Source organism: Saccharomycopsis crataegensis (genome assembly GCF_037102585.1).
Source record: "Saccharomycopsis crataegensis DNA, jcf7180000000084, whole genome shotgun sequence".
NCBI classification, from domain to species: domain Eukaryota; kingdom Fungi; phylum Ascomycota; class Saccharomycetes; order Ascoideales; family Saccharomycopsidaceae; genus Saccharomycopsis; species Saccharomycopsis crataegensis.
The window spans coordinates 1-834183 of record NW_027043829.1 but is presented as its reverse complement, the minus strand read 5'-3'; the positions used below and the strand labels follow the sequence as shown (position 1 = coordinate 834183).

Sequence of the window (834183 nt, the reverse complement as noted above, 5' to 3'; positions counted from 1 at the left end):
GACACACCAGCCTATTCAGGAATAGTTCACCATATTTCAGGGGTCCTGCCAGCCATGATGCTGTCACTCAATTCTATCAGAAAATTTTAGGGCGGCTCGTATCACTCAATGTTAACTGGGGGCCCATTAATATCCGGAGCTAGGAATATATGTATACAGAGTCGGGAATATTATTAGTGGTAAAGTAACCCTTGACTTGCCATGAAACACAGTAAGCATTAATTACGACATTTTTACCTTAAAAAAAATGAATTTACTGTCAGTTACTTATTCATTTCAGCAGAGTATCTGTGATAGTAGTGAGGTTATTTGAAACTTCCAACAGAAAGGGGGAAAAGCATCACCAAATTTGGGGATAACTAAGCCTTACAAAACAAAACAAAAAAAAAAAAGTGTGTGTACTCCGAAAATATTGAGTTCAGGTTAAATGACTGGCCTTGGTAACAGGCACATGCTCTCTTTGATTGACGCAATTTTCTCTTTGAGACAACTTTATTGTGGTTCGTTCTTCCCTAAAGATTTTGTGCCTAGTTGGTTCAAGATGTCAATTTTTTTGGCGGTTAATTATTATCAGTACTATGATTATTATTATTTTTTTTTGTGTAATGAAAGACTATTATTTATTCAAAATAAGCGATGAACATCTACACCTTTGCCGTGTGTAAATAAGCTGGGGACTAATCAATACGCGAAGAACCCCGATAGAAAATCAAAGTTTGAAGACACGGAAATCCACAAATTCATAAACTGAAGCAACAAAGAAAAAAAAATGGTCCCACAATTATCCAATGATAAAATTTACTGTGCTGGTCTACGTCCTTCTCTTCCGGGCTGGATGGTAATTTTTGAAACATGATGCCGCATGATTGTGATGACCAATTAAAAAAAAAAGAAATTACGAGCCAGGGAAAAGGAGAAGGAATTATATTGTTTCTCAGGAACTCCCCTATTCTTTCTTTGGTGATTTTATGGAAAAATACAACTCTGTAAACCCAAAGTAGTCGAAAGTTAGAGTTTACGGGTTGTCTGGAAAATTTGTTGAATTTGTTTGTGTGTGGTAACGTTTTGTTTTTTTTTTATATTTTATTATCGTTAGTTTATAACTCATTATTTCTAGAAACTGACGTACAAATACGTCAATATAGTTGTCTATCTTAATCTTTTATCGCCGCACTTATCCCTTAGTGGATTCTTGGTTCTTGTGTACATATCGAGAGTATAGGGTGCGCCAAATAGGTGGGTATACCGATACGTATGGGACATCTCCCCCCAACTGTGACGGATATATTCTCTTCTCACAAATCTTATTTAAAATTTATTTATTAACTCACCAGACCAGATGTTAATACGATTTGAGATTCCAATAAGATCCGATCTACAGTAATGTGCACGTATTGTAAGAAATGTAAGAAAGAAAAGACTGTTATAATTGAATATGTGTAATATTGGATATTCATCTTCCGGTAGGTACTGCTAAAGAATCTACACTACTCTTTTTTTTTTTGTTGCTGCGGCTAATAAAATTGATAATACTCATGATATTGATAATATTGAAAAAAGAAACCCCCTGTATAATAAGAAAAAGATTAAAAGAAAGAAAAATATAATACAGCTAATAGAAACTAAACAAGAAACAAACAAACAAGCAAGCAAATCAATTCATCAAGATCATTAATAATTGTAAAAAAGCTTTTTGGGAAAAAAAAATCACTAAGAAATAAAATACACATGAATCGTTAATGGAAGATGAGATGGAATTAGCTACTTTTTTCTTGGATTGTCGAATGATGGTCCTGAAAATCTCTTTGTTCGATCATTGGGATTGGTTCCGCCATTATGATTATTATATTTATTTGCATGAAAATCATTGAGTACATCTGGATCTTCAAATATTTGTTTTATTGATGGCAAAGTAATTGGCTCTTCTGAAAATCCAGTGCTGACACTGCCTCTTCTGGAGCTTGACGATGGAGATCTAAAGTTCGATCCATCGTAACTGGCACCGATATTCGATGTTGAGGCATTAGCATTGGGCATTATTAATTTCAGACTTTCCAATTGACCTTGGCTTTGATTTCCTGAAGGAAATGAGTACCTACTGTATAATTGATGCGGATATATCTCCGACGAAGATGATATTGATGATATCGATGCTGTTGAAGTAGAAGCTTGACGAGGAGGTAAAGAAAAAGAATGGCTTCTTGATGGTGGAAATTGTGACTGTGGTGCGTAGTTAATTGGCTGGTTTGGGTAAGGATATGTCTGAGAAGGTTGATATGGAAGAAATGGTGATTTGAACGAAGGATACAAAGGATCATCTTGGTTCATTGAGCTTATAGAACTTCTGCCAGTTTCGGGTCTAGTGGAGCTGAATGAAGATGATGTCGGAGGTCTAAAACTTGAAGAACTTTTTCTCCGCGACTGGTTCATGGAGTAATATGTTTCTGGGCCCATGGAGCTAACAGGAGGCTGATTTGGCGATTGACAAGGTGAAGGTGAACAATAGGCCCTTTTAGATGCCACTGGCACTGGTAGTTCTTTAACTGGGTTGTCGGGTCCATATATTGGCTCGAAAGATTCTTGATCATCACTGATAAACACAAGATCTTGAGTAAACTTGGTTCTGTTATCCTTGTATAGCGAGCTTGGAACAGTGGCAGCATTTGTGAATATTATGTTTTTTCTTTTCTTTCCTGGACTGGATACCGATGAATTTCTTGAACTCGATGCTGATTTTTTGGAACTTGAACTTGGTCTTTTGGTTGGCGCTGTGGTACTGGGCAATGATGATGAGGAGCCTCTTTTTGTCAATGACTCTGTAAAATTATTTGCGAGACTTCTAAATACCCTGTCTTTGACTTCTTCCGCTGATTCTAGCTGATGGTCAGTGTACTGTTGCAAATGTAAGGCACACGATCGCTCATTGGTGAATTTGATGTTGCAAGTTTTGCATTTGCGTTCCCAAGTTGAAGGCTTTTCTGAATGCATCTTGTGTAGTGCTATACACGATGCTAGGGTGGATTTGTGGTTCTATTTAAGTTTTTGTCCGGTATATAGCTCTTACAAAAACTCAAAATTATCCGATTGTGTGGGTGGGAGGAGGAACACTGAGCGATTTTTATGAAAGACGCCCATCCAATACTATAGCACTACTTCCTCCTGAATTAACATAAAGAGAAACGCCGAAGAATGTGAAAGATTTCTATAGAAGGTGGCTTATTGGACTCTTTAGCCTGCTCCCTGCCTCACGATCGCTCGGATATGTGTCTATATTTATACATATCTCATATCTTTTTTTTTGTGTGTGAGTTTTTTCCCACTCGCAGTGCATGTCAGTAAATCCTGCAGCTGCATCTCAACTGCAGGCAGCATCAGCAGCAAAGTTTATTTTCGGGAAGCCAACAACACCGGCACCCTTCACATCACATACCACTACCCCCTATCACTAACTATATGCAGCAACATAACAGCTGTAATTGGCACTGCACCATAGGTTTTTAGCTCATTTCTGTTTGATTTATCTTACTCTTATTATGATTATGATTATTTATTATTTTCTTCATTATTATAATTACTCTAGTTTGAGCTTCAGGGGGGGCGTGAAATGAGCAATTTATGACACGACTATATTGGATCAAAAAACTGGCCGTTTTTAGATTGGTGTATGTGAGATAATTGGCTATAGCAAAAAAAAAAAAAAAAGTATTGGCCCTGACAGATTTGGATCACTTCCTCATCATATCAACAACATTATATTGTTTCAACTATTGTTGAAAATTTGCTAAAAGAAAAAGAAAGAAAAAGAAAAAAAGTTATGCTTGAAAACTCGTAAACTGCATAGGCCACCTATTCAATTACGGTTTCACCTGGTGGTCAGAGCGATCCATACATAATTCATTTATGTAAATAATAGGCATGCAACTAACATAAATTGAAACCTTCTAGCAAGTATCAGATAATTGCTTTACTTATTTATTTTTGCTTGTTTTTCATCTTCTGATTTATGGAAAATTGACTTAATTGGTAGAAAGAGAAAAAAAAAGAAATTAAGTTTTTGTGGAAATCTCACAAAAACTATAACTCCTTTTATGATCAGGCGATGTATCTTTAACCCAAACTGCACTAAATAAATATATCCCAAGTCAAGTATTGGCAATATGGAATGGTAAATACTTGACTGGCATCTTCGACAGTCAATAACGAGGGAAACGTGAGTATTTCCATTCCTACCCTCATGCAATGCATTTCTTGGGTAGTTCTCCTATAGGAGGGGGTAGATGCTAGTCATTTCTGCAACAGTACATAGAAACCTGGTTAATTAATATGGCTTGTTGTTTCAAAAAAAAAAGTTTAGACTAAAATTGTTAATTATGTATGCACCACTAAATTAGAACTCATTAGACTAAATTCTAAAGTTATTCCCATCTTGAGCGGATACTTTTGTATATCTACATATGCCACTTTAAAGTGTGATGACATAGTAAATTTACTCTTGTCCGTGTCATATACTTCTTTATGTTGTCTTCAACCTCCCCCGCCCCCCAACTGACTTATTGGCATGTTTTGATTTACCAATCACTGCGTAGTTGGGCGCAAAAAAAAAAAAGTCTAATCCTAAGTCACTAAAAACGGACGTTCTTTTTTTTTCTTTTACTATAATTACATCTTGAGACGTATCTTCAAAAGTGTAGAAAGTGATTTAATTTGTCATCATCCGTCTTTCAAATCGCATTGCCACTTGCTTTTGTCAAACAATGTCCCATCAATCAATATTGACGCACGTTCTCTGGTATCATCATTAGGTTTGCCAATCGCTTTTGTACGATGATGCTCCGTCAGAAAATGCGCCACACGAACTTGTGTAGGACGAAGGCTCTGACTCTGATAGACAATAGCACACTATATTGGTGATTATAGTGGCTATTGTGTTCTAGGGCTCTTGTTGCTCTAGATTGTGTCATTACCTCTTGCAATGTGCTTTTGTTTAGATATATTCCACAATCGCATTCTTAGGTGCTTCTTCCATTTTACTATTTTCTAAACGTGATAAATGCGACGCATTTTTTTTTTTGTTGAGCATTTAAGGGGGTGACGCATTCTCATCGACGTACTTTTTTTTTGCTGTTTAATTTATTCATTTTTATTTATTTTTTTTTGTAGATATTTTCCTGGCGTATTCATTGACCAAGGTATATATATGAGTGTATATTTTTCCGAGAATAGAAAATAGAAAGACTTGCAACCTATGTACACTTCTATGACCTCAACTTAATTTTTCGGCGGAGCTGAGAGTGTGGCCAATGTATTCATCGAATGTACAATAATAAGTCGGGATAATTAAGAGGAAAAAGAACAAGCCTAGTTTCCCATCGCCTAAGACAAATTGCTATAGTGATTTCTGTTATGTTATTCAATTAATTCCATTGAAACTGGAACTAAAAGAAATAGTAGTATTAGAATGAGAGGAGGAGTGGAGTGCGATGGCATTTCTGGATCTCAGCGGTCCAAATGCTGTCTGCACAAGTTAACATTGAGAGTTACTTTAAAGCAGCAAGTCACGCCAGTATGTTGTATATTATATATACAAAGCATTGATAATTCTATTGCTTCCAATCAAACCATAATTAATTATCATGAGTTGGTAATTGAATGAAAAAGAACCGAGCTCAATGACCAAAATGAACAATGTTGATTTTTACCGTTTCGTCTATTTTTTTTTTTGTGCCATCGGCTCTCCGCAACTAAATTCACTGAGCGTGAAAAATTTGTTGCCTTTAATTACTTTGCCATCAATTTTCTGAAACTCTCCAAAAAACAATAATGACTCCAACATTTCCTACCTTGAGAGATAAAATACTTTGCTACCCATTTATCTTGTTTGTTCTCAAATCTGGTATAAATATCTTACTGTTGATGATTGAGCATTCAAAGTTTTACTGACAATCTTCGGATTTAAGGCTGAAAGTATTTTTGTTGCCGCAGTCTCATTTTTTCTTTGTTTTCAAACCTAAATCAATTGATTTTTTTTTTGTTTCAGAACGTCCCTACTATTTTTTACAAATATCTTTTCCATGATTTTTGAAATTTGCATTTGGATTAGTTTGCTCCTCATAAGATTTGAATAACTACCTAAACCACTGGTAAAATGTGTTATGATTTGTTGCATCTTTTTCAAATCAAAGCCTATAACGTCATACAAAGCCTTCGTAAAGTGTTACATAATACCACTTCTTTTCGTATCTTCAAATAAAAGTCTAGAGGAAAAAGACATGAATTATATTACATTAGATGAAAATTAATATTGAAAAACATTTATTAATTTATAACTTGTCAGACTGCCACTCACGCCCACCCTAGTAGAACTCCTCCAGAGAAGTATGTTCAGTAGGGTCGAAATCATCGCTCCTTTCTAAAGTCCATATAATGAACCGTTGAACAAAAGAATAGTAAGAAATGTAGATGACTGGATCAACTAGGATCACAGAGCAAGCTATTTTCAAACCTCATTCTAGAGCATGAGGGTTTTTGTCTCATCAACCAAGTTGGATTCAGTGGCTCTTTTGAAGAGTCAAAGAGAGACGTGACCTATAGAAATGATCCTACTTTTGAAGGTGTTAGTTTCCTGAATCCAAGGATAATAGCAACATTTTAAAAATGGTAATACTATTGTGATAGCAAACCATATGGGGGGCTACTTACTGAAGTACGTCGACAAAGAAAGGAAAATATCTATAAAGGAAGTAATAAACAGAGGGAAAGAGGGTCTTATATAGTGAAAAAGTGGCTGTTTCTGTTACCCGCACAATATATCGTCGGTGTTTGGGTGTTGGTAGTTGGTAGTTGGTAGTTGGGTACTACGTTACCTATGGGGATATCGCAGTTAGAGAGCCCAAAATTCAAAATATAAAATCAGTCTATAAATAGACAAACATCGGTGGAGTGAAACGTTTTAGTATTGCAGTATGAGCTTGTTTCGTGGTATATTTTGCTTTGATTTCTGTTAAGATATTACCACATCCACACCTCCACTCCCACCGGACAGACTCTCGGGGTTATCCCAATATCCTATGTAAATCATGTGACTAATCTAATATCCGGTGAGCTTATTTTACCTTCGAAGGTAGGGATCCCTCCTACCTTTATATTTCTCCTTCATTATCTCTTTTATATCATCATTCGAACAGTACAATGTTAATTTGCCTATGATATTTTAACTGTATGTGCTTATAAGTGTAAGTATTCTGAGGATTTACATTGAGCATGTCAACAAATGTATAGAACCTACTCTACTTTCCTATATACACCACCAACAGGATCCATGAAGAAACTTTCTGAGTTAGCAGTAGAAATGTGAATTTTCATAGTAAATTATACAATAGTTTTTTTTTATACTGCAGTAGGTCAATCCATTATCTATGTTGTTCAATATTTTTATAATTTTGGAGGAACCTTGCAGACTCACAAGCCACCCAATATTCTATGCCTTTTCGATGTAAAAGTCGACAGATTGATACTCAGGTGTGAAGTCATATTCAAAAGTTTCGATATACATCATATAGATTAAATCCGAAGCTCTTAAAGAAACAAACAAAAGGCGTTGCTTAGGGCAGCAGAAGAGGGTGTACTTTACACTCACCTCAATCACGCCTAACATTCAATCAACGATCAAAAAAAAAAAAAGTTAGCCATTGTGAGTTCAATAATAATCATCATCATTTGACTCATAGAAAAACGTTCCAAATATTATTATTGTTAAATAAACAATCACGCCGCCACACATGCTCATTATGGCAGCCTGTAATGTAATCAAATGAGTATGGTAAAATACTATTGGCAAGGCAAGACCACTGACCACAAAATAACTTGTCAAAAAATTTCCAAAGTCTTTTCCTGAAGGACTATAATAAAATGACTGTTAGAAAGAAGTCCAAATGCATGATACCATATTGATACCATATTGATACCATATTGATACCATATCAATACCTGAGTTGTGAAACGAACAAAAAAAAAAAAAGAAACTGAACATAAATCATAAATACTCACTTTGAAGAATCATTCATGAAATCATAACTGTCCCCATAATTACTAAATATGAAATTGGGGAGCGGTGCCACCATGAATATTCCAACTGTACATATAATATGCATTGTTAGTATGAGAAGAATGTGGATATGAATTAATAAGTACGGGCAAAATAGGGACATAGTAAAAAACAAGAAGAAAAACATGGAACTTACCGACTATTAATGGAAGCCAATTGCCATAAAGTGCGCAACTCAAAATTATCAACAAAAATCCAGTGGCTAGGAATGTTGATAAGAAGATGATCTTTGTTAATGGATTTCCCAGCATTTTCTCTTTATGAACAATGTGTTTTTAAAAGTTGAGATATCTGATATATGTTTCGTTTCTCCTCCTCGAGAGTACACTATTTTTTTTTTGTAATTATATTCTTGTTTTTGTCAATGATAACATTGTTTAGTTTATGGGTTTATGAAACTCAATTTGTTATTTTGGTAGTGTTTTTCTGTTTTCGTAAGAGATGCGATCATGTGCTGTAGTAATTTTTTTTTTTTTTTTTTTTTTGTTGCAGATGATCGATTCCCCCAAAGCAAAGAAGTTCTTGAATTCCTACCCTCTATTATCGCTATTGGCACGAAATATAGAATCTTAGAGCTCCATAGTTATTTGATCCACAGAGTTTTGTAACACCGTTGTAGTATGTATTTCCCATGTTGGCACAATCATGATATCAATGAGATTTTGCGTGCTTTCTGTGCGACTTGTCATTAGAGTTCCATACAAAAATGTAATTAATTCTAAAATAGTCATTTGCTTGAATGAATAAGTAGCATCTGTTGGACTATTTCAAGTGGAAGAATAATGTAGTTTTGCGACTAGGCATTGTTCAAAAGTTCTAAAGGGATTTCACATAGTCTTATACTACATTTGAAGAAATAAGGAAAAAGAAACCGAAATCCGGCCTCTGCATATTAATTCTTTATATCTTATCATTTTATTTGTTATTAAGACATCATTCTAAATAGTATTACTTTGATTCAGTCGCCAATATCATAAGATAAATTCCGAAATCACTCAACTCATTTCTAATTCTTAAGAACTACTCAAGTTATGACCCACCGTTACCTAGGCTACCTGTGTCGTGTTTAGATGCAGTAATAGGCAATAATTAATAAAGACAAAATAGTGCAAAAACCAATAGCATATAGTTAAATTTAAAATAAATATTAAAGCTTTATAAATAATAGCTTCGCTACAAAAAAGGTTGTGAGAAACACTTATATGTTGAAGTGAATGAATGAATGAATTGTACATTAATGTGTCACAGAGGTCCTAAATAACATGCAAATCAGGGATTTTATGCCGGCCTTTCTAATAGGTAAGTAAAATACTATGAGTTTCTCACAACATCACACTCCTTGCTTTAAGGATTAATCACTTCACCGGTAAAAAACTGAACAATCAAGATTATTATTTTGGAGTATACCAACGCGAATGAATGACCTCATTTGATTTCAATATTGGAAACACCACCACTACGTTAGAAAAGCTTGTCATGTTGGGGAAAAGTATGTATGGTTTAAGCGTGTCAAGGTATCTTTTGGATCATAAAGCCAACCTGAGAATCCCGGGGACAAGAAGATATACCAACTCGACGGTAACAACAATATTAAATGTCAGTGTATTCGTTTTGCCCCCACACGAACATCACGAGCGTGGATGGTTTAGTGGTAAAATTCAACTTTGCCATAGTTGAGCCCCGGGTTCGATTCCCGGTCTACGCATCTTTTGGTTTAACGAACCTGTTATTATTACAACTTCTAATTTTTTTATAATCTGTAACTCCAGCATTATCATACTTTTAATATGTCAAATAATTCAAGGCCGATATAACATACAGATTTCTGAAATTCGGAATCATGTTGATGAGAAGTTACATAGTTTGTATTAAATTTCCTTTTTTTTTCTATCACTAGTTATTGCCTGTTATAATAATGTGTGTGGTTAAGACAAAGTATTATTTTAGTTTGGTATAAGATGCCTGAAAATACTATAGTATTGATAGCTATCAATGTAAAATTTAGTATAATATAATATTCTCAATCCTAATCTTCAATAAATACAGTGTGAAAATAAACAAAACCGATGGGTAACTTTCACTTCCTCAAAATATACTATAATGCCTAAAGAAATGAGTGAATGTTTGATAGATTTTTAAAGATTAGCATATATAAGATTAATTAGAATAGCAAACAAGTTACAGTTGTAAAATATAAATGAGAAAAAAAAATTCAGTGAAAAAAACAAACAAACCACAAATGCCACTGAAAAAGCAGGAAAATCAAACACACGAGATTAGAACAAAACAAGCACTTTTACGGTTCCACCTCTTCCATTACATATTTGTATCTATAGGTATAAAATGCAGGATGAGAAAAACCAAAACCTTGAGCCATTACTGAGCTTACCAGCATTGATAACCACCATCAACCATAATGTTTTCACCAGTAGTGTAACTTGAGGCTTCGCTATTAGCCAAGTACAAAATGGTACCGACGAATTCTTTTGGGTCAGCCATTCTGTGCATTGGAACCTTAGATTCCCATGTTTGCTTAAGTTCATCATTACCAGACAAGACCTGCTTAGTCAATGGTGTAGCGATATAACCTGGAGATAAAGCATTGACTCTGATACCATGCTTAGCCCACTCACAAGCTAAGGATTTGACCAAGTGGATGACACCAGCTTTGGACATATTGTAAGCAACCTGAGGTTGTGGATCATTAACAATAACACCAGACATGGATCCAATAAGAATCAAAGAACCTGGCTTGTTAACAGCAACCAAGTTTCTGGCAATGGCTTGAGAACAGTACAATGAGCCCATCAAGTTGACATTCACCAAATTTTGGGCGTTCTTAGCAGGATAATCCAAAGCGTCAATGTTTTGACAGAAACCGGCGGTATGGATCAACAAATCGGCAACCGCTTCATGCTTGACATTGACTTCATTGAAGACCTTGGTAACTTCAGCATCATCAGCAACATTACATTGCCAACTAGAGATTTTGTTGACACCTTCAGGGGTGGTCAATGGGATCTTGTTAAAGCTACCCCACTCGGCCAACTCTTCAGCAGAAACATCAACACGTTCTTGAATCATATCAACGAGAGCAACTGAGGCACCTTGGGCCAACAAAGCTTTAGAAATAACGGTGGCCAAACCACCAGAACCACCAGTGACAATGGCTAATCTGTTGTCCAATCTAAAAGAAGGAACGATATCGGTAATTTTTGGGAATAAACTTTGGGTCATGTTTGGGGTTTATGATGATATAGTATAATGTGATATAATATAATAATACAATACAGTGTATGTGAGCGATAGTAAATGATAAGACACAGCGCTGTATAGCAAATTTATTTGTGAAGGCGAACAGCGTAACAGAAAAAAAAAACAAGAATAAGGAAAAAGGAAATCAAAAGAGATTCCGAATTGCGGAGAGGTGTAGATGCGTTATTTATAGCCCCAGCATGATCCCCCCTTTGCTTTTTTTTTTCTTTCTGTTTCTTTTTCCACTGTTTCTTTTTTTTTTTTTTTTTTTTTTTTTTCCAATTTTCTTTGTTTTGATTTGGGAATTTCTTTTATTGTACCATTGAATTATTACGGGTGTGGGGTCTTTGCAATGGGTCCTGGTGGTCTGATGTGCCAGAGCAAGGCTGTCACAAGAATATCGCTGTAGCTATGACGTTATCACTGATCAGGCCCTTATTGGAGAAAAAACGCCACTTCAACCCTGCTCTGTTGACATGACCAGTTTCCACCAATCAGAGACAAGGATGGCTCATTAATCACAGAAGCAGTGCTACGCATTGTTTAGTAAATAAAAAATAAAAAAATAAATAAAAAAGCAACGATTGGAAGAGCGGAATAATTGTTGTTATAATGTACGTACCTGTGAACCACTTGCATCGCCGGTATACGACACCGTTATTATTATGGCTGCTACACCGCCGAGAAATCATCGGTATCATCCAAAGACCTTTCTTTTATTCTGCTTCATCCCTACTTATTATTCTTTATAACTCGCCGGAAATACCACCACGGTTGCAAGTATTGTATTGCCAAATACTAACCGCGCAGCGTACTTACAATTAGTGCCTTATCGTGTCCTTAACCGATATAGATCGTACAGTTAGACCAAAATATAACGGACAGCACCACCAGGGAGCTTGTTGTACGAAAAGTCTACCGCTTAAGGATCCTGTGGCTCCGTAATTTACACAGAAATAGAAAGACACAACACTAGAGAAGACATCTAATATGCCAACCCAAAACACCTAGCCAACCTGTAACGAACACCTGAGCTAATCCTCCTAATGAAGCATCTAATGATACCCATCAGTTTTGGCCGCCCTAGTGCTTACTACCTACACACAGTGATAATGATAAGCAAACAGTAAGACTGTACGTACTATACAGTTATTGCACAGAAGCACGGGGGGCAAAACTTCGTGGTGCGCGAGGAAAATTTTTTTTTTTTTTGTCTTTTTTATTCAATTGAATGAGAAAAGTAAAAGGGTGTGTAGATGTGCTCACGATAGGTCTTTTCGCTCGAAAATATTATTGATTAATTTAATTGGATTTCCCAACCCAATCAATTCTTCCTTGTCTTATCACATAATAAACAAATAATGTCATTCTTAGGTCTCGGAGGCGGTGCCCCAAAATTGTCATCTGAACAAAAAGTCCAAGCTGCTGAAGCTGAATTGGATATGGTTACCGACATGTTCAACAGATTAGTTGACACTTGTTACACCAAATGTATTGAAAAATCCAAGGGTTACAGTGAAGGTGACGTTAACAAGAACGAAGGGTTGTGTATTGACAGATGTGTTGCTAAATATTTCGATACCAATGTCAAGGTTGGTGAACACATGCAAAAGATTGGCAGCTCCCAATTCCCAGGTAGACGTTAAATTAATGACGGAAGAATTATGAATTTGAATTAATAAACGTTGTTATGAGAAATGAAGAAGTTGTATTTTTTTATTCCCCCACCCCACCGCCTCAATATTATCCCTTTCTATATCAAAGCGGCTTTCTATTCAATGAAAATTCATGTACCAGTGGGCAAAACCCAAGTTGATTTTTGTTGATATTGATAAAGTCATGATATTTACTTATTCATCTGATGATACATACATGTATATATACTTTCCAAACATTGAAAATCAAATAGAATTGAAGATTGTCGCATCTTTGGATCTATAATATAGGATTTATAATTATTATGTTCCACCTGTAACTATGTGTACAAAAGAGTCTAGAAAATATATCTATTTGTTCTCCAGTTTTTCTATATTTTTTTATTTTATCATTTTTAAAATGGGATCTATTAATATTATCCTATATACAAAACAGTAAGTTAAACAATGATTCTCAAGAGTTTAACTACATTAAAAACAACGATAGATATAAACAAATAACAAATATGACACCATACAATACAAAGGTCCAAGTTTAAAGTCCCAAGGCTTTAGAAATTCTTAGCCTCCAACCTTCAAAGCTATTCAACTTTGGTCTGACATCTAAAAAGAAAGCTGGGGACTTTGAATTTGGATCCTGTTTTCCAGAGTAGAAATCAATCACATATTCAACATCTTTACCACATCTATTGACGATCCAATCGTGTCTATCGAATGGTCGTTCATAGCCCCAAAGTAGTCTCCATCTAGCTCTTGGAGTCAATTTTTTAGATTTACCTTTGAAGCTCGTCAATTGAATTCCCCCACACTGATCTCCTCCTTGACCATTTTCCCACATCTGAATAAGTCTCCAAACCCTTTCATTGACAACATTATGAATAGGAACAACGGTCTTCATGTCCGAAGCTTCGGGGTTCCAATTTTTACGTTGCATGGCCTCAAAAAATTGCTTCTGAGATGGATATACCCAATTACTGTCTTCTCCAGTACGCGGTATTGAGGAGACCTCACGAGCAATTGGCAAATCCACTTGGGTTTTATATGTTGGTTCATCAGGTAACTCGTTGGACGAGCATGACTTTCCATCGGTTGCATTATTGTTATTGTTCTTTGGTTCTTCAATATCGTAACTCATGGTAGGATGATTACTTGGCATACCAGATCCTCCCTGCTGCTTCATATTTTTAAGCCATTCATCTCTTGTACTTGGATCAACAGGACACTTCTCAGCGCCATCATCTTTGGAAGTATCGCCGCTTCCTGGAATATGCACCGGACAAGCTGAAACGTCTTGGGTACCCAAGCTTTCTGGAGAAGCCCAGAACAATGAGGAGAGATTTGGCATCCATGAAGATTTCTTATTATTATTGTCATTCATATTGTCCCGCGACTGGAATTTCGTATGGTCAACTGGACAGCTTGATGGAGCTGATTTGCTATTTTGATTAAGCTCTTGGTCTGACATGCTTCTGAATTGGATTTTGTGTTTCTTTATCTATCCCACCACTTTATTTTATAGCTATTTTATATTTGTATTGTTATTTTCAATGCTTTTGACCCACCCTGTTATTGCTTCTTATATCACACTAAAATCAAATAATAGAAGGCGTCCTCTTATTACAAATCGTAATGTTCTGATTGAAGCGTTTTTGATTCAAAAGATTTTATATTCTTCGCATAGTACCCGGCCGTTTTTTTTTTTTTTTCTTTTTTTTTTTCTGCAAAACCGTCTTCAACATGAGTGGATAAGATTGTGGGAATTCATAGAATAAAAATACCACTAAAATAAAGGATATGACCAAAAATTAAAATAAAAATATATGTTCTTATTATTCTATAGAAAAACCTAAATAAAAACTGAAGACACCAATAATTGTAATTGTAATAAGGTTCTGCTCAAATTAAAGATTCCTCTGGAGCAGAATTAAGCTTAGGCAATTGATCTTTAATCAATGCTGCCCACAAGTATATTGTTGCAAATCCCCTAGGACTAGATCTTAACCCTCTTCTAGCCACAATACCATCATGTGCATTGAAAGCATCAACGTAAGAAGCAATCTTGAACCACTGTAAAGAATTTAAATTTCTGTTAATTTTTGCCCGTTCTTCATCGAACGGTAAGGATTTTAGATTGCTTCTGTTGAAAAGTGGATATTCAAGCTCATTGTTTTTACCACTATCAATATATGATAAGAGCTTACCGGCAGCTTCGGCATGCTTTGGAATATCAATAAACACCTCGTTATTAATTCCCCCAGCAACGAAATTGTACTCAGACTCCACTGAGATGGTATCATTATCATATGATTTCGAAACAGTTTCAAGATCTTCATTCATTTGCGGTGCCTCTAACATATTTTCGATTGCACCTTCTGTAAAACCAGCTAATTCTTTGGAGATGATGCTATCATTCGTTTTCGCCGAGTGTAAACTTAATGGGGCATCAACAGTGCCTTCATCAATTGCACCATGTTCTGATGTAGGCTTGATTTCCTGCTTCTGATTTTCACCAAATAAATATATTTTCAAGTTTAGCCACTCTTTAGCACTATCAAACTCCAACGGCCTGAACGTGAGCCTGAAATATGAAAGAGTGGTTCCAATACAGTTAGCCGTAAAAACAACCGGAAACCAAATCGGAAGAATGAAACTAATCAATATCAATATCCCAATATAGCGTAATCTACTAAGAAGTGTTGGTGGTGGTAAAGGCATGTTAGTTGGCCGGATCTTTGAATTTTTCAAGTCAATAATTCTTGGTTTAACAATTTTATCACCTACTTTAATTTCCGGTATACCATTTAAATATTGCAATTTGACCTTACTCCAATCCTCAAATGGAGATACATCACTGATGAATGAAGTATAAAATGCAACTGTTCTATCGTGTCTAATATTTGATAATAAATATCTCTGTTTAAAGGCTCTCAATGCTTTGAAGTATGGGCCCTCCTTATCTCCCAATTCTACCAAAATCTTATTTCTAATAAATAAGTCTCTACCACTAGTACCTATAAAGTTTGAACCTAAGAAATTCAAAATAGGACCCAGATAACTGCCAAAAAATTTGACGCCTAAATGGGGAGTGGCGAATGTAGTGAAAAAGTACGGTTCGATGTTTTCAAAAAATCCTGCTTCATAGAGCTTCCCAATCATATATCTAGAGACCAAACCACCTAAAGAATATCCAACTATAGATATCTTTGTAATCAAAATACCTCTATCTTTCTTTAAATTCAAAATTTCCTCATATAATTCCTTCAAAAATCTATCTCCCATGACTCGGACGCCATCATAAGTCTTGAAGTACGTTGAAGTCCTTGGCTGAAATATACAAATCTCGGAGTCAGCGGTATCACCTAATACGTGTTTAATAGACGCCGCTATACTGTTAACATGCTTATAAGTGCCCCAAAGACTGTCAAAAAACAATCGAATGTCAGTTTCATGCCATGATCCCGAATATGATCCGCTCACAAAAAGAGAAGAAAAAGAAGGTACGACCCAATAGTAATACATACCCATGAACAAGAACAAAGATATGTCCTGACTTAGTAGAAATATCATCAGAACTATCATTTATAGAGACCGCCATTATTAATGTGAATAATATTCTATATCTATTTGTGTCTATGCTTGACGATAAGTCCGATGGAGACAAAAAGAGGAGTCAGTCTGAAAAAGGGTGTTTCCGATCAGCGAATGTCAAAACCAGAACCTCAATGATAGCGCCACCCGCAATAATATGGTATTCTGATGTATTGCCCAAGTTTTGTATATCAAGCAATCGTTTGCCTTTTGTGGCTTCAGATATCCAACAAAAATATTTGAGTGCGATTAGAGCAACGTGCTTTGCACAAAAAGGGGATATCATTCATTTGACATAACGATGCTAGAATGAGATTACAGGAGTTCTTGCTCATTCACCAGCGTAAATCATCATATACTGCAATAATTTCGATTACATAGCTTAGTTGGCGTCATAGTAGAAAGTTCACGTCACCACAAGGAAAGGTGAAATAGTAATATCAAGATTAAAAAGGAAAGCTAGAAGTAATTTCTTTTCAAAATAGAATAAAGCAAAAACCCTAAAAAAAGTCAAAGAAGCAAATTGAAAAAATAACATTAAAAAGAAAACAAAGCTATAGAAAAAAACAAAAACAAAACAGTAAAGCTATAATATAATAAAATGGACAAAAAAAAAATTAAGAGAAAAATGCTATTCAGGACCTCTGTTAACGGATATTATACTTTCAGCATCAGAAGCAATATCATATTTTGAGGAAACAAATTTTGACAAAACCAGTTCTAATTTTGCTGGCGTTGCAGGTTTTTCAATCACATCATCAAATATCTTTAAAGCAACTGCTTCCTTGTAATAGGAAGTTAATGCTACTATTGGCGTATTGGAATTGATGGTATTAGTAAATCTGATCAATCTGATAATATCATTCAAACTGAGTTTTTCACCTTTGATAGTGGTCAAAATAATATCAAATTTAACTTGGCCAGAAATTCTTCTAACGATTTCATCACCACTACCAACAGCAACCACATTGCAACCAAGCTTTGCCAAAATCTTTCTTGCAGAGTATCTGAAAATAGGAATTGGCTCACATAGTAGAACATCAACCGATTTAAATTTCAAATCCTCGCCGGTACTGGAAATTGAGTGCTTATGAGCTAAAGATGTAGTAGCCATCTTACTAATATTGACACTGTTGTTAGAATTCTGCGAGCCAACCCGTCTAGATCTCCTTCTCTTAATTCGCAAGATGGCAGAGTTTCTAGAATCCTCATTATCTGAACTCGAAGGTGAGACATCAGCAAAGGCTTTCCCATATATAGCAGCTCTATTGATAGGCTTTAATGTTGGGCTACCACTAGGTTGCTGTCCAAAAATTGCAGGAGAGAGCTTGGCCATATTCTTTGGATATACCATAGGTACCGCGAATTCGGTATTCTCACAAGAGATATTTTCTTTGGTATCAGAGCTAGCGCTTCCATGCTTAGAGTTTTGTAACGTACTTATTGGACTGGCTCTACCAGAAGATTCAGTACTTAAAAGAGCCTCATCCTGAATACTAAGTGAATGTGCGCTATTGGTTTTATCAAGCTTCAAAATCGGAGAGCCTGCATTATGATTCAGAGGAAATGAATTAGAGTGACCAACAAAACCTGGAAAACTGGATTTTGCAGGTGATGCAATGTTCGCTCCCGCGGATATCGGAGGTTTAACAGAATGAGGAGAGTTTGTCAAACTGGAACTGAAAGAAAATCCTCTTGTTTTCGTATTGACTGAGTCTGATGAAGAGTTAGAAATATTATTCTTGTGATCCAAATGTTCTGATTTTAATCTGTTGATAATATCTTTATTAGCCTTTTCCAATGCAGTAAGATTCCTATACTGAAAAGATCCAAATTCGCCAGAAGAATCATTGAGCCTGGCGCTTTTCCGTCTTTCGCGCTTAACTAATGATGGTGATCCCAAATTTTGGCTATTACTGCTATTACCATTATAACCACTCTCCAAAATTTCACAACCAGCAGGGTTATCAATATTGGCATCATCTTCATTGTCATTGAGCCAATTTTCTACCCCAGCTGGTGTTGTGCCATAGTTTTCATTATTGGGCTTAAATAACTCCAGTAATTGCTTGTCATTTTCCATTGCCAACGCATCATCATCCTTGTCATATATATCCGCATTCATTGTAGCCCCCCTAGAATCGAAATAATCTGTATTCTCAACATTATCAACAGCAGGGATGAAAGAGGCCTCTTCATCCCATAGACGTTCCCAATCAATTTCCTTGAAAAAGATATGTTGCTTAATTTCCATGGCACCATTATTACCCAATCTTTGCCTTGGGTCAACATTCAATAATCTCACAATCAAATCTCTAGCCTCAGGTGAGCAAATTTCCTGGATTTCTTCTTCTGTTAAATCACTCCACTCAATTTTACCACTCAAAATATTTTCGAAAACTTGATTAATATTATTGGCATGGAATGGTGGATATCCAAATAAGAACTCAAACAAAATGCATCCCAAAGACCACCAATCACTGGCCTCATTTTGACCCAAGCCCTCAATAGTTTCTGGCGCCAAGTAATCCGGAGTACCAACAAACCTCCTTGTTTCTGCTGAAGACAGTGGATTAAATAATGCGAAATTTTTTGGAGTTTGATTATTCAAGGAAATATCATCATCAAGCAATGCAAATGAGGTTTGGGAATTAGAACGATGCAAAGGTTTGAGAACCGGAGATCCACCCACGTCATTGGAGAGTAAATTGTTATTAAGGGCAGCTAAACTATTACTTCTCGGAGACCCTGTTAATCCGGAATTTGATTTTTCCTGTTTCATTAAATTCTCAAACCAAGCTGTGGTTGGGCTATTATGGTTAATTGAATTACTCTTTGCATCACTGTTATGGCTGTTGTTAAACAAAAAGTTTGAACCACTATTGTTATTACCACTATCACTACTACTAATACTCGAAGCATAAGAAATTGATCTTTTATGTTCACTAAGCAAAGGAACAATAGGAGTACTCTTTTTAGAGTTGGCAGGATTCGATAATGGTAAATTCCCCTCAGAATCAAAGCTGATTCCAGCCAGGCCATTAATGTTGCCATTACCAGCATTCTGATGTCTATATTGTCTTCCAACTAAACCCATTCTTGATAATCCAAAATCAGTTAGCTTCAAATGACCATTTGAATCAATCAAGAAATTATCTGGTTTCAAATCTCTATGAACAATCCCCTTTTTGTGCAAGTCATCAACACTAACCACGATTTCTGCGACATATCTTTTAGCCCACTCTTCAGGAAGGGTTCCTAACACTTTTAACAATGATGCACAATCACCACCACTCAAATATTCCATGACCAAAAATAAATAGTTTCTTGTCTGGAAAGTGGAAAACAATTTTGCCACGAATGGACTGTTCGATTGAGACATCATTATCGCCCTTTCAGCTTTGACATTTGTGACCTGGTTTTTCGCCACCATATCTGATTTCTTTAAAACCTTAATTGCAAAGTATTCTCCGTTGACCTTCTTCCTTGCCAAATAAACACTACCAAATGCACCCTTACTGATCGGTTTGAGAATCTCATAATCCTTGATACTTGGGCCAGCGGGTTTTGAACCAGAAAATGTAGATATTAATAATGGTGACAATGGAGGTTTATTATTAGCATTTTGCTGTGCCAAGAGTGAATTTGTAGGAGTTGCGCTGTAATGACTCCCATCTTCCGAGTCTTTTCTTGGATAATCAAGAAAAACATTATTTACATTGTTGCCATCACCGCCAAGCAATAGAGGCAGTGAGTTTGCAGTGTTTGGTTTGGGAAAAACTGAAGAGTCATTGCTATTAAGAAACAAATTATTTTGACTCTTGTTGTTTCTCTGGATTGATGTTAATGGCGAGCTCACAATTGGGCCGGGGGAATAAGGCCTTCTAGGAGATCCTTGTGCTGGTAAGATTGGGACTGGGGTTGGTTGATTAATAATGTCTTTTGGCTTTTTGAAAGATCCAGTACTACCATTTTTGTTTGAATCTAGCAATGATATATCTTTGAACGACTCTGCTAATTGATCAGTTTCCATGTTGTAAAAACTCTTCCGGTCACTTAATATTGAAGATGAGCTTGGCTGTCTTTGCATAGAGCAGCCTGAATTATTTCTTAGTGGCGAAGGTACCGATGGGGCTCTGCTATTAATATTACTATTGAAAGCTTCAAAAGTTGCCCTTGAGCTAACTGTAGGAGTAACCTCTTTATCCATGTAGTTGTAAATTAAGTCAGGAGAGCTCGTGTTTGCAGCAGCTATGATAGGTGATGAATATGTATCATTTGCCAGATTGACATTGACTCCCTGCAAGTGTTCATTGATTTTTGCCACAGTATCATGAACCGCTCTAATAACTAACCCATCAACCTCATTTTTCAATTGTTCATGGTAACTTTGGGTATTTAGAACTCTTAGCATGGCCTCCGCTTTGGTTTTGCAGATATATTCTGTATCTTCAATAAGAGTGTTGATGGCCTTATCATTTGATTTTGGAATATGCCATTCAAAGATATCGTTGAACTCCTTTTCTATCTTGCTGGTATCTTTTGAAGGTTTTTCATCATCAGATTCAAAATCGGCAGGATCAATATTGATTGCTTCGTCACATAATTCAGTTAGAGAATGTAGTGTTCTAAAAGGAAATCGCAAAGTGGTAGATAGATTTCTGCTGGTGATTAAGTTTGGTGTGGTGATATCGCTAGCAATAGGAATCCGCAACCCTTTATAATCGTTAACTTTCAGAGTGGCAATTGAATTTATTAAATTGCGATGGTCCATGACATTGTCATGAGCTATCTGCAAATCACTCTCAGCTTTTGATTCAGCATAGCAGATTTCCGAATGACGTTCTAGCCACCAACATGGCACTTGTCGCTCACATATATTACAAAATAACTGGCCAGGTACAGGGGCCGAAATTTCATCAGTGATTCCAGAATCGGTTATGTACTTTAAGTAAGCAGCAAATAAATCAGCGCCGAAACCTAGAATTTCTGCTAGACCTTTAGGAAGCTCGATCAGAAAATTATGCTCAATGTAAGGTCTCAAAAGCCACATTGAATGTGTTGGCTCTTTAGTAGTAATATCATGAATCAAAATACCCTGACCCTCTAGTTCTATAAATTCATCATTTGTAGAAAGGTCTGAACCTGAACTGGTTCTGGAAGTTTCAGACGAGGGCGATAGCTGTAAATGACTTTCACCCAAAGTGAGATCGGCCTCAATTTCTTGTGATGTAGAGCTTCCAGTTTTATTGCTTTCCAAATCATCGTAGTCCGTAATGTGATTTTTTGCCACAATGAAGCGAACCCTATAACTTGCATCGTCTTGGTTCATGATCTCAATAGCTCGTTTAAATACATCCTTGTCATCATCATCCCCCATAATGATCTTTGAGATGGGCTTATTAACAATTTTTCTAACGCTAGTACCAACAAATGTTTCCCAAGATTTACTTAGATATTTCACATTACAATCCAAATCTAATTCCAAAGTCGCAGTGGGGTTTTTGCTGCTAGCGCGGATCAAATCTTCTTGTTCATTTCTACCAAAATCTGCATCAAAAGTCTCCGGGGTATCAATAAGCGGACTCAGTAAGCCTTTGAGTGCATCATTCACATCAGCATTTCTTGCCTCTCTCATAGATACCAGCTGACGTGGAGAAACCGAAGTTTGCCTAAGCCTGTCTAGATCGACATTCTGCTTGAAATCTAACTGCCTGTACGAGACTTGAACTGGATCCCCATGCTCAATATAATCTCCATTATCGCCATAATTGTCATCCAGATCATCAACATTGAATCCTTCTGATTCAGAATCTTTATCGCTATCGTAACCTATTTCGACATTCAATGATCTGGTCTCAAAATTTTGATTGTCATCAACACTTGAGTCTGCAAAACTGACCGGAATTCCTGACACAGCTCTAACTTTTTGTTTTGCCTTGTGCTTATTTCTCTTTTTAAGGGCCTTCTTTGTTGAAGAAGAGAAGAAAAATGAGTTTCTTTTTCTCATTGAGAGATATTATTAACCGTTTGATGCTTTAGTAGACTAAGGTCTGGTTCTTAATGGGTTAAATTTTGCAACATGGAAAAAACGTGCCAAAAGATATGGGGAAATATAAACTCTGTTTGAAATGAGAAAGTCAGATTCACAAACAATCCACAGGACAGTTTGGAAGAATGGTGGTATATTGACGGAGAGGAAAAAGCAAACAAAAAGAGTAAAAGGAAAAGTTGATATCCTCAGATTGTTGAGATTGTTTAGTATTGGCTTGTACTTATCTGTATGATGCTTCCCTTGTGCGAAAACACAATTCTTTTCTACAAAATCATTTACAGGCTGGGGCTGCAAACCTTTTTTTTTAAAAAAAAGGCGGAAGGTGCCATATAACGACAAGATATGTATGGCACGGATATATATCCGAAACTTAAATGAACCGCAGAAACGAAATAAGCATTTGAAAACAGAAAAGAAATTGGTGTAGCGACGGCTTATTGAATAATATCAAGTGTTTATGTGTGTTGCAGAACCATTTTCATTGATTATGGGGCATATCACGTGATTATGGGATTTGGAAGTTGTAAATTCCTATTTGGCAAACACCATTGAGTATATTAACAGCTATTTTCAAGGCTTTCAGTCGGAACCTAGAGATTCATCCCTAGAGGTTCTGAATTTCCCCTTAGACTAATGTCGAGTCTCCTGTCCTTGTACAAACCGCGCGCGTCAAAATTTCCTGTTCCGGTTAGTTGCGTTGGCTAGAGGACGGGAAATTGAAAATTCGAACTTTGTCCAAAATACCAACAAAAACCGATCAGTGTATGTATGCTCTATCTGCATTGAACAACCTTCTCTTATTATCATTTGAAAGATGTCCACGTTGTCCAATGCTGAGAAGCAGAAATTATTGAGAGAGAGAAGACAGGCCAAAATGAAGGCCAATGGAGGGGATCGTTTGAACAAGATCACTAGTTCCAACTCTTCTTTTGCGTCCACCTCAACACCACTCCAGAAGTCTGAAACCACCACCAACAGTAACACTGAAAATGTCATCCCTGAGAAAGTTGCGAAAACTGCATCTACTGGAAATACCAGAAGTAACAGAATATCATCCATTCTTGATAATCCACCTCCATCGTTGCTAAACCTCAAGGATGAATTTGACTCCAAATCACTGGCAATCCAAGAAGAAGATCCAGACGTGGCTGACATTGACGAAATAGACATAATAAGGAATAAAGCATTCAATGCATTGAGTGGGGCAGATAAAAAAGGGACGAGTAGTAACTCAGCTGGCTCATTTCCTCTACAAGGAGATGATATTTTCAGCCAAAATGATTTCATGAAGAGTTTCCTCGGAGGCTCCAATCTTGGAGGGTCTCCAGGTGATTCGACTCAGGACTTATTTGGCAAATTAATGTCAAACCCAGATATGGCTAACATGTTTGGCGGGGACGGCAGTATTCCATCAGGCGGACAATCTACAGCTCCATCGACTATTGCTTATGATAGTTACAGATCAAGTCAATTTAAGGCATGGTACCTTGTTTTTAGAATGTTATCGCTCATGGCCATATCAATATATTCTTTCTTCACCTTGCAAATTCGGTTTTATTTCGTTGAATCCTCTACCAATGATCGTTATTTCCTTGATGATACCAATACCTTCAAGAAGCTTTTCATTGCAATGGAAACGGTCTCTCTTTGCTACTTCATCCAATATTTGAATAGTATTGACTATCAGTTTCAATATGATTCGATCATTCCACAATTTGTGATTTCAACTGGCCAAATGTTCCTACCTCTGAAACTTATTAGTACTGCAAATGCTGCCAACAAGTACTATCAGGTTTTTAAATTTTTCAGTACCGATGTTGCTATTGTTGTACTCGCATTGACTTTGCTTTCTCTTATTTTCTAATTCTTATTGGCGTTCATGTTTTTCTTTCTTTCTCTCTCCTTCTTTCCTTGAAATCTTAATACAAATTAATTAATACACCTTTAATTAACACGCCAAATTGAATCTAGTAACATTCACCTGCCTCATTGGGTAGACGGTCCCGGGTAACGCGCGTATTTTGTGCTCTTTTTTTTTTTTTCTATTTTTTCTTTTTCTTTCACGGGACGGTGTAAGGAAAAAAAAAACAATAGTAGATTCAGAAAGGCCACAAAAAACAATATAAATCATCATATCAATTTTGAAGGGGCTTCGACTAAAAATACTTGGGAAATAACATACAATAAAAAAGAACAAGGAGGAGAAGAAGAAGAAGAAGAAGAAAAGGAAGAAGAGATACAGAATAAAATATCTAATATCATAAAAAAGAGCTTTGCAATAGACTTTTGTCCAGCAACACTATTAGCAGTTTTTGTTTCATATTGTATCTGAAAGAGAGAAAATAAATTCTTTTCATATCAAACGCTTGAGAAAGATCTCGACCATCGGAGCATTAATTTTCATTCGCTTTAAACAAATATACCCAAAATATAAATCATTTTCTAGTTTAATGCTCTGGTGAACATGTCAATAATTGAACATTCGTTGCATCACATTTCCCCGAAGCCAATGCAATATGTGCCAAAGTCCAGCAAGAAGAATAAAACAGGAAATGGTCGTTCGTTGTCGAAATCCAAATCATTAGGTTCCCTCAATAGCCAATTTCCCGAGCCAACAGAACCTCAGCTGGAGTCAGAGATTATTTCCTCTCCTCGAACAGACACCAAAAAAAATAGCGATTATGCCAAGTACGAGAAAATTTTGAGTGCTGTACAGGATGATGACTTCCAAGATGTCGATCTTTTGAGCTTCCGAAAGTTAGGCTTATCAAATGATGATAATAGCAATAATGATTATGGGATCAAAGATTTCAAGAAGTTTCACGATAGTTTGCAGAATCAGAACCGTACATTAGGCCACAAGGGCTCGGCGAGCAACCTTCGCATATCTCTCAACAATACGGGCAGCACATCATCTCTCGGTAGCCCATCTTTGAATATGCCCAAGAAATTCCACCACAATGGAAGCGTACCGGACCTGCCATCGTCATCCGTCCATAACCTTGGTGGATTAGTTTCAGGAAATTCATCAGTCCACTCACTTAAAAACAATGCTCTGTTTGTCAGAGGGTTGGGAATCAACAAATCGCAAGTCAGACGTCCAAGTGACAACTTACTGAGCTTGAAGCACAGTAATACATCCCAATCATTTGATTCTAAATCGGATTCTATTTCTAGTGGTTTGGCAAGTGTCAGTGAGGATTACGATTCAACAATAACGCATCCACATAAACAAAGGATAGAAGAACAAATCACCATTCCTAATGCCTTATCCAAGCCTTATAATTCTCAGATATTTACAAAAACTTGCAAGAATGGAGGTAAAGAAAAAGTTAACGAGAGACCATTTTCTGATGACTCGATGTTGAGTTCAACTTCATCTAACTTTGAATTTGAAAACGAATTTGATTCAAGAATCTCTCTGTTGACTTCGATGGAAAATGTTAGTCAGATTTTATCTTCTCCCGAGAATGATGATACTTTCCACGAAAAAACTCCTAAGATGACAGAAACTCCACAATTTATGAACTTAAGTACATCTGAGGATTATGAATTTGACAATAACAATGATGCTAGCCATAAAAGAACACCGTCTGATTTCACTGACAATACAATTAATCTTGGGAATGCTAGCCAAGAAGGCATTGAAAATTCAACGATCAGCTTAAACACAATCAATTCAAATAATACGGTTTTAGAATTGAGTTACTCTAATCCTGACGCAACTTCCACAAATACCCCAAGTTCTCCAAGACTTGAATCTAACTTTGATGACACAACAAAACAAAATACTCTTTACAATGCTAGTTCTTCTACCATTCACGTTCCTAAGAGACGGAGTGACGGAATGATGAGAAGGAAATCGTTGAATAGGGTCGCTTCAATGCCAGCTTTGAATAATGACCGTCGTTCGCATCCGCTTTCTCCATCCTTAGGAAGTTCAAAACAAAATGCCATTGGGTTGGGATTGTCCACAGTATATAATGGTTCCTCTTTGACACTTGATAGTGTTGTCTCAGCTCATGGTAGTCCTTTGATATCTTCTGATGGTACTACAATCGTTAGCCCAAGCCAAAAATTTAAATTAAGAAGACAATTATCTAAAAAGAATTTGTCGGCATTTAGAGAAGAATTATCTAATATCAACACTGAGGATGAAGTCATTGATTTGGAAGATAGCGCTTCTAGCTCAATCTTTTTCAATATTCCTTATGCTTCGGGATCTACTGCTACATTATTTTCAACAAATCCTAACTCGAAGCAATCCAGACAAAAAATCATTAATGCCTCACAAACCTCAATTCCAATTTCTCCTCTTGTGAACAATGTTCATAACAACACAATGAACGACCAAACGTTTGCTAATGATTTGTCAAGGTTTTATACCGATGTTTCTGATAACTATATTGCTAGTGAGTTGGCCAAAAGAGAAGAAAATCATACAAAATTGCCGTCATATATCATGTCTCAGATCGAAAGTCAATCATCGATCCATTCATTATCTCCAAGATCTTCAGTATCACTTGATTCCAGTCAGAATAGCTCGCAATCACACGCAGACGTTGCTTCTTCAGCATCTCAAGCTCCAGCTTTAAGTCATACTATTGATGAATTAAGACTAATGTCGCCTGAAAAAATTGATATTTTATCATCTACTAGACCAATGTGGTTGCCACCAAAATCTGCTCACGAAGATTCAAAACATCAGCAACAAATTTCAGAAGCGTTCGAATCTTACAGTAAGAAGGAGATAGATAAAAAGGAGCGAAACTTTCAGAGGCTCAAAAATTCATTGATTAATAACCAAAAATGGTTTGAACTAACGGTAAAGCATAAAGAGATTCATAAACCGGTGATTTATTCGATGAGGCATTTATGCTGGAAAACTAATATCCCGAATGATTTGAGGTACAAGGTTTGGAACGATGTTTTGAGCTACTATGACAGCAAGCATAATGATACCAACGATAATACCGATGATGGTGGCGATGGGTCATTGGTGACAACAGAGACGTACGACGATTTGTCAGAAAAATTGTCCACAATCAATACCGACTACTTAGAGCCAGAAATCGATTTAATAATTGAATCACTTTTCCCTAGACTAGAACTATTTCAGACCGGTCAAAAGTTGAACAGTATATTGAAGAAAATGTTGCTTATTCAAAAAATTTCCAAGAATGGGTTGAATTACGGGGATGAGGTTTTGATAGCCTTATTCTTGTTATACTTTACACCTGCTGAGGTATTCAGGATCTTGTCATTGGTTAATGTCAATGTGATGAATGATGTTTTCAAAACGAAATTCAATTCGAATCTTGAATCTAATTATACCATGAAGAAATATTTGGGTAAGCATTTCAAGGATGAGATGCCATTAATTAACACCAGGAACTTGTATAAGATTTTCATGAAGATTGATCCGGAGTTAATGATTAATGTGTTTGATTTCTTGGTGTTGAATAATAGTTACAAAGTATGTTATTGTTTTATGTTGTTGGTACTTAAGTTTTATCATTTTGGATTTGCGGATTTACGAGCCTTGACTGTGGGTGATAGTATGTTTATCGAGGTGGATGATGCTGATGAATTTTTGGCAAGGTTCCAACATTATTATAACAAGTTCTAATGACAGCAATGAATGGAGACAATAAAATAATTATATATCCCGCTTGACAATAAATCCCAAGAAGTCATTTCCTTGTCGGTTATTGATTAATATTCGTTTTTTTCCCTCTCCGTTTCCAATTTCATTTCCTTTCTACATGTTTTTTTTTTCTTTTTTTTTCTTTTTCATTTTCACTTTTCACTTTTCACTTTTCACTTTTCTCTTGTCGCTTTAACTTTTTTTTCGTATCGCTCATTACATTTCAAGTTTCATTTTTTTTTTCATTGTTTTTTTGTGGGTTGTCAGCCCATATGAATTATACATTACACCTTCTTTTTTTTTTTTTTTTTTTTGTTTTTTTTTTATTATATCAAAGTTTTATTCGACCCTTCTCGATGTTACCCAATAAGCCAATTTATTGCATGCTGATGAGTGGATTACTCCTTTGAATTGGCTTACTGAAATTATACTTTTTTTGTTGACTGGATAGCAGTGGAGGAGGACATCAATTTCACTCTATATTTTTTTCCCTTGGCTAGGATGCTTTTTTTTGTGTTGTTAATAACCTGAGTTTTTTTTTTTATTCATGTTTTCTTCGATATATGTATATTTGTATTTTAGAATATTCAAGTGCTGCATTGCAAGGTGGGGACACCTTTCAAATCATCAATGACTGTACCTTATGATTGTGCTTCCATAGAGATTTAACAGTAGAATTTTGCAGGAGGAAAAGCAAGGTACAGAAAGGATAAAGGATGGATAAGGATGTTTGAAAGAATGCAGATAATACTAGGATTTTTTTTTTTTTTTTTAATAGTGCTGGACATGAATGCGTGGCACAATGTGTGTATATATAAGAATCCCATCGAAGTATCATGTCACTTTAATGTATTATCCCATCGCACGTAATTTCTTATTTTAATGCGCTATAATTATTTTTGTCTTTGAAGATTCAGTTACTTGGGTCAAAGGGGCCAATATGGGTGAAATGAATTCTACAAGGACAAACACTGTAACTAGACATGGATGGTGACTGGGCTGCTACAGCCTTAACCAGGGTTTGGATCGATCGAGTACAGCAACAATCACAACAAAAACCACAACAATAGTCACAAAGGCAAACCTGGATCTGGCAGATGGAAAAATTATAGGTGGTTTCAGGCACAAACAGGGATTGCGGAAACATATATAATATGTTATATATAAAGCAATATATTAGTTACATATATATGAGTTTTTATTAAAACGGCCATGTAAAGGCTTTTTTTTTTTTGCTTCGGGTGACGGGTGGCCTTTAATAATATACAGATATGCTATATGCTATCTATATATGGATGAAAAGGCAGGACGTAAGCCAATAAACTATTATATATACATAACTAGCATATATATTGAAATATATGGACAGTTGGTAAAAATTCTGCGACAATTTTCTTTCTTTTTTTAGTTTGAGCTGGGTTGTTTATTTATTCTTTTTTTTTTCCATCCACTTAATGCGTCATCTATATGTACTTCGGGCGCTATAGGGCTTTTGCTTGCTCAAACTTTATATTTTTGATTTCGAACTTTGTGTATTTCTGAGAGGTCCCTTATGTGACAAGGAATAAACTGTACCTGTGATCAGCGATGCGGTACCGCTAGAAGACCTTATAAAAGCATAGGATTATTATAACAAAGATTTGCTTGGTGTTGCTGCCAATCACTAAATGTCCATAAAAATGGAAATTTTTATTGTTAATTTGTTTTCATTTCTTCTCTCATTTATCTGTTTATTTATTTTTATTAATAAATTATCTCATCGGCTATAACAAATAATTGTCCTATTCATCGTTTTGAGACCAGCATTAATTAGTCCAACAATTGGAGGCTATTAGAAAAAGACCTAATAATAAGAAGAAAAAATAATAAAACGAAAAAAAAAATTTATTATTAGTAGCATAAAGCGAAAAACTAGAGAGAGAAAAAAAAACAACAATTGTTGTTTTTTTGGCAGTGAGCATCGTGTACACATATTTATGAGGATATTTTTGAATATTCAAGATTCATGTCACCCGAGGCGGATGATCACCTCCCATAAAACATAAAGCAAAAAACAAAAAAAGACACAAATGAAATGCTAGCCCAACATAACATATTTTGGAAACAGGGGGACAGGAAAAACTATAGCATTGTCAAAACAAATGTCCCGCAGCAATTATAAAGCAATTATCCTACATCAACAACAAACCATCCATGTAATTGAAGATCGACAACGCAATGCAGTTCAGATTGAATTGATGAAATTACTGATGCACCTTTTCATAATTTTTTTTTCTCTCAATAAAAGAAAACTTACGCTATCAATTCAGAGCTAGAAGCACATTTTCTTTTATTCTTCCACTTACTGTTCTTATTTTAAAATCACTCTTTGGTTTGAGGAAAATGTATTTTCACTGTGATACACATATCTCTCTTTATCAGGGATCTGTATCTATATATCTACACACACACCTTTGTTCATTTATATATATATATATATATAGACACAGGTATGTCAACCAATCCTAGTATCCTATTTTAACTGTAATAAACAAATTACACTACCCAAACTAGGACGCAAAACTCCAAATTTCTGTCAGAACATGTCATCATGGTATTTGCCTTGTACACAGTGATTAACCTGCATGTCGCACCTTACTTAGCCTTACTTCCAAAAATTCATCAAGTACTCCTACACTATTTGTAACTTTTGAGATTTGAACTACTTATTTGAACTTCATTGATTTTGAGAGAACAACACGCTAATGGAATATATTTTTGGGACTCAAATATGTCACAGATGCTGTAAAGCACTGTAGGGAAACTTTGACTTTCGCAGAAATGTAAAGTGTTCATCTGCATCTTGACGTAACCTGCCGCGATGGTTGAGAAAATCTTGCAGCAGAAACAACAAATCGTTTGTAAGTTTAGACTTTGACGCAAGTGATGACAACATTAAGTTGTACTTTAATTTCATTTCATCTTTTTCTGGTGCTGTTGCTAATTACTTATTTCGGGCCAACATAAGAGAAAGCTGGGGGATGATATGGTTAACTACCTTGCCTGGGCTCAACAATAAACATTGTGAGCAATAGTGAATATACACAAAGATCAGAATCACCAGGAGAAAAGCACCCGAAAAAAATAGTTCTGGTTTAAAAGTCTCTCCCAACGGCGCTGGTATCCACACTCCTAACTCCATACTCCCGTATCACTAAATATATTTCTAGAATCACCAATAGGAGACGCACCACTTGCTATCTTGTCACATTGTACCCAGGATCTATGCGGTGACCCAAAATCTACGCGTGGTGCTGCAACCCGAACAACCATCGATCAATCTCGCTTATTTCTGCGATGCTGGCCAACCAAAAAAAAAAAAAAGAAAAAAATTAACCCCAATTTCAAAACCAATCTAATTAAAAACATTTTTCTATACCTAATTTTTTTTTTTTTTATTTTTTTTTTTTTTCCCTGTAAACAATATCGGTTTCTCTGGTCGTAAGCAATTTCTATTATAAAAAGGATTTATTATCCGGCCATTCTCCGCTTGAAATTTTTTTCTTGCAATACCTTTCAATTATATTATTGTCAACGTCCATCAATTGATACTACTAAACATATTCAATTAACATTCTCAATAGAATTGATTGTTCTCCAAGTATAATAGATTATTCCATTTAATATCAGGCAGTTAAATAACAATGTCCATCAAACTACCCCCAATTTCCAGTCTAACTGATTCTATCGATTTCCACAATAGAAACTATAGTCATAATGATTACAGCAACAGAAATCCTAAGCTGTTACCACCAATCTCATCCTTGCTCAAAGAATCAAATAATAACTACCAGCGTGGGTGTCCACGCCCCCAGATACCTATCTTGAACTCATCGTTTCCATGCGATCTTTCTCCTTCAGTATCGATATCTTCGCCCTCTTCCTCGTCCTCCTCGTCTTGCTCTTCTTCTCCATCATCGTTGTTAAACTCTAGTACCAATAATATCTCTTACTCGCCTATTGTTGTGGCGCTTCCAGCATCTTCGAACAGCTCTCAAAGCGTTCTCAAGAAAAAGCTACAATGTGAATGTTGCCAGTGTGATTCGACTCCCGAATGGCGTCGAGGGCCAAATGGGGCCAGAACATTATGTAATGCTTGTGGTCTTTATTTCGCCAAAATTGTGAAACGCAAAGGTCTTACAGTTGCTATGAAAGAAATGGAAAGGAAGAAAACGATGAAATCAAAGATTAGACCCCAAAATCAAGTCCCATCGAACTCTCCTTCCTATCCAGCAATTGATCCTAACTGCTACAACAACCAATACCCACAACACTCTCAGATGCCAATGCACCAACAAGCAATGTATTACCCACCTCAGCATCAACATGTTGGTAGTATGGGCGCCGGTCATCCTTATTATCAATCTCACAATCCTCCCCCATCTTCATACCAAACCTTCAGTTCATCTAATTACGGTAACCAAGGAACTCATTTCAGGTAATATTGTTTAGTGAATAAGTTCCATTCTTTACTCATGGAAAAAAAATAGCCACTTAGGCGAAACACTGGTTCATAATACTCTGATTTCGCTGTTATAACTAGATCGCAATATAACCAAGTTACACCAAAACTGGGAGCCTTATGTCGATATTTTGGTGAAGTTTGTCCTGAGAAAACGGCATTTCCAAATGCTGATACCAGCTCCCTTAGGTGCGGATGACAGTTATCCAGAAGTATTGCATATATAATATATATACTATAGTATGATAATCAAAAGAAATAACATCAAATAGAAATAAATAAATTGTAGCCTAAAATCTAGTTTTCTCATCCTATACTAAAAATTATAATAATAGTGAACTTGTTGAGATTCTGGATTTGTTCTGGCCCTAGTAATAACTCAATAACAAAAGATATCAAAGTCGGATGCGCTGCTTTAAAAACTCGGTAAATGCATGGGAGAAACAAGTAATTAGCAGAATGTGCTAATTCTTTAATATTAAAAACATTAAGGATTTTATAAACTGAATGGAAAGCTAAGTCAAACTACACCCAAAGTTCAAAATAAGCTTAGCACTATCTAGGTCACAAAGTGCAATACTCAGACTTGAGGAATGTTGGCTTCCAGCAATAGACAATGGGCGAGGCAGAAACATACAGGAAAGTAAAAGAGAACGAAAATGATGATGATTCTCACTACATCAAGTGACAGAGAAAATTTTACTGAGATGCCTTCCTGCTCCACTGTTTTTGGGCTGTTGCTTTTGATCTGGCAGTACAATTAGCGAGAATATATGCATTAAAAAAAAAAAACTAACAGCCCGACAACTAGCAGATGAGAAGATTATCTGTGACTGCCATGTTCATGAATTTCTAGAAGAAAAAACAGGAGGAAAACAGCAAAACAAAAATCGTATATGTAGAAAAGCTGGTAAACTAAAAAAACTTTAGCAGCTTTTTTTTTTTTTGTTTTTTTTTTAATTTTCTTCAATACGGGGCATTTTTCAGATTTCAGTGTCGCAATGCATACATACATGGACATCAACTTGTTGATTCTGGCTCTTTGTGTTTCTGCATGTAAAGCAAAACAAAGCATCGCATCTGTAGAATGATCCAAAACGTTCTGCACAGTAGTCACGATATGTATTAACAGGCTGCGTTTATTGTTGGCGTATTTCTTTCCAAGACACTAAATTTTCATCGGGATGATTGTTACCGCAATATTGAAAATAAAAAAAAAAAAAAAATAATTGTTATTATTGTTGTTCTTGAGAAGCAAATGTATCCTATTCCGCAAAAATAAATGTATTGAAGGTGTTTAACCTGAATAGAGGCATCCAGGATGAAGATAAGATAACTGAGACCATAGATATGGAAAATTTCAAAACCCCTATAGCAATAGGGTAATGGAATATCTATGTTATATTGTATTGAAACATAAACGTTGTAGAAACCCAGATGCTCTGGTGCATCCTTGCGTAATACATTGTTGTTTCAATGCCGATACCCAAAAATGTATGTAAAAGAGTTGAATAAGGACACGTTAACGCCCCTCCTCCTTAAGTGAAGATTTTGGATACTTGAATAGGGTTTGTTTCCTATCGAAACAAAAGCGCTCGCAAAAATTAACTGATACTCACTTTAAATTGAATTAAGTTCCAGATATGCCAGGGGCTTTTGTGGGGAAAGAGAAACACATTGTACGTTTTCTATTCTGGATTTCCTAGATGATACTGGATACTTATTCCCTAGGCTTTAATTCCTGGAGGTTGTTCTCATTTTAGTGTTTGACATCTAGTTTTCCACCTCGCTTAAATAAGGGCTGATCCAGTTGCACGGTTATTTCTATGGAGAACAGTTCCGCGTGCGCAAAGCATTTTGCGAACCTTGCTTCCTCACAAATAGAGTTTACAGTTTGTTGTTCTTAACCGGTCAAGCAACTTAGAAGAAGAAGAAGAAGAAGAAGAAGAAGATCAAAAATATAGAAGTTGTGTCACAAGGAAATTAAATAACAGAATGACATGAAACAACCATATCAACTGGATTGAAAGAAAAATATCATAATTAGCGAAATAGATGAAAGGCATGTTGGCTCTCATCACCTGGTAAGGAATAAGGATGAGTTGATTTTGTACTACATTTATTGTTCCCTAATATTTGAATATAATAAAGTTTTTTTTTGTCAAACCCTGATGCTAGTTTTTGTGTCAGTTCACAAAAATCCTTTATTTTCAATCACCAAAGAACAACAGCTTTCTTTATCCTTGTCGCCAGGTTTGATAATTTTAGTGATAGTGGAAGAGGCCCTCCAATCAGCTATCTATGAAACATATTCAGCGAATTACCTCATATTTCAATCAAGCGAAATGCGCGACTCCAGGAAATTGATTTGTATTTTTTTTTTTTTTTTTTGAAATAGTTGGTTGCTTTGATCTACATACATGTGATGTGATGTTCACATGGAAAATAAATCCAAATGACGAGAAATATGAGACACTGCTGCCTCTACAGATAATCTTCGACACTTGATCATAGTTATGGAGAAAAATTGAATAAAAAAGACTGAAGAAAGCTTCTATTCTTTCAAAGCAGCTTTTTTTAGGGAGTTGAGGTTTTCGAGACAGGCGTATTGTATTATTGAGTAAAATGGGATCCTTTCTTCGTTTTTGGAATGTTATAGCTGGTTCTATGAAACCCAAACCCCTTACAGATTCCTGCTATTATTAACAAATTGGGGATATGAATGGGGACAAGCTACCTTAAAAAATGCGAATATTGATATTAATGTGTCAGCATCAGCATCTGAGTCTAAAGAAATGAACAAGAAAGATTTGGTCTCGGAACCAAATGAGTTTTATTTTTTGATACAAGAAGTTAATGATAAAGATTAATCGAAGCAAATATGCAAGATTGAAATATAGTTAGAAACCTGAATAGCCCAAACTAGTGCTTTAATTGGCGTCTTCTACAGAGATCTAGTATTAGACTTCTTCTGGCCGCTATGGAGATAAAGTTTTACCTTACAGTTATTATATGTTTCTTGTTGGATGTAACGGCATTATTATCAAACTAATGAAATTTAATAAACAACGAATTTTGCTTTTATAATTGATGAGAGCTCCTTCAATATATCCCAAGATTAGTTAGTTTTGTGGCAGATAACCACCCTTGGCTTTCTTATTACCAATAAAGATTGATAACTGTCATATCGGGTATACGATAAGGACAAAAAAAAATCAATAGCCTTTTTTGATCAATCATAGTTGACTTACATGGGAGAAAACAAAATCACAATACCAGTACTCTTAAGAATACATAGATTGATTTCACCGAATAAAATACTGTTCTCTTTTCCGAATTAATTATTATACTATAATATGAATTAATGGACCAAGAAAAAAATAATAATGCAAAATTTAAAGAAGGAGATGAAGGTAATTGATTGACAGGTGTAGGATTATACAACATTGTCAAAAATTTGAGGTTAAAAAATGTTTTGAAAAAAAAAAAATAAAAAAGAAAACACTGAACACCTTGCCTTATAATAGATGGACATATACTTTCTGCAGATAATTACACAAATGCAACAACACATGAATAGGTTCTCACAATCATTCATTCATTAGGGGTCTTTAAAATCAAAGTTAACTTTTTGATTATAGTGCTATAAGTTTGAGCTTCCTTCTTTTCTCTTCACCAATGAGTCGCTATTGATCAATATTGTTTTTCAAATGATTTAATCGCTCTTTTGTTCTTGTTTAAGTTTTTCTTTCAATTCTTCCAATTCCTTGACTCTTCTCTTGAAGTCCAAATATTGGCATTCTTCATAAGCATGACGTTCGTTCACACAATTCCATGGCATATACCAACCTTCTTTACGACATTTATTGAGTGGAACCAATAACCCAGCACATCTATCACGGTAGGCCAATGGGATTTTATTCTTTTTCATCTCTTCATTAGAGACTTTATGTTTTTTGTTAGTCGAAATGTTAGGTCCCTAAATTATGAGGCAGGTCCACTCGCCACCACCACCACCACCACAAATACTATACTCCTTCTTATCATTCATTATTATTGTAATAATTACTATTGCTATTATTATCATGATTATAGATCTTTTGAAATACCCAATCGTAATATTTAATGATTTTTCAATCTGCATTATCATGGCACAAAGAACAGTAACGTAAAAAAAACGGATACGAAAAAAAGAAACATACGCAAAGGTGGGAATTCTGTAACTGACATCTTTCTGAAGAAATGGCTATTTTCACTGTTTATCTTTCTATTGATCTCCAAACCTATAGGTATACTCCACTCCATCTTGTTAATTTTGGTATTTTTTTCTCACTTACAAAAGAACACAAAATAATTGGCCCATGGGAGCCGGGTAGTGCAGTGATTTTTTTTTTTACACATTCGTATACCAATATGATGGATAAGATAAGCATAAGAGAGAAAGAATACTACACCAAAAACTGAAAAATATATAATATATTGTTCATAGATTTATTCCAAGAAAACAAAGCTAAGTACCGTTGTAGAAAAGAAATGAGAATAAAAAACAAAGAAATATATATAGCTAAAATGCAAATGTTACCCTATCAAGATTTGGAACCACTAATATAGTTTGAGAGCTGTTTTTGTAATCGACTTCCATTGAGAAATCATCATTTAAGTGATTGTTGATTGATTTGATTTCAATTTTAGGTAAAACCAATTTACCAATCTTCAAAGGAATCAAAAACAATTCAATATCATTTTGACACATTTTGCTATTACCGTTTTCACCTTGCTTATTGACTGAAAACTGGAATTTCTTCTTACCACTAATGAGCCAATTCTCTTGAGGACCAACAAAATCAAGTTGGAAGTGCTCAGTCATAGAATCCTTATTTGGATCTTCAAAAGCCACTCTCTTCTTCTTTTGACCTTTTTCGGAAGAGCTAACGGAGTCATTGGCATCCTTATCACCGCGCCAATTAACTAGTGATTGGATTTTGAAAGTACTAGTAATCGGTTCCCCGACAACATATTGACTTTTGTTATCAAATTCAAGATGAATGTTATGAACAACTTGAACTAAAGGAATCGCAACACTAATGAACAATTCCCTGTTGATACCTTTGAAGAAGTCGTTGATCTCGGTTTCCTTATTGTGAATCTCTTCATTGCCATGTCTCTCTATAGAATTGATATACTTGAAATCTTCAATAGGCAAATCCAATTTTGATTGTTTCAAAGAGTCAATGAATTTCTTGAAGATTTCAAGATACTTTGACCTATCTTCCGGGAAGAAATGAGCAAAAAGCTCAGCAAATTCAAGAATGTCGAAATGTTTGATCTTGATATTATTGAATAATGCGTATTCATTTAAATCAAATCTTAATAATTTGAATAAGTAATCTTTTAACAACAAAATATACTTGGAAATATGATTCTTTTGAGTTTCATTGGATCTGTTTAGCAAGTACGTTTCTTTGAAATATTTCCAAACACCTTCAAAAATCTCTTCACTTAGGTTTCTATAATTCACTATTAATTTCAAGGAATCCTTTTCTTTCGTAATATAATCTTTTTCAACAGGTTCGATTTTAAAGAAATAAGACACTGGTTGCTCACCAAATGCAACCAAAGGACCTGTCTTCATGGAAGTTGAAGTATTATACTTTTCATTTGATAACAAATCGGTAGATAAAATTCTGATTGGTGCTCGTAGATCGGCAGTTCCTACCGAAAATTTGGAAAACAATCTGTCAGATTTGAAAGTATCTTGTACCGACACCGCAATGGTCAAGGTGGTATTTAAATCTTGATAAGAAGTCAAAGAATGTTCCTTGTTATCCGAGGTATATGTCATTTTAGTTTTCAAATTGATGAGGTTCTTAATGGCTGATGATCCACCTGCTGAAGTCTTAGACTCTTTAATGGCATAAGGAATTGTAATTTCCACAATAGAATTGGCAGTAACTTTACCAATTTTATAAATGATCTGGTCATTTTCATTATTGTTGATTGCCGAAATTTCAATTGGGTCAATAGAGTTACTATCAAATAAGCTATCATCATCATAATCAAATTCCTGAGAGTCAAGATACTTCGGGACCCTTTTTTTCAGAACTGCTTGCAAGTCGTTGCCAATCAATTGGAAACCGTCGGACTCAGTACTGAATTCTAAAGTTCCTTGTTCAATTTCAAAATCACCGACGTTGATCTTGAGCAAAAATTGCTTATAGTTCAAATTTAGCTTCAATGGATTTTTCAATTCAAAATGGACATTGCTGATGTACGGATGAATAAGAATGATAGTCTTGAAGTCATAAATTAATTCATCCTCCAGATCGTCAAATTTTTTTTCGTCAATACTGCCTTGGACAGAGTTATCTTTAACTGAACCATCGGTTTCTGTTTGACCAAATAACATACTTCTAGTGGAAATATGATTCTTAACGAGGGTAATACCGCCAATAGCAATCTTAAGCTCCTTAATACCAAATCTGCCAACAATTATATCTCTGGATTCTAGGGCAAACTTATTTTTTCCCTTCTTGAAATAGAATTTGTCCTTAATCACTTGTTCATCATTATAATCTGCTTTGTCCAAACTGAATTTCACTACCTCATCTCTATCAACAATATTTTGAAGAACCAATTCAATTTTGTCAAAGTCAAGTATTCGCTCATCTTCGTTTTCACCAACTTCAGTTAGGAACATAGCAAAATTATCAACCTCAATTTCAACATTATAAGAGTTCTTTTCTTGACTGTTCACAAAAGGGTCTATCTTATATTTGAATATCTTACTAACATCATATTCAAGACTAATTTCGTTCTTCAAACTCAATAATTTTTTAATCACACGATCGATTTCAGAAGGATTGGTTAAATATTTGTTTATATTTTCCAAATTATTATTGACAAAATTGGAGTTTGAGCAAATACTTTCTGATGACAAAGAAATTTCTGTCATTTTACCGGCTGCAGGATTTGATGAGTCAATTAGGGTGGAGATGAGATCCAAATACGATTTGCAAAGCAACACTTTGTTATATGAAACGGTCTCTGCTAATTTCTCAAGCTCATCTTTATCATCAGAAGTTAGATTTTGCAAGTCAGTATCATTCTTTTGCATGACTTTTTCCAAACAATTGATGAACACTTGCAATAGATAAAATCCAATATACTCCCAACCTTGTTCGTTATAGAAATTTGGACAATTAAGTAAAACATTTAAGCTATCAGTATAATTACCAATTTGATAATTGAGAAGTGCAATATCAATTGATAAAATATCAACGGTTCGTGGTTTGTCAGATACGTTAAAATTCCCAATTGCAGATTCCGTTAAATATTTGAAATATTTCCCGTAGTTCTCGAATGATTTGAAAACCCTGGTCAACAATGGATGGTCAAATTGAAATGCTTCAGTGGAATACTCTGCCTGAGAAATACATTGTGAAAGCTTGTAATCCACCGATTTATCAATAAAAATATTATCAAGCTTGTACTCGTAAAATTTGCCGAGCATGACCAAAAAGAATCTTTGAATTAATCTCAACTCTCCGATGGTATCATTAATATCCTTATTCTGGGAATATACAGAGTGTGCTTTATTTCCAAGAGGAGGCAAGTTAGGGTATTGATTGTTACTTGCCTTTTGTGGTGGTTTAAAAAAGTATTCATTGATAAATAACAAGTAATTATCAACCATAGTGAAGCAATATTCTATCAATTTGAAAGTATCAAAGCTGCTAGCCTCTTTTGATTTAAAATTCAAAATTCCAAAAAGGGTGTCAACAACAAAAGTTTTCAATCTTTTCAACAAATCGTGAATGTAAACGGAATTTACCGATGGAGTTGACGATAATTGGGAAAAGCTATTGAAAAGAATAGAGTTAATTAAAGTGATTTCCTTCAAAAAGAAATAGTTTTTCAAATCAAAATATGATACTGCATTATTTAAAATTCTTTTTCTCAATTGATCAAATATGGAATTATTGAAATTAGTTAATGATTCGAAAACCATCGGAGCAATTTGTTCGTAAGTGCTGTTACTGAGTTCATGAACTTTTTCTTCACCTTCATTAAACGAGCTTTCTTTGATAGACTTGAAGATATTGAAATAAAATGGATTTTGTTCAAAATTGCTTTCAAACCCCACTTCATTGAGAAATTTGACAGGAAGATTGCTGTCTCCATGCCTTTGCAAATAGAATTGAAAGATTTTCTGCAAGTTGTCGTACTGGGTTAATGAGTCCTCATACAAGCTCAAATCATGATATAATATACCCAAATTTTCATTCATCAAAAAATATAGCCCAATGTTCATTTCGCTGGCAAAATTAGGCCCGTTATCAATTTTGCTGATTCTCTTACTTTTCACATCATCGACAGGAGGGGCACAAGAATTTAAGAATTTATCAATCTTGTACTCAAAGAAATTAATTCTCTCCGTGAAAGTGTTTAAGACACCAGTCTTGATACTAGAAAATAATGCATTCCAACCTTGATTATACTCCGTAGTATTGGCATAATCGTGCTTAATTTTCAAGATCTTTAGGGCATTTGTACTATTTACCCCGCTATTACTTGAGGATGGGGCATGATCATCTAAAAAGGATCCATTTTTATAATTATTGAAATCAAGTTTTATTTTATCCAAAAGACCATATTTGAATGCAGTGGTATAATCATCTTTTCCTCCTTGAGAAAGATAGAAAACAAGCAACCAGTCAGTTGGCAACTTGGAGCTGTCGATCGATTGCTTGAACCATTCTTTGATAAAGGGTCTCACATTCAGCTTGTACTGATCTATGTTCTGCGCTTCAAAAAACATGATCTTTAAGTAGCTGTCATTAATGGATTTAGTTAAATCAGTGAGAGCAGACTCATTGGTAGAATCTTCCACTTTTTGAATTGGTTCTGTCACTAGATCAAAGCCACTGCCTTCAATACTACTGTCATTTCCAGTTTTCATGATTGTCGATGCTCTTTTTAGTAACGACACTGGGTCTCTAGTTATTTTCTTTTGCATTTGATCATCGATGGTTTTGACTAATGGTGTAGATTTGATAGACTTCGGAATTTCTTCCACAAGCTCCACATCTAAACACGGAATAGATCTCAAAGGTGACTTTTCAGAGGCTTTCCAATGCAAGTTGGTTAATGGAAGCTTCGAATCAAGATCCTTTTGGATTTTAGGGTAAACGCTGAAAGGATCATAGTAAGATATTTTCACTTTCTTGATATTCGCCATCCCCGATGGTTCATTATTAATGATTGTGCTCATTGTTGACACACGGTTTTGCTGATAACCTTCCAACTTTAGGCTAAATCACTGAGTTGGTTCTAAAATCAATTGATGAAACGTTTACAGAAATCATTTTTCATCCGTCTACATGGTACCTCTGTCTATAATCATTTACCCGGGGGTTCTTAATATTTCATTAGCCGGGTGACAAGATTTTGAAGGTGCAATAAATATTTATTTGATTTAATTGCTTACTTACTACTGAGGTCTTTTCCAACAACAGTATTGAAACAATAATAACTTTATTGTTATTGTTAATAGTGCAGCAACTTCCCAAAAAGTGAGTGAAAGCTCAAACCTCATCAGAAAAGGAAACCATAAACAGCGAATCCCGCAGATGAACAAATACTGGTGATTGTTAATCGTTATTATCTCATTTCACAACACCAATACAATACACTAAGAAAATGCCCGGAGGAAATAAGGTCAATTCGGAAAACAGTGAATGCAAAGATGATGCTCTCCTTGATTGGATGGTTTCGTTGAAACTCAGGGCCAAAAATATTCTACAGGAACAGAAAGATTTGGAAAACAATTTTGAATGCGAATTGGATGAAGAGAAGCGAATGATTGAATTGAAACAAAAATCTGATGAGGAATTGTTGAGATTCAGAAATTTTAAAAAATTGGGAACTTTTTTCAATGAATTGAGCTCTCTGAATGAGGAAAATTTGTTAACTGTGCAGAAGTTTTCAGATGCCCAAAATAGTGAGTCTGTAAGTGAAACCCCATCAGAGGAAGAGCAGTCGATAGAAAACCACGAAGTAGAATCAGCAAATGATGAGCAAGACTCAGAAGAAAAGTCTGCCGAGGAGGATGCAGTCGATGATATCGAGGAACAATACCAAAGCTCGAAGAGTGATAATCATTCGATAGAGAATGAAAATGAAGCTTACTTGGACCAAAGCGTGGATGCTGAAGATCAAGAAAACAATGGTGAGGCACCTCTAAACTGGGGTATGAATGTTGTTGAAAGTGAAGATGATAATTCTGAACACGATGAAGAAAATGCCGAAATAGAAAATGAATATGATGATGAACCAGAGTTGGATGAAAATAGTATCGAAGAGGAACAAGACGTTGTTATTATTTCATTGTCCGATGATGACGAGCAAAATAATAGTCTGAACCAACCTTTGAGGCTAAGAGATCGCTCTTTGAACCCGTATGAATCGGTAAGGAATCCATTAAGTCAGCAAGACGAGGAAGAAGAAGAAGAAAATGATGACGATGAATACTATCAAGAGTATGATACTGGATATGATCAACCAGACGAAGATGAAGAAGAGTACGAAGGTCAAAATCCAGAACAAGAGCAACAGAACGAGCTTGGCAGTCAATCGTACAATACAACATACGGAACCTCGTATCAGGACCAATTCTATACCGCCCAGGATTTCTCAACATATGATGACAACTCAGGGAACACTCGGATACTCCAAGATGTTATAAATATTGATGAACTGGATAGAGAGGAAAACATGCCTACTGAGAAATATAGCGAAAAATCGGATGAAGACAGAAGAGGAGAAGATGAATATCCAGAAGAACAGGATATTAAAGAAAGTGACATGAGACAAGAAGAGTATTCAGATTACAATGATTATGATGATAATCAAATATTAGCCCAAGCAATATTAGCGAGTCGCTCAAAAGATATCAAGAGCCCTTCAGATGATTCTCAGGGCCAATGGATGAATTCTACAGAGGTTATACTGGACGAAGCTGACCCAAATTATCAAAATGATAATCCATTGCTCGAAGATTTTTATCAAGAAGATCAAGAAATGGTAATCAACAGTGAGAAAGAACAGGAAGAGGCAGAATGTCATACATACGATAGATCGATTGATTCACAACCTGTCAATGTAATAAATCAAGACCAAAACAAAGATACAGAAGCCCTTCAAGGCACTGAAATTCTCAATGATTCCGATATCCAATATTCTGATTCCGAAGCCGAAAATGAAGAAGGGAATCAAGGATTGCTGTCAACTCCACCGCCTAGCGCATTTGGTAGAATTGATCCCTTTTCTTTCAGTACAGAAGTACTCGCTGGCGCCTCACAAAACCTTGAAGTAAAAATTGATAATAAACATGAACAAGAAATTTTTCTCATTGGTATAAATGATAATACTGATTCTTTGATGTCAGAAAAGGAAACAACCGATGGCATTGAGTCACTTGGACAAGAATCTCCTAAAGAGAATGACGATGAGAGTGAAGTTATTGAACAAAATATAGAAGATGACCTGAATTCACCTGAGCATTCAGATGATAATAGTATTACGTTTGCTCAAAGTAATGAGATCGACAATAATCCAGATAAAGGTGCTGAAAGTGAAGAAATGGATAACTATTCTGAGATACAACAAATGGAAAACATGGATAATGCAGAGGCTACCGGAACAACAAAAAGCATCAATGAAGAACAAGAACGAGAAGAAGAAGAAGAAGAAGAAGAAGAAGAAGAAGAAGAAGAAGAAGAAGAAGAAGAAGAAGAAGAAGAAGAAGAAGAAGAAGAAGAAGAAGAAGAAGAAGAAGAAGAAGAAGAAGAAGAAGAAGAACAAAAGGAGCAAGAATCAGTTCTGGAGAATATTGGATTCACGTTAATGGAGGAACCCGAGGAGCCCCAACCTGAGATCGAGGAGCCTCAATCACCATACACTCAGCCAATAGAAAACACTTCTGGAATTACTTTTGTCGAGGAAGATTTTGAAATACAAGAGCCAATCATTGAGGAGGAAATTGTAGCTGAATCTGTGACAATAATAATGAGTGCAAACATGGAAGCAGTTGAAGTGTCTTCAAGTGAAGATGAATTATCTGAGCCAATAGATGTCGAGCCATTGATCGAAGAGCAAACTTCTCCAGTCCTTGAGCCGGTGATTTTGACCGAGTTCAATGAGAATATAATTGAAGAAATGGCAACCCCAATTATTGAGGAAAGAGAGCTTGAACCATTGCCAATACTTCAGAATTTGACATCGACCATTCAAGTTGAAGATGTATCAGATTTACTAACAACTGAAATGGACACTGCCACTGTAAAAGCCACAGAGCCTGTGTTAGAATGGAACTCCGCAATTTCTAATGATGGAGACCTCAAAATTTTTGAAAAGAGAGTTGAAATTCTGGTTTCGTATCCGCAATCTGACTCTGAAATGATTTCGCAAGAATTGCTGGACGAGATGGAACAGATCGACAAGGAAATAGAGGACTCATTCAAAGAACTCAACGGTGAAGAGAAAAATACTCCAACAAGTATAACGCATGAAATTTATCAAGATGATCAAGGAGAAGATGTGGCCATAAGTGAGAATACTGCAACTCAAACCAGTGAAAAGGAATCAATTGAGAAGCAGGATATTGTTACTGACCATGATAATGAAATGGATGCCTCGGTTGTACAATATATTTCTGATCCAGAAATCGTGCCAGTTCAGGTCTCTGAAAATGAGAACATTTTAACAGATCACGTGGACATTGATGAAGATGAAAATGATGCCAATAATATAAATGGGGACATGGACAATGATTCCAATGGTGATAATAGTAGCGGCACAGATAAAACAATTGAAATTATTAGTGGTGAAGGTAGCAGTAGCTTGGAACTGAATGAAAATAAGCAAGAAAGAATATTACAGAAAGAGCCTAGAGATTTAGAGGAACAGACCAATGTTGAAGATGAGGTACAGGAAATTCCTGAGAAAGATAACCAGGAAATTCAAGATAAGGTTATCGAAATTCCCGTTGATGGTGATTCTACTCAGCTTAGTGAGCTTGTTGATGTTAATGTTGATACTGAGGAAGCGGATAATATCAAAGTTGAGCACATCAATGAACTTAATGATACCCTTGAGGGTGATACAGTTGAAAGCGATGTTAATTCTGGCCGTAAACGTAAACTTGAAGAAGCTGAGCTTCCAGAAGATGAGCCAAAAACATCTTACAAGAGGTTCAAATCTTTTTTACAAAGTTTCAATTTCTGGGGATCTAATAATGAAGATCAAGCTTCACCTAATGATAATACAAAAAGTGAAGAGAACATTGAACCAAAAATTCAAGGAACGGAGGTTCCTTCCAACGAACTGACTGAAGATACTGATGGGGATAGTGAGATTGAAGAACTTTCCCCAATTGCGGTTTTAACGAGCAATGCAGAAGCTCAAGAAGATGAAGAGCAAAAGACCCTTCAAGAAGTTGAGCAGCTCTCAAAACCAGCAAAAAATGAATCAAAAGAGGATGTTGGTGAATCAAGTTCAATCGTGGAAAATACTGTTGAAGAAGGACATATTCATGAAGATAACGCTGCCGAATCAGATGTTAATGTAGAAACTTTCCTGGAAGATAAAGGCGCTTTAAAAAATGAAGAGGAAGATTCGACATCCAAAATTGATGCTCCTGATAGCCCTTCAAAAACTACCGAAGATACAAGTGAAGCTGATTCTCTGGTTGTTAAGCACGAGAGCATTGAAAATCAAGATGAAAAGGATCTCTCTTTACTTAAAAATGAAATTTCTGAAAGTAATGATGAAGTTGAAGCAGCTCATGATAATCTAAGCATCAGCTATGCGAATGAAGAAAATCAACAAGAAATGTTCCTGAAGTTAACTAGAGCAAAAGGCGCAATCAGAAAAGCATTGAAATCGTTTGTATTTTCTTCGAGTCTCGACTCAGTCGAAAGTATTAATGAAATATTTGAGAATGAACCAGAAAAAGCAGCCGAAGATATTGAGGAAGGAGACCAGCAAAATCATGCCGAAATTGCCGAAAATAAATTTTCTGAAGAAACTAAGACATCAAAGGATGAATCTGATGATGAGGATGTTGAAATGACAGAAAGTACAAATGATGAAGGATCACGCAGTGATTCTGGAGACATCATTGAAGTTGAAGAACCGATCCCTGCAGTAGACAATGGTGCAAAAGAAAATGAAACCGTGCAAGATAATTCATCGCGGGAGGAACTTGTTTCAAACGAAAAGCTCCCTGTTGAAAAACAATCTGAAAACGAACTAGAAGTATCTAATGAGGTTCCAGGCTTGGGTGCTAGTGATGTTAAAAGCTTTGGAGAGACCGTGAATGATAAGCAAGATGAATTGAAATTAAGCATTGATAACCTGAATGATGTGGATAACAACACAACTGGGCCAGCCAGACCATTGAGTTTTATATTTAAGTGGCTCCCAAGAAGAACCATTGAGTCTAATATTGAGAGCTTTAATTCTCTTATGGAAGATGTCCCAAACCCAATTTTACAACCTGGTGCAAATGCTTCGACTGCTCAGCGCAATAATAACTTGGATGGTGTGAGGGCTCAAGAGAGTGAGTATTCAAATACTTCTTTTGAAAAGAAGCAGGATAATTCAACAAATATAGCAATTGCTGATCTGGCTGAAAAGTCAACTATTAATAACAATGAGGAATCTGTTGGGGCTTCTAGTGATGAGGTGAATGAAGCAATTGAATACGAATCCCGAGAGATTTTCCAAAAGCCTTTAGAGGAGTCGCCACAAGTCGGAATTGAGATTGAGAAAGAACAGCAAACAAATAATGGGAGTGTCGAATTTGCTACTGAGTCTGTTCCTATTGCATCGGAGAACGGCTTGTTAGAAAACAGTAAAGAAACCGAAAAGGAAGAATTCATCAATCAGTCTGAGGATGCAGGAAACCTAAAAGATGAAGAAAACTTGAGCAACCACAAAATTGAAGATGCTGCTATGTATGATATTAATGATGATAAGAATTTAACTGATGTTGAGATTGAAGAACCCCAGGATCTTAAACTTGAAGAGACTGATGAGCAGATGGTTGCTGAGGAAATCTTACCGGCCAGTGAAATGTTAGCTGATAATATTGGAGAGGAACCCCAACAAGTCGAAGAGGAAATCCAAGAAGAAATCCAAGAGGGAATCCAAGAGGGAATCCAAGAAGAAATCCAGGAGGGAATTCAAGAAGAAATCCAGGAGGGAATTCAAGAAGAAATTCCAAAGGAGGTTGAACAGGGGGTTGAACAAAAAGTTGAACATGAGGATAAACAGGAAATGTCACAACAAATGCAACAGGAAGTACAACAGGAAGTACAAATAGAACAGGAAGTGGAACAAGAAGCACAAGAAGAAGTTGAACAAGAAGCACAAGAAGAAGTTGAACAAGAAGCACAAGAAGAGGTGGAAGAAGAAGTAGAACAGGAATCTCTAGAAGAAGCTGTACCGGAGTCACCAAAGGGTGAAACTTCACCGTCAAAAACAGTTAGTCCTGGTACTCCCCCAACATTGAGACGTTCTAGTAGATTGCAACAAGAAAGTTCTCCAAAGAAGTCAATGGTTCCTGATACTCCAACATTGAGACGTTCTAGTAGATTGCAACAAGAAAACTCTCCATCAAAACCATTCATTCCCGATACATCAACTTTAAGACGCTCAGGAAGGTTGAGCGTCCGGAGCAACGACCCAAATGAAACTTTGCAACCTATTGCTGAGACGTCCCCCAAAAAAAGGGGCGGCCTTAGCAAATCACCGGCAAAAATCAGTAGAAGCAAATCACCAAGCAAAAGAGTCTCAAAACCGAAAAGTACTCAACGCTCTCCATCTAAAATTGAAAAACCAGATGTGATCCATATGAGAATGAGGGATGGGAAAATCCTTGGTGAGTCAAAACTCGAGGCCTATATGGAAGATAAGATTGAGCATCAATTGATGGATGATATTGTTAGTGGGAAAGTTGAGGCTCCTACTTCTGTCAGAGGTCTTCTTGCTGATTTCCAGAAGATCGAAAATGAAGGCAAAAAACGCGATCAACGAAGACGAACGAAAGAAAAGGAACTGGAAACTGATGAACAAGCTGAATTATTCTCACAGGGTAAGAATGATCTCCTAAAAGAAGAGAGAGAGGAAACCATTGGAAAAATGGAAGATCAAGGAAAAGATGATGATAGAAAAACAGTTGAAGTGGATGAAAAAATGGTCAAAGACGAAGCAGAAGTAAAAGCAGAAGAGGAAACAGAAGTAAAAGAGGAAGAGGAAACAGAAGTAAAAGAGGGGAAAAATGAAGACGAAATGGAGCAAGATAAGCCGGAAGAAGAAGAAAAGAGTAGAGGTGGAAGTAAAAAGATGTTTAAGGAACAAGCGCAGAAGAAGGCAAAAACAATGGAGAGACCAAAAAAGATTCACGGAAAAAAGAAAACAAAGAAACCAAAACAAGAGCCTGAATCTGCAGATGGTACCACCACCAAGAGGCAAAATAAGAAAAAGAAGGTTGCCAGAAATGAATCGAAAAAAATCAAGAAGAGAAGAAATTTGGTTCTGAAACGAGATACACCAAAAGCTTCAAAGCAAGATCCTACTCCTTTAAGAAGATCTACCAGGTTTAAAAAAGCTTAAACTGTTATTTTTATCGTTTATTTTTATGGGCAATAAAAAAAAAGAGTGTTTTTCCTTTGATATCCAATTTAATAATTTTTTATGTTTCAATTTATAGTTTATTTATTAATAAAGGTTACAAGTTTTCTGAATTAAATACAAATACAAACACTGTATCTAGCTTTCCATACAATAAAATGACACGATAATGTCCAGAGTTGTTTATTTAGGTTCTATCTTATTTAGGAGTCTTTTTTTGTTTCAACTTAATATAAGATTCTAGACTAATCCCAAAGAATACTAAGAAAATCCCCAAGACTTTGGTACCATTCAAAGGATGGTTAAAAATGATTAAACTTAGAATCATAGAGAACATTTTTCTGGTGACGTTGATGGTGATAAGGATCATTGAATCGAAACTTTCCAATGTCAAAAAGATGAAAATCTGGCCAATGGAGCCACAGATGGCGTACCATAAAATATTGTTATAAAACACATCAGGGTATTGAGAAATGAATTCAATGGAGCGACTTAGTTGGTCGGTAATAACGATGGAATAAAATAAGACAAGGAATAAAGAAATGAAGTTTAGACTAACCATCAAATGAATACCAGTCATTTTGGTGAATTTTCTAAACATTTGATCTTGGGTGGAATTGGTCAACCCATCTAATATCAATGACAAGAAAAGATAGCCCATGCCTAGAAGAGAATTGCCTTCGGTTGCGATAGCCACTGCGCTGGGTTTCTTATAAGAGAAAAGAAATACCCCGAATGTTATGATCACCGCTATCAAGTATTTGTAAAGTGGGAACTTTCTTTTATAAAGACAAGTATGGATGATCAAAACCGGTATTAATTTGCAAGATTTCCCTAATAAATACGTGACAAAATCAATATGGTTTAAAGAAGAGTTGCCTACTGGGGTGGAGATCGATTGAGTAATTGATACCATTAGCAAAGTGTTGATCAAGTCTTTGTCACGATAAAATTCCAAAAGATATGAGCTAAAACTCTGGACAGATTTGTCATTCTCTTTGATAATCTTTTCTTTCTTAGAAAATTTGTAGTTCAAGTATATTAATCCAATGATAAAGGCAAAAAAATTCTGAACCAATTGGATAAATAGTGGTGCCTGAAACTTTTCACCATTATATTTTGTCAGAGATACTCTTTCGTGGAAATAAGACCATGAAAGAAATGATGAATATATTCCAATGACACACCATACTAATGTGAAAATATTGTTGCTGCTTTTGTGGTTCTCGTCGACCTTATCACAAGACTCCACTTCTTTGGCGGTTTTCTCTTCGGCCATTCACGCAGGTTTTGGACTTTATTTTCTTTTCTTTTCTTTTTTTTGGCCTTTTACACCACAATCAAAATAAACAAGAATAGTTTCAATCTTATAGCAACAACTTGATAGCAACTATATTCACAAATATTGTGGGTATTGTAAAGTGAAATATATGTTGTCAAAAAAAAAAAAACGTTTCAAGTTTTGATTCCATACTTTATATGAATTATGAGCCCCGTGAGGCTATGATTTATTACCATGCCATCATACAATCAATCTATTAGAAGTTCAAAATCTGAAGAGTCGTTATTATTCTTAATATTTAATGGTATAGTACAAAATGAAAAACCATCTCAATCACATTACTTTCCTATGTTAAATGGAACGAAACCAAGACTGAAGGTTCTAGGAGAAAATATATATATATACATGTTGAAATAAAACAATACAAACTGTTGTTTTAGCAGTTGGTAATCCACATTATCAGTAATTTTGCAAGACTTAAGTGATTAAGATGAAGCGTAGCAATTATATCTTGAAACCATAGCCTGCCATACACTTCTTGTAGGATGTGATCATGCCATCACATTTACCGGATTCTTCGCCATTTTTCAATAAACATTCATCTCTGGTGGCTTTTTCCACTTTGCAAACACAACATGGCTTTGGTTTAGAAGTAGGGGTAGTAGTAGCAACTGGTTGTGACATCTTTAACTTTCTTTTCTTTATTTATATGGTTATTGTAGGCCGTTTGTTTTATGGAATGTATTAAAGACCTCGTAGGGAAAATTTTGAGAACGCAGTTAGCTTTATTATTACTAATTATGTCAAAAACACCCGATCATCAGCATGCTGACATCCTTACATCGCGAGCCGCTAAAATCTATCAGTATGACAAAAGAAATATATTTAAAGAGGAAATATAGTACAGTATTAGGTTATATCAAGTATATAGCTATATCAATCCTGGCTCGACGAAGCCAAAGATGTGGTGAAGGAAACCACATTGTAAGCTGTGCCGGCCGCGCCAGCCGCATCCTTTAGACTTTGAAATGCCAGCTTGCTCTTAGAAATTTCACTTTGCCCCAACTTCAAGTATGTGGATTTCTGCTCGGTACTCAACAGAGTATAAAACTTTTGTGCCGGGAGCAAAGCTTTGGCGGCTTTGGCTTTTTCCAAGATTGGTAATGCTTTCTTTAGAGCTTTTGTGGTTGCTGACTCCCCAATATGAAATAACGATTTGAAAAATTTCCCAATGACGCTGAAAAACCCTTTATTTTGAATGCCATCTGAGCCATCAGTGGTACCATTGGTGTAGTTAGATGTATATGGTACGCTTGTGAATGTATTAGTGGCTAAAAGTGTGGGATTTATAGAAGTTGTTGCTACTGAAATTGTGACCTGCCCTGACGTTACCGGGGCATAGTAATTGTTTTCTTGTTGTCCTCTTTCTAATAATGAAAGACCAATAGGGTAGCATTGGCCTATTTGTAGTAGGTTGATGAATATTAGTGATGATATTATTAGAAAGCTATCAAGACTTTTCATATTGTTCCAAGGCTGCGATGAAGGAAAAAAAAATGAACCCTGAAAAATCCACACTTTGTCTTTCCAGATAGCATATATAGTCATAGATATATTTATATATATTGCATAATATAAACCATTCCATGGCTATTCAAACTTAGAAACCGATATGCATGCTCTGCGCCATAAATTTCCTTTTTGGTTGCCTTTCTACCAAGAGTACTTTTTGGTGGGTATGTGGACCACATTCCCTTTCTGCATGTCGAAAAAATATAGCCGATTGATGCCAGACAGCAATGCTTCAAGTATAATATTATATGAAATTCATTAAATTATACCTACTATCTTCTTGCTTATTCGATTTTGACAGATACTTTCCTTTCTATTTCTGGGGTTAATAATAATATTAGAAAAAAAAAAAAAATGCAGTTCAACATAGCACTCCTAGTACTAGGGCAATTTATTTATCTCAATTCAGTATTTGCAGTTACAAATAAATATCTTAATAGTTCTGAAAATATTTTTGGGAATGAATTCTATGAAGAAATTAATAACGCAATTTCTGCCAGCAACCAACAACTGGCGGGGTACAATATTTCTAGTGATGCTGTGGTATCTTCAAACATGGTCGATACTAATGCGACTACCAACAACAGCTCAAACATATCTTCGATTACTAATTTGTCAGCAACAGGTATTCAGGAGAAATCAGCATTATCAGTGGTTTATGATATTGGAAGTTTCATCTGTGGCTTCTTCATTGTTTGTGATGTGGTAAATACTGCTGTGGGATTTGCTGTTGAGCTTGGCGAAGCTTTGACCTCGAAGAATAAAGAGCTTGAGCAAGCAATTGAAGCTTCAACCAAATATGTTTCCATAAGAAGTGAATTATAATCTGGCGCCATTATATACGGATAAAATGTTTATCGTTTTTGTAATATAACTTTTGTAATATATTTTGTGTTTTATACTAAAGAAAAAAAAATTTAGAAGCGTCTTTTAATTCTATTCTTATGTACAGATCGTATGAAATTTTAATCAATGTAAGTTAGCGTTCAAAGTTAACCCAATCAGTAGTACTCATTTGAGTTAGTCTAGATAATGCTCTGACAAAGGCGAATTTTTCTTCGTCTAGTGAAAACATTTCATTAGATTTATCGAGTATCTTTTTGTCAATGTCTGAGTTGTCTAATTCTTCAGTTGATTTCTTGTTAAGAGATGAATTATTAATGGCACTTCCTCCCTTGATTTTGTTATAATCTTGGATTTGTGATTGAGCATTATCAACCAAATTGAAATGATTATTAACATTGATCAATTTCTGATCAACAAATAATCCATTGAATGAATTTGCCGCAGTGGTTGCCAATCGACAATGATTATCGTAGGCAGCATCCAAAAAGGTAATAAATCTCCGAACTTTATCACGAACGTTGGTTGATAAGTATGGGATATCGGTGACAATAAATGCTGGGTAGTGGGTAGCTAACGCCAAATAATCACCAGCAGCCAAAGGCCGGCCACAAAGTTCTTCAAAGGTGAACATGGCGATTTTCCCGGGAATTGATTTTGGAATAACCAAATATCTACCCCAAACTTTGATTTTATCGTTGGTCACAACGTCATCTGAGGCAGTACCATCGGCAGTATTGTGGATTTGTTGCGAAAAATATTTAAACCATTCATGGATATGAAACGCTTTTTCTCGTTCAATTTCTGGGGAAAAATAATCCTTATTGAACGGATTATTTTGCTGAGGACAATAGTAAACTGACGAAATAGGTTTTGGGATTCTTCTATAGTCTATTGGAGAATTCAAGTATATCACATTAGTTCTTTTCTCTAGCAATCTGATTGCCGGAATAAATGATTCTCGTTGGATTCCATTGATGTATAAATCATTGGGTTCTCTGTTGGAGGTTGCAAATAAGATTAAACCATGGGAAGGAGCAAGCACTGCCATCAATAATCGGCGCAATAACATGGCATCGGCGACATCGGTGACTTGAAACTCGTCAAAACACAATACTGTAGCCGATTGCGCAATTTCTGCAGCAAGGATTGGAATTGGGTCGATGTCTTGCTTTCCATGTTGCAAAATGATTTGGTGGGATCTTTTGTGCAAGTTCTGCATGAATTGATGGAAATGGATTCTTTTCCTTGTTAAATGAGGAGGAATGGTTGAATAAAACAAATCCATCAACATCGTTTTCCCACATCCAACATCACCCCAAAGGTACAATCCTTGTGGAATTTTTTGAAAATCTTCTTCTGTGCAGTCTATTGCTTCTTTTGATTTTCTTTTTTTTCCGAAGCTGAACATCTTGGAGAAATTGAATGAGGAGGCATTATTGGTGATTATTGGAGGCATATCAACATTTGGAGGGGTATAACTTTGCAAATGCTCGTGAAGATGGGATAAACTTTTGAGGATGGTCTTTTGATTCTCATCGTTTCTAAGTGTTCCTATTCGTACCAATCTCTCATATTCTAGAATTGGAGTAGCAGCTACTTTCGAATCATCTGTGATGGGATGCACTGATTGATAGGCTCTATGATAGCTAGTAAATGATCTGACTAGTTTAAGAGAAGGTTGCCGGAAATACTGGCAAGGTAGTATTAGCATCGTCTCTCTTTTTCCTTTTTTTTTTTTGTATTTTTTATTTTTTATTTTTTATTTTTCCTTATTTTCACAATCAGTAGGTTATTTTCATGCTGTGTCAATAGTTGGAAGGTTCAATGCCAAAAGCAATTGGTAATAGTAACTTTCCGGGACGTACACGAATGATTCCAGTATATGTTGGCGGATTTTTTTTTTTTTTATTTTTTTTTTGACATGATTTTTTTTTTCTCCTCGTAATTTTTTTCAATAGGCAGGAAAAACCTCGGCTAGAGTAGCATGTGTCAAGCAGCAGTGCTATGATAGCAATAGCTAGAGGGTTTAATAGAGCATTGGTCGTAAAAGACAAATGAATGAATTAATAAATAGCTGTAATACTAGTAATAATAATAATATCTCACACTCCTGCCGGCCAGAAATTGCCAAACGGCAGCACAACAATAGTGGCCCTACGTTGCTTTTTAGGGAGGGTAACTCCGTGTATTCATCAATAAAAAGGGTGCTGTGAAGTGATGGATGATATCAGAGGTGTTGGTGACACAGTAGTGGTGGTAGGCTAACAGAGGACCATCGGCTATAAGGAAACGCCAGTATTAATTTACTAAAGGATGATAGCGCTAATTTGTAAATGCAGACCGTGTCCATGGACACACAGGCCAGACATGTACCAAAAAGTTTTTGTAACGGAATATCTGCAAAAGGCGTTGGTCCTGCCACAAGGTGCCCCATCCATCTGTGATTCTCATGGGCGTCGTTTTTAGTATACTACACAACAGTGATGACAATCGGAGAGCATCACTGGTAATAATCGTAAAAAAAACATATCATCGATAATAACAACCATAACCATGCAAACTCCGTGGGATATCACAACCATCCGTCGCTATCGCCCATGACGTAATCGGAGTCGGAGAAAAAAAAAAAAGAAAAGGCCAAAAAGAAACAAGAGACAGCGCTTACTCCAATTTTTTCTTTTTAAAACCACCAGTTGATCCTTCTTTCTTTCTCTTTCTCTCTTTCTCTCTCTCTCTTTTCTATTTTCTACTTTTTCATCTATCTATTCATATATCGACGTCATTGCAAAACATTACATACATACTCACTCACACTATCACAATGCAATCGCTACCTAACGAGGTCATCCTCAAAATCTTTAGCCACCTCCCAATCACAGAACTTGGCGCGTTATATCAGGTATCATCATCCATCAACAAACTCACCATGTTAAACATCTTAAACTCAATGCTCTTTGAAAACGTCGTCCTCATCAACTCTTTCGAGAAAGATTGTGACCCCCAAGATGACCTAAATGCCGTTGTCGAATCCAATGACAACTCCATCGACTTGATCGATATCCAAGGATTCCAATTCACCAAGAATCAAACATCGAACGTCATCACTTGTTACTGCTACTTGGACTCCCTACCAAACATCATTCAGTATAAACTGCTAATAAAAAGCGTGTCTATAACCTGCCAACATCTCAATAATCACCAATCTTCTACATCTCTCTCGCATATCGATTGCAAAAATACCCCATTGAATAAGGACTTGGATTCATTGATAATCAACGACTTGGACCACCATCAAGCTTTGAAATCTTTCCAAATATTGTGTCCTTATTTGCAGATATCTCAACCATTGGATTTAAATATCGCTGACTTATCAGTGGTTACAGAAGATAAACAATCACTTCGAGTTATGAATGAACAAAGGTTAACCAGTTTGTCCATCAAACTACACGAAAAGAAGAACCATTTCATAGACTTTGGGCATTATAACTTTCATTGCCTTTCTTCATTAACCGTCGATTATGAAATGAAATACTTTGATGCTAGTCACTTCAACATCCCTTCCCTCAGATATTTGAATCTTCAAAACAATTCAATCCAACAATTTCTCAATCTTACACATAAATTCTTACCAAATTTACAAACTTTGGATTTATCCAAAAATTCAATTTATAGAATTCATGAGCTAATAGATTTACCCCAACTCAAAAAATTGGATTTGAGCTACAATAAGTTGACAAGGCTTACAAATATTCACAAATTGAAAAGCTTAGAAGAACTTGTGTTAGTGGAAAACCAAATTGGAAAAATTGAGAATCTTGACAATTTGAAAAACTTGAAAGTGCTTCAACTTTTTTTCAACCTGATTAAAACTATTGAAAACTTGAGTCACCTTCAGAATTTAAATCAATTAAATCTTGGATGCAATAAGATCAAAGACATTGGGAATGACATTTCCAAATTAAGAAACTTAAGAGAGCTTTATCTTAATGACAATAAAATCTCGTTTATCGAGAACTTGGATAAATGTTGGAATTTGCAAACCTTGGATTTATCCAATAATGACATTATGAGATTGCAAAACTTGAATAATTTGATTCTGTTGAAAACCTTCAAAATTGCAGCCAATAAAATCGTTAAACTTGAGAACTTGCACTATTTAAAGGATCTTGTGGAATTACAATTGACCGATAACGTTTTGGCAAAGATTGAGAACCTTGAAAATGAAAAACTTGCAAAATTATCACTTTCGGAGAACTTGATTTCTGATTTAACTGGATTTCCAAATTTACCAATGTTGCAAGAATTAAACTTGGGTAGAAATAGTGTTGCTGATATTTCTAATTTGGGTCATTTACGGAATTTAATCAAATTAAATGTTTCCCACAATAAGATTACAAAGATTGCCAGAGAAATTGAGAATTGCAAAGAATTGGAAGTTTTAGATTGCAGTCACAACAAAGTACTAAATATTGAAAATTTGCAACTACCAAAATTAACAGATTTATATTTGAATAATAATGTTATTCTGCATGCCAGTTTACAGTTGCCTTTATTATCTACTTTGAACCTCTGTTACAACCACATTGAGGATCTTTCAACTCTTGGCAATGTGCAATCCCTCAAAATTTTGGCATTGGCGCATAACTCCATAGAGGAAATCCCTGAGTCATTCAATGATTTAACCACCCTTAATCACATCAACTTATCTCATAATCAAATATCCAAAATTGCCAATATGTTCAATTTACACTCTTTGAAAACTTTATCAATCCATCATAATCACATCTTTAAGATTGAAAACTTGTCGAAGTTGACCAATTTGGAAAACTTATATTTGAATAGCAATAATATTCAAAAGATTGAAAATTTGGAAAATCTAACGAAATTGAAAAACTTGTACCTCAGCGAAAACTCGATTGAAAAACTAGAAAACCTAGAAACCTTAACTTCTTTGACGGCAGTTTTCTTGAATAATAATTATATTGATAAGATTGAAAACTTGGAAAATTTACTCAGTCTCAAAGTTTTAAATTTGAATTACAATAAAATCACCCATTGTGAAAGCTTGGGAGACTTGACAGATTTACAACATTTGCATGTCAACGGGAATAATAATATTGACTTGAAGTATTTGAGCTCACTCAATCAAGAGAAAATCAACGTTTATAGAGCCACTGGGTTTTCATCTTCTTCCTTTTGTTACAACTGCAGATAAACAATAGACAGTTTTATTATTTATTTATTTTTTCTCCTTTTCATTTGCATTTCTTTCAACTGATAGTTGGAAGAGTTTAATAGACAATAGACATTTTAGTCTCAAGTGTACATTAATTAATCCATATTCCATTTTACATCATCACTATTATCTTACAAATCGTAAATCTGATTATTCAAAACACCTAATCATCTATCCAAAAACCGAAAGCAATATACCAAAACAAAATAATAAGTAAATAAACGCAAAATGTAAGTGTAACTACTGAATCTCCCTGAAAATCTTGTGTAAGATAACAAACAGCAGAAATAAGACAAAAAAAAAGAAAAAAGGGGGAGGAACAAAACAGAAAATATTCAAGCATAGAGCCAAAATCTTTTGAATCACAAAGATGAAATAATATTATAAAATTCACAATACTTGTTTATTGTCGGTTGAATTTTGTTGACCAGCGGCTTGTGAATAAGGTGGTGGAGGACCATCGGTGGCAATTTGTCCACCATTAGAATTTGTCAAGCGGGCAGAAGTGCCAACCCCATCATCAACAGAATGATAGTTTCCTCTTTGGTTAGAAATCAAAGGAGTGGTGGTATTCGAAGTTCCCTCAGGATGATGTTTCTTTTTCCCCTTGGAATTGTTGTTGGTTGGTCTCGGCTGGACCACGGGGACGTAATAAATTGCGGCTTCAGCATCCCAAAGTCTAGTGCCAGGATAATTAGCAATGATGTACCACGAATGGATCAATCCAGGCAAGAACCCAAGACAGCAGAGCGCAATGTTTATGAAGAAATCGGCCGAGCAGATGCCTCTTCTAATCAATACTGGCACCGGTGGCAAGAAAAGTGAGATGATCACAAGAATTATATCTGAACAGCAACTCATGACGATGATTTAAGTTATCTTATTGTAAATAGATGAAGGAAGCACAGGAAACTATTATCAAATGTACTAGTTGCCTTCTTCTTTGTTTTTTGTTTTTATCACTATTAGATATGAAATCAATGGTGTTTTGTGGGTCTGATCGATGTTTTATATATTAGTAATTTTTTTTTTTTCTCTGTCAAAATCCCACCGTTTGACCGGTTGCAGACAGAAGCCTTTTAAGGTCCGGTGCCACGGACTGGGGACTGATTATTGGAATTTTTTTTTTCAGATGTAACTGAGGCCTAGAACAAACATTACATTATATTATTATACTTAGTATTATTAGAGTGATACGACACTACTTCTATTCGTAATTTCCATTATCCTTCCAAGACTTTGTTGAGGAACGCCTGCTGCCGGACCGGTTTTGTGTAAAACGATAGAGAGGAAAAAAAATTATATGAGGAGAGATGAAAACATTACGACTCTTCACATCGCTCAGTATCTTGGAAGAAAATTATGTCAGATGAAAAAGAAAAGTTATCAGACGCTTTTCTAGAAGCGGTTTCCTTGGAAAGAGAATCGGATGTAGAATTAGTCAATGATTTGTTGGCGAAATTATCAACCAAGAAACTATCGCAACAAGGCCTTGCGATCCTCAACTTGAATATTTCCAATATCAGGACTGGTCTTGGAGGAAGAACTGTGGTTGAATTGGCCAATGATAATGCTGTGAACTCGACCGAGGACATCGATAGTGGAGAGATTAGAGTGGGGGATATCATTAAGGTGGAAAAAATCCCGTCATCAACGGCGTCTAAGAAGAAACTATCTGCCAATAATAAGAAATCTACAAAAGGATCGAAATCCGAGGTAAAACTACTGGAAAAAAACAAAAACCAGGTAGACTTATGCACCATCGAAGGGGTTATCACTAAAGTATCAACGAAAACCATTCAATTGGCGATAGATGAGAAGTTCGAAGACAATTTATTGAAACTTGAGAACGAGAGGGTATGGTTAGTGAAGATTTCCAATTCGATAACTTACAAGCGGATGGAATCCACAATGAGGAAACTCAAGGAGTTAGACTCGGGAAATATTTCTCCATTGATTCAATTGCTATTAGGACAATCCAAATTCATTAGCCCGTCTCCCGCGACCTTAGAAGAATCTTTTCTGAAGTTGCAATTCCATAATCCACAATTGAATGGATCACAACAACGTGCCATCAATTTTGCCCTCAATTCTTCATTGTCAATCATACACGGACCACCGGGTACTGGTAAGACCTACACTATTATTGAGTTGGTCCAGCAATTGCTCGAAAGCGGAAAATGTGATAGAATTCTTGTTTGTGGACCGTCCAATGTGTCAGTGGATACGATTATTGAACGACTAGATAAGGTGGTACCTTATACCAAACTTTTAAGAATAGGTCATCCCGCGAGATTGTTGCCAACGGTACAAAAACATTCCCTAGATTATATTTCCAAATCTGGAGACAATGCCGAGGTCACCAACGATATCAAGCAGGAGATTTCTGATAACTTGAAAACATTAAAGAAAACTAAAAGCTACCGACAACGTAAAGAGATTTGGAATGATATCAAATTTTTGAAGAAAGATTTGAGAGTACGCGAGAAAAAAGTGGTGGAGGAATTGATTTTGGGAGCCCAAGTGGTGGTGTCCACATTACACGGTGCTAGTAGCAGAGATCTCACTTCAATGACGCAGACTGGGAAGCCATTATTTGATGTATTGATCATTGATGAAGTTTCTCAATCTTTAGAACCTCAGTGTTGGATACCGATAATATCGCACCCAGGTATCAAGAAATTAGTATTGGCGGGCGATAATAAACAACTTCCGCCAACGGTAAAGTTAGATGGCCATAATATTTTGTCGGCTGACCAAAAGAATCCCAAGAATCTAAAAATCCAAGTATCAAAGAAGAAATTGGAAACTACATTATTTGATCGATTAATTAAACTACACCCAGACGACCAATTGAAACAGTTGTTGAATATTCAATATCGGATGAATGAAACCATCATGGAGTTCAGTTCTCGTCAATTATACCAAGGGAAATTAGTCGCTGATGCTTCGGTGAAGGATAGGTTGTTGCAGGATATGCCAGCGGTCGACGACACTGACGATACATGTGTCCCGGTAATTTGGTACGACACCCAAGGAGGAGACTTTCCAGAGCTTGAGGACTCTTCTGGAGATAATAGCGCATTATCGACTTCGTCAAAATACAATGAGAACGAGGCGCTTGTGGTTTTAAAGCACGTTGAGGATTTGGTAAATGCAGAGGTAGCTCAAGAGTCAATCGGGGTGATTTCCCCTTATAGCTCGCAAGTTTCATTGTTGAAACAAAAAATTCATAAGAAATATCCAAAGATTGAAATTTCCACCGTCGATGGATTCCAAGGCCGCGAAAAGGAAGTGATTTTATTATCGTTGGTCCGGAGCAACTTTGATAAGAAAATCGGGTTTCTTAAAGATGAGCGAAGATTAAACGTTGCAATCACCAGACCCAAAAGACAGCTTTGTGTGGTTGGTGATATGGAAACTATTGGCGAAAACAGAAACCAGTTCTTGTCGAAATGGGTCAAATGGGCCGAAGAGCATGCCGAGATTAGGTACATTGATCTTGCTGAGTTGGCTCATCTAGAGTAAGTATTATTTCGCTATAATAAGACGAATTATGGATGCTGCACTATTGGTAAGACGATTATCGAAGTATGTAGTTGCATTATTCCGGCATCCCCCGAAGTTAGTGATGATTTATCCGAGTCATGATTGCACGTGACATTTCGATTTTTTTCTTTTTTTGGCTGATTGGGGTTCCGTAGATTAGGATGGCAATCCCTATCTTCCTCCTTGATTCTGGTAAACACACCCTAAGGAAATTACAACTCCGCCTCTAACTCTTATAGACAACAACAACAATGGTTGAAGCTAAATATTTGAAGGTTGCAAAGGATCTTTTGGCCAAGCATCCATACTTTCTCTTGGCCAAATCATGGTGCCCGGATGTCAAGTACGCCATTAACACCTTGAAGGAACACAAGAAGTACGATGGGTACTTCTATGCCTACGAACTCGATAAGTTGCCAGACCAAGCCGAAGCTTACAGAATCGAACAGGCTTTTACCGAATTAGCCGGTAGAAAATGGGTGCCATCTATCTTTGTCAATGGTCAATACTGGGGTACTGAACAAGACTTGAAGGTGTTGAGATCTCAAGACAAATTGAAAGAGACTTTGGACAAGCTTATTGTTTGAGCTTTGTCTTGTTTCAGGAAAGTTGTGGGCTTTTCTTTTCTTTTTTTTTTTTTTTTTCTTAATCTATTTATTTTTAATTTATTAGTTACTTTCTCGGCTGTTTTAGTCAGTGTAACGGGGACTCTCTGATACGCACTTACTAAATGGCTGAAACAAATTTTGATTCGAAGCGACATATACGACAACTCAATGCTTTATTTATAGACTTTCGCGTTACAAATGGTGTAGTAAGTAAGTGCTGAAGAAACGACAGTTGTTCGATGTGGATGTGCTGTGTTACACGGCATATACATTGTATACAACCAATAACCCTTTGCACCATTAAATGCTCGTCAAATTCACTTTACATTATGCAAGAATGGTGTTTGATAAAAATAGAGGAAGAAAAAGGCATTAAAGTGCGACATTTTCCTCGCACTGCATTTGATGGCATTCCCGCGGCCCCCACTAGTTAGACTGTGCATTTCTTCTCAATTTATGGAATTAACCTATATTCTGGTAATTATGAAATATGAGCAAGGCTTTTCATTCGAGGAAAGAGGCTGGTGTAACATATGGAACATGCTATGCGTATTGTATCCGACATATAAATAGCCTGTCAAGTCCTCTGTGGTACCTTTCCTTCCTCATTCTTTAAAAACATTGTCCATCAGTTGCTTTCAACACAAATATATATAAATATATATATTAATCAGCAAGCCACATTAGAATCGTCTCTCGTTTTACTTATAATTCATTATTTTTTTATCTATTAATACCGACAATATCACATAATGATTTGGAACACCGTCATTCTTCTTGCCTCTATAATGGGGAGCGTCACCAGAGCTTCGTTCAATTATGAATCAAGAGAAAACGTCGCAGTTTACTGGGGACAAAACACCATTTCGACTGTCTCCAATGGCCAGGCTTCGGAAAAAAACTTGACAGAATATTGTTTGCAAGATACTGTTGATATTGTGTTGTTGTCATTCTTGAGTGTTTTCCCAGGTACCAGTGGCATTCCAACCTTAGTGTTGGATGAGTATGAATATAGTGAGCAATATCAAGATCAACTCACCGTTATTGCTTCCCAAATCCAAACTTGTCAAGATAATGGTAAGATCATCATGTTATCCCTCGGTGGTGAAGGTTCCTCTTATGGTTTTGACAATGACACTCAAGCAGAAGATTTTGCAGAAACCTTGTGGCAAATGTTTGGCGATGCCAACTCCACCGAACAAGTTCGTCCATTTGGGGAAGTCAAGGTCGATGGTTTTGATTTAGATATCGAAACCAATTCCAGTGTTGGGTTCCAAGCGCTCGGGGATAGCTTGAGAAGCAAATTCAATGACGCCAGTAAGACCTATTACTTGTCTGCCGCCCCACAATGCCCATACCCTGAAGCTGCTTTGGGTGCCACCCTCAATAACACTTTTATCGACTTTGCTTTTATTCAATTCTACAACAATCCATTGAATTGTGATGCCAACACTGACTACTTCAACTGGAACACCTGGGCCCAATACGCACAAGACGTCTCTCAAAATAAGGACATCAAATTATACATGGGGATTCCAGGGTCTTCTGCCTCTGCCAACTCTGGTTACTTTAGCGATACCCTGTTGTTGAAAGAAAAGGTCGAATTGGCTTCCACCAATGCCACTTTCGGTGGGATCATGATTTGGGACGCCTCCACCGCTGAAAACAACACCGCCATTGATGGTAAAAGTTATATTACTGCTGTCAAGAATATTTTGAAGAAAGACTTGAATAAACACTATTATGCTAATGGTACCTATGAAAAGGCTTCAAGTTTCGGTACCAGTTTAAAGGTTGATTACTTCTCGGTATTGTTTGGTGCTTTCTTGGTTGCCATTACTTCCTCTTTGCTTTGAAGATTATCATTTAAAAAAAAAAAAATACATCTATAAAAAAATGCTAAAGTCACATCAAACCAGTCATGGTAATTTATTGAGTTGATACCACTTGCTTTACCTTTTTTATCTGCTCTTTTTTGTTTTTTGTTTTTGATTTTTTGTTTTCTTCTTTTTGATATATACACATTTTCCCACTTTGGCTTTTTTTTTTTTTTCTCATCTCTATTAGTTCTTTATTATGTATATTATTTGTATTATATGCTCTAATCTATTATTATTATTCTAAACAATTTATTTGTAGAATGTGAGCTTCAATCTCAATGTGTTGCTATTAAACCAAGCCTTCTAGTAGAAAGTGACTATTATATAATATGGAACATCCTGAACATGAAGTAAGCTTACAGAAGAACTTAAATTCACGTAAATCAGCAAGAATTAAATGGAAAACTGGCGGAAAAGGGTTAGTGGAGGAATTAGCAGACATTACGTTAAGATAGCTGTTATTTGGGTTGAAAGTTATTTTGTATTGTTCTCTTCTACATTCTAACTATATGCATCTAAGATAACTATATTCTTAAACAGATCGGCTTTCTCATAGCCCAGAAAGCAAAAAGAGTACCTGCGTTTACAGATGTCAAAATTATCTACGTAAGCTTGGCCTGGCAGATTTATGGACACTAGCATGAATTATTTATTACATAATGAATACTGGCAGCTTTGAAAGGCATCACTTGGTGAAAGAATTATTAGTCCGAATAATCATGTGTGATGGATGATCGATCAGTAATGGTGTTTTCGTAACCTAAGCCACAAAATAACAGTTTTTGTATTCGAGTTTACATAACTGCATGTACACAAACTCAAAATTAACACAAAGAACGCTCAAAATTTCAACAACAACCAACCTCTAAAATTAGTGTTTTTCATTAACTGAATATTTTTTATTTATTTACAAGAGCAAAAATTCAGGGGAAAAAAAAAACACAACTCTTTATGAAAAAAAAAGAAATAATTACTAGTAAAATGCTATATGATATGATCTATGATATAATAGTAAAGTAAGCAGTAAAAAGAATAAAGCAGGTAACAGAAGCTAGGAATTAAAAAGATATATCAACAAACAACGAAAATGTGATAATGATAATTATAGTATGCGAGGGGGTGATCTCAAACAACATGCAACTTAGCCAAGAAACAAAAAGGCTGAATATAATAAAAGAGTGATCGGAATTGACAGACATCGTTTCACAAATCTGGATCATTTAAAGCACTAACCTCTTTATCAATATTGTCACCACCACCAGTGGTCTTATGGGCACTGTTACTGCGGCTCATCATTGATGGATCAGGCATCATTTCACCGCCACCACTAATAGATCTCCTGGTATTATGACGATCAGCACGGTCTGCCTCGGTCATCCATCTGAAAAAACCACCGGCAGGACGACGAGGACCACCCACATTACGATTGTTTGGTTTACCATGACCCTCATCTTCGTCAAAAGTTCCGTAGAGTGGATCATGGGCCTTCATACCACGTTGACCTCCAGCTCCATCTGCTGCACCAAAACGAAGGAATCCACCTTTACGAGAGTGCATCAGAGCATCATCAGGTAACATGAAACTAATTTGCTTATGTTGCTGCTGTTGTTTTTTTGGTTGAGGGAACTCCACGGATACTGAAAGGCCTGGTTCAACCGATTTTTCCCAGTGAGATGGAAGAATCTTGACATTGGAAGTCTTATTATAAAGACGAAGGTTAGAATTAGCAATTTGTATACGATATTGAGGAAAAGCTTCTTTAAGAGCATCAAGAAACGAGGCCCAAGTTTGCAGAGTTTCGAATGGGAAAACAAATGGAATTGATGAAGTATCAGCATAGTCGTACACTTTGACTGGGTCTTTAGTCTTTGGCTTCTCTTCTTTTTTCTCCGCTGCTGGGGCAATAGATTTTGGTTTTGGAGCTTCCTTCTTAGCATCGTCCTTTTTAGGCTCTTGGTTTTTAAAATATGGCCAACCCCAATAGTTATTACCATAACGTTGTAATCTCTCCTCTTCTGCTTGTTTTCGCAAATCAGACAAAAGTTTCAATTCTTTTTCAAATTTGTTTTGGAGACGTTGTTGAACTTTGGCGGTGACAAGAGCAGCCATTACTGCTTTTTCTTTCTCATCAAATTCACGCTGACGAGCTTGTTCTTGCTCATGTAATTGTGTTTGAAGTTGGGCGGCATATTGGGCTTGAGCCATTTGAGCATAAGCGATGAAATTTTGATACCATATTTGCTGTTGCTGAGGAGAAAACCCAGCTGGAGGAGGAGGAAACATCCCTCCCTGGAAAGCACCGGAAGCGAAGTTTGGGTTTGGGGTTCCAGGGACTGTGGAAGGAGCGCTTCCGGTGGCAGCGGCGGCTGCCGCCGCGGCAGCAGCAGCAGCAGCGTATTGTGGGTTGAAGGCATCGTTTAATGGGAACTGTGGAGTAAAATTAAACCCTTGGGAATTCATTGAAGCTGATGATTTGGTACGATGGTGTTTTCGGGATGAATGATTTTGTGGAGATGAATAATAACCAGGTATAAAGTTGGAGTGTTTTGATTCGGTATCGGAAAGCTCATCTGGGGGAGGAATAAGGTTGTTATCACGCAAATGCTTGAATGAATTGTTACGGTCGCCGCTGGTTTTGCGGATGTCATCAATGATATCTTCTATAGATTTCCCTTTGTCTGATAATTCGCTGATGATACTTTTGACTTCGTCCTCGACATTTTGCTTTTGAAGGCGGTTGAGCTTGTCAGAGAATTTCTTATTGAGAAATTCTTTTCTTTTTTCGTCGGACAGATCTTTAAGAAACTTTTCTCTGGCCACTTGTTTTTGGTGTTTTTTAGCAGCATGATCTGGTGATTTTTCTTTATAGACGAAAAGGGGTTTCCCTGTAAGAGGGTCCGACTCGACGGCTCTGTAAGATCTGATGGACCTAAGGTCTTCAGTAGGGGTGTAAGATTTGATGGATTTGACGTCGGCTCTGGCATTGGCCTTGAGAATATCGTCATTGATATCGTTGTAGTACGCATCGTCCTTATCGTTTTCAATGGTCAACGCAGGAGAGCGGGGTCTAGATACATTTGATTTGACAGATAGATTTTTTTTCACTTGGGGACTGGCGGTATAGTTACTTGGTGATGAGCCATTTAGTCTGAATGCTCCATCGGCGGTTTTTGTGGTGATCTGGCGTTTTATGGTCGAAGCTCTTGACTTTGAAGGGGCGAGATGAAGAACGTTTGAATGTATCGACGCTGAGTCGGGGATGACCCTAGGTTTAGACTTTGACGCAAATGCCTTGTTGTTCTGGTGGGAGAACACGGAGGCATTCTCATGAGAGACCTCAGAGATGGTGTTCATTAGATGATGGGTAACAGTTGATCTGGTAAGGGTTGGTGGTAGCAGAACTAACAATAAAGAAGTGGCGATCGTGACAATAATATATTCCCGCTGACTCCCGTGTAAGTAAACACCGTCAGTGGGAAAAAAAAAAAAAAAAACGATCTGAGACACCCCGGCCAGCCAGCCACACAACAAGAATTCCCTTCTGTGTCTGTGCGCAGGTGCCTGTGCCATCCACGAGGGTTTTTTTTATTGGGGGGGACTGCATTACCCGGTGTCGGGGGCTTCAAAAACACGGTGAGTACGCGTTGTTTACAGTTTACCTAGACGGGATATATCACCACGTGATAATTGATCAAGGGAAAACACCACCCAAAACGGCTTTTTCAGGCTGTGGATGAGATCTCCATCTAGCCTTATGCCAATATCTTCCCAGATACTGTGCAATTAATCATGGCCAACCCTGACTACAGACCTCCCAAGGAGCCCTCGCAACTCGAGCACCTTGCCACACTGTACCCTTACGATGACAGGATCCCTTATACTGCATGGCTAAAGATGGCCCACAATACCTACAAAAAAGTATGTATCATTAGCTATTGACACATATTGTACATGAACATTAATATCTAACTCACCTTAACCTTAATAGGCCCGAGCGGAGGAAGAAGCTAATCATAACTACCCTGAGGCGTATCTCTTTTACCACCGTTTTCTTGACATGATATTGGTGAAGATCCCGTCGCACCCTGAGTTCGTTGATCGTTCCTCTTATCAAATTTTGCGTGACAAGTACACCAAAGTCCACCAACGTTGCCAAGCCCTCAAACCTCTAATAGAATCGGAAATAGAAGAATTCAATTTGGCTCGCAAATTGCGCAAGAAGAAGATCCTTGAGCAACGACAATTGGCAAAACAACGGAGTCAATTGCACAGCAGCGTCCAAGAGGAAGGGGAGGAAGAGGAGGAGGAGGAAGAGCGCCCCCAACAAAATTTTCAAGAAGAAGGAAATTCAAAGGAGACTTATGACGAAGAGGAGGAATTTGATGCCAGTCAATTCGGCCAAGAGAGTTTCCAGCTAAGACGAAATTTCTCCGATCTTACAACGACCACCAGCGATCAGCGGTCACAACCAATCGTCAGATACCCATCGCTTAATTTTGATCAGCCTCCCCCACAGTTTGCATTTGCAAAAACTCCTGTTGATACCACTCCTCAAATCAAAGAAATAAAAGAAGGCAGCATTGTCAATGATGATGTTCAGAATAACCAACTCGCGCATCAACACCAAGTGCAACAGTCCTATTCACAGGAAAATGTATCGAACGGTTCAACGATCGAGCGTGCTACAAACGCCGTCAATAATCTTGATGAAGATTTTGAGTTTGATAACGGTGATGAAGATCATGACGTCGATGAAGAAAGTATCTTGGTACCGGATTATCCTACCATCGCCAACGAACCGTCGCTCATCAAAATGTACAAACCTTTCCAACAGTCGCCGGAAGAACAATCTACCCCACACCCTCTACCAGATGGAGAGGATGCCATAAACTTCACCAACTCACCAATAACTATATCTTCGCCGCAGCGTCCTCCAAAAGTCAAATCTGCAGAAGAAATCAAATCTGCCAACAACTCGAAGATAAGTATTAACGATCAGGAATCTGCTAATGATGTTGATGTTGTAGATCATCAAGTCGAGGCATTTACTGAGGGTGGTATTCCTTTAAAAACCGTATTCATTCCCGTGGAAATCCAATCGAAGTTCACTGCGATTTCAGCAGCACAAACTGCCAAAGATATAGAAACTTGCGGTATCCTTTGTGGAAAACTTGTTCATAATGCATTTTACGTCACTGATCTTGTCATCCCTGATCAAAATGGTACCAGCAACACATGTTCCACCAGCAATGAAGAGCAGCTTCTTAGCTACGTTGATGCCAATGATTTATTCATTTTGGGCTGGATTCATACTCACCCAACCCAAGCATGTTTCTTGAGTTCCGTTGATCTTCATACTCAAAATGGGTACCAACTCATGTTACCAGAATCCATTGCTATCGTAGTGGCTCCAAATTCCAACCCTAACTTTGGCATATTCAGGCTTAGTGACCCATTCGGGGTGAATTTGATCACTAACTGTGCTAAGAGAGGATTCCATCCCCATACCGAAGAGGGTCTTTACGATATGTGCAGCAAAAATAATGGCGGTCATGTTTCGGTCAAGCGTAATCTACCTTTGAAAGTTACAGATATCAGGACCACTTAAAAGCTTTCAGTTCCCAAATATTCTTTTGGTGCATTTTAGTTGTAAAATTTTCTTTTTGCTTCACAGAGGACTTTATTTATAGTATTCCTATATAAATTTTTGCCTGAGAGCAATGATTTGAAGTCTTGATATGGCTTTCTTTTGTTTCAATTCTTGTTTATGTTTGTCTATTAGAGTTATCTTAATAGAATGATTGCTGTTTTTCCCTTTCAACCAAATTTCAAATGTTGTCTAGCCTCGATTGTATTCTTATCGCATGTATCGTTTTTTTTTTTATGTAGATATCAGCTCATTTTTTTTGTGAGAGTCTTTTAACATCAATGTTGATTCCATATTCCTACAGGACAATAAAGATATACCAGCGAAAAAAAAATTCAATATCACTATTAAATGAAACTTCTCCCCTCTAAAAATACATAATAACAATCCATTTCTTTCATTTTCTATTTACATAAAGCAAATTGTTCCCAATACCTTCTGAAGAACTACCATCATGTCACCTTACCAACCGCCCTTCAACCGGTCTCTCTTTCTTTGCTCTAGCCACTCTTTTTTACAATCTCTATAAGCCTGGAAGTACTCATTGCAGATAGCTTTATTTTCTCTCCCGTTCACCTCCAAACACCTGATACTCATCTTCGAGCTCTCGGCACACGGATCATAAAACTTCGATGCCTGCTTCAGATCGAATCGAACCTTATTGAGCACAGAGTTGGGAGAGTCAGGATAGTACTTGAATTCTGCCGGTGAGCTTGCATTGTCGGTAAAGTTGACGGTATCTTTGTTGTATTGTACAGAAGGCTCGGAATCCTGAAACCTCTCCTTTCCAGAATTAGAATTTGATCCAGATGACATTATATGGGTATAAATAAAATTGGGTCCAGATGGGAAATATTAGTATGACTTAAATATCCAGTGATGGGTATACATAGATGGGCCAAAAGTTTGAAGGTGAAAAAAATCATTCTCCGCTACCTGGGCGGTGCGCGTAACCAGCATAGCACTCAATTACTATCAACAAGTGGGGTTTTGCAACATGATCTTGGAGGGAGGGGATTCTGAAAGATAAGAAAATGTAGGTGCTTGATTTTCTTGATCATTTGTTCTCTCTTAGTATATGTAAGGTGGCATGTAGCGATCAGTATCAGTTGTGAAACACGTCCAAAAAGCTCGCGTACGAGCAATACCAACGTCAAGATCAAAATGTAAATCCTCAACTAGAGGAATTCCTTATTCACTTAACCGAAAAAGATTGCCTCGAGATTATCAATTTGAAAATGGAAAACAAAGCTGAAGAATAAATATTCAATATATATTTGTATTTTTTGGACAAATTCGCAACAATCGATGGTTCTATATAATGGCTGAAAACCTATCTACTATTTATCACTTGATAATTAAAAAACAGGAAAAATAGAAACATTACAAAAAATAAATTACAAGCTGGTCAGTAGAACTCTTAATGCAGCCTCAATCATACCGGGTCATCATCAGCGAATTTCAATTTCGTGATCCTGGACAAGGGGGTTCTGATTTCTATGTTGCCATCGTCAACCAAAGTCTCGTACACCGAATACTTTGCCTCAAACAAATTGTTTCGATGACCACTTGGGTTTAAAGCACCATCTTTAATGCCCAATGCCTTGAAAATCCTTTCCTTTGTATAATTGCTTTGATCCAAAAATGAGAAAAAACACACAATATCCTTACCCACAATTAATGGTTGAATAACCTGTGGAGTAATATAGTGCTTTTGGATCTCCCCGTCGCGAGTTTTGAACACCAACCCAAAACAGAAAGCCATTCCTCCACCACCAGTAGATTGTGGACAGGAACACGCGGTGATCATTCCTATGTTTGGGAAAGAAATGCCTCTTCCCTCATTATCAACGAACTCTTCCAACTCCTGTTTAGCCTTACTGAGTTCCAAAGGATCTACTACTTCAGTCATATTTAAACTTTCCCCTGATACATTTGCCATTGTAGTAGTTTCTGTTTTCATTTTATGGTACTTGTTGCAAAGAGTGGTGATATGATCATTGTGCTTATTCAACAATGGCAAAACAGCTTTGGTAGCTACACACCCACAGTTTAAACAGCCTGGAGCAAGCGCCAATTCTGCTGCCTCATGGATACTGCCTATGAATGAGGAACTTCGTAAGGGATACTGTTCAATTGGCAAATCAGAAAGCTCCATAGCTTCAGTATTGTTTTAATGAAGAAAAAAAAAACAAAAAAAAATTACCGTCAGTAATTCTTCTTATTTTTTGTGTTAATCGGGTACCAAATAATATATGTGAAAGGTTAAAGCAGAAAACAATACAGAAAAAATAAAAATAAAAACAAGCCACAATCAAGATAAAACTGAGATTTTGACCAACCACTATTGACGTCTGTTGGAGTCAAGATGATCATGCATGCTGAAAAGTTACAAGTGACACAAAAGCGTACAGCTCAAGCACCTAAGGGATCTTTTAAAGATAAAGAAAAAAAAAACATCTAATAACTATATCGAAACCCAATACTTAGGAAAGTAACAATAAACAGTAGAAAAACAAGAAAACTCTAATGAGAAAAATGAAATGAAATGAAGAATATGAAAAAGAAAAACTCAAAAAAAAAAATAAAAAAATACCAACAACCAATACCGATCAATCCTCACTGAAAAAATCAGCAATGGCACAATTTGGATGGAGAATGTAAACTGCTCTGCTAGCATCAGAAGCTACAGTTGAATCATTTTCAGCCAGGAATCCGTCAGAACTGGTATTTCTGACTTCCATAAGAATTCTATCCTTAACCAACCGCTTCAAAACCTTCTTGCATAATTTTTCTTCAAGCAAGTATTGTTTTTCACTTTCAAGGTCATCTTCAATTTCACTTAAATACCATTCAATGATTTGATTGGCTGTAAGACCACCAGTGCCTATAGATGGCGTTGATTCCTCGGAAGTTGATGAAACAACAGATTTTTCCGAATCATTAACCTTCTTTACAATCATATTCATCATCTTCACATATTTATCATAAGAAATAGATTGCTTGTGTTCAGGAACTTCAGGTTGTTGAGTTGGTTGGTTGTTGGAGGTCATTTCTTGATCTTGGTCTTCTGATTCAGGCACTTGGTTTATTGGTTCATCTCCACCATTTTCATAATCTTCTTCAATTTCCACATCGTCTTTATCAACCTTAATGATGGAATCTTTCAACAATTCATAAGCTTCGGTAACCACAGCCTCATCAATAACGTTGGATGTGTTAGCCTTAGCAATGGCTTCGGACAAACGAATCATTGATTCCAATTGACGAACCGTGATCCGATAACTTGATCTTCCAAACCCTTGGGCATCGCCAGCTCTTAAATCTTTGTAATAATTCACCAAACAGTGTCTAGCCTTCTTGGTCATCTTAGGCTTGAAGGTTTTAGCATATTTGATATAACGGGCCACTTGAGTCGCGGAGTAAGGTGAGTCAATGAAAGAGTCACCACCTTTATGTAAGTCAATAATGAAGCTTGATAGCTGAGTGTCAATTTTTTCATTACAATCGTCCAAAACCACAAAGAATAAATCGAATCTTGACATGATTGGCGCTGACAAACTCAAATTGGCACGAAGAGACTGTTTACGGTTATATCTACCGCCAATTGGATTAGCAGCAGCTAAAATCGAAGTTCTGGCATTAAGAGTGGCTTGGATACCCGCTTTTGCAATGGAAATGGTTTGTTGTTCCATTGCTTCGTGAATTGCAACTTGATCACCAACATCCATCTTATCAAATTCATCGATACAACAAATACCGTTATCCGCCAACATCAATGCACCAGCTTCAATGGAAAATTCCCCAGTTTCTTCATCCTTAATAACTGCAGCAGTTAAACCTGCTGCGGAAGATGCCTTCCCCGAAGTGTAAATGGCTCTTGGAGCAAACGATGAAACATATTTTAAAAACTGAGACTTAGATGTAGATGGATCACCAACAACACAAACATTGATATCCCCTCTCAAATTGATACCTTCGACAGTAGTTTTATGCACACCACCAAGCAATTGTAAGAGCACCCCTTTTTTAACGGTTTCGTGACCGTAGACTGCTGGGGCAATCGATTTGACCAAATTATCATAAATATGATCATCACGGACCATGATTTGAAGTTCCCTAAGTTCATCTTGAGTCAAACTGTTCAAGTAATCTTCTTGTTCTTGTTTTTCATTGTCAATCTTAGATCCATTTGCATGTGAATTCATTTCGTTATTCTCATCGTCATTAACTTTACTCAGAGATAAAGAGGTAACATGGCTACCCAAAAATGCAATTTTGTAAGTCAAGTCTCTAGCACCTAAAGTTTTTAAACCAGTGACACTAGAATTCAACGCATCGTTTCCCAGACCCGATTCTCTTTTAGACATCGGCTTGATACCTGGCAAACCCAACTGACTCACATCTGGAACAACAATAGTCATACCAGTTAACTTGACCTTGTCACCTGGTTTAGCTCTTTCAACCATTTCACTTCTTAAGATAACGTCCAAAGTTCTTGGCATGGAACCAGTAGGGATTTCATTTGGATTTTCTTGAATTTTGATTTTTTGCCAATCAACAAAGTGTGATTTTTGAACGTTTAACGACCAGTATGACTGGTTTTCACAATTTGGGTTGGTACACGCACTTGGCTCAGTGTACTTGAAAATTTGTTCAACGTTTTCGACAACTGCTCGACACAAATCACAAGTGAAACAGGCTTTGAACAATTCGGGACGAACTTCCGATGATCTGGTAACCGTACCAGAAATTGAGATCAACGAACCAATTTTATCTGACTTAATATCTCTAATTCTGTAAACCGTTGGTAGATTAAAGATACTGATTTGGAAAATTCTTTCATTACTTTCCAAAGCACTCGAAGTGGAGGTTGCACCGCTAGATGATGCTTGGGTATCAGCTTGAGTATTAGAATTAGGGTTGTTAATTGCCCCACTTTTTAATAAATCTGGAACATACTTTTTGATGACTCGTTTCAAACCGCTTTGCAAAAATGGTAAGAATCTATAATATTGCTCAGTGATTGCCGAAGCCAAAACCCCATTTTCTCTGGTTAGTAGGTGCTTATAGTTGATATAGATTGTGTTTAGTTCATATATTCTCATGGCTTCCAATTGGGCTAGATATGGTCTGCCTTCGAAGAGTTGTTGTTGTTGATCCTGGGCTGGGTGGCTACTTAATTCTTCAGTGAATTCTTGGAGAAAATGCTCAAAGGCTTCCCGTACTTTGTCACCAGTGACATCAAGAACTCTTTCAATTATTTCGTTGTTTCTTCTTCTAAGCGATTCTACTGGTCTGGAATCATCATCTTGTGCATTTGTGGTTTGACTGGGATCTAAAGGGCCTCTACCAGCATCACTGGAGGGGATATTGTTACTTTGGAATCTCAGGGATGATGGAGGATTACTCGATATGAATCTATCAGAAGGAACATCAGGCTGTGAGCTGAAAGTCGACATGATAGGCTGTAATTACTAGGTATGTTATTTGATAGGATATCTAAAAGTTGTTGTTGAAGATGATGGAACTCAACGAAAATTGAAAAAAATTGACGCGACGAAAAAAAACGGAAAATTTCAGGGAGGAAAAACCCAAAACGGCAATTTGTTTGTTTTATATAATTACGCGTGTTACGCGTTAGTGTCATGTGAGGGATGCCATAAGTTACATATATCCACACACTTATATTATATTATATTGTAGGTGATCTCATTTTGATAATATGTAGTGGCTATTACCTCCGATGGTCTGTGTGAGTATGTGAGTGAGTATGTGACGAAAGTCCCCGTTTTTGTGGTCAAATGCATGTTGACAAATACTAGCTACAACATTTGAAGATTTTTGCCCTCCCATCTATATTATACCGAAAAAAAAAAACTGCCACTGGCAACAAAAATAATAATAAAAAAAGTAACAGGCAATTCATTTTGAAGCTGATCCAGGAAGTGTGTGCTGAAAATGATTTTCTTGATAGCTGTCATATTGATAGTGGCTCTTCTAATTACCATTTACGAATTTTGAAGGTCAATCATTAATCAGTGAATTAAACAAAGAAAAGATTGAAAAATACCTTAAGACAACGAAAATAAAACAAACATAAGAAAACACGTCAATGCGATACAATATCAAGAAGGGATTCCCGTCGACTTTCACTGAATTTTCATTCCATATGCCCTTATGCCTCGTTTTTAACTCACATCTTCATAACTTTCATCATCATCATCATCGTCGTTGGACAAATCAAAAGATATCCAACCTGGCCAGGCCAATTCGTCCCTCAATATGCTTCGGAATTTTTCCACCAAGAACTTTTCCACTTTACCAACATTCATCAACACCGATCCATTAGACTGGTTACCAAGGGTTCCTCCTCCTATTTCAGAATCAATCTTCAAATCTTTTATAATATCGATCCTATCTTTGTTTGTATATCTTGAAGGATTAACATTTGAAGAAAAGGATGGTTGTCCAGCGTTGCTATTGTGCCGGCCATTATTTGAAAAACCAGGTGATATCGGGGTATTAGGCGCAGTGGCATTAGTGTTATTATATGTATTTGCAGAGCTTGATCCTTTTTGGTTCACAAAGCTATCTAAGTTGTCATCAGTGATATCACATAGAAACGAGAAATTCACCAAATTTTTTGCATAACTGAGGATCACCAATGAATGAATAACAAGGTCAGAGATTTTCAACTTTATAGGTAACTCAATAAAACTTTCTGAAGGATAGTTCAAAAGCAAATTCGTACTGATTTCCACGTATAAATCACCTCGATAATCGATTTCGGCAATCATTTGTAAATCCTTAGAATCAGATCTCTCACTGTTTCCTTTCAGCGATATTGAAGGAGTTTGTTGCTCTTTGGAGTCCCCCGAAATATTTTGATCTTCCTCATCACTATCTTCATAAAATTCATCAAAAGGATCACCTATGTGCCTTAGTGTCACTTGTGGAGGGATCTTTCCAATGTTGAACTCCGTGACACTAACATCTTTAAGGAACTCTGGTAATTCTATCTTTTGCAATTGTTGATCTAGAAAGTTCCTGAGTTCATCTTTCAAATTATCGTCTGAAGATAGCAAGTTCCAATTGATTTCCAAGGACATTTTTCCTATTCTTGGTGCGTCTCTCCGTGATTTATTATTGCTATGGTGCCTCACTTTAATCGTTATTTTTCTTGATTTTTTTTTTTTTTTTTTTTTGTTTGAGAAAAAATTTGGAAGATGAGAAAGAAGTTGGAGAAGTTTCACTGAAGAAATATCAAAATCACAGTTATCAAATATTCGCGAAAATGATATTGCTTCGACAATTGAGATCATCATCTCTTCTACCCAAAAGAATCATCAGTTTAAACCAACTGAGATCATTTTTTGGAGGACTGCAACCGCAGGAATACACCATCAGGAAAAAGATCAAGTAAGCAAAGTTTTTAATTGATGAGATAATATACAATACCCTTCTATATAATCTGAATTAAAACTAACCGAATTGAAACAAAATAGTCAGCCTTCTGATATTTTTTTTAAAGTAGTATCAGGGGTGGATCAGTATCACAAGTTTGTTCCCTATTGCACAGAATCATTCGTTACTCGTTATGACCAATCTGATCTCCCGGCCGAAGGAGGTTTAAAAGTTGGGTTCAAGGAGTTTAATGAAAAATTTGTATGTCGAATTAAATGCGAAAATAACCAAGATGAACCTAAATTGGTAGAGGCGGAATCATTGTCAGATAACTTGTTCGATCACCTAAAAATGAAGTGGTATATAGAGGAGGATCCGAAGAGGCCAAGTGCCACAAAGATGATTCTACATTTGAATTATAAGTTCTCAAACCCATTGTACAACACTGTGAGTGCCTTATTTGCAGAAAATATAACCAAGATCATGATCAAAGCATTTACCAAAAGAGCTATTGAAATCAAAACGGAGCAACAAAAACAAAAACAATAATCATTATTACAAATTCTAGAGTAAGAGACAAAAGTAGTAATACAATGCTAATAATTATTATGATACATTTCCATAAATACTCAATACACAAAAATTTGAAACGCAAAAATCCATAATCTTATACATGTCGACGAGAGCTTCTTCGTGAACTAGTAGACAATCTTGTTGTGGCAGCAGGACCTTTTTTCTTTGCACCCCTTTTTGGGACTTCATGGGACTCCAAGTCAGCCGCTGTGCCACTCGACCTGGTTCTTCGTGTGGTCACTTTGGTGGTCCCGGCGGTCTTTTGGGCCTTCCTTCCTCTGGTTGGTACTATAGTCGACTTTCTTCTACCTCTTTTTCTAGGCTTTGGTTCCTCCTCTTCTTCCTCTTCCTCTTCCTCTTCCTCCTCTTCCTTTCCCTTGCCCTCGTCTTCGCCTTCTGCTTCTGGTGTCCCATCTTCTGCTTCCAGTTGTTGTGTCTTACCCTCACTCTCTTCCTCTGATTGGCCTGCAATCTCATCCAAATCATCAATATCTGACATTTTTGAAGGACTAGAGCAATTAGAATCAATTGCATTGTTGATAATAACCTTCTGGTATTCTTGAATAGGTCGTAGTTCAAACTCTTGATAAGTTTCTCCGTCCTGTTCTATAATTGGGGTGTTCTTAGCATACAACACCAGATTGACACGTTCTTTCTCCTCGTCACTCTCCTCCGAGGCATCGCTGATATTTTCTAGTTCATCTAGTTTTTCTAAATCATAATACTTTGCGAGCTTCTCTCGTACATCACTGGCAGTGATTTGTGGAGATGACTTGCCGTCATGTAATGTGTTTTCCAAAGCATTAAGAATCGAGATCATATGGAAATATTTATTCTTGCCACACGGCTTGAAGTGGCATATCGCCCGAAACAACGCGACTTCTTCCTCTATGGACCATTCCCTCATTATTATTGACTTTGAACGATGGAAGAACGCATAATAAACATTCAATAAACAAAATAAATAAATAACTTCCAAATATCAGATCCTCCTCACGGAGCTGCGTAACCTTTTTTTTGCATTTCAAAAGAATTTTTCTCCCAACATTGTTTAATCAGTTTGCAAGTTTTATAGAATAAATGTTGTGAATAAGGGAGATGGCAAAGAAGAAGGATAAGAAAGATAAAGATGCTCGTAAAGCCCGTATGGCGGCTAAGAATGAAAAGGCCAAGGTGAAGTCCGAAGGAAAGAACAAAAAAATGGCCAAGAAGCAAGGTTTGGAAGAAGATGATCAAGACATTGACGAAATTTTGAAGAATTTCCAATTAGAACAGGAACAATTTGAGGAGGTTTCTATTGAAAAATGTGAAAAGCCAACCAGAAGAAACATTCCTGCCATGGTGGCTAACCCTATTCATGGCAAACGAGAATTATTCTTATTTGGAGGTGAATCGGTCAACGATAACGGATTAACGGTATTTTTCAATGACTTGTATACCTACAGTGTGGACTCTGATATCTGGAGAAGAATTGTTTCCAAGAACTCTCCATTACCACGGTCCTCTCATGCTATGTGTGCCCATCCAAGTGGGATCGTTGTCCTCTTTGGTGGGGAATTCTCGTCCCCTAAACAGAATACTTTCTACCATTATGGTGATACTTGGATTTTAGATCCGGAAGAAAAAAAATGGGCAAAAGTAGAATCAAAAAAAGGTCCTTCTGCTCGTTCTGGTTGTCGTATGTGTGTTTGGAAAGGCTCTATCCTCTTATTTGGCGGGTTCCGTGATCTTGGTACTTCGACAACTTATCTTAATGACTTGTGGGTGTTTGATGTTTCAAGTTACAAATGGCAACAGGTGGAATTTCCTCCTCATCATCCTATTCCTGACTCAAGATCAGGTCATTCTTTTGTTTCTTATGCATCTGGTACTGATAGTGGTGCGGTTGTTTGGGGTGGTTACACTAAGGTTAAGGCTGGTAAGGGCTTACAGAAGGGTAAACATTTGACAGATTCATGGGTATTGAAAATGAAGACCGACTTAAAACAGGTCAGGTGGGAAAGACGTAAGAAGCAGGGGTTTGCACCTTCTCCAAGAGCCGGTTGTAGTTTGACGCAGCACGGCTCGAAATTTAGATACATTTTGTTTGGTGGGGTTCATGATACAGAAGAAACAGAAGAGAGTCTTAGTTCAGTTTTCTATAATAATCTTTTTGTTTATCAAGGTGAGAACAATAAGTGGTTTAACTTGAGCATTAGACCACAGAAAAAGAAGAAGGAGAAGCTCAAGACCAACACAAGAGACAATAGAGAACAAGAATTGGAAGAATTCTTGAACTCTATTTTGAAAAAGAACCAGTTGAACGATGATGAAAATGATGAAGAGAATGAGGAAGTTAGAAAACACTTGGAACAGCTCAAGTTGGAAGAAGAAAAAGAAGAAGAGGAGTTGGCCGCTAAGGAATATCCAGTCAGTTACCAGTTACCGCATCCAAGATTTAATGCTACCACATGTGTCATTGATGATACATATTTCATTTATGGTGGTATGTGGGAATATGGTGAAAAGGATATCAATATTGATAGTATGTATAGTATTGATTTGGCTAAATTGGACGGGGTTAAAATATACTGGGAAGATTTAAGTGAAGTTGAAAAGGCCCAACAAGAAGATGAAGATGAAGATGAAGATGACGACGATTTCGAAGATGATGAAGATGATGACGATGATGAAATTAAGGATAGGGTTTTGGTTGCTGAAGAAGAAGAAGAAGAAGAAGAAGAAGTGGAGGAGGAGAATGAGATGGAGGTGCCTGATGAGAGACCTTGGTTACCACATCCAAAACCATTTGAAACTTTAAGAAACTTTTACTTGAGAACGGGTGCGCAATTCCTTGAATGGTCTATTTCTAGTAATAGAGACGCTAGAGGAAAGTATTTGAAAAAAGCTGCATTCGATTTATGTGAAGATAGATGGTGGGAACGTAGAGAACAAGTAAGAATATCTGAAGAGCGTATGGAAGAAATGGGTAATGTTGGTGAAGTTATTGAAAAGGATGCTACACAAAAAACCAAGAGACGTTGAGCATAATGATTACATTCTTAATTTATAGAAAATCGAAAAGTTTACTGATGTTAAATCTTATTAAAGAAAAAAAAATGTAGCGAAATTAAGCAAATTAATCAAGAGAAAAATATAAACCTTCCTGGTGGAACCCAAACAACAACTTCAAAAACTCTAATTGATCACACTTACTAGATCTTTGTTCTGCCAATCCAGTTTCTTGTAGTACTTTAGTGATCTTTTCCTTTACGATGGTCTTGTAGTCTTGATCCATTTCGACATCCCCGCCCTTTGAACTAACGTAAGCTTTATAATTCTTTTCTAATAATTCCAATACTGTAGAGGTCTTGAAGCCCGCTGCTATGGTCTTGTTTTTTCTTAAAAAGCAAACTCTCAACAATCCGTCCCATTCAGCAAATTTGATATTTGGTCTTGGAGTCTTGACTTCGATTCTAACCACCGAACTTTCAACTTTTGGAGGAGGTCTGAAGTTATTTTTACCCACCTTCATAATATGTGTAACATTAGCCCACATTTGAACATTTGCACTCAATCTACAGTATAATGAATCGCCCGGTCTGGCCACCAATCTCAAGGCGAATTCTCTTTGAAACATAAGAATCGAAACTCTTGGAGGGTTTGGTTGATTCAACAATTTGAAAACCAATGGGGAAGAAATTTGATAAGGAGTATTACTTATGCAAACATCACAATATGGCAAATCTGTCTTGATACAATCCCCCAACAAAATTTCCAATTTCTTTTCTTCGGCGGTCCCACGAACTCTTTTTGTCAATTCCGCCGCCATTCTTGGATCCATTTCCACTGCTATGACTTTACGTGCCTGTGGCAATATTCTCACAGTCAAGTTACCGGTACCTGGACCAACTTCCAATATTGTGTCTGATGGTCTAATTTCGGCCTTATCAACAATCCCTTGGGCAATCATTGGATTCTTCAAAATATGCTGCCCAAGATTGGTATTGAACTTGAAAACCGTATTCATTTTTTGAGCAGAGGTCTGTTCACCAGCAGACGCTTGTGCAGAGTATTTTTGTTTGTAAGTAGCAGCAGCTTTGCCCATTTTATATTGAAATTTGTTAAATAGTAGGCCTGACAAGATCAACTACCTACTCTGATCTAAAATTTTTACTTAGAAAACACAGAATTTTTTTTTTTTTTTTTTTGCAGCTCATCGGATGATCACGTGCCTTAGATGAAAGGTTTTTGTTAACCGGCGAGGCATTTGACGGAGGTTTTAGTGTCTAACATGAATAGCCAGACAATAATAACAATAATAATTTATATAACACCATAATACATAAGGGACATCATGGCTAAGAAAGGGCCTTACATTCCTCCTGCTCCAAAGGAAATACAAAAGAGGTACTGGGCGTATGTTGTAGTATATCGTTTTCATTCTCTACGGTTGCGTTCTTCGACTGTAACTGTTACTAACAAGATGCCTTACAGGTTCTTTGCGTTATTTGGTGGATTGTACACGACAATTGTTATGTCTGTTCCATTTTACAGAAAGTGTATGTTTGATTCTTGATCTGGTGTATACTTGTGGGGGTAATAATAACCATTATCTTGATCTCTGCTTACTAACAAATGATATCTAGATGTCTTAGGAGAAGATGAATATGGTATACGAAGAGGGGAGATTTTGCCTAATGGTCAGATAAGGATCTTTTCTGAATATGAGATCCAAGAAAGAGAGAGAGAAAGAAAACAAAAAAGCTGGCTCTACCAGCTTTTTGGAAATAACGATAAATGAAGAGGTTATCCGCGGTTGGTTGTGGGGGAAGCTTCACGAGGCTCCATGCTTGTAATATATCGATGATAGTTCTCATATAGTAATAGTAATAATAATAGTAATGATAATGACGATAACAATAAATGTAGAGAGTATTTGTTGGGGCTTGATGACTTCAAAAGATGGATAGTCCGGGTGATGCCATTCATTCTTCGAAGCAAAAAAAAAAAATCAACCCAACTGATGACAACATTCGTCTCAACGTTTTTGATAAAAGATCAAATGAGATTTACTCAAGCAACAAGACTCTCTGCAACTACTATTAGAAAAATGGCTGACCAATTGAAAATCGAAAGAATCACTCCAGGTAGGTATTACATTAATAAAGCTTTCTGCGATGGACAAGTAATTCAGTTTTAGCTACTTCCCCGGAATTTATCGAGTAGCCACCCTTGTGTATATTCAATTGCGATTATTATTGCCATCTTTGATTATCACAGCATTGAGAGTATCGGCAACAAAACTGGCTATTATTTGCTAACAGACCATCTGCTTTTTTATTGTTTGTTAATTTATTTCTGATAATTATACTAACTTGTTTAGGTGATGGTAAAACTTTCCCAGTTAGAGGTGACCAATGTGCCATCCACTACACCGGTACTTTGACCTCCGGTAAGGTCTTTGACAGCTCCAGAACTCGTATGTATCCTCTGCTCTTTCATTAACAATACTGGAAGATTTTTGGTTCCCAAATTGTTCTTTTACTAACGTGCTTATTTCTAGGTGGTTCTCCTTTTGTCTTCACTGTTGGTGTTGGTCAAGTAAGTTTATTTTTAATTGGTTTTAGCTACGAGCTATTTTTTGAATACAACTAACATTATATTTCTAGGTTATCCAAGGTTGGGATCAAGGTGTTCCTCAATTGTCTCTTGGTGAAAGAGCTAAGTTCACCATCCCAGGTAACTTGGCTTACGGTCCAAGAGGTTTCCCAGGTTTGATTCCACCAAACGCCACTTTGGTTTTCGATGTTGAATTGTTGCGTATCAACTAAGTCTAATTATTGGATTGGCTCCGATATCAAATCAGGCTCTAATTTTTTTTTTTTTTTTTTTTTTTAGCTGGTTACTCGTTTATCTACACTGCACTGAATTTTTGTAACTACTGATTGTTGAAACTACTGATTGTTGAAACTTGTTGTTCGATATCGATATTGTAAAAAAAAAAAAAAAAAAACATCTTAATATTGGATAGGATCAAATGGTCGTACCTGTAGATATGGTGATCATGTCACTATCTTTATTTCCCAATTCGCCCGGGGTCACTGTAGGACTGATAGATTTTCCATACTATAACTACTTTGCGATTTATTACTTCCTTGTATGAAACAATATCAAATTGAAGTATTGATTAAAGTGCTGAATACCGTAATATTCAGTTGCTATCCTTGCCCTTTACTTCTCAAAGTGTATTATTGGCATAAAATCCTATATTCATCTATAGCATGCCAAAGTTCAATCAATAATATCAAATGCCTATAGATAATTAATATTTTCATTTATTATTATTTTAACAAAAACAAAATTATGACAAGATTGTAATAGAATCAACAAGAAATAAAAGATAATTTTTGAAAAAAAAATAAAAAGAATCCAAGTGAAACGATGTAGTACAGTACAAAGAGAGAGAAAAAAAGAAAAAGAAAAAAAAACTAAACCAATGCAGAAAAATATAACTTATATAAAAACACAAAAACAGTTTTTGCCTTCGAGGGGACTAAATCATCTAAAGTCAGTCTTACCAATACCTCTCTTACCAGAAACCAAATGTTTGGACAAAGAGACAGGTTGGTGACGATCACCTTCACCCTTTCTAGCTTCTCTGTTACGATCACGACGTTGGATCTTGGCCAATTTCTCGGCCTTTGCTCTAGCAACTTCGTCAGTGATACCGGCATTACGTTTGTCACCTTGTTTGAGTGGAGTTTTACGCTTCTTGGAAGGTCCAGATTCATCCATGACAACATCAGCACCTCTTTCATCGTAACCAGAACCACGCAATGATCTTTTACGGTTAGCCAAAGCAGTAGTATCGTGACCCAATGAAGCCAAATGTTTTTCCATATCACCGTAGTTCTTGACTTGCTTACTACGTGGCATGATAGCACGGTTCTTGATGGATTTTCTAGTTCTAGCATCGTGGATCATCTTCTTTTGTTTGTCACGGATCCAAGTAGCTTTTTCTCTAATTTCTTCAGCTTCTTCATCTTCAATTTCTGAGTCAGAATCGTAGAAACCTTCTTTTTCTAATCTTTCTTCTTCTTCTTCCAATGCCTTCAATTTCTCTATTATATCAGCATCCAAGAAATCGTAGACATTACGACCGTTAAGGATTTCTGGCATAACATCATTCTTCCAGTCATCATCGTCCAAAAGATAGTTGTCCTTCAAGTTGATGTTGTAGACACCAGCACCACCGTTTTCAGCTTCAACATCTCTGGCCAATCTTCTTCTTTCTGGATCATCGAGATCGAATTTTTTCAAGTATTGCACAGCTTCTGGAATATATGGTTTACGTTCGACATCATCACGAGCTTGAGGAGTAGAAACATGAATCTTGTTAAGAACGTTGTTGGACTTACCAACACCCTTCAATTTTTGTTCTATTCTAGCACTCAACAATTTTTCACAAGCCTTATTACGGGTAGCCATAACATTTTCAGTATCTTGACAAGAGATTTCGGCAACATCAACCCCGGTTTGGCTGGTGATGGATTTGATCAATTCTTGACGTTCTGGGCTCAAGTCTTCGATCTTAATAATATCACTTTTGTTGAAAACAATCATCACAGACTTGTTGGCGAATAATGGCTTAATAGAGTTGAACAACTTGACTTGAGCTTCAACAGAGAAGCCACACTGTTCGGAAATATCCATAAAGTACATGACGGTCGATCTCAAATGGGCAATTGCATAAATGGATTGCATTTCAATATTATTCATATCTTCGACAGGTCTATCCAATATACCTGGGGTATCAATAGCTTGAAATCTGAGGTACTTGTAGTCAAAATGACCAACGTACAAAGATTTAGTGGTGAAAGCATATGGTTGGACTTCAACATCGGCTTTGGTGACGGATCTCAAGAAAGAGGATTTACCGACGTTTGGATAACCACAGATGACAATGGTTCTGGTGTTTGGATCAATAGAAGGCAAACGACCCAAATGTTGTCTAACTTGTTCCAAATAAGTTAAAGGATCCTTCAACTTTTTGGCAATGGTAGCCATTCTACCCAAAGCAGCTCTTTTCAATTGTTTACATTGGAATAAAGATTGACCGAACTTCAACAATCTGACATAATCTCTGGAAACTTGTTCAATCAAAGACTTGGCTCTGGAGACGGCAGCCAAAGAAACTTTATAATGATTCTTTTCATATAAGGTATCCATCAAATCACGATGGAAAGGATGGAGTTCATCAACCTTTGGGAATCCAGACAAAATATCATCGAGCTTTTCATTAAAACCTTCGGCTGTGAACTTGACCTTTCTCATATAAAAGGATCTGATACGAGTGATTTTGTAACCAGGTCTGATCACAGTTGGGGTTTTACGTTGGGTTCTGTTAAGAACAATATCCAACAAATCATTGGCATTTGGCACGGTAGAGATATCCTTCCAACTGAGCTGCATTTTGTTAATCCTGAATTAGCTACAATGCTTTGGTTTGGTATTGGTTGTGTAACCTAAGTGGGTTAAAAATTATTTTCACATAAAAAGTAAAAAAAAAAAAAAAAAAAAATTTTCAAGCTCATCTCCATCCGCATGATTCTAACATAAAAATGCATGAAATGTTTCATGCACCTTCATTAACATCATCAACTATCATCAACTTTCAAGCCCTTACAATAGCAACGTTGATATATCGATCTGTATTCAATAGCGGAACTCCATTCACTTAATATGCTGATTCATTTCAAAGGCACGTACCAGCAGTGATGTTTCTAGGATTGTTTGAGTGAAAACTTGCTGATTAAAAGGGGTCAAAGGCAGGCATTTCTTCTACATAGAACATACATTTTAAAGCAAATTGTTTAAGGGTAAATCCTTTTTGATTTTAGGATCTTACGCCACTTACTACGAATTAGTACTACTGAAATGAAGAAAAGACACAAGACGGGAAAGAATTGGGGAAATTCTCGCTAGTTTTAAAAGTACAGTGAATCGAGAACATGACCAAGTATGTTTGGCTGGTGACTATCCGGTGAAAAGTCACATACTATTTGATACAGTAGAATCCAATAGATCGCATAGAATAGATAGGTTCTCGAATAGCAAAGTAGATATGGTGTCATTTCATTAAGTTTATGAATTAACCATTTTAACAGTGTAATATTAAACCTGATTAATCTTTTTTGTGTTTAGCCAGTATATTATTGGAACTCTCAAGCAGTTGGGTGTGTGTAACCAGAGTATGAATATTGAATGTCACACTTGAAACTCTTTTTCAGGTTGCTATTGTCCACCCAGTAAATACTTTTTTCTTTTTTTTCGAAGACTTATAAATTCACTTATCATACCAAGATAGAAATGGTGATATCAGATGTTAGGGATTAGTGATTTTTCACATTCTTGATTTTTTCAATTTCGAAACTAGGTTCTGATGGAGCCACCTAGAGGAAGGCTGGTTTCTTATTAAACATAAGCTGGTCTCATGCAGCCACATATTTCATATATTTCTTTCTAGGGCTACCTTATTACAGTGTATCACGTGCATAGATAGGGCACATATGTGACTTATACAAATCTTTGCACGTGATAGAGTAATGAAGCCCTGCTGTGAGAATTTGGTTGAATCTCCAGTTCATTTCAATTTTAAAAAATTTACCTGCCCTCGTTCTAGTTGGTGAAAAGGATCAAGGAAACAACGACATAATATACCAAGTAAGTAGAGAATAAGATGGTTATAATGGGATATCAACTGCCTGAAAAGAGATTTCAACAAAAATCATATTTATAAAATTCAATACTATTGTTAAAGCTGTGGCATTATATGATATTCAGACACTTGGAAAATATGATTTGAAAAATTTAATACGACTGCGCAAAAGGTTTGTGTGATGATGATATGAAAGGTAAAAATCGTGGTTATCAAAATTTATTCGCCATTAATAATGAAAAGAAGACATCAAACCATTAATTCACAAAAGGAGGGTTTCAATATTTGCAGTCAAAAACTTTATTGGAATTAGAAGCGAACCATTGGGATTGTCTTGAGATATTCAAGTGAAGAGCTTTATGGATAATGTGAAATATATGAACCCATATGAAGAGAAGTGGTTGAATTAGCGTTAGTTGAAGTCTCTTTATATCCGCAATCGAAATCATAAACAACCTTCAGAGTAGTTGATGTGAATACTAACAAGTTATCAGTATGCCACCAAAGATTCAATTGTCTAAAGCCGCTAAGGCTGCTGCCGCTATGGCCGGTGGTAAGAAATCCAAGAAGAAGTGGTCCAAGAAGTCTGTCAAGGACAGAGCTAAGCACTTGGTTGTCTTGGATCAAGAAAAATACGACCGTATTTTGAAGGAAGTCCCAACCTACAGATACGTTTCTGTTTCCGTTTTGGTTGACCGTCTTAAGATTGGTGGTTCTATGGCCAGAGTTGCTATTGCTCAATTGGAAAGAGATGGTTTGATCAAGAAGGTTTCCAAGCACTCCACTCAATTGATTTACACCAGAGCTACCGCTGAGTAAATTTATTAATAACTCTTCATATAAATGTTTTCAGTTGTTTCTTTGTGTAATGAATATTTTACTTAACTTTTCATGATTTTCCTCTATCTTGTAAATCTAAGAAGACGTGCGTATGCTACTTGAAAATATCCAATATCTCTAATCATAATAAGCCATTACTTTGCTGGTTCTGGGTTTTCAACTTCAATCGCAGAGCCTGTGTTTCAAACATAGTATTTTTCGCTAAGCAAAAATGCCTTCTGCATGAACTCCTATCAGCACATTTTTCAACATGCAGAAACGGGCCCGTCTATGAACCGACCAGCCCCATAAATTTCGCTCCATATAAGTACCCCATGTTCCATTTGTTTTCTTTTTTTTCGCGAATAATAATATTAGTTTACACGGGATAATTTCTCAATACTAGCATACAAAAAAATAAAAAATAAAAAGATGAGTGTGGTTCACCTAATACTTGCATATTTGATGTTGATTGTTCAATTGGCTGTTGCTGATTCACAGGTCTTCAACTTAATAGCAGTTACGACATATGATATCAACTCTGCAATTCAACTTTTTCCTCTCGCAGCAGTAAACGGTTCGTTGGTTTTGTCTAGAGAAGGAGGTCGTTTGAGTTTTGAAATAGGTGATGATGGTATAGCCTCAATTCAAGGTACAAACGAGGAATTAATCGTCTCCGACAATGACTTGTTGACTGCTGGCGAAAACGGTACATCGATTTTCTATATTATTGGGGAACATCTTCACTATAATGAAGATTTTGTGTTTGTTGCTTGTCCAAAGGATACTAATAATGATACTTTTGAGGTCTATGCTACCACAAACACTGGTATCTGCAGTGGGGCCTTAGATTTCACTTTGAGACCAGTCACCAATACCTCCCAAATTATCAGTTCATACATGCCTGAAGTATTGGGAGGCACTGCAACAAAAATTTCCTTGAGAACCACTAGCATTCAGGCTTCAAGTGGTGCGACAGGCTCATTAACCACCACAACTGCTTCGTCAATGATGCTTGGAAGCACAGTGACCGCAACTTCTCACAGTGAAACTGAAGATACTGATAATGATGTTGTTACCGAAACTATTTATGAATCTACTGTGGAGAGCACCGATTCTTCCAATAATGTGGTTACTGAAACAATTATCGTTGAAAATGAACAAACCTTGAACTCTGTGAAGACTACAACCGCTGCAGGAACTACCGATCAGGATGATAATGTCATTACTATCACTACCGAGGTTAGTGGACTGACCCTGTCTGATGATGATGATAACACTATTATTTACGTTACTGAAAGCACCTCTTCCAGCTCATTATCTATTGCAACTGAGACTATCGTCACTGAAGTTTTGACTACCTCTGTTTGTGCTGATTCAGATTGCAACACTATTTATGTTTCATTATTAACCACCACTGAGCAAACCACAGAGGAACTTGAAACCTCTCAAACCACCTCTGAAGGTCTCTCTACTTCCAATACTTTTACCACCTATACAACAGGAAACAGCTCATACTCTGGTAACAGAACTACTACGTCTCTTAATTTGGCCTCAAATTTTGATTTCTTCAGTCCTTTTACTTTGATTCTTTTATTGATATCCACACTCCTAGTTTAGATAATTGCTTTAGCTTTGTTTAGTTTTCTTAGTTTATTATTTCGTTTACATATTGCATCGTTTATATTGTTCCTTTTTTTCATTCTGTTTTTGACCCCAGGAGATTCCTCCATGCATAATATATCCTTGGCTTTCCTTTTCAATATAACGGTAGAAAGTAACATTATTTCTGTAATAGCTTGTTTTTCTTTTGACAAGTGCTTGTTACACATTCTGAGTATTTGATCATTGCACAGCAAAGACAAGATTAATGCCATTTGATAATATTGTAAAATTCCGGAACCCAAATATAAAAAAATAATCAGCGTGAAATCTAAAAGAAATATATATATATATATATATATATATATATAGGGAGAGAGAGAAAGAGAGAAAGAAAGGGGGAGGAGGGAGCGCAGCTGCAAAGTATTTTAAAGCTTGAAGCCCAGACAACAACCCTCCCTAACCAATGATCCATTTGTCTCCATTATCTCCATCTCCATCACTTTTGTATTCGCCATCAACTTTGTCATCGTCTAAGTCATAACCACCCGTAAATACACCATCAGAAAACCCGTCGTTGTGATTAACGATGTGATTTCCATGGTCTTCAAATGATATTAGTCCAGGGCTTCTATAGAAACTTGGGGTATCGGCTGGTAAATTGATCAAGAAAATAAAGGTTGCCAATAGGACTACCGGAACAATTATTTTGAAAATGAAATTCTTGACATTAAAAAAGGCTTTGGAGATGTAATTGATTTCATCCTCGGTATCCAAGGACTTTGATTCTGATCTATCTTGAATCAGTGAGCCAGTGAAATTTCCAAGCGTTACGCTTTCAGTATCATTTATATTCTTCAGGGTCTTCGGAGCCCTCAAATACTTGTGGATATCGGATGTCCAAAACATTATTCAAATTGTTGTGTCAATATATTGATTAAATTATGCTTCCTGTTTAGTGTGTATGTAATATATTTCCTATCTCTGGGTCTCTTGCCTCCTGAAAAAGAGGTCACTATGAATAAATATGATTTGTGGAAAGAGTATAGTGAACGATATGATGAGGGCACACATACAGGCCGTTTTTTTTTTTTTGTTTTTTTTTTTGATGATGATTGACACATGACTTGCCATTGAATATTTTTACAATCGTTCACTCTCGCTTAACACTTGAATATGAGTAGTTATATAATATTTTTGAAAAGTATCTAACGTCGATTATGAAATAATAGGTATTTTTGTATATTTCTTATCATTTCTTTCAGCAATATCATTTGTAGCAAGTGTCATTATAACTGATATTTCTGAAGCAGAAACCCTTTCTATTGATAATCATACAATGATTCCGGAGAATTTTAATGACAATCTTAACGCAGCTAATATTCTAATAAAATAGAAGTGGAAAAAAGAGAAAAAAGAATGTAAGCAATAATAATGTTCATTTACATACCTCGCGTAGACGCATTATTACTTTATTCTCACTAATTTCCTTTCTGCGTATTACTTGAAGTTGGAGATTGGATATTTACTTTGAAGCCAAGAATGTAAATTTTCAGCTATTTTTATCTTATTTCTCATTTAAATCCTTGCTTGTTATTCTTGCTTGTAACTTTGGAGTTGTATAAAACCTCTAAAGGCTCAAGACCCTCATTGTTTCGCTAAAGAATAAAATTGAATCTCGATGATGAAGCATTATCTTATAAAGTCACTATAAGAGGGCTGTATCTTAAAACGTTTGAAAAAATCAAAACAAGCTACTGTGAGTCATATTTAAGATTTAGCCGCTTTGATTCTCATTAACTTGCTCTTCTCTCTTTTTTTTTTTTTTCCTTTCTGAAATAATGTTGCTAGTTCTCCTTGTGCACTTTAGATTTTACAAAGATTTTAATAACTGATTTGCTTTCATTTTTCTTCCCTTCCTCCCTCTCTATCATCCGAAATTTGCTATTAGACTATATGATTAATGGCATAATGCGTTTCAGAAAAATATCAAATATCAGTCTCTATTAAAAATCTATCACCGCTTAATTATTAAAGCGCATGTCAATAATAATACAAGTTATTGCAAAAGACTGAAAGCTGCAACGCTTAGATTACTGTGATTATGTTGTCTTTGAGCCAGAATATTCTTATAAACATATACTTACGTTTATATCAATGTACGGACAATCCTCCACCCATTAGTGAATAATGGATAATGGAGAACGACCCACAACACAGTACTGTGGACCTTGAATTTAAAAATAGAATAATTCAAAAACCACACAAGCAACTGCGAATTGCGAATGACAATATTACAAATGTTTGAGTCAGAAGAGACGGCTTGAATCAATAAAGAGGCAATGATATCAAGGTTGACAAGTATATGCCTTGCGGTGTTTGCACAGAAGTGACCGTCATGTTGGGCAAGTCGCAGTCACGGGGGACGTGAGAGTACACAAAAAATAATAATCACAAGACTCAACATGGCTGACCAAGCACCCCACCGCATTAACCACCAACAGTTTGGCAATCTCCTCTAGAATGAGTATAACGCCAATGCAACATGGACACATAAAAAAGCCCTGTTGTTACTGGTTTGAGTAATAAACGGGGGGACGCAGATTTCTCTTAGCGTGCTAGCGCCTTCTCTCCTAAACTTTGGAAATCTTGACAAGCGGAATTTTGTGTCGAGAATCTTAACAATGTGCCAAACTTTAATGAAATTTGCACCTCTATTGCAGACTCTAAATTACATAGCGCCCTAAAAGCCTTAGAAGCCGAATAGAAACTATGGGTTCATATATATTCTAAAATTTGTCCTACGTTCACTGGATTTTGAGATTTTTTTTTTCTTTTTTTATGATTGATTTGTCACTGCCAAAAAGTTACAATTAATAAAGGGATATACTGACCTTAGATCTCTTTATCATTAATTGGATAGTGTTGCTACTCACTAATAAGAGTAAATTATTCGCCATATTTAACCTACTGTGTTCACTACAATCAAAATGGTCAAATGGAATTGGGGCCGAAAGAAGACTGATAATTCTAAGAAAGGGAAGCAGAAGCAAGGAGCGACAATAGAAGATACCCTTGAGAATAATACTTCGTTAATAGATTTATTGAATGATTGGAGAAATGAAACATCGTCGCCTTACAACACCACCAATATTCTCAATAATAACGGTCAAAATGATCTTTATAAGGAAAAGGAGCTTTTATTCCAAAGAAACAAAAATGCCGGCGCCGACCTCTATAGTTGCGACGATGACCTTAATGGAATTACCAATACTTTTCAACACTCCTCACAAAATGATGAAGGTTCAGCATCAGGAATCATTCAAGAAGATTTAGACACAGTAATAGATACAAACACTCATCTTGATACAGCACAAACTATTATAGCTAGACCGCTTAGCGAAATGCCCTCGGCATCAAATCTCAAGGTCTCTCAAAAACCACCACATATACTCACCACAAAAGAAACAAGTGTTTACAGTGAAAATACAAAAAAGTATCATCAGATCATTGATTGCTTGGATGAGTATGAAGATCAACTCAATGTCATGATGCAAGAATTTCAAAACAGACCTAATATAAAAGATAGCAACAATTACAATTCGAATAACAACAGCGATGGTGAAAGTATAATATCATCGTCTACTACAGATGATAATTCATTATTTACCACTCCAAGAAGAAATAATATCGCAACCCCTACTAGTGATGTTTACGATATGACAGAGTCCTCCTATTCTGCAGTGTCTTTGAATGAAAACAATTGTAAAAAACAAGGCGAATTTCAATATAAGTTGCCTAATACTATTGAACCTTCCAAAATACATCCACAGCAATCAAAGCAGATAAAACAACTGAATAGAATGTTATTGCCTTTGCTCAATGATGAACCGGAAAATTCCAAAGCCGTGTTGATAAAGGAGTTAGCTATCCCAAGAACTGAACGGGGCTCTCTTTTAGATGACTCGGAGCTCGAGTTGAATGAGCACAATGACTATAATTCTCTAATTGCGAAACAATATTTCTCAACAAGAAAACAATTAATTGCAATAGGAAACTCATCAAAAAAAGGCACAAAACATATAACTTTTAAAAAACCAATTGAAATGGTACCACAATCTTCAAATATCTTTTCGCCCACCAAAAATTTATTTCCTAGAGATAAATCAGAACTCATTGAATATCCTAGAAAAGCCGATGAAAATCAGTCTAAAAAAATTAAGGAGATTGGAAAAAATTCTTCTTTGAACCAAGATTTTGGCGGGGATAGAATCAAGAAGCAAAGTTACTTCAAAAGTGAATTTGACAAACCAAAAACAACTGCAAATCCATTTTACAAAAGATCAAACGAAAGTTTACTTAGGAGCAATAACCCAGCCAATTCATTCAAGAAAATATCCTCGCCTGATTTTGGCGACCATGCTTCTGTTGCATATTCTACCTCTTCTGATCGCTCCTCAATTAAATCCAATATATCGTCTTTTGATAGCCCTGATTTTAAGATCAGCAAGCAGCAACATGAAAAGCAAGACCTTCCAGCTTATATTTTCAATCATAACCCAAAGGCTTCCAAGAATGCTGGTGGAAAAGAGCGCATGAAATTGAACAGGGCCTCTTCGGTGTACATGAACGAACCCGTTGCTGATTTTAAAAACATTGATTTATCGGATAACCCATTACCCCAAATTGGTAACTTGTTGAGTGGAAATCTAAGTGTAGATTTTAATATCTCATCGAATCCGTACGATGATTCTTCCTTTCTGAATCCTTATAGATCCTTCACTTCAAACACTTCAAACCCGTACCTAAAAAATTCTTCCAATGCATACAGCTCATCAAATTCCAATCCATATCTTTAAATTCTTTCCTATTCTTCTATGAAATAATCTATTTTTTTCTTCATACATTCATTTCTTGGTATATTTCACCAACGTGATTGTTTTTAATATCTTCATTCTCTTCTTTTTTCCAAGCTCATCATCTCAATTGATTGTGGTGATTTTGCTAAATTTTGCATCTCTCTAACTTCATTACACCATTATATTATAACTCTATATAAAACCTTGCATTTACAATAAAAAAAACTTCATGAATTATGAATGTCATCCTAATTATGTTGGTCACAAGATGATTTTTGTAAAATAGTTGAATTAATAATACCTAGGGAATATTTATGAGGAAAGAAGCGAAAGAAAAAGAAGCGAGGCCGAATAATAATTCGCCTCAATAAGAAGTAAAGAAAAAAAAAAGGTCGTAATAAGATCAAGAATATATTATAATACCGTCACTCTCTTTATAGAGATGACTCAAGGTTCAAGTTTTTTCAATGGTTCATTTCATAGCGATAATATCAGATTTAACTCTTTTTACCCAATCATCATATTTCATCGTGTGATATTTGCTCAAATAGTCCTTCCCAGAGTTGATCATTCCACCACAAGTGTACAAAAATCTGATGTTGTCATTAATTTTGCTATCATCTAGCGAGTCATCCTCATAATCACTTTCATTGACAGCACAATCTCTGTAATTGTAGGTGATTTCAATTTGGTGAATCCAGTCTTCTGTGTCAAGAAGCATGGATTCACTTAATTTAGTCCAGCGGCTCAAATCACTAAAAGTCATCCCACCCCTTTGCCATTTCAACAATCTTTCGTGGAATTTTCCCTTCAAGTCAATTCTTTTTCTTATTTGTTGATTGAAAACTCTTGTATAGACAATCACAAGCAAACCACATACAAAGCCCCATTTGTCTTTTATTTTTGGAGAAAAGAACTTGAAGCACGTTAGTATTTGATAAGCAATCGTCGAAGGAAACTTGAAAATGTTGCAAATTTCAATGATATCATTTGTGGCCACTTCGTCACTGTTAACATTGGATTTAGGCAAAGGGTCTTGTGTGTCAAGTTGAGATTTTAAAGGTGATGATTTTCTTGGAGAATGTCTATGCTTAGCCCTTTTGTTTACAAAAGAATCTGGCTGGGGACGTGGAGTCAAAAGGGAGAACGATTCCTTGCTTCCAAGTTTCGTGGTATTTTTCAATTTTCTCTGTGGTCTTATTGGTGTTGATTGGAATGATGGGATATCCTCACTGGTTTCAGCAATAGGAGACGATTGAGTATTCGAAAGCTGATCTTTGAAGATGTCTTGAGAGTCGGTGAGAATCAGTGTACTAGTTGACAACCGTCTTCTTTTACTAGGGGTGCTAGATGTTTCTTCTGTACTTTGCTCCATTGAAAGGAAGCTTTTTGTCAAGTTAATTCCGCCCCTCTTCTCACTGGAGTTTATTGATGAATGATGTTCCTTCATACCAGCGAGATCACCATACCCAATCTCGCCATCGTCGAAAGCACGCTTGGACTTGTTTGGAGTGAATACATTTGGAGTTGAGACCTTAGGTGTTGTTTTTTTAATAGGTTTGATTTTAGATGGTGGGGTTTTGTTAGCATAGGAGTTTTCCTTGTTTTCATTCATCATGGATGGGGTGTTTATGACCGTTGGTACATTTTTCTTGTTTGTGGAAGTTGGGGAATCATTGAATACCAACTTCAATTTAGGAATCTTCATAGGGGAGCTAGGTCTTGACTGTTTTCCCGTCTTATGTCTTGATTTAGGAGGAGAAAGTGCCCTCACAGAATTTTCAATTTGAATCTTTAGCCTTTTTAAACTTTTTGGTTCCAAAGCAATGTTTTTGTCAGTTGGCATAGCCAATGATAATTTTATCCTTAGCTTTTGGGCCACAAGCAATGCACAGATATGAAGTCTTTGGGTTTCCTCAGCCTGTGGTAAAGTTAATTGTCTTTTACTCTTTTGATACAAGATCTCGGTCTGGGTAATCAAGTCGTCATGTATCTGTTTGATGCCAGGTAATACAAGCTTGATGGAGGTTTGAACAACTATTTTGCTGGACATATTTTGTGGTATCTTAATTATATTCCTTGAGTGTGTTGTAACACTACACTAAATGAAAGATAATTAAAAAGGCGATGCACCACCACTTTAATAATCATAACGCCAAAGAAATCGCCATGCGCACTGAAAAAAAAAATTACGCGTCACTTTCCCAAAACAGGTTTTCAACAACACGCGTCGCTCACATGAACCATGCAAGTAGCCATCTCAACCGCATATTAATGCGCTACTTTGCGTTCAGCAATACCAAAGAGCTTTTTTGTTTTTGTGTTAAGACATCCATACATGTGCTTGTTAATCATTACTATTATTACTATTATACATAAATAATATAAAACAAATCATTTACCAAGGAATTTAATCAGTTAAGGAAACCTTTACAACCTGGCGCGCCACATAAGCATGCAATACGTTCATCATCGTTAGTTTCTCGTTCAAACTTATAATCATAAGTCAATTCTTCATTGGCCTGAATATCCTTGAGAGCATATATCACAATTCTCTTCTTACCATCAACTTTGATAATCTTGGCCGTACAACTTGGAGTACAGCAGTGATTAATGAATCTGGCAATGCCACCCTTCTTTGTGGCATCAATAACAGTTTGATCATCAATTCTAAACAAATAACTCGACCCGATACCGGATTTAAGATATTGCTTTTCTCTGAGTTCGGCAATCTGCTGTCTAAGACTATCACCAACATACTCGATGATCATTTCGTTGGCAGCAATCGGTTCCAAGGCATATAGACCCCAATTATGAATAGCTGATCTAGCAAAATTGACAGGTTTCTTTCGCTTATTCAAGGAATTCAATTTCAAAATATCAGTCTCAGAACCCAATATCTGCTTTGTATCTGCAACCAATCTTCTGCTTTTAGCTCTATTAACTCTTGAACTTTTAACTGTGTTATTCTTAGAGTTATTGTTTTCTGTAAACTCATTGTTTTTAAGGGTATTCAAAGGTTCATTTCTATGCACCTTACGACGATGAGGCAAGTACTCAGCTTTAAGAGAGTCCAGAATTTTCCGGTAACCTTCGCTTCTGAAAGAGCCAGTTTTATTTTCCAATTCTTTTTCAACATCCTCATCAATTTCCACTCTATCTTTGAGTCTTTGTTCATCAATTTTTTTATTTCTCCAACACCAATATTCGATGTTCTGAATACTCTCAGAAGGCTTCACATCCTTAAATACCTCCTTCATTAATTCAAGATCTTCCTCATCCCGAACCAAGGATTTAAATCCCTCTAAGTCAACGCTTTTATGAATCAGGAGTGCTGGATATACAGTTCTACCAAGCTCCGTTGAAGGCCCATAAACTGCATCATATTCACTAACATCACCAACATCACCGACATCATCTAGTTCTTTTTTAGGCTTTTCAGTGACATCTATCTCAGTGACCTCCTTCTCAATATCTATTTTAACATCCAGCTCGTTTTCAGGAGTTAGCATAGCTGGCGAGGTCATTTCCTTTACATGGGCTTTCACGGCCTTATTATGAGACAATTCCCCCTTTTGATCTTCGTCCTCCTCGTCCTCACTGGAAGAATAAAATGCCAAATTCTTTTGACGGTTGACCTTAAACTTTTTCACAGATTTCTTTGGGGACTTATTCTTGACTTCCGTAGCTTTTTCTTCAAGTTTGTCGTCATAATCATCCCCATTATCTTCGCTAGCATCATCACTATTAATATTACCATCTTCGTCATTATCTTCATTATCATTATCATCTTCATCTTCGTCTTCTTCGTCATCTTCATCATCATTATCAACATCCATCATCCTATTAAGTGGGATGAACCTGTTTGATCTCTTATACAATTTCTTCATAGAGCTGTCTTTTGACTTTAAGCCAGGCTTAGCGCCATCTTTCTTTCGGAAACTGGGCAACTTAAGCTGCGGTAATGCGCTATTTCCAATTCCAAAAATGTCATTACTTTTAGAGGAGACGTAATTTTCCGAAGTTGGTGCTGCGGCAGTGTGTTTTGCTTCCTCCTTTACCTTAATTTCTTGAAACTGCTCAGAGTTCAAATATTGCATGACTGAAGGACCAACTGTCCGCTCTTTGATATCTTTTCTAAGCATATTTTCCAAATCTTTCATTATTTGATATGCGGCTTCCTCTACCGGATCATCATTAACAGCGTGCTTGATTTCATAAGAAGAACTATCTAGGCATAAATGAAAAACAGCTCTTATCTTGTGGAATACTCTATTATTCTGCTCATTGTAACACTTTATAGCCGAATTCTTATTACTGAAGACAACGAAAAACCCAACCTTAGGTGCCAGTAAAATCTTTGTCCATTCATATCTTGATAATTTTGATTTCAAATCTCTGGTCTGGTAGAATCTTGTTGGATAAAAAACATCACTCAAAAACAAAAAGGGTCTAGAGTTAATTTGTCCTTGAAGTTCTTCTGGCATTATTACTTTTTTATTATTGATTTCACTGTCCACGTTGGACTTCAGAATATTTGATCCACTAGATCCTAAAAACGACAGTGACTTTGAAGTTGCATCTTTGTATGTAGCCATCTGTTTTGCCTTCAATTTCATATCATGTCTTCTCTTCTCTTCTTCTTCTTTCGCACGTTGGGCTCTTTTTCTTTCCTCTAGAATTTTCTGCTTTTCTAACTGTCTCTTCTTTTCATGTTCGTGCTTTTGTTGCTGAAGCTTTTTGCGTTCTTGGAAATGTCTAATGGCGTTATTTTGTTTTTCCTTAAGAAGTCCATTTTTCTTGGTTTGTAATCCTACCTTGACTCTACTATTATCAATAATCAATTTATTACCGGCTTCATTGACCGCAAGAATAGCACTCTTATGCGCCTCAGCCAATGATTTCCCATCATTGTCATTGAATTTAATGAGACAGACACCCAATGGAATTGCAGATATTGGATCACAGATCATTTCAATATTGAGAATTGGGCCGAACTTAGAAAAGTTTGACTTGATAATACCTGGACCAATTTTTGATGAAAAGTTCCAAACAACGATTTCACATGAAGGAGGATCTCCAACAGAATTCTTATCATATTGGAATACTGGGACGATTAATGCTTTATACTGTGGGTGTTTTGATTTTTTGGCGACACAATATTTGGCGTAGCTGTTTTTGATCTTCAATCTTGGATCGTCCAAGGGTTCTAGCATCCCTTCTCCTTTGAATCGGTAGAGCAAGTGGTTGCCCTTTGCAGGATTTTTACCGAGTTCAGGATCATACGTTACCTTGTAGTTCGCCTTTTTTGTAGATAGCTCAAAGGAATCGGATTTTATAGGCTTGAGAGTGAATGGGTCAATTACATGAGATTGATCGTCGCCGGCCGGATCAATATGATCTTTAGTGTTTTTCAAGTATTCTTTTTTGAAAAGCTCCCAGTTATCTTTAAAATCCAAAGCCTTGCCATTTATTGAGTTTCTTTGATTATTAGGGGAATTGTTGATATTATTAGATGTCGTGTTCCAATGCTCCTTTAATGAGGGAGTGCCTGATCCTTCGTAATGATCTGTATCTTTCATGCCTTCATCATTGCGTGAAGACGAGGATGACAGTGAAACATGAACTTTCCTTTCTCCACTTCCCCGCATACTTGAAGGAACATAAGTATCAGCCCGGCCTCTCTGGTTATATTTATAACGGTCGCGGCCATTTACATCTCCTTTGTAAGTATCACCTCTATTGTGGTCATCTTCGCGAGGGTGATGATATGAAGGACGATATCGATTTGAAGATGAGGCAGAATAATTCCTCAGATACCCTGGCGGCCGTGAGGGCATTTTTTTTTTATCAAATTACCAAGTTGAGAATCTTCGCTTTAAGTAAAGGATACCCAAAGGAGGAAACAACTTGCAATGAGCTCGAAGGGAATAATTATGCGGTTTGTTGTTACTGATGTAGTTGCAGCCTTGTATGTCCCGCAGTTGTTTGTGGTTAAAAAATCCTTGAAAGATTGTTAAAAAATTACCCTTCCGGGAGTGCGATTTTCATTACATTAGTTGAGATACTTCAGTTTACGACACACATGTAATTCGTAAAGAGATATATTCTTTATAAAGATATCATAAATATAATAATATAATTAAGCTAAAGCAAAATAAGAAAAAATGGAATCTAATAAAGGATGCCGCAAAGTAACGAAATCACTTCAAACAATTGATTATAATTTAAGCAATCTCAATTTAAATGTAGCTTGTTGGATTTCTTGCTCTTCATCAATAATAACCTTATCTTCAGGAGCATCCTTGAAGGTACTGATAGGACCTCTGCAAGTCTTTTCCAACATTTCAGAGTACTGGGAAATGACCTTGTCCAAACCAAGAGTATCCTTGATCATTTCAAATTCAATGGTAACATCATCAGTAGCTTGCAAACCAGCCTTTTTACGCAATCTTTGGATACGGTTGATGACTTCTCTGGCCAAACCTTCGGCCTTCAAATCATCGTAAAGGTTAACGTCCAAAATAATAAGAACATCGTTATCGGTCTTAGCTTCATAACCAGTGTTATCTTCGGTTTCTGGCAAGCCTCTAATGACATTCAAGTCACCTTCAACAAGCTTGATACCTTCAAGAACAATTTCACCAGTTTCCAAGTAGGCTTGAACTTCAGCACTAGTTAATTTAGGCAAAGCATTCTTGACGATCTTAGCATCTTTCTTCAACTTCTTACCCAAAACTGGCCAGTCAGCAACTGCAGTGTATACAACACCGTATTTCTTTTCATCGGAAGTAATAACCAATTCTCTCACGTTCAATTCTTCAAGGATGTATGATTCCAAGGACTTGATGTCTTCCAAGTATTCTGGGTCAGAGTGTAAAATGACCAAAGTCTTCAATGGGTTCTTCAAAGAGATAGCCTTCTTGTCACGGATAACTCTACCCAATTCAATGACCTTTTGCATTCTAGAGACAGCTTGTTCAATCTTTGCATCAAACTTGGATCTGTCAACAACTGGGTAACTCAAGAAATGAACAGATCTCGTGTCCTCAGATAAATTACTCAAATAGGCAGCTGGGAAGAATGGCTTCAATTGAAGATAAATATTGTCAGCTAAGAATGGAGCAAATGGAGCCATAGCTCTACACAAAGTCAACAAAGTGAGAGCCAAAGTGTTCATAGCCTTCAACCCATCGTCAACACCATTTTCACACTTCAATCTCTTTCTGTTGAATCTAATGTACCAGTTAGTCAAGTTATCAATCAAATGCAACAATTTTGGAATAACAGTGTATAATCTATATTCTTCCATTTCTTCATGGATGAATTCAATCAAAGATTGTAAGGAGGCCAAGATCCATCTATCCATAACATTTTCAGATTTCAATTCAGTATCGTACAAGAACTTAACACCGTGCTCTTTTTGCAACAAGCTAACTTGACCTTCCAAGAATTTGAAAGCATTTAACCATGGCAAAGAAACCTTAGAGATAACCTCCTTAACACCATCTTCACTGAATCTCAAAGATTCACCCTTAAGAACAGGAGAGGTGATCAAGTACAATCTCAAGGCATCGGCACCATACTTGTCCAAGATAAGACCTGGATCTGGATAATTCTTCAATCTCTTGGACATCTTTTTACCATCACTGGCTAAAACGATACCATTAACAATAACATTCTTGAATGGACAACTCTTGAAGAGAAGGGTACCAATGACGGTCAAAGTGTAGAACCAACCCCTAGTTTGATCCAAACCTTCGGCAATAAAGTCGGCTGGGAAACCATTTTGGAACAATTCCTTGTTTTCAAATGGATAATGTTTGGAACCATAAGGCATGGAACCAGATTCGAACCAACAATCAAACACTTCTTCAATTCTGTGCAAGGTACCTTTACCCTTTTGAGATGGAATAGTGATACCATCGATACTATCTCTGTGCAAGTCAGTGATGTCATCTCTACCTGACAACTTCTTCAATTTCTCGACAGAATCAATACAGATGACTTCTTCGTAGTCATCACTTACCCACAAAGGAATTGGGGTACCCCAGTATCTACTTCTGGAAAAGTTCCAGTCTCTAGCATTGTTAATCCAACTCAAGAATCTGTTCTTAACGGTCAAAGGAACCCATCTAGTCTTTTCAACATTATCCAACATTTCTGGAACATGGTCTTTGACTTTAATAAACCAAGCTGGGATAGTCTTTTGAAGCAAAGGAGTGTCAGATCTCCAACAGAATGGGTAACTATGTCTAAGTTGGGCATTCACCAAAAGATTACCCTTGGCAGTCAAATCCTTGATAATCTTCTTATCAGCATCCTTGACGTAGAGACCTTCAAAGTCTTTAACTTCACTGGTGAAGTTACCAGCATCATCGATTGGACATGGTCCTGGTCTTGACTCAGAGACAACACCATGTTTAGTACAAGCAATGTTATCGTCTTCACCATGAGCTGGTGCTTGATGGACAATACCAGTACCACTTTCAGCACTAACATAATCAGCAGAGATGACTTTGAAAGCATAATCCTTGAACTCTTCATAGAAGTAGTCATACAAAGGTTTGTATTTCATGCCAACCAAATCTTTACCCATAAACCTTTCAACAACCTTATACTTTTCATTCTTTGGCTTCTTGTACAAGGTAGTAATTAATGGTTCCATCAAGATGAAGAACTTGTCCTTATTTTCATCGTAGATCTTGACATATTCAAGGTTTTCATTGACACAAAGAGCCAAGTTACTTGGAAGGGTCCATGGGGTGGTAGTCCAGGCAACAAAGAAGGTCTTAGGGTCATCCAACAATTGGAAACCAACGGTTACGGCAGGGTCCAAGACATCCTTATAATTTTGTTGGGCTTCAAAAGAGGACAATGGAGTGGTCAAACCAGTTGAATATGGCATGACTTTGTAACCTCTGTAAACAAGACCTTTTTCGAACAATTGAGCAAAAACCCACCAAACGGATTCCATAAAGGTTGGATACAAGGTTTTGTAATCGTTGTCAAAATCAATCCATCTACCTAATCTACCGATGGTACTTCTCCATTCATTAGCATATCTCATGACAATAGCTCTACACTCTTTGTTGTAATTTTCAATACCCATTTCCATGACATCAGCTTTACCTTTGATGTTGAATTTCTTGTCAATTTCGTGTTCGACCGGAACACCATGAGTATCCCAACCAAATCTTCTTTCAACGTAGTTACCTTTCATGGAGTGGAATCTTGGAACGACATCCTTAATGGTGGAAGCCAAGATATGACCATAATGAGGAGTACCAGTTGCAAATGGAGGACCATCGTAGAAAGCCCATTCTGGGTTACCTTCATTCAACTTGATGGAGGTATGGAAAGCATCAATGTCTTCCCAGAACTGTCCAATCTTTTCTTCTTCCTTAGGGAAAGAGAATCCCCTCTGAGGTGGTTCGTCGGACATCTTTTTTCTTTGGAGTTACTGTTTTCCAGCTGGACAATAGGAAACGGAAATTTTGAAATTTCTTTGACTTTTTTTTTTGCCTCTTCTGACTTGGAAATCTAAGTATGTCACCCGGATATGAGTCAGAAACACCCGTGGTTTCGGTATATAGTATGCCCTTAATTGCTAACAAATATGAGGATTAGATAACAATGATTTGAAATATATGAGGATGTGTGGTTATCTTTCGACATCAAGGGGAGTGGTCGCTATCATCTTTCTTTTTGTCACCTTCATTCTTGAGTTGACAACTAATTCATAAGAAAGAAAAATTCCATCCGCATCAAGAATATTGACAGAGATTTGGCCTTTGTTTTTTATTTTTTCATTGAAATAGAAATTAAGGGCTACAAATGAGACATATTTTAATATAATCAATCATTTTCAAGTTGGAGTATTTGGTTGGAGTATTTTGAGGAATGATTGTTGGTTTTCTCAAGCTTTTATGATCTGTACACTGTTGGTGTGTGTCTCTTTCGAACGCGAAAAAAAAACAACCATCCACATTCTTCAAGCCATATATATAAGAGTAAAACAGTAATGTCCCAACTATTATTCATCAACAATAATAATATCCTCTTCCAACTGATAATTATTATTATCTTATTAAGGCATTTCAATTCCACAACGCGCGCCTGACCAATTTTTTTTATGCCAGGGTAACCATACAGTTGATGATTTCGTAAACAAACTCACCACCAAAACAAAACATTTAGAAATTTGCAATTGATTGGATCCCTAGCGCTACGGCAATCAAATCAACTTTCGAGCTTTATCTTTGGTGAATAGACTCCTCTAATATTTCTCACTTAGGTACCTATGCAAATGAGCATAAAGGATCTTTAGTGTCTTTCAAATATCTGAACGTCATATAATTTAACGCGTCACAATGAGCAAAGGAATATACGATTCCGATGAGGAACTGTTCTTTGAGCCTCCCAAACTATCATCTTATAGCATGGCGATCCTTAACGAAAATAAGGAAAATATTTTGGCAGACCTTGATAATCAGGTAATACCCGGGATGGAAGATCAGCACCAACCAGAGGATATTCTTGATAAGGATTCGGATCTGAGAATGATGGACCCAAATGAAGATAACGATTTGGTTCTAGCGGATATTGAAACATCATCACCAGCTCTCTTGAAAAAGGAGAACCAGCAACATTATATTCAGCAACAACAACAACAACAACAGCAGCATCATAAAAGACTGTCACTTCCCAGAAAACGCTCAACTATTGGTATACCCAGTAGGGTGCACAATCCTTTAGGACATCCGAGAAGAGTTTCAAGCAGAAAGAGCAGCGGTGATAAAATGAGTTATAAAGATAGCAATACAAATATTGATAATGAAAATATTCAAAAAGATTCACAGAAGGATAATAATGAAGCAGAAACAGCTAGAAGTCTTAGCTCACATTCACAGGCAAGTCATGAGATTCAAAATAATCATAATACTAGCACCAATGAAACCAGCGTTTATGGAGATAACATTGATTTTAAGAATAATATAGGAAACCCAAATTTTATTTTTTCGCATGAAACTTTGGTGGAAAATGGGTATGAAAAAAATATCGATCCTCAGAATGCACTCAAATCAAAAACCCGCAATACTAATGATTATGAAGAACAGTATCGTAATAATCATGCTTTTGAAAACGAACAAGAACTTTACGAACAGCTACGAAAAGATAGACTATTGCAAGAAGAATTAGAGAAGAAAAAGATGGAAGAGTTGGAAAGATCCAAAAAGGAGGAACATCTTGAACAAATGAGACTACAACGGGAACTCCAAGTACAAAAACAAATTGAAGAAGAGAGAATTGAAAGAGATAAAATGCTCTCGAAACAAAATGAACAACAAAATCAGCGGCAGCAGCGACAACAGCGACAACAGCCAATTGAACAACAACAAATTGAACAGCGGAACAGTGAGCAGCGGCATCTTCAAAACGATAGAAATGATATAGAATATGCAAACGATAATAAGGAAAACATGCCAGCTCAAAAGGTATCTTTTGCTCAAAAACAGCGAGAGGCATATAATGTGGTCACAGAAACTATTCCTTTGAAACCGGAATATAACGAGATCCAGCAGCATAATATGATAATGGTGAACAAGGTAAGCTTTGAGATACTTGAACTAATCGGTAAAGGTGGATCCTCAAAAGTTTATAAAGTGAAAAATAAATCAAATAATAAGTTATATGCTCTCAAGAAGGTTCTATTTGATGAATTTGATGAATCAAGTGCTGAAGGATTCAAAGGGGAAATTGATCTATTGGTCAAATTGAGAGAAAAAAAGAGGGTTGTTCGACTAGTTGATTATTCGTTGACTAGTGGATGCTTATATTTGGTAATGGAATGTGGGGATGTTGATTTTGCCCGCGTATTAGGCAGTAGGTTGAAACTATCACTAGACTTTGACGCTGTCAGATTCTATGCAAAAGAATTATTAAGATGTGTTCAAGAAGTCCATGATGCAGATATCGTGCATTCGGATTTGAAACCTGCTAATTTTTTATTTGTGAAAGGAACTCTTAAACTCATAGACTTTGGGATATCTAATGTTGTGCCTGATCATACCGTTAATATTTATCGTGACTCACAAATTGGGACACCTAACTATATGGCTCCAGAGGCTTTAGTAGCAGCCAGCAATAACAATAATGAGGGTACATGGAAGGTTGGCAAACCTTCAGATGTTTGGTCATGTGGATGCATTATTTACCAAATGATTTACGGTAGGCCACCATATGGCCAATATAATGGTCACCAAAGAATTCTTGCAATCATGAATCCCGAAGTTGACATCAATTACCCCGATAAGGGATTAGGGGATGTCAAAGTACCAAAATCGCTAATGCAATTAATAAAATCGTGTTTAACTAGAGATCCAAAGAAAAGACTGACGATCCATGAATTGTTGGATGGTCCATTTCTAAATCCAAGAATCGTCACACACCAATTCTTGCAAGACTTGATAGGCTCAGCCATAGGATACGGAAAAACACATGAAGAACCAAGTAAAGAAGAGCTTAATGAAATTGCATTGGATGTATGGAATAGAATTGTGGGATTGAATTACTAATATAGATAATATTTCGACTACTGTATAATTATAATTTTTGATAATGTGTTAATGGCTTACGACTTTTTTTTTTTTTTATTATACAAGAATATAAGTTGCCGAGACATATTGGTTATTTATTTAAATATATTTTTCAAAGTCTTCGTAAATTAATGACCAATATAAATACGGGGAAAAGAAACACAAAAGACACCAAATAGAAGGAGAGAAACAATAAATGAAGAAATAAGAGTGGCATATCAATGGCCAGGCTTATCTTTTACCAAACTTAGATTCCAATATTCTTGAACCGTGCTCTTCCCATTCTTGTTTTGTCAACCACATGTGTTCCTTATCAGCCATAATATTTGCTAAAATAGAGCCACCATTAAACACCAAATTCTTTCTTCTTGGAGGGTCTTCAATTCTAACCTTGAAGTTCAGTAATCTAGCTGGGTCATTGTTCAAAACTCTAGTGAACCACAATTGTTTCAATTCCTTCTCCAATCTAGATGGCAAACCAGGGTACATTGATGAACCACCTGATAATACAATAGATTTGAATAACGTGGATCTGATATCGACATCACAGGATTGAATTGTGCTGAACAAAGCTTCACCCATACCCTGCTGTTCAACATCGATTAATTCAGGTTGGAAAAGACATTCTGGAGCCTCGAATCTTTCAGAGCCAATTTTGATGACACGACCATCAGGAAGTTCATATTGTTTAACTAAAACCGTAGTGTCTTGGGCCAATTTTGTGTCAAAGTCCAAATCATACGAAACGTAACAGAATTTTTCTTTGATCTGTCTAACGGTTTCGAAATCGGCAGTTCTATTGAAGGCGTAACCTCTTCTTAAGAGTAGATTGATCAAGTTCTTGGTGACATCACGACCAGCAATATCGATTCTTTTAGTCTGATGGTTTAATACTACAGAATCGTATACTGGAACAATGTGGGTGACACCATCACCGGAATCCACCACCACACCCGAGGACAAACCTTGACCGTAAAGTGCCAAGACCGCCTGGATAGCAACGTAAACACCTCCGAATTGATAACGCTCAAACATGATCTCGCACATTGTTTCCCTGTTTTTCAAAGGGTTCATTGGTGGTTCAGTAAGAAGCACCTTACGTCCTTGGGTGTTAACTTTCAATCTGTCATAAAAGGAATAGTCCCACAAATACTGCATGTCGACCCAATCCTTGATGATACCATTTTCCATAGGGTATGAAATCTGTAATTGTGATCTGACATCGCTGGCCTCGCTACCGCACATTATGTCCTTCAATTCAATATCCGAGTTAACTCTTTCTTCAGCTCTAAGGATTGGCCGACCAACAATAGATGGGTATGTGTGTTCCGGGAAGTTACTCCCACCGTAACCAATTTTTACAAAACCGGTACCTTGATCAAGAACAATTGGGGTGTCGTCAGACATTTTCCTTTTTCTTTTTGATATTTATATATTGTTCTAGTAGTTTTGTTTAACAGAATGCAACAAATAGCAGTGTTCGTTCCCCTTTAAAATCAAAATTCGATTTTCACACATCGTCTGTGCTGGCAGCTGCCCGGGGCTCCTAACAACAGACCGCACGGTGCAACTCTGTATCGATAATATGATAATGCCCTTTACGTAGAAATATCATCAAAAAAATCACTGTAAGCTAGTCTTTTATTGTGGATATAATATACATTAATACAAATCAGCTTTCGAGAAGTCGCTTGTGAAACCTTGCTGGAGGTAGGTCTTGGTATGCTCGCGGCCCTTCTTTATTTTCTCTTCGTTTTTCTTATTCAATTTGGCATTTGCTTCTTTGTAGTCAATCTTCGTAAATTCTTTCAAATGATCATCTTCAGCATCCAAATCAAGTTCTCCAAACATCACTACATTTTCCCCTCTGATCAAAAAGTTGTCCTGGAAGATTTCCCCATATTGTTTCTCTTCTAAAAGATACACCCGTTCAGTAGTATCCTGTATAACAAGGTTCGCATATTGGTCAAATGTTCTTAATATACCAAATAAGTTTCTTCCGTCTCTGAGGAGCACAAATACGCTTTCTATGGAGAAAAAAAAATCATAGTGTTAATAACTTTTGCACAACCCAGAATAAACAAAAATTAAAGACTTACTATTAAGAGAACCAACAATAGCTGCCGAAGTGGTGAAGGCATATTGTTCAAGGTACAAACTGTCAACTTCCGACGTAAGCTCATTAACAGCAGCATTGGATGCGGCGATACTTGAAAAGTTTCCCGACATGGTTTTCAATATTAAGGATGTAATGGTAGATTGTAATAGTATAGAGCGATATTCCTCGATAGCTTCCATTCATCTTTTGGAGGGAGACCGTCAATTTTGTCAAAGTTGATGGATAGACTATTACCCGGGGAACGTTAAATGTTGCTACGCGCAGACTCGTCTGAAGTAATTTCCCTTAACTATTATTCCTTCTTTACAACATTATTATTGCCTTGGAATAGCAATACTACCAATATATACTTAAAGGGTAATGATCAGATATACCGGGTTATTAGCTTCTCTTAGGGGGTCTTTCTCGCTGTGCAGGCCGTTGGCAGGACTTTCACTCCGATCAGTAGCACGCCCGTTGCTGATAAAACCAACATCAATCCTTCTCAATAGACCCTTCAGTCAGCTGGGGTACAATCAAAGTGTTTCAATTAGTTGCAAATGTCAAATTCGTAATCTCTCCTTCAATTCTTCTGTCAGATCAAAGATTCCGAAGTTGAATAATCGAAATAAACCGTTGGTCAGAATTGCTCGGAATTTCAGTACAAATAATGGCGTCAACAACTTCATTATTAATTTCCTTGTAAAATCCTACTTGATCTCGCGCACTATATGGTCGCTAGTTCCGGATTTTTTGAAGTTGATTGTTGGGTTCATTATTGCTTCATATTTTTTGGTATTTGTGGCATTACCGATACTTTTTGTGGGGCTTCCTATTCTTTTACTCGGGATCTTCTTATATTCAAAGGCCAAGGCTGTGGCCGGTGCTAGGGTCTCCAAATTGTATGTTGATTATCTAAAGACTTCCAGCTTGAAACTTGGTGGCCATGAAGTTTTGAGCTTCAGCAACTACAACAACCCTGTGAAAATTCATAAATTGCACTCCATCATCAGCAGAAGAGTGGCACTTGCATTCGAGTATAACGAAAATAATATCGAGAAAAATTTCAAGGTGTCTCAAGGAAATGGGAAATTTATTGATAATAGACCGTTTGAATCGAAAGTCAGACTTTCTAACGTATTTACTATTAAGTTGGAATCATTGAATCTGGGGTCGATAAGCGCCGATACAGCAGTTAATAATGAAATCCCTTATGATTCCTTAATGATCTACGAATTTTTCCTTCTCGAAAGTGATTACAGTAGTCCAAATGACTTCAGAAAGAAGACTGCCCAAGTTAATGTGATTATTGGTAATCCAAAGAGCTCAATTAGTGACCAACTTGATGATAGAGTTTTCGAAGAACTTTTCCAGACAAGGTTTGATAATAATGATGAAAAAATTTCTCAGCCATTCATTATTGAGCTTGTTCCAACAGGTTTAAATTTTAACCGGTTTATTATCAGCAGTCCAAGTGATTTCGATACTGGTTCCAGTGACACAATTATAACAATAAACAAGCACAAAACCAAGACTTATGATTAATAATTTTCGCCTTTTTCACTCTCCTTACAAATTATGGGCAAAAAAAAAAAAAAAATTATCACAACAAAAACTAAAACTAAACAATTTTTCTATTGTCTTTATAATATACATGTGTAAATAATATACTACTCATTCTTCCATTCTTCAAAATTCCGGCAACTTAAAGGCAAATGTAAGGAACGATGTATGCGACTTGATTTCTGATTCGTCTTTTGAAACATTTTTCCATTCAAAGTTTGGATCACCTTGTTTTATTCTTAGACCTTTACCGAATGGATTGAAACTTTGGGACTTTTCAACATTAACATCTTTCTTGTAATTATTTTGTGTTTTCACTTTCTTTTCACCATCATCATTTTCCATTTCCTCTTCGGCTGGTCTCTTGTTAAGTCTTTCATCTCTAGCCTTCCTCAATTTCTCCACACCTTCTCTTTTTCTTTGTTGAATATCCTTAAGTCTGGCGATTACATCATCAAGTTTTCTAACCATATTCTTATGACTTTCCCACTTTCTGTGATTGATTTCCACCGTTTCAATCGACGTCCAGTTTTGTTTGTGTAATTCATGGATAGTTTTTTCAACTTGCTCAATACATGGACTAAAACAGCAAATGGTAGTTTTCATGCCTTTGTTGATTACTTTATCCAAATTTGGGATCGCTGACCACGGAGCTGGCAAATCCAAGAAAATGGCATTAGCATTTATTACCTCACCTTCGATTTCAAATCCATTTTTACAGACGTCTCTATGGGTCAATTGTAAATTCTTCAATCCATGATCTTGAAACTCTTCTAGAGCTTTCTGGTACCGAACTTCATGGAATTCATAAGTGAAAAGCTTCCCAGTATCACTAATAGTACGTGATAAAGAATGGGTAAAAGAACCAGAACCAGTTCCCGCCTCTATTACCCTTGAACCGGGCAAGATATTGAGTTTTTGTGTGATGTACGAACTATCAGGGCTGTAAACGATTTGGGTTCTATGAGGCAAAGATACAGTCCATAATTCAGGAGTAGGATGCAAAAGATAGATGAAACCGTATCCGGTTTTACTGGCTATTTGACTACCATACCTCTGGCCCACCATTGACGAGTGATTGAATGTACCGTATCGTGTGTTAAGACACTGAGTTGAATCAACGTGGATAGGTTTGATCATTCCTCTGCTGATCCATGCAAAGACAAGATCCCCTTCCTCAATAAAATCCTTATAGTTCTTAAACGACATATTTGTTTTATTAAGATAAATTAAATAGGATATTCCTCTCCTGTCTTGGTCAATTGTCAGATTACTGATTTGAAAAAATTTCAAAAAGGGACATACTTTTTTTTTTTTTCCTAATCATCGCACCAGTGCCCTCGTAACCTTAGGAGCCAATACTGCGGGACCTTCGCAACCAGTTCCAAACTTTACTTCTCCACGTCAAAATTATTGTTTTATGAAGCGAGGCTCTAATGACTTCATTTTTTGGTATATAAAAGACCTTTTTCTCAATAGGTTACAATTTAATTTAGTAGTACTCCATACTTCTGGATTCGCTGTTCACTTAGATTTCATAACACAAAATCAATCATGTCCATTGACCAAACCTTCCAAGAACTAGGAATTCCAATCATCTTAAAGGATAGTATCAGTCCAAGAGGCCTTGAAACTTTGAAAAAAGTTAAGCAATTTGTGGAAACGGAATGTCTACCTCGTGATGAGCTCTATATCAAAGAAGTCGAAGCCAGGGTTCCTGCCAAAAGGTGGGACAAGATCCCCGAGGTTATCGAGCCTCTTAAGGCCAAAGCCAAAGTATTAGGGTTATGGAATTTATTTTTGTGTAAAAATATCAATAATAACCAACTTTATAATACATTGAGTCTAGGATTCACCAATGTGGAATATGGTTTAATGGCGAAATATATTGGTAAAAGTCATATTGCTCCCGAGGTCACTAACTGCGGGGCACCTGATACCGGTAATATGGAATTGTTGATTCATTTTGGAAATGAGAATCAAAACAAAAAATATTTGGCTGATTTACTTGATGGTAAAATTAGATCAGCATTTGCAATGACCGATAAGAAAGTTGCTTCTTCCAATGCCTTAAATATCTATTGTCGTGCCGATCAGATCGACGGGGACTTTGTGATCAATGGTACTAAATGGTTTATTTCAGGTGCTGGGGACCCTCGTTGTGCCGTGTGGTTCCTATTGGTAAAGACAGGTTATAATGAAAAAAGCCCATATACTAATCATTCTATTTTAATGGTTGACGTTAAGAAAGCCCTTAAGGAACAGCCTAATAATGTTAGGGTTGTGAGACATATGCCATTGTTTGGTATCGATGATGCTCCTCATGGTCATATGGAAATTAATTTTGAGAATTTCAAAATTCCTATTGAGAGAGATAATATTTTAGGGAATATTGGTGAAGGGTTTAAAATGATTCAGGCGAGATTGGGTCCTGGCAGAATCCATCACTGTATGAGATTGCTCGGAGTTGCTGAAGAAGCTTTGAATTTATCCATCAACAGAGCCAACAACCGAATGGTGAGCAATGGGACCAGATTGTCAGATATTGAATCATTTAGATCAGCGTTGGTTAATAATCAGATAGATCTTGAAAATATGAAGCTCTTGGTATTGAGTGCTGCATTCGCTATTGATTGCAAAGGGTCTAAAAAGGCAAAAAAAGAAATTGCGTACGCTAAAATAAGGGTTCCAAAAAAAGTTTGTGATATTATTGACTGGGCTTTACAAATGTTTGGGGCCGCAGGTATGAGCGATGACTTCCCTATTGCTAGGTACTATATTAACTCAAGAACTTTGAGATTTGCCGATGGCCCAGATGAGGTTCATTTGAAACAGTTGATGAAACATGAAGCCAAGAGATTCCATGAAATTGATGATTATTTTGCCAACATTGACAAGTTCAAAGAAGAAATTGGCAACCCTTACAAAAGTTCGACAGTTTTGCCATCTAAGTTGTGAATATTTGCTGATGTATATTTTTTAGAAAAATTTTTCTCAGATGTAGTTTTTTTTTTTTCTTTTTCCTTTCTCTTATTTCATAGTTATAGGCATTATTTTCAGGGTCTATTTGAATGTCGTCCATGTTGGGGTAGTGCGTATACATAAATTCGGAGCCCTGCAACGCATCGCTTTCTAAAATTTTTTTTTTGGAAAATTTTTGATTAGAATCTCTAAGCAGATCCTCTTGAAATCCAGCAATAAAATTTAAATTCATTGCTTCATTTAAATAAATCTATCAATATGCCTTCCAAGAACGGATTCAATAAGCCAACTACTGGGATCACCCGTGCCCGTAAAGCTGCTGCCGCTGCTAAAAAAGCCCAAAACAAGCTCCATACTTACCAACCAAAACCAACTTCTGCCGATCTTTTCAAGGCCTCAAAGATTGAAAAACGTCCAACCATTACCAACAAGAGATTCAACTTAACTACAGAAACTCTTTCTAATAAGAAACTCAAAAAGATTGAAAGAAACTTGAAGCATTTGAAGAACAATGGGATTGAAAGTAAAATCATGCTTCAACTTGAGGCCAAGAAAGAAAGTGAAATGGATATCGAAGAAGAACCAGAAAAAGTTAAGACTTTGAAAGATCAGACGACCTTTGTTAGAGAAGCCTTGTGGGCTGTTGCCGAAGATCAAAGTACTTCTGGTTTTGCCATTGATCAAAGCGGTGAGGGGACCACATTGGGTTATGCTGGTTTCTATTAAGCATTGTCAAGTTAAGATTGATTTGACAATAATATATCTATATATATTTATGTTTAAAAACTTGCATTTGAATGTTTGACGTTCAGTTGGATATTTTTATTCTTTTTGTCTTTATATTTATGTTTTAATTGGGCATTTTTTCTTGGATATCTTTAATCTTTTTTCTTCATTTCAATAAACTGTTTCACGTACGATTTTTGCTTCCTATATCCGTTCTTTAGAGAGATGAACTTTCATGAATATTCAGTTCACTATTTTTCTTTCTACAGTCAACCATTGCATTAGAATTAGATTATTGGTCTCATGAAATCATTTAGCTATACTGTATGTGTATCCAAACTTTAGAATAGTGATTAGTTCTCAGTGTAGCAGCCCTTGGCTTTCAAATTTTTATTGACTTCATCTTTGAAATACTGAATCAACTCGGTTGGATTGCTGGCAGTGAAACAGGAGGTACCAGCAACAATAACGTTGGCACCGGCGGTGGCAGCATGACCAATGGTACCTTTACCCAAACCACCATCGACTTGAATATTCAATTGTGGGAATTTCTCTCTCAATTTTTCAACTTTTGGCATCATGTTAGCCATAAACGATTGCCCACCAAACCCTGGCTCAACAGTCATCACCAATGCCATGTCTAACTTATCACCCAAATCAAACAAGACATCGACATCAGTACCTGGCTTGATGGCACAAGCAGCCTTTAACCCATGGCTCTTGATAAGTTCGATCAATTTGACTGGATCTTTAGTAGACTCATAGTGGAAAGTATATTGATCACCACCAGCTTTGGCAATTTCAGCAACCCATTTTTCTGGCTCGCTGACCATCATATGACAATCAAAGAATTTGATGTTTTCGTTTTTTTCATTGTATTCCTTTGGGATGGCTTTACGTAACGAGGAAATGATTGGCATACCAAGAGAGATGTTTGGAACAAAATGGCCGTCCATTACATCGACATGAAGCCAATCAGCGTTATTTGCGTACATCTTTTTACATTGGCATCCTAAGTCAGCGAAATCACTGGCAAGAATAGATGGGGCAACAATTGCTTTGACCATGTTTTCAGGTTATTAGACGCGATTTAAAGATTGATTCAAGGAATGGAAAACCAACAAGAAGTAGCGAGAGGTATAATAGAAGAGTTTAAGTAATGGATGGTTCCCAAATCAAGTCTCTATTTTGATCTGTTTGAAATGAAGAAAAAAAAAATATAAGAAAAAAAAAAATGTTGGGAGCTGTTGCGGGGGGCGCCTGATAAAGAAGGGAGCGTTATATTCGGTGTGGTTCCCATATCAGTGCCGGGCTCCGCACCGTGCAGTCAGGAGAGATTGAGCATGGAATAGTCTTCAGTTTGTCTGTCAAGCTTCACTTGCAAAGATAAGTCAGTCAGACATGAATGGTATTTTCTTTTAAAAGAGTGTATTCACTAGGCGGCGCACCTTTTTCCTTTGCCTCAGAAGTGTTTTTCTGAAATTTGATCTCATGCTTTGAAGTATCATAATGTAGTAGATGTAATAAAGATGGCTTCCAGAGAACAATATAAGAAGTACTCAAACACTACAAGTAGTACGGCATTTATCAAAAGCATATATTGTTAGTATCCAACTTACTAGTGACTATTTGAACTGGATGATAATATATACTAATAGTAATTTTCTTTAACATTGAGTCTTCTTATCCTATTTAGCGCATCTTTGTCTTGGCTTGATTGATATGAAAACATACTGCCGGTTTAAAAGACCAGGAACCCATCCATGGTCATCATCATCAGCAATAATAACTCCTCTGTTTCATCTATTATGACAAAATTTACCAGAGAGAGAGAGAGAGAGAGGGATTTTTGAAAAAAAAAAAAAGAACTTCAAATCTCAAGGTAAACTTATGGTTTTGGATATTGTTTTCTAATAAGTTGAAACTTCTAAAATGTATTACCCTTTGTGGTAGTTTTAGGTTTACTCAAGCAGTCAGGATACCATCAAAGACATATTCCTTTAACTGTTCACAGAAAAAGAAAACTACAAGAATAATGCTGATATCAACGAAATATAAACTTTAAAAAAATGACCATAAAAAAAAAAAAAAAAATTTATCGTATAACGATAAATCAAACTATTTGATAATTGTTACTAGTGAAACTATTTTTGTTATTTTCAATTTTGCTTGTAAGAGTTCATTTCGTGTTCCTCGAATTGTGGTAGGTTATTGTAACCCTTCTTTGATTTTGACTTCTTGAAAAGCTTCTTTGGTTTCCCCAAGACTTTATGGAACCTGCTCTTGTAGTATTTTCTTCTAATACTAGCGACGTCTCTATCACCAGAGCATAACTGGGTTAAGAAGTACATGATACAGCATGCAACAACAACCACAGTAGGCATGGTCATGAGTACAATATACTTGTTTTCGTCATCACCAATTCCATCGTCTTCAAGAGCCAATTGTTCTTTTGATTTCTTGGCCACCACCGCGCCCTTTCTAAGATTAACAACCACTCCGTTAGATAGTAAATCAAAGTCCTCATCATCGATGTAATCTGGTTGGATGGTGATAATGGCATTTTTGCTATATTGACCTTTCAAAAATTTCTCATCAACCGTCAATGGGAAGTACCCATCTCTATTGATCATCCAATCACTACTGAAGAAAGCCAATTTTGTGCCAGAAGCAAGCATTGAGTCCTTCTTGACAATTTCGTACATGTCATGGAGATCTTGGCCCATTGAATCTCTCTTACTCATACCTTTAGATTTGGCCTTCTCCTTGACATAAGCAAGATGAATTCTGACCTTCTTAGCTTCTTCAAAATATCTAGTATACCAAGTGATAAAGTAGGTCTTGTCCATGTCGAGGTTGGAGTTTTCTGCTGGGGTACAGAATGGCTCGCTGGTAACGTCCTTGGCGAGACCTTTATTGAAATAACGATCTGGAGTACAACGGACAAGTGGATTCAAGGAAACATAAGAGTCATCTTCGTCTATCCACTTGATCTCCGTAAAAGTATCGTCTTCGTCCAAATTGTGGGCTTTCAAGTTCTTATTATCGTGGATGATCGTGGTTGCGGTTTGGAAATACGTCTTGTAATCTGGAATGTCGTCTTTGGTGACTCCGCCCTTGACCTTAGGCATAATTGTCTTTGGGACCCCTTGCTTATTAAGTGAAATCCATGGAGTTAGGCCATTATATGTAGTTGGTTTGGCACTGAATGTGACACCGGCAATGACCGTTGGATGGACCACCTCAACAATCGTGGAAGAGATAGTTCGTATCCAAGATTCTGGAGGAGCATCAGTTGATGACGATTTTGAAGTTGGAACCACGACATTTCTGTAACGTTTTTCAAGAGTAGTAGCGGATGATTGTTGGATATCAATAACTTGTTGATCTTGTTGAATTGTTGACGAAGCGATAATTGTGTGTGAAGGGAGTTGTTCAGACAAGATTTGCGTGGAAGGCAACACGGTTACCGCGTGAATAGTAGCCGATAACAGCAATAATACGTTAAATATGAAAACCATCGTCATATTACAATGGAATTGTGTTAACCTCTTCTAATCCAACGCTATTTGCTAGATAACTGAGTGGAAGATTAGCGTGTTATGATTTTGCAAGCATTGATAATGCTGGAGAAATCAAGAAAAATTCGAAAAAAAAAGGGTCAAAAAAATCCGGGCAATCAGCTGCCGCGCCGGCCGAAGGAGTAGCGTTTCGAACATTCTACAAGAATCCGGCATAAACTGACATTGTGAAATGAAAAGGATATATTAATACGATAAAGAAAAATAAGAAGGAATAAACTTAAAAGAAACTAACTAGTGATTATGGTGGAGGCTTTATGAGGAATATTGTTCGACGCGATTTTAACGCTGCGGCAAGGAGAAATTCGTCAATAGGATTAGTTGACTTTGACCTTTCTTTCGGTCTTGTTCTTCATTCTCTTTTCTCTAGCAGCTTTGGCAACTGGGCCGGATTCAGTGTCCATGACATAATCCCACCATCTGAAAGAAGAGGCGTAATTACCAATGAAATAATGGTGATGCAAGTCATGGTGTTCTGCGCCAGCCCAGAATGGCAAAAACTTGTTCAAAGACCATGGGAAATCGTAGCCTGAATGGGAATCGACAGCTTGGAACAATCTGGTAACGACCCAGCAACACACGGTGAATAAATGCAAACCGTTAAAGATGTACGCGTAAATTATTGGAAAACCGACGGTACCAAACCCAAGAGCCATAACTTCAATAGGATGGGCATATTCGGCAGCCAACCCAAACGGAGCAGCGTACTTGTGGTGTTGCTTGTGGATATATTTGTAGAAAATGCTGTAATGGAATAATCTGTGGAAGACATAATGCCATAAATCCTCAAGGAAAAGGAAGATTGCAATTTGTTTCAACATGGTAGTGTAGTCTGGGAAAGGAACCGTTACGGAAATTCCAAGTTTCATGCACATAGGGTGGAAAGTCCAGATTGGCAAGGCTTCAACAATGAAATGAGATTTCAAGACAGATTTGAGACATTCCCATTGCTCTTTGTCGGTTGGGATGACCGTTGGTTGAATCTTGTATTTTCTAAACAATCCAAATTTGTCAATGATGTACCAAGGCAAGCAACGACCAAAGTACATTATCTCATGGAGTAAGAAGAACATCAAACCGGTGGCCAAAACATCATTTTTCATGTAGACATACCATGAAGCCCAAAGACGTTCGAGGAAATGTAGTTGAGTTTGTGAGGAAGAAATTTCCTGATAAATCGAAGTGAAGGTGGTACCAGTGATAGCCGCCGCAGTTTGATTGTCCTCAAACACTTGGGATACAAACCCAATCTTGGAGATGAGTGAGGCTGTTGAATTACTCATTATGTGTTGAAAATTGCTTGAAGTTGGGGATACTTAATGTGGACAAGATCGGGATCTCGTTGGAATAACGTATCTATATATATATATATATCTGCTTTGGATATAAAGAGATAACTTTATGCTTGAAGGTCAGATCATAAACCGAATAAACCACGCCAGTTTTTTTTAATTAAGACTGAATGTGATAGAATTAGGATTTCTGTATAACTCGTCAGGGCTATATATATATATATATATATGTATATATTGAGCCATATCGTGGTTTGATAGTACCAGTTTTCTGTGTGGGCTCAGTTTATGGTGTGATATTTTTGGCTGCTTGTTAGGGTGGAACGAGCAAAGCGATGAAATGACACTATTAAACGAGCGACACACTCGAGGCTAAACGACAACCCACGAACTGGATACGAGTGCAAATAACCGAATAATCAGGAATTGCAGCAATACTTTTTTGTTTCTTCTCACCCAACATCGTTTTCAACATTACCGCAGGCCATTTAGTTGGATCGTTATATGAATATTTCCCAAACCGGAAATCGCTATATGCACTGTGACGCAGAATTTCACGTGGTTATTGATTCAAAGTTGAAGGAATATTATTATTTTCACTACTCACCGGGTGTTTAGCACAGACTACTTAGAAGACCCATTAATTTCGTCCAGGTTTCATGATATTGCCACAATTATGAGGTTTTGCAAAGCTTCGTACAAACACTTACAAGCAACAAAAGACCAAACACATAAAGACTAAATGTCTAATAATAATTATAAAAAACCAACAGATAACGTTAAAAAATGAAAGGTAACAAAAGATAGAATTTGGAATTAGTGAATTAAAAGGTGAGCAAAAATAATTGAACAATTATTAATGTCATAGAAGAAACAATTAAAAAAAAAAAAAAAAAAGCATGGAATCATTAGGTGAAATTGAATTATTTGGCTTCAACGTTTACGTTTTGGACCTGCTTGAGTTCAGCTGATTTTTCTTCAACTTCCTTTTCTTGGGATTCTTCCTCGACAATCAATTCCCCATTCTCGTTATATTTGACTTTATGAACCTTTTCGACTAAAGCTTCAGCTTCGGCTTCGCTCAAATCAGAGACAACACCAAACTTCTTCTTAAGTTGGAACATTGGGTTCAAATCTCTCAAGTGGGTATCCTTAGTCCCTGGCAAGTGTCCGAAACGTTCTTCATACCACATCAAGCCAAGGACAACAATCATGACAAGCCAGTAAATGTTGTAACAAATGACAGAACTGTAGTAACCGGTGTTTTGCCATCCGAGAATAGCGTTGAAAATATCCCAACCGTTATCAATTTCAGGGTTACAGCAATTGACATGGTAGACGGCCTTGGTGACATCATAAGAGCCAGGACCAGAACCAGATTCGGAGGCATCACCACCAGTGGCTTTGTTAAATTGGTAGTTGGTGAAGTACCAAGCAGCACGAGAGAAAAGAGATGCGGAAATGAGGTAAAGCACTGCGGTGGAGAAGACAAGGAAAACTTGCATAGAAGCAGATTTACCAAAGTAGAACATAGCATAACCAACAGCAATACCACAAATCAAACCACAGACAACAGGAAGTGGGAAACCAGTGGCTCTATTGGAACCAGTCAGAGTAAGACCGACACCACCAACGAAAACAACGGCTTCCAAACCTTCACGAAGACAAGTGATGAATGGCAACACAAACATCACGTATCTCTTGGTGTAGTAGCCAATCTTAATGAAACGTTTCCAGCCCTTTTCTTTGTGAGGGTCTTCGAGCAAAGACTTAGCCAACTTGACTCTCCATTTGTCTTGCATCTTTTGGATTCTAAGCATTGGAATACCCATGAATGAGATAACAATAGTAGCAATAAGACAGAAAATACCTTCCCAAAGATCTTCAGATTTGGACCAGATATCTGAACCAATAGTGTAGAAAACCCCAATGAAAGCCCCACCAAGAATAAAACAAACAAGGATCCCTGCAGCCATCCCTAGCCACACTTGTTTTCTAAGGCTCTTATAAACTCTTGCATCGGTATTGGATGAAAAAGATCTTTGAAGGAAAGCAAGAAGCACCGAACAAACGATAATAGCTTCTAAAGCTTCACGAAACACAATGAAGAACACTTCGACGTTGAAAATGTCTTTGCCAGCCATCTTGAAGTATATGTAATTGGCTTTATCTAGGTAAGATGAGTCAAGAAGTGGTTTTGATTTTTTCAAATTTCTTTATTAGGGGTTACCAAATTGATTAGCGAGGAGAGTGTACAACATTTATATTTGTTTTTTCTTTTGTCCGTTTCTCGAATTATTTTTTTTTTTTTTTGCTTGGGGTCCAATAAACAATTTTGCGGGATGCTTCATGCATGGGACAGTAAGGGTCTGTATAAAATTTTAAAAAGTGGTGCCGTCCCAAAGTCAAATTAACAGACTAATCCAACAAACTGGGAAATCCTCGATAGTTATTGGGTACTGCTGTGTGGCAAGAATTAACAGGGGGAAACAACAGTAATGGGCTAATGTTGTATTGCTTAGTTTTATGCCACTATGGGATGACGAATTCGAGAAAGGAAATGGGAAAAAACCACAACAAAAACAAAAAAAAAAAATGCCTGGCCGACGACATTTTTAGCTTCTGGAGGAAACTGGCAAATCAAAGATCGAAAAGATAAAATGGCCAAAAAGCAAAAAGTTTAACTGTCAAAAGAAAAAAATTGAAATAAAAAAAACGTGTGCTGATTGATCTCTCTCAACCAAAGTGAAGACCCATGAATTGATCTCTGTGTATCTCCATACTTACAATACACATTTATTTTAATCCTGATCAATAATTTCTCATCCCTATCCATGATTAATGGATATTGTAGAGGTCCACACCATCAGTGATTATCTAGATATGCGGCACACCCCTATGAAAAAAAAAATGTCTCAGAAAGAGGGGTTGCATTTAACTTAGTATTTTTTAGTCCGGGTGCGATTTATAGAAGGTGCAATGTACCGAGGTTTATTATCAGAAAGATCTGACTACATTAGATTATCTAGTGTTTAATTCTTTCTCTTTTTATCCCCTCCCTTTGACCTCCATGTTTTTCGCAGCTTCTTTTTAATCACTTTTGCAACGTAGTAAAGGTCTATTGATTCCTAACCCATGTTTATGAAAACAAAACAAAACAAAAGTTCTAATTTTTATCCATCTAATGCACAAATTGAACAAGTGCTGTCAATCTGTTCCAGTCGGTTGTGGGACACATTCTTCTTTTTTTCTTTCCTGTTCCATCAATTGATTGGCCAACCTTGCTGCCGTGGGACACCGGTCGCAATTTTATTTTTAATTTTATTTGCACTGCTGTGATGTTTTCAGAATGATGAAACACACAATAAACCAAAAATCATGAGACCCAAACACCCATGACAAAGATATGACGACCCATTCTTTAAAATTAGATTCATCCACCCATTTATATTATGTGTGGTCCCGCCCTTTCCTTCGCTTTGGCAAATGCTTCTAACTTCTCTGATTGTTCAAAGCCATTTTTTTTCACTGCAGGTTAATTAAAAAAAAATTCTTCAATCATGAGTCAATGAGAAAAAAAAAAAAAAAAGAAAAAAAAAGAAAAAAAAAAATTATTCAAAAGCATAACAAAGCCAAGCGTAATGCCAATAACCATCTAGTTCACCCAAACCGAATACCAAGAAAACAGAGAATAATTAAAAAAAACGAAAACAAAAGCAAAATACAGCACATTCAATGTTATACTGGAACACCATCATCAGCTTCACCCTCCAAATCAATATCTCCAAAACATGATTTATGAAATTCGGCACTATCCCAGAGTGTAGCCATATATTCGAGGAAGCTTGATAATTCACACCACCCATCGCTTCTAGCCTCGCAATATTTCGGAACATTCTCATGCAAATCAAGGGTATGATCATTCAAAATCACATGGATGTATTTCGTACTTCCTGAACCTTCAACTTGTTCGCTTGATCGATCATTTGGTACAGCGTCGTCGCAGGTAATAATCTCAAAATATGATTGCGAAGCAAATGGAACCACTTTACTCAAATCAAACGGTTGATTAGTTCTAGAATCACTAAAGTTACTCTTGAATTGTTCAAATCCCAATGCAGAGTAAATATTGGTGATGGTCGAATCATGAGTGAAATCCATATAAAGCTTTTGATCCAAGGGGAAAAATATCGGGTCTTTATTGAGGGTACTATTCTGTAATGCTTGCTTTGAAGCATCGTAGGTGGTATTGGTTATTCTATTATAAAATTCCTCAACCCAGCTAATACCAAGAGCTCTTGAAGTCTGGGCCCCATAAAAGTTAGCATTGTACCAAACCCAACTGTTGTAATATTCGTAATCCTCCCATTCTTCTTGGGTAAATAATTTGCAAAATTGAGAATACCCCAAAGTAACCGCTTCAAATGTGCACAATTCCTGCATATAATAAACATCCTCAGGCTCCAATGACAAACCTTCGAGTTGCAGATTAAATCTATCGGTGGCATTACCAAGGAATTTTTTCAAGAAACCAGAAGCTTTTTTCTTGCTCAATCCCAATTCATAGATCTTATTGTTGTTTGGACACGCTTCATACGTTGCCAAAGAGTTGTTGAAACCTTCCTCTTCAATAATCAATTCCAAATTAACATATTTTTGCCAGTTGGTGCCAAAAAACCCAATGAGAAAATATTCTGCTGACATGGTCATTCGTTCTTGGGTAGTTGATCTAACAACCATTTTGGAATCCATGTTGTTCCAATCGTACATTCTACCATACCTGAAAAAAGTTCTGGCTCCTTTGTCAAACAACTGCTGGTTTCCAAGAGTGGTCAAGATATTCACTCCTTGGTCATATTCCCATTGATTCAAAAACTCCAAGTCTCCCGTGGCATTGAACTGTTTGGCGTTCCCAATTACGCTGGCAAATGGCGAGTCTCGGGTATTGTATCTCGTGCCATGTCTGCTCAAAACATGGACTTGATCAATTTTGCATTGACCTGGCATGGCATAATCATAAACCCCCCATCCATCGCTGACATAATATGGGGAGATCGTGCCGAACAATTCAAAGATATTCCGATCTTCAGGCAGATGATCAGAGCTTTGTACCGACGTTTCAATTGGTTGAGGAAGGATATAGTCCTTCGAGGTTGGGGTACCGGTTTTCGCGGCAGCAGCGTTGGTTTGTGCCAAAAACGGGGCTCCAGCGGTTCTTGTAGGACCCAAATATCCAATATTTGTAGGAAACAAGTCTTGGGAAGAATCAGAATTGCCATCATGGTCGCCCACAACGATGGGCAATGCAGTGACCGAGGATATTCTTATGGCCAAGTAATAAAGAGAAATAGCAGCAATAAACATCGAGCTGTTGATGAAAAGCAAGGAGTAAAGTATGGTTCGACTCAAAGGTTTCCTACCTCCAAACGATGGAGTGACCAAGGAAGAGGACATGCCTGGTGAAGAAAAAAAAAAAAAAAAAGATCAATGAATATTATCAATAAAAGGAAGGAATATTATTAAATATATATATAATATATTTTTTCTTCCTATTTTTTTGGTTTCGGTGTTATTTTAAGATTTCCTCATGCAGAATATGCCTGTTGTTCCTATACCAAGAAAGCTCTTTGGGGTAAAATGTTCTCTCGATGAGTCTTTTTTTTTTCCTTTTTTTTTTTCGTGACTTTTTCCCTTCTGAGAGCTCTAGCGTGTAGGTATCAATTTGATGAGCTCCCTGCTATGATATTACTGTGAATAGTTCAACTCGAGTGTATCTTTGACAGCCTGTTGTTGTTTATATATTATAAACAAAGGAAAAGTGTCAGAATAATTCAAAACACCGCACGTGTGCCCCCCTGCTACCCCCCGGAGGCGGGTAAATCTGAAGGGGAATCTTTCAAGGACTACCAATAAACGACACCCTCTTCCCCGGTAAATCTAATATGATTTCTAGGAATATTTGCTCTCAAGAAATATTTGCGCTCGAGAAGATAATCAAGATACAATATGAACAATAATTATTAAATTTAATACAATGCAAGTCGTAGGATTTTTTTTTTTAATTTTTCTGTCGCCTACAAGCAGGTGGCCGCTTTATGCGAAGCAGTGATCTCCAGTAATGATGACTGAACGAATGAACGTAATGGAAGTGCACCCGCACTGAATAGTGAAAAGTTCGGAGGTGCTGAACATTTTACTAACTACTTTAGTTTCACTAAAAAGTATTGTTAATATCTAACATGTACGTGTAATTATTCGGTACCAGAGATTCTGTTGTATAATCAATCTTAAGATCCTCCAAGTGGAATCTGTATATTGCCCCCCATACAATGCCAGTGGGTCGCAATCACTAATCAATCCAATGTATATGGATATTAATATGTTTAGATTCGATATAAAAAGGCTTTCATTTGTCATGAAAGGAAGAATAACTCGATCTTATCCGAAAAAACTATCTACTAGAAGTAGAATAGCAAATAAACAAACCAATTTTGTAATGAATACTTCATCTAATCCTTCCGCTTCAGCATCTAATGATGTTCAACAACAGGATAGTTCTGGTACAGCCAGTACATCCCGACATGGTGCGCAGATGCCGCAAGTGAAAGTAGGAGTGGTCATAGAGATAAGATTCTCCAAGACAAGTATTTAGAGAGAATGCCTACACTTGTTACGTCAAGGAATATTCTCTGTTTCGAATTTTAAATTTATTATAACTTGATTAAGTTCTTGAAAAACAAATAATTGTATTACTTGGTTGAATCACACAATCCCATTATCAAAAAGCAACAAGATGAAGAGATGTTTAGGTTTCCTGAGGAGAAACTTCTGAAGGCAAAAACGATCAATGAATTGATAGAATTTGGTCATAAATGGGAAGATTAACACCCTGGTGAGGAACTTCCGTATGCTCCAGAACAAATAATTAACAATGTGACCACCGAGGACGATAATGATGAACAATACAAGCATAAAACCAATAACAACAAAAGGTGGAAGAACAACAAGGGATTTAGGAACAACAAATCGTCATGTAGGAAAATGTATTGTACACATTGTAACAAAAGAAATCATTCTAATGAGAAATGTTTTACATTAAAAAAAAAGATTACTCAAAAAAGAATGTGAAGAAAAAGCAGTCGATTTTACTCTACGATTTTACTCGTAGCTTGAAACACAAAATCTGCTAATATTTATTCATCCCTTCGATTTGAAAGAGACTTTAACAAGCTTTGATATATGCTAATCACTGTATTTCTAAAATAATTGGAATGTTTTGGCAGTTTCAGATGTTCCTTCAAATTTTTATACAAGGGAAGGAAAATTATTGAATTGAGACCCAAGCTTTTCAGATGTGTTAACATGCATAGACTCCATGTAATATTTATATAAGTGAGTTCTCATATTAATCAAAGGATTGTAGAGAGACTTATATTATAGTTAGAACTACTGACTGTTTTATTGTGGTTAGTAAAAAAAAATACTGTATAAAGTATAAAGTATGAAGTTCTGAAAATAACATAGTTCCGGACGCCTTGGGCGTTGTTGTTATGACTTATTTGCTTTATGTACATATATAAATATATTTGGCACGCATTTCATCCCCGCCGAGCATGCATATATATAATCTTTACCGAAAAAAGTGGCACAATAATAACATTCCCAATATTGTTTTTAACAGCTCCATTGATTGTCGTGCTATAAGAAATATGTGGAATATAGTAATATTATATCATCTTTACAAGGAAAACATAAAAAAATCAGTTAATGGACTACCTTCTAAGATTCTCTATTGCAAGACTAATTCTAAAAACTAAAAAATGAAAAAAAAAAAAAAATGTTATGAGAATGCGCACTGTACAAATGGCTTGGCTTGACAGTATTCAAAACAGACAGTTTATGGCTGGTTAAAAAACAAAAACAAAAAAAAGAAAATATTTAAAAGTCAGTGGTTTGGCTATAGTAGTTTCAAGAACCTTTTCATCATGAATATATATAGCCCACCGCCTTATTTATTTATTTGTGAGCTAGTTTCATAATTATGCTACAAAAAATGCTGATATTGAATCTTTTCTCATTCATCGGCTTATTCTACACTATTGTTAGTGCCGAGAATAATATATACTTACAAAATGGTGTGAATGGTGTTGATGAATTGGATTTCAAATTCACCACTGGCCAAGTTCCTGATGTTATGGATTTCTGGAATGATTATTTCGGTGCGCCATTACCTACGTTGACAAACGACGGTGCAGATTTTGTATTTGATCAAGACGAAAATGCTCAAAGATACCTTAATAGTTCCTTCCCAGTTTTACATGGAACGACCATATTCGATTTCGAATACTTTAATAATTATGCGCAATTGATGGTTCGTATGGAATGTCCAGATTTCGATCAACAGCACATTTGGAATTTTGTTGTGGTGCCTCAGTTTACGGTGGTTAAAGGTGGTGTCACTTTCTCTGGCGCAATAGCAGATCCAGAAACTGGATTTCTCACTGCCCTTGACATTCCTTCGACGGCAATGCTGCTTCCTTATGGCTTTAGTGCGCTACAAGTACAAACTATTCAAACCAGTAATCTGCTTGAGTTTGTGGTAAATGGACAATCCATTTACAAAAATACCGCAAATTTCTATGAATGTTCTTCTGGAGATCCTCACCTAACATTAATTGCGGGTCTTCCAAATTTTTGGAGCTATAACTGTACTGAAGTCGACCCCGATAATAAAATTTGTGTGAATGGACAACTTCCAAATAATTCAGCTCCAGTTATCCTTAAACGTATTAGAGTTAAAGACAGCATCATTCCGTTTTGCTATATGGGTGACAGTGAGGACTCTATGAAATTTTACCATGGGGAAGCTACCTCATCATGTACTTTACCTACCACTACCAGTTCTTCAACTTCCACCATCACCACAGTTACTCCAACTAGCTCATCCAAAAACACCTCCACTACTAGTACAGCTATACAAACTTCTTCATCCAGCTCAACTTCGTCATCTACAACAATTATTCCGACGCCTTCATCCAATTCATCGACAACCTTTAGTACTATTACACCAACACTGTCTTTCAACTCAACCTCGTCATCAATATCGATTTCCCCCACTCCTCTATCTAATTCTACGTCGCTTTCTACGACAATTTGGCCTTCCACTGTACCTTTTTCCACAGATACAACTACTTGGCCAACAATCAGACCTTCTACGGAACCATTAACTGAGTCAACTAGTGGACCTTTCATGAAACCATCAACTTTGTCGACAGCTGGTATTTCTACAGAATCGAAAACTTCGCCAAAAGCCGAGCCATCAAATGGGCGTTCTGTCAGATGCTCCATTGGATGTTCTACCGAAACATCAAGCTTTACAACAAATGGACCATCAAGCTTTACAACAAATGGACCATCAAGTTCTCCGAAAATTGAGCCAAATACCGATCCTTCAACTGAGTCAATTACTTGGCCAACTACTGGGCCAACAAGTGAGCCTTCTGCTAAACCATCTACAGAACCTCCTACTGGACCATCAAGCTCTCCAACAACTGTACCAACTACCGAACCAACTGACTCAACAATAACAATAAAACCTACCGCCACATCTACTTCAACCGTTCCAACAATTGATAGTTTTGGCGTAGGTACCTCCATGATTGCTGATACTGCTTCATTGGGTCTTGGGTTGTTGGCTGCTTGGATCCTTGCATTGGTATAAGTGATAGAAGGTAATCGATATCGAAAAACTTTTTACAAATTTCACTATTTTTTTTTTTTTTTCTCATTTTTATTTTACTGAACTAGTTTTTCTTCTTGGTATATTTTCTGAGATTATTCTGTAGTAATTTTTCTCTTTGGTATATTTTCTGAGATTTCTTTTCATAGTTATCATCATATTTTAATAAGAAAGACAGTTTTTCTTTTAAAAAAATTTTCTTTTTTTTTCTTGTAATTGATGTTCTTCTTCTTCTTCTTCTTCTTCTTCTTCTATTATTGGTGGGTTGTAATTTCTGATGCCATTGATTAACTATTGAATCGGTGGATTTTGAAATAATAACCAAAATGATTTAGAGTTAAGGATGATTATTTAACCAGTTCCCGAGATGCAGTAAGAAAAGTGGCGTAAACTAGTGGATCAATCAATGTCTTACGAAAGGAATTGAAACAAGTGAAACAGAATTGGGGAGTGTTTCTGATGGATGATTAGTGAGAAATGCTAATCTAGATGGCACAAAGAGCTATCTGGGCCGGATTAATTTCAGTACCGACCACATTTCTTTTTTTTTTTTTTGCTCGTATTGTTCCAGAAAGCGGAAATCTTCCTCGCTGCCGATGAAAATTAAGCAGGCTTTTTTTTTTTGTAAGTATTTTTTTATTTTTAATCCGCTAAAATTTAAGGATAGGAAATGGGATGAGTTCCGAACAAGTCTTCGAAAAAATGTCTATACAAATGGGAGGGAGGGAGGACTGGGATGGGACGGATAGCGAAATTTTGTACAATCGCTAGTCACGATAATCCGAAGCTACTTGAAAAGAAACAAACTACTGAGGAACATGAAATTCTTTATTTCCACATGCGATATGGCTTATTTTTTTTTTTTCTTTTACATCGTTTGGCCAACCGTTACTGGTATTAACAAAGGCACACATACCACTAGATCCATTACGCATTAGATTGGCGCTGTGATGAGTTTCAGAAGGTTCTAGTGGTGGTGGAACCGGTAGTCTCTCTGTATCTATCCATCTATCTATCTATCTATTTATCTATCTATCTATCTATCAACTGTAGCAACACATCCAATGATATTTATATATAGGTATACATACACACAACTGTAAAGGAAGAATCCTGGGAGACAAATTTTGTCTCCGCATTGACCGGGGAGGACGGGACGGGGCGGGATGGGAGAATGGGATGGATTCCGTTTGCAGTAATTTTATTTCCAAGAACTTTTTCTGGCGGCGGTCAAACAATCGCTAGGGCGCTAACAGACTTTATTATGATTATTATTATTAGTACTACTACTACTACCACCACTACGCCAATTATTAGAATGCGAGAAGTTCGAGCAACACGCGACACGCGAATTTCATGTCTGTCTTGTCTCCTCCCCTAAAGAGAAATATTCCCACAGTAATATATTAATAAATAGATCGGCTAATCCGTGTTCGTAAAAAAAAAAAAAAAAAAAGGCCGGCATTCTTCCTATTCTAATAGTCTGCAGCAGATACCTCCTGCTGGGCATTTATTAATAATAATAATTATAATTCCATAACGGCATGATGTACGATCGATGAATTAATAAATGAATAATAGGCCACACACTCACTCGATATCATCATGTTTCGCCAGTGCCTGAGGCCTATTGCGCATATATTTTTATTGCCACAGGGCCGAGCTGCTCCAACAGGGAAGGAACGGCCCCACCCACATTATTAGTACGACAAAAAATGTTTATTACTTTGTGACAACCAGTCTGCGAGGATGGTCCTAACTAAGCCCAAACCTACCATACCACCCAGTGTCGCAACATATTTATTCTGATTTGCAAGCAACGCGACATGCGGCTTATTGGGAGAATAAATAAATAGCAACTCACAATAACCCCAATAACAACATTGATAATAGACACTAAAACACTCTATCGTATCATAACAAGTCACGAATATCTCAGCGCCTGTTGCAGTACGATGGAATTCGCGGGGAAGATTACTACGAATCCTTGGACACACACAAACATCCCAAAACAGAAGCAGAAATTACACACACTAACTACATTGGATCAAGTAGACTTCCAACAAAACTTTAACCTGCAATTAGAGAAAATTACATATGCAAAAACCAAATAAGCCAAATAAACCAAATGATAAAATGGGAAGAACTATGCCGATAAAAAGAAATAATAATAATAATAATAATAATAATAATAATAATAATAAGATACAAAACATGGGTGAATAAATGATAACAATGTAAGAGAGATATAATATATATACATATATATATATATCAGAAGTTGGATGTAATGTGTATAATGTGTATAATGAAGAGGTACCACCAAAGCTAAGCAAAAAAACAAAATGAAAAAAAGAACAAAAACAAAAAGCGAGAAAAAGTCATCAAAGATTTTTAGGTCATTAAAAGTGTAGCAGAATAAGAGAGAGATGGAAATGCGAGTTGAAAAGACAGTAAAACAGCTTTCACCAAAGATTAATAAGGCACTCTATTTCTAACCATCAGTGGATTGTTGAATTGATTAGAAAATTGTTGCTGTTGGAACTGTAGTTGAGGATATGGTTTTTGTGCAACCGTAGGATAATACACCGTTTCATAACTTGGGTTGACTTGAGGAAGTAAAGTTACCGAAGGATTAGCAGCCGGACAATATTGTTGCAATGAGAATTGTGGGGTTGGGTATGATGAGATATCAATCTCATCATTTCTAATGTCAAAACTCTGTGGATTGATGTTGGATGGCGGTTGTTGATTCATCAATTGTTTCGCATAATACAAATCGTTGGAGTTTGTCATTGGAGGGGTGTAGATATTCAAGTTTGGCAATAAAATTGAATTCCCAGACGACTTGTAAAATGAAGGAGAAGTAAAAACCGAAGAATGGGCTTGTTGTTGTTGTTGCTGTTGTTGTGGTTGAACAGTCATTGAATAATCAACAACTTGAGGTAATGATTGGTTGAATTGCTTTGGGGGACATGAATTAACTTGTTGTTGTTGTTGTTGTTGTTGCTGCTGCTGCTGATAAGGTGGTTTATGATAAGCAATTCTTTCAGGAGTAATTGAAGGAGTAAGAATGTTGTTGTAGGTACGGCCGTGTTGATTGTTAATAATGGCTGGAAGGCATGCTCTCTTTGAATTGAATCTTCCTGAACTTCTTCTCATCACTTGAATTGGTTTGACACTTGGGGTGGTGTTCATCAAAGGATTGACGTTATGGGAAGCCATTTCAAGCAATGCTTCAAGGCTCGGGATCTGGTCGACACACCATTTCATCCATGGGTAGAAATCATCGACATGGAATTCAAACACTTTGAACTTTAATAGCGACAAAGTCTCCAGTTCCAAATGGTTCAACTTCTTTAATGGGAACTTCGCTACTGAGGCCCACGTTTTGTTAACAAATGATGAGTCGTCATAAGTTTTGTTGGATACCATTAAACAGGCAATGAAGAGTATGAGAACGTTGTCTTGATGGTTCTTATAGTATATCGTTAGCGATGAATGCTGGGTTGGTGATTTGATGATTTGGTCAAAATATTTGAGGGCATTAACAATCACTAAGTTGGAAAGATTGGTTTGGTACAAGATATTGTTGATTCTTGATGATAGTTTCTTGATTACTTTAATGTCATACTTGATATTTGTCCTTGAGTCTCTGGCCAATGTGAGGGAACGTTTGGCGGCCAATTTTTCACTGTTAGATAGTAAGAATAATGATAGGTAGTAGCCTTTTACCTGGTTCCGTAAAGGGTACTTGGCGAGTAGATATTGGAGGTCCATTTTGATATTGTGTTTGTATTTGTGTGGGCGTGAAGATGACTGTCTATTGGATGTGTGGGAGATTATATGTGTGGGAGATTATATGTGTGGGAGATTATATGTGTGGGAGATTATATGTGTGAGGCAGGTTTTAATATAGAAATAAGATATGGGAGGATGAACAAATAAATAATTATTTGGGAAGGATAAAATAACACCAGGGGATGGACAGATGACTATATACATATATATATATTTATTTATATGTGTAAGTAAATATTATATAAGGTATCCCATCTTATTTATTATATATGTGTGTATTAAGCGGGCGGTATGGGTCTAGTGGGCAAAACAAGCTTCATAATAAGGTAGCAAAAATTACATGCCTGTCTGCTTATGTGGTATATTAAAAAAATCGGAGCTTAATTTTTTTTTTTTTTGTCTCGCTATTTGGACCTAATTTGTTTTGTGTAATGTATGTGCTTTTGCGATTGTCGCTACAATAATAACGCTCCACGGTGGTACATGTGCTATATTTTAATTTTTATTTCTATTATAACCTCTGAAATAACACACAACATATTATCCAACAGATAGGACACTACTACAGCATTCATTATTGCTGGATATAATATAATGTAACACTCTCTAATTATAGCATCACATGGACTAAATGTGGGCTGGGCTGGGTTGGGTTGGGAACTAATTACATACATAAAGAACGGTGCATATTAAACTTTGTCTCCATCATAATAACAATAATAAGAAAAGAAAAAAAAAAAAAAAAATCTTTTGTTGCCCCCAATTACGTACCATACACACAATGTTACCCATCTCCACCGGCTACACAAAAACTCCCCTCGGGGTCACCCCCGGTTTCCGACCGCGACACACAAAGTAGTCTTCGCGTGATTCTGAGCGCAGCGCCGGGGGCTTGAACCTTGTCACTGAATCAAACAGTTTACGAAGCCGGTGCTCAAGCACCACATCTTCCCCTCCGCTGTAAAACTTACAGACATACGCTCCCCCATCTTTTAATAGCTCTAGACACAATATCAACCCAGCTTCGCACAAGTCCATGCTTGCCCCATGGTCCTTTGCCTTCAACCCCGAAGTGTTGGCCATCCTGTAATACGCGGTGTTAGTGGTGTTATTCCAAAATCCAGTAACTTGGGGTAAAGGGTCATACATATCACTAATAACAAGGTCAACAACCTGCCGGGAATCTTTCTTGTCGATGATGGTCTTGGTCGGCAAATCTTCGCCTAAAGAGACCAATTTATCTGTTACCGCATCGGTACTTTCTTGGTCATTTGTCGCATGGCGCTTCTTCAAATTCATCATCACTTTATCGTTGTTCACAAAATACTCATAAATTGTTTGATGGGTTCTTTTTGATAAAATATTGGCTTGGATAGACGATACTCCTTTTGGTGGCTTACACGGCAAGATATCCACCCCCAATATCTTGGAATTGGTGTGGGACAAGCTGGCAGCCACTTGACTCCATGCGCCAGGAGCAAATCCCAAATCAACAATGTTCTGAACTTTGGACTTGTTGAAGAGGTGGAATTTCGAGTTTATTTCTTGTAGTTTGAACCCCGCTCTTGATCTCATGTTCATTTCTTTGGCCTTTCTGGTGTAAAAGTCATTACGAGAACGCGCTAACCATCTTGATTGTGATGATGATTTTTTAGATGATGATGATGATGATGATGATGATGATTGATAACGACAACTGATGTTGTGATATTTGATGGTCAATGATTTTAGATGAGTCGAAGGTATCACACCTCCCAACCTTGCGGGTATTAGTGTAATCATTGCCTTACTACCTATGTATTATAATTATTATATAAAAGCTGCTTTACGGACGTTCAACCAAACAAACAATAGTGAAAGAACGAAGCAAAAAAAAAAAAAAAAAAATTTGAAAAATTCCATGCACGTGCTAGCGATGATTTCCGAGGGCAGTCGCGGTGGGTGTGCGAGCAAAAAAAAAAGAAAAAAGCAGAGTATGGTGAAAGGGGGGTATATGCTGTCTTTTCTTTTTCCTAAACAAGGCGGATTTTGTGCTGAAAGCAAGAAAATGGTGTTGTAGCGGCACACACCCACGGAAATCAGGTAGCCCAGAGTCCCCATATGCCGTTGATGATTCTCGTCCAATCAGAAAACTGCTGCCAACAAAATGTTAATACGAAATGCGCACACTCTCTGCTGCCCAACTCAAAAACAAAAAGTGAATATACTTATTTCATCTGTAAAATGATCGCATACCTATTGTCTCAAGATCCTGTGGGTAGCCTTTCTTTTGCTACCTTTTTTTTTGTGTGTGTGTGATTTAAGTAGTTTGCCATGTGTAATAATTATAATTTCCTTGAAGGCCACCCAAAACTACCGGTCGGCACTGGATTGAAACACAAATTGGTATTAGTACAGAGTGTAACATGTTCTAAACATACATTTGTGATTGGTAATTTAACATCCCTTTTAGCTTGGAATCACTAATCATCGGCGTACTCTTATCCCGTCCACTTGTTTGTATCCCCATTGGTAATAATAGCATGCTTGGCCTCTTCTTCTCCTCACACCAGTTAGCTTACGTAGTGTATTGTTTTCTCAAACTGGTTTTGGTTTTGGGATTTACAACAAGTTTCTAGATTAGCAACAATTAGTATCCCCTCCCCCCTACCAATTCCCTCTCACTTCACAAAATAAAAATTAGAGACAATAGTAATCACAACAAATAAAAAAAAAAGAAAAGAAAGTTAAACTGCCGTAATCACACAATCCTTTTTTTTAACTCACTCAACCCAACTCTACTGCGTTTTCTCTGTGTTTCAAACATTTGATAGCAAATTACAAATTGCACTAATATTTTTGCGCACCATTTTTCTTTTCTTTTTATGGTAGTGATAAACGTGGTTTACACCATTACCAGGAAGAAGATTGTATTGGAAATACCGTATGATAAATCCACGGGAAAACCTATTGATTGTATTCTGGAAATAAATTCATTGAACTATTGATTACCACCATTTTATGAAATAATCTTCGATCCGATCTGAACTTTGCCCTCCGAAGTCCTTAACTTGTTGGTTCAAACATTCACTCTTCCCAATATTAAAAACGTCGATTTTCTTCAATTATTACTCTACAACCTATTATTTGTACCAACACAAGTGGCATGTCCTTTTGTTGTATGAAATCCCTGTCAAATAACTATCACCGGTTTGCCTGTGTCAGCTAGGTCCTTTCTTATGTAACAACATATATCAATGTGCGTCTAGTAATAACATCCAACCACAGGGTAATCCTCATCGCCATTCTCAATTTTTTTTTTTTTTTCCTCACTAATCAGTCTGAAAAATTTTTAGAGACAGATGAGCTATTGTATTGAATTCCATTTCTACTCGCATTAATACCAATAATAATAATAATAAACCATGAGACAATTGACAGAGGAAGAAACCAAAGTGGTGTTTGAAAAACTTGCCAATTATATCGGCCGTAACATTGTTTACCTTATCGACAATAAAGAAAACCCTCATGTGTTTAGACTTCAAAAAGATCGTGTTTATTATGTTTCTGAAAAAATAGCCAACTTGGCCATTTCTGTCCAAAGATCTAACCTCATGTCCTTGGGAACTTGTTTTGGGAAATTCACCAAGCTGGGAAAATTCAGACTTCACATCACCGCATTGGATCATCTTGCACAACATGCACGTTACAAAATTTGGATTAAACCTAACGGTGAAATGCCTTTCTTATACGGTAACCATGTCTTGAAAGCCCACGTCGGGAAAATGAGTGACGATATTCCTGAACATGCCGGGTGCGTGGTTTATTCTATGAATGATAATCCTTTGGGATTTGGTATCAGCTCCAAAAGTACAGTAGAAACCAAGAATTTGGATCCAACAGGAATAGTAGCGTTCAGACAGGCCGATATTGGTGAATATTTGCGTGATGAAGATACTCTTTTCACCTAAGGATGAGGAAAAAAAAAAAAAAAAAGAAAGAGAGAAAGATAGATATGTTGTGTATTTTGACGATTTTCAGAAGAGTCCCGGTCCTCGGAAGCACCAAGTTTATGTCACTTGGTTTTTTTTTATCGATTTAATCATTTGAGTGATTTACCAAGATGTTATAAATGTGATTGTATTTGTGTCGAGATTTATTCTCTAAGAAAGAGGGGTAGGGGTATTTTATTGGACTTGAAGTGACTAGTAGCAATGATTTTTTTTTTGTTCTACTCTTTTATTTTCATTTTGTATATTATAGATTTTCTTAGCATGGCTAAATAAACATATATGTGCTTGGCATTTTTTTTTTTTTTATTATCAAAAATGAATTTTAATGATAATTTGATATCTTTAGAATAAAATGAGAGTTTTTGTTTTGTGCTTGAACAGAAAAAATTAAAGATCTTACTGAACGCTAAATTTCTTCCAAGAAATGAAATAATGATTATTGAGAATTTTATATATATATATACATGGTTGAGAAAGAATCTATAAGACACCATAATGAGCAAAAAATTAATAGTATAATAAGTTACAAGACTTGATAAATTCCCTTGGGTTCCCATTACTACTCAAGAAGTACTTTTCATTGACCAATTTTTGGACATCGACTTCCCCATCTTCTGACATGGAGATATCTTGGGAAATGATCAAACCATTGTTCAATTGCCATTGGGTCAATTCGCCAATTTCTTCACGGGACAACTTTTCTAATTTCACAACCTCAACATCCTTCAAATATGAGACAAGAGATTTATCCAATGTTTCATCGAAAGGATTCAATGGTTCCATACCAACGGCAAATTTAAAAGTAGAAGATTCTTGATAGTTGCTGCTGTTGGCCAATACCACCCCACCACGAGGGAAAGCAATGGCACCCTTGATCCAATCAAGAGCAAATTTCACCATCGATAACTTATCAATACCAATGACATTGTAGTCAATATCACGGTAAGCAGAGCCTGAGTGTTCCACAAGACTGTTGAACTCATCAATGGTAAGGTAAACACTGTATTTATCTTGTTTCTGTAATTCCTTGACAACATCATTGAACACAGAAGAATACAAATTCTTGGGCACTTTAGCAGGTAACATAACCAAATCATGCAAAGAATGATTTTCTGGGGAGAAACGGGCGGTACCGTAAGTATAGTTGTCAGAGAGCTTGATACTCGACAATAATTCTTTGTTTGACTTGGAAAGTTTGATAAAAACCTTTTTGATTAATCCTGGTTGATCATAGAGGTTTGTGCTGGAGTTCAAATTGAATTCATAAGTACCATCAACTATTGTTTTAACATTTGGTAAATGGAAAATAATAGAGTCCTTAGACATAAGGTAACTTTGGACTTGGGCCAAAGCCGTAGATTTACCAATACCGGATTCCCCAGTGATGACAATCTTTGGGGATTTTGAAGCGCTTTCGGTCAATTTATTGCAAATTTTCAATGTTTCTTGACGTAATAATGACACTTTTTCACGGAACAATTCGTGGTATTGAGCCTTTTGAAAAGCACCAATGTGATGGAGACGTTTCAATGAATCGTCGCTGTATTTGGTCAATTGAGGAAGGGTATCCTTATTCTCTAGCTTGTTATCGGCAGTCAATCTAGCTTGCACAATTTCTTCAATGTTTTCCAAATCACTGGCCAAGCTTGGGGCTTTTAAAGAAATCGATTTATCACGCACATATTCCATGAATGAATCGTTGTTACCTGGAGTACCTTTAGAAACCTTTGATTTCTTTTGACCCTTTTGACCTTTAGGGGTTTTACGTCTGGCAAGACCAAACTTTGGCATTGGGGCCGAATAGGTGGCCGAGGAGGTATGGAAAAGAGAAGCCCCAGATACAACAGGGGCCTGGAGTCTGGCAACACCCTGGCTGCTTCTGAGAAGGGCGTGTCTCAACATTTCTATCGGGGATATGTATAAAATAGGTATATTTACTGTCCCTCCTTCATTGGCATTTTTTTGATTCAACAAAGCGTTGAAAATTTTGAAGATTTCCAAAAAATCTCGATTGTCACGTGGATTCTTTTTTTCTGCTCTATGATACGTGCATAATAATGCAGGAAGGACGCGTGCCGCAAGACGAAGAGAGACAAAAAGTCAGACGGGTCGTCCAATTGACTGAGTGGAGTTTCTTTTCCCCTTGCTTAATGGTGGTTACAGAATTGACCAACTGACCATCTATTGTATTTTTTTGTCTTTACCCTGTTTGTTTTTTTTTCTTTTTCTCTATCTCTTTCTAAACTCGCTCACTGAAAATATCATGCATGTATTTGTAGACGAAAGAATTCTCCACTTTAAATACAGTTCTTTCGACACGAATATAATGATTATTAAGGATATAAATTCCAATTAGTAACAGCTGTTTTGGAACTGGAACAGGATAAGTAAAAGCAACAACAACAACAACAAAAAAAAAAAAAGGAGCCCAATTTTATCGTGGGTGGACGCTCAGAGCCAATAGTGTAGCGATGCACGAAGCAGCTCACTGATGCATATCGCTCAGACCCGTCTAAGTTCAACATGTCTGATAATTATAAAGGCTGGCACAAATCCTCATCTAAATACTGTTTCTACAACCAATACTTTGTTTTTGTGCTCTCTTTTCAGGTGTCTTAAACTGGGATAAAAATCTACTTGGTATCATATTCTGTTTAGAGTATCCAAATAATAAAATTCCAAGCAAAAAAACAAACAAACAAAAAACCATAAGATAGTGCCATCATGAATGAGAATATCTTTTCCCTATTGAACTCCCCATCTGGGTCTCCTAAGAAAAGAGCCAGTCATTCCCATGACCCAATTCCCATCAATAATAACTTTGCAAACTCAAGTTCTGCTCCATACTCTACTTTGCCTCCGCCAACGATTGGGGTTAACAGCTATAGCACCGCCATTGATAACATCAACGATGCTTCCCAGCTTGCAACCCAACATATCAATAAAGCAGCATATAGTAGTCCGGTACAAAACACTGCGAAAACCCCAACCCCAAAACCTGTGGACCCGTATAATGTATATCCCTCCGAGGCTACAATTCCCCAAGCTCAAATGATGTCGCCAACCCACCAACAAATAAACAGTAGCTATCATCATCACCCCCAGCTTCTACCATCCAATGATATCATGAGATCCAACACTGTTAGATCCAGGATCGCCACTGCTAAATTGAATTATGAAGATCCTCAAAATATGAACATCAGAGAAGATGTCCGCAGTACCAATTCTCGTCGTTATTTTGAAGAACAGTTGTATTCTCAAGTGTTGACTCGTCCACTTTTTATCACCCCAGTGCCGATCCAAGAAATCTTTGGTATTGGTCCAACGGCATTTTCTGTCAATACTCTCATGCATTTGTTCGAAATTGTGTTTGCGGTAGCCACCATTGTGCTTTGTAGCAATTCCATTAATAACGATACCTCCAGTGTCAAAAGCAGCGTTTGGGGGTTCTTGATCGCGTCTTCTGGGATCTTGCTCGGGATTTCCGTGTTGTTCTTATTCAGAATCATGAATTTCGAGCATAATAACGGGATCTTTTATTGTTTGACCGGTCTGGGACTTAGTTTATCCGCCATGGGGGTGGCGATTGGGGTGTTATTGCCAACTCCTTGTGAGGAAGGTGAAGGTGAACAGTGCAAGCTCAGACGCGCCGAAACCGCGTTGATTTGTGTCGGGGCGATTTTGTGGCTCATCAACTTGATCCAATTTATCACCGTTTATTACATTTCCAGACTTGAATTGGCCCGTACTTTGCCAGCCCCAGCCCCAGAAGAAGAACAAGACCTGGGAAACCCTTACTACCCATCTCACCAATCAATGGTTCCTGATGCCGGCTTCACGACAGAAAAAAACCCTGGTTTCTATGCCAAAAGGCATTCGGATCCTGCCACCCTAATTCCAACTTCAACTACATCTAAAATAGAAAACCAGCAATTGCCGCCACCAATCGACGAGCCAGTGCATCATAGAAATAACTCTCTCAAATATTCTTTGGGAGATGATGGTTTACATATCTTGACCGAAGATCAGGCTAGACAACTTCAAAGAGTCGCCTTATATTCAGGAAACGGTTTCATGTCCCACGCCCAAAGTAATGTTTGAGGCAGGCCATCGAAATTTGGTATGATAAAATCTCTTTTTATGACATGGCTTTATGTATTTCAAACTTTTTTTTTTTGTCTTGCTGACCATCTTGCTTTATTTTCCTTTTTTCCCTCCCACACTAGCATTCCTGTATTTCATTCCTGTCATTTGCCTAACGTTTTTGGTTCCATTTTTGCTTTGCATGTTTTTTTCATCCAATATTGGATACAGTGTTATATACCTTATTTTGATTTATTTAGTAATTATTTGCAGTTTTTGTTCAATCTTAATTATACTCGTCAATGATCCAACGGAAACTTTCCAAAAATTCAACTCAACTGTAATAATGATCTACTCAGCTTACATTTATGTATTCCTTTTGAAACACTCTAGCAAATAAGTAAAAAAATTGCAAATAAAATGAAAAGTCTAGATGAATGAAAATGAGCGAAAAAAAATAGCGAAAAAAAAAAAAAGAAGTACTGCATAGCAATAAGGTATAATAAACAAGTCCAGATAATAAGCAGAAAAAATAATAATAGCAATTTCAATACTATAATGTGTGGATACACATGTCCCTAGCTACCGCTCAGTATCACTAGCATCAGGAGTTAGTGGTCTTGCTTTGCCATCATTAGTATCACTATTGTATTGATGGACCTGGGTTCGTAAATTTGAGAGACTCTTGGATTCACCCGTCTGTGATATCTGGTGGTTTTCATTATTGCCGGAGTAGTTGACAGAGTCCATCAACCCACTGAGAATACTGCTACTGCTAGAGGTTTTCCGGTGACCGTATCCGTCATCAAGCAAAATTGTCGAAGAGGCAGACGTTCCTAACTTATTAGTGATTTTCAACTTCAAACGACGCTTGAACAGGGGACTGTGAGTTGGCGTTGAAGTAACTGGTGAGTATTCATCATTGCTTTTCACTTTCCGCATCGTCGGAAGGGTTTGTGTCGATACAAAGCTAGTGAATTGTGGACTACTCAAAAATATCGGCGAATCATTGACATTTGGCAGGCCAGGATTGGCACCATCATTCTTCATTAACGAACTATCGTCATTGATACTAATAGCGCTGTCATCATTATTCAAGTATCTGTACCTAGCGACCTCCTTGTCTAAGACTTCGTCAAGATACTCACCTTCAATAAAAGTGTCACGGGTTAAGATGATATAAATTAACAAACAAACAACGATAACGAATAATAAAATAACAATCCTTTTTTGGAATTGGAGCTCATTGCTCATGATGCTGAAATTTCTGTCAATTTTCTGATATGTCATTTGGTTAGTTGCTTCTTGCTCCGATAGTAGCAGGGTTGATTCTTTTTTGAATATCTGGAAAGTGGTTTTAAAATCATTCATTTGACTTTGGAACGTCTCATTAATGGCGTACACCAACATATTAAATCTTGAAGATTGTTTCTTTTCAAGTTTTGAAAATGCTTCACCTAGCAACTTGCTTTGTTCTTCAATATACAACAACGACAAACTGGCGTTAGATTCAAGTAACGAAAGACGATTCATGATGTTTTTGTAGATGGATTCTTGGGACAGCGGTTCTGATCTCTTGACACTGGTGGATGGTCTAAAAGTGCCGCTATTACTACTGTTAGCTAGTTTAAGTGCCATCACTGCCGCTTTATTTGCTGCGGTTGAACTTTCTAATAAGTCTGCTGGTTCACAAGATTCATTACGTTTCAATTCTGCCAAAAATTTCTCAAACCCATTGTACATTTTATTTTCAGTACATTGAGTTGAGTTATCATCTTTAGGGATATTTGTGGAGAAGGCCGAGGTATCTTTCTTTCTTATCGTTTCGCCAGCGTCTCGATATTGTTGACCAGAGCCAGACTGTAAATCATCAAGTTTGTCATTCGCTGCCAGGTCCATGCGTTGTTGAATGTTGTTATTATCCACTCCCATAGACTCTGATCCTTCGTTGTCTTTATTTAATATTTGTTTTTTGGCCTCATTTTTTTCCCCCGATTCTTTCAACTTATATTCTTCCATCATGGTTCTCCCATGGACTCTCACGATGGAAACCGGACAATAAAATTCATTACCATAATGCGATTTGATTTCGATCTTGAGATATCTAGCCCAAATCAACGGGTTTTCAATGGAAAAAGATTGGATGTCTCTAATGTTTTTGGCGTCAAAACGTCCCAACAGCTTCCATTCCGATAGAGATACCGGATATCTATCTGACACATAAAACTCCAAAGTCTTGAAAATGGAACTGAAAAACTCATAGTTACCCATGGTAATTGTATCAATTAAAATGTCCTCACATAGTTCAATAATTATGAAATTTTCATTGACGTTGCATTGGTTCAATAAGTAAGATTCTTTGTTCTCCATCAATATAGAAGAGGCTCCCCGGGCTCCCTGGTTGGTTTTAACAATAGTCGCCGCACAATCCAATGATGCAAAGTTGAAACGGTTTTTGTAATTTTCCTTTGATAGGTCCGCAAGCTGTTTAGGGGTAAATAAATCAAAATCGATTTCATTTTCTTCTCCAATGGAGTACTCCAGTTCACGATCACCAGCCGCGGTGCGGTGGGAATTACCAAGAGTTTTGATACTTGGGTTACTCATCCGTTTCTCTTGCCCGCCATTAGCTTTCTTTTGGACCCATTCTTCAAATGATAAAAAGTTCGAACTGAGATCCGTTTCTTCCCCTTTTTCATCTTTAATATCTTGATCAAGAATCATCGACGCATTTCGAGACAAGTTGACTACTAAACTATTAGATGGATCCGTGAGATTCAACTCCCCAATATCGGCATGATTTTTTATAGAAGAAGCATTATTCGAAATATCAGTATCTAATGTTACTTCTCCTTCCAGGCGATTTTGCAAATATGAATCATTCATCTCCATTGCTTCATCAAACTCCTCGGGTAGCTCCACCACAGACGTGGTGGTAGACGCTACTAAACTTTCCAATTCTGAAAGAGTCTGATCAACGGAGAAATTGATATGGCTAATATGTTGTGTTGGTATTCCTGTTGATCGTTGATTTTGTTCAGGGGTTTTCTGAACTTCTGTCAATGATGTTAATTCAGTCGCATCATCGGCAACGAAGAGTCCTTCAGCTATTGCCGCTAGGAAATAAAGAAATGATACAAAGACCCTCTGTATCATTGAACAATGAACACTCTCTCGAGGATATATTGTATATCTTATTTATTCAGTCCAGTTGCTGTGGTTGCTGTTGTTGATGTTTTTTTGCCAAAATTTCTGTGGTTGTTGCAAATGACAAAACGGAATGATAGGCCTATTCACACGCACACACACGCAAATTTCAAGTGATAAAAAATCAGATCTCTGTGCTTGAGCCCTGTGCCTACCGGTGCATATCAACACCCAACTTTAAAAATACAACGTAAAATGCTATTAAATCAACATCGATTTTTGAAAAGAAATAGATAAAAAATAGATAGAACTTTTATTGGTACAATTATATTATATAAGATTACAATGTTGGCTTGAGTTTGAGTTTGAGCTTTGACTTCTTTGGGGGATCACCAACGTTAGCTTCTCGGGCGGAAATCGATCCATTCTTCTTTTTGTGCTCGACATCATGAGATGAGCCACTGGTATTATGTGGTTTAGGTTGGCGTGAGATTGGATGGTGTGTATCAGATTGGTGTGATTTGGAATACCGGCTCGGCATCAGCTGGTGACGTTTCAAATCGGTAAACGGATCAGGCTTGACAAAAATCTTGCGTTTTTTGAAGTCGATTTTCACATATCTGGATTTACCTTCTCCGACACTCGCAGAAAATGCTGATTTATGTAGTGAGGATTTGTGTTTCTTTAGGTGAGCAATGAATTTTTGATCCTTAGTTTTGGTATCTTTGAACAGGGTCAATTTATTAACAAGCAGCGGGGAAGTCTTAATCTTGACCACGTGTGAAAGCCTTCCTTGGCGTTCACTATGACCTAAATTGATAGCATAAGATTTATACGACTCCTTTTTTGGTCTGCTTTTACTCTTCAAGGATTCTTTCTTAACTGGCTCCATCTTGGCTGGTCTGACGGGAATTGGGGTCTTTTTGGCAGATTTTATCACCACAACAGTATTTTTACCACTTAATTCGCTCTTATGGACAACTCCACTGTATTTCTTGACTTTGGTTTTTGGTAATACCGGTGGTTCCATTTTCGTAATCTTTTCAACTTTAGGCACAGGAGCAGCAGATTCTTTCTCAGCTAATTGTGGTGGCGGCAACTTCGGTGGTGGTAACTTCTTAGGTGGTGATTTCAGCGGTGGTAACTTCGGTGGTGGTAACTTTGATGGCGGCAACTTTGGTGGCGGTAATGCTTTTTTAGTCTCCGGAAGAATTGGGGTTTTCAAAACTAAGGTGGTACCATTACCGGCACTTACCTCTTTGAGAACCTTAGTATCAAGAGTCAATCTTGCTGGGGTTTTTGGAGTGGTCTTTGAACTTGGAGATTTAATAGCGGATCTTTGACCAGGTTCACTGTTCTTGATTTCCGTCAATATTTTGAGGGCAAGCTTCTTCTTGAATTGAATTTTGAATTTGCTTTGACGAGCAATAACCAATTTACCGTCCCCATTGTATTTTGCAGTGATTCTTTTGTCTCTAGGCGTTTGCAATGTCAAAAGAACCGATCCTACTGGCTCAAACAATATGGCACTAAGTTGAAACAATAATTTTTTGATTCGAATACCCAACACCGGAGAACAGATAGCTTCCCAGAATTTAAGGCGAATACCTTTGCCCTTTCCGTAACCATGGCGTAGCAAATCAATTATCCCAGCAACAGTGGTACGGCTGATGGCTTCCCTTCTTTCTTGAATTCCTTGGGAGACACCTTCTTCTTCAATAAAAATCATTCCCGCATCAGAAGTTGGATTATCACCAGAGTCTTCACCTTTCTGCTTTAGTCTGACGGTACTGAGCACTGATTCATCATAATCTTCCACATCCTCGGGTTCAAATTCCTCATCATCCAATAAAGACAACGTACCCTTAATTCCCGCTGATGCGACACCCCGAACAAGCACTTCGGCGATCTGATTCTTCACATACGTAGAGCCCTCAAATTCAAGCATTTTGAACAAATAATGCAAGAAGTGGCTGTTCTTTAAACCACCGAGTTGAATAATTCCTTCAAGTGCGACAAGCCGAATATCATCATAGCAGCCTGGCCTGGTGTATGGCAACAAATCTTCATATGAAAAATCGATTAATCCATGAATCGCAAGTCTAATTTTTTGTTTAAGAATCACGACAGATACTAAATGATGATACAGGGGAATCCATTCATCCATACGCATCAATCTATCGAGTTCAAGTAGCACCTTATCCAGAAACTCTTTGTTTTTTGCCACATGGTCTGCTTCTGTATTATCATGAACACTCAGAGTTTCTCCCTCGACTATAGTAGTAATTAGAGATTCGATAAGTTCTGCAACATAGAAACAATCCATGAAATCGTTTTGACCATTTTCGTTATAACGCAACAAATCAAGCAAGAAGGTTTTCACTACTGGTGGACAAGCCCCGTGTTCATCTTTAATAGTTGATAAAATCAGTGGGAAAGATTTCTGAAGGAAATACGATGCAAAATCTGAAAAATCATTGGGGAGAGGAATATTTGAGTGTACGTCAAAACAAAACAATGTTTGGAATGCTTTAATAAGCAATTTCATCCCAGTAAAACTAAGTTCTTTCTTTGCATACAATGCTAACGCTTTGGCAGATTCCACACGAATCCCATAATAATAACGCGAATCCATAAGGGTACGAAGCAATATGGTAGAATAAACTGGTGTGGGATTTGGGCTTTCTGCAAAGTATCTTACTGATTCTAATTGAGCTTCCACATCACGATCCTGCTGAAGTTGGGAAAGGAACATATAACCTGGTTGATTGATGTAGATACGACAAATCCATTCAAAATCCGCATCCACACGGATCCATTCAAATGCCTCATTTCCCTTCTTTTCTTCTTCATCTTTACTCCACTCACTCAACCCCCATTTTTTAATTTCATCTTCACTTTGAAGAACATCACCAAGGCAATGTTTCAACACATCATTATTATTGTTATTTTGATCATCGTTCATTCCATTATCATCCATTTCATTCTTTTCCCCATCCAATTTGTCATCATTGCCAACGGCATCTTCACCATCCTTTTCTTCACCTTCTAATTTAGTCTGACGACGTTTCAACCTTTTATACTTTGTATTGTATTGAATATCCAATTTCGTAAAATTATCCTTCAAGTTCACAATATGTTCGTATGGCGTACCATCAGCCTCATGGATTCTAATGGTCATTGGCCCCGTGAAGGTAGTCTGTAGGGTCGGGGACTTGTAACCAGAGAAAAAATTCTGGGTATCATCCATAAAAGAGTCCACTGTCGGAGCTCTTGGATTAAGTTCATCTTGTTGCACTTGTCGAATGCCCATTTCAATAAACAACCGCTTCTTATTAAATCTTTGAGTGATACGAAAGATTGGTGTACCCGCACCAAACACCCACTGACGGAAGAACGATTCGAGTTTATTATGATTTACCTTCTCAGTAACGTGCTGAAAATGAGCTGTATCTATACCACCATGAGGTAAATCTCCCGACATGGCTTCAAGGAAAATCTTTGGAATAACTCTGGAAAGCCCAAATGATTTGTCGGTCTTGGTCATACGACGATTAAGAATGAATAACACAATCGGGGCTTTAAGTTTTATGAATTCAAGGTCACGGCACTCGTTTACTGGGAAGCTCAAAGCTGGTTCAGCAATCGGTCTTCGACCCACATCTTGTTCACAAATCATTTCTGCCCGTTTCTTGATTCTGAATTTGAACTCGTTATGACCCATGAGTTTCTTAGTAAATTGGTTCGCCATGTAATGTGAAATCCCAATAGTGATCCAAAAATCATCGTATGTACTAGGGAGAACATTAATACCTGCCCATTGTTTGGCAAGAAAATATGTAATAATCTCAGTGCAATCAAAAAGTGGGTCAATAGCGTCTGGCCCATAAAGAAGTTTATTACTGTGAATTGATAGACCAGCATAACCATATGACGTATCTGGGGCGTCTGATACAAATACCACCGAGTAACTGGAGAAAGGAAAGGAACCAAATTCTCGGGAGTAAAATTCAATTGCTTTTGAAAGTATAATACAGGAATTGATTGCTTTCGTACGATCTTCTGGAAAACAATATATAATCCCCTTCACTGCCGACGTATCTGCTGCATCATCTTCATTTTCATCGTCACTTTTATTTTCTTCCAAGGCTTCAAGAGTTATTTTTTCAAATGGTCCCAAAGCCCACCCAACATGGTGTGGTGACACTGGATTTATCAAAGTAAAAGAGGTAGTTTTTTTCGTTACGTCATAGGTATGTGCTTCTTCTTTCACATTAAACAAATCACTAACACAAACCACGATCTCCTGGTCTAAATCAACATCTCCTTTGGCATTGTCATCTCCGTCATCCCCGTCTTCATTGAAACCAATTCCCCTTTTTGGCAATAAATCCCCTACACTTCGTGCAACGCTAATATCCAATCTCCAGGTATACCTTTCCCAGAAGTTATCAACACAGGGGACCCAAGAAGAAGTTGAGATACCTATTAAAGAGTTTGAAGTGTATGCATGCCATTTATTCTGTGGTATCCCACTTCCCAACCCTCCAATAAAGCAAACACCATCCAATGGATTCTTGCAGGAATATTCTATTCGTACGTTCACTGGGGTATAAATCATTTCAGAGTTGTTTGGAGTCTTATAGGAGCCAGGAGAATCACGAACCACTGGCGTTAGTGCAGCAGCAAGTGCACTACTAGCATCATGTAATGTAATCTTCATTTTATCGGGTAAGAAAATTGCTAGTTCTTTAGAATCAGTTCCACTATAAATCAGCTTAAACCGTTCCTTGTAAATTTGACTTTGGCTCACTGTGTAATTTTTTCCGACAATATCTTCCTCTTCGGGGCTGAGATTCAAGATATTGAGTCGCCTCAGGGACTCAAGTTGAATGATATCATTGTATAAGAAGTTCACGCGTCGTTCATTAACATATACTGCCCTTATGTCCATATAACGGGCATCCAACTTTATGACACGATTAACGGGGTCAGTAGGAACAACTGTAAGCTCGGTAAAACCTTCAATTGTACGTCGAGCCAAATCAATATTCACAGAAACCACTTGGTGAGCCACCGAAAAAGGTTGGTGATGATGATATTGCGACAGCTGACGAACCTTTGATTTCTTATTGAAAACAAGAGATGGTGTCAGAGTAGCACTCTCTGGACGAAACCCTGGCAGAGTAAGGTCGTGGAGGGGCATTTGTAAGATGGATTTGAAGTGTATTGAGAGAGTTATTCAAACTTTGCACCTTCAATTCATGGTTTTATTATGGTGATGATTTATTTTGTAATTTTCTTTGAGGCAATAATTACCCGGTGGTGATATGCAATAATACCGCGAAACCTCATGTTGCGTTTTGTTGTTCTTCATTTTTATAAGTAGCTGATTCAATATATACATTTCATATATCACTCTATTAACCGACCTATTTTCCTATTTACACCTGATTCTTGCATCCATAGACTCTCAGAATCCATTTATGCGTGGGTGCAGATCTCCAAAATCTCTTTGTAGCACCTTGTTTTGTTTTTTTCGCTCAACATAAAACACATATATTGTACTCTCGCAAGCAGTGATACCTAACAATTACCAAGATACTCATTAAACTAACTACTCATTATCCCCTATATAGCAAAAAAAAAGATTAACGAAAAACCAAACCCTCATATTGAAAACAAAAAAAAAAAATAAAGAAACAAAGAAACAAAGAATTGGGAATTCCTAGCTAATCATAATTTTTGGGCGTTGATGCTTCTTGTAGCAGTCTGTTTGGTGATTTCTTCATACAAAGGCAAAGTTATAAAGTCGCTGTACTTCTCGTCCGTAATTTCAGGCTTATAAAACTTTGTAGCTTCCTTGTATTTATGGCCTCTTGGAGCATTTGAAATCAATTTTTCAACTTCTTCATCCAATAAACGGCTAACATATCTTTTGTCAATAAGCACGCCTTCATCAGTATAAACGCCATGCTTAACCCATTGATTTAATTGGGAACGAGAAACCTCCGCGGTAGCAGCGTCTTCCATAAGGAAGTTGATAGCTACGCAACCAGTACCACGCAACCAAGCCTCAATGTAGCCCAACCCAATGGAGATGTTTGCACGGACACCTTTTTCAGTGACTTTCCCTCCAGATACAAATGGTGACAATAGACTGTTATTAGAGACAGCAAGGGCTGCAGTTTCATTGCGAGTAATATTTATTTGGTTTGGGCCAGGCATGTACTTGTTAAAGACATCCAAAGCAATATCGGCAATAGCAGGATGAGCTATCCAAGTTCCATCATGACCAGCAAGTACTTCACGAAGTTTGTCCTTATAGACGCTTTCCATTGCCTTCTTGTTAGCAATTGGATCATTCTTTATTGGGATCAAAGCAGCCATTCCGCCCATCGCGTGGACTTGACGCTTGTGACAAGTATAAATGAGGCGCTTGACATAACTGTCCATAAATCCAACACTCATATTGACTTGAGCACGGTCTGGAAGAATAAAAGATGGGTGATTGCGAAGGGACTTTATGTAAGAGAAAATATAGTCCCATCTACCACAATTAAGGCCAGACGAATGATTACGCAATTGGAAAATGATTTCATCGAGCTGGAAAACCGCAGGTAAAGTCTCGATCAATACGGTGGCACGAATAGTTCCCCTGGAGATTCTAATATAGTCTTCACTGAAGTTGAAGACGTCATTCCACAATTTTGCTTCTAGGTGATGTTCCATCTTTGGAAGATAGAAGTAAGGACCAACCCCACGAGCAATAGATTCTTTGGCATTATTAAAGAAATATAGCCCAAAATCAAAAAGACTTCCAGAGATTGGTTCTCCATCAATCCATAAATGGTACTCATTAAGGTGCCATCCTCTTGGGCGCACAATCAAGGTTGGCAACTTCCGATCGTTTGACAAATCAAGTTGATAAGTTTTCTTTGGAGACTTTAACTCGATGGTTTGGCGGATTGCATCATACAAGTTCACTTGGCCATCAGTAGCATTGAACCAAGTTGGGGTGGAAGAATCCTCAAAGTCGGCCATATAAGTCGCAACCTTGGAATTCAAAGCATTAATCACCATTTTACGGTCAGTAGGTCCTGTTATTTCAACACGACGGTCTTCGAGGCCAGGCGACAACGGTGGACCCACCCAAGTTTGGTCTTCTCTGATATGCTTTGTTTCTGGAAGAAAATCCGGCAACTTACCAGCATCACGTTCTTTTTGAGCCAATTTACGGTTTTGAAGTAGCTGAAGTCTGGTACCATTGAAAGAACGGTGTAATGTGGCTAAAAAGGCAATTGCTTCGGCAGATAAGATATGGGCAGCGTTATCAGCAATAGGAGCTTTGAACTCCACCCCCTGAAGGATATCGTTTGTTTTTGGATATGGAGAGGGCATTATTGTTATTAACAAAGATGCAAGAAAAGGAAATTATGAAGATACGAAAGAATAATGAAACAAAAATGTGATAACATGGGCACCGCAAGCTTATATATACTACAATTCTGGGGCATCCCAGCCGGACGATGGTTGCAGGGCTACGGGCCTGGGGAAGTGTCAAAAAAACCACACCCATTTGCCGTTTATGTGGGGTATCAAAAGTGCTTTTCACGTGTGACTGCACGTGCCGAGATAATCCGGGTTTTCGATTAACGTGGTTCATCGCCGTCTACGGGCGTCCCCTATGGCCATCTATCATCAGAAATACCAACTATTATTATACTTTGATACAGTTATTGCCAAAGGTGATATCAGAAAAAATAAAACAAAAAAAAAAAAATACCCCAGCCATGGCACCAAGTCTTTCTCCTCTGGTAAGTATCTTGAAGTATACACCCATTTCATTCCCAAAAAAAGCGATGATTCGATGACCGAACAGATACATGAAGAACGACAGAAGACTAACAGGGTTACCCATTGAGACTCGTCTTAAAGTTGCTCTTAAAATGAGTATCTCCAAGCTTCGTTTTGTTCAAGATAAGAAAACCGCCCTTGCCAAACAGCAACGCCGTCTGCTTGCGGATTTGCTTTCCCAAGGCAAGGAACAAAGTGCAAGAATTAGGGTTGAGAATGTCATTAGGGAAGATATACACGTTGAGCTTTGTGAAATGCTCGAGCTCTATTGCGAGTTGTTGCTTGCAAGAATATCTCTTCTTGACTCCTCCAAAGAATGCGACCCAGGCCTCGAAGAGGCGGTGAAAACAATCATTTACGCTGCGCCCCATTCTGAAATAAAGGAGCTCATGAATGTTAAAGATATCCTAGGACATCGTTTTGGTCCTGAATTCTATCAAGCCGGTATAAATAATACGGATGACATTGTTCCTAAGAAAGTTGTCGATCGTGTTATTGTTAAGGCGCCTTCTTCAGAACTTGTTAGTTTGTATCTTAAAGAGATTGCCCAAGTCTACGAAGTGCCATTTTCTGAGCTTACGGATGACGAAGACGACCTTGATAGGTTAGTTGAAGAGGCTGCCGCACTTTCCAGTGGTGATGATGAGGGAGGTGATGGTCTTAGGGACAAAACCCCGCCGATACAGGTGCTTGAGGAGGTAGCAGAGGCCCCTAAAGACAAGCTTCCAAATATCATCAACAGTGTAAATGCCCCGATCAAGGTTTCTCTGCCAGCAAAGACCAGTGAAAACCGTTCTCCTTCCGTAAAGGTGCCTCACAGTATGGACAAAATTGTTCTGCACAACAGCAGTCGCCGCAAGCTGTCAGGCAGCACCCCCACTGCCCCAAATACCGATATTGAGTCGTTGCGACAACGATTTGCAGCACTCAAGCGTGGGCTATGAGGGTAGATATGATATGATATGATATAATATAATATAATATAAGATAATATAATATAAGATGAGATAATAAGACAATGTGATATACCTTGTATTGTTTGCGTCGTATATATCTATTTATGAAGACTAAACGGTTTTCGTTGGGGCACTGGTTCTTGGTATGATTACCCGCCGATGGCTTATGCTATTTTTATTTGTTTTTTTTTTGTCGCGAGCGAACGGAAGTTTGGGGATAATAATAGAAGGAGTGGCAGATAGGCAGTTAATTAGTTTTTTTTTTTTCTTTCTTTTTTTTTTTCCTCAATCAACAGTATCATTCAGTGACTCGGGCAATCTCTTTCAATATCGTTTCCTATCATATTTTAGAGAATTTCTTAAATCATTTCGACTGTCACTACCAATAATATTATTAACAGATCAGCATTCAGCGAACAATAGTAAACTAAAATCTGGAGTTGCGATGCCCTTGTCCACCCACAAAAAGCAGGCGTCGGCCTCATCTCTCGCCAATTCCGCAACATCCCCAAGCGTTGATCTTAGTCCTGAACTTGTACCAGTTGTCACGCTTTTGCTGGCCCAGAGTCATCGTCGATACATTGAGTCAAACTTTATGCTACTTCGTGATTTAAACAATGAGGGCCAGCCGTCAGATCGCAGCTGGTATGAAGTTTATGGGGTTTTATCAGGTTTCCAATTAGCAATGTGGGATGCTGATCTGTTATCTAATTCTCGCGGAAAGAAAGAGAATTTCACTAAAGCTACCAAGAAACTCGAGTATCTTAATCTTGCCGATGCCACTTTCAAGCCCTTACTTAGTATGCCATCGTCAGGAAAGCCTTTGAACAATGTTATTTTGGTATCGACAACCATGAAAAATCGATTCATTCTTCAATTCAAAACCAAGGAGTTGCTCTTCAAATGGCATGCGGCATTCAGACTTGCTTCCTTTGAATATGTACTGCTTCAAGAGGCATATACCGGAGCCCTTCTTTCTGCCAAAGGTTCCCGGTTGTCAGATATTAAAGTGATATTGGCAGAATCAAAATACAATTATGAACATTGGGCCCTCATTCGTTTTGGAGCTGGTGGGTCGTATAGAAAATATTATGTAGTGGTGGAAACTCACCCAAAGAAAAAGAAAATGCCTAATGGTCGTATTTTGGTTTATGAACACGACAAAATCAAAAGGGCACCTCTCGTTGCGGAAATTGTATCCAGTTCGGCTGTTTATGCAGTATATCCAAATGCCCCTCAAATGGTGGATACCACCACTTTAATAAAGGTTGATGGGAAAGTGGTTTTCAACAAGAAAGAAGGCGCAATTGAGAGTAGTGTATTCTTCATGCCAGAAACCCATTCATCGGTTCCAGGTTATGACACATTAATTCGTTTTTTGATACCTGCACTTGATGCATTTAAATTATATGGTCGTCCTAAAAAGCTCAATGCTGACAAAAAAGATCCAGACTCGTTGTTATTCGGGTTGCCTGTCTTACCTCATGTTCACTACCTTCAACTTGAAGAGGCTCAAAATATTGCTGATCCATTGTCGGCAATGATGTGGCCTGTGTCTGAATGGACTTCTCACTTAAAGGACTTACTTAAGCAAAAGATGATGGAGGGCTATTCTGGTTGTGGCTCAACTCATGGAATTGACGGTGCGTTGAACTCCCCTGCCCTTGGAAGTCCAGCTATGCGAACTGATTCCCCAACTCATCCAAATTTTGTTCCAACACCCAAAAAGAAGAGGTTCAGTGGTCTTAATGATAGTAAGGAGTCTACTGTTCTTGCCGACAATAAGTCCATAAATATGAATCATTCAAATATTTCGTTAGATTCCAAACCCCTTCAAGCATATAACTCTTATGAAGCACCAAATCCCTATGGTCAGTCTTCACTCGATAATTCACCTTATAACAACGGTAAGCCTTCTGCACCTGGAAATCAATTGCCTTTACCATCTGATCGCAGCAACAATAATTTAGATTCATCATCTGATTCTAACTTTTACAATACAGCCGTGATTGGAAATAACTCTGGAGCCCCATTATCCTTAGGTAAGGGATTGCCATTACCTTTGGATAATATGGGTCAATTGCCGCTACCCTCTGATATGAAGAATATGAATGGATTGAGCAACAATAATATCAGTATTAACAATCCATATGACCCATATCAAACAAATCAATACGAACTGCAACAAGGCAAACCATCCTCGAAAAATATGCTCCAACATTTACAAATACCATCGGATAAAGCTAATTTAGCGATTGATCAAGATCCGCCAAATAAAAGAATGTCTGAAATCACTCAAATTTATAGTGATTATGCCAAATTACCTTCTCCAGGGGATAGTAATTTGACCTTTGCGTTGAATAAGTTAAGTGTTAATATGGAAGTTGACGATGATGATTTTGATCTTGATCATATCCTATCACAAACGAAAGTTCAGGAAAAACGTAACAGTAAACTTGCCATTGATATCTTCAATCCAGATTACTCTGAAGCTCTCCTATCACCTTCATTAGATAGTACAAATCCATTCAGTTCAAGTGTGAGAAACAGCAGAAGCAGCGCCAACATACCTGCTCCTATTATGAATTCACTAGCAGCTTCAACCTATGGTAAAAGCCATGAAAGTATTAATTCAAGCAATAGTAATCCAACCCCTTATGGCAATCCAAATAACACAGGAATAGCTAACAATGGTGGTGGTTATTTTAAATCCTCAGTGCAAGGTAAGAGAGTTTCTCAAAATGCTCAACCTACTTTACCGCAAATCAACATTGATGATGATGATGATGAATTTGGAGGGGCAGGTGTTCCTCTCTCCAGTCGTGGACCTAATGGTCCTCGCGCATTACCTAATAATGTTTCACAAAATGGTATGGGATCTCCATATGGTAATTATGGTGGATACCACTAACCTCTGACAATTATATTTCATATTAGCTGTCTGAGCAAGCCAAAAGGGTGCTGGTGAGGAAATTTTATGAAAAAAAAAAAAGGAAATTGGGTAATATTGTTCATTTCTTCATTACATTTTTATGTGTATCATATCTGCGTGTATCATATTTGCATATGTTTATTTATTTAGTCTTCGTTATGTACATTGGATCATATACATTTTTCTTTTTCTTCTGTGTGCTTTTTTTTTTATTTTGTTTTCTCATCCTGCAAATATTCTTTCACGTTTTATTTATTTTTCCCTCTCGAGTTCTTTTATTTCTTTCTTTTGTCTTATATATCTAACTTTTAGCCATGACCGATCTATGATATGTTTTGTTCTTTTCCTTTTCTTGCTGTGTATTGTCCCTTAAAATATATATTATAGTTTTCCTCTACGTGCCATAAAATTATAAATATGCTTGATGTGTTTTAAAAAAAAGAACCTACCGTTATTTTCCAGTCGGAGCAGAAATAGCAAAATAGAAAGTAGTAACAGAAAACAAGACACGGAACGGAATACAATAAAGAATATAAGAAGAATTTAAAAGTTTCAAGTTGTAGTAGATGCGGTGGTTTGCAAAGATAAGTTCTGGAACAATACATGCCAATCTCTTGGCATATTTTATTTGTTATTATAGGGCAAATATCTCAGATAACATATCATATACGCCTGCCAATCACGCTCAAAAATCCCATTGATGAGTTGTGGTTTTTCCTGGTTGTATTTTGCCTTGTTGCTTCCCTTGTAACCCTAATATTCAGGCCATGGAGTTATGTGGATCCTCTCTTTGAAAAGCTTGTTTCGATTTTTATCATAATCAAACAATGTCTATCTCTGCTTAGGAACATATTGATTGACGTATTTTTTGAACATTTTTTTCTAAATAGAAAATTTTTATTAGGGCTATGGATTCAATGCCACTATAGTAACTCAAAAAAAAAAGTAATTGATGAATTCTATTTCTCAGGAAAACTTGAATCTCACTTTTTCACCACAATAGAAATGAGCATGGAATGAAACAAAAAGTTTTATCTGTTCTATTCTGTCATTTCATTCAATTATTATAACTCCATATAGTACGGCAGCACAATGGGTCGCCCTATTATAATTATAATACGATACTAACACTCAATAGAATATTGATCACCAGACTATGCAAAGCCCTTTTTTCCTTGTTTTCTAAGGTTCTTCAAATGTGACATCAGTAATCCTTTGATAATCATCTCATCCGCCACTTCGCCATCTAATTTTTTCAATTCATTTTTGGGGATAATCAATGGCCATACCCACTTGGCGCAAATCGCAAAAAACATCAATACTCCAGGAAACCCAATGGCTCCATCGGTTAGAGTGATACCAAATTCACAGCCCGCTGCGATTAATTGTAACAAAAGATAAAGATAGAACCATTTCTTGTTAGGTAAATCTTGCAACTCTTTAAAAATTGCCGGACAGTTAACATCTTGTTCAATATATTCGGCGTCCAAGAATAGGTACCTGATTTTATTAGTTATTGGATTGCCGTTAAGACCAGATATTCCCATGATGAAAAATAGTCCCGAAAGTACTGCTTGAGGAATCAATCCAAGAACTATTAAAAATGGCTTCGTCATCATCACTAGCGTCATCAAACCTTGTAGGGTATTTGTTAATCTTTGTTCAACCACGGAGACAGCATTTCCTTGCTTTGAGTTGATGACAAGTGAAGTGGTATGTAATGGTGCTTGGGGAATCAAACCATTAGGAGCTGGAAGTCCCAATATTCCTGCCAAACCGGTAGTTATCCCCAAGAGGGCAAAATCCCAGTGGAAAGATGGAGGTTTCTTCAACGGGAACTCTTTCAGTTGACACATAAGCGACGAAACATTATGGTCAAAGTAAAACAAGAAAGTTAACAACACTGCGAAGGGAATTGCTAGAAACACATGTTTAACCTCAATGTTTTCAGACGGCCAAAAATGGATGAACCAGCCATGTTCTCTACCTGCACCACTGTAGGTGGGGGCAAAAGATTCAGTAGTTGGTAACTTTGCAAACTCGACATCATCTAAGTGACCGCCAAAATGAACGAACCCAGTGAAAAACACCACCGACAAAGGGGTTCCGTAATCCACAAACAATTTCCTTATCCAGAATTTAAAGTAATGGAGATTACTTCCAAAAAGGTTACTCCCCACTCCACAAATTATCATTAACATTGAAATCAAGACTGAAGCAAATCCACTGGCCACGCTGATATCTCGGAATTGATGGTCCAAAATGACAATTCCTTTCTGAATATAGACAATGCAAATGAAGAACCCAAACACTTCACACGAAAACAGACTAATAATTTTTAACCACGACACGAGGTTTGCAAAAGCAATAACAAAGTGCATTACCATTGACCATAGGTAGATCCAACACATGAATGGAAAATAGGGGACATTCAACGGCTCGATTAGTTTGTACACGGTATAGCTGAAGATACTGATTGGACCGGTGACACCAACGATACACAAAGGTTGGCCTGATAACAAACCAAACACCACTCCTGCCAAAGCTGAGCTGAAAAGAACCTCATTCACCCCATACAGATTATTCGTGTTATCAAACATATCTTGAGCAAATGCGATTGCCGGTAAAATATTGGTGAAAAAGATATACACCACCGATGGTATCACTCGATAATTCCAAGCATCTTGAAAATCTGACCAGTAGTATGGCAATCTTCCCTTGACGTCAGCATATACACCATACCCGCAATACCTCAAACTGTTGAAAAACCGAACCATCAGATGAGTTAATATTTGATACCCAGATAATAGTTGATGCTGAGGAAAGGCTGTAACCAAACTAAAAAACGTTATCCCTCGATGAGATTGTGGGGTTTCGGACCCTGTCAAATTACACAAATTTTATCTTTAATATCTTCAGGCTAAGGGAGTGCAATACAATATGGCTAACAATTTATAAAAAAAAAAAAGACAGACAAAATTCTTTGAAAAGGAACGAAATTAGAGAAAAAGTCATTATTATCATAATACAATTAATAAGTATAAATAAGCGTACATACCAGTAAAAAAAAAATCTGAAATCAGATATCCTCATCCACTTTTGTTAAGAACCCAGAAACTCTTCCGATATCTACTTCATCAGGATCACTTTCCACTGCTTGCACCAAACCTTCTAGCAAATCATCCACTTTACTCTCCTCCACGCCTGTACAAAGAGAAACAACATGCCTAAATTTATTCTCAAGAACCATGGATTTCTCATTTAAACCGCTTGCAAGACTTGATAAATACTTTTCGTTTTCGACATATGCTTTTATCCTCGCCTTCAAGACATACATAGGTGGGACATTTTCAAGATTTATCGCTTCCGAAGAAATATTCACTGTCGCAGATGGGCCATCTCTTTCTAATTTTGATTTTACGATTTCGTAAACCTCAGGGAATTTAAACGGTTGATCTGGATCGTATGTAGCGTCAGGGGCAGCAGATGTAGCTTCCGGGTATTGTTCTTCAAAATTCACTTGCTCTTCTTTCATGGACTTCTCTATATTTGATGTCTTTTGTTTCAATTCATTCAATTTACTTTCAGAGTTTTTTAACATCTCCAATTGACCTCTTGACTGTGACAATTTAATTGTTGATTGTTTTAATTCCTTGTACAATTGATTGATCTCCGTTTGTTTAGCCTTGAGTTCAGTTTCAAAAAAGTTATCCAATTGACCCATCATATCCTGCATGGAGGTAAGGATCTTCTTACTTTCTTGAGAAATTTTCTTGTTAGTTTCAATATTTGCAGTCCCATTTTCTTCATTTACCAAGGACCCTACAGCTGACGGTCCATTCCTATGCAAGAATGAGCCTAGTTGATCTGAATGCTTCCCGCTTGCCTTTGCTACCAATCCTGTGGTTTTCGCCAAAGAACTATTGGACATGTTCAAGCCCGTCAATCTGAAGTCAGCAGGGGTCAAACCAGCCTTATTTGGTATCTTTGGATCGGCACCAACATCCAATAACTGCTGTGCAATAGCCTTGTTTCCGATTCTGGCAACAATATTCAATGCAGTATCACCGTTAGAGTCCTTCAAGTTAACGATTTCATTCATGAATGACGACAAAGTTATGGCATCTTTTCTATTTGGACTGTTCTTAATTATCCACTCAACAAGACATTGCAAGTAGTACTTAGAAGCGTCGCTTCTTCCGTCTGACCCAGCAAGCAAAACAATATGATGAAGTAAAGTACGGTTTTTTTTATCAAGCACAGTAATTGAGGGATACAATATATCGAGCAATTTGCCAAACATCAAATTATCAAAAAAATTAACATGGCTAACAGCTTTCATTAATGCAGTTTCCCCATCATTATTTCCTCTCTTCAGATTAGAACCTAATTCTACTAGCTGGAAAATTAAGCCAACATTAGCTAATGATGTGGCCCAGTGTAAAACTGTGTTATTATGAACATCGATAGGTAAATCAATTTGGTGTGAAGATGCAAGCTGATTGCAGGCCTCGGTCACTGCCTCCCCTTCCGAAAGAAATACTTGAGACATCAATTTTTTTGCTTGCTCATAATCTGCAATATTTGAAATATCTATTGGCGGTTCAGCCAGCTCAGTAATAGGTTTTTTTTGAGATTTATCACTGTCACCAGTTTTCAATTTTTTACTTGGAGATCCAGTAGATTCTTTTGAAGTTTCTTTAGCTAACTCTTTTTCATTGTCCATGTCTGTCATTGTAGAATAAGATCTTGTGAGACTCGGCTTTTGTATAACATCATCATGTTCTTTGATTAAGCTCTGCAAGGGTTCTTCGACGCCAAATTTCTTTGACAATGCCACAGCATTCCCTGTCTTGATCCATATACCCTTATATTTCCCATCATCAATTTCTGTTCTCTCATTTGTTATTTCTTCATCAGTGCCTAAAAGCTTTTCTGTTTCCTCTTCACTCAACCCTGCTAGAGTCAATATTTGAGAAATATTAATCAAATCATCATCCTTGTTTTTTGCAATTAAAATTCCATTGATCACTACTTCTATGATGTTCTTGTTTTCATGCTTGGTGAAATTCAATTTCCCAACCTCGAACAGCTGAGGATGTTGCTTGTTGACATTTTCTTTGGCACTATCTTCAGTTGACATCTTTACTATTTTTCTCGATAAGAACGGTCTATTGGTGTAGAATGACCAGTCGAGTTTCAAAAACTTTTGAGGCTGAATAACAAATAATAAGTCTGTTGAATATTTCTTATTATTACAACTAAATAGATTACCGGTTTGACACTCCTGTTTTTTTCGAGCCAATTGTAGCGTGTTAGATTATTTTTTTCGCGACTTTTTTTTTTTGATGATTAAAAAATGACGCGTCTTATGTAAGCCTGACTCAACATGAGTTTTTTGGCATGTTACACAGAACCATTGGATACAAGTAGGAGAGAGAAAACGAGAGCAACCCAAGGCTTACATAAATTAATGGGCCGTGTTTGTGGCACCTTTTTATTTTTTTGGGAGATGATATTTAAGGGAAAATCTCAATTGGAAAAACATATGCCGTATTGTTCAGATTAGTTGATTTCAGTAACCCCATTGATTATTCAAATAAAACAGTTCTTTCAAGGATGTTTCTTAGAAAGTTTTTGGTTTGTGGCTCCTTGATTGCCGCGATACAAGCATTTACTTACATTATTCAGACTTCTTCTACCAGGGATATTGACTATTATATGAATCAATATGATGCTCAATTCAATGCTTTTCGTGCTTCAAAGAAGGCAAACACTTTTAGGTCTTTTAATGTTGGTAACATTACAGGATTTATGGGAGATTTTGATGATGAGTTACTTGGTCTATTATACAATGACTCTTCGATTTTGGAGATATCAGCTGAGAAGTACTTGAAGCTTGACGCTGTCCAGACTCAAGAATTTTCGTCTAGGCATTTATTAAGATTAACTCACAAGAATCTTATTTATGATAGTATGGAAAGAACTTTCTTCAAACTTCTGGCCAGCTTTACTAACACGCACACACAATAGACCAACCTGAATTGTTATATGATGCTTCTGCAGGTATTGGTGTTGATGTTGCGATAATTGATAGTGGTGTGAATGGAAAACACTGTGAATTTACAGGCAGAGTGAAAAGAATTTTTGACTTCGTTAACGAAGCTGGAATTGATGATCCTATTGGTCATGGTATGGAACATCTTCTCTTTTTTTTTTTTTTTTTCGTAGGTTTAATATTCTAACTATTCCATTATAGGAACCGCCCTCGCTGGAGTTGTTGGATCAGAAACCTATGGAGTGGCAAAAAAATGTAATATTGTTGATATTAAAGTCGCCTCGAGAGACAGGGTCGCAAAGTTGAGTGATGTCATTTCAGCGTTGAACTTAGTAGTAAGCCAATCGAAAGAAACAAAAAGACCAACGGTAATTTTATTAGCTATGAGCATATCAAGGAGCAAATTGCTTGACTCAATAGTTCAAAAGATTGTTGACCAAGGGATACCGGTGATCACATCTGCTGGTAACGATGGTAGATTGGCATGTAGTAATTCTCCTTCTTCAGCTTCAGGATCTTTGAGTGTTGGTTCAATCGATGATGCTACTAATAAGATTGCCGGATTCTCTAACTGGGGGGCCTGTATAGATATATTTTCCAGTGGCGTTGATGTCACCACAACAGGTAACACTGGAAACACCGCAACTAAAGCTTCCGGAACTTCTGTTTCTGCTGGTATTGTAGCTGGGTTGACAGCTTACTACATGGGAACAGGGAAAAGTGGATTTGAAGCTGTTCAAATGGTAAGTTTAATATTTTGCAAAAAAGAATTTATTAGCTCCCTACTAACGAAAAAATATAGATCAAACAAGTATCTACTGATGGGATAATTGAAGGCCTTTTGTTAAAGCCATATACTCAAAATAAGATTGCGCACTTGGATAGTTCAGGAAGTTCTCTTTAGGAATTGTTTATGACAGGAAGTTTTCTCCTTAGAAACGAAATCTGTATTTATCATAATTTAAATAAAGCGATTTATCTATCCCACATCCAACTTGTATTGTGTAAATCTAAAAGTTCAGTGAAAAATAAGATTTTTTTTTTTTATTTTTAATAGATCCCAGGATCAGATGTTTCCATTATTAGTCTATTAAGTTATATATAAGCGTTTCAGTGATAAGTTTTCGTTAAAGTAAGTCGTATTTTATAGGTTAAATGAGTTAAGGATCAATCTCTTTACAATACTATGTTGAGATTTCAAGAGAGAAAAAAGATGTAAGAAAAACACTGTGAAACCCTCTAAACAATTTTAGAAACTTTCTCAGGCATAAATCAATGAATGGGAAAAAAGAAATTGTGAAATAATGAAAATTTTAGAAAGAAGGGTTATTAAGAAGAATATATAATGAATAAAAGGCTCCTCATTTGGAGATAGGAAATTCTGACTAGAAATAATAGGATATAACCTAAATCAATCTTTTCCGTCTCCAGAAAAGGAAAGTTTAGAGAGCAACTAAAAGGGATACTGACCTCAAAAAGTGTTTATTCGCACAATATCAAAGACTCACAGAGCTAAGCAGAGACCTATCATAATCAGGATTGGACGACACTTTTATAATACCCCTTCTGTTAGGATCCTTTTCATGTGGCTTTAGAGGCGAGTCGTGTCTGATCTTGTACAGCACCAGTTCATCTTTTTCTTCAATATGGAAACTGGGCATGGGGGTCTTGTACATGATTGGCTCTTCTGGTTCAAAAGGATAATTAGGGATGGTAATATTATACTCGGTTGAGGCAAGCAAATTACCAGAATATGTATCAGTTTCTTCATCAGCATTGGCGACTAATAGTTTCTTGTCAGTAACTGGAGATTCAGGCTCTAACATTAAATTGCCTTTTTTTTCATCATAGCACTTGGCTCTATGTTTCCGGTGGAACCATATAAAGATTAAAAAAAGTGTGAACAAAACTCCAAGAGGCACACCTATTCCCAAACCAAGAGCAAGACGGTTGTTGCTTGACAGAGAAGAGAGCAAAATAGCCAGTGATGACGGTTCTACTGAGGGGATAGAAGAGCTAAAAGTGGTGGAATATTTGTGATTTTCCATGATCTCGTCGTTAAAGATACTAGCGCTAGAGATTGTAATGTTTCAGTAGCGTAGTAAATGGTATATTTGGGTAATAAAGTGTTTGAAAAAGGTAAAGTAATGAAGAGATGAAAACAAAAAACAGAATTAAAAAAAAGTCAATGAATATATAAACATTAAACATTTGTTTAGATATATATATATTATTTGTTGTAGCTTCCATTGAGTGTTAATATTGAGACTCAGGCTTCCGAAAATATGGAGAAACAAAAGTTGATATCATCAAAGTTACATGTCATTTTATAGTTGCTTCCCAAGCTCAAGGAAACGCAAGGATATTAAACCCGATGCTGTCTAAGATCTACCAGATATGATACATGAGTTGACAGGTTTCCAGAAGAAATAAGCAACCAAAGTTTATGAGAAACGAGTATATTTTTTTGTGATTGATCATTTCTCAGTTGGTAAAACTCATGCATGTTAGGGAGAAAAAAGCAAAGTGGGAAGGCCGTACAAGATACACCCCACCACTAGCTATAGATTCATATATACATATACTATAGTAGAAATGGATTACTTGATTGGGAGAGTTATCAATGATTTGGAGCAAGATGAATTAAAAGAAAAAATAGCAAGTCCAGAATTTATGTAGAAACAAAATATATGCATAAAAATAATAGTTACATATCGGGAAAACCTAGAGTTCAAGTTTTCTCATTGCATCATAGATTTTTCTAAATCCTTGAATTGATCAAAAATATCAATTGAGAGTCCCTATTAGTTAGTCTATATTATGTACAAGGTGTGAGTGCTAATGTCAATGTGATCATCTTATATATCTGAAGAGCACAGAATAATCATCAACTGAATGCTTCTAACTGGAGAGCTTATTCATAGTGTAAGAAGTTTTCTTATTGCATCATAGATTTTTCTAAATCCTTAAATTGATCAGCGAGTTTCTTGTTATATTGCTTATTCAAGTCTTCAACATTTTTCATAATTTTTTTGACTTCATCACCACCTTTCAATTTCTTCAATTCCTTCAAGGCATCGGATCTGATGGAAGTGAAAGCGAATTTACTTGAGGAGCTTTTGAAAGTTTCAAACACAGATTTTAAATTCTTAACAGCTTCAATTTTGACTTCAGCAGTAGGGGCAGGTAGTGGAACTTTCAACAATTGTGGATTTTTTTGGTCAACCTGAGGGTTCAAGTTTAATCCAGCACCAAGAACCGCAGAGACAACATGCTTAGAGTCATTTGGATCAAAAAGAGTGATGAGCAAGTTTCTTCCTTTGAGAGTGGTTTGGGCAACATCAGTGAATTTCGCAGATTGATTATGAGCCAAAGGAATACTCAAGTTATCGAAGATCTTGGTGTTGGTTTTTCCCAGCTTGCTTTCACTGGACTTCTTTTTGTAAACTTCTATAGAATCTTTATACTTCTTTTCCACATCACGCAAAAATCCCACTGAGTCAAATTCTTCTTCTTCAGCTTCAGGTTCAACATTATTCTTTGCCTTGCCCTTTGCTTTACCTCCTTTTTTATAAGCAATGGTTGATGTCGAGAAAGATCTATTGGTAGTATAGAATGAGGTGATGCCAGTCTGACGTTGTGATATAGCACTGCTGAGAGTCACAGCATTTTTAGAAAAAAAACGAGACTGCAATCTCTTTTTCGAAATTTGGCAAAGAATAGAAAATGTTGCTGGGTTCATCGCTAAGAATAACTGATCAGTATACTACTGTCTATATCAAAAAGTAACTAACTTAAAGCTCGCAAAATTTCAAAAAATTTAATTTCTAGGATTCTCGAAAAACGTGATGATATCCCAAAAGGTATAAAATCTCTCATTATAACGTACGCTCTTCAATTTCTTCAGCATATAACATCCCCTATAGCAGAAAGCCTCTCATTATGATAAATATCCTTCAAGGTCTTTGGAATATAACATCCCAAAAAGTGCAAAATCCCCCGTTATAACACGCGTCCTTTAGTCTTAATCTATATGTTAATTTAAAAAACGTCAAAATAATTATAATATTTTTAATAAAAGATTTGAAATCTTACAGACGACATCTTTAGATGTCTATTAAATTTATTTGTGAGAAAACATGACATTAATTTATGTAGGGGACAAGGTGGTTAAAAAGTTATTGCGAATTTCAAAACACTTAGTTTCTCTTGGCATATCTTCTAGCACCTCTTTGAGCAGAAACAGAGACAACAGAGATTGGCAATTTCAAACCCAAAGACTTAACCAAGTCAGCGGTGTCAGCATCGACATCCAATTGGTCGTTAGTTCTAGACAAGTCCAAAGCGGAAACTTCTGGAACGTATTGATCTTTTCTTTCTCTTTCTTCTTCTTGCAACTTGAAGGAGATACCTCTAACTGGACCCTTTTGAATTCTCTTCATCAAGTGGGTGGTGTAACCAGCGATCTTGTTTCTCAAACGCTTGGATGGGATGGTGGCAACTTCAGCAGCCAAACGCTTGTTGGTTTGGAAATCCAAAGTCAACTTTGGGTAATATTTTTCAATCAAAACTTTAGAAGCTCTCTTGACGGTCTTAGTTCTAACTCTACCCTGTATAACTAGTTAGTATATGCTTTAGCTAGTCTAAGAGAATCAAGCCAATTAGTATTAGTGAACAATAATGAAAAGAAAAGCCAACAACCCCAAAAAGATTTAAAAAGCGATTCGTTTAACTTATTATTGCTTAGGCATAATCATCACTTCTATTCTATTCAATGAAAACAAGCTCAATTTGATTTGATATTCTGGTTATTGTTTGTTATGGTTTTCACATTGATATTAACGTTATTTGATTCATAATGCTTCATCTTTCAATTGATTTGTTTCAGAGATTCACATCCATATCAATAAAGGCATTGTGTTTTGACTTCCAAAAATTCTCAATAAATATTCTTCACAATTTTTCACAATTTGGATGCAGACATTTTTAAACATTTACTGACTAGTTTCATTCAACATATCATAGTATCTCTTTCTTTGTTGGTTTTCATTCATTATTGCTCCTTATATCAAATCATCTTCTCGTTCCAAACGTACCATTTTCGATAAATTTTGTTATTACTGATATGCCTCTTTGAAATGGTATTGTCAATATCAAGAAACTTTTCTCTAATTTTTTTTCACTCACCACACTGCTACCGAAACTGAGAATCAACATGACGGGGCTGCAAACTTTGGTCAATATGTTTGCACGTGATGTCGGTGACGCGTAATATTAGCCCTAGATGAGATCCCATGACTTATGGTCACTCAGATCAATATAGGGCGGTGAAGTAGAAAAAAAATTGTCTCTGGCTGGTTGCATAACACCATGGATCTGGTGTATGAAAACTGTATACTCTCCTATTTAAGAACAACCAGACTGGTTACCTACTGATATGTACATAAATATCAATATAGTAAACATTGATTTTCCACTGCTTGGAATTTACTATTCCTATAATTGCAATGGGCTTAGTATACTGATAAGATCGTAGTATTTGGCTGGTGACCCATGCCTCAAAGATGTTCTTTTTCGGTGATAAGTGTAAACGAGTTTCAAACGGAAAGAAAAGTATTCCAGAACATCACCAATATGGCGATCCTGCCAATGATAGACGCTTCAATTCATATCCGCTGGCTTTAACTGACTTGATAAGCAGAGAACGGGAGAATTCGGGGGCTGCTTCATTTCCCGTATGCCCCAATATCGGAAATATCATGAGATATGCAATTATTTAGCGCCAGAAAAATAACATGATTTTTTTATGCTATTCACATACACTCCCCAAGTCATGCTACCTCGGTACCACCCAATAAAATTATGGTGGCCTGAAACTTTTGAAGTTTCAAAAATATAGTAGTATATAAGCATAAGCACCTCTCCTCTTCAAACGTATAAACTACTATCTTTTCTTTTTTTTTTCTGTATCACTATCATCATTCTGATCTCTCTCAATTATCTCTAATACTACACAACACCAATACTAAAAATGATTGCCTCCCCAATCCTCAGAACCGCTGCCGAAAAGAACTTCATCAGAGTCGGTGCTAATCCAATTACTCGTTGTATCCCTCATATCGGTGCCTGGGCTGGTGTTCTTACTGTCTGTTTGTTCTGGCCTGCTGTTCCAGCCGTCTACTCCCAAATCAAGTATGGCGCTAACAAATACTAAGCAAAAGTTTGCTGAAAATATCCTTTTTGGTTGCTTCATATAAAACAAAATTCTCATGCCAAAGACTTATGAATTCCTTTTTACTTTTCAATCTTGTTCAATATTTTTATTTCGGTTCCTTTTTTCATATTCTAGTCCTAGCTAACGATTCTTAATGCCTATTAATATTACTCATTTTTTCGAATAATGTAACAAAACCCTCTTTGAAAATTTTATAATATAAAGCAATACTTATTATAGTTTTCCTTTGTTTTATCCAGACCACTATTGATACTGATCTAATTTGAAGCAAGTTAAGATATTCGAAGCTCCTATTGTTAATCCAATAATTATTGAGCGAATTACAAATATTTCTGGTTTTCATACTTACAAATAAATTCAAAACGTATTATCATTACTGATTATGGAAAGCCAACTTAATATATATTCTGAGAAAAACAAAAATAAAGCACTAGGATTTAAGTACGAGTAATCAATAAAAAAAAGTATGAAATAAATCTAGATTACAAATAGAAAAAAAATAAATAATCTAGTGGCTATCTTCAGAAGCAGCACGATCAATATGCTTACCAATAGCCTTTTCATCCAATTCATGGGGAGCAGCAATGTGTGTAGCATGTAATGGTGGCAACTTTGGCAATTTACGTCTCAAGACATGAATCTCGAATCTTCTCCAGTAGCTGCGGACCTCATGGCTTGTAAATTCGTGCATAGGAACATCAAACACATAATCCAATTCTTCCAAAGTATACCCTTTAGTTTCACGCATGAAAAAGAGAACCAAGAAAAACCCAATAAAGTTCCATGCAGCATACCAACCAAAGGCTCCCTGAGGCTTGAAGGCTTTCAATAACGATGGCCAGGTGATCGCAAGAACAAAGTTAAAGAACCAAGTAGTTGCTACCCCAAGACTCATACCTTCAGAACGATACTTCAACTCGTGAACTTCAGCACCATACGTGAAAGGAACCGGGCCTTCACCAATCGAGTAGATTGCTGAATATATGTAGATCCCAAAGGCAATGACCCCAACATGAGCGTGCTTATTCGACTCGGGAATCCAGAAAGCAAAACCGGTAAGGAGGAGAAATATACTCATCAACGGGAAAGTCAACATCAATAAAGTTTTCCGGCCAAATGTATCAATTGTGAACACCGCAGGAAGTGCAAAAACAGTATTGACCATACCAAAACCCCAAGAGGCAATCAAAGAGTTAATTGTGGAGAATCCAGACTCTGAAAAAATACTTGATGAGTAGTAGGCAATGACTAAAGATGTTAGTATCAAAATAGGATAATAAGAAAAGTAATTTTAACCAAGAACTTACCATTGATACCACAAAATTGTTGCATGAAGAAACAAATGCAAGAAGCAACTACTGCATTAAGATTACGACGAATTGTAAAGAGCTCTCTCATTCTTTGAGGATAAGAGACTTTTTCGGTGATGGAAGTTTCTTCAATAAAGAGAACGTATTGATAAAATGTGTCACGAGCAGCAAGGATAGGATGAATTCTAAGGGTTTCATAAGCTTCATAAGCTTCCTTATGTCTGTTCTGACCCATTAGCCATCTAGGAGATTCAGGGCACCAGAGCACTTGGAAGCAAACATAAATAGCTGGAAGCATGGCTGAACCCAACATGAGACGCCAGTTGAGCCCTTTAGAAACGATGTGATCACTCCGCTCAGCAAATTCTGCATGAGAAAGACCTGCAGAATTATCAACATAAAAAAACGCCAAACTAAAGACAGTACCAAGCTTGAAACAATGTTAGTATGTTGATGTGAAATGAGACGGATAAGATAATAATAAAAAAATAATAATCAAAATAATAGAGAATTACTCACCATAATACCAAAAGCGGTCCACATTTGCCACATCATAACAAGCGCTCCTCTAATATTTGCTGGCGTGGTTTCAGCCGCATAGATTGGAACTGTTGCTGACTAAATTGTTTTAGTTAGATTATGTCATAAAATTAAATAAGCAAAAAAAAAACAAACTCTGATATTCCCCAAATTCCAAACAAAAACATTTTGGGATCTTTTAAGAGAAAGAACAATACTCACCTTTGGACCAATACCAAAACCCATAAAAAATCTCGCAACAAATAAGTGATACCACGAGTCCACAAAGCCCTGCCAAAAACAGGTCCACCAAGAAATGAAACAAGTGATAAATATAGTACCTTTACGGCCAAACTTTTCATTCAAAGGGCCAGTTAACCAACAACTGACCATGGAACAACAAAGATATGGAGCACTATTACACAAACCAAGTAACCAAGTATTACGAGAAGTATCTGCCCCGATCCCCAAAGCATAAGGCCAAAAGAGGTTGGCACCATTTGTGACCGACTCATCCATTCCTTGGACTGCAGCGGCAACAGAACACATAATGATGACAGAGTACAAACTCTTTGGAACGGCACGCCATTTGTGGGTACTCTCGAATTCAAGAGCCTCCAATTCATCATCCTTCAATATATGCAGCATTTTCTGAAACTCCTTAGGACTACGAGCTACAAGAGCCCCTCTGGCAAAAAGTTCAGGGTCCATGCCATAAGATAAAGCGTAAGCTCGTCCTTTAGCCATCACTTCATCCGGTGTAAAATCTTTTAGAATGTTATCGATATGAAGCTCATTGCCAGCATCATGGCTTAAAGAAGCAGATTCATTAGCTGATACTTTTTCAATCTGCTCGATATGGTGATTTTCATTGGAGACAATATCATCAAATGAGGATGCTGCCTTAGCTGGCTGAACTGAAGTGTCAGGAGGGGAAGGACTCGACATTTTGTGTGGGGAGGAAAAAAAAAAAAAGAGAATAATATGAAAAAACTGAAGAAAAGATTTATTTTGTTGTAGCTAATCTAAAATCAGGGTTTTCTGGCGAATATATAGTGTTTTGGAAACATCGACAAGCACGGGAGTTTATAAATTGCGGGAAAAATGGAAAAATGCGGAGTACAGTTTTAGGTGTGGTACGCGCTTTCTGGGGTGCATAATATTGCAACAAGATACATTTGACAGCCACGCCGCTTACATCATAGGATAGCAATACGGGGTCCAACCCTGAGGGTCTGGCAACTTTCGGGTGTATGACATTGGCGCCCATAATTTATGAGCAGGAGCTTCAAGGGTGCTAATATTATATATATCAGGTGTTTGGATTGATCCATATTATTGTCAACTATTGTTATGATGAAGCATATATCGTTCGAGTATATAGATTGGGGTATGAGTTGTGCACAATAGCAATGCAAAATTGGGGTGTAAAGAATAGTACACATAAGTTGCTACCGACACTGTTCAAGCTTGCGTTAAATGAATTTTCCTTGAGTGTCACTTGATAATTTAATTACATTTAAGTTACGATGCCTATATGTATTATGATGACATAGACAACCAACAATTTCTTTAAAATAGGTCAAAGTTGCAATCCAGCAACTTGAGTACAGTACCTGATTGCATTTTAAAAGAAGAATACTCTAATCGATGTTGATATATATGTACCCTTGGACACTCACAAAAAAGATCCACCAAAAAAAAAAAAATTAGACAAACTTTTAAGGATTTTTCCCTCGGACCTCCGGACTAAATAAACTTTTCTCTCCCCTTTGAATAATAGTTTGAAATGATATAATTTATAAGGCGCTACCATCAATATAACCAATTAATTATTATAATAAAATATATTACATTAGCAAACAACTAACCCTTGTAGTATAGTATCTTATAGCTACTTGCAACATACACTATGGTTGGTTGCATACGACAATTGCTACCAACTCACAATTTTTACAAGAATTGATTCAGGTAATCGGATGATCTTCTACTTCACATGAACCAGACAGAGTGTGGTGGTCACATATCTTCTCCCTCAGTAAATTAAAAAGGATGCGCACAGAAAAGTCATCTCAAAATTCAAAATGATCAACTTTTTGTCCTTTTACCCGAAACCACTAAATCTACAGCTCGTTGTGACTTAGTAACAAAAATAATAACTAAGCCATCGTGGAATTGATAGTCTATACAACACATACCACACTCAAAGATAGTATGGCATGGCGGTGAATACCATCACTATCAATTGTTAGGATAAATTAAAATCTTTTGTGCTCCTCTCTTGTTGTGATTCATCAGAAGCACAAACAGGAACAGAGCATTCATTATGGGGTGCGGGCTCATTGGAAGATGTGATATTCTTCAGCTTACTAGTTTTTTTTTTTTTTTTTTTGAGAGCTTTAGATTGAAGGATCCCAAGATCCTTAAATACATTATTCTGACTGCTATGACATATGAATCCCTTATTGTTTCTATGTACATTGCTCAATAATAAAGCACTATTGGTACTAATCAATGTGTGCTTACACTGAGTTCTCAGACACATTCCTTGATGAGCGTTGCGTGCTGTAGTTACTTTTTAGTTGTTATATCTTTCATTCCCAATCATTCGACTATTATCTACTGCTGCATGTAATTCCAACAGAGTCAATTTTCCAACACCCGGAGATCTGGCATTTTACCATTTTCACGGATAAAATATTCTTTAGCATTTTCCCTTTAGTATATATAACCAACAAATAATCTAGACCTTCAGTTGGATTTTAATAGATTGAAGATGTGCTTACTCGGGGCTTTTCTCGCTCCTGGTCACTTCATTATAAATTAAAGTGTCACAGAGGCCCCACTAACATGCAAACCCGACACTCAGACTGGTCGTTGGATATTCTCAATTACACCGATACAAAAAGAATTAAGGGCAGACATCTCATGTTCAAGCCCTGCTCTCTAGACCCCATGATAAATTTCATAAACCTTAGTAAAAGTTGTCCCTTTATGAATCCTAAAAACTTTGCAAAATGAAACAAAAAAAAGGCTCAACATAGTACAGTGCTTTGTCAAATTTCTGGAAGTTTTTCATAGGTACTACTTTCTGTCCTTAGTGGACAAATATATTAAAACTAAGAAATAGTGGGAGAAGCTTGAATAATGTCTGAATATCCAGATGAGAGTGCTAGTCGATGATTACAAATTTTAATACTTAATTAAAAGGTGTTTTCCATTTTCTCGGTTACTCATTATTTTACCATTTATTGGTGATACTTCAATAGACTTATTTGCCTTGGTCGATCATCATGGCACGTCGTGCGTATAGCATGTAATTCGTGTCCGGGTAATATAGTGTAAACATTGAATGAAGAAAAAAAAATGTCTAATAGCATCGGTTTAAAAACATTACCCAAAAATCTTAAATATATCATCTAATTAAGTGAGAGAAAAATGGTGGAAATAAGTGAAGTGAAGGATAAATCAGGTAGAGAGCACAGAACTGCCACACATACACATATTAAAGGTCTCGGGCTCGATGAATATGGCGCAGCCAAACAGATTGATGGCGGGTTCATTGGTCAAACTGAAGCTCGTGAAGCTTGTGGTGTTATTGTTGATTTAATCAAAGCTAAAAAGATGAGCGGGAAAGCTATTTTACTTGCAGGAGGCCCAGGTACTGGTAAAACTGCATTGGCTTTGGCTGTTTCCCAAGAATTGGGTCCAAAAGTTCCATTTTGCCCAATTGTAGGAAGTGAAATTTTTAGTACTGAAGTTAAGAAAACCGAGGCTCTAATGGAAAACTTCAGAAGGGCTATTGGTCTTAGAATCAAAGAAACAAAAGAAGTCTACGAGGGTGAGGTGACAGATTTGACTCCAGAAGAAAGTGAAAATCCACTAGGCGGCTATGGGAAAACAATCAGTCATGTTGTTGTGGGCTTGAAAAGTGCCAAAGGTACCAAGACCCTCAGACTTGACCCATCTATCTACGAAACAATCCAGAAAGAAAAAGTCTCAATTGGTGATGTGATATATATCGAAGCAAACACTGGTGCAGTGAAACGTGTTGGTCGTTCTGATGCGTACGCTACCGAATTTGATTTGGAAGCAGAGGAATACGTACCGTTACCAAAAGGTGATGTTCATAAAAAGAAAGAAATTATCCAAGATGTGACTTTGCATGATCTTGATGTCGCCAACGCTAGACCTCAGGGAGGTCAAGATGTGCTATCTGTTATGGGTCAATTACTCAAGCCTAAAAAAACCGAAATCACTGAAAAATTAAGACAAGAAGTTAACAAAGTTGTACAAAAATATATTGATCAAGGGGTTGCCGAACTTGTCCCTGGTGTCTTGTTCATTGATGAAGTTAATATGTTGGATATCGAATGTTTTACTTATTTGAATCGTGCATTAGAATCACAAATTGCGCCAATCGTCATTTTGGCCTCTAACCGTGGTATGACAACTGTCAGAGGTACTGACGATATTGTTGCCCCACATGGTATTCCTACTGATTTGGTTGATCGTTTATTGATTGTGCGTACTTTACCATACAGCTTTGAGGAAATTTCTAAGATTATTGGCACAAGAGCCACTATTGAAGGGTTGCCATTAAATGGTGACGCCCTTAATAAGCTCACAACCCATGGTACAAATGTCTCATTGAGATATTCTTTACAACTATTAGCACCTGCCGGAATTTTGTCAAAAGCCAATGGTCATTCAGAAATTACCGGTGGTGATATTGAAGAAGTGGAAACTTTGTTTATAGATGCCAAGAGAAGCACCAAGATTTTGGAAAGCGGGAAGGGTTTTTTATAAAATAAAAGAGTTGGCTTTCATTTTATTTTTCATTTTTTTTTTTTCGTTTTTATTTTTCTAGTCTGGGAAATTGATATATAATGTGTTAATTATTAATGTCTCGATCGAGCCTGTTGTATTATTACGCTAATTACGAGGATTATTTGTAAGTATATGTAATGAAGATTTTTTTTTTTTTTCTTTGCAATGAAGAATAGGTGGCAATGAGTTAAAGTTCTAGCAGCAAGAGGGCAATATTTTTTTTGTGGCAGTGCTATCGATGGGATACATTCATAATAGACCATAACTGTAGGGGGCCATATAGAATAGGAGGACGCACGCTTGATAATAGCCAGTAAGACAATAACTTACATTGTTCAAAATCGCCAGGAACATTTGCTAATTTGGCGATTTCTGAGTTTCCATCAGTATCTTTTTTCCAATGTTTTGTTTCCAAGACCAAGGTGGCACTCTCAAACTTCGATACTCATGACCAAAATTACTGGCATCACTCCAAGCCGTAGAGATAGTAGTATGTTTTCACAGGTCTGTTTGAAGTTCATGTTGGAAAACGGTCGCGTCAAAAAAATTTACCCTCCCAGATGCCTCTTGCTTTTGACGGGGTCTAGACCCCAGGAGACCCCTACTGTTGTCTAGATCTGCGCAATTTTTATTTTTAGTGCCATGGGTAGATTGCAAAGTCTAATATTTTGCCCTATTTTAGCTGATGTTTATTGGCAAAAAAAAAACAAATGTTGTCAGGAGTTGTTAGCTGAACTTTTTCTCTTCACTCATAAGAATATCACCATCATCAATTGGATCTCTCACCGTTCTTTGTATCCACTCTTTACACCGTTCCTTGCGCAAATAACTGCTAAACTCCCTCACCCCGTACATTGTGTTTCCACTGTACACAGAGCTGTCTTTTTCCCTCCCGGTAGGCTATTTATTGGCTGATTTATCTTCTTCTTCACGAGCAACAAAATATACACACATTAATATACTTGTATATCAATAGGTCGACCCATCCCATAGACTCCAATTTCATTTCTGTCGTTATTAATTCTTGACATACATCGCTTATCGAACTGACAAGCCTCACCCCAAGCCCTCGAAACAATCAGTTGGAAATTTGCCCGCCCCCGTTTACGGAAATCCAATAGATCAACAAGATGAGCATTCCTAATAGAAAAAACTTTTTAAATGTTCTTATAGCCTCGCTATTCTTGGTAGCTATCACTGGTAAGTATTTGAATATTCCTAGTCCATTTTCCATTTTGTGTTGACAAACATGGTCCATCTATCATTATCACCCTTCACTTTGACATTTTTTACTAACAACCCAATTTACAGAAGCTGCCCCAGTTGACACCACTACTGCTACAACTGTTGCTGCTGTTGCTGCCGCTGCCGCTGCGACTACTACCACTACTACTCCAGTCGCTGCCGCTGCCGCCACCACTAGTACTACCACTCCAGTCGCTGCCGCTGCCGCCACCACTAGTACTACCACTCCGGCTGCTGCTGTGGTTGCCACCACTTCTTCTACCACTGTTGCTGCCGCTGCCGCCGCTACTGCCACTACCGGTACTGCTGCCACTACTGGTACTACAAATACCGCTACTACAGTCGCTGCTGCTGCTGCTACAAATACCGCTACGACCGGAACGACCTCCACAACTCTTGCCGCTGCTGCCGCCGCCACTGCTACTGGCACTGGCACCACAACTACGACTCCTACTACTGCTACTACTGCCACCACTCCAGCTACCACCGCCGCAACAACAACAACTACACAAAAGGGCGCATTGGCTCAGGGAGGCGGAATTGCGGTTGATACTACTACTGGTACAGGCTCTTCATCTTCGGTGTCCCCAACTTTGATTTGGGTGACGCTTCAAGATGCAACCGTTCAGACGCCCTTCACCCAGGCATTTGCCCTGACGTATACCACCACTGCTGAATCTGTCCCTTCAGGATCAGTAGGGTTGGGGACCATTTCAGGAACTGTGGGGATTATTCATTCGGAAAGAATAGTAACCGAGTCCTCTAATGCAGGAAATTTTGTCAAAGGTTCAATTGGGATTGGATTCATGGGAATAATCGGCGCTTTTATATTATAAATCGGCTTACCTTTTGATCTTTTATCGTCCGTTTTTATTTTTTCCATTCAAAATACTTGGTTCATGTTATGTATCATCATCATCTTTGCTCTTTTTGTTTAATTCCGTCATTTATGCCTTTCCACGGCTGTGAATTAAGGATTGCCTTACATTCCTTCCTGTATATTTAATTGGGGTTTAACTGATTCACATTTATGTTTACTTTTACATTTTTGTTCTATTTCTACTTACATTTGAGTTCCGTTTATAATTCTTCTGCCATGTTTTAACCCAGATCACAATTTTTTCCTTATCTTTACTATATATATTTGAAGCACATTTACTTTAGTTTTATATCATCCTTGAAAGGCGATTCAGTTTTACGTTTTTTTAGTTCTTGCAAAATTGTTCTTTTGTTGTTATTTTTTATATTATTCTATTTTGGTCTCCACATTTTCCCAGCCTTATCAACCGTTCCTAGTTGAATGAATTTTCTATAATGTATCGTTTAGTCTAATTATTTGTTGTATTCATTTTTATTAGGTTCCAGAGAGAACTTATTCCCCAAGCTCGTTAGAAAGCGCCTCGCTAAGAAATTGGAAAATCTCCTGACGCATTCAGTAGTTATATTTCTTTGAATTTGTTTCACAAAATTTTAAGCCCATTAATTTAAAATATACTCGGTAAATTGCAATTTTAAACTTCAAAATGTCAACAGAAAAAAGTGGAATATTAATTGGACTTAAATACTTTTGCAGTGTGAGAATTATGTACTTTTACAGCAACCACATGAAATCTTGCTCCGATAATTTGATCCATTCGAAATATTTACATACTTCTAAAGTCTATCCGAGAGGTATGTAGTAAGCACCCAATGTGATGTGTGTCACTATCTTACTGTTTGTTTACATTAATAGCAAATTCTTAGATCTGATCAATTTCAAATTTCAAATTTCAAAAAAAAAAAATAAAAAAATTGGAAAATTTATCAGCAATTTCAATGTCTGGGGAGGGAAGGGGCAAAAAAAAAAATTCATTACGGTATTGGATACTGAAAATGAACTGACTCACAAATTACATAGAAATTCCTTAGAACAATCCCTTGAAAATAGCTATTATTCAGGGGTTTATGGGAGCAATGTCCAGGCGCGATGGTAGCTTTTTACCGCTAATACAAACCTTAAAGGAATCCTGAATAAATTAATAAGCATTTCCTTCTATTTTCTTCGCTATTCAAAAATGTGTCCCGTATAGATACAGGGACTGGGACAGATAAATTTGTAAAAGTCAGATCTCTCCTCTGGTAAAATTGAAAAAAAAAAAAAAGGTCCCCCCTGTGGTGATGTGAATTAATAGAACTGAGTCTGCATAGTATTACATTCTCTGGCTAGGAAATCATTATTGATGGTCTGTATAACCAATAATATCGTAATTTCATTATCTATCATCTTTATACTTTGTTAGTGCGTGCAAGTTAACTTAACACAAGATATTTGAGCGGAACTGCAAAAAAAAAAAGGTATAATAAACAATCTTCATCATCGTAAGCGATCCAGTAAGTAGATATCGATCTTAGCCAACTGGAGTCACGCAACCTATGCTAGCTTGTAAAAAATTAGAAAAAAAAAATAATAAATAAAAATAATAAGAAAACCCAAAGAATAGTCTCGCAACATGGACAAGTTTTACATACTTTCAAGAGAGAGATAACAATCATGTATGTCAAAAATATTTTGGTTATGAGGCGATGGGGGGAGGGGGTGAGCTCATAGGCAGGCAGAAATATAATAATATCACCATCCACCAACGTTGATCTCTAATTACAACTCTCTCAGCTTTGTAAATATTAGAAATAAGACTTTCTCAAAGATATATAGTTACATAGCAGGATATTTGAATCGGATTTAACCATTCCATCTCAGGAATTTTGACCACGAAACAAAAAAAAAAAAAACAAGAAATAGCAAACCGATCCAATTCTTTACACAACGCCGATAACATAAATGAGCAACTGTATTTATTTAAACAAATTACTAGAAATTACAAGTGCTGAAAAAAAAAATTGAGTTCATGCCAAAAAAAACACACCATAAAAAATATAACAACTCCCTAACTAGCTTCCAAATATATCAAATTTAGACAATAAAAGTGTCCTTTGAACCACCTGGAGCTCTAACATCACCGCTGTCATGAGGACTGAATTCCAACTTGTCACCATCAGTCAACTTCAATACCTTCTTGAATTGTCTACCAATAGGTTCCAACTTTTCTCTTTCGCAAGACTTGGTCCACAAACCAACTCTGTAGAAAACTCTTCTGACATTCAAGACAATCCCGTTCAATTCATTTTCTTCTTCTTCAAGGGTTTCACCAATGGCGGAAAGCAAAGCACGCAACCACAATTCGTTGATATCAATCTTCTTCTTTTCCTTGAATTGGTATGACCATTTACCACCCTTAGAGTTTTGGACATCTTCCCATTCTGGTTTGATTCCTTCTCTGAACAAGTGGTAGTCCGACTTCAATGGCAAATCACTGGCGTTTGGAATAGCATTGTAAATACCCCAGAATTCTTCAACAGTGGAGAAAGTCACCACGGATTTCAATAAATCAGCCCATGATTCACTCTTGTCAACAGATGGCTTCGTGTACCACAAGGTCCACTTACCATTCAATGGATGATAGTGAGTCAATTCTTTGGTTAAGATGACTGGGGCAGAGGTGGCTTCGGCAGCCTCGCTGACTTCTGGCTTTCCATCGATGGTGAGTTCCTCAACCTTCTTTGTAACTTCCACAGACATTTTAACGTTTTGAAGACTTTATGACTTTGTATGGTTTTCGATATGTCCATGCACACAAATTTTCTTTGATTCTTTTCGTTTTTGTGAATTTTTTTTTGTGATCGAATGGGGTCACCCGGTCGACAACGCGATGAAGGGTAAGCCTAAATAGTTATACTATCAGACGACCCAGTGTCGCGGCGGAGGAGATCAAAATATATAATAAATTAGGGAATATTTAATAGAATGGTTTCCAATTACAATGAGGGGAAAAAATCAATTTTTTTTTTCTCTAATGTTGTGTTAAAACCAGTTTTCGTGTGCGCAAGATTATTCTCGTATAAAGTTTGTACAGAAGGTGTGGCATAAAGAAAATAAAAAAATGTTATTTGCCACGATATCACAAACACTGGAAGATTAGAGGCATAAGAAGATTGGAAGAGATTGCAGGAGATTGGATGCTTATCATATATTGTGTTAGATTCTTGAAAGTGATTATAAAGTTACCAATTGTACTTAAATCTTATTTTTACCCATTACAGACAGCAGCAAACCATGAGGGTTGCGAAGCATTTGCGTGATGAACGGTTAATCTTCTAAATTATCAGCTCAACAATACAACAATAAATGAGAAAAGATCCAAGTGAGCGAAACTAACGATAATTTGTATTGAACTTTTTTTTGTTCCTTCTTTTGATTGTTCTGCTGCAAGGAGGTTCTACTGTGATTTTCATTGTGATGACATTAGAAATATTATTACTGGAATGAATGGTAAACTAAAAAATATATGACGATAAAATAAAATATGCAATGAAGAACTAAGCTAAATGAAATGACTAGGAACAATATGGCCCTCCAAATACCTGACTTGGAGTGTCGTAAAAGAATTGAATTTAGAAAGATATGACAATTACTGAAGGATAAATTATGAGGAGTGGGTTGCGGCAGCAACGATGGTAGAAACAGTGGTTGTCATGCCAGCAGCGTAAGCACTGGTAGCAGAGCTGACAGCAGAGGAAATAGCCAAAGATTGGGAGGCTTGAGCTTCTTTTTCATGGTGCTTACCGGCTTCGTAAACAATGTCACCAACACCAAGGATACCAGCACCAATGAGACCGGCTTTACCGACCTTCTTACCGTTTTCTTTAGCGAAATTACCAACGGCCTTAGCACCAGTACCGATGTATTTGCCGGTGGAGGCAAAAGCACCCTTGACGGCTTCCATGTTCATGGCGGCATCAGCGTCAGCAGCTGGAATAGCGGCTGGGGCAGCAAGGACGTGTTGAGAGAGAACAGAAAGAGCAACTATGGCGATAGTAGAGAATTGCATTTTTGAATGAGTTTTTTTTAAAGTATTAAAAGTGTTTAGTTGAGTGAGAGTGTGATTATCTTTGTAAGCAGATGAGCTGATGATGATGATGATGATAAGATAAACAGAATAATAAAAAAATATAATTTAAATTGGCACTTTACCCCAACTTATATACATTTTGAGACAGCAAAATTTCAAATACCAAGAATCAAGATCTGACAATAATATCCTTATGGATAATAGTCGGCATTCTTTCACGGCGACCATTCCTCATGCTGTGTGCACGTTTGTTTTTTACAGTCATGTGCGCTTTTAGGGCAGCATTTTTTGGGGGAATGTTGAAGTTGATGTGGAATGTACAAAAAAAAAAGACAGGAGCGAACCCAAACAACGTGGGACTCAAATCTATAAATATATATTTGTGGCCAATACCTAAAAATATATTCTAGATTATGCACTGCTTGCAAATCCATATGCTTTTAACGTTTTTTTTTTTTTTTTAATTAGTCTTATGAAAGATGACACTTTCTTGGGGAAATATGTCACTCAGAACAATAGATTTGACAGAACCGAAAAATATAAACTCTTTATAATAGAGGTTTATATGTAGAAATAGGTAATAAAAAAGAAATATAGCGATCTTTTTTTTTTTTTTTTTTGACAGAAATGAAATATAGGATCTCTAATCACTTATATATATATATAAGTTAAAAGTAAGCAATAACAGCTCTTCTCATAGCAAGTCGATCTGTGGTATTATATATATGTACACCTACATTAGAATGGTCAACCAAATAAGAGAAAATCTTAGCTGAATTTAAAAGAAGAGCAAGAAGAAAAAATTATAAATCTATAACAATAAAGAATATCTAAACAAAAAAAGTCCTCATAAGCCATAAGAAAAACTTTGATCCAAGAATTTCAAATCACGCACCAATCGGTTCCCCTGGATTGTAATAGCCCTCTCCAAACACTCCAAATATTTTGATTCATCTTGAATATGATAATAAACTTGGTGCAAACAGTCCCAGACCTTCTCATTATCATGGTAATAATAATTATCCACCAAATTGTTTTCAATCAACAATTTCACCCGCATAATCGCTAATTGACGATCATGTTCATTGATAAACATCAGAGATTTCGCAATACTGCCACTGAATTTCCCATCTTCAGAATCTAATGATAGATTATCAGTTTTCAAAGTCATGGTGCCAAAATCATCGTACGCCGATTTCATTGAGTCGTTAAAAGATGTCGCATCTTCGTTATCATCATCATTGTCATCATCTTCTGTCATATCATCGATATATTCCAAATCATTCACAAACAGGCCCTGAGTAGATGGTCCAGTAACATCTATGTCATCCTCATATCCACACTCCTTCATTATCAACTGTGCTAAACCTGTGATGGCTCGCCAGTTTTCTGAAAGAACATAACTTGAAGTTGAAGATTCAGCCTCCCAAATATCGATTGATCTGCCAAACTCATTGAAAGCCGACAACTTTTTCGTAGAAGTGACGTTATTAGTACCACTCAAAAGCTTGGCGAATGCATAGGTGGTGTATTCATTAACCCCACCAACATTTTCTGCTTCAACAATGGCAGATTCAGAATCTTTGAAAAGTCCAGCTTTCAAGTACACATCAGCGGCAAAAAGCCAAACTTTTTGTAAGCACTTGTTGGCAAATACTTTAGTTGACGAGAAATTATTAGTAGCCAATTTTGAACTTTTCTTGCTTGGTTGAGGAATCGTGGAAACAGTTGGCTTGGCCATTGTTTTGTGTCTGCGGAAAGTCTTGAACCGTGGAATCTTCAATCCCGATTGCTTGGTTGAGGCGGCTACACTGTCTCTAATGGTGCTTGTGTCAACCAGAGGTCCTGCACGAGGTGCCGCCGGCTTTGTAGCAGTCTGACGCTCGTCGTCTTCAGCATAATCTTTGAATAATAAGTGGAACAATTCAAAAAGTTCTGACAATTTAGATAAAGCAGATTCAGTACCGGATTTCTTGTCGGTAATTTTCAATATGGTGAGCTCCAACTCTAACAAATCATTCTTCAATTCGTTAAGAATATTGAAATTTTTCAATTGCTCTCTATTGTTCAATAATTCAGAAGTTTCAAGAAAATTGGTCATCAATAATTCTACGGTATACACCAAATTCAAACCAAAATCATTGGTAGGCTTCTTGATAAAATCAAATGACATCTCACTTAAGAGACCATAATTACTATTAGCCAATATCAATAATAAGTTCCAGCATTTCCAGTAGTTCAAGTTCAAGCCTAATAACGATTTCAATACCGACACGATCTCATTATTGTATTTTTCGATTGATAAAAATCTCATTATAAACACCACCAACTCGAGATAGTAACTCAAATCGCTAAAGTTATTTAACAAGAGACATTTTTTGAAAGCATCAAGTACCGCAAGCTTAGAGTCTTCGTTTCTTTTAAACGCTTTGAATTGATGGGTGTCAATTTTCAACAAAAAGAGTTTTTCACTGATCAACGCATGATACGCCCGAGATATGATAATGTTCAAAGATTTGGTAGAAGACAAGTGATTTTTCAAAAAGTTTTGACCGTTTAATCCGGAATTGTCATTGAGGTCCAAATTAGTCAAATTTTCAACGGTGCTGATAGCCTCGTGCAACGAAGTTTTGATTTCGGAAATAAATGCCAAGTTATTGGCATTCAATAAGCCGTTGAATTTTTGTAAACTTTTAAATTTTGATGGATCGATACGCATAGATTGTTTGTCTAATACTGAAGCATTAACGTTGCCGTATTGATAAACATTAAGGTTATTGACCATGAATTCAAGGAAGGCCGTGTAAGTTTGTAACACAAGAAGATGATCTTCGTCGATCAATGTGTGGCTAATATTTTTTTTTTGGATCTTTAAGATGGACTGATCGTAGAAACTCTTGAAGTTCTTGGTGATGGCAATAATTTCCATTAGAGAATTGTAGTTCTTTGATAGATCAACGGTGAGTAGATTTTCACGCTTGAATTGAAGTATCTTGACAATTATTAAACTGCGGAAGATCTTGATAGATTGATAAGTTTTTCCAACAGAAAATTCCACCAAGTCCACAAAAAAGTCCAAATCAATCAAAGAGTCCCATTCTTTAGTAACTTTAGCAATATCGTCGTAATAGGAATATTGGGAAATGCCTTGTTTGAAAGATTCAGAAATAGTGTAAATCATTGTTTCGAGAGTATAATTGGTCTGATGACTAGAAGGAAAATGCAAGTTTGTGTTTTTGTAGATATTTACATCCACAAACTTCTTGAAAAACTGGGTGAATTCCGCCTTGAAATCATCGGACAAATGCTGTGAGAAATTGTCATAAAAATATACACATGTCAAAATCAATAATAAGTCATTACTTTTGATGCTATGATGGACTGTGGTAAAATTAACTTTCGAGTCCTTGGAATGTGATAGTTTAAAATAACTGTTGAATAAGACATTTAACCAGTACCACCCCTGAATGTTGGACACAGCAGGGACATTTAATAGTTTTTCATTAATGAACTTTTCAATCGCATTTAGGTCCTTGGAGATCAATGCTTGGAGAACATTTTTCTTGATCAGGCAATATTGATTGAAATTCCTTGCCACTTGAGTGTCTTGGGCCATTTCACCAGTTTCCAAATTGGTCAACTTTGCCAAATCAATATTCACCTTATCTAGCCATTTACAAGCCTTAATTGGTTCGCTTTTTAGATAATAGATGTGCCCCAATAATAAATTACCCATGATTGATTCGGGATCGGTAAGTTTTGCATTACTAGCACATATTTTCTGGACATTGTCACCAAGATTTCCTATTGTATAAGACTCAGGAGCGCTTGTTGGTAGAGGAGTGACCACATTACCATTGACTTCCCGTGATAGCTGTGATTCTATCACCAGAAGTTTGTAAATCACCGAGTCTTTATCAAGTTTATCTAGGAGATAATAATTTGTCAGATACTCAGAGAATGCCCCGCCATAATACAGCATAAGCAATAAATGCAAATCACTGGTACCTTTCTTATCCGACATGGTTTGAACACATATATATGTATGTAACCTTGCAATTGACCACTCCTTTGATGAGTACCGTAATTTTCCTTTAGTCAACTGACTCTAAGAGGTTCCGCGATTCAATTTTGGTGATGACAGCAACGACGTGGAAAAAAAAGACAGTAGCAAAAAATGCTAAACGCGCAACATGGAGAAAACCCTATGCATTTTTTTTCTTCTCATACGGCGCATTCAACATGACCAGCAGAATTCCATAATAATGGATGATGGATATTTCTAATGGACAGCGGAGGGCATTAGGGTGACATCGAACATCTTTAGAGCCTTGCCATAAACTGGAATCTATTTAAATTATTGAGCATCCTCTAGAGCAACCGCATTTTGCTTCAACTTTTGATTCATTTTTTTTTTTTCAGTTTTGAATTTGATGGATACTAAAAACGGTATCACATCACAAACTAAAACGATAAAAGACCATTCTTATAATATTATTGATCTATGCTTGTGTTTTTGAGTCTCTGAAACTTTAAAAATACGGTAAACTGTTTGCAAAAATAGCAATAGCAAATCGAAAGTATCAAAGCTGATCATCGAATACACATATCCAATATGAGAAAAATCACTTCATTATACATCCTCTGGGTATTGCTAATAAAACTATCTGATGGAGCAGCAATAGCACCTACTGTTGCGACCTCGGCCAACACAGGAGAAAGCTCAACATTTTTCTGGAAAGCAATTAATGGGCTAGGATCATCAGTCATATTGTATTCATCTTATCTCATTGGGAAAAATAAATACGAAGAAGAGAAGAAAGATAGTGTGGTCTATACCTCATCAACAACGACGATGACAATTAAGCCTACAGCTACCCGTGTATACGAGGCGATACATACTTTTCAGGGCGGATATTTAGCAGGAGGTGTACCAGTCAGGATTAATGGAGCACCAATAGAACCACAACCCATTCCAGCCGGTCAAGTCTTCACTACAACCCTTTTCCCTGCACAACAGGAACAGAGTCAGGAAGCATCTCTTCTGGAAAGTTATGTTCCATTGACTATCCAACTTCCGAAGCAGGTAAGTGCAGATCAAAATTCTTATAATTTACCCCTGAATATCACGATTGATATTGCCTGTCCATTGGTGAGACATACCGGGTCAATCCATCCAATATGCAATGGATCGCCTTTAGAATCAGCTAGCGAGTTCTTTCCTCTTCAGACTTATGCTCCAGTGTATCGCTCGATGGATATGATCAGCTCTGATACCTCGCCTTCAGTTAATTCATCCAAGCCAGCCATGGATGCTGTAATCAACGATAACGCCGGCTATTATAATAATACTTTGGGTATTCAGAATGCACAAGTAATAGTGGAAACGGTTGTGGTTCCTGAGACTCCCACCACCATAGAGCGAGCAGCAGCAGCAGAAGCCCCAGTGGTGGTTACCATTGACGCTATGGGGAATCAAATCTATGCTGCAACACCTCAACCAGTGATAGTTACTCAACCTGCAGTGGCTACTCAGCCTGTGATAATTTCTTACGTTACTGCAGCTGCTCCAGAACCAATCCAACAACAACAAGTTCCTGTTGCTCAAGTTCAAGCTGGCAGTCAGACACAAGGTCAAGTGATTATTGTTGAAACGGTTGCTGCTCCAGCGGCGGTCCAGCAATATACTTATGTTCAACAGGCTAATAGTCCTGCCGCTCCAGAAACTCATATGGCCACTCCAATGGTAGTTACAGTATCCCAGCAAGCACAACCACCAGCCCAGGCTGAAGGACAATCACTGGAGCCTCAATACCAAGTGGTAGTGACTTCTTCGTATCCTGTCGCTCCTGCGACCCAACCAATATACACCCAACCCGAAGTGATCCAAGTTGCTGGAACGAGTTTAGAGGCAGGATATCCCTCTGCTGCTGCTCCTGCAGTATCGTCACCACATGTAGTGGCGGTGCCGAAAGTTGTGGCATCTTCACCTATATCATATACGCCGGGGACTTCCCAAGTGGTGTACCAATCACAACCTTTGCAAAATCAATACCAAGTATCTGGGTCTCTGCCAGGAGCAGGAGCCTCAGGGTCAGTACAATACGTTTCTCCAAATTCAGTTCCTCAAGTAGCTACTTCAGTTACTTATTAAAACATCTCTTTGTTTACTTTTTTTCCCTTCTTTTCTAGTTGTATACAATATTGCCTTTTATTATTTCTCAAGATTTTCTTATTTAAAATATTGCTACGTTCTTGCTATAATAATATATGCATGAGAAGATTTTATCATTCACTTCTTATTCACATATAATAATTTACAGGATTATTTAATGCAAGAGCAGATTCTTGGGGGTGGGGAAAGCAACATCAAGTAATCCTGTAACTGAGTTTTGCGACTGTTTATTTCTTGGTTGGGTTACATTGTAATTATTTTTCTTCAACTCAAATCATTTTAAAGAAAACAACAAAATATCATTTATAGGATCCAGACCACTTTTTTTTTATCTTCTTTTAAAAAAAAAAAATGCACACTACTTTGGCTAGAACAGAGATAGATCAGTTCTCAGTTAGCTACAAATGACATGTTAAATTTTCCGATTCTTGCTTGGCTGTCTATTATTTATCATGATAAAACAATTGCCACCCCCAAATTGCTCAGTCCCAAATTTTTTGAACTTTGATCTCTCATCTGGCAGTCCAGGTCTTTTTTTTTCCTTTTTTTTTTTTTTTTCCTTCTGCCATGCATCAGAAACTTTACGAGTCAAAAAAAAAAAAAAAAAGGAAAAAAAAAGGAGAGAAAGAGAGAGGAAATGGAATAGTAAATAATAAGAATTTGGACAGAATAGAAAGATCTTCTCCATCTTGTGCGCATAGTATGAGCTTTGTAATTATTACTATTACAATTTTTTTTTTCCTTTTTCTACAAATACTAGGCCTTGACGGAAGAGCAATTAACAACATTGAAGGATTACAAATTATCCACGGTCTTTCGGATAATGATAGCATTTCTTTTTCGGAAAAACCAAGGCACCTCCAATTAAGTTGTAACGATTATCCTTTGGCCAATGCTTTGCCCCTCTTCCTGTTCGATCATTCATGTTGGAGCAGGCAGGCGATGATGCTGCTGCCTTTTTTTGCTGAGGAAAATTTTTCTTTTCTTTTTTTTTCTTTTTTCGATGCCCCACCAGCCTGCAAAACCTCGGAACAACTGGTGTTTGACAAGTGGTGGGTGGATTAATACTGCCCTGGGGAGGTTGTCTGTACATCTTTGAAGCAAACGATGGTGTAAATATGCTGCACTTTGTAATACTGTTTGGTAGATAAACTGAGGCTGTCGTAAACTCTCGTCCCCGTGACTATTTTTGTTTTTTCTCTCTCCGTTTTCGGGATTTACGTTGTGACCGTATGTAAATCACCACAGTTGTTGAACTGCTAGATCACACTGGTGACTACAAGTCATGAGGACAGAAATAGCTCAAGATGATTAATCATATACTGCATTGATGTAGAATAGATATCAAAAAAAAAAGTTCAGATCCCGTAGGAGAATAACCAGGAAATAAGCCAAGAACCATATAAAAATAAGCGATGAAAAGAGAAAAAAAAATGATAATAAATGAAGAATAGGAAAAGTAATTGTCGACAAAGCAGGGTGAAAGCAAAAGGGTAACAAGCAGAAGGAATAAACAGTCAGAGCAAGAAACCATTAGTAAAAATACATCATCAGACAAGGGAATTGGATAAATAAGAGAATCTTCTACTGTCTGTATGAAGATCCACAAAGCATTTTTGGTAAGTAAAATAAAAGATCATAAATTCATTAAAATTTTGGTATAGTTTTTTTTTTTTTGTTGTTGTTGTTGGTTGTTGTTTTTTGAAAAAAAATATAGAAGGTCTTTTTGTTAATTCATTATTTTTATAGCAACTATTGATAATAACACTAGACGTTAGCGAATTCATATAATACAAAGGAATAGGAAAATAGTGCAAATAAAATAACGTAAGCAGAGTAACAATAACTCAGAGATACCATTCATCTTGGCGATTAACTCTCGATTCATCAAACACATACTGGCCTCTCAAACGGTTTGGACTGTTGCCGGCACCATCAACACTGATAGGGGTGGATTCCACCACCTTATCCAAAATTCCAAGGGCCATTTCATCACAAAATGCATCTTCCAATTCGTCAGGCTCATTCAAGAGAAAATCACTGGTGACGATATCTCTGTTATGATAAAGCAAATTGCAAAGGATCGGATCATTGAGAAAGGAAGTGTTGGCAGAGATGGAGCCGCTGCCGCTCTGTTGTTTCTGATGTTGATCATTGTTGGATGGTTGTGTCGATGGATTGATGGCGACGGAGCCTTGCAAGGCATTGAATTGTTGATTGGTACTATCAAAATAAATATATTGGGATTTTTGGCAATTGTAGTTATTATTGGTAGTGTGAGAGCTAAAAGAAGTAGCAGAAGAGTTTTGTCTTGATCTAGTGCCCATAATGGCGTGCGGGCTCATTATGTTGCCACGAGTGAAATCCATATCATCAGAATCAGTTTGACGATGCGATGGAGTTTGAGAAATTGTGGTGCCAGCATTAGGAGGGAAAAATGGCACCGACTCCATGATTGGGGTAGTGAGACGAGATGGTAAATTTGGTGCTAATTGGTCCGAGGAAACTGGTCCTTTGAGGGAGTTTGGAGGTAAAAGATCCAATTTCAATGGTGATTTAGCCCCAGAAGAATTGACATTATTGGCATTAGTCGACGATGGGTCGATAATGTCATCACTGGTGTTCAAAGTGAGGGCTTTGGCGAGCTCTTGATGAAGATTTTGTAAAGTTGAAGGTAGCTGAGGGATGGAATCATTTCTACTTATGCTAGATTGACTTTGACGTTTTGAGACTGTAGAACTATTGGCGTTGTTAACGGTCGGAGAAGATCCATAAGCTGGAGGAGCAATTGGTGTTTTGTCATTTCCAGAAAGATATGACTTGCTTCTCTTGAGCAACGCAGGCAAACTGGTGGTCGAAGTTCTGCTACGTGATGGTCTATTGTTGGAGATGCTGACTGAAGATTGCAAAGGGGTGGACATGCCAGTTGTTGTTGTTGTTGTGGCATTAGTAGTAGTAGTAGTTGTTGTTGTTGTGCTGACGGTACTCAATGGTTGGTCTAATGAATTTAGAGGGTCCAACTCATCGTATCTGAGAGTGTGAATAACTTCATCATCCCGAGATTTGGACTGGGTCAAGTCATCCGAAAAGTCGGGGTTTGTTGTAGAATTGTTCTCTGAGGTTGACGTTGATCTTTTAGAGAGAGATAATGACGAGAATACTCTCTTAGAAAGGGATCTTTTGAGTTCTACCATGGCAATTGCTATAACACGCCTTTATATGGATATATCTATGTTTTTTCTGTGTAGTGTGTGGAGAAAAAAATAATCCGGGATGAGGTGAAAAGATAACGGTGATAGGAATGATAGTTTGATGGGTGACACAATTTGTTTATGAACTGTTCATAACTGGGAGAGAACAAGTGAGTAGTGATGATAACTGTATAGATTGGGGAAGAGGAAACATGGAAAGAGGATCGGGATCCCTACGAGCAGGAAATCTCTGCATTTTTAAACTTCCAGCTTCTTTGGCCTTCCCAAGAAGTGCATAACGGCAAGTCACCTCCATCTTGCAACTCCTCGGTGAAAATTTTCCCCCCATCAAAGATCTGGATCTTTTCTTTTTAGCAATACGTCGGGCCCCCCAACCAGGGCACATAATATGATTACTTTTTTCCGTTATTATTCTGCAAGCACATGCATTTGCCCATTGCTAACGGTGCAGACACCCGCTGTCACCGACATTGGAGTACATCGGTGGCGATTTGGGTGACTAAGACAAAAAAAAAAAAACAGACCCCCACTATACCCCCCGCCCTCCACTGGTGATCGCTGTCCAAGGGCTGGGTAACCATCGCACGCTGCGCGTGCGCGCGCGCGCTACAAGTTACCCGCACCACATATAGCGACTGCACCGCCTCCGTACCACAGAGACAGCGATAGCCTAAAGTATCTTACCTCCAGTGGCAACACACCGAATGTTGTCTGACTCGGAGACCCATTAACAAAAATCGTTCTGAAAATGGTAATGTGGTATTCCTTCCCATTTGTGATGCGTGATGTTTCATGATAGAAGCGTGTAGAATTTCCGCCGCCAATGATTGATAGATCATCGTAGGGAAATCAAAGTACACATACATACGAATCCAAGCAACTGTTGAAAGCACCTTCCCAAGTCTTTTAAAGAATAATCAGGAAATCTCATCTTTAGAGGTATTGATTGGCATAGATGGTTTGTGCACAGTTTAGCGTCACAGTCCGATTGTGTCTTAGTACCATTCCCCAATGAATGTGAATGATATACTGCTTAACTTTTTCGCACTTATTATATCATACCAAGGTATCTGTTCATACCCTTGAAAGTATAAAGATACTATTACAATAATAAAGTGTGTTAAATAGCATTGATAAACAGTTAGTTCTCCCACAATTAGCATCCGGGAAAATACGCATGCATGCAGTAAGAATTATAAATGCCTATAAGCGACCACGTGAATCTCGCTCCAAACTATAACTGATAGCTATCTGTTAGTAATCGGTGATATGTTTTCAAATTATCTTATACATTGGCTGTTTGTGTTGAATATTCCATTCATTTAAAGGTATCTCTCGATATAAATGAGGTGAATGTAACAAAAATTATGCCGTGGCAAAAGCCAACATGTTGAAAGCGCCGCTGGATAGATACACCTGGACAACTAACTTTGGTTGAGATTATCTACATCAATAGAAAATAGCGCAATTGGGAGTTTATTGTTACCAGAAGACAATTAAAGTATTTGTCAGTCATATCTTATATTATAGAACAGAGCCGCAAGGCTGTGGTGTACTTGACTTTTGAACTTATCGAAGCGCTCTGCTCCGTAAAGAGTACAATGCTTCTTCACAGAAGAATGTGAAAGAAAAGGGGCCAGATTGATGTATTTGGGATGTGGTTAATAATATAGATTAGGTTAGCAGCTTTCATTAATTAAGGATGGCAGGGTATATGGTTTTGTGTCACGTACCTTCCAACTTGGAATTGTTTCATGTTAGATTCACATTCTTTTCTGATTGAGCTTCGATCACTTCTCGCCTTCTGGGACATTTTATTGTTGATGTTTCTCTGTTTTTTTTTTTTTACCACTATTATAAACTGTCTCCTGTTAGAATGTTATTTTACTCAAGAACCGTTGCATGATATGTTGACAATAATGAATCTTTTTGTTTTGTAGTGTTTATGTTACAGCCTAAGACCATACTATAATCTCAATATTCCGATCAATTTTGCCCTTGTTCTATTTAATCAAGACAAGTTCTAAGAAAACCAAATTTTCAGATTACCATTTTTAACACTCCAAAATATATGCTAATTATGAGTGACCGCTTATTTTGTTCATTAACATCCAATATAAGTATTGACTTGAGAGAAAATGTGATCACATTTTTCCTACACATTGAGAAAATTTATAAACCTTCTATTTTGAGGAATGAAAGATAATAATAAAAATAATAATAAAGAAAAAACCAATTTTTATAAGTGATTAAGTAAATGCGAATGTGCTCGGTATTTCCTGAGGATTGATTCGGCAATTTATGGAAGGCAAGCATCAAGTAAGGTCTCTCGAAGAAGCAGGACCATTTTGACAACAATAATTCATCCTTTGTTGGATGCTGTCAATGGACTCGCTTAATTTTCCAATTGTGTCATTCATTTCTTGAATACGTCTAGCATGGCCAATCAATAGAGGCGATCTCAGCAAACGAAACTCAAATATAAGCTCATCTCTAAAGGATTTGATTTTTTGGTGTTGATTTTCAAAATCGACTCCCTGGGTACTAGAATCATGTCTGAGAGGGTAAATTGCTCGCTCAAAGTCAACTGCCTTTTCGAAATCTACTAAGTATTTATCCACTGAAATAAGATGCTCTAGCTCAACACAGTGAGGTATATCTGGGGGAGTGACTCCCAATGTGTTACCTGGAACAGTAAAACTCATGGATCTAGTTTGATAAATTATATATATATGTATATATATATAAGTAATTGGAAAATGACATAGTGAATCTCTTTGTTGTTTTTTAAAGATTTCCGTGGGGAAAAACTTCGGCTTTGTGTCAACCAAATGTTGGGATTCATGCAGGTTTTACAGAGGGTTTGCTGCGAACAGTTGTTCCTCCAGAATTAGGCTTGGAAATGAAGTTACTTATCAGTATTATAGTATTAATATCATAAACAGGTGCCAACGAGAATTTGCTTTGATCTTACATCTGGCTCTGTTGAATCATAGCGGGGCGCCACAATTTAATGTCTCGCAGCTATCGGAACCATTGAACAAATTCGCGATGATGTTACAAGAATCTACAAATATTTCGTAAAGATAAATATGTCCAAGAAGTTCAAAAGGTCATGTCAATTATCATCTCTGACTTCTAGGTGAATGCAATGGCTCATTACGGATGAAGGTTTTAAAGCTGGCATTTTGGGAACTAGACGTCTCCCAGAATCAGATTTGATTTGTGCCATGCTAGGAGAATTATTTCTACAAAGAAGTGAGTCCCACTTCACTTACCTGACTGAAGAGGATTTTTATGCTTGCTTTTTCTTAAGCTAGGCCACTGATAGATAGATGAACGTATGGTCAAGCATTTAAACTGGGAATGTACTATAGGTATGTCTAGAAAAATATCCAACAAAGTTCTGATAATGAAAGCTACTGATCGTTAGAATGTTCGAAAAAGCAATAAAGACTGGAAGTTGATTAATGTTTTCTTGTTTTTCTCTATCAATAGGTAATTAGCTGACGTTGCATAGAGCAGCGGCTCTCATGCAAAGATGTTGACACTGCTTATCAAATATCTTAAAACGTTTTGTACTTCGATGTGTGAACTACAAAAATGGAAACCATACAAAAGTAAAAAGCAAAAAGAAAGCGAAACCAGTAAACTTTTGAATTGAGCAAGGAAAAAAACAAACAAAGTGCAAACAAACTATAAAACATGATTTCATCATTGATCTGCCATCTTTTTCGCCATTTTATAAGTGAAGAATCTGATGGTTAATGGGAAAATTAAGTTATTTACCACTACCCAGGCAACAAGAACCAAAATGTTTCGATGGAGCTCGCCATTCCAAGACTCTAAGAGAATAACTTTGAGGCACTCTAAGTAATTATATATTGGCAAAGCGTAACCGTACCTGTAAAAAACCGGCAAAGTTTCAATCAAGTTGAAGCTCGGAGAAATGTTCAAGATCACCCAAAACAACAACCAAAATCCAACCAAGGGTGGATAAGTAACAAACAAGACCAATGCCATATTTTCATTCACGCCACCAACCCCAGCAATGGTCAAATATGTCGCTAGCCAAAAAATCAAAAAGAATCTTTTCTCCTTGCTGAATATATAAAACAAGAGAGTGAACCCCAACGCCAAAAACAAGTAAGATATTTGCGAGGAAATCATTCTGTAGTAAATGTAGTGCTTTGATCGGATTTTGTTAGAAACAAGACTATGTATCGGCATAAAGAAATGGAATTGGAAAAATGAAACAATGATCATCATCATCAAGCCAACGGACATTGGTCCCAATAATACCGGGTCAGGGAAAGGTCTGAGATCACTATAATTGAACTTGATATTTTGGAATAAAATCGACTTATAGTTATTGACAAGGTTTTGTTGCTCGGAGGCGTCTAACCATTTGGCGAGGAAAGGGGCCATGACCGCGGTTTGGAATGATTCTTGATACAAATGTTCAATGCTGTTTAATGTTGGCTTGATGAGCATATTAATGATTTTTGGGTCTCTGATGGATGAATAATACATGTACATGATCTTGGAACTGTCAAATTCTGGGCTGGATGAAGGATTTTTCAAGGATCGGTAAAGATTATATGATGAGTTTGCGTTCATGTAAACGTACGCCCATGATTTTTTCTCCACGACTCGTTGTTCTAAAATATCAAAAATAGTAGAATTCTCATTTTTTTCAAACTCATCGGAAAAGTCATTGGATGTCAAATACTGGAACTTGACTTTTGAGTTGAGCATTTTGTCATTCTTGGCTACAAATTCCAAATTAGATCCGATAAGCGGCTTGATCTCATTGACTTGTTGATCATCATTCACAATGTTAATGGTAATATTATCATGAAGGTACTGTCCGCGATTGTATAAGGTGCCATAATAAATCGAGCCAATTCCAATAACAAGAAATAACATCAAAGAATAGATTTGTACAAAAGATTTCAACACCTGCCTTAAGTCTTTTCTGACTTTTGTGCTGAAAAATGAGACTTTCACATTGCCAAATTTCAACAGATCTTCATTATCAGCATTTTCCCGGTGACCTTCTGACAACATTGGCGAGCGACTCAGATTATAATCATTCACTCCTCTACCATCGAAAATCGCTGTGGTACTGGTATTATTCAAATAACCAGATCTGGGGTTATTATCAATACTTTGATCTTCAAAAGAATCAACATCAGTAGCAAACGGATTTTCAAATACCGTTCCATCATCGATATCATTTCTGCTTTTTTTGGAGTCGATACTTTTCTTACTATCAATACTTTTCTTGGTTTCACTTTTTCTCTTTGCCATGCCACTTGCTTCATCGTGAGCAGCAGCATCATCATCATCATCATCATCATCATCACCGTGATCACCGATACTAAACATTTCCATGTCTTCAAGATCATCGCCATCATAGTTCTGCCGATCCGGTTTCTTCAAAGTCATCGACGGTGTCAACGGAGAGTTTACCCCGATGATTTCCTCATTAAATAGCTGTTCATATCTGTAAACATCTTCACCTTCCCGATCGTCCATTAATGTCTTCAAATTTCGTTTTAATTTATCCATGTTCCGAGGGGGTAATTAATTAATATCTCCTGTAGTAATAAGGATTCCTACCACTTATGTAACTATCAGCACATAAAACCACAACCAAAGAAAATAACGAAAGGAAAAGAAAACAAAAAAAAAAGTAGTGATTGGGAATTACTTCAATGCAATGGGGGGTTCACACTAACCGCATCAAGAATTATTTGCTCTCGTTTTTTAGAACAGCTAAGGAAAAAAGCGAAACACCCGTGGGAATGGCACCTTCATTGATGAAGATGAAAAAAAAAATTATTTTTGTGAGATGGGAAAATTTTTTTAGAATTGGAATACATATTAGACAATCTACTCGTTTTGGCGGTTATTTTTAACATATCTGGATAAGAAAGATGTCATTGTTTCAAGTTAAAGGATGGGATGTCAAGGGGGATGTAATTGCTGATAAGGGGAAGTCGAAAAAGAACCAAAAGAAACCAAAGAAAGCCACCAATAGCAACAACAATAAAGGTGAAGCATCTAAAGAAAAACCAAAGGACAATAAAAAGAATAATAATAAGAAGCGTAATCATAAAAAAATGACTGAAGAGAAGGAAGAGAGTGAAGGAAGTGACAATGAAGAAAATAGTGATTTATCTGAAGGAGAAGAAGAAAAAGAAGAACAACCACAACTACAAGCAAAGTCAAAACCAAGCAAATCTAATCCATCAGAACCAGCCCCAAAACCAGCTTCGACAAAATTGACTCCATTACAACAGAAAATGATGATGAAGTTATCCGGTTCCAGATTCAGATGGATCAATGAACAACTTTATACTACCAGATCCGAAGAAGCTCTACAATTAATCAAAGACCAACCAGAATTGTTCGATGCCTATCACCAAGGTTTCAGATCCCAAGTTCAAGGCTGGCCAGAAAACCCAGTAGACGTTTTTGTTCAAGAATTCAAATTCAGATCCAAAAAGCCAGTTAATGCCCCAGGGGGGTTACCAGGTATTGTCAATGAAGATACTAATGAGAAAACCGTTGTGATTGCCGATATGGGATGTGGGGAAGCCCAATTATCGAAAGATATTGGAGAGTTTGTCAAACAGTTCAATGGCGGGAAGAACAAGAAGTTCAAGAAGAATGATAGAACATCGAGATTTAATAAACTTAAGAAATTGAATGTCGAAGTTCATAGTTTTGATTTGAAAAAGGCTAATGATCGCATCACGGTGGCAGATATCAAGAATGTTCCATTACCTGATGGATCATGTTCTGTGGTGATTTTCTGTTTAGCATTAATGGGGACAAACTTTTTGGATTTTGTCAATGAAGCGTATAGACTTCTAGCTCCAAGAGGGGAATTGTGGATTGCAGAAATTAAATCAAGATTCAATGATGTTAAAGATGGCAAACCCCAGCAAGGTCAAGGTGAAGAGTTTGTCAATGCTTTGAAATTATTGGGATTTTTTCATAAGAGAACCGATACAGAAAATAAAATGTTTGTTAGATTCGAGTTTTTCAAACCTCCACCAGATATTCTTGAAGAAAGAAAACAGAAATTGGAAAGACAGAAGAAATTCATTGAGGTTGAAACCGAAAAGGAGCAGTTGATTGAAAAAAGAGAGAAGAATGCTGAAGGTAATTGGTTATTGAAACCTTGTATTTATAAGAGAAGATAAAGGGTTTTTTTTTTTGGATAGTATTTAATGTGATAGTTACAATTGGTTCAACTGATTTTCAAGTCTTATAATTATTGTAGCAGCATCATAAATCATTCAATTAGTCAAAGCTCAGCAAAAAAAAATATACGTAAAAAAAAAAAAAATACTGAGCAAAACATAGCGCTTTATAGTACACATTAAACTGAAGTCTTTTTTTTTGTCATCTATTGTAACCAACAACTTCTATAATACACATCAAAGCAAACCTTGTTTCTTCAAATCCTGATAAACCTTCTCGGACATAACATTTCCATCTTCATCTTCGACTTCCACAATATTTTCAGTATCAAACGTTGATTCCTTTTTTCTGATTTCTTTTTTCATCTTATTCCACAACGCAGTAACTTCGTCTATTTTGGTGATCCCTTTAAAACTTAATAAAACTTCAGTATCATTACTAGATGAACTGTTATGAAAATCGTTCTTCTTCTCATAACTGGCGTTACCACCGCTAATGTTGACTCCCAAGCACTTCAACCCATGAATATGACGAGACTCCATGAAATGTTTCTCATAATTCTTTCTCCCGTGGAATTTCAAATTTCCACAAACCTCACACTGATATTGGTGATCTAACCCTTGAAGTTTATAAAGCCAGTAGGGAATCGGACTGCCATCCACATCTAACGGTAAGTTTAACGGGTTGGATTCTTTAACGGATTCATCATCATCATTGTCACTGTCTGCACCACCATTTTTATTATTGTCAGCATCATTGCCATCAGCCAAATCGACTGGGAAATCATCATTGTCAACTTTGGCAAGGAGAAATCTTGTTTCTTCGAGTCTTTCCTTGTTTGTCAAAGCCTGTTTTCTTTCCACATTCATCCTGGTGTTCTTGATCTCTTTTTCAAGAAAATCCGCTAAAGATCTTATCATAAACTCATTGAAACATAATTCTTTTTCTCGCACTAAATCTATGCCGTTTGAGGTGCCATTGTTATTTTCTCCAGTTTGCTGCAATTTTTTCTCGTTCTTAATATGTTTCTTCCCAGTCAAATGTGCGTTGAAAACAGTTTCTTTGGCAAATGATTTGTTACAAGCTTTGCAAAACAATCCATCATCACTTTTGGTAGCTTGTTTGTTGATATATTTGTCGATGAGTGATTCCCATTCACTAGTGAAATCAATATTCTTAATCTTGTTGATTATTCTCTCTGGACCCTGTAAAACCTGAATCTTTTTGACAAAAGTGATCAAATACTCTGCGAGCAGTTTGCAGTAATCAAAATATTGCTGGGTGGTTCTATCTATGGTATTATTTGGATTCATTTCATCTTGCTTATACTTCAAACCAAGTCGGCTAAAGATACTCAAATATTCCAAGTACGTCAATCGATTTGATTCTAGCAACCCTGGAAGATTGAGCCATATTTCATGGAAATGTATGAGATCTAGAAATTTACCATACTGTTCTTCCAAACTGAAAATTTTATCAACTTTGATATCGGCCCCAAACTTACTGAGAATTGATTTCTTAACGTACACTTCATCGTCTTTGGCCCTTGGAATTTCTGGCAACGACGCAACTTCAGAGTCTTGGACAGTATTTTCAACGACGGTGGCACCTCCCATACTATATAAATCACTAAGAGTAGTAGTTGCATTATTCTGCGATTCTTTTATATTATTGTATTGCTTATCAAACATCTGGAAATTGAACTTAGGATCCCTCCATTGATCAATCTCTTGTTTGAATGCCAGGCTTTTGACATCGTTTAGCAGCTGTAATTCGGATCCCAAACTCTTGAATCTTTTGATGAATAAATCTATTTCATTTTTTTGAATCAATACCTCTTTAATTGGTCGTTTCTTGTTGGCGTTCAAAATCCCATGATCGATTGCCGATGTAGAACCAACAAACAACCCGGGGTTTCTTTGCAATCTTTCAGAAATCGCGTTTTCGATGACTTCGAGTTCCTCAAGTTTACTTCTTTTAAGTTCCAATATCGACATTCTATCGAGGGTCCTATTAGTTTATTGCTTGATAGTTAATATAAAGTGAGAAATTACGGGGATTTTTTTTTGTTATATTTTATTTTCTGTGCGCTTTTTTTTTTTTTTCTCTTGTTCTTTATACCAACGACATGGGAACATCATCTTGTTGGTCCCTCAGACTGTATTCTCTGTAACGTAATTAATGAAAATAATCAAGTTGACAAAACTTACACACGTTTCCTCTTTTTTCCCATTCATAATTCATTAAATTTTATATTACAAAATAACACACAAAACATACAATCTCATTTTGCCTGCTTCCTAAGTTCCTCCTCATCTATAATTTTTCCTGTTTCTTTATCTCTAATCAATACGGGACTATATTTCATCTCACTCTTCCGTTTACCATTTTTGGCTTCTGCTGAAGGCCCTGGGATGGGTTTGGCACCGATTCCTAAAAATTCTTGCCTCTGAACTGCTTTCGTAATCTTCTCAGTTACATTCTCCCGTTTATTTGTCACTTCTCCTTTCCAACCTAGACCTCTTAAGAATGCTGCTCCAAATTCCTCAACTGGCACTTTCTTATAACTCTCTGCTGTTGGATTATCTCCTACGGTTATCGATACGGGTTTGGAACTCTCTTTATTCTCATGGGTTATTTTAGTCCCCTGTGATCTTGGTGTTGGCTCGGTTTTAGTTGGCCCATTAGAAACCGTATTCAAGCCATAGCTGATTGCCTCGTTATTTTCACTATCATCATCCTGTGCCACTTTTTTCGCCTCTTGAATCTTTTGGAATACCGAAGTTGGGGGTTTGATCACCAACACTTTCCCTTGTTCTTCGAGCGCTTTTTCCCGTTTTAATGCCTCTTCATCATAACTATCTATCGACGACACTTTGGGTTTATTTTCCTCATCATCTTGGTTTCTTTTCCCGCCATTGAAAACATTGGTGGTGGTGGAGATCTTGCTTACCTTGGATGACGACCCAAACTTGCTTCCCGGTTTGTTTTTGTTCATTGACAATGAAAACTTCCCAGGTTTCAGGACTTTTGAAGAGCCATCGTTTTGATTTGACTTCAATGATATTTTCATCTTTGGTCTCCTTGTTTCCAGTACTGTTCTTTTCCAATAAATATAGAAAATAAGCCATTTTTCTAAGTCTTTTTTTTTTTTTCTTGTTTTGTTTTATAAATGTACCACCACCAGGGGTCCAACCACAAGTCCCACAATATATCATATTATCTATCAGGAATTACATAGATATACTGCTTACTGTCAATTGAAAACTGATATTAATCATGGAACCAATATATATACTTCATATTCTTACATTGCAAGCCATCGGAGAAATAAATGTAGATATAAAATTACAAAGCTCAGCACATGAACAATTACCATATATATATATATATATAAAGGTGAATATAAGTTTACTGCTCAGCAGGGGTTTCGTCTTCCTTCTTGTCCTAAGTCTTCATCACTTCATCATTATCATCTTCATCATCATCATCGGCGGCCGCACTGTCATCGGAAATCAACTTTTGTATCTTTGCGGCAATCTCCTTATCTTTAGCACTCAATTCACTAGGATCGTCCTCATTATCATTCTTATCTTGCATCCAATAGAAAGATTTGGCACCACTAGTGAAATTCAAGCAAAACACTCGGCCAGTGGTGCACGATTTGACATGTTTCCAAGTAACGTCTCCGGGTATAATCAACAATTCGTCCTCATCTGGATTATGAGCCACACCAGCAGCAGTCTTTTCACGGGACTCCCAGGAGAAATCGTAGAATGATTCATCGTCTTCGACCTTCTTGATCGTCACCTCACCTTTAAGTGGTTTTGGGGTGCACTTGTGGGTCTCTTCGTTATAATCCACCTTTCCGGCCTTGAATTTCAATATGACGGACATTGTGATATAGTATTATGGAGCTGAGGAGAACAAAAAAAAATAATAATAGTAATAGAAAATCCGCTACCAAGGATAATAATATAACAAAACACACTGATAACTCTGTCTCTATTATCAATCGAGAGATTCGTGTGTGCGTTGCCACTTTATTTGATTTTTCTCTCAGCGATGCAAGCGCATCACCCGGCAAATAAATAAATAAATTGATAAATAATAAAACATCCTCCCCCTAACTAAATACATTTATATATATATATATATATATTGATTTCGAGTCAATTGATCATTATCAATTGTTTAGGGAATCTTTTCATAGATCGATCTTCGTGACTGATATTTACAAAGATTTCTAATTATAAGAAAGATTTCATAGATCCCCCCCATCATCGCTACTCAATAAGCTTTTTGTATATAACAATGCCATTCGTCACCACAGAAGTCCAGCCAATCGTTGAGGAAATCGCCACGATCCTTAAATCAAGAAACCAAACCATTGCGGTTTCTGAAGCCGCCTGTGGTGGGATCCTTTCCGCCTATTTGGTCGCAGTGGCCGGGGCATCGAAATTCTTCCAAGGAGGAACATTGGTTTATAGCTTGAAATCAAAATTGAAACTATCGGGTTGGTCGGAAAGTGAAATTTTGAGTTATACTGGACCATCGAAAAAAAGTGTTCTCAAACAAGCAAGAAATTTGCGAATGGAATTGGGGTCAACTTATGTGTTGTGTGAATCAGGTTTTGCAGGTCCTAGCGTAGATGTCGAAGGAGTAACGAGTTCTCCTAATGCTAAGAAACAAAAGATTGAAAACAAAGATAATACCAACGGAGAAGAAGAGACATTGCTTGACGATTCAAGGAAAGTCGGTACAGTTTATTTTGCAATTAGTGGTCCAAATGGCGAAGAAACTACAGTTGAAAATACCGGATTGAGTGATAGAGTGGAAAATATGGAAGAGTTTGCTAAATTAGGGTTGGAGTTCTTCTTGCAAGTGCTAAAAAATGCCGATAAATAATCACCCATCGAAATATGGGAAATTCACTTCTTACAATTGTATTATTATTTATATATTATTAGTGTGTCAGCCAATATAAGAAAACGAGAAAAAAAAAAAAATTCAATACAATAATGGTATCATAAGAATTCCTCAAGCAAAATACAAAATTCCTGGAATGGAATGGTTCTGGGCTCAATGTTGTCAAATTAAGAACCCCACCAACGATGCAAACCCACCAGCAAGAATGTTTTTGCTCAAACTAGCAGCATTGTTGCTGGCGCTTTTCCAAGTATCTTCATGATCTTCATGGTCTTCATGATCTTCGTGATCATCACCATTGAGCGGCTCCTCTGGAAAAACAGTTTCATAACCTTCTTGATTAGCATCGGTATCAGTACTGTTGGTAGAAAAAGAAGAAGAAGAAGAAGCAATAATGGATCCCTCTTGAACATTTTGCGGCTCTTTGTTTTGAGCAATAGAGACTTCAAAAGCAGCAGACGCTTCAAGGTCTTTTTGCTCAAGATAATCAACATCATCCACATCTTCATCACCCCCTTCAACTTCTTCTTCAAAATACTCATTGAGCTCAGAGAAATCTTGGTCATCATCATCAACATTATCATCAGCGTCACCATTCTCATTGATTCTGCCTCCAGCTTGTTGGTTATATTTCAACCATTCTTGATGAGCCTCTTCAATCATTTGGGATTCTTCTGCATCTTGTGGCTCCCAACCAGGGATTTTTGCTTCAACCAAATCCTTATTGTGCTTGACATTTCTTTTAGATTCCCTATCGGCATGTTCTGGGGTTTCAGAAGATAACACAATATTGGCACAGGCCATTCTTTTTCTTCTTCTTTTGATTCTGGAATCAGAATAATGAACAACAATAGATTTCCCGATGATACTATTTGGATCACCTTGCTTCAATGAAAGATATGGGTCGTAAAAAGATGTTTCAAAGCAGGTAGTAGCAATCCAGCCATGCTTACCACTCAAATCCCCTACTTGACAAAGACTATCATGCTCATTAGGTGTGCATTTTTCAAACCCTTGATTAGGATTGAATCTTTTACCAGCAGAAGAGCATTTACCTTTGAAATTGAGTGAGTTTTCGTGGATGTGGTAATGTAACGGGTGTCTTCTTTTTGGCAAATTGGTGACGTCCCAATGAACTTTGACGGTGCCATTAGTCGCGAAGAACTTCATGGTTCCAAGGATACCCTTCCCACCATGAGGGAACTCTGCAACGGCAACGACATCTGATGGGTTATCATGGATTTCTTCAGCTTGGTAAGCATTAACTTTCAATGCCAATGTGCACAATAAAGATAAAAAGACCTGTTGATACAACATTGTGTGTGTATTTTTGGAGGTTAGTGTTTCACTGAAAAAGCAAACTTGGGTGTAGAGAGACGGATATTCTAAAAGGAAAGAAAATTTTTAGGAGTGCCAACTTCCATTGGCCTAATATAGTCTTTGTGAAGATAATAAACGGTGTGTTTGTGTAACTGAATCTGCATGCTGTAGGTAGCTGGCCGGGAGTGCGGACAGCAAGGAGTTTTTTAGTAGGGGCGAGGATGATGTGCAGGTGTGCTCGAAGGTGCGGGTGTTTTTGAATAAGTTTTTCATTACGACCAATGAAAACCAATCGAAATAATCGGTGCTTTTTCACATATATCATATTATTATTATTGTAGACATAGATTGACATACTTGAACCAGTGTCTCTACCAGTGTCCTGTCGACATACCTATAATACACTCACACCCACACACACACATATATACATACTAAACGACACGATGCTTCGTTCAGTTTTCAACACTTCCAAGATCAACGGAGTGAAAACTTCTGGTCGTTTCTTCCATACCACCATCAAACCACAAACTTTCAACTTGCAATTGGAAACCGAAATTCGTGATACCATTGCCGCCCTTCCACCAGTGTCTAAGCTTTACAAGAATGCTGACGGGACTTCTCGTGATCCAAGCGACTCTGAATTGAAACTTCTTAGTAAATTGACCACTTTGACTACTGGCAGAAAGATCTCTTTGTTCGAAGGGCTTACTCTCAAGAAAGAATACGGGGATTTGTACATTGAAAACCAAGAGAATTTGGAATCTTTAGTTCCATCATACGAAAATGGTGCCTCAGGCAAGATTGTAGACAAAATACCTTACGAAGACCCATCCACTGGCGAAGTTAAATGGCAAGTGGTTCGTGAAGATGCCAAAGAAGGTTGGGAAAAGATTATGTACTTTGGATTTGTTCCATCCATGTTTTTGATGTTGGGGATCATTTTGTTCAAGCCAGAAGGTGGTATTAGAGAATGGGCCGACAAAGAATTGCAATTGAGAGCTCAAGAAGAACACTTCAAGGGTGACACACAAAAGGCCTGGGATAGCTTGAGTGATTCAGGTTTGAGTGCTGCCGAAAAGAAGAAGAGAGATGAAGTTGTTGTGGAAAGAATCTTGAGTGGTGAATACGACAGATTAGCTGGTTTGAAGATAAATGCCCAAAAGTTGCCAATAGAAGAAGCTAAGCAATAAATCTTTCTACTATCAACAAAAAACAAATAAACAATAACAAAAATAAAATCAAAAAAAAACAAATAAAAAGATTATTATAATAATGAAATCCCATACGTTGACTTTCAAAAATATTATTGAAAGAAGTCTGAGAAACCCTTCATCTACTATATTCTAATAACGGATCATGTCGAACCATGCATTCACTTATTTCCTCATATTCACTTGTCATATCTAGTTTTATCTTTTGTATGTAAAATTGGTATCATAATATAATTTTTTCATCGAGCTTATAAAATTATCTAAAAATGCTAATCAAATGTTTGTATTTAACAACAAAACAAAAAGGAATTATTTATAAACGATGGTAAAAAACAAACAATACAAAAAATAAAAAAACAAAAAAAAAATAACAACAAACAACCTAATTTTTTTTAGAAAAAATTCCTCATAGTGTCTTGTTGACATTGTGGTCAAACAAAACATCCTTGGTAGCCCCATTTAATTGATAGCTGAACTTAACTCTCAATTTCAACTTAGAGCCAACTTTACCATTAATCTTCAATTCTTGTTTGTAGAAGTTGGTTTTATTGACCTCGGTAACCATTTCACTAGGAACAATCACCAATTTTTGTGATTTAGCAACAGCGATAAGCAAATTGAAGTTGGTAAGCGGGGCATCAACCGCCGATGAATTGAGAATGTAAATTTCCAACACCGCAGATCCTGTAGCCAAACTCTTCAAGTACAATTTAATACTAACATCTTCATTATTGAAAATCTGTTCATATTTTGCGTCGCCTAAGAATTGGTTGTTGACTGATGAGGTATTCCCAAATAAATTCAATACATTTTGAGACGGGCCCTCAGAAGCCGGAGCAGCAGTAGCAGCAGCACCAACCATCAGTGCAGCTTGTCCCACAGGTTGTGATTGTGATGACGATGAAGAATCAAACAATCCTAAAATATCGGCAGATGCAGGCTTAGTAGGAGCGACAGATGGGGCGCTACTACCAAAGATATCCGACAATAAATCGGCATTATTTTGAGCTGGGGCAGGGGCTGATGGTTTTTCACTGGCGTCAGTATCATCCATCAAATCTAACAAGAAATTATCGGTAGAAGTAACCGCGTTGGTAGATGATGCAGATAATGAAGCCGATGGATTATCCAAACTATTTGAAAGACTAACTTTACCAATTTCTTTGATCATTGGTGGTGGGATTCTTTCTAACAAACCGTTCTTAATATTGACGTCTTTAATGCTCATGATTTCCAAGTATTCAATCGCTTTCATTTGTAAATTGATATTGATTGAATCAGTGAAACTTCTAATCAACATTTCAATCTTTGCCACCGTTTGAAGATCATTATGCAAGACTTTAGAAAGTTTCAATAATGTGGTCAACACGTACGAGTTTATCAACTGACTGGTGGTAGATTTTGTCAACCTACTGAGATAATCGATAATCACATCACCGGTAATCACCGAGTTCGAATGCTCGAATTTTCCATTTAGTATCAAATCACCGTATTCACCCAAACACCATACATTGATCAAATTCAACCCATTGTTGGATAAATTATTATAACTTAAGTTAAAAATCTGGTTTAGACTGTCCTTAATCAAAAGTTGGTTATCATTGGCGTTGCTACCGCTGGCCGCACCGACACTCACCGGTTTGTTATTGGCAATATTAGAAATGATGGCCAAAATAAACAGAATGATATCATTGGTCAAATAGTTCCCATTCAAATTCAACAAGATTATCAAATATTTGAAAAAAAATTTCAAATTAGGAGAGTAGTTCTTCAATAAGATCGATAATTTAGTGGTGATGAAAAACTTCAAATCAAGGTTGTTCAACGAATAACTGAAAGAGTTATCCAAGGTTCCTGGTGCCGATCCACTATTGGTTTTCGAAGACGCTCCAGAATTCAATGAGAAGTCATTTAAATCTTTAGATAAGTTGTAACTGAAAGTATTAAATTCGTTGAACCCATTATTGTTACCGTTAACGCTATTATCCGCAGCAGAGTTTTCCAAGAATTTCACCAACTCTTTAATCAAAACACGAATGTTGTTCTCGTTCAAGATTTCGAAGATCAATTCTAAAGCTCTTCTCTTGATACTGATATCGTTATCAAATAAGCAGTTGATAATAATCGATTGATGTCTTTGAACAGTCTTTGGTTCAAATTTCACCACGGTTAAAAGAGTATTCAACGAGATATATTTGATATTGTTATCTTTTAAAGTCAAGAATTTACCCAATAAGTTGATCCCCAAAACTTTGAGGGCACTATTAGAATTCTTCAACTGGAAAATGGATCTGACCACTTCATACAAGATCAAGTTACCAGAGTTTTTACCAAATTCAACATTGGAAGAGATTTGGGTCAATAAATCATTGTATTGGTCGTTCAATCTGCCGTATAGCTTTGGAACATTGTACTTGTTTGGATTGACAAATTGTTGATTGTTTGTTTCTTCTCCCTCAATGACAACTTTAGATAAAGTGATGATTAATGTGATGGTTTGTAATAAAGAGACATGTAAGAATGGATCGGATATACCCATGATATCGTACTCAGGGTTATAACTAGTAGACGACAAGTTTTTCAAGATGACCAATAATTTTGGCAAGGCGTTGATGAAAAGCGCGGTTCTGATAGAATTGTCCCCATATATGAAGAAACTCTTCAACATTTGGCAAATCGCCAACAAAACAGAGTGATCTCTTTCATTGACGTTTAGCAAGTTGAATTTATTGAAATTCTCAAAGAATATTTCGATCAAATCACCGTTTTTCTCGATAATTCTTGCGGAAACCAAGATGGCTTTTTTCTTCAAGTAAGGATTGTTACCATTATGGGTTAAAATCCTCAACACATCGTTATAAGTATCGTTGGACAAATCGTAGGATAATACCGTGGCCAAAGTAGAAAGCGATAACGCAACAAAGAACTGGTTAGGATGGTTGAGGTCCTGTACTAACGAATTGGTCAACAATGTCAAGATTTCTTGATTTTCGTCCAACAACAAACTAGCGGCCAAGTAACCCAATCGTTTATCGATGAAGTTCGAGCTCGCCAATAATTTGATACATTCGATCTGCCCAAAATGGGTTTTTTCTCCCAATATATAAAGGTACAACAATTTCTGGATGTTGACCCTTCTCTTGTTGTTGGACAAGTTGACATCTTTGAATGCGGTTCTGATTGCGGCGGACTCTTTACGGATCACCGATCTTTCATCGGCAATTGTCTTGGAGTATCTGACGGCCTTGATGAAGGATTTAAGAGAGCCCATCTTTTTTATTCAATGATTTATTTTGTCTAATAAAGAAGGTATCTATCACCTCTATCTGGGAAAAGCTCCAATACTCAGGAATTTTTTTGATTTTGAATTTCACCACATTTTACACGTGGTGCGAACAAGAAAAATAAAGTCCTCATGAAAACCGTCAAGTACAGTCAGTCATCATCATCATCATCATCATCATCATCATCATTATAATATATTTATTACATCTTTTTCAGATATTAATCAAATATGGAGGAGCTCAAATCGCTAGTTACTCAGAATAACTTGGTGATCACCGTGTTTTTGGCGTTGTTGATCTCCAGTATTTTTTTAATTGTCAGTCGCTCCAGAAGTGGATTGAGCAAATCATCAATTGTCACCGAAGACAATTTGAACACCAAAAACAACTTGCCAACGTTCATAATTATCGGGGCTGCCGACAGTGGCAAAACCAGTTTCTTTCAATACCTTTCGTACCTTAGCACTGCGAAAACTGAAGACCCCGATGCTCCATTGATGAAACTCCAAGATTTGGACATCGCCACCACCAAATCGTTCAAATTGAACTTCGATAAGATTAAATTACCATTCCAATCGAGTTATAAAACCCAATTTTTATTGATTGATATCCCAGGAGAAGAAAAAGTGTTCAATGCGAAGATCAAGGAAATCGTCAATAATTTCACCAACATTAAAGGTGCGATCTTCATGATCGATGCCTCGGTGAACAACAACAAGATCAATTCGATAGGGAAACAAATCTTCAGATTCTTGATGTTGAGTGAAACCAGACCAAACGGGATTGACACCTTGTTGGCAATTAACAAAACTGACCAATTTGGTGCCAGGCCAGTGAGCAAATTCGGAGAGCTTTTGGAACAAGAAATTAATGATATCAAGAACTTGAATTTACAAAACTTGAAATCGGTGAAACAGTCTGCGGACAATGATGATCAGGATGAGCAAGATGAAATTCTTGAAGAGTTTGGGAATACCAATGTTAAATTCCGGTTCCAAAACTTGGAAGGGAACTTTGACGTTTACGGAGGTAGTTTACTTAAAGGTTCTGTTGATACTTGGATCAACTGGATCGATGAACGGGCCTCTAATTAATTAGCCATGCTCATTCAGCAATATTTTATTGTTCATTCTTTTTTTTTTTATTTTTTTTCTTTTAGCTATTGTATCATATTTATTTATGTATTTATTTCCTGTTAACTTAATGAATCAATCACCTTTATTTATGAGAGACTTTGTGTAAAGATAATGAACCTTCATCACTTTAAATACTTTTTTTTCTTGAAAATTACACCAAGAAAAAAAAAAAAAAAAAAAACCACACCATTTGACACCATTCATCAACTACCTCCAATAACATTAACAATCAACAACCATATCAATATGATTAGAAGAATCCCAGTATCTAAAACCATCGCCACCGGTCAGCGTCGTTTATACTCCAGTGTGAAACCCCTGGACAAAGGAACCGTGCAAACCGTTGATTACCAATCGAACATGGACATCCCCCCTAATTCCACAATGTTCTCATTAATCCAACCAACCAACCGGTTTCATATAGGCAATTACTTGGGGACCATCAAGATCTGGAGAGATTTGGCTAACAATCCTAACGTCCCAGCCTCGGGATCTAAGCTTATCTTTGGATTAGCCGACCTCCATGCCCTTACCTCTCCTAAAGATCCAAAACAGTTTAAAAACGCCAGATTGGAAGCCGTGGCCAGTATCATTGCTTCGGGAATCGATCCTAAACAGGCCATCTTGTTTTCTCAATCAGCAATCCCTGAACATTGTGAATTGTATTGGTTGTTATGCTGTCTTACCGGAATGGGTCAATTGAACAGAATGACCCAATGGAAGGCCAAGAGTCAAGTCTCAGGCAGCACAGAAACCTCGGTTTTCGAGCCAGAAGTATTAAAGAAGGCCTATGCTGGGGTTTTCATGTATCCGGTGCTACAGGCCGCTGATATCTTGTTATATAGATCGACCCATGTGCCCGTTGGCGATGATCAAACACAACATTTAGAATTGACGCGTACCATTTGCGAATCGTTCAACAAGACTTATAAAAATTACAACTTCCCACAACCAAAGACGATTTTGGCCCCAACGAAGAAAGTGTTGTCATTGAGAGATCCAACTAAAAAAATGTCGAAGTCCGATCCCGACCAAAACTCGTGTATTTACATTACTGAGGACGCCAAGACGATTCAGAAAAAAATCAGAAAAGCGGTGACGGATTCAATTGATGGGGGTTACTATTTCGATCCCGTCAATAGACCAGGGGTTTCCAACCTACTCAACGTGGTCAGTGGGTTGCAGAATTGTCATGTCGATGAAATTGTCAAGGATATTAACGATGTGAAAAAGCTTCAAAATCACAAAGAATTGAAAGACTATGTCAGCGAAGCGATAATAGAAGGATTGAAGAGTTGTAAGACCACTTTTGCACAATTGATGGAGGATAAAAGCTACTTGGAAGCGGTGATAAAAGAAGGTAATGATCAAGCGAGGGAAATTGCTCTGAAGAACATGAAGCAAATAAAGACCGCAGTGGGTCTCAATTAGAAAGCTGGTTCTTTTATCAGTTGGTGGATGGGAACAATATAATATAGCACAGTATATATAGAACCATGTAATTAGACAAAACATATTATTAATAAATAGAGAATTATCCATAAATGGTTTCCCCATAAATGGTTTCCCCGGGTGCAGCACCCTTTAAATTGAAGACCAGAAAAAAAAAAAAAAAAAAAAGTTTCTGATAAACATATAGAACCCTCCAATTCAACAACCAATCAATATAATTTTACAAGAAAAGTTGAGGATAATAAAGATGAATAATAATCAGCAGGTAATAAGAGCATTAAAAAACGAAGAGTACGCTCAACACGAGCGAAATTTCTTCCAAGTTTCCTCAAAGAACAAAAAACTCTTGGATCTCAGCCTACCGACCCAACGAGAGATCGACGAATGTTATCAACGAACCAAAGCCGCGCTTCAACAGATTGTCGATGGGAAGATGATCGATAAGAGCAATACTGGGCAGATTTCCAATAGCAAAGGTGATAAAGATCTCTTTGTGAAGTATACCCCCACCAGTATGAATGGCAGCAAGCAATCACGAATGATCAAGATTGTCGAACAACAAGTGGATCCGATGCTACCGCCAAAATTCAAGAATAATCAGAAGACCCCCAGTTTACCAGATACGTTGTTATCGAACACTGCGGTGTTGAAGGATACGTCAGTTAAGCCGGGAGTGACTGCCGAGGAACAGAAATCATGGTACATTCCTCCGGCAATTTCCAATTGGAAGAATCCCAAAGGGTTTACCATTGCCATTGATAAACGATTGGCAGCATTCGATAATAAACTGAAACGCGACGGGGCAGCGATTGGCGATAACTTTGTCAAATTGGCAACGTCGCTTCGAAAAGCCGATGAGAATGCTCGAGAGGAAATCAAGGCGCGTAATAAGTTGAGGTTAAAAGTGGCGGAACAAAAGAAATTAGAAAACGAAGAAAAGTTACGGAATTTAGCATTAAAGGCTCGACAAAACCGATACAACAACAATAACAATAGTGGCAGTAATGATGGGAATCATTCGCAGGCTGATGATAATCGTCGTAGACGAGAGCTCGATCGTAAAGAACGGTTGATGAAATATGAACGACAATTGAAACAATCGAAGAACAATAATGGACTCATCAGTGCTCCAGTGGCTAGCGATACTTTTTCCTCTGCTCCGGGCCTCAATGACAATAATAGCAATGTTGACACGTTAATTGATGCTCGATTATTCACCGCCACTAACCGATTCACCAATTCTTCAGAAAATCAGGTTTACGATACCCCATTGTTCAGTCGTCACGAGGCGATCCAGAACATCTATACCGTCAACAATAGCAAGCTTGATAAACTGATTGATGGGACTGAGGAAGTAGAAAATATTGGGAAAACCAATCGTTTCAAAGTGTTGAGTGGTGGGGTGGATAAGAGTCAAATACAGGATCGTGAAGGGGCAGTCAGATTTACAAAGGCCGCTTCAAGTGCTAAAGATGATAAAGCCACAGGAAAATTTGGGTTAGATCATGGTAATGATGGTATAGATGAAGGTCCAGCGCGGAAGAAATCAAGATGGGAAGAAGAAGATGACGAAGACGAAGATTGAATGGGGGGAGGGGTGTTCAAGTTTGGAATTATTTATAGTAGCTAACTTATAATGATGAAGTGATGAACTAATTAGTCTTTGACAATGATTGTATGAATGTTGGTCTTGCTTGTTTTATAATTAAGTTTGCCCCGATCAATGATTTTCCATTACTTATAAATCATATATGAGAAAGAAAAGATTCTTACAAAGTGTTTTTTTTTTCTTATAAATCCATTCAATTCAAATGAAATCATTTATTTTTGACAATTGGTGATTATAAAAAAATAATCGGAATGTGCTCTTCTTTTAAGCAGAGGAAACCGTTGTATTGCGGAATTATTAACTTTTGACCAATCAACTAAATCTTTTATAATTTCTGTTCCATTGGTAATATCATCGTTATAAAATTCTGAATCATCGTCATCATCATCATCAACATCATCAACATCATCAACATCATCAACATCATCATTAACATCATGATCCTCATCACTCCATTCATCATCATCATCATCATCATCATCATCATCATCATCATCATCATCATCATATAAAGTAAAATTTCTTTCTATAATCTTCACATCTTCAAGAGCTTGAGGTAAAGTTTTTTTCATGATACACAATTCCACCCCGGTATGTCGATAAAAGATTTTATCGGGTGGTAATTTAGGCACCACATCTCCAAGATGCCTGATTCTTAGAAACGCTCCATTTTGCCGTTTGAACGTTTCATATTTTTCGTTGTCTCCTGATAACACTGTATTATACAACCGTTGAGAATTAAACAAATTATCAATGAATAACGACATGTGGTAATTGCCAACTTTGGGACTTCCTGCAGTAAGCACCACGGGATTTAATCCCAACAATTTATACTCGATTCCTGCAAAAATCGCCATGGCCCCTCCTAAAGAATGGCCACAAATCCACAATTCATAATCTGGATATTGGTGGGATAATCCCAATATTGTTTGATAATGGCTGGGAAACAACGACCCCATGGCACGTTGGAAACCTTTATGGACTTGGCACTTTACTGCGTTGTCACCTTCAGCTTCAGCTTTACCGCCACCGCCACCACAAAACCGACGGTACCGTTGATCAAAAGTCACTAATGATTCTAAATTAGGACGATACTCCACGAGGAAAAAACTCAAATCCACTAGCCAATCAATCCAGGTCTTGGATCCTTTAAACACCAATACAATTCTTTTAGAAATATCGTCGATGGCAATATACCCCGAGTTGGTGAACCGGGTATCGGCATGGCTTAGGATCTTTATATACCTCAACCCATCACAATATGAATAATAATCATCATCATCATCATCATCATCATCATCATCATTATCATCAGCGGTCTCCAAACATCGTTCTCTGATGGTCTCTGGTTCTAACTGATAATTGTTATTGTTGTGGTAGAGCCTGCTATATTTGATGCAAGTGCTGATTTTCTCGTATTTCACGGAGTCTAAAAGATCAAGGTACAAAGCATTGGCGATGGTCGGTGATTCAGGACGATTAATTGCAAAAATCGGAAGAAAATAATAGAGAAGAAGAAGGAGGAGGAGGAGGAGTGTTGATATAAATTGCATGATTTTAATTATGGCTAGAGTTTTTTCCTGATATTATTAATAAATATCTCTGCAATCTGTATATATTGTAAAATTTTTTTTTTTTTTTTTCATGTTGAAAATGGGTTACACAAAACCTACAGTAATTAATTAATGCATACTGGGTGGTTTCATCTACAATAGTTATTTCCCAAAATGATCATTGGTTTTAATAGATGTTTGAAATTATTATGAAATAATAAATAGTCAACAAAAATATAATGAGGAAAACACAACAGAAGGAAATAAGAAAGCGTGTAATTTTTTGTTAGGCAAATGATATAGTAGTAGTAGTAGTAGTAGTAGTAGTAGTAGTAGTAGTAGTGGTAGCAAAGAAACATGAAAATAATAATAAAAAAAAAAAAAAATGAATAAAAGAGCAAAAAAATAATAACACAATAACAATCATAAAGATTCAAAAAGAGAAAGGGAAAAAAAAAATGCCATCATTAAAGTGAAACACAAAAGAAATTAACAATCAATGTCTTATGATAGATGGAGGGGGGCGATGAAGCTTTCTGGCAATTGTAAAAACTCTTTTAAAGAATGTTTTTTTTTTCTCTTTCTCTTTCTCTTTCTCTTTCTTTTTCTCTTTTTTTAACAAATTTTTGGAAGGAATCAAAAAATTAATTGATAGTGATGATCCCACTATCTTTCAAACTATTCTGTAAAATTGTTTCTTCAACCGCAGCAAACACAACCTTAATATTTTTGGTATCGGTTGCCTGGGTAATATGAGGGAACATATTGAGTTTGGATCGGTTAACTTGCTTGAATCTCCACAAAACGTACTTTGCTGCCTTGGTGATATCGTTACCACCAGTGTAGTCAGGGAAATATTTCTCCAAAGGAGAATGTTGTAATTTTTCGGCAAACACATCGATTTTATTCAAGAACAACACAATCGAGGTTCTGCTGAACCATCTGGAATTTACCACCGAGTCAAACAATACAAGGGATTCTTCCAAACGGTTCTGGGATTTTTCTTCTAGCAAGGTTTGATCGTATTCTGATAATGAGACACAAAAGATAATGATCGTGACGTTATCAAAGCAATGGATCCATTTTTTACGTTCGGATCTTTGGCCACCAACGTCGACCATATGAATTTTAGAAGAACCCATATTGAATCGAGTTTCAAAGATACCGGAGGTCTTCTTTCTGGTCCGGAGAACATCGGTGACATCGGGCATGTAATTTTTCAGGGATATTCTCTTTAAATTCTGGAAAAAATATTTGGCAGAGTCCATCAAATAAAAGTCATCCTTGTGAACAATGAGTAAGTTTTTGGTGGAGTTAGCTTTCCATAAGGACGCGATAGAGGCACATAATTTTTCATCGAACAGTTGGTTTGGATCACTGGATACTGTTGCGTCAAGAATATATTGAATAGCTTCGGAAGTTAATGGATGCACTGTGTCGTCAAAATCGTCGTCATTATCAGAGTTATCGGCGTCATTGGGTAAGGCAACCCCATTTTTCACCACGGTTCCCACAGTTTGGTGAACCAATGCGACGTCCATGGAGATGGGATAATTATAATCCTGATAGCATTTGGCAATGGCTTTGGCGCAATCTAAAACATTACGAAACACAAATGGTTTATAGTCAAGTAATTCTTCCTTGGTGTAGCCGTTTTGGTGCAAGATTTTCATTTGTTTGAGGATTGTCGATTTACCACTTTCTCCGGACCCTAATAACAAGATCTTGAATTCCTTGTCAGAGGGGTTTTTATCTATTATACCACCAGCGTCGCTGGAAACTAATGTTGAAGAAGTGTTATTGTCGGTTGTTGATGTTGCAGGATTGGCTGATGATGGGTGTGGTTGGCCAGATTTTTGGTGGAGCTCATTGGCAAGCTTTTTATTTTCATTGTTGTTGTTGTTGTTGTTGTTGTTGTTGTTGTTGGTGGTGGTGGTGGTGTTGGTTATAGCACTGGTATTCAAATTTTGTGAGGCACTATTGCCACGATTGGTGGTGGTGATGGCGTGGGTGTTTTGATTATCCTTGCTACGACCAGTGGTGGTATTGGACGCGGTTGCTGGCGGATGGTGCTTTTCTGGGGTATCCGACGTAGATAAACACGAGCCCATTATATATATATATATATATATATATATATATATTTATGGATCTAGTATAAAATTGCAATTGGCAGAGAGTGTGAAAATGAAACGAGAAAGAATGTCAAGCAATGAGGATGGGTAAGATATATATGATGGATATCTGCAGCAGATGACAGGTAATTTTTTTTTGAAGGTAGGAATCAAGATTGTTGTCTATATCTAATGGTGTGTGTTTGTGTCTGTGTGTGAGAGAGAGTTCGAGAGATATATGATATATGTATAAATAGCAATAAGGAAGTTGGCACGAATTGAATTGAGAGTCAATGGGTTGGAGATGACCTGTAATGACACATTGGGGAGATTCAGCCAGTTGGTTGGGCTGTTTTTGTCTGTTTTTTATTTTTTGTCTGTTTTTTCTTCTTCTTTCTGCGCATCAGAAAAAAAAACCGCCGCGGCAGCAAGAAAGAAAGATTCAACCCTGGAATGGTTTGAACCCCGGCAAATTGAGGGAGGGAGAGAGAGAGGAAGGAATTATAGCACTGGGGGAGCTGACTGTTTAGTAGGCTGCTCCTTCGATCAATAATGATAATAGCGAAAACGATATTGGTGGTTGGCGGCTCTCGTCCCAGGATTTACCCGGCCTGGCTGATGACTGCTTGTGGTGTGTGATCATTGCAGCAGTATGCATTATCCCGCGTGAAACCCCCACCACCGTTCATCCTGTGTATATATTATATATATTATATTTATATTTATATTTATATTATCTATGAGGTATATATGGCACCGATTGATTGATGATGAGGGAAGCCTCTGTGTGCGTGTGCGTGTGTGTCAGTTATTGCCTGTTGTCCAACTTGCCGCTTCACTTGCCAACCTCCCTCGGATAAGACGGATGGATAGGAATAACGAAAGAAAGAAAGAAAGAAAGAAAGAAAGAAAGAATTAATTAATTAAAGGACAGTGAATACGCTCTCAAAAAATTTTTCCCTCAAGCGTATTCCAAAAGAAATACAATATAATGATTATATAAGAAGAATATGCATATGTACAAGCATCAAATTTCACTGGTGACGGAAATGTAATGGCAATTAGGGTTGTGGTGATGATGATGCCCTTCAATTGTTGTTGCTGTTGCTGTTCGGCAACCACAAAGTTTCCTTCGATACAGGGTGATAATGCCAACCTAAAGTCTAACAAAACAAATCAAAACAAAACAAAACAGCTGTTGGCAACTTAATAATCACCATCTGTTGTGACATTAAGTTTCGGCCGCCAAAACAATTAACAGAAACCGGGTCTCCGCATCATCCATATGTCTCTCTACAACACTGCTTGCTTGATTCGTTCGTTGGTTCGTCCGTCCCAGTTTCTACCTCTATTATTACAACACAATACAATATTTTTTAATAATAACAACAACAACAATAATAATAATAATGATAATGATAATCATCATTCATCCCCACCCCCCATCAAAGCCGTTGGAAAATTAAAATTATAACCTGATTTTACACTGTTTGTTGTCTTATCCACTGCAGATTAATGTACTGACAATCGCACTATAATAACATAAACACCCATTAGAGGATTGAGGTGGACTGTCTTTTGTTTCAAAAGAAAAAAAAGAAAAAGAGAAATAGCCCGTTTCTGTTTTAGCAGTACCCTGGTATCAAGCATTTCTGCCAAGGTGGTAGGTGTGGTGTGTGGGGTGTGTGTGTAACTTAGTCAAGCTGTAGCCCCCCCAAAGTTTGATGTTTTCAATATGCACAGGCGTCTCTCGCCTAATTTGTCGCATTAATTTCTATTCTTCTGTTGATAATTACAACGTTTTTTAAGTTGGCTTCTATATTTAAGGGAATGGAAAAAAAAAAAAAAAAAAGAAAAAGAAAGAATGGAAAGTGGGATAGGGGGGGGGGGACACTTCTTTACAAATGTTGATTAAAGTGATAGATAATTTGGTTGGTTAATTTAATTTGATGATTCTGAAAAAGACAACTTCTGCCACTACTAATAGCTACAGTAAGTAGTAGCCTTTAGCTGCGATGTGTGTGTGTCACCTTGCCAATACCGTTGGATTCCATCCGCGTGCCTCTGGCTTCTACCATACATGGCTGCTGGAGTTGGCTACTAGCTAAACTAGTGAAATAAGGGTCAGTGAAAAATATCGCTGAAAAATAAGGCAAAAAAAACTTTGGGGAAAAGGTTCTTGAGGGGAAAAAAAAAAGAGTTTGAAAAAAAAAACACGTTGTAACCCAAACCTGGTGAATATCTGTATTGTTGTTGGCTTGGTTACCTTTGGCGCCAATATATATATATATATATATATATATGGTTGAATGTTGATCGACGCGAATAAAGCTTGTATCAAATTCTTACTGTGCAAATATACTCAATAGCATTGCCAACTCGATTTGGGTTAGTGGTGGATCTTCCATACAGCACTAAAATAAAAGATTTTCGTTATCACTGAACAAGAAGTCCGAGAATAGAATTTGGTGCATTTGGTGGAGCCGTGTTTGAGGGGGGCATCACAAGAGATTTGTCAAGAATAATAGCCTGTTGTGTTGTATCGGTACCGATAATCATCCCTTTTGTATAGAACTATATATAGCCAAAGACGGTTCGTAAATGTTGTTGTTGGTGTCAATGTACACATTACTGAACATAATAAGTGTCTTCTAGAACACGCCCCAATGCGTGATAAGAGCAATTTTTTAATGGGACTGCATTTAGCCAAATGCTGTTGTGTTTAGTATCCCAACCCTGATAACATACATACAGACATATCAACTATTCATTCATGTCTTGGATGTTCTCGGTATTGTGGCTTATACCAAAGTATGTTTGTTTTCTATTCTATGCACTAACATAAATTGAAATAGGCCCAGATTATTCCAAACAGATAGAAATCAAGACAATAGATCGAGAATAAGCTTTCTGTTTTTCTTGTTGTTTTTGTATATTTTTTTTTTTTTTTTTTCCTTTTTTTTTGTCTTTCTTTTTTCTTTTTGCCCTTTTGGGAATAAACCACACAGATCGCAAAACTCGCCAATTTGTTTGGCCAACAATACGGTTGGTTGGAACAGCGTGGGATAGTATATCTCTCAGTCTATGTTTGTTAGGAGAGACTGGGTGAGTATTATATATAATATATAATATAATATATATATATATAGCTGGCAGCAGTAATGTCGTAATAGAACACCCACCGCTGCTCATCGGCGATCAATCAATCAAGCAAAGATCTTCCTTTCTTCCAACTGGCGTAACTTCCTTCCTTCGTCCTTCCACCCCCTCCGTTTAACCTTTGACGGCGCCGCCGCCTGCCGCATTCGCCCAAACTCAATTTTCTTTTGGTTTTTTCCTCCTTCCAAAAAAATAAAAACCAGTTGTTTTCCCCGTATATAACTTATCGATTATTATCTCCATTATCATTTCGTTTTATTTCATTTCATTTCATTTCTTTTCATTCCATTCCACCTCCCACTCACCAATGATAATGACCTCCTCAGACCCGCCTTTCAAAGACTCCTCCAGTATCAACCACTACCTAAAAGAAATCCGCTCCAGCAATGGCTCCCACAAACTATCCCTGAATATGGCGCTCTCGTTCCTCGATCTTTTACATAGAAACATCATCGCCTTTCCCTCCCACGACAAAGAAAAGGCTAACTCCATCGCCACTCTCTCCAACCTCACCCATTTCTTGCCTGAAAACTCCACCGGCTTGTCAAAATATTTATGCGATTACAACTTTGTCGCCGCCATCGTCAATAACGCCATCTTGAACCCCTTCGATGACGCCCCGTACTCGATCATCAACTCCCTCCTTAAAACTGACTTGGTTTCATTCGAAAACCTAGAGGTCAATGCTGCCGCCCCCGGCGACATCTACAAGACATTCATGTCGGTTCTTATCAAACACCCCCAAATCGTCGAGAATATCCCCAAAAGACTCCAGTCCACCAGCAGAAATTTGGCCCCGTCATCGATCGAATTCGTGATGTTGATCACCATGATCTGCGCCCCAATAGAACGTACCAATTATGCTCTTAAGATATTCATGATCTTTTGTCAAGAAAACATCTTTGAGCTCATCAACGACATTTTTGAAAAATCCCAGTTCAACGCTAACCATACCGGGGTCGTGGCATTCCCCGTCAGCACTAAGTTATACAGTATCTTTAACACCTGTTACATCAAAGCGTTTGCAATGATTCTCGACAATTTAGCCTCCACTACCGTGGACATTCACAACAATCAGCTTCATCAAACCATATTGAACACCCTCGTTCAATCGATTAAAAACTTCAACCATTTGAACGTCGGTAATTCTTTGGGGAAATACAAGGATACTTCCGTGCTTTTCCACAAATTGGGGTTCTCTAAAAACCCTAGCGCTTATATCGTCTCCCACTTCTCATTCCCGGTAATTTTCACCGTGATCACTTTCCTCATCAAACCCTCGGTCAACCGCTTCAAATTGAAATGTAAACAACAATATTTACTCGTGTCGTCCGAAGCAAAAAGATTCCCAATGAACAAGATGTTGTTCGAAATCTCCCAATTGCTTCATTCGCACAACGCCATCAATAATACCAAAAACACCGAAATTTACCACAAATACATTCTCTATTTCGATCAAATCTTCGCGTTATTGGCCAGCAAGGCGTTGGTGTATTGGGAAGAATCCCACGCCGACAGTACCGGTGCCAATGATATCACAGCAATGTTGGAATTGCTCAAGTTGGATATGAAGTTCATCAACTCGTTACTACTCCATGCTAAAAGTTTTGCCCCGGTGCAAAAAAAATCGTTGGCGTTGTCTTATGGAGATATTCGAAACATCGAATCAGGGTTCCTTAGAGATAATCAATACATGAACGTCATGAGCTCGAAAGACTTGAATGGTTTCGACGAGCTTCTTATTGAAAATCTCAAGTTTTTCATTATCAATGAACGTTTCAACGAATTGTCGGTGGGGTGCTTGTGTTACGACGATGATCCTGATTTCAGCACTGCCAGCAGCAACTTCAGCATGAATTCTACTAATAAACTGAAATTAAAGAAAAGAATTTACATGGCGTTATCGACCAACAAGACTTCCATCCTTTATAGAAAAATTTCGGAAAATCAAGCGTTCCATAATGGTAATCACATGGATTTGGATACTGACAACAGTCATCAAATTCCTATCCGATCGATCAAGAGAATTGTCATCAATGATGATAAGTCGGTGTCTAGTGGTGCGGTGTCTATTAGTAGCTCGTCGGTAATGGAAGGTTACTCCAAACAAAGACAGAACCTTGGTTCGGTTTATCAAAGATTCATCCGGATGGGCTCAGGTAACAGAACTACGAAAATTTCTCTTATCAATCATGAAAACGACGCGTTTTTCACTTTCTACATTGACAACAAGCACAGTTCGATGCTTTGGATCGATTCTTTGATGTTGTTAATTAACAAATTCAATTTCGCCAACGTCACCACGGAAACCAAATCACACATGGAGAAATTGTTCGATATCAAGCGGGGGATGCAGTTTTCTCTGTTGAAGGATATTTATGCCATTGAGAGTATGAACTTACCTAACACCATTTTCAACTTCAACATCAACGACGTCACCATCGATAACCATAAAGTGGACGATAAAACCATGCATGAATTCTTGATCCAACAACTTGACGACATCAAATTCGACAATTTTGACAAGCTCATCAAGCGTGATTTCCAAAACATTTTGAGCAACGAATACTCTTTGGATTCGAAGAATTCTAATGGTGGTGATTCATTCAATAATATTTTGAAGAAGAGTTATCGAAATGAATTGAAGAGGAATAAAATAAAGAGCCCAGAAACTTTCGAAGACTCCAGTACGCTTTCTCTGGCTATTGAAGAGGACGAGTTTGATTACAGTTATGATGAATTAGCGGCGATTGGTAGCAATTTCTACTATACCTGATATATGTAACTTTATCTTTTTTTTTTTTTTTTTTTCTCTCTCTTCTTCTCTTTTCTTTTTTTTTTTTTTTTTTTTATTTCCCCCCGGTTCTTCCTTTTGTTCTTGGTTGTTTAATTTGCTGAAAAATTTGGTAATATTTTTTTTTTTTTTGCTATTTATACTATATACATATATTTATTTATTTTTCCCCCTTCTTTTGTTTCAATCATAGTTGTGTTAATTGTTAATTATATTATACCATTCTTATATATCTACAGAAGTCGTAGAAAATGCCCACTGTGTAGTAATAATAATACACTTGTGGTGGAGTCGCTGCTTGGAAGTTTCGGATATTTTTTTTTTTTTTTTTTTTTTTTTTTTTTTTTTGTAGTTTTTTTTCTTGGTGGACATGTTAAATAAATCGATGTTTATACAAATAATTACATTCATTACACCATTGAAGATCAATGAACAACAACTGTGCTCAATGATATAATCAACAAGAAAAACAAAAAAAACAGAAAAAAACAATGCTGTTCCCATCGCAATACATATTTGTCCAGTTGGTACTACCACTACCCAGCATCATGGGATTGGCGATCGCCAACGACAAATCACCATCATCACCTTCATTGTCATCATCGTCAGAAATCTCCAACCTCACGTACGGTTTCGCGGTAATCTTCTTGATATGGTACTTTGTGGTATTATCCTTGGCCTATCTAGGGGTGGTGGAAATCTTCAGGAAGTTTAACCATTCCATTACTGATATTGCCACGCCGCCATCATCATCATCATCGTCAGACCTAGGGTCCGTCGAAGGGGTGACGATAATCCGTCCGCTAAAAGGTATTGATGCCCAAGTGGAATCATGTCTTGAAAGTTCATTTGTTCAATACTACCCAACTTCCAAGCTCGAAGTGTTGTTTTGTGTCGAAGACCCCAAAGATCCGGTGATCCCTATTGTCGAAACCTTGATCGACAAGTATCCTAACATCGATGCCCGGCTCATGATTGGCGATCCCAATAATCCTGACCATTACGGTCCCAACCCGAAAATCAATAATCTTGCCAAAGGGTTTGTTGCCGCGAAACACGATATCATCTGGGTGATGGATTCGAACGTATGGGCTTCGAATGGGACATTATTAAGATCGGTGCACGCATTGCACCATTCGTTAGATAATGGTCGACAAACTTATGATCGTCGTACTGGTCAGGGGAAACCGGTGAAAGTGGTGCATCATTTACCGTTGGCGGTATCGTTGAAATCGTCACAGTTACTAATGGGACCATCGTGGTGGTCGAACATTGGGTCGAAATTGGACGAAGTATTTCTTAAGACTTCACACGCGAAATTTTACGTGGGGTTCGATAGATGGGCCGTTGCCCCTTGCGTCAATGGGAAATCCAATCTTTATCGACGTTCGGATATCGATATGGCAGTGCAGCACATTGGCCGAGGACAAATGCCCAGCGTTGATGGGGAAAGTGGTGATTTGCTGAAGGACGCCGCTTATTATGGTTCCACCAAAGGGTATGGGATCCGGTATTTCTCGAAATTCATTGGTGAGGATAATATGATCGCCATTGCGTTGTGGGATATCGGTGGCCGTACAGGGTTGACGGGGGATTGTGTGATTCAACCATTGGGGAATAGAAACAGTAGTATAAAAGATTATATCTTGCGAAGATCTAGATGGCTAAGAGTGAGAAAATACATGGTATTAGCGGCAACGATACTTGAACCTACCACCGAATCTATCGTCGCAGGGATTTATGGGACGTTTGCGGTGTCGGTGTTATTCTTCCAGCAGAAATTCTCGATATCGTGGTTATTTTTCCATTTTATAGTCTGGTATCTCACCGATTACTTGCAATTTGCGTTATTATTGAAATATTCGGCGGCGGAAGATTCACGGATCATGAACTCCAGTAACTATATCCGGCCATTTTTCACTGAGCCTGATTATAATCGGTTTTTCGATCTAGAATTGTTGCTTCACTCGCCAAGATGGTCGAGGTTTAATAAGTCGGGTTTCACCCGCCAGTGTTTCAGAGTGCTAGTATGGAGTTTCTATTGGTTTATGAGAGAAATCTTGGCATTTCCGATCTGGGTGTACGCGATGGTGGGTACCACGATTGATTGGAGAGGCCGGCCATTTATTATCAAATCTGATTTGACCGCTGAAGAGATGTAGAGAGGAGGGGGGCTGACTTTTTTATTTTGTGATTATTATTTGTCATTTAGAGATTATTATCTTCTGAATTATCTTTGTCATTAAGGATTACTTTGCTCATTGATTCTGATAATTTGGGAATACCAAATGAGAAAAAAAACTGGTTGTGTTTGTGGATTAATGTTGCAAATTATCATTATTATTATTATTATTATGTTATGTATATATATATTATTATTATTATTATTATTATTAATTTTTTTTTTTTTTCTATTTTTTTTTTTAGGTATTTCTTGTTATAGAAGCTTCTTCATCAGATTATCATTCTAGAAGGTTTATTATGTGAATATTGTTATTGTACTATAAATATAAACAGACAGCTTTTAATTGTAAAATGTTTTGATTGTCAATGGATAAGTAAACTCCACGATTGAATTTTGTTATTGTTCGTGTAGCATAAGTCATGCCCAAGGTATCATAATACTATTGTCAACGTACTTCTAGGATGCATTAGTTCACTAATAATTCTTCGTGGAGCATCGTAGTATTTTGAAGAATTTCCTAATAAGGTTTCTTGGACATGCCAGGACAATTATTCTATTGCTTTATATAACTTTATACTATCTTCTATTATCTTCTATTATCTTCTAGAACAATATAATAGTTCTAAGAGAAGATCAAACTACTTAAATAGAACGATCTTTCTCGTTTTTCCAATTTTATTATTCTTATTTTAAAAGGACACGCTTAAACCTTTTTACAGTATTTATACTTACTTTAGCAATTCATTTTATTTTATTCGTTACAATCATTAGTAGATCGAATTTTAATATAAGGCTCTCAATCCGTCGATTAACATGAGACCAAGTTTATATTACAGTTCGTTAGAATTCCGAATAAAATTTCAATACAATTTCTAAGATTGAAAAGTACCAATGTCAACAGAATCGAAAACTTTCCACTTTCTATAAATGACATATATATATATATAAATGTAAAGATCTAAATAATCACAATGTGTCAAAGTGAGGACGTATCCTGTCATGTTGAACACCTGGCATCTCCGGGCAATCAATGCCTACAAAAAATCACAGTGAAAAAAAAAAAAAAAAGCCTGGCAGACTGCGCCAACGACGGTGTCAACTCAAGTTAACACTGTTAGTTTCACCCATCAATTGCTGGAATTCTTTTTAGCCTGGGAGGAGAGATAGCTCTTGTTATTATTATTCCTGATTTCTATCTCAATTATCAATATTTGTTGGACTTTATCTTTGATTTCCCAAAGATGCCAACGATAGACCCTTGGAAACCTTCGAGCAAACCAGGATTGCCAACACATTACCGGGAAAAGCCAAAACTCAACGAATATGGCTCATTGGGATCGTCCAGAAACCAGAAGTGGTGGCTCTTCCCAAAGAAAAAATTGGGCAAACTCCTTTCATTACTAGTGATCTTGTACCTTGGTTACTCGTGGTTTACGAAATCTCCATCGTCTGCTTCCTCTTCCTCTTCGTTCATCAACACACCTCAAGCCAATGTGGCGCGTCAAAACAAAGTCAAACAAGTGTTTGTTGAGTCGTTCGATGATTATGCCGACCACGCGTGGGGCACCGACGTTTACAAAACCATTAGCAAAACTGGGAAGAATATGGGTCCCAAACCGCTTGGGTGGATGATCGTTGATTCTTTGGATACTTTGTACTTGATGGGATTGAAGCCGCAGATCAAGAAATCCCGGAAATGGGTCGACGAGGTATTGGACTACGACATGGACTACGAAGTCAACACGTTTGAAACCACCATTAGAATGTTGGGGGGATTGTTATCGGCGTACCATTTGTCGAATAACGATAAATTGTACTTGGACAAAGCGATTGATTTGGCCGATCGGTTATTGGGAGCGTTTGATTCTGCCACGGGGCTTCCTTACTCCAGTGTCAATTTACATACCGGACAAGGTATCCCATCGATGATCGATGCAGGGGCGTCGTCGACCGCCGAAGTGGCGACTTTACAATTGGAATTCAAGTATTTGGCGCAATTGACCGGTAATCCGGTGTACTGGGAAAAAGTCGAGAAAGTGATCGAAGTGTTATACAACGTGAACCAACCGACCGATGGATTGGTGCCGATATTCATCCAGCCTGATACCGGGAAGTTCAGGGGAAATTTGCTCAGGTTAGGCTCACGAGGCGACTCTTATTACGAGTACTTGTTGAAACAACATTTGCAAACCGGGGAAAGAATTTATGCCCAATTGTATCGGGAATCGGTCAACGGGGTTAAAAAGCATATGGTACGGAAATCGGGACCTAGTGGACTATCTTACATTGGGGAACTTGAACATGGAATAAACGGGCAATTCTCATCGAAGATGGATCATTTGGTATGTTTTTACGGAGGGTTGTTGGCGTTGGGGGCCACCGATGGGGAAACCGTCGAAGATTACCGACGCCATCATCTTTGGACCAGTACCAGGAACGATGATTTGCAACTTGGTAAAGAAATCACCAAAGCGTGTTATATGATGTACCACCAGACGGAAACTGGGCTAGCTCCAGAAATCGTGGTGTTCAACGATGATCCTGCTGCCAATGGGGATTTCTATATCAAGAGAAATGATCGACACAATTTGCAGCGTCCAGAAACCGTGGAGAGTTTGTTCATCTTGTATCGTATCACCAAGGACCCGATTTACCGTCAATGGGGGTGGGAAATCTTTGAGAATTTCGTCAAGTACACTAAAGTGCCGATTGGCGGCAAAGGGTACGATTCCATTAATGATGTCACCAACCCAGACAATGTGGGATTCAGAAATAACATGGAATCTTTCTGGTTGGCCGAGACATTGAAGTATTTGTATTTGTTATTTGAGGAGGATTTCAACGTTACTCCGTTGAATAAAGTGGTGTTTAATACCGAGGCGCATCCTTTACCAATGTTCAGTCCGAAGTTTGCCACTGGTTGGAAGTTGGAAAAGAACTTGGGCAATGATTTTGGGGTTGAGCAAACGGTTAATTTTGCCGGAAGAAACCGGGGTAATGATAGAGATTCTCAAGGGAGATTGAAAGAAGAAGATGATGGTATGTAGATATGATTTTATATGTTGGCATTTTCGTTATTTTTAGTTGATATTTTTTGTAAAGAGGTTTACTTGGATAACATATAAATAATAAAGGTGGAATTTATACTACAACAATAAATAAAACAATAAATATTGACATAATATCATATGATGTAATATAATCACATTACTACGATAAAGATATAAGCTGGTGGGATACTCCTATTTGCAGCCCCGGTGGATTGCCCGGCCTTTGACGAAGAAAAAAAAAAAATTACTGCGAAAATTGGAATTTTGAGCCAACCACGCCAAACATTGATAGCGGGCTCTTCTACTGTGTTCTTTTTTTGTATCTCAAACATTATTACCATTTGATTAGCCAACGTTGCTTCAAAAAAAAAAAAAAATCCACAAAAAAAAGACGGGAAACAATTACCAAATCTTGTGGCTAAACTAATAGACACTGTTGTCAACGACTGAAAATAGAATTGCGCCTACTAGAAACTTGGAGAATAATAGATTTATAATGGCTGCCACGTTATCTGACAAGGAACTTTGTAAGTATTGAAACTATTGATGGTATCAATACGGAACTCTTCCAATTGAATAATACCACTCTTTTTTTGGGATAATAAATGGGGCTCAACTATATGGAAAGAGACAAGGAAGAGGAGGTGGAGTTTGGTGAGAACCCCTACCGCTCGCCTCCATTTTCTTATCAGTGAATATCAACAAACTAACACAATTCAGATGACTTAAACAAGAAAGCTCTTGTTGACAGTTTCAAAATCAAGCCACGTGTGAACTATAACACCGTTGGTGGTGTCAATGGTCCATTGGTCATTTTGGAAAATGTCAAGTTCCCAACTTACAATGAAATTGTCAACTTGACTTTACCAGACGGTACCAAGAGAGCCGGTCAAGTCTTGGAAGTTAGAGGGGATAAGGCCATTGTCCAAGTGTTTGAAGGGACTTCGGGCATTGATGTCAAGAAAACCACTGTCGAATTCACCGGGCAAAACTTGAAGTTGGCGGTTTCTGAAGATATGTTGGGGAGAATCTTTGATGGGTCTGGTAGACCAATCGACAATGGTCCAAAAGTGTTTGCCGAAGATTATTTGGATATCAACGGGTCACCAATCAACCCATTTGCCAGAACATATCCTGAAGAAATGATCTCCACCGGGATTTCTGCCATCGATACCATGAATTCCATTGCCAGAGGTCAAAAGATTCCAATTTTCTCTGCTTCTGGGTTGCCACATAACGAAATTGCCGCGCAAATATGTAGACAAGCCGGGTTGGTGCGTCCTACCAAGGATGTTCATGATGGTCACGAAGAAAATTTCTCGATTGTCTTTGGGGCCATGGGGGTCAATTTGGAAACCTCTAGATTCTTCAAGCAAGATTTCGAAGAAAATGGGTCTTTGGAAAGAACCGCGCTTTTCCTCAATTTGGCCAACGATCCAACTATTGAAAGAATTATCACCCCACGTTTGGCGTTGACTACTGCCGAATACTTGGCGTACCAAACCGAACGTCACGTCTTGACCATTTTGACCGATATGTCCTCTTATGCCGACGCTTTAAGAGAAGTGTCTGCCGCCAGAGAAGAAGTCCCTGGTAGAAGAGGTTACCCAGGTTACATGTATACCGATTTATCGACAATTTATGAAAGAGCCGGGAGAGTCGAAGGGAGAAACGGTTCGATCACCCAAGTGCCAATCTTGACCATGCCTAACGATGATATCACCCATCCAATTCCTGATTTGACCGGGTATATTACCGAGGGGCAAATCTCTATCGATAGACAATTGCACAACAAGGGGGTTTACCCACCAATCAACGTTTTGCCATCGTTGTCTCGTTTGATGAAGAGTGCCATTGGGGAAGGGATGACCCGTAAGGATCACGGTGATGTTTCCAATCAATTGTACGCCAAGTACGCCATTGGTAGAGACGCTGCCGCCATGAAGGCCGTGGTTGGTGAAGAAGCTTTGTCGACCGAAGATAAATTGTCGTTGGAGTTCTTGGAGAAATTCGAAAAGACCTTTATTTCTCAAGGGGCTTACGAAAATAGAACCGTGTTTGAATCATTGGACCAAGCTTGGTCTTTGTTGAGAATCTATCCAAAGGAATTGTTGAACAGAATCTCGCCAAAGATTTTGGACGAATTCTACGACAGAGATAGTACCGCTGACAGAGATGATGAACAAGAAGATAAAGTCGATGAAAACTTGATCGATGCTTAAATTAAGCATTTAGAATGATAATTATAATAATTTTATATTTTTTTGGGGTCTTTGTTCTCTGTGTTTTCTATCTTCCTTTTTATTTTATTTATTTATTTTTATCTTCTAATTATGATAAAGATTACACAGTCTTATTAAAAAAAAAAAACATTTAGGAAAAAATATTCTTTGATGTATTTGTTTTTTTTGTTTGTTTTTGTTTGTTTTTTTTTTATTATTACTACTACTATTGTTATTTAATAACTACCATTTATTTACTATTTATGCTAATTGAGATTGATATTTCAATCTGATACTTAACATCTTTTTTTTTTTGTAGGGAAGTAAAAACAATCATTTACTGTTGTTGTGTGAGGTGGGTCTGTTTTCTGTATGGGGCAACAGTTTCGTAATTTCCAACAGTATTTCAAAACACAACGGAAAATTGAATATTTGAAATGATATAATTACATTGGACTTCCGAATGAGATAATAATACTTGCAGTGTGAGATTCCTTTTTTTTTTTGACTACATTCATTGGATTGACCTTTTGAGAATCTTTGATGCTGGTTCTGTAATACTTAGTGTTTTCTCGAGGATATCGATGGGACAATAACTAGTAATGCTCATATGGCATTATTATAACTAGTAGCTCTATTTCCATCATGCTGGGGCCTGTCCACTATAGAGCTCCTCGTCAACTGTACCTGATGACAAAAACATAGAGATCAAGGTATTTATTTAGTAAACTTGGACCGGGTTTTTCAATGGCAATCCGATCGATACACCACTTGTAAATAATTCTAACTTTCCCAGCGAAATCCAAAAACCTTTGATTGTCTCCATATTGCCTAATGATTGGCAACTCAACTTACCACCGCCTCAATTAATTCATTTCAGGGTTCCAGGCAATTTGTACAATACTGTTTGCTACACTAAAAGTTTTGAAGAAAGTTGTGCTTAAAAAGTTTTATGAAAAAATATTTTATCCTCATTACTACTAGCCCTCGAAACCAGGTTGTAAGAAAAAAAAAGGATCTGTGGATTCGAAAATTGAAAGAAAATGGTCGTGAAAATCAATTTCCTTGAAATTTTCAATTTTATTGTTCAAGCCACAAGCTTCTGGGTTATTTTGGACCTCATCAGCAGTGGGAATTTCTTGCAAAAGATCATCAATCAATTTAGCCAATTCATTACTTATTCCGTCTTTATAAAGTTCTCTAAATATTTTCGTTGTCGGTGCCAAAAATAAATCAATGAATTGACCGAAATGGTTCCAACTTCTTGAAGAAAAGTTTGCCAACTGCTTCCTAAATTTCAACAATATCTCAATGATTCTAGGGGTTTCTGCATCCAAAGGACTCTGAGTAATTTTTTCAATCAAGACAAAAGCACTTACCACTGCGGGTCCACAAATTTCGGGAAGGACCTGCTGCTCATTATTATCCTTAACATCCAAAAATAATTGTAAAATCAGCATTGCATATCCAGTGGCTTTATGAAAATATACCGAATATTGAGGTTTTTTCCTATCTGGTAGTGTTTTCAAGCTTGAAATCAAAAATAATATATAAGTAAAGAAAAGTAAATGAAATGAACTTATCTTCCAAAAATCCTGTTTACTAAAAGTATCTTTCATAATTTTTGACCCAGGCATTAATTCCAACACCATTGAGCCTCTCAAACATTCGAATTCTGTCAATATCTTATCAAGTGTTTCAGCGTTAGCAAGTTTCAAAGAACTATTTGCTGATAAAAATTCATTGTGGATCTTATAGACTATTTTTGCTAATTTTATCTGATAATATTCAATGTAGTTTGACAATTGGTTTTCCTGCATTATTGTGGTGATAGATTGTGGCGGGATAGATATTATTGCTTCCATGGAATTTGGATATAAACATGATATATCATCATCATATATGTACATCCTTCTACTCTGAAATAAATAATTTTTCTTGTCAAGAACATAAAGGTCCCACATAATACTTCTTCTCAAATCTGCATCAGTCTCAGCTAACCCAACGTATAGTTCTTTTCTATTAAATCCTAACTTAAATGCGTATTCTATTGCTTCTGCTAGAATAGACTCAAACCATTCAGGAAATAATTTTAATTCTCCACAGGATAAAAGCTGTAATAGGCCTATTAGAAATTCAATATTATTCTTCACACTGAACATTGAACGTTTAAAAATAAATATACAAATTCTAAGGCAATCAGTTTGCAATTTTTGATCCAGGCTTGATGATAATGGTAATGCAGAAACAATAAATGAAAATAGTACTAGAAATTTTCTTTGGAGAAAGCACGATTGTCTATCTTTGAAAAAATCATTTACCATACTAGTTAATACTGACTGAGAAACATAACATTTGATATTAGGGTCAGAGTAGTGCTTTTGAATAAGATATGAAAATTTTTTCTCATCTAGTTCAAATCCCAATACATCATTTAGGCTTAAAAATTCAGACCAAATAACGTTTAACTTTTCAAAATTTTCTAAATTTTTCATGAATCGTGAGTGCATAGAGTTTTTGAGTTCTTTCTCACTAAAAATATTTAAATCATAAACTGAGTTATGTTTCATAGTTGTATCAGTAAACCAGGCTAAACCAGGGCCCGAAAACAATGAGACTGATGAGTACAACCCAAAAAAAGAGTTCACAATACAGTAACCATTTGCAGTCTTAGAAAATCTGTTTTTCCTGAAATTTTTTGATACTAGAGTTTCCTTAGATAATGATGGACTGTGATCTTCTTCCTTATATCGAGCCTTATCTATTGATTGCTCAAGTAAAGTGTTCAATGTGTCAAGGCCAGAAAAAAGTGATTGATTGTTCTTAATATCGCCCTCGCCAATTTTGCTCAAGTTAGAAAGTAACTTAGAGACAATTGAAGGAGTTTTGTAATTTTGTCGACTTTTAGATGTCTCTGAATCATAAATGCAAACTGTTTTGTAGTTGATACAATTGATGCACGGGAGCATTCCATTACATTTGATCTTTTTCCTTCTGCAACAATTGCAAGCTCTGCTAGTTCTCTTTGAGGAACTCTTAGAAATTTTTTTCATTATGGAACGCTTTGCGGCTTATTGTTATTCTCCCTCTTTCTCTTCACTTATTGCTTGTTTATTGTGGGGATGATGGAAATCAGATGCAGCGTATCGTCAAAGAAAAAACGGTTACACGTGCAAAATGTAATAATAATAATAACCACTTTACGAACCCCCCTCCCTACCTTGAGTTGTGAAGTTCTGGTGAGTCCTTCTAAAAAAGATGTAACCAATAAAATTTAATGTTTCCCTTTTTTCATTTTGGGATAATGTGTATTTATGAGTCAAGGCAGCCAGAACAGGCAGGAAAAGGCTGAGCTCGGTGGGTTCCGTGGAAAACACAAACCTTCTTCCGTGGATACAACTTGCATAAAGCATAGCTGAAGTTTCTTTTTTTGTTGTATATAAACCAAGAGTTTATCATTAGAAATCATTTTTAAATAATATAGTATTAAGTATATCAACAACAATTGTTTTGTATTTTGGTTGCTCTGGTGAAACATATATTCCATAATATTAATAAGATTTCGTGTTATTAATGGGTGATTTTCAATTGTACAAATATACCCCAACCATGGCTGGTGCCATAATTTTTGGTGCTACTTTCATTGTATTATTGGGATACAATATTTTTATCATTTTTCAAAGTCTCTCCAAAGTCAACCTCCAAACCAGAGGGTCACGCCCATACAACAAGAATAATGAATCCTCATTATCTTTATCACAGAATAACGTTTGGCGTTTCAAAAAACAGGTTCTTCCTATGTTTATTCCTTTGATGGTTGGTGTCTTGATGGAAGCTGTTGGTTATTTTGCTAGAACGCCTTCTCATGGAAATAAACAATTGTTGACTCCTTACATTATCCAGTCCATTCTTTTATTGATTGCACCTTCGTTTATTGCTGCTACTATCTATATGGTATTCGGCAGAATGATGAGACTCTTGAATGCTTCAGACTACTCCATTATTAAATTCAAGTACCAAACAACTTTTTTTGTTGTGGGGGACGTTTTCAGTTTTTTTGTTCAATCAGCCGGTGGTGGAATGATGTCCCAAAGTGGGAATCAAGATCTTGGGCCAAAAATTGTTATTGCTGGTTTAATCATACAAATGATATTCCTATTCTTCTTCATTTTCTCTGAGATCAAGTTCACATATTTGATCAACAAAATGCCTACGACTGCTAGTTATGGAAACATTAAAACCAGCACCATGAATCTTGCTCCGACTGATTGGAAAATTTTAAACAGTACTTTGATTATTACAAGCATTTTAATTTTCGCTAGGTGTGTTGTCAGAGTTGTGGAGTTTGCACAAGGTTTTAATGGATTTATCATTTCACACGAAGCTTTTATTTACTTGCTCGATGGATTATTGATGATAATAGTGTCCTTCCTCTTGCTTCGTGTAAGACCAGAGTTGGTAATGTTTGAATTGATGAATCAAGAATATCTAGAAGAAGCCTCTTATAATGTTCTATCATCTCTACAGGCATAACCCGATTAATATGCATCTTGAGCTCATGCTCAGTGCACCATCAATAGTCAATGAGACATGACCTACCTAGTTTTTATTGTACCTATTATTAAACTGAACTCTCTTAGCTTATTTATTTTCTCTCCAATTTTTTTCTTTCAACCACCTTCTCAATTTGGTATTTTAATTCTATTGAATTTCTTTAATAACCAGAAAACAGTCAACTTGTAGCATATTCCGCACTCATAGTTATAATGATCTATTGATATCTTGTTTTCAAGATACTAACCATATATTTCGGGTATGAATATAACTTTTCCCACTGATGTGAACATTTTAAGTGATTGGAATGACTATCAATAAGCTGATTTTTGATTGTAACCACAGTGTTGATACCTATATATACATATTTCACGCGCATCCTAGGAGATGACATTGCATACTTTAACATATTCTCGTGGATTAAAACAACTATAAAATCCTACAAATTTCTAGAAACTGCAAAGTATGGTATCCGATAACCTAACCTATCGAAACTCTAGGAAAATTTGATCCTAAACATCTTAGATCATTCCTATCGAGTACACTGGGGACAAACAAGAAAAAATATCATGCGAAAAAACCTGGCATCTCAGAGATTTTTGAAAATGTACAATGAAACGTATGATTTGAACTTATGAAATGTTTGTACCGTTCATGATTAATGATGGATAAATACATGTGTATCATAGTGAGATTCCTGTTTAATATTTGCCGACTTGATGAAGTGTCTACCGATTTTAGTCTTATAGAACTCAATATGAAAATTCATTCATAACCAATAGTAACCAGACTTTGTATAACTGATGTAATTGACAAAAAAAAACTCCAAATAAAGAAATGAATATCAAATTGAAAATATCAACTTCATCCATTCTCAAATGAAAGAAATATTTTCTTCAGTAGTATATTTAACTTGAGCCATAGAGATCTTGTCACCGGTCAAATCCTACACGAGATAAGCAGATCTCAAGAAAACATCACCCAAAATGTATGTTGAGGAACCGGCATTTTGCAACACGATCATACATTTATTATCGGCCCCCATGCTTCCACTGTCCCTCAAAAGGAATAACAAATCCTTGAATGGGACACTAAACATCAAATTGTTGAATTTGAAATCGAAGTTTGGTCCAGTGGCTCCATAAGTGGTACCATATCCTTCGTCATTATTACTGTAAGTAACATAAGCTTCTCTGGCTTCCTTGTAAACTTCAGTTGGGGCATAGAGCAAAGTGGTACAGAGAATGTCCATTGAAACGTTGCCTGTCAGCAGATACACTAGCCTCCCGCACCAAAGTATTTCGGCAACATATATGTAAATCTAATGGCTCTTGTTGCCATATATAGAGATATTAAACCTTATACTAGAGTTAGAGAACTGTTTCTTTCCACTGATTGGATAGCATATGCATTAATTGACGATGACACTGATGCATTTGGCTCAATAATTGAACATATGATCCCAGCACCAATACTGTGACCACCAGCAGCCTATTATTGGATTTCTTTTTTTTTTAAAAAAAAAATTAATCCTATAATCAATTTATCAGGGCTACTATATGTTAATGTATCACTGGGTCTCTGTTCTCTGTGTTTTTTATCTTCCTTTTTATTTAATTTTATTAAAGATCCTTGATTATCACCACTTCATTCTTACACACGAAAGATTAATTACGACTGGGAAACTGTAAGTTTTCCGCTAAGAAAAGCTCTACTGATTTTTTAGAGTTTAATAAACAATCGTTGGGGGTTTTTCCTTTCTTCTTTCTTTTCAATATTGTGAAGATTGAATGCTGACTGCACTGCGTATTGGTCGAGGGACGCGGCCGGCGCGGCGCGGTGCGGTGTGGTGGAAGAGGAGCTGATAAGAACCCGGCGTGCCTAATCGAGAGTCACCACTGGCGTTGAAATTTCCCAATGACCCTTTTTTTACTCTTGCTTTGTCATTCTTTCTCCATATTTTACTTTGCATTCTCCTTAGTTTTTTTGTCTCTCTCTCTCCTTCTCTCTCTATCCCAAGTAAAACCTTCAAATCATGATCAGCGTTTCCTCGGTCACACCAGACACTTTCAAATCAGAAATCGTTAGCAAATACACCGGTAAGTACCATAATCGTTGAATAATTAGACAAAAATAATAAAATAAATGATGGTCAATTTTTCTTGATTAACTAACCACTTCTATTATACAGATGTCATTGCTAAAAAAGTTGAAGGTCAAGTGCTTTCGTTTTCCGATGAATGGTTTGCCGATGCCAGTAATTTGATCGAAGCAAAAGAACCAATCCGTGACGCTACACGGTTCACCGATAAAGGTGCCTGGTACGACGGGTGGGAAACCAGACGTCATAATACCACCGAAGCCGACTGGGTGATCTTCAAATTCGGAGTGGCCTCTGCCAAATTGATTGCTGCGGAAATCGACACCGCGTATTTCAATGGGAATCATGCCCCCCACATCTCGGTGGAAGCGGCGTACTTGCCTAATTCCCCCGTCACCGATGAAGAAATCGTCAATGATGAAGTCTCTTGGGAACCGGTGTTGCCGAAATTGGAATGTGGACCATCGGCGAAATTCTTCTTTGTTAGAAACCAAGGAACCACCGCGAAACCTTACACCCACGCCAGATTAAGAATGTATCCTGATGGGGGCATCGCGAGATTTAGACTCTACGGTACCGTGATCCCAGTATTACCTACCGATCCTCAAGCATTGATCGATACTGCCTCGGTGAAGAACGGTGGAGTCGCGGTGGATTGGTCCGATCAACATTTTGGAACTGCTGGGAACTTGTTATTGCCAGGCAGGGGCCACGACATGTCTGATGGTTGGGAAACTAAAAGATCCAGAACCCCTGGGCACGTCGATTGGGTGATTATCAAATTAGGATACCCAACAAAGATCGATGAAGTGGTGGTTGACACCGCCCACTATAAAGGTAACTTCCCGCAAAAAATCGTCATAAAAGGGTTGTTGAGTGATGAAGAAAAACCATCATTTGAAGATGATCGTTGGAATACCATTGTTCCAGAATCAAAGACCGGTCCACATCAGTTACATTTCTATAAAAAATCAGACGGCAAACTTATCAATACCAACGACATAGTTTACAATTTTGTCTCATTGACAATTATTCCCGACGGTGGGGTAAAGAGACTTAGGGTCATTGGAAGAAAGGCTGATGATTAATGTTTATGATGGGTCATAAATATCCTTATAATGATAATAATATATAGTATTGGATGTTTACAAGAACTTGTAGGATAAATTAATGATACAATTTTTTTTTTTTTATATTCAAACCTTCTATACAAATATTTTAATAATAAATCATTATAGACGCAGAAAATTAAAACAAAGAGAATCAACAAACAAAATAAATTATACAAATGATCAAAAAAGAACAATAAAAACAACATAAAAAAAAAAAAAAAAAAAAAAATTTCTAAGGTTACAAATAGTTCACAAAGGGTTATTTTTCTCTAAAACACACAAACAGGGGGTGGGGGAGTTGCCAAGCACACATAAGCAATTAAAACAAAGGGAAATTAGAATGAAAAAAAAAAAAAAAAGTAGATGCTACAAAAAAAAAAAGCTCCCCTGGCATCATGGTTTTGATTTAATTTTCAAGCATCTGAACTTCCAACCACTTTTGATTTCTCACCATGACGTTTGAAAAGCAGCGAGAATCCTCTCTTGGTCACAATACCACTTGGATTCGTTAATTGATCCTTTGTTTGCAACTCATTAAGCTTTACAGAGCTAGAGCTCAACGATGCATCACTCCCGTGAGCTTGAAAATTATTGCCCAAGGTAGAATTCGATCTGCTGAAATTCAAGCTCATGGTTTTGCGAGGCTTCGAGAAAGATTCGGTGTCAACAGAAGATTTCCGAGATCTGAAGAAACTGGCCATCGACGTTTTCCTTTTCAACATTTTGTTTTGGTCTTTGGCAATAATGCCATTAGCTGATGAGACTGGCTGAGAAGGGACAGTTGGTGATTTGATTGACCCTGTAGCGCTAACGATTTTCGCAGAAACTGGAATTTTCGCGAGGTCTTGCTCGTGTTCTTCAGCAACCTCTTGAATTGGAGATTGTAAGTCGTTAAGCTGATCATGGTCAGATTTGATCATTAGTTCTTGTTGAACAATAGATGCTTCCGACAAGGTCGCGTTAGATTTTTGGATTTGGTGTTTGATGGAGTTGATAGTGTTATTGGATGATGGTTTATTGAGACTCATTTCTGAAGTCTCTGGTAAGTCTGGAGGTGGGGCGCTTGCACTGGAGGTATATTTTTGGCCGTCATTGGAATCAGGGAGCCCACTTGGTTCTGCAAGAGCAGGTGGTACTTCTATTATATTACTGCAGCTGTCATGTTGAGGGGCTTCGATATTTAACAGTTGGGTAGATAATTCTGTGGATGCTTCACCACGAACCTTGATTGGTGAACCAGCAGCACTTTCGGCTTCATCCTTTTTATTAGGTTTTTCGTTTTCAATTTTTCCACCATTGTCTTCAGTTTTAATACTATCTTCACTGCTCGTCGTAACTGGCTTAGCAGATGTTAGTTGGTCTTGGTCAATTTTCTCTTCAACATTTGTCAAGACATCTTTTGAATTGTTTTCCTTGCCATCATTGGCAGAGAGTTCTTCATATTGAGCCACTTCTATAGTGTCATCGGCTTTATTAGATATCACAATCGTATCGTCTGCATTATTAGTCTTTTTAATTTCAAGTGTATCATTCCCCTCATTAACTGGCTCAATCTGTGATTTTTGATCACTCAACTCTTGATATTTCACTTCAGTTTCAGATTCTATTTTTTCAGACTTCAAAGTGTTTGGCACTACTTCTTTAGTTGATGAAACTTCCTCCTCATTAGCGGTACTTGGTCTAATAATAATTTTAGGAGGTTCTTCGAGCATTGGATTCTTCATATTGTTATTATTATATGGTTCCACTTCGTTGTTTAGCTGCTCTTGGTTACTTTCTTGTTGTTCTCCAGCTCTTTGGCTCTCCTCCTCGGCTTTAGTAAAGTTGAAATCGCCATTCCTTTTCATTGCTTTTTTTTTACTTTTTTTCAGTAAGAACGAGAAGATCAGCTTCTTCTTCTTTTTACCACCTTTTCCTTTAGAGCTATCATCATTGTCTATCTCTCTTTGGGTTGTAGCATCATCTGATCTCACATTAGAGGAGCCCAAGTCTACCATGTTGAATTCTTTGGCGCTATTATCTGACAGCATCGAGGAATTGAGAGAGTTCGAATTGAAATGGGATTTCTCGCTAATTGGGCTGTTAATGAATCTGCGTGCTTTATGGCTGTGAGATCCCTCCCCTTTCGCAAATCTGGATTTATTTGAATTAAAATTACCATTAGCTTTGGTATTAATATTAGTAGGGTTGTTCTTCTGGATCACTGATGGATCTTTTAGTGGTGGGATTGAATGAATTCCCGTCCCCAGGAAGCTTTGACCACCATTAGGAGACTTACTGCCACCCGTAGCATCCATTAAGGAAGAAGAGTAAAAGTTCAACGGATCCAGCTTCTCAATTTCTTCATTTGTTTTAAAAAGTCTCTGGTTAACAGTTGCATTATCCAAAACAATATATTTGAACAAGTTATCCATCAATATTGCATAATTGTCAATGAGGATCTTCAATACCAATTGGTTGACATTGTAATCGACATTAACAGAGTTAAAACTTTCAAGAGAAAAATTATCGTGTTCTGGCCCTGTTTGAACAGTGAGGTTATTATTATTAACGGATGTAGAAGTACCATTGTCGGGGTTGTTGTAAAACCTTGAAGCTAATCCACTGAATCCACTATTTGTGCTGATAATACTGTTTCTTGTAAAAGTAGGTTGTAGCTTGTTATTAGGGTTGGCCACCTGATAAGTTTGGTTTGCATTTATAGAAACACTCAACCTATTTGGATTACTAACTCCGGGAGAAGTACCATTAGAACCACCATTGAGAATATCAATGTTACCACTTAGCTGGACGTTTAAAAAGAAACAGGTTTGGAAAATTTTTGATAAATTAAATGAGTTCATTTTTGTTTTTTCAAAGTTGGCTGAAAGCAATGATAAAAATCGAAGCATGAAAATCAACAAGTCCAAATTTACGGTATTCAAGTCGTTGACCAATACCGGAATAAAAAAATCAAGAAAATTGTAAACTGCAGATTTCACCAGCTCTGGTAATTCTTTCGTATCAGGTATATTGCTGTATCTATTGATATTGTTGCCAGTTGTTGAGTTCATACTTCTTGAATCAGCTGCCGAATCAGAGAGAGAAAGTACAGACATCAAAGAGTGCTTTCTGAAGTTTAAAGGCATTGGACGTCCAGTATTGATGTTCTTTAACAAAGCATCATTGCTATTAAGAGACCTTTTCCGGTTGTGAATTATTGGACTTGAATGAGGTGTATCGATTTTATCAGCAGATGTGCCTTTTTTAGAGGCATCATTATTGTCGACTACTGACACTGATTTAGCGCCAGAAGGGCCTGGGCCATATTCGGGTGATGGTTGGTCTTTTTCTGGATCCACATCGACAACTAGAACGGCTCTATTTTTTCTGGAATCGTCAAACAGATCTAACTCACTTGATTCCCTAGACTTTGAGAGTTTCAAATCTGTATCAGCAGTGCTAGTCACATCATTTAGACAGTCTATTTTAAAAGATATCGATTCATTTGCTGATTGAGAAAAAATCAACAAATCTTTATAGCCAACGTTTTCCAACTCTTGTTTTATTTCTCTTGACACATCTGAAGGAACAATAGAATCAGGTAAAGCATTCAAGTATCTTTTCAATAATGTAGCGACATCATAAACATTCAATTCCTTGGTTTCCTCTGGAGAATAGTCAAATGATGGGTTGTGGTTAAATGTCTCCTGCAAACCCTTGATTCTTTTAAGGTTTCCTCCAACTCTGAAAACACCTTCCTTATCCAAACAATTATTCTTATTTAAATAATCAATAGAGTTGTTGACAATTGATGGGATAACAAGTGAAAGGAAATAGTCATCTTGGTATTCAACAGTAAAATGTGATGCGGATAATTTTTGAGCATCAACGAGAGACGATCCAAAGAGAGTAGTAGTTCTAATTGATTGATTTATTGATGATTCATCATTTGGTTCAGACTTTGAAGGAGTTACGCCATTAGATGATTTTGAGAGCGAATTTCTTTTCAACTTATTATTTGAACGCAATGATTTTGTGTCTCGATAATTGCCAAAGAAGCTGGTTCTTTTCGAAGTGGGCAATGCACTAGAGCTGGTCATGTTTGGGCACGATACAGGGTTATACTACTCTGTAAGGTGACTATTATGAGCAATTGGTTCTTTGATGGTGAATTATTATGATCTAATATTGTTTATTTATCAAATTTCCCAAAGATGTATGACTTTCCCATTGAATTTTCTAATTCTCGAAGCAGGCGCCAAAGTACAGTAAAGTTTCGTGAGCGCTGACTATAAATACTAAGATATGCTGGTAATTGGTAGCCAGAGTAAGTTGATGATAGTGCTATTTTAGGTCAAAGAAACCAGGATAGAAATGAGATGGAGGCGAAAAGAAAGGTCTTTCATATACCGTGAAGGATTCTAACTCAATGACGTTAAAGGCAAGAGTCCAATTATTATTGAAATTTTTCTGTGGGTCTACAATCAAATCCCTTCTTTGTTTACATTTTGTTGTCACCCGCAGCAAAGCCCTGTTATTATTTGCGGGTAACTTTTGCAAATCACATGATATACAAACGCCCCAAAAAAGAAACGGAGGGTGTAGTTTTACCGCGGGAAAAACAAAGTTACTAAGCGCCACCTATTGTGACAGATCGCCCCGCCGAAACGAGATTACTGTAATCGCCGGCCACCGGAGTGTGACTCAGAATCTATGGAGATCAATTTTATCTACACCCAATCATAATTGTTTCTGGCCTTGCTCACCAGAGGTTTTTCTGATGTTCCCCTTGGGAAATGTAACACATGCGCAGCAAAATAAGGTGCAAGCAAAAATTCATCCACGTAATTTTTCATCTGGCCGAAATTACTGCTATAAAAAGGGCTGTGATTCCCCCCGTTAACTATAGATATTGTTTTTTTTTTATTTGTTTTATCTTTACCTCACAAGATTACTTTAGAATCACATAGAATAATAATAACACACAATGGTCCAACCACACGAACCAGAATTCGAACAAGCTTATAACGAAGTTGCCTCTACCCTTAAGGCCTCCACTTTGTTCAAAGTCCACCCTGAATACGAAAAGGCTTTGGAAATCATTTCCATCCCTGAACGTATCATCCAATTCAGAGTTGTCTGGGAAGATGACAAGGGTCAAGTTCAAGTCAACAGAGGTTACAGAGTCCAATTCAACTCTGCTCTCGGTCCATATAAGGGTGGTTTGAGATTCCACCCATCCGTCAATTTGTCTATCCTCAAGTTCTTGGGTTTCGAACAAATCTTCAAGAATGCTTTGACCGGTGAAATGATTGGTGGTGGTAAAGGTGGTTCTGACTTCGATCCAAAGGACAAGTCCGATGCCGAAATCAGAAGATTCTGTTATGCTTTCATGTCAGAGCTCGCCAAGCACATTGGTCCAGACACCGATGTCCCAGCTGGTGATATTGGTGTCACTGGTTCCGTGATTGCTTACTTATTTGGTGCTTACAGAAAGATCAGAAATGAATACACTGGTGTCTTGACCGGTAAGGGTTGGGGTACCGGTTCCCTTGTCCGTCCAGAAGCCACTGGTTACGGTTTGGTTTACTACGTTGAACAAATGATCAAGCACGCCACTAACGGTAAAGAATCTTTTGAAGGTAAGACCGTTGCTGTTTCTGGTTCTGGTAACGTTGCCCAATACGCTGCTCTTAAGGCTATCCAACTCGGTGCCACCGTCGTTTCTTTATCCGACTCCAAGGGTGCCATCATTGCCCCAAGCGGTATCACTGCTGCCCAAATTGAAGAAATTGGTGCTGGTAAGTTGGCCTTCAAGTCTTTGGAACAAATCATCTCCAGTAGCTCTGAAGCTTTCTCTACCAAGAGTGCCATCAAATACATTCCAGGTGCTAGACCATGGGTTCACGCCGGTAAGGTTGATATTGCTTTGCCATGTGCCACTCAAAACGAAGTTTCTGGTGAAGAAGCTGAACACTTGCTCGCCAACGGTACCAAGTACGTTGCCGAAGGTTCCAACATGGGTTCCACCCAAGAAGCCATCGATGTCTTTGAAGCTTCAAGAGTCAAGGGTGCTGGTATCTGGTACGCTCCAGGTAAGGCCTCCAACGCTGGTGGTGTTGCTGTCTCTGCTCTCGAAATGGCTCAAAACTCTCACAGAATCAAGTGGACTTTTGAAGAAGTTGACGCTAAGTTGAAGACTATCATGGTCAACTGTTTCAACAACTGTCTTGAAACTGCTAAGGAATACAGTGTTGACACCAAGGAAGGTTTCCCATCCTTGGTTGCTGGTGCTAACATTGCTGGTTTCGTCAAGGTTGTCAGCGCCATGTACGAACAAGGTGATGTCTTTTAAGCATTTTTTAAGCCGATCGCTATGAGTTATGCCTTTTTTTCGAGTATCTAGTTTGGTTGTTTGTTGAATCTACGAGTGTTTATTTATTAATAAGTTATTAGATTTTTATTAGAAATTTTGTAGAGATTGTTATCTTTTCTGTGATGTTTGGAGTGTACACACCATTCCAAGATCTGAGGGCTCAAAAGCTGACTGATGATTTTTCGTCGAGGAAAAATTATCAAAAACTGTGACCTTTAACTGCATTTCTTTATGTGAGCCCAACGCTCATGCTTTGACGTGCGTGTCTGGATAGCCCATATCTTTAGTTATCGTGCATCGTGCATTCTTGATTATTTTGTATAATCTTTCAGTACTGTTTACTGATCTCGTCAAATAGATTGAGTGATTTTCTTTTCCACTTATCTTGTAATTGCTCGTTTTACTATTTCTTTCATTTTTCTTACAAAGTGGCGGGGTCCGCTTTATCGATTAAGTTTTCATGATGCATGGCTGATCCTTCTCTGAGATTGGCTAATCCAGTTGCATTCGGTGCGGTGGGCAAAGTCCAAAACTAGTTATCAATGCATCCTCACAAAAATGCCCTAGTTGCACGTTTACAAAAAAAAAATCTGAATTGTTATCTTTTGATTTTATCAGCTTATTTGCTCTGATAACGGGCTCCTCTCCATTTAGGGTTCATGTTATCGATGGACCGTATCTTGCAGCTAGTGACCCTCGGACCACGCTACTTGATTGAAGGTTGATAAAGACGGTTCAATGTAATGTGCAACTTCTTTAAGATGAGTAGTCATTTGAGTATTTGGATAAATAGCAATACGAATATGAAATTAGTTTGATCCTTTAGATTGCATATGGGAGAGTAGTAGTGATGATGATGGAATGTATGTGTGACGAGAGAGTTTTATGAACCAATACCTGAAATTTTGCTAATATACTTACGAAAACAGAATAGAGTGACCGATAATCCTTTATCGAAACGGATACCGATCACTCAAAAATTTTCCAGAGCTTTCGAAAGAAAATCTTACCCGATGGTGTTTGGGGTTACCACTTGTGCTCTCTGTATTTCAAATTGACATTTGTGGTTTCGGATGTGTTCTTTGCCATTTCTATTGTTATAGAATCTGCTTTCGGAAAAATACTTCGATACCGAAAAATTTTCTTTGGAAATGAGAAATTAAATTTGTAAAAATCACACTACTTTGGGAAGGAGTTTTAAGATACACTTCCAGGATACAGATTCGCTAGTGAGGCAGCATAGCATCATAGCTCTCACCATGTTTTCAGTAGTTTCAATTATTGTAAATACGAGAAGAAAAAGAAGAGTGCTCCTGTAAGCTAAAAAGGTTCCTGGATTAGCTAAGGATTTTGAGGAAAAAAAGAAAACACTCTTCTTAACCATAAGGGAATTAAATTATGGTTAACTGCACTAATATAAATAAGATAGACTTTTTTTTTAAAAAAAAGGGCATCGTAAATGTGGATAACACAGGGAATATCTTTACCACCCTCTGCAAAATCCAAAATCCACTACAAAGATTATACCTGTATCACTTTACATAGCTTGGTTAGTAGAGAAAACAGACAGTGTATCTGTTTGGAAGTATATAAAAATTGTGTAGTTTTCATTAGAATACGAGAAAGGAAAAGGAAAAAGATGGATGAAATTGGAACCATCATAATATACACTGTTCCAAAACCTGTAAACCAGGGTGTTTAAAGCACCAGTGGCAATAACAGTGAATAATATATTAGATTATTTTCAACATTGTAAATTTTCCCTTCAGCATCAATGTAATAACATTAGAGTACAAATTATTGTTAGTTGGAACGCAAGATGCGATGAAAACGAGGGCACCGTTTGTGATAGCGGCTGCCTAAATTAACATAACTAATTTGTGTTAATTATGTTGACTTTCGAAAAGATAACTGAAATAAAATTATCACACTAACCTCAAAAAAAAACTACATCATATTGACTAGTCCTAACAGCATACGTTTCTCAGAAAGAATGATGTCGGTCATTTGCTAAAACTATCCTATTGTTCCTCTATTTCCATTTTAGTGTACCTGCATAACCATAACCATAAATTGCAAAAAATAACGGTATTATGGCATTAATGATGGTAATAATAATCATAATAATGATGACACAATTAATAATAAAAATTATCGCAAAATTACATCATACTTTAACTAATTTTGGCATCCAAAGAATCAATAATTGGTATAAATATTGATGAAAGTCGGAGGTTCAATTTCACATTCTTAGTATTTTATCATCACCAACAAATAAACCAATAAATAATACACTTATACTACCAACAACCATCATGAAGTTTGTTACTGCTGCTACTCTTTTCTCCCTGTTCGCCACTGGCCTCACTGCCCCAGTCAAGCGCGAAGAAGAACCACAATATTTCGGTCTTGTCACCATCCACTCTGGCAGTGCTTTCCAATACGCCGGTGTTTATGAAGTCGAATCCCATCCACACGTTTTCTCAGTTGCGGGATCCGAAGGGGAGTATGCTAATTTGACAATGCAAACCGATAGTTCATTGACCAATGCTAATGGTAGAGGGATATACGTTGACCCAAGTACCGGAGAAGTCGGGCTTGTTGGTGAAGGACAATCGCCATCCACAGGGTTCACGATCGAAGAAAACATTTTGTCTTACAATGATGCCGAAGCATTTTCTGCTTGCCCTTCAGGTGAAAATAAATGGTCCTTGACCTTTAATTCCACTTGTATTGGAGGTACCGGTGTTAGATTGTACGCTGTTTCCGCATGAGAAATGATTCCTCACTAATAATAATAAAAAAAGCAAGTAAAATGCGCATTTTTGGAATTTATATTTTGTTACTTGGATTGGCTCGCATTTCTTTTATCTATTTCCATTTATTTTCATCTTTTTCATATGGTTTTTGGCAGGGTTCTTCTATTTTTATTTATATTTCTCATGTTGTTTTGTTTTGACTTGAATCGAAGTGAAAGTCTTCACATATACCCGAAGTTATTCTTTATATTACAAAATTACACAAAATTCAATTTAAATTGACTTGATTTAATCTAATATAAGCTTCCCATGCAGATACTAAATCATTCAAGTATTTATAGATATACTTCATGAGTTGGTGGATTCATTCTGCTAATTGGAAATATCCATAAGTATATTTATAGGTTTCAAAGATACCAATCATTTGAAGAAATACCAATTTCGAGTTACTTTTAATCCTCTATCCCATAGTGAAACTAGTTTATGAAGTCATGGAAAAGAAGACATAAGACAAAGAGAAAAAAACCCAATTTCACCTAAGTAGCCGATTCCTATCCAAAAGAATTAACAACAAAGACACTAATGACAGCTGGAATTCAGGCCATTACAGTAATACACAAGCTGCCAAATACACCCCTGTGCACCCCATTGGACGCGTCGGGTAAGGCGATTTGGGAAATTTCGACTGGGCAAAAAAAAAACGCGTCTTTTTCGAACATCAAGAAAAAAAATCACCACTCGATATACATAGACAAATAGCAAAAAAATCGTTAGGAATTTATTCACTTTTATTACCATATACAGTGCTATCACTATTTCTAAATAAAAAGTGATGTCTGATTTAGAATTCGAAAGAATTTACCTCAACCAATCCATCGCCTCTGGTAGAGTGCGTATTGCAGCTTCAGGGCTTGGTTGGAAATCGAAGGAGAAGAAGCCATTTTTGTTGCCATCTTCTAGCATAATAAGTGCCCAATGGAGTCGTGCATCCAAAGGTTACGAACTTCGTTTGCAAACTAGAGACAATGAAGTGGTGATGCTTGATGGGTTTGACCAGAGTAATTTCAACCAATTGAGGAACGAGTTGAAGAGACATTTGAATATCGATTTAGAACAAAGAGACCATATTCTTAGAGGTTGGAATTGGGGGACCACTACCATGGCGAGAAGTGAATTGATTTTCAATATTAATAATAGACCGGACTTTGAGTTACCTTACAAGACTATCAATAATACCAATTTGACCGGGAAAAATGAAGTAACGGTGGAATTCAGACCAGATGATGAAGGGGATAAAGAAGGGGACGAATTGGTAGAAATGAGATTTTACGTTCCGGGAACCGTTGCCGTGAAAGAGGACGATGGCGAAGATACTAAAAAGGGTGAGGAAGATGAAGATGCGGAAAAGGGCGAGGAAGAACAAAGTGCTGCTACCCACTTCTACGAACAATTGAAGGAGAAGGCTAGTATTGGCCAAGTTTCTGGTGACGCTATTGTTTCATTCTCGGATGTATTCTTCTTGACCCCAAGAGGTCGTTACGATCTTGACATGTATGCATCTTCTTTGAGATTGAGAGGGAAAACTTATGATAATAAAGTGCAATTTAGAGCCATTGAAAGAATATTTTCTTTGCCTAAACCTGATGATGTTCATCATTTAGTGGTGGTTCAAGTCGATCCACCATTGACCCAAGGTCAAACAAGATATTCTTTCTTGACCATGCAATTCCCAAGAGAAGAATTGATGGATGTTGAATTGAACATTCCGGAAGAAGAATACGATGCCAAATATAAAGACAAATTGAAGAGATCTTTTGAGGATGAAAAGACCCATACTGTTATTTCTCAGTGTTTCAAAGGATTAACCGATAGAAGAATCACCATTCCATCTTCTTTTGTATCTAAACATGGTCAGGTTGCAGTTTCGTGTTCATTGAAGGCTTCTGAAGGTTACTTGTACTTTTTGGACAAATGCATTTTGTTTGTTATCAAGCCTACTGTGTATATTCCTTTCTCAGAGGTTGCGTCAGTGCAATTGTCGAGAATTGGTCAATCATCTACTGTATCCAAGACTTTTGATTTGGAGGTTAATTTCCGTAACGGCAGCAGCCAGGTTTTTGGTAATATTGCCAGAGATGAGCAGCAAAATATCAATAGTTTCTTAGTCGAGAAGGGCATTAAGGTGAAGAATGAAGAAGAAGAAGGCAAAAAGATGTTGAATGCCGCGTTGGGTGACGATAGTGGTAGTGATGCTGGCCCAGGAGATGTTGACGATGACGATGATGATGAAAGTGAGGATGAAGATTTCAACGAAGAAGACGTTTCTGATGACGATGTTCCAGAAGAATTCGATAGTGGTCATGAAGATAGTGGGTCTGAATCTGAATCTGATTCTGACAAGCCAGCAAAGAAGAAGGCTAAAAAATGATGGTTGATATTTGGTAAAGTTATTGTTTCTGTTTTGTCTTTTTATTTTTTCTTCATTCATTTCCATTTTTCTTCTTCTTTTTAATTGTGGCATTTATAATTTTCAATCATCATTTCTCTGTATGACAAGCTAGCGTTAAATTTGAATGCGATGTAGATAATTTACAGTATTATTAGTTATGATAATGAAATGAGTTTAGTATTGTACAGAGAGAGAGAGAGAGAGAGAGAGAGAGAGAGAGAGAGAGAGTGTGTGTGTGTGTGTGTGTGTGTGTGTGTGCAAGCAAAATATCAACTGGAAAATAATAAGTAAAATACCCTAATGGAAAAAAAAGAAAAAAGAAAAAGAAAGAACAAATCAATCAATAAATCAAATCTATCAAGAAGTAAATGCAGGTAACGATGTAACGTAATTATCAAGACCATTTATAAATGCTGGATTATCAATATATTCTCCTTCGTCAAAATCGATTTGACTCAAAGCATTTTTCACAACAAAATCATTGAACAATTGCACGTAAATAAAGTTCAAGGCAGATTGCAAGTCCTGGCATTTTGGGTCGGAGATCAAGGCGATTTTCCAATTAGATGCCGATTCAAAGTAGTGGACTCTGTAATTATTTGTGGAGAAAGTGGTCAAGTAGTTAGATATCAGGTTAGGATTGATCAGTTCATCATTAGGATCATGGTTGTTTTTTGGCGAGTATAATTTCGAGGCAATGTTACGTAGAGAGAAGATCGCCCCGAATAGAAGTTTGGCCTTGTCGTTTTGATTGGAGACATTTGTCAAGCCGTTTCCCAATTCGTTTTTAGAAGTAGAGGCGGTCTGATTTACGGTAGACGAAGAAGTTGTGGTGGAATTGGTGCTGGTGCTGGTGCTGCTATTGTTGGTGAAAGGCGAGAAAAGCCTGCTTCCTGCGGTGGGGATCTTTGGTTCCCATTCCCTGCTGTAGACGCAGTTGCAATGTCTGTTGAATATCCAGCACGAGTATATGGCCATGGCTTTGCGAATGGGATTATCATATATGGGAAAACGGTAGTGGTTTGTTATATGGGAGGATTTCTGTTACGTGGATTTTTTCTTGGTTTTGGCGTGGATTGTTAGTCATGTGACACAAAAACCAATTTTTATTTGCTTTCCAGTATGATGGAGATATCGTTGTTGATAATCGTATCATCGCGTCTTTTACTGCTGACATATAATATTATTGATATAAAACAGGTGTTGAGTAAACCAAAAAGCACCCCTCCTGTACCAGTTCCTCACTAGAAATATAACACAATCCCCGATGCCCGATCCCAAACCAGCCGTCAATCATAACTGGCTCAAGGAAATCAGAGGGCTACCTTCCCTCCAGTCGTACAACCTATTGAACGAAACCAAAACCACGTTTGTCGGGGCAGATCACTTGAATGACGTGAAAACCATCGATAAACTCACCAGTAAAACTAGAAACCTCAAAGATAATGTCCATCAAATGGAAGCAGTGTTTGAAAAACGCCAACAGAAGATTGAAGATGCCCTCAACAATCTAGAATGGCTCAATCAAATCAAATGAAAGAAGGAAAAAAAAAAAAAGCTCTGGCAAACAAACCAAACCAATCAATCATCCATTAACGGCACTGGTCGATTAGTGAACACAAGCTTGTGCCTGATGATCTCGACTACCTGAACCTGTTGGGTTTTCAAGTACTGCCGATCACTTATATTGGAATGATTATCCATCTTAGGGAACTGGAGGATCCCCATAGGTTTGTCCAATTTCTTGATCAGACCAATGAGCTTCTGGCTTGTACCGATCAATAACTCGACTTTTTTTGCACTAGGGTCATTGAAATCGTATCTTAGCTTGCCAATCTTTACCGCATCATGGCCCAGCTTTGTCTTTATGAAATCCTCCTTGTCCTCATCGTAGTGTGCTGGTACTTTTGTCGGTTTGTTGATGGTACCTTGAAGTTCTATCATTACTAGGCCTTCTGGGAGCCTAATGAACGGAGGAAGGCCCTCAACTTGTGAAGGCTCAATGCACTGTGTGTTGATTTCTATACTCGGCATGTATATCCATATATAGTATATATATACATATATTTATTTTAATTGAAACTACCAAATGGTGTAGATACTAGTACTAACACCAACGAAGATTGATTAAGTGACGCGCCCTTTTTTTCTTCAATATTTTTTTTTTTACGCGTCACGCGTTTGGCTGGTTTTGGTGGAGTTTTTCGCGCCCCAAAAAGATTCTAAAAATTTTCTATGGCACCATCATCGCTTGGAGCAGTTAGATCGCCATTATATTCATCAACAAGTAGCTGTATTCGGTTGTGCTTACCTTGTGTCTCGCTGAATCCCCAGGACTTGTTCAAATCTTCTATATTCCTCTTGCCAAAGAAAACTTCTTCTCCTACTTATCCTGTCAAAAAAAAGGAGCCTGAAGCATTTTCTCAGTCTTGCTGCCACAATCAACAACCAGCACACAAGTGTCATTTTTTTTTTCTCTCTGAACACTAAAAAAAAAATACATCAATCAATTTCTCTCTATCAACAGAACACAAGGAAAGTACTACTCTAAGTTTTGATTAAACAGGACCAAACTCTACAAGATGTCTTCCGCACATCTTTATTCGGCAACGTACTCGAACGTTCCAGTGTACGAGTTCCTTATCGATGGCAGCTCTGTCATGAGAAGAAAGCTGGACGACTGGGTTAATGCCACACATATCCTTAAAGCAGCGAGCTTTGCCAAGGCAAAAAGAACGAGAATCTTGGAGAAAGAAGTGCAAACTGGGAGCCATGAAAAGGTCCAAGGTGGATACGGTAAATACCAAGGAACCTGGATCCCCATGGAAGATGCCAGACAATTGGCGGAAAGATTCGATGTATACGATAAATTGGCCCCAATATTAGAGCATACCCAGGTGGATGGTGATCCTGAACCGCCAATCGCCCCAAAACATCATCATTCCAAGACACATGCTTTGAAAAGCGCTGCTTCTACCAACAACATCACTGCCAATAAAAGAAAGATCGATAACTCAAGGAGTTTGACCGGCTCTCCATCGGTAGCCACGCGAAGTAATACTTTCCCAACTTTGAAAAGAAAATCGAAATTTGATCCCGATGCTCCACCAAAGAAAAGAGGAAGACCAAAAAGAGTGGATACCACCGTCGTCAATACTCCAGTTGATAGTGCAGTGAGCTCGATATTGGAAAGTGGAACCGAACAGTTTGATATTTTGCGAACATTTGACGATAAGGTGGAATTGAATAAAAACGGATTACCAAAGAAAAAACGAGGAAGGAAACCAAAACCTAAACCTGTAGAAGAAGACATCACCATCATGAATAATAATACTATAAATAACAACAACAATACCAATACTAATAACACCACATTCCAGACCCCTGTCAAAGCTTCAACAATGAATAGTCGACTTATTAGAAGTTTTGTCAATGAAAAATCGTCACCACTAAATGAAAATGATCTCAATACCTATTTCAACACCCAACTAGATAATGGTCACCATGGAGTATCTAGTGACGTTGAAGAAGAAGATGAAAGAGCAGCTCACTTACGCAGAATGCTTGAGAATGATCCATCGTCATCACCAAGTGATTTCATGTCGGATACTGATCTTGCGAGAGTTTTGAAATCTCCTGAAAATTTGAACGGCCTTGGAATTGAAGCCAGTAGATTGGCGGCCAAGGATACCACATACACAAGTTTCATCAACAATAAGAATTCACAGTACGGTGGAGGGTATTTCTCGAGTATTAAAACCGACCCTAGAGGGTTTGACAATGAACTTACTCCTATCGCTGCAAAAATCAATAATAATAACAATATTAATAATAACCATAACATTTCCACTATCAGCATCAAACAATCACAACAGAATGCAACTAATTGGTTTGATGAAAGCGATGAGTTTACCAAACGCCTAATTAACTATTTCATGCGACCTGATGATGGAGTCAATGAACAAGCCATTCCTGAATTTTTGATCCATTTACCAAAGACCTTCTACGTTAATAAAGTTATTGATCCTGAAGGTAATACCGCATTACATTGGGCTTGTGCTATGGGAAATCTACCGATTATTGAATTATTGCTTAGATATGGTGCCGATCATCGCGCAAAAAATAAAAGAAACGAAATACCATTGACCCGCACAGTACGGTTCAATAATTCGTTTGGCAAAAGAACGTTTTCCAAGATTTTAGATGTCCTTAGGGATACGATCTTTGAAGTGGACACCAAGGGAAGAACCTTATTACATCATATTGGGATCACTTCTAATTCTCCTCAAAAGGCCAACAGTTCAAGATATTATTCTGAGATGTTATTGGCAAAAATCCGGGATTTGTACCCTCAAGAAAAACTTCCTGAATTCATCAACATGACAGATCGCAAAGGAAACACTGCTTTATATTATGCTGTATATAACCAGGCTAGAAAATTGGTGAAAGTTCTTCTAAGTTATGGGGCAAAAAGCGATATCACAAACCTCAAGGGCCAGTCTGCCGGTGACTTGTTGGTTTTGAATCTTCCATCGACCCCCAAATTGGTCAATAGTTATAAAAGCAACATGAGGAACTTGAACAAAATCATCGCTACCAAAAAAGATGATAATGATACGATTATTGCCACCCCTCCAGCGGTGACTAGCACCTCGATCGAGAAGCATGATATCAACACTACAGTGGCCAACCGCAAAATTGATCTCAACTCGTTAGCTCATGTTTTACAATCGCCTAAGTACTCTGAAGTGGTGATCTCATCTATTGAGAAAACTGCAATTTCATTGATGGAGCAATTGAATAGTTTTTCAGAATTGTATGATAACGAGCTCCAAAAGAAACAGGTATTGATTTATGATTTGAACAAGTACTACAACGAATTGAATTTTGAAATTAATAATCTCGATAAGAATGTCATCAATTCATCTATTGCCGCTAATCAATTGTTGTCGCTGGCATTATCGGATGCCGGAGGTGATGATTATCATTTTGAAGAAGAAGGGTCTAGTAAGAGTGAACTCGCCAAAAAAATCATCAATACCAACCACCGAAAACTTTATGGGAAAATCACAAAACAGCATGAGATTCTTGTCACCAAGATCTCCGAATTTGAGAAGTTGCTTTGCAAAATCCAAACCCAAAAACTTACCAAAGAAGTAGACCACGCAAAAAAAAGTGGTGCGATCCTTGAGTTATCGAATGATTCGAGCATTGAGTTACCTCATAACTCTGCAGAATCTAAGATTGCAGCACTTGTGGAGATATCCAAGTTACAAATCCAACGAGAAAAATTGACCAAGAAAATCTTATCGAATTTCATTATTGATTCTGAGATCGAAGACCCACAAGCAGTACCAACTACCAGTGATGGAGATGTGGAAATGAAGAAAGAAATTGATGACCTTGAATCGATTGGCAGAAAGGAAAAAAGCAAGAAAATCAGTTTGTACCGAAGATTAGTAGCTGCATGCTGTGATATTGGTATTGATAAAGTCGATGAATTGATTGATACGATTTTGGAGAGTCTCAGTGAAAAGCAAGGGGCTAACTGATTTAATATTTCGTGGGACAGGTATCCTAATAATTTTTTTTTCTCTCTCTCTCTCTTTTAAAGATTTTACTTCTTCTATTATACATACATAAATATTTTTTTTAAGGCTTTTGTTTATTATGCTGGGATTTTCTAATTTTCTCTAACCAATTTTTTTGTTCTTCTCCATGAAGTGAATTCATGAAGTGTATTTTTAGGCCAAGGTTTTGTCCATATTTTCTTAATTTATTAGTATTTTAGCTGCTTTGTTTCTTTGTTGAATATCTCGTTACTATTTTCTTATGATGCATTTTTTTCCCTCTTAATGAATGAAGATTACTATTCTTTTGACGATCAATTGATGTTCTGCTCTAGATGTATATTGAAATTTCAGATGAATATTTAATTAAGAGATCCGGAGGCTTTGAGTTCAAAGTCAACATGGGGTTCTGTACAAATCTCCTTCTACAAATTGAATAAAACTACTGGCATAAGATGAGATTGAAAGCACATAAAACAAAAAAAAAACAAAAAAAAAAGTGTCCGGAAGATTCTAAAGAACCAACTATCCTAACTAAAAACGAAAAGATCACCAAAATGGAAAAACAGCACCTGGTGATATCTTGGTTGGAACTATCATTAATGGATCGCACCGTGGTGTAAATATCCCAGGATCAACCTGAACCTCCAAGAGCTGGAAATGTTCCCCCAGATCTCTCTTATCTTCTATTTATTATAATATGCAATATATTACAGTATATCCCAACACTATTGTGAAGGGTTGCAAGTCAGAGTTTTATTCGCATTTATCGTCTTTAGGGGTCGGGAACCTCTTGGCAGGTAAAGAATTTTTTTTTTTTTTTTTCTGTGGAGTTACAAATCTCAGTGATAAACCTCAACAAAACCTGTGTCTTTCCCTCATTTGTTCAATCTACTATAATAATAGAGTCAAATATGGTACGGATTACTGATTTCCCCACCGAACTACTACTTATCATTTTTCCTCATCTTAAAGTAGCCGATTTGGTGGCAATTCGTGACTCAAGAACCACCGCGGACGTCATCGAATGCGTAGACTCGTTGTTGTTTGAGTGTGTTAGTTTTGTCTACGATGCCGAATTAGATTTAGATGAAGACATGCTGGATATATTAGGGGATTACAATGAGGAGGACGATGATAGTGAGGATGAAGATATACAAGATGAGGAGGACGATGAGATGATTGCGTCGGATGATAGTGATGGGATGTGGACCGATGAGGAGTTCTCATCTGGTGATATGTCATCTGTTGAGGGATCTGACACCACATCAAGTATTGCAGATCATAGTAATGAAGAAGATGATCCGCTTAATGGTGATGATGATGGAGATAGTTGGCATGGATTTTCTGATAATGAGTCTCAACTCAATGATAACTCTGAAGCTGGTCCAATTAGCGGATCTGAAAACAATTCAACCCTTACGATTGATAATTCCCCAGTGATTAGGATGGTACTAAATGATGCTAACCAAGTAGAGTTTGGTAGTGGAAGTGGGGAATATGAAGTTGCAGATTTTGGTCCTCCAACTGAACATGAATTTGTAGATTATACAGCTCAATCTATTGATCGACTCACTGGGACTTCAAGGCCATTAGAAGAGCCTCAGGAAGGCAGTGATGTCCCACTACTGCTAGATGATGAACAGGGAGAATTGCTGCCAAAATATATCTGCACATCTTTGCCATTTAGGTACTTGCAGTTTCTGAATGCCTCGGGAATGCTCCGAATCCATGCTCGAGACGCTGATCTTTTGCAGCAATTCAATTATCATATTAGAGAAGTAGAAGTTGAAGGAATGGACGTTATGGAACCTTACAACTGGCATGAATCAATGCGGGTGGTACAATTCATCAATTCACTTCCCAGACTCTGGAAGCTTACAATTGATGCCGTATCATTTGGCTCAATTAATGCTGAGGTGAGAAATCGAGTGGAAGACTTATCATTGTTCGCACCAGCAGGGCCAATGACCAATCTTGAAGGATTGAATAATTTGATAACGTTGGAAGTGGAAGGGTTTGCCATTGAAACGTTGATAAATATGGAGAAATCCACAAAACTATGGAAATTCATCGCTAAGAATTCCATGAGCTCGGCAGTAAGAATGCCAGGGAAAATGGAAAGTTTGAAGAGTATTACCTGTAACACCAGTGAGATCAGCACGATTGATGGCACAGAAAACTTTGAAAATTTGGAATTACTTGATATCAGCGAAAGTGAGATCGAACATATTTACAATGTCAAATTCCTCACAAAATTGAGAGTTTTGGATATCAGAGCCACCTTAGTGTCTGATATTTCTAGTATTCAATTTTTGTTGAATTTGCAATCCCTTGATATCAGCAGTTGTGAAATCCAGGCTTTAGGCGATTTGGAACCGTTGAAAAATTTACAGTGCTTGTTTGCCACGGGCTGCTCTATTTTCGACGTGGATGTTGATTTTAATAAATTCACAAACTTGAAAATGTTATGTCTTCTGTGCAACGGGATATCATCGTTCAAGAATATTAACGCGATTCCAAACTTGGAGACCTTGATTTTACAACATAATGCGTTGCGGAAGATTGACTATCGTTTAAATTATCCGAAATTAAAACTTCTTTCCATTGGACAAAACTTCATTAAGAAATTCAACCATTTCGACAATTTGGAAAGTTTGGAGGAATTATGGGTTGGGGAGAAGATGAAGATCGAGATCCCGGAAAAGAAATTGAGTCGAAAAGCCCCTAAACTTGGAGGTAAGATTTATAGAAAGGATAATGCGTATATTCCACTGTTCAGCTTTCCTGATTTGCAATATGACATTAATTAATTGAGAAAAAAAAATCCCAGTCGTTGTTTGCTGGGTGTACAGTATTTTGTTTTCCAGGATGATTGGCTTACAAAACATAGAAGAGCATCCTCCACATTTTTTTTTTTTTTTTTTTGCATGATCAAATAAAATTGTAACATAAATATTAAATTGTAACATAAATATTAAATTGTAACATAAATATTAAATTGTAACATAAATATAATAACTCCTTTTTCAGTGTGTAGATTAACAATTGTTTAAAGAAATTTTTAGAAAGATCTATGAAAATTAGAATTGGCCAAACCAGCTGACAACATCATAGAAACACTTTTCTTTGGCATATTTGACCACTTTATCATTAATATCCCCCTTGATGGCAAACCCATGGGAAACCCCACTGAATAATGTGATTTGGAATCTTACATCATTCTTTATCAAGATTTCTTCGGTCTTATGTCTCAATTCTGTGGTGAACACTTGATCGATCTGGGCAGCACTGATCAGTAGTGGCTTGGTGACGTTTTCCATGGCTTCAGTAGTGACATTACTTGGATGGGCAATGGCTCCCGCAGTTAAAAGCCCAGTGGAGCCCAATTCTTTAATGACACAATGGGCCCCAAAACAGTAAGCGACACTGAACAATTTGGCATCTGAAGCCACGGTTTTTTTTAATTCTATCAAATAGTTATGGTACGCCATAATAGTAACTTCTGGACCGTGGTTAACTTTCCATTCCTGGAAGGACTCCATGCCTCTAGATAAATCCACCGGATCCCCTAGTAAAATATCAGGTATCACAACGTAGTAGCCTTGAGCAGCATACTCATCGGCAATTAAGTTGGTATTAAGGAAATCGTGTCCGTAGATATCGATAGCGACGATGAGGACTCTTTTAGATTTTATATCCCCGACCTCATATGAGGCAAGGCCATAGAGACTCTTGTGAAGGGTTCCTTTTCTTTCACCTTCTGTTTATTAGTTAGTTTATGATCCCCTTTTTTTTTGTGCCTCGCGCAGTACAAACACACACATACCGTGGAAAGTTCTTTTCAAGCAGCAAGCAGCAGGAGGTAAAGAGGCCATTTTCTTTGCTATATTTATTAATGCTGGTGATAATTAATAGCATATGAGTATGCATCAATAGAGATTTTTTTAGGATTTGGCTCCCAATTTATACGCTTTTCTCGTCAGCACGGATACCGAAGTAACCCACTGCTGGATTCCAGGGCAGGTAATCTCCGGATATTGGGAGTTAAATCCGTTGGAGGCATTATTGTCAAGTGGAAAGGGAAAGGAGCGAAGGCGAAAGACCGGACCGAGGTGATTCTTTCTAGATATTCAGATGATAGCTGATATGCTTTCTTTGGAAGAGTATATTACAATAATAAGTCCTGATAATAAGATGAATAACCGTGGGTAGATCAACCAGCAATTTACATTGATTACAAGCAGATATTATACAAATATATTATCAGAGGAAACCGTTTACAGAGTAGTAATATATGCTTTGAGAAAAACCTTACGTGAATCTTTCTGGGGAAAAGAATACAGTATGGACATAGATGGTGTCAATTATCTGGGCGATTTTCCTGATCAAAGGGGAACCGGCATGATGCTTCCAGAGAAGCATACGCAGCAACTATCTGACACATTTCCCGTCAGCACCCACACAAACAGAAGAAAATCTTGAGAAGTTATCCCCTTTATTATAAAACAAATTAGTAGTCTATCAGAAATTCTTAAATTACAATTAATTACCACATTCAAGCCACCAGTGATAGGGCAGAGGCTAAAAAAATTAGGAGGCAAAGTAAAAAAAAAAAAATAAAACAATAAAAAATAAAAAAAGCAAACGTCCTGATATCGCCTTCGAATCACCAGACAGTTCAATATATACAGAGAGCATCACAGGCAAACCATGACTTCTAACATATTATCCCTAGGGGAGGATATTATCATGCGTCATCTTCTTCCTCAATTGGACTACGATGACATTGTACAACTTTCCAAGGTCCCAAATCATGATTTGCACCAGATGTTACAATCTTCGTATTTTTACCAGGTACTCTTCCAGAAACAGTTTGGAGATGATAGTGCCACTCCATGGCTATCGTCAACTGCCAATTGGCATGAATTGTACAAGCTCCGGTTATCATCCCATCTTTATACCTGGGGTGATAACGAGCGAGGAAGATTGGGCCATACTAGACAAGATTTACAAGCACCAAGGTTTGGAAGGTTTTATGTTCTGACTCCAACAGAAGTGAAAAGTTTTCTTAGTGGTGATATAACTGATAGTCATGACATCACCATGGTTGATGTTTGTGCCGGGGGTTTCACCTTTCATGTGTTGACGGGGGAGAACAACATCTTCACCATTGGGTACCAATTGGAAAAAGACCCCGGAACTTATCCGCGTGAACCAGATTATAATCCATTAATTGAGTTCTACAGAAGACAAGAAAATCGGATCCCACGTTTTGGAGGTCATTATGTTAGAAGAGGACCTGTAAACATCCGTTCCTTCCCACCGCAATCATCTGAACCACATGATACTAATCCTTGGGGGCAAATACCAGCAAACGAATTCTATTCCCCAGCAGCCTTAGCGGAGATCGAGCTTATGAAGCTGAAAAAGCCGACAATCAAATTATGTGAACTTCCAAGAACTCCAAAAACTAAAAACACCAAGATCATTGGGATTAGCAGTGGCAGAACCCAATTTATTGCCTTAGATAACCGCAATCAGATCTGGACTTGGGACACCGGCGATCAAGAATTCGGGATCAGACTTAAGTTTATCAACCCAACCACCAAAAAATCAATCATCAAGGATTCCAACATTAATCGCATCACGAAAATCTCTGCTGGATGGGGGATTTCCTCGTGTTTTGTGTTCGGAGTAGGTATTGTGCTTTGGAACACTAGAGATCCGATCAAAAAAGAAGACTCGCCAGATATTGCCCTAAATGCCAATTATAGAGTGATCAGTGGCACAGGAGAAACTCATAATGATCGCCAAGTAGTTGATTATTTCATTGGTGACGGATTTTTATTATACATCACTTCCACAGGGAAATTGTATCGTATGGACATTTCCCCTGAGATGTTTGATTCAACAATACAACCTCAACCATTCGAAGTGTTATCATTCAATGAACATTTATCGAAAACAACTTTGAAATCAGGTACCGGTTGTCGGTTTGTGAAGATCTCTGGAACTTTTTGTAATTTTGCGGTATTCACCAACGATGATCAAGTGCTCATTGGGGATCGAGATTCCATCAACTACGACCAATTTGATTTCGAAAATCGTACCTGCTCTACAAAAAGCAAACCACAAATCTTACCGGAATTACAATACCAAAAGTGTATCAATATCAGTATGGGTGACTATCATTTCATGGCTCTTTTCAAAGATGGGTCAATGGCTAGTTGGGGTCTTGAGAGTCAATCTTGTGGAAGTTTGGGATTAGGTAATTGTGAAGAGATTAATGAGAAATTCGGGCCAAATACTGCTGTCATGGAAGGTAATTGGAGAGACATGCGGGTCACTAAACCTCAAAGAATTTCTTTGCCAAATAATAAAGTGGCTTTGGCAATTGCTGCTTCTGGTTGGCATTCATCAGCAATCATCGCTACAAAGAAATAAAAGACCAGTGATGGTATTGAAAGTTTAGAACTCTCATATTAAATTAAAGAGAATTTTATTAAAGAGTGTATTTCAGGATGTCTTTTTTTTTACTATCATGTTTGTTTCTGCTTTTTATATTTTATATCTATATTTAATTGATTTGATATTGGGTTAAGCAATTATTCATATTACGTAGTCCTTGATTTTATTTGATATCGTACTGTCTATATTCGATTACATAACCAAATTCAGTTCTCAATCCATTTACTTATTTATTCTAGAGCATATGGTGTGTCTAAATCTTCAACTATAATGTCTATAATTTTGCACAATTATTTGGAAAATTGACCAAAGAAGACCAATTGGTCACTAAGGGCCTTGTCATAGGCATACTTGACAACGGGGTTCTTTAAGTCTCCTCTAACTGCAAACCCGTGGGAAACTCCGCTGAACAAATCAATTTGGAATCTTTGTTGGTTCTTTATTAAAATTTCTTCAGCTTTGTGTCTGGCTACAGCTGGGAACATGACATCATCTTGGGCGGCACTAATCAAGATTGGCTTGGCAATGGCATCAACATCTTCAGGGGTGACAAAACTTGGGTGAGCAACGGCACCGGCTTCAAGTAAACCATCCTTGGTTAAGTTTTCCACAACAAATTTAGCACCGAAGCAATAGCCAGTACCGGCAGTGAAAGAAGGTTTGAGGTCTTCCTTTGCCTTCTGGACAAAGTCAATGTACATTTTAGAGACATCTGAGACTGGGTGCTTTTGCAACCAGGCTGGTAAAAGTTCTGGCTTGCCCGGGATGGCAAAGTCGTTTTTTAACAAGTCTGGCAACAATACATAGTATCCCTTAGCAGCAAAAGCATCAGCAATTAATTTATTGTTGATATAGCTATAACCATAAATATCAGCAGCAATGATGAGAAGTTTTCCAGAAGATTTGTCACCAGAGACATAAGTTGGAAGCCCATAAATAGATTCATGGATGGTACCAACTGGTTCACCTTGGTGGGTATTGGTGGCAATACAGCATGGGCTAAGTTGTTGAGGAGCCATTTTTTTTTAGCAAATTAGACAATTGATGTGTCAGTGAAATAATATACGATTTGCCTTTCATTCTGTTGTACGAAACAATCAAAAAATCATAACAGATGTAAGTTACCCGGGTGCCCATCGGGGCCTAATACTAACAACTTTTTGGTCAATCACCATCGCCAGGAACCAATGAGGTTTAGGATTGATCCTCATTGACCTGGACAATATCCTGTTCGGTGATCTGGTTAACCGCCATAAACAAGCTTGCGTGGTACAATCCCAACTTCCGAACTGACTGAGCTTGGATCGTCGACACCTGTAGGAGCGAGTCTGTTTTTGCTAGTTGCTGGTTGAGGCGCTGGAGTTGGAGAGATACTAGCTTGAGGTTTTCATTCTTCTGGGTTTTAGAGTCCATTGTGACTGAAATATGATGATGATGATGATGATGATCGTATGATGATCATCATGAGGTTGACACAACAAACAAACAAGCAAACAGAAACAAACAAAAAAAGTCACGTTGTAAATCAGGTGACACATTTATTTACCCGGTGGCTGGCTCACTTTCCGGTCCGGAGAAATAAACAAAAAAAATATTTCCTCGGTCCGACCGGCGTGGTGAGCACCCCCGGTCCCTCCCACCGAGTCCTACCGTGCTTGCATGGCACAATGCGCGAAGATGAGAAAGAATGAAAAAAGATTTATCGCAAGATCACCATCATTACCAGATTTAGTCAGATAGAGTGTTACCCAAAATTTGCCTAATGTCCCTCATATAGCACACCCTAGCATAATGTCCTCAACCAGTCCTTCACAGACCAAGGACTTTCCGTCATCCCTGTCGTCTTCTTCTACCACTGCTATAGAACTTCTTTCCCTGGGGTCTTCGATGTTGGGGAATAACGGTTCCGCCCCCATTGCCAACTCCTTGCTTGCCACAGTACAAAGCTCTATAAACGCCCCTTCTCAAACAATCTCAGCAACTAGAAATAATCCTCTTGGTCCTTTGAAAAACATCCTGTCGACGTCATTAGACTCTCTTACTTCCTCAACCTCCTCTACTTCCACTCTTAAAAGCTCCGTCAATCCCGTAAACAATGCCAAACCACTAATATCTAACTCATCGTCATCCACACTATCTAACCCAAAGGCTACTGACTCATTAAGTTCTCAAATTGGATTAAACTCATTGAGCGCTACCTCTGCTTCCAAATATTCAAGCACATCAAAACTTTCCTACATTATTTCAAAATCGGTTAGCGCTCAGAGCACCGATAACCTTCTAAAGGCATCAAGTCCTATTAGTACTTCAATATCAGCATCAAAGAACTGGTCTTTACTACAAGAAACGGCATCATCCACTACCCCTGGAATCAAAAAAGAGGAAGTTGAACCAAGTATTCCAAAACCGACAGATTTCAACTACAAATCAACGGCAGATACTCTTAATAAATCTCCAAATAACCAACAACAATTAAACAAGTCTAAAGTATTACCCAACATAATGCCTAATACCAAATCTTTAAATAATATTTCAAATCAGCCATCACTTGTGCCAAAACCCATCAAACCGATTCAAAAACTAGATAGATCAATGTCGACTATGATGAATACTCACAATCAGCAAAGCGTTTCTATGCAACGCTCATCAAGCTCCAAAGATCACTCGGAACTTCAATCGATTCTTAGTTCGAAAGTAAAAGAGAACGAAAAATTGAAATTGATTATTGATAAGCTCCGTAATGAGATCAACTTGCTCAAGATATTGCAAGACACCACGGTTATTGGGGGTAGTGGCACTGATGAAGGTGACAATCAAAATAGCACAAATAACAATCAAGGCGCTGGCCAAGGCTCATCAACTGATAATATATCAGATAATAATAGTGAAACTATTAACCCAATGAAGCTTAGTAATAATATCAGTTCTCTTGCTGGCCCTGACAACAATAGTAAAATCTTGAATGATCTTAACTCTTTCCTCAAGTCTGAGAAACCAACTAAAAAAACAAAGTCTCGCAAAAATAAACAACAGCAACAATCCAAACAAGGGGTAATGGAAAATGTCCATATGAAGGATCATTCAAAAAACAATACCAGCCATAAAGCAAACCTGATTTCCCACTCATTGGATAGCCTCTCAATCCATCATGATGATATGGATGATGGCATTCTTGATGAACGCTTTTCTTCCTCTTCACCATCTCCATCACTTTCTCTAACCATGTCTAATACTTCAGAGATAACAGACTTTGATGTTGACCTGCTCTTGCTACTTAATTCATTCCTGCTGCTTTCGCCAGTGCCAACTAATCTCCACATTAACAACCACTATCATCATTTTGATTCTCCCCGCAGAAAAAAATCAATTCCGGGAGGATTATCTAATGACCATGAAGTCTCACATTTTTTGAACAATAATCTGAATCATGATCCGGATGCCATGAAGAAACTATTTCTGTCTAACGCATCCGTGAAACTTGAACGAACCACTTCTTTGAACTCATATAATGATATGACGAATTCTATAGAGCATGGCCATGCTATTTCCAACAACAACAATAATCTGGGGACCAATTGCTCTAATCGTAAATTGGCGAATAAAGCTGGAAAATTGTCTAATTCTAGCACTTCCAAAAGACAGTCAAAATCAAAGAAAAATTCCCATGATAATCAGGATAGCAATACTAAAAATCTTGGTGGTGTTATTCCTAATAAAGACCCATCTAAAGTTCCATCTTCTGATCTTCCATCGTCTATGGTGAAAAATGAGATAAATTTCCCCCATTATGGCTCTGCTGGATTAGCGGCTGTTGATGCTTCTGCCTCTGTGAAAGATGGAACGTTCTTACAATTGTCAGGAATTTACGAACCAGATGATCCTTTGCTTGGAAAAAACGATAATATTAATCATCATAGTGATGAGGATTTTCTGGCTTTGAAATTAGAGCGTAGCTTATCGGTACCGACTTATTCAACCAGTAACGATGGTGGCATAAATCCTCAAAGAAGGACAAATACGAAAGGAAGGGCAATAAAACGTCCAACCAAGCATTTCAAGACGAAAATCAACCATTTGTCGAATTCTGACAAAGATTCCAATAATAATTCTGACAGAGACCCCGAGAATAGTAATTTCAAAGTAAATAGTGGAAATATTGGTGGTAATTCCAGTAGTGATGAAAACCTATTTGAATCATGTGGGTTTTGTGTAGACGGAACTCCATGTCTATGTGTTGAAGCAGCAATGGAATTGGTAGAATCCACAAAAATCACCCAAAAGGCGGCGGAAATTAAGGTCGAGATTGAAGATTTAAAGAGCATATGATGTATTAATTTGGTATTGTTTATTCTTTTTTGTTCTCTTTTCAACTTGAAGCTATTTCAGGGTGTCCTGTTGTGATGTGTGTTCTAAGGTGATGACCAGCCCAATGTATTGCGGAATTAATTCTTCTTTTTTCATCTGTTTTCTCATTTATTGAGATTATTATTATTACTATTATTATTACTATTATTATTACTATTATTATTACTATTATTATTACTATTATTATTACTATTATTATTACTATTATTATTACTATTATTATTAGCTTTTTGTGATGTTTTATGAATGAATATTTGTTTTCCTTGGCTGTTCTATAATCCGTATCTTCTGATTGATTCAAAATATATAGTTGCATTTTTTTCATCTCTCAGCGATAAACCTTTCTTTAATGTTGACTTTTTGTCAGCGTTTACATCTATGTTAGAACTATTGCTTTTTCCTTAGTAACTACTCTTTCTGGTCTCGAATTCATATTACATATTTATTTGCAGACATATTATATAATAATAAAATCTATTATTTTTTTATACTCTATTGTAATTCAAAACTTTAAGCAAAACAATCTCTTTTAACCATCTAAAAGTTTTTAGACTATTTCTGTCTCCTAATGTAAATACCTTGGATACTATTCACCCAACCACCAACAGTGCCTTTAAGAGCGACGAGTTGATAACCGGTTGGACATTGAATGACTGCGCCATGTCCTCCGTTAGCATTACCATACCAAGGAGTAACTTTCTTATTGGTTACTACCTGTACCGCGTCAACCCAGGCACCACATCTAACATTGAAACTTACAACTGATTCATCAGCATCTATTGGAACATCAGAGTAACCATTGGTACGCTTTCCAAAAAGTGTAGAGCTTCGGCTTTCTGGATGCACAAATTCAATACCATCAAGAGCACCACCATGGAATACTCTGATATTGGACAACGCTCCATGTCCGTAGATTGGAATGATCCCAGTATCATCATTGTTTGTGTTACCATGACATCTGGTGACGAAACCTGCAAGAGTACCACGACCCAAGCCGAAATCATGTTCGATACGTTGGGGATCTTCCCAAGTATCATTTTCCACGGTAGCTTGTTTCAAGCCAACGGAAAGAATTTCCAACTTCATTGGTTTCCCTCGGAACTCTGGTCTCAAATGGTTTTGCAAATCCTGATAACTAAGCACCAATTCTTTTTGTGGACCTGGACCATTATTACTGAGCCTTGGCGGGAATTCTAATTGAGCCCGTGGATTACCGTCAACGTGAATTTCCACAAGATAAACCCCAGTATTGGCAGTAACAAAGATCGAACGATTTTCCATATCTGAGATGACAGGCTCCTCGGCGATTTCCCAGGCATTTTTAATAATTGTGTCGTCGTGGAAATCAATAGGAATGCGGAACGATGGATGGTACAAAAATCTCATGATATCCAATCTATTCCAGGTACATTCGTCAGTAGGTAATACTGGTTCGTATCCTGGTTTCCCAGTTCTTATACAAGGGAATTCCCGAGTCATGAAAGTACGATTAAGAATCACGTAATCACGTAACATAACCCCGTTTGGTTGATGCGGACAACCCAAATGATGACCAATTTCGTGCAAGAACGCTCCAAGGGAGATATTAAGGGCTTCCCACGCACTACCACATTCATTACAATCATTGACACATACCAGGGTGTCAATCTTGGTACAATCGCTATAAGCGGAGTACAATTCCTCGTAGCAAGTTGGCCATGACCAAAGACCTTGGGATCCAAAGATTGCTAACCGTAAGTTTCCAGCATTACCACCAAGAGCGGCATGCCCCAAAAGAAGATTCTGGCTAGGATCCCAATGAGCGTCCATGATCATACAAGAAGCTTGAAAGTTTTCCCCTTTGAAAGATTCAAGACCAGGGTTTTCGTTCATGTACTTGCGAACCGCATCGGCGGCCCAGCCAAAAAGCGCCCCAGTGTTATTCCCGTTGGGGTTCTGTTGAGCGACATTTGGATCATGGATTTCTGCAACAGTTTGATCCATTCGAATAACATGCACTTTCACAGTCTCACGTTGTACATTCCCACGTTCCTGTGAAGATAATGAGTCAATTGCGGCCTCTTCAGTGAATCTAAAACAACGATTTCCGAAACCATTACGACGCATTTGTTCCAGAGTGAAAGCTTCCATGAGACGTGCACCAAACCTGAGTTTTCTAACGGCAGTGTTAATATCATTACCCTCACGTTTGATTTTATATTCTGGGGAGTCGAAGACTCCTGGAGAATCCTTGGCCAAAAGAAGACAAAGGTTAGTGGTTGGATTTTCCACCATTTTTTTATAATTCAAGTGGTAAGTCAATTGAATTGGCCTGTATGTAGGAGTTTGATCATAATGAGGAACACCATTGACAAATTTTCCAGAATATTGGGTGATGATAAGTTCATTTTCACCTTGAACCAAATGGACGAGCAACTTGAAGTTATGGCTGTTAACTTCGAACGTTTGTGGGGGGAAATTTCCTTGGTGATGACGAACTTGGATCAACCCGTATTTTTCGGAAGAGGTTCCGTGAAGAAGGACATCTGGAATAAAGACGGTGGTGCCTGGCGCTTGGTTGATGATTGTTAAAGTCATTATACCGATAATATCATAAATAATATCATATACAGATGCTTTGTATGAACTGGAAAGGAATAACTATTGCTTGGTTTTTATAATAGCCGGCGCCAGGGCTCGTAATTTCAAGGAGACAGGGTGTCGATCTCCACAGGATTAAACAAGAATTAATGCAAAGAAATTAATTGCATATTGAATGATTTCTCAATCATTTTCTTCGAGGAGCTTCCTCAGTTAACAGGAGAATTAATAGATCGATATTGTGTATGATAAAAATGGACCAAAGTTTCCCTCCATCAGCCATCACAGTGTGTCATAATCCCGGGCAGCGTAACCGCGATGGAGTTCCATTTAACTGTGCAAAACGTGCTAAGCGCACTTGAATAAATGTCAAAGGCTCAAAATTGCCAAGTCAAAATTTTCTTCTGAATCATGTATTTGCAGTTATTGTTAGAACCCTTCAGTTAAGTCCTCTGTGAAAAGATTTTGTTACATCAGGAATATTTGAATCAGCTCATCATAGCTTGTGTGACTCAGGTTACAACATAGTATATATAGCAAGTATATAGAAAGGAGTATCTTACCGTAAGGTGAGAGGGGAGCTGTGTGAACAAGTAAAAATACTGTTTCACAACAGCATCTACAATACATGCTACAGCCCCTGTTCAGAGATCTGTAGCATTGGCATGTCGAGATACATAATCACAGTGAAGATGCAGTGATTACATTTTCACAATAGAGAATTTAATGGTGAATCGGCATGAGAGTTGCGGTAAGAAGAAGAAATCAAGAGAAGATTAATCCAGTATCAATCAAGATCAGGTTAGAAGGCACGGAACTCAAGACCAATCTAAACCCGTAGCAACTAATTATTATTACACGACAATTTCTCAGTATATCTCGAATACCAACTTGGGATACATCAACAATCAAATCCATGGGCATAATCAATCCCCCATTCCAAGTAGCTCTTACAATGTTTGTGAATTGAACTCACTGTCTCGGTATTGAAGCAATAGAAACTTACAAATACTTGGTTCTTCTGATCTCATTATTATTTTTTTTTATATTTATCGCTAATATAATTGGATGTATTATTTCTTCTGTGTTCTCTTGCAATTCAAAACTATGAGATAATGCCCTTCTTTTTAAAACCAAGTAGAAATTTCGAGACTATTTCTATCTCCTAATGTAAATACCTTGGATACTATTCACCCAAGGGCCTACGGTACCTCTAAGAGCCACAAGTTGGTAGCCGGTTGGAGCTTCAATGACTGCACCATGGCCTCCGTCAGCAAAACCATACCAGGGGGTAACTTTCTTGTTAGTTACTACCTGGACCGCATCAACCCACGCACCACATCTAATTTTGAAACCCACGAATGATTCACCATCATAGATAGGAACATCAGAGTAATCTTGCGTACGGTTTCCGAAAAGTGTCGAGCTTTTTGATGAATGAAATTTGTGGTGATGGGATTTCCCTTTCCGATGAATAAATTCGATACCATCAAGAGCGTCACCATGATATACTCTAATACAGGATAACTCTCCAGGTCCATAAATTGGAATGATCCCAGTCTCATCCGCGCGTGGTACGCCATGGCATTCGGTGGAGACACCTTCAAGCATACCTCCACCCAAACCGAAATCATGGTGGACAGGCTCAAGGTACTCCCAGATATCACTCTCCACGACAAGCTGCTTCAATCCAAGGGAAAGAATCACCAATTTCATTGGTTTACCTTGGTACTCTGGGTCCAAATTGTTTTGTAAATCACTGTAACTGAGCTTCAACTCTTTTTGTGGACCAGGACCATTATTGCTGCGCTTTGGTTGAAATTCCAATTGTGCACGCGCTTCGCCATCAACGTGAACTTCCACAAGATAAATCCCTGTATTACTAGTAACAAAGATCGAGCGATTTTCCACACCGATGAAGGTGGGCTCCTCGGCAATTTCCCGAGCATTCCAAATAATTGTATCATCGTGATAATCAGCAGGGATACGGAGTCCTGGAAGGTACAAAAATCTCATGATGCTCAATCTGCTCCAGTTACATTCGTCAGTAGATAAGACTGGTTCGTACCCTAGTTCCCCAGTTCTCTTGCAAGGGAATTCACGGCTCATAAATGAGCGGTTGAGAGTCAGATAAGTAGGTAAAAAGATCCCATCTGATGGATCTGGCCAGTACAAATGCTTGCCAATTACGTCCAAGAACCCCCCAAGAGATATAGTAGCGGCTTCCCAAGCACTCTCACCTTTATTGCAGTCATTGGCACATACCAGAGTATCAGTCCTGGTACAATCACTTAAGGCAGAATACAATTCCTCATAGCAGCTTGGCCATGACCAAAGACCTTGGGATCCAAAAGTCGTTAAACGCAATTTTCCATAATTACCAGCAAGAGCGGCGTGCCCCAAAATAAGATCCTGGTTAGGATCCCAATGAGCGTCCATGAACATGCAAGACGCCTTAGGGGTCTCTCCTTTAAATGATTCAAGATGGGGGTTATCAGCGATGTATTGCCGAATTGCATCGGCGGCCCACTCAAAAAGACCCATAGGGTTGTCAGCATCGGAGTTCTGTTGAGCGACATTTGGATCTTGGATTTCTGCAACGGTTTGATCCATTCGAATAATGTGCACTTTCACAGTCTCACGTTGCACACTACCACGTTCCTGTGATGATAACGAGTCATAGCTGAATTCTTCAGTGAATCTAAAACAACGATTTCCGAAACCATTACGACGCATTTGTTCCGTCATGAAGGCCTCCATGAGACGTGCACCAAACCTGAGTTTTCTGACGGCAGTGTTGACATTATTACCCTCAGTGTTGATTTTATTTTTTGGAGAATCGAAGACTCCTGGAGAATCCTTGGCCAAAAGAAGACAAAGATTTATGGAAGGATTTTCCACCATTCTTCTATAATATAAGTGGTATATCAATTGAATTGGTTTGTACCTAGAAGCTTGATCATAATGAGGGACACCATTGACAAATTTTCCAGAGTATTGGGTGAATATGAGCTCATTTTCACCTTCGACCAAATGGACAAGCAATTTGAAGTGATTACTGTTGACTTCGAATGTTTGTGGGGGGAAATTTCCTTGGTGGTGACGAACTTGGATCAACCCATATTTCTCGGATGAGCCCCCGTGGAGAATGACATCGCTATTAAAGACAGTAGCACCTGGTGCTTGGTTGAAGATTTGTAAAGACATTATATCGATATTCTATATATAATTATAAATAAAATTGAGTATAAACTTGAATATAGATACTTTGTATGAACAGAAAAGGATTAATAGATTACCTGGCAGTTATACTACTGCATGGGTCAATCATGATGCGCTAGGGCTCGTAATTTCGGGAGCCATCCGGATATATACCGATCCCTATTATGAAACGAAATTACGGAAAGAAATTAAGAAAATCATACAACTTATCATTTGATCATGGCAATTCGATGGTTAATAATAATAGTTTATTCTGTCTATATTTATCATCCTTCTATTTTATCCGTTTTACTATCAATAATTGCGTATGTTCCAATATGGCGGAGCCGATTGGCAACCTCACTACATAATTATTTTGGTGCCCAGCATAGTTAGCGATGTGTTAACTCTAAAATGGATTTGACCATATCATAATTGATGATGTATTCAATAGAATAGAAAAAACAACTATAATTGCAACTAAAAGAAGTAGTATGATATTAATGGTGGTAGTGGGATTGAAGGTTGTTACTTGTATATGCTATGTCTTAACTTCATCAAACGTTTTTATGGTTATCATCATCTCTATTCTTATCTTCATGGTTATTAACTATAAATGTTTACGTCATTTGCTGTTTTTCGTATCTCCTCTGAAGTTTTCGAGAGATCAAAGAAAAGATTTTTTACAATTTGCTTGACATTTCGTACTTTACATCCGATACTACTCTTTGGTGACAAATAAATTTCTATCGCAATATCTTATTTAATATTATCAAGATGTCTTACCAAAATATTAGGATACATTCTCACCGAAGATTAGTCCAATATCGAACACAACCTCAAGTTGGGATATACAGAACCAAAGGTCGTTCAGCCCCTGATCTGAACCAGTAGCCGTAATTAGAATTCAGAATTTGAAATGGATAATTCATTTGTGTAGATTTAAAGACTAGTAAGGTAAAACATCTCGTTGTAGGCTAGGAAAAATAATAATCATCTGTTTTTTCAAACCGGCGTACACTTGATGCATTTGATGATAAATAGGACAACTATCACAAGAGTCAAGGAGATGAATATATTAGCAATATGTGTAGTAGAGCGTAACTTTGCCAAGTTTTTATACACAGGAATTCTTGGCCCGCGTGGCCATGGCTTGGAAAATTTCAAAACTGAATTTCATGGTTGTTTTGTGTTGTTTTTTTTCGCTTCCTAAGCTCAAGTAAGATTATTTAAATTAGGAGAATATACATCTTGATCAGTTTATTACTATTTATAAGTGTTAATGTGGTCGCCCCCACCATATATTTCAGAACAGTGGCACTGGAGACTTTTCCCAGTGTTGAGGCAACAAACTAAAAATTTACCATTTGTAGACTCATGTAGCCTTGCTGTTACTATATACTGAGATTATATCTCTGCTGTTCAATTCCTTTAATACTTTCTTTTCGGCTGTTTCACCCTAGTTCACTTAGTTCAATCATCATATTTTCCCTTCAAACAGTAAACATATGCTACTATTCCTAGATCATACACATTTACAGCATAACTAGTAATTAATATGGCAATTAAATACGTTAGTGCCGAATGCTATCAAATGGCCCTCTGTTTAAACCTAATACAGATAGAGAATAACTTGCAAGCATAGTTGCAACTATAAGAAGTAGTATGACATTAATGGTGGCAGTCATCTCTATGCAAATTGATAATAGGTTACCAAACGTTATGGTATTTAGTGGGGCTCTATTTTGAGCTTATTATCCCCACCAGCTGACAAGGGCAATAACACCACCGTGATATACTCTGATACTGGATATACAAGATGCATGAGGGTTTGACCCTTTGAAAGATTCAATATCAGAGCTCTCATCGATATATTTCTTGACCGCAATGCCGCCCAAGGAACAAAGACGCCCACTGATACTATCGGAGTTCCGCTCAGTGGGATTTGGATCTTGGATTTCCGAAACCATTACGACGCATTTGTTCCGTCATGGAGGCCTCCATGAGACGTGTACCAAACCTGTGTTTTCTAACGGCAGTGTTGACTTTGAACGTTTGTGGATGGGAACTTCCTTGGTGGTGACGAACTTGGATCAACATATATTTCTCGGATGATGTTCCGTGGAGTATCATATTAGCACTGAAGACTGTGGCATCTTGCGCTCGGTAGATGATTGTTAAAGTTATTATACCAATAATATCATCTATAATATCATCTATAATATCGTATACAGATACTTTGTACGAACTGGAAAGGAATAATGGATTACCTGGCAGTTATACTATTGAATGTGTCAAACATGATGCGCTGGGGCTCGTAATTTCGGGAGACACGCAGATATACGCCGATCCCCAATGTGAAACGAAATTAAGGAAGGAAATTAATGGAACGTTGTGCGGTTTCCCAGCTATTATTGTCGAAAGTCTTCCTCATTGGAAAGCTAATGAGCAAAAAGATGTATATATATTAAAAAGGAGAAATGGATGAGGCCTCCCCTAATCGTAGTGTCATAATGCCGGGCAGCGTAACCGTATTGTTTGTGTTTTTTTTTTTGTCCAATCGATGGTCATCATTCTTAGGTGACTGTTGCAGTGGTAGGATTAACAGTAGCAAAGAGGTGTTGAAATTATTGAAATCTGCTTCTCCTTTCTCTTCTTTTCTATTTTGACCGGGATAGTGCTAGATACCTTCTAGATCTACCTGCAAGCATATTGTCGTTCTCCCCTACAGTGTAGAGCAATAATCGTTATTATAGTATGACAGATCCTAAAGTCTTCATCAACAAAAATGCCAGTTATGAAGACGTTATTGTCACCACTGACGAGGAACAAGACCACTATCACAAGAAAAATGACAATGGATCCAATGAAGTTCTAAGTGACACTTTGGCATCATCTTTTGTCTCACAATTCAGAGTTCCAGATTATTCATCGTCCGAAATGCATCCAAGAAATATCAAAGCTCTCCCATTACCGGCCTTCAATAAGCGACCTTTAAGTGATACCCCATTTGTCTCAAACCATACTCTGCCTGTTCTATCTAGCGATAATAATACACCGATGGGAAACATTAGTGACAACGAATTGGCATTATCTCCAATCACCGCATCATCGAAACCTCATCACACCCCGCTTCAAAAGAACGCTAGCGCATTATTTGAGGAGGCTGACAACGATGCCGATAACGATGATAGTGATGAAGAAGATCCCATTCTTGCTTCCAAGAAATTTTTAGATAGTAAAAAACCATTTACTGTGGTACCCCAAAGCCGAATAGAGCGCCAGACCCAACGGCCCAAACGTCGTGCCACTACCCTCGATGTTCCTGGTCTAACAAAATCTCGAGATTCCCCTGATGGCACTATTGCTTCATTAGATGTGGCTAGCAAGCTTGTTATTGTCATGGTTGGTTTACCAGCACGCGGAAAATCATACATCACCAACAAGTTGGCGCGCTATTTAAACTGGATGCATCATGATTGCAAAGTGTTCAACGTTGGCAACACCAGAAGAAAAACCGATTCTCATAATTTGGGCCCATCGTCAAAACCATTAACGGATATCGAGAATACTAGTCATTCAGCGAATTTTTTCTCGCCAGATAACAAGTCGAGTTTGGACATTCGTGAAAAATGGGCAATGGATACCCTTGATGAGTTGTTGAAATATGTGTTGTACGGCCCTGGAGCAGTTGGCATCTTTGATGCCACCAATTCGACGTATGCTAGACGTGAACGAATTGTTCAACGTATTAATGAATCATCAGAAAATAGATTGAAAATTCTATTTTTGGAAAGTTATTGTGATGAACAAGCTTTAATTCAGAGTAATATTAGACTAAAGCTTTCTGGTCCAGATTACAAACAAATGGACAAGGATAAAGCCCTCATTGATTTCACGGAAAGACTATCGAACTACGAGAAAGTTTATCAGACTTTAGATGAAACCAAGGAAAAAAAAATCTTTAAAAAGAAGCATATTGGATACGTGAAAATGATTAATGTTGGAGAGAAATTCATCACGTTCAAAATTTCTGGGTTTCTTGCTTGTCAAACTATTGAATTTCTTTTGAATTTCAATCTCAAAGATAGACTTATCATTTTGACCCGTCATGGGGAAAGTTTTGATAATGTTGAAGGGAGAATTGGTGGTGATTGTGGGTTAACTGCTAGAGGTGTTAAATTCGCAAAAGCACTCACCAATTTCGTAACTCAAAAACGTGATGAATTCAACAGAATTCAGCTTCAAGAGGCAGCTCAAAATATTGTTCAAGCCCATGACAAAGAAGAAGGTGATGCTAGCGACGATGATGAGACTTCTGAGCAGACGTTTGGTGTTTGGACTTCAATGTTGAAAAGAAGTATTGATACCGCGAAATATTTTAATAGTGATGAATTTTTTGTTAAAGAAATGCGAATGTTGAACGAACTTGGTTCCGGTAAAATGGAAGGCTTAACCTACAAAGAAATTCAGGAGAGATATCCCCAGGAATTTGAAGCTCGAATCGAAAACAAATTGACATATAGGTACCCTGGACTCGGAGGCGAATCGTACTTGGATGTTGTCAACAGACTTAAGCCAATAATAACAGAAATAGAACGTGCTGAAGACCATTTATTATTAATTACTCATCGTGTTGTTTCGCGAATCTTGCTTGGTTATTTCTTGAATATTTCCAAGGAGCATATTGGCGACTTGGATATTCCATTACACTCGGTGTATATCCTTGAACCAAAACCATACGGTGTTGATTGGTCACTCTATGAATATGATGAGCACAAGGATAGTTTTTTCAAAGTTGATAAATTTAAGTATACCAAGAGATTGAAAGAAAATGATTTGAGTAATTCGGGACGCCAGCGGAAATATAGTGTGGTACCATCAGTTCCTTCAGGTGCATTGGGAAGGTTTAGGGAAAGTCGTTCTGGCAGTAATAATTTGCACAGACTAAGAAACTTGAATGAAAATTATGAATCAACCGGTGGTTTAAACTTTCTTGAAGCCGTCGCTAGCGTTCATAGTAAAAGACCATCACACAGCACATCACATAATGACGATAGAAACCCTTTTGAGTTAAGTCATCTCAAACAGCGTCTCAATGAAGTACAACGCTCTCAGAATAATGGTAATGAGTAGATACATCAATTACGGAATTTATTCTCTTTATTTTTTTTACATTTTTTTTTTTATATATAATTAAGGATTTAATTATTGGAGTATGGATGATAACTATTAATTGAACCATATAATGGTCTATATTTTTAAATTTTGAGTTTTTTGGATTTGGTTTATATATATATTCATTATTTATTGGAATTACATATACCCACAAGAAAATGTAGCGAGTCTCTTGTCATATATTGATAATACATTCCCCAATTCCCTCTACACGCCTGATTCTGCTGCTGATTAAATTATGGAGAGGATGGATATGGTGATGAGGGCTGTCTGATTGCAGTGACATTATTATTGTCTATTTGAAATAACGTTCATTAAGAATAATACTTCCAAAAATTAATCGTAGAATCATTGCTACAGTTGAAATGGTTTTGATATTTAGCTTCACTTTTTTTTTTGAAAAAAAAAACCGGTTCAAATTTTGCGGTATGTATAGTCCCTTGCACAGGCCCTTCCTTGACTGATACTTTTAGTAAATTTCACAAATAAGAAAATTTAAGACGCTTTATTGCATATAAAATGAGAGGATTCCCCGCTTCTCCTTTAAAATAAGGAAATTACATGATGTAGGTAATATAATACAAGGTAGTCGAATATGGCAATGGAATTAAGCATCAGCAAGCCTTGCCATGACAATAATATCCTTAAAAGAATTATCATCGAACACGCCACGTACATCTATAGAATATCATTTCAAAATGTCTTAATCTTCGACTAAGCAAAAACCGCATACGTTGGATACAAGAAATGAATAAATTCAAAATTTTTCACCATCTTTGATAAAACAATAACACCATTCTTCGGTAACTATTGAATGCGAGCTTTTGCTGGTATGGCCAGTTTTTTTGTTTGTGTGCTCAAAAATGTCACGCGAAGAAGGGGCGGACCGATCCATGGGAGTGGAACCTGTACTGAATCTTCTTGATAGATATTTCGCCCTAAATGGTAACTTTAACTTTATCATGTGACCTTATATAGGGCACTCTAAGTGACGTTGATTGTAAGGTAGCAGGTGAATCTGTGAGCTACTCTCCACGTGACCGTGATCGTTGAGGTGGATGGCGGTCTGCGTAGGTTTTTTTAAAATTTTCTTTTCATGTAATTTCTACACCCGTTGTGAAGAAAATAGATAGCAAGTAACAAATTGAATAATCAAAGATGGGTAAAGGTAAACCAAGAGGTCTTAACTCTGCTAGAAAATTGAGAGTCCACAGAAGAAACAAGTAAGTAAGAAATACTCAAATGGCAAGGAATGGTGAGGATTGTATTGTGGATTTGAAGATTATCAAAAATGTGGTGAGATTAAGTCAACAATTATCAAGATATGAAAGAACAATTGAAAATCATCAACAGAAGAGCATATCAATACATCATTGAACTAGTGAATTCAAAAAAAAACAACCTAATAACGAAGTATCATTTCATTGGATCAAGTTTAAAATTTTTCCAACTATAAATTTTTCGACAAATCTTGGAAAGAAAAATATTTCAATACCACCATCACTTGAAAATGGTTTTGGGCATTCTTAAATTTAGTTAGCAAATTACATCGGTGTCAATTATTTGAAAGCACAGCAACACAAGAAGTGATTTTTAGAGAATTGTCTCTCAATTTACACATTCGATTCATCAAATCAACATTCCCGTCTATGATAATATTTATTCTATGTGATTACCAATACTAACGAATTTTTTTATTATAGCCGTTGGGCTGATCAATCTTACAAGTCCAGATTGTTAGGTACTGCCTTCAAGTCCTCTCCATTCGGTGGTTCTTCTCACGCTAAGGGTATTGTGTTGGAAAAGATTGGTGTCGAAGCCAAGCAACCAAACTCTGCTATCAGAAAGTGTGTCAGAGTCCAATTGATCAAGAACTCTAGAAGAGTTACTGCTTTCGTTCCAAACGATGGTTGTTTGAACTACGTTGACGAAAACGACGAAGTCTTGTTGGCTGGTTTCGGTAGAAAGGGTAAGGCTAAGGGTGATATTCCAGGTGTTAGATTCAAGGTTGTCAAGGTCTCTGGTGTCTCCTTGTTGGCTTTGTGGAAAGAAAAGAAGGAAAAGCCAAGATCTTAAATGCTGTGTGTTTATTGTTCTCGCTTAATTCTTTTATGTAACTTAATACAACATTTCATTCTAACGTCTTTTTAAAAACAATTTATGAAAGAAAACAATTTAAAAAAAAAGATTTTATTCTTGTAATTGATACAGTCTGTATGTAATCAAGTCATCTAGCTCCTCCATAGACCGCTCTCTTTGTGTCTTTTCAACCCTAGGGAACTCGAAAGGAAGTACCGTAGCTGTGCTGATGCATCACTAAATTTTTCATAAATCCAAAAAAAAATTCTCATGTGAGAAAAGCTGTGATTATCATCATCAATATATGTTCTTAAGCAACCATACTTAGACTTAACGGAGCACAAAGATGTCGGATAGTGAAACCAGTGATACGGAATACCAACTTCCCACAAACCTCGACTTTGAATTTGTCGATACCACAAAACCAATTAAAGAAGACGAAAAACCAGAAGAAGATCAAGATGAACCTATAATTTCGAATGAAGAGACAAATGATGCCCCCGAAGAGTTTTTCTTCCCACTTTTTGCAACTGAGCTGGCCCCAGTTACATCAGAAACCCCTAGCAAAGATGATGAAAGTTCGCGAACTGGTTTGATGAAGGTCACTTTGAATGACGCTGTTGATGATGAGCCAATCATACAGTCACGCCCTTCGACCTATTATTTCCCAGAATACACAGAACAGCAGCTATTGTCATTCAAGCTTGCTGCCATAGAATATGATGATATATTCAGTAATACATTCGATAACCGTTACACTTGGAGAGGAACACAGAGGAAAGTGACAGATTTGAAACAATACAATGCGAAAATTGATGAAGCTTCACAAAAGCTTAAAAAGAAGGCTCAAATGAGACCAAGTTTGAAAACTAGAAAAAATAGAATTCTTGCGAAGAAAAATGTCAAGCTAAGAAAGCAGAGCATCAAAGATTTGGAAAAGAAGCATCAAAAAATGATTAATCAAAAGAAGAAAAGAGGAGGGAAAAAGAACAAAAAGAAGAAGGATGGACAAACAGCTACACAAACGAAAAAGCCAGAATACAGAACGGAATGAAAAAACAGTACTTTATAGGTTATTATTCTGTGTTTATGAAAATGCTATACAAAGCAAGTTCTTATTTATTGGTATTCAACTTTTTAATTGAGTTGCACATCATCACCACTTCGATATTCTTCTCCGATATTTTGTAGAAATCACTACTATTCTCCAATATTCTCTTTTTAATTGACGCCAAAATTTTTGAATAGTTATTCTTCAAATTCTTGGCCACCGGGCCACCTTTCAATAATGTTCCCGATATCATGCTTTCGAACTCCACGGATATGTCTTTGTAAAAATTCGTGAATAACGAATTATTGTTTAATGATACTGGCATGTTTTTCAAAATAAACACGTCTAATGACAATGTGTGATCTGTAGTGGTTTCTCTAGTTATGTTTTTATCACCAATAGAAGTGTAAGAGCTGTTCAGATCATCATTGATAATACAAGTTTCAAAGGGATTGTTTTTCATCAACAGGGAATCATAATTGAGTAACCTGAGGTTCTGCAATATTCTCATGATCTTCAATATCTTGTCCGATTTCTTTGCTACTTTGATCATTGAATTATCAAAACTCTTAGGTGAGATCAATATTTTCTTGAGTAAGTTCATGCAGTTATTGAGTTCATATTTGTAGTAACGATGGAAGATTTCAACAAAAGAATCGTTATTATTGATAATCATTAGAGTAATAATCACGGTGACAATAACTTTTGCTTTATAATCCTCGGAGTTGGGTTCACCATCGGCGGTCGTTTCAAAGAAATTATCATTTTTCAATAAATCAAGACAATAATTATTGAGAAGATCGATTTTTTCAATCTTGTATACCTTATTGAAATTCTTGACGATTTTCAATTGTTTGAATGAATTTCTACTTTGCAGTCCAGAATCATACAACTTTTCATCCTCGTGTAGTAGCTTATTCAAGAAATAGTAATGGTTTGTCATTTTCATCAAGTTCTTGTTGAGTGTACCCAATTCTTCTGGGGAAACTGATTCGATGTTGTTGTAAGTCTTATCTAACTGTATATTTCTGAAACTGCTATTGAATTTCTTCACTCCGTCGATAAATAGGATCAAGTCATTTATAAGGGAGTATGTTTTATGGATATTTTTCAACCTTCTGATGTATTTCTGCGAGCTTTCATAATTCATTAAAAAATCTCTATTCAATATTTCCATGAAATGGTTCAATTCCTTCAAAGAATTTTGTAAAGTATTGTTGAAATCCTTCTGAAACGACTCGATTTTTTCAAACTCGTTGATCAATACATCATAATTACTCGAAGAAATCTTGACAATCTTGGAGTTCACATCTTTAATACTGAATGAGATCTTTTTCATAGCAGTGACTAAATCCAATTCGTTTTCAGAGCTATTGTCGTTTTCAATCTCGTTTAATAATACACTTTGATTTAAACTATTCAATTGACTCAAATATAAGTTATTTGTCGATAGTAACAAGCCATTAGCGTACTGTGAAGCAGCAAAACCGTCCGTTATTAGATCCTTGTATTCAGATAAGTCATATTCAGCTTTTCCAGTTGCCATTTTCTTCCATGATATTTTTCTATAAAAGAGACTAAATAAAATGTATCGTTTTGTATCTAATCTTTACGTGGAGTTTTTCTGAGGTTTTTTCTTTCCCTCCACAGATGCACCGGTACCGTGGGTGGTTGATAACTTTTTTAGATTTTTTAGGGGATATTGATCACCAATTGTAAAAGTTCTAACCAGAATAATAGTAATGCCACAATGATGCTGCCTTATTCGATCTCAAAAGGGGTTAGATATGTTCGTCCTTATTTTCATGCTTTCAAAACCAATACGAAAGGACGTTGGGTGGGTAAATCGTTATTTGAAGTCATGACCAAAGAGTTGAGGTATTCCGAACCTTACTATAAGAAATTGGTGGATTCTGGGAAATCCTTCGTTGTTAGACGGCATGAGAATTCAAAAACTTACAAAGGAGACGATCTTGAAGAATTGAAGCTACGTCATGGTGATGTAGTTCATAATGAGGTTCACAAGCACGAACCTCCGGTATTAACTGGTGATTATTTGTACTCTAATACCACCGAAAAATTATTCTACAGTGAGTTCAATAAGGCAAAATGTTCGGTGCAAATAGTGTATGAGAATAAGGATTTATTGGTGGTGAACAAGCCTTCAGGGATTCCTGTCCATCCAACAGGGAACTTCTTTCACAATACTCTTTCTGAGCTCTTGAAATTCGAATTGGGAATCGACAATCTTTATCCGTGCCATCGATTGGATAAACTAACCTCAGGGATTCTAATTTTTGCGAAAAACCATAGGGCGGCTAAAATCCTTGAAGATCATTTCCGTTTCAAGCGCATCAGCAAGCATTATTTAGCAAGAGTGACAGGAGACTTTCCTGATGAAACCACCTGCCATGATCCAGTGTTCCGGGTGAACCCATCACACAAGTATATATCAACTTCACAGTCTATTGTTATTTCAATCAAGACTGGGATCACCCATTTTAAGAAGATATCTTATGATCGGGTGCTCAATCAAAGTATTGTGAAATGTATCCCAGAAACTGGCAGAACCCACCAGATCAGAATCCATTTGAGAAACTTGGGATACCCTATTTCTAACGATCCCACTTACGGGCATGAAACCGTTGGACCATTGAGAAACTCGATCGAAATGGGGATCTTGGAATCATTAAAGTATGGAAAATCAATTGAGGAGTTGATTAATAAGGAAATGAATTCTTTAGAATACAATTTGAGTAATGAACTTTTCCAATCAGTAAGTAAAGAGTTCTTAGACAGACTCAAACAATATCAGTCTGAAAATCTCGTTTGTGATGTTTGTGGAGAAAAAATGATGAACTCTTTTGATGAACCGGAGAAAATGATGATTTACTTACATGCTCTGGAGTATCGACTAATTGATCCTCAATCAAAAGCTCTAGAATGTGAATTCAAATCAGATCCCCCAAAATGGCTATTTTGAAAACATTCACAATAAAATTGGGCTATGGAATATAAAAGGCTACAAAATTTGAGTAGGAATTGGTTTTGCTTTCTTGAATTTCTCAACTTTCCACCACTATGATCATTCTTGAATTACCGGTGGATGAACTTTTTTGGGCACCCGCCTGATCTACCTTCATTTTATTTTTTTGTGAAATCAAGTCGTTTGAACTCACCAATATTTCTTTCCATTGGTGTGTGCCATACAACCCCCAACAAATCAAGAATCCTCTTTTCATCAAAACTTTCAATCAATCCTTGAGGACTCACCTCAATATCATCATCATCATCAGATTCGTCGAAAAAGGAATCATTCTCTTGGTAATTAGAATTCTTAGCCCTAGAATTATTCCTTGGCTCTGATCCTACTGGTATGGTTAATGCTGACCTATCAAACAAACCATGGTTAGAAAGTTTATAGCCTTCCAATCGTGCTAAAAACCGCACCATTCTATTGAAAATATCATTGCCCGTGAAATATAAAAGTGCCGCTCCGAGTTCATTATATTGCACAAATAAAAAGTCAACTCGTCGGCAGATCCGTTTTTCGTCTCCAAATTTTTCAGTTAATTCGCCAGCACTTTTCCGAGATTCCAAGAATTTTTTCACTCGATCATTATAATCAACCAACTTGGCACCACTTAAAAATTTGGTGTCGGAACCCGACAACTCACATTGCAAATACCCTATGGCGTTTAACTTACCCATTAACTTCTTGGCGACTCCAGAATTGACCAACTGGTGTTTAGTTTTATAATTTGGACTGGTAAGAAAAAAATCAATATCATGACTTCGACTAAGACCTCTTCGGTAACTTCCCATAATATGAACATCTAAGCTGGGATCCACTTCTTTGCAAACCTCTTTCATCATTTCGTAATGAAGATCGATCATTTCTCTCTCTATTGACTGATTCCAGTCATCATAGTACTCGATTCCCAACCTTTGTTCTTTGGTTAACTTGATAGTCCCATTTTTGGCCTTTGCCTTGACGTCATCCATCAGGGTTATATGATATGCCTCGTACCAATTTCTAGCAATAGCAGGACCAACTCCAAATATATTTGTCAAGCCCACAATGATTTGAACTTGTTGATCTTGTTTTAATGTATCCAATTGGGCAATTTTCCCTGTCTTAGCAAACTCGGCAATCTTTCTCGCAATTTTTTGTCCCACTGCTCGCAATTTGATTGCTTGTTGATAGGTAACGATTGGATTATTATGTTCTAATAACAAGGAGTTGATGGCTTGGATATACCCTCGGACTCTAAAATCATCGCCTAATCCATCGTATAATGCCTGGAATTCTGATAATGCCTTGATCACTGGCAAATTGGGGTTATTTTTCACTTTTGACGGTTCTAATAGTCGATCATTCAAAGAGGTTCTAATCCATAACTTTATTTTTTCCCGTCTTGAATCTCTTTTAAGGGCTTTTCTTTCTTGCTCGGCCAATCTTCCTGTATTTTTATCATCCTGATCGAGATATTGCTTCTTGGTTGGTTGCTCAGAAGGTGATAGTGATACAGATTTTTTCCGCTTCTTGGTTGGTGACCTGGATTTCCCATCTTTTGTAAAATTTTCAAATTCATTCAAAAGTTCTTGGTGGACTTCCGGTATCTGATAAGCCGTCAAGCTCAAAACTTTGCCAGTTTCTATGGAATCATTGAACCAGCTTTCTTTGATGAACGGGACTTTTATCAACTTATCAATGATTTCTGCTTTGAATGCCGTGGCATCTGGTTTGAAATTTTTGTTGTATAGCTCTTCAAGTTTCAAGCTGGTGATTATGGCCCGAATACTATTCAATTGCTGGTAATCAATCAATATATGGGTAATTTTATCAACATTTCTCTCGGTCAAGCTATTTTTCATTTGCGCACCATGGATATCGAAAACCTTTCGCTTATGAGCGATAATTCCTTTGGAAGAGTTTTTGGGAATAGTTAAAAACACAAGCTCTTTAAACATCTGTAATTATTATTATTATTCCCCCCGAAAAGAAGCAATACATCTTTCTTTGAATGAAAATATAAACACTATTTTATTTGATTGTAGAAGGTATAATCGCTACAACAAAACAAGAAAAACTAAATTGGAATGCGCACGCGCGATGAGCTGGTTGGTGGCACTGAGAGTTATCTTGCCCAACAACAACAACAGAACAGTTGGTCAGGGAACAGTAGATGGTAACACCACTGATAACTAATAGAAATATATGTGAATATGGAGAATGAGTCGTCATGGAAGAGCCTGCAGCTTCCCTTTTATGTGGTGATCCAAGATAAATCTCAGGGTAGGCTACGAGACAATAACCATCGTGATGATGGCGATGATAACAATAGAGAGATGAGCAAATTCACATCAATTGAGTATGATAAGATATTGGGAAATAGTGTTGAGAATAGTGAATTGTTTGAGGCCCCAATCAATGTGTATCCAGAAATACGGTACAAGTTTGTCGATGATTTGGAAGACATCAAAAATGGATCTCCGGCTGAGCATGGTGCAGGGCACCATCATCACCACCACCACCCAGTGGGGCAAGAGGGACTCAATAATGACGATACCGTGGTGGTATTAGACTTTGATCACCGAGGGGAAAACATCGTTGGATCAAGGTGCCTTAGTGACAATTGGCAAGTGTATGAGATCAGCAGAATGAAGAATAATAAGGTATCATTTGAAGGGCCTAACAATCACGAAAATACCACCAATATCGTTATAAAGGGCACCAACAGCACGATTGATTTGGATTCGGAAGCGCCGATTGCTGGGACGGTCAAGGTGCCCAAGAAAGTAACAGGAGAGGAGGAAGATTTGGATCAGTCGATTGAGGATATCCGGAATTTGGTGAGCTTGTTTAACGAGAGGAATAAACAGTTAGAGCAGATGGTCAACTTGCATTCTACCTTCCCTAGATGAAGGTTTATTATAATAATGGTACACCTATATAAGCACAGTACATAGAAGAAGGTCCCGCATGTATGGAACACACGTGATATACATGTATATATTCAAAAAATCACATGGACTCAGCTGATTGGCGCGTGAATGCACTTTCCGGCTTTTTTCTTTATTTTTTTTTTCTTTGTTTTTTCTCTCGAGAGACGATTGATTGGTTTATCTACTGTTGGGGACCCAATATATTATATACAGATTAATTGGTAAAATTACACAGGACAACGGTGTCGTGAAATAATACCACAGCATTCCTCAATAAAATATCTGCTTTTGAAATACCTTGGCTCAATTTGTTGTTGGTGTCTCCGACTTTTTTTTTTTTTACCTCGCGTTTTTTGCAATTTTTTTGCAATATCCTGTGTGTGAAGGTTGTATTGGTGTGACTGTGCTTAAACTAAGTTAATTGATTGTCACCACCATCTTTATATCAGAAGAGCTTTGGCAATAAAGGATATATTTATGTTGGTTCAACAGATTCCCGGACAAGGACAATAAAGACACAAAAAGAATTGGAAATTAAATAACGAATCATTTTAATAATGGCTGATAGAAGAGTTTCTTACCAACTTCCTTCAATCGACAACCAAATCGATGAAAATACCAACTTTGCCGAGGCAAATAATCATCAGAATACCCCGTCTCCTTCATCAGCAGACTATGCTGCTGTCATTGACTCGACATTGGGTTCCGCCGCCGCGTTAAGTGAGAGCCACCATAATAATAACACTAACAATAATAACCATCATCCAACCTCGTCAAACCTCCCTCATGTTCTTACCAAAGGCGGTGGCTCGAGAGTGACGAAAGTTGATCAAGATCGCAAGCATTTACACATTAGATCGGAACAACGAAGAAGAGAACGAATAACAGACGGATTTTCCCAGTTGAGAGCGGTGGTTCCTACCGTGAGATCAGGTTACGATTCCAAGGCATTGGTGTTGAAGAAATCGGCCGAATACATCGAGGCGTTGGAATATGAGGTGAGCAATTTGAAGAACCAATTGATTGCCCTCGAGCAGTTTTACAAAAATAATGGCAATTCCAACAACAATAATGACAATGTCAATAACGATAATAACGAATTTAATGACAATAGAGAAAAGAAAGATGGTGAAAAAGTTTCCAATGAGGATACCAAGTCAGAATCAAAGGACAAAAACAATAGTGATGATAATAACAGTAATAACAATGGCCATGGTAATATGCAAATGATGTTCCATCCGCCATTTCTACCACCTCATCCTCATCCACCATTTGTTCCTGCTGGCTTCATGCCGCCAATGTTCCCATTTATGAGCCCAATAATTGGCACTCCTATCGGACCAAACAATCCTGGAAACCCAGACCAGAATAACCACAATGGCACCATGGGTCAGCCTGCGACATTGACCGCTGCTCAAACCCAACAGATTACCAACCAAGCTTCGGTAGCTGCCGCTGCTGCATTGATGCAACCGACAGTACCGTATTACTTTGCCACTGACTTCACTTCCAAAAGAAATCAAAAGCCAGATGACAAGAAAGAAGATAATGCCGCCACTAAAGAGACCGCAGCTAATGATAGTGATAAAGAAAAATCTTCAGGATCTGACAACACTGGTGACGACAGAAAGGTGAAACCAGAAACTTCAAATGAAGTTGAAATGAATGTGGTTGATGCCGTAAATGCCTTTGCCGTTGCCGTTGCTACTAACAAGCTTAAAGAGGCAGTGGAAAGGGTGAATCTGAATAATCAGGAGGCATGATGCTTCACCCAGATGATTGGCGTTCCTCGATTGACTCTTAGTTGATCATCTTGTATGGTTTTTTCCGAATTTTCGTTGTGAGTTTGGTGTGTGTATGTCAGTATGTTTTGTGTTTCTCCATGTAATTTTTAGCCCAATTTTTTGACTATTTTTGTCCCCTCCCTTATTCCTCCTTTTTATTATCAGTATTATTAGCTGTTTCTTCCTATTTCTTAAATTATCTTTCCCTAATTCTCTTGTACTTTTATGGTTATTCAGCGAATATGTGATTATAAACTCAGAGTGTACCATCCATGCGGGTCTTTAACGGCCAGGCATCCCACCCGGACCTCATCCCACTGCGAAAAACAAAGAAAAAAAATGGTGAAACTCATAATCATGGTAAGTCCCATATATATAATATTTATATGTATATATATATATATATATCTGTATATATATCTATCTATCCCAATTTATTACAAAATCCAAACACAGGAAAGATTAATCCTTTCCCATCGTCCCATAACAAATTCAGAAAGAAAAAAAAAAAAGGAAACAAAGGTTTTTGTTTTGTTCATTTGCGATCCTCTCCATTATATGATTCCTATATTACTTCCTTTAGACTTTGCGAATCACAGAAAACTATAACTATTATTATCAGTTTTTTTTTTTGTCATTTTTAAGTTCTCTCACTTTCCTCCAACAACAATAATAATATCTAACAAAGATGCCCGGAAGAAGAGGCCCCGATGAGTGGCTAGAAACTATCAAGAAATGCCAGGCCTTACATGAGAACGATATGAAAGAGCTTTGTGAAATGGTTAAAGAAATATTGATGGAGGAGTCTAATATCCAGCCGGTAAAGAGCCCGGTAACGGTGTGTGGGGACATTCATGGGCAATTCCATGACTTGTTGGAATTGTTCAGGGTTTCCGGGGGATTTCCTGATAATATCAATTATATCTTTTTAGGAGATTATGTTGATAGAGGGTACTTTTCTTTAGAAACTTTCACTTTATTGATGTGTTTGAAAGTGAAGTATCCTTCAAGAATCACGTTGGTTAGAGGGAACCACGAATCTCGACAAATTACCCAAGTATATGGGTTTTACGAAGAGTGCTTAACGAAATACGGGTCAACCACCGTATGGAAGTACTGTTGTCAAGTGTTTGATTTCTTGACGTTGGCAGCGATCATCGATGGTAAAATCTTGTGTATTCATGGAGGGTTGTCACCAGAAATCCGTATGCTTGACCAAATTAGAGTGTTGTCAAGGGCCCAAGAAATTCCTCACGAAGGGGGATTTTGTGATTTAGTGTGGTCAGATCCCGATAACGTGAAAAATTGGTCGGTCAGTCCAAGAGGGGCCGGTTGGTTGTTCGGGTCTGCCGTGGCTCGAGAGTTCAATTATGTCAATGATTTGAAGTTGATTGCCAGAGCGCATCAATTAGTTATGGAAGGGTTCAGGTATCATTTCAAGGACAAAGATGTCGTCACAGTGTGGTCAGCACCAAATTATTGTTATAGATGCGGTAATGTTGCTAGTGTCATGAAAGTTGGAGAAGATTTGAACCCACAATTTAAAATCTTCAGTGCGGTGCCTGACGATTCTCAACGGATGGCTCCGGAAAAACAACAAAGAAGTGATTATTTCTTATGAAAATGAACAAGACTACGAAGCTGATGATATGAATGGTTTATTTTTCTTTTCTTTTTTTTTAATTTATTTACTTATTTATTTTTTTTAACCTTTTACATTATTTCTATTTTTCTTCCCCTTCCAAAAGATCCTTTCTTTTCCATTATTAATATCTCTTCCCTCTCTCTTACTTGGTGTTTATTTATGATTACTATTTTTTATTTTATTTAATATTGTTCCTGGCCATCTTTTCATCCTATAATGAGCAAAAAAAAAAAAAAGAAGAAATGAAATGAAATGAACAAAGTGTTAACGAGAGATAACTTATTAAATGGCTATGCAAATTATGAAAGAAACAAAATACACTGGATCATTCCGGTTGTTAGTCTCCATCATGGTTATTGTCTCTCCTTTTGTTATATTATTATTATTATACTATTATTATTATTCATCTTGTGTTTCTTTCTGGTCCAATTATTCTTATTCCATTGTGATATTCAAGGGGGTGTAAACTTTATAAATGTTGATGGCTTGTTTTTCTTTGTTTATTTTCCATTTCCTCTTTTTTTTTGTCTTTAGTCCTTATTTAATGCTAAATAATTCTTTGGTATTGATCTTTTTTTTTTTGTTTATCTTCTCTCTCTCTCTTTTTTTTTCCTCTTCTTTTTTCGCGTTTGTTAACTTATACATTTTACGACAAGTTCCTTTTTAAATTCATGAGAGTTAATATTTGTAATATTTTATAAATAATACTATGCAAAATAATCGACTTTTGGATTCACTTGAGCAGCCTTAAACCTACTGAATTTGAGAGGATTTCCATGCTCATCAATAGGTTCCAATTCTTGCTCTTCATCGGCTCTCCTAGTGAACCCTGAGTTGGAATTGATGAAATATTGACGAAGGTTCTGATAACTTTCGGCAATTTGTTGATTAATAATATCTGGTTTGAAATTATAATCCTCATCGTTGTCATCATCATCATAATATTCTCCATTTTCCAGGAGATAATAATTATTAAGTTTGTCCTCAAACTCCGTAGAATCAACATTTCTTTCGACAATCGAATCACTCAATAACGGTTGAGAATCAATATCATCAGGTTGATTTTTGTCTTCTTTATTTTGTTTCGCTTCTTCTCCCAGATCGCCACCAGCATTACGGATAGCTTCTTCCACTAGTAGTACCTGCTGGTTGTATTTTTCAATATCCTTGATATCCTCAATGATGGAGTTTGGCATATCATATTCGATTCCCAAGTCATCCTCGTACATGCCCATCATGTACGCATTAACCATATTGTCCATATCATTATTGAGAGCTTGGAAGTCGACTTTGGTTAACGGGACGTCTGGATTGGCGTTATCATCATTATTTTTATCATCGTCACCATCATGATTATTATTATTATTATTATTATTATTATTATTATTATTACTGTTATCATTGTCATTATTGTTTTCATTTACTTTTATCGCATTTTGTTCAATTTCTTCAGTCTTTTCATCAGAAATCACTTTTTCTACCAGCGACGATGAAATTTCAACTCGCTCATCCTTCAAACTTTGTGAAAATTGAAGCTTATTGTTTGGAACTTTTATAAAATTTTTCGGCTTTGGTTTTGATTTCTTGGTGGGTTTTTTGTTCAAGGATCCGAAAGATTTGGACCCTGATTTCTTCAACACTTTGAGCTTTTCGTCGTCGTTGACTGGAGTTGATTTTTTCGTTGTGGGCTTATAAATCAAAGGTTTTGACTTCTGTTTCTTTTTCTCCTCCAAAATATCGTATAATCCTTTTCCAGGGGCAGGGGATTCAGGAACAATAATTTCGATTCTTTCTGATTCTTCTGGTTGGTCGGAGTTTGTTCCCTCTTTGATAAAGCTTTTTCTAAACTCTTCAAAGGACATCTTAGATAAATCCTGATTTACCACATCTTTCGATAACTGAAACAGTGAAATCTGGGGCTCTTTGTTATTCTGATCACCGAATCGTACTGATTTTTTGGTGGAACTTTCTGTTGCTTCATTTGTCAGCACTTGATGATGGTCATCATCATCATCATCATCATCATCATCATTATCGGCAAAGTACTTGTTGTTGATTTCTATGAGTTTCTTCTGTTTACGCTTTTTACCAACGATTCTATTGATATTGACCTTGGTAGCAGCCCCGCCATCATTAATCTTGGTGTTCTTTCTAGTTTGAGCTGCGATTTTCTTAGCTTTGTCCTCTAGGGTCTCCTTGGGTTGTTGATTCTGAGTCCTTTCCAAAAAAGCTTGAAAATTGTCTTCATACACCGAGGTGGGAGTCACAGTGGCGGAGACCACAGCATCATTGTCATCCAAGGTTTCGACGATATCAAACACCGGTAAATCTCCCATTATATATTATCTATGATATGATAATTGTTATCCCCGATAATCATTGCAAAGATGAAAATTTCCCAATTTTTTTTTTTTTTTGCCCTCATTTCCACCCACCCTGGTGGCTCCTCCAGCTTCCTAAGAAAAAAAAAATAAAGATTACGAAATTATCAGCGATACCACCATAGTGATTCATATACTATATAGCATATATTGTATCATATCAAACACCTCTCCATAAGCATGTCAGACACAACACAGAACAACACGAACAGCGGCCCAGAACCATCGTCGGTGCCGTTGGCCACATCGTACCCCACCCAAAAAGACCAAACGTATCTCTTTGCCAACTCTTGCGATTTGGAGATCTACTGTTCGCCGTTTGGGGTGAGTGCCCTTTATATCAACATCAAAAACTCGGGGATCGTTGGTATTGGCAGCACCATGGGGAGAATAACCGGTCAAACCAAGGGGAAGGTGTACTATAACAATGGTGAGGATTTCAAGCGAAAGAAGTTCAAGATCCACGGGATTGTCGATAAGAATAACATGCTCAGAATAGATTTCTTTCGTATTTTCAAGAACGAAGGGAAAGTGGATCGTTTGACTAACGAGACTGTGAAGAATAATAACGGATATGATCGTGACATATCCGTGTCTCCTGTGGGAGGAGATGCTGACTCTATCAAAAGAGAAGATGGCAATAATAATAATGATAATAATGATAATAATGATAATAATAACAATAATAATAATAATAATAATAATAATAATAATAATAATAATAATAATAATATCAATAATACTACTAATAATGATGGAGGAAATAGTGAAAATATAGGCGGTGGTAATAATAATGATGAAGATAACAATAATCGTGATGATATCGAAGTCGAGGTTCCCGATATCATTTTCCAAGGACCATGTCCAAGTTGCAGGCCTGAAAAAGTTGATCCGTTCATTGGGGTGTTTAGTTTTGAGACCGAAGATTGATGATAAATATGTACGTTATTTTGGGGGAGGATGAAAGTACAATGAATGGGCTGTGGTTTCGATATATGTGATGTGGTTTCTCCTTTTCGTAATACATTGTGTTATTTCTTTATATATATTTTTTTCTCGTTATGACGGTACTTTTTGTTTTTTCTTGAATAGATCAACCACTCTTACCTTTTTTTTTCCTCAATATGTTTTTTTAGATGTTTAATTACCACTTTCTTGATGTTTTCTAATTACTTTCTGTGTCTAGCATGGGGGGTTGTACACACCCGCAAGAAAAAAACTGGAAAATTGTAAAGTGGGTGATTATGATGAAGAAGAAGATCATCAACATAGAGAGTAGGAAGGAGACAATAGGATAAGGAGGGAGAAATATCAATACCATTAACCATGTATTTTCCTAATGCCCAGATATTGTCAATGATGGGCACTCTTTCTCGAAAGAAAATATTATCCATTATTGGTAAACAACAGTATTCGCTTTTATCTTCTAAAAAGCTTTTCAAAGATACAAAGAATAAATCCTCCTCAACAGACACTCAGTCTCTGAAAAAGTCAAAGAAAAATGATATCCAACCACGATTCCCTACAAGAACTCGGTTTGCTCCTTCGCCTACAGGGTTCCTTCACATGGGATCATTGAGAACCGCATTGTACAACTATTTATTGGCAAAGTCGACCAACGGGACATTCATTTTGCGTATTGAGGACACTGATCAGAAAAGATTGGTTCAAGGAGCAGAAGCCAACATTTTGGACACTTTGCAATGGTGCGGGGTCAAAGTGGACGAGGGTCCAATCGAAATCGATCGTAGTACTGGGAAAGTGATCAAAGAAGTTGGTGAATATGGGCCTTATAAGCAATCAGAACGTTCGCACATCTATAGAAAATATGCCGATGAATTAATTGACAAAGGATTGGCGTATCGATGTTTCTGTTCTAAAGATCGATTGGATAAACTTGCGGAAAGTGCGAAGAAGTTGGTGCCACCAACCACTGTGTCTTATGATAGACATTGTACACATTTAACGGAAGAAGCATCAAACGATAAGAGCCAACATCAATCATTTGTCATCAGATTTAAGTCGCCCGCCCACAAATATCCTCCATTCATTGATTTGTTGCACGGACAAATCGATCTCCAACCACAAATCAATCCAAATGATGTGAGATACGAGGACCCAGTGTTGATGAAGAGTGATGGCTTGCCTACTTATCATTTTGCTAACGTTATTGACGACCATTTGATGAAAATAACTCATGTTATTCGTGGAGAAGAATGGTTGGCATCGACCCCAAAACATATTGCGTTGTACGATGCGTTTGGATGGGATAAACCAGAATTCATCCATATCCCATTGTTGACCACAGTTGGCGACAAGAAGTTGAGTAAGCGCTCAGGTGATAGCAATGTGATGTCTTTGGCGGCAAAAGGGGTGTTACCAGAAGCGTTGGTGAACTTCTCGGTGTTGTTTGGCTGGTCGCCGAAAAGAACCACTCCTGGAGAACCAACAAAAGAGATTTACAGTATGAAGGATTTGTCAAAGATTTTCTCTATTAACGAGTTGACCAAAGGCAATGCCAAGGTTGATGACAAGAAGTTATATTATTTCAATAAGGTCCATTTGCACCAGAAATTGGTGTCTGATCCGGAATTTTTCCAACAATGTGTCGGCCAACTCGTTGACGGGTTAAATTCAAAGTATGCGAACGGTTGTTGTATTCCAATCACGAACGAGAAAGGAGTACAGATTTTGCAACATTTGGGGAAAAACTTGACGACGATAAATGATTTATTGGGGGAGACGTACCAGTATTTGTTTGAATCGCCAGACTTGGGTGGTAATGATGCTATAAAGTTTGTCCAAAATATTGGTGAAAGCACGACGAGGGTAACCAAGATCTTACAAGATGCCAGTGACTATTTGACCTCGGTAAAGACTTTGGAAGGCTTCACCAGCAAGCTTGGGGAGTACAGTTCTATAGAAGTGAAGAAGAAGGAACTTTTCCAAGTGTTAAGGTTTGCACTTTCTGGAAGTCATCCGGGGGTTAGCATTGATGTTTTGGTTGATATCTTGGGACAACAAGAGAGTATCGATCGTTTCAACGGCGCAGTGAAATATCTACAAGAGGAGAGTCGATGAATGGTAAATAGATGGATAGATAAATCGAGTAAATAGTGGTTTTTTAGTTACGGAAGACTGGTGGTAATCATTACAAAAGACTAGTGATAATTATCACGATGATAATGTACGCAATGCTAATAACAACAGCAATAGCAATAATAAATATTCTTGTACTTAAACAATATTCAGAAGAAAGTTTCCACAATGTAACGCTTTTCTGCAGAAAATTTTTTTACTTTTTTTTTTTTTTTTTTTACTTTTTTTTTTTCATTTTTTTTTTTTTTACTTTTTTTCCTTTATTATTTTTTTCTTCTTCTTCGCCACTGAAGGTACCAAAACCACTGGAAGAACAGAAATCATCAACTATCCGCCACCTAATTAATCACAAGAACTCATATTAAAGCCATGCTCGATATCAAAACTAAAACTTTGCCTGGTGATCTCCTCCAGAAGTCAAAGCAGAGTCTGCCAGGTACGTTCTCTTTTATCAATATCTACATATATTAGCTAGTAATACTAACATCTCAAACAGTGCTCATTGCCAGATACAACTTGGACTCCTTTAAGTCATTTAATTTCCAGGACGACATTGAGTTTTGTCCAGTTGCTCACAACACCGCTTCTGACTTTTTGGACTCGTCATCGACCAGATCTTCGACTCCAATCTCCGCTAACTCATCTTTCTCCACTACCCCAGAAAAAAACTACGACTCTTTTGCCAGTTTGCGTAACAACCCAGAAAAGCTGTACTTGTCTCCAATCACCAAAGTTTCCAAATTATCTACTCCAATGAAAAACACTACTACTACCGCCACCCAAGGATACCCACCACAATACTCCCCGCAACATTTCTTCAACAATAATATCATCACCTCAAATGACTACCATGTTTCTACTCATCATTTGAATCAGGCCTCAATGAACAACAACAACAACAACAACAACAACAACAACAACAAAAACAATATTCATCAATATCAATCTAGAAACTTGAAATCAAACTCCCTTTCTTTCAACCCTTCTTCTAATAATGTGTTTTCTGGAAACCAAATGTACGGCCACGGTTACAACAATAACAACAAGAAAAGATTTGACTTCAACAATAATCATATGGTTAGATCAGTCAACAACCACAACAACTATAGAAACAACCGTTTGTACTGATGTTTTTTCCTTTCTGATTATTGGGGGAATACAAAAAAAAGGCACATTGATTCAAGCATTCTCATATCTCTTTCTACGCAATTTGGAAATACTTCGTTCTCTGGATATGCTTTTTTTAATTTTATTTTGTTGTCTTTGGGGTGGGGAAACACAAAAGTATCATTCATATTTTCTTGTTCTGTTAATTTTCTTCTTTAATGTGCTATAAAAGTTAGTCTGTGTTTGCTGTTTTATTCTTTTCTTTTTGCTTCTTTCTTGTGACATTCCTCTAATTATCATTTTCTTGGATTCTGCAAAACTTGTTTTTATGTTTGTTTGTTTGCTTGTTTTGTTTTTTTTTTCTTTTTGTTTCTCCCTCTCTCTCTCTCTCTCTCTCTCCCTCTCTCTTGTTGATTGGTGGATCTGATGTGATAGCAAGGGATAATATTTTCTCTGTTTTTTTTTGTCTGTTTGATTATTTGGGCTGCGATTATTATGATATGATTATGAAATATTACTTATTCTTTTTTTGATACCTGCTTCATAAAATATGGAAATTGTTTTGTTTAATTTAATTTTGTCACCTTTTTTTTTTAGTTTGGCTTTACAAAGGTGAAGATAGAAAACCCCCAAGGGGGCTCAGTTTTGTTATATTGTGACCTATCTCTTTTGTTTCATTTGCCACTATATTATTCATTCATCGTGTGTGTGTTTTTTTATTGGTTTGTGTTTTTTCATTTATGATTTCAATGAAAATATTTGAATTCTTCTACATTATGTCTTATAATTATACTGTGTCTTTTATTATTAATTACTACTATATTATTCTTTTGTCCTTTTTTTTTTATTTATTAAAATGTTTAATCTATATATACGCATCTTCACAATTGTTTTACTAAATGAAACACTTCGTTATAATTTTTATTATTTATAACTATTTATTCCCTAATCCAATTAATTTTTTTTTTCCAAAGCAATGCTAGTAAAATCTAAAAATTTACTCTTCCAAAAAACAAACACAATAATGACCAAATAATAGCAATAATAAGACAATGATTCACTCTCACAAAATAACAACCAAAACAAATAAAATAAGCGCCAATACGGTGATGATAAAACAATGACCATGTTCCTTCATCTTTACATTAACTTTATGCAAATTCTTCCTGGCGTCATGCAATCGTCTCTCAGAGGTATTCATTTGTGCCTCGAGATCATCAAGAATCACCATTTGGTCGTCCAATTCGCCGTTTATTGAAAGCCCCATTTCTCGCTGGCGGCGGATCGATTGGCTTAAGGAATCCAAAGCATCGTCTTGCTGCAATAAACTCTGTTGTTGCTGGATAAGCATTTGATGGTTAGATGGTGTACTAGCATTATCATCATCGTTATTGTTATTATTATCATTGGATATCGATGATGGATTGTTATTGTCAGAATAGGGACGGAATAATGATGCTTTCATCTGATCATGTTGATGGGCCGACAAATCCTGAGCATCTGATACAGTGGTTGCTGTTGATACATGCACTGAACCAATCGACGAATTCAACATATTCAAATCATCATCATCATCATCATCATCATCCTTATACGGTTGTTTGTGAAGATCTGATGAAGAAGCTGGTTGTTCTTCTTCAATTAGATTATCCTTAAACCTCACAGTTTTCACCACAGGAGCCACTTCTGGTAATTGTTTTTTAATGAATCGATAATCATCGATATTTATTATCCTCTCCCCATGGTTATGCCCATGGTTGATCTCTTCTTTTTCAAACGAAAACTCGATATTATCCAAAAGTTTATCATACTGTGAAACTCTGTTATTGAAATCCATGGTTAACTGATTAACGGTTGCCATTAGATTACTATTGTTGTACGTATCAAGCTTTTTTGATCCATTATGATATTGCAGCTTTTTACCATTACTGGTGATTAAATCGATCAAATCATCCTCGAAATACGTTAGTTTTTTAACAATTTTGTTCAAACCACTCGTCAACTCTTGGTCATCCCCTATAGACGGTTTGATATCCAACTGTATCATTCTCTTCCGTTCTTCAAGAATAGAATATGATCTCTCGATCAACAGTGATAGCTCTGATAGTTTATGCGATATATTAGACATTATGTGGTACTCTTATCAAGAAAAGAGAATAAATATTATATTTGATTGAAATATAGGGGTCCACGAATCCCGAGAAGATCAATTCTTGTTCTTCTTTGTTTGTTTAATTATGGTAATATATCTATAGGAATTTACCTCTTTCTCCTGATTTTGATGTTATCGGTTCATTTATTTTTATTTTATTTTTTTTTTTTTGTGGACCCCCGTGATGAAGAATGACGTTGAAGTTACAATATTTGTGAGAGGCTCCTCATATCATTGAGCAGTATTATTAATAGTACTATAATTTCGGGCAAAAATGATAAGAAGGTGTATTAAATTTTAAATGATTCTAAATCTTGAATATTGTTGCCGATATTTGATCTTTAATAATATAATGCGACTGTTCATGGCATCATTTTTACAAAAACCACACGTACAAAGATATCTTTGATAATTGGTTCAAGAAATTCAGAAATATTTGTAGTTATTTAAGAGAATGATAAGAGGAATCCACAATAAATACGTAACAACTCTTGTCTGATTTCCGTTGATGGTTTGAATTGGATTTTGCGAGTTGTACATCTTTCCTTTGCATATCATACTGTTACCTTCCCTGTAATATTAACTTGATTTTTTATTAAAATAATATGTAACGAATAGGCTGTTTAGTACCTCTTTAAATAGATAATTAATATAGAATATTGGTTATAAGATAAGGAATGAGATAAGGAATAAGGTAGAATGAGATCGTGGATAAGATAAGAGATCAGGAGATAGATATAATTATAGAATAGATCTGATAAGAAGTAATTAATTCAGTAAAGGATGAACAATACTGGCGATATAGATTACATTCCCCAAAATATATTGAATAATAAAATTGATTAGTAGTTTCTACCACTCTTTATTTAATTTTCCCTCAAGCAAAACGTCAATGAAAACAATAATCATAAACAATCATCGAAGAAAAAGGCACTGTGATTTGAGACACCTAGGAATTTTTTTAGTCTAACGATACTTAATACAAGTGCGAAATTAAATGATCTGGATAGGTTCCGCTAATATGAATCTCTTGTGTCCAATCCAATGGCCATCAAAACTCAAGAAAAATTAACAAGAACAAAACCAGGAAATCAACGCAAATAAATGACGATGAATAGAAAACCAACAAAAAATAAAGCATTCTTATTGAATTTATCATATAGTAATAAATACATAGTTTATATTTAGAATACACAAATATTAACAAATAGGGATACTGAGCTATTGGTTATAATAGGATGATCTTTGTCAGGTAGTTGATCCAGGGCGAGAGAGTAGATGATCTGTTCAATGACATGGTATGGCAAGTTCAAGTAGAATAAAATAGAAATAGAAATAGAAAGTAAAAACTCATCCTAAAAAAATCAAATATAGTCAAATAAAACCAAATAGAGTGTGTTCAGTAATCGAGGGTAAACAATAAATTGAAAAATAATATGTAAAAAACATAATAAAAAAAAAAAAAATCATGATAATGGGCTTCTTAATGAGAAACTGTTAATTATCATAATGAAATAACTAAAATAACCGTGCAAATTATGTAAATAGAAGGTGAAACAAAGAATGTGTATATACCAGCGCGGCGGGTTTTATAATGATTCACTGGATAAGAAAGTGTGGAAGCGCATTTGGAAACAAAGTGGCCGCGTGGTCTAGTGGTATGATTCTCGCTTTGGGTAGCGAACTCGAGTTGAAACTCGAGTACAACATACACATGTATGCGAGAGGTCCAGGGTTCAATTCCCTGCTCGGCCCTTAATTTTTTGCAACTATTATTTCAGCTTCGATTTTTTTATTACCTTGACTTTTTTTATATCATATTAAAACAGGAATGATTGATTGTCACCAATCGAACAGATCATGATCGGAGTACAAAAAAAAGCGATCAAAAATGAAGAAATACTATATTGCTAAAGAAAAATATAAGGTGATAGTGTAATAATACAAAAACCAAAAACTACTTGAATAATTTAGCCAATGAGACGGCAGTATTATCATCATGTCTTGCCATAACTTTAGCCACAGCTAATTCAAAATCTTCTTGAGTAACATGGATTCTTCTTTCTCTAAGAGCGTACATACCGGCTTCGGTACAAACACCCTTAACATCAGCACCAGAACAACCATTCATTCTTTCCGCAATCTTTCTCAAGTTTATTCCCCTGGTCAAATTCATTGATCTTGAGTGAATTTTCAAAATATCAGTTCTGGCAGTGACGGTCGGTGGAGGGAATTCGATTTTTCTATCGATTCTACCAGGACGCAACAACGCTGGATCCAAAATATCCAATCTATTGGTGGCCATTATTATCTTGATGTTTTTTGACGATTCAAACCCATCCAATTGATTAAGCAATTCCAACATAGTTCTTTGGACTTCGGAATCACCACCCCCTGAGCCACCGCCTTCGACTCTTGATGAACCGATAGAATCGATTTCATCCATAAAGATAATGGATGGCGCGTGTTCTCTGGCCATTATAAATAACTCTCTAACCATTCTGGACCCTTCACCAATGTATTTTTGCACCAATTCCGAACCACTTACTCTGATAAATTTACATTCGGTGTGATGGGCGACGGCTCTCGCCAACAAAGTCTTACCAGTTCCTGGTGGCCCGTACAAGATCACACCTTTTGGTTGTTGGATACCCAAAGAGTCAAACAATTCCGGATGCTTCACTGGCAATTCAATAACTTCTTTGATTTCTTTGATTTGCTTGTCCAAACCACCAATCATGTCATAGGTGGAATCTGGGACTTTTTCCACCATCATTAATGACACCAATGGATCGACTTTATTTGGTAAAATTTGATGTAAAGTGTACGAATCTGATTTAAGACAAACTCTCAAAGATGGCTTGATATCCTTGATATTTATGGTGCTAGAGATATTGACGACGTATTTGCCTTCTGGATGGATCTTTACCAAAACTTGGTTAGATGACATGACTTTCACAACTTCACCGACGTACGAGCTTGGTTCTTGCAATAACTTCAATTCATCTTTCAAAGATCTGACAGTCGTATTAAGAATGTTTCTTTCGGCCTCCAATCTGCGTAAATTGTGTGTCTTTTGCTCGATCTTCAACTGAGTATCTTGGATCTTTTGGACGAAGAATGGCTTGATACCACCATAATGAGTTGTCGCTGTTGCCATCCTGGTTGTATGTAATATTTGTTATTTGTCTGAATCGCCGACAGTACCTTCTCTATCAATTGTGAAAAGCTTTTATAAAAAGAAAAGAAAAAAACAATGAGAATAAAATATCGATGGTCCCAAAACAATCTGTTTGAGAAACCTATCAACTGGATTTGCCATCCACATTCAGTTTGTTGGTGATTTTTTCCAATGAACCTCTTGTAGGGGCTCATGTCCAGAGAAACCCATACACGTGACTGAATTCGAATTCCGCTCTTTCTCTTGACCATTTGCACATACACAAAGATTTCCAAATATAACTAGGATAGATACAATATATTCGCAATATATACAGAACAAGTCATTAATTTTGTCATAACAAAATCATTATGATGGAGGGATGGTGGGAAATAATGATGATAATAATAATAAGAAGAAAAAGAATAATTTAATGATAAAAACAAGCATGGTCAACCAAAACAAAAATTAGAACACTAGAAAGAGAGAGAGAGAGAGAGAGAGAGAGAGAGAGAGAGAGAGAGAAAAGGGTGAGGAAATGAGAGTATTCTAAGCCTTAGTTTCTTTAGGTTGTTCAAAAGCACCTTCTGAGCCTGGTGCAAGAACGCTAGCACTTTCTTGTTGTAATTTCATTTCGTTTTCCATTTCAACTAATTGGTGTTCTGATAGCAAAGCCAAGGAGGTTGGGATAGCCAACAATAAGGCACTGGAGGTGGCAATCCACAAGAAGTTTCCGACATTGAGGAAACTGCTAGAAGCAAAAGATTTGATGCTGCTGCCGGCGTCGCTGATGAATGATCTTTGGGTTGGAGGGATGATTTCTCTCAAGGCAACAATTCTTTCATAAAGAGTTTCCTCATTAAGGTCTTCTTCTTCATCATCGTCATCACTGTCGGAGTCAGAAGTGTCTTCATAATCTTCGTCGTTTTCTTCAACTTCGGCAGTCTTTGGAGTTTCTTCGCTGGTGGTGGAGGTAGCGGCACTGGTGGCTTCAGTGGCGGCAGCGGCAGCGGAGGCATCGTCATCAACTTGAGTTAATTTGACCATTTTTAAATATTATGTGGTTTTTTCTTTGGTGTGGTGGGATATTCTAATATGATGTATATATTATTACCTGACTGACTATTGGGGATGGCATTTTTTTTTTCTTGTAATTTTTCAACGTAAATTTTTGCACTTTTTCTGGTGAAGGGTACCCTGATTTACACCGTGGGGACGGGCCAATTGAGCATCCCGATGGGGCAAAATGACAAGAAGACCCCTCGATTGTTAGTTAGAGCATGCTACTTGAAGAATAAAACAAGAGATGATAAGGAATAACGATTAATTATGGAATTAGTAGGAAAAAAAAAAAGAAGCTATAAAAGTATATAAGAAATGGATATAATAATAAGACAATACTAAAGAATTATAGTGTTTTAGAAGAGCAAGAAATAAAAAAATAATGATAGAAACAACATAAACAAAAGAGTTTAGTGAAGTAGATGGAATTAAAGGATGGAAATAAAATATAAAATAAAAATAAATAAATAGTTGTAGAAGGCAAAAAAAAATATCAATTGTAATGACAATCAATGCATAAGTGAGAATATACACGACTGAGGAACGAGCAATCTTCTGACCAGCAGAAGATCTTTTACTCTATCAAAGAAGGCATTATTAGATCAGAAAAAGCAATGCGATCACACAGTTTCAGTAAAGAAAGTTGCTTCCGATGGCTTTCTTTCTCTTTCTTGTTCTTCTTCATCTTCATCTTCATCATCATCATCACCAGATTCAAAATCAAATTGTGATTCCCTCTTCTTGGATAAGTTGGATTGTGGACTGTCAGAAACATCCTTTATGGTGGTAATGCTTTCTTTTCTTTCGTCCTCTTCAGTAGCAGGCTCCAATGGCTCAGATACTGATTGTCCTGGGTTATTCAATAGCACCAACTTTGGTTTGCCGGCTTTAGCGGTCAACAATTCAGTAGCGAAATTATTGTACTTGTTAGGGAAGTTCTGATCCTGTTCAAAACTGGCTGCATCACTGTCAATACCACTTGGGACAGAAGTACTAGTAGTAGTAATGGTTGCAGGACTTTCAGAGTTGGTTCTTGGTTGCATCATTGGACTTAATTTTTCTGTATTGGAGGCAGCTGGCACGGCAGCAGCAACAGCATCAGCATCAGCAGCACTGAATCTTCCCTCATAATCAGAAGAGGTGGAGGAATCAAGCTTTCTGTCACCATATAATTCGTCATCAGATTCATGAGCTTCAGAAGAGTTTTGGGAAGTAACATTTTCAGCAAAGGTTGTTTGCTTTGGGGACATGGTTCTCATGGTTTGATTGTTGAGTGAAGGGCTCACTTCCTTGAGAGAAGATCTGTATGAGCTGATAGATGATCTGTCAGAACCGTTAGTGGAAGAAGAGGAAGAGCTAGCATGTGATAATCTGTTACCTGTAGCATCAGTAACTACCACATCGGCGGCACCACCAACAACATCATCGTATCTGTCATCATCACCACCATCAAGAGTAGAGAAAGTACTTATATTATCACCGTCATTAGAGTATTGCTCTTGGATTTCTTTCAATTTCTCAGACAAAGAAGCAAAGCTTCCGGTAACGGTACTAGCATTATCATTAATTGGACTTTCAATTCTTTCCATATCATCATTGCCATGGTAATCATCACCCAAAACTTCAATGGCAGCTACACCAGATACACCAGCACCAATAGCACCAGTAGCAGCACCAGGACCTAAGGATCTGGAATTAGAATAATTAGGAACCCCAGCGACCTCTTTGATGGTGATATCTTTCTCATCATCGAGCTTGGCTTTTCTTCTTTGAGCCCAACAAAGGAACATAAGAACTGCGGCCAAAAGACCCAAAAACCCAACAATCCCACAAACCACACCGACAACAATCTTGGCTCTACGGGAATCCTTGCTATTTTGCTCTTGTGATTCAGCGGTATTTTTGGTGCTAGAATCAGAAGTGGCAGATGAAGTTGAAGTTGAAGAAGTAGTAGATGAAGATGAAGATGAAGTTGAAGTTGAAGTCCAAGACGTCGCAGTAGTTAAAGTAGTATCCCAAGTTGGAGTGGTGTCATAGGTTGATGCAGTAGCCCATGTATTATCCCAAGTGTTCCAATTGATGGTGGTTAAGGTAGCTTTGTTCCACTGATCGGTACCTGTTGTAAGGTACGCAGGCAAAGTGGTAGCACCATAATCTGCTGCATTAATATAATATCTCTTATCATGCTTCTCCGCAGAAACTGGAGAATAGGCGAGTAATAACACCAAACAAAGGGCTTTGATCATAATTCAGCTTTCAAGGAGTTTTTTTCCTGTTTTTGTTTTTTTGATGATGTGTGAGGGAACTTGATTGATTGATTGATTGAATGTGTGACTATTTGATTAAAACGAATGAATGTCTTAGATCTCCTTGTGTTTGACGGAAGTAAAGAATGAACAGGAGGTCTGTGAGGGTGTAGTATATCGATATAATATTGATCACACTAAAAGGCACACAAATATCGGGAGAATTCTGAAGAGCGAAAAAAAGTGGCGGGAGGATGTTATGTATTATACCTTATTTTTCTTTTTTTTTCCCTCCTCACCTTCAATTCCCAAAGCACTCAAATATGCTGGTATTTTTATGGCCTTTCCTAAGCCATTGAATCCATAAACTTCCATTTTGAGAGCACGAGGAATGCCATGCATGCCGAAGTGGTATGCGCAGCGAATGAATGCCATCATCACCATCAACAGTGTTTTCCACCGTAGATTATAAGTTTTTGTGTTGAATATTATGTATCAGTCGATATAATAAATGATAGCATTGTGTATATAGAAACCTTATAGAATTATCGACCACCCTATTCTCTCTGTTTTCTTCTTTTTGGTGCGTCCAAAGCGTCAAGAAAAATATCTGATGTTCGGCAATCACCATCAAAGACCCACAGATCAGTGGGCATGCCAAAGGGCAACAAACTTGATTACCACATATTATTAGCGAGAATTAGACCAAAAACTGAAAAAATATAATATTCTGGCAGATCAAACCAAAAGGCTTTATGAGTAAAATGCTAAAAGGAAAGCTCTTTTTTATTTTTTTTTCTTCAATATTTAGCAGGCTTCCTGAAATGGAAACGCTCGGCTTTTGATATCTTTCATTCATTAGATTAGGAAATCAAAGGAGAATTTTCAGGAATTTCCACCGGGGAATACCAAAAAGCTTGTGACCAAGAGCAATTCTTCTACTTTAGATATATGATGTACTTTCGTCAAGCTTGCTAAATAAACTCATTACATTACCGCATATTTGGTAACACATTTCAAATTGAAGGAGCCTCGAAAGACCAACAGAGTGGAAAAACACACCAAGGAATATTCTTAACGGTTCTTTCAGTCTCTAATTTCCCAAGAACACTGTTTCCTGAATTTTATCAATCGTTGATCGAAGAAGAAGCTACACAAATCATGTGCATAACTTTTTATTTTTTTTCATGAAATTTTTTTAGATGAAGCGAAATATTGAGTCACTTCCTAACTGAAGGCATCGCTCTCATTATTATTGTCATTATCACTATTCTCTAATATGGCAACCTCAGAAGCTTTAGCTAACATAACCGTGTTGATTTCCGGAAATGGCTCGAACTTGCAAGCTCTTATCGATGCTATCGCCGAGGGCACTATTAAAGCCAAGATATCATTAGTTATTTCATCTTCACCAACCGCCTACGGTCTTGAAAGAGCCGCAAAGGCCAACATCCCTACAAAAATACATACTTTGAAATCGTACTATCTGTCGATTCCAGCCGACGTTTCTCCAGAAGAAAAAAAGAAGCAGCGTGCCAAGGCCAGAGAGGTGTTTAACCAAGATCTTTTGAATATTATTTTGTTCGGAGACAAATATGCCTCCCAGGAATCAGTGGCTGCTACTCCATTCTCATCAGGACACAAATCACCAGGCTTGATCGTTTGTGCCGGGTGGATGTTGATTTTGTCCAAGGATTTCCTTGTAAATTTGCATCCTTACAACATCCCTATCATCAACTTGCACCCAGCTTTACCGGGGCAATTCGAAGGGATCAATGCCATTGAAAGATCATGGAAGGCTGCCCAGGATGGAGAAGTGGATAAGACCGGTATAATGATACATAAAGTAATTCCTGAAGTTGACAAGGGTGAGCCATTACTTGTCAAGGAATTAAGTGTCATTAAAGGAGAAACATTGGAGGAATATGAAGCCAGAGTACACGCCGCTGAACACGATGGTATTGTTGAAGGAACAGTATTAGCTCTTAAAACTTTGATATGATATACGTTGGTTAATTTTATACAATTTTTATACAGTCTTTATTTGTTTTTAAATTTGTAAACTGTAGTCGACGCCCACTTCTCTGCTTGTGAACTTACCAGTTCATGGCAACTGATATTATTACAAAGCCCCCACAACAATTACACAGCTACCTGCAATAAGATGATTCCTTTTTTTTTTTTTTTGTTAATTCCTTTGAAAAATTTATATTAATAAAGAGACATAAACCAATAATACTTGATAAAATAATAGAAAACAAAAATACAATTTACCTTCCATCTTTAAGCGTCTACCTCCATTGGAACGGGAATCTCAGTTTCCTCCACATCAACAAGATTGTAAATACTTTCCCTCAAAATGGCAGTAGTGCCTTTCTTGAACTTATAGCTCTTTGCCTTTTGTTCTCTGATGTTTGGTGTTATGTAATTTCTCAACAATTGTGCATCTTTGCCAACTTCCATGACACAAACATCTACGTTAGAACCAGAACCCAAATCGTTCCAAATACCAGCTTCAATGGCGTCGGCACACAATTTGATACACTCTTCTTTGGTCATATTTTCTTTCCATTGAGTTTCCATAACCGACATGGCGGCCAAAGAACCAGAACCCAAAGTTTGGTAAGGACCAACATCCGTTGACCCGTGGGCGTGGATAGAAAACAAGTGAGCTCCAGTTGGATCAACACCGGCAACAATCAAATAGGCACCAATGTGGCCCTGGTATTTAAATAAATGTTGTTTCAATAACGTGAGAGAAGCTATCACTCTTGGTTCACGATTGGTATAAAGTGAATGAAGCTCCAAATTCGAGCCTATTAATTGTGTCACCATCTCAGTGTCAGCGGCAGTACCGGCACCAGCACACCATATCTTTGGAGAAAGCTTGTGCAATTTCTCACAGTTCTTGTCAGCAACAATTGGACCAGCAGTAGCTCTGGTATCTGCAGCAATCTATAATAACGAACAGTTAGTATCAAAAAGAGAAAAACAAGCAAAAGAATAACCAATTTCCATTTTTCTCTTTCCATGAGCCACTGTCATTGAATTTTCAACTAAAAATACATTTTGAAAGGATCACTCTGATTGTCAAGCCGATACTTACCACAACGCCACCGTTGAACTTGCAACCAACAATTGTGGTACCTGTGGAGGTAGCCTTAGGCATGGCCACCCCTTTGGAGGCAATGTATTGATTTCTTTGGAAGTTGTCGAAGCTTAATCCAGCCATCTTTATATGTGATAAATAACAATCTATTCTCACCGGGATCCTCCATGGTCTGCTGCTGTTAGAAGACGGCAAATTGGTGATTTTCAAGGTCAATGGGAAAACCTTCTGCACGGGCTGCGCAACCATTTTTTCACCAAAAAAAAAAAAAAGTGATGATCCGAACAGCCTGTTAATTAATTGTATTTGATCTCAAACGACAAAAGAAAGGAATTCTCCCCTCGGCGATTACAGCAACAATAAGAGATGGTGATGGATCCATATTCCTATACATCTCCGGCAAGGGTAAAGAGTCTTTTCTTGCCTCTTGCCGACATGCCAAATGATCAATTTTTGGCATGTTTTGAGAACTTTAAGGATAAGCACCAAGTCAGATTAGTAGATGTCACTCCAAGAAGCGAAGCAAATACCGTCAACAAGTTCAGTCCTCAAGGATTTCCTCTTGGGAGTGTTTTATATGATCATCAGCTAGCACAGATCGATAATCAGGAAATATTCTTGCAAGATTTTGAACCATTCAGAAAGATATTTGTGGTGGTGGGTTTCATCAAATATTCCGATGGCTTAACGTTAAGCAAATTGAATTTACACTTGAAGAATTTGAAGAAAGTGTTTAAATACTCCATTGTTCACAATATTGTGGTGTTTGACTCCGAAAATAAAGATTTGATCAATCCAGAAGCAAATAATATTTTCCACATCCAGAAATCTTCCAACAATAATGCTTCAGAATACCCTATAATGTGCGATATCACTTCCAATTTCCTTAATGCGTTGAACTCTTACGCCCAATCTTTCCAACACGTCACTTTAAGATCACCTGGGTCTATCAATTCTAATGATGTCTTGAAGATCACTATCACCGATCACACCAGCGCTTATGAGAATACCGAAATCTCTACCACTGATGCCGTGAAAAAATCATCGGGATCAAAGGGTACCGAGAAAATTAAGGATACAAAGAATAAAGGTAGACACATAAAAATATTAGGTAACTTTTATTTACTAGCAGGGAGATATAGTGATGCTCTCAGAGAGTTTGGTGATGCTATATTATTATTGAAGTCTTCAAGTGATTATTTATGGTTGGCAAGTTGTCTCGAGTACATTGGTATTTGCTTGACCTTATTGACACATCTTAATGTTCCATATCAATTACCCCAATCATTGTTGAAGTTTATAAATTCTAAGGAAAAAAACTCTTCTTCCAAAAACACTCCTGATGCTTCGCCAAGAAATTCTTTATCAAGATCTAGCACCATGAATAACATTAGTGGTCAGGCCAATTCCCAGACCAATACCGGTTCAAGTTCTAATTTGGGCGGGTCCAAGTTAGTTTCAATCGATAAATTGAATCTTCAAATTCCAGAAATCATTGACCAATTGACCAACAAATTACTATTTTATTACTCTTTGACTTTCACCAATCATGAAGATTATGTTCCCCAGATAGTTTACTGTGAAACTATCATAAGATTTCTTAAATTCATGACAATAATACATGTTGGTAATGGTTTTAATTCTTATGTTATTGATCATATTGTTATGGGCACTCCTATTCCTGAAAAGAAGATTAACGAATTTTTCTTTTCCAAAATGGACATTTTTACATTTTCCAATAAATTATTCAAGGTTCAATTAAAGAATATGAGTTTGAATTCCCAATGCAAAATATACTGTTCATTGGCGAGTGTCTATGATGATTTGGAACTTTATAGAAAGAAAACGTTTATTCTCCGAACATTATTTTTGAAATTGATCCCTGAATTGACTAAGAGCCAAGCTGTCAGTGAATCTAGAAATACCGAAGATCAAGATGAAGACGATGAATTGATCTCCAGATCAGCAGAAATTTTTGAAAAAAATCAACAGCTACAAACCCAAGTGGAATTGAACACTAAATTATTGAACGATGTTGACTCAGGATCATCAGCCGGTAGAAACAACAATGAACTGCTTCATAAGTTGTTAAACAATCTATTATTAATTTATGGAATTGGAAGCTCCCCAAAGAATTCTACTAACAACTTCAAAAGGGCCCCATGGTTCCAAATTCATAAATCAGTGTTGAATTTGTGTATTGATATTTGTAAATCAATAATTGATTTTAGAGGAATTGTTTTCTTTTCTAGCATATTATTATCAAAGTATATCAATGCATTGACCAAACAAGAGCAAATTTCATTGTTTTCATTAATCGGAGAAACTCAACAAAAGGCCAAGAATGTCAATCAAGTGATACCATGCTATTATTGGGATCCATTCTTGGTGAGAGATATCACCTTATTGAATGAATTTGATGAAACTTTGATGCCTATTAAATTAAAGGAGCTACCAGCCGGAAGCAATACTACCATTGAAACTGATAAGAAGCCATTGGGCAAAGAATCATCCTCCGTGACCAATGTTGATAAAGTCATGAGCAGTGCAGTGATTTATAACCCATTTGAAGAAAATAAAAGAAATCGGGCCAAACTACAAAGAAAAAGCTCAAAAAGATTGTCTTCCTCTGGGCTTGGTTTGAAACCAAAAAGCAGAAGGGCGAGTAAAGTGATTGATGTGGACGCTGATACAAGCATTGCCAGTCTTACTGGCTCCATCAAAGAAGAGAATGAGGAAGGAGGAGATTACGAAGAAGATGGTACGGCCACTACAAGCAATGATGGTGATAACGTTGATAGTGATGAAGAAGAAGAATATGAGGATGTGGTAGAGGACAACTTTGATGACGAAGGAATTGTTCTTGTTCAAGATGAAATTTTTACAGTTTTGGTTAAGGTTCAAAATCCCTTTGAATTTGACATTGAGCTAAGTGAAATTGCAATTAAAGCCAACGAAGAACTTGAGTTAGAGACTTTGGTGAATAACAACCAAAACCAATTCACAATCAATGCTGATTCTGTCACCACTTTGAGAATTGCTGTTAGACCATTGAATTATGGTGAATTGAAAATCATTGGTGCTGAAATGAAGGTCAATAATTGTGAGCGTCAACTATTCAAAATCATTCATAAAGAAAAATATGAAGTGTTGGAAAAAATCAAAAAAGTTGGTATTGAGGCAAATTTACCGTCGAATAAATCTAAACTTTCACCATTATCGAATAACACCGGTGTCAATGGCGATGAATCAAGTGCGAAAATTGCTAACCGTGTTGAGTTCAAGAACTTGAATTTGGTGGTTATCACCCCACAACCGATCTTGTCACTCATTGATTTATCATTGAATAATGGATGGATTATGTTGTTAGAAGGTGAAAAATCCTCATTCAAGATTGTATTGAAAAATTTGTCAAACATTAAAATCAATTATTTGGCATTTAGCTTCCTTGATTCCACAATCGAACCATTAACCAAAGCTTTGCAATCCAAGGATTTACCGATCAATGAAATTTATGAAATTGAATACTATTTATTGAAGCGGAAGCCTTTGAAGATCCAAAAATCGGAGATCAACAAGTTGAAGTTCATTAAGCCTTTGGACTACTTGAATTTGAACTTTGACATAAGAGGTAAACGTGGTATGCGTGATGCCCATATTATTTTGGACTATGGGAATCAACATAGCGTTGATCCAAATAATAAGGATGTTTCGGAAGATGAAAAGAGTGCGCAACAATTCTCTAATTTTTTCAGAAGAATTAGTATTCCTATCAGTGTCACGGTTTCTCCAAGTATTGAATTGGCAGGTTGTGATTTGATTCCATTATTCAATAATGTTAAGGAATTAAATGAGGACAAAATTAATGTGATTCAGAGTGAACTGAGCAAGGCTGTACAAAATATGAAAGAATTTGCATTAGAACAAAAGAATATTTGGGCATATTTGAATAAGAAAACCAATAACAAAGTCAGTGATTATTGTTTATTGGTTGTTGACTTGCGTAACTCTTGGAATCAAAAATTCAAAGTGACATTAAAGTCCAGTGATTTTGTGTTAGATGAGGCTGATGATAAAGGAATGGGGGCTTCCAATGATGATGATGATGATGATTTCTACAGTATCAGTGAAACCATTGCCCCAGGACACACTGAAAGATTCATTTTGCCAATTAAGCGGATTGAGTTTTCCAATGAATATTTGGAAAGATCTATTCCTAGTTTGAGAAACAAGCAATTTATTGTTCAAGATAATAAGTACACCAAGGAAGAATTCAAGTACATCCGTGAAGCCTTCTGGTACAGAAAGGAATTACTTAGACACATCAAGGGTGACTGGGTGGAAGAAGGAAGTAAACGTCAAGGTGACATTGAATTACGAGGCATTAGATTGTCGCAACGGATGGTGAGTGTTCTTAGAATTGAGAAAATTGGGATCGAAATGCAAATTTTGAACGATCATCAAAACATCAAGAACAATGGTCTTTATTGGGAAGTGTCGACTGAGCAATTCGCGACGATCAGAACTAAGATTATTAACCGTAGCAATTATGTGTTGCAAGGTTTCATTCGCCATGTTCCAATTCTGAACAACCACGGACCAATAGACCGGAAAATCTTGTACAATGGGGTTCTTCAGCTCAATATTGGCCAAGAGGGAATCTTACCTGGTGAAAGTAAAGACTTTGACTTGGGGGTGGTCATCTTGGATAAGGGTGAATACGAATGGGGTGCAATTTTCGATGAACAAATATTTGATTCCAATAATAGTGTGGATTTACAACATACCCAAAGAGAACCATTGTTCATTAGAGCTGTATAAAAAAAAAGATTTTTTATTTCATGAGATAGTGGGGACTCCCATACTTTTATCTTTTTATTTTTTCTTGTTATTTGCTGAACTTGTTTTTTTTTTGTATCTTTCAGTTCTCTTAAATATCATTCTAGGCATCGTTTTTTATTTTTTTTATTTCCATGTTTTGTTATGCTCATTGATGTTCCATCAATATATCTGTTCCAGTTTCCATGCCTGTTTTTAGTTAAAGAAGCTGCTGCATGAGTGGGTGGCCACGGAACAACAACATGCATGAGGAAATTTACTTTTCCAACGCGTGCACGCACACGCGCTATAATAAGCATATTTTCTACAAAATAGGAGGAAAACCAATTGAAGATAGAGATAAATCATTCATATATGCGTTTAATATGTTTATATGCTTTAATTAACTCATCTTAAAAAAAAAAAAAGAAAGAAAAAAAAGCCTCGAGGAGACCAATCATAAAAGAGCAGGAACTTCTTCGGTCCAATCTTCACCAATGACGTTACCTGCAGTGTAGTAAGAGCAAATAACATAATAGCCAAAGGAGGTGCCGCACTTCTTGTAACCGCAACCCAAATCAGTGGTATCTTTCCAAACAACTTGGGAGAAATGACCAGTGGATTCACTGAAACCATCGGTACCAGCGGTAGCGAAATCATAGTCCTTGATTTCCGCGTACCAGGCATCAACCACCGCAAAGGAAGAAGCGTAACCGGAAGCCAAGTTCTCACCGTATGGACCACCACTATGGACTAAAGAACCATCGGATGGACAGGTGTATTCATCAGCATAGTTTTGGGCATAAGTGGCGAGGGTGTCGTTCCAAGTGAGATCAGGGACACCATGCAAGGCACGCTTGGCGTTGTGTTCATAAAGAATGTCCTTGTTGAAAGATGACCCGTAATCGTTGGAAGTGGTATCGACGGTGACGGAGCTGGTGGCAGACGAAGATGAGCTGGTGGTGGATTCAGTAGATGTAGTTGAAACAGTAGAGGAAGAAGAGGAAGAGGAAGAAGAGGAAGCGCTGGTGGTGGTAGTGGTTTCTGCAGATGAAGAAGTTGAAACATAGCTAGAAGAGAAGCTGGTTGGCTCAACGGTAGAGGCAGATGTGATCTCAGTGGAGAAGGAGGAAGAAACAGAAGTAGCAGTAGAAAAAGTGGTGGCATCAGAAGAAGAAGAAGAAGAAGAAGAGGTGGCATCAGAAGAGGAAATAGTAGCAGAAGAGGAAATAGTAGAAGAAGAAGAAGAAGTGGCATCAGAAGAGGAAGTAAAAGTACTAGAAGACAATTCCACAGTGCTAGAAGGTTCAAGAATTGAGGTAGCATCAGTGGTGGTAGAAGTAGAAGTGGTGAACGAAGAAGCACTACCATAAGTAGTGGTGAAGAAAGAAGAGTGGGTACCGACGGCTTCAGTGGCAGTGGTTTGAGGTCCCTTCTTGATGTAATAGGTGACCTCCTCGTCGTAAACGACTTGGACAACTGCACCATTGACGATATCATTACGTTTGACATGACGATGATGCAAGACAGAGCCCATGGAAGTGGAGGCCAAGATGGATAAAATAATAGAGAACTTCATTTTTCAATTTTTTTTTTTTAATTTCGATTCAGTTTTCAAGTGGAACAGATAAAATATAGGTGGTATAGTATGGTACAAAAGTGGTAGGGGTATAGTAAGAAAGGGTTGGTAACTAAAGTTTGTAAGGAATGACTATAAGTTAGTTAATGTAGTATTTGCTGGTCAAGGAGTGACGAAAGTTGGATTGATTGTGTCTACAGATCGGAAACAGAAATGAAATGAAAAGCTGGAAGAAATTGGAGAAAAGTTTGTGGTTTATATACTATTACTGTCCAAGGGATCAGGAAACAGTGGAGAAGTGATTGCACTGCAAGGTACTGCACATACCGGGACTGACACACAGAAAAGAAAAACTCAAAAAAAAGGAAAAAACGGGCGAAATCTTAATTAGCGGTTCATTAAGTGAAGTATCCACACATTCCAACCGACTGTTTTCAGGATGAAGGGATATTTATTCATGGGCATTGCAGACAATAGTATATACGAATGCTATTATCTACTGGAAAAGTAGCATTGATACTTATATCATATAGTCTCAAAACACAGCTGAGACACGAAGACTTTAGAGTTCAGTGCCGAAGTTCAGTGATTGGCCAGATTTCCTGTGGCGCTGAATCCTTCATTGTCTGGAAACCACGAAACAATACTCCCTTATTTCCTTATTCTCTCACCAGGCTCAATCATGGTATTTTACAGATCTGCGAGAAGGCTTAAACATTAAACAAGCGTCAGACAAGAAAAAGAAAAAAGAACATCATTCTTTCCATTTTATCCTCACCAATAGTGAGCTAATTCTGTAGAAAATAAAAACTAAATGTATAAAAAAACCGACTAATAAAAGGAAAAAAAAAAAGATTTGTTCATGATCATAATAAAAGAAAAAAAAAAAAAAAAGCAAACCCCAAGCAGTAGAACTGGTAGAAAAACAAAAAACAGGAATCAAATTTTATTGTAAAAAAAAAAGTATTCTCTAATGAATCTAGAGATTAGGCCAAAGAACCCATAGGATCCCACAAGTTAAAAGTCTTGAAAATTTCTCCCTTGTAAATGGTTTCAATCTTCTTGTCAACATGGCTCAAGTCAGTAACGGCTTGGTAAACATATTCATCGAACCAAGAGTCGGTCATTACCAAGTACCCATCTTTACCAGAATCTTTACCCCAAGAGTTCTCGACTCTCCATCTAACTGGTTTACCATCTTGCATATGAACACCGGTGATTACCATAGCATGGGTCATTTGGGAAGTGTGAGTTCTCAATCTTTCAGCCTTGGATAATTTCAATTGGATGTCAAAACCAAGCTCGTAATCATGGTTATCTAAGTCCAAAATACCTTCTTCACCAGAAAAGAATTTGCCAACATCAGAACCAAAGAACACTGCTTGGTTGTTCTTCAAGTTCTTGATAACTGCCTCCTTCATGTCATCAAGTGGCACGTTGATGTATAATACTGGTTCGCCACCAACAACGTTGTTCAACTTGTCGACAGAATAAAGCTTGTAATATTCGTTTCTTGGGTCATGGATCAATGAAACATAGTTTTTCAAATCCCAGCCAACAAACTTCTTGAAGAACTCCACTGGAGTAACATCAATCCTGTGGAAATTGTCGAATTTATCAACGAATTCCCAACTGAAGGATTCATCGGCCTTTGGTGGCACTCCCAAAGTCAAAGTCAAAACTTTGTAAACCTCTTTGAGGTATTTTTCCTTCAATTCCAAAATCTCTTCTTTTGAAGTTCTTTTATTGGTGACTAACTTTCTCAACACCAAAGCATCTTGCTTCAATTTGTTCACCAACACAAGGTTCAAAGTACCACTGCTGGTAGCAGAGTAAGCATCTGGGAAAACGGTATTTGGAACAATCCCGTATTTTTCAATCAAGTTCACCACCATTGTCCATTGACCGCCGTCACTGATTGGGTCGGCAAATAATGTGGAAACCACTCTGGCGTCCAAATCGTCCTCGGCGGTGTCAATGATATTGGTCAAGAACTGGTTGGATTTTTCCAACTTATCGTAGAAAAACAAGTATTGTTGGGATAATTGGAAGTCGCTAATGTTGAACTTCTTTTGGACCGGAATACGGAAGATATTGGTACTGGCAAACAACCAACAACGACCAGAGGATTTTTGGTTAGTCACTGGGTTCCCTTCGAAATCCACCTTCAAGTTGAAAATGTTTTCGTTATCCTTGATGTTACTGGATCTCTTGGTCAACAACTTCTTTGGTTCGTTCTTGGTGAAGGCATTCATGGCAAACAAGTTCTTTGGAGTCGACAAGATATCAGATTCCCAGCTGTTGATGTTTTCCGCAACAATTGGATTAGGCAAGTCTTTGAAGGTCGATGGACCTTGGTTTCTGGCATAATCATCAAGGTTCAAGTGAGTTTGAAGACGGTTGACCAAGTCTTCATTTTGGAGGTACTCCTTCTCGTTGAAAGAGTCAGTGCTCTCCGAAGGTGGAGGAACACGGCGAGCGGAATAAGAAGAAGTATGAGTTGAGGCGTTGTTACCCATTGAAAAAGAATTCAAAAGATTGTGATGGTGATGATTGTCGTTTTGGAGGAAGCAGGGGGGCAATTGGAGATGAGGCTGGGGGAGTGGTGGCAATAAATACCAGTCATCGGGATGCCCAGCGATAACACCCGCTACGTAACTATGTGGGGTGCAGGACACCCTACGGTCTGATTAGGAAGTTGCTAAGACGGCCCCACCGACAGATAACCATAACCTCCACGGTAAACGGTACGAAACCACCATGGTGTTTCTACTCGTCTAACCCAAGAAGATAGAAGATGAGATCATACAGGTCGTTTATTTCTAATAATCGTCATGAAACTAAATAAACTAAAGTGCAGTAAAGCCAGTTAAAATAAAATGAACCAAATAAAATGAAATAAATATATAATAATAATGAAAAAAAAAGTCATGATCTTCATGCAGGGTTTTTGCGATCAATTGTGGCTCCAAAATACTTCAAGTTAATGGAACTATCATTGATGTTGACAATTGGATTAGAATCTTCCAAAAAATCAAACGGTTTTAGTGACAAATCATAGTACTTTTCTGCGGTCTTATCGTGTAAAATCAAATCGTTGTAGAGTTTATCATTACTTTGCGAAATAAGCTCATCATTGTCATTGAGATAAAGCAACAACCCTTTGGTCAATTCGACATTTAAATTGTCATAATTAAGCTTCGGCAAAACAAAATTGATATTCGTAGGATTGTGGGGGTTCTGTGGTTGTTGCAGGTGGGCACGTATCGACGCAGTCCTCAACCTATTCAATTCGTTTAAGTTAGACTTGACAGAAAACAAGAAATCATACAAAATATTTCGAAGTTGCTTATGCTTGATGAAAAACTTGGTTTTCAATAATATCACCAAATTACCAACGAATTTTTCATTCATGATCGGATGTCTGTTGTTCAATAAATGGATAATGGAAACTTTATGAAGCGACAAGATCTTGAGAAATACATATATGCTTTTACTGACAGTGCCTTCTTGAGTTGTAGTATAATGGTTCCCGCCTTTATGATGCTGTTGATAATGAAATAAGAATTTTAGTATTTTTTCCAAAGATATTGCTAAAGATTGTGTAAAAATCTCATTAGCAATCGGAATCCCACTCATTGTGCTCAAGCTTCTAGAAATTGAGTCAATAATGACGGCAACATAAGGAACAAAATTATTGTACTTGTTGACCAAAGATAGCCCCTGTTTGTTGTCACCAAAATCTGGATAGTTATTATTGAAAAAAACCCCATGAGAGTCGGTTATCAAACTGAGTTTGGGGAAACTATGTGACCTTAAAAACAAAACCTCCACCTCATTCAACATGATCAACTTCAAGTCATCCCTCAAGCAAAGAAATAAATCGCCAACTACGGCTATACAAGCACACGGCTTTTTTGCAATATTGTAAGCAAAGCAATATGTCAAAAATTTCAATAACACCTGTCTCACAAAGCTTCTAATTTCTTCCACATGATTATTTAATCTTTTTGCTTCCAAATTAAAAGCAATCGAAATTATCAATTGACAAATAGGCAAATTCTTTTCGTTGACAACATTCATAATCTTATAGAGATCCTCCTTATCATATACCATTTTAGAATCATCAATCTCATTAATAGAGCAATATAAAATTGTCTTGCAAATACCAAATAACTCCTCATTATCAACCAGGTTGCTATAAATGATCTTCTCAGTAATTAAATCTAAATGTTTCTCGCTAGCGCCCACAAAAAATTCTAAGCACTTTTCCTTGTATGATGATTTAGAAATTAACAACTCTTTGTGATCTTCATTAAATAAAACCAATAGCATCAATTCATAAAAATCGTCCAAATTCTCAGACTTAAAAAATTCTTTTCTGATTTGTAGCATTTGATAATCATAATCTTGCGATAATAAACTAATGCATTGTTTTTCATCATTCAAAATATCGTAAAAAAGATTGCACAATATCTTGGAATTTTTGTGATTAACCATAGATTTAAAACTACTCGACAATTCAAAGCCTTTTCCACTAACAAATTTTTGATCACTGGTATCGACATTCAATTTTTGTTTAGGATGGGTTTTATCATTTTTACCCAATTTAATATTTTTGTCGTCTTTCTTATTCTGGTTCTCAGTCTTCTCATCCACATTGGCTTTTAATAATGATTCAAAAAGACCCTTGAAATCTATTAATTCATGAATGATCAAATGGTAAAAGATCTTGACAATTGTAAAGTAATTCTCTTCAGTTATGTCCAAGGCTTTTTTATGGACATATTTTGCAGTCAAAAAATCAAATTTCTGGGCATTAGATTTCCTTAATAATAATAAAAGCTTTGCCATCTTGATAACTTTTCTATTATCAATATTAGATTGAACTGCGAAGTTGACAAATGCTTCCATTAACTTTTGAAAGACATTGATAATTTCCTCAGTATTGAAAAAACTTTCCACATCTATCTCCAAGTCACAATTCTTTAAGACCTGCAAAATAAGCTTATGGAACTCTGATAATTGAGAAGATTGCTCCACCAGAGAAAAATAGAAGAGCGGTTCTGTTGTGAGATAAGCCAATTGATTCTTAACATTATTCAAAGTTGAATTTTCAAATCCGGAGACCGCAACTTTGTTGCCAAGCACATTGGAATTGCCACCACCATGATTATCACTTTCTCTTTTCAAATGTGATTCATAGTTATCAAGGCCATTGTAAAAATATTTCCAAAATTTGATAAAATCAAAAGAATTGACCATCCGCATTGATGTATCAAGCTTGAAATCACTAGCATTGTCAGGAGAATTTGAATACCCCCCGTATAAATTAGTTGCAATATCATTCAATTTTAAGTAGTTGTTAACCACCAATTTCAAAAAGTCAACAGTTTTTAGGCAAATATTTGAATATTCTTTAACTGAGCTTCCTGGCTTCAATTTAATTGATTTGATGATTAAAGAGTACTTGGATTCGAAATGAATCTTGATGTCCAAGTAATCAGTTAAATAGTTTATCATATCATGATTATACCAGATGATGTTCAAAATATAATACAATTCATGGTATCCAAAGGTAATTTCTTTCAAAGTGTTGCTCACCAAAAAATTTCCGCTAGCAGAAGGACTAATCCCAGACAATGCAAAATCGCTATTGATATTGATAGTTAAAATGATTCTGATAATGTTGAAAAAATAATCCAATTTATTTAACTTGGAAAAGGCCCCCATTGTAATAGATAATTTGGAAACCGTCAATAAAAGATTCTCTTTATCTCCATTATTCAATAATCTTTGTTGAAATTGATAATATAGCCAATTCGCCAAGTGGTTTTTGATTGCGACCTCCATGTTAAACAAGCTTTTCAATTCAATAAGTTCAGTAGTCAAATGATCATTTCCTTCATCAAAAAAACTATTGATGACCTTCTCAGTGAGCAATTTCTTGCCAGTCTCAATCTTTGAAATGATCAATGAGCTCGTTGGTTCATCAATATTCTTGAATAATTCCTCAACCAACAATCTATCATTTATATTTAACAAACCGCCAAACTTTGAATTGGAGTTTTCTTGTGGTTGGTGATTGATATAGTATACTAAATTATCTTTCAAATTTTTCAAGATTAAGTTGAGTTGAATGTTGTTATTGTTATTTATGGTTCCATTGGCATTGATTTTATTGCCGACATTTCTCAAGATCAAATACTGTAGTAAATTCAAGTCGTAGTAACTTTTCAAACTTTTCAAATACAAAATCCCTGAAGAAATCAACTTTCTAATGTATGTGGTAAGAGAAAGCAATTTAGAATCAAATAACGACAGAATTAGATAAAACAATGGTTCCAAATTGACAGTACTCAAAGATAGCATATAATTCTCCACAGAATTTGTAATTATTTTTGAATTATTTTCAGAATTCTTTACTCTAATATTCACGAGCTTTTCTATTAATTCGGCACCAATCATGGTGATATTATTGTCAACTGCGTTGGTTTCCCCCATGATTGATTGCAAGACAATGAAAAAATTTTCATCATCATGGCCTGGATTGCTATTTTCACTTTTCATTTTTGGGCTTGATTTACCATTATCCATGTCTGTTATATTTTTGAAGAAGGCATAATTATTATTGATGTGAAAGATGAATTGAAGAATTTCATTTTGCAAGAAAGCCTTGAAGTTATTACTAGCCTGTTTTTTCACAAGCTTGATAATGTTGGGATCATTTGTTGTCGATGAAATTGTCGGGGAGTTATCTTCATTTTCGACTATAGCAGATGAGTTGCTAGGATAAAGACTGCTCGGCGATGGTTTGTTCAATGCACCATCCATTCCAGAATTAGTGTTTCCTTCATTGGAAACGTTATTATTGCCATTATATTGCACAGCCAAGACCAGCTTGAACTTGTTAATCGATTGCTTAATAATGTAAATGACTAAGTAAACTTTCTTGAAGTCTTTGGTTCGCTTCATATTGCCGGCAACATAATCATCATAAGCCTCGGTGTTTGTGTCAAAAATATCGAGCAGCTGAGAAATTGCTTCCTTTGATAGATTAACCACAGAGAATTTTAGCAAGATATGCAATCTTTTCCTAATATCCTTTAACACAGCGTCATCAGAGTTGGAATTGAATTTTGTTTCAGTTTCTTGACAATTAATATTATTACCCATAGAACCTAATTTTGGGGTGGCACTCGCATTCGAGCCATTTCTGCTCATAATGCTTGTGATTTGCTTAAAATCATAAAACACTAAGGATATTAGCTCATCAATTTTTTCTGTGAAAGAATTCAATTCAACAGACTCTAGCATACTAGACTCAGCAACTGGGTTTCCGAAACCAGGATTTACTGAAGTTGCTGCTTCATTAACAGCAGCTTTGTAATTTTTTGGGTTTAATATCATCGGAGGTCTCTTTGAAACCGGTGTTGAGGCATTGCTATTGTTGGAAGTGATGGAAAAACTTCTTTTAAGATTACCGTTGACAGATTTGACACTTTTCAAATCCACTAAGTAGAAAAAATCATAATTCAAAAGGTAAAACAACAGGTTCACAATTTTTAGATATACATTATTGGCGTTGCAAATTGATTTGGAATTCAGTGGTTTGATAATGAAAAGACCAGGAAGCCTTTTGGTATTTGATTCACCATCTTTTAACATTGCGTTAGAAGTTAATCCCTTTCTATTGGTATCACTAAAATTCTCTTTTCCATTAAGTGAGGTTTCATTATTCAACATCAACAAGGCTTTTTTTTCAAAATTGTACAAGTCTTTGAATGAATTGGAAATGTTGTTGAATAATGCATCATTTCGACTACTGATGACCTCGAATTGTTTTTTCAATACGATTCTGGAATTATTTTGAATAATGAAATTCTCTTGAGCATGTGAAATATCAAAGTTTATACCATGCTTTAAAATGGAGTTGCTGTCCGTGATAATTGTGCTATTAGTTGGATCCAAGTCATCGCTAACCTTTTCTTGACAGTTAGCGCTGTAAAGTTCTTGATCAATGAGTATGTTACTTGAATTAATGACATTTTGAGTGCTACCAATATTTCCTGATGTTGGGGTTCCCGCATTGCTCATAATTATACCATTCTTTTGTTTTGTCTTCTCATTTAGTCTTGGATTTGGACTGTTAGCGAATGTTGATGAAGCCTCTGAGCCCAGAGCAACACCATCAAAACAATCCTTATTATTACCATCGTCATCATTGGGTTTTTTCGTTTCATGGTTTGACAGAATGATTAAGTTTTCAAAATTTTGTTTCGTATTCAAAATATTATAAGTCAACAAAATCTTCTTTAATAAGCTCCAATTCTTTTTAGGTAAAATGAATAATTCACCATTGTTCAATACAAACAAATTCATCAATATTACCTTGATACTCACGAGTATTACTTTTCTCAATTTTTTAACCAATTGATGCAACTTAATCATCAGCTCATCGTTAGAATCAAGGATGGACCCAGAATTTCTATCTTTCTCAGCGGAAATAGAGTTATTTTTTTCAGCATCAGGATAATTGTTTGCAAAAGTATACTGGAATGGCGAGTTGATAGAATTCAAACCGTAGGGACTCAGGAGTGCACCATTATTATTACTAGAATTGAAAAATAGCGAACTTGGGGTTTTGACTGTGGCACTAACAGGATGAATTGGAGTCATGCCTGCTTTACTATAGGCGCTTAGAGGAGTATTTGAACTACTTGCAACGGAGTTATTTGAGGTTGGCTTTGTATCACTATTGATATTCTTTGTTGTCGCTACCAGGCCATTATTTGCCAAAACAATTTCCGGTGTAAAGCATTTGTGAATAAAATCGTACTTGAGAATCAAATTTTCAATCAACTGTCTCAACAAATTAGTGTAAAATAATCTATCATCAATATCATTACTGGACAAATCTTCAGCAGTCTGATTTTTGGAGTAATAGTTTTCCATAATGAAGTTCTTTACAATGTGTCCCATTAAACCCTTTATAAATACCGTCAATAATATATAGGTTTGATAGAAATTTCTGTTATCCACATCACAGGTCTGGGGATTGCTTCCTGACGCGTTGGAGGAGGTAATCTTATCACAACTCTTATTGAAGCAAGCAGCATGGTTATCATCGCCACCGATGACATTATCATTTATATCTTTTGAATTAGAACTCTTGGTATGATTCATTTTATTACTGCTGTTGCCAATACTCTTCTTATTAGCATTGGTATTAGTATTCGTAGCACTGGTAGAATTGACGATATTAGTATTGGTGTCAGTAGTTTTATTATTAGTACTTTCATTAGTGATTTGCAAAGTTCCACATTTATGGCTCGGCAAGATCTTGCTAATTAAAATAGTTAGAAATAATTTCTTGTTGATCAAGTTTTCGGCAAATAACTGATGGATCAAATTATTTAGGTAGAAAATTTTGTATTTCATAGAAGAAGAGTCTGACAAACTGGTGAATACGTCTTCTAGATCATTAGCTTCTTGATATTTCAAACTTTCTGGACCAACAAGAGTGCCTGTAAAAGTATTTTCCAAATAATCGATCAATTGTTTAGTCCACTCGTTAATCCAAGACATTTCATTATTATCTATCTCATTACTGCTGCCAAGATTCCCGCCAATGGGGATGCTATTTTCATTATAGCTAAGATTCCCTCCTTTTCTCTTTAACTGTCGCAATTCATTCAATCCTATACACTTTATGAACCATATCGCTCTGTTCACTGGTACTCTTTTGCTTACTAGCTGATCCAATAGAGTTTTATTTCTGATGCCGTGGGGGATGGTACGCGACAACTTTCGTAGACTTATAGAACTGTCTGCTAAATTCTTCAACCATAATTCCTTCTTCTGTTCGGTTAACGTTACTCTTGGCGGGGGCTTGAAACTTGAATTACTGGATATCCTATTGAATTTGTTCCGTTTATTTATGGCTTCCAACATATAGTTTGACAAGCTTGTCACCGAGCTTTTGGAAATGTTGGAAGTGGAGGAAGAAATCTGATCTTCCAGTTTTAGGCCGATGGATTTGGTCAGATTACCATCGCTAGTCAACACGGACGCCTTGAGAGAATTCTGCATAGTGTTTCTTCCCGATCTTAGTTCATTATTGACAATCTGACGCTCTACACATCCTTTCTGAAGGCTGTTGGCTGCAATACCGTCCTCTTGTTTGTTGTGAGACCATGGGATGAAATCTGGGTAGTTGGAAACTATGGAATCAGTGTTTGAGGTTGGCGGAGATAGCATATCAATCAAACTTTGATCGAATGGCAAGCTACCATTATAAGAAAAGACGTCTGGAGGATGTGAGAGCTTATAGCGCTTTGTAAATAGGTCATCCGATGCTGATGAGGTCTGCTGTTTCGACCCATACTTGGGCCTTGAGGAAAGCATATTAATATTATTGATTTTCTTTTTCCCTTGTTTTTTTGTTTTTTTTCCTCTACTCTTTTCCTCCTGGTATTTATCAATTGAGAATGTTTTGAATATCCAGTATCAGCGATTTTTATTATGAGATATTACAACATTTTGTGCAACGAAATAAGATGGAAGCGGTGGTCCTCCAGGTTTTTTATTTTTTTATTTTTTTGTTTAATGTATGTGTGATGCGACTTTCTGAGGGTGCCGACACCACTCAGTTGTTGACTCAACATTACAAAAAAAAAAAAAAGAGATTCAGATGACAAAGAATTATAATGCAAGTAGATAGATAGATAGATAGATAGATGAATGATGGAACAATTAACAAAAAGTAGTAATAAAAATAATAAAAACTGCAGGCTTGTCATCATCACTGCGATGGATGGGTGCCCACTATATATACATGACTGACAACCGTCAAAAATGAGCAAAGTTCAAAGAAATACTCAAAATAATAATAATAAGAATAAGACAAAAAAAAAAAAAAGGAGAAAAAAACGAAAAGGTCGTGAACATCGTGATAGATAAAAGGTTCTGAGTATAGTGTATCACACATTGTTTTTCAATCTTCTGGTTTGGAAGTTCTGCATCACCAACAACAACCCTTGTCTGGACTTCTTGATATTCTCTGTGAATTTGCTGTGCGACCAGTTTTCAATCTTATCCTTGATGCTGAAGCCATAATATTGTCTAAAAGCGGAAGTAAACTTGACGCTAGACTTGACGTAAGTTTTTTCATCTTTATCGTCAAAGAAGTAGTTGTTGAACTCTTCTATTCTTATCACCCCAGTGTGGTCCAAGTTTCTGGTGTAGGTTTCCATTGTTTGTGTTGCTGGGTCGATCACGGCTTTTTCGACAATCCAACTGTCTGTTATACTGAGGAATGGTTTGGCCCATGATGGGATACTGCCAGATTTCCTAATGAGTTTGGTGATATGAAGCTTTCCATGTTCGTCGACAGAGCTGTCCAAGGTATCGACGGAAATAACATGTTTGGCATAAGGGTTTGGATAACGGTTGAGCCAGGAGTATGATACTATAGGGAAGCTATAGTCATATTGGTTGGTGGATTTGTGGCAGAGGACCATTGTTGGAGGATATAATCAGTGGAGGTTATTAGTAATAAGAAGATTCCCACTGAGTGAATTTTTTGTGGGTGAATTTTTTTTTTTAATTCTCCTTCCAGCCACGGAGGAGAATTGATCTATCGGCGTATTTGATATGGGCGAGGGATTTACCGGGGAATGGGGAATAGGCCCCCCCCCCTCCCCTCAACAGCATATGAAAGTGTAAGGTTTTACAGCATGAAGTTACATTGCAATTGTGTTCACAATAATCAATGATCAATAATCAATAATAAATATAAGAACCGCCAATAGCAATCCCCACAGCATCTTGGGGAATATCTCTTTCTGGTCACGTGCATGTGAATTCGAATTTTCAGTCGGCGGTTTTGTTTGAGGAAGAGAGACGATGGAGGAGGAGGAGAGAGAAGAACAGGAAAAGCTGTAGTGGTCAAATATGAGTTTGTTGCCCCGTGGAAAAGAAAATAACATCGAGGTCACTTGGGAGGACCAGAAGAATATCAATGAGTTCTCAACCTTGATTCAAAAGAAGGACTTGTTGATGGACGATCTCAAGTTGTACCAACAAGAAAAGGAATACCTTACAGACGTCATTGGCGAATTAGAACTCTTGGAACTAGAAGACGACGATGATGATGATTTGGAAGACGAAACTGATGATTCCTTGGATAAATCTAAAAAAGTGCAGTACAAGATCGGGGATACTTTGGTATTCATGGGTTACGCCGAGGCCACCGAAAGGGCAAATAAGGACAATGACTTAAACGACGACAAAATCTCTAAATTGGACGACCAGTTATCGGATATCGATGGGAAATTGACCAAATTGAAGAGCCAGTTATACGCAAAGTTCGGTGATAATATCAATTTGGAAAGAGATTGAAATCCTCATAAGCTAAATTCAGACAACTTTCGCTACAATCATTCAATTGCTATTTCTTTCAATTATCAAAGCTTTCTCTTGCTATTTTCCTTTTTACTGCATGTGTACCATATAATATAATCGTTCTTATTTTAAAAACATTTTTACATCATTAAAAATACTCAATCTTGATTGGTAAATACATAAAAAATACTCTAAACTCAGCTTGTTCTTTGAGTATATAAAGACAGAAAAGGCAGCAAAAGGGAAACAACACAAACAACCAGCCAACCATTACTATTATTTTTTTTTATTTTTATTTTTATTTTTTTTATTTTATCATCATTTTATTCTTCGTACAACATGGCAATTCGTAACATGATAGAGAGTATCAAAATCCACAAAGAGGAAAAAAAGAAAACGCAATCAACAATAAGAAAATCATCCTCTCAAATTTATTCAGCAATTGTGACAGTTGAGTCCTTTTCAACCACTATAGGATAACTGCTATCTTCTTCATTCAAATTCATATCAAGAACCTTAACATCGACATTAGGTATGCTTGCTGTGAACCCCTTGATGATGGTATATTCGTTGAGAATCTTACCCTTGAATTTCTTCACAACATTCTGCTTGACCTTATTATACACCCTAAATATTGAAATCTTGTTAGTAAACCGTACCATTTATTCCAATGGCATAACCAAAAGAAGTACTCACGAATCTGGGGTATTCAAGTTTCTGAACGAGATGATGTAATCATCAGCCAAAACTCCCATTACCATTGTGGCACCAAACACGATCGAGGAAAGCTTCATATTTAATAGTGTATTATCTATTTAGTAAGTAATTAACCGGGGCTAGCAAAGCAACAACAAGAAAAGAGCAGGAATGATAAAAATTGTATAATTGCTACTTTACTTAATTTTTTTTTTTTTTTTTTTTTTTGTATATTTGTCTTTCCGGGGGCGCAGTGCGGGTTTACGTCAAACAGCAGTGTACTGGGGTGGTGGCATCTGACCCTTCACTATCGAATAAGTGGGAGGCACTTCCTCATCCCATGCTACCGTTGCTCCACTTCTTTCAGTCAAAGTTATTGGGAAATTCATCTTCATGATCTTCGCCATCACGCTCTGAGACAATGGATTCTTCTTCTCATACTCATCCGTGATTTCAATGTCAATAAACAACCGGTGTGACACCGAGAAATGTTGCTTCTCGTTGCAGTTATCCGAGATATCAGTCGAGCAATTTGCGTGGCCAATATCTTCGTTGTAGATATCTTTAAATACATCCATGGTGTCATTGGATACTTTGGGCCAGTATGAAGCGGAATCACAGGTATATAGGTGGCCAGTATCCAATGCCGTCTCGAAATGTATTTTACCTGTTGATCCTGTTTGGTACTCCGATTTCCATCCATTTTTGATTTCTCCAGACGCTAGCAATTTTTGATCACTATAAACCAACAATAGATTTTCCTTCTTAGGTTGCTGCTGGGCTCTGAAATTGTGACGTAGTCTATCGGGATCTAACGGGTGGAAAAACCCATTATCTTGACTTCTATTCAAAACATCATCATCTACAGAGCTGGCAGCGTAGAGTAACTCGGGTTGCTCACTGTATTCTTCATTTGTAAGATCATGGTTCTGCAGCCTATTGGTCCTTATGACTTCCAACGTTGAGAACTTGTCTGTTTGCAATTTCCAAGGGTTTTTAGCAAAATTGATTCGGGTTTTCAATTCCTCCAAGGTTGCAAAGTGTTGACGGCATGGGTCTTCTGTAATGTCCACAAACTCTATCAACTTCCACTTGATGCTTTTCGGTTTCCATTTTCTAACAATTTTGCCGTCTTTCACTATTTGTAATCCTTCAATGATCAATTCGAGTGGCACAGCACTTTTACTGTAAATCACACTGGGTAGTACTATTCGGGCGTCCATATCTGTTTGTGAGAATTTCCGAAGGTACACCAAGTCCGGGGTTTTCGAGATACTTCGGCCCACGGTTATGGGGAATTCTGTGGTTATCAATTCGTCTTGTTCTTGTTGCTCATCTGATTCACTTTTTGTCGGTACAACCTTGAATTGTAGAATACATTTGATTTCATAATGGATTGAGGTATCCATATTAGCCCCTAGCACCGTGGTTGCTGGGGTATCCCCAGGAACTAAAAATGAAAACGGAATTGAGTTGACGATATCGTTGTCGTTTAAGCATATTAGTTTCTCTTCATCGGAATTTATTCCGAAGCTTTTCTTTACAATAGTGTTCCGCTTGTTCCCGCACTTCTTGCAAGTCCCAACGACCCCATCATTGAACAAAAACGGTTTAGAGTATTTCACCAATTGGTTGAATTCCAATTTGAGATTACTAACCGAGATCGACCCAATGATTTCTGGGGACTTGGATATGATACTCACCAGTCCATTGACAACAAATCCGGTAGACTGACTTTCTGACCCTTGGAGAATGATTTTCGGGGTGTCTAAACCCACTGCTAACTCGATATACTTGGCGTGGGAGTTATTTCGGGATCTTTTACCATTGGCAAAATATGAGAGATCAAAATTTTGTCGGATGCTCTTCAAGATTGCCATCTATTTGTTCCATGTGTTGGTTGAAGACCCTTGGAATTGGGGAGAGAAAAATAGAAGAAAGCAAAAAGGTACGTATGATATCCAGCTTTCTGAGTTTTTTTGTTGTCTTGTTCTGTTTTGTTTTTTTCTATTTTTGAAATTTGGTTCATTTGTGATTGCAAAGGCATCAATCGTCCTCAAAAACGGCATTAATTATGCACCCTCGAGAACCACCAACCAACCAACCAGCCGGGCGGTAATTATCCTCGCTACTGTTATGGCATCAATAAAATAATAATGCCATCATGGTCTAACAACAAGAATATACATTATGAGTATATATATAGCTATATAATATAATACATTTCTAACTAGAGAAGGAAAAATGAACAAAAAAATAAAGTAAAAAAGACCCTAAAACAAAACCACCTTCTATGATATGTGATTATATGGTGATAGAATGAATTCAAAGTGAAATAAAAGAACAAAAAAAGGACAAGACAATGAAAATTACCATATCTTGATGATGTTTATGCTTGTAATAAGAAACTGAAACCAATGAGAGCACAACAAATGGAAAAATATGGCCGGAACTTCTGTCCTCCGATGAATAGTCTAGCTATCCCGTTCTCCTCCAATAAACCCAAGATGGGAGCATTGTTATTAGTCGACTCAAGATATTGATGATGTTGATGATGATTACCATGATTATTCTTGTATGTATTGTGCGTTTCATTTATATCCGTAGCCATTTCCCCTGGGTGGTGGTTACTGGAGTCATCATCCATCCAGCTGGTGGCATTTTCATCCTGGATAACATTGGGTCCCTTTGTCTTTGTGTATAAAGCTGTCATGAGCTGGAAGTAAGTCATAGAAAGACCCTCGATACAGCCTATTAGTAATATCACAATTAAAGCTATTTGTAGTAAACTCAGAACCATCTTCTGTATGTGCGCGATGTGGTATATATGGGTGTGTATGTTATATATTTGCCAATATTTTATGGTTAGACAAACAAACACCAAGAGAGTTTCGGGAAAGTGACAGGTGTTTAAATATAAATTAGATCCGCACTCATTGCTCAAGCCATTCTCGTTAGCGTCGTTGACGTGAGAGACCTGCTTGCTTCTACAATACTTTGGCATAACAGCTGATAATCTTTGTACCGCTAATCAACAACCATCCCATGCAATGGTGGGTGGACCCAAAAAAATAGAAATAAAAAAAATAGAAAAAAAATAGAGAGAGGAAGAGAGAGAATGGAAGATATTGTGCTTTATTATTCTTCAATATTTTATTATTTGACCTAAACTGTCATTATTATCTTTTATTTCATCATCTTCTTTTACTTTTTGTGGTATCATCTACGTATATCCGAGTAAGAAAATTCAAATCACCTCATTATTTTTTATTTTTTATTTTTCATTATTTTTGCGTACTGCCTTTTTTGGGTACTTCATCGATGCACACATGTCTCATTAGCACAAAATCGCATTTTTTTTTTTTTATTGCACCCTATATACTTACAAGTATCATTTCATATGATAATAATCACAACGGTAATATTAATTATTCATTCACAAACAAATATGTTTCAATAGAAAGGACACCATCCTTGGTACAACAACGCAAGGTTCTTGACATCAGACGCTTCTTGAATCAACAGTCTCACTGCAGCTTCCACACTCAATCCTTGGGCAACTAACTTCAGTTGAACCCCTGCAACGGCCCGCGACGCCTCAAGACCACCAATGTCTTGTTTGATATTATGCAAATTCCCAACTTCTGCCAAACGCTTCTTCCTGAGTGGCGATATCGACCACATATATAACGGATCCCACTTCAAAATATTCAAAATCCCATCGATCTGATCTTTTTGATCTCTTAATACTCTAAACACATGTTCAGAGGATTTTCTGAAAACCCCTTCGACTCCACTGACCCCAAACCCATCAACAATATCCTTGGTGAGTCGGAATGGCACGGTTTCTGGTATTGCGAGTAACGTCCCTTGGTCAAAAGCTACCCCAAGATCTATATGTATCGGTTCTCCAGAGGTTTTGTCTATCAAAATATTGTTCCCGTGTCTATCCCCTAGTCCAAGCATATGACCGACCATAGAACATGCTGCAGTTCCTTTACTGTAATTCAATCTTTTGTCAAACCAATCATAAGGGTTCAAGAACCCTCGAAAGAAAAACTCTCGAAATACCGGTTTAATAACGTTGTCAATCTTATGTACATAATTGATCACTCTTTGATTCACCGGCAACTTCTCCCAATTCATCAATCTTTTAGCAAGATCCCTATGGCTAAGTTTATCATATTTCGCGTGGTATGGGGCAACAATATCGAAAAACGATTTACAATCAGGAACAAATTGAATCATCCCTGCCTGTGGTCCCATCGGAACAACTTTATAAGTTCTCATTTGTAATTTCCGCTTGCCGGCCTCTTTGTCTTTCATCAATAAAACATTTACTTTTTCAAACACTTGTTCCATAATCGCATCTTGTCTTAAATCATCGGTGTTACCTTTGAATAATGCCCTACCAATCGATCCATCGGTTTCCTCAAATACCACAATTTTGGGTCTACTAATACCAGTGGGGGCTATGTCTACTTGTGACAGAACCCGCTTGATCACCGGACAGTTTTCATAGTCAGCATCTTTCCTTATCACAATCTCTCTGGTTGGCAATGGAACCCCCAAATTTGGCAATTTCTCAGTCCAAAATTTCCCAATATTGAGGTTCTTCAACAATAAACCCTTCTGATCTTTTGTCACTTCATAATTCGCCAAACCCACCGAATTGTTGCAAAACTGGTCAATTGGCATCAAGTATTTCCTGTTGAATTGATTACTATGGTTGAATAATTCTATCCACAACTCATTGGCAGCAGTGATTCTAGACTTCATGATGGCATCAGGGTTTTTATTATAATCATGTTGTAATCTCAAGCTCTTCAAAATGAAGAGGGTATGGTACGGGTGCTTTAAACTCGAGTTAATTAAAACTTTCTTCAAACATCTTTGGAAAAGCGAATCATCCGTGGCCAATCTAGATGATAACTGACTGACCCACGGAATAAATTTATGGTAAGAAAATCGCTTATCAGATACCAACCGTTCAATCTCAAGATTAACCATGTCAGAATCAGAATACTTCAACCACAACGCACACAACCTGTCAACGTCCGAATCAAAAGCCCCATCACCTGTAAGGATACTGTTGACGTAGAATTTCACCGATAGGTTAATGAAATTTTCTTTGGCTTCCATCAATGATTTGTAATAAGTGTCATCAGCAAGCAACTGGCTTTTCAATTTGTTTGAGTATCTAGACATTTCCGAATTCTTGTGAGACCGAGCCTCTTTCAAGTCATTGCTCATGCTTTTGATGTTTTTGGAATATCTCAGAAGCTCCTCATCAATATTCGAAAGCTTCAATTGATTATCACAGAATTTTGCGAAGGTGTGGCATAATTTGGTGGTGTGAGCACCAGTTTCCGTCGAATCAAAAGTCTGGATATACTCTTTCATTATCGATGACGGAGTTTCTTGCTTCAGCTCAAAAAGCCATTCCACTAATAATGATTCAAGAAGATCTTTGCTGACTATTTCATTCTTCAATGCAATTTCGGAATATTGCGAATCGCTAACTTCTGATCTCAATTTTTTCAACATCACAATAGGAATTTGGGTTTCTTTTTGGTTCCAAAGAGTAGTGGCAATGGCAAATTGCGAAATAATCGTGGCGTCCCTGATGATGCTAGTGATAGATTTATCATCTTCATCGTATCTCATATCATCCTTCAAGATCTTGTCCATTTTCATGATAGAATTTGTGGCCTTTTGCGGCTCATTATTTAGGCACGCCAAGTTATTATAAGTGAATAATTCAATGATCCTCATCAATGCAATTTTAAAAGAGTGGATCCCAGGTTTTCCGAAATTTACCTGCTGGTACTGCAAACCCAAAGCCACTTGTTTGGCCTCCAAAAAATCTTCATACCTTGAGAAATCGTTGGAAAACAACCAACTGTCGGAATTGATTTGTAGCTTATGAATCCCTTTGATATACGGTTTATCCATTTTAAGCGACGATTCCACGTTCCATAAAAATCCTAAAAGTTTCGATGAATCACTATTCATTGATTTATTCTTGTAATTCCTTTCATGATCAGTACTCAAGCGGTCACACATCTGCAACGCTTCTTCTAGGATTTTGTCATTTTCCATCGTCAATTTATCTTGTTTCAAAGATTTCAACTTCTTATATATCGTTGAATTATATGACCTGGTTTCAGAATCTGGAAGATCCCATTTCCCAAGCCTCCATGCCCACCTGTAGCTGCTGTCGAACTCTATATCATCATTATTTTTATCATTGAAATAATCATTCATGAGGTTAGAAATCCCAGATAATCCACAACCTTCCACAGAATTAACGATTGATTTGCTAGAAATCAAGTTATTGCTGTTATACAATGATTCAAAGATGGCGCTGTTGATCATCACTTTCTTCATCAGGTCACTATCTTCATTTATCGCAGCAATTGCGTATTCGAGAGTTGGCTTTACCGATAAAGAGTATTTTATATCTTCGGCATCAATACAATGATATGCCTTATCTAACAATTTTTCTGTCTCTTCAAAAGATAACACCAGCTCCAAGTTGTTGAAATCACCTTTAAATGATTCATAAAACATCAACGCAATAATCCAAAGTTCTAATCGGCACGCCAATAGAAAAACTCTTTCAGAAAACCTATTTTGAAACGCTTGAATAAACTTCTTGTCGTTATATTTGCTGCCAATTCTTAATCTTAAGCACAAATCAACAAAGAGTTCCATTGACTCTTGGCACATGCAAGCTTCATCCAAACACAAATACTTCTCAACTAGTTTGCTGATCAATGTAACATTTTTCTGAGGAGTTTGATCAAGAAAGAACACAACTAAGTTAGGAAGGAATTTTTTACTAAAATCCGGAGAGTTCTTAAATAGCACCGCTAGAGGCCTGAGGTACACCGCATTACCCAGTAAACCATCAATCAATGATAAACAGAGTTCGGTGCACCATTTATCAAAGTCAGCAGTGAATAATGAAACGAAATAATCAGTTTCCACAAATCTCGCCAAGTCCATACTATGGTACTCTAATTCCATTGGATGTTGGACTGCGAAAACTGAAAAGTCTAAAGGAACGATGCAATTTTCATATTCCCCGAAAATCTCATTAAAGCTGCACACCTTACTAAAAATATCTTGGTCTTGCAAATGGATGCTAAAGAACACCCTTAAAGTGTCTTGCATCAATAACTGTTTCTTATCGAACTTACTAATATTCTCATCAACCCATGTTTTCAAATCCTTGAACAAAAAAGACATGACATAATGAACAGATTTTTTCTCGAATGCTGATTTAAGCCACGACAAATTTTTCCTAGGTTTAGCTACCTCAAACCCCACTCCAGTCTCAGAGTAAAAACAACCTAAATAATTAGCCCTCCATCTCAAAAATTTAGGCGATGACCCTTTTTTCCGCTTCATGTGATAGAGAAATGTCGCCAATGTATAATCTGGAGAAACGGAATCAATGATCAAAGAAAAGTCATTATCATTTGACAAAAACAAAATAGGGACAAATTCTTCCAACCACTGAGCATATCCTTTTTCATTGTAACATTTTTTGATAATCATGGTTAACTGTGGGGCTGTAAGTTGCCAATTTTCATTCTTCAAAATACTAACTAATTGTCTTAAAACCAAATTTATAATTTCTGTATCATCCAGCAACTCATTATAAAATTTGATAAACCAACGTTCCAATGCTTCGACTCTATTACCTGTCTCCAAGATCTCTCCTGCCAAAGCTGTTACTAGTTTAAATATGACTAAATCACAATTCACCAACAACTTTGAACCCCCCACCAAAGCTTTTAACATGATGTATGACACTTCGTCCTTCAAGTTATAATCAAACACATATGGTAATAGTCCATAAATCACTGCTTTTAAGATTTCAGGCGAGTAGCTCTCGGCCATGGTGTATGACAAAATAACATTCAATTTCCTCAAATTGGATAATTTGTCATCAATTGATAAAGCATCGTTAAGTAGCCGCAAAATGTTGGTGGTCAAGAAGAAAATAGTAGACAGTTTCCAAAAGTTATCACCCTTGTAAAAATTCTCCAATAATACCTTTATTAATGCCTTCGCGGTTTTCGGAGCAATCCCAATTACTGGAGCCTCTAATGGAATCAAGCTGTTTGTGTCCCTTATTTTGAATTCTTGTAATCCATCATCCTCATTGGCCGATTTGAAAACTATTGATAGTGCCTTTCTATCAGATAAATTGCAGAAGATGATCACGCTTAAGATAATGTCTGATAACCATTTGCGGAAAACCAGTTTGACTTGATCACTACCAACACAAGAGGAGACCCCTTTGAAGACATCATTCTTTATTCCATTTTGCGTGAATGCCAAGCAAACAATCGTGGGCAAGCATTCAAACACAAGTTTTTTCGCTTCTTTGCCAGTACTTGATACAATATAGTTTAACATATCTTCACTATTTCCTGATCTCTTTCCGGAAAAAATAACCGGGACTATATACTGGTAGTTTCTTGAAATGAACTCTTTTTCTGAACTATATCCAAAAAGCGCAAACGGGAACTCGGTCATTTGCGACTTTGATTGATGCCAAAACTGCAAAATCTCTAGTCTAAACTGACAAAACAACTCGTTCCTGTTCTTCAACCCTAATTTCTTAACGGTTAGGTCAAAGCACATGACTATATAATCCTCTAAATGATGGAACGAGATGAACTCCGTCACATTAAACAAGTAATAGCTGGTGGTATATTTAGAATTTTTGGTGCTGGAAGCCAAGAAATAGGCAAAGGTGAAAAAGCATTCCAGGCTTTGTTGAGGTAAGTCAAACACTTTATAGATTTTGTTATAAGACGCAGTAATTATCTCACAAGTTGCCCTCTCAAAGAACTTGGAGTACTCATTGGCCAAGTTTAATCGCAAAAAATTTGCCTCATGGTTATCGAACGCAACAGTGATATGAGTTCCAAGGTCAACTTTAAATAACGGCAGGATGATTCCTTCATCAGTGCCGGGCTGGAGGTTGAAGACTTCGGGTATTAACAATAAAAGCAACGCTTGAAATTCTTTCAATGAATCAGCGGTGTTAAGAAACTTTGATTTTTGGAGTTCCAAAAGATACTTTAAAACATCGTTGTAATCTTTTTCAAATTTGTAATATTCATAAGTGATTATTGAAAGTAAGCGGCACGCAAAACAGATAGCAATTTCATTGGTTTCAAAATGGTCCGAAGCCAACAATTTGTTACCGATCAATCTCACAAGTTTCTTGCCCATCGGCAACTTATGACGTTCAGTAGTTGATAATATCTTGAAATAGGACCCGCAACAATCAATAAACTGAGATGGCGTCAATAGCATCAAGAAGTCAACGGAGTCTTTAAAGTCCTCGGCAATAGCATTTTCACTTTGGTCACTAGAATTAATGATATCAGCTACAAACAAGAAAAGTTGATCTTGTAAAGAAGTTTTCAGATATAATTCCGCCAACTTGAAGTGATTAATCTCAGTATCTGAAAATTCTAGATCACCACGATGTCTTCTCACAGCCCCAAACCCATCGGGATCTTCACTCGGCAATGGGCTTGGAGAGTGGTATCTCATGGATCTTGATCCTTCAATGGTTTCAGATTCTCCATTCTTAAGTAATTGTAAAGTATTGAACACCAATTTCCTCAAATTTATGAATTTTAGAAGATTCACCTTCCTTGTTTTATGAATCTCGGTCTTTTGCAGACAGTAACTATTCAACAAAGAGAAGTTATTAAGCAAAGATAATGCTGAGGCCTCGCATAGTCTCTCCTGCAAAACAGACTCCAATTTAAATTCAATGTTGTGCTTACTGCCTTTCAACACTGTGTCATCAAGCTTCAAGATATAAACATCAAGTAATTGTAAAGCTAATACAGTAGAAATTGTAGAATTATCACCCTTTGAACTTGCGCTAGGTTCTAACTGGGTTCCCGTCGAAATCTCATCTAATGACTTGAACCAAGTTAACAATAATTGGTCAACTAATTCTTGCAGGTTTGAGGATTTCTGAAGAGGACCAACCAGTAAACTGTCACCGGGTTGATATGCGCTAACAAAATTCAAGGCGAGTCGATCCCTAAACTCTTCACTACTTTTCCATAGCACGCAATAATTCATAAAGCTTCTGCTATAAGTTTTGAAATCATAAAAACTTCCATCCGTGCCATATAGTTGATCATTGGTAACAGTTATCCCTTGGCCTCCCAAAATCCATACTAAGAAGGTACCAAGTATCGAGTTTTGGTTATCATTCAATGTAGACACCATTCTGTCAAATTTTCCTAAAAGCCAAAGCAATACCTTTTCACTAATAATATTGCCAATTTTGGAGTGGTTACCAAAGCTGGCGTATAACTTGAACCAAAACATAAAGCTGTGGTTATTCACTGTAGCTGGGCCCCTAATTTCCGCTAGATCGATCATGGAGTACACAATTTGGTTTAGAATTGAATCATTTGCTAATTTGAGCTTCATATAATCCTTTGCCTCAAAATAATTTAAAATGGTAATGGCAGTAGAGCAGCAAACAGATCCATAAGTACTATTATTCAAAGATTGTAAACAAATTTTTAACAATTTTTCAAGGCCCTTGAATCCGTAACAGGTTTCAATTCTAGAGATGTCCTGCACCAACAAGTACTCCAAAATCACTTTTGAAGCCAATAATAACCAACCCGAAAGCTTAGTATCATCAAGCTTGCAAAAAATTGCTTCAACCACATTTAATAATGAATTATCATTTAATATATCTAACCTTGGCTTCATAGAAAGATAGAATAATAGAATCTGGCAACCAATAACTTCTTTGTTTACCTTGAGCAATAAGCTCAAAAAATTCATAAATGAACTAGATTGGTTCAACACTTCTACTAAATTGAAATCAGTATCGGTTATAGCACCACCATTCATTTTCCCGAAAAATGAATTATGAACCACCTTTCTCTTTTTTAACATTGGCTTTTGCTGCAGCTCCTCTTCATCATCTTGATTTTCATTCATCTTTAGAATCTCAAAGTAGATAGCTACGAGTTTCGCGGTAACTACTCTAGACAACCATGCCCTTTGGTCTGAATGAAATGGTTGATTTTTTTGTTTGGGCGAGAGGAAAATGAAATCAAGTTTAAACCAATGGCTTATATTATGATGTATTGCGCTGTCATAGAAATTTATTGATTTTATATGAAGATCGTACTCATGGTCCTTGGAGTTAATAAGTTGTAAGTCGATTAAGTTAATTATTTCAACAATCATTGTCTTGATGGTTTTTAGGTCATCCAACTCGGCAATATTTTCTGATTGAGATTGGCGAGGAACTCTATGATAGGAAATAATATAATCTCCAGATAAATTCAAAAACACTAGAACTATATCTTTAAGAGAAGAATAATTGTATAGTTGAAGACAGGGCAAAACCTTCATAAATTTTAGAATCAACCGATGTACCAATTTAACTGATTCCAAGCAGCCATTGATAATGATGAAATTGGCCATCTTGAAAGCGAGCACCATATTCAAAGAACTTTTCTGGAATCTTTCGATAAATTTCGTCAACATTTCCACTAAAGATATCAATAAATCATTAGATTTGGCGAATAAGCTTGATCTCGGCGACGACAATGCAAAGGATGATATGGTGTTGTGAAGTGCCTCTAGAACCGCACAGATGATGTTATCCCCATTGGAAGCTTCATGTCTCTGAAATTCTTTGTTCAATATTCGTATCAATGACTTGACTATTGATGTATAGTCTGGATCTCTCATTGACAATATGTACAAGGTCTTAGACGTCAAGAATGACAAGCTCTTAGCAAACTCCAATGACATTGGTCTATAATGAATAGTTTCAAAAGTCGACAATATCCTACCCATTATTTTGGATATCTGGTTATTTTTCAACTTTGGGCCTCTGTTCTGAAGGAATTTTCTAATACTTCTGGAAGCTTTAACAAGCCTTGACTCAATGGCGCTTGAAGAGCCTTTGCCTGAGCGCAAAAGGGTTAAATCAACTTCAATTGACGAGTACAACCCATTGATTAAAGAAGCAGCCAGCTTTTTATCTATATTTTTGGTAAAGTTCTGGGAATCCAAGGAGTTTTCTAGGTGATCCAACACATCGTTACGGGTTTTGATTTTGGGTGAAAAAAGAGACTCTAAAACAGTGTTAGCAAGAGTACGCGTCTTTTTTTGTATAAAAACAGAGAGCGATCCACGTACCTATCGTTCTTTCAAGATCCCCATCCATAGTTCTTCCATTCAATGATGTCTTCTACGATGATTTGACCCTGTAGCATACCAGAAAAAAAAACTGCAAAGAAGAAGTTAATAATCATACCTGTCCGGCATCACCCCCCGAAACGGCCGCGGTTGTTTTTCATTTTGCCCCCCATCTGCCACCCGCCAAAAGTTATGCTGGTCGCGTGGGTGCCGTGCTTTGGGTCCATTGCTGAACAGCAATTGTACAAGAAGCCTGGATTTTTCATTCCATATTTTATCATTCTTTTTTCACCTGGCTTTTCTCTCTCTGGTTTTTTTTTTCTTCATATATATCCGTAACAAAATCCCCTTGTAATATCCCCGGTTGTTGCAAGTTACTTGGTAATTTCACTAAGACGTTGAAACGGGAGCAGAAAAAAAAAGTACACATCACTACATCAGCTTGTGGTTTTTTCCCTCACAAGCAAGAAAGCTTCTTTCCTCTCCTTTTATCAGCAGTCCACCACCACCACGACTACAACAGTAGCAAGCCCAACCAATCAATCTGCTTCGCAATGGAAATCTCACCAGCTTTCTTAGAGTTCAAGGGTGAGTAAATTTCTTTAATTTCACAATTCTACCCCCTATTGTGGGTCTGGTGATAAATTAATTTATCAGATGGAATTCTACAAAATGTGACGGCAAATCAACAGATCTCTTAAAAGAAGTGCAACCGCCACCCCAAAACGAATTGTATAATTCCCTTTTCGGCTACTTGAAGCAACCAATGGATTGTCATTGCGGTTAAACAAAGCTCTTCTTTGACAGCCTTGGCTGATATAACTATTATTTTGGTGTCTTATTTCTTGATGTTGCTACCCGTTTGTTTGCATTATCATAGATTTACTTACTAACAATCTATAGCCCCATTCACCAAATCCTCCACTGAGATTATCAGTTTGGCTAATAAAAGTGACAAAACTCTTGCTTTTAAAGTCAAGACCACTGCCCCTAAACTGTACGTATTGTGATTGTTTTGTTTATTCAGCCTGTGGTGCTGGTTTGTTCTAATCATCATTAGATGTTATCTATCGAAGCAGAAAAAGAAAAATCAATCTGGGGTCTTATTTTAATGGTTTTCATATACTAACAAGTGATTTTTAGCTACTGTGTCAGACCTAATGCCGCCACTGTTGCACCAGGTGAGAAATTGGATGTTCAAATCATTTTGCAAGGTTTAAAGCAAGAACCTGAACCAGGTTATAAATGTAGAGACAAATTTTTGGTTGTTTCTTTGCCATGTCCGTACGAAATCAATGAAACTTCTCAACCAGTTGCCCAGTTATGGCCTACTTTGGAAAAGCAATTCAAGGCCGAATCCTCTTCTAAAAAAATCCGTGTTATGTTCAAGACTCAGCCAGCTTCTAGCGGCCAAGGTGCCTCTTCGGCCAGCAATGCCGCTCCTCGTGAACCAGTTAAAAAGATTGTGAATGAAACTCCAACACCAAAAGCATCATCTCTTGCTGTTCACGATGAAACTACTCTTAATGACAGTGTCTACTCATCTACTTCATCACCAATATCCAAAAGCACTGCTGCAGTTGATAAAGATTTGAGCGAATCACAAAAGAAAATTGATCAAATTAGCGCTAAAATGAACACCAATGCTACCAAGGAAACAGCAAAAGAAAAAACTGAATCTGCCGCAGCCAAGAGCGAATCTCAAACTGCCGTCACCGAAGAAGCCGGCGGAATTCCTGTTCAACTCGCAATCTTTGGTGCCCTTATCACTTTCATCCTTGCCTGGTTATTCTTTTAGAGGATTCAACTATGCTGCTTTATCCCACACATCCCCATAACAATCATGAAAACAGCGAAAATAAAAATAAGAAAAATAAGAACACCACCACCAACACCATCCCGTTACTTTGTATAAATGAGGTTTTCCTTTATACTCAACTCCTCCTTGCTTATCGTTTTTTTTTCCTTGTGTTTAGGATCATGAATGAGCATACGTATTGATTATTCTCTCTTATGTGTCATTGGATCTTTCAAGCACTTCAATTCCCCTACAATTATTTCCTCTATTTCTGCTAGTACTTTATCCATGTATTCATTTTGTCATTGATTATGAATGTTGAAGTTCTCCGAGTTATGTTTGTATTTGACTTCATAATTGATTGATGGACTCTTATCATTTCATTACCTTTTCCCGATCGCCATTTTTTTTTTGTATCTGATTGATATTTTATTGTTAACCTGTTTGTTTTTTTTTTAGTTTTGTTGACCTAGTTGGTTTTTGTTACGTTAGCTTTTTCTTTCTTGATTATATGTTGTTGATGAATGGAACACACTTTGGAATCGTGGAAAAGTGAATTTTTTAAATGGCTGAACAAAGAAAAAGAAAAAAAAATTAGAAACATGAAAATCTGAAGTTATTAATTGGAAAGAGTGTTTTTCATTATTTCTCTTTTAATTATCAATTTTTCTCTTTTTTTTTTTATTGTTTTTATAATGATGATAGTATTCAGCAGTGTAATATATATACATATATAGCTCAGTTTTTCAGTTACTATAGTTTTAACTCAAGAAAGAAATCTACGATATTTTAAAATATGTAGAGAGTAATCATCACATTGAATTATTCACTCAGCAAAAATACACATCTTTCAGTGATCAACACAATCTATCTATCATTCTTAATCAATGACCAGCACCCAAAAATATGACTGCTGATAAACAAACAATCATCACGCAAACTCCCCAAATCACCAATGCACCAGCCAAGTACTTAACCAACAAGTCAGCTCTAGAAACTTTCTTTATTGGCAAGCTGAATGGATCTTCGTTGTCTTGCGAATCGATCACCACTTCATCTTCTTCATTGTCATTATAAATAGGATAATCCGATCCAATTAACTTGTAACCGAATATCCCTGGCAAAATAAAGGAAATTGACGTTGAGCCAGTAGCACCAACAAATCCTAATACATGTTCAAGAGATCTCACTTTCAATGCAAGGATATAAGAGAATAACACAATAATAGTGGTCAAAATGATGAATTTTTTAGTTGGAAGCTCCACCACAGTGGCATGCTTCTTGTTTTTTCTCATTTTTGGGATCACTAGGCTATCAGCTTCATCCTCAACATCTGTTGCTGGGGCACTGGCATTCAAAGTATTTGGTATAAGTGGTGCCTGTTGATCACTATTTAAATTGGTGCTCGAGTAGTTTCTGGACCCACTAGCTCTCGGAGTCAATAAGTTACTTCCAGAATTAGTCGAGCTGAATGATAAAGCTCTGAATATCCCCGAAGCGGTTCTTTGAATATGTGAACTAACGGAGTTTGCCCTTGATTCAATTTCAATTTTCCGCACCAGGATATAGTGTACAATGTGATTGATTGACGCTCTTGCTGGATGGCATTGCAAAGGGAAACTGAGGGTGACTAACACAACAATAGCAATTCTGCCAATAGTTGACGAAATTGCTGCTGGGTACATCACGATAATGTTACCTTGGACATTATCACCAAAAGTGAGGTAGCCTGTGGCACCAACAAATATATATAAAAACATGGCCGTACATATCGCCGAGCTGATTACTTTGTTAATATTCCCATTAGATTTATCCTTGAGCTCGTTCAATAAAGAAAACATATTTTGATGGCAGGTGTAAGCAAACACAAATAATGGGAAAGCTGAAAACATTGAAGTGGCGCTATAAGGAGTGAAATATCTGACATCACCCTTGATTTCGTTGGGAATGTCGTTCTTAAGGAAGTGTTCGACAACCAATATTGACAAGTATGCAACCGAGGATAAAGCCACCATTGAGGCATATCTCAAGCTATCTAACTTTCGAAGGAAAGATAACGGTGCCACCACCATGAACATGACTATACTAATCCAAAAATTTCTTTCCACCAAGTAAGGCTTCTGTTGAAGGGTATCGTCGGACAATAATGATTCCATTATCTTTGGTAGTAAATCACCAATCACCACGAGATAAGAAACACCAACCCCAAAACATTTGACAGCAATCCCCAAGTCGAACAACACCGATAAGGAAGGATATGTCAACTGACTTAAAGCAAAGAACGACGAATGTCCAGGACGGTTATATTTAGCACATCTTCCTTGTAAATAAAGCCCAAACATCGAGCAACAAGCGCAAAATATGATCACAAATACCCCCAACGTCAAGCCGTTCGCTTTGATACCAAACGGCATGGCTAACAACCCTGCACCAATGATGGTATTTAGAAGGTTAACTGAAGCTGATAAAGCACTGGACATTATTTTTTAATATATAGCTATTGCCGCTTTCTGGTTTTCAAAGTATTCATAAGAAATAGCAACAATTTTAAAAAGTATTTAATATTTTTTTAGCTCATGAATTTTAGTATCAGTTAGAGGGGAAAAAAAAAAAAAAAAAAAAAATTGTGATTTTTCTCCTATCGGGGAAAAGACTGATTGCCATATACAGAAAGCATGCTGGTACACTGGACATTGATGAGCACTGGCGATTTGGAGTACTATTAGTATTTGCATAATCACAAAATAACTCCTGACCTAAAAGATATTGCATGGCATTAATAATTTCGAATATTCCTACATTTCAAGTGTTTAAACAATAATTAGTGCATCATTAAAACATTAACAACCCTCAAGAGATATAGACATATTTATATATATACAAGATATGGTCCCAAGTTGAATATATTTTCAAGAGAATCAGTAACCCTTTCTTCTAGCATCCTTAACCATTCCAAGGAGGTTCTTGAATCCAGCCTTGAACAATTTTCTGTGTCTTCTAGATCTATCCAAACGTCTCTTTCTCCCTGGTCTAACATAAAATCTTTGGTCTCTTTTGTCTTGGGCAATTTGGTTTCTGCCAACAATACCTTCCAATTTTTTAAAATCAGAGACAAGAGTGTTGGAATTACGAACGTTCACATAAACATTGGCAGAGTCTCTAGCGATTGGCATCTGACGAACTTGGTTCTTAAAATCTTCAACAACTTCTTGCACCCCAAAGGAAACACTTGATCTTGGGCCTCTGGTTTTACTTTCTTTCAATATATTATCGTAAGAAACCTCTTTAAATTTGTTGGTACTGCTGGACTTGATCGAATTGAAATTTAAAAGTTCGGTAATTGAGTTGGAACCTTTGGTGGCATATGATCTATTGAGGGTAGGAAGACCATAAAGTCTGGCACCTGAAAAGGCCCCGATTGCTCGGGTTCTAAGTATTTGGAACATCTTTGTATATAGTTGACGATTGATGTTAAAATGTGAAAGAAAACTCCACCATTCAATTCCTATTGAAATGCTTCAAATTTTTATTTTTTGAGAAATTTCTTTGAAGCTTTGGCACGTGCACTTACACGTGTGCTTCAAGGTTATGGGCGATGCTGGATACGGTGATATAGTAAGCAAAATGCTGCTTTGTAGATATTAACCAACAAGAGGTGTCTATTATAAATGCTAGTGTTTTGTCTATATATTATCAAGATTATTACGTCATGGTTTTTGTTTCAACTACATGGTTCTATGAAGACATGTGGTAAATGCCCACATGTATAACAAAACAAATATTAAAATACGAATTGAATACAGCGAAACTTACATCTTATAATTATACCAAATAAAATACCCCGAAAATCTATTGTACACTGCATTCAAATGATAAAGCTTGAAAATGCAAAACTAAAAGAGAGAAAAAGCTGAGACGTTGAGGTCGAGCTTATAATTCTTGAGAAGCCTTTGGCTTACCAGATTTCTTTGGTAACAAGGAACCGTGAATGTTTGGCAAAACACCACCTTCAGCAATAGTGACGTGACCCAACAACTTGTTCAATTCTTCATCGTTTCTGATGGCCAATTGTAAATGTCTTGGGATAATTCTGGTCTTCTTGTTATCTCTAGCAGCGTTACCAGCCAATTCCAAGATTTCAGCGGCCAAATATTCGAGAACAGCAGTCAAGTAAACTGGAGCACCTGAACCAACTCTTTGAGCGTAGTTACCTTTTCTCAACAATCTGTGGACTCTACCGACTGGGAAAGTCAAACCAGCCTTGGCTGATCTAGTTTGGGAGGCCTTAGAAGAACCGGCTTTACCACCTTTACCACCAGACATTATGTTATAGAATTATTATTGTGTGAATATGAAAGATATTATCTTGACAAAGATACAGAATATTAAACCAAAGCACAATTAGAAGTTGGAATGGTGGAAACGTTGGGGTTTAAGTACGTCCAGATGTTTGAAAGATTATTAAATCCCAAAAGTGGCTCACATTCCGGAACCTACCCCCTACAGGGGACAATTTTCAGCATGTGTGCAACGCGCTCTTTTTGATGAAAAACCCCACATTGTATTTAAAATGTTTTTTTTTTCTCTGGCTGCTGCATTTAGAAATCCGCACTGCAGTTACCCAAAACAGACAACCATACATTTCAACAATCTGTAACTGAAGGTATATAATCCACCCAAAATCCAAAATAAAAAAAAAACTCATTCTTTCAGTTCCGTCTCTGTATCAACACTTTTTTAATTTACTACACATATTATATCCTACACAATGGCCCCAAAAGCTGAAAAGAAACCTGCCTCCAAGGCTCCAGCCTCCAAGAAGCCTGCTGCTAAGAAGACTGCTGCTTCCTCTACTGATGGTAAGAAGAGATCTAAGACCAGAAAGGAAACTTACAACACTTACATCTACAAGGTCTTGAAGCAAACTCACCCAGATACCGGTATCTCTAAAAAGGCTATTTCTATCATGAACTCTTTCGTCAGTGATATCTTTGAAAGAATTGCCACTGAAGCTTCTAAATTAGCCGCTTACAACAAGAAGTCTACTATTTCTGCCAGAGAAATCCAAACTGCTGTTAGATTGATCTTGCCAGGTGAATTGGCTAAGCACGCTGTCTCTGAAGGTACTCGTGCTGTCACCAAGTATTCTTCTGCTTAAATTTTTCTTACTTTTATTATAATTTTTTTCAATATTTCTGTTAGATTCGGTATGGGTTTTTAATTTTTTTATCTAATCCATTTAGGTTGTGTACATTAGTAATATATCTTTAAAAAAAGGTTGTTTTGTAAGGATGCTTTGAGTTCTTGCTTTTTTTCGCGTCAGTTTAATTTTGCAAAACACAATTTTATTTCGTTTCGAAAATTAATACATATGTTGTACTTCTATAAATAAAATATGGTTGCGTATATAATTATATTTTGAACTGGATATGGCATATTTTTTTCTGTTTGTAGCTAGGTTTTGATATAAAGCTTCGAAGCCCTTGACACCAGACGTGTCACGAAAGAAAAATACATGTAGCCTTCAACAATAAATGGCACACCATAATTTTCACTATGATAAATTCTAAAAAGAATCATCCCTGCTTTCCGTATTTCCTTAATTTTTTTTTGATCATTTCCATCATAAATATAATTAAGAAGACGCGCTTTTTTTTTATTTATTTAGACTTTCAAAAAGTTCATAGTTGTATTGCTATACAGCACTAATTGATCTATGATGATTAAGTTTTTTAATAAATCGGATTATAATATGCCCATAAGAGAGTGGTGAAATATGTTAAATATATTCCATCTTTTACTATTCTTCTTTAAAATAATGTTTTGATATTTGTAAGGTCTTCAGGAGAATAAAGCTAAGCAAGCTTTGATTCAATTCATTCTCTACGGATAGTAACTTTACAAAACATGGTTTTGAATAATAAAATAAATACAATGACAAAAGTGATGTGCTAAAAAGATAAAGATGCCTGGAAACAAAAACTGATAGGCTTCCGAAACATTAGCAGTATTATTTTTACCTCCGTTAAATCAAATATCTTACAGTTTTGCAAAACAAATTCGTTTATGCATTCCAAAAAGATTTAACAGTCTCTGTAATATAACATGCTGAATTCAGAGTTGGAAAATTGAAAATTGGCTGTAGCAAACGATCCAAACTTCAGATTCTAATTTTGATATCTGGTTATTGATCAATTCAGTTTTGAAAATAAACTAGTCATATGTTTTAATCAGTAGGTCAAGTTATTATTTGTAGTGTAATTGGAAGCCGTTTCGTGTTCTGTAAATCAATGCCATTTTGTAAAGGGCATGCTTGAAGGTTTTAAAAGAGTCCAGCATACGAAGCAAAATATTGACAATTCTATTCCTAAATGAAAATAATTATTGTATTGAAACCTATGTAAATGCAAATTTAAAAGTATAATTGTTTCAAACCCTATCACAGCAATAAAACTTGTTAGCGCTAGCTAATGTTTAAGAAGCGTAATCCAATACGCCACTATGGTAAACACATCTCAGAAAATAGCCATGAATATTATTTGTTAAAAATATCCATAATATTGTGTCCTTTTAACCATATTAACTTTTATTCTCGGAGACACGTTGTTACTAATTAGTAATATCACTAGTTTGCAATGGTACATGATAAAGTACAAAAGTAGTTATGTATTTTCACAGATTATATATTAATAATAGGTAAAAGAGGACTTCACTCTTCTTATATTTTTTTTTAAAATAATTTCAAGAGCTTATCTTTTTATCTGGCAAAATATTTTCTACATTGAGATTCCTGAACTGCTTGTCACTTTATGTTTTCCTATTTGAAGCAAGCTGCATAAAATAATATGATAAAAAAAAGAAGTTAGTGGGGGGAGAGATATATATATATATATAATCTAATCTAAGCTGTTACATTAAGGTGACCTTATTAAAACTCTGTTGTGGACCATTCATTGGTGACTTGTGGTACAATAAATTATGGTGGTAATATTACTTTACGCGTGACGGGTATTACACCCCGTAATGGACTCACCAAGAATATGGACTAAACTACAGCAAAAGAAAATAAAAACTACTCATCAAAAATTGATGCCGGCCAATTTATATTCCCCAATGTAAATCAAAATAAAAAGCACTAGATCACAAACACCACAATTGCCATAAAAGATAAACGCACACTCTTTTTCCCATAAATAGGCCATGAGAAATGAAATTTTCCTTTGTAAGTTGTCCCCCTAGTTCTTAAAGATATCCCTATAAATTTCCATTAAAATTCCTCATCATGCCACTCAATCCTGATGCGACTTGTTTTTGGCGTTTTTCTACCTGTTCCCCTGTTCCACTGATTTCAATGCCATAGACACTCGCGTAATCTCTTTTGTTAGCATTGCTCAAAATATAATCATCAACCCCCAAAACATTGCTCTGCAGTGATGATTTCACCATATTTAGTTTATTAGTATTTTCAAAAGTTATTCCCTGGTTGTTAGTAGGTCGTAGTTTCAATTTAGAGTTCTTTTTATTCAGGTTCACATAAAACGCATCGTAGTTACGACCCATACCTTCTAACTTCATCACATCACCAAAATCTAGTAACAAATCATTGAACTCTAAATTAAATGAAAGCAAGAAATTCCGGAAATGGTTTCTGGCTCTACCCAAGTAATTTCTTGAATGTGAGTTCAAAAAATTCTTCATATCATTGTTTAAAAACTTGGAGATCTTGAGAAGCTCTTGAATATCCATATCATACCCTCCAGCTATATCCATCTCCGAACTTTGTGCATTGATTGATTGGTTTGTCGGAATTTCTCCAGTAATCTCTGTAGGAACTGTATCTGAAGGTAAAGAGTTATTTGGATTAGATAACTGTGAACTGATTTGTCCTAACTGACTTTCAGCATCAATACGCCTGATTTGCTCATCAATAATATTGTTGATAGTAGTTCGTTCTGTGGGATCAAGGCTTTTGGTTAAGGTTTTTTTCAATTTTAGTTCCTGCTTCCTTTTTTCAAATTCTTCACTGTTTTTCTTCAATACTTCTTGAATTTCATTATATGCACCGACTTCCTCTTTGATGGAATTAACAATTTCCTCATCTGTTAGATGCTTGTTGACCACAAACTCTTCAAGTGGGAAAAGGATATCTTCAATGGTCAAGGAAAAAAAATCTGACGGCCGTTCAACTGTCTTGGATAAGAATGGTTGTCTTCTCCGTAAGCTGATTAAATTCTTCAGTTCAAAAATCGAAAGAATTCTCAATAATTTCAACTCTTTGGGAACATCAAAATAGGCGATCGAGCTATCACCAGCTGTCTGGTTGGTGTTGAGAACATTATAAAATGGCAAAATGTCACTATCTTTGAAACAATTGGATACAATATTTCTTTTGTATGATCCGCTTGGATGCTGCTCGAGAAGACCGTTGCCTCTTACCATCAGTTCAATATTTTCGGCCCTAGTGGCACTGTTCTCATAGCTCTCATTTTCTTGCTTGAATGAATCCCAACTTTCAGTTATGAAATAAATCAAATCGGCCTCAGTGATACCATTCATGACGGAAGCCAAAACATCGACAGTGAAGTTCCCAATAGCTCCCATATCAGTACTATCAACACAAAGTAGCTGTGACAAGTAATATTCAAACAAATTCAATTTGAAATGACTTTTGAAAACTCTTGAGATACCAAGACTGATTGGCTGAATTTCCAGGGTATAATTTATTCTGATATTTGGGTTTGGATCCTGGCGATCAATTTTTATTCTTTTACTGGAGGAGACATTGGTGTTCATCAAAGGTATATCTCTAATATCAAGGTTGAACACAGAACTGTCCTCTTGGGTTATTTTATCGCTGACTGAAAGAATATTTTTGATAAATAATTCACGAGGATAAGTCAAAGACGAAGCAAAGTTTGGACTAAAGTACACTAACTTTATATGCTTTAAGTCCTTATTAGGAACAATATGAGAGTAAATTGTGTCTAAAAGCAATGCAATCTTTCTGTTTGGATTAGCAGCATCAATTTTTTGGTCCCATTTAGAAAGAAAATCATAAAAAATTTCATTGGTAATGCTGCACGAAGGGTGTGAATAATAAATATAATTCTTCGTCCTGGTATCCTCAGATATTGCCTCCTTACCAATAATCAATGGTCCCAAAAAGTCACTACCATCAGCATTGACACACAAACCAACCATTAATTTTTTGATCATCACATGGGAATTGCCAAAGAGCTTGCGGCCTGGAAAGTCAGAAGTCACCATAAGTTCATCAAAATGGTAAATGTCACTGGCCTTGAAATCATTAAGAACATTCTTAAGCCTGAATTTCTCGTGATTGATATACTTGATCGATATAATATTATCATTCTCAATAAAAAAATCTTGGATGACCCTTTTTTTCTCCAGATTCTTTTTCTTGAAATGATGTAGCCAACCATTAGATCGTTTGGCTTTATCTGGATCAAACGAGGGATCAAACTTGAAGGCAAAGCTCTCAAACTTCTTTAAAAGGGTTTTCTCAGTGATTTTTTCCGCACCCTTTTCATACAAGCTCTGTTCATAAAACAATTCCAAAGCCCTATTGATTTCGGGATTTTTCAAATTAGGCTTGTTCTTGTAGACATTTCTATAACTGAAGGATAAATTTCTGAACTCTTCTCTGAGTTTCGGTTCATCTTTGACCCATCTATTTAGCGATGATTTTGTAATCGCAAATTTTTTGAATTGTTGAAAATGAACTACTGTCACTTGTTGGGATTTCTTTTCACTAGCATGATACCAGTCTAATACGTCAATCTTTTGCTTTAAAGTTGCTCTAGGTAGTTTGCTATCATCAGTTTCCTCAGGAACGATACCACGATTGGCGTCATTTTGAAGAAGCGATATTTGTCGTTGCTGTTGTTGATTAGTAGAAGGATGAGATCCAGCAGCAGATGTATATTGCCCAAGTTGTAGAGAATTAACCAACTGATGAGAGCGATTCAAGGACCCTGGGACACCTGATGGTAACGCATCAAGGACACTCATCAGTGTGTTGTACTGCTGATGCTGCAGCACCGGCTGTTGTGGTTGTGCTAACACATTCTGTTGGACTTGGATTTGCTGTTGCTGCTGCTGTTGCTGCTGCTGTTGATGTTGATGTTGCTGTTGTTGTTGTTGTTGTTGTTGTTGTTGTTGTTGTTGTTGCTGCTGCTGTTGATGTTGATGTTGCTGTTGTTGTTGTTGTTGTTGTTGTTGTTGTTGATTCTGTGATAGGAAATTCAGGATCTGGGGGAACAGCTGGTACCTGAACTGGTCAAAATTGTTGGTGTCATAGGGTGGTTGTCGATCCATGTTGAGGATTTTGTGTGATAACTAACTGTTTGGAACGAAAGTGGTACAATCTACGTGAATATTGTGTTGACATCCCTGAGAAAACGAAAATTTCTGGGAGATGCGATTACGACACGTGATGAAGGCACATTGGTGGTTCTGCTGAGCATCGTTATTATATTATTATACCAATAAACAAAGACATTAAAGTTGATAATAAAAATTAATAATAATAATGATGTTAATAGTCATCCCCTCTGGAAACAACTTCCTTCACATCTGGACGAAGCAAGATTGTATGTTCCCACTGCGCAGTGTAAGAGCCCTTCTTTTCCATCAATGGAGGATAATCTTGCACAACTCCCGCTCTCACCAAGCTATTTAAGGCAAACAAATACTTATCCTGTCCAGTACGGTCAAGGTATCTGCGACAGAATGGTAAAGTGCCAAAGCTGTCATTAATTGTCTTCAACAATTCTTTAGCAGAGTTCAATCTGACACCAGATTCATCAGCGCCAGAGTTCTTAGCGTAGTGCGAACATTCACCTTCCGGAAGAACAAAACCCCAGCCGTTTATGGAACCAAAAGTCTCAATGGCGAAAACTTCACCTTCTTCCATCTTTGTTTCGTCATCATTTTTGACAATAGGAACAGTTTTACCATCATGGATGTGAAAATCACCAATATTATGACCGTTCAAGTTTTTAATACATTTAACTGGATAAACCTTGCCATCAAGCTCAACCTCATGACTTTCCATAACCTCTTGGATGGCTTCACCAATGTCACACATTCTCACATCTATACCAGCTTCCTTGATACCGGTATTTGTGGCAGCCTTAACAGCTTCCAATAAGCCATCGTACTTTGGGTTAAAAGTGTGAGTGAATGCACAATCAACAATATGACCATTGACATGAACCCCAATATCAACCTTCATGACATCATCGTAACCCAAAACAATTTTATCCCCAGCATTTGGTGTGTAATGGGCTGCACAGTCGTTTAATGAAAGACCGGTAGGGAAACCAACCCCGGCAACCTTAGTTTCAGGAGTATTGGCGAATGTTCTAACAGCATCTTCAATAATGTTTGCAACTTCAATCATGGTCATACCTGGCTGGATCTTATTTTTGGCATTTCTTCTTGCTCTACGGTGGATTTCAGCACCTTTTCTGAAATCGTTCCATTTTGTTTCTTCTAATCGTCTGTTCAAGTATCTTTTTTCTTCATCAGTGGTTCTGTAATTGTTATTATCCACATACTCTATTATCTGACCCTCAGGATACTTTTCATCTGGGTAGAAGTTCGTTATTGGAACAACGGTCTTCTTCTTCTTACCACTCTTCTTCTTCTTCTTCTTCTTCTTCTTCTCTTCAGTTGAGGCTTCGGGATTAGCTTCTACCTCGTTTTCTTCGGTATTTTCCACTGAGCTCACAGTTAGTAATTGTTTGATGACTAGAATATTAACAAACTAAAAATGATAACTGACCTTTGAGATTTTCTACCTTCTCTTCCAAAGTAGGTTCTACTGTACTTGAATTCATTTTTTTCGTCTCTACTGTCAGATTCTCTTGGTTCCTTTATGTCCAATTTTTTTTTTTATTTTAGTTTTTCACCCATTTTTTTTTTCCCTCTTTGACACAAACTTTGACACAACAATACAATATTTTTGATTACGACATGTAATAAGTTCAAGAAATTTTATAATACAGACTATTTACTATTTATATCATCATTTTAAACCAAGTGACTTTTTAAAGTGCTCTTCAAATACCTTGGCTTGAATCTTCCCTTGCGTAGCTCTCATTCCCTGCCCCACCAAATACTGTAATGATCCCAATTTCTTACCATTCTTTAAATTCTCAACAATTTCAGCATGATTAGAGAGGATTTCATCACATAGCTCACCAAGCTCCAAATTCAAATCAGCGTCATTCTGCTCGGGTACTTCCAACTCAAATTCGGCTATCAAATCATCAATGGTCATACTTTGGACGGCCGTATCATCATGATTCTCGACAATATATTTCAATAGCAACTTACCACTACTATTAGTTAATTTTCCGTCAATATAGATGACGTTGATCAATTCAGAAAGTTTGGAAACCGGAAGGATTTGTGGAGAAAACTTCAAGTTGAATTTACCTAATTGACCAATCAATTCATGTAAAATGAAGTTCCCTGGAATTTTTGAAGGAACTTTGTCATTCATACCCACAGTCTTAGAAAACGCGTCCATATAATAATCCAATAACCCGTCATAAGTATTGTTTATTAATAATTTTGCATCTTTAATTCTCAACCCGTATGGTTTGCTGGTCAACATCTCGATCATATCATCAGGTAAGGTACTAACAAAATTTGTTCTGATATCCTCAACTATGGTTTTATCTAACAGAATAGAGGATAATTCAGGATCAGGCATATATCTATAATCGACCTTACTTTCTTTCTTTCTTAGAGTGACGGTCTTGCTGCCATTCCAGCCTCTGGTTTCCTGAGAAATATGATTCCCACTTTCCACTTCCTTGATCTGTCTCTTATATTCATACTTCAAAGCTTCAATAATAGCAGTACTTGATGAAAGGTTCTTTATTTCTACTCTGTTACCCCCATTTATCGAGATATTGACATCAATTCTCATGGCACCAGTTTCCAATTCCCCGGTGGAAATATTGAGGAATTTGACTAATGATTGAAATTTTTTAATAAACGCCTTTACTTGCTTGAGGTCATCGAAGTCTGGATTAGTCACTACTTCAATTAGGGGAGTGTTGGCTCTATTCAAATCGATTTTTGAATATAAAATACCATTAAGATACTCATTTGTAGACACTCCGGCTTCAACATGAATACACTTACCAGTATCTTGTTCTATCTGAATCTGATCTAGCGTTATAGTCTTCTCCTGTTCATCAATTTCATCAAACTTTTTGAGCAATTTAAGGGAGCCACCTTTACCAATTGGGTTATAATGTTGTGTGATTTGATAACCTAATGGTTGATCACCGTAAAAGTAGTGTTTTCTATCAAATGTCGATTGCAAATTTATTTTCGAATTCAAAGATACCCCAGCAACCAATGCTAAGAGAACGGCTTCAGGGTTGACCAAAGGCTGAGTACCAGGTAAACCGGCATCAAAGAAAGATACTCTTGAATTGGGAAGCTCATTGAAGGTGTGACCCGAATTACTAAATAGCTTTTTGTCAGTTTTTAGCTGACAATGGATCTCCAACCCACATTTAAACTTGTATTGAGGAAGAAGCACCGAGTTATCTGACTTGGCCTTCAACAAGATACGGGACGTTGATATCAGACGAACTAAGGTTCGGGATTGCCACATTTTGGATCGCGCAAACATGGTTTGCATTGAAGGCTGGTTGGACAATGTGAGGTGATCTATTGACTTAAATCTTTGGTCACATACAAATTTCTTGGGTGAGAAAAAAAAATAAAAATATCATAACCAGGAAAATATAATTGATATACTCACTTTTTCAGATCATAAACTGTGTTAATGAATACAACACTTTTCCTAACAAAATTGTTAAATATGCTCATCATTATATGATTACTCTTACAGTGGTTCTCTTTTTTTTTTTTTTTTTATATATGACACATTAGATTAGATGTTCATTGAAAATAAAGATAGGTTACAAAGCAAGTATTATTTTTAAAGAACTTAAACAACAACACCGGAACAAGAAGCAATACGAGGCCACAAGTCAGCACATTCTTTACCGACTGGACCAGTGATAGCAGAACCCTTCATTTCACCCTTTGGGTTGACAATGACACCAGCGTTATCTTCGAAGTAAAGGTAGATACCATCCTTTCTTCTCCATGGCTTAGATTGTCTAACAACAATAGCTTGCAAGACCTTCTTTCTCAATTCTGGCTTACCCTTCTTAACAGTAGCGATAACCATGTCACCGAGAGAGGCGGCTGGCAATCTGTTCAATCTGGCACCAGCACCCTTGACGGCGATGACATACAAGTTTCTGGCACCAGAGTTGTCACAACAATTGAGGACAGCACCGACTGGCAAACCAAGCTATAAGATTATGTTAGTAAGAATGTTTTTCCAAACGAGCACCCACTGGTTTATGAGGTTGGGAGGATATTAAACCAATCAGCAATTTAAGATGAGTCTCTTTATGGTTTTCATATACGTGAAATAAGTTCTGTTCAAAAAGAGTAATATAGCCAATAAGTATCTATTTGAATATTTCTTTTCAATATTGCTTATAATATGACCTCAAATCATCCACGGTTGTATCAATTTTTATTCATAGTAAAATAAAGACGGATTATCTCATGAAATATCTTGAATTTAGTCTATTTCCAAACATGAAGGCGTAGTTAATTGTACCTTTTCAATAAATTGATCAAAATTATTTCAATAGAAGTATCAAATCATCTCATATGAAAAATTCTTCACCACTTTCAGATACTTTCTCATGTTGGCCTCATTCTATAATCCCTTAAAATATTGCTGGCAATCATCAAGTACTGTAACCTTCTTCATTCATTACAATAGTTCAACACTTTTCACTTTTCAAATCCCATATTTTTTGAAAACCACTAGATGAACTCAATCCCACTCATTGATGATAAGTACATATCTCCCAAAATGATCCTAATTCTCTATTCTATTCATCACATACAGAAATACGGTATTTGTTACCTGAAGCAGACATTTTTTCTTGATATTATGCTATTGTATTGAGGTTTCTAGCAGGTCTTCTATGTAATTCAAATGTCCTATTCTAAAAAATTTGATTTTCCTCAGAATCTCTCTGTTCCTCCCCCATTCGAAAAAAAAATGGCTAATGTGAAAAGCACATGACTCTGTGACATCTGAATATCATCATCCGATATAAAAGCCCTAAAACAGATCACGAGACTAAATTCAAAAAAGGGCGACAAATCAAACTCCTAAAATGGAAATTACTAAACGCAGGGCAGTTATGAATATCACAAATTGTTTTTTTCTTCCCCCGTGATGAGGGAGATGAGACTTACGAAAACAACAATATGGTTTAGCTGGTTTATGTATCAATTTAATATTTTTTTTTTGTTTTTGCACTAACTACACCTTAGTGGTCCCATTATACCCTGTGTGATACCTCAAATAATTTTCAACCAAAGATTTGAACGCCAGTCAAGAAACTAGCTCATTTTTGCCACTTCAAGCACATCATACACCTTAACATTACCTACCAACCTAAATTTGTACGTCTTCAGAGTGGCAAATAAGTACATGAGAGCGTCGAGTCTTATATCAAAAGAATGCCGGGCAGAAGAGAGAAGCTAAAGAAAACTTCTTTGGCAACTACTAGTGACCAAGAGGGCTCACTTGGCAATAAACGAAAAAGATCAAGCATTGTCGAAATAACGACTGAAAACAATCACAATGGAAGCAAGCTCTTAAAACTCAATTCTCGAGATCCTGTACGAGCATCCAGTGATCCCTTAATAAGAAACCATAAAAGGTCCAGCAGAGAGAATAAGAACCAGAATCGAAATTCCTTATTTGTCCAGAGTGATGAGGATGAGGAAGATTCTGAACTGATACCTGCTAGGCAACTGAGAAATAGCAACAATATTAATTCAGTAATAACTATATTATCATCAGACGAAGAAGATGAAGGAGATGATGTTATATTTACGAGTGAGGCAAAAAAATCTACTGAGATTATAGATTCTGATAAAGTTAAGCAAAATGACCATGCTAAATCTTTCCAACTATACGAATGCCCTATATGCTTTGATAGCCCTGAAAAGACTATTGCTTTGCCTTGTGGTCACTGTTATTGCTTTGAATGTTTGTTTCAAGCTTTTGGACACTCAAGAACTTCTAAAAAGTCTGAAGCTGTTTGTGCTTTATGCCGAGCTTCTTACACTTTGCCCAAAGCTGTTCCATTAAAGTTCAAGTTTAAGACGAAATCTTGAATGATACTTTTTCTCATAAAGATATTGTTGCATAATTGTTTGATTTATTTCTCAGAAGACGTGATTTTTTCCTTGTTTTCTCTGATACCGAATGTATTATATGTGTAATGGAATTTTTGATTTGATTTCACTAGACTTTCTTTTTTCCATAACGTTTGCATTGTTTTTTTTTTCTTGTTCCTTGTTACTGGTTACTTGTTGATTTCATTTTTTCATTTTTTTTTAAATCATTGGAAGTTTTTCGGGGTTTCAATTATAAATCTCTTAGATGTATATATTCTAAGATAATGAATTTTAATGACTTTATGATGTGATTGCTCGTAGCTTTATTTATAATTTTTGTGAGATGCATTTTTGTTTGTGTTTTTTCCAACATGCATTATTATTAGGAGTTTTGTGGCACTCACTACGCAATCTGTTCATTTTTTTCCTTCATTACTTGCTTGAAATGGGAGGATGGAAATAAGTAAGAAAAAAAAGTAAATTTTTTAATGGGAATATATATAAATATATCCATACCGTGTTGATAAATTAAAATTGAATTAATTTCAGCCTCAGTCACTTATCATTTATTTCAGGTAAAAAAAACTCTTCTTGGAGCTGATAAAGCAAAATCACCGCAAGACAAATTAGCGTCTTTTGTGGATAATGAATAGAAACACTCTATCAAATCTAGCAGCTTTATTCACGAAAAAACACTTTCTGATAAATATCTAATAGAAAACGTTGAAATGGAAAGGCCCGTGTCAAGGGGGAAAGACGCCACCGATATTTTGGAATACAAGAGTCAGTCTGCCTGGGAAGAGAATGGAATTCCAAAAATCCTCGAGGTTTCCTTTAAAAATGTGGAAAGGAATAATGAGAACACTTTGGGAATGCAAATGATGCTCGATGATGATGATGATGATGATGATGATGATGATGATGATGATGATGATGATGGCGAAAAAGAAGCAGCACTCATCAACAACCCGCCCAAAGATAAAAAAACACAAGATGCTGTCAAATTGAAACCCATTACGCAATCACCAAAGATTCAATTTGAAAGCAGCCAGCAGGTGAATAGGAAAGTTGTCGTTAGAATTAAGGAGAACTATAACCATGAAAAAAAAAGTGATTTAGAAGATGCTCCAGAAGTGATGAATTCAGAAAATAGCATTCCGCTATACTTGATCAAAAGGGGGAAGTTTAAAGGGCATTATGATGATAGAATTATGAGATGCCTTAGTTGTCAGAAAGGAGGAATCGATAAGAGATGTATCTGTAGAACTTATTGTCTCGTTTCTTCACCTTTAAACCAGATATCCAAGAGCAATATGGCTGAGATTCCATCCGATCCACCTCTGGACTTAGAGACTGAAGAAAATATTATCGAAAGTGAAAATAACAGTTTGGAAGATACACAAGATACTAAGACTCTCACTGATGTTACCAACACACTGAGTCTGTTCAGCTTCAAGTACCATATATTCACATTGAAAGGTATGTTGTCCCGGAAAGACAAGAAAATTTACTCAGAAGGAAACAGTGGACAGAATGAGCTACTGAATTCTTCCCTGGGGGGTTGTTACGATGGGCGTTTGATACATCAACAGAACGAGCTCATAAGATAGAAGCATCTGGAGTTATTACATTTGTGTAGGAATTGTATGAATAAACAACATTTCCAAAAAATAAACAGGTCATCACGGGATAGGCGCTGCTTCTTAGAAATAGTTCTTGAGAGGCTGGTCGAGAACCATGAGTAGAATGAAATTTGCATACTGTTTGTAAACCTTAACAATCAGCATTCCACATCAGAAAAGGGGAAATGCGGAACCGTGTAAATGGAGCACACGTGAGAAAGCTTAATGTTTGCTTTTTCTTTTTTTTTTTTTTTCCTTTTGTTTTTTTTACGACATTTGGGTAAATAGGAGAGAAATAAAGGATATTAGTTATCCATTTGCCAGCACTTCAGTTTATAAGAAACATCCAGGGTGCTTTGTGCTATATACAATTCTTCTTTATTCTTCCGGAATAATACTAACTGCTTGTGTGTGTGTGTGTGTGTGCCTGGAACACGACAAGAAACATTCATCTGGAAACAGCTCGTTTGGCCAGAATACAGTCTTGTAAATGAGGACCTAAAAGATAAATTCCAAAGAATTTTACCTAGGCTTACCGGAAAAATTATTACGCTCGTTTGTTATTCATCTTTGGTTAATAGTTCTATTAATCTGCTTTTTTGTTTGTTTGCTGTTTCTTTTAATTTCTCATCCCTTCATTCTTTATTTCCAAACGTTGGTTTTCCCTTAATATATTTATAGAAAAGCCGAAAACCGAAAACAAAGAAACACCAATATGAATTCTAAAGCTTTATTCATATGCTTTATGCTACTACAGCTTCAGAAAGCCTTATCAACTTTCACCTATTTGGGATGCTATCCAAAATCAGCATTTTCGGGAACTGGAACATCATACACTTATCAAAGTGAAGGTTACTGCACCAATAAATGCAGTGGCTACTCATACGCTGCGATGATTGACGGTTCTACCTGTCTTTGCTCAAACTCTGCTCCTTCTACTTCATCTTCTTCTGAGCTGAATTGTGACACCTCATGTCTGGGTTACCCACAGGATACTTGTGGTGGAGATGATTATTATTCTGTCTACTCCGATGGTGATAGCGAATCAAGTTCATCATTACTGTCATCGTCCTCACTGAGCTCCTTATCTGCATCATCCTTATTGTCCTCAGCATCAGCATCAGCATCAACATCAGCATCAACTTCATCTTCCTCAATAACTAGCGCGACAACGTCATCTTCAAGCTCACTTAGCTCTAGGTCTAGCTCTTCCTCCTCCTCTAGTACAACTTCAACTTCAACTTCAACTTCATCCCATAGTGTTATGAGCTCATCATCTCTTGCAACCCCTTCCACTATTGAGACCACATCATTTGCCGTCAGTACTAACGATGGCAGAACAATAACGTCAGCTACGGTTATCAAAACCACATTAAGTTATTCTAATGTCTATGTCACTTATACTGCTCCAGCGACTTCTAGCACCTCTAGCTCTCTGGCTGGAGAGACAAACTCTAAAAATAAATCCTCCAATGGTTTAGCGAAGGGCGCTATTGCAGGGATTACCATCGGATCGATTGCAGCTGTGCTAATATTTTTGGCAGTATTGTTGTTTATTTGGAGACAGCGTATGAAATCAAAAAATTTAGAAAAAACTCAAAATGCAGCCATTGCAGCCACAATGATCGCCAACAACCATTCAGGAAGATACCCAGAAAAGAAAAGATTCAGTAATTTGCATGATCCTGTGGATGATGAAGATGCAGAGTTTGGACCAGTGATTGGTTCAACTGGTGATGGCAACAACACTTCAGCAGGCGCTTCAAATTTCTCAAGAAATCCAAGTAGTAGATTCAACTTTAATGATGGATTGGGTATAAGGACGAATTCTCCATTGTTAAGCTCCACCAGCCCCAATACGAGCGGCCATCAAAAAGATCCTTCGGTCGGAACAGTGGTGAATGATTCAGGTTTGTCAAGGGATTTATCTTTCGACGATAATACCAACGCTGTATTAGGAGGTGGCATAGCTGAACAAGAGGAAGATATAGATGTCTTCAACTTTTCTGATCCAAATGAACTCCTTACCACTAGTCTCGCTGCGGCAGGTGGTGCTCCTGGCTTAAGGGTTACTAATCCAGATAGATATAGTGTAATTAGTAGTGTTAGTGGTTTGACAAATGTCAACACAAATACTGCTGCTGCCCATGTTCTTGGCTCTCAATCTATTATCAATGATAGTGATGATGACCTATTCAAGGACAGAGTGAAGTGAAAGTTATGCGACTATTCACTGCATTGTTTTCATATTTGAATTGATGCTTGAAAATGGCAGTGTGAGTATGGAAATACTCAATTTCATTGGCTAAGATATACCACTGGCCTCAAATTACGACTTTTTGTTCTTACTTCTTCGAGTACTTCTTTCAATAATAGATTTTTTTTTTATTTGTTCCCCTTCATCCAAATTAATCCTTCCTCAAAATTTTGACTGCTATTTTATAATATTCTTTTTTAGCTACATGACTCTCATCTTTTATACTATTAACCTTTAATAAATTCTTTATTGATACCTTAATTAAATAACAATTGTTATTTATAAAGTACAATTATGCAATCATCATGCAGACATCTCCGAACGTTTGAGCGGCAAAATGAATTGAAAAAAAAAAAAAGTATTCCCTGGTTGAAGTCTTGGAGGAATAGAGCCATTTACGGGGGTAAAACTATGGCCGAGGAATCGGAGAAACATATTCCAAAGAAATTGAAAGGTTTAGTGGCTCCTAGATTTAGTTCCAAAAAGCCGCTAGACTTACTTTTTATCCAATTGACCGAAATTTTTAAAATTGAGGACAATAACCAGAACGATACCATCAACATATTGTACGAAAGAATATCAAAAATAGACAAGGACATAGATGATGAAACAAATTTTATTCCGTTCTCTTTGAAAGATGTTGTTGTCAAATTTCAAAACCAGTGCGAGAGAGACGAAGAATTCCAAAAGCGGGTTTCTGTTATCAAGTTTCTTTTACACAAATTGATCCAGATCAAAAAGCTTACCATGAAGGACAAACCAAAGTTCAAGAACAAGTACGGGGAAACGTTGATGATTTCTTTGCATGATATGAAGACTTTCGGGCATCTTTTAAACTTGATTATAGTCGAAGGCATATATTCAGCGTTACCAAATAATATTGGAATTTCTTTGGAAAAGAGAAGATTAAACGAGTTTAAAAAGGATAAGAAGGGATTCAAGGCGGTTAAAATTTTCAGAATAAAGAACGATCGAGAAAGGTTTGAATTATTAATGTTGATCATGAATAAATTTCTTGTGGTTTTTGAAGACTCAGATGGAGCTAATGACGTAAAAGAACTTTTACTTAAAGGGATGGGCTTTAGTGATTTGTTAATTTGCGCTCTATATGTCATATACAATCCTGATATCACTGGCAAACCATCTAATTGGGAAAATTTATATGACAGAATTGAAAGCATTTCGCCAACTTTTGAACTATTTGAGCTCTATTCTTTGCTTGTCAATCCTACAAATGTGGCTCCATGGTTTAAGGCTGTTTGTCTTGAGAAGATGACCTATTTGCCATTAAGAAGGAAAACGTCAGGCGTGATCTCACTTATTGAATTCCTAACCGGCATGAGATATAATGAAGATGTCAATGTGGAGAAGGTCGGTCATGTCAACAGAATTTTACTCAACAAGCCATCGAAAGTGTCGACTGTTGAATATTTCAACAACATTTCTAGTCAAATGTATAACATTCTTATTTTGGTGAATCGTCCGATCCTCGCATCAGTGTGTGTCAATTTTATCGAGTCATTGTTCAAAAGAAACCCAAGAATTGTTCAAGATTTCTACTTTGTTAAGATATGGTACCGTTGTAATGTTGCGCTTCGCCCAAATTTTAACAAGCAAGTGTATAAAGATGGAGATATAATGATCAAAGGTAGAGATTTTGATAATTTGTTAAATGTGATATTCTCAATCACCAAGAATAATAGCGATAACCAGGTTCTTGATTCCCTATTCCTGAAAAATGACTTGACTATATGTTTGTGGAACTACTTAATATTTTTACAACAGAAAAGCTTAACGAATAATAAGGAATTAATATTGGAAATATTTAAATTATATTTTACTTTGGTGACGAGTGACTCGAAAGTGCGGCTCCTACTGTCAATTTTAGATAACCTACTAATCGGTTTGAATAACTTTCCCTGGATATTTGACTTAGAGTTTAACGATCATGATAACGATAGTAATGAGGTGGTAACCCAATCCGTTTGTGTGAAGTATCAATCCTTTGATACAAAGGAGTTTAAATCAGGACAAACTACCAAAGAAAGGATCTTTGATTCGATAAATATGGCGACAGACTTGTACCTTATTATTCTTGAACAGGTTGATGATTCAGTGATACAAGAACTTTTCATTCTAATATTGAAGAGATGGCTTTTAAAAGATGGCGATGGTATCTCACAAAAACTATTTATTGGAGAGGAGGAGGAAGAAGCTGTTGGTTATTTCAAAATGTTAATAAATCTTAGGTTGTTACAAAGTATGTCATTAAAGTTCAAGGATCAAATTAACAACAATAAAAATATGACTGAGATTTTAGAAATTGTGGATGCTGTGTTAGCCAATTATAAATCCAATGATAATGCCAAAGTTATGGATGCAAATAACGAAGAAGAGGTTGATTCTGATGATGAAGTAGATGAGATAAACGAAAAAACTAAGAATTTACTGGTGGAAGATGACTCGGGAAATAATGATGACACAGTATTGACAATTACTTTGGAACTTCTTTCATCGATACTATCAGAGAATAGCTCCTATCAGTTGATTGAAACTGCAATTATCGAAAAACTTGATTCTATAATGGATAAACTCAACTTGATTGGCCAAAATAATGAGTCGCTTTCTGCGTCAATAGCCAGCTTAAAGCAGGCAATTCAAGATCTCAAGGATATAAACAATAAATTTGAGCAAAATATTAATGATGATGAACTTTCACAAAAAGAAACGATTATTAAGCTCAATAAAATCCAACAGAAATACGAGAATGATTTGAAAGGTTATGAAAAGGCCATGAAATATTTAAACGACAAGATCGTACCCGTTAGAGTGCATGGTCTTCAACTTATTAATGAGCTTATTTTCAAAAAATCTAAGATTGTGACGTTGCAACAGGGGATCAAAATTTATTTGGAACAACTTCAAAATACAGACCCTTTCATTTATTTGAGTTCAATTAAGGGCTTAGCTACACTTTTGCAATTCGACCTTGAAACTGCACTTCCAGTACTCTTAGAAATTTACGGTACACAAAGGGATGGAAATGACGAGTATGACACCGACACAATTTTAAAAATTGGGGAAGTTATAAATGCTTTGCTTTTGAAATATGAACTGAATCCTTTATATTCTGATTATTCGAATCGTCATTCTTCATTATTGTTTCCTTCAAAGTTGACCAAACTTGTTTGTCATACGACTATCAATTTAGTCAAAGTTCCCCCAAAAGAGACACCAAAGATTAGTAATGGAATTCGTGTGTCTGCACTTTCACTTCTTGAATCATGCTTCAGAATAAACTTAAATGGGGTAAATGAGTATCTCCAGGACACTTTAGATCTCGTTATTGGGATTTTAACATTTGAATTAAAGGACACAGAAGACGAGGTCTCGATGCGTAGGGGGGCCATAAAATTACTTCATAGCGTGGTTTATTCAGAGATTGATTTGAAAGAGTTTCCAAAAGGTTACGGTAAGAAAATCATCATATTATTGGCATATGCACAGGAAAAGGATGATGATTTATTGATCAGAGAACAAGCTGGTGACACCTTATCTGCGATCAAGGAAATTTTCAAACAAAGCATTTTTGGTGATACTGAGTGATTTTGTATTATAAGTTTATTTTTTATTATAGTTTTTTAGGACTAAATATATAGATTTTTTTTTTCTCTCCTTGCCAACGATATTTAAAAAAAACTTGGTACAAGTTGTAAGAAGATAACTTGAACATTAAGAACACTTGTTACTCGGATCCCATTACAATGTATCTCACCATTTCGAGTTCCCTTTTTAGCTACTCAAAATCTACAATTCACCCATACTCCGCTGATTAATTTTTTAATAGTTTTTATTTGAGTGTACGTACTATAATATTGAATATTTGCGATAACCGAACAAAACACATTAAGCAACATTCAAAAACGACAATCTCCTTTGCTTTAAAATAGCCAGCTAGTATGAGATAATATATTTTGCATTATGACGTCGTTGTAAGGATTTTCATGATTTTTTATTTTTGATTCCATTTCAAAATTGAACTTAGATGGCTTCACTCAAGATTTGGTTGTACTTAGTAATCTTACCACTGACAGACAAGTCAACGGTTCTGTCACCAACTTCGACAATCAACCCACCCAAAATTTCTGGGTTAATCTTGTTAACCAACTTCAAAGTCTTACCTTCACCGACGAATGTAGAACCAGAGATGGCAGATTGGATCTTTCTCAAGTATTTGGATTCCAATGGCTTACTAGAGGTGATGACGGCTTCAACAATACCGTTGTGGGCATCTTCCAAAACTTGGAACTGGCTAATAACGCTTGGCAACAAGTTCAATCTGTTGTTTTCGGCAAGGACGTTCAACAAGTTGGTGACAGACTTGTCACCAACGGTCTTGGAGGAAAGAGTTTCAACAACGAATTTTCTGTCTTCGAAAGAGAGAGCTGGGTTAGCGATAATTTCACCAACCTTAGCGTCAGCACCCAACAAAGAAGTGACACTCTTCAAAGATCTGCCAGCAGCCTCAATAGAGGAGTCCTTAGCAGCAGCACTGTAGAGAGCAGAAGCGTAGGTACCTTCCAAACCAAACAATTGCACTGGTGGCTTGACGGACTTGGCAGCTGAGGCCATAGATCTGATGAACATGCGGGAAGCCATTTTGAGATATGGGTTCTGTAGTTACGTTATAAATTTGAACTCGTCCTTCATCTATTAGATTTTTTAAGAAGCTTTGATTTGTTCAGTTTTTTCTCTGGGGTGTTGAATTATTTTGTGCAGGGTAACAGAGGCCTGACCAATCAAGGTGGTGAAAATTAAAGGGGGTACAGGACCCTAAATATATGATACCGCTACAGATAAATCACCTTAATTGAGTCTCAACATGATATCAATCATATTTTTAGAAAAGTAAACAATAGAAGAAAAGTATGAACATAACGATGGTTTTCGATCAAGTAATTTGTAAGATCTTCAAACAGAAAAAAAAAAATAGTAGAAAAACAAAGTGGAAAAAGAAAAAAAAAATACCAAATCAATCCAAGACCTTACCAACGGTACCTTCCACAACATGCATTTCGTCCTTAGGAACAGATTTTAGGGATCTGCCACCAGTAATTTGCGCAAATAAAGCATTCATTTGTGGCATTGCAGGTGCGCCACCAGTAGGAGTACTAGACAATGCAGGTGGAGGAGGAGGTGGTGGTGGGGCACTGAAAGGCCCTGATGCAGGAAGAGATGGAGCAGCAGCCATAGGAGGAGGTGGTGGTGGTGGTGGTACACCAAATGGAGCAGATGGTGACTCAGTAGAAGGAGCTGGGGGAGGAGGAGGTGCTCCAAATGGAGCCGATGGTGCTTCGGTACCTGGAATTGGCGGTGGAGCGCCATATGGAATTCCTGGAGAATTGGATTCAACAGCATCTTCAAATGATTCAACAGAGTCTGGTAATGATAAATCAGAAGCGTCCGATAAAGCTGGTGATGCAGGAATATCTTGTTGTTGCACCACAATTGGTGAAGGTGGAGCAACAGGGATAGGAGGAGCGACCGGTGCCTGTTGAGCTGGTGGAGCTGGTGGAGCAGCAGCAACAGGGGGTGGAGTAGCAGATTGCGGGGCAGGGGATCCACCAAAGAGCAAGCTACCTAAACCATTATTACCTTTACTTCTAATTGGTAAATCTTCCTCATCTTCGTCACCCTTATCATCCTCGCCATCACCCCATCCATCATCACTATCATTATCAAATCTACGATGCTTTTGAGCGATAGCTTTGTTAATATCGAATGGCTGTGATGATTCTTTCTTAACTTCTGGTTTCTTTTCCTCCTTCTTAGGATCAACAACTGGTGGTGGTGGACGGAAGAATGGATTAGAACTACCAGACGATGTTGAAACTGATTCCTTTGGAGGCTGTGGGGTAGCAATAGGAGAAGGAGCAGTAGCCGGAGCAGGGGTACTAGCAGGAGTAGCAGAAGCACTCTTAGCGAATGGGTTGTACGAATGATTTTGGACAGCTGGCGGTGGTTGAGTAACCGGAGCAGGCAGCGGAGTACCATTTGATGAAGAGATAAAAGAGGTAGGGGTTGAAGTTTGGGTATTTCCAGCCTTCAATTGTTTCATTTCTTCCTTCAATTTTTTGAGACGTTCTTCCTTTTCTCTTCTCTTTCTCTCTTTTTTTTCGTCTTTTTCCAGTTTCTTGGCTGGGGTAGTCATAGCAGCAGCTGCTGCTGCTGCCGCCTTTTCTTTTTCAATTTTTTCCTGTTCCAATCTTTGTTTCTCTCTCAATAATTCTTGATACTCTTCATCATCAGATTCATCGGAGCTTTCATCTTCTTCGGTTGCAGCCGGCTGTGTGACCGGGGCAACTGGTTGAACTACAGCTACTGGCTGAGTTGCAACTGCTCTTTGAGTTGAAAGAGAGCCATTGACAGGAGAGCTGGTCTCGCTTCTCAGAGGAGTGGAAGTGGTTGATGGTGACGAGGAGGCCACCGAGCTTCTCAAGCCAAATTTTGCTAACTTCTCAGCCATGCGCTTCGCAGCTTGTTCCTTGATGTATGCAGATCTTTCCTCTGGAGTTCTGGCAGCTGGCTTTTTGGCAGCTGGCTTTTTGGCAACTGTAGACGTAACCTTTGTAGCAACATTTGGGGTAGCAGGAGCCGATGAAGGATTGTAAGTAGAAGTGCTAGGATAAGAAGAGAAATTACCATTTTTCAATTCAGAAATAAAAGAGTTAACACTTTCGCTAATGCCAACCCCTTGCTCCCATTTTTCAAACCCAACTTGATCTTGAGCTCCGTACATTGATTTGAGATTGTTTTCCAAGCTTGATTCCAAATCTCTAATACTACCTTCAATGTCACCAATTATTTGTTGTTGCTGCAAACTTTCTTGGTTCAATCTATTGATTTCGTTGCTTAATAGTAAGTCGTTTGATTCAGCTCCACTATTTTTATTGGTCAAAGCATTGATTCTCGCTCTCAATAAGGCTTTCTTATCATTTGGATCAACATTATTAATTCCAAAGCTAGAGTTTGGATTCTTCTTCAATAAATCAGACTTGAATAATTCAATCTTCATTGAGTTGATTTCCTTATCTGTTAATTGAATACTGGAAATAAGATCTGGAACCTTGGCAGTCAAGTAATTCAACTTTTTCAATAATTCGTCCTTAGTGTTCATGGTAGTAGCACTAAACATATTATTGTTGTCTGGGATCTTATTAATATCATTCTGAACATCCTTGATTCTGTGTTTCAAGTTACTAATTTCGGCCTCATCATATGATTGTTGCTTGTGATTTTCCAAATTTGCTTCATCTTCTTTAGCATCCAAAGCTTGCAAGATAATTTCTTTTTCGCGGATAGATTTTTTCAATTGATTAATTAATTCTTCACCACTAGCAGAGGATGACACATCATTGGAATATGAGGAGTTCGCAGAAACTGGTGCCTTAGAAGGTTTCTTGTGGCGAGCGCTAGAACTATAATGGATTGCACTATCATCATTCTTGAATCTTGCAGCATCAGTAGACTTCTTCTTGCCACCTAATGTGTTACCTGATGATGAATAGCTCTTGAGGGAAGACTTGACGTCATCAATAATTCTGGAAGATTGGGGAACCAATTCAGGAGGTAAACGCACTGGAATTGGTATACCTGCCAACTTGTTGTAAATCAACTTCATAGCAACAATAAATTCTTCTCTTGTCAATTTACCCTTATTGTTAATATCAGCCAAAGTCCAGATTTGTTCCAAAAATTGTCTAGCCAAGCCAGATTTCGAGAACACCTCGATGGCAGCTGCCGCTTCGAGATAGCCAGACTTGGAATGTTGTTTAAAAATGTTAGAAAAAACATGAATTTCGGATTTGGTTAACACTTCATTAACATTACCAATCTGGTTGGAGGACAATTGGAAATTCTGTGATTGGCCATTACCCATAAATTGGCTTTGCATGGCTTGCAAACCGGCAGTGACAACACCGGTCTTTTGGGGAACTAGCCCGATTTGACCAGTTGGTTGTGACATAAGATAGCCCGTTTGCTGAGGTTGGAGCCCGGTAATTTGAGGTTGGAAACTTGTAGGAGGAAGGAAACCAGTATTTTGCGGTTGCATTCCCGTCATTTGCGGTTGAAAACTAGTATTTGGTAAGCCAGTAACCTGAGGTTGGAAGCCAGTAACTTGAGGTTGGAAGCTTGTCATAGGAGCTTGTTGGAACCCTGTAGCCTGAGGTTGGAATCCAGTTGGATTAATTTGCATCAAACCAGTACTTGGTTTTTGTTGCTGTTCATCTTGAACGAACGCATTGTTAGATCTTTCGCTTGGATCTGGAACAGAGAAACTAATTTCATCAACGTAACTGGTCACTTCATTTTTGATCTTTGGTGGCAAGACAACTGGCAATTTATCACCATGTAATACAACATTACATAGGTGTAATGCCAATACAAATTCAGGAAATAATAATGATCCTGCTTTGTTTGTGTCTGCTAATGCCCAAACTTGGCTCAAAGTGGAAGCTGGCAATTGCGATTTAAGTAAAATCTTTCTCGCAATATCGGCAGAAATTGAGCGCTCGCCTCTTGGAACACTCTTTAGAAACAATTTTTCATACTTTTGTTGTTGTTCCATGGTCACAAAGGACAATCTAGTATTTGGAAGTTTCAACTCATCATTGATAGGCTTGGATGCATAACCGGTTGGTTGGGCTTTCAAAAAGGTGTCACCATAAGCGTTAAAGCCAGTTGGTTGGGACACAAGTGGTTGGGCGGTCATTCCAGTTGGTTGAGCTTGATTAAAAGATGTCCCGGGGAATCCAAAACCTCCGGTTGGTTGCGCTTGGAAAGATGCCGGTGGCTGTTGTTGTTGGGGTTGAAATGTTTGAAAACCGGTTGGTTGTGCTTGAAAGCTGGTTTGGAATCCAGTGTTAAAACCTTGTGGAAAACCAGTGGCTTGAGGCTGTTGGAAGCCAGTTACCTGAGGTTGTTGGAAACCGGTTGCCTGGGGTTGAAAACTAGTTTGAAATCCATTCATAGGTTGTTGTTGTTGCTGGTTTTGGTTCTGTGGGTACCCATTAGAGAACTGCGAGTTCTGAAACCCTCCGAAATTGTTATAGGGGTACATCTTCGCTGATTCACTACGATTCTGTTCTCAAATTTCTCTCAATGGTGATTAACAGGTATCCGTATTATCGTTTCTTTTCGCGATCCGTAGCTCCTATTTTTTTTCCATTATTGATCCAAACTTGGTGATTTAAACAGGTGTCACCAGTGCTTAGTAACCCCATTGCGCAGCTGTATACAGCATATATATGTTAGTATATGTATATTTCTGTATGTGTCATAACTCTTTTTTTTTTTTTTTTTTTTTTTTTTGACCATGCATTTGTGCAGACACAAAAGCTATTTGAGATGATAACAAAAATTGTTTCAACTGCTGGTTGGTCTACAGTGATTGACAAAGAAGTAAAGGGAAAACTAATCCTAATTTGAGTCATGTTATTTCTTCGTGCTGTCCAACGTGGATTCTTCAAAGTGGCTTTAAAGAAAACCATATTGATATCTCTCGCATTGAGAGTAGCACCGATCAATAGCACAGTTAAAAGTAGTTAATTTCTTCATTTCTAATTTGATTTCCTTTTGTCATCTCCAAAGAATCACATTACTAACTAAAAAGACATAGACATTCTCTATCGTTTGGAGTTAAGTTCTTTGAAATTGTTGCCCTCATTACAAATAGCAGAGAACCTGCTTTTCTGGAGCCAAGCTAACGATCTCCAAGGAAATTATGAATTAAGCCCATTGCTAAATTATACCTATGTTGATCTTGGAACAAGCTACAATAATGGGAATAGTTTCAAATTCGATTCGGTTATAGAACCTATAGCCAGTAACTCTAATGAAACGAATCGTGAAACCATAGAATTACCATTTATTCCAAAGATTGAACGTCCTTCCAATGCACTCGCCCTTATGAAACACAAGCCTTCAATAGAGCCTGAGAACCTGAAAAAGATGATGGGAATTTCCCACTTACTGAAAGAAATGCAGATTGTTTCAAAATTTCCACAAAAAATAAATTCCACAAAAAAAATGGATTCCCTAGGAGTTTATTTTACGACATCTAATATAGTGCTCGGTGTGTGTTGTGCTTACATTTTAGTCATCGGTGTTAATACTTTGAATAAAAAATTATTACGATATGTTCAAATTAACCCCAAAGCTATAAATGAAGCATATGGAGCTATCTGTGAAGTGGTTCTGGGTATTTCCCACTCTAATAATAATGTGGGAAATTATGATACTGGTTTAACTGGAGCTGTTAGCGAAGAAATCATCCAAACCCTTTATAGCATCAATGAGAAAATTGAAACTAATATCGATACTCTTCGGCTTGTATCCAAAGGGAGAGAAGTAGCTGATGTTCTTAAACTTGATTCGATACAACTGCAAATGAGAGAATCTAACCTCAAAATCATTAGAATGCTTGAAGATCATCATCAAAGACAAGAGCTATTCGAGGACAAAATCCTTGAAAAGTTTAAGGAGCTTGAAAAGATAGTTCTTCAATCTTGTACAAGAATAATAAGGAGTAGCCATGAACTTAATTATGCTGTTGCAACAAAATGCGGAAGCAACACTGCTTAAATAATGAAAAAAAAAAAAAATCTTTCAATATATAAGCATCGATACTCGGAAATTTCCATGGTTACAAGTAGCTATAATAATCAATTACACACGTTTATTCCTTAAAACAAAAACAAAAAATTATTGTACATCTCATGAACTAAGAAATCAATCCAGTGATAGATCTTCGTCCTCATCAGAATAATCACTCGAGTTATTTGTGGTATCAACTTGCATTATTGAAGAATGGTCAATATCTTCATCGTACTCTTCCTCATCAGAATCTTCTTCCCCGTCATTATTTACATCTTTTTCATCTTTTTTGGAACCCAATTTGGTATCGTTTTTGGTTGTTGCTCCAGATATACGTCTTCTACTGCCAGTCGGTGAATTATCGATATCCGCATCAAGTTTGCTACCTTTTATGGTTGATGCGCTATTATTTGCACTTTGCAACACTTCATCATCATCTGTGTTTTCTACTTTGCTCACCAAAATGTCTCCATTATCAAAATCTCCCTCTTCTTCATCTTCATCGTCATCATCATCATATTCCCTGATAATGATGGACTGGTTCGATGGTAGTTTCATTAGCGAAGTCTCCGGAATAGCCAAATCATCTTCATTTGCCTCGCCTGCAATAGCCTCCAACAGATCTTCCTCTCCCTTCTCTTGCTTCTTTTCCTCTTCCGATGGTTCTGTCAACGCTTTCACAAACTCTTCATTATTTTCCTTTGGTTTATCTTTCTCGATTTCTTCAATGATTGCCAGGACCTCTGCTATTGAGGAAATAAATTTATTCAAAGCATTAATTGAAGCTTTGTCAATACCTTCCACGTTGGTTTCGACTTCGTCCTTAGCTTGTACCGCCTTATCGTAAAGATTGTCAAGATCTTCTTTAGTAAGAGTTTCAGAGATAATGAACTTGGATAAATTCATCGCCACTGTTTTACAATAAAGTTTATTGTCCGATTTTAACATGGTATCGAGTAAATCCATCACGAATATCAAATGATATTTCAGCAATTCCTTAGTGGCATCTGAGCAGTTGACAATATTGTATGAATCTGTCCAATGAATTAATTGTTGAATTATAACTGATGGAGAAGTCATGGACAATCCTGCAGAATCCTCGGCCTCTTGGAGTTCTTCAAATGTCTTGAACAGTCTACTGAATGAGTCTGCTGCAACTTTTGCAACTTTTTCTTGATGTCTTGGATGAGAAAAAGCATAAACTGGCAAGCAAAATGATAAAGCTTGAATTAAATCTTCATTTGTTGAGTTTTGAGGATGGAAGTACGCCAATAACAAAGTCTCGAACAATTCTTCGTCATTGAAAACGTCATTAAGATAAAGTTTGCATAATCCCTCTGCAGTAATCGCTTGGACCACGGGAATTTCATATTTCTTTAATGATCTGAATAGTAACTTATGCATGGAAAGAGAATCAACACACCCCTCAACGTCCAACACTTTAGGCCCATGCACCGATAAAATGTCAAATATGATTTTTAAACATAGAGAGTGCAAGTCACCGTTACCTTTAGCACAACAGATCCCAAAAAATGCAAGCTGTTCTGTCGCTAACATGTCATCTAACAAGCAGCATAACCCGAGACATTTGACCCCGCCTTCACGGATTGCGGAAACTTTCGAACGAATTGCCGGATTGATAACGCTATCTAACAAAGAAGTCACTGGAATGTTACCACGAAGTGGCTCATGGGTCAATTCAAGCATATGTTGGCATATCGAAAGAATTTGAAGAGCTCTATTAACTTTAAGCTTATTGCTTGCCACTTCTTCAGCATCCGTGGTTTCAAAATCCATTTCCATATCCATGCTGAATTCTTCGTCCTCATCACGAATGTCAATAATTATTTCACTGACCAATTGGCAAAAATCTTTTTCATTGATCGAGATTTTCTTGAGGACTTTTAAAGCAATCTCCACTTGGGAGTCAGTTAAATCATCATATAGTGACATTCTTAAGGTCTGTAGCATTTCTCTTCTTCCAACTTCATCACCAAAGTCGTAATTTTTGGCAATCGATAATAGTTGCTCAATGACAAAATTAATGTCATCAATATTTTCTGTATCTTCCGATACCGTAGCCTTTCTAACTTTCAAGTACTTGGTTAATAGGCCAGCAAACTCCGTTGTCACTGGGAAATTTTTTTCAATCATTTCGTTCAAGTCGTTTGTAATACAATAATTGTAAAACATTTTTGCCAAAAATGAAGCTTCAACATTTAGCTTTCTCCAAAACTCATCTTCAAATTGAATTTTGTGCACCATTTGTGGCCGCTGTTCAAAAAAGAACTTCATGGCGGTTTCGGCAATTTCGCTTTTTATCAAATGCAATCTTTCAAGTAATTCCATCAAGTCACTATTACAATTCTCGTACCATTGGGAGCAAAACATTTTGATGGCAGCTTGTTGAACAAGGTTTTCTCTATCTTTGAGCCCCCAAGTCAAGATTTTTTCACGCATTTTACGATCCAACAATCTGAAATCCCCGATTTCTCTGACAATTCTTGAATACACTAATTTTCTATTGATGGAATTGACATCCTTGGCTCTTTCCATAAGATACGGTAAAGTGATCTCGTTTTTATCCAAGTTCAACAAAGCAGCACGTCTAACTTCGGCCGATGAATCATTTTGGATCACAAATAATAATTTGGCAATCGCGCTATTTTCGTCAGAAAGATCCACATCTTCTTCTTGAAATCGCGTAAGACATAGGACGGCCTTTAGTCTGACGTTCGGTTCTTTATCGAACAACCGCTTATGAACCTCCCAGATCAATACGTTGTATAATTCATTATCAATTTCTCCAATACTATTTACCACAAGTGAAAGAAGATGCATTACACGATACCGAACGTTCTTGTCTTTGGACTCCACCCCTCGAAGCAAATGGTGAATAAAGTACTTGGTAAATCGTGAACCCACAGTATCCTCTTCCTCTTCTTCATCTTCCTGTTCTCCTTCTTTTGTAGGTTCATCGTCTTGGATACTAGATATGAAATTAACCACTAATTTGGCAATCCGATCAGCTACCTGCTCAGCCTTCTTTATGGGAAGCACTTTATTAACCAACCGGCAGAATGAGATATTAAACGCGTCTTCGAACCCCAAATCAAATGCTCGTTGTTGAATTGTTCTCATCACCACCAAATGTTTACGATGGCCAACATAAGAGGATTGGGCATGTTGGAACACTTGAGCCAAGGATCGGGTGATTTGTTCAGGAACGCTGAGATTCTTAGCCTGGCTTAGAGCCTCTTTATGGGATAGAGAGGTGGTCATTAATGGTGTTTTTTGTTGCTTTAGGGTATTGATGAGTTATAGTTTGTGCCATCAACAATAAAAAAAAAAAAAATACTCAAGGCATCGAGGAAAAGTAAACAAAAAAAAAACACATCGCCTCGTAACCTTTTTTTGGCGCCAACAACCAAGTGCTTGTCAAATAATTGTTATCTACCTACTTTCAATGATAAAATCTAAACCTTCATTTAATAAGAAAACAAAAAATAATTCTTAATGAATCGATATCTAGTAAAAAGTAATAATATACATGTGTGAGTGAAGAACGACTGAGACAATAAAAAAATGCGAAAATAAACCGAATAAGTAAGAAAGCTGTAAATTAAAAAATGATTGCAGACTTGTTTAGACTAACAAGATGCCAAAAAGCTTTTCTTGAAGAATGTTGAAAAGAGAGTGAGAATGAGAATGAAAATGCTAGGTAATAATCCGTGAGATTTCAAAATAATGGCGCCATCACTTCATTATATAATAATTGTTTGAGTTCGTCAATGCTCAAATCGTCCTTCTTTTTATCGAAATCAAAGAAGTCGTCAGGGATAGGCTGAGCATTTGGCTCGTCGTTTGGATCATGGTACAATTTCAAGTATGGGTGTTTCAAAGCATCATCAACAGTGATACGTTTGGCCGGGTTGAAGGTTAATAATTTTTCAAGAAGGTCAAGCGCAAGAGGATTAGCATTCGGATACATTTGATCGAATGGAACCTTTCTTTTGAATGGGAGGGAACGGATATATTCACGAGCACGGCGAGATTTAATGCCATAATAATCTTCCATCAATGGCGTCCCAAGAACATCCATGATTAAGTATAATTGGTTATGGTAATCACGGCCAGGGAAAAGTGGTTTACCGCTCAACATCTCCGCAAGGATGCACCCAACCGACCACACATCGATGGCAGTTGTGTATTCTTGGAAAGTTAACATGATTTCTGGGGCACGGTACCATCTTGTAGCGACGTATTCGGTCATGAACCCGAAGTTGTCCTCGGAAGAGGCTACTGAACGAGCAAGACCAAAGTCACAGATCTTGAGGTCACAATTGGCATTGAGTAACAAGTTGGAAGGCTTCAAATCACGATGAAGCACGCTGGCAGAGTGCATAGCCTTAAGGGCTCTCAATGTTTGGTAAATGAAGTATTGACAATGATCGTCAGTTAATTGTTGAGTCTTGATGACTCTGTGCAAATCGGTTTCCATGAGCTCTTGGATAAGATATACTTCGTTGAAAGTTTCGTATGAAAGAGGTTTCTGAATATCCAATATACTGATGATATTCTCATGGTTGAAATGTTTGAGAAGCTTAAGTTCTCTAAGGGTCCGAAGACAGAACATGGATCTTTCAAAAGGAACAATCTTCTTGATAGCCACTTTCTGCCCGGTTGGCTTATGGATGGCCGAGCAAACGATCCCGTAGGCCCCTTCACCGACGATTTCGAGGATTTGGTAGTAATCTGAAACGTTGAATGAGATTTGTCTTGGTTCCTCTGTCATTGCTGAAGTGTTTGATTTTCTTTTTCTATTTATTGAACGTGGTCAATTTTTTGTACACGATGGAATATTTTTTTTTTACTTTTTTCCGAGGAGATGGTAGGGACTTTAAATTTATATTTTTCGTCCTGGGTCCACGTATCCCAAGCTCAAACAGTCCTGAAACACCGCGCGCATAGACACTTTTTGGGTCGCCGCAATAAGGTTCTCCTGTGGACGAAAAAGTCCTCGTAATTGGGGCAATGGTTGGATGAAAAACATTTCTTTCCCTTTCTTGAAACGGTGTGGCTGCGGGCTTTTAATTGTTCATTTATACACATACATACCATACATGAGCCATCTATCGAAAGACCACTTTATAGATTACAAATAATCAGTGGAGCTCCCTGCTAATCAGTCCATCAATAGTGATAAATAGGTCTGGTGTCTGTGTAATGTAATATCTATGGTAAATGTAAACAATATCTATAATAAATATAATATCCATAATAAATGTTGTCACTAGATATTATCCCAGTACTTTCTAGTCCAGTCTACCTCTGCTTTCTATCATCGCCTCTTCTACAAGCCAATAAAAGCAATCCTATGATTGAAGGGAAGGAAAGAATATCAGTGTTAGACATCTTATAATATTACCCATATCATATTGATAATAAATAGTGCGTGTGTGTGTGTGTGTGTGTGTGTGCATTCATCCTCCCTCGCTACCTTCAAAGTTCCAGCCTAATGTCACACACACACTTATCGACAGAAGCGGAAAATAACGGATCCAACTCACGATAAACTTACAAGAGGTTCACAATACCAAGAAAGAGAATATTAATTAACTCAAACTTTATCTCCAAAATTATTGACAAAAAAAAAAAAAAAAAAAGAAAAAGGGAAAAAAAAAAAAAAAACCTGTAAATATAATATAATACAAAACAATAATAAAGAGGGGGAGAAAAGAAACCACTAATACGCTTCCTTTTGCAAATAACTGATGAAACGATCAATCTTCTCGAAATTCTTATCGTCTTTAGCAAACTCCCGATGCTTGGCCTCCAATATGTGTTTGGAAAAATCACTATACTTGATCCGACAATTCTCACAGTACCCTCCATTCTTTGGCTGCTCGTCATTTTTCTCCTTTTTTTCATTATTATTCTGGTTCACACAAGGCTCGATTTTCTTGTTGATAATCTTGGTGGTAATGCTCTTGGTATCAGCGACATTCGCCTCATCAGCTTGCGATTCCTTTGTTTTCTTTTGTTGGTTTTCTTTGTCATCATCTGTTTTTTCATAAATTCTCTTCTTCAAACTCTTGAATTCTTTGGAGGCAACATGAGAATGGATAGGACCCAATCCGTTACCACCATTCAATCCCAATTTGCTCCCACCCAAGGTAGTACTGGTAGCAAATACCAGCTGACTATTACTTTGGGTGATTCCTGACGCGTTCATTTCATAGAATGATCTCTTGTTGGAGTTGATCGCATTGATATCCACTTGCGTTGAAGCAACTGGTTGATCATGCTTATCAGAGATGGTGGTACTAATAACAGCAGCTTTAGTCAGTGTCGGTAATCTCTGAATCGATAATTTAGAGCTATACTCGTTGTACTCATCCAAAACCTCCTCATAATAATTGAACCTCTGTAAATCTTTGTCATTTTGTTTTTCTTCATCGCAAAACATTTTCTTAAGCTTTGTTCTAAACTTTTTACGATTTTCGAACATCACTTTTCTTCGTTTTATAATCGTTGGGTGCTCGGGATCAAAACTATCTGCCAAAAATAAGCATCTGCCATCCACAGAAGGATAGATTCTCGCCCAAGGAGCATCGATCGCCAAATTCGAAAATCCTTTGGTAGGCCATTCTTTGGTAACAATTGGACGGTACTGTTGTTTGAGATCATGAAAAAAAACAAATGGATGTTCAAAGTACACAAAATCGTGTTGTCGAATGGTCATATCACGATCTGTTGGACCATAAAGTTTTTCCTTAGACAAAAGGGTTGCCAATTTGTCATTAGTTTGATATGATGAAGATTTATTGGGATAAATTGACTTATAACCCAGATTTCGAGAAAATGTCTTTTGTGGAGCCACCTGGTAATGGTGGTTTTGGGCTTTTTGGGACTTGATCATCTTGAACACTTGTTGTTGATAATTAAGTTTTTGCTTTTGTTTTTGAGGTGGCGCTTGAGCTATCTTCTTTGTTTGACTAGACTTGCGTAGACTTTTAATCAATGACATTCTATTATCATTATGTATATCGCTAGGGGAAACGTACATGATTTTTAGATCTGGTTTCTTTGCAATAGCGCTTGTGTTGTTCAAGGGAGTGACGCTCTTCTGAAGAGGTTTCTCTGGTTTCTCTTTTTCTTCCTTTGGTTTCACTTCATTCTCAACATTCTCGACATTCTCTTGTTCTGTAGCCGCCGCGTCTGTAGATTCTTCTTTTTGACCATCGACATTTTCAATCTTAACTTGTTCGAATCTTTTAATTTCGTTCGCTTTTAGATATCTATAACTGATAACGTTTTTCTTTGGCCTTGATAATTCTTGCAATTCAATTTTTGTGCTTAATCTTGCGAAAAACTTCACTGCTTTGTCAAAGCTCCAAATACGAATCTTGGTGTTGTGATAAAAGATATCATTTGGTTGATACTTGGCTTGAGGATCGAATGTTCTTCGCGTGATAATCAATGTCACTTCATTGGCATTAAAGAAATCAACTACCCGAGCATGGTAGTGGAAACAATGTATCTTGAGTTGTGATCTGGTCTTATCGCGTCCCGCAGGCAGCACCACAGTTTCGTCGCTACCGGTACTATTATTTCCTTCAGTGATAGAACCTTCTTTGGAATTGTTACCGTCTGAGCGCCGAGTAGAGCCTGTACTTCCATCTAAATAAATCACGGAATTGGCAATGATCTGTTTCCAACTAAGTTGCCAACCGTAGAGGTATTCTGCGTCAAAAGTCTCGCCGTTGACAATATGGGATTTTCCATTGCTCTCTTTATCTTTGTCTTTTTCCTTCTCCTTATCTTTTATTAGTCTAGATGGCCTGCTCCGTGATATGTTAGCATTATGTTGCAGTTGTTGTTGTGTTGGGTCGATGTGATGCAGCTGTAGTGGTGGTTGATGGTGGTTATGGTGGTTATGGTGGTGATGATGATGATGATTCTTAAGTACGATTGTGTCCATGTCTATAACCTATCGCTTGCTATTTCTCTTTATCTTTCCCCTTTTTGACTCTCCTTAAAACTAAGAGCAATTAAGAAACGGAATTTGGGAGTATTTATATATATCTCCTAAATCTACTGGAACAAAAAGAGACCATCTGAACGTGTACGCGTCGCATAGCTACAACGCGTTTGGGTGAAAAAATAAAAAAAATACCGCGTAGCATAGTAATGTGCACAGGAATTCTCATGGAGATCATAAAGTTCTAAAGAGGGATTTTCTTCCACTGAGATGCAAAGGTAATTGCGATGCTTATACCTTTTGAAAATTATCCACAAGTTGTAGCTTAGTTGTTTGAAGCATTTTATAATCGCCAGTATCATACATAAACACTCTCAATTATTATTATTATTATTATTCTAGCTGTATTCAGTTCCTATTTGATGATCTACAAATGACATTTATCAATTCACAAAAGAAATTCAATTTTAAATAAAGGTATAGGATAAGTACATAGCAGAAATGACCAGCTGTTCAAGCACAATATTCCGATTAGAACTTGATATCCTTTAAAATTGGCTCATTGACATCATTATCCTGGGTCTCGGTATACAACTTCTTTCCGGCTTCAGATTGCCACCAAGTACCATTAGGAAAAACAAATTCTTCGATAGATTTTTCGTAAAACTCTACAGAGTAACCAGGATCTTTAGGAGTTTGATAGTAACCTTTCTTGACAATAGATGGGTATTTGATGTGTTCATGCAAGTGGTCGACGTATTCCAAAATGGATTTTTCACCACTGATCAACAAATAGTTGATAGTAGACAAATGCTGGGTGTATTCTGGTAAACCAACCCCACCAGAATGAGGAACCACTTGAACATTGAACTTCTTAGCCATAAGCAAGATCGCAAGGACTTCATTAAGACCACCTACACGACAAGCGTCTATTTGGGCATAATCGATGGCCCCGCATTGGAACATTTGCTTGAAAACCATTCTATTTTGACACATTTCACCAGTGGCAACCTTAATGCCGGTGTCCTTGAGAGCATCGCGAACTGCTTTATGACCCAAGATATCATCTGGAGAAGTTGGTTCTTCAATGAACCATGGTCTGTATTCTTTCAAAGCCTTCATCCATTCAATAGCTTCAGGAACTGACCAAGCTTGGTTAGCATCGACCATTAAAGTGTTACCTTTGTCATAACCCAAGACTTTACGGGCAAGGGCAAGACGACGTTTATCGTCGTCCAAGTTACTACCGACCTTGAATTTGAAATAGGTGTAGCCTTCTTCGATAGTTTGATGAAGTAAACGCTCGGCTTTTTCATCGGAATAACCTAACCAACCGGCAGAAGTGGTGTAAGCGGGAACCGCGTTGTTTTCAAGGACGTCTTGCAAACGTTGTTTTTTACCATGTTTGGCATTTTCCAAGATCTCGATGGCTTCAGCCGGGGTCAATGCATCGGTAATGTAACGGAAATCGATCAATCTCACAATTTCTTCAGGGGAAAAATCAGCAATCATCTGCCAAACTGGCTTCTTGAGGTAACGAGCCCATAGATCAAACAATGCGTTGACGAGGGCCCCCAAAGCCATATGGGTGAGACCTCTTTCTGGACCTAACCATCTGAACTGTTTGTCAGAGATCAAGTGTCTCCAAGTGGCACCAAAGTTGGAGAAAAGAGACTCGAAAGATCTTCCTTGAATACGCTCACCTAAGATTTTGATGGCTTCGCAAATGAGGTTTTGGCCCTTACCGTCGGTGAAAGTCATACCGTAACCGGTAAGGTTTGGGTCTGAAGTTTTAACGATGGCGTACGCGGCGGAATAGTCCCCAACGTTGACGGCATCAGAACCGATTTTTTCAAGGGTTGTTGGGAAACGAATATCACGAGTTTCGATACCGGTGATGGTAATATCTGGAAAGGTTGACATTTTATGGGAAATAAATAATAATATTAAAAGTGAAAGGTTGATAAAGTGAAACTAAAAAAATCTGATCAACAAAATGAAGCTCGGGAGGGGCAAGAAGGTGATTATTTATAGTACTGTTACGTATTAGACATGAATGCCCGGTGGAATATATGTTTTTTGCGGGGGATGATTGATCATGGTTCTTAGTTTTCTATTGGAAATGTTATCATCGTAGGCTATCTTGCAAAGTATGGTCAAAGATCAAAAAAAAAAGAAAAGAAAAAACAGGACAAAGCTAAAATAATTTATTTTGTTTAGGGAAGTGATGATAGAATACAATTTACAAGGGGCAAAAGAATATACTATGGGACAATGTTTGTGTTGTCAGTGTGATAGATGAAAATAACTGTAATAGTGTCCAAAGAGCACCCACCCACCATCTTCGGGGTTGTGCGTGAATTGTGGGGGAGCGGCGGCTAGTGAGGATCCCGCCCGCGGCGGATGTGATGCATTGGCGGAACACGTCTCTGCTGCACTCCCGGGGAGCGGACGGGCGGTCCGCCTTTCCTTTTTTGTGAGAATTTAATCGCCATGGACGGTGGTGGTGGCTTTTCTTTGGGATTAATTCATTGGGTCTATTACAGTAACAATATTGGAATGATATGACGGTATTATTGAATATGTATAGGTGTGACACACCCCTTTTGTTTGCATTTTATTGCCTTAAAGAGGCATGTTGCCTCAATGAAACCACGGCAGCGTTGGTTTGGATCAATCATCCATCACTGCCTGCCAACTTTCGCGTCCCAAATGGGAAAAATTGTTCGCATCACGGAGTTTGTATGGCTTCCACCGGAGTTCATGATGAATAAAAAAAGGGAACTTGATGGCTTACCATCTCACATATTGGTATCAAAAAGCTCAGGAACTTGCAAACATTCACAGATTGGAAGACCTGGTTAACTAAAGAATGAAGTGGTTCATTGCTTGTTAATAATAATAGTAAAAAGATCATTCCTATGTGGTGCTTGCTTGTAATCGATAATGATGAGCTCTTTCTCCCTATGTTTTTTAACAAATACCCTCTTGTAACCTCCCACTCGTTACCTTATACTATGCTTAGATCTTCTCGAAAACTATTAAATTAATTATTTTCAAATATTATGTTTTTTCTGATACATAACAAGGTAAAATAGTGGCGCTATTTTTCCTTTGGATAATGTACAATATTCTGTATCATTATTTGTAGAAAATGTTTCGCTCCATCGACAGTTCTTCGTATTACAATTTAATGAAACAAAAACATCTTCAGCTAATTAAAATATTTGACAAGTAGTAGAAAATTAATTATAAGAGGCTCGTGAGACTAATTGATTTTGTTATTCAGCATAATCACCAAAACCCTTCAAAATCTATTCCTTACGAATGATGAACCCTCTTCTGAGAATAAGGACAAAAAAAAAAATATACAAAAATAAACCACAAAAAATGCTTTACTTCATAAATGAAAGTAACTATTTATGAGGAAAACGTACATTTTAAATGATCGTTCTATCAAATGCACTATTATCGAGAAATGCCTTAAGCATAGAGCTTTAATTCATATGTTAGTATGTCATTTGAAAAAGTGTTACTCAAAACACAACAACAATATTGCAAGTTTATCAAAACAAAGATAACAAATACAATTAAATATACAGTCAAAGAGAAATTCTGATAAATATATATGTAAATATGTATATCATTGTCAGTGTATTTCGTTAACTGATGGAAAGAAAATGGTTGAAGATCATGCACTGCGTTATAGATAGTTTGCAAAGCAAACATAAACGCGTCTCAAATTACATCGATTTCACAATCAATCAACAATCAACCTACAATAGAAAAAACTACATTGATTGCAAAACAAAATGGGATTTGTTTAAAACAACTAGATTTTCGTTAATAATATTGCTTATATTATTGCCTCCTCAAATGTTGAAATCTAACCCCACCTGGTTATTATTATTATTATTATTTTTTTGGCGTCATTTTTTTTTTTTTCCATAAAAAATAATCCACATAAAGCTCATCGTACACGCAGATGCTAGAGATAAAAAGAAAACTAACTAAACCAGACAAAAAACAAATGTCAACTGAAAAACCATCGGAGACACAGACATCCTCCAACACACCAGAAACCACTCAAATCAAAGGGGTGGTGCAAGGCAAAGTGATTGGCCAAGGAACATTTGCTTATGTCAAATTCGCATATCTAAAGAAAAACCCATCGCGAACATTTGCCATCAAGTTTATTAACCGTGCCAAATGCCGTTCTATGGGACTCACCGACGACGATATGAGCAAAGAAGTAATGATCCACAAGAATTGTTCTGGTCATCCTCATATTATCCAACTTTTGGACATTGGTTCAGACAAGCGATTCATTTGGATGATTTTGGAATACGCCAGTCTGGGGGATTTGTTTGATAAGATCGAACCAGACGTGGGATTGGAAGAGGATGTAGCCCATTTTTATTTCAAGCAGTATGTTGGAGCAATGAGTTTCTTGCATAGCAGAGGAATTTCTCATCGAGATATCAAGCCAGAGAATATCTTGTTAGATAAAAATGGGGATTTGAAATTGGCAGATTTTGGATTGGCGTGTGTGTTTAGAAAGAAGAATGGCGATAAACGATTCCAGCTGAAAGCTTGTGGGTCACCACCATATATGGCCCCGGAGATTGCGAAAATAGATACCCAAAAGGGTTACGATCCAGAAATGGTCGATGTCTGGTCGAGTGGGGTGCTATTGTATGTGCTACTAACTGGGGAAACATTATGGGATGAACCGACGGATTTTGATCCTGATTTTAAATATTATTTGGAAAACACTAATAAAATAGATTTATGCTACCCGTGGTCAAAATTAAGTGTCGAAGTGGTGGCATTGTTGAAATCAATTTTGAAATTTGATGCCAAAGACCGGTTTTCATTTGAAAAAATTAGAAAACACCCCTGGGTGAACCGAGATAATAAACTTGCCAATTCCAAAGGGTTATGTGATGATCCAAGAATTTTGGTGAAAAAACTTATTGCTCGTATGAAAGTTGATTTGGGAGATGACGAGTTCATGAGAGTAACCCAACAAGCCACACAAATGTCACAGATGATTGCTGATTTAGGTAAGAAAACCGCTACTTCTCAACCCACGGCTCCAAAGGCAAGAATGTTTAGTGGGTCAAATCCTCATAAAAATAACGGTGACGATAAAGATGGTGTGTTTGCCCTACCCGCATTGGCCGCCACCAAATCAAAGCCCGGATTTGCTGCCTCACAGCAAGAATTTACAGAGCATAGTAAAAGACTCGAAAAGAAATTAGATCGTCGGGATAGTGATTTATTGAGATTTCAAATGATTTCTAAAGACCCTGCAATTTTGCAATTTATCAATGCGTCAGATCGTCGCAACATGTTTAGTCTACAAGCGAAAATGCAAAGTCCACAATATACCAGCAAACAAAACTGTGACGATGGCGAATCCGATCCAAAAAGACGAAGAATTGCCGTAGTGGAAGATTTTTTTGTCCAAGCTCAAAGACTCACAAGATTTTTTTCAATTTTACCAATAGAATCGCTTCTTGAAATATTGTTGGACTCGCTACATCAAATGGGCATAAGTATACCAATCACCGACGAAACCCTTTTGAAAATCACAGAAAAAGAGTGTTTGCCCAAAATTAAGGCGGCAAAGAAACTTACGGGTTCAGACGAGTACCAGTACGCCACGATCAAGATTGATACCATGGACAGTAGGAAAGGGTCGATGAAAGGCTACATCAGAATTACAAAAATTGGGAACATCACCTTGAAGAAAGTGACGTTCGATAAGTTTAAAGGTGACCCCTTACAATGGAGAAGTTTCTTCAAGAAAGTTACTGTGTTGTCTAGGGAGGCAGTTTATGTTGACCAAAGTTTGAAATAGAAATGACAATAGTTACACCCTTTTTTTTTTTTTTTTGAATATATTATAGAGTTTTTAATGTAGTGTTACCTTTCAACGTTGATTATAATAATAATAATAATAATAATAATAATAATAAAACAAAACAAAGCAAAACAAAACGACCTATCACATTGAAATAGCAAATTATTTGAATTCTGCAAAAGTTTTTTTGAAATTTTCCACCAAGGTCTTATTTTCCTCAGCTGTCCCAATACTAATTCTTAGGGCACCAACACAGCCCAATTCATTACCTCTATATCTGACCACAGTCTTCTTATTGATTGCCATGTTTTCATATACTTTCTTGGCAAAGGCTGAGTCCGGCTTGCCATTATTGTTCAATGTTTCCACCAAGATGAAATTGGAGTCCAATCCGCCACCAATAACTTTCCCAAAGTTGTCAATCTCCTTGAATTCTTGGATCAATTTGGAACGCTGGGCCTTGATAATATCGACGGTGCTTCTCATTTGAGCAATACTCTGTGGTGTCAAAGCTTCTTGGGCGATTGTCGATGTCAATGTAGAAATATTATAGGGGGCCTTCAAAGCATTAAGCACCCCAGCAAGTTCCTCACTAGCAAATGTGATACCTAATCTGATCCCCGCCAAACCAAAGGATTTAGATAATGTTTGGAAAGTTACAAGATTAGGATATTTATTGACCAAAACTGACACACTGCTGCCAATGTCGGAGAAATCAATGTACGCTTCATCAGCCACCACTAACCCGTTCCAGTTTTCTAGAGACCATTGAAGGAGCTTTTCCAACTTTGCTGGACTAACGAGTCTCCCAGTTGGATTACCTGGGGTGGTGATCAAAATCATTTTGATGGAATCTCCTCTAGAGGCCAAAGTTTCTTGGATTTTTGGCAAGTCAATTTCAAAATCTTCTAAACACAATGGAACCGAAACAATTTCCACATCGTTGATTTGTGAGCTGATTTTGTACATTCCATAAGTTGGAGGGCAGATAATAAGACTGTCAATACCAGGACGACACACGGTACGGATCAAGGCATCGATACTTTCGTCAGAGCCAACCCCAAGACACATATTGGCAGCACTCAAAGGTTTATCGTCTTTTGTCAAATTGACTAAAGCCCCAGGGGTTTGGGCTTCGCTGTTACGGAAGTGAGCCACGAGTGTCTTAAAATCAATCTGGTGAGGATCAGGGTATCTATTGAGTTCTGAGTCCTTGAAAGCTTGGTATAATGAAGAAGCCTTGGAAAGGGCTGGACCATGGGTGTTCTCGTTAGCATCGAGAAGAATCCCTTCTTTGAAATCATCACGGGCACAACGATAAGGTTCAAGAGAGTATATCTTTGGTCTCACGAGGGTGGATAAGTCGAATTTAGCCATTTTTCCACTTATATATTGTTTACTATGGAAGTTGACTGATAAGAATAATGATAGGATGAGTCTTCAAAAAAAGTAAGCGATTTTTCTTTGAGAATGACTAACCCGCTGTGCGACCCGTGGGATTGGTACTTATACGTAAGAGAGGGGGTACATGACCCCTCTGCGTAAATAAAAAAAAAAAAAAACAAAAAAAAAAAAAACACGACAAAAACACAAACAGAAATTATAAACATAAACAGTGATTTTACAGTGGGGGCAGCAATATATTTAACAAACATTGGAGATATACTATGGGGACATTTACGAAAGAACAGAAGGAAAAGATCGTCCTGAAACTTAGGTTCAACAGTAGGTGCTAATTCTTTGCCAGTCAAAAGGTCCCAGATTACTAACTAATCGCAATGATTTTAGTGAACGAACGGATCAAGAAACTTCGATACGAGCAAGACGCTTTGGTGGCGAACCTTGAAAACAAGATAAAGCACAGGTTAAATCTTGTGCCCAAGAAATACTGGGATCTTAAACTTCGGGACGTGATTGAACTTGAACGTCACGAAAAAGTCAACTTTGCGACACTTTTGAATGCCATCAGCACCAACGCTAATAACATCGATTCATCAACCTCAACATCGTCCGCCAATGTTGTTAAAAAGACATCAAAAGAACTCAATATCTCTTCTTCGTTATCGAAGCGGTCAGCTGGACTTAAATTAAGCAGCCACAATGGTCCTGGATCAAGGGTGAAAAACTCAGGCCTGCCTTCAAAAAGTTACGTACCCAAACTCTCCAAACTTACCAACGGATCGTCATCCAATTTTTATGATAGAAGTGGCGAAAGTCCATTGAAGAGTAGAAATGCTAGTAATATGGGACCGCCAAATACTAGAAAAACTCCATCGCCGTTCAAATCACCTAACAAGTCACCAACTAGATCGCTATCTAAATCGCCAGTAAAGAAAACTTTGAAAAGGGGAATCAAATGATGGCAGGGGCTTGTGAAGATTTTTTTTTGGTTTATGATTCTGATTTGTATTTTATTTTATTCTTTTTGCTGGTGTAAAACGGGTGTGTGTGTGTGTGTGTGTGTGTACTATATTAAAAAAGCCATGATAACTAAAGAAGAAAATTGCATCAACTTTGTAAGAATACATCTTTTTTTTTTTTAAAAAAAAAAAAAAATAAATGATCGACCTATAATTAACGAGTGCAAGAAAGCAATAAAACAGAAAAATTAAAAAAACTAAAAAAGAAAGAGCAAACAACATCCCCATACTCATGATGACTTTTCATATATATTTTATGATTATATTTTCACCCTATACCACCTAAAATCCATTCTCTTTCAACAAACTTTCTAGTTTTTCCAACTTCAACTTGGCCAAACCTTTAGGGTATCCCTTTTCACAAACGTATAGCAAGAAATAATCCTCCGAAGTTTTTGAGTTGAAAATCAAATACAAAAACACATCTTTCCCATCAATTTGAATATTGAACCACCGCAACCCGTTCACTTTTTCTTCAGAAGTGACATTTTCTATCAACAGCCTTACCAATTCTGTATCTTTATCCCTCTTGTGGTGTTTCCCAGACTTCTTTTTAGATTTTCCACCGACACCCGCAGCCATCGAGGTATCAGGGGAGTCGATATCAGTGGCCACTGGTTTCTTTGGGGTTTGCAACTCTTGATAGTGAAGGTAGTCTCTCTTGAACGCGCTATAGCAGGTGAAAACATAATGAGAAAGTAGTTCTAATGATGAATGAGCATCACTGACAACATCTGCTAATTTTGTACTGGTGGAACTGGTGAAGCTAGCATTGCTTATGTTACTATTAATATTAATATTATTATTATTGAAATCATTATCCTTGTTAAATCCATTGGCGTCGGGGTTCTGCTTCGTATATTCGAATCCAGACGATTCGGTTGGTTGCTGGCTTATACTTCCATACGTGGTGTTGCCAATGTTATTAAATTGTGACGCTTCAAGGGTGGTTTGACTAATATCGTTCCCAAGCTCCTCTGCCTGCGCCTGTAATTTGATCGCCTTAATCTTTTGATAGTCAATGGAAGTGAACTGATCCAAGAAAGTAGCGTACAAAGGGTCCCCATTTTCAGAGGAGTCAAAGCTCACAGAAAATGGTTTTTCAACGGTGATAGAACTTAGAAGTGGAGAGCCATTCTTCAGCGAAAGGATTGTTAAAGCTAGCGCTTGCGGTTGATTAATTGATGATGTGCTTGAGGAAGGGGACTTGATAGTGGCATCAAGAAGAGAGCAAATGGCTTTAGATTTGAACATACTGTTTTCTCGTGGTATAAAAATATGAAAAGGGAAGGGAAGTATTGTTGACGTATTTTGTTGTATCTACAATCAACAAGAACCTGTGATATCACTCTCGCTCTCCCGCTCTCTTTTTTTTTTTTTTTTTTTTTTTGAAGCTTTTGCACGTGACAGAGCATCAAATTTTTTTTTTTTTTTCTTCTTCTTCTCATACACAAACTTTTCTTTGATCTCTTAGATGGAGATGATGATATAAGAAGCAGCAAGAGCCCCCGCTTTTTTTTTTTTTTTTCCTTTTTATATTTGATTTATATTCCAGCTCAATAATATTAGTAACATAAAAAATGGCCGAAAATTTCTCTGACGAAGAAAGTCTTTTTGAAACCTCTAGCAATTCCAAAACTTTTCTTGGTTATGTTGATGTCCCAATTTCTGCCGATGAACAACCTACTTTAGAGGATCTGTTTATCGGAGGCAATCCACTCTGGCTTGATGGTCAATTGCCACCTTCCAAAATGCTTACCTGTGGTAACTGTGGTTCAGGACTTGGTCTATTATTACAATCATATGCCCCACTTCCAAATTCTGCCAATGATAGAGTGATTTACGTCTTTGGGTGCCAAAATTACAAATGTACTAGACAGAAGGGAAGCATCAGGTGTATCAAGGGAGTGAAGTTCAAAAAAGTGGAATTGAGTGTTGAAGAAAAGATGAACATGGAGAAACAGAAAGAGTATGAGGTGAAATTACAGGGCGGCTTGTTTGGCAAAGACAAAAATAATGACAATCCATTTGGTGGTAGCAATCCTTTTGCTGCTGGATCTTCCAGTACCAGTGCCAATCCATTTAGTGGCATTACATTTGATAAACAGGAGGAACCAAAAAAAGAAGAAACCAAGGAGGAAAAGAAAGATGTCAAAAAACCATCTTTTTCACAAATCGCCAGTAAAAGCGCTCCAAAGCAGAAAACCACAGTTGAAAAAGATGTCAAGTTATCAGAATATCCTGGCTATATCTTGTATGTCGAAAAAGAGAGAATTGGCACTGATGACGATGTGTTACCACCAATTCCCGACAATATTCAATTCGAAGAAGCCGATGTCGCCGACAGTGTGATGAAAGCTTCGTCGACAAAGACTGAGGAATTCAAAAGTGAAATACTTGATGATCTGGAATTCCAAGCTTTCTCTAAGAGAGTAGCACATAATCCTAACCAAGTATTGCGTTATGAACTTGGAGGAGAACCATTAATTTATTCCAGTAAGAATAAGACCAAGATCGAAAATGGTGCTCCGGCCCCAGTATGGAACAGCCAATCTGAAAGACAGTTCGAACTTCAGCTTATGCCTAAAGCAATCATCGATCTTGAAGTAGGACGTGATGTCATGGAAGGTATGGAATGGGGAACAATTTCGGTATTTACCGATGTTGAAGATTTCGTGCCATCTCAAAATATGGTTTCTAAGGATATTGGTTACGTGGAAGAATGGCCTGTGGTTGAATGGGAGGAACAACTAGATTACTCCAAAATTAAAGTCAAATAAAATAGGAGAATGAATATGTCTTAGAAATAATGAAGTCATACAAAGGAATGTTATATTATATCGGAATTGATGACAATTCTTGAGAATAAGGTTTTAAACTTTGTAGAAAGCCAGATAAGGAAGAATTTATGATTTTTTCTGAACATTACTAACTTATCTTGAAAAACAGTTTAATTTTAAAGCTTTTGATTTATTAAACGTGTAGAAAAAGCGAAGAGGCTTTATTGCAAAGAAAAAAAAAATGGTGGCTCAGGTTTATAGGTCCTGTACAAATTTTTTATTTTCTGCCTCTTGTTTATAACGCATAGGTGACTGGCAAGGCTTTGCAGAAGAAAAGAAAATGTGGATATATTTTATTTCTATTGTTAACGTTTGATGTTGTCATATCAAAGCACCCAGTATCCGTGTTTTGTTGAGAAATGTAGGTCGTGGCTTGGACCCATAGAATGTGTGGGAAGGAACCTCATGAGATCCATGGGAGAATGTGTCTTGGCTTTGCGTTGGTGAGAGATCCCGCTGCACAGGAGCCTCCATGGATGCGATTGGCGGCGAAGCGTTGGACGGAAATTGGGACGACAGCCTGGCTTTGGTATATAAGACCTCTGGATTTCCAGGAGATTTATTAAATTAGTGGATATTATCTCATTTTGTGAATCTTGTATTGTTTTTCAGTATATACCAAGGCAAGGTGGTTGATTTTATTGTTCTACCTAATACAGTAAGTATCTATGCGTGGTAAATCAATCTCGATTTACTAGAAAACGGTACAGAAAAAGAGAAACAAAGAAAAAAGGGAATAAAAAGAAGAAATGAGAACCACAGAAGTGGAATCACGAAGAAAATAAAAAAAAAATTTAATCCCGATCATGGTGAAAGAAGACAGACATATGTGAGAAGAAAAAAAAAAGAGAAGAAGCTGTTGGTGCGCCGCCTCCGTCGTCTGTGCGTCGTTTGATCCCCGTGTAGGTACAACCAGCCCTTTTCATGCATTGTTTTAACATAAGCTATCAAGACATTTTTGAATCAATATTTTACAAAACGGACTTGCCATGCCTTTTTTCTCTCTCTTTTTTCTTGATCTTCTCTTCTCGGTTGGAATCCTGTCAAAAATATCGTTTTTTTCTTCTTCTCCTCTCTAGTTTCCTGGTTATATTCCATCATATTACTGTTTATACTGACCACATCGGTATCAGATCATTCAATACTTCATCAATTTTCATCAAAGAACTCAATTTAACCAACTTCAATTAAAAAATATTGTATCAATCTCTCCAAAAAAAATAACAATAATTTCCTTATGAAATATATCTTACCAATCGCATTAGCTTTGGCCTCAATTGCTAGAGCCGATGACTGTTCAACCACACAGTACATCCATGCTCACAAAAGAGCAGTAGCTACTGCTTTCGAGACCGTCACTGTCTTTGTTGATGCCGGTGGCTCTCAAGTAGCCTACACTGAGTCTATCCCAAGCACTTCTATCACAACTGTTGCTCCTAGCGATACTCAATCATCTAAGTCATCTTCCAGCACATCTTCCAGCGCATCTCCCAGTTCATCATCATTAACTTCAACAAGCTCACCAGCAAGCTCGTCAGCAAGTTCGTCAGCATCCTCGTCAGCATCCTCTTCAGCAAGCTCATCATCATCTTCTGAATTCACTGAATCCACAGCCGAACCTCCTACTGGTGATTTGGAAGCCTTTTCTGATCCAACAGTCAAATTCGAAGATGGTACCATTGACTGTGACGCATTCCCTTCAGGTCAAGGTGTTATTCCATTGGATCATTTGGGTTTTGGTGGTTATTCTGGTATTGAATACATCCACTCCTCCGATAACATTGAAACCGGTGGCATCTGTCGTAATGGGGCATACTGTTCCTATGCTTGTCAATCGGGGATGTCAAAGACTCAATGGCCATCCGATCAACCTTCATCCGGTGTTTCTATTGGGGGATTGCTTTGTAAAAACGGTAAGCTTTATCGTTCCAACACCGACACCGATTACTTGTGTGAATGGGGTAAAGATATGGCTTATGTTAATAATCAAGTCTCTGAACAAGTTGCGGTGTGTCGTACCGATTATCCTGGTACTGAAAATATGGTGATCCCAACTGTCGTTGATGCTGGTGATAAGTTACCACTTGCGGTTCCAGATCAAGACACTTACTATAAATGGGAAGGAAATCCAACCTCTGCTCAATATTATGTGAACAACGCTGGGGTTGCCTGGCAAACCGGTTGTTCATGGGGCTCTTCAGGATCTGGGTATGGTAATTGGGCTCCATTGAACTTCGGGGCCAGTTATGCTGACGGGGTCGCATACTTGTCCTTGATTCCAAATCCAAACAACTACGATGCTTTGAACTACAACGTCGAGATTGTTGCTTATGATGGTTCTGCCACCGTTTCCGGTTCTTGTGTTTACGAAGATGGTAAATATAACGGTGATGGATCGGATGGTTGCACAGTGGGTCTCACCAAAGGTAAAGCCCAATTCCGTCTCTACAACTCCAGTTAGAACATTACCATAAATAATATTACAATCTTGCCTGGTTGCTTTTGCCATTATTATTACTATTTTCCTCCTCATGCTTAATTATTTTTTCCCTTATGTATATTAGAAACTCTCTGTTAAAATGTGTCTACGCATTTCCTCCTCCTTTCACTTCTCGTTCTTTGTTTTTCCTCGTTTTTCTAGATTATTCAGCGCTTTTTTCCTTAGATATTAATGTACTCATCAGTTACATTCAAACCTTTCCTCGGTAGATTCGATTAAGTATCATTCACTATTTAATTAAATCATATTACAACAACAACAACAACAACAACAACAACAATATTAATATTAATATCCTTTCTATTATTATATAACCGTGGAAGAAGCAATTTCCTGGGAAGGGCTTCGCCAGGGCATATAACCACGTTATCCTATTGTATGGTATTATTATTTTTTTTTTCCTAAACGGCCACGAAGATAGCTGTTTGTTAAGTTATCAACCTCTCGCTATTGTTAGAGAATTACGCGGAAATTTCAGTTTATATTCTTGTTAAGTGGAAGAAAGCACATCAGAAAGAAAAAGAAAAAAACAACAACTTCGTCAATGTCCCACCAGCGCGGGCACACCTCGGGACAGTTCAGTCTCGTTAACGAGTTTCGTCAAAGCATCGATAATCATATTGATACTTCCTACGATATGAGTTTCACCTTTGACAGCGAAGATCCAAACCACAGAAAACATCCACCTTCTAATGACGATGTACCGAAGATTGATAGAGACGATAGTATAAAGGTCGTACGGTCTCGTAATGGAGAAAACATAAGCATGATGACTAACGGCAGGCAACCTCAAAGCTCGGCATCGTCAGGACAAAGCTCAAAGAAAAGTGGATATAAATCCAGACATTCACCAATTCACGAGGGTCAACCAGGTATTGTATTCAATTCTCAGCCCTCAGCCAAGAAGCAGGAGAAAAGTACCGGGTTTTTTGGGCGATTCAACAAGAAGAATGTGAAACCATCATCGACGACGTCATCATCCAATAGCTCACAATCAAACATTATTGGAGTCAAGTACGATGCCACCGAGGAGAAAGATGCTCCTGTAGAAGTGATGTTTTTACCTAGTAGAAACAAAAATGGCTCAGAAGATAAGTCCGCGGTGGTAGCGGCAGCGGCTATTAAGCACCATCAACACCAGCAACTGCATCATAGAAAGGAAAACGTTAGCCAGATTGGTCAAAACAGTACTGGTGGTAATAGTCCATTCAATGTCATCTATGGAGACAGCCATCATGATTCAAGGATCAAAAGAACTAATACCGGATCATCGTATCATAGTAATAAGAGTGGCGGTGGATCGGGAATCCACAACACCACCCCTAAAAGATATGATCCAGAACTAAATTCTGTATCAGCACAACCCGCGTTCAACATATATAATGGCAACTTTGCGGGCTCTAATAGTAGTTTACTGCTATCGACGAATAATAATGTTCAACCAAGCTTCAGGGACGAGATGGTCTCACCAACGGAGATTCAACGATCTAATAACAATGCTTTAGCTCAAAAATCCTCTATCGAGTCTCTAAAGGATACTATCAAATCAGAAGGAAAGAAACTCCGAAAGAAATTATCCACCAACGAACTTGGTATTACAGGGTCGGGAAGTAGCAGGAAAAAACATAACGACTCACCAGACTCCGATCAAGGCACATCATATTTTTATGGGAATACTATTGGTCAAGAGATACAAATAAGCAAACGTGGTGGAAGTGGTGCAATTCAGCCAGGAAGTGCACCAAAATTACAGAACAAGAAATCTTTTTTAAGAAAGTTTTCTGGAGGTACGGTTAAGAAGACCGGTCCTAATACAGGGAGAAATGGTAGCGGTGAGTTAGCAATGGAATCAAGAGGCAGAAATTTAAGTGGGAATACCACAGAAGCGGAATCAAATGAATTACGAACCGTTCCAAGTATCGTCTCAAGTATTGACAGCGGTAAAAAGAAACGTACTGCAGGGCTTGAATTATATAATGACAATTTCTCATCTCCCACTCTCGTTAGTATTGCTTCTAATACAAGCGGAAATGGTAAAGGGGCACCAAAACACACTGGTATGGTGAAGGAAGGGGATCCTGAATGGTATGTTAAAATCATTATGGATAAGAATCTCAATAATAAGCAACTCACAAATCTCCAGAAGAAACTCAAGAAAGGCCCTCCTGATTTTTTGACCCGATTTTTGACCGCTCAAGGTCATGTGGCGTTATCGGTGGTTTTGCTTAAAGTTGCTAGGAGAAGTATTAAAACTAATGAGCAATTAGACCGTGAATTCATAATCTTAGGGTGCCTTAAAAATATCATCAACGATCAACGTGGGGCTGACTTGGCAATTGATACGCCCCAATGTATTATGGCATTGACATCTTCTTTAGTGTCGCCCCGTCTTTCTACAAGAAAGTTGGATACAGAAATTTTGGCGTTGTTAAGTTATTGGAAGCCTCCAATTGGCCGCAATGTGATTTTGAAACAATTTGAGAAGTTCGATAGTAACGTCGTTGAAAATGAGGAGTTTATATTCCAACCATGGTTGTCTGTGGTTCAGAAATCTCTTGATAGTAAGGATTTACTTGGATCGGTGGTGAGAAGTACAGGCGATGAATTTAAAAGCACGAATTCTCTACAAGATTACTGTTTGACTACATTGTTCTTGATTACATCCCTCGTGGAAGGTTCTGATAAATTAAGAGAACGTATGAGAATCAGAAGCTTATTCAAGAATAGTAGCATCACTGAAATTTTTGAAAAGATGAGAGTCTTGAAATATAGCTTAATTGATGAACAAATTGATCGTTATGAAGAGTATGCTACGTTTGATTACGAAGAATTGATGAATATAAGCCACGAGAAAGATACTCCCGTGGAAATCGAAGAGATAACCGAAGATTTAATTCAAACTAATAAGGGTACCGAACGTGAAAACTACTTATCGTCTATTGTTCAAAATTTGTTACTTTTGAATAACCGTGGCGCACCAAACGAGCCAAAAAAGAAAAATAAAATCCAGGGCCTCGGAATTGGTAATGTTACTGATGAGAATCCCGAAGATGATCTTAATAGAATGTATTCTTTGATTGACTCTGTTGTCTATCATATTGTTTCTGAAAGCTCCATGCCCGGGCTTGATTCTGAAAATGTTTTGAATGGGGCAATTCAAAGAATTATGGATAGAATGCAAACAGATGACATTGCACGCCGTGCAGTGATTGAGTCTAAAGACTTAAGTGCGAGATTACAAAAAATCGAAAAAGAAAGAAATGAATTGCGTGAACAATTGAAGTTGGGATCTCAGGGGAGAATTGAACAGCTTGTAGAGGTGATTAATGTTAATGAAGCTGACATCAAAAGTAAAGATTCTGAGATTTCTGAGTTGAATCAAAGAGTTTATGATTTGGAAAAGCAACATAAATTGGAAAATGAGCGTTACGAGAAGAAGTTACAAAAGTTGATCAATGCCAACCATCACAGTAATTCGAACCATTCAAGCCCGGTGAAGATGTCGCGCTCTGGCACTGTGAAGTCTCAAAATAAAGTCCAGCCAGACTCTTCAAATACAATCAATACTAATCTATTAGGCCCAAGTCAAAGTTTACAAGCGATAAAGAGAATGTCTCTTTTAGGATCTCCATCTGCTGGTCTTTTAGCCGATGTCCTCAACTTATCTAATCAAGGCTCGCCAAATATCAATAATGGAGTGTCATCCCAGATAAATTCTGTTAGCATTAATGAAGCCATGAAAGAAGAAGCTTCGAACCATAACTCTTTATCTCCTTTTGAAGATACTTTGAAGCAACAATTAAACACAGACAAGACTGACTTTAATGATTTAAAAGACTCATCTTCATCGGCAACACCTCAAACTGCAGAAAAGGCTTCTTCTGTTCCAGAAGAACCTTCAAAAACGAGTGCTGCACCACCACCACCTCCTCCTCCTCCGCTTCCTCCTACACTTTCTAAATTGAACACTGGTTCTGTACCGCCACCTCCGCCACCAATGCCAGGGTTTTTATCGCCTTCGTCTCCGCCGCCTCCTCCTCCTCCAGTTCCTTCGTTCTTAGCTCCAGGTGGCTCTCAACCTCCTCCACCCCCAATGCCTGGTTTCTTAACTAATAAAGGGGGCCCACCTGCTCCTCCTCCGCCGCCACCATCTGGAAACAACACTTTATCAATGACAAGATCGGTGTCTGTCAACTCTATTGCTGGTAGTGGAGGCGCGTATGTGCCAAAACCAAAAAAGAAGTTGAAACAAATTCACTGGGATAAGGTTGATGACGTCAAGCCGACATTCTGGGCCGATAAGGTTAAGGCTAATATGATTGATGAATTATGGAAATTGGGGGTTCTCGAAGAAGTTGAAACATATTTCCCAGCGAAGGAGAGCAAAATAAAGGTCAAAACCAAGAGCAACATTGCTGAAGGTGAGAAGGTTTCCTTTTTGAATCGTGATTTGGCTCAACAATTTGGAATTAATTTACATATGTTTGCCAATATTCCAGAGATGCAGTTCGTTTCTTCAGTGTTGAAATGTGATAAGTCCGTAACTGAAAATATCAATGTGTTGGAATTTTTCACAAAAGACGATCTAGTTGATGTCAGCGATACCTTGAATAGAAACTTTAGACCTTATAGTACTAACTATACCATTAAGCCACCAACTGGACCTGAGAAAGACCCAGAGGAGTTGGATCGTGCGGATAGACTTTATGTTGAGCTATGTTACAACTTGCGCCACTATTGGAAATCGAGATCCAGAGCGTTGTTGGTCCGGAGTACGTATTCTAAGGATTATAAAGATTTGGAACATAAGTTGCAAAAATTGGACTTGGCAATTGATGCAGTCAAAGATTCTGCTGCTCTAAAAGATCTTTTGGATATTGTGCGTTCTGTTGGTAATTTCATGAATGATATCACTAAACAAGCAAAAGGTTTTAAGATCGGAACTTTACAAAGATTGAAGTTTATGAAGGATGACAAAAATACTATGACATTTTTGCATTACATTGAAAGAATTGTTAGAACTTATTTCCCAAACATTGGTGAATTTGTGGATGATTTGGAGGATGCTGTTGCAATTGCAAAGTTATCGGTTGAGCAATTGGAAAATGATTGTAAATCATTTGAGCAACAAATTCAAAATATTGATGATTCTGTGACTAGAGGTAATCTAAGTGATACAGATAAGCTACATCCGGATGATAAAGTATTGTCAGTCATTAAGAGAGATATTCCAAGAGCACATAATAAGTCTAAATTATTGATCAGCCACTTGAAGGGGACATTGGATAATTATAATGACTTGATGGTCTACTTTGGTGAAAATGCGGCGGAAGTTACTGCTCGTAATACTTTTTTCCAAAAGTTTTCAAACTTTATTCAAGAGTACAAGAAGGCACACGTAGAAAACATTCAACGTGAAGAAGAACAGAGGGCCTATGAAATAAGAAAGAGATTGATTGAAAGTAGAATAAAGAAGAATAATGATAATGCTAACGGTATATCCGATACTCCAGATATTAATAGTACGACAAAACCGGCGAAGATCAAGAATAAGAAAGCTGATAATGATGGGAAGCAAGCTGATGATGTTCCTGATCTTGTTGATGATGATGATGAAGATGAAGATGAAGATGAAGATGAAGATGATGGTGATGAAGATGATGCGGAAAATGCTGCCGAAGAGGAAGAAAATGCCAGTACTGCCGTCATCGACACATTGCTACAGAAGTTACGGGAAAGTGGACCTGAATCAAATAACGCATCGTCAAGAAGAAGAATTGAAAGGAAACAAAGGTTATCATCTTATGGCCTTATATCTGGTGATGCATCTGTTTTGAACTCCCCTACTGCTGGGAGCTTTTCAAGACTTAGCATGTACGGAGCAATTGCACCAGCGGAAAGTAGTAGCAATGGTTCGCCAGAGTCAACGAACGGTGAGGATGTTACCACCAGAGCTCAAAATATGTTGCAAAAGTTGCGAATTGATAAGGAGGATGATACGATGGCACAACAAAATCAACAGCCTCTCAGGGCTAAAGATAAGCTACGCGAGATGAAAAACAAGGAAAGAACTTCGTTGACCAATCGTGGCTAATTTGCTGTTCTGGTCTCAGTACCATTCTATTGATTACTTTTTTTTTTCTTTCTTATACCGTTTTCGAATATTTTATTTGTATATTATCTTTCATTATTGTTACCAACATTTTTTTTTTTTTTTTAAAATCATATTCCATGCCAATGTTACATTATTTATTCCTTTTGTAATAATCATGAAGAAAAAATCAATTGTTTGATGAGTAACTCTTAAAGGCAGCTTTTACCCTGCTGCACAACATGTCACCAAAGTCTCGTGACAGGGATCTGACTCTTTTTTTTTTTTATTGTGGGTTTAGTCATTGCTGCAAGTCATCATCTGGATGTATATGTGTATAAATATCCTCAATAGTGCTTGGTTAGATCGTCGTTTGTTGATAATTGAAACACATAATCCAATATGAGCTCCGAAAAAGTAGCCTATGTCATTGACGTAGACAGTGGAAACTTACAATCATTGCAAAATGCTATCGAGCACATCGGCTACCAAGTGAAATATCTCACCAATGGTGAAGAATTGATGGATCTTATCGACAACAATAACGATCCAAACACCAAATTGATTTTGCCAGGGGTTGGGAACTACGGTCACTTTGTTAAGCAGGTAAATGAAAAGGGATTGAGAGAACCAATACTAAAATATATCGCTTCTGGTAAACCATTGTTCGGGATCTGCGTAGGTTTACAGACGTTACTTGAAAGTAGTACCGAAGATAATAACGTTTCTGAAGGTTTGGGGTACGTTGAAGGGCTTTCATTGACTAAATTCAAGAACTCGACGAAATCTGTACCACACATTGGTTGGAATAATACTGCAGGGTTATACATTCAGGGCATAGCCAAGAATGAAGCCAGTGAATATGAATTATACGGCTTGAACGCCAATCAAAGGTACTATTTTGTCCATTCGTATGCTGCCATCATTGACGATGAAAAAATCGAAAAGCTTCTATCTCAAGGTTTCAATTTATCTATTGGGAAATATGGTGATGAAAAATTTGTGGCGGCTATTAGCAAAGATAATGTCTTTGCAACACAATTCCATCCTGAAAAATCGGGTAAAGCTGGTATTAAGATAATCAAACTGTTCTTGAACGGGGAAAAATTGACTAAACTTGATGCTAAACCATCAGAAGCTCCTGTCAAAAAGAATATTAGCGGGTTAACCCACAGAATTATTGCCTGTCTTGATGTACGTACTAATGACGATGGTGACTTGGTGGTTACTAAAGGTGATCAATATGATGTCCGTGAGAAATCAACTGATGGTAAATCAGATGTCAGAAACTTGGGTAAACCGGTCGAGTTAGCTGAAAACTATTATAAGCAAGGTGCCGATGAAGTGACGTTTTTGAATATCACATCATTCAAGAACTGTCCTTTGCAAGACTTGCCTATGTTGGAAGTGTTGAAGCAGAGTAGTAAGACCGTCTTTGTTCCTTTAACTGTTGGGGGTGGTATCCGGGACTTCAAGCAACCTGACGGGGAGGTTGTGTCGGCTTTGAAAGTTGCTGAAATGTACTTCAAGTCCGGTGCCGATAAGGTCAGTATTGGATCTGATGCTGTTTATACCGCTGAACAGTATTACGATGACAATGAAGTTCCAAGTGGGAAATCTCCAATTGAAATGATTTCAAAAAGTTACGGGAACCAAGCAGTGGTGATTTCGGTAGACCCAAAAAGAAGTTACGTTGCCGATCCAAAATCGATGCCATTTAAGTGCTTTAAGACTAAATACCCTGGTCCAAAAGGTGAAGAATACTGTTATTACCAAGTGAGTGTTAAAGGCGGTAGAGAGTTCTCGAAAAAAGTTGGTGCCTTTGAATTGGTCACCTGTTGCGAAAAATTGGGAGCTGGGGAAATTTTGCTCAATTGTATTGACAAAGATGGTGCTAAGAACGGTTATGATTTAGAATTAGTTGATTTCATCAAGAAATCAGTGAATATCCCTGTTATTGCCAGTTCTGGGGCCGGTAAGCCTGAACATTTCTTGGAAGTCTTCAGAGAAACTGGTGTCGATGCTGCTTTGGGGGCAGGAATGTTCCACAGAGAAGAATACAAAGTTATGGACGTGAAAAACTATCTTGATAACAGCGGGTACGCCGTGAGGTTTGACATTGATGGTTAATCTTTTCGAAATATAGATATATATATATATTAAATTCTACTAGACTGTGTTTTTGGAAGATGGCAAGTAAGTGTGGTTGTAAGGTCGAAACCTGGAAGATCATTAAATTAATAGTTAGACAATAAAGAAACGAAAAGCTAAGCAAAATTCAGGCGTAACCAACTCTTTCGAAAGCGAATGCTAAATAAAATTCAGCGGCCTGTTTTTCTTCACCCTCCAATCCATATTTCCCGTCAGATCTTCTCAAGCCGTTCCTCAATTTTGGTGAAAGCTTGTTCATCCATTCAGGGATTTCTTCACGATATAGATCAAAGAACGGTTTCTTATAACGTAATTCCAAATCATATTCCTCAGCAAGAGATCTTAAAATTTCAAACGGAACAACGTATTCAGGAACATGATCCACAGCGTCTTGCAAATTGTAAATATAAGTGTTACCATAGGGGTTGGAGAAAAAACTACCATTTTCAGGAGGATCCTTGAGAAACTCCACACTGTACAAGGAATTACCCCATTTCTTTTCTCCTGGTTTCAAATGTTTAATTTTAAACTTTATGAAGTCAGAAGATGGAATAGTTCCAATAAAATGACCTCCTACTTTCAAAGATCTGGAAATGTTGGCCAAAGTATTACGAATTTTTTGTTCGGACTCAAACGCATAGTGTAACGCAAATTGAATTGAAACGACGTCCACTGGGAGCTCAATGGTCCCAGGAGGAAAAACAGAAAGCGCTTCCCTGATGTCGCCACCAAAGGCATCACAAGCAGCAAAATATACCAGGAAACTTCTGTCTCTTATATTGTTAGATCTTCTAACCGCTTCTTCAATAGATGCAGGTGAGATATCTAATCCAATATACAAAGAAGATTGAGCTTGTTGCCATTTGAATAAATCACCACCTTTTCCACACGCCAAGTCCAAAACTTTATTACCTGGCTTGGAAAATTTACCTATAAGCATATATTTGAGGATATTATTGAAATTCCTAAGCTTGAAAGTGGCTGAATCCTGTCTTCTTTCCTTCCGTGCAAAATGAGTCCGCTGATTATAATGACTTCTTACTATATCATTGACATTGCCTTGTTCCTGTGACATCAATTGCTGTCTTTCCACTTTGAGATTCCTCTGTTCAGCTTCTTCTTCCCTTTCTCTTTGAAGCTGTGCCCTTTTCATTTGGTCGTGAACGTTTTGTCTTCCCTTTGGACGCTTCAATTTTCTGTCCAAGTTTTGCGAAGGCTGACCTTGGAGATCAGAATAATCAAGTTCATCTTGATCTGTATTTTTTCGCACATATTCTTGTTCAGTATGCTCACCATGAAGAGAAACCAGCACCACTTTTGCCTTTTTTTGCTCTTTCTCATCCTCTTCTTCGTTCGTTCTTCTTAAAGAAAAGGCATTTGGTTTCAGATTGATGATTTTTCTTTTTCTTGGTCTTCTAGGGTTTATTTCATAATCAAAAGCTTCTGTTTCCTTCGCTTGCTCTTGGGGATTAGGTTTTTCAGAGGAATTTACGTGCGTATCTTTGTCTTTTTCTTCAGCTTTCCCAGTTTCTTGAGCCTCCTCATACTCCCCAACTGATGGATTTGGGTCAGCATATGGGTCTTCATCATTATTAACATCTTGGTGAGTCTCCTCTTCGACTTGGGGCTTTATCACAGCAGGCGTCGAATCATCGTAATTCAAAATTGAGCTTATGCTCCCTCTTTGTAAAGAAGCTGCAGCAGGTGCCTTCGGCAGTTGATCTTGGGCAGATCCACTTATGGGGTCAAGAGGTTTGATAATATCTGTGCGGTTGTTTTCTGACATCTTTGCGTACCTTTTTTTCACAAAGTCTACAGTTCATCCTCCCAAAGTCCCACCAAATGAATATTTATTTTCAGTTCCTTGAGAAAATGGTCACGTGCATATACATCTACTATATAATATTAGTAGGGGATTGCTTTCTTTTTTTGTCTAATGTACAAAATAAAAGAGTTTATGGGTGAAAGCTCAAGAAGTTCAATGTTTTTAATACTAATTTGCTATTACTATACTCACATAATGTTCTTATCATTCTGGCCATTAAACCCCTCAGCATTGTAGGAGGCGTCTGCTTAAATTAAATGATTTTTGTACGCAAATATTGTATGTGCTTGATCACGTGCGTGTTTGTTTTGTTTACAGTTTCAGGAGTGGGTTGATTGTAAACAAATTCCTCTATTCCTTGCTATCACCAACAACAGCTATTATCAACAAATTTCTAGCCAGCTTATCACGAAATCTGTCAAAGACAAACTTTTACTGCCACTCGACCCTTCCCGTTGCTTCCGGCTCATCTTGGGAAAAACAAACTAACAAACTAGAGAACGAAAAGCGTTGCTTGTCATGCAACATAGCAGCATAAAAGTAAACAAAAGAATTCAACAATAATACCAAAAGGATGACCTCCAAATCTTTAGAAGACAACTCTATGGCTAATGTGCTAGACTCTGAAATCTTTGAGTCATTAGATGAACAATCAAGGAAAAAGAGAAAGACTAAATTATCGCTTGATAAAAACACTAAAACGAAAAATCATCAAGCTGAGCCAGTTACACAGAATGACGCCAACAACAACTCTATATTGTTCGGAAGCACCCCATATTCCAATAAAATATTGAACCAAAATAATTTTAATAGCAGTGATTTCATGGTAACGCCTTTTTTCGGCAAAATAACATCTTCTGTCAACAGAGTTCTGCATTTGAATTCCCCTGCTAGAAAAAATTATGACTTCCTCTTTAACCTAACATCGAGTCCCTCAGCCCCGAGATGTGCTGCTGAAAACAAGGACATCGATAACATGCCTTCGTTCATTAATAAATCTGTTCATCTAAGTGATTTTTTGACAGTCACGCCTCAAAAGAATCTGGGTGGTGACTTCAGTTACTTGAACCAAAATTCAATTTTTAAATCCCTCAAGAAATCAGCATCAAAACTCAACCTCACTAAAAGCATTAGAGATAAACCCAAAGATTCGGCAACCATAGATTCCAATGTTGATCTTCTTAATGATCTTAATAATGGTGATGATTTTGATCTTTATAAACACCAGGGGTTTTCTCCATTTTTGAGATTGGGTACAACCAGCTCAAAGAAAAGAAATTTCTCACAAATAGATTCGCCAGTACAAACACCTATGAGGAATGCAAAATCTAGATTAGGGGATGATTATATTACCAGAGTCTTGATGGACTTCAAAACTCCAAAAAGTCTAAAAAAGAAAATTGAAAATTATAATCTTCAAGATCTCGATGAAAATATCGAGGAAGAATTGAGACTTCTTGGAAATTCTACGGCTTCGAGATCAACTTTATCCACCAGCGTATCACGAAGAGAGATCGAAAACAACACCAAAGATAAGGAAAATAAGTCTTTAAACAATAACAAACCTGACAGCGATAAAGCACCAAAGGAGGCCAAATCCATTGATCCCTCAATGGCTAATTTTCAGTTCCAAAATAGTCATATGTTCGTGCAACCCCCAATGGGTCAATACACAATCCAGCAACCAATTATAGAATTCGCAAATGGACTACCACCAGGACCACCTGCACTGGTTCCCCCAGGACCACCTGCACTGGTTCCCCCAGGTTTCCAAGGTTTGCCATATCCTATACCGATGGGAGGCCCAGTACCACCAGGTTTTCCTTTGCACGTTTTTCCTCCAGTGTCAATACAGGGACCCTACATGGCGGGTGCTGTGCCATTGCATCCAAATATGGGTTATCCTTATATGGGGCAAATGATTCCTCACAATATTCCTACTCTCAGTTCCTCTGTTGATAGTTCAGCTAATTCATCCCGAACACCATTGAAACAGCAAGGGAGTGTGACTGACTCTCCGTCGACGATCTTAGCAACTAGTACAAAGAAAAATCTAACTGATAGTGTTTTACAGAAGGATTATCTAGCCAGTCCTACTCCAGATGCCGCTAAGCATGAAAAGAAAAATAGATTGGCTAATACCTATATTCCTTCTTCTGCTGAGTCCGTTCCAATGATGGGGACCTTTGGCAAATCAAACTCTACTTCAAAACCTTTGGCACCAGCGAAGAAGCAAAACAAGGGCACAAACTTTCAGTTTGTATTTACTGATGTCAAGTCTCTATCATCCTATAACCAAAGAAAGAGTATGACAAAGAAGAAAAGTAATATATTTAAGAGATCTGCATCGGTCAGTACATTTAGTTCAAACAAAGAAAACCTAGATCCTTCAAATTTTCAATCAGATCACTCATTATCTGGTAGAATTCAACGTGAAAAAGGTTCAACTAATGCACTTACTGAAGTGAAATCAGCTAATGTTGTTGCTAATAATGATCCACAAGCCATGTCAAAAGGAATTCATCCTCAGAAAGCCCAATTTCATAACAAGACAATTATTAGAACAACCTCTGTTCCAGACTATTATAGAGACATATCTAATTAGTTTCCTAATAACACTTCCTCTTTAAAATAACCTTTTATCTCTTTTGGTTCTTCTTTTACTTCTTCCATTATTTGATTTCTTCTAAACGAAAGAATCTCTTTTTTATTGTATAATAGCACATTCATTTCCTTGTTTTGTTATTCTGAAAGTTTACATTTGAGTTCCTTATTATAATATATATTTCTTTATTAAACAAAATTTATCTTTAAATTAGACCCAGGAGTATCCCTAATCCCTATATTTGATTTCATGCCAGCACACGGCTATCAATATATATGTATTGGCTTATTATTATATTTAATAATGTGAATGTTTCCATGACACATAAAATATTTACAAAATCACCCATCAGAAAATATCAATTCGAGTTTCTTCTAATTTTTTCCCAACTAGAGCCGCCCTCATTTCCACCCTCTACATTGTTTTCAGCTCTAATCCTATCCCAAGAGGAAGAATAAGTATTTTCATTTTTGCCCTTAGCAGAACTATAATTGGAGCTACCGCCAGCAGCAAGACCCATGTTTTCAAAAATATCATCATCAGAGTCTCTATTTCCAAAGCCATCGCCAGATTGATAATTATCAACGTAGGAAGGTGTGTCATCTGACGGAGCTGTATCAATTGTTTTCGGATAAAGTGGTTCTGGAGAAGCTGCAGCAGGAGTTCTAACTTCCTGAGAAAACCCTATCGATGGTTCCTCATGCGATTCCATCGTTTCTGGTTGTCTTTGAGATTGTTGTTGCGTGTCAATTACTCTCCTGTTTTGCTGGTTCAATCTTGGGTCTTTTATTGCTTTTTCAGGGTGACGGATTGTCATTTCGTAGTACACTCTCCATTGCAAAATATTGTTATTTTGGCTCAACAAATCGGCAACTTTAACGACCTTAGCCTTCTCGCCATCCACAGGGGCATGGTTAGCAACCAACCCATTGTAAGCTGAACTTTCCGAAACTTTGAGCGTGACAGGAAAAAACAATAAAACACTACCTAACCCCCAGAGAAAAGCCTTGACCCCAATATTGTTCTGTTTCTGTTTCTGCTTTTGCTTTTGTAGGTCATTCAACTTGGCAAAGAGTTCCTCATTTGTCAAGTGTGGGCTTTGATTCCTCAAGATTTTGACACGCAGAGTTGCTGAGCTAATCTTCGATCGGTTCCTGAATAGAACTGCTCCAAATCCCAAACCGAACGCAGCAATGCATCCTAGTCTCGATTTTGATCCAATTTCTGAGAAGTAGTCTCTCAAAGTAATTCGTTCTTCTTTTGTTAGAGTGTGATCCAATTCATAAAACTTGGTATAGTATTCAGAATAACGCAGGGTACTTGGTTTCTGTGGGCCATTATTCATTGCTGCTAAATATAAAATGAAATACTATCTAACTAAATGTTGAATTGAGTTTATGCTTCAAAGATAGTTATAGAACAATCGTGTGTAAGGGGGAATGAAATGCTTTGATGTTGTTGGGCCGGGTAAGTTATCTCAAGCAAGTGTTATCCGTAATCAGTTAATATGTTGAAAAGCCCCCAATACATATGTTATTACCTTATTGGGATATCAAACTTTGTCACATTTCAGAGACTTCGTTTCGGTCAGTGAGTTTTTTTTTTCAAAAGCTGCAGCTTGTGATCACATTATTTTCTCATCTTCTTTTATTATTACTCATTTTATATGAGAATCATCGAACAATTAATTAATACTTATTTATTATATCTTATCTCTTTACGATAGAATTATATCTTACATCTTAATCCTGAAAGGTACATATCGTTAAATTGAATACAATGTCTTGATTGGCTCGGTTTGTTTAACTACCTGACTTAATTATATTGCTAAAAGGTACCGACCGCTACAGTGTGCCAAAATGTCGTGAATATCACGTGTAAATATTTGCTAGCATCACAGAATAGGGGGTTGTATTTTTTTTGTTTTTGGTGAAGAATTTCTTCACTGTGTAAAAAGGGGGTTATTTTTGATGTTTGCACCAAATTTAGTGTGTATAATGGGGGTTATTATTCTTCATAGTTTTGAAACATGCCAGGAATAAAGTACCCCAATATGGTAATAACATGTGTACTGAGGGTTTGTTCTACACCAGACACACATTTTTCATAGTTTAAACAATATTGAAATGTGCCAAGAGGTTGACATAAAAATATCTCAATATGATAACAACATTATGTATTGGGAGTTTCTATTCTAAAAAATTTATTTTTGGACTTTTTTGTATGTGTACGGTACACAGTGATTTCATTTTTTTTTTAGTATATTGGGATAAACAGAGCTCAATGATCTTAAATAATCCTGCTCCTACAGAGATGTTTGAAAATGAAAATTTACCCTTAATTTATTACTTAAACAAAATCGAACAAGTGAAGAAAAGCAGAAACATATCAAAGCAAAAATGGAAAAGAAATCTAAAAAATTAACACGCATAAATAAAAAATAACTAAAAATCAATCTAATTCAACTCTGACAGAGATTTTACCTTTTGACACTCTAATAACGTTTCTTAATCCAATATCATCTTTAATAGCACTATACACTCCATTGGAATCCTTATTGAACAAGAACATGTTTTTATCGGAAACTAGCTTTCTGTTAAGAGCAGGGCTTCTCTTTTCAAAATCAGCCTTAATACGGACAAAAATTTTATTCTTCAATTGGTACAAATTAAGTGACACAGGGACCTTTGTAATAAATATATCTTCACCATCATTATAGAACACCTTGACTCGGATTTGTGGGCCTGAAATTTGGTGTTGAGAGAAGCTTAACAGTGCATCAGCGTTGGTGCTTTCAGTCGAATTCTCTGAAGAAGAAAATGTAGATGAAGTAGGCGTAGAAACAGTGATGGCAAGATTAAGGGCTTGTGATGGGTTTGAAGAAGCTTTGAAAGATAAAGCTTGGGAATTGTCGATGATACTGACATTTCCGATACTCAATTCACTCTCAATTTCTTGCATGATATCATTATTAGATTTGTAAAACTTTGAATATTCTTTCTCCTCATCATCCTCTTCACTTTGACTAAAAGGAGAATATTTCAATTGGTTGAATTGTTGTTTATTTTTGGTAGATATTGGAGTTGGGTGAGTTCTTTTTATCGAAACAGGTGTTGGAGGAGCTAAAGAGTCGCCCATTGGAATTGGTGGCAAGTTCTTATTAATAACTTGCTGTTTTATTTTTGGTGATGAGGCAGCCGAAATTGGGGGTCTATTATGTTGTCTAACAGATTGTTGAGGAACATTCATACTATTAGCACTAGTATTACTATGAGTATATAGACTGTTTTTATTATTATTATTATGATAATAATCATCCATTTGACCTTCTCCGCCATTAAAAGAGGAAAATTCTGATTTTGGAACTGCAATTTTTGGGGATCCCAAAGCTGTATTATATTTTGTTTGCTGCTGCTGCATTCTAAAATTGTCATGATCATCGTTAGACAAGCTGCCTTCTTGATCATTGGCACAAATTGGCCTCTCAAAAATAATAGAGTTATCCAAAGAGGCAGCAGCTGGGTCATCACCATTCATATCATAATCACCAAATCTTGGATGAACCCATCCCTCAAAAACTTCATTATTGTAGCCGTCATTTACCAACTTGAGATATAATTGGTGGAAATAGATATTTAAATCGTGGCATCTCTGTAGCAAATTTTTCGAAGGGTTATTTGGGTCAGGTCTAGGAATTGGACCTGGCATTTTTGGCATCAAATGAAGATCATTATCCATGTAGTTCTCTGCATTATTAATGTAATTCGCGATACACGTATGTAAATCATGGAAGTCTTGGTAGTAACGCCGTAAGAATCTTTTGTTGCCATTCTTGAAAAAAATTTCAACTTTATACCAGTACCGGCCATTAGCATTATAAACGTTAGATACGCAAACACTATCTATTTCTAATAGAATGTTAGAATAGTTGGAATCACTATGTTCCTGATAAAATCCCGTTAAATCTCCATCATAATCATCATCTTGATCTTCCTCTAGGTAAGGATTGATGTCATTTTCAAGGCCTTCATCATCACTAAGGGCAGGACTGCTGCAATTTGATAACGATTGTTTCAAATTGAACGAATGTATTGAAGAAACAGTCGAGCCAATAGTAGAGTTAGAATTCACTCTTCTAAGATCCTTATCAAATGAATTGACTGTTTCTGCAGACTCCTTGCTGTACTGGCCTTTGCCATCATAGCTGTAGTTTTGCTCTGGAGTCGAAGCATTGTGCTTTTGGTAATTTATTGGCGTTGGTTTGCTAATCGACAAAGATCCTGATCTTGTTGGAGTAGTATCAGGAGCCGAAAAGGACGTATATGGTTGAGGAGATCCTATTTCCGTGGAATATCCGTAATTGTTTTTTTCATACTGACTCACAGTATCTGGAGTATTCAACCAATTCATATCATATTTTTGTCTTGGGCCATTCCCAACCCTGTTATCCAAATCCACAATTTTTACCAATGATGTTGGAATCAAACCTGGCATACCTATTCGACTAATATTCTTTACCAAGATTAAGCCATTTCCTTTTCTTGACATCAACTTCAAATGCTCCTTGGAATAGACTGAGATCTCATTCTTATTTCTGGCTTGGTAATCTTGAGCCGCAACTAAGATTATTGTAGGAATTTTGGATGATGGGCTGGTTGAAATTGATATTGGAGTGGAAGAAGAAGTTGGTGAACTAATGAATCCGTTTCCCCCCTTTGGAGCACTAGCAGAGAGATTAGAAAACTTTTTGTAATGAGTTTTATATTGGAAACTGTCCGGGGTCTCTTTTATTTGAGCCAATGAATTCAATTGGCTTACTTGGCTGCTTTGAAGCATCTGGTTCGTCTGATTCATTTGAGGAGGAAGTGAAAAGCTGGTGATAGAGCTCCGATTTTTCCTGTCCTTTTCCTTTTGAGATTTAGATCTCTTGGAGATCGACTTGAAGTAATCATTATGAGCATTTGTATAGTACAACGGCTCCATTTTTGAAATCTTGTCAACAATTTACCGAAAAAAAAATCTGGTTTGCCGGTCACCTCCCGTAGTCAGGGGGGCTCTTGTAGATTATATATATGGCATGCACAGTAACAGATTCCCAAACACGCACAATTTTAGCCCGCAATCCTGAATCACGGATGATCTATCATATTACTTTTAGCAAATATATACCCACCCAAGAACAGTTCCATGCATAGCTATCGTATGTTTAGTATCAGCAATCTATACTTCTTATTACTTTAAAGTTGTTTTTCATTATTTTTTCCATATATTCCTATAGTTCCTGAATTACCATAGCTCAGCTGGGTGCACACATAAAAATGATGTGCCAAAAAAAAAAAAAAAAAAAAGAAAAGATGAGTGTTCCACGTGACAATTTCACCGTTTCACATCTTTTTTAGCCCTGATTTTGACATCATCAGTCTACAAGCCATGATTTTCATGTTAACGAGGTTACAAATGTATTGGATAGTTTTATTCTACCGTACTGTTTCATTCAATTCAATTTGGAACTATAGGTAAATTGCAGTAGTTGATTCTGTACACCATCAATTAACAATTTAACCGTTCTTGTCTTCTTTCTAGATTCCCCATTATCTGTCACTTGTCTTCTTCTTTTCACTTCCCCTGTTGACTTGGATTGACCAGCGTCAAGCTCCTTTTGTATTTGTTTAAGAGCAATAAATAACTCATCCTGGGACAGCTCAAAAGATCTCTTGCCCTTGTGCGAACAGTTATTCAAAGGTTTTATTACTTCTGTATTCTTTTGTTGAATCATTTTGGCTTCTGGCGACAGACTATCATCCTTTTCATTTTTAATATCAGTATTATCAACAACGGTTGATTCCTCTCCAGCCAGTGCTATTGATAGGTTATTTTGCCAATAGATAACTCTTTCCCTGTCGCTAGTATCACAGTAACTAGCAATATGAGTCGCAAGAACATCCACAAGAGCACAGATGATTTCATGGATGTTTTGGTTTGTAAGACTCTGTCCTTTTTTTCTTCCAAGAATTTTCTTTTTTAGTTGTTCCACTGCAAAATTCCTGCTCTGGGTGTTTATGGAATTCAGTAGTCCCTCCTTTGAGTCAGTGTTGGTACTTGAAACATATAAATCTCTTAAAATTTTTTCATAAGCAATTATCATGGAGATGAAGAAATTTATAACCTCTTTCCCACTCGCAGTCATTACTGCTAAATGTATTAAATAAGGATCGAATTTAGGAGTTCCTGAAGATTGATGGGAATAATAAGACCAAAGAACTAAAGAGTTAATCTGTTCCTCAAGTAGACTGAAAGGAGACTCGTTAAAAGGCTCTGGATTTTGACTGACGCTGTTGGAGTTTGCATGCGTGTTACTTTCATTATTCGAGAGTTTAATATCAAAATGTAACCTTAAATCATTGCTGGTAAATAGATTATTGGAAACTATTAAGCTCAAATTAAATGAATAGCTATTTTGGTTGATTTTTTGTTTCAATAATTCAAAAATTCTTGGACTCAAAATTATTTGTCCTCCTAATCTATTACGCAAAACAGTATCGGAATTATAAATCTGTTCCACGGTGCTGATGGATTTTAAAAGCTTTGGCGCAACAAATTGCAAAATTAAACCGTGAATAACTTTTGCCTCTTCATTCACCACTGGGAACAACAAATATGACAAAACATTCAAAATTAATTGAAAATCCTTCTTGTCATTTTCATCTCTTATAGGTGTTAAGCTCCATATTAAACTATCTAACCAATTAAAAATATCCAACAAAGGTGCCAACAAGAATGGTTGGAAAAAATATTCAACCCCATTTTTGAAAATTTCAAAATCAATTAATCCTTGTTTATATGCCAAAAAAGCTTGCTGGAAAATAACTGGAATCAACCTAAAGCATTGTTTAGCAGAAGACTGGCTTATTAGCTCATCAGATATACCGCTAGAAGAATAAAATAATTCACTTATCCAATTATTGATCAATTCTTGACCTAAATTAAGATGTGTTTTATCTTGGTGATAATTTTCCACTCCAGTATCTTTCTTATTGCCAGATTTTGATAGAAAATAGAGACAGAATGAATTGTCTTGGCTTTTGATTTCCAATATATCTTCGAGGTTAACACCATACCTCTTAATTATCGCAAAAAGAAATAAAAACATACAGCCAAAATCCGTGAAAGTATCTTGAAAGTTCAAGTCCTCCTCGCCATCATCTGCTTCTTTCATATTATCTAAGTAGTTCAATATTGGCTCCACAAATCTGATTGGACTCAAAAAATAAATAATAATATCCAAACTTTCTAAATTCAAGAGTAACGAGAGCGACAACCTCCTCAAGTATAGATCCTTCTTGTCGGAGATTAGTGACTTCAAAGTGTTGAGTAAAGTGAGTGAAATTTGATATTGTGTAGTGGCTTCAAAGCTAGGAATGTGGTATAAAAATCTCGTGAGGGCTGATGCGTCAACAGCATCAAATTCTGGATTTTTTGATAGAAATATATCGTTAATGTGCTTTGTTAGGTCATAGATGAATTCTCCGCTTTGAGGATCTTTTGCAACATCGGTTGTATTCAATATTACCATCTCTGACTTCACATCATCTCTTAAGCAAGATGCGAAATCTTCAGTGGTGATCAAATTCAAAGCGACACAACTTCTCAAGAAACTTTGTCGACTATCAACGATAGTTGGAGGAAGCGAGGCAAAAATATCAACTTTTTCACTTTTTTCTAGGATTTTGAGATAGTCTATTACCGCGCGTGTTGCCTCAGGATTTGTGATTAAGTCGTTCTTATTTTGTCGATCATCGTTGGCAAAAAGTTTTAAAATTTTTACAATTTTCGAATCCAAGTATGAGATGGATTCCACAATAGCACCTTGAATTGATTTTGAAAATGGAGATGTTCTGGAAGTTTTTGAGAGACTAATTGATTTTTCAAGTTCCTCATCAGATTTGAGGTCTTCGAGGTCCATTTTCTCCATGTTTTCACCTTCTCCAAGCAAGCATTCTCGTTTCTCCTTTATACGAAGTATCAATAGTGGCAATTGCTTCTCAATGAACAATTTCCATTTATTGAGTATCTGTAATGGTGACCTATTAACAATCGATACACAGTACATTTCCATCAGTGTGTCTATTAAATTATTAATCAATAATTTCATATCATCGCCATCACTTCTAATATTCAAAATCTTCAATTCATTTTTCAAAAAATATTCAAATGTCAATAAAAAGAATTCTTCGTTGATACGCATGTTCATGATAACATTATTGAGCCATATCAACTTGAGGGCTTTGAATGCATTATGTGATGAGCCGGCGTAGGATAGCGAAGAAATATGATTCAAATGTTTGAAATACTTTTTGATTAAGTCCTCTAAATATGTGCATAAGTAGCTGAGTTCCTTATTTGATTGTGATAGCTTGTTTATGAATTCATATATGTGCTCAATAAATTCCTTGGGTATCATAAACAAGTCTTTGTTTGCTTTCAAATGTTTCGTATCATGTTTGTCTTTGATTTTATTGTTTGGGTACTTGCTTAATGATATTATTGTCTCAATTAGAACACCGAGGAAATATATTATTTCTTTAATAAGGTCAATTTGTGCGGTATCTGCACTGGAGATGAATTGGTTCAAGTTTACGAAAAACTCGTTATAAGACAGCTGACCTATTCCATTATTCTCCTTGTCATATGAGTCAAATATTTGTGTCACCAATCTCTTGAGATATGTCATATTATTTACTATTCCATTTAAAAATTGGACTTGAAATAGTTGATTGGTATCACTCAACCTGCTAAACACAGAACTTAGACCTATTTTAGCATTGGAACCATGCAGCATAATCACTATTTCGTAAATGTATTCATAGAGAAATTCATTTTCCAATGATGTGGCGAAATTCGATACCACCGTTATGAATTCATCAATGGACACATTATACTTTGTATCAAATTGAATAAACAATAATTTGAAACTTGCTGGGGTAAATCGGCGCCTTAAACAAGAATTAATGAGAATCTCAAGATTTATTGGCTGGTATAATACTTCCACCGTGTTCTTTGAATGTGCTCCATTTACGAGTGTCAATTCATCCATAACTATGTGATATTCCAATAAAGATTCTTGTTATTAATAAATAGGCTGCGTTTGGCACTATTTTTTTTCTATAAGAAATGAAAATTCGCCAAACTCCTCTAAACGCACACAGTGCACCAACTTTATGGATGATTGTCCATCACGAAAAAAATCAACTACTGAAAAAATTGACTAATAAATAATATGTATTGAGTCACCTTCATTAGGATTAATAAAACAACGACTTAGAGCTTAGAAAATGAGTGCACAGAAACAGGCCCTGTCTAAAAGGGTGATTTTAGTAGACAACTATGACTCCTTTACTTGGTAAGTCTTCCTACTCTTTGCCGGGGTTGTGATCCATGGAAAATAGATCTGAAAGCAAATTTATTTGGGAAATACTAACAATTATGATTATAGGAACATTTATCAATATTTATGTCAAGAAGGTGCCAATGTCGAGGTTTACAGAAATGACAAGATCTCAGTTTCTGAAATAGAAGCTAAAGATTATGATATCATCGTCCTTTCCCCTGGGCCAGGACATCCTGTTACTGATTCTGGTATCTGTCAAAATATTATCAGACACTTTGCTGGTAAAAAACCAATCTTCGGTATTTGTTTAGGTCAACAAGCTATGTACCACGTATTTGGCGGTATTGTAGAATATGCCGGGGAAATTGTTCACGGTAAGACATCCACAATTACTCATGATGGTAAGGGTATGTTCAAAGGTGTGCCACAAGGTATATCAGTCACTAGATATCATTCATTGGCAGGTAATATCAGTTCTTTGCCTGATGAATTGGTTTTGACTGCAAAAACTGATGGCGGCATTGTTATGGGTGTTCGTCATAAAAAGTATGTTATTGAAGGGGTGCAATTCCACCCAGAATCTATTCTCACCGAAGAAGGACATTTAATGATTAGAAATTTGTTATCATATTCAGCCGCTACTTGGGAAGAACAAGAAAAATTGGAATCTTCATACACCAGATCAAATATTGTGTCATCTGGGAAAAAGAACATCCTTCACGAGATCTATGCTCAGCGCAAACAAGATTACAAAATCCAAGAAGCTATTCCTGGTCAGACTTTTAATGATTTGGAAACATTGTATAGTTTAGGATTAGCTCCTAGTGTTTTGGATTTCTATAAGGCCCTTAAAGACAACATCGGAAAGAAGAATTCCGTACTTGGAGAAATCAAAAGAGCTTCGCCATCAAAAGGTGACATTGCTTTGAATATTAATGCTCTTCATCAAGCAGAAAGATATGCAAAAGCTGGTGTCACTGCCATTTCCGTTCTCACTGAACCACACTGGTTTAAAGGTTCTATTGAAGATTTGAAAAATATCCGCAAGTTGCTAGATAAACACAGTGCCGACACTGGGTCTAGACCTTTGCTCTTGCGTAAAGAATTCATTTTCAACAAATACCAAATCCTTGAAGCTAGACTTGCTGGTGCAGACACTGTTCTCCTTATTGTCAAGATGTTGGATGTTGCTACATTGAAAGAACTCTACCAATACTCTGTTTCTTTGGGTATGGAACCATTGGTTGAAGTCAACACTGTTGACGAAATGAAGTCAGCGGTAGAACTCGGTGCTAAAGTTATTGGTGTCAACAACAGGGATTTGACAACTTTCAATGTGGACTTGAATAAATCTTCAAGTTTGGTCAGTCTTTTGCCAAAAGATTCTATATTGTTGGCGTTATCTGGTATATTTGACAAGGAAACAGCCGCAAAATACCATAAGGAAGGCATACAAGGTTTCTTGGTTGGTGAAGCCTTAATGAAGGCCAATGACCCAGCAGGGTTGATTAAGGAATTAAACGAAGCTTGATTTATTTTCCATAAAAAAAATATATATCCAATTAGTTTGTTATAAATTTTTCTATTAATTTTTTAACACTATGATATATTATAACTCGTAATATGTGACAGCTTGTAGGTCGTTCTCAAATTTGTAAATGTCCCTTCTCTTTTCCTATTTATTGCACATTAACATGCCTCTTTATGTGATGAGTGTGCAGCTTCTGAATTCATTTTGCACAGATTTCATTCATCTTATCGTTGTTCCATATACATGATATATATTTGATTTCCCAAAGATCATTTATTCTATGACAATTATCATTTAAAAAAAAAAAAAAAAAAAAAAAAACACAGGGCTTATTTATACGCAGCATGTTTTTTAGTGAAATCTTTTTACCTAGTATATGATCACAATCTATAAATTCTTCTGAATTCTATCAAAGTCTGTAATACCTGTTCTAGTTGGCCTTTTCACATGAGAAAAAAAAATAACAAAACACATAAGAAAAAAAAAGTGGATTAACTGAAAATCTGACTATCTTATTCAATCAAGTTTAGCCATCCCTGATGTGAATTCGTCTGCAATAACATATTCAAATCCTTCAACCCCATCATCATCACTATCTGTAGCTTCACCAATAACCTTTCTTTTTCTTAGAAATCCAATATCGCACAATTTGGGCCACACAACAAACTGTAACCCATTTCCAAGAATAAATAATACTGACCAGTTGATTATCACGAAGCACGCACCTAGTAATATCAAGTTCGAACTGGTGGTAATTGAATTATCTTTAGGAAAGAATATCACCAGAAAGAAAAGTGCAGTAGTAGAAACAAGTAAATAAGGCATCAGTTGATATTTGAACGGTCTGCAATCATAAAATGGTGAAGAGCTCATATTTATGTTTGAAGGATAAATGAGACTGTGAGCGCTTTGAAAATTTGTGAGCGAACCAAAAGGAGTATAGTTGCTGTTTTGGCTCATTGAAAATCTGCTTGGATTTCCCATAAACACACTATTGGTTTTCTTATGGCCACTCTTGGACGAGGAGTCAATGGCTGTGGTCAATATATTTTCCTCATTAGTATTCTGTTTATCGATGGACATTCTTGAAGAAAAATTATTGGCTGTGGTGGAATTTGTGTCATATTTTTTATAATCTGTGGTTTCATTGAATAATGAGGGTTGAAAGTTCCCTAAAAATACATCATACGAATCTTGCCTGTAGCCATCATAGAAATTATTTTTAAAATACCTGACGATGGAATTAACCAAATCTCTGATAGCACCATCCACCGTTCTCTTCCCGGTTCTGGTGAATTCACTCTTGAGAGCTCCTGTTCCTGAGTATGCTTTTGAAATATAGTTCCCATTATTTGTCCAGATATTGTTGAATGCTGAAGTAAATGTTGGGACCATTGAGTGATTAGAGCTTTCCACATCCAGTAGGGCAGACTCCATTTTATATTGGATATTTGGATAGTAGTTGAATTCCAATTTATTAAGCTGCTCAGTCAAAATCCACTTCCCAATAACACTTTGAACTACATTAGTTCTATCTAAACAATCCATACAGTTTGTTCTAACAATATTCTTTTGGGTGGACATAACGTTAACTATGATACCATGCGGAACAATGTTCTGTTTAAAAAAATCCTGGCCAGTAAACTCAACGCTGAAATAATCATTGAAACTAAATCTGTGATTTTTCAATTCTTCGGTCACCAAATTAGTGTTCTGGTAATTAAACTTCTTGCACTGGTCATGAAAATCAAAATAAATGTAATCTATTGCTGGTAAATTCTGATCGTTATTTCTCAAGGCTATTAGTTCTGAAACTGTTGATTCAAATGCATTTTTGATCGGTAATTCATGGCCCTTGCTATTGATTAAATTAACAATGTAGACTTTTTCCAAATCACTGAATTTCTCTTTCAAAGAAGTAAAATGTAGAACCGAGCTGTTGAGATTGGAATTTTTTGATAATGATAATATTGGTTTATATTTCAAGTTGTTAATTTCTGCCCAATGGATAGGGATAGATCCTCTTATTTGTAAGAAACTAAATGCTGACACTTTATTATCTTCCTTTACCAAAACAATTTGTTCAGTTTCATTAAAATTAGCGACATTTCCCTGAGAGTCCACACCCCTCTTAAAATATCTAGTTCCAGCTCTATATTTGTTTCTTCTTGATATGACACCAAACCAAATTTGTCGGGATTCATGTACATTCAGGCTTGGAACTTGTGTAAATTCGACAAATCCGTAAATTAAAGGTATCAAAAATTCACAAACAGGGCCACTGTTTCTTTCATTTGACAAACCAATAAGCTCAGATAACAAGTATTCATTCCAGAAGTAATCAGAATCGAAAGAATTAATAAGGTCCTTATTCATTGGTGTAGGATTAAATGTGGATAAATTACTTATTGTAGTTCTCGTCACCTCATTTTCTTTGCTGAAAAGCGATTGGAAATTATGAGACAAATCGAGCGACTGGCAATAAAGTAAGTTGCTATTAGTCAAGTGGTATTTTAACAAGTTGACATAATATCTATCATCATTGCTGGACGAACTTTTGGTGAAAGGCACGCTTTCAAGCTTTATTGGAATAAATTCACAACCAGAGAGCTTATAGACGTTATTTGCCAATACCTTGGTCTGAACTGAAGCTCCCAGTGCCACGATTACGTATCTGGATGTGGCTAGATTGATCACACCTACTATCCCAAGACAATGGCCTATATTTTTCCGGAAAGTGTTGAAGTAATAATTATAATGATCAAATGCATCATTTTGCACTAGCGACAGCCCAAATGCATCAATTTTCAAGATCAGATTTGAAGAAAAGCTTTTAAAAAGTAAAACAGATTCTGAATACCGGGTATAGTATATTGACATCTCTACTTCCTTGAGTGTAAGAGCAGCACTTTGTAAAATACTTTGTGGCGGTGCCAGCACAGTGCAAGTCTTTTGTGTCCACTTACTGATCTCAACAAAATCATTAAATTTGTGGATGTCATGATGTCCGGGTTTCCTTTTTGTTTTAAAGCTTTTTTTGTTTTGTCACCAAAGATCTGAGGTGGAAGCCCAGAGGATCTAATTAAATCTAAGAAACAAAACTTCTCCTTTGTTTGTTTGTTGTTTGTTTTGTTTTAGCTTATACGCTGTTTCTGTCTTCGGTACCCAAAACTGAAAATCTAACATTGTGGGTTCTGGTACTTAATGGTATTCTTGGTCTAAAGCCGTTCTATACTGAGCTTTTTTTTTGCACTGATCTGAAATTGTACACGTTCTACTGATTACTCTATATCAGTAAATACGAATCATATTCAAATATAATACGGAATTAAAATGGAATATGAAACTTCAGAGGAGAATGATGAGTTCCAATATACAAAACTCAGGATGTCACATGAATGTACCACTGGCCTGGTTTGTTTGATCCTCCGAAACGGGTTCATGCAGGACATGGAACATAAAACATCATGAGAGCTAGAACCAACGATATAAATAAATTCCAGAGAACCCTGGAACTCAAAAAATAAGTTGTTTGTTTGTTTTTCTGGTAGCTTTAATATTCATAATTAATAGAAGGGTCTTTAAAGGGTCTATTTAATAAAAAGTCTCTTAATAGAATCAAATCATCATGGCTAGAGGTCTCTTTTTCACCACATTCTTACTGCTCATCAGTCTCAGTTATCAAGCAGCTATTCCTGTTAATGTTGTTAGCACCGAATCTTCTTTATTGATAGGTGACAGTGGTGCTACACAATCCCAATATTTATCTAGCTCTTTGTCTCTGGTGACAGATTTGCCCGTTGGAAAACAAGTTCAACAGCTACTTACTCAAGCCACTTCCACTTCTTCTGTTGGTGATTACAGTGGAAACGTTTCTCTGGTTGAAATTCCAACCTCTCTACAGGGATTCAGTTTTATTGGCGGTTCTGTTTTAACAGCCTCGTCTTCTATTATTAGTTCTAGTGTGAACGCCACCAAAACAACAAAAAATAACACCGATACTAGGTCTGCTTCATCAAAAACCGCTTCCAAATCTACATCTACTTCTAATTCTAGTTCAAATTCTACCTCTGAAATTGCTGTTGGCTCCGATTGGGCGAGTCAATTAATTCTTATTTTTAATATTTATTCTCAAATCAAAGATGGAGGATTGACGGGCTCATCATTGCTCCTTAAAGGATCATCCGGTACGCTTTCTGGTTCCGCAAAGAGTGTTGATCTCTTCAAACAGATTGTCACAGTATTGCAACCAAACGCTACATCATCTCAAAAATCTGTCATAGATTCTATTACTGCATCTGATATGCTGAATGTTGGAACTCTCCAAAAGAAGCTTTTCAACAATTCTGGAATGTTCAGACAAAGTTTTGGCACTAATGGAATACTTTACTCGAAGATTAATACTTTCCGTGGTGCATATGAAGCTATCGCTGCTGAATTACCCGATGTTACTAATAGTGTTACTTCTAATAGAGTTACTTGGTTGAAAAATGTTGCAACTAATATTGAACAGGTATCAACTGGGCGTTACTATGCCTTCAAGGATTCATTCGCTGGTAGCGGTGTAAGTATATCTTCATATGGTATTACATATAATGACACTTCAAACTACATTAAATTTGAAAGCAGTAGTAGTTATAGCAGCCTTTCTTCTGCTATTACTGCCTATAATAAGAAAGCTGGAGGAAAAAGTACATTGAACGTTGATGTTATCCAAGATTGTCAGATTTCCAGCGAACTATGGGCTCGTGTCACTGACTTGATTAATAACGCTAGTGGAAATACTTGAATCAAGTTTCCGTATGCTTTTGTTGTTTTTTATCGGTTGTCTTCAATAATGGTTTTAGTATAGATTTTTGTTTAAAACATAGAACATTATTTCTTTCTCATATTTTTCATTGCAATTCCTATTGTTTCGTGTAGAATATTTAAATGGCCAATGCACCATATGTCATTTTATACATTATTCTACTAATAACACACACCCAAAAAAGATATTCCACACTATACACAATCTTATTGGTCAATCTTATGGCTCAATCTTGTAGTTCAATCATTTTAAGGTTCTGAACTATTTCCTTAAATTACTCTAGCCTAGAAGTACTCTAACCTGAAACTTGCCTATATTAAGCTATTATATACATTCATAGAGGACTTGTTATTTTTTGGCAACATTTGGTGAGCATATTGGTAGTGTAATGACTTTGCGAGCGATTGTTGTAACCAAAAATGGCGTAATTATATTCATATATGCTACCAATTTATACGGAACTCGCTATATAAGGCAGGAAGCAGCTACCATCTAAGGAACTCTCATTTTTTGTCTTGAAGTGCCTCGCAGAGTGGAGTGAGGGTGTCATAATAGTTACAAATATGCTGTTCGTTTTTTGATTATTCTCCTTTGACATACATGGCTTCTTAGAAATTTTAATGAATCTCATTATTAAGTGAGTTACTGCGAAAAAGCGTACATTGAATCTTGCACATTAATAAAATACTGAATCTAATGACAATCTATTAAAGATATAGTATATTTTTACATTGTATAACTAACTTTTTTTGAAGACATTACAACCGCAAAGGGAATTGCAAGATCGTGTCCGAACAAGCCTTCTCTAACAAGCCATTTGTTTGAAGAAAACTTATATGGTATAGAAAAATACCATATAATTGGAATTCAAAATCAGTAAAACTAGAAAAAAAAACATTCATCTGAGTGAAATAAAAAGTTGTAATACATACCAATATAATAATATATTATTTTCTATTATCTTTTAGAACCATCCAATAGTTCTAAGAGAAAATCGAACTATTTAGATAGTTCGATTTTGTCGTTTTTCCATTTTATTATTCTTAATTCAGAGGATACACCTAAACCATTTACACAGTATTTATACTTACTTCAACAATTCATTTTATTTCATTTGATATAATCATTAGTAGATCGAATTATGATATAAGACCATTAAACCGTCGATTAACATGAGTTCAAGCTTATATTACAATATTTGTGGAAAAAAAAAAACTTATTCATATAAAATGTTTAAAGACAAATAAATCAGAACACTAAAACCTTTAATTTCTTTATGTTTTCGAATGAATGAATGAATTGAATACTAACGAGTCACAGAATTTCTAAATAAAATCATTACTTATTATCGCCCATTTCTACGTCTAAACACGCCACCGTTATTCTATTTGTAATATTAAGAGTTCAACTTCCCAATTTATTTATTATTACATCTCTTATATAAATATATTAATATATTAACTATAAATAACCACTATTGTACAGTAATATATCAATCTTTTGTTATTTATATACCAAAACGACGGTATTTATGATTAAAAATTATTTTGGTAAAAAAGTATGCAGCACCGTTAATCTGCTCTTGGTGGCCAAGTTGGTAAGGCATCGGACTGTAAAGTTCCTGCAATAATCCGCAGATCGGGTGTTCGAATCACCCCCAAGAGAATTTTCTCATTTTTTTGGGAACAATTTTTTTTTTTGTTTTTTCTCTTCTTCTGCAGCTACACCTTTATTGTATGATTATCCTTACATGACCCCAGAGAGTGACTGTCCGTACTTTTATGTTTGGTTTCACGTGAGACGGTGAAATGAACAGGAAAGGGATGGAGAGTTGACTTCTTAATCCAATATTGATACATATCTTCACTCGATCTCGCGTTAGATATGTGATAAGAAGATCAGATGTTATCACCGTACTTGGCATCTAACTATCTGATAGAACGCACAACTCAAACAAGTGGCTATTAGGCTGAATTAACAGTAATAAATCAAAGAAGGTAAATATATTAAATGAATAATAATATTAGGATTGGTTCTTGTCTTCTAATAACAATAAGGAGGACAAATAATAATAAGCAACAAAATAATTTAACACGATAAAATGTAAAGCAGGGTGACCATATTCGTAGTATGTACGATGGTACACAAGTACGTCAATAACAAGAGGCTGTACCACAGGAGTGGCGCACCCTACAGTTCTCCGCTAATCTACACCCCAAAAACGGATCTTTTATGCCGAAAACGATTCTCTGCCAAACCTGCCAAAAGAAAAAGAGAAGTTCGGTTATGCCAAATTGTTGCTCTACATATTTAAGCGAATCTGGTTAAATCAAAATAATTGAACAGGACAATAATACAAACACAAAATATTGGTCTCACAAGAATCAGAAAAATCAAGATATAGCAAGAAATGCTACCCTGTATAATATAAAAAGGAAAATTGGTTTAGAAAAACACAACGGCAGGAGGATAGCCGAACTGAAATAGAATAATATTATAGAAAATGTAGGGGAAGTAGTACTCAGGTAAAGCAATGGAGTTGAAGTTAAAATATAGGATAGCGAGGATAATGATCCAAGCATAGAATGTGCATCAAACGAGCAAATATAGGGAAATCGCAAAATGAAATAAGAAGTATAGGGAAGGCTTAGGATTCAATTAACCTAACCAATAACCAGGCACACGCCGCCGCAAACCCTCCAACGAACAACATTTGGAAACCTTCAGATATCTTTTGCCAGTGACCACAATCATTACCGATAGAGATGATTGTTTTAACGTAGCCGAAGATAAACAATGCAATGGCCATGACAATACAACTAACGATCAAGCCAGTTTGAACAGTAGCAACAAAAAAATAAGGAATCAAAGGAACAAACCCACCAAAAAAGTAAGAGAGACCAATAGTAAGGGCAGATGTTATTTCTCTCCCTTCAGCAGGTTCTTCAAGGCCTTTACCATATCTTATAATAAAATCGACCAACTTTGCTGGCTTCTTCTCTAAATCATCAATAAATAAGTTTATAGCACTTTCATTTGTTATACCAATATCTTCAAGGATGTCAATGACTTCACATTCTAATTCATTTTGATTTTTGAAGAAGGATTGCTTTTCTTTTGTGACAGTATTATGATAGTATTGACTCTCGGATTTCGCAGCCAAATAACCACCCAAGCCCATTGAGATTGCACCAGACACTAATTCTGCAAAACCACCAGTGATCACAAGCTGCGAGTCCCCCAAAGATGTCAAAGCAGAACTCAACGCAAATGGAACAGTTAAACCATCACTCAAACCTATGATAATGTCACTCATCACTCTTGGATCAAATTTATTAAGGAAACTTGTGAATGCTGTTTGATTAGAAAAGTTTGAGCCGCGACTACCAATCGATTGTTCTTCAGATACTAACTCTGCACCCCTATCAGAAGGTATTAGTAGTTCAGAAGTATTAATACCACCATAATTACTTTGCAGTGTGCTTCTCAGTAATAGTTTGTTGTTCTTCGAATCATCCTTGGAGAGGACATTGGCAATAACGTTCTTAAGACCAACCACTGACATTTTTAATTTGCTTAGTGTGTAGGGTTCAGATAAATTCTATTCTTGTAATACTCTGTTTTGTGTGGCAAGTATTGTCTTGTAGGAAGAAGAGATTGCAAAGTAAAAGTAAAAATAACAAAACAACAAAATAATTTTGGTGAAAAAAAAAATAACAACACAAAAAAATCCAGTCAGGGATTACATGTACTAATTATATAGTGCTCGTGCAGAAAACTTTGTACATTTCTAAGAAAAAAATCGCCAGAACCAGATAACAAAAAACAAGTTTTCCACCAATATCCTCTCAAAAAACCAAGAAAAATGCATCAAAATAGCCTTCTGGATTCGAGTAAGATTTGTACCATTTCAACTGATATATTCGGTTTCTCTTCGTAGTCCACAATTCTCCAGAGGTCATCATTAGATATTATCCAATAAGAATGCAGGGATTGGTCAGCATGAAAAATTTACGATCCGGCCGGACATATATACATAACGGTTTATTGCTATCATGTGCTAACATCCATATTAGCCTTATTATTTTGTATATTTAAAGGAATTCCTTGTTTTAGATAATGACATGCTACGCTATTAGCACTGTGTTGAATGTAGCATAAGTAATGCTTAAGGTATTGCAGGCAAGTTTATCATTTGAACTGACGGTTGAGGAATCTTGATACATTGATCAGGAATACTACCACCAGGAGTTTGTTTCGGTAGGATCTTTGTTATTATCGTAGTTAAAACCAAATAGTTGAAGTTTATCTATTTACTTCTACACCCGCTATTATAACAAGACATCACTCGTCATTGAAATGTATGGCTAGTAGTCAATTTAACATAAGCCACATGAATAGTACATCATGCATAATTATAATAATGTTTTTTTTTTTTTTTTTATTTCAAATTTTACTTGTGTTAGCAATAAACTGTTATTTATATATATATATTATGTACATTTTGGGGAATTTCACAATTAAAAAAAAACACAATCAAACAGTAACAATGTCATCATTAAACTGACAGATGATGAAATTGCAACTTTTTTTCTTCGCAAAATAGTATTTTACTTCTAATGGCGCCAGCTGTAAGCCGTGTATATAGGGGCGTGTTATATGTTTTACTAAAACTACCACTATAATAGTTTTTCAGAGCCAGAAAGAAATGCTTATGTACATATACAATGCATAACTACCAGTACTGATGTATTTGTGATATTATCAAAAAAATTGATGTTAAATATTTAAGAATCAAGGAGCAATAAGATAAACACGTTTTCAAATCAGAAAATCCACTTTTAAACTAAATTATTCAGACATGAATTGATTAGAAAGTTTACATCCAATTCGGTTGGATACCATAAACCTTGCATTAGAAAAAATGAAAATAAAGATGAAGATAATGATAGTTAGTAATAATAATAAAATAGTACAAGATAATTGATAGATATCAAATGCTCTTATAGTTACAACTTCCTTTTTAATTCAGTCTCTTACAGTATGGTTGCGAATAAGCGAACACTCATACAGGTTACATAGATTCATTGACTGTTGCTTGAAAAGACATGAAGGAAGAAATACATTGAGTGGGCTCACGAAAGACAAAAAAGCTATCCGCAGCAAATATCGGCCTCTGTTACAAATCCACAACAACAGAATTTCATTTGAAAGGATGAAATTGTCATTAGAATATAGTAATTCTATAAGCGATAGCACTCTAATGAGTTCCATCTAGTATTTAGTATTCAGAAAATTCACTTCACGGTTATTATATTGAGGAAAATGACAAAGTCGCAGCAAAACATTCCAATGTGGAGGAACAGAAGAAAAAGAACAAGAAATAAAAAATAAAAAATCCAAGGATGCAGACAATTTAGGTAAAAGATAATGCTGAGTGTTTTTCCTATTATTCGAATATGCATAGGAGATTGATTCACAAGAATTCAATTCTTCCACTTTTTAAGACTGGAAGTGATAGACACTGGCATACAGTAAACAGGATCAATTGCGTCCAATCCTGGATGTCCAGTTAGACTTAATCCAGCAAGACCAAATACAGTATGAAATACATCCACTTGGTTGTCCGGTCTATCGCTAATTCCCCCAGTTTCAAGATCTTGAGAAGAAAGAATAAACCGTCTCAATTTGTCTTTATCGATCCATTCAACCCTTTTTAAGATGGATAGTGATGAAAGCACCCACCAACTATAGCAGACATCAGGAAGCTTTTCTGGACGGCCATTAAGACCTCCTTCGAATTCTTTGGAATTGTTGAAACTGTCCTGTTGGCGCTCACTTAACCACCAAGCCAAAAGCTCTTGTTTTTCTTCAGAAAGATAATGCAATCTGTCAGCAATTGCGAGACTACCCAAACATGTGAATATTTGTGCTGCATGACTTTCAGCTCCTGGAACAAGACCAAAACCTCCATCAAAGTTCTGACACCGTAAAATGAATTTCACTGCCGGTTCAACAACATCGTCCGTAAGCTCACCCAAAAGAGAGAGGGAAGAAATGGCGTTATACACGAATCTGGTGTCAATTTCCCCGTATTTATCACCCTGGAATGATCCATCAGGCAATTGATTATCCTTGATGAATTTAATAATACCCGATTTATCCTCATCAGTTAATGCGGTATCCAATTCTCCCAACATCACCAAAATCTGCAAGCCCGATAATGTCAGTAATAAGTGACCATCATGTTTAGGGAAAGCTCCAAATGCCCCGCTTCTAGAATCTCTACAACTCAATACATATTTTACTATGTCTTTCTTATCAAGCACATCCGGTGCATTCAACATGAAAAGAGCAGTCAACCCCCAATATAGTCCATTCAATCGTAGGTGCTCAGTCAACCAATATTCATAGTCCCTGGTATGTTTGTTAAGATTCACCACATAATCAATGTGTTTCTGAACCGCTAATTCCGTCATGCTGTATGTAGGATATCTATAAACTCCAATTGTTATTATAACTACAGTTACTACGTAATTTCGTGCTCATCTTTACTACACAAGGGCACAAAACCACATGACCAGACACACCCACACACCAACAAATCTCTGAAAGTAATAAAAAAAAGCATAAATTTTCTCTCTACTGAAAAATTTTCTTCTTACATTTTATTTGCAACCACTATTAAACCAAACCATTTCTATAACTCAGACAAGTAAGTCATGAGCTAATGAACTTATGCCTGTGCTTTCACGGCTTCACGTGGAGTGCTGTGATACTTTGTCACTAGTTTACTAAAACTGAAAGGCATTCGTGTATTATTTCTTGAACCAATTAAACTTGAAATAGGATCGATTATTTCTGGCTGAGTATCTGAAAAAATTATAATTCATTTTCTTGAATCCGATAAAACTAGTGAGTATAACTACTCAATCCTAGAAATCTATGACTGCAATGGCAGAATTTTTCCACTTAACTTACATTTTAGCTCTGATAAAATGTAGGGTACAGTGGTGGAATCGGGCTCATGAATCCTTATTTTTTTTAAACAAGGACACTCATGTTGGTTCGCTTACAGTTCATAAAGAAATTACTAACATGTTTCAGTATCGTTCGAAAATGACTAGATCCTCTGTCCTTGCCGATGCTTTAAACACTATCAACAATGCCTCTAAGACCGGCAAAAGACAAGTGTTGATTAGACCATCCTCTAAAGTCATCATTAAGTTCTTGCAAGTTATGCAACAACATGGTATGTTCGTTCATTTTTTTATTTTCTTTGCCTCTTTCTCTCATTTTCAATGTTTGCCATTTTCTCTTATTATCAATGTTTGCCATTTTCTTCTTTTCTCTACTAGAACCCGGGTTGATAACTGGATGGCTTGTCGGTCAGGATGAAAAATTCTTGTAATTTAGTCCCTTTCTGTCTTTTAAATATCCGGGAGATCAATTTTGCGAAATCTTACGCATTCATAGAAGGTATTTTCCCACTTTTATGAGTGTTTAATATTTCTCTACAATCTTTAACTCATATTCCATTTTGTTGGACGAGTACAATTTTTTCTTCTGTCAAACATTAGCACTTTAAAAGTTATTATATTATTGACTAGGACTGTTTTTACTAACATGAATCAGGTTACATTGGGGAATTTGAAGTGATTGATGACCACAGATCCAACAAAATTGTTGTTCAATTGAATGGCAGACTCAACAAATGTGGTATTGTATCCCCAAGATATAACGTTAAGATTGATGACATTGAAAAATGGACTGACAATTTGTTGCCAGCTAGACAATTCGGTTTCGTTATCTTAACCACATCAGCAGGTATTATGGATCATGAAGAAGCTAAGAGAAAGCACGTCGCCGGTAAAATCTTAGGTTTTGTTTATTAATTTTGCCTGTTTTTCTTTGTGCTATGTATTACATGTACTATGTATTATATGTTTTCTTTAATGTCAGCTTGATAACCATTCGATAGATAACGACTATTCTGAGCGAATTGAATATAATCTGTAATAATCATTCTAGATTTTATTATTCTCTGGTATCTACTCTATATAGGATCATGAAATGGTTTTTGAAAAAAATAAATCTTACATTGAGGATGTGTACGTGCACGATATTTATTATATGTATTTACATCCATATTTCAATTTTTCGATTGCAACCTTCACTTCATCCCACATATAATTATTTATTTTACTTAAAAAAGGAACAAATTCGAAGGATCTAAATGACAGAAATCATCCAATGTTGCCTGTTGATGACTATGCAATACATAGAATAACATCTTGAGTAGGTATTCTCCATACTTCTTCTCTTGCTGGATAGAAACCTAGTTCCTAAGTTGGTATGGCGAATAAAAAAAAAGAAAATATTCTATTAATCTAAAACAGATATTAATTCATTCTAGTATGGTAAGATATTAAAATATCAAAAATTCATCAGAACAGCAACTAGAGTTAGCGTTATTGTAGTTACCACTCTCTTATTGTGTTATCCGAGTTCAGGTTTTTCCCAAAAAATACTATAAGCACCGCTGCTCATCGAAAATTTTTTGTGTAGAAAATTTTTTTTTTTTTTTTTTTTTTTTTGGTTGTAATGTAGTAGAGATACAGTGATATCTTCAACATCAGCAGAAGCCACCATTTCAACAAGGAAAAAATGTCAGGTTCCTTAGTTATCAGGCGGAAAACGGTAGCTGAACGTTTTTCTATTATTTCCAAATCCTTGTTTAATGAAAGTGTTGGCGAATTACCGAATCCAAATGATTTTGAGTCAATCGATGATTATTTGAACCAGTTGACATTCTTAGTTCTTGATGTTAAGTATTCGCCAGTAGTGGTGTATTGCTTCAAGGAAATAATTTATGAAATTATTGCCCGCTTGGTATCAGATCCTTCTGTATTTGAACAGTCGTATCTCAAGTCCAAGAATGTTGTTGAAATACAAAAGCATGGGATATTGGTTTTATATGCACTTGCTAAAAATATTGCACTTTTTGATCACGATAGATGTGCTAGTGCCATTGCGTTGATAGAAATGCTTTTGCGAGATGTTATTTTCCTTCAAGATCAAGATAAAATGTTGAGCCAACTAGAAATTAATTTGATTTTGATCAGTTTTTATAGATTGTTGTGCCATTCCCATTCTTTCAGCAAATATGTCAGCCTCAAAGTTATTAATTTGATCATCAACAACTCTGATTCTACTCCAGAAAACAAATTATTGGCAATCAAGATTTTAGTGAAGACTCTCAATTATTCCACCATAACTCAAAATAAATTAATCAGTGAACAAATTGGTCAAGTCAGTTATGTTGGTCAGTTTGAAGCCATGGATGATTTCAATTACGAATTCTTAGATGTATATGAAGGTAAAAGAATCTCAAACTTTTTGTCTCTTCCATGCATTGAGAATACTGAGGAATCACAACACGATTTAACAATTCAGCCTGAAAACCTTAGTCTGCATATTAGATTGGTCTATGGGACTTTGGTTCCTAGTATAGACAATGCAACACGAACTGCTAGTAAAGAAAAACTCTCTATAAATAAATTTGTGCCTGTCGAATCAGCTGTTAAATCTTTAACGGAGTTGACAAGAAAAATCCTTGTTGGTAAACCAGTATTATTGTTTGGGGGGAATGGTTCTGGGAAATCGCTTATACTTAACCATCTCCATAGATTGATCAGGGGTAATGATAATGATTTAGTCACGATTCATCTTAATGACCAAACTGATATCAAGTTATTATTGGGTACCTATGTCTCATCTCACGAACCTGGGAAATTCGTTTGGAAAGATGGTGTGTTGACGAGTGCTGTGAAGAATGGCAAATGGTTGGTAATTGAGGATATTGACAGTGCTAAGAACGAAATCCTCAGTATATTTAGCAGTTTAGTAAAAAGCGAGGAATTGAAAATCAATGGTAATGAAAGAGTCAAGATTAAGAATGGTTTTCAACTTATCGCTACTATCAGTGTTGACGACACTGATCAGCTTTCTAAACTTTTAAATAGCAATTCGAATATTAAAGGCGACAATGTTTTGGATGTTGAACAATTCAATTACTGGCAGCAGGTCCTTTTCGAGAATTTTGAAAAACCGATATACCCGGCTGATAGAAAAGATATTTTACCAGATTTGATCTCCTTGAACAAATTTGAGTTGGTGTACCATGAATCCCCAACACCATCAGATTTGCTAGTGATATTAGCTACTAAGTATAAAGAAATATCTTTAGCCTTACCAAATGATTTACTTTGGCAAAAGATAATATCATTATTTTATTATATGAGGTTTAAGATATTTACCAAGAGATCATTTGTCGCTATGAACAATGGACTAAGTTTAAAAAAAATAGATAATTTTGAATTGATTAGATTGGCAAACCGAATCAATTTGCTTTTCCAAAATAACCATGAAGCTCTTAATAACAATGTTACTGTCAACGATCTCATGGAGAAAATTTTCACCGAAGCATTGGATATCTTTACGTCAAGTTTGCAAAATGATACCATCAAGAATTTCCTCATTAATAAAATTGGTTTGTTTTTGGAGATTCCTGCAAGCCAAATTAGGCTTTTTACAGATATTGATAGTAGCAACTATCAACCCGAATTGCAAGTATTCGACAATGAAATACATATTGGTAGAAACAAATTGATTATTAATCAAATTAATAGCAACTATCAGGCAGATTCTAAAAAGACCCTTGAAAATTTTGCTCTCACTAATCATTCGTTACATTTACTTGAAAAGCTTTCTATTAGTGTCAATCTAGTTGAGCCCGTGTTGCTTTCTGGTGAGACAGGTTGTGGTAAGACAACTGTGGTTCAAAATTTTGCTAAATTATTAAAGAAAAAAATTGTTGTTCTCAATTTATCTCAAGAGACAGAATCAAATGATTTGATTGGTGGGTATAAGCCAATTTTGAATAAGCAAAAGTCTATCATTTTACCTATTCACAATAATTTCTTAGAGTTGTTTGGACAAACATTCAATCTACTCAAGAACGAGAAGTTTATGAAGATCTTGAATAAAGAATTCAAAAATGAAAAATTTGGTAACGTCATCAAGCTTTGGAAAAAGGCTGTTGGTATGGCTCACGATTACATCAACAAGCAACAAGAGAAATTATCTTCTGAAGATAATCAAAGCAATGAGAATGATAGTTCTGTCTCGAAGAAGAAGAGAAAGTTAAATGATAAATTGGTTTTGCGTCAGCAATGGAAAGATTTCGAGGAAGAAGTTCTCCAGTTCCAAATCCAATTCGAAAGATCATCTAGCGATGCTAATTCTCTTCAGTTTGATTTTATTGAGGGATCTTTGGTAAAAGCAATCAAAAATGGTGATTGGGTCCTTTTAGATGAAATAAATTTAGCTTCTGGTGAGACTTTGGAAAACATCTCTGATTTATTGAGCAATGAGCCACATAATAGAAGATTGTTACTAACAGAAAAGGCCTCAACTGATAGTGAAAAAGATGAAATAGCCATTGCTCACCCTGAATTTAGATTATTTGCCTGTATGAATCCTTCAACAGATGTCGGAAAGAAGAACTTGGCAGAAAATATTCGTTCCAGATTTAACGAAATATTCGTTGACAGCCCAGACAAGAACAGAAACGATTTGAGGTCTATTGTTCATAAATACTTGTGGAATCATTTGGCAGGCGATGATTTCTCAAATAATGAAACGATTGATGATGTTGTTGACTTATATTATGAAGTCAAAGCGTTGAATGATAAGAACCTTTTGGTTGATGGCTCAAAGAATAAGATCGTTGTAAACATCAGAATTTTATCAAGAGCATTGGTATTCAGCACAGACATTGCTAGAACTTACGGCGTGAGACGCTCATTGTACGAAGCATTCAACATGATTTTGTTAACTTTGTTAGACTCAAGCTCAGAGCAGATTCTTAAACCAATTATTTATAAATACACCATTGGAAAGGCCAAAAATGTGAAGTCGATCATCAAAAGAATCCCACCAAGACCAAGCCATTTATCAGAAGATAGAGTCATTCAGTTTGCATATTATTGGTTGGAAAAAGGTGAATTTGATGTTGTTGAACAGCCACATTACATTATTACCCCATTTGTTGAGAAAAATTTGATGAATCTTGTCAGAGCCACTTTATCCAAGAGATTTCCTATTCTTATTCAAGGTCCAACTTCTTCAGGTAAAACTTCCATGATCACCTATTTAGCTAAGATCACTGGTAACAAGGTCATCAGAATTAATAATCATGAGCATACTGATCTTCAAGAATATTTGGGCTCTTATGTCAGTGATAGTGAAACAGGAAAATTGGTATTTAAACATGGTCCTTTGATTGAAGCTCTTAAAAAAGGTTATTGGATAATTTTGGATGAATTGAATTTGGCCAGCTCAGAAATCTTAGAAGGTATCAATAGATTGTTGGACGACAACAGAGAAATTTTCCTAACCGAAACACAAGAATTGATTAAGCCACATAAGAATTTCTTGCTATTTGCTACTCAGAACCCACCAGGTGCAGTTTATGGTGGTAGAAAGTTCTTGTCTAAAGCTTTCAAGAATAGATTCTTGGAACTTAATTTTGATGATATCCCTCAGGACGAACTTGAAATTATCTTGTGTAATAGGTGTCAGATTCCTCCAAGCTATGCCAAAAAGATTGTTATGGTATATAAGGAATTGACTATCCAACGTTCTTCAAACAGAATCTTCGAGACCAAAAATAGTTTTGCAACATTGAGAGATTTGTTCAGATGGGGTTCGAGAGAGGCAGTTGGGTATGAAGAGCTTGCAACCAATGGCTATATGTTGTTAGCAGAAAAGAACAGAAAGTTCGAGGAAAAGTCAATCATTAGAAGCGTTATAGAGAAAGTAATGAAAGTTAAGCTAGACATCGATGAAATTTATTCAACCAAATTCGACAATGTGAAAGATGTTTTACTTGATGATAAAGCTAAAACTGAAGTCGTATGGACCAAGGAGATGAAAAAGTTATCAGTATTAATTATCAATGCGTTGAAAAATAGTGAAAATATTTTGTTAGTTGGTGAAACAGGTTGTGGTAAGACGACAGTTTGCAACAACTTGGCGAAGAATTTTTACAATCAGAATCTTGTTTTCTTAAATGCTCATCAAAACATCGAAACGGGTGATATTATTGGTTCTCAAAGACCATTGAGAAACAGATCAAAGTTACAACAAACATTGAGAATTGAAATTTTGAAAGAATTGTCCGCTATAGACTATGATGTTAGTGCTACTAATGACTGTGATTTAAACCAGTTGGTAGAGATCTATGAGGAATATAGGCTGGCTGTCAAGGATTCCAGTGAAATTGAGAAATTGTTGAAGAATTTAAGGGTTCTATTTGAATGGAGTGACGGGCCATTGGTAAATGCAATGAAGAATGGTGATATTTTCCTTTTTGATGAAATTTCATTGGCTGAAGATTCTGTTTTGGAAAGATTGAACTCAGTTTTAGAACCAGAAAAGACTTTGTATTTGACAGAATACTCAAATGATATTGATCAAAACTTGATTGTCGGAAAAAAGGGGTTCCAATTTTTAGCTACTATGAATCCAGGTGGTGATTATGGTAAAAAGGAACTTTCTCCTGCGCTCAGAAACAGATTTACCGAAATATATGTTCCTTCAATGTCAGATTTTACGGACGTTGCTTTGATTGTTGAGTCGAAGTTGAATGATTCAGTTAAACATTTTACTGAATCGATAATCAGCTTTTCAGAATGGTTCAGCATCAAATTCAGCAATAATAATTCATCTTCTAATAATGGTGTTATTTCCATCAGAGATATTTTAGCTTGGGTTGAGTTCATTAATAACGTCCATAAAAAAGTCGGTCTCGAGGCTTCATTGGTTGGTGGTGTTTGTATGGTGTTTGTAGATGCCTTGGGTACAAATAATACTGCTTATTTGGCATCTGACATTACGAGATTAAGGGAAATCAAAGAAGAATGTGTACGAAAACTTTCAGAATTTTCTAAATTAGAGCTCTTAGACCTCTATGATCAGAAGGTATCTGTCACAGCCACTGATGATTTATTGAAAATTGGCTTGTATGATTTCCCAAGGGGCTCTGCTACTATCTCAAGTGGTTCTTTATCATTCAATCTTCTGGCCCCTACTACAGCAATTAATGCTATGAGAGTATTACGAGCCATGGTTATTAAAAAGCCTATCTTACTTGAAGGTGATCCTGGTGTTGGTAAATCAAGTTTGATTGATGCTTTGGCAAAAGCCACAAATAACAAGTTAACGCGTATCAATTTGTCGGATCAGACCGATTTGGTTGATTTGTTCGGCTCTGATGCCCCTATGGAAGGCGGAAACTTTGGTGAATTTGTTTGGAAGGATGCCCCATTTTTGAGAGCTATGAAATGCGGTGAATGGGTCTTGTTGGATGAAATGAACTTGGCCTCTCCTTCATTGTTAGAGGCTTTGAATAGTGTGTTCGACTTTAGACAAAGAGTTTATATTCCTGAACTTGATCAAGAATTTGAGTGTCATAAGAACTTTAGAGTCTTCGCTGCCCAAAATCCTCAATATCAAGGTGGTGGAAGAAAGGGGTTGCCTAAATCATTCATTAATCGATTCACTAATGTTTATATTGGTAAGTTGACAGATGTTGACATGGAAATGATTTGTCATCACATATACCCAAATATTCCGGAAGAAACAATCAATAAGTTAATCAGGTTTGTTTTTGACTTGGAGAAAGAAATCAACATCAAAAAGCTATGGGGTATGACTGGTGGTCCATGGGAATTTAATATCAGAGATATTATCAAGTTTCTTGATGTTGATAGCTCTAATGCATTGGATTTAGTCTTTGCTCAAAAATTCAGGTTGGAAAAAGACAGAAAGAATGTTTATAGTATCTATGAGAAAATTTTTGGAACGCTTCCTGCTAAAGACTCATATTTCCATATGGGACCAGATTTTATTCAGGCCAATACTGCCGTGATGAAAAAGGAAGAAAACACATCATTTTCAATTGATAGCTCCTTGCTTCCATTACAATCCAATATTCCATTGATTGAGTCAATTTTCACTTCTATAATGAAAAAATTCCCTGTATTGTTGGTTGGTCCAACTTTGGGCGGAAAATCTGATTTAGTGAAATATGTTGCAAATGCTATTGGCGCTAGGTTAGAGACGGTTCATATCCATAGTGAAATTGATATAACTGACTTGGTTGGAGGCCTCGATCAATACCACATCAGTAGAGAGCTCTTTCCATTAATCCAAGGCCTTGAGATTTTCCTCAAAGAATTTTTGGCAAGTGAAGTGGATTTGGTAAAGTCTTATTCTATTTGCAATTTCTTGGATTATTTGAAGTACTTGAGTGAATTCTTTTCAAATCACGATGAAAAAGAGTACGATGTCAAGTTAGACGAATTACTGAATAACTTGAATGCTTTGACTTCCAATTTGGAGCTTGAAAGGCTAGTAGCATTTGGTAATGATTTAAAGAAATTAAGGGAAAGTAAAAGTAAACAATTCCAATTCTTTGATGGTATATTGGTAGATGCATTGGAGAAAGGATATTGGCTTCATTTGTCTAACATAAATCTTGTGAACTCTTCTATTGTGGATAGATTAAACTCATTGACTGAAAACAATGGTGTCTTAGTTGTTAGCGAGAGTGGCTCAGCTGATGGTCAACCAAAGGTTATCAAGCCTCACCCTAACTTTAGATTATTCCTATCCATGAACCCAAAGTATGGAGAGCTTTCTAGAGCTATGAGAAATAGGTGTGCCGAAATTTATGTGGAAGCATTTGATGAGAGAGCGACAAGTCTTGACAGATTATTTTTAGGATTGGATGAGAAAGTTGATTTGCCAAGTACCACAGAAAGTGAGACCATTGAAAGTTCATTTTCAAAGCTTGCAGTTACTAGAAGTCACGAATGGAAAAAGGAAAAATTCTCTAGTTACTTTATTAGTTCTAAACAGTATTCAGCAAGATATTTGTCCATGCTATTAGATGTCATGAACAACGCTTCCGCCAACTTGGGGATCCCAGACAAGGTTGCGTATGTTGTTGCAAGCTTTATTCCTTATGGGCTCTTTGAAGAGATTTCAGATTTTGTGAAATTCGTTGATGGATGTGGGATATTTAATTCAAGTGAAAAGCTATTGGTTATGAAGCTATTCAAATTTTTGGGATTCCTAAAGGACATTTCCTGTATTGAAGATGAAACTCCACAGTCTGCTTTTGCAAATGCTCTAATTAATTCATGTGAAATGAGTGATGTAACCAAATTTGCATCGATCAAGTTTTTGTACGGCTTTTTTGAATTTTCTGAAAAATTCAAAGTTTTTGTGAAATCTGGAATTGATGAAGGATCAAAACGATATTTATTGGTGAATGAGGTTTTTGAATTTTTGAAGCATTCTGTAACTAGGAAAACTTCTGACGTTGGCTATGGCATTTTGTCTACTCTTTGTGTTTGTGGTACTCTTGCTATAGATATAAAGGAACCAGAAAAGTTCAATTTTATCATTGAAAAAATACAATCTTCTTTAGAGCTTTTGAATTCTGTGGATAAAAGTTTTAGCTATAGTGATTTGAATGCTCTCAAATCTTTTGAGGTCTTGAACTCTGACTCTATGACCCGTCTTTGGAATCACTTTGTCTTGTTGCCAGATTTGTTCGAAAAGTTAATCAAAGCATTGCCTGAATCTTGGAAGTCATTTATTAGAATAGAATACCAAAATGGAAGAATTAGTGGAGTTTCATTAGATTTGAATTTGTTCAAGAAGTCTCAAAATATTGATATGAATTCAAAGGGTTCTTTTATTAGCGTATTCAACTCACTTCAAAAATTGATAGAGTCTTCTACAACTGCATCTGGTGACTTTAATATTACAGATGCTTCATTGATGCTTTCCTTGAAGAGTGGAAGAGATCTTGTTTCGTTAACCGACAGTTATATCGGAAAGTTGGTAAAGCCGTATCCTGTTGCTTTGAATAATATTTACAGTGAAAGCTCTTTGGGTAGTATTCCATTTGTTGAGGCCACGTTTGAAAGATTATTTGATTTGGATAATGTTACTGGTGCTGATATTAAAGATTCTATTATGGATGTTAAATATTTGTTTGGTGAAATCGTGAAGAATTCAAATATTATCATCACTGATCAGTTGAGTTACTATAAAAAAATTCTCAGTTTGTGGTTGAAAGAAGTTATCATGAGTCAAATTATTGAGCTCCCAGACCTCGTTGAAATTCTAGAATCTGTTTGGAAAGGTCAAGCTCAACTAGAACTCTTATTTTCTAAGATGAAGAAAAACTCCAAGCTCTCTAAATTGTTGATGACATTTGAAAAATATTTTATGCCATCTTTTATGATTGTTTTCGAAGATAATTTGAGCTATGATAAGCTTGGTAAGGCTTTCATTTTCTTCAGCACTGGATTGATTCAATTGTTCATCCCAAGTGCGCCATATGACCCAGCTATTTGTGAGTTCATTTTGTATGATATTTTTACCATCAAGAAGCAAGATTCCGACGATTATAAGGCTGCCATAGAGACTATTAAAAGAATTCTTAGTGGTGACCAAAGAATCTTTTTTGAAGGCAATCATGAAGAGGAATTCGAGAAAATCCCTAAACCGCGTGTTGAAAGACCACAAGGAGAGTCTATCAAGAATTTGTTTGATGAATGGTCATCTTTTATGGACTCATCTGTTGGAAGTATGGCAGTTGAAAGACTTTTAGGTGCCTTAAACACAGATTTGAAGTCAAATAAAATTTCATTGCTTCATAAGAGCAGTGAGAGATTTTTGTTCAATTTAGCAGAAAATTTTACTGATTATATGGATTTGAACTTGATCTTCAAAGGTGGAATTTTGGGTTTGAATTTTGGGTTTTCCCTTTGCAACATGGAGCATACCAGTAATATAAAATCTGATGCTTTGTCTTCTTTGACTTCTTTCAGTGAATTCTTTTCCTCAAATAGAGATGCTTGTACTGCTCTCAGATCATTTGGATTTTTTTTCAATGAAAAAATGAATAACGATGCTTTCTTGGATACTCTTAATAGTATTTTATTTGAATCTTTCGCAAAATGGAAAACAGAAAGAACCAAAAAGGAAGCTGAAGAAAAGGAAGCCTCAAATGTCTACAAATTTAAGGGAGAAGAAGAAGAGGACCCTGAAAACGCTTACCAATCTTACTTCCCAGATTATGATGATGAAAATTCTATTCTTGCTGATGAAGTTCAATATTTCAATCCTGATGATGGCCCATTTGTCTCCACCGTGTTCTCAAATGTTTTCATGTCAAGATCTGACACGACTATAAGCGGAATTGTTGACGTGATTAACGAAAAATCATTCTCTTCCTCCAAAAAGTCAGGGACTGCCACTCCATCAATGGTTTCTAGTTTGTTGAATAAAATGTGGAAGGTTGTTGAAAACCATGAGTCTCAAAGTTTGCAAAGCACTGATTTCTACTTCAAGCCAAATATTTATCAATTCAACAAATGCTTGAGCATTGTTGATGACATCAGAACAGAAGTGTTGAGATTACTTGAACAATGGCCAGAGAATGCAACTTTGATAAACATTGGTACTGCTTGCAATGAATTGAGAACTTACAAGTCTACAACCACTCTCGCCAGATTGATAACGAAAATGGAACAGATCCTTAAGTTCCTAGATGAACTTGTTCAATATTCTAGCAATTTAGATAAGAAATTGATGCAAAGTTTTATTGGTAGAGTGACTTCATTGATTGTTAGTTGGAGGCAGATTGAACTTGGCTCATTCAACAATTTGATTAACAATGAACACGAGCTCATCGAAAAGAAATTGGTTGACAGTTACTATCTCTTATTTGAATTGCTTGTTGTTAGTTATGCCAGTGGAGAGAAGCAGATTGAAGAGATTGTGTCTTTGTTGAACATGTTTATGAGTAATTCCACACAGGGTGAATTTGAGGGTAAATTGAACTTATTGAAAGCCTTTGATGTTTATATCCAACTTTCATTCAAGATGGAAACGGACCTCCTTCAAAATATTATCAGTTTCTATGAGCAGTTTTTACCATCTATAAAAACTTGCCTTGAAGAGACCGTATCTAAATTGACAAAAGATATCAATGAAGTTATATTATTAGCATCTTGGAAGGATGTTAACATTGATGCATTGAAGGAATCATCCAGAAAGTCTAAAAGATCACTTTACAAGGTTGTTAAGAAGTATAGAACTGCTTTGTCTATTAATGTTCGTCCGATTATTGAAAGTGGATTGGATTATCAGTTGAGTCAAATAGAGTTTATTTGTCAACCTACAAAGAAAATGGAGACAACTCAGTTAGCCTTGGCTAATGATATTTGGTTGAATCAGCCAAAATTATTATTGAATCTTTCTAGTTTTCTTCCTAAGGTATCTGTGCTTCACAATGAATTGGAATGTGAAGAATTCCCAGAATTATTAGAGTTCTGCAAATCTATTTTGGGTGAAATGGATCGTCTTAGAAAAGCAACACCAAAGGAGATGAACGATGATAATAAAAAAATTGTTAGTGCTTTGAAGACAGAGAAGAGACTATTGTTAAGCTCAACTATCAAAGATTTGAAAAATATGGGATTGAAGACTCAAGAAATTCAAAAATACAAATTGACTGCAATTTCTATTTTGGCTAAAGGAGATGCTTTTGAAGAAGTCGATGATAACATTTTCTTTAGAGTTTTGGATTTGTTACCAAGATTGAGAAATTCTGTGGCTGAATGTGCCGAGGATGTTCCTAAAGAAGATGCAGCTAAGGGTCTTGCTATTACTGAAAATTTGATATTCTCCTTATTTTCTTTGAGAAAACCTATGAAGCAGCTTTTGAGTTACAAAAAGAAGTTGACTTATAATATTAGAATTTTGGAAGCTTTTGCTTTGCAGGTCAATGATGATGTTGTTAAGCCTTCAAATTTGATCTCATCCAAGGAAAAGGCTTTAATTTTTATTTCAAAATTCTTACCTAAATTGATTGATTTTGCATTAGAAACTATTCAAAGAAGTACAAAGATGCTGAAATTCATTGTTTCTAGTGACGTATTAAGCTTTCTTAATAGCGCAAGAAGTAGCTTCATTGAATTTGAATCTTCATATGATCCAAGCCTTATTCTTACCGTGTCAAAGCTTAACTTATTGAGTGAATTTGAGAATAGATTGAATGATTTTAGCGTCAATTTGAGGGAGGTTTGTGGTAAAACTCCAGAGCTATCATTCATTTTCGAGTTATTAGATAATTGCACGAAGGAAGGCGTTAAGTATTCTGTTTCTGATGAAAAGGAATTAAACATCCATGCATTTGATATTGTTCTTGAAGGAGCCATTGATTTAAGTAAATCTATTACGGTGGCTATGCAGAAGATTAAACAACTACAATCTGAGGAAATTGACGTCGATACTGAAAAGTATTTTATTAAAACTCAACAAAGATTTGTGAGCTACAAAAATCTTTTATATCTCGATCAAATTGTTGGTAAGATGGATTCATTGATCTCCAAAATTTCGAACTCTAATCATGAAGGTACTTTTGTGTCGGTGATTCAATATTATTTGCCACTTATCAATGAATACAATAATTTTACCTACACCATTGCCAAGAGATATGTCGATAATTATGTCGATGTTTCAAAATCCACTTATATATTAGCTACTGCTTTGTCTAGACTTGCCACTAATGGATTCTGCTCTCCTCAAAACTCATCTGAACAGGATGAGCAAACCGAATCTGGTTCCGGTGGTGGGCTTGGTGATGGTATTGCTGCTGACAGTAAAACAAACGATGATGTCGATGAAGATGATTTAGATGAAGATGATTTTACTGCCAACAAGGATGATGAAGATGAAAAGGATGATGGTATGGATGACAATGAAGAAGATAAGGCTATTGACATTGAAGGTGATATGGAAGGCCAAAATGAAGATATGGAAGCCCAAGATGATGAAGAGAAGGATGAAGGCGATGCCGAAGATCTTGATGAAGAGGTTGATGATTTAGATGATCTTGACCCTAATGCCGTCGATGATAAAATGTGGGATGAAGAAACCCAGGATGATAAAAAGGAAAAAGACTCAAACAATATGCCTGACGATTCAAAGCCGGATTCTAATGACCTTGAAGCTATGGATGAAGATAACGAGGCCAGTGAAGGTAAAAATAATGAGGATCCTAACAACGAAGATGGGGATGACGATGAAAACAATGAAAATGACGATGAGGCAGATGAGGAGGAAGATGTTGGCCAACAAGATGATGAAGTCGTTCAGGACGAAAATGAGCAATTGGAAGATACTGTTCCTGAAACTGAGGCTTTGGAGTTGCCTGAAGATTTGAATTTGGATAATGGCGAAGAGAAGAATGATGAAGAAGAGGACGAAGCAAATGGTGATGAAGATTTTGATATGGATAACGACTTGGACCAAGCGATTGACATGGAAGAGGAAAAGAAAGAAGAGAATATCAATGAAAGTGATGAGAATATAGACGAAGACATGCAAGAAAACCAAGATGAAGAAATGAAGGGTGATCTTGGAGAAGATGATTTGAATGATGAAGAAGATGAAGAAATTGGTGAAGAAATTGGTGAAGGCGAAGATGATGAGGAAAATGATGATAACAAAGATGGAGATGAAGATATTGAAAATCCTGATCTTGACACAGAAATGGCAGAAGATAATGAATCTAAGAAAAATGATGAAGCTGGTGAAGATAATGCTGATGAAAATGCCGTTGATGCTATTGAGTCAAATATTGATGAGAATAATGAGAATATTGACACGGAGGCTTCTGCTAAGCAAGCTAGTGGTGAGGAACGTGAAGGTGATCAAGATTTCGCCGATAATGCCAACACCGCAGGTTCAGTTGGCGATTTCCACAGCCAATCGGATAGCAAAAAGAATGAAGATAAGTCACAAAAAGAACAGCAGAAGGAAAAGAACGACGAAAGATTGAAGGAGTCGTTGAAACAACTTGGAGACTCTTTGAACGAATTCTACAAGAGATCTGAAGAAATCTTAGATTCTAATGAGGTATCTGATGAAACGGAAATCGAAAATGCTGCCGAAAATCCAGACCAATTACAGCATTTGGATAAGGACGATGACGATAATCTTCAAGCGTTGGGTAATGCCGAAAAGGACCAACTCCAAACCATTGATGAGGACAAGATGATTGAAGAGAAAGAAGAAGATAAAGCTGAAGACGGTAGTGCTGAGGATGATGCTGCAGGAAAAGATGATGACAATACGAGCTTATTAGAAGATAGGGATTCAGAAACTTTAAAAGAAAATGATGACCAAATTGCAATGGATGAAGATTTGGAAATGAATAAGGCTGATAATGAGAAGCACCAGGATGATCTTGAAAGAGAGCAAGAGAAAGATGATTCTGCCGAAATCGAACTAGATGATGATGAAAGCATTGAGCAAGATTCCGAGGAAATTGATAATGGGGATGGCCAAGATGAATATGGCAGTTCCAATATCGTTGACTTGGAAAAATGCGGGGCAGATATCATTCCTCCAGTTGATTATGAGGGTGCTAATGAATTATGGAAACAGTCAGAGTTTGCTACCAATGAGCTTGCAATGTTATTATGCGAGCAGTTACGTTTGATTCTTTCCCCAACTATCAGTACAAAGCTTAAAGGTGATTATAAGAATGGTAAAAGATTGAACTTGAGGAAAATTATATCATATATCGCTTCTGATTTCAAAAAAGACAAAATCTGGTTGAAGCGTACCAAGCCATCTAAGAGAAACTACCAGATTATGATTTCCATTGATGATTCCAAATCGATGTCAGAAAATCCTCAAACTGTGAAGTTAACTTATGACACAATCAGTTTGGTTTCCAAGGCATTGACGCAATTGGAATCTGGTGATTTGTCCATTGTCAAGTTTGGTAAGGACACCAGTATCATCCACAACTTTAATAAAAAATTTGATGCTAAATCAGATGGTCCTAAATGCTTCCAGTGGTTTGGTTTTGATGATACCGTCACGAATATGAAGGATTTAGTGGAAAATTCCATTGAGATCTTTAACCGTAATGGTAATGCTTCTTCAAACACTGATTTGTATAAATTGGAAATTATTATAAGTGATGGTATTTGTGAGAACCATTCAGAAATCTCCAGATTAGTTAGACGGGCCAAAGAAGAAAAGTTGCTAATTGTATTTGTTATAATTGATGGATTAAATAAGAATAAAGAATCTATCACCGATATGAGCCAAGTGAAGTATGAAACGGACGAGAGTGGAAATATGGACATGAAGATAAATAAGTACCTCGACACTTTCCCATTTGAGAACTACACTATTGTTGATAATATCACCGAGTTACCAGAAATGATTTGTCAAATCTTGAGAACCTTCTTCATGAGTAGTGTTTGATTATATGAATGAGAATGACTGCGCTATTTTTTTTATTGTGACACTATTTTTTTATATTAATTTTTCTTCTTTTTTGATTTTATTTATATATTCGATAGAATTTTATGTATAGTAATTGTTTTATTTATTTTTTCTCGCATTGTAAGGGTTTTTAATACAATTACCACATATACAGACACAATTATCTCATGCGGCTAAAATCCCAAATTATGGGTTTTACTAAACGCACATAAGTAAAAATATTTTTTTTTTTTTTTTTTTCTGACAACATCCCCCCATCAAAACAAGCCTTAAAGGGGGATATAGAAGACTAACATGACTATCACTATGGTAAATGATGAACAAGTTGTTGGGAAGGTGAATCTAAAAAGAATTGCCCCATCATCTGGAGAGTCTTTTTTTACCAGTAGTAGTCTTTCTCCTACGGCCAACACAGTTTATGATAGGAATATTGATGCGGGATTAGACCAAAATGCTACCTCACCAGACTCAAATATCGGTACTAATACCAGTGCTAATGAAACTCGGTATATTCCTCCTTGGACTCAACCGTATATTATTGGGGTTGCCGGCCTTTCGGGCTCTGGGAAGACCTCGGTTGCATCCAAGATTATTGAAGAATTGAATACTCCTTGGACAGTTTTGATTTCTCTTGATAATTTCTACAATCCTTTAACTCCGGAAGAGCGCGAAACTGCTTTCAGTAATGAGTTTGACTTTGATTCACCAAGTGCTGTCGACTTAGATTTGTGTTATGAGTGTGTGAAGAGTTTGAAAGAAGGTAATAAGACCAAAATCCCGGTGTATTCGTTTTCCAAGCACGATAGAACCGACAAGGAAATCACAATCTATGGTGCTAATGTGATTATTATTGAAGGTATTTATGCATTATATCATCAAAAATTGGTTGATTTAATGAATTTGAAAATCTATGTGGACACAGATTTGGATATATGTTTGGCTAGAAGATTATCAAGAGATATCTTGTATAGAGGAAGAGATTTAGAAGGTGCATTAAAACAATGGTCCACCTTTGTCAAACCGAATGCTGATCTTTTTGTGAAGTCAACTATGCAGCAAGCAGATTTAGTGATTCCAAGAGGTGCTGACAATTATATTGCAATCGATATGATGATCAAGCATATCCAGAAGCAATTATTGAGGAAGTCTAGAGAACATTTGAAATATTTAGAGAAGTTGAATAACAGCTTAAACAAAGTTGAATTGAAAAATATTATTAACTTGATTGTGTTAAAAGAAACCAATCAAATCAGTGCTATCAATACCATTTTAACCAATAAGGCCACCAGTATTGATGATTTCATATTTTTCTTTAATAGAATTTCATCTATATTAATTAGTAAAGCATTAGAATTGTTAACTTATAAACCATCAGATATTCCTATCATCACACCTACAAATGTTCCCGTCGATAATGCCTTGGAAGTTGTTGAAGAAGCAATTGCTGTGAACATAATTAGATCGGGAGATTGTTTCATGAATTCATTGAAGAGAACGCATCCGGAAATCAAGATTGGAAAGCTATTGATCCAATCGGACAGAAAGACAGGAGAGCCTCAATTACATTCTATCATGTTGCCAAAAAATGTTGGAGATAAATCATTGAAGAAGAAAATCCTTTTAATGGATGCTCAAATTATTAGTGGTGCAGCGGTGATCATGTCCATCCAAGTTCTACTCGATCATGGGGTGACAATGGAGGATATTATCATTGTTTGCTACTCAGCTACAGAGCAAGGTACAAGAAGAATTTTGGCAGCATTCAGTAAAGTCAAGATTGTTTTGGCAAGAATTGGATCAATGGATGGTCGCAACAAAGAGTGTGATAATGACTGGTGGTTTAGGACTAGATACATTGACACTATGTATTATGGAACTTAAAATTCCTTATATTCTTATGTTTTTGCTTTTTCTTTCATTTATTTTCCATATATCTTAGTTATTTATTGCATGCAGAGCCCCTTAATAAAGACTCCCACTTATATTATTACATGTTATAATTCGGTGTAAGGGTGTGCGCGACATCCGTACAGCAAGCCATTGCATTTTTTGGCCAAAAAAAAAAGAGTTAGGCATAAATCAAATTAAACGCTTGAAAAAAAATGCCCAAGGTCTTGTCTTACTTTTCGTGATCTTTGATTTTCATCTAGTGAACTAGTGTTGTTTATCAAACATTTTCAATTAAAAGTATCGTTGTGGACATGGGTAATTTTAGATTTCCAATTAAAGTAAAGAATCCTGTTGGATTTCTTAATACCAGAATAATTCGTGATAATTTCAAGAGACAACAAGTCGCTGACCATGAGGTAACAGTAACTGCATTGAAATTTATTTCTAGAAACACTTTGTTACCTGCTAGAGTGAGATTGGAAGCTCAGTTACAATTAGCAACCATGCCAAACTATACCAGAGAAGCACAGATTAAAAATAGATGTGTGGAAAGTGGAAACAGTCACTCTGTTAATAGAGCCTTTAGATTGTGTAGACAGCAGTTCAGAGAAAGAGCTAGAGGTGGTGATTTGCCTGGTGTCAAAAAGGGTGTGTGGTAATTGCCTCACATCGATGGTTAATGGTCAGGAGCCGCTGGGCAGATTTTGTTGGCGTTGATATAGTTAGTTTCTTCCTTGTATTTAATTTGATTATAGTTATTCACTCAAAAATAGAATTGAAAGGGAAAACTTCCTTGTAAGCTAGTAAAAATAGCCTGCTCTTTACAAATCATGATCAAGTGATTAAGAACATTGTATTGGGCAACAATCAGGGCGCCGTGGGCCACCCTGCAAAAAATAATAATTAGAACATATAAAGCTCTGGAAACTCTTAATAGACTTTCTGATAAAAACAAAAAACGATAAAACGATAAAACCGGCAGCACACATAATAGATATGACTGTGAACTCCAGAGGGAGCAAGAAGACATGAAAGCATATTCAACATACTAAATGTTAATGAAAAAGCATCACTGGCATGAGGATTCAGTTTAGCAAGCTCTTTATGATATTGGAGAGAGGATAAAGTAACTCAAGAAAAACAAAACAAAAAGTATCAAAAAAAAAAACTAATAACAATAATGAGTAAACTATTCTAGTTAAAGAACAATTTTCAGCATCCACAATTAGCGTTCCCATTGACAGGGGAATCGTTGTTGACAGTCAAATCAACTCTCTCGCTATTTCTATTGTCGTTAACTGAGGCAGCCCCGGCACTAGTGTCAGGAATTTTATGACCGATGGCCATGAATATTTCATTGACATTGAAGCCTGATTTAGCACTAGATTCGAAAAATAATAATCCTTCATCCTTTGCCAATTGTTTGCCTTCTTCAATGCTGACTTTTCTCTTTGAATCCTCACTTCCTTCTTCCTCATTTTCAACAACATCATATTTGTTACCAACTAATGCGATGATGATATTCTTTGAAGCTTGTTCATGTAACTCTTTAACCCAGTGTCTGGCCTTAATAAATGATTGTGGTTTCGTTATGTCATAAACAACCAAAGCAGCTTGAGCATTTCTGTAATACATTGGAGCCAAGGAAGCAAATCTTTCTTGACCAGCTGTATCCCATATATCAAACTTAATTGTTCTATCGTTAATCGTACAGCGTTGGGTTAAATAAGCTGCACCAATAGTTGGTTCTTTATTTTCTTGGAAATCATTGGAAACAAAACGAAGAACCAAGGACGATTTACCAACAGCAGCTTCACCCAAGAGAACAAGTTTTACCGAAGTGGATGATTTTGCATTCATTTTTGGGATGGTATATCGAGAGCTTTAACTGAGATGATGGTAATTGACGCAATGAGATAACACGGATGACTTTGCTGATTTCTTGGTAATGAACTAAGGAAATGATCTGATAAGCAAAAATAATTCACAATACTATTTATAGTTCACAAGTAGAGATTTGATTGAAATCCAATAATAACCACTTTGCCTTCAAGCTTAACAGCTTTAAAATAGTGTTCCTATTTTAGTGCTTATTATGTAACACGGATGAGATGGCTCTTTCGTTTTTCTTCAGAGGCAAGAAAAAAAAAAAGATTAGATGTTGCTGGGTGCGGTTGATGCTGACTCTTACATATTCTTACATCACTGTACATAATGTACGTCAACATTAACTTCAAATTTGATGTTCACAAAACTACATTAATAGTGAAATACATGTGTATATATGAATAGCAATACAATTATATTATGAGATGTCGGTATCTGATCATACTATCTACTTTTAAAAGTCTTCAATGGGTCCTTTCCTCTCCGTTTCTTCATCTTTTTCCCATGTCTCTTTCTATTCTTTTGCACTTTATTGAATGGAACAAACGTTGGATTAGTGGTATCTGCTTTCATGCCCTCCGGTAACAAATAATTTGGAATACTTTTTAAATGAGATTGGGTTCTAGTAGCATGTAGATCCTTATCGTGTCTCAAGATCTGCAAATCTTGTGGGTTTTCTTCAAAGTGACGTTTCAATTTATCAGAGGTTAAAATTTCTTGTTTCAATTCTTTGATTCTGGCTTCTCTAATTGCTGTACCAGTAACCGAACGGAAAGCATCTTCCACTCTGTATCTAAAGCTATCCAAATGATTCTTGTTGAACTTGTATGGAAGAAGTTCGAGTCCCAATTTCTGTTGTTTATTCAAAATTCTTGCAAAAATCTTTTCATCCTTTTTGGCAGTCAAAAGTGATGATTGCCTATGACTACCCCAATCCTTAGAATTCACAACAAAAGACAACGCAATACCTGACTTATTGGCTCTAGCTGTTCTCCCAATTCTGTGAATATAGTTCTTAGAAGTAGTTGGCAAATCAAAATTAAGAACACAAGCAACATTCTTAAAATCGACCCCTCTAGAGACACCAAATTCTTTGTCTGACTTACTCTTATTAGTGTTGGACTTGGTGTTATTTTTTGTTATTTGCTTTTCAGAGATATCATTTTCCTTCTTACTTTCATGTTCTTCGGTCTTCGGTTCACCATTCTGGTTAACTTCAATTTCTCCAGGGCCCTCGTTGTCAGCTTCAAGGGAACTCACGTCGTCTGTCGCGATCAACAAGTTGTAATAATTTTTGTTATATTGATCGATGATATGCAATCTTGAGTTTATTGGCAACTCACTATTCAAAATACATGACTTTACCCCAAACTGCTCCAAAAATAGCTTCAATCTGTAACCTCTTTCAATATTATTAACAAACAACAAAATTTTTCCCTTGATCAAGTTTAATTTCAAAATTATGAATATAAGTAAGAACTTATCAAATTCACTAGTTTTTATATAATATTGGATCAATTTATCCTTGTTCTTCACCACTTGCTCATCATTCAACTTCAAAATTTTAGGATTCTTGCAAAATGTTTCCTTTAAAGTAACAGTAATATCGTCTGTCAAAGTAGCACTCATCAAGAATGTTTGAACGTTTAATTTGGATAAATTCAACAACTCCACAATCTTATTCAAGTCTTCTTGATACCCATATGATAAGATTAAATCAACTTCATCAAGAGTTATGAAACGCAAAGACTCCTGTAAATCTGAAATATTGAGAAGTGGGTCTGAGTCTTCTTGCCCTTCGATCAACTTCAAAAACTTATTTGGGGTGGTGATTAATATTTCTGGCTTAGCATCTAAAAAGGTTTTTAACACTTGGTTATTGTAATTGTTAGATAAGTTAAGGACGTTAATTAAATTACCACAAAATTTAAGAAGCAATTTTGCAAACTCATTAACTTGGTTGGAAAGTTCTCTAGTTGGAACGAATATCACTGCTTTAATTTCATGAGTGGAACTACTAGATCCGTATTCTTGAAGAATACTGTGGAGAATTGGAAGTAAATAGGCTGCAGTTTTCCCTGAACCAGTGGATGCTTTGGCAATAATATCACTCTTATCTTCCACAGCTAACGGAATGGCCTTGGATTGAATCAACGTAGGGTTTTTGAACCCCAACTGCTTAATGGCCTGCGAAATTCTTGGATCTAAATTAAGGCTGTCAAAAGTGACAGCATCATCGACATATATATCGTCAGCCACTTTTATATTGCTCATCTTTGACAAAATAGAAAGTTTTTCTGTGTTTATTCACAAGAGTGGTATATGCAGCGCCTAATACTTCTAAAAAAATTTTGCAAAAAAAAAAATTTTGAAAGCTCATCGCTCCCGCACCCCCTTATCACCCCTGTTTTCCTATATTTGTGTATTCACATTACTGTTATTATTATTATTGATGCAAGTGTTATTATTTTTCTTACAATATAGATGAATTCTGTTGGAAAGTCTCAGTAATCATGAAACCTCTAAAACACAAAAAAAAAAGAATCATTAAATTGTTCGTAATCATAAAAATACATATTATCAATAGATATTTGGTCTTCTGGAACGCTTGGTAGGTTTCAACAGAGTGGGTTCATGCTTCTCTTTTCCATATACTATCTGAGTCCCAGTTACTGCATCGTCGCTTTCCTTTGTTAAGTCCTTATCGTTGCCATCAATTTTTGCATCCTCACCGGCATGATTCAATGATGATTCTGACGCCTTACCTGACAATTTTCCCCACTCTTTCTTTCGATGAGTCGAATCAACTCTGACTAAACTACGTTTCTTATTCGAAGGGTAGACTTTGTTTGCAAACTTTAGAAGCTGGGAGTCATTATTTCCCAAATTTTTAGGATAGTAGATACACCATCTCAAATTATTTAGCTCGAATTCGGAAGAAGTTTTGGAACAGTAGTTGGCACCAAAACACTCGAGAAAAAATTCATAGAGAAAATTGATCGAGTAAATAGGAATTTGGTTATTTTGACAGAAAACTAGTTTTTTTTTCATTGATTGTAAACTGCTCTTATTACATTCAACATCTTTCAATAGAGTACAAATTTCATTATCATTTTTCTCAAAGAGACGTTTTGAGTTTGACTCATTCAACCCAATTAATGAAGTATTAATGATTAAAAGGTTTGAGTTTCTGTTAAGCTTGTCACTGAAGATGACAAATCGGCCTAGAGAACTAATAAGCTTCTCCAAGTGCAATAATTCCGCTCCTGAAAATCCACTGATGCTGACCCTTATCTTTTCAGTCTCATCAAGAGTACCTAGGCACTTACTAGCATGGCTATTAAATACCATAGGTTTTCCCCATAAGTCGCTTTTTACTTTGTTATAATATAAACATCTTTCAATGAACCACTCTGTGATAATGGTTGTCAATTTCCCAACATGTCTCTTAATATTAATGATTTTATTCAAATTTTCCTTATTGTGCAAATCGTGAGGAATTAATATATAATCTGTATCATCCAAGTTTCTGTCATTGGAGATGATGTCCGCTTCAGATATTGGCTCTACCTCCCCACTGTGAGACCTGATGATTCTGACCAACACTGGCTCCCTCTTTGAATCAAAGCCATATATTTGAAATTTTAGCCCCTCAAATAGAGGATTCATTGAGGGTTTCCCTTTAATGTCATTTGTACTCTTCTTTTCGATGAGTTGAATCGATGGTCCCTTATCAACTGGCTTGTTAAAACTTTTGATGATCGAATCCCACGCATTCAAACTGGATTTATTCTTTTTCGTCTGTCTAGCCTCCTCATTGTCACCATCGTCATCCGCATCATCATTAGAGACAGCAAGCAGCCCTCTCTTTTTCCTTGAATTCTCATTTTGCTCATTCTTGAACACTGCAAACTCTCTCCAAATATCACAAGAATTTTTACCAATTTCGTTGAAATCAGAGATAGTGCAAATATTGTAAAATCTATCCTCCAACATGGCTTCACGTTTAATAGAGTCTGTGATCCATTTAGGGTGTAGAACTGGAATACCCCATTCGACAGATTTGCTGAACCTTTTTCCTGATTTATCTGTAGTCACCAAGTAATTTATTGATGATGTTAAACTATCGGTTGAAACACCTCCATTTAAGTTTATCAATTCCGCAAGACGCTGTTTTGTGACATTAAACACTTTTGCATCTATTCTCGAAATACAAATCCTTAAATCTTGGAATGGCTTAAACCTTGGTAGGAAACCAAGATAAGAATGATCTTCACTGCCGTCTTCAGCAGTTTTGATGGTGATATTTTCCCCTTCAATCCATCTTTTATGAAGTTTAACAATAGCTGAAGCTTCAATGAATATTAAATCATATCTTTTTTGCACTGAAAACCGATATTTATCAGTATTAGTATCACCGACAACAAGAACACTAACATCACTCATCAAGTTATTATAATAGGTACCTCCCATAGAATTGATCTTATGGGCAATATCTGATCTCAAATCCCCAGAGATACCGGTACAACTGAACCGTATTCCATTAAAAGGTTTTGAGCTACTGTACATATTACCCTTACAACCATATAAAATGCAAGAACTTGTTCCCAGAATGGGTATATTTACTTCTTCCTTCCTGTTAAATGGTGATGCGTTTTCTTATATTTTTTTTTCGCGTTTTCTCTCACCTAAACGCACGCTGCTCTTACAATCAAAATAATTCCAACATTAACAAAAAGAAAAATCATCATGTTCAAAAGAAATATAATTCTATTTAAAATTAAAAAATATCCATCATTTCTGGTTCAGTCTCCTTTATACCTTCCGACATTCTTGGTTTACCTGCAAGCAACTCTCTTCTAATTTCCGGTCCAAATCCATTATGGAATCTTTGTCTGATAGTTTCTAATAAGAAGTCCCTTTGGTCATCTGTTATATCATTCTTATATCTTTGAGCAAACGCAAGGAAGGCCTTATACCAGCCAACGGTCAATTTTTGTTCCCTTCTTACCACATCATCCTCAACATCCATCATATCACCATTGGCATTGGCAGCTCTTCTAAATTTCATGAAGTAGAACACTAAATCATCCACAGTTTGGTAAGGCAATGCATATTTCTTTTCGATCAACGTGCAAATGAAAATTATTATGGCTGGGTGATACTCTAAAGTCAATAAGTGACTCAAAGCCACAGATGAATGTAAGACAGGAATAGATATTTTGGACAAAATTGATGCTGCGATTTTAGCTTCATGACTAGTACAACCTGTTTCAACGAGAGGGAACAAAAACCCTTTGAAGAAAGCACTAGGCTTGTATAAGGCCTTCTTCAAGGCTCTGTACAAATGGTAGTTCAATTTGTGATTTTCATCATCTGCAATATCATTTCTAAATCTTTCCAACAAGACCATATAGATGAACTTTTCTGCCTCTTTGGCCCCCAAGTTAGATACAAATAATCTGGTAGCTTCATATACAGCATGTGGACTCCAGCTAGGAGTGTTTGTAACATATAAAACATCTTCCCAATTGTTCAATGTTGGGATAATTTTGAATAACTTAGGCAATTTCCCATGAGTCCAAGTAGACAAAACCTCACCAATTTGAGTATAGGCAGCAATAACTTTTGGAGGTAACATAACACCCTCACCTCTTTCCTCCTCTTCACCTTCCTCAGTTCTCTGAAGTTGTGATTTCTTATTTTCTATTTCTGCCATAATTTTGTCGGCTAAATTGTATGATTGAGAGCCATCAAAGGTCTTTTGACTGTTCAAGTATTGTTCAAATAGCTTAGCATCTTCTTCGCTTATATGTTCTTCAATTTCCTCATCAGCATCGTCATATTCTCCCAATGTTTCGAACTCTTCAGCATCAGCTTCGTCTGAATCTTCTTCTTCTTCTGAATCTTCTGGTACTTGAAATCTATATTTAGATGTGATATTGCTATCCTTATTTAACATATTTTCCTCTTCTTCAAGTTCCTCTTGTTGGACCTTTGCCAATTGAAGGATTTTTCGGGAAGTGGCAGCATCAATGTATTCCTCATCTTTTTCGCCCTTCAATGATTTAGATTTTTTAGAAGCTCTAGGGTTTTCTCTGAGCCTTCCACCATCCTCGGTGATATCTCTATATAAAGGAGAGTGTTGAGCCTTTTTCTTGGAGCTAGTAGCAGTGGCCTTTCCCATATTTATCCCAGTTTAGATAATAACCTTGATCCTCCACTGTGTAATAGAAAATACTTTTTTTTTTTTGATGTGAAATTTTTTTTGTGAGAGATGAGATACGGGTGGGGAACCCTCCATTCACGTGCCTCATCAAATTTTTTTTTTTTGTTCCCCTTCAAAAATTTTCCAGGCGCTTCTCTTCTATAGTACTCTTTCCAATAGTTGATAAATCTACAAAAGGCAGAGGATGGTAAAATCGTATTCTAGATATGAGCATAGTGCTTCATTCGGTGTCATTTCTTCTCTGAGTAATGTGGTTTATATGCCTCAACAATCCGGAAGGGCACTTAGTAGTGGTTTGGAAGATATATTATTGTGGAATATCAAAACCGGAGAATTAGTTCAGAAACTTAGAGATGGCGTTGATGTGGGTGCCTCAAACTCGAAAACATTGACTGCCCCAGCTATTGTCACATACCTTCAATATCATGAACAAACAAATATTGCAGCAGCTGGTTACTCTGATGGTTCTATCAAGATTTGGGATCTCTCATCAAGTTCTGTTTTAATCGTATTCACCGGCCACAAATCTGCAATCACTCATTTAATGTTTGATAACTCAGGTACAAGATTATGTTCTGGCTCAAAAGACTCTAATATCATTATGTGGGACCTTGTGGGTGAAGTGGGCTTGTTTAAATTGAAAGGTCACAAAGACCAAATCACGGGATTTAGTTTTGCCAGCGACAACAACAATGCTGATATAGATGAAATGGAAGAATGGTTGATAAGTACCTCTAAGGATGGTTTAATAAAATTATGGGATTTGAAGTCGAAGATCTGCGTTGAAACACATGTTGCTCATTCCGGGGAATGTTGGTCTTTTGATTATGATCCAAAATCCCAGGTTTTGATTACTTCGGGGATGGAAAATCAATTGAAGGTATGGTTTGTTAACTTAGAAAGTGAAGACTCTAAATTAATTGAAAAGGGGATTTACTTGAAGCAATCTAATTCAAGAGCAACCAATATTGAATTCAAGTATCTTAGTTCAAAACTCATTTTTTTTATGTGCCAAAATTCGGATAAGACCATTGAGTTATTTAGAATACGAACATCAGAAGAGGTTGACAAAGCTATATCCAGAAAAATCAAAAAGTTATCAGAAAAGGGAAACTATACTGAAGAAGAAATAAATGAACAGATTGAGTCTGGTAAAATCAATATGTTGATACATCCAATCACAGTTATCCGTTCCTTAGCTAAAATAAAATCATCAACTTGGGGTCTGTGCACAAGCAAAGGCTTGGAAATTTTGATTTCCGCAAACAATAACTCGATTGAATACTATCATGTTAACTTGCCAGCACAGGTACGCAAGATTTCCATCACTAACAATGAAATTCAGCCTGTTAAGAAACATGCTGTAGATCTACTTGGACATAGAACTGATATCCGGTCAATGGCAATTTCCCATGATGATAAATTGCTTGCTACTGCTTCAAATGGTGAACTAAAAATTTGGAATATTAAGACTAAGAACTGTTTGAGAACAATTACATGTGGCTACTCCATTTGCTGTCAATTTTTACCTGGTGATGGTCTTGTAGTTATTGGTACAAGATCTGGTGATTTGCAGTTGTTTGATTTGGCATCATCAGAATTAGTTTCAGAAATTACTGAGGCTCATGACAGTGCAATTTGGTCTTTGGATTTGACTGAAGATGGTAAAACATTAGTTACAGGATCTGCGGATAAATCTATCAAATTCTGGAATTTCAAGGTTGAGGAAGAAACAGTTCCAGGCAGTAACTCAACATTTAGAAAATTGAAGATGGTTCATTCTAAGACATTGGAGCTTGATGAAGACATTTTATCCATAAAAATTTCTAGAGATAACAAATATTTGGCGGTTTCATTGTTGGACAACACCGTCAAAGTCTTTCACTTTGCCACATTGAAATTTTACTTAAGTTTATATGGTCATAAGTTACCAGTGCTATCAATTGATATTTCTTTCGACTCAAAGCTTATCGTGACTTCCTCCGCTGATAAGAATATCAAAATTTGGGGTCTTGATTTTGGTGATTGTCATAAATCCATTTTTGCCCATCAAGATTCTATTATGAATGTCAAATTTTTGCCAGAGAGTCATAATTTCTTCTCGACATCAAAGGATGGAATGGTAAAGTACTGGGACGGTGACAAATTCGAATGTATCCAGAAATTAGCGGCGCATCAGTCTGAAGTTTGGGCGTTGGTAATTGCTTATTCTGGCGAGTTTGTAATTACTGCATCCCACGATCACAGTATCAGAATATGGGAGGAAACCAGTGATCAGGTCTTTATTGAAGAAGAAAAGGAAAAGGAAATTGAAGAATTATATGAGCAAACATTATTGGAGTCTCTTGAAAATGATGATATTGTTCCTAGAAATTCTGAGGATGACAATGATGAAGTTGAAGGTGTGAATAAGCAAACCATAGAAAGTTTGAAAGATGGTGAAAAATTGATGGAAGCGTTAGATATTGGCATAGAGGATATTGAAAAGCAACAAGATTATGAACTGAAACTTAATGGACATAAAAATGGCTTGAACGATGTACCGATCAAGCCAGACAGACATATTATGTTGTTAGCCAAAAATGTTAGCGCTCAAGAATATGTTTTCCAAGTTACCAAAAACATCAAGGCTTCTCATCTTGAAGATGCTATCTTAGTTTTGCCATTTTCCTATTCTGTCAAGTTATTAAAGTTCTTGGATTATTGGACTTCTGAAAAGAAATATTTGCTTAATAATTTGTCCTTGGTCTGCAGACTTTTGTTTTTCATCATCAGAATCCACCACAAAGAATTAATTAGTACCAAGGATTCCGCCATCAAAAGAAGATTAACTGATGTTAAAGACAAATTGAGAAATGAAATGAAATCAATAAATGACGACTTAGGTTATAATATCCAAGGTTTGAAGTTCATTAAAACGCAATGGGCTTTGAAGCACAGCAAAGAATTTGTTGATGAATATAAACAAACTTCAACTGAAGATAAATTCTCAAAGAAGAGAGTATTCGAAAAGGTTATTTGAAACTACATCAGTTAACTACTCACAGTATTTTATAGAGATGTATGTTTAATTTTATGTTTTTTTTTGTAAGCAACGTGTCTGTTATTCTTGTGACTCATTATTATTTTTAAAAAAAATATAGATAAGCAACGAACTGGATGATGATACTGAGAGAAAAAGTGATTGATTATTCATTTACAAAGGCTTCTCCAGCAAAAAAAAGTGCGAATTCTGTGGATCGAACACAGGACCTTTAGATTACAAGACTTGAAGATTTTGATGCTTCAGTCTAACGCTCTCCCAACTGAGCTAAATCCGCTGATTCATTTCTAGGGAACAATATTTTTATACATTTTTGTAAATTTGAAAGTACCGTGGTGATGGTATAAAACCATAGCACTGGTCTATTCGATTATTCCTAAAGCAAGGAGTGTGAGATTGTGAGAAAGTCATAATATTTTACTCACCTATTAGAAAGACCGGCATAAAATGCCCGGCTTACATGTTATTTAGAGCCTCCGTGACTCACTAATATACAATTTGATTTGATTTGATTTGATTTGATTTGATTTGATTTGATTTGATTTGATTTGATGATGGTACACATTATTTCCAGATTTTTATTTTATATAGACAATTTTATCATTATATGTGGATAAAATCTAGCATTGGTTTTATCAGAATTCTTTAGTGTTGTTTTGATTATTATATATTTTTACATGGTATTCTTTCTGTCTATTTTTTTTTACTTTTTGGTGTTTCTTTGCATATCCCCAGTTATGTGTCTTCATGTATTGCAAATCTATAAGAGTTATTGTTTTTTTTTTTACATTGATATTTAATATATTACTATCATCTTATATTTTCCATCCTTCATTGGATGATATTACTTACTGTTGCTTGCAATTGCATTTTTGTGTCTTTTCTTTTTCCTGTCTAGTGTTTGTTTCGTAGTGTTCACGAGATAAGAATTCTTTCTTTCTTTTATTACAATAATTATGAAGAAAAAGAGCACCGATTGCCTTAATAAGTATGTCTGTGCGGCTTTAGTGTTGGAGAAATGGATCGCCGCATCATCTTTCAATATTGGTCGCCAACTACTCATAGCTCGCGTTCATTCTAATTCTGCGTAGTGGTTATTATAACGGTTGTGCGACATACTCAACAGTCAATAGGTCATTTTATTGTACAAATACATAAGAACAGGAAAGATGACAACTATTCCTGCCAGATGGTAACTAATGGTCATCCTGAGGAGCTGATTCGGATGCTGGGTAACATTTCCTGCCACCTTGCTGTTTGTCACAATTGAGATGAAAGAGAGTATCTACTTTTTTCTTTACAGTTACTAACATATTGGGAACACACTTATCTATTTTAAATACCGTAAACATAACCAGCTATCTATTTTCTATCCTATTCTGATCAATTAAACCAATTAGACTTTTTACATATTGCAGCTTTCCTGATACAGACCAATATTCCCCTGCCTGCGGCAAATTTTTCGTAATACACAAATCAATGATTGAATACTTTCAATAATGATGGTAGAAAAAGGTGCGCCTGTTATATATTGATATATTGGTATCATCACTATAACGCGGCTCATTATTCTCTCGCAAAGATAAAGGAACAAAATAACGTTACTTATTAGTCCACGGTTTTACTTGAAATCATCGAAGATGGCATAAACACAAATTATATAAACCATGTATTTATCAAAAAGCCAAAAACACAAACCCATTTATTAATCAAAACCAAGAATTTGATACACAAGAGAAAAACATCTACGAAAAAAGAAAAAAGTATAAGAAGACTGGGGAGCTGGAGAGTTAAAATACAAAGATTCCCAAAAATTAAAAGCGAAGCTTAGTCTTCAATAACATCCAGGTCACTAAGATTATCATCAACTCCTCTTGAGTTTCGAAGTTTGGATGATATACTGGCTCTAGCTCCAATATCAGAGTTTTTAGATTTTTTGGAGACTATACTGCTTGTCTTTCTCCTTTTCGGGGTGCTTCCAACAGCCGATGCATCAGTATCAGAGAGCAATAAATAATCGTTATCATCAAGATCCTCTCCATTTGGTTTTTTGAAAAACTCAGAAGTACACCTCTTTTTTCCTTTGCCAACCTCTGACAGAGCAAGGTTATTATCATTTTGGCTGTCATCGATGATTGGGTCATCAGGGGAAGATTGAATCAGTTGGGATGCACCAGAAGATTGAATAATTGGTGGTCTTCTAGGCGCTTTCAAAACTATCTGCTCTTTGTTATCATCGATTTCATCTTCATCACTATTATTCAATTGAGTTTCTTGGTCTTCCTTTTCTATTTCGTCATGCTTTTCCTGGGACTCATAAGGTCTTTCTTGTTTCTCAATAGCTGTCAGAGCTTCTGATATATCAACATTATCTTTTGAATCCACAACACTCATGTATAATCCCCCAAGCTTCTTCTTATTTAAATATATTCTTTGCAAAAAGAGTTTATCAACTAATTTGACATTTCTCAAATCCAATAATTTTAGGACAAAACTAATCAAATTTGTCTCCTGATTAATTATACGTTGCTGCATCATATCGGATTCAAACGAAGCCTCTTTATTATCATCAACATCTTCAATAAATCCAAAATCAACATCTTCGTCATCATTTCTATCCAACTGAACATTCAAGTACTTTGCCATATCACTTTCTAAATGCAAAAAAATGGTTTCAAAAGCTTTCTTCAAGTCAATACTGAGGTCTAAATTGATTTGGCTATCCAAGTAGAAATCAAAATCGTCGAAGTGGTCACTCAATTTATTAGTATTCATAAAAGTATTTTGAAACAACTTGAGAGCAATCAACAAGTCAGCCAAATATTTTCCAGCTTTCATTTTCAATTTAAAAAGCAATTGACTCAATCTGGCAGACTCATCACCAATAAGAAATTCTTCTAATTGATCAATAACAGTCTGATACTTCCCAAGATATTTACTTATCGAAGGTTTACCATTATGTTCTTGTGAAGCATCATCCAACTGATTGATAAAAGTGCTAGACTGATCTTCAGCGAAGTCATACAATTTCAATAGCTTCCAGCTGCAGTAGTTCAAATATAGGTTTAAAATCAACTCAAAATTTTTAGAAAAACTGTTCAGCTCTTTCTCTTTGTTTTTAGATATCGATATCTCAATTACATCGACATCACAATCATATAGTAAATCATCTGAATTATAATAAGCGAGAGGGCTTATAACTTTATCACCAATTTCATCAATCAAAGCATCATTCAAATATTCAGAGATGTTAAATGACTGACCAACAATCAAAATCTTCTTGATAACTAACCCAACATTATCTATCAAATTCTTGGCAACATTTAGTTTAGTCATTGAGGTGTCTTGTGATGTCACTGAAGACATTACATTGGTGAGTTCTAATGAAAGTTCAATCATCAAGTTTTGAATGAGCAATTTGAACTCACTATCTAATTCATCGTTATTGATGGCAATTCGAACAATTTCAAAGAATTTTTCGAATTCAATTTTCAAAATTGAGATGTCGTCATTTGCTGAACTATTAGAGCCACTAATATTTTTAAAGATAGTCAAAAGCTTTTTGATAACCTTAGAAAATATAATAAAACTTTCCGAAGAATTGTTGGATGTGCTCAATGCTCTCTCATCATCTATCACCAAATCAAAAAAGATTTTGAGAATCACACGCAAGTTATAGCTAGAAGGTTCAAACTTTTCAATCAATACCGGCAAATGATTAATTAATTGACCAATAATCTTTTCAGTTGATTCAACTTTATTAATATCATCATCGTGATCATCGTCAGCATCAGCGCCATCATCGCCGACCTCAAAAGTGACATCAATTCCCTGTTCCTCATGATCAGAGTCATCTTCCGCAACACCATCATCCATATTAGTTTTGGCCAATTTAGCATTAGCCTCTTTTACATTTTCTAGCTCTTCGGCTTCCATTTCAGCAGCTTTTTTTAGCTCAAGTTCTTTCTTTGTCATTTTTGTTTTCTTCTTTTCACTGTAATCCTCAATATAATAGTTGATTGGCTCTTTTGATAGCACACCATATAAAACACCATACAAAAAGCACAATAAAAAGAATTCTTCACTTTCATTCAACTCGAGAAGCTTTTTAAATTCAGAATCGACAGAAACCGCATTATCAGAATCTTCCAAGTTAAAGGACGACAAATCCGTGGTCAAATATTGGAGTAAGAATTTCCAAGACTTGAAGTATGAAGGAAAATTTTTATATAATAGAAGACCAAGTCTAAAAATCTCGTTGATATAAATGGCTGGCGGTAGTTCATCTTTATTTTTACTATTACCATTAATGAAGAACTTTCTGAAACCTGAAGACAGAATATCATTTGGAATATGTTCAGAAGAATACTTTTTGACTATCGTTGAAATGTCGGACGTTAGACCATCCTCAAATTCTTCATCTTTATCATTTTCATTTTCATCTTCAGAATTAGTACCATTCTTGAAATTCTTGGAGTGATTGACTATTTTGATTAACGATTTGAACTTGATGATTTCATGGATACCAATATTGTTATTTTTTTCAAACACCGATATATTCAACTTGAATTTTTCAATTAAATCACTGGATCTCTCAGTTTCAACAATGTTGATAAACTTGACTAATTCATTCAACAATTTGCTGTTATTCTTCATCTGCTTATGAATTTCAGGAACGTTGTTAAATTCATTGATAACATCAGTGGCATCATTTTTCAATACGGAAAACATAAAATTATTGATTTTCAAAATCTCTGAATCATCTAAAAATCCCATCTTATTGATTTCAATAAGAACATTTAAACACTGAGCCTTAATATTGTGATCATTTTCTTTAAGAAGCGAGCTAATGATGATTTTCTTAAATCTTTCAGTGAATTGCTTCAAGCCGCTAATAATAGAGTTGTCACTGTTCTTATATAACTTTGTTAAAACTTTTAGCACTTCAGCTTTGACAGAAATTTTTTCATCGAATAGCCACCAGCCAAAATATTTCAAGTATGTGTTCTCAAAGAAATACTCCGGACATAAATCCATCCACGTATATAGACTTTTTATACATTCTATCCGAATTTTTGTATCAGTATCTTTGAATCTAAATACAAACACTGTTTCGAAAAGGTCAAACAAGTATTCACCTAAAACGGACTTGTTGAATTCATAAAGTTTCAAATTCTTTTTAATTGACTCAATATGATTTTGATGCTTCTTAAGATCACGATTGAATTTTTGCTGTTCAGCCTTGGATATTCTTTTGGCTTTCAATTTCTTTTGGGTAGCCGCAAGCTTCTCATTTTCAGCATTTAAATTGTTGGAATTCTTATCCTGGTTCTTAATAACTTTAACGTAAATCTCACAAACTGTTGTTTGAATACTTAGCAATATATTAGTAGTCACGTATCTTAACGGTCTTATGGTGCTGGCTGACAAATGAGAAAGCCAAATAAGCAAATTTTCAAAAAAGCTACCTTCTTCCTCAGCACCTTCATTTTCGTCTTTTTCTGCATCAGAGGGATCTCCAATAAGAATGTTTTTCTCACTCGAAAGAATAATGGTCTGCTTAAAGAATTCTAAGAAGTTATTCTTAAAATGCTTGAAATTCCTTGATTTACTAGTAAATGGGAACTCATGAAGTACTTGATTCTGAAAATTAGCCTCGAGCTCGGTAACAGTATTAGAGCATGCTTCGATATTGTAGACATCATGTGTCTCTAATTGAGACAAACAGCCACAGCTTCTCAAAATTAGATTAATCAAATCTTTGGTTGCGATATCTTTATTTTCTTGGTATTCTTCCAACCAGTCATTAGCAAGTTCAACAATCGAAACTTCAGGATCTTCCAACGACTTGAAAATATTATTCTCTACCAAGTTTTCTTCTAATTCATTGTAGTAGTTTTTGGACGATTGTTTTTTCCCTCTTGATTTCTTTGGGTTGGAGCGTGGTCTAGTTGAGTTACTGGCATCTTTTCTTTTCTTTTTATGTTGACCACTAGGAACATATTCATCATCTTTCTCTTTATCATTTTCACTTTCTGATTCGTCGGAACTAGACTCATTCTGCTGTACTACCTCTTTGTCTTTGTCTTCCACCTCATCATGTGAATCGTCTTCATTATAGTTGACGTTTGAAAACCTCACACGCGATGATCTTCTTCTTCCCAGATCTTCCAAAGGGTTTTTTGCAGTTTTAGGCATGCTGGTAATACAAGACTAAGAACTTATTTTTGATATATTGAAGCCCAGATCTGGTGTATCACTTTATTTGTGGTCCTTGTTCTTGAGTTTTGTTGAGAAAAAAAAATAATAAGAAATAAAAAAACGCGTCGACGCGTTAAGAAGCCCCAGATGCAGCATGAACAATTTCTACATGTATGTGGATATAACACTCTATTTTATGCGAGTTTGGTGTTCAAATTTCTTTGTATTATATTATATAAGTGTAAGTATTTTATATAGCTTGCTTAATAAATAAGCGAATAAAACACCAAATAGTGCAAAGGTTCATCATTGCTTAGCCATTTTTGTTTTGTTGGATTCTTCATCATCAATATCAGAAATGCCTCTTTTAGTGCTAACTTTATCGCTATCAGGCAACTCCGAAATTCCATTTATAGCAGACACGTCAGAAGTACTAGCGAGACCTCCTTTGTCATTGGCTAGAAACTGATCTACATCAAATTCATGGGAACCGCCAGGAGAAAGTGCTCTATCATAGTCATTATCGGGAATATAACGACTGATTAAATCCGCAAGATTACCAATGGATTCTTCTTGCTTGATAATATTTGAGTGCAATGATTCTATGGTTGCATCATTGTTTTTTTTGGACTTAACGATTTCATTGGTGGAAGTAATGTTGCTCAATATGCCATTAACTTTCAGTATTGAGCTTCCCCGTGATGCGTCATTATTTATAGCAGAGGCTTCATTGGTAACTATTTTGGTATTGGTAATATCATTTTCAGGAAAATTGAAATCTATGTTGTTATTCAGGGAAGTAGGGTCGGAGATACCGCTATTTATGGATCCCAATGTCGCGGGTGAGATTATATCATTAGGTAGCTCATCAATAATCGCCAATGGCGCAATATTAGAGTTTCTTCTAGTGCTTGGATTGGACGAGAGTGTACGAATAGTTGCAGGTTCCTCAACAAGAGGCAGCTCATTATATGCTCCATCAGTAAGCATCAATCGTGGTTTCAGCACCGTGGGGGTATCATTTATATTATCTTCAATAACACTCTCGTTTGTCGGTGTTAATGATGTAATGTCACTCACGGTACTATTGTTGTTATTATTGGCATTGCTCTTTTTAACAGCATCAAAAAGGGCAGAAAGCAATGGATTGTTGCTATTAACTCCATCAAACCCAATTTCTCTTTGTCCCAGACTAGAATTTCCCAGAAACACGGAGGCAATAAACCTCAAAATGGTATTTAGCGTTTCATTCTGCTTATTATAACGATCCCTTGCAAGGATCACTTCCTGCCATAATAAAGAATTATCCTGCCTAACTCGCCTTAAATCATCCGCAATTAGTCCTTGGTTTGCTTTTATTTTGTTCAATTCGTTGACCACTAAATTAACATCTAATTCCTCCACATCGTCTCTGCCATTTTTCACAGACTTGTTCCTAACAATATTATCTAACAAATCTTCTCTATTTTTTTGGAAGTTGGGGTTTTCGAATTGCCAGATTTCATCACTGGCGCTTGTATTCGAACCAACGTTCATATCTTGAACTTTATGCCAACCATACATATTTAGTTGTCTAACAAAACTTGAAAAATTCGAATGCTTGAAATATTTTGGTAAAATTGTTTTCATGAACAGTTCCCTATTAATGACCTTGAAAGATTTACCATCAGGGGACCACTGTATATGAGCGAAATTATTTGTGTCGTTAACCATCAACCATAATTTCATCACGAAAGCAGGCCTTGATTTGGGCTGAGATGGGGCTTTCTTTGACTTTCCTGAATTAAGTGTATTGCTTGGCGCTGACCCTGAATCAATTACCTGAGTCTTATCCATCTCCTTTTTGACATTTTTGAGCAAATCAGACGATTTTAATTCACCGTTTGTTCTGTCTAATGAGTCCAATGCCAAATATCCATCAATCATATTGACGTACGAGGACGGGACTCCAAAATATTGGGTGCTTGGAGAAACCAACTGAAGTTCATTGCTTAGCGGTGTATCATTTGTTCTTGAAAAGGGATGTGATTGCGAATATTCTTCTGGGAGCACTAATTCAGCGCTGTTTATTATAGGGTCAATGTCAATGTCTATGTCATTCTGGTTGGGTTCAGCATGGCTATTCTGCTGGCTCATCGCGCAAAGTTCCAAAAAAAAAAAAACCCTAAAAAAAACTCCAAAAAAAAAATAATATATCACTAAGGTTGATCCGAACTAACGGGCCTAGATGCACCACTTTCGTTCAAGGTAAACAAAAAATTGAAGTTAAAGAATATTATGTGAAGAGGATTCCCAATATGGAGCACAAAGTAGGATAATGATTGAGCGTATTTGATATCAACAGCAGTATTAGAAGACTGCCCATGTGTATGGGTATACTTTTTTTTTCGAGAACTTTCCATGCTTGCCAGAGCAGGGTAAGGCAGATTGCAGCATGGTGTGCGGGTGAAACTTCTACATATACAAACTTGCAAGCAATAAATACTATTTTAAAGGTAAGTATCCAATTTATATTACATAGTGAGCTATAGTAAGTGTGCCATAAGGTAAAAACAAAATAGAGAAACAAGAGCAAAAAATTTCATTATAATCACATAACTTTTGTTTTCTGTGCCAATGGAGCTGCCAAGTCTGTTGCTCTATTCATAATTTGCTCTATTCTAATCTTGAGAATGTTTGATGAGCATTCGGCAGTCAAATCCATAAAGTTAATTTTGGCTTCTGTAGGTCCAATCTTCACAATACCACCAGTTCTTTCTGAGTTTGTAGAAAAAGACTCACCAAACTGAGCTCTAAGAAGACCAATAATTCTATGGACTCGGGTTTCTATTGAAGAGTCTCCATGTCTTTCTAGTAGTTTTTGTTTTATATCCTTCTCCTTTTCCTTGACTTCTTCAGTTTTGACCTCGACTTTAACCTCACCATCGTGATTATGGTCGTGATTATGGTCATGAGAATGTATCCTTGATGTCATCTTGACTGATGCAGGGGATGAATCAACAGAAAGTAAAATAGCGATGACAGAATCTGCAATAGTATCATTAATCAAGCCACTTGTCCATTGAATGGTGCAGATATCTTTTTCTAATGTCAAAGTGACATCATTCATAACCTTCAATTCAAATTCCTCCTCATTATCGTGCAACACTTCGACATAACCAAACATTTGGGATAAATGCCAATGCATCAAATCTCTACCCGAAGTGATGCGAATAGTCTGTCGCTCCTTGACCACAGTAGTAGTCAACCCTGAAAACTCTCTAAGATCATCAACCTTCAACAAGTTCAAGTCAAAATTCTTAGAAACCAATACACCCGTCATAATGTCACCTGGCTTAGGTTTGACTTCCGCGATGTTTCCTAAAGCCTTAGCCACCCGCATACCTTGAAATTGAATTCTCAAATCATCACAATTGCGTGGAGTGAATACTTTGACCTCTCTTTTAGTTTTTCTAAATTTTGCGTATTTTGATAACAATGCGGATTTTAATCTGCCCATAGGATTTATTTCCCCGTGAACTAAGATAATATTTTTTGGGCTCACTAGATCAATAAACTGCGAGTTCTGTTCATAATCAACATGTGCAGCAAAAGAAATTTCGTCCACTGAAAGTCTTCTAGGAATCATAATATCAGGATTGTTGCTTGATGGGATTTCTAATGGTTCAGTAAGAATGGTTTTGGCCATAGTACCTTCCACCGAATAACCAGTGATAATAAGCGCATTTCTAGGGTCCGGGGCCCATCTTTCCAATAATTCTCTGGATGTACCATTTTGTAACATACCGGGACTGGCGATTACCACACAAGGCCCAAAATCTTCAAATGATTCCAAAGACCTCAATGTTTTGATATATTTGAAATTAAATGGATTCATATTTTCTGTTTTAAACCTTCTTCGAATCTCTTCATTCATCATATTAACATATGTTTTGTATACTGTCATACATTTTCTGGCTAATGCTGAGCAGAAATAAATCTCAATGTTCTCTAAATCTGGATTCTCTGACCAATATTCATCAAGCACCAACATTAATTCTTGTGCTCTTCCCAATGCAAAAGTAGGCAATAAAACACGACCACCGTTCAGTACCGCCCCATGAACAAGCCTTGTTAATCTATTTTCAGCTTCTTCTCTGTTTTCAAAAGTGGCAATACCAAAAGTTGACTCACAAATAAGGACATCTGGTTTCTCTGGAGGTACTTCTGCAGAATACAAATGACGATCCTTAACTCTAGAGTAGTCACCAGTAAATAGAACCTTTAAACCTCCGATTTCAACAAAAAACATCGCTGCCCCCAATACATGACCCGCATGATAAGCAGTGAATTTGATTCCATCGATTTCCAAGGTCGAATGATAATCAATTGTCTCAATTCTGTCAAATGCATCCGCTAAGTCATCATCATTGTAAACTGTGGCACTAACCCCCTCACCAATCAGAGTAATTCTGACAAAATCTCCTAAAATCCATCTGAAAATAGCTTTGGTAGGATGTGTCATAAACACTCTTCCCTTGAAATTAGTATGTTGCATAACATATGGCAAAGAGGCGGCGTGATCCAAATGGAAATGACTTATGAGAAGAATATCAACCTTTGATAAGTCATATTCATCATAGAATGGCAACGCATTCAATCCACTGAACCCTGGATGAACACCCGCATCAAACATCACGGTTTTGCCCTTGAATTCAATAATATGGCATGATCTTCCTACCTCATTACCACCTCCTAAACAGAAGAATCTCAAACTTTCATTGTCATCTGACTACAGTATGAAGTGCGCATTAGTAAAGTCAACATTCTGAATAATAATAAAACAATTTTTAGTTCAAAAACTCTATATATACCTTTGAATCGACCGATATCATTTCCGTTACTCTTCGAATGTTCCTGAAAGAACATTATTATAACTGTATTTTTTTTTTGCTGCAGAGTTATATTTTTGATTTTTCATATTTTACCAAATTATGCTATACGCACATAACATTAGTGACCTTCGAGGTTGTCAGGTTTTCCTTCACAATACTTACAATTAATAATCAGGGGATGATAAAAAGAAGATAAGTAATAGGTAATAATTTTTCGAGCATAATAAATGAAGGAAACCATAATAGTAGAAAAAATAGAAGTACAGCAATTAAATAAAACGAAAAAAAAAAACTAAAAAAAAAACTATCATAAATATTTTTATTTAAAGGGTATTATGGTGAGGACGGAACTATTTTTCAGTAAGAAATGCTATTGCTCTTCTTGACATTTTTGAACATTTGAATTAAGTTATTTCTGTTGACTTCTGCATCAACATCTCTATAGTACTTATTGATGATGCCTTCCAATCTCTTATAAATCAAAATGTATTCAGTTTCAACTTGTTGCCAGATTTTTGTGATGAGCTTGTTTTGAACATACTCAATTTCTCTTTCATTAATATCCAAGAAAAGTAATTCTTCATCTTCCGTGGAATTGCTCTTGTTAAAGTACGCAAAGTCATTCTCCACTTTTTTGTAATTGATTTGAATTCCCTGGAAAACTTCTGATTTATTATAGAAGGAGATCAACTGATGGAAACTTTCTTTGGAGTAGGCGTTGTTTTTGGTTGGATCAACACTTATATTTCTGGAAGGATTTTTCAACAATGATTCAATACCATCAATAAACTCAGTCAATTTGCTCAAGCTTGATTGCAATAATGAATCAATATAGAAAATCACACATTCCTTATAAGTGTTATCGAGCAAATCGGTCCGGAAGTCATTGAAAATTTCCAAGTTGAGCGGTTCAAATGAACTGATTAAATAATTACTATTAACGATCAAATTAACAGACTTGTTTACATTGATCTCCTCTCCTTGTCCTTTCTTCATTTTTGGAGGAACACTAGATCTGGTTATTCTCCTGTTTTTCATATTTGGAGAGCTGTTCATAATGGATTTGTAAGTGCTTTCAAAGGACTTGATGATATAGTTATTATAATCATTATAAGTCATGTTCAAAATCAGTCTAACCGAACTATCTTCTATAAGCTCTTCAGGTAAGTTTGTCAAAGTCAAAGAGCTTTCAAGAAATTTAACTATCTGGACATAGGACTTGATAACAAATAGCAAACCAATCTGTTTGTCCATTAAAAGACTAGAGTTCAAATTGTTGACAAATATTTTGGTTTGTGCCTGGTTGTAACTGAACCAGCTATTTTTGAATCTATTTGAAACCTTTTTCAAATAACTCGCAATAACGAAATCGTTATTCAGTTTGGCCATTTGCTGGATATTATGTTCAAGGCTCAATACAATAGCAGGAGATATTTGACAATTTTCAGATGAGAAATTAATCATATGCTTGATAATCATTTTTATTTCAGGGGAGAAGATGTTTTCAATTAACAAAGTTGACTTGCTTTCTTCTGTATCATCTCCGTAACCGGCATCATGATTTTGCTTATTCATAATTCGATATGTGTCTTTTTTTTCCAAGAATGAGGTTACTCTATCTTTTGGATTTTCAAAAACCTTCAAATAATCGTCTAAGCTCATTTCATTCAATGATGAATAATGGAAGAAATCAGCAATAAAATTCTGCTGTTGAGCAATCAAATCTTGCAATAACTTAAGAATACCATACGTTGTGTCAAAAACTGTGGCACATAGTTTAGAATCAAATATCTTGATCACATTTCTCGCAGTAGCCCGCTCGTTTGGATTAATTGTGAGATTAGATTTAGTGTCTCTGTAATCAAAAGAAAAGTTGTATTTATGATCTCCAAGACACTCTTTTAAAGAGCGGGTGTGGAAACTCAAAGCATTTTCAATAAATTGATAGAATGATCTTCTTGAGTATTTTTGATAAACATCTGTAATAGTAAAGAACTTATCCAGAGAAATTTCTTTGGCATACAAGACAAAACCTGCGTAAATAAGTAGAGAGGAAAAATGATTGTTTAAAGTCTTGATTATCCATTGAGTGTCAATCAGCGCATTAGTTCTACCAAACGCTTGGTTGCTAATATTATCAATCTCATTGAAAACAGAGCCAAATTCCTTAGACAAGGAATTTTGAACTCCAGTAAGGAAGCCCTGACTGTATTGTTCATAAACTCTGTTACGCTCCGTTAAGGCTCTCATATTCCCAAGATCATTTTCAATTAAATCTGCACTCTTAGATTTGGCACCTCCAGCTCCTCTAATGGTTTTCAATGCAGAATAAAGCCCGCGTAGAACTTTTTCGATGGTAATGATGTTATTCTCATTTCTAGAAATTTGATAAGTTGTCAAAACTCTTAATTCTTCAGAACTCAAACTAACATTGCTGAGAATATCTTTTAATTCATTCCACAATATCTTCTTATTAGCGGTGGTAACTTGTAACCCTGAAGATTGGTTTTCAATGAAAGAAATCTCTTCACTAAAACCATCCAATTCCACTTGAAAGAACGTGAGCATTGGGTCTAATTTTTCACATTGCAGAATACTTTCGTCGATAAATTGATCAATGGCACTAAAATTCGCAGATATATTGATCAATGAGTTAATTGACTCGTATTCAGTCTTCAACAATGTTCTCATCAACTTTTGGGTAACCTTTTTGGAATCATCTCTACTATCCCATTCAATTTCCTCGAATAGTTCTTCTAAAGGTGTTGAATCATCCCTTCTGCTCATGGAAATTCTTTTGTTATCGGCTGCCGCTCTTTTATCCTCAATAATATTATCATCATAAATACCATAATTTTCAATGTCCCCAACATCTTTATTGTTACTCCTGTTATTGTCAAGATCGTTGCCAGAATTTTCAAGGTCATCATCGTCATCGTCATCATCATCATCATCATTATAATATTTTCCAGCTGGAACATTTTTAGCAAAATCGGAATCACTAGTGGTTGTACGAATGATAGTAGGCGGAGGAGGCATTGAAGATATATCAGAGGAGGCACGGACTTCACTGTATAAATTGGAACTGCTCTTTTTCAACTTCATGCTTGGTTTCTTGTTTAGAGATCTTTGCTTGTAAATCTCATTCATCACAACGGTTGAATCGTCATTGTCTTCACGATCAGTATTCTTTCTATGAATGGAGTTCCGTGGAGATGTACTTTTGAATTCCACATCCAAAATAGAGGATCGGTTCGACTTAACGGTAAGAGAATTAGAGTTAGTTTCTGAGAAGCTAGAGTGGGTTGGGGAATCAAAAATTTTCCCTGGTGAAAGCATATTCTTCGACTGGTCAATGGCCGCATCAATACCATTGTTATCCACACTATTAAGTTCATTTTTCAAGAATCCCCTGTCAATACCTTCACTACTGCCATTTAGAATATCATTCTTTAGAGCAGATCTGGAATTTTCAGCAAAAGTGTTGACTTGAGGAGAAGATGACTTGAAAGAAAGCGATTGCGAAGTATTCCTTGATTTAGAATCAGATAAATTCATCAAACTTGGTGATTTAAATGCTAAAGGAGGTGGATTTTTAGTAGAATCCACATCATATGCCTTTGCGCTTTTTGGTGCACCAAAATGCGAAGTGCTATTATTGTTGGTATTGATCTTTGAAAGCGACGGCTTGTTTGACAAGTTACCCATGCTTTTGCTTGGTGCTATCGTCTGCTTTTGTTGTTGTTGTTGTTGTTGTTTTTGCTGCTGTTGCTGCTGCTCATGTAATTTCATTTTTTGAAGGGATGCTAATGATTTTTTTGTAGTAAGAGCTGGGGGATTATTTTTCATTGTTTCAGGAGAAGCATAGTTCTTTTGACCATGAGGCAATGCTGATTTATTATCATTGTGATTATCATTTTTAGGAGTATTAACATTAGTTTGATTATTCCCGCCATTAGCTCCGCCTAAAGTGATATAACTATTATCTCGAACACTGATAGGCGAAGGTAAGCCATTTTGGGGATTAATAGGAGTCATAGGAGAGGCGACACCATTATTTGATATCATAGAGTTTTTGTTATTACTACTACTGTAATTTGAATTGGCAACAGAGGTTCTGGCATTGGTAGCCATATTCCCAAACGCGGGACCATGTGAATCAAAGGTTGGAGTATCATTGGTGTAACGTAAGGTAGCAGGTCTTCCATTATTACCGAGCTTAATAATGTCGGAAAACGCATTTTTATCAAAGTTAACCAAGACAGGTAACCCACCCCTGGTGAATTTGTGGAAAATGTTACAAATACTCTTGATAAAAACTGTTCTTTCTTTGGCAGTATTAGTCTCCCAGTAATAAGGTTTTCCCAAAGTTACAATCAACCCACAGTCTGTACCATTAACGATCTGGATCTCCGATAGTTCGTCCAAACTCCAAGTTCTTCCAATTTGAAATGTACCATTTGGATTTTCTCTACCTTTATGTAATCTCACGGTTCCGGATCTTTTCACCGCCAAAGAAAGAATTCTGGTCTTCTTGTGAGTATGCAGCGCATTTGGGGGAGGTTTGGTTGATGGATAGTGAGAATCTTCGATAATTCGAACGTGGGTGATATAGGATTCATGGAGAGTGCCGTCTGCTTCATACTTAGAGAAGCAGAACCTGACCAATTTCTGCTTATCTTGCTCATACTGCTGAGCTAAGTTCACACCCGACATATTAAAGCCTCAGATGATATTATATGCTCCTTTCAATCTTATATTTTAAATAAGTTCAGTTGGGATCAAAAGCTTTGAATGTGGAGAAACATTTACCACTTCAAAGCGAAATTGGAAGCAAGAATAATGGGGGAAAAAAAGAGTTTCAAGAAAGAATTGACTTGGAAAGCAACTGTTTTTAAAAAACTCCAGATCCTTATGGCTTGTCGCGTGCTGATGAAGGTAGTTAGGCAATCGGTAGTATTGGTTGATGTTGTTGTCTTTTTTACGTAGTTGCAATAATGATCCAGCGTGTTACTCAAGCTGCTGTACGCGCTTGATATTTGCAGCAGGGTAAGAGTTGTGAAAAGGACCCTAACAAGGAATCTTTTTAGCATCCGGGTGTTTTCAGAGACGAACGAACAACCCAATCACATGAATGATTTTATTGCCTTCTAAAAATACTGTGGAGAAGGCCAAAAGATGTAAAAATAAATAAAATAACTAAAATAATGATGAATTAGAGCTTTGGCGTGGTGTGAAATACCCCCTTTATGATTTATCACATAACCGAGGGAACAAAACGTGATAAAAACATAGAATTCCGAGGACGTCAGAAAATTTTTTTTTTTTTTTTTTATTTTGAGCTCATCTCAACTTGAACCGCTAATACAAGGTGATCTCAGCAAAGGAAACGAGAGTTTAAAGGAAAAATGTCTGACCTTGAATTGGATGAAGTCGATAAATACCATGAGAGCCGTCTAAAGGTATCAAAGGGTAACAGATACCAAGATGGTTACTCTTCGGAGGAGCTTAGTGATGATGAAGTCTTGAATATTTCCGAAAATGAAAGCGAAGACAGCTCAGATGACGATGATGACTTGAAACCTGGCAAAGAAGAAAGTGATGATGAAAATTGGGGAGGTAAAGAAAATATTTACGGTGGTGATGATATTGATGCCATCAACAATAAGGAAGAGGCGGAAGAATTCGTCAAGGAATCTCTTAGATTGCAAAAGAAGCATATGGAAGACTTGAATATGGAAGATTATTTTGACAATGAGCTTATGAGTGAATGGAAGAAGGAAGCTGTTTCATATGAAGATGATATTCTGAACAATAAAGATAGTCTTGAACAGCAGCAGAAGTTACAAGAGATTGTCACTGGGCAAAATTTCAATAATTTGAATCAAGAAGCCAAAGAAAACTTTATAAAGACAAGCTTTCCTGAATATTATCCTCTTTGCAGAGAGTTTAGCACATTATGCAGCTCGCTGTTCCAATCTTTACAAGATAAAATTAAAGCCAAGGTGGCTTCAAAGGTGGATGAAGTGAAGTTTTTGGCATTATCAACTTATCTTGGTTCCATTATGAATTATATCAATTTACTTGCATCAATGATGAAGAATGCCAGTGATGAAACCTTAAGTATGAAGGACCATCCGATCATGGAAACCATTTTGAGTTCTAGAGAAGCATGGAATCAGGCCAGTGCGTTAAAGAATGTTATTGAAGTCGATTCTGAAATTATGGAAGATGAAGAAATAAAACCAGAAAAGATAAATGAAGATCAAGAAATCGACGAGGAAGATGTGGAATCAGGAGAAGAAGAAGAAGAAGAAGAAGAAGAAGAAGAAGAAGAAGAAGATTTAGATTTGAGCAAATTGAAACGCCGTGATGTCAAGAAACGTTCAGTGGTGCGTACATCGGACAACATGGAAGGTGGTATTGATGACATTGACGTTGATGAAAAGAAATCACGTAAGAAATCCTTGCGTTTCTACACTTCCAAAATTGATCAGCAAGCCCTTAAGAAAGACTCCAAGTTTGCTGGTGATGAAGATATCCCATACAAAGAACGTTTGTACGAACGTCAACAGCGACTCATTGAAGAAGCCCGTAAGCGTGGGTTGGATAAGAGTGATGCTGCCACCAACTTGGATGGCGCCGATTATGATTCGGCTGAAGAATCCCAGGCCAAGGACCTTAATAATGAGTATGATAACTATTACAATTCCGTGAAGTTTGCCCGTGAAGATAAACGCCACAAGAGAAAAGAAGCTCACCAGGCAGCAGTTATGGCTGCCAAGGATGGTAAGTTGGCGGAAATTATGGCTGATGAAAATGTTGGTGCTGAAGGTAAGAGAGCCATTAGTTACCAAATCTTGAAGAACAAGGGTTTGACTGTCAAACGTAAGAAGGAGGTGAGAAACTCAAGAGTCAAGAAGAGAATGAAGTATGACCAAGCTAAGAAGAAACTTAAGTCTGTCAGACAAGTCTACCAAGGCCAACAAGGACCATATGGTGGGGAAGCGACTGGTATTAAGAAGAATTTATCTAGAAGTGTCAAATTTAAATAGATTTATCATTATGTATTATAAAAATTTGGACAAAGCCCTTGATAATTTGAAATTCAAAATTGTAGTAAGTAGCGAGCAACCATAAATTCTGACTTACCATTTCAATGATTTTTCATAAACAGAAATACATAATAACATCTTTTTTTTTTCTTTCTTATTGATCATTAAATACATAAAGATAAAACAGAACATCCACAAAAATAAAAATTAAAACACAAAAGCCGTAGAAAATAATAATAGATAAAACATGCTAAAAAATAATACAAACAAAAATCATTATCTAATGGATCACAACTACCAAATCACCAGCATCGACCATATCACCATTTTGGTGAATAATCTTCAAAACCTTACCGGATTTTGGAGCAGTGACAGTCATTTCTGTCTTCATGGCTTCAACAACAACCATACCTTGACCTTTTTCAACAGTGTCACCAACAGCAACCAAAGGCTTCCAGAATCTACCAGAGTATTGTGAATACACCATTTCAGCATCTTCTGGATAAGCTTCTTCTTCTACTATTCTTGGAGCAGAACTTTCCATCAATTCTTGGTTTGAGATTTGAATCAAGGTCTTGAATTCCTCGAGCTTTTCCCCAATCTTCTTTGATTCTCTCACTTTTTCAATCTCAGTGCTATGTTCCTGGATCCATTCCATATATTCCTTATGATCAAAAACAGAATCTTCAATATCAATCTTGAACTTACCGTTGTTGGTTTGTTCGGTCAACACTTCAAGTTCTTCTTCACTAACTGGATAGAACTCAATTTGATCAAATGGAGTCAATAACCAAGGTTGTTCCTTACCATCAGCACCAGTACTATGAGAACCAAGAGATAACTTATCCCAAATTGGAATGGTTCTACCAATCAATTGATAACCACCTGGAGATTCCATAGTATAAATACACATGTACATCCCACCAAGACCAACAGTACCATTTGGAGTAAAAGTTCTGGATGGATTATATTTGGAACCAAGCAAAGGCAATGGGTATCTTCTAGCAGTCAATTCTCCTTGCAATGGAATGGCACATGGGGCACCAAGGAACACATCACCAAGACCCAAAACCAAGAAGCGAGCGGCATACATCAAATCACGAACATCTTGCTTTGTCATTCCATTAATCTTGGCCACAAAGTCAACATTATTTGGCAACCAAGGAGCAGAAGCACGGATAGTTTCTTGGTATCTCTTAACAGCAGCAAGAGTTTGCTTGTCTTCAAAAGCCATTGGTAACTTGACAACCTTAGATTTCACCGACCATTTATTAACAAACAAGATTTCTTTTTCATAAGCCAATAAAATTTCAAGCAATTTCTTCTGATGGATTTTGCTACCATCATACTCAATAAGCACAGAACGAACACCTTGAGACATTTCAACGATACCCACGGTCTTATGGTTTTCAACCATGGTGATCAAACGGTTGACACGATAACTCAAATTCAAATCCATATTATCATTACCGTATTCCACCAAAATATAACGGTCACCAGCTTGACGGTAGACAACCTTTGGATTCTTGGATGATTGTTCAAGTTTGTACAACACTGGATCTTCAGGGGCGGTCTTGTAATCAGCAAGAGCCAATGGGAACTGGCCAGCAAAATTCTCAAGAGATTCGTCTTGCTTGACCTTCAATTCTCTAGCAGAGTCATATGTAATTGGAATAAATTTAACAGAATCACCAGGCTTGACTTGACCAACTTTCCACATTTCAGCTTCGGCAACAACAGCATGACAGACAAAGCCACCAAGAGAAGGACCATCACAGGTCAAGATAACTGGTTCGTCACCAGTAAAGTTGATAGCACCCATAGAATAGACATAATCATGAGCATTGGAAGGATGTAAACCACCTTCACCACCGTCCAAGCGAGCCCATTTTGGTTTTGGACCAACCAATCTGACACCAAAACGGTTGGAATTGTAATGGATCTTCCATTCATCACTGAAAAAGGTTTCGACAAATTCTGGCTTGAAAATATCTGGAGCACCATGAGGACCACAAGTAACACCAATTTCCCAAGTCTTGGTTTCCAAGTCTGGAATGAGAGCTTTTGGCAAAGCAGTAGGTTTGGCGACTGGACCTGGCAAGCTGTTGGCAGATAATTGAGGTTGACCCAAAAACAAAACATCACCAAACTTAAGAGTACGGCCATTATAACCACCCAAAGAGCCAAGGGCAAAAGTTGAACGGGATCCCAAGTACTCAACGACATCGATACCATTACGAATACCAAGGTAAGCACGACAACCAGATGCTAATTTACCCACTTCCAAGACAGCACCTTTAGCAACTGTAATAGGTTCATGCAGATTAACGGAAACGCCATCAATTTTGGCATTGACTCTACCACCAGTAATGGAAATCACGGATTCATGATGAAATTTAATGGTTGGACCAACAAGAGTCATTTCAATACCTGGAGCATGTTCATGGTTACCAACAATTCTGTTAGCGGCACGGAAAGAGTAGTTATCCATTGGACCAGATGGTGGAACACCAATACGCCAGTAACCAGTTCTACCAGGATAATCTTGAACAGTAGTGTAAGCGCCAGGGGCAAGGATTTCAATAGCATGGGCATCGTACTCATAGGAATCCAAAATCTTGGTGTGAAACTTCACGTTAGCAAAAAGTTCAGAAGAGGCAATAGAACGCAAGTAATCAACATTAGTAACCACACCATGCACAACAGTTTCTTCCAAAGCCTTGTTCAATTTCTGAAGAGCATCAGCACGGTCCTTCCCGTGAACAATAATCTTGGCCAAAGTTGGATCGTATTCAGAACTAATAGTGGTACCTTTAGTGACCCAAGTATCAACTCTAGCAAATTCCGGGAACTTAACTTCGGTAATTTGGCCAGGAGACGGTCTGAAGTTTTTCACAGGATTTTCAGCGTACAAACGAGCTTCCATAGAGGCGCCATTAACCTTGATTAATTTTTTCTGTTCAGCCAAATTTGGAGCGGCATCATCAGCGATGTAAATCATCCATTCCACAAGATCAAAGCCAGTGACCATTTCGGTGATTGGGTGTTCCACTTGTAATCTAGTGTTGACTTCAAGGAAATAGAATTCATCACGTTGAGAGTCATAAATGAACTCCACAGTACCAGCACTCTTATACTTCATCAGTTTAGCCAAATTTTCTGCAGCAGCATGCAAACGTTCTCTGGTGGCCTGAGGCAAGTTTGGAGCAGGGGTTTCTTCGATGATCTTTTGGTTACGACGTTGCAACGAGCAATCTCTTTCTCCTAAAGCAATGGCTCCGCCAAACCCATCGGCCAAGATTTGGACCTCGACATGACGGGAACTTTCAATGAAGCGTTCAATGAAAACACCAGAATCACCAAAATAAGATTTCCCTTGATGTTGAACGGTTTCAAAAATACGTTCAATGTCGTCTGGAGAATCAACTTTTTGAAGCCCGATACCACCACCACCAGCAGTAGACTTGATCATAATAGGATAACCGATGGTTTCAGCAAACTCTTTAGCTTCTTTAGAGTCCTTAATCAACCCAGAACCTGGGACTAACGGAACATTGGCAGCAGCAGCAATCTCTCTAGCAGAATGTTTGAGACCAAGCTTTCTAATTGCATCACCAGAAGGACCAACAAACACGATACCTTCAGCGGCACAACGGTCAGCAAAATCAGCATTCTCGGACAAGAAACCATAACCTGGAATAATTGCTTCAGCACCAGTTTTCTTGGCAGCAGCAATGACTTTATCGATATCAAGATAAGTTTCAGCGGCGGTAGTACCTTTCAAGGCAACTGCAAGGTCCGCAGTTTCGACATGTTTCGAGTACTTATCAGGGTCAGAGTAAATGGCAACAGACAAGATTCCAAGTTTTTTCAAAGTCTTAGTAATTCTAACAGCGATTTCACCACGGTTAGCAATAAGCACTTTCTTGAATGAGACCTTTTTAGCACCAAGCAAACCACTGGTGTTAGATTCTAAGGATTGGACATATTTCTTGAAGGAACCAAAACTAGTAATATCAACCGAACCTTTGGTGGTATAGCCTGCTTCCTCACAAATGAAGGATTTGACCCATTTGCCCTTAGATGTTTCAACAGATCCAATACCCAAAGGCTGAGGAACCATACTAATGAATTCACCAAATCTTGAAGTTGGAACAGAATAAATTTCAATTTCGATATTGGCACCACCAACCTCTACTCTTCTTAGCCCTGGTTTGAGGACTGGACCTGTTTTTGGTAAAGCATAAAGCTTGTAGTCCTTTGATGTTGTAGTTGCTTCAACAAAGGTAGCATTTACCTTGTCAAGTTGCCAGTTCAAAGGCAATCCCTTAAGGTGGGCACCAACCACGGCCAATTCAATTGAAGTTGATGATTCACCAGCAATCCTCTGTTGGATAGAGTAGTCAAGATGGTCACCGGTACCGACTGTTTTGTGTTTAAGACCACCAATAAATCTTGATGGATGGATCTTGGTCAAATATTGTTGGGCTAAATCAAGAAGAGCATAATCAGTAAAAGTGTTTCCTAACAAAGTAACACCAAATGGTAAACCATCGGAACGGAATCCAGTTGGGATGGATAATGCAGCGAGGTCAGCTAAATTAACAAAATTGGTCCAAGTTCCTTGATAAGAGTTAACCTTGATTGGCTCATCTTCTAAGTCTTTGAGAGTTGGGTTCAATGGAGCAGTTGGGACTATAAAGACATCGAATTTCTCAAGAAGAGATTGTTTGATATCCTGTAAGATGGTTTGACGCTTGTATTCATAGTTAAAGGCATCTTTTGCGTCAAAGTTCTTTGCAGTTTGTACGATTTTGTAAACAGTTGCGTCAAGAGATTTTGGATCTGGATTTGATTCGTAAAATTTTTCAAGGGCAGCGTAACGCTCAGCTACCCAAGGTCCTTCATAAAGACACTTGGCAAGATCAAGTAACTTGGTGAAATCAACAGTGGAGATTTCGACATTCTCCAAAGTTTTAAATTCACTAATTGCTTTAGAAAATAATTTTGGATTTTCGGATTCACCGTACCATGGCATGTTCGCAGGAATAGCAATCTTTATTTTTTGATTTGGACCTGAATAAAATTTGAATAATGGGTTTTCTGGCATTGCACGGGAGTAGCAATCGTTTGCAAGATCAGGTTTCGCCAATAAATTGAAGGCATATTGGGCATCACTCAAGTTTAAAGCAAAAATGGAAACCACATCAAGAGATTTGCAGGCTGGGATCACTCCGCTACAAGATAAGGCTCCGCGAGAAGGTTTGACACCAATCAAGTTGTTTAACATTGCAGGTACACGACCAGAACCAGCAGTATCAGTACCCAAGGAAAGTGGGACAATACCACGGCCAACAGCGACGGCAGAACCAGAAGATGACCCGCCGGATACATGTTTCTCACTAAAGACACTAGTTGGTTTACCGTAAGGAGATCTCACACCTACTAGGCCAGTAGCAAATTGATCCAAATTTGTTTTGCCAATGACGATGGCACCGCAAGATTTTAGGAGTTTGACAACGGTAGCGTCTTCAGTAGGGGTAAATTCGTAAGCTGGACAAGCACCAGTTGTTGGGAACTCACGAACGTCAATGTTGTCTTTTACTGCCACTGGGACACCATAAAGAGGCAATTTTTCTTTATTTGATTTGGATTGCAAAATATTCCATTGGTGGGTGATAGTTTCTTCGTTGGCGATGGAAATCCAGACAGGATCTTTAGAGCTGGAGACGAATGTGACGACATCTAACAATGACTGGAGAGAGGTTTCTGGAACTGAATTGGCATGAAATTTCAACCAGTCTTGGATGGTCCAGCCTAAAGTTGTAGACATTACAGAGGAGGGAATTTGGGAAGAAATATAAAGTGAAAGAACAAAGTGGAATAACTAAGTGATAGTAGTGTAGAAGGGGATTGGAAATTGGTGACTTTGGGGGAAATTGCTGTTTGTTTGTTTTTAATCTATGATGAGAGAAGAATAAAATGAAATAAAATATAATACGATGCCTGGAAATATCGGGAGGATCAGATTTATATATTTACAAAAATAACCCAGCAAGTAAGTGACAAGTGAAAACGCACTGATAAGGTCACCTGCCTCGGGCTGCCGACGCCAGAATTTCGGCGAGACTCCTTCCCAACTACACAAAGGATCAAGAAAGGAAGGGAGAGGCCGCAGGCAAGGACAGCTCAGAAACCAAGGGAGAGAAAAAAAATTGTATGTGGGAGGTAATCAAAGACATTTTATGATGATCTGTTACTATAATACTGTGAGGTTACTTTCATCATGGAGGAAGTAGTGGCTGTTATTATTAGTTTTCCTTTTGACGTCGCTGCAACGTTTTACTGGGTTTTTCACCAAAAGATGAAGAGGCGAAAAGTGAGACAAATGGAATCCCGGACAGGGTAGCTTTTTTCCTGTGTGTCCTACGTGAATTCACAGACAACAAGCCATCAATCTTCAGATAAAATGGCCGGCTGGTTTGTGTTTGATGATAATAATAATAATAATAATAATAATAATAATACTCGTAGACAGTTTTAAATAATTAGATTTTTGTATAATGCTTGGTGGTAGAGCAGATTCTAGACCAGGCATTCTTTTTGTTCTTTTTCTTTGTGACTCCTCCCTCCATAGAGAACTGGCGGATCTTGGGGAACCCAAATAGGAAAGTGCCCCCATATCGGCGAGAGTGAATCAGTGAGAGCCGGGTGACTTGGGTAGCCTATCATAGTAATATATCGAACTTTGAAGGAAAAAAAAAAGTTAGCAGTAGCAGGGCCGCCGGTGATCTCACTGAGATCAAAGGACGATGGTCATAGGTAGGTAGATAGATAGATAGTAGCGGTACTATCGATGATGAAATTTCAGAGCATTATTGTCTGCAATGTATGACTCCCAGCTGTGAACCATCTTTGCAACTGACGGAAGTCCGGCCCCAACCCTTTTTTTTTATCTCTCACCAGGAATTTATCTAATCTAGTACCAATCTATCTAAAAATCTATATACTAGTATATATGAGTACTAGTGGTTAGTTGCTGCCACTTTCCGTGTAAAATCATTACATTTTACGGAGATCTCGTAAGGGCTTACTTCTTCAAGATATCTTAAAGATCATTTACCCTGCTTCAAATTTTCAACAGGGCAAAGGAGAGAGTTGGCCTTGATGGGCCAAAGATAACTATTTGCAAGCCAACGGTTATTACTGAAGTGGTAAACAACGCTGCTGATTCGTTTGCTCGCCCAAATCCCGCTCCAATGTATTACAATCCGTATCAGTACCAATACGGGTATTATCAAACCCAGCCAGCTCAATGCGGCCCCAGTCATGTCGCGCATCAAGGAGCTCTACAACACCAACACAATACGGTTGACCAGTTGGCAAGCTACCGCCATCAAGCCGAAGAAAGTCTAAACCAGGAAAAAAATGCCCTTGAGAAATCTTTACTAGATAGCCAAATCACCGCTGGGATGAGTGTCCATGCTTTGCGTGAAGTATTGCCTATCCAGACAAAAAAAAACATAGTGAATTGGCTATCAAAAACATGAAGGATATTACAGAAAATTTAAACCTAATAAAGGGCGAAAAGCTGCAATTTATAATGGAAGAGCTAAAAGCGGAAGTTCTAAAACAACTTTGTTCTATAAATGATGAAGTTATGAATTCAGCCCAATTGATTACCAGGCTATTCGTGGAACCACAGCAGAAAAAGGAAGATATAACACATACAGAAATAGACCAACTTACCCAAACGGCTCAGTCTGCTGAGAATGAGAGAAAACTCAAACAATCATCTAAGCTACAAGAAGCTGTTAAACTCTTATGCGATACAATTGAATCTTGTGGTGATGAATGTGACAAAAACTCTCAAGACATAATCGAAAATTCTTTCATGAAACTCATGAAGGTAATTATGGAGAACAACGATATATTTTATCAAAGAAGTCTCGAGAAAATCATTGCCATGGTAAAAGAGAATTGGACAGCTAGAGCACAGATTAGATCAAGAATACAATATTTTAAGAAGTACCTAGAAGACTTGTCCCGAACAAGTCCAGCTGGACAGTTGAGCACGACAGGAACCACAGCCACCACTTCACAGCCTCAAACAACTCCCCAGCCCCAGTCTCTGTCTGATAAGCCGTCTAAACAGACTTTTCAAGCCCAATCTCACAATGTTGCGCCATCGCAACCGCCCTCGCATGGTAGTTATGGTTATGTAGTACCAGCTAATCAGCAACAACCTGCTTGTCAACAACCAACTCATCAGCAACCAATTTATCAACAATCAGTTTACCAACAACCACAATACTATACAGGAATTTATACAGCGCCACCTGTATTGTCTAATTACCTCCATCATCCCCAACAACAACATTTGGGGGTTGATCTGAATAAAAGCCTGCAGCCAGAGACTCTTGATAACCAAAATCTAGGGAATCCCCCAATTGACCAGTATATTGAAGATTCAGGGGAAAGAATTGAGAGATATGATAGTACTATCATCTTGAGACCAGATGTTACTTTCTATGGAAGTATATTTCAAACTAATTTGCAACAACTTTTGCAGAACACTAAGAATAATAAGAGTCCCCCCAACATAGATCTGAGGCCTGTGGTAGCTAAAGCCCATATATTAAAGATTCAGAGACTATTAATCTCATTCCATGTGGCTCCTATATATTGGGATAAGTATCTCAGGAATACTCTACACACCACTCCTTGTAATAATTTTTCAAAAAGTGTTCCATTACCTCGACAAAGATATTGGACATATTTGGTTCTGTCTTTGTTACAGTTTTTTCCATACGCTGAAAAGAGTCTGAGAGAACGTAAAAAGGTCGAATCACTCTGGCCTCATAATGGAGAATCGGTCCCAGACTTCATTAATGGAGGAATTGAACTTTGCAGTGATACACAATTCACCCCGACTATCATAAAAATGTTCCGCACGATCTTAAAAGAGGCCTTAGTTATTGGGAAACTTTCAAACATATCCACTCGTTTTGATCATGTCGAAAATATAATTGATCTTAAGAGGTTGATAAATTCAGGTGAATTCAACTCAAGAACTTTCACACTTGAAGATGTTAACCAGGAAGTGAATCACAAAGAAGATTCTTGTCACACAATGTTTGAGCTGCTGTCTCAAATTCAGAATGATAAAATTCATAATTTTTTGTCCAATAAGTTTGGTCCACGTTTTTATCGTGATAACACTCTTTTTTGGAGTAGAAATTGTCAATGTGAAAAATGCACATTAGCTGAGAAGTTGCACATGGCGCAAGATTCACGACAGAGACGGTCTGGCAAAAGAAAAATATCCCCTCTGAATGGAAGAACCAATGTTCGCGCGCGCATGCTGTGTGATGACTTAGAAGCCGGTATAGATCACTTAACCGATGGCATGGAAAATACCTGTATGTATGAAGGCAGTGAGTTGCTCTTTGGGAACAAGTGAGGATTCAGCGGGTAGATAAGGACACCTAAATTGATCTTGAGAGAACTGTTGAGAAAGTGGAGATGACAGAAGGATATCCAATCTTCCTTGGTTACAATAAATAGGTAGCTATATTATCTAATCATATTATCCAATAGTAAATGGTTGACTAACTTAGAATCCTGCGGGCAATGGAACTACGCTGGCTCGAAATATGGTCCACCACCGCTAAAATAGAATTGAAAGTGTTACTACTACAACCTTCGTTTTCTATCAATCCAATGATAATTTTCGTGCAAATGTGCTCCCACTTCCCTTGTTGTACCGGCATCAGCTGTAGCAACCCAGCCTTTTTCTGCTTGGAAGGCATCACCTTATTACATAGGGCCCTCCCAAAAGCTCACCCAAAAATTTTTCAAGCATATGGCTTGTACTGGTAGTACCAGAGCTAACCGGTTGTTGAGCATCATTAGATGCAGCGGTGGAAGGATTAGATGAAATATCCATTACGAGATTGATAAATAGTTTGGGTCAGTCAGTTATTTATTTATTAGTGTATCTAATTGAGGCTCAGTTCTCTGATTAAATCAGCTTAGTTCTTATTTAATAAATTCTTCCTTTCATGACAAATGAAAGCCCTTTTATAACTAGATTCAGGAGAATCCAGACATAGTGATCCGAATACACCCATTTGGGTCCAGAGCATTAACAATAACTAAGCACTGCATCATTCGTAGTCGAAAGAACAATATTCATGGTATACTCTGACACCAAGTTTTCTTGATTGTACTATTATTCGTAGTATGTATGTACCTTTTCAAAATTTTGATTTGATCACATGCTCGTGAAATGAGAAAATTGTTAACTGATCGCACAGCATCCAACAGCCCCTATACTGTCGGACGGGTAGTTTACCGCAGACGCCATCAAGAGAAACATAAATCGGATCCTATATAACTATAGTTATGATGGTCCATTTAAGGTTATCCATGTATGATTCGATATGGGAATTGAGCTTGTGTTCATCGAATAATTGTTGTATTTCCTTTGTGACCTTCAGGAAAACCCGTAGTGAAACTCACTCTGTTCGCTACTAACGCAGCTAATGTCCATATTCAAGTATTTTTGCCAACCAGCGTTGATGTTTGGCTTACATGCATCCTCCAATTGGATATATACCAAGTGTCAACCAATTCATTGATGAAGTCTATTGATTTCATTTTTTTATAATTGAGTTTAACTATAGATATTAAATACTACCACAGTAAGAGGATGGAGACCGTAATGGCTTTTCATTTTCTTTGCTACTATTCATAAAAGAAGTGTCTAGGAGAAATCATTGTTGATGAATATACCATTCTCGAAGATCTCTTAGGGGAAGGAACATATTGGTGGTTCACCTCTTTTACCTATGTTTTTATCACTAATAATCTCTAAGTTGACTTTTTTTTTCTTTTTCTTTCTTTCGTAAGCTGACTTTCATTAATAATGCTGCAAATCACGGTAGTGGTTGTATTTCCCTCTATTTAAGCTATTTTCCAATAAATGAGAATTTCAATTGTTATGAGCCGGTTGCCATCTCCAAAAGAATAGTAAAAATGTAAAAACAATATAAAAACTTGTTAATTGTTTAATCAAAAATACACATTGAGGATCTCGAATTTTCCTTTCTTACGTAACACATCGGATGTGTAGCAAGCGAATGAAAAGTTTTACGAAATAAAGGGAGTCGTGATTGCTTTATTTTGAGTATGATCTCTATTATTGTCTCGTTATGACCTAAAAAATGGAGCTTCTAATCTTTGTATGGCATTCTCAAAAGTTTTTCCCAGGCTTCTGTCGCGTATTTTGGTACAACCATCACCAACTCCTAAGTTTATTGCGAGAGCCTGTAGAAACTCTTTTTGAAAAAAAGTCAACTACGATGAAGATAAAAAAGATGTTAAAACTTCTTTGTAATTATATGTTAAAGAGATTATTGTTAACAATATCAAAAAGCAAAAATTAAAAAAAAAAAATAGTTTCGAATATTACAACCATAGGCATTCAGTAATGATGTAAGTTAATGTTTCAAATTTTTATCCTGGAATAGACAAATACACAAAGGAGAATTCATTAATCATCATTGATGACATGCTGTAAAGGTACAAAATATTCACACTCATGCTGAAATGAATCCAGAAAGAGAATAGAAATCCGATAGCAAATATTCCTAATGGCTCTATTTTTTTTTGGCTGATCGCATATCAACATAATTCATTTAAAGTTTTTCGTTTCTTACACACTTTCCATTTCATCATTAATAATATCATCATCATATATTACAAATAGTAAGCATATCAACACAGCTTTTAGAATATATATCTATACATATCAATTATTTCTTGGTAATGGCAGCTCTTTTTTTCCTCAATACACTCAATTCACTTCTCATCGTCACATAACCCAAATGAATCTTCCCAGTAAAGTGATCAGCAAGTCTCCTATCACTATCTAATCGTGAAAGATACGCACCGCAAACCGAGCACACTTCTAATTTCTGTTGGTTCGCCTGACCAATCTTGTCTGTGATTTCTCTTACCGATTTACTAAACTTATTCCGCTGCTCCAATAATTCGTTCAATTTGTTGGATTCGATCAAGGCTTTCACCAATTGTCCCTTCTTCGTGAGTAGGTCTACTTCCTGGGTCACCAACCCAATTCTAATATCCATATTATCAAGATCTTTTGTGATCTTATCGATTTTCTGTTGCTCTTCCGGAGTATGGCGAAGGTTGTCTTCGGCAACCACAATCTTGTGGGCCACTTCATTGATATGGTATTCCAAATCTTGCATATAATCGTACTCGAATTCCTCAACCATTCGTTGAATTCTCTTGTCATCTTCACTCAACTTTCCGCCACTGGCCTCCAAACGCTTTTCATAGTTTCGTTTCTCTGATTCATATTGTATTTTGTATTTTTCCAAATGGATTCTTTTGCACCGACCCATATCTTCTTTGGTTCCTGAAAATAGATCATGGGGACAGGTGCCCACTAGGAAAGATTTGCAAATTCTGTTATCAAATAGGTTAAGTGGTTGGCTTCTTGATGGTCTGTATGATGATTGACTCGGAAGATTATAAAGGTTGTCCCTTCCAAAAAGCTGTTCCAAAACAAGTCTCTGTTCAGCAGCCATCTTTGATACTATTAATAATCAAATACTATAAGGTTGATTAAAGCGGCTAGTCAATCAAAAGTAATTGGATGTTTGTGATGATATTTTTTTGATTGCCCGGTGTGCTTGAAAAAAAACCAAGAAAATAAAAAAAAACCACCCCCATCGCTAACTATAATAATAATAAACTGGGACAGAAAGAAGAAGAACGAGAACTAGTAGTAGTGGGAGAGGCAAGAATAAACGAAAGATATATTACCACGGAGGAGCCATAAATATGAGAACTCAATCTACGATATTTACTCGTTATTTTACCGCCGTGGCAAAGGCATCACCAATAGTGTTCAACGTTCTTCTTGCGGCCCATATTGCCTCATCTTACAGTTATGAATATATTGCCTCTTATGGTGATTCGATGCTCCCGACCCTTCATTCGTTTAGTGACTATCTAGTGATATCTAGGGCTTACAGAAGAGGAAAAGGCATAACCACTGGGGATATGGTGTCATGCTGCAAACCTACCGAACCGATGAGTCGAGTTTGCAAGCGAGTGACGGGGATGCCTGGAGATATAATTCTTGTTGATCCTTCAAAGTCATCGATATATACCAACTTCAGTGAATATATTAAAGATTATGCCGTGTCGAATAAGGAAAATTTGGGAGTAAAAGATATCAGAGATGCCACCACCGATGAGACCAGTCAATGGGTTGATGAATTGGAAACCACTTTGGACAAAAATAAGACATACCAGGAACAAAGCAGCACGACACATAATCAATTCATAAGAATCCCAGAAGGTCATTGCTGGTTGACTGGGGATAACTTGAACAATTCTTTGGATTCGAGAGTCTACAATATGGTCCCATTGGCCCTAATAAATGGAAAAGTCGAATACGCGGTCTATGTCTCATCTCCATGGAAGTGGTGGACTTGGGATATTAGGAAAATTGAGAACATTTACAAAGATAAAGAACAATGAAAGAAACAAGTTCAACCATGTATTATAGAGAAAAGTCACAGGTATTGATTGGCTTTAGACAATATATAAAGTGATTTGATAAGAATATTGTGAAAAAACAAAAAACAAATTACCATTTTAGCATACGACTGTTTTTGTGTCTATTATATATTCTATCTACGAGAATCATTTTTAAAATATGCTATAACATCTTATTCTCTTTTCTTGTATTTATTGAAAGAAAAAAAAACATTATAAAACTATTTGTAGTGACATATATATATATATATATATATATATAATAGCTTTCATGTTTTAATTTTTTTTTACCTTTTTTTTTTTATTTTTTAGAACAATTACTACTGTACAAACCTTCAAGCCTTACCATCTTGGACCTTCTTTTGCAATAAACTTCTAAACACTCTTGATCCAAACCAAACACTTGGACCAGCCAAAATGGCAGTTTTGAAAATCAAATTGAAGATTGAGTCTCCAATATAGTATTGAATGAAGAATGCTTCAAATGCAATGATAGAACCGATGAAAGCGATCTTATAAACACCATAGAATACTGGTTCACCACTGGCGGCACCGAAATTCTTCAAGTTGACCGTACCGTGAGCCAACAAAGTACCGACAAACCACAAGAATGATGCAGCAATCAACAGAATGAAGAAAGTGGCAATAATTGGGCTGACTTGCTTTTCAGGAGATCTGAAAATGTGACGGATTTCTGGCTTGACAGTGCTTCTGGAAGGTTTGGAGTAATTTTTAGAAAGTTTCTTTACCAAGGAGCCGGCAAATTTGATGGATCCAATCTTTTTGACCACTGGAGAGTTGATGGCATAGTCTCCCAATATTATACTGACATCAAGAACTGGTTCTTCGCTATTGGTTTCGAAAAACAACAAGTTCTTAGAAATTTCATTGATGGCAATGGAAACACTTGCAGCATTTTTGGAATTGAATTTTGGAATAAATGATTGTTCCAATGACGATTCTTGCTTGGATAACACCACCACCACCTGGTTTGGTCTGTAAGGTTCTTTACCTTCTGGGTCCAATACCGAGAATTTGAAATCGATAGAATCTTTATCGGTGGTAATGGACACAGGGGTTTCTATTGGGTCACAACAAGTGAATTTCTCAGATTTGGCACCGACTGAAACCACACCATTGTGAACTTTGAAACCCACGGCGACGTTCAAAAGACACACTAAGAAAAATAAAGATTTGATCGTTGAAAGCATTGTGTTTCAAGATTGGGATGGGATAGGTAATGTCACTAATGATGGGAGGATTCCACAGCCTCTGATAAATTCATGTAAGATTTTGGTCTGGGAAATTTACAGCGTGGTTACAAACAACTGCAGTCACCCGGACTACAGAGGCTTTTACATAAGCATCGATACACTGAGCAATAGGAAATAGGAATATACTAACAAATACTATTAATATTTGACATTAAGATGGTTAAGATATTAATAAACTCCATAATTTCCTTAGATATTACTATATTATTTAGATATTTATCCGCGAAACAGACTTAAAAAAATCACGCATAACCGAGTTTTTATCAGCACTATTATTGTATAATTTGATGAGATAAATAATTCAAGACGAAGCAATTATAAATATCATAAATATCCTTATATTTTGCTCATCAATCGTAACTACTCGCTAGAATTTAATCTCTTCAACTTCATGATACACGGTGGTCAAATGATTGCTAACCCAATTGCTATCTCTCAAATAAAATCTAGGATCTCCTCCGCCACCTAATCTCAACACCTTGTTATAAACATTTCGATAAGTATCTTCTTGCTCCTTGATATCACGGATCACCAAGTTCTCTTCGAACTCAACAAATAGTCGTACATCTTTGATTCTGAAAATCACGTCGTCAATTCGCAAGAAGAATCGACACAACAAAAGCAATCTTTTTTCCATCACTCTGATTTTACATTGCATCACAGCAATCCCATTATCTGCCAATTCATCTTCGTAAAGCACCACGTCATCAAAGAATAAAATGGGGTCGGGGCGTTTGAGTTTTTTGATAGGGATTTGGTTTTGCGATCTAGTGAATTTATGGGAGTTTGATGGGGAAGGGGTACCTTTATAGTGTGGGGTGTATGTCCAATCATAAGGCTTGATCATCTTGGTGACATGTTCATTGAGTGAATCGGTAGGTACTTCGGTGTCGTACATATCCGAAGAAAGCTGAATGCTAGCGTTATTATTGTTTGATGTTGAGCCTAGTGACGAAGATGTTGAAGATGTTGAGGGAGACGATCCTCCAGATGCCTTTTTCTGTTTATGACTAAACCAATCCTTTGAATGTGCCACTTTTAATAATTTATTGGGATCGCAACCGATTTTCAATACCGTATCAAGAGAATCAATGGAATTGAAAACAATCTCCCAATTATGTTTAGTATTTTTCACTCTGACTTCATTTTTCCCAAAGATCATTTCTGGCAATGGCAAGTTCAATTTCTCCTCGTAATGGTCAATTTCTTCGGCGTTCAAAATCGGTTTTCTCGTAGTGAAAATTTCCCAATCGTTTATTGAGATCGAGGGGGAATCCTTGACCGGTAACGATGAAGCAGGGGAAGGAATTATCACTGATCCACAACAAGTACACTGGGGGTTCTTACATCCACCCTCATGTGATTTTGCAGGGACACTGATGTTGGGATTGGTGAATGGCGATGTGGTCATCATCGATGAAGGTAAACTAGTTTGGAACACAGTTTCATTGATTTCTGATGTTGCCGTTGTTGCCGATGGACTGGACAGACTTATCTTGGTCTTTGATCCTCTAATGGCAGCAGGATTGTTTCTTGACCGGGTTGACATTAAAAACATTTCCCGGGCATTATTGATTTGCACAGCATTGATTCCGGAAGCAGACGGGGTTAAAAATGTAGAAAAAGAAGAAGAAGAAGAAGATGGTGATGGAGGAGCGACAGCCGAGGAGGGATTGGAAGGAGCAACAAATGCAGTTTTTTCAGTGGCACCTGTAACCTTTTTCCCTTTTATATTATCGTTTTCCATCTTGTGGCAATGATAATGAATGATAATAATAATGGATAATAATCTATGATATCTACGTACTTTATTTATTTATTTTGTTTTTTGCATTTAATGTCACCCACCGCCACGGAAGGACAGAAAACGCACTCCGTCCCGGCGCTCTTGTGAGCCACAAAAAAATCTTTTTTTTTTTTTTTTCTTTTAAAAAATTTGCCAATGGGAAAGAAGCTAAGCTCCCTGTAGTGGTTGGACACTGTAATCATATACTATAGACACCAAATAATAAAGAGATGCTTAGAGCTCGCTGCCTGAGACTTCTCGCCAGTAGCTCGGCAACACTACTGGGACGACCTCTACCGTTGTCTTTGCTACTACTACGAACTGGCAGGCTCGCTACACACAAGAACTACAAGCATTTAGTCATTCCGTCAAAATTGCTTCACAGATTATACAGCATGCAAATACCAGAACCTCCATCCCCAAGAAAAAACAATATAAGTAGAAAAGAATTTGTTGCAGCATCATCCTCATTCCTTGATGCCATCAAACTCAACTTAAAATGGCTCCTAATACGTCAAAACCGTCCTTTCAACACCGACGATTTGTCGGCATTTGTGTCTTGGTTTGTATGGTCAAACATTTTATGGTTTGCCTTGGGAACAACCACTTTTGTCTCGTTGGTGCTATACACTTTTCAAACTGTGAGCCGTGATCGTGATGAAAACACAATACTTGATGATTTGATTTTGAAAACAATATTCAGATACGACAGTTCGAAAATCCATTTGAAATTCAATAAATTGAAAGATGGCAAAGATAATATCATCCCGGATTTCAGAAAAGGAGTTATCAGCTTGAGAGATTTGAGAGTTACCAACGTCAATGATGACAATTGTGTCAAATTTGATTTGAAATTTGATAAGTTAGATATCACATTGAATTTTAACAAATGGTATCAGAATAAAGGCTTAGTCAACGATGTTGATATTAACGGTATTAGTGGGTCGTTGGATAATAGACTATATGACAATGACCTTAATCCGAACGACAAGAATTACTTGCTCCAAATGATTATTCCAACGATCTTTAATGATAACGACGATTATGAATTCAATAATATCAAACTCCAAAATGTACATATCAATTACTCTTCTTTCAATTTGGTCCATCCTATTCAGTTTGACATTTTCAATCTCGAACTACCAAGGTTAAGAATGAATTGGTTTCTTCTTGATATTTTGAAACCAAAGATTTGTTCTGGCTCGATTGATAATTCTTTGTTTACGATTCACCAAAAGCAATTAAATTTCAACCCTCAATCCCCAGCAATTGTCGATAACCACAAACATTTGATTGATTTGAGTAACTTGAAGGAAGCATCGGATGAAGCAAATAACGGTAATACCATGACAAGAATTCAAGTGCACGAAATTGATTTGAAAACCAGTTCTTTGCTTGCAAACAAGTTTAACTGGTTAGTGGATGGCAAAGTGAATTTGATTTGCGATATTAATTTACCAAATGAAAAGCATTTTAATATCAATGATTTTATCCATGAAATCAAAAGCAAAGTCAACAATGATTTATTGGTTGGCTTGGATTTGGATAAAAATATCAAATATATTAATAACTTTACAAGAAACATTACTAATGATTATGCTAATTTTGAAGGATTTTTCAAGTATAGCAATTTATTCCACGATGAAAATGAGTCGGCTAGTGGCGGTATTGGTGCAATCAAGAAATTTTTTACCTTCTTTGATCCTTCCAAAGAAAATAATGATACTGTATCCTCACAAGAGTCCCCATCAAGGAAGTTTGGTATTTTTGATTCTCATGACAATACTCTGAAATTGGACACTCTGTGTCATAAACAAGACAATGCAAATAAAAGCAAGTATGTGTTTTTCGATTTTAAAGTACAATTTATTAATGCTATTGGTAAAATTCCTGATGAAGTTCCTCATTCATCTATCGACGGCACCCCATATATTGTAGCTGCTGACTTGAGACCTATTATTGCTCTTGTGAACAGCAATGCTGCTAGAAACTCATTTTTCGCTAAACATCAAACCAGCTCGATCTTATCACCATCAGAAGTCACAACTTTGGAACATGTTAGCCAACCAAGCATGGTTTCCACCAATGACTTCAGTATAGTTCAGGATAAGCAGTTCACATTGACTGGTTCTATGATTTATAATCTTGATGAGATGTATAACAAAGTTTCAATTACCAGCGAGACGTCTATCGTTGATGGGATTGTTAGGGAGTTGTATGACGACATGGTGAGAAATATGCACTATGAGTTGAACTCGAACTTTATCAAGAACTATGGGAATAATTACTATAATTTTAATGTGTCACATTTGATCAACGCTCTTGGAAAAAATGTTAGTTTCGGGGATGAGGAGAATGAAGATCGTTTGTTTGGGATTGCGAAGCATAGGCCAAATTATAAGATCAGTTTGTTGATATTATTGGGATTGGGGGCTTTGTTTTAATCTGTCTGCCATATAACTTTTTTTTTTTTGTTCTTTCATTTGTTAATGCTTTTCTTTTGGCTCGTATTATATTCTTATTCTTATTATTATTATTTTGCATCTGGGGATTATTTTTTATTTTCTGTTTTTATTTGAGTTGTGATGGCAAGGCATTTTTATTTCTGTATATAACAACAACACCTAATCACTTGAATACATGAATCTGCATTTTATTTTGAATCGACAGAGTAGGCAAACTAGCTTTTGCTAGACGCCAATGGAACAGTTGATAAATATGTTTTCATTAGGTATACTGATGCTTTATTAAGGAATAAAAAATAAACATTATACTAGTGTTACCCAACGCAGGAAAATCTGGTTACATTTGTATATTATATGAAAATTACATGTTGGGTGCCCAACAATAACAACGAAAACAACAACAATAACAAAAACAACAGTAACAAGAACAACAAAAAAAAAAGTGACGTATTCTAGCCACTATTAGATCGGCATCTACAAACAATCATTTGTGACAAACAATTAAATATTCTGGGATTGTTTACTCACACAGAGAGTAATTTCCCCCAAAGCGAATAAAATCTGCCGATGAAAAAAATCTGCCGATATTCCATTTGCATGTGATCGTTAGCAGGCGTTTTTTCCTGTTTTTCGTCTTTCTTCCCTGTGAATTTTTCGCTTCGTTCTATGGGTTGATTATACGAGACTGGAAAAATCACATCAGCAAACCCATACTGTATTATATTATATTATATTATATATACATATATATATATATATAAAGCAGCCCACCACATACTGTTCTCTCTTTCTTTCTTTGCCACATCCTATCTCTCTCTCTCTTTCTTCATCACGTTTTCTATTCAACCACATCCCCTTGACGCTCGCTGGTGATTGGAACATCTTTGCAAGACCTATATTCTCCTCCTTCTTTAAGGATAAGTTCAAACACTTTCCAGTCAAATCCAACCAACAATTCGACATAATAAACTAAAACCATGAGCATCACCGCCGATAATTCAATCCAATACGACGCTATCGTCATCGGCGCTGGGGTTGTGGGTCCAGCCATCTCCACCGCATTGGCTCGTCAAGGCAGAAAAGTCCTTTTAATTGAAAGAGATTGGACCCAACCAGACCGTATCGTTGGTGAATTGATGCAACCGGCTGGTTTGAAAGCCCTCAAGTCCCTTGGGATGATTGAAGCGGTCAACAATATCGAAGCGATCCATGTCGACGGTTACAGCATCTTTTACCATGGCGAACAATTGATCATTGATTATCCTGAAAAATCCGTGTCCCATAAAATCCAAGATGTTCCATGTTGTGCCACCAATGAAAATAGTAAAATTGTGAGTGATTCCACCCTTGATGCCAAATATTTTGAGGAAAATGAACGCGAAGTGGGAGTGGCTTTTAGACACGGGGAATTCATTAGTAATTTGAGAAGTATTGCTAAAAAACAACCTAATCTCACTTGCTTGAAGGGTACGGTTATCAAAATCGAGAAAAATGACCTTGGTCACGTCACTGGGGTGATGGTCAATGAAACTGACCGTTCCAAAGTGGTATACAATGCTCATTTGACCATTTGTTGTGATGGGATCTTTTCAAAATTCAGAAAAACTTTGGGACAATCAAATGTCCCTACCGTTGGATCACATTTCATTTCTTTAACTTTGGAAAATGCTGAATTACCATCCCCAAATCATGGCCATGTGGTTATTAGTAATGAGGCGCCAATTTTGATTTATCAAATCTCCCCTGTGGAAACCAGAATCTTGTGCGCTTACAGATCACCAAAGTTACCAACCGTTAATGATGTGAAACTTAAGAAATACTTGAATGAAACCGTTTACAACATTATTCCTGAATCTATTAGACCTTCTTATAAAAACGCATTGCTCAATTCAAGAATTAGAATCATGCCAAACTCTTACTTGGTGGCTAAAAGAAACGAAATCCCAGGATTATTCGTTATGGGTGACGCCCTTAACATGAGACATCCGTTGACCGGTGGTGGGATGACCGTTGGTTTGAATGATGCGGTATTACTTGCCAAATTGTTGTCTCCAGATAAAATTGAATCATTTGCCGACCATTCAAAAGTATTGGACCAATTTATGGAGTTCCATCACGAAAGAAAATCTTTAGATTCTGTCATTAATGTGCTTTCTATCGCTTTGTACTCTTTGTTCAGCGCTGATTCCAAGTATTTGGTGATTCTACAAAAAGGTTGCTTCCATTATTTGACAAAGATTCCATACCCAATTGCCTTATTGAGTGGGTTAGTTCCTGAACCATTTATGTTATTCAAGCACTTTTTCGCGGTGGCTTTCTTCAGTATAATGTTCAACTTCAGAGAAAATGGATTGGTGATGTTCCCAGTTTCAATTTACGAAGCGATTTTCACTCTATACACCGCCATCGTGGTATTCACTCCATATATGTGGCAGGAAATTGTATCATAGACTGATTACGAGATGTCTGCTCAGCTTTGGAAAAATTTGGTTCTTGTCGTTTTTTTTTTTTTTCTTTTTTTTTTCATATATATATAGTGTTTCTTTATGTTGATTTTGTCAGGTTTTTTCTTACATGACACTTCTTTGACACTATTTTCTTGGTATTGAAGGGTGTCTATGCTACTCACTTTTTTTTTCCCCTCCTTTCTTTATTTCTTTCCGTCATCTGTTTCATCATCATTGACAAATTTGATTGAAGTTTGTTGCTCTTTATATAAACTCATATTTGTGATTAGTTACTATTGGTTGCAAATTTCCCTTTTTCTTGTTTGTTTATTTTATAGATACCCTCGATTTTGTTTATTTTATGATTTATGCTGCAAATAACAATTCTAATTCCAATAATTTGGCCACTGGTAATTGTATCACAGCCACTTTAAAAATACCACAAGAGCAATCGCCAATGAACAGAACTAATTGAAAGATAACTTTCTTTCTTACAATTTCAACAATATTAATACAATGAATATCTGAAGACAATTTATTTTACTAGAATACAAAAATTAATTAACAAAAATTTCCTCTTGATCTTCCATCAAAACAAATAACCATAATCGTCAACACAATTGAATTTAGACAGTGGTCAAGATGTCAGAGTCACCAGCATCGGTGATGGCCAAAACACCAACTCTGAACAATTTACCACAAGCGGTACCCAATTCGTTGTTACCACCTTGGAAGTAGGTAACTGGGGTCTTGGACAACATGGCGTAATATTCAATTTCGGTCTTTCTCAAAGTTGGGGTGTTGGCAGCCAAAACGATCAACTTAGCCTTACCTTGTCTGAGAGACTTGACAGCGGTCTTGTAACCGAGTTGGTATTTACCAGACTTAATGGCCAAGGCCAATTTAGCGTTGAAGTTGTCAGCAGATTTCTTTGGGGCCTTTTGAGAAAGTTAGTAATTTGCACAATTACAAAAACATTTTGTTTATATTGTGGGATCTTTACTAGATAAATATTATTGGAAGAGACAACGAGGAATCAGTTCCCAATGATATTAATTCTTTACAATCCCCGCCATTACTATTTTTTAAGGCAATCATTTTCCTAATAAAACAGTGTAGGACTAATGACATGGGGAGAATAACGAATTCCAATAGATCAATCAACTGAAAATACTAACCATCTTTGCGCGTTTAGGTATGTAGTTTGCACTCCGGTATATTGGATATAGAGAGAAGAATTGGACAAATGTAGTTAAATAAGATATTGAAAAAAAATTTTTTTTTTATTTACCATGTGGTGCGACAAGTAATTTTTTTTTTCACCGATTGTGCAAGTATATAGGGCTCAATATCTCAAGCACGTGTCAATAAATATTGCAAACGGTCACAAGTGGTTAAAAACATTCACGTGCGCAATGAGCCCTAAGAGACATCCACACCTCCCGCCAGGCCAAAAAATCTTCAAACTCTCAAAAAAAAACATTGAACAAACCGAGCGATATACTAAGTGAGAGGTCTATTAACCATCAGTGAAAATTAGTAAGTAAACTGCCTCAAGTGAATAGTTAGAACAAGAAAGTGAGTTGGGATACATGGTGATAATAATGATTTTGTCAATTAGTGATTAAGATGTGCTATTGTAAATGGGAATGATGTTTGAAAGATGTATCAAGGCAATTTTTCATTCTTCGAGATGGTAGAATAGATATCCATGGGGAAAATATTTTATTATTTTTTTGTATCAGGGGAAACTCAAAGACTACAATAATCAACCAACATGTTTAGAGTAACAAACATTATTACATCTCAGTGACTCGGATAATTTTTTGAAACGACTATGAAAGTGATTTGTTCATCAAGAGATTGACAGATTGAGAAACATATGATGATAAAACAATTATAAACTTTTGAATCAAGACCATCAATCAACCTCAACAACTAAAATGATATATACAGGGGATCAATAACTAGAAATTGTTCTGATTTTTTTTTGGATTGCGGAACCACTGAAAATTTTTATAAGGATAAGTGCGGGAGGATTATTGGACCATGTAATCAACTACTTTCAAAACATTGACAATTATTCAAGCAAAGAATAACAAATTCTAACAAGTATTTTTAGGTTAGCAATGAAGATCGAACTTGACTCCTTTTCCGGTACCAAAATCTACCCAGGTAGAGGTACTTTGTACGTCCGTGGTGACTCCAAGACTTTCAGATTCCACTCTTCTAAGTCTGCTTCCCTTTTCTTGCAAAAGAAGAACCCAAGAAGAATCTCCTGGACTCAATTATACAGAAGACACCACAAGAAGGGTATGACTGAAGAAGTCCAAAAGAAGAGATCTAGAAAGACCATCAAGAACGAAAGAGCTATTGTTGGTGTCTCTTTGGAAACTATCAGAGAAAGAAGAAGCGTCAAGCCAGAAATCAGAAAGGCTACCAGAGACGCTGACTTGGCTGCCGCTAAGGAAAAGAAGAAGATTGAAAAGGCTAAGAGAAAGGCTGCTAAGGCCAAGGCCGTTGCTGGTCAATCCGGTGCTGCCAAGGTTTCCAAGCAAGGTGCTAAGGGTGCTTTCCAAAAGGTTCAAGCTACCTCTCGTTAAGTTTTTTTTTAGTTTACTTCATATCAACAATTCCTAGTAATATAAGTATTCTTTATTGTATAAATTGACTACCGAGTAAAAGATATATAATTATTACAATGATTCTGTCAAAATGAGGAGTTGGTGAGAATCTGGAGTCGTCGTTACATGATAAAACCTAGGGGTTAGAAATTAGAAAACCCCCATTTTACAAAGCCCATCAAGTATGAGAGGTTTATTAATATAATAGGGAGTATGAAGTTCCCGTGGGCACGGTATAAGGATCATGTACAGGGTAATGCCTGTTGGGCGAGCGAAATTTAAACCGCTGAAACTTTTTTTTTATTTGTGTTGTTCAATAATATTTTTTTTTGTTTCTCCAGATTTCGACACGAATCCAACACAAAACAATCCATTTTAACAGTATGTCTAACGAAGAAAGAACTTTTATTGCCATTAAGCCAGATGGTGTCCAAAGAGGTTTGATCAACAAGATCTTGGGTAGATTTGAAGACAGAGGCTTCAAGTTGGTTGCCATCAAATTGGTTAAGCCAACCGAATCCTTGTTGAAGGAACACTACGCCGACTTGACCACCAAGCCATTCTTCCCATCTTTGTTGTCCTACATGTTGTCTGGTCCAGTTTTGGCTACCGTCTGGGAAGGTAAGGATGTTGTCAAGCAAGGTAGAGCTATCTTGGGTGCCACTAACCCATTGAGCTCTGCTCCAGGTACCATCAGAGGTGACTTCGCCATTGACATGGGTAGAAACGTCTGTCACGGTTCTGACTCTGTTGAATCTGCTAACAAGGAAATTGCTTTGTGGTTCAAGAAGGAAGAATTGGTTGACTACAAGCACTCCATGTTGTCCTGGATCTACGAGTAAATGTCTCGCTTTTAACTAATTGAGCGTATGAGACGATGCATATTTACTGCTATCGAGATTCTAAACCGGTATTTTTAATGGGAATATGTTAATATATTTTATTTGATATTTCTGTTAACCCTGGGAATTCACTAATGTAAGATGTGTAAAAACTGGAGAATAGTCTTCTTGGCTTGTCTTCTTTTTTCTTGTTTCATTTGTATTCTGTATGAATATACTTTATTTTGTACTGAAATGGATAAGAATTACCGCATTATTATAAGTATCATCTATAGTTATGGTTGAATAGGAACTGTAAGGAGAGATGGTTATTTCTTGCCAGAATATCCTGCATCTGATTGGTGGAAAGTGCAATATTCTACTGAAGTCTGAAAAAGTGTTTCTGGAACCGACAGCCTACAATAAACACAAACAGATTACCAAAATCAGTATTTTTTATGATCAGCGGAAGGTTTAATGTCTAATATATTCGTGTATCTGCTGTGCAAATGAAGCAATAACGTTGTCTCCTTATTAAAGAGAGAAAATTGCAGATCAAAAAAAATCTTCCGTTCAGCATGCATGGAGCCGGTACTCTAGAAAAATTTTTAGAGCCTTTAAGGCCAAAAAAGAACAGTTTCAGATATGAAAAAAAAAAAAAAAAAAGTTGAATCTGTCCTGTTTACCAACAAAGAGAGATTTTTGACATCCAGTTAGATACATTGAACTTTTTTGAAAATATAGTAACACCTAATGAATAAACGACGCATCAATGTCGCGATTGGGACCAGAAAATATCATTCATTTGATCGAGCACGATTAGGAAGCTAGGTTGAACAGAAAGAAAGAAATAACAATAGAAATATATAAGATTAAGTATATAAGATTAAATAGTAAGATAATATAAGCCACGGATAATAGTACAAACAATAACAAGAAGAATAAGAAAAGGGACATTAGGAAGAGAGATAGAAGAGAAACCGAATAGAATATGATGATAGTAAATGCTTCTCATATAAAGAGAAGGAAAATGAATGAAAGAAAAAAAAGAATCGTATGATATAATGATAAAGAGGTTATCAATAATGTTCAACCGGAAAAAATAAAACAATAAAAAAAAGAAGAACACAAGTAATAACATGCAGCAGAAAAATTTTTAGAAAAATATATATGTGTAGATCTATTATAAAGGCAGCAGCACTCACTCAAATTTTCTCTTGTTTTTTTTTGAATATGGGATCCTATGGATCATATTTTTGAATAATACATGGTATGATTATGCTGGGGGACCGCGATTCAAGAAATCTAAGAAATCAAGCGACGAGTCATCAGTATCATCAACCATTGTTTCCCCTCCATTGTTTATGATAGGAGATGTTGTTGAGATTGGACTAGTTAAAGATGGAGTCTTTCTAGAGGAAGATTTCCTTCTGAATGCCCTGTTCAAAGTATTGCTACGCGAATGAGGGGCAATCAGGGGTAGATGATGACCATTTGTTGGCGACTTGAGGATATTATCATGACGATCTTTATTTGATTGGTCTGAATTGGAAATATCTTCCAACTTGTAGTCTCCAAAGATATTCTTGGATGGTTCATGGTCCAAATCATGATCATTCATATCCACAAAGGTATTGACAGTAGTAGAGGTCTCCTTTGCATGCGCTGCACCGCCGGTAATTCTCAGCCAGAAGCCTTTCTTTTTGTCATAATTGGCTTGCAATTCATTGGTCGACTCGACAATATCTAATGATATCCCCACCTCTTTGCCCTGGTGGTCGCTATCTTTACGGTACTGGAAAAATGGTAATGACGACCGTATTGAAGACATTCGGTGTGGCATATTGTAGAAATCACTCGTGGAAATAAGAGTATCTGACCTCATTTGTTGTTGATTTTGGTTTGGTGAATTAGGATGATCAGATAATGGATTGATCGCAAAATCATTTGGATGATTTCTAGAGAGACCATGTGTGTCTTTAAAGGCGATACAACCATCCTCATACTGACCAATATTGGCCAGGACTTCGGCTTTTGAAGAAGGAGCAGCTCTGAATTCATCTTCGTTCAAATTCGATCCCAAAATATTACTGAAATCATGAGTTTGGTTGTTGATGATTTTGCTGGCCATTGCTTCATCATCTTCTCCGTCATTTGTCACCACTGGCTCATCAGCTTCGAAATCATAATTTTCATCGGGAACAAAGTATAATGGCAACCAACTGAAATATTTTCTCCAAGTTTCATGAGTACCATAATACTGGTTGAAATGGTCATTTGCATAAAGATGGCCGTTTTTCATCTTGATTTTTTTGGAGACATTATAAACCGTATACTCCCAAGGCTGTTCACGATACAAGAATACAATGGTATCTACGGTACAATTGAACGGTTGCATAAATGCACTAATGGCAGTCAACCAATATACCGGACCGTGTCGTATTTCATAATCATATTGGATACATTGCAAGGCAAATGGCGCAAGCCAAAGAAGAATATAAGAGATTGGATAAACAAAGATCGATTTCATTTGTTTTTCAATCTGAATACGCCGCTGTTCAAACGAATTCATGGTCGCTTGATGCAACGAGTTCAGCAATTTTGTAGGATCGTTACCACTTTCGCTCGTCACCGTATCATCTTTTCTTTTTTCACCAAAGTTGTCATCGACATCTGTCATTGAATCGAATTCTAATGAGTTATCAGCATCATCTTGTTGAGAATTACTTTTGGAACTTTTGCGTTTTTTCAAATTCATCCGTGGATGATTTTCCATGGTGAACCGATGATCTTTGAAATACTCAGTGATGACGTATTTGAAATTCTTGAAGAAGTTTTTGTCCAATTTCAATCGGTGGCTTTCCTTGTTGTTGATTTCTTCGTGGATAACCAAGATCCGGTTGAATTGTCGAATGACATGAACGTAGATTCCCACATAAACGCACAAAATCGTGATGACAATCACGTATCTTGGAATCCAACTCAATACCAAACGATACCATTTTGGTCGTTCTGGCAAATAACACCAACTGACCAAAGGTTGGTATCCAACGTTTCGAATGAACGCCAAAGACGCAAAGATAATTGGCACCACAAAGCTGAACACCCAGACGTAATACCGGTATGGGAACAACCCACCTTCGACTTTATCACCGTTTTTGTATTTGCGGTTTGGGCAAAAGATCAATAACGCAGTATGGATTGCAAATGAGAGAATTGCAATGTCGGCCCCTTCAATCGCCATGGCGGTGAAAAATCCCACAATATCACAAAAATTCCCATTATAGTAGGCATGGTTCACCAACGCCACTCTGGCAGGATAGAATAATAAAGTAACAGCTTTCAAAAAATCGTAACCGATTAAGAAAAAAATCAAATGATGTCTAAACACTCTTCTTCTCGCGTCGATCGCTCCCAACATATAAAACCCCACTAACCCAGCAGCTATCAGTACCACCGAAGAAGAGATCGCAACATATCGAAGAACCTTTGATTGATGTTCCGATAACCTTTCTAAAGGTGAAGGAGCAACATGGAATCTTTTGGTCAAGTCTGAGATAATTAGCGACGAGGTGACATTAATGAGTGAATTAAATGCCGAGCCATGGCTTTGAGGTGACATGGTTATATTCAAGAGAAAAACAAAAGGAAAAACAAAAAGAAAGCCCTTCTATTGAAAAGGAAATCAGCTAGCAAGAAGAAGAAGAAAAAAGAGCTATGAGCTAAGTATTGGTTCTATTGTAGGATGAATGGATGATGGTAGCGAATGATAATGTATAATATTCAGATGGGCTTAGTTATCAAGAAAAAGAAAAAGAAAAAAAAAAAAAAAAATTCATAGATTTACCAATAGCAAAAATACAAAGCAGCAGACGATGATAGGAAACGACAGTGTCTAAAGCTCAAGGATACATAAGCTTAGAGAGAGAAGTAGACCAGTGGTTTGGGGGTGGCTAGCTATTTTGGTTGACGGTTCCCAGATTTACATGGATTGAATCGCTTTAATAATAGGCTCCCCTCACCCGGTTCTTATCTAATTACGCAGCCCTGGGGGGGTAGAAATCATTATAACTTCGAAGTTATTCATTATATATATTATACGGGAACAAGCAAAATATTCAATTAGATCATACAAATAATAAACGAATTATGATAATAAACAATCGGAAAATTCCCTGGCAGGCAGATTGTTTGTACTGTACTAGGTAGATATCGAAAGAGATGAAAAACAAGAGCCAAGGATAAACGGGAATAAAAGAGAAACTGGTCTTTAGAGTAAGGAGGAATAAGGAAACATAAAGTTGGAGGGTTAAATTGTGCCATTATTTTTTTTTTTATTTTATATATATCACTGATACTTTGTAAATGCTATAATCATTATTTTTTTTACAATTTTATTAATTGGTTTGGTCAAACTTATTGTCCAAAAAGTTTGTCTTGACCACCAAAAGCAGTGTTGTACAAACTGCTACCACCAGACTGCTGCAATTCGGTGAAGAAAGATTCCAAAAAGTTGAAGATGATCAAAATAGAGACAACAAGAGCAGTTGGCAAACCTTGGCATCCCAAAAAGTCAAAGATGACAGCAAGGGCAGCCAAAATCAAACCACCAGAAATGCAGGCATTGTTGATGATCTTATTGAAATAATGGGCAACGTTAGCATCTCTCTTACCCAAAATGGTGATGTTTTGTTTGCTGAAGAAGTCAGCAACGTCCTTACCTGAAGAACCAGACATCTTAGTCCAAGAAAGAGCAAAAAACATGATCAAACCAGCTAAAGAGGCGCTGTAAACAACAGTGTTGATTGGGTTCAAGATAGCACCAGTGAAGGAAGTTGGTGCCTGGAAATAAGAAGCAATACCAGAGGTTTGGTAAGCTTTAGAGAATGTTGGGTTGAAAGAGTCTGAGGAAAATTCACCGACAATCAACTTTATTATGGATTGGACCAAGCTGGAAGAAGATTCAAATTGAGCAATAACAATAGCGATCAAAGAGCTACCCAAGGTGGTGAAGTTCAAGAACTTATAAGAAACATAACTAAAGATCTTCAAGTTGAACAACACGGAATAGGCAAATATTATTGGCAAAGCACCGTTGAAGAACAACTTGACTGGGTAAGATTGAGCTTGAGTCTTGATTTGCTTGGATTTGATTGGGACAGCTTGGTGGAAGGCTTGCAAGTAGAAAAGCAAAGTAGCAGCAATGACGCCAAACAAAACTTGCTTCAAGTTAACCAAAGATGATCTGTTGAACAAATGGACAATTTCGTAAAAGAAGTTGGACTTGCTAGAGCTAGAAAATAAACTGCCAAAGGCGTTTTTGACGATGATAAACAATTGAATGAAAACACCTCTGTATTCGTAACCCTTACCAGTCTTAATAGTAGTGAAGTCGATGACACCGGTCATGAAGGTGACGCTGACATTAGCCCCGATCAAAAATAAGGACCCGGAAGTGAAACCGTAATCCTTATCGAGAATTTCCACAATCATGGTCAACAAAAAGTTGTAAACAAACAATTGGAACCAGATTAAGAATTTTTCACCAATGTTAGAAGAAACGTTAACAACTGCGTCGGCGGTGGTGCTGCTGATGTTGTAATCAATAGCACCGGCAAACTTAGAGGTTGGGTTGTAATAGTCAGTCAAGAACACCAAAGCAAAAGCATAGACCCCACCCAAGAAGATGGCAGTCAACTTTTGCAAACTTTGGAAGTATCCTCTATCGGACTTCACGTTGAAATTAACATTGATGAGTCTAAATCCTGATAAGAACTGCCAGAAGAACCCGGCAGTAATAATTGGTAATAACCCAAATTCGTCCAAGGTGCCACGTTCGGCAGCAAACAATGGTCTGAACTGGTAGAAAGGGTCGGAGTTGACAGAAGTAACACTGTAAATTGGGAGTTGAGAGAACACAAAGAAGATCGCGATCCCGATGGAATAAAGCATTCTATCGTCGAACGACAAGTGAGCCTTGGACACCGGGTTTTCGATTTCCGGAAGTCCATGTTGGAATGGCTTCACAAGGTCCAATAAGCGAAACTTAGCCATAGTGTGATATTTTTGGTTGGTTGGTGAGGAGATTGAGGTTGATGGATGGTGGGGCACGTTAATTATGGGCATACTTTATCGCTGGCAGTTTAGTGGGCAATTTTTCGGAATCTCAGCGAAAATTGGTGAAAATTCGCTGGGGTGTCCGGGTGTGAAGCGGCTGAAAAAAAAAAACCTCCAAGGGCTGCGTAACGCGATTTTGCCGTGATTTCACTTATCTTATCTTATCAAGGGTTTACTTACAACATTGTACTGAAAACTCAATTTATAATAAAACTAGTAGCGAGGGATAATATATATGATATGAGACAAGGGGGGATTATTAAGCAAAGGAAGTTTGTAGGGGGGAAGGGTCCTTTACAATGCTCATGGACGAACTCTCTTTGGATCTCTTGGGAACAAGCTGGCTCTTCTAATATTCTTCAAGCCCAAGAAGAACATAACCACTCTTTCCATACCAATACCACCACCAGCGTGTGGAGGACAACCATATGTGAAAGCGTCGACATAGTCCTTCAAACCTGGTCCTTCTGGATCAACTTCGAATTCTCTCATTCTAGACTTCAACATTTCCGGGTCGTGGACTCTCTGGGCACCAGACAAGATTTCTTCACCTCTCATGAAGAAATCGTAGGAGTTAGAAACCTTAGGGTTGGTTGGGTCAACCATAGTGTAGAATGGTCTAATTTCGCTTGGGAATTTGTCCAAAATGTAGAAATCGGTGTTGTATTTTTCCAAAACAATCTTACCCAACAATTTTTCATCAGGAGTAGACAAATCGTCGTACTCAGACAATTCAGTTCTACCACCAACAGTTCTCAACAACTCAATACCTTCCTTGAATTCCAATCTGACCATCTTGTCAGGAATCTTGAACTCTTCACAAGGGAATTGCTTTCTCACAAGTTCGATTTGCTTCTTGTATCTGATATTCAATTGTTTAAACATGTAAATGAACAAGTCAGACAACAATTCGACGACTTCGTGGTAGTGGCTTTCAAAAGCCATTTCTAAATCTAAACCGGTAAATTCGGTCAAATGTCTGTGAGTGTTAGAGTCTTCGGCTCTGAAAACTGGACCAACTTCAAAGACTCTTTCAAAGTCAGCAGCAATACATTGTTGCTTGTATAATTGAGGTGATTGAGCCAAGTAGGCCTTTCTGTTGAAGTAAGTAACTTCAAAGACGTTAGAACCACCTTCTGAGGCAGAACCCAATAATTTTGGGGTGTGGATTTCTCTAAATTGCCTAGAGGACAAGAATTCTCTGAATAATTGACAGACACCAGCTTCGACTTCAAAGATGGCTTGGTTAGTGATGGTTCTCAAATCAATGACTCTGTTGTCTAATCTAGTGTTCAAGTTAACGACTGGCAAACCTAATCTTTCAGCTTCTTCTTCAGTTCTGGCGGCATCTTCAATCAAGATTGGTAATTGAGATGGGGTAGATGAGGTGACGTATAATTCACTGATTTCAATTTCATATTGTTGAACGGTACAAGACTTAATCAATTCACTTGGCTTTCTAACAGTACCTCTAACGACAACAATAGATTCCAAGTTGATGGAACCAACGAATTTCAAGAAACTCTTTGAAACCATGTCACCTTTCTTCAAAATAGCTTGGATAGTTTCAGTTTGTTGTCTGAAAACCACAAACATCAAGTTGGCAGATTGAGTTCTGGTACTGTGGAATCTGGCTCTGAATTCCACTTGCTTATCAACACTAGATTCATCCAATGCGGCAAACTTGATTCTTGGTTGGGTCAAATGTTCAGTAGATTGGATCAATTTTTTACCATAAAGACCCTTAGAAACATCATTGGCAGCTTCCGCGGCTTCTCTTTCAGCCTTTTCTTTGGCCATTTGAGCTTCCCTTTCAGCCTTCTTTCTTTCCTTTTCCTTTTCCTTTTCCAATTTCTTGAGGGCTTTCTTGGATAAAGGTTGGCCATCTGGCCCAAGGATTGGCTTTTCTTCCACAGATAAAGCTTCCACTTTCTTAGTAGCTTCTTCAACAGACATTGCGTGTTTTAGTGAACTATCGATTTGAAGATGTTACTATGAAGTGCCATCCTTAACTTTTCGTTGAATAATTTTTTTCTGTTTTTTTTTTGTGCCTTGACATTTTAAGGATTTACCCGGTAATGCGTAACATCACCAAAATGTTACTCATTTATGGGAAGCAAGATGAGTAACTCTCAAAGTTGGAAGAAAATATTAGTAATATAAACGGGGTACAAAAGATATTAACTGTTTGTGGAAATTGTGCGAGAGGAAATACTATGAATATACTTGCGAGGGAGCTAACTAGAATTTTGTATGTGCTTACTGGGCAGCGCTGCCTAACCTCAGTTGCGATTGAAATCACCCCATCGGAGATGGCACTCCTTCCGTAAAACCAGTGGGGAATAACTATAACAAATATAGTCATTATGGGATTATATTTTCAGTTAATATCTTCAGTGGATCAGTTTAATGACTTTGTCTTTGAATCACCATCCGAAAAACTCGAGATCCTCGAAATAACCCAATCTAGCAATTATCATGATCTTAGATACTCTGTAATATATGGGTTGAACCAATTGTACTCTTCAAAGAATCCAAATAATGCGAACTATGAAATATCATGGCTTTTACTGTCAAATCTTTTAAAAACTTTCATTGTTGATATTTTAAAGGAAAATACCAATAATAATAATGTGCAGGAACATGATATACATGTACAAACTCTTTTGCTTTTGAAATCCATTCATTCCAGGTTATCATCATCTGAGCATCTTAGAATAATGATAAAAGATGGATTGGCGAAGGCATTACATTGCTTGATTTTAACAAACAATTGTTGGAACGAAGCAATTGAAACGTTCATGCAATATAGTGGTGTCAGCGATGAGGTGATGATAAATAACGCTATGATAGATATGACGCTTTATATTTTTCAAAAATTAGTGGTTCCGGAACTAAAGCATGGAATTACCCATCAAACCCCATTTATTTTACCATCAATAGAATACCTCACCGCTTTTTTCTCAAACAGTTCGGTGTATGATGATAGAATTGTTCCCGAGGTTAAGAAAATTTTAAGACTAATATGCCGTTTTATTGAAAAATCAGGTTATTGGTTTTCAAAATCCAATGAATTTTTCTACTCCAACGACACCTTGATCATAAGCTGCTTGGATTTTTATGTAAAAGTTTATTCCTTGAGACACCGTACGATCTTAAAAGTTTTAGAATCCTTCAAAAAGCGGCTTTGGAAAGACGTTTGCATTACATGCCAACATCCAAAATTACTGAGATCGGTGAAGCTTCTGGGTATTAATCTTATGTTTTTACTTGTTGAATATGAAAACACTATACGCGATGATTTGAAACAAAAGATCTGGAAGTGTTGCTTCGGGATGTTGAAAGCGGACTGTGAAAATTTGCAATGCATGAATTATCAATCAGAGGCAATAATTTTGGAATTATTAACAATAACAAGTTATGAGCTCCCACAATCTAGTATGGTTGGAAACTATCTGATGAAAAGAAACTTAGTAGATCGATACTTGAGCCAATGGACAATCTTCGTTGTAGATACGATCCAAACTTTTTGTGATGCGTTACTGCACTGGGAGTTTTATACATCATTTGAATGGAAGGAAACCACAGATAATTACGATTTAAAGACTATGACCACGGCTCCTGAAATCAACCATGAATTTTTAGAGAAACTAATATTGGTAGGATCAAGAATTTCAACTGATGGAGCGTTCTTGCAAAACTTACGTAAGGAGTTATTGGACCTTGAAATTTTGAACAATCTAACTAATAATGTTTCCAATTTGAAGGTAGGAACTTTGATAAATGTTCTAAATATAATGATAACCTTACAGAAGATTAATATTAATGTTGATGATGCATATTTATTTAAATTGTCAGTGGCATTGGAAATCCACAATGATGAGGTCAAGTGTTTGGTGATGAAAATTTTTTCAAATAACATTAAGTTCAATCAAAGTATTCCTCATTTTGTCCAACAAAGAGAGATAATTTGTAAAATTTCTTCATTAAATATCACATCTCTGATGAAATTGCAAAACTCTTCAATGGAACTTATTTCTTTACTCTTTGAAAATTCATCATCTCTGCAGGCTGACCAGCTTTGCCAAATATTTTTTGAGTTGCAGCTCCTTGAATTTCAAATGCCCAAATTCATTCATAGGTTCCCAGTATTTTCTTTCCGTATCCTTGACCGGTTCTTAAAATTACCTATTTATCATGCTACCATTGTCGATTCGCGGATTATGAACATTTTGGTATCACAATTCCACATACATCGAATTTATAGAATTGAAATTCTTAAATTATTGAATCTATTTTGTCAGTACTGCACATCAACAGAGTTACTAACACGGATGAATTTCATTTCGATCATTCCAGTTCTACAATTAGAAGGATCATCCTCGATTGATAATGGAAGTTTTTCAAAAGAGTGCTTGCATCTCATTTGTTTATTAATAAGAAAATCTTCTAGGTATCATCACCAAATTACCTTGGAATACGGAGCAACGTTAGTTAAAATATGTTGGACTCATTGGGATATTATGAAATTACAAGCGGATCTATCAACGGGAGAATTGGAATTAAAAGACATTACTTGGTTGTTAAATTCTATTGGAATTATGCCAAATACAATGAAACAACCAAGATGGTTGTCCAATCTCGGTGAAATTTGGAAAAATTTAGATCGGGTGACAAAAACTGGTCAAAGATATAAGTATTAGATGATTTGATTGAATTGTTGTTGAAATACACTGAATGGTGTATATCCCTTGATAATTACACAGAATTAAAGAAAGTTTTTTTTTGCTTTACTAAACATGTGGTGAAAATGTTGGATGAGAGAAACTTGACTTGTGGATTGAGAGTCAATGCATGGGAATTTTTGATACGAATGGTAAATCTGCAGTTTTCAAACAGACTTATAGATTATTTCACTACATATATCGAAGATTATCAAGATGTTATTATTGGAGCTCTAGTTGGTGAGGCGGTGGTGGTTGAAAAAGCTTTTAGGTTTCTAGTAAAGGTGAAATTAACCGATGTGAAAGCTTTCGAAAGAATCATGGTTGAAAGGATTTCTGATGAATTGAAACTCCAATTTGGTAAAGATGAACAAATGTTCCGGATCTTCAGCGAAGCTGATGATCTTTTTCAATGAGATAGGAGAGAGAGGAGAGGGAACGGAACATACCATAAGATCTAATTGCCAAAGAAAAATATTCCCCAATTGTTTTTTCAATGACACATTTATTTTTTCAAAATCGAGTCCTATCATATATACCAATAATTAAATCTGAAAAGAACAGCTGATTTATTTCTGTGAAATATCGTACAAATTAAATTGATCTACAGATGTTTCTTTCTTTTTTCTTTTTCTGAATAACCTACTTGGGCTACGCAAATGGCTTAAGATATGGTCTCAAAGTGTATACGGATCGTTTTTTACATAACGTCATACACATAGCAACTCTGTTGGGATAACATGAATGAAATCCTTTGATGCCTGGACATTTCGAAGAGAATATTTTCGAGAGGAACCAATATGACAATCAACAATATAATATAACTACAAAAAGTTTCAAAATACCAATGACTCAGAATTTCAGAAAATAAACAAAAACAACTCGACACTTGTTCATTCAAAGAAAATAGAAAGAGAGGAAACAGAGCAACTATGGTTGTAAAAAGAAAAAACAAGAAGTTACAATCATAAAAATAATATTTTTTTTTTCTTTTGGTTTTTAAACCATCATATCATCATAAACAACGCAGATCAAGTTATATAACTAGAATAATAAAAATGAGAGAAATAAGTAAATAACTCAAAGGAAAGCACATCTCATTTGTAATTATCCAAAACATATCTACCGACAATCTTTCCTTGCTCCATCAACTTGTAAACGTCAGCCAACTCGCTCAAACCAACAATCTTAATTGGCGAAGCAACCAACCCTCTGTTGAAAAAATCAATGGCTTCTCTAGTATCGGCTCTATTACCAACATAAGAGCCAATAATCTTGATCGATTTGACAACATGAGTAAAAACATCGGTATGCACCACCGCATCAGCAGGCAAACCAACAAGCACAACCTTACCTTGTGGCCTAACGTATTCAACCGAGGTATTCATAGCCTTTGGAGAAACAGAAACATTAATGACACCGTGTGGACCACCATTAGTAGCTTCTTGAACAGCAGCAACAAGATCATCAGTCTTGGTGAAATCAACATACTTTTCGGCCCCCAATTCCAAGACTTTGGTTCTTTTTTCTTCGGAACCACCATCGATACCAAGGACTCTGTACCCCATGGCTTTAGCGTACTGGACTGCAAGGGTCCCCAACCCACCAGACGCACCACTGATGGCGACCCATTGACCTTGATGAAGCTCTGCCGATTTCAATGCTTTGTAAACCGTGACCCCAGCACACAAAATTGGGGCTACCCCTGCCAAATCAGTACCCTTTGGGATCTTTGCTGCTTGAACTGCATCGGCAGTGGCATATTGTTGGAATGACCCATCGTGAGTGTAACCTGACAAATCTGCATGAGCACAGTTTGATTCAAACCCAGATTCACAATATTCACATGATTGACACGAGCCATTCAACCATTTGATCCCGGCCAAATCACCAACTTTGAAATGGGTGACCGCATCCCCAACTGCCACCACTTCACCAGCCCCTTCGTGACCTCCAACCAATGGTAACTTGGTTGCCAATGGCCAATCACCTTTCCAAGCGTGCAAGTCAGTATGACACACCCCAGAATATTTTACGTTGACCAAAATTTCGTTTGGTTTAGGCTTTGGCACCGGAATATCCTTATAAACCAAGGGACCGCCGTTGGTATCGAACACCACCGCCTTTTGGGTGGCAGGAATAGCTAGGCGAGCAAAAGCGGATGCAGAGAATGGCCTGGCATATACTTTGGAGAATTGGACTGGGTTTTTCGCGACGAACATTGTGTGGATAATAAGAGTTACTGTAGAGGTTATCTAGTCAGCGAAAGAAGATACTAGTGGTCGAGACCAATGATTATATACTATGTTGGTTATGCTGGCTGGTCGTCCCGTCCCCTCCCCGTTCATCCAGTGCAGCAATCGTGGGGGAGATTGTGGGGTAGCGAGCGATCAGGACGACTGTCACATTCTACGGTGCTGAGGAACACTATTGTTACAATTATGATATCATTCATTTATAATTCTGTATGTTCAATCACTCCACTATCACATAAATCCTGGATAAACTCAAGGAGTTGCTCGTGTACCTCCCGCCGTTGCTGGCTGTGCAACCGTATCTGGAACCGCAGTTTTTCCATAGCGGTGTTGTAGTGATGACGGTGGGTCAATTTGTTGGGGACAAATGCGGTGATCCCTGGCAAGACTTCTTTGATCCTTCCTTCCATGGCCATGGTCATTGGCTTTTGTGGTTTGTTATTGATCTGGACATTCTTCTTGGTCATTGCCGCCTTGTTGTTGGTGTTCGGCACCAATGAGATCCCTTTGGCCTTGGGTGGCGGTTTAACTTTCGAGGTACGTTCTTTCTCTAGTTTCTTTTCTTGCATTCTTTTAGAGGTGGGATAGTTCTTCTTTCGTTCTTCGATCCATTTGGCAATGTCATCTTCGGTGCTCAACACAATATTGGTTCCTGCAATGGGAACTGGTTGTTGTTTGGTGATAGCCATTGTTTCCTGGGTCGTTTTTGTACCATTGCTTTCACCAGTGTTATTATTCTCCTTGACCAGTATTCCTGGGGTAACTACAGGCAGCAGCGATGAGGTGCCTGGGAGATGTGTTGGGAGGATATCTAGTACGGCATCCCACGAGTCGGATGGCTTGTGTAATTTCCTAGCAGTGGTAGGACTTGTATCACTACTTCCACTTCTCTTCATACTCCCTGTCTATTATATTATATTATATTACACTATATCTCCATCTACCCCATCCCATCAGCAGTACAAATTTTGCAAAATCATCGGCAAAAAATTACTAGCCGCCCCTCACACAAGAAAGAAATGAAAAATAGTAAAAATGAATACCCCACCTCCCCCCCACCCAAAGAAAGCAATTTTTTTCTCCGTCAGCAGACGAAATTTTGCAGTGTGTGGAGAAAAAAAAAAAAGGAAGGGGAAGAAGAAGGGGAAGAAAAAAAAAAAAGGATCATCTCTTCAGACTCTTCACAGATACAACATATACATATACAATAATCATCATAATGTCTTCTTCTAAAGTTCAACAAGTCGCCTCAAAGTCTTCCCTTGTCTCCAGCATCCTCTCCAAGGAAAACTTCAAGTACCTCTTCACTACCCATTTCTGGGGTCCGGTCTCCAACTTTGGTATCCCTCTTGCTGCCATTGCTGATTTGAAGAAAGATCCTGAAATGATCAGTGGTCCAATGACCGGTTCATTGATTGTTTACAGTGCCGTATTTATGAAATACTCCGTAGCAATCCAACCAAAGAACTATTTGTTATTTGCTTGTCATGCAATTAATGAAGCTGCCCAATTAGGTCAAGGTTACAGATGGTTGGACCACCACTACTTGTCTAAGAAGGAATAGATAAGTTTTTTTTTGGCTCAGTTTTTTCTTCATCATAATAATTTATCATTCCATCTCATTTCCCATTTATATATTCCGGTTGTCCATTTTTTTTTTTGTTACTCCCCCCCTCATTTTGCTGTTGGTGAAGCTTCATCATGTATTAGTACGGATTGTTTTTGAAAAGAGCTTGGTCGAGAGAAAAATTGGAGATCATTGATTGATCCTTCTTTATTCCAGCTCTTTGGGTATCTCTGTATCTATTAAATATCATTCTTTGTTTTTCTATTACAGGGGTGTGTTTGAATTCATATTCCACCAAGTATCCTCCGCGTACTGTTTCTGTTAAAGTAATGTTTATTAATCGAATACTTTCAATAACTTGAGTTCACATTGATTTCGCTTTGTAAGGTCCAAGATTACAACTCGTAAATTACAATCAATAATAGGTTACTCAAGAAAAATCTATATTACAATAAAAGCAAAAAACAAAAGAAAAAAAAAATGAATGCAAAAACAATACAAAACAATTTAAAAATGAGAGGAAAAAAAAAGAAGTATGGTTATCAAGACTTCAACAAATAAAAGTCTCCTTAATTGTCTTCCATGTTGAGATGTAAAAGAAAACCAATACGACAAGAACTGAAATAAAAAACCAAACCAAACAACGACAACAACAACAAGCTTAGTTAAAACCACAAAACATTCGCCATTTCAGCCAAGATTATACACCAAAGAACGCATCGGCAGCATCTTTAATCATTTGCGCAAGTTGATCGATTTCTTTTTGGGCATCGTCCCAATGATTTTGATAGATCGCATCTCTAACACTAGGAAACGTCCACCATTCAAACTTCTTCTGGGTCTCCTTATCCTGATAAACTTCTGGTTCGTAGAGTTGCGGAGCAAACAACATATTTTTAACCCAGGCTCTATTTGGGAGACCGGTTTCCACAATTGGGAATCTTTGCAAATATATGAGTTTGCTGTTCCAGTCCCAACGATGCACCGAAAGTAAAGAAGGCTCAATCCCCAAGTTTTCCGTGAACACTATATCGGTCCATGTACGGGCCCACACTGTTAATTGATCGCCGATTTTTTTAAGGATTTCCATTGATTGGGTAAGACCACCGGTATTGAGAGCCCGATTGGCATCAAAATGTTTCTGTTCGGCAACGGCCAAGCAGTATTGGCTCAAATCCTCAAGATACGAGTTCACTCTAGTCACAAAAGCATCAAGAGAGTATGGAATGATCGGATCGTCCACAAGCTTGATCATAATTCTTGATATAATGTCCACTACCGACGAATGGAATTTCATATCTGGATCGACTTGCAAATCTTGGAACCGTTGGAATGTATCCAAACAGCTATTTTTAGGGTATCGATGGGAATATTCATCGGTTGGTTCGGTTTTGGCATTGGTATACTTCACTTGGACTACCGGAGTCCCAACGAATGATAAGAATGGGTAAGAGTTCCCATACATCCTAACAGTTTGGAAATTATTATTGAAAACCGCAGATAATTTGTTATCAGTATTAGTATTTTCATCATTATCTTCAGTTTGATCTTTGAAATTTGGATCATTCGCATTATCTAAAACATCGGAAATCAACGCCTCGAATGCTGGATGAGCCATGATTTCCAAAGTATCCCCACTAACCGCATCCCCCAAATCGATGTAGGCGAAAATTTCTTTTCTGATTTCCCTGAAGCGTTCTTCTATCCACTCAGTTAAACCAGCATAGTTATATTCACTACCATCAATGCTGATGAAATAAATCGATCTAAGGGGTTCCCAATTGAGCTTCTTTTGCATCTCGGTAAATAATTTCACTAGCTCAAGCAACACAACAGTCCCAGTGTTAGGGTTAACCGCGCCGAAACAACTAGCATCACGTTGGGCTCCAATAATTATCGCCTTTTCCGATTGTTCTGATCCTTCTATTTTCCCGACAATATTCCAAAGGGCCTTCAGTTCGCGCTTATTGGTTTGCACTTCGAGTAGTGCTTCCACTGCTGCCGCCCCGCTATCCGCGGTGCCGGTCCATGGCTGAGAATAACCGAGTTCTTTGATCATTTCATCGTTACCAAATCCCCAATCTTTGAAATTCTCATCCTCAGTATTGATATTAACCCCTTTGGAATTTAACGCCTTGAAAAATGGTAGAATATCATTGTAAGATACAGGAATCGATGGGATATGTGGAGCAGTTTCTGAATTTTCCCATGGGATACGAGGATTACTATCAATTGACGGCCATCCTGGGGTTAAGACATCCCCTGAAGAAATTGCTGGAAATGATACCATCTGTTTTTCAATCACTACCCTATTGTCTTCTTGGGTAAGATCCATGTATTGGGGGTCTTTGAAAAATACCATGGCTTTACAATTATGCTGGGTGGCGATTTGGATTTTTGAAGGGGCAGAGATCTTCCCGTATCGGCCTAGACAAATGGAATTTTGAAAATTGGCCCCAATATTTTGTAGGGATTCGTAGTCAATGGTACGCCCGTAATTCACATACACTACCGGTGCCTCCACTTTCCCATCCATTGATAAGAAATTGAATGCTTTAAATGGTAAATCTTGATTTGGTGAAGATTGTGTTTCGTCGGCGGTGGTATTGTTGTCATTTATTATGATCGATTGAGGTTCGGTTAACTTGGCAATATATTCGTCATATCCTTCACCCCTTTTCAATTCCAATCTGGCAACATCTGGATAATTTACAAAACTTTCCACCTCGCTGAACTCTTTTGGATTGATCCCCACTTTGGTATAAACGTTATTGATGTACCGTGCGAGGGCCAAATCGCCAGCAGTGCCTGCCATATGGGGAATCGAACTCAAATATTCCAAGTTTTCTTGCATATTTTGGGGATCCATATGAGATTTAATGTACGCAAGCAAGATTTCTGGATCATTGAATTGTCCATTGATCAGGGCCCGACTTGTCGGATAAAGACCCGAGGAAACCACTAGGTAAATGAGGGTGGAGACAAAAAACACATAGAGGAATCGTTTGATGATTAACGGATTGCCAAACTTGCTAATTATCACGTTGAATTTGATGGTAATGGTGTGCCAGGTGTCGGCAATGGGATCAAGAAGCCTGGTGATGGGCAGGACGATCTTGGAACTAAATCCAGATCGGATAGACCGCGATACCGACCCTGCGGTTTCCAATAGCCTCAGGGCATTATTTTGGGCGAACAAATTATTGTTGGGGTCGTCAATTTCGAATTCCTCGAAATTAATGTTGGCTTCAAGATCACTCAATGAAGAGGTGTCACTTCCATGGCTTCCGATACTGTCACGGTGGTCGCTGTTATTGTTGTTGCTATTGTGGGTTTCTTCATACGAAGGTGGGTTTAGGGGGAGATCGCCCCCAGCAGTGGGTAGTTGGTGGTAGTCTCGAGACATTTCAGTTAGTTGTTTAAACGAACTCGAAGACACTGGGTTATGTGGCTTTTTATTTGCCTTGTCTTGTGAAAACCAGTGGATAATAATAGTGACATTGGGTAACTAAAAGCGTATAACGAATTTCCCCCAAAATCCCTCCTCCGCCGAAAGCATTACCCGCAAAATGGCAATAAGCCTTGGCCACCACCAATTCGCCACTTTCAGAATATTGTATGATTATATATCTGTTTTGAATAGATCATTACTGACATATCGTGGGGGAGATCGTTTAGTATATGTTTGTTGGCATTATTCCTAGGGGCTCCCCCTATTGTTGATGGTCTGGGGAAGGGAGGACAGGACCCTTGAAAATAAAAAATGATCCGGGAAAATAGCAGTACTGTATAGTAGACGGCGAACAATAAATGCTAGATTTTCACTAAATTAATATTGGATCTGAGTTTTGGGTCGTTGAGTATCTTTTTGTAAATTGTCTATTTTCTCTTATTCTCTACTTCTGTTTCTGTTTCTTTTGATTTTGTTTCTCGTTGACAACCAGATATCAAAGAAAGCAATCCTGATCCACAAGCTCATCCTTTTTTGAAATCACAAGGATCTTTTCTCAAGATCTCCTCCTTGTATACAATAATTAGTTTCCATATATTACACAGCACTTTACAACTGAAATAATGCTCGTTATCGATTCTCGCACGGTGCTGCACCCCCTGGCGATGTATCAAAAAAATCAAACCCAACTTTTATATCTCTAGGACTATCATTATCATCGATATCTCTCCTTCCTCTTGGAACCACAATATGGAAGACAATATAACTGTCCAATTGCCCAAGATAACCCCAGATCCTCCATTGGACAATATTTATACCGCAAGAACCGCAAATAACTACGATGACTCGCCGTTTTTCAACCGATTGAAGACCTACACCCGGTTCCAGGAAATTGACTGGCTTCACGAATACAAAAAAGAACGACAGCTACTGAAGCTGATGGATATAATACCGGGAATATCAGGAACCTTCAGACGGATGCAACATACCGGAGAGAAATGGGTGGTGATAATTGCCAGTGCCCTACTTACCGGGGTGATTGTCCTGGTGATTGACATATCTCTGATTTGGGTCAACGATCTACGTAATGGCTATTGTAAGACCAATTTCTTACAATCTAAAATAACTTGCTGTAATGCAATGGCTGAGGGAATAAAATGTGAGAACTGGCATGATTGGGATTTCTCGCTGAATTCTTTTGGACATTTCCTAATTTATGTGTTGACCGCGGTGGTATTATCGATAATGGCGTTCGTGATCACTAGAAGACATCCCAATGCTGCGAAATCAGGGATCGGAGAAATAAAAATGATCATTTGTGGATTAATCTTTGACGAATTTTTATCATTTGGCACCCTTTTCGCTAAGACTGCTAGTTTGATTCTTGTGGTGGGCGCGGGACTTTGGGTTGGCAAAGAAGGTCCGTTGGTCCACGTTTCTTGTTGTATAATGTCACTAGTAAGCTGGATTATCAGTCGACACTCCAATGAAGCGTTGAAAAGGGAATTATTGGCAGCAGGGGTCGCGGCGGGGATCGCCGTAGCATTTAACGCTCCAATTGGGGGAGTGCTCTTCGTTATCGAGCAAGGATATTCCAACTTGAGAATTAATAATATCATGTGGAAATCGTTTATTTGTGCTACGATTGCCGTGGTGGTGCTTCAAAGTCTCCATCCGTTCACCGATGGCCGCAATGTGGTGTTTACGGTATCTAACAACAAAGATTGGTTGAGTGTAGAAATCTTCCCATTTATGATCCTCGGAGTATTAGGTGGGGTGTACGGAGCATTATTCAGTAAATTAAACTTCAAGTTTGCTGAATATCGATCGACCCATTTCCAAGGGGTCAAGAAAAGTTTGTTGGAAATCTTGATGATCGCAGTGGTCACCACGATTCTCACGTATCCTTTAATTTTTGGCAAATTACCATTATCATTACTCATCACCAGATTATTCAGAGATTGTGAGGCCAATGACTCCACCAATGTCATTGGTGGGCTTTGCTCGAAAATACCAGGGGATTTTCAATTGAAAGCTTTCACTTTATTGATTTTCACCGGGATTGAAGGATTTGTATTGGCAACGTATACTTATGGAACCCTTCTCCCCACCGGAGTGCTTATGCCATCGCTCGCCATCGGCGGGTGTTTTGGCCGTTCCCTTGGTTTAATTGTCGATTACCTTCAAACCACCCATCCACACTGGAAGATTTTTGCTAATTGCCCAGCGTACGTTGCTCCTGATGCTATTGCCACCAGTAGTTGTATTTCCACCGGGGCCTACGCTGTCATTGGCGCAGCGTCGTTTCTTGCGGGGATCACCAAGAACACCGTGTCGGTGGTGGTGATTATGTTTGAACTTACGGGGGCGTTAACTTATGTGCTACCGATCATGATATCGGTGTTGATTGCCAAAGTCATCAACGATAGTATTGTGGTAAAGAATTTCTATGAGAAATGGCTCCGGTTCTCAAGTTTCCACTTCCTCGATCAAAACTTCAAAGATTTGAAACCAATGCCAAACATCAGCGCCTCACAAGTGGCCACGGTTCCCCAATTCATTTTTTATTTGCATGATACCTCGGGCATCACCGTTCAATCGTTAGTCGATATTCTTGAAGAAGTCGAAGAAATCAATGCCAAAAACCGTGCCAATAACCTTCATAATATTAGCGGGTTCCCGGTATTGGCGTCTCGTAGCAAACCAACGCTTATTGGCTGGATATCCAAAAACGAATTACAAGTGGAATTGGACAATATTTCCCTGCTTCCACAATATAATTATGGGCAAAAAGTAACGTTCAAACCAGGAGGCAAAAAATTCCAATTGAATTATGGCCGGTTCTCAGAGTTTGAGATCTCCGATGATGATGAAGATCAAGGTTTGGTATATGAAAATAATAATAGTGAAGATGCGTTATCGTTAAACCATGTACTTGAAACTTGCGATGTTATCCCGGTATTTAAAGCAACGTTACCACTAACAACATTGACGGATCTTTTTTATAAAGTGAATTTCAACTACATTCTCTTAACCAACTTCCACGGAGAATTTCAAGGGGTGATCACCAAGTATCAGATGATTGACATTGTGGAGCTGGGGTTCAGAGACACTCATTATGGTCAATCGACATAAAATCGCTCTTTTATACATATATTTATATTCATCTCACGTCAAACAGCATTGTATTTGTAGAATTATATAATATGCGCAATATTAACCAAAAATAATTACGTACGTAGAGTAGACAAGAATGTAAAAAATGAAAATGCGGTTGGTAATTAATCATAGGTCATAAATATCATTAAAATGTGCAAGAAATAACAGGAATGGGGAAAAGAAAAAAAAAAGGAATAGAAGAATACGTCCATCATCTAGAAATATAAAACTGAAGATAGGAGGAATAAAAGGGTAGGGAAAATTTATGGAAAATCAAAGGGTCATCAGACAATAATAATAATAATAAAAATAATAATAAAAATAATAATAAAAATAATAATAAAAATAATAATAAAAATAATAATAAAAAAGTTGAGGATATCTTTAGTCATAAAGTGCTGCAATTATAGTGCTTTCTGAGGTTATTGCATCGATACCAGCGGTCCTTAATAAATCGTCCTCTGTTTCAAAATGAACAGGACGTGGTCGTATATGTATTCCATCAGTATTAAACTCCAAATAGTTATTCATCAAAACACCTTTCACGATTTTAGTATCTGGGTCTATGTCATACACTCTGAGCATATCACCTTCTTGCAAATAAGTATAACCGCTAGGTTTGATTCTGATATAATCTTTGCTGATTAATCTTTTCAAGTCCAACATTATTTCAATGGCCGAAGTTTGTAGAGCGCTTTTTTTATCCTCGATATATTTCACAACGACCACAATCATTCCGATCTTGATTTTACCATTACTGTAAATATCAGGAAGTTCTGCTCCTTGGTTGCCTCTTTCAGCGGCAAGTTTTTCAAATAATAAGGTTCTAGAGAATGAGTCGTAAGTAGTGTCGCCGTCATCCTCGGGTTGGGGCCCAATATCATTGATATTAAACCGATCAACAGGATCAGTGGGTTTAATAACAATCTTTTCAGAAGGATATTCCGCGAGAGAACCACTGAAGGGCTCGATGTTTTTCTCTTCATCATCAAGGACCCTGAAACCTTTAGCGCGGATGACGATCCGATTATTGACAAGCAAAAAATGATAATAGCGGCACCAGCAGAAAGTGACCAAGCAGAGAATCAAGAAGATCATGATGAGGATGGCGAATATCGAGCCTATAACCACTGCGTTTGTCACATCGCGCTTGCTCACTGGGTACTGGCCGGAATCTGAAAAATAGGCATGGGTTTGATTAAGAAGTTTGACATACGAGGTCTCCATTTCCGTGGATAATCTCCGAAGGGTAGGTCGTACGATAGATAGATGAGTATGAATAAGGATAAATAGATATAATAATAATGAAGAGAGGGCCGCCGATAAAAAAAAATTTTTTGGTCACAAGAACAAGAAATACTTTCCCGTAATACTAAAGAAGAGCAGTGAACGAGAAGATGAAGAGATTCAAGGTAGTTTTGTGAAGGCAACCAGGAAACTTCGGAACCGGGTACCACACCCTAGCAAATGGGCCCTTTTTTTTTTCTGTTCTTCCGGCGGCTTTTTTTTTTTTCCCACGTCAAAAAAAAAAAAGAGTTTCACTACACGCACCAACTGACACAAATACTATTGTTTATATTCACACTATAGAGATCTCCATATGCCTTTTTCAATCGCCTCTACCTGGCGTCGGGACTCCTTGAAAATCCCAATGTATCGCAAATCAGCAAGGTTTTGTAAGAATAAAGCTAAAACAACCGCATCCCACTTGACGTTCGCCTCTTCTGCCAGCTTCTTGCTCTTAAAAGACAGCAAAAAATTCAAGAGCTCTGACCTTTGCTCTTCATCCCCAAGAATTGTTGTGGCTTCCTTAGAATTAACTGCTTTTAAAAGATATTTGAAATATTGTTTCCGGTTAAACACAGATTTAAATGACTCGTAATAATCAAAAATGTTGATATGAAGTGGGGCTTCTCGGTACAACTTGAACATTTCTACCATCATTGGCTTGTTGAGATTCTGTAGAGCATCCAAAATTTCTGAAAAGTCTTCAGCAGTATTCCCATCAGTTTTTCTCTTCTTTCTTTCTGGCTCCTGATAATCTGCTGGCCTCATTGGGAAGTATCCTCTGGTTGTAGACATTGCTCCTTCAACTGCTTTTCTGTAAGCTGGGGATAGTACAACATTGACAGCATGGTTCTCCACAAGAAAAAATTCCTTAAATAGACTATATCTAATTTCATGGAATTTACCAGATACATCCATAAGACTCGCCAACTTGGTACTCTCACTATCGCCTTCTTTCACACTATCCTTCGGCACACATTTGGTAAGGGACCCAAAAATTGAATCTTTCAAAATATCTCCAAAAAAGTGCTGGGAAATCATATGATTGAAATTCTCAAGCAATTTTTCAAACTGGATCTTCCCAGTGAGTGAAATATCCTTTAATCCATCGCTTCGACTGCTTTCAGCAGCGGCAAAAATGTTAACGAAATGGCTCCCACCTTCATCGTACTGTTTAACTTGGTTTGAAAGAGTAGCTAATTGATCCCTGAATTCCGAAAACATCGGTTTCAGCTTGCAAAAGTCTTTGAGAGACCGGATCAATTTAACCAAAAAAAATGGGATCAACGTCATGAGAACGTTCAACAATAGTTTGATGAACTTTATATAGTCTTGATCTTTGACAGAATTTAATATAAAGCAATATAGTTCAATTTTGGAAATTTTTTCGAATTTTAACGATTGAGTGGTGGTGTTGGATGACAAAATATCTCTATCCAGTAAAAACTCGTTATTTATAATAACCGAATCCTGTAAAATAGTCAAGAATTCTAGGAATTGGAAGAGTTTTTCGCTGTTATTTTGATAAACTTGTAAAGAAAACGGAATTAATTTGCCAACAAGAAAATTCAAACATTCCATTGGCGATAAGTCATCCTTATATCCAATTAAATGATTGAACAACTCTTGCAAGCTAGAAGAATTGAAAAGTTTACTGTTCAATTGAACCAACCCAACGAAATTCTGGAATGATGGTAGATGCCTCAAGTAATCTAAATATATTTCCGCAAACCCCTTGTTTTTCCCACGAGAGTGGACATCAAACAAATCAATAGGTTCTTCTGGAGTGCCGGATAAAAATGCACATAATGGCAGGGAAAAATAATGCAGCATGACCACATACTTTATACAGTTTATAAAACATTGGGTACTCGATGCCGCTTGTTTGTTACGAGCCAATATTGTCTTTATTAATTTAGGGCCAATCATTAAATTGATGGCCTTTTGCTTTGGTTCCAACACAACTGCTTCAAAGATCTTATCTATCACTGAATTTGAATCATTAGACACTCTGATGACTTTGCTAACCATAAGCTGCCTTAGCGAGCTTAACATGTGTGATTCAAGATATGTTATTGAGAAAGAAGGAACATTGAGTATTAATTTGAAAGGCACAACGTCAGCATTCTTTTGCACCAAAAAAAGAAGTTTTTGAAGGATCGCTTGGCTAAAAGTGTTTAGATTTTTTATAAGGACCACGATTTTTAAGTTTGTGGTTTTAACATTCTTCACAGCTTGGCCAGGCAATGATTCCTGTTGATAATAATTGGTACAAAATTGACGAATCACATCGAAATCAAGAGACTTTGTTTTCAAATCAGGATCACCATAACCATATATACTGAAAATAATCAGTTTCAAAGCAGTTTTGACGTTCCCACAAGTCTTGGAGTCTAAAGATACAAGTTTGAGCTCAGGATGGTTCGACTCAACCGTAGCAGTCAAACTGTCAATAATTTCCTGGTGATTAGCAATATTGGTCCCGGAAAGCATCAATAGAGTTGGAATCTTTGGTTTCAACCCAAGGATTAAACTACCAAGGTAGCCTGAATCAGAACAACTACTTTTATCAATTGGCGTTTTGAGATTTTCCACTACCTTATCAAGTAAAGGTTGGTGGTATTGATTCAAGATTTGTTGGATCCTTTCCTCACATTGGTTCCAGTAGTTCATAAATAGTTTGTAACGTCTCTTTATTGCCTTGGTATCTTCCAATCCATCTAGAAGTGGTTGGAATGGCACTTTGTTGAAAGGAGCGGGGCTGTTGGATCCATCGCTCAGTTTGGGGTAACGCACATATGTTGTCTTTTGAGTATCGAGGGGATCAAGAATGTAGTCCATATTCTGATCCAGTGTAATGTTTTTCTCACTCATAGCAAAATAATGCTAATAATGATAATATTAATAATAATAACCAGTTGAGAATCAAGTTATCTAGGATAGACACTGTTTGTTTTTCTTTAAGGAAATTTCACTCTTCTACCTTAATCACGTGTTTATACATGGCGACGCGTCCAAAACAAATATAAATAAAAGAAAAAAAAAATAATGGAAAATGTAAACAATCAATGTTTACAAACATCAAAGATTCAGTTATTCAGAAGGCCATACTATACCCAATTTGTTCCTAGATTTGCTTAATTTTAGCTCCAGTTCCACAATTCTAATAAGTTTATAAATTAATGGTGAGAAATTGAATAGAAATCACAGCATTTTAGACCATGGCTAGCTATAAACATCTAATTGGAACACCTCTCGATAGAACCAGAAATAATAACAGAAATAATAATGCGTATCAGTTTACTCCAATAGGACATGAAGATTCGGACCTTGAATTTTCTGTGTTGAATGATACCAACAGAAAGAAGCAAAGTGCTCTGCTTCTCAATACCGTTTCCAAATTACGACAAAACAGGGGAGAAGACATTAACGTTGATGATAGTTTTGATAGTTTTTCTGCCTCGACTCCTTTGGTATCATCAGTGAATAACTCTGTGAGAGACCAGCATGTGGTCAATAAGGAAAATATTTCGCCCAGTTCTGGGAGAACTAGAAATTCCCATTATGATGAGCTCCTAAGGAACAGCTCCAATCCACTAAAACAGCAACAAGAGCTTATTGATGGCCTTAAATCGGAGAACTATGGATTAAAAATTAAGATATCTAGCTTAACAAAGTATCTTAATGTTGACATGAATACCCCAGAAAATATTAAGAATATGATAAATGAAAACAGTGATCTAAAGTCACAGATAACCCAACTTACTATGCAACTTGAAAACCTCAGGAATGCGGAAAGTGAACCTAATACTTCTGCTACCAGCAACAACTCTTTGCTAATTCAAATGAATACCATGAAGAATGAAAAACAAGAGTTGATTTCTAAAGTAGAGACTTTAGAGAAGGAGTGTGAATTTTTGAATCAGAAATTGGAAGAAGTTCCATCATTTGTCGCTAATGAGAAAGACGACGATGCGGATAATATCACTGAGTTACGAAATAATTTAGAGGATTTTCAATATGAACTTCGAGCAAAGACGCATGAGATTGAAGAAAAAGATTTGGAAATAACTCAGCTTCAAAACAAATGCCAAAGATTGGAAGAAATGAAGGATGCTGATCTTCAGGAAAATGACCGCTTAGAAGAAACCTTGATTGATAAAAACGAAGAACTTAAAGCATTGAATAAAGAAATTCAAAATATTAATTATGAAAATCATCAATTGAAGCTCAAAGTCAGTGATGGAGATTCCAAGATACATAGCTTGGATAATAAAGTATTGAAATTGGAGTCAGATAAGTCAAACTTGAAGGTAAAACTTAAGAGTATGGAAGGTAATGGAACAACAGTCAGCAAGAAAGTTGACAAATTGTTGAATGAGTTGAACACAAAATCAGAAAAAATTTTGCAATTGAATGAAACTATCAGGGAGTTGCAATCTCAAAACACATTGAATGAAAGTGAGTTGACTAAAATGAAGTCATACAATCATTCCTTAGAAAACCAAATTAATTCTGGAGATTCGCATTATGAGTTGGAAAATGAAATTCTCAGATTGAGATCTATGGAAAATAATTTAAGAAATGAGATTTCTCATTACAAATTGGAAATAAGTGAATTACAGTCCAACTTACAAGAAAATCAAAATACTTTGATGGATAATTCAACTTTCTTACATAATGTGGAACAAGTAGAGATTGAAAGAGACCAAGCCTATGATGATCTAAAGATATATGAAGATCACATCTTGGAATTGGAAAATAAACTTGATCAAGCCATACTGCAGATTGATTCATCCCAGGATAGACTAAGAGAAATGGATCATATGATAATTTCATTAAAACAGGAAAATGATTCACTCAAAAAACAATTAAGTGTTAAAGGATACAGCAACCCGCGCTCCGTCACTTTCAATAGCAAAACGAAGAATAAGAATGGTGGTTTCTTCAGTAGCTTCTGGAATGGTGCTACCGATGTTGATACCGATGAGGATGAACAAGTTAATGGTCTTAGTGCCACCTCTACCATTAGAAAACTAACTAAGGAAAAGGAAGAATTTAAGGATGAAATAAATGCTTTGCAATTGAAAGTTAAACACTTAAATGAAGACTTATCAAACGAAAGACTCGCTAAATCACAAACTAATGTCGGTTCTTATGAAAAGGATGAGATCAAAAAATTGGCGAAACAGAAAAACGACCTAGAAATTTTAATGGAAAACAGAAAAATTTCTTTTGAGTCTCAAATTAATGATTATAAACAAAATATCTCCAAATTAGTCGAAGAAGTGAAAAGTAAAGACCTTGAAATAGAAGGCTTAAGCAGCACTCTAAAAAAGGATTCTTTCAAGGTTGATAGTCTTGGAGTTGAAAGAGAAGAACACATGCAATTGTTGAAGAAAAATATGGAAAATGAAAAGAAGAACATGATGCTTAATTTTGAAATTGAGAAATTGAGAAGTGATTATGAAATTAAATCCGAAATGTTGAATAAGGAGATCGAGTCCTTGAAGAAATCTTTGACTGACTCAATTCAGCCGAGCGGAGCCCAGAAGAATTTAGAGGAAAAGAAAAGAGAAATTGAATCATTAAAGTCCAAAATCGAAACATTCGAGACGGAGAATGAAGAACTTCGTCAAGAATTAGCCAGAAAGGTGAAGGAACTCAACAGTAAATATGAGAAACTTACAAAAAATTACCAGAAAGTTTACTCAAGGTACAAGTCTGCTACTAAGCTGAAAAATCAATTATCTGATATTTCTTTAGAATTAGAAGATGAATCATCAAAATCTTCTGAGACTGGATTGAAGGGAAAACTACTATCTAAGGAGAGAGAATTAGAGGCTTTAGAAGCTGATTATAATTTAATGAAAACAAAAATGAGTTCTAAAGTCAGAGAGCTTTCTGGTACCAACATATCTATGAATGGTCGGATCGACGATTTGTCGAAGGAGTTACAACAGTTAAAAGTAGGTATTTCTGGGAGTGATTTGAAAAAATTGAGAAAATTAGAAAACGCTGCTCATTATTATAGAGAGAAGTTTCATCAAGAGCTCTACTTGACCCAGGATTTGAAATTTGTTAACCAATATCTCAATGAGGCGATAAGAAAATCTAATAAAATGATTCTTCTGGATGTCAATAAGTTGGTGAAAACTGGGAAAATTGGTTTGGAAATGGAGTCAATAGTGTCTATTGCTGCTTTACATCTGAATGAGCCAGAACTCAAGAATTATAAATCTTTGAATAACTTCTTGTATAAGCAGAGCATGCATAATACAAAGCCTAATTCCTTGACGGGAAAATTGACTTTCAAAGGATTAGCAAAGTTTGTGTTAGCCACTGTTCGTTTGCAAAAAAGAGTGGAGAAAAGTATAAAGAAAGGAAAGTTGTTGAAGGCGGTCAAGATGGAATGCTAATTGAGCGATTTTTTCTCTCTTTTTCGATTTGTGAATTTGTTCTTTCCACTTTGTATTATATTATATGTATATTATAAATAAGTTGATGAGGTCTTTTGAATTCTCTTTCTTTTGCACTCGCTCACTCACTCAGTCAATCTTTTTTCTTTTTTTTTATTGTATTTTTTTTTTGCTCTTTCCTGTTAATCTTTGTTTTCTTCAAATAGATACTGATATCAGTGGTACGTACCATGATGACACACGCGTAGAAATATCACTGAACGTTAAAAAGCGAAGAGATTGTAAAATATCCCCCCAAAAAAAAAAAGAAAAAAAGTTTTTTAAGAAGAAGTATCAAGTAAATAAAGCTAAAAGGAAGAAATGACAAAGTAACAACCACCAGGCCAGCTGAGATAGGGCTGTCTGTCCTTGAATGAATACTTCCATATATAATAATAGTTACACATACACACTACTCTTCACTAAAGAACATCTCAAGCTCTTTGATTCTTGGAGCAAACTCTTCTATGATCATAGACAACTGTTCAATTTTACTGAAATCATTGTTGATTTCATCCAATTTCTTGATAATTTCATAATAATTTTGGATGACTTTATCAATTTCAAGAATTGTGATCTCTGTGTTCTCCTTGAACCTAGTAGTCGATAGCTGGGCTTTCTCAGAAAGCGTCTTGATTCTGTCATTCACTTTATACACAAGATAATCAAAATTGAGGGATAATTCTTTGATATTTAAGGGATCTTGGTTAATGTCAGCATTGGTGCTTGGAACGTTATTGCCACCATTATCATTTCCGTCATTTGATTCGCTGCGATTACCACTGTCAGAATTTGAGGCCTCTAAGATATCGTGGTCATTATTATGCTTTCCTTCCGAGCTTTGCTCTTCTTCCAGAATGTTTTGTTTACCTATTCTAGATGATTCACTGGAACAATAATTATCGTTTTCTTCGTGACTTTGATCTGATTCATAATCACCGTTATTAATTATGGTGTTATTTGACAGCGTTTTGAGAGTTCCATATGATGTGATGGTTGCCTGAGATATGGAATTGGAGTCTTTATCCTCAGTCATTGTTGTTTCTCAGTCATTTTGACAAGCATCTTCAATTCGATTTACTGACAGAAACATTTCATGAAGAGGGAAATAATAGCAAGAGGGTGCAACACCCCACACATACTGTTGACCGCTACCTTTTAATTCGCCGTTATTGGGGCTTGAGGATGCCTCGGAATTGTAAATAACCGGAGAAAAGTTGATTGAAGTAAGTGTAAATCAAAAACTCTTTAATAGTATCGGCACATCTTCAGTTATCTTCTGTATTCTGAGCTATAGACTTGTTTAAAATAAGCCGAGTTTCCATGTTTCTCTTACTTCCGTTGTATGCAATACACATAATATATATTTTAAGTTACCTCCATGTGTATTAAGTGATGCTGTTAATGGATATGAACCCCAGAAATTCATCCTGGTTCCATATACACAGATGGCTAAAGATTCGATTTATTGCAACTAATGGAGTGTAACTAATGGGGTGCACGGAAGCTTTGAAGTGCAGCCAATAATAATAATTACTGAACCCAGAATAGCAAAAAATGATGGAATTTTATAAATCAGACAGTCTAACAAAACTCTATTCACTAAAAAAATCAATAATCTTGATTAATGCGAATTTCTCCTGATATTAAAATAGTGATAAGCTAATTCGTAACTAAGGTGTGTGTGTGTATGTGACATTGCAGTGTAAAGGCGGGTAAACTAAGAGAAGAGTAAAGTGACAAGATACGACAAAGGGTGAAATGGCAAAGAGATCTCCCTCTTTACACTTCCATCCTGATAATTAACTCAAACATCAGCAGTAAAAAATAAACATGTCTGCACTGGAAGGTGGACCATCGAGATTGGTCAGACGTATTTGTATGTACAAATAGGAACTCAAGGCTCTAAATTGAAGATCAACCATATTAACATTTCATTATAGACAAATCCTGTAGGGCCGCGGAACCTGATTTGGCTCTTAATTTTGAAATCGCTGACTTGGTCAATGAAAAGCAAGGGGCTGCTCCAAGAGAGGCAGCATTGACTGTGGTCAAATTTATCAATGATAGAGACCCATTCGTGGGCATTAATGCCTTGACATTGTTAGATTGTCTTGTCAAAAATTGTGGATACCCATTCCATTTACAAATCTCAAGAAAAGAATTCCTCAACGAAATGGTGAAAAGATTCCCTGATAAACCTCCTTACAAGTATAACAAGGTGCAAAAATTGATTTTGGGACAAATTGAAGAATGGCATGAAACCATTTGCAAAAGCTCTAGATATAAGAAAGATTTGGGGTTCATTAGAGATATGCATAGATTATTAGCTTTGAAAGGCTATATTTTTCCAGAAATCAATAAATCAGATCTTGCAGTTTTGAACCCATCTGAAAATTTGAAGTCAATAGAAGAAATTCAAAAAGAAGAGAGAGTCGCTCAATCGGCAAAATTGCAAGAATTGATTAGAAGAGGCAGACCAGAAGATTTAGCAGAGGCCAATAAATTAATGAAAATTATGAGTGGGTTTCAAGAAGACAAAAAAACTAACGAAATGACTAGACAAAAGATCGCTGAAGACATCAGTAAAATTAAAGGCAAAATCGAAGTATTCTCTGACATGGTGAACAACTACAATGAAAATGATGCTAATAACGCCGGAAACAATGAAACATTGGAAGAATTATACACTTCTTTGAAAGTTTCCCAACCAACTTTAATGAAAATAATCGAAGAGGAACACGATGATCAGGAAACTGTAAATAATTTGCTCAAGGTCAATGATACAATTAATTTGTTGGTTCAAAAATATTCTTTGATCAAAAAGAAAGATTTAAACGGTGCTGCTAAAATTAATGTGGGTGCCAGTGGCCAAATGAATTTAATCGATTTTGATGATGGCGATGCGTCTCAATCTAATTCAGCTAGCCCTGCTCCTGAAGCTTTTCCTAAAAATAAGGATTCATTGATTGATTTGTTGGGTGATCTTGACTTGTCAAGCGCGTCAAGAACTATTTCTCCTGCTGGAAATGGCACTTCTAGTTTGAATTTCGGTACCGGTGCAATTGCTTTGGGATTGAATTCCTCGAATACTTCCACTCCAACCCCACCACCAGTGTCTTCAACTGCTAGCGCGTTCGAATCTTTAACGCAATTGCAAAACTTGGACCAAATTTCTTCAAGTCCTCTTAACCAAGGTTCTTTATCTCAACAAATGCATGCCGGTCAAACTAACAATCTTTTGCAAACTAATCAGTCATTGCTTTATCAAACAAGCACCAGTACATTACAGGGGAACGCAACCGTTCATGAATCTACTTTCATGAAAATCAGCTATAACGTGCTACCAAGAACCTCCACAAGTGAAGTGTCACTTCAATTCTCGTTGTCTAACTTGTCCTTAAAGAATATTTCCAACATAACATTTTTGTTGGCACTTCCAAAGAGTTTCAAGCTTGAGTTGAATCCCCAATCTAATAACTTTCTCATGGGCATGAGCACAAATGGCATTACTCAGATTGCTAAAGTTAGCTCTGCTCCTGGGCAGCCACTATCCGGTCCAATAAAGATGAAATGGAAGTTGACGTACGAGGTTGATGGTGACAATAAGAATGAGACAGGGGTTTATTTGGTGGAAAAATATGATTAGAAAAAGCTGTTTTTTTTTGTCTACGAAAAGTTGTAGGTCTGTTTGGCTTACATTATTCCTCTTGATCTTCATATTTACTTGATTTAACAATTTGCTTTTTTTTTTTTGATTCATTTTTTGCTTATTTTCTTGCCTTGATGTCTATTATTCCACGTAATTGTTTTTTTGAAAAATCCCTGCTGTAAAGTCGCCTATATCGAATTTATTGTTATATATTTACACGTGACCATGCCAAAAACAAAAAAAAAACTGAAATAACACGTTGAAAAACAAGAATAATATTGCAAAATCTTTCAAGTTCATTAGATCCAGATAATTATATATACAAATATTAAAGATGTCTGACTTTGTTGGGATTTCCAATTTGCCAAATCAAAGGTATGTACTTTTTCTGGCGTTATTGACATGAATTGTTTTCATTGCCAATTGTTTTTTAGGCTTTACCCTCACTATAGATCTACTGAAAAAGACAATACTAACAATATTAACAGATATAAGATTGTATCTAAAACCGGTTCAACTTTCACTTTGATGGTTGCTGGTGAATCTGGTTTGGGTAAAACTACATTTATCAACACCCTTTTCCAAACTAGTCTTAAAAGTCACGTCGACCACAAAGCTAGACATCAAAAAGGTATTCGCTCCACCGTTGAAATCGACATTGTCAGAGCTGAATTAGAAGAAAAAGATTTCAAAATCAGATTAAATATTATTGATACTCCAGGTTTCGGGGATAATGTTAACAATAGAAGAGCTTTCCAACCACTTATCGACTTCATTGATGATCAACACGATAGTTACATGAAGCAGGAACAACAACCAACCAGATCCGAAATTAAAGACCTTAGAGTCCATGCCTGTCTATATTTTATCAGACCAACTGGCCACTCTTTGAAACCTTTAGATATCGAAGTGATGAAGAAATTGAGCACCAGAGTTAACTTGGTGCCAATTATTTCCAAAGCTGACACTTTGTCCCCAAGAGAAATCAATGAATTTAAACAAAGAATTAGAGCTGTTATCGAAGCTCAAGAAATCAAGATCTACTCACCACCAATCGAAATTGATGATGAAGCTAGTGCTGAGCACTCTAAGATTCTTATCGAATCTATTCCTTTTGCTATTATTGGTTCTGAAACTAAAGTTCAAAACCCTGAAGGCGAAATGGTTTTAGGTAGAGAATACCCATGGGGTATTGCTGAAGTTGAAAATGAACAGCATAGTGACTTTTTGAAATTAAGATCTTTGTTATTGAGAACCAATATGTTGGACTTGATTTTATCTACTGAAGAGTTGCATTATGAAACCTACAGAGCTTTGAAATTGGACGCTTCTAATGGCAACAAGGACGATTCTAGATCAAAATTAACTAAGCGTTTCAACAATAACCCACAATTCAAGGAAGAAGAAGATCAGTTAAAGAAGGTCTTTACTGATCAAGTCAAGGCCGAAGAAGGAAGATTCAGAAAATGGGAACAAAACATCATCAATGAAAGACAGAGAATGAACTTGGACTTAGAGTCAGTTCAACACCAAATAAAACAGTTGGAAGAACAAATCAAGGACTTGAATATCAAGAAAGGATACAAATAAAGGGACTGACAATTTCCTTTACCTTCAACCATAAAGATCTTGATAATGTATATCTAACGAGACTATCATTTATCAATGTCACATAATAGCTGTTTGTTTCTCTTTTGCTGCTTCTTTCATTAGTTCTTTTTATTTTTTTTTCTCTATTTATTTTTATTGTAATATGCTGTGTAATAGCTTTTTTCTTAACTATAGAATTGCTCCTATCTCAGTTTCGCTCTCCTATTTCTAAAATTTCCTCTGCTGATATATCACCCTATCCACTCATTCAAATACGTTTATTTTGTGCTTCTGTTATTCTTAGTTTTTTTTTTTGATTTTTTTTTTTAACAATAAATCAACTGTTCAGGTAAAAAACAAAACAACACTAGATCCCTTCCCCTTTATATCTCTCTGAAAAATAACCTCGTCACTCAATTGGTAGCAGCTCTGTGAGAAGAATTTAGACGTTATTGATTCACGCAGTGTGCTTCTGATTATTATAACTTCATCGACAATTCTTACATAGTCCCCAAAAATATTATTATCAATTCTGCTTGTAATATACGTAATCATGAATCCATATATTTATTACGTTGTTGGGTTTGTTAGATGTTTTCAACTCGTAGTTCTTGCCTAGCTGCTTCGCTTTTCCTTAACAAGCAAACCAAACGTTTTTTTTTTTTTTTTTTGAATTGAAATACCATATTCAAATTGTAGGGCAAGTATTGTCACTCATGATTTTTTTCATCATAATGACAATCGAAAATAATTTTCAAATATATCAACAATGAATGAAAAACAGAAGTAAAAAATTCAAAAAATTACTGGAACAAAAACCAGCTGAATCAAGATGGGTATTAAGCATTAAAATATATCATCTAAAATGAGTTTAACAAAACAGAATGAGCATTAGAGTAATTAAGTGAAGGCAGATAGATTTATAACATTGATAACTAATAAAAAAAAGAATATAAAAAAAAAAACAATGCTGAAAGTTATCAAGGAAATAATGATTTTCTAAGTGCACGATAGATATCATGAAATGCTCACTGATAAGCACTTGCGCCCAAAGGGATTGACTTATTCATTTGAATGCTTGTATCATCATCAACACCAGAATCTTCAACACCAGCATCATCAACAGCTTCATCATCAGACTTTTCCATGAAATATGGGTGTAAAAGGGCTCTCTTGGCACTGATTCTGCTGGCAGGATCATATATCAATAAGCTCTCCAATAAATCAATCCCTTCACCTTCCAAATCAGGAACCACTTTATTCATGTCTTGCTTAGACCATTGTGGAAAAGTTGGTTTAAAGTCTGGCAAGTATTTAACATCAGGCCAAATCTCCTCATTAGGTGTCCCCAAAATTCTAAAAATTCTGAAAATTTCATCAATTTCAGAATCACCAGGGAATAAAGGCTTTCTGTTGACCAACTCCGCAAAGATAGCACCGGCAGACCACATATCAACACCAGTGGAGTATTGTTTACCACCAAGTAAAACTTCTGGACATCTGTACCATAACGTGACAATTTCATGGGTGTAAGCTCTAAGTGGGACACCGAACGCTCTAGCCAAACCAAAATCGGCCAATTTCAAGTTACCTTCTTTGTCAATCAACAAATTCTGGGGTTTCAAATCACGGTGCAAGATTCTATGACCATGACAATGGGCAATCCCTTTAATCAATTGCATCATGAATTTCTTGACCATCTCAGCGCCCAAACCAACATCAGGTGGAATGGATTCCATATATTTCTTCAAATCAAGGTCCAAATATTCAAACACCAAATATAATTTGTGGGAATCAGAATGAACAATGTCATATAATCTAACAATATTTTCATCCTTCAACTCTTTCAAAAGGGAGATTTCTCTAATGGCGGTGGAAGGCACACCTTCATCTTCAGATTCTAATCTGATCTTTTTCAAAGCCACGATTCTGTTGTCGTGTCTAGTGTCAAGAGCTTTGTAAACTACACCATAAGTACCTTCACCAATCTTCTCAAGACGCTGATAGTCTGATAAATCCACCATTTTTTCCCTGTTCAGTGTTAAGCCTTGATGGTTTGTTTTGGGCCGGGATTAAACCTGAAATCATCACTAAAAAAATTAAAACCACACACACAATTTAAAAACAACCATGTAGTGGGATGCGTGTTTGGTGTGACGATCTCGGAAATGCTAAATACACCACGTTAGATAAGCATTACGAATTTGGGCAATTTCATTTGATCTTATCTACTAAATAACTGGCACCTTAAAAATTGAGTCTCAAGAATAAAATAATCCAATGATGGTTGATATGATATATATTACAAAGATAGAATAAACAATAAAGAAAATGAATAGGAAAACAATAAGTCACATAATTTTCCAAATTTAAAAATGCATATGGTGCCCTTTGATCTTTTGCTTCCTTATTTTCTTTGAAAGGGTTGTTTTCCAATGAGCTCCTGCAAGACCATTCTTTTTAAAGTCATATTCCTCAGGAATGAAGTTTTCATCCATTTCCTTTCTCAATTTTTGAACATCATTTAGTTCATCGGTTGATTTCCCTTTATTATTACCGGAGGCAGCCTTGGTCAGTATCTGTGATTTAGACGCCTTTTGACGCTGTTCTTTGACAAACTTTCGACATCTATTAATTTCCTCCTGTGTTAAATTACTAAAACCATTCCGCTTCTTGAAACAACATTCAAACAAATCTTTTGGTTCAAGTAACTTCTTTGGAAAATTTTGAATAATTTGGAAGACTTCCATTTCATCTTTAATCTTTTCAACCCTTGGCTCCGCCAATTTCAAGATACTTAAAGCGATTCTGAAAAACACCTTGCTCTCCTCGTAGAAAAAGCAATCCCACACTCTGAGACAAGTTTCTATTGGCAAGATACCGATAAACGCACTCATAAACCAACTAGCAGTACAAAGAGTAATTGGAGGCAACTTGGTAACCACATTGACTTCATTATTAAAGCTCTGCTTACCATCCATCCCATTACTATCGAAATTGAATCCAATCTTGTTCCAAACGTTCGGTAGGTATTCTTTAACACAGAGCATCAAAACACCTTGATCAATATTGACACCCTCCAAATTGACATCATGAACACCCGGTAATAATCTAGAAGTGATGATAACTAGCATCCAAAAAGCACGTTCCTCGTCAAGAAAAATTAACAACAACCCCGCTAGAAAATTTAACGACTGGCAGTATCCAATTTGCGGTTGATAGATGGCGAATGCCACCAACACTCTTCTCAAACTTTGAATCAAAGGAGTTTCTTCTTTACTTTGGTCAGCACTTCGAAAATACATATTATCTGGGAAAGTTCTATTCAAATCTCTTTCTATAATTTCCGCATCATGCGTTTTTATTCCTGATATATTGTCAATGATCTTGTCATACAACCCAGGATTACTCTCCAATTTTTCATACCCCCGAGCGAAATACCACCATGCATTCCCTCTCCATTCTGCAGGTATACCTTTTCGAACATATCTTTTTAATTTGTTAGACCTGGCTGGGAATCTCGCAGGATTATCCTTATTAAGATTCAAGCCGTTTTGCGACATCAAGGTCTCCCACTTCTTCTTGCGTCTGATTAGATATGGTTCATATTGCATCCACCAATTATTATATTCCTGTTCATTTACAAATGAAGTTTTCTTTTTGAAACCATATCTATCTCTATCGCCAATCAAAAGATTTCGCGAAACAGATTCAATTTGAACAACATTGGAATGCGGTAAAGACGATTCTTTTGATAATTGAACTGATAGCAAGGAGTGGTTATTATTAATAAAATTTCTGACATTAATATTACTAGAATTCCCAGCAGTCACATTGCTAGTAGCGCTTTGAAGATCATTAATTGAGTTACCTTTAGCATGCTTTTTGGAAGATTGATCAAAATTGGAGAGACTTTGAGTCACATTCGCGCTAATAGCCGCCAAGGGGGATCCAGTTAAATTAATTGAGGGAGTGGTAGCATACGATATTGGTGTGATTTTTGAGTTAGTGACCTTATTTATGTTGGTGACGCCAGCCGGGGTTGTCACAGAAACCAATTCAGCTGGAATATTCGCCATTTCAGAGCTATTATTGCCACTTAGACTATCAACATCCAAGAACGGGTTGGCAGCTTTATTTTTTGTGTTGCTACTGCTAGAGTCACCTTGCTGTTTTTGAAGATTTGATTCAGCTTGGCTTGGGTGTCTGGATTGTTTCAGATCGGACAACTCCGTGTCCTTAGATATTATTCCTTGAACATGAATTGTTTTATTATCCACTCCATTATGAGCTATGGACTCAGGGGACCTTATTATTACTGAATTATTATGATTATTTGATGCTTCACTGAATGATTTCTGTAAGTCAACTGCGCCTTTGGCAACGCCATCATTAGCTAACACAACATCGTTGAGAGAGTTCTGCGGCGAATAATATAGAGTTTCTTGTTTCCTGTGTCTATTTTCTGGATGAGCAATTATTGGGTTTGCTTGGCCAAGATCATTAATGGTCCCCAAAGGCAATTCATCCAGACTATCATCAAAGTTTTTAGAAACAAAATTGAAAGAGCTGACACTTGTTGGTGAATAAATGGATTCTTTAGTATCTAGTGTCTTCATAGCTGGATGTTCAATTCGCAAAGAGTGTCTTGGTGTGTTGGCCTGGGGTTGTTGGGCAGGTGAAGGAACTGATGCACTATCATCATCGTACAAATCAATAACACTGAGATACTTTGCATTTCTTTCAATTGAGTTCATGACAGATTTATCTGGAGATACTACTGCTCGTATTGGTGATTGTGCATTATTATTATTCAAGTTACTAACAGAGGTTGACGATATTGATGAATTGGATACCTGATGATTTAATGGCCTGGCAAACTCAAATCTGGCGTTTGTTGGAGTGATGATTGAGCTGTTTTTGTTTGGCTTGAGGATATTAGAGGTGCTATTATTCAAGGTTGTCGATGTTAGTACAGTATGGGAGTCTCTTTGCTCGTTTCTTATAAGAAGAGATAAATCGCCAACACTCCTCGTAGTTTCAGCTGTATTACTGAGTCTATTCGTCTTAAGAAATGGATTATTTTTATTTAGCGAGAGAGCGCTCCTCGCATTATAAAGCATTGGCAGCGATTGTGCTCCTTCATCTTCAACTTCAACACCACTCGATGACATAGGCCAAGATTTCTAATAATTTTCCTCAAAGAATACCCCCAGGATTAACTTCCCTTACTAGCCACATACATATTTTTAAAACTTTTTGCCAAAAGTCAAATTTTACGGTGCGTTTAGATATAAGTATTCACGTGCGTGACGCTTCTATCGACTTGAATAGTCCAAATGGACTTATTATTCAAAATCATTTTGTTTAGTATCATTGAGTTGGCCTCCTAGTTCAGCAAGGCTCGAGTTATTGGAAGATAATAGTTTTTTTCATCTACTTGGGTATCTCTGAACATTTTCCAATTAATAATATTAACATATATATACAGTAATTTATACTCTAAACCTTATAACCTCACCGTCAGAATCATGGTTAATGTCGTTTACAGTTAGCTTTTTCTCGCTGCCAAAAGCGAACACATTTTCCAAAATCATTGTAGCATCTCCTTCAGCAATACCGCTATCAGCATTATAGCCCTCTTGTGGGCCACTTTTTTCGGCAAGGACTCCATTACATGAGTCTAACCCCTCAGGAAAGAATATTTTCATTTTCTCCTCATTCTCCTGTTTCAAGGATTTTTCTCCTGTTTGGTACAAGAAAAACGATAACTTGGTACCAACTCTCATGAACTCTAAGGCCTCAGGATCAATTGCTAAAGTATCAGCTTTAGCTCCCCATGCACCTCCCCCGGCAATTACTTCGAATCTTCTTCTCATTTCCTCCTCATCGTCATTTTCGATAGTGACATAGATTCTACTGTCTTTATTCATCTGTGACATGAGCTTCTTGTCATCTTGTATAACTGAGGATGCAGGTTTGCCATTGATTTTTCTCACAAGATTGCCAGTCAACTCCGAAATTCTTAAATCATCGCCTAAATCTATAGGTTTCAAATTATTATAATTGTCCATAGATAAATTTCTAGAAGGTAAGATCAATGGTGGAAGAGCGACTTCTAAATCATGCAAGTACTTGCCATCATTATCAAGATAATGTTTGATATAATCGAATGTTTTCATATCCAACCTGCTCAAAGTCTTTCTTTCTTTCTGGGATACAAAGTAGAAGCAAGTGGTAAAGAGATCTGAGTTATGAAATATCGTTGATCCTAGTTGGAACTTGATTTTGGTCAAAGTTTGAGGTAGAGAATGGTGATGCATCAAATTTCTTGGAATGAAAGGAACATTCAACAGCAAGTTACTATTCGAGCTTAGATCCCAATGTTCATCACTCTTTGTGCTGATTATTCTTCCTGGTTTAGAAGCAGGGGTATTCTCCTGCTCTGATTTCACTTCTTCAATAGACCTGGATGTTGGTATTGACATTCTATTGCTGAGCCATAACTCAGAAATCCCATTACGAGAAGAAAAAGGGGCAATACAGTCAACAGATGCGTACAAGATCTGCAAATCCATTGAAGACTCTTTTAGGTCCACCAATTTCGAAACTAACTGTTTTGAGTATTGGGGAGTGCTAAATAATAGGAGTGATTTGGGCTCAAAATCCAACTTCTTGGTGCTTTTGAGATCATTCAATGATTGAGTGACATCTATAAAAGATGACCGTGGGTTTAATACGGTACGACAGTATGTCTTTGTGCTGCCGAGTGACGCATTTTTTAATGAAGAAGCGATTCTGACAGCCATTTGCTTTCGGTATAAGTGAGAATTTCACTTTATCCTACTGTTGGTCGTGGAGATGACTGGAAATTTTCTTTTGATGATAATGTACCGGCGTGCGCTTAAGAGTTTTTTTGTGATGGGGATTTATTACAGTCTGTGGTTTCCCCAAGTTGACATGTGTGTGATAACCAAGATTGTTATCTCCATTTCGTCAATGATGACTCTTCTGGGAGATCAATTGAAGATTGTGGAATACATTTGGGGTAAAATAGATGTCTCAAGGTCAGGGAGAATTCCATGTGAGGATCTTCTTGTTGCTATAGACTTGTTTGAGGAGGTCCTACAGATTCCCAAATTTTCACTTCTAGATCAAAGTTCAAGAGAAGTGGCCCTACTATTCATTGAGGACACTAAACTGTTGGAAATCAATCAAGACGATCTTCTTATGTTGTTAGATGATATTGGGAATACAAAAGTTTTACAAGATGCTTGTGAATCATTTCTTAAATCGCATCCACAGAAGGAAACTCATTACTTCAAAGACTTTGATTATTCTCATGAGTATGAGGACACTTCTTTTATGGGAGAGCCTGAAAGGAACGACATATTTTTTCAAAAAGACCCTTCATCTTTGGAAATACTTTCAAAACGGCAAGATTCAGGATATATCAGTGACGCCAGAAGTTTGGAAAGTGAACTAAAGTACAGGGATCAAGTCATTGAAAGTTTGGAGTCTGAGCACAAGCAATTGTTGAACACGATTAACGAACAAAACTTGAAATTAAAAGAAATCGCTAAAGAAAGCACAGCGGCTCAAAATCATGCTGAATATGTGGAAAAACAGCTTGAGCAGACATTGTCGGTCAAGAATTCAGTGTCAAGTCTTAAAAAGATGTACGAAGAAACACTAGAATCCAAAAGAATAGCAAAAAATCTTCATGCCAAAAGGTTAGATGATGATAGGATAATTGATGACAGTAAACTATATGATTTCATCAATAACATAGAATCAGGATTCAGTGAATTGGATGACAACCTTGAGGCCTTGAAAGCCCAATCGGCACTTGAATTATCTCACATTCACCGCTTAGATTCTTCAAATGATAATCATGGTAAAAAGCTCAGAATATTGAATAACCAATTGAACTATCTAATTGAAGAATTCAACAATGTTAGGGAAAGAATAGGGTCTATGGATGACTCTATGATCATTGAAGATGCCGGCGCTTCAGAAATCTATGCTTCAGATAACATTATGACAGATATACAGTACAAAGAGATCTCTGTTCAATTACAAAAAATACGAGATGACACTAATTTCCTTAATGGTTCCGTGAAACAAAGTTTATCAACCAAAAATATTGCTAGCTTACAAGACATTGCTATATTGCAAGATTCTAAGTATTATGATTCATCCTTGTCTATTTCTTCCTCTTCAAGTTTATCGCCTCCATTAAAGTCAAACGCCTCCTATAGAAAGAGGCCACGAAAAATTAGAAAAACTCCCCTGATCAATCCTCCTGAAAAATCAGTTAAAAATTCTAGATCATCAACTCACTTGCTAAAAAAGCCAAAGTCTCAAATATTGCTTAGGAAAAAATCGTCACATCTAAGCACTCTGTTGAACAAGAATTGTGAAAGTCTAAGCTTCAAAGATGCTAAATTTGATTTTCTAGCTAAGGAAAAAGATAATAGCTTCACTGAAGAAGATGCCAATAATGATCTTTCTATCAATTCATCAACCACGGGAAGCAAATCGGCTTCGGATTATGAAAATGAAACTTGCTTTTCGATTGGTAACTCTCATGTGGATGTGCTTTATAGCAATGAGGGGCCTTCTGGTGATGAAATTTTTCTACACAGAGATTCATACGACGCTGATTTTGATAGTGAAGACGAGCTTAGCAGCATGAATTATGATGAGTCTTTAAATAATATTTTTGGTCATCACAAAGATTTCTTGAAGCCGCTTAGAAAAAAGGCTTCTTTGCATGATGAACTAATCAACTGTTCTGATATCGTTTTGAACAATAATGACTTAATTGGCTTGTCAACCCCAAAAGCTAATTTCCTCAACTCCAATTCAAATGAAGATATGGCCAAGACCATCACCCAGTCATCCATAGCAAAGAATGAGCCCCCAAGTAACAATTTTGATTTGGTTCCCATTGATCTCAATGACGAAGCATCCCTTTCATTTAATGATGTTGGATTTGAAGAGCTTCTTACTGTTATCGAAAGCTTTGAACCTGATAAGCCAGGCACATGTGAACGGATTGATTTTGAGAAGAAATATATTTCTGAGCTTCGTGTTTCCGACAATGATCAAAAGTCATCATTCTCTTCAACTACAGAAATCTCGTCTGAAATTGAAGGCTTTCAATCACAAGCTATTCTAAAGGAAAAATCATTCATTTTGCTTATTTGGGAAAATATTATTTTATTTATTGCTTTGATATTGCATAACATTTCCAATTTTTCGAGAAATGTTGTCAACGGTACAATTTTCCAAGGAAAAGCTAAAGTTGATTGAATTATTTTAGCTCTGCTGTTTATTTTTGCTATCCATTTTTGCGTTCTTATTTTATGTCGTTCTGCTTTTTGTCTAAATTTTTTTTTGTCCATTATTTTTCTTGCATTCAGCTATCACTCATGAAAAATTATACGATTCTGCATTTAACAATTGACCTTTTACTGCCTGTAATCATACTCTTCCTGTGCTAATACAATTATCGAACCAAATTTTCACATTGTCTCCAAGCATGCTAAGGAAATCTTCACTTTTATCAGTAAACAACAAGTTCTTACTTCTCCTCAAATTGCTGAACTTTTTCAAAACAAAAACCTCTCTGTCATGATGATTGCTCCTATAGTAATTATTTTGATCTAATCCATAAAAATCAGTCACCTTTTTGGACGTTGATCCATCATCTGCAGTATCACTTAACGATCTGCTGTAATAGATCCACCAAAACTTGTCAGTACTCACCATTTTTTCGATAGCTCGCTGCCTTTCCAGAGAATTGTCAAAATTGAATTGCTGACACAACTGATTATGTAAATGAAGGGACTGAGTTCTGGACACCAGTAAATCGAATATATATCTTGGATCTAAAAATCCTGATTCACCTGCACCTCCTTGATTTAAACTTATTATCTCGTTATTTTTACCAAAGAGCACTTCCTCTGGGCTCGGGATGAGTGGCAAAGATGTTTGATAGAACTGTAGATCAGGCACGAAAACAATGTAATAGAATGTAGATTTATATTTATCCAACTTCTGTTGATCTTCTTCAATGTGACTTCTTAAATATTCATCCGTTCGTTTTGTGATCGCATCTGGTGTTTCAGAGCTATTGAAATACATTCCAAATGGCAACAGGAGTGTCTTCAAGCTTAGGTAATTTCTTAAGTCCCTATCGTTTTTCAAATTTTGGGTTGTTTTGTTTTTCGAATTTTCAAACTTTCTCATACCCACTGACTGATGATTATTTTCATTATTATTATGATTATTATTATTATGAAAGTACTCATTAATAGATTCAAATAATTCAATAATGTTTTCTTCTAGTTGTTCATAGAATACCATATTGTTCAAGTCCTCGTAGTCACTTTCAAAGATCAACACAAATAACAAGCCACCGATTTCGTAGATCACTAGATTGCACTCCAAAAATTCTTGATCGATGGCTGATCTTTCAAAGGGGTTATTCGAAGTTGTGATAGAGATACTTTCACTTCCAGGATCTCTGTTGGATAATTTTAAGTAAACTGTTTTTAAAAGTATGTCTTTGTTATTCCACGGAGAATTCAAAATTCTATCTGGGTTAGGTGAGGTTGTTGGGGTTGAGCCAACTGATGCGCCAGGTATCTTGTCATTTACGCCAATCAAATACTGACCTCTTATTTGTTTCTTGTTTGTGGACATCTTTTTCAACATCAGATTCAAATTTTTAACGTGATGCTCATCTCCATCCGCATCCGTTTTATCAGCACTATTTCCTACCATGAAATTCAGAGCGTCAAGCGGCGCAAAGAAATTCACAACTTTGTTGAGAGTTGAGCTAAAGGGATTAAAAATTGCACTATTATCTGCATCCACATTATTAGCCTCTGACACTTTGTTTGCATCAACTTTTACGCCTTGTGGATAATTGTCCATCATCAATCTTTCTGAATCAATACCCACTAAATTATTATTCTCCAACCAATTATAAATATCCACCAAAGATTCATTTGAAATTATATCAAAACCCTTGAAAATGACACCATATTCTTCAATCAATATTCTACTTTTATGTGCACCACTATTCTTGCTGCCGCTGTTATCAATGATAGCATCTTCATTGGGGAAGTTACTTGAGTCGCCATTCTTCAATAACGTCGATAAGTCTAACGGATTGTAAATAATCATATCAATTAGCTTGGAAGAGTTCAGCTGAAAGAATTCGGATAGTTTCTCTGTGATCAAATTGACATTCTTGATATTTGAGCTATTTGAATAGCTTATTGATTTTGATGATAATTTATAACTATTCAAGATTTTTAAATATCCTTTACTGTTTAATGACAAATCCCAATTTTTTATAAACTTAAACCACCACAGTTCGAGAATCTTTTGAACAAATGTAATCGAATGTTGCTCCTGCAAAGAGCTGAAGCTTCCATGATGTAACTTGAAAAAATTATAAGCATTCATAATATCCTGACATAGTATGGACGGAGGAGAAATGTTGGCAGAGCTATATTCAATATTGATGCTTTCAGTACGCGTCATAATATGACTATTAAAGCTTTTGTGCATCGATCCAGAATCTGAGTCGCTTTCATTATCATTGTCCATCAATTTTGTCAACTCAATACAGGCCACAATATAGTAATTAATTTCAACTTTTTGTATAATAATCCTCGTTTGCTCAGTGTCAATATAATCAATATCCTTATTTCCACCTTCTGAAAACTCTTTTGCAAAGTTTGTGATACCTTGAATGAGACCAATCTGTCGTAGCTTAGCATTGTTGTCCACTTCTAATGGTTGATTATCGCTTTCACTATGGTTCTTGCTATTTTTCCCCACAACATAGCATAAGATCAGTTTGACCAAATCTGCTTCCGACTCACTATCATTGCTCAACGCTGGGTTGAATATCGTTAAGTAAGAGACATTCGCAGGCACAACATGCTCTATGTTCTCGAACTGTGATCGTATTCTATTGGCCAATGGATTAAGAAGGTCCGCCATGGCTTGTTTTACCATCCAAATGTGGTATCAGTAAACTTCCTTATCACGTCTTGATTTTTGTACAACCATACAATATTTTGTGGAAAAGCTTCCGGCACGTGAAAAATTTTTCCATATCCTGTTCGTGCGGGGATAATTGCAGACAAACTTCAGTTTTCACTTTCTGAAAGTTGCAATTCTTCTCTCGCATTTCAAAAAGAAAAGATTTCCAAAACTTAAAAAATTTCCACGGGTATTGAACTCCTCCTAAAAATTTATCTTAATTGTGTTTATTTCTTACATATACTACTAATACTGTGTATATCATAATTACTTCAAACCCCGCTGTGATTTATTCCATATAGGAGCATTCAAGGTTGACGTATAAGACTTTTCTGCAAGTGTATCTCTGAGCTCTAGGTAAAAATTTCTCTTCAAATCAAATTGCAAAACATGTCCTCAGATACTATTATTCTCTCGATAGATAAGGAAAATTATCTCTATGATGCCTTCACTCAATCATTTTCCAAAAGGCTTTCAGATGTGCCTTTGTCTAATGATGTCTCGCTAATCGGTACTAAGAAGCCCAGCCAAAAGATCTTCCAATATGGTGACTACGAAGATTTGAATTTCGACAAGATTCGGGACCCTAATTACTTGATATGTGCTTATGTCTACAGAAAAGCTTTAATAAGAAAGCACTACCTTAGTCATAGTATTCTTCTATATACAGTCAAAAATCCTACCTCCATTTTGAAGTCCGCATTCCCAGAAACCTACCATATCGAAGTTGATTACGCGGAATTTTTGGATGATGCCTTGTATGAATGTTGTGAATTAAGAAATGAGCTTGTTGATTCTAGCAATGACAAAATCTGGATCTTGAAACCAAGTATGAGTGACAAAGGTCAAGGTATCAGAATTTTCAAAACTATCGAACAATTGCAAAGTATCTTCGATTCGTTTGAGGAAGATGAGGAAGAGGAAGAAGAAGAAGAGGAGGAGGAGGAGGAGGTGATGGTAGTGGAAAATTCTGTGAGCCACACTGGAAAACCTAAGTCCTTTTCAGATGGAATTATCACTTCTCAATTAAGACATTTCATCATCCAAAAGTATCTCGCCAATCCCCTACTTTTAAAAGCCTATAAGAATAAAAAATTCCACATAAGAACATACGTTTTGTGTTCAGGATCTCTATCAGTTTACGTGTATAAAAGAATGTTGTCTTTGTTTGCTGCTGAACCGTATAATGGCTCCGATATTGCTAATATTGATGAAGAGATGGAAAAGTTGAACTTAAACAAGCACTTAACTAATACCTGCTTGCAAACTTCTGAAGATGCTGAGTTGAATAATAGTGTTGTTGAATTTGGTGATTTGGAAGGTTTGACTGAGGAAGATAAACAACAAATTCTTGATCAAATTTACGAGATAGTCAAAGATTTATTTAAAGCCGCTCTCAACGTCGACAGATTCAGTTTCCAACCTATCGAAAATGCATTTGAGTTTTATGGTTTGGACTTTTTGGTTGATGATAAATTGAATGTCACTCTATTGGAAGTTAATGCATACCCAGACTTCAAGCAGACTGGTGATGCCTTGAGATCTTTGGTTTATGGCTTAATTGATGAAGCCGTGAATGAAATTGTTTGTCCATTTTACAACAAGGAGAAAGAAGAAATTAAAAGCCCAAATTTAGTTAAAGTTCTAGAGCAAGCCACGAGTGGTTATTAGTTAATTTAATTGAATAAAATAGAATATCCCAAAAAAAAAAAATCCTGTAGTATACAAAGGTAAGAATTGATAAAAGTGGTGATCAAGAAGTTATATGTTACTTATTTCTTTTTTTCATTAATCGCTGGGGGTAGCACTTCACTATCATAATCTCCATTAATTTCTTTGCACCATTTGTAAACCTGGTCCTTCAAACGTTCGGCCCTGATTAATCCTGATCTTATTCTTTGTAATGATCTGATGTACTCTCTGTTTCTCTGAAGAATTATCTGCACAATTTGCCTCACCTCATTGGCAATTTGTGGATCAACGCCATTATCTGAATCAATTTCAAATTGTGGTAAAGCAAAAAAAGGATCAACTTCTTGGTAATTAGAGTCAATATTTCTGGTAATTCTTTTGTTTTCGTTGTTTGTTTGTAATGAGCTAATGTATTCTTCAGCTTTAACATTATTGATGATTCCAGGGTCGTTCGAGGATTCAATCACATAGTCATTCTTGTGCTTGACTGCCTTATACTTAATTTCTTCGACGGTTTCGCCATCAGCTAGCTCATGATCATAATCTGGTAATTTCATATTTCCAGGTTTCAAGAACTTTGGGTCTTCCCCTAAAAATAAATCCAATAATTTTGATAATTTGATAGAATTATTCTGTTCATATTCAATAATATCAATTGCTTGGGAAGCCAAATTTCGCAACGAATCATCCTGGAAAATCTTGCAAATCGCAGGGTTCGTCACTGCCTCCTCGGGCTTAGTTATTGGTGCCAATATTTTTCTAATATCAATGTTTTCATAAGGATCATTATCTTCGTCTTCTTCATCTTCTACCACTTCATTTGCAGGTTCTTCACCATATATCTCTCCTTTAGGCTTCTTTGCAGTTTTTTCTCCTGGAGACGCATCTGCTTTTCTCTTTCGCTGAATGTATTCTCTTTCTTCCCCATTAATAAGAACTTTCCCGATAACGGGAATGATGCTGTATCCATTGAGTTGGTCTCTATGAAGATGTGATGACCCAAATTTCAACTTATTTCCCCTGTTTGTTGTCTCACCATCGACATAATTTTCAGCGTCCAAAGGTTCTATGGATATGGTTAGTAATCATTATAATAATTTGTGGTTGTATAAATTTAACATACCATCATTAGTCTTATCAAGGGTTGCTCTGAGGGCCCTAGAAAAATGTTAGCATTCAAGGATCTATTATGTCAATCAACAAGATTAAAGACAAAAAAAAAAAAAAAAGGAACAAAGCTAGAGAGAGAGAAAAAAACTAATAGCAGAAGAAAATTCAGCCACCCAACATACCGTATCAACTGGACAGTTTCTGTATTAGACATTGCTTTAGTTTCAGTTGTCAAGTATTGTTTATTTATCGCTCTCAACGCACATTTCCTACTGTTCTGTGCAAATTGGGTGGTATTATTTTTATCTTTTTTTGAATTATCATCACGTGCAATTAGATTATATAATATATTTGTAATAAAATCACATATCCGGGTAGTATAATTCCTGCGCGACGCGACGCGTAATTTTTTTTTTTTTTTTTCTCGAAACGTACCTCGATTATATAAAGTCGCAGATTTTGCTGATTTTCCACTTTTTACTGCCTTTTTGTATACCTTGAGAAAACACTGAGACATCAATTGTTTTAAACTATTTCCAAATAATTAATATAATATAATATCAATACAATGCTTGAAGGTAAATTCGAAGAAGCTTCTCTCTTGAAAAAGGTTATTGATTCTATCAAAGACTGTGTTGCCCTTTGTAATTTCAATTGTCAACCAGACGGTATCTCTGTCCAAGCTGTTGATGATTCCAGAGTCTTGTTGGTTTCTTTGTTAATTGGTGCCGAATCTTTCTCTGACTACAGATGTGACAGAGATATTACTTTGGGTATTGATCTTAAGTCATTCAGCAAGATCATCCGTTGTGGTGCTAACGAAGATTACTTGACTTTGATCGCTGAAGATTCTCCTGATAGTGTTGCTTTGATTTTCGAAGATAAGAATAAAGACAAAACTTCTGAATACTCGTTGAAGTTGATGGATATTGATGCTGAATTTTTGGAAATTGATGAAATGGAATTTGACTCTGTTATTACTTTGCCATCTTCAGAATTCCAAAAAATTTGCAGAGACTTGAACACTTTGTCTGAATCGTTACAAATTGTGGTCACCAAAGATTCCGTCAAATTTGCCTCTAAAGGTGACTCTGGTAACGGTAATGTTATCATCAAGCCACAAACAAACTTAGATAAACCAGAAGAATCTGTCAAGGTTGACTTGAAGCAGCCTGTTGATTTGACCTTTGGTTTGAGATTCATTGCTGACATTATCAAGGCCACTCCTTTATCCTCAACCGTCACTATCAAGTTATCAGATAAAACACCTGCTTTGTTTGAATACAAATTGCCAAGTGGTTACTTGCGCTTTTATTTGGCTCCAAAATTCAATGAAGATGAAGAGGAGAGCTAGCTTTCATAATCTGTTGCATAAATTCATTCATTACTTTTTTAATTTTCTTGTTGGGTTTCTTTTTTTTTTCATTTTTTTTTAGTTCGTTTGTTCTTTTTTCTATTTATTTTATGTGTATTTATTTACTCTTCGTGGGTTCCTCTTTTTCTTACATTTCGTTCGCCATTAATTATGGATCATCTGAAAAATATAATGCCTTATGTCTAATGTGAATCTTCATTTATTAGTAAGACAAGTCCAAATCACTAAATTATACTATCTGGTGGTGGTAGAAAAGCTGATCTTATCGAACTTTTGTCAGTTATTGGCAATACTAATCTATAAGCGTCATGTTGGTTCAAGTAATATCTATGCAATCTTTTTACCCTTAAAAATCCGATATTTTCATACAAGCCGATTGCTGCCTCATTGATCACCTCAGTTTCTAAGATTATTTCATCAGCTTTCTCCTTCACCATCTCTTCAATCACAAGATTCACCAATTTTTTCGCGATACCTTGCTTTCTGTATGATCTATTAACCACTACCATTCCGATGTAACCTCTCATTCGTACATTTCTATGCCGTTCCAATTTTGCTATTATTGCTCCTACCGTCTTGCCTTCACACTTTGCCTATATATCGTAGTCAGTATTATATATTCTTAATTGCACCAATCTTTTTTCAGATTTTTCAGATTTCACTTACTAGTATACATAAATTTGGCCATTGGCTTAAGAAAAATCGATAAACATAGATTGAATATGGTTCAGAAATGTCCAAATCAACCAATCTTTTCACATCGAGGGCATCTTGTGGATTATTGGCATCTAGGGGATGATATATTATATCGCTCATATTCATTATTCTAGGTTCTCTTGGAAATTGTGCCTAAATAATGATTTAAACGCACCTTTTGTTCCCTTCAAAATTGAAAGTAACTTACTTACTTACAAAAATTTTATCAATTCTAGACGCACTTTTTCCGATCACAAGGTTGCGATGATGAGCACCAGATACAACCCTTTCTCAAATGAAAAACATGGGGATTGAAATATTAAATAATTACGTCTTTTATTAATGGGTATCGCATTTTCTATCACTATGTAAGAGAGTCAGATAATTCTTCTTTTGCATCAATCAAGTACCAAGTCACCCCTTGGCTTAACCGGAATGGATTTTCTTCTAAATCATCGAAATTCTTTGAGTTAATCCTGAATTCATTAATTGACAATATTCTAGAGACCATCCAATCTCTGCTGTTTAAGTTGATGTTGTTGTTTTCCTTCAAGAAATAGTGTGGAGATCCAATGTTAAATGCCGCCCAAGGCTGATTTATTGTTGAATTATTTTCTCCGTCATCCTTTGAAGTATCACCATCCCTTGTAGGTAAAAACAATACCAAATCGCCAGGTTTGAAATTCTTCACAGCAATTTTACCCCGTGAGTCACCTAATAACTTTCGGATCTCCTCCTTATTCGATTTGGTTTCCTTTTGTAGTTTCTTTGCCAAATGCTCAATATCACCAAATCTCTTCGCCATTGATGTATAAATCAAATTATAATCAACAACAATTGAAGTTATAAAATTAAAATAATTCTTCTCGAAGTCAGCGTTATTGTTAAAATTTTCAATCAAACTCGTTGCTTCATTCACAATCCTATCTATGTCCACCACCGACGAGGAAACCATATTCAAAATACCATTTTCATTGGTAGCTGCTCCTTCATGTTTTGAAAAATCATCACCGTCAATTTCGAAAATTTCCTTACAGCCAATCCAATCTATCTTATTTTCGACTACCTGGATCAATGGTGATACAGGCTTTGAGTAAATCAAATCCTCTTTAGACTTGGTTTTGTTCCTTAATCCTTTTACCCGAAGAATCCTAATCCCTTTGTCAGAATCTTTACCAATAAATGATTCTCCAAGTTTCACGATATCGTTGCTCAATAGGACAGAATCCGGTATCAAGTCATTTTTGGTTATTAACAAACCAATAGCCTCAAAGCAAGAGCAAATCAATTTGAAATTATCAAACAATAACGAGGACAACTCATGCAATTTAGTCCTGAAATTGGAAATAATATCAATCAATTTAATCACAATATTAACCAAATTCGAGTTCTTCAAAGCTAATTCTTTATTCAAGTTATCCAAAATATCTTCATTATCCTCTAATCCTTCAACTTTAGCTTTCAATTCACTAATTTCCTTTGACGTTGAATTCCTTTCTCTAGAAAATTCTTCTTCTTTTGCATGCATGTTTGCCAACAAGTCATTTTTCACAGAGCCAATATCTTGAAATTCAACCTTTAATTTCTGGAAGTTTTCATTAACCGCTGTTATTTCTTCATTCTTTTGGGCAATCTGCTTCTCCAATAATTCGATTTCTGCCCTCAGATCTGCGACATTGGCATTCTTCAATTGGTCTTGGTGCTTCACTAAATCTGCCTCCAAACTTTGTATCATATTGACGTGATCAATATTTTGTTCTTTAAGCGAATTAACCTTCTCGGTAGCTTTTTCAAAATCTCTTGATAATATTTTTAGCCTATTCTCAGACTTATCAGACTTTTGATGAATCTCATGCAATTCTTTTTTGGTAGAAAGCAAGTCATTCTTTATGGCCGATGATTGCTCCTTCTGTCTTTCAAGATTGTTTGCAGCCTCACTTAATGCTTTTTTTAACTTATCAATTATCTTGAAGTTTTCGGAAACCTTCTCAGTTTTTGTATCGAGTTCAAACTGAGTGGCCTTTAATTTTCCCACAATATCATCTATCTCTTGATTCAAATCAGAGTTTTCATTATTCAATCTATTTATCAAATTTTCTTGTTCACTGCACTTTTTTAACTGTATATTTTGGCCTTCAAGCTCTTGAACTAGATTATTTGACTTCTGCTTCAATAATTTAATCTCCTCGTTGTTTTTTTGATTTTCTGCAAGAAGATCACTGTTCTGAACAAACAATTCGTTATTCTTATTCTTCAAAGTATTCCATTCGGAGGTTTTTACCCTAATATACTCTGTATCCAAATCAGCCTCATCACTTTTCACACTTTCTTCACCTAGAGAATACAGACGATTATTTTTTCCTGAAGAAGGAGATGAAGGATCATTATTCACCATAATTCTATTTTGGGTGTTATCATTTTCTGTCAACAACACGATGGAATTAGTAAGTTCAATGTTTCCATTATTTAATAGTAAACTCGCTTTTCTTTGCTTTATTCCAAACATCCCCCCAAAGCTCTGTTTTCTATTATTGACTTTTGGAGAACTTTTTTTCTCAACAGTGGTGACAGTACTGACTCTATTCAAAGACGTAGTGGATAATGATCTTTGGGAAGTGATATTGAGTTTGTTCATGATATCGTGAGACAGGGTATTTTGAGCATGATGCTCGCGTTTATTGTGATTTGATGGACTCCTGGATCTCGAGTGTTCAGCAGCTCCATTTCCACCAGCAGTCTGTGGAAAAATTAAAGGCCATTGATTTAGATTTTTATATTTATGCTGATGTAAAATTGATTCTAGTTTCTTGATTCTGGTTTGATAACTTTGGATAAGCTCGTTATCGGTGGCATTCGAATCTTTGCTAATTTGAAAGTTCAAGTATCCATCAAACTTGCTATACAAGCTAACCTTTTGATTGTTCAAATCTCTGAGAGAATTTTTTAAGATTGTAATTGCCTCTTCAGATATATTATTATCTTTCAAGTTGGAAATATAATCAGCAACATCCTGCCGTGTGACGTTCAAAGTCAAACCCTTAATCGTTTCATCTTTATTAGTGGTGAGGTCGACTGTCAGCAAATTATGCAATGTGAAAACATTATCCAATTTCAACAACTTGAGAATCAACCCATAATTCTTCTCCCACTTTTTTCTGAGCCTAACCTCTTTTTCGTTAATCAAAGAAAAATTCTCCGCAGTTTTACCCACAATGTTCTTTAATTCCTTATCCCATTCAATTCTTCGGACGTTCTCTAACAAAAATATTCCATATAGTAAAGGCAAATCGATTACCGTACAAATATTTGATTCAATGACTTGTAAATCGTCAATTTGTTTGATCATTGACTTCATTCCAAATCGGACATCTGCCAAATTTGCTTGAATAGAATTGGTTTTACTCACGACCTCACAAATAGTAATCTTCAATTTTTTGTACAAGGCATTTAGATTTAACTGTAAATAATATAGGTCATTCGCAAGTTGAAGAGTCTCGGGAACATAGACCTGCTGATGGCGAGAAATGGTTTTCAAGAGCTTACTGAGTTGTTCCTTGGGTATTGAAATTTCTGATGTGAATGTCTGGTATTCAGGAAAAATTTCAATACATTCCTTTGTTTCTTGCTGTAGTAGTTTGCTCAAGTTCTTTATCTGTTTGACAATATCATTTAAGTTCAAATTGTTGAAGTTTTTTATGATTGAGTTCTGTTTAAATATCTCAATCTTCTTTTCTAAAGTTGATCTTTCAGACCTCACCAGGTCCAATTTGGTTTGTATCACAGTGACTTTTTTCCCCAATTGATTGCTTAAACTTATTGATTCATTGGCATTTCTATCAATTTCCTCGTATGATATTATACTGGCCAAATTACCTTGCTTATCATTGAAAAGATGTATGTTCTGTAATCCACTATAATAGTTCTCCCAAGAACCACTCAAGCTGTTTTTCTCTAGGCTGGCTATTAAATCATTAGATAGCAGAAACTTATTAGAAATTTCACTGAGGTGCAAATCAAGATATTTTCCAGTAATGCCCAAGCTTCTAAAAATATTTGAGATCTCCCCAATCTTTTCGTGAATGTTCTTCTCTGAGAACACTGAGTCTGATAGCACTGCTGTCGACCAGCTAGCATTCGTGGTTATTATACTCAATAGTTGTCGATAATCTGTTTGGTTCTCCTGGATATTAAAGTCTAATAGAGGGGATTGAATGGGTCTGATGACTTCACTATTTTCGTAAAAGATATCTCGCTCAGGTTCCATGTTTCCATTCTTCTTGTCTATCTGCACATCATTATTAAAATCATATGGAGATTTTTCGACCTCTTTTATTATTCCAGGGTTGTTATTCGCAACATTATATTGATCTTTAATATTTGCTGCCTTGTTGAATGCAAATATCTCTCCAGCATGATGGAACACTGATTCTTTAACTTTTAGGCCTTGCGGTGTTAGCAATAATAGCGAGTCTAGGGGTATATCAAATTGCTCTGCCACCCAATCCTTAAACTCTTGAATGTTCAGGAATATGTAGGGATTTGTGGTTAGCATTTTGCCCGTGTGAGCACTATACACTTTTAACTCTATTATAGAGTTTTGCATTATTACTATTATCCGTTTGAAATAACTCCAGATAAACCAATATGAGCAATAAAGAAAAAAATTAATCAAAAACAAAAACAAATAACAACAAATAAAGAGAAAACCAATGACTTATCAAGTGACAATTAAGCGGAACCATATGATTCTACTGATAGCGTAAGTCGCCACCTAAAAAGTAAAGAAAAAAACTATTGTTTGCGCCAGTGTCCTACCCATGCCTTTGGTATAGTACATGCCCAAAAATTGCATATGTCTCGATCATTCACTTTATATATTCCGTATTTACATGAGGGGTTTATCTATTTAAAATAAGGACAAGAATACGTTCGTATAAGCTGACACAAGAGGCAAGCATATCTCCTAACGGAGTTCAACCTCAAATCTCTCTGTCAAAGCCTTTCTGATAGCTTCGTTAATTTCATTCACTTGCTCATTGGTCAAGGTCTTATCCATCGATTGGTAATTGATTCTGTAGCATTTACTACTCTTCCCGGTCTTTGGATGGGTAAACTCGTCGACAATAGAAACATTTTCAATCAAATCTCCGCCAAATTCTCTAGCAATTTCAAAGAAATCATTTGAGTGGAATGGAGCAGAATTCTCAACTGACTTTGGTAGCCAAAAACTGATATCCCTTTGGGTACCTGGATATTTGGAATAAGGAACAAAATTAGTTATGGTGTTTTCTTTGAACTGTTTTGAAAATCTTTCGTCCAAGGACCAGAACAATCTGATATCTGGAACCCCAAATAAGAGCATAGCAATCCTGTCTAAGCCAATACCAAAGGCCCATCCAATAGAATTATCGACACCAGAATTGTCCAAAACAACCTTTCTAACAACACCACACCCGAGGCATTCCAACCACTCGCCTTTCCACCAAACCTCAATTTCCCAACTTGGAGCAGTCCATGGGAAGTAAGCCTCAACCCATCTAACTTTTAAAGGTTCATTCAAAAATGGGTCGGTGCTGCCTGCTAGTTTTCCCGCTTTTTTGGCTTCATTAAAGACTGTGTCTACGATGACTTCACAAGTTCTTCTAAGATGTTGACCAACTAAATCGGTTTCCTCGTCAGTCATATGGGCTTGCTTTGGATTATCAACTGCGTCAAAAGGTCTGACCACATCTTCCACCACTAAATCAACAGGAGGAATACTCTTCAAGTCCTTTTTTATTTGCTCAATGTCACCTTTTTTCCAAATTCTGGCACCTTCCATTTGATGGAAAGCAGGATAATGGGTTCTATCAATTTCGTCTCTTCTGTACACATCGGCACTAATAAAGTACCCTGGAGTTTTGGTCTCCTTAAAGCATTCGTATTCATGAGCGGATGTATGGGTTCTTAATAAATTATCTTTGTTGATATAATAGGTATCTGACTTGGATCTTCCTACATGATCTTGTGGGAAATCTAATACATCAAAATTCTCAAAGGTTGTCACCACTGGCTTAAAGTTGTTATAAAAGGTATATTCCTTTTTATCGAATTTATTTTTGATTAAATTGCTGAGAATCCCGATAGGATGGTCCTTTCTCAAGTGCAATTTTCTCCCAGTAAGGTCCAAAATTGATTGAGGAACGTTTGTCCACCCATCAGTCTTATAATCTACCCCATCAATGCTGATCACATCATCCTTTTTTATGGCTGAGTAGCATCTTCTTTGCGCTAAAACATTGAGAGAATGAAATAACACCCCTCTCTGCAAAGGTCTTGTGCTATATGTAAGCATAATGTGCTAGAAATTGGTTTCCAAAGACCAGAACTGCAATACTCCCCCATCAGGGAGACATTCGTTTTGATGAATTTATTTTGGCAAATTTGAAAAATCACGTGCTTGGTGATTAATAACATCCACACATTGGGATAATATGGTTGGTGTTGGGGTGTCCATGGGAGAAAGAAGAAAAAAAATCCTTTGATGAAAATTGTAATGATAGTAACGGGAAAGAGTTCCAAGGCAGAGTAGTTCTCGATAGTCACCGACGATGTCATTCTGCACCAATAGATTTCTTGGTAACGGTCTTGCCCTGTTGCAAACCAAGCCAGCCTCTTTTTTTTCGAACTTTGTCAGCAAGCGTTTTACCCATGAATATGCACCAAGATTCGTCAAAGTCAAGAAGGCTCATAAAGGGAGAGTTGCTGTGAGAACGGGGGGCTCAATGAAAGGTTCTACAGTGGTATATGGTGATTATGCCTTGAGATTGAAGACTGAAGGTGTGAGACTCACAGCAAAGCAATTAAAGGAAGCTGACACCTGTATATTGAGGGAAATCAAAGGTCTTGGGGGCAGACTTTACAAAAGATTTGTGGCATCTATTGCTGTTTGTATTAAAGGTAATGAAACACGTATGGGTAAAGGTAAAGGTGGTTTTGATCATTGGGCTGTCAGAGTCCCAACTGGTAAAGTGTTATTTGAAATAGCTGGCGGTCCAGATTTACATGAAAAGGTTGTTAGAGAAACATTTAGAAAAGCTTCTGACAAATTACCTGGGGTTTATGAAATTATTAAAAGAGGTGCTGCTCCAAGAGTTGGTTTGAAGAGTATTGGGAAGATACAGCCAAAAAAGAATGTTGTTGCTGAAAAAAGAGAAAAGAACCCATCCAAGGAAATGATGAATGAAATCAAGGCAAACACTGATGAATATAGACTTTACAGAGGTCGTTAGAGGCTATTTTCTGATGAGGTACTTGTAAATATACGAATTTTGTGATAAATATTAACAAAAAGGAATCGATTAAAATTCAGTGTAGAATTAAATAGGAAATTTTCATTTCTTGCTTTCCATGATCACCATAGATCTGGCAAGGAACCCTTCCAAATGGAAAATATCTTTACTACCCAAACTCAATCTTTCATCAAACAATGAACTAGCATCGACAATGTCGTACTTCATTGGATCTGTAACTCGAGGATCACATAGTAAGTTGAATGTCAATTCTTTCAATATGATTTTTGCAGGAATACAATGACTTAACAATTCATATAATACACTTCTTGACTGTGATAGATTTTTCACTGATCTATCTTTGACCACTTGCTTTGATAAATCGGCAATGACTTTCTCCCAATCCAATTCGACTAACTTGCAGGCAGATGAAATTGAATCATTAGTCATGGCTAAGGCTTCAAATGATAAAATTGTTTTTCTTAAGTTTCTATCGGAGTGCTCGGCGATTTTTGCCAATATAGAGGACTTCTCGTCTTCGTTGGATGGTAAGCGAATATCTTCCTTTTCGGCAATTTTACTCAAGACCCCGACGATTTCGTTCACAGTAGGAAGCGGCACTCTGATTAGCAAGGTTCTGGATTTGATTGGGGGAATTATGTTAGACGTCGAATTAGAAATCAAAATTAATCGAATATTGGTGGAATATTTTTCCATGGTTCTTCTCAAGGCAGCCTGAGCATCTCTTGACAAAGAATCAGCTTCATTTATGATAACAATCTTGAATCTGTGTTTACCTGTCTGGAAATCTATCTGTTCAGTTTGACCAATTTCTTTTAACAAATCTTGAATGATGATTCTATCATTGTTCCCCAAATCACTTGGAGTGATTTCAATATGATAAGGACTGGACACAATATTGAATTCAATTTTTCTATTTGATGGAGTCTTGAATGTTCTGACATCAATTTTCATTCTGTTCACACCTGGACCATATAACTCCTGAAGTGTTGCTAATATTCTCGTCTTTTTACCAGCTCCAGAAGGCCCATATACTAGCAAATGAGGGAAATCACCAGAGGAAGCCAAGGACTTCAATCTTTTAGAGATATTAAAATGATAATCAATGGAATCCAATGACTTTGGTCTATATTTATCCACCCACAATGACATTTTGTTTTCGATTCACACCCCAGATTAGTTAATTATTGGTTATTTTATGTTAGAAGGATGTTCTAACACACGCGTCTCGTAAGCTTTTTTTTTTGGAATTTTTTTAATTTCCCGAATTTTTTACCCTTTTACGTGTTTGTGCAGTACGTGCACTCCAAGTATTATTTACAGTGTTTTCATTTTTTATTCGTACCAACCACCGGAAATGTTCATACCAGTGGCAAAAAATAATTCATACCGACCCCCGGTATTTTTCGTACCACCGCAGTGGGATTTATTCAGACCATCTAAGAAAAATAGTTCATACTATTGCACTTTAATTATTCATACCAACAGAATATAAAATTCATACTAAATGCATAAAATTCTTATGCTTTCATTAATATTTTATCTTTGATATTATTAAACATGTTACAGGGGACCCGCACACCCAATAAAGCCCCTTTGCAATACTCATTTACCATTTCAAAGGCTCATAACCAAATTTTGGAGTGGTTTCGTCCTTCCTTAAAATTTTAAATTTTCATCAATTTGTTTTTGAGCTTTGTTGTGTCTTTATGTAATTTTTTTTATAGTTTTTACTTTTTTTTTTTTGGTTTGTTTTCTGTATTTTGTTTTCTAATTTTTTTTCTTCATCTTTGGTATTTGTTTTTAAAAGAGCTGCTGTTGTAAACAGAGATCAATATGTCTAGAAGCATGTCTGCAGAATCCCTTGTAACTATCAAGGGAAATATTTTCAGTGGCTTCTTTCACTCTTGGAGTCAATTGCTCCTTCTTGCTCAAGCTTGATCTTTTGACTTTACTGTTACATGCTGACCAGAATTCTTTATAGCATTCAGCCCTGGAGAATAAGGAGGTAAAAACAGTGCCACTAGTAACTGAAGATCACGTCGTTTGTGAATGGCAGCATTATCAAGGATCAAATATTTCATACCTTTGAGCTCCTCGTTATTTTCTATTTGCTGGATCACTGACTTTACAAAACTGTAGAAGTGATTAGCTGTAGTACCTTTACTCACTTTGTCAATGGTCGTTTCTGAATCAAGTTTTCTCTTCTTATTGGATGTAGCCACTGGAGTTCTGAGCTTTAATTCAATACAACCTTTGACAGAAATTGCCCAATGAACGAAATATTAAGCCCTCTAGTTACGGGAACAGTAAGAACTGCTTTTTCATCTACAGCAGACCATCCATACTCACGCCGCATACTGATGTTGAAACCTGCTTCGTCGATGAAAATACAGTTTTGACCAAAGTCGAGCTTGTCTTTATACTCCTCTGCCCACTTGAGTCTTTGTTTCTTCAATTCCTCCAGACTTCTTCTCAAAGCCCATTTAGAAATACGTTTGAGACTAAGCTTACAAACCTTGGTGACGAAGTTATAGATTGTTGTAGCCCTGGCTCTTACATTGGTGAAGGCTTTGTTGAGTCTCTCCAACATAAAATCGAGAGTCACTGTAGAATCCTCCTTTATCAATTTTTGAAGGAATTCTTTATGTTCATCAGTGAGAAGGGGCTTACGACCTCTTTTCTTTGTTGGCTTCGAGATACCATTTAATTCATTAACAAGTATTTTGTTCCAATTTCTTCTCCATGGGTAAGCAGTTTGCAAAGGTATATCTTCTAATTTTGCAGCCTTGTAAGCTGATACACCTTCTTCCATGACCAAGTGCCAAAATCTTTGTTTGACAGCTTGATTATAATACCGGTACGAACCTCTATATCTTCGTTCTTTCATTTCTGTTTCCATCTTAGCATCTTCTTCTTCTTCGAAAATAGGATTAATTTCCATAATACCAGGTTTTTCAAAATGCTTATAGTCACTGTAACTAAAGCAAGCTTCAATTGGTGCTATTTCAGACTCCAAAGTCATTTCTCTAGGTTCAGTGTGGAACCTATTACCTAGGCCATCAACATATCCATCAGTTAGTAACTTGGCTTTCAAGTCCATACTTAGTTTTGGTAGTAAAAGCTTATGCTTTTTTTTTTGTATGTAATCTGATGATCTATAGAGCCCGAATTAAGCAATAAAAGTGGGAATTGCTCACTTTATATGGAGAACAGCTCTTACCATACATTCGTTCCCTTTTTCTGAAAACCGTTATTACGTGCTACTTGTAATGATCTAGACACTTTCTTACTTTTCTTTCTCTTTCTTTCTTTTTATTGTTCTTATCTTTTCTTCTCTCTTCTTTATTTAACTCCATTCCTTATCTCGGACAACCTCCTTATCTCCGACTACCTTTTTATTTCCCTTTGAGTTCCCTTTTAGGTAAGTCTTATTTTCTTTTCTCACCTATAAAAAGCTTACTTCATCTATTCCTTTTAGTTTTTATTCTTCTTTAATATACTTCAACTACTATGTTACCCAACTAAACCATTACACTACTATTAATATTATTATAGATATCAGGCTTTGTAGAAAGTAGCACAGAATTATGGAAAAAATGAGTATAATTTGATTAAACTGAGTAGCTTAGAGGCTTATAGAGCCATTAACATGAAAAAAAAAGAATTAATATGAATTTTATATACTGTTGGTATGAATAATTAAAGTGCAATAGTATGAACTATTTTTCTTAGATGGTCTGAATAAATCCCACTGCGGTGGTACGAAAAATACCGGGGGTCGGTATGAATTATTTTTTGCCACTGGTATGAACATTTCCGGTGGTTGGTACGAATTAAAAATGAAAACACTGTACAGGCCAAAAGTTTTCAGTTGCCCATAAAATAAAATCCCACCCATTTGGCGTATACTGTATGGTGACCATGCAGGTAGCGGCAAACTGGCGCTGAGCACCGCCAACCACCCTTCACCCTAACTAACACTCTGGAGCTCCCGAGGCGGTCCTCAGCGCCATCTTGCCTTTACTGGGTGGTTTATATCTTGATGCGGTAATAAGATATATTATCAGGGGTGCATCACACCATTGCGCCAATAATAAGAATTCACATATATGATCATCACCGTTTTTGTGCTTCCTTTAGTTGGGTACCAAAGCGAGGGTGCAATATATATTATTCCTGTAGACAGAAGCTAACGTATTCTTTGTTAGTTCTTAATGAGATAGCAATTATTTTGCAGGCTGCTAAATGATGTCGTGATCTCAAACAAGAATGAAAAGTACAATCAATGATTTTGAATACGTAACTTCTAGGTTTTCTATGTCTCATATTGCCTCATTCGCTCTTGTTTATCAAAGTTTATTTAAGGGTTTACCTTGTAACTACTTTGGCTGTGTTGTTTTAGTTAGTGGACTGGCTTACGCAGAAATTTTCTAATTAATAAAAGAACCATTATAATTTAATTAAAGCAAAACCAATTGCAACCAGTGTCTATGAATATATATATATATCGAAGTCTAAACCTATAGTATAAATTTTAAGAAAATAAGAAGTAGTGAAAAAGTAGCCATAACACCACACTATGGGTGGAAGAAAAAGGGAAAAAAAGAAATTATAAAACAGAAAATTAAAGCAAAAATAAAAGGGATGTCAACAGTTTTCAGCTATCTTCTTTAATAAAAATGTATCACAATCCGATACCTGCACCATTTACAACATAAGAATATACAGAAATAATCTTTTTCCGTTTTTCCCTGTTGATATCAAACTGCTTCTCAAAGCCTTTGACTAATAATAAACAATCCATATCTCTCAATGCATCCATAATAATGTTTCTTATTACCCTCAAATAATCTGCTGGTAACGTTGACATGCAGCTTTCGACGCATCTAACAATTATATGTGCCATTGACTTTATCCTATTGCAAAGTACGGCCAATGCGTCTGCCTTCATTTTCACAGCTTTGCTGTCAAGAGCACCAATATTGGAATTTTTGTACTTCAAAAATCCCTTATCAAGGTTATTGAGAAGGTTAATAACATCAACACACGCAAAGAAAATGTAAAGCCTAATAACAAAAGGATATCTCCGCATATCTGGATCAGAAGTAATTAAATCCTGGAATGCTTCAGAGTATTTAATGCACCATTCCAAATCTTCCTCAAAATTAGTACCGTTATCATTCAATGCTCCATTTGGCTCCCAATAGAAAACATCTTTGTTTAGTAAAGAGTTTAAAACGCAAGTAACCAAAGAGGCATAGCTACTATCAACCTTAGAATACTGTAGTAGTGATGGCAAGCTGGACTCTAGCATATCAAGATGTACTTTGAGCTGGTTCCTGAAGTCTATTGAGCAGTCATCATTAGAGCCCATAGAATCAGAAGTTATAGGTGAAGTAGAAGATGATGAGATTTTTCTTTGGTTCATAATATACATTTTATAATATACTAAAGAGCCAATAATCATGCTTTCCATCAATAGCCAACCAAACACACCAGGACCCACTCTATTAAACTGAATGCCTTTTACACGGTCAATGTCATTTTCAAAAGGTGATGGTAAATTGACTATTGTGATGTCGTTGTATATCAGGTCATCACAAGGATGGAACAAATCTTTTGACTCTTGATCTGTTATCACTGTGGAAGTGCTAAGGGCAATATTTAGATGCTTATCAAGAATATACAATGTCCACCAGCATCTTCTCCTTTCTTCTCTAACTTCTTCCGAAACGTCAGACAAGTCTTCTTCATTAATACGTAGCTTCTTTGCTAATCTGACCCCTCTTCTTAACCATAAATGGCTTATTGCAGGATTTCCTAAAAGAGGTGAAATACAAACCAAGTGACAGCATGTTACAATATCATCGAATGTCCCGTCTATGATTTCATCTTCATCTGTGCTGCTGATTTGTATCAAGCCTTTAATAATTTGAATCAACTTGCCAAACAACATTTTCCTTTTGTGGCCAGTCATGAAGAAATGACTGATATCAAACACTGCAGTAGTAAGAATTGTCAAAATCAATGCCTCTCCAGTGTTTCTAACGTGAGGTTGTTCCTCGGCACTCAATACTGGATTCACCAACGTCAAAAACGTTTTCTTCCTTAATATTGAACTGATTTTGCACGAGGGTGAAACATAGTTATCAAAATAGTATTCTAATACGTCACTAGCCACATTTCCCGGTAAATTCACCTGTTGTAAGTACGGTAAAACTTTCAATAAAAGCACGTATCTAACCCCATTGAAAGCAGAATGCGTTATGGAGTCTAGATTGATATTATCAATCAACGAATAATTATGCTGAGTTTTCAAAAAAGTGGGGGATTTGAAAGCATTTGCGTCGATCAGAAAAATATAATGGTTAAAGTTTAAGGCATACTCGGATGAAATTAACTCGGGGGAATTATACGGCCGGTATTGATGTTGATAAATCAATCCTTTTCCATGTTCTTCGGGTGTCGAAAATGGACTATGTGGTTCTATTAAAACTGTCTTCTCACGGCTGCTGTTTGAAGGCAGAGATATAGTCTCATTTGGCCACTTATAATCAGCTGATATTAAGTTCTTTTTGGTTAACAGGTGATAGTGTAGTCCATCTAGATTCTCCAGCTGGCTGGTTGACATATTATGCACATTAGTAGGCACTAATGTTTTCTCTATTTCAGTCACATTGGATTCAAGCACCGGGCTAGCAGTTATTATCTCATCTGGTTTATATTCATCATATTCATCAACATCCTTTTGGCGGCAATCTTTTCTTCGTTTCGGATTCTTTGGATATTTTTCAGAGGCACGACCTCTTTTCTTTTCGGCGCGGAGATATGTGCACGGCTTGTTTATTAGAACACAGTGAGAGCATGGATTCTCTCCATCACACCTTGACCTTTTCAAATTGCAGAAATCACACGCTCTTTTCGTTCTTCTTTTTTTCTCTTTTTTGAGGTATGCATCACTCGGTAACATTATTGGGGGTTAATCAGAGTAAGATAGAAGGTAAATAGTGTGCTTGAAATAGATCGCAAAATCGATCTTTGGTGTTAACTTTTTGAAAAATGATACAAAGTTGGATCTTCTAATAACCCTCTTTAAATGGCAAATCCTCTAAGTTAACAATGTGTATCAAAACGATAGTAATCTAATTACCAATAGAAAAAAAATGCAAAAAGGGAGAGATAGAGATAAAAGAAATATCTTGGTGAGGTCTGTAGAAGATATTTAAGTACCAAACCATAAAATATACCTATTCCACCAAGGGTATTGTCGCAAAGTTTCCTATATTACTAATGTATTGAGGTGAGTCCCTTTCGATAAATTGGTGATTTATCTGGATTTTTCATTTTTTCGGATATTTGAAGTGATACGCGCACCACACACAATTGACAGCATTATCAACTAAAGGGTACAGAGAGCCGTAGCTTGCATTCTCAAAAGTCGTTTCAACATACTTTTGAATATTAGCTAATCCATACAATCTCATTGTTTTTCATTTTTTTTTTTTAAGATGTAGTACAAACTCCGATATAATTATCTACGTTAGTTTGATTATCTACTCCTGTAGATCCAGCCTCCATTCATTTCTGGCTCATAATACTGGCACTAGGTTTCAACACTTTGATAGCCATTAGCTACTTTATTAGTGGGCGTAAGCCAGAGTGCTCGTTACAGCTTAATTAAGTATTTTGGATTATTGAATAGATGTCTTCTTAGTTTTTTATCTACTTACTTCTATATTGTCATGAGCTGCAGAATCGCAGCACCCTTGTAACTTACTAATAAGAGGTTCCTAGCATTAGAATGTTGCACCTCAGATAGGATATTTAATCTACCTTAATCTAACCACGAGATCAATATATATTTAGGAAGAGCTACCAAATAATAATAATTGATAGATTTTTTAGCCAGCAAATGTTCATTCCTCAATGGCCATTGGAATGTTCCAACAATGAAAATCGAAGTGATGATAGAGTCTTTCATGAAAAATTTACTCAGGAAATCATAAATTGCTAGCTTTCATTTTTTTTTTTCCAGATCATATTGAAATTTTTTAAGACACATTATCCTCATTTCATAATTTTCTACTTTATTTTCTTTCTTTACAATGAGTTTGTTTTTTTCTTTTTCTCATTTTTGGCTCTTTTGATCAGGTAAAAGTTGAGCAGACGAAAATAAAAATAAGTTTTCTATGGTCTAAAGATTGTCAGATCTATTTTAATTAGCCTCAAATATTTGAGACGCTAAGTTTATCATAATACATGTATTAAAAGAATAGATATATTGTTTCCTTTTGTAATCCGAATTTTGAAAAAAAAAAAAATACAAATAGTAACTCAGTGATATCTTATCACTACTATATCCGCTTAAACTCATAACCGATGACTTAATAATGAGCTGTATGATTTGAAAGGAAAAAAGAAGAATAATTTCAGTCAAAGTTTTCAACTGTAAGTTCTTTTTTAGAGAGGTTGGAAGTGCATTTATTTTCCTTTGTGAAATTTGCAAGATCATTCTGGTGTCCATCTACTGCATCATTTAAAATCAATGAGACTTGTGAAACAAGCAAACTACAATAAAATGATAGCCATAATTATATACAGAGACATCTCTTTTGCAATATATAAAGTAATTTAAGGCAAAAATTATCAATATTATGTCAAGAGGTTGACAAAGTGTGCATATAAGTATTCATATGCATATTTCACGTGTCGATGAGCTTCCAATTCAAAATTTTCAAAAAAAAATCATACGCATATTGCCAATCGGATCATCAACAGAAGCTATAAAAACCAGTGAATGATGCTAAACCGTTCCAAACTAGTACGGATACCGATAAGATCGGTTCACGTATACTCTAAGGCAAAATATAAGAGGAAAATCTCTGAAAAGGTTGCGGTTAACCTTGAGCAACAAAATTCTTCATTTGGTGTTGACGTGATAAATGGTAACGACAATGAAACTCAGACACTTCAAAAGCTCAAGAACTTGCAAGAGTTGACTAGAAAATTAAGATCAGAATTGAATACTCCAAAAGCAGACAAGCGTGTTGAAGAAAGCTTGAGTGCACCACAAGATTCTCAAGCAGAAGAGAAAGATATTGATGAAATTTATCAACATATAATGGCGCCATCCGAAGGCCAGGGCCAGTCTGAGGATTTAAAAAGTTTACCTCTTAATAATTCACTTCTACAGAAAATAATTCTGAAAAATTCAACCATTCCTGAGGCAATATCTACTAAAATTGTCGACATTGATAAGTTTATGCCATCTAAATTCAATCAAAATTGGGGGTTATTACTTGAAGATTTGAAGGAAAATAACTCGAAAATTTTTGAGGAAGTACCGGTCAAGGATGTGCAAGACTTTGTTGCAGCGATACCATTGAAAGATAGAGAAAAATCACTTCGTACAATAGAACACTTATTGAAGGAATCAAATGTCAAACCCACAACATTTATTTCTGATTTATTATTAGCAGCAAAGGCAAATAATTGCGATAATATCAGAGAAATTGATAGTTTTTATAAAAAAATGATTAGCGAAGGAAGTAAACCTTCACTTTATACTTTTGGAAATGTATTTAAGGCAATTAGAAAATCGTCGAAAACTTTTACTTTATTCAGAGGCAATACTATACCGTTCAAACAACTTCAAAGTTTCAGAAACCATAACTTAGCTAAGATAAATGAATATTTATTAGAAATGCAGAAACATAAGATCCAAGCTAACTTAATCATATACACCAATATTTTGCAAGCATGTATGTCCTTGGAAGATTACGACCAAGCGATTGAAGTTTTTGATATGTGCAAATTCAACAATTTAAAACTTGATGCGAATATATATAATTCCATTTTGCTTTTGGAAGGTAAAAGGAAAAACTTGGAGAGATGTTTGGATTTGTATCGCGAAATGCTAGAAGCCTCAATTAAGGCGAACGGCGAAACATTCTTAATTTTAGCACAAGCGTGTTGCTCAAATGATCGTTATATATTCAAAGCTTGGGAGTTTTTAATATCTTACTTAGAAGTTGATGGAAATAGTTCAAAGCCTTTAACAAAGAGATTAGTGGAAGTTATGATGATATTGGCGTCTAAAGATTCAGATTTGGAGCTAGCAAGAATTTTCTTCTTTCAGACATTTCAAAAGTTTGCTGCTAACAACCAAGATCCCGGTCCTGAAATTTTGAATTTGCTACTTGAGACTTACAAGAATTTTGATCCAAAGGAGCAGAAACAATCGGTTATGTATGCTAATGAGAAGACTAGGAGCTTGCGTTTCAATTTGATTGAGAGTGTTGATTTCTCAAATTTATGCTTTAATACACTCAGCAAAAAATTTGACGAAAATATTATGGTGAAATCAGGCGATCTCCAGTCTTTACCAATGTTGCCAATTCAGAGATTGACTAATTCTAAACAAATACTCGAGGAAAGTAGGGCAATTTGGTCATTTATTGTACTCCATTTCCCACACTATATTAATGTCCAAAATGTTAGTTCATACTTGAAGATTTCTCTAAATCATGGGGAAAGAATTGATGATTATGTTGAGAAGTTCAACCTTTTAACATATTTCGAGGACGAAGGGATTGAATTTAGTAAGATCACAAAACAGATCCCTGGCAAAACGATTACTTTGGAAGATGATGACTATGATTATGAAAAAAAATCCACTGCTAATGGTGAACAATCAAATGATACCCAAACCCCAATACTTGAGGAAGACAAAGAAATTTCAGTGGATAGTCAACCTGAAATCATTAATTTGGCAAATGATCATCAAAAGAAACTCAAGATCCCAAGAAGCAACGCATTGTACAAGCTTTCACTTGTCGTCAGTAAAAAATTCAAGGATCTAGAGTATATGCAAGATACCTGGGTCGAGCGTGGTAAATTCCGTAAAACTTCAAGGTTCAGAAACTTATCAATAGAGAAGAAAAACGAACTTGATTTTGAATTTGCCAGAGCTATGATAAAATCTTTGCTTTCTATGGGTTTAGTGAATGATGCATTGAATATTGTGTTATCAACGGAAAATCAATTCCCTTGGAGCTTCTATTATCTTAAGAACATTTATGTCTACGCAGAATCCATTGGTGATGAATATGTGAAAACGAAGGTCAAACAAATTTCGAGAAAACATAGTCCAATTAAAAGATCAGATTTCAGAGAGTACAGTGCAAACAAATACAATTAGACTAATGACGATAGTCGATAATAAAGAGTGTATAATAGGCGTTATAGATATATATATATAAATACGAGAATACGCGACTCAGAAAAAATTAATATGTACATATATTTTGAGTATTGTTGTCTTCAGTAGTGACTATTGAGCTTTTTGCTCTCTCCTTTATAAGGTTTTCAATTTTTGTGAAGTATATCAAAAATTTGAAAGTTAAAATAACAAGTCATGCACTAATAGAAGAAAAAATTAGACGATCTTCAGTAAATGATCCTACCTAACACTAAGGAAGCTCCGATAAGCTCGATCAGTCGTTATCAGTAAACTAAGTATAAAAATAGAAAATACACAGGGCCCATTGTGGGTCCAGCTTGCATGCTGCGCTAAGTTACCATAGATTGCATGATGACTTTTATTGGTAAAGCCATCCACCAAGCACCATCCAGAAGTACTTAACTTGTTAAAAGAGTGTAAGGCTATTGCTGAAAATATACCAATAACTAGAGAATATTGAAATCAGAAGCTAAGCTTTGCTTCTTTTGCGTGCATGCCCGCATTCTGCCCGTGAAAGTCGCAAGAAAACAATACAGACAAAAAACACATAAAGGAATACAGACAAAAAAAAAAAAAAACACATAAAGGAATAAATAGTAATCTAAGCCTTGGATTTTAACAGAGTATGTGCTGGAAAAGTTATTTATATAAGAATGCGAAATGAAAATAACAACAAAAAAACGTAGAATGCAAAACAAACAGGAGCAAACGGGAGGGGAAAAAATGAGGGAATGAACAAGCAAAATAATTTATAATATAGCTTCAGTGTCTTTTATAATAACAAAAATGAAAAGAATACGAGTATGGGTAAAAAGGAAATGCGGAAAAATGTTAAGGAGCATACCAATAAAACAAGCAATAACACGGCGAGAGTAAATAATAAAGAATAAAACTATGAGAATTCAGCAAAGAATAAACAATTTTAGGATATCGAAGAGATGACATCATCTAGCAATATTCCACTCTTGAAAAACTCAGAAGACAATCTCATATGATCATTGATTAAATTGACCATGTCAATTAAGATAAACTGGATAACATATTTGGCTAGAAATTTCAAAATTTTTAAAGCTAAATCAAATTTCAAATCTAAATTGTCATTGGATTCACCAGTTTCAATCAAATATTGTAAATGCATAGCATAATTGGTTAATTTGGAAACTATTTCAAATAACGATGTCAATACATTGAAATAACCTTCCTTTTCTTCATTGCTACTAGTATTGATATTATCATTTGTGGAAGGGTTACCAAAAGTTGAAACCGAAGGACTTGCAAAACTAACCCCAGTTCTCTCACTGGTTACGGATTTTGAATCATGGAAATTTGTTGGAACGTTTTCGTTTTCATTTTGTTGTAAGAGTGCCGTTGAATTTTTTGATTTTGATTTGTTTCTCTTATAAAAATGGAAAGAAGAAAATCTCTTATGCTTTCTTAAATTAGGTGTGCTTTTTTTGTGACTGATATTTGCCAACTTTGAATGAAGAGATTCAGTTCCAACATTGGTATGACTCACATTAGATAAGCTTTGTCTATCATCAACACTGTAGTATGACTGGTTATCGTCAGCCAAGGTTGAGTCACCAGCTAATTTGACATGTAGACCATCCACTGCAGCAGGAATGGCAGTATTTTTGTCATAAACATTGAATGCCAATAATAGTTTTTTGTAATAAAGCAAAGATGCATTTATCAGATTAAAATTGAAACTTTCATCCTCGATTAGATTGGTGTAGAAGGAATTCAAGAAAACGATCAACTCGTTTAAAATATTCTCCTTAATTTTACAATTCTTGATACCAATCAGAGGCAAGATCCAACAGTTTCTAGGAAGAAAAAGACCACTGGAAAGAAACTCACCGTACAACTTAGAGTCGCCCTGTGGATTCTGGATTATTGAGCATCTCCTCTTAGAATTAATAATCTTGAATAAGAAGTACTTCAGGTACAATATTGTGTCCCCAGGAAGTTTGTTTAAATAATAATATGCCAATTCATTGGAAGTAATTAAGACACTATTCGCAATGTCAAGATCCCTAAAATCAGACAGATTGATTTCGAGAGAATTGGTACTAGTTGGTTCATTTAATTTGCCCCCTGCAATTAGCCGATTATACTGATCAACAGTCAAAATCGTTTGGTTGGAAATTTGGCTGTTAAATTCATTAATAAAGCTAAGAGTGGGATTATTAAGGTTAGAATTTGAAGTCTGGATTGAACAAACGTCAAATTTCTGAAGCTGGGCCTTTTTACCATAATTATCCTTAGTGCTGACGGTATCAGATATAATATCATTAGCCAAAGGCAGACAATTCTCAATGTCATTAGAGTACACAGAATTTGCGGAAGTGGCGTTCGCATACGGAATCTTTTGATGCCTTTGGACATTTGAATAATTTGATGAATTAGATTTGGTTAAAGTCAATGTTAAATTGCTTCCCTTGGTGTGAATCTCATAAGGAGAATTAATAATTTGTAATTGATTAGTAGATTGCTGTTCAAGGGATTTGAAGGTAAGACTTGTTGGAGTCTTCTGAGCCAGAATTGGCGACGAAATTTTAAGAGTGTTAGAAGGAACTTTGGAGCCGGCTATCCCAGTTTCTGTCAATTTAAATTCTGGTAAATTATCATCAGATGTACCGTTTACATCATCAGAAACGATCTTATTATTTTGAAAATATTGAGATTGTGAAACATGTAATACATTCGTATTTGGTGAAGACTTCTTGCACCTAATAATATTTCTTTCATCGTCTGAACAATCTTCATCGTCATACACTTTTAGCTTAGTGAAGAGGCTTGGTCTATTTTCGAATGAACCGATAGAAGACTTAGAGTCACTTTCCTCCTCCTCCGCATCATCATAATCATCATGGAAAATGCCCGTTTCATTATCACTGCTATTGAAATTACCATCTGCAGATTCATTGTCATTGAGGTTTCTTGGTGATTTAAAATTTGATAATGAGGAGCTTCCGCTACTGTTTCGTGAGCCGTTCTTATCAAGAAATATAAAATTACTATTTGTGGAAGGCTCATAATCAAACAGTGCTTTCGAATGAATACCTGCATTGTGGTAGCTATCAAATGTATGTGCATAATCCCCATCATTCAATATTTTGTCAGAAGAAGGAGAAGAGTGCTCAGTAGATATAGCATTAAATTTTTCTTCAAGCAATGAGTCGTTAGCCTCATTGTTGTGATCTTTGGTTTGACCTACTAGGCTGTGACTCTTATTGTTATTGGTATCTGGCTTATCATGATCCTTATGGGCCTCTTGTGCATGTTCTGAGGAAATGGTGTGGAGCCTCTTTCTGAACTTTGAAAGCCTGGAAGTGCTATTTTGAGTCATAGTCTAAATGTTGCGGTAAATTTTTCGGACCCACCCTTTTGTACTATAAATCACCTAACAACTAGTCGATCTCAAGCTTCATAGCAGGCACGGTACTAACGAATGGCAAGTTGTCCTAATGAAATTTTGACACAGAAAAATTTGGGCAAGGCGTGTTTTGTGCTAAACGCACATAGCCTTACAGGTGGGACCATTCCACCATCAAGTGCCCGAAGTGTGGGTAAACCATATCAATATAGATATACATATATATAAATTGGTAACTTGGAAAAAATGTAAAGGTTTGGAATTACATTTCAGCTAACTATTCTGATTGCCCGTTATCAGATAACATCAACACATAACTATGTCATCTGCCATCGATAGTCGTTTCTTAGCTAGAGATAATGATATCAACTATAACCTACAATCCCGTTTTCGGCCAAACCACTTGCCAAACAGGAAACCTGGCAATTTACTGAAAAGAAGAGAGCCAGTCGCTTCCTATAACACCATACAGAACACACAGTATCGTACAAACCAGCGTTTGTCAGGGGCTCTTCCCCTCCCTCCGAGTTATGTACCAAGATCTACGCCAGCTCCAGTGATGCAGCGTCCTCATTCAGCGATAGCAAACCCGAGATATTACAGACCACAATCTATGCAACAGCCAAGAAAGTCTTATTATCAAGGTGAACCTGCTTCAAGAAAAGCCAAACCTAATTTCTCTTTTGAAACACTGCAACAAGAGTCACGACCATCCGACCCTGGCAATGATGACAATCTTGATGATGATATCATGAAACAAATGAGGGAAGCTGAAATGCTTGTCAACAAAGCTAAGCAGCTCGCTAGTAAAGCTAACGAAGAGGCTAAAAGGAGAAAGAAAGATGCTGAGAATAGGAAAAAGCAAGAAGAAATGATCAGGAAACAACAAATTACACAACAGAGAGAGAGAAAGCAGAAAAAAGACCAGCCTAAACCAAGAGAAGAACCCCAGAGCAGAGTTGGAGAGCGGAAAATCGGCGGAAAATTGCAGCATGAGAAAATGCTTGATATTAAGAGACAAGAAACCGCTTTATTAAATAAAACTAAACCAAGAGAGTGTCTTAAGAGCGAAGAAGCGAAAGAACCAAGATCTAGGAAGGATAACAATAAATCCAACGTAGAAGATGATAATGGTTCAAAAATCAAGTATAAATCAAGACAAGCTAAACAAGACAACACAAAACCAACTCAGCAGAGTGATATTGCTGTTAAATCTTCCAATTCAAAGGCCAACCTAAACATTACTCAGAGCACTCTCTACCTATCATCTTGTGACCAAGATAAAGTCCTCCCAAACACCCCAATTAACAAAAGAAGATCTTCAAATCCATCTAGGATTAATTCAGATACATCCAGGATTATTTCAAATCCATCCAGGATTATTTCAAATCCATCCAAAATTATTTCAAATCCATCCAAAATTATTTCAAATCCATCCAAAATTATTTCAAATCCATCCAAAATTATTTCAAATCCATCCAAAATTATTTCAAATCCATCCAAAGGCTCTAGTGGAAAGACTCCTTCCGATATTGTTGATAATGATAAATTGTCCCATTGCTCGGTTGTCGAGGTTTCACAATCCAAACAAAAATTGGTGAGGCAAACATCAAACATCCCGGATTCTAATACTTCAAAAATTGACTTTATTATAACGAACTTCGCTATGGCTGGGCCACAAATCTATAATGATGATGATGATGATGATGATGATGATGATGATGATGATGATGATGATTGGGAAGATATTGATGACAATGAAGAAGCTCAACAGATTTTATGTCAACCTGAGTATTCTAACCTGAATAAGAAATCCATGAAAAGTTTGTTGAATATAAAAAAAGTTTTCACGGGAGTTGCAAGTTCTTCATCTGTTACTAATATCAGCAATCCTCTTGATGTTTCAATTAGCACTAATACTACGGCACCAGGTTGTTTATCAGCAAAATCATTGAAGTTTTCCTTACCATCCGTTCTTACCTCCTCAAAGCCGAAATTCCTCAGCTTCAAGAATAAGGAGGTTACAAATCCAGTTGACTCTGAGTTCAATAATTTGAAGGTTTGTGCCATCAGTGACGATAGTCCTATGTTTGGAAATGCTGAGTTTGATAAAAATTTCTTTGATGAAAGCTCATTTACTTTTGAGAATAATGTTGAAGACGTTAGAGATGAGCAAGACTATACATACGAAGATTTTCAAAGAGAGAATGCCTATTTAGCGGATATTCCATCTCCTACTCCCCAAGTCAAAGCTCCAAGACCTAAGAAGAGAGTCTCTCGTATCTCGAATGCTGCTAAAGGACTTAGAACTCCAGAAACTCCATTTGAATTCAACACTGACGGCTTTGATTACTTACAGAACTATATTGAAGTTGGACAATCAAATGATGCAATGTCTTTGCCCTCCTTGGCCTCTTCAAATACTGATTCTACTACTGATGAGATTCCAGAAGTATTCACTCCATCCAAGAAATATGATTGCGTTTCTAATGGTTCTCCACTTACATTTCTATCATCTCCAAGCTCCGGTTTAAAATCAGCGTTGAAAAAGACGGCTTCACTATCAGATGCTAGCTATGTTAGTCAAGCCAATTCCGTCTCTTTTTCAAACACAGTTCATGTCTCAAGGACCTGGTCCAAAACAACATATGATAGACAAACTGATAATCACAATACTTGCCTATATTTAACTCCAAAATTGATTGAGACAATTAAAGTAGAATTGAATCAATTCAAAAAGATGATGCCAGTTCATGAGGAAAGTAGCCAAAATACCCATTTCTTTATTGTTTAGTTCGCCATCCTCTTTTTTTTATTTATAATTTTTTACTTTCATTTCTAAGCTTCTGTTTTTACTAGTTTACATTTTTTTTTTTCATTTCCAAGTTTCTGTTTTATTAGTTTAAATTTTTATTTGCTTTAGATTCTTCTCCTTACAAAATCTTGAATTGGAAAACCAAGAACAATCTAGATAATATACTTTCAGAATTTTTAATATATTGTTATGAAGAACGTGTATAGTAGTTCTTCATGTCAAATATATTACTAAACGCATGTGTGGGGAGACATGTTTACATTACCCGGCCAATAAATACAGTTGGAGTAGCTGATTTTCATCAGGAACGTTCTGATGAACGTTTGAATTCACAGCACTTTTATCACCAAAGACATCACCTATCCCTGTTTCACGACCTACGCTTATTATCTTTAGAGGCGCCCTGAAATTTTTGACCTTTTTTTTTTTTTCACTCATCCTTTTTGTGCTGTTGATTTCTGTTATTTCCCAATATCCCTATCTGGCACTGATACATGATGTCTGACTATCAACACCAGCCATCTCATCAGCAACAACAGCTACCCCAACAAACCCAAACACCTTCCTCTGCAGGATCTTCAATGTATGGGGGTAGAAGGCTCAATATAGAGGATGCCTTGTCCTATCTTGATCAAGTCAAGTCACAGTTTCAAAGTAATCCGGATGTTTACAATAATTTCTTGGACATCATGAAAGATTTTAACACCCAGCGGATTGATACCCCGGGCGTCATAGAACGTGTTTCAAGTCTTTTCAAAGGCCATAAGGTCTTGGTAGAAGGGTTCAATACCTTTTTACCTACAGGATATAGTATTGAGTGCTCCTCTGATCCCAATGATCCGAATCCTATTCGCGTAACCACGCCCAACGGAACCATAACAACAACAACAACATTATCAACAAACGACAACCCAAAAAATATCAATGATTCTACAGGACAACAATCAACGTCATTATACCAAGATAATAATGGAAGCTCACACCAACAAGTATCGCAACTGCAACAACCTTTATATCAACGAACATCGCAAGATGAATCAGCAAGATTAGAGCAAGTTCCAGTGGAAATGGATGACGCCATTGGATATGTCAACAAAATTAAAGTACGCTTTACCAATGAGCCTCACATCTATAAAAACTTTTTAGACTTGTTGCAGACATACAGAAGGGAACAGCGCCCAATTCAGGAAGTCTATCAACAGGTGGCTTTATTGTTCAACTCGGCTCCTGACTTATTAGCAGACTTTAAAAAGTTCTTACCGGACCCAGACAACATAGCCAATCCTGTACTGGAACCAGAACAGTCTATTTATCCTAATAACCACTACCAATATGAACAGCAAGCAACGCATAACAAACTTCCACCATTAGTTTCCCACCAACAATTGCCACCAATGGGAATGCGTTTCAATTCGGTAGATTATCGACCACAACAACAACAGCCTCAACATTCTGAACAGCTGCCTCAACAACAACAACAACAACAACAACAACAACAACAACAACAACAACAACAACAACAACAACAACAACAACAACAACAACAGCAGCAGTCACCATCACAGTCACAACCACAAACACAAACACAAACACAACCACAAACACAGCCACAACAGCAGCCACAAGCACAACCACAACAGCAGCCACAAGCACAACCACAACAGCAGCCACAAGCACAACCACAACAGCAGCCACAAGCACAACCACAACAGCAGCCACAACAACAATCACCACCACGGAAAGAAGAAATCCAACTACCACCATATGGAAACTTTCAACCACCTCCTGCAAGATCGTCTTCTAATGGTCCCCAGAAAGTTGAATTTGAATATGGCTACTCTTCTGAACGCGAAACTATCAAATCTGAGAACACTCAAAATCATTATCAGGTCCATCAGCATCAATTCACGAACACTGCTGATGAAAATCTTGCTAAGTCTACCTTAGATGATGAATTAAATTTTTTCGATAAGGCTAAGAAGCATATTGGAAACAAAACGACTTACAACAATTTTATCAAATTGCTTTCATTGTATTCTAGTGAAATTCTCAGCAAAAGAGAGTTAGTGGAAAGGGTCGAACACTACATTGGTGATTCTGTGGAATTGTTTCAATGGTTCAAGAATTTTGTTGGTTTTAAGGACACTCCATATCATATTGAAAACATTAGCGAATTTAAAAAGCACAGATTGGAGCTCGGGTTATGCAAAAGATACGGACCATCATATCGTCAATTGCCTAAAGCAGAGACGTATATGCCATGCTCTGGCCGCGATGAAATGTGCTGGGAGGTTTTGAATGACGAGTGGGTCGGCCATCCTACCTGGGATTCTGAAGAAAGTGGTTACATTGCCCACAGAAAGAACCAATACGAAGATAATTTGTTCAGAATTGAAGAAGAGAGGCATGAATTTGACTTTTACATGGAAAATAATATGAGAACCATTCAAACGTTGGAGACCATTGCTAATAAAATTGCCAGTATGAGTCCTGAAGAGAAGGTCAACTTCAAGTTGGAAAATGGGTTGGCGCATACTTCGAAAACCATTTATAAGAAGATTATCAGAAAGATTTATGGGCCTGAGAAAGGTTTCAAGGTCATTGATGCGTTACATGAAGCCCCAGTTTTGGCTGTTCCAATCGTTTTGGGAAGATTAAAACAAAAAGATGAGGAATGGAGAAAATCACATCGCGAATGGTGTAAATACTGGCGTGAACAAGAGCTTAAGATTTTTTATAAATCATTGGATCATTTGGGATTGACCTTTAAGCAGACTGATAAGAAATTATTAACCACAAAACAGTTGATTTCGGAGCTCAGTACGGTTAAGATTGATACTTCCACTGGCTCAGGGAACGGTTCAAGTAATAATAGCAAAAGACTTATCCCATTAGCCCCAAAACCAAAAGAGCAACTCGAATTTCAGTTTAAAGATAAAGATGTCCTCGCTGATATAAGCAGTTTGGTCATGACTTGGATCAATGTTAGTACATATTCTAACAATGATAAGTTAAAGTTGAGTGATTTTTTCAATTCTTTTCTCGGTTTATTTTTCAACTTGGAAGATGATGTAGCTTCCACATTAGCCAAATTACCAGATACTGGAGACCAAAAAGAGAATGATGACATACTTAAATCGCCGCAAAGAAAACCTGTTCCTGAAACTAATGGATCACCAAACACAAGGAAGAGACATCGTGAACCGGACTTATTGAAAGATGTCTTGAGAAGAAATAAGAGATTGAACTCAAAAAAGGATGTTAATTCTTCCCCTACAAAGGATGATGCCGCTAACTATTCTAACATGAAGCAAAACAGTAATGTTGATGATGAAATATCCGAAAATATCAACAGAGCTGGAGAATCATGGATCCAAACTATTTCAGGTGACAGCACTGTCATGGAGCCGGATGAATCATTGTTACAAGGCAAACCACGTTCTAAGAGAGCATTGTACAACTTGTTTTGTAATACGTCGATCTATGTATTTTTCCGCTACTTACAGGTTTTATATTTTAGACTATTAGAATTGAAGCAAATGGACTCTGCCGTCGAAAAGGAAATTCATAACAGGTCGGAAGTGCCATTCGCTAAGGATTTGGATTTGTTGAGTCACCAGTTGGTTGAAATGGGGATCAACATTACTGGTAATCAATGCTACAAGCAAGTCTTGAATTTATCGCGCAAATTAATTGATGGTGACATTGAACATCAATGGTTTGAAGAATGCTTGCGTCAAGCTTACAGAAATAAGGCCTTCAAATTATTCACCGTTGATAAGGTTGTGCAAGGGTTGGTAAAGCATATGCACAATATTACCTCCGATAATAAAACTACCGAAATGATGTTGCTTTTCGAACAAGACAGAGTGACCAGTTCTACCACTACCAAGAAGCAAATCATTTATAGAATGAAGGTGCGTCAACTTATGAATCTGGAAGAAAACATGTTTAGAATTGAATTCAACGAAGCAGAGAACTCGGCGACTGTTCAGTTTGTTGCCCTAGATGATTTGACATTAAAGGATAAACGGAGTCCAGAGGAGCAATATAATTATTACTTGACAAGTTATTTGATGAGCCATCCAACTGAAGGTGTACCGATTTCTAAGATCAATATCCCGTACGTTAAATCTTCGTTGGTGTTACTTAGTGCTGCTGCTGCTGCCGCTAGTAGTGAAGATAATCACAGAGGTGAATATAATAGCAATACAGATCAAGAAGGCGGTGATGATCAGTTTAATTCTAAAGAATCTGATATTGATGGATATGTTGATTCTCAAATGAAGATGAGTATTGACGAGACTAGTTACAAGTTGTCGTTTGAGGTTGGATCTTCAGATGAATATACAAGATACTCGGTATTCAACAAGCCAATTGATGAGAAACTTCTCAACGATAAGAAAAAGCTTGACCATTTCAAAAACGGAGTCCTTGATGGTGAATTTGGTTGGAAAAATGGTTTGGAAGAAGAGCATATTAAAGAAGGGATGTCTAAGTTTCTTAAAGTGGTTGGAAAATTAGATGATGCGGAGCTAACTGAATAGTTTCATTTTGTCAGTTTTATTTAATATTTTTATTTTAGTAATTTTATATTTTGTACAATAAATTATCTAGCAACATTTTCATATTTGCTGTGTTAATTTTCTTATAGAAAATCTTCAACGTCTGTAGTAAAGTTTATGAGAAAGAATTATAATAAGAAAGAATAACAGGAATATCCCGAAGAAAAAATTGTAAATAAAAGAAAAAGCGAAAGAGTCAACAAAAAATTGGTCTATTCACATTCTATCAACGTCAAGTGTAATATCAAAATTTATAGAGTCATTTTCCAAACCATTTCTGATCAAGACTCTCTTCACCACCCTTGAAACGTCAGCATGTAATCTGAATTCATCTTTATCTGAACCGCCAACCATTTTGATTTTGATCAAAACCACAAAGAGGTGGTAGTTCACTTTAGAAATGATGATTTTCTTCACCTTAAATGTTGATTTGAAGGAATCAAGTTTTATAAGTTCATCATTGATCTCATTTGAATTTTTCTTGAAGATCCGGTTTCCGTAAGGAAAGGATAGAAGAATCACCAAAGACAATTTCTTCATCATATTGAACGCGAAATAAAGAATTAAAGTTGCCATCACAAAAGTTTGGAGCTCATTAAATTTGAAGTCAGAGCTGAATTTGGAAATTGACGGATAAAATAAAAGATAGCCCAAGAATATCAAAGTCAAGAACTTGATTGGATCCTTGACAACAGTATTATTGTCAGTTACATATTTGATTCCGTCAATCAATTTATCATAACTGTTCTTCCTGAGAAATTCCAAGATCCCAATATTCAGACTACCTTTCTTCTTTGGATTATCCGCGGTAGCCAATAAATCAAGATTTGAGCGTTTATAATGCAATTTCCCGTCACCAATAGCTTCTCCATTTTCTGTAAAAGGATTATCATTAAAAGACAAAATCTTATTTGCAAGCAATGTGATGAATATCCCTGTCAAAACCAAAAACAAAAATATACCATCCGACAACTTTTTATGCTCATCGTTATTGTGATTGTGGTGGTTGTCGTGATTGAAATCTTGATCAATTAAACTCACAACAAATTCTTCTAAACAGTGGGTAATCAAATCAAATCCCACATAAAACAAAGAAACACTCAATGCAAATCCAAATAGCACCTCCAATCTGGTGAGACCAAAAGGAAATCTGATAGAAGACTTGTCCCAAACTTCAAAATTTTTGAAAATTTCAACAACAACAACCAAGAGATTATTAATGGAATCAAAAAATACTAAATGCGATAATGTAGTTAAACAAGCCAAAGAATATTGAAAGCCAGCTAAAAAAATCACCGACGAATAAGCCAAATGGAAGCAACATAAAAATAACTTTAGTTTTTGGGAATAAGTGCTCGATTCGAAAAATTCTGTGACTGAAGGGATTGGTAAAGAAGTTGGAATATTTAAATTGGCCCTCTTTTTAGGCTCTTGAAAGAGGTTCATAGAAACAGAGGAATGTTTGTACCTATGACCCCTTCTATGAGCAGGTTTCTGTAAAATATTTTGGTTGGTCATACTAATAGATGAATAATTGAATGGATTTGTGGTTGATGAACTGGAGTCCTTTCGTTTAGAGGGGCTTCCATTACGGACGGGGGAGCTAGACCTTGAATTATAGAAAATCTCACTACCATTAGCATTGTAGCTGCTGGTATTGTCTAATTCTGATCTTGAGCCACTTCTGGATATCCCCGTGCCCAAAGATGGTGGTGATAATACATGTAAGGCTTTTTGGGAATTGTTAGAGCCCATTGAATATAAACTAGATCTGTTTCCAGGTTTAGTAGAGTAACTATTAGATGGCGGGGAGAATTGAAGAATAGGTTCATTTGATGACGCCAAAGTATTGAGAGATGGAATTTGTTTCGGTTGCGCACACTGTGGACTTCCTGTTATACTATCATTATTTGACCTTAGAGAATCATGAGATTTCTTGACGATTAATGAAGGGGAAGAATTGTTAATATAGGAATCTAAGTCGGCGTACAAAGATCTTGGACGTTGTCGTCTACCAGATTTATAACTGCCACTGGTCAAATTTGAGCGACCTGGAGGTGGCATTTCACCATTACTGACATTCGCAGAGAACTCAGACTTCAATGGCGAGCCAGTAGATTCATATCTACTATGCCCCATGGTTGAAAGCTGCTCACTGACTCTCGATCTACCTGCTGGGGTTGGTGTTGATAAATGGGAACGGTCTTGGGCAAAATTTGATGATATTGGTGATGCAAAGCTCGAAGCTGATTGAGGTGAGTCCATCACTGCACTATCTTGCTGAGGGTAGGAATACTTTGGTACGTATTGAAGACGGGGTTTCCCATCAACCATTATAGATTCAGTTTGCGCATCTTCAGACATAGTTGGCAAAACTGTTGGATGGCTTAGTTATGATCTCACAGCTAACACCTTTGTGGTTGTGGGATGGGTTAGCAACGCAATGATACTAACAAGGAATGGACAACTATGTTAAATTGATGACAAATATCAGTCTGTCAAGAGATGAATGCCTATGTTTATGTATTCCCCGAATCCTCGATTTGGTAATTGTGCGATGAGCGGGATATATATTTACGCTTGAGTCAATTTGGCATATCATTTATCGTTTTGGTACCTCAAAATTCAAATTTCGTATCATCTTTTCCCGCCGCCTTGGCTCCACGTGCCACTGGTAATGGAAAAAAAATATACGCTGGCTAGAGTTTTCAGGGCGGCTTAACATCACTTCGATGTCGCGTGACAGTATACAATACTTAGTAGGGCTACATGTCAAGTTTTCCTATGTGACCGCGACATCACGTGTTTACTACGGTTTGTTAGTAGATTTTCATTTTTTCATCTTCAATATTGACAGTTAGAGGTACCAGAATACAGTCTAAAGAGAAGAACATAGTAAACTACAATAAAAAGTAAGTGGGAACTCAATGATTGGAGACACTAGAGGTGATTAGAGGTATTGATTATGTGTTTTGTGTATTTGAGGACTAGTGTGAAATTATAGGTGTGGAATAATGCGTGCGAAAGGTTATTGTATCAAGTAAATTAATGGAATATATGGGACCCATATTTTGGTAAAACCAATAGAGGAATGATTAAACAAAAAATATTATTCAATCATTATTTTCAACAGCTTGCTTTGGAAGGCCACTTGAGATCTAAATATCGAATTTGTATTCATAATTTTGGAATTAGGTGTATTGGATCATTAATAAATTGTGGGTTTAAACAAACCGATTAAATGAAACCTATATGAATTGATTTGGGGTCAGCTAACAGACTTATGAAAAATGATTAATTGTATGTGATACATTTTGGAGAATTTGTGAAACATGACAACTGATGATTTGTATTCTTACTATTATTTCCGATTGACACTCCTATAAAATCAACTCGAATCACTAAATCTACAATCAATGTAAATCACTCATGGAATAGTGTTAATTTTTTTCAGGGGGAAATACTAACCAGTAATTGATAGATGAAGTACTTGGCTGCCTACTTATTGCTCGTTCAAGCTGGTAACGCTGAACCATCCGTTGCTGACGTCTCCAAGGTTTTGGAATCCGTCGGTATCGAAATCGATTCTGAAAAGCTCGACAAATTGATTGCCGAAATTTCTGGTAAGAACGCTGAAGAATTGATTGCTCAAGGTATTGAAAAATTGTCCACTGTCCCAACCGGTGGTGCTGGTGCCGCTTCTGGTGCTGCTGCTGGTGCTTCTGAAGAAGCCGCCGCTGAAGAAGCCGTTGAAGAAGAAGAAGATGAATCTGACGATGACATGGGTTTCGGTTTGTTCGACTAAGCTAATTCATAAAATGTGTTCATGTATGTTCTTATTTCTAATTAATGTATAAAAACTATCCTCAAGATGTTCACTTGGAGTGTAAGTGATTTGTACCAAGAGTTTGGTTGTTATTGAGAGTTTGAAACCAAGAATTTGGTTGTTCATTGAGAGTTTGAAACCAAGAATTTGGTTGTTCATGGAGAGTTTGAATTCAATAAGCCCAGAACCATCTTACTTACAACTATTCCCACTCAGACAGGAGAGCAGTACCTTCAATTACATGCTATTGTTGCGCGAAAAGTGGTGACATGTACTGGAAGCCTCTTTTATGATGAAACCTATGGCAAATGCTACCTTTTGGTCTGCAACACACCAGCATTTTGGCAGAACCTTGTAAATTTCCATTATAGTGATTTTTACTTAAGGTTATGGGCGCACGCACATCGTAGTAAGCACATGGAATAATAATATTACTCAAAGTGTCAATCTCGGAGATTGACAAAATATCGGGGCAACAATGGATTCCTCACCATTGAAGCATAATACGCCTAGATCAGATGATAATGAAGATGACCCCGTTGGCTCTAATTTACGATATGTTGGATACGGTCAGCGATTGAAAGTAAGATATGAAATGTCAATAACAACATTGTACTTGTATTTTGAGATTCAACTAACAAAAAAAAAACTTTAGCAATTGTTCACCGATTTTGGGAAATATATCTACCTGGAAAAACTGCATCTATTTGGAGCAATTCGCGAATCGGATGGTCTAGGAAAAGAATTGAGTTCCATTTCCAAAACTTTGAAGACATCAGGAGAAAATTCTCAACTTATGTCCGAAAGCGCTCCCAAGATCTTGATTGAAGAAGGTTCAATATTGGCAAAACAGGCTGGTCCAGCTGGTAAGAGGGCAATTTCTCTAGCCAATGAATCCTCCATAATTAGCCAAGCTAAGTACCTTGGTAAGTCAGCTACAACCGTAGCAAAACAAACAAGAAATACATCCCAAGAGTTGCAAATTTTGACTAAACAATCTCAATTGCCCTCTATGATCACTTCCCAGATGGTGAAACCAGCCATTGGGAAGGTCAGGATGACTAGTGGTAGAATAAGAAAAGCGGTGGATATCCAAGAGATGATCTCAGGAGCACTTGATAAGACGGAAAATCGCAGTGATGAACAACGATTTCGAAGACAGAAAATTAAAATGAAAATAATCAAGGTTTGTGGTATTATGTCTTGGACTTACATAGGGGGTGATGTGCTTCATGAAACCATGAAAGAATATTATAGAGAACTCGGACTGGAATCTTCAACAGACGAAATGAATGCTGCTAGAGAATCTAATTATAAACTTGTTTTTGTTGAAAGAACCCTTTTTCATTCAATTTCAACCATTGCAATCCCAAGTGTTGCCATAAAATACATACTAAAATTTTCAGGAGAAAACATTTTCAATTCGACAACGTATGAATATTTGCACGGCCTCGCCAGCAACTCTAGACTATTTCCATTTCTAGCAAGAAAATTTGGAGGCATGTCAGATAATTTTATGAAACAAATATTTTATAAAGGTGGACCATTTTTGGCCGTTTCAATTATTTTTCCACTAATTCCAAAATACTGTGATAAGGTAATTGAAACGCTGTTGGACAATAGTTTGAGGAAATTTTGGAAAAAGCTAGCTTAATACTACAACATATTCAGGTTGTTTGTATGAAAAACTATTAATATTATTGTCACTCATAAACACATTTTATCTTGGCAATAGCTTCACGAGGAAGTTTTCGGGCTCTATGGCGATAGAATCTGGACACTCATTTAACTCAAAGGGATTAGTTTTCATTCTTAGATTGAGGTTATGCGGCTCTCTTATTTTATATTTGATTATTGTTCTCACCAACAACACGTATAATTCCTTGTATGCCAAATGAGAACCAGCACACATTCTGCTACCGATTCCGAAGGAAAATTGGCACAATTTTGCCTTAGGATCCAATGTCAAATCGTCACTCAACCACCTCTTCGGTTCAAACTTCTCTGGATGTGGATAGTACTTAGGGTCATTGTTTGCTGCGGCTGCATTCATAAATAATATTGTTCCCTTGGGTATAGTGCAGCCTCTGTACTCGATAGGACTGGTAGTTTCCCTAGGAAGACTTAATGGCAAAACAGTCATATGTCTCAAAGTCTCCTTAATTAGAGCACAAATATAATCTACTTTAAGGTTTTCATAAACACACATCTCCCAAGCGTTTTCCAAAGATCCATATTCCTTGAGAAGCTCAAAAACAGCGGTGTTCTGGATCTCATATCCAAATTCTGAATTGCTTAACATTCCGATACAATAAAAGAAATTCAAAGGAGCGTTGTCTAAGCCAGCCGAGACTAACGTTAAACAAGCACTCTGTAACTCTTCGGGTGACAATCTTTTTGGGTCCTCATCCATAATTTTCCAAGCTTGAGAAACAAAGCACTCGACATCTTCACCGTGTTCTAACCGGGTCTTGAGTTGGTCTTCGAAGAATCTTATATACTTATCCCTCCTTCTTCTAAACTCATTAGGGGTATTCAACTTGGGGGCAAGGAATTTCAAGATTGGAATATAATCTTGGGGATTAGAAGTATGAGATCTTAGCCTCGTAATTTTATTCTCAACTGAGGTGACCTCGTCTAATAAACTAAGCCCATACTCAGTATTGTAGTCAATCGCATAGCCGTAGGTGATGAATAGTGCAATCTTCAAGTGATAGGCCTGCACGAACTTAAGTAGATTAATATCTCGGTGAGGTGCATTTTCCTTATCACTCAAAAATTTATCGATTCTTTCCAAAGTATGTATTGATTCTAAACTGATTAGGTCACTATATTTCCCAACCGCAGTCTTATTTAAATTGGTCGCGACAAACTTTCTTTTCCTTTTATAAGAATCACAATACGGCGTTGTGCCAATGGTAAGCCCCTGGGTCTTCGACACTACATTATGGAATGTGAAAAGTGTGGGTCTTGAATTATTGTTGTGCCAGTTCTGCATCCAAAGCTCCATTATTGAGTCATAACTATTTGCAACAACTACTTTTCTCGATCCCATCCTAGTTTGGTAAACATCTCCATGAATTTTCGCCCATTTGGAGTAGACGAGTGATGGATTGTGAGAGAGCTGATGCAAGTTACCAACTATTGGCAATCCAGGAACTTGAGGTAAGCCTGGAATTCTCTTTGGTTTTCCTATCCCAACAAAATCAACTAAACACCATAAAATGAGTACACCAATTATGGGACCTATGCTGACATCTAGCAGTGTTAGTGATACTTGTTAAGGATTGGAAAAAGTAAAAAAGGAAATATACAAACATAATAACACTGGGATATAACCGACTAAAAAAGTAATATAGTGGTAAATATGGGTGAAATGATCCAGCTCCATAATCAAGATCCTTTAATATTTTATTATGTGAAGTAATTCTTTTTTTTTTTTTATTGTTTTACTGTCAAATTTTTTTGTAATATCCTCCAACATTGAGGTTCTACTATTTTTAGGAAAAATGCATTTTGAATAAGAACCTCCAGAATATTTTGCAGCCTCTGGCTAACCAAAAACAGCAAGAAAAGAGAAACGATTGAGAAAGAACACAAAATCGCTTATGCATGTTGACGGGGGAACACCGGCGGGTAATATATGGCAGCAGATGACCGGGCAATCCCCCCTGCCCGCCATCGATCGACAGCACACGGAAGGCAAAAAAAAAAGTCAGCAAAATTTGGAATTTGCAGTTACACTGACGTCTTTTCCTCCTCTCCTAAAGGAACTCGTTTCTCCAATAACTCTCTATTAATCAATAACATATAACTTTCAAAAATGTCTGCCTCTTTAGATAAATCCCTTGACGAAATCATTGCCTCCAAGCCAGGTGTCAAGAAGACCTTCAGATCTAAGAAAACCGGGAATAAAAACGCCAAAGTCGGCAAAGCCCCTCACAAAGCTCGCCCTGGTGCTAAGAAAACCATCTCCCCTGCTGCTGTTGCTAAAGTTATCGATGCTTCTTCTGCTTCTAAAGCTGTTATTTACGGTTTAGTATGTGTTGCCTGAGTTATTATTTTCTCATTTGTATTTTACTAATGAGAATGTGTGCCTGTTTATTTCTGTTTATTTCGCGTCTATAATTGCCTAGCGGGATGTTAACTACATAACTATGGGATTTTCCTTTTGAAGATTGACTGTCCAAAAGGACGACATGATCCTCCCATTCACGAGAAATGGAGGCTGATGGAGGCGTTGAGCATTTACTACCTTGGTGATTTTGGCGTCAATTACGCGTCGTTACCCCATTTTTCGGTACCAAATTGTGTTGAGATACTCTATCAGTCATTCTTTCTTTAAATCTTGTTCAAGACGTGAATCAAAAAATCCAGAACTATGGACACTGGACGTTTGTGGCTTAATGCTTGGAGTGATGAATGTTGATGAAGCAACACATCATTCTGAGAGGTTTGGCAAGATTGCAATTAAGTAATTACATGTAATGCCTGCCTTTGCCCCTAGTTATTTTGCAAAGTAGCGTAGTGCTACCTTGTAATCTAGCGCGCCTAGAATATGGACAGCGATAAAACAAGGAAATAAACATTTCTGTGTCACTATCTCATTTTTATTGTTTGGGTTACAAGATGATGCTGAGTTTTGTTAAAGACACGGGTGGATGTTTTTTTTTTCTGTTTTTTCCAGAAAGTGGTTCCATCAACTGTGCTGCTCGTGATCTGTATATTGGTTCTTTCAATTTTGTGTTCTAGGTGAAGGAAAATTGAACCCGATTATTATTATCTCCATCCCAACCAATGTTTATTCTTTCTTTTTGCTGTGAGAATTTTTTATACTAACTACTAATAATAGCCAAAAGATATCAAGCAAGATGCTGTCAAAGAGTTCTTCCAAAGTCAAGTCGGTGGTGTTCACACCGTTGCCTTGAGTTACAATGAAAGAGGCCAATCTAAGGGGATTGCCACTATTATCTTCAAGAACTCTCAATACGCTCAAAAGGCTGTCACCAAATACAATGGTGCCCCAATTGACGGTGGTAAGAACAACTTAAAAATTGAATTGATCTTGGATCCAACTAAAAAGCCTTTGACTGCCAGAATCCAAGCCAACGAGAAGAGATTGGCAATCAAGGCCAATGCCCCATCTAGGGCTAGTAAGCCAAAGAAGGCTGCCGCTAAGAAGCCAGCCGCCAAGAAGCCAGTCAAAAAGGCCAAGAAGACTCTTGAAGAATTGGACCAAGAAATGACTGATTACTTTGAAAAGAAGGATTAATTCAAACAATTTTTTTTTGTTTTTATTTTCATTTTGTATAATGTTATTTTTTCATGCTTGGGTCTTTTTGCGAGATGTTTTTTTATTGTATAATTTATTTTTTTGTAATTTAAGAAAAAAAAAAAACAGCCACTAAAGTTGGTGTTTATTAGTGTTTATGATAAATTGTAACCATTCCAATGCCCCATGCTGATAATACATCCGAGCTAAACGCCAAAGTATCTCTGTGCTAGCTGTTGTGTGATTTGTATATAATAATTATGAAGAAGGTCTGTAATATAAATCAAAAAAAAAGAAGTTGGTATAAATCAATGATTAGCCCAGTGTGCAGCATGAATTATTTTTTGCCATTAGTAGGAATATTCCTGTGGTCTGGTCTGGTTGGTGCGAAGAAGAAATGAAATCGCTGTGCCTGCCTGGTATATTTTAGAAAACAGCGTTTATAATAACCACCAATCCATGATGTTATATAACGTGCTCTTAAAATATTGTGCAGTTTTGTCAAGCGCTTCTCAACTAGTGAGTTCCAAAATAAACATGCCCCCACCGTGAGCGCTGAAGTTTCTGCTTTAACCTTCCAAACCGAGTTTGGTGTAACCAGTTTTAATGTCTGGGATACCGCTGGTGAAGAGGCATTGTCTGGTTTAGGGGATGGTTACTACACCGGGGCTCATGGTTGTATTATCATGTTCGATGTCAGCTCCAGATTGACCTTGAAGAGCATCACAAGATGGTACAGAGATGGTACAGAGATGTAACTAGAGCTTGTACAGGTATCCCAATTGTTTTATGTAGTAATAAGGTCGATATTAAAGAAAGAGCCATCAAGCCCAAGATCATTGTATTTCACAGAACAAAGAATATTGAATACTGCGATATCTCCGTCAAGGCCACTTACAACATAGAAAAACCATTCTTTCTTTTATCCAGAATATTTACTGGTGACAGTGACTTAGAATTTGACCCAGCCCCGACCTTTGGTACACCGGAAGCCGAAATTGACGCTATCCTGGAGTATAAGGATGATGATGATGACTCATAAGCAGTTCACGAAATGGTATTGCCTCAGTTTATTTGTTTGTTTTTCATTGGTAGGGGTGTTTGTTGAAAAAACTGATAAAAAAACATACAGAATTATCATCCCTTATGATATTTTGAAGCAATTCATTTTTTTGATAAATTCGACATATATCTGTCTTTTCTCCCTTCAGCAATGTAATTGTAAGATTTTTTTTTCCATTTATTGCAAAGCAGATATAATAAAAATAACGGGGATATTTTTGTGGTATTAGATCTTAATTATGTGCTGAGTATGTCATAGCCTCAAATGAATGAAGCCATGACCAGTAGTGGGGGACTCTTTTTCTATGGGGGGAATGTTCTTCATCCCAAAAACTTCCGAGTTGTCTTTGGAAGAAATTGATTAGGTTTTGAATAGTGGTACTAGAAAATTTCTCTTGGTTAAACTCAGGAGGTTATTTGATTCTAATCAAAACGTCGTATTATCATTTTTTTTTACTCCATCTAAAAAATGCAAACCTGATCCGCCTATCAATAAAAGGAAAGCCTAATTTGTTTGAAGATTGAAATACGGTCGATTTCTTTGACGCGGTTTAAAGAAGTGTACAAAATGATACAATCTCTGGCTGCAGATAATTAACCCATCTCCTCGCAAACTAAGAAGAGCTTCAGTGGTTTTCTTAGCTCGCCTCTTGGTGAATAAATATCTTAGGTATTCTATAGAAAACAAAATTAGGACAGCGTCAAATAATAGCGGAGGTACAAAATGAGAGCTAATAATTAATCTCCAGGAGATTAGAAAGGATCAGGATCGACAAAATCTTGTTTGAAAACACTGCCCAACAAGACGCCAAAGGCCACAAATGTTTGCCACAACATAATGAAAGATTCTCGAGACTTCGCAGGAAAATCGGAATGACCGAGGAGTTTAACCCCATAAAAGTACCAACAAATACTCTAGCTACCAACAAATACCCGAAAGATTGAGCAAACGCCTGCCATAGCGAGCCACCAATACCAAACAATAAATGCTGAAAGGAGAAAGACGCCTGATTTTGCTACAGGAGCCTCAAAAATTGTAAAAAAAAAAAATTATTCCACACGAAAAAATAAAAAAAAAAAAAAAAGGGAAACCATCGGCATCTCTGTGAAATTGTAGTCGAATTCCATAATTTAATGATAAAATATGGGCCCAAATACCATAAGTTTGAACTCTGTCAAAGCTCTAAAATCCTCAATATGCGTTACCGCTAAAAGATCCTACGCATTATCGTCTTTTCGTGGTGGATCATCATCATCGACTAAAGCATCCTTTGTCAAAAAATCACCAGTAAAGGGACCTGCTCTTTTTAAAACGATGACAAAACCTACAGGTGTTTCCAACTCTAATACCAATTCTGCTCCTTTATCTACATCGACAACAACAAATATAACTTCTATATCTCAATCTCAATCGTCAGAAACTCATCCCCAACCTCCCGCTAGGGCATCATCGCCTGGAACTGCCGCTCCAAAATTCAGCACCAAGACTTTCAATGATGTTTTCAACCATACTTTGAACGACACTCCACCATTTACTCCACCTTCTAGTGGTGGGCTTTTGAATACCGAGGGGGAATCGCTACATCATCACCCGCAAATAGACTGGACCAGCTCGTTCCATGGTATTGGGACCACCCAGCTCTCGCAACGACAAATCGATATTCTTCTTCAACCACTTGATCCAGAAGATATTGAAATGAAACCCGATGGACTCATTTATCTTCCAGAGATAAAGTATCGTCGGATCCTCAATAAGTCATTAGGTCCGGGGGCGTGGGGGTTGATTCCTCGTTCGGATACCGTGATCACCCCGAAATTGATCACGAGAGAGTACGGGTTGGTGGTAATGGGACGGCTTATCAGTGTTGCTCGAGGGGAACAGGACTATTTCAATCAAGAAGGAATTCCTACGGCTACTGAGGGTTGTAAAAGTAATGCGTTGATGAGATGCTGTAAAGATTTGGGGATTGGGTCAGAATTGTGGGACCCGCGGTTCATTAGAAAGTTCAAGAATCAGTATTGCGAGGAAAAATTCGTCACCCACGTTGTCACTGGGAAGAAGAAGAGGATATGGAAACGTAAGGACGATTCTATTGGGTATCCTTACAAATTGTGAGTGATTAGATGATGATTATTCTGTATTTATTGTGGTTTCTTGTTAAATAGTCATATTTTTTTTTGTTATATTATTATTAAATTGGCGTGTGTAATATTACCCAAACTGGAATCTAATATAAGTTTTGTGATGTTGATCAAAAATATAAAACAGTAAAACAATAGTAAACAGTGTTCAGAATATTATACAACATTGGAATTTCGAAAAACATTGATTAGACCAGTTAAAAAATGATTATGTATTTCACCTTGTTTTTATTGCTTCTAATCTTATAACAATTGTATAATAAAAATAAAAGAACAACAATGAACAACGTGCGTAAGTGTATACTACAAATATAGTATATATTATATACTAAAAAAAAAAAAAAAGACTAAAACTTAAATCAAAGCAGTACTAAAAATGGAAGGGAAAAAAAAAATTCTCTTAAATGAAATAACGTGGCTCATCAAAAACATGGTATCTATGTCCTCTAACCCCATCACCATCAAACATCGTAGGGAATCTCAAAGGTTTTGGAACTTGGCTAACGTCGACTCTTTCATTCATGTACAACAAGTGTTCGTTTTCCAAAGCAATCTTGTCTGCTAACATGAATTTCCCTACTTGAACTTCAGTATCGGTGATGGTACCTCTACTCACCCGAGCGTACCCAGTTCTTCTAATCCTCTTGAAGAGGATGTATTCACACCATCTATCGTCGTCGGTTGGATCAATGTCATGCATTCCCGATTTCTCACTCACGTAAACATTGTAATTACCTTTATGAGGTTCAGTAACCAAGTAACTGAGTAAGATGGCTGGTCTATCGGTAGAACCCATGAGTTCACTAAGATACAAGGTTTGTAAACGTCTATCTTCGACATCTTCTTCTTGGCCAGAATGGAACACAAATATATCAACATATTCTCCGTAAATGTCCAAAGTGGCATGAATGGCAGGGGCCAATTCCCCAACTGGGGATGGTAAAAGATGGTGGGTGGAGTTCAAGATTGGGAACTTGGATAAAAGTAAACAACCCCAAGTGTGCTTATTTGGACCAGGTCCAAAATCAGTATAATAACCCAAATCTTGGGCAATTTTTTGGGTCATGTCACGATTACCCATCACAATACGTTGGGTATCGGTTTCCAACATCCCCATTATATCCACTTCTAAATCAACAATAAGGTCACGGATCCGGTCTTCGGCGGCCCAAAGATCATTATCGAGGGCAAAATGGACTGTCCAGATCCCGGCAGTGAATGATTTGGTTTCTGGATGGTATGGGGTTGGATCATTGAATGGGAAACGAAGGAAGGCAATGACTCCACTGGTAACGGTCAAGAGCAACAACAAGGTTTGGAACTTCTTCTTAATACTGCCAAGAGACTTACCAATCTTGTTAAATGATTTATCCGAAGAGGCAATCATGCTGTCAGATCCATATAAATGGGCATTGAGAATCCCCAAACCAACAGATACCATTGGGACACCATAGACAATGTCAGTACGTTCTCTAAGCAAAGGTCCACCAGGGACAAAGGCATAAGCAACAATCCAAACACTAGCAAGCATGAAGATCAAATAAAACAAGAATGAAAGAGTGAAACTGAGCCCTGGGTTGAAACGAGAGACATTTTCCATCATGATTGGTGTGATGGTGACCAAATAAAATGAAAGCACAAGCCCACCAATGTAACCCATCCAGCCTTTGAAACTGCATAAAAGAATAAGACCAATGACACCAGCACTATAGAATTTATAATTAATTAATGAAGATCTGGAAGAAACTAATCCACAATAAATACCAAAGGCAATCACTGTGAGAGATACCGCACCGTGAGGAACAGGGATTGGACCTCTGATTGGGTACCCATCCCAAACCCAAGTAATGATGGTAGAAGAGTCTGTAAGAAGGGCATGAAGGAGAAAAATGAAGGCACCAAATGAGATGGCAGAAAAAAATACCGATTCTTTACGATTGGCTACCGAAGCGACGGTAGGAGCGGTGGTCAAAGTTTTGGAAGAATTGCCAAAGCTAAATGATTGGTTGATTTTTTTGTAATTTGGAGTCAACAAGGCAGCAATGACACCAACAATAATCCCGGTGTTATTCCAGCCTCCATTCTCTTTGTGCATGATTGGCCATATTGGATTGTTGGTAGCAAAGGCAAATTTAATAATTGCAGACAATAATAAACCAACGGAGGATAACGTGGCGTAATATTTGCTGAGATCTTTAGAAAGAGTGGCAAGAATTTCATCATTAATTTGATCGTCTTCATTTTGGCTCTTTTTTTCAGTATTAAGGATAGAGTTACACACCGAGAAGCTGATATTATTGATATACCAGGTTTCGTTGGCCAAACCAAGGGCACAGAAAGCTACTCCTGTGGCGGAAGTAACTAATCTATATTCTGGTTTTTCGACCAAGTACGCACCAACCCCAAGTGCCGCACCCAAAACTCTAGAGATTTGTGGATAGTTAGCCAAAAGGTTTCTAATGAATGGAATGGCAAGAATAAAAGTGAGTAGTAATCCAATCACCGATGCCTCGTAACCGGAAATCCCCATGGCCCACAATGGGAAATACCAAATCATCGCCAAGAACCCTGAGAGGACGGACCAAAAGACAAAAGAATTGATTATATGCACCAACATGTTTTGGTAACTGAATAATTGTTCAAAAGATTTGATCTTGCTAAACTTGTCTAATTTGGAAATTGATTTATCCAAATTGGTGACCACTTCGATTTCTTTTGCCGAAGAATTAACTTCTTCATTGAAACTAATCTTTCTGAAGAAGTCCAACTTGAGAGAACTTTCGCCGTCGGTGGCCAAATTGATTTGCAAATCCTTAAGATCACAAATTGCCCAAGTGTCAAACCCAATATCTAACAAAATCAATGACCATTCACAGTACGCATAATAAGAGTAGGCCCCTGCAACTCTGTGAACTTTATGTTGAATGAAAAGATAAATCAATGGTACAAGCATCCCAAAGAATGACAAGCAGGTGTAAAGCCTGTAAGAGCGTAATTTGGAGGTGCTTGGAGTGAGTTTGATCACCGAGACGTCCCATGGAATAGTCAACACGATGTAACTAATCATAAAGATATCATGCCAATCATGATCATCAGTAGAAGTGATATAGACCCAGCCACCACAAGTGAATGTCCTAATAATCCCACAAACCAAACCAAAAGCTGGCAATTTGGAATTTGGTTTATAAAGACGCAAATAACTGAGGCAAACTAAGGCAAAACGAGGCCCTGCGGTCAACGCAATAAGAATCTGAAAGATCGAACGTTCTGGATAACGATCGCCAATGGTGGCACTGACACTAGGAAACCATTCTTCTGGATAGCTGTAGAATTCATTCTCGATAATCTTGTAGTAGTGCAAGTAGCATCCAACAACAAGGGCAGCCAAGAAGGCCAGATAAGCACACACAGAGTGAGCAATCCCAACGTATTTGGCGTTGAAGGACACCAAAGCCCGTTGCTTGTCACTCATCTTGATTTTGATTATTACTTGGTGTGTACGGTATATTATTCTCTAAAAAGAGTAACCACCAATTAGGAAAAAAAAAAAAAAAAAGGCGCTGAAAAATGTGGTGATGGGTGGATTGTAAGGAAATTTGAGAATTTCCGCTATCCGCCCGGTGTCAATGTGTGGCTGGTTGCGATGCCCTATGGAGAGAACAACGCTAGTGAGTAAAAGCCGGGGGTTCTGATCAGCGGGGCCTAGAGACTTAGAGCAGAATTATGAATATTTTTGCCACAGGGAGCACAGAAAATGGCTTCTGATGGCTATATTGTGCCATCTCTAGAGTAATTATAATTACTACCTTTAACCATGTGATAAAGCACGTGCAAATGGATCAAAGATCATGTGATTATTGTAAAAGGGCATCTAACCAAAAAAATGGTTAGAAGTCCTGTCTCCAATATATCGGGTGTAGCACCCTGCAAATAGAGAGAAACTGGCTGCCAATCATCAACCAGTAGAAATTTGCGGTTTACAAAGAAAAAACTTGTAGATGGTGTACCATCATACACTAAACAACTTCCCATCATCGTCAAATATGTCACTCGGTAAGTAGTAGTTCAGTGTTTCTTGTCGGCTATAATGATAACTTTACTAGCTAGACCTTAACTAACCTCTCGATTCTTTAGAAAACCACGCCAGATCTAAGAATGTTTCCTTCGACACCATTGACTACGCCAATGGTCAACAATTGAAAGACGCTAAGGACTCCATGCTTCGTGAACAATGGATCCGTTCTTCTGCCCTCAAGACTGTCAGAAGAGCCCTTGAAAAGTGTTACCGTGTCAGTAACGTCAACCAGTGGGAAGACTGCAAGCCACTTGCTGATAAGTATCTTGAAATGTTGCCAGAATATAGCAGAGTTGGTGGTTACCTTTTCTACATGAAGAACGATCCAAGCAAATAAATAATTTCCAACTCCTTGTATTATTTCTTTGTTTCCCAAATCCACCTTTTTAACCTCCTGATCTGCTCCTCTCTTACAAGATACATCCATTCCTGCATGGGGTTATGCCCTTTATTCTTATTATTATTATTTTTGTTTTCTCCTTATTTTGTCTTCTCTATCATCTTTCATTATCAATATTGGATAGTTGGTTTTGTTAGACTAGGGAAGCTGAATGTATATCAGTAATTCGCATTATTGTTATAATGTGGTTGATTAGCAAAATAACCTGGGATATTCATATTTGTGCACTAAATCGAATTAATGACATTTTTTTCTTCTTTTTTTATTGATTTATTATTGTAAAGATTTGTAAACTTGAAAAATAAAAAAGGTGTTTTTTTTAATCCACTACCAGATCTTTACAATATTAGTGATGGATACTAAACCCAATAACTTTAAAGTTGAAAAGCACATATTATGGAAAGAAAAAGTTGAAGCAATCCTTTGATAACATACTTTCTCCCATTTCTCACTATTCGATCAAGTTAATTAATTATATTCTACATCTCTTACTCTTTTTTTTTTTCATATAACATTCATTAAAATAACATAAATCGAAGTTTAAACAAACTAACTTCTCAAATCATAAATTTAAGGTATAGTAATAATTTATTGCTTATCAGACAAAGCAGCAACACCAGGCAAAGTCTTACCTTCCAACAATTCCAAAGAAGCACCACCACCAGTAGAAACGTGTGACAATTTGTCGGTAACACCAAACTTCTTAGCAACAGTAGCAGTGTCACCACCACCAATGATAACGGTGTTACCCTTGGAACTGCTTTCGACGGCAGCATCCAAGAGAGCCTTGGTACCAGCACTGAACTTTTCGAATTCAAAGACACCTGGTGGACCGTTCCAGACAATGGTCTTAGCTTCAGCAACGGTGCTGGAAAACAATTTTCTGGTTTCTGGACCGGCATCAAGACCCATCCATTCATCTGGAATACCAGCAGCAGCGGTGACGGTACTGGTGGCAGCGTCTTTGTCAAACTTGTCAGCAATGACGAAATCAACTGGCAAAACAATCTTGACATTGTTCTTCTTGGCCTTGGCCATCAAATCTGGGACAATTTTGGCGCCAGCTTCGTCGAAAAGAGAAGTACCAATATTAGTACCGTCCAAAACCTTCTTGAAAGTGAAAGCCATACCACCACCAATGATCAAGATGTCAACCTTGTCCAACAAGTTGTCGATCAATTGGATTTTGTCACTAACCTTGGCACCACCCAAGATAGCAAGGAAAGGTCTAACAGGGTTTTCAAGGGCCTTAGCAAAGTAGGTCAATTCTTTGGTCATAAGGAAACCAGAAGCTCTTTGTGGCAATTCGAAACCAACCATAGAAGAGTGGGCACGGTGGGCGGTACCAAAAGCATCGTTAACGTAAACGTCGGCGAGGGCAGTCAATTGTTGTCTGAATTTTTCGACACTGGCCTTGTCGGCCTTGATCTTTTGACCATCAACCTTCTTGGAACCTTCTTCTTCAATGTGGAAACGCAAGTTTTCCAACAAGATGACAGAGCCAGCAGGAGCGGTATTGACGGTTTCTTCGACTTCTTTGCCGACACAATCGTTGAGGAAGATTACTTTTTGGTCCAACAATTTAGACAATTCATCGGCGACTGGTTTAAGGGAGTATTTTTCGTTAGCTTCACCGTTTGGTCTACCCAAGTGGGAGGCCAAGACAATAGCCTTTGGCTTTTGTTCCATGACATATTGGATGGTTGGCAAAGCAGCAACAATTCTTTGGTTGTTGGTGATAGTCTTACCATCAAGAGGGACGTTAAAGTCGACTCTGATGAAGACGCGCTTGCCAGCAAGAGACAAGTCCTTGACAGAGAGTTTATTGGAGAGAGACATTGTAGATGTAGAAGACAATTAATCTATAGATAAATTGATAGGATTAAAAATGATGGTTCTTAAGTTATGAAGAAAGGAGCAGCAAGGAAAATGAAAATCTCCGATGGTCCATTTATATACTGCAGCAGCTGGTTGACTCTTTGCACACCACACCACCTGCCAATCGAATTGGGCTCGTGACTGCCCCCCCAAATGGTACCTCCCGGGTGGTGCCCCCCGGGGGGGCTTTTTTCTGTATATTCCATTACCAGGCAGGTAGGTATATATCATATTACATTATACGTACCCAAACACTACCCACTTGTTTGAGTACTTCCACTAGATGATTGGAACATCAATCGTCTCTGGATGGTACAGTAATAAACAATCCTACTAAATCCATTACGTAATCGACAATTTTCATCTTATGATATATGCATATATATACATAATTATACACAAACACCCAAAAAATCATCTCAAACAAAAAAAAAAAAAAATATTTCGATGTGAGCGGGGCCCAGGAATTGGTTACCACCACACCCATCGCATCCCCCATGTCCAGGGACCTTCCCAAACCCTTCACAGTGGTTCTAAAGGACAACATAACCGTGGCAACTCTAATCCCTATCAATCAAGCAGTGTCGCAAGTGCCCATAGGCCTCCAAAATTTCCTTCGTGACGAATTCAACAATGAAATCACCAAACCACAATCTCCCGCCTTTGCCTTCATCAACCCCATGTCCCTCGAGACATTCTGCAGCTATTGGTTCGCAAGCTTCACCGCAATGATGCTCATCGGGGATCATACCCAATCAGAAGACGCCTTGATGGTGTTGGAACAGCAAAATCAACACTTCCCGTGGGAAAGCGTGTGTCTAGGAAGTTTCACCATCCGACCCCAATTTGCAGGCCATAGCGCCCATATTTGCTCAGGTAGTTTCTTAGTAAACCAAGGGGTTCGAAATACCGGGGTTGGTAAAGTTCTTGTTAATACATTCCAATTTTGGGCTTGGCAACTTGGGTTCACAAAAGTATATTTTGATTCGGTATACCTGACCAATAAAACCACAATTTCCCTACTTCAGAAATCTGGTTTCCACGAAGTTGGGGTCATTAAAAATGCTGCTGTATCATACAGCAACCCTAGAGAATCTATCGATATCATTCTTTTTGATAAAGAAATTATCGATTCCAGTGGGAAACCAGTGGAAATTCCTGGATTAATTACCAACTCTGATCCTGGAAATGTCAATGAACAAATCACCAATGTGCAACCCAACAGTGTGACTGTAACTCTAGTCCAACCAGAAGGGCCGCCAATATCCATTGTCATTGGTACAGTTGATGTCGAACGGTGGGGGCAAATCAAAAATTATCTTATACATCGTACTTATCCAGAAGGATTCTCCAAGAAAGAAAAAAACAAAATTAGAAACAATTCTCATATTTATAAAATTTCCGAAGATGGTAAGCTCATGACTCGTGGTAAAGAGGTGGTGATGGAGCCTCAACGACAAGCGAGAATTATTCAAAAAGCTCATATTGGTACAAACCATGCAGGAATTAATAGAACGGTATCCGCCATCACAGAAATGTACCATTGGAATAGAATTAAAGAGCTAGCGGTACAGTATATTGGTAAATGTGAGTATTGTCAAAACAAAGATGGGGGCTCTAGAAGTTCAGGAAAACAATCCCTGATGAATACCCCTGCTCAAAAAGGGAAACATGGAGGGAATATCGATGTTAATAATACGGATTTCCATACTCGAAATCAATTGGAAAAGGAAGCGGCTTTCATCAATAATTATTATAGAAACATGATTATTGATCAAATGGCGGTACAAAATAAGAATGACAATACTAATTATGAAAGTGAACCAGAAGATGGAGAGGAGGAACTACAAGAAGGAGAAGGTGGGTATGATGAGCAAGTGGAACAATACGATGATGAAGATGACAACGAAGAATATGACGAAACGGGATATGACGAAACGGGATATGACGAGGCGGAAGAGGCAGAGGAAGAGGAAGAGGAAGGGGAAGACAGAGAAGAAGGATTTGTTGACTACGAAAATATAGAAAATGGCGACAGGATTTCGTATCATGATGAAATCAGTGAACATGCTCGAAAAAGGCAAAGAACTGATGATGATTATACACCTCGGGATATATATTCAGAACAAGCTCTGCAACATGGTGGAGAGGTAGCTTTTGAGGACGAGCTGCACACGTACAGTCAAGGTTTTAGCGAAATGCATGGTGATGATAGTAGTGAGGAGAGTGACGATGAACAGGATGATGGTGAGGATAATGAAGAAGGACGTGAATATGAAGAAAGAGAGCAACAGCAAGAATATTATGGTAAGGGAAATGAGGGTCATAATCAGGAACAATATGATAATGGGGAAGGTTACGATGATGATGATGATGATGATGAAGAAGAAGAAGAATATGAAGAAGAAGACGATGAAGAGGAAGATGAAATCGCAACCATGTTACTTCAAAAGGCCAATCGTCTAGGCAGATGAGACAATAAAAATTACACATTGTGTATGTGTTGTATAATATATTTCATAAACTAATTATTTTCAATCTAATTTTGTTATTTTTACTTCTAATGTCTTTGGAGGGGTAAGAAATTAATTTTTTGTGATTAGGTGGCTGACTTAATGTTGTTTTTTTTCCCCCAACCAAATTAATATTCAAATCTCATGGTGAGCTATGGGTTTTGAAAATAATAAAAATACTCCAAATATATAAATTCTATTTGAATTGCTTTGTAATTGGCATCCAGTACCTGGATAGAACAATCTGACAAAAAAAAAAGTGATCTTATTTTTTTTATTCATTTCCATGTTATGCAACTCTTCCAGCAAATACTGCATCTCCGCAATCCCCTGCCCACCATTTCCTATCTTTCAATTCAACAGAATGTAATGGGCTCACCTCAGTTCCCTTTGCTCCCAAGAATCTGGGACCGATCGTCACCACAATAGCGTCAATTATCGGCTCACCATTTTCACGTTTCAGCAATAGCAAATTGTTTATTATCAGTCCTCCACCTTCAACCATTACTGAACCAATACCGATGGATCTCACCCGTTGGAATAGCCTAGTCCAATTAAACCTTCCGCTATTATCAGTAGGCAAGAACTCCAACTGAACGGTGCCTTTTAAAAAATCTCCCAAAGAGCAGACTGAGTCCTTCAAATTCTCGTCAATTAGGATGATTGGTACTAACCCGGTTTTTTCATTGACTTGTCTTACAAGTCGCAGAGTCTTTAATTTCTCACGGCTCCGGAAATGAGGATCGACAATAATCGGTCTAATGCTATTAGCATTACCGTATCGACAATTCAACCCCGGATCATCAGCTAGAAAAGTCCCTATGCCAATAAGAATCCCTGAGAATTGCGTCCGGATATAATGCGTCATGGTTTTTGTCTGTTTCAGCGATATGATAGTTTGAACACCTGGTTCTAGCGAAATCCTCGAATCAAGCGATTGAGCCCAAGTAAGGAGAATAAATGGGAACAGAGAGTCAGACACATCACGCGGAAGGTAAGGTTGCAAAAAAGGTGGTAGTGATGGGTCTAATGGCACAAGAGATGACATTAGTTTTGTTCTCTTATTTTCGTCTTATCTGATGGATTGTTGACGGTTCGGTGATCACCTTACCTATCTCATCGCATCCATCACCTATTATTTTTCTGGTAATTTTTTTTTTTTTTTTTTTTTTGGGGAAAATCATGCAATCGAAGAATCGCTTGAAACTGAAGTTGAATATATTTGGCGAACGCAATGGATAACAAAAATTACCCGAAATTTAATTGATAAGAATATCTGATATTTTTATACCAGTGAACTCTTATTTTTTTGGCCTCATTTTTGTAACGCCTGAGGTCATATTTTGAGGATAAATCTGCACAAATAAAAGAGGTCGACCACAGTCCCGTCATCATCAAGATAAATTGGAGTATTTTACGTGTAGAAGTTATATCAATAGTAATATTTCAAATGAACTAATTACTCGGAAAAATTTTCAACAGAAAAACTTCAAAGATATTGAGATGCTTTTCAAAATGGGATGCGGTCAATCATCCAAGGGCTTTCTGCATGTGTTACGCAATTTACAGATGGGCTTCAATTGTTCGTTCTGCTTGATTAATTTTCAATGCCTCTTTTCTTGCAAAAAAAAAATAACACTAATAGCTTACTGTTCATTCTACCTTCCGATTAACATAAATTATCCCGCCAGTTTCTGTACTATTGTCGGCCTCTATCTTCATATTAATAGTTAGAATAGTTCAGTGTTTCTTGCACATAAAGCAAGGAATCTGAATCCTCAGATCAAATTCAATGGTAACATACATATATATCCAATTATCGGTGCTCTTTGATTTGATTGTATTTTTGGGAAAAAAAATAATAATAATCATCTATTGCCTGTAGCATCGGCAATTTTCTGTTCACGTTGTTCCATCATCATTTTTTCCACCATGGCTCTGGTTTCGCCATCTAAATCATTGAGACTGGAGTTCTGGGGACCGATTCTTCTCACGTCTATTTTGGGGGCCAGTTTGACCACATGAGGCCACCATTCTTCCTTGATTTTCACGAGGGTGATTTCCAATTCCCGTTGGTCGACCACCGACCAAGTAGATTCAAACTCGTCTATCTTAGTGAACAAATCATCATCAACTATTAGTGTTTTTGTGGTGAGGTTTTCCACGCATAATCTGCTATTAGTGATCTTAATCGATAATTCTTTAGGTTTTGTAAAGTTGGCAAACGCGATCGTGACGCTAATGTCTTCAAGCGTTTGTTTCCATGTGTAAGGTAAGGTCTTTTGCTCCAGTCTCTCTTTGGCAATGGCTTGTAGAGAATGTTCCGCTGGTTTAGAAGGGTCCATTATATTTGCCTAATTTATCAACGGCGGTGACAATTCGAGAGATGAGGAAGGAAGGAGGTCGCGTCGTTTCTTTACTGATTTTGATTTTCGACAGGGTCCCCGCGCTTTCAACCCACAATGCCCTGGCTCCAAACCCCATCTATGCGCACAACAGCGTATCCGATAACTCCGTCGCACGTCCTACGAAAATTTTTTGTACCAAACATCATTTCTTTTACTTTTTTTTGGTTTTCTTTCCTGTTTTTCTAATACCTTCCTGTGTGGCTGAAAAATATTGATAATTTGAAATCAATAACCAAATAATTGAAAAAACAATGAGCAGTTCCACATTGACTACTGCCCTTCAACTGGCAACAGCTTCTGTTGTCGCCGCTGCTGCCAATAACTCCTCCTCTGTTGAGTCATTGGACACTTATTATGGGATGATTCCTTCTAAAGGTGGTAATATGGCGTTTGCCATTTTATTTGGGATCGCGGTAATGGCACACATTGGACTCGGAATATGGTACAAACAAAGATGGATTGGGGTGGCATTCTTCTTTGGGTTGGGACTAGAAATTATCGGGTACGCTGCCAGAACAAAAGCCCATGATGTTCCGAATGGACAGGATGAATTTTTGGCACAAATCATTTGTTTAACAATTGCCCCATGTTTCGTTATGGCCGCTTATTATTACCTACTTGCGAAATTCGTAATTATTTACGGGCAAAGATTCTCATTCTTCCCACCAATTTATTATTCTTATTTGTTCATCACTTGTGATATCGTTTCCCTTGTGTTACAGGCTGCCGGGGGTGGCCTGGCGGCGATCTCCATGGAAAATAACCAGCCAACAGATTCAGGAACTCATATTATGGTTGCCGGTTTAGCTTTTCAAGTGGCCACCATGACAGTATTCCTATTCTTTTGGTTCTATTTCTTCAATAACGTTTATTTTGTATCTTCTAAAGAAGGGGACTACTCGCATCACAAATTGACGATCAAGAACTTCTTCGATACTGATTACAAAGATGAGCTTTTTAGTCCTCAATACGTGGAAATCAGAAAAAGCAAATTATTCAAATGGTTCCCGTTTATCGTGCTTCTCGGTACAATTGCTATCTATACCAGATGTATTTATAGAGTCATTGAGTTGGCCCAAGGCTGGAACGGTTTCTTGATCACGCATGAGAATTACGTGTTTGTCCTTGATGGTATGATGATTTTGTTAGCGGCTTACGTCTTGATCCCACCATTTTATCCAGGGTTTATCTTTGGAAGAAACACTAAGGTTGTTGTTCCAAAGTCCTTAAAGTTGAGTCTGCAAAGACGGGGGTTGAATGATGATCAACAACAAATCAATAATAACACTAAACTGGCACTTACCGAAGGTAGTGATAGCGAAGTTCCAGAAGATGTGTAGCCAAAATAATTGTATTTATTTTTTTATTTATTTATTTATTTACCTGTTTCAATGTACGTTGTTTTTTTTCTTCTATTATCCGTTTTCTTGATGTTCATGTTTAGTAATTGATTGTTGTATATATGTTGTTGTTGTTTTCTTTCATGCTGATATTGGAAATCTTTTTTTGCAACCATGATGTGCGTAGTTCAATTTTGGTCAGCCGTATTTACAATGTTTGAGGACATCAATTATCTTCGGCAATAACAACAAGTTGATTTTTATAAAAACCCATAATTATCGTTATGCAATAATATCACCCACCGCCTCCCTGTGCTGTCCTGCAGGTGTCTAATGCATGCACCGTCGGTGGTGTCGCTCCAAAGCTTGTTATCCCCGGCATAATAACCGCCTTAATACCGTTGTAATACCGTCGTAATACCGGTGTAATCGCCGCCCACGGTAAAAAGAAAACCCCTACATGGATCAATAGGTGTCCGCCAATCCTAATGTTGATACTAAACAAACCTATTTTAGTTGTCTATCGTAGTAATCTAGGGATATAATTGGCCCACATAATTGTTGCATAGGTACGTATATAAATCCACAGAGCCTCCTTGCTATTAGTAATACTGCGGTGGTATCTCTCATGTTGAGTGGTCAAGCACTAGCTAGCCATACACTTATAGATGACATAACAAAGACGTTACTGGCTGCATAAGTTTAAATAATAAGAGGGTTGTAAAAATGTACTTAATTTACTATATATTATATATAATGCCTTTTTCCCTTGCCCCTCCCAATTATTCATATATGAATTATTGAACTGCTGCAAAACAAATTACTATTCAATTCCCCACTACTCCCCTTCCTCCACAACACAATGAGTAGTAGTACCACATTAACAGCTGGTATTCAACTGGCAACTGCCACTGCGGTAGCTACAACGGCTGTTAAGGATTTAGACTCTTTGTACTCTTATATTCCTTCCGAAAGCGGTAATTTCGCCTTTGCAGTTTTGTTTGCCATTGCGATGGCGGCTCATGTTGGTCTTGCAATGTGGTACAAACAACGATGGACAGGGGTTACTTTCTTCTTTGGCTTAGGTTTTGAAGTCATTGGGTATGCTGCCAGAACCTTAGCTCACGATAATCCTACTAAAGATGGTGAATATTTGACACAAATCACCTGCTTAACGATTGCTCCATGTTTCATCATGGCGTCTTATTATTACCTACTTGGGAAATTGGTAATGATTTATGGACCACAATTCTCTATGATTCCCCCAATCTATTATTCTTATATATTTATTATAAGTGATATCATTTCCCTTGTGTTGCAAGCTGCTGGTGCCGCCTCTGCCGCTGAAGCTTTGGTAAACCATAAGGATACTCAACTAGGAACCAACATCATGGTAGGGGGTTTAGCATTCCAGGTAGCCAGTATGACGGTGTTTATATTCTTTTGGGGTTATTTCTTCTATAATGTTTATTTTAAATCTTCTGAACAAGGGAACCATTCGAATCACCAATTGACAATTTGGAATTTCTCCAATACTGATTATAAGGACGAGATTTTCAACCCACAATTCGCACATGTGAGAAAACATAAATTGTTTAAATGGTTTCCATTTGCAGTGTCTTTTGGAACCATTGCCATATATACCAGATGTATCTACAGAGTTATTGAATTGGCAGAAGGTTGGGGTGGATTCTTGATCACCCATGAAATCTATGTTTTTGTTCTTGATGGGTTTATGATCTTGTTGGCATCGTATATTTTGTTGCCACCATTCTATCCAGGATTTATATTTGGAAGAAACACCAAAATTGTGGTTCCAAAGTCTTTAAAGTTCAGCGTACCGAGAGAAGGAATAAATATGCTGAGGCCAGTCGAGGACAAAGTTTCACTAATCAGAAGTGATAATGGTGAAAGCTTCTAGATGAGCTGCTGTTGCAAAAATAACAACAACAACAACCAAGTAAACAGTTTATCAACTTATGTGTTCTATCTTTTTTTTTTTTTTATTTTTTTGCTTTCTTTGCTGTGTGTTTGATAATTATTATTATTATTATTTTCTTCTTTGTTTTTAATGTGCAAAATGCTCCTTATTTGGAATTTGACATATGATGGAATTTTGCAAAGGGTTTCAGTAATGTCGATCAATCCAATATTTTTCTTTTCAATTTTTATAATTTTCGAATGATACATGACATATATATATATATTAGGAAACACCAAATATTTGTACTGAAAACCGACCAAGAAATTAATAACAATGCTTGAAATTAATTTACGGCTATTTTTGATCAAGGAAATGAAGATTTAATAACACACACACATATATATATATATATATATATATATAATATACATAGAAAAGCTTTATTCAATCAGAAGACAAGCAACTATTTGGGCCTATAAGTGACCGGCACAACTCCAATGTTGAAAATAAATGCGACCATGCTGTGGATTCTGTGCAATTTCTGAAGCATATTTTTCAACCAACATTGAATTCTGACACCAAAAGACTTTCTTCAAAAAATAAGACTTTGGATTCCCAAGAAAAGCTTACTTGGTAGGGAATGAATGGGGCAATGATGTTGTTGTTTTTTTTTTTTTTTTTTTTCAGAACAATTTTGAGAGTTTTTAGTTCTTCACAAGCATATCTTTACTTTGGGAATTATAATAACTATAATTCTGAAGATTAATATCTTGAGTTGTATCTTGCTTTTTGATTTTTAAAGATTTTGGAACAACAATAACGGTGTTTTTACCAAACACATAACCTGGGTAGAATGGCGGAAGCAAAATATATGTTGCAATTAAAACCATGGCACCATCAAACACAAAAACAAAGGCCTCATGGGTAATCAAATACCCACTCCACCCTTCTGATAACTCGATCACTCTATAGATACATCTGACATACACCGCAAAGATCCCAATGGTGACGGTTAGCGGGAAATATTTGAAATATTGCCTAGATCTCATCCGGGAATAGTCAGGGTTAAAAAGCTCATCTTTGTAATTGGTGTGGAAAAAATTGGTGATGCCAACGTTGAACGATCTGGAAGTCTCTTTTGATGATCTAAAATACACGCTGTAGAAAAAAAAGAGCCAAAACACCAAATAAGCAGTCATACTAACCACTTGGAAAACCAAACCACCAACCATGATATGGGTTCCGAGTTGTTGTTGCTGAGTATCGGTGGTAGCTGCAGAAGAACTGACGACCCCACCAAAAGATTGGATTACTAGAGCGATAATATCACAAGTGACAAAAAGGTATGAATAATAAATTGGAGGGAGCATCGAAAACCGTGGCCCATAAATTATGACAAGTTTCCCCAACAAGTAGTAATAGGCAGCCATTATAAAGCAAGGAGCAACCGTAAGGCAAGTGATTTGCGATAGGAACATATCTTGGCTAGTTGGATTATTTGCCAAAGCGACCCTTGAGCCGTAACCGACCATTTCGAGCAAAATTCCAATAGAAATGGTCAGTCCAAACCACCGTTGTTTGAAATATATTCCAAGCACAATATGAGAAATAAGTATGATACCAAATAGCACAGTAAAAGCCAAGTTCCCAGATTTTGAAGGAACAAAGCCAGAGGCGCTTTGCGTGGCAGTCGCCGAAGCAATAGCTGTAGTAATAGTTGAAGATATAGCCGAAGTTGTAGAAGAAGCACTCATTGTTGGTTCTTCTTTTCTGTGGGGTTATGTTGAATTATACAGATGTGTTATGATGATTATTATTATTATTATTATTATTATTATTATTATTATTGCAAATCTGCTGATATCAACTAAAGAATCAGAAAGCGGTGATATATATATATATATATATATATATAAGATTTGTGGATATATATTTTGTAACCATCACCGGGAAGTGCATTTCCAGACATTAATCACCGAAAGTTTATTTATAGAAATGTTTTTGTTTTTTTATATTCTGTCAGTTAGAGATTATCTTTCGATATAAAAATAGAAATGTAGGTATCCAAATACGCTACGAAAGCAGTAATACCATCGCCCAAAGTGTACAATGTAAACAGAAAAAGATATGGATGAAAGCAGCAGCTGATTTGAAAGGAACTATTTCTTTATTCATACTTGAATGCTTCATGACAGGACAATAACAATCAGTGAATGTTGCCAAGTTGATCAATTGTCTGTTAATGTTGTGTGCTCGTAATAGTTTGAGCGACGCATGCATGTTGAGGAAGGACACCCACCGTGCTGGGGATAATAAAAAATGCTAGAATATGCAGTATTGTAGCAGATACGGAAGTAGAAACAGCTATAAATATCGGTGGAAAAATTTTGGCAGCTTTTTCAAGCTAAAAGAGGAAGATGGTCTTACTATTTACGAATTTCGGGCTATGTCTGCACCGCAGTTTGCACGTATAGCCCCGTACGGTACGGGGTTTGATCTGTTTGTACAGTACGACTCCTGAATTGGAAGGTAGGCAAGGCGTAGAGGTACCATACGTACAATCAAAAGTTTTGATTTTTTTACGAGAAAGATAACCCAATTAGAAACCCAACAACAAACAAAAGACTGGGGGCGCAATAGCTAACTAACATCCACATCTGGTACATCATTTCATATTTATTTTTATCTTTTTCTTCTAATTTAAAGGTGCAAACAAACGCTTCAAGACGGATGGTATGTATACAATTAATTTTCCAAGCAAGATTCAGCTTATTAAGAGTTGAGGCGAGACAGCTTAGCTTCTAACACAAAATCTCCGCGAGCCCAGGTAATTAAATTACTTGTGTGTGTGTGTGTGTGTGTGTGTGTGTGTGTTTCATGATTGCAGCTTCCAATGTTGATGTCGATAGTGAAGTTTGACACGGTAACATTATTATTATTAGTGTTATTATTATTATTATTATTACTTGGTGGGGTTTTTTCAAAAGAGCTTATTTGCATCCATCCACGTATTACTTACGCGTTTGATTACAAGCGTATCTATCCCCTAAATACTAATAATTTAAATTAATAAATGGGATAAATAAATACATAAATAAAATAAGAAAGAATACACTCATCATTTGCTATTCTATAAATATACACTGATGACAGCACACACAGGCCCAAGTGTGACGACGCAGGCAGTGAAGTGGCCGCCACCACCCTTCCTTCACCCCAACCAACAACACTCTGAGGCTCCCGAGGACCGACCGTCCTCAGCGTTAGCTTGCCTATACTGGGTGGTTTATACCTTGATGAGGTAATAAGATATACTATTGGGGGTGCATCACACCATTCAATATATGTTTCTCATCATGATCGCCTCCCAGGTAAATAAATAATAATAGCACAAAATGTCTTTCTGGACCCTACCCAGATATCGTCGTGGTGTTTGATAATGTCAACTAATGGGGAGAGAAATCGCTGGGACTCGGCTACATACATAATGTTAAATGAATGAATTATTACCCAACGTTTTTTCTAATGCGTTATAGTACTACCTACCATATGGATTACAATTCATCAGTTGATAGATAACGCTATTGTAATCATTAGCATCAGCATTATTGCAGTAAATATTGGTGCTATTAGTACCGCTTTTCAAACTATTATTACTGTAATTGTTAATAGCCTAATTTTCTTTTCCTTAATGTGTATGATGGCTCTTATTATTATCAGTAACAACACTGGTGCCACACTGATGGTCCCCAATGAAAAAGATTCACAAACCATTCCCACTTTTTCAAATCACGCACCAAGAACTCAGTTTGTTCAAATCAGAATTAATATCAAATTTTGAAGCCTTGGAAACTAGGTTAGAATCTACTTTGGAGTGTTTAGAGTCTAAATTGGAAGGATTAGTATCTAAGCCGGGATCTTTAGACTCTAAGTTGAGGCTCTCCAGGGGGAATGAGTTTTAATTCATAGTGATATAGTGATATAGTTGTAGTTTGTGTGATATATGTTAAGCCATTGACAAAAAATCCTGAATCTTTATGCGGTTTTGATCATCCCTTGTTTATCGATATTTCACAGAAATATAGAGGGCAGGTACCTTCCTTCTACTGACAACGTGCTAGCCCAGGAACATGTCAGTATAGAGATCATCAATGAATTTCTTTTTTTTTTTTTTCTGTTTTGTCCTACGAAGATGGCAGGCATACATGACTCTGTTGTAACAAGTCTGTTCACAGGGTTTTTATTTCAATTGACAAGATCTCTTCCAGTGAGTGTACAATGGAAACACTTCAGGATATTTTGCTGGTTTATGATAAACCCAGTGTATGTCGCTGGCAATCTGAAGCATATTTGAAGAGAGAGAGAAAAAAAAAAAAAGGTAGTAAATACCAATGCTTTATTGTCTGGAATCGTTTATATTTTTTACTTTTCCCTTATCTCTCAGATGATTTATGATGTTCCCATTCAATGGGTGAGATTCCCCGACTGCTAAGACATGTTTAGACGAGAAGGCCGTTTTTTTTTTTTTTTTTTTTTTTTCACCTCATGGGAAAGGAAACACCAGAGTCAAATCCTGTGAAGAATATAATCCCGTATCAAAAATCTATCCATTTATTCAATTATTATTATTATTTCTGTTGGATAGTACAATCCTTCCAACCCAACCCAATATGATCGCCATACCTTATTAATCCATCCATCCCAACTGTTGTATTATTTATTGTATTGTATACTGGAGCTGGCGGTGCGACAAAATGAAAAAAAAGAAGGAAAATCGATGATGCATCATGCATCCATCGCCCAACCAACCACGTCTAAATCCTCGTTCTTCACGGACCAGCCAGATCAGTCGATATATATTATATATCTACCAGCCGTCATTATTCAGACAATCAAATTTTTCAAAGATGTCTTCCTACACTTCTTTTTTTTTTTTCTTCTTCGCTCCACTGTCAACTCCACACTTCACCAATTTCTCTCAAGACTAGACCCACTCCTCTCTAATCAATCGTGCAATTTTGTGATACCCATTGATTTTTGTTTTTAAAAAAAAAAAAAAAAAAATTGTTTTTGATTTGAAAAGTCAGAAGTATTATTATTTGAAGAAAAAAGAAAAGAAAAGAAAAGAAAAGAAAAGAAAAGAAAAATAAAATAATATGCAAGCCTGGTGGGGATCGAATTACGGAGGAATTGATAAATTCTATAACAGAAACCTGGTGAATTATGGCAAATCCCCGGAGAAACCATCAGATCACCCTGCCAATCAACTCTCATCTGGCCATCATTCACATCAGGGGACGAACCTTCCTGCTGATGATGTCTCATGTTATGCCTCGTCAATTGCCTCAATTAACTATTCCAAATCAAGACATTTATCATTGAACCAAATGCCAATTTCTGATGATGTGTTCAACTCCTACACAGAATTGATTCCAGGAAACCCGTACTTCGATGATGATAATATAAGTAGCATCAGTGCCAGCACACGGAGATTACAACAGAACCCTGTGGGAAAAAACCAATCTATGAATGATGATAAAGAAGATGATCTACGATCAAGTTTCATGAGCCAATGTAAAATACCTGATAAAGATTCTACAGACAAGATGTCTTCCCGCAAACACAAGCGCAAGACTTACGGTTATGATGGCTCTTTTCTTAGTTCCAGGACCGTAACTTCTAAAGATTCTGAAGAATACAGGACCCATCGTCGGCTTAGATCGGAATTCATGCTGACCCAACACCGTTCCATCACCGAACTTCCAAACAACAATTCGATTATTGATTTTTTCGGAGATTTGAAACGTCAACATACTTTGGATACCATTCGTCGTACCCAATTGATTGAAGGGGACCAGGCTGGTAAACAAGACAAATGTACAATGTGTCATCATAAACTTTCAGGTAGCGTGGTCCAGACCGCTTCCAAAAAATATCATGAGGAATGTGTCACTTGTTATGTTTGTGGTGGGAAATGCGGTTCTAAATATTACGAGCAAGAAATTACGGTTCCTACCCAATTCGATATCGAAGGGTTGGTGGATGATGATAGTGAATGTGACAGTGTTAGTATCACCGCTCCTTTGAGAGTCGACCTTGCTGGATCAATAAAAAGCTCTTCGTCTTGTAGTGGCTTTTCTACAATAGATTCTCCTGTTACTTCGACGTTCGAAATCCCATTATCTGCCACCAGTTCTCGTACTTCAGTTGACAGTTCTGAACATCATCATCACCACCACCACCACCAAGGAAAGTTTCAAGCAAAAGAAATCCAAGATATTCCTGAGATCCAATGTCAAACCAAGACGGTAATCCTCTGTGAATACGATATGTACAAAAAATTGGGATTGATTTGCGACTGTTGTGAAGCTCCAATTACCGATGATCTTTGTGTGAAGCTTCCAGGAAATAAAACTATTCACTCGAAACACATCACTTGTGGGGTTTGCAATGTTGGATATGATGTGAACTCTGAAGATCAGAGCTTTTTCAGAAATGGTGACCATTTCTATTGCAAACAACATTATGATCAATATTTTATCAATATGATGTGTGATTCATGCGGGAAAGATATCAGTCAGGAAAGTAATATCAAGATGGTTCAAAGAATAGGTGATGCCAAGGTGAAATATTATGACGCTCAATGTTATAAGCAATCAATTCTTGGTTAGCCATTCGTCTTTGAAGTCATGTTTATTTTATATTAATCCATTGAGTTTCTGTTCTTTTTTTGTTTTTTTTCTTCTGTTTTTTTCCTTCTGTTTTGTTTTTGTTGTTGTTTCCAGGTTTTGAAAGTTTTGCATTTCATAGATAGGGTTTTCCATTTGTTTTTAATAATACTATTTTCCTCTTTAAATTTATACACTCATTAGTTTTTTTTTTATTTTGTTATTGGATATCTTTTTTTTTTGCACAAATTTTTTAATTTTGTAAACGACAAAATTTATATTTTAGTAACCGTAATTCATTGATTGCCATTATATTTTTGTAATTCCTTGATTGCTTTTAAAAGAGAGCAGGTTTGTTTGTTCGCACTTGCAGTATATTTGGAAGCGAGCAGTATTAAATTAAAAATAGCAGTATTTTAACAGTATTGAAATATTAAAAAGGGTACTAATAGTATTAAAAATTATTAAAATAGAAAAAGAAAAAGAAAAAGAAAAAGAAAAAGAAAAAGAAAAAGAAAAAGAAAAAGAAAAAGAAAAAGAAAAAGAAAATGGGAGAAATAATAAACTAAAGAAAAGAAAAGAAATTCGTGATAAGCCTAACAAAAAACAAAACAAAACAAGAAAACAAAAATCAACAATATTCTTCGACTTGAGAGTCGGCCCAGTCCCACAATTTTTGAGCAGTACCATCGGTGAGACCTTTTTCAACATCATCCCTTAAAGTTCTGAAATTACCCCAAGGGCCAATGTAACTACCGTTTTTCTCTGTGGTGATTTCTGGACTTAACAGGGCAAATAATTCGGTGTACGCGCCATAAACTGCATCATGTAATATACTTTGTATGAAGAACTTGCCAATTGCCGTGTATGTTCTTTGCAAATCACTACTCAAATACCCTGGATGCACAGATAAACTGATAATCCCTTGGTCTTTATATTTCTGCCCATAGATATAAGCTTGATAAATGTTTCCGGTCTTCGATTGCCCGTATACTTCAACACTGGTGCAATGACTAGCATCCTTGAAAGAATCAAAATTAATACCCCCGTCTTTTGGAGAAATAAGATGAGCAGACGAGGCCAACCACACAACTCGAGGTTGGAAAGTTGGGGTGGCTGCCTTGATGACATATGGATGAAGTAATTTCAGAAGCAAGTGATGGCCCAAGACATTGGTACCGATTTGCAATTCGTAACCTTGGGCAGATTTTGAACCATCGGCAGGTTGCATCACCCCAGCATTAAATATGACATATTCAAGTTTGGTGACTTTTAGATCTGCCAATTGCTTCTCCACTGACTTAATTGTGGTCAAATCACCCAAGTCAATCTGTACAGAATGCAATCTTTCCTCGACTTCCTTTTCTGTTTTTTGAGTCTCTTGTGATACTTCCTTAATCAAGGTTTCAAAAGCGTTAGCAGTTTTCACAGGGTTTCTGTTGAACCCAATCACGGTGGCATTTTGCTTCAACAATAATTTGGTAGTTTGAAAACCAATACCAGCAGAATTACCAGTGATGGCAACGGTTTTACCAGTTAAATCTGGATATTGCTCAGGCAAGTAAGTTGGTTTTGGAGGATAGACGTCTCTGAGGGTTTCATAAATAACGTTGACCATTTTTTTTTTTTTATTTCTTTGTTTTTGTTTTTGTTTTTGTTTTTGTTTTTGTTTTTGTTTTTGTTTTTGTGTGTTTGTGTGTGTATGTTTTTGTTTCTTCACTTAACCATTCAATACTATTTTTTTTTTTTTTTACGATAGACAGATTGGCGATGATTTATGGGGAACCAGCGCTCGGTCTTACCGGAATTTGAGGTACATTTTTTTCGGTGTTAACCCAACCAACACCTCGGGGCCATGCTCCACACAGCACTTGTTCAAATTTTATCTCGATATGACCGTTTCTAAAAGACGATAAACCCTAATGAATAATAATGCGGTTTTAATGTGGTTTTGTCCAAAAACATCGGGTTTTAGGGAAATACATTTCCCAGGGCAGGACATCTATCTACCAAGTGGCATTTTTGTCGATTTACTTGTTACATGGTTCATTCAACTATTGCTTCGGGGGGCCTGTATTAACGATGTTGTCGAGGCTACCTTGATGAATTAGCTCTGATATTTCTTACTATTATAGGCTTTGTGGTCAAACTTACCTTATCGAAGAATCGGTGCGATATTTCTATATATATGGCTCTTTACGATGCTTATGATTCTAGTTAAAATTCTTCTAATCATTGTATTAAGGGAAATCTTAGATTGGAATTTCTATTTTCTAGTTGAATACTTGGTTAGTTTTTGAAGGACCATTTTATCATACTTCTTTCCATGTTTGATATCAAGAGCATCGTCAATCTCTAAAATCCAATCATCATTTACCACATCAACGATGGTTCCCCGTAGTGCCAGATCAATTTTTAAAAGTCTTGATAATGTTTTCCAACTTCTTCTTTCAGTTAAGTTACGCCAAAGGCGATAAATGCCAATTTCTATTGGACAAGGTGTGAGTTTTTCACGATTTTTCAAATTCAAAAGTTTATAAGTGCAATCATCCTCGGTTATCGATCTGTAGTCTCTGATTTCTTGGGGTAGTGGCTGATTATCATTCAAAATCGAGTCTATTTCCTCGAGAAGTGGGGAGGTGGTTGTTTCATGTCTCTTCTGTTCATGCTCCACTTGTAGCTCGTGGAGCTGATATGCAAGAAACTTCAAATCCCTTGGTGACGTTGAGTCCCATGGATAAATAATCGCCTGATTATAAACATTACTACCCTTGATGTTTAATTCCCTGGTAATCTGATCGTTCGCCGATAATGATGATGATGAATGTGTGACAATTGTGTTTCGGGACTCATTGTTCAACAAGATATACAATATTATTCCCAACGACCAGAGGTCATTCTTAGTCCCATAGTATGTTAATGATCCATTGGCCTCGGGGCTAATGAAAGGGTCAGTACCGTAAATCCCCGTTGACGGCTGCTCACTATCGTTGACAACACAGGTGCCGAAATCAATAATTTTGATTGTCCCATGGACATCCAAGCACACATTATCGATTTTGAGATCACGATGCGACACTCCAGAGCTATGTAGATGATTCACCCCAAATGCCAATTGTTTAAATAATACCAGCTTCGCCATGGTTGACGGGGAGGTCTTTAGGTAATCTGAAAGAGTGATGGGGTAGTATTCCATGATCAATGACGCTTTCCTAGAAAGAATCCCGATTTTGCAATCGAGGATCTCGGCAAGAAATTCAGCAGAAGTAGGAGACGATTTAGACCTCGAATGTAGATGTTGACTGATTTGGTATTCTTTTAAGCATTTATCTTTATAGTCATTGAAAGTCTGGTTAATCTCGCGATTCATGACTTTGACGGTATAGAACTTGCGACTGGTAGCATTATAATATAGTTCTACTTTTGAACTTTGGCCGGAGCCAATATTAGAGACTTTTTTACCAATGTTTAGCTTAGGCATTCTTTAAGTTTCTATTTTAATGCTTGGGTGGGGAAAACCTACCATTTTGTCGTGTGTGCTGAGCTGACTGTTTTCTGTCGGTTTTTTCTGGGTGGAAAATATATATATATATATACGGGCTTTACATGGGCTACTAACATTAAATAGATATATATATATATATTTATTAGACAACACCATAACAATAATATTTTTTTTTCTTTACAAAATAGAAGAAGAAGAATGAGAAGAAGCACTAGAAATCACAAACTGAGTGACTGTCGGGGCAGCTGTTTGATACACCACAATGTCCGAGGTTCTGATGACACTCATGGTGCTAGGAGTCACGGTGGTCACCACAGTTGTCGAGGACTCTTTGGTAATTTTGTGGTGTTTGACAATCAGAGGCATGAAGTTTGCCAAATACCCCATGGCTGTTTGCCCAATGGTGATGAAACCAAGGATGATCCCACTGTTTTTTAAATTTTCATTGATTGAGTCCGAGGTCGACGTCGCTGCGGCTTGTTTTTGTTGCTGTTGCTGTTGCTGCTGCTGTTGCTGCTGTTGTTGTTGGTTTGCCATGGCTTCATTTGCAAATAGGAACCGTGGTCTAAGGGTGGTTGGTTGGTCGATTATATGCTTTAATGTCATGGCAAACACCGTAGTGTAGAACAGCGTCGTGAACACCAAGAGTAGCATATGTTTGGTCTGTATTAGCATGGTCACCGTATCAATTAATTGTCCCAGGTAGAAGATGAAAGAGAGAGAAGGAAATAGAAAAAGAAGGAGGGAAAATCCGACAATTGTGGATTTAGCACGGAATATATTCTTTGACTAAAACCAAAACACGGCTATTCTTCTATCTGCGTCGTTAGGGCATCCAACACCCAATCGATGGAATCAACCACACCCACAACTACAATATATACTTCTGGAGAACAGTATAAAACAATTCATGAGAATTATTACAGTATTGTTTATCTAATTACTACCAGAAGCAACATACTCTGGTGGTTTTCGTTATCATAACTATCACCAACCACTTCATCATCTCAATTTTCATCTCCAAGCCTGCATTCTTGATCAACATTCCAGGGCAAATTGGACCCGCTCAACATCCACCCATCCACCCAGACCCTAGTGGTCAAGAGAAAAACGTGGATATCTCCTCAACGCGGTTTATTCCCTCCAATTTCCGAGGATCACTGCTGTTTACACATGCCATTACTCATTATGAAATCAATCACCCACATGAAAAGATTAATGATTCAAAGCGCACAGTAAAAAAAAAAAAAAATTTTTCTTATAGTCAGATCATCATCATCATCATCATCATCTACACAATAACTCATTGAAATTCAATCACAATGAACAGGAAAGTTGCCGGCTCTGTTGCCGGATTTGCTACCTGTTACTCTTTTATGGGTCTTTTCTCCAGTGGGAACCATGATAATACCAATCCTCCTCCTCCTCTTCCTCCGGCTCCGGTCTCTCCTCCAGCGTCTCGTAATTCCAAATCTGGTAATGCCATCAGATCTCCAGAAGAATTGGGAATCAACCCTAGTGGTTTCTTTAAGTATGGCTTCCCAGGCCCAGTGAACGACTTGGAATCAAAACAAGAGTTTGTCAGCTGTTATGACCGCCGTAATAAAAACCCATACTGGGTGTTGGAACACATCAACAAAGATTCCATCACCTCCAACCGTGACGTCGACAGAAAGTACTCAGTGTTTAAGGAAGATGAGAAGATCCCTCAAAAGTTCAGAGCGTTGTTGAAAGACTATTTCAAAAGTGGGTATGATAGAGGTCACCAGGCGCCAGCCGCCGACGCCAAGTTCAACCAATTGGCGATGAATGAGACCTTTGATTTGACCAATATTGCCCCACAGGTCGGCGACGGTTTCAACAGAGACTACTGGGCCCACTTAGAGGATTTCTGCAGAAGACTCACTAAGAAGTACGACTCCGTGAGAATCATTACTGGTCCGCTATACTTGCCAAAGAAATTCCCTGATGGTAAGTTCAGAGTGGTGTACGAGGTGATTGGTAACCCTCCTAACGTCGCAGTGCCAACCCATTTCTTCAAGCTTGTTGTTGGTGAGAAAGATTCCGACCCAAAGTCTGTTGCCGTCAGTGCCTTTGTGTTGCCAAATGACAAGATTTCCAACGACACTCCATTGACTGATTTCCAAGTTCCAGTAGAAGCGTTGGAAAGATCGTCTGGTCTCACTTTCTTCAACAAGTTGGATTCATCAGTCAAGGTCAAGAACATGTGTCATGAGGTGAGCTGTCTGATTATTGTCAGAGATTTTTCTAATAAAATGAAGGCCATTGGTGATGGAAAGGGTCAATTAGCTTTGCCAGCCCCAAGAAACTAAATATTGACATAGAGTATAATGAATAAATAATGATAAATAGTGGATAATATTAATATTAAACAATAGTAAATAAATTAAATAGACAATATGAAATAAGCAATATTAATAGCAACAACAACATATAATGACTATTATTAACCACAAGATAATAAACACGCCAACAATAATAACAACAGTAACCACAATATATGCCAGGGTGTGATACTTTGGATGATGCCGCTTCCCATAAAGCCTTTGCCGCGCATGCACCGCTCTAGCATGCACACACATATATTAACAAGAAATATCCATAATATATTAATCAAATATCCCCGACAAAATGTGCGGAATGTCCCCCTCAAAGGAAAAAAAAAATATCTTTGAAATTTTGGAGACAATACTTTTTCTTCTTTCACTATTTCCCCATTGTTATCATCATCACTTCCAACATCATCATTTCAATCATCAGTTATACCATATGATAGTCTTCCAGGCTCTAATAGTGGTTCTTTTATATGTCCAGTCGGCTCATGGGGCTTCGCTCCCAGTTAATTTGACTAAGGAAGTCTACTATAATAACATGTCTGGACACTCCCTCAACAACAGAAACAATACCATTATTTATTCAACCAATTCCACACCACTATCAATATTCAACCGAAAATCTATATCACCAGAGACCATTGATCTTAGTGAAAGTAGCTTAGAAAAAGCATCATCAACATTGGATAAATCAGCAGCATCAACATTGGATAAATCAGCAGCATCAAAAACTATTTCAGATGGTGATACTTCTTCCTGGGGCAAGCTGGTTTCAAACCTCTTTAGCGGTCTATTATCAAAGCTAAAACCATCACTGCCAGACACCACGCAACAAGAGTTAACTAAAGATCCGAAGTTACTGAATCCTGTGAAGGTAGACTCACATCCTAAGGTTCAACAACAGGATTCGCATCAAACAATTGTTAAGCAACCAGCTGTTCAAGAACCAGCCGCCACCGGCCGATCTCAACAAGTTACACTTGTGCCTGTTCATCAATCAAAGGTAACAGTTGTTACCGTAGAGCAGCCGATTGCTCAAACCCATTTGCAAGCAGATCAAAAACTGCCATCCTCAATCATCAATGTCGACGCCCCAAAAGCCCCAGCTCTACCATCCGCAAAAGAAAATGAAAAACCTAGCCCTAGTGCTGAACCCCTCACTTCAAAAGGTGCTAACATGGGGATCATGGCAGGAGGTGCTGTCCTTGGGTCTGAGGCTTCAAGTTTACAAGCAGAAGGAGGATCAGAGAGTCCTGCTGCGATTTCCTTAGGTGATACAACTTCAGTTTCCCTCCCCTTAGCTGCCCCACAGCCTAGTGATGCTGCTGCTTCTGCTTCTGCTTCTAATGCAGAAAACGAAAGAGATGCCAAGTTGAACTTGGCAATAGAACGAGGTAATATTGTGCTTGGGGCAGTGGGTGTTGTTCAAGCGGTGGTGGGAATTGTGAGTGATGTCCTCACAACTAGCTACCAAACCGTCACTTCTACTTACACGTTCACTGGAACTCAAGCGTCTTCATTGTTGAATGACCCTAATGTTTATGTCACCAGTGTTCAATGGCACACTGTCACTTCAGATATTGTCAATGGTGCATTGAGTGCAGCAACCACTACCATTGAAATCCCACGAATCACCGCAGTAACTCCTGTGGTAGTGACATCTACTCTGTATGTCATCCAAACCATCACTGAGGCCCCATCAGTTTCAAACGGTTCTTACGTTTTCTCAGTTGGCTCTAAATAGACTTTTTTTTTTTTTCTTTTCTTTTGTTTTGTTTTATTTTCTATGGTTTTGTTTTTTTTTCCGCCATCTTTCATTTCTCAGGTAATCATTTAATACAATTTTTTTACAATTTATTATGTTTTTTCTTTCTTCATAAAAAAAGTTAGTCTAAAAATATGTAATCAAAGATAATAATAATAAACACAGCGACAGTATATTAATAATAATGATTATAAAGATAGTAAACGAGCCTACTTTCATTATCTAACTGTTTTTCTTTAGCCACCATAACCTTTGCCATTCTATTCATTGTCCATCAAGCCATATTTTGGCGGTGCCTTCCATGGATTCTTTGCAATGCACGGCACCCGCCCAGAATATTTCAACATGCATCGTTATTTAGCCTTCGGCGGCAACTTATATAAATAATTACAGAAATCCATGTTTTATTTCCTTATTTATTTATTATATATATTTTTTTTTTTTTTTTTTTTTTGGAGGGGGAGAGAAATATATATCCAGAGAAATTATCTTATCAAACACAAAAAAAAATACGCAGTTAAAAAAACTAAATAAAAAAAAAAAAAAAATATGGTTACCTACAATGAGTTGATGGCAGTGATGCTGCTCTTGACTCTAGTAACATCATCATCAACTCAACTGTTCACCAATTCAACAAGACTATCAAACAGTTCCGACCTGGTAAACCTGACCCACAGAAATAAATCAATGGTATATTTGGATATCTTCCAATCTAATCCTTCCACTTTGAATATGGAAATGTACACCGAAATTGTTTTCGACGAAGTTGCCAATCTTACCAATAGAACCTTTTTCGATGAGATCTTGAAGCCCAAGATAGAAACTGCCTTATCTGCTGGATCTGAATATATTGGTTCGAGCTCCTTGGGAAGCCTAAGTAATAGGAAAACCGTTAACATGGCAGCATCTCTTGATACTCTCGAAACCGTGGGGAAATCAGAAGCAACTTCCAGCGACTACTTGAAGGATATAACCAAGTACGTTTCCGGGTTCTTAAAATCTTTCAAATCAAACGATATTGCAAAGACTTCCGTGGCGTCCACCCAAGAAAAAAAACTCAGCAATGAACTAGCGGAATTACCTAAGACTTTCAGATCAGTCAAAACTGTCATCCCTGAAGTAGAAAAACCTGCCCCAACCATTGTCAATACACCAAAAGTTGTTGAAACTCCAAAAGTTGTTGAAACTCCAAAAGTTGTTGAAACTCCAAAAGTTTTTGAAACTCCAAAAGTAATCAACGATCCAACAGTGGTCAATACACTAAAAGTCGAAACAGTGCTAGTCACGGCAAATACGCCGGCTGCTATGGAAAACACCGCAGTGCATTATAACACTCCGGAGGTAACAACAATTGCTGCAGAACCAACAGTTACAGTTCCAAAAGTGGATACTAAGCCCACTGTTTTCCCATCCACAGATGTCCAAATATCATTGAGGAGTACTAATGATTTGGTAAGTTCTCCAACTACCCAAAATACTGCATTGGCCCAACAGTCTTCTGAAAGTACAGCTCCTGAAACTGAAAGTAGTAACAGCAACAACAACAACAACAACAACAACAACAACAACAACAACAACAACAACAACAACAACAACAACAACAACAACAACAACAACAACAACAACAACAACAACAACAACAACAACAACAACAACAACAATAATAATAATAATAATAATAATAACTTGAACTTGAATGGTGTGTCAATTCCAGTATCTCCAGAGGAGCAGAGTGCCATGAGTGCCATCCAAGAAATCAACAATATTCAAAAAGGAGCCATCAAAACAGTAACCTTTAATGGCGTGGGATATCCTATTGGCGGTGATGCCATGGGAAAATTCCTTCAGTATGGAGGAGTTGGATTAGCTGCCTTCAACATTCTTTCTGGCCACACGGTCACTGAAAGTGGTTCTACTTTTGTTTCTTACAGTGAAGTTCCGACTACTATTACCATCAGTGGTCTTACTCCAACCACTTCTGGAGCAGTCAGCACCGTGACAGTGCAAGCTTCTTCATCTTCGAGTACTGCCACTAAGCCTGATGTAATCATTGTAACTGCCCAACCGAACATAGCACCAACTGCAGCTCCAATGGTAACCAGTTATTACTACCCAACACTTTATGAAACACAGTATGTGAGTTATTATCAACCTCAACCTCAGGCGGCAAGGTATACTGTAACTCTTCAACCAGGCCAACAACAACAGCAACAGCAGTATGTTTACACCACTATTGCGCAACAACAACAACAACAACCAAGATACATCACAGTGAAAGCCAGGAACGTTCCTGATTCAATTTTGAATGACCCATATATCAGTTCTTCACTCATCCAAAGTATTTTGAATTGATTTTCTTTTTCTATTTTTCTTGCATTCTGTCTTCTCATAGTTCGTTTCAAAATTTCATTACTTCTTTTTCGTATAGATCTAACTTTAATTTTAATTTCATTTTCAGTTTTTGCCTAATATTCATTTTTTTTTTTTTCTTCTCTCTTCTGTTACACAAATATTGAAATTGAAACACCGTTAGTTGAAACAATATATTAAAAAAGATTATCTGAAAACAATATATTCATAATAACCAAAAAAATCAATTAGCTTAATTGTTCTCGTATCAAGTCCCAACTCCATTAAATTTTCCAAACAATCGACATCAAAAAAGCCGGGATTAAAGCTTAGATCCTGCCGAAAGAATTTTGAAAAGTTGGACAACGCCATTTCAAAATCATAGTCTAGATTCAATAGTCGCTCCAAGTCAAGAATTGACTGGCAAAAACTAGGGCCTATGACATCATTATGTAGCAAGAACGTCTTAAATCTTAGATATTTCAAATATTCCACACAAATCTTATCTTCATATTTTGCCTTAGTATCCGGTTCTATAGCCCTCAAATCGAAAAATTTTATTATAATTTCAAATAACTCTTTGGAAAATCCTCTTTCAACAAAGCTGGCGATCGGCAAGTCATAAAAGAAGCAAAATAGTTGCAAAAGATCTTGCAAATTCGATACACGATGATAGTTCAAATGCATAGTGATGTAGTTTTCAAAAGTTTGCTTCTCTGCCTCGGTGTTAAATATTAAACTCAAGTCCAATCTATTAGCCATCTCACTGAAGTAGTTCAGACTTGTTTGCTTAATGAAACGACTCTTGTTGGCAATATCAGTCTCAACGGTTTGACTAATGAATACGAAATTGGGGTCGAGTTTCTTAAATACCCGGAAATAAATCAAATCGTTTAGCTTGAGCTTGGAAAGTTTATCGTACCAAATCAAATTAAGATGTGTAGATATATCTTCTTGGTGGCACACATAATGCACCAAGCAATTATAAATGTAGGCGTTATTTAACACATTAATATCATTAATTTGGAAAGGGGTGAGAATGACATCAATAATGCTGTTTGGTAAAATATTATTGACCTCGTTGTTGGTAAGTTCGTTTCTTGTATTCCATAAACTGAACTTTTCAAGCTTAAAAGTCGGTAAATTGAGTTCAAATTTTTGGTGATTTATAAGCTCTTCGTTCAAGCTATTCTTAAAAAGCAACAAGCATTGAACTAAAACATGAGAAATCAACGTAGATTGATAACTTTCCTTGAATTTGAAAAACAAAGAGTTGAGATCTTTTGCTTTGCCAAAGTCCCCATCCACCGAAACCAAGACCGACGCCATCTCATGATTTTCCAGCAACAGTCGAAAATAATCTGTGAAAACTTCTTGCTTTGTGAATGAATAGTTGGTGAAAGATTCAAGAAGTTGCTTGATCATCAAAACACTATCCACTGACACATAAATTGAAGGTGTTATCGCTGATGGGTGTACCGTTGCAGTCCCATTTTGAGAAACCATCAAGGAACACAAGCCGTCAATCAAATCATCAGTCTCGTCGATACTGGAATTCCCGTTAAAGCGGTTATTAGAAGAAAAGTGGCCCCCTGAGGAAAATAGGGAGTATTCTGAGTTGAACTTTTCTCGTAAAGCATGAGGTAAGGTCTTGAACTTTTGGTATGAAAGATTAGGATATAGTAAAATATCGCAGCTATCATATGACATCTTTGGTAGGGCTAAGAAGCAGTATTTTCATATTAATTTTTGTGTACTGAGCTTCACATATCCTGTTGTCAGAGATCATCAGCGAGATCAGTCATTATTTTGGTAGTGCTGTACCACAAACGTTTTTGGGTTTCGTGGGCACATCCCTCCCCGCTGCGGTGGGATCCCCTTACTTGAGCCGTACCGTACCGGATACTCTCACTTACGGCTACATACATTCTAGAGAACTATCTATACCAATCTCATTTTAATTTCCGTTGCGCAAATAACTAATTCCTCTCATTAAACATTTCTAACCGGTAAGCTTTCTTTTCTTGGCTTGTCTTTGGGCTACTTTCTCTTCATCTTCAACTAGTTTGGAAACAAAATCTGTAAATAGCTTCACATAGGGCTTCAAAGATGTCCTATTCCAATCATCATCATTAGCATCGAAATCCCCATTTATTGTCGCGTTCTCGAACTCTGTTTGTAATAATGATAAGTTTGGGGCATTCATTGGATCAAATCCTTTTTTCTTATAGTCTTCGTAGTTTCCGGATTCTTCCGCCACTAATTCGTTTTCGTAATCTTCAAACATGATTTTCGAATCAAATGGGACACAGACATTGCCTGTTCCTGGGTGAATACAGAAAGGCGATTTCAATAAATGGATTAGTTGTCTCGACACTTCGATATCTAATCTTGGGTATAAAGTTTCAATAATGATATCTTCTCTCATATTCTGGAAATTCTGGATACCAAAATTCTTGATAATCTTGCTACTATTGTTTTCGTAAATTGTTTTGATATCCTTCCATTTTTCAAAGCTTGATCTTCCAGGTGAATTGGTCCAATGATCCTTGAGTAAAGCTCTCAAGTTCTTGTCAGAAATCATTGGCAACAACCCCTCAAATGCCACTTTATCATCTTCCCAGGGGTTTTGTTCGTCAAGAATGATATTTTTGAATTTCTTTTTCAAAATTTCAAGCGATCGCTTAACATGCGGGTGTAGTGGACGTTTGATATTGAGGCCATTCCTGTTTCCATTCTGTCTGCCACCACCTGAGCCATTTGGACTCCCTAATACATCCATATACTCTACAATTGCCCTTCTCTTTGATTCGTTCAAATTCCTGGCCTTGTTGTCACTGATCCAGCAATGGGCACCTCTTCTACCACTGAAAACCCAAATGAAATTCTTGAAGCCAAAGTCTTCCACCAAAGCCTTTTCGATGACCTGACTGCCTACCGTGATGAATTTCCAGCACTTTTCGCAAATATCCGTACCGGAGCAGCAAGTTCTTATTCCATCGTAATCTGTCAAATCAATATCAAATACAAAATCCTTCTCCAAAGGCTTCATGGCACTTTTTGGTAAAGTTTTTCTCTCCTTAGGATTGACAGTATAAACAGCACCAATTTCAAATCTGGTAGGATTGGCCTTGATCACAGAATTTTTGAAATCAGTCAAGGATGTGTACGAGTTGTACCGTTGGTAAGCCCCGGATCTGTATTCGTATGCGAATTCTCTGTTGGTAAAACTATTTGTAATTTCTGTATTCGAGTGAGATATCCAGTGGAAAATGTATTTGAAAGGTAAAAGATGCTTGTAATAGAAAAGCATGTCTGATTCAGACACTTTTGGACCTTTTTTGACTGGGGCAGCTACTGCGTGTTCTGTGATATTGTCGACATCTTTTCGATTATCTTGTGAATCCTGGAGCGAATTTGTTGAGGATGACACCGAGCTCATCATTTATATATAGTCAGGTAATATTGTAGGTGTAAGAGAATAGGATAAATATACCGGAGAAGATAAATCCAAATGGAGAAGAAGAAGAAAGAAAAAAGACGCGAAAAATTGCCGGAGTTTCGCGTCTTTTCATTTTGATCACATGACTACATACAAACATTTTTTTTTTTCGAGAAAATTTCGATTTGTTTACTTTTCTTTTGTTGTTATTATTACTATTATCATTATTATTATCATCATTATTGTTATTATTATTATTATTATTAAAGAGAATCATTAAAGCAAAATAGCCCAGTATCAGTTTGCATTAACCATGACATCGCCAGATTTGCTTCCGCTTGACCAGATAGATCTGCGGTTGGGAGAGTTCCATCTGAGGTTCAAAACCACCATGCAACAATATAAGACCCTGCTATCGGATTCCAAGACTGAATATATCTCTCAATATGAGGTATTGGTAGCCAAGCAGAAAGAGATTCACCAGAAACTAAAAAAACTTGCCGATGAAGATGTACGAGTTAGAGAGTTATTGAATAATGAACTCAACACATTGAGCGACGCCAAGCTGAAGATTGAAGAGTTGAAAAAGAATGAGACGGTCCTCATCGAAAATAAAAACTCGATAAATGAGAAAATAGAAATCTTGGATAGCCAAATAGATATTAAGAATTCAGATCTCAACAGCTCAAAAAGAAACTTGAATAGAAACTTGCAAAAGGATTTGAGTGTTGTCAAACTTTACGAGTCCTTTCTTGGTTTAAAAATTGACAGTATTGACAATGACTTAATCAAGTTCCAATTTTTCAATTTATTGCAAAACGATTTAGATCTAGAGTTTGAGGTGGTTTTGGATTTGTCAGATCCTCATGGGAACTACAAAATCAATTCTATGAGCTATCAACTTCCTGAATCAGAGCTTGCGGAAGTATTGAATAGTTTGAACAAAAATAGGAATCTTGTTTTATTTTTGAAAAGCATACGATCATGTTTTGTTAAGAATTACAGTCGATAGATGTAACGCAGTGATCATTGTTATAGTTTATTACCTTTTTCATTTCTTATTTTTTGTTAATGTATAGATGGCGGGTTTCTTTTGGGATATTATACAATTTTTTTTTTTTTTTTTTTTTTGGAATGTAATTTTGGTTTGATAGTGTGAATTCAATTAAATAGTAAGAGATACTATCTTTGTTGAGTTAAGGGTAAGACTATTTAGCAAAGAGGAAAAAGTCCAAATTGTTCAGGCAGAGTAACCACAAGTTATAGATCCTCTAAGAAATTACACGTGGCTGGAAACCCAGCCAGTGCATTCTGGGTGGCTAGTAATTGATATTAAAATATATACAAGGGCAAGAACAACAGTAACTCGGTGATTGCTTGGTTAACGGTTGCTACAACCAACCAGCTTTGGTGACATAATTTGGTGATGACAGCAGATGGGGCCCCCCATATTGGTGTACACGTGCATGACAGTGCACACCTTTGCAAGTTGCTCGAAAAGATGCTTGTGATTTCTGGCGATGAGATGTCTTAAATCTCCGGAGTTTCCCTTTTCTCATCCAACTGTTCATTCTATTGATTATTGCAAGGCTTATCCATCCTAATTGACTTCCCCTTGTTACATTTTTCTTTTTATAATTGTGAAAAAAACAGATCAACCTCCTACACACAGAGTACTTTTTTTTTTGATTGCATTGCCTTTCAGCTGCCCAGAATTTACATGATAAGGAGTTCTCGCCGCGGAAAATATGGAGCACAAAAGATTCCCCAGCATTAAGAGGGGGCACAGGGATTTTAAACTCAATAAGGCAGCCAAATCCCTTGTCCTAAGCGTACCGCTTGCTAGATCCAAGACTCTCGGTCGAAAAAGAACCAAAAATGATGACCAGATAAGTCCGAACAACCACCCTGATTCGGATGATGAAGACAATAGCAAAGACTTGGGGAAATTGAAAATGGGGAGATCTGTCATTTCCTTATTAACAACAACAAGCATGTATTCGGAATTCAACAAGTTTAATGATAATGAATATATACCACCCAATGAACAGAATGTCGATGATAAGGAGGTTGAAAACGAAGATGACTCCGATGAATATAGTGATGCTGTTGATGATAAGGTTGATGAAACCTCTCGGAATGAGACATTGAAGAGACTATCTCACCTCAACTTGTCTTTGGATCCTGCTCACTCTCTGTCAGATACGAAATCATCAGGCAGTAAACACATTCAAGAGACCCATGGCGCATCGCCTTTGGAGATATCGATAATGAAGTCTCTTGAATCAAAGCGCCAAGTCATCTGTGGTGTGCAGTCTTCCAAAATCATTTCATCAAACAAGAATATCAATACTAGAGCAGCGGCACTTTGCAACAAGCTCATCTCTACCTTCGGTGTGAGCGAAAGTGATGAATTGGTTGATGACCACTCTTGTTGGCTCCTTAGAGATGTTCTTTTGCAAGGCCATCTTTACATCACCAAGGAATACTTATTATTTTTTGCTTACTTACCAAACCACTTTAATAATACTAATCAGAATGAAGCTTTGCAAGAAGAGAAGCAAATAATGAGTGGTAATTTGTCTACCAAGACTTCTATTGGTAGCAAATATCAAAGATATTGGTGTATTTTGAAAGGATCATTATTTTCAGTGTACAATAGCTCCACAGATTTGTACTTCCCATTGTTAAGCATTGATTTGAGATATGTATTGAAAGTTGAGATTGTTGAAACCGAGAAGAGCACTGGTATTGCACATACTGCCATAACAAAAATTGCAAGTTTGACTCACCATGAAAATAATGATGAGCTCGTAAGGAAAAATCTGACCGTTAGTGCTGCCTCTGATGTCAAAGGAGACTCTTTTCTCAATAAGATAAGGACAAGGAGTGATACATTGGGATCAGTACTTGAAACAAAACCTCAAAAAATTAGGATTTTAACTGAAAACAAAACTTATATGTTTTCTGCTGATAATTTGACATCTGCAACTACTTGGGTTTCTAGTATCAAGACACAAATCTTTGCTTTGAAGAATAAGGATGATAAAGTTACCATTAAGTTACCATTATCAAATCTTGTTGATTTGGAAGTTAACCCGATTTTTGAAAATGCTGAAAATATTAGGGTTAAAGTTTTGGAAAACTCTGACAGTTTTGCATTAGATGATTATTTCTTCTTGTTCTTTAGCTCTTGTGCGAAAGCTGTCGAAAGCATTAATAATGCATTGGAACTCAATAAAGAGCACATCAACCAAGCTGATGACGGGTACGTCAATCGTCATGAGAAAAATAGTATATCTGATAATTATGTGCCTGTAGAATCCATCCGTGAGGCTGAAAGTATTGTTTCGAGCCCATTATCTGATGATGAATTTGATGATGATATTGCTACCGGCACTGATGCTCCAAATAAGATCTCCAGAACAAAAACCAACTTACTCGTCGCAAACAAGGCACTTAAAGTTCTCAATCCAAGGAATATAGTGAAAAATGTTATCGGTCAAACGATTCATAATGGTATTGAAATGTGGTCTAGCAATCCAACACATTATGAGGATCTCAATTCACTTGAAAGGGGTTCGGAAGATCCATATTTCGTCAGCTCTGATGAAGAAAGAAGCAGTGCTGCTGTCAGATTCAGAAAGTATTTTGCGCTCCCAGATTCAGAAAAATTAATCGCCACCTATTATGCCTACTTGCAACGTAATATCCCATTATATGGTAAGATTTATCTTGGTTCGAATAAAATTTGTTTTAGAAGTTTGATACCAGGTGTTTACACCAAGATGATTTTACCGCTTTGTGACGTTGAGACCTGTTATAAGGAAAAGAATTTCAGTTTTGGGTACAGTGGTTTGGTTGTGGTCATCAAAGGACACGAGGAATTATTTTTTGAATTTAGCACCAATGATAGCAGAGATGATTGCGAATATTTGTTGTTGAAGCAATTAGATCTCTTCAAGGGGCATACTAATGATGGCAAAGCCATTGAGCTACTTGATGAGAGTGTGAAGCTATCTAGCTCATCAAACAATCTCATTGAAGCAGAAGATATCAAAAAGAATAAAGAAAAAATAAACTTGGAAACCGGAGTGCAAGTCCCAATCATCATTAAGGATTTTACGTTTGCTAGTCCCAACATGAAGCCGAAGAGAACTTTCAAAATAACTTGCTTAACTATTGGTTCTCGTGGTGATGTACAGCCATACTTAGCACTTTGCAAAAAGTTAATTGAACAAGGGCATAGTCCAAGAATAGCCACCCATGGTGAATTTAAAGAGGTAGTTGAAAAACACGGTATTGAATTCTGTGAGATTGCGGGAAGTCCGACAGAATTGATGTCATTTATGGGCAATCATAGCACCATCAGTGTTTCTTTCCTCAAAGATGCAAAAAGCAAATTTAGCAAATGGATTGATGAGCTATTGGAGACTTCTTGGAAAGCTTGTCAGGGCTCTGAGATTTTGATTGAATCGCCATCTGCTATGGCCGGTATTCATATAGCAGAAGCTTTGGATATTCCTTATTTCAGAGCTTTCACAATGCCGTGGACGCGAACAAGAGCATATCCTCACGCTTTTATTGTCCCTGAACTGAAAAGAGGTGGTAGTTATAATTATTTCACTCATGTTATGTTTGAGAATGTTTTCTGGAAAGGTATTTCTGGTCAAGTTAACAAGTGGCGTCAAAGCACTTTGGGATTAGCCAAAACTGATTTATACCAGTTACAACAAAACAAGGTTCCCTTCTTGTATAACATTTCTCCGACCGTTTTTCCACCTTCTGTTGATTTTCCAGACTGGATAACAGTCACTGGTTATTGGTTTTTGGATGAGAAGGACAACTACACTCCACCAAAAGAGCTCGTGGAATTCATAGCTAATGCAAAAAGGGATAAGAAGAAGATTGTTTATATTGGTTTTGGATCAATTGTGGTTTCTGACGCCAAAGAATTGACGGAAGCAATAATAGATGCTGTTAGGAAGGCTGATGTCAGATGTATTTTGAACAAAGGTTGGTCTAATAGACTAGATGGAGACAAGGAATTGGAGATTGATTTACCTCCTGAGGTGTACAATTCTGGCTCAATTCCTCATGATTGGCTCTTTTCTCATATTGACGCTGCAGTACATCACGGTGGAAGTGGTACTACTGGTAGTAGTTTGAGAGCTGGATTACCTATTATTATCAAACCATTCTTTGGTGATCAATTTTTCTATGCACATAGAATTGAGGACATGAACGTTGGTGTCTATTTAAAGAAATTGAATAAAGAATCATTGGCAAATGCAATTAAGAAGGTGACCACTGACTCAAGAATCATTGAAAAGGCAAAAGCTATTGGTGCCAAAATCCGGGCAGAAAAGGGAGTTGAAACTGCAGTAGAAAGTATTTACAGCCAATTGGATTACAGTCAGCGGTTGATTAGTAATAAGTTGAGGGCTTCTAAATTACGCCAATCTGAACCACAATCTTCTTCATTAGTTAAGGGTACAGAGAATGCCATAGAGGATATTGATGACTTATTAAATGATAAAACCAGAAGTCCCAAAAGCCATCATAGCAGAAATAGTTCACGAAGTAGTAATGAGCATAGTCCTAGAACTCGTCGAGTCTCTAACAGTTCTTGGCTTCTATTATAGTTTGCTCAATTACGCGATAATTTCTTGTGAGCTCGCACTTATAGATTAGGTATTTTTATTTTTGATTTTGATATTTTATTATAATTTTGGGTATTGAATAAAATTTTATCATCATTTTTATTATTATTATTATTATTATTATTATTATTATTATTATTATTATTATTATTATTATTATTATTATTATTATTATTATTATTATTATTATTATTATTATTATTATTATTATTATTATTATTATTATTTTCTTTAGAATTCTTGAAAGACTCTTTAATTAATTGATCAATGTGTAAACAAAAAAAAAATTATTTTGCCTTACATTTTTTATTTCAATTACAACATGTATCATTATTTTTATGATATAAATAGGAAACTAAATATTAATTATGTCAAATTTACTTTCCAAAAGTCTTTAGTTTGATGTGAGACTCTTTAGAAAACGAGGAATCATCAGAGACTTTTGAGTTGAATTCGTCAATTTTGAATTTCACCAAATTCTCGGTCTTGACTTTTTGATCAGCAGACAATACGTCATTGACAACAATTTTGAAACTCGTCGAGTTCGACATGAGCAAATTCATCAATTTGGTGTGTAGGTATTGACGGAATTGACCCGAAGTGAAATCATTACCCAATTTATCATCGTACCAGCAAATTAAGGTAATGATGATGGTAAATATTGGCACCAACTCACGTTCGTCGGAAAATTGCTTGGAGTATAAGACAATCATTTCGATAATCAATCTTGGATCTTCGATTTCATCATGCTTTTCAATTAAAAATTCGACCAACAATGGGATCAATTTTTTTGTGATGGCAACGCCAGTAGCGCTATTATTCTTAGTAGCGTACAAAATGAGACTTTTAATCGATTGGATAGCAACTTGTAAAGTTGATATGTTCAACAATGAGTGTGTCAAACTATCAACTAAAAGATCAATGTCTTCTGGTTCAAAATTGATCGAATCACCAACAGAAGTCACAAGAACCATTAAGGTTAGCACAGAATTGTTGTTATTTTTCACAAATGTTGGTCTGATCATTTGATAGAAGTGATTGATGAGATCCTTGTTGGAGTTATTATATAAGATCGTGATGATACTCTTTAAATTAGACAAAATTATTGGAACCAACACATTCCTGTAGTCACTGTTCAAGTAAACCAATGACATGATATATAAAAGACAAGCAATCAAATCAACTTTCATAACGATAGGGAATCTTTCAATCATGACTACCAAAGCGCTAAAGGATTTCTTCAAAATTGTCTGCTGAATGTCCGTCAACTGGGCGGCACCACTTGATGTGTGTGGTGCTTGGCTAACGTAATCATCACCAACGAATGGAATTATATTGGTCACAGCAATCATGATGACGCGGAGTAACTCGAACAACTTGTCAATATTATCAGTGAAATCTTGGACATTGTTTTTCAAGTTAAAGTAATTCAAAAATAACCCAGAAATAATATCTATGATAACCGATTTCTCTTCGTCTTCGCTCACAATGATCAATCTATCAAACAAGTCAATGGTTTCACTGAAAACTTGATCCTGGAAAATAATATCAGAGGAAATCCTGGAGTGTAATAGCTTGTTTAACGCTGACAAGACTCTGAAGTTATTTTTGGCTTTACTAGTAAACAATGACGCTGAATGAGACAATGAAGAAGGCTTGATCAAAACTTCAATGCATTGAGCGTATAATACAAAGAAGAAATTGCCAGCATCATTTTCAAGTAATGAAAATATCAACTGTTCTTGCTCTTCAATAATACAACCAATAACATCAACAAAATTAATCCAACAGGCTTCGTACAATAACAATTCCGCTTTCTTGTCCCCAGATCCATCAAGATCCCCACTGTATTTCAAATTGGCGTATTCTCTTAAGGACAAAATCCACATTGGAACCAAAATTTCTAAATACTTGTCTACTAGCGCACCAATTTGCTCTGAGTTTTCCTGGTTTTCTGCAGAGCTCTGTTGATTTTGAGAGTAAATCTTCAATTCCGCCCAAGCATTCAAGACTGATAGCTTGATTCTTCTCTTTCCTCTAATAGTTGATATTTCAATGTCGCCAATCTTTGGCTCCCCTTGTGATGAGAATTCTTCCAATGACTTGATTAAAATCCTAAGAATTCTGCCACATTTATCAACGGGAACAATATTTGAGCCGACAAACTTAGCACATACATTAATTGCTTCGCTAGCAAGTTCGGTGGAGCTCTCGCTAGTAAATGCTGGGGTCAACGCCGCAGTGATTTGTGCTTGTTGTTGTTCCAACAAAGACACTGAATCATATAAAGGATCCTTGGCATCGCCATAGATTGTGATGATGTCGCCTAAAATATCAACCCCAATCAATCTCAATGACATAATAGTTGACGTACACCCACTAAATGCAACTTTGACCAAATCCTGAATCCTTGGTTGAAATTGCAAATATAGTTTCTGGTTCTCTCTTGTACTCAACAATAGCAACTGGATCAATTCAAGAACGAATAATTTGAATTTATGGCTTGATGGTTCTTCAGCATCAGAACCAACGTTATCATCGTCTGCGTTGCCTCTATTACCATTATCATTTGGAGATTCGACGTTATCTTCTGCGCCTTTCGCCATGGATTCGATTTCCTCATCTTGTAGTTCAACCTTAACTTCCTTTTTATCATGTTTGGTCAAGATAGATTTGTAACCATTGTACAATTCATCATACAACTTGGTTCTGTAAACCTTGTACAAAGTATTTAAAATTGAAAACCATCTGATGTCTACCGATGATTCAAACCAATATTTGATCAAGAATTTTAGATCAGCAGAATCTGGATTGGCATCCACACAAAGCCACAAGAATTGTTTGATATCTTTATTCAAAACTTCATCCACCGGGAAAATTTTAATTAATTGAGAATAACAATTCAAAATGGTGTTCAATAAACAGGTACCTGATGTGAAAGTGAAAATTTCGTTGGTCTCATTGAGAATTGGCAATGGTTGGTCTTTATTTCCCAAGCAAGTCTTTAGAGAATTCTTTAGCAAATAATTCAATACTTTGACATATAACTTGAGGGAAAACATTGATTTGTCAAAAACCATCAAATTTTGAATTGATTTCAAGGTTTCTCGCAAAATTATCGGGTCATTATCAATAAACAAAGAACTAATCAATAAGTTGGATAATATATCCCTAGATCTTGGTTTGATCTCCCTGATATTTGGACCCAAGGCAATAATTATTGATCTAAGTAGTCTGGCGATCACATACTTGGATCTATAAAACAAGCTAAAATTGGAAGTCAAATTTGATGATTTATAGATGGTGTAATCGTCATTGAGGACGATCTTCTCCAAACTCTCTAATATTTGGGAGCATAGACTTGGACTGGCTGATAAGTGGGAATCGACCAAAGTTATTAATGAATATAAACTCCAATAATTAACCACTGGGTGAGGGTCGGCGATTAAAGATAAAAGCACTTCCAAAATTGAATTGAACTGCAGTTGACGGAGTTTATAAAGATTAGCAATGATCAAAGCATCTGCGGATCTTGTGTAAGGATTATTGTTACTGACTATATCTGTGATATGAATCTCAACTCTTTCTTGAGAGTCTGGGAACTGTGATGATAGCAAAGCAATAGAGTTGGCATTAATCTCAAAAATAAAAGGCTCCTTCAAGTCAATGACTTTCAAAGTCTCCATCATGGTAGCCACAACATTAGGCTCAAATTGGACATTATGCTTTTGGCAAATCGATAAAACACCATGAAGAGCAATAGACGAGTTGATGTTTATGGATTTCATTCTCATTCTCGAAGTTTTCTTTCTCAATAAATTCCCTCTCATTTGCTCTAACAAAGACTGTTGAATCTTCGAAGACAAGTATGGAAATATTAGCGAAAAAATTTCAATAGATAAGTCAATAATTGAAGTATCCAAACCATAACTAAATTCTTCAGTATTCGAATAACTTTCATCATAAATTTTGAGTAAATAATCGTTGCTGATAGAGGCGGTGAATGGGTTTAGCAACAATTTTTCTTCAAACTTATCAACCCAACCAATTGTCACATAGTGGCTCTTAGATTCCTTAGATTGAATAGCACCAGGGGGCGCTTTCATGCTGTCTATGTCAATAGATTCTTGAGAATGTCCAGAAGGTCTATCCGCTTTGGAGAATTTAACTGATAGTTCAGAAATAAAGCCGTTGTTCAATTTACTGGTCAACCCATATGTTAAGCCATCGTTCACCAAATACAAATCATTATTATTTAAATCTTCGCTTAAAGGAGCTTCTGATTTATCATTTGCAACATGACTTCTGTGGATCTTTAATTCTTTTTCTTTGTCTCTCTCCTTGTCCTTAAGGGCAACGCTGATCATGGAATGTAATTCTTCGTGGAAAACTTCTGGGTCTGAAAAGTTCTTCAACGCAAAAATCAAGATTGACGAGTTCAAATCATTCTTAATATAACTTGATAATTTGACATAACATTGTAAAACCCTCTTTTTGTGTAAAAGAATAACTTTTTCCTTTTCGGAATTGTAAGACTCTTCTCTTTCTTTACCACTCAAGCTACTCAAATTGGCTTCCAATGAATTGATGTATGACAAGCACTTGGATAAAAGATAAGATGATTGTTTAGCAATTTCTGGGGTAATGGTAATATTGCTCAAAAAATTCAATAAGCAAGTCAAAGAATAATTTCTGATTTCCAAATTTCTGAAAATTTCATCCATTCTGGCCTTGACCATCTTATAATCATGAGCACTAGTGGAGCTTAAAGTTGATTGATAATTATGGGTCAATAAATTTTTCCAAAAAATGAAAAACTGAGAAATGTGGATTCTTATGAAACTCTCATCATAATTCATTAATCCAGTAAGTAATATCCAACTAATCATCCTTTTGTTGAAAGACAATTGGATCTCGGTAATAGATTTTTCCACGCTACCCTTATTGTTACCCAATAAATTAGAGGATGTGATGGTTGAAACACTCTTTAGCTGGGAAGAGGCAAATGTCAAAGTTCTAGCAACAACATCCTGAGAAACATAATCTTTGTTGATTATCCTGATTAAGGAGGCAATACAATTCGCATATCCGTGGATTTTCCCAAAGTCAATCACAAAGTGTGAAGTTTCCACTTGAACTTCTGATTCCTGTTTTTGGGTGCCACTATTGACCTGTGTGACCTTTCTAAAAACATTTTGAACCTCGATCAAACAATGATTCAAGATTGATTGGACTTGATTGGGGAAATATTGACAATAATAAACAAAAGTGTTGATGGCTTGAATTCTCACCAAGAAATTCCTATCACAAATTAATTTTAACAAGATCATCTTTAGTTGTTCTTGATATGCCGTCATTGTTGGCCCCAAATCTTTGATTAAAAATTCCAATAATTTCAACAACACTTGAACAAAATTCGGACTATTCATTAACAAGGGTTCATTATTTAAATATTCACTATCAATTATTTTTTGAAGTATTATGCTTTTATTGAATTGACCCAATGATTTCAAATAAAAATTTTCGTAAAACCAATAAATCTGTGAATAAGTCTTATCGTTGTTGAAGGTTTGCAAATAGAGCATATGAGAACACATCAATTCTTTGAAGCTATCCAAATATTGAAAGAAACTGTCAAATAAGAACGATTTGTTCGACACATCATTTAAAGATGTAAAATGGATTAATGACACAAACACCGAGGTTCTAACGGTGATATCATCTGTGGACAAGTAAAGAGAATTATAATAGGCCAATACATTCGCCAAATTTGGAATGTTGCCCCTCGCCAAGTTTTTATTTAGTAGCTCGGCCACGAATTTGGTTGCTGCGTGTCTGATTGGTTTGAGGTTGCTAATAAATCCCATAACCACATAATTGTTGTATTCTTTGGAAAATTGGTTAACAAAAATATTTTTGTCCTTATGGGTTTTGGTATTAATTGTCGAATATTTTTTCTCCGAATTGATCAAATGACCCAAGATATCAAAGGCATCGCCAATGGCAATAATTGGCAAATTAATTCCGTTGGTTGAGTTGAAATTCTTGACATCTTTAACATCAACTAAGTACTTTATCAATTGTTTCGTGACCTTCAATATTTTCCCGTGGTTTGAGCTATCAATGGTTGTGTCACCATTATTTCTCAACACCTTAGAAAGAAGGTTAGATAACTGGAGCAAACTTGAATAACAGCTAAAAGCAGTCTTAGAACTGGACAATATGACCTTAATTGATTTATAACAATACTGTATTAGAATTGGGGCCAATGAAGGCAACTCATATCCGTAAATCTCAAATAATTGTTCCAAGATGATCAATGATAGTATCTGTTTTTTGATCAGTGTCTCATTTGCTGCAGTGGTGAACAAATTATTTTTCTTATCGTTGGCCATGACAAAAGTGATGAATTTATTGGCGGTATCAAATAATGAACTATTATTGATATTTTTAAGTAAACTGAAGGTTAAAATATAATTCTTGGCAATCATTTTATCCAAATTGACAGACAAGTGATCTGCTGATAACTGTAAGTTTTCATTGTTATTATAGAAATCCACCAAATTGTTTAATTGTGCTAATATTTCATCAAATGTCTTTTTGTTGACATCATCATCATCTTGGATCTTCAAGTCCGAAAGGTATGTGAACAAACGACAAGAATACGAATACACCACATGTGCACCGTCTGTATTACCCTTTAATGAGGGAGCTAGTATTTTAAAATCGAATTGGCTCATCAGTGGCACGTCGTTGCTATTTACTAGAACTCCATAATCACTTTTCAGACGAAGTTTGTTGATATCAAAAAAAAAAAAAAAAAAAAAAAAAACGTTTGTTGTCCACTACAAGCACAGTGCGTGTTGTTCACGTGTGGACTCTCCGAATATAGTGCCTGATAAATTCCGCGCTACCTAATATTATAACAGAGTAACGTTAATGAATATGAGAATATTCATGTGCTGTATCGTCAGACCAATCCGACTTTAAAAGATGAGCTATACCGAGCCTTTGCGCCTTTGCTTGGCTCGAATATGTTATTTTGGGTGCACGCAAATCGAAACACCTAAGAAAACACGCCTCGTTTCAGCACCTATTGTTCCAAGGGTGTGGGAAAGAAACACTTAGGTCCCCAAAATACGTCTGTACCCATATCCAACTGAGAAAACCTCAAAGCCCATTTGTATGAAATATCCCATCAGAGCTGAGGAACTCAAGCGTTATCACCAAACACCTTCTCCTGTACCTATCAACTCCCGTGTAAAATTCGTGATACAAAAAAGAACAAAATAGCAACAACAGCAACAATAATAACAAAAAATACTGAAAAAGAAAGATACCGACATTTTTACAATATATATTTTGTAGTTAACTGTCAAATATTTACGAGCTATACCAACTTTTGAAGATCAAAGGCCGATGTTTGGTATCTGGGGAAACCCATTGCATAGGCGCGGGCTTTGCCGGGCGTATCGGTGTTTCAACATGTGGGGCCCGTAATAACACAAGCAATTGCCCAATGGGTGTGAGTCTAGCTCTAGTCCGGCAAAATCATGAATTGAGGTTACCACCAGACATAGAGGCTAAGCCTACGGAAATTATCTGCAGAGCCACATTTGTACACTTTCTTGTAACTAGTTCAGAACATGGATCATCATTAATTCAGAGTATAAATGTCTGCATCGGCCCACTACTATCGGCATCGATTTATCTTTTATCTAATACTTCATTATTCAAACAAATACAATCATTATAAACAGTTAAAACATCACACACTCTCGCTATGCAATTCATCAATCTTTTTTCCGCTATTTTCATCGCACAAATGTTGTGCGCATCTAATGCTTTAGTCATTCCTCGTGAGGTTAGAGAAATGGATCGTACTCAAAATTCAGTTCAAGAAGGCTCTGGTAACTTTACTGAACTTCCACCACATGAAGGATCTGGTAACTTTACTAAACCTCCATCTCATGAAGGATCTGGTAACTTTACTGAACTTCCACCACATGAAGGATCTGGTAACTCTACTGAACTTCCATCTCATGAAGGATCTGGTAATTCTGTTGAGCTAATTAGTAAAGCTGCTGGTAATATCACTGACCTCATGCAAAACATGTCTGGAAATTTCACTGATCTTGACCATGGGGCTCCTGGAAACACCACTCACAAATCACACGAACATCAAAAGAGAGAAGAACATGAACACCACCACCATAACTCCACTATGGAACGTGACCACCACCTTAACTCTACTGAGGGACATGATCATCACCACGAAGGTAATCACACGCATATTGGAGAGCGTAAAGTTCATGGCAATTTCACTGAACTTCCACACCATGATGGTAACTTCACTGAGCCTATGGGTCAGTTTGGCGGCAATCTTACTGAAGGTATGGGTGACTTTGGTGGTAACTTTACTGAAGGTATGGGTCAATTTGGTGGTAACTTCACTGAACTTCCTCACCATCATGACAATTCAACTGAACATCATCATCACCATCAACACAATTCTACTCATGGTGAAAACAAAGATATCGATTTTGAAAAGTTTCCAGAATTTGATGGCTCAGCTAACTTGACTGCTATCTCTAACTAGAAATGTCTCAAGATTCCCTAAAAATAGAGAGATTCGAAAAACGGTTGAACTTCCCAGATAATCCCATTTCTCATTCTTTAGATTTTAACTGCTGTTGTTTTTTTTTGTTTTTTGTTTTTGTTTTTGTTTTTGTTGACTCTTTTTTGTCTTCAACTTTGGATTTTTATAACAGATTTATATATATTGATACAATAGATTTTTTATTTTCTCATAAATTCAAATCTCGATAACAGATAAATAGTAGCTACATTGACTGTTTCGATCTTTTTCATTAAGTTGATCTTCTTTTGCAATCCCACATAAATTAGAAAATGAAATTATTTTTCTCGAAAATTATACTTTGGTGATTAGAAAAAGAAAGAGGGCGTCATGGGAGTTCTTTTACCCACTAGATTACGAATCTTCAAAATAGCAATCAAAAAAGTTCTGCGTTCTATTGATCTAGTTACTTTTTTTGAGTATTTTTTTTTTCTTCCTATTATTAACAGTAATTACAAATTATGGTAACTCTAGTATTATCTGAGTCATAGTTTTGCCACCTTATTCATCTTTCTGGTTTTTGTATGCAACAATATACAAAGAGCTATTTTGAACTTTATTAGTTATACCAAAAATAATAATTTTTGACAAATAAAATACCACCATGATGTAGATTTCTTTGTTTCAAGCTTTCGCTGATGATTTATGATTCGCATTTTATATTTTTGGGACTCATAGACGCTTTTTCTTTTTTTTCTATTCTTTTGTTTTCTTGCGATAGTCTCAAGCGTTTATTACTGCTCGGATAAAATCACTTGTCAGCAATATGACGAAAATGATAAGATTGCTTGCTACCAGTAAAGCCATGAGTATAAATACTTTCTCCCAAATAATTACCAGTTTTCAAACTATCAATTACATAGTTGACAGCTGAAAAAAAAAAAAAAAACAAGAATTCCAATCGCTGAAAAGTGTGTCATATCATTGATTAAAATTGCTACAACAAGTTTAAACTGCTGCTTTTAAACATACACATATTTTTCTTGGTCCATAAGAAGGGGGCATTACTTATATTATCACCTTCATCAGGATGAAAACCTTTGCCGGATATTTAACAGTCCTCATAAATCTTGCCCAGGTTACTGTTGGTGATACGTTTCCGAACGCCACTGGAGGAGTTCTCCCGCCGTTTATAAATGGTACAGGAGGATTTGGTAATGGTACAATAAACGGAACCAATCACACCACCACGATAATTACCACTGCCACGACCACCAATGCAACAACAATTGAAGTCCCTACTGGAACAACCACCACGCCTACTGGAACAACCACCACGCCTACCGGAGGAGCTGTTTTTGGTTTTGTGGGAAATCAGCAGGAGCTTGTTTTGGCAGGATTGGTGTTCTGTGGTGCCATGCTTTTGTGATCAAGGTCTGTCTAAATGATGATATTGGCCTTTCCATCGGCATGCGGCTGGAAGCCCTGGTGGGTGGGATGCGGGACGTGGAGAAAAGGTCTAGACTAGTTGCGTTTCCAGGGGGGAGGGGCAGCGGCAGCGGCTGCTGCGCGTTTGACCAAAACGGTTATACTTCTTGATCAATATGGATGCGTGTTTGTTTATATGTATAAAACGTGAAAAATCTGCTGTTTGTCTTATATATAAGCTTTTCGTCAAATAATAATATATATATGCTGTATTTCTTTGTGGTGTTTTTTTTATTTTATTGTTGTTGTTTCTCATCTTAAAGTTTTCCAACCCAGTCGCTCTCTAGCTTATCCATATCTAATATCAAAATGCAATTCACTCAAGTTTTCGTTTCCGGTGCTCTTTTGGCCATTGTCAGTGCTGTTTCCAATCACACTACCGCTTCTTTCTCCAACTCAACCGTGTCTACCACTTCCATTATTACTTCGGCTCCAGTTTATGATAACAGTAGTAGTACCATCACTGGACTCGCAGACTCTTCCACTACTAGTGACAAACACCACAAAAGTTCCAAGAGTGACTCCAGCTCTAGCACTTCTAAACACAACAAAACCTCTTCTACTTCCAGCACTAACTCCACTGGTCTTGGGTACAAAAATAATGCTGGTGTTTACGGTGCTGCTATAGTTCCTGTTGCCATGTTGTTGTTGTAATGCTGGTGCTTTAATTCTATTCTTCTCGATGTTCTATTTCAATTCCATTTAATTCCCACCCTAATATATTGTTCCATGTTTATTCAAATTGTTTATTGATAAACATTTGATACCCATTTTTAAAAGTTATTTTCCCGTGTGTCGTAAGTTATGCAATTAAGTAGACAACAGCAGTATAAATTATTTCTACTAGCTTGAGATTTATGACGATAAAAATGTATAGAAATCAATCCTATGCTTTCCTTACATTGTTTTTTGTTCGCTTCTACCGTAAAATGTATATTGCAGAATTAACAATTGACGTCAAACTATCATTGTTTTGACTGCGCGATAAGAATATTCGCCCATGTGACAGACAATAAATTAATACATCACGGCTGATGCCAACTTTCTTATAATTAAACAGTTCACCTACTCTGGATACATCTATTAGCTATTTAACCGTGCCTGTGAATGATTTTGGAGATCTTAAAACGTTTTTTTTTTTTGTTTTTTTTTGTATATAGTCTATTGCATTTTTTGAAAGCGTGCCAAAGGCCATTTCGTGGATATTTTCGTGTCCACTAACTAATCAGGCCAAAAACAAAAAACAAAAAAAACACCCACAACCTCTTAATATTTCAACTATTTTGTGGATATACTTTTGGATGATCTTTTTATCTTTTTGTTTTGTATCAGACTTCTATTGATTTGCCTTGGCATTAATCGTCGCGGTTAAAACTATTTCACTCAAAAAGTCGTGACATAATAATAAAACACAAGGAAATTTATTTGTACAGAAATAACTGATCTTCTACAAAAAAAAAAAAAAAAATAAAAAAATAAAAAAATAGGCACCGCAAATTATCTTGCCATTGCTTAAATCAATTCTTCAAAGGTATTTGGCGTATCAAGACCATTGGCTTTTTTTTTGGTTTTCTCTATGATGTGCTCATCACGGTGGTACAATTAATTGATTGTGGCTTTTTCGCGCCACGCCGCTATTATTCCGCCCTGGTCATCTTAGGCCACCCACATTTTCCAAATGAATAAATGTAATAAGACAACAAATAAATATAAATATTCTAAGATATACTATACTTCCAATATATATATATATATTTTCTTTTTTTTTTTTCCTATTTTTATGATGTGGGCCCATATAAATAGTGAAAGGTAGGTAATCCGTCTTCTACGCATAATGACTTTGAGCTCAAGGATTTCATGAATATTTCATGCTGTCTTTCCACAATGAAACCATAGTTCAGATTTCCTATCAACTTGAGTCCCACATGGAGGAATTATGAAAATATCTCATCTTACAAATACAGAATACCTGGAATTCAGCTGAACTTTTCAAGGTTTAAACATTCCCCTGAGATAGGTAGCCGAGAGGTATATTGTTTCAATTTGCTGTGTTAAAATTTTTACTGTTGTCGCAGCTTATATTACATCCAATGTGATGTTATACAGTCAATTTATTGTTTAGGTTTTTGATAATCAGAGAAGGCTGACCGTGCATGATCAACAAAGATGATGGTACCAAAAATCGGCATAGAATAGATACTATACTAGATTAGACTACCACAAATTTAGAAGATGTGTTACACTGAATTAGACATACTACTACACACATAGCATAGATGTTTTATAGATGAAATAAGTGCAGGGATTTTTTGAAGATGATGATTGTAACACCAAATACACCAAAATATCAAATCGCTACAATAATCCAAATATTAAAACATATATATATATACAACTAACAAAGAAGAGAAGATAAAAAAAACCTCCTTCGCAACTGGACTCTCAAATATAATATAGAAAATAATCAAAAACTAAATCATCAAATATATATATATATATATAAGAACTGGACAGCCATTCAACATATATAAGGGAAATTACCCCAATGTTATTCGATAGTATACACAAAAACAATTGCGCCACTAATAATTACTAGAGTTATCTGCAACCTAGACAGTGAGAAACTATTAAAAAAAAACGCACAAAACAAAAATATACCCCAAAACTGAAACCAAACAATGCATTTCATCTTGTTCAATATAATATAGTCAACATAGTAGACCCAGAAAGGTCTTTATAAAGTCCTGGCATGTTCCACTTTTCAAAGCAATCATCTTTAATATGCTTGGTATTGTTCTTTTGATTGGTATTATTGGTATTATTGGTGCGGTTGGTGTGGTTGTTATGAATCAGGCGGTTGGTGTGGTTCATAGGATTACGAATAATCGGACGAATGGTAAGGATGGGGTCATTTTGAGGGATTGAACAATTACTCTTATTGCGAGGAATTGTACTATTGGTGTCATTGCGAGGAATTGAGGTATTGGTGCTATTCTGCGGGAAAGTGTTGTTACTGTTATTCTGTGGGAAGGTATTGTTGCTTCTATTCATTGGAATCAGTGGTTTGGAGTCGTTCCAAGGAACTGGGTCTTTCCCACCACAATCTCTCCACCATAGGGCTTGTATATCACTAATTGGGGCAGGGGAAGCGATATTAATAGAAACAAACAACACAATTAGCTTGAATGTTGTTCTAAGATGAAATTTCATAGCACCCACTGTCGTCGACTTAAGAGATAATTGGATGTAAAATAGTGATCAGTAAAACGAAGTATCAAAAACTTGACAAATTTTGGCTTTCTGAAAATAAAGTTGTCAAAAAATTATTAGGAAATTTGATACTACTCTGCGTTATATATATATATATATATATACTTAGTATATGAAAGCTGTTATTTGTCAAGAGAATTTTTGGCCAGCTATTGTGTAATTCATAGAGAAATATTATTAATTTAGAAGTGTCTTATTTATGCGGGAACATATTTCTAATCTTAAGTCACTAATGAAAAGAAAAATATCTTGGATGTCTCTTTTCTTGGAAGAAGAAAATAAGAGCAAGAAAAAGAAATAAACATATCCAACTTTGGCCCCCAGCTTTGTGATTTCATCATTGGTACGTATTAATCAATTTTTATTTGTTCTGCTTCTGTTTATTTAACCAATTGTGGAGGATAATTATGATGGTTGACTCATTTTTCTTTTGGCTTTCTTCAACATTGTGGTCTTGAATTCAAGAAAAATCTTAGCCAATGTATTATGGGGAATTGTGAGACGCGTCAACGATGAGGCATATTTCTATAATCACTATGGAAAAGTAGTACGGAAATGATTACTACCACAAAGAATCATTTTTTTTTCAGTATCTTGTTATGTAATAAGTCTAATAGTTCAAAATACAATACAGTTGATATCAGCTAAGAATGATCCTTTATTCTGCGTAAAAACGTGAAATTCTGGAATAATTTATCAGTAAAACCCACTATGATCACTATTACTGCAGTGTTGCACCTTCAAAAGATACAATAAGAAGACAAACAACAGACAAAAATGATATCTTATGTAATAGATTATAATTTGCTTTCAATATGGGGCGCGCGTTGAACACACTTAATATTGGATAAGGATTTGTGTTCTGAAATGACAAATATTGCTAGTTTTTCATTACTTTTCTACAGTCTAGACGATAGTGATGGCAATCATTGCTTTACAGTTACCTACTCATTTGTTTGAATGTCACACTCTCTGATGATTGAAGATCATGAACCAAGGGATTTTGATTTCCCAGACTTCCCAAAGCATCACTGTCAGTACCCATATTCATTGAGAATTTGGTTTGACGTTAAACGACGCTCCTAGTGCGTGTCCCGAGAATAATCCGAAGAAGTGATGGCGTAAAACAGTAAATGATGTGAAAAAAAATAAGATTTGCCTCTAGTTTGCTTTCTTTGTTTTAAAAAAAGCATCCTAGAGAAAAAAAAACAAACAAACCAGACTAACTCATATAATTGCCAAATTATCTATTTTATTTAGCCATTTTTGATTTGTAATAGTATAATTTTATCAATTGATAATTTGGCATGTTTCAAGGGGGTGGGGGGAGGGAGACAGCAATGCGTCGTGTCAACCAGTGCCAACTATAGAATATTTGGATAACACAGACCACAACGCCACAATGGTAAAAGGAAATGAAAACCAACACCTTGCTATCATATGCTTTGCTTCGCAATAGGAGATGAGATGAGATGAGATGAGATGAGATGAGATGGATGGGTGCCCCCCACCGCACCGCACCGGCTAAATGTTACGTTGCAGCCACGTGCCTCTGAGACCCAATCTGGCGGGTTTCATGATGGCAATCGACACCCACAAGTTAGGCAAAGATGCAGCGCTAGTGGGCCTGGGTTTAGGTTAGCACCAACAACAGTAGCACTAGCCGGTCTAAAAACTGCCCTATGTGGTTTGTTAATGATCATTGCAAAAAAAATAAATGGCACTTGCAAACTAGGAATAATTACTATAGTGTGAAAGAAACAGTACCACAATGATTGGACAAGACAAAAATCTTCAATTTTATCTTGTCGTATCATCATCATCATCATCGTAACATGTCAAAATAATACCGCCATCAGCCTAAAAAAAAAAATGATGAAATTACAAAAAATGGGAAAAAACAAAACAAAACACAAGAAATCAAAAACGACGACAAATTTTCATTGATGTTGACAACAACAGCAAGACAGACAGACCATCACTACTAGAATAATACGCGCCCTGATAACGACCAGAAATACCACTCACTTGACAATATCTGGGAATATTACCAGAGGATTATGCTTTACTTTTAGAGTAAGTGATCAAAAATTAAAGACGTGGGCAGAAATTGCTGGGTTGTTAGAGGTTATGTAAGAGAGTCAGAAGACCCAACCTAACTCCAAAAAAAAAAAAATCAGATAATCAAAAAAGAAAAAACAAAAAAAAAACGTTGTATTGTAATGGCATCGCTAGGACTTAATAATATTATTACACATATGATGATACGATCATTAGTGATACAAAAAAGGAGATGTAAACAGCTTTGCTATTATATATATAATAGTGCGGTTATTGTTGCGATGTTCTTTGACAGTTAGGCCGGGACGCTACTTTTAATTGCTGTTGTGTAAGTAGTATGGCTATTGTTATATCTCTATTTTAAAATGATTGTCGGTACCATTCCATCCCATCGGCGAACGGGAGAACTAAGTAAGTAAATGAATGTGTATTACGAGGTGAGACCTCACGACCAATACGCAAAACTCAGTGTTTCAGAACTTTTAATTCTGCTTGTGGTGTTTGACGTTAACAACACTGATCAGACCAGACCATTAAATGAGCTTATCTCTTGCCCGAGGTGTGCCTATTTGGGAATTGTAAGTGAGCGCGCATTGGTTCGACATTCTTCAAACGCACTAAAAAAACAACATGAAAATTAGAATTACACACCGTATGAGACGTGAAAACCCAATTCGCCCCACAACCACCCAATGGCAATGACAACTGGCGACACCTGGTGGCTAAACTTTCCAGCCCTTTTTTGGTAACACCATATATCGTCAACAAGAATACCGGTATACTCAGATATGACCTGGGAAAAACTGCCTCTCTATCTCCTTTCATTTTGGTCACAAAACGCTTCTAACACCACTATCTGCGTTAGTGCGCCAGACTAAAGTTCCAACCATCTGCACCTCCCGCTTTTGGTCGACAATCCCCAATTAGAACCAGTATCCCTAATATTCTCCCTACAATATATATCCGCTATTATCTCATCATGTCCAGACCTTTCTAATTCTCTCTCACTCTGCCCAACTGTTGTCATCTGGTATTCCGATCCCCGTATACACACATACGTTGATAAAACTATAGTATAGTATAGTATTATATAATATAATATATTACAATATATATGTATATATATATACATAATATATATATATATTTATAATATTATCATACAGATTTGTCACTACCAATAATCAACCATGTTGAAACTTCAGCTACTTTGGTTGATATCTTTGGCTTTGGCTCAAGCTAAAGATACTTACTCCTCATACGACTCAGTGACTTCATTAGCAGCCACCACAGATACTAGTTCAGATGTTACTTCTACTGACACAACAACTGCTGCTGTGGTCACCACCCAATCATCAGAAACTTCAACAACCGGCACAAATGCTATTTCAGTTATTGCCTCAGACATAGCCTCGGATGCTAGCTCAGGCGCTGCCGCTGTTGCCTCTGTTGCCTCTTCGGACGCTGACGCTGTTGCCTCTGTTGCCTCTTCAGAAGCATCAGCCGCTAGTTCAGCCGCTGCAGCAGTATCATCTTCATTTGGGGGATACACGAATCTGACAATTACAATCAGTCCGGTATCTCTTGCACAGCAAACATCAAGTACTGGATATCACACTCCTTCATCAGGCACCACTTTAGATACAACCCAATACGACTACTCAACCACAGAAGTAACCATTGGTTATACCACTTACCTGTCTCCTTACACAGAAGAAAGCACAAAGGGAAAAGGGAAAAGAAAAACAACTGTGACTACCGTCAAGTACCTGACAATCACCTCAGCGATCGTCAGCGAACAAGTAGCCAGCTTTGTAGCTGCCTCCACTATCGAAGCCAGCTCTTCTTCTTCTTCTTCTTCCCCCTCCTCTACAGAGGCTGCAGTTGTCACCACCTCATCACAAGCTGTTGATATCCCTACAACTCTGGCTGCCGAAAGCCCTGGATCTTCCACCACCACCACCACCACCTCTAGTGCTCAGTGGGATTGGCATGACACTACCACTGACTCTACTACTGCAAAAACCACCACTTACGCGACATCCGCCAGTAGCGCCGAGTTCGAGCTGTCTGCCATTGAAACTACCAGTTCCACTAGTGTAGCTGTTGCAGCCACATCTTCAGATGTCACAACCTCTACTTCCTCATACGCCTATAAAGTGACATATGCAACCTCTGATACCTACGTATCATCTTCAATAGAGTCTACCACTGAACTGACTAGTGCATCTAGTGAATATGTCGCCACATCAAAATCCTCAAAATCCTACTCAGCAGCTGTTATTGCAACTACCAGTGCTGCAGCTACTAGTGCTGCGACTACCAGTACTTCTGAATATCCTACAGTTATAGCGACAACCAGTTCTTCTTTGGTTTCTTCATCTATTTCTGAACATTCTTCTGTTGAACCAACCACTACTGCTTCTGTTGAACCAACCACTACTGCTTCTGTTGAACCAACCACTACTGCTTCTGTTGAACCAACCACTACTACTTCTGCTAAGCCAACCACTACTGCTTCTGCTAAGCCAACCACTACTGCTTCTGTTGAACCAACCACTACTGCCTCTGATAAGCTAACCACTACTGCTTCATCAGAGTCTGTTTCTGCTTCTTCAGTATCTGTTTCTGCTTCCACAAATTCTCTCCCAACTTCAGTTGGCACTTCTGAGTCCGTTACCAGTTCTGTTTCTGAGTTGGTCTCTACCAAATCATCTCTGCTGATCAGTGAAGCTGTGAAAACCACCGGTTCCGTTATTGTTTCTTCTGATACCACCAGTGGCCCAACCACATTGGCTCCAATGACAACAACTGAGAGTTCAGCTTCTTTGACATCATCTGGGACCCTTTCTGTTTCTGCTACTTCGAAAATTGCTACCGATGAGGTTTCTTCAGAATCTTCAATTTTGGCAGAATCCACCTCTTCTGGAGTTCATGGTTCTCTTACTATTGCTTCTACCACTGGTGTATCTTCTACCACCACTGGTGCTTTGTCTGGCACTGTTTCAGTTACTGCTTCAGTTACTTCCATGCCAACTTCGGAAATCGAAAGTAAATTATCTTCCATGTTCAGTGCTGCCTCTAGTGATTACTCTGATATGACCACCATGAGCGATTTCTCCAAGTTGACCAGTGAATTGGCATCTGCAGCTTCGTCTTCTACTTCTTTGGATAGTGCCGTTGTTGCCAGTCTTAGTAGTGTCTTCAGTGTTCTTAATAGCGCTGGTGTCGGGAAAACGAAAACCAGTTCTAGCGACTGGTTGCCAACTACTATGGTCACTGCCACCTCCTCTTCAACCACCGATGATACTGCTTATTCAAGTACCGTTTCTTCTTCAAGTACCAGTACTAAGACTTCGACACCTCAATTGCCAAATGCTATTACCCCAGCTACCCAAGTCTCCGTGACTGATAATTACACCCTTATCACCATTGGGTTCAAGTCTAGTTTGAATTATCCATTTGTGGTGTCTCATTCTTTGGCTTCTGCACAAATCTTCCAATACTTGCCAGGTGTTTTGACTTATGCTATTAGTGATGATTCTAGCGTTGCCGTTAAGCAGTTGGTTCCATTCCAATCTTCTGATTTAGATTACATTGTTACTGTCGCTGAAGTCTACTTCCCAAAGGACTGGGTTGACATCTTGAATGAAGACATTCAAACCCCATACTCCAAGATTTACTTCAATACCGATGCTACCGAAAACAGTTTGGCTCAATTGATTGATATCAATATTCCATTGACCGGGTTGGAATCTTCTTCTATCAGCAGTAGTAGTTCCAGTAGTAGTTCTTCCAGCGGTGGTTCAACCGACGTTTATGTCAGTGGTGGTTCTGACGGGTTGACATCTTCATCGACTGGCTCTTTCGATTCTGTTCAAAACACCGATGTTCCTGCTAATTCCAAGTTAGGAGTTGTTGGTACAACATCTGGGGTTTCTGCTGCGGTTTATATCAGTGTTCTTTTGGTCGGATACAAGGTTTACAAGAATAAAAAGGGATTAAGCTTCGTGTCAAGCAAGGATGGTGATATTATTTTGCCAGTGGCTGAACATGGGGTCATTGCTCCAGAAACCCAACAAGTGCATACTGGTCAAGTGTTGATTAACCCAGTTTACCAGGATCCATCAATTGCCAGAAGAATGTCTTATCAATCGTTGGTATCCAACAGTTCTAATTCATTCAATCAAAATAATCGGGATGTTGCCGCCATGGTGTTTGGCAATGATACCATGTCAGAAATCATGACCATCAGTGAAATCGATGAAATCCAAACTCTTGGTGACGAAGTTGAATCTATTGTTCCTCACATTTCATCTCCAAACCCTCAAAGATGGTTCTGATTTTTTCATAAACTGTGCACGGCCCCGTTTATTGGTTTTTTGTTCTGTTTTAGTTTCTTTTCTTTTCTTTTCTTTTCTTTTCGTCTTCTCTTTGGTTATATGTTTTGTTTCTGCGTTTACTTTTACTGATGATGGTGATGACTACATCAATCAACATTATAGCTTGATAACACATTTTCTCTTGGAGCTTATTAGATTTTTGTTTGCTATTTTTTAATTTTTCTTCGCTTCACTAACTTTCTAATGTGTTTTACCACATTATATATATGATCACCCTTCCCCTTCCCCTTCCCCCTCCTCTCTCAATTTATTATTACCCATATCACATATTTCCATTCGCTTCGTCTTAGAAGAATAACGATGTATTTACGATTCTTAATACATAAACCTTCTATAATATTATTATCATTATCTTACAGCTTGGTAGAGAAGAATTCGAAATATATAATATGAATGAGCTTTGGGTAGCTTTTCTAAAAAAGAAACCGGGGGTAAGACAAGAAGACGCCCGCACACACACAATAAACGTAATACTACGCACCATTTTATCACCTTTGAGAAGAACGAGACACACACAGGAATCCTCTGGGGACCTATGTGTGTGATGTGAGACAAAAAACTTTGAAAAACCTTTTCCAGGAAGATATTCATTCTACTGTAGGTAGTGGCGATGCTGGTATCTCCAGAGAGATCAACACCGCATCTTTTTTTTTTTTTTAGACGCAGCAATTAATTAATTAATTATTATGGAAGATCATCTGCAACTCAGGTTTCAGGCATACACTTTACAAAAAAATTTTCTTTTTTTTTTTCCTCTCTCGTTAATTACTGCAAATGGTTAAAGCTGAAACTGGACTAAAAAGTGTTAATAATGAGCTGAGCCAATGAATAGGCTGTTATATCTTATTCATTATACGAAAATATTTTTTGGATACATCGCTATGACTTGTTGACTTTGGTCAAAGGATAATTCTTAATTTGGCTGAGTTTTTGTTTTTGTTTTTGTTTTGGAGAGCGTATGAGCTTTGCTTTACAGTCTTGTAAGTAGAACAACGAAACAGAATAATAAATTGATTGATTAAATAGTGGCAATTTCTGATCAACAGATATTCCACCAAAAATAAGAATTGAAAAAAAAAGCATATTAGAGCGAAAAAAAAAAAAAAGCAGAGAACGAATGGAAAATTATTCGAAAAAATGAATGAGAAGAATCGAAACACCTCGTGAGAATTGAAAAAAGAATGATTGAAAAACTAAAAAGACAAATCAAGGGTTGTAACGGGTGTGAGAGTAGGTAATAATACGACATTCAACCTTGTCACACAAGTTATTAACGGTAACGCCTTCAGTGACATTAGTCAAGATTTCCAAACCAGACATACTAGTCAAGTTTTGGAACGAGGTTTGCCAGTTGGTCAATGGAGTGGATTCAGAGATGTATTCGTTTGGCAACACAAAAGCGGCACCATCGACAGAGTCCCCTTGAGAGTCTTCACCAATGATCACTTTAAAGAAATGGGTTGGAACATGGACATTTGGTGGGTTACCAATCACCTTGTAGTCGATGTAGTAGTTACCGTCGTCACCTTGGGTTGGCAAGTACAATGGACCAGTCAAGATTCTCACGGAATCGTAGCTACCAGTCATGTTTCTTCCGAATTCTTCAGTCCAGGCCCAGTAGTTTCTGTTGAAACCAACACCAACTTGAGGACACATGTTCGACAAGTAGAAGGTTTGATCCAAAGCGTCTTGTGCGAACTGAACATCCCCGGCTGGTGCTTGGTGACCTCTGTCGTAACCCGATCTCTTATAGTCAGCGAGTTTTGATCTGAAATATTCTGGAACATCGGTGTCTTCACGGAAAGTTGACTTGTCTCTACTGATGTCGCCGCTAACTTTGATGGCGTCGGCGTTGATGTGTTCGACAGACCAGTATGGGTTTCTGGTGTAGTAATTTGGGGCGGTGACGTACGCGTCTCTAACCAATAAGTTATCTTGAGGAATTGGGCCTGGATAACCGTACTTGGTAAACCAGCCAGCAGCGTTCAACCCAAGGGAAGCGTCGGTTACATCCGATCTTTTTTCGTTGATTGGAGCAGCTTGGGAGATTGCAAGCAAAGTATTAAGAATGGAAAGACAAGCGGCGAGTTTCATAATTTATGTTTTTATAAAAGGAATTTTTTTTTGTTTTTGTTTGTTTGTTTGATGATTGTGTTGTTGTTATTGATGATATTTTTTTAAGTTTCTGATGGCCTATAAAAGATGCGTGTCGTGGATATATATATATATACATATATATGTAAAATATTTGCAATTCTTATCCAATTAACAATAACAGGCAGATGCCTTGCATTGTACCACGTTGCTAATGCTAACATTTTGCTGACATCGTGTTTATCTATTAGCAGTCTTTTTCATGGAATGCGAGGATAACTGCTGACAAGAATGGTTTTGGCATGTTCAGAATTTTCGCCGTGTCAACCACGCATGAACGCCCCATAAATGACGAAGGAATGAGGGATAACCGGGCTTGAAAACGATCCCCAAGAATAATAGCAGCAACAGAAATAGCAAGAACCATACGTCAAAAGGTTATAAATAGTTTTTTTTTGTCCCTCTGTTGTTCACATTATCCTGTTCCCCCGTATAATTGCAAAAATTCCTCTGCCAACCAAACTCAATGAAGACATATTCTTGGCATCAGGAATGAGGAATCCCATACTGGGTTAATGAGGTATTGGAAATGTCCTAATCGCTATCATTTTTTCAAAGCAGCCAAGAAATGCCAATATCTGGCAAATGTCGTCCACAAAATTGAAAAAAAAAATTGCTTGGTTGTTCAAAAAAATAATCTACAAGTAATAATTAATTTCCAAAATGAAACTATGCAAAAAATAAATAATAATAATAAAAAATACACTTTGAAAAAGAATAGATATACAACTCACAAATACAAAGAACCAGAGCTGACAATATCTCTATGTACCAACTCCAACGCTTTGTCCATCTTCTTCTCCAAGTCGGCATTTCCAATAGTCTTTGCAGCATCAATCATTTGCTTAATCATTTCTTCCAATCTCTTGAACATTCTAATCAAACTACCTTCGTAAACATCGGTCATTTTACAAATCTGAGTAAAAGTTGCTCCATTACACCACGAGTATACCACTTCCATCAATTCCGATCTGAAAGACTCGACATAATCCTTTTCAACGATGGTAATCTTGCAATCCTTAGACACCTTGGCAATCTTGAGGGCAATCTCCTGCATCGCTTTAAGTGGTTCAGATAATTCTGGTCTCAATCTTGGAACCTCCTTTGATCGTTCTTCAAATACAAAACACGACAATAATGCGGCACACTGACTGGCGGTCAAGTCGTTGAAATTACCATTGAAGATTAATTCGGTGATCAATAATTCATCCCCGGTGGAAATGTCACAAGCAACACGTCCTTTCAATTCGATGACGTCCGATTGAGTGGTGAACCCCAATCTTCTCAAAACTCTTTTACGATGCTTTAAATCGTCCAATTGAACGATCGATTTCGATTCGGTGATTTGTTTCTTCAAAGTTTTGATGGATTGTTCAAGTTTAATCTTCTGACAATATTCATCGTACAAGCTTTGTAAATTGATTGCGTTGGCCAAAGAGTTGGAATGCAATTTGGATTCCAATACTTCAATTTTCTTGATCAACATCTTGAAACTTTTATCGTCAATTTTCATATCTTCAATTGGGTCTAATAATGGAATACCATCTGGGAATCTTTTGCTCACTTCGTTGATGCTTTTACCGACAGTTCTCTTTTGACTGGTGGACTTGAAATCACTAGGCAAATAAATACGGACTTTGGAAATCGCTTCGATGGAATTCAAGGTAATTGGAATAATTTCACATTTCGATTCTTCACCTTGTTTGACAGGTCTAATCCCCATTGGCAAATTAGGATTGAACAATTTAATTAAGTTTGATGGGGAGTCAGCAAACATTTTGGTGATCAAAACTTCCACAATATATGATTCGTGATCTGGGTAAGTTTGACTTGGATTTCTCTTATTAACCCGCTTGTTGAAATTAGTGACCGCACCCCAACCATACTCAAATGGTTCTTCAGGGTTGGCGTTGTTTGGAATTTTCACTTTTATCAATCTCCCGTTTTGCAAGAAATTCAAAACATTAGAAGGATGGGTGAGAACTTCGACCATATCCTTATTATAATTATTCAAATTATTTCTCAATTCGTAATATTCTTTTATCGATGCCTCGTCAGCAATGTGGAAGTTGGCAAGTTCGTCTTCTTTAGTTTCTAACGTTTTTTCCATTTCTGGGACCGCAGTAACACTTTGGAACTGATAAAAGGAATTTTCAAGCAAATATTCTGGAGAGATACCTTCGACTCTCATCAAATTCAAAATCATGTTATAACCTAAATGGAACGCCGAATCCAATCTATCACTAACACCTTTCACCATACCTTTGGCAACTTGAGGTTCCATCTTTTCGTCGATCATCATAATAACAATCCCACGATCATCAATCCCTCTTCTACCAGCTCTACCACTCATTTGAATATATTCACCGCCACTCACCCATCTAAAACCATTACCGTCCCATTTACGGACGGAGGTGAAGACCACAGTTTTGGCAGGCATATTCAACCCAATAGAAAATGTTTCTGTAGCAAATAAAACCTTGAGTAACCCTTCTTGGAAAAGAATTTCGATAATTTCTTTAAGAATTGGTAATAAACCCGAATGATGGATACCAATACCTCTTTTCAATAATGGTAAAATATTTTTAATTTGTGGCAATCCTTGATCACTTTCTGGCAAAATGCTGATAGCATTATTGAAAATTTTCCCCAAAGTATCTTTTTCTTCATCGTTGTTGAAATCCAATTTGGACATTTTGAGAGCCAAAGACTCACAGTCTCTCTTGGAGAAAGAGAAAACAATCACTGGGTTGTACTTCTTCATCCAAACCATCTTCACAATCTTGTAGATATCCGAGGAGCCTCCTTGTTTATTGCCTTTAAAACTTTGACCCTTCTTATTGTTTCTACCATTGACTGATCCTGGGTCATCGCCGGTTTTATCACTAATTGCTGCCATTGCTTTCTGGAAGTTTTCCTCTCTGAAAACCCCCTTTTCATCAACAACCAAATGAATCCCATCGCCATTAGCTGGAAACAAGTAATGCTGTAACGGAGTAGGTCTATAATCGGTGTAAACAATACGACATTCTTGGTTGTGGATTTTGGCGATCCAATCGGCAAATTCTTTACCGTTAGGAATGGTGGCAGACAAGAAAACATAATGGACCTTGTCAGGTAATAAGATGATGGTTTCTTCCCAAACAACCCCTCTTTCCTTATCTCTCATATAATGAACCTCATCGAAAATTACCCAGGCAACTTCACGCATCACTTCGGAACCTCTGTACAACATCGATCTCAAAATTTCGGTGGTCATGACAAGACACCCGGCGTCAGGGTTAATGGTCACATCACCAGTCATAAGCCCGACATCGCCGAATTCTGCTGATAATTCTCTGTATTTTTGATTCGATAACGCTTTAATTGGAGAAGTATAGATCACTCTTTGTTTGTCTCGAAGAGATTGAGCAATGGCGTACTCTGCCACCACAGTTTTACCTGCCGAGGTATGGGCAGCCACAAGGACAGATCTATCATTTTCAATACAGTCAATCGCGTCTCTCTGGAAAGTATCTAATGTGAAAGGATAGACTTTTGCTGGTGGTCTCTTTGGTTTTTCACCGTTGATCTCAACAATTTCTTCGACATCCTTCTGTTCAGCATCGTCAGAAGCGACAGGATTATCTTCCAACTTCCGCTTCTTAACCACGCGGGTTTCCTCGGAGTCAGACATGGTTTCTGTTGCAACAAGACGGTCTGACAAACAGTTATCGTTCTTTCAACCAACTTCTTTCTCATCGCAGATGCCAAAAATAAAATTTTTTTATCATTTCTTCTTCCTGCCCGGCGGGCTGCGTAACCACAAAAAAAAAAAAAAATAAAGAAAAAATGCTCTCACCTTCTTTGTTATCTACAGATATCGAGGAGATATAATAAATATATATATATATATATATAATTAGGTCACAATAAGTCAAAGAAAATGCCTGCAAGGTGAGTAGTAGTAGTTATATGTTAATTTTTTTTTTATTTTTTTTTTATTTGCGTACAATCGACTAACTGGGGTTTCCGCTAATAGTTGCAAAGACCAGAAAAAAGCCCTCGCGATTTGCCTCCAGCGATCACCGTGTGTGCTCATCAACCGCCATACTCCAAAAGAATGTGTGACCAATCCTAAATTGAGAGACGAGGTGCCAGAAATATGCCAGGATTTGTTCAGATCTTTCTTCGAGTGCAAGTCGGGGGCCGTGGATCGGTCCAAGAGATTCAGAGGAAATGGGGCATTGTCTACTGGTAAATATGACGAAACTTACGAGAAGTTGTCTACCGGGGACTTTGATCCTCTAGAAGAGTACCGGAAGTTGAAGGAGTTGGATAAATTCAGTAGTATCAAAAGGACCTGAAGGGTGTTGTTTGCTAATTGGTCGATTTAATATTATTGTGGTCCATTTGGGTGGATACTACGTTGTCATGTATATATCAGAATTTTTTTTTTTCTTAGAGATGGCAGTGTCTCAAGGTGTAATATACTATTCTTTTTTTTTTTTTTTTTTGTCCCTCTAGCTTGAACTTCAATAGTAATTAATGTGTTTAGGTGCACATTTTTGGCGAGGTTGAAAACAATTAAAAAAGAAACGATTACAAGATGAAATAAAGGGAGATGTAGAAGAAGAAAAAAAAAAAAAAGCAAATAGACAACACACAATACATAATATAACACAAAAAAAGAAAAGAAAAAGAAATGAATGCCTACCCTACACTTCGCCATGTTTGTGGCATCGTAAACCTTAACAGAGCAAAAAGTTTATACAGCCTCGGTGTTTGACGGAAGAATCCTTGGTTGCGCAAACACCGAATAGAATATGGTTTTCTTTCCTTTTCTTTCCTTTTCTTCCCTTGTGTTTTCTAATTTGGATCACTGCCAGTCAACCAGCTACTGGAAGCCCTTCCCAAACAAGCCGGCACTGGTGTAGCAACCGGGGATAAGTACAGTGGTTATTACAACGAAAGCGTGGATATTCGGGGCTTTGGCGACGCACGGTAACGAGGGCGCAGTGCCACCAATTTGCTTTCCGCAAAAGGTCTTTAATTCTCATCAACTGTCAAAAACCACATCGCGGCGAATGGCTGGTTGTTGTGCAATACACCTACCTACCTACAACTGTAATCGACAGTATTCTGCAGAGCAACAGCACCTCATCCACCCACACCATTGAGATCCCCGACAAAACAATAGGTACTGCCCTCCTGCGGCGGCCAGACTCTTCATCACCACCATCAGCCTCGTTCCCAACAGCGGTTGCAAGTGGCCGACAGGGGGGTAACTGCGACCTCAAAGCCTCGAAGCACCACCGACCACTGACGGACTGTATAGGCATATATGCTTTTTCGGGGGATATATAAAGACCAGCCCATCTCTCTCTCCCCCTCCCCTGTCTGGTGCAACTATCCCCCGGATCTACTACCACACTGTATATTCTTCGCTTTTATTTGCCAAGCACCATGCTCACCACAACCCTCCTATCGACCATATCTCTCGTATGCCTTCAGGTGCTCGCCGACTTCAATGGGCAGCAGCCTGCCGCCTCACAGTCCCAGGCCAGTGCCCAGAGCAGTTCAAGTTCCACTTCACAACAATACTCTCTGCAATTCGATGTCCTCGAGTTCGCTAACTACGGGTATACTGGTTACTACCAACAGGTCAAATCAATCTCCAATATGTACAAAGACTCCTGTACCTGTGAACTTTCCAGCGATTGGGTCGAATTTTCCGGCCCTACTTCTCCTCTTGACCAAGGGGTGTCCGTGCATTTCCGTGGGCCTTTGATTTTGGAATCTTTTGCCTACTATGTCTCCGACGATTACACTTACGGTGACTCTTCTAGTAGTGAGTGGAAAAGATTATCTTATTTCGATGCTTCCAGTCAGACGTCGGATAATGTCACATTCTTGACAAAAGCCGGGGACAACTCGACCTGTCTCGGTAAGGCTTTAACTTACGCTGATTCTGACGGGGTTTCTTCCGCCAGCTCTTCTACCCTTTTGGCAAACAACACCTTGATCAATTCCGATGAAGAATACGTGATTTTCTCAAACGTCAGCTGTGGGAAATCCGGTATCAATAACGACTGTGGGGTTTATAGATCTGATAACGTCGCTTACCATGGTTTTTATGGCGATATCAAGATGTTTTTGTTTTCTTTCCAAATGCCAACCGAATCGGTGGTCACCGACACTTCAACCGACTATTACGATTTGCCTGCCATTTGGTTGTTAAATGATCATATTCCTAGAACTTCCCAATACCCAACTAACAGTAATTGCTCATGCTGGACCTCTGGGTGTGGGGAATTTGATATTTTCGAGTCAATTAACTATACTGAAAGAAACCATTTATATTCTACTATCCATGATTACCAAGGTACTGGGTATATTGACTACGGTATCTCTGTTGACGGGTACATCGAACGTGACACTGAATCAACAATGTCAGGAGGTGTGGTGTTCGACTCTCAAGGTAATGCTATTGTGTTTATTTCCAACAGCACCTCATTTGATGCTGAGATTAGTGCTGACGACGTTAATTCCTGGATCTCTTCCGAAGACACCGAAACCACTAAAACCTTGACTAGCGTCTCCAATACCAAACCGGCAAGCTCAGGAATGAGTTCTACTGATGGTTTCCTTAACAAGTATTTCATGTTTGCCATGCAATCTTTGTGCGGGGTGTTGTTGTGCTTGTTCTAGAACTTGTCATTATTGTACTGTTAGATGATAGATTATAGATACTTATCATTGTACTAATAATAGATAATCGATAATATTCCATATTTTTGTTTTTCGTTTTCATTTTTTTTTCTCCTGTTTTCTTGGTATAGAGGTTATTGTATTATAATGTTCATTATCTGGTTTATTGTAGCACAGCACAATCTTCAGTCCATAGTAGTCGATAATATTTCAGGTAATCAATCGTCAAATAGATTGCAATATATAAATAGGAAATCAGTCTCAAACTTGGAGGAAGCCAAATTTCCTGGTGAGATCATCAATTCTCACTGTTGTTGTTGTAGAATACGCTCTGGAGAACTATATTCTGAATTATCTTCGATGATAACTTCCTCTTTGGACCTCGTAATGAATTTCAGCACCTGATGGGATACTAATGTAAAAGGAGATACAATTAAATCAACTAACTTCTTCATTGATTTTAATCTACGCCATGGTATGGTACTTGACAAAGGTGTATCTGCTCTTAGAGAATAAAAGTTAAGATCAGATGATCAAAGCTTCTTCGCCCAGTTTTCCAAGTCTGAGGCTTCTTTCTGGGCTATAGGCTCCTGATTTCACGCCGAATGAAGAACCACCTCCATGGATACATAAATTTGATTATTGATAAATTTTCCTCCAAATTCGAAGCATTTAATGTTTATTATACATTATACATTATACATTATACATTATACATTATACATTATACATTATACATTATACATTATACATTATACATTATACATTATAAAATCGCAATAATGTATAACCCTTATAAAATGAACTACAATAAAATGAAATTCGACATTATCTTTTTTGCATGATCTGAACCCCACCTTCTTCCAAAATTTCTCTAATTCTTTATTTTTTGCATACCAATGAATTCTCTTTAGCATGTTTCGATTTAACCCCCCACTGATTTTACAATATCTTCTTCAGGAAGTATATCAATCAGTTTTCTTGGCCCTATTGCTATTGAAACCCATTTCATGGTACTTGGCGTTCCAGTATGGGCGCTCAAGCACCACGTTTCGGAGGTCATTATAGAAGTCTCTGCTTTTTTTCTATGGAATCAACATATGATTCTTGAAAAATTTGTGCATTTATTAAACCAAATCTATTTTCTGGGGGTTCCTCTTCTTCATTTAGATCACCATATACAAATTCTTCAGTATTGCTTTCCAATACATCCTCCCTGTCACTTTCTGCCGAATCATCTTCATTATTTTCATCGTACAGATTGGAAACACCAGGGTGCACCTGATTTCCATCCAGAGTTGACATGAAGTTGATAGCAAATATTTCTTCAGCAGCCTGTTGAATTCTTGCAGCGATGGTATCACTTGAAAAATCAGGGGTTTCATGCCTGAGAGCGAAAACATTATTTTTCTCCATCTCAGAGCAATCATTCAAATCCAAATTAGAATACTTTGGAGGATGGGGGCTCCTTTTTAGATTCAAATTAAATTTCCTTGGGAGAACCCTTGTTTTGGTATCCCTTTTAAGCCATATATCCTTCACTTGTTGTTCATATTCTTCAAAAGGGGAATCTTCTTCTTTAACGTTGAACAAAGCTCTTCTTCTTTAACGTTTGCAAAGCTCTTCTTCTTTCGTAGAGATCATCTTGGGAGCTCATGTTTTATGGTGTAAAGGGTGAATAGAAATAAGAAAGTACCCAAAAAAAAATAAACAAAAAAACAAGAAAAATTCAAAATCTCGCCCGCCAACAAAAACAGTCTGATATCATCAAATAGATTTTATACGTAAAACCACACATTTTACAATGCCTGACCCCCATATTAGTGCAGAAACTTGGAAAAAATTTCAACCTCCTTTTGTAGCAATGAAAATAAAAAAAAAAAAATAATCGTCTTAACAAGTTGGCATTTTGAATCGGACTTCTTCAAGTTTTGTGTCAATCAGATATCTGACTGCGGACAAACAAATACGCCATATTATCAACAGAGACGAGCCCAGGAACCTAGAAAGTACAAAAATTAAAAGCCTAACACAAGTGTAATAAGCCCAAGTCTCTCATGAGGACAATAGGCTCAATTTTCTGCTGTTTGAAAAGCTGTTGCCCAAGCAAGACGTCGACGTCTAAATGGCCATGCATATGGAGGCGCCCATCACATGCTATGCCCCAAAGCTTGTTAGGATCTCTGGCCCACCTTTTTTTTTTTTTTTTCAACAACTTTGGGTGGAATATCAAGTTTTACTATGCCTTACGGTATATCGAGTACTCTGAACAACAACCCTCATCACAAGAATACCGGTTATTATATTTCCAGAAGTCCTCTTCTACCTCTCCTAATCGACAACAGGGACAGTATCCAAAATAGCGCTAGTCATTTGTTTTTGAGAAAATAATAATATACAGGTACACAATGTTGAGAGCTTTCAAATCATCAAGAGCCCCAATGGCCAGTCGATTGAACCAATACGTAACAAGACAGTTTCCTAAAAGTTCATATTCCACCGTCGCTGCCGGTGAACAAGACGTCATCTTCAAGAATGAAAATACTGCCAGAATTGTCACTTTGAACAGACCAAACAAGTTAAATGCTTTGAATACCAGTATCGTTAATAAAATCATCCCAAGATTGTTGGAATACCGTGCCAGTAATTCCACCAATGCCATTATCATCAACTCTTCGTCTTCGAAGGCTTTCTGTGCTGGTGGAGATGTCGCTCAAGCAGCTAAAGATGTCATTGAAGGCAACCCCGAATCTGCTCTTGATTTCTTCTACAAAGAATATTCCATGAACTATTTATTATCAATTTACCCAAAACCAATTGTTAGTTACATGGATGGTATCACAATGGGTGGTGGTGTTGGTTTATCAGTTCACGCTCCATTCAGAGTGGCTACTGAAAACACCAGAATCGCCATGCCAGAAATGGATATTGGTTTTTTCCCTGATGTTGGAACCAGTTTCTTTTTACCAAGAATGGATGGTAACTTGGGTAAATATTTAGCCTTCACCGGAGAATCATTGAATGGTGTTGATAACTTGATTGCCGGTTTTGCTACCCATTACGTCCCAAGTGTTAGATTGGAAGAATTGACTAAAAGATTGGGAGCTTTGAACATTCCACAAAACGAATTGTTGAATTCATTCTCGGAAGGTAAGTTCGAAGATATTTCTGCGATCAATGAAAAAGTAGGAGAATACCATGCTATTGTTAACAACGCGATTGAGGAATTCACCGATCCAATTCCAAGCGATCACAAATTCAAGTTATCCAATGAACAACGGAACTTTGTCGATAAGATTTTCGCTTTCAAGAACACCGAAGAGATTTTCAAAAGTTTAATTGACGAGATCCACAATGTCGAGGCTAGTGAAACCACTGTTCAATTTGCTCAACAACTATTGGACACTTTACAATCTAAATCTTTGCTATCCTTGAAAATCGCCAATGAATTGTTGAACGCCGGTGCCAATTATAACAACAAAGCGGCTATCACCCAAGAATTGATTGTCGCCGAAAACTTATTGTTGAACTCTCAATCTAATGATTTCATCGAAGGTGTCAGTAAAAAATTGATTGAAAAAACTAATGCTCCAACTTGGAAATACAAGGAATTGAGTGAAATCCCAATACAAGAAATCCACTCGTTATTCACCAACAAGTCATCGATCAAATATAGCGAATTGCAAGACTTTGGTAATGGTCAATTCTTGAATTCTTACAGACATTATCCTTTCAACATGGGTTTGCCAAGTGAAACGGAGATTAAAGATTACATCACCGGGAATGATGGCTCAAAGAGGGATTATGCCCCAACTAGAAAAGAAGTTCTTAACAAATTCACTACCAAATATCACAATAAGGTAGGAGTGAACTGGAAGGTCAACAATGTTTTGGAAAGAAAAACTAAAGAACACGAATTTGACTCTCAATACATCAATTGGATTGAAGAGTAATTGCTTTAATTTTTATCATCATTCTGATCTTTTTAGCTATCTATCATCTAAGGGTCACCATAGTTTATTGAAATGGTCAACTTTTTTTTTTTTCTTCTTTCTTTCTTTCTTTCTGTCTTTCTTTCCATGTACATAGACTACTGATTCATGAATATTTTATTCTCCATTTAAAACTTGAAGGCCATGGTTTTTTTTACACAGTTGGCGATGTAGGTATTGACAGATAATTGTGTATAAACAGCAATCAAGCAAAGGGAAAAAAAAAAAAAAATGAGGAAGACTTTCATGAATCTATTTTCTTCATTTTTGAAACGATAGTCAAATTCTGTACAAGTCATGCTAAGAATGTGTCAGGAAATGGCCAATTCAATTGCCTATTGTTTGCTCGATCATTACCAAGACAAAAAAAAAAACAAAAAAACAACCCCATGTATAAAAAATGAAGGGCATCAAAGCAATAGCTAGATAACTACAGTGATTACATAAAAATTGTAATACAACACCAGACAAGAAACTGTTACAGAAAGACAGAAAGGCAGAATAAGTAGTAATAATTGTATACGACTACCGGAGCAACACGCGAAGACATGCTTCGGCCACGGCTGTTGTTGGTGTTCTATCACCACCGGGTAACCAGGCGGGAAGACCCGGATAACTGGAGTAGGCGTTTGTTTATGCTCAGCACCCACAACCGCCAGAATGGTTCAGCAGTGATAATACAAACACACACATACACACACACACAAAAATTGGGTTTTTATTCGTATTATTTTGTACTATTTTTTTTTTTTTTCATTTCAGATAGCGTAGTTAATGTAAACTAAAATAAATTGATTGGTATCTTTTAAGAATATCATGTTGCAAACCGATTATTGTTAGCAAGAGTAGGGAAAAAAAAAGAGCGCGGTAATGCACCGTTAGAGATAAAAATAAAAAATAAAAAATAGGAGCAATTAATTGTTTCTTGAAACAACAACATGAAAAAGAGCAGCTCTGTCATTTTGGGTGCAATTCGATAAACTTCAGCTTTTTCAGGTCAGTGTTTACCCATCTTCAATTGTTACGGTTCTTGAAGACAACGTAAAGGGCATGAAGGATAGCTGGGAACCAGACGAAAAGACACAAGATAAGATTAATCCAGAATGGAGAGGTAGTACCTTCCTTGATGTAGACAGCAACTGGAGGCAAGATGATGGCAATAAGCACATCGATGATTAAATTAGAGTCGGCCATTGTTTAATGTAGAGTATGGTAATTGTTTTGAGAAGATAGGTGGCTTCAAGAAAGGGAGCAAAAAAACTTGTCTTACAGGAAAATAAAGAACGAAAAAAAATAGAGTAAATTTTATACCCCGAAATGGGCTGGCATGTGCGGCCGGGCGGTGCTCTTTAGTCATATCCGGATCGGAATGCCAGGCTAAAAATTGACAACCAGAAAAATCCACACACAAGTGTACAAAGGAAGCGGAGCGTTACAATCAATGTATGTGATTGTTAGCACACAACAATGAATATCAATAGCTCCATTGATGAAATAGTATGTATGGTACCGCACGGTATTGGGAATGACCACGGTCACTGTAATTCACTAACATACAAACGAGCCCTATGATAACCTATGGACAAGTGATGATGAGGCGGTAGATCAATCAAATAATAAGTTTGACCATCGATTCAAGACAAGATTGAATTCTCTTTTAAAAGATTCAAATACCAATAATCTAATATCACAGGAACTCATTAGCGACAACAATAGCACCATAGATGGTGCCAATTATGATGAGGATAATAATAACAACCGCATGGTTCGTTGGATAACCTTGGACAAAATATCCCACATCATTTTCAGCCCTAACTTCGCGATGAAATATGGAGCAATCACAATTTTCAATTTGTTAACTGATTTCATGGTGTTTGGTACAAATCGTGGGTTGACGGTGATTTTTGATTACAACCAAAACATTAAAGGGTTTTTGGGAGTCAATAACAAGCAAGTGCTCAGCAGCGGGGCAGTAACTAGTTTGGCGATCTCCTTAGATTCAACGTATATTGCCACTGGTCACAAATACGGTAATATCTTTATATGGGATTTGAAAGGATTAACCCCTGAGTATTCCGGGGAGCCAATTCTATCGATCAACCCCGTAACCATCAATGATAAAGTGAATGGGAGAGAAGGACATCTAGTAAATAAGCCTATAAATCATTTATTCTTCTTAAATAAGCGTCATACTGCAATAGTTAGTACTGACATTGATGGATTGGTGCTATTTCATGATGGGTTTAGAAGTATATTTGGATATAATTACAAGACCAGGAAAATCCTAGGGAGCTCAGACTTGGATTTTACATTTGGCCAAGAGAAAAGTAATAATAATAATAATAATAATAATAATAATAATAATAATAATAATAATAATAATAACGACATCAACACGAAAAATAAGGGTAGCAAGAGACTCAGCTACTTGGATAAGAAAACTAAATGCTACGTATTTGGATGCTCTCCATTACCATTGTGCCAACTTCATGAAAAGTTAGACTTGCTAAACTTGATTGCGGTAATCACCTCCAATGCTTTATTGGTGATTTCTATTAATCCTCAGTTGACAACCCATATCAAAATTGGGAAGCCAGTGATTCTTAAAAACCAAGAAAATTTAAATTTAACCTCATGCTTGGGCTGGTATCCCGAGCTTGTGTATAACAATAGAAAAGTGGGGGCCAGATTGGCATACTGTTTCTCCAATATTTTAACGGTTCTAGAGCTTGAAGCAGTCGAGAATCAAGATTTGGATAGCAAAAACTCTAATGATAAAGATGATAATAAAAATTTAGACTCACTAAGGGTGGAAATTCAAGACAAGAAAAGATGGGTGTGTGATGAACCAATCGTTTCTGTCTTGTGGCTTACCGGGAAAATTATTCTTGTGATGACGGTGTCGTCAAGAATTTTGGCCATTGATACTGGATTAATGAGATTCAAATTGAATGATAAGCAAGATCTTAGACTTTTTGGCTCTGTTGATGCTATCTCTAACCATATTATTTATAATAACTACATTAAGAATTTCATCCCTGTTGATAATTACGCTAATGAAGTTTCTATTAGTAGCCAAATTGGATTATTCAATACATTTGATGATACATTTAGAACATTCAAGAACAATATATTTATCTTAACCAAGAATAATAAGATCGCAATGGGATCAATGAGCAACTGGGAAAGTTTTTTGGTGGCGGCGATCAATGAGAAAACTTTAAAGTCCATAAAGGTTGCATTAATGGAATGCTTAAATTTTTATACTGGGGATTGTGATTTAATTAGATATCGATTGATGGGAAAGGATGAAGTTAGACACAGATTGATCAGCAAGCATCTACAAAGATTGATTTTCTTGAATTTCAACGAATGGTTTAGTCAAAATCAAAATATTTCTAACCAAGAAGAAAATCATGAAGTGAATGACGACAAAGTTGATGATGAAAGTGCTCATGAATTGCAAGAATTGCTCACGCTAGCATTTACCGGGCTTATTTCCATGAATTGCTCTTCAGAAATTTATGAGCAATTGTTTGAATACTTTGAAGCTTCTGATAGTTTGAAATCAATATATTTCCAAGCTTTAGAAACATTTATTTTCACCAAGCAGGTCCGGAACTTGTCGCCAAAAATTTTGAAAGAGTTGGTGATATCCTTCGCCTCCAAAATTGATGAAACACAGTCCGCTAAATTCCACCAGTTAGAAGAAATGATCTGCTTACTAAATGTCAAAGAAATGGACCTTGATTTGATTATTTCGCTTTGTGAGAAGTATAAGCTTATTGATGCCAAAATATTTATATGGAATTCATTACTCAAAGATTATATTGGGCCATTTATGGATTTCTTGACTACTATTAGGAAAATTACTTACAATTCAGATCATTATGTTGAATCATTACTAGTATTAAAATATCAACTGATGAAGGTATATTCGTACTTGACTTATATTTTGACCAATAGACAGTATCCTTTGGATATAATTACTGAAGCAGAAGATCCAGAGAGTATGCGAAATATAAAAATGAATTTGTATTATATACTCTTCAATGGGTCTTCTATTGAATGGCCAATAAACTCAGGGGAAATTTTTTTTGTTACAGATAATCCCATCAATGAGCCCTCATTTCCTTATCTTTATTTATTATTGAAATTTAATACGGAAAAAACATTGTTGATGTTAAACGAAGTAATGGAAGACGAGTTTCTCAATGAAGATGGGATGGTTAACGATGATGCTGGACTGGTAAAGTATCAATTTCCAAGGACTTTTAAAATTAATCGTCAATATATTATTGAAGTGTTAATCAGCATGGTTCAAGAACATGAGACGTTGTTTGATTTGAAGAAACGGATTTATTTAAGCATATTTGTCCTTAGGAACTATCCGAAATATCCGCAATTTATTACAATCAATGATTCATCATTGGACCATTTAATTGAGAATATTTGTGATTTGCATCAGCTTGATGAGGATAAAGACTATGGGTCATTGAAGAAGGATTGTGAGTTTAGTTTGCAAACTTTGTTAAGCATTTATCATCCGACTAATTTAAACGATGAGTTGATGTTCTATTTTGAAAAAAATGAGTTTGAAAATTTGTTGTTCAGTTTGTACAAGTCTGAGAAAAAGGCTGGTAAATTGTTTGAGTTGTGGCTAAATAATCATGATGATGATGATTTTCATGGGGGAGACTACTCTAATTACGAGATTTTACAGTTATGTTTCCAATTAGTGGAGCAAGAAAATACCATTATGGAGAATGAAAATTTAGAGAGTCTCGTTAAACAAAACTTTAAAAAATTGATAAATACCTCGGATAAAGGTGATTTATCAGAATTGATCAAGACCTTCAATGGCCATAACTATGAACTCAATAGACAAATATATCACATTACTGATCTCAGAACTCAATTTGAATATTTGGGAGCCTTATTTGAAATTGTGTTTGATGATAAGCAAGAGATTACGAGAAATAAAATCGTCGAAGATGATGACATATTACATTATGTGGGATTGCTTTGCCAATTTAATTCGGGACAGATTGTGAGGTTCTTGAAAAACATCAATATGGGATTTTTCAACGATACCATCAATCGGAGGTTGTTGAATACTTTGAGAGATTGTAATGCTATAGATGGCATTGTCTTTTTACTACATGATGTTAGTAAACAGTATACTGTTTGTTTGGATGAGGTATTGTTGTATTTAGAGAGCCTTGTTCAAGAAAGTTTAACTGATGATGAAGACATTGGGAAGCTTGAAAAGAACTTATGGAAATACTTGACGGTTGCAGTTGATGATTGTAAAATCATTTCTGATGGAAGTGTTGTCTCCGGAGAAGCTTCCTGGATTAAGCTTAATGATTGTTTGAATAGGTTTATCAAGTTGGCTGAAAAACAGCTTGATTCTTTGGATGATGATGATGGTGGAGAAAAGAAATCTAGAATCCAATCATTAGTTGATTTATTGAGGAGATTATTACAAGAAGTATTTGTGAGCTTGATGAATACCAATTTTGAAGAACCTGTTTGTAAAACTGATCCATCACTAGAGTCCAAAAGCAACACGATTTTCCTTCGTATTTTCAACAAGTTTTTGGAAACTAGCAAAGGTGGTAATTCTGATATAACCACGATTGGGGATATTAAAGGAATTATCGATGAGATATTCTTTTTGAATGTTTATCAAGAAAAATCTCTCCGGATTGTGCTTGATTTATATAATACTGAAGTACGAAAGAATCTTGAGGCGATTCAGCTTGAAAATGGCAAAGGGATTTCTCCAAATAGCATTGAGTGCTGTGGATGTGGTAAAAGAATCTGGGGACGAATGATCAGCAGCAAAATCATTCAAAATTGGGAGGGGTTCCACAGAAAAAGGACGCAATATCTTTTGGATAATGATAAGAAAATCAATAGTAGTGACTATGTGGAAGGTCTTCAATTCAATGAAGAAGTGTGGAAAGAATTGAAAGTGGTGATTTTCAAGTGTGGGCACAGTTATCATTATCAGTGTGTCCAACGTTTAGGGGTGAGTGAGGATGACATGAAGTGTATTATTTGTCATGGAGGCAAAGAAGATGAACGAGGATGATATATATATATATATATATTTGCACAATTATGAGATTATTTATGTATTCAATTGACAGTCCTGGCATCATTGTTTAATCCAGATTATCTCGAACATCAATTAAAAAAAAAAAAAAAAAAGGAAATATCCAAGAGAAAAATAAAACAAATTAAAAACTTACAGTTGGAAGAATTTAGTTAATAAAATAGCATTCACTCATTCATAAGGATTTCTTACTTGTAAGAACCGTATATACATATATGTACAAAAGACTTTTCATTATTATTGAAACAAACATAAAAAATGGGGCATTATCTCTCATTCAAAAATCAGTAGGAGATGATGATGATGATGGATCCCAAAAGACTAGGATATTCAAAACCATGCGCTTAGTTCATTCTTTTTTGGATGAAGTGGATGATAGATGGGACTATGGACGAGGTTAGTAATTATGAAATTGAAAACAAAGGAAACAAAAAAAAAATAGATGGATATATATATATATATATATATATTGGATGCAATTTTCTTTTGTTTTTACTTACTAATGAATAAAGCACTACCAATCACCAAAGCTTGTTGGAGAGTTTGGTTGCTAGCAGCAGTTTGAGCTTTCTTTTCCTCTTCAGAAGGAACTGCACCTTGGCCGAACATTTTTGTATTATATATATATGTTTGTGTGTGTGTAAGATAGGTTATGGAATTGATCCAACAGAGATAGTTTGATGGCGTAGTATTGGTAACTTTCCTTCTTTTTTTTTTTTTTTTTTTTTTTTTTGGTACTTACGTACGTGCACGGGAGCTCCTATATATGTATATATATATATGTCATTGGCGGTTGGGAGGGAGGGAAGGACTGGCCGAAATCATGATGAATGAATGAATGAATGAATGAATGGTGGATACTTAGGAATCACTCTCCCCCACCCCTATATTATTTATAAACAGGATAAATTGAATTTGACCAGCAACGGTGCCAGTGATTGGAATAATATAACATAACCGTTGGAAAGCACCACTGGACTGGACTGGCGGGTGGGATAATGCAACGGGTAACCCGCTGGTGCTTGTCACCGTGAAAGAGAGGGAGGGAGGGAGGGAGGGCAAAAGGATGAAAAAAAAAAAAGTCAGTGACAAAACGACAGGCAGCAGGAAGGATATCTAACAATAACAATAACAATAGCAAATATAAGATAATATAATATAATATAATATAATATAATATAATATAATATAATATAATAATGAGTTCAGATGATGAGAGAGGAAGTATACAGAATAGCCCCGCTCATGATGAGGAAACCAGAATAAATGACCAGGACGACTCCGCCGGCCAGCAAGATAACAACAACAACGACAACAACAATGACCCCGATGAGATGGAAGATTACGTCGACGAAGACGAAGGGGAAGAAGAAGAATACGAAGACGACGAAGACCAGATCCTCAGTATGGGCCGTCACAAGAAATCCAGCAGTGAGCCCCGCCAAAATGACTACCATGTGTCCGACAGTCATAATAATGATAATGCTACTGGGGGAAGTAGAAAAGATCGGGGGTTACGTGAAGAAGGCGACAGATACACCATTGATGACGACAGCAGTGCCACTAAAAAAAGAGAAATGTTGGAAAAACGTCTTGATGAGGCGATCAAGCTGGGAAACTCGCGCCGTCGTAAGAAGAATGGTGATATCGATCTTGAGCAAATGCAAGATGCCCAAATCCAAGGGTTGAAAAATCAAATGCAAGAAGTGGCCTTTGAAGACGCCAGATGTATCGATGAGAAATCCGGGGTTGCCATGAACAAATTGAAACTATTGCCAAAGGTCAAGGAGGTGTTGCTCAGAAAAAACTTGGCCGATTCGATTTTGGATAACAATTTGTTGGAAAGTGTCCGAGTATGGTTAGAACCGTTACCAGATGGATCATTGCCAGCGTACGAGATCCAGAAAGTGATTTTCAGCTCGCTATTGGAGTTACCAATTAAAACCATTCATCTTCGAGAATCAGGGTTGGGTAAAGTTGTGTTATTTTATCAGAAATCCAAAAGGGTAGAGCCGGGATTGAAGAGAATTGCCGATAAGCTTGTTGGGAATTGGACTAGACCGATCTTGAACTTGTCAGACAATTACCATGATAAGATTATTCAGCAAGAAAGTTTTGATATCGACAGATTGATCGAAGCGAGAAAGAGAAAAGTTGGCGACACCGCGAACCTCGATCGTACTACGTATGAAGAGAATGCTGCCAGAAGAAAAAGAGCTGCAGCACCACAACCAAGAGCTACGGCCTACAAGGTTGCTCCTAAGGTTAATATGGCTAGGGAAATGACTTCTGCCCAACGAATGGCGGCGGCGGGGATTGGTGCAAGTTTGAGTAGAGATGATCAATATCGAAGACTTAATGGTAAGATGTTGAACAGGGGCGGGAAAAGACTGGCGAAAAAGTCAGGGGTGTCGATCGAAGGGCGTAACCTTCCTTTATAATTCTGTATAATAATGATGTTTAATTTATTTATTTATTTATTTTTTGCTGTGTCTGATATTGTTGTAATTAGCTAGTTGTTAGTTATTTGCATGTATGTATGTATATATCGGAGTTTGATAACGGCCGATGAACCGATTTTAGTGAATGGTGTAGTATGGATTGGCTAAGAATAGTGATAATTGTTGTATTTGTATTGATTAAACTATTGGTTGTATATATAGACAATATGATAAATACGAATAGTAATAATAATAATCTCTATTTTGTGACGTTACGTTGTCTGGCAATTTTTTTTTTTTTTTTTTTTTTTTATCGGGTGGATATGCGATATTTGTTTTAATCCCTAATAGAAGATCACCGCTTGCAAGATGGTATAAAAAGAGGCCGTGTGATCTGCTCTGCCCTGCTCTCTTTCTATTTACCATATCTCATTCCTGGGAACATTTTCAATCGTTTGAACTTCAAAAATAACAACCACAAATGTCCAACGTTAATTTGTCTCCGTTGGAAAAAGCAGCCATTGGATCACTCGCCTCAGTGGTCGCCAACACCGTGGTGTATCCATTGGACATCACCAAGACATTGATCCAGTCGCAACAGAACTTGAAGGCCTACACCCTCAAAGAGATCAAGGAAAACCCCAATTTGTACGCCGACAGCATCGACTGTCTAAAGAAATTGTTTGTCAAACACGGGCTTCACGGGTGGTACTTTGGCATTGTCCCCTCGCTTTGCTCGACCGCCGCCCTGAATTTCGCTTATTTCTTCTGGTACGCTATTGTCCACAAGATTTATGAAACTCGGAATCCTAAGAATAAGGTGAAGTCCACGCTTGTCGAGTTATCTCTCGGAGCGGTGGCCGCGGCGTTGTCCCAGGTCTTCATCATGCCAGTATCGACGATTTCCACAAAGCAGCAAACCGAGATCAGCGAGGATGGTAAAGATAACCCAAGTTTTTTGGACACCGCTAGGAAAATCGTCGGCCGTGATGGGATCACTGGGTTATGGAGCGGTCTTAAAGTCAGTTTGGTGCTTACGTCTAATCCAAGTATCACTTATGGGACCTTTGCCAGATTACGGTCATTATTGTTCAATGGGAAACAAAACTTATCGGTAGCCCAATCGTTTTCTCTTGGGGTGCTTTCTAAATTACTCGCCACCGTGGTCACCATGCCGTTGATTCTCAGTAAAGTGATGATCCAAAAGAAAACCACCGTGGTAACCGAGAAAATAGTCGATCCAACCACTGGGGAAACCAGATACGTCAAGACCCAAAGAAACTTCAATACTTTCCAGGAATGCCTATGGTACGTGTACAACACCGATGGGGTGTTAGGGTTATGGAAAGGATTGATGCCGCAAATCTCCAAAGCGGTGATTGTTCAAGGGTTCTTGTTCATGTTCAAGGAGCAGCTTGAGGCGCTTTTCATTAGACTTATCAAGCTCATTCGGTTGAGAAAGAAGGGAAGGGTGGTGGTGTAGTTTTGAGTAAAATCATCATTAGAATGTATTTCATGTTTTGTCTTATCGCACGCGGCCTTGTATAGAAAATCACTTTTTGTAATAATAATAATACTGATATTAATAATTATAGTTAATTTACGCGATCACAACAAATATCGACAAAATGACAGACACAGAATCCTCTTGGGAATCAGTATCCATTGTCATTCTCTATGGTTATTCCATTCTATCTGCATTCCTTCTTCAGGTTTACAAATTCACTCTTTATTTCTACATCAATTACCCAACGGTGTCTTCGACCATCGCCCTGCTCATCCTTTTATATGTGACTTATCATATCCTCAAAGCCACCATCACTTTCATCATCAACAGTGTCCTCACATTCATAAGGGTATCGATAGTGTTGGTGCTCTTGATTTGTGGCGCATGGTGCTACATCCGCGGTGCCGAGACGTTTATCGAAGACATCATTTGGATTCATCATTATTTTACCCAAGAGCTTATGGTATTCAAAAGTGATGTCCAACAACTCTTTAACGGGATGGCAGAGGCCGAAAACTTTGGGAGCTCGGGATTCAGTTCGGAGGCTGATTTAAATGACATGACCAGAAATCTACGACTCAAAGACTTGCAACAGTTAGTACAATTGTTTGGACTAAACTTGATGGGGTTTTATAGATTTGGATCTAGTACTTTTTATCGTGTAGTCACCAGTGACTTTATTAGAAATCACTTTAATTCAATGTACCAGGAATTCTATCAGCAGCAGAGAGATTTGTGATTTTGATTATTACTTTCAGTAATGATTCACTTTTTTTTTTTATATTTTTTCTTCCCTTAAAAATATAGCAATACTTGAATATATATATTCATATATTTGACAGAATTTCTATTCATCATGTAAGGACGGTATTCTTTTTGGTTCTACATTAAGTACTCTCTTATGATTATAATTTTTTTTTTTTTGTTTTTTTTTTTATTGTGATGATATTGGTTCTTTAAATCACTATTGCCAAACAAAAATTTGTTTATCACTACTACTACTAAATAATATTTCTTTACCTCCTTTTGTGGTCCCTGCTAAACAGATGATTCTCGCCCCAAATTCACCATCATGACTTTTCAATTGAGCGACTTCGGTGTAATCATTTTTGGAAAAATTGACCCCTCGAATGATTCCATCATCGCCAGCAATCCACACTCCTGACCCGTTGGTTTTCCAATGAATTACATGTTTTGAATATTTGTCTTGCGCCACGGTGGTAACCACATTGGAAATAATCATTCCCCTAAGAGTTTTCCCTACTAGTTCTTGATTGCAATTGTCGGAAACAACAACAGCATCATCACCATCATCACCATCAGAATTGTTCCTTATGGATTCAAGCTCAACTTGTAAGTTCGGGAACTTAGTAGTGATGATTCTCAAGTATGGTTGGTGCGAAGTGGCAATAGAAATTAACGGAGTTTTTGTGACGTCTTCATCAATACTTTGTTGATCAATAGTATGGGCATCCAGCGATGGATTATAAACACTTAAATTTACCGGGGTAAACTGATAGCTTGAGAATTCAGCGTCGTTCAATGATACTCTGGATACCTCAACGATTTTCAAACCATGAGAATCAAGGGTGAAGAATGATAGCAAGGTGGAGTCGGTTCGGGAGATCAAAAAAAGTGGTATTGGCAGCTTGGTAAATGATGCTTTGTAATTGAAACAATAGAGATCAGTAGGATTACTAAGAGTATATATTCTGCTGATATCTTTAATCTCAATACTCCCATGGTCAATTGATAACTTGATAACGTTCAATGACAGATCGAACCCAATCGATGCCAAATACCCCGAATGGTCATCAATTGGTAGGTAATTGATTTTTAAAATCACCCTTCTGTGAATTTTATGTTTCTTGATGAGTTGCAATTTCTTGGGAGATTTATGATCATCATCTGAAACTTTGAAGAAATACACCAACCCGTCCATGGCTCCCGACATAACGTAGCTGGTTCCTGGAATCGCCACAAACGATTTGAAAATCGAGCCAGAGTCTATGGGATCACTTATAGCTAAGGTCGAGTAGTCGGTAATATCAACGATCCTAAGGATTTTATCATTTCCCGAGACCAAGAGACACTGTTTGGAAGGAGCACTATCACCACCAATCTTCAAATCATCAATGATCGTCAAGTCTAACCCTAGTGACGCGCCAGAAAACAGTAAAGGGGCGTGGTGAGCCACGTTAGTGTATTGCCATGGTTTGATTAGCGATAGTAGCTCGTGGTCGTCAATGGCCAAGTTTTTCAACCCTTGGGAGACTTGGGTACTATGTTCAAGGTATTTCTGACGATCATCGACAATTTCTTGGAGTGATTCAAAGTAACCATCGGTCGATGGCAAAGTTATTCCTGCTTCGTTTTGGAAAGTGGTCAAAGTTTTGGTATACCCTTTTGACTTCAAGAAGTCGGCGATCAACACCTCAATTGGGGTTTTTGCCACCATTATTTGTAAAGAGAACAGACAATGTGTAAAGAGACGATACTCATTGCCGTTGTGTTTGTTTTTTTGATTTTTCTCCACATACATTGTTATTGGATTGTCTCACCGTTCCACCTACACCCATTTTTCTTCAAACAAACAAAAAAAGAAAAACAAGGGACATTTTCCAGGATCCCCACCATAATACTATTTTGATAAACCACCATTGGCACCAGCACACACCAATTGCCACAGCGCTGGATAGATATTTTGTGGGAGAGGGGGGGGGGGGGCCGCCATGCACATGTATGCACAGATCACATTGTCGCATGAGCTCGTGTTCTATTCGCACCGCGCAGTTTTTTCGGTATTTTTTTTTTTTTTTTTTTTAATTTGTGTTGTTTTTTGGCTAATCTCCTAGACCTACCTGTCTGCTCCATTTGATCTGTTGTTTCCTGTTTTGTTACATGGTGTTTAGTTGCCGTCGATCTCGATTCCCAATCAAAACGTACCAGAAACAACCCCACCAAAACAACATCACCATATCGTTAATTTTTCAACATGGTAAGTGCCATCAAAAACGCGTTTGAGCATACACATACACGAAGGCTCGAATACGTCATACCATTTTTGAATGAATGATAATTGATATATATTTATACATATATATATCTTTCCAACAACATCCTCGATCGTGATTTTTTTTTTTTTGTTTTTGTTTTTACTAACCGATGCTCTTTTTCTAGGTGTTGTACAAGAGAAAACCAGTTATATACCAAGATCCCCCACCGTTGCCGGAGGACATGAGTGTGAAGGTATGGCACATTCCAGAAACCCAAGAATGGTTTTATTCATACCAAGAGTATTTGGATCGTCTAGATTATTATAATCGAAGAAAGTTTGTGTGCGAAGTCACCGGTAATTCGTGTTTCACCTATTTCGAAGCCCTCGAATCAGAAAAGCATGAAATGAAAAAAGTCGATCAAAACTTCCCTGAACCGCTAAAGGAACCAGTGTTGCGATTCTTACAATTCTCCACCATCCCAAGACTAGATTTACTCGTTGATATGGTGTATTCGCAATTCAAGAATGATTTCTATCCAGGCGAAAGCGTCTTGGTCAAGTTTCAAGACACTAAGAAACCAGCAAAGATAAAAGAGAAGGCAAGGTTCAATGCATTTGTCGATGAGCTAGGGATGCTAAGACCCGGTTATTGCAGTTATCGCGTTTTATTTGATAATAGCACCGAAGTGACCATCGATGAGTCGAGTATATCTAGAGACAGAGCCCATTTCACTAAATGGTTTGTGAAAACTTTTATAAAACTTAGTGTTTCAAGATCGAGCAAGATCGGTGCCCCATGGATCGTCCGGGAACAATTCGCAACAAAATACAGAATTCCAATGGAATACCCTCCTCATTTATTGGCGTTTGCCCCGAAAACGCACGTTCCAAAACCTTCTCCAAAATCAAGGAAAAGACCAGGAAACGAAGATTCTGAACATCCTGCTAAGCGCCTTGATTCTAAGAAAGATACGAAAGTTGAAGAATCCCAAGAGCAAATTAAGTTGCCTCCGATTTTACCTAATAAAGTCAAAATGGTGGCTCCTAAACCGCTTTTTGCCCCTGCAGGGACCCCTGGGGCGACCACCATCGCCATCGGGGCAACCGGGTTCAAGAAATTGCCACTTGGTGATATTATGAATGCAAATAACAAACAATCGCTCCAAGACCCATCAGAATTCAAAATTGAATTGAGAGAACCGGTTTATTTTGGTCCAAAACCTCCTCAGGCATCGATAGATAAAATGGACGGGCTTGAGAAAATGGCATATGTGCAAGGACTCGGATCGTATCTCGATGTAGTGGCACCAAAGAAATGTTTGATCGAGGATATGGACATTCCAATGGGTTGGCCCGAATCACAAGCGCCAAATGAATTATTCAATGATTTTAAAATCCCTAGACCTCAAACTATTCCCGAACTAAAAGATTTCATTTCCGAAGCCCTTCAATCATGGATCTTTTTGAACGTTTACAGCAATGCCTTGATTCTTGATAATTTCACATTCGATGATTTCATCAATTGTTTTAAATTGACCGAGGTAAGAAATATCCCATTATTAGATGAAATATTTTGTGCGGTACTTAGTTGTTTTATTCTTGGAGAAAACGAAGACGTGGGGCTCAGAATTTATGGATATGAATATGCCATTAAAGATGATGGTGATGCGACACCAGCGGGGAATAGTAATCATGGCAATGGGAATACTGCTAATAAAAATGTTCAGGATGATGAACCAATGGTAGAAATCGATTTTCCGATCCCAACAAATGGTAAATACGAAGATGAAGAATTTCTATTGGTCACCATTCCCCAACGATCGATATTTGATGAGCAGTCTGATGATGAAGAAAACGATGGTAATGATGATGATGTTGATGATAATGATGATGAAGAAATGAAAGAAAACGATACTACAGAGATTAAAACTGAAGATTTGAAACTAGAGGATGACGAACCAAATGATATACAAGACGAAGGTGAACCAAAGAAAGTTAACGTGAAAGTGAAATCCGAATCTAATTATGGTCTCGATTTCGATATTTATGAAGGTATCAAACTTAGTGAGGACCCATCGCATTCAGATCTGGAATCTGAAGATGAGTACGATAACAAACGCAACAATGCTGGTAAACTTTTGAACTATCGTAATATATCATGGCAAGAACGACTATTCAAACGTCAATTTAAGGATGGGTATTGGCAGATTATAATGCTAGGGGTTCTCTCGTTAGTGTCTCATCTCAAGAAATACAAAAGCCTTGTTAAACAAATCAACGACGTTCTCGCCCCGAAAGGCGTTAGCGCCTCAGCATCTTCGGTTCAGAATCAGTTTTATACTAAGATGCCGATCGATTTGAAAATCAAAGCATTGAATGTCCTTTGTGAATTGCTCATCGAAGGGAAAATCATTAGAAGTTACATTGATAATGCGATGGAAGAAGCTACGAGGTTAAGAAGAGATCGTTTAGACGCAGTGCGTGAGTACAAAGCGGTGATGGATAAAGCTCGTGATTTGAACGCTGAGTGTAACATGTTGTTACAAGTTTGGAAAAAAGATAAGTCGGCCACTAATTTGGTATTACCCCCCGATGAAGATAGCAAACGTCGTAGACGTAATTTCACTTTGAAGTTTGAAGCCAGTGAAGATGAGATCTCCCTTGGGAATATCAACGCTGGATACCAAAAGAAACTCGATGCCCGAAAAGAATGTATTTCTGAAGCCAATAAGTTGAGACAAATTAGAAAAAAAATCGAGAAGAAATTAACCGAGCTTGATTGTGCTAGGGTTAAAATCATTGGCAAGGACAAGTTTTATAACCGTTATTGGTGGTTCGAAAGTAATGGGTTGCCAATTGTCAACAGAAGTTCCAGTATAGTGAATGAGGATGATGAGGATGATGAAGATAAAGATAATAATGCCGCGGCCACCAATAATAAGGACATCGTCAACAATCCTAACGATGCCCTGCAAGAACGTTACTTGATGGGTCGCTTATGGGTTCAAGGTCCAAGTTTCGAAGATAATATGTTTATGTTGGACGTGATTCAGAAAGATTTTGAGAACTTTTACAAGATTAAACATAACTTGGAGGAAAAAGTCGACAAAATCGCTGATCAACGTGAGAACTTTGCAATGATCAAGGCGAAAATTGAAAATTCAGACTATACGAAAACTGAGAAATTGCCAGTATCTTTTGTTGCTGCAGCTAAAGAAGTATTTGATTTAGAATTTTCTGAAGATGGAAGTATTGTCAAGGATAAGGATGGGGTTGTGATTTACAATAAACCGGAGGTAAAAGAATCTAAAACTATTGATGGCGATCTGAAAACCGAAAACCAATTGGTTAAGGCTGAAGAGGCTGATGATCGAAATGCGAACATTAAACAGGAATTGACAGAAAATGGATCGGAAATTGTAAAGGAAGGTGGGAAATCTGATGATGCTGGGGAGAAGAAAAAACAAGATAACACTAAAGATCATAAGGAAGAGCAACCGGTCAAACTCACCACTCAACAAAGAAAACTTATTTGTGAGGCTCCGTGCCCAATGATCTCTTCCAAAGATTGGAGATTCTACGAATCGCAAGAGGAAATTGAGCAATTGATTCGAGGATTAGTTCCTTGGGGTAATCGTGAAGCTGAATTGCGGAAAGAGTTGGCAAGAATCAAGGGTGCCATTGACGCGAGTATTGAAGCGAGAAGAAAAGCTTTGCTTCTTGATGATATTCCCGAAGCAGAGAAGTTGTTACAAAAAGAGATTGATGAAGTATATTTTTCTGAGAGTGACGACAGTGATGGTGAAAAAATAATGGATGAATTGGATGAAAAAAGTAAAACTGTTACTGAGGAAGAACCGGTGGAAATTGAAGAAGTGAAGCCGGTTTATAAAAGACGTACTAGAAGGGCTGCTGCAAAAGAAGAGAAAGACATTGAAGAAGCAGTGGGGAAATCTTCGAAAGAAATCAAAGGAGAAGAAGAACAACCGAATACTGTTGTTGTTGACCTGGAGGTTGAACAGACAATTGTCAAGAGAGCTTCGAAACGAGAATTGAAACGTCGGAGGTTGCAAGACCACCAAGCCAAAAAGAAGGAATATTTTGATAAAATGGATGAATTAAGTGAATTGCAACAAGAGCGAGAACAGCAACGATGTAGCGAATGGGTGAACCAATGCGCGATTTCTAGATTGGGCCATTCGCATTATGAGGGACCACCAAAGGTTAAGAATGGGGGTGTTTCTGGTTATAAGAAGCGTAAGAAGTGATTATTGTGTGTATTGGCTGATCATTGAAGATTCTTTTTTTTTTTTTTTTTTTCTCTAGAAGGTTGAGAATTCTTTATTTTGTTATGTATATTAACTGTATAATAATAATAGTGATAATAATAATAGTGATAATAATAATGATAATTAGTGATAATAATAGTAATAATCCTATTGGTGTGATTGTAATTACAGAAAAGATCTTAGATTAGTTATTTTTTTTTTTTTAGATCCCTACACACCCACACGTCATTTTCCCAATAGGGCGATAGTAATAATCGATAGGTGATCGATAGATAACAAAATTAATCATAACTGTGTGGTTACACCCCCACGTGTTGGAGGTTTTTGTCAAAAAAAAAAAAAAAAAAACACACACACACCGAGACAGCAGTGATTCTAATATTGTTTTGACGTTTTGTCTGTTGAACAATCTTTTTTCTGGCAGGGGAGCAATGAAGTTTTTACAAAAAGAACATTAAATAACCCATTGATACAATAACAGTAATGGCGTCCACTAATAACAATAACCACAATAATGAGGCGGGACTACCCACGAAATTACTCCCAGAAAACTTCCTACATTGCCAAAGAGAGGATCTCTTGACCCTAATATCACGGATGATAACGTCGTTAATCATCATTAATGACAAATACCTACCGATCATCCATAACCAGCTGAATTTGTCGTCGCTGAGCCTTACGCGATTCCATTCGCGTGCTCCACCGTCGATTCTGGTGTACGATTACCTTATGCGGCTTGCGTACTACAACTCGTTGGAGAATCTGGTGTTGATCATTGCCATTTATTATATCGATTTATTGACCACAAACTACAAGAACTTCAGTCTCAATTCGCTAACGGTTCATCGATTCCTATTGACCGCGACCACGGTGGCGTCGAAAGGACTTTGCGATTATTTCTGCACTAATATCCATTACTCCAAAGTTGGTGGGGTAAAAGTCCACGAATTAAATTTTTTGGAGATGGAGTTTTTAGAGAAAGTAAATTGGAAAATCATCCCCAGTAAAGGTGGCGAGGTGGAAAAATCTTATTATGATAGTGGTAATGGGGCACCTTCGACATCATCATCATCATCATCATCATCGTCATCATCATCATCATCATCATCATCTACCAATCCTCAACATGGCGGAAATTATTTGGACCAGAGGCACCGGAAAAATAATGATGATTCATCGAATGAAATTATCACTGGTGATGAATTAAGTCCTCGTCAAACCAAACGACAGAAAAGTTTGAAAAATGAAGATCATGATGATGATTACTCCTCCTACGATCAACCCAACTCGAGAAATTTGAATCCCACTAAAAAGGCGTCATCAAATTATGGCAATCAGACAAATAATGGCAATCAGACAGATAATGATAATGCACTGTTTTCTCTGACCGTACCATCTTCATTACCTGGGGGTTTTGCTACAAATGATAAACCAAGAATGCAAGTAACCAATAATGACGATAACGACAACAACAACAACAACAACAACAACAATAACAATAATGACAATAACGACCTCAATATTAACCATCAGAACCCAGTGGTTATTCCACCATGTATTATTAAATATCAACAGCAGAACCATCATCAACTACCCACGCAAAAACACATCATCAGACAGAAAATGATGGGGGCTAGTCATTCCGCAAGTATTATAGACGAGTATTATAGAAAAATGATTGAGTTAGTGGGTAGCGAAGCGGGGATCAACCTCCATAGTACCAATTGCTCAACTGCCACTACTTTGTATACTTTGCAATTAAAGAAATCAAAGGCATGAATATATATATGTGTATGTATATGTAATATATAAATGAACAACAACATTGACTGAAACATCATTGAAGATCCACTAATATTTGTTTTTTTGTTTTGTTTTGTAAGTAAAAAACGGAGAATTAATGGGAAAAGATTCATAGAATGGTGAAAGAAAAGCTTCAATTCCTGTTACTTTGTAAGCCGTATAATTCATATCATAAGAGAAGGAAGAGGGAAAAAAAAAAAAAAAAAATTACTCTTGTAGGGAACGAAAAATCAAGAAAATTGACATTTATTAGACAATTGACATTAAGAAAATCCATCTATTCAATGAATTTTTCGCCAGTCAACTTTTCCAAGACTTCAACGTACTTGGCCTTAGTCTTTACAACAATGTCTTCTGGGATGGTAACATCATCAACACCGTTCAACTTGCGATCGGTCAACCAGTTTCTGAGGAATTGCTTATCAAAGGAATCTTGGCCTTGACCCAACTTGTAAGTGTCGGCAGACCAGAATCTGGAAGAATCTGGAGTTAAAACTTCGTCAACCAACACCAATTGATTGTTTTCATCCAACCCAAACTCGAATTTGGTGTCGGCAATAATGATCCCTCTGGTCTTGGCGTATTCGTTAGCCTTGGTGTATAAAGCAATAGCGGCTTTTTCGATTTCGTCCACCAATTTCTGGTTACCCCCCAAGATTTCTACGGCACGGGCTTTATCGATGTTTTCATCATGGTCGCCTTGTTCGGCTTTAGTAGAAGGGGTGAAGATTGGGGTTTCGAATTGTTGAGATTCTTGCATTCCCGGTGGGTATTTGGCACCGTGAACTGTACCGAATTGCTGGTATTCTTTCCAGGCAGATCCTGTCAAGTATCCACGAACAATGACTTCTAATGGCACCAATTTGAATTTTCTAACGATCAAGGATCTATCGAGAAGTTGGCCAATGATCTGAGAATCGTTGGAGACCGCCGATGGCAACACTTCCAAAAGATTCTTGTTTTGATCCTTCTTGTTGGCCTCGAGCAAATGGTTTTGGATCACGTCTCCGAGGTAATTGAACCAGAAGATTGACAACTGAGTCAAGATTTTCCCCTTGTTTGGGATCCCATTGTTCAAGATAACATCGTAAGCAGAGATTCTGTCGGTGGCCACGAACAACAAGAGCGATTGGTCAGGGATGGTGTAGATGTCTCTGACTTTACCTCTGGCGAGGAACGGCAAAGTTTGTTTGAGGTCAGTTTTCACAACGGCAGTTGACATTGCTAGTGTTTAAGGAGGGAGAGAGGATTACTACTAGAAGTTAAAATCTATTCGTTGCAGTTAGAAGGGGGATGATGATGATGGTGATGATGACTGAAAATCCCACAAGAAAAAAAAAAAAAAAAAAAATTTTGCGTTTTTTCACACCAAAAAGGGAAAATGGCGAGTCATTCTGTTGCACCATTTGGATTAAAAACAACAAAGGTTCCTCGGGGAAATATCATGCCGAGGGTGGTGATACTTGGATAGCAGGGGGCTATCTCTTAAAACTGTGGTAGATGAGCTGCTCTTTGTATCCTCCCAGTTGGGTGATAAACGGCAGTGGGAGCAGTTTGACGTTGTGAAGGGTCAGGAACCCTCATGGCTTCTATTTTATTACTGCATTGAGAAGAATAAGAAATTGCACAGTGTTTACCAATTATTTATTAATGTAATGTATATATATATATATATATATTCTATTGTATTATCATTCACTATAGTCAGATATCGTTATATATTCGAGAATTGTGCGTCTCATGAAGTGGCCCACCAAAGTATACAATATACACTATTTTATTACCTTACCTACCTTCAGGAGATCTTTGAGAATTGTGTGTCCCTCAACAGAGAGCTCTCCTGCACACTTCGTTCAATAAATAAAATAGCCGAAGAAGAAACTATTGCAGCCTCCCATTATTAACTATCCTCTTCATATATATATATATATATATAATAAGTATCAAGCCATAACACCTGCATTATGTCCAACGAAAAAAAAAAAAAAAAAGTCAATGATGCTTCCTCCTTCATACCGTACTTCATCATGCAAGTTTTTTGCACAACAACATCGTTTACCATGGCAATATTGAAACCAGTCCACATAGAATAATCAAGGTTGGTCGCTTTGGGTAATTTATTACCAGTATTACCTGATGGAAATAATTATCCCCCCCCCCCTTCTCACCTTAGATGTGAATACTTTTAGATTCATACTAGCTTTCATGATAAAAAAACCAGATGCGTTTCACAGGGTACTTGACATCAGCAATGCTGATGTACCTAATCCGGTTAATATCATGCTTCCAATTAATGTACATGTCATGAATTAAATGTGAAGAAATTTGGGAATAGTGAGATACTAATGAAGAAGGCTCTATTTGGGTTGAGATCATCGGGTTTCGCTTGGTATCAAGAAATAAAAGGTTTGCCATGTTGAATATTGCGATCACATTTTGAATCCCGGGTTGGTGGTCATACGGCAGTCAGTTGGTATAATTATCAATCAATACTTACTACAGATTCAGATCGGGGGCCGGATGGTTTGTGTGACATTTTTATTCCAGCTTGGGATTGTTCGTCGTTAGATCATCCTGCTCCCGATATTTCTGGGACAATTTCCACCAATTATGGTGCTTTATATTTGGATCAACTATTACCGGAGCATCTGGTGGAGGTGCAATCAATTGAAACACTTAACGTTTGCAATTTGACTTAGTCACAACAAGACTGGTAGAAAAGAAAAAAAAAAAACAAAAGAATGGTTCCAGCAGTAGATGGAAAAACAATGAAAAATCAAAAAATCAAAAACAACCGCTACCACGCGCCGTCACATTGGTGGTGCACGTATCGCTCATTGAATAATGATTAGTCAGTTAGCTCCCAATAATATAAAGTACAAAGTTTCGCCCCAGAGAAGTTAGTTATGCTCTACGTTGTAACGGAGTTGGCCTTTGCAAATTCTCAGATTGTCATTATGATAATTGTAAAAAAAAAAAAACAAGTCAAGTGTCACATATCACCCTGGTGCCTACAAGATTAGTCTATGTGGTTGGGTATACCAAAGTTACCTCCAATCCACAATTATGCTTATCCCATATATATATATATATTCAATCATCCCGTAACAATACTGGCACAGTTTGCTCGTTTTTTTCTGCTGACCTTTTGACCTTTTCTTTGGCTACAGTGGCTGAGTATTGATATAAACTGGAGAAAAAAAATAACAGTAGTATTAATAAGAAACACAAAAATCAAAATACAAGAGAAATAGAATTAAATATCAAGAGAAGAAAAAATGAAAAATAAAAATATTATACTGCAAAAATGTAAAAAAAAAAAGCACAAGTAAAAAAAAAAAAACGAATTTCAAAATGTTATAGTATAAAATTCAAAATTGACAAATACGTCAATTCAAAAGAATCGAAGAGGTGCCAAATCCCATTGATTTTGGGTCTCCCTCTTGATCTTCCGGTAATGAAGGGTCAACTTTTTCTCTTCCAAGATTCTTCCCATCCTCCTCCTTCTCTTCCTTCACAGGCTTCGTTATATCACCTTCCAAATGCTTCACACAATCCCTAATTAACCTGGTCTCGGTCTCGAAATTGATCCCACTGGATTCAAATTTCCGCAAATAAAATTTCAATTTGGAAATATCGGTTTCTCTAATTTCTGTCTTTGACGGACCAGGAACGCATCGGTTACTGCTATCATCATAAATCTTCATTTGTAACACCGTGCAAACCTCCTTCAAGAAAACTCTGGCATCATTGATCATCTCCGTCAAGAGATACAAATCATCAGGACAAATCAATAAGTTTCTACCCGCAAAATAAGCGTACAAGATTTGGTGGAAGGTTGGTCTGATATATTGCCGTTGCACCGAAGTCTCGTCACAAACAAGACATTTGAAACCTTCATCAAAGATTATGGAATAATCACCACGTTTCCGCAAACAACGTTCATGGTACCATTCCCCACAACTCATACAGTGGATCATTCTTCCCACTTTGTCATTTCTACGACAGAAGCAACGCAACCTCCCGCCACTCAACTGTTTAGGCCCAAGGACATGGTTAATTGGTTCAGGAGGTCTATAAGGATCAGGTTCATGAAGTCCAAAGGCGCCCTTATTAAGAAAAATAAGATCGGACAAAACCTCTTTCAAAGTTTTCCGGGAAACGTTACCACTATTTTGAACAACCAATTTGAAACATTCTTGCGACCAAACTTCGGTATTCGCTAACTCCGACTCTAATTCTAATGATTCCTTGTTGACGATGGAAATCCTTTTGATGCTTTCCATAAGTTCCGCCATTTCTCTACAGAATGGCCGTTCGTCTCTTAACCCACCATCAAACTTGAGGGAGAAATCGTGTAAATATTCATCTTCCAATCTTGAAATCAACCCCCCTTTGATGAAAAATTTGAATCTTTCATCTTCTTGAGAGCTTTCCGTTTCCTCTTGCTGTTGTTGCTGTTGTTGTTGTTGTTGTTGTTGTTGTTGTTGTTGTTGTTCTGCCCCATCTTCTTTACCTAGGAATTTCGTTTTCTCTTCGGCACGATTTTTCTCATGCGATTTGTAACGCTCTTCTAATTTTAAACGAATGTCAACTTCTCTGTTGATCAATTTTTGACAGTGGCGGATCCGGAAGATCGATTTGCCCAATTTATCCTCCACATAACGATGATCATTGAACACTGCATTGATCAATTTGAGAGTTTCTGGATACAATGGGGTTTCAATCGACGCCACAAGTAATGATTGGACATCTTCCATGGTGATGAAATCTTCTTGTAACTTCTCTCTCACTTTGGCGTCCAATTTCTTCCCATCATCCAATTTCTGTTTGATTAGATCTAGCAATTCTTTGTCCCCATCTTGAAAAAGTTCAAGACCATCTTTGTGTAATTTCTCAATGGTACGTAAATCATTTGTTTTCCCTTTACGAACCACTAATTGAGTGGCAAGATGGTGCCAGTTCATACGCCGGACAATTTTTGTCAAAATATTCAACGATTTCAACGACACCCCAAATGATTCACCTTCGCTGATCAACGCTTTAAATTCGCTGATATGATAGTCTTTCTGGGTGAGAAATTCTGAAACTTTCTTGTTGTACATCTCAATCCACTCAGAAAATGTCATCAATTCTTGGATTTCCGGACAAGTGAATTGTAATGATGGTACGGTATCCACCACTTTTTGCACAAAACTTGCGTCCAACAAAGATTTACCAGGGGAGCGATCACGACGGAGAATCAATTGCGCATGTTTTACCCAAGTATACGCTTCAGCCATGAATTTTTGCAATCTTCTATACTCTGGGATTTCATCATAGAGACTGGAATTCCTATTCAAGAAATTTTTCAAGTTGGACAATTCGGGTTTTGGATTTTCCTTCATGAAGTTCTTGAAATCCTTCAACCATTCTTCGGTATTATTACCACTGACACTAAGACCTTGATGAATACTTTGCAATTCTTGGGTAGTATAATAAACTTGCAAGTTGACCTCGATTTTCTTATCCACTTCAATGGCTTTGGCAAATTTCTTATTGATATCATAAATTTGCAAGAAATTGTGTAATGATACTTGGAAAACGCTGTCCTTCATTTTGAGAATCACTTTTGAAGGATAGCAAGTTTCCAAATTATGGTCGGAAAACGTGTCTTGATAATCCACTTTATCATCTTTAATCAACTCCCGTTGAGCAGTAGGAAAAATTTGCAAAAACTTCTCCCGTAATTTCGTCTCGGTAGTGAAGAATTTCTCAAATAATGGCTTGATTTTTTCCTTTAATTTATCATTTTTGGCAATATCTTTATCTTTGGCAATATTTATCAACAATTTGATGGCAGAAAATGCAGGAATGATATTTTGTTTGGTCAACCATTTTTCGGCTTCAAAGGCGTGGTCAATCCAATTTGGTGGGGCAAAATTCACCGATTCACCCACCGTAAAACCTAATCCAATGTTGGAGGTGTAAGCTCTGGCAAACTTGATAATGTATTGTCCTGGTTTTTGATAAGTTTTGTAAACTGGTATCCCATTCTTGATCAAATATTCCGGTGGGAAAAAAGTATCTTGATTATACATCACCGGCAAGTCCTTAATTCTTGTCCTGATCCGGTGTTTGCTTGGGAATTTACCTCCTGATCTATCATACTGGTTTAAACCGGCCTTTGTCTTAGTGAAGTATTTACCAAAAATCTTGGATTTTTGATGCACAAATCGATCATTGTCATAAACCGATGGTACCTTATTTTCCACACAGCAATGCAAATATTCTTGGATTGATAGATTATTTTGGACATCGTATACCATTGCCGCTTGTTCATTCTTGGAAATCTCTTTATCCATAGAAACTTCATCATCATCATTGAAGTTTTGCTTCTTCACTTTGGTGTGAGATTTAATTAACGCTTCAAATTTCTGTTGGTACGCTGGTGGAATACTGTACCAGACCCTGGTGGACCCCAAATGATTATACGAAGCCTTATAGAGAAAGTGGTCTTCCATATTCCAGTTTTCCGTGCTAAACATCATTCCAATAGAAAGTTTAGTTCTGGTGAGGTTAGAGTAATCATCATCGTCCAAGTAACGTAGCAAAGATTGGTCATTGATTGGGAAATTATTGAGATTCCAAGGATCTAAGGACTCGGAAATTTTTTTATCGTCATGCACTGGCTGAGGGCAAGAAATCGTTGGGAATGCAGATTCGTGGACCGTACTATCGATTTCCATCCCACTTTCAACTTCATATGAGTTGACTTGATCGTTCACTACTCTCCAATATAATTTCTCAAGCTCTTCATCATCAAGTCTGAAAGGTCTATTAATGGGGATATTATCCTTTTTCAGGTTACCGGCTGACGACGATGCTGAGGTCATCCCAATCATTGAACTATTAGCTGAGCTACTGTTACAATTATTCAACATTCCTGATGGAGATAGTTTATCCTTTCTAGAGCTTTTGTTACTACTAATGTATCCCCAATTAAAAGGTTCAAATTCAAAGTTTGGATCAATTCCTAATTCTTCCGCAAACTCTCGTAAAATATTTTCTTCAAACTTCAAGTTTTTTTCAAAGAATTGCTTCAAGTTGTAAAGTGGCGCAAGTTTGGAATCATATGATGAAGTGTCTAATACATTGAGTAGGCTTTGGTTGAACCAATCGTAGAAGTTATACGAAGATAACGTGTACTTATCCTTCTTGGAAATACTTCTTTTCTCCTCGGTAGTGTTGTTGAAATAGGTATGGAATCCTTTTGATCTCAAGATATCTCTCGGTCTTCTGAATTCGACGGTCGATCCCAAGATATTGGGTAAATTCTGTGGGTTTTCATTATGGGCACTTTCACTTTTTGGGTCTTGTTTCCTCTCCAACTTGATATTCTTATTGGGAGCCTTGGTATCTTCCATAGTTCTTTTGCCATTTCCATTTTTGGTGTCACTAGTTTTAGACTCCTGGTTGCTTTCGTATTCATCAAAATCCAATATTACTCGTTGATAGGCCAGCTTTAACGAACTGGACAATGAGGTCATAATTCTTCCAGAATAACCCAATTCTCTACCAATTTGGGCCCAAAGCTTCTTTTTACATACCATGTGGAATCCACCTCTTAATTTGACATATTTTCTCAAACGATACAAATCAAGAATTCGTTTATCGATGGATGGCAATTTGTTCAATATTGAGCTAGCACTTTTTTTCCGGTTCACCAAGAAATGAAAATTGAAAATCGCGTAATAAAATTCGAGCCGGGAATCCATTTCACTTTTGAAATTATTGAGTAATTGGCGCCTAGAACGGAACCAAAATAGCTCGGTGTTGAGACTAAAATTTGTCGACCACGAGCTTGGAGGCACCACTTTGATTGCCCCATATTTTCTTCCAACGTGAGCGATTTTTTCAATAAACGTGATGGGATCGCGAAATTCATCTTCAGACATGTAAAATACTGGTAAATCTTTTGGAGGGCATTGTTCGTCGGGGTTCATTTTATCAAACTCAAAAGCTTGATTGATCAACACTTCGGTTTCCTCGAGATTGACGTATTGGAAATTCTCCATGATATTTTCTCTAGTGTCGACATAGTTGAAATCCAAAGGAGGATTAACTCTGGTACGATGCTGGAGGTATAGATATGGGTTATAATGATGGGTGGTGGAGTTAATGTCGCTCTTGTTTTCAGGTAACGATTTATAAAAACGGGAGGTTTTTGGAGGACCCTTGAGGATTGCGGCGTACATCGGGTCGATTTTCATTCTTTTGGCTAATGTGGCAGGGGTGGTGGCAGCCTTACTATTGGAAGAATCATTTTTCATTGTTTGGTTGGCCGCGGCAAACGCTTCGAATCTATCCGAATATACCGACGCCATTTTAGTTCTTGATTTTGCGTTGTGGTACACCGGTTTTGTCCCGGTGTAAGCTTTACCTTGGTTAGTGGTGGTGGTGGTGGGACTTAAAGTGGTGGGCAGTAAAAACAGGTACCTGCTTGGGGTGGGCGTGGTGCTGGATGCTGCACTATTGGAGGTGATGTTGATGTTGGTGTTGATGGTTGGGCGATTTAGTTGGTTATATAGGAGAGCAGAAGTGGCTTGCTGTTGCATTAGCGCCATTGAGGGAGTTATAGTGGGGAGGGCATCGGCGGTTTGTGATGATGGACCAACTGTTGTTGAGTCGATGTTGTAAATTGCTGGGTCGAATTGGGTGGAAGCATTATTGTTTTTGGGCGGTGGCAGGGTGATTGACTGCGAAGGTAATTGAGGGAAAAAGTTTGTTGATGAGTCGCCCTTGGGTTGGGTTTTCACTATTTGGTCTAGAGAGGTATGTTCTGTGTCATTATTTTGTGATGATTGGTCTATTGATGATGATTTGTTATCTGATGTTGTGGTGGTGGTAGTCACAGGTGGTGGGGCCACTTCAGGGACATTGATGCTGCCTGACATTATGAGATATTGAGTAAGTTATGTTTGATAAATAGCGATCAGTGGCATTAGCAATGGGAACTAATCTTGCAGGAGGGATGACTAGGACAATTTAAACAAAAAGGCGTGGATACTAATTTATATATATATATATATATATATATATATGTATTTGATATACAGCACTCACCCTATTGTCGCAATATCGAGACGCTATAGCTAAAGATCAGGAATCAAAAAAAACAAGCCAACGGGCACTCTGAAGGTGGTTAGCGGTTGTTAACGTGGGGGGGATGTTGCCTGATATTGCTATTTTGAGCACGCTAGAACACAAGATACTGGGGGATAATCGCTGGTGAGAGCAGGAAGGATAAAAATTCAAAATGTTGGCGAATTTTTCTGCCGGCGGCTCGCGCTTGCGTTGTGAGCCCCTGAGGGGCAGGAGGATTTGCTTACATTTGTTAGTGGACGGCGGGGGGGCGAGCGAGCTTTCCTGTCATGTGTTGTCTTGTATTGTATTGTATTGTATTATATTGTATTGTATTGTATCATTATTATTGGATAGCCGTTGTTTGATGATATATTGGTGAGTGGTGGTGTTACTGTTGTTGCGATTACGTATTGTTATGGTTACTATTACCAACAGCATCCCATGTTCGGCGTGTGGAAGATGGCTGGTGGGAGCCACCGAGGTTGCCAGCGAATAGCCGTGGAAAGTGCTGCCATCATTATCATCACCAGCACCATTACAACAACATTACAACGGACGGTGGTGGCAGTGGCAGCCATCAAAGAGTGAGAAACGCCTCATGCATGAACCGTCACGCCATCGTCACGTTGTGGGTGGTCGCCATGCATAACTGCTACGACTGCTACGGCTACTACAACCATTGGGTTCTGTTCAAATACTTTATAGATTAATATTACACGACTATATCACTCCTCGTCTTCGTCACTCGCATCTCCAAAGCTGGTCACCCCACTGGTCTTCACCACGTCACTTGGCCCCAACCACTCGTTCTCCTCATCGTCATCACTCTCCCCAGCATCCTCAACAACATCATCATCTTTATCATCATTCACCTTCACAAGCACATCATCGATATTAATATCAGCATTATCCATATTCACATCCTCATCAACCTCAGTGCTCTTAGAACTGCTCAAGAAATCGTACAAATATTCGTTATCTTTCGCCACCCTGACCACTTCTTTTGCCACTCTCCCAATAAACCGTTGCACTAACCGTAACCCACTTCCGTACTTCATCTTGTTCTCTCTAATGTGTTTCCCGTGATTTTCAAGTATCAGTTTCAACCACAATAACGCAAACTCCAAATGAACCCCATTGCTGGCCCATTCCCCAACAAACTGCACAAGACGCGGTAAATGAACAACCGGCACATCACGCACCACTAATGGAATATCGTTCAATGGGACCGCTTCAAAACTCTTCGCCAACAAGTAGTCTTCATTGAGTCGAAGCGACATCACTAATGCAGCAAGATAATCTTCATTGGCAAGCGCCTCGGTGATCGATTCCGGAGTAATGTCCATGTCAAGATCAAGAGGATCAAAAATCGTTCTAGTGTCAATCGAGTATAATAGCAAACCTTCGGTCGAAGCAGCAACAAATTCAGTAGCCGCTGGGGAAAATTTAAGACTGGTCACACGAACTTCCGGTCTAACATTACGAAGTGATGGGTCTCCTCCACGCTGCGACCCTGGCAACGTATTATCAATTCTATCTTCAAGATCAGAGTTCTCTCCAGCATCATCCACAAGATCCAAGTTCACCCCGTCTTCGGTAAATCTTGAACTATTCAATTTGACAAGGGTCCCATCAAGCGCCATATTCTCACTAACTTTGAAACGGCGCAACATCACTTCATTATCAACATCGTACAAACAAATACTGTTATTCTTACCAGCACATATCAACGCACTACCATCAAAACTATAAGCAATTGTGCTGAAAAACCTGGCTCTTTTGGAGTTTTGGGCAGTGAACAGATCACCAAGGTAACGACCCACCAAAATATCCTTTTTGGCGTCGATATTCCCAATTTGCTTTCCCGCTTCGATATCCCAAATACTAATTTGCCCATCTAAAGTCGATACCGCCAATTGTTTACAATCAGGCCTCATGGCAAGGGCAACCACATCAGAATACACTTGGAATGGCTCAGAAGTTTGACTTCTCCCAAAGATATCCCAAACTCTAACAGTTTTATCCCACGATGCACTAGCAAGCACCGGGCGCTCTTTACCAAAAGAAACCTGGATCACTGGGGCTTCATGACCGGTTAAACTGTCCAACAATTGTCCAGTTTGCACTGACCAAACAAAGACCTCGTCCGATCCCAATGCGGTAGCAACCACCACTTCGCCAGATGGATCAATGGTGACACTGGTGAATTGTACTCTCAGTTCAGGAGCCACAAATGTACGGAAATTACGGTATCTCAACAAATCCCAGGCTCTAACTGTCCCATCCAAAGAACTGGAAAAAAGCACCGCATTCTTTGACGATAATTCCACTCCGGTAACTGCGGCTCTGTGCTCGCTGAACGTGGCTAAACAGAACCCCGATTTCAAGTCCCAAACTTTGATTTTCCCGTCGTCACTACCGGTAATGGCTCTTGATCCGTCAGCAGAATAACATACGCAATTCATTGAGTCAAAATGACCTTGTTGTTTAAGAATGTACAGCTCAGATTGCCATTCATACACCAATAACTGGCCCAATTTGGCGGCACCAAAGGCAAGCCATTCCCCGGTAGAGTTCACGGTGACGGTATTGATAGCGTTTTGACCAATCGATAATTGTTGGATCAATGTGAAAGATGGTAATTCATAAAGACGGAACTCACCATTAGAGAAACCAACAATAAGCATGTTGGAACCTGGGTGGAAAGTAGAAGACTTCACAAACGAATGATCAGGGGCATAGAAATAATTTCTCTTGGTTATTCTCCAACTAAGTTTTGTCAACTCTTGGGCTTCATCTTCTTCTTCTTCCTCTTCAGAGTCCGAGTCCTCATCATTTTGTACTGCCTTTTTGGTGTATTCCCATTGAAGCAAAGCTCCATCTTTACTAAGGGTATAAATGATATCTTGTTTGTTGTTGAAGAATGCATTAACCACATAGTCACGATGCCCAGCAAGTGACATTTTCGCTTGGGATTCTTTGGAATGTAATGACCAAATTCTTGTGGTCATGTCTTTAGAAGTGGTTAAAAGAAATCTGGAGTCTCTGGACCATGAAATCGATAGAATATCGTTGAAATGACCAGCCAATTTTCTAAATTTCGTAAATGGCGCAAATTGTCTATCATTGTAATTCACCACTTCTGGGTTTTCTTCTTCTTCGATATCTGAGGCAGAAATCCTCCATAGTTGAAGAAATCTGGTGGTGGCTACTGCAAAGAATTTCCCATCAGGAGAAAACTTTACGTCCTGGATATCCTTGGCTGCAAAATTGAAATGATGCAACACCACCCTACTTCTGAAATTCACCAAGATCGCTCTTCCATCGGTATCAATCGACAACAACAAGGTATTCTGAGGGTTAAGAGCGATACGCTGTACCGATTTTCTGTGCTGGTAAGCAAATGTGAAGCAAGAGTTATTGACGAGATCAAACACTGAGACTCTATTGCCTACTGGGCTAAGAAGGGTTTTCCCATCCTTGGTATACTCGAGGTTCCCATTACGATACACCGAGCCCAACAAGCTGGCAAATTGGAAATCGGATCTCATTATCTGTAAGAAAGCACGATGATCTCTAGTGGGTAACGACAAAAATGTGCAGAATAGTAGTAGCTATAGGCCTGAAAAATTTTGTAAAAGAAAAAAAAAAAAAACATGGCGTTACCCGGGAGGAAAGAAATTTGTGGGTGATGAGATGAGGATCCAGCACCACGGGTCTCGCCTGTGATATTTCAGCACAACTGAAAGGATATTATATCAAAAATCAATCCAAATTTGACAGTAGAATGAGTGTAGAAGTGAAGACTAGAAGGATATTTGTTGTGCGGTAGACAAAATAATTATTAGATATCTATTGGAAGCACCCTTTTCCAAAAGGTCACTACAAAATAATCCACTAAATCATCAGTAAACAATTTTCTTGATGTCCATCTACAGAGAAATAAGAAAATTAACAAATAAATAGCAACCGACCACGCAATAAGTATTTCCAGGATCCGATGGCCACAATTGTGTTGAAGGGATTGTTTTTGTACAGAAACATTTTGTCAATTTTTGTCAAAATTAATTTACCAGAAACTAAACTCAAAGGAAAGTGAAGCGAAAGTCTAGTTAAACTCTTTAGTAATTTCATATTTCATTTATATTTTAATATGGTGATGTTTGGTACCAAAGTCTGGGGTTGATAAAATGCTTACTTATTATTCTCAATTTTGGCCTAAAAATTGATAGCAATTGTGGCAATACATGAAATTAATAATTGGAAAACAATAGCAAAGTTACTTTTTTTTTTTTTTTTTTTTGATGTAATTTAATCCCTTACATTGAAGGAAAAAAAAAAAAAAAAAACTGTGATTAGCTTCTTCATAAAAAAAAAAAAAATGCAAAGAATGTTTCCTAAAAAAGTTTTTAGTCTATATTATAAAAAAGGAATTTCAAAAGATAGTACTATCATTCCAATTTTTCATTTTCTTTGGCCCATTCGACAAATGAATCAATAATGCTTGGCCAGGACGCCGCGTCGTCATAATTTTCCAACTTTGGATCTTTTTCAAAATCCTGTAAAAACAAAAATAACATGTTCCATGCGTCTCTGGTGATTGGTTTTTGCCAATCATCATTTATGAACTCTGTCCAAAGTTCCACTCTAGGAAACACTTCTTGTAACAATAGCTGCCAATACATTGCTGCGTCTTCTGCCGACACTTTCTTTTGATGTGGTTCCAAAATGTACCCGAAGGTGAACTCGTAGACTTTACGTAAGTATGGTAGGTTGGTGTGTAAATTGGCGGTCTTGGTTTTGATGAATGTGGTCATCGATGGTAAGTCTGTGCAGTCAAGGGCCTCCCAAGTATCAACAAACAGATCACGTTCGAATACCCCGGTGCTAGGAGACCCAAGGGTGTAAGAAAGTACCAATGATGCTGGGTCTTCTGGGTCGATTCCCAAGTCCTGGAGGTATTGGATGGTTCCCTCAATTTCAATCTTTCCAGAAGATTGATCTGCCATGGGTGGGGGGTTAGTAAAACCGATCACGATAAGAGATACCCCATGGTATAATAATAAAAATAGACATACCTTTGTATTTATTGAATATGTTGACTATTTTCTGGTCTTGACCGTTGTCCATGGTGGTGGCGTTTCCTGAAGTTGGTCGATTGTGCGAGTCTGGGTGTTTCAGCAAGAACTGGTCCACCGCGGTGTAAAGGTCCCAGTTGTACTTGTTGAGCCAGTACTGCGCCTGTGATGGGGTGCCTGATGTGAACTCCCGGAACTGTTGTTTGAGGCTCTTGTGGTCTTCCATGGTTTTGGTTATCAAGAAGCGTTACCACTATTACTACTACTCCTACGACGACGACGATGATGATGGGACAAACGATAATTATTTACTTTGTATAATTTGTCGCAGGACGATCTCAGAATATATACGCCCGTCGTGGTGGTGCACCCCGCACAGTACAACGCTCATATCACCATCAAGAAGAGAGATTATATGGTGCTCGTTGCCATAAAAGTCTATGTTATGACGATATTATATAATATTATATAATAAGCTTTCGCGATAGATAGACACCTCGCCGTCATCGCGATAAAACACCAAGATTGACTAACAATCACGTGCACTGGCATAACCTCCTTTGGTTTTTCCAAAATGGTTAAAAAAGGCAAAGATTCCTTTCTTTGGCTTTTTGTCATATATATATATGGCATATATCCAACAGCATATATAAAGTATGAAACAAGATGATGATGATGACCTCGTACGGCCATTTCTCACAAAACATATTCCTGTGGCAAACAACACCCAACGTCTAAACGGCCCAGCCATCCATAGCTATTGCTACCGTCATAACCCCGACATCAAGTGCAACAAAGACGCTGACCAACAAAGAATGTGCTCCATCCAAACCTCCATCGATAAACTCCCATCCTCGGATCAGAAAGCCATCTCCAACGTTTGGTCGGTATTTTCTGCTGCTCCAAACTCCCAGCGGATATTGATTCTTCAAGGGATTTTATCGCAGTGCTGCTTCCACCAACTCTCATTTCTCAGTAGCGAAGTCAAGGAGTTGGTCAAGATCGATTTCATTGGCACCTTGCCCGTGGAGTTGAGCTTGAAAATATTGTGCTATCTTGACTGTGCCTCTCTTTGTAACGCAGCCCAAGTATCCAGGACTTGGAAAAGGTTGGCTGACGATGACCGTGTTTGGCATCATCTTTGCAAGCAACATATCGATAGAAAATGCCCAAATTGTGGGTGGGGATTACCTTTATTATACATGAAAAGGGCCAGATCTGGTAAATACTCTTCAAAAAATCACAAGGACGATAAAATGAAAATCACTCCAGTGAAAGAAGAAGAAAAAGGAGTAGGAGAAGAAGAAGAAGAAGAAGAAGAAGAAGAAGAAGACCACCAAGCCAAAATTACCCCAGTGGGAACCGATGCCCCTGTGATCACCAATGTCCCTTCAGATATTTGCTCATCATCGAGTAAACTACCGTCTTTGAAAAGACCTGCACCAAACTCATCTAAAGATTTGATCAAACCACCAGTGGCTAAACGTCCTCGTACTCGTCCTTGGAAACTGGTTTACAGTGAACGTTATAAAGTTGAACGTAACTGGCGGAAAGGTATTTTTAAGATCAAACGCTTTGAAGGTCATTCTGACGGAATTCTTTGTCTTCAATTTAATCACAAGATTCTAATCACCGGATCCTACGATTGTACAGTCAAAGTTTGGGATCTCAAAACTTGTAAAGTCATTAGAACATTAGTTGGGCATACCAGAGGGGTGAAAACTTTGGTATTTGATGACAAGAAAGTTATCACTGGGTCACTTGATGGGACCATAATGGTTTGGAACCTTGCCACTGGCACCTCGCTTTCCACTTATCGTGGCCATAGCGATGGGATCATGTCTGTTGACATGTTGGGTAAAACTATTGTTTCGGGAAGTGCCGATAAGACCATCAAGATTTGGAATGTCGAAACTCGTACATGCCATACTCTTAGAGGTCATACCGATTGGGTCAACTCGGTAAAAATCCACGGGCCTTCAAAAACCATTATCAGTGCTAGTGATGACTGTACTATTAGAATTTGGAGTTTAGAAAATAACTCCTGTTTGAAAGTATTCAGTGGACCAAATGGTCATATCGGGCAGGTTCAATGTGCGCTACCCTTGACTATTCATGATACTATTGTGGAAGATGAAAATAGTGACGAAGAAACTGAATCGCCAGAAAATCGCGCCGCTCACAACGATACTCCTCGTACCAACAATGTTGTGGCGTCAACTGCTATTGCTAGTGTCGAGAACTCAAGTAATCTTGTCAATTCGCAAATTAATGGAGCGTTGCCAAGCCATATTTTGTCTTGTGGTCTTGATAACCAAATTAAACTTTGGGATGTTAATAGTGGTCGTTGCATTCGTACTCAGTTTGGCCATGTTGAAGGTGTGTGGTCGGTATCTGCTGATACTTTTAGAATTGTTTCTGGGTCCCATGATAAACTAGTCAAGGTTTGGGATTTGCAAAGTGGGAAGTGTATCCATACCTTTGGTGGCCAGCACAAAGCTTCGGTGAGTTGCGTCAAGTTGACGGATAGCAGATTTGCTGCGGGTGACGAAAGTGGAATGGTGAAGATGTACTGTTTTGATGATTTAGAAGATGATGAAGTTTGGATGGGTAATGAACCACAAAGCTGAAAATAACGGTGACGTTGGTTTATATTAATTCATTAACATTCTTTTGTACTTTACAATTCTATCATCCTATCAAGACTATGATAGAATTATCCTAGTACGTGTGAGCCTTGGGTATCTTGGTGTTTATTTGCTTTGGGGTTGTGTTTTATGTTTTATTTTTTATTTTTTATTTTTTTGGTCGATTTTGCTTCGCTAAACAAAAAAAAAAAAAAAAACATGTTGTATTATATGTATCATAACAAAATATTGCTGCTTTTTATTTTTATACTATAGTATATTTATATCGAAGAATCATATTAGGAAGAATCAGATGCCATTAATGGCGAGACTTTTGTGGTTTTTTGTGTTGCTGAAAGATGGAAACCATATCTATTTTCCGCATTAGCTAACTTATATAATTATTTTAAATTTCTATTCTGGGTTTTTTCATGATAACTTATTTGTGTAGATTTATTATTATCCTTAATGTATTTGTCTCAATACTGAAATACCCAGACATATATATCTAGTAGATTTAATTAAAGATCAATCAAAAACAACAATTATTGATTCCATCATGGAATTTGTCGCGCAATAATTGTAGAGAGGAAAAAAAAAGGGAAAAAATCGAAAAGAGAGAAGAGAAAATAGAAAAGAGAGAAGAGGAAATTGTCGATGAATGAACTTCCTAGAGAAATCTTGCATCGTATATTTGAATTCACCGATTTCCGAGTTTTAATCGATTTGTACCCGATTTTTCATGACCAGCATGGGTTATTAGAATGCATCAAGCTGGTGATTTTTGAGACGGTTGAAATATCCGATGACGAAACTGAAATTGAGTTTATAAATATTGGTTCTGATGATTTGCGTATTAGGTTGAGCAATGTGGTTATCTCGACCAAAGAGTTGGATAAATTGAAAAGATTGGAAAAATACATCAAGGAGGCGGGGATCAATAAATGTGATAGGACATCATTGAGTCAAGTGTCAAAAGTTTTAACAGATCTACGGTATTTGAAAAAATTAAGCACAGATAAAAGACTCTGTTTAGCTCGTTCATTGGTGGAGATTGAGATCCCGTGGGAAGAAGATTTGCCGATTTGTGGCGATAATGATAGTTTAGAAAAATTGGTGCTTACAAGAGGAGTCCTGACGTTACTGACGAGGTTTAAACCCCATGATTATCATTTCCCGCAATTGAAATCATTTGAAGGACGGTTGAGTTTTGGAAATTTGGTAGGGAAACAATGGGTAGGGTATCCGAACCTTGAAAGTTTGAAGATTACCTTTAGTATTAGACCTACGTTCACTTTGAACGATGTGAATTCGAAATATTTCCCCAAGTTGCAACGGTTGACGATCCTTGATGCACAAGCTAGTTGGTTCAGGGAATTCCCTGGCGACCAAGGAACCGTCATGATCGGTAACATTGATATCCAATCTTTGGTATATCTTGAATCATCGGGAACCCCTGATGCAGAGGGTTGGAAATGGGATAGTCTAAGGAATTTGCGGGAACTAGTATGGACCATTGGCAAACTCACTGATTTTGAAAAAATCTGTAGATCATTACCCAAACTAGAACGGGTATCGTTTAGAAATACCAAAGAAGGAATGGCACTGATGAAATGCCTACAACATCTTAAAAAACTCGAGTATTTGGAGTTGATTGATCAAGGGATTGAGAATATTGAAGGGGTTGATGGGTTGAGTAACTTGAAGGAGTTGTGTTTGGAGAGTAATCGCATTGAAAAAATTGAAAATTTGCAGAAATCAAGCAAGCTTAAAAAATTAATTCTTAACAACAACAGGATTCTGAGGATTGGAAACTTGGGGTATTTGGAGAACTTGCAAGTATTGGATGTTTCTAAGAATTACATTTCTGAAGCTGGTGAGTTGAGGAAATTCAGTAATTTGGTGAGACTCTCGATATGAAATACCAAGGAAACCTTAGTAGATGGGGAAAAGGATGCTCTTCTTTTTTGCTTACAACATTTGGGGGTGAAGGGACCGAAGAGAACTAATCCATTATGGGTGATGCTAAGGTTAGTTGGTGAGCCTCGTTATCAATCTCCGATGTCCCACCCAGCCTGGTGGTGCACACAAAATCTCCGACCGCCGACGGTTCATAGTAATCTTTTTCTAATCTTTGCTTGTATTTCCTTACCTTTTCCATCCCCACCCGTATTTTTCATTATCATCATCATCATATTTATTACAGTTATTACTATTGTTAGGGCTCATAGATCTTGGGTTGTTTCCTGTCATTGTTTTTTTTGTTTTGTTTTTTTATTTTTTTTTTTCCTGAGTTTGTCTCCCTAAAAATTGGTTCATTTATTAGATAGCAACGGCCATTCATCATAGACTGACTTCCGTACGTGAAAATAATAAAAATAATAATAAAAATAATTCCCTTCCATTGTTTTAGAGACACTCGTTAGAATCTTAATCTTGGGTGTTGTTTGCCCTTGTTCTCCGAGCATCTTATTATCGAGTGATCCATCCATCCATCCCACCTTCGATGACCTTAACTCAGTAACAATGTTATCGTGGAAGAAGAAACTACAAACCCATAAAAAAAAAGTCCTGCCATCCAAAATCTCATCATTTTCCATTTCTCCTACTGTTTCCCCCACTTCTGCCAATAGTTCCCCTGTGTCTCCTACATCAAGGTCGCAACCCCGTAGTGATTCAAGCAACAATGTAAACAATCCAAGCTCGCTCAGATCTGGACGGCTTTCTATCATTCTCCACGAAACTCAAGATCTTAGGCTTCCATTTGACCCAGTTTATAATGAGTTTATTCTTGATAGGATTGCCAGTTGTGGAATTGATTGTGATTTGCAAAGTATTGGCAGGAACCTTATCCGTGCGTCGCAGAACTTCCCAAATCAACAGTTCATCCCCGGAGAGATTGTTACCCAGTGTTTGCCTGCCGTGGTATCGATCATGGCTAACGAGGAAAGTGTTAGGAATCCATTGGTTTATGCCACGGTAGAGTTGGATAAGAATGTTTCGTTGGTGCAACCCACTGGCGGGAAAATGGCCAATCCAAAGTTTGATGAGATCTCATATTTTGATGTCAATAGCAATAGTGTAATGGTGATCCAGTTACTTATCAAGATCCCTAACGCTTTAATCCCTACGAATTTCCGTTCTCTTGTCAACCCTGCAACACCATCCCAGGATATTTTGATTGGAACTATCAAGGTTAATCTTAATTATTCTGAGGAAACCATCATTTTGGACCATGAATGGTTACTGCTCCAGTCACCAATGTCTATAAGAACTCTTAACAACTCAGGGAGCGTTCGTATCTCCATCCATTACAAACCTAACGCCTCAAACACCCATTTGGCCATGCACGATTTCGACTTGTTAAAAGTCATTGGCAAAGGCTCATTTGGAAAAGTGATGCAGGTCAGGAAAAAAGATACCAAAAGAGTTTATGCTTTGAAAAGTATTAGAAAAGCCCCTATTGTGGCGAAATTTGAGGTGGGTCACACCCTTGCCGAACGTAATGTGTTGGCTGAAGTAAACAATCCGTTCATCGTGTCGCTTAAATTCGCATTCCAAAGTCCTGATAAACTATACTTTGTGTTGCCATATATCAGCGGAGGAGAATTATTCCATCATTTACAAAAAGAAGGACGATTTAGTCTTGGACGATCGCGGCTTTACGTTTGTGAGTTACTACTGGCGATCGAACATCTTCATAATTTTGATGTGATTTATCGGGATTTGAAACCAGAAAATATTTTAATCGATTATCAAGGACACATTGCCTTATGTGATTTCGGGCTTTGTAAAATGGATATGGGAAAGGATGATAGAACCGATACTTTTTGTGGCACTCCCGAGTATTTAGCTCCGGAGTTGTTACTTGGCCAAGGGTATACCAGATCGGTTGATTGGTGGACGCTTGGGATCCTACTATATGAAATGTTGACTGGTTTACCGCCGTTCTACGATGAGGACGTTTCTACTATGTATAAGAAGATCCTTGGAAGCCCTCTTAAATTCCCGGAAATTTTTGATTCTCATGCCAAGGATTTCTTGGAGAGAATTTTGAATCGAGATCCTGGGAAAAGACTTGGAACCAATGGATCGATTGAGTTGAAACAGCATCCATTCTTTATGGATGTTGATTGGGTCAAACTCAATAATAAAGAATACACCGCTCCTTTCAAACCGTTAGTGTTCAACGCGTTTGACACCCACAATTTTGATAGCGAGTTCACCAATGAGGTTCCTTTGGATTCGGTAGTGAATGATCATTTGAGTGGATCAATTCAACAACAATTTGAAGGATGGAGCTATGCTGGGGGAGGTAATATCAATAATGATATGTTTTAGACTACTGTGCTGTTTTGTTTTTTTTCTGTTTCATTTGTTATTTGTAGGCAATTTTTATGATCGATTAGAGACTTCTTCTTCTTCTTCTTCTTCTTCTTCTTCGTATCTATTTTCTATTTTCTATTTTCTATTTTCTATTTTCTATTTTCTAATTTCTATTTTCTATTTTCTATTTTTCGGTGTTATTTGCTTTAGTTTGGTTGGTTGAGTTTCCACGGAAGAACAACGTGTTTTATCAGGGATCTATCTATCTATCTGTAAGACGGGAAAATGAGGTAAAAATCACCACGCATAATAAAAGGTACAGAGGGATCTGGGGGGGTATCGGGGAAAATGTGACATAAAAAAAAAACCGGGAAAAAAAGAAAAGAAAAGAAGAATCTTCAACGGCCGCCAAATCAGATCAAGATCAGCCAACCAACCAAACAACCAAACAACCACCAGGAATTAAATCTTCATCTGTCCAAAATCCAACGCTCGCTGGTGTCCGTGTTTTTTTTTTCTTTGTTTGCAAGAGATCCAAATTATTATTATTACCATTATTGAAAAGAATATAAACTGATACAGGAAAGTTTCTTATCCTAATCCTGTTATGGGATTTATCAAGACTAATTCTAACCATCCATCGTTGACAAATAATCATTAAAGCTTCTCTGTTATCCACTCGTTATTTGATAAAGATCATCCTTTAATCTTCTTCTGGCATTGTGAATATTCCTTACTCAGAGTCATACTGCTCCTGCATCGCCCAAGTTGAATCGCCATTTTTTTTTTTTCACCTCGTCACAGCAACAACAGCCAAGATACTCCATTCTGTTCTCAATGACCGATACTTCCGACTCGTCAAGATCTGTAAACCACGATCATGGGCTAACGGTGCCATCAAACCAACATCAACCCCTCAATAGAAACACCAGCGGCGACGCGTCTCCTGCCGATTCTTCAATCAGTAATACCTCACATACCACGGATTCTTTCATATCTCCAATATCCAAACTGGTCAGACCAAACAGAAAAAGAGATCGGGGTGAGCCGACAATGTATAAGCGGTGGACCGTGAAAATGACAAACGAGTTCAGCCGGCTATTGGTCAAGAACAAAGGACATAGAATTGAAGCCAGTAATAGCTTCACAAATTCCGGTTTTAGAAAGATTCAGGACGAGCTCAAAGTGTTGTTTCCTGATCAGTGGGAGATGAATAAATTTCAAATCAAAAAGTTGAGAGAAAAGCTAAAACAAATCAATAACGAAATACTAGGTTTCAAAAAATTGATGTTGAATGAAAGTATGGTAATGTGGTCGGTCGCTGAAGGTAAACTATATCTCGCAAATATCCCAAAAGTTGATGATTTGAAGAAAAAATCCGCCAGTGGAGTTTATTCAGGGCTATCTTGGAATAGTATTCGAAGGTATATCTCTGGAGGCTGTCACTACATTTATTTGCATTCTGTGGAATTTTTTATTGACACAAATTATGAAAATATAAAGTGCAGCGACATTTTCAAGAACCTAAGTTTGAGAAAAGTGTTTAGGCCAGCCAGCGTCGAAGAAATCATGAAAACTATCGAAGAAACCACTAACCTTGATGAAGATGGCAACACATTAGAAAATGATGAATTGAATGAGGAAAATATCCCAATTTATAATCCTCATCAGATAGATATGATGCCTTTATATTCTAGTTCAAGTCAACCACCTTCCTCAACAAAAATTACCACTCCAACCATTTCAGATTCTTCACAACTACATAGTAATACTGCTCCACCAACCGCTAATGGAGCAGCTCTTCATCCCCGTCCAATTCCTCCAATGCCACAAATACCTTTACCACAAGTCTATCCTTCTCAAAATGGTAATTATGCTACTTACCCTTCGCATCATCAACATCATCAACATCATCATATTCATCATCATTCTGCTCCACCACCTCCACTACCACATGCTCCACCGCCACCGCCTCCTCCTCCTCCTCCTCCACCACCTCCTCCTCTGGGCCCTAATAATCAATATTTCGAAGGTTTCATATCCATGCCGTACCAACCTAATCCTTTGAGAAGTATGGGTAATCCACTGGTCCCCCCTTCCACAGAACCGGGGTTACAGCAAGCTCTGGCAACTTCTCAACCCCAGATATCCAGTTCTGCATCAGTGAATAACATATTAAATGGTGGGAAACCTCCATCGATCTCTAGCTTAATTTCAAACCGTTATTCTATCTCTCAAGATAAATCTAATGAAAAATCTGAGGAAAAAATTGATAGTGCCTCTCCTGATGACGAAAATACCCACGGAGCTGTTGTACATGATGAAGGTTCTGAAGAAACCCCTACTGCCGATAAATCAAAAAAAGTCGGTGGCTCGGAATCGGAACCTGGCCATGAATCTTCTGATCAGAACGAAAGCAATTCGGGAATTACCACCAATCCAAATAATCCTGCAAGTATTCCGTATCCTGTCCCAGGATTTGATCCAAACTCATACATTAGGCTCAGAAACTCTATGCACCGAAATAGCAGCGTCAGCAGTGGGACTAGAAGATCACTATCATTTTTGGACACGGTTTGGAGTTTGAACAATGGTGGCGTTTACTTCCCAAATAGCAATGGCAATAGTATTGGTGGTGCGGAAATGTTTCCTGGAGGAAGCTTTTCCATGATGAGTGGCGCACCAACATCCATGCCCTCGCATACTAATGGATCCGGAACTTCAGTTAACCCTACTGGGGTCAATCCTAACAGTGTGATGAATAATTCTGGCCCGCATAATGTTGCCGGTAACTCTCCTCAGGATACTGATGTTGGAGAAGCACAAACTGCTCTTGGAAATGGTAGCGGCCCGCCAGGTACTCTTAATGGTATTCCTCTTGATATGGTAAATTACGGCAATACCACTAATCAAATGAATAGTTTGATGATGGTGCTACTTGCAAGACGGAAAAACCTTGATGATGCTAATGATTTCTTGAGGAAATTAAGAAATTTGGGGATCATTAATGCCAAGCAGTTCATCTCGTTGGGTGAAATTGTTTCCACAAATGATAGTTTTTTGTATTTCTTGATTGGTGAAGATGTAACATTTGAAGAAAAGGTTAACTTGATCAAAGACTATATTAACGAATAGAAAATAATCATTGTGTTCTTTGAGCGTGGTTTTTAAATGTCTATATCGTTTCGTTGTTTATTATAATTGATAGAATTAGAAAAAAAAAAAAAAAAAAAAGTTGGCTATATTTTTTTCCTGCTGTTATTTTTCATTCATTTGTTCTGTTATCCTTTATTATCATTCTTTTATTATTACATGACAACTGCTGTTAAAACTTCTTAACTGTGTCGTTGCACATTTTCCTCGATAATTATTATTCATTTTTATTTTTGTTTTTGGTTTTATTCTTTGTGTTGTGAATATTTAAGTGATAGCTTTTGTTTTGTTTTTTGTTTTTTCTTCCCTCTGTATTATCTAGATATTAATGAATAGAATGTGTGAATATTTGTGCTTTTTTACTTGGATTCGTTTCTTTGTCTATTGGGTAATTATGAAATAACGACCCGCAGCATTGGATCATCATCGAAGATTTGCGAAAGTCGAAGACTCTATATCATCAATCTTACCTTCATAAGGTTATCTTAAGCTCGACCCAATGTCAACAATTCAACAATCAAATGTATAATGACCCATCATGATTTTTTACTCCAAAGACGACTAGATCCTTCCATTTCTATCCGTCCAACACAAACAGTGTCACTCGATAAATCATCAATCTTTAGCAACCTTATAAGTTATAATGAATTGAATGAGAACTTAAACATCAACAAATTGAAGATTCTCCGGGAATCTATGATCAACTCGAGCAATCGGCAGGATAAATTGGACTCTTTGAATGATTTGAATAACGATTTGCTTATCTTGCATCATCATATGAAATATCATTATCGAGTATTTCCTAACCAAACCCCGAACTCTAGCATTGTTAATTCCATGGATTTGGATGGAATAGAAAAAGAATATATGATTAGTGGCTCCAATAATGGGGGAATTAAAATATGGAACATAAATGAAACCAGCGATAATAGCGATGGTAATGGTAACGAAGTGTTGGAGATTGGAGAAATTTCCTCTCAGTTCAATGAAGAAACCAACCGACACCGAGGGAATATATCAGGCCATGGATTTGGAATCTCCCAAGTGAAATGGTGGCCGTTTGATACAGGGATGTTCGTATCATCATCTTATGACAAGAGTATAAAAATTTGGGACTCCATGGAATTGAAGTTATTGTACAGTTTTGACAACACAAAAATGACCCCATCAACATTATACTCTACAATTGATACTTCGAAGCTGGGACAGGTTTATTCAATTGACTTCAGTCAAACATTAAAACATGGTCTACTAGCAATCGCATCACAAGGGGAAAGTTACATTAAATTACTTGATTTGAAAACTATGACGTTGGCTAGTTATTTATTCGACAAGAAATTACAAGATCATAGTTCAAATATCACAATAAAATGGAACCCAATCTATGATAATATTCTTGCCACTGGGAATAATGTTGGAGAGTTAAAGGTTTGGGATATTAGAAAAAGTGACAGTTGTATTTATCGATTGTCAAATGATATGACTAAGATTCTGTGGCGAGGTGCGGGTCATTCCAAAGCGGTGAATGGATTATGCTGGACTAATGATGGATCAAGTATTGTCTCTGTTGGATTAGACAACAAGATGAAGCATTGGAAATTACACGAAAATAGAGTAGACGATCTTGTAAAAGTCAACAATAGCGAAAAAGATGGCAAATTAGCCCAGAAAAAAAAGAGACGAAGGACCAATATTGAACAATTTAGCTTAAAAAACCATTATTTGCGATCAATGGATCCTATAATCAATAAGCAACATGTTATTTATCCAGCACTGGAAAAATTGTTAGTGTTCGATCTCAACGATGGCAAATTAATGAAAACATTACAGAAGAATATCCAATCACCACAAGATATAAATTTCAGATATACTTGCATTGTTAGAAATGAGGAAGCTTACTATTGTGGAACAGATAGAGGAACTATTGAAACCTGGGGCCCAAAATATGATGTTTTAAATGAGTTGGACGATGAGCTTGAAGAAGAGGATACGATTAAGGATAGAAGAAAAGATATCTACTTGAGGAAAAATCAATAGCATGTAAGGGATTATTATTATTATTATTATGGTTCTCAACTTGTCTTACTACCCACTGCAGCTTGAACCGTATCCGAATAAATATCACCACTAGCCAATTTATTCTTTTCAGTCTTCAATAAAGATAGCAATGTTTCGTCTTTGGTTGCATCATTCTTTACCAATTCAGCCAAAATTTCAATCTTCAATTGGTTCAAACGGAAATTTCTCTTGACCATTATATTTTCCCTATCATTAATGTTAGCAGAGACTAAGTGATTATGAACCAATACTGGTAGTTCTTTGAGCAAGTACTTTGCAGAATATGAGAACCGCGCCATTTCATACATTATTTCAAAGGTATTCTCCAAAGTTAAGTTGGAAATTGCCGACAATGATAACTGGGAACTGGATCTAATGACCTCAAAAGTGTCTTCGTATGATATATAATTGATGAAGATTGGAAGAGATTTATTTGTCAATGAAAGTCCTGATAGATCAAATGATAATAATACCTTTGGGTTAATTGAGGCTAATAGTAACACATTACTTGCATTCGATAAGCTATTAATTGAATATTGGGTGATAATCTGATACTTTTCAGAAAAAGCTAAAAACTTGGCCTCGTCAAACCTGGAAAAAACTGAATAAAATTCAATGAGCTCGTTCACCGAATATATCATTGTGTCATCATTACTCAATGAATATAGTTGGAATATATATCTCAACTGATTTTTAAATTTCTCCGCAACGTACTCGTTTGATATTTTGTTATTGGAAGCCAGCAGGTCTAATAGATGATCATAATTGTTAGAAAATATCGATGAATGTAAATTGATAAGCTTGTTGAGATAAAAGAAATCATCGTTCTCCAAAAAGCTTTTTTCCTCGAAAATATAAAGATTGGCAAACATAGTCTTGTTTGATATCATGATCTGTGGGAATTTTTCAAACATTTTGATTAACAAATCAATCAATCTAACGGTTAAAACCGGTGAATGGGTCGTAGATCTCATGGAAAGTAAAGTTTCGATGTTATGAATCGTGAATGTATCGTTAAAAATAGTATGATCAGATATAGATAGGTATAATACATGATTGAAGAATTTATCGATGGAGTTCACAACATTTAAAGGTGTTTCAAAAGATGAAAATATCTTGAAAACTCTAACTATGACATGATGGCTGATTTTCCTAATTTCAAGCGCGGTTGACTTTGTTAGCAAGTCAATTGCTAATTGTTGGATTTTGGCATGAGATGCTGTTTGATCTAGGCAGATCTGGAGAATTGAATTAAAGTCAAAATTATTCAAATTATCAAAGATTTCAATCACCTCGGTCAATGACAAACTCAATAACAATGACGATAACAATTCGATCAAACAATCTGATTCATCACTGATGGTATGATAGTTTGGATTATTGATTACATAAAACAAGAAGCTAATGACTTCAATTATTTCTGGGTTAAGCGATGTTGATTTAAGAGAGATGATATAAGATTCAATCAAAGGAACATCAACTTTGGCAGTGGCGTCGATTGATAAGTCAGAATAAACTGATGCTAAATGAGATACAAGAGCTTCTGTAGACATGGTTCTGCTATGCTTTTGTTAATTTAGTCACCCTTATAATGCCCCTTGGTATATATTTTTTTTCAAACCCATAATCAGGTAACACCGTAAGAGTGTAAACCCAAGAGATCAAGTAGTGATTTCATGCTCTGTATGGCTGGTGTACGGATGGGTTTTGTGCCCTGGTATTTTATGGAATTCTGCTACTCAGTTTTTTTAATAATAAAATATTATCAGCCTCGCTAGCACAATCGGTAGTGCATTCGACTCTTAACAACAACCTATGTTATCGAAAGGTTGCGGGTTCGAGCCCCGCGTGGGGCTTTTCTTTTTTTGGATTCAGCTCTTTTTAACTCATTTTGTATATTCTTTATTGTCACTTTGTTGATCAACCTTGATCTAAAATCTGATTTTTTTTTTTGTTTTTTTGAGATGTCATCACAAAACATGTTGGATGGATGGTCGATTATTTTTCACAACCGTTATTGAAAAATCAAAATCATGTAAAATAATGCTTCTTTTTCAGAAATTGGCCTGGTTTTTGGGCTGATTTTATGGTGTATTTTTAGTTCTTTATAGTAGATAGTAGAATAGCAGTCTCAATTTTGCTTCAAATGGTGATTTCTTCCGCAATCAGTACCACGAATAATATCAGTCAGCAAAGCATGATTATAAAAATAATAGTACTAAACAATTGTTAATTATTATCCAGACTCAACGACACTTTTCCAGAGCACATCTTTGGAATCATTGGTAGAATATCTAATCAATGTTGAGAAGTCCAAAATCGGTAACTAAACGCACTCCTGTCGATACCCCAATTATTTCAAATTTTCTTTCCCCCCATATTTATCTATAGAAAGTGGGAAAAGCATATAGATCCCACAGTACATGACTGACACACACAAAAAAAACATCTAATAACCCAATAATGGCCTACAAGTACCTTCTATCCAAGTATGTAAACTATGCTGTTGTGAAAAATTATTGAACAAATAGGGGAAACTAACCTGTCTATAGAACTCTCGATCCAATCTTCGCCCTTGCTACAGGCATTGGTGCTTACTATACCCATGAACAAAGGATTGGCCGTGAACAAGGCCATACCCTAAATGAGTTAGTCGTCAGACGCTATAATAAATACTTTAGCAACTAAGAACTTTGCATTATCTTATGCTTCTTGAACACCATCTGCTATATTCTTCGGTTTTTGACCATGGTTGGTGACGATCGTCTCGGGTTACCCAGATCACTCTTTCATTTCACTTTCTGACTGTTTTTTTCCTATATTTTTATGTACTTTACTATCAATTATATATTATCACCATATACACTTCAATATACCACTTCAATTATGTCCAGAGTTGCTCAGTTAGACTCGATACTTCTAGATAAAGAAATATACTCCTTATTATTCAATCAAATATCATCGTCGCTATCAAAGTTCAATAAATCTCTCTTATCGGCACATTCATCAGAAATCCAATTGATCCTTAAATCACTATTATTTAAATATACTCTTTGGGATAATTCAAACACATATGGATTCCATCTACTGAATCTTTCCCTTGTTAATAATAAAAATGAGAGATTGTCACGTTCAATTAAAGCCTTATACTATATATTGTTTGTGTTTGGCGATTACCTATCCGAGAAACTCTCGTCATACATTTTTGCCTTGGATGAAGATGACGATGATAATGAAGAGTCGAGATCAATATTATCAAAGTATGCAAAGCAGTTTATTGTGTACTCTCTTCGAGCTCTAAAGATCCTAAACTTAGTAAATTTTGTCAAGTTTCTTATTGATGGGAAATATAACAGCTTGAAATTCCAGTTATTGAACATTAAAACAAAAATCAGTTCTTTAGATTTCGAAAAAATGGTAAAAGGAAATGTCAATTATGAGTTTCAAAACCGGCAAATTCTATGGAATACTCTCATTGAATTTGTGATGTTTTTATTGCCAATTTTTTTGAAAATTAGTAAAAGAAAACCACAAATGGCATCAAAGAAGAAGCGTTCATCTTTCAAGGGTTTCAAAATGATCAGTGATTTTTTTAATGGAAAACATTTTAATGATAATTATGAGTCACTTGAGGAAGCTTTAGGAGATCAGGATAGTGATGATATTGAGCAGAATGTTGTCAAAACACTTGATTGGTTACCGCAATCTCAATGTGCTATATGCTATGAATCTAAAACTGGACCAACCGTCGATTCCAATCCAATAACCAATCCGTATATTACTAATTGTGGCCATGTTTACAGTTATCTATGTATCTTAGAGAAGCTTCAGCGTCACAAGCCGTCTCATCATCAGACTCTCGCAACTTTAAAAATAATTAAAATGACAAAAAAGAACGAAGATCTTGTTGACTATTGGAGGTGTTTACGTTGCTCTGAGCCAGTTTTATGGTGTCAACCTTACAATGATATTGATGAAGGAGCAATACTTGCCAGAAATGAGGAAGATGATATTGGTAATGAGAATGAGGATATAGATGACAGTGCCTACGAGGAGGGTGAGTTACAAGGATCACATATTGAACGTACCGATTCATTGGCTTCTGGATCAGAATTTTTATCGATAGAAAGACCAAGGCTAGATGATGATGACGAAAATTTTGATGAAAATGAATTATCTGAAGCCTATGAAAGTTTAGATGATATCGATGAGCTTAATGAGGAATTTGAATTATAGATAAGAATATGATTTCTTCTAAAACCGAAAACATGTTTTTAATAAATGTGGGCTACTTGACTTGATGAACTTAACGTTTCATAGTTCCGAATTTTGAGTACTTTATACATGTTGCTTTTTGTATGCTTTCAACCTATAGGACAAAAAATAGAAATAATATGTACATTCACGTTACAATAAGCACCAAAAAAGTTTATTGATAATAATGAGTAAAAACAAAAAAAAACTTTATCCAATTGACTTGGTATTATTGAAATGGAAGCACATACTCAGGCTCGAACTAAGGACCAACAGATTTGCAATCTGCTGCGCTACCACTGCGCCACATGTGCTTCGATGTCTACTTTTGAATTCGTGTCATTGATATTATGTCAGGCTTCTCATGTTACCGCCCCATTGGTATACATTATAACAAAAAAGTTTTATCGTCACCTATTATCTTTATTTTGATTTTACTGACTCAGTTATTAATAGTTTCGATTCATATGATCACAATTTGTAAGAAATGGAAATTGCACTTGTTTTTGAACAAGATAGAGGAACAGTTCTTTGTCCTTATATCTAAATCACATGGAGCGATTAACAAGTTTCTTACCGGTGATGTGACTAATCTTTGCAAAAGGAATATTATAGAGGAGTAAATTGCAAGTTTTTATTATTAATAACTATTTTTACAGACCGCCTCATAAGCCCGACTTGCAAGTTATTTAGAGCTTCTGTGATCCGTTAATATACAATTCATTGATTTCTTTGCTGATCTCTTGTAAAAAGTAGAAGTCAAAAATTTTTGTCCTTAACTTCAGTTTCTTTCATGTTTCTATTGTATAACTTATGAAGCCATTAAAAAGTATCATTTTTAAATCAGATATCAATATTTATCTTAGATTGTATGTTATTGGAATATTTAATGAAATGAAGATGTATAGCTGTTATTTTAGTACTAAAATAAGATCAATTTTTGAGATTATTCAAATACATTATTAACATATTAAGATATTTAGTATGCGTGTCTCATTCCTTGAATAATGATCAAAATAAATTAATAGTATAGGAAAATATAAAAAACTTCATAAGATCCTGCTATCAATAGTTTACAGTATTTTATGGTTGATGACTTTCGGAATTAAGCATGCAAAGAAGCTTTCAATGCAATATGTCCCGTATGCCTCCTACACTAGACCCGGATTCATGAAATAATCTTCCGAATAATTATTTACAAGGCTCATTGTAAATTGCACTGAATTAAAGGCAATGCAACATCAGGTTTTTGATATTGTCAAGAATAGCTATGAGGAGGACGGATTTTATTACTGCATTTCTCAAAAAGCTGATGGGAAATTCTAAGTGAATAAATGCATCAATAGCTCCGATATAACAGCTCCTTAAGTTGAAACTTCTAGTATTAATCTGAAATACAAATTTCAAAAGAGCTACTGTTTCGCTAATTGATATATGTCTTACATCAAAGCGACTTCCAAACTCTCCTCCGAATTTTCGCACCCCGAGACTGAAAAAACACAGGCAAAAAAATGTCACAACGCGTTACTAAAAGATGAAAAAAAAGCACTGAGGGCCCAATTATTGAAATTCGCAGCTTGCACCAAAGTGGATACCAACCATCCATCAAAACTATGACTGGGCGGCCGAAGTCTCAGAGACTGGTCGAATCCCATAACAGAGAAGGAAAACCCGCTATTGAATCAACAACGTCACGAATAGTTCCCGAAAGAACTTTGAGATCATCGCTTGTAAATATTTCAGTGGATTCAACCGACAATAATAGCGATTCACTAAAGAAGATTGATAAGTCTTTGGTTTCTACTTTCAAAGATGAAACATCAAAGCGCCGCGATGATTATATGTTTAATTTTGATAAAAGATTGATATTTGACAACCTTTCGCATCTTGAATTGTTGAATGAGCTGAAAATTGCAATATCAGATGATGATGAGTACAAACATGGCGGTAAAACAGAATTGTTTAACTTTGCTAAATATTCCATTAATATCACTGGTGGGCCGTCCGGAATCAATAATAGCCAATCCCAGGATATTGATTATCAACTATTATCGGAGAAGAAAAATCTAAAAATAACCAATTATCATGAATCAGATACCACACAAACTGTTACCACAAAAAGAGGTACCACAATTGTCAAACCTCATAAAATCAAGCTACGAAGAAAATTGAAAAAAATCCCAAGTGACAATAATCTGAGAAGCAGTATCCTTAAAGATTCTGTTGATGCTAATGATCCATTGAATGATAATGTATATTCGAGATACCATAAGTCGAAAGTTAGAACAGAAAAGAGTTTTGCAATTATTGATAAAACCAAATTTTTAGATGATGTCAATAGTCTCAGAGTGAATTTGAGAAGATTGATTGATTTATTGAATGTTGACTCCAAGGCGCTTATGAATTCTTATGTTTGCAAACTAATAGAATTTTTACAGAATCCGTGCTCATCAACTACTTTGAATAATGTCGAATTCTCCAGCAACTCATCGTTCATCATATCTTATATCAACCTTTACTACTTCAAGCTTCATGATGGCGAATCACCAAATTATTCCAAACTTCCACATCTTTTAGACAATTTCTTTGATCCTGAAGATATTTCAAGTAAAAAAACTAACGAAGTCACAGAAAAGAATCAATATAACAGCTTAAGATACTTGCTACAGAAAAACCCAACATATAGGGAAGATTTCAAAAATTTACTTTTGAGTGACAAAGGTTACAAAGAACAATTAGAATCAGGAAATATGAGAAGTAATTCTGGTTTGAATTTTAAACTTGACGATTATTCATTGAATGATGAGGAAAAAGAACGTCTCCAAGGGAGAAGCACGGCCATTTTCAACAGCTACACTAATTTTGAAAAACTTTTGGTGAACACTAATAATGGAACAACTTCTAATAGCGTCAAGGGTAATTTGACTCTTTCTATGGACAGAATTCTTGATGAAATTGACTTAACTACCACATCCTATCCAATTCAGCTAACGACGAAGGATAAATTAATAATCCGGTTTTTACAAGAACTGACATTTATTAATCCAGGTGTAATGTCGAGTTTGGAAAAAATCACAACTAATAATGACCCTAATTCTACTAGAAATGATGATCTTTTGGGAGAAAACATTTCAAGGTTTCAAGAATTTGGTCGGATTCTTGAATATTTATCGAAAATTACTCTCTTGACCTTATATGAAACTTATAAGCCTCTAAAATTTTTCGAAGGTTATTGGAGCAACAAGAACGAATACCTATCATTTATTAGAGCTAGAGAACATCAAGAGCTAATAAAAGCGAAAGATTCGAGTACCTCCGATAATAGCGCTGCTAATTCACGGAGAAAGAAATCTCATTCAAAATCTCATTTATTGCACAATAAGTTTGAAAACTTTGATTATTTGGACATTTGTATTTCTGATCCCGAAGATGAATATGAATACTCTGATCCTGATGATAGTCTAACTGTTGAAGAATTGAAATTGAAGCACCGGAAGCAATCCCAAAAGAAATATATTAAACATTATGATATGATGCATGAAGAAGATACTGAGTGCCAAGGAGATTTTAATATTACAACATCTCCTAACACAAAGAAATTTATTTTCAATACGAGTGCCAATACAAAAGTTGTGTTCGATCCAAAATTTGGGGCAAAATTTTTCAATACCGAAGAGTCAAACAAGTACAAGAAAAAGTCATTATCAACAAGTCCTATATTAACAGATACTCAAACAACTTTTGATGATAATGATGTATATCATCACGGAAAAAATGTTCTTGGCGAACAAAAAATAGTAATTCCAAGTTCCTACGTTGACACTGACGCCCCATTATTTGAGCTGAATTATGTTGATGAATTGAAAGAACGCAAAATTATTAGCAGGTCATTCAAGAGCTTTTTTAAGTCAACTAAAGGTAAAAGAATGTATTATAAACCATATGATGAAATTCATGAAACAAAGATAAATATTTCACAAGAGGAAGAAAAAAATAGCGATTCAATTAATAAGCGGCTAAGGAAGGGAAAACCAAAAATAAATTATAATGATATTACTCAAAGAAAATTATTGGCAGCTGGTGAAGATGGTGATAATTATTTGGCCTTTGGATTGCCCTTGCCTGTTTCAATAAAGAAAACCAAAGAATTTGAGTTGCCCGTTGATTTTTTTCAAACATAGGTGTCTCTTCATATATGTATTTTTTTATATACACCCTCCATGGAATAATGAATGTTTTTTTTTTCCCTCCTGAAAATGATAGCTTCAATTATATTGATCGATTTTTATGTAGAAGCCACATCTTCTAGTGCTGACTTATGCGAGTATGGATGACCTTTGCATATTTGAAAAAGGGTTTTCTCAATTTATTATTCTCAGTATAGCCTAAAATTTTTTTGATAGATGCGAAAACATACGACACAAACCAGTGTGATGGCATTTGGTGCATTCTTGGATGGCATGGCTGTTTAAACATGTATGTTGCAACACCCATGGGTATGGCATTAGAAGCCCCGTACAGACAAGACACCAAACAAAAAAAAAAAAAAAAGCTGGTGAAACTCCCAACCACAAAATCACCAACTCACCTCTGAGAAGTACCTCTTTGTTGATTAATTTGAAATAGTAGGCATATGAGCACAAAGAAAAAATGCTGCAACCGATTATAGACTTCGAATCAATTGAGGATGTTGATGGTGTAAGATTACCTTGGAATTCTTTTCCGACCTCCAGTCTTGATGCACAGAATATGGCAGTACCGTTGTCATGTTTATACACTCCTTTAAAAGAGAAGGAAGAGTTGGTGGTAATCGAAGATAATCCAGTGATGGCAAATAAACCATCAGGAACTGTGTTAAACCCATTTTGTCATGTTGATTATAATTCAAGAACATGGACCTGCCCTTTAACGTTATCAAGAAACCCGTTGCCGGAATCATTAATCCAAGACCCTGAAAAATTGAAAATGATTATGGAAAATACCACTGTTGAATACAGTTTACCAAAATTAGTTAAATTCCCGCCAATTTATTTGATAATTATAGACTTGGCCACTGACTATGAAAATTTGGCATCATTAAAGGATTCCATTTTGGCAAGTTTGGGCATCTTACCAGAAAATTCATTAATCTGTTTAATGACTTTTGGCAAACATGTCAACATTTATGAGTTGACAAGTAACAATACAAACAGTATAACATGCCACAGTTTTAACGGAGAGAAGTTATATGCTCTTCGTGAAGTGAGAGATAAGTTGGGATTATTATCTAGTGATTTGAGATCACCTAAATTAGGCGAAAATAAACAACACATAGGCTCAAAATTTTTCCAGCCATTACAACATTGTGAATTCCAAATTCAATTAATCTTGGATAATTTGCTACAAGATTCATTCAAATATTCTTCTACTAAACAAAGAAAATTGAGGTCCACCGGGTCGTGCTTGTCCTTTGCCTTCAATTTATTAGAACTATGCTTCCCTAAAACTGGGGTGGAAATTTTAGCATTTTTATCAGGCCCATGCAATTACGGGAAATTTGGGAAAATCACTTCAGATCAATTGAAAGATCATTTGAGATCCCATAAGGATATCCAAAACGGGAATAAAAATTACCAGGTTTCCAGTAGAATATTTTACGATGATTTGGCAAAAAGAGCTTCAAAGCATGGCTATATCACAAACTTCTTTATTGGATCACTTGATCAAGTTGGCTTGTTTGAAATGGCTTCCCTTAGTGATAAATCCGGAGGGTCTATAATTTTCTCAGACTCATTCGGAACATCTATCTTCAAAAATTCGTTTATTAAATTTTTGCAGAACCAAACTTTGAATTTTGATGATGATGAGGAGGACCATGAATCAAATAATAATAATAATACAACCTATGGGTTGAATGGGTCGTTGGAGGTCAAGACTTCAAAGAATTTGAAAATTAATGGCTTAATTGGTCACGCAGTTTCATTGAACAAGACAGAAAGTAATGATGTGAGTGATAAGGTTGTGGGAATAGGAGGAACAAGCTCCTGGAAACTACCAAAAATTTTGACAAATTCAACTTATGCCATCTACTTCGAAATGAATAAAAATTTGAATAATGCTCAACAGCAAGGTAACGAATCCACTTTTATCCAGTTCTTATGTTATTATCAACATCCAGACGGGAATTTTAGACTAAGGGTTACCACCATCTCTAGACCAATCTACAATTTTAATACCAGCAAAGAATTGTTTGTTAATTCCTTTGATCAAGAAGCAGCAATTATAGCTTTGGTTCGTGAAGTGTCATTTAAAATCTTTAAAGAAGTACAAGAGCCAGCTAAAGTTAGAGAGCAGCTTGATACAGCCTTGGTCAATCTCATGAAAACATTTGCCACTGTCAATAGTGGTGCTGCGAATAAGTTGGAAATCAATAGCAATTTCAGCATGTTCCCACAGTTTGTATATAATTTGCGCCGATCATTTTTGCTTCGTCTTTTCAATTATTCACCTGATGAATCAGCATATTATAACCACACTTTGAACCACGAGGATGTCAACAACTCATTGATTATCATCCAACCAGTTCTACTTTCGTACGAGCAAGACTCAAATAATCCAGAGGAGACTATTATTGAGCCAGTATTATTAGACTCTGTATCTATTAAACCTACCAGAATCTTGTTGTTAGATAGCTACTTTGAGGTATTAATTTATCACGGTGAAATCATTTCTAACTGGAAGAATCATGGGTATCAGGATCAACCTGAATATGAACATTTTAAGAACTTCCTACAGTTGCCAAAAAAGGAAGTCACAAGTATTTTGATCGAAAGGTTCCCATTACCAAGATATATTGATTGTGATGAAGGTGGTTCTCAGTCAAGATTCTTGTATTCTAAATTAAATCCCTCGAACTCTTATAATAACCAGAACTTACAAGGAGGCGGTGGGTCTGTGATTTTGACCGACGATGTGAGCCTACAAAGCTTTATTGAAGAAATCACAAAAAGAGTTATAAGCAAATAATTATAATAGATGGATTGAATGCTAGTGCTTCTACAACAAAATTTCCTTACTCGGGAATTGGTAAGATACCCCCTTGCACTGTATAATCAAAATTAATAAATGTAATTGTTATGAACTGTATCTAGTTATTTTGCATATCATTGCCCCATTGTGAGACGTTGTTACCAAAGTTTTGGACTCTGTTACCAACGTTATCTTGAATGTTGTCACCCATATTATCGAAACCTTGCTGAACATCATTACCAAAGTTTTGAACGTCATTAGTAGCGTTACCAAAATCATTCTTAACACCATCGGTAGCGTCATTGAAGTTGTTTCTGATGTGGTTTCCAACATTATTAATGGAATCACCAACCGAATCGACAGCATTATCAATGCTATTTTTGTGATCATCGAATTCGTGCATGGCGAAAGCACCAGCAACAAGTCCTCCAGCAGCTGCCAAACCGGCTTTCAACATACCGTGAGAGCCATGGGAGGAAGAAGATGAATTTTGTTGTTGGTTACTATATGACTGCTGCTGACCGTAGCTGTCTCCACCATAAGAGCTGTTGTTATTGTTGTTATAAGAATCGCTTCTTCCATAAGAGTCATTATTGCCATAAGAGTCGTTATTACCGTAGCTGCTATTATTGTTGCTGTTATAGGAATTGCCTCTACCATAAGAGTCATTGTTACCATAACTGTTATTATTGTTGTTGTCGTAATCACCGTAACCCATTTTTAATGATTCAAATTTTTTGTTCTTTTTTTGTGAAATATTCTATTATCCTATATTAGTGAGATGGGACCTTTCATGGTCCAACTGCGGATATGACAGGAGATTCATGACATTTTTATAATGTTTTGGAGCTGATCCGCAGCCGGGTGGTAATAATGCAGGCTCAAGTCAAATTTCGTGGGCAAACCTCAAAACGTGAAACTGAAACACCGTTAGAATCGAAAACTTCAGAGTCAAGAATGGGAAAATTACCACCAACGCCCCTCCTCCCACTACAAGAATGCCCAACAACAATCAATACCCGACATTTAGCTCATGCTTTTTTTTTTTTTTTTTTTTACCTTGCCACCCAGGGTTATTTTTAGCGTCTTACAGCTGTAGTTTTTCCTTTTTTTTTTTGAACTGTACTAATCCTAGTACTTGATCCTTTCGATTGAAACAGCAAATATCTCATATTATTACATCCCACATATTATATATTTTATAGTTTAAAAATTCTATAGCCATTTTTGAAATATATATTTTATATTGAATAATAATAATCATGGCCGGAAGCCTTATTGGCCATGAAATTATCCCGATTCCTCTTCAACTGTAACAGCATGGTCCTTAAGCCATTGATCTACTCTATCAAAATCTTGCTCATTCGCACTAAGTTCGGTGAACGCCAAGCATATCCAATGGTATCGATATTTATCTTTAACATGGGCGCCATTATCTAGTGATTCATGCTGATAGTAATGATCCACCAATAATTTGCGCTTTGTGAGCAGCTCGCTAACGCAAAATGAATATTCGGTTCCTGCCTTTTTTTGAAAAGTCTCTCCTACTTGCAAATTCGGAACAACTGTCATTAAACTATTCTTAACGTGATTGAATGTGTCCTTGACTGACACTTTCACATATAGACCGGAACTCAAACAATTTTTGTTTTTGCAATATGAGTGTCCGCATCCACGAGTCAATTGAATCATGTACCTCCTTTCAATTCTTGATATTAATTTCTTGTAATCAGGATCGTACACCGCTGAATAAAGATGACTGTAGCATTGATCACAGAGCCCGAGCTTGTCTTTGATTTTGGTGAAGTCAAGGTTCTTTATAATATTGATACAATTACTGTTCAAGCATTGGATGTAATCAGAATTCTTATTTCTGGATAGCCTATTCAAATCGTGAATCCGCAAATGTGATTCCAATTCTTTGCACTTGACAATCTTCCCACATTTATAACATTCAGTAGTCTTAGAACCACACACAGTATTTTCGTGATGAGATAGATTCAATATTAAATCTTCAGGATCGGACTTTCCCTTTGGGATTATCAAATGACAAAACTTGCACTCGTGTAGCTTGTTTTCCCAAATCGTGGCTTTATAGTTGGCATAATTAACTAAAGAATTGAAGCCATGAAATGGCTGATGATTGAACTTATCATGTTTTGTCAAGGAAGTTAGTTCATTACCGAATACCAGACACTTTTCACAATGCCAGTGGGTGTGTGGAATTTTTTTGAGAAAGATTTGACCGCAACCTTTAGAACATTTCACATTATTTCGAAGACAAAAGTTTTCATGAAGGAACAGATTCTGTTTCTTCAATTTTTTCCCACAATTAGGACATAATACCTCATCTGTCATCAATGTGCCTGTAACTTGTTCCTTTATTTTTGAGTCGATTTTTTCAGTTGATATTTCGATTTCGTAAACCGATGCCGATTCTTCCCACAAATTCCCGATAAAAAATAAGGAATCCTTGTTTGTTAAGTGGATATCATCACTCCTAATTGTAAGCATTCTTGATTCATTCATGTACAGGGTATTTATAGTCGACCAAATGAATTGATCACTAGCTATGAATTGATCATTTGATATTAGTGAGTCGAATTTATTGAGATCAGTTTCATCAGCACCTGAAGACTTGATTGAGAAATTTATATTAAATGGCAGCGCAGCATCCTCTAAATAGATTTTGTTTATTTCATCATTTTTGAAAGCTATTGTTTTTGATGTATTCTCGTTTCCATTTAATTTGATATTATTCACCTTCAATTTTGAAACATTTTGCTGTAAATCCACCGTTGAATCATTCTGAAGCCTCTTTCTCCGTTGAACGTTATCTAATACCTTTTTCTTGTATTCCATCATTTCTTGCGCATCATTATTATCTATAGGCTCTAAGTCAAACGCAAGATCAGTATTAATAACACAAATAGTCTTTGCAGGAACCGTTTTGGAGATTAAGAACTCAAAAACTTCGCCATCATTAAGGGAATTCTTGATAGTGAGAACGTCACCTTCGGTCAATGTGGTGTAGGTAATGGAAAGGTTCGCCTCGAGGAAAAACTTCAAGTTGACAATGTTTTCAGTGATTGCAGGATTCATAGATTTGAGAGTTAAGGACTCACCTTTGGGTACAGTTTCCACTAATTCAATCGTAACTTCACCATTGGTTCCTTCTAACTTGATCTTTTCCTGAACAACCAGGGGCAAAAATACACTTCCGGGCTCAGCTGTGAATTCTTTGACCCCGACGAACCCATGTTTCCCATTGGATACATTAGTTACTCTAAAGATTAAAGGAGATGGCAAAGTATCTTGGTATCGAGAAAGTAATGATTCAAGAATACCCTGATGAAGCACTGCTTTATCACTGTACTCTAAAAGGCCACCATCTCCCTGGCAGATGCAATTGAAGATGTTCATAGTTTGTAACCAGTGGATAATATATATAATTTTGACTTATATATATATATATCTATGAAATTTGATTTGCTTTGGTCACAATATTGATATATAATATAAATCTACCCCCCCATATTTGATATATCGCCACTGCAATAGTAACAAAAAATCTCCACACGATATACCAACGACATGGGCGCATTTCTCTAAGCATACCAGGATTACACCGATCTTCAATTATATTGGCGATCGACGCCAAACATGAAACTTTAAAAAATAAACAAATGATTGAAACAATACAAAAGCCACTCCTTCCGTGGAAACAGCGTATATATATCCAATAATAAGTTCATGACGGATTTATGATGTGCCATCCAATTATTATCTGACAACACCCTAGTCCGGAGGTTTCCAGAGGTGTTGCACCCCTTCCTTCGCGGTGGCTAATGGCTGGGAAACGGTAACACCAATCAAGACACCCTAAGACATGTCTTATTCGTGAATTTCGGTTTTTCATATAAATATAGACACATGGAAGGGAGTAGGACTTTCTGTGGCTGCAAAATTAAGATCCTTCTTTTTTGTTGCTGTTGCTGTGTTTACATGTTAACAATCCAGTCATGACAATTTTTTCTCCAGAAGCCGACTCAGTGGTGATTAGAGAGCACTTCTATTACGACACTGGTTTAGACTCTCTTGTCGTTATTCATAATGACGAAGGGAAATTTATACCTGTCGAGGAAAAAGGCCTTGGTATTTTCGACTATCTCTTTGCTTCAACAACCGGCGAATATCCAGCAGATCAACAGCCAAAATCTGAAGTCGCCGAAATACCAATGAATATAGTGATCATTTTGGCTTCCGTTGCATTTTCGTTAGTCGTTTGCTTTGTGCTCTTGAGACTCTTCAATCGTTTTACAAATGAAATTATCGCAAAATCCAACCCACGAAGCTATGTGTTTAGCCCCGGGACTCACAGCCAGAATCACCCATATCGTCACAAGCTTAGAAAGATCAGAATGGCATCCAAGAAAATTCTTAGCAGAAATCGTTCCAGGTCAATGGCCTCATCCAGAAGAGCAATGGAAGCGGTTTCTCCAGTCTTTGCTAATGAAGATGTTATCCCGTATTCTTTCCAAACATTACCAAATACATCTTCAGTTCTCAAAAAATTACCATCTCTTCATACAAAGCTCAATGTCAAAAAATACACAAGAGCTTCTTCCATCAATAACCCAGTCTCGGCTACAGAGTTCAATCCTACTTTTCATCTCCTTTTACATGCTCAAGGTCAAGTTTCCGATAATCCATTCTGCTTAAGTTATAACGATCAACTTCACAAATCTACAGAATCATCCATTTCTGATGGCCTGAGTGTTGATAGCGTGTTCTCGCCATTCAGACACCAAAACAACTCAGACGATGCGCTAGACAACTCTCCGGTATTTGAAAATGATCCAATGATTATAAAGATGTACCAATCCCAACCAATACAGAATTGAGAGACATTCTCTACAATAGAAAAAATTACATTCTCCAAAAAAACAACTCCATTAACCTTATCATTAGATTCACTTTTTCTCTTTAGTTCATCACCAATAGAAATCCAATAGAAAGTTCACGATATTACCTCATCTACTACATTTATCTCCTAGTTATTTTGCCTTATATTATATTCATTAAGCTTACATTCATTAAGCTTCAAACATTGTGCCGCCACATTTTACGATTTTTCCAATACCAAGACTATTTATTTATTTATTTATTTATTTATTTATTTTTCATCCAAACATTTTTTATTATCTTTCCGACATCAATAGAGTATCATCAGGGAGACCAACTGATTTTCTTCACCTTTCAGATTATCGTAGCCAATACGCGCTCAATTGTCATCCCAGAAGAATTTCAAAATTAAAATTAGATTCAGGGCGGTAAATCACTCACGACGACAGGGATTCCGTTCCTGAACTAAATAAAGTACGATGGGATTGATTGTTTGATTGACATGTTCCTGTCGCATATGTATGCATCGATATGCTGCTACCAATCTCCCTATTTATATATATATATATATATAGGAAACAAGAATTATGCCTGGTGGTAATAGGCAAATGAAACAATCCTCAGAAAACACAAACATGAAGTAGGAATTAATTCATCATCTGTCTGAATTATTCTCTTATATGGAATTTGTAATCTCAGCCCAACTGTCCTCCATCAGAAATCAAAGCCTACCGGTACCTTACGGTTCAAAAGAAACTAAATTAAATGTATATTGAAAAATAAAACTACTAATAAGTTACGAACAGAAAGAAATTAAGGCAACATATCCAAACGAAACAGAGGACGTTCGACAACAGGCCCCTGTTTCTTCGGGTGATTGACACCCCCTTTATGAGGACATACCAAAAAAGGAAACGAAAAAAAGTTACCAGTTGCTGGATCCATCAATCAATCAATCAATCGTCTCAATTTCTCAAAGACGTGTGTTGAATTTTGAATGTCTTCTTTCTTGCTTCGATTTCAGAACAGAGAATATTATTATTTCATTTGATATTATCTCTCGCTATAGCATTACTTCATATATCCAAAAGATTGATGTCACTAGACCCAATTAATAACATCCTGATTGGCCCGCGTCCGATTTAATGCTCACTGCGAAAGGTATGTCATGAGTGTGATTTTAAATTGAATATGTTCCTTGCTGCTATTTTACAATCACCTATAGATATACCATTGGTCAGAAGTCATCCGAAGAATATGATTATCTTAAAAACATCATTTTTTTTTTTTTTTGCCCAAGCACCTTCAAACTTTACAAAAACTATCAGCAACGCCAGCAGTCCTGGTGCACAAAAGACTTATGATATCATCCTTTGATTTGTTATCAATAATTTGTAGCACCACTCCTGGAGGCTCACTGAGGTTAAAAAAAGTAATGTAATTCCTTTAAAACAATTGCGTTTGTAGTTCTGTATGAGCTCCAGAGTTGTGGCTTTTATGTCTTGGTGTTTCATCATTAAAGTACAACAATGCTTCCGACCTGACCGTTTCGTTATCTGTTATAATGCTTTCCTGTGATCACATCATCGATGCAATGTAAAAAAAAAAAAAAAAAAAAATACAAATTTAAAATAAAAATCATAATAATTCCCATATCATAATAATAATCAAAATACATTTGTACTCTACCTATAAAAATGAAAACCTATGTTTACTTATTAGAAAATTGGTCAGTTTCAAACCCCAAATTAGAAGCACACTTTGTGTTCTTATAATCCTCCACATTCTTAAGTACCTTCGGGTTGTCAATGATAACTTGATTCCCCAAAGACTGTACCAGATGTTTAGAACCAATAGTAATGGCCATCTTATTTGGCCAATTTTTAAGAGGAACTTTCAGTGGTTCAACACCATAAGCAATGGCTAATAAGTTGGCAGCCGATATTGATGCCAAACGCATTGCCCCACCAGCTTTCTTAATGATCCCAAGCTTAGGTAGGTCGCCAGCAGCAAAGATATGTTCAAATGTTTGATTAGGGGTTTTGACTTGGAGAAAGTCAGAAACTGTGATTTCATCTTGGTTAAGAGAGTCCTTGAACAAATCATTTTCCAAATACTTGATATTATTCTTGTGATAGTTACACCATATGTTTAAATCTGTGGTGATCTCGTCACCATTAGTAGTGGTCAATATTGTCTTATTATTCTTGATAACTTCGTCCCTGATACGGGTGTTCAACCTCAAATTAATCCCCACTTCCTTAATTTTTTCCATTAAAGAGCTCTTATAGGAGTTAGAAAGCGTTGGTTCAGGAGGGACATTTGGATGAGGATGAATCAAAGTAACGTTTTTGGACGGATGAGAGGCTTTAATTTCGCCGGCAACTTCAACACCCACAGCACCACCACCAACGACAGTAATATCATCGGCATTGGTGATCTTGGTACTGAATTGATCCATCTCGACAGTGAGTTCTTCCCTATTTGAAGCAACCGGGTCTAATGGCCAAGCTCTACCACGACCACTGGCAAGAATACAATAATCGAAATCGAAAGCGGCGAGCTTCGGGCCGTCTACTGGAGTAATGAACTCTTGTGGGGTATCCTTCTTGATGAGCTTATTTCTCGAGTAGCTCACACTGTTAGACTGTAGGTTGGTGACATAGCCTTGGATAAATTTCACTTTGACATTTGGGTTCTTGATAATAGTTTCTCCCTCAAGGCCGGTGTGAAATTTCTTCGAAGTATCCAAAACCTGGAAACCAGAATTATCCGATAATAATACCTCGTCCCAAGCAATCCCAAAATTCTTGATATCCACAAATGTGTTAGATGAGAAATCCTTATCAACCACCATTTTTGGAATGGACATAATGTTTATGAAACCGGCTTTTGGTTCGATCATGGTGATCTCAAACTTGTGGTCACCAACCGGCGGAATTTTTGAAACGCCATTATTCAGAGAAGTAGCCTGGGTAGTGCTCGTGAGCTTGAGCAAAGTCTTAATTGCTCCAATACCAGCATAAGATCCACCAATGACCAATATTTTCAATTTCATTGGGGTTTTGTATTTAAGCCTCGGGAAGTTATTTCTGGAGTTTCCGTTTTTTTTTTTTGTTTCAGGCTAAGTGAAAAGTTAGATCTGCCCGGATTCTGAGAATGACTATGCTGTGATACAACCGAGAACCGATACAGTATTATTCGATATCAGTATTATTCGATATAGGGTAAGAAATATATTATCGAAGGTTTTCTTTTGTAAATGGTGGGCGGGGGTGGGTGCATTTATATATTTGGGATCAACAAAGTACTTAGCTTCGGAGGCGGGATATTTCCTGATTCGGCAGATTCTCGGAGATTGCACAATTTAGCGTACGACCAAAGAACACCCTATGATAATATGGAATCAACAAAATGTCGTATGTCATCTTTCATTAAAATCCAGCTCATTTCACAAAATATTCTCCCACAAGACCAAAAAATAATAACAACAAAAAAAAAAAAACCGTTATTATGAAGGAGTGTCAAAACCCGGGAAGTACTTTGGTCTTCGCAATATAAAAATGGTCGGAGGAGGCTTCTTCACTTGTGGCAATAATTAGACCAGACAGGCCATTAGAAACAATAATGTGTTCAAATATGTTTTAAGTTACCCCTATTGTATGTATATGGTCAAGACCTCATCCCAGGTGTTCAGAAGATAAACCAGTGATCCCCCCGTGAAAGATCCACGGGTTGGGTTCATCGATACCTTAGGGGTCCCCGAAACCATCATGGATGCCGTGTCAATGGCAAAAATACTTTTATTAAGTTACATGAGATGGTCTATAATTATATCCTGTTACATTATGATTCTCTCTAAAAGGACGCGATTCTAACCATGAATTATAATGTCCTACCACCAAGTTTGGATATGCCAGCCATGTATTAGAATTATATACCGAATGTACTTGCAACTCATGGTCCAAAGACTTCCTCTTTACAAAAGTATTTCAACAATTTACTTCATACAGATATAAAATAAGAAATGAAATAGAACGATATTCTGAAATAAAATAAATAACAAAAAAAAAACAAATAATATATAAGGTCATAATGGTACATTTCTTGTAAACTTTCAAAAAAATAAAAATCAATAAATCAATGAATTCAACATTAACAATAATTGGTCAATGCTTAAATATAGAAGCCCATAATTACTCATTAACGGCTTCCTCAGCCTCAACATCGTTTTTAGCCTGAACCACTTCTGATGCTTCTTCACCTTGCACCTCACCATCACCCTCTTTTGTTTCTTCCACAACATCCAAAACATTGGAGTCAGTCTTTACCAGGGCGTCTTCCATAATAATAGGTGATAAGCTAGGAACAACCTCTTTTTGTGGAGTAGAAACAGGGGAAACCGAGCTTGTAAACTTCTCGACATAAGAGCCAATGGTACTAGCATAACTTTGTCTTTTGATCTCAGTACTCGTCTTTTTTTCTTGAAATGCAAAACCAGAAGAGCCATGTTGAGAGATGGACGCCAGACTATAGTCTCCAATTACCTGCTCAGCACTGAAAATCTTGTTATCAACAATCTTGGCATCGGTATCCCAAATCCCCAATCTACTCCAAAACATCTTGAGCCGGATTCTGGTACATTCAATCCAAGCTTTCTTTTGATTTACTTCTGTATCAAACTTCCAAACTCCAGCTTGTACCAGTCTTAAAAATGCGTAAAGCTCACATGTGCTTCTGATGCGGAAAACACAATAAGCACAAAGTGGGAAAGTGTAAGTGAACTCTGCACTAGTGTTCTCGTTAATCGATAAAGATGAAGTTGAGTCATTAAGATCACTGATGTTAGTACTGCTAGGATTGGAGCTCAAAGAACCGTTTCCATTCTTGCCCTTGGCCTTTTGATTCTTAGAAGAATAAATCTTCAACATATAAAGTCTGGCGTGCTGCAAAGAGTCGTTTCGGGATTCACCACATATCGAGCATGGATCTGGAGTGGCCACTGGTTTTGAAGATGCGTTGGATATTATTGCCGAGTTCCTCTTGAACGATTCATTGACTGAGGCGATTGGTTCAATTGTTACTCTCCCATTAACAATAGCACTCATAAGCGAACGCTTTTGTAAGAATGAAACTCCTGGTGCAATATCCAATTTCAAGGTCGGTTGAATATCATCATGAAGGATTCTTTTATAGAACCTTGTATCTTTAAAATCTGCTGAGTGTCCTGAATCATCCTCGCCAGGTTTAGAGATCCGGTTTTTAGCAAAATTCACGAAATTACCAAACAATTCTAAATCATAGCGTAAGCATTGAACTGGAGGAGTGTATAATAAATTTGAAAGAGTTGATTTTTCATCAGCTTTTCTTTCTTCATTAGAGTTTCCGTTATCTGTGGTATCATCTGATACCGTGGTGCTGTCTTTTTCATTTACCGTCGTCGAGCTAGAACTAGGCTTTTTGTCTTCTAAGCTTGCTAAAATTTCTTTTAGTTGCTCTAGCTGTTGTTGATAAGTTTCGATCATGAGATCTTTTTCCTCAATCTTGTTTTGTAGCTGTTTGTTCTTGACCTTATAATCATTCTCACTTCTTCTGGCCGTACTCACCATATCATTGGCCTGAGAAAATAAAGCGGAGGATAAATCATCGATTTCTTTCCTGAGCCCCGAGACTTCTGTTTCTGTGGTAACTCTAAGACGTTGGGAAGTGGTATATTTCTGTGACATCTCGTTGAAATCATTGGTAAGAGCAGTATACTTGACGCTCAATTTCTCAGCTTCAGAACGGTATCTGTCAAGCTCTTTTTTCGCTTTGGATAGTTGTTTTTCAAGCGAGTCATTGGACTTCTTGAGATCTCCAGAGTCATCTTTTGACATGATGGTGAATCGGGGGGTATTTCTCTCTCGGTGTGTTATTCCACTCCAAAAAAGGTGAAATCAGTGGATGTTTGATCTTCAAATTTCTGTATCAGACCCGTTTTGAACAAATGGTACAAAAATCCCCCCAAACGTCCGGGCAACGCATAAAATACACACACTAAACACATTACACACGCTGTACACGCAAAATAAACCCAACCATAAAATAACATTAACCATTAAAAAAAATCAAATAACTTATCCTCCAAAAACCATAAAAAAACATTACCAAATCAAACAATAAAATCATTAATCAAGTATTGATACTATCGTAAATACTATTTATATATATAAAACAAAAATTTAAGTAAAGACAAAATCAAACGATGTAAACAAAATGTAAATCAAAAAAAAAAAAAAAGTTTGAGTGATCTAGGAAAAAAGACAAATGAAGAGAAAACAAATTAACTGTATGAAAAGGGGCACAATTAATTTAGCAAACTAGTCTATCCAATTACCAGTAGTCAACACCAATAACAAGAGCCAACAAAGCCATACGAACGAACAAGCCATATCTCATTTGTCTAAAGTAAGCAGCTCTGTGGTCAAAGTCAACTTCTTCCTTAATCTCATTAACGCGTGGCAATGGGTGCATCACACACATATGTTGCTTAGCATGACTCAAGACCTTGTTGTCAACAACATAACTGTTCTTAAGACGTTCATATTCTTCTTGGGAGGTGAATCTTTCTTGTTGAACTCTAGTAACGTACAAAACGTCAGAATCAGCAATGATTTCCTTGGTCAATTTTTCAGATTCGCTACCCAATTGGTTTCTGGTAATGATACTGGATCTAATGTCTTCTGGCAATTGCAATTCATCTGGACAAACCAAATTGATCTTTACTTGGTAGTGCTTCAACAAGGCAACCAAAGAATGAACAGTTCTACCATACTTCAAATCACCAACAAAAGTAACAGTGATACCATTAACACTACCCAATTCTTCACGAATGGTGAACAAGTCCAAGAAAGCTTGGGTTGGGTGTTCTTCAGAACCATTACCGGCATTGATAACAGGAACTTGAGAGAACTTGGTAGCAGTGTTAATAGATGAAGCTTCTGGGTGTCTCAAAACAATAGCATCAGAGTAAGAGCTCAAAGTCATAATAGTATCCTTCAAAGATTCACCCTTCTTAACAGAAGAAGAACCAGCCTTGACTTCAACAACTCTACCACCGAGTCTTTGCATAGCAGCATTGAATGAGGTGGAAGTTCTAGTGGATGGTTCGTAGAACATGGTGGTCAAAAGACGACCCTTCAACAAGTCAATAGAGCCTTCTCTTTGAACAGCCAATCTCATTTCAGCAGCAACAGTGAACAAAGTGTGCAAGTCAGAACGGCTGAATTGCTTGACAGAGGCAACTGATTTCTTCAAGAATGGGTTGCTGTCTCTGATATATTGTTCCAATGGACCAGCAATCTTGATTTCCTTTGGCAATGGTTGAGAAACAAGGTCAGATTCATCAATAGCTTGTTCAACCTTTTCAAAAGATTGTTCAAACATATCCTTACTAGCGATAGGAGCAGGTTTGTTGAAAGAGAATCTTCTAGCAGCTGGAGAGGTGCTGACGTCTTGTTCCCACTCATCATCGGCAGCAGTAGAGATTTCTGGGAAAGATCTCAAAGTATCGATTTCACCAACTGGCAAATCGTTTGGATACTTAGCAATAGCATTAATCAACATCTTAGCAACCTTGTTGTTGGTGACCAATGGAATAGAATAATCAATAGCCATTCTTCTAGAAACATAACCCTTAGAAACATAAGTGGCTGGTCTTCTAACCTTGTTGTTAGATGGAACGTTAATGTACAAATCAATCAAGTTGTTGGCCAAGTAGTTGTTCAAACTGTGGTCACTTTCATCTTCCTTGTCCATAACTTCCAAGAATTGAATTGGAACACCATGTTCTTGGTAAAAGTTGAAGGTACCACTAGTACCGTACAAGTTGTAACCCATCTTGACAATAGTCTTGATAGCAGGAAGCAATTCTTGTTTTTCCTTGTAAGAACCAATAGAAAGCAAAATGTTCTTCTTTGGAAGAGCCAAACCACTAGCCATGTAAGCCTTCAAGTAAGCATCGTACTTGTCCTTACCAATGGCAGCAACTTCACCAGTAGAGGCCATTTCAACACCCAAAACAGGATCAGCACCCAACAATCTGGCAAAAGAGAATTGAGGAACCTTCACACCAACGTATTGTTCTGGAAGTTTCTTGTTTGGATAAGCCTTGAATGGGATACCAACAATAGCCTTGGTGGCCAATTCAATCAAATCAGTACCAACAATCTTGGAAACAAATGGGAAAGATCTGGAAGCTCTAACGTTACATTCAATAACCTTGATGTCCTCATCCTTAGCAATAAATTGAATGTTCAATGGACCAGTGATGTTCAAAGCTTCAGCAATCTTAGCAGTAGCATAGACAATCTTGGAAACAGTGTGCTTAGACAAGTCTTGTGGTGGAACAACCAAAGTAGCATCACCAGAGTGAACACCAGCGTTTTCAACGTGTTCAGAAACAACGTGCATAACCAATTTACCATCTCTGGAAACGGCATCCATTTCAATTTCCTTAGAGTCTTGAATAAACTTGGTGATAACAACAGGATAGTCTCTGGAAACAGCAACGGCTTCGTTAAGGTACTTCTTCAAATCTTCGTCACTGTAACAAACGTTCATGGCAGCACCAGACAACACATAAGAAGGTCTAACTAAAACTGGGTAAGAAACCTTCTTGGCAAAATCTTGAGCTTCATCAATAGAGGTCAATTCCTTCCAAGCTGGTTGATCAATACCAATGGAGTCCAACATTCTGGAGAACTTGTATCTATTTTCAGCACCATCAATCATTTCTGGAGAAGTACCGAGGACCTTGACATTTTGTCTGTACAAGTTCAAAGCAATATTGTTAGAAGTTTGACCACCCATAGAGACAACAACACCACCAGAGTTGGTCAAGTGGTAGATATCCAAAACAGTTTCGTTGTTGATGTTTTCAAAGAACAAAGAGTCAGATTCATCAAAATCGGTAGAGACGGTTTCTGGGTTGTAGTTGATGATGATAGTCTTCATACCTTGTTTACGCAAGGTTCTGACAGTAGTAACAGAACAATAATCAAATTCAACAGAAGAACCAATTCTGTAAACACCAGAACCCAAAACAATAATGGAACCAGAGTTAGTACCTTCAAAGTCAGCATCATGGGCGCTAGCATTGTAAGTCAAGTACAAGTAGTTAGTACTGGATGGGAATTCAGCAGCAACGGTATCAATTTGCTTGATAGCTGGGAAAATACCGTTTTCAACTCTAACATCTCTGATAGCGTTTTCACTAGAGTTCAAGAATTTGGCGATTTGTCTATCGTCGAAACCTAATTGTTTAGCATTCAACAACAATTCAACTGGGAAATCCTTACCACTGTAGGCAGAAATTTCTTCACCAACTTGGATCAATTTAGCCAACTTGTTCAAGAACCACTTGTCAATCTTGGTCATTTCCCAAATCTTGTCAACAGAGTAACCAGTAGACAAAGCATTAGCAACAGCAAACAATCTTTGGTCACTTGGAGTTTGCAATTCATTGTCGATAGACATCAAAGCATTAGTAGCGTTGAAACCCAAGTTTTGGTAATCGGTTTCTCTGATAGCCTTTTGAATACATTCTTCAAAAGTTCTACCAATAGCCATAACTTCACCAACAGACTTCATGGAGGAAGACAAAGCAGTAGAAACTCTGGTAAACTTCTTCAAATCCCATCTTGGAATCTTGGTAACAATGTAATCCAATGATGGTTCGAAACAAGAACAGGTAGATTTGGTGACTTCATTGGTAACTTCATTCAATGGGATATTCAAACCCAACTTAGCAGCAGTATAAGCCAATGGGTAACCAGTGGCCTTAGAGGCTAAGGCAGAAGATCTGGACAATCTGGCATTGACTTCAATGATACAGTATTCCTTGGAGAATGGGTTCAAAGCATATTGAATGTTACATTCACCAACAACACCCAAGTGTCTGATAACATTGGTAGCGGTAGTTCTCAACATGTTGTAGTCATCGTCACTCAAAGTTTGGGATGGGGCAACAACAATAGAATCACCAGTGTGAATACCCAAAGGATCAAAGTTTTCCATATTACAGACGGTAATACAGTTATCGAAAGCATCTCTAACAACTTCATATTCAATTTCCTTCCAGCCCTTCATGGAACGTTCAATAAGAACTTGTGGGGAAGTAGCAAAGGCCTTGTTACACAATTCAACCAATTGTTCTTCGTTTTCAGCAAAACCAGAACCTAAGCCACCAAGGGCGAATGCAGCACGAACAATGACTGGGAAACCAATGTCTTGAGCAGCGACAATAGAATCTGGAATGTTAGAAGTGGCGTGAGACTTGGCACATTTTTCTCCAATTTCTTCCATGGCGTTGGCAAACAATTCTCTGTCTTCAGTGGTGATAACAGTTTCAATTTGAGTACCAAGAACCTTAACTCCCAAAGATTCGAATTCATCCTTCAATTCAATACCGACAGAAAGAGCTGTTTGACCACCGAAGGTACAGTAGATACCGTCAGGTTGTTCCAACTTGATAACCTTTCTAACAAATTCAGCATTGACTGGCAAGAAGTAGACCTTGTCGGCCAAGCCTTGGGAAGTTTGAATGGTAGCAATATTAGGGTTAATCAAGACGGTGTAGATACCTTCTTCCTTCAAAGCCTTGATAGCTTGAGAACCAGAGTAATCGAATTCACCAGCTTGACCAATGGACAAACCACCGGAACCCAAGACCAAGACCTTTTTGACCTTGACAGCTGGGTGAGCAGCTCTGTTATCAGCAATCAAACCACCTGGGAATTGAACTGGTTCCAATTTCTTAGTTTCTTGGAACTTAACGACAGATTGAATAAAAGTGTCAAAAAGGAATTCAGTATCTTTTGGACCTGGGGTAGATTCAGGGTGGAATTGAACCGAGAAGAATGGCAAGTCAGTGTTGTAAATACCTTCGTTAGAACCATCGTTAGCGTTAACAAACAATTCCTTCCAGTTGTTTTGTAAAGTGTTAGCATCAACAGCATAACCGTGGTTTTGGGAGGTAATGTAACATCTTCCAGAAATGGTAGAAGTAGCTGGAATGTTTTGACCTCTGTTACCGAATTTCAATTTGATGGTGGAGGCACCGGCAGCTCTAGCAATCAATTGATGACCAAGACAGATACCGAAAATTGGGGTTTTAGCTTGTTCCAAAGCAGTACGCAAGTTATCAACAACATTAGTCAAGATAGATGGATCACCTGGACCGTTAGAGATGAAAAGACCGTCGTATTCTTCTTTAAGGAAGTCATAATCCCATGGAACAATCATCAATTCAACACCTCTGGTGACAAAACATCTGATTTGGTTATATTTCATCCCAACATCAATAGCAAGAATTCTGACGGTTTTACCGTTGGCCTTCTTGATGGCGGTTTCTGGGGCTGGTTTATAAAGTTTTGGTTCCTTAAGAGAAACTTTGGCGACCAAATTCTTCAAATTTGGGTCGACCCATTCAGGGACAGTGAACTTGGTTTCCCATTCATTGAAGAAGGAGGACTTCAAGCTGAATTTTTGAGAAATGTCGTTTTGTAAACAAAGTCTACCCAAAGTAGAACCCTTGTCTCTAAGATGCTTAGTCAATTGTCTGGTGTCAACACCGTAGATAGCAGGAACACCTTGTCTTTGCAACCAAGCACCGAGGGAAGATTTGGCCAAGTAGTGGGAGAATTGTTCGGTGTAACTGGCAACAACCAAACCGGAGATGTGAACACGGCTAGACTCGAAGTATTTTGGAATATCTTGTAACAATTCGTCCATGACAGATTCATCTGGAACACCGTAGTTACCAACGATTGGGTAGGTAATAACTAAGATCTGACCTTCATAGGAAGGGTCAGTGAGAGATTCAACATAACCCACCATCCCTGTCTGGAAGACCAACTCACCGCTCATGGACTTTTGGGCCCCGAATGAGTAACCAGAGACGGTGAGACCTTGGTCATCCCTTAATTGAAGAACCATAAGAGGGTCAGATTCCTTCAAAGGTGAACAAACTGGATTGGCTACTGGCATGGTGTCTAAATATAAAGAAATAAATTGAAGATTCTCTTTTGCTCTGATCCTCTCTTCCAGCGGTTATAGGAGTCGTTGGGTGGAAGGTTTTTTTTTGGAGAGAGAGAGAGAGAGAGAAAGAAAAAGAAAAGAAAAAGGGTTGAAGCGAAGAGATGAGGTCGAAAAATTTTTATTTTGTATAAATGAAAAAAAAAAAAATTTTCTCGGCCGGGGACCCCCCTGGTTGTCCCAAGTAATAGAGGTGCGTTCTTATGTCATGCAGTGGTTAACATGAACTTTGACGACTGTTTGTGCAATTCCCGTAGTTTTAAGTGCCATTTCACGACAATTATCAAATATATCTATGGGTTTATTCGTGATTATGTGACATTAAATCCCGTCGGGTGCTACAGACAACAGTGTGGTGTTGCTCTATGTCCAGCCGTGTACCCTCGATGTTTGCTATGGGTACAGAGTTTCGCCATAATTTATGCACTCTTTTTTTTTTTTGTCCGTTTGTTTGACTCATTTTCTTGGGCAAAAGACGCAGTGAGTCAAGGTCATATAATGACTAACTTTCCTATCTCTACAATGCACTGCAACCTCGTCAAGTTAATAGTAAAGAAAATTTAATAAAAAAGGCTCTATCCATAAAAGTATATCTAGATTATTATCGTTATTGTACAAAAAATAAAAATAAAAAGTATCGCTAACGAACATATCCGTAGGAAGCTAAGAAATTACAAATAACAAGCCTAGGTTAAACAGCTCCGCTGGAAAACCTCGATACCATCAATCCTATAAATACAATCCCCACTGCCGTGACAATACTTTGCTTGGCAGTCTCAGTCTTAAGCAATTTGGCACTCCCTGTGCTCAAACTACTCACGCTAGGAGAGTGGTTCATCGACTGACGAAGATGCTGATCATCTTCTACATCAATGTCCATCAAAGAATCTTCAAGATCAATAGCAGATCCCGCACTACCCAGTGCCAACCCATTACGTGATCGGAGTGGGAACAGGGGCCCAAATATTCCAAACAATGGTGATTGTGATGGGGCAAGGCTCACCCCTGTAGCCGATGAGGAGCATGCCGAATTGATAGAAATATTTGATGCGGACCGTGAAAGCATTAAAGGTTCATCACGACGGTCGAGGACCCACAGAGATACGGGGTGCTCTTGACGTGATTGTAGCTGTTTTCTTTGGAGCTTAGATGATTCATTCATTGTCATTTCCGCGAGCTGAGCTTTAAGGAATTGGATCTTTTCGTCCTTGGATTGAAGCAAGCCTTTAATTTCATCGTTTTCAGATCTCAATTTCTCAAAGTTCTCAGCAAGGCGATTTTGTTCATGATCATCATACTTTGTAATATTGTTATTGGTATCTATTTGTGATACAACGCCCTTATCATCAGCAGTGCGACCGTCAATTTCATGGGGTTCAACTGCGTTGCCACTCCCCATTAATCGATCGCCAATTGACACATAATCATTAGTTGCCGCCCTGGGCGATGGGAAAGGGCTTTCATCGTTTTCGTCATAATGTTGAAGTTCCTCAGGTTCACTTGTTTCAGAAATCGAATCATCCGTAATAATGTTGCTTCTATCATCTCTCATATTCTCGTTTAAATCCTCATCACTGCTACTAGAAGGAATGTTTGTCTTGGTTTCCTCAATCTGTAATGTTTCTTTAGCATCACCATCTACCTCTTTATCAGATCCCTCCCCAGTGGCAATTGTATTTTTGAGGTTGGATGGGTAATTATCAGCCCCATTGCGAGCGTTAAGCACTTTTGACAATCTCTGCAAATTGATATCATCATCATTAAGCGTAGAGGAGTCACTGTCATTATCATTCAAACTTCCTGTGTTACTATGTTTAGGGTATCTCTTTATTGGGTCTGTTCGAATGCTCTTTTCTCTATATGATTTCTTGTTATGTTCTTGTAATTTTGCTTCAAGATCAGTAATTCTTATTTTATAATCATTGAGCTCATGAGACTGTGTTTCAATTTGATTTTTGAAACTATCATTTTCCGCGGTTATTTCAACAACCTTAGCCTTTTCTTCCTTCAAAAATTTTTCAAAATTGGAGGCCTTTTCATTAAGCTCGGTGATCACCAGAACAAGTTTTTCGTTTTCAGATTTGATCGATTTATTGATTTCACTTAATTTAAAAAACTTCTTATCAAATTCCATTTTTTTCTCAGTGAAATCCTTCTCATAAGTTTTCACCAATTGTTGTTCGTAATCCTTCACTTTGTTCCTATTCGCTTCATTTTTCTCAATCTCGATTTTTTTCAAATTTTTGATGTATTTTTTAAGGAATACCTCAATTGTTTTAGACTTGAGGATCGAATTTTTCATCAAATAAATTTCGTTGATCAATGTTTTGATTTGGAAGTCCAAATTGGAAGATGTTGTTAGATTTGAATTAATTGACAACCCAGTCATCGAATCGTTTTTGATGTTGAGCAAATTATCCTCAAAACCCGGCAAAATGTCACCAAATAACGCGCAATCAAAAGAGTTACTTAATATTGAATTTTTGACATCATCTTCGATTTCAAATAAATGAATACTGCTAGCGTCATTAGAATTATCATCATTATTCACGATGTTCGCTACCATCGAACTACTGGTAAGGGCACGAATGAGAATGTTTTCTACTTTGGCACTTATTTTCCGGTGATTTTGATGACTTTCAATATCAAACCCCAAATCTATCACATCTCCTTTCTTAATTTCTGTTGGTTGAGCATCCTTATCAGAGGCGATTTTTTCGTCATTGACAAAGGTACCATTAGAAGAGCCCAAATCTTTAAGGTATATTTTTCCGGTATTTATATCAGCAAATAACTGGGCATGATTTCGCGATAACACTCTTGAATCAAAATAACCATTAGTTGATGTTGGCTGGATTTTGGTACCAGCCGGCCTACCGAGTTTGAGGACATCTGGGTGGTATGGAATGACCAAGGATTTTTTTTCAAACGTTCCATTGAGTGATGTTAGTACAACAGTGTATTGTAGCTGTGAGCGATCGATTTTTGCAGATTTCGCAGTAGTGGCGGTAGTATTATTCTGAAATGAAGAGGGAGACGATGGGGGCAATGTGTTTAGTTGGCGTCGAGATTTCGAGTTTGATCTTTTTCGATTGTGTTTTGTGATAGATGATTGCAGATGACCGGGCGGCTGCATCGAGAAGGGTTGTTGTTGATTAGGGGGTAGCAAGAGCAGCTGCTGGTGTTGATTTGATGGTTGTTTGTCTAGCTTACCCAATGATGCTGTTGAGGAAGCCAGTGACGAGTCATCTGAGTTGTTAAGGGTTTGGAAGAACGAGTCTACTGACGACGAGTCTGGCGACGGAAGATGGGATGTGGAAGAGGAGGACATGGTATTTTAGCGTGCTTAGAAACCCTTATTAATCTTCCATGGACCTTTGGGTCTTCTTATAAACAGAGTAAATTTCAACTTTTAGTATTGTTATTGCTGTTATTTATTTTTTATTTTTTTTTCTGGCAAAAAAAAAAGAATCCTTTGTTGTTTGTTTGTTCTGACACTTTTTTTTTTGATTTGGGGGAGGCCAGAACATCACAAAACAGATTCAGAAGAAAAAAATAAGAGCACTTGATGTATCGGTTACCCTGCCATACTGATACAGATTTCCCATCGCCATAATAAATAACAGTTTCCTTCCGGCCGCCTCTGCCAGACGGGTAATGAAGTGGCTATTATAACATATAGCAGATGTCTTTGTAATCTTTAAGAACTTGTTGAACAGCCGTGCGGACGTCCTGTGAACTGTTGCAATTGTGAGTAGTGGCAATGTAGACCGCACCCAAACAATTAAAAAAAGGGCTGTTCTGTATATGACAATAGAAAGTATCTGTAAAGAACTCCGTCGCGGAAGCGTGATCACCTATACGGTGTTGCCGCGTCCCACTTGTTTTAGCCTATAGTTTGCGTATCTGTATTTCCTATTGCCTACGTTGGGGTGGATTCTGGAACACCAATTACGAAGGAAGGTTTCATATTATAATAATAATAGGAGAGGGGAGAACAAGGGCTGGTAGTGTCGAGTTTCATTAATGGATACACTCGTTTAATAGACAGACATTACGCTAAAGTTCCAATTTCTAACCAACATTTTTACCCCTTTTGAAACCACATATATCCATTCCCATCGTCATGATCTGATGTAAAGAAACATCTCATTCACTCTTTGGTCACCATTCCAAAATCCTATTTAGTGTAAAACTCTTGTATAGAAGTACTATCTTTTTGTTTTTCCTCGTTACAATCACCATCATATAAAGAATGATTGTGTTACTCCAAATAAAATATTCTGCTAGTAGTGGTAATAGTAGTAGCACGCGTCGAAATAAATATATCATCAGCTCAATTCATTCCATGTGTGTGTGTGTGTTCAAATTTCCTTCAAGTTTCGTATATCTAACTTGAAACTCACACGGTGATAGGGGCTTGGTGATCACACATTATGCCGAGCGGTGCGCTCTGAAATCTTGAAACCTCCACCATGCAGCATAAACTACTCCTAGCTCCCCAGTCCCTGAGGTCTTCATATACAAATGTCTCTTGCATATCTTGTGTAAGGGACCAGCTATCCTACTTGACGATGATTATAATATCTATATAAAACATCCAGTATCCCTGAGTTATAATATCTTTGTTTTAATTTATTATCATTATTTTAATTTATCATCATTATTTTTTTTCTCACCACCAATTCAACACACATTTTCGTTACTCAGCAAGATAAATATATCCATTACCATGGCGGAGATTGTCCCTGTAGAAACACATTTGGCTAACGATGTGCTTATACAAGAAATTTCGACCCTTAAAGAAGAGCTCCAATCGCAAATACAAAAGGCCACCGAACTTGTTGTTTACAAGGAAAACTACGAAGATTTGGTCCTTGATTACAATGATATCAACAAAGAATATGACTCCCTTATAAAAAGTGAATCGCTTGCAAAAAACGAACTCAAGATGCTAAGAAAAGAAACCGAGGAGCTCTCTTCCGAACTTTTCAATGAAGCTAACAGAATGGTGAGCATCGAACGCAAAAAGTCACACAAGTTGCACGAAGTCAATAAGTTCCTTAAAAATGAGGCCAATGAGCAAAAAGACATCATAAAAATGTATGAGCATCAACTTCAGTCTTTGAAGAATGCCGTTGTTGATCTCGAACAGGAAAACCAAATTGCAAAAGCCAATTATGCTACAATGCAATTGAATTTCGCTCGTTCACCAGCCGATGAGGTTGAGGAAGATGATCCAGAAGAAGTGAATGATAAATGGCATCACACTTCGAATTACCAGAACAAGAAATACTTATCCAATATTTTGTACTCTCCAGCTATTCAAGCCATCAGGTTTGATTCGAAGTTCTACCAATCTTTCATTGAATACATGTTTGCCAATCAGCTTTTGCTCCAAACTAGATCCCAACCTGACTTCAAAGACACTTATTTCTTCAAAAGGATGGTAATTGAAGATATTGACCCAACTTTGAATTTAGAAACCTCCCCTCATCTCACTTTTTTTCAAAAGAAAACCCTATACCATGCTTTTTACAATCAATCAATTTCCATTGAACCATTTTCTTATCCGGAAAATAAAAATGTCAGAATGGCGAAATTCAAAGGGATGAGTGATCATCAAGGGATACTTCTATCCAAAAAACCATGCGCCATGTGTGGCGAGGATCGTGATCATACCCACGAACATGCTAGATTATACATGCTCAAGACCTCTTCCAAATCCAAATCCAACAATACCAGCCCGCGTTTATCTAGGATGTTCTATATTGGTCCAGTGGCGGAACAATCAAATTTTGAATATCCAATTTGCAATTATTGTGCTACTCGTGCGCGTACTGTTTGTGATTTGCTCGGGTTTTTGGCCACCATCAAGATGGGCATGTACAGTGTTTCCAAACATGACAAATCATCTTCTAAAAGACTCTACTTAGAGTTAAGTCGTCATCGTTGCAAATTGTTTTGGGCGCGTGTTGGAATCATTCAAAGAGACTCGTTACTTGTCGAGAATAATTCATTCTCTGACAAACAACTAAGCTTCAATCACGAATTCTGTCAATTGGAAAACATGGACACCACCCCAGCTGGTTTCGGTCATCAAAATACCGATTCCCCAAGATGCTTTTCTGGTAAGTCTTCTGATGCATCCCAATCTCCAAATTTTATGGAAAATCCATTCGGTTACACTTCATCTGTGACTTGCTCTCCAATGAGTAGTTTAGGCAAAACATCCCCAGATTTGAGCAGCAATGGTTCTATTATGGAAGATTTCAAAATGATTAAGCCTGATTTTGATATCAACTATGAGAAACAAGAAAGAGTTTTTAGCAATATGAGTCCTCTGGAATTGGAAGACGCTGCGCCATTTTCTCCACAAATTATCACCAATAAGATCTCCATCCCAATGGAAGCTATTGACGATGAACGTATTGCGAGTTCTGCTGATGATCCCATTGCTATTGGTGAAGAGCTCATTGGAAATCTTGAAACCATTGCTAAGTTGAATTCTGATACCTTTGTCAGTACTGCCTCCCCAAGATCCTCTTCAGTTGAACATTTGCCAGATCCAAAATCCGTGCTATCCGAACAAGAGGACTTGCATGATTTAGAAGAAATCTCCCAAGTTTTGGATGGTGATTTCAATGATCAAGATGTATTCAAGCCAATTGGAGAAGATGACATCAAATCACAGATAGATATGGGTAGTCCAAATGTTGATCATCTGGAAAATGATCTAATTAAGGCTGGGTTTTTGGACATTGAATTATGATTAATATTTTATTTTTTATCTCTTTTTGGTTGGTGCTTCTGTTGTTGATTTTGTATTTGCTTTGTCAATATCTTTTTTTGGTGTTAGCCGATTTTGCTATTCAACTATTTTTCACTTCTTTCCATTTTGTTTTGTTTTTTCAATCCTTATGTTTTGCTGTTTATCATTTGCAATTTTCTTTTTTTGCTTTTTTACGTTTTTTTTTGTTTTGAAAAGATAGATACTAGAATTTTAGATTTTTATAATATTACTATACAGAGAATATTTGGTTTTTAACTATTGCTCATGTAGGTTGTTGTGCTTCACCTCACAGTAATGCTTTTCCACGATGTATGTTTCTTTTGAGGATTAAATTTTGAGATTAAAAAGTCTAATGTTCCTTTTGAACAAATTTTCTTTTGGAAGGACAGGTGCCACACCTCAAAATCTTCGTTCTACAAGACAATCCATTTGTAAATTCAAATCAAGTCAACAAACCAAAAAAAAAAGAAAAAAAAACTACAACTTCAAAATTGAATTGAAACAAAAACATAAAAAATAAATAACGTACAAGAGTAATAAATTTCACATTATCAAGAATCATAAAACCACAATACTAAGCCCTTCTTCTTCCTCTAACATTGCGTCGGTCACTACGATACCCGTTATTGTAGCCACCTTGAGCTCTATCTCTCTTGTCAACATCCTCTTGGCTTTTTTCTCGTTCTCTTTGGAGCCTTTCCCGCTCTTGTTCTCTTTTTATTCTTTCCAATTCTTTCGCAGGGACCGTTGGTATCGGTGAAGTGCTACTTTTATCTGTTGGGCGAGCCGGTAAATCTGGAAGCCCTATTGGTATTGGGGTGCTGCCGATATTGCTGGAATTACCAGGAGTAGGCGACGATTGTTTTTGAGTTGGAGGCGCCGGAATGGATGACGGGAGTGATGATGGAGGCTCGGATGACGATGATTTAGTCATATCCATCTGTCCGCTTTGTTCGTTATAATCTCCATTATAATTATCTGTTACATTATAGCCATCATTATAGCCTCCATTATACCCGTCGTTATCATAACCATCGTTGTATTCATTATTGTATTCATCATTGTACTCACCATTATTGTTGTAACCATTTTCACCGCCCTGATAATTGTCATCGTAATTGCCATTATTGAAATTTTGATTGTTATTGCTTTTATAATTAGAATTATTATTGAAATTACCCATATTCTGGCTCATCTGGCTCATAAAGTTTTGGAATCCCGGAGGGAAAGCACCCAATGGAGGCATACCAGATCCACCAACTGGCATTGCTGGAAGACCCGGTACTGGAGGGAACCCGAAATTGTGCGGAGCAGGAGTAACACCCGCGGCGGCGGCAGCAGCGGCGGCAGCAACAACAGGATTTGGAATAACCCCAGCAGCGGCGGCCATCGCATTGGGAGGCACCACGATACCTGAATTTTGTCCCCTCTGCTTATCTTGTTTCGAGCAGTACGCGATCCAGGTGAATTCGTTGAACCCGTAATTGAAATAATCAGTGGTGTCTGCCCCTGGTAATCGCCAAGGCTTATCCTTTAATGCTTCAAGATCAAGTTGTGTTAGGGGTTTCCCTTCGAACAATGCTACCTGATTGATATCCAACCCCGCTTGAGACTCCTGACCAGCCGTTAATGTAACGGTTGCTGATTCTTTATTGGTAGTTGTGGATGCTCCAGTGGGTGTTCCACCTGCTTCCAAAGACTTTTTATCGTCACTAGTGACCTCTATAGAGGTTGTTTGTTTTTCATCGGGGGCATTGACAATAAGTTCAAAGTCGTCATCGGAAGACTCATCATCATCATCATCATCATCAGCATCATCAGCATCATCATCATCATCATCATCATCATCGCCATCACCATCATCTTCTTGTGCACTTGGTTCTTTATCATTTGGTTTGTCTTCTTCTTTTGCTGCATTTTCCTTTGGTTCAGGCTTATCTTCATCTGAGCCATAAAGGTACTCATCTTCATCATCACTAGCCATTGTATACTAAGGGGTTGTCCAGGTTTCCTTCGATGGACAAACTTGTGGTAAAACAAGGCGGTTGTTGTTATAGCGCATTAACTGTTTCCAAAAATTTCAAGAATTTTTTATCAACAATCACATGACTGAACGGTTTTTGTTCAAGGCCACACCATATATGCATTGTATTACAGAGGTCTACAGCAGGTGATATTCTATAATTTTTATTTTGACAGGATATCATAACATAGGGTGATATAGTGGCGGATAATTAGCTGGGGGATATGGTTTAATTTTTTGATATAATTGCGGTAAAAAGAAACGCCTGGGATGAAGTTGTTGGTGAGGTGGGGTCCCTAATTGCTTTTTCTGTAATTGCGGAGAGAACCTGCCTGCTTTTTGGATCATTACATGTTTTTATTAATAATTCTTAATTCATAATTCGTTATTCATATGTTGCAAAAAAAAAAAGATTTCAGATAATAAAAATATCATTTCGTTCATAATTTAAACACCCAAACGAGAATATAATTGTAGACAAAAAAGGATTAAAATAACAACTGATTAATTTCCTTCTAAAGAATAAAATAACAACTGATTTTTCGTCTTGAGGGGGTAAATAAAAAAAAAAAGATGATAATTAAAAATTAAAAGAAAATCAAGGAAAATTTAGCATGGATAAGCCCTGTAATCAACTTCCACTGTAGCGTTATCATTATGACATTCCACATCCATTTCGAGTTTAAACTTCTTGCCATTAGATTCATGCTCATTGGCATCCACAAAATGCCACACCAATTTATCAAAGGTATCACTTTCATCGATTTCTTCGAAAGCAATCTCGTCACCAAAATCGGAATTCTTCTTAATGTCATCAATCAAGTGCTTGTTGACATGCTGTGATAAACGACGCACAAACTTTTTGTTGTTTTTGTTCATGGTTGGCTTAATTTTCTCTGGGTCGTTATGGCAGGACTGCATCACAAACGGTGGGAAATATGAGAGATGGGCATGCACCTTTTCTTCGTAATCAGAAGTGGATTCCATTTTCAAAAAGTCTCTGAACTGGTCAAGATTATCAAAGTTACGGAGCTCATTTTTTTTCTGTTGCTTAGATTTCTTGTTCTTCTTCTTTTTGAGGGATGGGTCAGCAGCTTCGGCAAGGGTTTTTTCGATGGTGGAAAGGATATCTGACATGGTAAACTTAAACTAGCACTTATTTATTGGTCTATTTATTTAATTGGAATTTTGATGATGATTGAATAGAGTAAGAAAAAACAAAAAGCAAAAGGAATAAATTGAGCAAAAAAGGTGTATCATATATATATATATATATATATTTGGATGTGATAATGCAATGAATGCCTTTAAGCCGGGTGTCTGCATATCTCATAAATGGGGAGACCAAAAACAAAATAAACAAATGCAACAATCGATGACCTCTCCATGCTGTTTCTTTTTGTGTCTCCATCCTTAAGAGAATAATAACAATTATTATAGCAATAATAATAATAATAATAATAATAATAATACCCCAGCATTGTACCTGTCTCCTGTCAACCTTGCCGTGAAAAAAAGATGTCACTTGATTGTCTCACCTACTCGACTACCAGCGCAGGCCTCCCCTTCCTACTTCTCCCGAAAGAGCACCTCAAACACTCCCTGCCCAAAAGGGTCTCTTTAACGCTTAATCCTACACACTTGCCCTCAGAATATCGTCGTGGTTCCAATGGGACAGCATTCATCACTAACAAAAGATTGGTGTACATTGCTGAGAAACACCCTGACAATGATTTCCAGGATTTCGTACTACTTTTCAATGCAAATTTACACGATTTCAAGATGGAAACCCCTTGGTTCGGAGCAAATAAGTTTACAGTTTTGTTCAAACCAACAATGGAAAATGCTGGCTTGAATCATATGTATATTTGGAAAGGAATTTTTAGTTTCAATGAAGGAGGAATCGCGGACTTCTCAACACAAGTTGGAAAAGCTTATAACGAATGGAAATATGGCCAGGATGGCGAACAGCTTCCTGCATACCATGAATAATATGATACATTTGATTAAATTAGGAGAGATTGATTTATCAACTGTTGAAATCTGCAAAAGTATGAATTGGGTCGAATAAAAAATAGAAATAGACTCCATCAAATCTCTTTGTAGTTTTTCTTTCTTTCTTCCAAGAGTGTCGAACTATTGATAAATCGTATCAAGTTGTATACTACCGAGCCACATAGGTTCTACAGCCTGAGAACGCATTTAGAGAATATCCAAACTTTGGAGCGGTTTTTTGATTAAGCGATTTTTCGGACTGGCACGCATAGTTGGGTATTATTACAATATACTTTTTGACAGCAAAAGATGGAATATAGCGTTTTGTAAGAAATACCTTACACATGTGCCCGTGGATCCCAAAGTTTGCGAGGTTCCGTCAAACCATGTATACCAATGAATGACAGGCCTATGGTAAATAAATGAATGGGACCTATAGGGGAAATTCGGATCCCAAGTTTAGCAATTCATGCATGCCCTTATGTGCCGGAAACACTGACAACCCACAAATGACCAATCATTATGCCAATAGACTTGTTCCAAATAGTAATATCTCTCAGGTTATTAATAATAGAGTCACCAATCAATGATAATACAATGCTTTCTTTCACTTTTTCTTGGTGTATTATTATGGTTTCATGTCACATAATCAAAGGGTGTACACCCCCGATATTCCGATAAGGTGACAAAACAACGCCATCTGTCACAAATCCTTTTGTGGACACTATTATACAGTGGTCTTCTTTTTTTTCCTCCTCCTTTTATTTTTGTTCCTTTTCTTTTTTGTACAAGGGAGAGTACTTTTACCAACAGAAAAGTGCTAAAGGATGTTGAAAAATGATAACATCCGGGTAACTGATGGCGCCGTTATGTGGCCTTTGGTGGTTATTTAGATGAAAATCAACAAATTCACTGCGAGCAGCTCATCAATAAAACGGTTGTTTGTCTATCAACAAGAACAGAGAAAAAGGGGTCACCAATGGCCATTGTGCAAACCCCACTTTTGCAAGAAAAGACTAATACGCACATGGCATCCCATGGCCTAACTCTATCGCTGGCCGGCCATGTGTCCATCGTGGACTCAGTAATTGCCAGTCTCAAGATCCTCAGTGAAGAAGTGGCTCGTGACCCAATATCTAACGCGTCTGTGATAGAAAGCGAACCAATTTATATCTCTTGCAAAAAAACCTTGCTCAGTCTTTCTCGGGTACAATCCTGTGTTCCTTATGTCATCTCATCTTTTATCAATCTCCTTGATAAGTTGAACCGTCGCGATAATTTCGCATACATCAAAAAGAGATCTGACATCTCATTGCACCAAATATTCCTCGTATTAACTCTTCTTTCGGATTTCACAGAAGCAAACTGGCGGTTGAAAGAACGTTCTGAGTTAAATTCTATTTCTTCACACTCCACTGATGACTCAGATAAAGATTTCCCTCACCGTATACCTCCAGACCCTTTGGAACCGAAGCTAGTGATGAAGGCTTTGCAAGTTTTGGTCAAGCTCAAATCTTTTAAAAAATCGAGGTCTATTCTTCGCCAGTTGAACGGAAATCTGGCTTATTTTGAACTATCAAGTCTGAATCAGGAGGTCGCCGATATCGATTATAACGTTGATGCTCTTGCACGGTATTTAGGGGCTGCTAGTCCTGCCGGATACAGTAAGGCTACGGAAATTGCAGTTACTGACAATGCAAACATCGATAACAATGACATTCTTGGATATCTTGAATTTCTTGCCTATCTTCATCTAACATCATTATCAATTGAAAAAGAGTTCCAACTATTGACTTATTTCACCGATGTTTTCAAAAACGCTCATATTCAACATACCCATGCATACTTTTTCATCGATTCGGTCATTAATTTTGCGGTTTGTTATACCAAAGATTTTACAGAAGTTACAAGTAAGCCGTCTGTCAATAAAGTTGGTGATGGCCATTTTGAGAAAATGTACCTGAAGTTCAAATTCTCTTTGGAAGACGAAAAGAAATTTTATTATCGTGCATTGGCTATTTCTTTGGTTCTAATGCCAAAACAATTTGACGTTTTCTTGAATAACCTTGATTCTAATCCAAATAAATCCAAATTATTAAAGGCCGCAAATAACAAAAAACAGAAATTTCTTAATTTAGTCGCCAGAAATATTTATGAAGGTACAGAGAAAGTCCCAACTCTTGAATTTTTCCTTGTGATTTTTAATATTGCCTCAGTGGTAATTCAGTATGAACCTAACCACCCAGTTGTCACGTTCGCCAAATCATATGTTTTGCAAGTCTACAATGTTTTGAATCCAGTAAATAACCATTCTCTCATGAACGATACTGATATTCTGGCAATTGATAAAATTAGAATCGAATTCTATTCTCTAGCTATAGTACTTGCTCCAGAACTTATCAAACCAAAAGTTATTAACATAATTGCTAACCCAGAGACTTCGCTTCGGTTTTACTATATTATCACGCATGCAATTTACAATCTTATCAAAAGACCTTATCATAGAGAATTCGCCTATAAATTGATCGAAACTACTGCAATTACGTTACGTGATCATACTGCAAAACTTGCCCAAATTGTACGTGAAACTGTATCAGACTTTGATGCCTTAGTTAGTGATAACAGTTCCAGTACTCATTCTTTGAAATACTCTCAGAGTGTCCTCACCAGTGACTCACGTACTTTGTCGTCTTCAAAATACTCATCAACTACCTTGAACCAAAGTGCATCACAAGCCTCACAGTCAGTATCGACTGGCATGCTTCCTTCTGATTCCAATGGAACACCTAATTTTGCTCTGAATTACAATAGCAATACAATTTCTTCACCAGGCAATAACTCTGATAATAATAGCGGTGCTGATTTATCGTTTGAGAGCCATCCTATCGTGAAGGTTTCAACTAAAAAGTCAAGAAAAGAAACTTTTCTCTCGGTTTTGGGTAAACGTTCAGTGGGAAATTCCAAAAATTCCGTCTCAAGCGGTAGCTCCAATAGTATCCCTAAGCTTAGCAGCAAGAAGTCAGTTATCAGCAATAAAACAACCAACACTGCCAAAACTGAGAGAGAGATTGTGGGATATAGCTATAACAGCTTCAATCCCGTGACGACGTCTCTTAGCGGTAATGCTAATTCTCTGTTTAATGCCGATAAGATGAGTATACACCTGTTTAATTCTCAGAATCGTGTCAACAAACCGATATCGGTGCTGAATATTGAATACATGAAGCGGGTAGAAAATAATGCATTCCTCTCAAGAGAAATTCTCAAGCTTGTGTTCCAAATTTTTCGCACTTATCTGAGTTTTTTCTTCAAATTACCATCGATTTACAATAGCAGTGATATCAATACTTACACCAATAAGGTGACAAATGGAGTTCATTTAGAAGCAATACGTCAGACAAAAACCGTTCTCTTTGAAATGAAACGTATTTTGGATCCTTTGCTTATTTCTTTAGCTGATAGTGATATGAAGCTTGTGGAGAAGGCCAGAAGGCTTGTGATAAAAATTTTGGATGCTGAAGATGGCCTGTTGGTGGAGACACATCTTGCATTTTTTAGCAGTTTGTATTTACAATCAGGATTCATTGATATTTCTTTGACGCTGTCTTTACACGAGAAAAGTTTTTTGGAAACAATTTCTTTTATTACATTATTCTGGTCGAAGCGTGTTAACATTGTTAATAAAATTGATATGGACACCCTTGTTGAGAACATTGGTTCTGATGGTATTGAAATTCTTCACAAATGTTTTGCTGATAATGAGAAATTACTATTGATTGCCTTGGAAACCCCCGGAACAGAGTATTATAGATCCTTGAAATTGATTTGCTCAATGTACACTACAGAATTAAATACACCAGGGAAATACATCACCTATTTGAGAAATCTGGTTAATTATAAACTCTTTGAAAGCCTTGTTGAAGAAAACTATTATGTTAGTAGCCCAATGGCTCTTCAAAAAAGAATAAGAAAGAAATTATATCAAAACTTGGAGGTTTTTTCAGAAGGATTGCTTTTAGCGATGGATATCGTTTACGAACGTTGGAAAGAATATTACCTCATAAGAAATCCGTCCAGTTTGGCTGAGCAGGAGCATAGAAACTATGCTGGTTTTCTTGCCGTGGTTCTTGGTGGGATTATGAAGCCCAAGTACCTGAGACAAGCAGCAACTGCAAGGCTCTCGGAGCTTGAAAATTTCATTTCTAGACAAGTTGATCATTTGAATTCGGATGACGTCCATGAACGTGAAGCTGCCAAAGATCTCCTTGCGAATGAGTTGCATCCTCATGCTCACAAATTGATGATTAGGAATATTCAAAAGGATCTAAATATTCTAATCAAACGAAAAGAGAAAATTCAAGCTAAAATGAACCTGGGTGAGTTGCCAGTTTCAAATTCACGAGAATATTTGTCTGTTAAATACATCACATTACTTGATTCCTATCTTAGCATTATTATTGGGTTTCTTAATTTTGGTGAGCCAGATGTGAATTTTGCTCTCAGTGTTGATCTTAAAGTTATAGCCTTGAAAATAATCTCTCTTTTCAAACCAATTGCTCTTGGATTGGAGACTTCCAATAACTTGACTGGCGGGGAGGATGTTGCTGTTACACGTTTAAAAATTAAAGTTTGTAAATTTATTCAGAAATTATCAGACAATGCAGTGGCTTTGGTGATCCGTGGTTGCTCTATCAAATGGCGCTGTGAATTGATCCAGCTGCTTGCACGTTGGTTGGACGTTGTCTGCTTTGGATCCTCAGTAAATGCAGATGACAAATTGTTTAACATTGGAGATATTGCTGCCGCCCGGGCTAGAACGCGTCATGAGATGGATTCCTTTGTGTATTTCGAATTAGTTCTTGAATGCCTCAGAGCTATTGCTTCGTTATTTAAGGAGACACCAATCTATGCTTTTGGTGCCCAGTATTCCAGTGAAATTTTGAATGTTAGAACAACCCAATTCCTGAACTACTTTAACCTTTTCTCAAGAGTATTAGAAAGTTGCTTAGCCAGAGGATCTTTGCCTGGATCGAACGCTGCATTATCTGCGGTTGAACGGAAAGTTGAACTAATCAAGGAACAGGTAATCGTGGCTCTTAGTAATATGTTGGAATATAACTATGACATCGGAATTGATTATGCCCTACCGTTGTCCTTCCATGCTGACATTAAGGTCAAGCACTCATTTTTGGTGGTTTTCAGCAATATTATCGAGACTATTCAATCATCAAAGAGAAGACTAACTCCTGAGTTTGAGGCTGCTTCTTTTGCTCTGTTTGCTGATAATTTTTGTCAGAGCAGTGATTTATTGATTGCTGTCGCCAGAGGGATATTGTCAACCGATTATGATAGGTTCGCTAATAGTTTGTTAGAGGCTTTGATTAGTGTGAACCTAGAAATCCCTAAGATTACTGACTTATTGGAATTTGAACTTGAAATATCTAGTCCAAGTAAAGTGACTGATACATTACGTCGCACTTCCGTTCCGGCAAAAATGCTATCATTATACGCAAAGCAAGTAGGCAGTGATTATATTCAAGGAATTCTACGACCAGTGTTTGCCGAGATGCAAAAAAAGAACGACTGGTTTGAAGTAGAGAAGTTGCAGAAAGACAATGATTTGATCATTGAAGAAAATGTTACCAAGTTTTTCTATTACTTGAGAGCCACAATAAAAAATATTTGTGCATCCATAGACGTCATACCAATAGAGCTTAGGGCCTTATGTGCCAATTTGAGGAGATTGGTTGTCAATAAGATCCATGATGATGGGGTCGCATTGCTTGTGATTAGTTCCTTTTTGTTTTTGAGATTTCTTTGTCCTGCTATTGTCAGTCCAGAAATTGAAGGTGTTATTGATAATAGCCCGTCTAAGCGGGAAAAGAGATCTTATATGCAAATAGCTAAGGTATTCCAGAATATTGCTAATGATTCGCTTTCCTCCATAAGATGGCATTTGTTGAGTGATAAAAAACAAGAATTGATTTCTTTGAAGAAAGATTTGTTCGAATTTTTAGATATTGTATCAAAGGATATTGTGCCACAAAGTGTTTTGCCAAAGAAAAATAAATTTATCATCAGCAAATCTTCTTTGTCTGTGCTTTATTCTATATTGATTCATAGAAATATTGAAATTGGACTAAATATGATGCATCCAATAACCAAACCAAAGGATTCTCTTAAAGAGGTGATGAAGAATATTAATGTCCTAGAAATGATCTCTATTGACATAGGCCAGAAATATTTGACATTTTCTCCTGAGATTCCAGATTTCATCAGGAACAATAAAGAGAAATTTACAGAGGCTTATGATTTGTTCATCAAATTCAAGGACTCTGTGGATCCTAATTTGCTTGCCACCCCTTTTATTACTCAAAGTTATACTAGAAATGGTACATTATTGGTTACATTCTCACACAAATATTTTCAGAAAGTTGCAAAATATGACCTTGAATCCCTTGTTTACCGCGCCCTTCAGATTTGTGATAGTAAGTGGAATGAACCATTTGTGATGGTCGTCGATTGCTCCTTTTTTGACATAAACATCTCACAAAAATTCGCAGAATTTTTCGCTTTCATGACAAATGTTGCTACTAATTTCTGGGCAGAAACTATCACTATTATTTACTATAATGTCAATCCAATGTATTCCCCTTTCTTGGAAAAGTCGTTGCAAAAATATGAACTGTCTGTCCGTGAATACAGAAAATTTAATTGCCTTTTCTACTCTCCATTTGATAGTATTACTACTCTTGAAATTGCTGGTCTTCCAAAGGCTTCTCTTGACGTAGTCAGGGATACACAAATCACCATAGATTGTTTGATATATTCGAAGGAATTAGATAAATATGTGCCAGTGGTGATTAAGATTGGGAAAGTGCATGTGTTTTGGAGTTATCAGTTTTTGAAATTCAACTACGGGGGAGAGCAACAAAATGTTCGTGTTACGTCGACATCCACAGTTGATGATTGGGTTGACGTCACTGACGAGAATTTCATCAATAATGACGGAAATGAGTTTCTGGTCACAGTCAAGGGTCATGGCATTCTACATCTTTCTTCCTCTAAGAAGTCTGAGATATTGAAGAATTTGTTTTTAGCAAGATTGACGAATAGGGTTAGTGATGCAGTAGATTATTATCCAATTAACTCGTCTGAATACCATTCTGCGGACTCATTCTTGGGATCAATGCTAGCATCGGTTCTTTTGAATATGGTTTCCAGTGCGGAAGAAGTTAGACGTGTCGCTTTCAATTCACTTGTTTTGATTATTGATTTTTACCACTTAAAGGTTGATAAAAGTATAATAGCAGATGGTACAACATTCCCAAAAGATTTCATTCCATATGTCTTGAATATTGCGAGTACTATCGCAAAAAATCATCCTGAATTAACAAGTGATTTTATTTCAGCAATCACCGAAGGTTACGAATCGTCCGAAAGTAAGTATTGCTGCTTGATGTTGCTTTCCTTGTGGATTAAAAATATTTATGATCAATACTATAAAGTCAACCGTGTGTTAGGGACTCAAAAGGTTGAGGATATAATCCATCAATTTATTACTAAGATTCCACCAGCCGGTGATGACTTGCTCTTAACCTTCAAGACTTTTATTTGGAAGAGCACAGTTGTTGACTCTAACTTAGTGGAGTTTGCTGTAACTGATATAATTCGCGAAGCTTTGAAAAAGGAAGTACAAAGCGAGCCTTGGGATAATATTAATTCGGTGATTTCTTTTTTTCCAACAATTGATGTTTGTGGCTTGGTAATCAAGCAGTTAAAGCAAATTGTGGACATTCCTAATTTCAAGAATGATAGACAGGTCTCTATTAACATCACTTGGGTTAAGACTAAGATTCTTGTTAAAATATGCGAATCCTTAGCTTTTGATGCCTTATTCATTGCTGAGACTTACTTCCCAGAGATTTGTTTTATTGTTTCTATGTTGATTAATATTGGTCCTTATGATTTGAGAATTTCTGTTCGTAACTTGATAATCAATGTTTTCCATTCATTCCTTAGTAAAGAAGGATTGTCAGAGGTTGCTAGAGACCATGTTTTGAAAACGATCGACGAATTTTCTGGTCCTGGATCTAAAGTGACTTTTGGGTTGGTAAAATTAAAGAATGAATCTTACGATGTACTTTCGAACCGTCCAGACCAAGTTTTCGGTGCTTATAAACACTTGGAAACATTTTGTGTCTCACTTTTGAAATTCATTGAGTTTCAACCTTTCAATATTAGAAGTGTTTGGAAAGGGAGATGGTCCGGCTACGTGTTAAGCGCGGCATTTAGACAACATGGGCCACTACAGGGAAGAGGGGTTTTAATTAGTGGTATGTTGTGTAAGTCAGGTATTTCAGATTCGGTTATCATCGAATATTTCAGAAAAAATAGAATCTGGATTAGTGATTACGGATATTCTGATTTCATCGTGGGCGTGTGCTTACTTTTGACAATTTCCAATTTTTCTGAAGCTTTAACTAAAATTTCACGATACTGGGGAGTATTGTTCTGGGTTGGGATTGCTCATTGCAACTCAACTAATACAGTTCAATTTCAAAGCTCTTTAAAAATCGTTAAAAATCTCATTACTGGTATGTCTAAAAATGGCGTGGTTGATAAAAACACTGACTTATTCGCTAAAATTCAAGAATTCAAGACAGAATCGATTGACTTTGTGACAGATCTTGAGCAGTCGTTTAAGTTATCGTTTGATTCAGAGTATAGTGATCATATTTTGATTTCTTTCTGTGCCAAAGGATTGCAGGTTCCTTATATCAAAAAAAATGGGTATGATCTCTTATGCATCTTATTCAAAATTAGACTAGAATATGATTTGGAGCAACAGAAGGAGAGGATTGCGAATGGGGAAAAATTAGAATCGAATGCCATTGCCTACTTGTGTTTCATATTTATTAGCGGAATTCATGGTGAAGACTACGAAAAAGTAATGAAAAGTTGTGGCTTGGATAATTCCGAAAATGTTAGTACCACAGAGATTGATATTCCACGCGTGATTATTGATTTTTTTGCAACTGAAGATGAGCATGCAGCTCTCACAATGTTCCAACTTGGGTCTTATTTCTCTCATAAGAACACTGACGCTTCTTCAAAATTGCGTTTCTTGTTGTTGTTGAATGTTTTGAACGATTATGCCCCTGACATCGTCTTCTACGGATACTTGAACACAAGCGAGACTCTTGTTAAGGAGATTGAAGTTAATGGGTCAATCGAAATTCTTCAAGCTGCTTACAAAGTTGTCGAAAATGCTGGTAGTCATTCAGCTTTCGAAAACCCAGAATGTATCAAGGATAAATATGATGAAATATTTGAAAAGAATAACATTAGTGGTATCAAGAATAATAGCTTCCCTGATGAAGATCCGATGAGCCCAAAAGCTGTTCAAAAAGTCTTCATGGACCCATTCCACCAAAAGGTTTCAAATTTCTATGCTACAAAGGCAAATGCTTACGCTAGAGTTGATTGATATACGCTGCTTCGATCTCTTTTTGTGTTTGGGTATTTTCTTTTCTTCACGTTCAACCTTTTTTTTTTCTTCATTTTCTATAGAGTTTTAAAGTTTAATTTTTGAAGATATTCGTTGTTTACGTTAATTATTTTTTCTTTCCCAGGATATTATCATTTGTGTTTTATTAATTGTATGTTATTTTTTGCTACTTTGTGAATGTAATTTTTGTGGGTGAAATTGTTGTTGTTGTTGAATGGCAACGGTCGAATCGTTATTTTACCACTATACGCACATCAACTGTTGTAAAAATTTTTTTTTTTTTTTTCACCCATCTCCCTCATTTGTGCAAGATCTGTACTTTTTGATGTCGATCAGTTCTGATTAAAACCGGCAGTAACAGATGGAAACTTCGAGTGAGTATTATTGAGGATTTATTTTACCATTCAAGTACTATGCATATACTCTATGAATGTGAAAATAGACTAGCTATCTCCCAGAATTTTACTAACGAGAATTGCAATACAGAGTTAAGCAATAGCTACACAAGCTTTTACCTCCAAGATGATCCAGGACTGGATTTGCCTTTCAACTACCAATTCAAAGCCATTCAGAAGGCTCTTATAAACATGAAAAATAAAAAATATCTTGATCAACAACAACAACAACAACAACAACAACAGCAGCAGCAGCAACAGCAACAGCAACAACAACAACAGCTACATATGAACACCTCTTTGAATCAGCATTATCACCAAAAGCAAAACGCTTTCCATTACAACAACAATAACATCAACAACAACAACAGCAGCAGCAGCAACAGTAACAACAACACCAAGGGTAACAACACTAACATTTACAACAACAATCTCCTCAACTATCAAAATAACTTGAACGGATATGCTAACCAAAACCCTGGAAAATTTCAACAGCAGCAACCTAAGTATGGGAATTATAACGTGCAAGGCTCGATGTTAAATGGTCATATTGGTACCACTGAAAATGTCGCTGAAAACTCAAGCCTGCAGTTAGGTTATCAAATGCCTCAAACCTCAAACTATTTGGTTAATGACAACAGTAGCACAAGCTCCAACTTCAAAGCTATGGATACTACCAACAATAACGCTGGCAATAGTCATAATGTATTGCAATATTACAGGAACAATACCAACTCAAGCGCACCATCTTCTGCCTCTACTAATTTTAATTCTTCTGCATCCTCTGTTTTGTTTGCTCCAAGGCCTTTGAATTCCAAGTTCACCTCCTCTGCAAATTTGATGACCAATAGCAATTCCACTGTCACCGCGTCCGCGGTTCCTGACGCCACCGCAGCCCCAAGTAACCCTTCACCAACTACGTCAACATCCCAGTACAAGGCTTCACAGAACTTGGAATCCTTTTTAGTCCCAAGACCAAATTCCACTAATGCTACCAGTTCACAAACTGGTAATAGTGCATTGTTGAACTCCAGCACTGTTTTCGGGAACTCATTGTTATATTCCTCTACCCCAAGTTTGGTTACCAACCGCACCCTTTCAGCCGCTGGCGGTGCGAATAACGCTAGCGGTACTGGCAAAAGTGGTAACAATGCGAGCAAAGGCATCACTTTTAATACTTCCCTTTTGCCAAACTCATTGTTGTTGAAGAACTCATTGACTTTGAACGACGTTTTCAACGAGTCTACCGATGCAATTAATATTTCCAGTTCTAGCACTCCAGTTGGAAATCACAATGCGACTGCTACCAATCATTTTGAAAACGACCCATTACTTTTTGGAACTTCTTCTTCTATTTGGGGCAGCTCTTCAACATCAGCTCTTAATCAAAAAGGTCAAGTTTCTACAAAGATTGGGCTCTCTGAAACTAGCAAGCGTCAATTAAACACCGGTAACGCTTTTGGTAGTGCTTTTTCAGGTTTTGGCACCAGCGGATTGAGTGATTCAAGAATGGGGTTTTCATGGGAAAACTCTGGCTCTCGGATTTTGAACTCTAGTAAAACTAATGGTAGCGATACCATCGGCGTAAACAACATTAATACCTCTACTGGTAATAGTATGTTTGCCGAAAGAGATGGAATTTCAGGAGGACTTAATACGATTAATGATAACGCAATGAGTATGTCCAGCTACTTTTAGTCTATTCTTTTTTCTTCACTTCATAATTCTGTATTTAACATTTTGTTTTCTTTTTTTTTTTTTTGCTTTATTTCATGATATTCAATTTTTCTTTTTATCATATTTAAAGGATAATGTGACAGCGGGTTTGCTTCATTTGTTTTCTTGCTTGGTTTGTGGAAGTGTTGTTTCAATTTTTTTTTTTTCTCTAGCTGTTCATATATGGTGATGCTAGGCTGTTGTAAATTCTTCATTTGAACGGTGAGCGAGAGTTACAGGAATTATCATACTTAATTAGGAGTGTCTTATTGAAATTGATACAAATCTATTAGTACATCTATTGATGATGCATTTTGATTATTATCTTCATCATTACATTTTTGATTCTTTTCTTTGGTTATATCTCGTTCTTTTTTTCTTTTTTTTTTTTGATTTTTTTTCTTTCAATCTTTCCCCTAAAAAAATAGGAGAAGAATCCTGGGACTGACGAGTAATAATAAAAGTTTGTGTTTATGTGTTTTTGTATTTTGTATCGAACTGTTTTGGATTCGAATCGCCGGCTTTTTCATGTTGAACGAGCTGTACCGTCGCCAACGCTTCTAATACGAGAATCCATCACAGAATTTTTTTTTTTTTTTTTTTTTTTCATCTGATTTTTTTTCCTGCCTATCACTGCAACTGACTACTGCAAATACAACATTAAATAATTACCAAGAATGTCCTTATTTGTTCCAGAGGAGGAGGAAGTATCTCAAAACTCCAATGAAGATGGACCAAGAATCGTGAAGCCTGAAGATCCAATTGTTGAAGAGATACCGTTATACTTGAATCATATGACCGATTCTGAGCATGATATTTGCTTATTTCAATATATATCTCAGCTTAGTAGTAAACCATTGACCAATAACAAAGGTATCCAGATACCTGCCTGCCGAGTGAAACCAGAGTCACAGATGGTGGAGATCGATGTTCCCTTGGATACCGCGAGATTTTTTGATAAGCAAAAGTCTGATGAATGGAGCACCATGACCTCAGAGACTTATGGCGGTAATCTTCTTGACTCAAGGGGGACTTATATTATGGGTATTCAATCCAATCCAATCACTGGCAAACGAGAAATTGTTCTTACACCAATAAATAAGACTGCGCAAATACGGCCGGTGTTCCATCATATTGATACGCACAATGAAGTATCTAAAGATGGTGAAGTGATCGGCACTACTGTCCAAGAGGCACCAAAAAAGGCCCCAGCCAAGAATAATGTCCAAGTTGTGCAAATGACTGCGAAGAACATTGGTTCAGAGAACGAAATCAGATACAGTGAAGCTATTCAATCTTTCAAGAAGTTTCAAAGTGAAGATTTTGTGGAATCAACTTGGTTTGATGAAAGTGATGAAAATAGTACTAAATTGAAAGAAAAACTATACGGTGATGAAGAATTGAAGTCGAAGGTATTGGAAGTTACTGAATCTGAGAAGGATTATATAAATAAGCTATTGAATGATAAATTGGTATTGAGATGAATTGTTTTGATAATATATGATTGTTATGACATAGAATAGATCCCATGATGCACTTGACAGCCAACTACTTGTAAATATGCAGAATTTATGTCACAAAGGGAATAAAGAATAATGATAGTAATTATATTCCTGCAAGTGAAGAGGAATTTCAAAGTCACTAAGCTGATCAAACGAAGGGATGGTACATAAAATAACTTCAAAGAGTAGAAAAAAATAAACAATCATGACTGCACTTTAGCATAGTTTGGTGGGTTTAACCTTCTATAAAGGGCCCTAATAGACCAAATCGGAACCACCGCTATAGATACAATCACTATAACTTGCCAAACAAATCCAACACTCTTAACATACTTCAAGTCAAAGTACTCAGTTAAAAATGGAATGGAAGAGAAATATATCAAGCAAGTGATAATTTCAGAAAGGAAAATAGTTTTATTCCAAGTGTTGATTTCAATGGCTACCATTAGCAATTCATTAAGAATTAAAGCAGTGAAACTAATTGCAACCATTTTCAAAAAATCTGCTTCCAGAACACTGGTAAATAACTGAGAGAAAACCTGGATAATTGAACCTTGATAACACGAAATGATACACCAAAGAAGAAAGGACACCTTTGATAACGACTTTCCAGCAGTCAATTCTTTATATAATTCCGGATACAAATATGCCAAATTTTCACTAACATCGGTATCTAATACCATAGAAAACACTGGTGCCATTGTATATAAAGTGGCATAACCAACCATCAACCACCCTTGATACAAAGCTAAAGGTTCGAATTGAGAGCTGACGGAAAACACAACTTGACAAATTGAAATGATCAAGCCTCTATGAATGACAAATTGTGCCAATTTGGCTGATCTTTTGTAAGAATTTCTTCCATGCCATAACAACAATTTTGTCAAATCACAAAATTGCATAATAGAAAAGTCAGCAGCCAAAGAAGCTTGTTTCCCTTCTTTCCCTACAATCCCAACCCCAACATCTGCTGATTGGATCATATTGACATCATTACCACCATCACCGATACAGCATACCCTTTTATTAGTTAATTGTCTGATCATTAGAGCAACATCAGCTTTCTGTTGAGGAGTACAACGACAAGCAATAACTGACGGCAAATGTATAACAATATCGAAGAACTCCTTTTGATGATGCTTCAAAAATATTCCCAAAGATTCACCATCAATTAATAAACAAGAATTTCTATTATTTTTCAAATATTCAATTGAATTCAATGCATTGTTAATCGTAGCTTTTGTGATCGTGTGAACATATTGTCCTCTGGATATTAATTTCGCACTGATAGCCACACATTTTGCGGTTTCCACTTTATCACCAGTTAACATCCAAATCTTAATACCGGCATTTCCAAGTAATTCAATTGATGATTTCACATTCTTTTGTAATTTATCTTCAACCCCGGTTAATCCGAGTAGTTCCATATCAAACTCCAAATATTGGCTGACAATTTTTGCCATCATTTGATCACGATTGTTGGAGACGAGTAACGACGCTTCTTGGAATTTCTTTTTGAAAGTTTCGTAAGTAGTTTTACTCAATTTTTTTCTAGATATAACTAAAGTTCTAAGACCTTCTCTGGCCATATTGGACACTTCTTCATCTAACCAAATACTATGGGCGACAATACTTTTCATCACCGAGTCTGCACCCTTCAACAAAAACCAATATTCATTCTTCTGTTTATCAAAGGCAATAATTCCCATTCTTTTTGAATCTGAATTGAATGGAAAAACTTGCAAAATATCATAATTTAATTGTATGTGGTTGCTTTGCTGTAACACTGTCATTGAAGTACGGTCTCTTTTAACCAAAGAAATACCAGCAGATTCAGTAAACTTCACTATTGCAATTTCATCAGGAGACGCAGCTTGATAAGTCAACTCTCCGTCATCATCGTCAATTGTTGGTGTAACATTATGACAAAGGGCTAAGGTAAGAATCAAATCATAAACACGTTGACCCATGTTACGCCGGGATTTTATTGATTGATCCAAAATTCTAGATTTAGAATTATTATCTGCAGACCAGCTATTCTTCTTCACGTAATCAGTAACGATATCCATTGAGTCACTAGCATACGAAACTGTACCCAAGTGTAATTTTTTCAATTCCATATCATTTTGAGTTAAAGTTCCAGTTTTGTCACTCAATAAATATTCAATTCGTCCTAAATCTTCTGGAATGGTACTGGTTCTAACCACCGTATTTGGAATAGATTTGTCATGTTCAATTTGGTAAGCGTAAACGGATTTTCCCAAATCCAAGTTGACCCTTAAACTCACTGGAATAATGGTTGAGAATAAAATCAAATATTTCATGACATCAACATACCAAGTTTTGTCAAAACCATGTAAAGCAACTAACACAAAAGACAACAAAAACACTGAGAGACATAAGATCTTAGATAAGCTATTTATTTCCAATTCTAACAATCCAACTTTGACCCCTGGGCGAGAAGTGTTCATTGCCTGTCTCGTGTCGGAGCCAGTGTAAATGACGCACCCAATTGCAGTACCCGATGCCAAAACTGTGTTTGCCCAAAGAGTATTGTCGACAGATAAAGGCAATTGTTGATCCTGAAAGTTTAAGTTCCCATAGAATGAGTGAATTGATTTATTTGGTGCATCTGCTGTAATATGAATATCATTTAGTTGGTTGAGAGTTGCTTTCTGACATGGCGGTACCGCAAGTCTCAATTTCCAATCAGTCTCACCATCTAATTGATCTGTTTTGATAAAAGATTCGCCTGAGGTTTCACTTGATTGCAACAAAATCATATCAGCAGGAATTCTCTTGCCTTTATGTAACCTCACCAAGTCGCCAACCTTCACCAATCTACTTGGCATAATCTCTGTTGTTCCATTGTTAACAATTTCATACCGTTCATTATTTTGCTCTTTATCTCGTCTACGACGTTGAATATCATCAATTGCTTCTTTGCTCATTGTGACAAATAACACAAACGCTAATGGGACCACATATGAAGATAAATACCCAATTCTAAGCACCGGAACCGCTTGGGACAAAGCCACCAACAAAAAGTATAAGTTGAAGAAAAATTTAAACTGTTCATAAAGAATTATTGGTAAGAAACTGATTGCATTATATTTGGCATTACTGATCGCATTAGAAGGGTATTGTTCATGGCCTGGCATACCTGGGTAAATATCTCTGGTTTTTGGTTGAGGTTCTGTTATTGGTAAAGATATATTGCTCTTTTGTTGTTTAAAACCACCAGAAGTAGAAATCCTAATGAAAAACATGGCCCTTTTAAGTTTTGACCAAATATCATTACGATACTTACTTTGATTGTAGATTTGTAATGTGTCAGTATCAAAATCAAAGTTAGGGTCAGCATGTTCTCCTTCAAGCAAAGGGGTTTGGTTTGTGCTTCCATTTTCTGAGCGATTTTGGCCATCAAAGGCAATCAAATCTTCATCATCATCTTCTTCGTCATTGCTGCAATTAGAAGTGCTACTGTACCGACTCTTTGAACGTCTCTGAGAATACATTGTATGGAGAGGTATATAAGAGTTCAGAGAGTTTATTGAACGAGAGTCAAATTGAAATTTCTGGGAGTCTTCAAATGGATTGAAGTCTGGTTGAATCCCGGCAATACTAGGGTCAATGGTTAGATAATTGTGAGAGGAAGAGGAGGCGTTTTTGAAACTGTCGGGGTGCTGCTTTGCTGAGTCTGTGGAACTGGTATTGGAGGAAGACATCAAGAGCGCAGCGTTATAAAAAGCATTAGTAAGGTAAGGATATTAGCAAAAAATGACTGTTTACGTTAGACCGGTTTCTTGAAAGAAGTCATCTGGAGCTTTTGGGTACAAGTGTTGATGATGATTTGGTGGAAAAAGATACTGTGCAGGGGCTACACAACCAATCCATTATAACGGGTCTTCCAACCTTATGGTTACGGTACACTTCGCTGACCTGTATTGTGATTTTTATAGGATGAGACAGTTGGTTGGGAGGTGACTGTATCACGGCAATAAAGAGAAGGATAAAGTTAGATACTAATGGACGTGGATGCTGAAATAGAGACGCCTCTTGTGGGTAATGATGGAGAAGGGAATCATATCGAAACAACCGGCTCTAGTTTAACAGCGTACTACGAGGGACCGACTACCAATAGCGAAATCTTTGGTTGGTGCTTATACAGCTGGGCCACGGAACCGTTTATTGTTAGCTGTATTTCCACTTATGTGCCATTATTGCTTGAACAATTTGCCAGAGACAATGGTGTATTGTCAAATGATCATTCCCGAGGCTGTAAAGTTCCCCCAGTAGAGCCTTTCCCTCCTGGGCCTCCTGGAAGCAACAATACTGTGGCGATGTCTGTAGTACCTCTTGCAGCAAACGAACTATTAAAAAGGATGGAGCTTCAAATATCCAGCTCTAAACATGTGGGATGTGTGGTAGATGTGTTTGGAAAGTATATTGATCCTTCATCGTTCACGCTATATGTTTTTTCTTTATCAGTCTTCTTACAAACATTAACTGTCATATCTATCACGGGATTTGCTGACAAGGGAAACTACAAGAAGGCCTTGCTTTTATTTTTTGGATTTTTAGGAAGTTTCTTTACTATTGCGTTTTATTTCCTTGATACTGAAAACTATTATCAGGCTGGATTATACGCCATATTAGCTAACATTTGCTTTGGTGTGGTCAATGTTTGCGGAAATTCGTTTCTTCCAATATTAGTGGAAAATTATGACTTATCAAAGAACCCTAATGGAGAAGGATCTGATATTAAGGCTATTCTAAGCTCTAGAATCTCAGGCATGTGTTCTGGTCTTGGATATTTTGCTGCGTTCATAGCCCAAATATTAACCATGATTATTGTGGTGAAAACTGGCTCTAAAATCGCCTCTATTCAGTATGCCATTTTATTTATTGGTGTTTGGTGGTTTTTATTTCAATTCCCAATAATTTGGATGTTGAAATCAAGAAAAGTCAGTAGTACAGCCTCTTTATCGCGAAAGTTCTTGAAAAGTTCTTGGAACCATGATGGTCATAACAAAAGCTTACATGCACAGGTTTTAGCTTATGTCAGTAGAAAGATGTACTTTTTCAAAGAGTATGTCAAAATTGGCTGGGTAAACCTTATGAAGGCTTTTCAACAAATTAAATTATTGAAAGATGTTTGCATATTTTTGGTTGGCTGGTTTGTCATTTCCGATTCAATCACCACAATCAATTCTGCTGCTATTTTATTTAGTAAGACAGAACTTGAAATGAAAACTCATGAATTAGCAATTATTGGTATCTTATCAATTATCTTTGCTATAGCAGGGACAATTGTTATTCCAAATTATCTCAACAATTATTTGAAGATAACTTTGAAAAATACTTTGCTTATAATTATTTTATGGTCATCATTTATTCCATTTTATGGTATACTTGGCTTTTTCTTTGAAAGTTTTGGCTTGAAGCATAAGACGGAAATGTACTTTTTGGCCAGTTGGTACGGCTTATCTCTTGGAGGGTTGGCCACCATTTCTAGATCTCTCTTCTCGCTATTGATTCCAAAAGGTAAGGAATCCCTATTTTTTGCGTTATTTGCAGTCACTGATAAAGGGAGCTCCATTCTTGGACCATTTGTTGTCGGCTTGATAACTGATAAGACTCACAATATTAGATATTGCTTTTGGTTTTTGTGGGCATTATTGATCATCAGTCTTCCAATCTTTGCTTCGTTGGATCCAGCCAGAGGTCAAGATGAAGCAGAAAGATTTGATGAATTGGTAGATGAGGATGAAACATCATATACTGCCATTTAGTTCATGTCGGATTTTTGGGTGACTTTTTAGGCATTGGGACTTGTCTCTGCTCTGTTCTGGTTTGTTTTTTTCTTTTAATTTATTTCATTTTAACCAAGGTTTGTGTGTGCTTAATTTTTCTAACAATTGTTGGACTTGTGCTCATGTTTAAGTTGTGTTTTATTCTACTTTTTGGGCAGCTATATTTAGTTTTTGTGTTTTTAATTTCTTTTAAAAAGGTTTAATCAAATGTATTGTCATTTCCATATGATTTTTGGAGCTCATGGAAGATGCAAATTCAGAAAAGACATCAAATCAGAAAAGATAGTATTGCTTCTCTGGTTTTTCGTAAGGGGGCATATTTTGGTAATAATAATACGGCAGCCGTATCCATATTACTAAATGCAGTATGATATTATACGCGGTTCCTCCACAAAAAAATTTAAATTCTACAAAACCAAGCGCAAGTAAATTAATGATAAAACCAGTGACTTTGGAGAGAAGGCTAAAGAGATCCTTTTTTTTTGTGTGTGTTTTTACTATCTTTATATTATATTTCTGTGGCTTTAGCAAGGTGCCATCAAGTCGCAGTGAATCTATATATCAATGATCGTGCAAGATTTAACTACCCGAGATCCGGATTATCGGTACAATTTCTATCACAACACCCCAGGAATCGCTGGCAACGCGGTGTTTTTGGCACTATTTTTGGTGCTTGTAATCTCACATTTATTCCTTGCTTTAAAATATAAACAGAGATGGCTAGGATTATGCTTATTCTTGGGAGAATTGCTTGAGATTCTAGCGTACGGCGGAAGATTAGGGAGTCATAACAATCCTTACGACAGAGGACTCTATATTTTGCAGATGTTTGGAACCACCATCGCACCGATTTTCATAGTGGCGGGTTATTATTATTTATTCGCGAAATTTGTGGTAATCTATGGCATCAAGTACTCAATTTTCAAAAATCCAATCATGTATTCCTATCTCTTCATGAGTTGTGATTTGTTTTCATTAATTTTACAAGGGGGAGGAGGAGGAGTGGCATCAGCAGAATCTAGTAGCCATTCTAATTCCAAAGTGGGTATTCATATAATGATTGGTGGTCTTGTGTTCCAAGTTGTTTCAATGACGGTGTTTTTGATCTTTTGGTGTTTGTTTTTCTACAGAATATATTTCCAATCTGATAAGGAAATCGATCCAATGATTGTCAAAACTCAGAAAAAATCATTCAATCACACTTCATACAAGGATCATTTGTTCAATCCTGAATTCCAAGAACTTCGAGGAAACAAGAACTTCCAAAGACTACCAGTTGTTGTGACGATTGGCTTCATGGCAATTTTCATTAGATGTTGCTATAGAGTTGCAGAATTGTGCCAGGGTTGGTCTGGATACTTGATTATACATGAAGCCTTTATTCTAGTTTTCGATGCAATGTTCATGTTTTTCTCTTGTGCGATTATTACGTGGCCATACTATCCTGGGTCGGTGTTCCAGGGTCACAAGATTATAGTAGCTAAAGGTCTATGGCATTTTGAAAGTTCACAGGTGATTGATATTGGTGAGAAAGTAATCGATGGTGAAATCAAATAGAAAGTCTATTTATAGTTGATATCAAAAGTACGTATGTGTATCTGTAGACATGCGCCAAAACTTATTGATCTCTGTTTACAATAGAAACTCTTTTGAAAAAAAAAAAAAAATGAAAAAAAACAACAACCAAAATGAAATAGAAAGGAACTAGAAAGGAAACAACATCAAAAACAATCATGAAATTCCAAAGAGCTGATGCAAATTTCTATTCGATTGTGAACCCCTTTATGATAAGTGATACCAGTCCAGTGAAGTTTTATTAATCGAGGGTTAGAATGCAGTAGCTAAATGAAAGATCAGGACCAAATTTAAAATTCTTTTGGTTGGGAGAAATGGTAAGATATCTCGCCTTTAATATCAATTTCATTTCTGGTTCGTACTGATGATTAAAATCAGGTGGTACGAATATTTCCAGTATGAATTGAAAACACCGCATGTAATTGCAAACAAATGTATTTATACTACTTATTTTTTTGTATCATTATTGATTATAAATCCCATGAAATTCAGGAAATTGTAATTATTATAAATGTAGTCCATTGAGTGGACCACTGATGTGTTTAGAACATCTTGTCTATAATTCCACAATACTAGAATTGCAGCCCAACTGGTGGCAGCTGTCAAGTTCCATGCGTGAGTACTTAATTCATTATTGATTTTTTTGAATTCTGGAATATTTTTAATGGTGTTGAAATCAAATTTAGTGATATCATTATTTAAACCATTCCGATAAATGGCAACTGATATTTTTTCCCCGAGTAATCTAGCAATTCCTAATATCACTCTTGACATGACATATAATGTAATCTGTTGAGAGATTCCATTACTAAAGAATCCAAACTGGTTCCCATAAACCAAATATCCAGAAACAAATGCACTAATGAAATGCAGTACTGGGCCATTGGTACCAAATTCTTGGTTACGCTTTAGGACGGCCAAACTGAGCTTATATAAACCAGCAAAACACGACAATGACAAGCCATGTTTTTGGGAATTTATTATAACTCTTGATAATTTATGCCGGAGATCCTCTAAAGAATGAATTCTGCTGAATATTATCAATAGCGTCAAAGAATGCGCCAAACGAAGCCTTGATCCATATAGCCAACCTCTACGGGAAGTGTCGATAATCTGGAAAAAAGATTTTAGGATCGGGTTCTGTGAAGCTTTGTGAAACAAGTCGTGGGATATGAGGAGTTGGGAAATTTTAGATGGAATGTCTGACATTTTAGGGAGTACAACGACGGAATGGCAATGGCGAGGGTCTCATCGGCGTGTTTGAGGGGAAATAGAGTATTGATATACATGACATCGGCTGTCACGATTTATTTTGTTTTTCCTTTCAATTTACCACGTATGCATAACACTGCACAATTGGTGTGGCCGTCCGTCAATAAGAACAACATTTTGACTAATGTCTTTGACTCCAGAAGAGTCAATTGTTCTTCTTTCGCACTTGTGTTTAATATTTCCACTTTAGTTTTATGGACCTTAGTGTCAGTCTGCCAATAGTACAGACCTTCTGACATGGCTCTATGGTCAATGGCTCATAACCGCAAATAATTCCACTACTTTTGTAGCTTTTAACGATCAATAGTTACTGCTATCATGTATATAGAACATATAAGACTCAGAACCAAATTTCTATTTCTATATTATTAAACGTTTACATTTACTTCATATTTATTATTATCATTACATTAATATCTATGAACCGACATTTAGTTCTAAGTCCAACTCAATCATGAATACTGAAACTATTCCAACCTCCAACGAATCTATTACGGATTGAGCTCCAATTGCAACTCATCATGAAGCTAAGGACAACCCTGGACTCGTCACTCTCAAGGAGTTCAACACTTGGCAACGAAGTTATAGATTGTGGTAGCATCCTTCTTTTACCAATTTTTGTGGCAATTCTGTAAAACTGAATGTTATTTAAACCAATTCTACAATAACAAACATTCCCGAGCTATCAACAGAAAAAAAATAGCACGAATTTCATTTCTGGTCGGTATAGAGAAGTATTAAAGTGCAAATTGGTGATGCTACCAAAAAGAGCGGTGGGTCGGCATAAATATTTCCGACGGTTAGTACTCATAAAAAGTGAGATTGATATCTCCAACATGAAACAAGCACCCTACTTTTTGAAACAATATAGCTTTTTCTTTCAAGGGTTTGAATCTACCCAGAAAGAATCAAAAAATGACAATACGATAAAAAAAAAAATATAGTAACTAATTAGCCCCACACCGTTCAAACTTTGTTACTGAAACTGTAAACTGAAACACCGAGTAATCCTTACTGCAGGAAACGAGGAATTGATTTTTTGAATCACATTCTCGTAAAGTCAATAGCCCATAGTACTAGCATCGAGAATTTCAAGGTTTCACATTGTTTGATGCTCTTCAATCGTATTTCACATTTGTTTGGTTGTAATATTTATAAGCTTCGATATCCCCTTCAAGTCTATAGACAAAAGCCTCGTTTTAATTGTTCATCCAATTACCAAAACAACATGAAATTTATTGAAACCTTGGCTCTTGGAGCCCTTACGCTTGCAATTTCTGCAAATGGTGCTCCTTTGGCTTCCCAAGACTGGGCTTTGAAAAAAAGAAACGCAGCTTCCCTCACATTGCCTGCTAACTGCCTTAAGCAAAACAACATTGGGGTAGGATGGTTACCAGATGACGATAATGGCTATATTCTGATTGACACCATTACTAACACCACTGGCCCGGCATGCTTCTACGGGCTATACTCACATTTTGGTGCAGATCTTTCTGTCTCAAACAGCGATATCCTAGGAGATAAACTCAGTGATGTGAAGAATTCTGGAGCAATTGCAGTTTTGAGCATGATGCCATTCAGTGTTAGTTTATCAGGTGTAACTACTGAAGTAGCTGCCCAAGTGGCATTGGTGGTCAAAGAGTACACTGATCAAGGAATCACAGTTTTGCTTCGTTTTGCCCACGAATTCAATTATTATACCACCTCGGGGATGTTCCATGGTACCCTGACTGATTTCAAGACAGCGTGGATCAACATTTACAACGCGGTGAAATCCAATCCAAAAGTGAAAATGTTTTGGAGCCCTAATAACACTCAAAATACTGGTAGTCTTGCCGAATGGTGGCCTGGTGATGACACCGTCGATGTTGTAGGGATCGACGCATACAAAACTCAGCTGACCGATACTTTCGACTCTTTCTACCAGGAGTTTTATCAAGCCTATTCTGCTAGTAAGAATTTGCCATTTGTGATTGCGGAAACCGGTACCATTAACGATTCATATAAGGCTGAATGGCTCAAAGAGTTGGCCAGCCAAAGCCAATCAAAGTACAGTAATTACGTGGGATTTTCCTGGTTCGAGTACAACAAACCTTCAGAAGGCGACTTCAGAGTAGTAACAGGCCCTATAGATTACGCTAAGCAGGTGTTGACTGGTATGGGAAATAATAAGGCTGCCTCAACAAAGTCTTATAGCACTGAAAGTGCTAGCCACTCTCCAACTGCTACCGTAGGTGGAAATCAAGGAGCTAAAAGTACTGCTGCAACTTCTCAAACAACTACTGAGACCCCTCCAAATAGTACTGCGACGGCCTTAAAGAGCATCAAAGATTCCATTTCAAGTATGCAGAATGCCTTAGAATCTATTCAAAGCTCCATTGCAAAACTTGAGTCAAAATAGTTTTGCAAATGAAAGATGGTCCCTCCTTGGACAAATATATAAACACCTGATAGACATTATATACATGATTATTCGCCCATAGTGATACTTATATTTATTTTTTTTTGTTTATTTATCGATTAGAGTCTGCTGATTTCAATGGATGCAAATTGCTACCATATTTAGTAAATTGAGTATTTATAATTTGCTGCAGAAACTCATTTAAAGACATAAATAATTTATGTGTAGTTTTTTTTTGATTACTAGTTGATACGAATGATCAAAGTGTTATGATATGAAGTATTTGTCCTGGTTGGTACCAATAATTCAAGCACGGTGGTACAGATGTTTCCCGGGTTTTTGTGTGAATATTTACGAATAACATATGAAAACATTGTATCAAATCAAAAAGACAAAAATAAAAAAGCAAAAAAATAAAGACCTGCCATAAAACAATTTACCTAAAAATAATTAATAATCAAAAAATGATTACTTAAAGAAAATAAACTAGCAATCCATCTCATTCTACCATATCATCATCTTCTTGTTCTTCATCATCATCATCATAATCATCATCATCATTGTCCTCGTCGTCATCATCTTCTTCTACCTCTTCTTCATCATCATCAATGACATCATTGTATTCGCCAAAATCATCATCATCATCATCATCATCATCATCATCATCATCATCTGCAACCAATGGGTGCGAAGATCCTCGACTTCCTCTATTATTAGTTCTTAAACCATTACCATTCTTTTCCTTGTCCAAGTCATTTTCAATTTCCACAGCATGATCCACATTTTCATCATCACAAGTCAGAGAAAAGGCGCCGGTATCATTCAGAATGGTGATTTTAGTTTCTTGGATTATTCTAAGCGCAGCATTTGGACCCCAGACTTTGACAGTCTCATCATCGCTTCCGGTAACAAACATCCAAGGGTACTTAGGGTGATAATCTACGGCATTAATGAGCTTCCTATGACCTTTAATGGCGAGTACCAAAGCAGAAAACTTGGTATTCCACATATAAACTCTTCCATCCTCCGAGCCAGAAACAAGGACTCTTTCTGAAGGATCCATTGTAGATCGAACAATGAATTCCTCTTGCTTTTGACCAGTGAATTTCTTGAGATGAATCCCAAGTTTCCAATCCCATATTTGAATAGTGTCTGGCATAACATGGATTATAGCTTGATGTTGGTTCTTCCTGGATAAATCAACAGTGGTAAGTTTTATGCCTATATGGATATCCCTAATTTTCCGATTGTTAATCAAATCAAATACATAAAGGTTGGATCGAGAAATCGCAACCACATATTTTGAATCACAGGTCACTGCTAAATCCAAAATTCTGATTCCTGACCAACGATATTTTTCTTCTCCATCACTGCTAAAATAAACAAGTTCCTTTTCAGGAGATCCAACAATAAAACCATCACCATTGGGTAGCCATTCAACCGCCTTAATCGATGGAGCCACAGAAGATGGTTCTTTAGCAGAGGGAGAGTCATTTTTGCTGAGCAAGACATGAGTCTTTTGAAGACATTTACCAGATTCAACATCCCATAATCTGACTTGTCCATCATAACCACCACTTAGTAATTTTGTGCCATCATTTGACCACGAACAATACAAGACCTCCTTGCCGTGTCCTGTCAACATCCCATGCAATTTGAACTGCATATTATTATCAGGAGATTTTATTCCATCATTATATCCAAATTCTCCCACAGAATATATTAAAATTTTTGAATCATTAGGAACTACTGCAAGATATTTCCCAGTAGGATCAAATCTCACAAACCAAATTTGTTTTCCTGGATGGCGAATCGATTGTAATATTTTGCACGGAAACTTATCCGCTGGATAAATATAGTCTTCATATAGTGAACATTGATCATTATTTAATGGATCATCATCTAATGTAATCAAGTTCATTGACTTTTGATAATTTTGAGCCTGTGTAAGTAACGTAAGTAGTCTATGAGGGGGTAATAGCAGATGAGGCACAATGTAATCCGATATTTTGGCAATCAACGAATTCCGGGATTTCTCCTGGGCTGATTGTGAGTTGCTCCGGTTTGTTTCAAATCCATTAGCTTGAATATAAGCAACATTTGATGCATCATCAACAATTAACGAAGATAACATGTTGATTTCATTTGGAGGCGAATAACTTAGTGGGGATATCTCAGTTTTAAGAATATTCAACGCAGCTTTGGAACTTTTACCAAGTAAAAGAAATTCAAGGAACTTTTGCTTTCTAATCAAGAAAATCACTTGATTCTTTATTGATTGTTCATTATTGTTAGGTGTTGATGAAATAGGGTTTAATTCATTTGGATGATCATTCACCCACCCTAAATCACTAAAAGCACAATTAACTTTAGGATTTATATTTTGACCAGATTTCAAATCCAATTTATCAACCAATTTCTCAGCTTTATCGAACTCTCCCTCCTTAATTTGGTTCAAAAATGACTCAAGTACCGACCGACCTGATAGTTTACCTTTGAAGGCCAGGGGTGATGAATTCTTTGGGCCATATAATTGAGCAGCTTCTTCCTGAAGAGTCTGTGATGATTTTTGAAGTCCTAAGTCATTGAGAAGTTGGATCGTCAAATTAATGAGCTCTGGCTTGCTAAAACCACAATATGCGTCGTAAGTACTAGTGGTGGCAGCGGTCTGGGCAAGCAACATGGATATTGATGATCCTTTAGAAGTCTTCTGCTTTGATACTTTGGACGAATGATTCTTGGTCATCCTGATCAAAAATACTTTCTAGTTAGCTTATTTCTCAGTTGGTTGAAGTACTTCCTTTGAGTTGGAAGCAGTGGCAATAGTTTGGAAGTACTTAGGCAGAAAAACCCTTAACAAGCAAAATTAAAAATAAGAAAAAAAAAAAAAAATCAAGTCAAAAACCAGCCAAACAAAATAAAAAAATTAAAAATTAATTATTTCAGTCTTGAAAGATAAAGATAATATTACTAAACAATATATATGTTCTGGGAATTGCTTTATTTGATCAAAAGTAGGTGATAGACATAATGTACTTTCGAGATTTTTCTCTTGATGTGGAGCTCATCGCGCAGGGGCTCATATACGGTTCACCCCAACAATTGTGGGGTGGACCGGTAACTTCATCTAAAATAAGTGTTTATCTTTAATATATAAGATATAAGTCATACATGATTTATTTTGAGGCTACGATTCTTAGGTAAATTAGAAATTCAAGAAAAAGAAATTATCAAGAAAAAAAAAAGAAAAAAGCTAGCGAAAAGTGCCATGTTGTAGATTATAATATTATACATGTATATGATAATTCAAAAGTTTTTTATATTTTCAGCCCATTATGTTAACTATTTGGTATTCATGGCTAATTCAACCAACTTATTAAAATCGAACAGAGGATCACCTTTATTGAACGCCATCAACAATCTTAGTCTTTCATTCCTCAAACCAGAGTCTCCATCTAATACCCCATAGAACTTCTGAAGATTCAAAATGAGGAACTGGAGTTGTTCTACTGTTATTGCCGATTTCTCCAAGATTTCTCCCTTCATTAACACAAGCCCTTTAGCTAAAGACTCATTTTGGAGTGGCTTTTCATCATCTTCTGGATTGTTGCCAGCATAAGGTTCACTAAGGTCTTTATAGAAATAAATAACAGTATGAGGAGGCGCTGCTGCTCCAAGACGTTGGTAGTCTGCAAGTTTGATCACTAAAAGCTGTAAATAGTCACTAGATTGACTTGGTGGAACTTGCCACTGGAGATAATGAATATCAAGTTGTTGGGTGGCAGGGTTTTGTACCGGCAAGATGAATTGCTTGTTTTTAGCAACAAGTAGCTCAAGACTTTTGAATTGCGAGGATGGGATTATCGAGGATATACGAGAATTAGTATCTGATTCTCGAAGAGTTGATTTAGAAGCTGGGATCTCCGATGAAGCTTTGGTAATCCAAAGATACTCAATCTGCTGAGGAGTGAGAGACTTGATTTTTGAAAGATCAAGAATAAGATCAAGAGTACTTGGAAGTGTTTGGGCAGCCATTTTTTTTTTTTTTTTTTTGATTTCTATCAATTGTGCTTTATTTTATATTTTCACTTTGGAACTTATTCAGATGGCTCTCTCTCGTACGCATTTTTTCACTCGCCAAAACTTTTTTTGGGGGGAACTGGGTGAGTGCGATTAGTACTGGTTTTGTGCACTTCTCGGTCCGTATGTTACATGCTTATCATATTTAACTAGGCCTCTATCCTTAACCGGAGTATTAGAGAGCCGAATGCTGGTAGTTTTAAAACTGAGATATGTTTTGCTTAGGAACCATTCGCATGAGTTCTCTCCTAGTAACAAAATTTATGTGCAATGCAATAATACAGCTTTTATTTTATTTTAGATATATAATCTATGTCAAAATTTATCATGATCAAGTGAATTGCTTGTAAACTTCGGTTTCAAATTCGGTCAATGCTTCAAGAGCAGTTTTGTCGTAGAATGGAAATAATTGAGTACAAAACATCCCAGTAACTCCTTTCTTTGGATCAATCCAATAATACAAGTTTGGTAAGCCACACCAGCTCAAACTGCCAGCAGATCTACCAGTTGGCAAGTCCACATCCACTTTGAAGAAATTGGCTGTCCATGACATCTTGTCCTTTGGAAATAAATCAAATAAATCAACTGGATTACTGAGTTGCGGTTGATCGTATTGGAAGTTAGGAGTGCAAGTGATTCCCTTTGGTAGAAGATTAGAGAAGGCATAATCTCTGACAGTTTCTGGTTTCAAAACCACAGCTCCAGTAGATGGACACTTACCTTCATGAAGGAATATTTCGAGAAATTTCATATAATCTTCAAGCTTCCCCCATAAGCCATGACCGCCAGCATGGAATTCTGGAACTTCAGGGTGGATTCCTTTAAGCGGGATCAAGTCACCACTGGTGCAATTGGCTCTTTGGTGGATTTCTGCTTGGTTTGCATAATGTTCAGGGCGTCTTGTAAATGTCAATGATGGGGCGCCGATTTGTTTGAAGACGTTTTCTTGAAGGAATTGATCAAGGGTCTGGCCAGAAACGTTATACACTATCTTACCTACCCAATCAATGTTGACACCGTAATGCCATTCTGATCCCGGTTCGAAAATTAATGGGGTTTGAAATTGTTCCCAACTTGAAAGCAAAATGTTTGGTTTGCCGGTGAGGTCCAACAACTTCTTGTAGTGTGAGCTGAAGAAAGCATAAGAAAAGCCTGCAGTATGTGTTAGCAAATGACGGATGGTTGGCTTGACGGTAGCATCTTTGAGGATTGGTTGATCTTCTTCGTCAAAACCCTGTAGTATCTTGATATTTTTGGCTTCTGGAATGTAAGTTTCCACGGTTTCGTCGATGGACTTGATTTGTCCACGTTCGAGAAGTTGGAGTAGAGCAGTACAGGCAACTGCCTTAGTATCTGAATAGAATGCCAAAGTAGTGTCTGTGGTTACCTTATCATCAGGAACGGAGGCATCTTTCGCCCCAGCAGCCCCAAGGTACACTAGGCCATTTTCTCTGGTGACCACGGCAGCAATTGCCAAGGGCACATGGTTTTCGAAAGAGGGGTTTGTATATTTACTGAGGATGTTGTCGAGGCGGGCGGACATTTTTGAGATGGGATATGCAATGCTAATTGTACAATATTTCTTACAAATTTACTGGGTTGTTACACCATAAACACTTATATATCTTGAAGTACACCGTGCTAAGTGTGGGGCATTGAGAGGGGCGACAAGAGGGGTAACAAGAGGGGCATCGTCGCAATCCGTGGTGGTGATTGTCTCCCGATGGTTTTTTTTTTTTTTCTGGGGCAATGGATAATCGCCACATACAGTACGATTACGTATGTATGTATGTTGGCGGTGATCACGGTCAAAGGCAGAACCACCCAGCATTGTTTTTTAATACTGCTGCTATTTTATTATTATGATTATTATTATAATTATTATTACCAACAGGCATCGAGTGATTGGCGAGAGATCATAAAGTTTTCAGACTTAAGGCTGGAGACAATTTCCCTAAACGGGCCGCCCTCCGCACAGCTGTCAACACATTGCCGATACCGAGAAATCGGTTCCCCTCTTTTGAAGGTGTAACAGGCAGGAGAGCAGCCCTCCTGACCACAGTGTGTGGAGAAACTGCGTCAACATGCCTGCAAGTGGGACCAATTGCGGGAAACTTTCCAGCGATATAAAAGCATTACGTACTTCTGTCATTTTGAATAACTTAATGTGTGATTGCCATTTAGGTTATCTCATCTATTGTTAACGCTCTACCAAATCATATTTTTTTTTTTTTTTTTTACAGTTTCGAAAGCCCTGCTACTACTCTTTTTGCTGTTATCATGCCAGTTCCTATCAACACTGCAAAAGTCCCATATTACGACATCGGTATTCTCGGTGCCGGTTTTTCTGGGATCCTGGCTATTTATGAGGCCCGTAAAAGGGGATTATCGGCTCACATCTTCGATGGTCAATCTGGCTTCGGAGGAACCTGGTACCAAAATAGATACCCTGGTGCCCGTGTTGACTCTTACATCCCAATTTACGAATTGTCAATTCCTGAAGTCTACAATAGTTGGACTTGGTCGGAAAAATACCCAGATTGGCGCGAAATCCGCAAGTACTTCGAGCACGTTGACAAGGTCTTGGACATCAAGAGGGATACCACTTTTGATACTTTCATTACCAGCGCCACTTTTAATAAAGAGTCGGGAACTTGGTTGCTCGAAGATAAAAACGGGCCACTTATTCAATGCCGGATCTTCATGCCTTTAGTAGGGTTTGCTTCTAAAAAGTACGAGCCAGACTTCCCAGGGTTCGACAAATTCAAAGGAGAAGTTATTCATTCTAATGACTGGCCTGAAGCTGACGACTATAGTATTTTAGATAACCGCAAGATTGGCTTGATCGGCACAGGCTCAACCGGTGTTCAAATTGTCCAAGAAAGTGCCCCAAGAGCTGACCATCTTACCGTTTTCCAAAGAACTCCTAACCTCTGTTTGCCTTTGCGTCAAGAAAAAACCCCAAAGCAAGACAAATCTAATTATCCTGCTATACACGCAGAACGTTCGAAGCACCCGGGCGGTTTCCTCGAAAAAAAATATGACATAAACACCTTTGACGTTTCTCCAGAAGAACGTGAAAAATTCTGGGACTCTTTGTTCGAGAAAGGAGGATTCTTGTTCTGGAATAACAATTATGCTGATTTATTTTTCGACGAAAAAGCCAATGATGAGGCGTATCAATATTGGCGCAAAAGAGTTCACCAAAGAGTTAAGGACCCTAAAGTTGCTGAAATGTTGGCCCCTAAAGTTGCCCCTCATCCATTTGGTACCAAACGTCCATCTTTAGAAAGAACATATTTCGATGATTACAATAGAGATAATGTTCAGTTGGTCGATGTCAACAAAACTCCAATCAAAGAATTCTATGAACACGGAATTGTCACTGAAGATGGTGTCAAACATGAAATAGATTTATTGGTCCTTGCCACAGGTTTTGATGCTTGTGATGGTTCTTTCAAGAACTTTTCAGTTTGGAATATCGAAGGTACCCAGACTTTGTCAAACGAATGGCGTGGTCCTGAAGGATGTTCTACCTGGTTGGGTCTTGCCGCTAAAGGGTACCCAAACATGTTTTTCACATACGGTCCTCAAGCACCAACCGCACTCAGTAATGGGCCTTCTTGTATCTCAATTCAAATGGACTATCTCTATAAGTTGCTTGATAAGTTCTTCAATGGTAACTACACCTATTTTGAACCAGATGCAGCGTACCAAAAAGCCTATAGAAAAAGAGTCGATGATTACGCTGAAACAACTCTTTTCCCTAGAGCGAAATCGTCGTATATGGGTGCCAACATTCCTGGTAAAAAGGTTCAAATGTTGAACTTCAGTGAAGGGGTGGCTCCATACAATGAACTTTGTAAACAAAATATCAAGGCTGACTTTGAAGGCTGGAACTTCGTTTGATTGCGATCTTTTGTTCCTTTTTCTTTTGTTTGTTTGTGGAAATGTTAGGAATCACTCAACATAACCAGAATCCAATCGTACCCATCACCTATTGTGTACTTGTGTGCTTCCAATTATATACCAACGTGGTGTCGAACAGCTGAATTGTTATTATTTTTTTAATGCATATGATTTATTAATTTATTTATTTATTTATTATTATTAATTCTTGTTGTCACTCGTTGTAAACACTGTAGATAGATTGTCAGTAGAAGTTGATAAGCAGAGTATTATGCGTCTGTGTAACCTTCAGCTGAAATTGGTGATGTTTGTTTACATCTTGATTTGGGCAGCTACTTGTCATTTACCTTCAGTTTTGCAACTTTTTTGGACCTTAATGAGCATCTTTGTGATTTTCTTACTTAATTAACCTCATCAGTATGTAGCCTTCACGTGCACGCTTTGTTTTGATGTCAGCTCTTTTTGGGTGTAGCATTTTTTTTTCTGCTGTTTCAAAATAACAGGTATCAAATGGATGTCATTGGCAAGTCTTTTGTTTATTGAGACCAAATTTCAGAACCATCCGGTCTCTGTACCACTTTTAAGCTCACCACACTCTCCCTAATATATTGTTTCTCTCCTTTTCCACACACACACACACTCTCTCTCTGTTTCCTGTTTGATTCTTTCAAAGTATTTACAAATCAAAATTGTTGGTTGCAGTATATCCGCCAACCATCAAGCATCAGTTTCAGGAGCCAGTAACCACCATTGTTTTGTTTGTTTATTTTCAAAGGAATAGATAAATATAATCAAATTAGAGCTAATTTCTTAGTCGATCGATCATAAAATTTTAATGACCCGCTCTTTTTAAATAACCATCACCATACAACTAAGATGCTGTTTGATCTCAATAAAATATTGTTCAAGTCAGCCACCTATGATCCAAGCACCAAGCTCCCTATTTATGTTTTTGATACCACCGCTTTACCAAACCCTGCACAGTGCAACTTTTTAGCACTCATAGGACTCCTTGTCGATAAGATTCCTGATTCAAACTATGTTCTTGTGTTCTTCACTGCAGGACTTTCAAATGATAAAAATTTGATAGATTGTCAAGAAAACAATTCAGATACTTTCAAATTCTCGTGGATATGGGGAGTGAGAACTTTTCAGCTTATTCCTCCTGAAAAGAGAAAGTTCCTTAGAAAGATTTACATTATCCACGAATCGTGGTGGATCAGAGCTCTCACCGAAGTGGTCAAGAACTTGGTATCTCTGAAATTTCTTAATCGGGAAAAAATCATTCATGTATCAAATCTTAGTGAGTTACTGAAACATTTGGATATTACCAAGATTAACATTTCATTAACGAACTATTGCTACGAATTTTTCAAGATTTATAATTCAGAAAATAATCTTAATAAGAAATCTCTTCTTAATATCAGAAAACAAGAACCATCAACACCTCCCAAAGTCGTGATACCCATTCATATACCTGATATATTTGGTGTGGCAATTTCTCCATTATCAAACCAATTAAGTTGGTATTACTATAATTTGATCTTTGTGAAATTTCTCCAATTATATTATCTTCCAGATTACAATATCAAATCACAGCAGCTACACTTAATTTTGTTCCATAATAATTCGCCATCACTCAGTTTCAAAAGCAATATTCTTCAAGATCTGATTTCGCGAAACCAGTTAATTTCTCTTGATCAATTTGAGCTCAGTACCCTTTTCAGTACCTGGAGGTATTTCCTTAAACGTTTGAAGAACGATTATGCAATGATACCACTCGGACCAGTAATTATGAATAAAAATAAACTCGTGGATTTCGAGCAAATTAATGACTTAACTAACCGAATTTTTGAATTAAATGGGTACCATGAATTATTGAATGATATAATGAATTTTTTTATTGTTCCAATGATAATCCATGATACAAACCATCTTGTGAAAAATTCAAAAGGAAACAACGGAAATCAAATAGTGGATAAATATTTCACCAAAATTTGCAGATTTTTAATGCAATTCATGTGTGGCATTCTTGTCAACTATTCAGAAGACGAACGTCAGGCCGGGATCAAGTATGTTGGTAAGTTAATCCGTTATTGGCCATATCTTGACGTCAATTATTATAGAGCTCCTACAAATAAACCATTACCTCCAACACCAAGAATCAGTGCCAATCATTGCAATTTAAATATATCCCCACTAGCCCCAGTTGAAAATTGTGAGTTGACTAGGAACTTATATGACTATATTATGCATACAAATTTAATTTCTAGGAATTTGGAATTTCTTAATGACAAAGTGTCTATTAACGATAAACTCAGAGATCAGAAACACCTAAATAATTTCAATATTCTACCAAAGTCAGATTTTGAATACCAAAATCTTGCTCAAATCAATACTATTACTTTTGCTGATCTTGAATTATTGGGTGATGGTAAAGAAAATGAAAAACCAGTTGAGGCATCTTATGCAACTGAAGGTACTAGTTTCAAGTCTATCAACGATAAAATTCGCAGCAATTTCAAAACCTATTTCAGCAACCCACTAAGTGACCTGAATTTTGCTAGTAGTGTCACCAGCTCTGCAGAAATTTCTATTTCTAAATCCTTCAGCAGCCTTGGGTTCAAAAGCGCCGCACCACCGCCTCCTGAGAAAAAGCCACAGCATCAACGAGCTAAAACAATTTCTTCTCTAGCAAAGGAACCCAAAATAACCCCAATGGCCCCGCCTCCTCCTCGTTTACCTCCTCGTTCAAACTCTGTGACCTCTTCCCCAGTGCGTTCCCAAAACAGCAACGGTAGCTCAGATGCAGTTTTCAAAAAACCAATGATTCCATTACGCTCATCATCTCCTGGGTTAAAATATGCTAGCTCTCAAGAAAGTTTAGCATCTGTCACTTCAAAACGCTCTATGTCTAGTATCAATAATGACATTTTTTCTTCGCCGAAGTCCAATAGTGTATATTCTGCTGGTTGGAAGCCTTCTACAATTTCACTTTCTTCAAACCCAATCAACAGCACTCCGACCCTCACGAAGAAGCCGTCAATTACGAAGGTGGTTCGTAAAGCCACCTCCCAAGAATTCATTATTGCAGATAAGAAAAAGTATGCGGGAATTGAAAATGGGAAAGTCAACAAATTAGCGCAATTGTTTGAGGAACGTTTAGAAGGCATGGAAATTTTGGCGGAGATTGAAGCAGAAAAATTTTTTCGCAGATTAGTCTGAATTGAATCAAAATTAGTAAGAACAATATGAAGCTGACTTATATAATTCCATTCTTCCTTTGCTGCTACTTTCTTTTTATTTCTAGGGGCTGTCATATATTTGCATTGGATTTTCTTTTTTCTTTTTTTTGTTTGTCGTTCTATTTATCCTTTTTTTATATCATTCTTTTGTAATTATATTCTTGTGTGATCAGTTTTATCTACATATTATTCTCCCAGCATATCTCCTTCTATTAAAGTATCATTTGTAAGAACGCTCTCTCCGTCCATGAGGTATGTACGCGTATATGCATTGATCTACATCATTGGAGGAGGTTTTTTTTTGCAGCCCATTTTCATCTCATCTGCAAAAAAAAAAAAAACTAAACAAGTCAGTAGTAATAATCATAACTACAATAATATTTAAAACAACCTTCACACAAAAAATGGTACGTTGATGCCATCAATTTGGGCTCTGATTATTTCCTTCGTGAATGTATATATATATATATATATATACATATATTATTTGATTCTTGCTTACTAACATTTAACCAGGTCCAAGTGTCTCGGAAAACTCGTCTAACAGATCTCCTTCATTATCGTATCAAGGTGACGACACTCGACGGTCGTAATATTATTGGTGAGCTCCTTGCCTTTGACAAATATATGAATCTAGTTCTTGCTGATGCCGAAGAATTCAGAATCACAAATAAATCCAAATATGCCATAAGGGATGCCAAACGCCTGGGGGCCATCAACACCGCTGACCTTGTCAAAGAAGATAAGCGCGCTTTGGGTTTGATAATTCTTCGTGGGGTCAATGTCGTGGGTGTTACTATCGAAAGTAAACCACCAGTAGATAAAGCCACTCGTATGGGGGTAGGAAAGACCACTGGTGGTGGGGTGATGAAGCCTTTGAATGAAAAGCAGGTGAAGAAGGACAGTAATGCCAAATTTTTGGCAAGTGCTCTTAGGGCTCCAATAAAGACGGTGAGAGGTGGGTTCAACCAAGGGCCACGGAAATTCCAGCCGCCACCGGGATTCAAGAAAAATTGAACTGCTATTAGTTTTTGGATTTTATTGTTGTATTATGTTTACGCAGGTGTACTTTCTTTTTTTATTTAACCACTTTTTTTTTTAATCATGTATTCACGATTTATTTAGACATCTCGGCTTTTCTTTTCTCTTCTGCCTTATTCAACCAGGCATCTTGGTTGTAGTTTTTGGCATTGTAATCTAGTTGCCACTTGGAGGTTTCTCATATTTTTTTTCTACTATCAGTAACTGATGGTATGTGAATAATTTGTGAGAACCTTGGTTGATTCATTGATGAAACCCAGTGCCTTTCATCTATTTTTGTATACGCTATGGAAATTGGGCGCCCAGCATAATCCATCTTTTTGTGAGTTTAAAAGTGTCATACATTGATAATAATGATATTTATTTTTGAGGAACAACAAAAATATGAATTTTATTTGAGTAGTTGGAGTACCAGCAATAAATGAAGTTGGGGAAAAGTGAGTGAAATATTTAAGAGACATTAAGTTGTATGTTTCAAGGACCTTTGGGGTATCGCCACCGTGAACACCAATAGCAACACGCGTGGTATTTTGACAACGTTAATCAATTCTCAATATTGAACATCTTTCCAAAGTCATAAACCCGAAGTAGACATATTTGAAAACATGAATATATACAATAGAGGAACTACGCTTATTTTCATGCTTCATTATAATATCACGATTTTCCTCTGAGACAACATCATTAGGGCATGGTCACCAGCATTCTGATTACTATATTCATACTAGCTTATTTTCGAGAACTTTTGAGACTCTCATATTAGATCCATCAAAAGAAAAACAAATCAATGAAGTGAAATACCTAGCTGTTTCTCCCTCTCCTTTTTTTTTCTCTCTTTTTTCTTTTCTTTCAAAGACTAATACTAAGAGATCAGAATCAGCTATCATCTGATTTTCTTTTTTTTTTTTATAAGGTACCGGTTACGAAACGGCAATACAAACCTTCTACTTATGATGATAACTCTGAGACCACTGCTTTGAGAATTTTATATTTATTCTAGGTATCAAAATACAATTAGGCAATATGCCTCTCTATTTCCCATACTGAAGTTTCTCTGTTATTTGTTTTAATTTTTCTATCAATGTTAATTATGAAAATTTGAGCTCAATTCAGCGGCACAATGTATCGGTCACATTCCCTTTCGGCAGTATTGGTACAAATTACAATAGATCTTGAAAGATACATGTTTCCATGCTAACCAAAGTTTCAAAAGAATAGTCGAGCTGCGAAAAATGTTCTACCCTAGCATTCAGCTTCTGCAATGTACTATGAGCTTCAAATTGAATGTTTGAAAGAACAAGTTATCTCTAAGCACAAATTCATACGATTAACAAGATGGGCTCATTCGCTAGGGATACCCACCCATAATAGATTGAACAAAACAAAAATGGATAGATAGTGCTGCATGCTGTGATAAGATCTTATCGATAAGAAAACACCGGGTCACGATACACTTCACGTGCAAGAACAGTAATCCGACTAATGATTTATTGGGAGAACACCGACCTCGGCGCCGCATGTCATCCCCGAGGACAAAAACCCGTACACCAAGCGTGCCTCCAATTACAAACTACCGGCAAACCATTGGCTGCTGACCCTCCCCAAGATTCGGGCCCGTCACCACGACTCCAGAAAAAATATCCCCATCTTTATATAAGGCAACCGATTTTTGCTGGGTTTTTTCTTTGGATCGCGTTGTAGAACCTCAAATCATTAAGTTGATCCTATTTACCATCACAATGCTCGGTGCTAGAACTTACTCAAAGAGACTCTTGAACAAGTCTACCTCCCGTGGATTTGCTTCTGTCTCCAGCAAATTAACCCCAGACTCAAAGGTCCTCCAAAACTTGGTTGAAGATTTCTCTTACCTTAACTATAAACAAAACTTGGAAAATGTCAAGATTGTCCAAGAACGTTTGAAGAGACCATTGACTTACGCTGAAAAGTTGTTATACGGTCACTTGGACAAGCCTCATGAACAAGACATTGAAAGAGGTGTTTCTTACTTGAAATTGAGACCAGACAGAGTCGCTTGTCAAGATGCTACCGCCCAAATGGCCATTTTGCAATTCATGTCTGCTGGCTTGCCACAAGTCGCCACCCCAGTCACTGTTCACTGTGACCATTTGATTCAAGCCCAAGTCGGTGGTGCTGCTGATTTGACCAGAGCCATCAACTTGAACAAAGAAGTTTACGACTTCTTGGCTTCTGCCTGTGCTAAATACAACATTGGTTTCTGGAAGCCAGGTTCCGGTATTATCCATCAAATTGTTTTGGAAAACTACGCCTTCCCAGGTGCTTTGATCATTGGTACCGATTCCCACACTCCAAACGCTGGTGGTTTGGGTCAATTGGCTATTGGTGTCGGTGGTGCTGATGCCGTCGATGTCATGTCTGGTTTGCCATGGGAATTGAAGGCTCCAAAGGTCATGGGTGTTAAGTTGACCGGTAAGATGAGCGGCTGGGCTTCTCCAAAGGATATCATCTTGAAGTTGGCTGGTATTACTACCGTCAAGGGTGGTACCGGTAAGATTGTCGAATATTACGGTCCAGGTGTTGAAACCTTCTCTTGTACTGGTATGGGTACTATCTGTAACATGGGTGCCGAAATCGGTGCTACCACCTCTGTTTTCCCATTCAACAAGTCCATGGTTGACTACTTGGATGCTACCAAGAGATCCCAAGTTGCTGAATTTGCCTCCGTTTACAAGGACTCTTTCTTGAGTGCCGATGAAGGTTGTGAATATGATGAACACCACGAAATTGACTTGAGCACTTTGGAACCTTACGTCAATGGTCCATTCACCCCAGATCTTGCTACTCCAATCTCTAAGATGAAGGAAGTTGCCGCTGCTAACGGCTGGCCATTCGAAGTCAAGGTTGGTTTGATTGGTTCTTGTACCAACTCTTCTTACGAAGATATGACCAGATCCGCCTCTATCATCAAGGATGCTGCTAGTCACGGTTTGAAGGCTAAGTCCATTTTCACCGTCACTCCAGGTTCTGAACAAGTCAGAGCTACCATTGAAAGAGATGGTCAAATCGCCACCTTCAAGGAATTCGGTGGTGTTGTTTTGGCTAACGCTTGTGGTCCTTGTATTGGTCAATGGGACAGAAGAGACATCAAGAAGGGTGACAAGAACACTATTGTTTCCTCTTTCAACAGAAACTTCACCTCCAGAAACGACGGTAACCCAGCTACCCACGCTTTTGTTGCTTCTCCAGAAATGGTTACCGCCTACGCAATCGCCGGTGACTTGAGATTCAACCCAATGACTGACAAATTGAAGGACAAGGATGGTAATGAATTCTTGTTGCAACCACCAAGTGGTGTTGGCTTGCCACCAAAGGGTTACGATGCCGGTGAAAACACTTACCAAGCCCCACCAGTTGACAGAGCTTCCGTTGAAGTTGTTGTTTCTCCAACCTCTGACCGTTTGCAATTATTGACTCCATTCAAGAAGTGGGATGGTAAGGATGCCATTGAAATGCAAATTTTGATCAAGGCTAAGGGTAAGGTCACCACTGACCACATTTCTATGGCTGGTCCTTGGTTGAAATACAGAGGTCACTTGCAAAACATCTCTAACAACTACATGATTGGTGCTATCAACTCCGAAAACGATAAGGCTAACTGTGTTTTGAACAGAGTTACCGGTGAATGGGCTGGTGTTCCAGAAGTTGCTGGTTACTACAGAGACCACGGTATCAAGTGGGTTGTTGTTGGTGCTGAAAACATGGGTGAAGGTTCTTCTAGAGAACACGCCGCTTTGGAACCAAGATACTTGGGTGGTTTCGCTATCATCACCAAGTCTTTCGCTCGTATCCACGAAACTAACTTGAAGAAACAAGGTTTGTTGCCATTGAACTTCGTCAAGCATGAAGATTACGACATGATCCAACCAGATGACAAGATTTCTATCCTCGGTTTGGAAGGTTTCGCCCCAGGTAAGAACTTGACTTACGAAGTTACCAAGGCTAACGGTGAAAAGTGGACTTCCGAATTGTCCCACACCTTCAACCAAGAACAAATCGGTTGGTTCAAGGCCGGTTCTGCTTTGAACAGAATGGCAGAACTCTCTGGTAAGAAATAATTGTATTGATTAATTCTTTTCAGGTCTCTCTCATCCTTATCCTATCCTCATCATTACTGTTGTATGTTTCTCATCCATCTGCTTTTTTTACTTCTAAATAGTTTTAACTCTTTAAATTTCATATTATTATTGTGACGGTTAATATTTCCATTACTTTGTAAAATCTTTTGAGTAGTCTTTTGGTCTCCTCATCATTCGGTAGCTACTGATGTGCGCGCAATAGAAATTGTGCGGTGGTTGGAAGGTTGATTTTTTTCCTTGGTTTTTTTTTTCCTGTAATCATTATTCGCGTCGCGATTGAGATGTCAGCTTTGCTTCTTTCTGTATCACAATTTGATCAAATCTAAAGCCAGCAAAATGACCACTGAAACAAGTAAAGAGGCGGTAGTTACTTCGATTGAAGAAAACGTTAAAGACTCTAAAGTTGAAATTGGAGAATCTAAAGCGGAGGAAACGGTTGAAGAAACCAAAGCTGAAGAATCTAAGGTTGAAAAGCCTAAGGCTGAAGAATCCAAACTGACTGAGGAAAATGCGAAAATCGAAGAGCCTCAAGATGACAAAAAGCGTAAAGCCAGCAGTTCTGGAGACAAAAGCCACAAGAAGAAGCGCCACAGAAGAAAGTATGATGACATTCCACCTCCAGAAGATGACAAAGAAGAAGAAGACAGCGAGTATGACGAAAAAGAGGAGTTTGTCAATGACGATGACAATGACTTGGATGATGATTTAGTGGAAATTGACGAGTCAAATATTATCCAAGGTAGTAGAACCAGAGGCAAGAAAATTGACTACGCTAAAACTGCGGAGAAGTTGAGAAAAGAAATTTCCAAAGATGATGATGATGAAGATGACGAAGATTTCAAACCTGAATGATTTATTTTGATGCGGAAGAACCATATTATTTTGTAAAGAAAATTGAGCAATAATTGCCTTTTGTATACTTATTTTTTTTGTGTAAAATGGAAGATTTTTTTTTCTGTAATAGAAATTTCATGTTGTAGGTCTCATGTGGAATTGACATACGGCTCATGGGAGGCCTATTTACTAATCCAAGAATACTTTTTCTTTTCTTGTCTCTCTCTTTAGGTTTTTCAATTCAGCTATTGTAACGCTCATTAGTACTGCTCATAACATAACTATCAGTTTATGGTGCTAGAGATCCTTGCAATTGCTTCCTGTAAATACAATCAGTCACTTATAGCTGGGATACATACACACATATATATTAGAAAAAAGAAAAGTTTAGGGCTATAAAAATATTTAATAAAACGAAATCTTATACAAACCAGAAAGGAAAAAATGATGATCAAACGACTAGAGAGTATAAAAACAACAATGGAAGTACAAAAAACAAAACCCAGTACAAAGGATGCTAGAGAGAAACAAGTAACATTGATCCAAATGATACAAGAGTGAAGTCAGAATTAGTAGAGTAAATGAGGGGGAAAAAAGACAAGTATAAAAGGTAAAAAATAAAATAAAATGAAAAGAGCAATATGAGTTGGTAGTAAAACATGTGGAATCATTAATTTAAAATTCATAGACATAGAGCAAGATGAAAAAAAAAGAAGAAAAAGAGACAAACAATGTTTCGTCATTTAACATTCCATCACTGTCCATTAGTCACATTTCATCTATCTAGGAATCAGGGCTATTTAAAGTTCTTCTTTTGTTAATGGAACTAAAATTTTTGCCAACATTATTTTCATTATAATGTTTTGCAGAAACCTCAAGAAAAAAGTGCAGGAAAAAAAGTTCTATTTCTTTTTGTTCTATTCAATGACAACAAATCAATTTTAACAACAGTTGTTGGCTTTGGCAGGTTTGCTATCTTGTGGGTTTGGAGTCAAACTGATGGTTGGGCCACCACTTGGCTTTGGGCCACTGTAATCGTTCATATCAAATTGATGTTTACTGACCATCTCATAAATACTCTTCAATAATTGATGGAATGAAAGATCAACATTTTCAGCATTCAAAGCGGATGCCTCAGTGAACAATAACTGGTTTTCTGCTGCAAAATGTTTAGCCTCATCAGTTGGTACGGCTCTAAGATGATCCAAATCAGATTTGTTACCCACCAATTCAATGATGATGTTGGCATCAGCATGTTCTTTCAATTCTTTCAACCATCTACTAACACTCTCATAACTTTCAGATTTGGAAATGTCGTAAACTACAAGAGCACCGACAGCACCTCTGTAGTAAGCACTGGTAATAGCTCTGTATCTTTCTTGCCCAGCGGTATCCCAAATTTGGGCCTTAACCCTTTTGCCATCAATTTCCACGGTTCTGGTAGCAAACTCGACACCAATAGTCGATCTAGATTCTATATTAAATTCATTTCTGGTGAAACGGGATAACAAGTTAGACTTACCAACACCTGAATCACCAATTAACACAACTAAATGTTATTGTTAGTAACGGTTCACTGAATTTCCTTTTGTGATTTTGGGGAAAAAAAAGGGGGCCATGATACGATCCCCAAAATATATCAAAGACATTTTTTTTTGGATTTGTCCTTCAATTCTAGAAAAAATAAAAATAAAGACATACTCTTGAAAAGATATTCATAATCATAGGAATAATCGTCGGTAGCGTTGTCAGACATGGTTATTAATAAATTCTTCGTGATGCAAAAATTGACTTTGATCCAAGAGTTATATTATTGATTTGAAGGAATATTCCAGGTGAAAAATGACAAAAGAGACACTGAAATAAGCACAAAAAATGGGACACAGATGAGATAACAGATCAAAGTTAAACTGTCGCGCGCGTTTGTGTTGTTTGGATAGCCGTGGGTTCTAGGCTTAGGTGTTTAATACTATCGTTCTCCAAAAAGAAAATGGTCGCGCATTAGATGATATCAGGGCACATAACAACATTTTGGGGGTTTCCCGGAGCACTGTCCCTTGTGGTTTACCCGGTGATCACCTTTTCATATATGTATATAAATGGTTATAATAATTAATATCCCGAATAAAAAATTAATCTTATAATATCGTTTATATTATTAGCACTAATATATACAAGTGTACACAAACTCATTTGTTTATGATTTAATTAGAATGGTCTGTTGTAGGTTGCTTGTCGGTCTTTTTGGCATCCTGCTCATCAAGATATTTGTCAAAAGCATCATTCTGTTCTGGGAATGGACGTTTACCCAACAATCTGATCATATCTTCTCTGGTAATCACTTCCTTACGCAACAATTCCTGAGCCACTAATTCTAATTCATGCGACTTTTCAGTGAGCAAGTTCTTGCAACGAGAGTAGGATTCATTAATAATTCTTCTGACTTCCAGGTCAATCAATTCCCCAGTGTATTCGGAGAAAGGTTTAGTTAAATCATCATCACTTTTACGTTCATAGTTGATGTAACCCAACTTTTCGCTCATACCCAAGCTAGTTACCATAGCATTCGCCATTCTTGTAACTTTTTTGAAATCATCAGAAGCACCACTTGTCACTGAACTGAAATGCAACTCTTCAGAAACTCTGCCTCCCAAGGACATGGTCATTCTATCACTCAACTGCTGAACTGTCATCAAGTAAATGTCCGGCGGCAAATATTGAGCATAACCTAAAGCGCCTTGACCTCTTGGGATGATACTAACTTTCAACAATGGATCAGCATATTGTAAATACCACCCACAAATGGCATGGCCGGCTTCGTGGTAAGCAACAATCTTCTTTTCTTCAGGGGATAATAATTTCGATTTCTTCTCAATACCACCAATAACTCTTTCAATGGCCTGTTCAAAATGCTTCATTTGAATATCTTCTGAATTGAATCTGGCGGCAATTAATGCTGCTTCATTACAAACATTAGCGATATCAGCTCCAGAAAAACCCGGAGTCAAAGCAGCCAATTTTCCATTAATATCATCAATTTGATCATGAAGTTTTAATCTGGCCAAATGGACCTTGAAAATGTCCTTGCGACCTTCCAATTCAGGGTTATCTATGGTGATATGTCTGTCAAATCTTCCTGGACGCAATAAAGCAGGATCTAAAACATCAGATCTATTTGTCCCTGCCAAGACCACAACATGGTCAGAAGTTTCAAACCCATCCATTTCGACCAAAAGCTGATTAAGCGTTGTTTCTCTTTCATCATTGGCACCAGACATATTGTTTTTGCTTCTTGCTTTACCAATAGCATCAATTTCATCGACAAAGATAATAGCTGGAGCATTATTTCTAGCAGTCTTGAATAAATCACGTACCCTAGAAGCACCTACACCAACAAACATCTCAATAAATTCAGAACCTGATACAGAATAAAATGGGACACCAGCCTCACCAGCAGTAGCCTTTGCTAAAAGAGTTTTACCCGTTCCCGGAGGACCAGATAGGATTGCACCTCTTGGAATTTTTGCACCCAACTTCTCATACTTTTTTGGATTTTTCAAGAATTTAACAAATTCCATAATTTCCTCTTTTGCTTCATCGCAACCGGCAACATCTTTGAAATTGACCTTGACATCTGTTTCTAAATTGAACTTCTTGGCTTTTGATTTTCCAACACCAAACATTCCTCCACCAATACCAGAGCCTCCACCGGAAGATCTTCGAGTCATCCAAACTAAACCACCAATCATCAACAAAGTTGGTAAGAATTGCCAAAGCGACCTCATAATATTGACTTCTTGCACATATGAAACCGGAATCATAGCATCATCAGCAATAGTCAACTCTTTTTCATCCTTGTGGAGGTTGTGTTCAAAACTTTCCACAGAACCAATATTGAAATGATAAGATTGATTATTCAACTGTTGTTTACCATTTTCATTAAGAATAACTTTAGCAGTGCTCTTGTTCACAACGCTTATACTTTTCACGAAGCCTTTACCAAGTAAATCTCTTCTGAACTCTTGGTAACTGATTTCCTTGGAATATCCATCACTGGAAGAAGAAGAGAAAAAATAAATCAAACCAACAGTCACAAGAACATCAAACATTGTAATTCTGAATTGAAACACATTTGGATCATTCTTACTAGGACCTTGTTTATTGTTGTCCTTGGAACCGTTATTATTGCTTTCAAATTCAAAACCAATCTTTATAGGTGATTTGCTGACAGTTTTCTGTTTTTTATCATCCTGTTTCTTATCCAGTACGTGCTCTGCATTTTTCAATTTCTCCAAGTTTCTCATGATTTCCTCATCCTGCTCCTTGATTTTTTTCTCCAACTCTTGCCTCAATTGCTCTTCTTCATCTTTGCGAGTTTCTTGTTTCTTCATATGCTCATCATCGATATCGGCATTTTTAGATTTCTCCAATTTCTGATCATGCTCAGCGTTTTTCTCCCTTATTAACTTTGAGGTTTGCTTTTCCGCCTCAGCCATTTCATAAAGCAACTTATCAGCCTTAGCCCTTAATGTATCATCTTTTAATCTGTTTCTCAAATTTATTGCCATGTCTTTCACGAATTTGGGAGCAATTGTACTATCATAAGTGCCACTTTTATATTGATTCAACAAATCATTTACCACCTTCTCCTGATCTGTGGAATTTGTATCCTGCTTCTCTGTGGTTTGCTTGTCCTCGAGTAATTTGATCAATTTATCCAATTCCTGTTTAGCCTCAGGATCAGTTTCCTGCTTTCTAAATTCTTCAAACATTTTCTTAAACTTCTTAGCCTCCTCTGGATCATGATTACGATCAGAGGCATTTAGTTGTTGTGACAGAGCATGAAAGGATCTTTGAATAGCTGTGGTTAGGCGAAACCTGTTTTTCAAAGTCGATGATATTCCCCTGGCCACATAGCTTGCGGAAGGGCTATTAAGCCCTCTGGTCCTCAATAACCTTGCGGCAAGCATAGACAAAGACACTGTTTATCGAGATTACTAGATCTTATGCTAAGAATATTAGATCCACGAAAAAAAAAATCTTTTTCCTTTTTCCCTAAAAGCTAGGTGATAAGTTACAACTAAATTATCGTTCTATTTGCCTTCGTACTGCGTAGACCCATTTAATTTCGACCAACATTTTGAAGTTTTTTTGTACCACACCGATCCGGACGCACGTGTAATACATCACCCGTAACCGTATAGGTGAAGATGCCTCAACATGAATCTTTTAAAGATTTGAAATTGTGGTAATATATATGCTCATGAAATTTTATTACTTTTAGTCCTTTGTTTGTATTTGCTTTATTTGTTTTATTTTAAATAATTTATATATCAAATAAATAAGTTCATGAAAAAAAAAAAGTAGGAACAATAATACACACACAAAAAAAGGCAAAGAAATAAAAGTCTGAGTGAAAACAACAAGATGTGGCGGCCAGAGGACAGGTCAAAATATACAAAGAGAGGTTCAAATAGAATATAGGAAGAGAGAGAAAATAGAACTATACTAACAAGATAAGGCAAATAATTTATTTGGTTGTTTCTTTTTTTTTTTTTTGGAATTTTTTTCGATAATTTTCTCTACTTTTTCCACCGATTTTTGAATTCCAGTCTTTGTTTTCAAAAAGGATGGATGTTTTTTGGAAGTTTTTTATTTATTTTTTTGAAATTTTTTTGGAGTTTTTAGAATTTTTTTTTCAAACTTAACGAATCAAAGACAAATAATAATTAACATCCTTTCCTTCTTCATTTCTGTAAAGAAAAGGCATAATTTCAAAAATATGCCCATCGGGACAAATTGGGTTAACAGTTCAAGAATGCAGGCAATTGAGATAAAATGAATATTAGCGAAGTTGAAATGGGAAATTGTACCAAGAGATACGCCATAAACATTCAACAATTGTAATAGATGAAACAAAACATGATATGCAAACTTGAGATGGATTCATGACAATGAAGTTGGTGAGGTGTTTTCAATAAACCTGATGACAATGAACAAACGGGAAGCAGAATTTGATGGATGAGTAGAGCATGAGGAACAATCCATTAATGATCATAAAGTGATAAAAAAAAAGACAAATAGGTATGATAATTGCAGTATTATAGGAAGAACTAGAGAACGCAAAGCAAAAAAAAAAATCTGATGAATGAATAGACAAAGTTAGAAAACTTGTTCTTTTCTGTATTCTCCCAGAGGTATAACTTCCTCAACGCAGAGAAAAGAAGAAAAAAAATGTTTTACTGATATAACGTACATCCACATTTCAACAAGAGAGAATTAATTAAATTTCTAATTTATACCTCGAGTTTCTCAACACCCTTGACAACAGCATCGACATTCTGTTCAACAACACTATCACTTACTTCTTCATCCTTGCCATTTTCGTCTCTTTCATTTTCAGGGAAAATCCATTGTTGATAACCTTCCTTCATTCTTACTTTATCACCAATGACTTCAACTTTCTCGAGTTGGCCAAAAGCTTCAACAACCAAATCATAATTGCCACCACTCAAAGTTTGAACACGGTAAAAATTAGCAACAACAGAAATTGGCAAGTAACCTTCAGAGTTCATTTGTTTCCTAAGATAAATGTCCTTGACCAAGTTTTCCACGGAGAAATAGTAGCTGAGTTGGTTAATAACTGCTTGTAATTGTTGACCAGCAAAAGAGCCACCATTTGGTAATGCATTACCATTTGTGGATGGTTGATTGAAGTACCGTTGTTGATTGAAGTTCTTCATCTTTGGATTCACTGGCATTCCAGGCATCATACCATTAAGCTCCGGGTTGTAAAAATCACCCGGGTATGAATAGTAAGGAACGTATGGATTAGGAGGCATTTGTTTGAAATTTCCTTGAGGAACAAAGGTTGGGACAAATTGCATGTGTTGTTGCTGTTTGAATGGAACAAACCCATTGGTGGAAGCAGGATTAGCTGCCCCATTGCTACCAGAACTAGAAGGAGCGGCACCGTTACCGTTGCTATGCTTGAAATCACCGTTGGCATAATTGTTGTTATAGTAATGTTTATTACCATGCTGCTTACCTCCTCTGTATGGAGTGTAATTAGCTCTGACATAACGAGCATTTCTACCATAATATTGGTTATTGTTATAGTGGTGGTGATGGTGGTGATGATGGTGGTCACGATGACTATTTTTTTCATTGCCATTGTGCTTGGTTTCTGGCTTGTTAGAGGATTGTGTACTAGATGCATTAGAATCAGAATTATTTTCGGCGGAAGTTTCTTCAGCTTTTGAAGAGTTTTCTTCAGCAGACTCTTCCACTTGCTCAGATTCATTAGCGGATTTTGCGGCAGTGCCAGTAGACTCAGGAAGAGCACTAGCTTGTTGTTTGGAATCTTTTTCAACTGACTTTGTAGAGGCAGCATCTTCTTTCTTTTCGCTGCTCACCTTGCGTTTAGCAGCTTTTGAAACATTCTTAGTTGATTTCCCGTCACCATTAGCCACACTACTGTTGGCACTTGGTTTCTTTCTATTAGATCTTTTGTTGTGGGCTTTATTTGATTTATTGGTAGATGACGATATCACAACACTGGCTTCGTATGGGACCCATTTTTCTTTACCACTGCTTTTGGCAACTGGTTTCTTGATAGAAGAAGTTGATTCTTCTGATTTTTGGATACTTTGAGCAAGTGGAGATGTCTCTTGGTCAATTACCGTAGCTGATTTAGATCCCCATGCACTGATGGTTGGGACTGGAGCAGGTGCAAGATTTAGTTGAGCCTTCTTGGCAGATTTCTTCTTTTCCTTTTCGGCATTAGGGGCAGTGGTAGACCCACTAGTGTTGGCAGCAGCCTTCCCAGAATCAATAGATTCCGATTCTGAAGAGCTATTGTCAGCCTTGCTAGCTTCTTCAACCTTGGTGGAATCAGCAGAAGCAGCCATAAAGTCGGCAGTTGATGGTGGAGGAGGAGTTGAAGCGGATGATGATCCAGCAGCGATGTTCGCATAGGAAATTGCGGCAGACATGGTTATAAATTGCAACTAGTGATTAGCAGGCAATGTTCGTATAATCTTTTTCAATTAAGTAGAACTAAACAAGGATATCTTTCCCTATTCTTTAACTTAGTTTGCCTTGTTTCTAGATGAGATGAACTGTGATTCGATGAAATCTAACAGTAACCGCCTTCCTTGATGAGAAATGAGGAGACACAAAAAAAACAAAAAGTAGTTAGCTAACGTAACAGGACAGTAGAAATACAATATAGAGTATGTGTACTACTGTAAGAGACCACTGACGACCTTGACAATTATTGCGCAAAGTAACAAATCTCCTTAATTGTGAATAACTGAGAGGGAAATGGTTGAAAGTTATTTCTCCAACATAAAAAAAAAGTCGATGAAAAAAAAATCAAAAAATTTTTTTTCCTGCGTGCGAATAAAAAATAAAAACGCACAAACAAAAAAAAAAAAAAAAATTGAGGAAAAAACAATTGGGCTGATGATTGGGTGTACTCTATGTTTGGGTTGATCACCCGGATGAGGAAGGAAGTGATGCACCGTTTCCACTATTTGTTTTGTAGACTGACCTCCATTTCATGATTACAGACATGGTCTTCTTGTGTCCGCCCAGAGATTAACTAACCATCATTACTCTTTGAAAATTAAAAGTACCATCGCACAATGAAATGTCACCACCATTGAGGAAAAAGCAAAAGCGGGGGAAAGAGCAAGAACTTCATCTTTTGTCCTTCCCAAATGAGCTATTGTCTTTTATCTTCTCCCGTTTATCTCCAAGAGATATTATTAACTTATCTTTAGTAAACAAGAAACACAGAAAATGTTTACTACCATTTGTATTTCGAAGCGTCACCATGTGCTGGGAAGAGATTGAGAAATTCACCAAGGCTTTCAATTTACGAGCGCCGACCGTAGACTATTCCACTCCATCTTATAATCTATCTACAACAAGGCTAGTTCTGTTGGTGACGCTGTTACTGATTATAGAAGCGAACAATAAGCTAGAGTGGCATTTATTCAACCATTTAGACTTAATTATTACAAAACTATCGAATATCAACGACTTATCGATCAAAATTTCTTCTGCATCATTCTGCCTCAAATATTTCGCGTTTAAGGATTCAATAAAATCTCTAACCCTTGAAACAGACAAGATTAACTCACTATTCAACCTTGAGCACCTAAATCAGTTTTCTTCTATTGAAAACCTTACTCTAAAGAATTTCAGATTCGTCAACTTCAAAAATGGGACAAATGAAAATGAGGATTATGAAGATGCTACTAGTGATTTTGAAAAAGCTCACCATGAAAAACTATTTCATCTTCCTTGCATAACCAACTTATCCCTTATCAATTGCTCTTGGGATTATCCATTTAACTTAAACCAATTTGTTTACAAGAGCCCAGCATCGTTAGATCATTCTTTATCCTCCATAATCCTCAGCTATTCCGAAGAAAACAGCTTTTTGTTGAGCGAGCGCTTTAAACACTACTTGTCAAACCCCATAATATCACCAAGTCTTCAATCCTTTACCCTTGATCTCAAAAATAATAAAGACATTGTCAAGTATGTGAATATAGAAACTTATCTAAGCATCGTAAAGCTAAGAGATCTTAAGTCCGTCAGTTTGTTAGGGATACCGTTTCAGGATTGTGATTTCTTTCATCTGTTATTCGACGGTAATGACAGCATTTCCAGCTTTCGAATTTCTTTCAGCGGCTTTTGTTTCCGTGATAAGAACCAAAAATTACAATTGGAAGGCAAGATCGCCTCTCATCTTCAGGATTTAGCGGGCACCCGTCATCTCCGTTGGCGGGTCTTTAGAAGCCCTGAGTGCTAAAAGGGGCTTTGGTTTTTTTTTCCTATTTTATCATGCTTATGTGTATATTTAGATAGTCAGAATTTATTACATTTTCCCATGTATTTAATCATCTATGAGGAACTTGGCTAACCAAATCTTCTTGATATAGCTTACTAGATATAGATATGAAACTCTCTGTGCCTACTAGGAGCTCAAGAGCGACAAAGTCGTTTATCGGAACTTGGATTATTGTGCTCGGCGTGGCCTTGTTCTATATCTCTACAAAATTATTTTTCAAAGGCGATGTGTTGAATACAATATCCATAATGGTCAATAATCAAACATTGGTCCACAAGCATGCCTCTTGGGTTGAAAAATTGTTACTTAAATTTGGTTACCAAAGAATCCCCAATCCTGGACCTGCGCAATATGCCAGAAATTTGGGTTTTGATGTTCACCAGTTTTCTCAGTTGTCAAAAGAGAATTACTATGATAAATTACCACCAATTGATTTCAAGAACGCTTCTGCAGTGTTTAATTCTGTAAATAGTGTTCTTGATGGCCCTGCAGGGACAATTCAGCCAAACGGGGTTTCAGTATTTACTGGCTATATTCCTGCGGGAACTTTATTTTACCATGCTGGCTTTGGTGGTGAAACCGGATTTCCTCCTAGTCCAGAATGGGTAGCTATTAATTGGGAATATAGTTATGATTTCGGAGCTCATGGTGAGGAGATTCATAGACCTGGAGAACCCAATAGACGAGGACCGGGGCATGGGAAAAGGCCGTTGAATGACAGCTATGGTATGCCTCCCCCACCACCCCATCCACAGGCATTAAAAGACGAAATTCAGGCTAAGTTTGGTATTGATGATGGGCAAATACATAGATCCAGATTACTTACTTTTACCAACATCAAACCGCTCAATAAGTTGATTGTCATGGAGGGTGCTAGTGCGAAGAAAGATGATGACGGTACCATGGATGTCCATAATGTGTTAGCTCGTGAAAACTTTACTTACTTTTATGGTGGTGCAGAACGTTCATTGGCCAAGTCAATCTGTGATTGGGGTAAAATTAAATATGGGGGATTAGATGGCATTGTAAGAATGGAAGTTGGATTTGAAATCATTTTTTGTGATTTCGAAAGTGAAAAGATTCAATTGGTTTCTAATGATACCTTTATGAATGATCTAGAAATTCTTGGATTTCCTTCTCCATTGCCTTTGAATGAATCTTTGAGTGAAATAGATAATGGTGACCAAAACCAGGAGTTGGTGGATGACGATAATCGTTATAAGCTTATCAAATACTTGCCTCATTTCAGAGCCTGGGGAAATTTTGAGCGCCATTTCGAGCCAGAATCGAGGATTAAAATTGATTATAGAGGGTTCACTACTATTTTGAACCAAACTTTTATGGATCCAGACACATATAAAAGACGGTTAAGGGATACTCCAATTGAAGTACGAGAAAATTTCGTTGGCAGAATGGAACACTTATTTGCTGTTAATCAAGAGCATATCAATTACTGGGATGGCACGGATTGGAAAAAATTCACCAATCACATTGTTTCAAAATTCTATCCGGTGTTGGATCTCATGAATAGCACCTACACCAATTATCTTAAAAATGAAGATATCAGCTTGTTTGGCGTTAACCTAACCATGTATACTTACCATATTTATAAAAGATACCAAGATTCTTCTATACATGATGTGTCTCTTAGAGAAAAAAAGGGAATTGAGCATGCAGTTTGGGAATACTCTCTACCAAATAAGCCTCTACAGTCTGAAGGTGATATTTTAATCTGGACATCCGTGGCCAAGGTGATTGAAATGATTGTTCAAGAAGTATTTGAACAGTATAGATTGTCTCATAAGATTGTTAATTCTCAATTCAACTCATTGAAGGTCGATCGGGTACAATTGTCCAAAGAAATTAAAGCTGGTTTTATCAGATTGAATAACCTAATTGATGACCTTGATTGGACCATTGCCACTAATTGTCGTGAGAAATGTCCGAATGGAACTGTTTGCTACATTCCAACATGGGGACCATCACCATTGTGGGGTTTCGATCGTAGTGATCCTGGTAAAGAGTTCAAAAATGGAGCTTTGAGAATTAAACAAGAATGCCAGTGTATGGATGTTAGTGATATTTGGAAGTTTCCTGAATTCAAAGTCTAGAGCATGTTAGAAAATGTGACACGGAATGGCTTAAGGATCAAAATAAGTGAAGTTTATTGAAGGTTTCTGTAGTATATATAGGCATTTTTTGTTAGTCCTTTCATTATTTATTTGACGCTAGTGGAGAGACTGAGATTAATTCTTTTTGTTTCTGGATTATTTTGTTGGAATATTTACTATTTTGGTAAGGGTTTTTTTTTTTCATTCCTTTTAATTTTTGTTGGTATAGTTTTGAAATAAGCTGGATTGCTACCAAGAACAGTTGATTTATTTAAGGTTTGTTAAACGCTCAATAAATGCGTATCTGCTAAATTTTAAGCAGAGTCGGCCAGCCTTATGATTTTCAGTAATGCAGGTTACACCCCTGTTGTGTTGTGACACTGTCACATTGAAAGACCAAAGGAAGGACTTTAATAACAAAGAGAACCAGAATGCCGAATAATATTCTGCTAAGAAATGAAGGAATATATAATGTAGTAAGCTTTATCCATCCGATTTGCAAGAGTGGACTGGAATCTATTTTCAATCCTCTATAGAAGCTCCTTTAAAGTGGGAACGTGCAGATTTCGGTTGATTGTTCGTGGAACCCAAGTTAAAAAGATCGTGCATGTATATACACAAAACATTATAATCTTCCAAGCTTTGATCTGGCTCTTTTTCAATACTTCTCTTCGAAGAACTAACATTTGCATAACAGTCTCAGCTTCGCTTTTTTTGTTTGAAGATATTCGTAGAATTTCCTCTATTAGTTAATCAGGATTGGGGGTATCTGCGGGATGTTATAATTTATCGACCAGTATGTCTTAGCCAGTTTCACACAATAATTAATCAAAAGCCTTCTTTTAAAAATAGACACTATTGACAACTTCCATCTCATTTCCTTTTTTTTCTTTTTTTACTCTTCTCATTTATTTCATTTTCCTCATTATTTATTCCTCTTTTCTTGTTAGTCCTGTTTTCCCATCAATAAAGGCAGTATTAGTGTTACCGTGTCTAATCTGGTTGGACATCTATTCGTACTTATCCATTTTTTTCCCGCAAAGACATCATGCTCACAATGGAACTCTTTATTGTTAGTCTCGTTTTTATGGCTGCTATATTCCTTACCAGGGAAACCTATATTAAAAAGGAATTTAATGAAAGATACAATCAATTGGAACACCATAAAGGTGCGGTGATAGATACCAGATTGAAACCTTACAAGGAGCAGATCGAAACATTGAATCTGCTAGCCGAAAAAAGCTCGTCAATGCTAAAATTGAAGAATTCTGAAATATTGAAATTGACAACGGAATTACAAGCTAAAAAGGATAAAATTGAACAGCTAAATAATGTTATTGTTCAAGGTTATGGTAAAGTGGGTGTCGAAAATGTGGAAGGACTTCAAGCACTTACTTCAGTCATTGATGATTTGAAGGAAGCCAATAATGATTCTAAAATCATGAATAATAAATTAGCCTTTAATTGCATATTGAAAAAACAGGAAAATAAGACCTTGGTTCACGATATTCAGTTATATGTCGACGAGAACAAAAGATTGGAGGAAATTATCAAGAATCTTTTGGTGACAGTGAGCAGCACCAAATCCCAAATGGAAAGCATTCAAATGATCATGAATTCTTTTGAAAAAGAGTGGCTATATCTCTTAGAATCCTCGAAAAATGAAATAAACTTATTAAAGAAGTCAATATTGAAGAGGCATCTTGAAGTTTCAAATAAATTATCAGAAGAGAAGTTAGTTAATCAAACAAAAGCATTTGTTGCTAAACAATTACAATTGAATCAAGAGATAGACATGAAGAATCAACAATTAACAAAATTAAAGGACTGTTTCTTCCAAAGTCTAAAGCAGAAAAACAATGAGATTAAGGACTTGCTTGGTGATCATGAAAAGAATCATAAACTAAAATTGCCATTGACAAAATCCAATAGCACCAGTCCTCAGTTTCAACCATCAATGTTTCACCCATCTTACTCTCAATTCAACGAAAAATCCCAAATTGAACGCCTTCAGCTGTCGTCATCTAGAAGAACCAGTTCAACTTTGGTACCTAGCATAAACTCATCTATCAGAGTATAACACATAATCTTTTATTATCATCCTTTTTTCTTTCTTTTTTTTTTTTCTTGTTTTTTTTTCTCTTTTTTTCACTTAGGGCATTTTTTATCTTTTTACATTCTTCGTCGATCATTCAACTAATCAAGTCATCGCATAATTCATTATATAGTATAAATTAGATAATTATTTTCTTTTTCTTTTTGACGGTCTTAAATACCTTGCTAGGATTGCCTAGAAGCTGTAATTTACTCACATTTTCTATCTTTGATTGTGAACCTTTATTCTTGAACGCCTGTTTCGCCAAACTTTCGATATCAGCGTCATCAGCAAGTGTCCCTAGCAGTCGGGAATTTTCATTTTTTGCATTCTTTCTAAGAAGTGATTCAATCTCAAAACTAAGTGCCTGCTCTTTTTGGCTCTGTTCTAACTTTTTTTCAAGTTTCTCCATGGCTGTGGCCTCATCATTCATATCGACGGAGCCATTTCCGTTCTTTTTCTGCTCTTCTTTTGCTTTATTTTCTGCTTCTTCTTTTTCAAGTCTCTCCAAGGTTTCCTCCAAAGTCTCATTTCGGAATCTTTCTGCCTCGTCATTACTTTTATTCACATAGTTCCTCACCGCCCCGCTTTCAATAATATAATCAGCAGTCTTTGGATCGGTACGATACTTGATCACATTAGAACATCGGGGACATCTTATTGTGAACCTGAATATCTTGAGTCCCAAATAACGCTCATTAGTGGTCTCTTTTTTGGCGTTAAATTTCCGGCTTTTAGAAATATACTCATTACAATTCAAACATTTCAATGAGAAAGGTGCCATTAGCCTAACATCCTGTAATTGTGGCCCCGATTTGTTGTTCTTTTGCTGTTTTTTGAGCTTCTTTCGAAGCTTCTCAAAGTCTTCCTCATAGAACTCATTGCCCCTATATTTGTTGATACTTTTTCTTTCAGACATCGTTGATCCAAATATGAGAAAGATAAAATGATTTTCTGAGGCATCTATCTCATCTCTTTTTTTTTGTTAATGGTTCAACATGCGCTCTTACCCGCTGGAGAGTCTCACTATAATCCCCTTCTTTACCCAAAATGAAACTTATTAAAATATAAGTGTATATCATTATAATAAGGACTATATTGAGAGTCTTGAGCTCACTTGGATGCATTCAGAAGTAATTTCCTGGAAGCGTCTTCCCAAACAGGTCGTATTGGCCAAAACTCTAGATCATTGATTGACAGCTGCCTACTCGATCGAGTAATTGTTTTTTTTAGAATATCCCTGGTATACACTATGATTACAACTATATTGCGCTTTATATTATGTGGCTGCGACATACCTCCTTTTATATTCCTGAGGCTATAGAAACCTTGAGCCGTTAAAACGGTTCCATTCGTAGTAAGACTGCAACAACCTTAGCAGGAGAATGAATGCATTGGATGAGAGCTTTTCTCCTAACTAATACAATTACCTGAAATGCAATTTTCTAGTTTTATTGTTTTTTGCATTCTGGGTGGTTTCTCAGACTCCAGTAAAATGTTGCAGTGCTGCGTCTCACGACTCTACCCCCACCCCCCACTAATTACAATTTAATCAATTAGAGCTCCTTGTTTGGAATGTTTGTTATCCAATATATATATATATATATATATATATATATATATATGTATAAGTGATATGTATAGGATTCTTCGTTAATAAACAGGGTGACAGCCATTAGAGGTTGTGGTGTATACAAATCACAAAAGAGAAGAAAAGTGAGCACGTGACCAACAATTTGGGTTTACCGCAGGAATCAAAACACAACAACAAACAAATCTTAGTGTTCCCCAGTTACACAGCAGCAAGCTAAATCATTTTCAGCACTGCCATGGAATCGCCTACAATATCAACCACAGAGTTCATTCAGAATGGCTCTCCATTGGCTTCAATACACTCGCCAACGCTGACCACTAATAACTTAGTCACTCATCTTAAAGAATCGCTTCAACTAGCACAAAGTGAATTGAATCAACAGATTTTTGAAAACAGTGAGTTGAAGATCTATAAATCAAAGTTCGAGGATCTATCAAACGATTACAATATTTTATCCGGTAAATTTGACTCCCTCGAAAGTGAAAAGAAATTCTCCGATATTGAAATCACCAACTTGCGAAAAGAAACCGAAGAGCTTTCATCCCAATTGTTTCTGGAAGCAAATAACATGGTGTCTCAAGCAAGAAGGGAAGCTTTTGATTTTAAAAAATCCAACGATTCATTGAAAAATGAAATCAGCGAAAAAGATAATTTGATCCATATTTTGAAATCCCAATTAACCGATTTAAAGAAAATGTTGCAAGATCAAAGTGTGCCGACAACAGCTGATTTTTCAGTTGATTTCGAAAATAGTAATCATGATAAAAGCAATATTGAAATTAAATTTTATCCGGATGATAATATTACTGATACAGCTGACGGAGATGTGAAACAAATCGCTTCCAGAAATCACTCAACTGGCAATTTGTCCATTAGCAAACCTGCAGATGGGGCAGGAACATCAATTAACTCTTACAGTATATCTAATTTTATTTACGCGCCAACTGTGCAATCTTTGAGATATGACATCAAAGGGTACCATCTATTTCAAGAGTTTGGAGAAAAGCTATATCATGACTTCAAAGCTGGTCACCACACCAGCAATTCCAAAACTAGCTACTTGGAAATCAAGGACCATAAATTTTATAGGAAACTTTTAAATGATGATATTGAACCAACTTTAAGGCTAGATGAAGCCCCAGGTGTCGCATGGCTATCCAAGAAAAATCTTATCACAAGTATGTTAATCGGTAAAGTTAGTATAGAACCAATTTCGTCTATTAACGAATCTTACAAAACTGATGTGGTACTACATAGTATTTCAGACACCAATAATACTTCAAAGATTGATGATGAAGATAGTACTGCTGCCGCCTCTATTAATGAGCCACCAGTAGCATTTGAAGATCCGTGCTCATTATGTGGTGAGAACAGAAATGATACTTTGGACCATAGTCGGTTGTATGTATTGAAGGTCATTGGTACCAAGACTATTAAAAAAAGAAAAGATGGAACCCCGCCAAACCAAACTGCTTTTTCCAAATTTGTTTCTAGTAATAAGGATAAAGAAAACACGATCACGATTGTTCAAGAATACATTGCCAATCAATATCCTTTGTGTTCATACTGTTTGCATAGAGTCAGATCGGTTTGTGAGTTATTTGCTTTCCTTAGGGGCGTTAAGGCTGGAATTTGGAAGTTTGACACTAAATTGAGCTGCCAAAAAAATTGGATCGAATGTGTTAGAATCAGAACTAAGATCTTTTATAGCAGGATTGGTGTCATCGAATCTTCCAATAATTTAATCAACAATAACAGTTTCACCTTCACACTGAGTCAATTACTCGGTGCTGAAAGTTTGGGGACTAATGGCTTTGATAGGATTAGTAATAGAACCAGTGGATATTTTAGTAACTACGGATCAAGAATGTCCAGTCCAATTATGGCTAATTTTGCCAACTTTGTTAACAATAATGGCAATAATGGCCCTACAAATAGTGTTTCAGTCACTGCAGGCTCTGAAACTGAGGTTGAATCCTCTAGCAATATGAAAAACGGTGGGCTATTCAGTAACAGAAATAGTATTATCAATAGTTTCTGGGGTTCTAGTAGCTCCACAAACTCTTCTAGCACTCCCGCTCCAGAGGTGGTTTCTCCAACCACACCTAAGAGAAAAGAAAAAAATATGTCAGTTTTCAACCAGACGAATTCTTCTTTCAATTCTGACAAGTTGGAGGGCAAAATTGACGAAGTTATTGTTACAACTGAAAATGGCAGTCCATTCAGGCAAGCTAAAGAATCATTAACCGATAAAGTTGACACAGAACCAGTAAAGATGGAAATTCCACCTACTATTAAACTTGATCCAAAAAATCTGGAGGAACCACCTGCACTTGTTTCTGAGATCGAGAAATCTCCAACTGCAGATCACTCTGAAGAAGAAGAGAATGGCAGCGGTAATCCTCAGTTTTTGGACCTTAAGCTTACGTCTCCTGCAAAATCTGCCGGTTCTGAGGTTGAGAGCGACACTTTTGTGGATGCTGATCCAAATGTTGTAGACTAATAGTAATAGTTTTTATTGTTCTTGTTTTTTGCTTTTCTTTTTTGTTCTCACTATGTTATTTCTGTGCTCCTTCTACGTTATTTCTTTCTTTATTTCATTTTTCTCTCATTTTTCTCTCAAAGTCTTATACTATTCCCTAATGATTTTTATTTTTTCTACAGTTACTTATCATATTGTTTCTATGTTTACCTGTTATAACTTGGTTAGAGAACATTTACATTGTTTCGGTATCGGACAGCCAGCTGTAAGTACCCCCGTGCACGTGCTAGTTGCTTTTTTTTTAATCGTCATTTCCAATTGTTGAGCAGTTTTTTGATCTCGGTTTATATATTATAGATATCGTTATTTTGGACACAAACTACAACCGGCCATTCTTGCTTCATTTTCGTGTTGTATAAACTATTAATTGAAGTCTGATATATGGTTATATTCTCGTTTCCAGAAATTGGCGTTCAAAGAAGTAGTGTTTGAAAAATAGGGACATTAATCCGGCTCATATTTATGACACATAATTTTCAAAGAAGCTAAATTTAATATCCCTTCTGATAATTCGATTTGGATCTCCTATAATCTTCTTTAGTTCTCTGCTGCTTTTGTAGAATTACTGCACCGAATATTAATTTATCATGCTGCTGGTATTATTTACAAAATTTGGAGGTGTGAGTTATCGGTCCTCGAAATCTCTTTTCCAATGTATAGTGCCAAGATTGGGCCAAATCACCAAAGATCAGCTGCCACGGTACTTTCATAACTCATCGAAATTGTATACCAGACTTTCTTTGTTAAAAATAGCAAAAGGACTGCATATAGGTATCGCATCACAGGCTGGGGTTATTTCCAAATCGCCCATTGGTGGGATTTATTCAAGAAGAACTCTTTCCATAAAAGAGGAAAACAATGATAAAGATAGTAAAATTGCTACTAACAAAGAGCACTCACGGGACTTGGAATACATGAGCAACTCTGCGAATTTCAAATTAAGCGAAAGGAAAGATGATTCTCAATCTGGATATCCTGACGTTGATTCTTTAAAAAAATTGTTCCGTTTGGCAATCCCGGAAACCAAATTGCTATTAATTGCTTTTTTCTGTTTATTGATTTCTTCCACAATCAGTATGCTTTTGCCTATGATTATCGGGAAGTTGTTAGATACTAATAATGCAAAAAATGATACTGATGCTGCCTTCACTGATTCCACTGGTAGTGAGGAGAACGACGGATGGTTAAAGAACTTTATGTCATCATTTCAGAGCAAAGGAAACTTGGTCGATAAAGATGTTGAGAATATCAGAATTTTTGGATTACCGTTGAATGTCTTTTTTGTCACTTTGGGTACTGTTTTCCTTATTGGAGCGCTTGCAAATGGTACAAGAATTGTTCTATTGAAAACTATTGGTGAACGTGTGATTGCCAGATTAAGAGTTCGTATCTTGAAAAAGTCATTGGAACAAGATGCTGTTTTCCTTGATTACAACAAAGTCGGTGATTTAATTTCCAGGTTGACAAATGATTCCTTTATTATTACCAGATCTGTCACCCAAAATTTGTCTGATGGTATTAGAGCTGTAATCAGTGGTGTAGTTGGCTTATCCATGATGTGTCTTGTTTCCCTCAAGTTGACTGGATACTTGATGTTATTGGGTCCACCATTGGCTATTGGAGCAGCAGTATATGGTAAAAAAGTTCGTAATATCTCTAGAAAGTTACAAGAAGAAGTCGGGTCTTTGACTAAGGTCGCTGAAGAAAGTTTGTCTTCAACAAAGACCATTCAAAGTTTCAATGGAGAAGTCACCGAAATCCATAACTTCTCTAAACAAGTCAGGAGGGTTTTTGATGTTGGGTTCTTGGATGCGAAATATACCGGTTTATTTTTCGGTACTACTGGTTTTATCGGAAATTGTGCATTGCTTTTGTTACTTAGTGTGGGTACATCTATGGTCAGAAATGGAGAAATCACTGTTGGTGATTTGACTTCATTCATGATGTATGCTGTATATACTGGTTCATCTATGTTTGGGGTCTCCAATTTTTACTCCGAATTGATGAAGGGCTTGGGTGCCGCTTCTCGTGTGTTTGAACTTAATGATAGAAAACCATTAATTCATTCCACTACTGGTAGGAAAATAGATTCTCTGAAATTAAGGGCTGAGATTTCTTTCGATAATATCAAATTCTTCTACCCTACTAGGCCAAATTCAGTTATCTTCAACGAATTGGATTTTACAATCAAATCAGGGGAACATGTATGTATTGTTGGGCCAAGCGGATCGGGTAAATCAACAATTATGCATTTGTTATTGAGATTTTATGATCCAGCTACCGGTGCAGTGAAACTTGATGGGGTTGATATCAGAGAATACAATTTGAAAAATTTTAGAAGAATTATTGGTGTCGTGCAACAAGAACCTTTATTGTTCAGTGGCACCATTGAGGAGAATATCAAGTATGGATACCTAAATGCCACCAAAGAAGAAGTCGACAGAGTAGTAGAACTATCCAATTGTAACAAATTCTTGTCCAGTTTTCCTAATGGGTTACAGACTGTCATTGGTCCAAAAGGTGCACAGCTATCTGGGGGTCAAAAGCAAAGGATTGCTTTAGCTAGAGCTTTAATTTTGAGGCCAAAAATTTTAATTTTGGACGAAGCCACCAGTGCTTTAGACTCTGAATCTGAAAATGCAATTACCAAAACCATCAATAAAAGAAACATTGAAGGGTTAACTACCATTTCCATTGCTCATAGAATTTCAACTATCAAGTCTGCAACAAGAATTATTGTTTTGAAGAATAAGAAAATGGTAGAAACTGGCACCTTTAATGAATTATTCAATGATGAGAATTCATTTTTGTACGAGCTATTGAGTGCCCAGGGAGCTAGTCCAGTACAGGACGCGGCTAATGGAACTGGTCAATCACCGCGCGAGACGGAAGATAATGAACATGAAACACCACGCCAAAGTGCCATCATCCATGATGATAGAGAAATTGAAGCCGAACTTTTGGAGAAAGAATTGGTTGATTTAAAGAAAGAACTTGCTAGATTGAGATCCACTGCTAACAAGAGTATTGAAAATATCGAGGAATCTCTTGAAAATTTGAAGCGTTGAGAACTTTTTTTTCTTAGTAATTTACTGATTCCTAACTATTATTATTATTCCTTATTTTTATTCCTTATTTTTATTTTTTTGGTGACATTTGTAATATAGATAGATGCTAATCATTTTGATATAAATGTTATATATATGCATATATATATTAGTTTGATAAATAATAAAGCACGATCCACCCAACGGCCAGATCAAAAATGCTTTTAAGACCAGGATGAAACCATGTATATTGAAAAAGTTCCTTCTTACTAATTGTCGCATTTAGACCTGTTTTGTGACTAAAATAGCCTTTTTCCAGGAGGCACTATATATATTAACAATTCGAAATGATGAGAAATGTGCATATGTAATATTTATTTAGAACCCTTCAGTTCATGATAGGATTTCGATATGATGCATAAATTATTTTGCTATTGAAACTAAGCGAGCTTTTGAAAGCAGAAAACAGACAGGAAAGGAAGGAAAAAAAACTAAGAAATGGAGAAAAAGAGGATGAGAAACTACCAACCGAAATTCTCAGTATGCAAGTAGACTTCCTTAACCTTAGAGCTCTTTTCCAAAACACTAGTTTGTAGCGCAGCGACACTATTCCCCACTTCAAATTTCATCGACTGAGAACCAGAACACACAATCATATTTTTGCTGCCCAAAGAATCCTTAATATCAATGAAAAGATCTTTGATTATAGGCTTGAAATTAAAAAGATTGAGCAAGCTATTGCCCTTATTGGAATTGGTAATATTGGGCAAGAAGGGTTGTTTTGGCTTTGTCTGAAAGTGACGATTTTCTTCAGAAGAAATAGATTCTGAATCAAGAGGATTCGTGGCAGCATTTGAATCTTCGATATTATTAACACAATAAACATTAATTGTTACAATGCCAGATTCAATAAGACTCTTAGGAACAGATTCTAATTCATTTCTGACCCACTCTAAATCTTCATCGAACCTTATTATCCAATCCAACCTAATTTCACGAATCCTGGAATATTTATCGATCATTGATCTAGAACCAGCCAACAAGAATGGTAAAACGGCAGAGACACCAGTTCCATTGGCAAACAAGTACAAGTTTGTGAAAGAATCATATTCTCTTGGGGTACCACCATAAGGGCCATCAATAAATACCTTCATATCACTGGTCATTGATTCAGGGATTTGATTATAAATTTTTCTAGTAAGCCCTTTTTCTGGTTTGACTAGGAGTCTGATATTTTCTTGGTCGTCATTTGGAATGTTGCATATGGAAAAAGGGTGGTTATCCAAAATTCTCATTCCTGGGACTCTAATGAATAAATGCTGGCCTGGTTTCCAATGGAAATCCATGCCTTTATTTTCGATGGCTATTTCGAAGCTTTCACTGACTCGTGATCCATTCTTAACCAAGAATTTTCTGGCCTTGGATGATCTGGTTTTTAGAAATCGTTTTCCTGGTTTCAAAGCAGTTTTCACGACAAACCTCCATAACACTTGACTTCCCCATAATGCAACTGTAGCATATAAGTAATTTTGAGAGCCCAATTCTGGGTAGATATGAATATACAAACTTATACAAAAACCGATACCACAGAGCCAGTGCAAATGAAAAAATAATTCGTACCACCACTGTCTAATGGATGTATAAGATGCAAAACATAACCAAGTGAAAAATACTGTTGGAGGAATACCATTAACAAACATCTCATCCGTCCTCTGCTTATAGCTCACTCTTCCAGCTCCACCTTCCTTATATGCTTGGTAATAGAATGGAATAATGTGGACCCACGCCAAAAAATAAGCAATAAAAGAGGCCCATCTATGATAAACATTGAGTCGCTCATAACTCACTCCTGTCCAAGTGCTGATGATATTTGACTTCCCTGATAAAATGAGGATGAATGGAATAAATGCCATGCATTCTAGAGCAGCACGGATCGCCAAAGGGGGACTGCCAAACCCGCTGCAGGCTCTATACCAGACTTTGGGTATGAATGTATAGCATAACACATACAATAGGGTCAGACATAGTACTGTAACATTGGCAACCGAACAAGGAAGCCCAAGGTATTCACAAAGGGTTATTGGGAGTCTTCGATAAGTAATATACCTATTAAATGCAACGATTTTATTGAAAAAATTTGGTCTACCAAATACCTTGGATCTATTGTTTAAATCTTCCTCATCCACGTAGCTAAAATGAAGCCTTTTGAAGATGAATAGCCCTATGATAACCACCAAATAATAAGTCATGTATTTTCCATATTCGGCTTGATATGCCCAAGGATGAGCTGCTTGAGACTTATGTTTTAGTTCTTTATACAAGGTGGTGTTGACATCATTGATACACCAAACTCCTTCAGCGTATAGGTCTCTCTTCCCAAAAACCATGGTAAAGTTAATATACTTGCAACAAATAATGTGCTTTCTGGTTAAATAGATTGTTTTTTTTTTGCGGTTCACCATGATGCTGTTCTCGTATTTATAATATTTCTTGGGAAGTATTTAACATTTGAGCACATTTTACCGAAACTGTGATGGTGAGCAAATTTGAACAAGCCAGGGAAAAATTTTCGAACGAGTGAGGCCAATATACCATAAATGGCGAGGAAATTCAAAGATAAAAATGATGAAGAGAAATCTTCGAAAGATCAAGACATTTCAATGAAGCTTTTGATGATTTCTTTGATGATTTCTTTGATGTCTATAGCCAACCGATGAGATGGGGAAAGTAGAGAAAAACTTACAAAAAAAAAACGATACTCTCGTGATCAAGCACATATATTGATGACATCTAATAAAGAGTACGGCACAATCCACAATCCGATAATTGCTTCGGTATTGAAAATAGCCTGATGATTCTATTGGAACACTTTTAATTCCCTTGTGGCAAAATATACTCGAGAGTCTGACCAATAACGTGGATTCCCCCACTTTTATTGTTGAAAGAAAAAAATCGAAAATGCCTCTGGGCATCTTGGCATAAACAATTTTTGGGGATAAATTTGCTCAATTTCACGTTTGAGGTGATCTACAAAATCAAAATTGTTGATGGAGTTAAATTCTCTGTCTATGAAATGCCCACTGGTGTTAATAATTATGAACCAAAAAAAAAAAAATCAAAAACAAACTGGGTTCTGAAGTCCCATGATATTATCTAGAAAAAAAATTGACATTACACTAATGGGATAAGTGTAAACCAAACCTATCAAAAAAAGCCCAAATATGCTAAGCAAAAAAAAAAAACTCCCCAAGATGACAAAAAAGCGAAAATCAATTGCACGCGAATAGATGTGTTTAAAAAAAAAGTTGGAATTAATCAAGTCAAGTTCAAATCTTTCCCAAAATACTGTTTAGCTTATCGGTGTACAATGTTTTACTCTTATACATTACAACAAGCATATCAGGAACTTTAATAGTTCCCACAACTGGTACTGGGGCTTGACCAACCCCGGCTTTGGGTCCGATTGAAATTCCAAGAGCTTTTTCCTTTGCTTCGTAATCTTTGAAACCACTCTTGTTGCTGGTAACCACAGCATGGACATTTTGCTTCAAGACTTGGATATGCTCTTCTCGGTAATTCATATTTTTGCCGGGAACATTGTTAATATCACCAATGGCAAAAATATTTGGGTAATTTAAAGTCTGGAGGGTCTTTTTGACTTTAACAAAACCTCTATTACTAAGATCCAATTCTTGTAAAGTGGTTGGTGGCAAATTTGGTTTAGGACCAGTGCAATTATAAAAAACATCAACATCTTCTATAACGGTATTTGAGGACCTAAGGATAACTGTGTTAGGATCAGATTCATCAAATAATGCCACATCATGGAACATCAAAGTGAGGTTCATTTCGCTCAAATAATCCTTAATTGAGGATCTAATACTGTGTTTATAGTTTTCATCCAACACACTATCAGACGGATGAACACAGATAATTTTTTTTTGGCCTGTGCCTAATTCTTTCTTGAACTTATGGCCTAATTCCCCTGCTAACTCAATCCCAACGAATCCTAGCCCAGCAATAACAACTTTTTTAGCAGTCTTGAGTTGTTCCATTTGTTCATTAACATATTGGTCCATTTGACCCAAATTGGCCCCAAATTCATTGGTGAGTATGGGATTTGTCCAAATTGAACCTGTTGCTAGAATGAGGATATCATGAGGGATATTGATTTGCTGATTGCTTGCCATCAGGATGATATCGGTAGATTTATCATCAAAATTTGTAATATCCTGTACCACGACAATTTTTACCTTGTTATTGATAATTGAAGAAAGAGGTCTTGTAACTTGTTTTGAATTGAACCCATCAACAACAAGCCTGTGACTGGCCATAACGTTTAGGGCATAGTCCCTGTTCGATATCAAGGTGATTTCGTACAGTGGGTGGGCCTTTATGAGATTGTTTGCAGCAGAATTACCAAAGATTCCCCCACCTATGATTGTGATCTTTATTTTTTGTGTAGACCAAGTGGAGGAAGAAGGAGCTGTCATTATAATCAATTAACTTAAAAATCCTATATCTTTATTTTTCACCTGAAGGTACAATTTTTTCTTTTATTGGCATAAAAAGTAAGAATGTTGTTGGAGGTGTCGACCATTAAATAAATGTCATTATCCATATTTGAAGAAAAAAAAAACAATCAAACATGGAATGGACGATATCCCTAGAGCGATAAGATCGCCGATGCGAATTAACGTCTATTCATGCACATAAATTACAACCGCAAAACACTCGAGTAAGTCAAAGAATAATACAACTCAAAATATACAACACAAGAAATAGAACACAGCAAATAGAGCACAGCAGATACAGCATAACAATAAATACAGTTTGGGGTTCCAAAATGCAATGGATGTCCCTGAAATAATTTGCAGAGCTAAAGAAAGATAGAAAAGATAGACGAAAATCATGCATCGGACAGGTGCTAATTTTTTAAAGCTATAAAAAAGTTTCTGTCTAAAGTAAAGCGGAAATACACCAAACATGAGCTTTCTAAGTATTACTAACTATTACAAATACATATTCAATAAAGGTGTCCATCTTATCTATGGAATTGAACTTCATTTTTCGTTATTTCTTTACGCAATGTCTAGTTATTTCCGACAGGGTGGCTAGGAGAAAAGGTCATCGCAGAGAGTTTTTAATTCTCATACAGTGTCCTCTTCCCATATATGGGTGTTGCCTATAGGGACTTCTTCAGTATAATACAAAAATAATAGCCAAAAAGAAGTAGCCATTGAAATTGATTTAAATCTGACACTAACAATTGTTCCGAAAAAAATTCCTTGAGCTTTTTTTCTTGTGCGTCGATATTTGTTACCGTGACAATGGAGAAAATAGAGACATATAGCTAGATAAAGGCAGCCAGAGCGCAATCGCATACATATAGCTAGATAAAGGCAGCCAGAGCGCAATCGCATACATTTTTGCAGCGAGAGCGCAGCGGGTTTGTATGGGGCGAAAAAATGGTTGTTAGCAGAGTGCAGCGAGAGCGCAATGGGCTAGCAGCGAGAGCGCAATGGCGATTATGGGCACTTTAAGTGGGGATATTTGGGATCTGAGAAGTGGAATGTGGAGTAGAGAAAAATAGTATTTTTATAATGTCTTTATATTTGAGATATCTTGGATATTGAAAATGGGCAAAGCGGGGGTGCGGGACCCGTTCAGTGGTGGAAATGTACCAGAGCAGCGGGCTGAGCGGGGAATTTGAGGTTTGAAAAAGGACGATGATCGGGGCCTGAGCTGGATGATTTGTGTGGTAATTAAAATATAAAAGAAGATGAGTGAAGAGAAAGTGGAGGTGATTTGATATATTATGAGGATAGGATGATTGATCAGGGTATTTATATTGAAAATCAGAGCGGTCAGTTGGCGGAGAATTGCGGTGGTTTGTGTGATAATATGGTGATGAAAGTTTGAATGTAATGAGAATTATTTTGGGAAATAGAAGATAAGGAAAAAAAGTAAGTATATCATCAATATATTTAGGAGATCTGGAATTGATTAGGTCAAAAAAATGGAGAAAATCGTAGGAAAATGTAGGAAAAATTGAAGATGATAGTTTTGATGGTCGGGGTTGGGTGTATGTATGAGATGATCCTATATTTTGAAAGAAAAAAAAAGGTTATGAAAAAAGTAGGATCAGTTATGAAATAGTTGGGTGATTTTAATATAGGTTTGATGATAATAGTTAGGATTGAGAATAAAATGTGGCGGAAAAATAGGGATGGTAAAGTTTTGGTGAAGGTCGGGGATCTTGTATGGGTGTGTGGTTGAGAGATGGGAGGTGAATGTCTATGTAATTTAGAAAAAAAAAGATTTATGAAAAAAGTAAGATCAGTTATGAAATATTTGAGAGATTGTATTATAGATTTGATTCTAAAATATCAGATGGAAAGTAGAATGTGATAGAAAAATGAGGATAATATGGAATTTTGATGGGATATGTGTAGTAGAGAAGGAGATTATGGGGATGATATTTTGAGACTATTTTTTATTCAATAGAAAAAGTAAGATTGTTTATGAGATGATTGATTGATTTTAATATAGATTGAGATGTAAAATGTTGGATTGAGGAGAAAATGTGGGAGAGAAATGAGGATGATGATGATTTTTGATGGGAGTGGGGATGAATGTAGGTAAGAAATAGAGGTCTAGATATTTTTGAGAAAAAGTTATTGAAAAAAAAAGGAGGATTGTTGATGGAATATTTGAGAGATTTTAATATGATTATAATCATAAAATAGGTGATTAAAATAAAAATGTGTAAGGGAAATCAGGTTAGATGAATTTTGGTGATGGTCGGGGGTCATGTATGTGTGTGAATTTAAGGGTCAGGTATTTTTGAAAAAAAAAGTGAGAGAGAAAAAGAAAGATTGTTTATGAAATATTTGGGAAATTTTAATATAGATATGATTGTTAAGTAGGAGATGGAATTGAAAATGGGGTGGGAAATCAGGTTGGATGATTTTTGATGGGAGTGGGGATGAATGTAGGTAAGAAATAGAGGTCTAGATATTTTTGAAAAAAGATATTGAAAAAAAAAGGAGGATTATTTATGGAATATTTGAGAGATTTTAATATGATTATAATCATAAAATAGGTGATTAAAATAAAAATGTGTAAGGGAAATCAGGTTAGATGAATTTTGGTGATGGTCGGGGGTCATGTATGTGTGTGAATTTAAGGGTGAGGTATTTTTGAAAAAAAAAGTGAGAGAGAAAAAGGAAGATTGTTTATGAAATATTTGGGAAATTGTAATATAGATATGATTGTTAAGTAGGAGATGTAAATGAAAATGTGGTGGGAAATCAGGTTGGATGAATTTTGGTGATGGTCGGGGGTCATGTATGTGTGTGAATTTAAGGGTGAGGTATTTTCGAAAAAAAAAGTGAGAGAGAAAAAGGAAGATTGTTTATGAAATATTTGGGAAATTGTAATATAGATATGATTGTTAAGTAGGAGATGTAAATGAAAATGTGGCGGAGAAATTAGGTGAGTAATTTTTGAGGAAGATCGGGATTATTGTATGTATGAGAAATAGATGTGTAGATATTAATGGAAAAAAAAAGAGAGAGAGAAAAAGTAAGATTGTAGATGAAATAATTGAGATCATTTTATGTGGATAAGATCATGATATGGAATACCTAGGGATACAGTCGCGCAATCCGCCGGAATGCCATACATTGCAGCACAATCAGCCGGAATTTTTAAATGATGAATACTGGGTGGAAATGGCTAGTAATGATGCTGTTGAAATCTGGAGAAGATGCTGAGCAAAAATATATAATTTTATCTGAAAGATAATATAATGTGGTAGAGATATTGGCGCTTGAAATGTGCGTTGCACAATCAGCCATAATGTTTTGGCATAATCCGCGGAAATATGCAGGGGGTTTGGGACCCCGTTCCACAATCAGCGGAATTCTCTACATCTTCAGCAGAAATCATTTGAGAGCTAACGAGGGTGAGATACCCCTTTGTATTGGGCGAGCAGTATTATGTCTGATATTGAAGAAAGCGAAGGTATGGCGAGGATTGAGATTTGTGTGAGTATTTTGTATGGATTAGAAGAGAATAAACTTTAAATAAAGCATAAAAAATGGAGAAGTATTAAAGAAGATATGTGATTATTGTTGAAGCTAGGATGGATTAAGATGTGTGAATTGTGGAGGTATATGAAGTCAGAAATTGAAGGCAGTGTTATCATTTTCATATTTCAAAGAGTTTGAGATGATTCTGAAAATATTGGAGGATAAGAAGGAGATTTGCGGGAGAAATGTGGTGGAGCATGTTGTGCGGTGCCGTGGGTCATATGAAATTGAGGGATAGAATATTTTTGAGAAAGAGGTCCCTATGGAAAAAGTAGGATTATAGTTGAAATATTTGGGAGAATTTGATATGATTAAGATTAAAAAAGAGGCGAGGGAAATAAAAATGTGGTGGAAAATGGGGATGTCAAATTTCGAGTGATGGTCGGGGTATTATATTGAAGATGAATTTAAGGGTCTAGTATTTTCGAAAAAAAAAGTGAGATAGAAAAAAGAGGATCGTTGATGAAATATTTGGGAAATTTAAATATAGATATGATTGTTAAGTAGGAGATGGAAATGAAAATGTGGTGGGAAAATGAGGTGATGTTCGAAGGTCATATGTGAGTATAAGTGAGAATTTAAGGGTAGGGTATTTTATGAAAAAATCAAATTGAGAAAAAAGTAAGAATGTTTATGAAATATTTGGGAAATTTTAATATGATTAAGATTAAAAAATAGGAGAGGGAAATGAAAATGTGGCGGAGAAATTAGGTGAGTAATTTTTGAGGAAGATCGGGATTATTGTATGTATGAGAAATAGATGTGTAGATATTAATGAAAAAAAAAGAGAGAGAGAAAAAGTAAGATTGTAGATGAAATAATTGAGATCATTTTATGTGGATAAGATCATGATATGGAATATTGAGAAATAATTGAGAGATAAAAATAGGGTATGTTGAATTTGTGTGAAGGTCGGGGGATGATGTATTGTGGAGAAATGAGGGAGATTTATTTTGAAGAAAAAGAGAGTGAAAAAAAAAGTGAAAAAAAAAGTGAGATTGTTTATGGAAAGTTTGAAGGATTTTATTATGATTAAGATTAAAAAGTAGGTGAGAGAAATCAAAATATTGTGGAAAAATGAGAATGTCAAATTTTGGATGATGGTGCGGATGTATGTATGAAGATGAATTGAATGATGAGATATTTTGAAAAAAAAGAGAGTGAAAAAAAAAGTGAGATTGTTTGTGGAATATTTAGGGATATTTATTATGATTTTGATTGTTGAATAAGATATTGAGGTTGAAATGTGGTGGAAAAATGGGGATGTCGAATGTTTGATGATGGAAGGTCATATATGAGGATAAGTGAGAATTGAATGTTTGGGTATTTGATGAAAAAAAGGAGTTGAGAAAAAAGTGAAGGAGATATGTTGAGAATGTGGAAGAATTGATATGGATAAGAATATAATATGAAATATTGAGGTTGAAATGTGGTGGAAAAATAGGCAGAATGGTAATTTTGATAAGATGTGTCTAGTGGTAAAAAGAGGATGTATTCTTTGGTGAAAAAGTGGGGAATTACCTAGGGATACAGTCGCGCAATCCGCCGGAATGCCATACATTGCAGCACAATCAGCCGGAATTTTTAAATGATGAATACTGGGTGGAAATGGCTAGTAATAATGCTGTTGAAATCTGGAGAGGATGCTGAGCACAAATATATAATTTTATCTGAAAAATAATATAATGTGGTAGAGATATTGGCGCTTGAAATGTGCGTTGCACAATCAGCCATAATGTTTTGGCATAATCCGCGGAAATATGCAGGGGGTTTGGGACCCCGTTCCACAATCAGCGGAATTCTCTACATCTTCAGCAGAAATCATTTGAGAGCTAACGAGGGTGAGATACCCCTTTGTATTGGGCGAGCAGTATTACGTCTGATATTGAAGAAAGCGATGGTATGGCGAGGATTGAGATTTGTGTGAGTATTGTGGAAGGATTAGAAGAGGATGATTTTTAAATAAAGGATAAAAAAGTGGAGAAGTATTGAAGATGATATGTGATTATTGTTGAAGCTAGGATGGATTAGGATGTGTGAATTGTGGAGGTATATGAAGTCAGAAATTGAAGGCAGTATTATCATTTTCATATTTTGAAGAGTTTGGGATGATTCTGAAAATATTGGAGGATAAGAAGGAGATTTGCGGTAGAAATGTGGTGGAGCATGTTGTGCGGTGGCCGTGGGTCATATGAAATTGAGGGATAAAATGTTTCAAGAAATATTATCTTCAAGAAAAAACTAAGATTTTTATTTGAAAATATGATGATGTTTATTGAAGATTAGATTATAATATAGAGTATGGAGATGCGGTAGTGTAAACACGAACTTGCATTTTATGGTAAATCAAAAAAAAAGAAAAAAAAAGAAAAGAAAAAACCTTGAACCACAACGTACAAGAAACTTTATCCAAAATGAATCAAGTTTCAGATAGAATATCTGTCCTTGACGGATTCATTATAGATAAAAAAGAATGGCGAATCATATCCACGAGCTCCGAACTCATTACCAAGCTTGGCAAAGCTCTGAAGAAGAATCTTTCAGCGTGTGATCTCAAAGATATCCATTCCACCTTCAGTACCACAAATGTTAGCTTCCACGATCTTTCTGAGCTCATCCCACATATCACAATGACAGAAGTATTCATCAAAAAAAGTAGAGATGGTCGTTACCAAACCAAGAGCCGTAAATTTAGCGGCTCCTCCAAGCACCAAGCCACCATTATCAAATTAGCTGGTAACAAGAACTATTACTTGATTCATCGCAAGAAAAGTGACTCTAGCATGGCTTACGATATCATGGGATCCTCCAAGGATATCCAGTTTGTTAAGTCCAATACAGCTTTGAAACTGTACTTAGGAGATCCCGTGGTGTCTCAAAATGATAAGCACTTATTAATCCAGCTTCAATCCCACGACATCAAGGAAGAAGCATCGGAATTATTCATTTTTGGCTACCAAAAAACACAAACCAACCCTCCTATCATCATTGCTTCGTCCTTTGGCTTGGGCTTTGAAAATTTCTACAAAATTCTTGACCCAAACACTGTCCATGCCTATGCAGCCGTTTTCCAACATATCTATCCCATTTTCAAGTATATGGCGCAATTCGAATATACGGAAGATGACCCGACCTCCACGTTGGACCCAAAAAAGCAGTTGAATGATGCACAAGATGTAGAAACCAGATTTGAAGTTCTCGCCAAATTTATTTTTTCATTGATTGAAACTGAAGCTTACCACTCATTGCTCAACAAGTTGGTGGTTTTGATGATTACCAAGAAAACATCTGATATCTCCGATACCACCATCAAAAGGTTTGAGTCTAATGAAACCATCTTGAGGCGTCTTGATGTCCTCAAACACATTATCCGGTTCGCTTATGTCAACCGCGATGTGGAGTCAACAATAAAGTACATTGGCAATTTTCCGATCCAAGGCTCCAATTTTATTTGGTTGACAGTATTGTACACCCTATTAGTAAAAGAAAAGGGCACGAAAAGGGTATTTGATTGTATTTTATTGGACTCAACTACCGTGGTCGTCGATGGCATCACCATAACGCAGCAACAGTTGTCTGAAGGCCATAAAAAATTGTGCACCGATTTTTTTGCAGAGGCGGGCAGAATGCAAGAGTTTGTCACGGGGGATACCAACATTGACAGAATTTTTGATAGCTTTGTCAAACTCTCCAAGGAAAATAAAATCTCCCACTCCTTTTTGAATTTGGTTGGAGAGGAAATTCCCGATGACTTGAGGTTTGGCTTAAAAGAAAATCTTCCAAATCATATTTTGAAATCAATCAAGGAAACATTCATTTTTTTGTCGTCGTTGTTGTTGAACTTGTTCTTCTTGGAGGCTGGAAGTTTCAGATTCCCTGAGGTCCAAGTCTCCAAGTTTGCCGCTGAAGATATCTGTCTCAATTGGGACATCGTTGAACAAACAATTTTCTTGGTTGCTAACTACTCCAAGAAAAGAGTTCGTTCTGCCAAGATGAGGTACTTGAGCCAAACCACTACAAAACTAACAATTTGGTTACTTCTATTACGGCCGGTGTTTATTGAGATACTCAAACTATACCCTGAAACTGACGAGTTGGACGAAAAGGGATTGCCCTTGCCTGATTCAAACATTTTTGCTGATATTTCTGTTGATGATGAAAATGGCGAAATCATTGAGATTGCTGCTTCAAACTTATTATCCACCTGTATTTTCACCACCGGTACCAATTTCATCACCAAGCAAAGTTTTAACAATATATTTCAAAACATCTTTCCCTTTGGAATCCGTGTTGGGCGCCAAGCATTTATTTGCTTCATGAATAATCCTGAAAATGCTGCAATGGCTCGACTTATTGATGCTGTCAATATTGCTGCCGATCATTCCAATACCACGGGTAACAATGTTTATGGGCAAAGAATCATGGGGCCTGAAGGAAGAAGGGCATTGAATGAAGTTTCCTCTTTTGACGTCCAAAAACTGTTATCAAAAAAATGGTTAGATTTTATTGGCACGCCAATCGCAATTCAAAATAACCAACCCGAGGCTGAAGAACGACAAAAATACATCTCCAGTACTGAGTTGTTGGCAAGTGGAAAACAATTATATGGAGCCAGCTTCGAGTTCAGGTCCGCCCAGCAAGCAATGTATACTTTGGACATTGCAAATACCAACAAACAAGCGGTTTTCTTAACAGCCTCTTGTGGTTTTGGAAAAACTACAATCGTCAATCTAGTCCATAACATCAACAAGCATGGATGTGTAAACTTTGTATTAGCGCCATATGTGATGTTGGTGGGCTATCTAAATAAAAGGTTTAAAAAATCCATAACGTGGAACCGCTTAATGGAGGATCCAATCAATAATATTCACGGTGTATTAAATATCGTCGGGTCATTTGAACTATTAAAGAATCAAAAGTTCAGAACGTTAATTGAGACCGGGTTCATATTTAATAAAAAGCTCAATCATTTGTTTGTGGATGAGGCTGACCTTTTAATTAGGGAGGATGGCTTCCGAAGCTTTCAGCGTAGCTTATGTAATCTTGGTGACAAATTCAACAAGTGCTTATTTGTATCAGCAACATTTGAGCCTCAAATCATAACAAAGTTGGAAAAAATTATGAATTTCTCAAGTTCAATGAAATTGGAATCAATTTCTGAAAATCCCCTCGAAAAAAAAGTGTTGTTGAAAGTGGAATTGGAGGACTGGGCTCATTGCCAAAGACTCATCTTTGGGGTTTCCAAAACTTTCCAAGAAACGATTCTCATCTTTTGTGAGTACAAAAACCAAGTTCATGAGATTTATGGCGACTTGGTACAAAAAGGGCTAGATAAATTAGTTTCTGTGGCAAAAATTACTGGTGATGATAATTCCGAAAAAAAAATCCAGTTGGCAGAAAGTTTGGCTGATAATGACTTTCCTCAGATTGTGGTGTGTTCAACGATTTTAAGTGTTGGAGTGGATATTCCCCGTTTAAATAAGATCATCATATGTGGCAATTTTGAGCCCCATACTTATATTCAGATATGCGGGAGACTTCGCACTGGCGGGTCAATTATCCACTGCATAGATAAACATATCCGTGAAGGTATGGTTGATTATCATAGCTGCATCACCAGGCAAGTAAATGACTTTTATCGAACTCAAAATAAGGGATGCCTCAATTGTTGTAACATTGAGGATGACAGGTTGATGGAGGTTTGCAATTCTGCTTCATTCACAGATGACAGGTTGATGGAGGTTTGCCATTCTGCTTCATTCACAGATGATCCTGATCACTTCAATGACGACTTGGGTAATGATTTGGTTGAAACTCATTCAGATTTGGAAACTGGTCTTCCACGCGACAACCAGATAGAGAAGACTTTCAAGCTGGATATTGTCATCTTCAAAGAAATCGTCCAAGCTGGCTCTTTCTCAAACTCTGTTGTTGGTATCACTGACCTCCCATTCATAGTCTTTGACCAAAAAAACTTGCCAGTATTGATATTAGCAACATTCGAATATTTTACCGATTATGCCATCTGTCACAAGTGTCGCCTTTCAAAAGATGTGTATCATTTTGACGGGTCGTGTCATTTCAAGGTTATATATGATGCCATTCTTTTGAATTACATTACCAATTTTCGCCACTTTCCTTGTCTTAAAGGGTCCATTGATGAAAAATTGCTGTCTCTATTGAGAAGTGAGTCTTTGATAATTCAAATAATAAAAAATACTTTCACTAAAAAAGAAGAGTACAAGAAAAGTATTGAACAGTACCAAAATTTTAAAAAGTCTCCTGAAATCCCCAAGCACCTTCCCTATGTTCCTCTTTATAAATATGAATTGATTTTCATGAAAATCAAAGACAGAAAGTTAAACCCACATTTTCTCTGCTTGAAATGGAAACAAGAAATAATGAAAACATTATGGTCCCGAGAAAATGGTTTGCCTAATTTCGCCGAGGGGTTGAGAGGATCAAAACCTATAGCAAGTACCCAAATGAAGAGCTTGCAGTTTCCAAAAGGCAGTTGCTTTGGCTGTGGGGGTAAGCACTCATATACTAGTAAGGATAAAGAACCATGCCACAAAACTATGAAGCACACAAGTCAAGCGATATTTTACTGGATTTTGACCGACGATTATACTCAAAAAACGATATTGCCTGGAATATTGCCCGAAGCTCCTGACTTTATTTATATATCAGATTTGTGGAAAATTTTGTGCTCGCAACATAATGGTTTTCCATTATACAAAAGGGTCGCTGTGAGTTTTTTTGAAAAGTATTGTCCTGATTTTGTGTGATTTCAACTTATTTTTTCTTTCAATACTTCCTTCTAAACTCATGTTTCTTTTCAGAAATATTGTCTCGCCATATATGTAAAAGCAGCACAATATATTACAAAGCATCTAATTTAACGGCGCATGCTGACTGATGGATTCTCAAAAATGCAAAATAAAGCAGACCGTCAAATGAAATGCTATTATGGTTTGGAATATTCATAAACGTCTTAATCTATTGGTCTTTTGTCACTTCAAATGAGTGGTTCAATCAGGAGAGCTAGAAATTGTAATCTTTTTTTTATGAAAGTGTGTTTTTTTTATGAAAGTGTGTCACCCGACCACAACAAAAAAAAAATACAAAAATTGGTCTCATCAAATATTTTATGTCTAACACTGAGCAAATGAGAGGAAGTGAATGAGAAATAAAGTTGAAGAGTAGTGCATAACAAAGAGGGAACAAATGAGATGAAGAGTGGCAAAAGTTATTTAATTTGCCACAAACTTTTTGCTGTGAGGTCACAACCTCTTGTTTATTTTGGACGAGGTAATTGTGGATTTCAGTGTGAAGGGTGATTTGGTGTTGTTGATTTTTGGTGGGCATAGCACATGAAGGAAACTGATGTGATAAAAGCTTAATAATAAAATTGGAGGGATGCATCTTCCATGGCGTACTTTTGGATGGGTAAATTTATGGATATTTTGTGCTATGATGAATATGTATATGAGTTGATAATGTTTTCGGGACATAAAACAAACATCTTGGCAGTGTTTGAGGTCTAATAATAGAATGGAAACAATTATAGAATTTATTCTGATCATTTTTTCAATATTTGATGAGCTTGCACTTGTGGCTTGCTATTTGTATCTCAAGAATTCACATTTGATTCAAATCATTGACTGTTATTGGTCAATATCCAGCTGAATGTTATAATTTTAGATCTTTTGGATATGATGTTCATGGTTTCGTGGTTGGATTTTGGAAGATACTGGTGCATGCAATTGGTCAGTTTCAACAGCATGGCAGGCTATCATAATGATGATGTCGATAGTGGTGGAGATAATGAAGATGTTGATATTAATGATGATGGTGGTGGAGATAATGAAGATGTTGATATTAATGATGATGGTGGTGGTGGCGATAAAGATGATGTCGATTGTGGTGAAGATGAATAAAATCAAGGCATTGATATTGGAGAAGGTGATTCTGAAGATTGTGGCAATGAATGTGGTTAAGAAGATGGAGACGATGGAGAAGATGATGATGACGATTGTGAAGATGTTGGAGATGTTGGTAGTGATGGAATTGATCTTGATGATGATGTTGGAGAAGATGTTGATTATGATGATGTTGATTATGAAATTGAGATGTTGATATAGATAATATTTATGATGATGAAGATTATGTTGATAGTGGTGATGATAGACAATATAATGTTGATGTTGATGTCGATGTCGATTTTGGTGGAGAAGGTGATGATGAAGATGAAGATGTCGATAGTGGTGGAGGTTAATGATGATATTGATGTTAATGATGTTGGAGAAGACAACGATGTTGATGATGAAGATTTTCATGATGACGTCGATTGTGGTGGAGAAGATTATGTTGATAGTGGTGGAGATAATGAAGATGTTCATGATTATGATGATGCTAATAGTTGTGAAGAAGATAATGATGATGGAGAAGATGACGAAGATTATGTTGATGTTAATGGTGTTGGAGATGTTGATGGATGTGAAGATGATGTTTATCATAATGATGATGTTGATTGTGGTGAAGATAAAGATGAAGATGTCGATAGTGGTGGAGATAATGATGATGGAGATGATGATGAAGATGTTGAAGATGTTGATGATGATTGTGAAGATGATTGTGAAGATGTTCATGATGATGTCAATTGTGGTGAAGGTGATGATGTTGCTTGTGAAGATTGTGGCAATAAATGTTGTTATGGGGATGGAGCAGATGATGTTAACGATTGTGAAGATGTTGGAGATGTTGATAGTGATGGAAATGATCTTGATGATGATGTTGGAGAAGATGTTGATATTGATGATGTTTATGATGATAATGATGAAGATAAAGGTTATGTTGATAGTGGTGATGATAGACAATATAATGATGATTTCGATTGGTGGAGATGGTGATGGTGATTGTGGAGACAATCTTGGTGATTATTGTGATGCTGAAAGTGAGGGTGAAGATAATCAAGGCATTGATATTGGTGATGGTGATTGTGAAGATGTTAATGATGAAGATGATGAAGATTTTTATAATGATGGAAATGATGTTGATGGGGTTGGTGAAGATGTTGATCATTATGATAATGCTAATAGTTGTGAAGATGATGATGATCATAATGATGAAGATTATGTTGATGTCGATGTCGATAGTGGTGGAGATGTTAATGATTGTGAAGATGTTGGAGATATTGATAGTGATGGAAATGATCTTGATGTTTAAGATGTTGGAGAAGATAATGACGATGGAGAAGATTATGTTGATAGTGCAGATGGCGATTGTGAAGAAGATTGTTGTGAAGATAATCAAGGTATTGATGAAGAAAACAGTGATGGTTAAGATCATGAAGGTTAAGATCATGATGGACAAGATAACAATTGTTAAGATTATGATGGACAGGATAACAATGGTTAAGATCATGATGGTGATGCAAAATCATTCTAATACTAACGTTCTAGAGATTGTGTTTGAAAATTCATTGTCGGTGTTGTGTGGTCACATCCCCCGCAATGAACATACATTATCACCAGTATTCAAAGATGTAGTATCCCTGTTTTAGTGCACCTAGCTATATAGTGGCAGAATCAGGAGAGATTTTCAAATGACTATTTTGTAGAAATCGCTGCAAATGGTATTGGGAAAATCTGAAGAAAATGCTGAGCAAAAATAAGTAAGATATTGTGCTAGGGTGTACATATATAGCTCATTTTATTGCTTTTAAAGAATGATTTCTGTTTTGATAGTTTTTGGACGGTCATTTAACCAAGTAGCCGTGGAAGTGGTTCCAACCGGTAGGCAGGTCGGTCTGTGATGCAGACCGGTAGTGATGGTCGGCCGGTCTGTGGATTCAGGAGGGTGCGGACACCCTGTATTCATGTACTCCAAAAAGGTGGTTCTTTTAATTGAAGACATTTAATTGAGGCAATTTTTAAGTGTTGAAGATGTTTTTGATATTATTATGTTTGTAAAGGTGTATATTTTTAATATTAGTCATTCAAAAGGAGTTCTGGGGAAAAATAATTTCAAATTTGTCCAAAAATGAGGTAAATTTCAGATTTCTTGGATGTTTGAGATGGCATTGCGAAATAGGAGATATTGTACGATTTATTTTGTGAATTTTCAATATTAATTACCTAGCTATACAGTCGCGCAATCTGGAGAAATTTAACATGATTAAGAGGAATTCTTTGGAATTTGACGAAGAAGGGTGACATACCCCTGGGTTTATCAGGCGAGTAATATATGTCTGATATTGAAGAAAGCGATGGTATGGCGAGGATTGAGATTTGTGTGAGTATTGTAAGGATTAGAAGAGGATGATTTTTAAATAAAGGATAAAAAAGTGGAGAAGTATTGAAGATGATGTGTGAATTGTGGAGGTATATGAAGTCAGAAATTGAAGGCAGTGTTATCATTTTCATATTTCAAAGAGTTTGAGATGATTCTGAAAATATTGGAGGATAAGAAGGAGATTTGCGGGAGAAATGTGGTGGAGCATGTTGTGCGGTGGCCGTGGGTCATGAAAAATTGAGGGATAGAATATTTTTGAAAAAGAGGTCCCTATGGAAAAAGTAGGATTGTAGTTGAAATATTTGGAGAATTTGATATGATTAAGATTAAAAAAGAGGAGAGGGAAATAAAAATGTGGTGGAAAATGGGCCATGTAAAAGTCAGGGTGATGGTCGGGGTATTATATTGAAGATGAATTTAAGGGTCAAGTATTTCCAAAAAAAAAGATTGAAAAAAAGAGGATTGTTGATGGAATATTTGGGAAATTTTAATATAGATATGATTGTTAAGTAGGAGATGTAAATGAAAATGTGGTGGGAAATCAGGTTGGATGAATTTTGGCGATGGTCGGGGGTCATGTATGTGTGTGAATTTAAGGGTCAGGTATTTTTGAAAAAAAGATATTGAAAAAAAAAGGAGGATTGTTGATGGAATATTTGGGAAATTTTAATATAGATATGATTGTTAAGTAGGAGATGGAAATAAAAAATATGGTGGGAAATCAGGTTGGATGAATTTTGGCGATGGTAGGGGGTCATGTATTTTTGAAAAAAAAAGTGAGAGAAAAAAAGAAAGATTGTTTATGAAATATTTGGGAAATTTTAATATAGATAAGATTGTTAAGTAGGAGAGGGAAATGAAAATGTGGCGGAGAAATTAGGTGAGTAATTTTTGAGGAAGATCGGGATTATTGTATGTATGAGAAATAGATGTGTAGATATTAATGGAAAAAAAAAAAGAGAGAAAAAAAGTAAGGTTGTAGATGAAATAATTGAGATCATTTTATGTGGATATGATCATGATATGGAATATTGAGAAATAATTGAGAGATAAAAATAGGGTATGTTGAATTTGGGTGAAGGTCGGGGGATGATGTATTG

The 834183-nt window shown here is 36.9% G+C and overlaps 357 protein-coding genes across 357 annotated transcripts; 172 read left to right on the top strand and 185 right to left on the bottom strand. All coding sequences in view use genetic code 12, as the record gives it.

The window, feature by feature from the left end:
• Window positions 1-1761: 1761 nt before the first annotated feature.
• On the bottom strand, window positions 1762-2988 carry DASC09_033810 (uncharacterized protein; the record flags this gene model as incomplete). The annotated part of the gene is made up of 1 exon (XM_064996980.1): window positions 1762-2988. One exon carries the CDS (start codon window positions 2986-2988, stop codon window positions 1762-1764), a length of 1227 nt encoding a protein of 408 aa, XP_064853052.1.
• A 4708-nt stretch (window positions 2989-7696) lies between these two features.
• DASC09_033800 (Vps55 family protein) lies at window positions 7697-8063 on the bottom strand (the record flags this gene model as incomplete). The annotated part of the gene is made up of 2 exons (XM_064996979.1): window positions 7697-7898; window positions 8047-8063. The coding sequence occupies 2 exons, from the start codon at window positions 8061-8063 to the stop codon at window positions 7697-7699; spliced, it is 219 nt and encodes a 72-aa protein (XP_064853051.1).
• Window positions 8064-10489: 2426 nt separating this feature from the next.
• Window positions 10490-11341, bottom strand: DASC09_033790 (uncharacterized protein; the record flags this gene model as incomplete). Its single annotated transcript, XM_064996978.1, has 1 exon — window positions 10490-11341. The coding sequence occupies one exon, from the start codon at window positions 11339-11341 to the stop codon at window positions 10490-10492; it is 852 nt and encodes a 283-aa protein (XP_064853050.1).
• Window positions 11342-12720: 1379 nt separating this feature from the next.
• TIM10 (protein transporter TIM10) lies at window positions 12721-13005 on the top strand (the record flags this gene model as incomplete). The annotated part of the gene is made up of 1 exon (XM_064996977.1): window positions 12721-13005. One exon carries the CDS (start codon window positions 12721-12723, stop codon window positions 13003-13005), a length of 285 nt encoding a protein of 94 aa, XP_064853049.1.
• A 544-nt stretch (window positions 13006-13549) lies between these two features.
• Window positions 13550-14479, bottom strand: CYT2 (cytochrome c1 heme lyase CYT2; the record flags this gene model as incomplete). Its single annotated transcript, XM_064996976.1, has 1 exon — window positions 13550-14479. One exon carries the CDS (start codon window positions 14477-14479, stop codon window positions 13550-13552), a length of 930 nt encoding a protein of 309 aa, XP_064853048.1.
• Window positions 14480-14910: 431 nt separating this feature from the next.
• LPL1 (putative hydrolase) lies at window positions 14911-16581 on the bottom strand (the record flags this gene model as incomplete). The annotated part of the gene is made up of 1 exon (XM_064996975.1): window positions 14911-16581. One exon carries the CDS (start codon window positions 16579-16581, stop codon window positions 14911-14913), a length of 1671 nt encoding a protein of 556 aa, XP_064853047.1.
• A 652-nt stretch (window positions 16582-17233) lies between these two features.
• On the bottom strand, window positions 17234-22612 carry DASC09_033750 (protein kinase RIM15; the record flags this gene model as incomplete). The annotated part of the gene is made up of 1 exon (XM_064996974.1): window positions 17234-22612. The coding sequence occupies one exon, from the start codon at window positions 22610-22612 to the stop codon at window positions 17234-17236; it is 5379 nt and encodes a 1792-aa protein (XP_064853046.1).
• An 859-nt stretch (window positions 22613-23471) lies between these two features.
• On the top strand, window positions 23472-24521 carry GET2 (GET complex subunit GET2; the record flags this gene model as incomplete). Its single annotated transcript, XM_064996973.1, has 1 exon — window positions 23472-24521. One exon carries the CDS (start codon window positions 23472-23474, stop codon window positions 24519-24521), a length of 1050 nt encoding a protein of 349 aa, XP_064853045.1.
• A 600-nt stretch (window positions 24522-25121) lies between these two features.
• Window positions 25122-28286, top strand: DASC09_033730 (Sbe22 protein; the record flags this gene model as incomplete). Its single annotated transcript, XM_064996972.1, has 1 exon — window positions 25122-28286. The coding sequence occupies one exon, from the start codon at window positions 25122-25124 to the stop codon at window positions 28284-28286; it is 3165 nt and encodes a 1054-aa protein (XP_064853044.1).
• A 3701-nt stretch (window positions 28287-31987) lies between these two features.
• On the top strand, window positions 31988-32785 carry DASC09_033720 (GATA-type transcription factor; the record flags this gene model as incomplete). The annotated part of the gene is made up of 1 exon (XM_064996971.1): window positions 31988-32785. One exon carries the CDS (start codon window positions 31988-31990, stop codon window positions 32783-32785), a length of 798 nt encoding a protein of 265 aa, XP_064853043.1.
• Window positions 32786-36520: 3735 nt separating this feature from the next.
• On the bottom strand, window positions 36521-37110 carry DASC09_033710 (NADH dehydrogenase [ubiquinone] 1 beta subcomplex subunit 7; the record flags this gene model as incomplete). Its single annotated transcript, XM_064996970.1, has 2 exons — window positions 36521-36750; window positions 37008-37110. 2 exons carry the CDS (start codon window positions 37108-37110, stop codon window positions 36521-36523), a joined length of 333 nt encoding a protein of 110 aa, XP_064853042.1.
• A 259-nt stretch (window positions 37111-37369) lies between these two features.
• Window positions 37370-42076, bottom strand: TRS130 (transport protein particle complex II subunit TRS130; the record flags this gene model as incomplete). The annotated part of the gene is made up of 1 exon (XM_064996969.1): window positions 37370-42076. One exon carries the CDS (start codon window positions 42074-42076, stop codon window positions 37370-37372), a length of 4707 nt encoding a protein of 1568 aa, XP_064853041.1.
• A 428-nt stretch (window positions 42077-42504) lies between these two features.
• Window positions 42505-49482, top strand: DASC09_033690 (uncharacterized protein; the record flags this gene model as incomplete). Its single annotated transcript, XM_064996968.1, has 1 exon — window positions 42505-49482. The coding sequence occupies one exon, from the start codon at window positions 42505-42507 to the stop codon at window positions 49480-49482; it is 6978 nt and encodes a 2325-aa protein (XP_064853040.1).
• Window positions 49483-49699: 217 nt separating this feature from the next.
• On the bottom strand, window positions 49700-50779 carry HUT1 (UDP-galactose transporter HUT1; the record flags this gene model as incomplete). The annotated part of the gene is made up of 1 exon (XM_064996967.1): window positions 49700-50779. One exon carries the CDS (start codon window positions 50777-50779, stop codon window positions 49700-49702), a length of 1080 nt encoding a protein of 359 aa, XP_064853039.1.
• Window positions 50780-51286: 507 nt separating this feature from the next.
• Window positions 51287-51466, bottom strand: COX17 (copper metallochaperone COX17; the record flags this gene model as incomplete). Its single annotated transcript, XM_064996966.1, has 1 exon — window positions 51287-51466. The coding sequence occupies one exon, from the start codon at window positions 51464-51466 to the stop codon at window positions 51287-51289; it is 180 nt and encodes a 59-aa protein (XP_064853038.1).
• A 252-nt stretch (window positions 51467-51718) lies between these two features.
• DASC09_033660 (uncharacterized protein) lies at window positions 51719-52306 on the bottom strand (the record flags this gene model as incomplete). Its single annotated transcript, XM_064996965.1, has 1 exon — window positions 51719-52306. One exon carries the CDS (start codon window positions 52304-52306, stop codon window positions 51719-51721), a length of 588 nt encoding a protein of 195 aa, XP_064853037.1.
• A 402-nt stretch (window positions 52307-52708) lies between these two features.
• Window positions 52709-53179, top strand: DASC09_033650 (uncharacterized protein; the record flags this gene model as incomplete). The annotated part of the gene is made up of 1 exon (XM_064996964.1): window positions 52709-53179. One exon carries the CDS (start codon window positions 52709-52711, stop codon window positions 53177-53179), a length of 471 nt encoding a protein of 156 aa, XP_064853036.1.
• A 154-nt stretch (window positions 53180-53333) lies between these two features.
• AFG1 (Afg1p) lies at window positions 53334-54911 on the bottom strand (the record flags this gene model as incomplete). The annotated part of the gene is made up of 1 exon (XM_064996963.1): window positions 53334-54911. One exon carries the CDS (start codon window positions 54909-54911, stop codon window positions 53334-53336), a length of 1578 nt encoding a protein of 525 aa, XP_064853035.1.
• A 1110-nt stretch (window positions 54912-56021) lies between these two features.
• DASC09_033630 (uncharacterized protein) lies at window positions 56022-58415 on the top strand (the record flags this gene model as incomplete). Its single annotated transcript, XM_064996962.1, has 1 exon — window positions 56022-58415. The coding sequence occupies one exon, from the start codon at window positions 56022-56024 to the stop codon at window positions 58413-58415; it is 2394 nt and encodes a 797-aa protein (XP_064853034.1).
• A 411-nt stretch (window positions 58416-58826) lies between these two features.
• DASC09_033620 (YqaE/Pmp3 family membrane protein) lies at window positions 58827-59297 on the bottom strand (the record flags this gene model as incomplete). The annotated part of the gene is made up of 1 exon (XM_064996961.1): window positions 58827-59297. One exon carries the CDS (start codon window positions 59295-59297, stop codon window positions 58827-58829), a length of 471 nt encoding a protein of 156 aa, XP_064853033.1.
• Window positions 59298-59798: 501 nt separating this feature from the next.
• HCS1 (ATP-dependent 5'-3' DNA helicase HCS1) lies at window positions 59799-61964 on the top strand (the record flags this gene model as incomplete). The annotated part of the gene is made up of 1 exon (XM_064996960.1): window positions 59799-61964. The coding sequence occupies one exon, from the start codon at window positions 59799-59801 to the stop codon at window positions 61962-61964; it is 2166 nt and encodes a 721-aa protein (XP_064853032.1).
• Window positions 61965-62236: 272 nt separating this feature from the next.
• DASC09_033600 (glutathione-disulfide reductase GRX8) lies at window positions 62237-62572 on the top strand (the record flags this gene model as incomplete). The annotated part of the gene is made up of 1 exon (XM_064996959.1): window positions 62237-62572. One exon carries the CDS (start codon window positions 62237-62239, stop codon window positions 62570-62572), a length of 336 nt encoding a protein of 111 aa, XP_064853031.1.
• A 773-nt stretch (window positions 62573-63345) lies between these two features.
• On the top strand, window positions 63346-64449 carry DASC09_033590 (uncharacterized protein; the record flags this gene model as incomplete). Its single annotated transcript, XM_064996958.1, has 1 exon — window positions 63346-64449. One exon carries the CDS (start codon window positions 63346-63348, stop codon window positions 64447-64449), a length of 1104 nt encoding a protein of 367 aa, XP_064853030.1.
• Window positions 64450-65676: 1227 nt separating this feature from the next.
• DASC09_033580 (uncharacterized protein) lies at window positions 65677-67827 on the bottom strand (the record flags this gene model as incomplete). The annotated part of the gene is made up of 1 exon (XM_064996957.1): window positions 65677-67827. The coding sequence occupies one exon, from the start codon at window positions 67825-67827 to the stop codon at window positions 65677-65679; it is 2151 nt and encodes a 716-aa protein (XP_064853029.1).
• Window positions 67828-68262: 435 nt separating this feature from the next.
• On the top strand, window positions 68263-70081 carry DASC09_033570 (uncharacterized protein; the record flags this gene model as incomplete). Its single annotated transcript, XM_064996956.1, has 2 exons — window positions 68263-68391; window positions 68462-70081. The coding sequence occupies 2 exons, from the start codon at window positions 68263-68265 to the stop codon at window positions 70079-70081; spliced, it is 1749 nt and encodes a 582-aa protein (XP_064853028.1).
• A 501-nt stretch (window positions 70082-70582) lies between these two features.
• On the bottom strand, window positions 70583-70936 carry COX23 (Cox23p; the record flags this gene model as incomplete). Its single annotated transcript, XM_064996955.1, has 1 exon — window positions 70583-70936. One exon carries the CDS (start codon window positions 70934-70936, stop codon window positions 70583-70585), a length of 354 nt encoding a protein of 117 aa, XP_064853027.1.
• A 619-nt stretch (window positions 70937-71555) lies between these two features.
• On the bottom strand, window positions 71556-72278 carry DASC09_033550 (uncharacterized protein; the record flags this gene model as incomplete). The annotated part of the gene is made up of 1 exon (XM_064996954.1): window positions 71556-72278. One exon carries the CDS (start codon window positions 72276-72278, stop codon window positions 71556-71558), a length of 723 nt encoding a protein of 240 aa, XP_064853026.1.
• A 454-nt stretch (window positions 72279-72732) lies between these two features.
• Window positions 72733-75582, bottom strand: MCM6 (MCM DNA helicase complex subunit MCM6; the record flags this gene model as incomplete). Its single annotated transcript, XM_064996953.1, has 1 exon — window positions 72733-75582. One exon carries the CDS (start codon window positions 75580-75582, stop codon window positions 72733-72735), a length of 2850 nt encoding a protein of 949 aa, XP_064853025.1.
• A 729-nt stretch (window positions 75583-76311) lies between these two features.
• MDM12 (ERMES complex subunit MDM12) lies at window positions 76312-77232 on the bottom strand (the record flags this gene model as incomplete). The annotated part of the gene is made up of 1 exon (XM_064996952.1): window positions 76312-77232. The coding sequence occupies one exon, from the start codon at window positions 77230-77232 to the stop codon at window positions 76312-76314; it is 921 nt and encodes a 306-aa protein (XP_064853024.1).
• Window positions 77233-77417: 185 nt separating this feature from the next.
• Window positions 77418-78076, top strand: COQ10 (ubiquinone-binding protein COQ10; the record flags this gene model as incomplete). Its single annotated transcript, XM_064996951.1, has 2 exons — window positions 77418-77542; window positions 77629-78076. The coding sequence occupies 2 exons, from the start codon at window positions 77418-77420 to the stop codon at window positions 78074-78076; spliced, it is 573 nt and encodes a 190-aa protein (XP_064853023.1).
• A 118-nt stretch (window positions 78077-78194) lies between these two features.
• Window positions 78195-79007, bottom strand: DASC09_033510 (EAF7 family protein; the record flags this gene model as incomplete). Its single annotated transcript, XM_064996950.1, has 1 exon — window positions 78195-79007. One exon carries the CDS (start codon window positions 79005-79007, stop codon window positions 78195-78197), a length of 813 nt encoding a protein of 270 aa, XP_064853022.1.
• A 191-nt stretch (window positions 79008-79198) lies between these two features.
• KEL3 (Kel3p) lies at window positions 79199-81124 on the top strand (the record flags this gene model as incomplete). Its single annotated transcript, XM_064996949.1, has 1 exon — window positions 79199-81124. The coding sequence occupies one exon, from the start codon at window positions 79199-79201 to the stop codon at window positions 81122-81124; it is 1926 nt and encodes a 641-aa protein (XP_064853021.1).
• Window positions 81125-81218: 94 nt separating this feature from the next.
• DIM1 (putative dimethyladenosine transferase) lies at window positions 81219-82187 on the bottom strand (the record flags this gene model as incomplete). Its single annotated transcript, XM_064996948.1, has 1 exon — window positions 81219-82187. The coding sequence occupies one exon, from the start codon at window positions 82185-82187 to the stop codon at window positions 81219-81221; it is 969 nt and encodes a 322-aa protein (XP_064853020.1).
• Window positions 82188-82436: 249 nt separating this feature from the next.
• DASC09_033480 (uncharacterized protein) lies at window positions 82437-82883 on the top strand (the record flags this gene model as incomplete). The annotated part of the gene is made up of 3 exons (XM_064996947.1): window positions 82437-82498; window positions 82577-82641; window positions 82729-82883. 3 exons carry the CDS (start codon window positions 82437-82439, stop codon window positions 82881-82883), a joined length of 282 nt encoding a protein of 93 aa, XP_064853019.1.
• Window positions 82884-83105: 222 nt separating this feature from the next.
• On the top strand, window positions 83106-83913 carry FPR1 (peptidylprolyl isomerase FPR1; the record flags this gene model as incomplete). Its single annotated transcript, XM_064996946.1, has 4 exons — window positions 83106-83229; window positions 83466-83561; window positions 83646-83683; window positions 83752-83913. 4 exons carry the CDS (start codon window positions 83106-83108, stop codon window positions 83911-83913), a joined length of 420 nt encoding a protein of 139 aa, XP_064853018.1.
• A 727-nt stretch (window positions 83914-84640) lies between these two features.
• On the bottom strand, window positions 84641-86554 carry NOG1 (putative GTPase NOG1; the record flags this gene model as incomplete). Its single annotated transcript, XM_064996945.1, has 1 exon — window positions 84641-86554. The coding sequence occupies one exon, from the start codon at window positions 86552-86554 to the stop codon at window positions 84641-84643; it is 1914 nt and encodes a 637-aa protein (XP_064853017.1).
• Window positions 86555-87093: 539 nt separating this feature from the next.
• DASC09_033450 (eS25 family ribosomal protein) lies at window positions 87094-88619 on the top strand (the record flags this gene model as incomplete). Its single annotated transcript, XM_064996944.1, has 2 exons — window positions 87094-87101; window positions 88295-88619. 2 exons carry the CDS (start codon window positions 87094-87096, stop codon window positions 88617-88619), a joined length of 333 nt encoding a protein of 110 aa, XP_064853016.1.
• A 432-nt stretch (window positions 88620-89051) lies between these two features.
• Window positions 89052-90239, top strand: DASC09_033440 (uncharacterized protein; the record flags this gene model as incomplete). The annotated part of the gene is made up of 1 exon (XM_064996943.1): window positions 89052-90239. One exon carries the CDS (start codon window positions 89052-89054, stop codon window positions 90237-90239), a length of 1188 nt encoding a protein of 395 aa, XP_064853015.1.
• A 441-nt stretch (window positions 90240-90680) lies between these two features.
• DASC09_033430 (uncharacterized protein) lies at window positions 90681-91130 on the bottom strand (the record flags this gene model as incomplete). The annotated part of the gene is made up of 1 exon (XM_064996942.1): window positions 90681-91130. The coding sequence occupies one exon, from the start codon at window positions 91128-91130 to the stop codon at window positions 90681-90683; it is 450 nt and encodes a 149-aa protein (XP_064853014.1).
• A 2081-nt stretch (window positions 91131-93211) lies between these two features.
• DASC09_033420 (uncharacterized protein) lies at window positions 93212-95080 on the top strand (the record flags this gene model as incomplete). Its single annotated transcript, XM_064996941.1, has 1 exon — window positions 93212-95080. The coding sequence occupies one exon, from the start codon at window positions 93212-93214 to the stop codon at window positions 95078-95080; it is 1869 nt and encodes a 622-aa protein (XP_064853013.1).
• A 472-nt stretch (window positions 95081-95552) lies between these two features.
• Window positions 95553-97133, bottom strand: ORC6 (origin recognition complex subunit 6; the record flags this gene model as incomplete). Its single annotated transcript, XM_064996940.1, has 1 exon — window positions 95553-97133. One exon carries the CDS (start codon window positions 97131-97133, stop codon window positions 95553-95555), a length of 1581 nt encoding a protein of 526 aa, XP_064853012.1.
• Window positions 97134-97494: 361 nt separating this feature from the next.
• On the bottom strand, window positions 97495-100920 carry SET1 (histone methyltransferase SET1; the record flags this gene model as incomplete). The annotated part of the gene is made up of 1 exon (XM_064996939.1): window positions 97495-100920. The coding sequence occupies one exon, from the start codon at window positions 100918-100920 to the stop codon at window positions 97495-97497; it is 3426 nt and encodes a 1141-aa protein (XP_064853011.1).
• Window positions 100921-101300: 380 nt separating this feature from the next.
• On the bottom strand, window positions 101301-104525 carry ILS1 (isoleucine--tRNA ligase ILS1; the record flags this gene model as incomplete). Its single annotated transcript, XM_064996938.1, has 1 exon — window positions 101301-104525. The coding sequence occupies one exon, from the start codon at window positions 104523-104525 to the stop codon at window positions 101301-101303; it is 3225 nt and encodes a 1074-aa protein (XP_064853010.1).
• Window positions 104526-105453: 928 nt separating this feature from the next.
• MPS1 (serine/threonine/tyrosine protein kinase MPS1) lies at window positions 105454-107658 on the top strand (the record flags this gene model as incomplete). Its single annotated transcript, XM_064996937.1, has 1 exon — window positions 105454-107658. The coding sequence occupies one exon, from the start codon at window positions 105454-105456 to the stop codon at window positions 107656-107658; it is 2205 nt and encodes a 734-aa protein (XP_064853009.1).
• Window positions 107659-107910: 252 nt separating this feature from the next.
• On the bottom strand, window positions 107911-109086 carry ARP2 (actin-related protein 2; the record flags this gene model as incomplete). The annotated part of the gene is made up of 1 exon (XM_064996936.1): window positions 107911-109086. One exon carries the CDS (start codon window positions 109084-109086, stop codon window positions 107911-107913), a length of 1176 nt encoding a protein of 391 aa, XP_064853008.1.
• A 255-nt stretch (window positions 109087-109341) lies between these two features.
• On the bottom strand, window positions 109342-109908 carry LSM1 (Lsm1p; the record flags this gene model as incomplete). Its single annotated transcript, XM_064996935.1, has 2 exons — window positions 109342-109706; window positions 109779-109908. The coding sequence occupies 2 exons, from the start codon at window positions 109906-109908 to the stop codon at window positions 109342-109344; spliced, it is 495 nt and encodes a 164-aa protein (XP_064853007.1).
• A 250-nt stretch (window positions 109909-110158) lies between these two features.
• DASC09_033350 (uncharacterized protein) lies at window positions 110159-111322 on the top strand (the record flags this gene model as incomplete). The annotated part of the gene is made up of 1 exon (XM_064996934.1): window positions 110159-111322. One exon carries the CDS (start codon window positions 110159-110161, stop codon window positions 111320-111322), a length of 1164 nt encoding a protein of 387 aa, XP_064853006.1.
• A 144-nt stretch (window positions 111323-111466) lies between these two features.
• GCD14 (tRNA 1-methyladenosine methyltransferase subunit GCD14) lies at window positions 111467-112549 on the bottom strand (the record flags this gene model as incomplete). The annotated part of the gene is made up of 1 exon (XM_064996933.1): window positions 111467-112549. One exon carries the CDS (start codon window positions 112547-112549, stop codon window positions 111467-111469), a length of 1083 nt encoding a protein of 360 aa, XP_064853005.1.
• Window positions 112550-112894: 345 nt separating this feature from the next.
• Window positions 112895-114298, top strand: DASC09_033330 (uncharacterized protein; the record flags this gene model as incomplete). Its single annotated transcript, XM_064996932.1, has 1 exon — window positions 112895-114298. One exon carries the CDS (start codon window positions 112895-112897, stop codon window positions 114296-114298), a length of 1404 nt encoding a protein of 467 aa, XP_064853004.1.
• A 282-nt stretch (window positions 114299-114580) lies between these two features.
• ALB1 (Alb1p) lies at window positions 114581-115048 on the top strand (the record flags this gene model as incomplete). The annotated part of the gene is made up of 1 exon (XM_064996931.1): window positions 114581-115048. The coding sequence occupies one exon, from the start codon at window positions 114581-114583 to the stop codon at window positions 115046-115048; it is 468 nt and encodes a 155-aa protein (XP_064853003.1).
• Window positions 115049-115401: 353 nt separating this feature from the next.
• RPE1 (ribulose-phosphate 3-epimerase RPE1) lies at window positions 115402-116115 on the bottom strand (the record flags this gene model as incomplete). Its single annotated transcript, XM_064996930.1, has 1 exon — window positions 115402-116115. The coding sequence occupies one exon, from the start codon at window positions 116113-116115 to the stop codon at window positions 115402-115404; it is 714 nt and encodes a 237-aa protein (XP_064853002.1).
• A 1092-nt stretch (window positions 116116-117207) lies between these two features.
• On the bottom strand, window positions 117208-118575 carry PSG1 (Psg1p; the record flags this gene model as incomplete). The annotated part of the gene is made up of 1 exon (XM_064996929.1): window positions 117208-118575. One exon carries the CDS (start codon window positions 118573-118575, stop codon window positions 117208-117210), a length of 1368 nt encoding a protein of 455 aa, XP_064853001.1.
• A 371-nt stretch (window positions 118576-118946) lies between these two features.
• On the bottom strand, window positions 118947-119912 carry DASC09_033290 (sterol desaturase family protein; the record flags this gene model as incomplete). The annotated part of the gene is made up of 1 exon (XM_064996928.1): window positions 118947-119912. The coding sequence occupies one exon, from the start codon at window positions 119910-119912 to the stop codon at window positions 118947-118949; it is 966 nt and encodes a 321-aa protein (XP_064853000.1).
• A 932-nt stretch (window positions 119913-120844) lies between these two features.
• Window positions 120845-122065, bottom strand: FTR1 (high-affinity iron permease FTR1; the record flags this gene model as incomplete). Its single annotated transcript, XM_064996927.1, has 1 exon — window positions 120845-122065. The coding sequence occupies one exon, from the start codon at window positions 122063-122065 to the stop codon at window positions 120845-120847; it is 1221 nt and encodes a 406-aa protein (XP_064852999.1).
• A 1594-nt stretch (window positions 122066-123659) lies between these two features.
• DIA3 (putative acid phosphatase DIA3) lies at window positions 123660-125375 on the bottom strand (the record flags this gene model as incomplete). Its single annotated transcript, XM_064996926.1, has 1 exon — window positions 123660-125375. The coding sequence occupies one exon, from the start codon at window positions 125373-125375 to the stop codon at window positions 123660-123662; it is 1716 nt and encodes a 571-aa protein (XP_064852998.1).
• Window positions 125376-127974: 2599 nt separating this feature from the next.
• Window positions 127975-129642, top strand: DASC09_033260 (uncharacterized protein; the record flags this gene model as incomplete). The annotated part of the gene is made up of 1 exon (XM_064996925.1): window positions 127975-129642. The coding sequence occupies one exon, from the start codon at window positions 127975-127977 to the stop codon at window positions 129640-129642; it is 1668 nt and encodes a 555-aa protein (XP_064852997.1).
• Window positions 129643-132135: 2493 nt separating this feature from the next.
• Window positions 132136-133440, bottom strand: DASC09_033250 (cyclin family protein; the record flags this gene model as incomplete). Its single annotated transcript, XM_064996924.1, has 1 exon — window positions 132136-133440. One exon carries the CDS (start codon window positions 133438-133440, stop codon window positions 132136-132138), a length of 1305 nt encoding a protein of 434 aa, XP_064852996.1.
• An 822-nt stretch (window positions 133441-134262) lies between these two features.
• Window positions 134263-135243, bottom strand: MRM2 (21S rRNA (uridine2791-2'-O) methyltransferase; the record flags this gene model as incomplete). Its single annotated transcript, XM_064996923.1, has 1 exon — window positions 134263-135243. One exon carries the CDS (start codon window positions 135241-135243, stop codon window positions 134263-134265), a length of 981 nt encoding a protein of 326 aa, XP_064852995.1.
• A 1622-nt stretch (window positions 135244-136865) lies between these two features.
• NIP7 (ribosome biosynthesis protein NIP7) lies at window positions 136866-137411 on the top strand (the record flags this gene model as incomplete). The annotated part of the gene is made up of 1 exon (XM_064996922.1): window positions 136866-137411. The coding sequence occupies one exon, from the start codon at window positions 136866-136868 to the stop codon at window positions 137409-137411; it is 546 nt and encodes a 181-aa protein (XP_064852994.1).
• Window positions 137412-137960: 549 nt separating this feature from the next.
• Window positions 137961-139355, bottom strand: RSM23 (mitochondrial 37S ribosomal protein mS29 RSM23; the record flags this gene model as incomplete). Its single annotated transcript, XM_064996921.1, has 1 exon — window positions 137961-139355. One exon carries the CDS (start codon window positions 139353-139355, stop codon window positions 137961-137963), a length of 1395 nt encoding a protein of 464 aa, XP_064852993.1.
• An 822-nt stretch (window positions 139356-140177) lies between these two features.
• Window positions 140178-141554, top strand: DASC09_033210 (MARVEL domain-containing protein; the record flags this gene model as incomplete). Its single annotated transcript, XM_064996920.1, has 1 exon — window positions 140178-141554. The coding sequence occupies one exon, from the start codon at window positions 140178-140180 to the stop codon at window positions 141552-141554; it is 1377 nt and encodes a 458-aa protein (XP_064852992.1).
• A 564-nt stretch (window positions 141555-142118) lies between these two features.
• Window positions 142119-144692, bottom strand: SLP1 (Slp1p; the record flags this gene model as incomplete). Its single annotated transcript, XM_064996919.1, has 1 exon — window positions 142119-144692. The coding sequence occupies one exon, from the start codon at window positions 144690-144692 to the stop codon at window positions 142119-142121; it is 2574 nt and encodes an 857-aa protein (XP_064852991.1).
• A 331-nt stretch (window positions 144693-145023) lies between these two features.
• On the bottom strand, window positions 145024-149889 carry TAF2 (transcription initiation factor TFIID subunit TAF2; the record flags this gene model as incomplete). Its single annotated transcript, XM_064996918.1, has 1 exon — window positions 145024-149889. One exon carries the CDS (start codon window positions 149887-149889, stop codon window positions 145024-145026), a length of 4866 nt encoding a protein of 1621 aa, XP_064852990.1.
• Window positions 149890-150419: 530 nt separating this feature from the next.
• On the bottom strand, window positions 150420-152084 carry DASC09_033180 (malate synthase; the record flags this gene model as incomplete). The annotated part of the gene is made up of 1 exon (XM_064996917.1): window positions 150420-152084. One exon carries the CDS (start codon window positions 152082-152084, stop codon window positions 150420-150422), a length of 1665 nt encoding a protein of 554 aa, XP_064852989.1.
• A 485-nt stretch (window positions 152085-152569) lies between these two features.
• IST1 (Ist1p) lies at window positions 152570-153484 on the top strand (the record flags this gene model as incomplete). Its single annotated transcript, XM_064996916.1, has 1 exon — window positions 152570-153484. One exon carries the CDS (start codon window positions 152570-152572, stop codon window positions 153482-153484), a length of 915 nt encoding a protein of 304 aa, XP_064852988.1.
• A 457-nt stretch (window positions 153485-153941) lies between these two features.
• DASC09_033160 (Caf120 protein) lies at window positions 153942-156407 on the top strand (the record flags this gene model as incomplete). The annotated part of the gene is made up of 1 exon (XM_064996915.1): window positions 153942-156407. The coding sequence occupies one exon, from the start codon at window positions 153942-153944 to the stop codon at window positions 156405-156407; it is 2466 nt and encodes an 821-aa protein (XP_064852987.1).
• A 1175-nt stretch (window positions 156408-157582) lies between these two features.
• BOR1 (Bor1p) lies at window positions 157583-159205 on the bottom strand (the record flags this gene model as incomplete). The annotated part of the gene is made up of 1 exon (XM_064996914.1): window positions 157583-159205. The coding sequence occupies one exon, from the start codon at window positions 159203-159205 to the stop codon at window positions 157583-157585; it is 1623 nt and encodes a 540-aa protein (XP_064852986.1).
• Window positions 159206-159507: 302 nt separating this feature from the next.
• On the bottom strand, window positions 159508-161571 carry SWI6 (transcriptional regulator SWI6; the record flags this gene model as incomplete). Its single annotated transcript, XM_064996913.1, has 1 exon — window positions 159508-161571. The coding sequence occupies one exon, from the start codon at window positions 161569-161571 to the stop codon at window positions 159508-159510; it is 2064 nt and encodes a 687-aa protein (XP_064852985.1).
• A 476-nt stretch (window positions 161572-162047) lies between these two features.
• Window positions 162048-163390, top strand: DASC09_033130 (uncharacterized protein; the record flags this gene model as incomplete). Its single annotated transcript, XM_064996912.1, has 4 exons — window positions 162048-162402; window positions 162462-162620; window positions 162688-163229; window positions 163289-163390. The coding sequence occupies 4 exons, from the start codon at window positions 162048-162050 to the stop codon at window positions 163388-163390; spliced, it is 1158 nt and encodes a 385-aa protein (XP_064852984.1).
• A 592-nt stretch (window positions 163391-163982) lies between these two features.
• Window positions 163983-164534, bottom strand: DASC09_033120 (uncharacterized protein; the record flags this gene model as incomplete). The annotated part of the gene is made up of 1 exon (XM_064996911.1): window positions 163983-164534. One exon carries the CDS (start codon window positions 164532-164534, stop codon window positions 163983-163985), a length of 552 nt encoding a protein of 183 aa, XP_064852983.1.
• Window positions 164535-165424: 890 nt separating this feature from the next.
• RRF1 (Rrf1p) lies at window positions 165425-166228 on the bottom strand (the record flags this gene model as incomplete). The annotated part of the gene is made up of 1 exon (XM_064996910.1): window positions 165425-166228. One exon carries the CDS (start codon window positions 166226-166228, stop codon window positions 165425-165427), a length of 804 nt encoding a protein of 267 aa, XP_064852982.1.
• Window positions 166229-166685: 457 nt separating this feature from the next.
• Window positions 166686-167585, bottom strand: DASC09_033100 (ribosomal 40S subunit protein S17B; the record flags this gene model as incomplete). The annotated part of the gene is made up of 2 exons (XM_064996909.1): window positions 166686-167096; window positions 167583-167585. 2 exons carry the CDS (start codon window positions 167583-167585, stop codon window positions 166686-166688), a joined length of 414 nt encoding a protein of 137 aa, XP_064852981.1.
• Window positions 167586-168050: 465 nt separating this feature from the next.
• On the top strand, window positions 168051-168266 carry DASC09_033090 (uncharacterized protein; the record flags this gene model as incomplete). Its single annotated transcript, XM_064996908.1, has 1 exon — window positions 168051-168266. The coding sequence occupies one exon, from the start codon at window positions 168051-168053 to the stop codon at window positions 168264-168266; it is 216 nt and encodes a 71-aa protein (XP_064852980.1).
• Window positions 168267-168517: 251 nt separating this feature from the next.
• On the top strand, window positions 168518-168700 carry COX26 (Cox26p; the record flags this gene model as incomplete). Its single annotated transcript, XM_064996907.1, has 1 exon — window positions 168518-168700. The coding sequence occupies one exon, from the start codon at window positions 168518-168520 to the stop codon at window positions 168698-168700; it is 183 nt and encodes a 60-aa protein (XP_064852979.1).
• A 529-nt stretch (window positions 168701-169229) lies between these two features.
• DASC09_033070 (sugar porter family MFS transporter) lies at window positions 169230-171498 on the bottom strand (the record flags this gene model as incomplete). Its single annotated transcript, XM_064996906.1, has 4 exons — window positions 169230-169969; window positions 170029-170461; window positions 170551-170649; window positions 170773-171498. The coding sequence occupies 4 exons, from the start codon at window positions 171496-171498 to the stop codon at window positions 169230-169232; spliced, it is 1998 nt and encodes a 665-aa protein (XP_064852978.1).
• A 2490-nt stretch (window positions 171499-173988) lies between these two features.
• Window positions 173989-175359, top strand: RVB1 (RuvB family ATP-dependent DNA helicase pontin; the record flags this gene model as incomplete). The annotated part of the gene is made up of 1 exon (XM_064996905.1): window positions 173989-175359. One exon carries the CDS (start codon window positions 173989-173991, stop codon window positions 175357-175359), a length of 1371 nt encoding a protein of 456 aa, XP_064852977.1.
• Window positions 175360-176510: 1151 nt separating this feature from the next.
• On the top strand, window positions 176511-177461 carry DASC09_033050 (KRE1 domain-containing protein; the record flags this gene model as incomplete). The annotated part of the gene is made up of 2 exons (XM_064996904.1): window positions 176511-176580; window positions 176692-177461. The coding sequence occupies 2 exons, from the start codon at window positions 176511-176513 to the stop codon at window positions 177459-177461; spliced, it is 840 nt and encodes a 279-aa protein (XP_064852976.1).
• A 687-nt stretch (window positions 177462-178148) lies between these two features.
• Window positions 178149-178598, top strand: DASC09_033040 (uncharacterized protein; the record flags this gene model as incomplete). The annotated part of the gene is made up of 2 exons (XM_064996903.1): window positions 178149-178296; window positions 178369-178598. 2 exons carry the CDS (start codon window positions 178149-178151, stop codon window positions 178596-178598), a joined length of 378 nt encoding a protein of 125 aa, XP_064852975.1.
• Window positions 178599-179575: 977 nt separating this feature from the next.
• CDC33 (translation initiation factor eIF4E) lies at window positions 179576-180241 on the bottom strand (the record flags this gene model as incomplete). Its single annotated transcript, XM_064996902.1, has 1 exon — window positions 179576-180241. One exon carries the CDS (start codon window positions 180239-180241, stop codon window positions 179576-179578), a length of 666 nt encoding a protein of 221 aa, XP_064852974.1.
• A 904-nt stretch (window positions 180242-181145) lies between these two features.
• On the bottom strand, window positions 181146-181550 carry DASC09_033020 (uncharacterized protein; the record flags this gene model as incomplete). Its single annotated transcript, XM_064996901.1, has 1 exon — window positions 181146-181550. The coding sequence occupies one exon, from the start codon at window positions 181548-181550 to the stop codon at window positions 181146-181148; it is 405 nt and encodes a 134-aa protein (XP_064852973.1).
• An 868-nt stretch (window positions 181551-182418) lies between these two features.
• On the bottom strand, window positions 182419-185595 carry DASC09_033010 (uncharacterized protein; the record flags this gene model as incomplete). Its single annotated transcript, XM_064996900.1, has 1 exon — window positions 182419-185595. The coding sequence occupies one exon, from the start codon at window positions 185593-185595 to the stop codon at window positions 182419-182421; it is 3177 nt and encodes a 1058-aa protein (XP_064852972.1).
• A 591-nt stretch (window positions 185596-186186) lies between these two features.
• Window positions 186187-187725, top strand: DASC09_033000 (uncharacterized protein; the record flags this gene model as incomplete). The annotated part of the gene is made up of 1 exon (XM_064996899.1): window positions 186187-187725. The coding sequence occupies one exon, from the start codon at window positions 186187-186189 to the stop codon at window positions 187723-187725; it is 1539 nt and encodes a 512-aa protein (XP_064852971.1).
• Window positions 187726-189593: 1868 nt separating this feature from the next.
• DASC09_032990 (uncharacterized protein) lies at window positions 189594-190940 on the bottom strand (the record flags this gene model as incomplete). Its single annotated transcript, XM_064996898.1, has 1 exon — window positions 189594-190940. The coding sequence occupies one exon, from the start codon at window positions 190938-190940 to the stop codon at window positions 189594-189596; it is 1347 nt and encodes a 448-aa protein (XP_064852970.1).
• A 2333-nt stretch (window positions 190941-193273) lies between these two features.
• Window positions 193274-193663, bottom strand: DASC09_032980 (uncharacterized protein; the record flags this gene model as incomplete). The annotated part of the gene is made up of 1 exon (XM_064996897.1): window positions 193274-193663. One exon carries the CDS (start codon window positions 193661-193663, stop codon window positions 193274-193276), a length of 390 nt encoding a protein of 129 aa, XP_064852969.1.
• Window positions 193664-194672: 1009 nt separating this feature from the next.
• DASC09_032970 (SNG1 family protein) lies at window positions 194673-196532 on the bottom strand (the record flags this gene model as incomplete). The annotated part of the gene is made up of 1 exon (XM_064996896.1): window positions 194673-196532. One exon carries the CDS (start codon window positions 196530-196532, stop codon window positions 194673-194675), a length of 1860 nt encoding a protein of 619 aa, XP_064852968.1.
• A 368-nt stretch (window positions 196533-196900) lies between these two features.
• RRP8 (25S rRNA (adenine645-N1)-methyltransferase) lies at window positions 196901-198175 on the top strand (the record flags this gene model as incomplete). The annotated part of the gene is made up of 1 exon (XM_064996895.1): window positions 196901-198175. One exon carries the CDS (start codon window positions 196901-196903, stop codon window positions 198173-198175), a length of 1275 nt encoding a protein of 424 aa, XP_064852967.1.
• Window positions 198176-198412: 237 nt separating this feature from the next.
• PRP9 (SF3a splicing factor complex subunit PRP9) lies at window positions 198413-200173 on the bottom strand (the record flags this gene model as incomplete). Its single annotated transcript, XM_064996894.1, has 1 exon — window positions 198413-200173. The coding sequence occupies one exon, from the start codon at window positions 200171-200173 to the stop codon at window positions 198413-198415; it is 1761 nt and encodes a 586-aa protein (XP_064852966.1).
• A 287-nt stretch (window positions 200174-200460) lies between these two features.
• SPP2 (spliceosome ATPase-activating subunit SPP2) lies at window positions 200461-201249 on the bottom strand (the record flags this gene model as incomplete). Its single annotated transcript, XM_064996893.1, has 1 exon — window positions 200461-201249. One exon carries the CDS (start codon window positions 201247-201249, stop codon window positions 200461-200463), a length of 789 nt encoding a protein of 262 aa, XP_064852965.1.
• A 374-nt stretch (window positions 201250-201623) lies between these two features.
• On the bottom strand, window positions 201624-202073 carry RPN13 (proteasome regulatory particle lid subunit RPN13; the record flags this gene model as incomplete). The annotated part of the gene is made up of 1 exon (XM_064996892.1): window positions 201624-202073. The coding sequence occupies one exon, from the start codon at window positions 202071-202073 to the stop codon at window positions 201624-201626; it is 450 nt and encodes a 149-aa protein (XP_064852964.1).
• Window positions 202074-202490: 417 nt separating this feature from the next.
• DASC09_032920 (CinA family protein) lies at window positions 202491-203084 on the top strand (the record flags this gene model as incomplete). The annotated part of the gene is made up of 1 exon (XM_064996891.1): window positions 202491-203084. The coding sequence occupies one exon, from the start codon at window positions 202491-202493 to the stop codon at window positions 203082-203084; it is 594 nt and encodes a 197-aa protein (XP_064852963.1).
• A 183-nt stretch (window positions 203085-203267) lies between these two features.
• Window positions 203268-204422, bottom strand: DASC09_032910 (uncharacterized protein; the record flags this gene model as incomplete). The annotated part of the gene is made up of 1 exon (XM_064996890.1): window positions 203268-204422. One exon carries the CDS (start codon window positions 204420-204422, stop codon window positions 203268-203270), a length of 1155 nt encoding a protein of 384 aa, XP_064852962.1.
• Window positions 204423-204871: 449 nt separating this feature from the next.
• On the top strand, window positions 204872-205618 carry DASC09_032900 (uncharacterized protein; the record flags this gene model as incomplete). The annotated part of the gene is made up of 1 exon (XM_064996889.1): window positions 204872-205618. The coding sequence occupies one exon, from the start codon at window positions 204872-204874 to the stop codon at window positions 205616-205618; it is 747 nt and encodes a 248-aa protein (XP_064852961.1).
• Window positions 205619-206045: 427 nt separating this feature from the next.
• APL4 (AP-1 complex subunit gamma) lies at window positions 206046-208910 on the bottom strand (the record flags this gene model as incomplete). The annotated part of the gene is made up of 1 exon (XM_064996888.1): window positions 206046-208910. One exon carries the CDS (start codon window positions 208908-208910, stop codon window positions 206046-206048), a length of 2865 nt encoding a protein of 954 aa, XP_064852960.1.
• Window positions 208911-209153: 243 nt separating this feature from the next.
• On the top strand, window positions 209154-210017 carry SRP102 (Signal recognition particle receptor subunit beta; the record flags this gene model as incomplete). The annotated part of the gene is made up of 1 exon (XM_064996887.1): window positions 209154-210017. The coding sequence occupies one exon, from the start codon at window positions 209154-209156 to the stop codon at window positions 210015-210017; it is 864 nt and encodes a 287-aa protein (XP_064852959.1).
• Window positions 210018-210305: 288 nt separating this feature from the next.
• MSW1 (tryptophan--tRNA ligase MSW1) lies at window positions 210306-211490 on the top strand (the record flags this gene model as incomplete). The annotated part of the gene is made up of 1 exon (XM_064996886.1): window positions 210306-211490. The coding sequence occupies one exon, from the start codon at window positions 210306-210308 to the stop codon at window positions 211488-211490; it is 1185 nt and encodes a 394-aa protein (XP_064852958.1).
• A 268-nt stretch (window positions 211491-211758) lies between these two features.
• PRP45 (mRNA splicing protein PRP45) lies at window positions 211759-213096 on the top strand (the record flags this gene model as incomplete). Its single annotated transcript, XM_064996885.1, has 1 exon — window positions 211759-213096. The coding sequence occupies one exon, from the start codon at window positions 211759-211761 to the stop codon at window positions 213094-213096; it is 1338 nt and encodes a 445-aa protein (XP_064852957.1).
• A 236-nt stretch (window positions 213097-213332) lies between these two features.
• On the bottom strand, window positions 213333-214673 carry DASC09_032850 (lipase family protein; the record flags this gene model as incomplete). Its single annotated transcript, XM_064996884.1, has 1 exon — window positions 213333-214673. The coding sequence occupies one exon, from the start codon at window positions 214671-214673 to the stop codon at window positions 213333-213335; it is 1341 nt and encodes a 446-aa protein (XP_064852956.1).
• Window positions 214674-215317: 644 nt separating this feature from the next.
• Window positions 215318-216784, bottom strand: GPA2 (guanine nucleotide-binding protein subunit alpha; the record flags this gene model as incomplete). The annotated part of the gene is made up of 1 exon (XM_064996883.1): window positions 215318-216784. The coding sequence occupies one exon, from the start codon at window positions 216782-216784 to the stop codon at window positions 215318-215320; it is 1467 nt and encodes a 488-aa protein (XP_064852955.1).
• A 3475-nt stretch (window positions 216785-220259) lies between these two features.
• On the top strand, window positions 220260-222722 carry DASC09_032830 (uncharacterized protein; the record flags this gene model as incomplete). Its single annotated transcript, XM_064996882.1, has 1 exon — window positions 220260-222722. One exon carries the CDS (start codon window positions 220260-220262, stop codon window positions 222720-222722), a length of 2463 nt encoding a protein of 820 aa, XP_064852954.1.
• A 509-nt stretch (window positions 222723-223231) lies between these two features.
• DASC09_032820 (uncharacterized protein) lies at window positions 223232-224902 on the top strand (the record flags this gene model as incomplete). Its single annotated transcript, XM_064996881.1, has 1 exon — window positions 223232-224902. One exon carries the CDS (start codon window positions 223232-223234, stop codon window positions 224900-224902), a length of 1671 nt encoding a protein of 556 aa, XP_064852953.1.
• A 1264-nt stretch (window positions 224903-226166) lies between these two features.
• Window positions 226167-227972, top strand: DASC09_032810 (glycoside hydrolase family 47 protein; the record flags this gene model as incomplete). The annotated part of the gene is made up of 1 exon (XM_064996880.1): window positions 226167-227972. One exon carries the CDS (start codon window positions 226167-226169, stop codon window positions 227970-227972), a length of 1806 nt encoding a protein of 601 aa, XP_064852952.1.
• A 499-nt stretch (window positions 227973-228471) lies between these two features.
• VMA2 (H(+)-transporting V1 sector ATPase subunit B) lies at window positions 228472-230197 on the top strand (the record flags this gene model as incomplete). The annotated part of the gene is made up of 2 exons (XM_064996879.1): window positions 228472-228502; window positions 228696-230197. 2 exons carry the CDS (start codon window positions 228472-228474, stop codon window positions 230195-230197), a joined length of 1533 nt encoding a protein of 510 aa, XP_064852951.1.
• Window positions 230198-231177: 980 nt separating this feature from the next.
• DASC09_032790 (fungal specific transcription factor domain-containing protein) lies at window positions 231178-233166 on the bottom strand (the record flags this gene model as incomplete). The annotated part of the gene is made up of 1 exon (XM_064996878.1): window positions 231178-233166. One exon carries the CDS (start codon window positions 233164-233166, stop codon window positions 231178-231180), a length of 1989 nt encoding a protein of 662 aa, XP_064852950.1.
• Window positions 233167-233770: 604 nt separating this feature from the next.
• On the top strand, window positions 233771-234730 carry DASC09_032780 (RTA1 domain-containing protein; the record flags this gene model as incomplete). The annotated part of the gene is made up of 1 exon (XM_064996877.1): window positions 233771-234730. The coding sequence occupies one exon, from the start codon at window positions 233771-233773 to the stop codon at window positions 234728-234730; it is 960 nt and encodes a 319-aa protein (XP_064852949.1).
• Window positions 234731-235697: 967 nt separating this feature from the next.
• Window positions 235698-236003, bottom strand: DASC09_032770 (uncharacterized protein; the record flags this gene model as incomplete). Its single annotated transcript, XM_064996876.1, has 1 exon — window positions 235698-236003. The coding sequence occupies one exon, from the start codon at window positions 236001-236003 to the stop codon at window positions 235698-235700; it is 306 nt and encodes a 101-aa protein (XP_064852948.1).
• Window positions 236004-236786: 783 nt separating this feature from the next.
• DAL2 (allantoicase) lies at window positions 236787-237940 on the top strand (the record flags this gene model as incomplete). Its single annotated transcript, XM_064996875.1, has 2 exons — window positions 236787-236850; window positions 236943-237940. The coding sequence occupies 2 exons, from the start codon at window positions 236787-236789 to the stop codon at window positions 237938-237940; spliced, it is 1062 nt and encodes a 353-aa protein (XP_064852947.1).
• Window positions 237941-238377: 437 nt separating this feature from the next.
• DASC09_032750 (uncharacterized protein) lies at window positions 238378-242046 on the bottom strand (the record flags this gene model as incomplete). The annotated part of the gene is made up of 1 exon (XM_064996874.1): window positions 238378-242046. The coding sequence occupies one exon, from the start codon at window positions 242044-242046 to the stop codon at window positions 238378-238380; it is 3669 nt and encodes a 1222-aa protein (XP_064852946.1).
• An 887-nt stretch (window positions 242047-242933) lies between these two features.
• DASC09_032740 (glutamate dehydrogenase) lies at window positions 242934-244301 on the top strand (the record flags this gene model as incomplete). Its single annotated transcript, XM_064996873.1, has 1 exon — window positions 242934-244301. One exon carries the CDS (start codon window positions 242934-242936, stop codon window positions 244299-244301), a length of 1368 nt encoding a protein of 455 aa, XP_064852945.1.
• A 2336-nt stretch (window positions 244302-246637) lies between these two features.
• DASC09_032730 (uncharacterized protein) lies at window positions 246638-247096 on the top strand (the record flags this gene model as incomplete). Its single annotated transcript, XM_064996872.1, has 1 exon — window positions 246638-247096. The coding sequence occupies one exon, from the start codon at window positions 246638-246640 to the stop codon at window positions 247094-247096; it is 459 nt and encodes a 152-aa protein (XP_064852944.1).
• Window positions 247097-247913: 817 nt separating this feature from the next.
• On the top strand, window positions 247914-249509 carry POB3 (FACT complex subunit POB3; the record flags this gene model as incomplete). Its single annotated transcript, XM_064996871.1, has 1 exon — window positions 247914-249509. The coding sequence occupies one exon, from the start codon at window positions 247914-247916 to the stop codon at window positions 249507-249509; it is 1596 nt and encodes a 531-aa protein (XP_064852943.1).
• A 378-nt stretch (window positions 249510-249887) lies between these two features.
• Window positions 249888-250508, bottom strand: DASC09_032710 (TRAPP subunit BET5; the record flags this gene model as incomplete). The annotated part of the gene is made up of 1 exon (XM_064996870.1): window positions 249888-250508. One exon carries the CDS (start codon window positions 250506-250508, stop codon window positions 249888-249890), a length of 621 nt encoding a protein of 206 aa, XP_064852942.1.
• A 289-nt stretch (window positions 250509-250797) lies between these two features.
• DASC09_032700 (uncharacterized protein) lies at window positions 250798-251067 on the top strand (the record flags this gene model as incomplete). Its single annotated transcript, XM_064996869.1, has 1 exon — window positions 250798-251067. One exon carries the CDS (start codon window positions 250798-250800, stop codon window positions 251065-251067), a length of 270 nt encoding a protein of 89 aa, XP_064852941.1.
• A 44-nt stretch (window positions 251068-251111) lies between these two features.
• CTF8 (Ctf8p) lies at window positions 251112-251564 on the bottom strand (the record flags this gene model as incomplete). Its single annotated transcript, XM_064996868.1, has 1 exon — window positions 251112-251564. The coding sequence occupies one exon, from the start codon at window positions 251562-251564 to the stop codon at window positions 251112-251114; it is 453 nt and encodes a 150-aa protein (XP_064852940.1).
• Window positions 251565-252112: 548 nt separating this feature from the next.
• Window positions 252113-255082, top strand: MBP1 (transcription factor MBP1; the record flags this gene model as incomplete). Its single annotated transcript, XM_064996867.1, has 1 exon — window positions 252113-255082. One exon carries the CDS (start codon window positions 252113-252115, stop codon window positions 255080-255082), a length of 2970 nt encoding a protein of 989 aa, XP_064852939.1.
• A 932-nt stretch (window positions 255083-256014) lies between these two features.
• Window positions 256015-257913, top strand: DASC09_032670 (uncharacterized protein; the record flags this gene model as incomplete). The annotated part of the gene is made up of 1 exon (XM_064996866.1): window positions 256015-257913. One exon carries the CDS (start codon window positions 256015-256017, stop codon window positions 257911-257913), a length of 1899 nt encoding a protein of 632 aa, XP_064852938.1.
• Window positions 257914-258183: 270 nt separating this feature from the next.
• On the bottom strand, window positions 258184-258978 carry DASC09_032660 (uncharacterized protein; the record flags this gene model as incomplete). Its single annotated transcript, XM_064996865.1, has 2 exons — window positions 258184-258863; window positions 258930-258978. The coding sequence occupies 2 exons, from the start codon at window positions 258976-258978 to the stop codon at window positions 258184-258186; spliced, it is 729 nt and encodes a 242-aa protein (XP_064852937.1).
• A 43-nt stretch (window positions 258979-259021) lies between these two features.
• On the top strand, window positions 259022-259248 carry DASC09_032650 (uncharacterized protein; the record flags this gene model as incomplete). The annotated part of the gene is made up of 2 exons (XM_064996864.1): window positions 259022-259025; window positions 259052-259248. 2 exons carry the CDS (start codon window positions 259022-259024, stop codon window positions 259246-259248), a joined length of 201 nt encoding a protein of 66 aa, XP_064852936.1.
• A 565-nt stretch (window positions 259249-259813) lies between these two features.
• Window positions 259814-261547, top strand: SAF1 (SCF ubiquitin ligase complex subunit SAF1; the record flags this gene model as incomplete). The annotated part of the gene is made up of 1 exon (XM_064996863.1): window positions 259814-261547. One exon carries the CDS (start codon window positions 259814-259816, stop codon window positions 261545-261547), a length of 1734 nt encoding a protein of 577 aa, XP_064852935.1.
• A 314-nt stretch (window positions 261548-261861) lies between these two features.
• DASC09_032630 (uncharacterized protein) lies at window positions 261862-262590 on the bottom strand (the record flags this gene model as incomplete). The annotated part of the gene is made up of 1 exon (XM_064996862.1): window positions 261862-262590. One exon carries the CDS (start codon window positions 262588-262590, stop codon window positions 261862-261864), a length of 729 nt encoding a protein of 242 aa, XP_064852934.1.
• A 175-nt stretch (window positions 262591-262765) lies between these two features.
• DASC09_032620 (uncharacterized protein) lies at window positions 262766-262984 on the bottom strand (the record flags this gene model as incomplete). The annotated part of the gene is made up of 1 exon (XM_064996861.1): window positions 262766-262984. The coding sequence occupies one exon, from the start codon at window positions 262982-262984 to the stop codon at window positions 262766-262768; it is 219 nt and encodes a 72-aa protein (XP_064852933.1).
• A 378-nt stretch (window positions 262985-263362) lies between these two features.
• On the top strand, window positions 263363-265897 carry DASC09_032610 (uncharacterized protein; the record flags this gene model as incomplete). The annotated part of the gene is made up of 1 exon (XM_064996860.1): window positions 263363-265897. The coding sequence occupies one exon, from the start codon at window positions 263363-263365 to the stop codon at window positions 265895-265897; it is 2535 nt and encodes an 844-aa protein (XP_064852932.1).
• Window positions 265898-266488: 591 nt separating this feature from the next.
• Window positions 266489-268513, bottom strand: DASC09_032600 (zinc metalloproteinase family protein; the record flags this gene model as incomplete). The annotated part of the gene is made up of 1 exon (XM_064996859.1): window positions 266489-268513. The coding sequence occupies one exon, from the start codon at window positions 268511-268513 to the stop codon at window positions 266489-266491; it is 2025 nt and encodes a 674-aa protein (XP_064852931.1).
• Window positions 268514-269674: 1161 nt separating this feature from the next.
• On the bottom strand, window positions 269675-271723 carry DASC09_032590 (zinc metalloproteinase family protein; the record flags this gene model as incomplete). The annotated part of the gene is made up of 1 exon (XM_064996858.1): window positions 269675-271723. The coding sequence occupies one exon, from the start codon at window positions 271721-271723 to the stop codon at window positions 269675-269677; it is 2049 nt and encodes a 682-aa protein (XP_064852930.1).
• A 1748-nt stretch (window positions 271724-273471) lies between these two features.
• DASC09_032580 (uncharacterized protein) lies at window positions 273472-273687 on the bottom strand (the record flags this gene model as incomplete). Its single annotated transcript, XM_064996857.1, has 1 exon — window positions 273472-273687. One exon carries the CDS (start codon window positions 273685-273687, stop codon window positions 273472-273474), a length of 216 nt encoding a protein of 71 aa, XP_064852929.1.
• Window positions 273688-274474: 787 nt separating this feature from the next.
• DASC09_032570 (bifunctional nucleoside/nucleotide kinase/histidine phosphatase family protein) lies at window positions 274475-276853 on the top strand (the record flags this gene model as incomplete). Its single annotated transcript, XM_064996856.1, has 1 exon — window positions 274475-276853. The coding sequence occupies one exon, from the start codon at window positions 274475-274477 to the stop codon at window positions 276851-276853; it is 2379 nt and encodes a 792-aa protein (XP_064852928.1).
• Window positions 276854-278053: 1200 nt separating this feature from the next.
• DASC09_032560 (40S ribosomal protein S23) lies at window positions 278054-278971 on the top strand (the record flags this gene model as incomplete). The annotated part of the gene is made up of 2 exons (XM_064996855.1): window positions 278054-278118; window positions 278599-278971. 2 exons carry the CDS (start codon window positions 278054-278056, stop codon window positions 278969-278971), a joined length of 438 nt encoding a protein of 145 aa, XP_064852927.1.
• A 349-nt stretch (window positions 278972-279320) lies between these two features.
• DASC09_032550 (uncharacterized protein) lies at window positions 279321-280028 on the top strand (the record flags this gene model as incomplete). The annotated part of the gene is made up of 1 exon (XM_064996854.1): window positions 279321-280028. One exon carries the CDS (start codon window positions 279321-279323, stop codon window positions 280026-280028), a length of 708 nt encoding a protein of 235 aa, XP_064852926.1.
• A 61-nt stretch (window positions 280029-280089) lies between these two features.
• Window positions 280090-281571, bottom strand: COG5 (Golgi transport complex subunit COG5; the record flags this gene model as incomplete). Its single annotated transcript, XM_064996853.1, has 1 exon — window positions 280090-281571. The coding sequence occupies one exon, from the start codon at window positions 281569-281571 to the stop codon at window positions 280090-280092; it is 1482 nt and encodes a 493-aa protein (XP_064852925.1).
• Window positions 281572-281775: 204 nt separating this feature from the next.
• Window positions 281776-283008, top strand: DASC09_032530 (pseudouridine synthase family protein; the record flags this gene model as incomplete). Its single annotated transcript, XM_064996852.1, has 1 exon — window positions 281776-283008. The coding sequence occupies one exon, from the start codon at window positions 281776-281778 to the stop codon at window positions 283006-283008; it is 1233 nt and encodes a 410-aa protein (XP_064852924.1).
• A 161-nt stretch (window positions 283009-283169) lies between these two features.
• POL4 (DNA-directed DNA polymerase IV) lies at window positions 283170-284999 on the bottom strand (the record flags this gene model as incomplete). Its single annotated transcript, XM_064996851.1, has 1 exon — window positions 283170-284999. The coding sequence occupies one exon, from the start codon at window positions 284997-284999 to the stop codon at window positions 283170-283172; it is 1830 nt and encodes a 609-aa protein (XP_064852923.1).
• A 255-nt stretch (window positions 285000-285254) lies between these two features.
• DASC09_032510 (uncharacterized protein) lies at window positions 285255-285953 on the top strand (the record flags this gene model as incomplete). Its single annotated transcript, XM_064996850.1, has 1 exon — window positions 285255-285953. One exon carries the CDS (start codon window positions 285255-285257, stop codon window positions 285951-285953), a length of 699 nt encoding a protein of 232 aa, XP_064852922.1.
• Window positions 285954-286531: 578 nt separating this feature from the next.
• DASC09_032500 (uncharacterized protein) lies at window positions 286532-287737 on the top strand (the record flags this gene model as incomplete). Its single annotated transcript, XM_064996849.1, has 1 exon — window positions 286532-287737. The coding sequence occupies one exon, from the start codon at window positions 286532-286534 to the stop codon at window positions 287735-287737; it is 1206 nt and encodes a 401-aa protein (XP_064852921.1).
• A 709-nt stretch (window positions 287738-288446) lies between these two features.
• SIT4 (type 2A-related serine/threonine-protein phosphatase SIT4) lies at window positions 288447-289379 on the top strand (the record flags this gene model as incomplete). The annotated part of the gene is made up of 1 exon (XM_064996848.1): window positions 288447-289379. The coding sequence occupies one exon, from the start codon at window positions 288447-288449 to the stop codon at window positions 289377-289379; it is 933 nt and encodes a 310-aa protein (XP_064852920.1).
• A 731-nt stretch (window positions 289380-290110) lies between these two features.
• DASC09_032480 (DUF3835 domain-containing protein) lies at window positions 290111-291739 on the bottom strand (the record flags this gene model as incomplete). The annotated part of the gene is made up of 1 exon (XM_064996847.1): window positions 290111-291739. The coding sequence occupies one exon, from the start codon at window positions 291737-291739 to the stop codon at window positions 290111-290113; it is 1629 nt and encodes a 542-aa protein (XP_064852919.1).
• A 225-nt stretch (window positions 291740-291964) lies between these two features.
• On the top strand, window positions 291965-292714 carry DASC09_032470 (uncharacterized protein; the record flags this gene model as incomplete). Its single annotated transcript, XM_064996846.1, has 1 exon — window positions 291965-292714. One exon carries the CDS (start codon window positions 291965-291967, stop codon window positions 292712-292714), a length of 750 nt encoding a protein of 249 aa, XP_064852918.1.
• Window positions 292715-293110: 396 nt separating this feature from the next.
• MSE1 (glutamate--tRNA ligase MSE1) lies at window positions 293111-294865 on the top strand (the record flags this gene model as incomplete). Its single annotated transcript, XM_064996845.1, has 1 exon — window positions 293111-294865. One exon carries the CDS (start codon window positions 293111-293113, stop codon window positions 294863-294865), a length of 1755 nt encoding a protein of 584 aa, XP_064852917.1.
• A 387-nt stretch (window positions 294866-295252) lies between these two features.
• Window positions 295253-296011, top strand: DASC09_032450 (uncharacterized protein; the record flags this gene model as incomplete). Its single annotated transcript, XM_064996844.1, has 2 exons — window positions 295253-295319; window positions 295380-296011. 2 exons carry the CDS (start codon window positions 295253-295255, stop codon window positions 296009-296011), a joined length of 699 nt encoding a protein of 232 aa, XP_064852916.1.
• A 1042-nt stretch (window positions 296012-297053) lies between these two features.
• SYN8 (syntaxin) lies at window positions 297054-298118 on the bottom strand (the record flags this gene model as incomplete). Its single annotated transcript, XM_064996843.1, has 1 exon — window positions 297054-298118. One exon carries the CDS (start codon window positions 298116-298118, stop codon window positions 297054-297056), a length of 1065 nt encoding a protein of 354 aa, XP_064852915.1.
• Window positions 298119-300099: 1981 nt separating this feature from the next.
• RPT6 (proteasome regulatory particle base subunit RPT6) lies at window positions 300100-301302 on the bottom strand (the record flags this gene model as incomplete). The annotated part of the gene is made up of 1 exon (XM_064996842.1): window positions 300100-301302. One exon carries the CDS (start codon window positions 301300-301302, stop codon window positions 300100-300102), a length of 1203 nt encoding a protein of 400 aa, XP_064852914.1.
• Window positions 301303-301851: 549 nt separating this feature from the next.
• TOM22 (Tom22p) lies at window positions 301852-302349 on the bottom strand (the record flags this gene model as incomplete). Its single annotated transcript, XM_064996841.1, has 1 exon — window positions 301852-302349. One exon carries the CDS (start codon window positions 302347-302349, stop codon window positions 301852-301854), a length of 498 nt encoding a protein of 165 aa, XP_064852913.1.
• Window positions 302350-302984: 635 nt separating this feature from the next.
• DASC09_032410 (uncharacterized protein) lies at window positions 302985-304610 on the bottom strand (the record flags this gene model as incomplete). The annotated part of the gene is made up of 1 exon (XM_064996840.1): window positions 302985-304610. The coding sequence occupies one exon, from the start codon at window positions 304608-304610 to the stop codon at window positions 302985-302987; it is 1626 nt and encodes a 541-aa protein (XP_064852912.1).
• A 1279-nt stretch (window positions 304611-305889) lies between these two features.
• Window positions 305890-306612, top strand: ADE8 (phosphoribosylglycinamide formyltransferase; the record flags this gene model as incomplete). The annotated part of the gene is made up of 1 exon (XM_064996839.1): window positions 305890-306612. The coding sequence occupies one exon, from the start codon at window positions 305890-305892 to the stop codon at window positions 306610-306612; it is 723 nt and encodes a 240-aa protein (XP_064852911.1).
• Window positions 306613-306893: 281 nt separating this feature from the next.
• Window positions 306894-307968, bottom strand: PUP1 (proteasome core particle subunit beta 2; the record flags this gene model as incomplete). Its single annotated transcript, XM_064996838.1, has 2 exons — window positions 306894-307565; window positions 307717-307968. The coding sequence occupies 2 exons, from the start codon at window positions 307966-307968 to the stop codon at window positions 306894-306896; spliced, it is 924 nt and encodes a 307-aa protein (XP_064852910.1).
• A 117-nt stretch (window positions 307969-308085) lies between these two features.
• On the top strand, window positions 308086-312540 carry TRS120 (TRAPPII-specific subunit TRS120; the record flags this gene model as incomplete). The annotated part of the gene is made up of 1 exon (XM_064996837.1): window positions 308086-312540. The coding sequence occupies one exon, from the start codon at window positions 308086-308088 to the stop codon at window positions 312538-312540; it is 4455 nt and encodes a 1484-aa protein (XP_064852909.1).
• A 454-nt stretch (window positions 312541-312994) lies between these two features.
• DASC09_032370 (CAP domain-containing protein) lies at window positions 312995-314116 on the bottom strand (the record flags this gene model as incomplete). The annotated part of the gene is made up of 1 exon (XM_064996836.1): window positions 312995-314116. The coding sequence occupies one exon, from the start codon at window positions 314114-314116 to the stop codon at window positions 312995-312997; it is 1122 nt and encodes a 373-aa protein (XP_064852908.1).
• Window positions 314117-315102: 986 nt separating this feature from the next.
• LAP3 (bleomycin hydrolase) lies at window positions 315103-316635 on the bottom strand (the record flags this gene model as incomplete). The annotated part of the gene is made up of 1 exon (XM_064996835.1): window positions 315103-316635. The coding sequence occupies one exon, from the start codon at window positions 316633-316635 to the stop codon at window positions 315103-315105; it is 1533 nt and encodes a 510-aa protein (XP_064852907.1).
• Window positions 316636-317053: 418 nt separating this feature from the next.
• SRB8 (Srb8p) lies at window positions 317054-324523 on the bottom strand (the record flags this gene model as incomplete). The annotated part of the gene is made up of 1 exon (XM_064996834.1): window positions 317054-324523. One exon carries the CDS (start codon window positions 324521-324523, stop codon window positions 317054-317056), a length of 7470 nt encoding a protein of 2489 aa, XP_064852906.1.
• Window positions 324524-325098: 575 nt separating this feature from the next.
• Window positions 325099-325638, bottom strand: UPS1 (Ups1p; the record flags this gene model as incomplete). Its single annotated transcript, XM_064996833.1, has 1 exon — window positions 325099-325638. The coding sequence occupies one exon, from the start codon at window positions 325636-325638 to the stop codon at window positions 325099-325101; it is 540 nt and encodes a 179-aa protein (XP_064852905.1).
• A 433-nt stretch (window positions 325639-326071) lies between these two features.
• Window positions 326072-326518, top strand: GIM3 (tubulin-binding prefolding complex subunit GIM3; the record flags this gene model as incomplete). Its single annotated transcript, XM_064996832.1, has 1 exon — window positions 326072-326518. The coding sequence occupies one exon, from the start codon at window positions 326072-326074 to the stop codon at window positions 326516-326518; it is 447 nt and encodes a 148-aa protein (XP_064852904.1).
• A 434-nt stretch (window positions 326519-326952) lies between these two features.
• On the bottom strand, window positions 326953-327315 carry DASC09_032320 (uncharacterized protein; the record flags this gene model as incomplete). The annotated part of the gene is made up of 2 exons (XM_064996831.1): window positions 326953-327148; window positions 327218-327315. The coding sequence occupies 2 exons, from the start codon at window positions 327313-327315 to the stop codon at window positions 326953-326955; spliced, it is 294 nt and encodes a 97-aa protein (XP_064852903.1).
• A 168-nt stretch (window positions 327316-327483) lies between these two features.
• Window positions 327484-329097, bottom strand: DASC09_032310 (uncharacterized protein; the record flags this gene model as incomplete). Its single annotated transcript, XM_064996830.1, has 1 exon — window positions 327484-329097. One exon carries the CDS (start codon window positions 329095-329097, stop codon window positions 327484-327486), a length of 1614 nt encoding a protein of 537 aa, XP_064852902.1.
• Window positions 329098-329606: 509 nt separating this feature from the next.
• DASC09_032300 (uncharacterized protein) lies at window positions 329607-330017 on the bottom strand (the record flags this gene model as incomplete). The annotated part of the gene is made up of 1 exon (XM_064996829.1): window positions 329607-330017. The coding sequence occupies one exon, from the start codon at window positions 330015-330017 to the stop codon at window positions 329607-329609; it is 411 nt and encodes a 136-aa protein (XP_064852901.1).
• Window positions 330018-330670: 653 nt separating this feature from the next.
• On the bottom strand, window positions 330671-339473 carry TEL1 (DNA-binding protein kinase TEL1; the record flags this gene model as incomplete). The annotated part of the gene is made up of 2 exons (XM_064996828.1): window positions 330671-339381; window positions 339446-339473. 2 exons carry the CDS (start codon window positions 339471-339473, stop codon window positions 330671-330673), a joined length of 8739 nt encoding a protein of 2912 aa, XP_064852900.1.
• Window positions 339474-339999: 526 nt separating this feature from the next.
• DASC09_032280 (phosphatidylinositol-binding protein) lies at window positions 340000-341243 on the top strand (the record flags this gene model as incomplete). Its single annotated transcript, XM_064996827.1, has 3 exons — window positions 340000-340033; window positions 340349-340442; window positions 340589-341243. The coding sequence occupies 3 exons, from the start codon at window positions 340000-340002 to the stop codon at window positions 341241-341243; spliced, it is 783 nt and encodes a 260-aa protein (XP_064852899.1).
• An 884-nt stretch (window positions 341244-342127) lies between these two features.
• AVT5 (amino acid transporter) lies at window positions 342128-343723 on the bottom strand (the record flags this gene model as incomplete). The annotated part of the gene is made up of 1 exon (XM_064996826.1): window positions 342128-343723. One exon carries the CDS (start codon window positions 343721-343723, stop codon window positions 342128-342130), a length of 1596 nt encoding a protein of 531 aa, XP_064852898.1.
• A 438-nt stretch (window positions 343724-344161) lies between these two features.
• Window positions 344162-344689, bottom strand: MRP21 (mitochondrial 37S ribosomal protein bS21m MRP21; the record flags this gene model as incomplete). The annotated part of the gene is made up of 1 exon (XM_064996825.1): window positions 344162-344689. The coding sequence occupies one exon, from the start codon at window positions 344687-344689 to the stop codon at window positions 344162-344164; it is 528 nt and encodes a 175-aa protein (XP_064852897.1).
• Window positions 344690-345173: 484 nt separating this feature from the next.
• Window positions 345174-345566, bottom strand: DASC09_032250 (histone H2A; the record flags this gene model as incomplete). The annotated part of the gene is made up of 1 exon (XM_064996824.1): window positions 345174-345566. One exon carries the CDS (start codon window positions 345564-345566, stop codon window positions 345174-345176), a length of 393 nt encoding a protein of 130 aa, XP_064852896.1.
• A 445-nt stretch (window positions 345567-346011) lies between these two features.
• DASC09_032240 (histone H2B family protein) lies at window positions 346012-346401 on the top strand (the record flags this gene model as incomplete). Its single annotated transcript, XM_064996823.1, has 1 exon — window positions 346012-346401. The coding sequence occupies one exon, from the start codon at window positions 346012-346014 to the stop codon at window positions 346399-346401; it is 390 nt and encodes a 129-aa protein (XP_064852895.1).
• Window positions 346402-348497: 2096 nt separating this feature from the next.
• Window positions 348498-351581, bottom strand: DASC09_032230 (transposase; the record flags this gene model as incomplete). The annotated part of the gene is made up of 1 exon (XM_064996822.1): window positions 348498-351581. One exon carries the CDS (start codon window positions 351579-351581, stop codon window positions 348498-348500), a length of 3084 nt encoding a protein of 1027 aa, XP_064852894.1.
• A 220-nt stretch (window positions 351582-351801) lies between these two features.
• MAP2 (methionine aminopeptidase) lies at window positions 351802-353107 on the bottom strand (the record flags this gene model as incomplete). The annotated part of the gene is made up of 2 exons (XM_064996821.1): window positions 351802-352988; window positions 353053-353107. 2 exons carry the CDS (start codon window positions 353105-353107, stop codon window positions 351802-351804), a joined length of 1242 nt encoding a protein of 413 aa, XP_064852893.1.
• A 188-nt stretch (window positions 353108-353295) lies between these two features.
• PET112 (glutamyl-tRNA(Gln) amidotransferase subunit PET112) lies at window positions 353296-354933 on the bottom strand (the record flags this gene model as incomplete). Its single annotated transcript, XM_064996820.1, has 1 exon — window positions 353296-354933. One exon carries the CDS (start codon window positions 354931-354933, stop codon window positions 353296-353298), a length of 1638 nt encoding a protein of 545 aa, XP_064852892.1.
• A 312-nt stretch (window positions 354934-355245) lies between these two features.
• RPL23A (60S ribosomal protein uL14 RPL23A) lies at window positions 355246-356263 on the bottom strand (the record flags this gene model as incomplete). Its single annotated transcript, XM_064996819.1, has 2 exons — window positions 355246-355617; window positions 356231-356263. 2 exons carry the CDS (start codon window positions 356261-356263, stop codon window positions 355246-355248), a joined length of 405 nt encoding a protein of 134 aa, XP_064852891.1.
• Window positions 356264-356855: 592 nt separating this feature from the next.
• Window positions 356856-357518, top strand: DASC09_032190 (SUMO-targeted ubiquitin ligase complex subunit SLX8; the record flags this gene model as incomplete). Its single annotated transcript, XM_064996818.1, has 1 exon — window positions 356856-357518. One exon carries the CDS (start codon window positions 356856-356858, stop codon window positions 357516-357518), a length of 663 nt encoding a protein of 220 aa, XP_064852890.1.
• A 731-nt stretch (window positions 357519-358249) lies between these two features.
• DASC09_032180 (uncharacterized protein) lies at window positions 358250-359131 on the top strand (the record flags this gene model as incomplete). Its single annotated transcript, XM_064996817.1, has 1 exon — window positions 358250-359131. The coding sequence occupies one exon, from the start codon at window positions 358250-358252 to the stop codon at window positions 359129-359131; it is 882 nt and encodes a 293-aa protein (XP_064852889.1).
• A 727-nt stretch (window positions 359132-359858) lies between these two features.
• Window positions 359859-361358, top strand: DASC09_032170 (Slg1 protein; the record flags this gene model as incomplete). The annotated part of the gene is made up of 1 exon (XM_064996816.1): window positions 359859-361358. One exon carries the CDS (start codon window positions 359859-359861, stop codon window positions 361356-361358), a length of 1500 nt encoding a protein of 499 aa, XP_064852888.1.
• Window positions 361359-361694: 336 nt separating this feature from the next.
• RTP1 (Rtp1p) lies at window positions 361695-365006 on the top strand (the record flags this gene model as incomplete). The annotated part of the gene is made up of 1 exon (XM_064996815.1): window positions 361695-365006. The coding sequence occupies one exon, from the start codon at window positions 361695-361697 to the stop codon at window positions 365004-365006; it is 3312 nt and encodes a 1103-aa protein (XP_064852887.1).
• A 435-nt stretch (window positions 365007-365441) lies between these two features.
• On the bottom strand, window positions 365442-366059 carry ATP5 (F1F0 ATP synthase subunit 5; the record flags this gene model as incomplete). The annotated part of the gene is made up of 1 exon (XM_064996814.1): window positions 365442-366059. One exon carries the CDS (start codon window positions 366057-366059, stop codon window positions 365442-365444), a length of 618 nt encoding a protein of 205 aa, XP_064852886.1.
• Window positions 366060-366432: 373 nt separating this feature from the next.
• On the bottom strand, window positions 366433-370521 carry PAN1 (actin cytoskeleton-regulatory complex protein PAN1; the record flags this gene model as incomplete). The annotated part of the gene is made up of 1 exon (XM_064996813.1): window positions 366433-370521. One exon carries the CDS (start codon window positions 370519-370521, stop codon window positions 366433-366435), a length of 4089 nt encoding a protein of 1362 aa, XP_064852885.1.
• A 371-nt stretch (window positions 370522-370892) lies between these two features.
• Window positions 370893-372044, top strand: DASC09_032130 (uncharacterized protein; the record flags this gene model as incomplete). Its single annotated transcript, XM_064996812.1, has 2 exons — window positions 370893-371001; window positions 371080-372044. The coding sequence occupies 2 exons, from the start codon at window positions 370893-370895 to the stop codon at window positions 372042-372044; spliced, it is 1074 nt and encodes a 357-aa protein (XP_064852884.1).
• Window positions 372045-372191: 147 nt separating this feature from the next.
• DASC09_032120 (condensin subunit YCG1) lies at window positions 372192-375338 on the bottom strand (the record flags this gene model as incomplete). Its single annotated transcript, XM_064996811.1, has 1 exon — window positions 372192-375338. One exon carries the CDS (start codon window positions 375336-375338, stop codon window positions 372192-372194), a length of 3147 nt encoding a protein of 1048 aa, XP_064852883.1.
• Window positions 375339-375795: 457 nt separating this feature from the next.
• Window positions 375796-376851, bottom strand: DASC09_032110 (mitogen-activated protein kinase; the record flags this gene model as incomplete). The annotated part of the gene is made up of 1 exon (XM_064996810.1): window positions 375796-376851. One exon carries the CDS (start codon window positions 376849-376851, stop codon window positions 375796-375798), a length of 1056 nt encoding a protein of 351 aa, XP_064852882.1.
• Window positions 376852-377802: 951 nt separating this feature from the next.
• Window positions 377803-380040, bottom strand: DASC09_032100 (protein serine/threonine kinase activating protein DBF4; the record flags this gene model as incomplete). The annotated part of the gene is made up of 1 exon (XM_064996809.1): window positions 377803-380040. The coding sequence occupies one exon, from the start codon at window positions 380038-380040 to the stop codon at window positions 377803-377805; it is 2238 nt and encodes a 745-aa protein (XP_064852881.1).
• Window positions 380041-380571: 531 nt separating this feature from the next.
• DASC09_032090 (uncharacterized protein) lies at window positions 380572-381963 on the bottom strand (the record flags this gene model as incomplete). Its single annotated transcript, XM_064996808.1, has 1 exon — window positions 380572-381963. The coding sequence occupies one exon, from the start codon at window positions 381961-381963 to the stop codon at window positions 380572-380574; it is 1392 nt and encodes a 463-aa protein (XP_064852880.1).
• Window positions 381964-384070: 2107 nt separating this feature from the next.
• CHK1 (serine/threonine protein kinase CHK1) lies at window positions 384071-385906 on the top strand (the record flags this gene model as incomplete). Its single annotated transcript, XM_064996807.1, has 1 exon — window positions 384071-385906. The coding sequence occupies one exon, from the start codon at window positions 384071-384073 to the stop codon at window positions 385904-385906; it is 1836 nt and encodes a 611-aa protein (XP_064852879.1).
• Window positions 385907-386071: 165 nt separating this feature from the next.
• Window positions 386072-387286, bottom strand: HIS5 (histidinol-phosphate transaminase; the record flags this gene model as incomplete). Its single annotated transcript, XM_064996806.1, has 1 exon — window positions 386072-387286. The coding sequence occupies one exon, from the start codon at window positions 387284-387286 to the stop codon at window positions 386072-386074; it is 1215 nt and encodes a 404-aa protein (XP_064852878.1).
• Window positions 387287-387576: 290 nt separating this feature from the next.
• On the top strand, window positions 387577-388269 carry DASC09_032060 (borealin N-terminal domain-containing protein; the record flags this gene model as incomplete). The annotated part of the gene is made up of 2 exons (XM_064996805.1): window positions 387577-387634; window positions 387698-388269. 2 exons carry the CDS (start codon window positions 387577-387579, stop codon window positions 388267-388269), a joined length of 630 nt encoding a protein of 209 aa, XP_064852877.1.
• Window positions 388270-388611: 342 nt separating this feature from the next.
• DASC09_032050 (uncharacterized protein) lies at window positions 388612-389583 on the bottom strand (the record flags this gene model as incomplete). The annotated part of the gene is made up of 1 exon (XM_064996804.1): window positions 388612-389583. The coding sequence occupies one exon, from the start codon at window positions 389581-389583 to the stop codon at window positions 388612-388614; it is 972 nt and encodes a 323-aa protein (XP_064852876.1).
• A 326-nt stretch (window positions 389584-389909) lies between these two features.
• TSR4 (small subunit rRNA maturation protein TSR4) lies at window positions 389910-391109 on the top strand (the record flags this gene model as incomplete). Its single annotated transcript, XM_064996803.1, has 1 exon — window positions 389910-391109. One exon carries the CDS (start codon window positions 389910-389912, stop codon window positions 391107-391109), a length of 1200 nt encoding a protein of 399 aa, XP_064852875.1.
• Window positions 391110-391555: 446 nt separating this feature from the next.
• Window positions 391556-391735, top strand: DASC09_032030 (uncharacterized protein; the record flags this gene model as incomplete). Its single annotated transcript, XM_064996802.1, has 1 exon — window positions 391556-391735. The coding sequence occupies one exon, from the start codon at window positions 391556-391558 to the stop codon at window positions 391733-391735; it is 180 nt and encodes a 59-aa protein (XP_064852874.1).
• A 671-nt stretch (window positions 391736-392406) lies between these two features.
• DASC09_032020 (SUN domain-containing protein) lies at window positions 392407-393630 on the top strand (the record flags this gene model as incomplete). The annotated part of the gene is made up of 1 exon (XM_064996801.1): window positions 392407-393630. The coding sequence occupies one exon, from the start codon at window positions 392407-392409 to the stop codon at window positions 393628-393630; it is 1224 nt and encodes a 407-aa protein (XP_064852873.1).
• Window positions 393631-394213: 583 nt separating this feature from the next.
• On the top strand, window positions 394214-399763 carry DASC09_032010 (formin; the record flags this gene model as incomplete). Its single annotated transcript, XM_064996800.1, has 1 exon — window positions 394214-399763. One exon carries the CDS (start codon window positions 394214-394216, stop codon window positions 399761-399763), a length of 5550 nt encoding a protein of 1849 aa, XP_064852872.1.
• Window positions 399764-400162: 399 nt separating this feature from the next.
• HIS7 (imidazoleglycerol-phosphate synthase) lies at window positions 400163-401890 on the top strand (the record flags this gene model as incomplete). Its single annotated transcript, XM_064996799.1, has 1 exon — window positions 400163-401890. One exon carries the CDS (start codon window positions 400163-400165, stop codon window positions 401888-401890), a length of 1728 nt encoding a protein of 575 aa, XP_064852871.1.
• Window positions 401891-402038: 148 nt separating this feature from the next.
• Window positions 402039-403697, bottom strand: ABD1 (mRNA (guanine-N7)-methyltransferase; the record flags this gene model as incomplete). Its single annotated transcript, XM_064996798.1, has 1 exon — window positions 402039-403697. One exon carries the CDS (start codon window positions 403695-403697, stop codon window positions 402039-402041), a length of 1659 nt encoding a protein of 552 aa, XP_064852870.1.
• Window positions 403698-404310: 613 nt separating this feature from the next.
• On the top strand, window positions 404311-406341 carry DASC09_031980 (uncharacterized protein; the record flags this gene model as incomplete). Its single annotated transcript, XM_064996797.1, has 1 exon — window positions 404311-406341. The coding sequence occupies one exon, from the start codon at window positions 404311-404313 to the stop codon at window positions 406339-406341; it is 2031 nt and encodes a 676-aa protein (XP_064852869.1).
• Window positions 406342-406699: 358 nt separating this feature from the next.
• Window positions 406700-407686, bottom strand: DASC09_031970 (uncharacterized protein; the record flags this gene model as incomplete). The annotated part of the gene is made up of 1 exon (XM_064996796.1): window positions 406700-407686. One exon carries the CDS (start codon window positions 407684-407686, stop codon window positions 406700-406702), a length of 987 nt encoding a protein of 328 aa, XP_064852868.1.
• A 1106-nt stretch (window positions 407687-408792) lies between these two features.
• Window positions 408793-411324, bottom strand: DASC09_031960 (uncharacterized protein; the record flags this gene model as incomplete). Its single annotated transcript, XM_064996795.1, has 1 exon — window positions 408793-411324. One exon carries the CDS (start codon window positions 411322-411324, stop codon window positions 408793-408795), a length of 2532 nt encoding a protein of 843 aa, XP_064852867.1.
• A 511-nt stretch (window positions 411325-411835) lies between these two features.
• Window positions 411836-415435, bottom strand: NUT1 (Nut1p; the record flags this gene model as incomplete). Its single annotated transcript, XM_064996794.1, has 1 exon — window positions 411836-415435. The coding sequence occupies one exon, from the start codon at window positions 415433-415435 to the stop codon at window positions 411836-411838; it is 3600 nt and encodes a 1199-aa protein (XP_064852866.1).
• Window positions 415436-415673: 238 nt separating this feature from the next.
• On the top strand, window positions 415674-417260 carry TRP3 (bifunctional anthranilate synthase/indole-3-glycerol-phosphate synthase; the record flags this gene model as incomplete). Its single annotated transcript, XM_064996793.1, has 2 exons — window positions 415674-415741; window positions 415835-417260. The coding sequence occupies 2 exons, from the start codon at window positions 415674-415676 to the stop codon at window positions 417258-417260; spliced, it is 1494 nt and encodes a 497-aa protein (XP_064852865.1).
• Window positions 417261-417776: 516 nt separating this feature from the next.
• Window positions 417777-420140, bottom strand: DASC09_031930 (uncharacterized protein; the record flags this gene model as incomplete). Its single annotated transcript, XM_064996792.1, has 1 exon — window positions 417777-420140. One exon carries the CDS (start codon window positions 420138-420140, stop codon window positions 417777-417779), a length of 2364 nt encoding a protein of 787 aa, XP_064852864.1.
• A 748-nt stretch (window positions 420141-420888) lies between these two features.
• Window positions 420889-422049, top strand: DASC09_031920 (uncharacterized protein; the record flags this gene model as incomplete). The annotated part of the gene is made up of 1 exon (XM_064996791.1): window positions 420889-422049. The coding sequence occupies one exon, from the start codon at window positions 420889-420891 to the stop codon at window positions 422047-422049; it is 1161 nt and encodes a 386-aa protein (XP_064852863.1).
• Window positions 422050-424717: 2668 nt separating this feature from the next.
• CCC1 (Ccc1p) lies at window positions 424718-425635 on the bottom strand (the record flags this gene model as incomplete). Its single annotated transcript, XM_064996790.1, has 1 exon — window positions 424718-425635. One exon carries the CDS (start codon window positions 425633-425635, stop codon window positions 424718-424720), a length of 918 nt encoding a protein of 305 aa, XP_064852862.1.
• Window positions 425636-427556: 1921 nt separating this feature from the next.
• Window positions 427557-428549, bottom strand: BET2 (Rab geranylgeranyltransferase BET2; the record flags this gene model as incomplete). Its single annotated transcript, XM_064996789.1, has 1 exon — window positions 427557-428549. The coding sequence occupies one exon, from the start codon at window positions 428547-428549 to the stop codon at window positions 427557-427559; it is 993 nt and encodes a 330-aa protein (XP_064852861.1).
• A 640-nt stretch (window positions 428550-429189) lies between these two features.
• On the top strand, window positions 429190-429965 carry DASC09_031890 (uS8 family ribosomal protein; the record flags this gene model as incomplete). Its single annotated transcript, XM_064996788.1, has 2 exons — window positions 429190-429322; window positions 429706-429965. The coding sequence occupies 2 exons, from the start codon at window positions 429190-429192 to the stop codon at window positions 429963-429965; spliced, it is 393 nt and encodes a 130-aa protein (XP_064852860.1).
• A 772-nt stretch (window positions 429966-430737) lies between these two features.
• Window positions 430738-445506, top strand: REA1 (AAA family ATPase midasin; the record flags this gene model as incomplete). Its single annotated transcript, XM_064996787.1, has 1 exon — window positions 430738-445506. The coding sequence occupies one exon, from the start codon at window positions 430738-430740 to the stop codon at window positions 445504-445506; it is 14769 nt and encodes a 4922-aa protein (XP_064852859.1).
• A 315-nt stretch (window positions 445507-445821) lies between these two features.
• On the top strand, window positions 445822-447408 carry URK1 (uridine kinase URK1; the record flags this gene model as incomplete). The annotated part of the gene is made up of 1 exon (XM_064996786.1): window positions 445822-447408. The coding sequence occupies one exon, from the start codon at window positions 445822-445824 to the stop codon at window positions 447406-447408; it is 1587 nt and encodes a 528-aa protein (XP_064852858.1).
• A 320-nt stretch (window positions 447409-447728) lies between these two features.
• On the top strand, window positions 447729-448076 carry MRP2 (mitochondrial 37S ribosomal protein uS14m MRP2; the record flags this gene model as incomplete). The annotated part of the gene is made up of 1 exon (XM_064996785.1): window positions 447729-448076. One exon carries the CDS (start codon window positions 447729-447731, stop codon window positions 448074-448076), a length of 348 nt encoding a protein of 115 aa, XP_064852857.1.
• A 553-nt stretch (window positions 448077-448629) lies between these two features.
• DASC09_031850 (Rab family GTPase) lies at window positions 448630-449277 on the bottom strand (the record flags this gene model as incomplete). The annotated part of the gene is made up of 1 exon (XM_064996784.1): window positions 448630-449277. The coding sequence occupies one exon, from the start codon at window positions 449275-449277 to the stop codon at window positions 448630-448632; it is 648 nt and encodes a 215-aa protein (XP_064852856.1).
• A 471-nt stretch (window positions 449278-449748) lies between these two features.
• On the bottom strand, window positions 449749-451578 carry DBP9 (ATP-dependent DNA/RNA helicase; the record flags this gene model as incomplete). The annotated part of the gene is made up of 1 exon (XM_064996783.1): window positions 449749-451578. The coding sequence occupies one exon, from the start codon at window positions 451576-451578 to the stop codon at window positions 449749-449751; it is 1830 nt and encodes a 609-aa protein (XP_064852855.1).
• Window positions 451579-451884: 306 nt separating this feature from the next.
• Window positions 451885-453873, bottom strand: DPB11 (protein kinase activating protein DPB11; the record flags this gene model as incomplete). The annotated part of the gene is made up of 1 exon (XM_064996782.1): window positions 451885-453873. The coding sequence occupies one exon, from the start codon at window positions 453871-453873 to the stop codon at window positions 451885-451887; it is 1989 nt and encodes a 662-aa protein (XP_064852854.1).
• Window positions 453874-454084: 211 nt separating this feature from the next.
• Window positions 454085-455491, bottom strand: ENP1 (snoRNA-binding rRNA-processing protein ENP1; the record flags this gene model as incomplete). Its single annotated transcript, XM_064996781.1, has 1 exon — window positions 454085-455491. One exon carries the CDS (start codon window positions 455489-455491, stop codon window positions 454085-454087), a length of 1407 nt encoding a protein of 468 aa, XP_064852853.1.
• Window positions 455492-455717: 226 nt separating this feature from the next.
• On the top strand, window positions 455718-458555 carry DIP2 (snoRNA-binding rRNA-processing protein DIP2; the record flags this gene model as incomplete). Its single annotated transcript, XM_064996780.1, has 1 exon — window positions 455718-458555. The coding sequence occupies one exon, from the start codon at window positions 455718-455720 to the stop codon at window positions 458553-458555; it is 2838 nt and encodes a 945-aa protein (XP_064852852.1).
• Window positions 458556-460403: 1848 nt separating this feature from the next.
• On the bottom strand, window positions 460404-464774 carry IRR1 (cohesin subunit IRR1; the record flags this gene model as incomplete). The annotated part of the gene is made up of 1 exon (XM_064996779.1): window positions 460404-464774. One exon carries the CDS (start codon window positions 464772-464774, stop codon window positions 460404-460406), a length of 4371 nt encoding a protein of 1456 aa, XP_064852851.1.
• A 309-nt stretch (window positions 464775-465083) lies between these two features.
• DASC09_031790 (heat shock factor family protein) lies at window positions 465084-466913 on the bottom strand (the record flags this gene model as incomplete). The annotated part of the gene is made up of 1 exon (XM_064996778.1): window positions 465084-466913. One exon carries the CDS (start codon window positions 466911-466913, stop codon window positions 465084-465086), a length of 1830 nt encoding a protein of 609 aa, XP_064852850.1.
• Window positions 466914-467367: 454 nt separating this feature from the next.
• Window positions 467368-469651, bottom strand: YSH1 (cleavage polyadenylation factor subunit YSH1; the record flags this gene model as incomplete). Its single annotated transcript, XM_064996777.1, has 2 exons — window positions 467368-469548; window positions 469631-469651. 2 exons carry the CDS (start codon window positions 469649-469651, stop codon window positions 467368-467370), a joined length of 2202 nt encoding a protein of 733 aa, XP_064852849.1.
• A 357-nt stretch (window positions 469652-470008) lies between these two features.
• SEC3 (GTP-Rho binding exocyst subunit SEC3) lies at window positions 470009-474367 on the bottom strand (the record flags this gene model as incomplete). The annotated part of the gene is made up of 1 exon (XM_064996776.1): window positions 470009-474367. The coding sequence occupies one exon, from the start codon at window positions 474365-474367 to the stop codon at window positions 470009-470011; it is 4359 nt and encodes a 1452-aa protein (XP_064852848.1).
• Window positions 474368-475059: 692 nt separating this feature from the next.
• Window positions 475060-476706, top strand: SAS10 (rRNA-processing protein SAS10; the record flags this gene model as incomplete). Its single annotated transcript, XM_064996775.1, has 1 exon — window positions 475060-476706. One exon carries the CDS (start codon window positions 475060-475062, stop codon window positions 476704-476706), a length of 1647 nt encoding a protein of 548 aa, XP_064852847.1.
• Window positions 476707-476986: 280 nt separating this feature from the next.
• DUR12 (bifunctional urea carboxylase/allophanate hydrolase) lies at window positions 476987-482539 on the bottom strand (the record flags this gene model as incomplete). Its single annotated transcript, XM_064996774.1, has 1 exon — window positions 476987-482539. The coding sequence occupies one exon, from the start codon at window positions 482537-482539 to the stop codon at window positions 476987-476989; it is 5553 nt and encodes a 1850-aa protein (XP_064852846.1).
• Window positions 482540-484252: 1713 nt separating this feature from the next.
• On the top strand, window positions 484253-486169 carry DASC09_031740 (uncharacterized protein; the record flags this gene model as incomplete). Its single annotated transcript, XM_064996773.1, has 1 exon — window positions 484253-486169. The coding sequence occupies one exon, from the start codon at window positions 484253-484255 to the stop codon at window positions 486167-486169; it is 1917 nt and encodes a 638-aa protein (XP_064852845.1).
• A 148-nt stretch (window positions 486170-486317) lies between these two features.
• On the bottom strand, window positions 486318-486518 carry DASC09_031730 (uncharacterized protein; the record flags this gene model as incomplete). The annotated part of the gene is made up of 1 exon (XM_064996772.1): window positions 486318-486518. One exon carries the CDS (start codon window positions 486516-486518, stop codon window positions 486318-486320), a length of 201 nt encoding a protein of 66 aa, XP_064852844.1.
• A 2007-nt stretch (window positions 486519-488525) lies between these two features.
• Window positions 488526-489326, bottom strand: LUC7 (Luc7p; the record flags this gene model as incomplete). The annotated part of the gene is made up of 1 exon (XM_064996771.1): window positions 488526-489326. One exon carries the CDS (start codon window positions 489324-489326, stop codon window positions 488526-488528), a length of 801 nt encoding a protein of 266 aa, XP_064852843.1.
• Window positions 489327-489582: 256 nt separating this feature from the next.
• Window positions 489583-490287, top strand: IMP1 (endopeptidase catalytic subunit IMP1; the record flags this gene model as incomplete). The annotated part of the gene is made up of 1 exon (XM_064996770.1): window positions 489583-490287. The coding sequence occupies one exon, from the start codon at window positions 489583-489585 to the stop codon at window positions 490285-490287; it is 705 nt and encodes a 234-aa protein (XP_064852842.1).
• A 353-nt stretch (window positions 490288-490640) lies between these two features.
• On the bottom strand, window positions 490641-491516 carry SWP1 (dolichyl-diphosphooligosaccharide-protein glycotransferase; the record flags this gene model as incomplete). Its single annotated transcript, XM_064996769.1, has 1 exon — window positions 490641-491516. One exon carries the CDS (start codon window positions 491514-491516, stop codon window positions 490641-490643), a length of 876 nt encoding a protein of 291 aa, XP_064852841.1.
• Window positions 491517-491946: 430 nt separating this feature from the next.
• On the bottom strand, window positions 491947-493326 carry TIP41 (Tip41p; the record flags this gene model as incomplete). Its single annotated transcript, XM_064996768.1, has 1 exon — window positions 491947-493326. One exon carries the CDS (start codon window positions 493324-493326, stop codon window positions 491947-491949), a length of 1380 nt encoding a protein of 459 aa, XP_064852840.1.
• Window positions 493327-493760: 434 nt separating this feature from the next.
• On the top strand, window positions 493761-495809 carry DASC09_031680 (Mdm32 protein; the record flags this gene model as incomplete). The annotated part of the gene is made up of 1 exon (XM_064996767.1): window positions 493761-495809. One exon carries the CDS (start codon window positions 493761-493763, stop codon window positions 495807-495809), a length of 2049 nt encoding a protein of 682 aa, XP_064852839.1.
• Window positions 495810-496807: 998 nt separating this feature from the next.
• ERG1 (squalene monooxygenase) lies at window positions 496808-498280 on the top strand (the record flags this gene model as incomplete). The annotated part of the gene is made up of 1 exon (XM_064996766.1): window positions 496808-498280. The coding sequence occupies one exon, from the start codon at window positions 496808-496810 to the stop codon at window positions 498278-498280; it is 1473 nt and encodes a 490-aa protein (XP_064852838.1).
• Window positions 498281-498903: 623 nt separating this feature from the next.
• RPL30 (60S ribosomal protein eL30 RPL30) lies at window positions 498904-499571 on the bottom strand (the record flags this gene model as incomplete). The annotated part of the gene is made up of 2 exons (XM_064996765.1): window positions 498904-499215; window positions 499569-499571. 2 exons carry the CDS (start codon window positions 499569-499571, stop codon window positions 498904-498906), a joined length of 315 nt encoding a protein of 104 aa, XP_064852837.1.
• Window positions 499572-500406: 835 nt separating this feature from the next.
• DASC09_031650 (ribosomal eL24 family protein) lies at window positions 500407-500880 on the top strand (the record flags this gene model as incomplete). Its single annotated transcript, XM_064996764.1, has 1 exon — window positions 500407-500880. One exon carries the CDS (start codon window positions 500407-500409, stop codon window positions 500878-500880), a length of 474 nt encoding a protein of 157 aa, XP_064852836.1.
• A 404-nt stretch (window positions 500881-501284) lies between these two features.
• YNK1 (nucleoside diphosphate kinase) lies at window positions 501285-501743 on the top strand (the record flags this gene model as incomplete). The annotated part of the gene is made up of 1 exon (XM_064996763.1): window positions 501285-501743. The coding sequence occupies one exon, from the start codon at window positions 501285-501287 to the stop codon at window positions 501741-501743; it is 459 nt and encodes a 152-aa protein (XP_064852835.1).
• Window positions 501744-502998: 1255 nt separating this feature from the next.
• Window positions 502999-505344, bottom strand: DASC09_031630 (G-protein coupled receptor; the record flags this gene model as incomplete). The annotated part of the gene is made up of 1 exon (XM_064996762.1): window positions 502999-505344. One exon carries the CDS (start codon window positions 505342-505344, stop codon window positions 502999-503001), a length of 2346 nt encoding a protein of 781 aa, XP_064852834.1.
• A 794-nt stretch (window positions 505345-506138) lies between these two features.
• On the bottom strand, window positions 506139-507848 carry DASC09_031620 (uncharacterized protein; the record flags this gene model as incomplete). The annotated part of the gene is made up of 1 exon (XM_064996761.1): window positions 506139-507848. One exon carries the CDS (start codon window positions 507846-507848, stop codon window positions 506139-506141), a length of 1710 nt encoding a protein of 569 aa, XP_064852833.1.
• Window positions 507849-508142: 294 nt separating this feature from the next.
• Window positions 508143-509795, bottom strand: DPS1 (aspartate--tRNA ligase DPS1; the record flags this gene model as incomplete). The annotated part of the gene is made up of 1 exon (XM_064996760.1): window positions 508143-509795. The coding sequence occupies one exon, from the start codon at window positions 509793-509795 to the stop codon at window positions 508143-508145; it is 1653 nt and encodes a 550-aa protein (XP_064852832.1).
• Window positions 509796-510205: 410 nt separating this feature from the next.
• Window positions 510206-512542, top strand: DASC09_031600 (uncharacterized protein; the record flags this gene model as incomplete). The annotated part of the gene is made up of 1 exon (XM_064996759.1): window positions 510206-512542. The coding sequence occupies one exon, from the start codon at window positions 510206-510208 to the stop codon at window positions 512540-512542; it is 2337 nt and encodes a 778-aa protein (XP_064852831.1).
• A 107-nt stretch (window positions 512543-512649) lies between these two features.
• DASC09_031590 (uncharacterized protein) lies at window positions 512650-512979 on the top strand (the record flags this gene model as incomplete). Its single annotated transcript, XM_064996758.1, has 1 exon — window positions 512650-512979. One exon carries the CDS (start codon window positions 512650-512652, stop codon window positions 512977-512979), a length of 330 nt encoding a protein of 109 aa, XP_064852830.1.
• A 681-nt stretch (window positions 512980-513660) lies between these two features.
• DASC09_031580 (zinc-dependent alcohol dehydrogenase) lies at window positions 513661-514785 on the bottom strand (the record flags this gene model as incomplete). Its single annotated transcript, XM_064996757.1, has 1 exon — window positions 513661-514785. One exon carries the CDS (start codon window positions 514783-514785, stop codon window positions 513661-513663), a length of 1125 nt encoding a protein of 374 aa, XP_064852829.1.
• Window positions 514786-515018: 233 nt separating this feature from the next.
• On the bottom strand, window positions 515019-515714 carry DASC09_031570 (nuclear FMR1 interacting 1 family protein; the record flags this gene model as incomplete). The annotated part of the gene is made up of 1 exon (XM_064996756.1): window positions 515019-515714. The coding sequence occupies one exon, from the start codon at window positions 515712-515714 to the stop codon at window positions 515019-515021; it is 696 nt and encodes a 231-aa protein (XP_064852828.1).
• Window positions 515715-516037: 323 nt separating this feature from the next.
• Window positions 516038-516382, top strand: MPC1 (pyruvate transporter MPC1; the record flags this gene model as incomplete). Its single annotated transcript, XM_064996755.1, has 1 exon — window positions 516038-516382. The coding sequence occupies one exon, from the start codon at window positions 516038-516040 to the stop codon at window positions 516380-516382; it is 345 nt and encodes a 114-aa protein (XP_064852827.1).
• Window positions 516383-517085: 703 nt separating this feature from the next.
• On the bottom strand, window positions 517086-519791 carry TRE2 (putative zinc metalloprotease; the record flags this gene model as incomplete). The annotated part of the gene is made up of 1 exon (XM_064996754.1): window positions 517086-519791. One exon carries the CDS (start codon window positions 519789-519791, stop codon window positions 517086-517088), a length of 2706 nt encoding a protein of 901 aa, XP_064852826.1.
• Window positions 519792-520586: 795 nt separating this feature from the next.
• On the top strand, window positions 520587-522971 carry DASC09_031540 (uncharacterized protein; the record flags this gene model as incomplete). The annotated part of the gene is made up of 1 exon (XM_064996753.1): window positions 520587-522971. One exon carries the CDS (start codon window positions 520587-520589, stop codon window positions 522969-522971), a length of 2385 nt encoding a protein of 794 aa, XP_064852825.1.
• A 408-nt stretch (window positions 522972-523379) lies between these two features.
• DASC09_031530 (uncharacterized protein) lies at window positions 523380-524222 on the bottom strand (the record flags this gene model as incomplete). Its single annotated transcript, XM_064996752.1, has 1 exon — window positions 523380-524222. The coding sequence occupies one exon, from the start codon at window positions 524220-524222 to the stop codon at window positions 523380-523382; it is 843 nt and encodes a 280-aa protein (XP_064852824.1).
• Window positions 524223-524579: 357 nt separating this feature from the next.
• Window positions 524580-527123, bottom strand: ORC3 (origin recognition complex subunit 3; the record flags this gene model as incomplete). The annotated part of the gene is made up of 1 exon (XM_064996751.1): window positions 524580-527123. The coding sequence occupies one exon, from the start codon at window positions 527121-527123 to the stop codon at window positions 524580-524582; it is 2544 nt and encodes an 847-aa protein (XP_064852823.1).
• Window positions 527124-527503: 380 nt separating this feature from the next.
• On the top strand, window positions 527504-530701 carry DASC09_031510 (uncharacterized protein; the record flags this gene model as incomplete). Its single annotated transcript, XM_064996750.1, has 1 exon — window positions 527504-530701. One exon carries the CDS (start codon window positions 527504-527506, stop codon window positions 530699-530701), a length of 3198 nt encoding a protein of 1065 aa, XP_064852822.1.
• Window positions 530702-531152: 451 nt separating this feature from the next.
• CNL1 (Cnl1p) lies at window positions 531153-531776 on the bottom strand (the record flags this gene model as incomplete). Its single annotated transcript, XM_064996749.1, has 1 exon — window positions 531153-531776. The coding sequence occupies one exon, from the start codon at window positions 531774-531776 to the stop codon at window positions 531153-531155; it is 624 nt and encodes a 207-aa protein (XP_064852821.1).
• Window positions 531777-532573: 797 nt separating this feature from the next.
• Window positions 532574-534389, top strand: DASC09_031490 (phosphatidylinositol 4-phosphate-binding protein; the record flags this gene model as incomplete). Its single annotated transcript, XM_064996748.1, has 2 exons — window positions 532574-532619; window positions 532684-534389. 2 exons carry the CDS (start codon window positions 532574-532576, stop codon window positions 534387-534389), a joined length of 1752 nt encoding a protein of 583 aa, XP_064852820.1.
• Window positions 534390-534726: 337 nt separating this feature from the next.
• CDC12 (septin CDC12) lies at window positions 534727-535982 on the top strand (the record flags this gene model as incomplete). Its single annotated transcript, XM_064996747.1, has 2 exons — window positions 534727-534767; window positions 534881-535982. 2 exons carry the CDS (start codon window positions 534727-534729, stop codon window positions 535980-535982), a joined length of 1143 nt encoding a protein of 380 aa, XP_064852819.1.
• Window positions 535983-537010: 1028 nt separating this feature from the next.
• Window positions 537011-538006, bottom strand: CDC28 (cyclin-dependent serine/threonine-protein kinase CDC28; the record flags this gene model as incomplete). The annotated part of the gene is made up of 1 exon (XM_064996746.1): window positions 537011-538006. One exon carries the CDS (start codon window positions 538004-538006, stop codon window positions 537011-537013), a length of 996 nt encoding a protein of 331 aa, XP_064852818.1.
• Window positions 538007-538351: 345 nt separating this feature from the next.
• DASC09_031460 (GTPase-activating protein) lies at window positions 538352-541156 on the bottom strand (the record flags this gene model as incomplete). The annotated part of the gene is made up of 1 exon (XM_064996745.1): window positions 538352-541156. The coding sequence occupies one exon, from the start codon at window positions 541154-541156 to the stop codon at window positions 538352-538354; it is 2805 nt and encodes a 934-aa protein (XP_064852817.1).
• Window positions 541157-541477: 321 nt separating this feature from the next.
• On the bottom strand, window positions 541478-542791 carry DASC09_031450 (uncharacterized protein; the record flags this gene model as incomplete). Its single annotated transcript, XM_064996744.1, has 1 exon — window positions 541478-542791. One exon carries the CDS (start codon window positions 542789-542791, stop codon window positions 541478-541480), a length of 1314 nt encoding a protein of 437 aa, XP_064852816.1.
• Window positions 542792-542942: 151 nt separating this feature from the next.
• DASC09_031440 (uncharacterized protein) lies at window positions 542943-545300 on the top strand (the record flags this gene model as incomplete). Its single annotated transcript, XM_064996743.1, has 1 exon — window positions 542943-545300. One exon carries the CDS (start codon window positions 542943-542945, stop codon window positions 545298-545300), a length of 2358 nt encoding a protein of 785 aa, XP_064852815.1.
• A 171-nt stretch (window positions 545301-545471) lies between these two features.
• DASC09_031430 (uncharacterized protein) lies at window positions 545472-548024 on the bottom strand (the record flags this gene model as incomplete). The annotated part of the gene is made up of 1 exon (XM_064996742.1): window positions 545472-548024. The coding sequence occupies one exon, from the start codon at window positions 548022-548024 to the stop codon at window positions 545472-545474; it is 2553 nt and encodes an 850-aa protein (XP_064852814.1).
• Window positions 548025-548441: 417 nt separating this feature from the next.
• On the top strand, window positions 548442-549722 carry PBY1 (putative tubulin tyrosine ligase; the record flags this gene model as incomplete). The annotated part of the gene is made up of 1 exon (XM_064996741.1): window positions 548442-549722. One exon carries the CDS (start codon window positions 548442-548444, stop codon window positions 549720-549722), a length of 1281 nt encoding a protein of 426 aa, XP_064852813.1.
• A 101-nt stretch (window positions 549723-549823) lies between these two features.
• On the bottom strand, window positions 549824-551067 carry RXT2 (Rxt2p; the record flags this gene model as incomplete). Its single annotated transcript, XM_064996740.1, has 3 exons — window positions 549824-550809; window positions 550867-550901; window positions 551036-551067. The coding sequence occupies 3 exons, from the start codon at window positions 551065-551067 to the stop codon at window positions 549824-549826; spliced, it is 1053 nt and encodes a 350-aa protein (XP_064852812.1).
• A 354-nt stretch (window positions 551068-551421) lies between these two features.
• Window positions 551422-552207, top strand: POL30 (proliferating cell nuclear antigen; the record flags this gene model as incomplete). Its single annotated transcript, XM_064996739.1, has 1 exon — window positions 551422-552207. One exon carries the CDS (start codon window positions 551422-551424, stop codon window positions 552205-552207), a length of 786 nt encoding a protein of 261 aa, XP_064852811.1.
• A 245-nt stretch (window positions 552208-552452) lies between these two features.
• MAK3 (peptide alpha-N-acetyltransferase MAK3) lies at window positions 552453-553050 on the bottom strand (the record flags this gene model as incomplete). Its single annotated transcript, XM_064996738.1, has 2 exons — window positions 552453-552821; window positions 552895-553050. 2 exons carry the CDS (start codon window positions 553048-553050, stop codon window positions 552453-552455), a joined length of 525 nt encoding a protein of 174 aa, XP_064852810.1.
• Window positions 553051-553288: 238 nt separating this feature from the next.
• ATG11 (autophagy protein ATG11) lies at window positions 553289-557527 on the bottom strand (the record flags this gene model as incomplete). The annotated part of the gene is made up of 1 exon (XM_064996737.1): window positions 553289-557527. One exon carries the CDS (start codon window positions 557525-557527, stop codon window positions 553289-553291), a length of 4239 nt encoding a protein of 1412 aa, XP_064852809.1.
• Window positions 557528-557887: 360 nt separating this feature from the next.
• On the bottom strand, window positions 557888-559258 carry MSF1 (phenylalanine--tRNA ligase; the record flags this gene model as incomplete). Its single annotated transcript, XM_064996736.1, has 1 exon — window positions 557888-559258. One exon carries the CDS (start codon window positions 559256-559258, stop codon window positions 557888-557890), a length of 1371 nt encoding a protein of 456 aa, XP_064852808.1.
• A 256-nt stretch (window positions 559259-559514) lies between these two features.
• MRPL16 (mitochondrial 54S ribosomal protein uL16m MRPL16) lies at window positions 559515-560195 on the top strand (the record flags this gene model as incomplete). The annotated part of the gene is made up of 1 exon (XM_064996735.1): window positions 559515-560195. One exon carries the CDS (start codon window positions 559515-559517, stop codon window positions 560193-560195), a length of 681 nt encoding a protein of 226 aa, XP_064852807.1.
• Window positions 560196-560297: 102 nt separating this feature from the next.
• On the bottom strand, window positions 560298-561368 carry RFC5 (replication factor C subunit 5; the record flags this gene model as incomplete). The annotated part of the gene is made up of 1 exon (XM_064996734.1): window positions 560298-561368. The coding sequence occupies one exon, from the start codon at window positions 561366-561368 to the stop codon at window positions 560298-560300; it is 1071 nt and encodes a 356-aa protein (XP_064852806.1).
• Window positions 561369-564903: 3535 nt separating this feature from the next.
• Window positions 564904-567189, bottom strand: DASC09_031340 (Zn(II)2Cys6 transcription factor; the record flags this gene model as incomplete). The annotated part of the gene is made up of 1 exon (XM_064996733.1): window positions 564904-567189. The coding sequence occupies one exon, from the start codon at window positions 567187-567189 to the stop codon at window positions 564904-564906; it is 2286 nt and encodes a 761-aa protein (XP_064852805.1).
• A 1827-nt stretch (window positions 567190-569016) lies between these two features.
• On the top strand, window positions 569017-571419 carry CCM1 (Ccm1p; the record flags this gene model as incomplete). The annotated part of the gene is made up of 1 exon (XM_064996732.1): window positions 569017-571419. The coding sequence occupies one exon, from the start codon at window positions 569017-569019 to the stop codon at window positions 571417-571419; it is 2403 nt and encodes an 800-aa protein (XP_064852804.1).
• Window positions 571420-572383: 964 nt separating this feature from the next.
• On the bottom strand, window positions 572384-574813 carry DASC09_031320 (uncharacterized protein; the record flags this gene model as incomplete). Its single annotated transcript, XM_064996731.1, has 1 exon — window positions 572384-574813. One exon carries the CDS (start codon window positions 574811-574813, stop codon window positions 572384-572386), a length of 2430 nt encoding a protein of 809 aa, XP_064852803.1.
• Window positions 574814-575159: 346 nt separating this feature from the next.
• On the top strand, window positions 575160-577634 carry DASC09_031310 (uncharacterized protein; the record flags this gene model as incomplete). The annotated part of the gene is made up of 1 exon (XM_064996730.1): window positions 575160-577634. The coding sequence occupies one exon, from the start codon at window positions 575160-575162 to the stop codon at window positions 577632-577634; it is 2475 nt and encodes an 824-aa protein (XP_064852802.1).
• A 515-nt stretch (window positions 577635-578149) lies between these two features.
• On the top strand, window positions 578150-582202 carry DASC09_031300 (transcriptional regulator; the record flags this gene model as incomplete). The annotated part of the gene is made up of 1 exon (XM_064996729.1): window positions 578150-582202. One exon carries the CDS (start codon window positions 578150-578152, stop codon window positions 582200-582202), a length of 4053 nt encoding a protein of 1350 aa, XP_064852801.1.
• A 234-nt stretch (window positions 582203-582436) lies between these two features.
• On the bottom strand, window positions 582437-584584 carry ZRG17 (Zn(2+) transporter ZRG17; the record flags this gene model as incomplete). The annotated part of the gene is made up of 1 exon (XM_064996728.1): window positions 582437-584584. The coding sequence occupies one exon, from the start codon at window positions 584582-584584 to the stop codon at window positions 582437-582439; it is 2148 nt and encodes a 715-aa protein (XP_064852800.1).
• Window positions 584585-585701: 1117 nt separating this feature from the next.
• Window positions 585702-586025, top strand: DASC09_031280 (60S acidic ribosomal protein P2; the record flags this gene model as incomplete). The annotated part of the gene is made up of 1 exon (XM_064996727.1): window positions 585702-586025. One exon carries the CDS (start codon window positions 585702-585704, stop codon window positions 586023-586025), a length of 324 nt encoding a protein of 107 aa, XP_064852799.1.
• Window positions 586026-586524: 499 nt separating this feature from the next.
• On the top strand, window positions 586525-587700 carry DASC09_031270 (uncharacterized protein; the record flags this gene model as incomplete). Its single annotated transcript, XM_064996726.1, has 2 exons — window positions 586525-586629; window positions 586702-587700. The coding sequence occupies 2 exons, from the start codon at window positions 586525-586527 to the stop codon at window positions 587698-587700; spliced, it is 1104 nt and encodes a 367-aa protein (XP_064852798.1).
• A 66-nt stretch (window positions 587701-587766) lies between these two features.
• On the bottom strand, window positions 587767-589437 carry DASC09_031260 (uncharacterized protein; the record flags this gene model as incomplete). Its single annotated transcript, XM_064996725.1, has 2 exons — window positions 587767-589304; window positions 589365-589437. 2 exons carry the CDS (start codon window positions 589435-589437, stop codon window positions 587767-587769), a joined length of 1611 nt encoding a protein of 536 aa, XP_064852797.1.
• A 432-nt stretch (window positions 589438-589869) lies between these two features.
• Window positions 589870-591318, top strand: YRA1 (RNA-binding protein YRA1; the record flags this gene model as incomplete). Its single annotated transcript, XM_064996724.1, has 2 exons — window positions 589870-590085; window positions 590899-591318. 2 exons carry the CDS (start codon window positions 589870-589872, stop codon window positions 591316-591318), a joined length of 636 nt encoding a protein of 211 aa, XP_064852796.1.
• Window positions 591319-591578: 260 nt separating this feature from the next.
• Window positions 591579-592360, top strand: DASC09_031240 (uncharacterized protein; the record flags this gene model as incomplete). The annotated part of the gene is made up of 3 exons (XM_064996723.1): window positions 591579-591587; window positions 591825-592072; window positions 592114-592360. 3 exons carry the CDS (start codon window positions 591579-591581, stop codon window positions 592358-592360), a joined length of 504 nt encoding a protein of 167 aa, XP_064852795.1.
• A 1164-nt stretch (window positions 592361-593524) lies between these two features.
• MGM101 (Mgm101p) lies at window positions 593525-594496 on the top strand (the record flags this gene model as incomplete). The annotated part of the gene is made up of 1 exon (XM_064996722.1): window positions 593525-594496. One exon carries the CDS (start codon window positions 593525-593527, stop codon window positions 594494-594496), a length of 972 nt encoding a protein of 323 aa, XP_064852794.1.
• Window positions 594497-594922: 426 nt separating this feature from the next.
• On the bottom strand, window positions 594923-597994 carry CWH43 (Cwh43p; the record flags this gene model as incomplete). The annotated part of the gene is made up of 1 exon (XM_064996721.1): window positions 594923-597994. The coding sequence occupies one exon, from the start codon at window positions 597992-597994 to the stop codon at window positions 594923-594925; it is 3072 nt and encodes a 1023-aa protein (XP_064852793.1).
• A 526-nt stretch (window positions 597995-598520) lies between these two features.
• DASC09_031210 (uncharacterized protein) lies at window positions 598521-598934 on the top strand (the record flags this gene model as incomplete). The annotated part of the gene is made up of 2 exons (XM_064996720.1): window positions 598521-598575; window positions 598657-598934. The coding sequence occupies 2 exons, from the start codon at window positions 598521-598523 to the stop codon at window positions 598932-598934; spliced, it is 333 nt and encodes a 110-aa protein (XP_064852792.1).
• A 651-nt stretch (window positions 598935-599585) lies between these two features.
• Window positions 599586-600836, bottom strand: PGK1 (phosphoglycerate kinase; the record flags this gene model as incomplete). Its single annotated transcript, XM_064996719.1, has 1 exon — window positions 599586-600836. One exon carries the CDS (start codon window positions 600834-600836, stop codon window positions 599586-599588), a length of 1251 nt encoding a protein of 416 aa, XP_064852791.1.
• A 536-nt stretch (window positions 600837-601372) lies between these two features.
• Window positions 601373-603349, top strand: DASC09_031190 (Spt10 protein; the record flags this gene model as incomplete). The annotated part of the gene is made up of 1 exon (XM_064996718.1): window positions 601373-603349. One exon carries the CDS (start codon window positions 601373-601375, stop codon window positions 603347-603349), a length of 1977 nt encoding a protein of 658 aa, XP_064852790.1.
• A 328-nt stretch (window positions 603350-603677) lies between these two features.
• Window positions 603678-604436, bottom strand: RIB7 (2,5-diamino-6-(ribosylamino)-4(3H)-pyrimidinone 5'-phosphate reductase; the record flags this gene model as incomplete). Its single annotated transcript, XM_064996717.1, has 1 exon — window positions 603678-604436. The coding sequence occupies one exon, from the start codon at window positions 604434-604436 to the stop codon at window positions 603678-603680; it is 759 nt and encodes a 252-aa protein (XP_064852789.1).
• An 820-nt stretch (window positions 604437-605256) lies between these two features.
• Window positions 605257-605733, bottom strand: DASC09_031170 (NudC domain-containing protein; the record flags this gene model as incomplete). The annotated part of the gene is made up of 1 exon (XM_064996716.1): window positions 605257-605733. One exon carries the CDS (start codon window positions 605731-605733, stop codon window positions 605257-605259), a length of 477 nt encoding a protein of 158 aa, XP_064852788.1.
• Window positions 605734-606047: 314 nt separating this feature from the next.
• DASC09_031160 (RTA1 domain-containing protein) lies at window positions 606048-607136 on the top strand (the record flags this gene model as incomplete). Its single annotated transcript, XM_064996715.1, has 1 exon — window positions 606048-607136. One exon carries the CDS (start codon window positions 606048-606050, stop codon window positions 607134-607136), a length of 1089 nt encoding a protein of 362 aa, XP_064852787.1.
• Window positions 607137-607998: 862 nt separating this feature from the next.
• On the top strand, window positions 607999-609057 carry DASC09_031150 (RTA1 domain-containing protein; the record flags this gene model as incomplete). Its single annotated transcript, XM_064996714.1, has 1 exon — window positions 607999-609057. One exon carries the CDS (start codon window positions 607999-608001, stop codon window positions 609055-609057), a length of 1059 nt encoding a protein of 352 aa, XP_064852786.1.
• A 707-nt stretch (window positions 609058-609764) lies between these two features.
• DASC09_031140 (RTA1 domain-containing protein) lies at window positions 609765-610814 on the bottom strand (the record flags this gene model as incomplete). Its single annotated transcript, XM_064996713.1, has 1 exon — window positions 609765-610814. The coding sequence occupies one exon, from the start codon at window positions 610812-610814 to the stop codon at window positions 609765-609767; it is 1050 nt and encodes a 349-aa protein (XP_064852785.1).
• Window positions 610815-612812: 1998 nt separating this feature from the next.
• On the top strand, window positions 612813-613022 carry DASC09_031130 (uncharacterized protein; the record flags this gene model as incomplete). The annotated part of the gene is made up of 1 exon (XM_064996712.1): window positions 612813-613022. One exon carries the CDS (start codon window positions 612813-612815, stop codon window positions 613020-613022), a length of 210 nt encoding a protein of 69 aa, XP_064852784.1.
• A 1194-nt stretch (window positions 613023-614216) lies between these two features.
• DASC09_031120 (LIM domain-containing protein) lies at window positions 614217-615731 on the top strand (the record flags this gene model as incomplete). Its single annotated transcript, XM_064996711.1, has 1 exon — window positions 614217-615731. The coding sequence occupies one exon, from the start codon at window positions 614217-614219 to the stop codon at window positions 615729-615731; it is 1515 nt and encodes a 504-aa protein (XP_064852783.1).
• Window positions 615732-616359: 628 nt separating this feature from the next.
• On the bottom strand, window positions 616360-617346 carry DASC09_031110 (uncharacterized protein; the record flags this gene model as incomplete). The annotated part of the gene is made up of 1 exon (XM_064996710.1): window positions 616360-617346. The coding sequence occupies one exon, from the start codon at window positions 617344-617346 to the stop codon at window positions 616360-616362; it is 987 nt and encodes a 328-aa protein (XP_064852782.1).
• A 648-nt stretch (window positions 617347-617994) lies between these two features.
• On the bottom strand, window positions 617995-619209 carry DASC09_031100 (uncharacterized protein; the record flags this gene model as incomplete). Its single annotated transcript, XM_064996709.1, has 1 exon — window positions 617995-619209. The coding sequence occupies one exon, from the start codon at window positions 619207-619209 to the stop codon at window positions 617995-617997; it is 1215 nt and encodes a 404-aa protein (XP_064852781.1).
• Window positions 619210-619410: 201 nt separating this feature from the next.
• Window positions 619411-619908, bottom strand: DASC09_031090 (uncharacterized protein; the record flags this gene model as incomplete). Its single annotated transcript, XM_064996708.1, has 1 exon — window positions 619411-619908. One exon carries the CDS (start codon window positions 619906-619908, stop codon window positions 619411-619413), a length of 498 nt encoding a protein of 165 aa, XP_064852780.1.
• Window positions 619909-620555: 647 nt separating this feature from the next.
• NUC1 (ribonuclease) lies at window positions 620556-621566 on the top strand (the record flags this gene model as incomplete). The annotated part of the gene is made up of 1 exon (XM_064996707.1): window positions 620556-621566. One exon carries the CDS (start codon window positions 620556-620558, stop codon window positions 621564-621566), a length of 1011 nt encoding a protein of 336 aa, XP_064852779.1.
• Window positions 621567-622023: 457 nt separating this feature from the next.
• DASC09_031070 (uncharacterized protein) lies at window positions 622024-623331 on the top strand (the record flags this gene model as incomplete). The annotated part of the gene is made up of 1 exon (XM_064996706.1): window positions 622024-623331. The coding sequence occupies one exon, from the start codon at window positions 622024-622026 to the stop codon at window positions 623329-623331; it is 1308 nt and encodes a 435-aa protein (XP_064852778.1).
• Window positions 623332-623901: 570 nt separating this feature from the next.
• Window positions 623902-625704, top strand: DASC09_031060 (uncharacterized protein; the record flags this gene model as incomplete). The annotated part of the gene is made up of 1 exon (XM_064996705.1): window positions 623902-625704. One exon carries the CDS (start codon window positions 623902-623904, stop codon window positions 625702-625704), a length of 1803 nt encoding a protein of 600 aa, XP_064852777.1.
• A 204-nt stretch (window positions 625705-625908) lies between these two features.
• Window positions 625909-627411, bottom strand: DASC09_031050 (uncharacterized protein; the record flags this gene model as incomplete). The annotated part of the gene is made up of 1 exon (XM_064996704.1): window positions 625909-627411. One exon carries the CDS (start codon window positions 627409-627411, stop codon window positions 625909-625911), a length of 1503 nt encoding a protein of 500 aa, XP_064852776.1.
• Window positions 627412-627703: 292 nt separating this feature from the next.
• Window positions 627704-629146, bottom strand: PRI1 (DNA primase subunit PRI1; the record flags this gene model as incomplete). The annotated part of the gene is made up of 1 exon (XM_064996703.1): window positions 627704-629146. One exon carries the CDS (start codon window positions 629144-629146, stop codon window positions 627704-627706), a length of 1443 nt encoding a protein of 480 aa, XP_064852775.1.
• Window positions 629147-629456: 310 nt separating this feature from the next.
• On the top strand, window positions 629457-630155 carry DASC09_031030 (uncharacterized protein; the record flags this gene model as incomplete). The annotated part of the gene is made up of 1 exon (XM_064996702.1): window positions 629457-630155. The coding sequence occupies one exon, from the start codon at window positions 629457-629459 to the stop codon at window positions 630153-630155; it is 699 nt and encodes a 232-aa protein (XP_064852774.1).
• Window positions 630156-630891: 736 nt separating this feature from the next.
• Window positions 630892-634788, top strand: ATG26 (sterol 3-beta-glucosyltransferase; the record flags this gene model as incomplete). The annotated part of the gene is made up of 1 exon (XM_064996701.1): window positions 630892-634788. The coding sequence occupies one exon, from the start codon at window positions 630892-630894 to the stop codon at window positions 634786-634788; it is 3897 nt and encodes a 1298-aa protein (XP_064852773.1).
• A 395-nt stretch (window positions 634789-635183) lies between these two features.
• On the bottom strand, window positions 635184-641546 carry LAA1 (AP-1 complex accessory protein LAA1; the record flags this gene model as incomplete). The annotated part of the gene is made up of 1 exon (XM_064996700.1): window positions 635184-641546. The coding sequence occupies one exon, from the start codon at window positions 641544-641546 to the stop codon at window positions 635184-635186; it is 6363 nt and encodes a 2120-aa protein (XP_064852772.1).
• Window positions 641547-642589: 1043 nt separating this feature from the next.
• On the top strand, window positions 642590-643405 carry DASC09_031000 (uncharacterized protein; the record flags this gene model as incomplete). Its single annotated transcript, XM_064996699.1, has 1 exon — window positions 642590-643405. The coding sequence occupies one exon, from the start codon at window positions 642590-642592 to the stop codon at window positions 643403-643405; it is 816 nt and encodes a 271-aa protein (XP_064852771.1).
• Window positions 643406-644474: 1069 nt separating this feature from the next.
• DASC09_030990 (uncharacterized protein) lies at window positions 644475-644813 on the top strand (the record flags this gene model as incomplete). The annotated part of the gene is made up of 1 exon (XM_064996698.1): window positions 644475-644813. One exon carries the CDS (start codon window positions 644475-644477, stop codon window positions 644811-644813), a length of 339 nt encoding a protein of 112 aa, XP_064852770.1.
• Window positions 644814-645181: 368 nt separating this feature from the next.
• DASC09_030980 (uncharacterized protein) lies at window positions 645182-645526 on the top strand (the record flags this gene model as incomplete). The annotated part of the gene is made up of 1 exon (XM_064996697.1): window positions 645182-645526. The coding sequence occupies one exon, from the start codon at window positions 645182-645184 to the stop codon at window positions 645524-645526; it is 345 nt and encodes a 114-aa protein (XP_064852769.1).
• A 2040-nt stretch (window positions 645527-647566) lies between these two features.
• Window positions 647567-648082, bottom strand: DASC09_030970 (uncharacterized protein; the record flags this gene model as incomplete). The annotated part of the gene is made up of 1 exon (XM_064996696.1): window positions 647567-648082. The coding sequence occupies one exon, from the start codon at window positions 648080-648082 to the stop codon at window positions 647567-647569; it is 516 nt and encodes a 171-aa protein (XP_064852768.1).
• Window positions 648083-651393: 3311 nt separating this feature from the next.
• DASC09_030960 (Msb2 protein) lies at window positions 651394-654546 on the top strand (the record flags this gene model as incomplete). The annotated part of the gene is made up of 1 exon (XM_064996695.1): window positions 651394-654546. One exon carries the CDS (start codon window positions 651394-651396, stop codon window positions 654544-654546), a length of 3153 nt encoding a protein of 1050 aa, XP_064852767.1.
• A 1266-nt stretch (window positions 654547-655812) lies between these two features.
• Window positions 655813-656700, bottom strand: DASC09_030950 (DNA/RNA non-specific endonuclease; the record flags this gene model as incomplete). The annotated part of the gene is made up of 1 exon (XM_064996694.1): window positions 655813-656700. One exon carries the CDS (start codon window positions 656698-656700, stop codon window positions 655813-655815), a length of 888 nt encoding a protein of 295 aa, XP_064852766.1.
• A 790-nt stretch (window positions 656701-657490) lies between these two features.
• On the bottom strand, window positions 657491-660436 carry MTR4 (ATP-dependent RNA helicase MTR4; the record flags this gene model as incomplete). The annotated part of the gene is made up of 1 exon (XM_064996693.1): window positions 657491-660436. The coding sequence occupies one exon, from the start codon at window positions 660434-660436 to the stop codon at window positions 657491-657493; it is 2946 nt and encodes a 981-aa protein (XP_064852765.1).
• Window positions 660437-660685: 249 nt separating this feature from the next.
• PET191 (Pet191p) lies at window positions 660686-661106 on the top strand (the record flags this gene model as incomplete). Its single annotated transcript, XM_064996692.1, has 2 exons — window positions 660686-660696; window positions 660782-661106. The coding sequence occupies 2 exons, from the start codon at window positions 660686-660688 to the stop codon at window positions 661104-661106; spliced, it is 336 nt and encodes a 111-aa protein (XP_064852764.1).
• A 1099-nt stretch (window positions 661107-662205) lies between these two features.
• Window positions 662206-663450, top strand: TOH1 (Toh1p; the record flags this gene model as incomplete). Its single annotated transcript, XM_064996691.1, has 1 exon — window positions 662206-663450. The coding sequence occupies one exon, from the start codon at window positions 662206-662208 to the stop codon at window positions 663448-663450; it is 1245 nt and encodes a 414-aa protein (XP_064852763.1).
• A 1062-nt stretch (window positions 663451-664512) lies between these two features.
• Window positions 664513-664866, bottom strand: DASC09_030910 (uncharacterized protein; the record flags this gene model as incomplete). Its single annotated transcript, XM_064996690.1, has 1 exon — window positions 664513-664866. The coding sequence occupies one exon, from the start codon at window positions 664864-664866 to the stop codon at window positions 664513-664515; it is 354 nt and encodes a 117-aa protein (XP_064852762.1).
• Window positions 664867-665858: 992 nt separating this feature from the next.
• EHD3 (mitochondrial 37S ribosomal protein mS47 EHD3) lies at window positions 665859-667403 on the top strand (the record flags this gene model as incomplete). The annotated part of the gene is made up of 1 exon (XM_064996689.1): window positions 665859-667403. One exon carries the CDS (start codon window positions 665859-665861, stop codon window positions 667401-667403), a length of 1545 nt encoding a protein of 514 aa, XP_064852761.1.
• A 1053-nt stretch (window positions 667404-668456) lies between these two features.
• Window positions 668457-668636, bottom strand: DASC09_030890 (YqaE/Pmp3 family membrane protein; the record flags this gene model as incomplete). Its single annotated transcript, XM_064996688.1, has 1 exon — window positions 668457-668636. The coding sequence occupies one exon, from the start codon at window positions 668634-668636 to the stop codon at window positions 668457-668459; it is 180 nt and encodes a 59-aa protein (XP_064852760.1).
• A 273-nt stretch (window positions 668637-668909) lies between these two features.
• On the top strand, window positions 668910-673542 carry VPS8 (CORVET complex membrane-binding subunit VPS8; the record flags this gene model as incomplete). The annotated part of the gene is made up of 2 exons (XM_064996687.1): window positions 668910-668939; window positions 669007-673542. The coding sequence occupies 2 exons, from the start codon at window positions 668910-668912 to the stop codon at window positions 673540-673542; spliced, it is 4566 nt and encodes a 1521-aa protein (XP_064852759.1).
• Window positions 673543-673910: 368 nt separating this feature from the next.
• On the bottom strand, window positions 673911-674175 carry TOM5 (Tom5p; the record flags this gene model as incomplete). Its single annotated transcript, XM_064996686.1, has 2 exons — window positions 673911-673951; window positions 674067-674175. 2 exons carry the CDS (start codon window positions 674173-674175, stop codon window positions 673911-673913), a joined length of 150 nt encoding a protein of 49 aa, XP_064852758.1.
• Window positions 674176-674765: 590 nt separating this feature from the next.
• Window positions 674766-676007, top strand: SPN1 (transcription factor SPN1; the record flags this gene model as incomplete). The annotated part of the gene is made up of 1 exon (XM_064996685.1): window positions 674766-676007. One exon carries the CDS (start codon window positions 674766-674768, stop codon window positions 676005-676007), a length of 1242 nt encoding a protein of 413 aa, XP_064852757.1.
• A 481-nt stretch (window positions 676008-676488) lies between these two features.
• Window positions 676489-677490, top strand: ANT1 (Ant1p; the record flags this gene model as incomplete). The annotated part of the gene is made up of 1 exon (XM_064996684.1): window positions 676489-677490. One exon carries the CDS (start codon window positions 676489-676491, stop codon window positions 677488-677490), a length of 1002 nt encoding a protein of 333 aa, XP_064852756.1.
• Window positions 677491-677635: 145 nt separating this feature from the next.
• On the top strand, window positions 677636-678253 carry DASC09_030840 (Apq12 family protein; the record flags this gene model as incomplete). The annotated part of the gene is made up of 1 exon (XM_064996683.1): window positions 677636-678253. One exon carries the CDS (start codon window positions 677636-677638, stop codon window positions 678251-678253), a length of 618 nt encoding a protein of 205 aa, XP_064852755.1.
• A 225-nt stretch (window positions 678254-678478) lies between these two features.
• On the bottom strand, window positions 678479-679972 carry DASC09_030830 (uncharacterized protein; the record flags this gene model as incomplete). Its single annotated transcript, XM_064996682.1, has 1 exon — window positions 678479-679972. The coding sequence occupies one exon, from the start codon at window positions 679970-679972 to the stop codon at window positions 678479-678481; it is 1494 nt and encodes a 497-aa protein (XP_064852754.1).
• A 537-nt stretch (window positions 679973-680509) lies between these two features.
• DASC09_030820 (Itc1 protein) lies at window positions 680510-684780 on the top strand (the record flags this gene model as incomplete). The annotated part of the gene is made up of 2 exons (XM_064996681.1): window positions 680510-680512; window positions 680695-684780. 2 exons carry the CDS (start codon window positions 680510-680512, stop codon window positions 684778-684780), a joined length of 4089 nt encoding a protein of 1362 aa, XP_064852753.1.
• Window positions 684781-685284: 504 nt separating this feature from the next.
• Window positions 685285-686580, top strand: PHO80 (Pho80p; the record flags this gene model as incomplete). The annotated part of the gene is made up of 1 exon (XM_064996680.1): window positions 685285-686580. The coding sequence occupies one exon, from the start codon at window positions 685285-685287 to the stop codon at window positions 686578-686580; it is 1296 nt and encodes a 431-aa protein (XP_064852752.1).
• Window positions 686581-686881: 301 nt separating this feature from the next.
• ADE1 (phosphoribosylaminoimidazolesuccinocarboxamide synthase) lies at window positions 686882-687826 on the bottom strand (the record flags this gene model as incomplete). Its single annotated transcript, XM_064996679.1, has 1 exon — window positions 686882-687826. The coding sequence occupies one exon, from the start codon at window positions 687824-687826 to the stop codon at window positions 686882-686884; it is 945 nt and encodes a 314-aa protein (XP_064852751.1).
• Window positions 687827-689993: 2167 nt separating this feature from the next.
• On the bottom strand, window positions 689994-695540 carry ECM5 (Ecm5p; the record flags this gene model as incomplete). Its single annotated transcript, XM_064996678.1, has 1 exon — window positions 689994-695540. The coding sequence occupies one exon, from the start codon at window positions 695538-695540 to the stop codon at window positions 689994-689996; it is 5547 nt and encodes a 1848-aa protein (XP_064852750.1).
• A 915-nt stretch (window positions 695541-696455) lies between these two features.
• PWP2 (snoRNA-binding rRNA-processing protein PWP2) lies at window positions 696456-699281 on the bottom strand (the record flags this gene model as incomplete). Its single annotated transcript, XM_064996677.1, has 1 exon — window positions 696456-699281. One exon carries the CDS (start codon window positions 699279-699281, stop codon window positions 696456-696458), a length of 2826 nt encoding a protein of 941 aa, XP_064852749.1.
• A 900-nt stretch (window positions 699282-700181) lies between these two features.
• Window positions 700182-701034, bottom strand: DCN1 (NEDD8 ligase DCN1; the record flags this gene model as incomplete). The annotated part of the gene is made up of 2 exons (XM_064996676.1): window positions 700182-700732; window positions 700809-701034. The coding sequence occupies 2 exons, from the start codon at window positions 701032-701034 to the stop codon at window positions 700182-700184; spliced, it is 777 nt and encodes a 258-aa protein (XP_064852748.1).
• Window positions 701035-701464: 430 nt separating this feature from the next.
• Window positions 701465-703438, top strand: MET30 (ubiquitin-binding SDF ubiquitin ligase complex subunit MET30; the record flags this gene model as incomplete). The annotated part of the gene is made up of 1 exon (XM_064996675.1): window positions 701465-703438. One exon carries the CDS (start codon window positions 701465-701467, stop codon window positions 703436-703438), a length of 1974 nt encoding a protein of 657 aa, XP_064852747.1.
• A 654-nt stretch (window positions 703439-704092) lies between these two features.
• On the top strand, window positions 704093-705355 carry DASC09_030750 (uncharacterized protein; the record flags this gene model as incomplete). The annotated part of the gene is made up of 1 exon (XM_064996674.1): window positions 704093-705355. The coding sequence occupies one exon, from the start codon at window positions 704093-704095 to the stop codon at window positions 705353-705355; it is 1263 nt and encodes a 420-aa protein (XP_064852746.1).
• Window positions 705356-705961: 606 nt separating this feature from the next.
• DASC09_030740 (serine/threonine-protein kinase) lies at window positions 705962-707776 on the top strand (the record flags this gene model as incomplete). The annotated part of the gene is made up of 1 exon (XM_064996673.1): window positions 705962-707776. The coding sequence occupies one exon, from the start codon at window positions 705962-705964 to the stop codon at window positions 707774-707776; it is 1815 nt and encodes a 604-aa protein (XP_064852745.1).
• Window positions 707777-708598: 822 nt separating this feature from the next.
• On the top strand, window positions 708599-710896 carry DASC09_030730 (uncharacterized protein; the record flags this gene model as incomplete). The annotated part of the gene is made up of 1 exon (XM_064996672.1): window positions 708599-710896. The coding sequence occupies one exon, from the start codon at window positions 708599-708601 to the stop codon at window positions 710894-710896; it is 2298 nt and encodes a 765-aa protein (XP_064852744.1).
• A 546-nt stretch (window positions 710897-711442) lies between these two features.
• Window positions 711443-712951, top strand: RAD28 (Rad28p; the record flags this gene model as incomplete). The annotated part of the gene is made up of 1 exon (XM_064996671.1): window positions 711443-712951. The coding sequence occupies one exon, from the start codon at window positions 711443-711445 to the stop codon at window positions 712949-712951; it is 1509 nt and encodes a 502-aa protein (XP_064852743.1).
• Window positions 712952-712986: 35 nt separating this feature from the next.
• On the bottom strand, window positions 712987-714525 carry DASC09_030710 (uncharacterized protein; the record flags this gene model as incomplete). The annotated part of the gene is made up of 1 exon (XM_064996670.1): window positions 712987-714525. One exon carries the CDS (start codon window positions 714523-714525, stop codon window positions 712987-712989), a length of 1539 nt encoding a protein of 512 aa, XP_064852742.1.
• A 1333-nt stretch (window positions 714526-715858) lies between these two features.
• PEX2 (ubiquitin-protein ligase peroxin 2) lies at window positions 715859-717208 on the top strand (the record flags this gene model as incomplete). The annotated part of the gene is made up of 1 exon (XM_064996669.1): window positions 715859-717208. One exon carries the CDS (start codon window positions 715859-715861, stop codon window positions 717206-717208), a length of 1350 nt encoding a protein of 449 aa, XP_064852741.1.
• An 831-nt stretch (window positions 717209-718039) lies between these two features.
• Window positions 718040-718405, top strand: DASC09_030690 (uncharacterized protein; the record flags this gene model as incomplete). The annotated part of the gene is made up of 2 exons (XM_064996668.1): window positions 718040-718095; window positions 718255-718405. 2 exons carry the CDS (start codon window positions 718040-718042, stop codon window positions 718403-718405), a joined length of 207 nt encoding a protein of 68 aa, XP_064852740.1.
• Window positions 718406-718839: 434 nt separating this feature from the next.
• On the top strand, window positions 718840-721407 carry DASC09_030680 (uncharacterized protein; the record flags this gene model as incomplete). The annotated part of the gene is made up of 1 exon (XM_064996667.1): window positions 718840-721407. One exon carries the CDS (start codon window positions 718840-718842, stop codon window positions 721405-721407), a length of 2568 nt encoding a protein of 855 aa, XP_064852739.1.
• Window positions 721408-721876: 469 nt separating this feature from the next.
• On the top strand, window positions 721877-724231 carry DASC09_030670 (GTPase-activating protein; the record flags this gene model as incomplete). The annotated part of the gene is made up of 1 exon (XM_064996666.1): window positions 721877-724231. One exon carries the CDS (start codon window positions 721877-721879, stop codon window positions 724229-724231), a length of 2355 nt encoding a protein of 784 aa, XP_064852738.1.
• Window positions 724232-724352: 121 nt separating this feature from the next.
• On the bottom strand, window positions 724353-724952 carry DASC09_030660 (uncharacterized protein; the record flags this gene model as incomplete). The annotated part of the gene is made up of 1 exon (XM_064996665.1): window positions 724353-724952. The coding sequence occupies one exon, from the start codon at window positions 724950-724952 to the stop codon at window positions 724353-724355; it is 600 nt and encodes a 199-aa protein (XP_064852737.1).
• A 572-nt stretch (window positions 724953-725524) lies between these two features.
• On the bottom strand, window positions 725525-727657 carry DASC09_030650 (uncharacterized protein; the record flags this gene model as incomplete). The annotated part of the gene is made up of 1 exon (XM_064996664.1): window positions 725525-727657. The coding sequence occupies one exon, from the start codon at window positions 727655-727657 to the stop codon at window positions 725525-725527; it is 2133 nt and encodes a 710-aa protein (XP_064852736.1).
• Window positions 727658-728256: 599 nt separating this feature from the next.
• On the top strand, window positions 728257-729138 carry DASC09_030640 (uncharacterized protein; the record flags this gene model as incomplete). The annotated part of the gene is made up of 1 exon (XM_064996663.1): window positions 728257-729138. The coding sequence occupies one exon, from the start codon at window positions 728257-728259 to the stop codon at window positions 729136-729138; it is 882 nt and encodes a 293-aa protein (XP_064852735.1).
• A 1712-nt stretch (window positions 729139-730850) lies between these two features.
• DASC09_030630 (uncharacterized protein) lies at window positions 730851-732197 on the bottom strand (the record flags this gene model as incomplete). The annotated part of the gene is made up of 1 exon (XM_064996662.1): window positions 730851-732197. One exon carries the CDS (start codon window positions 732195-732197, stop codon window positions 730851-730853), a length of 1347 nt encoding a protein of 448 aa, XP_064852734.1.
• A 1138-nt stretch (window positions 732198-733335) lies between these two features.
• Window positions 733336-735015, bottom strand: DASC09_030620 (uncharacterized protein; the record flags this gene model as incomplete). Its single annotated transcript, XM_064996661.1, has 1 exon — window positions 733336-735015. One exon carries the CDS (start codon window positions 735013-735015, stop codon window positions 733336-733338), a length of 1680 nt encoding a protein of 559 aa, XP_064852733.1.
• A 496-nt stretch (window positions 735016-735511) lies between these two features.
• On the bottom strand, window positions 735512-741166 carry URA2 (bifunctional carbamoylphosphate synthetase/aspartate transcarbamylase; the record flags this gene model as incomplete). Its single annotated transcript, XM_064996660.1, has 1 exon — window positions 735512-741166. One exon carries the CDS (start codon window positions 741164-741166, stop codon window positions 735512-735514), a length of 5655 nt encoding a protein of 1884 aa, XP_064852732.1.
• A 739-nt stretch (window positions 741167-741905) lies between these two features.
• Window positions 741906-744545, bottom strand: DASC09_030600 (Far10 protein; the record flags this gene model as incomplete). Its single annotated transcript, XM_064996659.1, has 1 exon — window positions 741906-744545. One exon carries the CDS (start codon window positions 744543-744545, stop codon window positions 741906-741908), a length of 2640 nt encoding a protein of 879 aa, XP_064852731.1.
• Window positions 744546-745946: 1401 nt separating this feature from the next.
• On the top strand, window positions 745947-747986 carry DASC09_030590 (uncharacterized protein; the record flags this gene model as incomplete). Its single annotated transcript, XM_064996658.1, has 1 exon — window positions 745947-747986. One exon carries the CDS (start codon window positions 745947-745949, stop codon window positions 747984-747986), a length of 2040 nt encoding a protein of 679 aa, XP_064852730.1.
• Window positions 747987-748581: 595 nt separating this feature from the next.
• On the bottom strand, window positions 748582-749991 carry FIP1 (cleavage polyadenylation factor subunit FIP1; the record flags this gene model as incomplete). The annotated part of the gene is made up of 1 exon (XM_064996657.1): window positions 748582-749991. The coding sequence occupies one exon, from the start codon at window positions 749989-749991 to the stop codon at window positions 748582-748584; it is 1410 nt and encodes a 469-aa protein (XP_064852729.1).
• A 648-nt stretch (window positions 749992-750639) lies between these two features.
• Window positions 750640-751167, bottom strand: RGI2 (Rgi2p; the record flags this gene model as incomplete). The annotated part of the gene is made up of 1 exon (XM_064996656.1): window positions 750640-751167. The coding sequence occupies one exon, from the start codon at window positions 751165-751167 to the stop codon at window positions 750640-750642; it is 528 nt and encodes a 175-aa protein (XP_064852728.1).
• Window positions 751168-751548: 381 nt separating this feature from the next.
• Window positions 751549-752022, top strand: DASC09_030560 (uncharacterized protein; the record flags this gene model as incomplete). Its single annotated transcript, XM_064996655.1, has 1 exon — window positions 751549-752022. The coding sequence occupies one exon, from the start codon at window positions 751549-751551 to the stop codon at window positions 752020-752022; it is 474 nt and encodes a 157-aa protein (XP_064852727.1).
• A 982-nt stretch (window positions 752023-753004) lies between these two features.
• Window positions 753005-761515, top strand: DASC09_030550 (Ras GTPase activating protein; the record flags this gene model as incomplete). Its single annotated transcript, XM_064996654.1, has 1 exon — window positions 753005-761515. One exon carries the CDS (start codon window positions 753005-753007, stop codon window positions 761513-761515), a length of 8511 nt encoding a protein of 2836 aa, XP_064852726.1.
• Window positions 761516-761897: 382 nt separating this feature from the next.
• Window positions 761898-763629, top strand: DASC09_030540 (uncharacterized protein; the record flags this gene model as incomplete). The annotated part of the gene is made up of 2 exons (XM_064996653.1): window positions 761898-761910; window positions 762023-763629. 2 exons carry the CDS (start codon window positions 761898-761900, stop codon window positions 763627-763629), a joined length of 1620 nt encoding a protein of 539 aa, XP_064852725.1.
• Window positions 763630-764324: 695 nt separating this feature from the next.
• On the top strand, window positions 764325-765131 carry DASC09_030530 (DNA-directed RNA polymerase III subunit C37; the record flags this gene model as incomplete). The annotated part of the gene is made up of 1 exon (XM_064996652.1): window positions 764325-765131. One exon carries the CDS (start codon window positions 764325-764327, stop codon window positions 765129-765131), a length of 807 nt encoding a protein of 268 aa, XP_064852724.1.
• Window positions 765132-765352: 221 nt separating this feature from the next.
• On the bottom strand, window positions 765353-768877 carry NEO1 (aminophospholipid-translocating P4-type ATPase NEO1; the record flags this gene model as incomplete). Its single annotated transcript, XM_064996651.1, has 1 exon — window positions 765353-768877. One exon carries the CDS (start codon window positions 768875-768877, stop codon window positions 765353-765355), a length of 3525 nt encoding a protein of 1174 aa, XP_064852723.1.
• Window positions 768878-769177: 300 nt separating this feature from the next.
• ATG22 (Atg22p) lies at window positions 769178-770944 on the top strand (the record flags this gene model as incomplete). The annotated part of the gene is made up of 1 exon (XM_064996650.1): window positions 769178-770944. One exon carries the CDS (start codon window positions 769178-769180, stop codon window positions 770942-770944), a length of 1767 nt encoding a protein of 588 aa, XP_064852722.1.
• A 585-nt stretch (window positions 770945-771529) lies between these two features.
• Window positions 771530-772522, top strand: DASC09_030500 (RTA1 domain-containing protein; the record flags this gene model as incomplete). The annotated part of the gene is made up of 1 exon (XM_064996649.1): window positions 771530-772522. The coding sequence occupies one exon, from the start codon at window positions 771530-771532 to the stop codon at window positions 772520-772522; it is 993 nt and encodes a 330-aa protein (XP_064852721.1).
• Window positions 772523-772987: 465 nt separating this feature from the next.
• On the bottom strand, window positions 772988-773749 carry DASC09_030490 (uncharacterized protein; the record flags this gene model as incomplete). Its single annotated transcript, XM_064996648.1, has 1 exon — window positions 772988-773749. The coding sequence occupies one exon, from the start codon at window positions 773747-773749 to the stop codon at window positions 772988-772990; it is 762 nt and encodes a 253-aa protein (XP_064852720.1).
• Window positions 773750-775040: 1291 nt separating this feature from the next.
• On the top strand, window positions 775041-776213 carry DASC09_030480 (glycoside hydrolase family 26 protein; the record flags this gene model as incomplete). The annotated part of the gene is made up of 1 exon (XM_064996647.1): window positions 775041-776213. One exon carries the CDS (start codon window positions 775041-775043, stop codon window positions 776211-776213), a length of 1173 nt encoding a protein of 390 aa, XP_064852719.1.
• A 499-nt stretch (window positions 776214-776712) lies between these two features.
• On the bottom strand, window positions 776713-778959 carry GID7 (glucose-induced degradation complex subunit GID7; the record flags this gene model as incomplete). The annotated part of the gene is made up of 1 exon (XM_064996646.1): window positions 776713-778959. One exon carries the CDS (start codon window positions 778957-778959, stop codon window positions 776713-776715), a length of 2247 nt encoding a protein of 748 aa, XP_064852718.1.
• Window positions 778960-779555: 596 nt separating this feature from the next.
• DASC09_030460 (uncharacterized protein) lies at window positions 779556-780248 on the bottom strand (the record flags this gene model as incomplete). Its single annotated transcript, XM_064996645.1, has 1 exon — window positions 779556-780248. One exon carries the CDS (start codon window positions 780246-780248, stop codon window positions 779556-779558), a length of 693 nt encoding a protein of 230 aa, XP_064852717.1.
• Window positions 780249-780624: 376 nt separating this feature from the next.
• DASC09_030450 (serine hydrolase domain-containing protein) lies at window positions 780625-781836 on the bottom strand (the record flags this gene model as incomplete). Its single annotated transcript, XM_064996644.1, has 1 exon — window positions 780625-781836. One exon carries the CDS (start codon window positions 781834-781836, stop codon window positions 780625-780627), a length of 1212 nt encoding a protein of 403 aa, XP_064852716.1.
• A 737-nt stretch (window positions 781837-782573) lies between these two features.
• Window positions 782574-784202, top strand: DASC09_030440 (flavin-containing monooxygenase; the record flags this gene model as incomplete). Its single annotated transcript, XM_064996643.1, has 1 exon — window positions 782574-784202. The coding sequence occupies one exon, from the start codon at window positions 782574-782576 to the stop codon at window positions 784200-784202; it is 1629 nt and encodes a 542-aa protein (XP_064852715.1).
• An 876-nt stretch (window positions 784203-785078) lies between these two features.
• Window positions 785079-787427, top strand: ECM25 (Ecm25p; the record flags this gene model as incomplete). Its single annotated transcript, XM_064996642.1, has 1 exon — window positions 785079-787427. The coding sequence occupies one exon, from the start codon at window positions 785079-785081 to the stop codon at window positions 787425-787427; it is 2349 nt and encodes a 782-aa protein (XP_064852714.1).
• Window positions 787428-787851: 424 nt separating this feature from the next.
• On the top strand, window positions 787852-788464 carry SMB1 (mRNA splicing protein SMB1; the record flags this gene model as incomplete). Its single annotated transcript, XM_064996641.1, has 2 exons — window positions 787852-787854; window positions 787964-788464. 2 exons carry the CDS (start codon window positions 787852-787854, stop codon window positions 788462-788464), a joined length of 504 nt encoding a protein of 167 aa, XP_064852713.1.
• A 1763-nt stretch (window positions 788465-790227) lies between these two features.
• Window positions 790228-792582, top strand: ACO1 (aconitate hydratase ACO1; the record flags this gene model as incomplete). Its single annotated transcript, XM_064996640.1, has 1 exon — window positions 790228-792582. The coding sequence occupies one exon, from the start codon at window positions 790228-790230 to the stop codon at window positions 792580-792582; it is 2355 nt and encodes a 784-aa protein (XP_064852712.1).
• A 357-nt stretch (window positions 792583-792939) lies between these two features.
• Window positions 792940-793455, top strand: CHZ1 (Chz1p; the record flags this gene model as incomplete). The annotated part of the gene is made up of 1 exon (XM_064996639.1): window positions 792940-793455. One exon carries the CDS (start codon window positions 792940-792942, stop codon window positions 793453-793455), a length of 516 nt encoding a protein of 171 aa, XP_064852711.1.
• Window positions 793456-794378: 923 nt separating this feature from the next.
• YPT31 (Rab family GTPase YPT31) lies at window positions 794379-795193 on the bottom strand (the record flags this gene model as incomplete). Its single annotated transcript, XM_064996638.1, has 2 exons — window positions 794379-794986; window positions 795139-795193. 2 exons carry the CDS (start codon window positions 795191-795193, stop codon window positions 794379-794381), a joined length of 663 nt encoding a protein of 220 aa, XP_064852710.1.
• Window positions 795194-795641: 448 nt separating this feature from the next.
• Window positions 795642-798407, bottom strand: DASC09_030380 (m-AAA protease subunit; the record flags this gene model as incomplete). Its single annotated transcript, XM_064996637.1, has 1 exon — window positions 795642-798407. The coding sequence occupies one exon, from the start codon at window positions 798405-798407 to the stop codon at window positions 795642-795644; it is 2766 nt and encodes a 921-aa protein (XP_064852709.1).
• Window positions 798408-799733: 1326 nt separating this feature from the next.
• DASC09_030370 (Sro9 protein) lies at window positions 799734-801431 on the bottom strand (the record flags this gene model as incomplete). Its single annotated transcript, XM_064996636.1, has 1 exon — window positions 799734-801431. The coding sequence occupies one exon, from the start codon at window positions 801429-801431 to the stop codon at window positions 799734-799736; it is 1698 nt and encodes a 565-aa protein (XP_064852708.1).
• Window positions 801432-802090: 659 nt separating this feature from the next.
• On the top strand, window positions 802091-803263 carry DASC09_030360 (uncharacterized protein; the record flags this gene model as incomplete). Its single annotated transcript, XM_064996635.1, has 1 exon — window positions 802091-803263. One exon carries the CDS (start codon window positions 802091-802093, stop codon window positions 803261-803263), a length of 1173 nt encoding a protein of 390 aa, XP_064852707.1.
• A 146-nt stretch (window positions 803264-803409) lies between these two features.
• Window positions 803410-805413, top strand: DASC09_030350 (uncharacterized protein; the record flags this gene model as incomplete). The annotated part of the gene is made up of 1 exon (XM_064996634.1): window positions 803410-805413. The coding sequence occupies one exon, from the start codon at window positions 803410-803412 to the stop codon at window positions 805411-805413; it is 2004 nt and encodes a 667-aa protein (XP_064852706.1).
• Window positions 805414-806470: 1057 nt separating this feature from the next.
• DASC09_030340 (uncharacterized protein) lies at window positions 806471-807493 on the top strand (the record flags this gene model as incomplete). The annotated part of the gene is made up of 1 exon (XM_064996633.1): window positions 806471-807493. One exon carries the CDS (start codon window positions 806471-806473, stop codon window positions 807491-807493), a length of 1023 nt encoding a protein of 340 aa, XP_064852705.1.
• Window positions 807494-807647: 154 nt separating this feature from the next.
• On the bottom strand, window positions 807648-808427 carry YJU2 (mRNA splicing protein YJU2; the record flags this gene model as incomplete). The annotated part of the gene is made up of 1 exon (XM_064996632.1): window positions 807648-808427. One exon carries the CDS (start codon window positions 808425-808427, stop codon window positions 807648-807650), a length of 780 nt encoding a protein of 259 aa, XP_064852704.1.
• A 910-nt stretch (window positions 808428-809337) lies between these two features.
• On the top strand, window positions 809338-811605 carry DASC09_030320 (guanine nucleotide exchange factor; the record flags this gene model as incomplete). Its single annotated transcript, XM_064996631.1, has 1 exon — window positions 809338-811605. One exon carries the CDS (start codon window positions 809338-809340, stop codon window positions 811603-811605), a length of 2268 nt encoding a protein of 755 aa, XP_064852703.1.
• A 626-nt stretch (window positions 811606-812231) lies between these two features.
• On the top strand, window positions 812232-814712 carry DASC09_030310 (ABC transporter ATP-binding protein; the record flags this gene model as incomplete). Its single annotated transcript, XM_064996630.1, has 1 exon — window positions 812232-814712. One exon carries the CDS (start codon window positions 812232-812234, stop codon window positions 814710-814712), a length of 2481 nt encoding a protein of 826 aa, XP_064852702.1.
• Window positions 814713-815212: 500 nt separating this feature from the next.
• On the bottom strand, window positions 815213-817078 carry FRE7 (putative ferric-chelate reductase; the record flags this gene model as incomplete). Its single annotated transcript, XM_064996629.1, has 1 exon — window positions 815213-817078. One exon carries the CDS (start codon window positions 817076-817078, stop codon window positions 815213-815215), a length of 1866 nt encoding a protein of 621 aa, XP_064852701.1.
• A 939-nt stretch (window positions 817079-818017) lies between these two features.
• On the bottom strand, window positions 818018-819184 carry DASC09_030290 (uncharacterized protein; the record flags this gene model as incomplete). The annotated part of the gene is made up of 1 exon (XM_064996628.1): window positions 818018-819184. The coding sequence occupies one exon, from the start codon at window positions 819182-819184 to the stop codon at window positions 818018-818020; it is 1167 nt and encodes a 388-aa protein (XP_064852700.1).
• A 6017-nt stretch (window positions 819185-825201) lies between these two features.
• Window positions 825202-829575, top strand: DASC09_030280 (uncharacterized protein; the record flags this gene model as incomplete). Its single annotated transcript, XM_064996627.1, has 1 exon — window positions 825202-829575. One exon carries the CDS (start codon window positions 825202-825204, stop codon window positions 829573-829575), a length of 4374 nt encoding a protein of 1457 aa, XP_064852699.1.
• Window positions 829576-830502: 927 nt separating this feature from the next.
• DASC09_030270 (uncharacterized protein) lies at window positions 830503-830727 on the top strand (the record flags this gene model as incomplete). Its single annotated transcript, XM_064996626.1, has 1 exon — window positions 830503-830727. The coding sequence occupies one exon, from the start codon at window positions 830503-830505 to the stop codon at window positions 830725-830727; it is 225 nt and encodes a 74-aa protein (XP_064852698.1).
• Window positions 830728-830985: 258 nt separating this feature from the next.
• DASC09_030260 (uncharacterized protein) lies at window positions 830986-832015 on the top strand (the record flags this gene model as incomplete). The annotated part of the gene is given in 2 exon segments (XM_064996625.1): window positions 830986-831652; window positions 831663-832015. Coding segments are annotated over 2 exon segments (1020 nt in total).
• Window position 832016: 1 nt separating this feature from the next.
• Window positions 832017-832813, top strand: DASC09_030250 (uncharacterized protein; the record flags this gene model as incomplete). Its single annotated transcript, XM_064996624.1, has 2 exons — window positions 832017-832282; window positions 832795-832813. 2 exons carry the CDS (start codon window positions 832017-832019, stop codon window positions 832811-832813), a joined length of 285 nt encoding a protein of 94 aa, XP_064852696.1.
• Between the last annotated feature and the right edge of the window lie 1370 nt (window positions 832814-834183).